Source organism: Canis lupus, chromosome 7 (genome assembly GCF_003254725.2).
Source record: "Canis lupus dingo isolate Sandy chromosome 7, ASM325472v2, whole genome shotgun sequence".
Lineage (NCBI taxonomy): Eukaryota > Metazoa > Chordata > Mammalia > Carnivora > Canidae > Canis > Canis lupus.
The window spans coordinates 71,785,711-72,775,769 of record NC_064249.1 but is presented as its reverse complement, the minus strand read 5'-3'; the positions used below and the strand labels follow the sequence as shown (position 1 = coordinate 72,775,769).

General features: G+C 40.2%; 2 protein-coding genes, 6 long non-coding RNA genes and 1 pseudogene across 28 annotated transcripts; 4 read left to right on the top strand and 5 right to left on the bottom strand.

The window, feature by feature from the left end:
- Positions 1-73,903: 73,903 nt before the first annotated feature.
- On the bottom strand, positions 73,904-78,866 carry LOC112648354 (uncharacterized). The gene is made up of 3 exons (XR_003128944.3): positions 78,650-78,866; positions 76,948-77,101; positions 73,904-74,729 (listed from the first exon to the last, which is right to left on the bottom strand). It is a non-coding gene; the product is annotated as an uncharacterized LOC112648354 (long non-coding RNA).
- Positions 78,867-138,067: 59,201 nt separating this feature from the next.
- On the top strand, positions 138,068-149,184 carry LOC112648565 (uncharacterized). Its single transcript, XR_003129139.2, has 3 exons — positions 138,068-138,239; positions 147,304-147,425; positions 149,014-149,184. It is a non-coding gene; the product is annotated as an uncharacterized LOC112648565 (long non-coding RNA).
- Positions 149,185-186,567: 37,383 nt separating this feature from the next.
- On the bottom strand, positions 186,568-189,712 carry LOC112648040 (importin subunit alpha-1-like; annotated as a pseudogene).
- L3MBTL4 (L3MBTL histone methyl-lysine binding protein 4) lies at positions 187,340-680,123 on the top strand. 15 transcript variants are annotated; one of them, XM_049112903.1, is made up of 23 exons: positions 187,340-187,478; positions 199,234-199,507; positions 199,912-199,987; positions 206,549-206,706; positions 210,339-210,513; positions 300,854-300,934; positions 301,617-301,719; positions 314,044-314,098; positions 359,859-359,950; positions 386,036-386,140; positions 387,169-387,304; positions 389,255-389,346; positions 390,783-390,937; positions 392,047-392,123; positions 430,056-430,141; positions 432,647-432,793; positions 483,466-483,580; positions 512,589-512,691; positions 555,725-555,898; positions 569,230-569,300; positions 665,469-665,638; positions 675,519-675,581; positions 678,577-680,123. In XM_049112903.1, the coding sequence occupies exons 7-23, from the start codon at positions 301,648-301,650 to the stop codon at positions 678,742-678,744; spliced, it is 1,881 nt and encodes a 626-aa protein (XP_048968860.1). In that variant the 5' UTR covers positions 187,340-187,478; positions 199,234-199,507; positions 199,912-199,987; positions 206,549-206,706; positions 210,339-210,513; positions 300,854-300,934; positions 301,617-301,647; the 3' UTR covers positions 678,745-680,123. The 15 variants fall into 15 exon arrangements, with proteins under 15 accessions (XP_048968860.1, XP_048968859.1, XP_035574601.1 ...); XM_049112902.1 differs by having other exon boundaries at positions 432,647-432,862; positions 678,580-680,123; XM_035718708.2 differs by having other exon boundaries at positions 432,647-432,862.
- Positions 680,124-739,867: 59,744 nt separating this feature from the next.
- On the top strand, positions 739,868-746,264 carry TMEM200C (transmembrane protein 200C). Of its 5 annotated transcripts, none has more exons than XM_049112898.1 (4): positions 739,868-740,408; positions 741,212-741,256; positions 742,825-742,986; positions 743,340-746,264. In XM_049112898.1, the coding sequence occupies exon 4, from the start codon at positions 743,434-743,436 to the stop codon at positions 745,462-745,464; it is 2,031 nt and encodes a 676-aa protein (XP_048968855.1). In that variant the 5' UTR covers positions 739,868-740,408; positions 741,212-741,256; positions 742,825-742,986; positions 743,340-743,433; the 3' UTR covers positions 745,465-746,264. The 5 variants fall into 5 exon arrangements, with proteins under 5 accessions (XP_048968855.1, XP_048968856.1, XP_048968854.1 ...); XM_049112900.1 differs by lacking the exon at positions 739,868-740,408 and adding an exon at positions 740,575-741,029; XM_049112899.1 differs by lacking the exon at positions 742,825-742,986.
- Positions 746,265-750,396: 4,132 nt separating this feature from the next.
- Positions 750,397-758,795, bottom strand: LOC112648036 (uncharacterized). Of its 2 annotated transcripts, none has more exons than XR_007412138.1 (4): positions 758,635-758,795; positions 755,114-755,155; positions 753,365-753,480; positions 750,397-751,056 (listed from the first exon to the last, which is right to left on the bottom strand). It is a non-coding gene; the product is annotated as an uncharacterized LOC112648036 (long non-coding RNA). The 2 variants fall into 2 exon arrangements; XR_004817177.2 differs by having other exon boundaries at positions 753,365-753,477.
- Positions 758,796-835,676: 76,881 nt separating this feature from the next.
- Positions 835,677-847,364, top strand: LOC112648035 (uncharacterized). The gene is made up of 3 exons (XR_003128673.3): positions 835,677-835,809; positions 837,287-837,341; positions 845,789-847,364. It is a non-coding gene; the product is annotated as an uncharacterized LOC112648035 (long non-coding RNA).
- A 52,678-nt stretch (positions 847,365-900,042) lies between these two features.
- Positions 900,043-912,423, bottom strand: LOC112648034 (uncharacterized). 2 transcript variants are annotated; one of them, XR_003128671.3, is made up of 4 exons: positions 912,345-912,420; positions 911,288-911,360; positions 905,502-905,682; positions 900,043-901,235 (listed from the first exon to the last, which is right to left on the bottom strand). It is a non-coding gene; the product is annotated as an uncharacterized LOC112648034 (long non-coding RNA). The 2 variants fall into 2 exon arrangements; XR_003128672.3 differs by lacking the exon at positions 911,288-911,360 and having other exon boundaries at positions 912,345-912,423.
- Positions 912,424-919,421: 6,998 nt separating this feature from the next.
- On the bottom strand, positions 919,422-924,793 carry LOC112648437 (uncharacterized). Its single transcript, XR_003129044.3, has 4 exons — positions 924,596-924,793; positions 920,557-920,640; positions 920,324-920,427; positions 919,422-920,070 (listed from the first exon to the last, which is right to left on the bottom strand). It is a non-coding gene; the product is annotated as an uncharacterized LOC112648437 (long non-coding RNA).
- Between the last annotated feature and the right edge of the window lie 65,266 nt (positions 924,794-990,059).

Here is a 990,059-nt window from a genome sequence, read left to right as displayed (position 1 = left end):
AGTTTTCCCTTCTCTGTAGTGTGGAGGCAACGATAGTGAGGGTTTCTAAGGATTTAACAATTTGTTGAGATAATTAGGAATCAAGGAAGAGTTGGCATAATAACTAACTCATTACTTTGGACTTTTTTTTTTTCCTCTACTTGTTGCGGGTTGTTTGTAATAGAACAATTTAATATAGAACATTTTAATGTTAATGATCTTATTTCCTGGGAATTTTCCAAAGTGCGAAGTTGGTCTCTTAGTGGTTCCAGCTCACAAAATGAGACTTGACATGGTAGGGAATTATGCCCTGGAAGCAGGAGGAGTTTTGATCCTAAGGAAGGCTGAATGCATTTCAGGGTGACAGCCCCAGTGTCCAATTCCATCCCAGGGCACAATACCATGTAGTAGAGTAGACCCCAGTCTGTTCCAAAGAAGTCCCTTGGTTAAGTTATTTTAATGTGTATGCTTAGCCTTTTTGAATACATTGAGGAAGATCAAAACAAAGGCATATATATGAAAATTAATAAAAGAGGCATAGATAATCAAGGAGAAAGAAAGAGATTTTCCAGAAAGTTAGTATAATGGTTTTGTAATGGTTGCCCTAATTGAATCAAATCTGGCTCTGGGCTTTCCGCAGTATAAACAAGAGGACATGGCAATTATAAAATCATGTTCCTAGTCAACAGAAGCTGAGTCTTCACTGGCCTCAAATTCTAAAAGAGGACTTTGGATCTGGAACTTTCTGCGGGCATCATTGGGGAACATGACTATCTCCTTAAATACAAAAAACAAACAAACAAACAAACAAAAAACATTGTCAAGCAATATAACATAATTGCAACTCGGTGAAGGTAATTTGGAGAAGAGAAATGTTGGTAATTCCACCATCTAAGACTGTTCCTAAAAGAAATTCTCTAAAGGGCACCTGAATAGCTCAGTGGTTGAGCATCTGCCTTTGGCTCAGGTCATGATCCCTGGGTTCTGGGATGGAGTCCTGCACCAGGCTCCCCACAGGGTTCTCCCTCTGCCTATGTCTGTGTGTCTCTCATGAATAAATAAATAAAATCTTAAAAAAAAAAGAAATTCACTAAAATACATGTTGTAATTATATTCACTGTTTTCTTTTATGGTATCCAAAACAGAGTTAGGTATTTAAAGGACTGGTTATTAGGATATAATATGACAAATACAATTTTAAATGACCCAACGATGCTCATTAATGTGACCCCAAGTGTTTGTGAAGTTTACACGAGGTTTGGCTGTTCAGACTCTGTCTATAGAGAAATTAACACAGACTCACTGACATTCTATACTTCAAGGCATTTACCATTTACTTTGGCAAAATCCCACTGGATTTGGACAACTCTGTGGCAGGTGTCATTATAGTCCATGACTTATGTGTGTGTAAAGACACATGTCCCCTGGAGCACACAGTCCCCTGGACATAGTGAAGGAAGATGCATTATAACTTTGAGTTCAAAGGGTCAAAGACCTGTTTTCAAGCTTACTTAGATTTCCTAGAAGCTGAGCAGCTGTTTCCCATATTCCTAGGCATGAAAAAATAATAAAAATGGCTACGATTCATTGACATCTTACAATGAGCCAGGTACCAAGCACTTTGCACACAGCATTTCATAGAATGCACTTAACAACACTGAGGTTTCAATATTACTAGCACCTTTATATCAATGACAATTCTGAGAGTTAGTGTCTTGCCCAAGGTTACAATAGCTAAGGAGCAGATGAAGAAACTGAGGTATTTAGATGTTAAATAACCAGCCTAAATTCAGTCAGATGAAGAGGAGTAACCTTGCAATTTCAACCCAGTAACCTCTGAGCCCATACTCTTAAGACCTATTTTATATTGTTTCCCTGCCAAAATAGTCCTAAGCTATAAGAAAATAAATGTAGTTTAATATAGATGCCTACAAGCACAGTGGCTCGGAGTAGCATTCATATTTCTGAATATGAAAAGCCTAAGGGGGAGGAAAGCAGTACCAGGATGGATCAGAAGCAAAGCAAGGTACGAAAACACCAAAGAATTGTTTCCCTCCTTTATTTTCTAGCTTCCTACCAACAGGTGGGTTGGCTTGGGGTTGGGGGGCTGGTTTGAGGTCAAGACTCTGCTATCCTAAGAATCACACTTCTCTTTGGCCTTACCAAGAGACTGAGATGAGCTGAATATGGCGAGTTACCAATAAGCCTTCAAGCACATGTGGACTCTATATGTAGAACGATTTAGAAGCCTTCCCAGTTAGTCTGTAGATAAGTGACTGAGTGTTTGAGAGCCTACAGCCTTCCCGTGTCCTCCACAAACATAGTTTCAAATTTTGTTTTTATTGTCTATAAAAAGAGGCTTTCTGGTTATTTCAAGTGAAAGCAATTGCCTGAAAGTTAGCAAGGATGAATTCAAGGATGGGTTGTTATCTAAAATTGAAATTTTCTTCCTTGGCTTATCTTTCATTAGCATATTTGGTCATTCATTTGTTTATTCATCAAGCACTTACTGAGAACACCCAGTGTGCCCCAGTGAACTTGGAGTGATGTTCTGAGAAAGAAAGAAGGAAAGGGAAAAGTGACAATTTGGGAAACAGATCTCTAGGGCCAGATACCTTGGCATGACCCCAAATATGGATGGGGGGAAAGTGTGCTCATGAGAACATGAGATGAGGCTGATGCTACAGAGCCAACCAGAGTGAGTCTGATTATCGGTGTGCCGACCATGGAGATTTTCTGTGGGGAAGGACCCAGTCCAAATATAAGGAAATAAGCAAATGGAGAGCCAAAGACAGGGCCTATTGGGGCATTTGCTTGAAGATGGCTGGAGGTAGCAAAATGAGAGATGAGATTAGGTACCAATAAACTGAAAGACAGGCCAAGACCAGATTCAGAGAATACAACCCATTCCCTGTAATATCTTCCTTACAAAATGGTTCTGGTGTTTTTGAGGCTGGAAATGTACTTGCAAAGAAATAAACTGCTCCACATAAATAGAGCTTGGTGACCAAATGCAATGCATGGAGTGGAGGAGAAAGAGTCAAGAGAGCAAATGTGGGGTCGTGGTGGGTTCTGCCTGCATAGCTTGAGAAGCCTGCAGTGCATTCAGGTGTGGTTTTCAGTGGGCAGTTAAATACGTGTATCTGATGTTAGGAGAGGTAGATGCAGAAATCACTGACCTACAGGCAGGTCACCTCCTAGCACAGAGTCCATCTTGATGGCGGGTGATTTGTGCATATACCAGTGACTCTCTAGTTTAGACAGGTCACTAAGTTTAAATTCCATTCCAGGATTATGATTCTGTGATGCTGGGTTTCAGTTTCCCTTTTGGATCTTCAAGTTATAGAAGAAGAATTGGTTAAACCATTTCCTTCATAATCTTGAATTTCTCATCTGCTTTCAAAGAATTACATACATTGTTACAGAAGAAATGTCCCCTTCTAAAAATAAGCCTATAAAAATTAGATAAAGTGGGTCATCGAGTGGCTCAGTCAGTAAAGCATTGCCTTTGGCTCAGGTCATGGGGTCGGCATCCTGGGATCGAGCCCCACTTCAGGCTCCCTGCTCAGTGAGGAGCCTGCTTCTCCCTCTCCCTCTGCCCTTCCCTCCCCACCTGCCCGCTGCTCATCCTAGCGCTTTGTCTTTTTTTCTCTCTCTCTCTCTCAAACAAATAATATCTTTAAAAAATGAAATCGGACTCTTCACTCTTCTGTTTTTATTCCTTCCTATCATAGACATTCCTGGTTTGGGGAAAGCCAAGATACTTATTAATTTGAATGGTCAGATCTATGGAACCTCATTTTGGGGAGGGAAATGTGGGAAAAGCCATGTAAATTCTTGTCAAGCTCAGCTTAGGAGGGCAGACAGAAATGCTGCCCCGAGTTCACCTATTAGGAAGGCAGTTCAGGCATTTGTGCCCTACCAGACCCCTGCAATCTTCAGATGGAAACAAACATTGCGAAAGAGAAGCACTGCATTTTACATTATGGGAGAGCAGTGTGGGAATCTCATTAACAACTGCTAAGAAGCAATGCATGGGAAATGTTCATGATTCATTTATATATCAAGATGTTCTTGACTTTTGGTTTAAAAATGACTAACCTCTAAGCCAGTGACATGGGGGATAAAGCATTTCTGTTTGCGATTTTACACTGCCTCCTGCTTGCTTGTTTTCTCTCTCTCTCTCTCTCTCTCTCTCTCTCTCTTTTTCTCTACTTGTGTTTTTCTTCTGTGAGATTTGCTACTACTTCTGTAAACGAGCAATTTGTAGAGATGGCCTACTGATGGCTTTGGGACTTATCTTGCCAGATAGAGTGTGGCCAGGGTGCTGTTATATATAGTGTAACCTCTGGCCTCAGACTCGGCGACCGTCCCTGTTCTCACGTATGCTTGCCCAGACTTGGTCTCCTACTAGAAGGGCATCAGAGGAGCTTGTTACACTCACTTGCGCCCCAGCACAGCCTGAGTTCCAGGGTGGTGACCAGCCTCTGCTTCCTTCCCCAACTAGATTCCCCAACTAGATTCCTGTCCCTGAATCCTTATTCCTGAATTTTAGCTCCTTCCCCTTTGCCACCATGCATGAAACCCTGTCAGCTGGCTCCCATAGGCAATGTGCTTAGGAGCTGTGGTTGAATAAGTGCCCTCTACCCCCTGCTCTGGAGGTGAGCTTGGACTCTCTCCAGCGAGGCCCTATTCTGGAAAGCTACCTTCCCCATCATCAGCACTACCTAAGTGAAAGAATAGAGCTTTGCTTTACCATCCCAAAGGATTTAAGGTTTGAAAGACACATCAATTCCGAAAGCCAGACTTGTGGTTTTGCAACAGATAAATCAGGCAACTGATTGGGTACATGTAATTAGGGGCACTTTAAACAGCCAGACTAGAACCCCATTCTATAAGGATGTTGCTTACTGAAAACTGGGTGTCAGATTCCACATCTGCTCTTTAAAGAATGAAAGAAGATGGGATGTGTGGGTGGCTCAGTTGGTAAGTATCCAATTCTTGGTTTCAGGTCATGATCTCATGAGTCATGGGATTAAGCCCTGTGTCAGTCTCCATGCTCAGCAGGGAATCTGAAGATTCTCTCCCTCTGGGACTCCCACCATGCACATGTGCATGAGATTTTTTTTTTTAAGATTTAAAAAAATCTTAAGAAAAAATAATGAAGAAAGATCAACAAAGATGCAAAAATGTAGGCTGTTGTGAAATCACCTTGCCAGATAATGTACAATAGGACACCTTTACTCTTCTCGATGCCACCATCCTGACCAAACAAATCTCAGCTTTCTGCTCCATGGCTTCTTTTGACTAGATGTTCACAAAGAAGGTACTCAATGGCTTAATCCTGGCTGGCTCCTTGTGATGAGTTTCTCATTTGGGTAATCCGCTTACCATGTCTGTATACCTTTGGTCATCTGCCCAGCTGTGTGTGCTGAACACTTCTTCCATCTTCCTCATCAGCTACTGCAGTCTTTCTACAAATGATCTTGTTCTGACTGGTTTCCTGTTTGATGTTACTGGATAGCACCCCTATTCCAGTACTCTTGCCTCTCTTGCCCAAAGCCCGTGTAGGCCATGGGCTCTATACTGGGTCTCCACTCAGGTCTGCCCTGGACCTCAGCTCAGCCCAGAACGAGCGTAATTGCCAGCTGTGTCCTCCTGTTTTAAATGACCACCATTTGGAGCCTACAAAAGAGATCTTTTTCTAGGAACAGTATAAAAGAGATCGAAAGGGTTAATTGAGAAGTAAAAATGATTAAGATAACCCTAAACAATTAAGCATATACTGTTCAAATATACAATATTCTACTTAAATGTACACTTAGCTTTCCATCCAAACACTCTAAGTGTTGTATGATACAGGTCTGGTATTGTCTGTCTCCTGCTGAAATAGTCCATCAAGTGTAGCAAAGGAAACTGGGCTTCTGAGTTTTAGCCAAACTTTCCTCTGTGTTCATGACTGTGCCTCACCTGGTCCCACTCCCTGCTGATAAGCACGTGCCATGAGCCTGCATACCAACTCTGGGGGCCCTTTGTCTCTCCCACGTTGTGATTTCTCAGTGTTCAGACTGGAAGTACAGGCACTTCATCTACCATTCACGTAGTTCTAGCTATCTGAGACTCTGCATGCAATTAGGCAAACCCTACAAATCTCAACCTTAATTGCATTTGTTTCCACCAAATTACCCTCAGCAGAATGTTCATAGGAGCTGTGCATTATGAATAAATTCTCTACTTTAGGGCAGGACTCTGCTTTAAAACCCCATGGTCCTGACACTTTTGGAGTAATGTAAATGGGTGAAAGTGGTCAAAAGTAAAAACTTCCAGTTAAGAGATAAATAACTCCTGGGGATATAATGTATAGTACGGTGAGTATGGCTAACAATACTATCTTGTGTATTTGAAAATTGCTAAGAGAGTAGATCTTAAAAGTTTTCAGCCAAGGAAAAAAAATTGTAGCTATGTGTGGTGATGAATGTTAACTAAAAGTACTGTGGTGATCATTTTGCACATCAATATATATTGATGTTAAAAAACAAAACAAAACAAAATCAAGGACACCTGGGTGGCTCAGAGGTTGAACATCTGCCTTTGGCTCAGGGTAATCCTGGAGTCCTAGGATCAACTCCCACATTGGGCTTCCTGCATGGAGCCTGCTTCTCTCTCTGCCTATGTCTTTGCCTCTGTGTGTTTGTGTGTGTGTGTGTGTGTGTGTGTGTGTGTGTCTCATGAATAAATAAATAAAAACCAAAACCAAAACAAATAGCAATGTTCTATGTCAATTATATTCAATTTAAAAAATTAATTTTAAAAAGAGAGAGGCTTTGTAAGAACAAATGATTAATGAAGAACAATAAAATATTTTAAGTGTAATAAATACTTATTGTAAAAAAGTGAATAAAAATACACTCATTAATCCTAAAGAAAATAAAGAAACAACCCCAAACCTCCCCCCTCCCCATAACTTCTTGGTCCTAATACTTTCTGAGTTCCACCACCAGAAATAGTCCCTGGGCCTGGCAACCTGAGACTTTGCCACTGAATCATTTCCCACCCAGGCTTTTCATGCTTCCCTGGAATTCTATTCACTGTGTGAACCAGGAAATCTGTTCCTTGGTGCATGCTGAGATTTGCCCATGGCCCCCACAGAAGTGCACGTGGTTCCCACACTCCTGAAACCCTGGGTGCTACTGACATTGCCTCATCTTCTCTTCTCTCTTTCTTATTTTCAAAAGCATAGTGACTTCTTCAAATATGGTAAGAAATAAAATGTGAATAACTAGAAGGTTGCATGGTCTAAAATGAAGAATACTGGGAGCAGGAAACTTAAAAAAAAAGAAAAAGATTTATTTATTTATTTAAGAGAGGGAAACCTGAGTAGCAGACTTTAGACTGAGCACGGAGCCTGGCATGGGGCTCAATCGTACAACACTGAGGTTATCCCCTGAGCCGAAACCAAAAGTTGCCACCTAACTGACTGAGCCACCCAGGTGCCCCAAGCAGGAACCTTTTAGACACCACTTAACACATTGCTTCTGTGTCCTTTACTTAATTAAACTGTGTCTTCAAATTGCATGCCAAAAACATGCCTCTTTGACAGTTTGAGTGCTATCATTTTAATGCAAAACATCATAGCTTTCATTTTTAATGATTATTGGTTAAATTCTTAAGTGACTTCATATTTTATTACCAAGTATTTTTTCTAAGGCAAATACATGTATGATAATGAGAAAATGTACTTTGGTAATAAAGTTGGGTAGTTTTTTTACAGTAAAATGCTCAGAAACATTGGCATAGCAATGCTACTGCCAGAAATACAACCTAGTGTGGTGAGAGTTTCCATGCTAGGAATGTGTTTTAGCCCAGAGCTCTAAAAATCAGAACCGAAGGCAAAGCTCTCGTGCTAATGTTCTATTTGGCGGTGCCATCTCAGAGAAGCAAGAAAGCAAGAAAGGCAAGGAGTGGATGCAAATATAAAGTAGTATATGAACTGGCCAGAGCTTCTCAAAGAAACACAGCTGCTCATTTTTTGCATGGGACACAGACAAATGCCATTTGAAGCCTCTGTGTCCACTGGGAATAAGAAAGGCAAACATTTTATGCATAGGCTGGCTTTCCCTGAACTCACGACTGCCCCAATGCGGGCTCATTCCCTTGCACTTCTGAGTTATGGGGCCCAGCCTCGCCAGCGCCTGCTGGACACCAACTCTTCCATGGATCCAGGCAAGGCCCATGTGCTGGAGCTATGGTGGCTCCTACAATGGCAGGTGCAGTGGGGACCAAACCTCCACCTGGCCCTGGTGTCCTAGGAGCACCTGGAAGGATTGCTGGTGTCAGAGGTAGTGATGGGCAATGATGAGGCAGCCCCAGTACTGTAGGACCATGGGAACAACATGAACTGCTGTGGAAGCCATGCAAGCCCCCCAGTGGGGGCGCCCTGGAACCAAGTAGTTCTGGGCAGGGGTGTAAACAGGGTCTGACACAGGACACATAGGTACTACCAACCCCTCGCTTTTGGCTCTGTGACATCCAATAGATCAGCTCATCTCTTTGTGTCCAGTCATTGCATCTGTAACTCCTCAGAAGAGGAGTAACCTGAACACTGTCTGTGGGTGAAGAAACAGGCTTGATGGATCTCAGGCCCAAAGAGATAGACTCTTGTAGCACTAGAAGGATCTACAATACGCTGGTCTGACATCCTCATTTCCCACATGAGAAATAGTCACAGAGAAGCGTCTAGGTCTTTTAGTTATATGACACTTACAGTTGGCAGAGAGCTTTCATATCTACCATCTCATGTGACCCTTCCCACAGCCCTCAAGGGCTACACATCAGCTATCATCTGCATCCTGCAGGGCTAGAAATGCAATCTTTGCATCTGGACTCCAAAGCTAAGGATCTTTCTATTACACTTTAAGTCCTATTTTTCATGCCTTCACTTTCAGCTCAAGAAGGCATGCCTTTCTAAGACATTCTAATCAACCCATACTTTGTTGTCTAAGAAGCCCAGTGATTTCCTTTCTATTAACCCTCCCAGTACTCAGTGGATGACATATACTGACCACTTTAAGTACTTTGGACAATGTATTTATGTTCCCTGGCAGGAATTGGGTGGGCTGGTTATTGGTGGGAGTGTTGGTGGAGTGTTAATTTTACAGGCCAGATTGCGACAGAGGGAATACCTATAATTATTGATACAAGTTGCAACACATTGGTAATGACTGGTACCAAGACAGAATGCCAAGAATCAGAGTTGAAGAATCACAGTTGGAGATCAAATGTGCCATCAGGTCTAGCAAGGCCAGAGATAGAATTCAAGGGCTGAGGGATTGTGAAAGAAGAGCCCAAGGAATAAGGGATTGAAATAAGGGAGGGAGAGAAATCTGGGTAAAAAACAAGATGGGATGGTGATGAGTTTTTGAGGTGTTCAGGAACGTACAGTACAGCTGAGCTGAGCCCTTAAAGAGCCAGCTACAGAACAAAAATAATGCATTTTCTGCTGCTTGGTGGAAAAATTCCAAGTTTGATCATTATTTGCAAAGTGGTTACTTTGGCTACATAACTAAGGGCTCAACTCTTAAAGCTTGTGTTTCATTAAGAAATACAAATTGTGTACATATTGCTAAATCACAAGATGGTATAAGTATCACATGAGTACTATAAACGACATATTCTACTTATCTAGAGGAATCAGAGATCTGAACTTTGAATTTTAAACCATATGTTTTTGAAAAAAAGAGCATCACACTTTGTGAAGATTTACCTGTAGGCAAAATACGTAACAGACCAAAGATGAAATGACTGAGAGAAATCATTTAGAGGGTTATGGCAACAAGCCATATATGAGAACAGAAGGGTTTAATAATATAAGTCGGGGCTCCTGGGTGGCTCAGGTGGTTAAGCATCTCTGCCTTTGGCTCAGGTCATGATCCCCGAGTCCTGGGATCAAGACCCACATTGGGCTTCCTGCTCAGTGGTGAGTCTGCATCTCCCTCTCCCTCTGCCTGCAGCTTACCCTGCTTGTGCTCTCTCTCTGTGTCTGTCTCTCTCTCTATGTCAAATAAATAAACAAAATATTTTAAGAAAATAATATAAGTCATGGCAAAAAAATATTTTGGATATACCCATTTAAAGTCATCCCTTCAGATTTAAAAAAAAATAATATCGAAGACAAAGTACATTAAATTCATTAAGTTCACGCCCAACTGAATATCCTTTGAGCCATCTCCCTTCATACACTGGTTGAACTCTGTTCAAGGGCTCTGGAAATTGGAAAGTAGGTGCTAAATAAGAGAGAAGAATTATAGGAGGAGATAATATGGTAACATACCTGTTCCTGCATGAGTTTTGGAACCGGACACATCTGAGTTTAAATTTGTTTACCAGTTTGTAAACTTGGGCAAATTACTGATAACTTCTCTAAACCTCTGTTTCCTCACCTATAATATGAAAATAACATTTCATAGTGGTATTCACGTAGGACTTAAATGCATCCACAAGGTACCTGTCTTTCTAGACAGCCAACATTCTAGAAATGTAACCTATTGTTACCATGGGACTATTTAAAAGTTCACTTCTCTGTCATTTTACATGATAATGATGTCACTGGAAGGTTACCTGGAAGGTTAGCTGGAAGTATAGACCTCTGTGGACCGACACGCAGCACGATGGTGTTCTGGTCCTATTATGCACAGTTGAAGTTATTGTAAAAGCAAATATTGCATCCATCTGCTTCATATTGTGAACATTAGTATTAAATTATAGTATGTTCTTCATTTTTATACTGGGGTTAAGACTTGTTAACTCAATTTAACATACATATAAATGCAAAGTAAACATTGAAACCCACATTATATTTCTTAGTAAGCTCTAACACTTAAAAAAATAATAATTTCTGAATACCAGGCACAAAACCATATGCTTATATTTTAGTATCTTATTTTTAATTTTTGTATTAAATATCTTCCTTTTTATACTTCAGTATCTTACTGAAGCAATTTCTTCTACATGTGTCTGTCTGGGCATGTGTGATAGTACATAGTTTTGGTGATTAGATCTGAGACATGTCTGAAAATAATTAGGCCTCAGAGAACATGAAAGAGGATTACCTGTTTCTCATCTGGTTTCATGTGACTAAGCCCAATCAAGAAGATTGTATCCCTCCTGAAAACACTTTGATGCAGAATTTTGGCTTTGAGTGAGGAGGGGGATACATAAAGTCAAGAGAAACAGAGCTTGGGAACAGTTTTAGGACCTGATGGGTATTCTGGTCTCTGACCCGTGATGACTGAGTATAATAGGCAGCTAATGGAGTTCAATGGTCACATTTGGTATTCCTTCATTAGGGAGTATTTATTCACTGTTCCTCTTCATTCCCTAGCCCCCAAACTGGCTTTAAATACCAGTGCCTGTATCCACACAAAGACAAAAACTCTCAGGTTAATATCGATCTGAGACTACTGAACTATTTATTTTTATAAGGTAGCATTAGGATCCATCCATAAAACAAAAAAGAACTACCAGCAGGCACCTACAGTTTCTTAAATGTCAAAATCCTGTCTTCTATTAAAAAAATGAGAAAAACCTCCAACGCCAAAAAAAGAGTTGGACCAACTAACTACCACTCCCTATATAATTTTATGGTAGTGATCAGTGTTAAGTGATACCTGTCACATGCATAAGGTGATATGAAAATGCCTACGATTTATTTAGGTAACATCATTGTTAATATCGCAGTGGTATGCAAATAGGAATAAAATGCAAATGGGAATAAAATCATAAAAATCCAGTTGGAGGGGGCACCTGGATGGCTCAGTGGTTGAGCGTCTGCCTTTGGCTCGGGTCGTGGTCCCTGGGTCCTGGGATCAGGTCCCGCATTGGGCTCATGGCAGGAAGCCTGCTTCTCCCTCTGCTTGTGTCTCTGCCTCTCTCTCTCTGTGTCTCTCACAAATAAATAAATAAAATCTTTTTTAAAAATCCAGTTGGAAGTTAGGAAAAATAAAGTTATATTTTTTTCCATAAATAGGTCAATAAATAAATTGAACTAAGTTAAGGAAAACTTCAAAAAGGACGTTAAATGTATTGGTCTCCAGCACATAGCAAGCCTGTGCGCTTATTTCAAATTCATTGGCTCAAGTGTGTGGGGATAGTGCAGAGAAGACAAGAAGGATAACCAAAGGAGCTTCCCAAAAAGGCCTGGCTAATTCAAGAGCTCTCTAATAGCGAGGACGAAGTTTAATTGCCTGTGACTCCACTAGGCACAGACCACCTAGTTAGCACCATTGAATGCCTTTGATTAGCTTGCCCAGGAGAAATAACCTACTGAACCCCGAGTAGATGTGGCAGACAGAAATCTAAACATCACCCAACGCAGAAAAGTCATAGGCATTAACCTTCCACAAATATTTATTGAATATCTGGCAGCTTAGACGCTCTCGCTCCAGGAGGATCTGACAAACTAAAGGAGGGAGAAAGAGAGACACACATGTGAGCAACCACAATTTATTTTCACAAGCAGTGTGCTAAAGAACAAAGAACTATGAGAACACTTAAAAAAAAAAAAAAGCCATATCTTCTGACGGGGGAGTTAGAGTAGTCTGGAAGAACTCATGGAGATGGTGACATTCAAGGAAGGCCCTAGAAAGTAAAGAAACTCAGCAAGCACAGGAAGGTGGGAAGGACGTTTTATACAAGAGTGGGAACAGCACGCACAAAGGAGGTCAGCTAATGCACATGGAGCCTTGTGGCTGGAGGATGGGGATGTGGGCACAGCAAGGCAGCAGAGGGAATTACAAAAGGACGCTGCAATCATATTCTGAAGCAGCCTGGATGCCATGTTAAAAAATTTGGGCATTATTCCTAGAACTATTGTGAAATCATTGGATCACTCATTCATTCAAACAATATTTTAGAGGAGCTACTATGTGGTAAGTAGAGGTTTTCCTCCCATCAGAAAGTACAGCGTTCCTGTGGCATCCGGATGGCATCAAGCACAGAAGCAACAGCCACTTCCTTTTTTTTTTTAAAGATGTTATTATTTATGTGACAGAGAGAGAGCACAAGTCGGGGGGCGGGCGGCAGGCTCCTCACTGAGCAGGGAGCCCGATGCAGGGCTCGATCCCAGGACCCCAGGATGACCACCATCACTGCGGGAGCTGAAGGCGGGCACTTAACCCACAGAGCCACCCAGGCACCCTGCAATTGCCACTTCCTAAAAGCGAAAATCCTCTTCGGATGTCTTTCATCAGCAAAAGCAGGTGCTAACGCAGGTGTCTTGTAAAAACAAAATGGCACGAGGCAACTTTGAGCTAGCAGGGGAAATCTGTGCTATGCCAGCTTCTGAAGAGCGAAAGAAAGAGAAGGGACAGACTTCTCTCAAGGGCGCATCATCGAACAAGGAGAAAGGCAGGCAAACAATCCCAACACAGCAAGTTAAATGCTAACACAGAAGTGGAAGCGCTGGCGACTTGGGGAGACAAGACCAAGTCCAGAAAACATCAGGAAATCCTAACGAGCGTTGCCACTACTTAGGCAGCTTCTCCAAGGTGCCGGGAACTATATGTTCTATAGTCACATATTCATGGACTCTTGCAACAACCACACAAGGTAGGGGCTCTTGTATTATTATCCCTGCTTTATGGATGCTGAATCCGAAACAGTCTGCGCAGCCAGGTCATAGGGCCAGTAGGCAGCCGAGGTGGGGTTTGAGGCTGGCATCTGGCATCAAGCCTGTACATTTAACAACTTCACTGTTTTGTGTCTGAAAGAAAAACTTCGTTTGATACGAGATTTGTAGGGCGAGAAAGCAGGGACGTGCGAGTTGGGGGGCTGGAGGAGGTCGCAGGCGCAGGCTGCATGGGGCCTGGGGAGGGCGGCGAGGGCTGCTCAGCCTCTAGGGCCAGGGCAGAGTGGAAGGGGGTGGGGAGGAGGTGGGGGGGCAGGGTGGCCCCAGAGAGTGGATTCAGGCTGGTCTAGACTCCAGGCTCCAATCAGCATCTGTCAACATAGTCAAACCCAAAAAGCATTTCTAACTTTATAAGTTTTCAAAGTCCTAATTGTTCTCTTATACCATGCCAACCAGAGCTTGCATGGACCTTCCCCATTGGGAGAGGTATCAGGGATGTTGTGTGTGACCTGTGCTCACCAGGGTAGCAGAAGCTCTCCAGCCTCCTTTCGCACTTGGGATCCCTCTGCTTGCCCGGCCTCACCTGCTCTGCGACACGTGGATGTTTCCACCTCAGCCACTCCCTGCAAAGCTCACAGCCTCACAGCTGCTCTGCCTGAGGATCTTTGGCCTCTAGACTTTCTCCCAAGGTCTGGGTCTCGCTCAGACTGAGGTGCAGCCCAGCAGTGTGTGTTGGGGGAACCTAGGGGTAGGTAGGTGTATCAATACCCCGCTTCGGACTCTTCAGGTGGGGAAATTCTGATGTGCTTTCCACGTGCTCCTGGGGACCTGGCAGGGTGGAGCCTCCCCACTCCTCTCTGTCATGGCAGGAGCCCTTTATTCATTGACTCTTCTTCCTCTGACCCATTCTCAAGCTCCCTTAATCCTCTTTGCCGGGAACCACCTCCAGGATAGACTACCTGCACCAAATCCTCATCTCAGGCTCTATTTTCAGGAGGCCCAAACTAAGATGACTCCTTTACATCCTGTTGAGTTCCCTCCTTCTGGTATTTCCATCATTCCATCACAGGGGTTCTTAGGCTGTCATAGCAGCCAACGAAGGGAGTCTCAGGTGTTAATGACTTGAAAGAAAATGACATCCCCTTTAAACAGGAAATAAAAACTGCTGGTGGCTTATAAAGATCAGTGTGGAGAATCACTTCCATAATTTTCCAACCTGACCCTTGAAATTCCTATTCCTAAAATAAAGGAAAGGAAATGGAGAATATTGCTCCATTTGTTATAACCCCAGGAGTTTGTAACAAGTACAGATCCTACCCTCTCCTGACCTCTTGGTGGGCTGTTGCCCAGAGCAGGGGCTTCCACCAGATTTGAGGATCTGAAGATTTGGCAAACATCTTTACTCCTAAAATCCTTTTCCCTGTTGAATTGTATGTTTTCCCTTCCTTTCCTCCTTCTTCTCTCCTGCCCTCCCTCTTTCCTTCCTTCCTTCCTTCCTTCTTTCCTTCAATTCCTTCTTTCTTTCCCTCCCTCTCCCTTCTTTTCTTTTTCTTTCCCTATAAATCCCTATAAATCCCAACCCAATCCCAGGAGGATATAGACTCCTCCAAATCCCAGTATTCTTAAGGCATGTGTGTGTGTGTGTGTGTGCAAATATGCCTGTAAAAAGAGCAAATGCAGGGATGCCTGTATGGCTCGGTGGTTGAACGTCTGCCTTTGGTTCAGGTTGTGATCCCAGGGTCCTGGGATCAAGGCCCACATCAGGGTTCCCACAGGGAGCCTGATTCTCCCTCTGCCTGTGTCTCTGCCTCTCTCTCTTTGTCTCTCATGAATAAATAAATAAATAAAATCTTAAAAAAAAAAAAGAGGAAAAAGGAGAAGAAGGAGGAGGAGGAGAATCAAGGCAGCTGGTGGGGAGTCTCAGAGCCCAGGAAAATCACTCTTGCTCTTTGGTCCCCTCTCCCTGGTTTATAAATTCAGGATGAAGGGAGGATCAGACAAGATGACCTCTAAGAATTCTCAGGAAGTTCTATGATTCTTACATAAACTCAACAGTGAAGTAAAGCTGCTTCTAAAGTAATAACGAGGGAATGCTGACATCTCAAAGAACAAAATTCAACTGTCATCTGCTAAATGTGAAAGAGGCTTGGAGGCAGTAGCTAGTGATTAGCAGAGCCTTCTATAGAAAAGTTTGAAGGTTTAAAATGGGAGTACCCCAGATACAAGGTGGACTATTGCAATAGCACTAACCATGTCTGTCAGGACCTGTCCTGCAGCTTATGTCCAAAGGGTCTTTCTCCTAACTGGCCCTCAGCTGATTCTCGCTGATGTGCTAAGTGATGCTAGCAGGGAGATTTAACTTAATGAGGAGCTCTTAAACATCAAAAAACCTTTAAGATCAGAAGAAATAATGAGTTAATGGAGTGAATCCAGGCATGGTGACCGGCATGGGACAGATAACTTGGGAGCATCATTAAGTTTCCATCTTGTACAGGACTCCTAATCTGACTACTTGTACTACTAAATCACCACAGCCACTGTCAGTTCTCTACTTGATGAGGTGGGACACTAAAAAGCCGATTATTTAATTGGCCTATACCTGCACTCACCCACAAAAATCTCAAGAACTTCATGGAAAGACAAACATATTTCAAAAAGAAACTTTGAAGCTTAAACATAAAGGCAGTAAGCTATTTTCCTGCATGGGGAGTGAGCCCACATTAGAAGCCACTTGCTGTGGAAGGGGATGGCGGAGGATAATCTGTATTCCCAGGGTGGTGATGGTTGTGGTGGGTAAATGACTTACTCTGAAACCTCGCAGCCCAAGTGCCCAAAGCACCAAGGTTCACTTTGGATTAGCGTGCTCATGGCAAAGCCTACCAGTGCATTAAAAAATAATAAAACCTCCCTTATAAAGAAAAGAGAAATACAGTGATGTTCAGGCATTTGCTTCAGCACAATAAAATAAAAATGCAGTCAGCCTGATGGCCTTAAGGTGAGCACAGAAGAGGCCTTCATCCTTGCTTTTGTTTTGTTGGCCCAGATATGATAGTTTACTGGGAGGAAATATACTGAAAACCTCTTCTTATTTTTTTCATATTTGAGGAAGGGAAAAGAGACACATAAGGAAATTTGGTTTCAAACATTCTCAGGAATAAGTATCAGTTGGCTTTTGAGAAATAACAACAACCCCAGAGATTAGTGGCTTTAAACAACCATCATTTATTTAGCTCATGATTCTGAGTGTCAGCAATTTGGACTCATTTGAGTGGCTTTTCTGGTCTTGACTGGGCTCACTTGTGTGTCTGTGGCCAGCTGTAAGATAGCTTCTAGGGCTAGCAGCTGGGCTGACAGGGGCAAGAGCAGGATAGCCTGAGCATACACTCAAGGAAGAGTGAAGAATTGTGCCCATTTTCATGATCTAACACAGACACTATGATATACCTGTATAAGACACAAAAACACTGAAGGTGAAAAAGAAGACAGATGTCTTGGCATTATGGCTACTTCCTTATCACTGTTCCACTGGAAAAGAATCAATTCTAAAATAGCTTGTGTCTTTTTACTCCAGCCTAAAGTCACCTTAGCATGTAATATGACATAATATTATATCTAATAAGCATAAGATATTATATAAAATAATACTTTTAACTTATTTTGCCTTCTTCCTACGACTTTATCACCATCCTTCCCGTCACCTTCACCTTGAGTCACAGTTGGTAATATGAAGTGGTATAGCCATTTTGGAAAATTGGTGGTTTTTAAAAATTGGAGATGTTTAACCATATAACCCTGCAACTTTAACCATCTACCCCTGCAATTCTACTTTTTAAAAAGATTTTATTTATTTAATATAAGCAGGGACGAAGGGCAGAGGGAGAGGGAGAAGTAGACTCCCCACTGAGCAGGGAGCCCGATGCAGGGCTCATCCCAGGACCTTGGAATCATGACCCAAGTGAAAGCAGCTGCTTAACTGGCTGAGTCACCCAGGTGCCCCTAAAAGGTTTTATTTATTTATTTGAGAGAGAAAGAGAGAGAGAGAGAAGAGCAAGTGCACCAGTAGGGGGAGGGGGGAAGGAGAGGCAGACTCCCTGCTGAGCAGGAAGCCTGACAGGGGCTCCATCCTAGGGTCCTAGAATCATGACTTGAGCTGAAAGCAGACACTTACCTGACTGAGCCACCTAAGTGCCCCAGTAAAGTCGATTTTTTAAAAGACATCAGGATATGCCAAGAGGCCATTTCCCATTTACCTCCAGTGAGCCTTATGTGAGCAAGTCCCTCTGTGTCCAGCCTTGGGACTACCCTAGCCCTATCCACTCAGGGGTCTTGGATCGCTGAGAGCAAGGAGAACCTCATCTTCAGCAAGAGCTGGAAGCAGTGCAGGTAATATCTGAGTTTGGTATATATTTGAGAGTGGTTAATGGGACAGAAAAATCCTTTGGCTAATAAAATAGGAAATTAACCAGTGTCTGCCTGAGAATTAATTTCAGTAGGTCCTATCTAAAGCACTATGTGCACAATTATAGATGCTTCTTAAAACTGTACCTAGTGAGATTTATTAACAGCAAGATCATATTAGGCAGAGAAGTGGATACTTGAAGCAAGGTATATAAACAGGCTCACCTCTCTCCAGGATGGTTCCCCAGACATTATGAGACCTACCTCACATAATCTGCTCACTCCTAGATTCTGTGCAGTGTGTCCAAATGGGGGTAGTACCAGCTTCCAGAAAAATCCCTGGAGAAATTGTTTGCTTTAAACTACTGCAACTACGGTCTTTGCACATATACTTAGGAGATAAGTAAAATCTGTATTACTACTGGAATGCAGGCAAGCTTTTGGTGTAAGGTAAAAGCAATTACTATGATAACACAGATATGGGAATGGGAATTATCCTTAAAAATATGTGGTTTTGATTAATTATACCAGCACTTCTGTAGGTCTTACAAGATCACAAACATTTGCATGCTGCATATTCTGATGCCCTCTTGGGAGATCCACAAAGAACATTTGCTCATTAAAGGAGTTTAAAAGCACTATGTTTTAGAACTCTCAGCATTTCCCAAACTTACATGACTGATCTTCCTTTTCTCTCTTACCTTTTGTTTCCCACATAGAACATTTTAGAGTTCCATGGCCCACACCTCAGGAAATGCTACATAGAATGAAAAGTTGATTTAACTGCTGCAGAGGCACTCCTTAAAGGTCACTGGCATAATGGTGTCACATGTATGTAACGATGACATTCAGACAGCTTTTATGCCCCCATTTTGTCTTACTTAAATAACTTTATGTCTGTGGCAATGAGATATGAATGCACATCCAGACAAAAATTTTAGTTTCTACATTTAGGGTTAACTTTACATAACATAAATTTCTAATTTATATTCACTTACAGAATATAAATTATTTTATATTCTGATTTGTCCTATTACAGATGTAAAATTTGGTGCCCAAATGATCATGCAGAAAAGCAGCCCAATGCTGGCAAAATAAACTACTCTGGGTGTAATTAGCCACCTGGCATTGAATAGATGTGGTTCACTAACTGGCTTGCTTACAAGTGGAGGCTAGAATTACTTTACTATGTTTCTTCATTTGTGAAGGAAATTTTAGGCATAATTTTAAGAGCAAAAATAGGAATATTAGAAGAATATCTTAACTCTCTCAAAAGATTACTATTCCAGAATAATTTTTTAATGACTAATAGTTTGACTTAACTTGTTTTTAAAGCTTTCACAAGTGCAATGACATATGCACTGTTTGCTTATACCATCATTTTGGTTTTCTCTATCAGAAAAATATACTTTTATTTGCCTGAGGTGGTTAGATATTTAATCTTGTCAAGAGGTACTTGCATGTGATTTTATGATTTCTTATAGGTGTGTCTTTTAATTTAAGGTCAGTTCCTTATCATCAGTTGACTTCTGCCAGTGGCTTTGGAAAATACATGTATATCAAGTCAATAGAATGACTATGCTGTGGTCACCTGAATATGCATATTTCCTAGAAGCGCAAGTTGTAATAAACTTCATAGTGAATTTTTTTCTTGCTTAAACCTAGATACTATATCTATAACCACAATAAAAATGACTAATATTTGCTTTCCAGAGTCATAGACAATTGAACTTGTTCTTTGATGACACTCAGAACTCCACCTATCCTGGAACTGAGCCAGGTATATCATTGTATTTGATAGTTTATTGACTAGCGATAAGAAACATTAATATTGAAAAATGTGACTGCGATTATGACTAATACCAGGCAGTATTAGAGATTATGGACCATTCTAATCTGAAAGAGTCTGTTTAATGAGAAAAGAGTGAAAAGACAAGGTTTGGAAGCCCTTAATATTCTAAACTAATTTCATTAGTTTGATACTAAGAAGTATACACCTTATCCTTTGTATATAGAAATAACATTGCACCTATTTTGTGCATGAGGAATTTGCTTCAATTTTGCATGAAGACATATCAGATATAAATGCAATATTAAAAATGATAGACATTACTTCCTAATCATTTAGGATAGCTAGGAAGACTGTATCATTTGAATACTACCAAAGGATCATGGAAGGAGGGGAGGGAGGAAGGAAGGAAGGAATTGGCAATTTGGATTTCATGCTAGTTATAATTAAGGGTTTTCTAAGGGACTCATTAATTTTAAAAATGCTTACAACATTGCCCCTGCTGAAATCTGTTTATAATAGCTCGATTACTGCTATCTGGTTTCAGTGGTTTTTTAAATGATATGAGGTATGCTTCACACCAGGGCTCTATTGTTGACTCTACCTAGTGCTCAGTAGAATGACCCAGGAGGCTTTGAAAGAACACAGAGGCCTAGATCCTGCTCTAGAATAACTAAACCCTAATATCAGACATGAGCCCAGACTCCGTGTTTTCTAAAGATTCCCCCACGTGATTCTGGGCTCAGAACCATAGGTTATAATTCTCACTGTTGAAGAATTATTCCATGTAGTCTCATGAATGCTAAATGAAATGTTTATATCTATTTGAGATACTTTTCATTAGAACAAACTAATACACATTTAAAAAATAAATGATGTGCTCAGGTCGATCACGGGGGAAAATCCTAAAATACCCCTGTAATTACCCTCATCAGTTTGCACTAGATCATTTTCGAAAAGAATTGAAATGTACATCTAAATCTATGTAAATTATATAGCCTTAAAATTAGCACCTTGAGGTTTTTCGGTAAATTTCTTCTAAGCTGAAGTTACTAAGCTCTATATTCTGAAATTGGTGGCAGAAGGAGGATGCTTTTCAATTAGGCTGTTTTCTCTTAACTAAATAATTAAGTAGCTCAGTTGATTTTAACAGCCTTCAGGTAAGAACAGACAAAAATGGTAATGTATGTCCTCATTAGGGAATAATATGCTCATGCAGGAAAAGGATTCACAAAGTTGAAAGAAAGAAGTGGAAGTCATTCCTTAAGTATGATAGCTCTTTACTGGAATTTTGTACTATACCATCACTTAAAGCTATGAAGAAGTTTTGGCGTCTCCATGTATTTGATGGTAATCCAAAGTGGTTCATTCTAATTCAGAATGTACCGTCTCATTTAGTTCTGTACTGATCCAAAAAAACGTATCGGAAACCAAATGTAGTCTTTATTTGTGCTAAATAACCATCCAAATATATTTGTAGACTAAGTTCACTTGACTTTGTATTTGAGTCACTTAAAAAGACTACAGGGTGATTCTAAATACTGTTTATCAAGCTTGAGGCCTTTCTCCAGGTTCTGTCTTCCTTTTCAGATCCTATTTGCCTGCACTGCTTTGGAAGACTGTAAAACCTCAATAACCAAGAGCAGGTTTAACTATTTTGGAATGTTGTTTGTCAACTGAAAATAATTTTGAGCCCAAAACTCTTAATATGAAAAGTCTCTTTTAATTTGCCAGTTTAATTTCTGGGATGATTTATTCATTCAAAATGGTCTATGAAGGATCACGGGTTAATTAAATAGATCATCTGGTAGAAATCCCAGCATTCAGAGGACATAGATAATCCAAACTTCAAAGACTATAAAAATAAGATAAACACAAGCAAACAGAAAATATATGAACACAAAATAAAGCCATACTTTCCTCCTACAAACTAGTCATAGTTCTTTTCAAATGCCACTTAGAGTGAAAATATAAGACAAAAGCAGAAAATACGCCAAATAGTAAAATTTAAAGGTGTTGGTGGTGTTTAAAGGTGGAAGATTGTATTCAGACAATGCTGATGTGGCAAAGTTCACAAACACGTGTCTCAAGACCGAAAGACAGATGTGCAATGAACAAAAGTTTTACTTTGTTGTTGGTTTTTTGTTCTGTTTAATCCTGAAAGCTCAGGAAAAGAGACAAAGAATATTTATGAAGGGAAACAGGTTCTACCCAACAGCATTACTGAGATTCTACTCAACAACTTTTATTGAATTAAGATATCCTTGTGTAGGGACGCCTGGGTGGCTCAGCGGTTGGGTGTCCGCCTTCGGCTCAGGGCGTGATCCTGGAGTACCAGGATCGAGTCCCGCATCGAGCTCCCTGCATGGAGCCTGCTTCTCCCTCTGCCTGTGTCTCTGCCTCTTTCTCTATGTCTCTCATGAATGAATGAATAAATAAATAAATAAATAAATAAATAAATAAATAAATAAAGTCTTAAAAAAAACATCCTTGAGTAAAGAGTCAAGTAGACAGATGGAGTCATTTAGAATGAACTGATCAGATTTGAGAATGGCAAGCAGAGCCTTCTCATTAAAGATGGCAAACAGAGCACTTATATCTATATTCCTGCCTGCCCAAGATCCCTCCGAAATTACTTTAAAATGTTTTTGAAACTGTACAACCATAAGTGTACTATCAGTGGCCCAGAATTGGCTTAATAACAGAATAGAACTTTAAAAATTGCCTCAGAGTAGTTCTAACCTGGAGGATATTAGGGTTAGGAAGAGGTGTTTGCTTATTTATTCATTTACCAATTTGGCAAATATGTATTAGTGCCCTACGACATGCCAGGCATTATTTTAGGTTCTGGGGATTCGCAGACCCCACCATAGACAAAAAAACCCTGCCCTCTTGGAACAAACTTACACAGGGCATGTAGGAAATCAGTCAATCAGATATCATATGTCATAGGTAAATGAAATAACATGGAAAAAATAAAGCAGATAATAGAGTAAGGGAGTGAGCAATAGGGCTGGGGCCTTAAATGGAAGTTGTCATAGCCCATTTGGGCTGCTTTAACCAAGTGACATGAATTCAGTGACTTAGGCACAACAAATACTAATTTCTTATAGTTCTGGAGGCTGAGAAGTCCAAGATCAAATGCCAAAAGATTAGGTGTCTGGTGAGATGTGCTTCCTGGTTCAGATGGCTGTCTTCTTTCTATAAACTCACATGGTGGAAGTGGGGAGGAGTTCTCCAGAGCCTCTTTTATAAGGACAGTAATACCATTCATGAGAGCTCCATTCCATGATCTAACGACGTCCCCCCAAAGGCCTCTCTCCTGATACCATCATGTTGGGGTTAGGTCTCAACACATGAATGGGGAGGGAGCAGCACATACACACATGTAGCAGAGCACTCAGGAAAGACTTTGCTGAGATCTGAATGAATTGAGGAAGCAAGTCCCACAGATATCTGCAGGAAGCATGTGCCAGGCATAAGGAAGACACGTGACATCACCCTGGGGAGACAGTGTAGTTGGAATTGAGTGAGGGATGGGTAACACACAGAGGTGACAAAGAAGTAGTAGAAATACTTCTGCTAGTAGTAGAAGCCCTGATCAAATGGGACTTTGTAGACCATGGTAAAGACTTTGAATTTTATTCTGAATGATATGAAAAGCTATTAGAGTATTTTAAGCAGTGGAATAAAATGATGTTGAAGCACCTGACTGGCTCAGTTGGTTAAGCCTTTGGCTTGGGTCATGATCCCAGGGTCCTGGGATCCAGCCCAGTAGTGGGAGCCTGCCTCTCCCTTCTCCCTTCCCACTACTGGTGCTCTCTCTCAATGGCTCTCTCGCTCTCAAAAAATAAATAAAATCTTAGAAAGACGAAGAAGAAGGAGAAGAAGAAGAAGAAGAAGAAGAAGAAGAAGAAGAAGAAGAAGAAGAAGGAGGAGGAGGAGGAGGAGGAGGAGGAGGAGGAGGAGGAGGAGGAGGAGGAGGAGGAGGGAAGATGTGATTACATTATAAAGAAATCACTCAGGTTCCAGTATGGAGAACAGACTCTGGAGACAGGAAGGGCAGGGAATGCAAGTTAGAAGGTTGTTTTAACTCCAGTTGAGGGATGATGGTGGCTTTAATCTGTACATTAAAGGTAAACTTGAGAAGTAATTGGATTCTGATTAGAAGAGATTTGAATAAAGTGTGCTTGAAAATAAAAACCATATGATTGCTTAAAACACATACATACATCCACAGTGAATTTAAAAATTGAACAAAAGCTGGAGAGTAGATTATTGATCTAGAAGGCAAAGTAACAGAAATATCATATAATATTGACAAGAAAACAAGCAGATTAAAAATTAAAGTAAAAAATCATGAAAGACAGATGCAGGAGATCCAAAATATATCCAATAAGAGTTCCAGCTAGGGAGAATAGAAAAAATGGAAGAGGAGAAGAAATAAAGAAATACAGAAAGAAAATTCTTGGGAGATTTAAAAACAAACGAAACAATGAGAATCTTCAGACTGGAATCACCAAATAGCAACTGATGCTGGTGAAAACAACTAAAAGCTTCATGGAGAGAAGACTCTAGAGAGAATGACACATCTCTAAAAAAGGAAAGCAGCCTTAACATCAGACTTAAAGTCAATCCTCTAATTAGAAACACTGTATGTTAGACATAAATGAAACAATTCATTCAAAGTTATGAGGAAAAAATATTTTGATCCTAGAATTCTTCACTCAACCAAAATAACAATCAAATGTGAAGACAAAGCAAAATATGTTCAGACATGAATCTTACTATTTTTGTAACTTCCATGAAAAGAAAATTGTTCAGTTACTTGTCAAGAGCTGGGAAAGGTCTGGAATTTTACTCTGCTTACAAGCTAGTCTTCCAGTTTCATAGATGCTGACAGAAGACACAAGACTCCCAGGTGAGAGAAAAGTGACTTTATTATTCATGGTATAGCAGGCAGCCTGAGCCTCATGTTTGCATCAGTACTTTCTGCCCCGTAGCCCAGGTGGGTGCTGTGTCTCCAGTGGGTTTGCCTCAGTGTCAGGGGACCCTGCTCTTAGGAAATCTCTGGTTGTACAAGGGGCTGCTAGTCAACCTGACCAACTTTCCCTTAGAGGAGTGCATCGTTATTATTATCCTTGTCAGGCAACAAATCTGCCCTCTATCCCAGAGGCAGACACTAATCTTGCTGTACAAACGTCCTTGAAAAGGTAGTGTTGGATGAAGGCTGTCACAATCCATATAGGAATGTCATGGAGTTGTCCCCCAACATCATTCAAGCAAGATACAGAAAAAGAAATCCAAGTAAAAATAATATGGGATATACTCATGTAAGAATTTTTACAGCTGACTCTGACCAGAGGAAATATATAATGCTTGAAAGAAATTCAAATCCAATTACAATGAGGTGTTTGGAAAATTCTCCTTTGACCCTGCAAAGTTTAAGTGGCATAGCATTACATTTACATTTCATTCTATATGGCTTGTGGATATAACCACATTCCAATTCTATAGTGAGTAAAGTTTATATAACTTTTTAATATGATAAGTAACACTTATTTTTGGTTTATTTATTTTTTAGATCCAATCTTCAGACAACTTGTGGGAAATCTAATTATAATTACAAATGAAACCTTAATATTATAAAAATATCTTAAGCTTCCACAGCCAGGCAAGACAAAATAAGAAAGACCAAACTTAACTTCCCTCCATGAGTAGCTAAGAAACTGCATGAAGTATGTGCAACAACTGTTTTCAGACATTGGACAACAGCCAGCTCAGGACTCTGATCCCTGAGAGTAGATAAACAAAGTAAGCCCTACATTTGTCCATATTTCTGCTTGGAAGCAGTTTCCCAAACACAGGTGTGAGTAGAGGAACTCCAGATAGGACCCAGTGCCCCACTGAGATGAGAAAATGGAAATCAGAGTTCGAAGTGGCTAAAGCAGCTGGAGGTTGAAGGGTTGAACCCTGAGAAACCAGACTTCTTCCATCTTGCAACATAGCCATCTTCAACATGAAACCTCAGTGACCCACACACGAGTCATTCCTTTGAAGGACTACAAGGTTCAGAGTCTCTACCAGTGGCCCCTGCCCTCAGAGTAAATAATATTGATTATAATAATTGTAAGCAATAAACTCTCATGTTTTAAGCCAATGAAATATTCAGATTCTTTTTTTTATAATAAATTCATTTTTTATTGGTGTTCAATTTGCCAACATACAGAATAACACCCAGTGCTCATCCCATCAAGTGGCCCCCTCAGTGCCCGTCGCCCATTCACCCCCACCTCCCGCCCTCCTCCCCTTCCACCACCCCTAGTTCATTTCCCAGAGTTAGGAGTCTTCATGTTCTGTCTCCCTTTCTGATATTTCCTACCCACTTCTTCTCCCTTCCCTTCTATTCCCTTTCACTATTATTTATATTCCCCAAATGAATGAGACCATATAATGTTTGTCCTTCTCCGATTGACTTATTTCACTCAGCATAATACCCTCCAGTTCCATCCACGTCGAAGCAAATGGTGGGTATTTGTCGTTTCTAATGGCTGAGTAATATTCCATTGTATACATAGACCACATCTTCTTTATCCATTCATCTTTCGATGGACACCGAGGCTTCTTCCACAGTTTGGCTATTGTGGACATTGCTGCTAGAAACATTGGGGTGCAGGTGTCCCGGCGTTTCATTGCATCTGTATCTCTGGGGTAAATCCCCAGCAGTGCAATTGCTGGGTCGTAGGGCAGGTCTATTTTTAACTCTTTGAGGAACCTCCACACAGTTTCCAGAGTGGCTGCACCAGTTCACATTCCCACCAACAGTGCAGGAGGGTTCCCTTTTCTCCGCATCCTCTCCAACATTTGTTGTTTCCTGCCTTGTTAATTTTCCCCATTCTCACTGGTGTGAGGTGGGATCTCATTGTGGTTTTGATTTGTATTTCCCTGATGGCAAGTGATGCAGAGCATTTTCTCATGTGCGTGTTGGCCATGTCTAGGTCTTCCTCTGTGAGATTTCTGTTCATGTCTTTTGCCCATTTCATGATTGGATTGTTTGTTTCTATGGTGTTGAGTTTAATAAGTTCTTTATAGATCTTGGAAACTAGCCCTTTATCTGATACGTCATTTGCAAATATCTTCTCTCATCTGTAGGTTGTCTTTTAGTTTTATTGACTGTATCCTTTGGAAATAATCAGATTCTATGTTACAGCAACTAGTGTTACTTACCCTGACATATACCACATGGTATTTTTCAATTTTCATTCTTCTTGGCTAAAGAATTTCATAAAGAGGAGATAAAAATGGGAAAAATAGGAGACCATAGTTGCAATATACATCTCAAAGAACTGAAAAATCACTAAGAAGAAAACTGACAGCTCAATAGAAAAACAGGCAGAAATTATAAACAAAGAGTTTTCATGAAAAAAAATGCAAATAGTATTTAAACACATCAAAAAATTCTCAAACTCGCTCATCATTAGAGAGATGCATGTTAAAATTTAAACTAGGGACGCCTGGGTGGCTTAGCAGTTGAGCATCTGCCTTTGGCTCAGGGCGTGATCCTGCAGTCCTGGGATCGAGTCCCACATCAGGCTCCCTGCAGGGAGCCTGCTTCTCTCTCTGCCTACCTCTCTGCCTCTCCCTATGTGTCTCTCATGAATAAATAAATAAAATCTTTTAAATAAATAAATTAATTAATTAATTAAATTAAAACTATACAGTGGTTTATATTTTTTAAGGCAGTCAAGTTCATTTTTTAAAAGCAAATCTATAACTTTAATATATTTAAAACAGTTAATAAACCTCAAAAATAACAAATAAAAATGTCCTTATAAAACTGCATATAATATTCCAATATAAAATATTAACAGATAAAATTAATAAAATTATTATTCAAAAAAATAAAAAATAAAGTATTATTCAGAAAAAATCTAGACAGGGACGCCTGGGTGGCTCAGTGGTTGAGCAACTGCCTTCAGCTCAGGGCATGATCCTGGGGTCTAGGATTGAGTCCCATATCGGGCTCCTTGCAGGGAGCCTGCTTCTCCCTCTGCCTATGTCTCTGCCTCTTTCTCTGTGTCTCTCATGAATAAATAAATAAGAAAAAATCTAGACAAAACAAAATCAAAAGCGCGTAATTAATCCTGAAAAATATAAACCCAATAACATTATTGAATCTTTTGAAGTCTGATCTTGACAAAATGAATCATGGCACCATTGTTGCATTGCTCAATTATTGAACAAATATTTTCAGCTGCTGAGAAAGCCCTTTCTGATTTTGTTCCAGTCATGAGAATGGTAAGCAGATAGTATTCTAAATAACTTCTGGAAGACCATCATCTTCAAACAATTCTTTCTTTTTTAACTTAAAGGAGAGATTTTCAGCTTCTTTTTCTTTCTTTCTTTCTTTCTTTCTTTCTTTCTTTCTTTCTTTCTTTCTTTCTTCTTCCTTTCTTGTAGCAGAAACTGCAATATTTTTATCAGTCACAAACTGTAGGGGCACCTAGGTGGCTCAGTGGTTGAGCATCTGCCTTCGGCTTAGGTCCTGATCCCCCGGGGCCTGGAATCGAGTCCTGAGTCCCACTTCAGGCTCCCTGCGGTGAGCCTGCTTCTCCCTCTGCCTATATCTCTGCTTCTCTCTCTGTGTGTCTCTCATGAATAAATAAATAAAATTTAAAAAAATCACAAACTGTAGTCCATCTCTAATTCACTTTGAACTTAATTTCATCAAATATAGAATTTCCTATCAACAAATTTGACAACCTGGAAGAAATGGATAAATTCCTAGACATATAACCCAGCAGTACTAAATCATTAAAAAACAGAAATTAGAAAATCTGAATAAACTGATTACTAGCAAGGAGGTTGTATTAGTTATCAAAAACCCCATCAAATAAAAGTTTAGGGCCAGATGGCCACACTGAAATTCTATCAAACATTCAAAGAAGAATTAATACCAGTTCTTCTCAAACTCTTTCAAAAAAATAGAAAAAGAACGAAATGCTTCCAAACTCATTGTATGAGGCCAACAATACCGTGATACCAAACTCAGATGAAGATACCACAAGAAAAGAAAATTATAGGTCAATATTCCTGATGAACAAGGATGCAAAAGTCCTAAACAAAATATTAGAAAACTGAGTTCAAAAATATGCTAAAAGGATCATACATCATAATCAAGTGGGTTTTATTCTGGGGATGCAAGGATGTTTCAACATTTGCAAATCAATCAATGTGATACAGTACATTCACAAAATGAAGGATAAAGATCATAGATCATGTCAAGAAAGCCACAAAAAGCATTTGACAAAATTCAACATCTATTCATGATAAAGATTCTCAACAAAGTGGGTATAGAGGGAATGTACCTCAGCATAATAAAAGTTATATACGACAAACCCATAGCTAACATCATACTCAATGGTGAAAAGCTGACAGCTTTTTTTCTAAGAGTAGGAATAAGATAAGGAATTCTACTATTGCCATGTTTACTCAACATAATATTGGAAGTCCTGGCCTGAGCAATTGGGCAAGGAAAAGAAATAGAAGTCATCCAAATTGGAAATGAAGAAGTAAAACTGTTACTATTTGCAGATGACATGATATAGTAGTTATAATGCCCTAAAGCACCACCAAAAAGCCATTAGAATTAATAAATGAATTCAGTAAAATTGTAAGGTACAAGATCAGCATATAAAAAATCAGTTGTTTCTATACACTAAAGAAATATCAGAAAGAGAAATTAAGAGAGCAATTACATGTACAAGTGCATCAAAAAAAAAATAAAAACCCACACCAAAAACCACCTAGAATAAATTTAACTAAGGAAGTGTAAAAGAAATTGAAGAAGACACAAGTGGAAAAATTAATTATATGCTCATGGATTGGAGGAGTTAATACTGTTAAAATGTCCATACAATTTACCAATCTAAAGATTCAATGCAATCCCTATGAAAACTCCAACTGTATGTTTTCAAAATAGAACAAACAGTACTAAAACTTGTTTGAAACCAGACAAGACCACAAACAGCTAAAGAAGAACAAAAGCTGGCGGCTTTTAAATGTCCTGATTTCAAACTATATTACAAATCCATAGTAATCAAACTAGTCTGGTATTGGCAGTACAACAGACACATGAATCAATGGAACAGACTAGAGAACCCAGAAATAAATCCATCATATATGGTCTATTAATTTACAACAAAGCAGGTAGGAATATACAATGAGACAAGGACAATCTCTTCAATAAATGGTGTTGGGAAAACCTGACAGCCAATGCAGAAGAATGAGACTATTCCATTATCTCCAGCCATACATAAAAACTAACCCAAAATGGATTAGAGACTTGAACATAAGACCTGAAAACCATAAAACTCCTAGAGGAAAACAGGTGGGGAGCTCCTTGACATAGGTCTTAATGATGATTTTTTTTAATATGACACCAAAAGCAAAAGCAACAAGAACAAATATAAACAAATTAAACTACATCAAACTAAAGAAAGAAAAAAAAACCTTCTGTGCAGCAAGGGAAACTGTCAATAAAATGAAAAGGCGATCTACTGACTGGGAGAAAATAATTGCAACCATTACTTGATAAGGGGTTAATATCCAAAATACATAAAGAACTCACAACTCAACACCCCAAAAAGCCCTAAACAAAAGCAACCTGATTTAAAAAATGAGAAGATTGGATTAAACATGTTTCCAAAGAAGTCATACAGATGGCCAACAGGTACATGAAAAGATGGTCAAAATCATTAATCATCAGGGCAATGCTAATTAAAACCACCTCACACCTGTTACAACAGTTCGAATGACTGTTATCAAAAAGATAAGAAATAACAAGTGTGGGTAAAGATGTAGAGAAAAAGAGAATCCTTGTGCATGGATGGTAGGGATATAAATTGGTGCAGCCACTATGGAAAACAGTTTGGTAGTTCCTCAAAAAATTAAAAATAGAAATACCATATGATCCAGCAACTTCACTTCTGGGTATTTATTCAAATTAAAGCACAAACTCAAAAAGAGAAACCCCCCTCATATTTATTGCCACATATTTATAATAGCCAAACTGTGGAAACAGCCTAAGTGTCTGTCAGTGGATAAATGGATAAAAAAAATTGTGATACACACACACACACACACACACACATCATGGAATATTACTTGGGCATAAGAAAGAATGAAATCTTGCCATTTGCAACAGCATGGGTGAACCTAGAGGACATTATTCTAAGTGCAGTAGGTCAGACAGAGAAAAGACAGGGATGGTCTTACTTATATGTGGAATCTAAACAAAACAAAACAACCAACCAAAAAACCACCAAACAACAACAAAAAAATAAGCTCATAGATACTAAAACCAGATTAGTGATTGCCAAAGGCAAAGGTTAGGGGTGGGAGAAATGGATGAAGGAGGTCAAAAAGTATAAACTTGTATTTATACCAGAACTTGTAGTTCTTTATTTTTAAATAAGTCATGGAGATACAATGTACAACATGGTGACTTACAGTTAACAATATTACACATTTGAAAGTTCCTAAGAGATAAAATCTTATAAGTTCTCATCACAAGAAAAAATTTTATAACTACATAAGGCAATGGATGTTAAATAGACTTACTGTGGTATCATTTCACAGTGTATACAAATATTGAACCATCATGTTGTACACCTGAAAGTAATAAAATGTTATATGTCAGTTATACCTCAATTAAAAAATAATTTCCCATGGATTATCTGTAGCATTTTCTTTTTTCCTTTTTTTAAAGATCTTATTTATTTATTCGTGAGAGACACAGAGATAGAGGCAGAGACATAGGCAGAGGGAGAAGCAGGCTCCCCGTGGGGATCCCGATGTGGGACTTGATCCCAGGACCCCAGGATCATGCCCTGGGCCAAAGACAGAGGATCAACCACTGAGCCACCCAGGTGCCCATATCTGTAGCATTTTCAACATTGTCACATTAGTGACCCCATCCTTTGGAAATCTTTGAACTAGAGTGAAGTTTATGCTTGTGATAGAAGATTTGCCACACAATGCCAGACTCAATGGGACTCATGCAGATTCCATCCTATCTGAACTTGCAGACCACATACCCTTTTTAAAAATGAAGTAATCAATTTCGATCTTAAAATAGAAATGATTCTAAATTCAGATTGAATTGTAAAAAATAATGATCTCCCCCAAAACCATATTTTACTACTTAAAAAGGACAATATGTCAGAAACCAGGATTACAAAACACTGGCATCATAACTTTTTCTCATGTTCAGAATACGTAGATTAACAGTAATGTTAACTCATAGTCTTTGTGGGAAGATCACAGAGATGACAACAATAAAACATTTGGGATGTAGAAGGCCAAATGTTTTCCTAACTTTTTGATGAAGGTGACAGCATCTCTATTGGGGAAAAGCAGAGGTCGTACAAAACAAAGTCGGGATTTTCATCACACGACATGAACATCCTGACCGACATTACTCAAAGTTGCTTCTGGAAAGGAAACTCTTCACAGCACGTTGTTGGCTCTATTATGAGACTTCATTCAACCATAAGCACTATCAAAACTGCTCAATAACAGAGAAAATGGAAGTAGGTTAAGTAGGCATTTGGTGGCACAAAAAACAAAAGGAGTCAAATTTTCATCATAGTTTCATGTAATGAGAGTGATTTTGGTTACAGGAGTCATCTGGGTAAAGCAATATTAATAATACCACTTGTCAAATCTTTCTTTTTTCCCCCCTCTGGAGCAAAGATTAGTTAGGTAAATCCAGTGAAGGATTTTGATATATGAGCACTGTTCTTGGTATCATATTCATCAGGAATTATTTCCAAAGACTAAAGACAACTTACTGCTCAGCTCACAGTCAGCTTCAGGACCAATTTTTCAGGCATTGTATTGGAAAGAACAACAATACGGCAAACTGAATTTGACCTTAAGACCAAAGAAGTAGTTTTTTGAAAGTTGGCTTACTTGAATTACCATAGTTAAAAGCTCGCTCTCACACTGAGACCCCCTACAATCCCCATTTTACATTCCACAACAGGTCAAATAAATAGCACTTCCCATGGCTCACCACAGTCCCCCACAACATGCTGGCTAGCACAGAACAGCCAAAGCCCATCAGAATGACAACAAATACTTTGTGCATTCTTCCCAACACAGCAGGGGTGAACCACTGCTGTCAAGGTCAGAGCTCACTGCTAATTAAATATATATAAAAGATTGTTTTAAAGAAAGGATTTTCTTTACATAATCTTTAATAAAATGGCACTGAAATGATAAAACCAGGGTATCCTGAGAAAGCCAGAGGATGCAGCCTAGAACCTCCAAAAGGACCCACTCCATGACAGTTTGATAGAATGTTGGAAGCTGGGGGATGTTTCCTTTCAAACCGTGGAACTGTGGCAGGTGAAATTCAGAACACATGCATGAAAAACCTCTAGTCACCGAGCAGCTCTAAGGAGATTTCAAATGACATACTCTGCCACCTTTCCATCTCTTTTGGGGCAGCTATGTTCATGGTAACGAAGCCACGAGAAGCAACCGATCCTTAGCAATCTTTGCGTTGCATAGCTCTTGGTAGTTGGAAGCTTCTGGAAGGGATATGCATAGGTCAATTGGAATATCTGCCAATACTGACTCTGTCTCTTGTTACTAGATTCTCAAACCTCCAATCAATGAACCAGGGCAGTAAGTTTTAGGACAGCATGCTTCTAAATTCTCATGTCAATATTTCACCTGCCCAAATACTACATCAGGAGGTCTACAGAAATTGGAAGGATTAAAAGCTGGCATGTTCCTAAGGAAATGAATACTTGAATAGTTTTGGCAAGAGGGGAATCTCTAAGTCCGTACAGTTTCAGGGCACGGTCATAATCAGTTGGCTTTTTATTTTTTCAAATATAAAATTATGCTTTGAATTCACCTTACATTGAATGTATTTTTTTCTTTTTTTAAGTTTTCTTTTTTTAAGATTTTGTTTATTTATTCATGAGAGACACACACACAGAGAGAGAGAGAGAGAGAGAGACAGAGAAAAAAGCTGGGAGGCTCCTCACAGGGAGCCCGATGTGAGACTCGATCCTGGGACTCTAGGATCACGCCCTGAGCCAAAGGCAGACCCTTAACCGCTGAGCCACCCAGGCTTCAATTTTTTTCTTTTTAACACTGGATACAAATTCGATGTTATAGTTTTATATTATTTTCATATAAAGTTCAGAAAATCCAGCTCAAGAAATTTGATACGTGAGAGATTGTTGAAGATAGTGAATAGCATTCCTTCTTTTACTATGTTTACTACTGTCTTTAAAATATTTAGTGAAAACAGTGATAACTTTACATTTGTCCATAAAAAGCTGTTAAAAAATGAGAAACCTTGATGTAGTCCATAACCTTATTTTACTGGAGGCTCCGAGGTCCCAGCACTGGCCTGGGAATCAAACGGAAGTCTGCAGCCCAGGATGATGACATCTAGTTCAGAGCCCTGTTTGAGGGTGGTGACTGAGGAGCATTAGTGAGGAGGCCCAGAGCCGGACCAGCCATCTGGCCTGGTGTCTATCTGCATATGGAGGTGAGCAAGGATTAAAACCCATACCTGATAAATAGATGCCTTGGGGGCACCTGGGTGGCTCAGTAGTTAAGCATCTGCCTTTGGCTCAGGTCGTGATCCTGGGTCCTGGGATCCAGTCCCACATCAGGCTCCCAGTGGGGAGCCTGCCTCTCCCTCTGCCTGTGTGCCTCTCTCTCAGTGTCTCTCATGAATAAATAAATAAAATCTAAATAAATAAATAAATAAATAAATAAATAAATAAATGCACGCCTTGGAAATGGCCTGAATGTTTGCCAACCCTGAAACATTAACCAGGACTCATCTTTTGACTAAAATCTTAAATTCTTGTGTTTTATTGCCCTTGACTTTTCACTCTATACACAGAAAAAGATGTTCAGTTATTTGCAGTTTCTTGTTACTTAGACTCTGGATAATTAAAGTTTTATATATCCGTCTGGAAAGACAGACATTAGGTTCACTGCTGCATGATGTTTTATTTGATAGCTATGTGTTTAGGAACATCAAAAGCGAGTTTGGGGAGCATGCTAGACTTGATGGGTTGTGGTCAGACAGAGCTGTTCCTAGCTCTTCACCAGGGTGTGGTCGTTCCAAGCGGAGCTCAGAAAATCACTGGAATTTGGAGACTCCCCAAATTAAAGTAATAAGCATGCTGGAATTCAAGTTCAAACTCAAGGGAGAGATTTACCTGAGAAAATTTAACACCTAGGATATCTATAATTCTGCTATTTGGCATTATTTTGTTTTTCAACTTCATAAGGAATAGATGAACATTCAGTCTCCAGTCAAATAAAAAGATTTTAAGAACAAGACCATATTATGTCCTGAAACTCTCTGTGAGCTTTACCAGGACTCCTAGTTCCAAACGCTGGGGTTGAGGTTCTGTTTCTGTTATTAACTTCTATTGTTAGGTTTACAGTTTTATTCTGGAGACCTGCTGTGGCCCAAACCTGACAAACAGGTTCCTGCTTCTGTGTAAATGAAAAACCTGAAGGGAAAACAGCCAGCTGTAGTTTTGTACACATTTTGCAGTTTCTTCCTTTCTATCTGGGACTCCTGGGATATTTTGTATTTGGACATGGGCAGACAGACACGTAACTGATAGAGGATTCCCCACCTCCCACCTCCATCCAGAGAAACTTTGGGGAAGATTATTTTGTAAACCAGAGATGCAGGAATTTAGACTAATGTGCCTCCCGGAACCCTTGCACTGATTTAGACATTGGTACGGTCCCTCACAAGTGAAACAGCTTCTATTCTCCAGCTCAGGATTTCGGCAGATTAGGATTTTGCTACCATTACAGCACTAGGTAATTCTAGGTATTGCTAATGATGGTTAGTCTGTGATATTAAGCCCTCCCACAATCCCTTTGATTAGAATTCATGGGGCCTTTCCTTTAAAATAAATAATTTCTGATCAAATTCTTTCCCTTCATTTTTCTTTGCTTGCTTCCTCTCACTTTGTTGGGCTAAAAAGGAAGGAGTTTGAATGGCTTATTATTTTTATTTCAGTCTCTGCCCCATGCGGGCAGACTGGCCTTCCTCGTGGCCTTTTCTTTCTTCCTAATTTTTCCTCAGAAAAAATGGGGCCCCTCGTGCCAAGAAAAATATTTTCTTCACTGAGCATCTTCTAAGGATGAGTTTTTGCTCCAAGTTTCAAGGTTATACTTCAAAATCTCAAGAAGCCTCCACATGTTATCACAACCTTCCATTTAGAAACCTTAGTATCTTTATCTTTGCCTGAGCAGCAGTTTCCAAATGTCAAGTACAGTTTACTTCATTTTAAGTGAAGGATTTCAACTTAATACATTTTTTCAAATCCTTATATCTTTTGGCCAGAACTATAACTCTCTCTTGAATGATTCTTAGATCCTTTCTGCCTGCTTATCATGTCATTATTGACACTGAAGAACTCCTCCTACCCCTACCTTCCCCCACCTTGTAAACTTGTCAGAGGGGAAATATCACAGTCCCTAGGATCCCATTTGCTTGCAACCATTTACTAACCAGTGTGTTTGCCACATGGTGATCAAATACGACTATCGCCTACAGCAAACTTCACAACCTTGGAAAGGTTTGCAAATCCAGCTGCAGTTTTTTGAAAAATGCAACAGGAGGCTAAACGCATGGATCCTTCTAGAAGGGCATAACCTTCTCTACCTCCAACTAATTTTCTGTGTTTGGCTAGCCATGGCATGAACTCCACGCAAAGGGGCAGATTACTGAGGGAAGGTGGAAAAATAAAAGGAAAGGGTTGGAGGCCAAGTGGGCACGTATCCAAGGAATGAGATAACTACTGGAAAAAGGCAGAGCTCCTTTAGAATTAATCATCCTTTGTCCTCATTTCTATATTGCTCATTCTCTGTTTTCAGCCTGGGAGAGGTTAAAACAGAGAGATCAAATGAAATACTTCCATAAGCAGTTCTGGGCTTCAGATGATATTTTGTGGCGTTTCCTCAAGGAACATGGGCTCTGCTTGTTCCTTTTGCTGTCACTCACACAGCAGGAATGCCATGGGCCCTGCACGTTTACATTGATTGTGAGTGCCATAGCCAAAAGATGTCCCTTTAAGTCTATTCTCTTCAAGTAAATATGTCCATTTGAATGGATTGCTAGGTAGGAGCACGACAGACTTCTCAGGGCTGAGTTCACTGCCTGTTGTCCTGTTTTGGCTTCTTGCGGTGAGTGCTTCTCAAATTTAGTTACGAGTTTCTCTGGCATGTGAAACAATCTGCAGGATAAATGCCATCAATTTTCCTCAAAAATGTAGGAGGATAGGGAAGAGATTAAAGCCCTGCAACTCATAACTTAGAATGTTTTTTTTTTAAAAAGATTTTATTTATTTATTCATGAGAGACACAGAGAGAGAGAAAGAGAGAGAGAGGCAAAGACACAGGCAGAGGGAGAAGCAGGCTCCCGCAAGGAGCCTGATGTGGGATTCGATCCCCGGCCCTGGGGATCACACCCTGAGCTGAAGGCAGATGTTCAACCGCTGAGCCACCCAGGCGTCCCTAGAATGCTTTTATAATAAAAAACACAGTGGTTATATTTTCAAGTGGAATGCAAAATTCCTACTTCACATAACGGAACACCAGGCTACCACGATTTTATTATTTAGGGGGTTTCAATGTTTCAGGGCCAACCTCAGAAACATCAACTCCCTTCTGTTTGATAGGTGGCCTCAGTAACAATACTTCAGGGACACTGATTGAACTCAGCATTGCTAAGTGCACGTGCCGAATTATACTAACGTATTACTGGATTGCAGGTTAAATAGACTTTTTAAAGAAAAAGTTGGTTGTAATCACAAAAAGAAGATAATTCTTAGTGAAGATTCAAACTCCCTTAAGTTAAAGAGAAAGAGACAAGAAAGGAATTACTAAATTCGTATAATTAAAAAGTCAAGGTCAGGTCCAGTTTCAGGCATACTTGAATCCAGATAATCAGCCAATACCTGATGACATCCTTTACTAGACTTTGCTTTCTGGTGTGTTAACTTCACTCTGAGGAGGAATTTCCTGTTGGTGGCCCCCGGCAACTAGGCACTTCCTTTTTATCCTTATAGCAAGGAATTTCTGTTCCCAGCAGACCCACAAAAGCATCCCTGGACCCATTTCTTGCCCAGTGGCATAGAAAGAGCTGTTTGGCCATGAAGGGATCATAAGGCCCTCTTCAGAAAGAAGAGGGACCAGTTCTATGCAAACCACAATAGGCTGGTACATGTGAGGACATATAGGGAGTGTTATGAGGGGCTCAGAAAAAAAGTGGGAATAGATATTGTCAGGTCATAACCTTGTAAATCCACTAAGATTATTTTTCAAAACCATGTTTCTCCCAAGATCTGAGTACCTCCCACGTGGTAAAAGTAATTCCTCAGCTTGACAGTGCTGGATTTATTGGACAATAAAGCTGACATTTATCTACCTCCTACCACTTCAGTCTTCACAACAATCTTTGGTAGATATTATTAAACTCCACTTACAGATGAAGAAGCTGAGGCGAGGCAGATGCTAGAAGGTGCTACAAAATCATGACCTCGATAGCAGTCCTGCCCACTGCCACTTAGCGGTCCCAGTTGGGAGACCACCTACAGAGTGTCAAGACACTGCAGACAGCCCAGGCGGAAGGAAGGAAGAGGACAGAAGGGGTCTGAGGTCTTGGCGGTCAGAGCGGGCCTGCCAGCCAGTGTGTCCTGGGCACCCATTTCCTCTCGCTCCATACCAGTCACTTTTCATGGGTCAGTAATCAACGTGTCCAAAAATGCATACAGGCCTTGAAGATTTAAGTGGCAGTTAATCATTTGTATATTAGGGTGGATTGAGTGAATCAGCTGTTTTTCTCCTGACACCTGGAACAGATTAATGGATTCTGAGCTGTGAATCATTCAACTGTGAGAGGGTAGCATGGCTCACCCTGGAGAAAAGCAGGTCTGGGAGAAGGATGTTCTGTGGGACTCAGGATACCATAAGGGCTCCGAGACCATGGGCAAGAGTAAAGGCAGGTGGAAATCATCTCAGAGAGGGAGGCAAACGATCCCAATGATGAACTTCAGGTATTTTCACATTTTGAACAGAGTTAGCCCTGATTCAGAAAATTATGCATGAGCGGAGGGGTTTGGATATTCTGTGATATGCCTGCCATATGCTGAAAGCCCTCCCTTCTATCCTGTATTCACAGACCCAAAAACCTGAGAGACAAGACCTTGTTGCTAGAAAATCAGAGTTAAATAGGTTAGCCAGGCTCTAGCTACCATTTATGGCATAATGCATGGAAATCACACTGATAGTTGGAATGCAATCTCCTCAGTCTGTGCCTCTTTCTGGTTTCCTTAACTCTCTCCCCATTCCTCAGAAAGCAGTACCCTTTCCAGAACAATCAGTTCAAAGGTTATGAACACCGGCTGTTATGGGAAGTAAACTTCCAGGTGAGAGGGCAGGTTTTGGGGGAACAGAAGACCACAAGCTCATTTGTGGCTGGCCTCCAGTTGACGTCACAATGTCTAGTACCCAGAGTCTGTGCTAGGCCATTAAGTTCCTTCCTATCCACCTATTTTACTAAGATAACTAACTTCCAAGGGGCAAAACTCGACCTGAAACTTCCATAAAAATGTAGCAATAGCAGGTAATTTTCATTGTACACTAACCCTGCTAACACTTTTTCCTTTTGCTCATGTTCACTAGGGTTGAGTCATACAGAGACCTCAGGAGGCTGGAACAGGAGTTCCAGCGGGAGGAGAATGCTGTGTCTGAGGAGGCCAGTAAGTGAAAGGGAACACTGAGAACTCACCCTGTGTGCAAGGGGAGAAGAGCTGTTGGGAGGCAAGACCCTTCAATTTTTGTATGAAAGAAAGTATGTGCCCTTGTGAATCCCAAGAGCCATTCCAAAGAAATGAATCTGTTTTCTCTTCAGAGTTTCTGGTGGCCTCTGCTCTATTTTTACCACATTATTTGACTTAATTGGATGTGTTAAAACATTTCATAATACTTGTCTAAATGCATGATTGTCAATGGTTTACTGTATTCTTCTGTGGTCGTGGGACCAGTTTTCTTTTCTCTTTGTGGAACATGTTGTTGAAATTAAATGTCAATTGAAAATATGACCCAATTTACAAAGACATATACTCAATTTCTTAAGAAATTTCCTTTGTGTAAAGCAAAAGATGGCTGGGTTTTCCTACTTTGCTGATACCAATTCACTCTTTGGTACTTTAGTCAATCCTTTTGAAAAGGAAAGGAAAAAATAGTTAAATATGTATACTTGGGATACATGCGGACTTTGGTGTTATCAGACAAACATGGTGAGTGTTTCAGATCCACTACTTCATAGCAGAAACTTTGGGTAGGTTGCCCAGTCTCTGTGGGCCTCACAGGAGGAAAGCAAAGACTAGGGTTTAGAAGGGACCCGGTGGTGGCTCTTGCTAGGCTCTGGGTAAGTGGCTAGGCCCTACTCTAGCTATGAAAGTACAGAATATACAGGCTCACTTTTCCTTCTGCCATCGTAGTATAGCATAGTGTGTGGTGGAGGTGGAGGGAAAGAGGTAGGTGAGAGGAAAGGTAGAGCTGCAACTGGCGGAAAAAGGATTCAGAAAAGGGATGCCTGGGTGGCACAATGGGTTGGACATCTGATTCTTGGTTTCAGCTCAGGTTGTGATCTCAGGGTTGTGAGATGGAGCACTGCATAGGGCTCCAGACCAGGGCAGACTCTGCTTGAGATTCTCTCCCTCTCTCTCCCTGCCCCTCCCACTTGTGCTCTCTCTCTTTCTCTCTGAAATAAATAAATAAATCTTAAGAAAGGAAGGGGATTCGGAAAAGAGTTGAAGAAGCAGATGTCTCAGGACAAACCTGGGGCTGAAATTTCCACAGAAAGGTGATGATAGTAGCTGACGTTCATTGATCACGGACCATGCCAACACATTCTATAGTAGATATTGTCATTATTACCTCAGCTCTAGAGTTGGGGAAACTGAGGTTTATCTCATTGAATTGACATGCCTCAAATCAGGCTACTGCTAAGTGGTGAAGTAGTGAATTCAAATCAGACATTCATATGTCAGAGCTCCTACATAACCACCATGCTGGACAATGACAGGCCACCATGAACTGCCTTACTTCCCTCTGGGACGACTGTGCCTAGCAATGGCAGATAGACATTTTTGTGTTTCCAGTGATGTCCATGAACTGACATGTGGTGTCAAGGAAGGGGGGAAAAAGGGGAGGAGGGAAAATGGAGAGGAGAGAAGAGGGATAAGGCACAAATTGCAGAAGGGAGAGCCTGCAGAGATCCTGGGACCACCTGGGTCCCTGTAAAGTACAAGGGGCAAATCATGCCAAAGAGACCCCTGCGGGGAAAGGGAGTAGGGGAGGGGTCACATCGGTAGCACGTTGGCCCCCAGTTTGGGCAGAGTTCTTGCAGGCTTGAGAGAGGAGAAGCAGCTTCCATCCATCAGAAATACTTCTACAATGGAAATGTAAACAGCCTCAGATTTCCTTCTGGCCCCTCTAGCACTTTCTTAGCAGAGACAGCCAATTTCAGCTATTAAGGAAAATTTATTTTTTTATGGAAGGACTTTGGTTCTTATTCTTTCTAAAAGTTTTTTTATTCACTTGATATGATAATTCTAAATGCTTTTAGTTTACCCTCTCACATGCATGTGAAATTAAAATTATTATAGCAGGATATAGATTTATCTTTATATGTGTTATGGAGTGCATTGTGATGGTGCATTATTTTATTATAATGTATAAAAATAATCTAATCATATAACAAAAATGTTATAAAGTAAAGGAAAAACTCACCCACAATTTCAGGTTGCTCACATAAAAACTGTGATAATTTGGGCCTTTCTGTTCCAGTCTATTTTTTCATGTCCAGGCATTCAAAGTATTTGCATAATTTTACACCCCTCCTTTTTCACCCATCATTCTGAAGGCATGTTTCCATTTGGGCACTAGCTCTTTGTCATCATTCAAAATTGCTTAATATACCAGTAAGTACCTACAACATATTTTTCTCAGCTTTTTTACTAGAAATTAAGTGGTGAAGCAAATCCCGATTAATATGAATTTTGGCACAAAAAAAGACATGATGACTTTAAGGCACGAGGCAAAAAAAAAAAAAATCTCTCTATTAGCTCTAGTAGATAGCTGCTTAGAAATGCTTTTGAAAATAAAACCATGGAATATTTCTATTGTAATCACTGTTTTTCATTAACGTGCTGCTAGAAGTTCTAAGAGCTAGTATTCACTGACTACCTCCTATATGGCAGGCAGCAGTCTAAGGGCTTTCCATTATTAGTTCATTCACTTCCCCACCCCCACCCCGGATGTGAGGAGGGCACTGTTTGGAGCCCTATTTTATAAGTGATGCCACTGGGACACAGAAGGACAAAGTGACTTGCACAAGTTCATACAGCTAGTAAGTGGCAAGGTGGGGACTCAAACCCATGTTTTCTGGACCCCAGTTTATATACTTAGTACCATGTTTTAAAATTAACAGAGGGGCACCTAGGTGGCTAGTCAGTTAAGCGTCCAACTCTTGACCTCAGTTCAGGTGTCGATCTCAGGGCCATGAGTTCAAAGCCCCACGTTTTTATGATAATAAAAACTAAAAAATAAAATCAGCAGAAAACTCTTTCACATTGGAAAGGAGTTTGACTTGATGGGTTAGATGGAGCTGGGTCCAGTTTTGACTCTGTCCCTTATCAGCTGCCCATGCTTAGGCAAGTTACTCAAGCTCTCTGAAACTTGTTTCTTTACCTGTAAAATAAAATTTGTAGAGTTGTTAGAAGGCATAAATGAAATCATGGAAGTAAAGTGCTTGGCACAGTAGTAGATGCTCAATGAAGGTTAGTTCCTGCCTCTCTTCTGATCATTAGTCTGATAAGCAGCAAGAGAAGGAACAAGGAGTCACTTCTCCTTCAGTTAGACTGGAAGAAAAAGCTGATAATAGATGGTGGATGAAATCAAACTTTTAATATCATGTTAGTTTTTCACTTCAATCCTCAAAAAAAAAAAGTGAGATATCAGGATAGGATCATATAACACAGAAGCTAGTTGAACAAATGGAAAATCAAAAAAGTAAAGGATAAGACAAAATAGTAAAAGGATAAGACCTGAAAAATGGTCTAAATTAACCAGACATAAAGCAAAGTGTGGGGCCTCAAGATATGGTGATATCCCCAGCACTGGACTGTGCCTTGCACACAGTGGGGGCTCATAAATCCACAATGAGTGATGGATGAGCAATGCATTGATGCAAAAGGGCTGCATCTCAGACATCACAAGAGGTCTACACTTCTTGCAGGCTGGTCTTAGGAAGAAATGTGAGATGGATGAGTTTGTTTTAGCTCTCTGAAAAGTGCTAGAATTCTGTCTCCCTTCTTGGCCACTGGCCTTCGGTTTTCAAATGCCCTGCTCAAATGTCTTCACAGGCTTGTCCCCTGCTCTGCTGGAGACCTTGAACCTTTGCGTTGCCCTGTCTTCCTTTACCCCTCTTCCCCATCTTCCTTTATCAAAACTTACCTGTCTTTTAACTCATCACCTCCATCTTCTAGGGCCCTGCTGGGGAATCTGATTGCCTGAATCAAACCTAAGTCCTCTTCAGTGGCATTTCAGAGTCTGGAGTTTATAGTGACAAGATTTTGGCGGCATGACCCTTTTGTGCCATTTAATGGGAAATTAAATTACTCATCTTCCAATGACAGGTCTCTGTTGATGGGAATTTCCAGCAACTTGTTATGCTCTCTGCAGCTGAAGCTGAAGAAGTTATGGAGAACATAAAGGCAATTAGACAGTTCCACAGAGTGTCATAAGAAAGCAAAAAAAAAAAAAAAAAAGAAAAAAAGAGAGAGAGAGAGAGAGAGAGAGAGACAGAACATGAACAACATTTATCCAGAGAAAGTGAGAGTTGCTTTAATAGGCATTTGCTCTGCACTCCCCTAGGTGCCAGCAGAGGAGGCTTACACTGTAGTCTTGTTTGTCTGGCCATTTCCGAATTCCTTTAAAGTACCTACTCTGCCTTCAGAGCATACAACAGTGCTGCTAGACTCAAATGGGAGGGTGTGATCTGACATTAAGGGAGGTTCTCTGGAAAAGGTTTACACTACTAGTAGCCATTCATCAAGGAAAATGTGAGATCCTTTTCTCTAGAGGTTAAGGCAATGCATTTCTCTGCAATGATTTCACCGTGATTGTTCCCTATGGTAAGTGACTGCCCTAAAAGTTTGCCTACAGCCTTTTCTGGTCCTGAGATCAGACCATTCCAGACTGGTAAAGAACAAATATCTGGAAGAGTGCTTTCCCAGGCAACTTCAGGGCACTATTCCCCTGGTGCTTGAATCCAGTGCAGGTGGGGGTGGGGGATTCTCGGAGGGAGGGCGAACCACGCCCCAACACAGTACACATGATTGATGCCCATCTTGTTTATGCTCAGACCCTTCATGCTTTTAGGGATAGCTTTGGCCTTGGGATGGGCCGGGCTCTCCGCTACCCTTTGGAATTTCCCATGGCCTTGTGCCATTGTTCTGCTCCTCCTAATCAGGCCTTACGCTTCCATCAAGTCATGACTGTTTGCTATTTTCAGCAGAGGAATGAACAATGCGTGAAATATGATCATTCTCTCTAACATGTAAACAAGCCTAGGAAAAAACACCAGGGCTTCCCTCTCACTTCACGCCAGCCACATTGGCCTTCTTCTGGTTCTTCCCCTAAGGCCCTTTGCTCAGACTGGAATGCTTGCCCCTGGCTGATTCTTCGAATTACTGGGTTCTTCTCTTTCAGGTTTGGGTTTAGCTATTCCAGCTTCAGAGAAGTCATCCCTGACCTCATGACCTAACGGAGCACCATGATATCCAATGGCACCCTACTGCTTCCCTTTCTAGGACCTCCCTCAATCCCAAACTAAAAAACTAACATTGTGTATATGCATACATGTGTATACATGTGCATGTATATACCTTGGTGTGTATATCTACCAACATGTTGTTGGTCTCCTGCACCAGATTCTCAGGACCCTGAAAGCAAGAACTATGTGAAATAAACACAAAATGGGAGCCCTCTGTATATTCAATGAATGAATATGAATGAATGAATCAATGAATCAATGAATGAATATCCATAAATCCTTCTCAGGGGAATAGCTAATGCTCTATGGTCCATACCTGTGCTGTCCAAAGGGACAGCCACCAGCCACGGGTAGCTGGCAGACACTTGAGATGTGGCTCATCCAAACTGAAATGTCCCATAAGTGTAAAATATGCCCTGGACTTCAAAGACCAGGTACCAAAAAAGTGTGTAAAATATCTGATTAATAATTTCTAGTTTGGCTGCATATTTAAATCACATCTTAGATAAATTGCGTTAAGTAAAATATAGGATAGAGTATTAAAATTAATTTCACCTGTTCTTTTCACTTCCTTCAGTGTGGCTACTCGAAAACATAAAATCATAAGACTTTCTGTGATATTATTATTGGCCATTGCTGGTCTGTACCTTTGTAAGAATAATCACAAAGTCAGTATGTTATCGCTAAATGTTGTTTAATCAATTCAAAGAGAAACGTCTTCCCCATATTTACGAACCTGGACTCTAGTCCTGGGTCTGCCAATAACTTGCTGGGAGAACGGGGCTGAGACATCTTCCTGCAGGGCGCCCAGGTCCTTCCTGTGACCAGGCGAGAATGGAATTAGACAGTGTCAAAGGGTCCTTTCAGCTTGAACAGAATAGCATATAATTCCATTATTAATTGCCCAGTTTGGATTAGTACAGCAGAGAAATATTCCTGTGGGACTGATATATTTTATAAACCCCTGCCCCCCTTTACCTCCCCTTGTCCTTCAGATGCACTTTGCAAGCTGTACTATATAAACAAAGTCAAAGATAAATTCTAACAAAAGCTTGTTTTCCTGCACTGGATGTAACCAAAGTTGGTGCAAATAATAATTTGCTAATCAGAATCAAAGAAGTTGGTTTAGCTGGATTTCCAGAGCTGCTTTAGCAGAAGCCACTGATTTTTCTGCACATGTTTGCAGACAAAGCGCCTGAGGTCCTTGCACATGGCGTTTTGCCCCATCTGGCTCTGTGAGAGATCCATGCTGCAACTGGCCTTGCCTAAAAGCTGGGGCCAGAGCAGCACCCAGCAGGCCTGATATGTAACAGAATTGAAGCCATCATTGCTGCTTTAGGGATTCCAACTGGGCTAAATTGCTTAGTAAATTCAAGTTGGTATTTTAGACTCAGCACCTATTTGGTAAACCCAGACAGAAAAGGGTGAGGGAACCTTATAGCAATTTATATATACTCGTTGATGCTTTGCCAGAGTCATATTAGTAAATTGTGGCTTTGACCATGTTCATTGCCTGGCAGGAAAAGGAAGTGTGACAATCACTCCTCCCCAGGTGGCTGCTGCTTCCCCTCCCTCCTCCATCCAGTCCCTTTGCATGTCGCTTTCTTTTTGCCTGGATGATCCCTCCTCCCACTCCACTGGGGAAGTCCTACTCAGCTTCCACAGCACAGTTCAAGTCTCAGCTCCTCTCTCGAGTCTCCCGGATTCTCCAGATCGGAAATGAAGTGCTCCTAATCTGTGTTCTCGGAGGAAAAGCAAAGAGCAAACATGTACTGAATGTTGATTATTTCAATTTTTCAGGTATTATCAGATATAATTTCCCAACAATCCCAAGAAGTAGGTAAGCAGTGAAGATAAGACACAAAGAGGTTACACAAATGTCTCCACCTCACCCTGCTAGTAAGTGTCAGGCTCAGGATCAGCAACCAGAGCCTAGGTATCCTGATAAAGTGTATATGGTTCTCCCCCACTCCCAGATGATGGGATTTCTTGATGGCCTGCACTATTCCTTACTCATCCTTTTATTTCCCCAAAGCATACAACAATGGCTGGCCTATAATAGGTACTCACAGAGTGCCTCTTAATGAATGCATTCATTAATTTTCAATATAGGAAAAAACCTGTGTTTAAGCTTTTAAAAAGTCACACTAAATGTTCAGTCTTCATCTAAAATTTGCCACTACTTAGGTTAATTCATTTGCTGTCTTCCCCCCAGTACATTTTCACACTTCTGCTCAGACAAGGTGTCTAAAGCCCAATACAGTAACGCAGACACTAACAAAGCTCTGGGGTGCGGTGGCCCCGACCTTTCTGAAGGACAGCAGGGTCTTCGGTATGATGGGGGTTCTTTCAACAGGGTCCTGATCACACATCTCCTTCCCCCTTTGCATTTTTGCTTTCCTGAGGGCGCTCAGGGGACTCAGTTCTGCCTATTACTTCCAGGAATAATTCCAGGGTTCGAGATAGCCATCATCAGGCAAGATATTCTCAGGGTTCTTCCAACTTTTTCCTGCCAAAGATCTGTGGACAACCACAGGTTCTCCCTCTCAGCGTCCCTTGGCATAACCCTAGAATCTTTCTCAACAAAACCACTAATGATTGATTGGAGTGGCCATGCTAAACAAATCATATTTGCCATCATGAGCTGGGCATAAACAAAGCATTTGGAGGAACCCACTCACACAAGCGAGCACTGCAATGGCTGTAGCAGCCCCTGCCCCGCCTTGCCCATGTGTCCCTGTCATTACAGTTCCACTGTGCACCTGCTGGACTTCCAGCTGCAAGCACCTGCTATAGGAACTCGCTTTGCCGCCTGCACACAAAAGGCTGGAAATGCAGGGGATTAACAATAAATGGCCATGTGGCTGGTGGAAATTAGTGTATAAATACCCCAGCTTCCTCACCCCTCGGATGTAATTCCTTCTTTTGAGAAACTCGGTAGCCTCATTAAACAGTTGTCATGTCTGACTGTGGGCTTATTGGTAATGTTCTTGATAATGAACCTTTATTTGCTTCTTCTGCTTTTCTGTCTTACTTCTCTGATGATTCCTGAAACCACCTCCCAGATGCACTGCTTGCACTGTCAGGGTGGTCTTAGGGTCAGCTCTTGGGGAGACCAAAACTAGACAATGTTTATATCAAAAGTCTGGGGAATGGAACACCAGAGCTCCCTGAGATGCATGCAGTGTTTATAGAGAGATTAATTGCTGGTGATGGGAACTCAAGAATGAGGAGGTGAAAAGAGAGGGGGCGCTGAGGTATGGGACAAGGAAAGAAGAAGTTCATTCAAGAAGTTCCTTCTGGGATGCCTGGGTGGCTCAGTAGTTGAGCATTTGCCTTCGGCTCAGAGTGTGATCCCAGGATCCAGGATCAAGTCCCACATTAGGCTCCCTGCAGGGAGCCTGCTTCTCCCTCTGCCCGTGTCTCTCTGTGTCTCTCATGAATAAATAAATAAATCTTAAAAAAAAAAAAGAAGTTAGCTCTGCTGGATGCTCAGGAACATGGAGCAGCAGTGTCAGGTGTGCAGAGGAGAAATGTGTAGAAGGATGGGAAGCCTGCCACTAAATCACTGTCTCCTGAGAAATCATGAAATCTGATTGAAACAGACATCCAGACGGCTCTTTTTGTGCTATGCTCCTTTCTTTTGGGGAATTTGCATATTCCCCGATTAAAAAGATAGATATAAAGTGCCTTGAAAAATAGTGTAAGAAGTAAGCCATTGTATAAAGCCGTTAGTTTTGAATAGTAAGAACACTATTTTCTCATTTCCTTTGGAAATCTAATTGAATATTCCTTATGAAAAATGGCTTGAGGATAAGTACTTAAAGGATACTCCGCTACCAGCTATGCTCCTGTTTTCTTGTGATTACTTCCCTACATGGAAATCACATAGATCATGATGATGGCCTTATGACTTAGCATGTGGAACATCATTAAGGTTATTTTCATTCACTATATTGAATGTGCTATCATCTTTCCTGTAAAAGAAATCACCTAGACCCACATAATTGCCCAAAAGTCACTAGATCTTTTGGCATAAAAGTGATAAAAATCATTTAAGAATAGGTGATATAGGGATGCCTGGGTGGCTTAGTCGATTAAGTGTCTGACTCTTGATTTTGGCTCAGGTCATCTCAGGTTCCTGATATCAAGCCCCACATAGGGTTCCCCACTGAGTGGGGAGACTGCTTCAGATTCTCTATCTTGCACACACTCTCTCTCAAATAAATAAAAAGTCTTTAAAAAAGAGAGAATAGGTGATTTTAGTAAGATAAAGGGGAGAGTAAGTTCAACAAGAATCTATTGCTATGAGATTTAAGTTGTCTAGCTTGATTTTCCTTGTCTTTTCTGCTGGAAAGAGGAGCAGAACCCATGTTAGAATAGACTCTGTCTTGAAGAGAAGCAAAGAGGAGGCAATAAAAGGCAAGAATTTGGTGCTCAGAGTTACTGAGTCTGCCCCTACTCCTCCACCCTGCCTTGAGCAAGCCCTCTGCTCAGGATCATACTCACACAGTCTGGGAACAGTCAGAGTGCCCAGCGACAATGTGCCCAGTGACAATGTGCCCCAGCTGACATGTGGTGCAGGAGAAACTTGTATCCAGGGCTATCTGAGCCAAATTTTTCCCTTTCTATGCCCAATAGAAAAGACAGAGAGAAAGCTGTAAAAATCCCACTCAGGATAGACTCAGTGACAATGTGCTTAATCCCACAGCACTGATGAGGTGTGCTCCATGTTCCCAGAGCTGACCATGGGTTGGGCAGCAATCACAGCATGGGGACAATATGGGGGAGAGGGAAAGGGGAAGGTGCACCCCAAGGGGGCAGTCTATGGAAAACAGAGGGAGACAGTGGGGTGTCATGAGGAGAAGCGGTGCTTGGCTACTTGCCTTGGTTCTAACGCTCTCTGGACATTCTTTTCCACACAAAGGATGATCCAGAAGTAACGTGAGCACAACAGATCTGGCCAACCCCTCAGGACCCCTGCATTCACTGTCTACTCTTTCCTAACTTCACATCTTTCTTGGTTCATACTGTCCCATTGCCCAGACTATTCTTCCCATGCTCTCTACCTGGCTGGCTCCTCCTCCACAACCTAGCTCAGGCATGTCCTTCTTCTAGAAGCCTCCACCAACCCCAGGCCTGGGCTCTGTGCTCCCATGTCTTCCGTATCAGCCTGGAGTACCAATAAACATTAATTGGGCATCATGTCTTTCAATGTCTGTCACCTCTTATAAGTTGTGAGCCCCATTAGCCTGACTCAGTGTCCTTCCAGTGTTTCTTCCCAGCACTTTACTGCATAGAAAGCACTCAACAACTCAACTCTTAGAACTACATCTAACTGTATTACATCTTCCTTTATGCAGTTTCCACTTATTCTCTGCTCAGTAGGAGAAAGTTGTTCTCCCAAATGCTGCTCCTGTCCTGTCATTTTTTAAAAAGATTTTTATTTATTCATTCATGAGACACACACACACACAGAGAGAGAGAGAGAGAGAGAGAGAGAAAGAGAGAGATTGAGAGAGAGAGAGAGAGAGAGAGAGAGAGGCAGAGACACAGGCAGAGGGAGAAGCAGGCTCCATGCAGGGAGCCCAATGTGGGACTTGATCCCGGGTCCCCAGGATCACGCTCTGGGCAGAAGGCAGTGCTAAACCTCTGAGCTACCCAGGGATCCCCTTGTCCTGTCATTTTCTTAAACAACACAGTTAACAGTGATCGTGATATCAATAGGCATTGATAGAAGGATCTGGGCAGAACACTTCACTTGGGGACTGCTTCTTTCACCTATCTTTCAGATTGGCAGATTGCCATGAAATTTTGCCCTGAAATGTTTGACAGTCACCATGACTTCCCAACTGCTCAGTTGCATTGACTTCAATCTGACACTTCACAGTTACACAAGGCAGGTAACTGAGGCCCTAGGGGTGACATTCAGGGATTCAAATTTTAAAAATCTTCTCAGATCATTCTGATGGGCTGGCCAAGGCTAGACGCCTCTACGTCCATCTAGTCCCATTGGTCTGCCTAGTACTGTCTATTGGACGTGAAGTGAGACTGTTTTTCTTTATTGAAGGACCGGGGTCATTTCAGATGGGAATTGCAATGTTCTGAATATTCCACATGTCCTGACGGTGATTATTTTGCCCCAGTCCCCATCAGATATGACATCTGCTTTCTCTTCCCAAGGCAAGGGCAATGAGCCCTAAGGCAGTGCTGGTGGACAGACAGCCCCAGGACTTCATTGAGAAGGATGGTGCAGGATGTCTTCCTGTGCCCCTGCTTTGTCGGGCGGTTGAGGACACCGAGTGTCACAGAGCTCCAGGCGGGACCTGCCATTTCAATTCTAACAAAATGAAACACTGAGTCAGATTTTCCTCCTTGCTTTTTATTCCCTACTTTTTGGTGAGCATTACTGCACAGAGTGCCATTAAATTGGCTGAATTTAGTTCTTTGTCTCTGATTTTTTAAAAAAATCTTAAGCTGGTATGAGGTTTTAGGCTCCTTGGGGCTCCCTGTCAGCTCATAGGACTGTCCTTCTCTCCTAAGCATTCCTGATTGTAAGTCTTACTGCACATTCATGGCAAGTAACTGCGTGATCATCCCTGTGACTTCTAAAATGAGCACAGTCTACAGAATGGAAAACGTTGTCAGACATCTGAAAATAAATTCTGAAAGCTTCTGGGTTCCCTGCCATATCCTCTCATGTGGCTGCTGCAAAATGGTCACAGATAAGGCTAAAACCGACCAATCTCTGCTTCCCTTGGGTTTTGAAAGGGCGCATGGGCTTTCAAATCACACAGACCTGGAGGTCAGGCTGGGTCTTGCCATTTACCACATGCCAAAGGAAAGCTTCCTTCAGCCCTTTTAAAGTCTGTAGAAAGTGTGGTCTTACTAATTCCCTTGGGTTTGCCCTTTCTGGAATGCTTATCTTAGCACCAGGGATCCCATTCATCTGCCATAGCCAGGGGTAGACCATTTTCCTCTGGTCACTGACCACGTGTTAGACTCTGCTGAGTCATGGCACACTGTATGGACAGACACCTGTCTCTGTGGGAGCCGCAGGAAAGAGGGAGTAGAGCAACCCTGTGGTTCTCAAACTTGACTGCATATTGGAACCATGCGGGGACTTGCAATAAATCCTGATTCCAGGCCTCATCCTGATGGGCTGCAGAGCTTAAGTGCAAAGATCTGGTTTCTTTGCTCTTCTCAAAATTCTTTTTTTTTTTTTTCTTCTCAAAATTCTTGATCAGATTGTGCAGATAAGACTTTTTCTTTATCAAAGTAATGAGGTCATTTCAGAAGAGAATCACAATATGATAAAGGAAAGATGAAACTTCTTGTCAATTTGTACTTCACCTGAATCTCTCAGGAAGGCACTCAAAGACCTGTCAGAAGGAAGAGGTCTCCAACTCCTGACCTTACCATCTAGCAGACATGGTCAAAGGGACAGCCTTCCTAGAGCTCTCCATCCAGGAGGGTATGTGCTACCCCAGGAGAAAACCCACTCCCATTCACTCCCATTCATTCATGGGAGGGTGGCTCCCATGCCCTGTACCTATCCTGACAGCCTCCACACTTCTTCCTCCCCCCCCCCCACTTATTCTAGAGTAGTGCCTCTGATGCTCCATCTGGAGACAGTGATGTGTCTAAAGGACACACATCTTATAGCAAAAGAAATGATCCAGGTCCCATTGTCTTTCCATTTATGTGAACTATATAGGTGGGTTAATCTCTGTGACCAAAGAATCTATTATAATCAGCCAATTATATATCCCAAATAGGAGACATAGTATTTGGAGGAGGTGTAGACTAATCTAATAGTAAGATAGCAATCCCAATAGTTGAGAGATGTCTTTTTATGCTTTATCTGGGAACACCTAACAGAACTTGGTTGAATGCATACATTTCTCTAGGGTGGGCATGGGCAGTTCTTCTCAAATCACCAGATTAAAAAAAATTGTAATAGAATTTAGTTTTTAGGGTGCCTGGGTGACTCTTTATCAGAGCAGTTTTTAAGTTTAATGAAGTCCAGCTTAACTGCTCCTTTTTTTCACAAATTGTGCTTATGGCATCCTATCTTAAAAAATTATCACACCCCAAGATCACCTAAATTTTCTCTTATGTTATCCTCTACAATTTTTATAGTTGTGTGTTTCACATGTAGGCCCATGATCCAGTTTGAATTAATTTTTGTAAAAGGTATAAACTCTGTGTCCAAGATTCATGTTTTTGCATGTGGATGTCCAGTTGTTCTAGCACCATTTGTTGAAAAGAGTATTTTTTTTCTCCATTAAATTGCCTTTGCTTTTTATCAAACATCAGTTGACCACCATGGTGTGGTTCGATGCTGAGCCCCCTTTCCCTGCCATGTAGAGGAATGACAATTTGGCAAGATTCTATATCTTTTCACCCATTTTTGTTTTATAAAATAGTCTCATCTCAGTAGATATTTAATTCCATTCTTGTTTCATTGCTTGCTTTAAAGTCCCTCTCCTTTCCACTTCACTGGGTTTAAGGCCTTGAGGAAGAACTGAGTTTATTTGATATTTGTTTCTTCATCTATGGAATGAGAATGATTATTCAGGCCTCATAGGGTTATCTTGGGGGGATAAATGACATAATACATCTAAAGTTTCTGCAAAAGAGATGCTGGATAAACATTGTGGTAGAGAATGAGTCATGCTACATTCTAGTCATAGCAACACCTCATTTTACATTGAACTTGGGGATAAGATGACATGTATGGAATCACATATACATTTGATTCTCAACAGACACTTATTAGATTTAAATCGAATTGCAGGAAAACATTTTATCCAGGTGGTTCAAGTCCCTTCAGAATGCCCAGTGACGTGCATTCATCAAACTAGATTAGCCTTGTTGGTAACAATGAATGCTTTTGTTAGGCTACTAAACAACATCAGCAAGAACTGGGCGAAGATTTTACACTACTGAATCTCACATCCCCTCACCACCAAGTGGGCTGTTCCAAATTGAGAGCTGACACCACGAAGCCACGTTCCAACTCTAGGGATATTTCTCTGAAGCACACTCGCAGGAACCATATCCTGTGCCCTTCAGCACGCTTCTCTCTGATTCTACCTTAGTTTCTTATTTCAACTCCAATGGAGTGTTTTTAGGCACCCTCTTCTCTAAGCCCTTCCTGCTTTCTCCTGTGCTCTCCTTCAGGGTGAAGCTTCTTCTAGTGGAGGGAGCCCATATCACTCCTGGCTGTTTAGGGGGAACTCGGAAGCTATAGGAAGTGATGGTCAAAAACAGAAGCTCTAGGGTCTGACTGTATCCATCTGCATCGCAGCTCTGCCACACAGGCTGTGTGACCTTGGTCAAGTGATCTAACCTCTCGGGGTCCCTGTGTCTTCAGCTGCAAATCGAAGATTCTAGTCATTGCACCTTTGCCATAGATCAGCGGCACATTGAAGGTGTTCCATGTGAGTGAAATGCTTGGTGTAGTTCCTCTCTTACCCCAAGATCTTAGCAACCATTACTGTCATTAAGCAAAACATAAGGAAAGGGCCTCTGTGTGACACTGTGACACTTTCAGACCATATCCACACAAATGGCAACATTATTCATACATACTGGACAGATGAAATATTTTATGAAAACATAACATTTTTAGCTGGAAGGGATTAGAAGATCAGGGTGTCCAATGCTTCCATTTTGGAAGAGAGCACAGGTGAGATGTTGGGGCCATGCAAGGTCACACAGGGCTAGGATGCAAACTCGGGCTCTCCCAGCATTCATGTTAAGGCACAGCCAACCTACCTCTCACCTCTGGACAGCTGGGGTTCCACACCCATCACTGTTCAAACCCCTGTGAAGTTCAAGACACAAGTATTTCCGTTCTCCCTTCTGATTCCAACCACTTCAGATGCACCCCAATTGCAATGGTGTTGTATTATTTACTCACTCACAGTGTTGACTTCATCCCTTAGAACATTCTTTGGGACGAGGACTATTTCTCATTCCTCTGTGTCACTAGCCCAGGACAGGCATGAGGAAAAGTGTTAAATGAATGGCACCATACCCACAAGTTGCTTAAAATCTGACAGGTGGGATGAGGGTAAGACAAGAATCCCTGAACCCAACAGGTGACTCATATAACATAACCCAGTGCCACTTAGGAGGTGTCGACAGAGTTCCAGAGTTCCAGGGAGGCCTTAGCTTCCTACAAATTGCAACTCTCATTCTCTCTTTGGTGTTTCTACACCGGCACCCAGCCCTCGGGAATTGCTGTCCTTGTCACCTCTGGATGTAGCGGAAACAAGTGGCAGCTGGCTAAGCCCTCAGCTGTCAGGGGGCCAAGCAGCTGCCGCACACGAGGCCTGCCAGGAAGCGCCTGTGCCCGGCGGGGAAGAGGGGATGTGGGTCCCACAGGAATGCTGTGTACTTAGATGGCTTTCTTGTTGGCATCTTCTCATTGTCTACAGAAAAGTAGGACACTGCTTGTTGCTGACTCTCTTGGTGGCCACTTGTGGGGGGGTCAGTGCCATCTCAGTGACCCAACCCAGGCTAGAGAGTGAGGTCTTCTGGGGACAACATTCCTCAGCTAAGGGAGGTATATGCGGCCACCTGTGCAGTGGCCCCTTGTCAGCAAAGCTGCCCCTCCTCACAGGCACACCCGTTCTGGTTCACGCTTCCATCTCTTATTCACTTCATTTTCCCAACCACCACCTCTCCAGTCTTCTGATCAGAGGAAACCATTGCAACATCCTCAAAATATTTTTAAAGACCTCGTAAAAGAACAATTTCATTTGCCTGTGGTGATTCTGAGGTAACAGAATCTTCTTGAGAGGAACCAGTATCACCTCTCAGCAGACTGGCAAAGAGTCCTAGAGGGGAAACATTGATTAGAAACTAAGAAGTTGTCCTAATTTCTAGAAGACAATGGGGGAATTGTTAGCATAATGAGCAGTTAAAATGTAAATGTCAAGTTGCCTACTAATCCCTTTGCCCAGCCTGGTTGAATAAACAAAGCTTAAAAGGTAAAATTATTTTTCCTTTTGAATTCTGATCCTGAAAGTGAGCCAGCAGAAAACTTCAGAAATCAGAGAAATGTGCTGAGTGTTTGGTTTATCAACCAAATCTGCTGTCCAAAACGGAGATTGGACCGTATCTACAGTAACTTCAGAGGCTGTTTACTTTTCTCTGTAGTTTTTACATAGAAAGCTTTTTATGGTGGCACTTTTAGGGCTCTGGCTTTCCCAAGCTTGCACTCTGGGCAAGAAGTTAGGTCCTGGCGGTGTAGACCAATTTGAGAACGTTCATATGCTGCCGATTCAGCCATGGGGCAAGGTTACCAAACTATTTTTGCCATACTGTAGCAAATTCCAACTGGTCCTGTGGTTTAATCCTTCCATATATCTGTTCTTTCAAAGTCTTGTATCTTTTGGATTCTCTAAAGAACTAACAATAGGCACAAACGAAGTCCTCATTGTACAGCAGCTGTCTTTATGATTCGGGATGCCTTTGGACATGGTTATAGTTATAGGAAGAAGACTGAGGCTCACTCAGAGATTTCTAGCTGTGGAGAAGGGTCGTTCCAATCTCCTGGCCTTTCCAGAGACAGAGTCCTATCTGTTGTTTAAATTCGGATGACTAATACAATGCCTGGCATTGAGCAGGTCTTCACTAACCCCAAATATACAGAGATTTCTCTTCCCTGTAGACGAGGGATGTCCAAATGGGCTACCCTAGTGAGTAGTTAATAAGGGGTAAATCGTAGATGCTCACCTAGCTATGTGAGCCACTTTGGGCAACTCATTCAACTTTTTCTACTTGAAGTGCCCCAATCTGTACATTGAGAATAACAAAAGCCAGCCTATAGGGTCTTCTGAGAGATAAATAAGACAAAGTATATAAAACTCCCGGCACACAGTAGATGGTCAATAAATGTTTGTTCTCTTCCTTTTTATTCTATTGATTTCTTTCCATTTCCCCCTCTCACTTGCCTCTTCATGGGAGATTGGGTTTGGGTGACTATTCCTCTTCCTGTTAGAGCTTTAAAATGCCACCTGTCCCGAAGGACTCTGGTGTCTCCATAACACACAGATTGATGAGGCATGGGATGGCTCAGAGGGAAGTTTCTGGGCTTTGCAGGCAACCAAGAGATCCAGTTTACCCAGATTTTATTTAATACACCACGTTTACAAAGCATTGCACATTTTCATGCTGGCTTGTTTTTCAGAAATGATTTGTTAATAGGGAGACGAGGTCCTGGCCAAATCAAACTACTATGTTACGACTTATACATCCAAAGCCATTTTTTCTAACTACAGTTCTGATATTTCCAGAATAAATCTTGCTCTCAGGAAATTTATAGCCACCTTGGAGATTTCAGAGAACAGGATGATGCAAGTGATATGTGGGCAAGGATTGCAGACCCAGCTGATTTACCTGGCCTCTCCACAATGCTAGAGGGAAGTCCTGTGCTGTGACCACCAGGCGACTGTCATGCTGCCCTTCTCAAGGGCGTTAGCCCAATCCAAGGAAGTTTCTTAAATGTCCAACTTTAGCTGGAGGATATTACCAGCAGCTTCTAGTAATTTCTCATTCCATTTAACAAAGTATGCTGTTCTTCATATTATTCAGTTATTCAAAATTCTTTAGAAACTTCAACAAATATCTACTTTTTTTATAAGCTAGAATAGAAAATGTGGTGGGCTGAAAAAGAACTAATGAGGGGCACCTGGGTGGCTCAGTCAGTTAAGTGTCTGCTTTTGGGTCAGGTCACGATCCCAGAATCGCAAGATCAAGCCCCGTCAGGCTCCCTGCCCAGTGGGGATCTTGTTTCTCCTTCCCCCTCTGATACTCCTCCTGTTTGTGCCCTCTCTCTCTCTCTCTGTCAAATAAATAACAAAATTAAAAAAAAACACACACGAATGAATGTTTTTGTTGTTGTCATTGTTGTTTTTGTCTTAAGAGAAGGTTGGGTTGGGGCTGCAGACAGGTGAGGGCATTGTAAAGGGCCAAAGATGTATACGATCTGAGGAGAAACCAGAGTATAGGTGAGGGCATTTGTACAGCCTTCCAGGCTTGCTTTCTAGGGCCTTCTCCAAGAAAATGTCACGCATGGCAACCATCTCTAACAGCAGAGACAGGACAACAGCTTGTCTTCTCAATGTCTTCTGAGGGTACATGGCATTTGTACATAGCTTTCCATAGGTATTTATTTACATAATTATACTACTTTATATGCTCAACATTGAAAAGTATGCAGTGCTTTCCATTTGACTGCTTTTGCTTTAAAGAACTGTCATTACTTAATATCTGATAACTATCATGTCTCTAAATCAATGTAAATCCTCAAAAACTCTTCTTAAATGACATTGACAAACTGGCATTTGAAGTTTTCAGGACTCAAATGAAGGGAATTTCACAGCTGGAGCTGTAAAACTTATTTACTTCCAACTGGTACACAGCATATATTTATTATAGTTACATTTTTCTAGCATATCAGATGCTGATAAAATGATGGAGTTCTCATGGTGCTCATTGAGTTTAACGTGTGGAGCAAAAGGCCACTACATTATCATTTTAACTGGGAATGCCAAAGCATTCGAAATGAAAGTCCGATAGGATTTGTTTTATGGGGTACTCACATATGTCTCAGCCTCATCTGTCTTGGGAGTTTAGAAGCACACATCGTAAAATATCCCCTAGGGAGCACTAATGCCAATCTAATGGTGCCCAATGGTGCACAAGGTGTAATGTTCGTCGTGCAATCTTAGAATAATGTTTAGGGAACAGCTAGATCCATAAAGTTTAATTAGTCAGAGAACAAACTTCCCAAGCTCTAAACAGCTTAATTATTTGCTGGCCATCAGTGTCATAACGGCTTTCCAAGCAGTACCACCCCGAGGGAGGCTGTGCAGGTAATGACAACGACAATGAGCACAACCCGTCAGAATTTCTGTAGCCTTGAACTTCCTGCCCTAAGTAATAATTCCCTGTCCTCTTGCCCCCCACCCCTCACACTCCTTCCCTCTCCTGTGTCCTGCACAGGTTCACGCCAACTATTTAGGAACCGTTCACTATCTGCTCCAGCCACCTTGTACTCTCCAGACATTCATGAGCACCTACTGTGTGCCCACTCCCTGGTTCCTGACTGCATGGGGTTTATGGTGCAGGGCTGGTTCTCGAGTCACTCGCCTTGATTGCTGCTTGCCTCCCCCTTCCTGCATCCATAACCAGGTCTGGAGGATGCTTCAAGGTCTTCCTGGGCACATGGAGAGCAGATGGTCTGGCACTGCTACTCTGAGCCTGAAGCACCTCACCCTGCAGGCTCATGTCCGCTCCCTGCTCACAACTTCCCAGCCTATGGACCAGACAGGACCCCAGGAGAGGGGTTAGCTTGGGGCCCAGCTGCCCTCTTCAAAACTTTCAGCCTCCATGGAGGCAGAGCACCAGCCCAGGAGTGGGGAGGCTCACCCAAGGCATTTGCTACCTCAGCTCAAGTAGCTTAGTGGGTTGTTTCTTTGGTGCACTTCTCAGTACAACTGCTTGCAATGCTGAAGTACACTGAAAACCTGATGATGTTAACTGGGGTCTCCCAGCCTGCGGGGCAACTTTATACCAGTTAGCAAAAGCAAATGAGTGGACAAATTAGAAGCATGTGCTCCACTGGGGGCAAATGCAGCCTCACAAGCAGAGCCAGGCTGGCATCCCATGTGCTGGGCTTCAGCCCCCGCTTTGCCTTGTGCTGGTACCTTTTGTAGCTCAGGAACTGCACCTCTGTGTGTGTGTGGGGGCAGCCCTGGTTTCTCTCAGTTTTGCAGGAACATGACTTTGATGGACAGCAGGGGTTCCAGAGGAGCTGAGCTTTCTCAGCCTCAGCAGGGTGCCCTCCCAGGAATGTCATGCCCACAGTCAACCCCTGCCCGGCCAGTTCTCATTTGGTCTCAACTCCCAGGTCACCTTGCGGGGTGGGGGTTCCCCAACATGCCGTCTGGTATTAGTGGTCTCCCACACAATCCCGTGGCATCCTGGCCTTACCTCTGCCGCAGCCCCCAGCACATCCTATCACAACAGTTAGTCTGCTCGCTTCATGTTTATAATGTGAAAGTGTAAAAACAAGGAACTTATTTTACTTAACTTTGGCCCCACTTCCTGGCCTGGCTCATCACACTCAGCTGATGAGCTTGCATCTATCTGAAAAAAATTGGGAAAATTAGAACAGAACTTCTCCATGCCTCCATGACCAAATCCACCACCCACCCGCATCTGTACGAGGCACTCTGCCTCCTACCCTGATACCATGACACAATGGCCCATGTGCGTATGGGTGGCCAAGCCCTGTCGACTACTCCAGAATAATCATCTCCAAGTCACCCCTGCCTTATGAATCACTGGTTTTTCTCTCTAAACTGCATTATCCCCATCTCAACGATGCTATGCCGTAACATTACTTCTCACTAAAAAAAATCTCTCTCCAACCACTGCTCAATTTCTCTGTTCCATTTTATAGCAAAATTACTTTAAGGAATAGTCCAGATGCTGCCTATATTTCTACCTTTTCCATTCTCTCTTGTGCCAACTCTAACCAGGCTTTCCCCCAACCTGCCACTTCACCAACTCTGCTCTCATCCAGGTATTCCAGGTCCCCATGTTGCCAAATCCAACAGTCCATTCTCTGTCCTCATTACTGATCTACAGCATCATTGGTTGGAGGTGATGACCTCCTTCTGGAAACACTTTGTTCATTTGATTTCCAGATCCTTATCTCTTATCTTCCCTCACTGCTTGTAACAAGCTACTTTTCAGACACTTGCTAGAGCAACCCCATCTTCCCAGCTTCCAAATACTGGAGCACCCCAAGGCTGAGTCCTCGATGTTTTCCTGTATCCAGACTCACACCCTCTCTGACTTGATCCAGCCCCAGGGCTTTAAATAAAAACTATAGTCAACCCTTGAACACCTTGAACAACCTTTGAACAACTTGAACAACTTGGTTTTGAACTACATGGGTCCATTTATAGAGTTTTTTGCTGTTGTTGATAAATACAATACTCTAACTGTATCTTCTCTTCTTTACAATTTTTATCAGCGTACTTTATTATAATACAGCACATAATACATACAACATATAAAATGTGGGTTCACCAACTATCTATGTCATTGGTAGGGCTTCCAGTCAATAGTAGGCTCTTAGCGGTTAAGTCTACTAATTGGTTAGGTTGGGGAGACAAAAGTTACACACAGACTTCCAACTGTGTGGTTAGCACCTATAACCCTAGTGTTATTTAAGGGTCAATTGTACAAGGGGGTGATTCTCAAAGTTTTATCTAAAGGCCACACGTGGTCTCTGAATTTTGGGATTATATTCCCAAATGCTTACTCAGTAACTTCGCTGGCATTTCTAACAGGCATCTCTAACTTAATATGACCAAAATTAAACTCTTGATTTTTTTGACCCCAAACCAATTCTTCTCGCATTCTCCCCATCTTCATAACTGGTACCTCTGTGTTTCCAGTGTTTGGTCCAAAACCTCATTGACTCTTTTATCACCTAATTGATGGACCTCTAGTCCACCAACAATCCTGTTAATTCTTCCTTCAAAGTGCATCCAGAATCTGAAGACTTCTCAATAATTTCACCACTTCCTATCACAAGTCACTAATCCATATCACTTAGACCCTTTCTTCTCAGGACATGGTACATGGAGCTGCAGCACATGGAGCTGCTTGGGTGTTTGTTAGAAATGTAAGATCTTGGGGGATCCCTGGGTGGCTCAGCAGTTTAGTGCCACCTTCAGCCCAGGGCATGATCCTGGAGTCCTGGGATCGAGTCCCACGTCAGGCTCCCTGCATGGAGCCTGCTTTTCCCTCTGCCTGTGTCTCTGCCTCTCTCTGTCTCTCTCTTTCTCTCTCTCTCTCTGTTTCTCATGAATAAATAAATAAAATCTTTTTTAAAAAAAGAAAAGAAAGAAATGTAAGATCTCTGTCCCACCTCAGGCAAAAAAAAGTCAGAACTGCGTCTTATCTGGTTCCTAGGTAGTCCATTTGTACATTAAAGTTAGAGATGTTCTGATTTAGACTAGTGCAGCAGCCCACTAATTATCTCTCTTCTATCCCTGTGACTCTTAATTCTATTTTTCACTCAGCACTCAAAATGAATTTTTTTAAATATAAGTCAAGATGTCACTCAATTGCCCCAAACTCAGTGATGGCTTTCCCATACCTAATATCCTCACTATGGGTCAGAAGCTTCCCTTTGATCTGCCCTTCCAACCCCTTCTGGCCTCATCTTCTACTCTCCCTTTGATCACTCACTCCAGCCCCAGGGACCTCCATACTGTTCTACCCACTTGCAAGCACATATGAGCCACAGGACCTTTGCACTTGCTGCCTGGAAGCTCTTCCCTCAAATATGGAGAACTTGTTCCTTCATTCAGATCTCTGCTTAAATGTCACCTTATTATTGGTGTGGACTTTCATGACATCCTAAATAAAATAACATCCCTCCATCACCTTTTAACCTTTCTCCCTGCTTTATTTTTCGAGTATTTCCTCATATTAAACACTCATTTGCTTATTGTCTGTCTCTTCCCAGTAGAATGTAAGTTGCAGGAGGCTGGGGACTTCCACTATTATATTACCTGCTACAGGAATGGTGCATGGCATAGACTGATTGCTCTTGAGATAATGACTGAATGAAGAAACGGATCTCCAGGTTTCTATTGGATGTGGTGTTCACCGTATAAGAATAATATTTGGCAAATGCCTGGTGGTTCTTAGGTAAAGTGCCCCGAGTACGCCAGTTTAGGAAAAGGCTTTAGAAAGTAGGAATTTCTTTGGAGCTTCAGCAACTGATGCATTTACTTCCTCAGGGGCCTGAGCACCAGAGCCAGGGGATGGAGACCAGTGCCGACTGGGAGGTGGGCCGGCTGAAACATATGTGCAGTGTGTGTGACTTTGGCCCAGTCTGGCTGGAGGATTTCCTCCTGGAAATGTGGTAAAAACCCGGCCCAGATCCAGTGTCAGCTTTCTCAAGCGCTTACCTCATCTCCTGGCTGGCTTTCCCCTCATTTGATGCGTTCAGCAACCTCCAGCTGAGTTTTTGTGATCAACAGTGAAGGTGAAAAGTCTGAGCAAACCTGCGGTGACAGCAGAAGGCAGGCTAATGGCACTGGGGCTGCTGGAAGGTCGGCAGTCACAGGAGGAGACAGCTGGGCAGTAAATAGCTCCCGGGTTTGCAACTTCCTTGCCTCCCAGGCACACAAAGGACCAATGTCAAAGATGCCCTTAAAGAGTTTAACAGGGAACTGTATCCTAAAAGCATCATGGTCTTTGATGTTTATTAACCTGGAGGGAAGTAAATGCCTCGGAGGATTGTATCTAACCAGGCCGAGATATTTGGCAGGCTTACCTACATAGGAGTGGAGTTGCTCTTTGGATGGAACTTGCTTCTTTGAAAAACATTTTCCCTGGTGCTTGTAACAAGCTGGTTTCAGTTGCACAGTCCTGTTTTCAATTACCTTCTGAGTTTCTTAAAAGCCACACAGCACTATTGCTAGAAAAGATCTGAGATGTGTTCCTGGCCAAACCCGCTGTAGTTCCATGGATAAGGTAACAGAAGTTCAGTGGAATGAAGCAACTTGCCCTGCAGCTGTAAGCAGCAATATTGGGAATGCTCTCGGGCCTTCCGGTGGATTCACTGGCCCATCTGCCACCCCAGTGGTGAAGCCACACTTCGACAATCCACCCAGTGGCCTTGCATCAAAGCCAAGGCCAGAGTAAAACCTTCAGCACCTGCACCTTCCCTCATTACCCCTCACCTCCAGCCCAACACCCTGCCCACCACCTTGGCCCCACACCAGACACGTGCCCTCCTTTCCTGGCTCCCCGTCCAGGTACAAGGCCTGGAGTTCAATCCCTGTCCCTCTAAGTTTCGCTCTGGGAAAATAACTTCCTATCTCAGCTCCTCCCCTGAAAGATGAGGGCCAATGCGACTTACCTGGTAGGACTGCTGGGAAACTGTCCATAAGAAATGGAGTGAATTTCCGATAGCCTTGTGTATAAACACTAAGTAGTTACTCTCCTTCCCCATGGGCACCCACCTCATTGTCTTGCCTTCAGCTTTTATTAAGTAGGAAATGACTCTAATGAAAGGCCACACAGGCCCTGTTTGACCTTGAGCAAGTGCAAATAAATGATAACGCTTAATGCATTCAAGTAGCCAGAGGCTCTTTGGACCCTTTCACAGAAAGAACCAGCAGCCTCATCCTACAGGCCTAAAGCTGGAGGTCCTGAGCTGCCTCTGGCTGCTAGTAACAGCCCACTGTCTGAAAGAGAAGTCCAGACCTTTCCAGCCAACTCCCCCTGTGCATCTTCCTCTCTTCTCGATGCCCATGGTGACAAACAGGCTGTAGGTGCTTCCCCTCCACACCTCTTTGGCCATTCATTACTGCACAGGGGTCAGGAAAAAATTGTCACGCTCTCAAATGGGGACAGTAGAAAAGATTATTGGGCGTATTAGGGTTCCACAGAGAAAGAGAACCAATAGTAATGCTGTATGTATTATATATAATCATACTAATTACACAGCGATCATACAAATAGAATAAGGAATTGGCTCATGCAATTATGGATGCTGAGAAGTCCCAGGATCTGCAGCTGGAGCGCATCCTGGAGAGCCAGGACAGGCAATGGGCAGTTCCATTCACAAGCTAGCAAGCTGGAGACCCAGGAAGAGATGTCTCCGTTGAAGTCTGACGGCAGGGAGGAGTCAGGACGAGGAGCTCCCTCTCACCCTGCCTTTTTGTTCTCTTCAGGTCTTCAGCTGATTGAATGAGGCCCACCACATCCCAGAGGGCAGTCTACTCTACTCAGTCTGCTGATTTGGATGCTGGTCTCATCAGGAATCAGCTCACAGTCACATCCAGAATAGTTTGACCAAGTGCCAGGGCACCTGGCCAGTCTTGCTGACATATTAAATTAACCATCACGCTGAGTAACCTTTCAGTGGGATACTAGGCTCACCCCTCAGGATTATCTGATTCTACAGGGTCTGTACCTTGCATTGTCCTTGAGTTCATTGATAACTCTGCAGATTGTAGAAAACTGACCATAACCCCAGTGATTTTCGTCCATAGAAAGATGCGGGTAAATTTTGTCTTGGTGATATAATCAATTTCCCACCTGGGGAAGAGGTCAGTTTGCATCTTTTTTTTTTTAATTATTTCTGCATTCCTAATTGCACATATATGTTCTTTAGATTCTTTCTTGACTTTATTTTTTTTTTACACATCTGAATGATTCTCTCACTAATTAGTAAGTGAAAAAAATCTTAGACATGTGTTCATGAAACATTTTTAAGTCATGATTTTACCTTTTTAAAATTTATTTGATGTCGGAGACCTCCCATCCTATAAAGTATGGCTCCCATGGACCTTCCAATGAGATCCCCCTTGGCTTCTTCCATCTGAGCTCCTGTGGCACAGGTTGTCCATACAATATATTGACCCTGTCTTCTTCCTTGTATTCTTTGCTTCCATGTCACCTCTCCAAGTAGCCTACACCCTTCGGAGCAAGGACCATATCATATTGCCTTGACTGTCCTACAGCACCTGTCACCCTGTCTTGCACAGGATAGATGTCTTGTCACCATTTCTTGCCTTACAAGCCTCAAACATCTTGGAATACTTCAATTAGCTCCTGATTGCTAAATATTGACTAGGCGTCCAAGTGTTAGTTTTGACAATAAAAATAAATAATAAACTTAAAAAACGCCTAAGGCTTGCATATCATTTTCTGTGTCGCAGAAACATTGTAAGCATTCTTACACATGTTTAATTGTTTAATCCTCACAGTAACTGGACAAGTTGTCCTGTTCCAATCTGCAATGTTATAGATGATGAACTGAGACAGCGAGAATTGAAGTAACACAGCTGTGTGTAAATACACACATGAACTGCCTGGGATCTCTTCTCTCCCTCCTTCATTCAGACCTGCAGCTCAGGTGAACACACCTCACTTGTCTACCTTCTGGCCCAATCTCCTCCATTATGCTTCCACGCTGTGGGACTGTTCCCCTTGCTTATAGATTCTGGGTACTTTCCCACCTGCCACCGGAACCATCAAGACATCCAAGTGCCTGGTGGTCATTAAAGACCTTATGAATCTGGAGAACCCCAGACTAAAGGGAGCATCTGAGTCGCAGTATGGGCTAGTGTGTTCCACACACAAGGTTCCTGGTTCTCTTACTGTTCCTGGGGCTTAGGAAGTGACTCACGATACACTTTATCCACGCATTTGCTTCTTGAATCATCCATTTGCTGTGGACTGTGTGTAATGGGCTCATGGCAGATGGACTGCCCCATCTTGGAAGGCCACTGCTCTGGTTCAGAGGTTGGTGGAAAGGGAACCCAGCAGCCAGAGCTTGGGACATAGAAGCCTCAAAAGGCAGAGCTACCCAGAGCTTGGGAGCTTGCATTCCCTCTGGGACTATCCTTCCACCCATGAAAGAGCACATTAAAAAACAAATAAAAACCACCCCACAAACCCTATACTTAGCACTGACTGCAGGGCTCAGCTTATTACTAGAGGGGGGTCTTTTCTGGTCAGACCCTCAGATCTCAGACAGTTCAACTCCTGTGACCCTGCAAGCACACATGAGGGTTTCAGGCATCTCTGAATCTGAACTAGGAACCAGTCAATGCTAGGGATTCCTGAAACTCCGGCTATGCTAGGATCCCAAGTTTGAATACGAATACGTAAGTGAAAGAGAGTGGCCACTGGCTACTTACTAGATTGTGTAAAAGCAGAGCTAGCTCTCTGAATTTGTGACCTAGACTCTGCCCTTTACCATCTGGGTGGCCTTGGGCAACTTCCTCAGAGTCTGTCTGTATATGAGAATGGAAGGTAAAGTAGTACTTAGCCCAAAGGGCTGTGCCTGCCACATAGTCAGCCTTCAACAAATGTTAGCTGGTCCTCTGCACTTACTGAGCGTTTATAAGTGTTGGGGCCACAGAATTAAGATACGTGCATGAATCTGCAAAGATTAAGCCAGGAGTGGAAGAACCCTTGTAAGAATAGAGAAAACTTGACCAACTTAATAGCATTTGTACTCAATAGCTTAAAAGAAAACATTGAGGTGCCAAGAAACAAAGTTTACAGAATGTTGAGGGCTGTATTTTACCCACAGGCCATATAAGTGAACATGATTATGCTTCTGAAAGATTGGTTTCCTGTTACTGTTTCTTTGCCTATTATAACAAAATAATAACCTGCTAAGGTACAGCCCCTGAATTTATCATCCTGGGCAACAGAAGAGGCAGGACATGCCATAGCAGGCTGAGAAATTTTTCCACGGTTTGAGAGGAAGATGGATCTACAATATTTAAAATCTTCAGTAATACATAATACAGATATTTGAATTTTGAGCATGGATTATCTCTCTCTCTCTTAATGGAGTTGCTGATTTGGAAACTAGTTACCTCTAGTGAATGATATTATTTAGCTAAGGGTGATACTAGCAACATAAGACAGAGGAAAATAATCCATTCCCAGAATCTCTGGACTGTCTGAATCCCTGTGTACCCCACCAGAACCTCATCCTAACCTGGGTGCATTTCTGCAAATGACACAGTTTCTGCCCTGATTCACTCCAGATTCCCACTCCTCCTTACTTACACCCTACCCCAGTTTCTTCTCCTGACTCCCCAGCTATCATGGGGATCCATCCCTTGATATTGGGTCTATCCCTTTTCTGTCCATTGTTAACCCACTCTCGGTTCACCAGCATGCATTTGTAACCACCTTACCAGCACTCCCCAAACCCATACTTCTAACACATACCAAAGGTCTGTTTTGTCAATGCAAATGAGCATAGCTCAGATGGACACATGACTGAAGGAGTTCCAATCATCGTCCTAAAACAGACTAGATCAGACACACTGGCTGCTAGGTTCTTCAACCAGCCATGTAGTAATCACATCCTTAAAACTTTCTCAGAAGTCCAAGTAGATGTTATGAAACATTGAAGTTTTTCTGGCTATAAATATTTTAAGTGAAAGGGTCTGTCAACTGATGCCTAACTGTTGATTTCCAAACAATATCATTCTAAATAAAGATCCCTTCCTTGATATCAGTATATGCATAAAGAATGTATGGTAGATAAGATAGAGGGTGAAAGATGCAGTAGATTACCTTTGAAGGATGTTTCAATTCCCACAGGATATAATGGAAATTCCTGAAACTCCTAGGGAAAGAGATAAAACAATGTGTTCTCTACTTTGATGGATAGGATGCTAATGTTTTCTCTTCCGGAACACACATCCCTTAGGAAACAGAAGCATGCAGTAATTGGTTGAATTTTTAACTAAGTTGCTGCCTCCCACTCCGGGCATACGGAGCTCTGGAAATTCAGATTTGTTTTGGTTACCTATTTGTAGAGGAAATCAACTTCCCTGAAGATAGGAGTTTAGATGGCCTTGAGAATTCTCCTTCGTTCCTCCAAAGCTGCATTAGCACAGCCCAGTTTTATATATCCACCACACTCACACCTCTGCACACACTCTCACGCACACACAGATGCCTGGAGAAACACAGACTAGCTTGGCCTCACAGTGGGAGATTGTAAAAGATACGCAGTACTGGGTTCCTAGCTCCTGTTGGTTAAATGAATGAATGTGTGATCCCATTATGTAAACCGTTTGCCACGGGAGCACAAGAAAGGAAGCAAATAAAACACAAGTGTGGGCAACTGGAATTACAAGAAGGTGGTGACCTTGTAGATGGCAGGGACTGGATTTACTTAGTCTCTGTTGTAGACACTTACCAGACAGAGAAGTAAGGTAGGTCACCCACCCATGTATATTTCCTGCATGCGGTGACTTGTCCTCCATCCCTTGCCTCCACCCTTGACTCCCATGGCCTCCACTCTCACTGGCCTCAAGCATCTAGACTTCCTGGAGGGTTCCAGAGGCCGACTTGTTATTCCCTCATACCACGTGCTTCTAAAGCACAGTTGTGAGCAACACACGGAAGCAGGAATTGAGCACACTGTTACCGTTTAGGAAATGTGAGTAAAGAGAGCTGGAGCACTCCTCCAGCAACTCATCGGTAGGTCTCAACCCCTCTCACGGTATCTCCTTTAACCTGAGGGCAGAAAGAGAGATCCTTGGGAGTGTAAGATTAAACAAAAAAGCAGTGCAGTAAGCATCCGGTTATGCTTTGATAGCACTGTCCATCTATGAAGATGTGTATCTACAGTGCAAATAATCCTTTGCAGGAAGGGCACTAGTCTGTAGTATCCTATTTCAGATGGACCCATGTCCATCTGAACTGTTCAGCTTTAAAAATCAGAGGTCTACTAAATATTGAAGAATAAGACCAAGTATAGCTTCTCACAACCCAGCCGTGAAGTTACAGCAGTGGCCAAGATAACATGTAGAATACACAGTAGAATCTCTTTCTACTTTGAATCTCTTTCATAATCTCTTTCATGTTGTATAATAAGAGCCATTTTTCTTTCTCTTCTAGTTCACGAATATTCCTTTGTATGAAACAATATCTACTCCACAGTAAGGAATTTTGATAGCTCCAAGAACATTTCTGCGTTACTGCACCATTACCCCTCCTCTGTGTGTTCAGGGCCAACTGCTTTTATGGATTCACTTACACACTTCACATCCGTGGAGAAGTAGATTCCAAAATGATGGCATTTGCAGGAGTAACTATTTACTCTGAGAGTGACTAAAGGACCATTAAGATTTTCTCTGTTTAGGATTTATTCTCCCTGATTTCTTACTAAATGCTCCTAGGTAGTGAGCAGTTGGGGCTGAGGCACTGCAAGTCCTACACAGACACAAACCCTCCAATCATCAAAGACTGATTAAACTGCAATGAAGAAGAAGACGGAAAGAAAGAGAAAGAAAGAAAGAAAGAAGAAAGAAAGAAAGAAAGAAAGAAAGAAAGAAAGTTCAATAACAGAGATAATAAAAGGAAATAAAATTTATGATGCCACTCTAAACTGTTATTTTTTTTAAGATTGTATTTATTCATTCATAGACACACAGAGAGAGAGGCCGAGACACAGGCAGAGGGAGAAGCAGGCTCCATGCAGGGAGCCGGACCTGGGACTTGATCCCGGGTCTCCAGGATCACACCCCAGGCTGCAGGCGGCGCCAAACCGCTGCGCCACCGGGGCTGCCCGAAACTGTTACTGTTTTTAATTAAGAAATTGAATGTGGGCTCTCTGCAGGGTATAAAAAAAGACAAATGCATCCTTTGGCATGTAGTTAGGAATGAAAACTGGCAGGGGGTAAGCATCTCTGCAAAGGGAAGTCCACAGGTGGTCAGTTCCAGAGATCTAAGTCTGGGGTCTACCAGGTGCTAGGTCTCTAGCCTTAAGGGAGCTCCTTAAACTCTTGACACCTCAGCTCCACCATAGAAGAGGAGTATGATACCTATCTCACGGAGTCATTGAGAAGATTCCAGGAGAAAACACAGTGGGGCACCTGGGTGGCTGGCTCAGTGGTTGAGCATCTGTCTTTGGCTCAGGTCATAACCCCGGGGTCCTGGGATCAAGTCCTACATCAGGCTCCCCCCCTGCCTCTCTCTGTGTCTTTCATGAATACATACATAAAATCTTAAAAAAGAAAGAAAGAAGAAAGAAAGAAAGAAAGAAAGAAAGAAAGAAAGAAAGAAAGAAAGAAAGAAGAAAGAAAGAAAGAAAGAAAACCCAGCAAAATGCAGAATGCAGTGCCTTCTGGAGCAAGGCAAGGGGAACAAAAGGAATTGGCTTCAGAGGCCAAGGGAAGACAGGGCAGGTGGGGTTGAGTCTAAGTAGAATCCTAGGACAGACCCATCATCAGACAGATGAAAATGCCAGTACTCTGGCTGACTTTAGTTTAATTTGCATAAAGGAAAAAACTTGGTTATTTAGAAAATGACTCTGCTCTCTACTGATCTTTAGCCATGGTTATTCTTGATCTATTTTCATAAGAACACAGAGCTGCTACCCTTTTGGACAATCAGGTGGGCCTCTGGTTGCCTCCTGCCTTATCTTTTCCCTGCATCTGCTACAAAGGTGCAAGAATATTGCTAATGCCTGTGCTTTGTTCCTCTCCAATGGTACGAATGGCTTTTTCACGTCTTATTTCTTATGTTTTTCAGTAGGCAATTTCTGAGTATTTTTTTTAAGATTTTATTTATTTATTCATGAGAGACACACAGAGAGGCGGAGACACAGGCAGAAGAGAAACAGGCTCCCCCTGGGGAGCCCGATTCAGGACTCGATCCCAGGACCCCAGGATCACACCCTGAGCCAAAGGAAGATACTCAACCAGTAGCCACCCAGGTCTTCCAATTTCTGTGTATTGATGGTCTCTTTCAGATCCAAATTAATTAAACGTATATGCAGGAACGACATTCCTACTATGGCTCATGCTCTTATTCTATCTTCAACCTAAGACACGAATAAGGTATAGACCTTTGGTATCTACTAATAAAAGCATGGTTTAAATACCTTTATAGTTTTTACTCACTGTTTGTTTGCCACTTAGGCACTCCTATCATCAATAAGCTACCTGATGATTCTAACTGTCATAAAATGCTAGGAAATGAACTAAAACTAAGTGGACAATATCACAATAGAAGATTTTAGTGTTATGTCGGATTGTAATTAACTGAATCAACATAATGGTGAGCATATTTCAGAAAAAAATATTTAAACACAGTTCTAGAAGTTAAGCAGAACAGAGAAATAAATTCAAGCTACAAGGGCAGATTCTTCTGGGTTCTGATCTAATTTTAAACTTTTAAACATCCCGCAAGCTGTGTGACCTAGAGCAAATTACTTTATTTCGTCTGTAAATTGGGAGTTATTTTACCTAACTTTAAAAATTAAATACACTAACATATATAAACTGCTGTTCACTAAGAAAAGAGTGGTTTATTCTTAACATTGTTATTATTATAAGTTCAAAAAAATCATAATTGGATCTGTACTTTATTACATTTGAGATATTTGGTCTCAAATCCAGCCCTGGGGACAATCTTGTACTTTATTTCTTTATTACAGCACAGATTAGATGTTGTTAAAAATGGGAAATGATAATAACCACCGAGGAATTTTTTTAAATCACCCACATATTTTTGATGAAGTGCTTAGAGTACTCTCGGAAACCAAGGGAGTCGGACATCGATGCAGCAGACCAAGTAGAAATGAAAGCTAAGAAAACCACAAAAGGTTAAATCATACAAAGTCCATGCAAACTGGCACCCAGAGACCCACACAAGGCGAAGATAAAGCATAAGGCAAAGAAATCAAGGCCTCAGTCTCAGAAACAGGAACTAGGGACTACAGAAGCCAGAAGGCGCAAACCAGGAAGCTAACACCAAAACTAAGCACCTGTATCCCAAGGACACATCCCTCCTCGGGCTATTGTTACTAGCGTCATCATCAGCATCAGCTGATAACATGTGATGGGTGCTCCCTAAGTGCCAGGTGCTACTGCAGGATGCATGCAGGATGCTTTCTCCAACAACCCCGTAAGGTCATTACTGGTATGACTAGTCCCATCTGCAGATGAGAAGACGGAGGTCTAGCGAGTTTAAGCAACTTGGCGAGCACCAAACCTCTAGGGCAGAACCAGTACTTTCGCTAGGGTGGTCTGACACTAAACTCCATCTTCTCAAAACAAACAACAATGGCACAACCCACAGAGAACAGGATTCTGGGGCATTTTTATTTGTTTCCTCTAAAACCTCCCATCCACACAGTGCTGGCCTGGTGCTGGAGTTGGCTCATAGCAGATCCCAACTGTGCTCGGGGACTTCACATCGGCGACCTGAAACTGATCATGGCGGGAGTGTCTACATGATGGAAATTGGCATATACTGGAAATTTAGGCTTTTTTTTTTTTTTTAATCTACAAACAGCTTGAGCGTCTGGCCAGTGAATTCACTTCTCTTCCTTTTTTTAAAATTAATTAATTATTTATTTATTTATGATAGTCACACAGAGAGAGAGAGAGAGAGAGAGAGGCAGAGACATAGGCAGAGGGAGAAGCAGGCTCCATGCACCGGGAGCCCGACGTGGGATTCGATCCCGGGTCTCCAGGATCCCGCCCTGAGCCAAAGGCAGGAGCTAAACCGCTGCGCCACTCAGGGATCCCAATTCACTTCTCTTCCATTCATCATTTCAGTTCTACCCTGGGGAAAGCAAGCATCTCAAGCAATTGTATTCCCATACTGTCATTTGTCTTTTTTACTTATGGATTTTTATTATTTTAAAAATAAACTTAATATTTGAAACAAAATCCAAGTGCTATTGATAGTGTAGGTGCTAGGATGGATAACTGCCTTTTCAGGATTGATTGATTTTCTATACTATACATCACACTTCCAATCAGTTATCTGCAAAAGAATAGGCCTATTAAAAGGAACAGTCTCTTTTAAAGCATTCACTGTTACAAAAACAGCAAAGTGTTTTGACTGAGTTTTAACTCCTTCAGCACATTGGGTGATTTCTTCATTAAGGCAACATATATACGCTGAATACTGCTCTATCCCAGGGACTCTGTCATAGGCTGGTAATAGAAAGTTCTTCTCCTTAAGGACCTCACCATGTAGTAGCAAGGAGAGAGAAACAAGAACAACATTTAGACGTCTATAACGGAGGACTCAGGGACACCAGAGACCACATACTACCTCAGGATAGGCAAGTCACCAGAAGGCTTTTTACACAAGGTGAGGGGTTGGAATTTCCGGACTAGAGAACAGAATGAAGACAGGTGTGGAAAAGTGAAGAAGTAGAATGTATTCAAGGTTGGCCAGGCAGCATGGGGAACCTCAAACAGTAGTCATAGCTACTGCTGGAATGATAAATTGGGCCATATAGTAAGGAGGAACTGGAGAACCAGAAAAGGAATGCCTTCTCAATCTGCGTGACGGGAGATTGCTTTAGTTGGAGTGTGTGCAGAGCAAACGGAAGGAGAGAGGAGACCAGACTGCAGATATTGAAATATTCCACAGAACCAGTGCTAGACTAGAGCCTGGCAGCGGGGCAGGCCTTGTGCAATGTGAACAAACCCTTTTCAAGAGTCCACACTGTATGAATGGAAGTCTCAGGTTCATCGAATTCCTCAAAAGAAGATTTAGTGGGGATCCATGCTCGAATAAAGATAGCCAGGAGGAAGTAGCAAGCACAAAGCAGTTTATTAAAGTGAAGGTGGGAGAACATGCAGGTTCCAAGAGGTGGCTGGCCACTAGGTTATTTTGAGATTGGATATTATTGGGTCTCTTTGGGCTGAGAGGAGCTGTGACATACAGTGGTCATCTCTAACAAAGGCTGCTTCCAATCATTTGGGGGACTCCTTCCACTAGGTTTGAACCAGAACCATCATAGTAGCCTTACTCTGTGGTGGAGGGAGGTGGTGTATGTGCCAAGGGGGGCTGTGCCTAAAAATGCACTATAATGAGTCTAGAGATTACCCCAGGGCAGAGGTGGAAGAGAGGAGCATGTGCTCTGCATCTATGGCTCTTGATCTGTCAGCCTCAAGGTCTTGGAAGCCAGGTTGTTGAGCTCCCAGGCTTTTATTTCTCATCATCCTTGCCTCCCGCTCCTATCTCTAGCATTCCCCTTCAGGGACTTAGGACTCTGCCTTGGGATGTTCCTTCCATGCCTCAAGTCTAACTTCTATCTAACACTTCCATGGTTGACCTGATTGGAGGTGAGGAGAACACAGGAACTGTGGGTAGGAAGGGTAACCACTCAGTGACTCCAGGCATATAGCTGTGACTATGCCCTATGGAAGAAGGCCATGCTGACTTCACCTGGTGGTCTGGAGCATCAGAGGGCAATACGTGTGAGCTGTTCTTTGCTCCCACTCACCTGGTGTGAGCTCATGTGATTCTGTAGCTGGCGTGTTGCTTACTGCATAATACGCTCTTGGTGAGTACTTGTTCCGCCAGGAAGAAAGAGTTGTCAAGGATGGCTCAGAGGTTTTGAACAGAGAGGTCAAGTCAAAGTTCCTCAGCTTCTCGGCAGGCAAATTGCGTTTCTGTAAAAGTTGGATGTGGAGGGACTATTGACATGGATCCTGGGATGTGGGTCTGACTGAGGCTTTCTTCCATTTAGCTACTATAGTCTACACCATATTAATTCACAGGTGGCCATCTCATTGCAGTGTTTGCACCGGTAAACGCTGGCTGTTTATAGTTGTGAGGGACAACAAAACATCTATTTCTAGAAGTGGCCAAAAATCAGGTTTTGAACCATTAACGTAGAAAGGAGCTTAGAAGTTTTAAACATAGTTTGTGGCTTTAGCCTTGCCATACATTGTGAAACAGGGAGAGTAAAAACATCTACTGCCTCTAGATGCATCCTTTGATGGGCAGTCCCCTTCTTGTTCAGGTATCACATGCGAAGCTCAGAAAGCAGAGCCATTTCTGCTAGGAGCTGCTATCATCCCTCTGCCTTCAGCTAGTCTTTTTAAAGTTGTGCATCCAAAGGAGACGGCTGGTTCCCCAAAACATATAAATGATTTTCAGGAGGTATAGAGGACATTTTGAGCCTTAGGAAAGGGAGGAGGAACATGAAATAAAATCTGCAATACAGGTGAAGGCTGTGTGTGCTGTCTCCTGACATTTCTAACCGTTTCTAGCCAATTCTCCAAGTAGCCTCCACATTGCATCACCATAAAATACTCCCTACACTCTTTAAAGGCAGACTGGCCTGAAAGTTTAAACAGACTGTGTCTCCTTCTCATCCTGCATACAAATCCACATGCACTGAGATTTTGTTTTTGACTAATATTGTATTAGAAAATAAACGAAAGAGCGGTTTTTCCCAGTGCATTTCAAAGGCGTTTATCAGAACCTCAGCAGTAAATCTTATATTACATGAAGTGATATCAACTGACCAACATCCTTCCAAAACAAAAAATGTCTTCATGGGCCGAAAGCTAAGTGAACCCATTCAGTAAACCTGTAGCCCTGGACTTTTCTGTATTAACATTTTCCTCTTCAACCATTCATAAAACGTAAATTTAATGGTCTGTAAATGCTTGTAGGCTTTCTAAGTTTTTCTTTGCATGATATGATCCAAGGCTCATTTATTCATATCCTAAACTATAACACAAGCTTTCTAGCAGTGAATCACCCTAATTATGATCAGATGCCTACACATTTCATGTTAAAGACATTGATAGTTCAACAGATGGCAAGGAAATCGCTCTTCAGTACATTCTCTCCCCTCTCTTTTCTTTCCTTGGGAATTTTTCCTGACAATTGAGGTAAGTGTTTCTATGGCTTATCATTTGTATTATTTTAGCCCTGATCCCAATTCAAAAATTCTAAGACAGAAGAGCCTCATTCTCATTCAGGGTTAAACTGCAGATTTCCTTCCTCCTTGATACCGGAAACAAGGTTCAAAATATCTGGCCTTGGGACACTGGACTATCCTTTAAAAAATAAAAACTGTTCTAAATAAAATGCCAGTTTTGTATACCTTGGGCACTTCCACTTTGGGCTGAAATCTCTTACTAAAAAAAAAAAAATGGCTTTAGGTTTTCTTATTTAAATTGAAAAATAAAGATCAAGGAAGAATTTTTATTCAATAATTTTTGCCTTTGGTAACAAAATTTCAAGCAAATTAAGCAACTACATCAAGGGAATGCATAAGTATCTCAAAGTCTATGTCTTAGGGGAAAATAAATGATATACCAATGAACTAGGTTTCCAACCAACTCTTTCTAAAGTTGATGGGAAACCAATATGCTCAGCTACAAGCTATTCTAGTTGGCTCCATCCTGTTCTGTACTGCCACAGGAAGTGGTCCCCTCCTCCCTGCCCACATGCAAGGTGGGATGAGAGAAAGAAGTCTTCAAGGATGTCTGCAGGGAAAAAAAAAGGGATGTCTGCAGAAATGAATCTGAAAACAACATGACTTTTCATCTCTCTCAGGCTTTCTCGGAAGGGATCACCACCCCTCTCCTCATATCGCATAGAGATAAAGAGCTTCAAAATTCTTATTATAAAAGGATTTGGTTTTTCAAGTTCATTTATCTCCCATCACAGGCATGTTCTGCTGTGTAATGACGATACAGGAGATTTCTTGGAAAGATAAAGCTTTGTACTGGAATTTGTACTGTTTCAGAATTCTCATAAAGAGAATAATACTCAAAATAGAGGTTTGCCCTTTCCACAAATCATCTGCTGAAATTTCCTAAGGACACCTTCCTTCTCCTTTCCAAGGAAATCAAAATGTAGCAGAACTACCTTTTGTAAGGATAACCGCTGGGTGGGTTGTCATTTCCCTTCCCAAGTTTCTTCAGTTCCCAAAGTCCCCAGGACCCTGCTTCTTCCAGTCATGTGGCGCCCTCATGGTATTTGACATTGATTCCATCGTCAAGGGTCTGTGCTCTGCCCAAGCCTGGGGGGAACAAAGCATACATATCACATCTAGCCAATCAAAAACATCCGGGTTTCTCTGGCTGGTTACTCTCTTCTCATACATCCTTATTGCTTGAAACCTGTTCTTTTATTATGATTATTGAGATGAATCCCACTGGTAAGAATGTTTTGAACATCTTCAATACATGTATACTCACTTATAAGCTACAAATATATATTACTCTCTGAATATATTATGCATATATTTTTCAAAGATTTTATTTATTTATATTTATTTAGAGAGAGCAGGAGTGGAGAGAGGGCAGAGGGAGAGGGAGAATCCTGAGCAGATGCCAAGCTGAGCACAGAACCTGATGTGGGGCTCAATCTCATGACCCCCAGAGCTGAAATCAAGAGTCAGATACTCAACTGACTGAACCACCCACACGCTCTATTATGTATATTTTTAAGTACACATGAAAATTGAAGTTAAAAAGTATGAAAATAACCATAAATAGAAATGCTAAGATTTTCTTTCTTGCACTCCCACCACTGGGGTTGGGACAGCTGACTTTGTAGACCACTGGATGGCGGGTGGTGGAAGGTGATCCCAGAGCCTGGGGATAATGGAGATGGTAGAGATGGAAGAGGGGATCTGGCTCATGCCTGTGGACTGAAAGGAAGCAAAAGTGCTCTAATTGAGCCCAGGTTTTATGACTTGCTGTATCCAGATTCATTCTGAGTCATTTTTGATAATCCCAACTCCCACCAAACTCGACAGAGTCATGCATCAGAATGACTCACAGCTGAGCTAATAATAAATCTATCAAGTTATGCATACCTCAGAATTGTTTCCACAAAACTGAAAGAAGTTGAGAGAATTTGACAGTACTCAACTCTGTCTGCTAGAAATACACACTTAGCCCAGCTCTTTCAGATACGATGCAAAAATTAGACTATTTGAACATGGAAGAGTCATTACTGAAAATCACAAATCGTATAAAATAAATGATCCTGATCTCATTGAAAAGGTCATCTGACCCTACATAGATAAAGAAGGTGATGCAGGAATTTATCTTTATTGTAGATAAAACATTTGAAGAGGTCTATTTTGTTTTCCTTAACATTATGAAAAAATTCATTAAAAATTCAGTTTATTTTTAAACAAACAAAAATATACAGAGCTTTATTAGTTAAATGTTGAGTTTTCATTGATTAGAAAATAAATATTAACTGGGGAACCTGGGTGGCTCAGTCAATTGGGCATCTGACTTTGGCTGGGTGGTGATGTCAGGGTCCTGGAATGGAGCCATCTCGTGGGCTCTCTGCTCAGTGGAGAACCCACTTCTCTCTCTCCCTCTGCCCCTCCCCCACTTGTGTGCTTTCTCTCTCTCGAATAAATTCTTTAAAAAAAGAAAATAAATATTATCACAGATCTCAATTGTCTTTACTGCCTCTAATATCACCTCTAATTTCTCCAAGACAATGGCAGAGAAATGCTCAGACAGAGGCTTATGTCAAAAAGAAACATGGAGGAAGCTACTTACTGCTTCCAGAAAGATCAAAGGGAGAGAGCTGTTTCATTTACCCAGACATTCATATGTTCCCTCCTGTATCAGCTTCCTATTATGTTAGGCTGTCAGAGTGCAGAGCGGAGAGGTGTCCTGCTATTCCACAGGCAGGTAAACCAGCAGTCAGTTCCCTGAGGGAAGACTTCTTGAGGAGATGCCTCAGCACCCTAATGGCTCGGAGAGTGGCCTGGGAGAGCCCAAAGTTTGGGTGGTCCTCCACTCTTACTGCCTGGACTGCATGCATTCTAAAAAATACAATAAAGTTATAAAGAAAGATGAGAATAAATAATAAACATTTACCGAGCAAGTGTTGTGTATCACATAGTCTGCTACACATTTAATGAATATAGTTTCATGACAAGAAGATAGTAAGGGAATATATGAGGGAAGGCCTGAGAGTCCTACTTCTTGAACTGCTATCCCAGCTGCAACACTGACTGGCTGGCAACATTGGGGCGAGTTTAGCTCACTTCACTAAATGTCAATTTTCCCATGTGTCAAATGAGGTAATAATAGCCTTTATCTCAGAGGTCAGTGCTATAGTTAGGAGGAATTAACTAGGTAATCTAGGTAGCACTCAGGACTATGCCTAATACGGTAGATGTTCAATAAATATTGGCTACTATGTGAATCCTAATGACCCGAGCATTGGCTAGTATGGTTATTGCTATTGTTTTCTCCATTGTACAGATCACAAAAATAAGGCTTGGAGAGCTCTAGTCACTGGCAGTGTCACTCCATAGTGTGGGGCCCAGCTGCCTGGTGACAGCCCACAAAGCCACTGACCTAGGACAGAGAGCAGAAAATGTAAAAACATGGTGATCCAGGGAAGAAGGGAGGAGAGGACCCTTCCAAAGGAATGACTATCAAGATAATTTCAGAAAGACACTACTATTTCAGAAAAAAAAAATATATACTAACATTGTGGAGTATCAAAAATAAGTAGATTAGAGATATTTTTCATTATGTGGTTATTAATAGATTATAGGCATAGATGACCTACATGAGTAGATAAGAAGCCTTATCCTGAAATTTCAGAATTTTAAATGGATTTTGGCTTTTTTCCATAAACCAACTAGAAAGGAAGAGACTGAAGAGGTGTGTATATATATCAGCTGCACAGCTGGAGAGACCAAAGTAAAGATGAAGATGTCAGGATAAAAAAGTTAATATGCAGCATAGATTAACATTTCATTTTGTTTTTCCCATTGGTTCCATATTTGGTTGCTATTTGGCATGTTATTATAAAGAGTATATTACATACTACTTTACTTTGTCATGTCAAAACATTTTCAGGGCGCCTGGGTGGCTCAGTCAGTTAAGTGGCTGACTTTGGCTCAGATCCTGATCCCAGTGTCCTGGGATGAAGCCCCGAGTTGGCTCCTTGTTCAGCAGGGAGCCTGCTTCTCCCTTCCACTCTGTTCCTTCCCCTCCCCCACTCATTCTCTCTCTCTCTCTCTCTCTCTCTCTCTCTTTGAATAAATAAATAAAATCTTAAACTTTTTTTTCTTTTCAATTTATGGAACACTGACCCTTAGAATTTCTTCCCTCCCAGTCTTAAGGCTTAATGTTCTATACTTATATGCTATGTCCTAAATTATAGTTCCAATTCCAACGCTGATGATGGAGACCAAGAAAAGGACATAATCCACGGGGACCAAGCAACTAGTAACCCTTTTACTACAGGCCATTCTCAGGAACAAAACTATCCACCCACATCTTTACGATTGCTTCTGAAATAAGTACCATCTTCTCTGTTACAATCCCATCTCTGTCACTATCAGAAGATCCTGTGGTTTGGAGACACTCCTGCTAACTGTTTCATTCCTATTAGTTAATTCTCAAACAGGGCTGGGGGAGGGAGTATCTTAATGAAATAAATACGAAGTGTTAGTAATTTTCTGTTTTGAATGATAGAAACAGGAACAGTGAATTATTACTTCCCTTCAAGTATTTACTAACTCACATGTCCTACTAAGACTCAGGTTTGAGAAATGGAGGTTTGACTAACAATGTTGAAATTTGATGTTATTGTGTGGCTTATGGCTGTTTTTGTCTAATAAAGCAGACTTTAGGCACTGTTTTGATTCCTTTAATGACCACTCAAGATAACAAGCTTTTCCATATGCCTGGGATGCTTTCTTTCCTTACTCTGAAGAAGAGAGGCTTTTAAAACATATGAGTAGCTTCTAAGGTCCCAAGGCATAGCCACAAATCAATTATAAACAAAGGAAATTCCACTTATAATTTTTGCCATACTGATGATATAGAATGGGTCTTTCTTGAACCTATAATTCCAACAGTTCAAATTTTGCTAATACTTTCTGCCAGATTTCAAAGTCATCCAGGAAAAAGTTTGTAACATCACAAGAAACATATGTAGTTTATTTCTACAAATATTGTGAATAAAATCACTAAACCTAACAATCACTTGAACATAGAGTGCATGCAACCTAAGATAAGCTAATGAATAACTTTTCGGTTTTTATTAAGAGTATGTTCATATGGATTATTTGGATTTTTGCTGTTGAGCTTTATGGGTTCCTTTACATATTTCAGATATTAACCCCTTACCAGATATATGGTTTGCAAATATACTCTTCCATTCCATAGGTTGCCTTTTCATTTTGTTGACTGTTGCCATTGTTGTGCAGAAGCTTTTAATTTGAGATAATCCCATTTGTTTATTTTTTTTTATTTTATTGCCTGTGCTTCAGGTATCATATAAAAAAAAATTCACTGCCAAGACCATTGTCAAGGAATCTTTTCCTTATATTTTCTTCTAGGAGCAGTATAGTTTCAGCTCTCACATTTAAGTTTGTAATCCATTCCAATTTAATTTTTGTAAATGGTGTAAGGGTCCAATTTCATTCTTTTGCATATGGATATCCATTTTTCCCAACATCGTTATTAAAATTTTTTTTAAAGTAAAATGTATTTAAATTTTAAAATGGGCAAAGAAACTGAATAGACAGTTTTCCAGAGAAAATATACAGAATGGCCAATGGATACATGAAAAAGTACTCAACATTACTACTCATCAAAGAAATTGCAAATCAAAACCACATTGAAATACTATCTCACCCTTTAGTATAGCTATTATCACTACACTAGAGAGAGAGAGAGAGAGAGAAAGAAAAAGAGAGAGTGGGGTGGGATGGGGATGGTGAGGACACAACAAATGGTAGAGAGGATGTGGAGAAAAGGGAACACTTGTGCACTAATGATGGAAATGTAAATTGGTGCAACCACTATCGAAAACAGTATGGAGGTTCCTCAAAAAATGAAAACTAGGGGCACCTGGGTGGCTCAGTTGAGCAACCAGCTCTTGACTTAGGCTTAGGTCATGATCTCGGGGTCCTGGGATGAGCCCTGTGTTGGTCTCTGTACTCAGCAGGGAGTCTGCTTGAGATTCTCACTCTCCTTTTGCCCCTCTCCTCACTTTTCTCTCTCTCTTAAATAAATACATAAGTCTTTAAAAATAAATAAACTAAAATCACCCAAGAAAAATGGAAACTAGAATTACCATATGATCCAGCAATCCTACTTCTGGGTATATAACTAAGGGAAATGAAATTAGTGTCTCAAGGAGATCTGCAATCCCATATTCATTGCAGCATTATTCACAGTAACCAAGATATGGCAACAATCTAAGTGGCCGTCAATGGATGAATGGATAAAGAAGATCTGTATGCAATGGAATATTATTCAGGCATAAAAAAGAAGGAAATCCTGACATTTGCAACTACGCAGATGAACCTGGAGATCACCACTAAGGGCTAAGTGAAATAAACCAGACAGAGAAAGACAAATATTGTATCACTTATATGTAGACTTACAAAGAAACAGAAATCAAACTTATAGAAATATTGAGTAGAATGGTGGTTTCCAGGACTGGGGCATGGAGGAAATATCGGTCAAACAGTACAAACTTCTAGTTATAAGATGAATAAGTTCTGAGGATCTAATGTACAGAGTGCAGTTAATACAGTTAATAATATTGCATCATATACTTAAAATTTGCTAAGAGAGTACATCTCAAGCATTCTCACCACACACACAGAGAACATGGAAATTATATGAGGGATGGATATATCAATTAACTTGCTTGTGGTAATCATGTCACATGTATATGCATATTGAATCATCACATTGTACACCTTAAATAAATATAATTTTGTCAATTATACCTTAGTAAAGCTGGGGGTCAGCAGGCAGAGAATACATTTATATGGTCTTAAGATGTAAAAAAATACATGGGGCACCTGGGTCGCTCAATCAGTTAAATGTCTGACTCTCAACTTGGGCCATGATCTCAGGGTGGTGAGATCAAGCCCCACATCAGGCTTGACATTCAGCAAGGAAGGTCTGCTTGGGATTCTCTCTCCCTCTGCTTTTACCCCTCTCTCCCGCTCTGTCTCAAATAAATAACTAAATCATAAAAAATGTGAAAAATACAAGTAATATCCTCTAAAGTCCTTTTGGCCTGCCTCCAGCTCAAATAACCCTGAATAGAAATAAAGATGTTTGCTGAAAACAACATACCCAAGGTGCTCATGTGAGTCTTTTTTCTATACTGGCCTCTTGGGGAGAAAATATCGGTTAGCATGTAGCATTCTTATACTCCACTGTGTATTCGGTATCCCTTAAGGAATGAATTGAAACCTTTGGGAAAATCACAGGAAGTTTTAGAGACTGACAATGATGTTGAACGTTGTCACCCATAACACTGCATGTAAGCAACTGTCCTGGGTGCAGGTAGTGTTGCTCTGCTCTTTGTTCTGCTTTTCTTTGTGTCTTTCCCTTCTGCCATTGAGGCAGTGCTGTGTGCTCAGAACAACTAAGCATTTGCTCAGTGGCTTGGACTTTCCACCAAATTTTCTTGGATGAAGGAAGTGAGAAAAATTAGTTTGCTGCTCCTACAACTCCAACTGATGTTCTGGTCATTGTAGACATTTGTCCAGCTTCACATGAAATAACATCAACTGGTAGCAAAGGTTGTTGAGAGATTATAGAGGAGAAGATGCTTTAAACTCTTTGGCAGACAAGAAGGACCTAAGGAAAAACCATAGCCAAACAACCACAGGAAGTGCCCAGTCTATAAGTACTTTAATGGATTATTTGATGAAGTGTTCATGGCCTCCCTTCAGCTGGTATTACCACCTTTCTTGCGTGAGCAAGGCAAGAAGCAAAGTTAGGTCTTTATCAGGAGTGAGTCTAGAATGTGGAATTATTGCAAACCTTTCCACTGGTATCTTTTCTCATGTGGCTCATTCCTGACATGAGCTTGTCTTTCTGGTTCCTCCACTTTTGCTTCCCCTTCAATGGAGCTTCATCTCTACACCCACTTCAGCCTTCTCATGAGCTACTTTAACTTTCCAGGAATTCACAAAAACAGGGCAACACATGGGCAAGAAATGACAAGTGACAAGATGGTGGGATGTGGGAAGAAAGATGGCAGGATGTGGAGAGAAAGATGGTGGGACATGGGGAGAGAGGGGTATTACATAGGACGCTGCAATGAATAGGAAGTCTGGTGTTTCCATGGAAGCCAAGACCTGAATTTGTTATAGTCTGCCGAAGTTTGGGGGCTCAGGTATGCGTTTACAAGGTAAATTAGGTTTGCCTTACTCATATTCTACAGAAATGTCACCTATGACCTGATGTCATTTCACCAGGACACCCCTGAAAGTACAACCTGACTCCAACCCTGATGCAGCATTTATTCAGGAAGTGATCCCAGGGAGCAGAAGCGAGGGGCAGGGGGGGCGAAGGTGGGGAGGATGGGAAGCCAAGACGCTTGTAGAGCTTAACCCATCGACTTTCTGAGGATGTGCTTATGGAACAGTCTTCCCAAAGGACATACTGGGGAGCTAGTTCCCCGTCCCACATTGGTCAAACATGGCCCTGTGGATGTTAACTCCCACACCCTGCCCAGCAGGCTCCCGTAGGCATCTGTAGAGAAACCCAAGGAGGAAGCAAGGGGCGTAGACAAGGAGTTGGCAGTTCTATCTCTTCCAGGCCGTCGGCATCCAAGCAGATCACTTCAGCAGTGACTGCAGCGGGAGACGGGGCGGGAGGGGTGCAGGGCACTCAGGGGGTGGCCCAAGGGGCAGGAGAGTCTGCAGTTACAGTAGGAGAATAAAAGTGTGTAGCACGAGAGGCAGAGTGCACACTTCTTGGTATGGTGTAAAACTTACAATTACGGATAATGCCACCTTCCCTTTTATTGTAGTGAGTGTCTCCAAAAACCCCTCACACCCAAAAAATATACATAATATGCTTAGGTACCTGTTGGGATACATGAGATACTAAGATTTCATGAATACCAATGGCCATAGAGATGACATCTTCAGCATCCCTTCCATCCCTCAGCCTCTGTGTGGGAAATGGGTTGATGATTTTAGCTCATTCAAGGTCATCTCAGGCTCTTTTCCACAGAGACTGGTTCAAGGAACTCAGGCTGAAGTCAGTCAGAACATGATATTCTCACTGTAATTTGTCCTCGAGGCTCCAGCAGCCTCTTCCCAGGGCCAGGGGGTAGTATACATGGCTATGAGGCCTAGGACTGGTCCATTCATTCCTGCCCCTGAGTGAAGCCAGCCTAGTGCAAGGCCAGAGGAGAGAGCAGCTGAAAACGCACAGCCACTGGACCAAGCCAATGTTGGAGCCACCCCATATCGGACTTCCAGCTGAGTAATACCTTCCCTTATCATTTAAGCCTTTTTAGGTCAGATTTGCAGTCAAAAGAATCTTAGCTGACACTCTGGCCTCCTGAGTCTCGCCTTCTTTCAATCAATGATGTAATCCCACAGGAAAAATTTAATTCCGGAGGAGGAAAAGTTGCCCCTCTCTTAGGAAGAGGGTCCACTTCTCTCTCAGGGTACCTGTACCGACTTGTTTGCAGTTACACTGGTTTGACGAGCAAGAAAGAACTGCTTAGTGTCATCCTATCCAGAGTTCCCATTTGACCAACGAAGCTGCAGTGTGCCTTACAAATGTATTTCACCCATGACCTGGATAATCAGAATGAGTCGATGGGAAAGAATTCAGGGCATTTTTGAAGGGAGCAGGGGAAAGCCTCACTTATGTAATACAAGGACTATCGAATTGTTTCTTATTAAAGAAATTCCTGTCACATTAATATTTCATACCCCTGAGGATTCAGTTTGTTGGGCTTATTTTTGTGCGGTTTCTGAAAGACTCTGTCCTTCACTTCCGAGCTCTTCTGTGGAAGAGTGATAATGGTTAGCAGGAGGAAGACAAAGTAAAACTTTATAGGCACGTCCCTGGGGATGGGCACAGCTTCCCCTGCTTCAGAGGACTGTGCTGCTAACACCTTGTGGTGGCATCGTGTCCTCGAGCATGACTCATTCCTGCAGCCTTCGCAGCATATCCAGTAGAACTGGAGAAAGGGCCTTCCTGCGTGACAGGTACTAGGACAAACCTATTACATGTCTAGGTGTCCACGGCAAGAAAAATTCCAAACCTGTCAGATGTTTAGACAAGGTTGTGGTCTGGCCTTCCCACTGCCACCCATTTAGCTTAGTGGAATATGACGTTTGACTTCACATCTTTGAACAATGGTTTGCTAGGTAATTTGAGGCATCTCTGCCTTCTGACTCAGAAAAGTTAATGAAATAGGAGGCATTGCTGCCAATTTTCTGAATCTCACAAAAGAAGAGTTATGAATATTCACTTTCCATCAATTCATATTTAATATCTTATCCAAATTAAAGCCTATTTATTATAAGGGCCTGAAAACTCTCCAATTATGCTTTCTAAATCTAAATCCTCTTATGGTCTGCTGCATGAATACACTTGGACTATCACAAATACATATTTTGCTATTTAAAAAAGATCCTAAACTTTTTAGCTATACCACCAAAGGCATGATCCATGAAAGAAATCATTGATAAGCCAAATATCCTTAAAATTGAAAACTTCTGCTCTGTGAAGGACACTGTCAGAAAAATGAGAAAATAAGCCACAAACATTTGCATAAGATAAGACTTTGCAAAAGACAAATCTGGTAAAGGGTTGTTATCCAAAACAGAGAACTCATAAAACTCAGCAATAAGACAATGAACAATCCAATTAGAAAATGGACAGAAGATCTGAACAGATACCTCACCAAAGAAGATATAGCAAGTAAGGATATGAAAGGACGCTCCCCATCATAGGTCATGAGGGATGTGCAAATTTAAGCAACAGCAAGATATCACTATATGCCTATCAGAATGGCCAAAATCTGGAACGCTGACAACATCAATTCCTGGTGAGGACGAGGGGCATCACGAACTCTCATTCACTGCAGGTGGGAATGCTATCATTCTAAAATGACATAGCCACTTTGGAAGACAATTTGGTGATTTCCTATAAAACTAAGCATACTGCTAACCTATGACCTAATAATCTTGCTCCTTGGTATTTGCCTACATGAGGCAAAAACTATGTCTACACAAAAGCTTGCAGATAGATATTTACAGCAATTTCACTCATCATTGCCAAAATCAGGAAGCAGCCAAGATGTCCTTTGGGAGTTGAACGGATAAGTAACCTGTGCTCCATCCAGACAATGGAATATTATTCAGCACTGAAAATAAATGAGTTATCAAGCCATGAAAAGCTATGGAGAAACTCTCAATGCATATTACAAGTGAAAGAAATCAATCTGATGAAGCTGCAAACTAAATGATTCTCGCTATGTGACATTCTGGAAAAGGCAGAACTCTGGGGACGGTAAAAAGATCAGTGGTTGCCAGAGGTCAAGGAGGGTAGAGATGAATAGATAGATGGACCACAGAGGATTTCTAGGGCAGTGAAAATACTCTGATGACACTATAATGGTGGATACGTGCCATTCATTACACATTTGTTCAAACCCACAGAATGTATATCACCAAAGTGAACCTCAGGGTAAACTATGGATTGTCATTGTTGGGTTTTTTTTTAAAGATTTTTAAAAATTTAATTATGAGAGACACACAGAGAGAGGCGCAGAGACAGAGGGAGAAGCAGGCTCCCCACAGGAGCCTGATACAGGACTTGATCCCAGGACCCCAGAATCATAACCCATGCCCCTGGATGGTCATTGTTAATGATTGTCAATATAGGTTCATTGATTGTAACACATGTACACCACTTTGGTGCAGGATGTTGATACTGAGTCAGACTACATACATGTGGAGGGTGGGAATGTATGAGAAAACCCCCATTCCTTCTGCTCAGTTTTTCTGTGAACCTAAGGCTGCTCTAAACACTAAAGTCTAGGGATGCCTGGGTGGTTCAGTGGTTGAGGGTCTGCCTTCAGCTCAGGGCTTGATCCCTGGGTCCTGGGATGGAGTCTAGCATCAGGCTCCCTGCAGGGCTTCTCCCTCTGCCTGTGTCTCTGCCTCTCTCTGTGTGTCTCTCATGAATAAATATATAAAATTTTTTAAAAATTAAAAACAAAAGTCTATTTAAAAGGAAAAATAAAAGACCTTAAGCTTAAAGCAAGTGTATAAGGCATCAACACTCTCCCACATAGCCAAGACTTAGAGTTTTACTTTTTTCAGGGAAAATAAGGAGAAAAGGAGCTAGTGATCCATACATATATATTTTTGTTTTCAGTGGAATCACTGGAATTATTCTGCCAAAATAATTTTAGTAATAATTCACAAGGATATTTTAAGGTTTCTGATACATATGAGTTTTAAAGAACATTTTCTTTTCTTGCATCTCTGGAGTATAGGAGAGTCAGCGCTGGGTATGAGTCAGCACCAAGTACCAGCCTGTGCCCCCAAATTATGAGTGATGAGGGTTCGTGAGTCATCATCTCTGAGCCGCCTTTGTTTAGGGAACCGAAATAACACCCCTAAGAGTGTTGAAGGAAATAAATGAGATAATAGTAAACGTTCATTTCCTCTCCCACTTCTCATCTCTTAGAGACATGGCAAGAGAAAGAAAATTGAAGTTTCTTGATTTTCAAGGTTTCTCGCTCTTTGTATCGTGCCTTCCCTCAGGTTCTTCTGGCAAGTTGAGATCCACAAAGGGAGGATTATTGCAGAATTATAAACAAGCAGCTGGGATAGCTTAATTTTGAGATGTTTTCTGAGACAATCAACTGGCTGCCCCAATTAGGAATGCGCAAACTGAGCCTTGTGTTTTGCAAACACACATGCTGGAGACTAAACAGGATATGAGAGGATTGTCTTTCTTAGTCTCCACTACATTTCTTTTAAAGCTTTACCATTGCAAAGACTTAAAAAAATTTTCATCACAACCCAACTATATAGCTTGTAAATATCAAAGTGCTCTGAAAGGATTATTTTTTAAACCAGAAGGTGAGAGCAGGTGAAATGATGAATTCTGCTCAGGCACTGGCTCACCTCTTGCTTTTGCTCAGCTTGAGTTTCACCTCGGCTGTTTTTGTGACTTTTCAGGAAGCAAGCATGTCATCAGAAGACTCAAAGCCTTCTTTTAAGGTGAAAGAGTTAAAAATACTCTTAACCAGTCACCTGTCCACAGACCGTGACCTGCAGTACAAATGACAGTGTGCGGAGTACTTAAGGCCTCTGCAATCAAATGCAAAGGCTCCAGTGCTCAGTGTGCCCCAAACATTGATTGAATGACTGACTGATTGATTGATCGGTTACAAGTCAGCAGTTGGGCAGATTTTTTTTTTAAGACTAGTGTTGTTGTTTTTTTAAAGATTTTATTTATTAAGACTAGTGGTTTGAATACTATTGCTCAAATAGTTATGCTCGATATTATGAAAAAGAAAACAATGAGCCCCAAATGGCATCACTTAGGCCAAGTCACCAAACCAGAGCTAATACATAAGCTAACTGCACTTCCAACCTCCCCTAGAAATCTAGTCCTAATGGACTAGTCAGGAATTTGCGGATCTGAGCCAGGAGGTTATCTGTCACATGGGTTCCCTCCATCCCCAAAGGAAGATTAGGTGCTCCACCTATTAAGACCCCCTGCCCTTCCCCTAAAGGAATGGTGACCTTGCCTGGAACAATCCTTTCTTTTCTTCTGCTAATGACTTCCTTGCCCCACACCCTCCTTCCTATGAAAACTTCCATTTTGTACAACTCCACAGAACTCTTCTCTAATTACTAGATGAAATGCTGTCTGATTCATCAATTGCCTAATAAAGTCATTAAGATCTTCATATTTGACCAGTTGAATTCGGATTTTTCACAATATTAAAGGTTGTAACATCCTAGAGATTTATACACATAAACAAAGGAGAGAGACATGAGCTCACACAGGTGTATGTGATCCACAGTCAAGAGACAAGCTAAAAGCACATGCTGCAGGAATCACCTAATGGGTTTGTTTGTACCAGGCTCCCACCCTAGAAAATGTAGATAATTGTCTCATTCACCATGTTATCCTGGGGACTAAGCCAGGAAATGTACATGAAATGAATGCCTAGTCCAACGGCCAGAATATGAAGAGGCGTCAATACATGTCAGTCTGTGACTATGTGTAGATGGAGGTATTGCCTGTCTGTCCAGGTATCTGGGATGGATTTATGACTGTCAGGTTGGGATTGCAGCTACAGAAAATTCCAAGCAGAGTTCTTTGATAGCTGATTGCTCTTGGAATCGATACCCCTTACAGACAGATACTTCAGAAGCTTGCTGGAGAATGTGCTTTCTGGCTCTTCTGAGCTGTGCTCAGGGACCCCTGGGGAATCTTGGAAGCTGGACAGAATGTCCCCATAGCAAAAGATGAAAAACAATAGAGGGCAACATGGAGCAGAATGAGTGTGTGCTTCTCCTGTGTGGGTAACATAAGATAGTTATGAATAATGTTGGATCTACTCATCCTTGGCTGGAAGTACAGTATTTATTCAAAGTTGGGTATAGAGTGAGAGAGGGTATAGGAGGATGCAAAATGTAGAAGGTGAGTCTCCTCGAGATTGATTTCTCATCTCAAATTCATGACTAGATGTATACTTACACAAGAGTACACAGAACTTTCTGCCCCAATCATGTGCAAATATAAAAAAGGAAATGAAAACAGATTACTTCTCCCCTGGTTAAGTCCTTTTCCTTATTACTTTCCTTGCTTGGATTATGAATTTCAATAAATGCAAAAGGCATTTTAAATCTAAAAGTCAATCAGAAAGGTTGTTTAGAGTCCAAAAATTCATTCAATTCTAGGTTGATTTACTCTTAATTTTGCAAATGAGTTATCTGTAAACCACAGAGATGGAGCTGGTATGAGTAGGAGAAACATCTAAAATTATTAAATGACATTGATGAAATTAAATCCTGGCTCACACGATCTCCATTCAATTCTTTTTCCTTTATCACCATCCTACCATTCAGGAAAACTCACTACATTTCTTCATTTTGTCAAGGCAATTATGTTATGTGAAATAGCTGTCACTTAGACTAGTACAGTTTGTTGAATTTCGGTGTCAACAATTGATGTTTTTTAGACACAGGAAAGCCATCAAAAAGTAAAAGTACTCTTCCTTGATCAGTTAAATCTAAGTGCTCCCATTAACACCATCTATCAGGTTCCCATGATGATGCCAAAGGCAATGCCAGCCTTTACAGACTCTGATTTACCCACACGTGGTATCTCAGGTAGAAAGAAAGCAATTGAGGTTTTGCAACAGACAATAAGGAAATGAAAGTCACTTAGCCCTTAATCCACAAGAAGTGCACAGTCTTGATAGCGTAGGGTATCAATGTGGTCCTGTCTCAACAGTTTCTACTACCTACACAATTAGAACAATAGAACTTGCACAAACCTGCTTCAGGAAGAGGCACCTTCTCAGATCTGCTCCTATGATTTAGTCTATCTTACCTTCTTTGGAATCTCCTTTGCTTCTGAATGATAAACACTGAAAGAAAGGCCCAGATGAAGTGGAAGAATCAGATTCATTTCTGTAAATCCAGGATATTATTTTCTGAAGTTACTAGAATGTATCATAAACACGTCCAAATCTGGTGGATCTGAACATTTGTTCAAATCTGATTCATGACTGTAATAGCTATCATTTTTTCACCCACAGAGAAGAAACCCACATCTTTTCTGCTCCATGTTGCCCTGAATTGTTTTTCATCTTTTGCTATCGGAAAATTCTACCCAGCTTCCAAGATTCCCAAATGATCCCTGAGCATGGCCCAGAAGAGCCAGAAAGCACATTTCTCCAGCAAGCTCCTGAAGGATCTGTAAGGGGTGCTGACTCCAATCAAGTGCCAAAGAACTCGAACTGGAAATATCTATAGCTGTAATCCCAGCCTGACCGAAATAAATTCATCCTAAGCAATGGACAGACAGCCAGACAACACCTCCAGTTATATAGTCATAGACTGACATGTATTGACCTTCTCATGTTCTGGCCGCTGTATTAGGCATTTCAAGTACTTTTCCTTCCTTAGGAGAACTGTGGGATCTTAGGTCTCATTAAAGAGTCCTTGATTCTTACCACACACATACTAGACTGCCTCTGAGTGAGATGCTAACCTGGAGATAACCCCCTCTCTCATTTTTACTACCTGATTTTCAGTTAGCTAAACTTGCCTCTGTTCCCCCTGCTAGCAAATTGTTGAGCAACAATGATGATTTTAGGTAACAATAAAGAGCAAAGTGCCTTGTATATTGCTAATTTCTTACATACTGAAGCTTTTTTATTACATTAGGGAAAATAATGCCCTGACAATATACTTCTAAAATTTCTGTTTAATGTCAACTTAAGTATCTCTGTGGACAGAATTTCTGTGGCTCCTCCTTAGAAACTTGCTCAATCTGTTATCTCATTTTTGGTCTAATGACTGGAAGGTACGATACCAGGAATATGAAGCAATATATTAGTTGTTTAGAGCACAATGCAACTCTGTTGATTGTATGCAACTTTTCCTAAGTTATGCAAGGATTTAAACCAAACATCCCTTTATGTTTGTATTAACAGTATTTATTAACTGTGGGATTTCTTTCTCAATTGTAAGGTTGTTGCCTTACATAGAAGATTTGTTCTAACTAAGCTTAATTTCAGCACACTCCGAAGCATTTTCTTGCCCTGTTTGTTTACACTGAGTTGAGTATTGGGCTTTGCATAACAGTCTCTTGATAAAAACTAACTGGTTCAACTGGTTGCATTATGTGGATGAAACACAATGCATTTATTCATGAAATGTCTATTTTTCATGTAAAACTTTTTAAAAATAAAGCTTTAGAATATCTTATTTTGGTGTTGATTTTCCTTTTATGCAATCAAGAAATAGTTTTCCTTCAGCACAGTTTGAAACCTCTCTCTGGGGTGCCTGGGTGGCTCAGTTGGTTAAGCATCTGCTTTCAGCTGGAGTCATGATCCCAGGGTCATGACACCATCCCCCTCCGCTCCTGCTCTTCCTCTCTCAAATAAATAAATAATTAATTAAAAAACAAATAAACAAATAAAACCTCTCTCAACAGGATAAAAGCCTGATTAGCTTATCAGACGGGACAAAACTTATTGAGGGTGGGGGTGGGGCCAGGAATGGTTCTTAGTTCATCACTTGGTTTTGGAATCAGAAACATTCAATGATCATGCTAGTGCTTTAACCCTCAGGAAGGTTATGATGTAGATGTGTTTGTACAACCTCGTGTAGATGGAATAAGGCTGATGGTATCATTTGAGAAAGGGTCGGACTCCATAATATTAACCCATAACATGGGCCTGGTACTGCTGCCTGGCCTTCATTCTCACTGGCCTTGCTCTCATGGGTTTACTCTCAAGTCAAAAGCCAGAAAGAGGCTGTTTGAGTGCATTCATCAACACCTTCCCCTTCTAAATCTATTCTTGAGAGTTTGCACAAAATCCCAACTTTTCCATCCCAACAAAGCATACTATCTTCTTGCCTCTCTCTATAGGAAAGGAGGGTAATATAATTTTCCTAGGCCCATTAAATGGTATGACTTGCGAATGATTCCCACTGTTTCATTTACATAATCTGTGAAACATTCACAGTATTCATATCTCAAGGGAAAACAGAAATTCAATTATACAAAATTTCCATCAGGGTATTCTATGATAAGCTAATGATTTTCCTATGGCTTTTTACTTATTTGTAGACTAAAGTGTCAGAAAAAGCAATTCAGTGACCATACTACAAAATTGTCACAACTGTAATGCTTTAATAAATATAATTTCTTATCCTTTAGTAATATTATTAAAGTTTGGATTAACTATATGATTTTGATGAGCTTATAAGTGGTATTCTAAATGACTTAACCTAAAGGTACAGTAGATAATGAAAATTGTAATTTAAAGCACATAAAATCTTTGGGTGCACATTTTCTGTATGATTTCATTTTCTATCTTGATTTACAGGAGTTCTACTTTAGGTCTGTTCCCTAAGGAAGTATTTACTAAGGTTTGTGTGCTGAGATTGTGTGCTGGCAATTACTCGAGAAGTTCTCAAGATCAGTGCTGTAGGAGTAAAGGAAGGTTTGGGGAGAGGGAGGGCTTGAACTGTGATGTTAGTGTAAAAAAAAAGGCAGAAAACCTGAGTCTCTCCTGCAGGCAGCCCTGGAGCTGAGACAAGAGTCACCCCACCTTGCCACAGAAGCGCTGGAACATTACCTGCTCCCTCCTTGCCCACATGTCCAAGGGGCTCTGCCTCATAGGGCATGTCTTTGGGTAGGGCAGCAATCTTCAGCCTGACAGTTTAGGAAGACTCAGAAGGGGCCTGTAGCTGCTAATCTTCTCGCAGCAGGGAAATGAGTAGATCCGTTCTGAAGGTAAGATCTGGGTGAGGCACCCCAGCATCCATTTACAAAATCCCAAAGAAAACAGCTAGATAAGCGATTTAGGCAGAAGCTTGGAGGGTTCACTGACCTGCATTAAACCTTTCTGTGCTTCCTCCTGGGAGCCATAAGATTGTCTGTCAGCTATGTTCCTTCCTCTTTTCTAATCTGGCCCCTTTCTGCTATCATGAAACAGTGGGTAAGAGTCCATGCTTTGGATGGAGGCAGACATGACTTTACTGAGCCTTTTGCCAGCTGCATGTGGCTCTCTGAACTGGTTTACCGACCATCTATGGAAGTAGTAGTGCCTGTCAAGAGCTGCGAAGACGCCAATAATTTGTCCTCCAATGCTAAGTTAACTTGCTACAATGTCATGGATTCTGGCTGAAGACACAGTTTCAAGGACTTTGTCCTTCTGGGTCTGAAGGAAAGTGATGTGGTAAACAAAGGCAAAGACCAACAAATGAGTTTACTAATTATGGCCCATGGACAAGTTCTTGAAACTTGGAGTTCTTAGAGCCAGCTGAGTTCCTAGAGGAAGGTCACTTGGTCACTTGCTCTACTAAGGGTAACAGGCAATCTTAGCCTGACCCCCAGGATCCTGTAAGTCTACTTTAATATATAAAAATTCCTTTGGAGGGGCACCTGGGTGGCTCAGTTGGTTAAGCGTCTGCCTTCTGCTCAGGTCATGATCCCGGGGTCCTGGGATGGAGCACCGCATCAGGCTCCCTGCTAAGCCTGCTTCTCCCTGCTGCTCTGCCTACTTGTGCTCTCTCTCTCTCTCTCTTCTCTGACTCTCTCTGCCAAATAAGTAAATTTTAAAAAATCTAAAGTTCGGGTCACCTGAATGGCTCAGTAGTTGAGCCTCTGCCTTTAGCTCAGGTTGTGATCCCAGGGTCCCAGAATCGAGTCCCACATTGGACTCCCCTCAGGGAGCCTACTCCTCCCTCTGCCTGTGTCTCTGCCTCTCTCTGTGTGTCTCTCAGAAATAAATAAAATATTTTTAAAAATCTAAAGTTCATTTAAAAAAATTCCTTTGGAAACTCCCTTTATCTCTAAACCACTCAAGATGCATGTTGGCAATCATCCCCCAAGCGTATCACCCATATACATCTGAAGGGTCTTATGACCAAGGGTTTATTAGACAGTAATAAATGACCTTTTCCCAGCAATAGCTAGCTCCGTCAGGATCCTGGAAACCTTGCTTCCAAAATTCTTTAGGGACTGACAATATCCCTAACCGCACCCTCCCAACTTGAGAGTATATAATGGGCCTCTCCTCATGACCCCAGGGCAGCTCTTTCTGCCCACAGGTCCTGTCCCAGTGCTTTAATGAAACCACCTTTTTGCACGGAAGATGTCTCAAGAATTCTTTCTTGGCTGTCATCTCTGAATCCCACCAATACTCCAAAAAGACATCAGAAGGGACAGTTTATGTTTCACAGTAATACATTTGCTGGCGTGTCAGTGCTGTGGTTCTCCAAGCCTTGGTTCCCCCAGGGCACTGCAGAGAGGGCCAGGGGCCCAAGGCTGCCACACAGGGAGGGTACCTACAGCACAGGGGACACAGAGCTTTTCTACCAAGCACTGAACACGCCTATCCTTAGCTCCTTGGGAGATACTATCTCTCTCTTACAAGACTGTGGGTTATACAAACTTTCTTAAAAATGAAGTTGAGAACAAAGACAGTACCTCTGCTAGAAAGACATGCATAAACATTAGAAATCTAAGAATTGCCACGTGGCTATACCCATCTTATTAGTTGACATACAGAAAGAGCAGTATACCAGAGTCGTTAAGGGTATGACTTCTCCTGTCTAGTCTTACCCAAGGCCAATCCCCCAGAGGGTCTGGCTTTCCATCAGATCAGGCCTCCTCCTGCTGCATCATTCACTTCTTTCTCTTCTGGATCATCCCCATTCAGATGTACAGTAGGGCCACAAGTCAACAGCAGTGGCACCACTGAGGAAACTTACTAGAGATTTTGAACTTTGGGCCCCACCTCAGACCTCTGAATCGGAATCTGCAAGTTCCTGGGTAATATAAAAGCACATTTGGGATGCTGGTTCTCAAACTTGCCTGCACACTGGACTTATCTGTGTAGTTCTAAAAAAATACAGTTGCCTGGGCTTCCCCTTGCAAAGGTTCTGACTTAATTATGATTGAAGAAGTCCTGGGCATCAGAATTTTAAAATTCTTGCCGGGAGTTTCTCATGTTTAAGAACCATTTCTCTAGTCTTTCTTATGTTTAAAAAAGGGCTCTGCTTGAAACTACTTGTCCTCCTGTTATTTATTTTTCTATTTGCTCTTTTTCTGCTTCTTTTGCTTCATAGGCAATAGATAACTTCCTTTGGGATTCTATCTCTATGACCAACTCCAGTCTGACTTCTTTTTTACAGGCCACCCAAATGGCCCATGCTAACCCGCCAGCAAGCTCTGGTTTGGCTAAAGGTGAACTTTGAGTTCAAATCCTTATCAGTATTCTTGTTCTGCCACCTACACAGTAGACTTGTTCTCTCTTGTTTCTTCTCTTATCTTCTCTTCCAATGGTCTACTTGACATCTCCACTAGGACATCTGTGGCCTTCTCAAACTCAGCATGTTCACAGCAGGACTCTTATTTTTCCCACCAGAATTAGTCCCTCTTTTTGGCTTCTTCTCAATAAATGCTACCTCCTTTTTCTATCTCATTAAATGGCTCTTCAACCTAATTGGTCGTTAGCAACCAGAAATCCACAGACCCTTCTCATCTATCAATCCTTATCATGAAACCTAATAGATTTAACCACTAAAATTTACCCCAAATCTGTCCCTCCCTCCCCCATATGTATTACTATCAGTTCAATCCAGCCACTATCTATAGCCTGAACTACTGCAATGGTTTTCAAAATGACCTCCTTGCTTACTCTCTTGTCCCCTTCAATCCATCGTATTCACAATCCGGATCATTTCATCACCCACTGCTTAAAACCCTTCAAAGTTTACCTTTGCATTCAGATAAAATGAGCCCTTTCTTACCCCTCCAGTTCTGTCATGTTCCCTGCTGAAAGTATTCTTTCCACTCAACATTGTCAAGTGCCAGGTTCCTTCTTACTAAGGAACCATTCCATGTGTAGACAGTTTCCCTGGCCTGAAATGGCTCCTTTGAGTCCAATCTGAATTGGATGGAAATGAGACCCAATCTCCTTCTCCAAGCTATTTTCTTAAAGAAAATATTTTAAAGAGAATGGCCTTTTCTTTTAACATTGTTGCTTTCTCCAAACCTTACAAAACAACATCAAAACTAAATCTCAAGTTCAGGTTGTCTGTTTAGCTTTTTGTGTTGTAGCTTTGACAGGAGGGTAAGTAGTAAAATATCTTTCACAGGGGATTTAATTATTTCTTTCCTATGAAATCTGGTCTCCAAAAATGATGCTATGGATAATCTGTCTCTCAACTTCATAACAATATCAATGTATGCCAGAAAATATCTAAAGCAATTTGTTTCTTACTACCATAATGGCCTGTAATCATAAAAAAAAAAAAAAAAAAAAAAAAAAAAAAAAAAAAAAAAAAACGAAAAGAAAAGAAAAAAAAAGAGGAGAATAAGAAAAGGGTAGAAAGAGAAGGAATAAAAGGAATAAAGGAAGAGAAGTCCTCTGAATCTATAAAATCAGAAGCAAACTTTACAAATAGTTAATGTAGGGATCCCTGGGTGGTGCAGCGGTTTGGCGCCTGCCTTTGGCCCAGGGCGCGATCCTGGAGACCCGGGATCGAATCCCACGTCGGGCTCCCGGTGCATGGAGCCTGCTTCTCCCTCTGCCTATGTCTCTGCCTCTCTCTCTCTCTCTGTGTGACTATCATAAATAAATAAAAATTAAAAAAACTAGTTAATGTAGGGTGTAGGGTATGATTTTTGGAATGTATGCTATGTGTTTATCAACTCTTGGATCAATAACATTACAACTGCAGTTTTATTAGCTTGAAAAAGTAAAAGAAAACATAGGTAGTAATCTCTTTGACGTTGGCCTTAGCCACATTTTTCTAGATATGTCTCCCGAGGCAAGAGAAACAAAAGCAAAATTAAACTATTGGGACAACATCAAAATTATAAGCTTTTGCACAGTAAAGGAAACCACCAACAAAATGAAAAGGTTAACCTAATGAATGAGAGAAGATATTTGCAAATGATATATCCGATAAAGGGTTAACATCCAAAATACAAAGAGTTTATACAATCCAGCACCAAAAATCCAAATAATATGATTAAAATGGGCAGAGGACTTGAAAAGACCTTTTTCTAAAGAAGGCATCCAGATGGCCAACAGAAACACGAGAAGGTACTCAACCTTACTAAACATCAGGGAAATGCAAATCAAAATCACAATAAGATGTCACCGTACATCTGTCAGAATGGCTAGAATCAAAATGAGAAGAAATAACAAGTACAGGTGAGGATGTGGAGAAAAAGGAACCCTCGTGCGTTGCTGGTGGGAATGCGAACTGGTGCAGCCACCGTGGAAACAGTATGGAGGTTCCTCAAAAAAATTAAAAATAGGGATCCCTGGGTGGCGCAGCGGTTTGGCGCCTGCCTTTGGCCCAGGGCGCGATCCTGGAGACCCGGGATCGAATCCCACATCAGGCTCCCGGTGCATGGAGCCTGCTTCTCCCTCTGCCTGTGTCTCTGCCTCTCTCTCTCTCTGTATGACTATCATAAATTAAAAAAAAAAAAGTTTAAAAAAAATTAAAAATAGAAATATCATATAGTCCAGTAATCCCACTATTGGGTATTTACTTAAAGAAAATGAAAATGCTAATTCAAAAAGATATATGCAACCCTATGTTTATAGTGGCACTATTTACAGTAGCCAAGATACGGAAGCAGTCTAAGTGTCCGTGAATAGATGAACGGATAAAGAAGATGTGGTATATATAAATGGAATATTACCCAGCCATTAAAAAAAAATAAAATCTTGTTACTTGCAGCAGCATGGATGAACCTAGAGGGTATTATGCTAAGTGAAATAAGTCAGACAGAAAAACAAATACCATATGATTTTGTTTATATGAGGAATCTAAAAAACAGAACAAATGGACAAACAAAAAACAAACCAAAAAACAGATTCTTAAATACAGAGAACAACTGGTGGTTGCCAGAGGGAAGGTGGAGAGGGGGTTGAGGGAGATAAAGAAGTTAAGAGGTACAAACTTCCAGTTATAAAAGAGATAAGTCACAAAGATGAAAAGTATAGCATATGGAATACAGTCGATAATATTGTAGTAACATTGTATGGTGACAGATGGTGACCACACTTAATGGTGAAAAAGGCCGCTATCATTTGCCAGTTAGATGAGTAGATTATATCAATGTCAATTTCCTGGTTGTGATACTATATTATAGTTATGCAAGATGTTACCATTGGGGAAACTGAGGAAAGAGTACATGGGATCTGTATTTCTTTCAACGGTGTCTTATGCAGGCAATAAGTATGTACATACATATATATAAGTATATGCATATATATAAGTAGAGGTGTGTGTATATATATGTATGTACACACATTTATAATTCATTCATCTCACATTAAGCTTAAAACGTATCATCTGAATAGTGCTATACAGGGTTTGATACACGGGTAGATGAATTGATATAGAAACTTTGCTTTATTCCAACCTCTCTAGCTGCAGCAACAGCCAACTTAGTTAAATGTGTAACTACTGTCTTTTCATCTCAGAGCCAGTTTCATTCTGAAGCACTAACAGCTTTTCTTAGAACTCTCTCTCGCCCCTGAAAAGTAGACATACTCTGTTCTTTGTACTGGCAAAGATCTTTTTTTTTTTCTAGCCATTAAGGCTAATGGATTTATGTAATTCTACCATTTTTTCCATCCAAAGGTACAAACTCTTTATTTCTACCTAAGATGCTGCTCTTTGGGGTAAAATGCGTCTTCAACATAAATTACACAAAAATAGGTTAAAACTTACCCTCGTACTCCTCACTATAATTAGGGTTGTTGGTTTAATCCACTGAAACTATTTTAAGCTCTGAATTTACGTATCGAAATTTTACTCTGTTTTCTTCCATTTTTTTAGGTGCTATGATAACAAACACATACTTTATAAAAGAATTAACTTTAAAAAAGCCACTTTGTCTTTCAAATGCTTTTAAAGAAGTTATTTTCAAAATACAAATGTGACTTTTTATTTTTAAAGAAATACATAGTTTTTTTGTCTTATTACTTTAAAAAATACAAACTTTTTACTTTGAGATAATTATAGATTCACACACAATTATGGGAAATAATACAGCAAGATCCTATGTACTTATTTCCTAGCTTCTCCAATGGCAACTTCTTATAAAACTATGGTACAATTTCACAACCAGGAAATTGACATTGATACAATTCACATCTTATTCACATTTCCTGTTTTATTTGCATCCTTTTGTTTGCCTGTATGTGTTTATTTCTGTGCGCAAACATTTTTTCCTTCCAGTAAGTTTTCAACCAGAAGGACATCAGACCTCATTTGCGTTTCTGTTTCAAGAGATAGAGATTTTAGCCACAGAAATCAGAATCTACCCTGGAGTGTCCTGTTTCCCCGTGATAGCACGAAAATGTTCCATACCGCTCTACACAGAGCAATCAGCAACCACAGAAAACAAATGACAGGCTTGGTGGTTTTCTGTCTTGGCCTTTTATATAAAAATTCTATAAGTTAAAACAAAACAAAACAAAACAAAACAAACAAAAAAATTCTATAAGTTAAAAGGGTGGGTTTTTCTCTCATCTCTCCCCACCCACCCCTGCCACCCCATCAATCCCCCTCCCTACTTTCTTCCTACTTGTTTTTAACATATGAACTAAAAACAAAACAACTCTTGGAAAATCACAACTTAAGTAAGTAAACCCACTTTTCAAAGAGTTAGAAGCAAATGATTAACCTAAGAAAAAAATGTTTAAGGGCAAGTATTAAATAGATCTAATCCTTCTAATGAATAAGTCTGAAATTTTTTTTAAGTAGTAGATGTTGTATCAACATTTAGGTAAGTTCAGTGTTGATACTTAAATACAAAATGAAAAACATGCAACTATGGAAGGTCTAGAGAATAAAAATGAAGAATTCATTCTCCATATATGAACAGTTGTGATGAGTTCTTACATTCCTGACTGTGTTTGCCTTAAATTAACACACACATGTATATAGCATGTCCACACACAAACATGTCCACACACGCATACATTTCACACGCTCAAAACGTTCAAGTGCCAAATGGCAAAATCAAACAAATAGCCCAGCTAGGGTAGCGGCTTTCCTAAATTGCAGATACTGTAGCTCCTATAATAAATGGGGAGGGGGGGGGGAAGGATTGTTGTTGGCAAAGCATGGAGGATGGTGATTATTTTCTCAGGAAAAAAGGGTTAGATGTCATATTTTCCCGTTTTAACACAAATGAAAGAGCATTTAGAAAAACAAGATGCCTAAATCTTGTTAGGATAGGTAATCTAATGTTAGCTTAACAGTAAAACCCAAAATCTGTTTGCCTCAGAATTTGTTCCATAAGGACGATGTCATTATCACTTGATACAATTTTCCCACCAGGCTCTTTTCTCTCCATGCTTCCTGGAGTAGATACACTTGGGGGGTGAGGGGGGCGGAATACGGAGATAAGGAAGTGATCTAGAACGAACCACTCACAGAAACCCTAAGCCAGCCCATTTGAACTTTTTTCATTCATCTTTGAACAACCTGTGAATTTGTGCAGCGTCGCCTATTGCGTGTTATCCACAGAAAACAGACCACATGGGCCATAAAAGACTTGCAATAGGCTGGAATTCCATGAGGGATTCAGGACACATTTCTTCTCAGAGTGTCAGGTCAGGATCTTTCTCTCCATGAGCCCTTGTTGTTCTGTACTTGAACTTTCTTAGCTGAAAGTAGAATGAGAGAAGCCCTAGGACTATACGAATTCTGGGTGTCTGTGAAGTGGGACTGGGGACTTCCCTCTCCCCACCGTGCCAGAATGTTCTAGCCAGAGGAGGTATTGTACACTTTCTCTACTCAGACCCAGGCACTGAGAAATCTACAGAGAGGTTCACAGGATAGAAGCAAGTGAGGTCGGGGGATTCTCCCTCCACACTCAGAGGTGAGCCCCTGCTAACCACGGGAGCAGGACGTAGCCCTGTGCAAAACGAAGTGCATTTGAGCTATTTGAGCACGGACTGCAGAGGGGCAAAAGCAATCTCATAAAAATCTGAATTCGTCAGCAGAAAGACATTTTGCATTAATAATGAAAGGGGTGAACCTTTAAAAAAAAAAAAAATCCGTTCCTTTTAATTCCCAAACACATTTCAGGGACGGCAGTTTGTAGGCCAAACAAAATCTTTGTTTCGGTGCTGCAGGCACGGAGGCCCTTCCCGGCGATGGCCAAACAGCATCCTCTGACGCCAGGCGGCGTGTGGGAGCCCTGCTGGCCTCGGTAGAGCTGGCGAGGGAAGGAGGGGAGCCTGTTTCTGATTAGTCCAGTGCACACAGTTCCAAAAAGGAGCCTGGCTCTCGCTCAATCTGGCAACACGATTCATTAGAAACATAGATGTTGGACAACATCCCAGAGGCGCGCTCAGGAGGAAGGTGTCTGATAGTGGAGTCTTCCTCTGGGAAGGGCAGACAGGAGAAAGCACCCCTTTCTGCACACACAGCACCTCCTGCTGAGGACTTAGTCCCTGGCCTGACCCACAAGGATTAGTGGCTCAGCTCTCAGAAAGCCCCATCAGCCATTGACATTCCCTTCCTGGACCCTTGAACCAACTGATCTGCCCAATAAATCAAAGCCAGAGGCCCCCAGTTCCCTGGTCACTGCAGTTGAAAATTATCTATCAGTCTCCTCAGCTCATGGAAGCCTTGGCTAGTGTCGGCATCAAAGGCTAGATTTAGGCTTATCTCCAGCCTGCAGGCCGGACAGGCGCTCATGATGCTGGGCCGGGAGCGGTATTCCCAGGATGGGGCATGTTTTATGTCAGCGTGTGGTCAACAGGGCAGCCCTCGGAGGCCAGGGCACCCTGACAGCTAAGCTACCGGTCTGGGCTCTCCTTGGGTTTCCTTTATGTTCCTGAACAAGCTTTACCCCTGGTAGGAAGCAGCCATCTCTCTTTGAAGTGTACACACCCCCCCCCCACACACACACACCCCTACATATACACATGCACATTCAGAAAACCTACCATAAGTCTATAAGCTTTAAAGCTGACATTTGATCCTTCCTTGCAGTGACTTACTGATTACATTCTTGTTTCCACAAAAGTGTGCAAAAAAAAATGTACATGGTTTTCTTCACTGATTATTCTCAAAGAAGCATTTATTTATTTTTAAAAAGATTTTATTTACTTATTCATGAGAGGCACACAGAGAGAGAGAGGCCGAGACACAGGCAGAGGGAGAAGCAGGCTCCATGCAGGTAGCCTGACATGGGACTCAATCCTGGGTCTCCGGGATCACGCCCTGAGCCAAAGGCAGACACTTAACCGCTAAGCCACCCAGGCGTCCCTTAAAGAAGCATTTAATTTGCAGAGATACTTAATGCAATAGCAAACTCTACAAATGCTCAGACACACTAGTACAAAATTCTGATTTCTGTCTTCATTGAAGAGAGAGGATAATATGGTGGTTAAACATTTAGGCACAAGAACCTGACTTGCTAGTGTCAAACCTAATTCTGCTGCTTACTAGAGATAGAATTTGGTAAGGTTACTTGTTACCAAGTTACCTTGTGCCTTGATTTTCTCATTTATAAAAAAAGGGCTAATGTTAACAGTCCTTACCTCACAGGGCTATTATGAAAACAAAATGAATTAATGCAGGCAAAGGGCTTAGCACCCTGCCTGGCATATAGCAAGCAGCCAGGAAAGGTGGTTGTCCTGGCTGTGGCTGTTTATTGACTATTATCGACCAATGCCCTCCAAGCAAGTGCCTGTGGAAACACTTAAGCAACAATTCACTGTTTATAGCATTTCACTGTTTTCAAACTAAAACCACATCTGTTATGCTATTACCCAATCTTCATCAACAAGCCTCCAGGTGGGTGTGCTGTCCATTGTTACCTTCAGTTACTGGCTGCAAAAATGAATCCCAGAGAAATTATTTGTTCAAGGATGCAGAGAAAGTTTCAGAGTTAGAATGAAATCCCCTAGCTTTCTAGCCTCTGGGCCAGCACTCATCAATAACAATGAGTTATTCAACATATTTTGCTGGTGATGTAAATTATAATTATGATTTTTATTTGCTATGTAGTAAGATGTCTTTTAGTATTTACAAAAGGAAATCATTCCTATTTTTGTGTAAATACAAAAAAGCTCCTAGAAAAATTTGAGCGTCCAAATAGAGCAGTGATTTTCAAACAGTGGGCCACAGACCTTTAGTAGATAATGAAATCAATTTAGTGAGTTTTCACAGTATTTTTTTTGAAGACAAATGAAACAGAATAGATTGCACTAGGATAGAATAGAAAATATCAGAGTATAATATTTATTATTTTGTGAAGCTCTTATTTTGCTTATGTTTTGTTTGTATGTATATACTAGGTTGTAATGTAAAAGGTAAATAATTTTTAAAATGTATTTTTTCACACCTACTGGGATGGTTATATTTGAAAACAATGGAAAATTACAAGTATTGGCAAGGATAGGAAGAAATTGGAATCCTTTTACATAGCTGGTGGGAATGTAAAACGGTGCAGCTGCTGCTCCCGGAGCAGTTTGGCAGTTCCCTCAAAAAGTTAAACATAGAATTACCATATGACCCAGCAATTTCACTCCCAGACATATAGTCAAAAAAATTGAAACTAGGTTTTCAAACAAATATTTGTACACAAATGTTCAGAGCATCACTACTCAACAATAGCCAGAAGGTAGAAACAAATAAAAAATCAATGGCTGAATGGATAAACCAGATGTGGTATATCCATACAATCAATTGTTATTCAGCCAGAAAAAAGAATGGCATATTGATACATGCTACAACATAGATGAACCTCATAAACCTGGTGCTAAGGTAAAAGAAGTCAGACATTAAAAAGCCCACAGGTCTAATAAGATTCCATCTATATGAAATACCCAAATGTAAATCCACTGAGATAGGAAGCAGATTAGTGGTTGTCAAGGGCTTGGGAAATGGGGAGTGAATGACTCCTTAGGGGTGATGGCGGTATTCTGGAACTAGAGAGAGGAGGTAGTTGTACAACACTGTGAGTGTACTAAATACCACCAGATTATACACTTTAAAATGGCTAATTTTGGGGATGCCTGGGTGGCTCAGCCATTGAGCATCTGCCTTCAGCCCAGGGCATGATCCTGGAGTCCCGGGATCGAGTCCTGGGATCGAGTCCCACATCAGACTCCCTGCATGGAGCCTGCTTCTCTCTCTGCCTGTGTCTCTGCCTCTCTCTCTCTCTCTCTCTCTCTCTTTCTGTGTCTCTCATGAATAAATAAAATCTCTAAAAAATAAAAAATAAAAATAAAAAAATAAAATGGCTAATTTTATGTTACATGAATTTTGCCTCAATTTTTAAAAGATTTTATTTATTTATTTGAGAGAGAGAGTGCATGTGTACACTCATGCACACACACTTGCATGAGAAGGGAAGGGGCAGAGGGAGAGGGAGAAGCAGACTCCCCATTGAATAGGAGCCTGATGCAAGGCTCCATCAAAGAACCCTGGGATCATAACCTGACTGAAGGCAGATGCTTAACCAACTGAGCCACGCAGGTGTCCCTCAAATTTTTTAATGAAAAATAAAATTTCTACTTTTGGGTCCTACTCAAAGAATTTGTAAGCCACTGAAATGGAGAAATGATATATTTCATCACAATGACCTCTCCTTCTGTTTTAACCCTACGGGAAAAGGGGGGCACCTTCCTTCCTCAGCTTCCATACCTATTCTGCTTATTTCTGCTCAAGGAAGGGGAATTGAACTTCAAGAAAGAAGCTGCTACCTACTGCAGATTTTCTCAAGAAGTGAGAATCATGGACTCCTTCCACCTTGAGGGCAACATAGAAGGAGAGACAGCGACTCAACCTTGAGAAATGAGTATGGGATTTAAAGTTAGATCTAGATTCAAACCCCGATTCTCCTACATGCTTAATTCATGATTTTGGGCAAATATTGTATCTTTCTGTTTCTTTATGTGCTAACTTAGCATTTATTTATTGTGAAGATTAAATAGGTTGATACATGTAATGCTTGTAGAATCTAGTTGCTTAAGAGTAGCTGCTCTTACAGTAATTGATAATATTCTAATGTTTCATCATTTTCAAGCCCTACTTTCAAGCCTCATTTTTTACCTTTCTTAGTGGAACATCTTAGAATTGACAGTATCTTTGATTTGATGAAATATAGTATTTGGAGACAAGTAGTTTAGAACATTGAGTCACAACCCTATGCAATCTAATGCTCCTTTTAATAAGTATTTTGTAATTTTCCTATGAGTCTGAAATAAGATTTACAGTTAACATAACCAACCTACACACATAAGGTCAAAAAAGTCAATATACTGCTCCAGAGGATGTAGTGAAGTGGATGGACATTTTACCTATACATAAAATCACTCCCAAATGCAGAACTGCAAAAATATATCATGATATATAGCATGATAGAGAAAATAATTGGAGCTCTTCATTAAATCCAGTAGCTTTTTCTGTAAGTTTAGTGACTTACTTACTCCTTGATAATATGGAAATATAAGTACTAGATGTTTCTACTGGTTTCACTTTTGCTATGAACAAACACTTCTCCCACCAAAAAGAAAAGGCACACTACTTGCAGGTGGCTAAAGGGGCAGTCTTAACAGGTTGGATACATTACTTCAGAAAAGCAAACATGCATCAATCCTATAATAATTTGTAACTGCAATACATCTGGCAAGAGAATCAAAGGAAATTCTTTTAAGAATTTACTTACAGAAAAAAAAAAAAAGAATTTACTTACAGCAAAAATAATGACTAAGAGAGAACTATTAAAAAAATGCTCACCTTTCTAAATATCAAAAGATACACCAAAGAGAGAAGTGAATAAAACATGAAGGACATATATTTACATTCAACATGAAAATATAAATATATAAATAGTGTTTACTTGCATTTAAAAAACAATGAGAGAATAAACAAATAAATAGTTGGAATGGTTAACTACAGGAGGAGGAGGGAGAGGATAGGGTGGAGGGAACAAATTAACACTAAATTTCTTTAAATATGCCTTAGGATCGTGTATATATTTTATGTGCAATTAAATAAAATTTAGCTCAAAGCAAAAAATGTAAATCCTAAAATCATATATAATATTAAACAATGAACTTAAGTATCTAGTTGCTGGCATACTCTCACAAAGAACTATTCCTAGTACTTTTTTTTTTTTTTTAAAGACTTTATTTATTTATTCATGATAGTCACAGAGAGAGAGAGAGGCAGAGACATAGGCAGAGGGAGAAGCAGGCTCCATGCAGGGAGCCCGATGTGGGATTCGATCCGGGGTCTCCAGGATCGCGCCCTGGGCCAAAGGCAGGCGCCAAACCGCTGCGCCACCCAGGGATCCCTATTCCTAGTACTTTGAGCAACTCTAGTAGGTTGCATCTTAAGGAAAAGAAGAATAGCTAATAATAATAGTAATAATAATAATAATATACTTTTAAAAGTTTTTCTAGTAATCATAATGTTTGTGGGAGTGTTAGTATCACTATTCTGAGACAACTGTATGTAATGTGAGAAGATAATTATATTTTTGTCATCAAATATTGAGATTTTTGGTATGAGAGAAAGGAGATAGAGGATTGATTAATTACCGAATTTAAAGTAGAAATATCACTAAAAACCTGTGATATATTTTATCTTTTAAAAACAATACATATTTCTCACTGAAAGGGCTTAGAAACAATGATCAATATAGGAGCAATGAGTACCCAGACTGTGGTCTCTACATACTGTATCTCACTAAACGCAGGCAGGCTTAGAACATCTTTTCAAAGCAGATATCAAAAAATTTATCAAATATAGCTACGATCATATCAAAAGGACTCAGGATCCTAATGAAATAGGCTCCCATTGACTAAACATAGGACAATTATATCATCAGTAAGAATAATAATGTAGAAGATTACAGTACATTACCTATGTTTAGTGTGTGCTTATGTTTGAAGGCACTAGTGAACCAACTTATTTACCAGTAATTAAAAGGCATTTGATTTGAATCAAGCATTTATCCTCTCTTTCCAAGGATCCAAGCAATGGTTATCAATGTAATTAACATCATACAGAGTACACAGACAGTATCTATCTCCTCATGGAAGTGAATAGTACTATCCATGAAGTCTTGAGGAGGGGAGAAGGAGGGATAAAAGAACTAGAATCTAACCAAGCATCCTGATGATAACTACCATTTGACAAGAGGTACAGGTGACAGGGGAACAGGACACCACAGGGCTGTACCCAGCAAATCAATACTGTGAGAAGCTGTAGAACAAACAACCCTGTTGATGAGGAAAAGGTTAGGGTTGGGAAAAGTAGTAGAGCTGATAAGGAAAGAGATACTTCAATGACTGAGAAATCAACTGTTAAGTGTAAACCTTGTCTGGATCCTGATTCAGAGAAACAAAATCTAGGAGTACCTGGGCAGCTTAGTTGGTTAAGCTTCTGAATCTTGATTTTGTTTCAGGTCGTGATCTCAGGATCCTGGGATCAAGCCCTGTGCTGAGTTCCACACTCAGTGAGGAGTCTGCTTAAGGATTTCTCTCCCTCTCTCCCTCTGCCCCTCCTCGTGCTCTCTCTCTCTCAAATGAATAAATAAATCTTTAAAAAAATCTAAAAACCATATTTAATACAATCAGGGAAATATGAATACTGATTAGACAGTCAATAAGATTGTAGAGGGGTGCCTGGGTGGCTCAGTGGGTTAAGCGTCTGACTCTTAGTTTCAGCTCAGGTCATGAACTCACGCTCCTAAGACTGAGCCCCAAGTCAGGCTCCATGCTCAGCACTCCCCAGCTTGGATGCTTACTCTTTCTTTCTCTCAAATAAATAAAATCTTAAAAAAAAAAAAAAGATTGTGGAATTACTCTTCGTAATTCTAGGGGGTTAGCTGAGGTGGTGGCTATTGATATTTTGAGTGTGTTTAAAAAGGGAAATTCTTGTTTTTTTAAAAGATACATAGAAAATATTCACAGATGATATGATTTGACATCTGAAATTTGCTTCAAAATAAGTCAGAGGGGGCAGGTGGCCAGTGGGAGCACAGGGGAAAAAGAATGGCCAGGAATTGATAATTATTGAAGCTAGGTGATGAGTACATGATGGCTTATTATCTTTACTTTTGAACATATTTGGGATTTTCCATAATAAATAAAGTTAAGTGTATGAAAACAAAAATATTGTAAAGGATTCAAAAAAGAAACTATCTATAGTAGTTAACTAAAAGATAAAAGACTTTCGAATAGCCATAGGAAAATAATAGGGATTTTCAGGATAACAGTTTTGAGAATGACAAACCCTGTGGTGAACAAAACTTATCTACCTATGAAAGACAATGAATACTCTGTTTATCTTAACTGTGTGCTTGTTGGCTGACTTTTTGGGAAAGTCGTTTAGAAAACTCCTGACAAAGTAACTAGAGAATTGAATATGGCAAAAATTGTGGCAAACTACAGAGTTTGACTTTTACGAAGTTAGATATAAGATAAATAATTTTCCCTGTTGCCAAGATTATGCTGGAAAGTTAACCTCGTCATTCAAATGAATGACAAATGTGACATTTTGTGTTATATTTGCACAATCCAAAAATTTTTTAACAGATATATTTATTTGTGCTGTTTCCTTTGAAATTAATGGGAAAAACACAGAACTTAAATATGAACTCCTGACAGAGATGTATTCTCAGAGTCAAGGGACACTTACATTTCTGCAGATACAAGGAAGTCATTGATTCACCCGTCCTCCACCAGCCAATAGCTTGAAAAATGGCCACTAGGATTGCATGAGTCTTAGAAAGCAAAATCTCTGAAATGGTCCATCCCTACTGAGATTTAACAAACTAATCTCCCCTTAATAATTCTTCCATATGTCTAAATAATTCCCTCTGGGATATTAACTTACCCAGTTAAGAGAAAGAAGAGAGAACATACTATATTTTACACTTACCCATGGAGTCGCTTGGAAAACCATTAAGTGGTACCACATGGGGATGCTGACATGCGAGAGTGCAGTGCTCTGTGGGCCTTTTTGTTTGTTGGAGGCAGACCCGTTGGAAAGCACACTGGCTTGGCAATTGGATACTTGACATAAGGCCAAGATTCTATTACTTATGAGCCACATGACCTTGAGCTGGTCCCAGTTTCCCCATCTGTAAATTAGGATCCCAAAGGTAGAACAACAAGGTAACAAAGGGAAAGTCTTGTACTGCCCTTTAAACATTCATCACAGGTTCTATGCTGGTGAGTCAGACCGTGCTTGGCTCAGCTTTCCATCAATAATAGCAAATACTTATTAAATGTCCATGAGTCCTCAAGTACCATGTTCAGTACTAGGGTGGAAGGATAAGTAAAAAGTACTCCTCCCATCAAACCCGTTTAGGGCTCACAAATTAGCAGATAACATAACACAGGACAATTAAAATGCTTTTAAACGGAATGTGCTATGGCCCAGAAAGTCTCCTCAGGATAGTATTTATGTGCATTGAGTCTCAAAGAATGAGGGGACCGTTTATCACTAGCAAAGGAGTGGAGAGAGGCATGAGGTGGGGAAAAGCACATTCAGAGCAAAGGAAAGGCTCAGAGACAGAGTTTAGGACAACCCAGGGACATGGAACAGATGTCCCAAAGTGGCTTACAAATAGGTGACACCAAGAATGGGTAGGTTGAGAGCACATTGTGGGGGGCCATGACTGCCCTGCTAAGGAGTTTGGGCTGTATCCTCTGGGCTTTTGAGGACCATCAGAGATTTTTCACCCCAGGAAGCCCACAATCACTTTCTTGTTCCATTCACTGTTGTCAACCTCCACCGACGGAGTTCTGAGCTTCTCAGAACAGTGCCAACATGACCTGATTGTTTCTTTTTTTTTTTTTTTTTTTTTTTTTTTTCAGAAACATCACAGCAGCTTTATGCATAGCACTGTGGGCATGCTTCCCCCATGCCACTAATTTTGATAAAACGTAGTTGAAATTGCTCTTCCTTTATGCTGTTGCTATTGAGGATCAGTTTTCATTTTAGATCCCATGTACACAAAATGCAGGAGAAATCTGACTCCAGATTAGAGTTAGGCAGATGTGTTCACTGTATAAGCTCTGCCTCCAGGGATGCCTGGGTGGCTCAGTAGTTGAGCGTCTGCTTTTGGCTCAGGTCATGATCCTGGGGTCCCGGGATCAAGTCCCACCTGGGGCTTCCCGTAGGGAGCCTGCTTCTCTCTCTGCCTGTGTCTCTGCCTCTCCCTGTGTCTCTCATGAATAAATAAAATCTTAAAAAAAAAAAAAAAAAAAGCTCTGCCTCCAGCTCTCTCAAGTCATTAAGATGAATGTCTAGCCCTGGGCTATATATGATGTATTTGCTTTCTGAAAGAGTTAATGCAACTCCCAAATGTGTCTAACTTATTTCCTGAGAATATCTGAACTGCGATGAATCTGTCACGTTTAGAGCTACGAAAGCCAGTATTGATCTAACATCTTCAAACACAGTATTGTACAATTTATAAGCTTCCTAGGGGTTATGAAGAAAGAAAAAAAAGGAGAAAGGCTGGTTTCTGTCCTTGAGTGTTGACAGTCTGAGAGAAAAGGCTGTATGAGCACAAACGCAATGATAGAAAACACTTTGTTAAAAGCAATTAAGGAAAAATTTGAATGTGACATACTACGACCAGACAAGCTCCCCAACATAAGATGTCAATAGCTTCTACGTAATCTCTTTCCTAGAATGTGCCACTATATGTCTCTATCAACCCTTTTATTTGTTTATTTTTAAAGATTTTATCTATTTATTCACGAGAGACACACAGAGAGAGAGGCAGAGACACAGGCAGAGGGAAGAGCAGGCTCCATGCAGGGAGCCTGACATGGGACTCGATCCCGGGTCTCCAGGCTTAGACCCTGGGCTGAAGGTGGTGCTCAACTGCTGAGCCACCCGGGCTGCCCCTCTATCAATGCTTTTAAAGTAAGACTTGCCAGGAAGAAAAATTTTAAATATAGCTTTACTTGGTAAATGTCATTATTCTGATTTTGAGCTCTTAATGCCTAATCTATTAGCAAGCCTTTCTCTTCTGGAGTTCACATGCTCAAGTAAAGAAAATTAGGTCTTTTCTCTTGCTTTTTAGGCAGTCGTTTTGTTGGGTGCAAATTTTGAAAATGGAACTTTGTAGAGAGAGTAGTCAGCCTATTAGTTTACCCAGAAGGATGGGGATTATATAAAAGGGACCAGATCAATAATAAAGGGGGCCAGATCAACCTTCTCCCCACCTCTCCCTCAGGGCGTGTGGCTAATAGGCTCTGTAGCATGCATTTAGGACCAAGCAGACAAGGTTTCTAAATGGCTAGTTCAGACCCACAATCCCTCACGACAATTCCAAACCCCCCAAAGCTCTGAAAACCAAGCATTTTTCTCAGTCCTGGCTTGCACTGATAATTGGGTATAGTACTTATTCCACTTGGTATTAACATATCTTCCTACAGAAATAGAAACATGTTTGATCATAGAATGCTGTCCCTCCCCCACTGAACACAAATATAAGTTAGGCTTTATCATTTAAAGATTTGAAAATTCTGAATTATAGAACAAATCTGTCTGGTACCAAGGGTTTCAGATAACAAACCATAGCTGTGTAATTGCAGCCACTTATTAAGCACCTCACATGCAGGTGCTATATCAATATCATCTCATTTGATCCTCACTGTACCCTATGAATGAGGCATTGATATTACCATTTAAATGATGGAGAAACTGAGGCCCAGCAAAGTTAAGCAATTCATCCCAACAGCCCACCTCAAGGGGGTGATTGAGTAAAGACTCAAACTCAGGTCTGTCTGATTCCAGAACTCATGCTCATTTCACTCTGCCTGGGGTTTCTCTGAGGCCAGCTTTTCCTCATCATCCCCATTTACCAGCCCCATCAAGCCACCCCCTCGATGGTGAGCCCTGGCTTCGGGGACCCCAGATGCTGAGGGAGATGAAGGTGTTAAGCATCTATGAGGAGCTAGTTCCTCTTCTTGACCCTTTGAACTACTAATGGTGTCTTTTTGCAAGATCTGCATTTTTATGCCGATTCATTGCCATCTAGTGGTTATTTTTAAGATCAGTTTTGCATAATATGTTCCGGTGACGTAGGATCGTCTCTAAAAGGCCAGGGGTTTGGTCTTTGGATGCTGTTGAAAAAAATAACAAGAACTGTAGTAAAAAAGAAACTAACCCAAGTAACTATTTATAAGGTGAAATAAATGTTCATTTTCATATCCTTCAGGTAAAGGACTGGCAAGATGGATGGGGTTTGCTCAGGCTTTCTAAAATCTCATCTCTGACCTAAATAATCAGATTAAATCTCTACACAAGCTGCTTATGAAAATAAAAGCTTTCTCTCAAACCGTTTCATCAGCTTTCCTCAGACATTGCCAGGGACGGTCTCTGTTCTAATTATAATATTTACAATGCAAATTGGTGGTTGCAATGTACATCCTTTCCATGAAATTAAAAATAGTCATTCACATCCTCATTTACATATGTTCCTTTCCAAAACAGACAAACTCTTAGTCCTCTTTGGTAATAATGATATGATGTATAAACCTGAAGTACATAGTTTAGGGAAAATACAGAACGGAATGGGGGAGAGTCTGTCCATTATATTTGTAAATAGGACGAGTACAAAAATCCTGAAGACACTCACTCGCTTGCCAGTTTCAGAGGCCACAACCTGGGAACGTCCTCCACTCAAGTGTCCTCAGGTGAATCGAGATCAACCTCAAGTATCGAATTAATGGACCAATATTAAAGTGGCTTTGGGGTTAAAAAAATATACTTTTGGTAACACAACACACAGTCTTCCACTTATTCTTCCAGCCTAATCCTGCCGGAAGGAAAGTCATGTGGATGTCGGAATCACATGAGTCTTCCCTTACATGTTGCCTGGGGGTTAAACGGTGACTCTTGTGAGGAAGGAACATGATATAATGAAGCAGATCCCTCAAAATTCACTTTATTGTACATTATGTAGCCTGCAAAGGGGGGAAAGGGGTAAGGACATAATGAGGGAGCCTAGGTATTTTCTTTTTTGAAAGCTAACAATCCTTATCAGACCTTAGTAATAGCCCCCTGCCATTTGTCTCTGCTTTTTGCCCTTTGGCATGTTTCTCTCGTGTTCCTTGGTCTCTTAATTCTGAATTGTGACAGCATCTTGCTTTGGTACACATGTTTATTCATGGGGTCCTCTTTGCAAATTTCATTCCGTCCAAGAATGCAGCAGTTAATGAGCTTGCTTTATTTTTGCCTCTGGGTGTGTGATGCTCAATAAGAGCAAAGGCAATAAAGGGCAAGACTCAGTACCAAGAAAAAGATCCCAGTGATTTGCAACAGGGAAGATGGAAGGTCCATGTCACTCTGGAGGGCTTCTGAACTACAGCCCAGAGACAGCACAGAGGGGAAGGGACAAGGGGCCCTGCATAGCACTTAGCTGTCCAGAGGGTAGTGAAGACTCACTACATCCTTGTTTATTCTGAAATTGATCCAAATCCTCATTAGGGAAACAAGAGGTTCTCCTTTAGGGAAGGCCAGCATGGAATGCATCCCTTCGCCCATCTGGGAAACCAAAGTAATGAAACTACTGAAACAATTTCCAGAGTTCCCAATCTATATATAAGCCTTTGGAGGAGGTGTAAAACTGCACAATGTGTTTATTGGCAACACACTCAGCTGGAAGGCAGTTATAGCATCATGTGTAAGGGCACCAACCAGCTCTGAATTGAGGCCGCTTAGGTTCAAACTCTGCTAGCTCTCCTGATCCTAGACAAGTTCCTTGGCTCTTCTGTATCTAGATCTCTTTATCTGTAAAGCAGGAAAGTGATAGGATTTGTCTCATGGAGTTGTTTCAAAGATTGAAGAGTGTATGTATGCATGTAAGGCATTCAGCGCAGTGCCTGTCACACAGAAATCCCTCAATAAACATTAGCTGTTATTATTACACAGAAGCGTTGACTTGGCTTTAAATAATTCAATATGAAAGCATTTATCAAGCGGCTATTACATGCATTAAATAGTAAGATGAATGTTCACATAAAAAGAAAAGATCAATATTATCTATATGGAAAGAGATATTAACAATCATTAAGTCAAGTACCATGGCAATATTCTCAAATGCAGGATATGAAAAGGCAAAAAGATGTTTTTCTGAGCAACTGATTTTTTGAGGTCAATTTCCCTTGTTGAATTCCACCTTTCCGAAGATGCTTCTGGAGGCAGCGTATATAAGCCACATAGACCTCGCATAGCTTTCACGTGCTCTAGCCGATCTCAAGAAGTTTGAGGAAACTTAAAGGAACAAAACACTAAGCAGGTCCTTTGGACAATTTTCCCTCATATATAAATTTCTGGAAAATATCTCCTCATTTGTCAATTTCTCGACTGGGGTTTTTCTCTTCAGGAGCTAGTCAGTAAACAATTTGGCGTTGAGCTCTCAGAAGACGGCCAAAGTACTGAAGAACTAGGAGATAACACTATTCAGGATTCAGGGTAACTTTTCACATTTTTTTTTTATTAAAAATATTTTTGGGGGGGATCCCTGGGTGGCTCAGCAGTTTAGCGCCTGCCTTTGGCCCAGGGCAAGATCCTGGAGTCCCGGGATCGAGTCCTGCGTCCAGCTCCCTGCATGGAGCCTGCTCCTCCCTCCTCCTGTGTCTCTGCCTCTCTCTCTCTCTCTCTCATAAATAAATAAATAAATAAATAAATAAATCTTTTAAAAAAATAAAAATATTTTTTTAAATGCCAGCACTCACCAACTGTGCAAAGAAGAAAGTCATAAAAACAAAGCTTCCCCCCACCCCGCAGTGTGTACAGGAAATGGAGAGACAAAAATTCAATAAAAAAAAACAATTTCAGGTTTTGGCTTCTGTGGAGTTTCATACACTACACGGATTTGGAAATCTTTTAAAATGATGAAACCAGCAATGTGTGAGCGATCCCTGGTTCACTGGTTTATTGGAATCTCGGGACAGGACGCAAACAGTGGTGTAATGGTCACACGGAGAATGTGAGGATAGCATTCATGTTTATAAGATGTTTAGAACTTGGGTGAACGCTAGAAAAATGATGGAAATGAAGCCCTAGTGTTCTGACCATTTGTTGTGGTTGTTGTTATTTTAGCCCACCTCCATCCTTGTAGAAAAGTGCTCACACACACATAGAAGGCCCCACCTCACACATCCAGCCCGCTTCACTCTCCTGTACTCCTGTACTCCACCACCTGCTTGACATCACTTCCAATTGAACATAAAAAAGCCAAGCCACCTACTTTTGTCACAGCCTCCCCATTGCAGTAAAGAGCAACATCATGCTTCCACTTCCAATTCCTGCTGACAAAAGTTTTGAGGTCATCCGTGGTTCCATTTTTCCTGTCAAAGCCACCTCTATTATGTTAGCAAACCCCCTCAGCTCTGCCCTCACACTCTGTGCCGCATGCAGTGACTTCTTACTGGCTGCTCACCACCCTGGTCCCTGTCCCATCATCTCTCCCCTGCTCGTGGCCATCACTTCCAGCTGGCTCTCTGCTTCCTCACTGGTAGCCTTTGGTCTATTTTCAAAACAGCAGTTGGAGTGATTCTGTTATAATGTTAAGACAGATTATGTCAATCTGTTGCCCAAAACCTTCCAATAATCTCCCTTCCCACTCACGAAAAGCCAACATCGCCGTGATGGCCAAAGGCACTGCCTTTCTGTGGGTCCCTGCTCCTTTGGGCTCTCTGACCTCATCTCTCCTATTTCATTCCTGTCTCTCTCTTTCCTTCTCTTTCTCTCCCTCCCTTCCCCACTCAGGTACTCTGAACTGGAACACATCTTCTTCTGACTGATGCCCACTTTGCCCAAAAGCCCCTTAGCTCACCCCTGCTTTCTTGGTGGTATGAACCTCTTTTCTAGTCTTCCCTTGTGAAACTTCAAATTGCAAAGCCCTCTCCATATCCTTTCTTTCATTCCTTTTCCCTACTTTTCTCCTGAGTATTTATCATCAACCGACCTACTGTGTGTTTCATTTTACCTAGTTACCTAACAGCTGATGCTGTCAGGATACAGTTCCAGAAGGGAAGGGAATTTTTGTATTCACAGTTTCTGTCACTGGTACGTAGTGAGGGATGAACAGGGTTCCATTCAGGTTTATGGGCCTGAAACTTCATACATGATCTGAAGGACCGTCTTAAAGAAAAAAATACAAAATTACCAATACAAAATTAGCATAAAAGTGAATATTTACTTAGGATTAGTAATTCTAACAATAATTATTTGTTAAACAATTTTTGTTATAGTCAAGAACTAGCATGACAATCCCCAAGTCCAAAAAAATGACACATTTATTTACTGCTTATTCATATCTACTATACCTTTTCTCTACATTTTTGGCTATATCCTCTTTAATACCTCTTTTCATAACAATATTTTTATAATAGCTTCTGTAAAGAAAATTAAAAGATAATTAGTTTTTGTTTTGTTTCATTTTGCTTTTTAAAAATTGATTGCTTGATTGATTTATTGTTTTTTTTTAAATATTTATTCTTTTTTTTATTTTAGAGAGAGATAGAGTACGAGTGGGAGGGGAAGACAGAGAGGGAAGGAAAGAATCTCAAACAGATTCTGTGCTGAGCAGGGAGGCCAATGCAGGGCTTGATCTCGTGACCCTGAGATTGTGACCTGAGCCATCAGGGGTCTAACGCTCAACTGACTGAACCAACCACCCAGGCGCCCTATTGTTTGATTTGTATTGATAGTTAAGCTTTACAGCTTGCTGTTGGTAACGTCACATAAGTTATTAGGATTGGTGTCTAATTTGGAAAAACACCTATCAGGTTTCTTTCACGTAGAGTTACGGGATTTCAGGTCCTTGCGCACTGACCGATCTTAAATCCTCTTTGAAACGATGACACTCAACAGTTTGTCAGTGATGTCCTCACTATAATGGCCTATCCTACCAAGGAGTTGCATATTATCTTTGTCAGTGTCAGTGGGGGATATTTGCAACTTCACACACAGATTCGTTGTTTTTGTCTTTTGTTTTGTTTTGTTTTACAAATTCACTGTTTTTAGGATACAGGTTTGTACCCTACGAAAATAGGAAATTCAGTAATACTTGTACATGCAATTCTCATCAGAAAGAAAACATTGCCTGGTGCCTCTATAATTGTGTCTGCCACATTTTTAGTATATTCCTGACCAGAGATAACTTTTGCTTTAACCAAGAGGATGGAATGGAATGGACTCTTGAGTTTTGCATACCTCGTGATTAGAAGAATTTTCTGAAGACTGGCTCCTGCTAGTTTCTCCTACAGCCTGCATGCTTTGCTGTAGGACACAGTCACAGCCCAATAGGACCACTGGCCCTGCACTCGTGTGCAAATCTTTAGAGGACTGATGCAGAGACTGATGCATATTTCTGGAAACCTCTCCTACCCCAGGATGGTTAGCAGCAACCTGCACCCTCTGTAGGCTCTCCCTTGGCCAGCCACCTCAAAGATGCCTGCAGCCCTCAATTCCCAGAAAATGTACAGGGAAATCTGAGTGGAAAGTGACAGGGGTCCTGATTATGGTGAAAATATCTTATTATTGCAAATTTCACAAAAATGTAGAACCAAGTGAATGCATTAATGGAGCCTCTCCTGGGACTTTGAAAAGGGCCTGGGTAAGCTAGGAGCCTTTAAAGTTCAGTTTTCAGGAGGCTCAAAATTAATTAGCTTTGGGCGCTCAATAAATATTTGTTGAATAAAGTAAGGAAGGGATGAGCAGGATCTGAGGCTCAAACTCAGATCCCCAAAATCCAAACGCCAATAATATTTCTAGAACACTGCGGAATGTGGTACAATCTTACATGATGGGAAACTCAAGCTCCACACCCACTGAGCCCTGTGCCTCTCCTTAAGGAGAATGCTGTGCGGATTATATGGGGGTGCAGAGGACAGCAAGACAAACACTGAAGAAATGGTGGGGAAAGTATTGTAAAACTGGAGAACATTCTATTCATGCTCTTGGCATTGGTCTGGAGCCAGAGGCCAGGCGGTAAGTGCTGCTATGACATTGAACAAGTTACCTCACGAAGCCTCAGTCTCACCTTCCAGAAACATCTGGCCCACAAAGAGTAGTCAGTAAATGGTAGCAACCATTATTGTTTTGTTGGTGGTAGTGGTGTTATAATGACAAGACTGCTCTGATACATGGATTATTCACTTCAACTTCTTCTGGTTACCTTTCCAGATTCTGAATGAGTTTTTAGTATAACTGTGTCCCAAATATTGCATAGAATAATTCATTGTTAACCTGGAATTCAAATTTAACCAAGCATCTTGTATTTTTACATGGCAACACATGGAATGTCATTCGCTTTCTTTAAACCCACACTCCAAAGCTAACAGCCCATTTCTGGCTGTTCCTTATGCTTGACACTCCTGAGCCCTGACAGGAGGTCGGGCCCCTCGCAAAGCAAAAAAATCAGTGATGAAAGTCACAGCCCTCACTGTGTCTGCCTTCATATTCTGTTTCTGCCATAGAGCTAAGAGCTTTTTCTGAAGCCAACCTCCCAGCTGGCTGCCTCAGCTTAGTCCATTTTTGCCCTTTCCAAGAAGTTAGACTGGTATGAGGAGGAAGAAAATATTATCTAGACCAAAATTTTTTTTTTCTGCCCACTATGTAAGAGAGTTAAAACCACAGGATTAATGAGTTTTCACTAGATGTGACATGCTCAGTGGTCCTCTAGCTGACCAGTTCCTCCTAGTTTATTGAAAGGAAATGATATTGAAGACTCACATGACTATAATCACAGACAAAATATTACAGCAATGAACACAAAAACTATGCCCCCTCTTAAAGTCAATAATATCCTTTGTGAATTACATTTGAAAGCTACAAGTCTATTTTAAACTAATTATATTTGAAGTTCTTTATTCATTTTCTTTTTGTGTGTGGTGGAAAAATTTCAAGTTTATGGCCACTGCAATGAGAAAAAAAGCAAATGGCCCCTTAGTGGGCAAATGTGGGGAAGAGTGGCCAACAGCAATGACAGATGGCTTGTTTCACTCTGCCATTATCAAATTCAAGCTTTTCCAAGCACATATAAAGCTCTTATTATTGTCACAGGGAGTTAATGTACACAAATCCATAAAGAAAGGGATTTGGGAGTCCAAATGGGTAAGACCGATATGAAAATTTAATAGGAATACAAAGAAATTATTTGAAAAGTAGAAGTGTGCACTCTTGGAATCGTCTCTGGAATTTATATGGATTATAAAGCAGATATAGAAATCTATTCCAATCAGTGCCAGTTTTGCAGCCCAAGAATTTTAAATCAAAGTGATTTTTTTCCTTTAGAACATCTGACATCCACATATTAAGTTTCTAATTTCCTTATCCACTTTTGTACCCACTTGCTGACCTGTAACTGTGCAGTGACTTGACATTTACAATTGCCTATGTTCATTCTCAAGGCAAGTGTTTTTTTCCAGGTGTGCTATTTTTTTTTTTTTTTTGGTTTCTAGCCAATTTCATGATAAACTTTGGCCTCAATTATATACTTCCTAAAATCAATGAGAAGGAATTATTGCTCCTTTATCCTAATGTAGCACACAAATTAGTGAGACAATACTCTTGTCTAATGTAATATATATTTTTTTCTTTGCAGTAATATTGATTGCCCCATTTTTCTCACTTCTCTCTGTGAAAGCCCATGAGGGTGGAGGGTGAGGATAAGCTCATTTGTTAAATGACCCCACAGCAGATGAAATTAGTTCCCACTTCTTTCCAGAGGCTTTCTCTGCCAGGGCTAAAGTCATTCGTTAATAGCAAAGCCCCACAAATGCCAATAATGTATTTTAGATAAAATATATCCCCAAATGAAGAATGACAATAATTATGATGGGCTTGCCTGGGATTCTGTACAATTATTTATCCTGAAAGTTGGACATTAATTCCCAATAGAAGATGTTTTAAATGTTGCAAAATTAGAACAGATTAATTATAACATTGTATTCTTAGAGCCTTTGGCATCCATACCCTATCCTCATGGTCTAGAAACCTATAAACCTTGATCATAGCCTGAGAATACTTAAATAGTCCTGGGTGAACAGATAATCTTCCTTATGGAATAAACTCACTTAGCTAGGTTGTGGATTGTCCCTCAAAGGACAAGGCTAATGTTTAAAAGCGTTATCTCTGAATTCTAAATATTTACCAGTTCCCTCTTCCTCTCAAATCATGGTTCCCATATATGGTGTCATCAATCTTAACTTTAAAACCTTTCTTTTACAATGATAGGAATAGGCAATAATCTTACTCCTGAGAAGTTAGCCCAAGGGTGAATGCTCTGGCTTATAGTCGAGGTTCCCACATAGTGTTGCCATGTAAAAACACAAGATGCTCGGATAAATTTGAATTCCAGGTTAACAATGAATTATTTTATGCAATATTTGGGACATAGTTATACTAAAAGCTCATTCAGTGTTTATACAAATTCATATCTAATTGGGTGTTTTATATTTTTACCTGGAAATCTGGCAACTCTATTGATACCCCTTAATCTAAAGACTCAAAATATGTGTCACCAACATTCAGAAAATATTACCTAAACTGTCCAGCATCCATACAGGGGACTCAAGCCCAAATACTGTTGACATATGGGGGGAACTCCATATGTTCTACTCCAACTCTATCATGTCACTGGGTAGTTCTGAAGCATCCAGATCTTCAGCCAATATTATGTTCTTCCTTTTAATAGTTATAGAAGACACTAGGGATTGACTACCCACAAGCAATTCTCAGTTCTTCTATCCTTGCCTTCCTCTATTACAGGAGCTGGGAACATAAAATGTTTACTTTCCCAGACCACCTATACCAAGGGGTGGCCATGGGATCCAGTCTGAGTGGATGAAATGCAAGTTGGAGTCAGGTGATACTTCCAGGAAAGGTTTCCTGAAGGGAACAGGCCCTGTTTGCTTGCTTCCTTAGGACTTCTTACTCCTTCCTCAGTCTTTCTGTCCGGAACATAGTTGTGTTGCCTAGAGATGCATGAAACATCATGCAGTGATGAGGCTTCAAAGCCTAAAGATGAAAATCTTTGCACTCTGGTGAGGAGGAAAGAAGGAAAGAGGTAGCCTACCCAGGACTTCTTATCTAAGACATATATGCCTTTTATTTATAGTGAGTTCAGTGGTGTCAACATCCTGATACCTGAAACCTATGATGTGACCTTATTTGGAGAAAGGGTCTTTGCAATGTAATAAAGTTAAGAATCTCAAGGTAAGGTCATCCTGGGCTACCTAGGTGGACTCTAAACTTGATGACAAATATCCTCATAAGAGACAGAAGACACAAGGATAAAAGGAGAAGGCCACAAAGGCAGATCCCAGATCAGTGCAGCCATGGGAACCGCCGGAGCCACCAGAAGTTGGAAGAGGCAAAGAAGGATTATCTCCAAGAGCCTTCAGAGAATCATGGCCCTGCCAAACTATTGATTTGGACTTCTAGCTTCCAGAACTGTGAGACGACATTCTTCTGTTGTTTTAAGCCCTCCAGGTTATGGTAATTTGTTATGGGAGTCCTGACAAATTAATCTACTTGCTTAAATCACTTTTTGTCATACCTTCTACTATTTGCTTCCAACCACAATCCTGATACAGCTGTCCTTACCATTTTTCCTTTTGTCTCCTTCTTTAAAAGCTTAAAAAAAAATTACATGTTTTCCAACAAATTCTCCCTCTCTCTACACCCATGACTCTCTGTACATATAATCTTTTATGGCATATACAAAAATAAAGACGTTTATGGAAAAATGAAACATCCCCTTTTAAAATCATATATATGTATATATATATATATTTTTTTAAGACTTTATTTATTCATAGAGACAGAGAGAGGGGCAGAGACACAGGCAGAGGGAGAAGCAGGCTCCATGCAGGGAGTCCAATGTGGAACTCGATCCCGGGTCTCCAGGATCACACCCCAGGCTGCAGGTGGTGCTAAACTGCTGCACCACCGGGGCTGCCCTGCATTATATTTTAAAATCTCCTACTGCCTCTGCTCTTCTCTTTGAATCCCTAAAAGTTCAGTTAAAACAGCAACAACAACAACTATGTATCTCTATGTATTTCTGCTTCTGAAGAACTGCTTATAGAGGTTCATTTAGCAAACCACAAATTGCTCTAAGACAACTTGTCAGCCAGAAAGATCCTCCTACTTCTGCTCTGTTTGAGATCAGTGGTCTTCAAAGCATGCCCTGACCCCCAACCCCACCCTACCAGTAGCACACATATCAACAGAGAATGTGTTATTGGCACCGATTTCTCCAGCCCCATTCTAAGCCTACCAAAGAGAAACTGCGGATCTGGGGTCTGCGTTCTGTGTTCTTATAAGCTCTCCATGTGATTCCTATGCAGGCTGACATTTGAGGACCAGTTTAGACAACACTGTAAGTATAGATACTTGTAAAAGTTTCTTAGATCATCTGACGTGAGATAAAACAAAGCTCAAGAATTCCTAAGTTTATAAAATTCATGTCTCATCGATTCACTTTAGAGCCTACTGCATCTCTGCCTTGGAAAAGAGCTCTTCCAAATGGAGCAATCAAGCTTTGCCTACTGGATAGTGACAAGCACAGACTGGCAATCTCCCATTCCATTAGTGCTGGCATCAACATCACAGTGGCTTTATGACTTCATGTGTCATTGCTCACTATCTAACTCTTTGCTGACTGGAAAGTTGTTACTTGGGTCATTAAAGTCAGATAATGGTTGTCTCCAACCAGAATCCCTCTTATTCCCTGCTGCCCCACCTTGCATTTCAATTTGCAAGGTTTGGCCTACACCCCAGCTACTGTATTTTTATGTTTAGAAGTAATTAGATTAGTTCAGCTGATGACAGGTTGGCATTCACAGAGTGTATTTAGTGCATCTGATGCTACTTTTGGTTCTTTTGTTTTACTTCACCTCACATCCATAGGCTGGACTCCTTTCTCCAGCCACCTATATCAGAAATGCATGGTTTTTGTCCCAAGGGAAACTAGGCAAATCAGGCCATCACAAATGCATCGCCACTCCTTGGAAAATTAACTCAAGGTGTTCAACCAATGATGGGCCAGTGGCATCAACCCAAACCCTCCTTAAACACTGGAAGGAAGTCCACTGTGCACGTCCTATCAGCCCTCAGTTAGCATTTTTGCATTCTCACAGGAAGTGAAACCTGTTTTTTTGTACTTGTGTACTTTTCTGTTCTGAAGCAGTATCATCTTGATGTCTCAACATAAGGAGGGATGAGAACAAAGATTAATGTGTTGATGCAAATTTGAATAACCTAGTTACTCAAGTTTAACATCTTTGCATTTCCACATTCAACTTCATTGGAATCAGAATGCTTATTTCTTCTCTAAGATAAGAATTCTTGTACAATGCTCTTATCACAACCAGACCTTATTGGTTGGTTTGGGGTCAAGTGGGAAGGTAGCAAAGTAGCATTATCATTCTAAAAACACCTTATCCTTTTTCAAAGTTCATGGTAAGTTTTATAATATATATTCATATCACTCCCTCTTTTGAGATTGGCAAAAATAATTTTTTCCAAATTGATTTGGTGTGGTGGGGGAGGAAGAAAACCTAAGCTAAAAAAGTAGGTCAAACCTCAGAATTTGGTAAGTTAGGTAGGCTTCATTCACTTACCCATCCATTTGATTCTTCATCCATTCATTTCTTCATTCATTCATTTAGTGAATATTCATTGAGGCTACAGTTATAAAATAATTTGGTAGGGGAGTGTGTGTATGTGTGTGTACACATACTCTAAAAATGATTTTATTTTATTTTTTAAAAAATTTTATTTTTATTTATTCATGAGAGACACAGAGAGAGAGAAAGAGAGAGGCAGAAATATAGGTAGAGGGAGGCTCCATGCAGGGAGCCAGATGCGGGACTTGATCCCGGAACTCCAGGATCATGCCCTGGGCCAAAAGCAGGCGCTAAACCACTGAGTCACCCAGGGATCTCCTAAAAATTATTTTAATTGTTAATGTATCTGTTATACTCTCGTGTGTATTATTCATTATTATTATACTTTTAGGAATAATTAATTTAATATTCCCACACATACAAAATTAAGATAATCTCATGTCCTTAGAAAAGAAGCTTCACTCAATTTGAATGTTAATTCAGTGTGTTAAAATGCCAAATATTCATATTAGGAGAATGAAAGCAAATATCAAAGCTGCACAAAACAAACGCTATTATAAGACAGATGAATATTTCATCAATTCTTGTTTTCTTCTTCTTTTAGATTGGCCAGGAGCAGTGTATGTGGCTGACATAAGACCAATGGACTTAATGGAGGTGATGTTAACATTTTAATTAAATGAAAAGTCTTACTTGAGTAATAATTAGAATATTGACTTTCTTTATATTCTACCCAAATATTCTGGACTTTCTCAAGTATCTGTAAATTGTCTTATCCTGAGTTTTCTGAGCAAAGCCTTTCCCATAAGTATTGTCATGGAAAGACAATTCTTAGCCAGAAGAAGAAATTTAAATTAGGTAGCATGATGGGATGCAGTACTTTTTGAAACGTCGAGTTGTGAAATCAATTTCAAATGGCATGACCAGCATGGAATGGACTACAACAGAACAGATTGGAAAGGAAAGGAAAACATCAGAATGGATCTCAAGGCAATGCCATAAACGTGGGGATTGCTTGGGGAGAACCTGTTCCTTAATATATAATTTCTTGTGTCATCAGTTTCTTTCTCTCTACCAAATCATCCCATTAGTACAAACATGGAATTATTTCACTTTAGAACAAAGCCACTTCTGAACCCACTAATCATCATGGCTACTGCCCCCAACCCTTTCCTTTCCTTTAAAGCAAATCTCCTTAAAGTTGTGTTCAGCCTTTCTCATTTTCTGCTTCTAGTCTATCTTGATTACTCTTCTCTCAGCTTTTTGAGCCCACCACTGCAGCAAAACAATTATAGTCAAGGTCACCAGTGATGACCATATTTCCAAAATCAATGGCAATATCTAAACCCTCATTGGTTTGGCCAACCAGTAGCACTGGATGTGCTATTTCACTGTTAGAAACATTTCCTCTTGAGGAGCCTGGATGGCTCAGTTGGTTGCATGTCCGACTCTTGATTTTATTTTATTTACTTATTTTTAAAGATTTTATTTATTTATTCATGAGAGACACAGAGAGAGACAGAGACATAGGCTCCCTGCGGGGAGCCTGATGTGGGACTTGATCCCAGGACCCCAGGATCACAATCTAAGCCAAAGACAGACATGCTCAACCACTGAGCTACCCAGGAATCCTTGACTCTTAATTTTAGGTCAGATCATGATTTCAGGGTCATGAGATCGAGGTCTGTATTGGGCTCCATGTTTAGTGGGGAGTTTGCTTGGGATTCTCTCCCTCTTCCCCTCCCCCCACTCTCTTACTCTCTCTCTGTGTCATAGATAAATCTAGAAAGAAAGAAAGAAAGAAAGAAAGAAAGAAAGAAAGAAAGAAAAGAAAGAAGAAAGAAAGAAAGAAAGAAAGAAAGAAAGAAAGAAAGAAAGAAAGAAAGAAAGAAAGAAAGATCTTCTCTTACCCCTCCACTGCTATCATTCTGGTCCAAGTCTTCTTCCCTCTTCCCTATATCTTTGTATTGTACTAGTCTCCTGATTGGTCTCCTTGCTTGCGTCCTTACCCACTATCCCCATTCTCCCTCTGCTACAAGCTGTTCTCAATGAAACAGCCAAATCATCTCATTCCTCTGCTTAAAATCCTCCATCAACTTCTCATGTTATTAAAGGTTAAAGTCAATATCCTTATAAGACCCTATGAGGCCCTACACAATCAGCCCCCTATCCCAACTTCACTGCTCACTACTCTCATTCTGCTCTATCATTTCTGACCACACTGGCCTTCTCCCTATTTTGCAAAACAGATCAGGTATGCACATAATGGGAGTCCCCAAAAGAAGAAGAAAGAATGGAAGTGAGAGCTTACTTCAAGATAGAATGGCAAAATTACTCAACTCTGAGAGAAAAAAATGGACACATAGGGCCACTTGGATGGCTCAGCGGTTGAACATCTGCTTTTGGCTCAGGTCCTGATCTCCGGATGCAGAATCCCGCATCTGGCTCCTTGCAAGGAGCACGATTCTCTCTCTGCCTATATCTCTGCCTCTCTGTGTCTCTCATGAATAAATAAATAAATATTTTTTAAATGGACATATAAATTCAAGAAGCTAAAAAATATCTAATCAAAATAAAAAAAAATCTAATAAAATCAAAGAGAACCACCCAGGGACACATTACAATCAAATTGTCTAAAGTCAAAGACAGAGAATCCTGAAAGAAGAAAGAGAAAAGAAATCTGTTACACACAAGAGGAACTCCATAAGACTATCAGAGGATTTCTCAGTAGAAAGCTTGCAGGTCAAACAAAACAAAACAAAACAAAACATCTTGGGGTGATATATTCAAAGCTCTGAAAGAAAAAACTTGTTAACCAATAATACTGTATCCAACAATACTGTCCTTTGAAAATGAAAAAGAAATGAAGACTTCCCTAGATAAACAAAAGCTGAGGGAATTCATTACTAATAGACCTAATCTACAAGAAACTCTAAAAGGAGTCCCTGAAGTTTAAATAAGAGGTGTAGAGAATTTAAAAGACAATAAAAACCTATAATATGTGTTAATGGCTATACAATATATAAAGCTGTAATTTGTGATATAAATAATATACATTGTAGGAAGATGGAAGCGCAGAATGGTGTTTTTTAAATGTGATTGAAATTAAGTTGTTATCAGTTTAAGATAGAATGCTGTAATTTTAACATATTTTATGTAATTGCAATGGTAGCCACAAAGAAAATATATGCAAGAGAAATGAAAAAAAGAATCAGAGTATGTTATACAAAAAAAAAAATCTATGAAGCACAATAGAAGGCATTAAAAGAGGGAATTAAAAAGCTGCTGATCACACAGAAAATAACAAAATGGAAATAGTGAGTCCTTCTCTATCAGCAATTACCTTAAATTTAAATGGATTAAACTCCTTAATCAAAAGACATGGATTGGAGCAGCCCTGGTGGCCCAGTGGTTTAGAGCGGCTTTTGGCCTGGGGTGTGATCCTAGAGACCCGGGATCAAGTCCCACGTCGGGCTCCTGCATGGAGCCTGATTCTCCCTCTGCCTGTGTCTCTGCCTCTCTCTCTCTGTATCTGCCATGAATAAATAAATAAAATCTTAAAAAAAAAAAAGACATGGATTGGAGGAATAGATTAAAAAATAACTGAATCCAACTATCTATAGTCTATAAGTCATTCACTTTATAGATTTAAAGACACACACACAGATTGACAATGAAAGGATGGAAAAAGATATTCCATAGAAATGGTAACCAAAAGAGAGAAGTGGATGTACAGCTATCAGACAAAATAGAACTTAAGTCAAAATTGCTATATAGTGATAAAGAGTCAATTCTCCAAGAAAACATAATAATTTAAATATTTATGCACCAAATCTTAAAGCCCCTAAATATATGAAGCAAGCTTTGGTGGAATTGAAAGGAGAAAGACAGAAACATAGTAATAGTAAAAGACTACGATACCTCCCCTTTCAATAATGGATAGAAGAGTAATATAGCACTTGAACAACTCTTGATCAATTTGACAAACCAGACATATACAAAACACCAATCAACAGCATTAGAATATACATTCTCCTCAAATGTACAGGGAACATTCTTCAGGATAGGTCACATGTGAGGCTACAAAACACGTTTAGCAAATTCAAGAAGATTAAAATCATATAAACTATCTTTTCTGATCACAATGGAATGAAACTGAAATCTGTAATATACAGGGAACTGGAAAATCCACAAATATGTGGAAATTAAGCAACACCACACTTCAACAACCAGTGGATCAGAGAAAGAGTTACAAGGGAAATTAGAAGACACTTTGCGGCAAGTGAAAATAAAAACACAAAATACCAAAACTTGTGGAATGCAGTGAAAGAGAAAAGAGGGAAGTTTGTAGTTGTAAATATATACATCAAAAAAGAAAAAAAAAAAGATCCCAAATCAACAACCTGACTTTATTCCTCAAGGAACTAGTAAGAGAACAAACTAAACTCAAAGCTAGCAGAAGAAAGGAAATAATAAAGATTAGAGCAGAGATAAATAGAGAAACAAACGAAATCAACAATACTAAGAATGGTTTTTTGAAAAGATCAACAAAATTGACAAATCCTTAGCTAGATTAACTATATAAGAGAAGAAAGAAGACCCAAATAACTAAAGTCAGAAATGAAAGGACATTGTCCCAGAAATAAAAAAGATTACATATACTATGAACAATTATATATCAATAAATTTGATAACCTGGAGGAAATGAATAAATTCCTAGAAATAAACACTCAACCAACAGTGAACATGAAGAAATAGAAAGTCTGAGCAGACCAATAAGTAGTAAGAAGATTAATCAGTCATCAAAAACCTTCCAACAAAGAAAAATCCCAGGATTAGTTGGCTTCCCTGGAGAATTCTGCCAAACATTTAAAGGATTAACACCAACTCTCCTGTAACTCTCTTCAAAAATTGAAGAGAAGGGAACATTTCCAAGTTCATGGTTTGGGGCAGGCATTATCTTGATACCAAGGCCAAAAGAAGCTACCAGAAAAGAAAAGTATGGAGAACTATAATATCCCTGATGACACTGTTGCAAAGATCCTCAACAAAATATGAGAAAGCCCAATTCAATAGCACATTAAAAGGATTATACACCACAACTGAGTGGGATTTATTCCTGGAAGGCAAGGAAACGTGAAACTCAATATATGAAAATCAAATAACATAATTTACCACATTAACAGGATGAACAACAACAAAAAATTCCTACATGATTATCTCAACTGATGAAGAAAAAGCATTTGACAAGATTCAACATCCTTGCATGTGTTTCAAAAACGGTGACAAACTAGAGTTAGAAGAGAATTACCTCAACATAATAAAGGCCACAGCCGAATCATACTCAATGGTGAAAGGCTGAAAGTTGTTTCTCTAGTGTCAGGAACAAGGCATGAATGCCAAGCTCACCACTTTTGTTCCACATAGTAGTAGAAGTCCTAGTCAGAGCAATTAGGCAGGAAAAGTAAATAAAAGGCATCCAAATTGGAAAAGAATTACAACGATCTGTTTGCAGATGACATGAAATTACATGTAGAAAACCTAAAGATTGCACAAAAAACTGAGAAATAACAAATGAATTCAGCAAAGCTGTGGCATACAAAATCAACACACAAAAATCAGTTGAGTTTCTATGCACCAACAATGAACAATCCAAAAAGTAAATTAAGGAAACAATTCCGTGTATAATAACATTAGAGAGAATAAAGTATTTAGGAATAGAGTTAACTAAGGTGGTGAAAGACTTGTACACTGAAAACTATAAAACATCTCTGAAAGAAGTCAAAGAAGACACACATAAATGAAAAGAAATTCCATGATCATGGATTGGAAGATTTAGTATTATTGAGATGCCTATAATACCTAAAGTGATATTGATTCAGTACAACCCCATTCAAAGTTCCAACAACATTTAAAAAAAAATAGAAAATTTCAGACTAACTTCCATATGAAATCTCAAGGGACTCTGAATAGCCAAAATAATTTTGCAAATGAAGGAAAAGTCGAAGAACTCACACTTCCTTATTTCAAAACTTACTCAAATCTGCAGTCATCCACACAATGTTGTACTAACATAAAGACAGGCATAGAGGGATGTCTGGGTGGCTCAGTAGTTAAGCACCTGCCTTCAGCTCAGGGCGTGATCCCAGAGTCCCAGCATCGAGTTCCACATCAGGCTCCCTGCATGCCTGCTTCTTCCTCTGCCTGTGTCTCTGCCTCTCTCTCTCTCTGTCTCTCATGAATAAATAAAATCTTAAAAAAGAAGACAGACATAGAGACCATCAGAAAGCCCAGCAATGAGTGAGCCTTCCCATACATGATCAAGTGAGCTTTGATAAGGATGCCCAGACTACTCTGAGGAAAGGATGGTCTCTTCAACAGCTGGTGTTGGGAAACTAGACATCCACATGCAAAAGTATGAATTTGGACCTTTATCTTATACCGTATATAGAAATTGACTCAAAATAAATGAAAGACCTAAATGTAAGTCTCCGAACTGTAAGCTTTTAAAATAAAACATAAGGGGAAAGCTCCATGACATTGGATTTAGCAATGATTTCTTGGATATGACACTAAAATCACAGGAAACAAAACCAAAAATAGACAAATTGAACTACATATAACTTTTATTCATCAAAGGACATAATCAGCAGAGTGAAAAGGCAACCTACAGAACAGGAGAAAATATTTGCAAACCATATACCTAATAAGGGGTTAATATCCAGACTAAAGAACTCCTACAACTCCACAACAAAAAATTCACCCAGTTAATATATGGGCAAAGGACTTGAGTAGATATTTCTCCAAAGATGATACACAAATGGTTATAAGCACATGAAAAGATAAGCAACATCACTAGTCATCAGAGAACAGCAAATCAAAACCAGTGAAATAGTACCTCATACCCATTAGGATGGCTACCATCAAAACACACATACACACACACACACAATAATAAGCGTTGGTGAGGAGGTGGAGAAATTGGAACCCTTGCGCAAACACTGTTGGTAAGATTATAAAATGGTGCAACTGCTATGGAAACCATTTGGATTAAAATTAGAAGCACCAAATGATCCAGCAATTCCACATCTGGGTATATATCCAATACTTGAAAGTGAAGTCTCAAAGAGATATTGGTACACCCATATTTTTAGCAGCGCTATTCACAATAGCTAAGAAGAGTCCTAAAAGTCCATCAACAGACAAATGGCTAAGCAAAATGTAGCATATATATACGATAGAGTATTATTCAGCCTTGAAAGGAAGGTCTGATCTATGCTACTACATGGTGAACCTTGAAGACATCATGCTAAGTGAAATAACCTTGACTCAATCAGACTAATACTTCACGATTCTACTTACATGAGGTTCCTAGAGCACCGAACCCTGGAGATAGAAGGTAGTAGGGTGGGTGCCAGAGGGTAGCGGGTAGGTGGGAGTTCTTGTTTAATGGGTACAGAGTTTTAGTTCTGCAAGATGAAAAAGTTCTGGAAATCTGTTCCATGGCGTTGTGAATACGCTAGTGCTTAGTGAATAAGCAGTGCTTAGCACTGCCGAACTGTGCACTTAAAAAGGGCTAAGATGGCAAATTTTGCTATGTGTTTTTTCACTAGCGTCAAAAAAAAAAAAAAAATCCAAAAGCAACTATGTGTCTTCAAGGAGCCAATACCAGTTTATAGTCTTTCTTTTGAAAGCCAATAGGAGAGGCAGATGTTCTCTGAAACAAGTATGTGCTTAACTCTATCAGGTTTTCAACTACTCTTACTGAGTTTCTATACCTGTTGGGGGTCACTGAGGTATCTGTCCTCAACTCCTACGATCCAGCTCACAGCCTTCAGCCACTTCATGATTTTGTGCCAATTTTCGGAGAGAATATGAAAAAGCATAATGTTAATCCTGACATCTTCTGTGCATAGAGAAAACAAAAACAGATGTTGCCTTGCAGGGGCTGCAAGTCTCACTGGGGTCCACCTCGCTTCAGGTGACGTGTGTACACAGAATCGTGGGGGGCCCAGAGCTCTGGAGGCCTATACGGCGTATAATGAGCACCTCGGGAAGAGTCCCCCAGCTCAGCAAAGGTGGGTGGCTGCCTGCAGCCGGTTGTCATTTTTCTCTGCAGTAACCATCACTGTATAAATCCGTCGGCTACAAAGGCCGCTTAGGGGGAGCCAAGGAAACCCTGAGCTCTTCGCCACATAAGTAAAAATGAATCCCCTTATTTCTGATGATCAGCCCGCAGACTTTTTCCTGGAGTGGGTAGGCTGGCGTACCTGGGGGACACTGCTGTTTAATTCACTTTTTCTCCTCTGGGGAAGGGCAGCTTTGCCAAGAATGCTAAACTCTGAGGAGATTAAATTAGTTTGCACTAAAGGCAGTCAATTTCTGGGTAATTTGTTCAGGCACCGGTGTGTGCCACTTGGATTACTTCCCCACTTATGCCGGGTAGTTTTACTGGTCCTTAGGGGGTTGGGTTTCCATACCCTGGCCTCTTCTAATGACACCATCCCGGGGTTGAAGTGTCCCTCCAAAGGAATGCTGCTTTAGCAGATTTTTGGATGAGCTCATGCTGGTTAGAAAGTTCCAAGTGTTGAGTAAACAGTTCCTTATTATGAAGACATAGATAACACCTCCTATTTGGAACCTAATCACCACAGACTTGTGTGGCTTTGTGCTACTTTCAGATGATGCTTACAAAACACTTTCATCGAATAACTCTTTATCCCCTAAATTAATCATTTACCCTTCTTCACATCCTTCTCCATTAAAACCCAAAATGTACAGTTGATCTCCTCACTGCCACTACCCCATCGGCTATAACTTCTCAGTGTCACCCAGTTATATGTCAGCTGGGAGGGTGGATTCCTAACGTGAAGGCATGAGCTGTAAGTCTTGCTCCTGTGCTCTGATCCCCGCCCCTGAGGCCCAGGCGAGCAGCCCCTTGGGCATCCCCATCTCAGAGAGAGGGCAGGAACTGACTTAAGGAAAGAAAGGCCCTGCTCCTGCACTCCCCTGGGATAGCAAACACACTGCTCTGGTGAGGAGGGGGGGGGGGGCAGGTGCTAATGGGAAGCAGACCAGATTTTAAATTTCAGCCAGAGAAAATGGGAGAGTTTCAGGAGAGGTTGAGAGGCACATCCAAGGGTGAGGTCAGAGAGGGTGGTGGGAGAAGGAAGTTATGATAAGTAGGAAAATGTGAAAGCTGGGACCACAATGTGCACGGGGGGTGGGGGGGGTGGGGGGTGTCCTCAAGCTGGTTTGATGAGATTGAGGGTCCTTCACCCAACCACCTTGCCCTTTTACCACCCATCCTTCCAGGTTTCCCCCAACTTCACTCTCAGCAGAGAAAGAGGATGTTCACGGTGACAGAGAAAGCTGGTCAAAACAATACCCACCTCCCACCCCCCAAGGACTGCATGAAGCTATAGTTCAAAGGGTACTATTGTTGTCCCAAAGCCAGGCCAGAGACTCTGTCCCAAAGCCAGGCCAGAGACTCTGTCAGTGAAGTTCTGGGCTCCACCCATTGTGGGGTGGAGAACTGTGGCCCACTGGACCAACCCTGCCCTGCCCAATGTCATCAATTAAAATAAAAAGTTGGTGCTAAACAAAGTAATGTCCAATCGGCCCTCCTCAGACCCTACTGACTGGGTCCGGGGCTTCCATGCCTCCCTCCAAACAGCCAGCCAGCACTGGGGGGCCCTGGCAACGGTGCCTCATGCCTTTTCCAGAAGTCTCAGTGCCCTCCCACCGGTCAAATGCTGTAATCAGTGTGCAGGCCCCCAGAATACGGCTCAGCATATCGGAGGTCCCCACTGTAGGTTTGCATGCGATCTGCATGTCATCGCCAAAGAGCAGCTCTGCGTGGGGCAGGACGAGCGCGGCCGCCGTGCGTAACAGGCCCTGGACTCTGGTGTGAAAAACACGAACCTGTCTTGGCCCAAGCATACCGTCGTTAGAGCCCAGGTTTCCTGAGATCCTGGAGAAGGAAGGCCCTGCCACCTGCCTGGGCGTCACTGGGTGACGTCACAGCTGTCAGGGGATGCGCAGGTGCCGCTCATCCAGAGGCCCCGGAGAGCTTCGAAATACTCGTCGTGGTAGAGTTGGGCAAGTCCGAAAAGTCACAGCACAATCCCTGAGCTGTGGGTGGAAAAAAAGGAAGAACAGAGGAAAGAGGCAGGTATTCCCACCTTGTACAGAAGCCGGTTCTGCCTGCGTTCATTTACTCAGCAACGTGGTGTGCATCCCGGGGTGCCAGGCATGGTGAAGCTGCTGCTTCTGTGTTACATATAAAATGCTTCCAGGTGAATGAGGGGAAAGGAAATCGCCCTCGCCCCCCCTCCCCCCCCGCCCAGTGCTTCCCGCCTCACCCGGCGAATTAACCCTGTGTATTCGAATCCTTGTCTCAGGCTCGGCCTCCGAGAGAACCGCAACCAAATCACCACATTACTGATACTTCTCCAGGTAGTTTCGGTTTAAAAAATTCCACCCCACCAATATATGTCACATCTTCTGATTTGGAAAACGTTGCCATATGCATGAACCCCATAAGAATAGCTTCCCAAGGGCGATCTTTGTTTAGAGCCAATAAATCTCCCCTACCCCTACCATTCCGCCTCTATCTATGGATGCTTGAAATGGACATAGACTAAAGAGAGAAGATGGTTTCTATTTTCTTTTTATCAAGAAATGTCTTTTATTTTGTTTTCTAAAAATGGAGTCTGCTTTATTTTTCTCGACACCTGGGACCATAGGAAGTTTTCTGGTGTAAAGTTCAAATCTCACTTCCAGCCATGTTGAAGAGAATTAGGTTAACGAGTCCCATGATTCTGGCCCTGAGTTGTCCTTGCTCCTGTCAGTGTGCCCCTTGCTCTCTGGGGTGGCCATTGTCAGCAAGCACCAGGCTTACAGAATATCCTTGAAGGCAAAAAAAAAAAAAAAAAAAAGAAAAGAAAAGAAAAGAAAAGAAAAGAAAAGAAAAGAAAAGAAAAGAAATCAACTTGATTCTAGACGGTCTAGAAAGGACTACACATATGGGATCCAAAATGGAAAAAAAAAAAAAAAAGATAAACAGTGAGCTTCAGATTTTGTTTAGTGTCATGTCAGTTGTCTCCTCAAAGTCTTGATTTTAGCCAGACTTCCCTCAGGGCAGTTTGCAATAGGAATATTTTGAATGGTTGAATAATAACCAAACTACATAAAAGGCTGATGATTTCTTTTTTTCTATATTTTAACACACCATGGAATATACTTAGAATGTAAAAAGGCAAAAGTGAAATTTTGTTATTAATTACAAGCCAAAACCATTAGAAAGATAATTAAACATTAGAAATAGTCAAATATGTAGTACAAGTGTTCTATTTTGTATTATTTTGGAACTATCATGCGCCAGCCATCAGATAAATATTGTGGAAAATAATTTCTGAGACAAGTAAAAAAAATAAATAGAAATATATTTTCATGTTTATCAAAATTAGATTCAAACTGATATCATCAGCCTATTTCAAACAGGTAAAATTCAATTCAATTGAGCAAATATTTACCAAAAACTTACCAGGAACTGGATACTATATTTAACCTCTCCATTGCTTTAGTCTCCTTATCTATAAAATGGAGATAATCATAGTACTCACCTCAAAAGGTTGTCATGAGGATTAAATGGGTTGATAAATGTAAGAGTCTTAGAATGCTTTGTAAATAGTGAGCATGAATGTGTTAGATTTCATCACCACCATCATCATCACACATCATCATCATCCCCATCATCACTATCATCATCAACTCATCATTACCACCATCACCATCATCACCATTATCACTATCATCATCATCACCATCATCACTATCATCACCATCATCACGATCGCTATCATCACTATCACCATTATTCAGTTCTGAGCACTTCGGGAGATAGAAAGTTGAGGTAGTCCTGCCCAATGGGGTTTGGCATATTTGTGGGGAGGTATACTAACTACATGAGTAATTATATATAACCCAAATGACATGTGGAAAGTTTCCTTGAAGCCTACCCCAGTACACTCAGATATAGAACCCTGAATCATTCAGAAAAAATTATGCAAGAGAGCTTGCATCTGATACTGCTCCTTCTGGGTATCAGAACTTTGACTCTTTCAGTCAGAGGGTCCACCCAGTTCAGGTGTCTAGTACCCAGAAATATTCTTTAAACTTGAGACTTTGTGTGAATGGAAAAAGGAGTTGCTTAGAATGAATAAACCTATATCCTGGAATAAGAAGCACACATCCTCACACACAATGGGTCATAAAGGATATGCTGGTGTCCATCTCTAGGCCACTATCCCTACCACCGGCGGGAGCTGTTCTCCAGAGTGTAAATTGTCCGCTTGTGCTCTCTTCTGTGATGCCCAGACACCAGGACGTCTGCATCTTGCTTCAGGGCACTCGGGGTTAACCACAGATAGTTTTAGCTCTTGCTTTTTAACCCAGAAATGGCTGCACAATGAATGCAGCAGCTGTTTCAATGCCCTGAGCACATGTTGAGATCCGCTGGCTGCATGTCTGTTCCAATTGCAGGATGAGCAGGGGACCGACCTAATCACTGTGTTCTCTGCCTACTGTGGCCATGGGGGATGTTGTTGAGCCCCTAGGAAAAGACCATCCATCCTTCTTTTCCCTCTCTTACTGTTCCCTTTTTCCTCCTCTATTTCCTTTTCATTCTTAAAATGCCTACTCTATATTACTTCATTTATAAAGTACATATAATTTGTGACTTATGAAAAATTAAAAACACAACCTATGCAGTAATGTATTTGTTGTCATGATTTCATAACAGATGTGACCGACTGTTCCAAACAATGAGACAAAGATGACTCTGCTGGCCTTCCAATCACTGTCTTAAAGTCAGCCAAATGGAACACAGCTCCTAGGATAGATGATCTTCAAGGTTAGAAACACGCTAACAAATCTGCGTGTCATAAATAATATTGCATTTACAGAGAGACTTGAAAAAGGTCAGTGCATTTTCTCTGCTCTTTTAAAGCTGTTCTCTTTATTTATTAAAGTGTTTGGGTTACAGATTAGCTTTCTGCCTTTATTAATGTCTCTCCTGCCTTTAAACCAAAACTGTGCTTGGAGAAACAGTGAATGATTGGCTTACTTTATTGCACTTGCAAGTACCTTTAAAAATCATTTCATTTGTGAATTTGATTACTATCTTGAGGGAAAACATTTACCAGCCAAGGAGAGGGCTCAAGAAGAGACAGAACGTAATGTTCACCGAGAAGTGACATTTTGTCATAGGAAAATGTTAGATAAAATTTGAACCTCACCTCTTAAAAAAAATATAACTCGTTTTTTTTTTTAAAGGACTCAGTGCTCTGGAAAAAAAATTACATTATGAATAATGAAAAATAGAATTTGAAGTCCCCTGCCCACACACTTTTTTAAACACCATACCCATTAGCATACTTTTTGCAGAAACACCTTGAAAGCAAAAAGGGTGCGTATTGAGAACCCAGATGCGGGTTTCTTCCTTTCCTGGGACCAAGTGACTCATCCAGCATCTGCATCACTCAAATTCTGTCCCCTCACCCCTGGCCCCTCCTGGCCCCAAAAGCAGTGAAGGTCAACCACTCAAAGGGGAAGAGACACCCCCCCCCCAACCAGGAGCTTGCTCCACAGTGGGGAAGCAGCCTCATGCTGTTTCTTCCTGCTTCACTAAATGTCTCCTCCTCATCCTTCCTTCCTACCACTTTCCTTCTTCCTTCCTTCCTTTCTTTCTTTCTTTCTTCTTTCTTTCTTTCTTTCTTTCTTTCTTTCTTCTTTCTTTCTTTCTTTCTTTCAAATTCTCTTCAAATTTATAAAATCTATTTTAACTCTACAATTAATATAAAGGTATATTCTCCTGGTGGAAAATGCAAAAGCAAAACTATATCCAAATTTGCCTTGATCCCTAACTGCAGGAGCAGTCCCTCTTTTTAAAGGTGGACACTGTTTTCAGAGTGGACCTTCTGCTAGTCAGCTGCATATTCACAGGTGTATGTAGTTCTGTCTGTGTGAATGAGTTAACTAAAAGGGTGCTAGACCATATTCTGCAATTTAGCTGTAAAAAATATTTTAATATATTATTAAATCTCAGATATAAACTAATCTGTAGTGTGCCTAAGGTATACAGAATAACGACAAGCACCTATGCACCTATGCACCTAACACTCAGTTTAAGAAAAAAAATCTTAGCTTTGATTTGGAAGCTCCTTTAATCCTGTCCCTTACCTTTCTTCGTGAGGGATAACTACTCCCATGAATTTTGTGTTTATGATTCCTCTACCTTTCTTTATAGTTTTCCTATGTATGTCTCCACCCTGAACAATCTGCTCTATAGTTTCTCACATTTCTTTGTCTTTATGTAAATGGGATCAAATCCATGTGTGTAGCTGTAGCTCATTCATTTTCCATGTTCTACAATAGCCTTGTTGTATGATTAGACCACCCTCAATGTATACATTCTATTATTGTCTATAATTTAGATTACTGCCAAAGTTTTGCTCTATATTTCCTTGACTAGATCCCTTGTGCAAAAGTATCTAGGGCATGTACCCGGGACTGCCTGGTCAATGGGTATGCACATTTTCAATGTAACAGATGATGTTAAATTGTTTTCTGGATTAGTCATAACAATTTACACTCCTGCAAGTAGTATAGAAGTTCTGGTTATTCCACATCCTGCCCCACACTTGGGCATTATTGGGTTTTTAAATTTTGAGGAATCAGGTGGCTATGAAATAGCACTTTGCTGCTTTCATTTTCACTTCCCTGATGGCTTATGTGGTTGATCATCTTTTCCTCTTCTATGAACCGTCTATTCATGTTTTGGGCTCATTTTTCTAAATGATTATTTGAATTTTGGAGGGGGAGTTTGTAGGAATTCTTCATATTGTCAGTTATGTATATTACAAATATTTTCTGTTTTGGCTTGTCTTTTCACTTAATTGATGTCCTATGATAAACAGATTTCTTAATTTTAATGTAGTGAAATGTGTTAATATTTCCCTTTTAAATTTATGATATTTTGTCTATTTTTAAGAATTCTGCTTTCCCTGAGATTATAAAAGGAGTTTCCTTTCTGTCTTCTGTCAATTTATGGTTTTGCCTCTCACATTTAAGTTTTTAACTACCCAGAGTTGTTTCCATCTGATGAAAAATAAGATTCAATTTTCATTGTTTCCATTTGGATAATCACTTGACACTGCTCCATTTATTGAAAAGTCCACTTTCTCTATTGATTTGCAAAGCCTGTTCTGCAGTAACTCAGGTTTGAACATACATATGGATGGGTATGTTCTTGGGTGGATATTTTCTTCCATTTGATGTTTCCTGTGCAAATACCACTCAGTTTTCATCATTACAGATTTACATTAAGTGCTGATGTTTACTAGGACAAGTCTCCCATCTTCTTCTCTCTTAGGAGTGTTTGGTAATTGTGTTTTTTTCTTTATTTTAGATTCACCTCATTAAGTTCCATTAAAAGGAACTTCTCTTCTCCAAAAAACTTGTTAGGATTTTGACTGGAATGCATGAAATCTGTAGATGATATTGGGGGAGAATTGATATGCCAATGTTATTAAGTATTCCAATTTTGGGTGTGTAATACAATTCCCTTTAGTGAGTCTGCTTTAATCTCACTCAATAATGTTTCATACTGTCTTTATAAAGTTCTTTTACATCTTTTGTTAGATTTTTTGGTATATAGTTTATATTTTAATGGTTTTAAAATGGTATTTTGTTATATATTTGTCACTATGGTATAGGCATACCATTGATTTTGTTTTGTTTTGAAGATTTATTTATTCATTTTAGAAAGAGAAAGTTAATGGGGGATGGGAGAAAGGGGCAGAGAGAGAGGAAGATAAGCAGATTCCTTGCTGAGTGGAGAGCCAGACCTGGGCTTGATCCCAGGACTCTAAGATCATGACCAGAACCGAAATCAAGAGTTGGACGTTTAACCAACAGAACCACCCAGGCACCCCATGCCATTGGTTTTTATATTGATTTTTGCAAATAATCTTGTTAACTTTTATTAATTATAAAAATTTGTCTATGAATTCTTTTGAATTCTCTATAGACAATAATACCATTTGAAAACAGTGAGTTTTTTTTCCTTTTTGTTTTCATTATACTTGTAATTTTACTTCTTTTTCTAGATTTATTGTATCATTTAAGACCTCTGGTACAATGTTGAATAAAAAGGTGGTAATAATAGGCTATCTTGTTTTGTGGTTTTTAACAAAATATATTACTTCCAAGATAAAGAAAGGATTAAAACCCACCAGGCTGTGGGAGGAAATCAAATGGAGTACAAACAATTGAGCCTCACAGCAATACAAATGAATGACATAACTATACTGGATGATGCGGAGAAAACAATAAATAATCTAATCATTTTGGAAAAATAGTATCTTTGCTGTATTGTGTGAGTTTAGCTTTACCAAAGACTGTACCCAAATATTGGATTCGAGATAGTAAATTTGTTTTCCTCAAAGGTGTGGGTGAGGATTCTTGGGCTATTTTAGGTGTATTCTAGGATTGAGGAAATAACATAATGCAAATTATGAGAGCCAGGTTTGTCATTGTCAGAGAAAGGAGTTACTAGTAAGGAATGGGGTAGAATGAAACTGGAGTGTTGGATTGGAATCCAAAGTATCAGCATGGACTCATGTGTTTTTAAATTATGTACAGATAGATATAGAAAGATTGATTACGCCTTACACATTTTAGACCCCTTTAAGAAAATTATTTATTCATGAGAGACACAGAGAGAGAGAGAGGCAAAGACATAGGCAGAGGGAGAAGCAAACTCCCCATGGGGAGCCTGATGTGGGACTCAATCCCAGAACCCTGGGATCATGACCTGAGCCAAAGGCAGACACTCAACCACTGAGCACCAGGTGCCCCTAGACCCTTTTATATTTTGTCATATTAAACACATATTTAGTACTCTGTATCTATTCATGGTAATATCCAAAATCTTTTAGATCTGATTGTGTTGATTTGTGTGACTCCTCCTCGATGTTTTTATTTTCAGATAGGCAGATAAACAGGTGATTAGATAGATAGAAAATAGATAGATAGGGAGAAAGACAGAAAAAGAAAAGAGAGAGAGAGAAATGTGAGCTCATATTTTTCAGATGCTTATATATGGGAATTCTTAAAGTCTTTAAAGACTTGGTTGAACATGGACTCCTCTAGAGCGTTTATATTTGTATCTGTGGGTTGTTTGGGTTTCTTCTCAATTCTGGTCACTTGATTTTAAGTTCTGGGTTTGAGGTTTGTTGAGCCAACCCAATAGTATGAATTCAGAATGAAAACGTGTGAAGTCCAGTTAGTGGTTATAAAATATGAGGTGGGGAGGGAGGTTTCTTCTTCCCATTAAGTACCAAGACTTGCGATAGGCAACTTCCTTTACTTGAGTGCTGAGGGAGGAGGTAGAAGATGTATTTCCAGTTCACCTTTACATTGAAGATTTAGCCATTTAGGTTGCCAGATTTAGACAAGAAATTCTTCCTTCCTTCCCTCCCTCATTCCTTCCTTCCTTTCAATATAGATTCCCTGAAAAGCATGCAAGAAAAACCAAAATTACCATGGTTAAAAATATGAGCAGTCCACCTAGGTTTGAATTCCCAGTTGGCTATTGCCCAGCTGTGTAACCGTGGACAGATTATTAAAACTTTAGTCTTCAATGTCCTTATCTACAAAATGGGGACAATACAAGTGTATACTTTATAGAGTTCTAATTAAATGAATTATAATGAGCTAGCCCAGTTTCTTGGCATATGGGAAGAGCTCAGTAGTTACTAGTTCAATGGATATAAACTCTATAGTAATAAGGCTGTGTAAACAAAGGATACAGTTTTTTTCATTTCAAATTGAAGTTATTCCAAGCCCTGGCTCTGAACTCTCTGGGTTGGGTGGTAGTAGGAAGTAGGGGAGTCTGCTCTCTCCTTTGAAGCTGGTCTTATGTAACCATTTGCAGTAGATTTATTTGCTTTATCTGTAGATGGTGCCAATTATTCCCATCATCCCCACTTGCCTCCTGCACAGGCTGATCTTCGACTCCCTGAGCCCCTACTGATCCTTGCTGCTTCATTTGAGAGGTATCCTGTAAGGACGATAGTCTTCTCTTCAGCTGACCTTCAGGGAGCTTTTCCCTGTCTCTGTCACACCACGTGGGAGCTGTGGTTAGGGAGTTTATTATATTTCTCGATTTATCTCCCAGGATAGATCCTGTGCTTTGACTTCCATACCTATAAGCTTACTCACACACAGCAAATGAAGAGGAAAGAAAGTACACGAAAACCTACTTCCCCACTCTGCTTACACTCCAGATTCCCACTACTTCCCTACTCTGCTTAAACTCCAGATTCCCACTCATTTGCTCTTTACTCAGGATTCCTTCACTCTTGTTAGCACGTGAGTACAAATTTAAAACATATATCCCTGTATTTTTTGCAGAATGTGCCACTGTTCTCTGCAGAAGGATTGGTGTCTTGCTGCCCCTGGCAATACTAACAAAATACAGTATATGTTGAGGATTTATCTTATTCCAGGATTCTGCTCTGCAAATTATGTCATGTAATCCTCACACTAACCCCAGGAGTTAGGGACGATTGTTTTTGCTATTTTATAACAGGTTTATAAGTGCTCATATTTTAGGGACCCATCCTAATGTGGTTCAACTATAAAATAAGTTTATATAATGTAATTCTTGGACATAATTCTCTGCTCAGAATTGTCTTCCCAATCAGCACAGGAAAAGCAGTTAAAGGTGAGTTGCAATCCTAGTTGAGTATTACCTCTGAGTGAATTCATTTATATTGTGTATTAGCTTGTAAGAATTATTTGACTAGTTGGAAAAAGAAATTGTCCCCTGAATATGGAACAAGATAAACACATCTAGTTTCAGAGGGAGGCAGCCAAGGCCTTCATTATGCAAGAGCTTTAGAGGATTATTGTTTACATGGGGAAAATGGCTAAGAAGGTATGTGCCCAGCAAAGTGAAAGATTTTGCTCTGTAATTGTGTCTGTTATTTTTCCCAGTTAAGGTTTGACAGAAAGCCTGCCGTAGATATTTTTGCTTTACCATACTTAGGGCATTAGATTAAAATAAAAATTATTGGGGCACCTAGGTGGCTCAGTGGTTGAGCATCTGCCTTTGGCTCAGGTCGTGATCCTGGGTCCTGGGATCGAGTCTCACATTGGGCTCCCTACAGGGATCCTGCTTCTCCCTCTGCCTGTGTCTCGGCCTCTCTCTCTCTCTCTCTCTCTCTGTCTCTCATGAATGAATGAATGAATGAATGAATGAATAATAAATAAATAAATAAATATTTTAAAAAATTAAAAATTATTAAAAATTCATTTAAAATTATTTTGTCACTCAAAAATAGCCCTGAAAAACAATGCAACAAACAAATATATCCCTGACAGTTCCATAAAACATCAGGAATAAATAATCCTTTCAGCAGACACAACAAATTGAACAGTGTAACAGGCATTGTTATATTTGTTTAGGGTTGTTTTCTGTAGAACCTTACTCTAAGAACAAAATTTTCAAGCAAAATATGACATATTCACTCTGTTTACTATTCCTTATGGCACTTTGAGTCCAGCTATGATTTGACAAATTTTTAGACTTCACAATGTGATTTATTTTTTTGTAAAACTTTGAGGGTTTAAACATTCTCAAAATCTTCATTGGGCTAAAGCTGTCTTAAATTACCAGCATTATGTTGCAAGGGTGCAACATTGCCTTGCTTTTTTGGCAGTAATTGTTTATATTTAGTAGAAGCTTTATTTTGTACACATAGTTTGGCAGGGTGGTTTACAATTTTTATGTGCTTAAGCTTTATAATATGTATCCATCTCATAGTAGGATGAATATGTTTTAGCTCCAGGAGAAAACAACATTTTAACTTTTATTTCTCCTCTATCTCATGTGTCAGTTGTAGTCAAGGTGACAGACTTTCCTATGAGAAAAAATAAGTCATCCATGGAATTTGTCAGGGGAGATGAGAAGTACACATATGACCATACCCACTCACGTATGAAATGGGAAAGTAACCAACAACACTAGATGTCTACATCTATAGTTATGTGCTTTCCCACACCGCTTTCATCTGAATGAAGATTGGTTGACCCAAAGATCTGATGACTAGCTGAAGAGTTAGTTCTCTTTAGAAAGATGTGGAACACCAGCGCTTTGAAGGTAGTAAGCCATTAAAAGTTTTGTCTAAATGTCTATGGCATTAGCAAGTCAAATGAAGCTTTATCTGATATCTTTTGGAACTGTCACTCATCTTCTGCATGTGGCACAATTTAGGTTATCTGTCACGTGGTATGATGGAACCACTTGAAACTCTTTCGGGATTTGATTACACATCAAATCATTGTGTGTGTCCACATGCACACACAGTCACTAATACCTAGATGACAAGCTTGCATCTGAATTCAGAGAGGTAGAAGGTTTGATGATGTACAGCCAAAGTAACTTTTTTCAGTTAGAATTTTTGTATTTTGCTAAGAGATTTGTAAAAAAAAAATTTAATAATTGTAGTAAAATAACACATAGCATAAAATTTACCAGCCTCAGCCATTTTTTAAAAGATTTTATTTATTCATTTGTAGAGAGAATGAGAGAAAGAGAGAGAGAGAGAGAGAAAGCATGAGTGGGATGAGGAGAAGGGCAGAGGGAGAGAAAAAAGCAGACTCTGCTGAGCAGGGAGCCTGATGTGGGGCTCATTTTCAGGACTCTGGAATCATGATCTGAGCTGAAGGCAGATGCTTAACCGACTGAGCCCCCCAGGTTCCCCATCTTAGCCATCTTTAAGTTCAGTTCAGTGGCATTAAGGATATTCACACTGTTGTGCAACCATCTTTGTTTGATAAGAAATGTTTTGGTTTTGTTAGTTTCTTGTCTGTTTTTTGATCTAATTCTTCTTTAAACTTGTATGGACTTTGGTCTTTTTAAAGGAAGGAAACAAAATAATAGTATCTTCAAGAAAATGAAGCGATAGTGTGCAAGGTCTGGGTTGCAACATGTGCTGTTTTGGATCCATAAAGCCAATGAACCTGAAATGTCTATAGGGCAAATGTAAGTTGTTTGCCAGCCAACAGTGAGGATTTTGCTCTGGGTAACCTTGTTCCCCTAGTGTCTGTTGGGATCAACAGTACAAGTTCTTTAAATGATCAGCTGGAATTTGGGGCTTTCCATTACCCCCATATGGTTTGATTCTTTTTTAAGAGATAAAATTCTGATAAAGTTCTAGTAATGATTTTGATGCTGAGATTCTTTGTTTCCAACCATGAAAAGATTTTTAAAATACAGGTTATACCCTAAATTATAATCCTAAAACTGACCATCAAATTTATAACCATATGATATCAAAATATAAAAGGGAAGAAGAAGGAAGAAGAGGAGGAGCTGGAGAGGGAAGATGAGGGAGATATGGGAGAGGAGAAAGAAAAGAGCTGAATACAATGGAAAATCATTATATATAAATATATAAAGATTAATTTTTCCCTAAACTTTCAAAAATAATTTTATTTATTTATTTGTTTATTTTTATTTATTTTTAATTTCAAGTTTTTGTTTAAATTTTAGTTAACATATAGTGTAATTCAGCTTCAGTAATATTCTTTAGTGATTCATCATTATACCTGTGAAAGATATGGACACCATGCGGCTGCTGTGGCAGAGAATGCCAGTTGCCTACAGTCCATCCATCATCTCTTCCTCTCTTATTAGCAGATCTTGAGTTTTTTTTTTTAAGATTTTATTTATTTATGAAAGACACAGTGAGAGAGGCAGAGACACAGGCAAGGGAGAAGCAGGCTCCATGCAGGGAGTCCGACATGGGACTCGATCCTGGCACTCCGGGATCAGTCTCTGAGTCAAAGACAGATGTTCAACCACTGAGCCACCCAGGCGTCCCCCCCTTTTTTTTTTAAAGATTTTATTTAGGTCTTGAGTTTTAACTGGGCACACTGCCATCTTACTACAAGACTATGTGTCCTTTACAACAGGAAGATGTGAGTGATGTATTGTGTGGAGCTTCCATACATCTTGGCCCAGGAGGATCTCTGATGCTACAATCTCTCCGGGATCCTGGTTCCACAGACCTGCTACACCAACTCTGGGACTTCTTGTACGTAGGAAAGAAATCCACTTCCTTCTTACCGAAAGTGCTGTTGTGGGGGTTTCTTCTATTTGTAGCAAAACCAGATTCTAACACATACAGCTCCTTAGCACTATAAACAATATAATGTGGTTTCACATTTTTTACTTCTTTATAGATTGAAGGTAAACCTATGGTATAAGTAGTGGAGATATTATAATCTCCAGTTTATAGATGAGGAAATGGAGGCTCAGGAGAGATGGGTATCTTGTCCAAAGTCAGAAGGCTCTTTAGGGCAGAAGCAAGTCTGGAGTTCATGTCTTTTTTTTTTTTTTTTTTTTTTTTGAATTCTTGTCTTAATCTTGCTTTCCACTCGATCACAAATTCTCTTGAGCCTATAGAAATTAGCTTAGTAGAATTTTCATTGTGCAAATCATATTATTTTTTTTATCATTTGCTATGTGCTAGCCATTATTCTAAGTAATTTAGAGCTAGTTTCACTCAGTGGAGCTTCACAGTTTCATGGAATAGATACTATTAGTTGTGCTCCTTTTAGAGATGAGGGAACTGAAACTATGAGGTAAAATATCCTAAGGTGACCTGGTGATTAATGGCAAAGGTTGTGAGCCAACTGAGGCAGATTGGCTTCAGAATATGAAGGCTTTGTGCAAGTCCTCTAAGCAGGTGAAGGAAAGTACATGGTTGTTGATAAACTTCGGTGTTTCTTCTGAAGGAGGATGAACCAATTGTCTTAGACAACTTGGGCTACTATGACAAAATACCACAGACTGGGGTGACTTATAAACAACACATACAGTTTCTCACCATTCTAGAGGATGGAAGTGTAAGATCCTGGTGTTAGCAGATTCTGTGTTTGGTGAGGGCCCACTTCCTACACATTTACCTTTTTGCTGTAGCGAAGGATCTCTCTGGGATCTCTTTTATAAGGGCACTAATCCCATTCATGAGGGCTGCCTCCTCATGACCCAATTGCCTCCCCAAGCTCCTACTTCTTAATTCTATCAGCTTGGGCATTAGGTTTTCAGCATGAGTTTTGAAATTCAGACATTTCACAAATATTCAGACCGTTGCATATATACAGTACTATAATTCCCAGTATTGAGAGAATTCATTTGGAAGAACTTTCTTACTAAGAGTGTAACTCTCTCAGGAGTTTTTAAAGATCTGGTTAGTCATTAGATTGCTTGAGATAGGCAGGATTCTAAATTGAAGGATCTGTTTTTCCTTCTCCTAATCATAGAATTTTTTTTTCATAGAATGTTTTGATCTTTTTGGAGTTAATGAAGTTTTTAGATCAAATAGGTAGCAATCTAGAATATTTGGAGAATAGTAAGATATTTATGTCACTGAATTACATATCCAGAGAGGACCAAATAGAAAAAGCATAAAGTAAAATTAAATGTATACACGTTTGTTTTGTACCTAGATAATGCCTGCCATGTAGTAGGCCCTCAGTAAACATAGGAGCATTTATTCAAATGGTCTTTGGATGTTGTACTGTGTGCCATATATCTTTCTCATTTGACTAATTTTGTGTCTGCTCAGCCTTTCATTTCTTCTTCTCATAACAGTATTTCATTTCTTCTTCTCATAACAGTATTTCCAAAAAGAACCACAGTGTGTGCCGAAGGATATGAGACCACTGATACTCAGGTCTATGTTAATATACACAGCGACAGAAGCAGCCAGGAGCTCAAAGGATGAGATTCATACCTTTGAAAAGTAAAGTGAGAGTATTTCAATGTGACCGAGCATCACGCAGAAACATTTTTTGCCATCAGAAATGTGACTTTTTGCATTGTATTGGCTTCTCAATCTCTTAAGATTTGCTAGGACATGAATGGCAGTAAAATTCATGTATAAGATTGATTCATTTCCCCTTTATTTATATTGGAGGAGTTTCCCTCACAGGAGAAGGGGAAAAAGAAAACCTTTTTCGTTTCATCACCAGGATACAACTCAGGAGAAGAGCCTGTGCTTTCAGACAGAATAACAACTATGTCATCATTTGCTGCTATTGGCTTCAAGCTTAGTTACTAGAATAGGCTAAAATTGCTCAGTGCAGCCTGGACCCTAATTCTATTATTAGAACAACATGAAACCAAATCTACACTGAGAAAGCCTCGCTGAAAAATTATTTGCTTGTTGTCATGGGATTACATCCAGGCCTTCACAGAAAACTCTTTGGGGGAACTTTATGCCATGATAATCTGAGAAGTCACAGGTGCATCATAGTCATTGCTATGAAGAGGCCAAGGGAAGTCCTGACAGTCTAGTCTTCCATAGATGGCTGCCAGTGAATTCTCCCAAAACATGAGGGCTCTTGTATGGCAGAAATGCAAATTCTTTGGGGGTGGGGGTTAGGAATGAAATTGTATTTAGCAAAGAGAATGCTTGAGTGGTTGTAACCTGCTTCTCCAGGAGAATAGGAATCTCAAAGAGTAGAGAGCTAAAAAGTTAGCAATGCAAATCAGATCTGTCTTTCCAGATTAGCTCAGGGGTAGTCATTTAAAAGAGAAATGAGGAGAGGGTTGGAGGGGGGGTGCAGAAGGAGAGAAAGAGAGAAAAGAGCCCTGGTGTTTCAGTAAGGAAGGCAACCCCCTTCCCTGGCAGTAGACAGACAAGGGTTTGATACAATGTGAAATTACAGAGCCTAGAGCTATACAGATGTATAGGGGTTGTTGCTAAGGCCTGAGAGATGTTGCTAAGGATTTGTTGTTTTGAAGCCATAAAGGAGGAAAAAAGGAATCCTAATACTTAAGGATTAGTGAGATAGGTACCAACTTCTGGCTTAGCCAGAGATTCTCGAGTGGTAATGTGCATACTTTCCCTGGAGGGAGAATCAAAAGTTTCAGATCATGTAGCTCATGAAGTGACTTAAAAATCCTTCAATGATATCCTATTGCTTTAGAAATACAATCCACTCTCTATCATGGCCTCTAGGGCTGAGCTCCAGCTGGTTCTAACCTTCCCCCAGCCTCAGCTCCTTCCCTCTCCTCTCAGTGACGCCTGGAATGAGCCTTGTTGTTCAGCTGTTCATCTTCCTCCTGGACTCTCTCTTGCTGCTTCTGCCTGGACAGTGCTGTGTCACCCTCATCCTTGGGCCTGTGCTTGTCCCCACCTCCTTCCTGATTACTCACTTTCTCATCACTCAGTGTGTGTCACAACCTGCAATATTTGGTTTATTCATTCATTTGTTTGTGAGTCTCTCCCCATTAGAATGGTTATCAGGTTCAAATGCTTATGCATTCAAGCAATATTTCCTGAGCCTATTGAGTGCCTAGAATAACATGTGCTTTTAGGATTTATCAGTGAACAAAACAAGACAAAGATTCCTACCCTTGGGAGCCTTACAGGGGGGCGGAGGGCACAATAAATAAGTGAAGCACCTAGTAAGGCACATGGTGATATTTGCAAACTGTAAAGCAGGGAAGGCCTAGCAGAGGGGACGTATTGTGTGGCCACAATCTGAGCAGACTTTGTCAGGCTTCAGGTCCAGTGCACAGTGCAGCATAGTTGTTCCAGTGTGGGATGGAGGGAGGAAGGGAAAGAGGGAGCTAGGAGAAATAGCAAACACTGGACCCAGGAGTCTTTCCAGATTTCCACCACAACTATAATCATGGTCACATCCTACAGATTTGCTGGAGGGGGACAAGTTGAGAAGCGCTGCCTTAAACTTCATTGTTTTTAAACTCCTTCTCTGCACCTTCCTGAAATACTGCTCCTGTGCTATATAGTTCAGTATTCTCTTAGCTCTATGATGGAATTGATGGCAAAACTCACCCGACAGCGTGGTATAAAATATTGACGTCAAATCGAAAATGCATCTTGATTTACACCACATTAAAATGAGAAAATATTGATCTTTTAATCAAGGAGCTATTCTAATTATATATTTACAGGAGATGAGTGGAAAAACCATGATTTTAATTTGGATTTTAGCCAAAGCACTTGCCTTGTGATTCAATGCACCAGGAACTTGTTTCCTGCAGGCAGTGAACAGTCACTACAGAAAGAAGTGCTGGAGGAGGAAGGGACAGCCTGGTGCTCTTCCTGACAACTCACAGAGTGCTAAGAGCAGATGTTGAGATCCTAAGGTGCTACCATCCAGCCTAACAACACTATACAGGAGCCCAGCTACCACCACCTAACACCAAGTTTTCCTGTGGACAGGAGTTTTAGATACTAAGTCATAAAGAGGAACTTGAACAGGAAGCAATGCTTATTACAGAAAAAGCCCAGTGTGTTTGCATTTAATCTGTCCTTCTTGCATTTAAAACCAGGGCAGCCCCGGTGGCGCAGCGGCTTAGTGCCATCTTCAGCCCAGGGCGTGATCCTGGAGACCCTGGATCGGGTCCCACATCGGGCTCTCTGCAGGGAGCCTGCTTCTCTCTCTGCCTGTGTCTCTGCCTCTCTCTCTCTGCATCTCTATGAATAAATAAATAAAAATAAAATCTTAAAAAAAATAAAAAGATAAAACCAGTGTGATCATTCCCAGAAATGCGAGTGATAAGTAAGCCTATAACTGACTCTCCCTTCCTACCCAATGCCACCCTAACAATGAAGTAATCCATATGCTCCAGGAGTAACATGCCTTTTCTGCCTGGACAAGAAGCAAACAAACAAACAAAAAAAAAAAAAAAAAAAAAAAAGAAGCAAACAGACTACAGAATGTATCCTTAAAGTGGCAGTATTGAAAAAAATCCAGTGTTTATTGTTCAGAGTAAAAATTGTTATAATAAGCTCTAGGAGATTGCTCATATAGCTTGCGTGTCCTACAATTTGGTTGTATTGAATATTGCTTTTAATGCGCCATTAGTAGTGGTCTTGAAGTCTTTCGTTGTAATGGAACTCAGCTTGTACTTCCTTTGGACTTTTTAATTATTCAGGCTAAATGGAGAAGGCTATTAATTATTCAATTAATCCCTCTCTGTGGTAAAATGTTTTTTTGATTCTTATTATGCGTTTCGCTACCTAGTTAGACATAATTAGCCAAATAAATAATAACACTCTGTTTTTTAGGAACCATTCATGCATAACCTTGGTTTCAAGAATGGATTTCTAAAAGTAATATTATTATTCACAGCCAGACTGCCAATGTCACAGTCTGAGAGTACACTCATCAAGTGTGACCAGAGATACTCTTTTATAGACTATACAGGCTAAAAGGTAGCCCACACTATTCCCAACCCAGCAAAGCTTCCAGATTTTCCCACCTACCCAGTCAATTAATAATGTTTTCATAACATAGGTGGTTGTTATAAATAATCTATGACATGTCCAAAATATTTTATTGTAGAGCCAAAGTAGGATCATGCTTGAACCGGGCACCTCTTGTACATATTTCATGATCCTCTAAGACCATCACTCTCGGGGCTCTAACTGTGTCTCGCTGGTACAACCACACATGTGCACATCCATGCACAGTGTTTCCTCCCTGCCCTGGGGCCTGCTGGAGGCTGGAGTGCACAATCTAGAGACTGTGTGGGAGATGTAGGCGAGGATCCAGTCTCCATTCCCTGTGGAAGACAGTTCTGAGATACATTTCCTAAGATTCTTCAGAAGACTCAAGCTTGAAGAACACCTGGTGGCTCAACTGGTTAAGTGTCCGACTCTTGATTTTGGCTGAGGTTATGATCTCAAGGTCCGGAGGTCAAGTCCCACTTTGGGCTCCTTACTGGGTGTGGAGCCTGCTTAAGATTCTCTGTGTCCCTCTCCCTCTGCCCCTCCTGCCCACTCTGTCTCTCTCTCTAAGAAAAAAAAAAAAAAAAAAGGAGATTCAGGCTGGACAGAGCTTCAGTAGTGGAAGCCCTTAGAGAAGATGTTCTCGTATTAGCCTTCTCTCCTTTCTTGCTTCCTGCCCCTTATACCACAGCCCGGTCCCATGAAATAAACTATCTATGTGCAAGCCTTTGTCTCAGGCTCGGTTTGAGGAGGAGTCCAGGCAGCTCAACACTATATGGCTATGTCTTTCTGTAGCAACAAATATTTCATTTTCTCTTCAAAACAGGTACCATCCTGAGAGAAAATCCCCAACTTAATACATAGCCTGGTAAAATGCTAAAACAGCTCTAAGTATCAGAAAAGAGAGGTCTGAGCCCTCATTTGTCTGTGAATCTACACGCTGGGCCTCTGCCAACAGTGGGCTCTCTGCCACGGTGGGCGCACAGGGGATTGTGACCCTTGGAGGAAACACTTAGAGGACAGGGAGACAGAAGCCTAGGTTCAACTTTCAGCACTAAGTTATGCGATCTTATTATTGTTACCTATCTTAGATATTATGCACAAACAAAATAATGACTCCCATCTTGTAATACTTAAAGCGATCATACTGCTTTGCCTGCGCAAGGTCTGGCCTGGCTGGGAAGTTGTGTTAACTTTTCAAGCCTGGGGTTCCTGCCAGCTTTCCACACTGCAATGGCCCGGCCTTCCAGCAGCATTTCCTCCAGGCTTCTGAAGAGAGGGGAAGCAGGTGGCTGGGTTGGCCAGGCCATTCTCCCCAGAGCCAGTAGGTGGTGCTGGGGCAGCATGGGACCCTGGGCTCAACAGGAGCTTAGCACTTCCTAGGTAGGAGAAATGAAATATGATTCTTCCTGAGACTTTAAGCAGGGAGTGTTGCATTTTGCAACTAAAGTCTCCAGTGCGTTTGTCTTGAACTCATTTCTGACTTTAGTCATCCCCAAAATTCAAAACCGTTACAAGGTTCTTTGAAAACCTGTTAAGCCAGAGGCCTTGTCTTACTCACCTTTGTGTGATCAAGACTAGCTACTTAGTAGAAGCTCTAGAAATCCTTTTGAAATAAACAAAGCATCTACATGATCTACATGGGTGAATCATTTATAGATGAATAAGCCGAGATTCTGGAAGGCAAAGTGGCTTGTTCAAGATCACACTAACAGCTCTTGACTAGCTGCAGACTTGACCCAGGGCTCCAGAATTTCTGTTGCTCCACACCACTCGGTTGCTTATTCTAAGAAGCACTGGATTATTCTCTTTATTTTATTAGTGTTTATGAAACATTTTTGAAAGTTTTTAAGCATTTACATTTAATATATAAATCAATCAATGAGAAATTCTGGGTCCATGTACAGAGAAATTCACCTCACAGGCAAATGTTTATTAATACATATATAGGATATTTAATTTTAAAAAATCTTCATGTTGAGGTTCGAAAACTTCAATTTGCATCTATTTCAAATTATTCAGTGTGGCATCATTATACACAGCAGGAAAATTATATGACAGTAAAACTTCATTTATCCAGCATTAGTGGGGTTACAGTAAGCTAATTAAAAATATGAAGTCACCAAATTCTACTTTTATAGTCCTCAAAACATTTTTGGAAAATGCTATTTTAGATGGGTAGCTTTCTTAAATATGGCATATATTTCTTGCCAGGAAAAATACGGCATATAATCTAAATGATTTGTTATGGCTGAGAGTCCCCACTGAACTTGTTTTGCCCTGTGCCGTGATACCATCCGGGGTGACAGAGGTCATATTTGACAACCAGCCCTGTTTACTCTGACAATAAAGGACTCTGCACAATCTTACCCATTTTAGTTCTTGCATCTGCATGTTTGGGTTTCTTGTTTTCTCTTCATTATCATGCTGTCCGTTCTGCTTCTCCCTGCTGTATCTGTCTTCTTCCTGCCTCTGTCTCTAATGGCTTTCTCCACACTGCCCACGGTCACCCAAAGCCACACACACACAACTTCTTCCAATTTATTGTGGGTTGGGAAATAATTGTCTGTAAAACTAAAATGAAAGAAAAACCCTGAAACTGTTGCCTTGTGTTAGAATACAGTACAAGAAATTTTGATAGGATCATTGACATACATGGCCTTTGTGTCTGAGTTCTGCCCCAGTTCCAATGGTGGTGAGTCCCATACTGCCAAGTGATGCTCGGATACCAGATGGATGTCCCACAATTCAGTTCAATAGTGACATCATCTATCTGGACACAACATCAAACCCCCCAGGTTAAGAGCTCAGTCCTACAAGACTGGCACCCTCCATACACACACACACACACACACACACACACACACACACACACACACTTCAGACATTAGCTGACTCACTGGTAATAGATGAAAGGCTCAAGTGACCACTTCCTTAGGTTTGGTTAATTTGCTACAACGGTTCACAGAATTCGGAGAAACATTGTATTTATTAGATTTCCAATTGATCATCAAAGGATAGAACTCAGGAACATCTAGATGGAAGAGCTAAGTAGGCCAAGGTAAGGGCAGAGCACTCCCATGCCCCTTCTCAAGCAGTCACTCTCCCTACTCTCTACCAACCCAGAAGCCCTTCAAGCCTCTGAAGGGTTTTATGAAGGCTTCAGTACAGAGGCATGATTGGTGAAATCATTGGCCTTTGGTGATGGAACTCAATCTCCAAGGCCCTTTCTTCTCAGTCCTCATTTCCAAAAGTCACCTCATTAACATAAACTCAAGTGTGGTTAAAAGGAGTTTGTTATAAATATTAAGAAATCCTTACGACTCTTAAAACTTAGGAGATTCCAGGAGTTTTAAGAGCCCTGTCAGTAATGGGGAAGAAGACCAGACATATATTTCTTATTATAGTCACCATATCACAGAGTACTTGCTTTGGAGTGTGGAGGCTTTGGGGCTGACCATGCTCTACGTCGTGAGATTCCTTGCCGAACAGCTTCGTTTTGTGAGGTTTTCACTTTTCTTGTTTATGATGTTTCATGTGCTTGGCATATCCGCTTAGCTCATTTTTAACTTTGGTGAGCTCTTGCCTAAACATTTGTAAAATGCAACACACCAATGTAGAGGGAGCTTAAATGCCAGCAACAGCCACATGAGTTTTAAGACCTTAAAAGAAATAAAATCTGACAATTTTCAAAGAAAAGAAACCCAGCAATATTTACTTGCCACAGTCTGGGAGAAAAGCCAGTATTTTCAGGGTAGCTATCCCCAGAGCCTCAATTTTAGAGAAGGAGCTGGAAGTCAAGGTTGCTGGCTGAGGACAGGATGTTCTAAAAGTATCCATACTTTCAGGAATGATGAGTAAATGTGTGGCCTGGCTCCAAACACCTTCTTTCTGAGCAGGACATTTCTTTGTCTGAAGACCTATTTGGTTGTTCTATAATTACTGGCCTTTTTATCTTAATTGTGGAACCGTGTCTAGTCTTCTTTATTGTGGGACATGTCACATCCTTGGCTTAATTGCAAAAATTTCAGTTTAAAAACAGCCCTATTATTAATGATATTATTCAACCAAACATGCTAAATTGAATATTGTCTATATTGCCCTTAATTTTAAATACTCCAGGGAATATAAAGATCTTTGGAATAACTTGATTTCAATACCATACATACACTTAGCTTCTTTGGTCCTTCACTGACTGGTCTTCATCCAAACTCTTCTTCGACTCTTTGTCATGCGTTGGCATCTTGGCTCCTCCTCCCTCTACTCTCTGAATGAGGAGTCTTCCCAAAGCATAACCTCTGGCCCTCTGCCTTCCCTGTCCATGGCCTCTCTGGAAGTACTCCTCCCTATTCACGACTCCACTAACAACCCATGCACAAAGCTCCCAAATGTACATCCCATACCAGCCATGCTCTCACCATCCTTTCAAGGTCAACTCAATTTTTCCAGTCACCCAATCTCAGAATCTAGAATAGTCTTTGACTATGTTAATCTTTCAATAGTCTTGAGATGTTAGGCAAACAACTTTATATCTATTTCTCCTTTAAAATGTTTCCAAATCCTGTATTTTTTGCTACACCTGCCCCTTCATCTGCCCCACATAAGCCTCTGGATAATTGTGCTTCCCTTCTAAATGATCTATCTGACTTCAATTTTCCTCTTCTTTAATCCCAGCTGCATATCATCATCAAACTCATTATTTTAAATACACTTTTCTAATTATATTACTTCCCCACTTAATAATCCCTATTGGTTCCTTTTTTAAGCTTACAACGTTCAGTATAAATTCCCCTGCCTGTCTGGCCAGGCTGGGTATGGGATCCAGGGTCAGCAGGTACAGTTTCATATCCATTTCTGTAACTTGTGATCTGCAAAATAGAGATAATCATACCTGCCTTTGAGGATTTTGTGAAAATTAAATAAGATTTGCAACATCAAGAACAGAACTTGAAAGATAGTGAATGTTTCTTTGGAAATATGTGCCATTTCCCACCCAGTCTGTATCTTGATGAGATTGAAAACAGTAACATTATTGACACGAGCAAATCAGGCAGGGTACTTATGAAATATATTTGACTAATGGCTACATGAGGCTGGGAATGTTTGTTTCCCAGCGAGTGTTTTGGAGATGGCACAGTTTCAGAGGTAAGTTCTACATTATGGCAGTAGTGGTGGGTGGCTGAGATGGCAGAGTTGGGAGGTCACTGGTGAGGAAGATTGTGATCCAGGATAACTACAATCATGAGACTGTTATGGTCCCAACCCAGGGGTCAGTGTAAGCATCACTAATTGTAGGCATACCAGATGTCGTGAGCCTTCTAAATTGATGTGGTGTGAGGTCCACAACATTGCCAATGGTCCATTCTAGCCAAACATTCTTAAATTCTATCCATTAAGTCTTTAGACATAGTTTTCGTTTAGATACAATTTGCAGGAAACACAGATGTGGCCACTATGTCATGCAAGGCTCAGATCTCCTGCTGTTAGGAGAGTGGTTGACTGAGGATCCACACCTTTGCTAATCTCACACCTGCCAATAGCTGAGAGCTTCCGGGGTCCTAGTAGGCCATTCCTGTGGGGTGCAGGAGTTGTCTGGCCTGCAACTTTTAGCTAAGGGCTCTCCACAAGCCCAGTTGGAACTTTCTCAGAAATGCACAGAGTCTGTGACTCTACTTCCCAATTCCTTCCTTCCCTTACTTCACAAGACTCAGACTTGCATCATGGTCAGATAGCTCACCAAATCCCCTCCTCTCTCCCATTTATAATTTGAAGGCATATCCCTCCATAAATGTTTTACACATCTAATCTCATTTTAACATCTGTTTCTCAGATGACCAGAATTAACACTAATGATTCTAGGAGTTTTCAAAAAAATGGACAGTAGGATTGGGCTTGGAGATTGGCTCATTTATCTCACAGTGGACAAAGAGGATGTCATTCTGAGTGTTATATGAGATGAAGGTAGTGCCCAGCCAGAAGAAGGGCCTACTAAAGATTTTATTGGTGATAACCTGAGGAAAAGTGCCAGGGAAGGAGAATATCGTCGTGTGTTGAATTATTCAGGTATTTAAAAATATGTGGGGAACAATGCCTATAAGGATGGCAGAGTTAGCTGATTACCGCTGAATTGTACTGCTGCCTTGCAGAGGGATAATGGGAGACTGAGGACCATTAACAGGCTAAGTGTAAGAGGCAGATGGCCTCTTCAGTACCTTACAAAGCGGCCCTTGTCTCCTGCAGCAGAAAAGTGGACACAGCTGTGTAACAGACACAGGCCTCATAGAGTCACAGAGCTCCGGAGATGTTTAAATGCTCAGCCAAAGTCTGGTATGCTAAGGGCAGGACCAGTGGTATGCTGGACCCAGCTCTTCCTAGATCACGAGGGCCAATTATTAGTGTCTCTTCAGAGCTTCACATTTCATGACATCATATTCATATCTGAGTATCTAAATCTGAAATCAGCTGCTGTACAATATTTATACCAAGGAAATCAGCAAATACTAAGATTCAGGGGGATTTCCCCCTCCTTTTCTGAGATCTGGTTGTTAAACACTTACCAGAACTCCCCTAGTCAGAGCCTAGGCTGGCAAAGCCTGAGATTCTGAAACGTGGGATGGGAATACCTGGATTAAAATTCTAGAAAGCACTGGCTCTGCAGACCACCTGAACCATTAGAACCTACAGAGAAGGCCCACCCTTCACCAGGAAGAGCCAGCACTTCCTCATGATCAAAGATGCTATAGAGGTCTTGCCTCTACAAAGCAATAGGTATTGCTTCCACTTCCTCTTCCAGACTCCAGGCCTGTAATTCAGATTCAATCCCAGCAAAATCTGTCTGGGAATATATTGGACCAGATAAAGGTAGAAGAAGAATATACATGGAAATCGTTGCAAGAATTACCTAGAATGCCCTGACAGGAGCCAGGGGATACTCCTGACACTGGATATTGACAATGCTTGGTAATGGGGAACAGAATATAAGACTGGATAAGCAAGAATCTATTTGATTTGGGGACACAGAATTTCAAACCCTGGCAAGAACTCCAGGGAGGGCCGCCAGATAAAATAAAAGCAGGTCTCATGCAATATTTGAGACATATTTATGCTATAAAGTATTTGTTGTTTATCTGAAAGTCAAATTTAACTAGCAACCCTAACCCCAAGAGACAGGAAAACTTGCTGCTACGGAGTTCTTTGGAGCCTGGAGAAAGTGATGGCCAACCCTAAGTGAAGTAGTAATGTCTGACTTGTCCTGGCTGGAGGTGGAAAAAATAAAGAGGCTGAGGGAAGTGGGCATGCTGGAAAGCATGTTATGAGGTCAAAAGATACTCTAGGGTATTATGTTCCATGGGTGGCCCCCAAAGACACTCCATCCATTGAGGTCCTTGGCAATGCCCTCACGACAGGACAATGCCCTCACGACAGGCAATGCCCTCACGACTAGGAAATTTAGAGGTGCTTCTCTGCTGGCTGAAGTGACAGCAGGAGAGGTGAGCCTGGAGCTGAGCTCATGAGCCTCCATGGGGACAATGGGACCCCAAAATGACAAAAGCCAAGCTGCAGTCTGACAGATGCTGGGCAATTCCTCTGACAACCAAGGAGAGATGGCCAAGGGGACTTGTGGAGATATTGGCGTAAGATGGTGAGGAAACCCAGAATTTGCCCTCTTAGATACACTCATCAAGGTAACAGACACACACAAGAATAATCCTTACTTATAGCATTCTTCTAACAGTAGAACAATGCAAAAACCCTAAATACCTAGGGCCAGTTACATAAATTATACATTCAGTCCTAGAATGGACTCATTAAATAGAATTAGCTTGAGGTCTATGTGTTGAAGGAAAGATCTCTACAATGCAGTGTTAAGTGAAAACAGAAAGTAGTGAGTGTCAATGTGTATATTCACTTTGAGGCAATTCATCTAACCAATGGGTGCAGTTTTCTGTATGTATTTTATACTTTGGAAAAATATACTAATAAGCTGAAAGTGTAAATAGCATGATCTCATTTTATAAAAACTAACATCTCTGAGCATGTGTATGCATGTGTGTATATTATTATTATTATTACATGTGCACATGAGATGTATATTCTTGTTTGTCTATATGTATACATGTCTGTGTAAAGATGCAGATATGAGTCCGTTTGTGCATGTGTATACATGTGCCTATGCATGTACATGTGCATATATATATGTGCAAGAGGATGGCTGGGGGGCTGGGTTCTGGGATATACACACTTTGAATTTTTGGCCTACAACTTCTATTCTTTTTCTACTTAAAAGTTAAATTTTATACTTCTAAAAAAAAAAAAAGAAAGAAAAAGAAGGATGGAGAGCTGCAGTCAGGAATTGGTACTGGAGGAGTATGGAAGGGCCCCTATTTTGATTCTCAACCTTTAACCTGAGTCTTCTCAGCCTCTTCTTGGAACAACTGAGGGAGGTTACTGTCTCCAGAGGACAGACAGGCTTCAATTAAGGCAAAGTGGTAGAGGGAATGTTTAGAGAAGGACTGGAGGAATTTGCTGATCCTTGAGTGGGAGTTCCAGAAAGCACAAGGGCCATACTGGGAGGAGATGGGGCGCAGTGAAGCAGTCACTCAGCAGAAAGAATATGCAGGATAGAATAGGAATGAGAATCCTAAGGAAACTAGATGATATATAAGGACTGTGTTTTGGGAAATAACTGAAATCGTTTGAGGAGGGGGTGTTTAATTCTGATAGGTACTTGTAGGAAAGCCTAAAAGTGAAACCCAAGAGTAGGAAAGAAGGTTCTGTTGCCGAGAGCAAGTATGTGGCTGCTCTTGATAGCAAAGAGCAAACAAGCATGAAACCAATTCTTTCAATTGGTGCATGGGGGAATATGGTGGACGTGGGTGTGGGATGTGACCTATGCAAATCCATTAGTCTCCACTATGTAACCAGTCCACCTATTTATGGGATCAGCCTTCCTCTTACCTCATGCTTGCTTTGCCCTAGGAGTGGGAGGGTGGGTGGATAACAGTAAGGTAGGAGGTAGTTAGCATGCTCTAGCAGGCACAGCACAGTGGGCAAGGACCTGGGAAACAGGCAGAGCTTGGTGACGTACAGATGACCACAAAAGGTCAGCGAAGTACAGATAATACTAAAATACCATTTTAGGCCTTTGCAAAGGCGTTGGCTCTTACTCCGTGAGTTAGGTTAAATGATATATTTTTAAAAGGTCATTCTATTTCCGTTGGTTGGTAATTCCCCATTTCTCCCTCACTTCGGCTCCTGCCAGCCACCATTCTGCTCTCTGATTCTATGAGATTCACTACTTAAGATTCCTCATATACATGGAATTATGCAGTATTTGTCCTATGACTGGCTTATTTCCCTTAGCATGTCCTTATGTTGTTACATTCTGTAGAACTTCCTTCTTTTTAAGGCTGAATAATATTCTATTGTGTGTATATGCCAAATTTTCTTTTTCCATTCATCTGCTGAATATTTGGGTTGTTCCCACATCTTGGCTATTATGGATAGTGCTTTGATGAATATGGGAGTGCTAATATCTCTTTGAGATCCTGACTTTAGTTCTTTTGAGTAAACACCCAGAAGTGGAATTGTTGGCTCATATGGTAGTTCCATTTTTAATATTTTGAGGAAGCTCCATATGGTTTTCCACAGCAGCTGCACCATTTTGCATTCTCACCAACCATGGGAATTCCAGGGTCTCCACATATTCATAGAGATCTGCTATACCACATTCTCCCCATAGTTAACAATACTCAAAGGTAAACTTAAACATTTTGAAGAGGTTAGATCTCATGTTAGTGCTCTTACTACAATGAAATTTTTAAGAGATTTTTAAAAGGATTTTATTTATTTACTTGAAAGAGAGAGAGCATGAGCAAGGGAGGGGCAGAAGGAGACACAGATGCCCCACTGAGCAGGGAACCTGAGGCAGGGCTCAATCCCAGGACCCTGGGATCATGACCTGAGCTGAAGACAGATACTTAACTGACTGAGCCACCCAGTTACTCCTATAAGTTTTTTTTTTTTAAAGGATCCTTCTAGCTGCTGTGTTGAGAATAGACAAAAGAGGCAAAGAAGCAGTCATTAGGACTTTATTACCGGGGGGAAAAAGTGATAGGCTACCAGGGTAGTAGCAGTGCAGTTGGTGATAACTCTTAGGATTCTGGAGATATTTTGTACATACAGGCAATTAGATTTCATAACAGATTGTGACCTTGAGATATTTTTCCTGAGCAACGAAAGGCACAATTGCATTCAAAGATGGAATCATCAACAGAGATGGGGATGTTTCCTGAAGGAGTAGATTTGGAGAAAGATCAAGAGTTCAGTGTAGGACAAGATAAGTTTGAGAAGTCAAGTAGACCTTTCAAGTTTCAGGAATGATTCAAGGGAGTTCTAAGCTCAAGAGATTTGGTACATATTTGGGAATTAAGAGCATATGGTTGGCACTTACCATATAAGTAAATGAGATTCCCAAAGGATGAGTGTAGATGGAAAAGAGAAGGGCATCAAGAAACGGGCTTTGGATAGGGTGGCCAACCTTCCCAGTTTGCTTGGGATGGACAGATTTCCTGAACATGAGATTTCCAGTTTTTTTTTTAATTTTTATTTATTTATGATAGTCACACAGAGAGAGAGGCAGAGACATAGGCAGAGGGAGAAGCAGGCTCCATGCACCAGGAGCCCGACATGGGATTCGATCCTGGGTCTCCAGGATCACGCCCTGGGCCAAAGGCAGGCGCTAAACCACTGCGCCACCCAGGGATCCCGATATTTCCAGTTTTAAAACCGGATAAGTCCTGGAGTGCCTGGGTGGTTTAGTCAGTTAAGCATATGACTCTTGATTTCAGCTCATATCATGACCTCAGTGCTCAGCCCAGAATCTGCTCATGATTCTCTCTGTTCTCCTGTTCTGTCTCCTCTACTCTCCTTCTCAAATAAATAATAATAATAATAAACTCTTTTTTTTTAATTTTTTTTTTATGATAGTCACAGAGAGAGAGAGAGAGAGAGAGAGAGAGGCAGAGTGAGAAGCAGGCTCCATGCAGGGAGCCCGACGCGGGACTCGATCCCGGGTCTCCAGGATCGCGCCCTGGGCCAAAGGCAGGCGCTAACCCGCTGCGCCACCCAGGGATCCCCTCAAATAAATAATAATAATAATAAAACAGGAGGGGGCAAGATGGCGGAAGAGTAGGGTCCCCAAGTCACCTGTCCCCATCAAATTACCTAGATAACTTTCAAATATTCCTGAAAACCTATGAATTCGGCCTGAGATTTAAAGAGAGAACAGCTGGAATGCTACAGTGAGAAGAGTTCACGCTTCTATCAAGGTAGGAAGACGAAAAAAAAAAAAAAGAAAGAAATAAAAGGCATCCAAGGGGGAGGGGCCCCGTGAGGAGCCGGGCTGAGGCCGGGGCGAGTGCCCCCAGGACAGGAAAGCCCCGTCCTGAGAAGCAGGAGCTTCACCAACCTTCCCTGGCGGAAAGGCGCTTGCAGGGAATTGGAGCAGGACCCCAGGAGGGCAGGGATGCCCTCAGGCTCCCAGGGGCACTAACAGACACCTGCACCGCGGGAGAGCGTGCCACAGCCTGCGGCCGAGCTCCCTAAAGGGCTGCAGCGCACGCCCTGTGGGGCCCGGGAGCAGCTCGGAGGGGCCTGCGCGGTCCGGAGCCTGATTCCAGCGGCACAGGCCCCGGAGCCCAGGGCGCTGGGGGACACAGCCCAGGATCCGGCGCTACCCCTGGGACAGGCAGAAGCAAGGAGGGCACAGGACAGTGGGGACGCTCCTGCCGCTGGGCAGCCCCAAGCTGTGTAGATCGGCGCCCCCTGCCCCGGGAGCATCCAGGGCCCTGCAGACTGGGAGCTGCGGTAGTTACTGCAGGAGCTGACTCCAGGGCTGGAGGGCTGGCCGCTGCCATCCCTGTTGTTGTTCCTCCTGGGACCTCACAGGATAAACAACCCCCACTGAGCCTCACAGTGGCCTCACCGGATAAACAGGATAAACAACTCTCACTGAGCCGTGCACTAGGCAGGGAGCTGAGCAGCTCCCCCAGGTGCTCACACCTGAGAATCAGCACAGCAGGCCCCTCCCCCCAGAAGACCAGCTAGACGGACAGGGGAAAAGCAAGTTATTGACGAAGCAGCACTGGAAGCTCCAGGGGAAGTCCAGGGATTTACAGTATATAGAATCAGATGATACTACCCCTTGTTTTTTGTTTTCTGTTTGCTTCCACCCCGCCCTTTTTTCCTGAGGAAGGAAAACCCCACCTCAAAAGAAAAAATCAGAAACAGTCCTCTCTCCCACAGAATTACAAAATTTGGATTACTATTCAATGTCAGAAAGCCAATTCAGAAGCACTATTATACAGCTAACGGTGGCTCTAGAAAAAATCATAAAGGATTCAAGAAACTTCATGACTGCAGAGTTTAGATCTAACCAGGCAGAAGTTTTTTTGGGGTATAGAACCTTTACCTCTTTGGTTAGGTTTATTCCTAGGTATCTTATGCTTTTGGGTGCAATTGTAAATGGGATTGACCCCTTAATTTCTCTTTCTTCAGTCTCATTGTTAGTGTATAGAAATGCCACTGACTTCTGGGCATTGATTTTGTATCCTGCCACGCTACCAAATTGCTGTATGAGTTCTAGCAATCTTGGGGTGGAGGCTTTTGGGTTTTCTATGTAGAGTATCATGTCATCTGCAAAGAGGGAGAGTTTGACTTCTTCTTTGCCAATTTGAATGCCTTTGATTTCTTTTTGTTGCCTGATTGCTGAGGCTAGGACTTCCAGTACTATGTTGAATAGCAGTGGTGAGAGTGGACATCCCTGTCTTGTTCCTGATCTTAGGGGAAAGGCTCCCAGTGCTTCCCCATTGAGAATGATATTTGCTGTGGGCTTTTCGTAGATGGCTTTTAAGATGTCGAGGAAAGTTCCCTCTATCCCTACACTCTGAAGAGTTTTGATCAGGAATGGATGCTGTATTTTGTCAAATGCTTTCTCTGCATCTAATGAGAGGATCATATGGTTCTTGTTTTTTCTCTTGCTGATATGGCCAATCACATTGATTGCTTTACAAGTGTTGAACCAGCCTTGCATCCCCGGGATAAATCCCACTTGGTCATGGTGAATAATCTTCTTAATGTATTGTTGGATCCTATTGGCTAATATCTTGTTGATAATTTTTGCATCTGTGTTCATCAGGGATATTGGTCTGTAATTCTCCTTTTTGGTGGGGTTTTTGTCTGCTTTTGGAATTAAGGTGATGCTGGGGCCAGCCCGGGTGGCTCAGCGGTTTAGCGCCACCTTCGGCCCAGGGCGTGATCCTGGAGACCCGGGATCGAGTCCCCACATCAGGCTCCCTGCATGGAGCCTGCTTCTCTCCCTCTGCCTGTGTCCCTGCCTCTCTCACGAATAAATAAATAAAATCTTTGGGAAAAGAAAACGTTACAGGGCAGGCATTAAAAAAAAAAAAAAAAAAGGTGATGCTGGCCTCATAGAACGAGTTTGGAAGTACTCCATCTCTTGCTATCTTTCCAAACAGCTTTAGTAGAAGAGGTTTCTTCTTTAAATGTTTGATAGAATTCCCCTGGGAAGCCATTTGGCCCTGGAATTTTGTGTCTTGGGAGGTTTTTGATGACTGCTTCAATTTCCTCCCTGGTTATTGGCCTGTTCAGGTTTTCTATTTCTTCCTGTTCCAGTTTTGGTAGTTTGTGGTTTTCCAGAAATGCATCCATTTCTTCTAGATTTCCTAATTTATTGGCGTATAGCTGCTCATAACATGTTTTAAAATCATTTGTGTTTCTTTGGTGTTGGTAGTGATCTCTCCTCTCTCATTCATGATTTTATTAATTTGAGTCTTCTCTCTCTTCTTTTTAATAAGGCTGGCTAATGGTTTATCTATCTTATTAATTCTTTCAAAGAACCAACTCCTGGTTTTGTTGATCTGTTCCACAGTTCTTCTGGTCTCTATTTCATTGAGTTCTGCTCAAATCTTTATAAACTCTCTTCTTCTGCTGGGTGTAGGATCTATTTGCTGTTTTTTTTTTTTCTCCAGCTCCATTAGGTGCAAGGTTAGCTTTTGTATTTGAGTTCTTTCCAGTTTTTGGATGGATGCTTGTATTGTGATGTATTTCCCCCTCAGGACTGCTTTTGCTGTATCCCAAAGATTTTCAATGATTGTATCTTCATTCTCATTAGTTTCCATGAATCTTTTTAATTTTTCTCTAATTTCCTGGCTGACCCTGTCATCTTTTAGCAGGATGGTCCTTAACCTCCACGTGTTTGAAATCCTTCCAAACTTCTTGTTGTGATTTAGTTCTAGTTTCAAAGCATTATGGTCTGAAAATATGCAGGGGACGATCCTAATCTTTTGGTATTGGTTAAGACCAATGAGACTGAAGAAAGAGAAATTAAGGAGTCAATCCCATTGGCAATTGCACCCAAAAGCATAAGATACCTAGGAATAAACCTAACCGAAGAGGTAAAGGATCTATACCAAAAAAAAACTACAGAACACTTCTGAAAGAAATTGAGGAAAACACAAAGAGATGGAAAAATATTCCATGCTCATGGATTGGAAGAATTAATATTGTGAAATGTCAATGTTACCCAGCTCAATTTACACATTTAATGCAATCCCTATCAAAATACCATGGACTTTCTTCAGAGAGTTGGAACAAATTATCTTAAGATTTGTGTGGAATCAGAAAAGACCCCAAATAGCCAGGGGAATATTAAAAAAGAAAACCATATCTGGGGGCATCACGATGCCAGATTTCAGGTTGTACTACAAAGCTGTGGTCATCAAGACAGTGTGGTACTGGCACAAAAACAGACACATAGATCAATGGAACAGAATAGAGAATCCAGAAGTTGGCCCTCAACTTTATGTCAACTAATATTCAACAAAGGAGGAAAGACTATCCATTGGAAGAAAGATAGTCTCTTCAATAAATGGTGCTGGGAAAATTGGACATCCACATGCAGAAGAATGAAACTAGACCACTCTCTTTCACCATACACAAAGATAAACTCAAATGGATGAAAGATCTAAATGTGAGACAAGATTCCATCAAAATCCTAGAGGAGAACACAGGCAACACCCCTTTTGAACGTGGCCACAGTAACTTCTTGCAAGATACATCCATAAAGGCAAGAGAAACAAAAGCAAAAATGAACTATTGGGACTTCATCAAGATAAGAAGCTTTTGCACAGCAAAGGATACAGTCAACAAAACTAAAAGACAACCTACAGAATGGGAGAAGATATTTGCAAATGATGTATCAGATAAAGGGCTAGTTTCCAAGATCTATAAATAACTTATTAAACTCAACAGCAAAGAAACAAACAATCCAATCATGAAATGGGCAAAAGACATGAACAGAAATCTCACAGAGGAAGACATAGACATGGCCAACAAGCACATGAGAAAATGCTCCGCATCTGTTGTAATATTTGATCTCTTGTTCTTAGTTCCTGAAATTTCTTCAGAGCCACAAAGTGAGAATGGGAGCTAGTTGCCAGGGGATCCAATGATGAATAGAGGGGTGGGACTTTGAGTCCCAACTCTGATTATCAGGGAAGGGAGAGGTTCTGGAGGTTGAATCAGTCACCAGTGGCCAACGATTTAATAAAGAATGCCTATGTAATGAAGCCTTTATCAAAACCAAAAAAGAAAAAAAAAAAAGAGGGGATTTGGAAAGTCTCCAGTTTAGAAAACCAGAACACTTCCATTCACCACCATGTCAGGCCCAAACTCCAGGAGCATAGAAACTCTGTTATTTGGGACCTTACCCTATGTATCTCTTCATCTATCTGGCTGTTGATTTGTATCCTTTAATATCCTTTGTAATAAAGCAGTAAAATAGTGAGTAAACAGGTTTCCTAAGTTCAGTGGCCATTTTAGCAAATTAATTGAGCCCAAGGAAGTGGTCATGGGAACTTTGATTTACAGCCATCTGTGAGAAGTACAGGTATCGATCTGGACTCATGATTGGCATCTGAAGCCCGTTCTAGCAAATCAATTGAACCTAAGGAAGTAATTGTGGGAACCTATAACCTATAACCAGTGGGTCAGAAACACAGGTAACAATCTGAGTTTGCAACTGGCATCTGAAGTAAAGGGCAATCTTAGAAGATCAGGCCCTTAACCTGTGGATATGATGCTATCTCTGGCTAGATAGTGTCAGAATGTAGCATACCCAGAGGATGTTGGAGAATAGTTGGGTGTGTAGGGGAAAACATATTCAAAGGTGAAAAGGTGGGGCAATTAGGCAACATAAAGAAATAAAATTCATCTAAATTAGAAAGGTAAAATTAAAACTGTCCCTATTAGCAGATGACATGATTTTATGTATAGAAAATTCTAAAGAATCCAAAGACATACATGAACCCTACTATAACTATTAAGTTTATTCAGCAAAGTTGGAGGGAACAACAGCAACACACAAAAAAATCAATGTTTCCAGCATCAACCATCAACAAAGTAAAAAGAAAACATACAGAATGGGAAAAATACTTGTAAATCATATATTTGAAAAAGGGGTTAATAACCAAAATATATAAAGAACTATAACTCAATAGTAAAAAACCAAATAACCCAATTAAAAAGGTGGGCAAAGGCCCTGACTAGACATTTCTCCAAAGAAGACACATGAAAAACAAACAGGTACTTGAAAAGATGCTCAACATCACTGGTCATTAGGGAAATGGAAAACCAAACTACGGTGAGATATCACCTTGCACCCGTTAGGACAGTCATCATCAGGAAGATAAGAGATAACTGATATTGTAGTAGACATGGAGGAAAGGGAGCCCTTTTGCATTGGTGTGATTGTTAGATGGTGCAGCCACTATGGAATACAGTATGGAGGATCCTCACAAAATTAGAAGTAGAACTACCAAAAAAAAAAAGAAGAAGAAGAAGAAGAAGAAGAAGAAGAAGAAGAAGAAGAAGAAAAGAGAAGAAGAAGAAGAAGAAGAAGAAGAAGAAGAAGAAGAAGAAGAAGAAGAAGAAGAAGAAGAAGAAGAAGAAGAAGAAGAAGAAGAAATAGAACTACCATATGATTCAGCAATTCCACTTCTGGGAATATATCCAAATGAAACATAAAGACTAACTTAAAAAGATATCTCCACCTCTACATTTATAGCATCATTATTTACAATAGCCAAGATATGTAAACAACCTAATTGTTTATTGATGGATGGCAGGATAAGGAAGTTGCGGTATGTATAAGACAATAGAATACTATTCAGCCATAAAGAAGAAAAGAATACTATCACAACATAGGTGAAACCTGAGGGCATTATGCTAAATAAAATGGGTCAGACAAAGACAAATACTGTGTAATCTCACATGTGGAATCTAAACAAAATGAAATAAAAATGTGTAGAAAAAGAGATTACTTGTAGTTATCAAAGATAGAGGTGGGAGGCAGGGGAATTAGAGGAAGGTGGTCAAAAGGTACAATTTTTCAGTTATAAAATAAACAAGTACTAGGGCTATACGGACAATATGAGGACTATAGGTAAAACTGCTATATGATTTATAGGGAAGTTAAAAGAATAATTCCTAGGAGTTCTTACCACAAGAAAAAAATATTTTTCCTTTTTTCTTTTTTTTATTGTATCTATATGAGAAGATGCATATTAGCTGAACCTATTGTGGTAATCATTTCACAATATATGTAAATCAAACCATCATGCTGTATACCTTAAACTTTTTTTTTTTTATTTACCTTAAACTTTTACGGTGATGTATGTCAATTATTTCTCAATAAAACTGGAAAACAGTTAATTGTGTTTCTATTCAGCAGCAATGAACAATTAAAAAGCAAATTAAAGAAACAATTCAATTTACAATAACATCTAAAAGAATAAAATGCTTAGGAATAGATTTAATCAAAGAGGCAAAATACCTGTATACTGGAAACTATAAAAATTACTGAAAGAAATTAAATATCTAAATATTTAAATGGAAAGACATCTCTGATAATGAGTACTAAGACAATAGTGGTAAGATGTTAACACTACCCAAAGAAATCTATAGATTCAATGCAATCCCTATCAAAATTCTGATTATCTTTTTTTTCTTTTCAGAAAAGCAAAAGCCAATTTTCAAATTTTTATGGACTTGAATAACCAAAACAATCTTGAAGAATAAAAAACAAATTTGAAGGATTCACAGTTCCTAATTTCAAAACTTAGTCCAAATCTACAGTAACCAAAACGATGTGTTACTGGCTTAATTACAGACATATAGACCAGTGAAATAAAATTGAGAGACCAGAAATAAACCCTCGCATATATGGTCAACTGATTTTCAACAAGGGTGCCCAGACCATTCAATGGAGAAAGAACAGTTTCTTCAGCAGATGGTGTCCGGATGATTGGGACATTCACATGCAAAAGAATGAAAATGGACTCCTATATCACATACTATACAAATACTAACTAAAAAATGGGCCAAAGACCTAAACGTAAGGGCTAAAATAATAGAACTCAGAAGAAAATATAGGGGAAAATTCTTATTACATTAGGTATGGGAATGATCTCTGAATAGGAAAAACAAAATCATGAACACCAGAAGAAAAAATAAAGTTGCATTCATCATGATTGAAAAACCTTCATACATCTAAGAATGTTATCAAGAAAGAGAAAAAGGCAACCTACAGAATGGGGGAAAATATTTGTAATCCATACAACTTGGCCTTAATATCTAGAATATAGAAAGAACTCTTTTTTAAGGAAGTATTTAAACTTTAATTCCAGTAGAGCTAACGTAGTGTTATATTGGTTTTAGGTGTATGATTAGAATATATAAAGAACTCTTACGGGATCCCTGGGTGGCGCAGCGGTTTGGGGCCTGCCTTTGGCCCAGGGTGCGATCCTGGAGACCCGGGATCAAATCCCACGTCGGACTCCCGGTGCATGGAGCCTGCTTCTCCCTCTGCCTGTGTCTCTGCCTCTCTCTCTCTCTCTCTCTCTCTGTGACTATCATAAATAAATAAAAATTAAAAAAAAAGAACTCTTACAACTCAACAACAACAGAAACATACCAATTAAAAAATGGGTAAAGGACTTTGCTAGAGGTCTCTCTGACGAAGATATGTAAATGAAAAGATATATACATGAAAAGATTCTCCACATGATTAGTCATTAGGGAAATGCAAAACCAAACCGCAATGAGATACCACTTCACACCCACCGGGATGGGTATAACAACAACAAAAAAGTTGAAAAAAACAAGTGTTGGCCAGGATGCAGAGAAATTGCAACCTCATACATTGTTAGTGGAAATGTAGAATGGCTCAGCTGCTCTGGTTCAGTTCCTCAAAAGTTAAATCTGGAATCACCATACACTCAATACTTACACTCCTAGATATATACCCAAACTGAAGACAGGCATTTAAACAATAAATTGTTCACAGACCTTCATAGCAGCACTATTCATAATAGCCAAAAGATAGAAACAACTTAAGTATCTGTCCATGTGTGAATGCACAAACAAGTGGTATATCCATGCAATGGAATATTATTTGGCCACAAAAAAGAATAAAATATGAATACATGCTATTATGTGGCTGAATCTCTTTTTTAAGTTTAAAAAAATTGTATTTAAATTCAATTAATTAATAATTGTTTTCAGAGATAGAGGTCAGTGATTCAACAGTCTTACATGATACCCAGTGCTCATTACATCATGTGCCCTCTTTAAGGTCCATCACCCAGTTACCCCATCCACCCACACCCTTCCCCTCCAGCAACCCTTAGTTTGTTTCCTATGATGAGTCTTTTATGGTTCTCTGATTATGTCTTGTTTTATTTTTTCCTCTCTTCCCTTATGATCCTCTGTTTTGTTTCTTAAATTCCACAAAAGAGTAAGATCATAAGATAATTATCTTTCTCTGATTGACTTATTTCACTTAACACAATATCCTCTAGTTCCATCCATGTCTTTGCAAATGGCAAGATTTCATTTTTTTGATGGCTGTGTTCCATTGTATATATATATATATACCACATCTTCTCTATTTATTCATCTGTTGATGGCATCTGGGCTCTTTTCATAGTTTGGCTATTGTGGTCATTGCTGCTCAAAGCATCAGGGTGCAGGTGCCCCTTCGGATCACTACATTTTTATCTTTGGGTAAATACCTACTAGTGCAATTGGTGGGTCATAGGGTAGCTCTATTTTCGATTTTTTGGAGAGTTTCCATACTGTTTTCCAGAGTGGGTGCGCCAGCTTACATTCCCACCAACAGTGTCTGAGGGTACCCCTTTCTCTGCATTATGTGGCTGAACCTTAAAAACAGGCTAAATGAGGGGCACCTGGGTGGCTCAGTCAGTTACGCATCTGCCTTCAGCTCAGGTCATGATCCTACAGTCCCAGAATTGGGCCTCATATCCTGTTCCTCTGCTCAATGAGGAATCTGCTTTTTCCTTTCCTTCTGTCCCTCCCCACAACTCATGTTCTTTCACTCGCTCGCTCACTGTCTCACTCTCTCTCTCTCTTAAATAAATAAATAAATAGTCTTAAAAAAGAACATGCTAAATGAAAGAAGCCAGACGCAATGGGTCATGTATTGTATGATTCCATTTATATGAATGCCAAGAATAGGTAAATCCATGAAGAGAAGAAGCCAATTAGTGTTTGCCAGGGCTGGGGGATAAGAGAACAGGGAGAGAGTCCTTGAAGGGTGCAGGGATTTCTGTTTTGGGGATAAACATGTCTAGATAAACACTAGATAGAGTGTTGGTTGCACAGCACTGTGAATGTACTAAATGCCACTGAATCTGTAACAGGTAACCACCCCAAAGTGGTTAATTTTATGCTATGTGAATTTCACTTCCATAGAAGTAAAGATGAGAGAAGAGAAGGACGGAAATTGCAGGCAGTGAATCTCGATAACGTTTAAGTTTTGCTATAGATGGGACTACAGAAATGGAAGGAACTGTGGCTGACAGAAGTGGAGTCAATAGGATTGGTTTTGTTTTAAGATGGGAGAAAACAGTGTTTTATTTATTTATTTTTAAAAAATCTTAAAAGTGTATTTCTTTGCTGATGAGAATGACCTGTCAGAGAGCTGGTGACTTAGGAATGGGAGATAAGAATGACAAAAAGATATCCTTGGGCAAATGAAAGGGTTCGGTTTTACCTCCTACAGAGATTTACCCTTGATCATATCTGCAAGGGCATCCCCTAAAGCGAGGCAGCCATAGACAAACAAAAAGACTAATTGGACTTAACCTACATTGTGTAATAAACACGAGGAGATAAATACCATGAAGTATATAAAATACACAAGCATGGCAATGCTGTTCTGGAGTTACCCATTCCTCCTGATTCAGGCACTGGTAAACCCACAGGCTACCATGGGTCACATGGGCAGGGAAATACTTGTCTTTGACCTCTTTTCCTTTTTTCCTGAGACCACAGAATTTATTGGTCTCGTTTCCTATCTCATACTGTTTGACATCCATCTCAACCTAATCTGTATGGATTGGCTACCACCTCTTAGTACAAACTGTGTTTAGTATCTAACTTGAATTATTTCAATTCAAAGTCTTCAAGGTTCAGATACTTTCAATCCCAGCTATACAGGTTTTATCACAGAATTTCTATTACTAAAGTTTTTGAGTTCCTGTGGCATTTTACACATGATGCAATACATACAGCTTAAGAGATAGAACTTGATCTAAATATGAATGCCCTCTGCAGATGCATTTTGCAAAATGCCTGCTACCTCTGAATTATTTCTACAAATGTCTTCCTCAGCCAGACTGGGGAGTGTGGGGTTATAGCTTTCTCTGGAGTTAAGAGGGTATCACCCTCCAATTGCAATGCCATCTTAAAGATCTTCCCTGACTTCAGTTTATCAGAGGTACTTGCACTATGTCCATCTCCTATATCTGTCTAACACACATCTTGATTCTAGAAATTAATTTTTTAAATTCTCTGTTTACAATTTTATGAGGATTTTCTGGGTTTATGCCTTTACCTGGTAAGTTTTACCCAGAGGCTCCTGAAGAGCTTGCCCTGGGCAGAAACAACACATTGTCATTTTCTAAGGATGGTTCTGGCCACGCTATCTCCTCAGGACCCAAAAGGGTGCCTAGTGGCTGCCTATCTATACATTAGAGATATTGACATTCAGTCAGAGATGTGATTTCAAACTACATATTGTCATGATGCATTTGAAACCAAAAGTGCTGCTAGTTTTCTTCTCTATCGTATAGGGGACTACATAGCAATAGAACTGGCATACCAAGTATTTTTTAATTGGGGAAAGAGAAACATGTTCATACAGAAAAAAAAGCTAAACCAGAGTACATACTTTAATAACATAGTATATGCTCAGAATTCAGTCTTTTTTTTTTAAAGATTTTATTTACTTATTAGAGAGAGAGAGAGAGAGAGAGAGAGAGAGAGGTAGAGACACAGGCAGACGGAGAAGCAGGCTCCAGGCAGGGAGCCTGACGTGGGACTCGATCCTGGAACCCCAGGATCACACCCTGGGTCGAAGGCGGCGCTAAACTGCTGAGCCACCTGGGCTGCCCCAGTCTTTTTTATTGTACAAAATCTATTTAAAGAAAATGCCTTATGTTTCTAATTTTAATGAAGGTGACTATAGTGGCTCAGTTCTAATAAGAATCTGGATATCAGGCAGCCTCGGTGGCTCAGCGGTTTAGTGCCGACTTTGGCCCAGGGCACGATCCTGGAGACCCAGAATCGAGTCCCACATCGGACTCCCTGCATGGAGCCTCCTTCTCCCTCTGCCTGTGTCTCTGCCTCTCTCTCTCTCTCTCTCATGAATAAATAAAATCTTTACAAAAAAATAATCTGGATATCATTTAATTCTAACTAATTTTGTCATTAACATTTTACTTGGGCTATAAAAACCATTATTTCTTCCTAGTATCAACATGGCTCACAAGAAAACTCTATAGGATTGATTCAGCCAGAGTACAGAGGTAAGTTCTGATTATGCCCCGATTATACAAGATTTGTCATAAAACTAGTTGGAATGACACTAAAAAAATCATTATTAGACTCTCACAAAAGACAACTAAAAATACTCTCACATTGTATTGTGATGAAAGCCTCTTTGGAGTTCTCTATCCATTGATTGTTTTTTTTCCAATCTGATTGTGTAAACCTAAAATAAATGCAATATTGAGTGTTAGAAAAATATTCTAAGAAGCTATTGTTTATAGGACATATATAACTATAAGTCAACAGTCTAGTGATCTAGGATCATCTGCATTCGGTATTAAATAGAAAGATTAAAGGATTGTATGTTTTATTTAGCCATAGGCTGAATAACTACTTCATTCATCTTTGTTCTCCTATGGTGCATGAAAGAATCCAAGGTTATTTCAAAATAACAAATCCAAAGTCCTACTCCATGAGCCAAGAGCTAAGCTATACCAGCCATGACATTGAGATTATTTCAATCTCATTAAGTAGTTGTCCCTGGATGGGCATATAAGGAACACTCTGAAGGATCTTCAGTGTAAGGAACACTCTGAAGGATCTTCAGTGTTCACAAAAGTGGCCCTGCAATATTTCCTTTTAACTTGATCATCTGATATGGACTGAATGTTCATATGTTGACCTCTAACCCCAGTGTGACAGTGTTAGAAGATCGGGCTGTTGGGAAGTGATTAGGTCATGAGGGTGAATCTCATGAATAGGATTAGTGCCCTCATGGTAAGAGGCCAGAGAGCTAAGCTGAGCCATATGAGGACACAGCAAGAAGGCAAACATCTGTAAACCAGGAAGAGGGCTCTCACCCAGGCACTGAATCAGCCCCCACTTTGATCTTGGACTTCCCAGCTTCCAGATCTATGGTTTTTTGTTATAGCAGCCTGATCTGAGATCTTCCTTCACTTTTCCTTTTATTCTCATTTTTTCACCTTAACTTGTCTTCTGTTCTCATGTGTACATAACTAAAATAGTTTGAAAGACTAATTTTCTACCTTTCCAGGTCTTGACCTTTGCTTTGTTTTAGTTGGAGTAAGAACTTTATTGCTATAACAAAGGCCAAAATAACAATAGCTTTAACAAGATAGGAAGACTGTACATCCACCCCATGTAATGGTATGAGTGCAAATGGCACAGAGCTGATATGCAGCTCTGTGATGTTGGGGAGCTAGATTCCTTGCTTGCTGTTCCACTGTCCTTATTGCACAGCTTCCAGCTTATGGTCTCTAATGGTGCCCCTTGTTTCATCTTCTGTTTACTTTCTAGCCAGGGGGAAAGGAAAAAGACAAAGTGGAAAACATTGCTTTTTCCTTTTAGGCAAACAACTCAGAAGTTGCATGTATCACTTGGACTCATAGTTCATTGGCCAGAATTTAGCTTCATGGCCACATGTAGCTGCAAGGGAGCTAGGAAATGTAGTCTTTATGGGGGGTAGCCATGGGTCCAGAAGCTTAAGGTGAGGCTAAAGGCAGAAATAGAGAATGGACAACGGAAGATACCAGCATTCTCAATCACAGATTCCATTGCCTGTTTTCACTAACAACTCTTAGAAGTGGCTTTATCATGAGTATTTCTAATTTAAGACCCCTTTTGGGACCAGCTCTGGGAATTTCTTCTACTTGTGTACTGCTTAAAACTCTAGCCTCTAACAGGTATCACCAGGCCTAGGAGGAGTCTGGACAAAGAATTTAGTGGTGGATCACTGATGTGAGGGCATGGTCTAATCATGCAGAGTATTCTAACATATGCTCTGACATTTCTATCTTGGACACTTCAATATTGCTTCAGGATAAATGTGTGACAATTTTGCTGATGGGAATGCAGCCAAGCAAACATCTTTTGGAAAGCTTGCTGTGCCAGAGAATTACATCATGAGCTCTTTGGGGCTAAGAGAAAAGAGAAAGGAGTCAGGACCTCACCAAGTGGATTCAGGGGGGCTTGTTAGGGTCACTAAAAGTAAATGTATAAACACCTGTTTGGAACCTGGCTGCTTCAGAGGCTTTCTGCCACTTGGACTGTGCACAGCAAGAGGACAGCTGCCAATTTCATTTGTGGTTGACTGGGAATTTTTGGTGTTTCTGAAAGGTTAAGAAGCCCTTTCTTGAAGGCTATGAGACCACCTAATTCCAAAAGTGCTTGGGCTTTGCCTGATAGCAAATCTTGAACAGTTCCAGAAAATGTAGAAATGAAAAGCCCACAAATCCAGTTATCCTATAAAATTTTTTCCCAGGCCATAATCACTAGGTTGTAATCAAAACTCAATTAGACTCTCTAGGGTCTTTCTTGGCAACGACAGGGTGGCCAATATTCCTCTTCTTAGGGATGACTTGACATATATCAAGGATGAAGGATGGCTGGAAATAGGCCCTGAAGATTTTTCCATGGAACTATCTATAAGGCCAGAAGCCCTCACATACAAAAGAGCTCCAGAATATCCCATACATACTAAGAATTCCTCCAAGCAACTAGATGAATAGGTTCCAAACCAACACTTATACACAAAAAGACAGATTCTGGGCAGCCCTGGTGGCTCAGTGGTTTAGCGCCACCTTCCGCCCAGGCTGTGATCCTGGAGACCTGGGATCGAGTTCCACGTTGGGTTCCCTGCATGGAGCCTGCTTCTCTCTCTGCCTTTCTGCCTCTCTCTCTTTCTCTCTGTGTCTCATGAACAAATAAATAAAATCTTTAAAAATTAAAAAAATAAATAAAAAATTAAAAAAAAACAAAAGATAGGTTCTTTTTCTTCAGCAGTTATTAGCAATCATTATCAACTGCCTCAATATAAACCCTAAAGTCTTCTTAAAGCAAACACCTAAAAAATATTTTTAATTTGTAATGAGTCAGCTTAAAACATAGTAGTCCAAACATGTATGTAAGTGCTGTGAGTCTACTCTGAAAACAATAGATCCAGCAGCTGGGATGAAACTGAGACAGAAAATTCACCGAGTATTAATATTAGAAGGAAGATGTAACTTGAAAGAAGAGAGTACACATTTCAGAACATTTCAATGAAATGCAATTAATCTTACTAATTTCAGTTTGAGATTAGCTAGAGGTATTCAATTTGGGATAAGAAAAGTTGATCCACTTGAAAAAAATAGTAATTAAAAGGTTCAGATAAAAATGTGGTCTCAAGACACAGATAACAGCTACAGTTAAGAACATCTAAAGATTTAAAACAATGAAATCAGGAGGAGGGGCAAGATGGCAGAAGAGTAGGGTCCCCAAGTCACCTGTCCCCACCAAATTACCTAGAAAACCTTCAAATCATCCTGAAACTCTATGAATTCGGCCTGAGATTTAAAGAGAGAGCAGCTGGAATGCTACAGTGAGAAGAGTTCACGCTTCTATCATGGTCGGAAGACGGGGAAAAAGAAATAAAGAAACAAAAGGCCTCCAAGGGGGAGGGGCCCCGCGAGGAGCCGGGCTGAGGCCAGGGCGAGTGTCCCCAGGACAGGAGAGCCCCGTCCCGGAGAAGCAGGAGCTGCACCGACCTTCCCGGGCGGAAAGGGGCTCGCGGGGAGGTGGAGCAGGACCCAGGAGGGCGGGGATGCCCTGGGCTCCCGGGGACACTAACAGACACCTGCGCCCCGGGAGAGTGCGCCGAGCTCCCTAAGGGCTGCAGCGCACGGCGGGGCCCAGAGCAGCTCGGAGGGGCTCCGGCGGCGGCCGCGGAGGGGGCTGCGGGGCGGGAGCGAGAATCCAACAGCGCAGGCCCCGGAGCACAGGGCGCCGGGACACAGCCCAGGATCCGGCCTCCCCCTGGGACAGGCAGAGGCCGGGAGGGCTCAGGACAGCGAGGACGCTCCTGCCCCAGCTGAGCAGATCAGTGGCCCCGCCCCGGAGCATCTAGGCCCTGCAGACGGAGAGCTCTGGAGGTACTGCAGGAGCTGACTCCAGGGCTCCAGAGCTGGCCCCGCCACTGCAGTTGTTCCTCCTGGGGCCTCACCGGGTAAACAACCCCCACTGAGCCCTGCACCAGGCAAGGGGCAGAGCAGCTCCCCCAAGTGCTAACACCTGAAAATCAGCACAACAGGCCCCTCCCCCAGAAGACCAACTAGACGGACAAGTTCCAGGGGAGTCAAGGGACTTAAAGTACACAGAATCAGAAGATACTCCCCCGTGGTTTTTCTTTTTTCTTTTTTTTTTTTCTTTTTGTGTTTTGATTTGTTTGCTTCCCCCACCCCCTTTTATCCTTTCTTTTTCTTTCTCTTTTTCTTCTCCTTTTTTTCTCCTTTTTTCTTTTTTTCTTCCTTTTTTTCTTTTTCTCTTTTCTTTCCTTCTCTCTCTCCTCTCTTTTTCTCCTTTTCCCAATACAACTTGGTTTTGGCCACTCTGCACTGAGCAAAATGACTAGAAGGAAAACCTCACCTCAAAAGAAAGAATCAGAAACAGTCCTCTCTCCCGCAGAGTTACAAAATCTAGATTAAAATTCAATGTCAGAAGCACTATTATACAGCTACTGGTGGCTCTAGAAAAAAGCATAAAGGACTCAAGGGACTTCATGACTGCAGAATTTAGATCCAATCAGGCAGAAATTAAAAATCGATTGAATGAGATGCAATCCAAACCAGAAGTCCTAACGACGAGAGTTAACGAGGTGGAAGAACGAGTGAGTGACATAGAAGACAAGTTGATGGCAAAGAGGGAAACTGAGGAAAAAAGAGACAGACAATTAAAAGACCATGAAGATAGATTAAGGGAAATAAACGACAGCCTGAGGGAGAAAAACCTACGTTTTATTGGGGTTCCCGAGGGCGCCGAAAGGGCCAGAGGGCCAGAATATGTATTTGAACAAATCCTAGCTGAAAACTTTCCTAATCTGGGAAGGGAAACAGGCATTCAGATCCAGAAAATAGAGAGATCCCCCCCTAAAATCAATAAAAACCGTTCAACACCTCGACATTTATTAGTTAAGCTTGCAAATTCCAAAGATAAAGAGAAGATCCTTAAAGCAGCAAGAGACAAGAAATCCCTGACTTTTGTGGGGAGGAGTATTAGGGTAACAGCAGACCTCTCCACAGAGACCTGGCAGGCCAGCAAGGGCTGGCAGGATATATTCAGGGTCCTAAATGAGAACAACATGCAACCAAGAATACTTTATCCAGCAAGGCTCTCATTCAAAATGGAAGGAGAGATAAAGACCTTCCAAGACAGGCAGGAACTGAAAGAATATGTGACCTCCAAACCAGCTCTGCAAGAAATTTTAAGGGGGACTCTTAAAATTCCCCTTTAAGAAGAAGTTTAGTGGAACAAGCCACAAAAGCAAGGACTGAGTAGATATCATGATGACACTAAACTCATACCTTTCAATAGTAACTCTGAACGTGAATGGGCTTAATGACCTCATCAAAAGGCGCAGGGTTTCAGACTGGTTAAAAAGCAGGACCCATCTATTTGCTGTCTACAAGAGACTCATTTTAGACAGAAGGACACCTACAGCCTGAAAATAAAAGCTTGGAGAACCATTTACCATTCAAATGGTCCTCAAAAGAAAGCAGGGGTAGCCATCCTTATATCAGATAAACTAAAATTTACCTCGAAGACTGTAGTGAGAGATGAAGAGGGACACTATCTCATACTTAAAGGATCTATGCAACAAGAGGACTTAACAGTCCTCAATATATATGCCCCGAATGTGGGAGCTGCCAAATATATCATTCAATTAATAAAAGATGAAAGGGTCAACCAGGAAATTAAGGAAGAATTAAAAAGATTCATGGAAACTAATGAGAATGAGGATACAACCGTTCAAAATCTTTGGCATGCAGCAAAAGCAGTCCTAAGGGGGAAATACATCGCAATACAAGCATCCATTCAAAAACTGGAAAGAACTCAAATACAAAAGCTAACCTTGCACCTAAAGGAGCTAGAGAAGAAACAGCAGATGGACCCTACACCCACCAGAAGAAGAGAGTTAATAAAGATTCGGGCAGAACTCAACAAAATCGAGGCCAGAAGAACTGTGGAACAGATCAACAAAACCAGGAGTTGGTTCTTTGAAAGAATTAATAAGATAGATAAACCATTAGCCAGCCTTATTAAAAAGAAGAGAAAGAAGACTCAAAAATCATGAATGAGAAAGGAGAGATCACTACCAACACCAAGGAAATACAAACGATTTAAAAAACATATTTTGAGCAGCTATACGCCAATAAATTAGGCAATCCAGAAGAAATGGATGTATTCCTGGAAAGCCACAAACTACCAAAACTGGAAAAGGAAGAAATAGAAAACCTGAACAGGCCAATAACCAGGGAGGAAATTGAAGCAGTCATCAAAAACCTCCCAAGACACAAGAGTCCAGGGCCAGATGGCTTCCCAGGGGAATTCTATCAAACGTTTAAAGAAGAAACCGTACCTATTCTACTAAAGCTGTTTGGAAAGATAGCAAGAGATGGAGTACTTCCAAACTCGTTCTATGAGGCCAGCATCACCTTAATTCCAAAACCAGACAAAGACCTCACCAAAAAGGAGAATTACAGACCAATATCCCTGATGAACATGGATGCAAAAATTCTCAACAAGATACTAGCCAATAGGATCCAACAATACATTAAGAAGATTATTCACCATGACCAAATGGGATTTATCCCCGGGATGCAAGGCTAATTCAACACTCATAAAGCAATCAATGTGATTGATCATATCAGCAAGAGAAAAAACAAGAACCATATGATCCTCTCAATAGATGCAGAGAAAGCAATGGATACAGCATCCATTCCTGATCAAAACTCTTCAGAGTGTAGGGATAGAGGGAACATTCCTCAGCATCTTAAAAGCCATCTAAAAGCCCACAGCAAATATGATTCTCAATGGGGAAGCACTGGGAGCCTTTCCCCTAAGATCAGGAACAAGACAGGGATGTCCACTCTCACCACTGCTATTCAACATAGTACTAGAAGTCCTAGCCTCAGCTATCAGACAACAAAAAGACATTAAATGCATTCAAATTGGCAAAGAAGAAGTCAAACTCTCCCTCTTCGCCGATGACATGATACTCTACATAGAAAACCCAAAAGCCTCCACCCCAAGATTGCTAGAACTCATACAGCAATTTGGTAGTGTGGCAGGATACAAAATCAATGCCCAGAAATCAGTGGCATTTCTATACACTAACAATGAGACTAAAGAAAGAGAAATTAAGGAGTCAATCGCATTTAATATGCACCCAAAAGCATAAGATACCTAGGAATAAACCAAAGAGGTAAAGGACCTATACCCTAAAAACTATAGAACACTTCTGAAAGAAATTGAGGAAGACACAAAGGGATGGAAAAATATTCCATGCTCATGGATTGGCAGAATTAATATTGTGAAAATGTCGATGTTACCCAGGACAATTTAAATGTTTAATGCAATCCCTATCAAAACACCATGGACTTTCTTCAGAGAGTTGGAACAAATTATTTTAAGATTTGTGTGGAATCAGAAAAGAACCCAAATAGCCAGGGGAGTTTTAAAAATGAAAACCATAGCTGGGACATCACAATGCCAGATCTCAGGTTGTACTACAAAGCTGTGGTCATCAAGACAGTGTGGTACTGGCACAAAAACAGACACATAGATCAATGGAACAGAATAGAGAACCCAGAAGTGGACCCTGAACTTTATGGTCAAGTAATATTCGATAAAGGAGGAAAGACTATCCATTGGAAGAAAGACAGTCTCTTCAATAAATGGTGCTGGGAAAATTGGACATCCACATGCAGAAGAATGAAACTAGACCACTCTCTTTCACCATACACAAAGATAAACTCAAAATGGATGAAAGATCTAAATGTGAGACAAGATTCCATTAAAATCCTAGAGGAGAACACAGGCAACACCCTTTTTGAACTCAGCCACAGTAAGTTCTTGCAAGATACATCCATGAAGGTAAAAGAAACAAAAGCAAAAATAAACTATTGGGACTTCATCAAGATAAGAAGCTTTTGCACAGCAAAGGATACAGTCAACAAAACTAAAAGACAACCTACAGAATGGGAGAAGATATTTGCAAATGACGTATCAGATAAAGGGCTAGTTTCCAAGATCTATAAATAACTTATTAAACTCAACAGCAAAGAAAAAACAATCCAATCATGAAATGGGCAAAAGATATGAACAGAAATCTCACAGAGGAAGACATAGACATGGCCAACAAGCACATGAGAACATGCTCCGCATCACTTGCCATCAGGGAAATACAAATCAAAACCACAATGAGATACCACCTCATACCAGTGAGAATGGGGAAAATTAACAAGGTAGGAAACCACAAATGTTGGAGAGGATGTGGGGAACCCTCTTACACTGTTGGTGGGAATGTGAACTGGTGCAGCCACTCTGGAAAACAGTGTGGAGGTTCCTCAAAGAGTTAATAATAGATCTGCTCTACAACCCAGCAATTGCCCTGCTGGGGATTTACCCCAAAGATACAGATGCAGTGAAACGCCGGGACACCTGCACCCCGATGTTTCTAGCAGCAATGTCCACAATAGCCAAACTGTGGAAGGAGCCTCGGTGTCCATCGAAAGATGAATGGATAAAGAAGATGTGGTTTATGTATACAATGGAATATTACTCAGCCATTAGAAATGACAAATACCCACCATTTGCTTCGACGTGGATGGAACTAGAGGTTATTATGCTAAGTGAAGTAAGTCAATCAGAGAAGGACAAACATTATACATTCTCATTCATTTGGGGAATATAAATAATAGTGAAAGGGAATATAAGGGAAGGGAGAAGAAATGTGTGGGAAATATCAGAAAGGGAGACAGAACGTAATGACTGCTAACTCTGGGAAATGAACTAGGGGTGGTGGAAGGGGAGGAGGGCGGGGGGTGGGGGTGAATGGGCGATGAGCACTGAGAGGGGCACTTGATGGGTTGAGCACTGGGAGTTATGTTGTATGTTGGTAAATTGAACACCAATAAAAAATAAATTTATTTAAAAAATAAAACAATGAAATAAAAAACAGGCTTAATGAAAATAGATTGTATGCTTGTTTTTGTGGTTAAGGTATATAATGCGACTGTCTGTTCCCTGTACACCTTTTTCCTGGCAAACAACTTGGGAAAGGAGCTAGCTAAGCAGAGCAATAATCCTATTAAAATATAAATTCGTTTTAATAAATAAAAGTCATAAGCTAAGTTACAAAATGTTTGGGAAATAAAAGAAAAAAATCACTCAGAATACCATTACCATAGCATATTTAATGTTTTATTTCTTGTGCTTTTCTTCCTATCTTTAAACTTTACGTACATTTTCATTCATTCATTCATTCATTCAGTCATGCAACAGTTGAACTAAAAAGACCTTGGCCTCCTGGAGATTACATTATTAGTAGGGAGAAGCAGCAAACAAAAGTACAATGGAAAAAATAAAGCAGAGTAAGGTGGATGGGCCCAAAGGATATCTTGTAATTTTTAATAGAATGGTCAGAGTGAGTTTCAGCCAGGTAACTTTTGAGCCAAAGCAGGGAGCAGGTGGGGAGGGGAGACACGAAGATATCTGGGGGTGAAGGATCTAGGCAGAGGAACGGGGGAGCTACCAAAGCCCCATTGGTACCAAAGCTACCAAGAGCTTGCCTGGAAAATCTGAGGAGCTCCAGCACCATCTGGGCTAGCTCAGGTCTTCTTGAGCATCTGCTGCCAGGCTGCCACGGAGACCCAGAGACCCTGTTTTCATGTGTATCACTTCATTTACTTTAATCTCTCTAATGCTTCATGTTTTTCCTTTTTTTCCCCCCATTTAGACCACAACAGGGTTTTTTTTTATGACAGTGTATCCAGGCATACTGTCTAGTTAGTTACTATTAAGAATGAAACATTTTAAATTGTAATTTTTAAAAAAGTGGCCATTGCTGATATATATATATATATATATATTATAAATTTTAATATTTTTTTAAAAAGATTTTATTTATTTATTCATGAGACACACACACACACACACACACAGAGGCAGAGACACAGGCAAAGGGAGAAGCAGGCTCCATGCAGGGAGCCTGATGCAGGACCTGGGATCAGACCCTGGGCCAAAGCTGGCACTAAACCGCTGAGCCACCTGGGCTGCCCAAATTTTAAGAAATCTATTTTGTAATCACATCATTGTATTTAAATTTTTTCATGATTTTTCAACTGATTCTTTTACCATTTCAGGTTTACAAGTATGTCATTCACAAGGTGTAATAATTTTATATTTTTCTTTTCTATACCTATGCATCTAATTTTTGTTTTTGCTCTTTTGTAATTGTCAAAAACTACCTATTAAATATTAATCATTATCTTGGGCTCCTTTATTTTATTCTGGATTTTTCATGAGAATATTTCTAGTAGTTGCATTTAAGTACAATGCTCACTTCTGATTTAAACCACATATTCTTCATCACTGTGAGAAAGCGTCCCCACATTTCCATGTATATTCATGATTTTATTAGAGAGAGGTCAAATTCCTTTTAAAATATCTATTTAGATGATTATTTTGAACAGAGAACAAAGTAAGGGTTGCTGGACGGGAGGCAGGTGGGAGGTTGGGGTAACTGGGTGACAGGCATTAGGAGGTCACTTATTGTGATGAACACTGGGTGTTATACACAAGTGATGAATCACTAAATTCTACCCCTGAAACTAATAATACAATATATGTTGACTAACTAGAATTTAAACATCATCTTGAAAGTGAAAAAAAAAAACAAAACAGTTCAATCCACTCATGGGATGTACCAATATCTAAGCATCTTATAAAACTGAATTTCCCTTATATTCTTTTTTAAAGGGTGAAATTTAATCTTTACTTAAAGGATACTGTGATATATGAGATTCTACACAGAAATAAGAAACCCACTGAGAGGAAGACCTTCATACAGCATGTAGAGTTTGGAACTATTCAAGGATAGTTCCTTGTAAAAATTGTGACAATAACAAAACACATTTATTTTTTTATTTTTTTAAAAATATTTTATTTATTCATTTCTGAGAGACACAGAGAGAGGAGGCAGAGACACAGGCAAAGGGAGAAGCAGGCTCCCTAAGGGGACTCGACTCCAGGACCCCTGGCTCATGACCTGAGCCAAAGGCAGATGCTCAACCACTGAGCCACCCATGTATCCCAATAAAACACATTAAAAAAAAGACATCTTAATAGAGAAATGGTAAGACAAATTTATGCTAATGTAGTACACAACAAACAATTTTTTGCTTCAGCTGTACAATATAAAAGTTATAGTTCCCGGAAGTGCCATCTTGAACTTGGGAGCTCTCAGAGGTAGTTTCTAACACAACATTTTGATCTTCCTCTTCCTCTACAGAGAAATGGTTATAATCAAGTTTATTTTTTATTTTTTAAAGATTTTATTTACTTATTTGACAGAGAAAGAGCATGAGCAGGGAGAGTGGCAGGCAGGAAGAAGGAGAAGCAGGCTCCCCACCAAGCAAGGAGCCCGACTTGGGGCTCAATCTCATGACCCTGAGATATGACCTGAAGTCAAGAGTTGGATGCTTAACTGACTGAGCCACCCAGGTACCCCTCAGTCAAGTTTAATGAAGCTTTGTACACAGATTCGTTTTCATGGTTTTATAGAGTTTCAATTTTGTTCAAACCTCCACACTCTTCAATCATTATACTAAGTTTCTCATTTTCACCTACTTTCTCAGGAGCCTGAAAGATACTTAAAATGGCATCCAGAATAACCAGAATATGTTTGGGATCTTTCACAGTCGAGACGTTCATCAATGGTTCTATTATGTCACAATGAACAAGGTAAACAATCTGTTCAAATGTTCTCCCAGTTGTGTGGTTGGTCACAGCCCATACAGCTTTCTTTTGTATCTTAAAGTCTGCCTTAGAGAGACCACCAGCGAGGAATGGGACTAATTCGTGATTTATAACTTGCTGTACCTGGTCCTGGTGAGCAGCTGTGATGTTTGGCATTGTCCATATAGCTTCCTTTTGAATATTAATTTGAGGTTCATTAGCAGGCTGGGGAAGACAGCAAGTGCTCCTGCATCTATGACAACACAGATCTGATCATCTGTCCCAGTGACAGTATTTTCTATGGCTTTTAGTGTAGGAGTCACAATGGGCAATTCAGCAGCTCCTAGAAACTTCATAAGTTAGAGCACAACTCCTGTTTTCACAACCATTTCAATACATTCATTTGGGCCGTTAGTAAGGTAGCAAATGACCCAGCAGGTATCTGCTAATACTTCTGGATCGCCATGATGCAGAAGACAAACTAAGGTAGGAAGAATCTGCTCAACAGCATTCATCAGATGTAGGTATAAGATTCTTGTTGCAACAAAGGTTTGAAAGTATCCAGGTATGATGACGTAAATAACCACATGCTAAAGATGACATATTGGGAATTGCAAGGAGAGCCAACAGGGGTCAACTGCCCATACCTGATAACCAAGTCTCAGGAAACTGAACCATCACCTGCAAGGTTTCCTAGAACCCATACAGTTTGTTCACTGAGGCGGGCATGGGGAGATGCCTACAGAGAAAGGAAGGTGGGGGTAACACCTCCATCTATCACAGCATTGGTCTATTCTGATGTTCCAGAAGCAATTTTAGTGAGGGACCAAGCGGATTCAAACTGAATGGGACTATGATCAGTTCTGCCCAAGAAGAACACAAATTTTGGAAGCAAACCAGCCCTGATTATATACTGTGTATGGGGGCTTATTTTTCCCTAGAAAGTGGTTTCCTAGCAGCTTGAGATGCCTGGAGCTGGTTTTCAAATTGTTGCTATTTATGCCTTTGACAATGTCATCAACAGACCAATTCACAGTGCCCTGGTTGTTTTCCTGCAGTGAAGTAGTGTCATCAAGATGTGAGCTTAACATTTCTCCTTATCAGCATCTGGTCATCCTTCTTAGCTTTCCTCAGCTCCACATTAACTTCTGTTCAGCACTGCCTCATTTCTGTACTGTCTTTCCCCTTCTTCTTGAATCTGTTATGAGGAGCAGCTGGTAAATTAGCATTCTCGTTGGTGGACATGGCTATGAGACAAAGGGAGAAAGACTCAGGCTTCCACAAGGGGCCATGCAGGGGGCGCACAGGCTGCAGGGCAGCTGCTCTCAAAATGCCCGCCAGGGATCAGCCCAAAGACAGCATCAAATTTTCTTTATACTCTTGAGATGACTTTGGTCAGGAGGGGGCTTGAGATATGGTGTTGGATTATAATCACTGGTGTTACATAGAAGGTGTTCACATCTGTGTGGCTGTTGTTTTCTTTGGGGAGCAGGAATCTGAGCAGCATATTAAACAATTAGGATTTTTATAGGACCCCTAGCTAGTCAAAGTAAGACAGGAACAGCATGAATGAAAGACTATCATGTTGCAGCAGAAGACATATGATTGAGCGCAGCCCCAGGAGCCCTTGGTGAAAAGGGCAATGTGCACTCTCCTGGAGGCTGGGTGGGCACCGCAGGGCAGATCCCAGGCATACCGCTCAGCCACACTCTGCAAAGCACAGCTTGTGAGCATCGTCAGGCCAACAACAAGATCTTGCTCTTCTGCTGTGGAGCCACTCAAAGATTGGGTTTGGGTCTTTATGCTGTCTCAGGTTGTTACCAGCCTGGCATGATGCACCTTTTGAAAGCTGACTTCTGAGCATACCTGGAGATGTACCATGTCTGTACAGAGCCTCCTCACCTGCAGCCCTTCAGTGGACTGTGAGTCACAATTCTTGTAGAAACAATTCTAGAGTTTTCTTAAAAGTGCTATAAAATGCTGCCTGGAGACAGGATGGGAAATTTTCTCTGAGGAAGTCCCTCTAGGGAGACATTTAGTTTGTTCGTGGTCATTTTACAGGTTTAAAAAATTGCTTGCAAAAACAAAGGGACAACATTTCCCCAAGATTGGAATTCCACAACAGCTCTGGCAATTATCTGTTAAATACTAAGGTCAGGGGGAGCTAAGGAATATATAAAATATTTCTTACTAAAATCTTTGGAAAGCTACCATCTCAGCCTAAATTCACTTCCTGGGGACATCATGATGTCTCTGCCATGTTTTGTACAATAACAATAATATCAGAGAACATTACTAAACACATATGAAATACCAAGAATATTATCTGGTTTAATTTTCATTTCAACACAGGATTCTAGAATCATAACTAATGGATAAATGATGATTCAGACTCAGATGTGTCAATTACATTTCCCTTAGTCATATGGCCAGTAAGTGGGAAAACTTGCATAAAAAATGTTGCTTGCTTAAAAAAAAAAATGTTGCTTGCTGAGGTGCCTGGCTGGTGCAGTTGGTTAAACATTTGTCTCCGGTCATGATCTCAAGGTCATGAGATTGAGCCCCACTTCCAGCACCATGCTCAGCAAGCAGTCTGCTTGGGATTCTCTCTCCCTCTGTCTCTCCAATTCCCCTCTCTCAAATAAATAAATAAATCTTAAAAAACAGTGTCACTTCTGAGAAAGAGGTTATATATGTGAGAGGGTAAATTTTATTAAGCCAATCCAATAAATATTTATTGACATCTAACATGAACCAGGCATCATGCTGGACTTGGTGATAAAAGTTGAGACTTAGTTAATAACGTAGGCAAGAATCTATGGTCTCCACTCACCTTTGTGCCCTTTTCTTACCACCACTTTCCTTTCTCCTCTACCACAGGCTTCCTATGACTCACTATATTTTAAAATTCTTTTGAGTGCACTGTGACTGAAAGGTAATAGTAGCAATAATGACAACAGCAATAATGACAACAACAAATAATCACTAATATTGAACCCGTACTTTGTACCAGCCACGATTCTAACTGCATTAGCTCATTTACCCCCAACGGCACACTGAGGTCAGCTCAGTGAATACTGTGAATACTGTGAATACTGTACAACATTAACCACTTGCTTAGGGGCACCTGGGTGGCTCTAGTGGTTGAGCGTCTGGCTTTGGCTCAGGTCATAATCCTTGGGTCCTGGGATCGAGTTCCACATCAGGTTTCCTGTGGAAGCCTATGTCTCTGCTTATCTCCCTCTGCCTATGTCTCTGACTATGTCTCTCATGAATAAATAAACAAAATCTTTAAAAATAAATCACTTGCTTAAGTTCACATGGATAGAAGTATCAGAGTGAGGCTTTGAACTTGATCTCAGTTTTTCTAGTGAATAGTCCATGACCCAGGCTTCAGCAATCCATGTGCCTTGAGCACCTGCTAGTATGTTTACAGAAGGAATGCAGAGCAAACATTAACTCAGCTGGACAATAAATGCTATTTTCACTCTGGCCACCATTTTTAGAAAGTGACATGAAAAAATTTGGCAGAAATCAGAGAAAAAGGATAACATCCAAAAGTAATGAAAAATTAGATATGTGAAAAAATATTAGGAGCTTTGAATCATATGGTGCATAAGAATGTCAGCAGAGGGATGACCTGAGTCTTTTCAAGTATATAAAGAGCTGAACGAAAGGGTTAGGACTAGTGATTAGCCACCTCTACAGAAGATACATCAGAAGAAATAAAGACCTTTAAATAGAAGAGCTAAGTAAGATATGAGGTAATGCTTGCCGACAGCTTAGCAAGAACCATTGGAAAATCTGCAAAGGGGGATTCATGAGATTTAGAGAAGACGGCATGAATTCCAGATGGTTAAAGTGTCATTCTGTCAAAGCTTTGGACAAATGAGTGCTTCTTCGAGAGTCCGCTGTGCAGTTCTAGCAGTTAATTTATTCCCCCAGTCTTTATTGAGTATCTACCCTTTGCCAGTTACTATGCGAGCTGCCTGGTTACAGTGGGAAGGGAAACTGATGTGGATTCAGCCTTTGTGGAATTTACAGTCTAATGGAGCAGACAGACAAACAATCAAATCACCTCTAATAAATAGAAGCCTGCCTGACTAGATATCCTGAGGACACCCTCCCCCCTCCCCACCTCTATGTCCTGCTTCCATCCATTCAGCTAAGCTGGGAGCCCAGCCCCCCTCAAAGGCTCTGGGGATGCAGGGCAGGGCAGGGTAGGAAAGCACTAGAAGTTTCCATAGCTAACAGCCTCTGTCAAATAAAAAAAACAAACCTTCAAGTAATGAAGATTCCCTAGGGTAGCAGAAGTAGTTAGTTAGAGCAGATAGTCCTAAAACTAGAAAGGGTTTTTTTCTAGCTTGAGGAAGAAAGAGAAGGGACAACAACAACAACAACGATGATGATGATGACGAAGAAGTGGTTCCTGGGGAGAATACCATGACAGGTAGCAAGACCCCCCAAAGTGTGTGGGACCCCAGGAGCAGAGGGGCTCTATGATCCCCACCCAACTTCACAGTTGGGGTGGTGACATCACAGGAGAGAAATCTCTTCAGGCAGAGCAGCACTGCTTTTTATCTGGTTTATAGTCTGGATTTCCCGTGGGAAAAGGATTCCGTGGCTAAAATTGGAAAACTGCTGCACAGAAGCATTTCTTGATGGCTTTATTCTGAGCATTTTCTACTTTGAATCCAGGCTAAGTTAACTGTAGGAATTTTATTTTCCCCACACAGGCACCAGCAACTCCATCAGCCCTACCTGCACTTATGCTCTCTGCTCTCCCTTCCCTGAGGCTGTTGCTCACGGATGCTCCCCTGGTAATGGGGACCCCATGCTCACTCTGCCATTCCCAGATTCTTCTACTTACAGTCCTTCATCTTTTCCCCTGTCTTTCCACACGTTCCCCTCTCTGTTTCGGTTACACCTCTTTGCCTCCATTGCACTGATGGATCATTCCAGTGAGAAAGATACCAACAAAATAGTAGCTTACATAGTGTCACAGAATAACTTATATCTTAAGAATGGTGATTTTTCCAGGACAATCACTATAGTCATGGTAGCCAATGTCTACATAGATATACATGCCACTGGATGCTTGTTAATCACCAGGTGTCAGGTTAAACATGCCGAAAGGAAACCTCACTTAATCCCCACAATAAACAATATGGGGCAGGCATTGTTATTAGCCCCTCTCTATAGAGAGCAAAATTAAGGCATGGAGAGGTTAGGTAATTTGCTCAAGTTCACACAATAAAAGTGGTGGAGGTGGAATTTTAATCCAAGCCATTTGACTCCAGAATCCAAGTTCTTCACCACTTTCCTCTCTTATCTCCAAGCAAATAGAGCCTATTCTAATTGATTGTATTTGTTGACTTCCTTACACTAGTAAAGCACTGTTCTGGATATGCTCATAGCACCATGTAATTGTTATCTTTCAGAAAGATAAGATTTCTTCAGTAAATTCTTGCAGTTTCTAAAATATACAAATAAGATAATAGATGCTCATGACACATCTTTCCTGAGATTGAGAAATGGCCTTGGAGAATTGAATTTGTCCAGATTTGTAACTTTTTATCATATATAAAACAAAGGTAGCCCCGGTGGCGCAGCCATTTAGCGCCGCCTGCAGCCTAGGGCGTGATCCTGGAGACCCAGGATCGAGTCCCACGTGGGGCTCCCCGCATGGAGCCTGCTTCTCCCTCTGCCTGTGTCTCTGCCTCTCTCTCTCTCTGTGACTATCATAAATAAATAAAAATTAAAAAAAATTTAAAAAATAAAAAAATAAAAAAATAAAAAAAAACAATAACTACAAAATAGCCTAAAATTCCACAAAACACATATTTTCTGTTTTTTCTTTAGCCTCATATTCTATATGCTTATGATTTAGTTTAATAATTTAAAACCACTAATAAACAGATTAAAGAAATCTGATTATATTCGTCAAGCTATTGGCTTTATCTGCGAATTCTTTCTTCCTTTTGGCCTTCCTTTAGGAATCATTGAGATTGGGGCCAATTTTTGTCATTTTGTGAATCTCAGTCTTAGTAATTATAAACATGTATGAGTTGATGTATATGTGTATGAGTGTTTACAGAGGAAAATAAAACTCTAGGTGCATCAGAGGAAGAATTAGGTACATCAGAGTCACCCATAAGTTTCAATACATTTCTAACATGGGGATTGCCTCTGAAAGAACAGATAGAAAGTAAAATGGATAACTGGTTCAACTGCCTACTTAATTCGAATCCAAGTGTTTCATATAAAATATGTGCCTAATTAGGAACACATATTTGATATACACAATACATAGATTGAATTTTTCATGTCCCCACAGAGAGTCAGCTCATTCAGTTGCCTCCCAGAAGCAGTACATGTTTTTGTCTCTTCTTGGTAATGAAGCTAGAACACAGTTAAAAAAGGCACCAGGGAGAGCCCTGGGTGGCGCAGCGGTTTGGCGCCTGCCTTTGGCCCAGGGCGCGATCCTGGAGACCTGGGATCGAATCCCACATCGGTCTCCCAGTGCATGGAGCCTGCTTCTCCCTCTGCCTGCGTCTCTGCCTCTCTGTGTGACTATCATAAATAAAAAAAATTTTTTTTAAAAAGGCACCAGGATTGTATTGTTTTACAATTCACAGGCCCTTTTAATGTACACAAGTTCATTTTTTAAAAAAGATTTTATTTATTCATGGGAGACACACAGAGAGAGAGAGAGGCAGAAACACAGGCACAGAGAGAAGCAGGCTCAGTGGAGGGACCCTCATGTGGAAGTCGGTGCTGGGACTCCAGGATCGTGCCCTAGGTGGAAGGCAGGCACTCAACTGCTGAGCCACCCAGGTGTCCCTTCATTTATGCATTAAAAGCAAGGCTAAGTGGTCAGCATAAGGGCTCTAGGGCTGACTCTCATTTTAAACCTTTTTCATTCTTCCAAATCCAGTGCTTTTTCTAATATAATGCGGCTATCCCCTGTGTTGGGCCATGGCTTTCTTTTCTTTTTTCTTTTTTTCTTTTATTTAAATTCAATTTGCCAACATATAGTGTAACACCCAGTGCTCATCTCGTGAGCTCTCCTTAATTGGGCCATAGTTTTCAAAAAAAATATTTTGTGGAGTCATATTTTGTTAAAAATATCCCTTTACCTGCATAATTGTAGGACCAAAGGTTCTTACCATGAGATTCATGAGACCGCAGAGGGTTCATGCAAGGGAGAGCATTAGGGCTCTATGGTCCTCTTAATGTCAGATGCAAATTGTTCTGTGCATATGGAGGGTAGCATTTGAGGAGGTATCTACTGGTTTTCAAAACATTCTTAAATCTATGGACCTCCTGCTTAGAAAAACAGAAGATCACTGAATTATATATTCCCAAGTAAATCTCCACTCTTATTTTGTGATGTGCTTCATAATTAAGGATTAAGTACAACAGGTTTGAAAATACGTGTATGAATATACGTATACATATAGGTACAACAAGGATGAAAATAATGTCTTCTGAATGAGTTTATTAAGCCATGTGGCCTAAGTCTCATTGCTTTGTTTCCTACTTGGTTAGGTAGCTGGGAAATGACATTTTTGGTTCTTACCAATATTTGGAGGAGGATAATTGTACCATCAATTCTGAAATTTCACTTTGTATTGTTCAAAGTGGAATTTTAAAAATAAAAATTTCCCTCATTATCTACCTCAAAACTACAACCCAGAAATTAAGAGCACAGATACTAAAGCCAGAAAACTTGGCTTCTAATTTTGGCTCTAGAATTTATTAACTGTGGAGAGATTTGTGATCCTCTCTATGCCCAGATATCCTTTTTTATTGTGATAAATATGCATAATATAAAATTTATGTGACTATTTTTAAGTGTACAGTTCAGTGGCATTAGTTTATTCACAATGTTGTGTGACCATCTCCACCATCCATGTCCAGAACTTTCTCATCATCCCAAAATGAAAACTCTATACCCGTGAAACAACTCCCCATTCCCTATTCCCAGCCCCTGGCAACCACCATTCTACTTTATGTCTGTATGAATTTGACTATTCTAGGTACCTTATTTAAGTGGAATCGTATAGTATTTGTACATTTGTGACTGGCTTATTTTACTCAGCATAATGTCTTTATGATTCATCCATGTTGTAGCATGTGTCAGGATTGTTTTCCTTTTGAAAGCTAGATAGTATTCCATTGTATACACACACCACATTTTGCTCATCCATTCACCCATCAATGCACACTTGGGCTACTTTCATTTTTTGGCTTTGTGAACATGCTGCTATGAATATGTTCAAGATTCTGCTTTCAATTATTCTGTGTACATACACAGAAGCGAAACTGTTGGATTATATAATAATTCTGCTTTTACTTTTTTGTGGAAGTGCCATCATGTTTTCCACAGTGGCCATACCATCTTACATTCCAACCAGCAATGCACGGGGTTCCGATGTCTCCACATCCTCATCAACATGTAGTATTTCTTTTTTTATGGTAGCCATCCTAATGAGTATGAAGTGATAGCTCATTGTGGTGTTGGCCTGCATTCCCATAATGATTAGTGATATTGAGCATCTTTTCACGTGCATTTTGGCCATCTATATATCTCCTCTATAGAAAGGTCTGAGTCTTTTGCCCATTTATTAATTAGGTTTTTGTAGTTGTTGTTGAGTTGTAGTTGTTTATATATTGCGAATATAATCTTTTATTACATATATGACATGGAAACATTTTCTCCCATTATGTGGACCAGTTACACGTTTCAAAATGGACATTCTGTCAGTTTTCACTTCATAGGTGAATTAGTCTCCATGGCTGTTGTAGCACATTACCACAAACTTGGTGGCTTAAATAACATAAATTTATTTTCTCACAGTTCTGGAGACCAGAGTCTGAAATTGATCTTGTGTTCAAAATCAAGGTATTGGCAGAGCCATGCCTCCAGAGGCTTTAGGGGAGAATCCGTTTCTTGTCTTTTCCAGTATGGGTGTCTGCTGGCATCTTTTCTCTCTGCTTCCATGGTCACTTGACCTCCCCCTCTTCTGCCTGTCTCACATCTTCCTCTGCCTTCCTCTCAGGACACTCATGATGACATTTGGAGCTCACCTTGTCCATCTAGTATAATCTCCTTTTCTCAGGCTCCTTAATTGAATTACACAGACAAGACTTTTTTTTTTTCCAAATAAGGTAACATTCACAGGATCTAGGTGTCAGGGCCTGATTTGTTTGGGTGACCCTTATTGTTCTGAGTAGAGCAGGACTGTTCCTATGTTAACACCTACCACTCTGCTGAGGCTAGGATAAGCACATCATGAATGTGTGAGTTGTTATTAGTAGTATATATTCAGTAACAGCGGTGTCAATCTCTTGAAGACACTAATGACCTGAAATTACTAATGGAGTTCTTCCTTTAAATTTTTCTCAAGAGTAGCAATGATGCCAACTGGAGGATCCCAAGAGAGAGTAAGATGGGCAAACCACATAACTTGTCATCGCCTTCCATCCATTTCTGCAGAGATGGAGGCTGGTTCAGGCCAGTTCAAACCTTGAAAAAGCAGCTGGCTCTCAAAAGCACAGTCTGAGGGCCAACTGCAGGCCTGTGACCCGGGTGATTAGATGGGGGAGGGCTGTGTCTTGATATGCTTGTGAACATCTAGTCTCTTGTCTTCCCTCAGGACAGTGGTGCATCTCAATAACAAAGGAGTGGGGAAAGAAAGAAAAATTTGTATCAAGATTAATCACTGACATTTATTCCCCTCTCTAGATGGTGCTAATATCAAGTAAGCTTAGAAATATGATCATTTTGATGATTTTGCTCAATGTCCCAGACAAGTGACCAGTAATTATATCTACATGGACGAACCATGTAAAAATATTGATTCATGTATATAATACAGAATATAGAATGTACATAGTAAAATGATGTGCTCATAATAAATTTACATACATACAGGCAATACATACATTCTCTTTGAGATATATAATTTATGGAATTTATTTAAAAATTCAGAAAATAAGCACTGAGTGCCTACTACGTGTCAGGCCCTTTCAGGGTCGGTGAGAGTGGGCGAACAAAATTGACCAAAGCTTTTCTTCTATAGAACCTGCATTCTAGTGGGAGAAAGAAAGACAGAGGGAACAAATAAGTAAACAAACATGTCATATGTCACATGATGCAGTGGTGGCAGGGGGGTGTTTTCTACAGGAGGGTGATTTGTGCAAGACTAGGTCTGAAAGACTGTGGAATGACTTCCAGGAAGGTAAAGCTACTTAGCATGTCACAGTTCTTTCCTATTAGTACACAGATAATGGTGTAACTAAAATCAATAGTGTCTTAGAGCTGCTGAAATACACACAAAGACCTTTATACTGATAATCGTTTATATTTTCAAGGCAAATTACATTAGTGATAGTGCTGCTCACTTACAGTGAATTAAGCCAGAAGCCAATACCATTCCCTATTGTCCTCTGTGGTATTATTTTTGAGGAATCTTTGCAGAAAATATAGAGTAACAGAAATCATGGAAACCCAATAAACTTTTTTTCTGATAGCTTAATCATCACAGACTAAATCATCATTATGTGTCCTCTTGAAGATCAGTATGTTGAAGTCCTAGCCTTCAGTATCTTAGAATGTGACCTTCGTTGGCAAAAGAGTCATTGCAGATGTAGTTAAGTAAGGATGAGATCATTAGATGGGTCCTAATCCGTAGGACTGGCACTTTTATTAAAAAAAAAGGGAGAAATTTGGACACAGAGACAGATACACACAGAAGAAAGACAATGTAAAGAGACACAGCGAAGAGGTGGCCATGTCAGAGCTGAGGAGTGAGGTCTGGACCAGATCCTTCCCATGAAGCACTCAGAAGGAACTGGCTCTGCGGACTGAGGCCTTGATCTCTGATTTCTGGCCTCCAAAACCATGGGATGAAGTGTTTCTATGTTTAAGCTACCTGGTTTGTGATACTTTGTTGCAACAGCTTTAGCAAACCAATACAATCATAGTTTTAAAACTCTACAAGTTCATAATTACAGAGAAATGAGTATCTAGTGACTAAAAACTCCCCCCTCCAAAAAAAATATCCAAAATGTTCCTTATGTCATGGATGCTGTCATCATTAGATAAAAAGCTGTTCTTAAGAGAAACAGCCACCCAGATTCTAAAATTACGTCCTCAACGCTGTGTAGAGAGCAGACATGACCTTTGTACATTGTGTGCAATAGTTACATTCCATTTTTGCAGGTGCCTACAAATGTATAACTTCCATTATTTGTCTAATAATGGGACTTAATCTACAGTTTCAGGCATTATTCTGCCTAATAACAGAAACTGTGGTCATGTGTCTGGTGTTTCAAATTGAAACTTCAGTTAATTCATGATCTTGCCTTCTTCCTGAGGGGCATTCCTTTGTGAGGTCACCCAAGGAGTCATGGCCCTGGGTGGGTGTTTTTGGGGTGTGGGTAGGGGGACGATGAGGAGCAGATCATCACAAGGCTTCTGCTGTGCTCACCTGTTCTTTAACCTCCTGGCATCTGCTAAGCCACGACCATTCTTCCTGGGGCTCAGTGGACCTTTTTGCCCCATTGGTACATGAGACTATTGACACCTTATCAATGTGTGGTCCCACTCTGGAAGCCAGTGTTTCTCCCTGCTGACCTCCAGCATCCTTCAAGTGTTTCAGCCTTCCCTCAGGTCATTCATGTCCCTTCTTGGGGGTGGCAGGAAGCTTTAGGATCTCTCCCATGCCATTTAGAGGTTGAGCACAGCTGCCAAGATTGTGCTAGGCCTGTCTGAGCTTAGACCTGTCATCACTGCTCTACGGCTCCTGCACGATAGAGGAGAATCTCACATCTGGTTTGCTTTATGGGCTTTTCTAATCATTACCAGTCACCTCTATCTTGTGATCTCTAAATTTTATAGGGGCCTTCTCATTGGAACCATCCACTCCACACACCTTCTGGAGCTCAGCAGGCCTCCGTGGAGGGCAGTGAGGCACAGGGCTCCCTCTTCAGAATATCACCAGGACCAGCCCTGGGAGCTCTTCCCTCTGCTTGCACAGAAACTTGCTCTTCAAGTGAGTTGTCAGCTTACACCTGGACCAAGCATTTTGCTTGTCTTCCACCTCCTGAAAATGAAGAATTATGAGATCTCCAGTCTCTGGAGCGGAAAAGACCTACATCTGGCAGTCTTAAAGGTGAATTCCTGGGAACACAAGAACAGAAATGCAGTGATGCCCCAAAGGGAGTTAGTATGTCAAATATTACTCTGCCACATGTTTTCCATTTTGATATGGTGTATTTCCAGTGGGTTTCTTTTTCTAGCAGAAGGGGGTTTGCTTCTCTTGCAATATTTTTGTTGTTGATGAGAGCTGTTGTTTTCCCTAGTGTCTACATCATACTCTATTAGTTAGTTGGGTGCTTGAGAAAGCACGTTATTTTGCATATTAGGAAAATTAGTCATTATGATGATGTTCCTGCTTTTATATTATTGAAGGATACATTCAGGAAATAAAGCATACAGTTAATGATTGGTTATTAAATGTGCATATTAAGTTGAATATTTCCACAAACAAAATGTACTATTTCAACTCTCTTATAGTGTGTGATTTAAAATGTGGTAGAAGACTGCCTGGCTGACTTAGGCAGTGGAGCAGGCAACTCTTTACTTCCAGGTGGTGAGTTCAAGCCCCATGTTGAGTGTAGAGATTACTTAGATTAATAAATTTTAAATTACAGTAAAGCAAACAGTAAGAAGGACTGTTAAGTAATCTTTACTTTTTTCCTGTACTGATATTTAATTCACTCTTCAAAAATGCGTATAATTTGGGGATCCCTGGGTGGCGCAGTGGTTTTGCGCCTGCCTTTGGCCCGGGCGTGATCCTGGAGACCCGGGATCGAGTCCCGCGTCGGGCTCCCTGCATGGAGCCTGCTTCTCCCTCTGCCTGTGTCTCTTTCTCTTTCTCTCTCTCTCTCTCTCTCTCTCTCTCTGTGTCTCTCATGAATAAATAAATAAAATATGAAAACATAACAAAAAAACACTGAGTCAGGTGCCCTGCTCAGCGGGGTGTCTGCTTCTCCCTCTCCCTCTGCCTCTCCCCTCACTCATGCTCTTTCTCTTTCTCTCCCCCTCTTTCTATCTCTCTCTCAAAAAATAAATAAAATCTTTATAAAATGCATATAACTTATTAGTGTTTCTTTTAAAAATTTAGTTTTATTCATACTTAATCAACTTTAGAATTGAGTCTTTTGAAATTTTTTATTTATAATTTTTTAGTTTTATAGGATAAATTGAGGGCCAGAGAATTCATATGATTTGCCCAAGGTCACTCAGAAATCAAGATCTTCTGCCTCCCCAGGCTAAGCCTCTTTTTACTATCCTATGTACTTCTTACACCAGATTTAGAATGTTATTTATGAGGAAATGGTATTTAAGGTATGCCTGAATAATCCTGCAAAAATAGTAATGTAGTGGGGGGCTTAAAATAGGGACAGAGAATCCAATTTATTAATATGCTTTGCCAGCCACATATTGTTCCACTAACATAAAATTCCTCGGAAATGTAGCTCATAGCCATTCTGAAACATATTCCAGGTCTCTATAAGTTATAAAAGATATGATCAGCATTTAATGGTATTTTTTAAAACACAGAATATAGTAAAACAAAATTGAGTCATTTTTCCCATACATAAAAGTAAACTAGATTGAGCTATTTGATGTTTTCATCCACTTCCAAAAATAATCTGCGATGCAGCTCTGGAGAAAGAGGAGTGGACCATGTATTACAGTATCATTATTTCTGGAAGACTTGTTAGCACATCAGATAATGTGATCCAGGGAACATAAATCGACTTGCAGAAAGAGGGGGGTGGGAACTCTACTTAAATGTATGAAAAGTGGGGATGTTGTAAGAACCAGGGATGAGGATGGACAGTGTCCAAAAGGTTGTTAGTTTTGAGTAACAGTAACATATGTGATAGGAGAGAAAGGATTTCAAATGCTGTTAAGGATGTGTCCTGCCAGGGAAACAAGTTTGAATGCAAGATGCATCTTTTCTAAGCTGGCAAAACACTTTTCCCTCTGCCCAGCAGGTGAAGGAAAATCTTTGTGAAAGATTTTCACAAAGGGAAATTGTATAGGGAATTCTTAACATAGGAGTCTTTTCTGAATCATAAAGAGTTTACTGTATTATCTTAGCACAGTGTTTGTACACAGTTTCATAAATTGTAACCATCATTGTCATGATAGGAATATAGATTTATAAACTCCAAAAAATCAGTAAAAAAAAATCTTTAGAATAAACATGTTAAACAAGGTCACAGGGATATAAATACACAAAAAATCGATTGCATTTCTCTATACAAGTAGCACAAAGCTGAAAAATAAAAAAAGATTCCATTTATAGCAAAGGCAAAAAATTTGATTCTTGGAAATTTTTGCAACTTGAGAATAATACTTTATCAAAACATTTAAATCCTGTGAGGGAAGAAAAAAACATGAGAACAAAAGAGACAAATACAATACTCCTGACTAAAAAGACAACTGAGAGAACTAGTAGGGTTAATAAGCACATAGGGGATTTACAAGGTGTCTAGCACTGTTCTCACTACTTGATACAAGTAGCTCATTACATACATTAACTCAATAACACTGCAAAGTAGACTTTTTTTTGAGATAGAGAGAGAGAGAGAGAGAGAGAGAGAGAGAGCGCAATGCACATACAAGCAATGGGAAGGGCAGAGGAAGAGGGAGAAGCAGAAACCCCGATGAGCAGAGATCCCAACAAGGGTCTCAATCCCAGGTCCGGGATCATGATCTGAGCCGAAGGCAGATGCTGAACACACAGAGCCACCTACCCTGGTAGACATTTTTATAATACATATACCAAAAAGGAAACTGAAGTACAGAGAAGTTACTTGAAGTACAGAGAACTGAAGTTCTCTGAAGTACAGAGAACTTACCCAAGGTCACACCCAAACAAGAACATTCTCCTTATTAAAATGGATGCTGAATATTTGGGGAATATAAATAATAGTGAAAGGGAATATAAGGGAAGGGAGAAGAAATGTGTGGGAAATATCAGAAAGGGAGACAGAACGTAAAGACTGCTAACTCTGGGAAACGAACTAGGGGTGGTGGAAGGGGAGGAGGGCGGGGGGTGGGAGTGAATGGGTGACGGGCACTGGGGGTTATTCTGTATGTTGGTAAATTGAACACCAATAAAAAATAAATTAAAAAAGAAAGAAAGAAAAGCCACAGATTGTGGGAAAAAAAAATCTTCACAAAAAATAAATAAATAAATAAATAAATAAATAAATAAATAAATAAATAAAATGGATGCTCACATACATACTCAAAAATACAAAGATATCTCCAGTGAAACAGACAAATATTCAGTTATTTGTTCGTTCTGGTTCTGAGATTGATTATTAGAAAATAGAACTCAACATCAGAGATGAATAGACTTGTTCCAGAAGTTCAATTATAAAGTAAAATGTAACAAAATAAGTACATTGATGCCTTTACATCACAATTAAAACAAGAATTTTATCCTTAACCATCATGGTACATTAACTTCACTCTTTGAAATACTCCCTTAGCTTCAAATGCTTAGCAACAAAATGAATAAAAAAGAAAAATATAAAACTGAAAGAAAATTCAGGTTCTTAAACAAGTAAAACAAAATTTTAGGAGCAACTCAGAGCAGTGAATAAGGATGGAGATAACCACTATATTTGTTCCAGATCTGGAATGAGGTGGTTGCCAAGGAGTCCAGTTTCTCAGAGGGGGAGAGGGACCAAGAGCTTTCATAGACGAGATGCCTATGGGGCTAACAGACTTGAGAGGGGCTCCCATACTCTGAAAGGAGCTAAAGAAAAGGGTTGGAGCCCACCACCTTAATCTGTGAATTTAGACGAGCTGTAGTTCTAAGCAGGTTCAAGGACGGACACAGCCTGGCAGCCAGGAACCGAACCATACCAATCACCGGCTTCAGGAATGGATATGAGCTATCCCCAATATTCCTAAGTTGTGTAACAACTCCGTTTTGGAGGTGGCCATTTTTCTCAAACTGATGCATAAAAAAATACTATTTTTTCCTGGAAATTATAGACTAATTCAAAGACTATCTTTTATATATGGAATAAATAAACATATATTTGCAAGAGCAAAGGGCTGAGAATTGACATTAAATTTTGAAGAACAAAGAAGTGGGGGATATTTCTATCAAACATCAGACTTTAATAAAACTAAAGTTTGGAGAGAGAGTACTACACCAATGAATGAGAAGAAAGAGTCTCAAAGCAATTATATATATGGAAGTCAGATAAATGACAGAAAGAACAAATTAGTGAGGAAAGGAAGTATTCAATGAGTAATTCAAGGACAACTGATTAGGTGTTATATACACCATGAACAAAAATCAATCCTCAAGTGGATTCAAAGTCTAAGTCTGAAAACTAAAAAATGGGACAGTATTTTTATGACTTCAAGGTTTTTAGGGAATACCAAAACCACAAAACATATTTAAGAAAAGATGAAAAAAAGTATTCTAAAATTAAAAACTTTCAAGCATCAAAACACACTATACACTGAAAGTGTAAGCCATAGATTAGTGTAGAATATGTGAAATGCACATAAAGCACAAAGATTCGTACTCAAAACATAAAGATCTTCAAGATAAGAAAAATGACAAAACAATTCAACAGAAAAATAATCAAAGTATGTGAACAGGCAAATGACAGAGGAAGGAAACAGAAAGATGTTCAACTTCACCTGTAATCAGGGAAATGTAAAATTTATAGATAGGTGAAAAAATGTAACTATTTTGCAGAGCAACTGGGTAGTAAGAATCCAACCACGTCACTTCTGAGTGTGTGTGTGAGTGTATGTGTATACTTCACCTCTGCGTATATACATAGAATGTATTTGTGTATAAATGTACATATATATTTAGTGAGCAGAAAAAGAGATACAAAAGAATCTTCATTGAGTTATAGATCAGCTTGTAATCTCAAAAAGTTAGAAACTGATATTATCTTCAATCAGAAAAAGATAATTTGGAATAATACATAACCACTAAAATAAATACACTAGGTATATATGTTTCAAAGTGAATGAAGTTTAAACAACATTTTTAACATTAAAAAAGGCAAAATTAAAGTATGACATACACAGAAAATACCACTTAAATAAAATTGTAAAACATGCAAAACATATATATGTTTTATGTCTAGAAATATATGTAGGAACATTATAAAAAGGTACACGATTTTAATAAATACTACCTTTGCAGTGATGGTTAGTTCTAGCGAAGGTAGGAAGGGTTCCGAGTTGAGGAGGGTTACACAGGGCCTTTAGCTGCATCAATTGTATTTCATTTCTCTGCCTTGTGGTGTTTTCAGGGAATATTTTATCTATTTCTTCTATGTGTTTCTGTGTGCTTGATATATGTGAAGCTTTTTTTTCGGAAAAAGCTTGCTTTCTAAGAGATGGAAATAACTGAGACAAATTTATAATGACTAATGCTGAAATCTCATTTAATATTTGGTTAAAGGAAATGAGCATTCAGTAATAGACAACTACAAATGAATCATCACACTGATTAATCCATATCCCTATCATTTGTTAGTAAATATAAGTTTTGGCAACATTAAGAAAACTTTGTATACATATTATCAAATAAATAAAAACTGTGAAATGCCAATTTTTGGATCTGTTGAATCTGAGAATGACATAGATTTTAAACATTACTGGTCACATTTTCAATGGCTTTAGATTTTTCTGGAAAAAAAAAACTATGAAGCTATTGGATGTGATTTGACATAATAATCTTACTCTTTGGAACATTCTCTAGGAAAATAAACAGATTAAAATCTATTTCATTAGGAATATTTCTAGTAATGCTATTTATGATTGCAAAAACAAAAATATAACAGGAAAAACCCAAATGTCTAAGAATAGGAGATGGCTAAGCAAAATAGGTCATATTATAACAGAAGATCACTACAGAGCTATAAAAATGTCAACTGTATGGCTCATGCTGATGCATGAAAACATGAAATAAAATTAATTTTATAAAGCAGAGCTATAAACATGTCAACTGTGAAAACCATGCTGACACATGGAAATATGAATTAAAGTTAATTTGAAAGAGCAGAATACACCATTTCCTGATTTCATGATTCCCACTATGAAGAAAAAGCAACAATAACTGGCAAAAATAAGAAGACAGTTTTAGGGCAGCCCTGGTGGCGCAGCGGTTTAGCACCGCCTGCAGCCCGGGGTGTGATCCTAGGGACCTGGGATCGAGTCCCACATTGGGTTCCCTGCATGGGGCCTGCTTCTCCCTCTGCCTGTGTCTCTGCCTCTCTCTCTCTCTGTCTCTATGAATAAATAAATAAAATCTTAAAAAAAAAAAGGAAGAGAGTTTTAAAGGGAATAAGTACATTAAGTTGTGTTTATTGGATTATTATTCTTTCCTTTAAAGTTGCCTAGGTGACTTGTATTCATTAATGAAACAAGACCTCAGGTAGTCTATCATAAGCATTAATGATTTTATATATAAACATATGATTTCACTCATACCTGTGATGCTGTGTTATAATTAGAAAGTACTCTTCCTTCTCTCTTTTGATAGTGTTCATCCTCTAGGCAGGGAACCACATGATATACTAGGGAAGAACATTCTTCTCAATAGATATGCTTCAGTTTGAATCATGCTAAATTTTTACCTTGGTAATGGTTGTTGATTAGTTTCTTATTTTGTAAAGGACATAGCTGTTGCACAAGATGTTAAATCTATTCATGTAATATTGACTAGTTTATAAAAATCATGTCACCATGAGCTACAACCCTTTATTTCATGCACAATTCTATACTTCATTCTGTGCCATACCTAAGGTTAATCTTCTACCTGGATCTGTATGGGTCAAAGGAACAAATAACCTCCAAACACTGTAGCTTAGTCCCCCTGTCAAAAATCTTTTTATTACGAATGAATGCATGAATGACCTTATGGAGGAGGGAAAATTCTAACAGAAAGATAAATTCGAAAAATAAAATTGGCTCTCTGGGTTAGAGAAGATATGAATTTTTTTCTAGAAGAATAAAACTATTTTTTAAGTCTTTTATCTTAAAAATCCAGGCACTTTAACCTCTACTCCATCATATATTCATGTTATTTTAATGTTTTAATTCATCAGCTAAATAATAGGATTCTACCTCTTGCCAAACTTAGAGAAAGATCGATGTTCCAGGAAGATGCCCATGGGTTTGTGTATCTTCAGCACATCGTTGCCCACTCTTGGGGAGGAAGCAAAGCCCCATTGGTGAAGTGGGACTCAAGAGTACACCCTGAGCAGGAGAATTTGAGTAATAGCATTAAAGTTATCAAAGGTGGGAAAAGAGCTCATATTTGCTTTGCTTATAGATTGTTTTTGCATTTAAACTTTATTTATGTATTTATGTATGTATTTATTTTTAAACTTTTTGTTAATTGAAATGTAGTTGACACACACATTTAAACATTTTTTATTTCAAAAAGAAAATGAGATCAGTAAATCTTTTCCAAGGTAAATGATGTCCATACCTATTATTAGAAAAGGGTTTGTATACAGTTTAATAAATCATTTTCTAAGCATTAGACTTATAGTTGGAGAAAAATAATAGATGGTATTAACTTTTGCTTCATCAAATCTTTCTTTGTTGATCTACAAATAAACGCAACTGAATATTTTGCTATCAGGTATCTGGTTATTTAAGACAGGATGTTCTCAAGGTCGAGTTGATTAGTGAGGGTAGGCAGAAAAAGATAAATCTGAAGATAATATTGAAAACACATACGAAATATTGCATAGGTCTCTTGGGATGAAATTGTAGATGCAGCACCTCTCATATCATCCTTGTCATCCTCAGGTATGTAATGAGCAGTTGGTAATCATCTCTTCTGGCAATTGCTTGAATGTGCCCACCTTGAAAGCCACTCTATTCATGTAAAACAGGCATGAAATCCTGGAATCTCCAACACAGATAGGCTTAATAAAGTTCATCCAGGTCAAGCCCGTATTGATGAATGAATTTCCTCCACAGTACATTCCTGATGAGCATTCACTAGGCTTGCCCTGGAATGGGATACAGTGGCTTCAGTTCCAGAAACTACTTTTTGAGCGTATAACATGTGCAAAGAACTGTGCAAAGTCCTGAAAGGGTTATGAAGTCAAATTAGAAATGGAGACTTGAAAAAAAAAAAAAAGGAAACTAGAAGAAGTTACTGGGTTCCTCTTTGAGATACTTTCTCATCCTGACCCAAACAAGGCCACTAAAACAAATTAAAATGACAAGGCATTGGGTGCCTGGGTGGCTCAGTGGTTGCGTGTCTGCTTTTGGCTCAGGTCATGTTCCCGGGGTCAGGGATCAAGTCCCACATTGGGCTCCCTGCAGTCCCTCCCTCTGCCAATGTCTCTGCCTCTCTCTCTGTCTCTCATGAATAAATAAATAAAATCTTAAAAAAAAAAAGACAAGGCAGTAATTGCCATCGTCTAGAAATATACAAACACAGAAACACAGTGGACTGCAGAGGCTAGCCCATCAGAGATGAATGCAGGTCCATTCCTGCCACAAAAGCATTTCATGCATGATGGAGGACTGGAGCCAGACTCAGTAGCTAAAATTTGGGGTGGCATGCTCTCGCTTGGCCCCAAAGGAGCCAGAAAGTAGATACTTCTGCAGCCTTCTTGCAGTGCAGCCAGAAAGGGGAAGGTTTAGGACCTAGGCCAAGTTTCTTACTGTCTAGACCTTTGATATCACTGTAGAATGGAAGTCCAGCACTGCCGGACAAGACCCGAATTTGGACAAGAAGGTGAGGACCAGGTGGAGGCAAAAAACAGAGGGCAGTGGAGAGAGGAAGAGGAGAGAACAGATCAGAAGACATTTCAAAGACTCCGAGGATAATTGACACTGAGGAAAACAGTCAACAAACTAACATTGGAAGATGAATTTACCAGCAATAAAGTACAGATGGGAAAACAACATCAAAATAATTTTTAAAAATGATTTATTTATTTAGTCATGATAGACATAGAGAGAGAGAGAGAGAGAGAGAAAGAGAGAGGAAGAAGCAGGCTCCATGCCGGGAACCTGACTCGGGACTTGATCCTGGGTCTCCAGGATCGCGCCCTGGGCCAAAGGCAGGCGCTAAACCGCTGAGCCACCCAGGGATCCCCACATCAAAATAATTTTAAAGTAAGTATGGCTAAGATCCCCTCCAGAAATAAAGGAATAAAATATATGAAAGAAGTCATTATGAAAAGGAAAAACAGTGACCATCCATGATGTTCTTTGGCAGATGAATGGGTAAAGAAGATGTAATATATATATATATATATATATATATATATATATACACACAATGGAATACTACTCAGCCATCAGAAGAGCTGAATACCCATAATTTGCTTCGATGTTGATGGAACTGGAGGGTATTATGCTGAGTAAAATTAGTAAATTGGAGAAGGACAATCATCATATGATTTCACTCATACGTGGAATATAAGAAATAGTGAAAGGGATTATAAGGGAAAGGAGGGGAACTAAGTGGGAAAAATTAGAGAGGGAGACAAACCATGAGAGACTCCTAACTTTGGGAAACAAACAAAGGGTTGCGGAAGGGGAGGTGGGTGGGTGGATGGGATAACTGGGTGACAGGCACTAAGGAAGGCACTTGATGGGATGAGCACTGGGTGTTATACTATATGTTGGCAAATTGAATTTAAATTAAAAAATGTAAAAAAAAAAGGAAAAAAGAAATTGAATGGACATCTGATAATATCCAAACTTGTTCATGTAAACAAACACAAACAAACAAACAAAAAACACTTAGTAACAAGAGATAGTGGAACTTCTTTAAACTGAAAAAGGATCTCTACAAGAGCCTCCAGTAAGCACAGTAACTTTAGAAGCATCCCCATTAGAGTCAGGAGCAAAATAAGGCTGCCCTGTCCCCTACAGGTTCAATAAGTACTTGAGGCCCTAACTAATACAGTATGATTTAAAAATATTTAAGAAAAAAATCATCTTTTATAACTCAGAGTAAGGAAGGATTTCTTTAAAAGACACAAAACTCAAAAATCATAAGGATAATAGCTTATCGTAAAGGGATATGCACCAAATTCATCATAATAGTTGTTGCTTCTGCAAAAGCCGGCAGCAAGAGGTGAAGGAAGGGATGATAGAGGAATTCAACTTTATATACTATATCTCACTTCTTTAAACACATCAGGTATAAAGTGTGAACTGATATTCCTTCTGACTGGTGGATGCCTGGGTGTTAATTGCATTACCTCCTGCAATTTCTGAAAAAAACATTTATCAAAAAGAAAATTAAAAGTAAAATCCCACAGATAATTAAATGTAAACACTAATTTAAAAGAGATGGCTCCTCTTCTTCAGGAAACCATAGTTATTAGGGTTATGTATAAACTAATAAGTAATTATGATTAAAACTAAAGTGATATAAATGCAATAAGATGTGTAAACAAAATGCTATGGGTATGTAGGAGTAAGAAAAAAGTGAAGCAATACAATTGATAAATGCTTCATGGGCGAGATTTCATGAAGTGTTGAATCCTCAAAGGTACATTGTATTTTAATATTCAGAAAAGCCTTGATAGAAGAGTACTCCCGCATAAGGCTTTGTGGGCAAATTGACAAAACTTGCAGCCATTCTGAGAACAGAGGGTATCTTGTTGTCAGCAATGGAGTGGGAGATGGAGATGGGCGTGCTGTGTGGATTAAACATGGTGGACTTGAAGCAGTTAGGGTAACGTCTGGACTTGGAACTGTAGGCCAAGGATAGCCATGAAGGCTTTTTGAAGTTTCTGAGAGGGACAGCATTTGGGGCATCTGCCCAACCTGTACAACGCTTATGTCAGGTATGTGCATCTATAACATTTTGAATATGTAATCTGCCCACTTAGAGGTAAAAAGTAGACATATGAGTCAAGCTGGGGCAATTTGTCTTTCTCTCTCAGGAATGAGGAACTAGAATCCAGCAACATGGATCAGTCTGTGAGGTGCTGAACTGGAAGTGATGTGAAGTTGGACTTGGGGTGGCTGGGTTTGGCCATGGGTACCTGCTGAGACAGAGAAAAGGCACTTCACACTCAAAGAGCAGAAAAGACTTGAGAGACGAGAAGACCTAGAGTGGTAAGTCCCAGTGCCTGGAGAGATCAGGCTGTGCTTCCAAACTTTGATTCTGGAAATACCTCTGATTCTACCTGGTAAAGTTGCCTTTTTCCTTTTCCTTTTCCTTTCCTTTCCTTTCCTTTCCTTTCCTTTCCTTTCCTTTCCTTTCCTTTCCTTTCCTTTCCTTTCCTTTCTTTTCTTTTCTTTTTTTTCTAGATTTTATGTATTCATGAGAGACACATGCACACACAGAGAGAGAGAGAGAGAGAGAAAGAGAGAGAGAGAGAGGCAGAGACACAGGCAGAGGGAGAAGCAGGCTCCATGCAGGGTGCCTGACGCGGGACTCGATCCCCGGTCTCCAGGATCACGCCCTGGGCTGAAGGCGGCGCCAAACCGCTGATCCACCCGGGCTGCCCTAGTTGCCTTTTTTCTAAGTGACTTCCAAGAGGTTTTGTCCCTGACCAAGGCCAAAGGAGGTGAGTAGACTCAGTGTCCTCAGAAGTACAGAGGAGTCCAGCAGGTAAATAACCAGATGATGAAATGAATTGGAACAATTATAGGGCCATTTATGACCTATAAGAGAACTGTTTCACTAGATTTCTGGAGCAGACATCAGGCTTTAAGGAGTAAAGTATAAGCTATACATAGATTTTTATAGGACTTTGGTAACTAAGGGGAGAGGGAGATAGCACTGCCTATGAGGGAAACAAAGTCAAAGGAAGGCTTCTTTTGCTATCCCTCAAGAGGAAACACTTGAGCCTCTGTGTAAACTGAGGGGGGAGAATTAATAAGGAGGGCAGAATGGCTGAATAAGGAAGAACTTTGTTGGAGAGTGATGATTCTATACACTGACCCACATTTGTGCAAAACATAAATAGCTGCATTTGTGACTATGACTTTGTCCCTGAAATCAGCAATGTTGAACTTAACACAACACTCAAGCTTTTAGGGGAGCAGAACACTTAGGTAGTTGCTGAATTTGCCCCACAAGAAAAAAATTACATTAGTACTATAGTAAATAAATCCTTTGTATCACATAGCTATTGTTGCATAAAGAAGCAGCCCAACATTTGGAGATTTATTTATCATTTCTCATGAATGTGTAGGTTGGCTGGATGGTTCTGCTGATCTTGGTTCAGCTGGTCTTGTTGGGATCACTCATTTATGCTGTTGTGGTCAGCTGGTGGGTTGGCTGAGCTTTATGTGCCCTTTCACACATCTATGGCCTCAAATGGAACAATGGGGCTCTGTGTCATTCCCCAGCAGAAGCACTTAATTCTCAGGGTGATCACAGACACAGCAAGACAGAAATAAGAGCACCCAGAGCTCTTGAGGTCTGAGCTTGGAACTGGGACACTGTCACTTCATCATCTCCTATTGGCCAAAGTAAGTCACAAGGCTTTCCTGATTGAAGCAATGGGAAATTGCTTCCACCTCACAATGGAAACAAATACAAAGTTACTTTGTAAGGGGTATGGATAAAGGCAGGCCACTACAGATCTTCCTGGACTTGTGATGGAGTTACATTCTGATAAACCCATTGTAAGTTGAAAATATTATAAGTAGAAAGTGCACTGAATATACCTAACCTACCAAACATCATAGCTCAGCCTAGACTACCTTACTCGTGTTTAGAACATTTACATGAGTCTACAGTTGAGTAGAATCATCAAACACAATGCCTACTTTATAATCAAATATCGACTATCTCATATTTATTGAATACTGTACTAAAAATGAAAAACAATGGTTGTATGGATACAGAGTGGTTGTCAGCATATTGGTTGTTTACCATTATGATGGCATGGCCACCTGGGGGCTGCAGCTGCTGCCCAGAATCACAAGAGAGGATCTTTCAGTAAATCACCAGCCTGGGGAAAGATCAAAATTCCAAATTTTAAGTATGGTTTCTACCAGATGAGTATCGCATTTGCACCATTGTAAAGTTGAAAAATCCTGCGTCAAACCAAAGTCATGGGCTATCTGTGATTGAAGGCATTAATTTAATTAATCCACCACACTCACAAAAAGATGTTTTTTTCTTGTTTAGATGGAGTAGGGAAGTATCTGAAGGTCAATGAGGGTTTTTTTTCAAGGCTGTCATAAATAGCTGAGAGGTTTAGCATTAAAATAAAACACTTAAAATTACTTAGGAACAACTTTCTTATTCTTTTTTTTTAATTTTTTTTTAATTTTTATTTATTTATGATAGTCACAGAGAGAGAGAGAGAGAGGCAGAGACACAGGCAGAGGGAGAAGCAGGCTCCATGCACCGGGAGCCTGATGTGGGATTCGATCCCGGGTCTCCAGGATCGCGCCCTGGGCCAAAGGCAGGCGCCAAACCGCTGCGCCACCCAGGGATCCCCAACTTTCTTATTCTTATATTTTATGTTGTTGTCTCAACTAGATGAAGTTGGTGAACTTTGTTCCATTCAGGGATATAGATAGATAATCCTATTTTCTGGGTAATATTAATAGCTCAGTAATATACAGTAATCAACTGTCTTCAATCCAGAAACAAATAAATGATATTTAGGTTCAAGGTATTTACTTGGTAACTAAAAGCCTAAAGAAACATGCAACTTCTTTTCCTTTGAGGATGAATAAAGCCTTTTTACTTTTTCAAGCAAATGTCACTTTAGTAGTTTTAGGTTGATTCATGTTTGCAGGATTGGAAATGAATTTTGTAAGAATTTGTATTGGAGATATTATAATGAAAAAGAACACATGCATAATCAGTCCAGAAAAAGTAGGCTGTATATTTTTAATGGAATATTAGATATTAAGATAATGTATTAAACAAAAAGCCTGACTTTTAAATTTTGGTTAAATGTTTCATAAAATAGGGAAATTAAATCTAAAATGGAAATAATTCAAAAACATTTTTATTTAGACTGTTAGTATGGAAGGGATCATATAGGTACTTTTGAGATTGGGTCAAGAGAAAGTTAAGAAAAAGTCATCCTTTGAGAAGGCTGAAAAGAAAAGAATAAATGAACATATTATTCTGTAGCAGCAGCCCTCACAGAAGATGGTTTGTAAATATATTGCTGATGGGGTTTTTTAAAGCATCCAAATCCAGTCAAAGTGACCAGGGAATGTCCCAAGGATATCCCAAGAAATGCAAAAGGAAACTAGACCTCAGTGAGTAGCACTGTATCCAGGACATAGCCTTTGGGCATCTTGGCCGAAGACCTCCTTTTATGAGAATGGTTTTATCAGACAGTTGTCATGTGTTGACACTACGCACCAAGAGGAGATAGCTATACTTGTTCTGATTTCATGGCCACTAGGAAATATTTTAAAATAATTTGCCTACTTTTGTAGACTATAGTGATAGGAATGTGCTAACCCCAAAACATAAATCTCTTTGGCGTTTATACCTCACTTTAGTTGGTATTCTTGCTTTTAGCTGGTTGCCTTAGCCTGACTACTTCTGAGAGCATTAACGGACTCAGGTTTCCAGACCTACAAAACTAAGAACTAGACCTAGACCCTAAACTTGGTGATTTTGAAAGTAAGCGCTACATGCCATGAGACATAGCCTCTGTAGCTAGCTGGTTTCTTCCGTGATGGATCAATGTCAGAGGTAGGAATAACAACCGTCTTTCCTGACACCTGGCATACGTTCTATATATTATACCACCGGTTATTTCTTAGAGAATGCATGTCTAGCTACAGTTATTTGGGGCATATATCTTTTCAAGAAAGTACGAATTGCCTACTCTGAATTTTCCATTTTTCTTTTTCTAGAGCTCTCACCTTGGAGATGGTATGGTTGTGTCATCAATATCTTTGAAAATGAGATTAAAGGGATTGCTTGCTTACCTTCTGCAGTTTTCATGCCTTTCTCTGAATCCCATTAGTCCATTCAGTTTGGTTGTAGTGGAAATTGAAGTTTGCCTATTGATGTAAGGGTCCTTATCTCGTTCAGTTTCTACAGACTTTAAATACCAGAAATATTGTGTATAAGTTGGATTTTTAAAAGTTCAAGGGAGTATATCCAGAAATGGTGTTTTTATGCTATTTTATGATAGCTTGGTTCTCCTCCCCAAAAATACAAGTGTGAAAATAGATTTCTATATAAATTTTAAGTCATTAATTCAAAATTGTATAATGTGCGTATTATCTTATTTATGAAGCTTTTTGGTAGCATTTAAAGTTAGCTTTAATTTTTCAATATTATTTACACTTTTGTCTGAACTAGTATTTATACTCAAACAGAACTCTATGCAATTATTTATGTCTCAACTCCTTAAGAAAGTTTAAAATTGGACAATCGATTTAGGATAATATCACTGTCACAGAGAAAATATAGTGTGGCATGAGTAAAATTATTAACAATAGCATTAATATGAAAATAAACTTGAGGATAATAATTATTGATGACAAATGGTGACCAACAAAATGATTTTAGCTGCAATAGACAATTTGTGGTGTAAGCATAGAATGCTGTTAAGATAACATCTCTTCAATTACACTGAAGTGTATAAAGGCATTTACTCTGTTTAACTCCCAAATGGTCCTAAGTATATGCTAGGAAACAATCATGAATTTTAAAAACACTTCTGTGTCAATGGGCAATCCTGCTATTGACCAAATAATACAGCAATGTAATTTAAGTCTACTTAAAAAGTAACCTATATACATATAAAAATAACATATATACAACATAGAAAAATAAAATAAATGCCCCCATTAGAAAAAAGTGGATAAATTTACCAAATTTTAAAATGGAGTGTTCCTTAAATAAAGTCAATCATTATCTCAGCAAATGAGGAGGTTTCATTTCCACCCATGAGTTAGACATTATAGAACTGCCATGACTCTGTTATGTTTTGATGACATGTTTAAAGAGGCTCTTTTCTGTGTTTAACAGGCCACTAGTGACTCCTTTCTTTCTTTCTTTTTTTATTTAGTTTTTTTAAATTTTATTTATGATAGTCACACAGAGAGAGAGAGGGGAGAGGGGCAGAGACACAGGCAGAGAGAGAAGCAGGCTCCATGCACCGGGAGCCCGATGTGGGATTCGATCCCAGGTCTCCATGATTGTACCCTGGGCCAAAGGCAGGCGCTAAACCGCTGCACCACCCAGGGATCCCTAGTGACTCCTTTCTAACAATAAGCCATCCTTACCTCTCTGGTCAACATTAACTTTGCCATTTAGTTTGCTAGATTCAACTGAATGATAAGTAAAAAGATGCCTAGTAATCATCAGTGTTCCAAAATCCATTGTTCACAATGGACCCTTGGTAACACTGCAATACTCAACAATGTGGCTATTTCATTTTAATCTGCAGCTGTTCAAATAAAAGAGATTTACTACAACAGCTTTTCAAAAATTCTGTAATAAGTGTACCAATGCTTACACTGCTTATATTTCCATATAATTTGAATAACAGTATCGTTTAAAACAGATGTCAGCTTCTTTGAATGTAATCATATGTTGTTGTCAGCAGTACGCACCCTTAGATTTACATTTAAGTAACCCAGGATGGGGTTTTCTGCCTGTGTCACCTGTTTCATTGGTGCATTTTTTTTTTACCTTATTTAAACCTTGCCCATGAAAACAGTGTTTCTCTTTTCATCCAAGCAAGCCAAATATATTCAATAAACACATTATAATAATGTTTCCCCAAAAACCTGAAGACAAGGTGATGTAAATTCACTCTATTTGGATTTCAATCCAGCTTTTTAAAATTTTGTATAATATTAACATTGATTTTTCTAAGGGGTGGGTAGAACCAGAAGTGCTTTTAACTCTTCCTGTTCTGGGAACATTTTGATGTTTATATCACTAATACTTAGCATTTTTAATGATAAACACTACCAGGCAGGCAAGACTAGGGTTATACTGCAGTAATCCAAGCACTGTCCTTTCCCCAAAATGTTATCTGTGCTCGCATAAGTAGCAGGGAGGGGGAATTCTCATCCAACCACTGGGTTCCACTCTAATTTCACGCAGTCAGGTGAGCAAGTATGTCAAGATAGTAGTATCCTGATGTGTGCCTGTTGTCACAAAAATATATCACAACTCCAGGAAGTCTTCAGCATAAACCTGTTAAATGGGATGAAAAAAGCACACCACTTCAATAGATCTGTTTTAAATGTTCTCTTTGCTGATGCCTTCTGCCTCCTTTTGTCTCTTTGCCCCAAATCTTTTTTTTAAAAAGATTTTACTTATTTATTCATGAGAGATACAGAGACAGAGGCAGAGATAGAAGCAGGCTCCCTGCAGAGAGCCCCATGCAGGACTCAATCCTAGGACCCAGGAATCAGGACCTGAGCCAAAGGCAGATGCTCAACTGCCAAGCCACCCAGGCAACCGGCCCCAAATCTTTTTCTTAATTGATTAGAGCATAGAACCCAGTTTGTGTGTGTGTGTGTGTGTGTGTGTGTGTGTATTTATACATTTCTAGGATCATGGTTCCTAATTCAAAAACTGCATTAGCAGAGGGTTTTACATTTCTTTCTTCAGTTAACATTAAATTATGTTTGTGACCAAAGGACCAGTCTTCACCTGAAAAACAAAAGTTTTAGCTGTGCCTTTATGATAGTCAACAACAAAAGATCATTCGGGAAATTATTGTGGTTAATCATGTTAAAGTACTGCATTTCTTGCTGTAATCAACACACTAATATTTATTTTGCACCTGACGGCTCTTATTTGCATACTAGGCACCTCCACGAAGGAAAGTTACATTAAAAGTCACAAAAAAAAAAAAAAATGGTCTTCGATTGCCAGCTTTTAAATATAAGCCAAAAATGGATGGATGGATGGATGGACGGACGGACGGATGGATGGATGCGTGCCTGCCAAAAGGAACCAATTCGTAAGTTTCTCTGCGCCCCGGCGGCGGCAAGGCTCCGGGAAAGCCTGGAGCCCCGCGGTGGGACTGTAAGTTCCGTGAGGGCAGGAACTCCTCGGCTCCGGCTTCCCACCCAATCCCCAGCAGCTAGAACACGGTCAGGGAACAGTTTGTTCTGGACACTCGCAAAGAATATTCTTTTATTTTGAAGTGGTGCCGGCGGCCGGGCGTGTAGCAAAGTGGAGAGCGGGCAAGGGGCCGCGGAGGGGAGGTCGCCAAACCGCAAGGAGCCGCGGGACGGCGAGGGCTCCGCGGGCGAGGGAGCCCCGGCAAGGTGAGCCGTCCGCGCGGGGAGCCCTCCCCAGGGAGCGAAGGAGAGCAAGCCGCAGCCACCTCCCTCCCACGTGGGAGCCCGGCGGCCGCCCCGCGCCCCCCGCCCCCCGCCCCCCCGGGGAGCCGAGCCCGGAGCCCGGAGCGAGGCAGGTGCGGCGGGAGCATGCGCGCGGGCCGGCAGGGGAGGCTCCCGCGCCCCCACCCCGCGCGCGCAGCCTCGCGCCCCTCCCGCCCCTCCCGCCGGGCTCCGGGGGCAGCGGCGCCGCAGCCTGGGCCGGCCGAGCTCGCCGCTCCGGTCGCGCCCCGCCGGCCTGTCGCCGAGTCGGCGTTGCGGGCGGCCCGGCTCCGCTCGGGGTAAGGAGGACGCCGCCGCCCGAGCCGTGTGGCCGGGGGCCGCGGGGGGCGCCCGCCGCCGCCGCCGCCGCCGCCGCCGCCGCCAGGGCCGGCCCGGGGCCCCGCGCCCCACCGAGGGGCGTGCGCGTCGCCCGCGGGGAGGCCGGGCCGGGCCGGGCCGGGCCGGCGGGGGGCGGCGGCGGTTGGGAGTCGCCCCCGCCCGGCGCCCGCTCTCGCTCTTTCTCTTTCTCTTTCGCCGCCGGGCGCGCGCTGGGCTCCCCGCGCGAGGCGCTGCCCCACTTGTCGCCCACTTCGGACGGGCGAGGCGGGCCCCGCGCGGTGCCGCTCCGGGCTCCGGGCTCCCGGCTCCGGGGCCGCTGGGCCGGGGCGGTCGGCGCGGTCGCCCGGGCGGGGAGGCGCCGCGGGCCGAGCGGCCGGGCCGGGACTCGGAGCTCCGAGGCGGCCTCCGGCCCCCGGGCGCCCGGCGGCGGGCGTTTGGCTTTTGTTTCCTCGCGGGGCGGGCGTCCCCGGCCTCCCCGCTCCCGCTCCCCGCTGACAAGTGTCGCGCGCGCTGGGACCCGACCCGGCCGACACCCCCGCGGGCGCCCCCTCCGCCCTCCCGCCGGGCGTCGCGGGTGCTGCCCTCCAAGTTCTGCGGGGCCCCGGCCCCCGCCCCGGCCCCCGCCCCGGCCCGGCCCGAGCGGAGGAAGTGCGCGCCGGGGACGCCTCGCGGGTCGCGGGTCGCGGGCGGCTTAACTAGCTCGGCCCCCGAGCCCGGAACTGCGCGGGGCCGCGGGGAGGCCGCCGCCCTGGGGGCACCTGCGGGCTGGGCGCAAGCCTGCGCTCCCAGGTGGGAGGATGGGGGGGGGGTGCCCCCTGCCTTTTATATCCCGCCGTCCTAGATTAAAGCCCACGGGATGTACTTTATTTTGTGTATGCCTTTACCCCCTTAGAGGGCTCTTCTGAAACTGTCCACGCCTGGAGGTGGAAACTACGTAAAAGGGACGTCTGGTCATTGGTACTGCTGAGGCCCCAGCGTGTGATAACCCCCGTGAAGTCCGTCAGTCTGGCCACTTTCCTCTGCCGGGGCGTTTGCACGCCCAGGACTCACACCTCGGGGCTCTTGGGTCTCCCGGAGCCCGCTGTTGGAGCTGCCCTGGAAGTTGCACGGGGCAGCCTCCAGTTTGAGTCCTTTGCCTAAATAAGTGTCTCCGGGTGCTCTCGTCCCCTTGAAACAGGTGGAGTCTGTTCTTGATAATAGACCACGCCAGCTTCAATTTCTGCCCATGGTACCCTAGAATCGAGAGAAAGTTTTTTTTTTTTTTTTAATTTTATTTATTTATTCATTCATGAGCAGAGAGAGAAAGAGGCAGAGGGAGAAGCAGGCTCCATGCAGGGACTCGATCCTGAGTCTCCGGGATCACGCCCTGGGCCAAAGGCAGGCGCTAAACCGCAGAGCCACCCAGGGATCCCATGGGAGAAAAAGGTTTTGAAGAAAGAGATTTCAGGAGCATCCAGGTGGATTGCATTCTGCTATACCCCACAGGGAGTGTAATTGTTAGGTAGGAAAGATGAGCTTAAAACTGCTATTGGTTTATGCAGTCAGGTTGGGAGGTGCATCGATGAGTTTGTATCTCAGGCCGCCCCTGACTTTGGAATTCTTCATTCAACACTTTGTGGGACAGTGTTGGTCTACCTCTATGATGACCTCTCCATCTGCTTTCTGAGAAAGGATATTGGTGGGAGGGTGATCTGGTGAAGATAGAATTAAGGAAAACTAAGGACTGTCTTAACTTTTACCTTAAGGAGAAGTGTGTTTTTAAGTTCATTATAAGAATTCTAGGTGAGCTCCACCATCTGCCTACGTGTTTCATCGCAATGCTAGGTGATTTGTATCTTTTTTAAAAATTTTATTTATTTATTTTTTAGGTGATTTGTATCTTAAATTACACGTAATTCATCTTTACTTTCCTTAAATTTCAATTGTCATTTGCACAATAAACCATTTACCATATATGTTCATGCATTTGTATGACACACCACTAAAAGGATCTTTTTTTTTTTTAGTGCATTGAGAGAGAAAACATGCAAACTCAATGTTTGCGAAGGAAATGATATGACAGAAACTAATAAATAGGATTCGAGACTAATAAAACAGTCTAAAATAAAATACCGTTAGTCTGAAACAGAGTGGTCAGAGGGGTTCTGGCAAGGAAATGCTCTTTGGGGTCTGGAGTAATCAGAAAAGAACACAAAGAGAGTTGAGTCTCGGACTGAGTCTTGAGGAGTGGATCTTCCACAGATTGACAGGGTGATGGCAGTAATTGGGGGCCTAAGAGGGAGAAGGGAGTTTCATGCCTCAAAAGAAATAATTTGTTTAGGACTAAGAAAAGTTATTGTAGTGTCCACACTGGGAAATGTTGTAAATGTTTTTCCCACCCGCGCTTACCTTCCCAAACTAGAAACCTTTTATTTTTCACCATCCGGTGTAATTCTTCCTCTACGAAGGCATCCCTGATTTTTGCGCCAGACTTGCTTTCTTGGACTTTTACTTTTCCTGGTTCACCTATAAGTGCATATGTAAAAACAGCTATTTTTTTTTTCTTTCTGATGGCCCAGGCTTTAGATTTTGCCACTTCCTATTTTATTATTTTTTTTTAAAATTGAGATATAGGAATGCCTGAGTGGCTCAGTTGGTTGAGCATCTGCCTTTGGCTCAGGTTGTGATCTTTGGATCCTGAGATCAAGCCCCACGTCAGGTTCCCTCCTTAGCGGGGAGTCTGCTTCTCCCTTTTTGCCTTTCCCCACCACTCACACTCTCTTAAATAGGTAAAATCTTTTTAAAAAAATTGAGATATAATTGACATATTAGTTTCAGGTGTACAGCATGATGATTTGATCTATGATTATTACAATAATTCTAGTTAACATCCATCACCACACAGTTATAACCTTTTTTTCTTGTCAAGAGAACTTTTACAATCTATTGTCTTAGCAACTTTCAAATATACAATATTGTTAACTAGTCCCTACTAATGATAAGTCATCAAAAAAGTTTTATATATTTTTCACAATTAGCTTCTGTTTTTAAGTAATATGTTGTGTAAGGATATGAACAAGTCCTTAGTTCTCTTTTTATTCGGAATATTTTTGCACTGTAGTTATAGCTTTTTAACTTAAATGATAATAACCTTTCAGGCCCGGTATGATACCTAACAAGTGGTTAAGTGCATAGTCAACAGATATTTGTAGGACTAAATCCCTGTGTGAGCGGACAGCTGCTGAGCAGAGGCATGGGGTGATAAAAGCAGCAGTCAGGAACATCATTCTGATTATGAAGGAAGATTTGCAAATGGAAAGCTCTGGAGTTCTTACTTGTGAAGAAGAGGGAGACCTGAAGCCCCTGAGGGAGAGGGCTGTATGGGAAGTACTAGGCCACCCAGTCTGACCAAGGAAGCAGAAGGAGCCCCAGCTTCTCTACTGCCACTCCATTCCTTTATCTGTGTCTTTAGTGCCCCTTCTATAGAGCTGAAGGAGAGTTTGAAAATCACAATTAGATAAGCATTCCTTGTTTCAATCAAGTATTTTAATTTGGAAAGAGTGCTGCTGTGGAAATGGAGAAATTAGCAGGAGAGCCAGGTAGGGGGTTTGAGAGTAGGGTGGGACGGATAAGTTCAGTTTTTAAAATACTGATGAAAGAGACACTAAAGTGGTGGGTCTGGAGACAGGAACTCTGATGTTAGGCCAAGAGAAAGCCAGCCGGGAAATATTCAGCTGGAATGGGGGTGGCAGTAAAAATCATGAGACAGTGGAGGGGAGAGCAGGTCCGTGACTAGGGGCTACATCTAGAGATGGTGTCATTGAGAGAAACCAAGAAATGGTCAGAAGGAGGAGGAAAACCAGGCATTGTAGTAATAGGGAAGCCAATGGAAAAGGTTCCACAGGAAACTCCGTGTTAAGTCTCGTCTATTGCTGATGAAAAACCAAACGGAAGGTGTGGTTGAAGTTGGCTGGCAAGAGGTGATCTCAGTGGTAAGGCTTAAGTATGAGCTGTCAGTAATGTTTGCTCTGGGTTTTAGGTATGTAGATGTCTCCTTAATTTGAACAGTGTTTTGTAGTTTCCAAAGCATTTCTGCCTTGTAGTATTGGTAAACATTTTGAGCATAGTTTATTAATTAAAGCGACATACCTCCAAGTGAAAAACCGTTTAGATTTATTAAAAAACCAAGGGGGGGGATCCCTGGGTGGCGCAGTGGTTTGGCGCCTGCCTTTGGCCCAGGGCGCGATCCTGGAGACCCGGGATCGAATCCCACGTCAGGCTCCCGGTGCATGGAGCCTGCTTCTCCCTCTGCCTATGTCTCTGCCTCTCTCTCTCTCTTTCTCTGTAACTATCATAAATAAATAAATTAATTAATTAATTAAATGATAAAAAAAAAACCAAGGGGGCTGTTCACATACTCTGACACAAGTAGTATAAATATAGATAAGATCTTGTATTTTAGCAAAATAAAGCAAAAACAATGAATTAGAACATACTCGGGCAAAATGAAACTCTTCGGTTCATTCACGCATGTGACATTATCTTTTGTTTAAACATTTGCACTACTTTTTTTTTTCTTTTATAAAGTAGTGCCTTAGAAGAATTTATCTCTGTTTTTATTTTGCAAATACGAAAAAAGTTCTCCACAGTAGCAATGGAAAAATGAGACGTTTACTCTGATCCTGTCAGCGGTCCAGGCTCTGCTCCCCTAGTCTGTGTGTGTCTTTTGGGGAAGATGTCACTGCATTAGGGCCCCAGCTCAGTGTCACCTGCTGAACCTTTCTTCATTTTGTATTGATTTCAGCTCACGTGTGAAGTGTTCTCTTAACGAAGCTAGACATTGTAGAGAATGCTTATGCATCTCTCATGAAGATGGCCTTAAATGATGAAAGTGTGGTCACTGCCACAATTAATAATTGATTAATAAATTGTTTGGAAAGTATCAGGTGTGGGATGTGGGCAGTGAAGCAGAAGTGCATGCATCTTTCTTTGTCATCGTGACTGGCTAGAGAGAACTTATTTAACTAGAAGGACGGATGGATAATACAGTACTTTCATACACTGTGTTTTGGTGTGTAAACTATTATGATAGCTTTTAGGATTATGATAGCTTTTTAGATTAAATCATTGTTGCCCTACTCCCTGTCCTTTTGAGGGAGGGATGAATTAAGGAACTCAGATGGGGGCAAGGCATTTTTGCTGGGTATCCACTTTGTGTCAGTTGCCTGCTATGTGTATGGGATGGCTGATTCAGACATAACTCCTGCTTTTTTGGAACGTATAGTCAAGTGGGGAGATAGATATTAAGCAACCTTTGGCAAACTTCCAAGAGTACTATGAGAAGGACCAACAGGAGTGCCTAATAGGGTTTGTGAGTCACAAAAGTCCTCTGTAAGGATAAGTAGCCACTACTGGGTAGGGAGTGGGGCAAAAAGAAGTTCAGGCAGAGGTAAGGACATGTGTGAAGCTCCCCACGGCGGGAAGAGCTCATGCACTGAAGGAAGAACAAGGGAGAGCTGCTGACTGGGTGGGAGAGCAGGTGATGGGTTGTTAAGGCCAGAGCATGTCCAGGCCTCCTCCTGCCCATGGAGGCCATGCTGAGGATCATGCATTCTATTTTTCTTGCCATGGGAAGAGTTTGCAGAGTCTGAGCAGGATGTGACATGATCTGCATTCTACCTGGTGACACCCAGCCAGGCGGCCATCTACAGGATATTGTGCAGGTGGCAAAACCAATTAGGACACCACTGCAGTGTCCAGGTGGGAGTCTTGGGGCTTGGACCAGGCAGGTACAGATGGAGATGGGTAGAAATGGGAGGACTTCAGGAGTATTTTGATGGTAGAATTTATAAAATTTTTGGTAGATTAAAGAGTTAAGGGAAAGTAATCCAAGATTATTCTTCTGATCTTTAACATGAGAAACTGGGTGAATTTTAATAGATGTGGAAGACTGGTGAGAAGCAGACTTGGTAACTTTGCTTTGACCATTTTTTCCAGTGAAAGACCTACTGGATATGAAGTATTTTTAGGGAGATAACTCAATGTCCTTGTGAGATATGTCATTTATCCAGCACTGTGCTGGCTGGGCACATGGTTTTGGAGTTTAGCAAATGTGGGCTTTCTTTTCCCTCTTCTGTGGCTGTGGGCTTTTTGTATTCTGCTTAGCTCACACCAGACCTAATGGACCTCCTGAATTTGAATAGCCAATCTGTCTGCAAATGGGCACATGCATCCAAATACGTGTAGTCTTAGGAGGCTGCCATCAAGCAGCTTTGGTCATAGCATTTTCAGTCCTGACCAAGGAAGTCTAAAATTACTTGATGCACCACACGGACCATTTATTACTCAATTTCCTTATACCTTGGTGTGCCAAGACTGATTCTGTAACTGGGAGACTCGCCAAGGCCCTGAAAGCTCTCTGGTCTTGCAACTACAAGCCGTTGCTAACCTTCATGGTTCCTTCTTTTGTGAGTACATCTGACTTAAAGATGATACTTTCTTGAGTGATAGCATTTAAACAATTGCTTCTGGTTATTATTCTTATTATTTTGTAATTTCTTTCTAAATAAAAACCATGGAGCAGAGGATAGATATGATTCCAGGCCCCTATAAAGGGATTCGAGTTAACACTGAGGCCCAGTGCATAGATGAGTGTATATTCTGCCCTTGGCTTTGGTTGTCCAGATCTGGCCATGCATGAGAAACTGGGTGAACTTCAGGAGGTGGGGAAGACTGGTAGGAAGCAGACCTGGTAGCTTTGCTTTGATAATTTTTCCAGTGAAGGGCCCACTAGCCTATAGACTGTTTTTAGGGAGACAACTTGATGTGGGTTGTGTTATGTATCATGCGTATACTGACTTGGTGCTCTCTGGTGAATGGAATTAAGACCTAAATCCAGGGGCACCAGTTTGGACCTGGAAAGGGGCTAGTAGATAAGGGAACTGAGTGAAGCAGACAGATAGAAGAAAACTCGTAACGTGCTCTTGATTTCACTTCTATTTTCTCACCTTTGAAAACTGGGCATAGGTACTTGTCTACTGTAGGAAGTTCTTTAAGTCCAAGGGCAGTGGGAAGAGAGAAAAATCCCCTCTGTGTTGTGGAAACAGTAGGGAGTAGCCTTCTGTGGTCTAAAGGGGTAGTAACCATTATTAAAAACAAAACAACAACCACCAAAAGTCCTCAGATTGGAAATCTTCACTTTTAAAAATGTGAAACCTCCCTATTTAAAAATACTGGCTCACACCTTTTAGGACACTGCTGAGGTAGACCGTATATTTGCAGAGCAGATGCAGTCATGGGCTGCCATTTTGCAGTCTCTGACTTGTGGGGTCACCTCTGTGTCTCCACTTAATCATTTTGCTTTTCTTATTTATCATGATGGAGAATATCAGTTCCACTGATTCCTCCCATCGAAGCCTGCCTTGATTAAATCTGGGAGTGAGGAGTGGGCAGCTGGGCCCAGCCCTGTTACTCTGTATGGCACATACTTTTGTAGGGGGGCTAGAGTTATCAAAATTTGGGTCGAACCTAGACTTTTTAAAGCTTTCAGTCATGTTTCTGTGGAGTTTTTTTCATATGTCTCCATCGTTAAAACCTGTCTTCCCCACCAATTGTCTAAGAGTTTGTGTAACCTAAGGACACTACTTTCTATGATTGGAGGGGGACAATGTCTGCTCTCGCTCGTGGACTTTTGCCCATTTGTACCTGTCTTTCTTGTGGCTGTGAATTTTCCTGCTCCAAGAAGCCTCCAATTCTCCCTAAAACTGGATCGCCCCCATTCCCCTGTGCTTTCCTATATACAACATGCTATTTTATGTACTCTGAAGGATGGAGCTTTACTTTTCTGTGTTTTCCAGGGAACTTTTTGGATTCAGTTCACCATGTTTTTCTAAAGCCTAGCAATTTCCTGACACACATCAGAGACCAATAAATGAAAGTTGAATGATTTTAAGTCAATTAATGACAGGATCTTATAGGAAAGAAGTTCCATAAAATCCTTAGCATTTTGAGATTCTGTTGAGTGACTAGCTAAGACTTTGAGTTTGATTGAAAATGTAAGCACTGACCTTTCAGCCACTCATATTATTATTATTATTATTATTATTATTATTATTATTATCACATATCAAAGGGAATGTAGAGGTTCTTCTTCTTTTGCTTTATGGCAAAGAATATTCTTTTTAATTTTTTTTTTTATTTATGATAGTCACAGAGAGAAAGAGAGAGGCAGAGACACAGGCAGAGGGAGAAGCAGGCTCCATGCACCGGGAGCCTGATGTGGGATTCGATCCCAGGTCTCCAGGATCGCACCCTGGGCCAAAGGCAGGCGCCAAACCGCTGCGCCACCCAGGGATCCCAAGAATATTCTTTTTTTAAAAAGATTTATTTATTTATTTATGATAGACATAGAGAGACAGAGAGAGAGAGAGAGAGAGGCAGAGACACAGGAGAAGGGAGGAGCAGGCTCCATGCCGGGAGCCCAACGTGGGACTCCATCCCGGGACTCCAGGATCGCGCCCTGGGCCAAAGGCAAGCGCTAAACTGCTGAGCCACCCAGGGATCCCCAAGAATATTCTTTAATTCCCTATCATTATACCCTTTAGTCCTGGTCCTGGACATCATCAAGGTAAATTATTACAGATGCCAGAATAGTACTTCCAAATCTATGTTTCATGCACTCAATTTCTGAGGATGGTTAGAACAAAGATTTTTTTCTTCTTTTTCTTCTAAAACTGTGAGCCTGCTGTGATTTTATTTCAAGAAGATAATGTGGATGTTTCTCCAGCAGCTAAACATATACAGTTGAGCTTAGAACAGGAATTGTTAGGGCACACAGGCCAAGAATTTGAGAAGTCTTGACCAGCACAGGAGAACACCTTTTTGCTAAGTTCACTTGGAAGAATCCAAGGCTTATGAGTGATTTTCAAGTTGATAGACTTCTGTATAGGACCACAAGTATATTTCATTTGTTTTGTTAATTGTTGCAGATATTTGGGACTTTTAAGAAAGATAGTAGGGTAAGTTACTACCTTGCTGGGTTCTGCACCCCATGTAAATTAGCAGGTGCTGGTTGGCTGTCTTGGGTGTAGACCCTGTATGTAGCACAGCTGTGTCTTCACTTGCGGCTGTTGCCATCTCTGTGTTTTGTGTGAATGAGGATCCTCAGCCATTTTCCTGCAGTCAGTCATTAGTAATTGTTAGGGCCACTTTATTCTTCTACTGTGAGGACAAGGAGAATATCATTGTCAGTCTTTTCAGAACCGGCTGGCCTCTGTGTTCAAAACAAACAATGCCATTGCTGCAGAGGAGATGGTGAGGAAGAAGAAAGGAAGCTGTGGAGGATACAGTTAGGCAGTAATTACCAATGCAATGCACAAAGTGTAAGGCGAGTATCATGGTTTTAAATTGTGCTTATGTCCAAATAAGTTGTCTTTCAAGTTTTAAGAAGTTTCAGTTCAGAGTAGCTGTAACTTCTGTCATAGACTGACTATATAGCATATATATATATATGCATATATATGCCTATATATGTGTGTGTGTATATATATATATATATATATATAGCTTATGTATAAATCTTTTGCTCTTCCTTATTTAATAATGTAGACTCAGCATTTTTTTGAATTTTAGAGAGTCTGGAAGTCGTTTAATTCAGATTTTTCCCAGTCCCTATTATAAACAGGTGGCTAGCCTGTGCTCTGTAGGATGTTTATCAGCAGCATCCCTGGCCTCTACCCACTAGATGTCTGTAGCACTGCCTCCCACTTAGTTGTGATTTGTGACATTTCCAAATGTCCCCTGAGGAGAGGACAAAGAGGGCAGGAATCACCCCTGGCTGAGAACTGCTTACCCAGTTCAGCCTGTTTTGTAGATGACACTTCAGAGGTCCAGTTGTACTAAGCAGTATGCCCCAGGTCAGAAGTCACTATGTAGGAATATGAATTTAAAAACAAATTATCTAACTTGAAGAAACTTCTTATCAATTCAAAACTCATTTTTCTCTTGTAAAAAACTGGTTATTATGACAGTCCCTATTGATTCGGTCTTGCCACGACTAGCCAAATACAGCTGCCACTGCTGCTAATCAAACTGTGGCAAAGAAATAAATTATAAATAGCACTTCAGAAGCTAAAACCAGTTGTAAAGTAATTGAAATATTACCACATTGATAAGTAAATGTATAAAATTACTTGGTTTTGAGCTCTGTCTTCTTATGGCTCTATGTTATTTACCCATTTCATGAATTTTCACTAGTAACAAAGATAAAAAATTTTGTCATGTATATTTCTATTCCGAACCCCTTATTGCAGGGAGGCCAAAATGAAAGCCCAGTGAAAGACCTGATTTACTCAGGTTCATCCACCTGAGTAACGGCAGAGTCAGAATCTTGGCCTTCCTGAGCTCCAGCTCAGGCTGTTTTCTATTCTAGCATGTCAACTTCTGTTTTTGTAGCCAGGTTTTGCAGTAACATTGTGTTCAATAGCTTGGCAAATCTTATTCTACAGTAATAATTAATCCTTTGTGTGCTTGCACAGTTGGGAATTATGAGCCAGTAATATAAATATCTGCTAAGTAAGAGTACCCTCATTCATTCCATAAACGTTTATTTAGTGTCTGCTTTGGCCAAGGATGTGCTAGGCTGTGGAATGTGAGGGATATGAAGAGTCAGATGTTAAGATGCTGGTCCTGTGCCCAGGAAACTCACAACCAGAGACACATTCAAATTTGAGGCTTTTGTGTATCACATTAGAGAAGATGCACTGATTTATTCATGTATTTATTCATTTAGCTGCACTTTTGAGTACCTGCTGCATGCCATGCCCATGCCTGGCACTGGGTACCATGTCCTTTGAGTCCAGGAAATATCCAGAATAAAGCTAAGAGGGGATGGTGTCTGCTGATGAGTGGGCCCTCAGATTCTACTACAAGAGAGGCGTGAAAAATATCAGTGCCTTTGCTGACAAGGGAGTGACTGTGCTTCTAAAAGTTAGCGAGAGGGAGAATATCTTTGTCCAGTCCATAGCTGACAGGCATTATTGTTCTGCTCCACAGATGGTGCATAGAAGCGAATTGTGGAAGGTCACACAGTGGCAGGGCTGAGTTACCTTCATTGCCAGTTCTAGTCATTGTCAGCTAGATCATATAGCACTCCCTCCAGAGACCAGGTGTTAGAGAAGGAAGAAGAAGTCCAAGGTTTTAATCAACCCCTTGTAGGGATGACTAATGTCTTTAGGGTTGTGTTATTTCTAAATTGTTTATGTGGCTACTGTTGGCATATGGCACAAAAGAAGAAAGAGTTCATTTTTTTGGAAATTGGAAACTCTCTGTCCTCCTCTTTGAATGTTCTCACTGAATGTTATATCACAAGTGAAGATGATAAATTCACCAATATATATACACTTCTGCATGAGCATTAAAAACTTCTCCAGGTGAAGTCACTAAAAATATCAGTCAAAGCCAAACATAAAAAAGAAGTAGTTTATAAATTATTTTGAGAGATTATTTAATTCACTCCCTTCTTTAAATGTTATCCAATCTACTTCAGAGTTTCTGTAATGGATATTCTTATGGCTGAACAAAGGCACAGGTCCCTTTTGTATCCCTCCATAGGATCGCATTTTCCTATAGGCAATGAAGGCCTTTCTTTTAAGACTAAAAGTGAAGAGATATTTATTTATTTATTTATTTATTTATTTATTTATTTATTTATTTATTTATTTATTTAAAGATTTATTTGTTAGAGAGAGGGCAGGCAGTGGAGAGTGGTAGAGGGAGAGAAATCCCCAAGCGGACTTCCTCCCTGGGCATGGAGTAGGGGGAGGAGGGGGGACTCTGCCTCAGGACCCTGAGATCATGACCTGAGCTGAAGTCAGGAGTTAAGACACTCAGCCAACTGAGCCACCCAGGCACCTTTAAAGATGGAAAGGCAAATTGAGTTTTTAAAGTTTCTGCTTTGTTCACAGAGTTTGCACTTAACTCCCACCCCTGGCCAGGCATAAAGTAAATGTTTAAGTAAATGGCTTAGGGTGTACCTGTCACCAGTATTCCTTTTTCCCTTGTTTGTTGAACTTGATAGGAAGAACCATGGTCAAAGAATACTTACAAATGTTTTGGGGTCAAGGGTTCCAACTTACCAACCCTTTGATAATGTATATTTGTAACATCCCTCGTGTAGTATCTTGAAATGAAATTATTAGGTAAATAATTTACGTTCACATACTTTCAAAAAAAAAGTTGATGTGATGTTCATATGTAATAAAATGGGAGAAATAACTGGAAGATAATTTATAATTAAATGATGTGCCAAATGTTTGGACAGGATTAGTCTAGGAAATAAAATGAAGTAGTTGGATGGCTTGTATTATATGTAACCTCACCAATAAACGTGCTGATGGTGAGGTGAGGGAGCACCTGGCCACAGTCAAGCCTCAGACTCTTGGTTTCCGCTCAGGTCCTGATCTCAGGGTCCTAAAGGTGAGTCCTGTGCTGGGCTCTACACTCAGAGAGTAGTTTGCTTGAGATTCTCTCTCCCCCTCCCCTGACCCTCTCTGCTGTACTGTCTCTCTATCAAATAAATAAATCTTAAAAAAAAAATGCTGACGGGGGATTGTATCAGGGAATGGGAGTCTTTGAAGAGTTTTGTGCTTAAATAACATTATCTTCTGAAATGGTGAAAATATTTGCCAAAGTTCTGCTTGAAACAAAGTAAAACCTTTCTTCAGTTTGCAGAGTTGAATTCCTGGGAAAGGCAAGGACATTATTAAAGCCATTGCAAAAAAGTACTTTTGGATTATATGTAAAATGAAATTAAGCTCCATGTTTAGAGAAACCTAAGTAGATTTTGCATATACATGAATGTCAAGAGAGAGAGTCTCACCTTTTAAAAGTGAGAGCCTTTGTAGTACACTATTTCTTTCTTTTTTTTTTTTTTTAAGGAATTGAGAAAGAAAATTAGTTTTGGTATATGGGGTTTACCCCTGTATGGTTTGGCTTTAAGAGTCCTGGATGCAAACGGTTTGTTCTACTCATTTGTACCTTACCTACCTCTTATAAGCTGCCTTCTTGCCCATGCAGCTGTTGCTTGGAGTATGTTTTGAGGTTTGGGGGAAGTGGGGGTGGGATTAGATTCCAGCGCACATTCTCACAGCTTGAATGTGGTGTAAGAAACCACAAGAGGGACTTAAATTTCTACAAAGTAATATTTTAATAGTGTTTGACACCTAGTCAAAATTCTGAGAATGAAATATATATGTAAAATGATTATGCAATGATATATATAAGTAGTACTTGTAAGGATGAAAAATTAGTATATGCCATGTACTCATATACACTCAAACACTTCCACACACATGCATGCATTGGACAATTTTGGGTTTATTGCTTTTTTTTCCTTTTTTGGGGGGTTTATTGTTGATTTGGTAATCCTTACTGTACAAAGGCATATTCCACCTACATTCAGTTTGCTTGCGACTGTATAGAATCAGATATAGTGTAAGATTGCATTGAAAGGTGGTGTGTGTGATCTTATGAAATCTTTTTCTAATGATACAAACTAGAGGTGAGAGTAGGTTAACACATCTGGTAACCTACAAATTAAAATTATGTCCTGGTCTGACAATGCCAACAGGGGCACATTATAGAGTATTAGCTTCTGACATTCAACAGTGAGGATGGGGACTGTAGAAATCTGAGGGGGGTGGCATTGTGGGGTTAGCCTCTTTGACTGTCTGCATTGATACTGTTAAAAGCTTGGTGCCTCTCTGAATCTATCTGCACTTAGGATTTTTTTTGTTGTTGAGAGAGAGAGAGAGAGAGAGAGAGAGAGAGAGAGAGAGAGAGAGAGAGGCAGAGACACAGGCAGAGGGAGAAGCAGGCTCCATGCAGGGAGCCCGACCTGGGACTGGATCCCGGGTCCGCAGGACCACACCCTGGGCTGTAGGCGGCGCTAAACCGCTGCGCCACCGTGGCTGCCCCTATCAGCACTTAGGAGATGTGTATTGATTTTGGAGGTGAGCATTATGTCATTTAAAAAAAAAAAATTGCATTATGTCATTTTCTTGATTATTACCTGTATATGCAGAGCTTTTTGGTAAGCTTCCCAAGTAGTTTACAAAACTCAGACCCACAGTTTTTTATTTTTTTATTTTTAATTTTTAATTTAAAGATTTCACCTACTTAGTTGACAGCAAAGGAGAGAGAGAGCACCAGCAGGGGCAGAGGGAGAAGCAGACCCCTTGCTGAGCAGGGAGTGCGACATAGGGATCAGTCCCAGGACCCTGGGATCATGACCTGAGCTGAAGGCAGATGCTTAACTGACTGAGCCACCCAAGTGCCTCCAGATCTAGAGGTATTATAGTAACTCTTCTTTGATATCATCTGTGGCTTTTCTTTCACCTTTTTTTTTTTTTTTTTTGGTCTCTTGTTTTATTCTAGAGGCCAAGTGTAGAGACACCTGGGCAGCATGTATCCTGTGGTTTGTCAGTTAATATGGATTTACAGCTAGACCAGAGATAAAAGAGGGAGAGAAAGTTGGCATATTAAATTGTTTAAGATTCACTTTTGAGTTTTGGAAGTTTTATGATAGTTTAACTTTTGATAGACTTAATGTGAAAGAATGAGAAAGGCCATGATGCAGAACATCTTAACTTGGGTTAGTTTCTCCCTACATTTATTTTTAGCACTAAACTAAATGGTGTCTTTTAAAAGTTTATTTGGCATTTCTTTAGTATTTTATACTTTTATTTTTTAATTTTTATTTACCTATGAGAGAGAGAGAGAGAGAGAGAGAGAGAGAGGCAGAGACACAGGCAGAGGGAGAAGCAGGCTCCATGCACCGGGAGCCCGACGTGGGATTTGATCCCGGGTCCCCAGGATCGCGCCCTGGGCCAAAGGCAGGTGCTAAACTGCTGCGCCACCCAGGATCCCATATTTTTTTTTATACTTTTAGAACGTATCTATATTGATTTCAGTTATTACTGTTTTTTTTTTTTTTTATGATAGTCACATAGAGGAGAGAGAGAGAGAGAGAGAGGCAAAGACATAGGCAGAGGGAGAAGCAGGCTCCATGCACCGGGAGCCTGACATGGGATTCGATCCCGGGTCTCCAGGATCGCGCCCTGGGTCAAAGGCAGGCGCCAAACCGCTGCGCCACCCAGGGATCCCCAGTTATTACTGTTTTTAAACATGTGCTGATACTGCTACATGGTAATTTCTCAAGGTCAAGTTACTAGTGGCAGTAAACTCCTAGTCAGAGTATGTAAGATATCTGTCTTTGTCTTTATTTAAATTTTTTTAGTTGAATAAAAACATTGTTTTACAGGACATCAGCTACTCAGAGGTTCCGTAATAGAAGTGATGGTTTTGTGAGGAAACTAAAATGCTTAGTATTCTGAGTATCTTAAAGTGTCATATGAAGAAAATTAATATGAAAAGTCTTCCTAAGATTAGATGAATAAAATTTATTGTTAATTTCCCATTAGCTCTTTTACCTAAGAGTTACTAGAATTTGTTACTTTCTAAGGTGTAAGTATTGCAAAACCTGACATTTTGCTAGCTTTTGTGACGATGGCAACTGCTGAGCTTTCTTTGCTGAATTATATCCAGTCAGTTGAGATAAAAATGAATTGGAAATAAATGGTTATGGCTGAAGATTAACATGCCGTGAAAAACCCCTTCAGAACAAAGCTGCTTATACAGTTAGGTGGCACTGTTTCCTTTTTCTTTTCAAAGGCTTAATTAAGTGTAATTAAAATATAAAGAGGTTTCATGTGGCCTTATTTGGATCTAGCTAGATTAAAAACAAATAGGAAAAGTATATTAGAAAGCAGTTTGAGGTGAAGATCCAGCCCCCATCTGTTACTGAAATGTATCTTCCAGCCCAGAGTCAGAAAGCAACTGGTAGCTGCTGAGCAAATGTTGGGGTGCTGTCTAGGACTGCATAGGGCAGGCTTCAAGGGCTGGGCACCTCTGTGTCTTCTGAGGCCAGGAGAGTCACTCAAAGTAGGTGAAGTGGCTCACAGGGCACTGGTGCCCTTTGGGAGTTTGAGTTCTTTGCTTGTTTCAAAGTCAGAAATCCAATGACGTGAGATGTGAACGGAATTTCCATTCTATTGTAGAACTCTCCCTTTTCTGGCCTCCAAACTCTGACACTTGGGGTCTAAAGCAGAGGTTCCCAGCGTTGGGGCTGTTTATATACCAGTGAAACTATATGTTAAGAGACTTGCTGATTTTTTATTTTCACGAACAGACAAAAACCAAATCATTACCATGTATGGTCACTGTAACAACAGAAATGTAGGAGAAGAGTCCCCTCAGAACAATGGATTTGTCATTCCAAGCAAGGACAGGTGGCAGTTTTTACAAAACTGACATAGCAGAAGAAAGGGAGTTATGAAACTTCTCAGATGTGAAAAGTTACAGTATTTTATAAATGATTTCTATGATGATACTGTTTCATGTCAGTTTTTTTATATGAATTTTTTAGTTTGGGCTCTTTGGATAATATTTGAAATGAAGACAGGATGTCCACGTATTCTGGCAGTGTGATTTTTAAAAATAACAACTGAAAAACAATTACACAAAGTTATGGACAAAAAGGAGCAAGAGTCAACACTGGTTTGCTCAGCTTGTTGTAATTGGCATAAGGTAGGATGTTGTAGGTTTTAGGAGTTTTTGAAATAAAATACCGTATTTACCCGCTGTTTTTCATGCTCATCCCTGAGCATCTTGCAGTGCTGTGCTCAGTGATGTGGAATGCATTGTTCTGGACTTCCTGTTGATGAGGCCAGGGATGACGGGTCTCTGCCTGGCTCTCAGCACTCCTGCCTCCTGATGCACTCCTTTCTCCCCTTCTTTGTTGTCTCCACTCATCTGAGTTTCATCTCTGTCTGGTTGGTTCAGCTGCTCATTCAGCACTTTTGGTTTAGTTTAACAGAATTCCAAAACATCCATTTTTATGCTTAAAATGTTTCTGCCTTTGATCAAGTAAACAAATGTTCAAAAATGCCCCCCAGCTCTGACTCCTTGCATAGCCTGTCTTTCTTTCTTTCTTCTTTCTTTCTTTCTTTCTTTCTTTCTTTCTTTCTTTCTTTCTTTCTTTCTTTCTTTCTTTCTTTCTTCTTCCTTCCTTCCTTCCTTCCTTCCTTCCTTCCTTCCTTCCTTCCTTCCTTCCTTCCTTCCTTCCTTTCTTTTCTTTTCTTTTTCTTTCAAGATTTGATTTATTTATTCATGAGAGACTCAGGCAGAGAGAGAAGCAGGCTCCGAGGGAGCCTGATGCGGGACTCAATCCCGGGACTCAATCCCGGGACCCCAGGACCATGCCCTGGGCTGAAGGCAGGCGCTAAAACGCTGAGCCACCCAGGGATCCCCTTGCGCAGCCTTTCATAGCCATGTGAACTTATTTACTGTACCTCAGCTTTCTCAGCTGTAAAATGGGAATGATGATAGTGTTGTAGGAAGATGAAATGACTCACTAAGCATAAACCATTGAGAAGGTACTGGCAGATAGCTATTATTCAGCAACCATCAGAGACTGATTATCAGTTGTTATAAACTGTTATAAACTTTAATATTGCCTCAAATGAGTGAAATATTTAGTTACACACTGCAGAATTATATGCTATTTCCCAAAATAAGTAAATGCATGCTGAGAAATGCATTTTCTTAGGAAAGGTCACTGTTGGCCTTTGTCAGTCACAGGAGTAGTTTTTTGGCTGGAAAACCAGATGCTTCCTTGTTAGTTGGCTTCAGAATGGGTATGGAATCTATACCTTTCTGCATCTTGTCTGTAGAGAGCAGCATGGACTCTTCTGGGCGGGATGAGACGTGCCAGTAAGGTGAGTAGGTGGTAGCAGATGAGATGCCCAGTGTCCAGGCTGCATAGCCAGCTGGTCCATCCCCCAACTGGGTGACCTTGCACCCTAGACCTTGCTGTGGGACTCCAGGTACTGACATCCAGGTCCAACCTCATGCAGTTAAGGGTTCCTCTGGAGGCTTGTGGCAGGCCACACTGGTTTGTGGTATGGACTCCCTGAGGCTTTGTAATACTGTGTGGCTGCATAGCAGTTGTTTACAAAGTGTGTGAATGATGTGAAAAGACTTGTGTAATTTTAAAAAGGGGGGCTCTGTTTGAATCTTCATTTGGGAGTTACTTTCTCATTTGGAAGTTACTTTCTCATTACTAAACACTTTAAATACCAAAAATTCTGTTTCTGAAGGCGAGCTGTCTTCATTTACTATAATATCAAAATTGCATTCTTGTTTTTTAATTCATACAGATTGGGTTGTTTTATAACCTAGAGGGGGGAAAACGTTGATTAATATATATTGTGAATATGCCAGTTTTAGTTCTAGAAGAACTTGGATTCAAGTCTTGGTCTTGCTCGATACTTACTATAAGACTTTGGGAAAAAAATAATTTTGTAATGCTATTTGCTTTCCTGCTTTTTTATTGAAGATAATATCCCTGGGGGTTAAATTACAAAAGTAATCAAAAGGAAAACTGAATATAGAATACTCATGTGGTTTGGTAATTTATTTAGCTATTGTGGAGCAAAAATGACAGTCACGTCTCGATTTTTATTGTGTTTAATTATGATTTACTTCTCCCTAAGTGAAAGTTACCTCAGCTGTTCAAGTGTTGCTACTACTCATCATATTTTTTGAGATCCATGATTGAAATTAATGCACCAAACATTTTGCAGTGCATATTTTTAGCATTGAGAACAGTAAATTGAGTATGTAGGCAAGCATGTCACATGCTTTGTGTCAGACATACCACTTTATTAATACTATACTTTTTAAAATAAAGAGAAATTTCCCTGACTCTGGGATGAGCTGACCTTTTTGTGTTATGTATGTCTTCATGTACACACATATCCTTTTTCCTTCTTTTGTGTCAGTAAAGGTGGGACACCCATATTGGTCATCTTTGCAGAAAGAAACCAGAAAAATACTTGGTGAAATATGTGGAAAGCAGAATATGATGAATAGGGAATAAGACAGATGGTCAGCTAACCCACTGTCATATGATGGAAGAAGCAAGGCTGTTGGTACAAAAATGATCATTTTTTATTGTCAAAGGTAGTCTTGGAAGTGGCAGTTCATATATATTTTATTTAAAGTAATGGAACAGATAGGAAGGAAAAGAATCTACATGTATGTCAAAGTCTTGAGAACAATCCGTTTTGTAAAGAATGAGCTACATCCTTCTGTATATTGAAGAGAGTATAAAATTTATTTTCATTAGATTACATTGCTATTATCTTTCCCTACATCTCATGTAGTCCCATCAATGTGCATTAAATGGTCCTGAGAATGGCATAAATTATAGGAGAATTGAAGCTAGTTTATTCTTAGTGGTAAGGTGGGATCTCTCAGATTCTGTGTTTTTGTTTTCCTTTCACTAGATTTACAAAGTTGATGGATTAGGTAAATCCAGTGGCATTATTTCAAATAGACTCATTCAACATGTGAGGTATAATACCTAGTTTCTTTATTCCACAAGTAATTATTGGGGACTTGGCATGTATGATGCACTGTTACAAGCATTTGGGTGCATCAGTAAACAAAAGAGGCCAAGATCCTTGGTAGAGCTTACATCCATGTAGGGGGTAGACAGTCAGTAACTGATGAGCACACTAAGTAGGTAAATTATTTAGAGCTTTAGAAGATGGCAAATATTATGGAAAAGAACAAGTAATGTATGGTAAACGTACTGGGAGTGTTGGCAAGTCAGATGCAGGCATCTATGAGGAGAGATTCCAGCAAAGAAGACAATATATGGGCAAGAGTTCCAGAGACAGGGAGCAGCTACAGGAATGGCCTAAAGGCCCAAAGTACAAACTGGAGACCTTTGTGAATGAGAGAGTAGTAGGTGATGAGGTCAAAGAAGAAAGGTTGGGAGTGAGGGAGAAGAGGTGAGCCCATGTGAGGACTTTGTGTTTATGCTGACATGGGGAGCTGTGGCAGGGCTTGGGCGGAGGGTTGGCGTGGATGGACTTGTGTTTTAGGAGAGCAGCGCTGAGGGATACCTGCCAGGGCGGCTTTTCTAAACTCAGTGAGAGACAATGTAGCTCTGACCAGGGTGGTTGCAATATAAATGGTAAGAAGTGGATCCTGAGGGTAGAGCCAAGGGGATTTCCTGGCTGAGTAGGTGTGGTTGTGAGAGGAATCCATCATGGCTCCAGGTTTTTTGGCTTAAGCAACTGTCATGAGAAGGTTACTATCTGAGATGGAGAAGTCTTGAGTGGGCAGGTGAGTATTGTGAGAATAACAGTCTAGCGTGCATGAAGTTTTAGACCAAGGTCTGCTCAGGGTATGTCCTCAATGTTAGCATCTGTCATTAACAAAATAGTAAGTTGTAATTGAGTGCTTTTACTTTGCTCTTTCAAGTTTTTTTTTTTTTTTTAATCTCTTCCCAGCATATCTTAATGCTCCCTATGAGAAGTAGGTGGTTTAGAATACAGTCAGTGGGTCTGGACTCAACAGACCGCAGTCAGATGAGCTGGCCTCATCTTTGTCTTTGCTCATTTCCAGTTAGGGTAAGTCATTTACTCCTGTAGCCCACCAGAATCCTGGAAAGATCACATGAGAGAGTAGACAGAAAAATAGGTTGCATATCTAAAAAGTTAACGTATATGATGTATATGATGCATGATTATATTTGGCCTTTCCATTCAGGAAAAATAAATATGATATATGGTAGGCTCTATAGGGGTTTTATTTTATTTTTAACATTTTTATTTTTAAGTGAAGGTGATACACTGACACATGGAAATTTTTTAAAAAGGTTATAATAAACAATAGCTTCATGCCCTACTTTCCCTGTCCCTAACTCTTCTGTTCCCTAAAGGAAACTTCTTTTGTTTTAAATGCTTTTTCTGGTTGCCTCCCTCCTTGTTCCCTTGTCCCCTCCTCACTTCTCCCCTGTTAGGGACAGCTGACACCTGAGTCTCACTGCTCTGTTACATCTCTGGGCTCAGTGGCCTATTTAGGAAGACCCAGGCTATCTTTGAACACAGGGGCTTGTCCAGCCTGTTCTGGGCCCAAACCCTCAATTCCACTTCGATTTCTTTATCTAGTTCCAAAAACAAAACAAAACAAAACAGAAACAGCAAAACAAAACAAAACAACAAAAATCCCCAAACTTCTTGTTAGTTATACAGATAAACCCATATACACAGTTATGCTTGGCCAGTATAATCATATGTGTGCCTTTCCTTGCATTTTTATTTTCTTCATTCTAGCTCCTCTCTTCCCTCTTCCGCTTCCCTTTGACCCACCCCAGTGTCCCCTGTCTCCACTGGATCTTGCTTTCCATGTCCTGCTTTTCTCACACAGCAGCTCTCCCAAGTCAGGTGGGACAAGTCTAGTTCATTCTTTGTAAAGGCTGCTTAATATTCCATAGTCTTGATGCACCCTACTTTATTCTGAATTTTCTGTATTGTTAGGTATCAACTTTTTTCTCCCCAAATCTGTCTTCAAATAATGCAGCAGCTAACATCCACGAACATATTTTATTCAACCATTTTCATATTGTCAAGCATTAATGTTTTTCATTTTTTTCTTTTTTTTTAAAGATTTTATTTATTTATTCATGAGAAACACACACACACACACACACACACACAGAGAGAGAGAGAGAGAGAGAGAGGCGGAGACACAGGCAGAGGGAGAAGCAGGCTCCATTCAGGGAGCCTGATGTGGGACTCGATCCCGGGTCTCCAGGTTCACGCCCTAGGCTAAAGGCAGGCGCTAAACTGCTGAGCCACCCAGGCATCCCTCATTTTTTTCTTAGTGCTGGAATAACTATCTTAAATATCTTTGTTCTACATACTGGTGCTTTCATTTTTATGACATAGATTTTGAGGAGTGGATTCTTGCTATGATGGATATTTATATATTAATAGGTATTTTCAGATTGCTTTTGTTTATTTTTGTAAGATAAAAATTATATATATTTAAGGTGTACAGTGTGATGCCTCTATATAGACATATATATAATGAAATAAGTGATACAGTCAAATTAATTAACATACCCATTATGTCCCATAGTTACCTTTCTTTTGTGTATGTGGTAAGAATCCTTGAAATTTACTCTCTTAGCAGATTTTGAGTTCATAGTATGTTATTATTAACTACATGACATTAGTGACATTATTATTAATTATACTATACATTGGGTTTCCAGAAATTACTTATCTTATAAATGAAAGTTTGTGCCCTTTGATCAATAGCTCTTTCCCCCTATATCCCAGCTTCTGGTAACCGCCATTCTATTTTCTGTTACTATAAATTTGATTTTCCCCTTATCTTTTAGATTTCACAGTAAGTGAGAGCATGTGATGTTTGCCTTTCCATATCCAGCTTATTTCACTTAGCATAATGTCCTTCAGGTTCATCCATGTTCTCTCAAATGGCAAAACTTCCTTCTTTTTAAAGGCTGAATAATATTCCATTGTGTGTCAGTCTATAAGTATAGATACGTGTGTGTCTGTGTGAGTGTGTGTATCACATTTTCTTTATCCATCAGTGGGTACTTAGGTTGTTTTCATATGTTAGTTACTGCAGACAGTGCTGCAATGAACGTGAGAGTGCAGATCTCTCTTCAAGGTAGTGATTTTATTTCCTTAGGATATATACCCAGAAGTGGGATTACTGAATCATATGATGTTTCAGTTTTCAAGTTTTTGAGGAACCTCTGTACTGTTTTCCATAACGGTTGTATCAATTTACATTCTCACCATAATGCACAGATTCCCTTTATGCCACGTCATTGCCAACACTTACTGTCTTTTGGTCTTTTGAAATCAACCACCCGAACAGGTGAGAACTCATTGTGGTTGTTACTGCATTTCTCTAATAGTGATATTGAGCATATTTTCAGGTATGTGTTGGCCATTCATGTATCTTCATTGGAAACATGTCCATTCAGGTCCTTTTCCCATTTTTATTTGTATTTACTTATTTTTGCGGTTGGGTTTTAAGAGTTACTTATATATTTTAGGTATTAATCCCTCATCAGCTATGTGGTTTGCGGATATTTTTTTCTCGTTCCACAGGTTGTCTTTCCATTTTGTTGATCATTTTTTTTTGTCTGTGCAGAAAATTATTTGTAAGATGTAGTCCCATTATCATTTATTTTGTTGCTTGTGCTTTAGGTGTTATATCCGAAATATCATTGCCAAGTCCCAAATCAAAGAATGTTTTCCTTGTCTTTTCTTCTAGGAGTTTTACAGTTTTAGATCTTACATTTGAATCTTACTTAATCCATTTTGAGTTAATTTCTGTGAGTAGAGTAAGGGGTCTAGTTTCATTTGTTTGCATGTGGATATCTAATTTTCCCAGTATCATTTATTGAAGAGAATTTCTTTTCTTCATTAAGTATTCTTGGCTTCCTTACCAAAATTAGTTGACCATATATGCATGGTTTTATTTCTGAGCTCTCAGTTCTGTTCCATTGGTCTATGTGTTTTTATGCCTGCACCATACCGTTTTGATTACTATAGCTTTATATATAGCTTGAAATTCGGAAGTGGGAGGTCTCCACTTTCTTTTCTGAAGATATACATATATTTATATATCTAGGTATTTATATCTATATATGTGTCTGTGTGTATGTATATCTATATATCTATGTATATATAGATATTTTTATTAAGTTTTTTATTTTAATTTCAGTATTAACATATAATGTTCTATTAGTTTGAAGTGTGCAATACAGTGATTTAAAAATTCTTTTTTTAAAAGATTTTATTTATTTATTTAAGGGAGAGAGAAAGAGAGAGGAGAGGGAGAGAGAAGCTGAATCAGACTCTCCACTGAGTGCAGAGCCCAACATGGGGCTTGATCCCAAGACCTCAAGATCATGACCTGAACTGAAACCAAGAGCTGGGTGTTTAACCAACTGTGCCACCGAGGCACCCCTGATTCAACAGTTCTAAACATTACTTAGTGCTCCTCATGATAGGTGTATTCTTAATCCCCATCACCTATTTCACCCATCCACTCCCCCTCCCACCTCCTGGCTAACCATTAGTTTGTTCACTAGAGTTAAGAGTCTGTTTCTTGGTTTTGTCTTTCTTTCTCTCTCTCCTTTTTTTTTTCTTTGCTCATTTGTTTCTTAAATTCCACATATGAATAAAATCATATGGTATTTGTCTTTCTCTGACTTATTTTGCTTATCATTATACTCTAGCTCCATCCATGTTGCAAAAGGCAAGTTCTTATTTTTTATGACTGAATAATAATTCTATTGTAAATATATACCACATCTTCTTTATCTAGGTATATTTTGATCTGCCTTTTGATTTCTTCCTTGATCTATTGGTTGTTCAGGAGTGTGTTGTTCAGTTTCTACCTGCCTTATGAATTTTCCAGGTTTCCTCTTTTTACTGATTTCTAGATTCATATCATTGTGTTTGTAAAAGATACTTGATATGATTTCAGTCTTCTTAAATTGTTGAAACTTGTTTTATGGCCTAACATGTAATTTATTCTGGAGCATGATCTGTTGAGCCTTTAAGGAGAATCTATAAAGGCTGCTGTTGGATGGAATGTTCTGCTTATGTCTCTTAGGTCCCTTTGCGTAAAATGTAGTTCAGGACATTCTTTCTGGATGATCTATCTATTGATGAAAGTGTGGTAAGAAATCTCTACTATTATTGTATTGCTGTCTATTTCTTCCTTCAGATCTGTTAAAAGTTACTTTACATGCTTAGGTGCTCTGATGTTGGATATATATTTAGATAGATATGTAAATATATGTATATGTATATACACAATTATTATTTCCTCATGATGAATTGACCCATTCATCATTATATAATGACATTTTGTCTCTTATTTAGTTTTTTTTTTTTTTACTTTTCCCCCCCTTATTTTAGTTTTTGATTTAAAGTCTACTTTGTCTTATATGAATCTATCTTTCCCATTGTCTTTCAGCTTTCATTTGCATGGAATGAAAATTTCATTTCACTTTCAACCTGTGTGTTCTTAAAGCTGTAATGAATCTCATATAGGCAGCATATAGTTAGTTATTGCTTTTCAATATATTCAGCCACTCTGTTTTTGATTGGAGAATTTTATCCATTTACATTTAGAATAATTATAGACAGGTAAGTACTTACTACTGCCGTTTTAAAAATTATTTTCTGGTAGAGTTTTTTTCCTGGCGATTTTATAAATCCTTTGTTTTTTCCTTTCTTGGTGTCTTCCTTTGTGACTCAGTGGTTTCCTGTAGTCATATGCTTTGATTCCTTTCTCTTCATCTTTTGTGTATCTACTATAGGTTTTGCAGTGGAATTACCATGCAGCTTGCAGAAAACATCCTATAGTTTCAAACAGTCTGTTTTAAGCTGGTAACAACTTACCATTGTTCATATACAAAAACTCAATGCTTTTATTCCCCTCCCCCCATATTTTGTTTCTGGCATATAATTTACATCTTTTTATATTGTGTATTAAAAATTATTGTAGGTATAGTCATTTTAAATTATTTTGTCTTGTAATCTTATCCCAGAGTTTTAAATAATTTACATACTGCTTTTACAATATTATTATAATTTGAATTTGTGTATTTACCTTTACCAGTGAGTTTATATTTTCATATGATTTCAGTGTACTATTTAGTGTCTTTTTTTTATTTGAAGAACTTCCTTTAGCATTTTTTGTAAGGTTGATCTAATGGTGATGAATTCCTTTCAGCTTTTGTTTGTCTGGAAAATTCTCTCTCTCCTTCAGTTCTGAATGGTAACTTTGTTGGATAAAGTATTCTTGATTGGCAGGTTTTTATTTTCTTTCAGCACTTCGAGTTTATCATGCCTCTCTATCCTGGCTTGTTAGATTTCTACTAAGAAATCTGCTGATATCCTTGCACATGATGAGCTTCTTTTCCCTTGCTGCTTTCAAGAACCTCTTTGTCTTTTTTTTTTTTAAAGATTTTATTTATTCATTCATGAGACACACACACGGGAAGAGAGAGAGAGAGAAGAGAGAGAGAGAGAGGCAGAGACATAGGCAGAGGGAGAAGCAGGATCCATGCAGGGAGCTGGATGTGGAACTCGATCCTGGAACCCCAGGATCACGCCCTGGGCCGAAGGCAGGCACCAAACCACTGAGCCACCCAGGGATCTATCTCTTTGTCTATTTTTTTAAATTTTATTTATTTATGATAGTCATCACAGAGAGAGAGAGAGAGAGAGAGAGGCAGAGACATAGGCAGAGGGAGAAGCAGGCTCCATGCAGGGAACCTGACGTGGGATTCGATCCTGGGAGCCTGACGTAGGATTCGATCCGGGGCCAAAGGCAGGTGCTAAACCGCTGCGCCACCCAGGGATCCCTATCTCTTTGTCTTTGACTTTGTTAGTTATGTTGTATTTCAGCGAAGTCTTCTTTGGGTTGAACCTAATTGGTAATCTTTATACTTCATGTATCCAGATGTCCATATATTTTCTCAGACTGGGGAAGTATTCAGCCATAATTTCTTTAAATAAACTTTCAGCGTCTTTCTTTCTTTTCTTCACTGCAGGCATGTGCATGGCAGTGGAGGCCAGTGAAGGGATTTGAGGCTGGTGGCATGCTGCATGGGCTAGCTGTGGGAACATATGACAGTGCAGGCCAGTGACAGGAGTCACATCTGGCCATGGGCACCTGAGCAGCAGCAGAAACTTGGGGTGGTGGCATGCACTCGTAGCTAGGGGCTAGTCAGAGGCATGTATAGGTAGTGGGTGCTGGTGACAGAAGTTGGGGCCAGAAAGTACAGGTGCACTGATAACAAGGGCTGGTCCTGAGCACACACAGCTGGCCAGGCCAGTGATAAGAGTGTGGCCCATATCTGGTCACGGTAGTTGGGCTGGATCTAGGTGTAAGAGCAGCTGTAGAGGCCTGGGTTGTCCTGGTGGCGTGGATGGGAGAGGGAGGAGCAAGGAGGGACTCAGCAGCTGCTGTCAGAATATGAAACCTGGAAGACTCTCAGGAGCAGCTGCAGTGGGTTCATGACAGTGATGCTCACTATTCTGCAGAGTAGTGTGCTAGGGTCCAAGATGACGTCCTCAGGAATGAAAACTGTGGGTGTCCACGTCATCTGAAAGATCTGGTGAGGTCCTCATCAGTGAAGGTTGATGGTCTCTGTAGAATGAGACACTGGGGACTGCAGTTGCGCCTACTGCATGGCTGATAATGGTAGCCCCTGCGCTTCTTCCTTGTTTCTAGCCATTTCTAGATGTCTAAACTATGCCAGTCTCTGGACAGGGTGAGATGGAAATAGATCCTTCATGCAGTGCCCTGAAATGTGTGGCAAGTGGGTCACTCACTCTGCTCTGCTTTTCCTGGTGAGGAGAACTCTGTCAGGCTGAAGAATTCTTTCTTGGTGAGCAGTGCCAGCCTGAGAGGTGGGATGGTGTGGACAACATGAACCTTTTTATTAATCTTTTGGTGCAGTCATTCTAAGGTTTTTTGCTGTATTGCATTCCTGAAGCTTACATGGATTCCAGAACATTTGTAGTGATGTTTTCATTCGTAGATAGCTGTCCAGTTGCTATTATGGGAGGCTGGAGGCTGGGCTGCTACTCTGCTGATGATGTCAAAAATCTCCGATTGCTTTCAAAAGTCACATCTTAGGACACCTGGATGGCTCAATTCATCAAGTGTCTGACTCTTGATTTCATGGTCATGGTCTCAGGGTCGTGAGATTGAGCCCCACATTAGGCTCTATGCTCAGTGTGGAGTCTGAGATCCTCTCCCTCTCCCTTTGTCCTTCTCCCTACTTGTGCACTTCTCTCTCTCTAAAATAAATAAATAAAATCTTTAAAAACAAAATACTACATTTTATGTCCAGCAACAAGTAAGAAGGTATCTTTTCCTCACATCTCCAGTCAGAGCTCTTTTTAATTTCTGATTGGTATAAAGGGATGTCTAATTATTATTTTTATTGAATTATATATAGTGAATTTGAGTGTCTTTTCATCTATTTGTTGGCTATTGGGCTTGCTGTTTTTTCCATAAGTCTAGATGAAATGTGTATACCTCTACATCTTGTCTTACCAATTTTCATATACTATCTGTTGACATTCAGATGGGAAGGATGATAATTAACCTTGTTTATACTACTACTACTTCTTTATTTCAGTTTGTTTCTTATTCCATAACTTTTGGCAGTATATCTTGGCTCCTAGGATATTTGCACTCTGACTTTTCCTTCCAACTTCCCCCATTTCTCTGATTTAACTTCTGAACATTGTGAAAGATATTAAGAGTTATATTTTATTCTGTAATCACAATCCCATCCTCTGTGTTTTGCCCATTAGAAGACTCTATAGGTTGAAAGCCAGTAAAATGTGTTTAAAACACAGAATATTAAAGCAGAAGGCCAGAGATACCATTTAAACCAGAACTTTTCAAACTCTCTATCAAAGTATGCCACATGCCAATTGAGGAGAAATATAGTTCCCATAAACTTAAATTGTTATGTACATGTTCGAGCAGTGTTTTCTCTTCTGCTCCATAGTATCACCAGTTTTCTGTTTTAAGAAGTACAATTAGTAAGTACAATCCATTCCCTATATCTTTTTATACAGTTAGCTTTCTGGGGAGATTTATAAGATTTTATTGTGGCTTGGGTACTCATATGGGTATTCTAGTTTGATAAGCACAGACCTAACCCTTTGCTTGATTGTATGGATGAAGGATTGGTAGCAAGGGAGATGGCATGATTCATCCAAGTTCTTTTAGGTGAGGATCTCATGTTTCATTGTCTCCTTGTGGCTCCCAAATCTTTAATCTGGTGAATGATCAATGGTTAGGGCCAACCTGTGTTTCCAGCCTTACTTTCTCTTGAGTATGCTTAGGCATCAAACACTGAAGTCATTTCTTTCTCCTTAATCCAGTCTGACATCAGATCTTGGCATCTCCATTTTTTAGGTATATCCAGAATCTGGGCCCTTCTTGTGACCTCTTCTGCCACCATCTCTACCTAAGCCATCATTGTCTCACCTGGACCCTGCTACCAGTTCTTGATTGGCCTTCTGGTTTATACTCCTGCTTTCTGTAGGGTCTTCCTTATGGTCTTTTCTCTGCTTAGAATTCTTGAATATCAGTCACATTTTATTAACAGTAAAATTAAAGTCCTTTCTATGCACTGCATGATCTGACTCTTCTCTGCTTTTCTGTTCCATCTCCTGCTTTCTCCCCTTATTTACTCTGCTTTATCATATTGGCTATGTTGTCATTTTTTGAACATGTCAGTAAGGAAGTACTGCAGAACTTTTGACTTTCCCTTTGTTGGGAACTCTCCTCACACAGATACGTCAGTTTTTTTGTGCCCTTATTCCTTCAGATTTATGTTCAAAATCTACCTGAGGAGAGAGACATCTCTGACCATAACACTTATCTACCTGACATATATATTATATGCCTATTTATGGTCTACTTCCTGATGAGAGTGTAGGCTCCATGAAGACAAGGACTGTCTTATTGTTGTTGTTCACTGGCATATGTGCAGTGCCCTGAACAATGCCTAGCACATAGTAAGTGCTCAGTAAAATATTTGTTGAACAAGTGAATGAATCTTGTTATTATTGCTCCTGGCCCTTAATATCTGACTTTGGTCAAACAAAGGTGCATCCAGTCATTTATTAAGTCCAAAATATTTATTATATGCCATCTGTGTCAAGCCTTATGCTCTCTTCTTTGACCTGCCTTTGCTGATACTGCTCACATTTTCTCAAATGTTTTTTTCTTTTTTTCTACTAGTTCAAATCTTCCCCGTTCTTTAAGCTCAATTCAGATACAATTTCTTCAATGAAACCTTTAATCCCCAAGTTGCAGTGAAGCGCTTTCTCTTCTGTATGCCCAGTGTGCTATTTGTAGTTCTATTTATTACCGTCTGTCTTGTATTACAGTTATTTATATACATGACTTATCTCTCCTCTTGGGTGGAAGGAGCCGTTAGGAGATCCTTGTATTCCCTGAGTGCTTGTTCTGGTGTTTTGGCATGCGAGGTACTTGTGAAATGATCATTGAAATGAATTATACATGGTGCCTAACCCGTGGCATTGGCTCAAATTTAGAGACAGTTTCAAATTGTAATTGATGTAAGGAAGACTGGAGATTCTGGTGATTTCGGAAAGATGATATTAGAAATTAAAGGGCCAGAGACTCCTGGGTGGCTCAGAGGTTGAGCTTCTGCCTTCGGCTCAGGGCATGATCCCGGGATTCGGGATCGAGTCTCTCTCTCTCTCTCTCTCTCTCTCTCTCTCTCTTTCTCTCTATCTCATGAATAAATAAATAAGATCTTTAAAAAAAAGAAATTAAAGGGCTGGCAGATGGACCATAAGGGAATTAAGTCCATCTGGCCTTTGGGAGGGAGATTTAGAAGTAGGGAGGGTTTTCTTGAAAGGACTGTCTTGGGCAATCATTCTTGCTTTCAAAAGGATAAAGAGTCAATTTACATAATAGCTCATAATTAAGACTTAACATGTGGAACAATGTTGAACTAAGAGTTATAAAACTGTGACCTATTTTCTTGGAGATCTTGGGGAGTGGGTAACCCACAGTTGCTTTGAGTGAAGGTGGTAATAGGCTGAAAGGGGTGAACTTTCTACCTTATTGAGCATACCTGGATGATGCTTCTCAATGATAACCTTGTCATTTCTCTTTCCTGTATTTTAGTGACGCTTGGAAATCTCTACTTGGAACTTGTAGCTTTTTATCTCACTCTAGCTGCACGGAAATACTGAGCTCTTTTGCTTTGAACTTATCACCAACCTGTCCTTCTGCATCCAGGTCTGTGTCTGTGTCTCTTCTGTTTTCCTCCTTCATTTGACCTCAGAAGAAGCCTGTCTCTCCTCCTTCCCAAGGCTGGGGCCCTGCTGGAACTCATAACCTCTCCTGCTCCCGGTAGATGTCTTTACTGGTTCTTCCTTGTCTTTCAGACATCGTACTCCTTTTCCTCTCATCCCATTGGTCTCTTTATGTTCTGCACAGACCGCTTGAGGGTCCTCACCACGTGGTGGCTGGCTTCCCCCAGGGGTGCCATCACAGAGAGGGAACAAGCCAGGCAGGAACTGTCCTTTCTGTTCCAGGTTTGGAAGACATGTGGCAGCCCTTCACATTTTCTTCAGGAGAAGTGAGTCACTAAGTGGTCTGCATTGGAGGGGTGCAAGATTAGATACTACCTCTTGATGTGAGTAGTTATGGAAATGTTTGTGGCATATTTTAAAATCACCACAGCATTGTTGGGAATGGTGTCCCATGATTAGTGTAAGAGAGGATTTTATAACTTCATTGATTTTTTAATAGATTTGTGTAAGCAGCACACAATTCCAAGGGGGAAAATAAAGCTCCCTCCACGCCATACTCTGTCTACCCACTTGCACTCCCTGAAGACAGCTATTGTAACCACTTTTATATGTCTTCCCAGAGAAATTCCAATTCTGTGTGACTATAGGAAGGTATATATGCATGTGTATGTATATGTAAACATATGCCCATGTATAAAAAAGCACCTTAGATATGATTATGTATTCAGGAAGAGAAATCATGATAAGGAGGTCATGGCAGAAGGGTTCTGGCTACCTTAGGAAACAGCCCTGCACGTACGGCAGTAGTGGCTTCCTCCCTCTGATTGGTGAAGGCCGTAGTTCCCAAAGACAGCTGGTCACCACAATTACAAGGGAGGCTGTCCTGAAAATGTTTTTTTGGCCTCCACCCTTAGAGAGTCTGATTTGGTAAGTATGAAGTGGGGTCTGGGAATTTTCATTTTAACATTTTTTAAACATTTTATTTATTTATTCATGAGAGACAGAGAGAGAGAGAGAGAGAGGCAGAGACACAGGCAGAGGGAGAAGCAGGCCCCATGCAGGGAGCCTGACATGGGACTGATCCCAGGTCTCCAGGATCAGGCCCCGGGCTGAAGGCGGCGCTAAACCGCTGAGCCAGCCAGGCTGCCTGGAATTTTCATTTTAAATAGTTCCACAGATACAATGGCAAATCCTCTGGAGGCAGTTTGGTAATATCTTTAAACATTATACCTGATCCTAAAGTCTTCCTTGCAGGTTTTTACCCTACAGTCACAGCAGCTAGTGTATGAAATGATACACATAAAGGTTTCACAAGAGATTCATTAAGGCAAAAGCCTCAGAAAACTTCGTAGTAAGAGATATGCGTGGGGTAGAGAATGGGTGAACAGGGCAGGAGTGGAAGGGAGATTCCCCCACACGGACCTGCATATGTTGTTCTGCTCTTCGAACCAGACGAGTATATCGCTAATTTATATAATCTATAAAAGAATACCTACAACAAAAGACAGTGCAGTGCCCCAGTGGTTGGCCAGGGTTGTGACAGGAGTTGTGACTAGGTAGAAGAAATCCTTCACCTCTCTTTCCCCTTTCCCTGTTCTAGCTCCTTCAAGGGCTTTATTTGACTTTTGTTAGCACTTCTTCCTGGAATTCCTGACATGACTAGTCAGCACTTTTAGGTTCCTTGTGGAGTTGACACTTTGTATGCCTTTTGTATTTTTACAATCATTTCAAGGATGAGGCAGGAGGGCAAAGCCTGTCCTGATACTTTATTCATCCAGTCACCTATTCATGCAATGAACCTGTTAAAATATTAGCAAGGGCCAAACTGTGTTCTAAGTCCTGAGAGCTGTGCTTGTCAAGGACAGGATGAGGGGCTGGACATTTTGGAGCTTACAGTGTAGGTGGGATAGGCAGACAGTAAATATGCAAAACAGTGAGCAGTCCAAAGCAGCACTGAGTCAGGGAGGGGCTGTTCTGATGATGTTTTGATTGGCAGTGAGGGCCTTCGGGAGGAGGTGATACTTGGAATGGGACCTGAGTGATGAGACACAGGAAGCCACATGAAGGTCTGGGCTTAGTATTCTAGGCAGAGGGCACAGTGGGTGAAGGGATGCTGAGGAGTGCCTTGCTTGGCACCACTGAGAGACCGTGAGCACCCACTGTGGCCAGAATGAGGTGGGTGTGGGGAAAACAGATAGTGGAACTGATATTGGAGGGTTAGAGAGGGCTAGACCATGCAGGGCCTAATAGGTAATGAACTTGGAGTTGACTTAAGTGCACTGGGAAGCTGTGTGTGTCTTAATTATGTGTTCTTCGCCAAGACCTCTTGGTCAAACTCAGCGTGTCTAAAACTAAACTCATTGCCTTGTCCCCTGAATTTGCACCTCTGCCTACTTTGTCGTGAAAGGCCCTGTTTGTGTTATTGCTCGAGGTGGAAATTTGACTTTCCAGACACTTCTTTCTTTATTACTGACCATGTCTGTTCTGTCACCAAGTCCTACTTGTTCCACCACGTTCTACTTGCTTTTGTCTCACTTCTCTGTCTTCACTGTTGGGGTTAAGCTGTCATCATCTCATGCATTACAACCATGCTCCAGGCATTATTCCTGGTGTTGGAGATTCTGTAATAGGGAAGTTCCCTTGGAGTTTATAGTCTATTAAGAAGTAAACAAGTAGTAGTGAAATGTGAAAAGTTCCATGGTAGGAGAGTGCTGATGGAAGCCTGTAGTAAATGGCCCTCACCTAGGAGGCATTCTAGGAAATGCCATTTAAGCTGAGACTGAGGGCAAATAGGAGGTGAGAAGGGCTTTCTGGGGAGTAAGAGGTGAGAAGGGAGCAGGATAAGTTTGCTCCACAGGCTAGCTAGGATTAGAGGTCAGTGAGCTTGGTGGGGAGTTAGGTCAGGAAATGCCTTAGGAGCCAGGTGAGGGGCTGGACTTTGCCCTAGGACAGTGATCAGCGGGGCAGAGCCGAGGTCATAAGGGCATTTTCAGGCCACGTGTGGACAGTGAATTTTGAGGAAGAAAGGCCAGAGTGATAGTGATGATCAGGGCTGAGGCAGTAATCTATCTGGCTGCCGGTGAAAAGCACCAGTGAGTCAGTATTTGAATTTCCTGTGTGGACCTATAAATTAATTCATCAGATCAAATTTGAGTTATGATACAGTAGCAGCCAAGATTTCCCAATTATACTAACACAGAATCTTTTTGGAAATCAACATTTTTTCATATTATTGGGAATGTCTTCAGAATATAAAAGCCTTATTGAATTGGGTCTGAAATGAATTTCATTTAAATATTGAATTAATTGAAAGCCTCGCTTCTGAATATTTTTCCATAGATTTCATGCTCCTTTAGAAACTTCATTTTGGCTCATGTTTTAATATTGGTGATAAATACTAGTAATAGAGGAGGCGGTGTTGAGAGCAATGACAGTGGGAAGTGTGACTGATGGTCTACGTGGAAACTGTCCACTTTATTATAGGAAGAGAGCAGCATGATGGAGGCCAGCAGATGAGCGGTTTTATGATTTCTATTGGGGGCAGGACTGTCTGTGCAGGGGGAGGAAGTACCACTCACTGGCGAAGACAGCACTCTGTCCCCAATTTACCATCCTGGTCATTTGAATTTCATCAAGTATTTGGAATTTTAAACATAATCATCAAAGAGGGTTTTTTTCATTCGTACAACTTTTTGTGTCCATCTCTCCCACACTTATTTGTTGATATTAAGTGTATGTTAGGCACTAGCCAACAAAAAATGAATTTTTCAAATGAGGTGGGTGTCAAACCTGCCTTTTGTCTAAAAGGGGAGCCATTTTGAAGGATTTTATTTTGTGGTTCTCTTCATAATACTTTTAAACAAATAACTGTGTGCCAGGCTTTTTTCTAAGCACTTTACTGATATTAACCCCTTCATCCTCATGGCAGCTCCATGTGGTAGGTGCTGTTGTTAGGAACATTTACATGCAAGGGATCTTGGGCACAGAGGGCCTGCCTGTCACACAGCTCTTGGGGGGCACAGCTGGACTTGCACCCAGTGACAGTGGCTCCAGAGTCAGTCACTGTGGGGAGAGGAAGCAGAAGAGTGTGTTTCTTCTGCCAAGGGTCAGAAGTGTGTTTATGGGTTAAATGTGGGTGACCACGTAGGACTTTTATTCTGCTTCCACTCTTGAGGAGACCACTTCCAGGTGTGGAAGACAAAAGATTGGAACAATTTTTAAAAATCCTCTTTTAAACACATATTTTGTTTCTATGCTATGATTTTCTCAGACCCATCCATAAAGAACAGAGTAGTTTAGCTTTGTTTATTAATTACCTAGGAAAAAAGCAAATACCATTTTTATTTTGATTAGTCTATCACTTTCAAGTTTATTTTTGAAATATTCTAGTCTCTAGAAATGATGGAGTGAGGTGTATTTCTTTTTGTTAATTCACTTGACTTTTGGGCATATCTGAAGCAGTTTGTAAACCAGGGCCTACACTAATTTCCTTTTACTTTCTTTAGGATTATCCTACAGTTTAGTTGAAGGCATATTTTGTACAGTCTCTAATCTGCTTAACCACATGCTTACTTTGCTGACACTGGGTCAGCTTCCTTGTTTATGGTAAGGGATCGCCATAATTTGAGGTAGAGTGACTTCCTTTTTTCCTTTCATCACATCTTCAAGATCTTGTTGTATGTGTAGGAGATGTGCAGGGCAGGAAGGAGTGAGGAAGGAGTGAGGTTTGCCAGAGGAAGGAGTGAGGTTTGCCCGACAGCGGTGCTTGACTGCTGACTCCAAAGCATACGGATGAAGAGGAATCAATATTAGGGACATTGAGTTAAGTGGCTGCCTGTGTTTCTATGTGAGTAGAAACACTCTATTTAGAGGGGACCTTGCTGCATTAAACCTGGTGGAGGGCATATAGAAAGTTATTCAGAGGCATGAAATACTTTGGCTGCCCTTCGGGAAGGTTTGAGAGCCATTGTTTCTTTGCTGTGCATGAGACAAGCTGTCCAACTCCCCACGTGGATGGGACTGCAGAGACAAGGATGTGGAAACTGGATGGCTTCCCAGAACCTGCAAAGTCACATCTTCATGCTGTGGCCTCATTATTTTTCTTGGAGGATATTTCCACCCCCGACTCCAATTTTTGTGGGTGGTGGGACCAATGTTTAAACATTAATATAAAATTTAATTGAATGTATACGAGTTTTGTATCGTTCTCAATTTTAGATGATGATTTCCTAAAAGGAAAAAATAAAGCCTGTCTAAATGTGCTTTGCAAACAGCAAAGCTCTTAACGAGTATTCATTGTCTTCTTATATCAGGAGGATACTGAATGTAAAACCTTCTTTCCACTATTTGCAAAATGTAATTATAGTGGATCAAATTCTTGGGCAGGGGGAGGAGATGTTTACAGTGAAAGCATTGAAGTGAGACCATGTTTTTCCATTTTGTTTTTTTAAAAAAATCACAAAAAATTTAAGCAATTTATGTATTTGCAAAAAGTATAAATTCATCTATTGAGATATAACTAGGGTGATCATGTATTTTAATATACAAGTCTAGACATTTTGGGGAGAGAAGGGGGGAGAGACTTACTGGACAGAAATTAGTAGGTCAGCAGGTGTGAACTGGATCATCTTGTGCAAACCAGGAACTTCACTTTGATTACCCTTCATATATGAATGCTTGCTAAAAAATGAACATTAAAAAAGGAAAATAAAGTCAAGTCTTGCAAATTTTAGTTTAATATTGAAGAGCATTATTATTGGTCCTGAGATTTGATGTTACCCTGCTTACAAATTAATAAGTTAGCTTATTACTATTTCATTGATGCAGGCAGAAGACAGGAAACTCCTGGGTCAGAGACAAAAGGGTTTATACTTTATGGCACAGCAAGCAGCATGATCATCCTTATAGTTATGTTGGTTCCCCCTTGCTCTTAAAGACCCACAGTGGTGACTTGATATGGCCCGGATGGAGGCTGTGCACATAAGGTGTTTGCATCATAGCTGGGTTATGCACTGAGGACTCCACCACTTTTATTTATTTTTTAATTTTATTTTATTTTATTTAAAAAAAATTTTTTTTTAATTTATTTATGATAGTCATACAGAGAGAGAGGGAGAGAGAGGCAGAGACATAGGCAGAGGGAGAAGCAGGCTCCATGCACCGGGAGCCTGACGTGGGATTCGATCCTGGGTCTCCAGGATCGCACCCTGGGCCAAAGGCAGGCGCCAAACCGCTGTGCCACCCAGGGATCCCTCCACCACTTTTAAAGCAAGCAGTAAGTAAGCCTAGTCTCTGCTGAGGATGGAAGAGAGGAGATGAAGAAAGGAGGAGAGAAGTTGAGTTATCTGTCAAGGTTACCTGCTGCATCAACAGTCTTAAGTGGCATGGGTGAAAGGTGAAAGGGCAGGGCCTTCAGCTGTGGCACTTCTGGCAAGATCTGTAGAAGGCCCAGGAACACTGTCTTACCCAACAATCTGTTATAAAATGTATTGCCTTTATGGTTTTAGGCCTATGCTCATTGTATTGAAGTAGAAAGTAAAATAGAAGGGGAGGGGGTCATGGGACTTAAAGGGCTTCTTATTAGTAATAATGATAAGCTTCCTGAGAAACTGAGCCAGGTGTTTTTAAGCCTGTGGAGCTTCCATTTCTTTATAAATGGGAATGTGATACTGACATCTACTCCATAGAGTTGTACTGGGGACTAAATGAGTTGCATCCTTATTTTGTGAATTAAGTTTGTGGCATCTCTTAAAAGACAAACCATAGTCCTTTGTGACCATTGATATTATTTATGATGGGCCTTTCCACTGACGGTGGAAAATCTGGAAATGGGGTGGCATTCTGGCAACAGCCTGGCTCTCAAAGTGCTCCATCTAAAAACATTCTGCACTTAGGCCACGTAGCTCCTAGAGATTTCTGATAGACATGCACAAGCTGCTATGGCTACTTGGTGAAGGGGTGTGGCAATGAAGAGACGGCCAGCTGCCTGTCTTGACTCTAGTTTTCAGGAGGATGCTCAGCATTCCTATTGTATTCAGATGGGAGAGGCCAAGAGAAGATCCATCCTCTGTGGATCCAGGACCAAGACAACCCGAAGGAGGCCATACCATGACAGTTAGTACTTAAAACCTCCTAGACTTCGTGGGAAGCCTGTTCTCAATAAGAGGCCACTCATTTTCCAGGAAGGACGTATTACCAAGGAGTTCAAGCCTTCCATAAGAGGGTTTAATCTGAACTGAGCTAGGGATCCCTGGGTGGCGCAGCGGTTTGGCGCCTGCCTTTGGCCCAGGGCGCGATCCTGGAGACCCGGGATCGAATCCCACATCGGGCTCCCGGTGCATGGAGCCTGCTTCTCCCTCTGCCTCCCTCTCTCTCTCTCTCTCTCTGTGACTATCATAAATAAATAAAAATTAAAAAAAAAAAAGAAAGAAAATGAACTGAGCTAAACTGGCAATGGCAGTGTGGTATCTGTGTGCTTGTTTTCTTGGCCTTCCCAGTAATTATTTCTAGGTAAGTTTGAAATAAGGACATTCTGTTCTATATTTTACTGGAGATTGAGGAGTGTTCTGTGCACATATATGGAGAATGAGTTTTCTTACTCTTCAGAAAAGATGGTATTTCAGGTGATCAGTAGGACTATTATGGATTAATTTAGCGGCTTAACTCCCGGGTGAAGCCCTCAGGTCCTGGATCTTAGTTCTTTACTCGGTGAGCCTTCCTCCTGGCTTTGCCTTCCAGTGCATGCAGCCCAGGGCTGTTAGGAAATTGTGTCTCTGCCCTGTTTGGGGTTTTGGTTAGGCACATCACAGCCAATTACTGCTGTGTCTTCTCTTTGTAATGCAGAGATCTGTTCCACAGATAGTGGTTTTCTTTGACTAGAGTAAAATAAAATGTTCTTGTGGTTGTAGGGGTACAATTAATTCATGAATTTCCTTTAAAGGCAATGATTTACATTCTTGAATCTGTTGGAAAAAGGCAGACAAACTATGATAGAAAATTTTGCATTTTGATGGCTTGGGGCATAGAACAAACATCTGTATTCAGCAGAATATTAATGCTACAACATAATCTATTCAACTGGATTTTCTTTCAGTGAATATTCTTTTTGGGGACATATGAAATTAGATACCCATTTAAAGTTGTATTCACTGCTTTGCAGAATAATAGAGATATTTAAAACTTTTGAATATTAATTCTTTTGCATCGTGAACTTAATAGCTATGTGTTTCACATGGAAAGACTCATAAATCTTACCCAGTCTCTGTTTTGTATACTTTTAAAAACATTTTTTAAAATTCTGCTATTTCTAGGCAGCCCCGGTGGCGCAGCAGTTTAGCGCCGCCTGCAGCCCGGGGTGTGATCCTGGAGACCTGGGATCGGGTCCCACATCAGGCTCCCTGCATGGAGCCTGCTTCTCTCTCTGCCTGTGTTTCTGCCTTTCTCTCTCTCTCTCTCTCTGAATAAATAAATAAATAAATAATCTTTTTTTTTTTTTTAAAAGATTTAAATTCTGCTATTTCTAATGTCATTCTTTAAAAACATTAAGCTTTTCTGTCTTAAGAATTCAGTGATACGGGCAGCCCAGGTGGCTCAGCAGTTTAGTGCCACCTTCAGCCCAGGGCCTGATCCTGGAGACCTGGGATCTAGTCCCACGTCAGGCTCCCTGCATAGAGCCTGCTTCGCCCTCTGCCTGTGTTTCTGCCTCTCTCTCTCTCCCCTCATGAATAAATAAATAAATATTTTAAAAAAAGAATTCAGTGATACTGTGAACACTTTCAAGTGTTGGAAGATGACTTTAACTTAGGTTTACCATGCTATGATTCTTTTGTTTAGGCGAAGTAGCTACAAATCACTCTCTGATATGAGAGTGCTTCTCTGTATCCTAGGTATGGCTACATTTTTGGGGGCTTTTGCATATTTCAGAGTTTAATGAAGAATGTGCTGATCATCTGTGGACAAGAAGTATTATGTTAATACTGTATGGAGTTTCTATGGCATATAATTATAGAGTTTATGTAGTTAAAGAAGGAAAAGACTAGAATTCAGTGGTTGAAAGTCACTTTCCTCAGTCTAGCCCATGAACATATATGATTGAATTCACAAAAACATGCTACCCCTCTGCCCTTTACACCTGCCCTTCTAACAGAATGGTCCCCATTGACTCTGCCTTCTGTGAGATGCATTTGGCCAAGGCTGTGTGACTTTTTCCAAGCTTATGCATTGACAGTCTCCTCTTCTCTTTATTTAGTGCAGGAGAGTAATCTTGATGAAGTCAATTTAGTCTACTAATTATAAAAAATAAGCAACTGAGGGAAAAATCTGTCCCTTGAAGAGCTAGTGATATGGTAATTTGAAGATCATTTTATTTGCAAACAATGCAACATTTCAAGTAACATTTTTAAAGCTGGTATTTTTGTAGAAGGTTGGAAGGGTCTGAGGAGCCAATTTATATGAGGAGATCGCAGTCAGGATTTTGTTCTTTCCTTGACTTTACAAGCTTGTCTTGCTCTGTGGGCCTGGTTTTCTTTATCTGAAGTGTGGGATCTGATGATTCAAACCATTGTTGCTGCCTTATCTTTTTAAGAGAAGTCTGAACAATTTTTTTCATTTAGATCACTAAAATGTCTATTTTCAAATAGGAAGGTGGACAGCATGAGAAATCCTCCATTTCTTTCTTTCTCTTAGGAAAAAGCAGATAGAATAATTTAGAGCCAGTCTAAATTAGCCTAAATAGTTTTTATTATGTGCATTTATGATTAACCTACTTATATTTCTTTTTGAGTTTATACTGTGTATCTTTATTTCACAAAGTTAACAGGAAATCTCTCCTTTGACATCTTGTTGGAGAGTGTATTTCTTTGATTTCTTTGGCTCTTTCTCTCTCTCTCTCTCTTTTTTTTTTTTGCCTGTATAAAACATCATGTTTATTATACATTTAGGCTTATACATTTTGTAATTTCTACAAACTTTTTGTCTGGAAGGAAGCATGTCTGTTGCATAAAACATATTCCTACATACTTTACATCTTGATATGATCATCTCTGCCTTTAATAGATGTTTTTGGCAATGATGATTGTAATTGCATTGATTGTAAGTATAAATATTCAAGCTTAAATTTTAAAGATATATAAACATATCTTAGTAACAGCAGCATGAATTAACATTTTATTTAATTTGGGAACTTACATTATACTTATGATTTTTCTTGCCATAATATATATTAAAAACCAAATGACTGTCCTCCCACTTGGTTACTAGTCTTTTTTATTGATATGGCAGTTAACAGTATCTTTTGTGTAGCTGCTTTTGCTTAAATTTTGTTTATGAATATAACACATCAATTTGAATTGCTTAGATGTTAGAGACATTGCTACTGAAGTCAGATTATAATTATGAAATTATTACAGAAAGTATATATGGTGTAGTACAGAAAGTATATATGTTAGGTAAAATTTTTTGGTGTTATAATTAATACTAATTCATTTTAAATATGTTTAGACAACTACAGAAATATATTCTTTTGATTACATTTGAGAAATACATTCTTTTGGTTATATTTATGTGTAAATTTATGTTAAGTGTAAATTTGTGGGGTAATCTAATTTTATCAGTTTTGAAGTTTACCAACTCATATAATCATGAAGAATTTTGGAAAAATATAAGTTCCCAGTGAGTCTTATTTTCCACTTAGGAAGTATCACTGAAGCTTTCAGGTTTGAGTTATGGACTCTCTGTCCTCTATAAAAGTAAATATTTAATTAATATAGTATAAGATCGTAGTTCTTAAACTTTTTGGTCTCAGAACTGACCCTATGATATTCTAAAAAATTACTAAAGATCCCCAGAGTGCTTTTATTATTATTATGTGTTTTATGTATCAGTATTTATGGCATTAGAAATTAAAATAGAAAAATTTTAGGGATGCCTGGGTGGCTCAGCAGTTGAGCCTCTGCCTTCTGCTTAGGGCATGATCCCGGAATCCGGGATAGAGTCCTCCATAGGACTCCTTGCAGGGAGCCTGCTTCTCCCTCTGCCTGTGTCTCTGACTCTCTCTCTGTGTCTCTCATGAATAAATAAATACATCTTAAAAAAATAAAATAGAAAAGTTTAAAATATTTGTTTATTTAAAAATAACAAAGTCATTAAATTATATTTTAATAAAAAGTAACTATTTTCTCAAAAAATATTTAGTGGCATTGTTTTGTGTTTTTGCACATGTCTTTAACTGTCTGGCTTCATAGATGACAGCTGGATTCTCATATCTGCTTCTGTGTTCAGTTTGTTGTGATGTGTTGTACTGGCTGAAGCATATGAGAAAAATCCAGCATCACATGGATGACAAGTGGGGGGAGAAGGGAGGACCCCCTGGAAGTGTCACAGAGACCCCCCCAGGGACACTCAGACCACTTTGAGAACCACTGTGTGAAGATGTTACTGTAAATTTGAAAGACTCCTTCCTCCCTCCCAACTGCCTGTCTTCCTTTCCTCTCTTCCTTCTTCTTCCAATATAAGTGGTTGAGAGAGTATGGTGATAATGAGAAGTCATGGAAACTTCCTGGAGTAAGGTTTACTGGTGTTGGGGATTAAACATATACTGATTTTGAAATATGGGGATTAAACGTATACTGCTTTTATTTTATATTTTTTAAAGATTTTATTTATTTATGAGAGACACACAGAGAGAAACAGAGACACAGGCAGAGGGAGAAGCAGGCTCTATGCAGGGAGCCTGATGTGGGACTCGATCCTGGGACTCCAGGATCACACTCTGGGCATGAAGGCAGGTGCTAAACCACTGAGCCACCCAGGGATCCCCGTATTCTGCTTTTTAAACCTAGTATTTGTATTCTGCAATATGATTCAGTATAGCCTTGCAATTCAGCAGAGTGGGAACTCTAGACTGAGATACCTGCATCCAAAGCTATGCTTCTCCACTTGCTGGCTTTATAAGCTTGGGTAGTTTCTTAGTCTCTGTAACTCTCAATGTGTTCATTTATAGTCTGGGAATAGTGAGTGTGTCCGCTTCCTAGAATTATGGAAGCCTTGGTGTGATAACTTGTACAAAGTATTTGAAAGTCTGGCATATAGTAAGCACTCAGCAAGTTAGCTATTATTTCTATTGTTGTATTTGGGTTTTTGAAAGTAGCTTAATGGTTATGCTAGGAAGTAAACACCATTTTCTTTGTAACTTTTCACATCATGCTTCAGTTTGCTTTGGAATAATGTACTTGAATATACTTTTCCTGATTGTTAACTTTCATAATACTGCAGTTTGGAATATTCAGGGCTTCCTGGAAGCACACAGGCTACTGTAAGGCCTAGGTATAGATGGGGAGGTATAGGTACTGAGTGGTCAGGGTCTACTTTTAATGCCTGGTTTTCCATAGAGAGTTTGTTTGAAAAAAGGCTTGCAAGGTTAAGCAAAGTATAAAATCCATTATTGTTAACTGACAGTTTACCAGCTGAAAAAAAGGAGACTTGAACGTATTTGGTGATTTTTCTCTTATTTATTTTTTCCACTAGAGATAAAATATCTGTGTGTAGCATTTAACTGTGTCCATAATATTTGTTCTAGACCACTGTCTCTGCATGATTTCATAGAAAACAACCTCTTCATTTTCACAAGAATCAAAAGTGCTTTAGGACAGAGGTGATTTACTAGAATAAAGTTGATGAGTGCTTTCATTGGACTTCAGTGTGTAAAACATACATACCTACCATCCACTGGCCCCTACCCCCAAAAGCCAGAATAGCTTGGGAATTGTGATTTAACATTGGTTTGTTTATTTATTTATTTATTTATTTATTTATTTATTTATTTATTTATTTTTTGTTTAACATTTGTAAACAATTGCATTTGTTTCCCTATATTTTTTTAATTTTTTTAAAATTTTTATTTATTTATGATAGTCACAGAGAGAGAGAGAGAGAGAGGCAGAGACACAGGCAGAGGGAGAAGCAGGCTCCATGCACCGGGAGCCCGATGTAGGATTCGATCCCAGGTCTCCAGGATCGCGCCCTGAGCCAAAGGCAGGCGCCAAACTGCTACTGCCACCCAGGGATCCCTGTTTCCCTATATTTTATATTGCTTTCTTTCCCATTGCTTTCCAATACTATGTATAAAAAAGTGGCCCAGTAAATATTGTTCATGAGTTGATACTAAGGTGTTATAAGACACAAGGGAGGGAAAGTTGTATATGGAAAAAGTTCCCATTTTGAAGTCAGAGATACCTTGGTTTGAAGCTGGCAATATTATTATTGATGTTTCAATTTGGGGCAAGATGATGAGTTTCTTTTAGCCTCATTTAAAAACAGTTACAATGATACTTCATAGGGATGTTGTTGAGTCTGTAGACTATATTAACGAAATATAGCCAAGGTTAGGGTAGCATCCTCTACTAGAGCCATATGGCTGGCAAACAGTGTCCCCTTCCAATAGAGGGGGGATACTGTTCCAGAAGAAGAGAAGGGTACTGAGTAGACAAGATATAGAAATGGTGTATGTGAGGTCTCCCAGTGTGGGGCTTGGCATCTGTTCATACGATTTATTTTCTATTACTTAGGCCCTTTGGTTGCTTGTAACAGAGACCTAACAAGAGGAAGCCTAAGGTAGGAGAGGACATCCACTGAAGGGTTCCTGAGGTGTTCATGGAATCAGGATCACAGCTGGACTGAGGAACAGACCCTGGAATTGGTACTCTGTTGAGGCCTCCTTTTCTAAGTTTCCTTACATATGTCCTTCATTCTTTGTCGACATGGTCTGTTTTAGTCCAATTCCACATGATGAAAATTGGGTCTGGCAACAATTCCCAGTCTACATGTTACATTCCAGCTACCCAGATAAGGATTAATCTGATCTGCCTTGGTTCCCGTTACAAATTTTCTTGGGAAGGAATCTGATTTGTCTGGCTTGGGTCCAGAAGCCACTCTGGACTGATCAGCTGTTGTCAGGGGCTAAGATCATGTGGTGACCACAGGGCAACTCTTGGGGTAAAAATATAGATGATAGGTGATAGAGATGGGGCAGCTCCCTAAAAACGAATGTTCACAGGAGAGGCTGGCAGACTGTGCCATTACAATTTATACCAGAAGGAGAACTGAATTTAGTGTGAGAAGATTTGGGTTTGAGTCTTGACTGCTGTTTTGAGCCACAATGGCCTTGAGCATTTTTTCTTAATGGGGGTGTGACTCCCAGTGTCCTCATTGATGTCATATGCATAACATATTGCAGGATTTTGTTGAGAAATGAATAAGGACTTTTACTATGATCATTGCTGCTATGTTTATTGCTACTGATATTGTTTTAATTATCATCATTATCCAGTCTGCCGACCCAGTGTCACTCTTGAGATGCAATCAAATCAGCTAATGTATGTGAAAGCAGATTAGCCACATGCACGTGCATGCACACATGAAGGTATTACTATTTAATCACTATCTCTCATGCTTTTGACACCACCTCGGATGTCTCAGTTTACCTTATAATGTTAAAATGATAAATCCCCTTTCAGAATTTCTTAGCTTCTGTAAAGTTTTTGAATGGTTGGTATATAAGACCCTAGAAAAGTGGGGATCCCTGGGTGGCTCAGTGGTTTAGTGCCTACCTTTGGCCCAGGGCATGATCCTGGAGTCCTGGATCAAGTCCCACATTGGGCTCCCTGCTTCCTCTCTGCCTGTGTCTTTGCCTCTCACTCTCTGTGTGTACTCATGAATAAATAAATAAGATCTTAAAAAAAAAAGACCCTAGAAAAGCTAAAACCTTTAGAGGAGTGACTGATTTAGTCTCCTGTCTCATCTGGCTTTCTTAATATTCCCCTTAGCGAGTTCTATTTCTACATTAAGTATTGTATCTGTGAGACAGAGAAGTACCTTTTACTTGCCAACTTGTTATTAGCATGTCATATGGTAGTTCAGAATTATCAACTCATACTTAAGTAATTATGGAACACAAAGAGAGGAAAAAAGGGAAGACCATGGTTTCCCAATGCATACTCCCCTAAGCCATTGTGTTTGCCACCTTCTGCTTGCTGCACACGTGGACGGAGCTGGCAAGTGGGATGCAGAGAAGGTCCAGTCTCTGGTTGAGAAATAAATCTGTAAGATATTCTCAAGCTCTCTCTCTCTTTTTTTTTAAACTAAGGATCTGTTTTCTGGTCATGTAGCACTTCAACACAGCATTGCAGTCTCATTCTCTCCTATACTCTGGGCATATTTTCTGAGATTAAGATTGATTCATTGTAAAATTCCTCTCAAAATTCCTTAGAACAAGCAATTTTCTTAGGATGCTTTGTAAAACAATTTCTCTTAAAAGTATGTACTGACCTAGCCCTCTCCTTTTGAAGGGTGATATATGTATAAATGAATAAAAAAGTTTAATGAAAATTCAGCCATTTGCTCAGGAGCATAGTAAGGGATTATTTGAGGTCATGCTGTATTGTTACATGTTGACCTGAGAATTAAAAAAAATTACACAGGTTTATATGTTAGAGCAATTTCAGAACGTTTTACATGACTGATGAAAGAAGCTTCTTCTGTTGCGGGACCAGGTTGCAAAGCTAACTGGCACAAGATAGAAATGTTGGATTTTCATCAGTAAATACAAAAAGACCAAAATTTTTTACTTTTGCAAGGCATTTTTGTGACTTGAAATCCAACCAGGATTGTCATGTTGGATATTTAACAACACAGAGATGAAAATTGTAATTTAACCCATTCAGTTTAATTTCATTCCACCTCTTGTATTTTTGCACAAAGACCCTCCCAGTGGAAATCCACAGGATGCAGTGTTGGGTATCTCTCTCCCACTGCCCATCTGACTTCCCTGGGGACTGTCCTCTCATTTGTTCTCTGTGAGAAAAGTCAGTCTGAGTATTTGAAAAGTCAAGTTTGATGAGTATAGAAATGGTGAATTTATACTATACGCAGGTGCTTTGAAGCTGGAGCCAGGTAGGAGGCTGGCTCCTCCAAAAGTTCTTGGATTTGTGCTGGAGGGAATAAACAGGCAAATGGAGTGGGGAAACAAGGGTGGCTGGCTGATGGAGTTCATGGTTACTTTCTTTTGCAAAGAGCCTTGACTTTTGCCACAGCTTTCTTTACCCTTTTGGGGAAACTTTTTGATACTATGTTCTAAAACGTTGTTGGTTTTGGAGGAATCTTCTTTGGAAACGTGGTAACATTAATGTCTTACCTTTCCATAGGGTATCCTAACTAGGCAGTGGAGCCTGGAGGCAGCCCTGGAATGGCCTTGGTCCAGTGTTCTAGACCTGAGTCTGTGGTCAGCTGGCCTTTTGACCTGGTCTCTAATTTGTGGGCTTTAGTTTCTCTTTCTGTAAAACAAGAAGGTTGGATTAATTTGGATGGGTATTGTATGAACATTGTTTCCATCAAACACAAATTCATTTAATAGGTGTTCTGGTGGGGGGAAAAGGATCTGTTTTTAAGTTTAGAAATAAGGTTTGGATTAAAGTTAAAATTTTTCTTTCAGTTGCAGCTCCCACTACTTTTACTTTGTTAAAGCTCATTAAGAGGAATGAGTTAGTGTTCAGGGTTTCTCAGCCTCATTTGGCCATAGACTATAAATAAGGGTTAGGAGTGTGGGGTTTGGGAGATAGCTCGTTTCGAATCTAGGCTGTGCCCTTTGCTAGCCATAAAACCTTGGGCAAATTACACTCAGTTTCTCCATCTTTAGAATAGAACCCTGAGGATTATATAATGTCTGGAAAACAGTTAATAAGTGTTCAGTAAATGTTGGCAAGTCTTAGAAGTAACAGATTATGATTCTATGACTGACATATCTCACTTAATTTGTATATTTTTATATGATGGTGGTAGATAAAGAATCATTTCCGTCTTAGAGTGAACAAGATTAAAATCTAGAGCATTTGAGTGCTTCACTGCAAGTGATAATATTCATAAGTGGTAGAGCCAACACTTGAATGGGGCTTCTGATTATCATCCATCCAGAACGCTCCTCACAGGACTGCTTCCTGTAACACATATGGAAGTAAGTCAAACATTTCTTAGTTTAGGATTCTCTGTTTGCAGTATTGTCAGTGTGGAGACATACTTTTACCCAGTTGGCTGGAGTCCAAGTTAAAGACATTGTCCAAAATAGAGTTACAAAAGTGTAAATTAGAAGGAGTCTTAGAGATCATCTTCTTGGGGGGGGGGGAGGGTCTAACCCAGTTATTCTACAGATGAGGTCATAAACTCCCAGAGCAGCAGCGTCCTGGCCTAAAGCTACATAATCTCTGGTAAAATCAGTTTCTCCCCCTGATGGAGGGGAACGCTTTCATAGATGAGACTGTGGAAGAGGACAGAATCTTTTGTGATGTTTTCCCTGCTTTATCTGTATCTGTCCATGGCTTACATGAAATTTTTAGTGGTTACAGTTTTGTGACTTCACATGAACTGCAGGAGAACAGTGAGATAGTGAGATTATGTTCTGAACTTTGAAAGAGTAAATGAAATCAGCCTGAAAATAAAGTTTTTAATGGGGGGAGGCATGAATAATTACATTTTGATGCTTGTATCACAGTTTATGCATCTTACATAATCCGTAATATTTAGGCAGCTGATTTATCCATCAGATGACCAGAAAATCCTGCCAAGCTCTTTTCTTTATGCATGTGATTTGACTTTTCTTTAATGATTTCTTCAAAAGACCTAGATTGTGATAATTGGGGCCCACTAGTTGAAAGGAAGCTTCACAATTGCTTTATAGCGTTTTGATAAGGACAATTTAAAATCAGGCAATCAGTATTGGGAGTACTCCTGCATTCATATTGAGAAGAAGAGCAATCTCTCTTTTTTCTTCTCTCAAATCTTCACTCTCTGGAATTAGAATAGTTCATTGGCTGAAGGGGAAGGGTGGATGGTTTAATAGAAAAGATAGCAAAGTTAAATGAGCTGCAGAATGGAAAAAAGGTTCTAGTTATCTCCCTGTTTAGGATTTCTTGTTTAGTGCTTTTACATATTACTAAACTTTCTCTCATGCAGTTCCAATTGTTACAAACTTAGGCCTTTCATGTAATGTTCAAAGGTTCAATGAGAAAATAACAAAATATAAAGTAGTGTCAAAGCCTGTCCTCATTATTTCTGATTAAGAAGAATGAGGTTTCTTAAGTGTTTGAGGGATAGACTTAATTAAGCAAGCCAAAATGAAGTTTCAGGTGGGATCTAATTTGATAAGATAGTGCTTTGAATGCAGCACAGCAAAAGTGAAATACATTTAGATTGATCTAGAAAACCAGAAAAAATATCCATATTCGAGGATGTGCACACAGATTTTTAAGTTGTAGTATGTATAGGGTCTGGCAGTATGCTGGTATATGTTATGTTGATTCCCATCCTTTCTCTGAAGTTGGCCTTTGGCTTCCTTATTTTTTTTAATTTATTATTATTATTATTTTTTTTTCTTTGGCTTCCTTATGAGTAGGAGTAGTATCCTTTGCTTCCCCACGGCCTTCTTTGGAGTGTAAATGCCATCTTGCACCAGGTCCTATGCAAACACAGAGCTATTTTGGATTTAAAATGTATAGACACAGAATGTCCAAATGACTCGTGTGGCTTTTATTAGTAACTAGAAGGAGAGCCTCAAGCAGATGTCATGAGGGTGAGGTGAAAAAGAATGGAAGTTCAGGGCTTTGGGAGGGCTGTGACCCAGCGACAAAACAGTGGAGGAGCCCTAGAGATCCCAAGCCTGATACTAACTAATGTGGACTTAGATTGTGGTCCTATAGAAATGGGGGTGTCTGACCCCATTGGGAATGAATCAGGCAAATACTGATGAATCACTGTGCATGCACATAGTCCTAGCATAAGATCTTACTGCTTTGGTTGTCATAAATTTGGATTAAGAAAAGTAATTCAAATTAAGACAAGATGGGGATAATGAAGTTCACCTTTACCTAGCTCTGTGTTTAGTCATGCATGATGTAAGTTAATGGAGCTTTAATGTTGCAGGTTGCCTTGAATACCACTGAAAGATGTTTAAGTCATTGAGATTAATTTATTAAAGCTAGCCCTATGTTATTAAATTTAATCAGATGATAATTCCTTAGACCTGTTCCATTTCCAGATATTTTATGTTCAGATAGTTTCTAGTTGGTTGATTGTGCCTGTTGGGAAGCTTCTTTATAGTAGACCTCTGTTTTACTCAGTCTGAGGCTCTGTAGACAAAATGGAAGGAGGTTACTCTTGCCTAGCACTTTGGCTTTTGGGCTTAAAAGACTCCCCCTGCCCACACACAAATATCCTTGTGTTATCCTAGGGCTATTGACATTTGAGTGGATAAAGAGTTAATTTATTAAAAATATGTTGAGAAACATGCTTAGTGTGTTCTTGACAGAATTCATTTTAAAAAGCCTATGCTACTCATTTTTGTACCCTTTATTTCATCACATCTGCTTAACTGAAGTCCATAGAATTCTTGCCTCATCTTGCATAATATAAAAATTCTGTAGTAAGAATGCTTATTGAAAATAATGAGTGGAATACATATGTGATTAGCAGCAAACAAATATGCATAGCTTTTTTTTTTTTGCTTTTAATCATAGTCTTTTGAAAGCTGAGCTTTTAGAGCTACCTCATAAACAGTTTTGTTGATTTGTATCTTACTATGAGTTATGGGAATGGCAGCGAGCCAGTGTATTTTCCAAACTAATTTTTCAAGTATGTGTTTATCAGAGGTGAAATATGTGGAAAGCCTATGAAACAGAATGTGTCCATTTAAAAAGAGACTGCATAAAGTTGTATTTTGTAGTAGCTTATAATTTACATCTGTTTCAGTTCAGTGTATTGATAAACTATGGTTTTATTCATTTAATTTATGCCAGAAGTTTGCAGGAGGCACAATTGATTCTTAAACAGCATGCCTTTGAACTGCGCAGGCCTACCTGGATTATTTTGATAAATACAGTACAGTACTGTAAATGTATTTTCTCTTCCTTATGGTTTTCTTAACATTCTCTTTTCTCTAGTTTCCTTTATTGTAATAATACACTATAGAATACAAATAACATATGAATTATATTAAACAACTATTTATTTTATCAATAAGACTTCCAGGCAACAGTAGGGTGTTAGCGGTTAAGTTTTTGAGAAGTCAGAAACCTTTGTGGATTTTCAACTGCAAGGGCCGTTGAACCTCTCACCTCTGCCTTGTTCAAGAGTCAACTTATTTGGATCTTAAAATAATATATATAAACCCTATATGATATTTAACTATTCTTTAGGAAGGTACAAAGAATAAGTTAGGAGAAAATGAGACCTAAGAAGGAAAATATCTTTGACAGTTTGAAGTACCTGAAAGAAGTCTGCTTTCAGTTTCTTCCAGCTTTGAGGCTAGCAACTGTATCTTCTTTTCTTTAAGTCTTCAGCACATAGTAAAGGTAGGGAACAGATGGAGAAATTTTATCATCCATAATATAGCTTCCCTGTGCATTTCACTGCAAGAAGTGAGATCACTGCCGGTATCTTACTTTCAAGGCAGCCTGTGACTTGAGGTTTTCCAGCCTCTGGTTTGGGGAAGGCAAGACTCATAATGTTGGAAATTATCTAGATATTATGGGGTGACAAATGACAACTAGTTGCAGTAGAGTTCATATTAATCTTACCAACCACTTTTATTTTTCCAGACTAGAAGATAGGACACGTGATATGGAATTTTTCTTAGTGTGAGAATAATTTACCTTCTTCTTTATCATGAAGATATCTTAACACATTTTGAATGAATAGTAATATTTAAAATTTATTGAGTGCCTGCTTATGGAATGGACTGGGCTATGTGAATGCATTAAGTAATAGATATAAACTGAGCCAGAGATTTGACCCATAAGGTTGAACATATCTGATTTGGATAAAACGATAGAATTACTTAGAAGGGGAATGATCATGGTATGTTGGGATCTGTAAGTAGGTAGGTGCTCCAGATTTTAAGAGATTTGGAAGAGAATGCTTAGAATGACCCTTTTTGAGTAATTACAAGGAATGGAATGAAAGAATAAAAAGTCGCTTGTAATTTCATCAGTTAGTACAATGACTGAAAAACAATACAGGCTCAATAAACTTAAAAGATCAACTTAAAAATTTTTGGTAAGATAGGCATAACATGAAATTAATCATTTGAACCATTTTAAGTATATAACTCAGTGGCATTAAGTAAATTCACACTGTTGTGCAACCATTACCACCATCCATCTTTGGAACTTTTTCATTATCCCAAATTGAAACATTATACTCATTAAGCAGTAACTTCTCATTGCATCCTTCTTCAGGTCCCAGCAACCATAATTGTATTTTCTATCTCTATAAACTTAACAATTACAAATATATCATAGAAGTGGGATCATAGAATATTTTTATATCTGGTTTATTTCATTTGGCATAGTTTTCTTTCTTTCTTTTTTTTTTTCATTTGGCATAGTTTTCAAGGTTCAGTAGTGTTGTAGCATGTGCCACAATTTCACTTCTTTCCAAGACTGAATAAAATTCCAGTGTATGTATCTACCACATTTTGTTTATTCATGCATCTGTCCAGTGGACATTTGGGTTGTTTCTATCTTATAGCTACTGTGAATAATGTTGCTGTGAACATTGGTGCACAAATTTCTGTTTGGGTCTCTGCTTTCATTTCTTTTGAGTATATACCTAGAAGTGGATTGCTGGATCATAAGGTAACCTTCTATGTTCAATTTTTTGAGGAACCTCCATACTGTTTTCCATAGTGGCTGCATCATTTTATATTCATACCAGTAATGTACAAGGGTTCCAATTTCCTTGTGTCCTTGCCAACATTTATTATGTTCTGTATTTTTTATAATAGCAATCCTAGTGGGTATGGAATAACATCCTATTGTGGTTTTAATATGTATTTACCTAATGATAAGTCATATTGGACATGTTTTCATATGCCTGTTGGCCATTATTTATAGTATTTGGAGATGTGTCTATTCATATCCTTTGCCCATTAAAATTTTTTTGTCATTGTTGAGTTTTATGAGTTCTTTATGTATTCTGGATATTATCCCTTATTAGATATGTGATTTGTAGATATTTTCCCCTTTCCACAAGTTGTCTTTTCACTTTCTTGGCAGTGTCCTCAGATGCACAAACGTTTTTAATTTGACAAAGGCCAGTTTATTTTTTCTATTAGTTGTTGTCAGATCCAACTTCATGAAGCTTTTCTCTTGTGGAGTTATATAGTTTAAGTTGTTAAATTTAGGTCTTCCATTTTGAGCTAATTTTTATATATGGTGTAAGGTAAGGCAACAACTTTATTCTTTTGCATGTGGATATCTAGTTTTCCCAAGACCACTTGTTGAATCAGTACACTCTCAAGTAAATTCTTTATTGAACTACAAAATACAAAAAAGTATACATAAGAATACAGCTCAATAGATTTTTATAAAGTGAATTAGGAACACTAGTATCCAGATCAAGAAACAGAACATTACTGAAAGAGGATTTGGGAGGGGAGCAAGAAAAAGGACTTCAGTGCCCCCATTTTTTTTTAAGATTTTATTTATTTATTCATGAGACAGAGAGTGAGGCAGAGACACAGGCAGAGGGAGAAGCAGGCTCCCTGTGGGGAGCCCGATGTGAGACTTGATCCCAGGACCCCGGGATCATGCCCTGGGCCGAAGGCTGGTGCTCAGCCACTGAGCTCCCGGGTACTCTCAGTGCCTCCATTTTGACCTCAGACTTTCTAGTTGGGTTCTTCTTTATAGCTTGACACTTGGCTCAGACAGAAGACCCTGAGAGCAAAGCATTCCCTGATGGGAACCAAAACTACCCCTGCAAGCAACAAGGACTGCTTTGAGCCAGCAGATCCTGCCCAAGACTGTGATTGATGGGACCTTCACTGCCTACATGCCTAACCACCTTTGTCCCACATTTTCCTTATAAAAACTTGGAAATACTTCAGCACTTTGGAGTCAGCCTTTGAGACACTAGTCTGCTGTCTTCTTGGCATTGGGCTCATGGAAATAAATTCCGTTCTTGTTCTAGCACCACTCATTTCTCTGCTTTTGGATTTCCTCAGCAGTGAGTGGCAGAAGTTGGTCTGTTTGGAGCCCTGGAGCCAAGTGCTCTTGCACATCTGCGGGGCTGCTACATCACCAGAACTGCAGAAGCGTCCCCCTCTTGCCCTGCCACTCACTCCCTACGGTGCTCCATCTCACCCGGGATCATGCCCTAGAGCCAAAGACAGGCACTAAACCGCTGAGCCACCCAGGTGTCCCATCAGTAGTTTTCAAAATGAATTTATATATTACTCTGTTGTATGAATATACCACAATTTATTTATTCCTCCTATCCGTGGACATTTTGATTATTTCTGGTTTGGGATATTAGGAATAGTGCTGCTTTAGATGACATTTTTGTACATACCCCTGGATGAATATATTCATTTCTGTTGGATATATACCTAGGGGTAGAATTGCTAGGTCGCAGGAGATGTATATATTCAGTCTTAGTTACTTCCAGATGGTTTTCTAATTAGTTACGCTTACATGCCTACCTACTAGTAGTAAATGAGAGTTCTGATTGCTTCACATCTTATCTACCACTTGGTGTTCTTTTATTCTAAGCATTTTGGTGGCTGGATAGTGGTAGTACTTTGTGATTTTGATTTCAATTTCCCTGATAACTACTGAAGTTAAGCATCTTTTCACACGTTTACTGGTCATTTGTATATTTTCTTTTGTGAAGGGCCCATTCAAAGCTTTTGGCCATTTTTCTACTGATTATCTGCTGTTATACTGATTTGTAGGAATTCTTGATATTTTCTGGATGAGCCTTCATTTATATTGCAGATAATTTCTCCTGCTCTTTGGATTGCCTTTTCACTTTCTTAACAGGGCCTTTCAAAGAACAGGTATTTTAAATTTTAATATAGTCTAGTGTATGTACCCTTTTCCTTTATGGTTGGTTCCTTTCTGTGTACTGTTTAAAGAATTTTTACCGAAAGTCAAAAAGATATTTCCCTTTACTTTTTTCTAAAACCTTAATTATTTTACTTTAATTACTTACCCAGATCTATAGTACATCTGGAATTTCTTCTCATGTATGAATGAGGTAGATATCAATAGTCTTATTTAAAAAAATATTTTATTTAAATTCAGTTTGCCAACATATAGTATAACACCCAGTGCTCATCCCGTCAAGTGCCCTCCTTAGTGCTGGTCACCCAGTTATTGCATCCCCCAACCCACCGCCCCTTCTGCAACCCTTTGTTTCCCAGAGTTTGTCTCCCTCGCTAATTTTTCCCACTCAGTTTCCCTTTTTCCCTTTCACTATTTCTTATATTTTACATATGAGTTAAACCATATAATGATTGTCCTTCTCCAGTTATTTCACTCAGCATGATACCCTCCAGTTCCATCCACGTTAAAGTAAATGGTAGGTATTTGTCCTTTCTGATGGATGAGTAATATTCCATTGTATATGTAGACCACATCTTCTTTATCCATTCATCTGTCGAAGAACATCATGGCTCCTTCCACAGTTTGGCTGCTGTGGACATTGCGGTGCAGATGTCTCCTCCTTTCACTGCATATGTATCTTTGGGGTAAATACCCAGTAGTGCAGTTGCTGGGTCATAGGGTAGCTCTATTTTTAACTTATTGGGGAAACTCCACACTGTTTTCCAGAGTGGCTGTACTAGTTTGCATTCCCACCAGTAGTGCAAGAGGGCTCCCCTTTCTCCACCTCCTCTCCCACATTTGTTGTTTCCTGTCTTGTTAATTTTAGCCAGTCTCACTGGTATGAGGTGGTATCTCATTATCATTTTGATTTGTATTTCCCTGATGGCAAGTGATGTGGAGCATTTTTTTTTCATGTGCTTGTTGGCCACGTGTAGGTCTTCTTTGGTGAAATATCTATTCATATCTTCTGCCCATTTCTTGACGGGATTGTTTGTTTTGTGGGTGTTGAGTTTGATAAGTTCTTTATATATCTTGGATACTAGCCCTTTATCTGATATGTCATTTGCAAGTATCTTCTCCCATACTATAGGTTGTCTTTTAGTTTTGTTGACTCTTTCTTTTGCTGTGCAGAAGTTTTTATCTTGATTAAGTCCCAATAGTTCCTTTTTGCCTTTGTTTCCCTTGCCTTCACGGATGTGTCTCGCAGGAAGTTGCTGTGGCCAAGTTCAAAAAGGTTGTTGCCTGTGTTCTCTTAGTGTTTTGATGGATTCTTGTCTCACATTTAGATCTTTCATCCAATTTGAGCTTATCTTTGTATATGGTATAAGAGAATGGTCCAGTTTCATTCTTCTGCATATGGCTGTCCAATTTTCCCAACACCCATTTATTGAGTTGTAGCAATTTTGGAGTGGAGTTTTGAGTTTTCCACATAGTGTATCAAGTCATCTGCGAAGGTTTGACTACTTTGATGATTTGGATGCTTTTTATTTCTTTTTGTTGTCTGATTGCTGAGGCTAGGACTTCTAGTAGTATGTCGAACAACAGTAGTGATAGTGGACATCCCTGTCATGTTCCTGACTTTAGGGGTAAAGTTCTCAATTTTTCCCTATTGGGAATGATATTTGCTGTGGGCTTTTTATAGATGGCTTTTATGATATTGAGGTATGTTCCCTTTATCACTACATTGTGAGGAGTTTTAATCAAGAAAGGATGCTGTACTTTGTCAAATGCTTTTTCTGCATCTATTGAGAGAATCATATGGTTCTTTTCTTTTATTAAGGTAGTTTATCGCATTGATTGATTTGTGGATATTGAACCACCCTTGCATCCCAGGAATAAATCTCATTTGGTTGTGATGAATAATCCTTTTAGTGTACTGTTGGATCCTATTAGCTAGTATCTTGGTGAGAAGTTTTGCATCCATGTTCATCAGGGATATTAGTCTGTAATTCTCCTTTTTGGTAGGGTCTTTGGTTTTGTTATGCTGGCTAAAAATTTATTTTCAATAATGTTTTATTGTTATCAATATAGAGGTCTTATTCATTGTTAGATTTAGTATTATATTTTTAATATTAATTAATATTACTCTAAGTGTCCATTAAAATTTTATTTTAAAACTTTTTTGCAATTTATAGAAACAAATTTGATTTTTTATGTTGACTTGTATCCAGAAGTCTTGGTAAATTCACTTATTTATAGTAGTTAATTGATTCTCTTGAAATTTTTAATCTTTGGAATTATGTTGTCTTCAAATAATGAAAGTTTTATTTTCTGCCTTTCTAGTCCTCTTACACTTTTTGTTTCTTTTTCTTGCGTCATCACTCTTGTTAGGCTATCTAGTGTAATATTGATAGTAATGCTAGTGGGAATTTGTCTTCTTCTCTTAGGAGAAAAGCTTTCAGTAATTCACTATTAAGTATGATTTCTTAAAAATTTTGTGTCTTTTTTTAACTTGAAATATAGTTGACACTATATGTATGATGTTTAAGATTTATTGTAGATAATATTTGTTAGAATTAAATCCCTTAAATTCCTAGTTTGCTAAATTTTTTTCACATGAATTGGTGTTGAATATATCAATTGTTTCTTTTTGTATCTGTTGAGATAATCATATGATTTTTCCCCCTTTAAAAAGGATTTTTGCATCCTTTTTAAAAGGGGAAATACAAGATTGTTTTGTGATTTTATTTTATTTTAGTGTCTTTGTCAGATTTTGATACTATTGGGGTTTTAATTTGTTTGCTTGTTTTTCTGTTTTGTTTTATTTTGTTGTTGTTTTTGCCTCAGGAAATAGATTGAGAGGGTTAATTCTTTTCTGTTCTCTGGAAGAGTTCATGTGAGCTTTGTATTATTTCTTCCTTGAATAATTGGAAGAATTCACCAGCGAAGGGATCCAGACTTAGAGCTTCCTTTATAGGCAGGTTTTAATAGGGATTCATTTTATTTTATAGGGAAAGTAGTATTCAGATATTAAATTTTTCCTTGGTTTAACTGTTTTGTTTTTAAGCAGTTTGTTCTTTTCATTTAAATTGTCAAATTTACTAGTGAAAAGTTGTGAAGTGTTTTATTATTAACATCTGTAAACTTTGTAGCCATTTTTTTTCTTATCCCCACATGATATTATTAGTTTGTATTTTCTGGTTTTATTTTATTTTTCTTTATCAGTCTTGCTATGAAGTTACTGCTTTTATTAATCTTTTCAAAGAATAAACGTTTGGGTTTGTTGAGCTTTTCTGTTGTACATTTGTTTTCTATTTTGCTGATATTTTCTCTTTTTAAAAATATTTCTTTTGCTTTCTTTGGATTTGATTTTCTTTTCTTTTTCTAGCTTCTTGATAATTCATTTAATGCTATAATCTCATTCTAAGCATCCATTTTAGGTGTATCTCACAAATTATGATATGTCACATCTTAATTCTCCTTCATTTAAAAATATTTTCAAATTTCTGCTGTGATATATTCTTTATTCAATGGATTATTGAAGTATACTGTTCAATTTCCAGGCAGTTGAGGATTTTCTCGTTAAGCATTTATTACTTAATTCCACTGTGTTCAGAGAATATATTCTGAGTATCATGATTACTTGAAATTTGCTTTATGTGTGAGCATATAGTTAGTTTTGGTAAATGTTCTATGTGCATTTGAAATTAATTTCTATTTTATTTTTGTTGGTGCAGTTTCTCTGCATGGTAATATTTGTTAATTGTATTATTCAGATTTTCTTTAGATTTAATGATTTGATTTCTTTGAAGGGAGTATGGTAGAATCTGTACCTTGATGTCTTTCATCAGTTTTGGAATATTTTTGGCAATTTTCTCTTCAAATATTGCTTTCTGCTTAGTTTTCTCTTTTCCTTTGGGACCCAGTTATATTTTACATCTTTAAACTATGTCCAACACATCTTTTATGCTCTTTTTTCTGCGTTTCACATTCTTCCTTTTCTTTTGCTTCAGCTTGGATGTTTTCTACTGATTTGTCATCCAGATTGCTGCAGTGTCAGTGTGCTGTTAATTCATATACTGTATTGTTCAGTTCTAGAATTTTCATTTGGTTCTTTGTATATATTCAAAATATGTGGTGACATTCTCTGTCTTACATCTATTTTCACATCTTTTCCTTAATATTTTTGAAAATAATTAATCTTGGTTACTTTGAAATTCTTGGTTATTATCTTCAATATCTGTATTATCAATGTGTAGATTGTGGTTTTTGATCCTGTTCTCTTTTATCATGCATAGTAATTTTTGATTGAATGCCAGGCATTGTGTGTAAAAGGTTGTAGAGGCTCTACATGTTACAAATTGCTATTATCTTATCCTAGAGAACATTTACTCATTTCTCTGCAAGACAGAAAAATCAGAGATTGATTACCTTAATCCAGCTGAGTTGAAATTGGGTCATAGTTTCATAAGCCTCAGTCTACCTCTAAATGGTCTGTTTCTTGGGGATACTTCTCAAGGACTTTAACTGAGACTCTGTTGTGTTTACCTCTTCTCCTTGTTGAGTCTTCAGTTCTGATCTTTGTTGGCACAGTACTGTGAGACTTTAGAAAATTACATTGCTTATAGATACTTATGGCTTAGCTTTTTCACTTTTCACTTTGCTATATGTCAGAGTAAAATGGATCACATGTTTGAGGACCTTCAATTAATTTTAACTCTGTAGCCCTCACAACATCACATAAGCTCCATCCTGGTCCTTCACATGTGCAGGCATAACCAGAAAAGTATTGATGAAGATCAACAATTCACCTTTCTGAATCAATATTTCTCCTTCTCTCTTTCTTTCCTTCCCTTCCTTCCTTCCTTCCTTCCTTCCTTCCTTCCTTCCTTCCTTCCTTCCTTCCTTCCCTTCCCTTCCCTTCCCTTCCCTTCCCTTCCCTTTCCCTTTCCCTTTCCCTTTCCCTTTCCCTTTCCCTTTCCCTTTCCCTTTCCCTTTCCCTTTCTAGTTCTTATTACTTTCATACCTCTCTGATGCACTTATCAGATTAGTACTTTATTGAGCTTTTCTTTATGTTATTCAAGGAAGTATTGGTTTGCTATTAAGCATTGAATTCTACTTGGATGTACTCAACAATTTTGTTTATCTGCAAAAAGCACATGACATCACAGGTCTGACCTACAATTATAATTTAAGTCTTTAACTACTAAATTTGAGTTGATAAGTGAATGCTAGTACTAGGAATTAAAGAATGATTATATGTGGCCTTTGGAAGAATAATTCAAACTTGATAGGAGATCTATAAGGCTTTTCATTACAGTAAAGAAAATGAATTATTTTTAATTTGTAAATTCCTATTGATTTTAGAACAGTCATTACATTCTAATTCCCATATAATTAGTGTGATATGAGAGCACATTATTTTTATCTCTCAGAGGGAAATTGATTTCTGAGAGCCTTGATACCTTAGAAAAATTTTGGAAAGAAAAAAGTAAAACCTTAATGGTTTGGGAAAGGTATCATTGCATGCTTTTTTAGTGTTTTTGGGTTGTATTTTCCTTTCCGTGATTTTGACCATATACAAAAGGGACATTTCAGAAGTAAATGAAATGATCTTATTTAACTCCAAGCACAGATTTAGCAGAGCAAGGATGCAAAGACATATGTCAATAGAGAGTTAAATTACGTGAGTAGTATTATAAGGAAATCAGCCTGTATCTTCTTGGTAATACACATCTCCTTATCCCAGAACAAACCAGAACTTCCACAAACTATAAGGTAGATTTGCTATGTATGACTGTTGTATAGAAACCACTTAATTTCATTTGGTGTAAGACACTATTGATTATAAGTCATCCCATTATTTTAACGGCCAGTAATATGAAAAAACAATTCTAATTATACAGTTATGTGGTATTTTCATTATCACTAACAATTTATATTTTATTGAAGGAACTCTTTTGTACTTACTTAAACATACTTTTATTATTTATCACTCTTGTACATATTGAAAAAGGAAAATATTAGTTTAGTATTTTCAATTGGGCTTTTCTAAACTTAATCACCTTCAGAGTAGAACTCTACTGAATCACTGCAACTCAGTCATCATCATCTGTGTTTTCTCACACAGTATCAGCCTCTGTACCCTCAGGAGTGCTCATGTTGAATCATTTCTTAAAAGAGTGCTTCAATATTGTCTCTGGGATTTCTTCCAGGCTGTTGGCATACATTCTGTGCATTTTGATGGTATCATCAGATGGTTTATCTGACAATAACAAAGACTCATATTCTTTCTTGAAATGATCTGCAAGTGGTTTGTTGACCAGAGCATCAAAGGGTTGTCATTCTCTCTGGCTCCCAGGAGGCATAGCTAGGTCTGTGCCTGGGCAGGCAGTAATAATTACATAAGAACTGCTACCTGGCTGGCAGCACTGTAGGACCATCCTGATTTCAGATTTGTTAAATTGGGCAAGCTGTGTTTTGTCATTTTGTCAAACATGGCCTACCTTGGTATATGAATATGGCCACTTAATATCTGGTTACTCTGTACATGACCTGTTCTGTATCTGGCCACAAATAAACCTCTCTATGAGCAGACAGTATGGAGAGAAAGGATGAGCTTAGCACATTGCTTGACATTAATATTTGATATTTGGGGGTTATGGGAAGATCATTTTAACATTACTGAGTGACTAGGAACATAAAGAGGCACAAGAGACTCAGAAAGTGGATGGCAGAAAAAAGACGTGTTCTTTTCATTAATTTGTCTAGGAGAGTTTTGTAGTCTCCTCTCATATAGCTTGGAGTTATTCTCCAAGTTATATAAACACATATGTGAGGGTCACTTCCCACCGCACCCTTGTCCTTCCTCTACATGCTCATCTCTTATTCATAGACAATTAGGTGCTCTGTTGTTTTGGTGCATCAGAATCTTAGTATTACTTCTACATTTTTACACAACCCAATTATTACTACTATTCCTACTCTTTTAAAGCTTTAAGTGGTACTTTTATTTTGTACCATCTCTTAATTTCCCTAAAATTCTGAATATCATATTTTAAAAAATTTCAAATAATTAACAATCACTTTGCTTTGAAATTGGATTCATATAGTTAGATTTGGTCACTGAGTTAGAGTAATGTTGGGATTACAATCCAGATCTTCTCAGTGTTCTAAAGTGGGGAACTATTAAGAGAGCAGCTGTCCTGATGATGTTGCTGCTGTCACTGCTGCTTCTTTGCTACTAAAAATTTTATTAGCTTAAACTCTTTTAGTTACAAATGACAGAAATCCATTCAAATTGGCTTAAGCAGAAAAGGGAAATTATTAGTTCATAAATCTAAGAAGTCCTGATGTGGCATTGGATCAGGTATGGCTGGATCCAGGGACTTATCACTCTCATCATTTTCTTGTATGTAAGTCTTTCTAGTCTTTTTCTATTATGAAAACTTAGGAGGTGTTAATTCTTTGTTGATTTTGCTGACTCTTGTGAGTTTCCCTGCGTACACTGTGGTTTTAGTCTATGAGTTCATCTTCAGGAGGTGTTTCATATGAGTTCTGAGAATGTCCTGGGTGGTTGAGATGTAGCTAGGGGCTATTTTACTGTCACTGATCTGAGCTTTCTGGATAGGGGATAGTGGAGCCCCATACCTATGTGTAGTACAGATTTGTGTTTCTGATTTCTTAGTGATTTTTTTTTTCCACCAGCATTTTAGTGAAGGTGACCCTCTTCTTAAAACCATGCTTGCAGCCTGTGGTTTCAGTTCTTATACGCAGATGGGAATAAAAAATCAAAGTTCCTAATTTGTATATCTGGTTTCATTTCTTCAGTTTTACCTTTGTTTCTGGCATCTGAAGATTTCCCTCTTTTAATGATCTAGAGCTCAGCTGTGTAATACAAACATTTTTCTTATATTTTTCCAGTATATTCTTTTCCTGGCATTTGTTCTATTTCCCATCTTGACCAGAAGTTACTTATTTTGCATTTATGTAGCCCCTAGTATATTATCATTCACATAGTGGAAATCACACACACATACCTGCACACAAACACAGGCATAAATATAATTTTAAAAATATACTTACATGCTTAGTAACTGAACAAGGTTTTTCTAGTTAGAAGAATTACAAGGCTGGCAGAAGAAACTGGATTTGCTGCATAGAAAGAAACTTAAGTTTCCCATAATGTTAAAATAAAATGTTCGTAATACTTACAAGTTTTAGAAACATATTCAAAATATATGCATACCGTGGGAGGCAGAATAATGACTTGCAAAGATGTCCATATACTAATCCCTAGAGTCTACTACTGTGTATGGCACAAGGCAAGGGGGTGTTAAGGTTGTAGATGAAATTGAGATTGCTAATCATTCGACCTTAAAATAGGGAAATTATCCTGAACTATTAAAATGGACCCACGTAATCACATGGATCCTTTAAATGTGGAAGAGGGAAGCAGAAGAATTAGTGTCAGGGTGGTGTGTTGTAAGAAAGACTTGACCGACCATTTGGCTTTGAAGATGGGGGAAGGGCTTTTTTTTTATGATTTTATTTATCCATTCATAGAGACACACAGAGAGAGGCAGAGACACAGGCAGAGGGAGAAGCAGGCTCCATGCAGGGAGCCTGACATGGGACTCCATCTCGGGTCTCCAGGATCACACCCCGGGCTGCAGGGGGTGCTAAACCCCTGCACCACCAAGGCTGCCCAAGGGGAAGGGCTTTTAAGCCAAAGAATGCAGGTGCCTCTAGAAGCTGGAAAAGGCAAGAAAATGGATTCTCACCTGAAGCCTTCCCTAGAGCCTTATTGGCACCTTGACTTTAGCCTCATAAGACCCATTTAAGACTTTTGATCTCCATATATAATGTATATGTGTACAATAAGTTTGTATTGTTTTAAGCAGTAAAGTTAGTGGTAATTTGCTACATTGTTAATAGGAAAGTAATGCACATACTGTATGACTCAGCAATTTTACTCCTAGAAGAAACATGCGGAATGTACATTTCAACAGGAAAAATGTAGTAGAATATCCAAGTAGCACTATTAGTAATATCTCATACCTGGAAATTACCCAAATGCTCATGAGAAATAAAGCAAATAAATATGTTATAAGACACTCTGCCAGACTGTATAACAGTAAGAATGATCTATCTACATGTACATGGAATTTTATGGAAGATTATCACAAACATGATGTTAGCAAAGGAGACAGACCCAAGAACAGTGCATACTATGTAAGTCCATTAATATAGTGTATAAAATATACAGAACTTACCTATTGTATTAGAAGTTGGGATAACCATCAAGATTATCTTTGATGGATACAGTGACTGAAAAGGAACAGGATTATAAATTCTGTTTCATGATTTGGGTACTAGTTATGTTTACTATGTAAAAATTTACTGAGATAGATATATATATATATATATATATATATATATATATATACTTATCTTTTATGTGTTGTCCTTTTATTTTATTGTTTTTAAAGATTTAATTTTTAAATAATATCTACACCCAATGTAAGGCTCAGAATCCCAACCCTGAGATTAGGCATCTCATGCTCCACTGACTGAGCCAGCTTGGTTCCTCTTTTACACATTTTTTCTCTGTGTACATATACTTCAATTAAGAAAAAAACCCAACATGTCCCAGTTATTGCGTCATTTTCCATAAGAGCAGCAACCTAGTCAGTGTAGGTGAGGCTTGTCCCATTGCCAGTGAGCTAAGTCAGATCGAGAACTTATGATTGGATGAATTTTCTGCTGCCCTGGTCTGATTTCTTCCTGGTCATCATATCAGAGAAATAGTTAGAAATAGAGAATGTTTCCATAGTGTTAGTTTTTTATTTGACTGATGAAAATTTTGATTAATAGAATTCACATGTATCTAATGCAATCTTTTAAAAATTATTTATTCATGAGAGACAGAGAAGGCAAAGACATAGGCAAAGAGAGAAGCAGGCTCTATGCAGGGAGCCCTATGTGGGACTCAGTCCTAGGACCCCGGGATCACAGCCTGAGCCGAAGGCAGATGCTCAACCGCTGAGCCACCTAGGCATCCTTATCTAATGCAATCTTGAAAAGCTTGTGATAGACACATGGTCTAGTAACAAAACAGTTTGATTTTTATTTCTGCAAATTATGTATTTCCATGTCATTTAATGGGCATGCCATTTTAGGCAGAAGTACCAGTTATCATGATTCAAGTGCCATTGTATTAAAGATACTCGTGGAAGGAGATTTATTTGAATGTACTTAATGATGTGATACTAAGAAAATTTGATTTGGGCAAGGCTTCACAGTGGCATTTGTTGGAAAATCTATTTTAATGAATATAGTCTGTTCTCAATAAGATATGAAGTGGTCTGTTGTCTAAACCTTAGATTCTTGCTCTAGCTCTGTCAACAGCTAGCCACATGAACTGAGGCAAGTAATTTATTTACACATTTTCCCATTATCTCACCATCAAAAATGTATGTCAGTCCTACTGCTATGCACTGAACACATGCTTTGTCTCCATGTTGTAGCTAAAGGCAGCATCAGTATGTTTTTAGAAATGGAGTCATTAGTTAAGGTATAAAATTTTGCAGTTAGACCAGTTCAATTTTGCCCTGACTGGCCATGTCACCTGGAACTTGTTAGCCCTGGAAGGGCTGTGGAGAAGCTGCCACCATATGCCTGGCACATAGAGGCAGCTAACTTAATAAATAGTAGTTGCAGGGATGATGATATCTGTGCTTTGTTACATGTCCCAGTTGTGGTTTTAAGGTTCTAAGTGAGTGGTTGCCATTGAGTGAGTATATAACTTCATAACTTGATGGTAATATTCATGGAGAAATGAAACATTTTTAGAAGTAAATATGAAGACATAACACTCCTCTTATAAGACTACCCCTGAATGCTATATTTTCATCAGAAGTATTCCAAATACATGATGAAGTGTTGAAAGTAAGGAAGGGATGAACAAACTCTCTGCTGGCCATCTGGATTGAATAATCTCAATAGTATTTTAGCATATTGATTTCTGTGTGTTTTTTAAAATTTTTATTTATTTATGATAGTCATATGAGAGAGAGAGAGAGAGAGAGAGAGAGGCATAGACACAGGCAGAGGGAGAAGCAGGCTCCATGCACCGGGAGCCCGATGTGGGATTCGATCCCGGGTCTCCAGGATCGCGCCCTGGGCCGAAGGTAGGCACCAAACCGCTGCACCACCCAGGGATCCCGATTTCTGTGTTTTAAAAGCAATGAGAACACTGTAATTACAGTTGCAGCCTCCTTTCCCTAGACCTATTTCTTTCCACTCCTACTGAGATGTGACTACTAAGCTGCAGTTTTGTATCATCCTCAGTCATGTTCTTGTATTTTGAATAAGCATCTATGTTTCTGTAAGTAGACATGATACAGACAGGTCTGTGGTATGTATATAATCCTGCAACCTGACCTTTCTGTTCAAGTGTATTTTAGAGATTTATCTGTGACGGGATATAAAACAAATAGGGTGGGATATATCAATGCTGTATAGTATTCCCTTTAAAATATATTACTAGTTATTCATTTTATTTCCTATCCATGGATATTTGGAAGTACTATTAAATTTTTCATATAAACATGTTCTTTTTGCACCTGTGCTAGTTTTTCTTTGTATCTAGAAACATTTGGATCCAGATGGAAGTTTACAGTTTACAGTTCAGCAGTATGTGAGAATTCCTGCTGCTTCACATTCTCTTTAACACTTGATAAGTCCTTGCCAGTCATATTCGTGGGTGTAGGAAGCTATTTATTTTTAATATGCATTTCTTTGTTTCTATCTGATCCTGCCATAGAACATTAAATGTCTGAGCACTATTCTTCCAATAAATGACTTTTTTGCTTAGGAGAACCAGATTGTGTTTCTGACTGGTGAATTCATTCCCATCTTTTGTCCCTGCTGAGATTTCACTCAGTAGAACTAGAAATGCTGAGGATTCAGCTTAGTTTCTGACAGGCAGCATGGATGTGGCTATCCCCCAGTTTAGTTAATGCCCCTGGTTCTTATGCTTCTTTGACAATAGTGTGGTCTCACAAAGGCAGGTAGGAGCAACATGTGCTCCTCACACATCTCCTCCTTGCAAACTGCACTTAGTACATGCTCAGAAAGGGCCTAATGAGATATTTTTTCCCAAACATAAGAGAAAAAGGCAGCAAGTCTTGGTGAAAAAAGGGATTTAGCAACAGGAAAAATGGACTGTTCAGTTAGAAGAAAGTGCTATGTGCACTCTTTTACCTCTGTTAACTTTTCTTATCTTGAATGCCTAGGATACACCATTTAAATTACTAAAAAAATTGTTTGCCATTTTATATACAAAAACAACATTAAAAAAAAAAGCTTTATTTATTTGATGGAGCAAGAGAGCACAAGCAGTGGGGAGCAGCAGCAGGAGAGGAAGAAGAAGCCTACCTACTGAACATGGAACCCAAAGCGGGGCTCTATTCCAGGACCCTGAGTTCATGACCTGAGCTGAAGGTAGATGCTTAACTGACTGAGCCACCCAGGCACCCCCAAAAACAACATATTTTAACATTTATTTATTTGAGAGAGAGTGTGTGTGTGTTGGGGGGGGGGGGAGTGTGGGTGTGGGTGAGGGGCAGAGAGAGAGAGAATCTTTTGAGAAGACTGTGCTCTGAGCACAGAGATCATGACCTGCGCCGAAACCAAGAGTCACGCAATTAGCCAACTACACCTTCTAGTGTCCCATAAAAACAACATATATTATAGGTCAGTATGAAGCACAATAGAAAAAATATATATACCTGTGAAGCCAATATCCAGCTTAATTAAGAATGAAAACATTACAGTCTTGTTAATTTTCCTCTTCAACTACTTTGCTGCATTTTATATTTATCATTTCCTTCTTCGAATAATTTACCACATAAGAATGTATCTCTAAGGCACATATTGAGTGCTTTTGCTTGCTTTTGTGTTTTAAAAATGTAGAATGCAGTCTTCTGATTTTCTTTGTGAATCCAGTGTTATTGCTAATTATGTTCTTGCATATGTATTTGCAGCTGATTCATTTTCACTGTGCAATGTTATATTGTATGACTATAGCATAAGTTGTTTTTTCAGATTCCTGTTGATAGATATTTGGATTAATTCCAGTCTTCCCCCCCCCCCCATTAATATAAACTTGCCTCCTAATGGAGTACTACAATTACTAGAGTCCTGGAGTCATGGGATTTGCTGGAACATCTTAAACTTCAACAAAACTTTGGTTGTTTTCCAGTGGTTAATCTTCTGCCAGCAGAGTAGGAGAATTCCCATTGCTCCTCACCCTTGCTAACATCTGGTACTGTCAGAGTTTTATATTTTTGACACTCTGATGATCATGAATTGGTGTCTTGTGGTTTGATTCTTAATTTCTCTGATTACTAACAAGGCTGAACAACTTTTCCTAAATTTCTGTGTGAAATGCTTACTCATAGTTTTGCCCCCAGCCCCCACTATGGATCGTGCTGTCCATCTGCTCTTGCTACCAAAACTACTGCATCACAAGATGTTAATTGATCTTTGATTTATCACTGGGCTTGCCTTGGTGATTTATGAAAGGCTGTAGGCCATTCATATTCTGGGCTTGGCTGCAGGCTGAGTGAGGTTCAGGGGTTTCCTACCTGCTCTCTGGGGTCTACTCAGAAGGGTCAAAGGCCAACTGATGCATGTTCTCCTAACACAGGTAGTTTTAGTGTAGTAAAGCCAACATAAATAAATTGCACAAGCACATTTTGAGCCTCAGCTCACAGTGTATCTCCCATTGGCCAAAGTGAGTCCTAGGCAAGCCCAAGTTGAGTGTATTTGGTTCAGATGGACCCATGGCAAGAGTGAGGATGTCTCCTCTTACAGGACGGTCAAGAATTTAAACTGAGAGAAGTGAAGGGATAGAGAAATATATTTTGTTAGGTGGAAATCAGAAGAGATCCGCTTAGCTTCTGTAGCTAAGAGAGGTGGCTATACTTATATCAGACAAAATAGACTTTAAGTCAAACACTGTCACAAGAGAATATTATATAGTGATCAAAGGTCAATCCACTAGGAAGATATAACCATTGTAAACATATATGTACTTAACATCAGAACACCTAAGTATGTAAAGCAAACATTGATGGAACTGAAGGGAGAAATAGACAACAGTAATTGTGGGGGTAGGAGACTTCTGTACCCCATTTTTAGTAATGGATAGAAAATCCACAGAGAGGGCACCTTGGTGGCTCAGTCGGTTAAAGCCTGTGCCTGTAGCTTAGGTGATGATGATCCTGGGGTCCTGGGATTGAGCCCCATTTCGGGCTCCCTGCTCAGCGGGGAGCCTGCTTCTCCCTCTACCTTTGCTGCTTCCCCTGCTTGTGCTCTCTCTGGCTTGCTCTCTCTCAAATAAATAAATACAATCTTTTTTTTTTTTTTTTTTAAAGAAGATCCACACAGAGGACTTGAACAGTGCTACAGAGCAACGGACCTGAACAGGCAAATACAGAGCATTCCACTCAAAAGCAGCAGAATACAGGTTCTTCTCAAGCACACACAGAACTTTCTCCAGGATAGGTCAAATGTTAGGCCACAAAATAAGTCTTAATAAATTTAGAAAGACTGAAATCACACTAAGTTTTTTTTTTTGTTTTTTTTTTTTACTGGTCACAGTGGAGTGAAGGTAAAAATCAGTAGCAGAAGGAGAACTGGAGAATTCATAAATATGTGAAATTAAATAAACACTCTTGAACAACCAGTGGGTCAAAGAAGAAATCAAAAGAGAGATTAGAAAATATTTGGAGAAAAATGAAAATGAAGATACAACAGAACAGAATTATGGCATACAGCAAAAAGAATATTAAGATGTAAATTTATTGTGGTAACAGAATACATTAAAAAGAAAGATCTCAAATAAATAAGCTAACTTTATATCTCAGGAACCGAGAAAGAATAAACTAAACCTGCATTTAGCAGGACAAAAAGATAGCAAAGTTTAGGGCAGAAATAAATGCAATGGAAAGTAGAAAAACAATGGAAAAAATCATTGAAGCTAAGAATTGATTTTTTGAATACATAAAATTGAAAAATCTTCAGCTAAACTAGTTAGGAAAAAGACTCAAATATGAGAGGGAACATTACAACTGATGCTACATTAATAAAAAGGATCATAAGAGACTACCATCAACAATTCTTTACCAACACACTGGATAAACCAGAAGAAATGGGAGAATTCCCAGATACATACAACCTACCAAGACTGGGTCATGAATAAATAGAAAACCTGAACAGATCTGTAACTACTATGGAGCTTGAATCAGTAATAAAAAAAAACTTCCAACAAAGAAAAGCTGAGGACCAGATGACTTCATTGGTGAACTCTCAGCAAACATTTAAATATGAATTAAAGCCATTCCTTCTCTTAACTTTTCCAAAAAAATTGAAAAAAGAATACTTTCAAATTCATTTTATGAAGCTGGCATTACCCTAATACCAAAGCTAGACAAAGACACCATAAAAAAGGAAAACTGTAGGCCAATATCCTGGGTGAATGTGGATGGAAAAAAAATACAAACTACAAGCAATGTGGAGCAAACAGCACATTAAAAGGAGCATGCACTATGACCAAATGGAATTTATGCTTGGTATAAAAGAATGGCCTCAATATACAAAATCAAGTAATGTGATTACTATATTAACAGAATAAAAGATAAATAACATGATCATTTTATTAGATGCAGAAAAAGCATTTGATAGAATTAAAACACTCATGATTAAAACTCAACAAACTAGGAATAGAAAGAAAGTACCTCAGCATAGTAAAGGGCATATGTGAAAAGCCACAGCTGATATTATACTTCCTTTGATAATCAAGTTTTCACATATACCTTTCTTTTGAGGGGCTCTCTCATCTTTCTCAGTATGTTTACCTATTTCAGAACAAGTATCACACTGCCTTATCAATTGACGATCAACTCTGGGTTGTATCCACTTTTTGGCTGTTATGAATCATGCTACTGTGAGCATTCATGGACAAGTTTTTGTGTGGATGTGTGTTTTCATTTCTCTTGGGTATATGCATGGGAGTGGAGTTGCTGGTTCATTTTGTTTAACATTTCAAGGAACTGCCAAACTTTTCCAAAGTGACTGTATCATTTTACATTCTATCAGCAATAGGAGAGGTCTTTAATTCCCCCACATCCTTGTTACTGACTTTTTCCCCCTTTTTATTACAGCTATCTTAGTGGATGTGAAGTGAAAGCTTGTGTTTTTTTTTTTTTAATTTCTGTTTCCCCAGTGATTAATGATGTTGACTATCCTCTTTCCATGTCCTTATTAGCTATTTGTGCATCTTCTTTTAGAGAAATGTTGGTTTAAATCCTTTGCCTATTTTGGCGGTTTTCTTTTTATTATTAAGTTGTTAAAGTTCTTTTTATATTCTCAATACAGATCTTGTAGATATAGTATTTGCACATATTTCTTCCCACTCATTCTGTATGCTGCCTTTTCACTTTCTTGATGGTATCATTTGCAGCACAAAAGGTTTTACTTTTGACGTAGTCCACTTTTTCTTTTGTAGCTTATACTTTTGGTGTCACATCTAAGAAGCCATTACCTAACCAAGGGCTTGAATATTCAGTCCTATATTTTCTTTCAACGATTTTATAGTTTTAGGTCTTACATTTAAGTCTATGATCCACTTTGAATTAATATTTGTATATGGTATGAGGGAAGGCTCCAACCTCACTCTTTTGCATGTGAATATCCAGTTGTCCCAGTACCATTTGTTGAAAAGAATATTTTTTTCCTTGGCAAATTATGTTGGCACCTTTGTTGAAGATTAATTAGACATAGATGTATGGTTTATTTCTAGAACATCAATCTATTCAGTTGGTCTGTATGTCTGTCTTTATGCCAGTGCCATACTGTCTTGATTACTGTGGCTTTTTAAAAGTATGTATTATTTATTTATTTATTTATTTATTTATTTATGTATTTATTTATGATTATATTTATACATTTGAGACAGAGAGAGAGAATGAGCAGGGGGGGAGGGAGGGTGGTGCAAGTGGAGGAAGAGGAAGAAGCAGACTCCCTGCTGAGGCAGGGAGCCAGACATGGGGCTTGATCCCAGGACCCTGGGATCATGACCTGAGCTGAAGGCAGACACTTAACTGACTGAATGACCTGGGTGCCCGTAGTTTTATTTAAATTATAGTTAGTTTATATACACTATAATATTAGTTTCAGGTATACAATATAGTAATTCAGCACTTATATACAACACTCAGTGCTCATCTCAGCAAGTGTAATCCTTAATCCCCATCACCTAATTACCCCATCCCCCTACCCACCTCCCCTTCAGCAACCCTCAGTTTGTTTCCTATAGCTAAGAGTCTCTTATGGTTTGCCTCCCTCTCTGTATTATTTTATTTTATTTTATTTTATTTTATTTTATTTTATTTATTTATTTATTATTTTTTCTTCCCTTTCCCTATGTTCATCTGTTTTGTTTCTTAAATTCTACATGAGTGAAATCATTTGATATTTGTCTTTCTTTGACTGACCTATTTCACTTTAGCATAATACCCTCTAGTTCCATCCACGTCATTCCAAGTGACAAGATTTCATTCTTTTTGATGCTTGAGTAATATTCCATTGCATATATATATATACCACCTCTTTTTTATCCATTCATCTGTTGATGATAACTGGGCTCTTTGGATATTTTGGATATTGTGGACGTTGCTGCTGTAAACATTGGGGTGCATGTGCTCCTTCTAATCGCCTTGTTTGTATCCTTTGCATAAATACCTAGTAGTGCAGTTGCTGGGTTGTAGGTTAGTTCTATTTTTAACTTTTTGGGGAACCTCCATATTGTTTTCCAGAGTGGCTGCACCAGTTTGCATTCCCACCAACAGTTAAGAGTGTACCCCTTTCTTCACATACTCACCAACATCTGCTGTTTCCTAGTTGTTAATTTTAGCCATTCTGACCAGTGTGAGGTGGTATCTCATAGTGGTTTTGATTTGTATTTCCCTGATGCCAAGTGATGTTGAACATTTTTTCACACTTCTGTTAGCCATTTGTATGTTTTCTTTGGAGCATTTCCTGTTCATGTTTCTGCCCATTTCTTTACTGGACTTTTTGTTTTTTTGGGTGTTGAGTTTAATAAGTTCTTTATAGATTTTTATACTAGCCCTGTACCTGATAGGTCATTTGTAAATATTATCTCCCATTCCATAGGTTGCCTTTTAGTTTAGTTGATTGTTTCCCTTGTTTGCAAAAGCTTTTTATCCTGATGAAGTCCTAATTGTTCATTTTTGCTTTTGTTTCCCTTGCCTCTGCGAGGGAAGTTGCTGCGACTGAGGTCACAGAGATTTCTCCTCTGGGATTTCAATGGATTCCAGTCTCACAGTTGGGTCTTTAATCCATTTTGAACCTATTTTTGTATGTATTAAGTTTTGAAACCAGTAAGTGTAAGTCCTGTCCTTCTTTTTCATGATTGTTTTGGCTATTCTGTGGTGTTTCTGCATTTCCATATGAAGTTTAGGATCAGTTTATCAATTTCTGCAAAAAAAAAACAAAACAAAACAAAAAAAAAAACACTTGGGATTTTGATTAGATATTTTATTTTTTTATTAGAGATTTTATTAAATCTCTATCAATTTGAGAACATTGCTATATTAAACTTAGTAAATATTCAATCCATGATTAAGGAATATCTTTGCAGTTATTTCTTTTTACAGTGTTTTATTATAGTTGTCAGTTTTTAAGTCTTGCACTTCTTTATTAAGCTTATTTTTTGATCCTATTATGAATGCAACATTTTAATTTATTCTTGATGTGTTAATTGCATTTGTATAAGAATGTAACTGATTTGTATATATCGATCTTGTTTAACTTATCTATTAGTTCTAAAGCTTAGGATTTTTTTACATACTAGATCATGTCATTGTAAACAGAGACATTTTTAATTCTTCCTTTCCCATCTCTGTGCCTTTTATTTCTTTTTCTTGTCTAGATGCCCTGACTGGAACCTCTAAAATATTGCTAAATAGAGATGGTGAAGAGTAGACATCCTTGTCTTGTTTGTGATCTTGGGAGGAAAGCTTTCAGTCTTTTACCACTGGGTATTGATGTCAGGTGTAGGTGTTTAATAAACACTCTTTTTCAGCTTTAGGAAATCCTTCTATTCCTCTTTTGGTAAGTGTATTTTTTTTTTTTTAATCATTGAAGGAGCTAAGGTTTGTCAAAAGCTTTTTCTGTGTTTACTGATAGGATTGTTTTTTTTTTTTTCCCTTCATTCTCTTATTGTAGTATTATACATTAATTGATTTTATAATGTTTAACTATACATTAATTGATTTTATAATGTTTAACCTACCACTCCTGGTCATGCTGTGCAATTCTTTTATATGTTGTTGGATTCGGTTTGTTAGTATTTTGAAGATTTTTGAATCTGTATAAGAATATTGGTCTATAGTTTTACTTTCTTGTGTTATCTTTGTCATTTTTTTTTACAATCAGGGCAGTAGTGTTTTGTCTCATAGGATGAGTTGGAAGTATTGTTTCATATTCTCCTTTTTGGAGAGAGTTTGTAAAGGGTAGGTATTAATTTCTTTGAATATTGAGTATAAATCATCTAGGTCTAGGCTTTTCTTATGGGGAAGTCTTAAAATTGCTACATTCATCTCTTGTTATAGATATATTCAGATTTTCTATTTCTTCTTGAATCATTTTCAGTAACTTATGTCTTTTTAGAAATTTCATGTAAGTTATCTAATTTGTCTGATTTCGGTTTTCATAATACATTTGACCTTTGAACAACATAGGTTTGAACTACATGTCTACTTATCTATAGATTTTTCTCGATAGAGTACAGTACTATAAATATATTTTCTCTTCCTAATGATTTTCTTAGTAGCATTTTCTTTTCTCTAGCTTACTTTATTGTAAGAACACAGTATATAACACCATAACATACAAAATATGTGTTAATCGACCGTCTACATTTTTAGTAAGGCTTTGGTCAACAGTGGGCTATTAGTAGTTAAGTTTTTGAGGAGTCCAAAGTTGTACGTGGATTTTTGATTGCATGGGGGGTCGGTGCTCCTAGGCCCTGTGTTGTCCAAGGGTCAACTGTATGCCCTTATAATCCTTTTGATTTTTGTAAGATTAGTATTGATGTAACTTCTCTCCTTCTGGTTTTAGTAATTTGAATACTCTTTTTTTCTTGGTCTAGCTAAAAAAGTATGTCAGGCTTGGTTATCTTGTTGACTGTGCTTAAAATTGCAACGGTTTTAAGCTTTTTTCATATCTAACTCATTTTGCTTTACATACTTGTATTACTGTTCACAAATTTTTGATCATTTTTTTAGGGCTGTCTTTTCTTCATTTATCTTTTTGAGCATCCTAAACTTAATTATTTAAAAATACTTGTCAATATTTTCTATAATTTAAATGTTACCAGGATGAATTCCTCTCCCCAGTTGCTGATTTTCTTGTCTTTCTTAGCACATGATTTCTTTTTTTTTTTTAAGATTTTATTTATTTAGTCATGATAGACATAGAGAGAGAGAGAGAGAGAGAGAGAGAGAGTCAGAGACACAGGCAGAGTGAGAAGCGGGCTCTATGCTGGGAGCCCGACTCAGGATTCGATCCCGTGCTCCAGGATCGCACTCTGGGCCAAAGGCAGGCGCTAAACTGCTGAGCCACCCAGGGATCCCAGCACATGATTTCTTTATGTATTTTTGAATTTTGATATTCAGATGTACTTTGAGGGGGACAATTTTGTTTCCTCATTCTATACATGCCTTCTTTCTCCTGTTTTTTTAGTGTTTGTGGTTGCCTATGCCTGGCTCCCTGAAGCCGACTTCCTTGTCAGGAGTTAGTATTTGTTCTTCTTAGACTCATAGTTCTAATGTATCATTTGTGGTGGAAGTTCCATTTGACTTCTATTCACCTTTGGTGGAGCCTCTTGCCACCTCTTGGCTTCATGGGGTAAACCTGGCTCCAGCACTCATCTTGTGTTAACCCCTGACTCCTAACTTCCTCTGCCTTTCTCTTTGTCTGGAGCTTAACAGACTGAAGGCTTGCCATCTTTGTTTCTGATTTGCTGCATGTGTACAGAGAGGATTATTTGGTGTATATTTAAATGGATTTGTTTTTTGTTTAGAACAAAGGAATGTTTCCTCATCTGTGCAAAAAGAGTGATAATGGTACATATGTCCTTGGATTGTAATAAATATTAATTGAAAGTGTATATGTTAGAGGGATTATGGCTTTGCCAGGTAATGTTAGCTACTAATGCAATTAAAAGAGAGCAGGAATTCATGCAGAAATTGTCAAAATACACTCAGTTGTAATTATTTATTTATTTACAGACCAACTGTTGTGCATTATTATTGACATTAAGTATCAATGGATACATTTTAGCCTGGTAACATCTTTGAAGTGGCAAGTCAATGCAATAATCAGGTATTTGTATTCGATATTGTGGTGCTAAATTCACTTTAAAATCTATGCAGCATCCTAGAAGCAGCTGAAATGTTCCTCCACAGTGCGTTTTCTTATCAATGTTAGACATACTTTCTCTCCTGTGAACATCATGTTAATTACTTACTTACACTTCTTTAATGGCATGCATTATATTTCTTGTTAATTTATGTATGTTTCTTGTCCATACAGTGACCATAGGATTTACTGTCTAAACTGGAACATTTGGAGGAGTGGAAGGTGGTGCTGGTTATAACTGCTGGGATGGGTGGCATGAGGCAGAACTATCCTGGGTTATCCAGAGCATTAATGGCTACTTGCATTTTCTTCCTTTCTGGAGTATCTTATGAATCATACTTATATTCTGCAAAGTACCCATGACAGTCTTGATGATAACAGGTGATCAGTAAATATTTTGTGAAAGAATTGCCAAACAGCAAGTGGACATAGGCAGGCAGTGCATTATTTTTGTTATTTATAGACTTTTAAAATCTGAAGTATTGAAGTTGTTTATATGTTTTTTAAATAATTAATCTGTCTGCTTAATCAGAAGTTCACAAGTATATAAGCAGTGTGCAATTGTGAAAATTCCACTAACCATGAAGGGAAATCAAACTGATTCAGAGGATTCGTTTGAAAAAGCAGTGCGCTATTTCCAAATTTTCTATAGAAATACAAATCATTTACCTGTATTATCTGTCTTGTTTTAATATAAAATGCTTTTAGGAGTCTTTAATTAAAATCACTTAAAATAGAGGCATCTGCATGGCTCAGTTGGTTAATTATCTGCCTTTAGTTCAGGTCATAATCCCTGGGTCCTGGAATCAAGTCCTGCTTTGGGTTCCCTGCTCAGCGGGGAGTCTGCTTTCCCCACTCCCTCTGCCTACTGCTCCCTCTGCTTGTACTCTCTCTCTCTCTCTAATAAATAAATAAAATCTGAAAAAAATAAAATCACTTAAATAATGTTTTCTGTTATAGTTAGTACTTGAGTATAACTACAAAGCCAAAGTACACTGGGTAGTAGTACCACCTACTCACTATTCTCCTTCATTTTTCCTTGATGATTTTTCTCTAATGTGTTTTAGAATCTGAGGTTATTCTTCCTTGGCTCTATTTTTTTTTTAATTTCTTCCAAACTTAGAAAGGAGGCATATGTGACTGATGTGACATTTGGGGCTTTTTGGGACCAGGCCATGTATTAGGACAATCAGAGTAATCCATATATTTTGATACTGTGCCAAGGATATCAGATTAAATTTATATCAAAAGAAGTGTTCTATTTTGTTGGTCAGACTATATCTTGTAGATTGACATTGAAAGGGGTATATAAAACCTCCCTGTCTGTCTTTCTGTGTGTAATCCTGTCTATTTACATATCATCTTGTCTATCTAACTATATATCATCCATCTCCTTTATTTTGCATTTGATGGAGTATTGTATTTGATTCCTTTTATGTCTGGCAATAGAATCTAATATGGGCTTAGGTGTCATTTATATTTTTGTTTTATTACCTAACGGGAATCCAGTTATTTTGGAACTTCTCGGTGGAAACATTTTCATCTTTTTTCTCCAATACATAATAATACAAATTTAGGCTTTCTTGCTTTTTTAAACAAACCAGAGTTATTGAGATAATTACTAGGGATTAGCAAGACAGATCACTTTGATGGCAAAACAAAAGCCTTAGTAGCCAACTGATATTGGTTTGACAAGCCATGGGGTGTTATTAGTTGTAAAATGCAGACTAGCCTTGGCAGTGCTTATGTCTTGTGCAATAATACTTTGCTAAAGGCATCAAGTCTAAGCTGTTCATTTGCATAGCTGTTCAGAGTATGACTGGGAGCTAGGCATGATAAATTGTATTTACATCCTACAAAATAAATGCAATGTTATTGAATTTACTAGGTAAGTGCTTATCTTAAGGACATAAATATCGAATGGAAGGAAGTGTATATGAGGAAATGTGTTTTGTTTGTCTATTTTTTTTAATATATGTAAGAGAAAGAGAAAGTAGTTGCCAAGTTAGAGAATTCCACTCACTCTACTCAAACAGTACTGTAAAAGGAGTAATGTGTGGACTAAGGACTCTGGCACCAACTTAAGGTGGTGGATGCTTCTCTGTAATTCAGAGCTGTACTTGGGCAGTTCAGGGCCACAGATATGCTGAGCCAGAGGCTCTCTAGACAATGGGAAAATAAGGATCAATAATTCATGATCTTTGTTATCAGCCACATGAAGGGAGACATATCTGTAAATAAAAAAGATGTAGTATAAGGTGTTGAATAATGTGACAAAGATACGCAGAAGTACAGTGTTTTATATAAGACATACCTGGTCCATTGGGAGCAGGAGGTAAGCAAGGAAGGCTTGTCTCAAGGCTATGAAGTCTCCCTTGAGTTGAGTCCTAAAGGATGAATAAAAAATAGAGGGATTGAAAAAGGAGGGATGAATAGTAGGGCAGGTCAGTGTTCTGGAGCCTAAAATTGGAGGTGGTCAGATTTAATAGGAGTAGGAGGAGAAAATGAATTCAAGAAATGTTGAGGGACACCTGAGTGGCTCAATTAAGCATTTGACTCTTGATTTTTGGCTCAGGTCATGCATGATCTCGGGGTTGTGAGATTGAGCCCTGCATTGGGCTCTGCACTGACTGTGAAGCCTGCTGAAGATTTTCTCTCTTCCTCTCTCTCTCTCTCTGTCCTCCCCCCTGCTTCTCTCTCTCTCTCTCTCAAAAAAAAAAAAAAAAAAAAAAAATAAATAAATAAATAAATAAATAAATAAATAAATAAAATCTTAAAAAAAGAAATGTTGAGTAGATTAAAAATGAGCAAAACCTGGTGATAGAGTGTATGGAGTGATGTAAAGGATGAAATGATGCTAACTCCCAGGTCTCTGGCTACATACAGCAAAGTCAGGGCACCATTAGCCCAAAAGGTGTCTTTTTTTGAATCAGAAAAAGATGCATTTTTCTGACTGGCACCTCTTAAATGGAGGCAGGGAGAGTGGCATGTGTGCAGAGCCCAGAATGGATTTTGGCTTCCACTTGCCCATTGGCTTGGTGCTCTTGTGCAGTGTCTAGTGTGAAGAATTGTCAAGGGGCAGATGGAGACAGACAAGTGACTGGTCCTATCATTAATGCAAATAGGGAGAGAGTGTGTAACTGGGAGGCACTGAGAGGGGCAATGATGAGCTCAGTTGTGAATGTGTTCAGTTTGTCATATCTAGGGTCATTGTGTAGGTGGATGTATCAGGGAAGAAGTTTGGGTATATGATTCTAAAACACTGGGAACTATGATGATTGAGGTCTGCTAAACTTTTTTTTTTTTAAGTTACATATCAGTCTTAGTTAAAATTATTCCAAGTGAATTATAGCTCCAGTGGTACTCATGTAATGCTAGGGGCAAGTTCTCTAAAATGGTTAACTTGCCTATCAAAAGTTTATTCCAAATAACTTTTCAAAGAATATCTACTATTAATGTATTCATTTATTTTTTTAAATTTTAATTGAAGTATATTTGACATATATTAGTTTCAGGAATATAACAGAGATTTGACAATGATATGCATTATGAAATGATCACCACAGTAAGTGAAGTTACCATCTGTCACCATACATTATTATAATATTATTGATCTTATTTCCTATGCTGCAGTTTCATCCCTAGGACATATTTGTTTCAGAACTGGAAGTTTAAGCCTCTTAATCCCCTTCACTTGTTTTACTTTTCCTCCTACCTCCGTCCCTTCTGGCAACCACCAGCTTTTTCTCTGTATCTGTGAATTTATTTGTTTCTTCATTTGTTTTGTTTTTTAGATTCCAGATATAAGTGAATCCTATACTATTTGTCTTCTATCCAACTTATTTAGTTTATATAATATCCTCTAGGTTCATCCATGTTGTCTTGAATGCCAGGAATTCATTCGTTTTTTGGTTGAGTATTATTACATTGTGTATATTTACACACACACACACATACATATATATCACATCTTCTTTATTCGTCTGTTGATGGACACTTAGGTTGCTTCCATATTTTGGCTTTTGTGACTAATGCTGCAATAAACACAGGGGTGCATGTATCCTTTTGAATTAATGTTTTTTTGGAGGGTAGTATATATGCCCAAAAGTGGAGTTACTGATTTGTAAGGTATCTCTATTTTTAATTTTTTGAGGAGTTGCCAGACTGTTTTTCATAGTGGCTGCACCAGTTTGCATTCCCACCAACAGTGCAAGAGTGTTGGTTCTCTTTTCTCTGTATCCTTGACAACACTTGTTATTTATTGACTTTTTAAAAAAATAGGCTCTACACCCAGCGTGGAGCCCAACTGGGGCTTGAACTCATGACCTCAAGATCAAGACCTGAGCTGAGATCTAGACTTGATGTTTCACTGACTGAACCACCCAGCCGCTCCTTTTATTGACTTTTTGATATTACTTTGACAGATGTGAGGTGATAATCTCATTGTGGCTTTATTTTGCATTTCTCTGATGACTAGTAATGTTGAGAATCTTTTCCTGTGTCTGTTAGCCATCTGTATATCTCCTTTGGGAAAATGTCTGTTCAAGACTTCTCCCCATTTTTAATTGGATTCTTTGTTTTCATGTTGTTGAGTTTGTATGAATTATTTTTTTGAAGATTTATTTATTATAGAGGGGGTTAGGGTCAGAGGGAAAAGGAAAGAGAGAGAATCTCCAGCAGACTCCCTGCTGAGCACGGGCCTGATGTGAGATTTAATCTCATGACCCCCAAAGGTCATGACCTGAATTGAAACAGTTGGATGCTCAACTGACTGAGTCCCTCTTGTGACCCAGATTCTTTTTATATTTTAGATATTAACCTGTCATCAGATAAATCATTTGAAAAATATCTTCTCCCATTCAGTGGGTTACCTTTTTGTTTTGTTGATGGTTTCCTTTGCTGTGCAAAATCTTTTTAGCTTTGTGTAGTCCTATTTGTTTATTTTTGCTTTTGTTTCTCTTGCATGAGGAGACAGATTCACAAAAACAATACTAAGGTTGATGTCCAAGAGATTACTGCCTCCATTTCCTTTTAGGAGTTCTATTGTTTTATGTTTTACATTTAGGTCTTTGATTTATTTTGAGTTGATTTTGTGTGTGTGTGTGTGTGTGTGTGTGTGTGTGTGTGTGGTGTGTGTGTATAGCACATGAAAGTGGTCCATTTTCATTCTTTATTCTTTTGAATGTAGCTGCTCCACTTTTCTCAATACAATATATTGAAGAGACTATCTTTTCGCCATTGTACTATATTTTTGCCTTCTTTGTCATATATTAATTCACTAGGTAAGTTTGGACTTATTTCTGGGCTCTCTATTCTCTTCTGTTGCTCTGTGCATCTGTTTTTGTGTCAGTATTGTATTGTTTACATAGCTTTGTAATATAGCTTCAAAACTGAGATTGTGATATTTCCAGCTTTGTTCTTCTTTTTCAAGATTGCTTTAGTTATTCAGAGTCTTTTGTGGTTTTAAATAAATTTTAGGATTATTTGTCCTAATTTCAGTGAAAAATTTGGCATTTTGATGGGAATTGCATTGAATATATAGATTACTTTTGATAGTATGGACATATTAACAGTATTAATGTTTCTAATCCATGAGCATAGAATATCTTTATATTTATTTGTTTCATCTTCAGTGTTTTCATCAGTTGTCTTATATTTTTTAGAGTACAGGTATTTCAACTCCTTGGATTAGATATTTTCCTAGGTATTTTATTATTTTGATGCAGTTTTAAATGAGATTATTTTTATAATTTTTTTCTGCTACTTTTTTTTCATAGTGCATAGAAATACAGCATATTTCTAGGTGTGAAGTTTGTATCCTGTGACTTTACTGAATTCATTTATTAATTCTGACAGTTTTCTAGTGGAATCTTTAGGATTTTTATAAAGTTGTTCCTTAAAGAATGTGGGGATTAGGGGCACCAATCCCAGTGTAGTTGAAAATTTGCATATAGCCTTCAACCCACCAAAAAACTTAACTACTAAGAGTATGTTATTGAACAGAAGACTTACTGATAATATAAACAGCCAATTAACCTATGTTGCATATGTTATTTGTGTTATATACTGTATTTTTACATATTTTATAGTAAAGTAAGCTAGAGAAAAGGAAATGTTATTAAGAAAATCATAAAGAGGAGAAAATACATTTACAGTACTGTACTGTATTTATATAAGTGAACCTATGTAGTTCAAACCTGTGTTTTTATTCTTCATATTGTTAATGTGGTGTGTCATGGTGATTGATCTGCAGATGTTGAACCATTCTTTTATCCCTCGAATAAAACCCACTTAATCATGATTTGTGATCCTTTTTATATGTTGAATTCAGTTTGCTAATATTTTTTGAAGATTTTTTGCATCTATTTTATCAGGGATAATGGCCTGTAATTTTCTTTTTTTGTGTTATCTTTGTCTGCTTTTGGTATGAGGGTAATACTGGCCTCACAGCATGAATGTGAAAGAGTTTCTTCCTCTTCTATTATTTTGGGATAGTTTAACTCTTCTTTACATGTTTAGTAGAACTTATATGTGAATCCAACTGGTCCATCTGGTTGGGAGTTTTTGATTATTGATTTAATTTTGTTACTAGTCCATTACTATGTATTAGCATACTGAAGAATGGTCCATGATAAATTGGATTGGTAAAATTTTTTATTTTCTCTCTTTCAGATTGCTGTGCTATGCTGTGTATGATAAAAGTCCTTTCACCAAGCATACCTTTGCCTTGACACTTGTGGACAGTCAGACCATGTGAGTATCTGAATAGGTAGATTGCAGTGAATCTGAATTAGTTAAGCTAAGCAAAAAAAAACCCAACTCCCCAGACACAAAATGCCAAAAGTATTGTGATAGACCAAAAAAATAGTATCTCTTTTCTTTGTGATAATAAATTCTAGATGAGGCGGAAAACTCCTCTCTTTCCCCATTAATGTATTATTATAGTGGGGAACTATAAAAGCAACAGTGAAATTTTTACCTGAGTTCATTTTTCAGGGTATTTATAGCAACCAGTTAGAAGAAGTTTAATGAAAACATTTTTAGGGTTTGTTTTTGTTATTCTAGTGGTGCAAAACTCCTGAACTTTTTTATGTGGCACTATTTTTTTAAATAAATTACTTTTTTATTGGTGTTCAATTTACCAACATACAGAATAACACCCAGTGCTCATCCCTTCAAGTGTCCCCCTCAGTGCCCATCACCCACTCACCCCCACCCCCCACCCTCCTCCCCTTCCATCACTCCTAGTTCGTTTCCCAGAGTTAGGAGTCTTTATGTTCTGTCTCCCTTTCTGATATTTCCCACACATTTCTTCTCCCTTCCCTTATATTCCCTTTCACTATTATTTATATTCCCCAAATGAATGAGAACATACACTGTTTGTCCTTCTCCGATTGACTTACTTCACTCAGCATAATGTGGCACTATTTTACAGAAAAACACTGCTAAGGAGTGCTAAAGTGGCAATGAAACAGCCTAACAGAAAGAGGAAGCTTAATATGGATTCCAAAGAGCATTTGAATCAGGATGGATGCTTGGTAAGGTGTCAATTCCTGGGTTCTTCCTTCTAGTTTGTGCTCACTGTGGGAATTCATAATGTAATTATATAGGTTTTGTAACCACAACAGAGGTGTTTCCTCAGTGACTAGGAGCTGAAACTCTGGTTGAGTTTTGTATACAAAGGTATAGAATATAAATGTTATTAAAACCTGATAACATTTTTAAAGGGTAATCTCCATTTTAAAATAAAAGGAGAAAAACTTTAAAAAATAAAGTGAAAGGAGACTTTTTCTTTTTAATTTAAAAATTTTAATGTGTATCTTTGAACACGTTTACATGTGGATGTATTTTAAGTATAGCATATTGCATACATGTAAATCAATTTATTGTTTACAATGACAATTATGTTTACATGACAATTATATCTTACGATATTCTGTGACTGGCCAGTGTTTTCCAAGATTTTATGCTTGTATTTACAAACACAGTGCATAGCTATGATAATATAATAACTTTTGTGAAAAATACTCAAGAGATTTATCTTTCATGATAAATAACTTAGTACTTAAGGTTTTATCAAATAAAATTTCTTAAATAATCTCCTTTTCTTTTAATTCCCCCCAAATATACCACACACAATTTATGTCCTATTAAAAAGAGGTATTTCTCGAACTGAAGGTAATTATTTAGTGAATAATCTGAGAAAAAAACCCTAAAAGAGAAAAAAAATTTAACCTGCCCTCCCAAAATCAGTTATCTAACAGTTGTTTAGAGACTTAATCTGATGTGGAGACAGACTAAAAGGTTAAGAGTAGTTATTACTAAATGATTGTTTATAGGTGCTTTTTTTATTTAGACAATATATTTTTAGAAGATTTTATTTATTTATTCATGAGAGACACAGAGAGAGGTGGAGACATAGAGGAGAAGACATAGAGGAGAAGCAGGCTCCCTGCAGAGAGCCCGGTGCGGGACTTGATCCCAGGACTCTGGGATCAGGCCCTGAGCTGAGGGCAGATGTGCAACCACTGAGCCACTCAGGTGTCCCCAGGTGCTTTTTTTATATTGTCTTTTCTATTCAAATATTTTACCATTAACATGTGTTACTTTTTGAACTAGAGATAAAGCTATGTATATGTATATAGGAAAATGCCAGAAAGTAAATCCATCAAGTATTAGTCCTGGTACATCTTAGTGGTAGTTTTAGAGACTAACCTACCTCCTACCTTCCTTTCTTTTTAAAGATTTACTTATTTGAGAGAGAAGGTGCACATGCACATGTGAGCAGGGGTAAGATGAAGGGGCATGGAGAGAGAGAATCCTCAGGCAGACTCTGCTCATTGTGGAGCCTGACAGGGGGCTCAATCTCAGGCCCCTGAGATCATGACTTGAGCTGAAATCAGGAGTTGGCCACTTAACTGACTGAACCACCCAGGTGCCCCCAAAAGACTTTTCTACTGTAATGATAGAGATAATTGATCATTATCAAGTGAGGGACAGAGACTGTAAACTGGAGGACATTGTGTCTATCAGGGTTCTCCAGAGAAACAGAACCAATGGGAGTAGTTGACAGTACTATCATAATCCCTGTTCACAGTCTTGGTCCCTACTTGATGATGATGAATTAAATGTTTATGTATATGGATAAGTTTATTTTAAGGAATTGATTCAAACAATTCTGGGGGCTGACAGGTCTGAAATCTGTAGGGCAGGTTGGCAGGCTGGAGACTCAGAAGAGAGTTGATGTTGCAGCCTCGAGTTCAGAGGCATTCTGGAGGCAAAATTTGCTCTTCCTCAGAGAGGTCATATTTTTCCTCTGAAGGCCTTCAGCTGGCTGGATGAGCCTGCCCCACTCTGGAGGGTAACGTGCTTTACTCAGTCTACTATTTGACTGTTAATCACATCTAAGAAATACTCAGTGACACCTTGACACCTAGAGTGTATAATATGCATCTTGCTTCTAGTTTACATGTGCTCTTTCCTGTGGCAATTTTTTGTATTCCTACAAATTTTAAGGTCGCAGAAGTGACCAGGAGACCTTCACAGTGACTGTTTTGGTGATAGTGGGCCATTAGAGCATTCTCATTAGTGACCTTCTCATAGGCCATCAACATGTATTAGGGTATGGGTTTTGGGGTCTTTGTGTGGGTTGTGGTTATATATTTACATATTGCAGTTGGTGAAGTGACACAATGTCATACAGTCCTTGATTTGATGTCAGATTTGGTATGGTTTGATTTACTCCTAGCATTAAATAAGACATGTGAAATGATGATCTACACAGTTAGTTTTAAGATGTTAAGTGTAGGTCTCTGTCCAATTACAGAACTGTATCCTTAGGATCAGCCTCCTTGGGAGGTGAGGTGGTTAATGTGGGCCCAAGGTCCAGTTCCCCCTGAGCCAGATTGGCTTCATCTCAGTTCTATGAGACTTGATTGCTCTAATTGTTCCTCTAAGGAGTTCCTTACACCAGACTTAAGAAGACCTGCACCTGTCTCAACTTAATGTGAGGATGCTATTTTTCTCAGCATTTTTGGTTTGTTGTGTCATGCCCTCTGAGGAGACAAGGTATTTGATGTGTTCACAATTGTTTTGAGATAGGTGTTCTTTAGCCATGGTCTCTAGAACAGCAGCATCAGCATCACCTGGGGGTTTGCTAGAATTTCTTGGGCTTTCTTTACTCCAGACCTACTGGATCAGATATACTGGGGTGAGGCTCAGCAGTCTGTATTTTATCATGCCTTGAGGTGATTATGGTACACGGTCATGTTTTTTTTTTTTTTTTTTATTTTTATTTTATTTTTATTTTTTTTTTTTTTTTTTTTTTTTTTTTTTTTTTTTGGTACACGGTCATGTTTGAGAACCATTGTCCGAGGAAACAGCGAGACACATCTTATCTACTAATTGTCCTATACTTAATCAGTATTGGCTGCTGCATATTTCTGACATTTTTAGTTTAATATTTGAGACCACCTCTCCTGTCCAAACATATTTGCAACCTTTTCTCAGTATCATTCCTGTCAAGCTGCTGAAGTTATTACTGTCCCTTTTCAGCACTTCCATTATCTTGCCCTACAACATGAATATTCAGTCTTTGGTCTTTTCTATATTGGCACAAATCAAGTTTTATCTTGAAGCCTACTTTGGTTTCCAACTTGATTTCAGTGATTTTTATAATTATCTCCTTTCCATATTAGGATTTTCCCATTTTTGGATCCCAGAAGTGCTCAGCACTTATATAGGTGCTGTTTAAGTATGGCATCTTGCATGGCTGGGTTTCCACAAACATCTGTTGAATGATGTTCCTAGTGTTTAATGGCATCTCCAGGCCAAGTGGACTTCTTTGATCATAGTAAGATAATGACATTTCAAAGGGCTGTATTAGCGACATGAGTTTTGAGGTGTTTGGGACACGTAATTGTTTTAAAGAATATTCATATAGGATAATAGGAAAGATGTGCCTTAGGGGCTCATTATCAGTTACAGTGTTCACTTTAATTAGATATATTTAATAGTTTAATACAGTAAGCTGATTTATATCTGTGTCTACATTCACTGTGGAGAGAAAGGGGTTCAGTCATGCTTGAGTTTGATTACTAAAATCATGTTTGAAATTTGCTTGAAATATCACTAACAATATTTATTTTCTGTGTTACCCAAATGATATTACAAGTGACATTTCCAGTCAACTAAGCAAAATAGCATCGCTAGATTAAGTACATTAAACATATAACTGATGAACTGTTGGATACTTTCTAAACCTCTGCTTTTGAGGTAGTAATTTCGTATCTTCAATATCTGGTAATTTCCAGATGCTGATAATAATATCTGTCAGTGAATGTCTTCTTATATTGAAATTTTCTATGTATTTCTTCATAGAACTTCAAAAGCATTTCGTGATATTTTTCAATATACAGGCACATAGTTTTAAAAAATACTACAAATAGTACAAAAATAAGAAGTAAATTCTCTACTGTACCCACTCAAACACATGCTAAACCCCCAAATCTTTTTTTTTTTAAGAAGGAGAGAAAGAGAGAGCAGGGGAGGGGCAGAAGGAGAAGGGGAGAGAGGATCTTAAGTGGGTCCATACCCAGTGCAGAGCCTGACATGGGACTCAGTTTCAGGACCTTGAGTCATGATTTGAGCTGAAATCAAGAATTGAATGCTTAACTGACTAAGCCACCCAGGTGCCCCACCCCAGTTTTTTTTAAAGATGTGACCACTGTTTATTTTTTCTTGCGTATCTATCTAGATTGGAATCAGAAGCAAAAAAAAAAAAAAAAAGGAAGCTAAAAAACGCAAACCCTTTCTGCACACATACATACATAATACATACTACATGCATACATGTATCCCAAATGGGCTCATACTCTTTCCAATATGGTATCTTGCTTTTTTTTTTTTTTTTTTTTTTGGCACCTAAGCCTGTCTTGGAGATGCATGCAGATATTGTCACTGTGTTCAGTGGTGCTTAGTATTCTACTCTGTGAAGGTACCATAATTCCTTTACACAGTACCTTTCTCTAAACATTTAGATAATTTTTAGTTTTTGTTGTTATCTGCTGTGTTAAAACCAAACGTTCTTTTTTTTTTCTGTATTTATTTATTTATTTATTTATTTTAATTTATTTTTTATTGGTGTTCAATTTACTAACATACAGAATAACCCCCAGTGCCGTCACCCATTCACTCCCACCCCCCGCCCTCCTCCCCTTCTACCACCCCTAGTTCGTTTCCCAGAGTTAGCAGTCTTTACGTTCTGTCTCCCTTTCTGATATTTCCCACACATTTCTTCTCCCTTCCCTTATATTCCCTTTCACTATTATTTATATTCCCCAAATGAATGAGAACAAACGTTCTTATTCATATATTTTGGTATGCTTTTGTCGTTGATTCACAGATAAAATCTTATCAAGAGACTTTTCATACTAAAGACTTACATACATTTAAAATCTTGGTAAGGTTTTTGTATCATCTTCCAGAGGGGTCACCCCAGTATATAGTCTCTCTCACACCATCTGTAAGAGGACTTCCTATACTTAGGTTTTGTTACACATCTTATGCCTTTGGTTATGGAGAATTGTTATGTGGACGAGCTTCATTTACCATGTCAGTTCATGGGCTGCTGCAGGTTGAAGAGAGGAGTTTACCTGTCTCTGTTAGATTCTTTAACATGGGAAGTTTTTCATGCAGCCAATACAAAGACAAGTTTCCTTTTTATTGTCATTTGTTATTTTCCACTCACTACTGTTAGAATTGACTGGCAAAGTGCAGGTACTTTATAATTGAGCTTTTTTTTTTTTTTCCAATGCAATTTCATAGGTGTTTGGTGTGCATGTGGGTGTTATGGGCATGAAACCCCAAATCACATGTAGGCTGTAAAATTTCAGATCTCCTACATAAAAATGCAAGATTGACAAATAAAAAAAGGAAATTTTATTTAACTATATAAGAATAAAGTAATTTATGTATGTGAAATACCTGATACTGATAAATATTGGTTCCCATTCTTCCTTTTCCTCTGAAGCTCTTAAAATCTGTGAAATCTGTATCTGATTAGTGAAGTCCAAACTTTGAGAAATAGAAATAGGAGACATTATTTATTCTCTAAAGGATCTGAATATATCTGAAAAAAATATTCTTGTCAAATAGAAAAGAACTAACTTATATAGAGTAATGTGAGACAATTAAATGCTTATGCACATTCATGCTCATTGATACATTCAGCCTTCAGAGAAAAGTACAATCACTAGGGGCTCAAGTCTTGGCTTTGAAGGAAGAGGAATATCTAAGATGGCTGTATTTAATGCTTTATTTAGTGTATTTAACAAATACAGTTTATCTAATGCATATTTAATGCTGTTGTAACAAATGGTTCTTAAGTCCAACCTGGTAAAATAAATCCAACCTAGTAAAATGCAATATGAGAGAATACAACTTCTTTGTGTACTTGGTCTTGTGTCTACTGAACTTGATATACTGGTAGGAGGGAGCCATGGTTGGCTTTGACTTAGGCATAGTATAATGAAATATTTTGTAATATCCTTAAATAGATACTGAGAAAATATTTAGGGTAGGATTATATGTTTCTTAATCTTCAGTAGTACTTATTTTATTTTTATCAGTTTTTTGCCCTGTACATGACTGGTATACCAGTTTGCATCAGCCCATTGAATTCATTTATATATGGGAGAACCATAAAATGGAGATGTTTGTAAAGCTATTTTAGATTTTTTCCCTTTTATTTTTGTGAAAGTCTTAGCCAATATTGTTTTAAAATATACCTGGGATTTTGTTTTTATTCAGGTAAAGTGAGGCTAACAGATCTATAGATGACTTCCATTGGAAAAAAAAAAAGGTTTATCACTCACATTTCCCAAGGGGGGAGCACACCACACTATGCAGCATCATATCAGGAAGCACCAGTCTCTTCAGGGACAGAAAGGGTGAGGGGAAAAACGTGAGCAAGAGCCTTAGTTGTATTTTTTACAGAAAGGAATGGATGCGAAGGAGAATCAGGAAACTATGGGGGTTTAGGATTGGCTGGTCTGAATAATTTCTGTAGTTTCTGGCTCAGGGGCTGTCTCTATTGTCTGGTACCTGGCCCTGGGATGATTTAGGGCTGTAGGAAATGTAGGAACCTGATAAATAGGGGTGAGGGAGATAAGGACTCAGTGATTGGCATGATCACGGGCAAATTGTTTGCTCTCTCTAGGAATTAGTTCCCCTATTCACAAGCCTCCAGAATGTCAAAGTATTATAAAATATGGAAAATAAAAAACATGATTAGTATAAATACTAGAGAGAGATTTTCATTCAGAGATTAGCTATATTATTGGATATTTGAATTGAATGAGATCATTTCCTTCTCTGTCTGAATCTGAATTCCAGTAGAGCAATGGAAAGTAATCCTTTCCTGTTTTTTCAGTTTTTTTTCATCTGAAAGGCTAATTTCATTTGTCTTCAATTTGTCACCCACAGTGAATCAGAGAAAAAGAGAATTTGAAAAGTAAACTTGAGACAGCAAGTGAAATTCAAATGCTGGTTTAACACTGGAGTTACCAAATGTTTCAGTGTTCCATAGTCTGTGACACCAGTAGGTATCACCCGCTATTCTCATGGATGAGGAACAATAAGTGCTGGGTCATCTTCCTGTGCTCCAGAGACTGGTCTGAGGGTGAGAGAGGAAGGGGCAGTCTCTGGCAGTTTCAGGGTGAGGGCTTGAAATTGTTAATCACAGATCAGTGGGTGAAAATCCTTTGTTTTACTTCTTTGATTGGAATTCATAGATAAGGAAATACAGACATTGATTAATTAGAAAAATCATTATAACTTGTAGTAAAAGTATATGATGCATCCAGGTCCTTCAGGAGGTAACAGAACATGCAGCCTTATTGGTTATTTTCCCATCTTATAATCCTTTCTTCCAAAATAATGCATTTGAAATTGGCAAATGGAAATGTACCATAGCAAAGCCTTTTTTAATGTTCCTTGAACCACACTATCTCCCCTTTTTCAGAATGCTGGGTTTTTTTTTCCCTAAAGCTTTATTTTCAATTTTCAAAACTAAAGTTTGAAACCTGAGAAATCACAGTAATGGTTTTATTTTTCTCAGTTCATACTTATTTCCTTAAGTGTTCTGTCTGGGAAGATAACGAAAAGTGCTAGTTTTTCTTTTCCTTTTTTTTTTTTAATTAGCTGTCTATTCATTAATAGCAATGTGGATTTATTACCTTCATGAAATAATTAATTAGCTCAGACAGAAGCAAAGAGTTTTAAAGCTAGCAGGAGTCTTGGAACATTTAGTCCAATTGCTTTATTTTATAGACAAGAGAAATTAGGTACAGATAATATATGTCATGTGTTTACAGTTACATACTTTTGTGGATGAGGTTGGGATTTGACCTTAGGTCACCTGATCCCGAATTCAGCATTTTTCCTTGTTCTATTGTATGCTATTAAATGCTCTTTATTTGCGAAATTGTCCAAAAAATGAGATCAGTGTGTCTTAAGAGAAACATAAATTTATTCTTAAATACAAAATTGTGATCTTCCAGGTGTATGTCTACATATAACCTTGATTCGTCTAAAAACATGGACATAAGGAGTGTGGGTAATTTAACTCTGAAGTGAGAGGTAATGTTATTTTTGGGAGGAATATGTTTCTTCTATCTAGGCAGAATTTCAGTAGCAAATAAAGAAGTGTGAACCAAACATCCTAATCTAACAGAGTGATAGCATTATTATGTATTTCTTTTTATGTTTGAATGATACAGTGATTATAAAAATGCATCAGTAACTGTTGTGCTCACATAATCAACTCTTGAATACTATTTCTTGTTACCGTTTCAGTTTTTGCAGTAGAACCTTTATGAGAAGATACTAGTGTTGTTTTGAATTATGTAAATTTCCTGTGTATTGAGTGGGTAAAAAGGGATGAAATTGGGGTAAAGAGCTGCCATAGAAAATTAGACTGATTCAGTTCATCATTTCACATGCAGTAGAACACAGGTAGATGGAGATTGGGTTATGGCTTCTCTACTTCCATCTCCTGCCTAGTAAATGGCCCTGTGAGGCTCATGATGTAGTCCACAGACCTTCAGCTGGGGCTTGTTGGAAAATGGTAACCTCAGGCCCAATCCCAGACCTACAGGATCAAGATCTGCATTTTAACACAATAACCAAGTGATCCAGTTGCATGTTAAATTTTGAGAAGAGCTGGATTATAGTTTTTATCAGGATGCCATTTTATTAATTGCATAAGGATATCTGTGATTTCCTTGGATGTGAAGCCTGCCAAGTAGAAATACTTGCATTTATGCCTTCATTCAGCAAATATTTTCTGAGCTAGATTAGGTGTTATGTAATGTTTTGGGGATGAAAAATGGTTAAGATACTGTCTGCCTTCAGTAAGCTCATCAAAGCAGGTGAAACTGATAAAAAGATGATGGTAGTGCAATGTGATAGCCTAATGATATAGATTTGTATATGATATTTCCAGGCTTCAGTAAACTACCCAGTTTAGCATGGGAAGAGAAGGGATGTCTACTTCACAATATAGCCTGGCTCAAATTCAGTGTTTATCAAAGATTCAAATGTAGGAAATAAGCCACAAATGTAATACATAAAATAGGAGGTTTTTATAATTGGGAGTAGAAAAGGATTTTCTATTACTCAAATCGAGAAACAATGAATGAAAAGTTTGATAATATCCTCTCTTAAACAACAAAAATTTCTCTGCCATTTAAAAAATATCCTAAGATAAGTGAAAAAGACAAATGACAAACTGGGAAAAAAAGAAATTCATCTCAATAGGACTAATCTTCCTAATTTATCAAGACCCAAAGATGAGTAATCATTCCAACAGAAAATGGACCAAGGATGTAAAAAAGATATTTCACAGGGGATGGCTGGGTGGCTTAGTGGTTAAGCGTCTGCTTTCAGCTCAGGGTGTGATCTTGGGGTCCTGTGATTGAGTCCCACATCAGGCTCCCCGCAAGGAGCCTCCTTCTGCCTCTGCCTGTGTCTTTATCTCTCTCTGTGTCTCTCATGAATAAATTTTTAAAAATCTTAAAAAAAGTATTTCACAGGATAAAGGAAATACAAGTGGCTTTTAAATATACAAAGTAATCTTCAATTTCTTCATAATGGAACATGCAAATTAAAACTATAGTGAGATATTTTTCACTATTCATCTTGGCAAACACCCCAAAATTTGATAACATAGCTTGTTGACAAGACTGTAGGAAAACAGGCCCTGATCCAAGGCTTATGGGGCTGTTGAATGGGGCACCTCATGTGAGGATTAGCAGCAGGAAAACATGAGTCTCTGTTAACCAGCAGTTTCACTTCTCCCCCCCTCGCCACAAGATTTACTTATTTGTTTGAAAGAGAGAATAGGCAAGCATGAGCAGGGAGAGGGGCAGAGGGAGAATCTCAAACAGACTCCATGCTGAGTGTGGAGCCCAACTTGGGGCTTGATTTCATGACCCTGATCAGGTTCATGACCTGAGTTGAAACCAAGAATCTGATGCTGAACTAATTGAGCCACCCAGGTATTCCCTGTCAGTTTCGCTTCTGAGAAGAGAAGTCATTCCATAGATACCCTTGCACATATGCAAAATGACATATGTGATAATTTTTCACTCTAGCATTATATGACAGGGAAAAAAGATTAGAAACAACCTAAACATCCATAAATATGGAACCAGTTAGGTAAATCCTGAAATATCCATTAAGTATAATACTGTGCAGCTGTGAAGAAAGATGGAGAATGGTCTTCATAACCTGACAAAGATCTCTGAGGTATTTTGTTAAATGAAAAAAGCGGTAGAAAACAGTATTATAATGTGCTACCTTTGTGTGTAAGAGCAGGAAAATAAGAATATATATTCATGTTTCTTTGTATTTTCATAAAGAAAACTTGGCAAGGATGTATTAGAGTCTAATACAGTGATTACTGGGTGGAGGTACTGTGAATTGGCTAGATGGAGGAAGATGGGTGGGAAAGTTTTCACTGTACTACTTCATTCTATGTTTATTTTTTTGCCTTGAACGATATGAATTCAAAAAAACAAATTATGTATATAGAAAGATATCAAGGTTAGGCATTCCAGCACAATCAGTTGTATATGGCCATATTGTCAAGTGGTAGCTTGATTTGCTTCCCCATCATTAAAGAAACATTGGTCACGTACGTATCTCAATATATGTGGATTATTTGTTTATTTGAAAATTGTATGATTTACTATTATATAAATTGTATTTTGTACCTCAAAACTATAGACCAAAAAAGAAACTAAAAATGTGTAATATAAAAACAAAATTAACAGTATTTATTTTAACAGTTACAAACAAGTTTGCTATAATTAAAATATTAATATGCATGATTCTTTTTTGAAAGCTTGATTCAAAGCTTTGTGTTGCCATTATCTGCAGTCTGCTTTTTAGGTTTGATTGTAATGGTTGTCACAGCCAGGATGACTGACTATCCTGGTTTGTCTAGAGCCTAGGAGTTCCCCAAATATGAGACTTCAGTGCTGTGATTGTGTTAGTCCTGAGAAAACAGGGGCAGTCCCCCTTGGCATAGCTTAAAAAGATATATCCCAAAGAGATATAGAGCTAACTTGAAGAAGTGATTATTTGCCAAACCTACTAAGTCATAACACTCATTTCTCAGCATCCCCCATCAATTATGTGAAGGTTTTTGTGTATTTCAGCTACTGAATTTTCATCTTCCCTGTTTTTCTTGGGAACCAATCAAAAGTGTTGCATATTTATATTTCCAAAAGTGACTTCAAAGCCTGCTGAAACCCTTCATTTGGAGGATGTTAGAATTGGGAAACTCTGTTCCCCAATTTTTAAGTGTATAATTGTGAATTTGTGTAGGGGGCATACATTGTCTATGGCCACAAAATTATGTAAATGAAACACATTTCTGGATACCCATTAACAAATGCTTTTTTCTTCTTTATCTTTTACAAAAAGCAGTTGTCACCTTAGTCTTTGTTAGGTGGTCAACCTTCCCTCCAGAGTTGCCACGAGAGTGTGTCTGCTGAATTACCTGCTCTGTGGAGGGAACCTCTGCCCTGTTCCTATTGGGCACTTGTGTTGTTGGTTGTATTCAGTCTTTGGTTTTTTCGAAGGAATCTTTGAAGTCATTTGTCTCTTCTCTGCAGGTCAGTTTGGGTAAAATTAGGGAATGTAGTTTTTTTTATGATTTTATTTACTTAGGGAGAGAGAGCAGAGTAGAAAGAGAGAGAGAGTACAAAAGTGGAGAGTACAAGCAGGGTTGAGGGGCAGAGGAAGAGGGAGAAGCAGACTCCCTGCTGAGCAAGGAGCCCAATGTGGGGCTCCATCCCAGGACCCCAGGATCATGACCTGAGCCAATGGCAGACACTTAACTGTCTGAGCCACTCAGGCACCTCTAAAATTAGACAACATAATCTTAACTGAGCCCTAATAAACTATTCTAGATGCCAGTAGGCTGAAGGAAAAGGTATGGTGGATACCTTGGCTTTGGTGTGGACTTGCCTCTTCCGTGCCTGCCTCTGGTGTGACTGTCACACCCAGGCAGTAGGGAGACACCCTTATCAACTTCAGCATTAACTGTTATTGCTGTTATTCTTTTTGGATTTTAGCCAACAAAGAATTAAGACAGTAATAAAGGATTACTCCTATGGATCATGGCATGCCTCCTGGGGTTTGCACACCCACTTGATGGTGCTGGCTACTGATGTATTGTCCCTGTCTTTATGGTGCTTTTCATGGCTTGGCTTCCTGCACACAGAAAAGTTAGTTTCCAGTGTGTCAAACAGTTATCCAAAAATACAGTCTAAACCACATTTTATGTGTTCTAGGAGCAAGCTGAAGAAGAAAAGAAGCCCATGGATGATGCAACCCCATTGAGTCACGGTAATCATCACCATCCTTTATAGTTTTGGTCCTCAATGAATAACTTTTAAATGAAGTTTCTATTAGATAGCTTTTGTTGTTTTAGGTTTATTGTTTTGTTGTTTTAGGTTTATTAATTTTTTAAAAAGATTTTTATTTATTCATGAGAGAGAGAGGGAGTAAGAGAGAGCATGAGCAGGGGGAGGGGGAGAGGGAGAGAGACAAGCAGACTCCCCGCTGAGCAGGGAGCCTGACACAGGGCTGGATCCCAAAATCCCAGGATCATGACTTGAGCCTATGGCAGATGCTTAACCGTCTGAGCCAACCAGGCGCCACTAGGTTTATTAATTTAAGTCTATAATCATAGTATCATTTATTGACACTGCCAATAAATTTATTTATTGACTCTTCTGTAGACTTTATTAGTCATTTAAGATTTTCAAATATATACATCAAGAAAAAATCTGAAGCTCTGATCTTGTTTGCCTTTTAAAAATGCTTTAAGTAAAACAGCTTCTGATTTATAAACCTTTCCTGAGAATAAACAATAAGAGAGGCTACTTAGTTTATTATAATTCTCTGCTTGAGCTGTTCCCAGAGTAGTTTAATCTTTTAATGATTGCATTTGTCCTCTTCCATTGAAGTTATGTTTTAGTGGAGATTGTACATTTGCTCTAAATGAATATCCCTCATTTTGGCTATTAATAAATCAGCAGGTTTTAGATAACAGCTTTTTAATATTCAGTGAATACTCCGACATTTTAAATTTATTTGTTTACTTATTTGTAATTATTTATTTTTTTTAAGAGAGAGAGCAAGTGGGGGAAGGGCAGAGGGAGAGAGAGAATCTTAGGCAGGCTCCATGCCCAGTGCAAGAGCCCAGTGAGGGGCTCGATCTCATGACCCTGAGATCATGAGTTGAACTGAAATCTAGTCAGATGCTTAACTGAGCCACCCAGGCGCCCCTCTGATGTTTTAAATTTAAATCAACAAATAGAGATGGTACTTCCCTAGAATATATATTACATTATTTTGTGATTGTTGCTATACAAGCAGATGACTGTTATTAAATTTTCTGTAAAATGTAGTTGAATGGCCCACATTTGTGCTCCTCTCCATGGAAGGAAGCATATAAATTTGATAAATCTTTTCTAATGATATTGAAAACTATGTTAAATATTTGTTGAGTGAGCTTTTTTAAAAAATAAACAATGGAAACAACTAAAAATACCTTGACAAAATGGCAAGCAAAAATTGAGGTTTTTAATGATCATTTTATATTGCTTAATTTGGGAACAGAATATTGAAAATTTGTGATCTTCCATCTAAATTCTTTTAAAATAAAAGTTGTTTTCTGCTATAAGCAAAATATGCTGCTTTAAATTCTTTTCTTCTCTTGCTGTCAGCCAGTCCCATCATGTTCTTTGCTGAAAAAGCAAAATAGAATGCAGTAATTTGGTAATTATGTAACTTGATGTTCAGCTCCATTGAAATATGCTTTAGTTATGCAACACTGGAATTCTAGAAATAAATTTGGACTGTACCTGGCCTTAATAGCAGAGTTTTTCTAAACATTATTTTTTTCTTATGAGAGAGAGATTGTGATTTATTAAGTTGTTGTTCTCCTCTGTAGCAACATTTTCATACTAATGCAAATTGTTTTAGGTTCTCTTATTCTATGTTTGAAATATTCATTGTAGAAAAGAAGATGCAGTTAGGCCAACAATTTAAAGAATGTTCAGCCTCAAAACTAAGATGTTTTAGTAATTTTGTATTCATAATTCCATTATAGCCAAATATATGTTTATTGTAAATAGTTTTTTTCAGTTTTAATAGAAAGTGACTTTTTGCCATTGTTCTTCCACTGTCAGACTCATTTTTATGGCAGCAGTCCATTCTCGAAAGTTTCACCTGTGGTTTATTCTTCCCAAATCTGAGGTGGTTGGTTCTGTTGAACATAGCTACGGGCTTAGAAGAAGGTTGGGATTTGGTTTGTGTCTACAGATGCAACAAACTTATAGTTGAAATGGAAATTGAATGAGAGAGAATTTTGAGAGAATTTTCAGGTACTGCTTTTAGTGGGATGAAGGAAACTATTCCCTAAATTGTCTATTGGTGTAATATTACAGTGGGGATTTTCTTCTTATAATTTCTGGAAATTGTTTAATATTTTTCTGGAGACTGCTTGTGAAACAAAAAAGAATTAGTCACTTACCGATGTCTTAAAAATAATAACAAAGATTACTTTGCTTTAAAGGTACACATTCATTTGGGGAATATAAATAATAGTGAAAGGGAATATAAGGGAAGGGAGAAGAAATGTGTGAGAAATATCAGAAAGGGAGACAGAACGTAAAGACTGCTAACTCTGGGAAACGAACTAGGGTGGTAGAAGGGGAGGAGGGCGGGGGGTGGGAGTGAATGGGTGACGGGCACTGGGGGTTATTCTGTATGTTGGTAAATTGAACACCAATAAAAATAAATTAAAAAATTAAAAATAAATAAATAAATAATGTTACACATGTCTTTATATGTGAACAGAAAATTGTATTGAAAAGTAAACACTTGATTCTTAGTCCTGATTTTACAACAAGGAAGGCATTTCTTTGAAAATCATTACAAAATAATTTATTGAATGTGCAATCTGTGCCACTAGTAGTGCCTCCTGTGTTACAGATGATGAAGCTTTGAGAGGCCCTTTGACTGTTTTAGGGAAAACAATTCGTGAATGGTGGATCCGGGATTTGAACCTACATCTAGCAAGTTCTAAAGCCTGTGCCCTTTCTACTTTACCTGTTATTTAACATTCTCCCTTCTTCATAGCTATTAAGACAAAAGTAGAGAAAATGAATCTTGCTTAGAAATGTGATGTGAAGAGTAAGAGCTACTAAGTAAGGTGCTATTATAGCTGTGTAATATAGCTGTGTAATATAGCTGAACTAGATTTTTCCTGACATAATCATGACCCAAAGTTAATTTTGTTTGGTTCTTTTGGACACTCTCTGAGCTATATTATTCCTGGTGATTCAAAAAATTTAGCAATTGTCTTGGATACTCCTAAGAAAAGGTTTGTTTTAGTAAGTATTATTTGTTAATAATGATTTATGACTGAAGGTATCCAATTAGTATTATCAATCACTGCGTAATCCCAGACCTCTACATTTGAAGTCTCCAAGATAAAAACAGCTCATTTCTTCAGTTAGACAAGTGATCTGGCTTTTCTCCTTCTAAATTTTAAATGTTTTTAACTAATGCTAATATTTGGTTCAGTGTTGGGGCAGTGAGGTCTTTATAAACACAAAAAGAGTAGAAGAAATTATAAAGGAAAATAAGATGTATACACCTCCAAATTAAGCTTTATACATCAAAGAACATCATAATAAAATTAAAATGGAAATAATAAACTAGCAAATATTTACCACAACTACTGACAGAAGGTCCGTAAACACAATGGATTTAGAAAATACTAAGTAAGATACACTAAAATCTCAGTGCAGAAGCAGACAAAGTGTGAACAGGCAATTCATGGAAGAGTGAATGAAGGTAGCTAAAACATAAATGTGTTGAATACATTTAGTCTTACTAGGAAGCAAAGAAATACACATTTAAATGTAATGATGAACATTTTTTAAGCCTCCCAATTAACAGTAATTAAAAACAGACTGATACCACTGGGGTTGGGGGAGCTGGCTGTCTGTACACAGCTGTTGGGAGTACCAGTTGTTCCATTGTTTTGGGGGACATATTAATGGCATTTATCAGAAATTTAAATGAACATTTCCTTCAACTCAGGAAGTTCTGGAATTTCTCCCAATGAAATAAGTCATCTGCATGGAATTTATGCATAGGATATTCATTGTGGTACTAATTATAAATGGGGAAAAGTTGGAAATAATGTAAATGTCCATTGAATTTGGAATAGATTTTTCAAGTCTACTGTATGTGGGCAATTGTGTGTCATTTGAGTGCTTTTTTTTAAAAAAAGATTATTTATTATTGATTTATGAGAGACAGAGAGAGGTAGAGACACAGGCAGAGGAAGAAGCAGGCTCCACGCAAGGAGCCTGATGTGGGACTCAATCCCAGGATCCCGGGATCATGACCTGAGCCAAAGGCAGACATTCAACTGCTGAGCCACCCAGGCATCTTAAGTGCTTTTTTAAAAAAAGAATTACATGGCAGGGAAAGCTTATGATAACATATTAAGGGAGAAGACAGAAAGCTCAGGATAGTAATCTCAGTGATGGTTGAAAAAAAAATCACATCTATAGGATAGAAAGAAAGATGTTAACAATTATTATCTCCAAGTTGTGAAGTAGAAGAATTCTTTCTATATTTTCTAAGTTTTTTTGTTTGTTTGTTTGTTTTACAATTCAGTAGGTAGGTAATCAGGTAATCATGGTACAGTCAGGTTATCAGGTCAAGATTGAAAAATAAATTTGGAAACTTCTGAACATTAAAAGCTTCAGTTTGTGCAGTGGAGAGTGCTGTTAGAATGTCTGTTTTGGGATTTCTTCCCTTTTTTTAAGTAAACTTTTCATTTTGGAATAATTTTAGATTTGAGAAAAGTTGTGAAGGTAGTACAGACAGTCCTGTATGCCCCTCACCGAATTTCTGCTAACCTCAATATCTTATATATTTGTCAGAACTAAGAAATTAACATTGTACATCACGATCAATAAACTGTATACTTTATTCAAATCCACCAATTCTTCTACTAATGCGTTTTCTGTTTCCAAATCCAGTCCTGAATATCACTTTGCGTTATCACTGGGTGCAGATTTCCTTTACTCCAGAGTCTCTTGTCTTGTTATTTGTGGCTGGAAGTTGCTATCAGCCTGGGAGTTTCTCGAGAGCCATATTGTTTCCTTACTTGCCAACAACTTATCCTGTCCTCACCATCTGGCATCTATACTCAGTCATCCCCCTACAACTCTTCTTACCTCTCACACCAGCGCCACATGGATGGTCACCAACATTTTGTCCATTGAATGGAATGAGGGACCTCCCAAATCAGTGGAAGCTTCCCTCTTCTTATTTTTCTTACTTTTTAGATTTCGCATAGCCTTTACAGCTGAACTCTTTGTTCCCAGATCTTGAATCTGCTTCTCCTGTAGCACCATTTTCCACTTGGAGTCAGTCTAGAGTTCTGGAGACATTCTCGACCCCTCCTTCTTATGTACCCTTACGTCTCGCCAAACAATTCCCAACTTTTCTCCACTCATCTCTATTGGATCTCTCAAATAATATCTTCCAACTTAATCATTTTCAATTGTTTAGTGTTTTTTTTTTTTTTAAACCCTCTCTTCCCTAGCTAAGATCTGAAATTCTGTTAGTAAAAGGCTGGCCGACCTGCTTGCCTGTCTGCCTTCCTTCCTCCCTCCTTTCCTTCCTTTCTAAAGATTTTATTTATTTATTTGAGAGAGAGACAGAAAATATGCAGAAGAGGGAAGCAGAGGAAGAGGGAGAAGCTCCACTGAGCAGAGAGCCCGATGTGGGTTCAATCCTAGGATCCTGAGATCATGACCTGAGCTGAAGGCAGATGTTTAACCAACTGAACCCAGGTGCCCCTCTAGATTATCATTAGAGGCCGCTAAGCATCTGGCATCTGACTGATACCTGCCACCAAACCTTGCCTTCCCCTGTTTTGCTTCAGTCCAACAGAATATGCAGTCTAGATCTTGCTATCTGAAGAATGGTGTCTTCAGCCTAGAGTCCTCTTCTTCTGGCCTCATCCAAGTAGCTGTTTCCTTCATAACCTCATTATCTTCACTACTTTGCTTATTTTGTGTTTTTCTCCCTATTATGTTTTCTCTCAGCATATCCTAGGGCATTTGGCTTTTAAAAATTAAGTTATGGGCTGGGAGGAGCAAGATGGCGGAAGAGCAGGGTCCCCAAATCACCTGTCTCCACCAAATTACCTAGAACACCTTCCAATCATCCTGAAAATCTATGAATTCGGCCTGAGAATTAAAGAGAGAACACCTGGAATGCAACAGTGAGAAGAGTTCGCGCTTCTATCAAGGTAGGAAGACGGGGAAAAAGAAATAAAGAAACAAAGGCCTCCAAGGGGGAGGGGCCCCGCGAGGAGCGGGGCTGAGGCCGGGGCGAGTGTCCCCAGGACAGGAGAGCCCCGTCCCGGAGGAGCAGGAGCTGCACCGACCTTCCCGGGTGGAAAGGGGCTCGCGGGGAGGTGGAGCAGGACCCAGGAGGGAGGGGATGCCCTCGGGCTCCCCGGGACAGTAACAGCAACTGCGCGCCCAGGAGAGTGCGCCGAGCTCCCTAAGGGCTGCAGCGCGCACAGCGGGACCCGGAGCAGCTCGGAGGGACTCGGGCGGCGGCTCCGCGGAGGGGGCTGCGCGGCCCGGGAGCACGAATCCAACAGCGCAGGCGCCGGGACTCAGCCCAGGATCCCGCCTCCCCCGGGACAGGCAGAGGCCGGGAGGGCCCAGGACAGCGAGGACGCTCCTGCCCCACCTGAGCAGATCAGCGGCCCCGCCCCGGAGCCTCCAGGCCCTGCACACAGAGTTCCTGCCGGAGCTGAATCCAGGTTTCCAGAGCTGCCCCGCCACTGGGGCTGTTGCTCCTGCGGCCTCACGGGGTAAACAACCCCACTGAGCCCTGCACCAGGCAGGGGCACAGCAGCTCCCCCAAGTGCTAACACCTGAAAATCAGCACAACAGGCCCCTCCCCCAGAAGACCAGCTAGACGGACAACTTCCAGGGGAAGCAAGGGACTTAAAGTACACAGAATCAGAAGATACTCCCCGTGGTTCTTTTTTTTTTTTGTTTTGTTTTGTTTTGTTTTTTTTGTTTTGTTTTGTTTTTGTTTTGTTTTCTTTTGCTTTTTGATTTGTTTCCTTCCCCACCCCCTTTTTTCTCCTTTCTTTTTCTTTCTCTTTTTCTTCTTTTTTTTTTTCGTTTTTTTTTTCTTTTTCTTCCCTTTTTTTTCTCTTTCTCTTTTCTTTCCTTCTTTCTCTCCTCTCTTTTTCTCTTTTTCCCAATACAACTTGCTTTTGGCCACTCTGCACTGAGCAAAATGACTAGAAGGAAAACCTCACCTCAAAAGAAAGAATCAGAAACAGTCCTCTCTCCCACAGAGTTACAAAATCTGGATTACAATTCAATGTCAGAAAGCCAATTCAGAAGCACTATTATACAGCTACTGGTGGCTCTAGAAAAAAGCATAAAGGACTCAAGAGACTTCATGACCGCAGAATTTAGAGCTAATCAGGCAGAAATTAAAAATCAATTGAATGAGATGCAATCCAAACTAGAAGTCCTAACGACGAGGGTTAACGAGGTGGAAGAACGAGTGAGTGACATAGAAGACAAGTTGATAGCAAAGAGGGAAACTGAGGAAAAAAGAGACAATTAAAAGACCATGAAGATAGATTAAGGGAAATAAACGACAGCCTGAGAAAGAAAAACCTACGTTTAATTGGGGTTCCCGAGGGCGCCGAAAGGGACAGAGGGCCAGAATATGTATTTGAACAAATTCTAGCTGAAAACTTTCCGAATCTGGGAAGGGAAACAGGCATTCAGATCCAGGAAATAGAGAGATCCCCCCCTAAAATCAATAAAAACCGTTCAACACCTCGACATTTAATAGTTAAGCTTGCAAATTCCAAAGATAAAGAGAAGATCCTTAAAGCAGCAAGAGACAAGAAATCCCTGACTTTTAGGGGGAGGAGTATTAGGGTAACAGCAGACCTGTCCACAGAGACCTGTCAGGCCAGAAAGGGCTGGCAGGATATATTCAGGGTCCTAAAGGAGAAGAACATGCAACCAAGAATACTTTATCCAGCAAGGCTCTCATTCAAAATGGAAGGAGAGATAAAGAGCTTCCAAGACAGGCAGCAACTAAAAGAATATGTGACCTCCAAACCAGCTCTGCAAGAAATTTTAAGGGGGACTCTTAAAATTCCCCTTTAAGAAGAAGTCCAGTGGAACAGTCCACAAAAACAAGGACTGAATAGATATCATGATGACACTAAACTCATATCTCTCAATAGTAACTCTGAATGTGAACGGGCTTAATGACCCCATCAAAAGGCGCAGGGTTTCAGACTGGATAAAAAAGCAGGACCCATCTATTTGCTGTCTACAAGAGACTCATTTTAGACAGAAGGACACCTACAGCCTGAAAATAAAAGGTTGGAGAACCATTTACCATTCAAATGGTCCTCAAAAGAAAGCAAGGGTAGCCATCCTTATATCAGATAAACTAAAATTTACCCCAAAGACTGTAGTGAGAGATGAAGAGGGACACTATATCATAATTAAAGGATCTATTCAACAAGAGGACTTAACAATCCTCAATATATATGCCCCGAATGTGGGAGCTGCCAAATATATCAATCAATTATTAACCAAAGTGAAGAAATACTTAGATAATAATACACTTATACTTGGTGACTTCAATCTAGCTCTTTCTATACTCGATAGGTCTTCTAAGCACAACATCTCCAAAGAAACGAGAGCTTTAAATGATACACTGGACCAGATGGATTTCACAGATATCTACAGAACTTTACATCCAAACTCAACTGAATACACGTTCTTCTCAAGCGCACATGGAACTTTCTCCAGAATAGACCACATATTGGGTCACAAATCGGGTCTGAACCGATACCAAAAGATTGGGATTGTCCCCTGCATATTCTCAGACCATAATGCCTTGAAATTAGAACTAAATCACAACAAGAAGTTTGGAAGGACCTCAAACACGTGGAGGTTAAGGACCATCCTGCTAAAAGATGAAAGACTCAACCAGGAAATTAAGGAAGAATTAAAAAGATTCATGGAAACTAATGAGAATGAAGATACAACCGTTCAAAATCTTTGGGATGCTGCAAAAGCAGTCCTAAGGGGGAAATACATTGCAATACAAGCATCCATTCAAACACTGGAAAGAACTCAAATACAGAAGCTAACCTTACACATAAAGGAGCTAGAGAAAAAACAGCAAATAGATCCTACACCCAAGAGAAGAAGGGAGTTAATAATGATTTGAGCAGAACTCAACGAAATCGAGACCAGAAGAACTGTGGAACAGATCAACAAAACCAGGAGTTGGTTCTTTGAAAGAATTAATAAGATAGATAAACCATTAGCCAGCCTTATTAAAAAGAAGAGAGAGAAGACTCAAATTATGCTTTTGCTTAAGTTTAATAGAAAACAGTAATGTAGGGGAGCCTAGGTGTCTCAGTTAAGTGTCCAGCTCTTGATTTTGGCTCAGGTAATGATCTCAGAGCCATGGGATCAAGCCCCACGTCAGGCTCTGTGCTTAGTCTGTGGCCTGCTTGTCCTTCTCCCTCTGCTCCTCCCCACTCTATCTTTCTTAAATAAAATCTTAAAAAAAAAAAGAAAGAAAACAGCAATGTAACTATGCACCTAGCAAACGTGAAAAAATGTGTCCATAACTTTATATTAATTTTTAAATTTCCCTAACAATCATACACTAAAAATTAAAACTTTAAAAACAACAGTTGTCAGCATGGGAATAAGACTCAGGATGGTGAATACAAGGGTAACATAAAAAAAAAATAAAAAATAAAAATTAAGTTATGTAATATGCTATGTCTCCCACTTAAATTGGGTATCTTTTAAAGGCATGTAATCAGGTCCAATCCGGCCAGTAGAATTTATCTCTTAGCATCCTAAAGTAATAATTTAGTAGAGCTCTGAAGGATTAATTAGCTAAGTGGCCTGAGGAAGAAGAATAATTAACACAGCTTCCAAAAGTGCTTAACGTACTTTCAAGGAGTAGTTTTGGTGTTGGGGGATATGGTTCATTAAGTGATTCTAAAAGATTCAAAGATAGTCCTTTGAGCGTTATCCCTGAAGTCTTTTGTTAGAGTAACTAGTTTACTTCCTTGGTGTAATGACAGAAATACTTCCTTGCAAAATAATTATATGTCAGTGGAAATAATACCTACATTTTCAAAACGTGGTGAGAGGTCTGTTCATTCCCACCAAGGGAGTCCTTACCCAAAAATGGACAGCAACATCAGAAAAGGGAAAACCAAATCGATTTTGCTTTAGTCAGTTCTTATTTTTACAAATGGCATTTACTGTCATTAAATGGATAGTTAAATGTTTATGTGTTTGGCTGCTTTGAACTCAAGGAATTATATTTTCATTGAGTTCTGAAACTGTCACTACGTAATAAGCAGGGAACTTCTTTGTAACTAATGTACTTTTCTTGGCAGAAACTTTTGTAAAATGCATCCGGATGCCACTGTAACAAAAATACTACTGTGTAAAAAATAGTTTTTAGTGTAGACTTTCAAATAATTTATTTACTCTTGATAGTGAGCTAATTTTTGAAATTAAATAATCAAGTTGCCAAACCTCCCGAATAATATTCTGTCTCTCCTGGTGAATTAGTTGTAGTGTGGATATACATTCTCACAAAGGAAAGGAGCATGTTTATTTTCTGCTGGGACTCAGTCAATAGATGAAATCAATGAATAAAACTGTAAAGCACAGAGAGAGAAAGGCCATGTTGAATTCCTTAATATATGAAAGCAGACATCATATGAAAATTTTACACCATTAAAGAAATCCTTTTTTTTTTTTTTTTCATTAAAGAAATTCTTGAGAAAGCTTCCAGATTATGTATGTTCTCACGCAGTCCTGCAGAGGAGCCTCTACTACTTTATTAGAGGTCCCTGGTGGATGATAAGAGTATTGAACTCTGAAAAGGGGACTGAGTGCCCTGACTTTTAGATTGATTTAGCCAACGAAAATGTCACAGAGCACTACTTGGTTCCAGTGGAGTTGTTTGGGAAGGTTTCAAGGTGTGCAGGCCTCATAGTTGTAAGGAGGGCCTGGCTGCGGCCGGCTACCATCTCTTGCCTAAGCAAAACACCCCATCTTCTCCTCCTGAAGGTCTTCCTTTTTCTGTTCCTAAGATTGGAGACTTTTGTTTAACCAAAGGATTCTTTCCACTAATGTGCTTTGCTTTTTTAAAGCATATTTGATTTTTGTTCAGCATAATTACCTTTTGCTACTGAGATTAAAGCTGCTGCTTTGGGGGCATTTCAATATTCGTTTGAACCTAAACGGTTTTCTGTGAAATATTTAATTTGGACTATGGGCGTATTTGCTGACATGCCTATGTTTAATGACTACTTCATCTCCCTGTGCTTTTTTAGCACTATATTCTTTCCTTAAATACATTTCTTAACACTTTGGAACTATTTCAAACTTAAGAAAAAGTTGCAAGTACAGCTCAGAGACATTTTTTTTTTCTGAATTCCAGAGTATATTGACTACCTAATACCTCATCACCCCCAAACACTTGAGCATGTATGTCCTCTATACAAGATCATGCCCTGCACTGCTGCAGTCCACTGTTCAAGACAAGAAGTTAAAGTCCATATCTTACTGCCATGCGGGCTGCAGAACCCAGTTGGGTTTCACCAGTGATCCTGACGATGCCCTCGATGGGGAAGGGAGCCAGTTCAGAACATGGCTTGCAGTTCCTTACCTGCCTCTTCAGGCTCCTCCATCTAGACTAGCTCCACAGCTTCCCCTGGACTTGACCTTGATACGCTTGAAGCGCACAGGCCAGTTATTTTGTATGTTCCTCATTTTAGGTTTGTCTGATATTTCCTCAGGATTAGACTCAAGTTGGACATCTTTGGGGCAGTATCACAGAAGTGATGCTTTTTTCCCCTCGCTCTTGGCCTCCTGTTAGATGGCACACAATTATTATTTGTCCCATTTCTGAGGATAACTTACTTTGGTCTCTTGATTAAGCTGGTGTCTACCAGGTTTCTCCACTGTAAAGCTACGGTTTTTTCTTTGGAATTAGTGAGTTTTATAGAGAGGAAATTAGAAGCTCTAAATACTTTATTTTTCCACTTTACTTAATTATTTTCTTTCTCTTTCTCTCTCCTTCCTTCCTTCTTCCTTCCTTTCTTCTTCCTTCCTTCTATTTATTTATCTAATTTATTTATTTCAATATGGACTTGTGGCTCCTTCATTGGATTTTAATCAATTTCTGTCAGTTTTTTGGTACTCAAATTGACCGATGTTTGGCCAGTAGGAGCCCCTTCAAGTTGGGGTTGGTGTCTTTTTTGATATATCTGTATTATTCTTTGAGTGCTTCCATATTCTGTGACTCAAGATGTTTTAGGTTTATCTTATATTCTCCCTTCCTTGAATCAGTATTCTCTCCAGAGAGGCCTGGTTCTTTTTCACACATGAAAAAGAACACACTTTTTAAGTGTGTTCACTGCTATTAGGTTATTGTTGCTCTCAGGCCCTCTCAGTGGACCTCAGAGCTAAGGAGTATCTCTTTGTATGTTTATATGCACATATCTGCATACATACAGATTTATACACACTACACACACACACACACACACGCTTCATGTCAGTATTTTTATTTATATCATTCTCTCTCTGTATATGAATTCACAGTAATATCTCCATTTCCAGGCTGATCCTTCAAGATTAATTTTAGTTTTGCCATTCATAGATTTGAATTTCAATTTTTGACAGAATTGTAGCTCCCGTTATCTTTAGTATATTTGCTTATTTGCTAAAGCCTCCTCTGTGTAACTGTTTTTGCCACTGACCCATCCCTGGCATATGTGACCACCTTGTCTCACTCGGGCTCCACCATGGTGGGCTGCTCCCCCTAAGATGCCATCTTCAAGCTCCTTTGCTCAGGCTGCTGCTCTGTAGCACACCATCCTCACCCTGCACCAGGCTGCCCGTCCAGGGGAAGCCCTTCTTGCTCCATTTGGACTCTGACTCTACACTCTAGGCCAGCTTCCCAAGTAGATGCCCTCAACACCTTAGTTAAGATTCCTCAAGGGATGGCTCACTGGTTGAGCATCTGTCTTCCACTTAGGTCATGATCCTGGAGTTCTGGGATCAAGTCCCACTTTGGGCTCCCCACGGGGAGCCCGCTCTCCCTCTGCCTGTGTCTTGGCCTCTCTCATGAATAAATAAATAAAAATATTCTTTTAAAAAAGATTCTTCTACTCCCTGCTCCATGCCAAGGCATCCTTCTGTGGGGACACCCCCCCACCCTGCCAGGTTGTCATACTCTGTGCTGGACTCCCCCACATGTGGATATTTTCCTTGCAGCCCCTCAACCCTGCCATCCTCCCATGTGGATGCTCCCTGTTCTCCTCACATACGGCTTTAGAATAGGGGAAGGGATGGACAGTCAGGAAGGAAAGAGAAGGAGAAGTCCAGGAGGGTGAGAAGAATGGTATCAAGTCTTGAAGAGGAGATCAGAAGAAAATGAGGAGCTCCTGAAGTGGTGAAGCAAACAGGGCAGCGAGTTTTGGGGTAGGGGTAGGGGTCCTGCTCATATCTCCTGGCTGTCTGCCTCTCTCTTCCCGGTGTGTGCATGTGCAAGCGAGTAGTACTTGAGGGTCCTGTGTATCAGGGTAATCCAGTTGTTAACAGTCATCTGAAGGGTTCCACCTTTCTGTGTGCATGGTACTTTCTGATTTCACTATAGGCTTCAGGTAGGCATTCAGCTATGCACCCTCATTCTCCCAGCCCTCGTGGGACATAATTCCCAATGTAGCCCAGGGAGAGTCAAGTATGGCAGTCGGGTCTCAGTGCCTGGGTCCCTTGTGGATGTGGCACTGGGGCTTTCACAGAATCTGTGCATGGATTTCCCTCAAAAGTCAGAAGGAAATAGGAATTGGTGGTGTGTTCTTGTTTCAGTGTTTAAGTGCAAAGATACATTTGTACAGTAGCTCACTTCACAGAATAGATGAATCCCTTAGTAATTCACTGGGAAAATTCATGACTTGAATCTTATTTTTCTACTGATTTCCATATGTATAATTGAACCCTACATTTAAAAAAAAAGCTTTACTTTAAGATGGCATCTAATTCCCAATGAAGATACTACAGTGTAATACACAGAAACTTCCCTAAAGTCCAGGCCAGGGCATGCAGGCAGGTGGGCACAGATAGGTGGCTGGGCCCTGGGTGTCTAGCCCTGTTTTTTGTCTTAAGCCCAGGGTAAATGTTGTCTTTTAGAAGTCCAAACTTTAATTTCTCATGTGATATATGAAAGGAAATAAAGAGCGTGTTGCTAGAATCAAAGAAACCTCTTTGAATCTTGGTTTTGCCACTTAACTGGCTGTGTGACTTCAACAATTATTTTACTTCTCTAAGCCCCAGTTTTCTTGCTTGTGAAATGAGAGTAATAGGTTATCTTAGCCTGTAATGCTACCAGCTTTGCATGAGAAAGTATTTAGAACGTATTTGGCTCTTGGTATATATTCAACAAATGGTATTTTTCTTGAACAGCTTAAATGGGGAATTTATGTATTCATTCTCAATAGTTTTTAGGTTCTTTTGGTATCAGTTCTTATATTTTGCTTAGAAGATTTCTTAAGGACAGTTTAGAAATTATTTACTCTAGAGAATTAACACTGAGTGAAACATTTTTTTAAAGAAATGTTTGTTATACTACTTAAGAAAGGAATTATTTTTCTTTGAGGAATAGACCAATACTAAGTTTAAACCTTTAATGTTTATTCATTTATTTTTAATAATCTCTACACCCAACGTGGGGCTCAAACTCACCAACCTGAGATCAAGATTCACATACTCCACTGACCGAGCCAGCCAGGCACCACTAAATCTTTAATTAAAAAAAAAATTCATTTGGTTTTCTTCTCTGATGTAACTGGAAGCAGCATGGTGTTTTGTCAGGAGTCTTTCCTGAAAAGCCTCTGGCGGGTAGCTATGTGTAGAAAATAAATTTTCTGGAAAAGCACTTTAAGTGAAAATTAAAGACTTGCCAATATTTTGTGACTGTTGTAATGAAAATGAGGACCAGAGGAAAATGATAGCAGCATGGGTCTGGTCTTCAGTAAATTGAACAGATATAAAATGTATATAAAAATACACAAACTTTTGGAATACTCAATTGAATGGGTCCATTATTTGGGGATAAAAGAGATCTTATATTTGATTAAATACATTCTTAGCAGAGCCCATGCCCAGCAGCCCTGGAGAAAGGAAGACGCTCCCCAGTTTGGCAACTGGCCTGAGACCTGGACGGCAAACTTGACTTTTTTTTCACTTTCATGGGCAGTCTGTCATAAGCGCTGTTGGTTTTGCTTCTGGAATATTTCTCTAGTCTGTCTGCTCTTTTCATCTTTCCTTAACTGTGAATCCTTGTTCTTCTCTCATCCTAGTGCTGACTTTCCTCCATTGCATTTCTGCATAAAGCCCTGAGTTGTGAAGCATAGGGCAAATCTACTTGAATCCAAGCTGTTACCCCCTTCTGCATGTCCCAGCTCATCTCCCAGACCTGTGCTTGAGATGACCTACTCCAGTCTTCACTTTGCAGCCACACTGTTCTTTTTAAAACACAAGCCTGCTTCTTAGCTGTTCTTAAAACTTTTCAAATGCCTTCTATTGCCCGTAGGATAGGATACAGGCAAATCTTGCCAAGGATTTAGTAGAACTTAATCCTGGAGAATCTGGCCCTTTCTTGCCTCCTCAGCCTTCTCTCTAGTCGGGCTTGTGCCTATCTGCCCTGCTCTGATGGCTGTCCTTATTTCAGGTTGTCACAGGACCCTTGTACCTCTTCTACTTCCTGCCTTCTCTCCAGGTCTGTCTTTTGCCTCATTATAGTACACACATGTTGCTAATACTAATGCCTACAGAGCCTCATGTTTTCACCTTGGGAAAGCTTTCCCTGATCCCCTAGATGAGGCTGACCTGTCTGTTCTGTGCTCCCCAAGCCCTATGCTCTGTGAAAGCACTTAGTATAGTTTACAATTATATTTTTAAATATTTGATTCTTACCTACTAGATATTTTTTAGAGATAGTGTGCACACATGTGCACAAATGCACGAGTGGGGAGGACAGGCAGAGGGACAGAGAGAGAATCCCAAGCAGGCTCCATGCTCAGTGCAGAGTCCCATGGGAGGCAGGAGGGCTCAATCTCACAGCCCTAAGGTCATGACCTGAGCTGAAAACAGCAGTCGATTGCTTAACTGACTGAGACACCCAATGTCCCCCTTACCTACTAGATTTAAAGCTTGTGAGTGAGGCCTCATGTCCAGTGTTGTGTCCACAGAGCCTAGAACATAGTAGGTCCTCCATAAATATTTGTTGAATAAATGACCAGAGAAAGCAGTTGATGAGGCTGAAATTTGGTGTGAGCCATTGGAGGTGCTCCTGTTTGCTGTGGGAAACTGCTTGGAACTTTGTCTTCTAGTTAATAAAGAGACTTTAAAGCTTTGGGCAGGAGAGTGACAGTGTCTTTTGTGGAGAGGGACCTGCAAGGGACTCTGGAGAGGACTAGGGAGAGGTTGTGGGCAAGAGAGGAATGGAGAGATCAGTGTACTGGCAAGAGCTGGTGAGAGGGGGCTTCTCATCTACTGCAGAACCAGGGGTGGCTGAGAGGAGGAGATGACTCCAGAGGTATTAGGAGGTGGAACCGTGGGAATGGTAAACGGTTGGCTGCAAGGACTGCCGGAGGCATCACTGGAACTAGTGTGTAGAGACCATTTACTGACTTAGGGAACATGGCAATCTCTAGTGGGGACAAGGCTGGATTTTCTTGTGGAGATTGGGGCTGGTGGAACACTCAAATGGTATACATCAGAAGCTGGTGAGAGGGGTTAAGGGACAGCTACATCAAGTGTGTAGGTAATAGGGGAACCTGTGAGTACAGGGAGGGGCATGCTGAGCAGAGGATCACTCTCAGGTGTGGAGAGGAGGAGAAGCCAGTGTGGAACCAAGATGGAGCCCTCAGAACCAGGGAAGGAGCCCTAGATGGGCTGGCACCTTGTGCTGGGATGGGATGGGCACAGTGTGCTGTTCTCTGTGTGCCCCAGGACCGACCATAGAGCACTCCGTATGAGAAGCTGGTACCTAGAACGAATCTGTCTCTGTGATAAAGATTTTGAAATAGAAACATTTTTTCCCCAATTAAGCATGAATTTCTATAATGCCAGATTTTAGAAGTTTATGACACTGCTATTTTAGTTTTGCTGTATGTCGAAAAGTATTCTACCAAGATAAGCCTATTGATTGCCATTTTCTTTGTACTTTTAATTACCTGTAGTTGTCTTCACAGTGCTTAGGATCTTATGAGAAATAATTTTCTATGGTGGTTGTTATGAGTAATCTTTTATAATAGCAAATCTAAATTCAGTAGTTCAGAATTTAATTTGACAAGGAGCCATATTTTATTGATGATATAAAAAATATAAGCAGGATGCTTTGGAATTGAAACCAGTTATTTAAATCAATGCACATTGAAGGCTTATCTGGATAATAGGTCTATGGAATAAGACATTTATGCCAAAACTAAACCTTGGAGAAATAACTTTTTTCATCTTTAAAATGGCTAGCTGATTTGTTAGATACCTCCCATCCCTAAAACTTTATGACTATATTTAAAATAATTTTAAAGAATTAACATCATAAGCTTTCTGTACAAAAAATTTCTTGGATAGTGAAGGATTTTTGGTGCTGTTTACATGTCCTATTATAAATTAGTTTCCTGAACATCAGCTTAAAGAGACAGGAAAATATTAGCTTTGAGTGCATTCTCTTAGTTTTTTCATAGTTTCTGTATTTTATATAGTGAACCTCAATTCAAATCAGAGAATGTAGTATCTACTATGTGAAAACTATTGTCCTAAGTTAACTTACCATTTGTGGAATCCTTCTTATTTTCAGTCAAATTAAATATGATTATTTGGTCCACTTTCACAGTTAGTGAGCATTAAAAAACTTTTGATGGTGAATTTGAACAGTTTACTGAATACCAGTACTTATTATTTCTGACATAACAGTTCTACATGAGTTTCCTATAACCATGACTTGGTTCCAGCAGCAGAAATTTATATTATAGTTCTGCAGGGTAGAAGTCTGCCATGGGTCCCACTGGGCTAAAGTCAAGGTATGGTCAGGGCAGCATTCCTTTGAAGGTCCAGGGAAGGATCTGATTCCTTGCCTTTTCCAACTTCGAGAAGCCACCTGTACTCCCTTGGCTTGTGGTCCCTTCCTCCATATTTAAAACTAGCAAGGTAGCATCTTTCTTATCCTTCTGTCCTAGTGACATCTTCCTCTGATCACAGCTGGGAAAACCTCCACTTTTTTAAAAAAACTATTTATGAGAGAGAGAGTGTATGGGGAGAGGGGCAGAGGAAGAAGGAGAAGTAGACTTCCTGCTGAGCAGGGAGCCCAACGAGGGGCTTGAAGCCAGGACCTTGGAATCGTGACCTGAGCTGAGGGCAGATGCTTAAGCGATGGAGCTACCCAGGCGCCCCAAAGCTTCTCCACTTTGAAGGACTTCTATGATTACATTGGATCCACCTGGATAACCCAAGATACTTTCCCCACCTCAAGGAACTTTAACTTAATCATACATGCAAAATCCCTTTAGAATTTCTAGGGATTAGGACATGGATATCTTTGGGAAGCCATTATTCTGCCAATATAACATCTCATTTGCAGAATCACTTTGAGCTTCCTTGTGGAAAATGGGAATTATTTCGTACCTGTTCCTAAGGGAACAGTGCTGTTATTGAGCTTTTTTAGCACATAGTTTAGGGTCTTTTACTCATTAGATCTACAATACTGCACTTTCTTGTTTCATTTATATGACATAATTCAAGTCAGGACTAAGGGGCTCTAATTCCAAAAGTGTTCTAAAGAGCTGTGTGCAGAATGAGGCCAGTGGGGACTAACGGAACCTTCGTTGCTGCTTTGCAAGCACTTTCTAGGAATTTAATTTTATGAAACTGGTTTAGATGTTTTTACGTGAACATTCTTTAAACAGTGCTAATTATCCTTCAACTAATAATGGTACTCTTCTTTGGCCCACATGGTCTGCTGGTGAACCAAAATTCAGTGTTCGTTCATGAATTTTAAACTTAAATTCACCGAGAACGATTAGTGCTTTAAAAGGTTAGGAAGCTGTGAGGTTAAGATATGATTTGGGAAAGAATTTATTTTAAACACTTAGGGTATCAAGAGAAAAAACATTTTGAATCATATTTAAGGTATGTTCATTAATTGAAGCTCAGCAGGGGATATGTTGAATAGAGGAAGGTCTACATTCTGATCAACAGAATTAAATTAATGAAAATAGCAATAACAACTGGAACTATATTATATTTAACAGATTACATTAGATGTTTCTAGGGTATATAGAAGGAAAAGGTCAAGGGCAATATGCAGTTAATCACTTTATGAAGAGAATATTGTCATCTCATGTAGACAGATATTAATTTGAAGTTTTACAGTAGGGTATTCATAGGGGAGAATTTTAATGTCAATTAATTATATGGGTCTTCTTTAAGGATTCTTGGTGATGAAAATTATTTTCTAGACCTACCTGCCCCACATTTACTACATGTCAAGGGGGAAAATCAGTTATCACTAGGAAATCTGCACACAAGATTTTTACACTTTATTGTACACTTTGCTATTACCTGAATATTCCAGTAAGAACTTTTGAGATTCCTTAGTTCTTTATTCTCCTCTAGTGACAGAACTGGGCCCACTTAGGATTTCTGACCCTCATTCAAACCTGTTGTTAAAGTGGCCCTTGATTTCTTTGACAGTTTCTTCTTGTTTTCATCTTGTGTTCCACACAAACCCACCTGTCTGACTGATCTCTCAAAGTGTTGACTATTCCTTCCTCTTCTACACATTCCTCTCCTTCTTCTCCATCTGGTCTTCCTTCCCTTTCTTCTACTTTTTCTTTACTTGCTCTTTCCTTGCATTCTGGTATACCAGTCTTCTGGTTTTTATGTCTTGATGCTTTCTCTTTATTAGTTCTTTACTCTCTACCCTTCACTAAGTGTTGAGATTTTTCTGTGTTTCAATCATGATCCTCTTCTCATATTACACTTTTTATTTTGGTGACTTCAGTTACCTGGATGCTACTCTAGCTATTTCTGCCTATCTGCAGATTCGTATCTCAGTTCCACACTGGAAGTGAACTCCACTATTTATCCTTCACAATATCAATACACACCCTCCTCAGTCTTCTTTTCTCTTTGTTCTTGATCTCTCTCTTGAGAGAGCATGTGCATGTGTGCAGGGTGGGAAGGGGCAGAAGAAGAAAGAGAGAGAAGACTCCACCCTCAGTGCAGAGCCCAGTGCAGGTGGGGCTCAATCTCATGCACCTGAGATTGTGACCTGAGCTGAAATCAAGAGTTGCTCACTTAAACCACTGAGCCACCCAGGCACCCCTGTTTTTGTTCTCTTTTAATGCTGTCACCATTTACCTGTTCTCCTGAGTGAAACCAGCATATGCCGTATGTATCTTAACCTTAATTACTAAATGAGTAAGGAAAACTAGAGATGCGGGAGGGGCACCTGGATGATTCAGTTGACTGAGCATCTGACTCCTGATTTGCTCGGGTCGTGATCTGAGGAGTGTGGAGTCTGCTTGTCCCTCTCTGCTTCTCCCCCTCTCTTGTGCATGCCCTCTTTCAAATAAAGAAATAAAAAAATATTTTTGAGAAGTTTTTAAAAAGTAGGAATGAAAGAGAATAATACATTTGTAGCAACATATTGGAAACCCTGGAAGAACTAGATGATTTCCTAGCAAACTAATGATTTTCAGAATGCATCCAAGACATTGAACATTTGAATAGGTCATACAGTAGAAGAAACTGGAAGATGAGGTCCAGCCAGAATCACAGCTGAACTGTTATTCACCTGTAAAGAAACAGATGATACCAATGATGTTCAGACCCCTCCAGGACATATGAAAAGATGAAAAATTTTTAAGCTAGCATATGAAACCTGAGAGATGTGGTATGAAACCCAAAACTTTGAAATATAAATGTATAACATATAAATAGAAATATGAAATTCCAAATAACTATTGGCAAATATAATCTAGCAATATATTAGAAAATTGACATCTTATTAACAAAGATGATATAATTATTCAATAATACAAAATTCGGTAATGAATGAAAGTTTGATATTGTAAAATCTGTCTACCTAATTCATACATCAACAAACTAGAAGGGAAAAACCATATAATGATCTTTAACAGTGAAAAAAAGGCTTTTGATAGAATTTAATTGTCATTTCTAGCAAAAATTCATTTATAAAATAGGGTTAAACATAATAAAAATTACTTACCAAAGTGTAATAGTAAATAAATATACTAAATAGCAAAACATCCAAACCATTTCAATTAAAATCAGGAAAGAGAGATGCCCTCTATCATCATTGATATTCAGTATTGTCTTGGAGATTTTAGTGAATGAAATAAAAAGCAAAATGTAATGAGTGGTAAAAACTTTGGAAAGAAGAAATAAAACTACATAAATAGATATATAGTTGCACATTTATGGTCTTTATGCCTAGAAAACCCAGAAGAATCTAATTGTAAGCTATTAGAATTAATACAAGAATGTTGAGATAGTTGGATAGAGAATAAATATAAGAGCTTATTAACTTTTCTGTATGTTAGCCACTAGCTTCTAGTAATTGAAAAGGGAAAATATTGTACCCATAAGTACAATAAAGTAAAAATATTTAGAATAAACTGAACATGAAATTCTTATATAAAGAAAACTAGAAAATTTTATTCATGCATATAAATTAAATTAATATCTGAACAAATGGAAAGATGCATCAAAAATGTAAATCCCCCCAAATTAATATTTACGTATGTTTGTTTCCTTTTTTACATTATTCCTTTTTAATTTAATTGCCTGTGTGGTTCAGTTGGTTGAGCATCTGACCCTTGATTTCAGGTCATGGTCTCAGGGTCCTGGGATTGAGTCCATATAGGGCTCTGTGCTCAGCAGAGAGTCTGCTGGAGATTCTCTCCCTCTGCCCCTCCCTACCCCTACTCTCTCTCTCTCTCTTTTAAATAATGAATACATATAGCTTAAAAACATTAATTCCAGTATAGTTAACATACAGTGTTATTTTAGGTTAAGGCATATAATACATGTAGGTGACTAAGCAATACATTTTTCAGTGCTCATCAAGATAAGTGTACTACTCTTGATCCTCTTCACTTATATCACTCAATCCCCACCACCCCTTTCCCTCTGGTAACCATCTGTTTGTTCTCTATAGTTAAGAGACTACTTTTTGGTTTGTCTCTTTTTTTACCCTTTGTTCATTTGTTTTGTTTCTTAAATTCCACATATGAGTGAAATCATATGGTATTTGCCTTTCTCTGACTTACTTTGCTTAACATTATATTCTTTAGATCTTTAGATCATCCATGTTACAAGTGGCAATATTTTATTCTTTTTTGTGGTTGAGTAATATTCTATTGCAAATATTATATATACATATATACATGTATATCCCAAATCCATTCATATAGATACGTAGGTATATATCTTCTGTGGTTCCATAAAATTTTAAGATTATTTATTCTAGTTCTGTGAAAAATGCTGTTGGTATTTTGATAGGGATTGCATTAAATGTGTAGATTGCTTTGGGTAGCATGGACAGTTGAACAATATTTGTTCCTCCAATCCACGGCCCTGAAATATCTTTCCATTTGTTTGTGTCATCTTCAGTTTTTTTTCATCAGTGTTTCACAATTTTCACAGTATAGGTCTTTCACCTCCTTGGTTAAGTTTACTTCTAGGTATTCTATTACTTTTGGTGCAATTGCAAATGGTTTTTTTTTTTTCTGATTTCTCTTTCTGCTGCTTCATTATTAGAGTATAGAAATACAACTGATTTCTCTATATTAATGTTGTATCCTGTGACTTTACTGAGTTCATTTATTAGTTCTAGTAGTTTTTTTTTTTTTGGTGCAATCTGCAGGGTTTTATTTAGTATCATGTCATCTGCAGTCACTAAAAGTTTTTCTTTTTCCTTTTCTTTTTCTTTTTTTTTAATATAATTGCTGTAGTTAGGACTTCCAGTACAATGTTGAATAAAAATGGTAAGAGTGACATCCTTGTCTTGTTTCTGATCTTAGAAGGAAAGCTCTCAGTTTTCACCACTATGACAGCTGTGAGTTTTTCACATATGGCCTTATTATGTTGAAGTATGTTCCCTCTGAACCTAATTTTTTTGAAAGTTTTTTCTTTTTTATCATGGATGAATGCTAACTTTGTCAAATGCTTTTTCTTCATCTACTGAAATAATCATATTATTTTTATCCTTTGTCCTATTGATATCATGTGTCACATTTATTGATTTACAAATGTTGAGCTATCATTGAATCCCCAGAATAAATTCCACTTGATTTTGGTGAGTGTTATTTTTAATGTATTGTTGGATTTGGTTTGCCAGTATTTTCTGAGGATTTTTTCATCTATGTTCATCAGAGAAAATGGCCTTTTCTTACAGTGTTTTTATCTAGTTTTGGCTTCAGGGTAATTCTGGTCTTAAAGAGTGAATCTGGAAGTTTTCCTTCCTCTTCCATTATTTGGAATAGTTTGAGAAGAACAGTATTAAATCCTCTTAAAGTGTTTGGTAGAATTTATCTGTGAAGCCATCTGGTCTTGGACTTTTATTTTTGGGGGAATTATTTTTTAATACTGATGCAATTTAATTGCTGGTAATCAGTCTGTTCAAAATTTATGTTTCTTCCTGATTTGGTTTTGGGAGGTTTTATGTTTCTAGAAATTTATCCATGTCTTCTAGGTCATTAAATTTGTTGGTGTATATTTTTTCTGAATTTTCTCTGACACTTGTTTGTATTTCTGTGGTGTCAGTTGTTATTTCTCCTCTTTCATTTGTGATTTTGTCTTAAGTTCTCCCTTCTTTTTTTTTAGAGTCTGGCTAAACATTTGTCAATTTTGTTGATCTTTTCAAAGAACCAGCTCCTGTTTTTGTTGATCATTGATCTGTTCTGTTGGTTTTGTTTGTTTGTTTTTAGTTTCCATTTCATTTATTTATCTTTACTATTTCTTTCCTTCTACTAGTTTTGGGTTTCACTTGTTCTTAGTCTTCCAGCTCTTTTAGATGTAAGGTTATATTTATTTGAGATTTTTCTTGCTTCTTGAGGTAGGCCTATATTGCTATAAACTTTCCTCTTAGAACAGCTTTTGTTGGATTCCCAAAGATTTTGGATGATTGTGTTTTCATGTTCATTTGTCTCCATATGTTTTTTGATTTCCTCTTTGATATCTTGGTTAACCCATTCATTGTTTAGTAGCATGTTATTTAATCTATGTGTACAATTTGTGCTCTTTCCAGATTTTGTCTTGTGGTTGATTTCTAGTTTCATGTCATTTAGTCAGAGCAGATGTATGGTATGACTTTGATCTTTTTGAATATTTGAGTTTTGTTTTGTGGCCTAATATATGATCTGTTCTGGAGAATGTTCCATGTGCACTTGAAAAGAATGTATGTATGTTTTAGGATGGAAGGTCCTGAATATATATCTTAAATCTGTCTGGTTCAATGTAACATTCAATGCTACTGTTTTCTTGTTGATTTTCTGTATGGATGATATCTATCCACTGATATAAGTGGGGTATTAGAGTGCTCTACTCTTATTGTATTATAATTGCTTACTTTCTTTGTGTTTGTTATTAACTGTTTTAAGTATTTGTGTGCTCCCGTGCTGTGTGCAAAAATACAATTGTTACGTCTTCTTGTTGAGTTGTCCCTTTAATGATTATCTAGTGTCCTTCTTTGTCTCTTTTTACAGTCTTTGTTTTTAAAGTCTATTTTGTTCAATATAAGTATTGCTACCCTGGCTTTCTTTTCACATCTATTTGCATGATAAATTCTTCTCCATCTCTTCACTTTAAATTTGCACGTATCTAATTTAGGTCTGAAATGAGTCTCTTATAGGAAGAATATAGATGTGTCTTTTTTTTAATCCCTTCTATCACCCTGTGTATTATGATTAGGGCATTTAGTTCATTGACAGTCAAGGTAATAATGTTATATATATATTTATTGCCATTTTGTTACTTATTTTATGATTGTTCTTATAGTTTTTCCCTGTTCCTTTCTTCTCTTGTTCTCTTCTCTCGTGGCTAGTTGGCTTTCTTTAGTGATATAATTGGATTATTTTGTTTGTTTTCTGCATCGCTATTACTTGTTTTTGAATTGTGGTTACCATTTGATTTATATGTAACATCTTCTGCATATAGCAGTGTACATTAAATTGATGGTCACTTAAGTTTGAGCCCGTTATTACCCCTTTTCTCTCCACATTTTAGGTATATGGTGTCAGACTTTAACATCTTTTTATTTTGAATTTCTTGACTGATTTTTAGATACATACTTATTTTGCTGCTGTTTCCTACTCTTGCTTTGATCTTTCCTTCTCACTCAGAGCGGCCCCTTTAACATTTCTTGTAGGTCTGTAGTGGTCATGAAAGACTCTATCTCCTATTCTGAAAGAGAGCCTTCCTAGATAAAGTATTCTTGGATGCATATTTTTCCCTTTCAGGGCTTTGAATATACTATGGCCCTTTCTTCTGGGCTACAAAGTTTCTTCTGAAAAATCTACTGATAGCTTTATATGGTTTCCCACATATGTAACTATTTTCTCTTGCTGCTCTCAGAATTCTGTCTTTATCACTACTTTTTGCCACTTTAATTGCTATGTGCCTTTCTGTGCATGTCTGTGGGTTGATTTAGTTGGGGAATCTCTGCACCTCCTGTACTTGCATTTCTCTTGCCTTCCCCAGAGTCAGGAGGTTTCCTGCTATTCCTTAAATAAATTTTCTGCCCCCCTTTATCTATCTCTCTTGTTCATCTGAGATTCCTGTAATGTGAACGTTATTATGCCTGTTATTATAACGTTCACATAAATAAATAAAAATTTTAAAAAAATAAATTCTCTATCAAGTGTATTATTTGTGCATGTTTCTCTTTCATTTGTGACATATATTTTTCTGTCCCCTCAGTTTGACTGACTCTCTGTGTCTCTATGTTAGGAAAATCAGCTACATCACCTGTTCTTGAAAGTAGTGACTATTTTATTTTATTTTATTTTATTTTATTTACTTATGATAGTCACAGAGAGAGAGAGAGAGAGGCAGAGACACAGGCAGAGGGAGAAGCAGGCTCCATGCACCGGGAGCCCGATATGGGATTTGATCCCGGGTCTCCAGGATCGCGCCCTGGGCCAAAGGCAGGCGCCAAACCGCTGCGCCACCCAGGGATCCCGAAAGTAGTGACTTTATGTGGAAGAGATCCTGCTATGCCCTGATGCCCTGCAGTGTCTCCTGATCAAGAAAACCTGGTGCTTCCAGAGTGTAAACTATGTATGTTGTGTGTGCTTTACTGTTGTGGCTGAGCTACCTTTTCCTTTGGTCCAGGTGTCTGCAGTGGCTCTCTTTGCCTATTGTGGGTAGTGTTGGTCCCTCTGTTGTTACTGGGCCAGTCTGGAAGTGCCTTGGGCTTAAATTGAATTAGACCAGGCAGTTGCCAGTGATGCAGTAGCACCAGGCTGCAGGGTACTTTCCCTGTGTTGTCCACTGACAAGCTTTTGTTGATGGGCAGAGCCTGCAGTCAGAGCAGCTGTCTGCTGTGGCATCTGCAATCTGACTGGTGTGTATGGTTATCTCTCCCCTCTCCCTAGGGCAAGAGTCACTCTGGAGTGATGCTGGCTCCCGTTGGGGCTGCTTGCACCCTGCCAGGTTGCTGCCTAGTTTGGATGGGCTCTGGCTGAGTATATTGAAAGGTACAGGACTACAGAAGTGTGTGGAGCTGGAGGTGTGGTTTTAGCGAGATTTGTGCTCGTCTGCAGGACTGAGGCAGGCTGAGTTGAAGACGGTGGTTTTGCAAAAGTGTGAGGGAGGGTACGTGTGATGTTAGCAAGTAGATAGCAAGTGTCAGCACTGCATTGGTTCCTGTGGGTGGCTGTGTGTTTATATTGGCAGACGGAGAATGGAAATGGCATCCACCAGCTACTTTGTTCCAGAGGTCTCTCAACAATCTCTGCTCTTCCAGCATAGGCTCTGAGATTAGTAAACAGATTACTCTTCTGTATATCCCAGTTGTTTTTCAAACTGCTGCTTATATGCTGTATCTTCTCAAGGATGTTTGTTGTGCTGTCTCTTTAAAGATGGGAACTCAGTTTCCTCTTGCCCTCTCAGCATCTCCAGAGCTGAACCTGCTGATTTTTAATGTTCATTTTAAGTCCTGCTGGCTATAGGAACTCAATGAAATTCGGCCTCTCTAGTTTTCAAAGCCGAATGTTATGGGGACTCATCTTCCAAGGAGCTCCCCTGGGGTGAGAGTCTGTTCTTTCCCATCTCTGTACCCACAGTATTCTCCCTCCTGTGGACAGTCATGCATTTGTTTAGCTCCCTACCATGTCTCTGCCCTTTATACCCTCTTCATGTGACCTCTTCTCTACATGTAGCTGTGGAGAGTCTGTTCTGCCAGTCTTTGGGTCATTTTCTGGGTTATTTACACTGATCTGAGAGTTACCTAGCTGTATCCATGGGATGTATGAATAGCTGTATCCATGGGATGAGATGAGCTTAGGATCCACCTCCTCCACCTTCTTCCACAGAAGCTCCCAAATTAACATTTAATTCAGTTCCAAAGTAGAATCCCAATTGGTTTTATATTAACTTAGTTAAAGTTACACTAAACTCCCCAACATTCCAGTTGTTTAGTAACAGACAAGGATCTATGGTACAGAATAGACAAACCAGAAAGAGATGCGAGTATGTGATATATTATATATAGGTTAATATATGTAGTACATACTGGTAAATCTGCTCAGGAGAACAAGCGTAGACTCTTTAATAGATTATTCTTGTCATTGAAAATTCCAAAGATAAAGAGAAGATCCTTAAAGTAGCAAGAGACAAGAAATGCCTGACTTTTATGGGGAGGAGTATTAGGGTAACGGCAGACCTGTCCACAGAGACCTGGCAGGCCAGAAAGGGCTGGCAGGATATATTCAGTGTTCTAAATGAGAAGACCATGCAACCAAGAATACTTTATCCAGCAAGGCTCTCATTCAAAATGGAAGAAGAGATAAAGAGCTTCCAAGACAGGCAGGAACTGAAAGAATATGTGACCTCCAAACGAGCTCTGCAAGAAATATTAAGTGGGACTCTTAAAAATTCCCCTTTAAGAAGAAGTTCAGTGAAAAATCCACAAAAACAAGGACTGAATAGATATCATGGTGACACTAAGCTCTTATCTCTCAATAGTAACTCTGAACGAGAATGGGCTAAATGACCCCATCAAAAGGCGCAGGGTTTCAGACTGGATAAAAAAGCAGGACCCATCTATTTGCTGTCTACAAGAGACTCATTTTAGACAGAAGGACACCTACAGCCTGAAAATAAAAGGTTGGAGAACCATTTACCATTCACATGGTCCTCAAAAGAAAGCAGGGGTAGCCATCCTCATATCAGATAAACTAAAATTTACCCCGAAGACTGTAGTGAGAGATGAAGAGGGACACTATATCATACTTAAAGGATCCATCCAACAAGAGGACTTAACAATCCTCAATATATATGCCCCGAATGTGGGAGCTGCCAAATATATAAATCAATTAATAACCAAAGTGAAGAAATACTTAGATAATTATACACTTATACTTGGTGACTTCAATCTAGCTCTTTCTATACTCGATAGGTCTTCTAAGCACAACATCTCCAAAGAAACAAGAGCTTTAAATGATACACTGGACCAGATGGATTTCACAGATATCTACAGAACTTTACATCCAAACTCAACTGAACACATTCTTCTCAAGTGCACATGGAACTTTCTCCAGAAGAGACCACGTACTGGGTCACAAATCGGGTCTGAACTGATACCTAAAGATTGGGATCATCCCCTGCATATTCTCAGACAATAATGCCTTGAAATTAGAATTAAATCACAACAAGAAGTTTGGAAGGACCTCAAACATGTGGAGGTTAAGGACCATCCTGCTAAAAGATGAAAGACTCAACCAGGAAATTAAGGAAGAATTAAAAAGATTCATGGAAACTAATGAGAATGAAGATACAACCGTTCAAAATCTTTGGGATGCAACAAAAGCAGTCCTGAGGGGGAAATACATCGCAATGCAAGCATCCATTCAAATACTGGAAAGAACTCAAATACAAAAGCTAACCTTACACCTAAAGGAGCTAGAGAAAAAACAGCAGATAGATCCTACACCCAGCAGAAGAAGAGAGTTAATTAAAATTCGAGCAGAAATCAACGAAATCGAGACCAGAAGAACTTTGGAACAGATCAACAGAACCAGGAGTTGGTTCTTTGAAAGAATTAATAAGATAGATAAACCATTAGCCAGCCTTATTAAAAAGAAGAGAGAGAAGACTCAAATTAATAAAATCATGAATTAGAAAGGAGAGATCACTACCAACACCAAGGAAATACAAACGATTTTAAAAACATATTATGAGCAGCTATACGCCAATAAATTAGGCAATCTAGAAGAAATGGATGCATTCCTGGAAAGCCACAAACTACCAAAACTGGAACAGGAAGAAATTGAAAACCTGAACAGGGGCAAAAGACATGATGAGAAATCTCACAGAGGAAGACATAGACATGGCCAACATGCATATGAGAAAATGCTCTGCATCACTTGCCATCAGGGAAATACAAATCAAAACCACAATGAGATACCACCTTACACCGGTGAGAATGGGGGAAATTAACAAGGCAGGAAACAACAAATGTTGGAGAGGATGCGGAGAAAAGGGAACCCTCTTACACTGTTGGTGGGAATGTGAACTGGTGCAGCCTCTCTGGAAAACTGTGTGGAGGTTCCTCAAAGAGCTAAAAATAGACCTGCCCTACGACCCAGCAATTGCACTGTTGGGGATTTACCCCAAAGATACAGATGCAGTGAAACGCCGGGACACCTGCACCCCGATGTTTCTAGCAGCAATGGCCACGATAGCCAAACTGTGGAAGGAGCCTCGGTGTCCAACGAAAGATGAATGGATAAAGAAGATGTGGTTTATGTATACAATGGAATATTACTCAGCTATTAGAAATGACAAATACCCACCATTTGCTTCAACGTGGATGAAACTGGAGGATATTATGCTGAGTGAAGTAAGTCAGTCGGAGAAGGACAAACATTATGTGTTCTCATTCATTTGGGGAATATAAATAATAGTGAGAGGGAATATAAGGGAAGGGAGAAGAAATGTGTGGGAAATATCAGAAAGGGAGACAGAACGTAAAGACTGCTAACTCTGGGAAACGAACTAGGAGTGGCAGAAGAGGAGGAGAGCGGGGGGTGGGAGTGAATGGGTGACGGGCACTGGGGGTTATTCTGTATGTTAGTAAATTGAACACCAATAAAAAATAAATAAAAAAAAAACAGGAGATAATGATGGTTAAAAAAAAAAAAAAAAGAAAAGAAAGAAAACCTGAACAGGCCAATAACCAGGGAGGAAATTGAAGAATTGAAGCAGTCATCAATAACCTCCCAAGACACAAAAGTCCAGGGCCAGATGGCTTCCCAGGGGAATTCTATCAAACGTTTAAAGAAGAAATCATACCTGTTCTACTAAAGCTGTTTGGAAAGATAGAAAGAGATGGAGTACTTCCAAATTCGTTCTATGAGGCCAGCATCACCTTAATTCCAAAAGCAGACAAAGACCCCACCAAAAAGGAGAATTACAGAGCAATATCCCTGATGAACATGGATGCAAAAATTCTCAACAAGATACTAGCCAATAGGATCCAACAATACATTAAGAAGATTATTCACCATGACCAAATGGGATTTATCCCCGGGATGCAAGGCTGGTTCAACACTCGTAAAATAATCAATGTGATTCATCATATCAGCAAGAGAAAAACCAAGAATCATATGATCCTCTCATTAGGTGCAGAGAAAGCATTTGACAAAATATAGCATCCATTCCTGATCAAAACTCTTCAGAGTGTAGGGATAGAGGGAACATTCCTCGACATCTTAAAAGCCATCTATGAAAAGCCCACAGGAAATATCATTCTCAATGGGGAAGCACTGGGAGCCTTTCCCTTAAGATCAGGACAAGACAGAGATGTCCACTCTCACCACTGCTATTCAACATAGTACTGGAAGTCCCAGCCTCAGCAATGAGACAACAAAAAGACATTAAAGGCATTCAAATTGCCAAAGAAGAAGTCAAAGTCTTCCTCTTTGCGGATGACGTGATACTCTACGTAGAAAACCCAAAAGCCTCCACCCCAAGATTGCTAGAACTCATACAGAAATTTGGCAGCGTGGCAGGATACAAAATCAATGCCCAGAAGTCAGTGGCATTTCTATACACTAACAATGAGACTGAAGAAAGAGAAATTAAGGAGTCAATCCCATTTACAATTGCACCCAAAAGCATAAGATACCTAGGAATAAACCTAACCAAAGAGGTAAAGGACCTATACCCTAAAAAGTATAGAACACTTCTGAAAGAAATTGAGGAAGACACAAAGGGATGGAAAAATATTCCATGCTCATGGATTGGCAGAATTAATATTGTGAAAATGTCGATGTTACCCAGGGCAATTTACACGTTTAATGCAATCCCTATCAAAATACCATGGACTTTCTTCAGAGAGTTAGAACAAATTATTTTAAGATTTGTGTGGAATCAGAAAAGACCCGAATAGCCAGGAGAATTTTAAAAAAGAAAACCATAGCTGGGGGCATCACAATGCCAGATTCCAGGTTGTACTACAAAGCTGTGGTCATCAAGACAGTGTGGTACTGGCACAAAAACAGACACATAGATCAATGGAACAGAATAGAGAATCCAGAAGTGGACCCTCAACTTTATGGTCAAGTAATATTGGATAAAGGAGGAAAGACTACCCATTGGAAGAAAGACAGTCTCTTCAATAAATGGTGCTGTGAAAACTGGACATCCACATGCAGAAGAATGAAACTAGACCATTCTCTTACACCATACACAAAGATAAACTCGAAATGGATGAAAGATCTAAATGTGAGACAAGATTCCATCAAAATCCTAGAGGAGAATGCAGGCAACACCCTTTTTGAACTCGGCCACAGTAACTTCTTGCAAGATACATCCACGAAGGCAAAAGAAACAAAAGCAAAAATGAACTATTGGGACTTCATCAAGATAAGAAGCTTTTGCACAGCAAAGGATACAGTCAACAAAACTCAAAGACAACCTACAGAATGGGAGAAGATATTTGCAAATGACGTATCAGATAAAGGGCTAGTTTCCAAGATCTATAAAGAACTTATTAAACTCAACAGCAAAGAAACAAACAATCCAATCATGAAATGGGCAAAAGACATGAACAGAAATCTCACAGAGGAAGACATAGACATGGCCAACAAGCACATGAGAAAATGCTCTGCATCACTTGCCATCAGGGAAATACAAATCAAAACCACAATGAGATACCACCTCACACCAGTGAGAATGGGGAACATTAACAAGGCAGGAAACCACAAATGTTGGAGAGGATGCAGAGAAAAGGGAACCCTCTTACACTGTTGGTGGGAATGTGAACTGGTGCAGCCACTCTGGAAAACTGTGTGGAGGTTCCTCAAAGAGCTAAAAATAGACCTGCCCTACGACCCAGCAATTGCACTGCTGGGGATTTACCCCAAAGATACAGATGCAGTGAAACGCCAGGACAGCTGCATCCCGATGTTTCTAGCAGCAATGTCCACAATAGCCAAACTGTGGAAGGAGCCTCGGTGTCCATCGAAAGATGAATGGATAAAGAAGATGTGGTTTATGTATACAATGGAATATTACTCAGCCATTAGAAATGACAAATACCCACCATTTGCTTCAACGTGGATGGAACTGGAGGGTATTATGCTGAGTTAGTAAGTCAATCGGAGAAGGACAAACATTGTATGTTGTCATTCATTTGGGGAATATAGATAATAGTGAAAGGGAATATAAGGAAAGGAGAAGAAATGTGTGGGAAATATCAGAAAGAGAGACAGAACATAAAGACTCCTAACTCTGGGAAACGAACTAGGGGTGTGGAAGGGGAGGAGGGCGGGGGGTGGGAGTGAATGGGTGACGGGCACTGAGGTGGGCACTTGACAGGATGAGCACTGGGTGTTATTCTGTATGTTGGCAAATTGAACACCAATAAAAAATAAATTTAGTATTAAAAAAAGATTCTTTTCAAACTGGCCATCTATCTACATAAAAATGAATTAAAAATAGATAAAGATTTATATTTTTTCAAGAAAAAGGGTTTTAAAAGAATATTTCTAGGAGAGTAAAGTGAATTCTCTAGGAGTGATCTAAAACTTGGTTGGAGTGGATACTATATTCTGTGAAAGAAATGATAGCCATGTCAAAATGAGTTTTTATTTAATCTGAAAATGCTATTTCACTCTTTTTGGAGGATATTTTTATTGGATACATAATATTACTTTATAGTATGGATTTTGTTACATTAAAGATGCCATTCCATCATCTTTTTACCTGCATTGTTTCTCATGAGAAATCATCATATTAAAATTATAGAGCCCTACCTGCTGCTAATACTGCCTACCTGATTTCTGTTTTATTTTCTCTTTAGCCCTTAGTGCCACCTGATACACCATGTATTTTACTTATTTATCTTATCATCTGTTTCACATACTTTGATGAATTCCTGTATGAGTTCTAGCAATTTGAGGGTAGAGTCTTTTGGGTTTTCCATACAGAATATCAAGTCATCTGCAAAGAGGGAGAGTTTGACCTCTTCTTTGCCAATTTGGATACCTTTTATTTCTTTTTTTATGTCTAATTGCTGAAGCTAAGGCATCTAATACTATTTTGAACAGCAGGGTGGTAGTGGACATCCCTGCCATGTTCCTGACCCTAAGGGAAAAGCTCTCAGTTTTTCCCCATTGAAGATGATATTCGCTGTGGGCTTTTCATAGATGGCTTTTTATGATGTTGAGGTATATGCCCTCTATCCCTACATCATGAAGAGTTTTAATCAAGAAAGGATGCTGTTCTTTTTCAAATGCTTTTTCTGTGTCTACTGAGAGGATCATAATTGTTCTTTTCTTTTATTAATGTAATGCATCATATTGATTGATTTGCAGATGTTAACCACCCTTGCAGCCCAGGAATAAATCCCAGGTGGTGAATCAGTTTTTTAATATACTGTTGGATCCTATTGGCTAGTATTTTGGTGAGAATTTTGACATCCATGTTCATCAGGGACATTGGTCTGTAATTCTCCTTTTTGGTAGGGTCATTGTCTGGTTTTGGGATTAAGGTAATGTTGGTCTCATAGAACAAGTTTGGAAGTTTTCTTTCCATTTCTACCTTTTGAAACAGCTTTAGTAAAATAGGTATTATTTCTTCCTTAAATGTTTGGTAGAATTCCCCTAGGAAGCCATCTGGCCCTGGACTCTTGTTTTTTGGGAAGTTTTTGGTTGCTATCTCAGTTTCCTTGCTGGTTATGGGTCTGTTCAGGATTTCTGTTTCTTCCTGTTGCAGTTTTGGAGTTTATATGTTTCTAGGAATGCATACATTTATTCATATTGCCTAATATTTTTGTATATAGTTGCTCATAATACATTCTTAAAATTGTTTGTATTTCCTTGGTGTTAGTTGTAATCTCTCCTCTTCATGATTTTATTAATTTGAGTCCTTCCTCTTTTCTTTTTAATAAGTCTGGCTAGGGGGTTTATCTATCTGATTAATTCTTTCAAAGAACCATTCCTGGTTTCCTGTTCTGTAGTTATGGTCTCTATTTCATTGAGTTTTTCTCTAATCTTTATTATTTCTCTTCTGCTTGGTTTAGGCTTTATTTGCTGTTCTTTCTCCAGCTTCTTTAGGTGTAAAGTTTGTGTATTTGAGATTTTTCTGATTGTTTGTAAGAGGCTTGTATTGAAATGTACTTCCCTCTTAGGACTATCTTTGCTGTATCCCAAAGGTTTAGAACAGTTGTGCTTTCATTTTCATTAGTTTGCATAAATCTTTTTAATTCTTCTCTAATTTCCTGGTTGACCCATTCATTTTTTGGTATGATGCTATTTGATCTCCATGTATTTGAGTTCTTTCCAAATTTCCTCTTGTGATTGAGTTCTAGTTTCTTTTCTTTCTTTCTTTTTTTTTCTGAAAATATGCAGGGAAGAATCTCAGTCTTTTGGTATTGCTTGAGACCTGATTTGTGACCCAATATGTGGTCTATTCTGCAAAAAGTTCCATGTGCAGTCAAGAAGAATGTGTATTCTGTTGCATTAGGATGCAACATTCTGTATACTCTATGAAGTCCACCTGGCCCATTGTGTCATTCAAAACCCTTGTTTTTTTGTTGGTCTTCTTAAATTATCTGTCCCTGAAATTGCAGTGTTGAAGTCTCCTACTATTAATGTATTATTATCTATGCGTTTCTTTACTTTGGTTATTAATTGGTTGATATAATTGGCTGCTCTCAAAATAGAGTTATAAATATTTATAATTGTTAGATCTTGTTGCATAGACTCTTTAAGCACAATATAGTGTCCCTATTCATCTCTTACTACAGTCTTAGGTTTAAAATCTAATTTATCTTATATGAATGTTGCTACCCCATCTTTCTTTTGATGTCCATTTGAATGGCAAATGGTTCTCCACCCCTTTTCGATCTGAAGATGGCTTTAGGTCTAAACTGAGTCTCTTGTAGACCAGCATATGGATGAGTCTTGCTTTTCTTTATACCCTGTGTCTTTTGACTGGACCATTTAGCTCATTCACATTTAGAGTAACTATTGAAAGATATGAATTTAGTGCCATTGTATTACCTGTACAGTTACTGTTTCTGCAGATTATCTCTGTTTCTTTGGGCTCCCTCTTTGCTTACAGGATCCCCCTTAATATTTCTTGCAAGGCTGTCTTGGTAGTCACATATTCTTTCAGTTTCTGTCTATCCTGGAAGCTCTTATATTATCTCTCCTTCCATTCTGAATGAAAGTCGTATTGGATAAAATATTCTTGGCTGCATGTTTTTCTCATTTAGTACGTTGAATATGTCATACCAGCCCTTTCTGGCCTGCCAGGTCTCTGTGGATAGATCTGTTGTTAATCTAATATTTCTCTCACTTTATGTTAGGAATTTCTTGTCTTGACCTGCTTTCAGGATTTTCTCTTTATCTCTGAAATTTGCAAGCTTCACTGTTATATGTTGGGCTGTTGATCTACTTTTGTTGATTTGGGGGAGGGGTCCTCTCTGTCTCTTGGATATCAATGCCTGTTTCCTTCCCCAGATTAGGGAAGTTCTCAGCTATGATTTGCTCAAATATACCATCTGGTCCTATCTGTCTCTCTCTCTGGCCCTCTGGAATTCCAGTAATTTGGATGTTATTTTTTTCAAGCTGTCATTTATTTCTTGGATCCTCTCCTTGTGGGCTCTTAGTTGTTTTTCTCTCTTTTTCTTGCATTCCTTCCTTTGCATCAGCTTTTCTTCTATGTCACTTATCCTTTCCTCTGGCTCATTTACTGTAGCTATTGGAGCATCCAATTTGGACTGCATCTCAGAGTATTTTTAATTTTGGCCTGATTAGATCTCAGTTTTGTACTTAATTTCTCTAGAGTCTATGCTTTTTTTCAAAGCCCAGCTAATAACTTTATAATTGTAATCCTGAACTCCATCTCCGACATTTTACTTAAACCCATATTCATTAGATCTGTGACAGAGGGTATTACCACTTGTTCTTTCTTTTGTGGTGAATTCCTCCTTCTCATCATTTTGTCAAGTGCAGAAAGGCTGTACGTGTGAGCAGAGTCAGGAATATCAACTATGACCCAAGCAAGATACACACTTGCTAAAAGTTGTCGCTTTTCTATTTGTAGAGTTTCAGTTGTTCTTTCTTTACATCTCAGGTTGAATTCATAGATGTTCAGAATGGTTTGATAGTTATCCAGCTACATTTAGGAGACCAGATGAAACGAGGAGGGTCTTCTGCCATTTTGCCTGTCTCCTTTGAAAATTACTTAATAAAGATTTCCTATTCAGAAAAAAATGTCTCAGTGGTGTTTAATGATTTCTCTTAGCTTCTAAAGTGCAGAAAGATTCAAGGATTTCTGTGACACACTGGTCCCCAGAGCCAGGCAAGCTTTGTACTCAGGACCTGAGCTCACCAAGAAGCAAATATTATATTTTATTCATCTTTGAATCATTAGCCCCTAATAACACACAGGGACTCTGTCATAGAAGATTCTGTTTCTTGAATCAGTGAGCATACATGGCTCACCTTAGTTTTCTCTGTGTTGCCCTACAAGGCTCCTCATGATTGGAATCTCATGGTTCTTTGAGCTTTCCAGAATGCATTTCCATATGCATACCTATGAACCTTGTCTTTATCACAGACCATGCTTACAGTCTTAACTCCTGTGTCACCTGCAGACTTCTTACACCAGTGCTCATTCCTTGTTTCCTACCTTTTCACTTAACAGACCTCTCCAGGTGTAGCCCATACTTGCAGCTTTCACCAGGCCTCTTTCTCACTCTTTGACCACTTGAGTCTCACCTATGATCTCATCCTTCCACTGACATCTTTCCCCCTGTGAGATCACAGCAACACCCTGGCTGCCAAACCCAGTGTCTTCTTCTCCCTACTTAGTCTCACTTGACCTTCCTTAACACTTGATGGTTTAGATCCTCCAGCCTTTGGGGAGCCCTTTGCCCCTCTAGCTCCCAAGTTTTGTATATCTCCTTGCACTCTTTCTAACCCTGAGTTCTCTTTGTGCTTCTCCAGCTTCTCACTTACCTCTGATGTGAACATTAAATTTCTATCTTTGTTTCTTTCTTGAGATTTCTCCCATTGTTTCTGAAAAATTTGCAACTGCCTTTTGTTGGATATATACACCCAGATTATTCCAGAGACCTAAAATTCAACATCTATGAAAATAATGTTTTCTACACATCTGTGATGCTCCCTGAACTTGCCAGTCTCTTCCTGAGTATCCAGGACTGAACCTCAAGATCATCTCAACCTTCTCCCTATACCACCCCACCTCAAGCAGTTGTTTGCAGTAGTCTGTTAGTTTAATTCCTACATTGTCCCTTGGTTTTGTCCCCACTTTTTCTTTAGGGAACATCTACACTCTCTCTTGCCAAATCTGTTTTGTTGTCATTGTCAGCCTGTGGTCTTCGTCCCTTACATCTGCTTCATCCTTATCTTGCACTGCTTAGTGCGTTCTGATGGTACTGCTTACCACTCAGAAGGCTCTGATGCTTCTCTAAATCACAAGAATAAATATCAGGCTCCTTAGGCAGACTTTCAGGAACTTTCCTGATTGTATTTTTGCCTCCTTGCAATCTAGCAGCCCAGCCTTCTGTTCTTTGTACCCCTACAAGCTTTATGTTAGTGCTCATCAGACTCTGGCATTTGCAGAAGCAGCTCTCTGCTTGCCAGCTTCTCTTCCTTTGCTCCTGCTGCTCCTCCTTGAATTGCCTGTTAAATTTGTCTCAGAAAGCAATGGTCTCCAGGAAGCTTTCCCTGTTCATAATTAATCCTCCTTCATTTTGTTCCCAGACACATTGTTTGGGTTTCCTAACTAGTGCTGATTAGCACTCATGTCTTCTTGTTTATTCACCAAAAACACTGAGTCCTGCCATATGTCAGGTTGGGTGTGACATTTGTCTGCATGTATGCCATGTGGGGACAGGTGTCAAGCTCCTTGTATGTCTCCAGCACATGGTACCTGCTTTGTCTAGGGAGATGAGCTGAGTTCAGTTGTACTGAAATGAGAAGCAGGTTGAATGTGCAAGTGAAAAATGTGTTAGCAGACCATGTACAAGTGGCATGGCAGAGTTATTAAAGTGTGGGTGTTTGGAAAGAGTGGGTTAGGGAGCTCCTGCTTCAAAGATGGTTACCCTGCAGTGATAAGCTGCTAACATTAGGCAACCTGCATCATTCTGGTTGGTGCCCCAAAAGAAGGCATTATTTACATCAGTGTGTAATAAGATGCGCTGGTTGCAACTGACAGTTGTTTTTCTCACACATCCCAAGTTGTCACCTAATAGAGCTATATGCGGCACACCTTCTGAAATGAAGTTGGAATACTGGTGTGAAGAGCTGTGTTTACGGCTAAGGAAATTAGAAAGGTATTGCTCTGCAACATGAGCCTTAGGATTTACATGGTCCTGTCCTTAAAAATGATAATTTCTTCACTTTTTACCCCCTGCCATTTTTAATTTTAGTTCAGGGAATTACTAATAAATATTGTGCAATTTTCTAGAAATGACTCTTCCTATTGCTGAAGTGAAGGGTTTGTCTTTGAGCAGTTTTTCAATCTGTGATTCCCTTAGAGGGGTAGATGGGAGACTGAGTGGGCAGAGCATGAAGCAGCCAGAGCAGTTGCCCTGGGGGGCTTTCTAATATCAGGGCTCCTCGTAGGATATTTTTATGAGGAAAAATGGGGCCATGCTTGAGAGAAATGAAAAGTTTGAAAAAAATCACAATGTTAGATGACAACTAAGGCTTCTTTCTATATTTATTTATTTATTTTTATTTTTATTTTTTTAATCTTTCCATATTTAAATAGCGTGCTAGGCTTTATGTGTTACGGATTTTAATAAGAGTTGAGAACAAAACCTCTAACACAGGTGGAAGAGTACTCATCTGAAAAATTTAGATACGAAGTAAAGGTTTTTTAAAGTTAAGTAAACTCAATTATTCAGAACTCCAAATCTGAAATGATAAAATAGGAGGTATCTGTGGTTTACAGAATTGAAAAATACTCTCAGTATTAAGAGTATCTGATCTGGGATATACTACATTCATTGTATGAGCCCCTTTTATAGGGTAATATTGCTGCCTAACCCTATTTGATGTTGTGAGCATTTTGTAAAAGGAATACTTTCAAGAGCTAGAACTCCAGTGTTTCAGTGTTCTGCTCCCTGTAAGGACATGGCCTGGTTCAGTGAAGTGTACCCATGCATTCATTAATACCATATGGGCACACCATTAAGAAAATGAGTCACAGCACCAGCCTTCAACTTGTCCATGCACTGACCCTGCCTTTCTTTGACTTGTGACTTGTGTTCTACTTTGCTCCTTTGTTTCGTCACCCTGTTGGATTTGTTTTTCTCAGCAATTGACCCTCCAAGTCCACTGTCCAAAGTTGAATCCTCTCTTCCAGCACTGTCTTCCCTGGACTATTATTTCTGGATCTGACTTCACTGTGAATGGTCTGGTGGCAGCTTTGGCTGCACTCAGTATGGTTCTCATCCACACATTCTTTTTGATCATTTCGATAGGCTTATACCTACAGTTGCAGGCAAGAAAAGTGATTGTGGTCACTGGAGGAGGACACTGGTTCATGACCATGGTTTAAAAAAAGTGCAGAGGTGGCGAGCATGCTGTGGATGTGTGACATGTACAGTGACTTCAACTCCTGAGAAGTTTCTTCAAGTATTTTTTTCTGTGTTCTTTGCTTTTAGTTCCCAGCCTTTGCTCTTGCTAATCTGATGAATAAGCCAACAAACCTCAAGGTGTGTGTAGAACAACAAAGCAAAATTCACTGAGGTGGTAAAGTGTAAGTATGTCATCTTGGCAGGCACAAATTGCTGCTTTTTGTGAAGGAAGTGTGGCAGTTTTTGCTGATAATGCATATTTGGCTGAGGCCATGTAAACCAAATGGCATGGGTTTGCAGATACATTGAGGGATCTTCTTTGCTTTATAAGAAAGGAAACACACATCCACCACCACCACCTAGTGCTGCTCAGAGAGAGATGGCCCTACTTGTTTCCACACAGGGAAAGGTGTCATGTTTCTGGGTTGTTGTTTTTTTTTTTGTTTGTTTGTTTTTTAAGTCCAACCTATCCCCTTTTGTAGGGGAGTGGCTCTGCTATGGTGTCTTGGCAACAGTGCACATATGCAGTTGGCCAGGTAGATGAGCTTACCCGCAGATGATCTCAATCTGACAGAGTGCCCTGTGATCTTCCTGGCACATGAGAACATGGGAGGCTCTCGAGGAGCTGCTCTGGGAAGGCCACCCCCAGGAGGCTGTCTATGACAGTTTCTTATGCCTCCCGGGTTCTGATGAGGCTTGAGTCTTTTTGTGTCACCTCCCCTAAGGGTACACCTGCAGGCTGTACAGTACATAATGGCAGCATGAAATGGGCTCCTCAGGAACAGGGTGTCTGAGCCCTCATGTTGCAGTATCTGGACCCCTTGTCTCAGTGACACCCTATGCAAGGGACGTGGGAGCTGCTTCTTTAGCTCCTTTTCCATGTAAGTCTTAAAGTGTCTGAATATTGAAGAGTACCTGTTTCTTTACTGGCCACATTTGTCAGCCTTTATCTTGATTTGCTTGACACATCTCACCATTGTAACCCAGGCATTTTCATTTGTTTTCTTATGGTTTTTATTCATATATAAAAAAATCGTTCTAGTGCTGAAGTGCATATAAACTGTGCTCTATCTGTGCTTAATTTAATATTTGCAAAAGCTATATGATGTGGCCTCATAACCATAATTAACTTGACTTCTGTCATTGGATATTTAGCTTTTTTTAAAAAAAAAAAAACTTTGTACTGTTGTAGAGGCTGTATTTATTCATTTTCTGTTTTTTTTTTTCAGAATATAATGTTAAAGTTGGGAGGACTTGTTCAGCAAGTATTGACACCTTGTCTTTTGGCTATAAATATAGGCATACCTTACTTTATTGTGCTTTGCAGATATTACAGTGGAGGTTTGTGGCAACCCCACGTCAAGCGAGTCTGTCAGTGCTATTTTTCTCACAGCATTTGCTGACTCTGTGTCTCTGGGTCACAGTTTGGTAATTCTCACAATATTTTAAATTTTTCCATTATTATTATATTTGTTATGGTGATCTCTGATCAGTTATCTTGAAAGTACTATTGTAGTTGTTTTGGGGTGCCATGAGCCTTACCCATATAAGATGGTGAATAATGAATAGGCATTTCTGCTACATCTTCACTGCATATGCTAAAGTGAGGCAGTATCAAACAGTGGGAATGCATGTGCTAGAAATTTTGTTTAAATACAGATTTTTCCAGATGTGTGACCTCTGTAAGCCTGTTTCCTGTAATTATGAGGTTACAAATCTGATATTCAGTGTTGTAAAGGATAAATGGAAACATACACATTCACACATATATGCTTACATCATGTACATGCATGCATGCCCCCCCCACACACACACTCATAATTTGGTACCTGGGATATAATAGATGTATATTAAGTGACAGGTAATGTACAATCAAACACGTTTTATATTAGTAATGTGTGACAGAACAGTAATAATTGGGATGTTTTGCTTAGCCACTGTGTATAGTGAAAAGAAATGGAATTTAGGATTTACAAACCTGTGTGCATATCTAATACTCTATAAAATGACTGTTGTATCTGTAGTATGTTCAAGAAAACTGCATCAAAAATAAAGAAAATTCAGTGCCTGAAGCAGTACTATTCATAATTGGTTCCTTCTCTCCAGGAAATTGAGAAACCAGTTGGTCAAAATAGATATATTTGAATTCACTTTAAAGCCAAAAGTATTATCTCAGCTGCCTTCCTTCCCTTTAATTCATTAAACAAATATTTATGGGCAGGCATGGTTATTGCTCCAGGGATAAGGTGATGGACAATATCAACAAGATCCTTTATTTTTAGAAATTGACATCCTAATTCTAAATAAGCAAACTGATTCCTTTCAGCTGGTATGAGTCCCCCGAGAGTCAGTAATGACACAAGTCTTGTGTGTGGCCCCAGGAGCAGAGGAACGGTATTTCCTCATCTCATTGGCTGGCGACATGTTGCTGCCTAGTTCTCTTGCTCTACATAGATATTGAACCTATGGAAAGTTGTTATTTTTGATATCATGTTTTCTTTTCCTGGTAAAACCTTAAAGGATTATTACAGTCTTATGTGATCATAAGAGAGGATCGTGGATATGATTTAATTCTGGTAAAATAATAATATATAACAATGGTAAATATGATTAAATTGAGAAATTACACAGTCTTTTTAAGAACACAGCTGTTGTAGAAAATGAGGTATCTATATTTGCTTTAGAGACAACACTGCCATAACGTTTTTTTTGTAAAGCATATAATTGTAGTGTAGTAAAATGCTTATGTGAAAATAGGGATGTTGACTAATCTTACTAGGGAATCTTCAGGGTTTGTCAAATTGCTTTCTCTATTTAGAAAAATAAAATATCTCATATAGTGGTATAAGTGGCAGGAAATCTGTAAGGGCTATAATGGTTGAACAGATTGTAAGCTCCTTGATGGAAATCACACTATGATGTCTCATTATTTTCAAACAAAGCAAGGAAATCCACTGATGAAAGTTCTGTCAGCCTTATTTGATGATTAAAATACTTTTCAAAATTTTCATACTTTAGTAAGTGTATTTCTTAGCCAGAACATATATGTTGTGATTGATACATAGTAAAGATTAATGTATATACTGCGTCTGTTTTTAAACTCTAAATTGATATGATTTTTTCATTATACTCTGAGCTTAAATTACTCTCTTTTGGTCAATTATATGTATGTGTATATCAAAGGATAAACAGTATGCAGGGGATCCCTGGGTGGCTCAGTGGTTTAACGCCTGCCTTTGGCCCAGGGAGCAATCCTGGAGTCCCGGGATCAAGTCCTGCGTCGGGCTCCCGGCATGGAGCCTGCTTCTCCCTCCTCCTGTGTCTCTGCCCCCCCCCCTTCTCTCTCTCTCTTTGTGTCTATCATGAATAAATAAATAAATCTTTTTTAAAAAAACAGTATGCATTATTTGTTTATTTTTCATCTACTGGATCAGGGACTGGGTTATATTTCTATTTCAGTGGACAGCACACTTCTTGTCACATTAAGCTCATCAATATTTTTTAAATGGTTAAAAGTCTACATGAATTCTTCCTGTACAACTTGATGGATTTTTGCGTTTGTTATCCCATCAGGTTGCTTTATTGTCTTGAGAGGTTTCAAATGTTTGACTTAGAGGTGCATCTTACCACCTGTCACTACCAATGCTCATGCAGTTCTGACCTTTTACCATCTGTACATTCTTCAGGAACATTTTATAGCAAGATAACTGTTAAAACTCACATAGCGCTTTTTGGCCAACCTTCTCCAGGATGTGTGTATATGGGTGTGTGTTTGTGAGTGTTTGTGTGTATGTGTGTATGATAATCATACTTGTAGAGAATTTTAAAACAGTAGAAAGTAACAAAAAGGAAAGAATATTTACATTAGTCCCATTATCCACATACAGATACTATTAGTATTTTGCTATTCCTTTTCAGTTGCTTTTCTGTGCCTGTGTGTTTGTATGTGTGGACAAATATCTATGCGTAAGGCCTTGCACAAAGAAAGTGCTTTATAAATATGTTGAATAAATGAGTATCTCAATGTGTATAATAATTTATATTTTAAAATTTAGGATAAGATAATGTGTTTTATGTTTTTTTGTCCTTACTTTGATTTTTACTTAACCTAGAAAATTCTCTAAAAAATATAGTTTTCAGGGCACCTGGATAGCTCAGTCAGTTAAGCATCTGCCTTAAGCTCAGGTCATGATCCAGGATCCTAGGATTGAGCCCCACACCTGGCTCTGCTCTGTGAGGAGTCAGCTTTTCCCTCTCCCTCTGCCTGCTGCTACCTCTGCTTCTGCTCTATCTCTGTGTCAAATACATAAATAAAATCTGAATCTAAAAAAAAAATCTATATCTATCTGTACTTTTTAATAACTTTATAATCATATGTACATATGTGCCTATGTGTAAATGTACATGTATTATAGTCTATTTGACCTTTCTCCCATATTAATACTCTACTGTGTTTTTGCTGTGATAATGTTGTGATGTATATTTTTACTATCAACTTTTATCGTGACTGCTTAGCATGTTAATCCTAGAGGGGCAATTACTGGGACATAGAAATATAAATTTAAAACAATTATCAATCCTTTCCAGCAGATTTTTATTATTTAAAAATGATATTTTACAAAAAAAATAAAAATAAAAATAAAAATAAAATGATATTTTTATTGAATTACGAAGGGGGTTATTGATGTAGAAAATTTGGAAAGCAGAAAAATAAAGTGCAGAGAATATTGAGATGAACCATAATCCTGGCAACTAAAGATAACTTCATTTAAGATTTTGATTTACGTAATTTTAGTCTTTAGTCATAATTTTAATACATATTTCTATTATGCATTTTACCAAAAAGTATCATTTTGTCCTAAACTGCTGGGTTTTTTCCACTAGTAGTGTATCATTAACATAGTCTTTCTTTCTCTGCCATTAATCTTTTATAATGTAATTTTACAGCCTATTATTAAAATGACATGTCTGCAATGCATATAATTAACCCTCACCTGGTGGACCTGTAGTTTATTTCCAATGTTTCATTATTATGAGGAGTAATAGGATACAAACCCTCATGTTTGCCCCTTGGGTACATTTGCTGTAAGCACATTAAGACAAATTGCTGGAAGCAGAATTGCTGGTTCAAAATATATGAAAACATTTTAAAGCTTTTGACGTATATTTCCACATTGCCTTCCAACAGGTTGTACTAACTGATATTCTTTCCCAAAAGAGGTATGAAAGCGAAAGGAAATTATACAGATATTTTCAAGTCATTCACCTAGAAACGTCTTCATTGTTCTTTGAGAGGAGTAAGAAACTACCCATGTTTAACATTTATCAACGGTCTTCTTAGAGAGGGGACTATATTCATAGGCCTATTGTAATACAGGAGAAGCTGACTGTGGACTGGTTAGATGATTTTACTAAATGCTCACAGAAAGTGAGAAATAAAATTTTTATTAGTTACTGGGTTTCCTGAATACCTATTTGATTAATCAGCCTGCTTGTTGAGTTTATCTTCAATTAAGTATTATTTTTCTGTCACTAATTGTTTCAAGAACAGTCACTGTGTTTTCTTTTCCAGACCCGTCAGTGGCTGCACAGGAAGCATGGTCTTGGGAGCAGTACTTGACAGAACAGAAGGCTATAGCAGCACCTGTTGAACTGTTTTCCAAGGTGAACTACTAACAGTCTTATATTTTGGCAAGGAATGAACACTTAAGAGCATTAATTAGAAGGAAGTCATTTGCCTACACAGAACACCCAACCTTTTTGATTTGTAGATTTCACTGGAAAATAACATAACAAAGCTAATGGAAGCCTTTGTGATGAGAATATGTGCTCAGGAGCTGGAGCTGGAGCTGGACTTCTGGGTTTGAAACCTAGCGCTCCCACCTTCTAGCTCTGTGACCTTGAACAAGTCATCCAGTCTCTCTGTGCTCCAGTTCCCTCACCTGTAATGTAAGGAAGCTACCATGCCTACCTCTTTGGGGTGCTGGAGGATTAAATCAGTTGTACACATAAGGGACACTGGATGCAACATGCACATAGTGAACATTAAGTGCTAGGCTTTCTTTGTATTAGCAGGTATTACCTGCACATGACCACCCAAGGATCAGGTTCGAGGGATCTGTTTCGATGTGTTGCATGAAAGTGGTGGGTCAGGCAACATGTGGGGGAGACAGCGAAACCCCTAAATGATGTTCTACCTGACTCTAATGATGCCCAGAGCAGCCTGTGTGGGCTTGCTTGACCAAATGACTATTGACATGGCGGGGAGGAGGGGCGGGGGGGGGGCTTGTGCCTTCAGGGGGATCATCTTTACCTGAGGTATTAAATCTTCTGAAATCTTCTGCTACTCTTTCTATTCTTCTTGGTCTGTATTTTTCAGTATTTCAGGGGAATTTATATTAAAAAATTGTATAAGATTTACATCATTGTATTGCATTTTAACCAGCACTGAGAAGCTAACACTTTTTATTTGCTTTCCTTTTTATGGTATTTGTTGAGTTACATCTAGTACTTTTTATCATGCAAAAGGGCTAGCGATTTTATTTATTCATGAGAGACAGAGAGAGAGAGAGAGAGAGAGAGAGAGAGAGGCAGAGACATAGCAGAGGGAGAGAGAGAGAGAGAGGCAGAGACATAGTAGAGGGAGAAGAGGCTCCACGCAGGGAGCCTGATGCGGGACTCGAACCAAATGCAGACACTCAACGCTGAATCACCCAGGTGTCCCTTAAAGATTTATTTATTTATTTTAGAGAGAATGTAGCAGAGAGGGACAGAAGGAGAGGGAGAGAGAATCAGAAACAGACTCCCATCTGAGCGCATAGCCTGACACAGGACTCAGTCTCACAACCTTGAGATCATGACCCCGAGATCAGGAAGGACCTGAACCGAAACCAAGAGTTGAACGCTCAACTGACTGAGCCATCAGGGTGCCCCAAAAGGGCTAACAGTTTTAAGCTTGGCCATGGCAGTAGAATGGGAGAGAAGTGAAACAAATAAGGAAAGAAAGGGAAACCAGTGCTGGCAGCTCACATTTAAGAAATACTAAATATTTCATATTTAACCCAGTCTTTTTTTTTTTTTTGAGTGACAATGGAGATGTATATATTAGGTGGAGATGATAATGAAGCAAGATTGATAAATTGGTAACTTGAATCAGCTAGTGGATACATGGGATTCCATTACATTATTAACTCTCCTATACATGTTAAAATTTTTCATGATAAAAAAATTATAACCCATACATTTATAAATGTTCACATTTCTTTGTAAAAGCTGGGAACCATTTCAGTACTTCATACTTGAATTGAAACACATTTTTTTTTCTGTGCTAGTTCTTTCTTGCTCCTAGAAAAGGGAGAAGAAATACCATATGGTTAATCAATTCATAGTTTGTTCTTGTCTGGACAGCCTCATAGAAACAAGCTTGCAATTAATTGGATTAGTTATTGCCCAATAGCAACAGCATGCAAGAAAAATAATGAAACTTTAAATTCAGATCTCAGAGAACCTCAGTTATCCGGCTTTATTGGATTTCTACTTAACCCAGTCTTCACATTGGATGCCTTTGTGGAGCTTTGGAAAACCTAGATGTATGAGTGTTCTGGAGACCTAGTAAATTAGAACCTCATGGGGTGGGGCCAGGCATCCTGGAGCTTGAGAACCTCCATAGGCTTCCCGTGCAGGATAGAGTCCAGTGTGGTTGTAGCTTATAAGAACCATGCAGGCCCTGCTGACTCCTGGTGAGACTGTCATGTGATGAGACTTAGGGTATTTGCTCCCCCCAAAGCAGGTTAAGTTCCCTGGGTAAGTGGTCTCTTCTTCCTTCTTTTTCATGTTTCCTCACAGTGTCTGTTCATAGTGTATTCATGACCAGTCAGTGTTGAATGACTTCTGGGTAACCTCCTTCCACTTCTGAGCATGGAGGATCCTTAAAGAGAGTTGGCTCTGACTAGGGCAAGCCAGTGCAACCTGTAGTTTCCCTTTCTCTCTGTCCCTGGGCCCATCTGTGTCCTTGCTTTGTGGTCACTGCAGGTCAGGAGATTGGAGTGAGCCAGCCTCAGGGCCAGCTCAGGCCTGTCAGGTGCTGTGAGCCACAAGGGCAGATGTCATCTAGCTAGGTCCAGGGTGCCAGGTTCAACCACAGGACATAGGCCTGGCTTGTGACCCTGCTTGGGCATGAATGGGACCTCTGTAACGTCTCAAGGTAGCCAGAGACCACGAAAATGTAAGAACAGTCAGTGATTGAAGTCTGTACTTATATGTAGCAAAATAGGCCGTGAGCGATGCAGGGTCTTAGAAATCAGACCCCTGTGTATTCCCAGACAAGGATCCCTCTCTTACCTCCACTGAGGATTGGATCACATGTTAGCATGTTAGGCTGAAATGTGCCTTCATTCCTAGATCAAGGTGGATTTTGGCTGATGGCAGAGCCCTTAGGTTCTGACCAGTGTCTGCATTCTTCCCTCAGCTCAGCCAGTGAGTTTATTAGCACGGTTTCTCCGTTTCTCCTTTAGAACGCTTCAGGGTCCTTCAGCCAGTACAAGAACACCTGCAGATCAGAGAATTTCTCCCCCAGGTTTTCCCTTGTGACGTAGTATTCACTAAAAAATCTCCAAGGGGCCAATGTGAGATTTCTGTTCCTGAATTAAATCCCTCTGGCAATATAGGGAACTGTGTAATCGTAGGTTATGGGTCGTCTAATTTTCTCCCTCTCTAATTTTCTCCCTCGACTTTGCAGAGATCTGACAAAAGAGGTGCCAATAAGCGCTTAAGTGAGGGGACATGTGGCATGCAAAGGCAGCGATAGGTTCCCTTTAGAGAGTGTAAGTAGACTCCACAACTCTTTCCACAGAGTAGAGATGAGCGGTGAGCAGAGGACACAGCCTTTGAGGGCTCCTTGGCTAATAATGTGACTTTAAAATATGACTTTCTCAAGCTTGTGGACTCTAATTTTGTCGACTCTGAAAGTGACCATAAAATATTAGCATGAGAGAAAGTGGTCATGTCTGACCTGTTGGCATGCCTTTCTCTTCACTCATAATTTAAGTCAGGCTACTCACATTTTCACTAAGGATTTTATGACATGGTTGCTTGAAAATCTTGCCATCTACCTAGGATATAAGATGTGTCCCAAAATATGGCAACAGTGGGAGGTAGAATGTTCACTGTCAGTGGAATGTACAAGAAATGAGTTTCCTAGGTGTTCCATGCAGAGGTAGCATCTCATCCAACCCTGAACGAGGATAAAGAAGCTTACCAGTTACTATGTCTGATTTGTCCTGATGATTGAAGATGCTTGTGTTCAAGATACAGTGTTACTCTGCTTGGACATTTGTACTCTAAGATGAAGTAACGTGGTTTAAAATTGAAAATGGGTTTCAGGGATCCCTGGTGGCGCAGCGGTTTGGCGCCTGCCTTTGGCCCAGGGCGTGATCCTGGAGACCCGGGATCGAATCCCACATCGGGCTCCCGGTGCATGGAGCCTGCTTCTCCCTCTGCCTGTGTCTCTGCCTCTCTCTCTCTCTCTCTCTCTGTAACTATCATAAATAAATAAAAATTTAAAAAAAAAAAAAAAGAAAATGGGTTTCAGTAAAATAAAAGAGGCAGGTAGTTCAGGCCAGTCTTCTGAGAAAGATGGTCAGATTGAGCTCAGCTTTGGAGTGATATTGTGCTCTTGACTGTTACTGTCCATTTTAATTGTGTAAATATTGTGATAATAGTGTTCAGGTCAGGCAGCTGAGATAGAACTTTTCAGCTTTGGACACTGACATGTTGAAAATGGGGTGAAATAGTTTGCATATCCTGATTGGAAAACTATTAAAAAGATATTTAATATATAATTTTCATCCTAATGCTTAGGTTTTAGAAAGTGTACCAGTGACACACAGACACACAGGTGATCAGTTTCGTTATACAAATCAAATGTGTATTCTACTAAGAAAACATATATGTATGTGTATATATATTTTTATGTTTATAGTTTTAAAAGTATGCTTATTTTATTTGCATGAGATTTTTGCATATCTTTAGGTCTATTTTGAATTTCTTTTTGTATAAGACAAACTAAAGTGTAATTTATGGCTTATTTTACCATCTGGGTAGTGAGTACACAAGGATATAAACACCTTCTGTTGACAGAAAGTATAAAAACATTTTCTCTTCATTACTGGTGAAATGCACCTATCTTGATTTGATTTGATTCAAACTTTAAAATATTTTTTGTTTTGTTTTGAAGTTGGTTCTAATACTTTTCTCTTTTATCTCTCCCTGCCAGTCGTCTAACCATCCTGTGTATCTCCCTAAAGCATCCTTCCCACCCTCTTGCCCATCACAAGTTCAAATATGCCATCCTGGAATCAAAGTCCCTAGAGTCTAGCCCCATCTGCAGACGCATATCAACACAGAGCTTCTTCCGTGCCAGTCAGGCTCCGTGCCACACACTGGCTCCTGCTTGTTGCTGCTCTGCTTAACTATTCAGAGTCTTTATCCAAGTGTGAGGCCTCTACCTCTCTTCCTGTTCTCTGAACTTCAAGACCCTCCCCTTTCCTGAAGCTGTCTCCACCTGTGCACTCTGACCTGTGGACTTGCCAGCTTCTGTTCTGCTGGGCTCATGCTGGTGGGAGTGAGGGTTGGGCGATGGCGAAGGACTAGCATGAAGGCAGGTACTGCCCCTCCTGTTAGCTGGCCAGGAGCTGAGGGGACCTCCACCTGCACTCTGGGGGCAAGTCTGACAGGGAGCCTAGCTCTCCCTCGCCCTAAACTGTTCTTGTCCCACAAACCACACATCCCGGTTGTTGTCAGTCACTGGCCCAGAAAACTCTGCTTTTATGCCCAGCAGATGTTCCTGTCTCCCCAACCAGTGTTGGATGGCTGAGCAGATAGGCTAAATGAGTGCTTGAGCCCCTGCAGGTCAAGGACACTTGCATATTTTAAAAATAGGTATTTCAGAACAAGGTGAAAGTCATCATGGAAAAGCTGAAACTCTTGGACTTCATGTGTCTTTTATAGTGTAGTATATAGTTTTAGTTTGAGTTTATATAGCAAGGGAGTTGTTTTTTCTTTTTTCTTTTTCTTTTTCTTTTTCTTTTTTTGCTCTTGTAACAAATCATTATAAACTTAGTGGCTTAGAATAACGCAAATTTATTTATTTTTTTAAAAAGATTTTATTTATTTTTTTATTAATGAGAGACACACAGAGAGAGGCAGAGACATAGGTAGAGGGAGAATAGGTAGAGGAACAAGCAGGCTTCATACAGGAAACCCAATGTGGGACTCGATCCTGGACTCCAGGATCACGCCAAGCCAAAGGCAGACACTCAACTGCTGAGCCACCCAGGTGTCCCTGAATAACACAAATTTGTTATCTTAAAGTTCCAGAAGTCTAAAATGAGCCAGCAGGGCTATGTTCCTTCTGCAGGCTCTAGGGGAGAATCTGTTTCCTTGCCTTCTGTAGCTTCTAGAGGCTGCCTACATTTCTTAGCTCGTGGGCTCACATCACTCCAACCTCTGTTTCCATGGTCACATCTGCTTTGGTCCTTTGGCCTCCCTCCTGCAAGGACACTTGTGATGACATTGGGACAACCTGGATAATCCAGGATAGCCTCTCAATCTCAAGATTCTCCAGACTTAATCACATCTGCAAGATACCTTTTGTCATGTCACGTACCATATTCACAGGTTCAGGGATCAGGACATGGCTGTCTTTGGAAGCCACTGACCACAGGTGCCATCGCCTTTCCATTACTGTGCTGATTTGTCCCTGTCTCTGGCCTGAGTAGCTTCTCATAGCCGGCTCCCTCCCGTCATTCTGTGACTGCTGCAGCAACCCCAGTGGTAAAACAAGTGATGTATCAGGGTGCCTGGGTGACTCAGTAGGTTAAATGATCAACTCTTGATTTCAGTTCAGGTCACAATCTCAGGGTTGTGAGATCCAGCCCCATGTCAGACTCCAGGCTCAGCACAGAATCTGCTTGAAGGAGAGTTTCTCTCTCCCTCTCTGCCCCTACTGCTGCTCATTCTCTCTCTCTCTCAAAGAAATAAATAAAATCTTTAAATAATAAACAAATCTTAAAAAAAATAAACAAGTGATGCATTATCCTTAATAGTTCAACATGTCAGTCCCTCCTTTCTCCAGCTAGCCTGCACAGCTGCTTCACTATAACCTCTGCTTTCCGAGAGTGCACTTTCCCCTCTCCCCGAGGTCAGTGGGCCTAGCCTCCTACTTCCTGCTCCTTAGTATTTTGTCACTTTGCAGCCCTCCCTACCTTGAGGTTTATGCCATCTCCTCCCTACTGTTTCCACTCTTGTTACTTCATTGGATTGTGTGAGTGTGCACCTGTGTGCATATGCATGCTCACGTGCTACCCACCCTGAGCTCCCCTCTGCTCCTGCCCCAGTGTCCCTCTCATCCTTGGACATCCTTTGCCTACATGAGCCGCCTAGTACCACGAGTGCCTCCACCTGAGCCTGACCCTCATTTCCCATGCAGTCCACCTGCTTCGTGCCACACTTGCATAAATCAGAATTGAACCTCTTCTGCACTGTGGAACTTTAAATCTCACTGTCTGGTCCCATCCACTGCCCTTGCAGCCCTTTCTTTCCCTTATTCCCACAGTACCAGTTTTTCCTTTAATTAAGACTCATAGCTGTTGAATTTGTCCCTTTTCTTCCTTCTGGCTTTACATCTTCCGCCTGGCCAGGCTAGGTCCCCTGGTTCCATCAAATCAACCATTCTCTTGTCAGGATCTTTGACTACCTCATCCTCCGTCATCCTCTCCCCATATATGTCTGCCAGAATCCGGGCTCTGGATGAATCATATGTGCCTTCTAACTTCTGTACCTAACTAAGCTGACAAGCCCTGTTGGAGAAGGACCACAAAGCCTTGCAGATTGGTGGCACTGTAGATCTACAGTCTCTGCTAAGAGGGCAGTGCCTGGCCACCCTTTGTCAGTCTGAGCACTCCCTGATTCCTAGGAAGGCAGTCCTCTCAGGCATCTGCCTCATTTCCAGCAAGAAGCTGTCACTCCCTTGGTGGATGTGGTGCGACCTCCCTCCATGTTCTGTCACAAACCTTCACTCACACCTACTCATACCTCTTTCTCATGTTGAACTGGGAGAAGTACCCTCCTCCTACCCCTCATCCCCTTTACCTATACTCTGGAGCTTTCCTGTTTTTTGCTTTTCTAGAGGCCATTGGTCCACTACCCATCAGTCATCTCATGTCCTGCTTATAAGTTACCTTTGCTTCCTTCTAAGTGTTTGTATCTGGAATATAAATTTACCTAACTGTCTCAAATTTAAGAAAGCATACTGTCCCTTGGTCATGTATTCCCCTTAATATCTCATCTCCTTAGTCTGCTCTAGCTTCTTGTAATGTTGGCCTGCATTTTCTCTTTTTTTCATTTTCTAACCTTTTCCTCCTCCAACTCTGCATTCTGGCCTTTATTCCCACTGCTACCTGAAACTGCCTGCAGAAGAGACCAAGACTCCCTTTCCTGAATTCAAAGCCAGGTGCGTGTCAGGCCTTGGCTTCTACTCCCTCTGCCCTGGAATGCTGTCCACTATCAGCTGCTGCTTTTGCTTGGTCCTAGCCACTCCCGAAAGTCCTCTTCTTCTGGGCTTCAGTCTTAGGGCTCCATTCTGCATGGCCCCTGGGGCATCTTGAGTTTTGCCTTGACCCCATGGAGTGTGTAACCTCCTTGACCTTTCTCTTGGTCCTCCCACTCCTCCCCTGGGTGGCCCCCAGCAGTCTTAACACTCAGCATGTGCAAACGGGACTCCTTTTCCCAGTCTGCCTTCCTGCGTCTGCTTTGTGGGTTACTGGTCCAGGGAAGGGCCTCTGCATTCATTTCCCTTCCTCTTCTCTCTTCTGGCCTATGTTTGTCAATCTGGTCTGCTCAGGTTTGCCCTTCAGTTCCTTCTCCTGGCCCTACCATTGCTGCCTTATTGTAGGAGTGGACCTGCATTTTATTTTCATAGCAATTGTAATGAAACTTCCTAAAATGATCTCTCTCTGTCCAGCCCCACCATTAAGCTTCCTGCACACCATTGCTGGAATGGTGTTTGTAAACCATGGCTCTGTTTGTCATTTGTGTACATAGCATGTCTGCTTTTTATGTCATTCTGTGTGATTACACGTAAATGTGTTATGTCTCTAGGTAGAACTGTAATCTCTGTGAAGACTGACTGGGTTTCTTTCTGTTTTTTAAAAAAAATTCTTTCTGCTTTGTGATTCCTTGAGAGAGGTGCATTTTTGAGCATCTTTTTATTGTGCCTTGGTGCTTGTACATGTGCTGCCTTATTGAGTCCTTTCAGTTTCTTTCCTCTTGTTTATAGAAGAAGGACTCTGTGATGGATTTCGCTGACTCGTAGTTTTTCACTGAAAGTGGCAGATAATACCACTCGCTCTGCTCCTTCGAGACTGTTGAGGAATTACATAAAATGTATATACAGTGTTTAGCCCAATACAGTGTCTGACATGTGGCTCACTTTATTAAATGCCAGAATTCTTAAAGTTACACTTCTCAGATTCTAGACCTTTGCCCTTCCCAGAGCCCACCCTGCCCGACAGCATTCATTCAGAGCACTAGCTGGGACCAGGTCTCCCGAGGCTTCGTCCTTGTTGGGCTTGCCCTGCTGGGCCACAGTGATGCTCTTGGCTGCTCCTCATCAAGCATGGCACCAGCTGTGGTGTTTGATCTCCATGTCCTGATCTTCTGTGCTTCAGGCTGAGTGTCCAGCCTGAAAATCACTCATGATTGGAGCTCCATCTGAAATCTCAGTGTTGCCGGATGCCGCCATTCCACATCCTTCACTCTCGTCATGGTGCTCGTCCTCTGGCCTTCATGAGGAAAACAGAAACATTCCCTCTCCTTGGTCATCAAAAGCAAAGCAAAATCATTATGTAGACTTTGGCTTTGCCACCTTTCCTCCCTTGCTTTCTTCTGCCATGTCTTTATCTTGGACGCTTCTTAACACGTTCTTGTATTGCACTCTGTCCCTCCACTTCCCTTGAAATCTGTGATAACCTGTTATGATTTGGGAAGGAAATACTTTTGAGTCCTCATAAGAAAATTTCAGCCATCTGTAGGATGATGTGGTGGTGGGGAGGCTTCTTTTGGAAACGGCTGGGAGTAGTTGGGAAACAACGGCACCTTCCTAATTTAACCTCCTAATTGCCCTGGAAATGATAGCTGTATTTGAACAGACTCCCATTTTCTCTCAGCCTTCCTTGGTCAAGTTCAAGTGAAAGGAATAGCTTACACTCTCTCTAAATTTAACTTCTGTACCTAGACCTGAAATATATTTTTAAAATATGCCAGTACATTAAATAGAATCTGAAAAACCCATGTCTGTGTTTTCTTTTTGATAAAAGAGTCTGGATATGTGTTTAACTTTGCAGGTGCAGAAAGATACTACCATGAAAATTCATATTTGTTATAACCCCCTGTAGAACTACTTCAGATGAGTGGGACCTTTCTAACCAAAACAATTCACTCAGATGTCAAGGGTTTTTTTGTGCTTTGATCATGCTTCCAAAATACTTGATAATCACTGATAACACTATCATGGTTTAATATGGATCCTTCTTAGATGAGACTTCAACTACGAATCATTAGGCACATGATGACCATGAAGTTTTAGTGAAAATAAAATACCTCATTATACTGTGAATTCTGATAGACTTAGAATCAGATTATAGCCTTGGTCTATATCCTTTTTTATTAACTTAAAGTGTGTGCTTGTTTGTTTTCCTATTTGTTTTTGTCTCCTATATGTATTTTTCTGACCCTTGTTTTAAGATAACTTCATTGATATATAAGAGTTGTCTAAGGAAAAAAAACATATTCTTTAAAAAAAAATACTGTGTGTATTATATTCACATGTTTGATTGGGGCTTAAATCCCAAGGCATATTGGGCAGAGAAAGAAGTGTGTCTTATAACTAGACTGTAGCCTTGCAATGTGAAGTCATTTAAGCTGATTAATGTCTGAGACTCTGAAGAACAGAGAATTCTCATTCATGTTCATTTCTCATCTTCTCTAGAACTGTAAGTTCTGGGGCAAAACTGGAGATACATCCTGATCTTGTAGCTCAGATATTTTTCCTATTCTTAGAACCCACTTCTCCGTAATGGTGGAATTCAAAGTACCAGAGGCCTGAGAAATAGTCTAGCAGATTTGAAGTAGTGAGGTTGGACAGTTCGATCATGATTGTTTTTTCCTTCTTGGAAGGGCCTGGAGCCCCATAAAGGCTGCTTATCTGCAGTTCCAGCTGGAAGCCCAATGTCATGTTCAGAGATGTTCAGAGGAAGAGAAATTTTAAAAGAAAATGGCATTCTGAATAAAAAATAGACAGTTTTGACAGCTCTTCTCCTTCAGTTGAAGCAAATTTATATTAGAAGTACCTCTGTCTTTTTACCCTAGGAGAGTTTAGTCATTTGGGGAAAAACTATGTGGGCTTATTGCTTTAGACACTATACTCAGTGATTTGTGGAGTCTACTCAGTGTTGGCCAGTGAATTATCAGACAACTTCAGAAGTTATTTTTAAAAGTTCTCTCTATGTAGTCCTTTATATCATACTGTGTGGGTTCTTTCTTTGTCCGTAAAGATCTTTATTGGTATAAAGCTGCCTAAATCTAACAGTATTCTACTCACTCTGCTATGTGCTTTCTTTTTGTTTCTGAGACTGTAATTCAGTCAGTGGGTAGGTAAGGGTATGTGGATACACACACACACACACGCACACACACATCTCAGCCAAATTTCCTACCGTCAGTAAGGTCAGTAGTTCTGGAGAAATGAGAATTTTTGCATCTGAGATTATAGTAGAGTAGATTCACAACAAAGCAGGAGGAATGAGAGCCACTAGGTTATTAAAGAATACTTTTGTTGTGCCATGAGTTCTGTGTTCTCTTTTTGTAGAGTGCTTCTTGGTATAATCTTGGCAACAGTTTGGGATACAGAATTAACCTATGAAAAATGTTCAAAATAACAGAGAAGTAGTCTCTAAAATGAGACTACTATGTAAAAATACACAATCAGCCATCCTTCATTGCCATCTTAACTGAAGCCTTGCAGCAAGTTATGTTTCATTATGTAGGTGATGTTTTTTCCCATTAGCCTAACAAATAGATGGCAAAAATAGGCCTCAGTTTGAAAAAGCAGGGTTTGAAACATGCCTTGTTGCCTGGCCTGTATACCTATGATGAACAGCTGCAGTGAACTGCTTGTGTCTGCTTATTGAAGACTCCTAAATATGTTGTTTAGTCATGGGATTAATTAATGACAGATTCCCTTAAAGGACAGCCATGTGGCTCTTTTTTTTTAGGTATTAGACCCTTTTGGACATCTAATGAAAGCTATTGATAATCTCCTTAGAGGAGTGCTTTTTTCCATTTGCACACAAAATTTTAAAATTCAGGAGGTTTCTAGAATCCTCAAAACCATGGACCCTATCCCTACCCCATCATTAAAAACAGCCACATTTAGGTGTAGTTTAAACAAGAATAAAAAAAATGTTTTTACATACGGGATTGTATGCTGTGTGTGTGTGTGTGTGTGTGTATCTATATCTTTATATACCTATAGATACAGGTATATCCAAGGTCTCCATTTTATCTGTGATTGAAACAAGAGAAATCCAAGAGGGATTCTAATATTCCAGATAGTTTCCATTGTTAGCTCAGGTGAAAATCATAAAGTTCCCTGAGGAGAAAGCAAGGAAGGAGTTTCATAACCTCTCATAGCCTGCCAGTGTTTGCAGTGAATAGAGTTTTAAGATGAAAGATTCATTGCAAGATACTGTACCTGGGGGGATGTTGAAACTATAGTAATGCACTAGAAAGCTGGAATTGAAAAGTAGCTATAAAAATGTTGTTCATGAGCTGTCTATAGAATCTTTGAAGGTATCAGTCAATATTGATAGCATAAAAGTAAAAATTAACACACTATGGAAAATCTGTGTATTTCTTCCAAGCCTGAAAGCTGGGTATCAGCATAAAATTCCCTACCTTCTTCATCCTCAGCATCCAGTCAGTCCTCAGGTATTGTCTGTCTTGCCTCCTCCATGGGCACTGCATCTGCCTCTCCTGCTTGTTCCCGGCTCTGGCTCTGCATTGGCTGTGTTCCTTTCATCACTTATCCAGGTTCCTGCCGTGTTCTGGGATGGAATGTAACTTTTCAATGAAGCTCAGAGCAGGGCTTGAATTCACATTCCAGGTTTTACTGACTAGCTGTGCAAGTGGGGTATTTGTGAATGTCTCCGAGCCTACGTGGGGATTGTATAGTTCTAATACAGGGGATTGTAAGGCTTTAGTGAGCTGAGTTAGATAGTATACGTGGCACACGGCAAATTCTCAGTTATCAGTAGATATTAAAAAAAACTCCATAACCATCTTCCCTATATCTAATCTTGCTGTTTTTAAGTTAATTCTCTACACTGCCACTAGTGAGATCTTTTTAGAATGCAAAAACGTTTTTTTTTTTTCCTCCCCTCTGCTTAAAAGCTTTTGCTAGTGCTTCATCCACTAAGAATAAACTGAAAGGTCCTTAACAAGACCTATAAGGCTTCTTGTGACCTGTGTCCTGTCTTCTTGCCTAGCATCGTCATCACTTAATTGTGTGTGTGTACGTGTGCTGATTTTTTAACTAATTACAATGGCATTTAAAAATTCTAATAAGACAGAAGAGCATAAAAATAAAAGACTTTCTGTTGGTTCACCTCTCTAGGTGAACCACTCAAAATAATTTGACACATATACTTCCAAGTCTGTATATATTTAGTTACATAGGTATGTATTTAGTGCTTATATAAATAGTTGTATTTTACTCATTTAATGCTTGATTTACATTTATCAGTGTGTCATGGCTCTTATGACACCTCAGCAGATTGAGGTCAGTGTCTTACTTTTTTTTTAAAGTCATCTCTACACTCAACATGGGGCTCGAACATAGAACCCTAAGATCAAGAGTTGCATGCTGCACTAACTGAGCCAGCCAGGTATCCCTGTCTTGCTTTTTTAATAGCTGCATTATATTGTGTCCCTTTTCTCTCCATCTAAAGTTATTTTTACATATGCTGTTGTGGTATGCATATAGTTCAATTACTTTCCCCAAATGGATAGTCATGTGTCCTAATGACATTTATCTTTGCTCTCCTGACTTAAAATGCTACCTTTACCCTGTATTAAATTCTCATATGACATTTGGGGATAATTTATGGTCAAATAGCACATATTCAGACCACTAATTTTAGTTTTTTTAAAACTCATTCTAAGTTTTAATTATAAAATAAAAAGTTTAAAAATTTTGAAGTCTCTAGTCAGTAAGTGGGATGGTGTTGATTTATCATACTACTTGCTCATATACTAAAGCGAGATACACACTTTGGTCTTAGGCATATTACATAACCTCTTGTGCCCTAGTTTCATTATCTGCAAAATGTACATAATGCCTATTTCATAGGACTTTTATGATGATTTAATGAATTGGCATTGGTAAAGTGCTTAGAAGAGGATTTGGCCCAGAGATAAGTGCTCTGTAAGTGCTTGTTGTATAAAAGCCATCTGTATATGGCCTGATAAAAGATAGCTCAGGCTCTATATTCATTCCTTCTTATTCCTCATTCTTCATTTTCGTTTAGTAAGATAATTGTACCTAGCTATTATAGATTGTTGGATATGATAGTGAGTGTTTGGTGGTTCTTCAGATAAATCTGTATTGTCCTGGATATATTAATTAAACATAAACTCAGACTCCTTTTTGTTGTTGTTGCTGTTATTGTTTTTCCTTTTGTCTTATAAAATGGTGAGCCAACAAGAATATCACACTTATAATCTGGCAGATTGATTCTTTCCACTTCTGGTAACTTCTCTTTGATTGTATTTGTCTTAGGAAAATGTTTCTTTATGTTCCCTTCTGCAGTATTTGAATGATTTTTTTATGCTACCAATAACATGATTGATTTTTTTCCCCAGTGACTAAAGAAAATCATCCAGTGTTAACTAAGAGTTAAATTCTATGTGGTCAAGCTGTTATATCCCAGTTTGCCTACATAAGACTTCTTGTGGTCTCACCTGTCAATTTAAAATTGTGACATTTCAGCCTAGGAGATACAAACAGTTTGAGATTTTGAAGATGTTACTGAGGTAAACCATGAAAGAAGACAACAACTGGGTTCATGGCAGTGGTCTTTGGTGTTATAAGAAATCTTGCATATAAAATGTGTACAAACATCTTTCCCTTTGACAACCATCATGTAAGGTTTGGAATCCAGAGGCCTCTGGTCCTGGACCAGTCCTTTGCATGGCACATTAAAAGTGCATGCTTTAGTGGCTGTGATTCCTTTGCATACCTAATTTCTCCAATTTCTTTTGATACTGAATTAAGATCAGGAAAATATTGTTGCCTGCCAACTTTTGCCTGTGAATAAAATAGAATGCCTGTGGGCATGCAGATAGAATCTTCCACTTAGATAATTGACACTGCTCTATTACACATATGTAGCTGCTGCTCTGCTGGGGCTAATGGCCACCAGCCCTCTACAGTCTGCAGAATGGCTCAAAAATAACAAGTACAGGAATAATGTCTCTGATTTTGTGTGAAGTTCTCAGTGATAACAGAGTAAAATGTCCATAATTTCTCACATATATCTACTAAGTGTCCAGGAGCTGTTTACATTGTATATTTGTAGTTTTAGGGCACACACATGTGATGAGTGCCATATGCATTGTACTCATAAAGGAATTTTGCCACAAGCCTGTATAGTTTTCTCTAAGCATGGCCTTTTGTATTGTTTTGACTGGTTTGGTTTTTGTTTTTTCCTAATGCTCTGATTCCTTTTATTTTTAAATAATGGTATGTTATTTTTACTTGCTTTTTCAAGGTATAGAACTTGTAATATTTTTTCTTTTCGATAGAAAAGTTTAGTAATAAAACTCATTAGTTTAGTGATAAAACTCATTATTTTGCAACTGTCTAAATACAGCTTAACTTATGTACCCAAGAGCACATGGTACATCTTTGGAAATGCCCTTAAGGCCCTCTGTGGCCTTGAGTCAGGTTTTGTTTTGCTTGTTATGTTTCCACATCTGTCCCCTAATGTGGAACAAACAGTTGGCAAGCTTTCAGAAGATTTGGGTCCTCATTTACAGTCTTCCACTAAACAAGTTATGTGACCCTTGAGAAGTCTCTTAACCTCTCTGGTTTGAGTTTATCTGTAGAAGTTTTGTTGTTGTTGTTGTTGTTGTTGTTTTGTGTGGGTTTTTTTTGTTTTTTGGTTTGTTTGTTTGTTTTTGGATCTGCAGACCTTATGCTTATTTATGACTGAATTTAATAGACTGTTGTTTGCTTTAGTGTGTGATTCCAGTTCCCGTTTGTCACCATGAAATATAATTTTATAGTATGGCTATCAATTATGTTCATAAAATAGATGATTTTTAGAAAGGAAAAAATTAAATAGGCTATTAATAAACCACTTAACAGAAAAGAGATTGATGAAAGACAATGCTACTTCTCAGGAAAAGTTACCTTTTAGGTTGTTAAAATGAATGTCTTGTTTTTTTTATTTGAAACCCTCTGGAGAATGCTGTGGCTGTTTAGGTCATGTAGTGTTCCTTGCAGTGTTATCCAAAGCACCCAAATTTCACTCAAGAAACCCTCTGAAAATGCTGACAAGAATAACGTTCATCATCCTAACTCCTGGCTGTGAATTATTGTCAGTTCTTAAATTTATCATTCATATGTGAGAAGAGGGTATAGTCTGTTCCATACAATGCTGGTTTTTTCCCCATTCCCAATTTTGTATCTTTCACTTTTGTTAAAACATGAAAAATGTTCTCTACGTTATTATGGCTTCTTCAGTTTCCTTTCAGGATTATTAATATACTCCCTATGGTCTCTCCTCCCCCTTCACTTTCTAATCAGTGTTGTGTATACACACATGTATCTGTGTGCAGTACTCTTGAAGTTAACCAAGAAATTTCAAAGCAGTGAACAGGAGGCAGTCACATAAAACCTGTTATATACGATCTGCTAGGAAACATAGTAGATGTGAGAAAAAGGCTGGAGGAATTAAAAACACACATGACATTTATTTTTGCAGAAATAAAATATTCCTGAGAAATCATTCATTCTTGCCATTTCATTTTTGGGTTTTGTCATCCCTTAAATTTTTCCTTGGAAGCTTCTAAAATGATCTGTGAATGTGCTTACGACATTTTACAAGCCAATTCATAAAGATTTAAAAACAATCTCATGTTCATATAAAGAAAGGCATACACTGAACAGTAGAAGGTTGAGTAAACTATGGTACTTATGCACTGTAGGAGTACAATACAGCTGTGAAAAAGATTGTGGACAACTGCTGTAACCTGACATGGAGTGGTTTCCAGGGGATGTTAGAAAATGAAAAATGACATGCAAAATAGCATATACAGTATGCTAACTTTTGTGTGAGAAGGAAGGGAAAAGTAAGACAAAACATAAATGTAACTTTATTTTTACAAAAAGAAACCCAGGAAGGATAGACCAAAAAACAGCGAGGTTGGTTACCTGTAAGAGGTGGAATGGGATGGATAGGAAGTGGGAGGGAGAGATACTTCTTCGAGAACCTTTTTATATAGCTTGCACTTTTGAAAGCATGTTAACATTCTACATATTAAGAAATAGAAATAAATCATTAAGAACTGAAAGCACATGTATTTTTATTTTTTAATAAATTTAGTTTTTATTGGTGTTCAATTTGCCAACATACAGAATAACACCCAGTGCTCATCCTGTCAAGTGCCCCCCCCCAGTGCCTGTCACCCATTCACCCCCAACCCCCGCCCTCCTCCCCTTCCACCACCCCTAGTTCGTTTCCCAGAGTTAGGAGTCTTTATGTTGTGTCTCCCTTTCTGATATTTCCCACTCATTTCTTCTCCCTTCCCTTCTATTCCCTTTCACTATTATTTATATTCCCCAAATGAATGAGAACATATAGTGTTTGTCCTTCTCCGACTGACTTACTTCACTCAGCATAATACCCTCCAGTTCCATCCACGTTGAAGCAAATGGTGGGTATTTGTCGTTTCTAATGGCTGAGGAATATTCCATTGTATACACAGACCACATCTTCTTTGTCCATTCATCTTTCGATGGACACCGAGGCTCCTTCCACAGTTTGGCTATTGTGGACATTGCTGCTAGAAACATCGGGGTGCAGGTGTCCTGGCGTTTCATTGCATCTGTATCTTTGGGGTAAATCACCAACAGTGCAATTGCTGGGTGGTAGGGCAGGTCTATTTTTAACTCTTTGAGGAACCTCCACACAGTTTTCCAGCGTGGCTGCACCAGTTCACATTCCCACCAACAGTGTAAGAGGGTTCCCTTTTCTCCTCATCCTCTCCAACATTTGTGGTTTCCTGCCTTGTTAATGTGCCCCATTCTCACTGGTGTGAGGTGGTATCTCATTGTGGTTTTGATTTGTATTTCCCTGATGGCAAGTGATGCAGAGCATTTTCTCATGTGCTTGTTGGCCATGTCTATGTCTTCCTCTGTGAGATTTCTGTTCATGTCTTTTGCCCATTTCATGATTGGATTCTTTGTTTCTTTGGTGCTGAGTTTAATAAGTTCTTTATAGATCTTGGAAACTAGCCATTTCATTTTTGGGTTTTGTCATCCCTTAAATTTTTTTAATGTCTTTTAATTTTTTTAATCCCTTTAATGTCTTTATCTGATACGTCATTTGCAAATATCTTCTCCCATTCTGTAGGTTGTCTTTGAGTTTTGTTGACTGTATCCTTTGCTGTGCAAAAGCTTCTTATCTTGATTAAGTCCCAATAGTTCATTTTTGCTTTTGTTTCTTTTGCCTTCCTGGATGTATCTTGCAAGAAGTTACTGTGGCTGAGTTCAAAAAGGGTGTTGCCTGCATTCTCCTCTAGGATTTTGATGGATTCTTGCCTCACGTTTAGATCTTTCATCCATTTCGAGTTTATCTTTGTGTATGGTGAATAAAGTGGTCTAGTTCCATTCTTCTGCATGTGGATGTCCAATTTTCCCAGCACCATTTATTGAAGAGACCAGTCTTCTTCTAATGGGTAGTCTTTCCTCCTTTATCGAATATTACTTGACCATAAAGTTGAGGGTCCACATCTGGATTCTCTATTCTGTTCCATTGATCTATGTGTCTGTTTTTGTGCTAGTACCACACTGTCTTGATGATCACAAATTTGTAGTACAACCTGGAATCTGGCATTGTGATGCCCCCAGCTATGGTTTTCTTTTTTAAAATTCCCCTGGCTATTCGGGGTCTTTTCTGATTCCACACAAATATCAAATCTTAAAATAATTTGTTCTAACTCTCTGAAGAAAGTCCATGATATTTTCATAGGGATTGCATTAAACGTGTAAATTGCCCTGGGTAACATCGACATTTTCACAATATTAATTCTGCCAATCCATGAGCATGGAATATTTTTCCATCTCTTTGTGTGTTCCTCAATTTCTTTCAGAAGTGTTCTATAGTTTTTAAGGTATAGGTCCTTTACCTCTTTGGTTAGGTTTATTCCTAGGTATCTTATGCTTTGGGGTGCAATTGTAAATGGGATTGACTCCTTAATTTCTCTTTCTTCAGTCTCATTGTTAGTGTATAGAAATGCAACTGATTTCTGGGCATTGATTTTGTATCCTGCCACGCTGCCAAATTTCTGTATGAGTTCTAGCAATCTTGGGGTGGAGGCTTTTGGGTTTTCTACGTAGAGTATCACGTCATCGGCAAAGAGGGAGAGTTTGACTTCTTCTTTGCCAATTTGAATGCCTTTAATGTCTTTTTGTTGTCTGATTGCTGAGGCTAGGACTTCCAGTACTATGTTGAATAGCAGTGGTGAGAGTGGGAGAGTGGACATCCCTGTCTTGTTCCTGATCTTAGGGGAAAGGCTCCCAGTGCTTCCCCATTGAGAATCATATTTGCTGTGGGATTTTCGTAGATGGCTTTTAAGATGTCGAGGAATGTTCCCTCTATCCCTACACTCTGAAGAGTTTTGATCAGGAATGTATGCTATATTTTGTCAAATGCTTTCTCTGCATCTAATGAGAGGATCCTATGATTCTTGGTTTTTCTCTTGCTGATATGATGAATCACATTGATTGTTTTACGAGTGTTGAACCAGCCTTGTGTCCTGGGGATAAATCCTACTTGGTCATAGTGAGTAATTTTCTTAATGTATTGTTGGATCTGATTGGCTAGTATCTTGTTGAGAATTTTTGCATCCATGTTCATCAGGGATATTGGTGTGTAATTCTCCTTTTTGGTGGGGTCTTTGTCTGGTTTTGGAATTAAGGTGATGCTGGCCTCATAGAATGAATTTGGAAGTACTCCATCTCTTTCTATCTTTCCAAACAGCTTTAGTAGAATAGGTATGATTTCTTCTTTAAACGTTTGATAGAATTCCCCTGGGAAGCCATCTGGCCCTGGACTCTTGTATCTTGGGAGGTTTTTGATGACTGCTTCAATTTCCTCACTGGTTATTGGCCTGTTCAGGTTTTCTATTTCTTCCTGTTCCAGTTTTGGTAGTTTGTGGCTTTCCAGGAATGTGTCCGTTTCTTCTAGATTGCCTCATTTATTGGCGTATAGCTGTTCATAATATGTTTTTTAAATCGTTTGTATTTCCTTGGTGTTGGTAGTGATCTCTCCTTTCTCATTCATGATTTTATTAATTTGAGTCTTCTCTCTCTTCTTTTTAATAAGGCTGGCTAATGGTTTATCTATCTTATTAATTCTTTCAAAGAACCAACTCCTGGTTCTGTTGATCTGTTCCACAGTTCTTCTGGTCTCGATTTCATTGAGTTCTGCTCGAATTTTAATTAACTCTCTTCTTCTGCTGGGTGTAGGATCTATTTGCTGTTTTTTCTCTAGCTCCTTTAGGTGTAATGTTAGCGTTTGTATTTGAGTTCTTTCCAGTATTTGAATGGATGCTTGCATTGCGATGTGTTTCCCCCTCAGGACTGCTTTTGCTGCATCCCAAGGATTTTGAATGGTTGTATCTTCATTCTCATTAGTTTCCATGAATCTTTTTAATTCTTCCTTAATTTCCTGGTTGAGTCTTTCATCTTTTAGCAGGATGGTCCTTAACCTCCACGTGTCTGAGGTCCTTCCAAACTTCTTGTTGTGATTTAGTTCTAATTTCAAGGCATTATTGACTGAGAATATGCAGGGGATGATCCCAATCTTTAGGTATCGGTTCAGACCCGATTTGTGACCCAGTACGTGGTCTCTTCTGGAGAAAGTTCCATGTGCACTTGAGAAGAATGTGTTCAGTTGAGTTTGGATGTAAAGTTTTGTAGATATCTGTGAAATCCATCTGGTCCAGTGTATCATTTAAAGCTCTTGTTTCTTTGGAGATGTTGTGCTTAGAAGACCTATCGAGTATAGAAAGAGCTAGATTGAAGTCACCAAGTATAAGTGTATAATTATCTAAGTATTTCTTCACTTTGGTTATTAATTGATTTATATATTTGGCAGCTCCCACATTCGGGGCATATATATTGAGGATTGTTAAGTCCTCTTGTTGGATGGATCCTTTAAGTATGATATAGTGTCCCTCTTCATCTCTCACTACAGTCTTCGGGGTAAATTTTAGTTTATCTGATATGAGGATGGCTACCCCTGCTTTCTTTTGAGGACCATGTGAATGGTAAATGGTTCTCCAACCTTTTATTTTCAGGCTGTAGGTGTCCTTCTGTCTAAAATGAGTCTCTTGTAGATAGCATATAGATGGGTCCTGCTTTTTTATCCAGTCTGAAACCCTGCGCCTTTTGATGGGGTCATTAAGCCCGTTCACGTTCAGAGTTACTATTGAGAGATAAGAGCTTAGTGTCACCATGATATCTATTCAGTCCTTGTTTTTGTGGATTGTTCTACTGGACTTCTTCTTAAAGGGGAATTTTTAAGAGTCCCCCTTAAAATTTCTTGCAGGGCTGGTTTGGAGGTCACATATTGTTTCAGTTCCTGCCTGTCTTGGAAGCTCTTTATCTCTCCTTCCATTCTGAATGAGAGCCTTGCTGGGTAAAGTATTCTTGGTTGCATGTTCTTCTCATTTAGGACCCTGAATATATCCTGCCAGCCCTTTCTGGCCTGCCAGGTCTCTGTGGAGAGGTCTGCTGTTACCCTAATACTCCTCCCCATAAAAGTCAGGGATTTCTTGTCTCTTGCTGCTTTAAGGATCTTCTCTTTATCTTGGAATTTGCAAGCTTAACTATTAAATGTCGAGGTGTTGAACGGTTTTTATTGATTTTAGGGGGGGATCTCTCTATTTCCTCTATCTGAATGCCTGTTTCCCTTCCCAGATTAGGAAAGTTTTCAGCTATGATTTGTTCAAATACATATTCTTGCCCTCCGTCCCTTTCGGTGCCCTGGGAACCCCAATTAAACGTACGTTTATCTTCCTCAGGCTGTCATTTATTTCCCTTAATCTATCTTCATGGTCTTTTAATTGTCTGTCTCTTTTTTCCGCAGTTTCCCTCTTTGCCATCAACTTGTCTTCTATGTCACTCACTCGTTCTTTCACCTCGTTAAACCTTGTCATTAGGACTTCTAGTTTGGATTGCATCTCATTCAATTGATTTTTAATTTCTGCCTGATTGGATCTAAATTCTGCGGTCATGAAGTCTCTTGAGTCCTTTATGCTTTTTTCTAGAGCCACCAGTAGCTGTATAATAGTGCTTCTGAATTGGCTTTCTGACATTGAATTGTAATCCAGATTTTGTAACTCTGTGGGAGAGAGGACTGTTTCTGATTCTTTCTTTTGAGGTGAGGTTTTCCTTCTAGTCATTTTGCTCAGTGCAGAGTGGCCAAAAACAAGTTGTATTGGGAAAAGGAGAAAATGAGAGGAGAGAAAGAAGGGAAGAAAGGAGAAAAAGAAAAAAAGAGAAGAAAAAGAGAAAGAAAAAGAAAGTCAAAAAGGGGTGGGCGAAGCAAGCAAATCAAAAAGAAAAAAACAAAAACACGGGGGAGTATCTTCTGATTCTGTATACTTTAAGTCCGTTGACTTCCCCTGGAACTTGTCCATCTAGTTGGTCTTCTGGGGGAGGGGCCTGTTGTGCTGATTTTCAGGTGTTAGCACTTGGGGGAGCTGCTGTGCCCCTGCCTGGTGCAGGGCTCAGTGGGGTTGTTTACCCCGTGAGGCCCCAGGAGGAACAACCGCAGTGGCGGGGCCAGCTCGGGAGCCCTGGAGTCAGCTCCCGCAGTACCTCCGGAGCTCTCTGTCCGCAGGGCCTGGAGGCTCCGGGGCGGGGCCGCTGATCTGCTCAGGTGGGGCAGGGGCGTCCTCGCTGTCCTGGGCCCTCCCGGCCCTTGCCTGTCCCGGGGGAGGCCAGATCCTGGGCTGTGACCCGGCGCCCTGTGCTCTGGGGTCTGCGCTGTTGGATTCGGGCTCCCACCCCGCAGCCCCCTCTGCGGAGCCGCCCCCGAGCCCCCCCGAGCTCCTCCCGCCCCGCAGCCCCCTCCGCGGAGCCGCCCCCGAGCCCCCTGAGCTGCTCCGGGTCCTGCCGTGCGCTGCAGCCCTTAGGGAGCTCGGCCGCGGGGTGTGGGGCTCTCCTGGGGCGCAGGTGTCTGTTAGTGTCCCCGGGAGCCCGAGGGCATCCCCGCCCTCCTGGGTCCTGCTCACCTCCCTGCGAGCCCCTTTCCGCCCGGGAAGGTTGGTGCAGCTCCTGCGTCTCCGGGACGGGGCTCTCCTGTCCTGGGGACACTCCCCAGGCCTCAGCCCGGCTCCTCGCGGGGCCCCTCCCCCTTGGATGCCTTTGTGTCTTTATTTCTTTTTCCCCGTCTTCCTACCTGGATAGAAGCGCGAACTCTTCTCACTGTAGCGTTCTAGCTGGTCTCTCTTTAAATCTCAGGCCGAATTGGTAGATTTTCAGGATGATTTGAAGGTTATCTAGGTAATTTGGTGGGGACAGGTGATGGGGGACCCTACTCTTCAGCCATCTTGCCCCTCCCGAAAGCACATTTAAATCAATGAACTAAAGCATAATGAATACCGTAACTACTAAAGAGAGAGAAAAACATGAATCCAACTAGGAAATGAACACAAGTTTTAACTGCATACTCCATTCGTGAATGGCAGAGTGGGGAGGGAAAATTGCAAACAAATCCTGAAATCTTTCTGTAGATTTTTCTGTTGCAGTAGTGTGGATAAAATAGTCCTGAAACTATAATAGATATGCTATAGCATTTAGTATATGGTTAAATGGGTTGACCTGTTTAGAGGAAAAAGACATAAATGGATGGAAAAAGAACAAGACCTTTGGGGTGGGTTGGAATTAGACATATCTATATAAACTTATGATTTCTAACATATATGTAAGTATGCACAAATGTACATATATATGTATAAATGTGTGTGTATGTATATGTATGTTTAGTATGTAACTATATAGTGAAGGAATTGGACAACAGTATAATTCTGCAATCAAAATTGACATCACTAGTGAGGGAATGCATGGACATTGTGTCACTCTAGATGTGATATCCTGAGAAGGACACATCATCACCCATGTAGTATACTGGCAGAAAATACATAACTTGAATTTAATCGTGGGGAAACATCAGACACATCCTGAATGATGAACTTTCTGTTTAAAAAAATGGAGGAAGGGAATGACTATGTTTTTTAAAAATGTCAGTGTTCTAAAGGATAACAAAATAGTATGGAAAAGTTTCCAGATTAAGGTAGACTAAGGAGACATATCAACTAAATTTAATATCTGACCCGAATCCCATTCTGGAGGAAGAGAATGTTATAAAGTATTTTGTTGGATAAATTGGAAACATTGGAACATGAATGGAAGATTAGTTCAAGTATATAAATGTTAAATTTACAGAACCTGATAACTGAACTATTGTTACATAAGAGAATGTTCCAGTTCTCAGGGAAAGTACAATCCCTGCTCTTAAGGGAAAGTCATTTAAGGGTAAAGGGCCCTCAAATGATTCAGAAATAATCGTATGTACATTTGTACATATATGTGTATCTCTAAGTCTATATCTGTATACATGCACAGGTAAGTAGGAGAGAGGGAACAAATAGAAATAAAACAAATGATGTTTCTACTATTGTTAACAATAAATGAGTCTAGGCAAAGTCTATGCATGTTCTTTGTATTTTTTGTTCTTGCAACTTCTCTTTTAAGTTTGACATATCCAAATGAAAAGATTGTTTTCAAAAGAATAAAAATAAACATTATTAATATATTAGACAGTAGAAAAGAGTAATAAAGTTAGTGATTAAAAAGGGGATCTTCATCTAATAGAACTAGATTTTAATCATCACTTTCTATTATCATACTTACAATTTACTTACAATTAAGAATAAGTTGACTCATAATACTGAATTTGCTCAAAACTGCTGAAAAGTAATAATAATTTAGCAAGGATGTGGAAAATAAGGCTAGTTCTTAAAGATAATAATATGAATGGGCTGTGCAGCCCCAGTGACCCAGCGGTTTAGCGCCGCCTTCGGACCGGGGTGTGATCCTGGAGACCCAGGATCGAGTCCCACGTCAGGCTCCCTGCATGCAGCCTGCTTCTCCCTCTGCCTGTGTCTCTGCCTCTCTCTCTCTCTCTGTGAGTCTGTCATGAACAAATGAATAAAAAATCTTTTAAAAAAATAATAATATGAACGGGAACACTTAGTCTATTACAAAGTAGATTACTGGCGGTTATTCTGTATGTTAGTAAATTGAACACCAATAAAAAAAAATAAAAATAAATAAAAATAAAAAAATGGGAAACAAAGTAGATTCTGTTTACAGTAGCAATGAACATTCAAAGGTATACAGAAATAAATATACGAAAGCATTTTTGAATCCTGTATGAAAATTTTAGTAACATATGATGTCTATTTGAAACTTTAGAAAATATCTTGGAAAACCAAAAATGATTTGATTAAATGGAAAGGAAACAAGTTCCTGAATTAGAAAACTCAGTATGATAAAGATTGCTCTCCAGATAGTCATAAGCAACTATGACAATGTAATATAGGCAAATACACCAATGAACAGAATAGGAAGTCCAGAAATAGACCCACAAATATGTAGAAATGTGATATAATAGAGGTAACTTTGCTGATTATGAAAGTATGGATGATAGAAAAAATTTTGTTGCATACTCTGTTTTCCAAATGAAAAAATAGATCCTACCTCATACCATAGAACAAAATTAATTGCAGTTGCATTGTAGATTTAAAATGAAGAACAGAAGTTTTAAAAGAACACTAAGATAATGTCCATGTAACTTCAGGGTTGTGAGTGAGTTCATAGGTTAGATGTGCACACTGTACAGGAAATAACTGATATATTTTACTACAGTAAAATTTTAAAAATTCTCTGCAACAAAGTCATCATGAACAAAGCAAAGAGCCTACTCACATCCTGGGAATAGGTAATCATCATAATCAACAAAGGATTGGTTCCAGAATACAGGAAAAGCTTGTTAAAATAACTAAGGAAAAATGGGCAAGAGGAATAAATGAGAACTTCGTAGGATATGTAGTTTCTCATATGAACTGTTTCATAAATAATGATAAAATGATAAAAATGATCAAATCGTCTTTGAGGGCCAAATATAGAAAAGCAGCCATCTATCTTCAGTTATATCACTGAGCTTCCAAGCTTGTACAGTAAATTCTTGATTGTATGCGTAGCCACACCAAGTGTTTTAATATTACATTGTGAAGGTATTTCAGTAACTAATGTTATATCATGAAATTTCATAGGACCAATCCTTTCCGGAGCACGAAAATGGTTTCCAGGTCGGAATGAGATTAGAAGGCATTGACCCCCGACATCCATCTGTATTCTGTGTGCTTTCTGTAGCTGAGGTAAGAGATAGTGTTATTGTCTTGGGCTAAGTGCACAATGACAGAAGAAAATTTTCTAGCGAATAATGAATTTGAGTGCTTTCTGTTATAAACAAGTTCCAGTACATTATGGATTTATTTTAGTCAGTGATGGGTGAAATATGTTTCTTAATGAATTTTTTCCTTCTCTGAAGATTAATCTTTTAATAAGTCCCTCATCATTAGCAGTTACCCTTGATTCAACTGGTAAATAGTTTTCATCTGAAGTTGATAATAATCAGTGAATCCACAGTGTTGCTTTTGTCTGTTAAGAGACATGATTCAAGTTTTAGCTGAACTAATGAGAAATGTATATGAAAAATATTCATGCACATGTGTTATTTATTTATATAAATATAAGAACTTTATGAAAATTATATAGAATGAGGAGCCATTGATGAAAATAAATGGCTTATAAAATGTAATATTTACTAAACATCTTATATTATTAAAATGATGAAACACCTCTATATTTTAATCAGATCTCATAATAAATACTATTCACTTAACTTACTGATTGATTATAGCTATTAAACTTGTATAGCATGTCTTAAGGGATGTATTCCACACTGTTTTATTGTTTCCTTTATTGAGTATGCTGGATCCATATATTAGAATTGAAGTGAAGCCATGCCCATTTTGGTTTTGCTCTGTACTACAACTTATACTGTCATGGGACAGCAGGAGTTTCCAACAGCAGTATTTGACAGGAATGATTGAACAAATAAACCCTTCAACAGATGGAGACATATATTGACCTCAGATTTCTAGACTGAGTAAAAGAATAGTTTTCTTTACAGAAAACATTCTCAATACTTAAAACATAGTGTCTGTCAGCATTTTGTTTTATTCTCTAAATCTGTTTTTTTTTTGATACAAGCACATTTGGATGGAAGGGTTGGTTCATATATGTTTATGGCACTGACAGACTATATGAATATTCTCTTAATTTTGTGTATGCTTCAAATGCATGACATTTAATGAAGGATTGCAAACATTCCATTTTACAGGTGTGTGGTTACCGCCTCAGACTTCACTTTGATGGTTATTTAAGCTGCTATGATTTTTGGACCAATGCTGGTTCCCCTGACATTCATCCAATAGGGTGGTGTGAGAAGACCAAACATGAATTGCATATCCCTAAGGGTAAGCCAGGATGGAAAGAGAGTTGGTTTTATTTTAAAAACACTTGATGAAATACTAACAAGAGATCTTGGAATGAATTAATTTTCAAAATAAAAGTGTAATCCACAAAAAGCAGTAAGACTATAGGGATACTATTTTTAAAGATAAGTGATTGTCTTTAAAAGAAAAGCATCTATGACTGCTTAGGTCAAATATACCGATAAGGTATGTATGGCAGAAATAAAATCTTATTTTTTTTTTTTATTTATTTATGATAGTCACAGAGAGAGAGAGGCAGAGACACAGGCAGAGGGAGAAGCAGGCTCCATGCACCGGGAGCCTGATGTGGGATTCGATCCCGGGTCTCCAGGATCGCGCCCTGGGCCAAAGGCAGGCGCCAAACCGCTGCGCCACCCAGGGATCCCAGAAATAAAATCTTAAGACAACATAAAGTTTATTAAGTCTTATAAGGAATGAAGAAAGCTATTTTATTTACATCATGGTTGAAATGAGCTATTTCACTTAGTCACTGATGCTGTACAGTGAGGAAACTTGATTCGTTTGTTTCAAACAAATCATGGAAAATAGGAAACTGAAACAGAGGAGGATTTCACTCTCTGCTTACTTTTGATGGGAATCAAAAATCCCATCTTTGTCTCTTGTTGTGTGCTAGTGGAACCTGGGACTGGTAGATGTCCCTGAAGCCTTTTTTATTTGCTATGTGCTGGTGAGGTGAGAATTTGATCAGTTGAGATGCCCGTGGGTCCATTCGCTTGTACAGCAGACTTCTGTACTGCCTCCTGCATGGATGTTTGAGTATCTCATGACTGTGGTGCTTCTGGAGTCAGTCCATAATCATTTTATTCACCAAGTCAGAGTGTCGTTCAGGGGTCTGTTTCTGAGATCAGTGGCAGATTCCTTAAGATTGCCGGATTTCATGAAAGCTGCTCACAGCTCATTCATGTAGTAGGTATTTATGGCACCCTTGCTGTGTACAGGCACCAGGGATAGAGCTGTGAATAGATATACCATCTCTGTCTTCATGGGGTTTTCATTCCAGAGGGGAGAGGAATAATAGACAAAGGTAAGCCATGGTGTCAAGCAGTGACAGGGCTAGGGGACAGAGAGCATGCTGAGGAAGGGCACGAGAACGTGATGTCCTGCAGATAGGTAGATGGAGTGAGGGAAGTCAGCAAGAGCCCTGGCTCACAGGACTGTCAGAGAGAAAAGCAAGAGTAAATGTCCTGGGGCTGGAGCCTCTGGCCATGCTGAGGAATCTCAAGGAGATGAACGAGGCTAGGGCAGAGGAGCAAGGGGAAAAGATCAGAGATGAAGTTAGAGATGTAGCCTTGGCCTTGGAGGCTGTGCAAGGACTCTGACTTTTATTCTGTGGAATACCCAACCAGAAAATATTTATTGAGCCCCTCTTGTTTGGGCCAGCACCATGTGAGCCACTTCAGGGCACATGGAGCGGAGGACCAGTAAAATATGGGAAACTCACAAAGATAAGCAGTAGATAGCTGGAGGTCTTAGGATTGTGAAGGTATTTCTGTAATTTTCCCAAGTGCCTTGGCACCCTGGATTGTTGCATCATCAGGACCTCTGATGTTCTGTGACATGGCTTCTTCAGGAGTGATGATGAACTCATGAACTTTTGTCTCTTCCCTTTGACCATTTTAGAAAGCCTTACTAAGAGATGAGATGCCCGTCAGGCCACCAGGGAGCCAATTCCATATCTCAGTGAATTTGAAATATTTGTAGATGATGATATACATGATGGGAAATCATGTCAACAGTTTTGAATTTCATAGGTTAAAAAACATTGAAACTATTTAGGGATTTTTATTTAAATCATTTGTGGTCTGCTAAAGGACATTGAATTTATGATAGAAGACTGAAGAAGGCTAATACATTTAATATGCACATGGTTACATCATGTGGGTATTTTGAGTAATCTATACATTTTTTTAGGTTACAGAAAAGATAAATTTGTTTGGATGGATTACTTGAAGGCCTGCAAGTTACAGAATGCTCCCAAGAAATTATTCAGAAACAGAAGTTCTGTAAGTATTTTCTTCCTCAGTATAAATCAGATTTCTGCTTAAGCTTAAATTTCTTAAAATTCACTATATATTCTGTTGTATTTTTTCAGAATTGTTAGTTTCTTATGACCTTTTCTCACTCATTTTACCACTATCCTATAGCTGTATCTCCCCCCCCCCTTTAAATGTACAATTAAATACTTTAATTAGATGCAGAGAGTTGAAGTCTTTATATTTAAATCCTGCTAAAATTTAAAATGTCTTTTGGAAATGTTTTTTTCTTTTTGTTTCCAGTGAGTTACTTGTTTGAACTTAGCTGTGGTGTTTTGATACCAGTAGATACCACACGTAGACTTTGAATAAACCCAGCCTGGTTGGAATTTCGTGTAATCTGAATGGGGATGACATTTCATACAGATTCAAAGGGCTTATGAGCATGTGGGTAGACCACCCTCGTTATGCCGTCTCTGTCCCCAGCAATCTGCCAGCAATTCAGGAATGAATGAGAATAAAGTGCAGCCCTGCCTCCTCTGGCTCCCTCTGGCTCTGGGCCCCAGGGAAGGGGGCAGGGAAGCCTACTGTCTCCCTGCCACCTGCTGGCTGTGTGTCCCTTTGTAGGACTGACTCTGATCTTGAAATCAATGTTATACAACTGCTCTGTGTGTTTCATAGAATTGTATCAAGGGAGGAGAGTAATAGAAATGGGAAGTTGCTTTTAAAAAATGAAATGTGCTAAAAGAAAACAAAAAGCAGTGTTCAGTATAGATAGTAAAGAGGTAGAAAAAAATTGTCTTCTAATCCCCAGATACTGTATGTATACTTTCTAACTCCCAGGACTGGCTAACTACACCATACCAAAATGGAGCTTTGTTATTTTAATGTTCCTTTAAATCATAGTCCATACTGTTGTTTACTGTGAAAAAATATGTAGTGATACTAAAAAAGGCATTTGAATTTTTTTCAAGTGTAAGTTTATTTACGGATTAGTGCATGTGTTGAGAAGGCCACTGTTTCCAGATCTCATCAAAGTAAATGATAATTTCAGCGTTAAAGAGCATATCTTTACTACTTTTCCAAATACTGATATTTGGAAACTGTTCACGTCTATGGGGAGTAGAGAATATTATTTAATAGTCTCATATTCAGTAAAACGTCATATTTTAAAATTAATACAATTTCTTCTAAAAACTGAAAAGGGAAAATGATGATGAGGAAGAGGGAAACAAAACTGATGCAACAAAAGAGAAAAGTACAATGTAAAAGCTGTTTCCTGGGTTTTTGTTATGAATGTTAACTTCTTAACAGTCTGTTGGAATATTTTTACTAGTATTTGCATTCTGGAGGGTATATGTTGATACCCTGTACATTGTTCTGATGCTAAACATAGAAGTTTTGACAGTGGCTCAGTCCTATTTGGTGTCTTCTTTTTGTGCCTCTTCCCTCTGGTGCTGTGTTAGAATGGGCCAATGCCTAAAGAATTTCAGGTTGGAATGAAGCTGGAGGCCATCGACAGGAAGAACCCTTCCTTGGTGTGTGTGGCAACCATAGCAGATATTGTTGAAGATCGCTTACTAGTGCATTTTGACAATTGGGATGATAGTTACGATTACTGGTGAGACACTGATGTGCGTTTTATTTTCGTGTATTCATGTTTGGTGTTAAGAATTTATTTTCCTTCCAGTATTGTCACTGTCCTTGCTGTTCTTAGAGTAATGAACATCAGGAATTTAGTGGCCAACTTTTCATTACCTTCTCTTCCACATGAATTGCTGAATTAGAGTGCCCGAGAAACTTCTCCACTCTATGAGAGGTTACCTAATGAGGCCTCATAATATCACCAGTTCAGGGCATTTCACTATGTTGTGTCTAGTTTGTAAGGGAAGCATTTCTATGAAAAGGAAGTTAAGAACTTGCAGTGTTTTTTTTTTCCTGAAAAATATTGAACTCAGCCTGTCATATTTTTGAAAGGGAAGATTCACAGGGAGAATGGAGTGAATTATTTGAAAGCCAGTGGGGAGCAGAGAAAATGTATGCCACGATGTCATTAAACTAACATTGCATGAGTTCCAAATGTTTTCTGGGTAAAAAAACTGAAATACGGAAGAGGGAATGGCAAAAATAATTTTTGTAGCATTTCTTCACCGTATATCCTGAATAACCACCAAGTCTTGCCTAAGGCTGTGGTTCTTCACATGCATGAGGGGGGCCCTGTTTTCTTCTTTGAACTAAGAAGCAGAGCATTGCTTAATTGTTCTGTGTGTCTTTGGTAGAATGGTCTGGGTTCCTTGAAAAGGAGAAGGAAGAAATTGGAGGCATTTGGAATCTGGTCTCTCATATTACACTTTGGACTGGCCTATTAATTTCTCCCTTGCTGCTAGCAACAAGTGTGTGTTGGGGGGGAGATGCTTATTAAAATGTGCACTCTTTGGGGCTGTCACTGGCAGTTCAGGTCCTAGTCAACACTTTTTATTCATTTATTTTTTATTTTTTTTTTAAGTCAACATTTTTAAAAATTCTTTTAAATTTTAAGAAAGTTATGTAAAAGAGAAGTTTGGTCACTTAGCTTACAAAATACAGTACTAAAAACTACTTCTAATTCTATATAGCCATAAAATATTTTAGCTATATAGTTATGTCTTAGTATCAAGAATGGTCATTAGTCTTGGATTCTTTCTCTGGCATTAGGTTGTGTAGGATCTGAAACAGAATTGTGTTTTGCAGGTGTGATGTAAATAGCCCTTATGTCCAGCCAGTTGGTTGGTGTCAGGAGAATGGAAGAACTCTGATTGCACCCCAAGGTGAGTGGGTTATCTTTGAAGGCATCTCAAAGATATGTGTGAATGGCATTGGCTATTCTTACTTTCGTTTATGCAAACCACATTTTAATACAAAGTGTATGATAAAAATACTGTGGATGATTCTTTTGATCACCCAGTAACCCACAAACCTGAAATCTGCTCATCTTTCCCACAATGAAAATGGACTAGGTTTATAAAGACGTATTAGGCAACCATTTAAAAACAAAAAGGTTGATGAAAATTTTTATCCAGTGAATTGCGTACCATTGCTGCAGATTGGTATTTAAAACTAGCTATTTCCTTGTACATAAATATCACTTAAGTTAATTTATTAATTGAATCATAAGATTAATAAATATTCTTAACTTTGAAGTTAAATGAAGAAATGTAGAAATCTAAGGAGTAAGAATTAACCGTAAGTCTTCAGACTTGCCAGACCTCTTCACCAAACCAACTTGATAAACACCAGAGTAAGGACTCTTTCTAGTTATATATATTTTTTCTCATTAAAGAAATATTAAGTATTTAGAGATTTTCTGTGTCAAATTTATGTTTTCTAATTTCCAAATTAATTAGATATACGAGCTGTGTAAGCTTAGCATTTTTAAAATAAATATTCTAGGAGAAACCAATTTCTTTCAATAAAAAAATGTACAGGAAAAAATGTAGAATATGGGGGCACCTGCGTGGCACAGTTGGTTAGGGGTCTGACCCCTGGTTTGGGTGTGGGTCACGTTCTCAGGGTGCTGGGATCAAGCCCTGCATGGGGCTTCTCACCCAGTGCGGAGTCTACTTGAGATTCTCTCTCCGTCTCTATCTGCCCCTCCCCGTCATACTCTCTATATAAAATAAATAAATAAATATTTTTAAAAAATAGAGTATGTGACATGCTATTCTAGAATGGAGTATATGCTTCATGTTTTGATTTGAATGATTCTGGAATTTTGCTGTATTATATGTTTTTTCCTAATACAGAAAAGTGATTAGGACTTGTCATCAAATTTGTGAGTTCAGTGAAAAGAATTAAAAAATTCAGAACAATCAACAAACCAAACTTAAAAAAAACCCACAACCTATTTAAACTATCCAATTAGTCTAGGAAAGTTTTATAAAATATATAGCATCTTCTCAAATTTGATTTTGACATGTAGACAGATTCAGAGTTATTTGTCCTGTTTTTCTATAAAACTAGCTAAAGCTAACTTTTAGAATTATGTTCTGCAAGATGAAGTTAAATGTTCGTCACATCTCATAATATGTGGTTTGAGTTGGTGTGCCTGAAAGTACAGCACACTCTGTTTCCCATTTTTCTGTAGTAGGGCAACTTCTCTGCAGCTCATTCTCACTAGACTTCATGATAGAATCAGTGGTTACGTTCATCACCTTGTCTCTTGGGGTTGTGTCCACCTGGAAACAGATTCTGCAGTGCTTTAAGAAATGTGTGTCCAGAATCTTTCCATCATTACCATGAACTGAGGAGGGAGGAAGCAAAGCTCCCATGCCCCAGATAAGGCCAAGGCTTTAATACCCTGCTTGATGGGAGTAGGGGACTGTTGTAGCTCATCAAGTCAATAAAGGACCAAGGGAACTCAATCCAGGTTTATCATTTTCCCCATTGCATACATGGGGAAATGCTGACAATTTGTCACCATGCTGAGATTTGATTAAGAGTTGTAGTCAAAGACTAATTTAGTGATACAAAGTCTTCACTTCAGGGTCACGTTTTCTTCCCTAAGATGTAGGTTTAAAATTCTGAGGAGATTTTGTCCTGATTATAATGTCTGAATTAGAATCTTCCAGTTCAGCTACCTCTTAAAGCTCATCTACTTGTTAGTATTCCTTTTATACATTACAGAGTGTTTTTGTACATTAAAATCCTGCCCTCCTGGAAGCCCAAATTCATACAACACTTGTTTCTCTGCAGGAAATTCTTTACTGACTTTTTTTTCTATCAAGATATAATTCACTTATTATAAATTTCACCCTTTTTACGTATATTTCAGTGGTTTTTAGTATATTTACAAGGTGGTACAACCATCACCTCTATCTATTGCCAGAGATTTTGATCACCCTCAAAAGACTAGCCTCCTCTACTCAGTCACTTTTCATTCTCTAGGCAACCACTCTATTTTATATCTCTATGGATTTGACTGTTTTGGACATACATAGAATCATACCATATGTGGCTGTTGTGTCTTGGCTTCTTTCATTATTAGTATAATGTTTTCAGGGTTCATGTTGTGGCATGTCTCAGTACATCACTCCTTTTGTTTACAAATATTATTCAGTGTATGTATATGCCACATTTTGCTTATGCATTCATTAGCTGATGGGCCTTTTTTTCACTTTTGACTATTATGAATAAAGCTGCTTTCTTGTACAAGCTTTTGAGTGATATGTTTTCATTTCTTTTGGATATAATTATAGAAGTGGAATTGTTAGGTTAGACTGTATTTGAGGAATTCAAAAACTTTTCCAAAGGAGCCGAACAAGGTACATTCCCGCTGGCAATGAATGAGAATTCCAGTTTCTCCATGGTCTCACCAGCATGTGATTATTGTCTTGATTACAACCATCCTGGTGGGTGTGAAGTTAGACCACATTGTGTTTTTGATTTGCATTTCTCTAATGACTAATGATGTTGAACATCTTTTTCTGTGGTTATTGATCATTTTCTTCTTTCAAGAAATATATGTTCATATCTTTTGCCCATTTTTGAGTTGGGTTATTTGTCCTTCTATTGAGTTGTCTTTGGATATTAGATACTGTTGTCTTTTTCACTTTCTTGTTGGCTTCTTTTAAAGCAAATTTAAAATTCTTTTTAAATTTTTAAATTTTGATGAAGTCTGAATTATGTGTTTCTCTTTTGTTGTTGTGCTTTGATATGTAAGGAAAGCACTGCCTAGTCTATGGCCACAAAGACTTGTAATAAAAGATTCTTCTTTACCCGTTGATTGATATCAGCAGAATTATATAAAAAAAACAGTTGATTATACATAGATGAATTTATTTCTGGATTCTCCATTCTATTCCATTCCTTTATATGTCTGCCCTTATGCCAGTACCACACTATCTTGATTACTGTAGCTTCATAGTAAATATTGTGAAATTGTGAGTTCTTTAACTCTATTTTATGTTCTTTTTCAAGATTGTTTTGGTTATTCTGAGGCACTTGCAAATATGTCCCTATGAATTCTAGATTCAGCTTGCCAATTTCAGTCCAAAAAAAGTCAGTGGGGATTTTGATAGGGATTGATCTGTAGATCAATTTGAGGAGTAGCCACCTCAAAAATATTAAAATTTTTAGCTCGTGAACATGGGACATCTTTCTACTTACATAAGTCTTTAATTTTCTTTCAATTTTTTTTCATCTACAAGTCTTGCACTTTATTAAATTTGTTCAGAAGTATTCTGTTCTTTTTTAATTGAAGTGAAACTTACATGACCTACAATTAACCATTTTAAAGTGTATGAATTAGTGGTAGTGTATTCAGAATGTTATGCAATCACCAGCTCTCTATAATTGCCAAACTTTTACATCACTCAGTAAAAATATTTTGTACTTATTAAGTAGACACTCTCCACTCCCTGCCTCCCATCCCCTGGTAACTTCTACTCTGCTTTCTGTGTATTTTCCTAATCTTGATATATTATACATGTTATATATAAAAATCCTGTAATATTTGACCTTTAGTATCTGACTTCTTTCATTTAGTGTAATGTTTTCAAGGTTCATTCAAGTTGTAGCATGTATCAGTAGTTCATCCCTTTTTATGATTGAATACTTTTCCATTGTATTTACATATGCTATGATTTTTTTGGTCATTCATCTGTTGATGGACATTTGTATGGACCTTTGTACTTCTGGCTATTATAACTAATACTTTTGTGAACATTCGTATTCAGTTTTCTGTATGGACCTGTGTCTTCACTTCTCTTACACCCAGGAGTAGAATTGCTGGGTCATATTATAATTCTATGTTTAGCATTTTGAGGAATTGACAACTGTTTTCTGTAGTACCTGTGTCATTTTGTATTCCCATAGCAATATATGACAATCATTATTTCTCAACAACCTTGCCACCTCATTATTTTCTGTTTTCTTGATTAAAACCACCCTACTGGGTGTGAAGTAATAACTTATTGTAGTTTTGATTTATATTTCTCTAATGACCAATGATGTTGATCATTTGTTCACGTGGCTTTGGCCATTTTCATATCTTTTAAGAAGATATGAAATTATTTGTCTATTTAAAGAAATTGTGTTGTCTTTATTTATAAACTATTTAAATATTGTGTCCATTTACTATATTATTATTATTATTATTATTGTGAGTTTTTTTGAGATTTATTCATTTATTTGGAGGGGGTGAGAGCACATGCACAAGATGGAGGGGCAGAGGGAGAGGAGAGAGAGTTTCAAGCAGATTCCTTATTGAGTATGGAGCTGGACACGGGGCTCCATCCCAAGACCCTGAGATCATGACCAGAGCTGAAACCCAGAGTCAGATATCTAACTAGCTGTGCCACCTAGGCATCCATGTGAGGGTTTTTTAATGTATTCTTCTGACTATGAAAACCTAACATATAAGCGATTTGCAAATGTTTTCTCCTATAGATTGTATTTTCACATTCTTGTTAATGTTTCTTGCTGTGAAATAGTTTTTAATTTTGATAGTCCAACTTATCTATTTTTTCATTTGTTGCTAGTGGTTTGGTATTAAATTTAAGAGTCCATTGCCAAATTTGAGGTCATGAGGGTTTACCCTTATGTTTTTCCTATGGATTTTACAGTTTTAGCTATATCATTTTATATTTGAGTTGTTGATCCATATTGATTGAATTTTTGTATATGAAGTGAGATGGTGGTTCAACTTTTACTCTTTTGCATTTGGTTATCTAGTTTAACCAGTACCATTTGTTAAAGAAGCTATTTTCCCATCATATGGTCTTGGCACCATTGTTGAAAAGCAGTTGGCCATAGATGTTTGGATTTATTTCTGGACTCTTCATTCTATTCCATTGGTTTGTATATCTATCCTATGTCAGCATCATCCTGGATTTTTTTTACTTTATTTAAAAAAAAATAAGTTCACAGAAAAGTTGAGAAGAAGGTACAGAGATATCCTTTGTACCCTCTGCCTTCACACATGCACAGCCAACCTCCAGTATCAACATTGCTCATCACAGTGGTACATTTGTTAGGTTTGATGAACTTATATTGACACATCATTATCTCCCTAAAGTAGATAGTTTACTCAGGGTTCACTTTTGGTGTTGTGCATTCTCTGGGTTTGGACCAATGCATAATGGTGTGTAGCTATCATTTTGGTATCACACAGAATATTTTCACTGCCCTAAAAATCTTCTATATTCTGCTTAGTCATCTCTCTCACTGCCCAAACCTTTGGTAACCACTGATCTTTTTACTGCCTTCATAGTTTGGCCTTTTCCAGACCATCATATAGTTGGAACCATATGATAGGTAGCCTTTTCAGGCTGTTTTTTTTTTTAATTTAGGAATATGCATTTGAGGTTCCTCCATGTCTTATCGTGGCTTGATAGCTCACTTCTTTTTTGTCCTGAATAATATTCCATTGTCTGGTTAGTATCTTAGATTACTTATCTGTTCATCTACTGAAGCCCATCTTGGTTGTTCCAAAGTCTGGACAGCTGGGGCACCTGGGTGGCTCAGTGGTTGAGTGTCTGCCTTTGGCTCATGATCCCAGGTTCTCAGGATTGAGTCCTGCATCGGACTCCTCACAGGGAGCCTGCTTCTTCCTCTGCCTCTCTCTCTGTGTCTCTCATGAATAAATAAATACAATCTTTTTAAATAAAATTTGTGCAATTATGAATAAAGCTGCTGTAAACATCCAGGCACAGATTTTTGTATGGACATGTTTTCAACTCCTTGGATAAATAGCAAACAATGGTACTGCTGAATTGTATAAGAAAATGTTTAGTTTTGTAAGAAACTGCTAAACTATCTTCCAAAGTGAGTGTGATACTTTACATTTCCACCAGCATTCTATGAGAATTCCTGTTGCTCTAGATACTCACCAGCATTTGGTGTTTCAGTGTTTTGGGTTTCAGCCATTTGAATAGGTGTGTATTAGTATCTTGTTTTTAATTTGCATTGCTCCCTATGATGTGGAGCATCTTTTCATGTGCATATTTGCCATTTATAAATCTCCTTTGGTAAGGTGTCTGTTAAAGCCTTTAGTCTGTATTTTAGTCAAGTTGTTTCTTTTCTTATTGTTGAGTTTAAAGAGTTCTTTGTATATTTTGAACAAGTTTTTATCATATTTTTTTTGAAATATTTTCTCCCAGTCTGTGACTTGCCTTTTCATCCCCTTGACAGTGTCTTTAGCAGAGCAGAGATTTTAACTTTAATGAAGTCCAGTTTATCAATTATTTATTTCATGGATTATGCCTTTGGTGTCATGTTAAAGAGTCGTCACTAAACCCAAGGTCATCTAGCTTTTCTCTTGTGTTATCTTCTAGGAGTTTCATTATTTTGCATTTCACATTTACATCTGTGATCAATTTTGAGTTAACTTTCATGAAGGGTGTAAGATCTGTGTCTAGATTAATTTTTTTGCATGCGGATGTCTGGTTGTTTCAGCACCATTTGTTGAAAAGACAGTCTTTGCTCCATTCCATTGACTGTCTTTGCATTGCCTTTGCTCCTTGCCAAAAATCGGTTGGCTGTACTTATGTGGGTCTATTCTGGGCTCTCTGTTCTGTTACGTTGAGTTATTTGTCTATTCTTTTGTCAATACTATACTGTCTTGATTATATACAAGCTTGATTACATAAAGCATACTAGTTATATAGCAAGTCTTAAAGTTGTATAATCTCAATTCTTCAGCTTTGTTCTTCAGTATTGTGTCCTATTCTGGTTCTCTTGCCTCTCCATATAAACCTTGGACTACCTGTCAATATTCACAAAGTAACTTGCTGGGATTTTCACTATGCTTGCATTGAATCTATAGAAAAGTTGAGAACTGCCATCTTAATAAAAATTGAGTCTTCCTATCCACGAACATGGAATATCTCCCCATTTATTTAGTTCTTTGATTTATTCCACAGATTTTAATAGCATTCCTAATTAGGCCTTATACTTATTTTGTTAGATTTTCTACCTATTTCATTATTTTGGATGCTAATGTAAATGGTATATTTTTTATTTCAAATTTCACTTGATCATTGCTGTTACACAGAAAAGCAGTTGACTTTTTACATATTTACCTTGTATCCTGCAACCTTGCTACAATCACTTATTGGTTCCAGGATGTTTTTTGTCAGTGTTTTTGTATTCTATGCAGATATTCATGTCATCTGTGAACAAAGTTTTATATTTTTCCTTCCAATTATTATACCTTTAATTTCCTTTTCTTGTAATATTGCATTATCTAGGATGTATCACACTGTTTTGATCACTATGGCTTTGTAGTCAGTTTTGAAATCTGGAATATGAATCCTCCAACTTTGTTTTTATTTTTCAAGATTGTTTTGGCTATCTATGGCACCTTACAATTCTATATGAATTTGAGGACTGGGTTTCCCATTTCTAGAGAAATGACTGTTGGGATTTTAATAAGGGTTGCATTGAATATAGATTGCTTTAGAGAGTATTGTGATCTCAATGGTAGTAAGTTTTTCAATCCATGAATATATCGGTTGTCTTTTTTTAAGGTCTTTAATTTCTACCAATAGTATGTTTTCATTTTCAGTGTATAAATCTTTTATGTTATTGGTTAAATTTATTCCTAGGTATTTTATTATTTTGGAATGTATTGTAAATGGAATTGTTTTATTTATTTCCCTTTGGAATTATTTCTGGCATAGAGAAACAGAACTAATTTTATGTCCTGTAGCTTTAACTTAATTAGATTATTAGCTCTACTAGGTTTTTTTTGTTTTGTTTTAACGTTTTTATTTATTCATGAGAGACAGGGAGAGAGAGAGAGAGAGAGAGGGAGACACAGGCAGAGGGAGAAGCAGGCTTCATGCAGGGAGCCCAATGTGGGACTTGATCCCGGGACTCCAGGATCACACCCTGGGCCAAAGAAAGCAGGCACTAAACCGCTGAACCACCCGGGGACCCAACTCTACTAGTTTTTGTGTGTGTGTGTATTCTGTGGGATTTTCTTACGTTTAATTGTTTAGTCTGTCAAAAGAGGAAAGTCCCAAAAGATTAAAATTTCCAATTTGAATGCCTTGAATTTTGTTCCTTGCCTAGTCATTCTGGCTAGGATTTCCAGTACATCATTGAATATAGTAGTGAAAGTGGGCATTCTTGTCTTTTTCTTAATCTTAGGTCAGAAAAATCTCAGTCTCTCACCATTATGCATGATGTTATCCGTTGATTTTTTTACCTGTAGATTTTTAATAAATGCCCTGTATCATGTTAAGAAACTTCCTTTACTCTTAGTTTTGAATTTTTATCATGAAAGAATATTGAATTTTGTCTAATGCTTTTTTTGTATCTATTGAAATGCTTAGGTGGGAGGGTTTTTCCCTCATACTTTCTTGGTGAATAATCCTTTCAATGTGCTGTTGAGTTCAGTTTGTTACTGTTTTGCTGAGGATTTTTGTATTGATATTCAGAAGGGGTATTGGTATTTTTTTTCTTGCCATGTCTTTTCCTGGTCTTTTCATTTTTATGCTATTGTAAATGGGATTTTTTTTCTTAATTTCATCTTTAGATTATTCATTGCTGTTGTATGGAAATAGGATTGATTTTTGTACAATGACTTTATATTCTGAACCTTGCTGGATTTATTAGCTCTAATATTGTGTGTGTGTGTGTGTGTGTGTGTGTGTGTGTGTGTGTGTGTATTCCTTAGGTTTTTCTATATGCAAAATTACATCATCTCCAAGTAGAGAAAATTTTACTTCTTCCTTTCCATTTTGATTGTCTTTTATTGCTTTCTTAAATCCTCTGGCTAGACCTTCTAGGGCTTTGTTGAATAGTAGTGGCAAGCTCAGACATCTTTTTCTTGTTCCTAATGTTAGGAGAATGCTCAGTCTTTTCACATGAACTGTGGTGTTTGCTGCTGGTTTTTGTAGATGCCCTTTATCAGACTGAGGAAGTTCCTTTACGTTTCTGGTTTGTTTTATCATGGAAGAGGAGTTCTTTATGATCTTAATATGGTGTTAGTATATTTATATAACCAGTTCCTTATTCTATTAATACAGTGTTGTTATATTTATATAACCAGTTTTGTATTTCTAGGATAAATCTCATGTACTCTTTTAAAATATTTTTATTCCTAGTAGTCTATCTAAGGCTTCTAACAGTGCAAAGGCAAAACAGGATAAATGATAAGTCAGGTGTTTAGTTATTTAAAGTGTTCATCCACAGTATGATTGCTTGTCTTTAGGAGAGACATAAAGGGTTTCTTCTTATGGTGTTGGAGGGGGTTGACCCTTCATGATCACAGGGCCACATTGGACCACAGGAAGCTTCCCATTTGATGTGATGATATGTAGAATAAAAATTCAAGTAGACCAGCCATTTGATCAAAGTATTAATAAGAGAGTGGCGTATAATGAAAATATATGCAGAGGAAAAGTGAGCAAAAATTGGATGAAAGTAGTTTAAAGCTTAGAAGTAAAGAAATGGCTTAAAGCTTGTGATGAGTTATAGGATTATGCTGGCTTGTAGGTTTCTGTGAAAGCATGTGACCAAAGATGTTAGGTCTCTATTAACTGCATAAAAGAGGAAAAGTTTGAAACTATGGTTAATAAAAGCATCCCTGAGGCAGGATAATAGAATGCTGTGTACTCAGGTGGTCCACAAATGGGAATTTGGACATGAGATTTTAAAAGAAAAACCAACCAACACATAATCTTCAGATATTCCTTCTGCTGTGACAAGACGGGGGCTAGGATGCTAGAAATACAGGTAATATATGTCATATGTATTTTATATTCACACAAGTACTTTTAGGGTTTTAACATAGTAAAAGACAAAAAGAAATTAACATTGTTTGTATGAATGATTTGTTTCTGTTAGTAATTTAGCTAACGAGCTGTGTTGTTAGCTGTAGTCATTGTCCTTTAAGTGAATTTACATTTTAAGCATCATTTAATCCTATAGAATTTTATTTTATGGCTGTAATTACATTGTTGTCAGAAGAAAATGTATTTTCTATATTTGTTATAGCTTTCATGTGTGTGTGTAATTGTACATCTGAGAATGATTAGTGTGCTTGAAAGCAGAACAGTGTGTGCTGATCTGTATGGTTGCCCCTGGTGTATACTCAGATTCTCATAGATTCCAGATAAAAGAGCCTTTTCAGAGAGAAAAAGAGGGGGGGAAAGGCCAGTTTTTGAAATGTGTGAAGTATAAAATGTGAAGGTACTTTTCAGTGATGTAAATTTAATATAAGGTGTTACATATTCTATTTGGTGTCTTTTGGTCCTAGAGAAGACCAAAAAATATGTGCTTCTATTCCTTCAAAAGTTGCAATCTGCTGGAGTTTTAGTTGAAGTTAGAAAGTGACAAAAAGTTTTTAGGCAGACCCTTTAGCAATTGAAGGAGAGAAGCTTCTTTCCAGGAAGATTGTTGGGTCTTACAGTGAGCTCTTAAGCTTCACTTGGTGATGAGCAGGCAATGTCCTGTTAAGAATCACCTCCTGATAAATAGGGGCAAGTCTCATCCTTTTTTTGAAGTAAAATCCCTTAGTAGCATAGCTTTGGGTAGTTCATGGTATGGCTGGGTCTGTACAGTTAAAAATAAGATCTGTCCATTAAAGAATATTAAATAGAATAGCAGTGGAATGTTATATTTTTTTTTGCTTTTCCAGTTCTTTTGAATGGTATTGCTGTTTTAAAAGTAACTCTGATTGCTTTGTAATGTATATGAAATTCCTAATACTTACATTGCTTGGTGTGGTTTGGTCACCAGTCAAAACGGTATCGTGAAGACTGTTTTCTCAACAGTATGATGACCTGTGTGAAAATCTGTTTTGCAAACCAGGACAGGAGCCTCCACACCAGCTGGCCTCCTGCTTAATTTGGGCCGGTAGACAGGAAACCCTGCAGAAAGATGGTGGCTGTCAGAGCTCCTCTGATTCCTAGCCGGACCATTTCCTCCAGGAAGGATGACAGTCCTGGATATAGTGCCTCTCCAAATGCACACTGCTGTTCACATTTGAAGCCCACTCTGAAACCAAACTCAGATTTAATTCAATGAACATTTTCCATGGTGACTTCTGTCCTTATTGAATGGGAAGATTTAAATAAGTATAAAACATGATGAAGGAAGGGATCTGTTTCTCTAAAACACTATTAAGGTATAATTCACACACTATACAACTCATCCATTTATAGTGTACAATTGATGGTTTTAAAAAATATTTACAAGAATTGTGTGACCATCACTGCATTCAATTTTAGAATGTTTCTATCACTTAAAAAAGAAATCCTGAACCATTTAGCAGTTATGCCCCAACCCTCCATTCCATTCAGCCCTTGATAACCATTAATCTACCTTCTGTCTTAGAGATTTGCCTATTCTGAATAGTTCATGTAAGTTAAATTATATAACATGGCCTTTCAGGTCTAGCTTCTTCACTTAGCATAATGTTAGAGTTCATCTGTGTTGTAGCATGGATCAGCACATCACTTCTTTTTAATTACAAATATTATTTCATTATATAGGTGAAATATTATATATATATTATATATATTATAAACCACAATTTGTGTATCCATTTATCAGTTAATGGGGATTTGGGTTGTTACCACATTTTGGCTATTTTGGATAATATTGCTGTGAACATTTGTGTGAGAGTTTTCACATGAAGGTTTCCAGTTCTCGTGGGCATATACGTAGGAGTGGAGTTGCTGGGTCATATAGCAATTCTACATTTAATTTACAGGATCTTTACCAGGATTTTACATTCCCATGGGTGTGTGAGGGCTTCAATTTCTCTGTATCCATGCTAACAATATGCATCTCTTTAAAAAAGGAAGTTCCTGGCAACTTCAAATTATGGGCATATGAGTCACATGCTGGGCTGCAGGGTAGGGAAGGGGGAGAGGGATGTGGAGGTGAGACATGATTAAGAACATTAGGCTCAGAATGATGTGTGATCGGTCTTGTAAATGTTCCTATTTTATTTAAAATCGGAAATAATTTTAAGATTCAGAAGTCACAACAGCAAAAATAGACTCCTTGCCAGACCATTTGAGATTAAGTTGTCAGAATGAAGATTTTGTCAGTCACCCAGTAATATTCTCTGTGAAGCACACATGCACAGATTTAATCCAGGATCACATGTGTTTACTTGTCCTGCCTCTCTAGTGTTCTTTAATCTGCAGCAGTTCTTCATCTTGCTTTGACTTTAATCAGCTTGACACTTTTGAAGAGTACAGGCCAGTTATTTCTTTTGTCATGTGCTACTCACTTTGGGTTTGTCTGATGTTTCCTCAGGAGTAGATGAATTATGCACCAGGGGAGGAATATTTCAGAAGCAGTGCATCCCCTCTGGTGGTGCTGTCCCTTTCCTGTTAGTGTTAACTTTGATCACTTGATTGAAATGGTGTGTGCCATTTCTCTACTGCAAAATTACTTTTTCCTTTTGTAATTAATATATACTTATGAGGAGTAACTTTGAGATTATGTGATTATTCTATTTCTCATCTTTCACTCACTGATTTTTAGCATCTTTTGATGTTCATTAGATGAATTAGTAATATGATATTTGCCAAATGATGATTTTCTGATTTCATTATTTCCTCTACATTTATTAGTTGACTTATGCTGCCCTGTGACTGACTGACTGACTTATTTATTTATTTATTTATTTATTTATTTATTTATTGTAATTGGAATTGCGGATTCCTCTTTTATTCACTGTGCTTTCATCTGCTACTACATTATACAGGCCCTTGGCTGGGGAGGGTGAGGTAGAAGGGTCAGTAAGCAGCCTTCCTTGATCCTAGGGGGCTGACAGCCTACTGTCATTTTATAAATAATATGAATTTATAAATAACTGTTATAAATGATAACAAGGAGATTAGTCAAAAAAATAACATGAGGCCAGAAAGAGAAAGAAGTGCCTCATGGTGAAAATGATATGATGGTGTACTGTTCCATAACAAATGACCACAACTTAGTGGCTTAAAACAACACAAAATATTATCTTACAGTTCTGGAGGACAAGCCTCTGAAATAGATTTCTCTTCGGTTTTGAAATATTAATGAAGAATTAGTAGGATGGGTATATTGAGGCCATTTTATGAAGGATCTTTAAAAAAGCAGAATGAGGAATTTCTAGTCATATCTGTGGTATAACTATATTTAAGCATTTATTTGGCAATAGTAGGCCAGATTAAAGGAAGACCATTAAGGAGATTCATTGTATGTGCAAATAAAGAGTAGGGGCTGGGAAGATGTAAGAGACTCTGGGATTTCTGCATACCTGATTCAGCAAGTGACTGAATGAGAAGATACAAATGAGCTCTTTATTCAGAGTTTTTTATGGTCTGGAAGTCTCTGAATTGATGGGCTGGTTCCTGACTTTGCAAAGCTCTTTTTTTCTTGTAAATATCATGTTCTATGGTAAATACATTTTAATGTGGCACCAAAAAGCCACTGAGAGCAGAAAAAACTACACTTGCATATTTTACCAACTATGGGACAATTTTTGTGGCCATCTGATAAAATGTGTCATTTTAAGTTATTGTGTCTATGCGTCTATTGTGTCTATGTCTATTGTGTCTATGTCTGGTAGACAATTCTCCTACCAGACGTCCCATTAGACATCGCCATGGTTCCATCAATGGGTAATCCTGCCACTGTAGCATATGATATCATGATCCTCTCTCTCATTCTCTAACTTGATTACAAATCATATCATCATTTCCCCCAAGTCTTTCATGGAAAACAAATTCCCTATACACTATTCTACAGGTACACTATAAAGGGATAGTATTGTATCGTCTGTAAAGAGTGCTCAATACTCTTTATAAATCCAAGTTTATTTTACCAATAATCACCAGTGAAGTGAAGCTGTGGACTTACAAGTCAAACTTATTTAAAACAAATGTTACAAAAATAAATAAATAAAACAAATGTTACTTACATTTTTCGTTTTATAAAAGTGAAGGAAATGTGTAAAATTTGAAATGTAATAATGAATAAATCAAAAAAATTAATCTCACCTCTCACTAGAGCTTACCATTATAATTCTATTATTTTTTCAATCATTTTGTCTTTTTATTTGACTATATATGTAACTTAAAAAGTAGAATTGTAATCTTATTTTTCATGCTGCTTTCATAGCCATTTTCTCTCTTGCAAATATAATTTGAACAAATTTACTCTTTTTTAAATAGTCTTTGAACCTGGCTATTAATGTGTATAATTATCTATTATAATAGATACCATGGTTTATTTTGGTTTTTCTCTTGTATCGGACATTAACTTTTTCTAGTTCTTTTTTTTTTAACTTTTTTCTAGTTCTTTTTTTTTTTTTAAGATTTTATTTATTTATTCATGAGAGACACAGAGAGAAGCAGAGACCCAGGCAGAGGGAGAAGCAGGCTCCGTGCAGGGAGCCCAGTGTGGGACTGGATCCCGGGACTCCAGGATCACACCCTGGGCTGAAGGTGGGACGCTAAACCGCTGAGCCACCCAGGCTGCCCAACTTTTTCTAGTTCTTAAATAACAATGGAAAACATTCTTTTAAAGAAATAGTTATATATGTTTGTTACTACTTTCTTGTTGTAAGTGGAATTAGTGGATTATAGAGGATGGAAACAATTTTTAAGCATTTGATAAATATTTCCAGATTACCCTCCACAAAGTGTTTTCCTTCCAACAACAATATTAGAAAATTCAGACATGAAAAAAAAATGGAACAAGACTCTAGATCTCTCAAAATACAGGTACAAATTTTCTCTAAATGTTGTATTACGAAGGACTTTTTTTTTTTTTTTGCTCACAATTTATCCACAGGTTCAGGTACATAAAAATAGGCAGTAAATCACTTTAAAAAACATTTTAAATAAAATAACTCATAGAAGGTTAAATTAGCATTCAGAAATATCCCAACAAAGAAAAGCCTTGGACTTGATGGCTTCACCAGTGAATTCTACCAGACATTTAGAGAATAACTAATGCCAGTCCTTCTCAAACTTTCCCAATAAAATTGACAAGGAGGGAACCCTTCCTAACTCATTTTATTTGCCTAGTATTACCCTGTTACAACAACCAGAAAAAGACAGTACCAGAAAAGAAAACTGTACACCAGGATCTCTTATGAACACGGATACAAAAATCCTCAACAAAATACTAGGAAACTGAATTCAGCATCATATTAAAAGGATTATATGCCACGACCAAGTGGGATTGACTTCTGGAATGCAAGGATGATTGAACATATTAAAACTGATCAATGCAATACACTGAATTAACAGAATGAAGGACAAAAACTGACATAATCATATCAGTTGATGAAAAAGCATGTGATAAGATTAAATATCCTTTCATGAAAAAATTTCAATAGCTTAGGAACAAAAGGAAACAAACTCAATATAATAAAAGCCATATATGAAATAACCACAGGAATCATTACACTTAGTAGTGAAAGACTGAAAGCTTCTCTTCTAAGATCAAGAGAACAGCAAAGATGCCTGATTTTGCCACTTTTTTCCAACATAGAACTGAAAGTCCTACCCACAATAATTAGGCAAGAAAAAGTAATAAAAGATATCTGAATTGGAAGCAAATGAGTAGAATTATCTCTGTTCACAGATGATATGATGATCTTATTTGTAGAAAACCCGAAAAATTACACACATACACACACACACCCCTTAAAATTAGTACATGAATTAATTAAGCAAAGTAACAGGATACAAAATCAAGACTCAAAAATCAATTGCATTTCGGTACACTAACAATGAACTATCTGAAAAGGATATTAAAAACAATTCCATTTACAATAGCATTGAAAAGAATAAAATGTTAGGAATTGAACTAAGGTGGTGAAAGAATTGTTCAATGAAAAGTACAAAACACTGCTGAAGAAAATTTAAGAAGACATAAATAAATGGAAAGACATCCCATGTTTATGGATTGGAATACTTAATATTATTAAGATGTCTGTATTACCCAAGGTGACCTACAGTTTAATGCAGTCCCTCTCAAAGTCCCAAAGATGCTTTTTTGCAGAAATAGAAAAATCAGCCCTATGATTTATGTGAAATATTAAAGGACGCTGAATAGCTAAAAGAGTTGTGTAAAGGAACAGAGTTAGAAGACTCACAGTTTCTTATTTCAAACATATTACATATACATAAACATATTTACAAAGCTATAGTAATTAAAACAGTGTGATAATGGCTTAAATGTACACATACAGACCAATGAACTGGAGAGCCCAGAAATAAACACTAACATAGAGGGTCAAATGATTTTTCAACAAAAGTGCCAAGACCATTCAAAGGAGAAAGAATATTGTCTTCAGCAAATTCTGCTGGGAAAGTTGTTTAACCCATGCAAAGGAATGAAGTTGAACTCTGACCTATATACAAAAATTAAATAAAAATGAATTGATGAGCTAAACATAAGGGCTAAAACCATAGTAATCTTAAAAATAGGGCAAAAGTTTCACAACATTGAATTCAGCAGTCATTTCTTGGATACGACACCAAAGAGACAGAAAACAAAAGAAAATATAGATAAATTGGATCTCATGAAGATTAAAAACTCCTGTGTATCAAAGAACACTATCAAAAGATTGAAAAAGCAACCTCAGGATGGGAGAAATACTTGCAAATCATACATCTGTTAAGGAATTATCCAGAATATATAGAGAACTCCTAAAATTCAACAATAATAAAAGCAACCCAAATAAATATGAGTAAAGGACTTTTGGTTAAACATTTCTCTAAAAAAGATAATGAGGGATGCCTCGGTGGTTCAGCGGATTAGCACCTGCGTTAGGCCCAGGGCGTGATCCTGGAGCTCCGAGATTGAGTCCCACATTGGGCTCCCTGCATGGAGCCTGCTTCTCCCTCTGCCTGTGTCTCTGTCTCTCTGTCTCTCTGTCTCTCTGTTTCTCTCTCTCTCTCTCTCTCTCTCTGTGTCTCTCATGAATAAATAAAATCTTTTAAAAAAAAACAAGATTAAAAAAAAAGATAGCGAATGGTCATTATGCACATGAAAAGATGCACACCATCATTAATTATTGGGGAAATGCAAATTAAAACCACATTGAGATACCACTTCATATCCACTGGGGTGGCTACTATTAAAAAAATTAGAAAATCAGAAGAGCTGGCAAGAATGTGTAGAACTTGGAACCCTTGATCACTGTTGGTGGGAATGTAAAATAGTATACCTGCTGTGGAAAATAGTATGACAGTTCCTCAAAAAATTAAAAACATAATTACCATATGATCTAGTGTTTGCACTTCTTGGTATATACCCCAGAGATTTGAAAGCAGGGTACACCAATATAGCAGCATTATTGACAATAGTCAAAATGTGGAAGCAACCCAAGTGTCCATGAACAGATGAATGGGTAAGGAAAATGTGGCATATGCATACAATAGAATATTAGTAAGCCTTAAAGGAAGGAAATTCTGACATCTGGTACAACATGCATGAACCTTGAGGACATTATGCTTAGTGAAATAAAGTAATCACAAAAGACAAATACTGGATGATTCCACTTATTTAGGATATTTAAAATAGAATCAGAGAGAAAAAGAGTGATGGTTGCCCAGAGTTTTGGGGAGAAGGGATGAGGAGTTGTTTAGTGGAGATAGAGTTTCAGTTTCATCAGATGAAAGGAGTTGTGGACATGGATGATGGTGATCATTATGTAACATTATGTATATATTTAGTATCACTGAACTGTACTTAAAAAAAATCATTAAGTTGGTATATTTTGTTATGTGTATTTTACCACAGTAAAAAAATAAGAAAACAATTCACGTATGTAGTTGTATTATAAGTTCTGTAAATGAAAAACAGCATTCTTCTCTGTACCCCAGATTTTTTTAATCCAGGTGCAAACCTGTTACTTTTGACGTTTACCTCACTGTTCCTCAAGAACATGTTTTTTTGTATTTGTTTTTAGATTCCACATGTGAGATAATCTTACTGACTTATTTCACTTAGCATATAATTTCTTCAAGGTTCACCCATGTTGTTGCAAATGGCAGCATTTCCCTTTTTGTGACTGAATAATATCCCATTTTCTCCGTCCATTTATATATTTATGGACGATAAGATATCTTCTGTATCTTGACTTCTATAGATAACCCTGCAATGAATGTGGGGTCACATACATCCTTTCAATTTAGTGTTTTTGTTTCTTTCAGATAGATACCTAGAAGTGGAATTGCTGGATCATATGGTAATTCTAGTTTTCATTTTTTGAGGAAACTCCATACTGTTTTCCATAGCAGCTTCACCAGTTTACATCCCTACAACAGGGCACAAGTGTTTCCTTTTCTCAACATCCTCTTTAACAGTTATGTCTTGTTCTTTCTATAATAGCCATTCTGAAAGGTGTGAGGTGCATCTTCTTGTGGCTGTGATTTGCATTTTCCTGATGATGAGTGATGTTAAACACTTTTTCATGTGTTTGTAGGCCATCTATATGTCTTCTTTGGAAAAATGTCTATTCACATCCTCTATTCATTTTTAAATCAGATTTTTTTTTCTTATTGAGTTGTATGAGTTCTCTAAGTAATTTTAGTTATTAACCCCTTATCAGATATATGATTTACAAATATTTCTCTCATTCAGTAGGTTGCCTTCTCATCTTGTTGATGGCTGCCTTTGCTATGCAGAAGCTTTTTATTTTTTTAGCTTGATGCAATTCCACGTACTTTTGCTTTTGGTGTCAAATCCAAAAATTCATTGTGAGGACCAAGGTCAAGGAGATTACTGCCTACATCTTCCTCTAGGAATTTTATGTTTCAAGTCTTCTGTTCAAGTCTTTAATTCATTTTGAGTTAGTTTTTGTGTATGCTGTAAAATAGTGGTCTAGTTTCATTCTTTCACTTGTGGCTGCCCAGCTTTCCCAACACCATTTATTGCAGAGACTGTCCTTTCCCTGTTGTATATTCTTGCTTCCTTTGTTGTAAATTAATTGACCATATATGCATGGGTTTATTTCTGGGCTCTATTCTCCATTGATCCCTGTGTTTTAATGCCAATACCGTACTGTTTTGATTCCAGTAGTTTTATAATGTAGTTTGAAATCAGGAATTGTGATGACCTACTCTGTTGTTCTCTCCCAAGATTGCTTTATTTAGGATCTTTTATGGTTCCCAACAAGTTTTAGGACTGTTTTATTTCTGTGAAAAATGCCTTTGGAATTTTTAGGGATTGCATTAAATTTGTAGATTGTTTTTTCATAGTGTGGACATTTTAACAATATTAATTCATCCTGTCCATAAGCACAGAATATCTTTCCATTTATTTGTATCTTCTTTAATTTCTTTTATGAATGTCTTGTAGTTTTCAGAGTACAGGTCTTTCACCTTTTAGACTTATTCTTAGGTATTTTATTCTTTTTGATACAATTGTAAATGGAATTGCTTTCTGAATTTCTTTTTCTAGTAGTTCATTATTAGTGTGTGGAGTTACAATAGATTTCCATGTATTAATTTTGTATCCTGCAACTTTACCAAATTTGTTGATTTGTTCTAACAGGTTTTTTTGTAGTCTTAAGATTTTCTATATATAAAATATCATGTTTTCTGCAAATAGTGACAGTTTTACTTCTTTCTTTTTTTTTTTTTACTTCTTTCTTCCTGATTTGCATGCCTTTTATTTCTTTATCTTGCCTAATTGCTTTGACTAGGACTTCTAATATTATGTTGAATAAAAGTGACAAGAGTGGACATCCTTGTCTTACTCCCGGTCTTAGAGGAAAGGATTTTAGTTTTTCACCTTTTGAGTGTGATGTTTGCTGGGTCATGGTGTATATGGACTTTATTGTGTTGAAGTATGTTCCTCTATACCCACCCTGTTGAGAGTTTTTATCATAAATGAATGTTGAATTTTATCAAATGCTTTTTCTGCATCTATGGAGATGATCACATGATTTTTATCCTTTGTTTTGTTAATGTGGTATATCATAATGGTTAATTGTGGACATTGAACTATCTTTGCATCCCTGGAATAAATCCTACTTGGTCACCATGTATGATTCTATTACTATATTGTGGAATTCAGTTTGCTGATATTTTATTGAGGATTTTTTTATTGAGGATTTTTGCATCTGTGTTTGTCACAGATATTGATGTGTCGTGTTTTTCTTGAGGCATCCTGGTTTGGTTTTGGTATCAGGGTAATGTTGGCCTCATAAGAGCATTTGGGAAGTGTTCCTCTTTCTACTTTTTGGGAAAAGTTTGAGATGGATTGGTATTAATTCTTTAAATGTTTGATAGATTTCACCTGTGAAACCATCACAGGGTTTTGATTCCTGATTCACTTTCCTTATTAGTAACTGGGCTGTTCAGATTTTCTATTTTTTCACGGTTCAGTCTTGATAAGTTGTATTTTTTAGGAATTTACTCATGTCTTCTAATTTGTCCAACTTGTTGGTACATAACTGTTTGTAGTAATTTCTTATGATCCTATGTGTTTTGGTGGTATCAGGTTGTAGCATCTCCTCTTTCATGTTCCTTCTCCCTAAGGAACTTCCTTTAGAATTTCTTCTAGACAGGTTTGTTGGAAATGCATTATCTAAGCAATTGTTTGCCTGAAAAAAGTCTTTATTTTGCTTTAATGTTTTAAAGATATTTTTGCTGATATAGAATTATGAGTCGACAGATCTTTTCCTCCTTCATTTCACCAAAGCTGTATTATTGTCTTTTGGCAGGTATAATTTTTGTTTGGAAGTCTACAAACAGTTTGGCTAGTTTGGCTACATCTTAAACTCTTTGTCTTCAGAGCTCTGAAAGGGAGCACTTGCTAGACTTCTGTTTCACTCTTAATCTTTTCTGTAAGCATTTGGTAAGGCCCGTTGGAAGGAGCTTGTGAGTGAGTATGACAACCCTCCTTTTTTTTTTTAATTTATTTTTTATTGGAGTTCAATTTACTAACATACAGAATAACCCCCAGTGCCCGTCACCCATTCACTCCCACCCCCTGCCCTCCTCCCCTTCTACCACCCCTAGTTCGTCTCCCAGAGTTAGCAGTCTTTACGTTCTGTCTCCCTTTCTGATATTTCCCACACATTTCTTCTCCCTTCTCTTATATTCCCTTTCACTATTATTTATATTCCCCAAATGAATGAGAACATATAATGTTTGTCCTTCTCCGACTGACTTACTTCACTCAGCATAATACCCTCCAGTTCCATCCACACAACCCTCCTTTTATGTCTGGGGCCAGCCATTCCAGACTGATATACTAGCTCCCACTTGACCTTTAAGAATTTATTTAAATGTTAGCTGATTTCTTCTTACTTACTTTGGTGGGGTCACCTTTTCCTATAGTGCTCTGCCACAGGTTAAATATTTGAGTTTCTCAGCTGTCCCTAGAGGAACTTGTGCCTCCTTAGATTTCCATTACTTTGTTTCCTTGGAAATTCAGGTCTTTGATGGGCTCCAGAAGATTTTTAATTTTTCAGAGTATCTGACTTTTTCTCAATGTCAGAAAGTAACAGTCTTCTGTGGCTTTCTACATCCTACACAGAAATGGAGTTCTCCCTTAGTTTCCAGTAGCATTCTTATTTTATGAATCTTCTCTTATCTCTTTAAGGATATGAATTAGAGGTTCATCTACTTTTTAAACTTTTTGGTTTTAAGTCTTCGGTTCCCTGTATTATTATTAAATTTTCTCAAATTTCCTTTTTTTGTTCTTTTTGTTTGTTTTAATATATATTTATTGGGTTCTTCAAATCTCTGGTGAATCTTAGTTGTCCTTTCATTTTTAAGAATAAGGTCCTGAAAAGCAGAGTAAAATCTCTGGGTGCCCTAATGGAGCATCCCTATGGGATTTTGAGATGTTTACCAGAGTGTTTTAGTTGGATACTCCAAAATGTCATAACTAGGACTTTTGTGCCAGGCCCCAAAGGAAAGGCTCCTCTTCCTGCTTCTGACTGGGGTGTATGTGTGGGGGGATGGGGGGTTGTGGGAGTTGTTGAGGGCTGAGGAAAGGGGCTACCCAAAATTTGAGAATCAGGTACTGCAAGTGGCTGTTGTTCTATGAATAGGCTTTATCACTGTATAAGATCCCAAAGTCTAGAATACCTTGTCTGTTTCGACCTGTCTAGAGACTAAATCCTAAAAAAAAGCCTCTAGCCTGAATATGAGAGGGATAGTGGCCTAGTTGTATGGGCAAGGTAGGTGACCTAGTGTGTCTAACAGTTTCTATTCAGACTTTAAAACAATCATCTGCTGTTAGCCCCACACGACTGCTTTCAGAAGTATCTGATGCCGCCAGTTCCTGAAGCTTTCCAGAATTCTATAACATAAATTAACTTGCTCCTTTAACAGATTTGTTGTAGCTTTCTCAGTGCTGTGAAATCAATTTTCATTCATTTATTTCCTTTTCACACTTCCAAGGATTTCTGTTGACATTTCTCATCTGCTTTTGGCTTTTCACCTATTTTCAATGTGGCTTTATATCCTTGTACTAGTATAGTTTTATGTATTTTTTCACATTAGCTATATTTTTTTATCCTGTTTTTAAAAATGTTGTGTTTCTCTTTCCACACAAGGTAGTTACTCCTCTCAAGGAAATAGCAATTGGTGCTAATCCCTGTGTATTAATTACCATGAGCTTAACTAGCATATCAAATGACTCCAAAATTTCAGTACCTTAACACATTAAGAATTGGTTTCTTGTTCCTCTCATAGTACAATTATAGTTAGTTCTGCTCCATGTAATTATTCTGGGACTGGAGCTCCTCCAGATACTTGGGAAACTTTTGGCAAAACCTGAAAATGGGAAAAGAACTAATGCTTGCACATGAGATGGCTTTAGGGGCCCAATTTGGAAGTGGCTTATTATATCAACTCTACCCACATCCTTGGGCTAGAACTCACTTGCATAGCTACATTTAACAGCATAGGAGCCCAGGAAATGTATTTTCCCAAGAGGAAGAGGAAAATGGTTGAACTATTAGCAGTCCTTTGCTATAAATACTTTCTTTATTGCCATATGATTGCATATAATGTACACATACATACTCATACAGCCATATATTTGTGAACCCATATCCTTTTAAAAAATTGCTTGTGCAAAAATGGGATTATATTATATACATATTTTTCCATTGTCTTTTTATCTTGCTCAGCTGTGTTTCATGGCAAATCTTTGCAACTCATTTGGCATAGTTCTGACTCTTTATAAAGGGTACATAATATTCCATTATGTGTTGCATAAAAATTAATTCAGCATTTTCTCTGTTGATAAGTATTCATTTAAAAATGCCTTTATTGATATTTTGGTGGCATTTAAGGGGAAATGGGTTAAGTCTATATGCTCATTTCTACATTTTCAAACTGGAAGTCTAGCACTCAGACTGGTTGTGAATGTATGCTAAATGCAAGATTATTTCCAGAAATAAAACTGTAATATTTTATATTTTGAGAGGTAATGAAATGTAGTTAATAGGGGTAACAGCAGTTGATTTCTATAGATTCTCTAGAATCATCAATTTGCTGGACATATTATCAAATATTCTAGATGTCTGAGGAACACATAGAAATATTTTAACAAACTATGTTTTGATATTGAATAACTACTTACCTTTACTTCATAATTTCTTTGCAAAGCTAAAATTACATTAGCAAAATTCATAATATAAATAAGTCTTGTAATTAATTGCAACATTAACTATTAACTTTTTAAGGCACACACATGATTACTCTATTTTAAATGGGATTTTTGCTTTTTCCTATGGATAGATTCTATTAGCATAAGGAATGTAGGAGCTCAGAGGAAAATGTACACTATTTATTAATTGAACAGGTATTAAGTACCTACTAAGCATGAGATCCAGCTAAGAGCTAAGGATCTAACAAAGAACAATATGGATATAACATGTGAGGATTGTTAGTCATGGGATATCACTTAGTGGAATATTGTGTAGTTTGTGAAACTGAGAGAAAAATAGAAGCAAAATAACCAGTATATTTTCTGTAATGTTAGCTATTGAGAGCAGAGACAGAAAGAGAAAGAGACAAAGGGACAGAGAGAAATAGAGGCAATTACTCTATCTTGAGTGCCTGTCATTTACCAAACACTAGGTTGAATTTGGCACCATGGGAGCCATGGTCCTTTGGAGGCAGTTCTGCTGGGAGCTCATCCACTGTAGTACAGATTGATTTTTTTTCCTGAAAGTGATTTTACTAGATGGAGAAGAGACTCCATTTCTTTAGTCTATTCCTAATATACTTCAGCTCAGCCATACTTTGAGCAAAACAATCAATTACAAAATAAGCTCCTTGATACGTACCTGAAGTACTGATCATTTATTCTATAGACTGAAAGTTCTCTGTGCTTTAGGATCTGATGATCAAGAAACAAACCTGACATACTGTTATAAATATTAGGGGGTCTAACAGAGGCTATTTTTTTTATTTTTATTTTTTCTAACAGAGGCTATTAACAGAGGCTGTTCTTTTAACAGAGGCTATTTTAACTTTGATTGTAATGAGCTGAATATGGGTGCAAGACTTTTGGCATCTAAGGTACCAGTTATAACTGTGAAGTCAGTTTTAATATATATTTTGAAAACAAAATTGAGTTCACCTGAATTAGGCTTAGCAGTGATTGAGATACTGTCCTCATGTCTTATATTACTTTTGTCTTGGATTAAATAGTGACCACTGTCTAACATTGGATACTACTGATTCCGTGATGTTAAGATCATTTTCACACAGAGCCGCTCCATGTGTGCAGCACCTACTAAGTGGGGTAGCAGCACACAGGGAACTGTCTGTAGTCTCTACCATTGGGAGGCTTGGACTTTTGGCTGTGTTATCTCACTGCCTTGTCAGGGCTATCTGAAACAGAGAAATAAATAGGTAGCGTCTGAGGGGCATTCTTAGACAATCCATTCTCTTAAAATGATGGCCAAAGCCTGTGAGGGCTTCCCCAGTGCTAGATGTATGGCTCTCATTCCTCTATTAATGCTTCCTCTTGACTCTAAATGCAGCCCACAGAGCACTCACCAAACCTAAGAGTGACTCTTTGCAAGTCTTGGTTTCTGTAGATTGCAGGTCAGGAGACCAGGGCTCTAGCTTTGGCTTCGTTATTAGCTGTCTTGCCTTAGACATGTCACTTAAGATGCTGGGTCTCACTTTTCTCATCAGTACAGTGAAGAGTTAAATGAAGTGCTCTCTTAAATCTGTCTAGCATGTGTGTTTCTCTTTTCTGACTGAACCTTCTCAGTAGGACTCCTTTTTTATTGCTGGTTATTAAACAGGACTGTTGTCTATTACCTAAAAACTGCTTGCCCTGGGATGTCTATAATTTTTGGTTTCTGGATTGGCCACTGATATAATTATGGTTGTCATGCTTCTCTAGGTTCCATGGGACAGGTTACATAGACCAGAATGCCAGGAACTTAAGGGCTTGTGCTATTTATTTTATTTTATTTTTTAAATTTAAATTCAATTTGCCAAAATACAGTATAACACCCAGTGCTCATCCCATCAAGTGGACTTGTGCTATTTATTCATGACCCTAATTCTTTAGACTGTTCCAGTGGCAAAATTATGTTTCTAATAAGGCTATTGTTCCTGGAGGTAAAATAATGGAGGATATTGTTATAAGAAGAGTCTGTAGTCAACGGGACATTTAAATGGGTCCTTCTTATATGAAACAAACAATTGAGGAGTATTGCATTTGCCTTGTGCAGGTGCCAGAAATCAGGTGGCCTTCCCTTGGTCCTGTCTAATCTATAGTCCTATTTAGAATCTTAGCCAGTATTGGTATAGGAGCACCAGCTTGTTCTAATGGCACCTCTGAATACCACCAACATCAGCAGGCAGATTTTATGTCAGTGTTTCATGCATTATTTTGAGGCTACACCAATATAATTATGGCTCACATATCTGTCATTCTTCGCCACCATGATATCAAATGAAAATCTCTTAAGAATTAAGATTCTTAATCTCTTAAGAATTACATTTTAGTTATTCGGCAAATATTTACCAAGTATTTTTTGAGTGATGACTACATACTAGGCACTGTTCTAGACTCAGAGAGAATAGCAGTGAAATGAACAAATCTCTGTCACAAGGCAGTTACGTTTTTAAAGAGCAAGAGAACGAATATGTAAAATATTCAGAGAAGGACTTCCTGAAAATATGACATTTGAGTAACAACTTAAAGGAGGTGAGGTGGGCAGTTGGGAGGGTACTTGGGGAAAAAACTTCCCTGGAAAGGAACAGCAAGTGCAAGGTCTGAGGAGGGAGACGTTGGCTATGTCCTAGTTGGAGCAGGAGCAGAACGAAAGGGAGATGAGGTCAGAGCATGTCCTCAAGCGATGTAAGTAGCCCTTGGGATGACATGATTGAGGTATGTTTCCACTTATGTCTAAACTTGGCTTGACCTTAAGTTTCTCTGTTTTTGTGCCCTACCCCATATGTGTATCCTCTTTCTGGACTTCTTCTTGACCCTCAATTGTTTTAAACTCAAAGCACTGGGATTGACCTCTGCTTAGCAGCTTTTCCACACAGGGCTTCCTCTGTTGCCTTCTGGTTTTTTATTTTTTCTTTATTTTTTATTTTTAATTTTTTTTTAAATTTTTTATTGGAGTTCAATTTGCCAACATATAGCATAACACCCAGTGCTCACCCTGCCTAGTACCCCCCTCATTGCCCATCACTCAGTCACCCCAACCCCCTGCCCACTTCCCCTTCCACTACCCCTTGTTCATTTCCCAGAGTTAGGTGTTTCTCATGTTTTGTCACCCTCATTGATATTCTGTTGATAGCAAATTTTATCTTACCTGAATAGTCTCACTGCTTCTCCTAGAGCAGTTCTCAGCAGTTTAGAGAGGCCCCTCCTCACTGAGGGCACAAGCTCTTCTGCTCCAACCACACCTCTTCCCTCCTCTGGCTGTCATCTGGTTGTCTTCTAGTTATTTGCTAATGTTAACTGAAGATATTTGTCATCTGGGTCGTCGTCTTCTCTAGAGAACACCTTGGGGGAACTCCAGGGGCTGCCTGGCAGGTGCCCTGCTTTGTAAGTTCCTTGATCCCAATATCCGACACATTTCCCTTGTTTGGTCACCCAAATGGGCCCACAGCCACAGTGTGGACCTCATCTTTCCTCAGCATTTTCCCACCTCTGAAGTGTTAATCTTTCAATAATGTGCGATGAGGTGGGTTGTGAATAAATGCATATACATTTCAGGCCTGCCTTCAGCCATGCTCCTGCTCTCACACTTGCCATACCACACCATGGCCTCCAGGAGGAGCTCACACTCCCAGGCCTGAGGCCTTGGAGGATGGATGGTCCCTTGGATTCTGGAGCTCTGGCTTATAGTACCAGGGGGAAGCAGTGGTTATGTGGGTAATGAAGTCAGACATAATTGTTCAAATCCCATTTCTTCCACTTACTAACTGCATAAGACTGAGCAAGCTGCTCATGTTCTCTGAGCCTACCTTACAAAGTGAAGATGAAAGGCACACCCCATAGCATATGTGAGGAATAAATGACTTACTGCAAATGGAGTACTCGGTAGAAAGGCTACTGATAAAGGGAAACTAGTTAGATGCTGCTTTCTTTGAGACAAGGGAAGAGGTTAAAGGCTATTGTTCCATGGGGTGGTCTCATATATTTCTTGAAACAAGAAGGAATTTAAACTTTTGAAAAGCTTCTGTCTCTTGTGTGGAATCAGAAAAGACCCCAAAGAGCCAGGGGAATATTGAAAAAGAAAACCAGAGCTGGGGGCATTACAATGCCAGATTTCAGGTTGTACTACAAAGCTGTGATCATCAAGACAGTGTGGTACTGGCACAAAACCAGACAAATAGGGAGGAGGGCAGGATGGAGGAAGAGTAGGGTCCCCAAATCACCTGTCTCCACCAAATTACCTAGAAAACCTTCAAATTATCCTGAAAATCTATGAATTCGGTCTGAGAATTAAAGAGAGAACACCTGGAATGCTACAGTGAGAAAAGTTCGAGCTTCTATCAAGGTAGGAAGACGGGGAAAAAAGAAATAAAGAAACAAAGGCCTCCAAGGGGGAGGGGCCCCGCGAGGAGCCGGGCTGAGGCCGAGGGAGTGTCCCCAGGACAGGAGAGCCCCGTCCCGGAGCAGCAGGAGCTGCACCAACCTTCCCGGGGGGAAAGGGGCTCGCAGGGGGTTGGAGCAGGACCCCAGGAGGGCGGGGATGCCCTTGGGCTCCCTGGGACACTAACAGACACCTGCGCCCCGGGAGAGTGCGCCGAGCTCCCTAAGGGCTGCAGCGCGCACGGCGGGACCCGGAGCAGCTCGGTGGGGGAGGCTCGGGGGCGGCTCCGCGGAGGGGGCTGCGGGGCGGGAGCGCGAATCCAACAGCGCAGGCCCCGGAGCACAGGGCGCCGGGACACAGCCCAGGATCCGGCCTCCCCCCAGGGACAGGCAGAGGCCGGGAGGGCCCAGGACAGCAAGGACGCTCCTGCCCCGAGCTGAGCAGATCAGCGGCACCGCTCCGGAGCCTCCAGGCCCTGCAGAGGAGAGCTCCGGAGGTACTGCGGGAGCTGACACCAGGGCTGCAGAGCTGGCCCCGCCACTGCGGCTGTTCCTCCTGGGGCCTCACGGGGTAAAAACCCCCACTGATCCCTGCACCAGGCAGGGGGCACAGCAGCTGCCCCAAGTGCTAACACCTGAAAATCAGCACAACAGGCCCCTCCCACAAAAGACCAGCTAGACGGACAAGTTCCAAGGGAAGTCAAGGGACTTAAAGTATACAGAATCAGAAGATCCTCCCCTGTGTTTTTTTTTTTCTCTTTGCTTCCCCCACCCCTTTTCCCCCTTTCTTTTTGTTTCACTATTTCTTTTTTCTTCCTTTTTTCTTTTTCTCTTTTCTTTCCTTCTTTCTCTCCTCTCTTTTTCTCCTTTTCCCAATCCAACTTGTTTTTGGCCACTCTGCACTGAGCAAAATGACTAGAAGGAAAACCTCACCTCAAAAGAAAGAATCAGAAACAGTCCTCTCTCCCACAGAGCTACAAAATCTGGATTACAATTCAATGTCAGAAAGCCAATTCAGAAGCACAATTATAAAGCTACTGGTGGCTCTAGAAAAAAGCATAAAGGACTCAAGAGACTTCATGACTGCAGAATTTAGATCTAATCAGGCAGAAATTTAAAATCAATTGAGGGGATCCCTGGGTGGTACAGCGGTTTGGCACCTGCCTTTGGCCCAGGGCGCGAACCTGGAGACCCGGGATCGAATCCCACATCGGGCTCCCGGTGCATGGAGCCTGCTTCTCCCTCTGCCTATGTCTCTGCCTCTCTCTCTCTCTCTCTCTCTCTCTATCTCTCTCTCTCTGACTATCATAAATGAATTAAAAAAAATTAAAACAAAAATCAATTGAATGAGTTGCAATCCAAGCTAGAAGTCCTGACAACGAGGGTTAACGAGGTGGAAGAACGAGTGAGTGACATAGAAGACAAGTTGATGGCAAAGAGGGAAATGGAAAATGAGGAAAAAAGAGACAGACAATTAAAAGACCATGAGGATAGATTAAGGGAAATAAATGACAGACTGAGGAAGAAAAACCTACGTTTAATTGGGGTTCCCGAGGGCGCCGAAAGGGACAGAGGGCCAGAATATGTATTTGAACAAATCATAGCTGAAAACTTTCCTAATCTGGGAAGGGAAACAGGCATTCAGATCCAGGAGATAGAGAGATGCCCCCTTAAAATCAGTAAAGACCGTTCAGCACCTCGACATTTAATAGTTAAGCTTGCAAATTCCAAAGATAAAGAGAAGATCCTTAAAGCAGCAAGAGACAAGAAATCCCTGACTTTTATGGGGAGGAGTATTAGGGTAACAGCAGACCTCTCCACAGAGACCTGGCAGGCCAGAAAGGGCTGGCAGGATATATTCAGGGTCCTAAATGAGAAGAACATGCAACCAAGAATACTTTATCCAGCAAGGCTCTCATTCAGAATGGAAGGAGAGATAAAGAGCTTCCAAGACAGGCAGGAACAGAAAGAATATGTGACCTCCAAACCAGCTCTGCAAGAAATTTTAAGGAGGACTCTTAAAACTCCCTTTTAAGAAGAAGTCCAGTGGAACATTCCACAAAAACAAGGACTGAATAGATATCATGATGACACTAAACTCCTCTCAATAGTAACTCTGAACGTGAACGGGCTTAATGACCCCATCAAAAGGCGCAGGGTTTCAGATTGGATAAAAAAGCAGGACCCATCTATTTGCTGTCTACAAGAGACTCATTTTAGACAGAAGGACACCTACAGCCTGAAAATAAAAGGTTGGAGAACCATTTACCATTCAAATGGTCCTCAAAAGAAAGCATGGGTAGCCATCCTTATATCAGATAAACTAAAATTTACTCCGAAGACTGTAGTGAGAGTTGAAGAGGGACACTATATCATACTTAAAGGATCTATCCAACAAGAGGACTTAACAATCCTCAATATATATGTCCCGAATGTGGGAGCTGCCATATATATCAATCAATTAATAACCAAAGTTAAGACATAATTAGATAATAATACACTTATACTTGGTGACTTCAATGTAGCTCTTTACACTCGATAGGTCTTCTGAACACAACATCTCCAAAGAAATGAGAGCTTTAAATGATACACTGGACCAGATGGACTTCACAGATATCTACAGAACTTTACACCCAAACTCAACTGAATACACATTCTTCTCAAGTGCACATGGAACTTTCTCCAGAAGAGACCACATACTGGGTCACAAATCGGGTCTGAACCAATACCAAAAGATTAGGATCGTCCCCTTCATATACTCAGTGAATAATGCCTTGAAATTAGAACTAAATCACAACAAAAAGTTTGGAAGGACTTCAAACACGTGGAGGTTAAGGACCATCCTGCTAAAAGATGAAAGTCTCAACCAGGAAATTAAGGAAGAATTAAAAAGTTTCATGGAAACAAATGAGAATGAAGATACAACTGTTCAAAATCTTTGGGATGCAGCAAAAGCAGTCCTGAGGGGGAAATACATCGCAATACAAGCATCCATTCAAAAACTGGAAAGAACTCAAATACAAACGCTAACATTACACCTAAAGGAGCTAGAGAAAAAACAGCAAATAGATCCTACACCCAGCAGAAGAAGAGAGTTAATAAAGATTCGAGGAGAACTCAACGAAATCGAGACCAGAAGAACTGTGGAACAGATCAACAAAACCAGGAGTTGGTTCTTTGAAAGAATTAATAAGAGAGATAAACCATTAGCCAGCCTTATTAAAAAGAAGAGAGAGAAGACTCAAATTAATAAAATCATGAATGAGAAAGGAGAGCTCACTACCAACACCAAGGAAATACAAACGATTTTAAAAACATATTATGAACAGCTATACGCCAATATATTAGGCAATCTAGAAGAAATGGACACATTTCTGGAAAACCACAAACTACCAAAACTGGAACAGGAAGAAATAGAAAACCTGAACAGGCCAATAACCAGGGAGGAAATTGAAGCAGTCATCAAAAACCTCCCAAGACACAAGAGTCCAGGGCCAGATGGCTTCCCAGGGGAATTCTATCAAACGTTTAAAGAAGAAACCATACCTATTCTCCTAAAGCTGTTTGGAAAGATAGAAAGAGATGGAGTACTTCCAAATTCGTTCTATGAGGCCAGCATCACCTTAATTCCAAAACCAGACAAAGACCCTACCAAAAAGGAGAATTATAGACCAATATCCCTGATGAACATGGATGCAAAAATTCTCAACAAGATACTAGCCAATTGGATCCAGCAGTACATTAAGACAATTATTCACCATGACCAACTAGGATTTATTCCCGGGACACAAGGCTGGTTCAACAGTCGTAAAACAATCAATGTGATTCATCATATCAGCAAGAGAAAAACCAAGAACCATAGGATCCTCTCTTAGATGCAGAGAAAGCATTTGACAAAATACAGCATCCATTCCTGATCAAAACTCTTCAGAGTGTAGGGATAGAGGGAACATTCCTCAACATCTTAAAAGCCATCTACGAAAAGCCCACAGCAAATATCATTCTCAATGGGGAAGCACTGGGAGCCTTTCCCCTAAGATCAGGAACCAGACAGGGATGTCCACTCTCACCACTGCTATTCAACATAGTACTAGAAGTCCTAGCCTCAGCAATCAGACAACAAAAAGACATTAAAGGCATTCAAATTGGCAAAGAAGAAGTCAAACTCTCCCTCTTCGCCGATGACGTGATACTCTACATAGAAAACCCAAAAGCCTCCACCCCAAGATTGCTAGAACTCATACAGCAATTTGGCAGCGTGGCAGGATACAAAATCAATGCCCAGAAGTCAGTGGCATTTCTATACACTAACAATGAGACTGAAGAAAGAGAAATTAGGGAGTCAATCCCATTAACAATTGTACCCAAAAGCATAAGATACCTAGGAATAAACCTAACCAAAGAGGTAAAGGATCTATACCCTAAAAACTATAGAACACTTCTGAAGAAAATTGAGGAAGACACAAAGGGATGGAAAAATATTCCATGCTCATGGATTGGCAGAATTAATATTGTGAAAATGTCAATGTTACCCAGAGCAATATACACGTTTAATGCAATCCCTATCAAAATACCATGGACTTTCTTCGGAGAGTTAGAACATAGTATTTTAAGATTTGTGTGGAATCAGAAAAGACCCCGAATAGCCAGGGGAATTTTAAAAAAGAAAACCATAGCTGGGGACATTACAATGCCAGATTCCAGGTTGTACTACAAAGCTGTGGTCATCCAGACAGTATGGTACTGGCACAAAAACAGACACATAGATCAATGGAATAGAGAATCCAGAAGTGGACCCTCAACTTTATGGTCACGTAATATTCGATAAAGGAGGAAAGACGTACCCATTGGAAGAAAGACAGTCTCTTCAATAAATGGTGCTGGCAAAATTGGACATCCACATACAGAAGAATGAAACTAGACCACTCTCTTTCACCATACACAAAGATAAACTCAAAATGGATGAAAGATCTAAATGGGAGACAAGATTCCATCAAAATCCTAGAGGAGAACACAGGCAACACCCTTTTTGAACTCGGCCACAGTAACTTCTTGCAAGATACATCCACGAAGGCAAAAGAAACAAAAGCAAAAATGAACTATTGGGACTTCATCAAGATAAGAAGCTTTTGCACAGCAAAGGATACAGTCAACAAAACTCAAAGACAACCTACAGAATGGGAGAAGATATTTGCAAATGACGTATCAGATAAAGGGCTAGTTTCCAAGATCTATAAAGAACTTATTAAACTCAGCACCAAAGAAACAAAGAATCCAATCATGAAATGGGCAAAAGACATGAACAGAAATCTCACAGAGGAAGACATAGACATGGCCAACAAGCACATGAGAAAATGCTCTGCATCACTTGCCATCAGGGAAATACAAATCAAAACCACTATGAGATACCACCTCACACCAGTGAGAATGGGGCAAATTAACAAGGCAGGAAACCACAAATGTTGGAGAGGATGCGGAGAAAGGGGAACCCTCTTGCACTGTTGGTGGGAATGTGAACTGGTGCAGCCACTCTGGAAAACTGTGTGGAGGTTCCTCAAAGAGTTTAAAATAGACCTGCCCTACGACCCAGCAATTGCACTGCTGGGGATTTACCCCAAAGATGCAGATTCAATGAAACGCCGGGACACCTGCACCCCGATGTTTCTAGCAGCAATGGCCACGATAGCCAAACTGTGGAAGGAGCCTCGGTGTCCATCGAAAGATGAATGGATAAAGAAGATGTGGTTTATGTACACAATGGAATATTCTTCAGCCATTAGAAACGACAAATACCCACCATTTGCTTCAACGTGGATGGAACTGGAGGGTATTATGCTGAGTGAAATGAGTCAGTCAGAGAAGGACAAACATTATATGTTCTCATTCAGTTGGGGAATATAAAAAATAGTGAAAGGGAATAAAGGGCAAAGGAGAGAAAATGAGTGGGAAATATCAGTGAGGGTAACAAAACATGAGAGATACCTAACTCTGGGAAACGAACAAGGGGTAGAGGAAAGGGAGGCGGGTGGGAGGTTGGGGTGACTGGGTGACGGGCACTGAGGGGGGCACTTGACGGGATGAACACTGTGTGTTATGCTATATGTTGGCATATTTAACTCCAATAAAAAAATACAAAAAAAAAAAAGAAAGAAAAGAAAAGCTTCTGTCTCATTGTCAGACAGTTGTGTGATCACATCTGGCTCTTGCCCCTTCTGCTGTTGCCTCACCTCTACCTTCCCCAAACTCCAAGGAGAGCAAGACTTCAGGAGGAGGACAGGGGGTCCAAGTGGCTTTTGCAAGCCTCCCTAGGCAATGAGACATTCTTCTCTTCTTGGGCTCATTGAACAGGGAACATGTACATAATACATGTTTTCCTTTTTTTGTACATACATAATGCATTTCTAGAGAGTGCTGTAGATGCAGTTATTGCTTCAGAAACATCTAAAAAATAGTCACAGGCTTTTTTTTTCACTTATTGATCCCTAGAAAAGCAAAAAAAGATTATTTCTTTTGTAGCAGCTTGCCAAATTTCTTTAGGGCCTGGAGCAGCACTAATTGCTTCCTGTCTTGGTCACGGCATGTTCATTCCTCAACCCACCACACGCTGCTTTCCTTAGTTATCATTCCAGGGAATCTGCTGCTTGGGTCCCTAGTAAGGAACCTAGAGCAGACAAGAGGGGATCCTGGTGCTGAAGGGGCAAGATGAGAGCATATTCAGAACCTATGCAGAAATGTGGAAATCCAAAATACAAGGAACGAACTTGGACAGTTATTAAAAACATGACCTACAAAAATAAATGAAATGCAGAAATAATTATTGAAACAGAAGGTATGTAACATAACTCATGTAGACAAGGACAAAAGCAAAGGAAACTCTGAGAGAGCTTTTAAAAAAAAAAATCCAGCTAAAAACATGCTTACAGAAGTTAGATAAAGCAAACCGGTTAGGAAAGTAAACGTGAATGGTTTTCAAAATCCATTTAGAAGATGTTTGAAATAGATACACCTGAAAAAAAATAGATACACCTGAAACAAAATAATTTAAAAATAAAAAAGATGGGAAAATTTTATCAAGAAAACATAAACAGAAAATAACAGGATGACACATAATTTAATTTTTAGTAAAAAGAATTTTTAAAAAAGATTTTATTTATTTATTCATGAGAGACACACAGAGAGAGGCAGAGACACAGGCAGAGGGAGAAGCAGGCTCCATGCAGGGAACCTGATGTGGGACTCGATCCTAGGTCTCCAGGGTCACACCTTGGGCTGAAGGCCGTGCTAAACCACTGAGCCACCGGGGCTGCCCAAAAAGAAGAATTTGATGCAAAGTGCAGTCAAGGTGTCCAAAGGGACATTTTTTTCTATGTTAAATAAAAAGTGCAGTTACTAGTGAACATTACATGTGCTGCTCTGTGCTGAGTAACATCAAAATATGAAGCAAAATGCCCCTTGATTCAGCAGTTTTACGCCTGGATGCATTCCAAAAGAAGTGTTTATTTCTGGTCACTAAAGAGAATGTACTAGAATGTTTGTAGCAGCACTTTCCATAGTAGCTCCCAAATCAAAACTACCCAAATGACCATCACCAATAGAATGGGTAGAGAATGGAGAAACCCTCACCCAATGGACATCTATACAGTAGTGAAAATGAATGTTATGCATACAGCAATCTACATGAACCTCATAGTCGAAGTCCTGAGCAAAATCTGTCCGCCGCAAATGAGCACATGCTGTATGATTCCATTTATACAAAGGAAAAAATGGAACAAACAGATAAAGACTCCTAACTCTGGGAAACGAACTAGGGGTGGTGGAAGGGGAGGCGGGAGGGGGGTGGGGGTGAATAGGTGACGGGCACTGAGGGGGGCACTTGACGGGATGAGCACTGGGTGTTATTTTGTATGTTGGCAAATTGAACACCAATAAAAAATTAATTTATTATTAAAAAATAAAGAGAAAATAATAATAATAATTAAAAAAACAGAGCTAATCTGAGAGGATGATAGTTTCTCTTTGCAGAGAGGGGCCAGTTGCTAGAAGGGAGCACAATGGGGAGGGGGTGTTCTGTGTTCTGGTTACATGGCTATGCTAATTTTGTGAATAATATTCAGGCTGCTTACTTGACTTGTATATTTTTCTTTAAATATATTTCGTTTTAGTAAAAAAAAAGGTAAAAAATATACTTAGTAAATCTATTTTAGTAAAACTGTATTTTTTTAATTTAGTAAAAAATTTTAGTATTTTCTTCATATTTATCTTAAAAATCAAGAAAAAATTATCAGAGAGACTAGAAAACTGTACAGAAAAACTGTTTTAGGGATGCCTGGGTGGCTCAGCAGTTAAGCATCTGCCTTTGGCTAAGGGCGTGATCCTGGGGTCCCGGGATTGAGTTCTGCATCGGGCTTCCTCATGGAGCCTGCTTCTTCCTCTGCCTATGTCTCTGCCTCTCTCTCTGTGTCTCTCATGAATAAATAAATAAAATCTTTTAAAAAAAACATTTTAGAGATTTTAGCATATTGCTTCAATAAAATTTTACTTAAATAAATAAACAGATTTTTAAATAATACAGCTCTTTACATTGAATTAATGCATAACTGATTATACCTTAAAACATATATGTATGTGTTATGTATATACTTAAAAAATATTTAACTGTTGTTCGTATATTAGGCCAATAAGAATTCCTAAAGTCCCCAAACAGGAATTGTATAAACCATGTGACATTCTGAAACTGTCATGTGATAAACTAGATACTATTATTCATATTATAAACAACTACAAAAATTAACTATTTGAGATATCTCTGAAATAAATATTTGGCCAGTGATTAAATGAAGGTGACAGTTACAGATTGTAATAATAATGAATAATTATTTTTGAGAAAATAAAAATGAGAAAAATAAGTATGTCATGAAAGTTTTTCCAGGTGTTTAAAGCTGTATTCAGTTCATAGTCTTGAATGCTTCTATTATTTAAAAAATGAAAATAAATCAGTTTTCTTTATAATTCAATTTGAAAAGTAAAAACAAACCTAGTGGAAATAGGAGTAAAGAAGTAATAAGAATAAAAGTGGCAAATGAAATAATTAGAAGAGATAAAAGAAAACAGTAGAGCTGATGGATAAATCTAGGTACTTATTCCTTTGAAGGAAAAAGAAAACAGCACAATAATAGGTAATGTAATATAATTAGGAATAAAATTTAAAAATAAAGAGAAATAAGGAACTCTATTAGAAATTTTTTAAACATAGAGTGCTTTATGACATATTATACCCATATGTATATTTTAATTGCAATTGTAAATGGCAAACCTGGGAAATTGCAATTACAGAGATGTAATTAAGAGAATAAAACCCTAATAGATGCAGATGTATGGGAGGAGTTATAAAGATTAACCAGTTCATGGTCTGAGGTCAGACAGTGATTGTTTTTTTTTGTTTTTTTTCAAACTTCTGGGTATAACCTGTCTCTGCCCAGTGTGCAGAGCACTATTTTACCTTGGCCAGCATACTTAACCTTGTTTTTTGAATGAATGAACCAGTGAATGAGTGCTCTTTTGCTTTAGTGGGGATCACATAGCCCTCTCAGAGGTTAGTAAAAAGTTCGGTAATGTATGTGAGATTCTTACCATAGGGGCTATTAAATAGTGAGCATTCAGTTCACAATGGGTCGGGTGTCTTACAGTACATGGGAATCAAAAGGTCAATGAGTAATCTTTTGATATGTATGTATATTTTTCAGGTTATCCTGATCCAGAAAATTTTTCCTGGACAGAATATCTGGAAGCTACTCAAACTAATGCTGTTCCTGCCAAAGTTTTTAAAATGGTACGTTTGTGTCTGAATACCCTCTCAACTTTAAACAATGCACATGTTGACTTCATTGGCAGTTTTAAATTATTCGGATTTTTTCTTTTCAAAGTCAAGTGTTATTCCCTAACCAATTTGCCTTGTTTTCATTTAAAACTACAAAGGAGGTGACTCTCCCCACACAAAGGTAATGATGGTCTCCCTACTTGGAAAGCACAGTAGGGACACCTGGGTGGCTCAGTGGTTGAGCGTCTGCCTTTGGCCTAGGGGTGATCCTGGAGTCCTGGGATCAAGTCCCACATCGGGCTTCTTGCATGGAGCCTGCTTCTCCCTCTGCCTTTGTCTCTCCCTCTCTCTCAATCTGTGTCACTCATGAATAAATAAATAAAATCTAAAGAAAGAAAGAAAGCAAGAAAAGCACAGTAGCCCATGCTAGCACAGCTGAAGGCACTGCATCAACTTCAGATAATAGTAGAATCCTTCACTTCTGCTTGTATTTGTCCATCACGTGGGAACTCTTGAGCTTTCGCAGTCTTGGGGTCTGTTTGAATGTCTTTGACGCCCTAATAGAATAGGTGAATCTCATGTAGCCTGTGTGTGTTCCAGTTTTATCCATCTTGAGGCAAACACTGCCTTTAGCATTTGTTAGAACACCAATTTTTATGTTCAAATTTGTACTTACACATTTATTCCAGGTTGAACTGAGCATAAATGATTTAGTAAAAGATGGTGCATTGATAGTATAGTTAGAGATATTTATGTTCTAAAATGGTTTTCAGGGATCCCTGGGTGGCGCAGCGGTTTGGCGCCTGCCTTTGGCCCAGGGCGTGATCCTGGAGACCCGGGATCGAATCCCACGTCGGGCTCCCGGTGCATGGAGCCTGCTTCTCCCTCTGCCTGTGTCTCTGCCTCTCTCTCTCTCTCTGTGAGACTATCATAAATAAATAAAAATTTATAAAAATAAATAAATAAATAAAATGGTTTTCAAATTGTTTCCTTTCAACTTGTGTGTTCCGGGCTTCCTGACTCATGTTTAATCAGAATTTTATATAGTGAGCTTCCACATATGATTCCATTTATAGAAAGTTTTCTAGGGATCAAAAGAGATTTGAAACAAAATGCTATTTCATTTTTTTTAAATTGATTATATAAGGATTTGGTAAATAAGTGTAATCGAATTAAGAAGGCTAGAAGTCCTGGAGTGCTTGAAAGGGCTTTAAGAATTGCAAAAACTCAGTAAGCAAAATACCAGCTGCTTGTATTATCTTTTTCTTTTTGTTTCTGTCAAAACTCATTGTAATTTTCCAAGAAGAAAATTACAGGAAAATAAAATTATGATTTAGTTAAAAAGGCAACTTCCAGGCTCTTAGATGGATTATTATGGATTCACCTCAAGCTATATATCTTTGGCATCTGCAATATGAAACTGTACCTTTGTTATTGAACAGTGACCTTGGGGAGAGCAGAAAGATTTTCAAGCATCAGAGACCTAATTATAGTCAGTGTACTCCATTTATTAAATGTAATAATGCATTTTGGAAGAAAATATGCTTCCACAAAAGCTGGAGAGAAACAAGCCCGGTATTGGAGAAAGATTTAACTGTGTATTACTCACATATCATGAGGATTTTATTTTCCAATTACCATTTCTAGACTTGAGAATTCAGTACACTTTTGTTTTCAATAAAGTCAGTTGAATACTTTTATGTGTAATAGCTTTCAAAGTTAAACTTTTTGCTAATCTACGAACACTGTTGGACTTGTCTTTTGACTTTGATTTTTGGTATTTAAATTTCCTTGGTGTCAATTATTTTGTAAGTTCTGGTATATTTTTTCCCATTTGGTGTGTGTGTGTGTGTGTGTGTGTGTGTGTGTGTGTGTTTCTGGGTGTCCATTATTATAGACTCTTGGCTCCTAGCATTTAAAAACTTGGAAGAAAGCTTAAATTAATACAATTTTTAACATGCTTACATTACAGATAAGTAACAAAAGCACAGGTTATGGCTTTAAATTACATTATGGTATGATTTTAAAACAGTTTAGCTGTGATAGTCATACAGCTTTTATCTATTTTAAAATTTAGATTTATAAAGGATTATGCTTATCCTTTCTAATTTTTTAGTAAATAATTTTGTGTTCTAGGTCCTATACTCCAAAACTGGGCAGCAAGAATAGTCAACAGTTTCTTAATCTATAAAGTTAATTTCAGAAAAAAATCCAAACAAATATATAAACTGTTAATAAATTAGAACTTTTCCTGAGTCTGGTGATTATTAATGAATTCATGATTTAATCTTTTTTTAGCTATCTTGAAAATGACCAGAACATTCTTTCTCCTCTCACAGGTTTTATGAAACTGGATAAAATAATATGTTTAATAAACCTTATGTGCCCTTAAACCTAAATTCCACGTATATTAATACAAGGTCTGAATGCAAAGTCAGAACAATTGCACTTTAGAAAACATGCGTGTCATTTCTGAGCCACTGGGTTTTGCAGACTTTTGTTCTTGTGATGTTTCAGCGGCCACCCCATGGTTTTCTGCCGAGCATGAGACTCGAAGCGGTGGACAGACGGAACCCCAGGCTAATTCGCGTGGCTACGGTCATAGATGTGGATGACCAGCGAGTAAAGGTACCTCCGTACTTCGAGGAGGGTGCTGCTGTCCAGGTGCAGGCCTGCCCCTCCAGCGAGGCTCTGGTTTCTTGGCACAGGGGGAGGAGAAAACTTGCACTAACGGTGTGTAGAGATTGCCAGCTGACACCTACTTGGCATAGGCAATCCTCGATTAGATACAACTAATTCTGAGAGGGATTCTAACATGCTCTTTTATGGATTTGCTGTTTAGACATTATACGTTTTTTCCTTTTTCTTTTTTTTCCCAAAGCTTCCTTTTATTGCTATTATCAGCTTTTTTGGAAATAGTCATTAAACACCTTAACAAGAACAAGTAAGTCTTTGTTTTCTACTGTTCTTTGTTCGATCAAAGAAAAAGGAATAAAAGGACTTCAGTCATGTAGCTGAAACAAAAATGCAGATTTTGAAGTTAATATTTTATGAACAGATTTCTATACTGTCCTTATTGTGAAACCTATTTTTTAAATGCACACATCTTCAAACTGAAATTTTCTTAAAATGGGAGCTTTTCATTTTTTTAGAGGAAGCTAAAAGTTGTGGTATTCAGTAAATCTACACCATATGACAGTTTAAAATTATTTTCCAAAAAAAAAAGAAAAAGAAAAAGAAAATTATTTTCCACTCACAGTTTATTTCATACTCATAAAAAATTCAAGTCAACTACTTTTAATAGGCACTATCAAGATGCGTTTAAGTTTGATATAGTTTGCTCTGATTTAAAACAAATCTTTTTTGCTATGTGTTTTACTTGAAAACCATTTCTATTTCATCTCTTAAAGAATAATCAGTACATATATTTAAGTAAAATTTAGAGATGTGTATTTCACTGTAGATTATCAAGAATTAGCTGTTTCTTTTATTCTGACAAATGAAAATAATTATGCCAAACGCTATTCAGTACTAATACATTGTAGGTATTTTCTCCCATTATCTTGTTCTTAATGTTTTATTTTAAATTGAATTTTAAGCATATTGCTCAAATTCTTACTTATCTGTGGCTCTTGACTGCTTACTCTTATAGCACTTACTCTGGGAATAACTTTTGGATATCATAATTATTTTATAAATTCAGGAGTATTTTTAAAAAGATTTTACTTACTTATTTGAGAGAGTGCAAGAGAAGGAAGGGACAAGCTGCTCCACGTGAGGCTCAATCCCACAACCCTGAGATCATGACCTGAGCTGAGACCAACAGTTGAAAGCTTAACCAGCTGAGCCACCCAGGACCCCCAAACTTCAGAAATATTTTGTCACTGAAAATCAGTTTCAGGTCTTTTTCTCTGAATTCTCATTTAACTTTCATTATAAAATTACTGCATTTGTAGGAATAATTCAATCTTAATAGTACATCAAATCTTACTTAGAATTTTAATTGACAGATTTTCTTGTGATTCATAATATACATACTGTGTTACCCATTGAATGTATTCACCGGCTTATTTATGTGATCATATTGGGTTAACACATTACCTTAAAATATTTGAAAAACTAGTTCCTAAAGTGAATTTGGTGTATTTCTTACTTACTATCTCAACATTGATCCATTTAAATCTCTGAGAATTTAGTTGATCCTTCCAATGATATATTTCATGTATCTTCTCCTTCTCCTTTCTCTTTCATGGTAATTGCCTTATCCTTTACTATAAGGAAAGAGTTGGAAAGTGGTTGGTCTCTCTGACAGGATTAGAACCTTGAGTGTTATTTCTGTGTGCAAATTGGAAGTACCTTTAGGATTTTAGGAAGAAATTAAGATGTGTTTACACAGCTGATGCTCTCTACCCTGTGATATGGTGCTTTATAAGATGTGAAATGAATTGCTTCCACATACCATTCAGTATGTTGAAATGTATCAATCCTGAAATGGACATAAATGTCTTGGGGCTTGTGGCACACTTTGGGTCTCACAAACAGTCTCTACCCCCTTGCAGCCCATTCCTGGGATGAACCCTTCTGCCACGTTCTGCACCCTCCGTTCTGCACCCTCTCCTAGTCATTGCTGCAGTTGGGTACATGCTTGTCCTGTCCCATGAAGTACAAGGGGAAAGAATGTGGGCCAGAAGTTTACAAATAGAAACAAATCACAAAGAAGATTCAGAAGTATGCCTTAAAATTCCATTCAACAGTGTTCCCGAGGAGAAAAGGGCATTGAAAATGAGCGTCAGGTGTTTCCCTCTGAATTCCTGTTTAAGGAAGTTGAAGGGAGTGGGTGAACTGTCTCTGTGATTGAAAATGCAATTGATGCTTCCCTGACCTCCTTGTTGTCCAGCACATTTCTCTATTCACTTATTAATGTGCCGACCATATTCTTCTATAGTTCGTTCATTCTTTCTTTTTTCTTTACTTGTTCTTTTCCTTCCTTCTTTTCCTTCCTTCTTTTCTTTCTTTCTTTCTTTCTTTCTTTCTTTCTTTCTTTCTTTCTTTCTTTTCTTTCTTTCTTTCTTTTTTTCTCTTCTTTCTTTCTTTCTTTTTTTCTTTTTCTTATCTTTTCTTTCTTTTCTTTCCTTGTAATTTCCTCTTTTAAAGTCTATATCCTTCCAAGACAGTTTCTATCATTGACATTGGCACATAATAGGTGCTTAATATATGTGGGAATCAATGAGTGAGTGAACGAGCGAATGGCATTGCATATACTCTGGCATCCTGGTATTTGAGTGTGTGAAATAATTGTGTTAGTCAAAAAATAGTCTTCCCTCATTCTTAATCCCTCTCCTAATTACTCTTCCATTGGAAATCCAGTTCAGCATAATGTATTAGAAAGTGACATAGGATACACTGATCTAGGTTTGAATTTCAGCTCTGACTTATTTAACTGTGTTATTAACTTGGTGGTTACTCAGTATACTTGAACTTCTCCTTATCTGTAAAGTGATGTAGTCAATAATGCCTACTTTGTTGGGTTATTGTGATCACTGAACATTCAGTGAAGTAGCATATATATAATACCCAAAAATGTGCCTGACTTTCTTTAGCACTTAAGTCGTAGCTGCTGTTATCAGCCAGTACAAATGCCCTGTCCTACTCTCCCTGGGTGCCTTTATTATCTGTGTTGATGAAGAGGCCTCATGAAAATACTTGTCATTGGTAGGTGGGAAAGGAACAAGCTCATGCTCCCTGGTGAGTTTGACTGGAATTCCTCTGGGAGTGCTTGCATCACTCTTGCATCCCTCCTTGCATCACATGCCATTGGCTGACTGTTGAGAGGAGAGTCAGCCTGTGGGACCAAAAGACCAATATCAAAGATGACGATAATGATGATGATAGCACTTAGTTTTTATCAGATGACCCTCTTATAAGGGCTTTCTATGCATTAGTGTATTCTAACAGTCACCATAGGACACAAGGTGTGATTATTAGACTCATTTTTTTAAATTGAAGTTCGATTTGCCAACATATAGTATAATACCCAGTGCTCACCCCATCAAGTGCCCTCAGTGCCCATCACCCAGTCACTGCATCCCACTGCCCACCTCCCCTTCTGCTACCCCTTGTTTGTTACTCAGAGCTGGACAGAAGAATGAAACTACACTCCCAATTTTAAACAGAGGTTTTCAACCTAGAGCTTATAATCTTCCCACTCCTTCTCCTCTTATTGTCATAAATATCCCACTTCCTAATGGGACAGCAGAAGTCTAGGGTGGGGACTGAATCCACTCCCAACCCACCCTACTTTGTCCTTTGTGCTGAGCCCCAATTGCCTGTCCTCCCTAGAGGTTTGTGTGGTAGTGCCAGCACTTCCTGGCAGAGTGCAGTAGATAGGGAAGACTAACTTTTTTTTCCTTTATGCCAGTCCCCAGATATGAAGTTGCCCTTATGTGCTTCATTAATTCTATTTTTGAGGCAGCTTTTTTGAGATATAATTCACACACCATAAAATTCACTGGTTTTGAGTATATTCCCAGAGCTGTGCAACCATTTCCACTATCTAAATTTAGAACACTGTCATCCTCTGCAAAAGAAAGTTCATACTCCCAGCAATGATTCCTCAGTCTACACCCGCTCTCAGCCCCTGGCAATCACTAATCTACTTGCTGTCTCTATGGGGTTGCCTATTCTGAACATGTCATACAAATGGAATCATGTCATATGCGATCTTTTGTACTTGGCTTATTTCATTTAGCATAATGTCTTAAAGATTTATCCGTCTTGTAGCATGTATCAATACTTATTAATTTTTATTTCTGAATAGTATCCCATTGTATGGATCTCCCACATCTTGTCTATCCATTCATCATTGATAGACATGTGGGTCGTTTCCATTTTTTGGTTATTTTGAATAATGCTACTATGAACATTTGTGTGTTTTTGTGTGGACATATGTTTTCATTTCTCTTGGGTATATCTCTAGGAGTAGAATTTCTGGATCATATGGTAACTCTTTGTTTTACATAGTGACTGCCCCATTTTACATTCTTACTAGCAGTATATGAAGGTTTTAGTTTCCCTACATCCTTACCAAAATTTGTTATCATCTGTTTTTATTTATTTTTTAATTTTAGCTAGCCAGATAGGCCTTATATGTGTAGATACAAAGAATCTAAATTATTACAGTTGACATGTGACTGCTAATAATACATTGGCCTGAAGGAGCAGGATCCAGTTACTTCCTGGTGGTTGTAGTAGAGGAAATGATAACAGTAGATGGTATCAGGCTCAGAAGTCACAGAAGTATAATCAGTGGAGTAAGAAGACCAACTTATTGAATATGGACTTTCTTCCAGATATTTAGCTAAATATGTTGTATATTTTACCTTTATCTCCACAACAACTCTTTTTTAAACTTGTATTTTTATTGAGGTATAACTGATGTGTGACACTGTTATTAGTTTCAGGTGTACAGCATAACGGTTTTTATTGATTTTAGGGGGGATCTCTCTATCTCCTGGATCTGAATGCCGGTTTCCCTTCCCAAGTTAGGGAAGTTCTCAGCTGTGATTTGTGCAAATACAGTTTCTGGACCTCTGTCCCTTTCGGCCCCTCGGGAACCCCAATTAAATGTAGATTTTTCCTTCTGAGGCTGTCATTTATTTCCCTTAACCTATCCTCATGATCTTTTGTTTTTCTCTTTTTTCCTCAGTGTCCCTCCTTGCCATCAACTTGTCTTCTATGTCACTCACTCGTTCTTCCACCTCGTTAACCCTCATCATTAGGACTTCCAGTTTGGATTGCATCTCATTCAATTGATTTTTAATTTCGGCCTGATTAGATCTAAATTCTGCAGTCATGAAGTCCCTTGAATCCTTTATGCTTTTTTCTAGAGCCACCAGTAGCTTTATAATTGTGCTTCTGAATTGGCTTTCTGACATTGAATTGTAATCCAAAGTTTGTAACTCTGTGGGAGAGAGGACTGTTTTTGATTCTTTCTTTTGAGGTGAGGTTTTCCTTCTAGTCATTTTGCTCAGTGCAGAGTGGCCAAAAACAAGTTGTACTTGATAGAAGCGCTCATTCTTCTCACTGTAGCATTCCATCTGTTCTCTCTTTAAATCTTAGACCGAATTCATAGGTTTTCAGGATGATTTGAAAGTTATCTAGGTAAGTTGGTGGGGACAGGTGACTTGGGGACCCTACCCTTCCGCCATCATGCCCCAATTCTTCAGGTGTACAGCATAGTGATGAACTATTTGTTTACACTGAGAAAGAGTCACCACAGTAGGTCTAGTTACACAAAACTCTTACACATACATTCTTTCTTCTTTATAGTTGGCATGGAGACTAAGTAATTTGACCCATATTTCCTAGTCAGGTGGCAGAACTGGCTATAAACTTAGATGTTTCTTTTTTTTTTTTTTTTAAATTTGAGTAGACTTTTTTTTTTATTTATTTATGATAGTCACAGAGAGAGAGAGAGAAAGAGGCAGAGACACAGGCAGAGGGAGAAGCAGGCTCCATGCACCGGGAGCCCGACGTGGGATTCGATACCGGGTCTCCAGGATCGCGCCCTGGGCCAAAGGCAGGCGCTAAACCGCTGCGCCACCCAGGGATCCCAACTTAGATGTTTCTAACTCCAAAGCCAATGCTCTCATTTCAGATATTACCCTGTAGCTGTGATAAGCCATGAGAACTTGAGACTATAAATTGTCAGTGTTGGTGGGGTAGAGGGCAGTAGCAGCCTGATTCAGGATTCTCTACTCTTGGTCTCTTAAGTCCACTGGCATTGGTCAAGTCAAATAGTCTGATTTTTGTACTGAAACTATTAAGTTGGTAGTGTACTGTTGAGTTACAAAGTTTTTCTTGCCATGGCAGGGTTTTAAGATGCTTGTTTTTACTTGTGTTGATTACTGTGTTTATTAATTACCATGGTTACTCTAATAAATATGTATGATGTACTCAGTGTGTATCATGTTCAATTTATAGCCAGCTATTATGTTTAATAATTATTATTTTGTTTGGTTGCACAGTGTACTCTGTTATATCTGAAAGCCCATTACTGTCACCTTATCAGGAAATGTGCATTAAATTACAGTAGATGGATGGATGCTTTTAGGAAGTTTAGCCATTATTTGGGGGAAAAATGTATTCTACAAATAAATGTAAAGGGAGAACTTAAAACAGAAATATTTGATAAATATTTGCCCTGTGGGAACTGCAGCTAAGTTGTGAAATGAATTATAAATGAATTCCAAATAGATGCTTTAGGAAGTTCTCCTGAATCATTAATAAATTGAGTGTCTTCAGCAAGTCTTTTCATATTTAATGCATTAACTGGATGTATTTGTGACATTTCCAAATGAAAAAAGAACATCATGACCAAGAGAAATTGTCATGGTAAGTTGTCTACTCGCGTGACCAGAAACTATTTTGAATTTTCGGTCAGGCCAGTAAGTTCAAAGCTTTTGTTTGAAAAAACCTGCAGGTGGATTAGTGCAAAGCAAAAGTCCAAATACAAGTCAGTGGATGTTCATTTTAATTAAGGGTTTCCTGTGCTTTTAGAAAGTTGCTTGACCCCTATGAGTCCTGGTTTAATTATCTGTCAAAAAAGGAGCAAAATTGGAATATATCATCTCTCTTGCCACTGTCTCTAGCTGGGATGCATTTTTGAAAATGGTTTTGAATTATGAGGACAGAACAAGATACTAACATTAAAAATGACTGTCCTTTGAGCTAAACTTCTAATTAATGCCCATTACAGTGTCACAGTGATTGATGACTGTCTTCATTTGGGAAGGAGACTGGGACAAATTTTAAAAATATTATGACCAATTAATGAAAAGATATTTTTTAAGAGTAGGGGAGACTGTAAATTAGTGTCAACCCTGATTTCCAGAAAGGTTTAGGCAGGTAGAATGCCCTCCCTGGTAAAGGTGTATTAGTGTAATTACACTAACAACAAACAGGGTAATAATGACACGAGTGCTGGCTAACTCGGATGTGGTGCCCACGTGCTGCTGTTGATGTGCCTCACATTGTCTTGCTCTCTTAATCCACACAGCAGCCCTTAAAGGTAGATGCAAAGAGACCAGTGTACAAAACTTAAGCCACTTACCAAGACCATCCAGCTACAGCCAGAGCTCCGAACCCACAGGGCAGCATCTCTTCCTGTAAAGGGGAGCAAGTAACTATATCAGCATTCATGGGCCTTGTGGTCTCTGCCACAACTGCTTGGTTCTGTGGTTTAGCACAAAAGCGGAGGAGTGAGCTGTGTTCCTGTAAAATCTGGTGGGCTCTGACATTTGAATTCTATATAATTTTCACATGTCATGAAATATTCTTTTGATTTCATTCAGTCATTAAAAAAATATGAAAACCATTTTTTAGCTTGTGGGATGCACAAAAAAGCTGATGGGCCCTGTTTGGCCTGGGGACTCTAATTTGCCAACTCCCATCTTAATAGATAGACCACACTGATTCAGCTATGAGGCTTACTAAGTTGGGACTTTCAGTATAGGCAGGTATATATTCTTATCTTATTTAAAAAAATATTTTTGAACCAAACCACATGTATGTTTATTTTCCAGTATAGTTTTCGATATTCAATAGAAAGAGGTAGAAGAGATGAGGCCTACCATATAATCAACTAGCTTCTAGACTTTAAATATATTTAAATATATTTCTCCTGGTATCAGTTGGTTACCATCCATTCATTTGATGATTTTCAGCATGAATGTAGTCAAGCTGATGTAAAATCTTTCACAGAGCAGGCTTCCCTGCCACTAAAATTGCATTCTCCAAGAATTGAAAGTAGAGACTTTCTTTAACGTTTTTATTAAAGTCAGTATGTGCAGAACAGAGTTGTATGCCCGATAGCATAGCAGGGAAGAACCGCCATGGTGGTGAATCGGATGTCCCACTCTGAAGCCATTGCTGGCCCTCCTTAGAAAATCCTCACCCAACCCCCATCTTACCAGCCTGACCTGCAAGATCTAATGAGATCCTGACATGTGATTATTTGGCTGGAGGCATCAGCTTAGTCATGAGCTGCATAGAATAGAAATAGAACATTTCACAGTTTTCTGCGCAGAATGCTGTCTGTGTAGAAACTTCTTAAATAAAAGATGATGATGTTGTAGCACTGGTTGTTCTTAACCCTTATTTTAGGATTATGCATTTCTTTTGAGTGTCTGAGGGATGCTACAGATTGCTCAGCTGCAAAATGCACATACCTGTGGATACAAATATGTATGTATTTTGTTTCAAGGGTTACTAGACTTTTTAGTAAGGATCTTATTTAAGACTAACAATTCTTAAAAAAAAAAAAAAGGCTAACAATTCTTAAGTTAAAAAAGGTACCCTGTTCTCTGCACTCAGTCACTTTATTCAGTGTTTTATATTTACTCAAAAAGTCTTAGACCCCTTGCCTGCTGTGGTAAGGAAGCCTCTTGTTTCGCAGATATTCAGTCAGAACGTGCAGTGTGATCTCACTGTCTTCCTTCAGAGCAAATAAGACCCTGTTGGATTTGTCTTGGCTTTGGAGGAGACATGCACACTTTCTGCTATTTTTCTGAACAGAAGTGTACTATTTCTGACCAGCGGCAGCTTTGACATTCCACATGCCCTTACTAATACTGATACTTAGCTAATTATGCTGAATATCATCTCTTCTTCTCACATTTTCCTTTATAGGCACTCTATTTTTACCACTGGAAGAATATCTATCAAAAATAAATAAGTGAGCAAAAACACCCCAGAATAAAGTGGCTAGGCAAGATGGTGAATGCATCTCCCCTCCTTGTTCCAAAACCTGTGTCATTTCTTGTGATACAAGAAAAGACAATAGACTCAGGGAAAGGAGCTGCTTCTGTGAGAACAAGTAATTCTTAAATTAGATTAATTTTTTTCCAAAACGGAGTTGTATTATTTTCCCGCTGCCTGCTGTAACAAATTGCCACAAACTTACTGGCCTAAAAGGACACAAATGCATCATATGTCTTTAGGTCAGAAGTGTTCTTAGGTTCAAACCAAGATTTCAGCAGGGATTCCTTGCCTTTTCCATTTTTCTAGGGCCACCTCTGCTCCTTGGCTCGCGTTTCCTTGCTCCATATTTGAAGCTAGCAGCATAACATCTTTAAACCTCTTCCTGATACTCCTGCCCCCCACTAATTGGGGCAGTTGTGATAACCTTGGGCCCACCAGACAACTCAGGATAATTTCCCCCATCTCAAGATCACAACTACAAATTTCAACATGTAAGGTAATGCTTTCACAGGTTTGCAGGTGTAGGACTAGGAACTGTTGTTCTGCCTACTGCAGTAGCACTGGACAAAATTAAGATGTTCATTAAAAAGAGGGAGAAGATGTGAGGCCCACTATGAAATTAAGAGCTTTTACTTACTGGAGAAACCATTCCAGGAGCTACAGGGCCTGAGATGGTATTGAGACTTGGAACTTGCCCTCACCAGCTAGTTGGGAGGTGTGGCATAAGCCATCAAGTGCTGGAAAAGTCCATTGTCAATGCAGCAAGCATTGTGAACGAAGATGCTGAGGGGCAGATGGCTTCTCCAGGAGAACAGTTTTTCTTCTCTTAAAAAAAGTATATTAACATGCCTTGTTTTATTTGCATTTCCAAACACCAAATGCCTTTATTTACTATCATGTTGAGACAAAGGAGATTTCAAATTTAATCTGTCTTAATGTGTATGAATGTGTGTGTGTGTTTGCATGCATGCATGTATATACACATTTCTTCATTTTTAAAATTGAAAGCCCCTTGGGTAGGTGGTCTATATGTGATCTGTGTTTGGGCCTGTGAGCGGAGGAATCATGGAAGGTTGCATAGCTGTAGGAGCCGTCAGAACTGTTTGGGAAACAGGTGACAGGGGTCTCCAGTTCAAGCAGTTGCTGTGAATCTTTTTTTTCTACTAAGATTTCTTAGGGGCTTGTTCCCAGCACAAGTCCTTCTATCGAGGACTTCACCCAGATGTATATGTCCTTGTGTCCTTGGCAAAAAACAGTGATGAGCCATGGCATGGTTGAGCCATGGCAACAACAGGACTGGGCCACATCCACAGGAACTATCTTTCCCAACTCCAAAGAGTCCTGGTTTTTTTTTTTTTTTTAAGATTTGTATTTATTTATTCATAAGAGACACACAGAGAGAGAGAGAGGCACAGACACAGGCAGAGGGAGAAACAGGCTCTACACAGGGAGCCTGACGCGGGACTTGATCCTATGTCTCCAGGATCACACCCTGGGCTGAAGGTGGCACTAAACCACTGAGCCCCCCCACCAGGCTGCCCCAAGAAGTTCTGTTGATCGAAAAAGAAGGGATGTGTAGATCCTGTAAACTCAGAGAATGAATTTGTATTCCAGGGTTGTTGAACCAACAGGAGATGAGTCAAAGCTGAACCAGAGATGGGATTCAGAGGTACAGGCTAGGCAGGATGACTGCCCCAGTGAGCAAGTTGATGATCTGGTAGCCAGGCTGTGTACAAACTGGAAACAGGCACAAGTTGAAAGTATTTGGGCTTCAGGGCAGAACTGGGTGTCGCATTTCAAGGGTGTAGTGCCGGGAGGGTTTTCCACAGCAGCAGAGTCTGGATCCACCATCCCCTGGAAGAGTGTTAGAAGTAGAGAATCTGGGCGTTTCCAGACCTGCTTGAGTCAGAATCCACATTTTAACAGAAGCTCCACCTGCTCTGTTCTCAAACATGAACAGAAATACTTACTTATTCACAGTCAGAGAAAGGCAGTCTGCGTGTCTTCTGCCCTAGTTTTTAATTCTCTTCTCCACATGGGTTGAGTTGGATGGTATATGTCTACTGCCCTCACAGTAAGCCAAGCATGAGTAGCTGCTTTTGGACTCTGAATTCAGCAGACATGGAGATCTGGGTGGTTCTCTGGGAAACCCTCTCACCTGTGATGCTGTTGTAGGAAAATTAAGGCTTCTAATAAACTCCTGCCAATGTCTGTTCCCTAATTTGGAGGCTTTATGTCAGAGGGCCATGAGGCTGGCACTCAGTGTTTGGCTTCCTAATATATTGATCAATATTTCCCTATCCTTTCCTTTGGGGAGAGCAGTAATTATTATTGTAGGGCTGTATAATTACATTTACCTGGTTCTTCTCTACCTCTTTGCTCCTTTTAGTCTTCTCATTGGCTTCTCTCTTTAACTTCTTGCCCAAGGTTTTGGTCCCTTTGTCTTTTCTTCTCTTTATTGGTGGTTCTGAAACCAGAGTGCATATTTAAAATGTTTAGCAGGGGGATCGGATCCCTGGGTGGCTCAGCGGTTTAGCCCCTGCCTTCGGCCCCGGGCATGATCCTAGAGTCTGGAGATCAAGTCCCCGTCGGGCTCCCTGCATGGAGCCTGCTTCTCCCTCTGCCTGTGTCTCTGGCTCTCTCTCTCTCTCTCTGTCTCTCATGAATAAATAAATAAAATCTTTTTAAAAAAATGCCCGGCAGTTTGTAAGCTTCTCAGGTGATTCTAATGCACTACCTGGCTAAGCACCTCTCCTGGGTTCCCTCTCCCTGAGTGAACTCATCCATTCCACTGATTGTCAGTACTTCTTACTAGCAACTTTCAAATTTGTATATATTGCCATGACCTCTTCCCCCAGAGCTCCAGGGTCCTATATTAACTGTTACTTGACATCTTTTATATGTTTCATGGACTCCTCAATATATAGGCCCAAACTTGTTTCTTTCTTAGGCATCCTTGAATTAATAATTGCAGCTTCCCACCATATTACTCAAGCCAGACACTAGAGAGTCATCCCTAAAATTTGCCTGTCTTGGAACAACCACATGCAGCCAACGATCATATTCTATTGATTCTAGCTCCAGATACTGTATCCCTAGTCTCCTTACTGCTTTCTGTCTTGTGACTACCACCCTACTGATGGGTTGATGTCATCTCTCATTTGGACCACTACAGTTATCTCTCAGCTGGTGTGTGCATCCACTCAAGACACTGTCAATCTGTACTAGACAAAGATGCCAGCGTGAACTTAAAAATGTAGGTTGGATCACGTCACTTCCTGCGTACACCTTTCAGTGTTTTCCTCCTATTAGATTCACGTAAAAAAGATTCAACTCTTTTAATGTGCCCCACTAATCCTGAGTACTCTTGACATCTCCAGTCTTATCCTATACCTTATTACCTTTAGATACAATTATAAAATTTAGGGGGAAACATAGAAAAATGCCAGGATTTCGCTGGTGAATTTTGACTTAAGTTTGAACAATTCTCTTTTAAGTTGAAAGTGACTCTTAACTTTACATGAACGGGTGACATATAACCTTCTCTTTTGCTTTTGAAAAATACCACAATCATTACTTGAAGAATTGGCTATATTCAAAACCCACATGGGCAATAACAGCTATTTGTGACCAACTTCTATCACTGGCAACTGGCAAAATTCATCACAGTTGATTTTAAGGTGCATCTTGATTTCAAAATCACTGAACTGTAGTACAGGGGTGGAGTAAGGGATGTGCATGGTAGAATCAGGGAAATAGGAGAAATATTTTTCCATATTTTTTTTCCAATAATGATTTTCTTTGCAAGGTTTGCACATGTGTTTTTTCTAATATATGAAAATGGACTCAATTTTGTGTGAATGTACCAAAGTTATAGATGCACAGTGAAACCCAAAGAAAATATGTTTAAAATTTGTACATATGAGTTTATATGTAGATGTTTTTAGGGCTGTTCAAAATCAGTAGGTTCTGGGATGACTTTAGAGGCTTTACATAAAGAACCTTTAGTGAAGCAGGTGTTACCACATGCCTTGTCTCTGGCATTTGTGTTTCTTTTCTAAGTGGACTATCTTCTGCTCTGGGTATTTGTAGTTGCTCACTTCACCAAGAATATGATACTCACCCAAATGGTTGCCTGTTCCCAGATTTCTGAGTGAGGCCAAATTGAACCCTGTTGCTTGAGAATAACAAAGAGCCATTCCAAGAGGTCTAACTTTAAATTTATCTCCACACATGTCCATGGGAATCCTACGTCCATTCTTTTAATTCTTCTCCATTTCCTGAATCAATTCGTGTCCCCATCTCCAGGAAGACTGTTTCCTCTGTTCTCACACCCTTCTCCCAATCTCCCTTTTGTAACCTTGCTTCTCATTCTCTGGGAAAATAGAAGAAATGCAGAATAAAATTGCTCCTATCCCCATGCCAAATCTATCGTTCTATCCATGTCTAAACACACATACTCAGAATTCCTACTTGTTGCAGTGGGAGAATTATCTGTGCTCCTGTCTAATTATCCCTGCTTCTGTAAAGCAGTTTACTGTCCTCTTACATGAATTTAATTTTCATCATAGGACTTGTGGTTATCTGACATTAGATTATGTATTTGCTTTTTTCTTTTATCATCTGTTTTGCCCCTAGATTGTAAGCTAATAGAAGAAGCCCTTTTCTCTCTTGATTACTCAGCTACTCTTGATACCCTCAGTGTCCATAGAACAATATCCAGCATTTCAGGGGTGGCAAGTAAATAACTTGATGAATGAAGGAATAAATGAATGTGAGTTGCAAATAAAAATGTACTGATAGATTGTTTACTATAGTGAGTTCCTGCTTCTTCCTTATCAAAACAAATGTGCATTAACTCTTGGCATTAACTAGATGCCCTCTACATACTCCCTCACAAAAGAGTAGCTATTTATAACATCACATGGAAAATTGGACTAATTGGTGGTTTGGTATTACTAATACCCCTTTAATAAGCAACATGGTAACTGTAAGCATGGATATAAATGATATAATATTTGAATAATTGAAGTCATGCATTATTTTCATTGTATATGATGCTTTCTTCCTTGTAATATTGACATTGTGAATCATGGCAGTTTTAACAGTATCAAAGAATCATATCCCATTATGGGGCGATTATACTAATAATACATGACAAATCATGGGACTGTGGAGTAGTAATGGATGCATAATGGATAATAAATGGTTGGGATTCTGAATAGTAATGGTTGCCAGTGATTTTCTAGTAATAATAACCTCCTTCTCTTAAAATAAATGTGACTTTAATGTCAAAACTTCCAGCCTCATGAGGGGTGCACATTGCTTTTTGAGGGCGACTCATTTCACTTGGCTTAAGCCTCTCTCTGCTTGCCAGATGACGAGGCATATTCCTGAGATAGCCAGTGCCCACATTGTCCACAGTATATCTCTGTCAGTGAGGTAGCATGGCATGTCTAATAAATAGGAAACCCCAGCCTACTAATTAATATGTCCTGGAATAAACAAAATATACATCTTCTCATTTGCTGACTATTTCACATTTGCATCCAGGATTCCTGCAGAAATAATTTTACACCACAGTGCTTTGTGCTGCCTTCAGGGAACTTGCAGCCTTGACCACTGTGATGTGCTCCCTGAAGCCCTGTTCCCCACTCCTTGCTGTCTTTGGGTTTCCATCATGACTTTTGTCACAGTTGGTTGTTTTTTACTCTGCTGGCATTACTGCCTGCCTCCTGCCTCCTAGGTGCTTGCTCTGGAGATCTTCAGCTGTCTTGAGCCCCAGGCATTGCAGTGAGACCCTAGCGTTTTGCTCTGATTGTTAATTATAATTTGTCACTCTCCATGAGCCAATTCAGTGCTAGAACAATGATTCCCTTCTGTTGAAGTTCGTTTTGTTTCCATTTCAGTGGGCCCCCAAAACTGTCTATTCAAGAATAATATCATAGAGGTTCCCTTCTGACCCCAAGTGTCCACTCCTTGTCCTTCAGATTCTCCCTTCTACTTAGGGCTGTGGGTAACATGGCCAAAACCTCCCCCTACTTCTCCCATTCCTACCATCTCATGGCAACAAGGCTTCAAGTTACTTTGTCAAGACCGTATTACCACTTGTCCAGGTGGTATAGATAGTGTTGTGGTGACTGCCAGTAGCCTCTGTATGGTGATCATGGGAACATTCGCCCTCTGCTCTCTGCAGTTGGCAGCCACTCACCACATGGGGCTGGCAACTGTAGCTGAGGAACTGAATGTTCGGTTTCAGTTAAGTTTAATTAATGTAAATGGAAATGGCCATATTAAGCAATGCTTCTCATATGGGGTGGTGCAGGCATAGGGCATTCGGTGGCAAGGAGCAGTGGTGGCCAGTGCATATCCACCTGAAGAAGCCGTTGGTAGGGCATGAGGGGCCAATTAGCAGTCCCCAGGAAGCAGATCCTGTATTGGATTTGGGATCTTGCCTATACTATCTGCATCTTTTCACCTTATGTCTGAAGGTCGGGTTTCTGCTGTCTCTTTAACACCACTAGGGAATATCACAGGCTTAGAAGATTGAACAGATTTTTTTACTCTGTTTGGAAACCAAAAATATAATTCCAACGAGAGGAAACCTACTGGTTACACAGTGGGCAAAATTAATAATTACTCAGTGATTAATTCTGAAGACTGAAAATTGTCTAAATATTTAAATTGACCTTTCTACTGGACCCTAAAATGTGTTTTCAGGGTTGTGAATATCACAACAAATAGATGCTTCCTTCCTAGACTAACAGAATATGTCTGCAGTTTAGCAATTTAATAATTAGGCTCCAGGACTAGATGTGACCTGCCTATCACTGTCAACCTTTAAATTCTTTGTCAGACAGTGGGTACCCTGTCGCCTTTGAAAAGGCAGAGAGACCTTCACTTAATCCTCCTTCCAACACATGGTCATTTCTTTTCAACTTTTACTGATTTGTAGAATTTGAGAATCCAGGCTTTTTTGGGAATGGCACTGAAGCCACTGAAGTTCCAAGCAGTTGGCTGCAAGAGAGAAACAGACCAAGGAACACAGAAGAAGAAAATAACACAATGATTTTTAGACCCAAGGTTATTAATTTATTTAAAAACATTTATTGTACAACTGGGGATCAGAGCATGACACAAGAAGCATAAATAAAGCAAAGGACTGTTTGAGACTTGCAATCTCAATAAGATTAGAATAAGTGAAGCATATTGAGAATAGTGCAAAATTCCTGGGTTTTGAAATAGTGTTTTATCTTTCCCTGATAAATACCAGAAATCTTATTATAAACAGGAAATAAATCAGATTAGCAGGTGGAGAAATGAAATACAAATGGAGCTAAAATAACTGTTTTATTAAATGTCCAGTGTGAGTGGCCACAGCCCTGCTTTGGTGCCAGGAACTCAGGTTATGTTCATGTTGTGTTCCTCACATTTCCAGTTTGAGGCTGTGTCTCTAGGAACAACATAACCTTCCATCAGTAATATAATGCCCGCAAAGAGGCTGGAGAAAAATGGAAGCACTATTTAGATTAGCTTGAGAGGCCACAGTGGCATGGGGAGAGGCAGGAGAGCAAAGAAGCAGGAGGACGGGAGAGGCACTGGAAGGAGGTGGTAGAGAAGTGCGGAGGGTGAGGTTGGCCCAGACCCGCGCTCCACTAGGCCAAACTGTGCTCTGAAGCAGCTCCCCCATCATGCACGTCCCCCAGCATCAGAGCTTTGCACTGCTGCCCTCAACTGCTTCAGAGGGTGGAGTGACCTGGAATGAATTGACACCTGTATAAATTTGGGTCTGGCAGTAACCTTAAGTCCATCCAGCTCACCAGAATAGGAGAACGACGCCAGCCTTTGCAGTATGAAGTTATGCAGGGAAAGGCCACCTGCAGAAGCCGGTGTCAGCTGCTGCAGACCCAGAAAGAGGCCTGCCTAATGCCATCAGGACTTGTTCGAGTACCTGGGCTTTCTGCACCAGCAGCAACTGTCCACAGCTATTTCAGGCCCAGTTCTCTAGGGTTATCTGTAAGTTACTCAGGGCCCTGCTTGGCCTTGGCCTTTGGTGGAACTTGTGATTTTGAAAGGATTCCTTAAGGAGTATTTGTGAAGGCTCTTCTGAGGCAAATGAGAGAAATCCAAGGCTAACCTAGCATAGGTTAAGAAAATGGGGGAGTGGAGCACCTGGGTGGCTCAACTGGTTAAGCGGCTGACGCTTGATTTCAGCTCACAAAGATCAAGCCCTGAGTCGGGCTCCATGCTCAGTGCAGAGTCTACTTAAGTTTCTCTCTCCCTCCCCACTCCTCACCCATCCTGCTTGTGCTCTCTCTAACTTAAATAAATAAATCTTTTAAAAAATGGAGTGGGGCGCCTGGGTGGCTCAGTCAGTTAAGCATCCGGATCACCCTTGATTTCAGCTCAGATCTTGGGGTCATGAGGGTACACTCCAAGTGGGGCTCATGTTCAGTGCAGAGTCTTCTAAAGATTCTCTCTCCCCCTCCTAACCTCTCCCACTAGTTCTCTCCCTCTCTCTGATCAATCAATCAATCTTAAAAAAACATGGTGGAGTGGGCTTAGGATTTACCATCTCACTGAAATGGAAAGACGTGTGTAGAACTGGTACCAAACATCTCTGAATCTGGGGTTTCAAACAACACTGTCAGTCTCTCCCTCTAGATCTCTTTCTCTAGAACTTCTTGTCTCTATCTTACAGCTCTCCTTCCTGCTGTGTGTGCTAATCCTTCCTCCAGAAAATGTGCTGTCTCCATTTAGATGTGAGGTCGCCAGCAGTGCCCCTATCACGCCATCCCAGCAGAATGACTCCCATGGCAATGGTCTTCCCTACTGTTCTAGGAGAAACGTCCCCGGAGGATTCTGATGAGGTCAGGGGCCCGCCCCCAGACATGGCACTGTGGCCAGGACATAGGGTCCTCTAATTGGCCTGTTGTTGCCCCTGTTGGGGGCTGGAAAGGAGCTGAGGCTGATGCCTGCAGTTGCCGAGGCAGAACCCTAAGGGAGTAGCTCCCTGGTCAGATTGGCTGCTGCCCATCTCTACGGCACCACTCACCCCATCAGCATCAGCAGTCCTGTCAGTCTCCACATCTTCAAGACACAGGTCTGAAGTCACAGCCATTTCTCCATCTCTGTTGGGGCACGTTTGGGCTTAATACTGAGACTCTCAGATGCTTGCAAAAGTCAGGCTTTGTGTTTAAGTCTTTGGCCCCTCCTTGAGCATTTTTCACCCAGAGAAGGGGATCAGAGTTTTATACTTAAAGACATTGGATATTTTCTTCTGCATTGATAGGCTCGTAGGACCAAATAGTTTTCTTAAAGAATACAACTTTTCTGGTGATTATTCAGAACTTGAACCTAAGACCTCAATTTTAAGAGTAAGAATTATATGCCTTCAAAGTTAGATTCCAAAGTTCTATTTAAGAGGAATTCTAGGTTAGGAACTAATTAGGATATTTCTTGCACTTGTGGGAAAAGTCGACCCATGCCAAGTTCTTAGTGAGTTTGAGTCCTTGTGCATGCCTTGGGCACTGTAGGTAGTAGTTACAGCATGATTGTGGGATATAGAAATGTGAGCGGAGAGAGGGAGCCAGGGACAGAGTGGGTCACTGCCCCGAAGTGCTCCTTGGGTGGAAGCATGCCTCCCCCTTCTCTGCTGTCAGTAGCCACCAAATGATATTATTACCTTGTCTGCTCTGGGTTGGTTGGCAAAGAGTTCTTTATAATTCCATTTTGTTTTTCTGGCTCAGGAAAACCAGGCTTTATGGATAGCTAATAAGGCCAATCAGATAAGCAAAAGGCATCTGCAGAAATTAAACTGAGCAGAAGCAGGGATTGCGTGGAATTTTAAAAATGTTTTCTTCTGAGCAACCAAATATTATATCCCTAAAATAATGTTTTCCAAATAAAAATAAATTTCTGCCATTTTTCCATGACAGAAATTTTTGTGAGTCTTTTCTGAGTTTGCTGTTCGCATACATTTGTACGTACATTCCTCATAGTCTGAGGCTTGTAGAAGGTTGCTTCATCCCAGTGTATCTGCCCCAAGTGGAATTGTGTCACAAGGTATACTGCTGCTGCTTGCAGCCACATGTAACTTAACACCACACAGAAAATCCTGACAAATAGCTCTAGCTTTACCTGGTAATCATACAACCAATCTAGTAACCAGTAGGAGGTAAGATAGTAGATGTCGCATCTCCGGGTGCACGGGGACCAGAGGGCTGCCAAAGATCCGGGGCGCAGGCAATTGTGAAGCCAGATGAGAACCTGGCTCCCTTCCTTGGACCTACCAGTAAGGGCATGGTTCTCCTAAGTGCAACTCAGGTAGGTTTGTGCTCAGTGCTAGAACAGACATTGGTTGTTAACCTACTAGAAACTCAGATCCTGGTCTCTTGATGAATTGCATTGTTCCCAACAATTTGTTTAAGTGGATTGGAAACCTTGCACTTAGACAAATTAGGCATCATTACCTCTATCTTGCAGGTGAGGACATCGAAGTTCAGGCTGTTTAAGTGTCTTGCTTAAGGTCATTGAGCTAGCGAGAGGTGGAACCTGGATTCTGTGTGGTCTGTATGTTTTGTAAGGTTCAATGTGTTTCTACCGTGAGGGCAGCTTCTCTGCATTGGCAGTGAGTGCTGTTCTTGGATCCGCAGACCTGAAGGGGCTCTAGTGAGGTTCAGAGACTGGGGGTGACTCTGGAGCTCTCCTAGTCTCTGTGCCCAATGCATCTATATTGAAGATTTCTTATCTGTACCCCAGGAAGGAGGAGGTGCAGGTGGGGCCTCTGTGTCCCTTACTGACTATGACTGGGCAGTTCCGTTAGGAACCACCACCCAGAGCATGAGGAAGTAGAGACCTCACTGTTAGATATTTGGGTTTTGCTGGAATAATTGCAAAGTATGCTACTGTTTAGGCTATGCAGCATATGGGCTATAATTAATTAAATGGGCCACTTCCCACTGTGCTTGCTTTTAAACTGGTAATAGCTATGATGCCATACTTGTCACTTCATGGAAAAAATATATTTAAAAGAAATGGTGAGGATGACTATGACAGTGGCATTTAGCAGCCTACATGTGGCATTTCTTCCAAATATGGTATTTGGGCCAGTTTTCAGAGGTGGGTGGGCTGCTGTGACCAGCGCCCCTGACCCCCATTCAGGAGAGCAGGCTTATGCATATTCCCTTGCTGAGTCACTTTTCTTACCTGGATCAGAGCATGTTTACTTATTTTCAGGGGCAGTGTGGACAGGGATTCTACTGAATTGCAGTAAGGAATGAAACGGATCACTATATATTGGCATCACTGATGCCTAAAATTCTTAAAAGTTAGAACTGCAGGATATCTTTTAATTTTTTTTCTAGTGGGAAGGATTTAAATAGGCTCAAATCTTTTTTTTCTCTCCTTAATTTTGGAGAGCTTGACTGGAGGACATTTCACGGGCCACACTTCTCTCCTCAATCCTACAGCGTACTGCAGTGAGCACTGCAGGCTCCAGCCAAGGTTTATGATATATTCACCGACATTGGAGGACTCATTTGTCTTTGTTATTCCTTGATGTGCTTTTGGCCAAACAGCAGGAGTTAGGGGATGTACACTGAATTTGTTTCGGTAAAAGATTATTTAAGCACATTCAAGAGTGGCCTGTACGTTGGGCATCTGAGCCAATCTCCCTGCTCCACCTCAACTTCCTCCACAGATGCCAGAAAGAAGACCCAGTAGCATTGCTCATCAGCCCCCAGACTCACAGCCATGCCATTGCCCACCCTTTGATTCTACCAAGAATGGTGTCCGTTGCCCTGTTATGACACTTTGATTAAGAAGCTCAGACCCCCAGACACCTTGAACTCTCCTCCTATGCTAGTCCTGTCTTTGCCCTGTGCCCTCTGGAGTCTTTTTTGCAACATTCTCTTCACTCCTCTGGACTCCAGACAAAACCTGGGTCCCTGGAGGACACTTCGTCTTCTGCATCCCTGTCCAGCGGGGGCTCCGGGGTCTGGAGGTGAGAGAATTGTGCTCCTCACTCCTCATTATTATTTCCAGATGTTCTCCTTTTTCCTCCCTAGAGCCCTCCAGCTCGGAAACTCATCTCCTCAGACTTGACTTGCCACCATTCCTCATAGTTACAGCCGCCTACCAGTGCCCCCTCATTCCTTGGTTATTTTAGCTGCTGGCTTATGACTACTGTTGCCAACATAACCCGGGGATTCTTCTTTTGGTTTTAATATACTCGTATGTGGTGCTTCCAACACTCTGTCTTCTCAGTTCCTTGAGCCTCTGTCTTTGAATTATCTTGTCCTCCAACCCTGGCCCCTATTGTCCTATTTTAGATTATACTTTTATTGTTAGTGGCAATAATGCAACTCTTTTCTAATTGCAGTTTCTTGCATCCTACTCTCTAACCACCACATTTTTTCTTGGTTAGTCCCTCAAATATCCTAATTCCATCAGTCCTTCAACCCCTTAAGGGCTTCTGATCCGTTGATTCTTTCACTTTTTCACTATTTCTCTCCTTCTCACGTTCTTTTTATCCTCTTTCCACAGCACAAATTGAGTGGATGATGGGCGTAATCAGATCATTACATATACTTTGAGCTTCCTTGTTCTTACTTACTTGTCAGAACCACAGCCTTGGCAAAATCTAACTGTGCCAACTCTGTACCTTCCTCATGAAGCTATAGAAACTTACTCTGCTCACTGGGCTTCCTGCACAGACACAAAATGCACATGTTTGGACCTTAATGCTGACTGGGAATCGTTGTGTTTCCCTAATCCGTGGACTCTTTCCCATTGTCCTAGATAACTGTTTAATATCTGTTTACTCTCCTAAATTTGCCACTCCTCTTGCCTTATCCTTGTTCTCAGGTGATGCTTATTAGTTTCCATCACACCCAGAAAATTCACATAATCAGAACAGAAATTCCACACATTCCCAACATCATATGTACCCACCTGCCTGCTTCTTTCCCCATATATCCCATCTACCTTGTTGTTATAGATGACCCTTCCATATTCTGTTGAAGGCAACACCCCCCCATGTACAATCCCACACCACCTGCCTCCTCAACCTCATGTCAGCAACTTACTCCTCCTTGCTTTTTCATTTGTTTTTCTTTCCATGAGATAATTTCTTGTGGAAATATAATATTAAAAATATCATTTCCTGGCTCCACTTTTCCATTCATGTTTCTGCTTCCATTGAAAGGTAACCTCTTGGGATCCCTGGGTGGCGCAGCGGTTTGGCGCCTGCCTTTGGCCCAGGGCGCGATCCTGGAGACCCCGGATCGAATCCCACGTCAGGCTCCCGGTGCATGGAGCCTGCTTCTCCCTCTGCCTATGTCTCTGCCTCTCTCTCTCTCTATGTGACTATCATAAATAAATAAAATTTAAAAAAATTAAAAAAAAAAAAAAAAAAAAAAAAGAAAGGTAACCTCTTTGAAAGGTTGCCTGTACTTCTGTTACCACTTTCTTCACCTGGTTTCCAGGCACCACATTCTCTGATTTTTTCTCCTTACTCATTGGCGGTTACTTTTCTGACTCCTTTGATTTAACTCATCCTCATGTCCCCAAACTCCTAATATCAGTGTACACCATGGCTTATTATTGGACCACTTCTCTTCTTTGACTATATTTAAGTCTTTTGTAATTTCATCAAATGTTGTGGTTTTAAATATCCTCTATATATTAGTGAACTCCAAACTCCTGCATCAGACTACCTACTCACCGTGTCCATTTTGTATCTAATAGATTATCCAGCTTGACATGTCCCAAATTTGAATACCCAGTCTTCTTTCCTAAACTTTTCTACCCACTGTCTTCTCCATCTCTGGTAATGGCCATTCCATCCTTCCCATTGCTCAATTCAAAAGCATGATGTTATCTTTGACTCCTCTCTTTCCATCACAGCTAATATTCAAACCTGACAATGAACTGTTGGGCTCTAGCTTTGAAGCTCATAGCATCAGCCTTCTTTTCACCCCTTCTGCTGTTAGCACTCTAGTCCAGGCCACCATCATCTCTCACCAACCTGTCCTTCTCGCTTCCAGCTTAGCAGCCTCTCTGCTGCTCTCCGTGGTCCCAGCACAGCAGCCAGGCTGATTCTTATAAAACACAGGGCAGATAGGTTACTCTTCTGCAAAGCCCTCTAGTGCCTTTCTGCTTCTCCCAAGAGTAAAAGCCTAAGTCTGTAAAGCCCTATTTAACTAACATGGCACAGATATTACCTCTCTGGCTTAAACCCTGAAACTACTTTTGCACTTGCTCACCCTGCTTCAGCTAAACTGGACTTCTTTCTGTTCTGAGCAGGCCTCAGGGTCTTTGTACTGGCTGTTCCTTTTGAGTATAATATTTTTCCTTATATATCAAAATCTCTAACTCCCTCAACTCTTTTAAGCCTCCCTTTGCCACTTTTTAAAAAAATTGTAATAACTCTCAACTGGTGCACTCCTAATCCCCCTAACTCTGCTCTATTTTTTCTATATTTTTCTACTTTTTAACTTGCAAAAAAAATAATTTATGTGATAGTATATGATTATCCCTACTAGCATGTAAGCTTTAAAAGTCAAAGAGGTTCCCCTCCCCTTTTGCTCATTGATATATTCCTAGTGTCTAAAATAGTCTCAGGTGTGTGGTAAGCATTCAGTTGGTGTATTGAATGAATAAATGAATGATTGTTTAGAGCTCTATCGATTCTGAATCTGTCTCATTTTCAGTCTAGTAAGCATGTCACAATGGAGGAATTATTTATGGACCTCTTCCTGTTTTATCTTGTTAACTAAAGGATAATTTATAGAGAGTTAAAGGTATACATCTTAAGTGTACACAGTTCAATAAATTATAACGTATGTATTTATCCCTATAACTACCATCCAGGTCCAAATAGAGAGCATTTCCATCACTCAGAAATTTCCTCTTGAGCCCTCTTCAATCAATACCATAATCCTCTTCCATACCTCTCCAGAGGTACTATTATCCTGACTTGCATTTTACCATAGATTAATTTTACCTATTCTTACATTTCTTAGAAATGGAATCATATCTTTTGTGTCCACATCTTTAACATTTTTATTTTCAACCTGTCTATCTTTGTGATTTAGTCAGACTTAAAATAAATATAAAAACAGATATGGTTGAGTCTTGCTTTTCATTTCATTTGATAATCTCTAGATCTTTTGTTTTTAGCAGTTTTACTTGATGTGCCTAGGTCAGGGTTTTGTTTGTTTTTTTTTTATTTCTCCTGTTTGAAATTCACTCAGTTTCTTGTGTATGTGGATTTATATTCATTGTACATCTTGGAAAATACTCAAACATTGATTGTGTCTATTTTCTGTCTCCTGCCCTTCTGGTATGATAGTTACACATGTGTTACATTGCTTGGCAATATCCTGCATTGCTCATGATCTGTTTTATTTTTATCCATCCTTTTATCTTCTTGTGCTTGAATTCAGGCAATTTCTATTGATCTTTCATATCTCTTGTCCTTTCTTCTGCTGCTTTGAGTGTGCTATTAAGCTTTATCAATGAATTCTTAATTTCAGATATGGACTTTTAAACTCTAGGATATCTGTTTGGTTCTTTTTAAAAATAGTATGTTGTTTTTTGTTGAATTTCTCTTTTTGTCCTTTTGGCTTACCCTTTTTTCTCCTTCCTTTAACATATTTAAACCGACTGTTTTAATATCCTTGGCTGCTAATTTGAACATACAGATCATCGTTGGTTTGCATGTATTGTTTGTATTTTCTGTTGATTACAAGTCTCCTTATCCTGTTTCTTTACATGGCTCATGATTTTTCACATGTGCTGGATGTTGTATATCAACCATAGATACTAAAGTAGATGTCAATGTGCCCCCAGAGAGGTTGTGCCCTTTCTGCTCTTAGGGCAGCTAGTAGGTTGAATGGTGGCCCTGCAAAAGAGTCAGCCACCTCTGTCTCCAGAACCTGTGGTGTTGACCTTATTTGGGAAAAGGCTGTTTGCTGATATAATTAACTGAAAGATATTAAGATGAGATTATCCTGGTTTTCCAGGTGGGCCCTAAATCCTGTGATGAGTGTCCTTTTTTAAAAAAAAAAAAAATATTGAATTTATTTATTCATGAGACACACACACACACACACACACACACACACACAGAGGCACAGACACAGGCAGAGGGAGAAGCAGGCTCCATTTCATGCAGGGAGCCTGACGCAGGACTTGATCCCAGGTCTCCAGGACCCACCCTGGGCTGAAGGCAGCGCTGAACCGCTGAGCCACCCGGGCTGCCCGATGAGTGTCCTTATAAGAGATAGAGGAAAGAACACAGAAGAGAAGGGAGTTTTTCAGCCCCGAGCCAAGAAACACTTATAGCCACAGGACACTGTACGAGACAAGGGATGATTTTCTCTTAGAGCTTTCAGAGGGAGTGCAGCCTCACCAGGGCTTTGAATTTCAGACTTCTGGCTTCTAGAACTGTGAGGGAATACATTCCCTTTTTATTTTTAAGCTACCAAGTTTGACATAAGTTCTTATAGCAGCTCTAGGGAACAAATTCAGGGGCTGGTTACTTTCGTGAGGAATTGAACTGGGCCTGCAACAGGCTGGCAGTTTAATTTCAGTTCATTTCTGGTTTCAAATGTATTGAGAACAAGGACTTTCCTGTGATCACTACAGACCCTCCCCCTAGTGATGGAGGCCCCAGGAGACTGTAGGAGATCCGTGTGCTCTCCAGCTCCTTCTCACAGCCTCCTCTGCCCTGGACTCCCAGCCACACTCAGGGGGCACAGAACCACCTCCAAGTCTGGGGCTCCTCCCAGCTCCGGTGCATCTAGCCAGCCTCGGCCAGCCTGGGGGCTTCTGAGAGCTCCAGCGTCTGCTTCTTCCCCTGGCAGAATCCTGCCATCTCTGTCCTGTGTGGTCTCTGCTTCCCCAGGAAGCAGCCAAAGATCTTAGCGCACTTAGGGAGGGTCTCCGCCCTACCTGCTATTCAGAGCACTTAGATTTCTTTGCATCCACAGTTGATTACAAAAATGTGGTTTTAAATTGTATAGTTAGTTTCTACATATTTTGTAGTTGTGGTACTTCTAATTGTCCTGTCCTGATGTCTAATGTTCAGCATCCTAACTGGAAGCAGAATTCCCAGATATGTCTATTGCAATTTAAAATTATGAATTAATAAATAATTGGGCATTCAGTATTAATGATATTATATATTATATAAAGACATATGTAATTATTTTAAGATGCATTTGTATGTAATTATACTTGTCATTTATAATCTAATTAGCTAATTATTAGTACCTTTGTGTATGATCTGTGTGAAGGTTAGCAGGACTGGTGTATGATCTGCACCAACAGTTTCCTGGATTCTAGGCCCTAGGCTATCAAGGTAGAAAAGTGGGAGAAAGACAGTGAATAATTGGATAAGCATAAATGTTCAGGTACATATGTACTGAAATACTGCAAGTAGTTTCTGGCTGGACAATAATGGTTGTTTTGGGGTTTTATTTATTTGTTTATTTATATATTTTTAAATCTTTTTTTGAGATTTATTTATCTTAGAGATAGAGTGAGAGTGTGCAGGTGGAGGGAGGGGCAGACGGAGGGAATGAGAATCCTCAAGCTGACTCCCCACTGAGTAGTGACCTGGATGCAGGGTTCTATCCCATGAGCCTGAGATCACTACCAGAGCCAAAATCAAGAGTTGGTCCCATAAGCGACTGAGCCACCCAGGTGCCCCTTGGCTTTTATTTAAAATAAAGTCGAAAATTAGCAGCCCTAGATAATTATATATATTTTAAACTCTTATTTAAATTCAATTAATTAACATGTAGTGTATCATTAGCTTCAGATGTAGATAGAGTTCAACGATTCATCAGTTGCATGTAACACCCAGTGCTCATTCCATCATGTGCCCTCCTTAAAGCCCATCACCTGGTTACCCCATCCCCACCCACCTCTCCTCCAGCAACCTTCAGTTTGTTTCCTATAGTTAAGAGTCTCTTATGGTTTGTCTCTCTCTGATTTCATCATATTTTATATTTCCCTCCCTTCCCCTATGATTATATATCTTTGTATGATACTTGTAATTTACATTATGTTTAGCTGCGGTGGCATGCAAAGTTTTAGAAGGCAGAAGCCAGATTGTAAATAGTCTTTTTGTTTGTTTGTTTGTTTGTTTGTTTTCTGTACCAAGAGTCCTCTGGGCAAATATATTTTCAACAGAAATAATTTAGACTTCTGATACTGATTTATGAACAAAAATATAAGAAAACATGAGCAAACATGCTAATTACAAACATTCCTTTTCCTCCATTTTCAAGTTGCTTGAAAGTTATTCACTGGCTTGAACATTATTTTTTCTACAGAAATCTAATCCATTTTGAGAATGCATTGTTCTGGTTGAGATAATTACTCAGTTATACATGAAAAGCGAAGGCTCCTGCAGTTAACCCGATGAATTACCTGTTTCAGAGAGTACAGCACATGTAAATATGAGCGATTTATAGAGAATTTTACATTCATAACAGTTTTGAGCTCCATCTCCTTATTCTCTAGAAGCAATATACATTATTTATAATATATAAATATATATGTTACATATATTTATTTTAGTGATCTGGCATAGTGCATAAGACATGAATATAAACAGTATGTAAATGAAACCTACTGAACATAGATATTGTTGTTGAAATAGAGCCAATATCTTCATTTATTTGGATTTGACTTTTTAGATTAAATCCTTTGAATTGAGTAATGTTGGAGTAAATTACAAGATTTTTTTTGTAACAAGAGACTAAACAAATCATTGAAAATGACACCTCAAGTATTTTTGCCAAAAATAAGCATCTAGGTCTTACAAGCATTTACTCTAAGTGTGAATAGGCAGTTAGGCTGTTTTCACCCACACCATTGATAACCCATGTTGGAGCAGAGGAAACAGTTACTGATGCCAAGATCTCTAGCATCGTTTCTTTTCTGCCTCTTGCCCCCATTCCCACATGTTTGGGCTATGGCAGCACACAGAACAGCTTCCTCTTTAAGATTTTAAACTCCGGGGCAGCCCTGGTGGCCCAGAAGTTTAGCGCTGCCTTCAGCCCAAGGTGTCATCCTGGAGACCCAGTTGGGCTCCCTGCATGGAGCCTGCTTCTCCCTCTTCTCCCTCTGCCTCTGCCTCTGTCTCTGCCTTTCTCTCTCTCTCCCTTTCTCTTTCTCTTTCTCTCTCTCTCTCTGTCTGTCTGTCATGAATAAATAAATAAAATCTTTAAAAAAAAGATTTTAAACTCCGGAATCATAGTTTCTGAGTGAAGTTTTTTCACTGTTTAACTGTCCCCATTGTTTCTTGCTCTGCAGCCTCAGCCAGCCCCCAGCTCCCCCACACTCCCCTCACCCACTGTCCAGGTCTGCCAGCCTCCCCTGGGCTCCCCTATCTGGGGCAGACTGCAGGTGCATCATGTGGGGACACGTCTGTGAGGACTTCTGACTTCCTCTCTGTGTGTACCCTGCTCTTCTTCGCACCTTTATTGACCATAGGAAACAAACATCAACTGAAATGAATAGTGCCTTTGTCAATTATAATTTGCTCTCCCAACTCATCTTTCCAGTCTCATTCCACTCCCACCTCAACTCTTGACCTTGCCTCAGGTTTGTCTGAGCAACTAAAAGCCACCTGGTGTTTGTTCCTCAACTTCTTGTTCCTCTCGCTTTTCGGTACTTAATATCTCTCACATGCCTCACAGTCTCTTTTCTAACGCTGTTCCAGCTGTTTGTCCCTCTTCACCCTCTCTCTCCATTCCCATCCTTAGTCACTCTCAGCAGGGTCTTCTGTTAACAGATCACATTTCTGAGGTCCTGACCACATCCTCCTGAGGAAGCTGGGCTGCTGTCCTTACCATTGCTATTAGAAATATTCAGAGTTTGTGTTACATTTGTTTCCCTTCTTCCCACCTCTTCACTCTTCAGATGGAGCCAGGCAAGACTCTGTCATCTTGTAGTGCTTACTATTTTGCTAACCATAAGGGTTTTAAATTCTCCTTGTGCTTTTCTGTGACCTTGACACCAGCTGACTGTACCTGCCTTTTTGAAACAGCCTTCCCTCAGCTTCTTCTTCACCATTCTGCCTTGATTCTCTACCTCCTTGTTCTAAGGGTTCTTTCTTGCTTCTTAGAGCTCTCCCAACATTTATATAGAATTCCTCAAGATTTCTTCGTAGACAGGTAACAGTCAAGGTCCTGCCAGAAATAGTAGGCACATCGTATACTTTATTTGCTTTTTGTACCCTTTAATAGAGGACCATTTATAACTTTTTGGACAGAGCTGAGAGAAAGCAGTGAGGAATTGGACTGGGCACCTGGAACTGCAGGAGAGGACCCCAGAGAAGGGGCAAGGCTGTGGGGAGTGAGCAGCTGCTGCCAAGCTGCCTTCTAGCAGGGATGGAGGCCTGGGAATAAGCACCCCACCTCTCTGCCTGTCTTCCTAAACTCTGTTTGACACTTCTCATTGGCCAAAACCCAACCAGAAACCTGAGGGCAAAGCATATTGATGCCATCCATAAAGGTTAGTTTCCTCTATACGGTGTGAATCTAGAGGGAAGAAGAGAGAATATTCCATCCAACACTACTTCTTTCTGTATCCATTTCTCACTTTGTTTTCTTCTTTTAGCACATATAATGCCCATAGCTCCACCGGTCACCTCAATGTTTATGGCTCCTGAGTCTGTCTTATGTTTCTCAACCAGGATCCACGTACTAATTTCATTTGTCTGACAGATGTTTGCACTTGAATATGCTAGGCACTCAAATCTAATATAATCGAAATGGAATTCATTACATTCCCCCATCAACAAAACTAAATCAAACAATATAAAAATCAAAGCCCTTTTTCTCTATGCTCCTTATTCAGGCACAGCCTCTAATTGCCAATATTAAAAACTGTTTTTATCAAAGTTATACTTCTACTACAACGTGCCAAAAGCAGTTTTAACAAGTTTTATTATAAAATAGCTGTCCCAAAACCACCTTCTTCCACATTTTCCCCAATGCAGAGACAACTGCTTTTGTTAATTTTAGCTAGTTGTTAGGGTATTTATCCCTGTGACTTTAAATATAGGCTTAGTTTGCAACTTCTTGACTTTTCTATGGGGTTCTCACTCTGTGGATGGAGCTCTCTTTCTTTCCCTGCTTTCTTACCTGCACACTTTCCACTCCATTTATCCTCTCCATAAAGGCAGACCATAATTTTAGCTAGACCACAGTTTGTTTACCTACAGCACATCGGTCTTTATAACCCTGAGAAACATTTGTCCACTTTTGTTTCTAAAGAATAAACAGCTTAAAAACATGTCAGTCACTTTCACGTTTCAATGTCATTTTACTTGAAAAGGAAAAAATGTTGATAGTTCAGAAGATAGATCTGTAAAATAAATAGATAAGTAGGTTCTGAATAAACTGAAATGGATTCTTTAGATGTATTTGTTCAGTAATGTTTACACAATTTGAATGAGCCTATTTGATTCTGCACATTCACCTCTTACTCATTTGTCCAACAAACAGAATGTTAAAATGCTTCAACAAATATGCTCTAGATGTTATCTGGTCCTGGTGACAAAAAATTAGAGGATACCCCCAGTTTCCAGTTCTGCAGATAAGGAGCTCAGAAGTTGCCACTCTGTCCTAACAACAAGTAAAAAGCTGAAAAGACTAGAAAATCAACAACTCTTCTTGGATCCAAAAGTGAGAGCAACTCTTCTTGGATCCAAAAGTGAGATTGTGCAGGGCAAACTGTTGCCCAGAGATTGGAGAGAGGACAAGCGAGTTCAGGGAGTCATGACCTCCTGGAACAGGAGGAAAATCTGAACTGGAATCAACAAATTGCTGGAGGCTCTATGTGGACAACTCAGAGTTAAAAACTCCAGGGGGGCAGCCCCGGTGGCGCAGCGGTTTAGCGCCGCCTGCAGCCTGGGGTGTGATCCTGGAGACCCGAGATCGAGTCCCACATCGGGCTCCCTGCATGGAGCCTGCTTCTCCCTCTGCCTGGGTCTCTGCCTCTCTGCCTGCCTCTCTCTCTCTCTCTCTCTCTCTCTCTCTCTCTACCTCTGAATAAATTAAAAAAAAAAAACTCCAGGGGACCCAGTTATGAGGGCTCCCACAATATTGTGAAAGTTACCTCAAAGAGCTTGACCAGGTTCTGATAGGAGCTCAATTACAGGAAATATTGGATAAAAATCCTCTCATACATTTAACAGCGAGAGGGGAAAGGAACCATTTTGAAATATGCCAGAGCACTCTGTTTTTAGTAAGGCCTGTCCTCAGGAGAAACTAGTTAACCATTGCCTAACCTACTGGGGTATTATTAGAGCCTGTTGACTTGAGGGAAGGGAGGTACCTAACTCTAGCCATTTCTAACCATCCTGTCCCACAGGAGGGAGAACAAAGCTGAGAAACACCTATGAAGTTCACAGTCAGAGGCTCACTAAAAAACAGACCTAATCACAATTCTCTAGGACGCATACCCTCCTCCACACATCTCACCACCACATTAGTAAGGGCCTGTTTACAGTTGTTCCTTTTACCTGATACATAATGTCTGGCTCTCAAGAAAAAACTATAGAGCATACAAAAAGGTATAAATTTTTTTTTGAAGAGGCAGAGTAAGCATCAAAACCAGACACAGTGGGGATGTTAGAATTATCAGACTGGAAATTGAAAACAACTATGATTAATATGCCACGGGTTCCAATGGATAAAGTAGACAACATGCAAGAACAGCAGGGCAATATAAGGAGAGATGGAAATCCTAAGAAAGAACTAAAAAGAAATGCTAAAGATAAAAAAAACTAGCAAAAATGTAAATGCCTTTGATGGGTTTCTTAGACTGGTCATTGTTGAGGAAAGTATCTCTGAACTAGAAGATTTCTCAATAGAAATTTCTAAAATTAGAAAATGAAGAGAACAAAGGAAAAAACAATATCCAAGGACTGTGGGACAACTACAAAAGGAGTAACATGTATGTAATGAGAATGCCAGAAGAAGAAAAAAATGAAGAACGGTAGAAATATTTGAAAATAAGGATAGAGGATTTCCCCCAAATTAATGTTGAACACCAAACTACATATTCAGGAAATAGAGCACCAAGCTGGATAAATTCCAGAAAACTACACTTAGGTGTATCATCTTGAAAATAATAGAATATTGAAGATAAAGTCCTAAAAGAAGCCAGGGGAGGAGAATGCCTTACCAATAGAAGAACCAAAGTGAGAATTACATTTGACTTCTTAGAAGCCATGCAAGCAAGAACAGACAAGTGAAATATTTAAAACGTTGAGAGAGAAAAAAACCCTACCAACATAAATAGAATTCTATAGTCTACATAGTTATCCTTAAAAAAGTAAAGGAAAGGGACACCTAGGTGGCTCAGCGGTTTAGCGCCTGCGTTCGGCTCAGGGCATGATCCTGGAGTCCCGGGATCAAGTCCCACATTAGGCTCCCTACATGGAGCCTGCTTCTCCCTCTGCCTGTGTCTCTGCCTTTCTCCCTCTCTCTCTCTGTGTCTCTCATGAATAAATAAATGAAATCTTTTAAAGAAAAAGTAAAGGAAAAATAAAGACCTTCCAAGACAAAAAAAAATTGATGGAGTTTGTTGCCAGTAAATCTACTTTGCAAGAATTTTAGAAGAAATTCTTTAGAGACAAGGAAAATAAAATAGGAAGAAACTTGGCTCCACATACAGAAAGAACGAACATTGAAGGAGTATGTGAAGAGAAAGTAAAAACTTTTATTTTTATTCTTAATTGATCTAGCAAATTAGAGTTTGTTCAAAATAATAAGAGCAACAATGTTTTCCATTATATTTATTTATATATATATTATATATATGTTTTATATATATGTGTGTGTGTATGTATGCTTATATATGTTCACTGAATGACAGCAATGATATCAGAGGCAGGAGAAAAGAATTAATATTATTTTGTTATTATAAGGTACTCACATTACCAGTGAAATGGTATGGTATTATTTGAAAGTGGACTTTGGTTAGTTGTAAGTGTATCTTGTAAACTATAGGTCAACCACTAAAAATTTTTTTAAATCATGTAATTGATGTGCTAATAAAGGAGAAAATAGAATTATAAAATATTCAGAACCATGAAAGCAGGAAAAAAGTGGAATACAAAAATGGAAACAAAGAAAAATGACAGTACTAGACAATAAATAAAACAGTACTTAATACGGGAAATACTAATCCAACTATATTGGTAATTATTTGGAATGTCAGTGGTCTGAATGCATCAGTTAAGGCAAAGATTGTTATAGTGTATAAAAATACATGACCCAACTATATATTATCTCTAAGAAACCCACTTTAAATATAAAGATACATATAGATTAAAAATAAAACAGAGGAAAATATACCATGCTAATACTGGTGAAAAAATAAGCAGGAGTATCTATATTAATTACAAGCAGAGCTGACTTCAAAGTAAGGGAAGTTATTAGAGATAGAGAAGGACATTAGATAATGATAAAGTGATCAGTTCTCCAAGAAAACATACTAATTCTTTCATCCATTTTGAGTGTATCTTTGTGTATGGTGAAAGAGAGTGGTCTAGTTTCATTCTTCTGCATGTGGATGTCCAATTTTCCCAGCACCATTTATTGAAGAGACTGTCTTTCTTCCAATGGATAGTCTTTCCTCCTTTATCGAATATTAGTTGCCCATAAAGTTCAGGGTCCACTTCTGGATTCTCTATTCTGTTCCACTGATCTATGTGTCTGTTTTTGTGCCAGTACCACACTGTCTTGATGACCTAATTCTTAATGTGTATGCACCTAAGAACAGATCATCAAACTACACGAGGCAAAAACTGGTAGACCTACAAAGATAAATAGATGAATCACTGTCACAGTTGGAAACCTCACCACCCCTCTCTAAAAAGTGGACAGATCCAGCAGGCAGAAAACCATAAGGATCGAGTTGAACTCAACAAAACCATCAATCAATTGTATAGACTCTTTCATCCAACAACAGCAGAATATACATTCTTCTCAAACTCACATGATACATTCACCAAGACTGATCACATTCTGAACCATAAAACACACCTTAATAGAATTTTAAAAATAAATAAAACATACAGTGTCTGCCCTAAGACCACAATGGAATTAAAGTAAAAATCACAAACAGAATAATAACTGGAAGACCCCAAAATACATGGAGATTAAATAACAAACTTCTGAGTAACACATGGTTCAAAGAAGAAATCTCAAGAGAAATTTAAAAATTTTGAACTAAATAAAAATGAAAACATAGTTATCAAAATTTGTGGGATACAGCAAAAGCAGTGTTTAGGGGGAAATTTGTAGTATTAAATGCATATATCAGAAAATAAGGAAGATCTAAATTAACCAAAATCTAAATTTCTACCTTAGGAAACTCGAGAGAGAAGAGTAAATTAAATCCGAAGTAAGCAAAAGACAATAAATAAGAAGAATTAGAGCAAAAGTCAATGAAATTGAAAATGAAATCAGTAAAGATCCAGGAAGCCAAAGCCTAGTTTGTTGAGATCAGTAAAATTTATAACCCTCTGACAAGATTGATTAAGAGAAAAGTAGAAAGGATATCAATTTCTAACATCAGAAACAAAAGAGAGGACATCACTACAGATTCCATGGATGTTGAAATGGTAATAAATGAAGACTGTAATCAACTCTGCCCACAAATTTGATAACCTAGATGAAGTGGACTGATTCTTTAAAAGACACAATCTGGCAAAATAGACAATCTGAATAGGCCTCTATCTATTAAGCAAATTGAGTCAAAAATTAATAATCTCCCAAAAGAGAAAGCACCAGACCCAGATGGTTTAACTAGTGAACTCTATCAAACATTTAGGGAATAAATTATACTAATTGCCTATCATCTTTTTTAGAGGATAGGAGAGGAAATGCTTTCTAACTCTGTGAGGTCAGCATTAACCCTAAATTCAAAGCTGCACGAAAACATTACTAGAAAAGGAAACTACAGACCACTGTCTGCCATGAACATGGATGCAGATAATCCTTGACGAAATATTAGCACATTGAATCCAGAAACATATAAAATGAATTACACACCATGACCAAGTAAGATTTATGCATGATATGCAAAGCTGGTTCAATATTCAAAAATTAATTAATGTAATTCATCATATCAACAGGCTAAAAAAATCACACAAGGATGTCAATAGATGCAGAGAAAGCATTTGACAAAATCCAACATCCATTCATAATAAAAACTCTCATTTATGCAAGTAACTTAGAAGTTGCCACTAGTAAAATTGATCTTGTCCTAATAAATTATAAGAATGGACAGAAAAATCTGTATCCCACCCATGGCTTAAAAAACTTAGAAATAGTGTTCATGATACATTCAGATCAAAAGTATAACTACAAGTATGTGTTTTGCTGATCCTACTCTTGTTGGTATTATGTAGTTACATAAATCATCATTTATACTTTATATTGTCCATTTTGTTATATATAAAATGTTACCTATATAAATATCTGTACAGTAAATTCCTATCAGTGAACATTTTGGGACTTTAGACTAACTGGTATGATTTTTCATATTATAGTCAGAATTTTGTAATATTTCCCCTTTGCCATTTTTTGGGGGGTGTTATTTATTTATAGCTGTCATCCTTAGACTACCAGGGGTAATTATGTGTTTCGGCTTACCTGGGATAGTCGTGGATTATGCCTGCTGTAATTATGTATTCATTAGTGCTCCTTCTTATACTCTAAAATATTCCATTTGGACAATAAATTATGTGATCCCTCAAGATATAACCAGCTTTTCTTCTCTTTACATGCCCTGTGTCCTGCTTTTCATGTTTAGAAATCCTACCTACTTTTAATGTAAGCAGCTAAAGTCCTATTTGTGTTAGGGGTTTATAAATAATGAGTATGAGTAATTTGTGGTTTAGTAGAAAAACCTTGGTGATTTGATTCTGGATCCAAAGGTGAAATTCAGTATGTCAGGACAAATGGAGAGTGCATATTGAAATAGTGTCCACTGTCAGGACTGGTGTCCTTAACAGAGCAGGAAGGGAGCACAGCCTGGTGAATAGCCAGAAAGGAAATCGCCTTTATATTCACAATGGATGTGTAGCATTTGTCACTTAAGCGCCCAACACATTTTAAATCTTATGACAGAGCTTACAAAGGCATTTACGTTCATTATAACCATAAACTGATTATGAAATTTTGTGTCCTCACACTGCTTATGAAGGAGGTTTTTCTTCCTAAGATATTACTCAAAGACCTGGCTGTGGAGCCCTGGACATGGCTATTATTATGCCTATTGATTTTAAAAAAATATTGAAATATTTAGATTTCTTAACAAGCATTAAAGCCCCTAGGGATTCTATTAGAAATTTGGCATTTATATTTCTTGTGGGGATCTTATGGGGAAATATATTTTATAGGAGAAACTAATTGTATCTGTCTTAACAGTATCCATAGAAATAGATAATGGAAACTTAGGTAGACATATTTATCACAGATGGAAACATTTGAAATTGAATGTCCTCCACATTAGGCCCTCAACCAGATCTCTCTTGGACTAGTCGCTTTACAGAATTAAAAAAGATTTGTGACTGTTTTAAAAAATAAGTTATTCTCCATTGATTTAGATGTAACTGTGAGTTTAATGGCAAGTTCAGTTGATTAACAATGTTGTTGCCATGGGGATACCCTAAGGAAGCATTTTAAAAGTTTTATCTAAAAACTATCTTTAGCAGATAATCTAGGATGTGTGTTTAAAAAATTCTAATTTCTAGGCATCGTTCCTGACATCCCCCACCCCCTAAATTAGAGTTCTGATAGGGTAGGAGACAATTGGTATTTTGCTTACTATATTTTGAAAGCCACTGTCCAAGATATATGCTGAATTTGGGTAGTGGCCTTAAAAAATGAAATGTATTTTAGAATAGCTATAGTGAAGCTATTAATTTTTCAATTTAATGATTACACGTCTTTCTAATAGTTCTAGGAATGAACTAAAAGGAAGATGAAAGCAATTGTATTTGTGAAAGGGCAAATGGGTTTAGAGCGAGGTTAGCAGGGAAAGGAAAGTGAGGTAATTTACCAGGAGTGGGTGTGAAGTCCTGGAAAGGAATGTGGGTTGCGGCTGCTAGTTCAACCCGGCTGAAGAGCAATTCGAGCTCAAGGCTGCAGGAAGTCCATGACTTGGAAATGCTGCGCACATTTCCTAATCCCTACATATCTCATTAGCTTCATATGTAAAATGGAGATAGTAGTGTGTGAGATTAATTTTAAAAATCTATACACTTGTCTAAAACTACTTTTCTTCATGTTCCCTCCTGCTCTGTTCTTGCCTGGATAGACCCATGAGCAGATTGGCTCATTGTGGAATTAATGTTTAATGTGGTCCTGGCCTGCAGCCCTGGATTATTCCAGATTATTTCATTTTCATTATGAAAATTCCTTTTTATCTTTTAAAAATGTACTTTAACTCTGCTATGATAGATTCTTAGGCATCGTAGTCCCAGGTAGCCTCACAATTTATATATTCTTGTATGGTTCTCTCAATAAACTGTTCTCAGCTATAGTCTGGTATTGCCATTTGCCATTGGTACAATCTCAACAAACCTCTTCAAAGGTTCCTTTCCAGGATCTATGAAAACATCATATTGTAGACATTAAGTGATAATGTATATATTTTATAGCTGTGTCTGTAGTATGGAAATATACAATCAAAGTGAGTTCCCTGCCATACCCAGCACTCTTGCCTTAGAAGATGATGGTATTTTGTGAAGGTGTGATGTGAGCATGCGTGTCACTGAAATATATGTCTGCCCTCAGTACTATTTCTGCAATCTCCATACCGTCCAACAACAGAGGTCTGCATCACAAGAAGTGAGATTTACTGTAGTCTTATTAGCACTAATGGTTATGAGTAATAGATATCAGGTATAATATATGAAAAATAAGTTTTTCTTTCAGAGTGAAATGTAAGTTTAAATCTAGTTAATTGCAAATGTATTCAGCTAAAGCTAGAAGAGTTCAGGTACAGTGGAGCCTCTTTCTGAATAAATTAACATCATCTACATGCTTATAATTTGTTCACTATAAGCCTTTAAAATAGATTTCAGGCCTCTGACAATAAAATACACATATCCAATAAGCCCATTAAAGTGGAAATTACAAATTTAAAAACCATATAGCAGAAGCAAACAAGCATAATAATATCACTTAGGCTAATAAAGTTGTTGTGATTGAGCATTAAATTTAGCTTCAGTGTTCCTAGATTAAAAAAAAAAAAACTGTTTATTTTCCAGCTACCCTGAGGAACAGTGAGGAGTGATGATTACTGCCATGCATCTCATTCCACTGATGGCTTTTTGAGGTCTGACAGTGTGTAAGCCATGGTGCTAATAGTCATAGCAGCATCAAAGACAACTGAGGCATAGTGGCAAGGCTCAAGGGCCAAGGGAGAGTAGTGATAAGGCAAAAGCAAGAAAGACTGTGCCAGTCCAGATGATTGACAGCTTTGGATTTACATTAAGGCATGCATCCTTGTTTTTTAATATGCTGGTCTAATTTTTAAATGTCCAAGTTATCTTACCAATCTTTGAGACTGATTCAATTATTTGACCTTTACCAACTTGAGATAGTTTGATTTAATTATCTGACCTTTGGGATCCCTGGGTGGCTCAGCAGTTTAGCCCCTGCCTTCTGCCCAGGGCTTGATCCTGGAGTCCCGGGATGTAGTCCCACATCGGACTCCCTGCATGGAGCCTGCTTCTCCCTCTGCCTGTGTCTCTGCCTCTCTCTCTGTCTTTCATGAATAAATAAATTATTTGACCTTTGTTTTCTAGTTTATCAAAACCTAAGCAAGAAGTGTTCACATATTACTCAGCTTTATACAAACACAAATATATAAAAATCATAAATGCATGAAATGGAGATGATTTGATTTTCAAAATAATTCTTTCCTTTATGAAAGGACTCTGTGAATATTCTTAAAATGCCAATCTCCTTTATTAACTTGACCATCTGGTTAGAATTTTCAAAATTGGATTTTTCAACTCTAGAGATATGAAGATCCACAGATATGAAAATATCTTTCATAAAGATGTATATGGGTCAGATTTTTGGTTATATATTCCAAGTTTAGATGGCCCTTGTGGGGGAGTATTGCATCACTGGATTAGGAAGGGCTCTTTTTAACTCCCATGGCTTCATTGTAAGTAATTACATACAGCATTGGGAAGGATAATTTAATATTTCTTAACGAACATAAGGGAAAAAATTGAGCAAAGTACATAAAAACATTGTATCTGCTTTCAAAAAATTCTTAAAGGTATTTCATTTTAGCTTTTCAGTTTTAGGCCTGAATTCCACAGTAGTATTCTCAAGTCAAGGTACAATAGCAGAAATAGACCTGACTCCTTGGAGCAAGATTTGGCCTGCCTTGTTTGTGCTTAGAGGTGGTTTCCTTGCTTTTGAAACATAAACAATTGCACCGCAAACTGAGAAGAAAAGGATATTGAAATAAGGATGAGATATTAAAGTTTGAAAAAATTTTCTATTTCTCCTTCACTCCATTATACACATTAGTGTAAACTTCTTTCTGTAGGTAAATCCAGATCACCAGGCTTCATTCTTGAAAGGAGTGCCAATTTTGCCTTTCACAGCTGAATATTTAGTTATCTGGTACTGACAGTATTATGCAGTTTGGCTATGTCCAGAATGCTGAAACATCATAATGTATATAGTAAAGGATCAAAATAGCTTCCTTTGATAGCAGCTGCATGTAGAAATATTTTAAATAAATTAACTTTATTGAGCTATAATTTACAAATGACAAAAAGTACAGATTTTATATGGATTTTGATGAGTTTTGAGCAGTGTATATTATATGATGTCTATTTAATTGATGCATGTTTGTGCATGTATAAACAGTCTGTTCCTTTTTGTTGGTGACTACTATTCATCTTATGCCCATAGTACGCTTGCTTGTGAATAGATACTGATCTGTTGTTGGGCATTTGGGTTGTATCCAGATTTTTGCTTTTTTTTTTTAATACTTCAAAATGTTTTATTTTATTTTTTAATACTAAATTTATTTTTCATTGCTGTTCTATTTGCCAACATACAGAATAACACCCAGTGCCCACCCTGTCAAGTGCCCCCCTCAGTGCCCATCACCCATTCACCCCCACCCCCCGCCCTCCTCCCCTTGTACCACCCCTAGTTCGTTTCCAGATACAGGAGTCGTTATGTTCTGTCTCCCTTTCTGATATTTCCTACCCACTTCTTCTCCCTTCCCTTCTATTCCCTTTCACTATTATTTATATTCCCCAAATGAATGAGAAAATATAAAGTTTGTCCTTCTCCGATTGACTCATTTCACTCAGCATAATACCCTCCAGTTCCATCCACGTCGAAGCACATGGTGGGTATTTGTCGTTTCTAATGGCTGAGTAGTATTCCATTGTTTACATAAACCACATGTTCTTTATCCATTCATCTTTCGATGGACACCGAGGCTCCTTCCACAGTTTGGCTATTGTGGACATTGCTGCTAGAAACATCGGGGTGCAGGTGTCCCGGCGTTTCATTGCATCTGCATCTTTGGGGTAAACCCCCAACGGTGCAATTGCTGGGTTGTAGGGCAGGTCTATTTTTTACTCTTTGAGGAACCTCCACACAGTTTTCCAGAGTGGCTGCACCAGTTCACATTCCCACCAACAGTGTAAGAGGGTTCCCTTTCCTCCGCATCCTCTCCAACATTTGTGGTTTCCTGCCTTGTTAATGTTCCCCATTCTCACTGGTGTGAGGTGGTATCTCATTGTGGTTTTGATTTGTATTTCCCTGATGGCAAATGATGCAGAGCATTTTCTCATGTGCATGTTGGCCATGTCTATGTCTTCCTCTGTGAGATTTCTCTTCATGTCTTTTGCCCATTTCATGATTGGATTGTTTGTTTCTTTGGTGTTGAGTTTAATAAGTTCTTTATTGATCTTGGATACTAGTCCCTTAATGATACGTCATTTGCAAATATCTTCTGCCATTCCATAGGTTGTCTTTTAGTTTTGTTGACTGTTTCTTTTCCTGTGCAGAAGCTTCTTATCTTGGTGAAGTCCCTTAGTTCATTTTTGCTTTTTGTTTCTCTTGTCTTCGTGGGTCTATCTTGCAAGAAGTTGCTGGGCCAAATTCAAAAAGGGTGTTGCCTGTGTTCTCCTCTAGGATTTTGATGGAATCTTGTCTCACATTTAGGTCTTTCATCCATTTCGAGTTTATCTTTGTGTATGGTGAAAGAGAGTGGTCTAGTTTCATTCTTCTGCATGTGGATGTCCAATTTTGCCAGCACCATTTATTGAAGAGACTGTCTTTCTTCCAATGGGTACGTCTTTCCTCCTTTATCGAATATTACGTGACCATAAAGTTGAGGGTCCACTTCTGGATTCTCTATTCTGTTCCATTGATCTATGTGTCTGTTTTTGTGCCAGTACCACACTGTCTTGATGACCACAGCTTGTAGTACAACCTGGAATCTGGCATTGTGATGCCCCCAGCTATGGTTTTCTTTTTTAAAATTACCCTGGCTATTAGGGGTCTTTTCTGATTCCACACAGATCTTAAAATACTTTGTTCTAACTCTCTGAAGAAAGTCCATGGTATTTTGATAGGGATTGCATTAAACGTGTAAATTGCCCTGGGTAACATTGACATTTTCACAATATTAATTCTGCCAATCCATGAGCATGGAATATTTTTCCATCTCTTTGTGTGTTCCTCAATTTCTTTCAGAAGTGTTCTATAGTTTTGAGGGTATAGATCCTTTACCTCTTTGGTTAGGTTTATTCCTAAGTATCTTATGCTTTTGGGTGCAATTGTAAATGGGATTGACTCCTTAATTTCTCTTTCTTCAGTCTCAATGTAGGTGTATAGAAATGCCACTAACTTCTGGGCATTGATTTTGTATCCTGCCACGCTGACAAATTGCTATATGAGTTCTAGCAATCTTGGGGTGGAGGCTTTTGGGTTTTCTATGTAGAGTATCATGTCATCAGTGAAGAGGGAGAGTTTGACTTCTTCTTTGCCAATTTGAATGCCTTTAATGTCTTTTTGTTGTCTGATAGCTGAGGCTAGGACTTCTAGTACTATGTTGAATAGCAGTGGTGAGAGTGGACATCCCTGTCTTGTCCTGATCTTAGGGGAAAGGCTCCCAGTGCTTCCCCATTGAGAATCATATTTGCTGTGGGCTTTTCATAGATGGCTTTTAAGATGTTGAGGAATGTTCCCTCTATCCCTACACTCTGAAGAGTTTTGATCAGAAATGGATGCTGTATTTTGTCAAATGCTTTCTCTGCATCTAATGAGAGGATCATATGGTTCTTGGTTTTTCTCTTGCTGACCTGATGAATCACATTGATTGTGTTATGAGTGTTGAACCAGCCTTGTGTCCCAGGAATAAATCCTACTTGGTCATGGTGAATAATTTTCTTAATGTACTCTTGGATCCTATTGGCTAGTATCTTGTTGAGAATTTTTACATCCATGTTCATCAGGGATATTGGTCTGTAATTCTCCTTTTTGGTGGGGTCTTTGTCTGCTTTTGGAATTAAGGTGATGCTGGCCTCATAGAACGAATTTGGAAGTACTCCATCTCTTTCTATCTTTCCAAACAGCTTTAGTAGAATTGGTATGATTTCTTCTTAAACGTTTGATAGAATTCCCCTGGGAAGCCATCGGCCCTGGACTTTTGTGTCTTGGGAGGTTTTTGATGACTGCTTCAATTTCCTCCCTGGTTATTGGCCTGTTCAGGTTTTCTATTTCTTCCTGTTCCAGTTTTGGTAGTTTGTGGTTTTCCAGAAATGCGTCCATTTCTTCTAGATTGCCTAATATATTGGCATATAGCTGTTCATAATATGTTTTTAAAATAGTTTGTATTTCCTCGGTGTTGGTAGTGATCTCTCCTTTCCCATTCATGATTTTATTAATTTGAGTCTTCTCTCTCTTCTTTTTAATAAGGCTGGCTAATGGTTTATCTATCTTATTAATTCTTTCAAAGAACCAACTCCTGGTTTTGTTGATCTGTTCCACAGTTCTTCTGGTCTCGATTTCGTTGAGTTCTCCTCGAATCTTTATTAACTCTCTTCTTCTGCTGGGTGTAGGATCTATTTGCTGTTTTTTCTCTAGCTCCATTAGGTGTAAGGTTAGCGTTTGTATTTGAGTTCTTTCCGGTTTTTGAATGGATGCTTGTATTGCGATGTATTTCCCCATCAGGACTGCTTTTGCTGCATCCCAAAGATTTTGAACAGTTGTATCTTCATTCTCATTTGTTTCCATGAAACTTTTTAATTCTTCCTTAATTTCCTGGTTGAGACTTTCATCTTTTAGCAGGATGGTCCTTAACCTCCACGTGTTTGAGGTCCTTCCAAACTTCTTGTTGTGATTTAGTTCTAATTTCAAGGCATTATTGTCTGAGAATATGCAGGGGACGATCCCAATCTTTTGCTATCAGATCAGACCCAATTTGTGACCCAGTATGTGGTCTATTCTGGAGAAAGTTCCATGTGCACTTGAGAAGAATGTGTATTCAGTTGAGTTTGGATGCAAAGTTCTGTAGATATCTGTGAAGTCCATCTGGTCCAGTGTATCATTTAAAGCTCTCGTTTTTTTGGAGATGTTTTTAGAAGACCTATCGAGTGTAGAAAGTGCTAGATTGAAGTCACCAAGTATAAGTGTATTATTATCTAATTATGTCTTAACTTTGGTTATTAATTGATTGATATATTTGGCAGCTCCCACATTCGGGGCATATACATTGAGGATTGTTAAGTCCTCTTGTTGGATAGATCCTTTAAGCATGATATAGTGTCCCTCTCCATCTCTCACTAGAGTCTTCAGGGTAAATTTTAGTTTATCTGATATGAGGATGGCTACCCCTGCTTTCTTTTGAGGACCATTTGAATGGTAAATGGGTCTCCAACCTTTTATTTTCAGGCTGTAGGTGTCCTTCTGTCTAAAATGAGTCTCTTGTAGACAGCAAATAGATGGGTCCTGCTTTTTTATCCAGTCTGAAACCCTGCGCCTTTTGATGGGGTCATTAAGCCCGTTCACGTTCAGAGTTACTATTGACAGATATGAGTTTAGTGTCATCATGATATCTATTCAGTCCTTGTTTTTGTGGAATGTTCCACTGGACTTCTTCTTAAAGGGGAGTTTTAAGAGTCCTCCTTAAAATTTCTTGCAGAGCTGGTTTGGAGGTCACATATTCTTTCAGTTCCTGCCTGTCTTGGAAGCTCTTTATCTCTCCTTCCATTTTGAATGAGAGCCTTGCTGGATAAAGTATTCTTGGTTGCATGTTGTTCTCATTTAGGACCCTGAATATATCCTGCCAGCCCTTTCTGGCCTGCCAGGTCTCTGTGGAGAGGTCTGCTGTCACCCTAATACTCCTCCCCATAAAAGTCAGGGATTTCTTGTCTCTTGCTGCTTTAAGGATCTTCTCTTTATCTTTGGAATTTGCAAGCTTAACTATTAAATGTTGAGGTGCTGAACGGTTTTTATTTATTTTAGGGGGGGATCTCTCTATTTCCTGGATCTGAATGCTTGTTTCCCTTCCCAGATTAGGAAAGTTTTCAGCTGTGATTTGTTCAAATACATATTCTGGCCTTTCGGTGCCCTCAGGAACCCCAATTAAACGTAGGTTTTTCTTCCTCAGGCTGTCGTTTATTTCCCTTAATCTATCCTCATGGTCTTTTAATTGTTTGTCTTTTTTTTCCTCAGTTTCCCTCTTTGCCATCAACTTGTCTTCTATGTCACTCACTCATTCTTCCACCTCGTTAACCCTCGTCGTTAGGACTTCTAGTTTGGATTGCATCTCATTCAATTGATTTTTAATTTCTGCCTGATTAGATCTAAATTCTGCAGTCATGAAATCTCTTGAGTCCTTTATGCTTTTTTCTAGAGCCACCAGTAGCTTTATAATAGTGCTTCTGAATTGGCTTTCTGACATGGAATTGTAATCCAAATTTTGTAGCTCTGTGGGAGAGAGGACTGTTTCTGATTCCTTCTTTTGAGGAGAGGTTTTCCTTCTAGTCATTTTGCTCAGTGCAGAGTGGCCCAAAACAAGTTGTATTGGGAAAAGGAGAAAAAGAGAGGAGAGAAAGAAGGAAAGAAAAGAGAAAAAGAAAAAAGAAAAAAAGGAAGAAAAGAGAAGAGAAAGAGAAAGAAAAAGAATCAAAGGGAAAAAAGGGTGGGGGAAGCGAACAGAAAAAAAAAAAAACAACCACGGGGGAGTATCTTCTGATTCTGTATACTTTCAGTCCCTTGGGTTCCCCTGGAACTTGTCCGTCTAGTTGGTCTTCTGGGGGAGGGGCCTGTTGTGCTGATTTTCAGGTGTTAGCACTTGGGGGAGCTGCTCTGCCCCCTGCCTGGTGCAGGGCTCAATGGGGGCTGTTTACCCCTTGAGGCCCCAGGAGGAACAACCACAGTGGTTGCTGCAGCTCTGGAGCCCTGGATTCAGCCCCTGCAGTCACCACGGAGCTCTCCGTCTGCAGGGCCTGGAGGCTCCGGGGCGGGGCCGCTGATCTGCTCAGCTGGGGCAGGAGCGTCCTTGCTGTCCTGGGCCCTCCCGGCCTCTGCCTGTCCCGGGGGAGGCCGGATCCTGGGCTGTGTCCCGGCGCCCTGTGCCCCGGGTCCTGTGCTGCTGGATTCGCGCTCCCGGCCATGCAGCCCCCTGGCCGCGGGGCGTGGGCTCTCCCCGGACGCAGGTGCTGTTAGTGTCCCCGGGAGCCCGAGGGCATCCCCTCCCTCCTGGGTCCTGCTCCAACCCCCTGGGAGCCCCTTTCCGCCCGGGAAGGTCGGTGCAGCTCCTGCTCCTCCGGGTCGGGGCTCTCCTGTCCTGGGGACACTCGCCCCGGCCTCAGCCCGGCTCCTCGCGGGGCCCCTCCCCCTTGGAGGCCTTTTGTTTCTTTATTTCTTTTTCCCCCGTCTTCCTACCTTGATAGAAGCGCGAACTCTTCTCACTGTAGCATTCCAGCTGCTCTCTCTTTAAATCTCAGGCCGAATTCGTAAATTTTCAGGGTGATTTGAAGGTTATCTAGGTAATTTCGTGGGAACAGGTGCCTTGGGGACCCTACTCTTCTGCCATCTTCCCCAGATTTTGGCATTTTGAATGAAATTACCAGGAATGTTCATTTACGCTTCTTTGTATATTCATCTTTTGGGTGGAATTGCCAGAAGTCATGGAGTAGGAACATCTTAAATCTATAATAAAATAGGAAAACATTTTCTAAAGTAATTGTACAATTTTCCATCCCCGTTGACATTGTATGATTGTTCTGGGAGCTCCACAGCCTCACCAGTAATTGATGCTTAAGAAATTTAAGTCATACAAGTGGGTGTGTAGTATGTTTCATTCTGATCTCTTTGATGAATAGTGAAGTTGAGAATTTCTTTTATTTACCTATTGACCATTCATGAAACTTTTTTTCCACAGAGCATTATCAAGTCTTTTGTCCATTATTTATTGGGTTGTCAAGTCTTTTGTCAAATAAATGTATTACAAATGTCCTTGGCTTGGTTATATTTTTTATTAATGATGATTTTGAAGAACAGATTTTTTTTATTATAAAAATTGAATTTATCAACTTATTCTTTTATGGAAAAGAAATCCTTCAATATCCCAGTATCTTTAAGGTTTCATTGAGTTTGATTCTTTTAGCTTTCGTTTAGGTCTGTGGTTCATTTCAAATAAATTTTTGTGTGGGAGGGAGGTGAGGTAGAAATCAGTTGGTTTGGATTTTTTTTACATGTGGATATGCAGCTGACCTAGTATAATTTGCTGAAAATACTGCTCTTCCCCTCCCATTGAATGGCTTTATCATATTTGCTGAAAAGCTGTTGACTATATATATATGTTGGTCAATTGATATAATCTTTTCTGTTACAATAATGTATTTGCCTCTTCTTAAGCCAAAACAACACTGGCTTCATAACTGTAGCTTTATAGTAATTGTAGAAATCAGATAGAGTGAGACTTTCAATTTTGCTCATTTTTTTCAAAATTGCTATCATTCCATCTGATAATACTTACCTTTCACTTGAAATACTTTCTATAATATTTCTTGCAAGTGCAAATCTATAGGTGAATACTTTCTCAGTTTTTGTTTATCTGAAAATTATATTCCTTTTTGAAGAATGTCTTTAATAAGACATAAAATATCAGGTTGACATATGTTTTCCCTCACTACTTTAAAGATGTCATTTCATTGTCTTCTTGCCTTTTCTGTTTCTTTTTTTTTCTTTTAAAGATTTTATTTATGAGAGAGAGAGAGAGAGAGAAGAGAGAGGGGCAAAGAAAGAAGGAGAAGCAGGCTCCCCATTGAGTGGGGAGCCCAAGGCCTTTTCTGTTTCTGATGAGAAGTTGGCTAACATCCCTGTCATGGTTCCCTGTATGTAATATGTTGTACTTCTTAGGCTGCTTTCAAGATTTTTTCTTTTGTCTTTCATTTTCAGTGGCTTGTGTTTGTTTCTTTGTTTATGAGAGAGAGAGAGAGAGAGAAGGAGAGAGAGAATCCACAAGCAGACTCCCCACTGAGTGCAGAGCCCAATGCAGAGCTTGATTCCAGGATCCTAAGATCATGACCTGAGTGCAAACCATAAGTCGGCCACTTAATCAACTAAATCACTCAGACACCTTGATTTCCTTTGTATTTATTTTGCTTGGTTTTGCTGTTTTTCATAAGCTTGTAAATTGGCTTTTTGGGACCAAAATAAGGAGATTTTGTTGATGTTATTTCTTCAGCTTTTTTCTGCTTTGACCATTATTCCCACTCCATTGTGTTTCTTCTCCTTCTGGATTCCAAATACATGTACATTAGACCAATTGATCTATTTTACAAGTACCTGAGGCTCTGTTAATTTTTGAAATTTTTGGGCAGCCCCGGTGGCGCAGCGGTTTAGCGCTGCCTGCAGCCCAGGGCGTGATCCTGGAGACCCTGGATCGAGTCCCACGTCAGGCTCTCTGCATGGAGCCTGCTTCTCCCTCTGCCTGTGTCTCTGCCTCTCTCTCTCTCTCTCTCTCTCTCTCTCTCTGCATCTCTATGAATAAATAAATAAAATCTTTAAAAAATATATTTTTGAAATTTTTTTATTGTGTGGGCTTTAGATTAGTAATTTCTATGAACCTGCTTTCATGTTCACTTACCTATCTTTCTGCCATGTCTAATCTGCTTTTAAGCCTATTCAGAAACTTTTTACCTCAGATATTTTGCTTTTCAGTTCTAGAATATCCATGTTTATCTCTTACAGTTTCCTTTTCCCTGCTAAGATTCCCTATCTGTTCCCTCATCAAGACTATTTTTTCCTTTATGTCCTTAAATATATTTTAATAGCCACTTTAAGTTCTTACCTACTAATTACAACATCTGGAGCTTCTCAGGGTCTCTTTTTAAAGAAAGTGAGTAAGGCACACCATCACCTGCTTATTTGCTTGTCAAATACATTTTTATTTTATGTTGGACATTATGAATGGTGCAGTGTTCAGATTTGGGTGTACTTGTCTTCCTTTCAAAAGGGAAGAGTTTGTTCTGTCAGACAGTTAATACTGATGGCTGTTCTTAAATTTTGGAGGTTTGATTTTAGTCCTTTTTTTAGGGTTGGTCTGAAATACTCTAGGACATACTAGAGTATACTTATTCCAGAAGTATGGCCTTTTTGGTGTCTCAATCAAATTCTCATGGTCTGCACTCTGGTCTCTCCCTTCTCCCAGTATGTGTGACTTCTTCTGCTGTTTTCATTTTACTTCCAGCTCAGTATCAGGTGCTCTCTGCTTCACTTCCCTCTGTCTCATCTTGCATGTTTATAGTCCATCCCTTGACCAACGCCTTGCCAAAAAAAAAAAGAAAAGAAAAAAAAAAAAACTAGATTTGTGGAGTCCTCTTCCCTGTAGCCCTGTTTTCTCTAGTGTTTGTCCTTCAATTTCCATTGGCTTCATCAGTGCTAAGCTGCAATGTGTGTCTCCTCAGTACAGTGAGACTGCTGCATTCAGGTTTTCCTCCCTGTGGTGCTATCAGGAAATTGTCCACAAGCTGACATTGAGGACTCATCTGGGTGTTCTTAGCGATTACATATCTGTGGTATGTACCTGTTGTCCAATGTCTAAAAACAGTCACTTCATAAGTTTTATCCAGCTTTATGGTTACTACTCTGTCTTAGCCTGAAGCCTACATCTGGTAGAAACATGCTTTTGAAAGTTATCTTTAGATTATTCGTTCTCAAACTTTGGCATATATTAGATGCATCTAGAGGACTTGTTTACACAGATTGTTAGGCCCTGTCTTTTAGAGTGTCTGGTTCAGTGGGTTGAGTTAGGACCCAACAATCTGCATCTCTAACATGTGTCCAGGTGATGCTTATACTGAGGGTCTGGGAGAACCACTTGTTTAGAAAGATGGATCTTGAGAAGAAGTGTAGGACTTTTTTTTTTTTTGAAGTGTAGGACTTTATATGGGACTTACTACACACAATTTTACCTTTTTCTATTTTTTTGGTCCTATGTCCTACGTGACAGGCTTTTGCTTCAGTTGGTTTATTATGATGCTTGCAATCTTGCTCTTTTTATTCAAATTATGATTTTCAAAAAATTGTAGGTCTTTTTGCATTCAAAGAGGGAATTCCCCATTTAATTAATAGAAAATATATGATATGAAAGAGGGTTATAAAATATTATTATCCTTATTTTTTTGCCTGCATAAATAATTTGACTCTTTCATCCTCATATGAAACTTCTAGAACATAGAGTTTGATAAGCTTCAGAAATAAGTATGAGACTTTTGTTCCAGAAGTAGGGTTTTATTTTAATTATTCTTAGACCTGTATGTATATATGTGAGTTATGTGCCTGTGTGTTTTGTAGGTAGCAGGCAAAACAGTGATAACCATTCACTGGATTGTTGGACCTGAGCCATATCTCTAACTCAGATTTCCTGAAAGCTTACACTGTCCTTCACAGCTATGAAGATAGCTTTTATTCTGTCTACCTCAGTAGCATATTTTGTCTGCTCCTTTGCCTCCATTGTTCTAGTGGCTTCATCTCTCCTTGTTGTTAGGATTTTGAAATGTATTGCTTCCTTTCACACTCTCTAAAATCCATGCATTTCCCAATAGCATAAGGCTTGTATTGATGTCAAACTGGTGACTCTTGTTGATAATACTGACATAATTTTTGTAGTGGCAACCAAGAGAGGAGGTGTCCTTCCACTGATGTCCTTAATCAGGAGAGGAAGTGTCCTTCCCACCAACTATTACTTAGTTGGGAAAATGAATTGGTGTTACCCCTTCAAATTCTAATCAGTCTCTGACAGATTTTTTTTATTTACCAACTTCTTTTATTTCTCGGAAAAATTGGTACAACAGCCTTTGTTCCTTAGATTAGAAGGCTCTTTGTTGGCACGTTTTAAATATTGTTTCAGCTGTAATGTATGATTATTACAATTTCAATCTCAATTTCAAAGGTTTGTTTTCTAATACTTTGGTATAGGCATAGTGAAATACTAATTATTAAATACTAATTACTCAACAGGTTCATTTTGATGGCTGGGACCACAAATATGACTATTGGATGGATGCGGATAGCCCTGACATTCACCCAATTGGATGGTGTGATGTAACAGGGCATCCACTGGAAGTACCATATCGTGAGTATTTTACTCTTCGTTGTTGATATTTAAATACTTAACCTGAATTTATACCTTAATGCTGTTTTTTCATGTCATTTTAAGTATTTTAGAACTAAGTATTAGGTGAATTGATTAACCAGTGCTACGGCTATGGTGAAATCTAATTATTCACAGTTAAGCCTCAAAGGGCATACTTTTATAAAAGAAAAGTTATAATAATCACTAAGGAATTGTTTTGATAGTGTTATCTAGAAGAATCATTATTTTCTACATTTTAGTTTGGCAAACTTAACCTGGTCTAAATCCATCTAATTTGGGCCGTTGATTTTCGCTGAAGTGCATTTTGTTTTCTTTTAAACATTCCATCTAAATTAATTTTGTTTTGGATTCCTGGGTGGCGCAGCAGTTTAGTGCCTGCCTTTGGCCCAGGCGTGATCCTGGAGTCCCGGGATCGAGTCCCACATCAGACTCCCTGCATGGAGCATGCTTCTCCCTCTGCCTGTGTCTCTGCCTCTCTCTCTGCCTCTCATGAATAAATAAATAAAATATTTTTTAAATTAATTAATTTTGTTTTATAGATTAAATTTCAGAAAGTTTTAGAAGAAATGTTTTAATTTTCAGCAACTAAAAAAAATCTTAGTTGAAAAAAAAGAGTCCTCTGTTATGTTGGTATCTTCATTTTCTCTTCCTTTCTAGCTACTTAAAGTTAAGGAGGAAATTAACCACTCTAAATTTTAATGAGCCTTGAACCAAAATATCTTATTCTTTTGTCTGAAGGATTTCTTCGATCAGATTAGGTTGACATGACTAATAGCTGGTTTCAGACACATGTGCAGGCACTGCATTCTTTTGTTTGTTTTCTTCCCTCACTGCCTCTGTTGCTCTCCCACTGGATTCTTGGGATGAAGCTAGCACATTATTCTGTTAAGGCTGTCTTACATTGAGTCAGCCCAATGATGCTTGAACCTAAGCTCTAGAAGGACTAACTGCATTTTTTAAGTAATTAGCTTCTTATAGAAGTGAGAAGGGTTCCTGACTTAATAACTCTACAGACATTTTTACATTGTGCTAGGAGTTTCAGGAAGTACAAAATCAATAAGAATCAGGTCTTTCTGTAAAGGAGAATCCATTAGCAAGCATGACGCCTTTATATACAGAATGGAAAACTAGAGACCATGGTCAGTCCTATGTTGGGGGAATAGTGTTAGTATTTGTGCTGTGTGGGTTTTTTTTTCCTGATTCCACTTCTTACTCTGCCTAATTTCACAGCCCAATATGCCAGGTAGATGTTTCTTATTTTATGTTTACTACACCCCTCCCTATATTGACATGAACACATTCATCCCTCATCACAGTAACATTCTCAGGTAAGAACAGTCTCAGTGGAGGTGAGGATGGGTCAACATTTCAGGGACAGGGATAGCTCTCTTTCCTCGACTCTGTCTCACCCACTGCCTGCTCCTCTGTGAAACTGCCTAACCAGCTTCTCAGACTGCCTGTCTCACAAATATCCCAAAGTCTGTGGACCAAGCTGAACTTCATCCCAAGCCAAAGAAAACAAAAACAAAAACAAAAACAAAAACAAAAAAACTTACCTTTCTACTGTAGTTCCTACTTGTGTTCAATGTTCCAACTTCTTGGAGCGCCTGGGTGGCTTAGTTGGTTAAGCATCTGTCTTCGGCTCAGGTCCTGATCCCAGAGTCCTGGATCAAACTCCACACTGGAGTCATTGCTCAGAGAGGTATCTGCTTCTCCCTCTCCTTCTGCTCTTCCCCATCCAAATTGTGCTCTGTGCCTCTCTCTCAAATAAATAAGTAAAATCTTAAAAAACAAACAAAAAACCCACCAAAGTTCCTACCTCTTAAGCAGAATCATTCTGGGCTTTGCTCCCTCTTTATCCCTTCCCCTCCCCACATGTACAGTGATGGAGTTTTGCTGATTCTCTTACTTAATTTCTCCCAAGTCTATCTCTGACCCCTGCTTGCTCCCTCCCAGTGCCATTGCATTTGATCTCTCATCATAGCTATGCAGCCTGCTAGTTAGTGGATTGCACAAATTCTCCTGATAAGCCTAAGATAGATCTCAAAATTCAGGTTCTACAGGCAGTGTAACCTACTTATTAAAAGTGTGGAATCTGGAGTCTAAATCTTGGATTTGAATCTCAGTTTTACTGTTTACTTAGCAGTGTGACTGTGCCCATTTCCTCATCTAGAAAATGGAGATAATATTAGTATGCCTGTCTCAAAGACTTGTAATGATTTAATGAGATAAATGTACACATAATACTTCAAAAACTGTGCAGCCCATTGTATGCACTGAATTAGTGTTGGCTATTAGGAAATGATATAATATTCTCTAAATTTTCATTTTTACATGGAATGAAGTAAATTACTAAGGATTACAAAACTTGAAATTGTGCTAAAATTAATGTGACTAGTTTTCCAAATATTTTAAGTTCTTCCCCTCTTCCTTCTTTCCTTCCTTTCTATGCATTTATGTTTATTTATTATTGAATTATAGTTGACATACAGTATTATATTAGTTTCAAGTATACAACATAGTGATTTGATGTTTATATACACTAAAGAATGATCATAAGTCTAGTTACCATCTGTCACTGTACACAGTTATTATAATATTATTGACCATATCCCATATTCTGTACTTTTCATCCCTGTGACCTATTTTATAACTGGAATTTGTGCCTCTTAATCTCCTTATTTCACCCATTCCCCCAATTCCCTCTCCTCAGCAACTATTAGTTTGTTCTCTATATTTGAGTCTATTTGTTTTGTTTATTGATTTAGATTCCACATGTAAGTTGTAAGTGATGTTATATGGTATTTGTCTTTCTCTGTCTTATTTATCTCAGCATAATATGTTCCAGGTCCATCCATGTTGTTACAAATGGAAAGTTTTCATTCTTTTTATGGCTGAGCAATATTCCATTTTATATATTTTTATGCCACATCTTCTATATCTACTCATCTATTCACGGACACTTGGGTTGCTTCTGTATCTTGGCTACTGTAAATAATACTGCAACAAACGTAGGGGTGCATATCATTTTTTGAATTGGTGTTTTTGTTTCCTACAGATAAATACTCAGAAGTGGATATGCTGGTTGGTATGATAGTTCTATTTTAATTTTTTTGAGGAACCTCCATAGAACCTCTGTAGTGGCTGCACTAATTTACAATCCTACCAACAGTACAAGAGGATTCTCTTTTCTCCACACCCTCATCAACACTTGCTATTTCTTGTATTTTTGATAATAGCCAGTCTGACTAGTGACTATAATTCTCACTGACTAGCTAGTGAGGTGACATCTCACTGCGGTTTTGACTTGCATTTCCCTGATGACTAGTGATGCTAAACATCTTTTCATGTATCTCTTGGACAGCTGTATGTTTTCTTTGGGAAAATGTCTATTGACAATTTCCATTTTCTAATTGAGTTGTTTGGTTTTTTTGGTGTTGGTTGTATGAGTTCTTTATAATTTTTTGGATAGTAACTACTTATTGAGTATACTATTGCATACATCTTCACCCACTCAGTAGGTTGTCTTTTCATTTGATGATGATTTTCTTCCCCATGCAAAAGCTTTATAGTTAGGTGTAATCCCTTTGTTTAACTTTGAGGATACAAATCCCTCCCCTTGCTAAGACCCATGTTTAAGAGTTTACAGCCTATGCTTTCTTGGATTTTTATGACTTCAGGTCTTACATTTAGGTATAAAACTATAGGTTTCCCTCCCCCCCCTTATAATTGATTTCTAGTGTTTGGAAGAAATGTTTCATATTATTTCAGGCTTCTTACATTTATTGAGACTTGTTTTGTGCCTTAACATGTGATCTGTTCTAGAAAACGTTCTATCTGCACTTGAAAATATTGTATACTCTGCTGCTTTTGGATGGAATGTTCTGAATATATCTATTAGGTCTATCTGGTCTGATGTGTTGTTCAAAGCCACTGTTTCTATATTGATTTTCTGTCTGGATGATCTTATCCATTGCTGTAAGTAGGGTGTTAAAGTTTCCTACTATTATTGTATTACTGTCAATTTCTTCCTTTATGTCTGTTAATATTTGCTTTATACCTATTTAGGTGATTCTTTTAGGTGCATATATATTTAAAATTGTTACATCCTTTTGTTTGACTGATCCTTTATTATTGTGTAACATGATTTGTCTTTTGTCATAATCTTTATTTTAAAGTTCATTTTCTCTGATATATGACAGGGATATTGCTACTCCTGCTTTCTTTTCATTTCCACTTATATGTAATGTATTTTTCCATCCCTTCACTTTCAGTCTGTGTTTGAAGTAAGTCTCTTATAGGCAGAATATAGATGGATCTTGTTTTTTTGTTTTGTTTTGTTTTGTTTTTTGGTTGTTGGGGTTTTTTTTGATCCGTTCAGCTACCCTTTGCCTTTTAATTGGCCATTTAGTCCATTTACATTTAAAGCAGTTATTATTTTTTAAAGATTTTATTTATTTATTTGAGAGAGAGAAATAGAGCAACTGTGTGCACAGAGGGAGAGGAAGAAGCAGACTCCTGCTGAGCAGGGAGCCTGACACGAGGCTGGATCCCAGGACCCTGAGATCATGGCCTAAGCTGAAGGCAGACACTTAACTGACTAAGCCACCCAGGTGCCTCTACGGTAATTATTGATAGGTATGTACTTATTGCTATTTCATTTATTGTTTTCCTTTTTTTCCATAGTTATTCTCTGTTCCTTTCATATTTTGCTTTTTTCCTTTGTGATTTGATGACTTTCATTAGTGTTACATTTAGATTCTTTCCTTTTTTTAGGGATCCCTGGGTGGCGCAGAGGTTTAGCGCCTGCCTTTGGCCCAGGGCGCGATCCTGGAGACACAGGATCGAATCCCACGTCGGGCTCCTGGTGCATGGAGCCTGCTTCTCCCTCTGCCTATGTCTCTGCCTCTCTCTCTCTCTCTCTCTCTCTCTCTCTCTGTGACTATCACAAATAAATAAAATTTAAAAAAAAGATTCTTTCCTTTTTTAAAATATTTTTTTATTTATTCATGAGAGACATAGAGAGAGAGGCAGAGACATAGGCAGATGGAGAAGCAGGCTCCATTCAGGAAGCCCGATGTGGGACTTGATCCCGGAACTCCAGGATCACGATTTGACCCAAAGGGAGACGCCCAATCACTGAGCCACCTGGGCATCCCTAGATTATTTCCTCTTTATTTTTTTGTATATGTATTACAAGCTTTTGTTTTGTGGTTACCATGAGGTTTATATATAACATTCTATTTATACAGCAGTCTATTTTAGGCTGATAGTCACTTAAATTTGAACACATTTTACATTTTTCTCCCTCCCCCCTCACGTTTTGTGTTTTTGACATATTTTATGCCTTTTTATTTTGTTTATCCCTTAACTAATTATTGTAGATATAGTTTATTTTACTACTTTTGTCTTTTAACCTCCATAATAGCTTTATTAGTGTTTGGTCCATTACCTTTACTATGTTTGCTTTTACCAATACAAATTTTTCTTTCAAAATTTTCATCTACTTACAGTATTTTCTGCTTGAAGAAATCCTTTAAAACATTTTTTGTAAGGAGGTTTAGTGATGATGAACTCCTTTAACTTTTGTTTGTTTGGGAAACTCTTTCTCTCTCTTTCAATTCTGAATGATAACCTTGCTAGGTAGAGTATTCTTGGTTGTAGGTTTTTCTCTTTCAGTTTAACTATATCCTGCCACTCTCTTCTGGTCTTCTAAGTTCTGCTGGAAAATCAGCTGATAGTCTAATGGGTGTTCATTGTATGTTATTAGTTGATTTCTCTTGCTGCCATTAAGATCATCTCTTTAATCTTAATTTTTTTTTCACTTTAATTATTATGTGTCTTTGTGTGGACCTCCTTGGGTTCGTCTTGTTTGGGGCTCTTTGTGCTTCTTGTACCTTAGTTTCTGTTTCCTTACCCATGTAAGGGAAGATTTCAGCTATTATTTCTTCAAGTAAGTTTTCTCCTGCCCTTTCTCTCTCTTCTTCTGGGACCCCTATAATGTGAGCTTTAGTTTACCTCTGTAGAGGTCCCTTATATTGTTCTTAACTACCTACCTTCTCTTCTCCATTGCTGATCCATTCTTCATCATCTAATCTGATGTTGATTCTGTCTAGTGTAATTCTCATTTCAGTTAATGTATTCTTCAGTTCTAATTAGTTCTTTTTATATTTTCTGTTTCTTTTTTGAAATTCTAATTGTATTCATATACTTTTTTCAAGTGTGATATTTTTATGACCATGACTTTGAACTCTTTATCAGGCAGATTGCTTATCTCTATTTCATTTAGTTCTTTTTTTTTTTTTTTTTTGAGGTTTTGTCTTGTTCTCTCACTTGGAATGTATTTTTCCGTGTCCTCATTTTGCCTGCCTAGCTGTGCTTATTTATATGTATTACGTAGGTCAGCTAGATTAGATCTTTCATTCCTAAAGGAGTGGCCATATGTAGAAAGTATCCTGTGGGGCCCAGAAACACATTCCTCCCTGCTCCCCAGAATCAGGTAGTCCATGGGTGTCCCCCGCAGACTGCATGTGCCTCCTCTTGAATTTGGACTGCAATTCATGCAGGCACACTGGTGGGCAGGCCTGGCACCCCCCAAGTGTTTTTGGGGTGCATCAGTCCAGGCTAAGACTGCTCATGACATGTGACATGGCTGGAGCTGCTTTAGGAGGATATCTCTGGATTTCCTGGTTTGGGTTCTGATTCTGGAGTACCTGCTTCTGGGACTTGCTTTCAGTGGGTGCCAATCTCAGTTAAGGCCACTTGCTGGGTGCAGTGGGGGCAAGAGCCACATTGGGGGAGTGCCGATCCCAGTTGAGGCTGCCTGCCAGTGTTGTGATGGTTTGGAGTGGCACCTACTCGGGTGGGTATGTGTTGGACAGGGCAGACCTGCGGGGGAACAGCAGAGCAGGATGAGTAGTGCTAGCAAGGTCGATAGACAATGTCAGAATTGGCACCTGCCAGCTGTCAGTCACCATGATAGAAGGAGAGAAGAAAGAAGATGCCCCTCTCTGGTTCTGTTCCTTGAGAAGGGTCCTACAAATCCCTGCCCCTCTTACATATGTCCTAAAATTAGTCAATCTCCATGTACGGTTCAGAGGCTTCTTAAACGGTTGCCTCTGTGGTGTGTCTCAGAGTGAGTGTTTGTTTACAGACACTTTAAGAGTAGAGTCTTGGTTTCCTATGGTTCTCTTGCTCTCCTAGAGTTAAGCCTTGCTGATTTGCAAGGCCAGACTTTATAGGGGCTCTTCTTCCTGGTGTAAGACCCTCAGGGCAGGGATGCCTGATACAGGGCTTTGAAGCTCTTGCTCCTCAGAGAGGACCTCCTATGTTTGTGATATCCTTGCTTGTGGGTTGTCCTGGATCCTGTTGTTGGTGGGTTGTTGGTGTGGATCCTAACTGGACCACTTCTTTGCCCTCCCACCTGTCATGATGTGGCTCTTTTAAAAAGTATCTTTAGTTGTCTGGGGCATCTGTGTGGTTCAGTAAGTTAAATGTCTGCCTTTGGCTTAGGTTATGATCCCAGGGTCCTGGGAATGAGCCCCACATTGGGTTCCCCACTCAGTGGGGAGTTTGCTTCTTCCTTTCCCTCTACCTCCCACTCCCCATGCTTATTCTCTCTCTCTCTCTCTCTCTCTCTCTCTCTCTCTCTCAAATAAATAAATAAAATCATTAAAAATATATATCTTTAGTTGTTAATTTTTCTTAAGTTTGTCTTCCATATATGTTCTTGGCAATATTACAAAATTCCTGTTTTGTGTATTCACACTTAGGTAATTGGAAAAGTCAATTTTCCCTATAATTTGGTCTTGATACTCTTTTTACTGCTGTGCTTACTTTTCTGTTATAAATTTTTGAATAAATCATTATTAATATGGTTTACTATATGTTTCTTAGTTGACACAATGATTTGTAATTATTTGTATCTTCATTGTTAGTGTTATTAATTTTTAAATACCTGGATTTTAAGACATGGTTATAATATGGTTCAATGTATATCATCCATGCTTCTGCTATTAAAGAAAAATACTCTCTCTCACACACACACACATACACCTCCTCACACACACAAAGCCTTACTCCAAAATTTATTTTGTTATTTTTCTACTTATTATTGATTATTTTCTCCCCACTGGAAACTAGAAACAAATAGTTGGTCTAGCTATCCAACAGAACACAGTGTGAGGCTCTAGCATTGTCTATTGCAACAGATTCATGACTGTCTTTTCTGATTTCTTTCCTGTAATTGTGTAAACCCCAAATCTAACCTTATTATCTCAATTCTTTTTTTGTTGTTGTTGTTGTTGTTGAAGTAAAGTTGACATTATGGATCTCCATTCTTTTCTTTTAAACTCGATTTAATTGACATATAGTGGATTATTAGTTTCAGAGGTAGAATTTAGTGATTTATCAGTTGTATATAACACCAGTGCTCATTTTTTTAAAGCTCTTCATTGGCATCCAGTGTCTTACAGACTCCCTTGCATGTACACAAGGCACTTCACAATCTGCGCTCTGCTTACTGCTATACTGTACTCTTCCAAAAGCAGAATTACTTCATTTATACTGAACAGAATTACCCATAGTGTCTTAACATTGGCCTCATAAGATCTTGAAGTCAAAGTCACATCACCTTTCTATACATCCCTCCGTATCTTAGCTTTCTTTACAGAAAAATCATCTCCTCAGTTGGTGTCAAATGCTCATTTGGTGAGAAGCTGGCAGGAGCGCTTGCTCTATGGTATGAATTACTTGTAGTATCTTGGCTCTTATCCTGTCTTTTATGGATTGTATTTGTACAATCAACCATCAAATCAACTTTTATTGCTGAGTGCTGCATTAAGTCAAAAGGTTGATCTTATTTTTCATGTAATTCAAACTAAATTTAAAATGTCCAGGAACTTTGAAAGTCAGATCAAAGTAATTATATCTTGTAAGTAGATCTATAAAATCACACACAACATTTTCTCAGACCAGATAGTCTCTTACCAACATTAATCTGCAAGTATTAAGGAATTTTCAGATATTTTAACTTTCCTATATTTTTTTACACTCTTCTGTCTTACTTTTATTGTATTTATGTGACTCAATAATTGCCTTCAGTACCTTATTATATATGATACAATCGATTTATAGATAAAACGTTGCAAATAATACTAAAAGTTTAGGGTTTGGGAAAAAATCTTAGAGATCATCTAATCTACTCTGCCATTTTATGGAGGCAGAACCTGACTTGAACTTTATTTTATCGATTTACTCGTGAAATTTTATAAGAAGTACCACAGCAGGTTGTGTACTAGTGGCATTCTGTGAAAATAAGAGCAATTAAAAGAAAATATGAGGTAGGTGCCTGGGTGGTTCAGTTAGTTTAGCATCTGCCTTCAGCTCAGGTCATGATCCCAGAGTCCTGGGATCCAGCCCTACATGGGGAATCCTTGCTCAACTAGGAGCCTGCTTCTCCCTCTTCCTCTACCCGCTGTTCCACCTGCTTGTGCTCTCTATCTCTGTCAAATAAATTTTCAGTAAAATAAAATAAAATATGAGGAAGACAGTTTTTAAATCTGTTATTCTCATTTGTTTTTCATTATGAAGATTTTTTCTTTTGACTCTTTTCCAACATATTTGTAGCTCAGTATTGTAATAAATGCTTTGGAAACAAAGGAAGAAAAAATGCATATAATATAAATTTTTCTTCCATGAGCTTCCAGTTTATGTTTGAGGAAGCTGTAGTTTACAAATGTATGAAACAGAATAAAATCATATAGCTGCCTATGAATAAGTAAAAATTAAAGGTACATTGCTATGTTTCTAAATGTGGTTTTATTTTTATTTTTTTTTTCTAAATGTGGTTTTAAAGACAGAATAGAATGACATAGAGCTAGTCCAGCTGGGCCTTTTAGAATGGTGTTGACCTAGGCTCAGAAGAGAACAGAGAGGACCTGAGCCAGTTCAGGGAGATTGGTTGCCTCTTTAGAGATAGAAATGACACAAGCATAAGTAACATTAGAATTTGTTGGCTCTCCTACAAATTTTATTGGATTGGAATATATTACAATTTTATGTTTTTCTAAGTGAGTCAGTCACTTTAATTTGTTTCTGTTTTTTTTTCCTTTTTCCTTTTTTTTTTTTTTCCGTCAGAGAGGGTGTAGGGGAGGAGAAGAGGGAGAGAAGAGAGAGAATCCCAAGCAGACTCCCTGCTGAACACAGACCCTGACTCGGGTCTTGATCTTACAACCCTAAGATCATGACCTGAACCAAAACAAAAAATCAGATGCTTAACTGACTGAGCCACCCAGGCACCCCTGTTTCTGTTTTTCTAATACCACTCAATCAGTATATTTATATTCATTGCAGAAATTGAACCAAGGTATAATACTTGTTATATAGCTCAAGCTTCTGCAAAAATGTTTGTACAGTATATTTTTGCCATGACCATAATATTCAATAATTCATAACATTCAGTCTCTAAGGCCAAATAGAAGTTATTGAAACTTTAAACTCACTGAACTTTGGAAAACCACTTAAGAATGAAAACCTGAGTGTTGCCTTTCACATGGCAGGAGCGACAGTTTATATGGGAAGGGGAGAATTTCCTCCTAGTTGCCACTCCGAGGCACAGAAGCTCACCTGCAGTTTACCCTGTATTCCACTGTCGGATTAAACTCTCCTTTTCTCATGCCATGAGGGCATAAATTGTGTTTTATCTGATGTATAGTCCTTCATGGTGGACTTTTTCTACACTTAGAATCAAAATGAAATACCTGAGATATAGCACTAAGTTGTCAAGATCTTCTATTGGGCTTTGCATTGCCTGAATATCCTTAAAAAGATACAAAAAAAAAAAAAATATATATATATATATATATATATATATATATATATATATAATCAGAACCAAAAACCACGTCTACCTCGGTCATCTACACAATTGCTCTTTGGTAATCTTTTTAGTTGTATCATTTGGAAACTGTGATCCCAGTCCCATTTGATGCAAAATTTCTTTAGACAGACCTCATTTCTTTTATCATATTGTGAATCACCCATCTACAGACTACCTACTCCATTGGCAATGGGGTGTCCAATAGTTCTTGCTTTGGAAACACACCAAATTTGAGAAGCAAGATGATAGACTTCAGAGTTAGAAAAAATTTGATTTAAATTTTCATTCTGCTCTGACTCTGTGTCTTTGGGCAGGGTACTTTACCTCTTGGACTTGCAGACTCATGTCATTAAATACTTTGGTGGCTGCTTTCAGTTGTCTGGCACACATTGGCCCTTCAATAAATAGCAGGGCTGGGGTAAAAGGTGCAGAAACTTTTGCTTCCCATGTCAGCAGTTCTCTTCATTGATCCAGAAAATAGAGAGTTGACTTTATTTCCTAAAACTCATACAACTGGTGTGGGTTTTTTTTTTTTTCTAGGTACTTGTTATAATTATACTATCCATAAGGGGGTTGCTGATCTCTGAGCAAATATTGATTAACATTTAGGACAGTTCAAAACATTTAGAATTATTGATTTAGGTTTAAGATCAGCAGACCCTATAAGCCCCATTAAACTAAACTAAAAAACTTCGCAGTGCTTTAAAATATAGATCTGAATACATTGCAATTCTGTATCTAATTCTGATGTCTGGGTTTTTTCCCCATGCCAAACAATTTTCCAACTCTGGCTGGGTGTCCCACAATTCAACTCTTCTAAGTGTTTACTTAGAGATAGCATAAGGTTCCATAGGCTAAGGACTCAGTTCTACAAGACTGCACCCCCCAACTTCAGATGCCAATCATAAGCCTAGGTTGTTACCTGTGCTTCTATGTATTGGTCAGAGGTTCCAGTGACCCACTCCTTGGGCTCAGTTAATTTACTAGATCCTCTCACAGAACTCAGAAGAACATTTTATTTAAAAAAAAAAAAAGATTTATTTATTTATTTATTTATGATAGACATAGAGAGAGAGAGAGAAAGAGGCAGAGGCACAGGAGGAGGGAGAAACAGGCTCCATGCACCGGGAGCCTGACGTGGGACTCGATCCCGGGACTCCAGGATCGCGCCCTGGGCCAAAGGCAGGCGCTAAACCGCTGCGCCACCCAGGGATCCCAGAAGAACATTTTATTTACTAGATTGTGTGTTTAGTGTAAAAGGACGTAACTCAGTAAGCCAGATGGAAGAGATGCAAAGGGCAAAGGGCACAGAGCTTCCATGTTCTCTCCTTGCTAGATGCCCTTCCCATATCTCCATGTGTTTACCAGCCTGATGGCTCTCTGAACCTCATTCTTTTGGGCTTTTATGGAGGCTTCATTACATGGGCATGACTGATTAAATCACCAGCCATTGGTGATTGAACTCAATCCTCGACTGCTCTCCCCTCTTCAGAAGTGGGTCTAGGAGTAGGACCCTAAAATTCCAACCCCCTAATCACTGGTTGGCTCCACACTGGTAACCACACTCTAGCCTTAGGTGCTTTCCAAAACTCATTAGCATAATAAAAGGCACCCTTCTTGCTCTTATCATAAGCAATTCCAAGGGTTTTAAGAGCTCTGGGCCAACCAAGACAGAGAGGAAGACTAAGTATATGTTTCTTATTATAAACCACAGTATCACAATCGTAAATATACCACCAGTGAATTAAAAGTATTCTTACTGAGTTGTTCACTAGCTTTATGGTTGTCAAACCAAATGGTTATAAACTGGTTCTCACCTGAGCCTTCTCTATTATTCTGTTTTCCATTCCTGTATCCGTGATGTAGCACTGGTACTTTCTTTACCTCTCTTTCTCCCTCTCTTCTTAGTCTGTACTTACTGCTTCCTGCTTCTGTGAGTACACACACTCTGACTTCCAGTCCTCCTTTCATCTCTCATCCATGCCACTCACTCCTTTCTTTCAACTTCTTGAACACAAGCTCTTTCCACCACAGGGCCCTTGCATATACTATTGTTTCGGTCTACAATGGTCTAACTGCTCTTCTAATAGATGACATTTCGTACCCTTTCAAATTCATCTCAAATGATCCCTTCAGAGAAAGTCCTTCCCTCACCACATTATCTAAAGAACGACTACCACTATTTTCCATTTCATTACTTCCTCTTCTCTATAGCGCATTATCATAATATGTAGTTATTTTTTTATAATAAATTTATTTTTTATTAGTGTTCAATTTGCCAACATACAGGATAACACCCAGCACTCACCCTGTCAAGTGCCCCCCTCAGTACCCATCACCCATTCACCCCCACCCCCCACCCTCCTCCCCTTCTACCACCCCTAGTTCATTTCCCAGAGTTAGGAGTCTTTATGTTCTGTCTCCCTTTCTGATATTTCCCACACATTTCTTCTCCCTTCCCTTCTATTCCCTTTCACTACTATTTATATTTCCCAAATAAATAAGACCATATAATGTTTGTCCTTCTCCGATTGACTCATTTCACTCAGCATAATACCCTCCAGTTCCATTCACATCGAAGCAAATGGTGGGTATTTGTCATTTCTAATGGCTGAGTAATATTCCATTGTATACATAAACTACATCTTCTTTATCCATTCATCTTTCGATGGACACCGAGGCTCCTTCCACAGTTTGGCTATTGTGGACATTGCTGCTAGAAACATCGGGGTGCAGGTGTCCCGGCGTTTCATTGCATCTGCATCTTTGGGGTAAATCCCCAGCAGTGCAATTGCTGGGTCGTAGGGCAGGTCTATTTTTTACTCTTTGAGGAACCTCCACACAGTTTTCCAGAGTGGCTGCACCAGTTCACATTCCCACCAACAGTGTAAGAGGGTTCCCTTTCCTCCGCATCCTCTCCAACATTTGTGGTTTCCTGCCTTGTTAATGTTCCCCATTCTCACTGGTGTGAGGTGGTATCTCATTGTGGTTTTGATTTGTATTTCCCTGATGGCAAGTGATGCAGAGCATTTTCTCATGTGCATGTTGGCCATGTCTATGTCTTCCTCTGTGAGATTTCTGTTCATGTCTTTTGCCCATTTCATGATTGGATTCTTTGTTTCTTTGGTGCTGAGTTTAATAAGTTCTTTATAGATCTTGGAAACTAGCCCTTTATCTGATACGTCATTTGCAAATATCTTCTCCCATTCTGTAGGTTGTCTTTGAGTTTTGTTGACTGTATCCTTTGCTGTGCAAAAGCTTCTTATCTTGATGAAGTCCCAATAGTTCGTTTTTGCTTTTGTTTCTTTTGCCTTCGTGGATGAATCTTGCAAGAAGTTACTGTGGCCAAGTTCAAAAAGGGTGTTGCCTGTGTTCTTCTCTAGGATTTTGATGGAATCTTGTCTCACATTTAGATCTTTCATCCATTTTGAGTTTATCTTTGTGTCTGGTGAAAGAGAGTGGTCTAGTTTCATTCTTCTGCATGTGGTTGTCCAATTTTCCCAGCACCATTTATTGAAGAGACTGTCTTTCTTCCAATGGATATTCTTTCCTCCTTTATTGAATATTAGTTGACCATAAAGATGAGGGTCCACTTCTGGGCTCTCTATTCTATTCCATTGATCTATGTGTCTGTTTTTGTGCCAGTACCACACTGTCTTGATGATCACAGCTTTGTAGTACAACCTGGAATCTGGCATTGTGATGCCCCCAGCTATGGTTTTCTTTTTTAAAATTCCCCTGGCTATTAGGGGTCTTTTCTGATTCCACACAGATCTTAAAATACTTTGTTCTAACTCTCTGAAGAAAGTCCATGGTATTTTGATAGGGATTGCATTAAACATGTAAATTGCCCTGGGTAACATTGACATTTTCACAATATTAATTCTGCCAATCCATGAGCATGGAATATTTTTCCATCTCTTTGTGTGTTCCTCAATTTCTTTCAGAAGTGTTCTATAGTTTTTAGGGTATAGATCCTTTACCTCTTTGGTTAGGTTTATTCTAGGTATTTTATGCTTTTGGGTGCAATTGTAAATGGGATTGACTCCTTAATTTCTCTTTCTTCAATCTTATTGTTAGTATGTAGTTATTTTAATGGTCTGTTTCCTTGCTTTTCAAAATGTGGTTTGTTTTTTTTCATTTCAGTTTCAAAATACTTTCAGTACTATCAGCTTCATGAATGGGGAGATGAAGAGTGTTGTGTCTGTCAGCATTTCTCCAGTGTCTGGATTCCAATAAATACTTATCTGTTTATTTCTTTAAGAGTTGGTTAATTACTTATGCCAAAACATGGATCTCTGGAGGACACCTTGGGCTCTCACCTGCAACCTTCATGGAATAAATTCATGAGTAGTAGCTGTGGAATTAGTTTAGTCAGGCCTGGAGCAGAGTCATAAGCCAAAAAAATACCCACTACTAATAAAGTGAACTTTCACGAACAGAAAGTTGACAGGCAGAAAAAGAAGATTTCCTAGCTTGCTTCCAGCCAGATAAATAGTTTTGTTGTTGTTCTTTCTTTAGCTTCTGTTTGATTTATATTTGGAAGTAATTATGATGCTTGATTACAAAGCAAATTAAACATAGCATTATTATGAAGTTAAATTGTATATTAATAGAATAGTATTACAAACTATAATAATAATAGCTTTAGCCTTTATTATAATTTATATTAAAGACCTTGTAAACATTGTTAATTTATTTAACTGTTAAGTATAAACAAGCATTATAGAACATAACTTGATAAAGGTTATAGCTCATTTTCCTATTTGGTTCATTACACAGCAGATGTATGAATATAACAGAATGACTTGTAAATATACCAAATGGCCTAGTATGTTGTTTATCCTATTAGTGAGATAAAATACTGAAATCTGCAATAAGAACTGAATGATTAATAAAGCCCCCTTTGATGAACATTTGGGACCCATGGAACTGAAAAGTTTTATTCTGTTGGAGATGAAAATGTACTTAGATTATAAAATGAGATGTAAAGCCATTATAATCCAGATCTGTAATGGTAACTGTGATGATAGATAGATGTCATTCTGAGAGAAAAAGGAAGATTAACTTAGCCAGGTAACAGCATATTTTCAATTTCAGTCTATTTTAAAGAGAATTTTGTAAGGAGTCTTTAGTACTTGTTCTTCCAAAATCCAGCAAGCAAGTAATCAGCAGTTTTAAGAGTCCCTAAGTACTCATTGACTTAATAGACAATTACAGCATATTGTGTTTAAAAAAAGTTAGCTATTTTAGAAGTCCCTAATTACAGATTTACATGATAGACTTATCAAGGAAAAATAATACATTTCAAAATGTACTTACAGTCTTAATGATATTATCTGTTTTAAATGTTCCTTCTCGAAGTGCTTATCCTGTGTGCTCTACCTTCTGGAGGTGTGAGGGCAGAATTAATTTACTTCGCTCTAAAACTTGATATTTGGGTGCCTACTGGTAGCCCAGAACAATTCTGCAGATTATTTTCTCATCATAGCCAGATGACTGTTCACGGGTATTGAAATGAAATGGGACAGAGTGATCTGAGTGGTCCCATTACAGACACTGGTAGATTGTGTCTTGTCGAAGCACCACTCTGTTTAAAGTTATTGACACTTACTACAGATATACACTAACTTCTCAAAAGTCATGGAATAGCTCAGTGGTTTGACAATAAAGCAAGACAGATCTCACCCTGTGCCAGTGTATGGTTCCTATCTGGCCATACAGGTGGATGTCAGCACTCAGATGTCCACTGGAGGCCCTGTGTTGGACAGCAGACCTTTCAGGATTTCTCAGAAAGAGTTTTAATCCTATCCAGAAGACTGTAATGTCTTCCAAGGAAAGGGAAAGGGGTAAGATGCCTCTATGTTGCCCTACATGTCTGGATAATAGAAACCTTGAGTTATCAGCCAACTGCCTGAGAATATTGCTTGAGAACAGGTTTACCATCTTAGAGGGTAATGTCAGAGTTGTCACTGAATAAAGTTTTGTTTTGTTTTATTGCATCTCAACTGTACCGAGCACTGTGCCAAGGTTGGAAAGTCCTATGGGACATGGTTTTGCACTGGTGGTCGGGGTGGGTGGCAAGCTGGGAAGGAGAGATGGCCTGTGAACATGCACCTGGCTGCGGGTGGGGATGAGGCAGGTCACACAGGAGGCATTGCAGGATCACTGCACTGCCCCAGGCACCAGATTCAGTATAAAAAGACTAGAATTTCACCTCTCAAGATGCTAGGTCATCTTTCAAATTTGGGGGTCAGAGTGGGGATGGGAGCATGTGATGGCAACTCTGGGTTGGTTTACAGATAAACGTAGTGGTAGTAGCATCTTGGAGATGTCTTCTTCTATTTCTTTCATGGTCTTAAAAAGATGGGCAAATGCCTGTCCATTTTACTTTATAAGTAGATCTATCCTTAAATGACCCATTGGAATGAAAATAGAATCATATATGTTTAATATAAAATAAGTATTATATATTTGCATTATGAAAGAAGCTGTATAAAAATTGTGGTTTGTTTTTTTTTTTTCATTTCACTCTGCATGCTAAGCAACTGAGAATCATGAAGTTAAAAAGGTACACAAACCTAAAATTCAGTGAGTAATGTGAGAGCCTTTGGCTTATATTTTACTTTTCTTATATGTTTGAAATTCATTTCAAACGAGAAAGTAAAAATTAGAAAATTTTTACTTAACAAAGCAATCAATTTTACTTCAACGCATAGGAATATTTTAAGAGATGTCAGAGTAGGGCCGCCCAGGGGGCTCAGAGGTTTAGCACCGCCTTCAGCCCAGGGCGTGATCCTGGAGACCTGGGATGGAGTCCCATGTCAGGCTCCCTGCATGGGGCCTGCTTCTTCCTCTGCCTGTGTCTCTGCCCCTCTCTCTCTCTCTCTCTCTCTCTCTCTCTCTGTGTGTGTGTGTGTGTGTGTCTCATGAATAAATGAATAAAATCTTAAAAAAAAAAAAAGGATTCACCTATGTTTAAAAAAAAAAGAAAAAGAGTTGTCCAAATACCCTCCACAAGTATTGGGCTCACAGCTCTGCACTGGCACATCCAGCAGTGGTGACCAGATCTCTCTTTGCACAACCTGGTCTTGGAAGGATTGACATACTTAGGAGCTCCTCATCCTAGGCACTGCAGACAGAGTCTGAGTTCCTCCGATCAGCCAGGAGCCTCTCCCTATTATGTTTACCGTGACTGCTAGCCAGAGCTTCTTTAGAATGCTCTTACTTTCACTAGCATTATTCCTTCACAGAAACTTTCTATATGTAATATTGTTTCTTTAATCACCAAATAGTTGAAGGCCAATAAGCGTGAGGACACGGCTGCTGATAGCATACCACTGGGCTTCTGTGTTACTGATCTCCATCAAGATGTTCCCCTTGAATGATCCTACACTTTTATTGCTGCTTTGCCTATTTTTCTGAACATTAAAAGCCTTTACATCCTAAGGTATTGCAGAGCAGAGTGAAAGAAGAGGCTGTGGGAGTTTATATTCTTTAATGTATAGTCTGTGTTTTTTACATTGACAACATCCTCCATCATTTTCTTTGAAGTCATCATTCTCTTCTTATCAGTGGACCTATTTTGAAATGAAAGTCATTGGGAGCTGAATCTTTTTATGTAATACCCACACACAAATTTCATATAGTGCCAGGCAGTCAGAGAAAACTCAACAACACAGTGGAGTCTCCCATCTGATTCTAGAGTTAGCTTCCAGTCCATAAGTAAAGGCAAAAAGCGTATTTCGTCACAATTACTGAAAAGTGTGTCTCACTCAGCCCAGCACAGTCAATTAATCCTCCATCTCTGAACTAGACAAGTGGTGTGAACTGAGCTGAAGGCAACGTGATTGGCCTGAGTTCAGGGTCATGCTGTATGAAGACCATATGGCATTTTAAATACCTCACCCATTGCCAGCTCAGGAAACTGCCCCCATTGTGAGGAGCACGTGAGGACCAGGAGAAGTGGTGGTCTCTGACTCTCTGGGCATGCTCCTGCCATGTCTGTTGCTGAACAGCACAGTGGGATCACCCAGACTTCATTCAGTTCATTTCAGATATTTGACTAACATGTGCATGGTTACCCTTGCTATCTCTTAAAGCTAGGAGGAGTTGATTAAGAAAGTCTGTGTATATAAACCTATAAAAGTTTTGAGTACAGCAGTTGTATATTGGGCAGCATAGCAGAGTGATAAGAGCACGGATCTGCACATTAAGAAGTTGGAAATCTTGTCCTAAGTTCCATAATATGGTTTATGATCTGACACAAATAATTTGACCTCCCAAACCATTATTTCCTTATTTGCAAAAATAAGAACGGTCTAGGTCAGTGATTCCCAACCTGATATAGAACACTTAAATAAGAGTTACAAACTTATCCCTGGAGTTCACACTTTTTAGAACCTGAAACTTTATGTGTCCAAACATCTCTGAGTCCTTTCCAGCTCCTGATCCTGCTGTGTCCATGGTCTCTGGCCTTACAGAGCCTGGTGTGTTATTGTCCTGCTGCTTTAGACTGGACTCAAAGGGCAGATGCCCTGGTTACTTACAGCCATAATCAAGTTATCATTTCATGGGCAGACTGCATGATGGGAGCTTTCTCTGCTGCTCTGAACGGAGCATCTTTGTATCTGTGATAAGAGTGGACACTGTTATTTGCTGTTTTGATCAAGCAGCACATAGGGGTGTAATCTGTTGCACCTCTTGCACAGAGCTCCCTTTGGGTGGCACTAACACCTGTAGGCAGTAAGCACTCACCTTCTCCCTCAAGCCTATGATCCAAACTAATTCAAAGCCACCAGTGAGTAAACTAGTACACAAGCCTTGGAGGGAAGGCGAGCAGCTCCTTCCATTTCATCCAGGTATATATTATAGACATCAGGGTGGAGGGTTTCCTTCACATTAGAAACATGGCAATTCACAAGTGACTCAAAATAGGAAAGTCATTAATTGTAGAGTTAAGTTTAGGATAGAAACCACAGGGAGAGATGTAACTGTTAATATTATACACATGTAAACAAACTTCACAAACAACTCTCAACATTTTTTATTAAGAGGAGCCAAGAGGCTGATTTGAGGAGGGCTTATAAACACCATGGTTCTGCTTTAGACGTAATTTGAAGGTTATTTGAAAGATGTTGTCATCACTCTACTTTGGAATCTTGTGTTACAGAGTGCTTAATCTAAATAATTTCTTCTTTTGACAAAAGGGAAAGAAACAGTTAAAGGATTGGAGAAGCTCAAAAACAAACCATGATACTCAGTTTTAGGCCAGTTTTGTATCGTCAGTCACATGAATAAGGAAAGTCCTGTGAGTAAGGAAGGCAGAGTTACCACCCTCTTGGATTCTATTTAGTGTCATGTTCCATGAGGCAAAGTAGGGGGAGGGAGGAGGTAGGAGAGGAGACAGAAACAGCCAGGTAGGGGAGGGGAGAGAAGTAGAAATAGAAGTATAGAGAGTGAGGAGAGAAGGGGAAGTTGGCAGCATTTTCACTTCGATTAGGTAAGAGTAATTAATTTACATAAATCAAGTACCAAATTAGTCATTTTTTTAAAAGCTGATTTCATATAAAAGACAAACTAGAGATTCAGGACAAAACAAAGTAGTTTTAGTTTTTATAATGGCTGTGGGAGAATTTGCCTAAAAGTTAAGATTTAGAAGACAAATACATCTATTACTTCTTTCTTAAAAGTACTGAAAACAATGAAACAATACAGTCTAGTAAAGTAGTTTTGTACTGTTAGGCACCATGTTGCCCTCTACCCTCCTTCTTGGCTCCCCAGTAAGCTTATCAGAGGCAAATTTAATTCAATTTAGTTCAGTTACATATAAACCAGGATTTTTGTGTGTGCCAATAATGCATTCAGTTTTTTTCTACTTATAAAATTTTGTGCTGCTGTGTTATCTATGCGGACCTCTCCCAGTTTTTCCCTTCCATAAATCAAGAGTATTGTTTTCCTGATTTTTTGAAAGGTTAAAATAAAAACTAGGTTAGAAAACACTGGCATTTTATGAAGGCCTATGCTATATTCCATAATATGAGAAGAGCCTAGTTTTGTGTAAACAATTGGACACAAATTGGTGCCCTGATCCTGTGCCCATAGTTAAGCATGAGATCCAAATTTTCTGGGATCGATCCTCTTGTTATTAGCCCACCATATTATTGTGTCTCTTATTTAAAGCTCCATATATGATAAATCCACTTTATATTTGCTAAGAAAATCTTTGCCCACTGGTCTGCTGTCTCCTTTTATTTATTTTATTTATTTTTTATTTTATTTTATTTTTTTTTATTTATTTTTTTTTATTGGTGTTCAATTTACTAACATACAGAATAACACCCAGTGCCCGTCACCCATTCACTCCCACCCCCCGCCCTCCTCCCCTTCTACCACCCCTAGTTCGTTTCCCAGAGTTAGCAGTCTTTACGTTCTGTCTCCCTTTCTGATATTTCCCACACATTTCTTCTACCTTCCCTTATTTTCCCTTTCACTATTATTTATATTCCCCAAATGAATGAGAACATATAATGTTTGTCCTTCTCCAACTGACTTACTTCACTCAGCATAATACCCTCCAGTTCCATCCACGTTGAAGCAAATGGTGGGTATTTGTCATTTCTAATAGCTGAGTAATATTCCATTGTATACATAAACCACTATCATAAATAAATAAATAAAATCTTTTATTTATTTATTTATGATAGTCACACAGAGAGAGAGAGAGAGAGAGAGAGAGAGAGGCAGAGACACAGGCAGAGGGAGAAGCAGGCTCCATGCAGGGAGCTCAATGTGGGATTCGATCCCGGGTCTCCAGGATCGCGCCCCAGGCCAAAGGCAGGCGCCAAACCGCTGCGCCACCCAGGGATCCCTGCTGTCTCCTTTTAAATACTGACCAGAGCCCAATAGAATACGATTCACTTTTTACCATAACTACTCATTGGGAATCTCTGTCAGATCTTGGAAAGGGTTTTCAGAAGGCTGCTGTCCATTGCTGCTGTGCTCTTTTCTCACCATGTGGTGGGTGGTGGTGGGGTGGTCGCAGTGGCTATTTCCCTGGTGGAATAAGTATCATTATTGTAGCCGCTGGTCCCCAGGACTCTGGTACATTTCTAGACATTGTCCTGCATCAGGTGGTTGATTAGTTTGCCTTCCTGTACAGATATTGCTGTTGCTATATTTTAAAGGTTTTTCTAAATCATCAGGTTAGACAAAACAGTCACATTTGTAGGAACCTTTTCTTATTCTTTTGTTCTATTTTCCTTTCACAAAATTGTTATTCTGTTTTACTTATATATCATGAAATCTAACAGCCTGAAGCCTGGGACAAGCAACCGTGGTGTTTAGTTACATTATTTTCTTCTGTTTGAGAAACTCATTATTACAGCACAACGGGTATTTATTATCCCTAATTTCATTAGGAGATAAAGAATAAGTATGATTAATCTATAATTTCAGTTTGAAAGGTATGCTTATTATTTGCATTCTCTAGCATTCAAAGGTAATTATTTCATTAAAGCTTCTTAACAACTATAATGTAAATTTCCTGAGGCGGGGTGGGAGAAAAAAAGCAACAAAACAAAACCAGGATACTAACCTGAAAGTTTTCCATTATCCAAAATAAAGGTAGTGAAATCTTAATTGTTTGAAATGAGAATGTATGCATATTTGAACAGTTTCCTTTATTTATTTCTCTTTAGTTCCGGATTTAATTCTGCTGCTTCCTTTGCTCCATCCTTAATCTCAGCTGATGATCTTGGGGTTCGTTTTTCTGAGAAAACTAGTGCTGTGGGTGGAGAACTTGGCCATCTTAGCACCCAGGTCTGCCTCTTTTTTCTTCTTCCACTCTCCCTTACCTTGGGTCAGGCTTGTTGGCATCTGGTCACCAAAAATGGTCTCATTCCAGTCCCAGGAGCTCAGGGCTGCACACCCTCAACCTTCCTCAGCACTGTGCTCATAGCCACTGTCTTGCTTCCTGGCTCACTGTCTGCATGTCCTTCTCCATCGAGGACGCCTGCCTCTGCCTGGCTGTACCTTCTCGGCCCCTTTTTGACACTCTTTTAGTTTCTACAAATCATGTTTCCCAGAGCTCAGTCCTCAGGCCTGACACTAACTCACGGTGGGATCTCACCTAGTCCAGGGCTTTGAGCACCAGGTGTAGAAGCCATGGCTGCAGGACACCTCTAGTCCCAGCCACAAGGCACAGCCCGCCCCAGGCCCTTTCCATGGGACACTCCATAAGGCTCAGTGAGTGTGCTCGTACTCATTTGTCAGCCCTCTCTATTCTCTGGTGCCTCCACCTAACTCAGAATATTGCTTGGGCCCATGGGACTTCATCTCTTCCCCCTTTCCTTTGTCTCCTTAGCTCTAACCACACTGGCCTTCCTGCTGTTGTCATAGGAAGTGTGCTTTCACTCCCCGTAGGATCCTGCTCACGTCAGGATTTCTTCCCTGACTATTGGCCTTAAGAACATTCCCATGAAACGCCGGGACACCTGCACCCCGATGTTTCTAGCAGCAATGTCCACAATAGCCAAACTGTGGAAGGAGCCTCAGTGTCCATTGAAAGATGAATGGATAAAGAAGATGTGGTCTATGTATACAATGGAATATTACTCAGCCATTAGAAACGACAAATACCCACCATTTGCTTCAACATGGATGGAACTGGAGGGTATTATGCTGAGTGAAATAAGTCAATCGGAGAAGGACAAACATTATATGGTCTCATTCATTTGGGGAATATAAATAATAGTGAAAGGGAATAGAAGGGAAGGGAGAAGAAATGGGTAGGAAATATCAGAAAGGGAGACAGAACAAAAAGACTCCTAACTCTGGGAAACGAACTAGGGGTGGTGGAAGGGGAGGAGGGTGGAGGGTGGGGGTGAATAGGTGACGGGCACTGAGGGGGGCACTTGATGGGATGAGCACTGGGTGTTATTCTGTATGTTGGCAAATTGAACACGAATAAAAAATAAATTTATTATTTTAAAAAAAAGAGCTTCCCCCTTCTGCTCCATGACTTCATATGTCTTCCTAGCACCATTACTATCTGACATTCCATTGTGATTTTCATTCGAGTGTTTATTGTGTCTTTGGTGCCAGGATAAGCTCTGGGGGGACAGGGCTTTCTGTTTGATCTGCTGCCATATCCATGGTACCTGAAATCCTGTCTGGCACACAGCAGATACTCAGTATCTCTTTAAATGAGTAAACAACTCTCAGTGGCTATTCAAAAGAAATATTATTTAAAACATAGTATTAAGGAAATAAGAGTTAAAATATCTTCACTTGTCTGTTATCAATGACATTTAAATCTGTTCCACTTTTCTGTATATCCTCTGGTGGATATTACCACCTGATGCTAGAGTCATTTCTCTTTTAAACACTTGTTAAATGAATCAGGTTGAACTGAAGACATTTTCAGCAGCCCGAGATTAGTGTTGAAATGGGGCTAGGAAGACTGCTGCTTGATCCTCATGCTGCGACATGGGCCCACATCAATATGGAGCTCACATACGTACGTCACAGAACAGAGCATTTTCATTTGCTTCAACCAGTGTCAGTACTGTCATTCTGCTTTCAGTCACCTCTAGACCCAATAAAATAAGTTTGGAAAGTGAGCTGCTTCCTACACAGTAGGGCAGTGCTCTCGAACTCAGCATCTCACCCACATCAAGTAGGGCAATAATAAGCCTTTTCACTCCCATCACTTTGGTGGTTGCCAGTTTGGGCTATTTTGAAATTAAGGCCAGTTCCCTTTCTCATTTTCTAGAGATGGATATAAGCTCTTTACTATATTGATTTTTCCTTTGATATCTTACATCTTCTTTACATGGCAAATAGTTTTTGTTTTAGAATAATTACTTGATTTCACAAAAGGAAAAACAAAATAAAATTGCTATTTTCTTGGATGGACTTTTCAGCTGCAAATAACACAAAAATCTTCTATAATGGCTTAATCGAAGAGGGGGTAGTATTTTTCCTGTATGATAAACACTGATGTGGTAGGTCTGCCGTGGTATGTCCTGAGTCCGAGCTTATCTTCCTTCATTCTCTGCCTTCTTGAACACTTTTGCTTTTGTCTTCGTGCTTTTCACCTCATAAGCCCTTACACCCTGCGTTCCATGAAGGTCAAAGTAAGAGGACATGGGCAAAGGAGCACCAGCATCGCCTTTACCCTTCTACTAGGAAAGAAAAGCATTTGTAGACATCCTTATTTTGCATTTGCCTTAGGTCTAACTGTCCCATATGGTGTCAGATGACCACATCTGGATATGAGAGGCTGGCAAAGCCAACTAGGCCCATTGCTGCCCTGAACCAAAGCAGGGTTCAGTCAGCAACAAGGGAGGAATGGATGTTGGGTGGGCAATTGCAATGTCTTCCCTGGCTACTTATGGCAACCAGGTAATTCCATGTGAATGGGGACCCACGAGGACATTTTACTTATTGTATCATTTGAGTGTGAAGCTTTGTTCCTTACTCAGATAATTTCCAGTCTACAAGGATATTTTCCATTTCATTTTGTCTTTGCAGGAAGAACTCTTGCCATTAGATTTACTCCTACCTAAGTAAAATTTTCATAAAAGACTTGAAATAAATTAGGAGCTATTCATGCTGCTTAATGGTAGCTCATAGTATTAAGAAATAGAAAACCAGAGATTGATTTTAGACACGCTCAGCTCTGAAATAAGAAAAAGATGAGGGGGATGCCTGGGTGGCTCAGTGGTTGAGCACCTGCCTTTTGCTCAGGTCATGATCCCTGGATCCTGAGATATGGTCCCACATCAGGCTCCTGCAGGAAGCCTGCTTCTCTCTCTGCCTATGTCTCTGCCTCTTTCTGTGTGTATCTCTCATGAATAAATAAATAAAATCTTTTTTAAAAAACTTAAAAAAATGAAATGGGGATTAGTTCACAGCATTGTGGTCAGAATATACCAAATAATGCTTTTAAGTGTTAATTGTTGTTTTTATGATTCTTGATTTGTTTACAGAACATACTAATTCAGTATTTATTATATGCCAGTTGCTGCTGTAGTGGGTTCTGGGGCTCCAATGGTAGACACATTAGATAAGGTCAGTGTCCTCACTCTAGGAAAGAGAGACAGGAGATTAGCAGATCAACTAGGAAATTAATTTCAATTAAAGGGGCAAAAAGAAGGCAGAAAAGGTAAAATGTTCAGGATGGTCTCTCTAAAAAGAAGGATTTCAAATTGAGAACATGTTTTTTCTTGAGACCTCATTCTCTAAACATCCAAGTTAAAGGGCAGATATTCTTGGTGAAAATGCAGTTGTTTTCTGGGGGAAAAAAACTAATTTTATCATAGTTTCCCTTATCCTAGAGGCAATAATATGGAGTGTAGAATTTACAGGTTTCTTTTCCCCAACAGACTAATTCACCATTGGGTCAGCCCATTAAACTTCATCATACAAAATGTACCAGGAAAATTGTTAGATTCTATGCTTTTTTTATTGTATGTTCTTCTCTACTTCTTTGTTATGACCCTTGCTGTGGTTCTTAATATAATAATTCTCACAATAGTGAGATCATACCCCTCCTCATGTATCTGACAAGGAGAGAAATATGACCCCTGTCAGGGCTCTGGAAATAAATATGCATTGATAAATATTTAAAAGATCACTTTAATCCTTAATTTAATCAAGTGCATTGAAATAGTCCTAAAAAAATATATTAAGGTGCCTTCACTGACAATTTCCTGGAATGTTGTTCACACAGAATGACACCAGGGTTGACCGATGGAGAGCATTTACTTGTTGGTTTGTTTATAGATTTAATATTTCAAGCCTTTGTGAGGTGGCCTTGGTAGTTTATTATGAGGTACAGCTTGGAGAAAAGTCTATTTATATTTATGTTTGTGTGCTTTTTCTTATAGATCTTTTTATTTGCCGACCAACACAAACATACTTCTTAATTAGAGATTTGTTTACAGTTTTTTTTTAACCTAGATTCCTTGGATTTATTTAAAAGTTGTTTCTTTTTAAAGGCTGCTTCCAAAAGCTACCTTTGGATGGGGCAGCTCATTTCTCTGTTTATCCCTCAAGGTGTCTTGCAAAATTATGAGAGCATAAGTATCTAAGACAGACTTTCTTGTTGCTCAGTAAACTTGATGAAAATGTATTTGAGGTATAAATATTTGTTGTAATGTCTCGTAGAATTTGTCATATGTAACCTGTGAGCTTGTATATAGCCCGTGAGCATCTATAGCATACTGGTGGTAAATGAAGCTGTAGGAATGGATGGCCCAGGAACATATCTTGAGGTTCTCTGGCATTTTCAGATTAACTAGAGGAGGGAAATATGGCAAAGGATATTACAAGAGAATGCCCATTTATAGCAAGGAAACTGTCAGGGAGTGACGTCACCAAAGCTCGTGGACAATAACAACTCAAGAAGGGATGGTGATTAGTGGCACCAAGACAGCGAGTGTGATGCATACCTAGCAGTACAAGTTGGGCTTAGTGCATAGAAGTCATTAGTGACCTTAGAAGATTGACATGATTTGCAAAGTGAGATGTGAAGAAACAGCAATAACTTCTTTGAGAAGTTTGCCTGGGAAGGGGAAAAGAATAAATGGCTGCTAAAGGGGAATGTGGATCTCAAGGAGAGTTCTAAGCTTTTGTTTTCTGTTTCATTTTGTCTTTGTTTATTTCTTTTTATAATGGGGAAACTGGAGTTTGTTTAAATACTGGTATGAAAGATTCAGTAATCCAAGAGTGGTTAGAATATATGAGAGCCTAAAGACTCTGTAGATAAGACCCAAATAGAAAGGGTGAGAGACCTGCTCTGGAGGGAAGAGAGCACTCCCCACACTGATGGAAAGGAAGGAGAGGATGCTGTACCCCCAGGACAAGCTCCTGTTTTCCCAGTGAAGTGCAAGCAGTAGAAGCTGTGAGAGCCAGAGGGCAGAGGCTGGAGGGGGGGTGGGAAATTCAGGTGACCCTGAAGTCAGTAGTTTTGGTAACAATGAATCTACACCATTTGTGTAGTTTCCTGGAGAACTTAGTCTTGAGAAACACAGACCAGCAGAGTAGTGCCACTGACCCACAGCTGGCTCTTTATTTTCTTTTCACAGCCACCCATCGTAGAAGTTCAGCAAGGCAAGGGAGCTTCAGATATTTGCAACGGAGGGTAACTGCTGGTTGGCAGACTTGAAGACAAGGGAAGGCAGTTACGATGAGAGGGGACTGAGGATGGGAAAGAAGGGAACTCATGGCCTGGGAACTCCCACGATGTTGAAACGTCATCAGCTGCTGGGCTACCTGAGTGAGCAATCTGGAAGGATGCAATTTTGTAGTCAGAGGGCCTGTATGCTTAGTGCTTTTGGAAGCAGTGTCATTTCGGGTGATGACAAGACCCAGAGAGTTTACTCTGGAGGGAGAGCAGACTGAGGAGAATCACAGAACAGAGAAAGAGGGTTTAACTCCTGATAATCTTTAGAGATAGATTGCCTCTTGGGCTTGACAGAATTCATCTCTGGCTTGGAATGGTTATATGTAGTATAGCATTAGCATTAGTATTAAATATATACAGCATTAATAGTACTATTAATAGAGGATAAGTGTACTTTACGTAGTTTGAGTATAGTGTATTGTAGTATGGATTGGGCCATTCTTTTTTTCAGATAGCTTTGACAGCTACTTGAGTAAGCATGGGTAGGCTTTGGCAGGCCTCATTTACTAGCTGAATTTCTGTCCAGCATTTGGGGGAGCTTGCTGTGGTTGAGTGGGAGTTTCAAGGAGAACCACAAACCACACCTCACCCTTTCACATTCTTTGCTCATGGTTATATTTGCCTTTGCCAGTATTATTCTCTGAAAGGAATGAGTGGATGTTCCTATATTTTTTAAAAATTTCAATGCCTATATGTTTTGCTCTGCCTCAGATATTAGTTGCGTTAGTGTTATCTATGACAGCACTGATATTTTCTAGTAAGTCGTGTTATAAAACATCACAAGTATCCACTAAGTGTTTCAGTGATGGTTGGTTTTTAATTTGCAAAGTCTCAATGAATATCATTTACATATTTTAGTATTTCTAGTTCTTCTTTACTGAGGGTGTTTTCAAGGTATGTTCTTTTACTTCCTGAAGGAGCAAATGATGTGAAAATCCTTCCAGGTCAAGCTGTTTGTCCTACTCCAGGGTGCCGAGGAATAGGCCATATCCGTGGTCCACGGTATTCAGGACATCACAGGTAAAAATTTTTCTTGTTTAAATTATTTCAGGGACGAATTGGAAAAGTCTGCAGAGTAGCAGCTATAGACAGCATCATAAATGACTCTTGGAGCCAAATGCCTTTGCATCATACCCCCTTCTCAGTGTTCCTAAAGCCCCTCCTTGACATTTCCTGCTGCCTGCCCACCTCTGCCCTTCCTGGGGCCTTCTTGGACCCCTGAGGCCTCGCCCAGACCCACATCAATCCCCAGAGCCTCTGCTGTCTGACGCTTTTCTTAACAAGTGCCCATTCCATTGGACATGCTCACCACTCTGTGTCACACCCCAGGCCTGAATTTTCTCCACGTGAATGTTGAGTCCTGCTTTCTTCTAGAGAAATTCTAGTACCTCTTGCCTTTCCCCACCTCTTGTTTTCCCTTGTCCTTATTTCTTTTTCTCTGTGTCTTATTCATTTGGAGATGAGATAATTCTGTGATAGAACAGAAAGTAATAAGTGTGAAGTTATACTGCAGCATATACCCATGTTTTCAATATTTTGTAATAGTATAGAGAAGATAGTGCTTGTAAGAAAAAGTATGTATAAATAAGTCTGTTAAGTCCCTACTGCTTTTTCTGTTCCCATCAATTGGTAAAATAATGTATAGATGAATTATTCATATTGGTGATCTAGTTATAGAATATGTAAACTAAAAAAATTGTTTAAATACATAAAACAATAAGTATAAAGAGAAAAGAATAAGTTATGTGATATGTGAAGGAAGAAAGTATTTGTTTGAATAAAAGAGATCCAAATGGAAGTCCTTGCTTTATCAGGTGGTTGCAATCCTGGAGACCAGTGCTGAAAACATTTCTAAATTAAAGCAAATGTTACTATAAGAAATAATGGTAAACACTCCCAAATAGCATAAATGAATATGTTATATGTGTAAATATAACATTAAAACTTAAGAGAAAAAGATATAGATATAGATAGATATAGATATAGAATCCATTAAAGAGAATTAAGATGTGCCAACATCTTGGGTACTTGGGGAAATGTGTAGGAGTCACGGACCAGGAGAGTGGGGCTGAACTCGCTGGAGATGTTGTGGTGTTGTGTGGGGGAAAGGAGGAAAAGAGAGTAAAGGACATAAAGAAGGAGGCTAAGGGGGTAATCACACCATTTGGGAGGGAGCTCTGTATTAGGTGAGGACCCTGTTGGAGCAGATAGAACCACTTTTCAGACATCCCCAGGGGTATATATGGCTATGAAGAATCTTCCTCAGGCTCTTCTTGTGTGTTCTTTACATGATGTTTTTTTTTTTTAATCTAGAGCTGCGAACCCCAATATAATTAGTCACTAGTAATATGTGTCTGTTTACATTAAAATTAATTAAAATTTAAACAAAATTAAGGCCTCAGTTGCTCAGTGACACTTAGTCAGGTGTACCCAGTGGCTACCATACTGGATGGCACAGAAAATTCTATAAAATAGCCCTGAGAGTGTTTACCACGTTCTTCCTTCTCACAGTAGATTTTTGAGTAGCAAGTATTTCCAGATGAAAAGTTAGTGCTTCTTTCAAAACTCGGGTCATTATCCTGCAAGTTAGCAAGACCATAATATTGTGGCTGGTCTATCCCTTAGTGTTTTGTTGAGTTTACCCTCCTCAGGCACTGGGGCTGAGATAACAAGTATCACCCTAGACAGCTCTGTAAGATTGCCAGGTAGCTCAGTCAAGGTATCTTCTTCCATTTCATCACAGCTGACTTGCCTCCCACACTGTTTCTGTGTGGCTCACTTGCCTCTCCCTGCCTGGATTCTGAAAACATTGTGAACAGAGTCACAATGGATGTGCTCCACTTTGTCCCAGCAGCTTCCCAGAAGCTTTTCTCATTCAGGATGGCACAGAGAGACCCAATCGTTGTCTTATTTGTAGGATCTAATTGTGAATTAAATTGAGAGTATCTGACATGATTTTCTCCATCCACCAAGTATCCTTTAAAGGTTGGCCTCAGAACTTGTGAAGAAACTAGAAGAATATGGAAGTAGAGTTTAAGGAAAGACATTCTGTGAAGCTTAAGAAAAAATGTATCATATGTGATAGACATTTTTAGGGAGCTAGATAGAAAGCACAAGGCATTCATTCTCCAGACCTCATGATTCATAGGGGTGCTCGGGACATCATCTTCGTGATTAGGTCTTGGCTATTCTCCTACACTAGACATTGTTATGCTAGAGCAGGGCTTCTGTAAGTAAAAGTCTTCAAAAGCTTAATGATTCCATTATCTCAGAAAAGAAAAATAATAAGCAATGACTACCTGTGATGAGCTTCTCTCTAGAATGGAAAAGATAAAAATGAGACAACTGGATAGGTTTTGAACTTGCATTTAGAACTTAAAAGGCATTAAAACTGTCAGACAAATTCTGACTTACCTATGGAAAGAGCTTTTATTATATTTAATACTATTTTGTATTCAAAGAATGAGGACAAGCTTATGGCCAGATTACAGTTGATTGTAAAGCAGTCATGGAGGGTGGAGGTCATGGACAATATCAGGTTAGCTCCAGTACCCACAGATATTCCTCTCTTGCTTTAACCATTTCCAATCACAGGTCTTGTCTTTATCAAGGTTAGCCTCCAGATGTTAGTTACTCATTGACTGACTATCCATTTTTAGTTCATACATTGATTTCTTTTTAAACCACCAACTCTTGTTTTCAATTCTCTTCAGGTAATCACATTCTGAATATCATTTGCTAAGTTAATCCATGTACTAATGTAACTATGAGTATAACTTAATAAGAATTTGCTTAAATTCTCTTGGAACTAATTGGGCAAGAACTGGTTTGATAAATCATTCATATTCTCTGGTCTTTGTGTTCATGCATTTCAGTTATTGTCTTAATTTTTCATAGTTCTAGGATGAAAAATATCGTTCTTCAGTATGTGTCTTTGGTGATATCTGTTGAGAATATTACAGACACACACACACACACACACACACACACACCCTAACTACACCTGCTGGGAATTTGCTCTAACATACCCAAAGTTGTCTTTGTACATTTTCCTTCTTGTTTGTCAGTGAGATGTTAAGCAGGAGATGAAAATTTTAAAATGCTGCATTCTCCCAGAGCCCTGGATATATTGTTATAATCATTGTTATAATCATCCCTAGCTTGAGTTTCCTGAAGCATGTTAGGTTAGACTTGCATATTCTAAAATTATTTTTTCTCTTATCATAAATAGGTACCTTTACCAAGTAGTCATCCTTCTACAAAATGCTTTTTACAGTCTCTAGAAGAGTTTTAGACAAGTATTTTTACATCTAAAAAAAGGAAGAAAATAATAAAACCAGAAACCCCTCCAGCTTCACTGAGGTCTGCATAAAACAGCTCAGTTGACCTCTGCTTCCCAAGCCTTAGGGAACACTTGGAAGTAGAGTGCCGCACGTTAAGGAGGACAGTGATTTTAGCTGTTCTTCTACAAAATCCTCCTAGGCAACAAAGTGCTTGCGAGGAGGGAGCCTTGTTTTTACCATTTGATGTCAGAATTTCTGATTTTGATATTGAAGGTTTGATGTTTTGAAAGGAAGTAAACAATTCTCTTTAAATAAGTTGTCGGTGTCTTATAGAGCTGACAAGGAGTGCTGTGGCATCAGGATACAGCTGATGACAGTTGAAAATAATACATCACTTTAAGCAATCAGGTGGACTCTTGGTGTCCTTTTTAGATGGATTTCAGACAGGTTTACTTTAGTTTTCATTGAAATAGTCAAGGAGTTAACAGTAATATTCAAAGCTGCTTAGAGTTCATGTGAAATCTGTATAAGCCATTATTTGAGAAAAATTGCATCAGTTCTTATCTGTATGAAAATAGGACTTTTGGCACACAATTATCACACAATTTGCATGTTATTTGAATGAATTTACATAGTGAATAAAATGGAGTAGGTGTGTTTGTTAACACAGAAATATAGAAATACTTAAAGATGACAATATTGGGACTCTAAGTTGTAAACTTACTTTAAGCCAGGGTCTGGGATTAGACAAGAATTTGTTCTTTCTAAATGAGTAGAACATGGGGCAGCCCAGGTGGCTCAGCGGTTTAGCGCCACTTTCCGCCCAGGTTGTGATCCTGGACACCTGGGATCAAATCCCACGTCAGGCTCCCTGCATGGAGCCTGCTTCTCCCTCTGCCTGTATCTTGGCCTCTCTCTCTCACTCTATGTCTCTTGTGAATAAATAAAATCTTTAAAAATAATAAATGAGTAGAACATAGACTCAGAAAGACTTGATCCACTTCTGCGTCATAAAACATACAAAGATGGGGCACCTGGATGGCTGAGTTGGTTAAACGTCTGCCTTTGGCTCAGGTCATGATCCTGGGGTCCTGGGATACAGCCCTGCACTGCATCAGGCTCCCTGCTCAGAGGGGAGCCTGCTTCTCCCTCTCCCTCTACCCTTCACCCCACTTGTGCTCGCTCGCTTGCTCTCTTGCTCTCACTCTCTCTTGCTCTCTGTCTCAATAAATATAAATCTTAAAGAAAACATACAAAGGTAATTTATTTAGGAGCTAATAATTACATTCTTTACACAGAGAGCCAGGTATTGTCACAAGGCAAAGACCTCTTGCCCCAGTGTTCCTGTGTGGCATACAGGACACACATTGCTGGCGTTGCACCATAAAGAATACAAATTAAAACAAACAAAAAAAACCCCACACAAATGAAAAAAAGGACATCTACTGCTCACAAGTGAGGACATCACTATACATTTTGAGTGCTGTTCATGGAAATTTACGGCACAACTCAGCCTCTGTTCATGATTTATGAACTATTTTGCCAGTGCGGTATGTGGGTTTCATAGAATGTATGTATGTGTGGGGTGTGTGTGAATGTGGTGTGTACACATGTGTGATGTGTGTGTGTGTGTGTGAGTGCAGATAGGGTGTGGGTGTCGGTGTAGCGTAGTATGTGTTGGGGGAATTTTGTGGGGGTGTGGGGGTGTGTGTGTGTATATGTGGTGTAGGTGTATGTGTGTGATGTATGTATATGTGGTATGCGATTGGGGCCTATTGAACTTCTCTGGCTCTTGATCTCGTGGCATTCTTAGAAGTAGATTTTCCTCTTCAAGAATTTGCTGTGCTGCTCTCCTGCCCATTGGGTGCATTTTGAGCAAACACTCCGCAGGTGGGTGGCAGTACGGCCTCTGCGCACAAACTCCTGCATCCAGCCTCTGATCCCTCCCAGCCCTGCCACCCAGGCTCCAACTCTCCTCCTAAGTCTCTCTCAGCCACAGTTGGGCCCCTTAGTGGCCTGCCTAGTCATCATTTCCCCACTCCTGGTGACCTTCCCCAGCTCCCTGTCCTTGCCTTCCCTCCACTGTGAACCGGTTTCTCCGTAGGGAGCCTCCTTCCTGGGATTCCCTTGCCTTCCTTTCTGTCACATGCTTTATTTCCTGGGTTTCAAGTCTTTCCCTGGTTTATTTTCTCCTAGCTAGTTTTTGGGGTAGGATTTGTGGGAGGTAGTAGTTGGGTTGTTTGTTTTTAATATCAAAAATATCTTTTCTTTCTCTTTAACCATAGTCATTGACTTATGGATAGAATTCCAGCTTCAGAATATTGAAGATATCACTCCATTTTCCCTCTGTGTACCAAAAGTCAGCTGCCTTTCAAATTTCACTTCAGGAAAAGCTTGGTCTTCCTCTTCCTCCACCCCATCCTCTGCAAGAATTTCAGGCCCTGGATTTCAGGACCTTCTCTTTATCAGTGGTGTTCTGAAATGAGTTTGCATTCATAGATTCAGTCTGCAAACTCAGGCCTTTTGTTTCTGGGAAATGTTCCTGTGGTATTTCTTGAGTGATACCTCCTTTCTGTGTGCTCTGCTTGCGTGCCCGCACCAGCCCTTCCATGTCCTCCTCCAGCTTGAATTTCCCTGTCTTTTGTTCCTTTCTATGGACTACTTCCTCAACCTTGACTTACACTCCTTTGATTGAAGTTTTTAATTATACTCTGATTTATCTTTTCGGTTTCTCAAAACACATCCTTATTCTCTGATTTTTTTTTATTTTTACTTTTATTGCATCCTGTTCTTATTTGATGGATCGTGTGTCTTTTTTTTTTTTTAAACTCTCTGACAGTATTTGAGGCTGTTGTTTTCCTGCTCCCTGCACCGTTTTTTTTTTTGTTTGTTTTTTGTTTTGTTTTTGTTTTTTTTTTTCCCTCCACCCAGATACTTGTGTTTTGACTTGGCTTTGGTGAGGTTGGTTGGCTTCTTTCTGTTATATGAAGGACATTTCTGTAATCTCAGCAGTCCCTTCTCCATGTTCACTCTTGAGAACGAGGCATCAGAAATCTGGTACACACCTCTGCATGCATGTTTGGGGCCTGCCTGCTTGGTGAGTTTCATGAACTGGTCAGGCAGGGACCCAGCCATGGCCAAGGAGCCCGCCACCAGCAGTGAACTTCCTCTTCTGAGTAAGTTCCTTCCAGCAGACATAATGCTCCCAAACATTTCCTGGGTGCTTTTATGCCATCCTCTCTCTGCAGACTCTTGGCTGTCGCCTTATCCATTTTCCAGCTTAAAAAATATATCGACTTATCTGTTGTCATTTTTTTCTCTTTTGTTTTGTGTTTATGCATTTATACCCTCTCATTCATTTATTTGATTTTTTTTTTAAGAAATGAGAGAAGAGGGCAGCCCTGGTGGCTCAGCGGTTTAGCGCCGCCTTCGGCCCAGGGCATGATCCTGGAGTCCCAGGATCGAGTCCCATGTCAGGCTCCCTGCATGGAACCCTCTGCCTGTGTCTCTGCCTCTCTCTCTCTCTTTCTCTCTCTGTCTGTCTCTCGTGAATAAATAAATAAAAATCTTAAAAAAAAAAAGAAATGAAAGGAGGGATTTATTATGAAAGAGAAAGGATAAATTTAATTTTCCAATCTGTCATATTTTCTTAGTTTTAAAACTTGATTTACCCCCCTCCAAATAATAGTTAAGCTAATATTATATAATTTTATTTCTCTGTTGTTGTTTTACCTTATCATAATAGCACTTTCTCCTCCATATCCATAGAAAATAAAAGATTGTGTAGAATGTCTTTTTATTGGCTCTGTAAATTTATGAATTTGTAGTGGCTGATTGGAATACTGTGTTCAAAAGGATTTTCAAAGGCATGATTTTAATTTTATATGCACAGTACTTCTTAATTTATTGTCACCTTCAGTTAAAACTTTATCATGCCAAGAGAGTACCTTTTTTTTTTTTAATTTATGATAGTCACACACAGAGAGAGAGAGAGAGAGACAGAGAGACAGAGACACAGGGAGAAGGGAGAAGCAGGCTCCATGCACCGGGAGCCCTACGTGGGACTCGATCCCGGGTCTCCAGGATCTTGCCCTGGGCCAAAGGCAGGCGCCAAACCGCTGCACCACCCAGGGATCCCAAGAGAGTACCTTTATGACATGTGTTCATGTTTATCTAATTCCTTTGTCGCTTGGGCTGTCATTTTCTTTGACTTTATGTAACCACATAGTGAAATTGAACTGGGTAGAAATTTAACAATAAACTTGAAGATGTATTTTTACTTTAATAAGTAAAAAGAAAAAGAGGATCTGACTTTGGGTAACACTTTTAATTCTCAAAATAACATGATTAATTACTCAATTTAGTAAAAGAATTGATAAAGTAGTGAAAGATCAGCCTCAGGTCTTTAAATCACTTCTCTCCATTACTTAGAATTCTTGAAGGTTAATGTACACGTCTGATTTTACTCATTGGGAAATAATTGTGTAAGAATTCTGTTTTTTTTTTCCCTTTCTTTAAAGAAGGTTGCATAAATTGAATGCTTAATTTTATAGCAGTTGAGGCACTGATTTCCAAAGAGACTATATCCTTTGGCATACTCTAAGGATTTTATTAAGTACAAAATTTCAAATTACATGGATTGCCAAGGCTGTAGAAATTGTATCCTTATGATGAAAGTAGATGTGACTTTTACTTTATTTCTGTGTGAGACCAGTTTATGGAAATTAATGGTATGCTAAAATGATGATATCTAGTTAGTTTAAATCACCTTAAAAACCAAAATAAAATAAAATTTAAAAAATCAAAGTAAAATATAGACAAAGTCCATTCTCTTAAAAATTAGAAATTTTACCATGTTACTTTGAATTGATACCATTTTATTGAAGAATTAATCCATGGTCAATAGTAAAACTTTGGGTAATGTACAGAAGTATTCAAGAATAAATAAAAACCACTCATATTCCAACCACAAACTTATATGCCTTAAATCTGTTTCATTTTTCAGACTTTGTCATATATGTGTGTTTTCCATGAGTAAAATCAAGACAGCATATACAACTTCTCCTTTTGTTAAAAATTTCTCAGGTATATTAATTAGATATTATTTGGTACAAAAGTTTTATGATCATTGTGTGTATTATGGATTCTGTATTAATTAGAAATGACTCTTCATCCTTATTTTTTCCCTGTTCTCTGCATTATGTCATATTAATAGTGCCAAGCAGGATTTTTTTTTAATTTTCAGAAAATATTTGTCTATTCTATTATTTTTAGCCTTTCACGTCATTTTATTTGGGTGTGCTTTTTGTGAAAAGCATATAACTGTCTTAAAAGTAAAATCCCATATAAGAGTCCCTCTGTTGATAACAGAATTTGACCTATTTGCAGTTATTGTTATAATTGTTATATAAATTGTGCATATTCTTTTATGACATAGTTTTTCCCTTTTTTTTTTTTTTCTTAAATGATGGTTGTCGGGCAAGGGAAGGCACCTTCCTTCATTTTTCCCTTCCTTTTCCTAGAGCATTTTGTTGTTGGTTAGTAAGTTCTAAAAGGAAGGTCTTAAAAATTTTTTAAATTAATAAATAAAAGGAAGGTCTTTAGTTTTTCTAATGGTTAGTCTGACATTTTCCAATGCATTCCTAAACTATGTTTATGCAACTGTCAAAGTAATAGAACGTTAGTCTGGCTTTCCTTTGTAAAACTTGAAAAAAACGTTAGTCTGGCTTTCCTTTGTAAAACTTGAAACACTAAATGCTATTCTTTTTTCCCTAATCCACCATACCTACTTGTATTAATTGAACTTGAGATTATAATACCATACTCTTTTCTTTCTTTTCAATTTTTAAGCTATAGAATCAATTCTTGGAAAGAACAAAAATGAGCAAACAATTTTACAGTCATACTTAAAACAACCCTGTACCCTTATTTCTATATATTTTACTGGTCCCAGTGGTATCTTCAGCCCTTTACGATGCAGTTTTTGCATTTTTTAGATTCTATTTTGATTCTAGTTAGTTAACATACAGTGCTATGTTAGTTGCAGGTGTACAATATAGTAATTCAACACTTCGATACATCACCTGGTGCTCATCACGGCAAGTGTACTCCTTAATCCCCTTCACTTACTTACTTGATTTAATGTCTTTTATTCCTTGTTCTGGCACAGTTCTTTTCAAGGTTTGTTTTAATTTGTCTGTGGCACCTGCATGTTATATTTAAAATCTTTGTGCACCTTTATCATGAAATCTGTCTGAGAGGAGATAGATGTCTTAAGCCCAGACCTTTTCCTTCAAAGTCTCATCAGCGTTGCTTCCTATCACCTTCTGGTTCCTGTCATGTTGGCAAAGTCTAATGCCAGTCCCACTGATGGTGGCAGAGGTAGTCTGCGCTCCTTTTGTCAAGGTTTCCTATAGAATATCTTTATGTGTTTACATATATATGAAATTTAAAATTTCCCTGCATATGTCTAGATATGATTTTTTTGTTTTTTGGGTTTTTTTTTTTTTAGTTTACCTGTACTACTATATGTTCTTTCACAGTTTTTATGTCAAAATCCTCTTTCATATCCAATCATCTTTCTCCAAATATTTTGTAAGGTTTTGTTTATATGCTCTCTATATTCTTCTAAAATTTCTTTTAAATGACATTGGATCCTCTGCATCTGTCTTTCATCTCTCTCTTTTTTTTTCTCATTGCTTGCAGTTTGTCATTCTTTCCCACTGCATCCTGAGATAAAGCTAGTTTGATATTAGGTGCATATGGGTGTTCTATTACACCTCCTTGCAAACTTTCCTGGCCCTTCTCATTCATCTCCATCACCATGTACTACTTCCAGTGGCTCCTTTTAAGCAAGTATTAGGACATACATTTCAGATGCAAAATTCTTAGCTGATCTTGACACGTAATCATCTCTATGATATGGGAGAGCTAGGTTTTTGTCTCCCGTAGTCGAAGAATGAATCTCTCAGACAACGGAGAGTGAGCAAAGCGATGGAAGTTTATTAAGCAGAAATACAGAGAAATCTCTCAGAAGTGAGAGATGTCCTGACAGGGTTGCCACTGAAGGCTTTTGGTGGCAGTCTTTTATTGAGAACCTAGCCAGGGAGCCCACGGCCTTGAGATTCTTGTGCAGTCATAGTTTGAGCAGGGACTATTGATAACACCGTAATGATTTATTTATTTGGTCTGGTGAGTTTCTGTGATTACTTAGTAACCATCAACCCTCACATTTTGGAGCTAGGGAGCCAGGTTTGTTTTTGTCTGTTTTGACTGTCTTATCTCTGTTTCTTGGGGGGGTAGAAGCCTGACTCTTGGCCTTTTGGTGTCCTTGAGGTTTATGGGAGCCCACAGATTCCTGGGAGCCTGACTTTCCCTTATCTTTCCCTGCCTAGCCCCATCTGCCCCTAACTCATTCCTTTATCACCTACCTGGAATGTTTCATTTCTCCATCTGTTTTTTTCAAAATAAAAAGTTTCAAGTGCATGTAGCCCTTAATTAAAAGTAATTTAAGAATACTTTTTTAATTTCAAGTGGTTAGACAAAGGGTAAGCTCACATCATCCCTGGGCCTCAGTTTTCCAATCAGAAAAAAAAAGGTGATTGGACATGATTTGTCATTTCCTTCTTAGTTAGATCACCTACCATACTGTTTACTCTAAGTGATATTTATCAACATAATCTTCTTAAGAACTAAAGCATACTGCCTGAACAGAACTTACTACGATTGCAAGGAACTTACTCATATGTAAATTTCACTATGTGTTAAAATGTGAATATCTTGCATTCAGGATCTGTATTCCAAATGTAAACCCATAACTACAAAACTGTTGCTAGTAGAAATAACTGGATTGAAATAGTCCCTTTCCTAAAGACACTTCAAGAATCAAGATTAATGATCCTTCCATTATCTACTAGGCACAGCAGAAAAGAATATGATGCCACACACTTAGTTTGCTGTGACTTCCTTGATTTGCTCAAATTGTCAGCTTGTTCTTGCTAATCTAAATGCATAGGAAACTCTATAATTTAATTTAAAATGGATTTTTTTCTTCCCCTAAGAAATAACATCCTAAGACTAGTTTGTCATTCTGTGTGATTTCTTTCTTATAGATAAAGCCAAAATATGTCATTCTTTTGGAGACTCTTTTCTTAATTTTTAGATAAGTACCACTATTAAAAGGTTATATAGCCAAGGCCTGTCTGCCTTTTGTCTATGAGGATAATGCTGATAGTATATCTGATTTTTGGAAGTTACTTGCAGTGCAAACAATAGGGTGGACTAAGTTTGATACAAAATTTGAATGTTGATGTTTCTCCTTTGGAAAGAGCCTCTTATACAAGATAAAAATACCAATTAATAACATGTTGTATTTGCATATCATGTAACCACTTGCAGAATGTTTTCACATGCATCATCTTAATACACAGAGCAGCCCTATGATATAAATTTTATTGTCTCTATTTTATGAATGAAGAAAGTGAGTCCTGGAAAAATTGTGTCTTCTTGTGGCACACACAGCTGGCAAGTGGGTGATGTTCACTTATAACTACTTCTGGATGCATGTGTAGAACTGAAGTGCTAGTTGAAATTATGTCTTTGACTTATAGATAAGGAAGATTTAGGTCAGAAAGGGAATTGACAAGACAAAACTACCCACAAACTTATTCCATCTGGATAATCAGCTGTTAGAAGACTGTTAAGAAAAGTTTCCTCATGAGGGAAAAGCAATACAAAATGATCTTCAGGATCCCTTCCAAACTGTACATTTTTGATTCCCAGCTCCAGAATATACACACACAAACACACATATATGCACACACACAGAAGGAAGGGAACTCTTTTTTTTTTTTAAGATTTTATTTATTTATTCATGAGAGACACAGAGAGAGAGACAGAGACACAGGCAGAGAGAGAAGCCGGCTCCATGCAGAGAGCCCGATGTGGGACTCGATCCCGGGACCCCAGGATCACGCCCTGGGCCGAAGGCGGTGCTAAACTGCTGAACCACCCAGGGATCCCCGGAAGGGGACTCTTAAAGACAATTTTGGTTGTTGCTCATAATTTGCTCTAGACAATAAAGAAGAATGTGAGCTTCCTGAATGTCTGCCTCCTCTTTGATATGTGGAGCAATTCAAATATTTCTTGTAAAACCTGAACTATCAATAAAAACCTTATGAATCAGAAATCTGAAATAAAGGCTCTGGTTGTGAAAATACTAAGCTAGGTATGATTTTCATTACCCCTTTGTCTCAATTATTCTCATCTTGATGATATACATACTCTAATTTCTGTTATTATAATTCAGTGCCTACATATGTCAGATTTAATATTCATTTGCTCATCTTTATGTGGAGCCAGATGGCAGAGGTACATTGCCTATTTATAAGAACTAGCTGCGATTAGTGAATTTTCTCATTCCTTCAGTGATAACAGTGGGTGCAATTGAGGATGGTTTAGGACTGCATTAGAAATGTCAGAGCAATAATACAAAGTAAATAATGTGGTGCTATGTATACCAAAAGATCATGCTGATTACTAAAATAGACACAGTGCCATTGACCTCAATTATAATAATGCGCTGCAGAAGGTTTAAGTATGAATGGAGGACAGATAATTCAGATATAATAAACTACGCTTTGATCTTGGAGGCCATTTATACAATGTGGTAAACATCAATTATGTAGTGAATACTAAAATTTGTTTTAAAAAATATGTCTATTCTCTGCTTGGTTATATGCCCACTAGAAATGTGTGCATAAGTTCACTAAAAGACCTGTACAGGAATGTCTGTAACAGCACCATTTATAATAGCCCAAGCCTGAATTCACCAGATGCCTACCAACAGCAGAGGGATAAATCATGGCACATTCACATAATGGCTGCTAGTACAGCAGTGAGCACACACCGACTCTAACTATACACAGTAGTGTGGATGCAGCTCACAAATGTAACGTTGACTGAAATCTCTGAGCCAAACACAAACAGTAAATACCAAATGATTCCATTTATATAAGATACAAAAACAGACTATATAAAAATTCAGGGCTCTGGTTACCCTTGGGGGTGTGACTGGAAAAAGGAGGAAGGAGTTTCTGGGGCCAGATTCTGTTTCTTGATCTGGTGCACATGACAAGTGTGTTCAGTTGGTAAAAACAGTTTACAATCTATGCATTCTGATGTAAGGTCTATGTCAATAAAAAAAAGCTTGCAAGGAAAGGTTACCTCAGCAGTGTTGCAGTGGCCCTCCCTGCAGACATCCCCACATGTTTCTGTATGTGGACCCTCGACAGTCTGACGTGTCAGTCAGTGACATTGAGCTGGAAGGAAGCCGCGCGGCCTTTCCTACCTCTCCAGAGACCTCTAATGGCAGGGCAGAGAGAGCAGACACATCCAGGGTGCAGGCTGTTCATGGCCTCATTCAGGCCCCGGGGCGGTCAACCAGCTCAGGAGGCAGGTAGCCAGTACTAAGGCCTGGTGTTGCTCTGTCTGTCTAGTGACTTGTAAACGCACCTGTGTCCACCTATGCCTTCACTGGAACCTCACAGTCCATAGTGCTCATCTTAGGTTGTAATCTGCTTTGCATGTCTCTATCATGGGTTAATAATAAACAAATAGAACAGAATAAAATGTTGAAATTTTACCAAACAAGCAATTAAGAGCCCTATGTTCTGGAGTATATTACCCACTGCTGTTCTCTTTTTGCTTCCTTTATGCCAAACATTGAGTGAGGTAGAGAAATGACTTTTCCTTCTATGAGACAAGAGATCTTGCAGGGAAGGATATCAGGATAATGAAAGCAGACTTAAATGCTTCTAATAAGATTTCTATTTCATGGAAAACCATGGTTTTATCCTGGAATTAAGTCTTTCATGCACACAGTGGGCATGAGTCTTCCATCAAATGGTATTTGGCCAGGTTTCTGTGCTATTTAAACTAGCTTGTAAAATAGATGACAAAATCTCAGAACAGAATAGGATATACCACTACTCTGAGTATTTCCTGAACAGGAATCCACATGCACACAAGCCTGACACCCTGCCTCTTTCTCGCATCCCACACGTTTATCTAAGAATTCCTTGCTGGTAATTCAGAAACACTAACACCGTCTTTTAAAAAGGAACTGAGAGCCATGTTCCAGTAAACAGCAAACTGGTGTTAGAGCCCATGCACAAGGAAAACCTCTGAGCCGGCGCCTGGCATTTCCGGGCCAGCTGCGTGTGGGCAGCCACTCTGGCGCCCCTGCGCTTGTAGCAGATCATGGATGGCTCCTTTTGACAGTCGCTTCCAACAGGTTCTAATCTTTGTTCACGGGGATAAGTGCTAAGGATTTCAGCACAGTGTTCTCTGGCTACCGTCCTTCTAAAACATCAAGCCTAGACACTGGTGGCAAGAGAAACCAGTGCTCTCCCTCGTTATCTGTGACTGTATAATTAGGGTTGTCAGTAAGTGGTGGGAACTCGGCAATGGGCTGGCTGCGGGCCACTCTGGTAGAGGTGTGGGTCGGGCTTGGAAAGGAGGCTCTCTGCGGGGAAGGATGCTGTTCTGGTAACAAAACAGTCTGCACTAGGATCCTTAGGAAGTACTAGATAAATTTAAATATATAGCTGGACCTTGACGTGAACATTTGTGTGCGATTGAAGTCCTGCTCTTCTATAACACATGAAAACAGATGGCAGGGTTCAAGAAGAACAAAGTGTTCTTGGTGTTCATGTAATCAGTGACTTCTGGTGTTACTTAACATTATTTAAAAATAAGGCCATGTAAGTGGCTGATGAAATTTTTATGTGTTTTAAGGGTTTCTCTTGAAAAGAATAGCTAGGTACTAAAGAGAAAAAACACTGTAGAAATGTATGCCTTAAAAAACAGTTAAAATTTTGTGTTTAGATGTTCAATAAAAAGAATTATTTATGCCTTTAATAAAAATATATCATGTGGGATGGCTTATGTATATCTCTTGATCATACAGTTTTCATCCTTTCTGAACAAGAATTTATTGAATGCTCTTTATATGCCCAACGTTTTGCAGTGTATAGATCTGTTCCTGTTCTAGAAGCTCACAGTCTAGGAGAGGAGATGAATAATATCTATAATGCTAGTTAAATGATATGAGAATAGTATGTTTGGGTAGCTCTGTGTGGGTGGTCCTGTGAGGGTACCTGGAGCTAATCGAAGAGTTTCAAGAGAAGTGTCCCAGAAAAAATGGTATCTTCCTTAAGTACTGAAGGATGAGTAAGATTTAATGAAGCAAAGGGACAAAGAAGGTGTGTTCCAGGAAGAAAGAGTAGCAAAGATGCAGAACAAATGTGTGTGTGGTTGCATGAAATTTCAAATATCTGGAGCTGGGACTTGGGCAGTGATAGTGGAGGATGAAGGCTGACAGATTAGACTAATATTGTGACTGGAGCCACCGCCATGCTCCTAAAGGATTCCAACCTTTCCTGGCTCTGCCTTCATAGCCTCTCAGAAAAGAGATTGAGAGTAGACATTTCATGTTGCCTTCGGGTCTGTGTTCATCCTGGTGGTTGTTTTTCTTGGGTGCCTATGCTGGTGACTGTCTACCACTAAGATAACTTCTATAGTAAAAGTAAAGGCTAGATTTTCCTTCTCATGTTACTAATACAGAGTCTTAGGCATTCTTTCTGTGAGGTTATCAGTGCTCTCCAGCTAGTTCAGGATATGGATATCGAGAGTACTTAATTTCTAACAATGACATTGTGGTCTCATTGTTAATAATCCACTGAGAATTTTTTTTTTTATTCTTGACACTTAAAGATTAGGTTTCTGTTGTGTGCCAAGAATTTGATATATGATGCTATATTTAACTGTCACAAAAAGAATCTCATGATACATATTATCTCCATTTTATAGATGAGGAAGCCATGGTTGGTTTCAGAGGATTGGCCATTGGTTTTTCAAGAAATGGCAGAGCCAGATTTGAATATAGGGATTTGTGCTGATCATTACACTCAGTACCACCTCCCTCCCCTGCTGTTAAATCCAGGAAGCGGTCAATGACTGCTGTGGAAATGCTACAGCTAGGGCCACTGGTCAGGCCAGCTGAGGCCCTGCCACCCTTGCTTGGGCTCACACGTTCTGGGGGGCGGGGGGGGGGGTCTGCGCACTTCCCTTACTGTAGCTATTGCATAGAATTTCTGTGTCCTTCCTGTCCCTTGCCTCACCAGCTCTTCTGCTCCCTGCCTCAGACCTCAGCTCCTACAGAAAAAAAATCGCTGTCCAGTCATGCCTCCTTCCTTTGGGCAGAACAGAGGAGTCCTCCTGCTCGGCACCGGTGTGTGAACCTGCCCCCAGCCCTCATCACCCGTCTGCCTATAAATCAATCACTTCCCTTCTAAGGACATCTTCCCCACAAAATCTAAACATACTTTTAGTATATCTGCAGAAAGGAACACTACACAGCAGAGAACGTGAATAACTACAACCAGACACAGGGACGTGTGGGACTCTCCAAATATCATGTTAAGTGAAGAAAGCAACATCAAAACAATGTGTGTTCTACATGATGCAAGTTGTATAAAGTTTTGCAACAGACGAAACCAAATTCTATTGTATAGGGATCTACACAAAGCTGGTAAAACTATAAGTAAAAGCAAAGAAATGATAGAGGGAAGAAGGGATTGACACAGGACCCACTGGGGACTCTGCAGTGCTGGCAGTGTTCTGTTTCTTGGCCATGATGCCAGGTATGCAGGTATTTGTTTATAGTTATGTTTTAGACAAAATACATATGTATTTTGGTCTTTTTGTATATAGGAAACATCCAACAGAAAAATAAAAATTTAAACATACCTAAATCTCTTACATTAAAATAAAAAAAACTTTCTTCAAGTCCCTCTTTAACTTTTTCCATGTCCCCCCTCTAGCCTTCACCTTCAGATATGCCAAGGGGTGCTGTGTCCCTCCCTTTTTGCCCCTCCAGCACCCCTTCAGGTGTGTCATGGAGCTTCTGTCCACCTGGCCCTCTGAGGCTACTTCCCTCGGTCACCTGCTACCCCCTTGTTGCTGGACCCTGTCGTCATTTCTGTCCCTCTCCAGGTCCTGCTTTTCTGCAGAGATTGTTCCTGACCTCTCTTTGCCTGGTTTCCGAAACATTACCTTCTATGTCCTTCTCTTTCTTCTTAGTCTTCCTTGTTGGCTTCCTACATGACCTACTCCTATCATGCTCTTTCCCAGAGTCCCTCCCTCTCATCACTCCACTTCAGGGACTCTTCACACTGTCTGTGGATGGAATCACCTGGGAAGCTTTGTACAAGCCCTGATGCTGAGCACTGACTTTACTGACGTGGAGTGAGACCCAGGTTGTGGGGTTGCCTTAAAGGTCTCAAAGTGGTTCCAGTGTGCACAGGGGCTGAAAACCACTTCTCTCCTGCTTATTCTATAAACTCATGGCCTGATCACTACCATGTTTTCAGTGACATCTAAATGCTCATGACTTCCCATATACCTCTAGTCTAAGACACTCCTGAGCAGAAACCTATATAGCCAGCTGCCCAATGAGCACCAGCTTTTGGATGCTTGCCTGGTGCCTCAGTCTTGTTTTGTTCAAAGCTGTATTCATTGCCCCCACCAGAATTTCAGTGCATGATATGGTCATTTATCCAGTTACCTGACTTGCGTTGTAAGAAAGCATCCTTACCCTGTCCTGCCTCCTTAGACCTGGCATGTAGTCAGTCACCTGGTCTTGTCAGTAGATTCTGCTTCCTAAATGGTCTCAATTGTGTCACTTTACTTCATGCCATTCTTTCTCAGTGACTTGGTCAGCTCTCTCCTGTCTGATTCCCTTGCTGCAATCAGACTGGTCTCCCAAACGTTAAGCAGACGGTCTTACCACTCTGCTTCTAACACCACCTGTAGGCTTTCTGTTCCTCGAAAAAGTATTAACATGGCTTATAAGGCACATCTAACTCCAGCTGTGTACAGATTTCCAGGCTCACCGTGTCTGAATGTGCTTTTCCTACTTCCGGAAATCCTCTTGCAGTCTCTCTTCATGCATACACTTCTCTTGGGTGAGCCCCTACTCGTTGTAACAAAACTTAGACATCATTCATAGATTTCCATGGCTCCCCCTGTCTGTGTTGTGTGCCTTCATGTGTGCCCCCAAAGCATGCCCTGCTCCCTCCCCAGCATACCTGTAGCACTCTTGCAGGTCCATTAACTTGTCTTCAGCATTGGAAGCGTTCCCGAAGGTGGCACTGGGGTCTGATCATCACTGGGCCCAGCGTCTTCACCCAGTGCCTGGCACACATGTGATGGAAAGTAATAAGATAGCCTTCCTAAGTTAAAAAAAAAATTCAGTAATTGCAGGATAAAGAATTAAGTAATGGAAGACATTTTTCTCTGAGGAAATCAAATGGCACGTAGTTATTGAGCAGTGAGAGATGCAATTTTCAAATGTGATTTTGTTTCAGTGATATTTTTGACTGTCTTCATCTGTTCAGGCTGCTATAACAAAATACCACAGCCTGGATGGCTTATATATAACAGAAATTTATTTCTCACAGTTCTGAAGGCTGGAAGTCGAGATCCAGGTGTCAGCATGGTCATGTTCTGGTGTGAGCCTCCTTCTGGTTCATAGCCAGTATTTTCTCGTTATGCCCACACATGGTGGAAGGGGGGTGAGGGAGCTCTGTAGAGCTCTAATTGCATTCATGAGGGCTCCATTCTTATGACCTAAACACCTCCCAAAGCCCTCCCCAATACCTAAACATTGGACATTAGAGTTCCAACATGTGAATTGGGTTGAGGGGCACAAACAGGCCATTACACCGACTAATTATTCCAGAAACATTGGCTGAAATATTGCTGTGTCCCTGGCACTATGATAGAAGCTACAAGAAGTCATAAAGGATATACACAAACTCAAAAGAAGCTTGTTGTCTGCCAAGGATGAAAATATATGAAAAACATGAATACAGGTGATTTAATACAAAATAGAAAATGACAAGTATTGCATAATAAGAACAGATAAGTATTTAGGGTTTCAGTGGAGGGTAGATTAATTTGCAGCAGATCAGTCACAAAGCTTCCCAGAAGAAGTGATGCTCACACCGTGATATGAGTGGTCAGCCAGTGTAGTGTGTGGAGAAGGTGGGGAGGGAAAGGAAGTTTCTTAACAGGGTGGGGGTGGTGCTGGCTCATTTCTTCAGCTCCTTCCAGTTACCTCTGTCCTTTATTTGCCTTCATTGGAAATCTATATTTGTTTGTGTGTGTGTGTGTGTGTGTGTGTGTGTGTGTGTGTGGTATGTCCACCTAGGACACTTTATGGCACATGGTAGGTGCTCAGTATTTTTAGATAGAAGGAAAAGAGAACAAAGGGAGGAAGGAACTCACATTTGAGTTTGGTTTTAATCTCTGAGTAGATACTCTATGGATATTGCAGAGATGATGACAATGAGTTCCATGTGGCCGGTTCCTCCATACTTGGTATAAGTACACTGGAGCAACTTAAAGCACTTTGTTTCAGGTTTATTATTATCTGGGATTTAAATATACAGCTTTTGAAAAAATAATTATGACTGTGAAATCAAATTGTCTTTGAGCTGTCCATTATTCATAGGGCATGTCCCAGGAGTGAAGCAGAGGAAGGTAGTGGTCTAGTTCTCTTGAAACAGGTCAGTCAGTGAATATCTTTGAAAAATCCTTATCTGGTCCTATTATGTATATTTACCAAATAAAGAAAAGAAAAAATAGCAATTACAGGACTCCAAGGAGCCTATGAGAGTCACTATCAAATACTTATTTGTAATTCTTTCAGCATATTGGAAGTGAAGTGTTATATAAATACAAGTTGCTATTTCTTGTTTTTCTTTTTTTTTCACACATTCCTCCAATTATATATGTGTCATAGTTTTGCTTTAAATGCAACAAAGCTTGATCAGTTTTGTGGTTATACGGTATAGCTTTTTGAACTATTTTTAATATGCTTTCTTTTTTGAGGCTTTGTTCTTCTCTCTCACAGTTTCTGAAAGCAGAGGAAGGAATTCCCACTTTACTGTATGAATATGTTAGCCACCAATACTAATCAGATAACACTCAGACATGCGCAAAACACAAGAGAGCAATTTTTAGTTCTCCAAAGACTCTTTTCCATTTTCTTTGTTTTGATATCAATATATACAACTCTATAAGGTATTTTCTTATCATCTTATCTTTCCTGAAATTGCTTTTTGGGAAACATTGAATGAAAGATGCAAATATACAAACAAATTGAATTAAATATGAAAGATAGATGATTTGGGCTCTGTTCTTCTGATGTGCTGGGGAGTTAACCAGGCACAGTTCATTAACACTAATGGAAAAACTCATCATTTACTATGTGCATTCCCAGACATTGTAGAGGCCATTTCTCCCACTAATTTGCTACATAACTTGATTATTCACAAATGTACTAAGATCCAGAAAGAATCTATTTTTATCAATCATGCATCTTAAAGATTACTTCTCATTAATTTAAATTTGACTTCCATTGAGAAGAGATTTCCTCTCCAGAAATCAACTTTTTTCTGTAAATACATCTCTGACTTCCCAGACACTCTATTCTTAAGTTTCTAAATAATGAGAATATATACTGGCCGTATTTTTTTTTATACTGGCCGTATTTTAAATGTAACTTACATTCTTACTATATTTTAAGTACGGCTCAAGATTCAGAACAAAATTGTTTTATCAATTTGATTCAGAAATCTCTAAGGAGTAGAGATTCCAAAATATGGCCACCCCTTGTGTGCGGGAAGGTGAGTTATTACTCAGCACCTCTGTCTCTGTGGCCTAAGACTGAGACAGGATTTAAGCAGACCAATAATGTGTATACTGTCTACATACTTTACTAACAGGCTATAGAGTGTGCTACATTCAGTGTAAATACTTCAAAAGACATGGTTGTGCATTTTTCTGGTCTAGTAAATGAGAAGTGCCAAAGCAAAAAAAGGAGAAGGATTTTATTGGAAGTACACTAACTACAGAGAAAAGAGAGGATCCTTGTTTATCGAAGAATTTAGGATTAGGATCAGTCCCTTTTTTAAAAAGGATTTAGAAGTTTATATTATTATTTTAGAGATAAGACAGGTTTGTTTTTACAGTGACATGAGGTTAAGAATTTGGGTTCTAACATTGATAAACAAGTGGGCATCTCCACTAGCTAACTGTCGGTTTTCCCTAATTAAAAATGTGTTCAGGAACTCAAAAAAAAAAAAAAAAAAAAAAGGACTGATGCTCATCACTTCAAACTCCAGAGAAACAGTCAGGTGGCCCTGCAGCAGGCTGCTTCTTGTCTTCTGCATCTCTTTCTCCTGCATTTCAACTTCATCTGACAGATTTCTAGTGGCAAGGAAAGGCCACCTGCCAGGGAGTCTCGATATGTCAGTGACCTTATGGCCTGAAGTAGGGCTCTTAGCAGAGCAGCTCTGCTGTGGGTGAAGTTGGCTGAGGGGCTGGTGTGCTCTGAAACATTAATATGTAATTTTTCAAATCCTACATCACTTTTTGCAACTATAACAGCTTTGTTAAGACATAATTCACATACCATGCAATTCACCCATTAAGGGTAAAATTCATTGTTTTTTGTTTTTGTTTTTGTTTTGTTTTTAGATTTTAATTTATTTATTTGACAGAGCACGAACAGGGGGATTGTCAGGCAGAAGCAAAGGGAGAAGCAATCTCCCCCCTGAGCAGTGAGCCCAACATGAGGCTCCATCCCAGGACCCTAGGATCCTGACCTGAGCCAAAAGCAAACATTTCACTGACTGAGCTATCAAGGGCTTCCTAATTCATTGGTTTTTAGTGAATTCACAGTCACGCAACCATCTCCACTATCAATCTTGGAACAATTTTTGGCCCCTTAAGAAACCTTTATCCATTTGCACTGTCCTAGTGTTCACTCCTCTGTGCAGTGCTATTTAGCTCTTCTTTCTCTTATACTTCCCATCTCCATCTTGTCGCACTTCTCCTGGTTCTCTTCTCCCTGATTACTTCTCTTCTTAGGTTCTCTTTCTTTTCCTTGCAAATAGGAAACACTCCTCTGAGTCTGGTTACTGCTCATTGCCAAGGAAGGAGGGAGGGAGAGTGAGGGGAGAGGTGAGGGTGAAGGGCAAAGGGCTGGAGTAAAAGAGAGAGCCATGAGCCTAAAGGTCTAAGAGCTACTGGAGAGCAACATGAGCAAACGCAGAAAATAAGAACTCAGCTTCCAGCACTTTCTTCTTCTCCTTCTCTTGGCATGTCATTCCTGTGAAGTTCCTCCCTTACAAGCTCACGTGCTGTGACAACACTGCACTGCACTCACCTCCATCCCGTCCTTCTGTCATTCTCCAAAATAATAGCCACAGACAAGCTGCTGATGCAGTTGGGCTGCTGTCATTTACTGTGCACTCACTTGCTCTCTCTCTCTTTCTCTCTCTATCTCTCTCTCACACACACACACCCTGAAGACACAGGGGAGAGAAAGAGACACAAAAGCAGAACACAATGTGTGTGCAAAAACTGACTCATCTAAATGTACTGAGATGACATTTCGAATGTTATGTTTAACTGTAACATTTATTTGTTCTATTACTTGAAGATTAAATTTTGAAACTTGACAGAGGTCTTTCCCACAGGAAACGGAGCCACTGCAGTCTGCAAATCCCTTGGTTGAATATTGAGCAATTGTACTTAACCGTATTAATTTCAAATGATCTCTTCCGACATAGTAAATACTCACTATAAGATATGTCCCTAGCTCTGCAGCTTGATGCCTATCAGGGTCACGCCTCCCTTCACTCTGAGTGTGCAAATCTCCTGAGGCCCGCCCTTGTTCCAGATACAGAGTCTGTTGGCAGTGGTGCCTGTGGGGTGACAGGAGACTCAGTGCCAGGAAAGCGCCCTGGCCTTCTGCTTTTCTTCTCTTTTTCTTTTTCTTTAAAGGGAAAAGAAAAGTATTAGAAAGTATTAGAAAGAGACCACAGGAAAGTATGAAAGAGTAATGAAAATCTCTCTCAGGTTTAAAGAAAATGAAAAGGTCAGGAGAACTGTAGTTGTTGGACACCTTCTGTGTGTTCAGACCCTCACTGGCCTGGGCATTTTCTGGGGTGCACAGAGGGCTTCCAGGATGGCTGTGAAGTCAGTAAAAGTATATGCCACATTTGTGTGTATTTGCACATGTGCACTTGTCAGCCAGGAAATCCATGATGTTCAGCAGATTTTCAAAAGGATTTTGACCCCAAATAAGCTCTGGGATAATATTGATGAAACATTCAGAAAGGCCCTACAGAGTGAAGAGCTCACCTGAGGGAGTGAAGCCTGGAGGAGGGGCACTCGAGCCAGCAAGAAGGCAGGGCCATCCACAGACAGAGCCTATCACCCACAGAGGTGCCTCTGGAAAATTTGGAGTTTATTAACCTAGAAGCGGGAAATGCAACCCTCGGGACAGTGATTCTGACAATGAATAAACCCATCTCTATATGTGGGCACACTTAGATAATGCCTGCACACATGGTACAGAATGGAAAAACAGAAGGAAATAGAGTAAAATGTTGATGGTTTGCAGTAGGATAGAGGAACACTTTTTCTTCTACTAACATCCTATGCTAGGATAGGATGTTATACTATACTTCTAAATTATATATTATAATTTTTTATGATTTTTTAAAAATGCAAACTTCACTATAGAGTGAAAGCTAAAATGAGAACAAATAAAACTCTGCTCAGGTCCTAAGGTAATAAAATTCCCAAGTAATTTTCATGGTCTTAAGAAGATAAGGAAACCTTATCTGAAGCATAGATAGGAAGCATGGGACTGAAATTAAAGTCTATAAAGAATCAGAACACTTATCAGTAATTCTCCGTCAAACTTATAAAATTTAATGAGTCAATAGAGACTTAAGCAATTTTGTAAATCTAACAAAGTGAACATGTAGAGTACTTGAAGTCCCAAAGAAACTTACAAACAAGGAACAGCCACTGCCAGGATGGAGTCATGGGTTAATTTCACATTTGTGTCAAGCATTGCTTTAAAAAAGTGGCCCACCACTGATCTACAAAGAAATCGACCATTTATCAGAGAGAAGCCAAAGTAGACTACTATTGAGAAGAGTTCGCGTTCTAGGTGAAAAAGAAATGTTGTTCTACCTCTGCTACCTTCCCTCCCCCAGAACACGACCATGTTGAAGTCTCCACAAACACCATCTCCCATCTGTACAGACTCCCAGCACCCTGAAAGCCTGCAGGTACCCAAATGGGCAGGGGTTGTTCCTCAGAAGGCTGGGAAGAAGGAGATGAGACCACTACTGCTGTGCTCCCACATTCTGGACAAGCCCATTTACCCTGAGAAGGACTCTGCTTCTGTTAATTCTCAGTGGATTCCCAGTGACTAGGTGTGAAATCCAGTTCTGTAAAATCACACCGAGAGCAGTCTATGGACCTGAATAGTCTGCGCTCCTGCAAATTGGAGCTCATTTCAGATTTCTCAGATTGCGAAACTAACATATCTAGAGAGCTTGAAATGCCTGCTTATCTAGACAGATGTGCTAACAAAAGTGTACAACTGGAACACTTCTAGTAAGGCTGTTCTTGTGCAGGCAAGTTTTGAAGAGACGGCAATAGACAAGATTAAAAACAAAAGAAAACTTTTTCTTTTCAAATATCATTTACCCTCTGTGCCACACCCTAGTCCCACCTCCTTGCTGGGATCTTCCACCAGCCATAGCAGTGATGGCTTTCCCATCTGAAGAATGCTCTTTAGCACTAAAGCACATCTCCTTGTTCCATTTTAATCTGTTCTGAATTATGTTCCCAGAGACCACACGTGGTGCCTGGTTGTGTCTCGGCATAGCAAGAGGCAGTGAAAAAGGCAGAGAGTCTACTTGCTCAAAGCAGAAGAGAATCAAGGGCCAGGATTGCAGGGGGTGGGAGAAACCTGTTCACACCATGTCCTGCCCATCGTCGTTTCACAAGATGATGTAGGTGACTCAGCGGTTAATTCAGTGATTCGAAAGAATTTGACAGCCAGGCAAGTATACAAGGTGACGTGTGCAGAATAGACAAAACCTTTGGAGATTTTCAGCAACATTAAGTAGTACAAATTATGAAATGAGAGAAACAGCCAGCCCGTGCTCAGGCTGGAACTTGGAGAACGCGTCGTCCTCTCTGCAGCCACAGGTGTCTGCTGGCAGTGCCCCAAACGTTGTCTTCCTGTCCAATTTCTCATTTTGCATGGTTGTCTGTCCTAACCACTTACAAGAGAAGTCCAGAATTCTCTTGTCAGTCCTCTGGTTTAAAATGTTAGAAACAAAGAACATTGTCTCACCCCCTAAATCAGCGACACTGCCTCACCCATCTCTGTTATCACACTCACAAGGTTATATATGTCAGCGTTTTCTTTAGCAACTCCCAGATTTGCTAAGCCTCACCGATTGTTTTTCTGCAATATGTGTCAGAACCACCTTCCCCTTCTGGTCCTGCAGCTCTTTGCAGACCCTCACAGCTGCTGTTCAGATTCTGTCCCCGCTTGCCTCAGGCTGGTCCTATGGGCCAGAGCCCCTAGAATGACTGTCCTGAGCTTTGAGCACCAGCTTTCCCAATTCATAATCTACTGCATCTCTGATCACTAGAAACTCTCTGCCAGGCATTCAAGGTCCCCATATGGTGAACCAGTGTCATCCACAGCCCTCTTCCCTGGCCCACTGGGACTCTTCACCCAATTTTGCATCTCTGTCTCCAGCCTTGGGACTAACTAAATGAGTCCTTTTTCAAGAACCTGCCCCTGTGCCTTCCCTGGTCCTAATTTAACCCAACAGCAGTGACAGGGAAAAACAATTTCATGAAAACAATCCCGTCCTAGACTTTATTTATTAATGAAATACTGCATATGATGTGGTATGCACTTATCATAATGTCTTGTTGTAAATGAAATATTAAGTACATATTCCTATTGTTATCATTATATCATTCATTATTAAACATATCCTATCCATAGAAACAATAAACCACAACAAATGCTTCTTTTGCCCTTTAGGTTTTTGTTTGTTTTCTGACCCTTGAGGTGTAGGATCTTTGCCATACTTGGGTTACCAAAATGCCTAGTATAGTGCTGCACATACAGTGGTATTCAGTAAATATTTGTGGATGAAATGAAATAACAGCTGCTTTGTCTTCTCCTCCTACCTCCACTGAAACAGGATACTGTTGGGGTGCTCGTGTAGCTGTATTAGGTAGGATGTTGTAATTGGCCATGCAACCTGAGTGAAGATGTATGTGGATGTGAAGTATTGAAATTCTCATTTAAAAACATGCTAGGGACAGAGCTTTAAAGTCTTTTTCTGGCAGAAAATCAAGGCTATCTCTTCTCTATTTTCTTCTCCTTTCTCACAGTTTTATAAATTACAGCTTGTCCCAATAAAAAATTATCCAGATGGCCGGCTCTTCACATTACATTTAATTCCATGCAGGGAATGTGCCTTTGTTTCTAAAGAATCCCTTCTTTAGCACATGTTCTATTCTTGTGGCAACTCAGTAAATTTCAGAATGAAATTTAAAAAAACACTAAACAGCCTAAATTCTTAAAGTAGTCTAATTTCCCCACTTGCTCTTCCTACATAATCAACAATGCCAAAGATGTTACATAAATATATTAATATATCAATATCTTTTTGGCAAAGCACCTAGTATGTGCAAGGCATTTTTCCAGATGTTCCAAAATTTCTATTTTCTCTAATACATTCAGAGGAAGATCTAATGCCAGAGGCAGTTTGGCATAGTTAAAAGTCTAAATCTTGGCATCAGGTTTCCTAGGTTTCAGTCCCTTATCTGCAACTTCTAAGCTATGTGGCCTTGAATGACTGAGGCTCTCTGTGCCTCAGTTTGTCTATAAAAAGCATATGTAAGAGGGATACTATGAGGATTGAATGAATTAACATATAAAAAGAGCTTAAATCGAAGTATAGTGCAGAGTGAAAACTATAGATAGAAGTATAACCTATTATGAATATTAGACTAATCAAGTTGTGTTTTGGTGGTTTCTTTCCTTAAATTTTTGAAGACTCTTTACTACCTAAATTTAGTAGAAATAAAAACATCCATTTATATATTTTAGATTAACCTGATCATCTTTTAGAAAAAATTTTATGTGTTGGTTCTCAATAACAAATAATAAAATTACTTGAACAATATTTTAGAACAGTTTATGGTAGCAAAAGTAGTATTAATCATATTTTCTTGGAAGTAGACATTTATTTTTAACAAGGATTACAATGACACCCCAATTTTTAATATCTCAGGATTATTTTATATTTAAAAAAAACTTTTGTAAGCAGTTGCCTTCAAGATTTAATGAAATATTTCTAATTCTAATGTTAGGTCTTATTTCTAATTAGGACGATATTGCTTTACACACACTAAATTATAGTACACATTTGCCTTTGGTGTATTAACTAATTTAGAGGGAAGAAAATTGTCCATCAAATTCTTTAATGTGGAGCCTGCCTGTGCATATTTGAACTTACAGATGAGTTTTTATTTGTAGACTGTAGAATGATAAAAGGTCACTTCTTAAATAGAGATCCAAAATGTATGCCTTTGTAGTACTCCAAAAGACTCTTTAATGCATTGCTTACAGGGGAGAGAGAAGCAGCAGGACTTCTGTAAATTCTCTTTTATCTGTTAGTGTTTGGAACTCCTTCACTCAGGTGGCTAAAGGATGCCTTGTTCTCTGACGTGGGCTGGTTTGGTTTTGCTTTTTCCATCACACAGACTGCACTCCTAATCTTAGCTTATAGGTTTGTCAAGTTGATGGTGAATTTATCATCTTGAGAAAGAATATCTCAAAACATTTCAATGCCCTGTTTGACATTGGGTCAATATTAGTATTTAACACAAGGGTTAGATGCTTGTGTGTATGTATATATTGTGAGTGTGTGTGTGTGTGTGTGTATATATATATATATATATACACACACACACACACACACATAGACACCTGGGTGGCTCATCGGTTGAGTGTCTGCCTTCGGCTCAGGGCATGATCCTGAAGACCTGGGATTGAGTCCCACATCGGGTTCCCTGCATGGAGGCTGCTTTTCCCTCTGCCTGTGTCTCTACCTCTCTCTGTGTGTCTCTCATGAATAAATAAATAAAATCTTTAATAAATAAATGAATAAATATATATATATACACACACACAGAGAGATACAAACACATCTCCATGTATATCCAAATTACTTTTTATAATTTTCCTTAAATTAAATATATTAAATTTAAAGCCATCCAAAAGATGGGATTATTTCATTATGATTCATAGCCAAAATGTATACCTTTAATTTATGGAGAATTTTAAAAATTGTCCTTGAGATATTCTACCGATGCCCTTTGGACAACTGTCCTGAAAAATGTTCTCCCTTCTCAGTGAAATTTTGTCTTAAAACAATGCATAGTTATAGAAAGTATAAGTCTTTAAAGTATTTTAAAGACCTTTACAGAAATTAAATTATTTCGAATTAGAAAATGCTAATTGAAAATGCACTTTGACAACTTAAGAAGCTATAAAAAGTAACCTTGAGATGTTCATACCACTTGGCCAAAATATTAAACTTAAAAAGATGAAAACAACTAAAATATAGTAATAAAAATGTTCTTTGTAATAATAGAAACACAGACCTATTACTGTAATTGTTTTGATTGAATTAATGTAGCGTCTTAATGACTTATACTTAATTTATTGCTTAATGTTAACCATGTAAATAGCATTCTGTTTGAAATTTTTTTTCTGTTTGATATTTTTAAGCTGTAGATTCTATTCACATCTTCTCCATGCATAGATTATACAAATTACTTTCTTAGTATATTAAGCTGGTTTTCGCATAAAATTGTAAATGCCATTAGTGTGCTGTTTAGTATACATACTGTCACATTCCTTGAGAATAATTTATACCTTGAAAGTTTCTAGTAACCCTCCACTAAAATATTTAGAGAAAAGGGAGTACACACACACATACACACACACCACTTTAACCTTCCTTCTTGATGCATCTTTCCTTCCCTGTATAGTTTAGTGAAAATATTACCTATACCAGAATAGTTCAAACAACACTTTTGTATACTCAACTAAAGGGTATCTCCTAATGAATGCCAAGTAAATGTCATATGTTAGATTTGACTTTTTAGTATTAGAACAGACGTTAATGAAGTGACCAAGTTCATATCTCTAATAAAACAAAAATAAGTGGACATTGCATCTAATTTTTATCTATTTCTGTGCCCACCAGTGGGGTTCCTATTCTTGGCATGTACTCTTGCCTTTACCAGTTTCAAATTTGTGAATTTTTTGAAAACCACACTAGGAAACCAGGAGGCTAGTTGTGATAAGGGCTAAATTCTTCTCCAAGCAGGGGCTGGTTCTCCACTTCTACAGTTGGGCCTTTGTTGTTTCATCTGGGCAGTGGGAAGAGATGCCAGAAAAGCTAGCTTAATGTTTCCCTAAGAACAGAGGCAGCTTGTAGGAGGGAAGATTCAGTATGGGTTAGCCAAATAGGGATCCTGGAAAAAGAAGAGCCAAGATGGGCTGAGTTAGATGACACTGAATAAAGGACTGAAATTCTGTGCTGATTGAGATGGTTGAGTCTCTTCTCTGGGTTTTATGTTTGAAATCCTGCATGGCATCAATTGGAGTGACATCCATATATACATTCAGATAAGTTATATGTATGTAAATTTTATATCTGCGTATCTATTATTTCTTTAGTACCTGATATGCTGCTAAGGTGGTGTGGCACAAGGTAGCCCAGTCTTACTCAGTTTACACTTATATGAGCAATTATGGCCTCTTATTTTAAGAAGCTTACAGTAGAGAAAGATAGATAGATGATTGATAGATAGATAGATAGATAGATAGATAGATAGATACATGCACAATTAACCGTATAATAAAATACATATTCATAAAAGTTGGAAAATTTGTGTTTAATCTAGAAAGCATTAATTATTATTATATGACCAGAATTTAGGTTTTATGGATAAAGTACAGATGGTTTTGAAAGGTAGCCAGATCAAGGGGGTCCTTGAATGTATGCAAAAGAATTTCAATTTGGGTCTAAGAGCATACATTTATAATAGGTAGAAGGAAGGAAAAAAATGATACCTCTCTTTTTCTGAACTTCATCTACAATGTGAAAATTGGATTCCTATATAACTAACAGTAATATGAATTACAGAGGGATTAATTAAGGTTGGAGTAGCCTTCATTGAATTCACATGAGCCAGTTATTATAAAGCACTCTGCATCCAGTGTAACCTTTACGTTGACACAGTGAGTGGAATGTGATTCTTCATGTTACATGTGATGAGACCATGATCAATAGAGGGTGAGAATCTGTGGTAGAAGGAGGATTGAAACTCAGTCTGGTTTTGTCTCTAAAGCCATTTTTGCCCCTGTAGGATTCCTCAAGTGCTTTAGATGAGTGGGATAAATTATTCCCTTAAAAAGAGAAGTAAAGAAAGGAGGAGCCTGTAATAAAGTGTCCTCACATTAAAAGGATCCTTAGGATCCAGAAAGATGAAGCAGACATACTTTTCTCTATTACTCCTACTAAAACCTGAACATTATATATAAAAGAAACATGAAGGCTATGAAGTACAGAGGAGGAGGCAGACCATCTAGACATCTCTAGACCTGAGTAACAGCACAGTGATAAATTCCCTGTTTTCTTTCTCCTCATAAATCCTGAATTAGTGGTTGTTTCCATTTTTTCATTTCTTTCAAGTATGTTCATTATTACTTGTTGAAGTTTTTTTTTTATTATGGCTGGTTTACAATTCTTGTGAGCTAATTCTGTCATCTGTGTCATTTTGATGTTGGCATTAGTGTGAAAACATGAAATTATGAACTTATTAGTAAAAGTAGGTGTAAATGGAAATTCAGAATACTTTTACACTATAAAATGTTGGTATATCAGTCACTTTAACTCTAGTAAAAAAGGTAAAAAGGAAACAGTTAAAAAATAACTATAGCTAGAGTAATCCATTATGGATACACAATATAAAAAGATGTAAATTGTGACATCAACATAAAAAGTAGAAGGGAGAAGTAAAAGAATAGAGTTTTTATATACAATGGAATTTAAGTTATTAATTGCTTCAAATATATAACTATGTTTTATGTAAGCCTTATGGTAATCCCAAAGAAAAAAAAATCTGCAGTAGACATAAACTATAAAGAGAAAGGAATCAAAAAAAAAAAAAAAAAAAAAAAAAAGAGAAAGGAATCAAAGTATACCGCTACAAAAGAATCATCAAATCACAAAGGAAGACAGAAAAAAAGGAAGAAAAGAACAAAGAAACAAAACATTCAGAAAGCACTTAATCAAGATGGCATCAATAAGCTTTTGCCTATCAATAATCATTTAAAAAATAAATGGAATAAATTCTCCAGTCAAAAGAAAAAGACTGATTGAATAGATTAAAAAAAAGATCCAACAATGTTGTACTACCTACAAAAGACTCGCTTTAGCTTTAAGAACACACATAGGCTGAAAATGAAAGAATTAGAAGATGTTCCATGAAAATGGTTACCAAAAGATAGCAGGGATGCCTAGATTTATGTCAGATAAAATTATTGTGGGTCAAAAATTGTCATAAGAGGGGTGCTTGGCTGGCTCAGCCAGTAGAGTATGGAACTCTTGATCTCAGGGTTGTGAGCTTGAGCCCCATGTTGGGTGTAGCAATAACTTAAAAAAATAAAATATTTTAAAAAATTATCATAAGAGAAAGGCATTCATTATATAATGAAAAAGGAGTCAATTTATCAAGAGAATATAACAATTATAAATATGTGGCCAACATTGGAGAACCAAAATATATACAGTAAACATTAACAGAAGTGAAGGGAGAATAGGTAGCAATAAAATAGTAGACTTCAGTATCCCACTTTCAGCAATGGATAGAACATCCAGACAAAATTCAATAAGGGCACAGTGAATTTGAACAGTACTGTAGACCAAATAGACCTAACACACATACAGAACATTCTGTCCAAAGAGGATAGAATACACATTCTTTTCAAGCACAGTTTGAACATTCTTCACGATAGATCAAAGGTTAGATAACAAAACAAATCTTAACAAATTTGTTAAGGTTGAAGTCCTGTAAAGTGTCCAACCACAATGGTTGAAACTAGAAATCAGTAACAGGAGGAAAATTTGAAAATTCAGAATTATGTGAATGTTTACACATCCCTCAATAGCTAGCAATTTAAAGAAATCAACAGGGAATATTTTTGAAATAAAAAAAAAACCTTGAAACAAATGAAAATAAAATACATCAAACTTATGAGATGTAGCAAATCCAATTCTAAGAGGAAGGTTGGTATTGATAAATGCCTAATGAAAGAAAAAGAACAATCTCAAACATCCTAACATTACAACTCAAGAAACTAGGGAGGGGGGGGAGAACACAATAAGACCAAAATTAGCATGAGGAAGGAAGTAATAAAGCTTAGAGTAGAAATAAATGAAATAGACATTAGAAACACAATAAAAAAACCAATGGAACAAAGTTATCTTGAAAAGATTTAAAAAATTAACATACCTTTAGCTAGTCTAAGAAAAAAAAGAAGACTAAGTAAATAAAATTAGAAAAGAGAGAGAAGACATTACAACTGCAACCATGGAAATATAAAGAATCAAGAGAGACCAATATGAACAAGTACATACCAACAAACTGGATAACCTAGAAGATAAATTACTAGAAACAAACAACCTTCTGAGTACAAATCACGAGGAAGTAGAACATCTGAATAGACCATTAATGAGTAAGGAGATTGAATGAGTAATCAAAAACCTCCCAACCAAGGAAAGCCCTGGATCAGATGATTTTACTGGTGAATACTACTAAACATTTAGAGAAAAATTAATTCCAGTCCTTTTCAAACTCTTCCAAAAAAGTGAAGAGAGGGAACAATTCCAAACTCATTTTATGAGGCCAGCAATTCCCTAATACCAAGGGACACTCTAAGAAAATAAATTTATAGGGCAATATCCCTAATGAACATAGATGCAAAAATCCTCAACAAAATACTAGCAGAACAGGATGCCTGGGTGGCTCAGTCAATTAAGCATCTGCCTTTAGTTTGGGTCATGATCCCAGAGTCCTGGGATCAAGTCCCATATTGGATACCCTGCTTAGTGGGAAGCATACTTCTCCCTCTCCCACTCCTCCTGCTTGTGCTCTCTCTTTTTCTATCTCTCTCTGTGTCAAATAAATAAAATCTTTTTTAAAAATACTAGCAGACCAAATTCAACAGCACATCAAAATGATCATACACTCTGATTGAGTGGGATCTATCCCTGGGATGCAAGGATGGTTCAACAAATGCAAATCAATAAATGTGATGCACCACATTAACAGAATGAAGAATAAAAATGTATGATTGTAATATATGCAGAAAAAGCATTTGAGATAATTCAGCATCCTTTCATGATAAAAACTCTTATAAATTAAGTATAGAAAGAATATGGCTCAACATAATAAAGGACATGACAAGTCCGCAGCTAATGTTATACTCAATGACAAAGCTGAAAGCTTTTCCTCTAAGATGAGAACAGGACAAGGAAACACACTCTTGCCACTTGTGCTCAACAGAGTCCTGTAAGGCCTGCCTAGGTAATTAGACAAAAAAACAATTAAAAGGTCATCTAAATCAGAAATGAAGAAGTAAACTTATCTCTATTTGCAGTTGACATGATCTTATATATTGAAAATCCTAAAGATTACATTGAAAACTGTTTCTGTATACTAACAATGAATTATCTGAAAAAGAAATTAAGAAAATCTCATTTATAACAGCAGCAAAAGGAATAAGGTATTTAAGGATAAATTTAATCACAGAGGTGAAAGATATGTACAATGAAAATGATGAAACACTGATTAGAGAAGTTATAAATAAATGGTAAAATATCCCATGTTCATGGATTGGAAGAATTAATATTAGAATATCCATACTGCCCAAAAATATCTACAAATTTGGTGCAATCCCTATAAAAATTCTAATGTCATTTTTCAAAGAATTAGAAAAAACAGTCCTAAAACTCATATGGAACCAAAAAAGACCCTGAGTAGCCAAAGCAGTCTTGAGCAAGAATAACAGAGCTGTAGGCAGTTCACTCTTCCTAACTTCAAATTATACTATAATATAATCAAAACATAATAATCAAAACAGTATACCACTAGCATAAAAGCAGGCACACAGATTAATGGAACAGAATAGATCCCAGAAGTAAATCTACATGGTCAACTGATCTTTGACAGGGGTGCCAAGAGCACATAATGGAGAAATGATAGTCTCTTTAATAAATGGCATTGGGAAAATCGGATATCCACATGCAGAATGAAACTGGACTCTTATACACAAAAACCAACTCAAAATGAATTAAAAACTTAAATGTAAGACCTGAAACTTTAAAACTTCTAGAAGAATACATAGGTAAAGAGTTTCTTGGCATTTGTCTCGGCAATGATCTTTTGGATGTGATACTAATGACACAAGCAACAAAAGCAAAAATAAGCAAATTGGATTACATCAATCCAAATAGCTTCTGTACAGCAAAGGAAACCACACACAAAAAATAAAAAGACAACTTACAGAATAGGAGAAAGTATTTGCAAACCGTACATATACGATAAATCTGAAATATATCCGAAATATATAAAGAATTCATTCAACTTAATCACAGAAACCACAAATAACGTAATTTAAAAATGAACAAAGGACCTGAATAAACATTTCTCCAAAGAAGACACACAGAAGGCTAATGGGCACATGAAGACATGCTCAACCACACTCATCATCAGAGAAATGCAAATTAAAATCAAAAGGAGATATGACCTCACACCAGGAAGGAGGACTATAATAAAAATAAAAAGATAAGTTTTGGTGAGGGTGAGAAGTGGGAATCCTTGTACATGGTTGTGGAAGTGTAAAATGGTGCAGCCACTGTGGAAAACAGTATGGAGTTTCCTCAAACAATTAAAAACAGAACTACTATATTACCCAGCAGTCTCACTTTGGGTTTATATCTAAAGGAATTTAAATCAGAATCTTGAGGAGATACCTGCACTCCCATGTTCATTATAGTATTATTCACAAGAGCCAGGTTATAAAAACAACCTGAGTGTCCATCAGTGGATGAATAGATTGAAAAAATGTGACATATACATACAACAGAAAATTAGTCTTGAAAAAGAAGGAAAACCTGCCATTGACACCATGAATGGACCTGGAGTTCATTATACAAAGTAAAATAAGCATCAGAAATACTGTATTATTAATCACTTTAATGTGGAATCTAAAATAGACTCCTAGAAGCAGAGAGTAGAGTGGCAGATGCTAGAGGTTGGGGGGGGGCGGGAAATGGAGAGGTTGGAGGGTTAAAAGGCACAACCTTTCAGTTATGCAAGATCAATACATTTCTACCATAAAGCACAGTGCCTATAGCTAATAACTGTTACATACACTTAAAATTTTTAAGAGAGTAGACCTTATATTAAATGTTCCTACCACTAAATGTGGTAGGAGGAGAGTTTTGGGGGTATTTATGGCCTTGTTGATGGTGATGATTTCATGGGTGTATACTTATCCCAAACTCCTCATATTGTATATATTAGATATGTACAACTTTTTATGTGTCAAAAGAATAATAAATCAGAATAAAATTTTTTAAATAAAAAATTCATGAACATTTAATTTGTGCTAGTCATTATATCATGATCTTGCTTGATTTGTCCATTTGATTTCCACAAAAATCCTTATAAGAACTAAGTCCTTTATAGGTGAAGAAGTGAAAAACAGAGGTTGAATAGCTTGCCCAAGGTTCTGGAGCTAAGAGCTTTAATCCAGTTTCCTCCGATTCTTAAACCCGTGCATTTTGGCACTTTATTCAACCAATTACAATGTTCCATTGATGTAGTAATTCTCTTTCAACTTCCTAACTGCCCATTGTAGCAAGTTCATAATATCTAGCATGACTTCACAGGCTGCATTACCCCCACAGAAATGTGTCTTTAGAACCAAATTCATTTTATCCAGCCTTTTGAATTCTGAGTTCAATAGCTGTAGATTTCTTTAAACTCTACTTATGACACTTCTGTTTTTAATATTTATTCTTTTTTGCTTACTATGTGCATTCAATTATCTAATACATTTAATGACAGTTAAGTGATGGTGTCAGCTATTTTATGAGCAAAAACTAGTCAGACTCGGAGAAGATTTATCCATAATTTGTTTTGGGCAAATTTAATGTTATTTTATTTTATTTTATTTTTATTTTATTTTATTTTATTTATTATTTTATTTTATGGAGAGGAATGACTTTATTTGAAAACGAGCTGAATTTGAAGAAAACTAGCCCTAAGACCTAAGCATCTTATATCTATACCAGTTGGTTTTTGCCCATTTATGTGTTTGAGAACAATATGATAGAAATTGTGTTACATCTTCAGATATTAAACTATGATGTTTCTTTCTTCCTGCTCTGTATTCCAACATGTATTATTATTTGTACTTGCTCCTTTTTTTTTTTGGCAATGAGAACATTACTTAGTTTTATTTGGTCAACAGGAGTGATGAATATGAGTATTTGTGCTTGCTCTCCTCATAGAAACAAAATCATCAATAATTTAAGTCACGTTAGCTTTTAAAAGTTTCTGTAAAAACTATTATAGGTATTCCATAATTTCAAAAAACTGAACTTTAGTATTTATCATGTCTTTCAGTGTCTTTTGGCCAAAATAAGTATTTTCTTAAGAATAAAAGATGTTAATTTCACATTCTTCTACTCTGCGAGGTTAGACTACCCACGTACAGACTGAAAGGGAGTAGCTTATTTTCATATAGTTAAATGACAGTGAGAACAAACAGTTTTGAGTCTACTGGAAAAGTGTGGGGTGGGGTGTGGTGGAGTGGGGGTGCTGCTCCTCTTATGTGACCATGACCGGTATGATGCCAGGCACCTGCCACAGGATGAGTTCTTATCGCTTCAGAGCCCAAGGCCAAATTGGCAGCATTTATTTTTCTAATTCCTTCCCATTTCCTCTCTGACCCCCTTTCTTTGCCCAGTCTCAGTGGCCTCTCACATGATCTGATGGAGGCAACTATTTAGTGCTTCCCTCTTGCCTGTTGTTTTGGGGAGGCAAACCTCTCAGACCTTCTCATGAATGCTTCCAAATAGGATGCTTCTACCCACTCCAACAAGTAATTCTTCATATTTTGAAGATAGATGAAGAGACTTAGAATTTAATCTCCTAGCTGAGATGATTCTTCTGTGTTGTCTTTTGTAGGTTATAGCAGGACAAGAGTATATATTGTTGGCTAGTAAAATAAATGAGACTAAAATCTAAAACACGGTAGGCCTCATCGGGGCTGAGTTAGTTACATTAGAGAAGAACTCCTTAAAGTCTCACTCTGTCTCTAATTTGTGGGCTACATGAGGCCATATTCCTAGAGCAGGGCTTCTCCTGGGAGCTACTGTCTGTTTCTGGCAATTTCACTTTTCAGGATCAGGAGAAAGGTTGTCAACGACTTGACACTCTTCCTGAAATACTGCTGACCTCTGTGTTGTTTTCATTTGTTTTGGAATATAGCACTGGGGCCGGGGGGGAGGGGGGGTGCTATTTCATCTTTGCTGTTTTGCTGAAATTTGTCACACTTCCCAACATTTTCATGTCATGTCACAGAGAGAAAATGATAATCAGTACTTGGGAACAAGAGGAGATTTAGAGCCTGGAGGAGACTGCTCGTGGCTGGGAGGACTGAGCTGGGACTCTGGCTCCACAGGCCCCTCCCAGCTGCCCTGAGAGTGTAGCTGTATACCGGTTGGGAAGCTACCCTTATGTTACTTGTGACAACTCAGTTATAATCTATGGGCCAAACTGCCCACTGGCCAGGACTTGAGAGAGCATGGCCCATTATTTTCACCAAACAGGGTAGTCAAAGAGAAGCAGGAACCAAATTTGCAACTTGGGTATGAGAAAATGAACACAGTGTTGATACAGATGATAATATAGTAGAATGAGAAGAACCAGAGTCCAGGGGGTCTGGTAATCAGTAGTCCTCATCTAGACTTAGAAGTGGGGCCAGATAGGAGAATCCATGATGTAGGTAGGGATCCCAATTAGAGAGCAAAGCACAGTAATAGAAAGTAATTCAGGGTGAGAAGCACATGAAGGACTGGCCAGGTGGTATCTGCAAAGTGGCCCCTCACTCCTAGGCAGAAATCCTGGGAGGGGGCCAGGAAGAAAATGGGAACATAGGGCTTCTGTCCCCCAAATTCTCACTGTGGCGGTAGAGGAGGCACTTGGGAACAAGGACTAAGGCATATGCTTTTTTTTTTTTTTTTTTTTTTTAATTTTTTATTTATTCATGATAGAGAGAGAGAGAGAGGCAGAGACACAGGCAGAGGGTGAATGAAGCAGGCTCCATGCAGGGAGCCTGATGTGGGACTCGATCCCGGGACTCTAGGATCGCGCCCTGGGCCAAAGGCAAGCGCTAAACCGCTGAGCCACCCAGGGATCTCCAAGGCATATGCTTTTATAGGAAACCCGGAGCCCACTAGCCGGCCTAGACTCCTGAACAAGGCATGAGCACAGGTATCAGCAGTGGGCACTGCTTCAGGTCTGGACCTTTGAACCCTAGAATGAATGACTGGGTTTAGCAAATACCTTTGGCCTCAGATCAGGATTAATCCTGGGAATGTAGGGGAAGCTCACCAACCTGTGCACAGAAGGAAGGAGGAGAATCCAAAGGCCGAGGGCACGAGGCCAGACACAAAAAGCAGGGATTCAGTGTCAGCTGCCGGGCAGTGCTATGTCCATCCCTACCCTGCCACAGCTCGAAGGCAGAGCAACAGTCAGGAATACTGCTCTTAGAAGAAGTGCAGGACGTTTTTCTAAAGAAAAAATACATACACTGATAAAATTTACTTTTACTTTGCCGCTTATCCTCAGATGTTAACATTATGCTTACATATCCTAAAAAGCAAAGCTAGTATGTTTAATTGCCATCATCTTTATGTTTCTTTTTGTTTATGAAGAGGATTGCTGGGACCTCAGTTTTAGATCTGTCGGAAAACTTGTCTGCAACTGCCTGGTACCTTTTTGCTTTGTTTAGTGTTTACACTCTGTTCATGTGCCTTGCTATTGGTGAACTTAGGGCTGACATTTGTTACCAATTATTCGATCAAACCATATGAAATTCAGATATTTGACTATCATTGTCTTTTAGGAACTGCACTTTCATATGAGTCAGCTGATTAGTTCCTGCTGTCTCTACCTTCTTTTCCTGCCAACAGCAAACACACTCTTAATTAAGGAGGGCTGGGGAAATCATCTGCTCAGTCACAGGAACTGTGTCTTCCACTCAACACTGGTGCTTAGTGCTTCTCCCTCAGCCCACAGTGTCTACACTCCTATCTTGGCCATAATGAGCTAAAATTTGAATGTACTACTTTCCTATCAGTCAGAAACTGAAATTTTACCTTGACCTACAGAGCTTTAAGCCATAGAAATTTCAGCTTATGTCAACAGTTTTCTAAAGAGACTGTATCTTCAGGACCTCCTTTCTCCAATATTTAGCTAAACCAAAAGTAAGTTTTAGAAGTTTTAGCACACCTAGGGCAACCAATTCAGTGGGGTTTTTTTCCTATGTATTTAGATTTATATGTACTTATGAATATGCATGCTGTTACACACACACACACACACACACACATATGCACATGAGTGAGGGTCTGCATTTGCAGAAAGGCAGGCCAAAGTTTGGAATGCCATCTCTTTAACATGACTATGTTCTATGTGCCAAGAACACAAGTAAGCACAGGTTTGTAATACAGAAATTTGTTCACAGCACAACAGCAGATTGGAAAGGGTACAGACTCTTATATCTGAGATGCTAATATCCCCACTTCTTTTGTACTCGTGTCTCCCATCATTATCTTCTTTTGAGTTATTCACCAAAATACGCAACATATGTTTCTGTCATTTAATATATTCTTCTGCGGGTGATCCCTGCTCCACCCCCCAGCCGCCCCAGTGGCTCAGTGGTTTAGCGCCTGCCTTTGGCCGAGGGCGCGATCCTGGAGTCCCGGGATCGGGTCCCATATAGGGCTCCTGGCATGGAGCCTGCTTCCTCCCTCTGCCTGTGTCTCTGCCTCTCTCTCTCTCTCTCTCTCTCTCTCTCTCTCTTTCTCTGTGTGTGTGTCTATCATGAATAGATAATAAATAAATAAATCTTTAAAAAATAATAATATGTTCTTCTGCACTTCACACTTCATTCTAATCTGTATAACCTGGAGATGTGTCCTCACAGAGCTTGCCTGGTGGAATCTGGAGGTGCCCTATTCTAGTGAGCTCGGGGTGTTCCATTCCTCACTACTGGAGACAGAGGGGCTAGAAATGGAATTAGGAAGGAACAAGCAGGCCATTAAATGACTAGAGGGACTGATGGTTGAATGGTTGAGGGAAACCAAATTTCTCTCAACTGAAGCAAGTACAGAATGAGAGGGTCTGTGGTGGCTGTCTGTGGTGCTGGACAAATAAGCCTTAGGAAGAGAGCATAAGTGCCACACAACACAAATCATGTTGGAATTAAGAAAATTCGTGACTATAACGCGTCATTTCAAAGTCTCAAATTGAGAGTATGTGTTAGATGGAGAGCAAAACTTCTGTGTAATAATATCTTAATGAAAACTCAGTTGTGCTTGAAATAAACATTTCCCAGTTTCCCTTAGGATAGCCTCATGCCTTTCAACTTTTATCTGCAGAAAGTTCTTCCTAAAATTTCCTTTAGATCTAGTATGCAGCAGCTTAAACAGATCACTCCTGCTGTGTTGTTACTGGAAACAGTACTTTATCACATCTTTGCTTCTCACACAGAACTCTAGCATATGCTGACGTATTTCCCCTAGCCATTAGTCACAGTAAACAAAGTATTGCTCTACCCTGTAAACACCTGCCTAGGCTTCTCTTTGCACCAGGAATTATGCCACACTTCTCTCATGTTTCTTCTTTTGATGATGCTAAAATCCTTGTCCCCTTTCTGCCCACCTGATTGATTGGTGCTATTAATTAAGCGATCTATTTTGAGGCTTTTCAAAAATGTGGCAAGCAACTTTTCCAAAGTTGTGTGACTGTTTGTGACTGTTTTCTTACTGCACAAAAATATATAAATACCATCTTTGGGTATTTAGTAATAAATACCAGAAATAATATACATAGAAAACTTTGAGTTTTAATGGACCTATAGTACACACTCAGTAGAGACAGCTTTTTTGTTCTTATTATAAATTATATTTATTTATAAATAAGTTAGCTTCTTCACTAGGTTTATATTCTCTAAAATTCCTATGATGTAGCAGATACTCAGTTAATGGATTATTGAATCAACAACTGAATAAGTTAATAAATCAATGCCAAATATTACGAATTATAGAACATGCATGTAAAGAGGACCCTCTTTTCTGTAGCAAATGCTGCTGATCATCCCTCTTGCAGTTCATATTCACTCTGGCTTGTTGGGTCAGGCTGGTGTCATCCAGAAGATCAACCCTAGATGTAGGTTGGTACTAAAGGCCTTCTGAAGTTTGACTCTTATAGGCTCTCCTTGGAAAACTCCAACAACTTTAAAATAGAGGAAAAACCACATTGGTCCCTGATTTTATCATGACATTAAAAGAACAACAAAAAAAAAAACATTCATGCATCCAAAAAGAATTTATTTTGCATCATATGTCAGCAAGTGTACAATAAATTGGAAGTAAATTTCTTAAAAAGACCCAATTACCAAGATATTGATGTATTTGACTGTGTGCTTCCCTTGATGGAGAGGATGATAGCACTACTATATTGGAGTGTGTGTGTGAGAGAGAGGGGGGGGAGATTTATCATGGTTCCAACAAACCTTAGGGTTGGATCTGATTTTCCCATTTTACATGGAGAGAAACCAAAGCTTGAGCGTGAAACACCTTCCATGAGGTTGCGTGCAGGTGACCTGTCACACCTGTGCCTTCCCTCATAGAGGCTCCCTCACTCCTAAGCAGCAGCAGAAGCTTGGAGCTTTTTTGGAGACAGGAATGTTGGCACAGAAGCCTAGCAGAGACTACCAAGCAGTCCGTAGAAAGGATCAGATCACATGTCCTGGCAAATCCTTGCCAATTAGGCTCTAGACAACATCCAGGATTAGGGATTCAGGCTTTACTGTGGTCTCTCCTTTTTCATCTTAGGTGTTCCTTCACATTCAAACACAATACTTCCTAGCAAGTTTCAGGAGGATTAAGCAGAAATACAGACACAGTTTTTCTGTATACATGAATGTTAAATAAAAGCATAATATTCTCTGATACTGGTGAATATTTTTAGTGACCTGTAGTATTTTGTGATGTTGGTAGTCAAGTCAGGGCATAAATATCAGAAGATACAAACTTTGAATCAAGTGTTTATATAACATTTCCATTGGTCTACCAGAAGCACATTATGTTATTCTTAGATTTTTAAGTTTCCAAAATTGTATAAACTGTATGTGCTGATAACTCTACCTGTCATACTCTGCTGATCAGTGCTATAGACTGGAACATGAGATTTCTTCAAGGGGCAATAGGAAAAGAAACTTATTAGGGTGTGTTCAGTGAAAGAATAAGGTCTCCATCCAGTTCTTAAAATTTGGATGTAAGTCTGTTCCAGTGACAGTGGATTCCTGATTTATCACTCTAAACTGACAACTGTGCACCCATTTTTATACAAACCAGTGCTTTTGGCTGCCCGTATTCAGACATGAACTTGAAAAAGGAGGCAACTCTTCATGACCGTCTGAGAGAACAAACACAGGCACATTTGGAATCTGACTCTTCACATTCAAAATCAAAGAACCTCTGCAGTTTGAGCTTCAATGGAAAACATGAAAAGGTGAATAGTCAGCCCAGGTAAGGAATTTTTTGAAAATGTAAACCAGAAAGTAAACCATGTAGAATGGTAAAAGAACAAAATTTTTAATAATAAAAAAAATAGTTCCTTATATTTATTTGAAATAATTATGTTTGGCTTTGGATATTATTATGTTCACTGGCTCATAGAATTCATCGAAAGCTTAATGTTCATGTAAAAAGACATTTTCTATGTCTTCGTTCTCAAAAATTGGAATTCACCTCTTTCTAAATCTACATATTACATGGAAGCAGTAAGAAAGCACATCTCATCTATATAATTCCGTAAGTTCTCTTTTGCCTTGAAAACCTCTTTATTCTTTGGGATAGTTTCAGAGATGGGCTGTCTTTAGGACGTGGCCGAGTATTTGCATCCATGCAGTCCTACCAGGATTTCCTTTCCTGCCTGTTGTCTGTCTTGTCCTTGTTAATCCAGATACGTCCACTTCAGATAGGATTTCTTCTTTCTTGAAACAGTTTCCATGTTGATTCATTGGTAACACATTATCCTTTTGTTCTTAAATGGGAATTTAAGCTTAAAGCATCGATTTCCAATTTTTCATTTACATGTTACCGTTTTCTAGGGAGCTGCAAATGCAACCTTATAAATTCAGATGTTTTAACCTATGCCAGGAATTACAAACACAGAAAAATCTGACACTCAGTAATTGGAGACCAGACAGAGAAGGAGCCAAGAAGGGCTGGGCAGAGAAGTGGGGAGCGAGTGTTTTTCAGATCCAGCTGCAAGCAGAAGGCACTCCTGCTCAAGCCCTTGAAAACCAGTAGACCCTCCTTGTGTGAGCTTTGAGGGAGCGGAGCGGCTACTTGATGGGCTGCTGCTTCTCCCCCATCTCCAGAGCCTTGCTTTTTCCATTCAGCCCATGTGAAAGGAAGAGGTGAGCTCCTCTCATCATGCAGGAGCCCGAATTCCAGGGGAATGATTCCATGCTCATTTATGCCTTCAATCTCAGCAGGGCTGCTACTTCCCTCCCAGGGGAAGACCTGTCCATTGGGAGAGTTTGGTGCAAAGTGTATGTTTTGTCCTTTTTCAAGCAAATGTTGGTATAGTGTATTTAGATACCATTTCATTCTTGTTGAACAGCTAATTTTGGTATTAATCTCTCTGCATACCACTGTGCAGATTATCTCTCCTTTCCTGCACAATTTATTTCCTATGGATCCACATGCCTATTTTCGTAGCTGTATCTCGTATTTTTATTATTCGTTAGACACCCACTTCTCTTGTTGAAACTTCACAGGGTCTGGTTGTTCTTTACTGCTTTTTCCCCCCCGCCCACACTGTTTACAACTGTAAGTAGTTGAGAGCTCCCGCATCCTTTCCATGTGCCAGTGGAGGGAGAATATTTTCCTTTGCTTTTTTTAAAACTGTTTTCCGAGGAAGGGTGTTTATTTATCCCAGAATTATGGAGACTAGTACATCCTGTTGGCCATATTTTTTTGTTCTGTTATCTGTTTATTCTCCAAATAAAAACTTAGTCAGTTTCTCTTGTAAACATTTTAGGCATTCAACCTCAATGTCAAAAATTGGAGAGACAAAACAGACATTTGAACTGCTTTAAAAAAAAAAAAAAACAGTTAAACTGCCATATTCTCTGAGGCTAGCTAAGCCTTTCCTTTTAGCAAACATGGATTCATGGCCTCCCCTCTCTTGAACTCCTCTTAGGAACTTACTATTTTCAGTATATTATTATGTGCTTCACCATTTTGAAGGGGATTTGCACTGAACTAGATCAGATAAGCATAATTGCTATAGGTAGAAAGAAGTAGAGAGTGTTAGTTGACAACCAAGCAGAAAAATCATACATGATCCTATCCTGTAGGATTCTATTCACGTATGCCCAGTGCTGTGTAAGTAGCTGAGTGAGGGGAGGGGAGTCATACTGTGCATAATTGAATTCTTAAACTTTCTTTTGTTTTCCAGTCTCAAGACCAAAGCCTTCCTTTTACTCCAGTCCCAGTCTACTATTTTTTCATTTAACCAACCATCATGACAATGTTTGTATAGTATTGGCTGCAGTGCCCACTTTGATTCTGTCCCCATCTCTGTGACATCCTGTTCATGGTCTAGAATTTCAGAGTAGGGAAAAAACCAGAATAAAGAAGTCATAAAGGAATCATATGTGGGATAATTACAAGCAGAAAAATTATATTTAACTCTCCTCACAGTTTATTTGTAGTGGTTTCCTGAGACTAACTTTTCTCTAACCCAAATCTTGGCTTTTAAAATCACAAGGTATCAGATACAGGTGAAGGAAAATATTTAAATTCCATCTCTTTCTTCTAGGTGTTGAGGAGAATGATTTTTACCTGGCTCATATCCAAGGATAGGCATGGGGGATAAATTAGTGAAACTTAGAGTTATAGTTTCCATCTCTCCTCCCATTCGTCCATACATCTATCCATTCATCTGCTAGTCCATCGCTGAGCTCTGGACAGGCCTTCTGTAATTGCTTACACCAGCAACACTTGTCACCTTAGAATCTCCAGCCTTCTGAGAATTCAAGTACAAAATGTAAAATGAACTCTTGACATTCTTCCAAAATCAATTAGATGCTGCCCCAAAATTTAGGGAATTTTGTCTTTTTCCTAACTGCATCCCAATTTTGTGATTACTTTTTTTTCCAAGATTTTATTTATTTATTTATTCATGATAGAGAAAGGCAGAGACATAGGCAGAGGGATAAGCAGGCTCCCCCAATCCTGGCACTCCAGGATCACACCCTGAGCCAAAGGCAAATGCTCAACCACTGAGCCACCCAGGCGTCCCTGTGATTACAAGTATGTTTGTTTTCATATTAATCTTGGTAGAGGGAATTATTAGTAGTAAATCATGTACTTAGGTTCGCATTTTCTGAATAGAAGGTCAAGGTCAAGTTGAGTAGATTATGTACCACTAAAAGTTTACAAGATTCACATTCATAGATAGCAGTAGTATTATATGTTAATACAACTTTAAAGAGCCAATCTCACAATAGGTCATCATTACTGAAAAACTAATCTTTTCTCCCTTGCACTAATAGAGTGAGTAGTATTACATTCATGTGTATTAAGTACAGGCAAAAAAAAAAAAAAAGTACAGGCAAATGACCTTATACTTGAGTATCTTTCATTTAGGTATATAGTCAAAGTGAGAAGGGGATATTTTTAATTTGACAGTTTATAGTTTGCCTTTGGAGCTACCCATAATCTTTTGATTTAGGAAAAGCAGTTATTATTGTCAGCATAATATTGCCATTTATAGGTGGGGAAGTTGAGATCCTTGGTAGTAACTGATCGGGACCTAAATAGAGGTGTTCTGATTCAATCCAGCATATTCCTGTTTCAGTAAACTAATAGTAATACCAGAAGTATCAGGAATAATAACTATCTAATATTAATATCACACGCTTACTTTGGTCCACAAAGCACTGTGCTAAACAGTTTGTATATATCATTGTGTTAATTTCATTTTATCCTCACACATCCTATGTATGGTAAGTATTCTTATTTAGATTTTATAGTGTAGACACGTGCAGGGTCAGAGAGGTTGGTCACAATTTTCAGGATCACACAATTAGTAGGAAAGGTCTAGAGCTGCCTAACTCTATAAATTTTATACACTCAACTACATTAGACTAGCAAAGGAATGTCAGTTTAACACTTATAAGGTCCTGGCTGATTATGTCTAGATGCCTTTTTTTTTTTTTTAAGATTTTATTTATTTATTCTTTAAAATATTTTTTAAATATTTATTTATTTATTTATTTATTTATTTATTTATTTATTTATTTATTTATTCATGAGAGGCACTGAGAGAGAGAGAGAGGCAGAGACACAGGCAGAGGGAGAAGCAGGCTCCACGCAGGGAGCCCAACGTGGGACTCGATCCTGGTTCTCCAGGATCACGCCCTGGGCTGAAGGCGGCGCCAAACCGCCGGGCCACGGGGCTGCCCTCTAGATGACTTTCTACTCTATCTAGCATTCTCAGGGTCATCTTATGATGCATTTGTTTCTTATTTTGTGAAAATAGAACTATGGGAGGGGAAGAATCTTACCATGATTTCCCAAAACCTTTATTCTTATTTATACTACATGTAATATAAAATCTTTCATCTTGAACCACATTTCATTTTTTTTCTTTTTTTTTTTAACAAACCCTTGTGTCGAGGGCTGACTTTCAATAGATCGCAGCGAGGGAGCTGCTCTGCTACATACGAAACCTGACCCAGAAGCAAGCCGTCTAGGAATGGTTTAGCACCAGGTTCCCCACGAACACGGGTTGCGTGACGGGCAAGGGAGGCGGCCCCCATTACGGCTGCGCCCCGGCCCGGGAGGAGGGGCTCTCCGCAGGGGCCTGGGCCTATGCGCGGTGCGCCAGGTGGCCTGCAGGTGGGGCGGCGGGGTTCGGCCATCCGAGGCCATCCGAGGCCACCTAGGGCCCGTGGCGCTGCTCTATCCTTCCGCCTGGGCGGGATTCTGACTTAGAGGCGTTCAGTTAGACACATTTCAGTAATAATAAACTAAAAGCCTCTCTCTGCAACAAGGGAATAAAGTTATACTCATTAGAGCAGTTTTATCATAAATTACTTTGAAATGCAACTGCCCCCTCCCCCCGTATTGTTAGCTGGCCTCGTCAGGCCTACGTGGAACATTTTTTCAGGCATTTCCCACTCACTTAAGTATTCTTTTTTTAAATTATTTTTTTTATTTTTTTATGATAGACATAGAGAGAAAGAGAGGCAGAGGGAGAGGGAGAAGCAGGCTCCATGCCGGGAGCCCGACGCGGGGCTCGATCCCGGGACTCCCAGATCGCGCCCTGGGCCAAAGGCAGGCGCCAAACCGCTGAGCCACCCAGGGATCCCCTTGCTTAAGTAGTCTTAAATAACTTCTTTCTCCTCCCCAAAGCAGTGATTAATATATTCTAATTCACACAATTGGTAGAACCACCATTGTTAATATTCAGTCATATTCACACTCATTACTATTAAAATCTAAAGGGGCGCCTGGGTGACTCAGTCAGTTAAGCATCTGACACTTGATTTTGATTGAGGTCATGGTCTCAGGGTCATGAGAACAAGTCCCACCTTGGGCTCCGTTCAGTGCTGCTGAGCATGAAGCCTGCTTATGATTCTCTCTTCCTATGCCCCTCCCCTACTCTCTCTCTCTCTCTCTCTCTAAAAGGAAAGAAATCTAAGAAAATGCCTAATAAATATCATTTTGCTTTTCCTCATGCCTTCCATATTATAAATTTTATGCGCTTCCCTAAGGCCTATACTGATAATAAAAGTGGCTGAAGAAGCTGTGGTAATCAGAGAGAATGGCATGTAGTAAAATAGTTCCTTTAATGACCCTCATAATAAATTGCGCTGCCATGAGCCAGCTAGTTTATTTCCACCACTCAAATTAGCTGCACCATAAATACCTTCTATGGGGTCCATTCTCAGAATTAAAACAGTATTAGTTGGTTGTTTCCCATATTAGCCTTTCAAATCATTACATAGGTTTTCCTTAATCTATCAGTGTTTCTTCTCACAACTTCCCACATAAATGCTCTGCTTTGGGAGATAAAATCTACTCAGTGTCCTACTCACTCCCTGTAATCACCCATAATATTGTTTTTATTATGGGCCAGTGCCTTTGTTCTCATTCTTCCTAACTTATCTCCTCCCACCTGCATCTTCTCCTTTCTCAAAGGCTCAGCTGTATCTTAAAGTTTTCTGCAGCAGTTCCAGCCCACATGAGCATCTTGAGGTTAGAGATCACACCATATACATTTCTCTCTTGCTGACACCTGCTAAAATGCCTGATACTCAGTAGGCATTTAACAAATTAAATAGATTTTGAGCAGCCACTCTGTGCCAGGGACTTGGTAGGCCTGAGGATTTGGATCTAATAAGAGATAGTCCCATTCCTTGTTCTTAGCACTCCTATGGGCTTTGGTCTATACTACACACCAATAACTTGTTTGTGTGTGTGTCTGCATGCGCCTCTTTAGTGCTTACTTTGTATGTGTGCCTTATTTTCTCAAAAGAACAGGAGGCAAAAGGGTATGAACCAGTTTTCATTTATGCTTTTGTTCTTTCCTCATTTCTGGTCACATTCTAGGTTCTTAGTAAATCTAAGTTGACTGGTTTGGGTGTGTTCATTAGTATGCAATAATTAGTGTGTTCAATTTTTTCACCTGTGAAATGAATATAATATACAAGGCTTAGATCTTGAATATAGGTATATAGAAAATATAACTGGGCCTGGCATGTAATAGAGAGTATCAATATCTTTTTCCATTTTTATAAAAATTGTTGATAGTAAAGTCTTGCAACTGGGCCAATTCTGCTTGTGTATATACAATACATCTTTGCACCAAAATTAAAATTTAGACCTTTATTTATTATGAGCTATTCCTCTGCATCTGGAACTTAATTATACCCCTTAATCAAGTGAGCAGTGGTCAAACATCAGGATTTTTCCTGTGCACTCAGGAAGCCTTTTGTAGAAGTTATGGCTGGACAGAAAACCTATCACCATCCAGACAAACTCCCTCACTCTCTACACTTTCCAGGCACACTCTGAGGGACCTCTGACAGAGTATGACAGTCCTGGGACTTTGCAATGGGAAGGGACTCAATGATTGTCTAGTCCTACTTCTTCAACAGAGAAATAAGGTTATCAGAGCCAAAGAATTAAGTTTCCTTGACACTGTCATGAATGGCCACTTTAAGCACTCTGACTCCTGGGTCATTGCTCGGCTCCTATTCCATACCTCCTCCTCCTCTAGAATTAAGATTAGGTTAGAATAGAACTGGAACTGGCTTATGGCATATAAATACCTGAATGGCATTTAATCTTGCAGAATCAGGATCCTGACTGTAGCCATAGCCTGAAATTGGACATATTTAATCCTTCATTATTTCAACATTTATTCTTTGAACTAATACTTAGAAAAGTAATATTTCAAACTCTAGTGATAGCTAGAAGAAAACAAAACAGACTAAAATCCTTGACCTCAGTAAGCTTTTACTGGGTGGTAAGAAAATGGCCCTAGCTAGTGAAGTGGCAGGATGAAGACTTGAACTCAGGAAGGATGACTTGGCAGGAGGCATGTTGATTCACTCACTACATCAGCAAATACATGTGGAACTTCTGCTGTGGCTGAGTAGTGTGGTAGGCACTAGGATATGGCAGTGAACAAAACTGCCCCATCGCTGCCGGGAGCATATTGTCAGGTAGAGGCAATAGAGGAGAGCAAACAAAAGTAAACCATAAATGAGGAGAAAATCATAGACTGTGGTTAAGTGCCATGAAAGAAGTAACAAGGCAGTGAATGGGCAACACTTAAAATGTTTCCAGCAATTACCTATCTTAACCTCCTAGAGACCATACACAGATCCATGCTATTAGGGAAAAAAGAGGGAGGTGGTTCTGTTGAATATTTTGCAAATTGAAAATGAAGTGAGTCGTGCCAGGATCAGCTCAGGAGTGTAGACAGTAACAGTGCTGGGGTAAAAGGACTTGGCCCTCATTGGATCCCTCTTGCCTTGGTTCCTTTGGCACCTTCATTATAGTCTGATGGTTTGTAAACAAATTTGCACTTCTCTCGAAATGTTATAAAATACTCAATGTATGCCTTTAAAAGATATTTAAACATTTTTCTCTAAGCTGGTTCTCACAGGCATTTTATAATTTATTGTGGATCTCTGGATTTCTCGAATCCTGCCTTGGCCCAGGCTCTTATTAATTAAATGCTACAGAACAGCCTGTACTAAAATCTCCATGGTTCCTTGCGTAAAGGAATATTGGTGTTTCCTGCACACCAGAAAAACATAATTTTGTTGCCCAAGCACCAGTGGGCATTTTTTCTCATCTACACAATTGATCCGACTTTAAAACAGTCATTTCCCATTCATTGCAAATAGTAAAATTGGGACAGTTAACATGATTTTTTTTCTCATAACTAAAGCATTTGTATGTGTGCCTTCTTGTGTATTATAGGAAAATTAGAAAATATAGATCAGTAAAAAGAAAAAAAACCTAAAAATAAAAAAATAGTGATACTCAGACTTTCTCTGGTCAAATAACATAACTTACAGACTTGTAAAAATATGATAAAATTCCCACTGCAGTTATTCAGGTAATAAAGAAATTTTTAAAATGTAATTTATCACTGCCTACTCTTCAGCTCTGAGGTGTGTCTTGAGGTTACTTGTGTGATCATGTTCTCTTTTATACTTTTTCTGTATTTATGTACACATATGGATATTCAGATATACATTCAGTCTTTTAAAAAATATTACAGTAATTTTGTGTTAATGTTTCTTTCAAGGTTAGCTTGTATTACTCTGGATAGGTTAGGATATAATCATGTTGAATGTAGGGGAAAGAGGCCACAATCCTGACAGATTAACATGTGAGTGAAGTTTTCAAGGACCCTAACATTAAACACTGAAGTTTTAATAAAATGTACTCTGAGCAAGACACCTGTAAATAAGTCAGCATTTATGGCCCAAAGAAAAATAATCTGGTCTTGGACTTTTATTTTTACATGGAAAAGTTGTAAAGACTTAAGTAACTAAGTCTACCCACAAAGAAAAAACAAATTTGCCTAATCTCTTATGGACTGTCATATAAAACCATTGTTTGTTGGCTTAAAGAAAGTCTGACAATAAAAGATACTAGCTTAAAAATATCTTTTATTTATTTAGCATTATATCATGGGTAATTTTTCATATTAATACAAATGGATCCAGTGCATTGTTTTTTTATTTAATCTTTTAAAAGATTTTATTCATTTATTTGACAGAGAGGGAGAGAGAGCAAGAGAGAGAAGAGAAAGAGCACAGCAGGAGGAGTAGCAGAGGGAGAGGAGGAAGCAGGCTTCCCACTGAGCAGGGATCCTGACACAGATCTCAAACCCAGGACCCTGAGATCATGATCTGAGCTGGAGGCAGATGCTTAACTGACTGAGCCACCCAGGTGCCCCCAATGCATTGTTTTAAATAACTCTAAATAACTGTATCATATTTCATATTGTGGACATACCTTAATTTATTCAGTTAACTCCCCTATTGACATCGTCTACAGTATTTTTCCTCTTTAAATAATGGTACAATTAACATTTTCATATGTGTGTCATTTGTTGATGGTTTATAATGCAGTATTTTTAAAAGCTGAATTATATTTTATTTATAAACTAAACATACTATATGAATTTGCCCTTAGATTTCTAGAGTCTTACAGGTTTTTTATTTATTTTGCTTTACTATAAATTCACATATACAAACACACATATAAACAAGTGTACACACACATACACACACAGAAGAAAGATTGTATACATAGGGGATGCCTGGGTGGCTCAGTGGTTGAGTGTCTCTGCCTTTGACTCAGGCCTGATCCCAGGGTCTTGGGATTGAGTCCCACATCAGGCTTCCTGCAGGAAGCCTGCTTCTCCCTCTGCCTTCTCCCTCTGCTTTGAGGCCTACACAGACTCCTTTCTCCCTGAAAGCTTTCTTTCTGATCTTTTAAGCAGAAAATCCCCTCCCACAAAGCAGTTTCTCATCATTTGTGTAGCCGTTTTCTCAATCTACTTTGTGTGAAAGTTGGCACTGCACACATCTGTATCCTCTGGTAGATTATGAGCCTCTTGGTGGCAGATACCATTTTGGCTGAATGTAATACCCGTATGTGGGAAAAGCTCAAAGAAATATTGATTGGACCTGGGCAATTTGTCTAAAAAATAAAAAGTAGAGTTCGATATTTGCCTGTGAAGCCCTATTCTAAGTAATAACTAACTACAGTTATTAAGGCAGTTTTGAGAAAAGGTAGTAATATAAAACTATCACATATCATATGTATATTTTTGGGTTTAGGAACCTTTTCCTTTACTGCTAGAACAAGAGTCAGCAAACTGTTTCTCGAAAGGGCCACATAGTAAATACTTTTAAGCTCTGCCAGCCTTAAGATCTCTGCTATAGCTACTCAGCTTGACCACTCCTGTGTGAAAGCAACTGTGGACAGTAAGTAATGAATGAGCATGGCTGTATTCTACTAAAATTTCATTCACAGGAATAGGCAAGGGGCAGGATTTGACTCTTGGGCTGCTGTTTGCAACTCCTGTTCTAGAGGGTGTCTAGCTACATTTAGACTAACCTGACTTAACTCCAAATTCTGATTTTTCCATGTTGGCTCTTCTACTTACTGCGTGACTGAGATATTAGATTAATGTTACCTCCTTCATGTTAGGCATCTAGCTCAGGGCCCAGCATTTCCTGAGCCCAGAAAAACAGTAGCCACTAACTTGCCTTATTAAATGTAGCAGAAGCATAGAAAGGGGGGTCAGAGAGCATGCAGCCCCCTTTTCCAACAGGAAGTAGCAAAATCCTAAGGATAAGGTAAGTGGAAAACCAATGGGATAGCAGAGACTATGAAATGACAGGGGCAGGTCTCACCAACAGAAGCAGTAATCCCCTAATTCATATGCTTTCCTGTGTGGTGAATTGAGGGTACACAGACACACATTTAGCCTGACACTTGCTGCTACAACAGCAATAGCATTAATAAAAGATTTTGAAGATTGTTTGGAGTGGCTGGAACTATGATGAAAGGTATAGGCCAAGGTTCAGGCAGAGTTACTGGTGAAAAATAATACCCGGAGATTTCAATGGTATTGCCTTTTTAACTAAAATACAAACAAATAATTAATTTTTGGCACATTGCTGACCTAATCATCACCAAACATTTCTGTTGCCTGTATGCAGTAGATTCTTTTAAGATGCAACACTTCAATCGCTTTTTTTCTCTGCCAGCAAGATGATGTCCAGACACTTGAGAACAGTGAGTAAGGCTCTCCACAGCTTGGCTCTAGCAGATTCTTTTATCCTCACCTTCGATCCCTCCTTTCCTTGCACAGAGCAGGCCTAATAGGTTGATTAGCTTCTTCATGTCCGCAAACACTGTCCCTCTCATTTTGCTGATGCCCAGTCTACGGCAGTTTCTGCTTTTATCCCACCCTGATTTTCTAGAGCTTTATAAGCCCATCAGTCCTGCACATCTCCCTTCTTTCCGAACCAGACCCGACTGCATTCTCCACAGAGTTCCTCACTAGCCCAGATCCAGACCATCTCTCCCTCCAGCGGCCAGGAGCATCCCTTTCTTTTGCTGTGCCTATGACATCTCATTCTTGATGCCTTCTGGAAATGCTCAGCAAGCATGGACAGTGACGCGCAGAGTAAGGGGAAACCTGGATTTGGAATCTGCAGACTTGAGTTTGTGTTCTGGCTTCCCCATTGACTCACTGTGTGCCCAAGATGGGCGAGTGGTTTAGTATCTCTGAGTCTCAGTTTCTTTACTTATATCAAGGGCACTATACCTCTCTGCCTTAGAGTGGTTTTGTGAAAATGAAAAGAGGGTAAACAAAGTGAAGAGTCTAGGAATCCTTAGAAGGTACCTGTCTCACTCAGGAAATGTTAACGAACCTGAACTGATTAGTGTTTGACTTGGTGTATCTCCCTAGTGATGTAATAATTTTGAAAGCAAACTGCACTGAAATGTATCTGTGGTTAGTGGCAGTGCCTGGAATATTTTTAAAGCTACTCAGTAAATTTATTTATTTTTAAATTGCTTTTTAAAATCCCCATCGAAGTTATATAAAGCACACCAGCTTCTATTTTTCAAATTTTTAAGATAGAATCAAGATCTTCATCAGAATCTGTTGTAGAGGGATGCTTTAAGATGATTTAAAAATCAACTCAGTTTCATCAAATCTGTAAATTTTGGGGGAATATACCCAAACAAATATTTTCCAAAGTACATAAGCAGACTAAATTGTTCTTTTTTTCATCTTCTACTTTGAGAAATGACTGCATCATGCTATTTAGTGCACATGTTGTGCCTCTAGCATTCCATGTTGACCAGCTCTCTCCACCAGATGCTCACTGCTTCAATTTAAACCCTCTATTGTTAATATTCTTTCCTACAAGGATGTAAATAAATCATGATGATCTGTATATATCCAGAGTATAATGAAAATTAAGCATATCAAATTAATGAAATTATTCCTCACATTTTTATGCATGTCCATGCTGAATAAAAGCTTGTAGATTATTTTATAATATAATGTTTCTCTGATGGTTCAGAATGAACCCTGTAAGGCAAATCCAGTCTCCATTTTGCAGGTTGGGAAGCTGAGATCTATAGAATTTAAAAATGAACTCTGGGGTAGCAGCCTAGAGCCTCGATGCAGTTTTCTCCACTGAGCGTGCTGGTATCCACACTAGATCATAGCTTCACTGCCCAGAGCTAGACTATGCCACAGTAGCCATGTAGGGCTTCCTTTTAAGGTCCAACATGGGATTTCAAAAGAAATTCTTTCTCCGTTTCTTGCATTTTTGGTTAAAAAAATGTCTAATGTAAGGGGAAAAAAGCTGATAAATAGAATTTGTTTTTATCATGATATATATGTTTATAGAATATACAGATAAAATTACCTCCAATTATGTACAAGTCACTTAGGTTTCTGTGTAAGGCTTTGGTGATTGAATCGGTATCCTCATCTAAAACAGAAATTGAAACAGTACTCAGAAACTTGTCAGAGAGGATAAAATGAGAGTGCTGCTGTACAAGTGCAATAGGAAAATGCATTTGCAAAACAAGCTATTATAATTTTCATTAAAATCGTAAATACATATATGGATAAATTAATCAAGTATCTTAAGGTCTCTACTTAAAATTAATTACTAGGTAATTAGCAACACCGAAAAGTTTCATTTTAGAAACTTCCATATTCATTACAAACTTACATATTCCATGAGCCTCAAGTTTTAATCAAGTTGTATGATGGAAGAGTTACAAAATTAGTCCTTACCGCATATGGGAGCATTTTAAAAGTTAATTAATTCTCTGACATTCAACTGTGTAACTAAATTACTTTATACAGTTGTTTAAGCACAATGTATATAATTTTCTGATTAAAATAAGAGCTAAAATCATCAGTAGCAATTACTATTTACCCACTTACTACCATACTACCCCTATCATCCCTGATAGCTCCTCCTCAGAATCTGAAGAGATTATTCTCCAGAGAATTTTAGAAACTTTTTGCTGTAACAGAATGAGGGAGAACTTTCAAGTTGCAGGTTTCAAAGTTAGCGTTTCTGAAGAAAATATGTTTTTAAAATCTTCAACTGAAGAAAAATTGTAACAAGTCTCTGCAGCAAAATACCTGCTAATTCACTATTGTTTACTCCGTGGTTTCTATTTAAATTTGTGCTGCTGTCATGATTTATTCCTACCTCACAGGATAATGAATCTAGATTTTATTTCTGTTCTTTGCCCAGGCTTGTACAGCAGGCAAAGTGTTTGAAAATCAAAGGAAAAGAAGATATTGACTTGGATAATCTCTTCAGAGGTAAAAACAAAGGAAAAACACAGACTATGCTTTTTGTTGTCAAGAATGTCTTATTTGTTTGCTGGGTTGACTTTATCATTCCTGTAGGTGAGAGTGGAATAGAGCTTGATGAGAGGAAAAGATTTGTGTTCTAATCTCAACCCTACAGACAGATAGGTTCCACTACTTCTCCATCCAACCTTGATTTTCTCATTTTTAAAGTGACAGGACTAGACTGTAATTTCTGTGGTCCTCACTCATGATAGGATAAACCAAAACCTATTGAGGTAGAGGTCTCTGTGGTGGAATCTCTGCCATCTGCTGAGCATGAAGGAGGGAAACTGGAAGTGTCTCATGGTCTTTTTATAGGCTGGGGGTGCGGGGGACTGGGAAATGTACCTCATTATTAAGATGGGCAAGAAGGTTGTTGGAGGAAAAGTTTTGTTTAAACTTAAAACTGAAAGCTGAAGGATTATTGGAGTGTAGGAAAAAGAATTGCATGGTTTCATTTAATTCTGTTTCTTTCCAGTTAAGGTTCGATATAGACAGAATCTCATCTATAATTTTGAGGTTATATTGCAGCAAGCTAAGGAATAAGCTTCCCCTTAGTTGTGTTTACTAAGTGCAATAATTTTTATTTTATCAGATGAAAACATTGGTAACTATATTAGTGTCCTGTGTCTTCTGCCATCATAGTTTTGCGTGTTAACATCTCCCAGAACAGACAGCAGGAGCCCTGTTCCTCTTCCAGAGGAAAAGAAAATCCAGTGGGTTTTCTGCTGACTTGACCAAAAAGTGCAACAAATAAGCACAACTTTGTAGCACTGCACTCATCTCCGATAGGATTATTACCCATTACACTTTTCTTAAGGAAAAAAGAATATGGTTGGCAGCCACCGAACAAAAAGAACCATGACATCTCTGAGCAAAGCTAACCTGTTCACTTCAGGCAGGGACCAAACTCAGCTTGTGATTGGAACAACTCTTGATTTCATCTCAGTCACGAAGGGAGGAGGAATCTTTTCCACAGAAAATGGAAGGCAGTTAAGTTTCTTTGGTTTCATGGTGCATCCACACATTTCTCCCTAACCAGAAGAATTCTGTGTAACATCATCAGATCTGAACATTGCTTTAAATAAAATAAATTACTGATATTTTAGAAACTGCTCCATACAAATGTTCTAATCCATTTTACCAAGCCTCCTTACTGTAAACAACATGTGTTTTGGAACCATATAAGGAGCCCTTAAAAAGTGTCAGTGTTTTAATTCATATTTTGACACTTTTGAAACTATCTTCGCAGAGTAATTATGTATATGTTCCTGTTAAAACAGATACAGTCAATTTTGTAATTCACATAGTAAAAGTAGTAATGAGGATCATCCTTATAAAAATAGAAGATATCACTAGCAAAATGTATTTGCATAATGTGAAAGATGAAATCTAGCTTGTTCAGTGTATACTTATTCTTTTCTGCATCGCTTTTGAAAGGTCTGTTATGTCAACCTTAAAAATAAAACAGCCAGTTATTTTACCAGCAAAATGAGTTTATTTGGGAAGAGCAAAGAATTTCAGTTAGGGACAAGCAATCTAAGATAAAACCACCAGCAAATGGCAAATCCCAAAAACAAAGGAGAGGAATGTTACTTTATAGAGAAAAAAGAGGAAGTTGCTTTGAATGAAAGCTTTTGCAGGAGAGGAAGAGTTGAGGGTGTGATCATGACATTGAATGATTATTTAATATTTTCTTTTATTTTTTTGCCTGTAAATCAGAGCATAAATTCCAAATTCTTACTCTTGCCGTTGAGTATAGATTGAATAAATACCTTCTTAATTCATCAGGAGCATTTTTTTTTTAAAGGAAAATGGGCTAAAATTTGTTCTAGGCTTCTATGAGGGCAGATGTTACATTTTTGATATTTAAGGATTGTGTGTACATATGTACACACGCACATGGCAGCTTGTGTTTTTCATATCCTGGGCGTATTTTTAATTTTTACTCGTAAACATCTTTGTTTTCTAAATTTTACTCACAATAGATATTCTTGGCAGATATATAATAAAAAAACTACCTATAATTTTCAAGGATACTTCTTAGGGATACAACGTTCTTCCTTTTACCATAATAATGTATAAAAGTAATATTGGATGGTAGAAATATTTAAGTACCTCTATAAATTTGTTGAGGGAAACATGATTAACTAAAAAAATGTCCGGTAGTAAAATTGACAGAAGTTAATTTGTCTTACTAATCTATAGGTTTACAGGTAAAGCATACTGAGTTTTGCACATGAGACACGGCAAATGGTAGTTCTCTTTTCTGCCTTTTGTTATGTAAAACAATGCATGAAGATATCATTGCCATAGTGTGCTGCACCACATCCCTTCTCTGGAATTGAGTTGAGCATCTGTGTGGTGGCCCTTCAGGTTTTTACTGTTGCTCAGTGAGTGTCCCACAGAGAACTGCACAAAATCTCCTTTGAATACAGATTGAGTGAAGCTAATTAAAGTACATTTTCCATTAAGTGTCAGAGACCTGCTCATTTTAGTGATCTGCCCTTTTGCCCACTTAGAGAGCCCAGACCCAGAGCAGCTAAAACTCAACTATTTGGTACCATAGATGCATGTCACTATCAAGGTCACCGCATAGCTCTACCCCAGGAGACATCTTTGGTATTGTGGAATGTTCAGCTAGAAAGCTTTTATTTTAACTCTTTACTATTTTTGTTTTCAAATGTGTAACTAAGGCTCACCTTTTTAAAAATGCAAAAATTTGGGCAGCCCCAGTGGTACAGCAGTTTAGCGCTGCCTGCAGCCCAGGGCGTGATCCTGGAGACCTGGGATCAAGTCCCACGTCATGGAGCCTGCTTCTCCCTCCTCCTGTGTCTCTGGCTCTCTCTCTCTGTCTATCATCAATAAATAAATAAATCTTAAAAAAAATCTTTAAAAAATGCAAAAATTTCATAAAGCAAAAAATACAAGAGATAAGCATGACAAAGATAAACATTGTTAATAATCCCTTACAGACTAATTTTTGATATAATAATTCATCTTTTGGTTTTGTTACCATTATAAAATCATATTTGATGAACTACCATTGACTTTTTTTCTCTAGTTGCTGGTAGATCATGGCTCTCTTTCTAATAAGTCAGTGCATATTCACTGGCTAGTTTCTTTTTCTTATTTTTTAAGTAATAATTTTAGACAAGGTCAAGAGATTACACAAATTTAACCACTGGGTGGGTCAAGAAATAGAATCTGAGTGGAAGCCCCCCTCATGCTGTTCAATTATCACCTCCTGGCAGGACAATCCCTCTTCTGATTTCTGTCACTGTTAGCTGCATGTGGCCCTGTTTTGATCATTTTATAACTGAAATCACACAATATATATTATTTTATGTTTGACTCTTTGCTAACATTGCATTCGTGAATTTCACTCGAATCGTGGTTTGCTTGTTTGCTTATTCTCAGAATTGCATCTTATTCAATTTTATGAAGGTGCCACAATTTGTCCATTTTAATATTGGTTGCTTTCAGTTTTGCCCTCTCAGCAGTGGTGCTACTAGGGACATTCTTGTATGTGATTTCGTGGATATGTGTATGCATTTCTGTAGGGTACATACTGAAGAGGGAAATTTCTGGGTAATTGAATGGGTTTACATTTAGGAGCTGGTATCAAATATTTTTACAAAGTCTTTGCACCAGTACATTCTTGCCAGCACAGCTTGGAAACTGCAGGTACTCCACATCCTTGCTAGCAGGTTAATGCTTGTCAGTCCCTAATTTTAGCCATTTATTTGGGTCTGCAGTACTGTTTAATTATGCTTTTAATTTTGCATTTCCCTGAGGCCTAATGGGCTTGAACACATTTTCGTGTTTACTGGCCATTTGAATATCCTCTTTTGTGAAATATCTTTCCCATTTGTCTTTTAGATTGTCATTTTCTTATTGATATATAAGAGTTCTTGATGTCTGTAAACAAATCCATTGTTGGTTAGATATATTGCAGGTATCTTCTCCAGTCTATGATTTGCCATTTCACTCTCTTAATGGTGCCTTGTGATAAATAGAAAGTCCAAGATTTAATAGAGTACATTAATCCTTTCCATTTTGGTTAGCACTTCTAGTGTCCTATTTAAAAACTTTTGCCTATTACATGTTCATGAAGATATTCTGTTTTTTATTCTAGAACCTTTATTGTTTGATCTTTCAGATTAAAATCTATATTTAGATCTACAATACACCTGCAGCTGATTTTTTATAAATGGCATAACATAGGAGCCAAGATTAACTTTTTATATGAATATTCAGTTGACCCAGTACCATTTAGTAAAAAAAGACCTTTTCCCCTATTGCTTATCATAAATCAAGTGACTGTGTTTGTATGCGTCTATTTCTGGATTGTGTTCTATTCCTTTGGCTTGTCTATTCTCATGCCAGTACCTTACTGATTTAATTACTATAATTTTTTAACTTTATATAATAAATCCTGATAGCCAAAATGCCACTCTTCCCATTTTCTTTTCTTTTTCTCTGAGATTGCCTGGCTATTCTTGTTCCTTTGCATATCTAAAGAGCTTATCTATTCACACACACACACACACACACACACACACACACCAAACAGCATACCCTGATTTTGACTGGAATTGCAGTGAATGTATAGATCAATTTCAGGTGAATTGGCATTCTCTAATTCATGAGCATGGTACATCCTTCCATTTAATTAGGCATTCTTTAGTAGTTTTCAATAATATTAGGCAGTTTCTCTCAGCTAGGACCTACAGTATAATGTTGAATAGATAAATGATAGGAAGGCATCTTTCAGATCTTTCAGGAGGAAAGCTTTCAGAAGTTTACTATTAAGTATGAGGTTTGCTACAGTTTTTTGTAATGTTTTTAATAGATTGAGAAAACTGCCTCCTCTTTTAGTTTGTGTTTTTATTTTTATGAATAGGTGTTAAATTTTATCTAATGCTTTTTCAGCATCTATTTGGATGATCACATGTTTTTTCTCTTTATTCTGTTAATGTGATGAGTTATAAAGATTCTTAAGGAAATTTCTTCTTAAAGGTTATCATATTTTTGGAAAAATTTGTGTAAATTATATATGTAATACTCAATAAATTTCAATAAATGAATATTCATGTATCAGCACCCAGATCAAAACATAGAACCAATATTTCTTTACCAATGCAGGTAGAGTCCACCTTACTGAATATGCAGTGAATTTCAGTTACCATGGTTTCATTAAATAATTCCAGTCCCCTAACAACACAATTCAGATTTTAGTTACACAGTGTATTAACTGTGGGCCATTACACCAAGTACCAGCCCTTGTCCACAAATCACTACCTAACAGATCTGCGTAATGATCAGTGACCAGTGATGTCTCTTCTTTCACAGTCTGTCAGTAATTGGTCCCAGCACATCTGTTATTCAGTTCACATACTGACAGCAGTGAATGTGGTTATGTTGCCTACTTGCTCCCAGTGAGAAACACATGTGTTGTTTTACAAAAGTGGGTACTCCAAAGAGTATTGGCCAACATATATGAAAGTACAGTAAAAAAAACAAAGTGATAATATTAGAAGTGAAATTCTAATCAAATGTCAACAGATTTATATAAAAAGCCAATCATGGAGATGCTGGCACTGCCCCCCATTTGAGAGATTCTAACTGTGCTGCCAGAGGAACTCAGTGAAAACACTCTCTGATATAAATGAGAAGATGGTTGGGACAAACTAGGTGAGTATGTCCTGTAGGAAGTGATATTGGAAGGAAAAAAAATCCCTTCACATTAAGGGAACTCAGAGAGATTTTACAGCATTGTAGATGGAAAAGATAAAATGTTGGAAGGAGATCCAAACTTGGAAAGGAGTTTGATAATTTACCAAAGCATAGAAAAGATGCTTGCTCTACATCATAACTATAGGACAAGAGGAAAGTCAACACTACTCAACTCTTGATAAGTTTTTTAGAAAGAAAAAACACTCTCAGTGTCTTTAATGTTTTCAATCACAGTGTACTAAAAATATTGCTACTATTTTTTTTAAATTTCTCTATATAATTATAATTGACAGTAAAAGATTTTTACTATTTTGAATATTTGTAAAGGTCATAGAGAAATCAAATTTATAAAGGTCATGGGGAAATCAGTTTTCCTCACTGCTTATTAAGCCCATCTTGTATTTAGCTCACTTTCAGCTTGCACGATCATTTTTACAGTCTAACTGCCATGCTGAGAGAACTTCTTATATTTTATAAAGGACTTTTTCAAATATGTTCATAAAAGAAGTTGGTCTATGAATTTTCTTTCTTGTAAAGACCTCATTATGGTTAGGTACGAAGAGTATGACGACCTCATAAAATGAACTGGGAAGTTATGTACTCTTTTTCCATTCTCACAAAGAGTTTATGTAAGTAAGAATAGTGCCATTTCTTTCGTAACTATTTAGACAAAATTCACCAGGAAGACTTTCTGAGCCTGGACTTTTTTAATGGGAAGAATTTTTTTGTGTGTATTTTCTTTATTGGAGTTCAATTTGTCAACATATAGTATAACACCCAGTGCTCATCCCATCAAGGCCCCCCCTCAGTGCCTGTCACCCAGTCACTCCATCCCCCTCGCCCAACTCCCTTTCCACTACCTCCTGTTTGTTTCCCAGAGTTAGGAGTCTCTCATGCTTAGTCACCCTCTCTGATTTTTCCCACTCATTTTCTCTCCTTTAATGGGAAGAATTTTAATTAGAGATTCAATTTCCTTAAGTATTTAGATACTTAGTATTTAGATTTTTTAAATGTTTTACTTGGACTATGTTGATTTTTTTCTACTGTGCATTTGTTTTCTCCTTTATTCTATGATTATATTTCAATTTTCTTGCTTTAATTTTTTGTGATTTATTATTACTATTGTTTTTTAACTTCTTTAAATGACTACCTAGATCATTTTATTTTTTAATATATGCACTTAAAGCTATTAGTATTAATCTAAGCATCACTTTTCTACATTAAATTTTTTTTGATTTGTCAAATTTCATAATCATTTAACTCAAAATATTTTCTCATTTACACTGTGAATCATTTTATCTATAGGTTGATATGTAATACTTCACTTACAAATAGTTGTGGATTTTATTATCTTTTATTTATTGACTTCTAGCTTTATTCTACTGTGGTCAAAAAACATATTTTGAACAATGAGTTTGTTAATCATGTTATTAGATCTTCTTTATTTTTACTGATACTATTTTTCTTTTTGTCTGCTTGGTTTTTCTGCTTTTTTTTCCTTCTGTTTGTTCCTGAAAGAAATGTGTTAAATCACTCTTCTATGATTGTGAAATTTATGATTTTTCCTTTTACTATATATATTTTTTCATACTATATTATTAGGCTTATATAAACTAAGAATTATTATATATTCCTGATCAATTCCCCTTTTATCATTTTCTTAAATAAATTTATTTTTTATTGGTGTTCAATTTGCCAACATATAGAATAGCACCCAGTGTTCACCCCGTCAAGTGCCCACCTCAGTGCCCGTCACCCAGTCACCCCCACCCCCTGCCCTCCTCCCCTTCCACCACCCCTAGTTCGTTTCCCAGAATTGGGAGTCTTTCATGTTCTGTCTCCCTTTCTGATATTTCCCACTTATTTTTTTCTCCTTTCCCCTTTATTCCCTTTCACTATTTTTTATATTCCCCAAATGAATGAATGGAATATTACTCAGCCATTAGAAACGACAAATAACCACCACTTGCTTCGACGTGGATGGAACTGGAGGGTATTATGCTGAGTGAAATAAGTCAGTCGGAGAAGGACAAACATTATATGGTCTCATTCCTTTTATCATTTTGAAATGTATCTTTATTTCTTCTAGTACTTCTTTCCCTAAAGTCTACTCTGTCTGGTATTAATGTAGCACGTCAGTTTTTTCTAGTTAGCATTTGGATGGTTAGTGATGGTTAGTGTTAGTCTTGCCATCCTTTTATATCCTCATCTGTGTGTTTATATTTCAGTATGTCTCTTGCAAGTGATATGTGATATTTACTTTGATATCAAACTGGCTGTAGTAGTCTTTTAATTGGAGTATTTAATACATTTATATGTAATATTTTTACTATTACGTTGGGTTTATATCAATCACTTTAATAATTCTCTATTTTTCTTAATAGTGTCATGTTTATTTTTATATTTCTTGCTTTATTAACCAAGAATTTATTTCATCATACCATTTTCCCCATATGTTACCTTGTTGTTGTGCATTTTTAATGTTGTTTTAGTAGAAAACAACATTAATTTTAATGTTGATTTAGTATCCATCTTTTTATAGGATCATTTTTCCTCTGTGAAAGGCTCCTTCTTGTATTTCTGATGGCTATGAGTGGCTATGATTTTTTTTGTCCATCAATGTCCTTCTTTTGCCTTAAGTTTTGAAGAATATTTATACTGGTTATACAATTCTAGATTGGCAGTTAATTTTTATTCAGGTTATTTTTTAATTTTTTTATTTATATATTCATGACAGACACACACGGGGGGAGGGGGGGGTCAGAGATACCGGCAGAGGAGAAGCAGGCTCCATGCCAGGAGCGGGGGACTCCAGGATCATGCCCTGGCCCAAAGGCAGGCGCTAAACCACTGAGCCACCCAGGGATCCCCTTATTCAGGTTTTAAAGATGATGTCTCATTGTCTTCTAACTGACATGGTTTTCCTCGAGAAGTCATTTGAGGCTTTATTGTGTCTCCTTCGAAAGGAATGTGTGTTGGGAGTGTATCTTATTGTCTCTGGCTACTTAGATATTTTTGTTGTCTTTGGGTTTCAGAAGTTTTATTATGTAGTGCCCAGATGTAGGCCTCTGTCTTTGGGGGATTCAGAGTGCTTCTTTTTTTCTTTTTCTTTTTTCTTTTTTTTTTTTTCTTTTTTTTTTCATAGTGCTTCTTAAGCCTGTGGGTATACCTATGACTTTTATTATTTTGAAAATTTTCTTGACTGCTATCTCTTTAATATTGCTTATGCTCCATTCTCTTCCTTCTCTTCTTTTAAGAGTCTACCTATAAATATATTACACTATTTCTTGATTACATGTCCTACGTGCTATTTTCTGTGTTTTCTTTCCTCTTTGAACTATATGCTTTAGTTTGGATTTTTTTCCCACTAACCTTTCCTTAAGATCAATACTCTCTTCAACAGCTTCCAAACTGCTCTCCCCAAAGAATTTTTAGTTAACTGCATATTTCAGTTCTGGAATTTTCATATTATGATTATTTTTTTTCATATTATGATTATTTATTTACTTATTTGAGCAAGAGAAAGAGAGAGCACAGGGGGGGAAGGGGAGAGGAAGAGAGAGAATCTCAAGCAAATTCCCTGCTGAGCATAGACCTGATGTAGAGCTCAATCCCAAGATCCTGACTGAGACCATTAACCAAAATCAAGAGTCACTTAGCTAACTGAACCACCAGGCATCCCAACACATTATGATTTTTAAAATAGATTATAATTTTTGAGTAAAGTTCTTTATTTTGCCATCTAATTTCTTAAGCACATTAGTCATAGTTATTAATTCTGTGTCTTATAATTCTAATCTGAATCATCTGTGGGCCCGCTTTTCTTGTCATCCTTTGTAAGAAGGTTGGTCTCCTAAAGCTACTCCATCATAACTGGGGGTAGAATTCCTGCCATATTCTTGCTTAACAGCCACAAAATTTCACTGGGTGATTCTACAATAATTTATTTAATTTAATTCTCATTTATTAACATTTTTTTTCAGCCTTTACATTTAAAACCCACACACAGTAAATACTCATACAATTATATGTGGGCATTTGTGGGAATATTTTTAAGGATTAATATCTGAAAGTGAAATTGTTTAATCAAAAGTTGCACATTATAAATTATGAGTGTTACTGTCAACCTACCTTTAAAGTGTACATACCTATATACTCTCCTAACAACAAAAGAAAGTAATTATAATTACTTTACCCTTGCACATAATGACTATTGCTTATTCCTGCCCTTTGTCCATTTTATTCTTCCTTATGTCATTATTGCAGATTTGAAGCTGACTTAATGTATTATGGATACCAATTATTCATTGTTATAGATCTTAATAATTTTTGTATATACTCCCATCTTGTGCTCCTACCTTGAATGCTTTTTTCATTTTTTTAACTAAATTAAATATGAATTTTCAGGTTTATCACTTTTTTCTTTCATGGTTTCTAGTTTTAATTTCATCCTTATTCCAACATTAAGGTCATAAGGAGTACATATTGTGTTAGAAAATCTGTGGTCTCATCTTTTTAACATTTAAGTCTGTACTCTATATGGAATTGATTCTTATGTAAGGCTTTTTTAAATTATTTTTTTATTTAAATTCAATTTTCCAACATATAGTATAACACCGAGTACTCATCCCATGAGGTGCCCTCCTTAGTGCCTGTCACCCAGTTACCCCAGATTTTTATGTAAGGTTTAATGTAATAGTCTAGCTTATTGTATTCCTGAATTGTTTCAATAACATTTAAAAAATAACCTATCTTATTTTCATACTAATTTGAATAGTCTTCATATAGGAAGTTCTGTCATATGCTTGAAACTTACAAGCTCTACCATCGATGATATTATGTGTGTGTCCAAGACTCCCTTCATACCTAGATTTGCGGGTGCTGCCTTGTACCAAAGAGATCTGAATACAGTGGAGGAAAGCCACTGCTGAGGTATCATTAGAAAGTCAAAGTCTGGAGAGACTGAAGAAAATCAGAGTAAGGAGATACATAGCATCAGAGTAACAGGAAGTTGGGAAACCACAACGAGGGAGCCAAAACTGAAAATGAAGGATTAAGCAGTATACCAGAAAGCCATAACTTGTGGGCCTACTCATAGGTTTAAAAGACATAAATCTTCTCAGACATCTTTTATTTCACTTAGTTCTCTCTAGAAGGAGGCTCAGAGTTACGAAACTCACTGGTTTTACACACACATTAAAAAGCCTTCAGCACAGCCTCTGTGTGTTTATTTACCAGGAATTTTTAATTCATGGAATTATAGTGCAAGTTGCTGTGAAGGCCTAGAGTTAGTGCTTTTGGTTTTGTAGCACATCACAAAAGTAGTTGTTCCTCTGTGTGCCTAGAGATCTTTAACCACCACTGAAGGAATAAGTTGTTACTACTTACGCTGGAGCATGCAGCAGAGTGTCTGAGAGAGGGAGCTTAATAGCAAATTGATATTTGGAGCAGCACTGGGTTTTTGGTTCTGAAGAGGTGGTTTTTTGAGGCTCATGTTTCAAATTAGTGTTCTGTCTGTCCAAGCATCTGTCTCACTTCAGACCAGCAGTGTTGCAGCTCCATAGACACGGATTGCTCAGAGTTTGGAAATGCTCAGTGATCCCTCAGAGTGAATTTCATGTTTACTGCATAATTTCTTCATTAGGTTAGAGACTACCACTAACATGGCCTTTAAAATTGGTGAAAATACATTCCTCCATTTTTAGTTTAGGTAAAGGATAGAAACATAGAAAGTTATCAGTGGTTACACTTTGAGTAATATATTATTTAGAAAACTGACTTATGCTATGAGCTGTATATACACTGAATTTTAAGGGCCTTCTTGGGCTTCATGCCCTGTGGCTTTGCTCTCACAGGGAACTGAGGGAAGAGGTGACTCTGCCACAGACTTCTGACATTGTCCATGGGAGTCATCTCAGATAAAAAGCAAACTGTTGGTTTAATTCTGATGTGTAAGTCATCCCTCTCATCCTCACAAGAAAGAAGCTGAACAAACTGAAAATCAACAAGTCTTTCAGATACATCAGAGAGTGGAGGTCCTCCTGCACTCAAGGGAAACTCTTTTACCAGTTTTACTTGTTATGCCCTGGAGGAAAGGCAGTTAAACAGCTCCAATCCCCTCCAGCTATGTGTCTCACAGAATGAAAGGGAAAATGAAAAGGCTAGGAAACTTCCTAAAGCCACAGAGACTTAAGCCCATTAACAAAACAAAACAAAAGTCAAAAAAAAAAAAAAAAACAACCCTAGTTTTAACCATAAGACTCTAGACCACTTCTCCCATCTGTACTTTGACCACCACATCAGTAGGACTCCAATATAGTAACAGTAGGTTTATAACAGAGAACCTGAGACACAGACTGTTTAAGGAGTTTCTAGGGAAACCCAAAGACAATAGAGAAGGAAACAGGACACTGGAAGAAGTTGAAGCCTGACATTCTACAGATAAACCAAACACTGAGCAGCCCAACTGCTAGCCATTTTAACATAAAATCTCACACAAAAGACCTTTTACCCAAGTTCCTATTATCTGATACATCATGTCAGGCTTTCAACAGCAATTACAAAGCATGCTAAAAGGCAAAACAAACCCACCACAGACTAAAGAGATGAAACAAGCATCAGAACCAGGTCAGATATGGTGGACATTTTGGATTATCGAGATGGGGATTTAATCATGATATAGCTATGTAATTATAGAACTATGATAACTCTATTGGAAAAAAAGACAACATGCAAGAATAGAGAGGTAATATAGGCAGAGAGGTGAAAACTCTAAAAGAGAATCAACAGGAGATGCTAGAAATAAAAAACACGGTAAGAGAAATGAAAAATGCTTGGGACAGGCTCATCATGGTTTGTGGCCAATGAAAGGATCAGTGGGCTTGAAGTGATGTCAGTAGAACTTCCCAAATTGAAAAGCAAATAAGAAAATGAAAAAGATGCTACAAAATATCCAAACTGAGGAACCATTACAAAGAGTAAAATACATGTAATGGGAAGACTTGACGAAAGATCAACAGGAGCAAAAGAAATATTTGAATTAGTAATTGCTCAAAATTTTCCAAAATTAATGACAGACACCAAACCCTGGATCCAGGAAGCACAAAAACACTAAAGAGGATGAATATGAAAAGTTCTACACGTAGGTATATCATATTCAAAGTACAAAAAAAATTAAAGACAAAATCTTCAAGGAAGGCATAGAGAAAAACACCTTACCTGTAGACAAGTGATAGGAATTACATTGGATGGGCACCTGGGTGGTTCAGTCGGTTAAATATTGTTGTGCCCAAGATTGCGAATCCGAGAAACCACCAAGGAGCAGACACCGATGCAAACACACGAGGGTTTATTTACAAGCTCCAGCCTGGGTCCAAGTATACCCGACAGCGGAGCAGGGACTTGGACCCCGAGACTAAGAGGCATAGCAGCTTTATAGGGGCCAGTGGCCAATGGGATACACAGAAAGTTGCACAGTCATGTCGGTCCACACGCAGGTGGCCGATTGAATTACAATTTACCCTATAGTATCCATTTGAGCTGGCCTATTACTTTGGTCAGAATCGGCGCAGTTTTGGGGGGCACAAAGCAGGGTTACATTGCTATGAGCCGATTTCCGATTAGGGTGTGCCCAGCGGCTCGACTAGGGTAGGGCAGCGCCTTAAGCAATAAGCAGGTCATGTGGGGGTTATACAGGAGGTGGCGGGTGCAGCACAAGACGGAGTTAGTCCTGCTCTGCTTGTCCAGGGGTAGGGGATTTTTTAAATTTCCTGGGTCCCACAATATCTGCCTTGGGCTCAGGTCATGAACCCAGAGTCCCAGGAGCAAGCCCTACATCTGGCTCCCGGCTCAGCAGGGAGTCTGTTTCTCCCTCTGCCCCTCATCCTACTCTACTCATGCTCACTCACACTCTCTCTCTCTTTCTCTCTCTCTCTCAAATAAATAAATAAATAAATCTTAAAAAAAAATTACCTTGGATTTGCTTCAGAAACCATCTAACCTAAAGGAGAGTAGAGTGAAATATTTAAAGTGTTAAAAGGGGAAAAAAAAAAAAACACAACCAACAGTTCTGAACACAGGGAGTTTATCATTCAAAAGTGAAAGAGGAATAAAGGCTTTCTCAGACAAACACAAACTGAGGGGATTTATCACCAGTAGACCTGCCTTGAAAGAAATGTCAAAAGAAGTTCTTCAGAGAAAAAGAAAATGATATGGGTCAGAAAGTCAGACCTATATAAAGAAAGGGCATTAAAAAAAGGAGCAAATAGAGGTAGGTAGGATTAAAATATCCTATTTTTCATATTCTTAACTGATCACAGTTTGTTCAAGTGCTTTTCAAAATGATCATAACACCAATTTATGGGGTGATTCTAACTTATGGATAAGTGAAATGAATGAAATTTTAAAGAAAGTATAATTAATATGCTAAGAAAGGAGAGAAATCAAATTATGTAAAATATTCAATTAAAATCAGAGAATGGAGGGACGACTGGGTGGCTCAGTTGTTGAGTGTCTGCCTTTGGCTCAGGGCATGATCCCAGGGTCCTGGAATGGAGTCCCACATTGGGCTCCCTGCAGGAAGCCTGCCTCTCCCTCTCTGCCTCTCTCTGTGTCTCTCATGAATAAATAAATAAAATCTTTAAAAATAAATAAAATCAGAGAAGGGAGAGAGAGAGAGAGAGAGAGAAAACAAAAAAAGACACAAGTGCAAAAAATGCTAAATGGATCAAGATATAAATGTAAGACATAACACAGTAAAACTTGTAGAAGACAATGTAGGAGAAAATCTAGATGACCTTGTGTTTGGCAGTGAGTTCTCAAATACAACACCAAAGGCACAATCCATAAAAGAGAAACATGAGAAGTTGGATTCCATTAAAACTAAAAACTTCTGTTCTGTGAAAGACACTGTCAAGCAAATGAAAAGACAAGCCACAGACTGGAAGAAAATTTTGGAAAACATATATCTGATAAAAGACTTGTATCCAAAATATAAAAGAACTGTTAAAAATTAACCATAAGAAGACAGTCCACTTCTTAAGAGGGCAAAGATATGAACAGACACTTCGGCAGACACAGATGGCAAATGAGCACATGAAAAGATGTTCAACATGTATGTCATCAGGGAACCGCAGATGACAACAGTTCAATACCCTGTACACCTGTTCGAATGTCTAAAATTCCCCAAACCAGTGAGGGTGTGGAGCAACAGGGCCTGTCATTCAGTGCTGGTGAGAACACAAAACAGTATGGCCACTTTGGAAGAGTCTGGCAGTTTCTTTCTGAAAACTAAACACAGAATTACCATACTGTCCAGCATTCCTGCTCCTAGGTATTTATCCGAATGAGTTTGAAACTCATGTTCACACAGAAACCTACACACAAATGCTTATAGAAGCTTTATTCCTAATAACTAGAAGCTGAAAACGACCAAGGTATCCTTCAGTAAGTGAATGGATAAACAAACTTTATACATCCATACAGTGAATATTATTCAACATTAAAAAGAATGAGTTTTAAAAAAAGGTGTATTGCTCAGTGAAAGAAGCCAGTCTGAAAAAAAAACTGTATACTCCATGATTTCAGCTCTAGAATATTCTATAAAAGGCAGAACTATAGAAACAAAAATAATCAGTAGTTTTTAGGAGTTTAGGGTGGAGGAGAGCAAGGAGAGATGAATACATAGAACACACAGGCTTTCAGGAAGGTGTATCTATTCTGCATGAAACTATCCACCATAATGATCAATGCAGGGCATTATACATTTGTTAGAACCCATGGCACCATGTAACACAGACTGGATCCTACTGTAAACTATAGACTTTAGTCCCTAATGATAATGTATCAATATCGGTTTATCACTGGTAGGATGCATACCATACTACTGCAAGATGCTAATAGTTCCCATATTAATAGGGAACTCTGAGGGGTTGGGGGGAGAGGGGGACCGGTGGAACCCTCTGTACTTTCTGTTTAACTTTACTGTAAACCCCAAACTGCTCTAAAACATAAAACATTAATATTTTTAAAAATGTGATTGTAGTACTTAGTATTTCTGTAATGACTCTGCAATACTTAGTGTGATGTGGGCCAGATAAAGGAATGGACCAAGCTGGAGTCAGTGGGGAGAGGCGGGAAACTGTCTGCAGGTGGCTGCAAGGTGATTCTAAGGACAGGAGCTTGGTACCCACAATGAAGTCAAGGGGAACATTCTGACAAGTGAAAGGAAACTGATGGCATAATAGGCATACGTGATGAATATTCACAATTTCAGTCTAGAAAGTTGTTGACAGCCATCACAAACATCTGTAGTGCTATAAGACAAAATACAGGATGCACTGGTTCTTTTGGAGCATTGATACAGCCTCTGTTCTTGATAATACTCTCCTGCAGGCAGTCTGCTACTTTCTTTAGATGTCACGAAATAATAATAAGGGCTTTCAAGGTAGAATTGAATGTAACAAAAGTTTCTCATTAAACAGGAGAGCTGTTAGCCTTAACTTTGCTTAAAAAAAAAAAAATAGCAGAGCACTGAGTCCCAATTTGGAGACCAGCTGAGATTAGAGATGTTGAGATAGAGATTTTGGAGGTGCTGAGATTTGAATGATGAGTTTGTTTCTCTGCAAGATGCTCTGAAACACCTACACTCTTGAGCCTGCTGGTAGCTTCAGCATAGCCGCCAATGAGACTCGAAGCAGGAAGAAAATTCTTGGAAGTAAATGGAAGGGTCTGGATGCCTCTTAGCCTTCTTTCTAGGATATTTCAAGCTTTTTTTTTTTTTTTAAGCTTGTTTTTTAATATGTTCTGTATTGTCTTTCCAAAAATTCCCTTCACCCTTCTTTTTGAGAAAACTCTCCCTGTCAAGTTCCAGAGGCACATGAAAATGAGAAAACCAGTATAGTTTTGATGGAATCTGGATATGGTTTATAGCTTATGGATTTTGAACACATGAGCATTATTGACAAAATATTTTGAAAATTCAAATGTGGAGAAAAGTTATAGTGCAAGAATAAAAAAGTTTGAATAAAAATAAATCTGCTTTAATAAGTAGATACTTATTTTTAGTTATAAGGCTTGAAGGGCTGACAACTCTGAAAACTCAGTTCCGTAGCACCAAGTGTGGTGCAGTGTGGGCAGCCATGCCATACGCTTCCTTGAATTCCAGAAATAGCCCTCTCAAACTGGAATCTGCCTCTGACACATCCTCTCCACACTGACACCGTCTCTGGTGATAGGAGAATACAGCTTACGTACCTATCCCAGTCTCTCCAGCCTGCATGCTTAGCTGATCCCTTGAACATTGTTGGGGGAGAGTGAGCAGACACCAATTATCAAGCTGAGGAGCCTCCACCTGTTTACAGTCCAGAGTTTGAAAAGTGGACAAACCAGAGACGGTTATCTCTGAGTCCAGAAAAAATAGGACTTTTTTTCTGGAATAAAATCACAGCTTGTTTTCCAACACCACCATATTCTTTTCTCCAGGGCCTAAATGGGATTCCTAGGTTCTTAGATTCTAGGCTCGTCATTCCAGGCAAGGTGATGGGGGAATTCTAATAACTTTGCCTTCTTCCTAGTGTCAGATTTGAAGGATGTGGATACTCCCTTCTTAGATTCTGTGAATGTGTAAGAATCGCATGACTTGTGGTAGAATGGATGCCCCCAAAGCAAAGCTTTTCTATGCTAGTCTCTCAGGGCATTTACGGTCTTGTCTCTTTCATCTCTAATTTTAGTGCCAAAGGGAAATATTCTCAGGCTTTAGCAAAGAAGCTTTGCCTTTCAAATATATTGGGGATCAAAGAAAGAAAGACCCTAAATCTCTCCAACAAGCTGATGTTGTGAGGCACTTTTTTGCTTTGGTGACAGGTACTAAGGATTTGAAACAAACCTGCACTGAGATACACAGTCTCTTTGAAGAGAACAAGTTTGTTTTATAAGAAAAAGTTTTCTAAACTTGGGATTTAAACCCCATAAGGATATACTCAATAAGAGTTGAGGGCCTGTTCTAAAGGATACAGGAGAAAGGTTAGAGAGGAGAGAATGTTAAAGATGCTGGAGGAGTTGGGGGAATGAGGCAGTGGAATTCCTTTTCTTAAAAGCCCTTTACCCAAATGTTGTCCAGGGTTTTTCTACCTGGACAATGCTGATGTTTTGACATTCCATGATTGTGGAGAGAGAAGATGTAAACAGTGAAGCCAAACACCTTGTGTCTAAATAGAGAATCGGGATTTGGGATCTTGAATATATGTGAATGATTCTTAATTATATCATTGGACAGTCATCATGGTATATTTCTAAACTAAAATTTTTTGGGCCTAAAAATTACTTCTGAGAAGTAGAAAATGAGAGTTTTGTTCCTGATCCCTGTACACTTGGGTGGTTTTCTCAAAAGTCATGCTGACCTATTATATAAGTTGAGAGACATGAGGAATTTTTGTTTATAAATTAAAGGAATAGCTGTTAAAATGAATAATTTTACATAAATAAGGGGCATATATTACTTCAGTACCATGTGAAAATATACCTGAAAAAAAAAAAAGAAAGAAAATGTACCTGAAATATACCTGTATATCAGTTAGGTATTTGGTTGAGTCACTCCAAGTACATTGCATCTCTTCTTGTTGCTATAGTTACTGTTGCTTTGTGGGGGTACATCCTGTACCATTTATGTCGTAGACTTTATTTATTAGCAGAGACAACAGTTCCTTCTGTTATTTACATGGTTCTCCCTCATTCACTGTTTTCTTGTGTTTTTCTTTATTGATGTGTTTTCTTTTCCTTGAATAATTTTAGCTGATGCTATTTCCTTCAGACTGAGTGCTAAGACTTCAGTGGATCTGATGTGCAGAAAATCAGATTATAAAATAATCATAAGAAAATAAATAATAAAATAGCAAGTATTTAAAGAAACTGGAAACTAAACTAAAAAAATAGAAGGCAAGATTCCTGAGTTATTTTAAAGGTAGCTAACCTGATAGCCTTTTATTTTCTTATATTTGTCTTTATGAAGATGAGGCTTTAAAAATTTTTTTTCACCCAGTTTTCATTCATATACTTTGCCTCATTTTTATTCTACATCCTTGAAAAAGACACTCTCTAAAAAAAAAAAAATTCTTAGCAGTGGTATCTACTAATAGCTGTTTCCTTAATATGCACCCCATGGTAGTGGAAAGGATAGTAACAGATTCATCGGGCACTCACTTTCCATATTAGAGCACATCCATGTTTATTGACCCTCTTTTCCATCTAAAGAATTGTGGTTAACTATTTTACTTACTGTTCAGACGGCTGAGACACAGGACAAGTCACTTGTCCAAGGTCACACAGCTGGTAAATGAGAGTTACAGCCCAGGTTTTCTTCGAGACTCCACACCACCCACGGAGCTGACTGGCTGTATGGCTCTGTGGAGGGTGTTGCTAGAAGGAGAGCTGCGAGAACTGGCTTTAAGCCCAGCCACAAACCTGCTGCCTGATGTGGCTGAAGCATCCAGACTGTGAGCCTTGGTTTCCTCACCTGTCAGGTGGCAGGCATTTTTTACCTCTCAAAGTAGTAGCTAACTGGGTCAAGGAGAATTAATATGAAAGGGCATCAGAAACAAAGTGCTGTATCTATGAGGGTATGACCAATAGTCAGACATTTCTCTGTATGTTCCCCAGCAGTGGATTAATAAGATTTTTAAAGGTTTTATTGATTGATTGAGGCCATGAGAGAGAAAGAGAGAGCCACGAGCAAGGGGGAGGAGTAGAGGGAGAAGCAGACTCCCCGCCGAGCAGGGAGCCCAACACAGGGCTCAATCCCAGGACCCCGGGATCATGACCTGAGCCCAAAGCAGATGCTTAACACTGAGCCTCCCAGGCCCCCTTAATAAGACCTTCTGTTGAACCTCCTGAAGGGCGCCTTGGGCTCCCAGGGTTGGGTGTACTGTAGATACCGTGTAATTTTGCTTCCTCTCTGACCCTTGCTAAGTCCTCACTTAAACATAAAAGCAAATTCTTCTGCAGAGACATGGGGAATTTTGTGTTGTGTTGAATAGATTGGCACTGAAGTCTGTGTCAAAAGCCATTTCAGTGTCTCTGACGTTCTTACTGTTTGTTGACAGTCCTTTTCTTAAGAAGAATGCCTTTCTGCTTGGTCAGAAATTTCTCCTCCGAAGATGACAGAATTGCTCTCTTACCATTAATGAATTTTGTAGCCCAAATTCTTTTTTACTTTAAAGAAATATGGACATATCTACCCAAAGCCATACTTTAACACAAAATAGAGGAAAAAACCCAGGTGTGTTCAGCCTTGCTGGTAAAAACTCACGTTTACATAATCCTCCTCTGGCCACTTGCAGAAGCAATTGCTTTCATAGTTCATATTGGTACGTTTTAAAAAGAAACACAAATTTTTATATACAGGGAAGAGGCTAAGAATAAAAGTTTAGTCATCTGTGTTTCACACCTATATCCTGAAGTGTAGTGGAGCGATCCTTCCCTGGGGGTCTACAACTCTGGGTTCAGGCACTAACTTTCGCCATGGCATTGGACAGCCCTCCTGGCACATCCGTCAGATGAGGGTTGCACTTGACTAAATTGCAGGGGTGGGGGTTGTTTGTTCTTCATTTTATTTACATCAAAAGATTAAATTTTTTTGCTTCTTTGAACTTAGGGGTCAGAGGATAAGTTTTCAAATAATCTTTGTTGGAGTTGTTTTACTGTCTAACCTTAAAATTCAGACCATTCCCAGAAAAATCTTTCCAAATCATTGTCCTGAATGGAATTCTATATCTTGACCCTACTATCAGAGAAACCTTACTTTCAAATATACTTGCTCAAGTCTTGGTGGTCATGGTAGCCAGGATTGAGTTGTTGAGAAGCCAATACCTTTATCCAGTGCTGAATAACTTTTATGCCTTGTGATTTGAGAGGGGCTTGGGTATGAGCAAAATGACCATGCTAAACCTGGATGTCATTAATCAATACAAATTAATCTTGGAATAAATGCCAGAATATTAGAAGTTGTCCTTGGGGCTCCATTCTACTTAAGGTTAAAACTTCTTCAAATACTTGAAGAAAATTCCTTAGGGAAGTTTCAGTAGGTAAAATGGTTTCTCTTTTCTATGTGTTTTGGGGTGATAGAACTGTTCATCAAAAATAAGAGAGGTGTGCAATTTGAGTTGCTTCTTCAACAACAGACAGCATGGAAGTATCTAGTCATAACATCTTACAGATTCCTCAGATAGTTTTTGGAGTTAGGAAAACAAGTAGTTTTCAAACTGTATTTTGTGTCTTCTGGCGGAGTTGGGCAATCTAGAAGTAAACAGGTAAAAGCTGAGCCCACCCACTTGGTACTGTTCTATCGCAGTGTAAGGGCCTTGAGGCATTCCCAGAGAACCATTTTTGTGATGCCAGAATCCTTCATCTGTTCATATGGCCATTCAACACCTACTTTCTACACACCCAGCATCATTCTAGGCATGGAGGATACCCCAGTGAACAGGAGCAGAGCTGGTCTCAGCATACTGGAGCACACAGTCTAGTGAGGGTAGCTAACACTAAGCCGCGGCAGGTTGCAGCTGAGGTTAGTGCCAGAAAAGAGCAGCATTTGGGCGGGGGGGTGTGCAGAAGGTCAGTGAGGCTGCTCTGATGAAGTGACTTGAGGTCCACTTCTGAAGGGTGAAGAGACGTGATTTGGACATCAAGAGAGATGCAGGGGGAGAGGGCAAGGAGAGGAGAGAAGGCTGTCTGTGGAGTGTTTCCATGAGCTGACAGTGTGAGTACCATGTGTGTTATTGATGAGATGATCTGATAGGATAGTCTATGTCCTCTGTTAAAGATACTGTTTCTCACCCCATTTTACTGAGAGGAAACCAAGGTATGGGAATTGCAGCATGTGCCCAGGGTTCTGCTGCTAAGGATGATGGAGCCAGGGCTGGAACCGGCCCCTACTCCAGAGCCCACACCCTGGGCCACCACCCTGCGTCCCCCACCCCCCAATGTGAGCAGACACTTCCAGGGGGTAGAGTGAGGGCAGGGTGGCACGCCAGTGGTCTGTTTGCCAAAAAGATGGGTCTGGTGTCTCGGCCCATTACTTCTCACACTTAGATGTGTGACTCTCTAAAGATGGTGTGTGAGAGGCTTTGGTGGGAGAGACATGTCACTACACAGGCAGGTTCACGAGAGCCCTGACAGCCTGTCTGCAGGGAGGGGAGGAAGCAGGGACTTTAAGCAGCCTTGCCCGCAGCCCAGTCTCACAGGCAGGGCAGTGTGAGAAGTACAGAGCTTTCCTGGGCCCGGGCAGTCAGTCGCACTCTGCAGTGGCACTTGTGTGCCCTGATTCGGCCTTCAGTCACCCGTCAGACAACAGTGAGTTCATCTGCCCTGACTGTCGAGAGCACAGGTGTAGACATTGCTGAGATACACCCACTGGACTGGGAACTTCTCATCAGCCAGGAATCTACTTATTTCCATGTCCTCTGAGCCTGGCCTCCTGCCAGCCCTGCAGTGGACACTCAGCACTGAATGCATTTTGTAGCGTTTCTGGAACTGAGTCCCTTTTGCCCCATTCTCTGTAGAGTATTTACTGCTCTATCAAATTTATATTTCAGCTATGCAAGCAGTTGTCTTACACACGAATAGATAACAGACATCTTAACTATGTCAGCATCGTGTATGTTAAAGAGCCAACAACCTGGAAATACGGAAGACACTTCCTTATACCTTTAACAATAGGAAGACATAAGGATCAAGGGCAGGATGATAATCACGTGTTCAAACAGTGGACTTGCTCTTGCAGATCTTAAATCCGTTGTGGAGAGTATGAGCTGATGGAACATTCTATCGGAATTCTGTGAGTTATAAGTGGTTCCTGCCTGGCCATCTCGTGTGCACTGTGGTTTAGAGACGTGTGGCATTCAATTTGCATAGCCCAATTTTGGGCCATTGCGGCACATTTTCCAGTTTGTTGACTTGTTCTTTCTCTAAAAGCTAACAATGTCAGAATTCTTTATGCCCGTTAGCCTACTTACTCACTGAATCTTCAAACAGAAAATTCTTCACTATTGGCAAAGTAAGAGCTAGCTATTTGCAAAACTTATATTGAAATTCTTTTTCCTCAGAAGGTTAGATGGAGAAAAAATGCGTATGAATTTTGTAACTCACTGCCCTTTCAGCTGCAAAGGTCAAACAAGGATATTTGACCTTTTTTTGCCATTTGCTTAAATGTCTGGAAACTGGTGTTTATCATTCCACAAGAGACAGATAAAGTACAGTAAGCCCTGTTGTTCATTGCGACTAGTATCTGGCAGGGAGCAGACACTGATTCATATTTATTGTAATACATCAACTGCCCTATTCTGAAAATTATAATTAATTTGAAATGGAAAATACACTGAGCATATTTTGTTACTGATCATTCAAAATGCACTCCACAGACTTCCTAAACTTCTGAGCCTTTGTTTTAACATCACTTTAAATTGTACTGATTGATGCAACAGTGCCAGTTAATAAAAATTTCCAATTGGTAACAGGCTTTCAGTACCTGTCCATAATTGTAATTTTTTAACCAACACGTTAAAGAAAAAATGCTTAGGAAATTGAGTTAAAGGCAGTATTTTAGTCATTACTAAGGTTTCTCTAAGTTCTTAGTAAGTCTTGGAACTACCTCCAATTGCTTTGCAAATAACTCCAAAAGAGACATTTTATAATTGGACAATGTAATATTAGAGAAACCATGAGGGAAGCCCATCAGTAATCAAGCCCAGAGCTCAGTGGCCAAGTAAGTACCATCAGCATTTAATGAGACAGAGTAGCTAACTGATTAGAGATATTGCAAGACCCTGCTGGGACCTGGGATATCCACTCCCACAGCCACAACTGCCACTATCAATCGGCCCTACTATTAACACTCATACTGCAAAGCCAGGAATTTATAATGCAATATACTGAAAGCCATTGCTGGTAAACACGGCACCTGTCATGCCAGGGTCCATAAATATAGCATGGCACCCCTCCAGACCCTTTCATCAGCACGGCTACTGCGTCCTTTAAACTCCCACTGAAGGCAGGAGAGTGGGTGGTGTCTCAGGGCAAGGGCCAGTGTCTCCACCAGGGTTAGAGTAAATTCCATCTACTGCTGAAATTTTCAAGAAACAACTGAATTCACCCACTGAATCTGCCCTACCAAGGGAATGCACCAGGATTTCTACCCAATTCTTGAATGAATGAAAATACAGATCAGGCAGCAGTGGCTTCAGTGACATCTCATGGCTCCAGGGCCTGCAGGGGTTTTTTGTTTGTTTGTTTGTTTGTTTGTTTTTGTTTATTTTTTATTGGAGTTCAATTTGCCACATATAGCATAACACCCAGTGCTCATCCCATCAAGTGCTCCCCTCCGTGCCCGTCACCCAGTCACCCCACCTCCCTTTCTACCACCCCTTGTTCGTTTCCCAGAGTTAGGAGTCTCTCATGTTCTGTCTCCCTTTCTGATATTTCCCACTCATTTTTTCTCCTTTCCCCTTCATTCCCTTTCATTATTTTTTATATTCCCCGAATGAATGAGACCATATAATGTTTGTCCTTCTCTGATTGACTTATTTCACTCAGCATAATGCCCTCCAGTTCCATCCACGTCGAAGCAAATGGTGGGTATTTGTCGTTTCTAATGGCTGAGGAATATTCCATTGTATACATAGACCACATCTTTATCCATTCATCTTTCGATGGACACCGAGGCTCCTTCCACAGTTTGGCTATTATGGACATTCCTGCTAGAAACATCGGGGTGCAGGTGTCCCGGCGTTTCATTGCATCTGTATCTTTGGGGTAAATCCCCAACAGTGCAATTGCTGGGTCATAGGGCAGGTCTATTTTTAACTCTTTGAGGAACCTCAACAGTTTTCCAGAGTGGCTGCACCAGTTCACATTCCCACCAACAGTGCAAGAGGGTTCCCCTTTCTCCACATCCTCTCCAACATTTGTTTCCTGCCTTGTTAATTTTCCCCATTCTCACTGGTGTGAGGTGGTATCTCATTGTGGTTTTGATTTGTATTTCCCTGATGGCAAGTGATGCAGAGCATTTTCTCATGTGCGTGTTGGCCATGTCTATGTCTTCCTCTGTGAGATTTCTGTCCATGCCTTTTGCCCATTTCATGATTGGATTGTTTGTTTCTTTGCTGTTGAGTTTAATAAGTTCTTTATTGATCTTGGATACTAGTCCTTTACTGATACGTCATTTGCAAATATCTTCTGCCATTCCGTAGGCTGTCTTTGAGTTTTGTTGACTGTATCCTTTGCTGTGCAGAAGCTTCTTATCTTGGTGAAATCCCAATAGTTCATTTTTGCTTTTGTTTCTCTTGTCTTTGTGGGTGTATCTTGCAAGAAGTTGCTGTGACCAAGTTCAAAAAGGGTGTTGCCTGTGTTCTCCTCTAGGATTTTGATGGAATCTTGTCTCACATTTAGATCTTTCGTCCATTTTGAGTTTATCTTTGTGTGTGGTGTAAGAGAATGGTCTAGTTTCATTCTTCTGCATGTGGATGTCCAATTTTCCCAGCACCATTTATTGAAGAGACTGTCTTTTTTCCAGTGGATAGTCTTTCCTCCTTTGTCGAATATTACGTGACCATAAAGTTCAGGGTCCACTTCTGGATTCTCTATTCTATTCCATTGAACTATGTGTCTGTTTTTGTGCCAGTACCACACTGTCTTGATGACCACAGCTTTGGTTTTCTTTTTGAATATTCCCCTATTTTTGTGCCAGTACCACACTGTCTTGATGACCACAGCTGTGGTTTTCTTTTTGAATATTCCCCTGGCTATTCGGGGTCTTTTCTGAGTCCACACAAATCTTAAGATAATTTGTTCCAACTCTCTGAAGAAAGTCCATGGTATTTTGATAGGGATTGCATTAAATGTGTAAATTGCCCTGGGTAACATTGACATTTTCACAATATTAATTCTTTCAGTCCATGAGCATGGAATATTTTTTCCATCTCTTTGTGTCTTCCTCAATTTCTTTCAGAAGTGTTCTGTAGTTTTTAGGGTATAAATCCTTTACCTCTTTGATTAGGTTTATTCCTAGGTATCTTATGCTTTTGGGTGCAATTGGAAATGGGATTGACTCCTTAATTTCTCTTTCTTCAGTCTCATTCTTAGTGCATAGAAATGCCACTGATTTCTGGGCATTGATTTTGTATCCTGCCACGCTGCCAAATTGCTGTATGAGTTCTAGCAATCTTGGGGTGGAGGCTTTTGGGTTTTCTATGTAGAGTATCATGTCATCGGCGAAGAGGGAGAGTTTGACTTCTTCTTTGCCAATTTGAATGCCTTTGATTTCTTTTTGTTGCCTGATTGCTGAGGCTAGGACTTCTAGTATTATGTTGAATAGCAGTGGTGAGAGTGGACATCCCTGTCTTGTTCCTGATCTTAGGGGAAAGGCTCCCAGTGTTTCCCCATTGAGAATGATATTTGCTGTGGGCTTTTCATAGATGGGTTTTAAGATGCTGAGGAATGTTCCCTCTATCCCTACACTCTGAAGAGTTTTGATCAGGAATGGATGCTGTATCCATTGCTTTCTCTGCATCTATTGAGAGGATCATATGGTTCTTGTTTTTTCTCTTGCTGATATGATCAATCACATTGATTGCTTTATGAGTGTTGAATCAGCCTTGCATCCCGGGGATAAATCCCATTTGGTCATGGTGAATAATCTTCTTAATGTATTGTTGGATCCTATTGGTATCCAACAATATCTTGCTGAGAATTTTTGCATCCATGTTCATCAGGGATATTGGTCTATAATTCTCCTTTTTTGGTAGGGTCTTTGTCTGGTTTTGGAATTAAGGTGATGCTGGCCTCATAGAATGAGTTTGGAAGTACTCCATCTCTTTCTATCTTTCCGAACTGCTTTAGTAGAATAGGTACAGTTTCTTCTTTAAACGTTTGATAGAATTCCCCAGGGAAGCCATCTGGCCCTGGACTTTTGTGTCTTGGGAGGTTTTTGATGACTGCTTCAATTTCCTCCAGGTTATTGGCCTGTTCAGGTTTTCTATTTCTTCCTGTTCCAGTTTTGGTAGTTTGTGGCTTTCCAGAAATGCGTCCATTTCTTCTAGATTGCCTAATTTATTGGCGTATAGCTGCTCATAATATGTTTTTTAAATCGTTTGTATTTCCTCGGTGTTGGTTGTGATCTCTCCTTTCTCATTCATGATTTTATTAATTTGAGTCTTCTCTCTCTTCTTTTTAATAAGGCGGGCTAATGGTTTATCTTATTAATTCTTTCAAAGAACCAACTCCTGGTTTTGTTGATCTCTTCCACGGTTCTTCTGGTCTCTATTTCATTGATTTCTGCTTGAATCTTTATTAACTCTCTTCTGCTGGGTGTAGGATCTATTTGCTGTTTTTTCTCTAGCTCCTTTAGGTGTAAGGTTAGCTTTTGTATTTGAGTTATTTCCAGTTTTTGGATGGATGCTTGTATTGCGATGTATTTCCCCCTCAGGACTGCTTTTGCTGTATCCCAAAGATTTTGAACAGTTGTATCTTCATTCTCATTAGTTTCCATGAATCCATGAATCTTTTTAATTCTTCTCAATTTCCTGGTTGAGCCTTTCATCTTTTAGCAGGATGGTACTTAATCTCCACGTGTTTGAAATCCTTCCAAACTTCTTCTTGTGATTTAGTTCTATGTTCAAAGCATTATGGTCTGAAAATATGCAGGAGATGATCCCAATCTATTGGTATCGGTTAAGACCCGATTTGTGACCCAGTTTGCGGTCTATTCTGGAGAAAGTTCCATGTGCACTTGAGAAGAATGTGTATTCAGTTTCATTTGGATGTAAAGTTCTGTAAATATCTGTGAAATCCATCTGGTCCAGAGTATCATTTAAAGCTCTTGTTTCTTTGGAGATGTTGTGCTTAGAGGACCTGTCAATTGTAGAAAGCGCTACATTCAAGACACCAAGTATAAGTGTATTATTATCTATATCTTAACTTTGGTTATGAATTGATTGATATACTTGGCAGCTCCCACATTCGGGGCATAAATATTGATGATTGTTAAGTCCTTTTGTTGGATAGATCCTTTAAGTATGATATAGTGTCCCTCTTCATCTCTCACTACAGTCTTCGGTATAAACTTTAGTTTATCTGATATAAGGATGGCTACCCCTGCTTTCTTTTGAGGACCATTTGAATGGTACATGGTTCTCCAACCTTTTATTTTCAGGCTGTATGTGTCCTTAGGTCTAAAATGAGTCTCTCGTAGACAGCAAACAGATGGGTCTTGCTGTTTTGTCCAGTCTGATACCCTGCGCCTTTTGATGGGGTCATTAACCCCGTTCACGTTCAGAGTTACTATTGAAAGGTATGAATTTAGTGTCGTCATGATACCTATTCAGTCCCTGTTTTTATGTATTGTTTCCTTGGACTTCCTCTATTACAGAATCCCCCTTAGTATTTCTTGCAGAGCTGGCTTCGTGGTCACATATTCTTTAATTTTCTGCCTATCTTGGAAGCTCTTTATCTGTCCTCTATTCTGAATGAGAGCCTTGCTGGATAAAGTATTCTTTGTTGCATGTTCTTCTCATTTAGGACCCTGAATATATCCTACCAGCCCTTTCTGACCCTGCAGGGTTTTTATAATAAGAATGCTTTTCCACGTGGGCAGCCAAATTAGATTGGTGCTGCATGTTCTTGACTGGTGTGTGCCCATGATGCAGCGGGAATAAGAGCATGAGGAGGTCACAGAGGACCCCTCTGCTGTTTGGGAGGCTGAGAAAGTCTTCAGGTTAACATGGAGGGTTCTCACAGCCTAATGTGACCCTCAAAGCGGCTGCCACCATAACCTTTCATATGTGCCTCCCCCAGGGACGTGGGGCAAGAGGAAAACAAATTTCACAGCGTAGGAGACTCAGTAGGCTACAAACTTGTTGTCACTTCTCCAACCTTCTTTAATATGTACCATCTTGAGAAAACTCCCAAGAATTTAGGAGCAAATCAATATATGTTTTGCAACAAAATTTACTTAACCTAAATTTTTTTCCCATTATGAGTAGGTCACCTACTAGGAAAAAAAATTCTTCATTTTAGTTTCCTTCTGTCTCTCCAGAACTCATTTCCAATCCATGTTACTGCCCTAAGGGCTGAGTGGGAACCTCTCCATTATAAAAGCAGAAGTTGTACACATCACAGCAATAGCCTATGGAGCTACTGGGGGACAAAGCAGATCTTCAAATAGCAAATCTGAGAGCTGCTCTGCTTGCTGGAGTCAGACTACATTTACATTTTGGAAAATATTAAGCATTGATTATGTTGAGTTACTTAAAATTAAATACTTTAGAAATTAATGTGCAGAGGGATTAATAATAGCATTAACATTTATAAAGAGTAAGAAACTGCTCTTAAATTAGAAAAACTGCAGGGACATTATTAATATTTTCACCATTTTAAGACTACGAGGTTAATTACTTTTCAAAGTGGTGAGACTAACTAGTTTTTACAGAGTTTCTACCTAAAGGAAAAGGCTAAGACTAGATTAGCCAGGATTTTATATGGTCGTAAAGAATTTCCTTGACACACTATAGGGAAGTATGTGGGCATTTAAAATAGGATTCAGTGAGAAGTTAGATTATACAAAGTTCTTTATCTAGAGGAAAAGAATACAGAGAATTAACATTGAACCCTTCTTTTGACCTCCAAATATTGTGTCACTTTTTATAGCATTTATAGAATAAAGTCCTGGTCAGGTACTTTGTAATGATTTTTTTAAAGTTTGGCCTCTTGGTAATTATAGCAAATTGAGTAGTATTAGTGCTGTGGTTAATTGCGTTTAGTACTTGAAATACTGCATTTACTGTCTTACTGAATTCACATCTATGTTTTGTGGCATTTTGCTAGCTCACATCTTGACTGGTTAAAGATTTTAACAAGTGCAGCATGTAGAATTGCCTTGCTGCTCTGTGCAATTATAAATTGGGCTTATTGTGCAAAATTACTTTTCTGAAACCACTTTAATAACACAAATTGAAAAGTTCCCATTGTTATTTTTACTCCCTCCTTTTCCAAGAAATAATCAGAATCATGGAGAAAGGAAGGATGCAGATCTTGCTGAGCTGCAGTTGTGGCTCCATCTCCACCTATTATTATGAGCCAGGCGGTACTCTGCAGGCTTCTTAAGACCCTCAGTAAATCTCCTAGGGAGGTATAAGTTTAACTCACAGGCAAATCTTTTGTCAAGACTTAAACTTAAAAAAAAATTAATCAGAAGCAAAGCTATTTCTGTGATCATTAGGAGCAAAATTATCTTCTGATGAACTACTTAAGAATTAGAAGAAGACTGGATGGAGGTGAAGGGTGTTCACTGTGTGCCAGGCATCAGCAAGTGCTTCTCTTGTTACCTTCTTCTCTTTCATATGGAGAAACAGCGAGATATAACCTCTCCAGGGCCACACAACTAATAAATGGCTGACTGGCACCAGCACCCAGATTTTGGTCATTCACCATGAAGGCAGCATGGTGAGATAATAATGTCCTGATGAGTAACCTGGCAGCAGAGGCTGAGGTCTACAACCTGTGTGAAATCTGCATGAGGAACACTTTAACTGAGACAAAATGAGAGATGGATTGGCCAGCAGCCCTGCCCACCACATTCACTTGCGGTCATAACATGAACATAAACTCAAATGAAAAATAAATGTATTTTCACCAAGATACAGAGAACTAGTGCCATAGCCAATACTAGTCTCCTTTTACTGCATTCTTATGGAGACTTTTCTTAAAGCAGTCATCTGGGTACTTGCATTCCAAACACAGTTCAAAACCTTGCCTAGTCCAAGCTTCCCTGAAAAGCAAAAGTACTTATCAGTTACTGGTGTTCTTGAGAAAACAGCCATATTTACTTTGATTCAATGAAAGTAAATTACAAAATAATAAAGCTACTAGAGGATCCTTTTACTGTAAGATCAGCTGTTCAACAAACATTTTATGGGCCAATTACTGTGTGTCCAGCGCTGTGAGTTTTTAGTCAACCTGACAGTAGCTGATCCAAGTAAAGAAATACAGAAACAAATTGTTTTTTTAGTTAGCAAGCCCTGGAGAATCTTGGTCATTGGAAGTGAAATTTAAAAATTCATCGTTCTGTACTTTAACTCAAAAACTACAGGAATTAGAATTCCTTCATTCATCCATCCAGTACACATTCATCCAGTATAAGAATTGGAATTCATTCATTCATTCATGTATAGGTAGTCTACTGCTTGACAAGCACAGTGTTAGACTTCGGATATACTGCTTGCCAAGACTAGAAATAGCCCCCTACTTTCACGAAATATTACATTCTAGCTGGGAAGACTATTCAATAAAATGATCATATTTTTAAAATATAAACCTATACCTGTGGCAAGTGTTATAAAGAAAAGAGACTTTTCAGTGCCTATTTATTATAACAGGAGTTGATGTAATTGGGGAAATAATATGAGGTTTCTGAGAAGGGGGCCATTTGCGCTATGTACAACTTAAAAGATGGGCAGAAGGGGAGGCTGAGGCAGGGGGAGGGAAGAAGGAATATAGCAGCAGAGGGTAGTTGTACAAAAGCCCTGTGGAGGGCGGGACAGTAGCATCAGGGACTAAAAGAAAGTCAGTATAGCTTGAGTGAAGAAAAGGAATGGTTGTGAAGATAGCATGGTTCAAGATGAGCCTGGAGATGTAGAGTCTGGTCTTTGTACTGAACACAGTGGCAAGGCATTGCTGGGTTTAAAGCAGGGAGAGTGGATTATAGGGAACTGGGCATATTGATCGGAAAACTAGTGGGGCCCCTGGGTGGGCAGCATTGAGGGCTACCTCCTCCTTACTCCTGATACTTGTGAATGTTTAGTGGGACCAGTCTGCCCTGTATGATGCCTCCGCAGGCACAGAAAAAGCAGTTAGGGAGACTCTTCTTAGACTGTGTAATCTTGGCCAGATGGTTGCAATGAAAAGACAGAGAAATAGGGAAATGTGAAATATTTGCAGGACATGAAAAAATTTCCACTGAATCTGAGCAGATCGTGGAGGGTAAGGAAGAAAGAAGGCCAAGAGGTTGGGAGCAACTAAGAGAATGAGTCATTTGAAGATCCCCATGAGGTCCAGCAGCTAATCAAATAGTTGGAAGCTGATGGGTTGACAAGAGGCAGGACAGGCATAGTGGGTATAGTCTTGGAAGTCCCTGAGGCTTGTGGCTGGAGGACTCTGCTTCTCCCCTCGGGTGTGACCCTGGACCCAGAGATGCAGGCTCCACAGGCCACACCAGCAGGATGGATGGGCTTGATGGCCAAGGCCTCAAGAACACATGTAGAGAGCAGGCTCCTTACCCCCCACACCTTGGCTTGCTCACCTGGAAACCAGCGTTAGCTTTCTGTGGTTGTGAGGATTGAATAAGGTTATGGCTGCACGCAACAGCACAATACCTGACTTTTGATTGGGAATTCATAAAAAATATGAGAAGCTGATGTTTTTTTCTTGTGACGTGGGCATCTTCTAGGCAGACCACATGTTTCATTGTCATTATTGTTTTATTTTAACTCTCAAGAGTCAAAAAGCAAAAGACATTTTGGATTTTATAGAAACAGTGTGATTTGTAACATGGCAATATCATGATGTTGACTTAATGTTTTCTCCTCTGACTCTATAGCTGGGAGTTGAGAGTCGCAGGTCAGCTATGGGGGTGCCAGAGTGAGGGGCGAGCTGAACCTAAAACAGGGTGTCTCAGGTGCTTGCTATCCTTGAGTGCCTCCCTTTTTCAGACTAGGACTAATTTAGGTTGCTTTCATAAACCATAAATTGCAATGTCAGGTACAGAGGAGTTAGGCCACTCAAAGGGCTCCTTGCCTCAAAAGAGATGTGAGAAAAAAGTTCACTCCTTTAAGTTTACTTGCTTATTTGTCACCCACACTCAAGAAAGATGAGCCTGGGTCCTAATTTATCTTTGAATATACACACTTATGGCAGGTGCTCATTAATTGCTTGTTATATGGAGTAGACTCTTATTAGTAAGGTTTTTAGCTCTGTAATGGATTGGGGTGGGGTTTCTGCTCATCTCAGCCCTATTGACATTTGGGCCAGATAATTTTTTGTCATTGGAGCTGCCCGTGCATAGTGGGATGTTTAACAGAATCCCTGGCTTCTACTCACCATTAGTGCACACACACTCCCAATTGTCACAACCAAAAAATAACTCTGGGCATTTCCACATTATCTTTCAGTGGAGAGGACAAAATTGTTTCAGATTGAAAATCACTGGTTTAGAGGAAATCTTTAATGTGATCTCTTGAATTTTTTTAAGTTTATTGGATTATTTGCTGAGAAAAAGTCTGAACTGTAACCCAAAATATCTTGCATGGTTTATTCCTGAGCAGTGAGATTCTAAGTGTTGTAGTTTCTTTCTGTATTCTTCGGCTTTTCTGAAATGTCTCGTGATTCTCCACTCTACATACATTGCTCTTACAATTTAAAAGGGAGAAAAGAAAAAAAGTTTAATATATGAAAATGATTCTTTTAAAGGTATATGTTTCTTCCTGATATCCAAACATTATCCTAACAATCGTTTTGGTGTGAGCCAATGAACATCTATTATAATTGTGAATTTTATTTATTTAATTTGTTCAGTAATTATCATGACTTTTAGTATTTCGATCAGCAGTGTCATAATCTACTATCAATTCAAGTTCTAGGCTTTGGGATAACCACACTTGGAAGTGTCACTGTTGTTAAGAGTCTGAGGACCCAGAACAGAGAGAAGAGCCGGGGCCGGGGGGCGGGGGTATGTGTATGTATGTCTGTGTAAGTAATAATAAACTCCCAGTCAAACTTAATTTTGAAAAATCAATCAACTAATAGATTCTGCAGAACAAATCAAAGAAAGATTTTTAAAAAAAGGATATAGGGCACCTTTACCTCACCCCTTAAATTGCATAGGTTTGAAAGAGAGAAAATCTAAAAAATGGCTTTCTTTTAGCATAAACATTCAAAAAGGAGAAAAAAAGTCATTAGATTAAGAGCCAACTCTGGCATATAGCAGAGTATTTTTAAAAGCAAGGGAAGGGGACACCTCTGTCAATTAAGCATCTGTCATTGGCTCAGGTCATGATACCAGGGTCCTGGGATTGAGCCCCACATCTTTGGGGCTCTCTGCTCAGGGAGGAATCTGCTTCTCCCTCTCCTTCTGTCTCTCCTCCACCCTGGGTTCATACTTTCTCCCTCTGTCTCTCTTTCTCACTCACTTTCTCTCAAATAAAAATCTTTTAAAAATTAAAAAAGTAAAAGCAAGAGTAAGTTTTTCTTTTTCATTCGATATTTTCATCACAAGTGATCTTAGAAGCCTACTATCTGAATTGGCTTGGCTGATAAACCAAAATAGTACACACTGGAGGCTCAAAGTCCCGGTTCAAGGAGCCAACAAGATGGGTTTCATTCTGAGACCTTTTCTTGGCTTGTAGGCAACTGCCATCTGGCTGTGAGCTGACATGACCTCTTGTGTGTGTGTGTGTGTGTGTGTGTGTGTGTACACAGAAGAGTGAGGGGTGGGAGGGAGGCAGCAAGAGCATAAGCTCTCTGGCAGGTCTTAATATATGGGTACTAATCCCATCATGAGGGCCCCACCTTCATAACCTAATCCAACCCTAATTACCTACCAAAGTTCCTGTCTCAGATATCATCACACTGGGAGTTAGAGCCTCAACATTACAAATTTAAGGGGGGGGGGGGAGGGTCACATTCAGTCCATAGCACCTATTCGATGATAACATGCAGAAATGGGTGATAGAAAAAAAAAAAAAAAGAAAGAAATGGGTGATAGAATTGTTCATTACTGATGAGGCAGTGATTGTTTGACCAAAAGCTCTCTCTTGAATAATATTTGCCTACTCAGTGGAATGTAGGCATTTGTGTTGTTAATTTCTTTCTGTCAGCTGCTCCTTCAGTATTGACACAATGGTAGCACCCATCTTTTATTTACCAATGCACCCACTCCTCCCTTCAGTGTTACTGTCTCTTAGCAGATCATCAAGTCAGGAGAAAAGTCAAAAATGATTCCAGTATCCTCTAGAATTGTTTTCTAGTGTTTTAATTAAGACACTGTTTAAGTAACTTGTTTTGATCTGCATTGGTATTGGCTAAATCTCATTGTGACATAAATACTTAATACAGCAAAATTTCATTACAATGAAAGTTATTTGCTAGCCCTTTGGTACCATTATAATGAGATTAGAAAAATGGTATGTTAATGCTTTAGAATTTACATTGATAAGAGCATGTAGGTGAAATAAATCTATATTAAATATTGAGAAATGGGGAAAAAGGGAAAATGATAAAACAAAAATGAGATATTTAGAATCATTTTAAAAACACATGTTCTACTCTAGAATATCCTATCTTTCCTTAGTATGCAGATGAGTCTCTTTCCCTGGAGAAGCCACTTGTGGATATGACCCACTTGTTGTATTTTCTTTATACAGAATTTTGTTTTTCACAGATAGCTGAGAAGTAGAGTTTTCTGCTCCATCGTGGAATCCATCTTTCCCCTAATCCCAAGGGGATATTTGGAGTCTGTTTGAAACAGAGGTCAGAGTTGGCTTTCCCAGTTGCACAGGCAGTTCCTGTCCTTTCTCCTGAACTGGGTGCAGTTATAAACACTTTCTCTTAGCACAGTAATATCCTTCCAGTAATAGCTAAGATTGAATCAGCTGTAGTAGCACTTTTTTTTCAGATGATGCCCATTCTGCTGAAACTGACATAGGAGTATGATGGTATGTACATACATATTTGCTCATCTGTCTAGTAAGCGTTCATGTACACATCTTCTTCAGTGGTAGTATGTTTTCTCTGGCAGCGCTTCCCTCCACGCCATGTAGAGAGAGTTGTGTTATTTGTAGGATCACCCATGCTATAGATGCCTGTCAAGAGGGCAGTACCCCAGGAACTAGATCACATGTTATCTTTGAGGGGTGTTATATTTGTTTTGGTATAGTTTACATCAGTCTCCAACCTAGGAAGAGTGAAGCCTACTAGCCTGGCCCAAAAGACAGATGCAGTCAATAGATTCAGTGTCCTTGTCCTTCTCTCTCGTCACTGAACCAGAATAGTACACAGATGCTCTACTTATCCTAACTTGTTCCAAGTATTATTTCTCCTGCCTGTGGATGTGAGTTATTTTACTCCTTATGTTTTTTCAAGGTCTTCTATCAACTCCTTTCCTCTCAGTCCCAACTACTACTCTAGAGCCAACTATTATTTCCCTGTTCTGTATAAAACCAGAACTTTTTCTTTTAAAGATTTTATTTATTTGAAAGAGAGCACAAGCGGGAAGGAGGAGCAGGCTCCCCTGCTGAGCAGGGAGCCCACGGCAGGGCTTGATTCCTGAGATCATGACCTGAGTCAAAGACAGACACTTAACCAACTGAGCCACCCAGGCACCCAAAACCAACACTTTTTTACATTAGCTGAAGTTTTGTGCTGTCCTCATCCAAAAGATTGAGAGAGAGATGAGAGAGACGGGGCCTGGAGCAGGAGTGAATTGTGTACTTGGATTTTTGGAGAGCCAGATATTCCTTAACATTTATCATTAAACCTCCTGTATCTGATCACAAATGTCATTACCTGGAAGTACGGAATAGAGATTTCCAAACCATAATCCTTCAAGCCTATGTTACAGAGGCTACAGTTGGCTATGCAGTTGCAAGTGGTTGTAGTTTCAGATGTGTGTTCCACCAGTTATCATTTGCATTTTGCAAGAAAAATAACTTAACCTGTTACTATATATCAAGCCAAAATAGACTGGAATTTATAGAAAAGTCTTAGCTTTTACCCCCAAGGGAAGCCTCCTGCACATCATAGTAACTATATCCCAGTTAATTGCTCCACCTCAACAATAAGATGCTCTGGTCTGTGAATTTCTCAAGAGGCAAAGGATGGTGCCTCCCAGCAACTTGCATATGGCTCAGAAGTTGAGCACTGAGAAGTAACATTTCTTGTATATTCTCTGTCAATCTGAAATGAGGTGTAAGAACGGATTTATCTTCTCAAGAACAGAAAGACACTGTGTTCATGGTTATGTTATGCTTCTTGGAAACAGGTGGATCAGCTGCAAAAGTCCCTTTAAGTTGACAATAAAGTAATGCTTCATGACCACCCTGGTCCTGGGGATGGAGGCACATAAATCACAAAAAAAGCTGGGCTTGAAACTTGGGTCCACTGAGGCTTTTCTCAATATTCACAAACTTCAGTTTCCTAGCAAGTAACCATTGGATTAAGTATTTTAGTTGGGTCAGTCTAGTGAAAGAGCTGTAAAATTGAAACAATGGAACCAGTTAGGTAAAGAGAAACACATGATGGTAGAAATAATGGATTTGGTAGTACAGTAAGTAATTCACAACAGTATGCTATTCGCTATTAAACCATTGAGTTTGATTTAGCTGCCTGGCTGTTGATGATTGATATAGGTCAGTTGCAGTGTGTTCTGTGTTCATATACCTGTTTTTAAATGTTTTACATTGTTATTATAAGGGGTTTTTAAATGCAGTGAAATTTCAAGCAAGAAAACTCCTAGAAAACTAATGAAATAAAGAAAAATTGAGATAGCAGTAAATAAGACAATTTTGGAACAGTTTATTTGGCGAAATTTGAAGTGGAGGGCAAAAACAAATGTATTAGGCCTGCCTGGATAAGACTGTTGACTAAGTTTTATCACCCTTGAGACTCTGGAATAAAAAAGATACATTTTTTTCTTTTTTCTTTTTTTTCCTTTTCTCTCTTCTCTGCAATAAACTTGCAATGCTCCAACTGATGTCATAAGCACAAGCAAATCTGAGAAGGGTTGGCTTTTCCCCCATAAAAGCCTCTTCTTTCTGAAAACAGACCTAATACTTCATTTGTTCGTTGTTGTTATTGTAAAACAATGAAAATTAATACTTGATGAAGTCAGAAAATGTACATACACATATGTCCCGCCTACTTTCACTAAAGAATGTAATTTTCCCAGACTTGGCTTTTTGTTAGCTCCTAGGTCTCTCACCCAGATTTTTAGAAAGCTAAAAAGGGTATTATTGATTTTTAATAGGCATGACATGTGCAAGTATAAAATTCGAAAGGTATCAAGGGATATACATTGGAAAACGGGCCCCCTTCCTGCTCCCCTGTCCTGCAAAGCCAGTCTCTCTCCCCAGGGCAGTCCACTCACCGTCTTCCTGTCACCTCTCCAGAGATAACTCTACTTCCTTATATGTATGTTTTGTATTTATACATGTGATATAGACTGTATAGACTCCTAAACACTTCCCTCTTTTCATTTAACAATAAAATGTGACAGCTGGTTCATATTAGTACCTATGGAGCTGCCTCACCTTTTTTTTTTTTTTTTTTTTTTTTTTACCATGTGGCTATATTATAATTTATTTGACCAGTTCCCTGTCGACAGTCGTTAAGGTCGTTTTCAATGTTTGCTATGGAAAGAATGCTTAACAGAATTTCAGTTTAATCATTTTACACTTCTGAGAGTCTAGAAGATAGATTCTGGAGATGGCATTGCCAGTCAATGGGATGTGCCTTTTAGATAATGCCTCACTTTTCTCCATAAAAATGGTATCTTTATACTCCACCTGATGAGAGGGCCTCCCTTGGCACATACTGTACTAGGAAATTTGTTTGTCTCCACTAATCAAGTAGGCTTAAAAAGAATATTAGGAGGGAGTATGATGAGCATCTTTTCATATTTCAAGAGTTGTTTGTATTCATTTTTCTGTCAATACTCTTTTAAATCCTATTTCCATTTTTCTACTTAGTTGTGTGTCTGTATGTATGTATATAGGGAAAGTAGCCATTCTTCTGTATTGCAAATTATAACTACTGCTTTTCAGTTTATTATTTGTCTTTGGACTTGCTAATAGCATTTTTATGGCTTTTAAATCTATTTTTTCAAATATATCAGTTGTTTCTTTTGTGGCTTCTAGATTTGTATCCCATTGAGGGGCTTTTATTTCCCTAAAAAGAAATCTACCATGGTTTGTTGTCTTTTTATTGCTTTTTTTTTTTTCAGTTATAAGTATTGCTCCATTTGGAATTTACATCTGTGTCAGGTGTGAGGTAGAGATTTACCTTTCCTTTTTTCCTAGCTGCCTGTCCAGATGTCCCTACCCTATTGGTTGAATGGGTTGTCTCTTGCCTACTGGGTCCAAATCCACCTTTTTCATATATATTACATTCTTTTACGTATGTTGGTTTATTTGCATTGATCTGCCTGTCTGTTCATGGGTTAGTACCAAGTTGTTTTTTTTTTTTTAATTACTGTAGCTTTATACAAGATCTTGAAATCTGTATAGCAACTGTGTCTCTCTCAACGCTCTTCCTTTTTAGAATTTCCCCAGCTACTCTCCTTTACTCTTTTTTTCCAAATGAACTTTAGTATCAGTTTTTCTGGTACAAAAAATCCTGTTGGTAATCTTACTGAGATCGGATTAAATTCATGGCTTAACTTTGGATTTTCCCCTTTATGAAGCATAACATATTATGAAACATAATAAGCCTTTCTGTGCTCAAATATTTCCTATTTCTTGATAGTATTTTTAGTTTCCTTGTGTGGAAATCACAGCCTTCTTAATGAAGTTTATTCCTAAGTATTTTATTATTTTTGTTGCTGCAACAGATGGAATAATTTTTTCCTTAGTGTCCTCTAGCTAGCATTGTTTATATGTCAAGCTGGTCAGTTTCTATACATTAATTTCGACCCTACCACTAGGTCAAATTCTCTTCTTACGTGCAATTTTTCCATGGAATCGTTGTGTGTTTTCCAAGTAAATGAACCTGCCATCTACAGATAATAATTACTTTACTTATTGAAAGCTGTTTTATTTTTATTTTCCCTTTGCTGAAGTAGCCTCATGACTTTTAGACAGTAAGCTTTCTCTCTGGCGAGTGGGAGGGGGTTTTCTGAGATGTCAGAACCTTATCTCCCAGATGACCAACCAGAACCCCGCTACCGTGTGCACTTGGTTAACTCTACCTGTCCTTTTATTGTGATCATGTTTGGCTAGTCCCTTACTTACTGAAAGAAATTACAGTGATTCACTTCTCATATTTGTTTAGTAGTAAAGAACATGGAATAGGACGTGGTCACAGCTTCAGTAATTTAAACCTTGATTTTATGGGTGTCCTTACAAATTCTGTTTAACATTCAAAGAGAAAAAAAAAATGCTTAAGTTGCCAAAGTTTAAAATTACCCAGTTAAAAATATATGGAGTGTTATTTTAATACTGAGTGTGTTCTACTGTGGCCTCATCTGAAAATTGGCGATCTTGTGAGGAACTAAGATCTTTTCTTTCTAACTTCAGTCAGAGCAGTCTGCAGTGTCAGAATGCTCCTGGGTCTCATCTGCATGGACATTAGCTGTTCACTAGTGAGCATCTAAGGCACTTAAGATTCCTGCCTGAGAGAGGATTGATCATCTTAGTTTTATTGTAGTTAAATTTAACAAAGGGGGAGGAAAAGTAATGTAAGAAGTTGTGGATAGAATCTTAGCTCAGTTTCTGTGCAGCCCTTGGCAAATCATTTAACCTTTCTACTTTGAAATTTTCAATTTTTGAATGTAATATTATTAAATAGTCAATTAGCATTTTATATTAACATAACTAATTTTTAAAGACTCTATTGATTTATTCAAGAGCGAGAAACAGAGATCACAAGCAGGGAGGAGGGCAGAGAGAGTGGGAGCAGCAGACTGCCCGCTGAGCAAGGGGCTCTATGTGGGGCTGATCCCAGGACCCCAGGATCATGAGCTAAACCAAAGGTTGACGCTTAACCAACTGAACCACCTGGGCACCCCTAATATTAACATAACTATTAATATTGGATAGTCAACTCCTTATATCTGTAATCATACTCTATAGTCATTATTATGAGTCCTCACTAAACAACCCTTTGTATTGATATTATTCACTGTGGTTATTCTGATCCCACATGACATTTTAGCTGTGGAAACTGGGTAAGTTTCATGATTTCTCCCATGCTCCTTCAGCAGGTTGAAGGAGCAGCTGGGATAGAGCCTGCAACCTTAGGTTTTTCATAAGGTGCTGCCTTTAGCATACCATAACTACATCATACTACCTCCCTGCAGTTTGTCTACCACCACCTCAGAAAGCGAAGGATTAACACTTAACCTCTTGCAAAAGTCATTGTAAACCCATTGTATAAGTCAAGTAGACCTAGGGATAAGATGCTGCCTTCAAAAAGTTATCTGAAGGCTTATAAATATTTTGATTTAGCAAAGTGACTCTATTTGAAATAAGAGTCAATGGGGGCAATGACCACAATTTCCTTTAAATTCTACACGTCGCATCTTTATCTTTCATCTAATCTAGCATTTGGCTAGATTAAAGAATAGAAAGAAAGTTTATAAGACTAGGGGGAAAAAGTCCATTGCCAGAAAGGACCAATAAAAGGAGAAGCCACTGAAAGAAGTCATTAATAGCATGATGAAAAAAAAAATAGCATGATGAATCTATGTACTTTCTAAAGTCTTGTTTATCTGCAGTTGATGTAATTTAAGTGATGCTGCATAACCAACAGTTGTTTTCCTACCAGACATCAGATAGATGACAGGCAAAATATCCACCAACACTTTAAAACACAGAGTAGGAGTCCAGGAACTAAAGAGCTGTATGAAATGACACATAGTAAAGATTTGGGAGAGTTAAAAGGAGTGAATTTTAGAAACAGCAAACCTGGAGCTCACCCACAAATGGGCTAACCCGCACTGACAGCCTGGAAAGATCCAGGTTTGTCTTGAAGTTATGATTCATTCTGAAAAAAAGCAGATGAAGCTTGGGTTTCATTGGGTGGGCGAGGACTGTGGGGTGAGGGATGGGAAAGTAGATGCCCTATCTGAATTTAGAGGCCCCTGCAAAGGGAAGCAAAGGTCAACTCTTCTCAACCAAGAAGCAGTGGCTTTAAAGTATATGCTTGTCACATTTACCCGGAATGCTACAGATATTAGGGGACGCTTAGCTAAGTATTCTGGAATGCCCTGGAATGTCATTTATTTTCAGGATTTTGTCTCTTGTTGTGTTCACCAGAGCCAAACCAAAATCCTCGTTTTCTAATGCCCTCCATGTTGCTGAGGCATTTGGAGGGATCTCATGTAAGAATAATCACCCTGAGGAAGAGATGTGGTATTGATGGGCATTCCTGAGTAAGCAGGGAAAAGAAAAGAAGCTACTTGGAAGAGAGGGATAGAAATTATTTTTAAACACCCTCTGTGATTATTTAGCTAAATGTGGGAGGCGTACTGAACTTTATTTTCAAGTATGTGACCTTTTCACAATCATAAACTGCATACTGGAATGTGCCAGAATGTGCAGTAGTTTTAATTAGCCACCCTATTGTGTAAAGCCAACAACCAAAATGAATATGAGAGGTTTTTTTTAATACCCATTGATTTGAGTAATTAGAAAAAAGGAATCATTGTAAGCAACATTCTTCAGCTGAGTTTATCCTGGCCTTTTAAATTTTAACTAGAATAGGGAGAAAAAAACTAAATTATATTATTCAGTTACATTTGTTAGCTTAGAAAAATGAATATGGCCAACGGTAATTAATTAGCAGAGGCACTGTTTATGTGATGGCATCTTTCAGCTAGCAGCACCTTAAAGGGGAAAAGGCAGGTGATTTGTGTTGTTTTGTCTCTGGGGCTTTAGCAAAGCAGTATTCTAGAATATATTAGCAAATAGCAATGACAGATTCATTTTGTATTTGGTGCCCTGAAAAGCCATTTATGTAAATGTAAATGCTGTATTTGTAATACAAAAATATCTAGAAATTGCCATCTCTTGAATGTTTGAGAGAGATGGCCTGGGAGGGGAAATTAGGAACCCCCCAACTGCATTGAGATTGTTAACTATTTTTTTAAAATGCATGGTAATACCCTCATCCCATGGAATTCCAATAGATGACCATCTAGTCTTTAAGATGAATAATTACAGCAGTGAACATTGCAAATGGGTACAGTTAAGAAATAAGGAGGAATTGCAAGAGAATTGTAACAGTGATCAATTTTGTATAAATGAGAAATCACGAGTTTGTCACTGTACATCTGTGATATGCAAAAATACCAAGACAACAAGAAATACAACACTATTAAGAAAATGTTGATTTATGGATAACTTTTCAGGGATATATCCATTGCATAAAGTGGAGTACATTTATTTTTAATCTCAGTATAACCTCTTCCAGTATAAGAAATGTGCTGTAACTAAGCCACACTGGTAGATTTTTAAAACAAAGCTAGCAGACTTGTAATAAGTGTGGTCACTATGAATTTGCATTGGCATTGTGCAGGAATTTACATGGCATTGTGCAGAAAGCACATTGGGGCCACATCAAAAGTCTGCCCCTTTTAGGGGCACCTGGGTAGCTCAGTGGTTGATCCTGGGGTCCTAGGATCGAGTCCCCCGCATCAGGCTCCCTGCAGGGAGCCTGCTTCTCCCTCTGCCTATGTCTGTCTCTCTCTCTTTGTGTCTCTCATGAATAAATAAATAAAATCTTATAAAAAAAAAAAGTCTGCCCCTTCAAACCATGTAACTTGGGGAAGTTTCTTAACTTCTCTAGGCCTCAGTTTTTACCTGGGATGTAACAGATAATCATACTTCCCCGTGTGACTCAAGACCAGATGAGATGCTATGGGAGAGGTGCAGCTTGGCTCAAGGCAAATAATTTATTATTATTATCCCTTTATATGAAAATAGTTTTTAGTTAAAATTACTTAAAAGACTTCTTCCAAGCACTTTCAATAGATTGCAGCCTCCTCCCCCCACCCCACCTCGCCTCATTTTTAAGTATTTCCCACAATATCTTGGATGACGCTTGGTAAAAACTAGTACTTAATAAATGTTTGTAGGGAGCTGAGTTGTTTAATCCTAATTAATTTACTTTCTCCTCTTTTAAAGTATATGTGAAGTATAAGTTAAATTCTTCTGTAGGAAATCAGCCATTTCCCATGACATCAGCCTACATTTTCCACTAGAATCTTCTACACTCTATCAAAAGGAAAATGAAGCTGACACTTTCTGTAGATTTTTACTTTATTTTCCATTTGAGGTTTAAAGACTATAAAAAAAGTTTTCTTTTATCTTTCTGCAAATCTTAAATCAGTGCACTCAAATGCAAAGACCACTTTCCACTTTCCTCATTTTTTCCAGTTTTTACTGTCATTCCCGAAGCTAATCAAAGCAACTGGTCCGGTGTATCCTCTCCCATAGAAGTCAGTATGCCTAGCCACAAAAGCGATTTCTTTTAAGCTCTCAGTAGATCCACACCTTTCCCAGGAACCTGAGAAGGAATAGGACAGTGCCCTGGGTGTGATCTTACCTGCCTGGAGCCCTGGCCACCCCCCAGGTTCACCATGGAAGGGTTTAGCATCTGCAATTTTGCTGAATCCTCACAGCATCCCAGGTGCCCTGGTTTTGTTGGGGAGTAACTAGAGACCAGAGGGGTTTAAGAAATTGAGGCACCACCACCAGGTTGGAAACAAGGGTGGCAAGAGTCACACAGAACAGCATGACTCAGGAGTGCAGGGCTGTCTGCGGGGAGTGAGAGCTGTGCTCTCCCGACAGAACACGCGTGTGTTTAGTGATACATGTGGACTTAGGTGAAGTGAAGAACAGTAAAACATTATGAAATACACTAACTCTGGGTGTGACTCCTAGCTTAGTGTAGCACGGTGGCCTTCAGCCAAATCGCTTTATCTCATAGTCCTTCCTTTCTGCAAAGCAACAAAAGATGATAGTACCTACCTTCCAGAGATGTTGTGGGGATTCCATGTAATACTGCATATAATGAAAGTTGCACGGTGCATGGCACAGGGGTGGATGATAAGGTTGTAAAGATAGATTTTTAAAGAGCTTTGGAGCAATGCTAAAGAGTTGCAGCTGTCATCTGTTGATAGTAGGCATCATTGAAAGTGTATAAACTTGTCCAGGAGGCAAATGATCAGACCTGTGTTTTGGAGCAAAGAGTTTGAAAGGATTGTGGAGGATTAATGGGTAAGAGCAGGGCCAACAACAAGGACACATAGTCAGAGGCTTCCCTGTGGTCCATGCACGAGAGGGTGAAAGTTTGATGTAGGACAGGGCAGTAGAAATGGGAGAGCAGACCCCTAGATAATGTACAGGTTGACTTGAAGAGATTGAGTTACCCGGTTAATATAGGGGTAAGGAAATAGAGTACTTACACATGACCCTGAGGGCTCTAGCAACCAGATAGTATGTGGCTGTGATAGTATTCATCAAAAATAGGGAATATGAAATGCAGAATAGATTTTATGGTGAAAATAGTAAGGCTAGTTTGGGACATGCTGAATTTTAGGTTTCCTACCAAAAAAAAAAACAAATCCTGAGAAAAAATGTCCATCAGAAGTTGGCTTAGGCATTCAGAAGCTACGTCTGATATGGATCAACATTTGTGATTTATAAAGGGGATGGCAGATGTAAGCCTGGGAGTGAGTGACTATCAGTTGGTATTGATTCGTCATTAGCAAAATCCCCATCACGATGGGGCTCTTAGGAAGTGCTCAATATATCTTTGTGACAGAAAGGTAGGGGGTAGGAAGGGAATGGCTTCAGAGAGAAGGTGTGGCTCAGAGAAAGAGCCAAGAAGAGTAGAGGCAAGTGGGGGAGGGAGGGAGGGAGAGCCTGCAGAGGAGGCTGAGAAACAGAATCTACAGGAGGACCAGGCACACGATCTTCATCGTAACCATTTTGTCCGTATTGAATAAGATTTTACAGGTACCCTGACGATCAGTGTTTTGCCCTTTGTTCATGCCTCAGAAGTAGTCTGAATACTGCTATTTAGTCACTTCGGTGCAGGGAGTACCATGAAAGGCAGGATCTCCTCCACTGGAGAGCGGCTCCTGCTACTGGCAACAAAAGGAAATGGGCCTTGTAAGGACAGATTGTGTCTTTGAAAATAGTGACTCATGGTCCTAGCTCTTTGTCTCCCTCAGTCCATTCTTCCATTGTCCCTTTCTGATTTGTTCAAGTGTCATTCTAACCTGTGGGTAGACTTGTTGGCAGCATCTCCCACAGCTACATGGAAATACACTGAATAGGAGAAACTAACTAAAGTTCCATCCTGCTCAGGATTTCAGTGAGACTTGGGTTCAAGATGCACCTTTGTCACTAAGCAGCTCTCCAGCCCACAGCAGGCTGGCCTCTGCTGTCCTCAGGGCCCTGGCACTGCCCCTCCTCAGGGTGAACCCTGGCTTCTCCTCATTGCAAAGTTTATCCAAAACGCAGCGCTTCACTGACTTGACTTTGGAAAAGTGTTTGGTCCTATGAGACCACTCCCACCTTCTTGAAAAATTCTACTCTGGCTTCCTAGCCATCACACTGTCCTAGACTTTCTTCTCTCTGGCCCCTCTTCTTTCTCCAGGTCCTTTACTGCCTCCTTTTTCCCTGTCTGACTTTAAATATGATTCCTGGAGCTATCTTCTTTACCGGTCTCTGGGTAATCTCATTCAGTTTTTGGTTGGTAACTTCCCAAGTTCCATCTCCAGCTCCTGTCCCACTCTTGACCTCCATCTGCTTATGAGCTCATCTGCTCCAGACAAAGGAAGCTAGTCTACAACTAAACTCAGTATCTTCTCTACACCTAACCCAGAAGATGGCTCCACTTTCTATCCAATGGCCCAGTCCGTAAACCTAGGTTCTTCCTTGACTTCCCTCCTTCACTAATCACCTATTTCCAGTTAGAAACCAGACCTATTGATTCTGCACCCAGAGTCTCCTCTCCATGCATGCTGGCATTAGCCTGGGCCAGCCATTGGCTTCTCAGCTCCAAGACTGGATCTTCTTACCTGGCCTTCCTACCTCTCCACTTGCTCCTCCACATTCCATTCTCTCCTTTGTTGTTAAAGTGACTCTCAAGCCCAGTCATGTCACTCAGTGCTTCAGTCTCATTAGCAGCCTTTCTAGTGACCTCAGAATAATAAGCATTCAAGGACCTTAATGATCTGGTCCTTGCTCACGTCTCTGGCCTCCCTCTCATTTTTCCTCTTACCTCTTGCCTTTGCATGTTTTGCTTCCTCGTCCCAGGATCTTCTCCTCCTTCTCACCTCCACCCAGTTCCTGGCTAAATCAGAATCAACCCTCTCACCTCATCCTACATATCTTCCCTCTCTAGTCCTTGCCACCACCAGCTTCCCCCCCACCTCCTTCCAGTAGGGTCGGGAGCCCTGCTCTTTAATCTCGTAAACTCTACTATCCTCATACCTCTCCCAGCATAGCATTTATTGTGCTTTATTTTATTTAATTTTATTTTATTTTATTTTATTTTATTTATTTTCAGAGAGTGAGGGCATGAGCAGAGGGGTGGAGGGGCACAAGGAGAGAGAGAATCCCAAGCAGGCTCCACACTCAGTGCAAACCCTAACTCCACACAACCTTGAGATTGTGAGCTGAGACGAAATCAAGAGTTGGATACTTAACCGGCTGAACCACCCAGGTACCCCTATTCTCTATTTTAATTGCTTGTTTAATTGTCCATTCCCCCTAGAATGTGAGCTCCCTGGGGCAAGGACCATATCCATCTTGTCCATCCCCTACCTGCCACCCTGACTTAGTGTATAGCACACAGTAGGCGTTCAGGAAACTCTTGGTGAACAAATGCTACTGCCTGGGAATGCAGAGATAGATGAGAGGATCTGCATCCTGCCTTCAAGGAATTCATAATCTTGTAAATAAGCAAAGCCTATAAATAAGTATCACATAATAGGCACAGAAATAGAAACACATACACCATCCAAATTAGCACAGAAAAGAAAATGGCTCACTTCAATCTGGAAGACTTGAGTTGATCTTTAAAAAGTGGAAGGAGCTGACATAAGGTGCTCCAGCCTTGGACTTAGCTCTGCCACTAATTAGCCTTTTTATCTTGGGGAAATTACCTGTCGTCTGGGAACCCTAATTTCTTTCTCTAGAAAAGTGAAGATAAGAATGCTTTGCTTCACAGAGAACTGTCTGGAGGATTACATGGAGGGAGTTAAATGACATATACAAAAGCTTGGCATCTAGTAGGTGCTCAAGAGACAGTAGCTGTTGTTGTTTTTTTTTTTTAAGATTTTATTTATTTATTCATGAGACACAGAGAGAAAGAGAGAGGCAGAGGGATCCCCAGGATCAGGCCCTGGGCTGAAGGCAGGTGCTAAATCGCTAAGCCACCTGAGCTACCCAAGACAGTAGTTGTTTTATAATTTGAATGGACTTAAGTGTATTTATTCAATGCTGCTTGAATGAATGCACCTGAAGACAAATGAGGAAAAAAGAATCTATTTCTTGAATGTGGCCAAATTTACAACTTCAGCCTAGGTCTTCATAAAAGAAGGTTCTGAACCATGGCCTAGTATATAATTTATCATTTGCCTCCCTTACACCTGCAGTGTGCTATTAAGAACCAAAGGGGCAGCCATTGTACTAGAAAACTCCTTTTAATACAACCTGAAGGAATGATTTGCACTGTTACCTTCGTGCACAGAGTGATTTACTAGTGCTAGATCATCTTTATTCATCCACAGTTTTGATTCTGCATAATATTATGTAATAGGTTCCTCTTCTCTGGACTTCAGCTTTATCAGTCTGGTATACTTAGGGAGGTGTAATTTAAAATATAAAATATATGGCTGGCTGTGCAACAGCAGAAATGCATTTGGAGACACATGCTATGAAATGTGATTCTAATCAAAAGGTGTAGGTAATATCCCTTTATTATATTTTATTTCCTTGGGAAGAGAGCCGTGTCCTATAAGCATATTCTTTATGTTGCTGGTGATCTGAACTGAGTACTTCCAATGCTAAAGAGATAATATCCTGAAATTTCTATCACCTAATTCTACACCTACTTCTACATTTGACATTTCAGAATGTCAACAAGTTGGTTTCAGTTAGTTTGGAGTCCCAAGGTTAAATTATTAATTAAATGCAGAGCTGTGGGTGGCTTTGTTGGGATCCTGGTAGTTCTCTCTAACCTTGCTAATGAGAATCTTTGCTTTCAGATATTCTCCAAACCTGTACTCTGTGAGCACAGGCAGGGTGCTGGTTTGAAGTTCCCTAAAGAATTATCCAGTTACCTGAATTAATGTTCCTGGTTAGACTTGTAGAAGTGGTTTGTTTACAGGAAGAACAAATTCTAATTTGCCTGAGGAATTCAGAGTGCAGAGCTTTTTCCTGCCTTTTTTTAAGAATCACATTGCATGTTCACAACACATGAGATATCTCTCACTTGTTGTGATCATTAGATGCTGCCAAAGTCTTTAGTGAATAGTCAGTGGTAATTGCCATTTGAGAATCTACCATTATTCTGCATCAAGATGTCCATGAATAAAAGAAGGAACTGGGTATGAATCTGAACTTCAGAACCTCCCATGATTCTATATAGTCCACACAGTGTACTAACCCCTGCTGTAATTTGGAATCACTGGTGTAACTTTTTTTATTGCACGTGCTCAAGCCCCATTAAAGAGATTATAATTTGGAAAATCTGGATATTATTTTCACAGGCTATTTGGAAATGCAACTAAGTTTGGGAGTCACTACCCTATGCATGGAAGTCAGGGTGTTCACAGCCACCCTACAGTACAACTTCCCAGTTGCTCTGCCTCTGTGCATCCAGTACTCCAGCCATATCTGTCCCTTCCACATCTTCTTCGGGGTGTCACTTCCACTTCAGGTCCCTTTGCTCATCTACTAATGACCTTCTCATCTTCTAAAACAGTGGCTTGTAAACTTTAATATGCATAAGGAAGGCCCTGGAACATCTGAAAAACTCCAATGCCCCACACACCCATCCCAGAGATTCAGATGCAGTAGGGCTGGGATAGGGTCTAGGTGGGGTGTCGTTGATAAGCTCTCCAGTCAACTCCCAGACAAACATGGTGGCACTTTGAAGGCCAGTGCTTTAAGTTTTTCTCTGCACACTCTTCCTGGTTCCAACACTCAGCATCCGTTCCTCTGTTCCACAGGCTATGCTCACTCCACTCTTGTCCCCACTCCGTGCAATATTAGGCACTGTTGTCCAGGGATCTGGGTCAGGAGGGGCAGGGCTATCTTCACTTTTGTGTCCCAACCCTTAATTCAGTGCCTGGCACAATTCAGAAAATGTGTGTTGAATAGACCATAGTGTTTTGTGACACAACATATATTTATCATTTTAAATTACAGTGTAAAATCTAGAAAAGTAAATAAAATTCCACAGCTGCTGCTTCGTGACTCAGTGTCAGAATCAAGAGTAGATTGTTTTCCTCTCACTGGGGCTGCCGTGGTGCCAGTGTCTCCCACTCTGTCACTTCCTGAGAAGGGTCTCATCACCAGCAGGCCCAGAGCTGTCCGTGAGAATTAAGAGTGTTTCAGTCCACTTTATAAGCTTCTTTCAACATCAGCTTTTGAAATGTCTTTCTGAGGGGGGAAAATGCAGTCTTCTGTTGAGGACATCTGGTGCTTGTAGTTGTTCTCTTTTTTATTTTTGCCAAATTTCTAGAATGGGCCGGACCAGGATCCTGCTGAGGGTGAGCGTGTTCACCCTGGGTGTCTGTGGGCTTCACCTCCCAGATAGCAGCTGAGATGGGCAATTGTGGCTTCCTCCATACTGTGCCTTGACTCTGCCTTAGTGAGAAAGTAGAGACCGTGGACGTGGGACAAGCTGGCAGCCTGCCTCTCGGTCCCTGCACCCCTCACCCTCTGGGCCGCAGTGTGCACCCACCGCAGCTCTTCACGTGGGGCTCCCCGCAGCCACCACCCTGCCCTGCCCCTTCAGCTCTGTGCAGGAAGAAAACTGCCCTGATGTGCCTCACCCTGACTTAGGGGCCCCCAGGCCTTTTATTACCCTCCTCACTGGTATTATCGACTTAACACATCACAAGAAGATTGCCTCTTTACTTGCTGCAGGAACTGTGTCAAAGCCACCATTTTTTCTGTTACTTCACACTGCTCCTGGCTATAGGAAATATTCCATTAATATTCGTTAAGTGCTGGTTGAGTACAAGAAGCCCAGTTCAGAAGTGATGACATGAACAGGGTAGCTGCTCTGAAGATAGGCAGAGCTCTCACAACTACACCCCACTGCTGCAGTTAAAACCAAAGGCTGTGGCTGTTGGTGGTTCTAGCCGAGCTATACACCTCCATTCCTGGCCTTCAGAGACCACAAAATCATCTTTGCAGTTTCATCCAGGTGAATAATACTTGAGTTAGAGGCATTGAACTCGTCCCTCTGAATAAAGATTAAAAAGACATGTTCCCCTACCTGCAAATTGCTTTCAAAGAAATTAGAGCCATGACCCCTCAAATGAGATTATGCAGATAAGAGCTGAATGATGTCTAGGGAGTAACTTATAGGCAGCCTCCCATTATCTGCCCAATGAAATTCACAATCCCAGCTGTCTTTCAAGACCCACCCCCATCTGGCCCCTTCCAAATGCTCCTGCCATGTCCCCTTCTGTTCCCCTAAAAGAGTCCTCTTCTCTGACAGTGTGGTGGTCTGTTCCTTGTTCTTCCACTTAATCCCACATCCAGTGATAACCCCACCTAGAATATTCATTTAACTCAGTTTTTCTAAGCCACACCCTTCAAGACCCAGTGTCAAACCTTCTGCCAACCAGGGTCTTCCCCCCACCCCAACCTTAGAGGAACACTTACCCTCTGTAACATTCAAAGGACACTCAGTGTAGATTACATTCAGTATAGTTGTGATTTATTTTTATATAAATACTCTCCCTTCTCAAGGACCATACTTTATGTGTTTTTAAATGCCCAGTGGAGAAAGTAGTGTCTCAATAAAAATTGGGAGAGGATGATCACCTCTGGCTGGAGAGGTCAAGAAGAACTCCAGGGGGCACAGAGTAAGGAAAGGCATTGAGGACAGGCCTGCCTCCATCACCCCCAGGATACAGAAATCTGAGTTCCATGTTTTGGGGCACAGTGTTGAGAAAAGCATCTTGCTTCAGAACTTAATGTTCAACAGCACTAAACATGATGGACTGCCCTTCCTCCGTGGGAACTTCACCAGCACTATATCTCCCTGATTCCCCTCCCGCATCACAGTCTCTCCTAATTGGGTTTCCTTACAGATTCTTCTTCCTCTGCCCACCATTGAATTCAAGTTTTGCAGGGCCCTCTCCATTCTGAGGATTCACCTCTTTTTTCCTTACACATTCCGGGGTGGGGGGGTATCACTTACTCCATGGCTTTAGTTAGCAATCTGTCGGCTGAGCTGAACACTTTGAAATCTACCTGTATCTCCAACAGTATCTCTGTCCTGACCGCAAGACCCAGAAATTCAGCTGTTTGCCAGACACTCCATTTATATGTTCCCAAGCTCCTCCACATCTGTGTGTCAGTGATGGCATCCCTTTCCACCAAGTGAAGCCAGAAACCAGAGTAATAGCAGTGACTTCTCTCTCTTTTTTCTCAACACCATCCCTGTTTTTGAGTCCTGTTGATTCTGCCTGTCGATTCTTATACCACCCACATCCCTCCATTCCTCCTGTGACTACCTGAATCCAAACCACCAAGATTTCTGACCTGATTGTGACAAGGGCCACCTGTTGTTTGTCCTGTGTCCACTCTTGCCCTCTCTAATCCGTTCTTCACACAACAAGCCAAAGTCATATTTCTGAACATCAAATGTAATCAAATGCTCAAATGTGAGCAAATAAAGGTTTCTTCTCAAAGCTCTTGAAAGCTTCCCCATTGCTCTTAGGCTACCCTTTTTCATCCATTCCCTTCTAGCCTCTCCTTCCTCTCCCTCTTCTCTCTGGCCATCTCCTACTGTCCTTCCCCATGTCGCACAGCAGCCACAGTGGCCGCTCTGTTGTTAGATTCCTCTCTGGTCCTCTGGCCCTAGGCCTCTGCCTTTGCTGGTGCCCACCAGCACCCATCTCTGCATCACATGCATGCTCACCATTCCCTGGCCAACTTCTACTGGTCTAGATAATAGATAACTTCACTTGCCTGGCAGCCTTCTCTGACTTCAAGATCCGGCCAGGGCACCTTTTCCTGCCCCTAAAACAGCTTTGCTTCTCCTCTCATAAGTCTAATCATGCTGTCTTGTCACTGCTGGACCATTTATTGCTTAGTAACATTCTCCTTGGAGGACAGGTGGATGGGTGGATGATCTGTTTACTATAAAGGTAGCTTCTATGGAAATAAATCTTGAAGAAGGCCCACACTCAAGGGATTCATTTATGGTATGTGAAATTATCAGAGATGATAGGAGAAGTGCCACCAAGTATTTTATTTAAAAAATGCATTATATTTGTGTAATCATACCTCTCTATACAGCACCATTAAAAATCAGTTTTGTCACACCAGAAGCCCAGGTGAGTTGATAGTTCCACATGATGAAGAAGGAGCAGAAAATATTAAGCTTTGTTCATCAAAGACAGAATTGAGGCCCAGAATAATGAAGTCTATGGCATAAGGTCACACTGGATTTGCATACAGAACTAGAAGGAGGTCTCCTTGTTGTAGGCCCAATCAGCCTCCATAGGCCCAAACATCTCCTGTCTGCCGGTCACTAGAAAACAGAGTAACTGTCTTCTCTAACAGGAAGGTCTTGGAAAAGAGAAAATGGTAGAGAAAGCATATGGTGAAAAAAGAACAAATATCAAGTAAATCCCTTTTATTCAGTCATTCAGCATATATTTTTGGGTATGTATCTGTGCCACACACTGGGGATGTAGTGGTGCGCTAAAATGGACATTGTGTCTGCCTCATGCATTTACAGTGAAGAAGCAGACAAATCAAAAACATGGAAAATAGTGTGAAATTACAGTCGTGGAAAGAGTTAGGAAAGCAGGTGTATGTGGTACCTCAAGAACAGAGACGGCAGGCACATCTGACCAGACCAGGGAGGTTTTAAGGCTGTTTACTAGGGAGGAGTGAGGCTGGGCTGGGAGAGGCAGGAGCAGGGTAGAAGGTTTCCAGACGCTTTAGCAGAAATCCACTAGTTTCTTGAAAGGGTAAGTCAGGGAAGAGCAGGTCACAGAACAGTAAAGGAGACAAAGTATTTAACTTAAAGGTTTCCCGGAATTCCATTCTAAGTTAGCACATGGGTGCTCCAGCCAATTACAGCTGAGAAGTTGGGGGAAGAAAAGACAGTGCAAGAAGCTGGAAGGAGAGAAAACTGGCACAGACAAGGAGCAAATGAGTTTTCCTTTCACTGCTATGGTCACCTTTAAAAAGCTCTCTCCTGTTACCAGTGGGCAGATGTTTGCTTGCCAATGCCAGCCTCTAACTACTCATTGAAAGTTCTTCTGAGCCAGGGCCCTTCCCTGGCAGCAGAATTGAACCTTGTCAGGGGCCCTACAGGTAGGGACTGCAGATTTGTGCTGGTTTGGTGCCCCTTACAAAAGTGAGTGTGTATATGAGTGATGCACTCGGCCCCTCTGATCCCTCAGGCCTGGGGGACAGCATTAAGGATCTCTGGCCACCCCATGGGTCAGGAAGACGGGAAAAAGAGAGGAGGAAAGGAATCAGGTGCAAGGAGAGCAGATTAGAGATGGGACAGGAGAGACAAGCTCACACGGAAAGTGAACTGCCAAAGTGCGTAGATCCACAAGAAACTACATGTCTTTTCATGGGTTTTTACACAGTTTAAGGTGAAAAATGCCAGGGATGTTAATGTTTGCCTGTCTGCACTAATCAAGAGAGAAAAATGGCTAATCCAATTGATTTCTGGCAAAACTGACATCACAATCAGACACCTGTGTATGTTTTGAGAACTTATTTTCTATGCCAGGGGCTTGAAACCTGCAATTCTTTATTACCTTTGTGACAATTTGCCTTGTTCCATGAGGTTTTTCCTCCTCCCTGATCTTTATTTCATTGACAGGCAACTAAATATAAGTTTAAATTTCCCAGCACACTTGCTGTGTCCCTTCCTGACAGCTCTTCAGCATAGCTATTCCTCAGCCCATCTGCCTTCCGTCTAATCTGTTTATCTACGAGTTAGTTATGCGGCACTGCAGCACAAGTTCCTGACCGAGCATTTGAAATGCCCAGCCTGCACTTTGGGGCAGTGACCAAAAATTCTGCTTTAAAGAGAAACTTGGCTAGTAAAGCAGCCCAGGCCATTGTTTAAAGAGTGATGGTTCTTTCTTGATTTAAAAAAAATCCCGTAAGAGTTCTTCAGCCAAAAGTTCTGTTATTTTGTTCTGTGTAGTTGTGTTATCATAAGATATTATGAAGATAGGGAAGTAGTTTGGCCTCTGTGCTCTCTAAAAGGTCAGTAGCCGTCCTCAACCCCGTTGTGTTTATGTTGAGGCAGTCTATCGATAGCTGATGAGCACCTGCTCGTTGAAGATGAAGATGTGGCAGGGTGCCCTAAGGGTACTGCTATGTTGCTGCCTTCATGAGGGCAAATAAATCTTGGCCAGAAGAGCAAGAAGGAGCGGAGTGGTTCATTCTGAATAGATTAAGTAGGGAATTAGAGTCTCGGGGATCAGTAAATATGGAAATAGATTAGCAATTCAGATGGGGATCCGTCAAAATACAACTGGATCAACATCTTCACACACTGACTTGTCACTTGCCCCTCTCCTCATTTTCATTTGAAGTTTGTAGGACTGTCTTTGCCAGGTTATCAATTTGCAGAAACTTTGACCTCACCAGCAAATACTGCAATTATTTTGAGATGACAAGAGAATCTATTTCTACCTCTTGATATTTTTTATTTTTTATGTCATTCTAAATATGCTATTATGGCTGACAGACTAAATGAGGACTTGTCACATGCCACTTCAGCTTGTCTTTCTGTGTATTTTCAGCCAACATTAAAAACACATATAGTAGTAATTAAGTCTTCTTTAGAAATCATTTCTTACTGGTAATGTGCTTTTCAGTTCCCTCAATGAGACACCATAACTTGATAAATTATTCTGTTGGCAGCGGTAACAACAGAGCCTGCATAATTGTAAACCCTTCCCATGCTGGTACTTAGCAGAGTAATTATGCAGCCTAGTTTCCTCCCTTTAGAATATGAAGGCCAACATTAGTAAGTTTTCAGAAATATTCCTTCATTCCGTGTTTTGGGAGGAGTCACTAGTCACTTGACAAGTGAGATTCTAAAGTGATGGCACCTTAGAGAAAGGTCTCATTGCTTTAGAGCCTTACCTCATACTAATTTTTATTAAATTCAGACTGGTCGTGAGATCCAGTTGGGTAAAAAGCCAAAAAGAAGATCCCAATTTTCCCTTTGTGATGAAGATTTTTCTATTTATTTTACTTCCATTTTGTCTTTTTAAAAAACTTAGAATTATTCAGGGAAAATATATTATGTAAATAAAAGGAGACAGATGGGTTAAAGGGGGAAAAGAATATTTCCATTTTAGCTCAGCTTTGGAAATCTAGGCCAACACTGATAAAAATTGAAGAAACGCAGATTGAAACCAGATCTGTCTTACAAGAGAAATGGTGCAGTGTTAAGACTCCAAATACTTTGACTAGAGAAACCATTTGTACCAGTTTCAGAGAGGTTGCTTTCCAACGGACTTGTTCAGATTTGATTTTTTTTTAATGATGTGAGTCATCACTGATCAAAATGAATCACAGATTATTTTTTATGTGAAATTTGGAGGACATTTCAAAGGCATAAAACAGATCATATCAGAGCTGTTTCACCCCTCACATTCATCTTGTATTTCTTATTAGATTTAGCAACATTTTAAAATCTAAACTCTCACTTGGTGACATTTTCATTAGCACTTCTTATTCCATGTTCTAGCTTTTAAATATTTTAAAGTCTGTCTTAAAAAGAGAGAGAGAGTAGTCTTCTTAGTCAGAAATGTATTACTCTCAATATACCGTCTTCAAAACAAAACAAAAAACAAGCAAACAAACCTCGTTGAATAGCTAGTCCTAACCAGAATTTAAAAGACACAAAGAAAACCTGACCAGGGTAGAGAAGACAAGCTAATTCCTAAGAGCCAAAAATATGGACTGTAATGGAGGACTGCAGTGTGTTTTTAAAATTCTGTTTGAGAAGTGACTAAGGAACTAACTGAAATATGATTCTTGGGCCCATGGTTGACCTGCCTGAGGGATGGTGGGCAACTTTGTTCTTCGTTTCAATTAAGAATAGCAGTAAATTAAATAAATTTAACCATCAACAATGAAGGCTACACTAAGCATCCTTGAGTGCTTGTACTTCATTTGGCTTCTAGAACCTGGCTTGTCCATGTGCTTTGGAAATGTGAAGGTTATACTGAATCAGGTCAGAGAGGCCTGGTGGGCACTGGGAATTCAGCGTCTCCTAGGGACCCTCCTTAGCTTTGTCCTCACCCAGGCCGTGGCGTTCTACTTGGGGATTGGGGCTTGGCCTCATTCTGGGCTGGTTGTTGCTCCTCCAAGGCACACCCTGCTGCAGACTGCCTGGCACCCCACTCCTGAACATTCTACCACCCTTACTTTTAAGTCACCACAGACGTCCAGGGCCTGCCCGCCCAACAGCCTTTGTGCATCCAGGGGTTCTCCATCCAGCCATCCTGGGCCTGTCCTAGCCAAAAATCCCTGCCTCCAAGCATGCCGCCCTGCCCTGGACTTGTGCTGAAGGACAGTCGCTGATGTCTGTGGGCTTACAAGAGGGAATTCTCTGCCCACCAGGAGCTGTTAAACCTCGAAGGAGGTTCCTAAGGGAGGTCTGTGGACAGAGGAGAGGCTCTCCTTTGTCTGATATGGTTTCTGTCAGTCAGAGATCTGATAGACTGACTCATGCCTCATCAGTAGAGTCAGTAGACCTAAGGTCTTGGAAATGCACTGGCAAAAGAGAAAGACCAAGTTGTAACAAACAGTGGCTAGTTTGGGAATTTATACAGAATCCAAGTGCTTGGATGGAAATCTGCACCATCTTCCATCCTTTCATTGTCAAGGAGTCCACGTACATCTCTGAGTTAGATACAGATGGCCCCATGCCCCTATAATAGCAGAAATCAAGATTAGGGCAGGGTCACAGGCTTGCTGTGGAGAAGGGGGCACATGATCAAGGAGAGGGGGTAGGAGCAGTGCCCCCAGGACTGCAAGGATAGATCCTCATGACCACTGGTCCTCAGAGATGAAAAAGGATCATGTTTCCTTACGTATTTTTCTAAATCTCGAAATAAGGTATGGACCTTATTTTACAAATCTTACGGTAAAGCAAGACACAATACATAACTATCTTAGCATTTTTTTGCCTTCTTAATGTAATTTTTGAATAGGGAGCATATTCACATGGTATGAAAATTTTAAAATATATAAAAAGGTACACAGTGAGAAGTCTCCCACCCACTCCCATCTACACAGTACTCCCCCTCTTGACAGATACCCACTGTTAGTTAGTCTTTTGTGCATCCTTCTAGAGTTTCTTTATACACACAGAAGTGAATATAAATATATTTTCTTATCCCACCTCCTTATTTTTAACGCAACAAGCGGTATGCCGTATGTACTGTTCTCACTTCAGTTTTTTTCACCCAACAGTATACGCTGGGATTTTCCCCATTTGTACACAGAACATCTTCTCAGTGCCTGGAGAGTAGTTTTACAACTGCATGGTGGCACTCCACCAAACAAGGCACCGCTGTGTCACTAATCCGCTACTGTACACACTCAGACTCTTTCCAGTCTTGTATGTAACTTTGTGCAGGTGCTACTAGGTCTATGACATAAATTCCCAAAAGTGAGGGAATGGATAAATGAGAGGGATTACACATCTGTCACTTGTCCCATGAACAAGTATACTAATTTACGCTCTTTGCAGCAACTTTTTGAAAATGCCCATTTCTTAATACCAACAAAGTCTGTTATCAAACATTTAGATTTTTTTGCCAATGTGGTAATTGAAAAATGCTACCTATATAGTTTTAATTTGCATTTTTATTGTGAGTTAGATTGAGCTTCTTTACCTGTGTTTAAGCATCAGTTGTGTTTCCCTTTCTGTGAACTTTGCCAGTTTTTCTGTTGGCATTTTAGCCTTTTTCATTGCAATTTCAAAGAGCTCTTTATCTTCATGGATTTTAAGAAATTAGCCCTGTCTCTATGGTATGGGTTGCATACATTTGCTCCCACTTTGTTTTTTCAGTTTTTGATTTTGCTTATGGGTATTATGTTTATTTGGCTGGCTGATGGGTTAGGTTCACCTTGCCCTTACTCATCAATTGTTTTACTTTCTTTTGGATGTAATAACACAGTTAAAGAGTCTTTCCCAAACCACAACAAGGTCCTGTTAATATTTTTATGCTAGTACTTTTATGGGTTTTTATTTTTTTACATCATATCCTGCATTTATTTGGAATTTATCCCAGTCATGTCAGCTATAAACACACCTTTATTTGGTTTTGATTCACAAGGCTACCCACTTGATTTAGCCAGCTCTGCACCATCTCCTCACTAATCTGGGCTCTACTGTAGTGTGCACTGAATTTCCATAAGTACTTGTTCTATTTATGAATTTCTTACTCTGTTGTATTTGTCAGCCTGCTTATGTCCCCTGCAGCATCATTTTAATTATTGAGGTCTCATAAAATGTTCTAATATCTGGTCAGTCACACTTCATCGAGGTTCCTGTTTGTTTATTTAGTTTTGTTTTGTTGTTTTGTGTTCCGTGTGAACCTCACAATTAGCTTGTCAATATTTTTATTGATAATCATGGTAAATGTATGAGAGTAACTTAGATGTGAGATCTTTATGATGTTGATTCTTCTTCTATGGGAATGTGCTGTCTTTTCGTTTACTGGAATCTTTTTTGTGTCCCTCAGAAGTGTTTTTAATTTTTCTTTAACAAATATTACACATTTCTTATTAAATGTGCTCCTAGGTATTTGACTATTGTAAACTGGCCCTTCCAGCATATCTTCTCACTAGTATTATCTGTGGAGAATGAGGGCTTTTGCTGTCAGTATTTTAATTTGGTACACTGCTAATTTCTCAACGTTTCTTATTTTTCATTGGAGTTTGTCAATTGATCCTTATGATTTTCTGGACTTAAAATGATACCATCTGCAATAATAATAGTTTTAATTTCTGCTTTGTAAATGTGACATCTCTCATATCTTTCTCTGATCTAATTTGAATTGGCCTTGACCCCCGTAGGAGAAGGATGCCCATAATAAGTAGTAATGGTGATAGCAGGCATCCTTCCTGTCCACAGTATTGTTTAAAATTATTCTAGTGCTTCCCCAATAAAAGTATGAAGCTAACTTTTAGACTAAAATATAGATATTTAAAAATAATAATAAATAAAATAAAATATAGATATTTTATTGTGTTAAGGAACTATGCCAGTTAGTTCCTCTATTGAGTGTTTTTATCAATAATGATTATTGAGTTTCAATAAATGCCTTTTAAAAATCTATGGAGATACAGCAGCCCAGGTTGCTCAGTGGTTTAGCGCCGCCTTCAGCCCAGGGCTCCGTCCTGGAGACCTGGGATAGAGTCCCACAGGAGCTCCCTATATGGGGCCTGCTTCTCCCTCTGCCTGTGTCTCTGTCTCTCTCTCTTTCTCTCTCTTTCTTTCTCTCTCTCTCTCTCTCCCTCTCTCTCTGTCTCGTCTCTCATGAATAAATAAATAAATAATCTTAAAAAAATCCATGGAGATAGATGATCACAACTTTTTCCTCTTAGACTTTTTGATATGAATAAATTTCCTGTTACTAAATTTTTGGAATAAACCTTGTAATGTCATGATACATAATTTTGCATGCATTTTTGGAATAAACCTTGTATTGTCATGACACATAATTTTGCATGCTATTTAGATTTTGGCTTTGATACTAATAAACAAGGATGGTCTATAGTTTTTCTTGATATGTATATGCATGCATGCCATCAAATTTGGATATCAATATTATACTTGCTTCATAAAATGAATTTGGAGGTTTCCCTTTTTCCTGAACTCTGAAAGAATAGCACTAGAATCTTTTGTTCTCAAGCAATTTGGTAGGAATCCCCTACAAAGCCACCCAGACCTTTTTAAGTACAGTTTAATGAACTAGACCTTTGCCAAGAGTAAAGGAGGGTAGATTTTTTTGGACTATTGTCTGTTTCTTCTATGGAAAAAAAAAATCTGTTTAGATTTTCTATTTCCTCTAGGAGCAGTGTTAGTAAATTACATTTTCCCGGAAAATCATCCATTTCTTCTGCTTTTCAAATGTATTACCTACAGCTAAGCTTAAAATGTTGTTTCTATATTTTCCCCCTAGAATACCTTATTTTCTACTATTTTTATGTCTTTTATATATGATTTGATTGCTTTAACATTTTTGTGTGATTCTTCTGAAATTAACAAGCTTTATTTCTGTTCAGATGGTCAGCATTATAAATTTATAGAAAACTTCTAGCTTTCTTTCTCTTCAAAGGACATTAGCTACTTATTTCCTACTGTAAGCAACAAAAAAATTAGTATGTTTTTCTTCTCCTCCCTTTCATATCAGACTTTAATAAAAAATATTATCCTAACTGATATTTCTCTTTGTCCTGTTAATATTTGTGTACTTCTCTTACTTGATTTGTTATCTTTCAGAAATTTATAGAAAATTTCTTTTTCTATTTGTTATCTTTCAGAAATTTCAGAAAATTTCTTTTTCTATTTATCTTTCAGAAATTTATAGATTTATAAATATAGAAATTTATAGAAAATTTCTTTTTCTATTTGTTATCTTTCAGAAATTTATAGAAAACTTCTAGCTTTCTTTCTCTTCAAAGGACATTAGCTACTTATTTCCTACTGTAAGCAACAAAAAAATTAGTATGTTTTTCTTCTCCTCCCTTTCACATCAGACTTTAATAAAAAATATTATCCTAACTGATATTTATCTTTGTCCTGTTAATATTTGTGTACTTCTCTTACTTGATTTGTTATCTTTCAGAAAAGGAACTTTCTCTGCTTTTCACCTTACTCCCCTTTCCTTTTCTTGTGTTCTCCATTGTCAGCTGGTATTGTTAAACCATTCCCATCCCCCTTATCTTCTTTTTGTTTTAGATCAAGAGTTAAACATAGTCACACTCAGCACCAGTCCTTCTTTTCTTCTTCTGGGACATCTGTAAGAAGAACTAACGGGAGACATAGCCCTTGAGTTCTTGTATGTTACAAACATGCCGATAACATTTGAAGGACAATTCATCCAGACACAAAATCCTTTTTTACACTTTCTTTCTCTAGGTATGTTATACATGTAGCTCTATTGTTTTCTAGTTTTCTCTTTAAAAAATTACTACACTTCAGGGCACCTGGGTGGCTCAGTGGTTGAGCATCTGCCGTTGGCTCAGGTCTTGGTCCCAGTCCTGAGATCAAGTCCTTCATCAGGCTCCCCACAGGGAGCCTGCTTCTCCCTCTGCCTCTCTCTATCTCTGTGTCTCTCATGAATAAATAAATTAAATCTTTTTTAAAAATCACAGCTAAATATACATAATACAAAACTTACTATTTTAGCCCTTTTTAATAAGTATGTGGTTCAGTGGCATTAAGCATATTCACAGTGATCATCACCACTGTGCATCTCCAGAATTTTTTCATCATTCCAAACTGAAACTCTGTACTCATGAAATAGTAACCCCCATTTCCACTTTCCAAAGCCCCATAACCACTGTCCTACTTTCTGTCTACACGTATTTGACTATTCTAGATATCTCCTGTAAATGGAGTCATGCAGTATGTATACTTTTGTGTCTGGCTTATTTCACTTAGCATAATGCCTTCAGCGTTCATCCATTTTGTAGTATGCATCATAATTTTCCATCTTTTTAGAGTTGAATAATATTCCAATGTACATATATACCATATTTTGTTTATCCATTCAGCCATTGATGTTACACTTAGGATTTTTTTAAGGTTTCCTATGTATACGATCATGTCTTCTGCACAAAGACAAGTTTGCTTCTTCCTTTTTAATTTGGATGCCTTTCTATGAGTTAGGAAGTGTTCCCTCCTCTTTAATTATGTTGGTAAAGTTTGAGAAGAACTGATATAAGTTCTCTGAGTGTTTGGTAGAATTCATGACTTTTTGATTACTGATTCAGCCTCCTTTACTAGTTATGGGTCTATTCAGATATTTTATTTATTCATGATTTAGCGTTGGTAGGTTTTGTGTTGCTAAGGATTTTTCCACTTCATCCATGTTATCTAATCTGTGGACATACAATTATTCATAGTACTCTCTCATAATCCCTTATATTTCTCTAGAGCTGGTAGTAATGTCCCCACTTTCGTTTCTAATTTAAGAATTTGAATCTTAAAAGTTTGTCAGTTTTGTAAATCTTTTTGAAAATCAACTCTTGGTTTCATTGATTTTCTCTTCTGTTTTATTTATCTCTACTCAAATCTTTATTATTTCCTTCCTTCTGTTAGTTCTGAGTTTAGTTTGCTATTCTTTTTCTAGTTCCTTAAACTGTAGTCAGATTGCGGAGTTGACATCTTTTTTAATATATGTAATTATTTGCTGCTATAAATTTTCCTCTTAGCACTGTATTTGCTGCATCCCATAACTTTTGGGATGTGGTATTTTCATTTAAATTTGTCTCTAAATTTTTATGATTTCCTCTCTGACTCATTGAGAGTGTGTTAATTTCCACACATTTATGAATTTTTCAGTTTTCATACTATTAATGGTTTCCAATTTCATCCTATTGTGGTCAATAAAGATACTTTGTATAATATGTCTTTTAAAATTTGTTCAGATTTGATTTGTTGTCTGTGATCTGTCTTGGAGAATGTTCCAGGTACACTCAAGAAGAATGTGTTTTCTGTTATTGGATAGAATGTTGTGTATATGTATTTTAGATATAGTTTGTTTATTTTATTGTTCAAGTCTTCTGTTTCCTTACTTCTGTTTGTTGTTCTATCCATTATATGAGGGGAGTATTGAAGTCTTCAGTTATTACTATATAACTATTTCTTTCAATTCTGTCAGTTTCTGCCTCATATATTTTGATAATCTGTCATTAGTTGCATAACAGTTTATAATTATTATATCTCCGTACACTATTGAAACTTTTATTAATATATAGCCATTCTTTGTCTCTTGTAAACTTTTTTTGATGTAAAGTCTATTTTGTCTAATGTTAGTATTGCCACCCTGGCTCAAAGGGTACTGTTTGCATGGAATATCTTTACCCTTTTTTTCATTTTCAACATATTTGTGTCTTTGGATCTCAAATGAGTCTCTTGGGGATCCCTGGGTGGCTCAGTGGCTTAGCACCTGCCTTTGGCCTAGGGTGTGATCCTGGAGTCCCGGAATCGAGTCCCACGTCGGGTTCCCTGCATGAAGCCTGCTTCTCCCTCTGCCTGTGTCTCTGCCTCTATCTCTCTCTTTGTGTCTCTCATGAATAAATAAATAAAATCTCTAAATAAATAAATAAATAAATAAATAAATAAATAAATAAATAAATAAAATGAGTCTCTTGTAGACACCATATAGTTGTATCATATTTTTAATCCATTCTGCAAATCTGTCTTTTGATTGGAGAGTTTAATCCACTTATACTTAATTATTGATAATGAGGGGCTTACTTCTGCCATTTGCTGTTTGTTTTCTGTATACCTTACAGTATGCTTGTCCCTCATTTCCTACATTACTGTCTTCTTTTGTGTTTAGTTGATTTTTTGTTGTGAGACATTTTAATTCACTTTTCATTTCCTCTTACAGTTAATTTCTTTTCATTTACAATGAAGATTACATTTAACATCTCAATGTTATAACACTCTAATTTTAATTTATAAGAACAAACATTTTGCTCCTTTATAACTCCATCCTCCCCACCTTTCAGTTATTGGTATCACAAATTACATCTTTCTATATTGTGTTTTCCAAAATATGGACTATAATTGTTTTTATACATCAGTTGTTTAAATCATATATAAGAAGTAGAGTTACAAATGAAAATTACAATAATACTTGTTACTACATATTTATCTATATGTGTGTCTTTACAAGATAACTTTATTTTTTTGTATGCTTTTTAGTTACTAACATCCTTCCATTTCAACCTGAAGGACTCCTGTTAGCATTTTTTGTAGGGCAAGACTAGCGGTAATTAATCCCCATAGCTTTGGTTTGTCTGGAAATGTTTTAATTTTTCCTAATTTTTGAAAGATAGTCTTGTCAAATGTAGAATTATTAGCTGGAGGGGTTTTTTTTCCTTACAGCAATTTTTATATATTATCCCATTGTCTTCTGGTCTGTAAGGCTTCAGCTGAGAAACCCTCTGATAATCTTCTTGAAGATCCCTTGTACATGATGAGCTTCTGGTGTTTCCTAGGTTCTTTCTTTGTCTTTGTCTTTCAACAGTTTGATTATGTGTCTCCATTTTGAGAGTCTTAGAATTCATCCTATTTGGGATTCATTCAGCTTGTTAGATTTGTAAATTTACATCTTGCCTCAAATTTGGGAGGCTTACATCTATTACTTCTCATCTCTCTCTCTTCTCTCTTTCTTTGGGACTTGCATAATATGTATGTTGGTCCAATTGATGCTGTACCACAGGTCCCTTAGATTCTGTTCACTTAGGACACCTGGGTGACTCAGTTGGTTAAGCATATGCCTTCAGCTTGGGTCAAGATCCTGGGGTCCTGGGATTGAGCCCTGCATCAGGCTCCTTGCGTAGTGGGGAGCCTCCTTCTCCCTCTTCCTCTGCCCCTTCCCCCCACTTTTGTGTGTGTGCACTCTCTCTCAAATAAATAAAATCTTTTTTTAAAAAAGATTCTATATGCTTTTCTTCAATCATTTTTCTTTCTATTTCTCACACTTGATAGTTTCCATTGGTCTGTCTTCAAGTGTATTTTTTTCTGGCTGCTCAAATCTGATTTTGAATCCTTCTAGTAAATTTCTCATTTTAGTTATTGTATTTTTCAAGTTCAGAAATTCTTTTTAGTTCCTTTTTTATTTCTGCCTCTTCATTGCTATTTTTAATCTGTTTACACACTTTTTTCTTTGTCCCTGTTTCACACTGTTTTCCTTGTTCCTGTCTCCTTTTAGTTCTTTGAGCATCTTTAAGAACATTATTTTAATATCTTTGTCTAGTAAGTCTGTAATCTGGTCTTAGGGACGTTTTCTGTTTTTTTTCCTCTGAATGGACCATAGTTTCTTATTTCTTTGCATATCTTCCTTCTAACTATTTTGTTGTTGAAAACTAGACATTAGAATCTCTTGATACGGTATCTCTATTAATTAGAGTTTTCCCCCTTACCTAGGTTTTGCTGTTCTGTTTTTGCTTTTAATTCATGTAGGTTGTTTTCGTATTGGGGATCAGCCTGAGGTATCAATTTAAGTTCTTCTCTGATCTTTCTGAACCTGCATTTTATCCTGGGTATGTGCAGTGACTTTAAATTCTCTTTTATATGCAATTGCTTCTGGATGTCCTAATCTTTAACTGTCTAGCTTCCAAAGAGGGAAAGGGAAGAAAATCTTAAAGCACTGTTTCTTTAAATATTCTGGAAGCTACTTCAGCCTGTGTGATTTCAACAACAGAGGCTGCTTCTGTTGCCTGCACTTCTACAATATGAAGCGGCAATCAATGGTCACAATACAGCTGCTTGATACCTAGAGGACCAGATCCTTACTGCCTAGCCTGGCTCCTTCAAGTCACATGCAAGTATCTCCAAGGATGTGGACTCAGCTGCCTACCATGGGGCCAGCAGGTGGGGAATGGGTAAGCACCACCACACTAATAGCTGAAATTGACCAAAACGCACAGTGATTTTCTGTATAAACCTTCCCCTGGAGATGGAAGTCTTCAAATATATTCCAGAGTTCCAAAATTCTTACAGACTCAGAGTCTGCCAGTGCAAGTCCTGTCTGGATGAGGCAGTGGACTGGACTCCTGGCACTACCTACCTACCGTCCTCCTTGTGCTCTGTTTCTGGAGGTTTTGAGGAGATACCTCAAATGAGATGCCCAAATGAGTGTTTATTTTTAAACTCCAATGATTTTACTAAGATCTATCTTGTTATTGAATTCTAATTCACCTAATATCGTGCATAGTGTACTCTTTCAGTATTTCAGATACGTTTAAGCCGAGCTATTCTAGGTGCTCAGAAAAGAGTCGTTCTTATTACTGTTTAAATATTCATTTTGTTTCATTGTTTTAGTTTTTCTTCAGACATGCTAGTTGTGCATTTGCTACATCCCCTCTAATCTTTATTTAAAAAATATTTTCTTACTTCAATTTCATTTTTCTTGCATTTCTTTTGTTTACCTTTTATGTCCCCTGCTCTGTATTATAAGAGATGTACTCTCCCTTTCTGCTCCTTCCTGTTTCATCTTCATTTCAATGATGGTTTTATTTTTCCCTTTACTTCTTTCTTGAGTTCTGCCTTTCCTCCTATCCATTGCCATCTCTTCCTTGAATTAATGCATTCTTACTTTGTGTTCTTCATTCACAGAAGTGATTGTTTCACTAACTTTGGTTTTGTATTTCTAAATACATGTCAACATGTCTGATTATTTTTGCGTCTCCTCAATGGCAACATTTTTCCTGCTTGCATTTCTAACCTATAATAGCTTCTGTCAGGGTCCTGCACAAAGGAGTTCCATGGCATCTTTGCACAACAGTGTACTAATTCCTTTTCTTTTCCTTCTGTTTAGATCACTCATTATTGAATGGGTTGGATTTTTCTAGACTAGCTCTTTGCACATCCCTCCAGAGTGATGGGTATTGGGATTCAGGCTTCACAACTAAAGGTTTTCTTTTTCTTGACTGATAGTGAGACACATTGCTTACTGCAGATATGGGTCATCTGAATTATTCTTTGTGTAGTTCTGATTTCTCTAACTCTGAACCAAACCGAGTCCAGAAGGGCTTCTTCCACCAGCCCTGCTGACCCCAAATCCTTGCATCTATTTTTTTGGAGACAAGGAACATTCTGTGGTTGGAAGCCTACAGAGATCTACCATCTCAGAGCCCTTCTTTTCTTCCCTGTCTTTGCACAACTTCTGGCAATCACAGTTCCTTCTGGCCCCTCTTACAGATATGTTGGAATCCAGGGGATATGTTTACCTCCTAGTTTCACTGAAAACGAAATCTGTGTTTTATTTTCTTTGTTTTTCTGAATGGTTCCAGGTGGATAAGAGAAAATGCTCACAGCCATATTTCTTACTGATTATCATGTTTGAGATGACTATAATAAAACCACATTCTCTTTTCTTTTATTTCAACACATCTTTAGTAAGCGTAGCACCTTTCTATTAGGACCATAGGGTGGACACAGGAGAAGTTGTTCTTCTTTAGTGAGGGTTTAGAAATGAAGACAACCATTATATATATAAGTAGCGTGGGACAAGTGCTACTTTCTGGGTTCAACCCAAAAAGTCTGGAAGAGAGCAAAAGATTCATTTCCTGTAAAAATCAGAGAAATTTTCCAAAGCAGGTAGCAGTTGAACTGGGCCCTGAATAGTGGGTAATATTTCAATAAATATAAATAGGAGAAAAGAGATTCCTGATGGGCAAAATCAGTAACCAAAAACACAATACTAGAACAGTGTAGGATTTTCCAGACCCAGCAGGAAACTGGCTACAGGACACATCAGATGTGCAGGACACATCAGAGAGAGAGTCAGGGAGAGGGGGTGGATGGACTGTGAGAGCCCACAGTGTGGAGCATCATGCTAGGGAGTGTCATCCTGGACTTGATGTTCTGGGATTTTTTTTTTTTAAGATTTATTTATTTATTCATTCATTCAGAGAGAGCAAAGAGAGAGGCAGAGACACAGGCAGAGGGAGAAGCAGGCTCCATGCAGGGAGCCCGATGCGGGACTCAATCCTGGGTCTCCAGGATCACACCCCGGGCTGCAGGCGGCGCTAAACCGCTGCGCCACCGGGGCTGCCCCTGGGATGGTTTTAATTCAGTCATTCTTTGTTTGTTATTTGTTGTTTTGATTTGATTTTGGAGAGAATGAAAAAAATCTGACAGCAAGTTGGAGAAGATTTAGAAATAGATGAGCCTGAAGATAGAGGGTGGTATCTGGGTAGGAGGCTGGCAGTGAGGACAGAATGGGAGGACAGGGACCAGCAATGTAGACCCTTGCTTACCTGTAACAAAGCCAGACACAGATCCTCCAAATTCCCATTCTTTGCCTTATAAATGATTAGATGAACTGGGAACTAGATGCCTCTAAACCAGTGCTTAAGTTTCTCCTCTTCTCCCAGATCCCTAAACTTTGGCCCACCCTCTGCCTAAGCCAGCAGACAGCACCACCCCCTTCCTTAAGAGCCATCCAGGAAAAGACTGGCCTCTATGAGCTGCAGGCAGATCTTGTTGCCCTTACATCCCCGTGCCCCATACCCTGTTCTTTTTATCCTTGTTTTCATTGTTGCCTAGCTGTTGGGAGCTTGCTGATTATTTTGGTCAGAGCTGCCACCTGTTGCAACAACCCCTTTCCCTCTTACAAATAACCCTTTTGAGTGAAGTCTCTCTTCACTTGTTTTTTATTTGACGGCACCAAATCATTTAGGATGCAGGGTCAACCAAACCTGGCCACTCATTGAGCAAGAGTTTAGAACTGGAAGGGGGTAGAAAAATCAAGGGGAGGGGGGTAGAGATTTGGGGCCACAGTGGCCACCCAAGGGAGAAGCACACCGTGGGTTTTGGCTGCTGTTTGGTATCTGTGGTTTTAGTTTGGTTTTTCTCATATAGGGAGGGGCAAATTCCTCTATTTTACCTTGCAAAAGTAAAACACAACCTGGGGGAAAAAATCTTCTTCATGGTCCACATATTTCTAAAATGCATCTCACCTAAGTTTTCTCCCCATCTTTTCAATCCCCCAGTACCAAGCATCCAAATGAGTTGAAATCAGGAGGGAAAAATATTAAACGCTGTTTTTTATTATTGATGATTTGGCTTTACTTCCTTTTATCCATGTATAAGATCCATGAATTTAGTATCCAATGATGCCTAAGTCCTCCTCCTTATAAGATGATATGGGCCACCCAGCGTCCCCATCTCCTCGACAACTTGAGTGCCCCCAGTGTGCTTTCTGCTGCTTTCCAGATTCCTGGCCTTAAAATGCATAGCTCCGGCATCTTCAGTGTGCTTCATAATCTCCACTTATGTTAATCCACAGCTAGGAACAGTCAGGTGCCCAGCTCTTGCCCATGGAAAAGCCTCCCCTGGCCTCCGTTTCCGAAATGGTGAAATAGAGCAGTGCCTGGGGCCCAGACCCCAGCGCCTGGGAAAGCTGCCAGGGCGCATGCGCCCCACAGATGCCTTTCCTGGGCTTTCTCAGTGTTCCACGTGCTGTTTTAGCTGGGACCTGTATGATAGATGAAAATCTCCAGCTCTCCTCAAATGGAGGGTGAAGATGCAAAATAACTGAATCAGCATGGCTTGGAGTAAAAGGAAGTACTGCAGGGCCCCCTGCCTGGCCATGCTCCCTGCCACTCATGGCCCTTAGGTTTATGTTTTCCTGTTTCTCAGCCTCTCTTTCACCTCTCACTGCGCTTGTTCTCACAATGTGGGAAGTATCTTTTAAGTCCCCTCAGCTCTCTGCTTAGGTCTGTGTCTGTAGAAGTGTGAGGCCTTACTTAGTGACATGGGTGAGACCATTATTCAGACCTCAGCAAAAGCGCAAAGCCAGGCACTCGCTGGATTGCCCAAGAGATGTATTTGTTTTGCCTTCACCTGAGCTGAATTCTGAGTTCCTGTTCTTATTTTCACAACTAAGAAAGACCATCTTCTAAATAACTTTTCAAATATAACCTATCTGTAATGTGTTGGATTTTTTTAAAAACCGAGTCTCAGGTTTGGCCTCCAGCATTCCCTCCCCAGGACAATAAAGCTGGAACCTGGTGGATACTGAGAAGTTGGGATTTAATCAAATCCAGTGAACCTACTGCTGTTTTATTTTATATGTCCTTGATTGCATCTCTACCTTGCAGTACCCCTGCATGGCATGGTCACCCCTGTAGAAAGCACAGAAGGTGGCTGTCAGGCCATGCATCAAACCCACAGCCTTCCTGAATGCATTCGGTTTCTCTAGCTGGTGTTGGGAATGTAGCTATTTTCCAACCATTTTGAAAACCAGCCTTGAATCTCCTTTCAAAAACCACATTTCTGGATGCATCCTCTTCTAATAATGACAAAGTCTCACTAAATCAGAATGATGAAAGGGGGGCTTATCTTAGTAGAGGTGAAAACAGCTAAACTGTGGACTGTTTGTAAAGGCCTTTAAAGGCATGACATCTAAGTGTACAAAGATCATGGTTTTATATGTGGAAAAGAAAATTGACTATTTCAGGGTTATTCAAGATAGCAGAACTGGGGCTAATGGATAGAAGTTCAAGGAGGCACTGTAACTTCAACCTAAGGAAAGCCCAGTGTGCATTCATGTGCCTGCTGAGGCAGAACAATTTACCACGTGGGAGATGGGCTCTTGCATCAAGGGAAACCCAGATCCCTTGCACTCCAAGGGGCCAGCTCAGCAACTTGGGTGCCAGCACAGGCTCCAAGTCCTGCTCTCCTGCTCATTAACTTTGTAACCTCTGGCAACTTACTTAACCCCTCTCTGCCTCAGTTTCCTCCCCATCATGGGGTTGGTCGTTTGGAGGAGTTGATATTTGGGGGGAAAAAAAACTGTTAACTTAAGACAATGAGTAACAAGTACATAGTAGGTGCCATGTGACTATTTGTTAAATGTAACTAAGGAAAATATTTTCTAAGCTGTCTGAGAAACACCAAAGAAGATCTTTTTTGAACGCCTCCTTTGTGCTAAGCAGTAAACAAGATAGACACAGGCAGGCCCAGAATCCACACAGCTCACATCTCATGCTGGAGAAAGTCAGACAGACCCCCAGTGCCCAATCTGCAGAGGGCTCCCCTGACATGACGCTGAAGCAGGGGCTCGCAGAGGTTCCTGGAACCCGGGGGAAGGGCTGTGGGACCAGGACCAGGGAGGTGGGGGAGATGGTAGGCTTCTGTTCCTAGCTGGGGGCTGATTCTCCTCCCAGTATTCTTAACTGCTGCTGGCATTTTGAGGCTCTGCTGATTTCGTTTAGAGCCATGATTCTTTCCAGCCACTGACTCATTCGTTCATTCATTTACTTAGCTTTACTGACAGGTGAGTGTCTAGAACTTCCTAGTGCATAAACATAATTTTTAGTTACCCAATAAGAACTTTAATCAGTTAAGGGTGCCTGGGTGGTTCAGTTGGTTAAGCAAATGCCTTCACCTCAGGGCAGCGGGGGTCCTGGGATCAAGCCCCGTGTAGGGCTACTGCTCAGTGGGAAGTCGGCTTCTCCCTCTGCCCCTCCCCCTGCTCATGCTCAGTCTTGTGCTCGCTCTCTCTCTCTCTCTCTTTCTCTCAAATAAGAACTTTAATCTGTTAGAAGCTTATATAAACTTTTTCAATTTTTTCCAATTCCATTCTCATGCCATCCAAAAAAAAAAACTATTTATTCATGTTGTGTCTATGTAGAAAATAATGGCTATAATCACATTTTCACTTCTATTATTTTTACTACATAAGTTGAAATAGCCAAAGGATTTGTACAATTGTTATGATAATGCATAATTTTATAAAATTTTTGTTTGAAAGATCTATCTGTGGAATTTTTTGTTTTGTTAGCCATGAACAGTGAAGCTCATCTGGTATAAATGAACAGTTCTGATTATGCCTAATCCTAAGAAAATAGAAAAACAGCAAACACACAAAATCATCAGCATGCTCTCAAAGAGGTGTCAGGGTCAGCCCGCCCATCAGGTTTGGGTTTGGAACTAAAGGGTAAAATAGCAAAGCTGCTTCACTGCCCATAATGGAGCATATTCTCTTTCAGATTCAGTGAAATGACTAAAACGTTGTTGGTTCAGTTTGTGGAGATCTGCCCCTGGCTTGATAACATATGAATGTAGAGTGTTGTCCCCAGACCTACCTAGAACATGCATTCCACTAGGAAAAAACAAGGGTGGTTCCCTGTCACCTCAACAGAGCAACATTCCCCTGCCTGGAAAACCCCACATTCCTCCCACCTGGCAGCGGGAGACCCAGCCCTAGCATCTCCTTCCATGAACTACCATCATCTTTTCTGTGCCCACTTTTGAACTGTGTACGTGACTCTGCCATGGTGTTACTGCATTGCCACAACTAGTCCTCCACCTTTCCTCCCAGATCATGAATTCTGTGAGGACAAAAAAATACATCTTGTTGGTTTTTGTCTTCTAAGCACCTGGTATCGCTTTGGATGAACGCTCATATTGTTTGCAGAGTCTAGAGCCCAGGGCTGTGCCATAGAGGACTCTGGATAAGAAGGGGGAAGAGAAGTGGCGATATGAGAGAGGGCACCACCAATGCATGTAGGAACCAAGCCAGGGATGCCTGCCTCCCAGTCTCCAGGGGTGGCCCATTTCACCCTAGACTGGGACAGACATTCGAATTTTTCAAATGACCTGTTTTCCAGCTAAACAGAAACAGTTCCCCAAAATTCCAATGGGACTAAAGTTTATATATTAAAATTTTATTACAGAAATTTTAAAGGTAGACTAGCTAAGTAAAGGGCATTTTTTTTTTTTTGATAACTCTTTGCTATTTTAAACTCATTCGAAAATGTGCTGACACTCCTGGCTGTGGTTTTTTTCTTGTTTTATCTCTGTCGTCTTCCTCTTTCCCCACCCCAGTTATAGAATAGTGTTAAGTGTGAAAATAAGCTGGTAAATAGAAAAGGCAGCTCTGGGATAGACAGAAGGTATTTTTAAGTATCAAGCTTGCAGTGGAGGGATGCCTGGGTGGCTCAGCAGTTGAGCATCTGCCTTTGGCTCAGGGCGTGATCCCGGAATCTGGGATCGAGTCCCACATCAGGCTCCTTGCAGGAAGCCTGCTTCTCCCTCTGCCTATGTCTCCGCCTCTCTGTCTCCCCCCCCCCCGCCCCCGTCCATCCATGTCTCTCATGAATAAATAAATAAAATCTTTAAAAAATAAAAGCTTGCAGTGTGACTTGTAGAGAGAGTCATTTAAAATCAATCAGCAGAACTTTGAAATATCTATTAAATAACTGTCAAGCCCACCACAAGGACCAATGAGAGATAAACTCTACCCTAAAAAAAAAAAAAAAAAAAAAAAAAAAAAGCTTAATATTCATCCAGTCTTTTGGTTAACATGCACTTAGTTAGGCCCTACGTGTGCAAGGCACTGTATGAAGCCCCGCTTGTACAGTAACAGAAAATATAGACACACACACACACACTGAACAATAAGGGAAATGAAAAGGGATAATATGGCACCAGAGAGAATGAAAGGAATGGACAGAGGTGAGAGGAACCTCAGTTGTATTTCGGATCTAGCAAAGGCCTGTGTGGAAGTGCCGTTGTTGCTGACGTCCTGAGGCAGCCAAGCCAAGCAAAGACAAGACAGAGGGCGTCCTGGAAGGGAAGAACAGGGAGACACATTCAGGGGACCTGCTGTGGCTGGCCCATGGGAACGGGGAGGACGAAGGCGGGAGAGGAGGTCAGAGAAGGAGGGAGGGAGGTGAGTACATTAGGGAGGATGGAGATGCTGTTTATTCAGTCCCGGGTACCAAGATTTGTACACGCATATCCCGTTTCATCTTCATAACCACCCCTGACTGCTGCTGTCACATGAAAGGTACCCTTGGTGAGCACTAGAACACAAGTGAAGCCCATCTTCATTCATTCCAAGACAAATAAAAAATGTGAAACATACTACAGACTGAAAGGAATTGTCAAGGTATCTGGACTTTTGGGACTCAGAATGTGTAATAATGCTCTAGGTTGAGCTGATGGCTTCCTTTGCTACCTCAGATGAGATGGCATTTTATGGAAAACGAATTGTGAGATCCAGAGAGGTTAAGTAACCTTCCCCACACAGCTCACACAGCTTCATTGTGCAGTAGTTGGAATTGGAACCCACATCTCTCTGACCTGAAAACCCATGCCTCCTCCTTCTACAGCAGCGTGCTTCAGGCGTAATAAAGTAATTCCAGTGGTAGAAGTATGCATGGTTGTGGGGAATTGGGAAGGGTACTCCAGCAAAGAAAGAACAAGGATAGCATTTCAGGGTCTGCATTACAGTGAAATGAGTGGGGCAGAATCAACGATGTGTCACCTACTTCTTTCTACCTCCAAACTTCTGTGCTGGGGTAAAACCTGTCTGTCCTGTTAAAGGAAAGGGCTCTGGCTTCTACTGTTCCTCGCTCTCTACCTTAGCTCACATGTACTTAGTAAATGTGTTAAATTACCACCCATGCGCATAAACAAGACTGAGAAGACAGGATATAGAGAATCAAGTATGTTCATTTTTTAATAGTAGCCCTTTTTTTTCCACAGGGAAACAGGTAATTCTGGGTTTGTGACTAAATTCCATTTATTTGGAGGTGAGGTGGTTCAGTTTCACTAGAGCAGAGATGCATTCTTTTCCACAAGATCATTTCAGTGTATCCTGTTTCCATGAATCCCTGTGTGAATTAATAGCAACCAAACATTGACTTCTCTTTGTTCTCGTGTTTTCTTCAGGTTTAATCCTTCTAAGGAGACATAGGTTTCTTTGGGTAAAAGATTCTCAGGTATCTATAACCAGGCACTTAAGCAAGAGCAGAGTTGTAAAGCAGTTGCCATTTTAGATGATTTACTTTGTGTAGCATAAATGGGAAATTGATGGCACAGCAGCCAGCAGGACAAGTAACCTTCCTACCTTATGAACCTTAGTTTCTGAACCAGAGCCCTCCAAGGACCTCGTCCTAGCAGCCCTCCCATCACATCACTATCAAAATAATCTTGAAAATGTACTTTGATCATCTTACTTCCCTACTTAAATGCCTTTTTTTGCACCTATGGCCAAAGGAACAGAACCCATATCCCTCCAACTGCGTCTCCATTTATTGTTTGTGTACATTCTGTGTTGGCTCCCCAGTTAGAAACCACAGGCTGACCTCACTGCCACCTGTGCAGATGACTGTATCTTTTCCCTCCACCTGAAATGTAAGACCCCCTACTTGCCTTGGTTCCTGGTCCAGCCACTCACACTTCCACTAGCATCTACCCAAGCACTTGGTTTGGCCTAGAGGGGGAACTCTCCAAACTGATTCTTCACACAGTCCCTCAACAAGTACTTATTGTGCTCCTAGTATGTGCCAGGCATAGGGAAAAGCAGTGTGTCCCCTTAGGGAGCAACCCGTCTTATAGTTTGAAAGGCTGTGCTATCATGCCCAGCCTCTGTGACTTAAGGCTTTGCTTTACAAAGATGGTCCTTAGGCCAACTATATTAGCCTCACCTAAGAGCTTGTAATACCTATCCAATCAGAGGTCCTCCACCTTCCATCCTGCATTAACAACATTCCCACGTGAAACGACTGCCCAGCAGTGTGAGAGGCCCTGCATTAAGACTCAGAGTTGGGGCGGCCAGGTGGCTCAGTCATTTAAGCATCTGATGTGTGATTTTGGCTCAGGTCATGATCTCAAGGTCATGAGATCAAGCCCTGTGTCAGACTCTGTACTGGGCATGCATGGAACCTGCTTAAGACTCTGTCTTCCTCTGCCCCTCTTCACCTCTCTCTCTCCCTCTCTTAAAAAAAAAAAAAAGGCTCATAGAGTCAAGTTGGGTGGGTGCTTTAGTTTGTGTGTTTGCTTTAATAATGATTATATACCTAAGGTTTAAATCATTCTTCATTTAGCAAACTTTTTGAGGACCTATTAATATAAGGTACCCTATTTGGTTCTGCAGAGCACAACCAAATTACAAGCAAGCAATTAGAGACTTATCTATATTGTTGAAAAGATGAACATTTCCCAGATATTATTCATGTTGCATTTTGCAAATATCTGAGCTATGCTTACATTCAGGGAATGGTGCTAATGCAAAGATTATAAATTGGCATCTGTAGGCCATTTTTGGTCATACACATGTTCGTGTGGCCAACAGTTTTCATAAATTTTTTATTCATTAGAAATGAACAGTTTTTCACATAAAAAGCCAGACCTGGCTTCTCTTGAAAATTGGGCAGCTCAAGGCCCACTTTCCTGATGCCATAGTAAGCTGGCACTGGGGTTCTTCCCCTATAAGTGGGAGACGTGCTCTCCAGTTCACCATGGCCCCCACCATGTCTCTGGCCCCTGGAGACAGTGGAATCTGAGAACCTATGCCAAGACCTAGAAGTACTCAGAGTGAGCCAGCCTCATGGAGTTTGCCACATTATAATGATTCTCAACCCTGGTGACAGGAACTTATAAAAATACCAGTGCCCATTTCCCATCAGCACTGCCCAGAAATCCTGACTTAATTGGTCTGGGCATTACCAGATTTTAAAATTCCCACAGCTGATCCTAATCTGACTTGAGCCCCACTGATGTAGTCCATTTATATTACTTTCGAAATAAAACCAAAACACATGCCAAAGTCAGAAAAAATATATATATATATACACACACATATGCTTACGTGCATAAATTGAAAGGATTTGATAAAGCCTCATTACTCTGGACATTGGTGAGTCAACATGTTATGAGAGTTTTGTCTAGTGGCCTATCATTTACCTTATCTATGGAAAAGAGCTTGCTAAACAAGTGAGTACTATAAGCGAGATTGCTTTAAAATGCCTTATAGAAACTACATTTTTTCTTTTAAGGATTTGAATTCAAACACTGACTTGAGCTAAATATAATTTGTGTTCCCTATTACAAAACAGAAATTTGGAAGATACCAGCAAGCACTATGAATATATTATACGGAGCCCCTTCAGCAATCATACAATCACTTTATTGCATTGTCTATTAAGTCTAAAATACTATTTGTGCCTTAATTACTTTATTATTTTAAAGATTTTATTTATTTATTCATGAGAGAGAGAGAGAGGCAGAGACACAGACAGAGGGAGAAGCAGGCTCCATGCAGGGAACCTGATGTGGGACTCATTCCTGGGACTCCCAAGATCACGCCGTGAGCTGAAGGCAGGTGCTAAACCGCTGAGCCACCCAGAGATTCCCGTTAATTACTTTAAAATCATGTTTATTACTATCAGAATTTGACCATTCATGGCACGGAAGTGTTCATCCAATGATGTCATTAGAGGGAAAGTTCTGCTCATGCTGCTGTTTTAATGAAACCATTCCCCCTTCTCAGTCCCCAGATTTGCTGATAAGCTGTGATGCCTGGTGAGTGGAATCTCTGCCATTTGGGACAGAATCACTTGATTAGGGGTCTGACAATCACCAGAGTAGTTCATGAGATGACTTTATGCAAGAAATTTCATTATTTCTAATAGCTTATAGTGATTTGATATTTTAATGTAATTAGGGTTAATTATAGATTGTAATATGCATTGGCCAGGCTTTGGAATTGGGTCTTGGTAAAATACAGCTAATGGAAAAATTTTCTCCTATTTTTTTAAACAAGGAATTAAATCCTAACGTGAAACTGAATGCAAATTCAACAAGCAGTCTCTTGCCAGAGAAAATATTGGTATAATACATTTGAATGGACTAGTTTGTCAGTTCACTTGGCTAAATCCCCAAATCATACACCCTTTTTAGAATTATTTAGAAGTTCTATCGCTCACCTTTCCACTAACCTACTTTTAGTAATTTTTGTTTGGTTTTATGAATTTTTACCAACAGGCAGTCTGAGTGAGGGAGATGTAAGGAGGCACATATGGACTAATGTTATTTATTATGATCACAGGCAAAGGTGGAGAGGGAGATAGAGGTGACAGTCATGCCTGGAGCAGGTTGGGGGTCTCATTTATCCATGCTGCCCATGATGGGTGGATGTAAAGACAGAATAAAGAGCAGGAACTAAAATATAGCTTGCTCATGTTTCTCCTGTCCCTGGGAAGCTAAGCAGTGACATGGTGTTTTCAGTTACATTTACATTCTCCTTGGGTTTGTGGACAGTTGGGGCTTGAGCAAGGGAGGGCAGTGGACCAGTATTAGGATGCATGTGAATTTGTTAAGGCTTAAATCTCATTCTACTTTTGAGAAATAAACCCATTTTAGAGTGCCCCCCCCCCGCCCATTCTGTTGTCCCTCTTCTCACTTCCTGGCACCTTCTCATTCCCCCGTGGGAGTCAGAACCCACTGAACAAAAGGAGCATACCTTTTGGTATGACCCTTCCCAACCATGAGCCTTTTTAGGAGTTCAGTGGCATTTACTGTGCAAGGGCCCCTTGAAGTCGGGTTACCTAAGGCCAGAGCTAGACCATAGGCTCCAGCCAAGCAGCAGGATCTCAAAGGCATCGAAAACAGATGGTTCCAGCCTTCTCACTGACAGGAGGAGATACCTACTTACTTTCTTTCTCTTTTCTTTTCTTTTCTTTTCTTTTCTTTCTTTCTTTCTTTCTTTCTTTCTTTCTTTCTTTCTTTCCTGTTTTTCTTTTTAAAGACTTTATTTATTTGAGAGAGAAAGAACAGAGTGAAAGAGAGAGGGCACAAACAAGGGTGAGGGCCAGGGTGAGAGGAAGAAGCAGACTTCTTAGTGAGCAAGGAGCCTGACGCAGGACTCGATCCCAGGACCTTGAGATCACTACCTGAGCTGAAGGCAGACGCTTAACTGACTGAGCCCCCCAGATGCCCCCTACTTACTTTTTCATTTGGGAGTTGCTCACTCCCTGGCCTGGGAGGAAAAGTAGGAGACAAGGAAGGGGTAATTCCTGACATTTACATAGTGCTGTCCCATACAAGTGATCTAATTCCCTAAACAATCCTGTGTTATTAACTCCATTTTCCAGTTAGAAAGACTGAGGCTCTGGGAAGTCGGACGTCTAGATGAAGTGTAAAAGGGAATGCAGAGTGGAGTCCGATTTGGGACCCTGTCACCCACATCTGTGATCCCCTACACTGAGCCATGCCAGTTACCGCAGCCAGAGGCACACACTCAGGCAGTTCCCCATATAGGACACTCTGGAACAGAACTCTCGTTTTGTTTTTAGCAGATTTTAATAGTACCTATTTTAAATCTTTGCTTAAGGGCACATTCTAATGTTTAGGAAAGAAAGAAAAAGAGAGAGAGAGAGAAACCTAGCCACCAGAGGCAAGGAAGGGAGATGAAACCTTCCTCTAGAGGCTTCCAGGGAAAGTTTATTAAAGGCTACCTTGTCTTATGACATTGCATGCAAACACTGAGACTTAAAGCTGGTAGAGATGAGAAGACAGCATTAAGTTCATGGAAGAAGCAGCAAGATGGGAAGCAGATGCTGGTTTGAGCCCTGCCTCTGCCATTTACTAGCTCTGTGACTGTTGACAAGTTCCTGGGCACCCTGCATATCGGGGACCACAGTGTCCCACAAAGCTGAGGTACAGCTCAAATACCAGAGCATGTGAACTGCACTGCTGAGCCTCCATAAGACTTCACCGGGGAGGGGTGTTCTCATTCATGTGTATTCCTGGCCTGTGGTCTGACGGGACAGATCAAAGGTATGTACCTCCTTCAGTGTCTCCAGCCCCTTCTTCTTCTCAGATCAATCCGCTGCCCCCAGCAGTGCACGGAGTGCTCACTCTCTTTGACCAGGCACTCTTAATCGCATACCTAAATCAAGACCACGTCATTGCTCCCTTCGGTTGCTGGCTGGTCCCAGATAGGCATGCCCAGAGTCACTCCTAACTTGTGTCCCTCTCTTACCCCCAGTAGCATGCGCTACCTGGGCCCCAGCCACACAGTCTGCCCACCATGTTAGCCAGTCCCCCAGTGTCAGTGTCCATCTGCAGTGTGCACCCATCTCCGTCAACCCTACTCAGTACCTGGCCCTGGGTTCTCTAAATTCTGCTCAGTGGACCTCACACCTCTGGGTCTAACCACCGCCTCCCAGGCAGGTGAAGAGCTCCGTCAGCACACTGTCTTCCAGCACTCCATCTCCAGACCAAGTGTTGCCTATGTGCTGGCAATATCCCTAGTAACGTCAGCATGCAGAAATTGCTCAATAAAGTCAGTGTCCTAGAGTGATTGAGAGCACAGACCAGGAAACCGGACAGCTTAATTATGGATCCCAACTCTGCCACTTTTAGGAATTTTCTTAGGCAAATTCTGTTCCCTCTCTGTGCCTCATTTTCCTCACTTTAAAAGCTTAAAACAGTACCTGACACACACAGACTACTGCATGGGGCCTTGTGAGGTGGGACCAGCTTGGGGAGACAGAAGGAAAGAGTGTTGGCTTTTAGTCCTAGGAACAGAACAAGCAGAACAGTTTGCTCCGTGTTTAATAATATATTCTCCACCCCCAACAGTAGCTTCCCTCAAGGGCTGTTTCAGGTCAGCCTTAGCTAAGGCCCATCTTCCAGTTGCCCATTGATTCTCCCAGGATCACCAGACACACAATGGCCTTTGGCTCAACCCCTTATGTCTTTGGCATCCCAGTCTGCGATTTGCCTTTGTGTCTTCACCTGTTTGCCTTGTGCTCTCATTTGAACTTTGAGTAGGTAAGAGCTTTCTACTTCAATTTCAGAGGCGTTTATAAATAGGTTGCTTAGGTCCAGCCAGCAGGTAAAAGCTTTCATTACATTGTTCCTCCTTTTCCCATAGTGCTATTATCTGGAGCTCTTGGAAAGGAAAGGTTAAGAATGATCTTTTCCTAGTCATCAAGGAAGCCCAGTTTGAGGCCCACGGAACTAGTTCCCTTTTCCCTATGTAGAACTGACCAATACGACTTCAGCCAGTTTTCTCCACCTATCTGTGTTTACCACCTCTGAGGTTCTCCTAAAGTCACCTAGATCATTCTCCTAAAGTTCTCCCAAAGTCACCTAGATTGTTATCCATGAGGCCAAAAATAATTCAGAAACAAGGTTCAGATTCACTCTGCATGCAAATTATTTTAGCATATCCATTAATTTTCTTACCAAGAAATGGGAATGCAAGCAGCAGGAGCTGCCTTTGGTAAAATAATAAGTGAAAATGAGGGGTGAGGGGCTACCCAGAAGTCTCCCTTTTTCTTTTCAAAATCTGAAATGGAGTAACCACTGAAATATTTGGAAAGGCATTTTCCCCCAAATACTCAGTTGTAGCCAGGATTTCTTGCATTGTTACAGTTACATAATTAAGTATGTGTAACATTTTCCTTGGAGTTGTAGTCATTCCTCAACATCTTCAGTTTTGAATAACATATTGGAAATCACTTAAAAGAGGAAGCCATAAAAATGACTGAAGAGAAACCATTTTTAGGGGACACAGATAAGTTGTCACGAGATTTGAACGGGGAGTATTCTAGAATCAGGTAGCTCAGTGACAGGCCTCAGTAGCCCTGTCATACTTCAGAAATACAGCCATGATGATTTATCCTGCCATTACCCCCCCCCCCCCCACAGATGACACTCAAATTTCGCGGCCTCAGAAGAGAGTTCAAGATGACTTTGCTATTCCCAAGTGAGAGTGAAATTGGACACAATGCAGCCTCGCTGTGTAATTGAGGAATATTTAGTATGAGGATATCAGCCCTAAAAGAAGACTGGAGAATGGAGGGTCAATCTCATTCCCTGAAAAATTCAAGGTTACTGGGGAGGCAGGAAGGATTGTCTGGCCTCAGAAACTTGCTGTTTCTCATTTATTGCAGGCACATTTTCCGTCACTACCGCTGTATTCAGCTGCCATTCAATCTTGTTCTCAAATGTTTTCTCTTTTGAATGGTTTATGAGAAGCTCTGCAAAATGTTCCTAAATATCACCCCTTACAACAGAGTTGTGAGAGCGTGGTGACAGCTTTCCTGAGTCAGGGTGTATTACAGGCTGTATTAAAAGGCTCTTCTTCCCCTGTGCTGTTTTTAAACCCCACCCACACAAACACACAGGTATTAGCAGCTTGCCTTGTGTGGTTGATAATTAAGAACAAGATTTTGTGATTGTGTCGGGTGTTGGTGTTACCACCTTTTTCTCTTAACTCATTAACAGATTTGCAGGTCTCTTGTGACAGAGTAATCCTGAAGCCTTCGGCCCTTCAGATGTCACCTTGTTTGAGTGACTGCACTTTCACAAGATCTTCAAGGGGAAAGTAGCCTTTTAGAGAAAATTACTGATTCCAAATGCATTTGCATTCTCAGTGGAGGTGCAAAGCATGGTATTGTGGGCAAGTATCATTTACTTGAGAAACAGGTTTCCCCGTACGAGGAAGTATAAGGAAGGCATTGCCTCCATGTTGGACTTGAAGGCCTTAATTAAGGACAGCCTGTTTCCTTGTAAGATGGGCAATGTTTGTTATGAGGCTCCCATACCAAAGTCCCGTCAGCTTCTCATATTACTGTCTCCCTACAGAGTGAAAGACCTGAGAAAATCATCACCTTGCAGCTGAGGTATTGGGGACCTCAGCCAGTTCTTCAATTGCCCCTTGGTTGTTAACTGAATTTCTAATATGATAGGTTTGAAGTAGTTACATAGAAGTTAGCCTGAAATAGTTGCTTATTAGTTGCATTTCCTAATGCTGGTAAAAAAAAATATATATATAATTCTTAAATTCTGCATCATTTTATATGTTCACATAAATGGGAACTAATAGTCAATCAATTCCAGGATAAATCATACTGTCTCTTTTCTGTCTGCCTGTCTGTCTGTCGCCGAAACACGTGTCAGCGATCGTACTGTCTCTTATCCCACCACCTTCCTGGCCCTCTGAGCATGCATGTGATAAACATGTTAGCTTTGATCCAATCTCGTTTGTTTTTTGAAAATGGAAATGAGAGTGTCATTTTGTGAGGTAGTATGAATGTGTAATGGTAGCATCTGCCGCAAATGTATACCGTCAATACAATAGGATCATAACTTGATTCTTCTAAGCTTTAATTTATCCTGGTTACTTTTTAAATTGGCAAAGAATATATTTTTCAATCTGTATTTTCTAGAGGCATGCCCATTAGAGCATGCTGGGCTGTGCTGGGCATTTTCCATAGCATAGGGGAGACCCAGTGCATCCCAGGCTCCTGAATGGTTCTGTTGGTGGTTCCTCTAGTTCTGTGCTTCTGCATGGAATTCTAATGGGAAAATGTGACGTTCAGGGGACAGAGACTCTGCTTCAGATTATCCTGCCTGTTCTCAGCTCCTGTGCTAACATATTATCAAGAAATTACCCCCGACTGTGTCCACAGCTCCATGGACCTGGGAAACCACTTCCACACAGTGCGAAGGAGCCCACCAAACGAGACAGAGCAGCTTCCTCAAGGCAGGCACTAAAGGAGCATGCCATTGGGAGAATGTGAAACGGGCAGGCAACAGGACCAAGGTGCAGGCGGGGTGGGCAACTTCATAGGAAAAGGAAGGCACAGGTGTCACTCAGGTGGAAGTTGACGTCTCCATGGGCTAGATTCCCGGTGTTCAAAGGAAGGTTGAAATGCAGACTGTAGTGGCTGATCTGGTTCCTTCATAATCTCTTTGCTTCCTAATTTGTTTTTAAATTGTGCCAGGTGCTTGTTCCTGCCAGCTAAATATTTGGAGTTTTTTTTCCTTTCACTTCTTTCCAAAACACACACACATATATACAACCCGAGAACAGTAAAAGCTTTCTGTTTTCTTGAAGCTAGCAAATTAGAAAAAGTTAGATATGTGATCTGTTCATATTGGCACCAAGTGATGTTGGTTGGGGACAAAAAATAGATGACTGAACAGAGCAGCTTTTATGTGGCTTAATACCCAGTTTATAACAAAATTTGAATCACTTAATGAAGAATACAGGGGTTATTTCATGTTTTATCTTCTCCGGAACAAGTTGATTTTCTTCAATGTTGGTATAATTTAGTGTTTCTTCTTATACTTCTAATAATTGTTAAGGAAATGACTGAAGTCTATAAAATACCAAGATAACTAATTTCTTCTTATACCTAGGAGAGCCAGCCTTAAAATCATTTTCTGTTTTGCCTGTATGTCTTCCATTCTTCATGGTCCACTCTGCCCCCTGGGATGGGCAGTTGAGACCCAGGCCAAGGAGGGCGAGGACCCGAAAGGGGTGAGGGCAGCTCATGCCACAGAGTGTAAGGACATACACATGTTTTGTGGGAATGGGAAAAACCAGGAACATGGGTGGGGAGCCCCACCAGAAAGCCATGTAGTGGGGAAATCCGATATGGGTGCCAACAGGAGACAGACATCACAGACAGTGGCTGCCAGCGATTCCTGCCTCTCTGGCCCTCACTTTAGTATTTCCGAGGGAACCAGAATGAGGACCGCATGACCAGCAGCCTCTCCTGGGCACACTGCTGTGTCTGGCTTCTCTGAAAGCAGGGAATATATTGGAAATATGTACAACTCCTAAAAAAAGAAAACATCCCCTAAGCTGCTTCCTCATTGGATTTGCCCAAAAGGGAAATGTGAAAAGAAATCCACAAACTAATGTGTCAGTGTGTTTTCAACAAAAGAAAGGTTCACACATAAAAGATACGATAAACAGCTAAGAGGGGGGGCGCGCTCAGTTTTGATTCACTAGGGCAGGCTAGCTCCTGCCAAGTTCCTCTGTCTCCCAGAGTGGGAGAGGGGTGGTGGAAGCTGCCTCAGGATGGAAACTGCCTGGCCTTCAGGGCTGTCCTGCCTGGAAGAGCTCCCCCAGGACCACTTCCAAAAGAAAACAGCTCGTCCACGGGGTGGGCAGGCGCAGAGAAGCCTGTGAAAACAGGCTGGCTCCCCAGACACATAGACCAGTCACTTGGACCTCTGAGTGCACAGGCTGATTTGTCAGGCTGTCTCTGAACACGTCAGCACCTCCATGAGGGGAGCCCTTGGCACTGCTCTGGAGGGAGCGTCTGTGCTGAGCTCCTTGCCAAGGAAGGAGGCAGCTTTCCTCGCCAGAGCTGGGAAGGGATGAGCAGCAGCGCTGGATTCCCAGGCCGAGGTGGGTGGGCACCTGGGCTCACTCACTGGGGTGCTGCCTCTTCCCTCCTGCCAGGCTGAGCTTCCCATCCCTGTCCTTCTCAAGGCTCAGAGTGCTGCTTTGATCATGTCTACACAGTTTCCAGGTAGATTCCCCGGAAGCATGTTTATTTTGAGATAAATCCGACAGTACTTCCAAAGATCTGTCTGGAGATCTGTTGTCTTAGTGTTGGAGCACAGAGGCTTCCCTTATTGCAGAAGAGGCAACTCTGTCTTCCAGAGAATGAGCAGGCCTTCTCAGCGTCACATCTGCCCTAATCCTGTATACAGAAATGCAGAGGCAGCGACAGAAAGAACCCACTCTCGAAGGATCAGAGGAAAGGAATGCCCCTGTGTGGTGGGCTCAGCGTCCCCACTCTGCCATTGCCTGCTGAGTATCCTTTGCCAAGTTCCTTAGGGTGCCTGAGACCCTGGTATTGTCTGCAGAAGAGAGCTAATAGCACTGTCCCCATGAAGTCATGTGGGGAAAATAAAACCAACAGCCAAGGCAACAGGCAAATGTTTGTTCCCTTGGTTCCCAGCTAGCCCCAAGTCTGGGCTGGTGCCAGCAGAGGGCTCTGAAGCCCCCAGTGGCACCAGTCACCCTTGGGCTCATTCCCTCGGGTGCCATTTTGTCTTTGTCATTGGTGCTCCCAACCGGCAAGCACAGTGCTGTGCCCTGGGCTGGCTGTGCTCCACCCTGGGCCTGAGCATCTGTGGAGTCCTCAGGAACTTTTTGACCTGTGACTTTTCTGAGGTTAGGTGGCCATGGACTCTTTGCTCAGACTGTGTGTCCAGCAGTTAGGAAAAGGGCAGTGCAGAGAAAAAGGCAGCAAAACCCAATGAGGTGTTTCCTCATGGCATGCACATGGTGACTTTACATCAGTCAACAGGATAGTTCTCCCTCCTCAGGATTTCTACCTGCCCTGCCAGTTGTCAGCACACCGCTCTTGAGCCCCTACCCCATGCCAGGTGTTAAGCTAGTGTGCTATGTGGGGGGGTGGGGACGCAAAGAGAAATGACATGGGTGTCTGCCCCCTGCCCCAGAGGCAAGTTGTATAAGATTTTAAGGTAAATAGCTTTTTAGTTGACGTCTCTCCCCACCCCTTCATTGCTGGAGCTGAGAAATAGCCAAGGGAGTTAAGAACCTGGCACACACACATGCCTGGGCTCTGACACTGGTCGCATATGCTACCACCCTAGGGGCTGGTGCCCATGCCCTGCCCTCAACTTGCAGGGTCTGCCTCCAAATCCATTTGCCTCCTTTCAATCCAACACCACCATCCACTGCTGGAATTAAGATAAAATTAAACTGTTACTTCATGCTCGGTACTGTTTCCTTTTGTGCCAGGGGTGTAAACAGGGCAGGGCATTTCACCTTTGTGAATGCCAACTCAAATAGGGTTCGCTCTTTTATAACTGCATGTGGAGAGCAGGGGTAGGAAGTGAACAGGTAGGGGGTGCCCACTTTAAGAAGAGCGACTCCAGTTCTTGTTCACTTTGGTGCCAGTGTTCGTTCAATTATGGTCTCCCTTTTGCAAGTGAAGGAAAATGGTCTTACAGAGGATAAAAAAAAATACATGCTGAGTGATTGGGTTATAGTAATCAATCAAAAGGAGTTAATTAATAATGTCTCAAGCTGTGTGAAGCAGACATTAAATGAAAAGGTCACGCTTTAGCCACCAAAAAGTATGCTGCACTGAACTCTTTTATTGGGTGACTAACATATCAAAAGTTAATATGGATTTTTTCTGTATTTTCTGTTAAAATGAAAGCAGGGGATCTCTGCTTCTCAAGAATCAAATTGAGATGTTAGTTAGATCCTATATCACAAACAACACTCAGCCTTTTCAGTAATGAGCATATTTGGCAAAAGAGAGCCCAGCAGGATGGAAACTCATTGTTTTCACTGGCGCAGACCAAGTTAGCGTTTGCCACTGCATTCTTTGTCTCTGCAGTAAAATTCCTCAGATGGCTCAACAGTCACATCAGGTATTAAGCTCCTGTACTCTGCTGTACCATGTGTCAGACCTGCGCTACCCACGGAGATGCAAGGATGAATCGGAAAGGACTGCCCTTGAGCGTGTGCTTCACTAATCAAGACTGCAAAGAAAACAGTTTCCATACAGGGTAGCCAGTAGCCAGTAGGGAGGGTCTTGTGGGAGCTGCCCTGAGAAGGCATGACACCCCCTGCTGAGGGCTGAGGACCGTGAGCATCTAGGAACCCTAGCATCTGGGAACTGATGGATAGACCCCTGGCACTGGAGACCCCGTAAGAGAGAGTTTGCTGCTACTGGGTCAAAAGGAGGAGCTAAAATCCTGCCCTCGGGAATAAAATCCCTTCCCAGAGGAAAGGACTGAGTCTCATTGTAGGAAGCTCATAGTATTTGCCACTTGTGAAGTGACCGCTCCCATCAGGATCCAGTTGTGTTTGACTGCAGACTCGTCAGAAGGTACCTGTGTGACGGCAGCAAGGCCGGAGGAACCAGGAAGACCGCATCCCCGGGCCGGGCCGCAGGCGAGGGGCAGGAGGAGCGCCCAGAGGACGCCGCTGAAGGGGAAGGAGCGGGCTTCCAGTTCCTGCGGAGGGCCCGGGGAGGAGAGAGACATGCGGGGGAGAAATGGGAGCCGGCAGCGTCTGGCAGGGGGTGGATGTAGTTCGGGTGCCCACTGAGTAGGAGCTGTGAGGAGACGCTCAGTCAGCAGGGAAGGAGGCCAGCAGTGGGCCGTGGGGCCGGATGCCCGCCGCGAAGTGCTGCTTCTCCATCATCAGAGACGCGACGGGGAGGGCCCGTGGGGTGCGCAGGGACCTGGAGCCGGGCCACTGGCTTTTCGCTGGCAGAGGCCCCAAGGCTGAGGAGGAGCCCACTGGCTCCGAGCAGAGGTGATGAATTATAAAGCCCCAAAGTGGGGCCTCGGAGGAGGCTGGACTTTCCATGAGAATTGAGGACCCTCAGAAAATGGCAGTAGGGAGTGTGTGTCCATCCTCCCCCAGCACCCAGTTGCTGGTGAGGAAAAAGAGCAGCTGAGTAACCACAGGCTCCTCGAGAATTTGGTGGTTTGGGAGGTGTGCGGCAACACGTGCAGAGAAAGTGGCTCTAAATCTGAGTGGTTCCTAATCTAGTTTTGAGAGCCATTTTTTGCATTGGTGGTATATGAAGACAATTCCTACTTTCCTGATACCTGCATTTCTTCATTCAGTCATTTATTCACCCAACTCCGCAGACGCTGAGCATGTGCCAGACCAGTGGGCAAGTCCAGCGTCCCGGCCAGTTACCCGTGGAGCCATGATGGGAGCTCAGGCAGCCAGCCCCAGCTGCACTCGCCAACCCAAGTGGGTTGTCCTTAATCTCAAACCTCTTGCCTCCCTCCGCAATCAGGGTGGCAGTGGCTGGGTGGGGTGCAGGCTGCCTGGAGCTTCATCATCATCACATCAACATGAGTCACGTTAACTCGTCAGCCCCCCAACCCTTCCTGCACCTAGCACAGATCTTGAGAGAAGCCACAACTCAGCATTCTTCCAGATTGCACTGTCCAACAGAAATACAACTCCGGCTGCATGCGAGCTGGAACTTTTCTAGCAACCACGTTTAAAATAACAAAAGAAACAAGAAAAGTTCATTTGAATGGCATGTTCTTTAACCCGGTATATCTGAAATACTATTTCAACTTGTAAATCAAGATTTAAAAAAATTAAGGGCATATCTTACCCTCTAATTTTTTTGTACTAAGTCATCAAAATTCAGGACACATTGTACACTTGTGGCACATCTCAGTTTGCACACTCCGCATTGCACATGTGGCCATGGCTGCTTTGTGGACGGTACACAGATCTGGAACAGGCAGCGTTCTTCATTCCACTTCTGATTCCATCGATAGGCTCCCTGGGAAGTCTCTGGTAGTCTCCAACACTTCTGTGCTTTGTCTCCCACATTCGTATAAAATCAGTAGAGAAGAAACATGTTTGTGATGAAGAAGAACAAATAACCCGGACCTTAAAGCACTCTGCCGATCCAAGTGTATGGGTTCTAAATAATAGGGTTATGAAGAGACCAAACATGTACAGCAAAAAAACCACCCCACGTGTTTTATTTACTAGCTGAGAAGTTACAGGTAGGAACCGGCCGTGGGCCGAGTGCCCGCAGGAAACTGAAAGCCTGCTCGTGTGTCCCCACGCAGGCATCGCGTGGCTGTCTCGCTGATGGTGTCCGGTCTCCTCTTGTGTGTTTCGCTTTTGTGTTTGAGGAACCTGGAGGTAAACAAACAGAAATGAGGGGGGACTGAATCCAACCTGGTCGAATCAAGAGAAGACAAGACAGCATGACCACCCTAAGCCTGTTAAGAACAAAACCTGAAACTAGGGGATCATGGGAAGAAACAGTGTTGCCAAATGTGAAGCCCATTCTGAACATTCCCATGTGCTGCGCCCAACCCCCCCACCCCCCCACCCCCCCCACCCCCGCCCCAGAGGCCAGGACTGGAGCACAGTGCTGCAAGCAGAGTAACTTCCCAGTAAGCGCTGGGTAAATTGAGGAAAGTCAGTCGGTGACTGTCATGGTACAGTAAGTGAGAAAAACATAATTGGATATTGGGACCCATTGCAATTTTATTTTTTACTTCCTCCTTTTTAGAGCAAAGAACACAGTAGAGTTGCTACTCCTTTCATTGAGGAGAAGGTTGCTTGTGGAATGGGTCTCTGTAGTTAGTGGGATTAAAAATAACTGGAGGCCCAGCCATGCGGCCTCTGGTTACCATTTATGACTTGGTGCAGTTTTGTGGCATGCGCTTTTGTGAAGAAACAGCCATATTTTTAAAGAACATTTCCATAAAGGATTTTTTCCCTTTGTGGGAGTTGAGCAGAAATTGGAAGAACAGGAGGGGCAGAGAAGAAATCAGGGACCTACGTTCATGTTATTTTCAGATGAATTAAAATCCTTTTGTCTGGAAATCCTTTAGACTCTTTGAAGTCAGTGGAATGGGGAAGCAGAAGATGCTTGTACCATGTTATTCATCTGTTTAGTCATTACACCTGAGAGGCAGCCTTGAGTCACACTGCATCCACAACCAGACCAGTCTGGCTGTCCCCAAGGACTTGGAGAAGAGGGCCCAGCTAGGGTTTTCCTCTTCAAGAGCAGATGGCACTTGCCGTTGAGACTCATGTCTCATCAGAGAGTCTGCTGGGTTCTAGCAACTTATTGCCTCTGCAAGAAAGTTAATGATGTAATGTTTTTGGAGATGGAACCGTTTCTTTCCGCCTCTCTGAGTGCTGCTAAATGGATTCAGATCCATGGCCAAGTCCCCTGGTACTCTAGTTAGGGCCTCTCTTACCTGAGAGCTGGACATGCAGCTGAACATGCAGGCCACGGGAACTTGCAAGTGCTCCAAATCTCAGACTGCCTCGGTTGAAATCATTAAACACATCGAATATATTTTTTAAATTCATAAAACTCAAACACCCAGAGAGAGAAAAATAGTAGCAAAGATCTTCTTACAACCAAACTGTTCTACAAATGGCAAACTACTGAGGTGACAAGTATTACAAGCTCTGTTTTCTGGAAAGGGAAAGACGTCTTAAGTGTAGGGATAGCTTTCTTTTTTTTTTAATTTTTATTTATTTATGATAGTCACAGAGAGAGAGAGAGAGGCAGAGACACAGGCAGAGGGAGAAGCAGGCTCCATGCACCGGGAGCCCGATGTGGGATTCGATCCCGGGTCTCCAGGATCGCGCCCTGGGCCAAAGGCAGGCGCTAAACCGCTGCGCCACCCAGGGATCCCGGGATAGCTTTCTTTATTGTCACTCACACATTGGTGTTAGAGGCAAAGCCAGGATTACACATGTGTTTCATCTTCCAACGTAAAAGGCAATTTGATTAATTAAAATATTAAAACCTCTAGTAGGAGGGCCCCTTTTGCAGGCTAAATTTTCTTGGCTGACTTTTAGGGGGGTTGGGTAGGAATCTTTGCTGCAGCGAGGCAGTCTAACTGGGAAGCATCCCATATCCCTCAGCAGTGTCAGATGGACACTGGGCCTAGTGGCTGAAGTACACAGGTTACCCAGTTTGGAAGACCCTTTCTATCTTGTGTTCATGGTGGACATCCTTTTCTAATCTAGAAGCCTCTGTTTACTCAAAAAGCTGCAAGACCAAATGATCTGATCCTTTTTATTTGATAATAGTTTCTGAAGACAATAAATACCTTCATCATAGGCTTATGCTTTTTGATTTATTAGCAAACATTCAGGGAATATCGAATGTGACATGAGCTGTGCTGGGCTTGGTAAAAAGTTAAAATCTGTGTGTTCACATTTCATAAAAATGTATGCAGACTTTTAAGTGGATATTTTCAAAAGTCTAATTTTATGCACAGAATTTAAAATAATGCAAATCACCCCCACATTTTAAAAGTCTGTCAAGAGCCACATAATTTCAAAGCTGGCAGGCTGAATGCATTTTAACAGTGTTACTCGGTTGCTGCACATTGGCACCAGTTGTGCCTGCCAACGGATGCCCTAGCCGACGTCAGCAGTGGCCAGGGATCCCACGTTCATTTCCTTCTACTAGGATTCAGCACATGATTTTGGTGACCACTACACTGTCTTTCCAGGACCACTTGGGTGTGAAATCTGAACAAGGCCTAAAGATCCTGAGTTTCAGTCTGAATTTTAGTTTTCATAGGCTTGAGGCATATCCAGCCACACTAGCTTTGGAAATTTTTTATGTCCAATTTTTCGTTATTACTAGAACTTAAAATATCTGTATATCTTACATTAAAAAACAAAATTCAACTTTAAATTTTAAAGATCTCACTGGCTTTATTTAACCATTTGTGAATTGAACAGCATCCCGTCTAGCAGACAGAAAAAAGCTCTGAGGAGCTATATACAAAGCAGGAGATTTTTATAGGCAGAAAGGAGCAGGGATAAGAAAAGAGCAGATTGTTTTGGGTAAGGTCGCCCTTCGGGTGATGGCAGGGATCTGTCAGGCAGATTACCTCACAAACGCTCACTAGGAAATTCTAGACTGACTGGCTAAGATTACATTCCTGGGAGAGGTTGAAACTGGGATTAGGTTATGTATTAAGTCTTGGTTTGTTGATGTAGGGCTGAACACAAATGACTCCATTTTGAGCTTGTCTATTTTTTAACAAGTTTGTAAAAAGTAATGTAATACCAAACGTATATTGAGCACTCATTATGTACCAGGAACTGTTCTAATCTCAACAACTCAGTAAGATATAAATCTTATTACCCCATTAAAAAAAAAAAACTTGATACAGAGAAGTTAAGTCACTCAGCAACAATGTGGGCACTAGGATTCACAAATAGGCAAGCTGATGTGGACCCTATCCTCCTCCCCATGCCATAGGCCTCTGAGGCAAGCCCTTCCTAGCATTCTCTCAGCTAGACATGAAAATCTCACCCCCAAATCATCAGCTTTGGAAGAAATTGGACCTGGTAAATGGTACAAAGAAGGCAAGACAACCACTCTCTAGAATGCATTCCCTATCTTTTGTTACTGCTAGAAAATTCGCCTTGCAAGATGTTAATTTCAAATATGCATCATCCCTTTATAGAGCATCAATCCTGACCTCAAGGAACTTAGAATCAAATTTAGAGTAGAACTTACCATTCAATGAATGGTTATGATACACTGGGGACCACACCACGCCCTTATGTGCGTTCTCCTTCCCCACCACCCAACAGCTCTGGGCGATATATGTTCTCAACTCCAGTCGTACCTTTGAGTTGGCAGACTGGTTATTCCAAACTCCCTGCTCACAGACTCCCTCCTTAACCTCCCTCATATCTATTTGAGCCTGAAAACTCAACTTTCAGGCTTTCCATCTCATTTTATAAAGTTGATAATAGGGCAGCCCAGGTGGCTCAGCGGTTTAGCGCCATCTTTGGCCCAGGGCCTGATCCTGGAGACCCAGGATTGAGTCCCACGTTGGGCTCCCTGTGTAGATCCTGCTTCTCCCTCTGCCTGTGTCTCTGCCTCTCTCTCTCTCTCTCTCTCTCTCTCATAAATGAATAAAATCTTTTAAAAAATAAAGTAAAGCTGATAATAGTGAAAATATTATCCAAGCTCAGCATGTAACTCGTTCTGGCAAGCATTCCCCAAAACATGAGGTTGTAAGTAAACAGACAAGAGCCCGTATACCCATGAGAACTCAAAGCCAGGTAAGGAACTGGCAACCCAGCAAGTTGGTTGCAGACCTTTCCCCTGCCATGAGAGGACTCACTCTGTCATATAGAACATATTCCCCATTAAGTCCTGTTCATCCTTTGAAAAATCTGGCTTTTACCTCCCTTCAAACAAATAATTCAATTTAACAGAAGCACAGTTAACTGAACTCAAAAAACCATAGGCAGCTTTTGCCTGAGTTCCCTACTGGGGAACTCATACAGCTCGAGCTCCCTACTGGTAGTTGTAACCTGAAGGCCATCTTCTTACTTGAACTGAGCGAAGGGTCCATCTTCCAGGACTGGGAACCATGAGAAACGGTGTTCAGAGGAACCTCCGTGCTGTTCCAGGCTGGCCACCAAACCTTCGATATATTTCCAGATGGACCCCTCAGCACCCAAGGCAATTTGCTTCCAGAATACAGTGTGGAAAATGTTCTTGCTGGAGAGCACAATGGTTCTTTTACGTTTGTAATGCCTTCGGCCTTTATTTGTGAATCACAAAAATCTAATCACCGTCACTCCACATCTTTGTACCTCCAAAACAACATGTATTAATGTGTCCTTTTAGAGTCCTATACATTTTGGAAAGTATATGTGATTGATTTACCCAGGGTTTGAGACACGGATCTGATTTTTTTTTTTTCCTAAGTCCATGCTATTTCAGCAAACACAACCAATTGATTGATGCAGTGATTCTTTTTCAAAATAAAGCCGGGCTTTGGCTCAGGTCTTAATCCCTATGAGCACATCGCGTTAACTCCCTGTTGCCCAGGAAAGCCCTTGGCGACACTGTGGCTTTGACCACAGACTTGCTTGGGGACACTTCTGCAGTGAGTTTTCAGGGTTTGTTTGGTACATGCTCCTTGTCCAACCTGACACCTTCCTTAAAGAACATCTACATTTGTAAACATACCGGCTTTTCAAGGAAGGTGTGAAGTTTTGCTTCAGAACCGGCAGCTGAACATACTGTTGGCTGAACTACACGGAGGGAGATAACCTATTTACATACTAAAAAGGTCAGTGTTGGACAATCAGCATTTAGAGATGAATTTGCTGCTGCTTGCAACTGGAGCATAAGAATTTGGGAGAAGGCCGCAATTTTGCTGTCTCTTTATCTGTGCAGACAGCAAGCATTGGTAAATACGTAAGCTGTCTGTGCCAAGCAGCTAGGGTGGTGATGGATGGGTCTCTTCCTAGTTTGGAACCTCTGATTACTAGTGGGTATGTGACTATGTGTCCATGCAAAATGCAGGTCAGCCTCACCTACTAAAAACTGTAATTAATTTGAGGTAGAAATATTTGCATAATAGCTTTTCAGACTGTTAGTAAAATACCATCATAACAGACTTTAAATTATGTGGCTACTGCTTACTTAACTATCATTTGCATCAGGAAAGTAGACTTTTAGATGGCTTAAAACAATTTTTTGTGGTCTTTCTTTTCAACGTATTTTAAAATATCAACAGCTTTATTTTGCTAATGTGATGAAAGTATCTTTAAAAATGGCATTAAAAAGGCATGAATTTTCTCTGAAATCTCTATGTTCTTTTTCCTTATCCATTTATACATTCAAAGCAAAATAATTAGGGAATTGAGGTCTATGGTGCCCATATAAATGTTGGGAATATAACATAAGAATCAAGTCACTGTTGAAGGTGGCCAATGAGTTCTGGAAGCCTGGGGAGAAGTAAGAGGCAGGAGAGAGGTCTTACCTCCCTTGGTGATAACAACCAATCTTGAGCAGGGAAGCAGCCATTGCCCTTCGTGTCTTAGAACCAGAGCTCATTCAGAGCTTTTGCTCTGAAAAGAGAGCGCCCATTTAAGAGTACCTGTGTCAGGGCCATCACATCTCCACTGCGGCTGCTCCCTAAGTCCCAAGGTGTCGTCGTGGCTTTCTGGGAACTAGCACAGCAGCTGCCACCAACATCCTCATGGGGACCCAGTACTGCATTCCACATTCATTGTCCCCTGGGGGACTTGTCAAGCCAGATGTGGCCCTGGGTTCATGGTGCCTTTGGAGACAAATGAAGCAGCTTCCAGGAAGAAGTCGTTCTCAGTGCGCACACACAACCCAGATGCGTCGGTGTGCTGATCCACTTAATAGTTCTGCACTTCCTCTGACTCCTGATTTAAGGAGAGAGGAGCCAGCGACAGTGACAAGCTAGCTCTTGGTTGGCATCAAACTGTCTCATAGAGATTATTTGACCTTGCTCAGCAGATAGCCAGAGTCATCCAGGCCATATATAACATCTGTTTCTCATCATGACCGTTACTTTGAAACAGAGCAGTGGCATGGCCTGTGCCAGGGGACTCCTCCTGGTGATGATGCCAAGCCACGGGAGCACCAGGGTTCCCGCTGAGTCTGCACTTTTCCTATCCTGGCCCTGGCCGCCTGGGAGGAGGGGCTGACCTAGGTGATGTCCGCTAATTGGCCCCACATGTGTACTTCACTCAACCTGCCTCTCTTTCAGAATACTCGGCTGAGCAGACCCAGCAGGCTCTCCACCAGTCGGTCTTCATGTCCTCTGTGTCAGCCCACCCTTTCCGGGACCTTCCCCTCGGCAGGGAGCAGCACTGCAAGCTGCTTCCAGGTGTGGCCAACATCCAGGCAGGCGAGGTGGCCCGATGGACAGTGGAGGAGGTGAGCGGGGCTGCTCTGGGGCCCTGGGTGGACCAGACCCTGTTGCTGAGAATTTCTCTCGGGGCATGAAATCCACTGCATCAAATTTAAATTTAAGAGCCGTACTTAAGGGAGAACGCAGGCCTGATTTTGAGGAAGTCAGGAAAGACCAGTTGGTTTTGGGCCCCAGTGGTATCCCAGACCCGCCTCTGTTCTCCATCACCGTGGGCCTAGGGTCAGTTTTGGTAAAGGGGCCCAAGTCTCCAGACCTGCATCATAGACTGATTTGGGGGAAGCACATACGTATAAGCATCTTCCACTTGCACCCTGGCAGCCCCTTCCTAAGCAGCATCTTGTCTGGGGAGCCACCGCAGGGTGGTCTGTCCTGTGCTGAGGGGCTCCCTTTGGCTCCTGCGGGGCCACAGAGGATCCCCTGGTCCTCGATACTGAGCAGCTCTGTGTAGCCATTTGTCCACTCAAAGTCACAGGTGGTCTGTTAACCTTAGGTTTGTGTTTAATGTGAGTTAGATCACAGCACTGCAGAAGATGCTGTACGCATGAGAAAACTGATCCAACTTTAGTATCACTGTGCATTACCATGTTGGTTTTCATAAGGACCAGGTAAGTCCCGGTGCTTGCTGTAATGCCGTAGAAATGCTTCATATGTAAAGCAGTGTTCTTTTAAGGAATACACTCTTTGACATTTCTTTTAATAAAGGCATCACTTCCACTAGTCAGGCCTTAATTAATTTTTTTAAATGAAGGAGAACCCCAGGGTCACTCCGAGGATGAGATAATGGTGGAGCTGAAGTTAAATTCATTGCAAAATGTTCATTGAGCACTTCTGCAATCAGCTTGACTTAACTTCAATTTAAGCCTTCCTTTCCAGCCCTGGACAAGGAGCAGGTGACAAAGGCCATGCAGAGGCTGGAGGTCTCGGGCAGGCCTGCTATATCTACCTCCTCGCAGGCACCTCCCAGAATCTCCCTGGTGGACTGCCCTGCCCAGCAGCAGAGGCTTACAGCTCTTCTTCGGCACACCCTGCTGCCCCACCTCCCCTTCCACTATTTCCAAGTGCCCCCAGAGTCCTGATGATGGAGTGTTGGCGGAGTTTTCCAGCCAGTGGTGACTAAATGTGTTCCTGCTCCTGAAAGAGTATATGGAGCCTGCCCCCTACCCCTCCTCGAAGAATTTTTACCAGTTTACAAAGCATGCAGCAGCTTCATGATGAAGCCAACTGAATTAAGACCTATTGTGCTCTGTAATCCAATCATGTACAGCTCTGGCCTTGTAACAGCACGGTGCAGAATGGGGAGCTTAGTGGCAAGTCATTCATTCCTGACTTGCAAGCCATTCACTCAAGGTTCTACCAACTTTTAAATTAGGCTGACAATGGCTTCTCCTCCCCTGCATCGTCAACATCGTGCTTATTAGAAAGATGTCTTGGGGAGGGCAGCCACCTGTGTCCAGCCCAGCCTTACATGCGCAGAGCAGCTGAGTCCTGAGAGTGGGTGAACATGGTAGAGACACAGAGCTCTGGGGGTGTCTCTGCCTACCTTAACATGATCCCTGGCTCCCCAAAGTCCTTGGCATGCCTTAGGACCTGTGTAGGCAGTCCTCCCTGCCTTTCCAGCCCTACCTCCCACCATGCCCCCCATGGTCCTCCCACTCTGGGCCACCATGCCCTCATGGCGTTCTCACACTGGCACAGCTGCTAACCCTGCCTCAGGTCACCTTTCCTTCTGCCTGAGGCCACTCCAGCCATCAGCACAGTGCTCACCTCCATGCTCCCATCTCCTCAGTCTTCTGCCACTGACCTACACTCACTTTTCTGCCCCCTCACCAGATGAGTAGAGACCTTCTTTCACTCACTTGGCATGTCTCTTGAGAATTTCTCACTACACCTGGCACTTATTAGATAAGCCAGTAATGTTTGTTGAATGAGTGTCAAATGTCAGGGGCATCATGAGCTGGACTTTGAAACAAAAGGGGAACATACCCAAGCAGAAAAGAGAAGGAGGCCATTGCAGTCAAAAGGTAAAATAGAAGGTCACATGGGAGTGAGTATGACATATACAGGGATGGCCAAGGTACAGCACATCCTTTACTAGCATCCATAATGACAGTGAACATTATTAATATACTGAGAGTAAGGCAAGTACTCTTTTCTGTTGCCCATTTTGAGGCACCTAGAAACTTAAGTCACTTCTCGGAGCCTCACAGGCAGAGCCAGGCCCGGAGCTGACATCTTCCCCACCAAGCGCCCTGTGCACCTGGGGGCACAGAGTGGCCTGTGTGAGGCCAGGCACTGGCAGGCCTGTCACTTCTCAGTATGAACCACCTGAGCGGTTCTCACGCAGAAAGTCACCTGTGGAGACGGTGCTTCGTGGGCATGTGAATGGCACTCATCTGCAGAAGTGTGAGAAGAGGCCTCGGAGGGGAGGGAGCTATCAGGGAGCATTACCACACTCCTGGCGTAGATCATCTCTGCCTGCACTGAGCGCCACGTGGGAAGAACCACTGGAAGTCAAAGTCGGCTGACGTTTTTAAGTTGACGCCACTAACACAACACAGTGAACCAGATTAGATACTGAAGATGAAGAAGTGAAATGAGCCAAATGTGACTCCATTTGTTTACGACCTAGGATGACAATATGTGAGTTGGAGAGTTCATCTGAAAGAACAGGAAAGTCATGGTGCCATCAAATGAAATGAAACTTCTGGGGGAAGGACCCAGTTTGGGGGCAAGGGGATAAGATGGTGAATTAAATATGGGACATCTTGAGTGAGAGGTCCCTGTAAATTACATTAGAGCAATGGATGTGCAACACCTATTCTGGGGGGTAGAAATACCAAATGGGGTGTCATTATTGGATGGGGGGCCCTGAGTGAGCCCTCATTGAAGACATGGTCATCCAAGGATTGCTGCTGAGGATGGAGGTCAGTGGGGACCACAGTCGGGGAGAGAGTGTCCACAAAAGAGAAAAGTCAAGGGAAGACAGGTGGCGAGGGTTCCATTGGGTAGGGCCCATGTCAGATGTAGCTCAGGACTCCTAGTTGGAACTGCAGGACTAGGCTTTGGGGTGGGGGTGAGAGTGGAAAAATGTGTACAATATGTGTATTCCTTGAACGTCTCAAGAGGACCATCATCCAAAAAGAATAGAACCTCTGTTTTAGGAACATTAAGTAATGACTGGGAAGTTTAGGGGGCCTCTGGTCTGGCGAGTCCCAAGAATGGCACTGCAGGAAAGCAAGGGCTTGGTGGATGAAGAAAGGCAGTGTTTGTCACACTGCAGGTCTCACTGGGACAAGGAGGGACTCACCACAGGGGAGACTGAGGATGACTGAGGATGCCATCGAAGACTAAGAGGAGGCTAAGGTCATAGTCCCTGAGTTCTCTGTAGTGGATACACATGGAACACCAGCTCTTTCATGCTGAAAGAGGCCTTAGAATTTTCTAGACCTAAAGTAAAACGACCATCTGTGATGCTGTCTTCATAAAGCGTTCCTGTCGTGATGCTTCCATAACCATGACTTCCCTCAAGGATGCATTTCAGAGAAAGTTTGGCTTATCTCCTAATGCTTACTATATCATAATCTTGAAATCCCCCTAACTAGATGCCCTTGAGGACAAGGAGCACATCCTAAATTCCCTTCTATATTCTCACACTCCTGTAGCACGTTTTCTGGAACCAAAATAGGCCCTCAAGAAGAATCCTGGTTGGGGTGAGAGTGTGGGCTCTGTGACGGTTCTATTTGTATCTTTGAAAATAAGGCATCCCTCAGATGGGTTTGGCTGAGGGGGCATTCCAGTGAGTACCAACAATAGAGTTGTGACTATTTCAGACACTGCATTAAAAATGGGAATGGGGCAGTAAGGATTTGAAAGGGCAGCGCAGGGCAAGAGGAGACAAAGGAGGGTGCTGTTCCTTTGTGTTTGGTTCTCATTAGGCAAAGTATTGGAAGGAATCATAGGAGCCCAAGACAGGATACCCTGAAAATGGACGTGTGTGTGTCCTTGTGTCAAGTGCCACTCGGGGAGACTGAAGGCAGGAGTCTGTCCGTGGCGCAAGAGGAAGAGCAAGAATGCTTCCTTTTGTCTGCTGTCCTGGCCTGGGAGGAAGTCCTCCATTCTGCATTATGTTACCTGTGAAGAAAAGCCAGCACCGGGCCTTTGTAAGATTGCCCAGAGCCTGGGAGCTGGCTCTTAACTCCTTTGTCGCTGTGGCTGTTTCTGGGAGAGCAGAGTTTTTCAAAGCACGGCTAGGCTTGTGAAGTCAATTTCATGGTTCTAGAGATGAGAGGAAAGACCAATACTGTAGTAAGGGTTATTATCTTGTGAAACCTTTGTTAGAAACGTGTGGGTATGTGCACACACTCAAGTTACGGTCAGTGCGAAGTGTATTTCTTACTCTGGGCCATGGAAATGTTCCATAAAGGAATATTAGTGCTTAAGAGTAGAAACTAAAATATTTTTATATCTCCTTACATCATTCTAGTAAAGTATCTTGCCCAGAGTAGGTGCCTGACAAATGTGTGAGTGAATAAGTGGGGAGGTGGGTTTTATGCAGTACCCTCCTGCCAGGTGTGCGTGGACACGTGAGGGCAGGAGGTGACATGTTGTGGGCACATTAGAGCCACAGGTATGGCTCATGTATGCTCGGTGCACCTATGGGTACTTTGCTTCCTTACAACCAAAAATGCTTTTTAAAGCAGCACGTGTACATCGCCATAGCCTCCACCAAGAGTGCCCTAAGTGTCCATTAATTTTGAAAGATGGTGGTCACTTTAAAAGCAACCTTTCCACAGAAGGGAGTGTTTTGAAAAACTCAGGATACTGGTAATTAAGCATAGCAGCCTTGTACAAGCGGGCCCTTAAAAAAAAAAAAAAAAAAGACAAATAACAAATTCCACTGTTAAAAAATTAGACCCAGGCTGGAAACATGGTCCCCAGTGGACTCGGAGCCGGTAATCAGGCCCACTGCTCCAGGCTCAGCAGAATGGAGAGCAGCGCCCCACTGAGGATTGAAGGGAGCCGTAGCCCCACTGAAGGAGACGGGCCTTCTGAGTTCCAGGAGAATGCCGGGAAAAGTAGGTCGCTGGGGGAAGTAAGTTAGGGAAGCAATGGGCTCATCCGAGAGCTGGCCACAGGGTCATCTTTCTTGGTCTCTCCAAACTGCTGTGTCATTCCCAGAATTAACCTACTCAGTGTCCTTCCAAAATAAAGCTGACCTTTCACCATGGGCTACCCTACTCCTGAGAACTTGGGGAATCCAGCACATGTCGGCCTCCACAGCAGGTGTACTTCTTGGAACCAAGGTGGGGATTGGTGGTCCCCGGGCTCCCACAGCAGCGCCATCGCCTTACCGAGCAGACACGTCCACACGGCCACCTTGGCTCAGGCAAACAGATGCCAGTTTTCTGTTTCATAGAGTTCACACCAGTCTGACTAGTTCATATGTACCACAGACTTGAATAGATAATCAGAGGATTCTTAAGGGGAGAATGGGAAGGAGGCTTTCTGATAGTACTCCACAGTGTGTTAGAGCTCCCCACTTTATGTTTAAAATTTGCAGCAAAATGGGCTTTCTGTTAAGCCTCAAAATATATTGTATTCTTGGAGGGAATAAATACTAACAGCACTGAATTATGGCACTGAATAATGATCAAGCAAGGCCTTTGGATATTTTTTAATTCTGGCCAGAAAAGTCGGCCTCAGTGGATTTCATGGAACTTGGTTTTGACTTTGGAAAAGGACAGATTGAATAGAATCAGACTCTCTTTCCAAAGACGCAGAGGATTTCAGACACGATGGTGAGGCAACGGAGACAAGGCGGCCCCGCCGTCAGGGAGGTGAGGCAGGGAGGGCTGTGCAGGGCCCAGCCAAGGGCTGCCCAGCTGCCTGGGCTGCTCCACTTCCTCTCTGGCCTGGCACGAAAATTATTCCTGTTAAAGACTCCTATCTACCTCTGACATGGACAGTGACTTCTTGGCTAACAATACTGAGGAGGAAGAATGTGATTCTTTCTGTTTGTTCAGAAAAGGACATTATAACTTCTGCAGACCATCAAAGCAACACACGACGCCTATGCTGTGAATGGAAGTACCTGGAATGTGTATTTTAAAAAGACCATCTCTCAAAACACTTCTCTTTGTCTGTGGTCGCCCAGGCTCCTTATTGTTGGCATGGCTTTCCCACAGGAGCTAGTGATTGAGATGTGACAAAATGTATGTCTTCTGCTAATTCTTAGTCCTACTTTTTTAGTGTTCCCTGTGAAAGAGCCATCTCAGGAAAACCTTCCTTTAGAGCAGTGGCTTTGAACCAAGGAAGATATAGGCAACATCTGGACACATTTTTGGCTGTGTTTTTTTTTTCCCCCCCAAAGCAGCATTTATTTACCCACTGAATTCCAAAACGTTTAATTTAGAAGTCTGGCATTTCATAATCACCCATCTTGATTGACGTGGGCTGACACACATGGCGGTCAGGATACACAAGGACAATAGCCAAAGAGTTACAAAAACTAAATCCATGATTCTTAAACAATCACAACCAAAAAAAAAAAAAAAAGTTACAGGTATCAAAACTTTAGATGCATTGCACTGAAAAAGAAGGTTTGTGCATGTTATAATTTAAAGAAGCAAAACAAGACGCTACTGAAACCTCATGTTTAAAAGTCTCTTATAAAGTTGATGGAAAGGAGCAAGTGGTCTCTTTATAATCAGCTTTCCTTAACAGTTTTCCGTTAGCTGAAGAGGTGGGAAGGGTGAATTCATTTTTTGCATGCACAAGATGTACTGCATCTGTGCATGCATTAGATGTACAATGTTGGAGGGGATGCAAGTAGCACCTGGTAGGTAGAGGCCAGGGTCCCCGCTAAACACCCTGCAATACCCAGGGTGGCCCCACAGCGAAGAATGATCATTCCCCACCAGTCAATAGTGCTGGCATGAACAAAGCTGCCCTCCAACATCTTTTCTGGACTCTGCTTTTGATTCCTTTGTTCCCACACCCAGTGTGGGCAGCTCTCAGGATTTTACCTCACAGGGCCTCCTGCTTCTGCTCTGGGCTCTGTCCCATGCGGACTGTCCAGGGCCTTTTCTCCGCTGGAGAGCTGCAGGTGTCTCCCAGTGACGTCCTGCCCGGGCCTGCTCACACTGCTAGATCGTCTCTCAAGATTTCTCTTGCACCAGGGTCCTAGGCCCTACCTTCACATGAGAATCACCTGGGGAATCTAGAAATGTATGCCTAACACTTGGCCTGATCCAGCCTGATTACTTCGGAGTCTCTATGGCCTGAGCCACGCCATCATTCCTGTTTAAAGCTGTCCAGGTAATTTCAAGGTGGGGCCAAGAGAGAGAACCGCCCCTCCAGGGCTCCTTGCTGCCCACACCCGGAAACCACACCGCCACCACCTCACCCCTCGCCTTTACCCACGTCTCCCCTTCTGCTCCGAAGTTCTAGCCAAACTGGACTTCTCACTGCTGATGACTTGAGCACTATGCAGCCGGCGTGTGGCCTGGCCCCTGACGCTCTGTGCTGAGGTCTTCTCCACTTGTCCAGCCCAAATCGCCCCCCAGTGGAAACACTGCCACCCAGCGGTGTCTGTCTCAGCTCCCACCTCCCTGGTGCTGCCTTAACTCGGTTCCCATCTGAGATGCCATTTGTCCCTGCTAGAAGCCTTTCCACCTCTCTTCTAGAACTTCGCGCATGGGAGCAGTGATCAGTAAGCCATCCTCACCATTTTCTGTTAATCCTCCCCCTCTGATCAAACCGTAAACTCGTTGGAAGTTCACGCGTGCCCTGCTCACCGGTCCTGCCCTCCCAGCACCCAGCAGGGGTCTCACATGTCACCCGGGTCAGACGTACCTGGCCAGAGAGCAGCCTGGAACAGGGGACCACACCCACTTCACAGTGTCCCAGGCCCTAGAAACTCCGTGAGTCCCTGCTGTCACTTGCCTCACTTACCGTGTCTCTGCAACTTGAGCAGCGGCATTCCAAGGCTCTCCTCAGCTCCCTGCTTTTTAGCCCCTAGAAGAGCAAATCGTGTTAAGTCAACGAACAGCCTTGGCTCCCGGCAGAGTGGAGCACCAGGGTGCTCCTAGGGCTTGAGGACACCATTGAGTGGCAGCGTGCTGACTGGTTCGGGAAAAAAAATTTTTTTTAATTCTCATCTTCCTGCATTTTGGAAGGATGACTGTAAATGACTCATGGTAAAATACACTTTGTGGCATCAGAGGTGAGTAAAGCAGACACCAACGTGCTGATTGCCCCTAAAAAGAGGTGCTGAAATGTTTGTATTAATTAGAGCTGAAGGAGACTGGGTGGGTCGGTTAAGGGTCTGCCTTCGGCTCAAGTCATGATCCTGGAATGCCAGGATCAAGCCCTGCATGGGCTCAGCGGGGAGTCTGCTTCTCCCTCTACCTACCCTCTCCCGCCCTGCCATTGTGCTCTCTCTTGTGCACTCTCTCTCAAATAAATTAAATCTTTAAAAATAGATGGATGGACAGATAGAGCTGTGAGTCAAGATTGTGCATACAGGCATCAGGACCCATGTTCGCTCTGTGGGTGTTGGGCCCTGACCGCTCTGTAAGCTGGAAATCAACACCCGATGTTCTCTTCTGCAGAGTGTGGGGAGGGTCAGTGTCCACTGCCATCTCCCTTCAGAGAGTCAGAAACTCTCAGGGCCTGGGTTGTAGAACATGTTGATACAAGACCCTGAACTCACCACCTTCTTGTGGGCCTTTTCCATTAGAGGAGAAAGAAGGTTCAAGTGCACACAGTTCAGTTGGCACAAGACACAGAGACAAAAATGAAAAGCCCAAGACAATTACTCTGACAAACATCATCTCCCGGGTTTGTCACTGTAGCCAACATCTGGCATGCAAGAGGGCCAGATATTGCCAGAAGTGACCAGCATCCACTTGTCATTTTGGTCGTTGACAGTCTACGATTTATTATGTTTGTTCATTCAGCTTTCTAAAAGCATCAGTTGGAAACTCTCAGCAGCTTCCTGCACATATAGCCAGGTCATTGTTTGGTCTAATTAAAAGGAACTTAGGGTATGTGTGGCTGGATAGGGAGTAGGGGAAAGAGTAGAAAATGAAGTTGAAGAGCACGATTCTCCAGAACTCCGGTTTTGGAGTCTGAAAACCTGGGTTCCAAAGCCATCCCTGGCATTTCTGAGCCATGCATGACCTTCGGCAAGTCATTAAACCTCCTTGGGGATCCCTGGGTGGCGCAGCGGTTTGGCGCCTGCCTTTGGCCCAGGGCGCGATCCTGGAGACCCAGGATCGAATCCCACGTCGGGCTCCCGGTGCATGGAGCCTGCTTCTCCTTCTGCCTATGTCTCTGCCTCTCTCTCTCTCTCTGACTATCATAAATAAATAAAAATTAAAAAAAAAATAAACCTCCTTGGGCTTCAGCTTCATTGTCACTGATGGGGGAATTTGGTTGGCTTAGGTCCCTAGAGTCCCTGTCACTAGCCGGGCCTTGGGGCCACTGAGGTGCCAGGTGGACAGGTCCTGCTCTCAGACAGTCACTGTGAAGACTGCTGCACACGGCCACTTCCTCCTGCCTTCCCTGACCCTCCCAGGGTGAGTGGACAGGAGGATCAGATGAGAGAAGATTCCAGAATGCCAGCACCACACACAAGGAGGCTGTCAATGTCCTCATAACAGTAACCCTATGTAGGTCAGCCTGGAAATGAGAGGCCAACAGAGAGACTGGGGTTGATCTAATTTCTGAGCTGGCAAATGCTTATGTGACTTGATAGTTGATATTTAAATTCCAAGTGTTTGAGGGATTTGAAGTATATTTTACTCAAATGTTGAATTACTACAACCCAAGAAATTATTTCAGGTGCATGTTTTAAATCAGGCTTTTCATCTCACTCTGTAGGTGGCCGAATTTGTACAGTCTCTTCTGGGCTGCGAAGAGCATGCCAAGTGCTTCAAGAAAGAGGTAAGAAATGCAAAAATTATATGTATTTCCCTACTTCTGGGCTCAGAAGTGCTTTGTTTTCATTTACTTCCATGTAAATAAGAGCAGGAGAAAAGGCTCAGGGTAGGAAAGAGCCCAGCAGAGCAGCGGGGCACAGCAGCGTCAGACTCTGGGCTTTGTCACTGAATGCTGTGGTGCTCGGCCCGTGTGGCCTGCCCAAGAAATAGCCTGTCAGGTGAGTGAATAAAGGAACATGTCAATTAATTCTTATGGGTGCTGTGGAGGCTCTGCCATGATGACTTGAGGCTTCACTGGGGGCAGAATGGAGTCCTGCTAGGAGCCTGCTCCCAGGGAGGAGAGGGAGTTATTTACTTCAAGGGGACAGTGGGACCATCCTGTATGTCCCTGCTTGGCACCTGCTTCAAGAGGAATGCAGAGAAGCCACAAAATCCTTCTATGGGGTTTCTGCTTCCTACCCTCAGTTGGTTGGAAATGTTCCAAACTACTTAATATTTGTCCTGGAATTAGTAGCTATAGCTCTAGGGACCCCAGAAGAGACTGGACCAGCTATGGAATCATCGTGAAGATACAGTGGTTATTGTTTTGTTTGTTGTTTTTTTTATATTTTATTTATTTATTCATGAGAGATGAGAGAGAGAGAGAGAGAGGCACAGACACAGGCAGAGGGAGAAGCAGGCTCCATGCAGGGAGCCCCATGTGGGACTGGATCCGGGTTTCCAGGATCACACCCTGGGCTGAAGGTGGCACTAAACCGCTGAGCCACCCGGGCTGCCCATGGTGGTTATTGTTTATCGTGGCCTTGTCAAGTGCTGGGCCCTGTGCTGAGCACTTTACAATTATTATCCTTGGGTTCTCAAACAACCAATGAAGAAGCCTAGCAGGAAAGGGGCAGTCAGATTGTAGCCCCCGTCCAGGTTGTTTCCAGAGCCATCGTTATTGCTCCAGAAGTCTCCAAGAAAACTACCCTCTAGAGCCTCTGGTGTGTAGCACACACTCTCCCTCTCAGGGCATGCATGGTTCAGGGAAAGGACTCTTGCATTTGGGGTCCTGGGCTCCTCAAAGCCCAGCAAGTCTTGCATCTCCAGGGAACTCAGCATTAGGGTCAGTATGGTGGCAGTCTGGATAGCTGCCACTGGAAATATGATGTTCATCTGCTCTTCCCCAGCCCAGCACGGCTCCGGTGTGGTTGGCCCCGCCTCACACATACGGGCCGCTCTCTGCATCCTGTGATGCCCGAGACCCACCTGGTCCACAGGTCTCTGCACATCACGATGCTCCAGCTTGGCTCTTAGACCTGCGGCCCCCCAGTGGGCAGATCATTTAGCCTGCCTTATCCTCCCCTCCTCTGTAAAACACAGACTTCTCCAGGGGGGCTTTGAAGATCAGGGGTAGTGTTTTTCAGTGCCTGGGAAAGTCTGCAAGTATCCCGTTCTCTGAATGGACGATTCAGCAACAAACACTATCATAAATGCACAGGAAGCCTTTTTTTTTTTTAGAGATTTTATTTATTCATTCATAGAGACACAGAGAGAGAGAGAGAGAGAGAGAGGCAGAGACACAGGCAGAGGGAGAAGCAGGCTCCATGCAAGGAGCCCGATGTGGGACTCGATCCCAGGCCTCCAGAATCACACCGCGGGCTGCAGGCGGCACTAAACTGCTGAGCCACCTGGGCTGCCCAAATGAAGCATTTTATAGCTTTCTTAGATCTTTAATTTCCCACTTTAATTTAAAACTTTAATTGCAAAACTTGGGTCTGTGGGGGATCCTTACTCCTCATCGAGTCATTGACACCAAGGGTTTGCATCACTGTTTCACAAAGGTTAGAACTAACACAGTGCTAGGTGCAGGGAAAGGTGTTGCCATAGAAGACCCGTTCATTCTGTCATCTTGGTTCTAGAACCAGCAAGCTTTCTGAGCCTGTGTGTGTTGAAATGGGTGATGTGAGTGTAGGACCTGCCTACAGTCCCTGAGACTCAAACTCTGAGAGCAGACTGGGCTGTATGGTGGTCACTCACCATCCTGAGAATCTTAGGAAAGCTATTACATGTCAGGTCACTATGCTTTAAAGGTTAATAAATAAGGGGTGCCTGGGTGGCTTGGTGGGTTAAGCAACCGATTCTTGATTTCTGCTCAGGTCATAATCTCAGAGTCACAAGATTGAGCTCCATGTCAGGCTCTGTGCCCAGTGTGGAGTGTCTTTGTCCCTCCCCCTCTTCCTTTGACCCTCCCTCCCTGCTCGCAGCCCTCTCTAAAATAAATCATCTTTAAAAATTATTAAATAAAACATCTATTTTATATGTATTTTTGCTTATAATGGCATTTCTTATTAAAAAAAAACTTTTAAATGCAGGTCAGTTAAAAGGAGAATATAAAAATAAACCACTACTCCACCAGCCAAATCTGACTTCACTTAACATATAAAGACTTCAAATATTTTCATTATATGCATGTGTACATGTGGTCATGCACATTTAATTTTATGGGTTAGAACCAAGATCTTTCTATGTCATCATGTTGTATTTTGTTGCTTAACAATTCACGAAAAATTTGCCAAATCATTAAGTGTTTCTTTGAGAGGTGAATTTCGGTGACTGCCTGGCACCCCAACCTAGACAATACCATAATTTATTTAATTCTGCTATTTTAGAAATGCTGAACTGTTTTCAGTAGTTCACTTTGTTCTGTCAGGAGAAATTCCTGGAGATTTCCTTGGTGGATGAAAGTAGGTTTTTTCCCTTAAGGTTCATGATACAAATTCAGGCCAAGATTTTTTAAACATAACAATTTTAGAAATTACGCGTGTGTATTGAGTTCATATTTAACAGAGTCTCGGGTAACAGTCCGGAGCCGGGCAGCAGTCGGGCCCGGGTGGGGAGGGGACCGTCCTCCCGTGTTGCTGGGGAGCTGCAGGGAGGCTGCCACTGTCGCAGTCACACAGCTCAGCACCCGAGGGAACGTCCCCGGGGGTAAACCGTGTTTGTTTATTTCCTCACAGCAGATTGACGGCAAAGCCTTCCTACTTCTGACACAGACGGACATCGTCAAGGTGATGAAGATCAAACTGGGTCCGGCACTGAAGATTTATAATTCTATCCTCATGTTCAGGAATTCCCAGGACCTCAGTGGAGAAGATTCTCTGTCAGGCCAGGAAGCCAGAGGATAAACACACACCCCGACCTACTGCAGCTCCAGGACCTTCCTCTTTCAGCAATAAAACTGGCCCACACTAATTTAAGTTTAATGTCCCCATGGTTATATCCGTGTTTAATTTGGACCTTTGAAAATGGCTGTGGTGTAGATGTTTCGAGGGTACCATGGACTGTCCTAGTGCCCACGATGCAGAGGCCGGGGTGTGACTCGGGAACATCATTGTCTTCGGTGGGGCCCTTCCAGCTCTGATGCGTTGCAACAAACAGACCAAAGAAGCCCTCACACACACCTTCAGTGGTTCTCCTTCACCATTAACCATTTTTCAAGCATAAAACTCTCGAGTGGTAAAACATTAAAAAAAAAAACAATACTCACAAATGCGTTGTTAGTGTTTCACCAGAACGTCTGAGCCAGGCTCAGACTTGCCATCTGGGTGCAGTGAGTCTAAGAGAGGCCTGGTGTTTTAAAAAGACTTTATGTGGGATTTTTGGGTACTTTACTCAGGAAAGTGTGAATCTTTAAAATAATAATAAGCACATGTTTTCATGATTCATTAATTCTCCTTTTTGTTCCATTAATCATTTCTTGTTGGTGTCCCAGAGCCTCCTGGAATGTGCCCAGGAGCACCAGGGGGACAGCCAGCAGAAGCTGGCCAGACCCTTCTGAGGCCCCTTCACCAGGGCCCTGAGGCTGCCTGCGGGAGCGTGGGGCCGGGGGCCCCCCTCCTGCCACCCCACAGGGGCTGGAGAGCCAGCCACCCACCTGCACTGAACCCCTCCCACCTCCACTCAGAGGAGGCCTCGGAGAACTGGCCCTGCGCCTCCCCCCCCCCCCGCCAGCACATGTAATAAGGGACTGTGTTACATCTTGATAGAGGCGCACTAACAGGGAAGATCTCTGAAGTAGGGAGCTTGGTAGCTGTGATTTGAACAATTCTGATCTCTTGTCAGACCTTACTTGTTTTGTGTAAGTGACTGTACCTGACACTTCAGTGGAGTCAGCCCCATGATTCTGAAAGACAGTCACCTGTTCATACCTACTGTCGGAGCTGCACCGGCCCCCTGGAAGTAGAGACCATTGTTCTCTGATTCATTAAGAATCTTACGATTGAAGGAAGTTGATTCGGCCTGGAGAGATTCTCAAACTGTAGGTCACTGAAAAAAAAATATTCTTCTCTAAGAGGTGTGCACATATTGCATCTTTTAAAGATTCCCACCTAAATGGAATTTTAATATATTATTGGTTCATGTAAATTTTTATTTTCTGTGGAGTTTTCTTTGCTGTTTATTTTCTGTTTTTTTTTAGACTGCCATGTACAATTAAATTCCTGCTTCTGCTGTGTTAAAATTATAATATATTTTAAATGATAATAAACATAAAATAAAACCCCCACCTCCATGCCTTAATGAGTATGTTGTAATAACCTATTCCCACAACACAACCTGAGGGCTTTTATCTCAGCCACAGAGGAACAAAGCGCTGCTTGGCATAGCCCACAAAGAAGTCAGCCTTCGAGTATTGGGGATATGTTTCCCTAGGGAAGCAAATTCAGCCGTTAATAACTTGAGAAATTAGGGGCATCTGGGTGGCTCAGTGAGTTAAAGTGTCTGGTGCTTGATCTCAGCCCAGGTCTTGATCTCAGGGTGGTGAGTTCAAGCCCTGTGTTGGGCTCCACGCTGGGTAGGGAGCCTAGTTAATAACTTGAGAAGTTAAAGTGGAGATTTTCAAATTAAAAAGAACCTCACAATTGTTCATCATAGAGGCTCCGTGGAAGATCTGAGATGCATGTTTCATATATTTAATACTTGTTGTTTCAACAAAGGATCTAGATTAGAACACACAACACTAAGCCAAATTAGAGTTGAACTGTCGTGTTCCTAGAAGACAGTGCAATCAGGTACAGCTCGATCCAGGTGTCTAGCCACCTGCCAGACATCCTGACTTGCCACCCAGTGCCTTCACCTTGCCACTCTGGAGAGGCAACTCCGGTGGTCCCGTCCTAGTAGCCTCTCCTGGCTGAACAGAGTAGCGGCCCAACTGAGGAAACCAAAACATCTGACTCTGGCCATTTCTGTGTTAGAGCTTCTCCCACCAGCATGAGTTCGCTGGAGGTGGAGACCCACGAGGCGCAGGTCAGCTTCTGAGCTGGTCCCTGCTGGCCCGGCAGGCTGCCAGCTTCACACCTCACCCCACCTTCCTCCCCTGTCACAGCGTTTCCCTCGTGCCCCCATCCCGTGCTGGACCTACCCTGAGCTCCTTCCTCCCTCCAAGCGTACCTTCCTGGGTGTAAGTGGATGCCCCCGCCTGAGCTGTTCCCTCCCCTTCACCCCTGTTGGGGAAGACCCACTGCAGCCCTATTCCCATCATGTGGTTCCTCACTTGCTGTCGTTACCACGTTACGAGTGGTAAAACATTAAAAAAAAAGGGGGGGCTTGTCTCCCCCCCCACTAGTCTAGATGGTGTGTGAGAACGGAGACCGTGGCAGGCTTGCTCATCACTTACTCCCAGCACTTGACGTGGTATGTGGCACTTCATCAGCACAAAGTAAGTTACTTATTGCATCAGTGAATGAGGTAAGCGCATCAAATTCGACGTCAAGTCCCAGCTCCGTAACCTCCTAGATGGGAATAACTTACCTGTAAAAAGAAAGTGATATCTACCCCGAGGGGTTTTTTAATTTGATTTTGTGGATGTGTGTAAACGAATGTAGCTGACATAATACACATAAGGTGGCTTTTTGTTAGGGGGCCCAGAAGCATGTGGGGCAGGCCTCAGGATGGTCTGGAGGGGCCTTGATTGCCCTGGACCCAGCCCTACCACATCCAGCTTTGACTCCAACAAATTCCCTCCCCTTACCTCATCCTCTCCAGACAGGCTGGAAAGCTTGGAAGTTGAAATCTTTCTCCCAGGGGACCCCCCCCCAAGGAGTGAGGCAGCATCTGGAAATGCCCCAGATGGTTTGAAGGCCTCGGCTGCCCCCAGGTACCACCCCTAGCCTCTTACTCTCCTCTTTCCTGATTCCCATCTGGAATATGCGTGACAAAGCAAAAATTGCGTAACAAGTATCTTAAAGACCATGCAAAGACTCGGTCTCAGAAGTGAAAAGTATGCAGGACAAAGCAAAATATTGCCAGTAGGACTTCAAGAAATAACAAACTTCTAGATTGTTAGAAAGAGTTCCCCTAAAGGACCATTATTTACACAACACGTTGAAATACACATATGGGACTGGAAATCAGATCATTAAGCAAGGACGCTCTGGGAGCTTAGGACTTCTGAGACCATAGTCTTTGAATGTCTTTAATTTCTGATACTTTTTCACAAAGATAAATTTCTCTCTTCCAACAACCCACAGTCCTCCCAAGAAAAATCTCTCCTTCATCAACTCCGAACACCTTGTTTCTCCTGGCCTGTGATGAGATCCTGACCATGGCTAACTCAAGTCCTCAATAGATTCCAAGTGTTAGCACAGAAGATTGACTCCTGTTAACCCCTGGCTCTGAATCGTGACCTCTTACCCTTGCTGCGGGCTGACTTGGAACATCCCTGACATTTCTTGATCAAATTTTCTTTGTGGAATCTCCTTCTGTTGAGTGAGGGCTTTGCCACAGTCACTCATTCCATTTGAAATACTGAGTTTTCACTGCATTCCATTTTGTTTCCTATCATTTTAAGAAATATTCCATTTGTCTCTGCAACTCTCAGAGCTGAAAAACGTTCTTGAATATGAAGCGTTCCTATGAATATATTCTTAATATTCAAGAATCATTCTTCATGAATATTTTTCCTTACAAGTTGTTCTTAAAAGCTTATTCTCCTTATAAATATATTCATGAAAAATATATTTGTTAATAGACTCTTGAATATTCAGAATCCTTATAAATATATTCTTCTTATGAATAAATATATTAATGAATAATGTATTCATAAAAACTCTTCCTTCAAAAATACCTTATTCTGGTTCTACTCGCCTGGTCTCCATCTCTCCCCACCGTCAGTTTGTCACTGCGTTAGAAGCCTGGGACAGCCGAAGTCCTACAATGCAGCTGTGAAGACAGCACGAATACTTGTGCTTGTCTCCAACACTAAGAGTTACACAAGTGAATTTTCTGACTGAGCACTCTGGTGAATTGCTGATCACAATTTGATTTCTCAGGGAGATTACCTGCTTGCAAGTCTCTGCACCAGAGATCCCTTTCAGGCAAAGGATGGATTTTGAATCCAGTGACCAAATAAAACATCCCAGCTGCCACTGCTGAGTGCCTAGTGTCCAAGTGCCTAGCACCCCAGGGCCCCGGTTGGGATGCACACACAGGCAAGTCCAGAGGGCCTGCAGGGCCACTGTTAAGACTCAGTGCTTGAATGATGTCAGCAGAAGACTAGGGGCCCATTGGATAAGGGTGTGTCCCTTGGAGACTTCAGAGCGTTGAGAGGCAAAGCTGCAGCCTCCTAAGCACTGTTTTGTCAAGGTGGCCATGGCAATGATTCGGAGATGGAAAAAAGTCAGGGAAAAGGGTTAAAGGGTTGCAAGATTTGGAAAAAAAAAAAAAAAGGTAAGAACCACGATTAAAAAGGAAATGAAAAATAAAAGGTGAGAAATAAGACTTCAGTTTAAAATATCGAGTTTTTCTCCAGAAGATGGTTCTATTTCATGGGATCAGACTAGTTGTATCGGGTTTTACCTACAAGGCAACACCTATCAATTGCCCATTTGCTTCAATCTGAAATTAAATTGTGTTCCCTTTGATTGAGGAATCAAGGCAAATTGATGCAGGAAGAATGCAAAATGCTAAGGAGTCCCAGGTTAAATCCAGCTGTCCCCACAACGGATCTTTCACAATTGTTGAACTGCAACTCATAGCAATTGTATTAAGTACTCATGGGGACTGTTTGGAATACGGGGGCCTCTGTTTTGCTCTGACATACTGGGGCATCAGAGGTCTTTTAGAAGGAAAAAAAAATATCAAGAATGACTGGTCAATATTAACTAATTTGCATTTTTAAAAAATAAAGGGTGTATTTACAGGATTTATTCCCAAAGAGCACGAGTTGCTTCATCAGCTAGTTGTGAATGGGTAGAGTATGGGTGGCATATGCTTCCATGGAGGCGGTTGTTTCTCTGTAAACTGTTCCGTGCTTTGGGGTTAGGATCTGCTCTGACAGTTTGCTTCAGAAGGCAGTGGAGTATTTGTTTTGTATTGTTTCTTGTTTTTTTTTTTTTTTTCAAGAAGAAGCAATTCGAATTTCATTTGGCCTAGCCTCTCCCACAAAAAGAGTCAAACCAGCCAAAAATTAGTTTATTAAAGGAAAACTCACTCCGACAGGTTGCTTGCTGTTGGTGATTGAAATTTTTTTCTTTTATTTTTCAATCAATTTGCAAAGTTATCCTCCAGAACAGCCAGCTTACTATTCTCCCCCGCCCCCTTTCTGTTTTTTTTTTTTTTTTTCAGAATAGATTTGCTTTTCACATGCCTTTTGGGCTGAAAAGTTAAGCCTAAGAGTAGAAGAAACAATTTCACAGATCCACCTACATATTGATTCAAAACTTTTCTTCAAATGAATCAGATTCACCTGAACAGGTGTCCTCATCTTTGTCCATTGTGGGAAGTATTACATTCATCCATTCAACAAATATTGAGAGCCCACTCTGTCCCATTTGGAATGCATCCTTGGACAAATGAATAAAAATCTCTGCTTCTGTGGGGCTTAAATCCAAGGGGGTGTGGAGATACACAATAAACCATAAGCATAACAATATGCAGATGAATAGGAGGCGATAAAGGGGAAAAAGTCCAGGGCCTGGTGTAGTGGAAATATGATCTTGCTGGTGCACAGATCTTACAGAAAATATGGTCAGGTGGTGAGTGAAATCCCCTGGCATCTATGTATGTGATTCACATGACACCTACCTGCACAGACCCAGGTGTTGTTCAGTTCTTTCTAAACCTTTGTTCTTGCTCTGTCACCGTACACTGCAGAGATATTCTTGTATTTCCCCACGGGACCTAGAACAATCCTCCATACAGAGGTGTCTTTCAGTATATATTGCTAACTGGCTGGCTCCAGAGTATGAACATTATTTTGAGTACCAGTTTGATGTTAGCAATTAAGTACTCTGTTACCTGGACACTTCTGGGGCCCCTTTTCCCCCCAGATTCTATGAAGCAATTAACAAGAAGTAATCAGAGATACTTGTAATGTGATTAAGTGAAAATTGTCATCAGGCAGGTAATTTTAAATACTGCCGTGCTTTAAATACAGACTCATTAATTTTAGCTCAGTGGTGTTCTAATATTTATTATGCACACATAAGAATTTTAAATATGAATATGTTTTCACATGGCTATGCTTGGTAATCCTGTCACCTGAAAAAATTACCCAACTAAGAATTCTCAAGCCCTCCAGTAGGGTAGCTGAGGTTAATAGTGTGGTTCACAAGTACAATATTGAACGAAAAGGGACAACAAATTGATGAAAGGTGTCTGATAAAAAGGTGGAAAGACTTGACACTTTCTGTGAGTCAACACTAAGTACCTAGACTAGGTCCTGCTTTACAACTGTCTTAGATGCCCCCACAGGGCAAATTCTTCAAATCAATCTGTTTTGTGCATGTTAATTTGAAAAATGATTAGCCCTAGAGGAGGTTCAATTTTAGGAAAAGTGATTAGCTTCTAGCTAACATCGGCTGTCTGTCTATCAACCATCTCAAGGCGAGTTCTCTGAAAAGTCCATGGCAGTTTGTCAAGCTACGAATTTGAGGCAGGCTACTATTTGTGAACTGCTGGGGAAAGGATGAATTGTGTGTGTCTGGGTGGCTGCTTGCCACTTGAGGAGTCATTTGTAGCTCATGACCACTTTGGCAGACCTGGGCCGCCAGAAACTGATTTCACAATTCAATCCATACTCTGTGCAGACAATTGGAATATTCTTCCTGCCTTCAGAAGTAAACAATAAAGAAATAATTCGCTGATTTAAAAACCTTAAACTGGAGGTGGTGTACTTCATTTTTTGTACGGGCACTAAGCTGGTGAAAAGGATTTGTTCCCAGGAATCCATTATGCCCTCCTATCCCTTCTGTCTGTGGACAGTGGATAATTACACACAGCCATCCTTAGAAGCAGCGTCAAAGCTTTCTCAACCTTGATGAGGTTCTGAAAATAACAGAAATAGAATGTGACTCGAATGGTTGGGCCATGTGATTATAATCACCTTCATTATCCAGTTTCCAAAAACCCCTAGTGAAAACACTTGTACGATCTCCTACAGGGACTGGTTCCTAGTAGCCCCTTGAAGAGAAAGATTATGCCTTGTGGCACTTTCTACCGCACTCAGTGTGAGCACAGAGCCTTACACGTTCTGGGCAAATGGAATTTAATATTTAACAACTGGGTGGCGTATAAAAAATGCTCAATAGGTATTTGTTGAAGAAATAGAGGAGAAAAAAAAAAGATGTACTTTTTCAGATCTAGCTTCAGATATTCAAACTTCACCTAAGATGTAAACATGCTGGTGTCTCCTATTTCTACAAAATCATCTTTCGTATATATTTGAAGACCCTAAAGAAGTCACTCCGTAGCCCTCTGTCTTCAGACTAAATCCCTTTGTTTTCACCTATTTCCATAGTAGTTAACTCTGAAATTTTCAAGTTTTGCCTCTATTAATTTTGCCTCCTCCACCCCCGCCAGTCTCCATCTTCATGTATATTCATGGCTGTTTGCTTCATTAAACATCTCCCCATCATCCCCGAAATGGTCCTTTAGAAGTCCATTGTTGTCACTCTGACCTATGGCTTGTTTCTGCAAAAGTCAAAAGTCAGAGATACACTCGCCGTCCCTGTCATGTCTCGAAAAAGTGTGATTTGTGAGACGTGAGGTGGATACAGCCCAGAAAACCACTGAGTCATGCGGCCACACGATGCCCCACTGGAAGGAACACGGCAGGCCCACCGTCCCAAAGAGATTTCCTAGGGACTGTTACTTCGTTAATGGTTTGTAAAATGTCACACAAAACAAGCTTCTCATGAAGAGGTGTTAAGCAAGTTAGAATCCAGGTTTCAGGCTTTAGGGTGTTACCTGGGCACTTCTATTGCCTTTCCTATGTTTGATGCCCCGCGTGTCTAGTTATTTGAAGACTTTTCTGTTTGGCCCATTTCATTTTCTTTCTTCCCAATCTGAATTTCTCCCTCACTTACAATTAACATCACATCATTTAAGCAACTCCAAGACCTCCGTATATTTCCTGTAGCACCTTGCCCCAGGGCTAAGCTTCTGGTAACTCAAAACATTACTCAGCTACATAAAGTAGATTATATAGTGAATTGAAATTTTTACTGAAGACTTTACTTTTAATCTGGGAAATGTCAGTGACATAACTTGCTTCAGATGAAATCAGCCTGGGCAGCCTGGGTGGCTCAGCGGTTTGGCACCGCCTTCAGCCCAGGGCGTGATCCTGGAGACCTGGGATCAAGTCCCGCATCGGGCTCCCTGCATGGAGCCTGCTTCTCCCTCTGCCTGTGTTTCTGCCTCTCTCTTTCTCTCTGTGTCTCTCATGAATAAATAATAAATAAAACCTTTTAAAAAAATGAAATCAGCCCATATCAGCCACATCCTTTCTGGTTCTATCTTTCATGAATGTCTTAGGTCATGGGAAGAGACCCAGGTCAGTGTGATTTGTGATAACATGAATGTGACCAGAATCAGCATGGCCTAATCCAAACTAAGCATAGTCCTCAATTGGATGAGTATGCTAGCAAAGAAGGAAATCCTGCCTTGATTGTTATATTGACTGTGGGATATCCATCCAAGAATAAATAATTCTTGCTTTATTCCACCTAGAGTAATTACTTCATGAGGCTGGTGGTGGGAAGGAAGAAGAAAAACTAGTTTACAAAAATAATTCTAGGGAAAATGAGGGAAAGAATTACCTGATAATTTAATCATCCATTCATTCTTTCATTTGTCATATATTTACTGAGGACTTAGTAAGGTCAGACACTGTGCACAGCATATAAGCACAAGCAGTTACATATGTCATTTCAATCTTTGAATTGTAATGAATGGAATGATCGAATGGCCACATAAACAAACAGAAGTCAGAATTACAGTATAATTTTTAAACTATGAAAAGCCTTTCATAGTTGACACAAATTCTGATAAGGTGTTTCAGAGGGTCTGAGAGGTTGGAGTCCCATAAAGTAGGGGCTTTCTGATTTTTTTTGATGGCATCCCACAGAGCTATGCCTTAGATCACAATCTAGTCCATACACACACACACACACACACACACACACTTTTGTTCAATTGCATTTTTTAAAATCCTGGTCCTAACCCATTAAAATTGATTTCATGCCCAATGGGTTGTAACCACAAGTTTGAAAAGCACTGCCATAGGATACTCTCCATCAGTGGCTTTCAGCCCTGGCTGAACATCATAATCACTGGAAGCTTTTTTAAAAATACCAATGCCCGGGCCCTACCCTAGACCAACCGAATTCAAAACTGGACATGAGATCTGAGCACTGATGTTTTATTAAAGTTCCCCCTTGTGATTCCAATGAGCACTGAGGGTGAGCAATTGCTATTCTACTTGTTAGGAAATGTTCTTTTAAAATAAACAACGACTGTTTTCACCATATAAGTAATATGTGCATCTACTGAAAATATTGAAATTTATATTTATAAAAACCAACTCTTTGCCTTAATCCTTACCCCTTACTTCTTCTAAAGGTAAACATTATGAATAGCTTCTTGCGTATCCTCCCACAATTGTTTGCATATACAGGAATCACATTTGAACATTCACAAGTTTGATGTTTCCAGAGAACTTTAATAATATGTCACCAGGCTATAAAAATTACTGTTGGTATTTTGATGAGCATTGCATTGGATTTATGGATTGATTTACAGTAAACTTGTGTGTCTACCTTCTTGAATCTTCTTATTCCAGAATACAGTAATCTTTTCATTTGTTCAGTGTTTTTAATATCTTAAGAAAGTGTTACAGTTTTTTAATGTTGATGTCTTATATATTTATTATTAAGTTTATACCTATTTTATGCTATTATAAATAAGGTAACTTGCCTCATTCTGTTGTATAGCTAAATACTGTTTATTGAAATGTTACTGAATGTGAATATTAATTTTGAAATCAGTCCATCTCACTAAATTATCATCTATCGCTAATAGAATTTCCCTCGATTGATTATTTTGCAATTTTCCATACAATTATATCGTCTGAAAATAGTAATAATTTGCCTCCTCAGTATTGACGCCGCATATTTTTCTCTTATCTAATTGCATATTGACTAGTACTTCCAAAACAATGAATTTTAATTTGGGATGATTCCAGAAAGTTACATCTATTATATCAATGACTTACAGCTAAAAATTATGTAGGTAATATATAGGCATGTTAAGACTGAGGGAAAAATACAGAGAACTTAGTAAAATCCTTTTCAAAAATCTTCTTCAGTTCCTTTTCTCTTCAAAAGTCTGTCAGGGGTCCCTGGGTGATTCAGTCAGTTAAGTGTCCTACTCTTGATTTCGGCTCAGGTCGTGATCTCAGGGTTGTGAGATCAACCCCATGCAGTCTCCACACTGGGCATGGAGCCTGCTTGGGATTCTCTGCCTCCCTCTGTCCCTCCCTCCCCCACTCTAAAAATAATAATAATAGTCTGTTAATTTGGGGCAGGAGACATGAATAGACACTTTTTCAAAGAAGACATCCAGATGGCTAACAGACACATAAAAAGATGCTCAACATCATTCAATATCAGGGAAATAAAAATCAAAACTATGACGAGATACCACCTCACACCTGTCAGAATGGCTAAAATTAACAACACAGGAAACAACAGATATTGATGAGGATGCAGAGAAAGGAGAACCCTCTTGCACTGTTGGTGAGAATACAAACTGGTGCAGCCACTCTGGAAAACTGTGTGGAGGGTCCTCAAAAAGTTAAAATAGAGCTGCCCTATGACCCAGGAATTGCTCTACTAGATATTTACCCAAAGGACATAAATATACAAATTTGAAGGGGTACATGTCCCCTGATGTTCATAGCAGCATTATCAACGATAGCCAAACTATGGAAAGAGCCCAAGAGTCCATCAACTGACGAATGGATAAGGAAGATGTGGTGTATATATATGTATAATGAAATATTACTCAGCCACCAAAGAGAATGAAATCCTGCCATTTTCAATGACATGGATGGAACTAAGTGAAATAAGTTAGAGAAAGATGAATACCATATGATTTCATTCATATGTGGAACTTAAGAAACAACAGATGAACATATGGAACGAGGGGGAAGGAAAAAGAGAGAGAAGAAAACAAACCATAAAGGACTCTTAAATATAGAGAACAAACTGAGGAGTGAGGGAGAGAGGTGAGTAGGGGATGGGCTAGTTGGGTAATGGATATTAAGGAGGATACTTTAGACAAACTATGTAAGTAATGAATCACTGAATTCTACTCCTGAAACTAATATTGCATTATATGTAAACTAACTAGAAATTAAATAAAAATTTGAAAAGAAAAAAATAATTGAAAAATAAAAATATTTTAAAGAAAAATATTATTCTTTCATATTTGTTAATATCAAAGTTAAAATTTCATCATGGATATTCAAAACAGAATTGCCCTTGTCTTTTTTTGTTATCATTGTCAGGTTAGGTTTCATTGTGTTGCAACTTTTTAAAAATAATTTAGAAGCTGTTACTCTTTTGTATGTTTTGGAATAATTTTATTTTTTTTATTTTTATTTATTTATGATAGTCACAGAGAGAGAGAGAGAGGCAGAGACACAGGCAGAGGGATAAGCAGGCTCCATGCACCTGGAGCCTGACGTGGGATTCGATCCCAGGTCTCCAGGATCACGCCCTGGGCCAAAGGCAGGTGCTAAATCGCTGTGCCACCCAGGGTTCCCTGGAATAATTTTAAGAGTTTAAAGCATCCTTTGAAAAAAATAAAGTATCCCTTGAATTTGATCTATATAATTCACCTGAAAACATCTTGTCTTAAAATTCTTTTAGCTTTTGACAAGTTCCTCATATTTTTCCATGGTGATTTATCTGCTTTAGCAAAGCTTCCAGATAAAATGTAGGACATCTAATTAAATCTGAATTTCAGAAAAACAACCAATAATTTTTTAGTATAATATTGCATGAGAGGGGATCCCTGGGTGGCTCAGCAGTTTAGCATCTGCCTTTGGCCCAGGGCATGATTCTGGAGTCCAGGGATCAGGTCCCACGTCAGGCTCCTGTAGGGACCCTGCTTCTCCCTCTGCCTGTGTCTCTTCCTCTCTCTCTCTCTCTCTCTCTGTGTCTCTCATGAATAAATAAAATCTTTAAAAAATATATTGCATGAGACATATTGAAAAAAATCTTCCTTATCTGAAATGCAAATTTAACAAGGGTGGGGGGTTCCTATGTTTCTTTTGAATCTGATGCCCCTAGTTATAAATCCTCTTGCGTGAACTTTGGTAATATTTTCCTAGAAAATTTTATTTTTCACTTACGTTTTCGGAAGGATCAATATAACTTTGAGCCAAGCGATCTCTTGAAATATTTCATTTCTAACTTTATACTTTCCCCTATTTTTTTATTGGAGCAATTAGTAGTTTATTTTGTTGGTTAAATTAAAAGCAGCTCTTGGAATTATTACTTGTTCTGCTTTTCTAATTAACAAATTAGAAATATTTATATGGTAATATCTACAGATTCCTTCCTCTTCCATTCTTTGGTTAATTTTGTCATTCCTAGACTAGGAGACAGTCAGGCAGGAGAGGAAATTCTGGAATTCCCAGACAATAGCTAATACTATTCTTAGCAGGTGGGGGATGAGAAGAGATGGGACCCTGGGATGCCAACATTTACACACCTAGTAGAGAAGAATGAATTCAAAAAGAAGCCCGGGAAGGAGCAGCCAGTTGGATCAGACAAGAGCCCAGAGAATGCTAGATCTCAACCACTCTAAGCTTTAGCTTACTCACTCATAAAATGGTAATAATAGTATCTGCCTTATCGTCACCATATGTGCAACATGTCCAACACAAAGTAGGTGTTCAGGGATGGTTATGGACAAGTCCCTCCACAGTGGGGCTGCATCTTCTGGTGCCCACGTCCAGCTTGGAGTCTCCATGATTTGTCCTCACCCTCTTTGGGCCAGACTCTGTTCCTGTTTGTGGTTTTCAGGAGCCCTTTGTGCTTAGCACCTGATGTTCAGTCATCAGGTCCTAAGGACCCTCTTCCCATGAATCTGAGGAGTCAGGGCTGCAGTCAGCACCCCTGCTCTTGGCCATCTGCACATTTGTCTCCAGAACGTGCTCTCTCTATAGCTCATTTTCATCTACTGTTCTCCTTTCTTGACTCAAGGCTTCCCTTTTAGTTTTTTTTTTTTTTAAGATTTTATTTATTTATTCATGAGAGACACAGGCAGAGGGAGAAGCAGGTTCCCTGTGGTGAACCCTATGCAGACTCGATCCTAGGATCATGCCCTGACTCAACCACTGAGCACCCAGGCGTCTGTCCTTTGGTCTTTGGGCTCATGACAACCACTGAGCCTCCAAAGGTCTCTACCAGGAGCCTGGGCGCACAGCAGAAGGTAAGTGAGTCCCAGGGATGCTCAGCACGCTGACCGCGGCTACCAGCGCCGGGTGACACATAGCAAAGTTGTTAACAGAATAAATCCTAGGAGTTCTCATCACAGAGAGAACATTGTTCTCCTTTTCTCTTTTCTTCATATTGTGTCTCTTTGAGAGGATGGATGTCAGCTGAACCTCTTGGGGAAATCGTTTCACACCCTCCGTAGGCCCCCCACCATGCTGCGTGCCATGAATTGACACGGTGATGCCTGTCGATTACTTCTCGAGAAAACTGGGGGGAAACCCAAACATCCAAACCGTATATTTGCCACGTAAACTTGCTCCCTGGGACTTTTAGACTTTTCGCCTCCTCCGTTTCCGTTAAGTGGATGATGCCTTCGGCCGACGCTTGCGGGGGCTGCTTGCCTCTGTGTCCGCGGTACCGCCCAGTAGAGCGGGCATTTAAATGGAACTGCTAAAACTTAAAAATCAGTCTAAATTTAAGTTACGCTAATTTTTTTTTTTTAGATTTTGTTTACTTATTCATGAGAAATAGAGGCAGAGACACAGGCAGAGGGAGAAGCAGGCTCCACGCAGGGAGCCCGACGCGGGACTCGATCCCCGGCCTCCAGGATCCCACCCTGGGCTGCAGGCGGCGCTAAACCGCTGCGCCACCCGGTCTCCCAGGCTCGGTGGGCCCCGCCCCAGGGCTCAGGGCTGGCGCCCCGCAGGGCGGCCCTAGGGCACCGCGGGGACGCGCCCCGGCCCGGGCTGCTTCTGGCTTCCAGGAGCCCCTGCGGCTCCCGCCACCGCCACCGGAGGCGACAGACCCGAAGCTGTCAACCCAGAAAACAGGCGTTTTATCCAAAAGCCGTCGCGTGGAGGGGAAGAAGCCACGGGCCGCCGCCCGCACTGCGCCTTCGGAGGCGCCTCGGCGTTTTCCAGCGGACGACGAGGGTCTGGGGTCTCGGAGGCGCAGCCGCGGTGAAGGGCGCCGCCCGGCTGCCAGGAGGCGCGGGGAGCGGTGAAAGAGGGCGCCCGGCTCCCCTCGGGCAGCCGGAGCCGCGCAGCCCTGCCTTCCGGGGCCGGGGCGAGGGGACCCGAAGCCGACAGCCCGGCCGCCCCTCCCCCGCTCGGTGCACGCTGCGCAGCTTGTCTCGGGACAGACCCCGCGGGACCTGCCGGCCTGGCGCTCAGAGACTTCTGGAAGCCTGCCGGCCGCGCCCAGCCTCCGTCCCGCTCCCCGGAGCTGGGACGCACCGTCCCGACGCTCGTGCCTTGAGGGACCCCCGCCCCCCCCAAGCGCGCGCCCCTCAGCTGCCAGCGCGTGCAGGACAGCGCGGTGCCCCCTCCCCCCCACCCCCACCCCCGCCGCTTGAGGGCCCAGGAGGCGCTGGGGGGCGCTGGGCTCTACGGTAGCGACACCCAGTTTCGGGGGACCAGCCCCGGCGCCCCGCGGGGACTTAGCCGGGGGCCCCTCCGGTGCTGCTCCGGACACAGTCCTCCCCTTCCCGGCTGGAGCCACGTGAGGCTCGGCCCAGCGTGCGCGCTGCAGGCCTGGTGCTCAGTTAAGCGTCTCCCGACGGCTGAATGGCTACGGCCACAGCCATATCCCGTCGCTTCCATCGCAAGCCAGGAGGCCCCAGTTTGGGGGCAGCGACCCCCGTCCCCCCCGCCGGTAGCCGTGGCCGAGCCCCTGGATCGTGGCTTTGAGGCCCGCCCGGCGCCGCGCTAGAGAACCACGCCGAGGGCTCCCAGGTGCACCTGGGGCGGCGGACGCCCCGCCCCCTTAGAGACCGCGTGCCCGAGCCTGGCTCCAGCCGGTGGGCCCCGCTGCCTCTTCGGCAGCGCACGTGGGTCCCCGCTGCTGGCCTGGGCGTCTGGCCCTGGGCAGCCCAGAGTCAGGGCCAGGATGCCCCTCGGCCAGGATCCCGGGCCGCTTCTCCGAGCCCGCCAGGAGCCTGCCGCTGGCCGCCTTGTGACCCTGCCCCCGCGGGCGTTGATCCCGGCCCCGTGATCCCACCTCGCCACGTGGCTCAAACGGCTGCCCGTGACTTTTCTGTTACAACTCAACAATCCCCTGGGACATTTTGTAACATGAAACTAGGAAACAATTTTAATATGTGAAAAGCAATAATAAAATTAACCGCGGGAAAACACATTTGCTTTCAGATACAACCGCATAGGGGTTATGACATGTAAATACGTGAATAAGAGGATGACTCATGTGACACAGAGTATTGGGCAAAGCACGGAAATAACAGAAGTAAGGTTACACGTTATCACAAGAGAAAACATTCAGGATTACCAGTAATCAGATTAACGTCAGAGGTTCAAATCGGGCCACACTGTATTTTGACACAGAAACATTTGTAAAATGACACAGAAGCCGTGGGATCAGTAGACAGTAAAAGAGTCAGGTCGGTTCACATTTTGTTCTCTCTCCCATAGAAGGTTGAACCTCTTTTTTTTTTTTTTTTATTTATTTTTTATTGGTGTTCAATTTACTAACATACAGAATAACCCCCAGTGTGGGAAGGCTGAACCTCTTGAATGATCCGGTAAACCGCTTGTCTTTCCTTCCTGGCCCGCAGCACGTGCTGACACCCAGCGATTCGGCACCCTCTCCACACCTCTTAGAAGCTGTGCTACTAGAGGCGGTCAGTGAGCTCCCTGTGGTTGAACCCAATGCGAACTCTGGTCATCACTCGGCCTCACTTACCAGCTGCACTGGGCGCTGATAACCAACCCCTCAGTCTTAGGCCATGATGCCTTCTGGCTCTTCCAGCCATTCCCTGGCGCCCGCCTCCCCTGTGGGCTTCTTGTGCACGCCTGTGCCTGCTGGCCTCCTTACCACTCTGACCCTACAGACTCTCCCTGGACTCTCCTGTTGGCCTGAGTGGCAGGCTCATGCGCAGGATGGCTGATCATTGGTCACCCCTTCAAACAAAATATTCTCTAAACAATTGCTCAACGCTTATTTGGAGGCAAAGTTCACACGGCCCACACAGAAAAGCCAACAGCCCAGCAGCTGGCCAGACACCCTTATCAGAAAGCAGACGGTTACCTGTTAGTCGGTTCGGATTTACTATGTCACCCCAACTGACTTATCAGAATATTCCTCCTTCATAAGGGATTCTTGCAAATATAATTGTTTCTATATTGTTTTATATTTAGCCCTCTTTTAGGGCTGGAGTCCTGGCCTCCTCACTCCATCTCTGTGCATCAATGACTCTTGAATCCATTGTCTTCAACCTAGAGTTCTTCCAGAACTTAGACAGGAGCGCTCACTTTGCTTCCACTTGTAGTTCCTCTTCAAGTAGGAGATATTCACACCTAAACTCAGGGCACCCAGGCCCTGCCCTCTGTATCCCTCCAGCCAGACCCTCTGCCATGTGCCCTTTCTGCCCAGCTGGTACCACCACCCACTCAACTGTAGACATCCAACAAACTCAAGAGCTTCCATCTACTCTGCACTCTTTTGCTTTCCCGGTATCTAATCAGTGACTAAATTTTTTGACCTTACTGCCTAAATAACCTGGGAATGGTCTCCTCTACTCTCACTGCCATTCCCCTATTTAAGGACAAATTTTCTTACCTAGATTACTTCTGTAGCTTCCAGCTGACCTCCCTGCCTCCGGGCTCTTCCCACCTTCCATAAGCTCTCCACTTGGCAGCCCAAGTGACCTTTATACAATGCAGATTTGATCACTTCCTTCTCCTACTGAAGACATTTCAATGGCTCTTTATTATCCCCAAGATAATGACCAAACCCCTCAAATGCCTCAGAAGATTCTTAAAATTGTTGTTGGTCTCTATAGACTTCTGTCTCTGACACCTTATAATTCAGCATCATTGTGCTTCTTTCAGTAACTTTCAGTAACTTGCAGGAGCCTATACTGTCTCCAAAAAAATATTTGTTTGTACTATTTCTGCTGCCAAAATAGGCTTAATCCTTGCTGCTCCCAGACCTCAGCTTAAGACGCCACTCCTTCAGCATGCCTCCTGGCCCCCGAGGGCACGGTTAGAGCTCTGGCTGCATTGTCCAGCAGCACAGAGACTCTCCACATCTTGACACACGGGCACCATATTATAAGCACTTCCTACCCTCCCTGTCTGCTGTGAGCATATGAGCTCTCTGAGCATTCTGGTCAGTCCTTCCTCCTCCGCTGATAGTCCCAGAGGCTGGGACAGAGCCGGGCACTGCCATCCACCAGTATTCACTGAAAGAATAAAAGGAATATGTTACCAACTTCTGAAATGTGCAAATCCTTCTGAGAACCTATCCTGAAAATCCCAAATATGGTTTCTGATTTCTGCACAAATATGTTTGTTTAAAAATTATTTGTAATAGAAAAAAACACTAGTAATAAAAAATGTACAGCAGAGGAAGAATGGTCAAGTTAATGATGCTGAATATATGTGAAAAAATGCTAAGTGGCCATATTATATTTCCTGTCATATAATATTAAGGGAAGAAAATGTAGAATGCAGCACTGTATATTGCAATTTGGTAAAAAGTATATTAAGTGCAAGAAAAGACAGGAAAGGAATTAGGCAACATGTTAATAAGTTATACCTCTGAATAATGGGATTGTGGGTCATTTACTTTTTTTGACATATTTTTCTATATTTTCCAAATTTTCTTAATTGAATGTTAATTAGCAATAGTCTTCTAATGGGAAATGTAAGTGGGTGTGTGCTCATGGACACAATCAAGCGTGCACCTAAATATCTAGGTGAGTTGGCAGGCAGGACCCTGGGTCCCACTTGGGAACGACTCTACTGGGGACAAGCTATGATGCTCCTACAGGATGTGCCTGTCACCCCAAAATTCCACCAAGTACCTCCTCTGGCTTCCTTATTAATTCCCAAGGCCTCTACCAAGATCTTCTGCCCTCTGTACCTGAACACCTAAGGCCCCTGCTCCTCATCGCAGAAACTTTCTCCCTCTTTCTAGCAGCCTCTCCAGTGTGCAAGCTGAAGTTCCCCCAAATTCTTGGATTGGTCCTCAACCAAACGTGCCTTCCTATCAGATCTTTACCTTTGAATTACTCTGTATGCAGACAGCCTTCTGCCCTGCACCTGATGAGCAGCCCGCTCGATGGTGACTTGGGACAGGTAGACTCCTGAGAGCCGAAAGGCACCTTCTGATCACCTCTATCAACAACCTGTTTTGCAAATGTGGACACGAAGGCCACACACAATAAGAAAGAGCGGAGCTTAAACCAGATCATGTGCCTGGGTTACATCTACTGACCTACTATATAATGGTTTTTCTAAAATATATATATTTTATCTATTTATTAGGTAAATTAGAGAGAAAGACGCAGAGACACAGGCAGAGGGAGAAGCAGGCTCCATGCACGGGAGCCCGACATGGGACTCTATCCTGGGTCTCCAGGATCAGGCCCTGGGCTGAAGGCAGCGCTAAACCGCTGAGCCAGCAGGGCTGCCCTATATAATGGTTTTATGTGGTCTCTAAGTTATATATTTTTTGAAACATTATCTAATTCTTTTGAGAACTGAAACTTTAATATACTGATGAACTGTGTGTCATTAACCCAAGATGGGCTTGAGAGACAAGTGGAGTATGGCCACAGGCAGTGATGTTCCACTCCACAGAGAGACTCACGAAACAGAAATGCATGGGAAGGCTGAGAACCAGACACGCTGAGTTCCTTGGGGATCTTAAACCCCTGGAGAGGTGCCTTGGATGTTCCCAGTGGTTCCCGTCTGGGGCACCAGCCTTTTTCTTCTTCTCCAACTCTGCCTCCACCATCGCTGACCCTAAAACCAACAGTCATGCTTCCAGCACCTGCCAAAGTGTAGGCTGCCGCCCACAGCTGGCACCCTGCCAGGCCCGCCCAGAGCGTGCTGATGTCTGACGTGGAAAGGTAACTCCCAGGCTGAAGGCGAGTCTCTATCTTGGCAGAAGCTGCTGGCCCCACCTCCAATCCTTCGTTGCTCTTTCAAGGCTCCAGCTCTTTCATTGGCATCTGCTCTTTGATTGCAGTCTCTAGTCTGCCCTCCTCATGAGAGCAACGTGAGTCCGTTGGACCTGCCCTGTTCAGAATCATCAGCCCCTCCAAAGTCTGCCTGGTGACCTCCATCCATGTGTCCCGTTCAACTATTCCTTCTCTCTGCCTGCCTTCTTTTTTAGGGTTCTCCTAGATTCCTCATCAGAGACTCTCTGTAGTTGAAGCCTGCTCCAGGATTCCAGTTCCAGACGTGTCTAAATCCTAAAGCGATTCAAGCAAAACTCCTTGCTGTCATTATACCCATGATGAGTCAAAAGTTGTGAGTGTATGAGTGTCCTCGGCATCCCTCTTCTCCAGGCTCACCTCCTCCACCTGCCCTCTAGGCAGTTCTGTTTTTACCAGCTCCATAACCTTGTGTGATGCAGAATAAGGACAAAGGGGGTGGAGGGAGAAGACGTGCCCAGGTTAGAACTGGGAAGAACTTACTGATGGCTGAGAAAAAGAATCTTAAGAAGAGTTTTTGAAGGCAATTAGAGTTATATAAAAATGTGCTAGTCTCATGATGCATTTCTTTTTTCGGGTAATTTCTCTCGTACTAGATCATGTGTAAATCATGTGGATCAATAAAGCTGCATACTGTTTTTGTGAAAAATACCAGTGAATCTGGCAAATGGTTTATCCCTTGTCCCTCCTCCCCCCCAAAAATTTATCTGTGTCAAAGAATGCATAGTAATATGCCATGTCTACAATAATACTTGGATTTGGGGGCAGCCTATTAGAAACAAGGATAAAATAAATAACCTTCTTACAAAACCCTTAACCCTTTTGCATGTTAACCATCCTAAAGATGCTACTGAATATAGCTAAGAACTAAAGTCCAAGGCCAGCTTTCTGGGCCAGCACGTGGCCCACTGTGTCTTGAATTCCCACCAACCAGGAAGATGTAAACCATTAAAGTATTGTATAGGGCTTTCCAGTTTCCAAGTGCTTTCTTATGTATTACCAAATCTGGATGTTCTGAACCACCTGGAAGGACACAGAATGTAACTTTAGCTCAATGAGAAGATGATAAAATTGAAGTCCATGAAAGTGTTAAGGAGCTCACTCAAGGTCATGTGGCCAAAAGGAGCGACTGCTGCTGATGGAAAAAATTGTCCAGACTCCAGATGAGCCAAATAGCCCTGAAACCCTGATGAGATTCAGTTGAATGATTCAAGTGTCTTTGAAACTGTCAGAGAGTGGAAGTACTTATTAGTTGATTGTTAGCAGGAAAGAAGCTATTTAGATTATGATAGCCTGAAAATGAAAGAAATCAGGTTGCTGTTAATTTCACGACTTCATATGGCGATTCCGTGCACTCAGGATGCACTAGGTCCCATTCTGACAGCTCCGCCCTCACAAAGACATGGGAAAGCCACAGAATCACTCGGGTAATGTGGGGTCTTGATAATGAGTCATAATGGTGTGGTGAGATTTCTGAACTTATCAACCAGGCTAGAGGAGGAGGCTGAAAATTCTCAAGCCAGGATCTTTGCAAAGTTGCTGACAATAGACTTTACCTCTACACTAAAGTCATTTGAATACGCATTGACAAGGACAGGAAAAACTGTTCTAAAAATTTCTCTAGTTTAATTGGTACCAGAATACACCAAAAACATGCTGGTGAGTGTGGTGGCCCATGCCTGGTGCCTGGAGCGGCATGGTGATGCCACTCTTCCATTGGTCACTGCGATTCATGTGCCAACACTGCAGCAAGAGAAGCTCATGCCTATCTCTCTCTTTTTAAAAAAGATTTTATTTATTTATTCATGAGAGACACACACACACACAGAGGCAGAGAACAGGCAGAGGGAGAAGCCGGGAGCCGGTCCTGGGACTCGATCCCGGGACTCCAGGATCATGCCCTGGGCCAAAGGCAGACGCTCAACCGCTGAGTCACCCAGGCGTCCCTCATGCTTATCTCTCGCTCAAATACGCTGTCATCTTAAAAATGTCTGCAAAAACTCTCCCACCAAACACATCAGCAGTTTAGAGCCCTGGTTAGGACCCAAGTACCAGAGGTGCGACCCTCCTCCTACACTCACTAGGAGATGTCCTTAAAAGCAATCTGTCTTTGACTCCATCCACATGAAACACAGACAACGCATCCTCTTTGGGGAGAAAAGGGTCATGGATTCAGGGTCATTTTGAGAAGGCAGATGTACACGATGAGATGAAAAGCAAGAGACAGGTACCTGCATGCAGCTGGCCTCTGCCCTCCCACTGGGTGACTGTGAACCTACCTCAGTGACTTGCCTGTTGACCACACAGAGGAAAGGAGCACTCCACGGATCACTCCCCTTCCCTGCTCTGTTTTGGGACCTTCCACTCACTGACTCCTCTCTCCTTAAAGCTTTCTCCTTTCCAAAATGATCCTTTCATATCTCTATCTCCTCCCAAAATTAAAAGTACCAATGCTTCACCTCTGATTTCAAATGCTCCTTATGAGACTTGTTGAACTATTCTCTTTTACTTGTGGCAGATGCACACAAAATCCTATGCATGTACAACCTCTTCTTCATTTCTCTTCTAAGGAGGGTGGGTCCCCCCCTAAGATCCTGGTTGTGTCAAGCTCTCACGAATATCTAGAGATCTGGGGGCAGACCAGCAGCACGTGGCCAGAGAGGGGAGGGCAAAGAAAGTCAGAGAAGAAAAGAGAAAGGAGAGACAGGGATGGATGTTATGGGGGTAATGTGGGGAAGGAGAGACAATATTCAAAGAGGAATTCTGGAAAGCTTCACTTTATGATACAGGACACAATTCCCACCTTTGTCTTCTGGAGCCCACCTTCAGAAATTTTAGTAAGAATCTTGAACAGCAACCCCAGCATATGCTTATTTGGATGCAGCAGTGCATCAAGATTGACCCGAAGGTGGAAACTTACTGGATACATTCAAATTATAGAGTGCTCCAGAAATTCTCTTATGTAACATTTCATGTGTGCATGCCTTGCCTCTCTCTCTAAATTATATCCTTCCTGAAAATAATAATTTGAGGCTATACAATTATGCTCTGGATCTCTAGCCTATTGCCTACCAACTGTGTCTTACATGTAAAAAATACTCATTAGATATTTTATTTCTTGATTGACAGGGAAAGCATGTTGGCAAGAATTATTATAATTTGGTACGGTGAGGAGCCAATATTTTACAATGTTTGAGAATCAAGAGCTTCAGCAAAAGGATACATTTTTGTTGGGATTTTTTTTAAAGATACTAGGCAGAGGCCAGTACAGGCTAAGCATAACTGTGTTCACATTAACCTTGGAAGAAAAAGGTTAGTGCTCCATCCTAGGCTCAGAGAAATACAAATGCCTATAAACCACTATGTGCTATTGGTGTCGTTACTTCTCAGTCAAACTATTTCCAGTAATTGTCAATATGTGCCAGTCAAATTTCCAAGAGAGCAGTCTCTGAGAGGACCCTGCCTCAGGCTTAGAAAGGTTGTCTTAGGGGAAATGAACAGTGGACTAAGAGGATTCTGAGCAGTGGAATGCTGGTAAGCCTTTAATAACTTAAATAACTGGCTTACCGTCCATGCCAATTCTCATGGTGTAAGTACTCTCATCATGGCAGATTTCAAGCTCCCAACATGACATCATGGAATACATAATTAGAAAGAGATGTGCAAAACCAACTCCTCTGAGCACAAGTCAGACCCTAAGGCTTTCCCCTCCTGGACCCCAAAGAACAAGTCTGCAAACTTCAGGGGACCATGGGGGTTTTGTGAGGGTCTTTTCTTTCAGAAACATGAAGCCGAGACTCAGTAAAGTTATACAAGTCACCAAGAATTATTTTTAGAACATTACAGAAAGAAGCAAATACAAAGAGAATATAAATATAAGTTCGGCCAACCAGCTAATAAAGTATCCCCCCTTAACAGCGAGCACTATATTTGCAAAGACCTCTCAAATTTCATTGCTGCCCTGGGCTAATATGAGAATACCAGGAGAGCCAGAACGTCAGCATTATACACTGCTAAAACCTTGAGGTCATCCATCTAGCTCCTTTGAGGCATGTGATTTTATTCTGATATGCACAGAACAAGCAATACGCCAGCATCTGAACTTAGGTCAATCACCTGAAGATTTCGCCTCTGTTTGGCCCAAATCCTTTTGCATCCAACACTCCATTAGAACGTTCTTCTGTGTCTTGTTTCCCCCAGAGCCTAAGATGTGCTAGCATGCACAGGTCTGGTGACCCACAAAACTGGGAACAAGCTTAAAACAACTGAGAGCTTGTTGCAAGGCAATTTTGTCTGTTTAAAGTAATCTCATCCTGGTATGTGTGTTGCAAGTGGTATTAAGTGTGTGAGCCGGCATGCCCCTGCACACCACGCTCCATCATCAGTGCCCAGCTACCCACCGCCCAACCCCCAGCCTAATTCCTGTACCTACCACAGGGAGAAGAGCGATGGATAAGGGCTAGCTAGCGAAAGGTTCTTATCTATTCTGATCAACTGGCCCTTTTCTAAATAATTAATGAAAAGATCTACTCTAAAAGGTTATGAACGCCACACTGTTGGGACTCCTGCATAGTAATTCTTATAAAAGCTACCAAAAAAGCTTCCAGGATTGAGTGTATAGACCCCAAGAGGTGTATAACAATAAACTCTCCCTTTTAGGCAAAAGAGGTCATGGACTGAGCCTGATGAGGGGAGGGTATTGTACTTCACATGTTCATTCTGGTTCATATTTCCAATGATCTCTGTTACCCTTACCCCAGAATGTCTGTCTTTGACTCAAGCTTGTTGGATTTTCAGAATTCAGTCTCTCAGAAAAGGGAGCCAGGATCAGGGAGCTCTGTTTGAATTATTAATAAGCATTAATAACAATACAAAGGGGTCACACTGACTGAGCTTCTACAGTTCACATATTTCCATTGTCCATCCCATTGACATGAGAAATGTCAATCTTGTGCCAGGAAAAATGATCCAGAACAACTTCCTGCCTCTGACACTGGGACAAACAGATATTTTGTGGAAGACTTTGCTTGCCCTCTTTAATACTAACATCATGAGTTAGGGAGGTACCAAAATTTTTTCCTAAATAACAAAATTGTCTTTGCATTTCACTTATCTAACTAAACTTTTTGACCATATTTATTTTGTTCAGTCACGATGGACCATATCAGCCAAATTTTAACACTCCCTGTAAAAAACAAACAAACCAGAATTTCCTTACCAGTCCAGCCCTGAAAACATTGAGTGCTCAACTAAAATGTAACAAAATGTGTTGAGTTGAATAAAAATAAAGACCATGAATATAGTTTTATAAATGCTAATGATGTCTTTCTTTCAGGTCTAATCACTATTTCAAAAAGTTCACAATTGTTATAGTATCTGGTCTGATGATAAAATTTCCTGCTGTTTTATTCCTGCTAATGCTTTTTCCCTTAAATTCGATTTTGTACTAATGACCTTTTGGGGATCCCTGGGTGGCTCAGCAGTTTAGCGCCTGCCTTTGGCCCAGGGCGTGATCCTGGAGCCCTGGGATCGAGCCCTGGGATCGAGTCCTGCATAGGGCTCCCAGCATGGAGCCTGCTTCTCCCTCTGCCTGTGTCTCTATCTCTCTCTCTCTATGCCTATCATGAATAAATAAATAAAATCTTTTTTTAAAATGACCTTTTAACATTTGGTTAATGAAGATTACCTGAGAAACCTTTTTTCTTATCCTTATTCTCTACAGATCTGCATTTTCTTTTACATATTTTTTTAAGGTAGAATATAGTTGACTTTTTTTGTTTTTTTTTTTTTTAAGATTTTAAGTAATCTCTATACCCATCATTGGGTTTGAACTCACAACCCCGAGGTCAAGAATCCTCTTGGCACCAGGCGCCTGAGTTGAATTTTACTTTTTATTCATTCTAATAGCTTCTGTCTTAAGCCAACGGGTAAATGTAATCATAATCATGCTTACACTTGAAGTAATACATCTCACATTGTCTTTTCTTCATCATGCTTTTTATCCACTTCTTCATTTCCCTCTTCCTGCCTTCTAAATCCTAACCTGTTGATAGGATTTTCTATATCCCAACTTTTATCTCTTCCAGGGAAAGTTTGGAAAATGGAGATCATATTTATATTATTTTTGTAATTATCGTTACACACAAAACGTATACATCAAACTATAACTTTAACATATTTAACTATTCAGGAGGCTTTTTTTTTTTTTTGCTTTACTAAAATCATAGCCCCTAGTCAGTTATTTGTGTTTTGTAACCTATTGTTACTTATATTTACTGACATATTTTATAAATCCTGTATTTATTGCTGTGTGGCTCTTTTTTTTTTTTTTTTCTATCTCTGGTCAGGTCTCTTTTCTTCCTGATGAAATACAACCTGTGAAGGTCTCTGGTTGGTGAAGGTCTGTGTCTTTATATGTCTGAAAATGTCTCTATTTTACATCCAATCTTGAATGATAGTCTGGATGGGTATAAAATTTAAGGGTGAAAATTGTTTCCAACAGCATTTGAAGTCCACTGTTTTCTTGCATCTGCTGCTGATGGAAAGTCTCTCTCATTGTCATGCTTTTGCCAATAATCTGTCTTTTCTCCCTGGTAGTCTCCATGATTTTCTTTTTGTTTCTGATATTCTAGATTTTCACTCTGGTGTCAAGTCGGAGATTTATTTTATTTAACTGTTTTAACATTTGTTAGTTGCTTTCAATCTGAGGACACATGTCTTTCTTTAATCCTAGAAAGCTTTGAGCCATCAGATCTATCAGTTTATCCACCACCTACTGAACTTTTCTTTCATATTTTTATTATGTCTCTTGATATTGCATTCTAGGTAATTCTTCAGTCCTTCAGTCCATTGATTCTCTCTTCATATCCAGTTTAGTCTTTAAATCATTTATTAAGTTTTTAATGCCAATGAGAACGTATTTTATTTCCAACGTTTTAAATAGATCCTTAGTCATGTCTACATGGCCTTGTTTTACTACTGCTTGGTTTTGTTTCACAATTTTTGGTTCTTGTTATGAATATTATTCCTATATTTATCTCTTTGAGCATCTAAACTTACCTATGTTAGGATGCCTGGGTTGTTCAGCACTTGAGCGTCTGCCTTCACTCAGGGTGTGATCTGAGTCCCAGGTTCGAGTCTCGCATTGGGCTCCCTGCAGGGAGCCTAATTCTCCATCTGCCTGTGTCTCTGCCTCTCCCTCTCTGTGTCTCTCATGAATAAATAAAATCTTTAAAAATAAATAAATAAATAAACATACCTATGTTAATGTTTTTCTCAGATAGCCTGTTTTGACTCCTAGACTTTCTTCACATTCATTGCCAATTTTGTTATCTTAGCATCCAATGTCTTTGTGTATTCTAAAACCAAAAAGACTTTTTGAAGCCTATAGATTTGTAGGATCATTTTGAGATATTTACTTGGTTGTTTGTCCTGTTTTTATGTCTCCCTTCTTCTGTGTTCCTGACTCCCTGCCCATAAGTATGGGGGATGTCCTCATCCACCTGCCCAGGGTTAGGTCGTGTGTTATTATTCAGACCCCCTCTCAGGAGGTGATCTCTGCCACACTCTAGATCAATAGGAGGTTACACAAGGCTCATCACCCCACTATCTGTGCTCTCCCTTGGTCTACCACTTTGTTTGGTAGCAGCAGTCTTTCACAGCTTCCGCTTCTGAGCCTGGTGCCAGCCCCCACGTAGGTGGAAGGCTGTAGTCTCCCTTCTTCTGCAGGAACCAAACTGATCTGCCCTTGCTCCCAGAGATCAGCAGGCCCATAGCTCTGCTGGGTCACTGTTTTGCATTATTATGCCATTTCTAGTTTAGGAGGAGCTTTATACTAAATGTTAAGCTAGCTATGGTTATTCATCTATTTTTCTATTTTTATTTATTTTTTATTTTTCTATTTTTAAATCAATTTTTGCTATATGCTTAAAGAATGGCAATATTTCAACTGAATTTACTGCACCTTCCTACCCATTTATAACAATAAAATGAACATTCATTAAATACTTATGTGCTAGCTTAACTTCTATGCCAGGCATTGTGCTAAGAATTTTCATATCTTACCTCATTTAATTCTTAAAATATTTCTATGAAGAGGGTGCTCTTCTGCATCTCTATGCCAGAAGAAATCAACATTCTCTAGAATTTAAATAATGTGTTCTGTGACACATATTCTGGTAAGGACAAAATACTTAGTCTGCTTCAGCGACTCCCCAGGTCTCTCTGGTACTTAGTAAAAGAACTCTAACTAGAAACCAGCACCACAGATTCACAGCTCACATTCTCCCTCTTCTTGTGGCTTCTTTTCCAGGGTCACAAAGCCAGTAATGTCAGATTATTATCAGGAGACATTTTCTTATCCTTACCATATTAAAGTCAGTACCTCTGGTTTTCAAGTCAGGCATACTTGGATTTTTTTTTTTCATACTTGGATTTTAATCCCATTTTGTCTTTACCAGAATATGTGTCACAGAACACATTACTTACTAAGTATTTCTCTAGAAAAATGAGTTAATCACAATTGATTTTTCCCTGTTTCCTTATAAAGGCAAAAAAATAGGTAGATGATAGATGATAGATAGATAGATAGATAGATAGATAGATAGATAGATAGATAGATAGATTATATCTGGAACATTTTTAAAACACAAAACATCACTGATTTTATATTTTACATTGGTTTCACACTTTCTTTTCTGTATTGAAACCAAGAGGTGTCATAAGCAAAGTTTATATTATTTACCTTGAATATATTGCCTTATGCTTGCCCACACTAGAGCTCATTTGCTACTTTGCTACCCACTCATGAAACCTCATGAGATCTTACAATGGTTTATCCCTGTTTGACATTTCACTTCCATCTTTAAATTTGGAGAACTGACTGTGTACTCTCTGATCCAAATCACTTATAAAACAATCAAATAAACTCATAAGATTTTTTCTATCTGGAAAAGCAACTATTTTCTTCTATCTTTTATTTCCTATTAAGCTGATTCTTTATCTACAGCACAACAGAACCTACCCTCCCCCCCACCCCCCCCCACACACACACACTCCTGATTGGTGACCAATGTCTTGACTATTCCACAGCTTTTTATCAGCATTTGTTTTCTTATTAAGTGGGAAACATTATATAATAGAAACCCAGAGTATGAAGCAAACCCACTTTGGGCATCTACTAGTAGCCTGAATAGGGCCGGTTACTTAGCATCCTTGACTGGCAGTCTTCTCATCTGTAAAGTGAAGGATATGATGGCTTTGTAAGGCCAAGTATACCAAAGGCCAAGTAGGGTATCTGATGCACAATAGATTTTCAATAAATACAAATTATCCTTATCATATCTGAAGCCTTAAAGTGTTTATTTGCAGCAAACTCCTAGAAAAACATATGTTGACTACATTAACGATACTCCAGTGATGCAAATAACTTGCTTATTTTTTCATTTTTATTGCACTGTCAAGTTCAATAAAGCAGTAACACACCTTGATGTTCAATGTTGATAGATAATGATGACTCATTTCAAACTCCAGCAAGCATGTAGGCTTCATTTTCCACCTAAGTGGTAATCTCTTGTAAAAGGACTCTGAAGTCTTTGAGAGAAAAAAAGTACAGAATTCTGAGTAAGGATGGTGATTGTGATGAAGCCTGCAGAAAAGTGTCAGTCCCAAGCCTGGGACCATCAGTGACATCTTTCATAAACTATGGACAAGCTGTTGTGCGACCCATTGGTGGCTGCCATGTGAGGTCCAGCCAAATGCAAATCTATCCCTGAGAAATCATTGAACTTGACAACCATGTTTCATAACCTATGGTTCCATAGGTGGTAGACAGAAGGAGGTGCAACCTGAATAGAACTTTTAGGACCCTTCTGGTCTGGGGCTTCTTAGGCTGAGTATGCTAAAATGTGTGTGTGTGTGTGTGTGTGTGTGTGTGTGTGTGTATGCACGTGTAAATGTGTAGGGACTCAGGAAAACTGGAACTAACTGGGGAGAAGAGAAGAAGAGAAAGACAGGAGAGATGAAGGGGAGGGGTGAAGGGAACAGCAGGGAGTCTCATCATTGTCTCCATTTACCTTCCTCTTAAACAAGTATCCTCGTTACCAAAATATGCTACCTTGCTAACTGCATATTTCCAGAAAGTTGTACTGTCAGGTTCAATAAAGCAGCAAAATTCTCTGATTTTCAATGTTGATAGCTAATGATGACTCATTGCAAACTTCAACAAATATGTAAACCTCCTTCTCCACATAAGCAGTGGGACCTTTTACAGCTAACTTTCTAAGTGAATATTTCTGCATATTTCCAGAAAATTGCACAGATTCATATTATTGTCATTGTATACTTTAGGAAATAGCATAATTTCTTCCTAGAGGAAAGGAAATAATATATTTGCAGCCTGTTCTTTCATAACTATATTTATTTGCACAGCAGATTTCTTTCCAAGTCACTGAGTCATATCTTCCCAGACACAAAACTGAAATCTTCTTTTCTTTTTATCAGGAGACTGACATTCTCATATAACATTTTATAATAAAGTGTTCAAAAGGTCACATTTAAAATATATGAAATGTATATGAAATAAAGTCATTGAACAAGCCTCAAGTGAACAGGCTGTCTTAATAAAGAACCACAATAGCAGAATTGAAATTCAGACTAAAGTCCAGAATGAAACCCCTCTCTCACTTTTTATATGCTTGACTTCCAGTATTCTTGGGTGCAGCACAGGGAAGCATCTTTAACCAGATTACTTCAAAACTAATATTTTCCCACTTAAGTAAAAATGTGCTATGTGGAATAAATAGCATCACATTAAAACATGATGACTTTATATCTATGGTAGCCGGCTACACCTTTTATACTAGTATGAGCTTGGCACGGTGCTGAAAATTCCAATAACTTCCCGAAAGACTAACATCCTTCTGCTTGGCACTTACTGTTATTTCTCAAATGTTTGTGAAACCACCATCTGATCTCATCTCAGGGAATTTTCTTCAGTGAAACTAAATTTATGTTTCTATTATCCCTGAACATGTGCAAAATTTTGTAAAACGATAATGCAAAGTGTTCCAGGATGGAGGAGCAGCACTGAAATTCTGTCCTCCAAATGAAGACGTGTGTGACAATAAGAGAAAAGCTATGGCTTCCCAGTTAAATATTACCCTCAGCTAAGCACCAACAACTTTCATTATTAGAATGCACAAAAATAAGTCCTTCCCTACTTCTTCCCACCCACAACCCCCTGGAAGCTTCTAAGGAGTCATAACCCAGATGTCACTGTGGCTTTCCCAGACTCTCAGGAACTATATTAGAATAGGTTAAACTCTCTGTGGAAGCATAAAGCCCAGAAACCTGTGAATCTCTGAAACTCTTAAATCCTCAGGGCCACTTTTTCACTTGTTATCTTGCTAGACGGATGTGAAATTCAACTCTTCCTCAACACACACACACACACACACACACACACACACACACACCTCATTATACAAAAACCAGTTTTCTTGAAGGTTAAAGGATCATGAGAAAAGGACACATTCAACATATTTCAAATGACATAACATCCCACAGTGCATGTTGCTGTCCTTAGGCACCTTTCAGCCTTCCTTTGTCCACAATCCCCATCAAGGAAGTTTCTCACTGACCCTTTGTCTAAGCCTCCTCTCCTCACTCCCCGTACTTCCCGGTCAGCTCTCTGAATTCTTCCCACAGCTCCTCCTGTGGGGATACAGAGGAGTTCTGCTCCCTCCAGGTCCCTCCCAAAGGCTCTTCATGCTGGGCAGACAATTGCACCTGCCACAGAGTTACAGGGACCCACTCCCTTAGAAAGACAAAGTGGTTGCACACATCATTTTCCTAACATGCAGTGTACATTTTCCCTGAGTTTTGTGTCTTTTTAAAAACTTTAAAAATATGTTTTACATCCTTTTCACTTTTTGTCAGAGATCAAATGACATTTATAGCTCATAAGGCTTCAGTCCCATGGTTTATTGACATAACAAATAAACTTATTTGCTCCCCAAATGGAAATTTTATAGAGGGTACATTGACTCTTTCCCAAGTTGACTGACAGTTAAATTGCCTGCAGTAAGATTGACAATAATTTTCTATTTTTTTAATGTCCTGATCGCGTTGCCATGAATCTTTCCTAGGTCTTGATGAATAAATGCAGAGTCTCACGTGGCTTTGGAAGCTTAGAAAAACAGACTCTCCCACAGTTGTGGGGCAAGAAGCTACCATTAATTGATGTCAGACTCTGTACTAGGTGTTTACATCATTACGTTATTAAATTCAGCATGTTACTGGTTTTGAGAAATGTTCTAAATATATATGTTTAATAACTATCTCAGGGTACACCAGCAGTATCATTTTTAGTATCATTTTTTAAAATTAAGTGACCCCATTTAATAGCTATTTTTTGTTTCATACTAGAATTCATCATTTTTTGGTAACTTTTTAAGTACCAAGACTAAATTTTAACATCACCCGCCTTCATGGCCTATTGCTAATTGGGGAAAAATATCCAAGTGACCAAAATTATGCCTTCAGGAACATTTTCAAATTAATGTGCATTCTGTTAATCACAATGGTACTTATATTAGCTACCCAGTCTCTGTGGATTGGATCATCAGGAGAAGCCTCTCTGTGGAGGTGACATCTGAGCTGAGACATGAAGAGACTATCATGGGAAGATCAGAGAAATAGCAAGTGTAAAGGTCTTGAGGTGAGAACACACCTGGGATGTTGAAAGGAGAGAAGTGGCCCAATTGGCTGATGTATTGAGCAAAGGTCAGTATTCAAGAGGCTGCCAGGGACCAGACACCACAGGGCTTTGAAGTCTGGGTAGGAAGCCTGGCCTTGATTCTAAGTGCAATGGGAAGTCATGGGGAGATGGAAGCAGGGGAATGGTACTGATGTCATTTCAGTTTTTACTAGACTGCTCTGGCTGCTGTGAGGAGAAAGACTGGAGGGGGCCAGGGAGAAAGCAGGAGATCTATAGGTAGGCTCCTGCTCTAGTCTAGATGTGAAAAGATGGGGCTTGGCCCATAATACCAGATGAAGAGGGAGGAGGGCAGAGTGGGGCCATACGCCACACAGATATGTACCACACAACACCTGTACCGGATCAAATGTGCGCCATACTGATGCTACACTCATAGCAGCAACAAGTATCCATGTGGTGTTGGTTATTTGTATGGAAACATAGGCTCCTTTCAGTAGCACCAGTTCTCCTCTTGAGAACCACCGCTTTAAAATATTGCGGTAGGCATGGTGGGAGACACATGGGCTCCTTTCTATCAGCAGGTGAACCTTCAGAAGTATCACATGAACTATTTTAATCTACAGATATTGGAGGTAATTCTTTCACATCAGTGCCTGATGAGGCTTAATTAGTTAATGCTTACAGGGTGGTTAAAAATGAAAAATGAAAAATGTTTAAATGTCAACTATGACTCTGCTTAATTGTATTGTAAGCACTTAGCTCGGAAGCTTGCTGAGAATTCCTCTTTGAACCGACAGCTATTCTCAAGGGATAGCAAGAAGGCAGGAGCAGCCTTTTCTAACTGCAATCAAAAGTGCATCTATCACTTCACATTCTCTTCCAGGAAGGATGTAGGAATCAAGTCCCGTGGAGAGGTTCTTCATTATCTTCTAGAAAACCATGTCAGAGGGTCATTTTTATGAGAAGACAAAGCTCATAGAAATACCACACAATTCAGTGTTATTAGAGAATAAATATTTCCAGAAACTGTCTACCTTGAAGCACCAAATCCTTTTTATTTTAACTAATTCTATCTATTTTAACTATCTCTATTAAATGTCGGGCACACTTTCCTGACATGTAATGTAGGGAGGTATATTCCATATGACTAAATCTTTTTTCCACATTTCAGGTCCATGATTTCAACAATGAGTACCATGTTGTGCTGTGAGCAAGTGATACCTACAGGAGCTGTCACATTCATGAGTTGCTGCTACCACTGAATGATCTGCCCCTTGTGGCTTTTTTGGGTGGATTTTCCATCTTTTACAGTCAAGTCATCCATCCACTGTCACTATTACTGTCAGGTTCACTCCAATGATTCCTCATTTGTTGTTTTTAATCTGCTGCAAGCTGAATTGGGTGTAAAATAATGAGGGAAGGGGTGTAAAGTGAGGAGATGAGGCTGCTCTGTTTTGAGTGAAAGTGTTTTTGAGTTTTATCATCTCTGTTGGGACCATGTGAAAGACTGTAGGACACTGGCATTACTTTATAAATGGAAAAGCAAACCAAGAAGGGATTTGTCATTATCACTCACTCTCATTGTTCAGGTTCCTGTTGCTACTGGAAAAAAATTACTATAGACTTACTGGCTGAGAACAACACAAATGTATTATCCTATAGTTCTGGAGATGACAAGTCCAAGTGGGGCTTCCCGGGTTTGGGTCAAGGTGTTAGCAGGGCTCTTTCCTCTGGAGGCTCTAGAGGATAGTGTGCTGCCTTGCCTTTTCCAGCTTCTAGAAGATGCTGCTTTCCTTGGCTTACAGTTTCCTTCCATCTTTAAAGTTAGCAGCAAAGAGGGGGGCTTAGTTGGTTAAGCGTCTGACTCTTGGTTTTGGCTCAGGTTGTGATCTCAGGGTCATAAGATTGGGCTCTGCTTTCATTGGGCTCTGCTTTCAACCAGCAGTTTGCTTAAGACTCTCTAACCCTCTCCCTCTGCCCCTCCTCCCCAAACTGCATGCTCTCTCACTCTCTCAAATAAATAAATCTTTGGGGCTCCTGGGTGGCTCAGCTGCTTGAGTGTTGGACTCTTGATTTTGGCTCTGGTCATGATCTCAAGGTCATGAGATGGAGCCCTGCATCAGGCTCTGCATTCAATGGGGAGTCTGCTTGAGATTCTCTCCCTCTCTCTCTGCCTCTCCTCGCCCCCACTCTCATAAATAAATAAATAAATAAATAAATAAGTAAGTAAATGCAGCAAAATATCTTCTTTTTTTCTCATTAAACTTTTGTTTTAATGGGTCTCAAAATTCTGTGAAAGATTTTTGGTCAAGTTGTTTCCAATAAAAAGTACTGATTTTAAAAACTAATAACTTAAAACTGCCACACACGCACAAAAAAAACCCAAATGGTCGACAAAACATTCTCCTTTCCTTCTGAAGGTTTTACGATGCATTGTTATCATTAACCAGTCTTTTACTATTAAACTTAAATGGCAATTGACACAAACAGTTCTGAGACCGTTCTTCCACCACTGATTAAGACTGGGGTGGCAGGTATTGGGGATAATATTCATTTAGCCTTCATGAGCTTTCTGGGCAGACTCGGTGACTTTGCCAGCTCCAGCTGCCTTCTTGTCCACTGCTTTGATGACACCCACAGCAACCGTCTGTCTCATGTCACAAATAGCAAAACGGCCCAGAGGAGGATAGTCAGAGAAGCTCTCAACACACATAGGTTTGCCAGGAACCATATCAACAATGGCAGCATCCCCAGATTTCAAGAACTTGGGACCATCTTCCAGCTTTTTTCCAGAACGACGATCTATCTTTTCCTTCAGCTCGGCAAACTTGCAAGCAATGTGAGCTGTGTGACAATCCAGCACAGGGGCATATCCAGCACTGATTTGGCCTGGATGGTTCAGGATAATCACCTGAGCTGTGAAGCCAGCTGCTTCCACTGGTGCGTCATTTTTGCTGTTGCCAGCCACGTTGCCACGACGAACATCTTTGACAGATACGTTCTTGACATTGAAGCCCACATTGTCCCCAGGAAGAGCCTCACTCAAAGCTTCACAGTGCATTTCAACAGACTTTACTTCAGTTGTAACATTGACTGGAGCAAAGGTGACCACCATGCCAGGCTTAAGAACACCAGCCTCCACTCGGCCCACTGGGACAGTACCAATATCACCAATTTTGTAGACATCCTGGAAAGGCAGATGCAAGGGCTTATCAGTTGGACGAGTTGGTGGCAGAATGAAATATAGAGCTTCAAGCAGTGTGGTTCCACTGGCATTCCCATCTTTACGGGTGACTTTCCCTCCCTTGAACCAAGGCAAGTTAGCACTTGGCTCCAGCATGTTGTCACCATTCCAACCAGAAATTGGCACAAATGCTACTGTGTCAGGGTGGTAGCCAGTTTTCATAATGTAGGTGCTGACTTCCTTAACGATTTCCTTATATCTCTTCTGGCTGTAGGGTGGTTCAGTGGAATCCATTTTGTTAACACCAACAATTAGTTGTTTTACACCCAGTGTGTAAGCCAGAAGGGCATGCTCACGGGTCTCCTGTTCTTGGAGATACCTGCTTCAAATTCACCAACACCAGCAGCAACAATCAGGACAGCACAGTCCGCCTGAGATGTGCCTGTAATCATGTTTTTGATAAAGCCTCTGTGTCCTGGGGCATCAATGATGGTCACATAGTACTCGCTGGTCTCGAATTTCCACAGGGAGATATCAGTGGTGACACCAGGTTCACATTCAGCTTTCAGTTTATCCAAGACGCAGGCATACTTGAAGGAGCCTTTTCCCACCTCAACAGCCTCCTTCTCAAATTTTTCGATAGTTCTTTTGTCGATCCCACTACATTTGTAGATCAGATGGCCAGTGGTGGTAGACTTGCCCGAATCTATGTGTCCAATGACGACAATATTGATGTGAGTCTTTTCCTTTCCCATTTTAGTTTAGGTTTAGCAGTGGTTTTCACGACACCTGTGTTCAGGCGGGAAACCCTTTGCAAAAAAGTGCAAAATATCTTCAAATCTCTAACTTCCACGCTCTGCTTTCGTCATTACTTTTCCTCTGATGCTTTTTAAGCACTCTTATGATGGCACTGGGTGCTTTCAGATAATCCAAGAGATTATCCATCTCAACGTCCCCATCTCAACGTCCCTCACTACACCTGTCTTGTAAGGTAACATAATCACAAGTTCTGGAGGGATGAAGATGTGGACCTTTTTGGTAAGCCATTGTTCTGTCCACCACACATGACAAATGTGAGCCTCTTTAGTATTGTGTGGAATACTGGTAGCTGTTTGTCATTTTTTAAATTACCAATTTTCTTAAAATTTCAAAGAACCTAACAATCCACTTAAGGAAACTAGAGGGCTTATTTCCTTTCTGTTTAAGTCAAGATGTAAGGATTCAACTATACCTGCATTGGGGATAGAGATTCACCTCCCCCTCCCGACAGGGATAGGAATTTACCTACACTTCTAGTCTGCTGTGGGGACTCCGAGGACACTCTTTCCTTAGATGTCCAATCAGGGAGGCTTATCTATACACAGGTGACTGCTGTTTAGAGTGGTTCCCAGAAGCAAACCCTTGACTGCTTTATAGAATTAGGTGCTCAGCACGTGCTCCTTTCTTCAGATATCAGGTGACTAGAGGCACCTATCTCCTGTATTCAAAATCTATGTGGCTCCTTGTTATGCCTACATATTGTACAGAGATAGAATGTGTATACCTGTGTTAATTCATCTGTAATAAGTGAATAATGGGATTCCTATCAAAGTTGGGTAATTAAATAAAGAAATGTTTCTATTTACTCTGAAAGAGGACAAAAGTTCAGCCACACAAATCTGGAAATATACTTTTCATTCATTCGCAAATTTGTGAATTGAGAAATCAAGATAAACAAGAGAGATGAAGTCTCTGCCCTTAGTGGATTTATATTCTCATTTGAAGAGGCGGATTCAAATAATCAAAACAAAAAAATGTTTAATGTTATTGGAGATTGTCATTAGGACCATCAAAGGAACAGGGCTGCGGTTGTCAACTTGTTGAACTTCAGGATAAGCCTCTCTAGGGCAGGACAGTTACTCTGAGCTTTGAAAGATCAAGAGGCAACCATGGGAGACTGCTATAGGCAGAGGGAACAATGCAAAGGCCTCCAAGGTAGAAAAGAGCCAAGCAAGTGGAAAGAAGATTAAAAAGTCAGTTTGGCTGGAGCATAGTGTGTGATGAGGTAAGGGTGAGGGGCAGCAAGGACCCAGATCAAACAGAACCTGTTGGTTTCAGCCTTACTTGAAGATGAACAGGAAGCCATTAATGTTTCAGGCAGATGAAAGATATGAAGAATGACATTTTCTAAGACTGTTTATGGAGATTAGATCGATAAGAACAAGAATGGAAGCAGGAAGACCAGTTGAGTAACTAGCATAGCCCCCAAGGCAAGGTGGTGGGCGGTGCCCAGGGAGATGAACCAAAGGGGATAATATAATGGCAAGGTCAATTTCTGAAGGTGGGATTGACAGGAAGTACTCATGGATTAGATGTGGTGGATAGGAAAAACAAGGAGTTCAAAACAATTTCTCCTCCTTTTTGGCTTATTAACTGGATGGATGGTAGTGACATTTATCAAGAAGAGGAAAGTCAGAGGGAAAACAGTCTTGTGAGGGAAAATTAAGAATTCCCTTTTGGATATTTATTATTCACAAGCCTGCTAGACACACAAGTTGAAATGTCAAGTAGGCTGCGGGATGGAGAATCTTTAGCACAGGAGGAAACCAAGCACAAAACTGTATTTGCTATTATTGCACTGTCTCCTATGACAGGATTCCTCCTTCCCCAGGCACCACTCTTGACCCTTAGAAATTATCCTCCTTTTTGGGGTGACCTGGGTTTGCTACTTGATGATGAAATATCCCCGAGTGGTTAAGAATCTGTTTGGCTCTTAGAGTCTGCAGTAGTCATCAGTTAATGAACAGCCAAAGCTGTACCTGGGTACTTACACACAAGGTGCAACAAAACCAACCACCAAGTGTCTATCTAGCACACAGAAAATACATAAAGTCTTGGTGAATGAATGATTTTCTGTAATGTTTTTATTTTTTATTGGGATTAGCAGATGTGAGTCTCTAATTTTCCCTAAAACAAAAGCAAAAACAAAAAGTTATTTATGGGTCTGTAAGCTAGACCTCTGCTTCTCAGACCTTAATGAATTGGAATGACTCTATGAATCACTGGGAGTCTTGTCAATAATGGCAAATTCTGATTCAATCAGAATTTGGGGGAATGCTTGAGATTCTGCATTTCTTATAAGCTCCCAGGTGTTGTGGAGCTGCGGGCTTTCCAATCACACTCTGACAAGCAAGGGAATACTCCCAGCCTCCGTCCTTCTATTCCTGAGATGGACACAATTAGGTGGGCAAGGGTTCCACAGCCAAGTGTGACCATGGGCGCCATTGTCTCCTATGGACTCTCTAGCAATTCTTTTTGATTTTATCATCTGACACCCAACATTTGTTGCCATACTTTGTTAGTTATCATTCCATGCTGTCTTACTGTCCAAACAAACTAAAAGTGCATTAGAGAGCAAGGATAAAGTTCTGTAATTTTTTTTTTTTTATTACTAGCCCCAAAACTCCATTTCCACACCTATACAAGGTAATGGCCCAGGTAATATTTGTTGGCTGATAAATGGATTTACCCAGTAGGGATGGACTCATTAGCATTAGCTAGATTCATATAGAAATAGCAATATGGCTTTTTCTATGAAGCTTAAAATTAATATCAGATAGATTTATACTTAGGCTTACATGTAATAAAGAGACAGAATGTGTATGTGTGTGGTAACAATCTGGGTTAATTGCATAACAAGATTCTTCCAAAAGTTGGATAATTGAATAAAGAAGTATTTCAGAGCACCTGGACCCTCTAACTGCATCTCAATTACAAAAGGATTACATAAAACTGTACTTCCATATTAAAAACAAATTAAACAATAATCACGAATATTATCCAAAATAATAAAGTAACAGTGAGTAGCTGCTTGAAGTGAATTATCAGGAACATTTTCATGATTATTCTTTAATTAATTGCTTCCTAATCTGAAGGCTTCTCTGCCTCTCAGTATGCATAGCAGCAGCATCTTGTACTTCTTTCCCCAGAACTCACTAGCAGCTGAACAGTTTGTTCGATATACCATGGCAATGAAAAGAACATTTAGCTATGTGGGGAAACAATCTCTGTGTGGCTGCCACTTGGAATCTAGTATGAATTACATACAGCAATTAATCCGAAGACCATTGTCTGAATGACAGCCATCTCTCTGGGGGCCGTCACTTACCCTTTGTCCTCCCTGGCAACAGGGTGCCTGGCACAGCAGCCAGAGCAAGACCACTCTGGAACGATGAGGATGGCCAGCTCTGATCTCTGCCCAGCGGTGTCACTCAGAGATGCTGCTCTAAGGGGTGGCCCGCTCCCAGGCACAGCTGAGCAGGAGTCTAACCACAGCTGACTTTTCTTTTCATTTTTCAGAAGTGTCAATTTCCCAGTCAGTCATTCTTTAATAAACACTTTCAAAGCATCTATTCTAGGTTAAGCGCAGTGCTCGGCTCTGGATGAGATGCAAGGACAGATTCTCGCTCTTTAGGAGCTTGTAATTGACTAAAATGTGGGTCTGAGAGGGCTGGAGATTTATCTGCCTTGCTCACGCTGTATTCCCCAAATCCAAGGGTGTGATTGGTTTATAATAGGTCTTCGAAAAATATTTCCAAGTGAGTGGACAGATGAATGGATGGGTTCAGTGGGGAGCCAAGATACATAAACGATTACCTTCTGGTTAATAGAGTACTTTATATAAAATTATACCAAAGCTACAATTTATGGAGCCTCCACTAAGCCACGTGCCACGTACCATCCTATCAATTCTGCACAGGACCTATTTTAATCCTTACAGTCACCTCTGGTAGCTGTGTCATCACTCACTGCACACGCATGGAGCTGGTGTGAAGAGTAGCCATGTGTTGTGCCCCAACTCACATTGTTAGTGATAAAGAGAGAACTCAGGTTCAGGTCTGCTGACTCCAGAACTCTTGACTGTTACACTCTCACAACTGCTCTCTCTCCCGACTCTAAACACCCAAAGAGCTTCCAAATTGTGAGTCCAAATTTAAGAAGGAAAAAAGGAAAAGTGTGAGTAATTTTCTGCCAGGGGAATGCTAGCAAAAGCAATCTCTAGCCTGTTGTGAGATTGCTCTGCTTTCCTTGGGGTTTTCTTACAGTTTGAGCTCAAGGAAGAAGCAGAGAGGAGACCCAGGCTGACTCATCCATTGGCTGGACGAGTCAAGATGACAGAGCTTGCCTCGAAGAGAATTCCAATTTTCATTAGCAGACTGAAGTCAGGTGGTACTCCTTCTTTAAGACAAGCTACAACAAAAACTCTCACCTTCAGCAGTTTTGAATAGAGACTCTGCTATTGACAGCACCATTGGAGGGTAAGGGCAATAAAAGGTCAGGATTTTTTAAAAAGTGACTTTTTTTCAGTGTTCTAATTTCCAGATAATATCGCAACGTACAATCCTATGTTAAATGAGAAAGGAAGCAAGGATATGTACCATGAATATCTGAAATCAGTCACAGACTTGTAAATTCTGAAGGTTTCCTCTTCAGATTACTCACCTGCCACTGAAACTGGGAGCTGATTGTAGAGCTGCGGGTGTGCTATGGAAGGAAGTTCTGCCTGGACAGTAGAAGTTGGGGACAGTCAGAGAACCCCCAAAGCCCAGAGCTCTCAGGATGGCAGAGAGACAAAAACTCTGAGAGGTGGAGTGACATCCAAAATAAATGTCATCCTCCTTGAAATGTGCTGAAAGCTAACTATCATACACTTTCAAATCACTTCTCTCTCTACTCCCCCCAAACTTCCCAGGCATCTGCCACATTCTGTTCGACTCCACATCTTCCTGGCCTTTAGCGAAACATGAACACTGCGGAGAGCGGGTATAGGAGGGATATTTAATAAAAGCAGTTCAGAGCAGTGGTTCTCTCAGAGTCATTCCAGATCAGCGGCATCTGCTAGACCAGGGGTCTGCAATTTCTTTTTTTCTGTAAAGGGCCAGAGAGTAAATATTTTAAGCTTTGTGGCCAAGAGGGAAAATTGAGGATATGATGCAGCTACTACATAACAAGAGAGGAAATCAAAATTCCACAGTTTTATTGATGAAATTCAAAGTACGATGAGTATAATTTTTTTGTAATACAGATATGCTAATAAGAAGAATGTAATTCTCTTTGTGGGGCACATTTCACTTCACTGGGGTTCAAAGCTAGTGTTTCCTATCATAGAATCAAAGGCTTACCTGCAAGAACCATTATCAGCTTGCTGATCTTACAAACACAGGTTGCAGCACAAATTTGGCTCTTGGACTAGTCCTGAGAACTTGTTAAAAATGCAAATCATAAGGCTCTACTCCATACCTACTGAGTTAGAAAATCTGGGGGTGGGGCCTATTACCTGTGTCTTAACAAGCCCTCCAAGTAATTCTGATGCTCTCAAACATGTGAGAACTACCGGTTTAAACTCGCCATGGAAGGGTCAGTTAACTCCACCGTTACCGTGGTAACAGCCATTTCCCAGTCCTAGACTTCGGCCCTACCTTCCTACAGATATTATTTTAATGAGTTTAGGTGTATATTTTTATTTCAAAAAAAATCTTCTGGGTCTCAGGCAACTCATTTAAGAAACATGGCATGCCCATGCCTGCTCCGAGATTTCTGAGCAGAGAAGCAGGCTTCCTCCGGGAAGAGGCGCAAAGCCAGTGAGTAGAAACCACTTTTAACCAAAGTGGCAGAAGGATAAACCCTCAGACACTTTGTTTTCCATAAAGATCTGTAATAGAAGTTTTTCCATGACTTCCAATGACTTAATCTTTTCAATTGCTACTGCAGAGCTACCTTTGGCCAACTGAAAACTAAATGGAGTTACAGTGTAGGTGCTCTTTCTTGATTGAACTGGTAGTTTCGGTGTTATAATCATTTCGCACAATCCTAAATAATATCTTTGTATCAAACTGGGAGGGAAGAATTATAGACTGTTCCCTGGGTTAATTCTCACTCTGACTCGTTTTCTCTATTAAGCTGCCTCAGTATCTCCATATGTACAATGGACTTAAACTGCACTGACAGGATTGTCTTGAAAATAAATGGGTTTATGAAGGTCTTTGAAGTTGACAAATGCTGAGAATTATCATTAGATATTATTGTCCTGACAAACTGACGAGATGAGGTTTATGCCGACAAAGAGTACAGAGAGCCACTATTCATGCAGTATCTCTCCTGAGGCAAAACAGACTGCTTCATTGTCCATCTGGCACCTCTGAAGCATTGGGAACTTTCTGCTAGAAATTCAAATAGTTCTTTAGACCCATTGGACAGGATACCTCTGCAGAGACATTTTAAGTAGGTTCCCCACTGGCCTGATCTCACCTCCATCCACTATCTGAAATTCAGATCAGTGGAGTCAGTTGGAGGTTAGACATCAAAAGGAGAAGGCGAAGGGAAATTTTCTCCACAAGAGCTTTGGTAAGTCTTCCAGAAGCAGCTTCCAGATATTTCCCATTAATACCAGTTAATTGATCAAATTAGGTAGATGGCTAGGAAGTCAAAAAGAGCCAGACCCAAGTGGACAAGAGGTGGGGTTTTAGAATGATGGGGGTAAAGCCAGGAAGGCTATACATGTTTCAGGGGAACTCTGTATTCTCCTACTTTTAAATGTTTGCCTGAGACAAGCAAGGAACTCAACTCTGAGGGGGCTCAGTATCCCGTTCCTCGTCAGGCTGAGCTTCAGTTCAGAAGGTATAAAGGAAAGACACACACACCCAACGATGCACCAGCTATGGTGGTGGATGAAGACACGCTTAAAAGAAGATAGAAATGAAAGAGGTGAGGGGGAGTTTAGAAAATGTATCCCTAGGCAAATATGCAGCTCTGCATCTACTTTAAAAATCTAAGACCTAAGGGGACAATTTGTTTTAACTAGCACTCCAACAAAGAAGGAAATAACAGGAAAAAACATTACTGATTAAAAGAAAGCAAATCTTGAAAAGAACTCTGTATAATCAAAAGATGTTATATTTTTTAAAATAAAGATAGAATGTATACAGAGGTAAATCCACAACTGTTTCAAAAGCTTTCACCTTGATAAACGATATTGTCGATTGTTATTTCTAATTCCCACTTTATGCCGTATTTGGTACTTAGGTTATTTGTACTGTGATGTATATTTTTTCCCTTCTATTCTTTCATTCTTTCTTTATGAAGCCAAGGATTTTAAAACGCAAAGTACCTCAGTCTATTTCCATAAATAATCCAAGTGGCTTTTAGATGTTAATCTGCTGAGGCCAGTTCTAGGTGCTAAGTGATCGTGAGAATGTCCTAGACCTGAACCTCAGGTAAACAAAGCAGTGACTGGTGACCCAGGAGTGAGGATCTTGTCTTATTTTGCTTCCTAATATGCTTTAAGTAAGAATAGAGGCACTTGTTAGAACTTACTTCTAGAAAAATGCTTTTGCAGAACTTAACTTCTTTTCTAGCAGTTCTAGGCACAGCTTCTTTTTCAGCTCCAGAATCCTAATATGACTTTGGCTGAACTACAAAAGTCCCTGTGCCTCCATTTCTTCTTCTTTTATTTTACTTTCTTTTTTGGGTGGGGAAGGGCAACAGGGTGGTTAAAACCCTTTTTATTTTATAATAGTGAAAAGGAATAGAAGGGAAGGGAGAAGAAATGGGTAGGAAATATCAGAAAGGGAGACAGAACATGAAGACTCCTAACTCTGGGAGACTGGGGGTGGTGGAAGGGGAGGAGGTCGGGGGGTGGGAGTGAATGGTGACTGGCACTGACGGGAGCACTTAACGGGATGAGCACTGGGTGTTATTCTGTATGTTGGCAAATTGAACACCAATAAAAAATAAATTTATTATTAGACAAAAATAAGTAAAACCCTTTTTATTTTGAATTAATTGCAAATTCACAGGAAGTTGCAAAGCAATGTATAGACAGCAGACAGCAGATCCCATAAACACTTCCCCCAGCTCCCCCAGTGTTAATAAGTGCATCATTATCTCATGATATCAAAACCAGGAAACTAACTTCGGTACAACGCACAAAGCTTACCTGAAGTTTCCCAGTTCTATACGCACTTATTTGTGTGTGACTGTGTGTATCTGTATGCAATGTTATCACATGTGTAATTTCATGGAACTACCACCACAATCAACATGCTTCACTCCATCATTACCAGGAAGTTCTTTTGTGCAACTGCTTGTGGCCACACCCACTCCCTCTCCACATCATCTCCCACCCCTAGACACTGCTAATTTCTTCTCCACTTCTATAATTATGTCCATCTCTTCACTCATAAATGGTCTTGGCATCTCATATCTTAGCATTCATTCAAGAATGAATGCTAAGTCTTCACCCAGTCTGTTCTTACTAATATCTTCCTTTTTAGTGTAATTACAGAAAGTATCCACGGTCATTTTGGGGGTACTGATAAAAAAAATAAAAATACACGCAAAGAAAAGAAATGGAAAAAAACATATCACCTCTGGAATCCCTATCACCCAAGAGGTAAGTGCTGTGCAATTTTGACATGTTTTTCTACACTCTCCTTGATTCTGGGATCCATAAAATAGAAAACTAAAGTTCTCCGAAGTCAGGGTTTATCTGAGGCGACATTGTGAATGTCCTTTCCATTTTGTATGAGTTAAGGAATGCATTTGGATGCATGTTACAAAAACCCAACCTATAATGGCTTAATCATATGAGGGGAATGGGAATGTGGGTGGCTCAGAGACACACCAGGGACTCAGGCTTTCTTTGTGCTGTACTCTACTGAGCAAGTTGGATATCATCCCTAGGCTTGTAGGTACCCTTTCATCAATAACATTACAAGTTTTCTCACGAACAATCCTTTGTAGACTTCTGCTTAAATCATGTAGGCCAGAACTGAGTCACACAGCCGCTCCACGCTGCATGGCAGGATAGGATGCATATCTGTTTTCCCAGCCTCTAGAGAAAACAGCAAGGAGAGGGAAGTCAGCAACAACTTTTAGGTAGCCAAAGAGCAGTATCTGTCACATATTATCGAATTCCAAAATCATCTATATTTGAACTTTAAAAACATGGCTTATGTACTTAAGAAAATTCTGGTCTGCTGTTTTCACTTACTATATCATGAATATTTCATATCAAAATCTCACGCAGTTACTGTACAGCAGTACAGTACAGACTATGCCATTGCAGGGTAAAGCCATCTCCCTCACTGCCTGGTTTTGCAAATCAAGTCTCCCGGAAGTACAGCCACCCTCCTTTGTTTCTGTACTGTTGATGGCTGCTTTTGGATGAGAAGGGCAAGCCTCAGTACTCTTACAGAGACCACATGGCTGGCAAGGTCTAAAGTAGTTACTATCTGGCCCTGGACAGAAAAAGTTTGCTAACCCTAACTCTACAGCATCTTTAGTGGGGGCTGATTGTCAATACAGTGGATGAAGAGCCCCTGAATTATCGAACCAATTCTCTACTTTTCTTTTAAAGATTTTATTTATTTATTCATGAGAGACACAGGCAGAGGGAGAAGCAGGTTCCCTGCGGCGGGGGGCCCAATGCAGGACTCCATCCTCCGAGCCAAAGGCAGACGCTCAACCACTGAGCCACCCGGGTGCCCCAATTTTCTACTTTTCAATACTGACATTGTTCTAGTTTCTACCATTATAAAGAAAACAGCGATGAATATCCATGCACAAAAGTTTGCAAATATCTCTATTTTCATAGGAAAAGAGAAAGTACAGTGTAGTGGTTAACAGAGTGGTCTCTGGGGGGTGACTGCTGTGTCCAAATCCTGGCTTTAGCAATCATTAGCTGTGTGACTTTGAATAAATGACTTAACCTTTATGAACCTCAGTTTTCTTACCCACAAAAGCTACCTCATACCTTGGAACTGTTGTGAGGATTATATGAGTTACTACTGGCATGGTGCTTAGAAAAATGCCTGCCATATATTAAGTGCTAATAGTTTATTAGCTATTGTTGATATTAATTTTTTATCATTATTATCATTAGTAGTCGGCTAAATCCCTAATGGTGGAATTGCTCAGCGTAGGCAGATTTTAAAACTTGTATTACATTGCAAATATGTTTTCCTATTTCTGAGCAACACTGAATATAATGTTTTAGGAAAGAAGGTTTTTTGGTTTTGTGTGTGGGTGTATATATATATATTTTTTGCCATATCGAGAGGTAAATAATTGTATCAAAATGCAACTGTGGTTCTTAATTTTGTTATTTTTTCATCACCGGTGAAATTAATCAATTTTTGTCGATTTGGCATTTGGATTTCTTACTTTATGAATTGCCTTGTTTTTTTTTCCCTCTTTTATTTATTATTTCTTTTTTTTTAATTTTTATTTATTTATTTATTTATTTATTTATTTTTTATTCATTATTTCTAATTAAAACCTTTTCTTAGGTATTAGAAACCTTTATATATTAAGGATATTAACTCTTCAGTGCCTATTTTGAAAAATTATTCCTTGTTTTGTGTTTTTAATTTTCCTTTTGATATTCATTAACTAAAATATTAAATTTTATGGAGTGCAAACTATCAATTTTTTTCTTCATGATTTTGGTCTTTGATTCCAGATTGGAAAGATTCTTAATATCTTAGGATCCAATATATATTCACTGACGTTTTCTTTAATTTTTTAATAGTCTAATTTTTTTACTTTTAAATGTTTAATCTACCTAGAATTCATTCTGGAATGTAGTGAAAAGCAGGAACCTAACTGTTTTCCTTTTTTAACTGAATAACAAACTTCAGGATTTGTTAAAAATCTTGACCTGCTGACAATATCACCTTCGATATGTTAAATCTCTTTCATTGATTTACCCATCTTTGTGTATATAGATATATATTTAATTTATCTATTGTCTTTTAATTATTAGAACTTTAATAATTTAATTGTTATAACTTTATAATACATTTGCATCTGCGTAGCTATTTTTTCTTTACCAATTTTTTAACTTTTTATTTTTAAATAGTTCTAGATTCACAAGGTGCAAAGGTAGTACAGAGAAGTTCCATGTACCTTTCACCCAGTGTTTCCCAGCAGTTACATCTTATGTGACTATAGTACAAAATCAAAACCAGGAAATTGACATTGGTACGATATGTGTATGTAATTCTGTGCCCTTTTATTACATGCATAGATATCTATAACCACCTCGGATGTGCAGATTCCTGTAATCAATCGTTGCAATCAAAGTGAAAAACTGTTCTATCACCACAAAGAAAGATTTCCCTCTTTCTACTACTTTATAGTTACGTATCCATCTCCTTCCCTCTCCACCAGCCTGACCCCTGACCAACATCTCTAGCTTCCGAAAACTAGTAATCTATTCTCTATCTCTATAATTTTGACATTTAGAGAATGTTATGAAAATGGAATTATACTGTATGCACTTTTTGAGACTGGCTTTTTTCACTCAGCCCAATGCAGAGTGAGATTCATTCAAGTTGTTGCATCTATCAATAGTTTGTTCTTTTTTATCGTTGAGTCGGATTCCATGGTAAGGAAGTAGCACAGCTTGACTATTCACTTATTGAGGGACATTTTGGTTATTTCCAAATTTTGGCCATTACAAGTAAACCTACTATAAATAATTGTGCACAGGATTTGTGTCAATATACGTTTTCATTTCTCTAGGATAAATGCCCAGATATTTGAATGCTAGGTCATATAACAAGGGTATGTTAATTTTTTGTAAAAGGAGCGATTGAGTGATTATACCATTTACATACCCAGAAGCAATGCTTGAGAGACCCTTGTTTCTCCTCAACATCATAGGTATTTAGTATTGTGACTATTTTTTAAAAATTTCAGCTGTTTTAGGAGAAATGTAGTGAAAACTCATCACAATCTTAATTTGCATTTTCCTAATGGCTAGTGACGTTGAACATCTTATCATGGGCATATTTGTCATCCATACATATAGTCTTTAGTGAAATGTCTGTTCATGTCTATTGTCAATTTTTTGATTGGGTTGTTTGGATTTTTTAAACTGTTGAGAATGAAGAGTTCTTTATGTATCATAGATATGAATCTTCTGGTAAGACATGTGACTTACCGATATCTTCTTCCAGCCTGTAGCTTATCTTTTTATCCTCTTAATGAGTCAATTTTCCACAGAGCAAAAAAAAAAAAAAATTAATTTTGACAAGGTCAAGTTTATTGACTTTTCAGTATGGATTGTGCATGTTCAAAAACTCTTAACCATGCCCAAATCTGTCCCACAGTTTTCCCCTAAACATTTTATAATTTTACATTTTACCTTAAAATCTAATGTATTTTAAGTTACATCTTAAGGTGTAAAGTTCTGATCCAGATTTCTTTTTTTTTTTAAGATTTTATTTATTTATTCATGAAAGACACACACACACACACACACACACAGAGAGAGAGAGAGAGAGAGAGGCAGAGACACAGGCAGAGGGAGAAGCAGGCTCAATGCCAGGAGCCTGATGTGGGACTCGATCCCCGGACTCCAGGACCACACCCTGGGCTGGAGGCGGGGCTAAACTGCTGATCCACCCAGGGATCCCTGATCCAGATTTCTTTGTGTATTCTCATGCATTCTTAGTTTATTCATTATTGTTATTATTCATGTTGTGTATACCCTTTAATCCAGAAATTCTCCTTCTAAGCCTTTTCCCAAGAGAAATGATTTTTTATCTTGTCACCACTTTTTGGTAAGAAGTGATTTGGCTCCTCATACTTTTTCTTTATGTTCTGTTTTGCTTTATGGAAATATAATTTGCATAATATATAATTAATCTCTTTTTTATATACTATTTATTCAGTGTTTTTTATAGTATATTTAGAGAGTTGTACAACCATCACCACAGTCTCATTTTAGAACATTTTTAATCCCCTAAAAGAGAAACCTTGAACCCTTTTACAATCACTCCTCAATCCCACCCCAGCTCCGAACAACCATAACTCTACTTTCTGGTCCTGCAGATTTATCTTCTCTACATTTTTCAATCAAATGGAGTGAGGGATTCAAGTATGTGATTTCTTGCACTGGTTTCTTTCACTGTGTATAAGGTTTTTAAGATTGTCCACATTGTAGCATGTCAGCTCCTCATTCCTTTTTTTTTTTTTTAAGATTTATTTATTTATTTGAGGGAGAGAGAGGAGAGGGGTAAAGGCAGAGGCAGAGAGAATCTCAAGCAGACTCCTGCTGAGTACGGGGCCTGAGGCAGGGCTCTATCTCATGACCCTGAGATCATGACCTGAGCTGAAACCAAGAGTTGGGTGCTTAACCGGCTGAGCCACCCAGGAATTCCTCTTCATTCCTTTTTATCCACTCAATAGTATTTCCTTGTATGAATGCACATTTTGGTTATCCATTCACAAGCTGATGGGCATTGAGTTGTTTCCACTTTTTAGCCATGATGAGTAATGCTGCTATAAATATTCATGTACACATTTTATGTGGAAATATATTTTCATGTCTCTTGGGTAAATCTCTAGAATAATGTTGATATGGTAAAAAGAAAATGCCAGTCATATTTTTATTGGAATTGTAGTAAGATAAGGAAATAATTGGCATCTTTGCAATACTGAGTCTTTACATCCAGAAAAATGGTGTGTTACTGCATTTATTCAAATGTTAGAACCTTCTTCCAATTCTTCCACTTATATAGACTCCTTGATTAATGGGATGCTGTCTAATATTTCTAATTAATTTTTGTATACCTCCCTTTTGCCCACCAATCCATTCACCGTCTTATACAGAGAAGGGGCATGATAGGTACTTGCCAGTCACTTTCTTCGGTGTTCAGGATGCAACAGTGAACAAGATCAAGTAGCTATTCTCCATGAGCTTACTTTCTAGTCAAATGAAGGGAAAACTTGCCTGAAATCTTGAAATAGCTGTTAGAATGGCAGTGCGAGTTACTATAGTTGGTGAGCAAGACAGGGAAGGGAGAGAGTTAGTGTTCCAGGCAGAGGCCAGACCATCTTTCCCATCCAGAATGCCTCTGAGAAGCAAATGACCCACAGATTTTAGACTGGCCGAAGCTTGCGGTTTTGTGCTAAACTGTCAGGACTATGGTTCTGGGAAGAGGGCCATGACGAAGAATGGATCAGTGTGGTCTTGCTGGTTGTAGGGCAGGAGGGGAGGAAGGGTGGACCATATTCTTGGAAATGAAATAGCCTGACAGAGCTAATGGGATTTCCATTTACAATCTCATCACGTTGTAGGGTCCTGTAATCCCTATAAATTCCTCAGGTGTATTGTTTATATTACACTGGCTATTGGGCCATGTGACAGCAAAACGCTAACAAATGCTGGTGTGTCTGTTTGGAGGGACTGAGAACATCCCCCTCTGAGCATGAGTTTGGGGAGGAGAGAAGAGGGATGGTGGTGACTACTTATAGAAAAAGGCAGATGGCATCTGCCGAGCTGAACGCAAGGAAAGCCCAGAAAGGCTGTGCAGACGAGGAAGGGCTTCCGGCAAAGGAAGAAGAGCTTCCCTTCAGGGGCACAGGGCTCATGATCCTTCTGCCTGAAGATCCTAGGAGAATGGGGGTGGAAGAAGGACCCACCTGGACCCTGACAGGATTTTGCAACACCACCAACAGGATTTTGCAAACAGCTAGTCCATCAACATGAACCTTGTACAAAGATGCTGTGATGAGAACGTGTTGGATAATCTGCAGAGTGAACACTTCTGATAAAATGCCCGAGATGGAAATGCAGAGGACTGTTTGAATGTGACGTGAGTTTCTTACCTGATTTACATAGAGAAGTATTTCATGAAATGTTTCTTCAAAAACGGACTCAAAGTGGATTGAACTCTTGCTCTGTCTTAAAACAATATAGGTCTCTAGGTACTGGTCCCTCTGAGAATAGTGAGGTTCTGAATACAAATAACCAGAAGAGAAATTCCCCTGGTGATCCGGAACCTTCTGTGAGTTCACTAATGATCAGTAGAAGAGAGTAAACAGTACCCTAACTAGTGGTGAGACAAACGGAGGAAGTATTCTAGACATCCATAAGGACAGAAAACGATAGCAAAAGATTTGCGTGGATAAAGAAAATGTGCTAGGGTGAAAAATATGAGGTTCAACTGGGGAAAAGCGCTAACTAATACCTCTGGGGTACTGTCCAGAGTAACAAGGTAGTTAATGAGCTAGAGAAACCTGAAAAGCAGCTTTGCTAAAAGAGGCCAGAACAGAGAATGAGAAAGCAGGTAGGATTTGCTGTGTGATCCTGAAGGTCAATATGTTAAGTGGCAAAAGCAAAAACAAAACAAAACAAGACGTCCCCCCCCCCACACACACACACAAACGGCCAAACACAAAGATCCTTGGTTATCTCACCATCATCATAGCTAACACCATCTCTTCAAAATTATATTCTTGAAGAATACTGGTGTTCCATAACTAGGTCAAGTTGTCCTCTGGCTCAACTAAACGACTGTACTCTTTTCCAATTTTTAGGATGCTATCACACAAGCGTTCCTGGTTTTAAGCTTTTCTTCCCTAAGTATTCCTTAAAATATTTGCTACTTACTATATTTCTACGTGAGAATCTATGTTAGATGATTTGTGATTCAATCCAAAATCATACATTTACCTAAATTCAGTATCTCATAATGTTCCCTTCAAGAAGTGCTCTGAGATTTTCAAATATCCCACCTCCTGAGGAAGTTTGAGAATCACTAATCCAAGTGAGGGCCAACCAAAGCAGTATAAGGCAAACTCAATAGCTTCTCTATGTTTTGGGACATTGTAATTTTTACTGTTTTGTACAAACCAATGTTTCTAGTTACAGAGAGAAGTAAAAAGTGCAGGAGTCTCCTGACATTACATAAAGGACCTGTCTCCAGTTGCCACAGCTTTACACAAGAATGTGAAGGATTGGAGGACAGGAGGGATCTCTAAAAGCCATCTAGTCCTTTCCTCAAATCACATCATTCAATTCCAACTATTAAACATTATGCATCATTTAAATAGTGCATTAATATGTATTGTGTCCAAGAGGTTATGCAATATGCCCTTGAGATTTTTATGGCTGCGAAAGCAAAGAGGGAATCAAATTATCTAGTTGACTTTCTACATCCTTTGTATAAATAGGACATTTTTAGTCTTCACTTCACCTTGTGAGGCAAAGCATCACCCAGGAAAAAGGTATGAAAATTGCCATTTTGGGGCACCTGGGTGGCTCAGTTGGTTGTGTCTGTCTTTGGCTCAGGTCGTGGTCACGGGATCCTGGGATCGAGGCCCACATAGGGCTCCCTGCTCAGTGGGGAGCCTGCTTCTCTTTCTCCTTCTCCCTCTGCCTCACACTCCAGCTTGTGCACTCTCTCTGTCAATTAAATTAATGCAATCTTTTTTCAAAAAATTGACATTTTGAGGCAGTTTAGAAATCATCTTGCTCAGAGTTGGAAGACTACAGTGACTTTTGATATCTCTACATGGCAGTGGAGACAGGCCCGGATGATCAAAAAGCTGGTTCCGTGGACGAAGTCCTTGGAGCCTTTCATCCTCCTCCCAGCTGAGGAGCAGGATTCCTGACCCCATCCTGACCACTGCCCCTCCCAGGTGCCCTCAGCTTTAGCGGACACTCCCGCAGGAGTTCCTTCACTGCTTACAGGGGGGACTGGCAGAGAGTCTCTGAGTTCTAAGACTTCAAAAATTAGCCATTAAATATATGTTCTAATGTGCCAGTTCTTACAGTGACGGATGCAAATCACCATCTCTTCTAATTCCCCTCCCTTGGGTCACAGATTCTCGGTCTTGATCATAATATATTTATCTCTGTAAATGAAGAAAACATCATTTCCTGGGGGGCAGTGGGGGTGGGGGGAGAAATTGGAGCTGTAACACTGATTGGTATCAAAATTATCTATCATTTCATTAATATTAATGTCATCAAAGCCAGAAGTTATAAGTGATTGGGAGGAATCTGAAGGCAATGTGCACACAGCTTCTTCACTTTTGTGAGAGGAATACATTAAGCTCTTACAATTTGCTGTAAATACTCAGAACTCCACAGACCTTTCTGTAGCCAAACCCTGATCTTTGGAGGATGTGGCTTTGGAGAATAATAAAAACCAAGTATATTCTGAAATATTATCTCTGCTTTTTCTACATATCATTTTCCAACATACCATACCAATATCTCACCTCTAGAAAAAGCTGTGTAATCACTTTACTTCACCTGTCAAGAAGTGATGTTGGCATCTTTCTTAATAGAAAAATATTTGTGATGTTTTTCTGAGGCAATGATACTTCAATCTTCTTCAGGATAAAGAAGCCATCTTAGATTGTTATCAGTAAGATTTTACAGAAATATGAAACTAAATTTAGTGTAAAAACTGCTATAACTTTCATCCTTCAGAAAAGAAAAACCCTTATATTAATATTACTTTGAGCCCATTTTAATCACTTAACATATCTTTTGTGGTTCTCAGCTGATTAAAAGAGTTTCATTGTGTACAAATATGCTATCAGTCCTGATTTAACTGTATTTTATATATATATATATACACATATATATATGCTTTGTGATAGTAATTTGGGCAATTCAATTTTCTATTTTTGCTATGACTCTTTAGACTCTCAAAAAACAAAAATTGTAGATGTTACTAGGGGGTCATGTGAAAGGTGTGTGTAGTAAAAAAAGAAAAGAAAAGAAAAAGGTGGCGCCCTCTTCAAATGTGAAATTTAATTCTCCATGTGGCACTTTGGGTCCTCATGATCTTGAGCCCAAACATAAAGATTCCATGTTCACTAACTCAGCCATGGGGATGCCAAAGCATTGTGGAGCTCAGAGAGGCCAACACCTGAATTCTAATAGTGGAGCAAATTGTAGGACTCACATGATGGTCACAGAAGCCTTGTTTGGAGACTGAGGAAACCCAATTTTACTTCCTGCTGGGCACTCATAGCAGCTGACCCAAGGGATGCTAAAGCTCTGAAGGTAAGGCAGTGACAGAGCAGAGGCCAGAGAGCCACTGCCACCTGTCTGGGACTCACTTGGAACTACAAAGCTATTTGAGGAACATCTCCCTGTCTTTTGGATCTGACCCAAACTTCAGAGGTAGCTTATACCCTCCATTGTATCTCCAGTATCCAAAACGTGATGGATATACCACACCATCATCACCACAACCACTAACATCTGAATCCTGCTGTACAGGCCTAGCTGCCTGCACCCCAAGAAACACCTATGTTGGCAGCTCCAAATTTTCTGTACAGAACATGCTTAGGGACAGTGATATGGTGTGATAGGGAACACCAACATAGCAAGTACTCAGTTTTTGCCCCTATATTTTCATTCAGGGGTACTTTTGGGGGTGGCAGAGGTAATGGGGGACCAGAGCACTTCTTACCCACAACTACTCCTCCAAGATGCCACTGATGACCTCATTTCTTCCTCACAACCTTATAAGAGAGAAGTCATAAATCATCCTTTACTGATAATACAACTACACCCAGACACTTAAGTAACCTGCTCAATATCACATGGGTAGAAGAGGGCAAGTTACTTGGATATAAGTGATCTTAATCCAAAGGGTAATCCAAGAACAGAGTAATTTAATCTTTTACTTTTTTTAAGATTTTATTTTATTTATTCATGAGAGATACAGAGAGAGAGAGAGAGAGAGAGGCAGAGACACAGGCAGAGGGAGAAGCAGGCTCCATGCAGGGAGCCTGACGTAGGACTCAATCCCGGGTCTCCAGGATCAAGCCCTGGGCTGAAGGCGGTGCTAAACCGCTGAGCCACCCGGGCTGCCCTAATTTAATCTTTTAGAAAGCTGAAATCAGTACTCAAATCCACCAAACTAGTTTTTTCAATAGATGCATAAATCTGCAAAGTCACCAAGTTTTAACTTCCTTCTATTTGAGCTAAAAACCATGCTGGCTGCCCTCTGCAAGAATTGCATATTTGGCTACAGATGTTACACACCTCCAGGTTCGTTATTGAAACTAACAGTTAAAAGCAAATTCTGCGTCACACATGGATGTACACATGCACGCAAAGATGGAAACTGGGTAAATTCTAGTCTCTCATTCCTAAAGTGGGAGGTCTGGACTACATCAGGGCTTCACAAAGTTTGACATGCACACCTATCTGGGCATCTTGTTAAGATGCAGATTCAGCAAGTTTGGAATGGAGCCTCACATTTTGCACATTTCTAGCAAGCTTCCAGGTGATGCTGATGCTGCTGGTCCACGGACCACACATTGAGGAGCAACGGTCCAGAGTACCCGAAGGCCCCTTCCTGTTCTAAGCATCTTGCAGGTCCACCGATGGCATTCTTGGCCCCTGCTCCCCAGGCGCGCTACACCTGTCAGAGAGGTCAGGTCCATTACTGTTCACCTGCCCAACCCCGTACCTTCACTCCACTTAGCCACTTATCTAAAACTTTTCCAGGTCCAAGGTGGGATCTACATCCATGAGATATTCTTTAACTCGCTTTTTTCCCCCTCTCTCTCCAGTGATCTCCAGTCTCCATTGATCTCCGGTCTCCAGTGATCATTTTTCTCTAAAGTCTTCTCTAGCATTGAGATTTACTCTCTTGCCTGGCATCGGTCACTGATGACTTTTGGATGAAATCTAAATGAATTACAGGCTAGTAAGAAGGCCCAGTCCGTTCATTTTTTTCTTTCCACAAGAATACTTCCAAATAGTCAGCTTTTTCTTCAGCCTTCAGCCCTCAATGTAATAATAAGCATAGTAGGTGCTCAAGAAATACTCGCTAAGTGAATAAACCAAGAATCTAAGAGCTGGACACGTAAGAGGTGTTTCAGAAAATGCTTTGTGGATGACTCAGAGACCTGTTACCCGAGCACCAATCTTGGACTCTGACGTTTCTTTATTTTTTAAAACCACTTCCTTGTCTGTGTTTCTTCTTTCCTGCTGGGGACTCGCAGCAGCTCACATCAAAATTAATTCTGAAAGGAGATCAGACATGTGAGCTCCTATTAGTTCTCAGTAGGACAAGTCTGTCTCTCCATAGTGCCTGTAGATGATAAGAAATAACAGGAACGATCTGAGTGTGGACATTTAGAATATGTTCGGGGAGTGTGGGGCAAATTTAGCTGTCGACGGTCCTCGGCTCTTCCACTGATGGAGCCCCCTCTGCAAAGCCCTTTCCACACTCAGCTTTGATCTGCTCTCAGGCCTGCCAACACACCCCGGTTTCTCATCTCAGACCTCAATTATTTTATAAGACACACAATCTAGCTTTGATAGTATACATGGAAAATGGCAGAAGATGCTGGTTGCAGGGGAAAACTGAATGTACAAAAATGAACCCATTTATAAGAGAAAACAACCCCAGTTTTCTCTAATCGAGAGCCTGGTGATTTGTAATGTTCAGAAGAAATGAGGCTGAAGGCAGAGTGCAGGCTGCTTGATATTACCACATGCCATTTATCTAGGATGGAGGGAAGGCCCCACCTGATGTGTTCTACAGAATGCTCTGCAGACTTTTCATCATCTCCTTTCCTCTGTAGTGAAAGCTTTTGGGCTTGAACTCTTTGACACCTTTGAGAAACACAAGAAATGGGCCTGATCGTGACCTTGACACTAGCATGAGTTTACCCTGTTTCCAAACTGAAGTTCTGGAAAGGGATGCTGAGTTCTGCATCTCAGAGGTTCGTCTGTGGGACTTGGGGGGAGTGGAGGCAGAGGCCAGCGCCCGTCCCTTGGGCAGGGCAGGGCTCCATGGGCAAGGACTAGAAACACAAACCGTGGAACCTCTCACCGTGAGGAAACCCAAGGCCAAGTGCTGCCTGTCTGTGGACATGCTGTCCTTGTGCTTCCAAATGTTCCTGCTCTATCCAGGCTCTGCTCAGTGTTTTTCTGCCTATCTTGTTTCCCAAAGAAATCAAATGAGGCTTTAATGTACTGTTACAGTTCACATTTTCTCACAGGCTCTTTCATCCTTTACATGTGCCACGAAAACATCTGTGAGGCTACCAAGGATATGCTGTGGTGGAGTTGTGGATAAAAGACAGGAGGACAGCCCGGGTGGCTCAGTGGTTTAGCGCCACCTTCAGCCCAGGGCCTGATCCTGGAGACCCCGGATCAAGTCCCACGTTGGGCTCCCTGCATGGAGCCTGCTTCTCCCTCTGCCTCTCTCTCTCTCTCATGAATAAATAAATCAAAATCAAAAAAAAAAAAAAAAAGACAGGAGGCCCAGTTACATCAAAATTTCAGATAAACAACAAAGCGTTTTTAGGTTTATGTCCCATGCAATATTTTTATTTGCTAAACCTATTGCTTAGTTTCTTGCTTTCTTTTGTCCTGCTTTTGCTCATCATGTTGCTTCTTCCTGGCAGGGGACAAAGCCATGAGGAAACAGAAGTTTTACATCTTGTGCTCGACTCTGCGGTAACAGGTTCCTTCCACCGTGTTCAAGATGCCAGAAAGAAGGCCTGAGGGTCCCTTCTGTGATATCCTCAAAGCTTCAGGCTAAAGAATGTTTTCTTGGTTGTGTCTTCACAGACGAGGAATTTGGCTGTAGAGTGACATGAGTTGGAAAATGGGGTTCCCCAGCAGAGTGAAGTAAAAGGGTCCCGGCTAAGGGCACAGAGAGAGAAGCAGCAATGGAAAGAGTGTTTTGCCTTTGGTGAGTGGCCCTGGGCCTCCGCCATGTGGACAGGCAGCAGAGTTCAATCACAGCAGCTGATTCCATAACCCATTCCAGAGAGATTAAGTGCAGATGCGGTCCCATGTGGCTCCTGATGAATAGGAATAGAATGGGAGAGTGAGGAAAACAAGCTGGGAGGGGGGACTGGCAAGGTTGAAAGCTAAATTTCATGTTTACCACGTGGAGGGCATTAATTTATAAAAACTTCATTGGTTTAATCCTCACCATAATGCTAGGAATTAGTGTCGCTGTCCCCATTGCAGATGAGGAAACTGAGGCCGGCAAGATTAAGTCATTTACTTACTTAAATAAAGCAGCTCGTTCATGGAGGATACAGACTGGTTCCAGATCCCACTGAACGAAACTGCCTCTGTGTCTGTGGCCTGAGCAATCGGTGATGGCAGGGTGTGTGGAGAGGTTGGCATCACTGAGCTGTTGAAATAAGCCAAGCTCTTCCTCCTGCCTGCTCCTGGAGACCAAAAGGGGCCTGGGTGGACCCATGGCCTGCCACCGGCTCCTCTGGAGCAGTGCTGGGAGCCCAGGCTGGGGAGCCAGGCCAGGTTGATGAAAAGATCAGAGGAAGCAAATGGGTTGTGAATAAATTATGAAACTGAAAAAAATTACATAAGGATTGTTTTTAAGAAAGAGCAAATGAAAGGTTTCAGGTCAGTTTAGTCCAACTAAAGGAAGCTCATCTTTTCCCCCCAAGGCCTTCATTGCTCTCCTGCTACAGTATGTTGTCCTGCGCTCCGAGTTCTTGAGACACTAATGAATCATCACGATTAGCTGGTCTTAGCCCTTTAGTCCTTAGCAGGGTGACAGGAAGTATCCCACAATCCCAGAAATCATCTCAACTGAAATGGCTGGTAAACTCAGAAGGAAAATAATTCCAGGGGGGCCAAATAAGATAACTCCACACAACTCAGAAATCCCTAGGAATGTATGTTGATACTATACTATTACAGAGACAATAAAGGACTCCGCTGGAAACAGATGGGATCTGTCTGATTTCCTCTGATACCCTGACCTAAAAACAAAATTACTGAGGGTAGTAACACTCAGGTTAAGTAGAACAGTTCGGAGTTCCAAAGAGCTCAGTTTGGAAGGAAGCCTCTAAGTAATAAACCATAAATCTTATTGCGGTCATCACCATAAGAAAAACTGGCTATGTCCAAGGCCTATTTGTCTAGAAAAGGATTCCTTTCTTCTTCAGATCCCTTAAGTGAGTTTTAAATGTGCAAATGATGACTATAATTTATACGGAAATTAGAAACTGCTAATGACTTAATCCCTCTAAAATCCTAATGAAGTTCTGCGATATTATTCTCCTAATACAGCTTGGCAAACAGAGGCCCACAGAGGAGAGGAGCTGCCATCCACGGCCCCTGGCAGCCAGCTGTGTAATGAAATGAGATCTCAGATCCTGTCTTTGCACAAAATACCAGATTATTTTTGAGATTCAAGGAATCTGGAAGCTTGGGGGCAAAAAACAAACAACAAACAAACAAACAAACAAACAAACAAAAAGCCTTTTACAGATGACAGCCAGACCTAGTTATTTCTCCTTTGCAATGATTTCTCTAAAAGAAAACACTCCAATGTGTAATTTGAAACTTTCCCTTTACATGGCTTGTTTTCTAGTGAAATCTGAGCAGGAACAGAGAGGTGGAAAGAGGTGGGTTCTGAACACCCTGATCATCACCCAGATTCATTATTTGCTTGGAAAGGGTGACAGAGGTCATCCTTTCCAACAGGCAGGTGCAGCGTTTCCTTTCAGGAAACGTCTCTCCTCCATCCCCTTCCACCTCCCCAAACATCTCCACCCCACCCTTCCTATTAGAAGGTCCACATATCACTGAACCTGTAAATGTTTGTGTCCTTATTGTTCTTTTTGAAAAGCAGGTGCCTGTGCTTTAAACACAAGCGAAGGCTGTGTACATTAAGGAGGAACAAATTTGTAAGTGGAACTGTGGCCGGCAAAGCCCTCCTGTGTGGGTTCTGTGGATCCCTGAACAGCAAAACTCAGCATGTATAACATGCACACCCACGGCACACCCACACCCACACCCACACCCACACCCACCACCACCACCACCAACCCCACCCCCAGCTTTCTGTCTGGACCCCAAAGTTCGGACAGCACTCTTTGTTGCCTGCTCTTCTCTTGCTTTCTCTCCGAATCCTGGTTGCCCCACTTGGACAGATAATCACAATCTTCCTTACTTTTTCAATACTCCTGTCGTTTTCACTTTGCAGTCGAGAGGACAGAGCCGAGCTAGGAAACAGGATCTCTCCCTCTCTCCCTCTCTCATTTTTAAGATGACGTAGGGAGTTTGGGTATCCTCCCTACCCCCCACCTCCGTCCTAACCCCATTCCCCGAGAAGTGGAGTTTTTCCTTTTTAATGCTCGCTGGTCACCGCACGGGGTGGGGGCAGGAGGGGCGGCCCGGGAAGCACCCCGAGCCGAGCCGAGCCGAGCCGAGCCGCGCCGATCTAAGCCCCGCGGTCCCTCCCGAGGGGGCCGGTCCCAGCGCCGGGCTCGGCTGGGGCGCGGGGGCATCTGCCCGGGCCCGCGGGGCACCCAGCCCGGGGGGGGGGGGGGGGGGCGGCTCCGCTCCGCCCGCCCGAGTTCGCTGGGGGACAACTTACTGCGCTGGCTGTGCGTCCCCGCCGCCAACTCCCGAGCGGGAGGGGGAAGCAGCCCCGGCCGGGTCGTGCCCGAGAGCGGAGGGCAGGGCGAGCAGAGGAGGGCGCGAGGCCCGGGGCCCCGAGCGCCCCTCGGACGCCGGCGGGAGACCCTCCGGGAGGCACGGCCCCGCCCGGGGCGCAGACAGGTAGTTGGAGGGAGAGGAACACAGCTCCCGGCCGAGGCGGGCGGGGCGGCGGGCGGCGGGCGGCGGTCCCGGGGCGCCCGGGGGCGGGGGAGGCCGAGGGGCCGCGCGCCCCGCGCCCCCCGCCCCGCGCCCCTCCCGCCTCTCCCGCGCCTCCGGGTGCTCGCGCGGCGGCTCCCCCGAAGGCCGGGCGGCGGGGGCGGCGGGGGCGGGGGCGGGGGACGGCGGCGGGGGCGGGGCGGGGCGGGGCGGGGGCGGGGGCGGGGGCGCCCCGAGCCGCCCAGTCGGGCCGGGTACCGACTGCCATCCTGCCGCAATTTCCCTGTGTCATGGCTCCGGTCTCTTAGCAACCGCCGCGAGTCCGGCCGCCCCGAGCCGCCGCCGCCGCCGCCGTCCCCGCCGTCCCCGCCGCCGTCCCCGCCGCCGTCCCCGCCGTCCCCGCCGCCGCCGCGGGCTCAACTCCACCCGGCGGAGCCCGGCGCGCCGCAGCCGCACAGAAGAGGCGCTGGGGCGGCCCGGGAGCGCCGCGGCTGGGCTCGCGGGGAGGCGCAGGGGGAGCGGCGGCGGCGGGGACGGCTCCCGGGCAGGATGCGGGCTGCGGAGGACCTGACACTTCTTGGAAACTCTTGGAAATGGCTCCCGCCTCGGCAGCGGAGGGGCCCGCGCACCCGGGGCGGCCGCCTGCCCCCGCCGGGCTGCTGAGCCGCGTTCGGCCGGAGGCCCCGAGGCGCGCTCCCTGCGCCCCGCCGTCGGCCCGGGCTGAGAAAAGTTTCTCCATGGTTCCTTTGTGTCGCCCGAGCGCCCGAGCGCCGGCCGCGAGCTGCCCCAGCCTTCCCGGGTAAGTGAGCGATACCGCTGGCTCGCGGTGCTGCCATTTTGAGCGATTCGGTGAGCCCTCGGCCCCCGAGCCCGCCCTGCCCACCCTGCGCCCGGGGCTCGGGTCTGCGCGGCCGCGCTGCGCGGGGCGTCCCGTCCCCGTCCCCGTCCCCGTCCCCGTCCCCAGTCCCGGGCGGGCTGCACCGGCCGCGCTGCCCGCAGGAAGCGAGCTCGGGATCGCCCGCACTCCGCTCCTGCCTGTGCTCTCTCTCCAGAGGCGGACTCCGGCTGCTGCACTCATGTGACTCCAACATAAATAAGCAGACCAGATAGCAGGGCCGGGGGCTCGCGGGGGGCCAGGACCTGGACCGAGTCCCGGGCTGGCCGGGGCGCTCCCAGCCCACAGGCGGGGGGAGCCTCAGACGCAGAGTGGGGCTGAATCCATCATGAGCCGAGAACTTGAATGTCTCTCTTGGAAGCGGTTGTATTTTTAGACATCCCTCCTTTGCTCCCCCCCCCCCCCGCCCCATCCTCCATCCCTTAACCACGGAAAGACCAGCACCAGGCAGTAAATTGCGAGGGCAGCCAACCTCGACTGCTAAGTTTGCCTCCCTTCATTATGTACGAAGAAAAGCCTCCAAAGGTGGGTCTTCCCGGCCATCTGACAGCTGTCAGTATTTCAGGTCAGATGGCAATACATTATGAAGGAGTTCAGCCTCCAGCGGAGCTGAAGGAATGATAAAGTAGGGAGTTAATTACTAGCTATTAAACTAATTTTAAAGATCTATAAACGATTGTTGAAACCCATTCCAATTCTCCTTACAGTCTTGCTACCCGGAGCCAAAGCTGCCTTATCGAAGAGAAATACAAGTGGGTATCCTCCTCCTCAAATATGCTCAGCCTCCTGCTGCACCTGATCAATGCCCAGCCAAATGCTAGCCCTTCCCTAACCTCTGGGAGAGCCACCCTGCCAACTGAGCCTAGCTTTGTTTCTAAAATGTCTGGCTCTTAAATCCTCAAAATAACCGCAGATCTCCAGATTATTGCATTAAAGATGCTGTAGTCTAGGGATCACTTAAAACAGCAGTCTCTATGTTACAACTACACAATAAATGTGCTTATTTTGGGGGGTGACAGATGAACAGTAGCAACTCTTTTTTTTTTTTTTTTACAATCTGTACTTACTGGTGCAGCCTCTACTTAAAACAAAATTTTAAAGGCGTATAGATGTATTCTCTCTACCAACCCCTCCCAAAACTACCTAGTATTTCTCTTCTCTGCAACCAAGTTCCAAGGAGACATTGGTTTGCAAACATTGTAAAGAGCTGATTACCGTTTGCTTTTCCACCAGTGGAGAAAAGATTCTGCCTAGATTGACATAATGGAGGGATCAAGGGCCAAAGCTCTTTACCCAGGCACCAATTAAAAGCAAAATTCTTCCTAAGTAATCCCACATTTTCAAAGGGTAATTTATTCTAAAACATGAATTATTTCATAAAGGATAAAATACCAAAAGGCTTGTGAGTGATATCAGAGCCTTTCAAATTCATACAATGCCTCAATTTTAGCATCTCTGTTATAGGAGGGAACACAACCAATGGAACAGAAAATGTTTTACTCTGGGGATCCAGCAGGATTGAGATTTTTAGAAGCTCACAGATATCCACAAAGATACATCTGTGCATTTACCTACCCGGGCTGTATTATAAACGACTAAACTTCCTATAGGATAGTCCATTGATTGTTGCCACCCTACCTTCCTAAAAATGACCTCATGAGAGAAAGATGAAGAAAAAACAAGCTCTCACTTGTGGGGATGTCATTCAACAAATCATCATTATTATGTAGACTGCTATACCTAGTTAATTACCTACTTATTTGAATATTAGGATTCTGAAGAGTGCTGTTGGCACATTAAAAAGGGGTCAGAAAGCTATTATGGGAGAGTGGCTGTTGGTTTTTTTTTTTTTTCTTTTTAAGATTGTAATTTTCCCACAGGAGAAAAAAAAAAAGATCTTAGAGATTCTAAGGGACTTCTCAAAGTCTCTGATGAGATTTAGCACATGATACCTTTAAGGGAGTTCCTCTGGGGGAGGAGAGGAGGCCAGAAGGAAGAGCTCAGTTACATAACCAGTTACCTAAAACTAAATATTCCACCCCAAGAAGCTGTCCAGATGTTTCAAAAAAAAAAAAAAAAAAAAGAGATGAGGAAAAGGCTGCTTGCCTGTAGCTGTAGAAACAGCAAGCGGTGGGAAACAACTTTGTGGAGGGATTTATTGTCAGAAGAGTGACGTCGTTCTAGTGTTGTCCCCAAAATGAACTCTTTATTATCTGCAGTAAATAAGTCGTCTGCCTGCCAGTATGTGACCTTTAATTTTCATCCAGTGATGAAAATTGCCTTTGTCTTTATAAAATAATAACTTTTGTGACTGTTTCAGTGACTTTGGGCTAAACATTAACAAATTCCTCTGCTGAGAGCCTTGAGCCTCCTGTACAGCTCCCGTGGCAAGCTTCTGATTCCCACAGGACAAAGGGAGAGGCTTTTGCCAGGGAAGTCCTCAACCACCGCTCTGAGTCCCCACATTTGGTTTCTACTAATGGTCAGCACTTCTTCAGCACTTCCTCAGCTGCCAGCGTTGGGGGGGAGGGGGGGGTTTGAGACGAGAGACGCTGGAATATCACCTACAGGGTGTGTGGGATGAGGGGGGTGGGGAAGAAAAGAAGGCGTTCTCTGAGATTGTTTTATCACCTCCTATCAATGACTGCAACAGCGTTTCTCGGCCCTAATCCAGCCACCCCACCCCCTGGTCTCTACATCCGGCACCCCACTGAGTGGGTGGCCCTGGAGTGGGGGGTACCCCTGTGGTGGGACCTGGGAGCGGGACGGTTGCAGAGCGTGGGATGTTGCTGCAGCCGAGCCTCTACCCTCTGACTGTCTTCCTCTGCTTTGCAGCAGGAGGAGGTGGCGGAGCAGCTAGTGGGCAGCTGGCGCCCCCACTACGCAAGCCTCCGCCCCGGAGACTAGCCCCGCGCGGCCCCGGCTCACCATGATCGCCACCGGCGGCCTCCTGAGGATTTCCGCCAGAAAGCAGGATCCCCTCCGCCCCCCAGGCCAGGTCCCCAAGCGCAAGCGGAAAGCCAAGAGAAGGCGCAAGAACGACGTGGTGGTGGTGAAAGGCAAGCTAAAGCTGTGCTCCATCTCGGGGCTCATCGCCCTCTGCGGGATCCTCGTGCTGCTGGTGGGCATAGCCATGGCCGTGGTGGGCTACTGGCCCAAGGCCAACGGGACCGGCAGGGACGGGGCTAAGCAGCTGCCGCCCGCCGCCAGCGGCCACCGCGTCCCCACCGTGGCCAACAGCAGCAGCAGCAGCGGTGGCAGCCGAAACCGGTCCAGGAGCCCCCTGGGGGCTCGGGGGGGCGCCAACTCCAGTGTGGCGGGCGCGCCCCGAAGCACGCCGCCCGCGCGGTCCGCCGCCCCTGCGGCCTCGTCCCCGTCTGCGGGTCTCTTCTTCCGCCTCTTCTCGGGGTACCTGCACTCCGACAAGCTCAAGGTCTTCGGGCCCCTCATCATGGGCATCGGCATCTTCCTCTTCATCTGCGCCAACGCGGTGCTCCACGAGAACCGGGACAGGAAGACCAAGATCATCAACCTGCGGGACCTCTACTCCACCGTCATCGACGTGCACAGCCTCCGCGCCAAGGACCTGGCCGCCGCCGCCGCCGCCGCCGCCGCCTCGGCCCCCGCCCCCGCCCCCGCCCCCGCCGCGGCGCCCCCCGGAGCCCCGCCGCTCAACGGCTTCCTCAGCTACGTGCAGTCGCGGGGCCTGGAGCTGAAGCCCGGGGGCGGCGGCGGCGGCGGCGGCGGCGGCGGCGGCGGCTGCGCGGGGGACGCCTTCGGGGCGGCGGCGGTGCTGGCCCGGGGCTCGTGGCCCCCCCCGGGCCCGGTGGGCGGCGGCGGCGGCGGCGGCGGCGGGGCCAAGGGCGCCGCGTCCCCGCCCGACCTGGCCTCGTCCCCGCGCTGCCCGCGGGAGCCCCCGAGCCTGGCGGAGGCGGTGTACAGCATCTACCGCGAGCGCTCGGGCGCGGCCGGCCGTCGCCGGGCCGCCGCCGCCGCCGCCGCCGCCGCCGCCGCCGCCGCCGCCGCCGCCGCCACCGCCGCCGCGCCCGCCAGCAGGGGCGGCAGCCCGGCGCCCTGCAGCCCACCCGAGAGCTGGGGGCGCCAGAGCACCGCCAGCTCCCTCGTGGACTCCTCGCTGAGCGCCTTCGCGCTCCTGCCCTTGCACGGGGACCGCGACGGGGACGCGGACGGGGACGCGGACGGGGACGCCGACGCGGGCGGGGAGGGCGCGAGCTGCAGCTGGCACAGGCCGCCCGGGGAACGTGGCTCTCGGGAGATCCCGCGGGGCGAGCCCGACCTGAGCCTCACCGACCTCCGCGGCGGCCCGGGCGGCACGCGCTGGGCGCCGGGAGAGCTGGGGGAGCCCGAGGGCGCGGCGGCGGCGGCGGCGGCGGCGGCGGCGGTGGCGGTGGCGGCGGCAGCGCGCGCCGCCAGGGGGCAGGGCGGCCGCCTGCCCAGGACCGGCAGGTACGCGGCCGTGCGGCGCCGCAGCACCAGCGGGCTCCCGGACTACCGGGCGCCGCCGTCCCCCGAGCCGCCCCCCGCCCCGCACGGCGCGGAGCTGGACCCGAGCCCTCTGGCGCGAGCTGCCTCCCGCTCCCCGCCCCCCGCCGGGCCGGCCTCGCCGAGCTCGGGGTCCGGGTCGGGGTCGGGGTCGGGGTCGGCCGGCGCGCCCCGCTGCCAGAAGGGCCCCGCCGGCCCGCGGGAGGCCGGCCCCTCTGCAGAGTCGGCCCCGCGAGCGGCGGCCCGTCCGAGCGCAGACTGCGAGGCCGCCGCGGCCCCGGGTGCGCCGCAGAGCCCCGGGGGGAGCCCCGGGGGGGGCCCCGGCCGGGGGCGCCCCGCGGCCCAGCCCCCTCCGCCCGCGCAGAGGCACTTTACAAACAAGGAGAAACTTTTCATGATCTCCCGCTCCCGCGCCGTAGCGGTAGAGGACGGAGACCCGGAAAGCACTGGCATTTAGGGAGAGGAGCAGCGAGAGCGCGGGAAGGAGCCAGAATTGGGGAACCGCCCACTTGAATCGGCGAGTTTAACCTTTCCCTGGTTCCTCGTGGACGTACCCGAGGAAATCATCCAACACCCAAAGAGCTGCGGAATGTTATCCTTGAATTGCGTTCACGAGATTCCTGTAGATAACTCCAAGCAATTATGATTATTTTTTAAAAAAGCAAACTAGTCTTTTATGTCCGATGGTGATTGTACGTTCCATGAAAACCAAATGTATTAAAAGGTCAGCAATCTAGTTCATTAGATAAAACTCTCTTAATTTTCTTAGGATCAAAATAATATATATTTTTTTGAGAGTGACTGCACTTTACTCCAACTGCCCCCCGCCCCCACCCCCTTTAACCCAACCCTGTCCTCTGCCACTGGTTTTGTCCGTCGCTGCTTGTGAATGACAAGCTTTCCTTCTCCTGTGCTTTTGCGGAGCATAGAAGGGTTTGTCTGAGTTCGTTGAGAACTGACCTTCCTGAAGGAAGTCAAAGCCAGAAGCAAGAGTGTGTGTGTCAGGGAAGAGCACTTTCCTTGCCCCGCCCCTACTCTGCTCCCAACAGCCCAAAGGCCTCTTTATTTTTTAAAAGGGTATTTACATTTTGCTACTAGGGTATCTAATGGAGAAGGGGAGGGGCAGCATCCAGATGGATTGTTACATCCCTAAGTACACTCTACCAAGTACACAATACTTTATTGAGTATTATCACTCCTGTATTGCAAATAGCGTTATTAAAAATCTTTTTTTAATAAAAGAAGTTTCCAAACAAAGAGTTAAACATAATATCGCTTCATTTTGCCTTGGAACTAATACTTCTAACACACATGCAGCATCGAACAGGTCAGCTGGTAAATCTAAAATATTTTGCTATGTCACTATATATGATTGTAGCTATCCTCCCTCCAGTGCTCCACGTTATCATGACTCCACCCGTTTCCAGTATATTTTTAACTTTTAAATATAGGGTAGTATTGAACATTTGGGAGTTTCTCTTTCAAATAGAATGAAACATTAAATAGTGATTTTCCGTAATACTTCCAAGTTTACCTCAAAGTATTAATCTACAGAGCACCAGGCTTATTAATGGCCCCTTTTCATCCTCTTGGATTTTTTTACTTACTTGGTTTTGGTTTTAAGTTCATGATCTTGACTCCATGGCCTACGTAGGCTAAAAAGGTAATGTTTTAATAATTTGGTAGGTAGTTTACACTTGGTTTTACTAAAAGTCAATTAGTTACTTTTCAAGAACAGTAAACAATGTACCTTTCTGATGCCCTCTCCCTTTGGATGTGAAGGCTGAGAATCTCAAGAGTGGTATTACTTTTCTTTTGGCCATTCGGGCATGAGGCTATCACTGTAGGAGGCTCAAATACTGATTTTAAAGGAAAACCAGTCAACGATGTGGTCGTGTTAGTCCCCATGGATGAAGCAGTGGAAAGAGAGCAGATTCAGGAGTGAGACTAGGCCCCTAGCTCTCAGCATTTTGCTAGCTGTGTAGCTTTGAACAGTCACAAATGCTGAGTCTCAGTCATTCATTCTATCAAATGGGGATAACTAGACATACCTCATGGAGGTATGAGGGGGTGGGCAAGGAGTTATGCGTACAGAGGGGAGCAGAGTACCTGGCTCAGACTGCGTATTCAGTAAATGGTTATTGTAATTATTATTATTATCGTTATAATAAGTTGTCTGCATGCACGCTGTAGAAGAATAACCCTTCCTTCAAGTTGAGCTCAAGAAAGCCTGGCTAAAATCTGGAATATCCACTTACTATCTGCATAACCTTAGGCAAAAATCTTAATCCCTCTGGGTCTCTGGTGGATGATATAGTCCCTCCGATTGCCTTCAGCTCTAGAAGCTTTACTTCATTTCAGGGTATTTGTTTTGTCCTGGGTATAATCATATTTGTACATACAACCTTGCAAAGTGAATATACTTTGCAAACTACCATTTTAGTGTGACATTCTGTAATCCATTTAAAAGGACCTAATTTATTTCCAGATTGGATCTGTAATTAATCTTATCAACTCACTCTAAAGCTGTGGATTCACTTATTTGGCTCTTCTATAGGACAAGTGAGTTTCCACTAGTAAGAGCAACAAGCAAGTGTAATGATACCTCCAGATAGTGTTAAATTTCATTGGCCTCTATTGTTTTATCATACTTCCCCCCCCCTCAATTTGTAATTTCCCTAGTTTCTCTTCTCCATTATCTTGTATAATGGGTAATACACTGAGAGAGTTTGGTGGGTTGTTTTAAAGGGAAAACAGGCGCCAGTGCTCTAAAATCCTGTTTCCAGTCCTCAGAAAATGCACTGTAAGGCATTTAGCAAATTATAAAGCCACTACCTCTTAATTTAACTAGAGAGGTGGAGAGAATAATATTTATCCCTTATAAATAATATTTATCCCTTGTCTTAGAAAGTTCAGTCCAACCAAATGACTAGAGTTAACAATACTGATCGCCTACTTATATAAAACAGATTAAACACTTGTAGTTTGTATTGATCTTGTGGACTCAGATCCTCAGAAATTAAATAACTTTGGTAAACTAGCTTAGTATCAAATCAAATCTATCTTATCCATTTAGCAATTTGACTAGATCTTTTTTTGTGTTTTCCCCTGAAGATAAAGAAGTCTAAGCTCAGTTTTTCAAGCCTTGGGAGGAGCTCAGGCTTTCATCAGACCTCAGAAAGAATCCTCTGCGATTATGAAGGTGGTAATTTATAATCTTCCCTTTCAGAGGATCAGAGATCTGCAATAATGCTAGATTTCTACTCACTACTTACTGTGGGCCAAGTTCTGTCCTACATGCTTTATGTATATATCACCTCAATTACCCCTCATGGCAGCTCTAGTGAAGTAACCTTATAGTCCCCATTTTACAGAGAAAGATACTGAGGTCAGGATGGTGGAGGGCTCGCCCAGGTTACACACCTGCTAAATGGAGGAGCCAGGATTTATTTTTAATTTTTTATTTTTTTAAATTTTTATTTATTTATGATAGTCACAGAGAGAGAGAGAGAGGCAGAGAGGCAGAGACACAGGCAGAGGGAGAAGCAGGCTCCATGCACCGGGAGCCCGATGTGGGACTCGATCCCGGGTCTCCAGGATCGCGCCCTGGACCAAAGGCAGGCGCCAAACTGCTGCGCCACCCAGGGATCCCAGGAGCCAGGATTTATACAGAGTTCTGAGGATTATCTGGATCTGTTGGCAGATGCAGAACTGAAATTGGCATTTCTGGAGACCATCAGAATATTTTCTACCTTCTTAGCTTCCTGCTAAATCCTTTCCCAGAAACTGTACTTAAGAGACTTGCAGAGAAGTGTTAGGAGGCACAGCCAGTTTAAAAGCTGGAATCTGTGTTTAAGTGTTCAGGGTGGCATGAACAAGGTTTTTCTCCATGTGACTTGGCAGGAATTGTTGGGCTCAAATCAATCAGGATTATTAGGAGGGACTTTAGAGATCGTGGAATTTATCCCCCCTTTATAAATGAGGTTGCTAAGAATTAGAAAGATGGGACAATTTGTTCAAAGGTAAACAGTGGCAGGACTAGAAAGCTAAAATAATTCCAGCCGTTGACACATGCATCCATCCTCCCCCACCGCCCCATATTTCTACCCTGTACTAACTAGTTGGGTGACAGTGGGCAAGCTACTTAGCCTCTCTGTGTCTCAATTTCCTTTTCCATCCAATGGGAATAATAATATTCCCTACCTCTCAGGACCTGACCAAAGATTCAAAGAATTACTATCTGTGTAGAGCATTTGGGACTTGGCCCATGGAGAGTGTCATAAAAAGTTTTACTTAAAATAGAATTAATCTGTTAAAATCATTTTGTATTACCTTCCTTTTTATTAATGGAATAATTTCAGGTTTAAAAATCTAAAGTATGAGGCAACAAAGCATGACTTGGATGAGGGGGGGGGGTGTCACATAACCTTTACCTGAGTTTCCACATCTATTAGGTGGAGAGAATAAAGAGCATCTGACTCATGAAATGAATTATTTAAATGAGGCCTAAATAAACTAATATCCTCAAAGAACTTAGAATCACTCCTGGCACAAATAAACCTTCAGTCAATGTTAGCTGCTATTTTTAAGGCAAAATACAGAAAATTAATTAGTAGGCTAAATATACTACTCACTTGTTAGGGACAAACTTACCCTGCATTGAGAAGTCTTTATATAGTTTAAATATATTAGGAAGAAAAATTGGACCTCAAGAAATGAGAAGCTCGGCCCCTGCAATGTCCCCAGTAGAACACAGAACTACTGAGAGCTAGGTATGGGCCCTCACGGTCCCATTGTCATAACATTATATAGTTATGAAAGTGGCCACAAACTGCTTACATGGCTCTATTTCATGAGTATTCCTTTCCGACCAGGAGGCTGGCTGAATCAGGAAGGCCGGGCTAGCCCTGCAGTCCAGGCCCCTTTCTGTTAGAGGAGCGACCTGGGAGGATTGCTCCAGTGAAGACCTACATGGGGCAGGGGCCTGTTGGTCTATTTACATTTCTAGACAAAAGGTTTTTTTCCATACTGGTTTTCTCTTTAGTCATTTTGATTTCTTTTTGAAGATGGGGTTTTGAATTTTTCTTTTTGAGTTACAGAGCTTAAAAAAAAAAAAAGCCCTCCAACAACATAAAATTAGAACAAACAAAGTTGATGAATGTGCATTTGGTCAGAATAGCATTTTTGTCAAGATACAAAAACACATTTTACGTTCAAATAAAGAGTAGGATTGATATTTGTGGAGTTTGTTTTCTATAAATCCAGACTATTTATTTTTTATTTTTCGGGTAAAAATCACTGGGTGAATATTTAGACTAAGTTTTTGAATGACTAGCTCTGAAAAGCATTTGGAGACTTGTTTCTCTTCTTAGGGAAATCATCTTTGAGGTTTCTTTTTTTTTTCTTCCTTCAAAAAAGAAAGTCTCTTTAAATGGATGTGCAAATTGTTTGTTTTTTATATATTAAGTCATCACAAATTGAGGGGTCCATTTGCATTCACAACTTTAGTCAAACACTGCCTGCCACTCGCCAAACCAAGTGAGTTTCTTATTATGTGTGTCATCTATTTCTTTATGATGTCAGAAAAGCACTGGGCTGTGGATCTATATATGGTCATGAGACACAGTCGGAGTTATAAATGACTGCCCTCCTGGGAATTTAGCCTTCACCCCTGAGCTGGGGGGCACGTTAGGATTTCTACCACCTGAAAATATATTTATTCAACTTTAAACTGACTCTCAACCCACCCCATCAATAATGCCAGCCTATGTTATGGCCCTGTATGACAAACAGGATGGGCGGCTGATTCATTGCTAAGAGAACAGAGTGTTTCCTGCTCGTGATGTTGCCAGTCAAAAGACTAAAAAAGCTTATGCAAATTCACCTGCAATATCATGAAGCAGCATGCACCTGTCTCAATAACCTTCATGGCTTTACCTTTGCTTCAGACTCCACGCTGTGACTGAGCCCCATTAAGGGCAAGAAGGTTGACTGTCAATCACAAGGGAGGAAAATAGGAAGCAGACCCAGAGGTGGAAGAAAAGGAGTCCTGTGAAAAAAGAACAAAAAAACATGAAATAAGATTGAAGTCACAATGAAAGCTTTTTGTTTCACATATGAGTATGTGGTCATTTGGTTTGGAGATCATGGGTTTGTAGACAAGTGTCTTAAAATGAAACATTACAGTCACTTTTATTCCTTAGAAAATATTTTTTCAGCAAATGCATGGTTGGACATTAATTTGTATAGTTTTCAATATTTCAGAAATTCAGTGCCACATTGTGTCACTGACACAAATCCACTTATTCTAAGAATTGCTAAACATCTAATTTTGTTTGCTAATGGAAAAGAAATGGGAAGATATAAAAAAATTGGTCTTACATTGAGAAATTTGAGTATCTTTATGTCTATACTTTCAAAGGATGAAAATATCAGTTATAATTGGTGTATTAGGTCAACTGAAGCAAGGCAGGCAAAAAAAAAAAATTCTTTGCGTTAGTGTAGGTCTTTGGCAATTGCTTTGTTTTATGTGGTAACTGCCTTATTACTCTGTTTTTCAGACATAACTGAAAAGAAATAATTTCTTTTCACTTGTAGGAGTAAACAGCTTTGTCTGAGGCAGTGAGTTGCCCTTTCAGTAAAATACATACTTCATTTTGGGTTAAATTGTTCTATCTCTCTTTCAAGATACATTTTTAACTGCCTATCATAAGTCAGGCAGCACTTTGTTGGGTGGAAAGGATTAAACTTTAAGACACAATTCCAGATCACCGGATCTTGCAGATCTTCTTGACACAGGCGCATAACCGATGATTTGAATATAATGTAAGTGTCACGAGTATCATGATGTGGACCCTGGCAGATGAATCTTGAGAAATGAAGAAAATGTCAGCGAGGTGCAAGAAGGTAGGAATGATGTGTCAAACAGTGGAATCAGCATGAGCAACTACATGGACACAACACAATTCAGCAAGCTAGATATGTTTCAGTAAGACAACTATACTTGACTTTCCCTAGAATCCCCACAACTTCAGAGGGACATGTTTATTTTGAAAAAACAAAAAACAACAAAAGCCCAATCTATTTGTCTATCTATCTCCTTTTATCAGTAGTAGAAACATTCGGAATTAAGGTGGAAGTGATTTGGGCATTAAAATACTCCAAATGTCTATTCTTTACCATTAGACATTTAATTATTCCCCATTTGTAACTGACTTCAACTAGCAAGAATTCTTTCCTGAGAGGTATCAGTACATGGATGTTTATTCCATATTCTCATTGGAACTAAACTATATTTATGAGCAAGAATGATTTGTGCTGAGTTATATACTGCTTTAAAATAACAATTTAATTTTAATGTTCAAGTCCTGGAAATCATTTCTCTAGATGTGTTATAAAGGGCTAAAGCTGAGTGGGGAACCTGCCATTTGGCAATGTTTGTGTGTTTCCGGCATGCTGGATAATGTTGCCTTGATCCCTGTGCTGTGAGCGTTGGAAACAGCATAAACTTGAGGATATCTTAGTGCAGGGCATTTTTACAGAACTTAGACATGGTAACTGAATGTATTTCTATGTCAATTTGCAAAATCATTTATATCAGATCAAAAATAATTTATCCTTGTTAATTAAGCATCCCATTTGGATTTTTTCTCACATCCATGTTCTTAGCAAAAATAAAAATTATTTCAGGCCTAGTTATCCTTTTGCAAATGTGTATGAGATATACACCAAAAAGACCATGCTTTCTAATTTCTAAACAGGCAATAATTTGGGGATGGTTACTGAAACCAGATTCAGCCAGAATAATGGTTCGACACTGTATGAGTGCAGCCTAATAATTCATTTACTCACCAAACTGCTGACTAAAAGATAGCTCCCCCCCAAAAAAATCTACTTTTCAATATAAATATTCTATTAAAGTAAACAAAAATATAGTATCCTTCTGTTTTTTGGAATTCCCCACATTTGTTTCCTCCAGGCTCTTTTTTAGTGCTTAAAACAGTGAAGGCAAAAATATATAATGTGTTTATTCTTTTTTCTAATCCACAAAAGTGAGAATTTTGCAAAAGCGCTTTCCCTTGCACATAAAGTTCAACAGATATTATCAATTGCGGTTTTATTGTCAGAGCCACTAAATAAATCTTTCATAGAGATATATTTATGGGTAAGAGGCTTATAATTTGGAAATACTGATAGATAAAGTACTATGGCTAATACAGCATAGTAAATGATGCCAGGAAGCAAATTGAATTCTTGATAGAGCAAGAAAATTCAAAAGACTAATTTGGTGACCTAACTGCTAATCCTTCTGCTTATATAACCACACATCTCAATGTGTTTGGAGCACAAAATATTACCTCAGTGCTTGCACATTTGATTGTACAATTTCTTCCATTTGTATCCTTAATTTCCTTTCAGTTTCATGCCTGAGAACATTTCTTGAATTATCAGTCTTGCTTGCTTGGGATTACTACTTTAGAAAAAAAAAAAAAAAGAATGCATTTATAATACTATTAGCAGAAGTAATAATAATAACAATGGGCTTAAAGGAGACCAAAAAGTAATTTGAGTACCTTACTAATAATATAGTAATTGCACTCAATTTTTTATATCTTCTCAAATAGAGAGAAACGTGCTGCCAAAAAGCCAAACCACGATGAAAGTGCATGTTTGCAATCTCCTCATTTCTTAGATCCCACAAATGTTGGACTCTCAAAAACTTTTTTATTTTTACGGTGTATTCTAAGCTGGGATATGGGAGTGAATGTGTTCCAAGATTTCTTTTATTACAAAGTGGATGAGAAGGAAATTTAATAATGCTATAACTGCTTTAAAAAATGCCAGCTTTGATAAAGTCAATGGCAATTAAACATTACACTTACAAATAAATTGAACAGAGCATCTGGCTAGCCTGTAAGTATGAATCATCTCCAATGGAAGTACCAAATACTAGCAAAATAAATATAAATAAAATGATACAAAAAGAAAAAAAAAACGTATTTCAGGCATGATTAGAACCATGAGTAAAAATAATCCAAGTTGATGTGTAGCAATTTCTAATGCAACATAATTTTAGAAAATTATTTAGTGATTGTATAACTGTGACATGCCTGGAAAATGTTAATTAAACTGGTTTACACAATGGTTGAGATGTATAATTATTTAGCCATGCTCCCACAGTCATTTGCAAGGAAATTGTAAGCTCCAATTCTAAAAGGCTGTTGTGGATTGTAACCCCTGGAGCTGGTGGTTGAATGTATAGCCTTTTCTAGCCCCTGAAAGTGAAGAGGTCCTCAAAGTGTCACAGGCCTTGCCTCATTCTTCTCTGATTTCCTTTACGCATGTTAGGAAAAACAACTTCACTGGAAATCCCAGTGTTGTTTAGCTTACTTCGTTCATGGAAGGACAGCAATAAGATACCACCTGGGTGTCAGAATGAATAATCCAGCCACTGGATTTTTTGACTCATAGGTACTCCATAAAAATCTTAAAGACAGGAAGGAGAGACTGTTGAGAAGATGAGCCAGAGAACACATCTTAAATCTAGAACATTTTTACTGTAATGTCCTAAAACTCATACGAGTGCCTGAGATTGATTTCTGGATCTTGGCCTGGAATTTGGGAATCAGGCTGTTGAAATGAAAACTGGGATTGATGATGGAAGCATTAAGTGGAAGGATACCATTAAGTGGAAGGAAGCATTAAATGGGATCTTGAGTTGCAAAAGTTACAGACCAAAAAGGTCTCAGATGTGTGTACATATGATATGCATCAGTAAACTTACAGCAACATAAAGCAAAGTCATCTTTGCAACTCACTGCCTTACGGTGAGGTCTGTGAAAAATCACACGGTAAGAAAATCCTTGCTTCAGTTCTCTGACACAGATGGCAACTTTAAATTATCAACAAATACTCTAACTTTATTTCTTTGCAACGGCATTCTGTTATAGACCAGGCTCATATTTATACTAGCAAAGTAGATACATAAGCCTCAGTGAACAATCCTGTGGTCACCTGTTATATTCTATTTTGATTTTCATATAGAATAGTTTACATTCTCATCATGCCCACTATTGTCAATAGGAGGAGCGTAAGCGAAGACTCACATGCTTGAGAGCTCCAGGCCTTGCCAAGCGGGCTTCGTAAGACTAGAAAAAAAAACCATAAACGTGAAGTGAACCAAACAAATGTCAATTGTACATGCACTGGAATTGATTTCAGACTCAATTTGCATACCTAAATTAAAATAGGAATAATTCATTGTGCAACCACGTTGCTCAGTTTGAATATACAGGATTTTTTTTCTAGACTCTATAATTAGAAAATTCAGATATGGTCAAAATAATTTTGATAGTTTACACTTGTTCTGATGCCAGCTGGGGGTGTTTGTAAGGGAAGATTGGCTGTGGAGAGTGTTCAAAGAACTCTTCTCAAAGGGTAACACCATAAACATTCATTTGTGGTGATGTCATGCACTTGAAGTGAACTGGATTCTCTCTAGTTTAGACTTCATAGAAATAGACTATGAATTTCTTCTTGAATTTCAAGGTAGAATATAATCCTTGTTCACAAAACAAGCAAAATACAGCAATAACGATGCAAATTTTATCTCATGTCATATTATGCCTGCGGAAGCTCATTTAAATAGTATTTTTCACTCCAATTTTGGTTTTTCATAGACCACAATAAAGGGTTCAAGATTGGGCCTAATTAGCAAAAACATATTGGGGACTTTACCACTGCTAAAGAACGAATCAGTTAATTTAGGTTAAGAACAATCTATTCTGTTTTATCCTCATTTGAACACCTACATTGATCATGGCCAAATCTCCCTTGAACTGTGCACTGCCACGCTAGAGCTCTGGTGGGCAATTTCAAACCATTTTAAACCAAGTCAGCATTTAAACTATATCAAGACCCCATTTTCAGTGTTTTGTGTAAAAATCACTTTATCATGCTTTTATCCATACATGACTCCGTATCTTCTTCACACTTTTTATGGTTAATGTTCTAAAATTTTAGATTTCCCTGCATCTTGCTCCCCCTACTGTTGAGTAGATGTAGGTATTCCTTAAAGTAAAAATAAATACCCTCTTCAAGATACATGCTTTTTTCTATAAAAATAATGCCCTTCCTTGTTACCCTCTCCCCCTAAGATGTATTCTTATTACCTGTAGTCCAGGTAGTAAGTATTTTTATCCCCATTATTCCCACAGATAACATAATCTCACTCTGTGTTCTTTCTGAATTCTTTTATGTACCTGGGTTCATATCCTAGAAATGTGAACAAATGTCCACTGCAAGGCTCCCTTTTTCTTGACCAGAGTACTAATTGCTGGCCTCATATTCCACCCTTGTTCCTTTTATTTGTCCATTTATTTAGCAAACATTTATCATAAACCTTCTAATTTTCAGACTTTTTGTTTAACAATGAAGATAGCAAAAGGATGTGTACTTTTTGACCTTGAAATATCATATTCTAGTGGAGGCTACTGGTGTGCAAAGGAATAATATTTACGTGTGATAAGTGGAGAGAAATTGCATAGGTGTGTGTGTGTGTTAAAAAAAATCAGAATCCATCTGTCATCAACTTGGCATCCATATACACCCCTTTAGCCATATTTAACTTCCAAATAAAGACATAAGACGATCATGTGTCTACCTAACATGATAAAATGATCCCTCACACAACTGAATACACACTTATTCTCTCTCTTAAAAAAACAACATAAGTTCAGTGGTTCTTTGAGTGATGTTCATTTTTCTTATTGCTGAGTCACATCCAATCCTCTGCCATCCTGTACCCTAAATATTGAGATCTGAAAAAGTTAACCACTGTTAACCTATCATGAGTTAGACAAATGAAAAGCTGGAGTGAGGAAAAAAGAAAAAAGAGTGTTTATATTTCATATTCCCTTCACTTTTAGCAAGCACATTGGCTGGTTGTGGTTCCCTTCCTGGTGGATGATCCAAACCTTCATTCTTGAAAGTTCTGTGCCAGGAGCATTCCTGTCTACAGTCAGTTTGTTGTAATTTTTCTTTATAAGATATGAGAATTAAAACAGGCACCATCAGAATCTCCTGCATTCCAGATAACCTCATTGCTAGCATTGTGTAATAGCAAATGTCTCCTTGATGGTCAGAATCAACAGCATTACCTAATACAGTAACTTCCTCCTTTGCCTGTAGGTTTGCTGGCATGGAGCCCCCAAGAAGTCACATGGCAGTCTTAAATTCCAATTTACTGGAACCCAAACTGTGTCCTTTGTTGAAAGTATTCCTTCCTTGGGAACTAAAATCTTTAGATCCAGCAGAACTCCAACCTGCAGCCTGTCAGAAGCAAAGATTTCACTAGTAAGTTGTTAAGGGTAATAGTGAGAGCAATCACTCCCATTTCCATCCCTTGATTATTGGACACATGAATCATGGCTATGGGAGAAAGATCAACACATCCTGGCTGCTGACTCAGAGAACACCACACACATTCTAGAGAATATTCTCCAGCCCTACAAAGTATTGCCACGTAGCTAGTGCTGTGACTTGGTCTTCAAAAAGCCATTCTACTATTCAGGCTGGCTGTTGAGATGACTGAAACTGGTGAATTTTGTTAGCATTAGCCTATTGCAGGATATTGTCAGAATCAAAACTATGGAATATCATGATCGTGCAAAAGGCCTTCTCAAAGCCTACAGATAGAGTTTTAGCGGGAACATTCTAGCAGGGAAGACACATTCTTAGCTAGACATGTGTATGTTCTAGGGAGAATAAAGCACTGTCCCTCCCTTGAAGAAGTAACCCAATATAATCAAACCTGCCTCCATTTGGAGGGCTCACTATGGTCTCTGCCGTCATGATCATCCATGAACCCATCAGACAATAATAGAAGGAAGGAAAATGATTGACATTTACAAAATGGGTCATCTTGTCTACCTGATTATTAAAATCCTCTTCTCCTGAGACTATTCTTTGGTGAGCATTTATATGGGACACAAGTACCTTCATACTCCGTGTTCATTCAAATAGGACTATCCACGTATCTCTTTACCGAGACCTTCTTGTTAACAATTTTCCAGTTGTGGCCCTTCTTAAATGCCTTACACTTATATCCTGAATAAATGCAGAGCCATACTTCTGGGCTGTCTTCCTCCCAGCCAAAATGAACACCCAGGCACACTGCTTGAAACTCTGCCCACAAGAGGACTTACCTTTATTGATATGCTTCTAGACCACCCTGGAACAGAGCTGTATTGCTGCTCTTGTTCAATTTTTTGTGTGTGTGTCGTAAATTACACATAACATAAAATTTACCATCTTAACTATTTTAAGTGTACAGTTCAGTGGTATTAAGTACATTCACCTTGTTGTACAACCATCACCATCATTCATCTCCAGAACTGTTCATTTCATACAACTGAAACTGTATACCCATTAGGCAACAACTCCCTATTTCCTCTTCCCACAAACTCTGGCAATCACCATTCTACTTTTTATCTGTAAGATTTTGACTACTCTTTAGTATTTGTAACTGGATTATTTCATTTAATCTAATGTTCTCAAGGATCATCCATGTTTAGCATGGGTCAGAATTTCTTTCCTTTTTAAGGCTAAATAATATTCCATTGCTTACCTATTCCATATATTGCTTATCCATTCATCTATCAATGGACACTAGATTTGCTTCCATGTTTTAGCTATTGTGAATAATGCTGTATACTATAGATGTATAAATATCTCTTTGAGACTGCTTTCAATTATTTTGGGTATATAGCCAGAAGTGAAATTGTTGAGTCATACATTAATTCTATTTTTTATTTTTTTCTGAGGAATCACCATTCTGTTTCCATAGCAACTGAATGATTTTTACATTCCCCACCAACAGTGTACGTGGGTTCTACTTTCTTCATGTATTTACTAATGCTTGTTGTTTTCTGTTTTTTTGTTTATTTTTTGTTTGTTTTTTTGTTTGTTTGTTTTGTTTTGTTTTTTTTTTTAATAGTAGCCATCCCAGGGCAGCCCCAATGGCCCAGCGGTTTGATGCCGTCTTTAGCCTGGGGTATGATCCTGGAGACCGGCGATCGAGTCCCACGTCAGGTTCCCTGCATGGAGCCTGCTTCTCCCTCTGCCTGCGTCTCTGCCTCTCTCTCTCTCTCTCTCTCTCTCTGTGTGTGTCTGTCATGAATAAATAAATAAAATCTTTAAAAAAAAATAGAGGTCATCCCAAAAAATTAAAAACAAAATAAAATATAGTATCCATCCCAATGGGTGTAACGAGAATCTGATTGTAGTTTTGATTTGCATTTCCCTAATTATTAGTGATATTGAGTATCCTTTCCTATGTGCTTATTGGCCATTCCTATAACTTCCTTTAAGAAATTCTATTCAAATTCTTTTTTTTTTTTTTTTTTTTTTTTTTTTTTTTTTTTATTTATTTATTTTTTATTTTATTTTATTTTATTTTTTTTTTTATTGGTGTTCAATTTACTAACATACAGAATAATACCCAGTGCCCGTCACCCATTCACTCCCACCCCCCGCCCTCCTCCCCTTCTACCACCCCTAGTTCGTTTCCCAGAGTTAGCAGTCTTTACGTTCTGTCTCCCTTTCTGATATTTCCCACACATTTCTTCTCCCTTCCCTTATTTTCCCTTTCACTATTATTTATATTCCCCAAATGAATGAGAACATATAATGTTTGTCCTTCTCCGACTGACTTACTTCACTCAGCATAATACCCTCCAGTTCCATCCACGTTGAAGCAAATGGTGGGTATTTGTCATTTCTAATAGCTGAGTAATATTCCATTGTATACATAAACCACATCTTCTTTATCCATTCATCTTTCGTTGGACACCGAGGCTCCTTCCACAGTTTGGCTATAGTGGCCATTGCTGCTAGAAACATCGGGGTGCAGGTGTCCCGGCGTTTCATTGCATTTGTATCTTTGGGGTAAATCCCCAACAGTGCAATTGCTGGGTCGTAGGGCAGGTATATTTTTAACTGTTTGAGGAACCTCCACACAGTTTTCCAGAGTGGCTGCACCAGTTCACATTCCCACCAACAGTGTAAGAGGGTTCCCTTTTCTCCGCATCCTCTCCAACATTTGTTGTTTCCTGCCTTGTTAATTTTCCCCATTCTCACTGGTGTGAGGTGGTATCTCATTGTAGTTTTGATTTGTATTTCCCTGATGGCAAGTGATGCAGAGCATTTTCTCATATGCATGTTGGCCATGTCTATGTCTTCCTCTGTGAGATTTCTCTTCATGTCTTTTGCCCATTTCATGATTGGATTGTTTGTTTCTTTGGTGTTGAGTTTAATAAGTTCTTTATAGATCTTGGAAACTAGCCCTTTATCTGATATGTCATTTGCAAATATCTTCTCCCATTCTGTAGGTTGTCTTTGAGTTTTGTTGACTGTATCCTTTGCTGTACAAAAGCTTCTTATCTTGATGAAGTCCCAATAGTTCATTTTTGCTTTTGTTTCTTTTGCCTTTGTGGATGTATCTTGCAAGAAGTTACTATGGCCGAGTTCAAAAAGGGTGTTGCCTGTGTTCTTCTCTAGGATTTTGATGGAATCTTGTCTCACATTTAGATCTTTCATCCATTTTGAGTTTATCTTTGTGTATGGTGAAAGAGAGTGGTCTAGTTTCATTCTTCTGCATGTGGATGTCCAATTTTCCCAGCACCATTTATTGAAGAGACTGTCTTTCTTCCAATGGATAGTCTTTCCTCCTTTATCGAATATTAGTTGCCCATAAAGTTCAGGGTCCACTTCTGGATTCTCTATTCTGTTCCACTGATCTATGTGTCTGTTTTTGTGCCAGTACCACACTGTCTTGATGACCACAGCTTTGTAGTACAACCTGAAATCTGGCATTGTGATGCCCCCAGATATGGTTTTCTTTTTTAAAATTCCCCTGGCTATTCGGGGTCTTTTCTGATTCCACACAAATCTTAAAATAATTTGTTCTAACTCTCTGAAGAAAGTCCATGGTATTTTGATAGGGATTGCATTAAACGTGTATATTGCCCTGGGTAACATTGACATTTTCACAATATTAATTCTGCCAATCCATGAGCATGGAATATTTTTCCATCTCTTTGTGTCTTCCTCAATTTCTTTCAGAAGTGTTCTATAGTTTTGAGGGTATAGATCCTTTACATCTTTGGTGAGGTTTATTCCTAGGTATCTTATGCTTTTGGGTGCAATTGTAAATGGGATTGACTCCTTAATTTCTCTTTCTTCAGTCTCATTGTTAGTGTATAGAAATGCCACTGACTTCTGGGCATTGATTTTGTATCCTGCCACGCTACCGAATTGCTGTATGAGTTCTAGCAATCTTGGGGTGGAGACTTTTGGGTTTTCTATGTAGAGTATCATGTCATCGGCGAAGAGAGAGAGTTTGACTTCTTCTTTGCCAATTTGAATGCCTTTAATGTCTTTTTGTTGTCTGATTGCTGAGGCTAGGACTTCCAGTACTATGTTGAATAGCAGTGGTGAGAGTGGACATCCCTGTCTTGTTCCTGATCTTAGGGGAAAGGCTCCCAGTGCTTCCCCATTGAGAATGATATTTGCTGTGGGCTTTTCATAGATGGCTTTTAAGATGTCGAGGAATGTTCCCTCTATCCCTACACTCTGAAGAGTTTTAATCAGGAATGGATGCTGTATTTTGTCAAATGCTTTCTCTGCATCCAATGAGAGGATCATATGGTTCTTGGTTTTTCTCTTGCTGATATGATGAATCACATTGATTGTTTTACGGGTGTTGAACCAGCCTTGTGTCCCAGGGATAAATCCTACTTGGTCATGGTGAATAATTTTCTTAATGTACTGTTGGATCCTATTGGCCAGTATCTTGTTGAGAATTTTTGCATCCATGTTCATCAGGGATATTGGTCTGTAATTCTCCTTTTTGGCGGGGTCTTTGTCTGGCTTTGGAATTAAGGTGATGCTGGCTTCATAGAACGAATTTGGAAGTACTCCATCTCTTTCTATCTTTCCAAACAGCTTTAGGAGAATAGGTATGATTTCTTCTTTAAACGTTTGATAAAATTCTCCTGGGAAGCCATCTGGCCCTGGACTCTTGTGTCTTGGGAGGTTTTTGATGACTGCTTCAATTTCCTCCCTGGTTATTGGCCTGTTCAGGTTTTCTATTTCTTCCTGTTCCAGTTTTGGTAGTTTGTGGCTTTCCAGGAATGCGTCCATTTCTTCTAGATTGCCTAATTTATTGGCGTATAGCTGTTCATAATATGTTTTTAAAATCGTTTGTATTTCCTTGGTGTTGGTAGTGATCTCTCCTTTCTCATTCATGATTTTATTAATTTGAGTCTTCTCTCTCTTCTTTTTAATAAGGCTGGCTAATGGTTTATCTATCTTATTAATTCTTTCAAAGAACCAACTCCTGGTTCTGTTGATCTGTTCCACAGTTCTTCTGGTCTCGATTTCGTTGAGTTCTGCTCGAATCTTTATTAACTCCCTTCTTCTCTTGGGTGTAGGATCTATTTGCTGTTTTTTCTCTAGCTCCTTTATGTGTAAGGTTAGCTTTTGTATTTGAGTTCTTTCCAGTTTTTGAATGGATGCTTGTATTGCGATGTATTTCCCCCTTAGGACTGCTTTTGCTGCATCCCAAAGATTTTGAATGGTTGTATCTTCATTCTCATTAGTTTCCATGAATCTTTTTAATTCTTCCTTAATTTCCTGGTTGACCCTTTTATCTTTTAGCAGGATGGTCCTTAACCTCCATGTGTTTGAGGTCCTTCCAAACTTCTTGTTGTGATTTAGTTCTAATTTCAAGGCATTATGGTCCGAGAATATGCAGGGGACAATCCCAATCTTTTGGTATCGGTTCAGACCCGATTTGTGACCCAATATGTGGTCTATTCTGGAGAAAGTTCCGTGTGCGCTTGAGAAGAATGTGTATTCAGTTGAGTTTGGATGTAAAGTTCTGTAGATATCTGTGAAATCCATCTGGTCCAGTGTATCATTTAAAGCTCTCGTTTCTTTGGAGATGTTTTGCTTAGAAGACCTATCGAGTATAGAAAGAGCTAGATTGAAGTCACCAAGTATAAGTGTATTATTATCTAAGTATTTCTTCACTTTGGTTAATAATTGATTGATATATTCAAATTCTTTATCCATTTTTGAATCAGGTTGTCTTTTGATGTTGAACTTTGGGAGTTCTCTATATTCTAGATATTAATCCTTTATCAGATATGTGATTTGCAAATATTTTCTCCTATTCTATGGGTTGCCTTTTTTACTCTGTTGATAGTGTCTTTTGATGCACAAAATTTGAAAATTTTTATAAAGTCCAATACCTCTATTTTTTCTTTTGTTACCCACATCTTTGCTCTCATATCCAAAAATCCACTGTTAAATCCAGTGTTATGAAGATTTTTTTCCTATGTTTTCCCCTAAGAGTTTTGTTGTTTTGGGTCTTACTTTTAAGTCTTTGATCCATTTTGAATGAATACATATTTTGTATGGTATTAGGTAAGGGTCCAACTTAATTCTTTTGCATTTGGGTATCCAGTTTTTCCAATACCATTTGTTGAAAAGATTGTCCTTTCTCCACTGAATGGTCTTATCACCTTGTCAAATATCATTTGACTATATATGTCAGGGCTTATTTCTGGGCTCTCTTTCTATTTCATCGGTCTACATATGCCAATATTATAGTGTTTTGATTATTATATCCTTGTACTGAGTTTTAAAATCAGGAGGATGAGTCTTCCAATTTTGTCTTTCAATATTGTTTTGGCTATTTAGGGTCCATTAAGATTCCACATTAATTTAAGGATGTGTTTTCCTATTTCTGTAAAAAAATATGATTGGGATTTTGATAAGGATTGAATTGAAGCTGTAGATCACTTCAGATAGTATTGACATTTTAACAATATTAAATCTTCCAATCCATGAACATGGGAAGTGTTTCCATTTATTTCTGTCTTTAATTTGTCTCAATAATGTCTTGTAATTTTAATTGTACACGTTTTCATCTCCTTGGTAAATTCCTAAGTATTTTATTGTTTGTGATACTATTGTAAATGAAATTGTTTTTATAATTCCTTCTCAGATTGTTCATTGTGTACAGAAATGCAACCAATATTTGTGTGTTCAATTTGTATCTTGCTGATTTGCTGCATTCATTTATTCTAATATTTTTTGAAAATATTATTCTAATATTTATTCATTTATTCTAATGTATTTTTATTTTAAGATTATTCTAATATTTCTACAGACAAGATAAAGTCATCTACAAACAGATCATTTTACTTCTTCCTTTCCAGTTTGAACAACTTTTATTTTTCTTTCCTAATTGCTCTGGTTAGAACTTCCAGTACTGTGTTAAATAGAACTGGTGAAAACAGGCATCTTTGCCTTGCTTCTGATCATAGAGGAAAAGCTTTTAGTCTTTCACCACTGAGCGTGGTATTCACCGTAGGTTTTTCACATATGGCTTTTATTATGCTGAAGTAGTTTCCTTCTATTCAGAATTTGTTGATTTTTTTTAATCATAAAAAGGTGTTGAATTTTGTCAAATGCTTTTTCTGCATCATTTGAGATGGCCCATTTTTTCCCCTGCATTCTTTTTTTGTGGTGTATTACTTTGATTTTCATATGATGGATCGTTGTTATATTCCAGAAAAATAAAATCCCTGTTGGTGAAGCTATACAATTGTTTTCATATGCCACTGAATTTGGTTTGCTAGTATTTTGTTGAAAATTTTTGCATCAATGTTCATGAAGAATATTGGTTTGTACTTTTCTTGTACTGTCCTTGTCTGGTTTTGGTATCACAGTAATAATGGCCTCATAGAATGAGTTAGGAAGGTTAGGAAGTTTTCTACTCTTGAGTCATCTTAGTAAAGCTTGAAAAAGATTGGTATTTGTTCTTTAAATGCTTGGTAGAATTCACTTGTATAGCCATCAGGTTCAGGGCTTTTTTTTTTTTCCCCCCTGGGGGATTTTTCATTACTGATTTAGGTGTATTTAAATTTTCTATTTCTTCATGATTTAGTCTTGGTAGGCTTTGTGTTACTAGAAATTGTTCATTTTGTCTAGGTTATCCAACTTATTGATATACTATTGTTCATAGCACTCCTTTTTAGTATTCCTTATAATCCTTTTTATTTCTGTAGAATCAGTACTAATGTTCCCGCTTTCATTTTTTATTTTAGTAATTTGAGTCTTCCCTCTTATTATCTTAGTCCATCTAGCTAAATATTTGTCTATTTTGCTGATCTTTTCAAGGAACAAACTTTTGTTTTCATTAATTTTCTTTTTTAATTTTCTACTTCCTTTTTCTCTGCTCTAATCCTTATAATTTCCTTCCTTCTGTAGCTTTGGGTTTAGTTTTTTTTTTTTTTTTCTTTTCTTTTTCTAGTTCCTTAAGTTGTAAAGTTAGGTTATTGATTTAAGATCTTTTTTTCTTTTTTAATGTCAGTTGTAGCTATGAATTTCCCCTTTAGCATCACTTACCTTTTGAACTGTTGTATTTTTGTTTTCATTTGTCTCTAAGTATTTTCTTTTTTTTTTGTATTTTCTAATTTCTCTTGTAATTTCTTCTTTGATCCATTGTTTGTTTGAAGTGTGTTGTTTAATTTCTACAATTTTGTTGAATTTTCTAGTTTTCTTCTTGTTATTGATTTCTGACTTATCCCATAGTGATCTTTTTTTTTCTTTCTCAATGTAACTTTATTTTTTTTTATTGGTGTTCAATTTACTAACATACAGAATAACCCCCAGTGCCCGTCACCCATTCACTCCCACCCCCCGCCCTCCTCCCCTTCTACCACCCCTAGTTCGTTTCCCAGAGTTAGCAGTCTTTACGTTCTGTCTCCCTTTCTGATATTTCCCACACATTTCTTCTCCCTTCCCTTATATTCCCTTTCACTATTATTTATATTTCCCAAATGAATGAGAACATATAATGTTTGTCCTCCGACTGACTTACTTCACTCAGCATAATACCCTCCAGTTCCATCCACGTTGAAGCAAATGGTGGGTATTTGCGTGATCTGGAAAGATTCCTTGTATGATATCTACATGTCATATTTGTATGTATGTATGTATATCTTTTAAAATATGCTTAAAAAATAAAATATACTGAGACTTAACTTGTGGCCTAACCTATGCTCTATCCTTGAAAATGTTCAATATCTTCTGAGAAGAATACATATTCTGTTTCTATTGGGTGGAGTGTTCCATATGTGTCCATCAGATCTAATTGGTCTATTATGCTATTCAAGTCCTCTCTTACCTTAGTTATCTTCTATCTGGTTGTTCTATCCATTATTTTAAGTGGGGTAAGTTCATGCTTGGCTTCTCAAATTTACTGGTTTACTTCTCTGATCTGCTAACTTACCTCACAAGACTTCACTCCCCCCAGTTCCTCCTACAATAGTGTATAATCTACTTTCTACATAAATATCTTGTTTTATAACTCATAGAAGTTTTGCTTCCATTGTATCCTGATTGATGATTATTGGCACTGGAAGTGGTTTCAGGGGAACAGAATCTAAAGGATGAGAATCTAGAATAAGTTATCTGACTCGATTACATGTAAAGGCATAAATGACATGTTTCCAGAAGTATAAGGGGTATTGGTAGTCTACAGCATTCAATGCCAAAACAATTACTTAAATTATTACTTGTAATTACCTGTAATCAATTGCCTCTACCCACTTCCCACCCCCATGCATCAGTGCACATATTCCTGGAGAAGCTTGCATAGAGTTTGCAGGAGCCATGGTGAACTCCTCTGATTATCAGAGATCTATGTTCTGGTTGCTAATGGCTGCTTCTGAACAGAGAGAGGCAGACAAAGAGGCAGGAAGTCATGTTACATCTCCTCTGACTTGCAAACCCCAGATACTCTGAGACGCCAAGCCAAAATGGTACTGAGAAGGGGTGGCTTTTGGGACAGTCTATGGAAAACTGTGACCCCTTTATAGTTACTGCTTGTGTAGGCCTGCCACCAACCACCTGGGGCCACTGTTGGAAAACAGAGTCAGCAACTGGGAAGAAGAGCTGAACAGGAAGTGGAGGAAATAAAAGAGAAACCCCAGAAGCTGATGGCACCCCCCCATCGGTCTGTTTCCATATTTTCAATGACCTTCCAAGAGTAATGATGGATGCTTTCTTTCTACCTTCTGCACATTGGTCTTTAGGCTACTGTAACCTGGAGTCATACATGGGAAAGGATTCTAAAATATAATTCAAGTTTTACAGAAGTGACGTAGTATTGATTTGTGACCATAAAGATAGTCCTTACTTTAAACCACTAAAAACTGAATTTTAGAGTTTCTACCAACTTGGCATTTACCTCTTCCTGTCTTAGGACACATGTAGTTTTGTTGCCTTATCCAGTCGAAGAAATAATCCACATTTTTAAGAGTAATTTTGAAGGCACTGGCAAGATATCTTTTTTTTGTTGTTATCAATCATAACACATAAAATGAGTCAGTGAACAGTTTGAAAATATTTCTTTAAAAGAAAATCCCTTGTAATATGTTTCAAATTTGCAAAGCATTTGGTTAACATGCAAGGAAGGAGGAGTTGGATGAATAAGATTCAAGTAGTAAGGAAAGTGTGATGTATTTTCAGATGGCAATTACAATAGTAGATGAAATTATTACTAGGAATTGTGATCTATTGAAATGTTTTCCCCTTTGTGCTGTTGTTGTAGTGATACAAAACAAACTCAACTATAATAAAAGCCCTGTTACCTTGTATTTTGTCAAGTGAAAAGTATAGAAACAAGTGATATGTGGAATCCCCCTTCCAAAGAGATGGAGTAGATACTAGTTGTATTATTTGGCAGCAAAGGAATGTTTAATTATTTCATTTGTCCTGAAATTTCATAAGTAGAGATTCTCTTTGACTTATTAATATGACACACCTAAAAATATATTAAACTTTTACCTATGTTCATAGCAGCACTATTCACAATAGCCAAAAGGTGGGAGCAACCCAAGTTTCCATCAACAGTTAAACAGATAAACAATGTGGTACAGACATAGGATAGAATATTATTCGGCCTTAAAAAGGAAGGAAATCCTAATCCTTGCTAACCATGGATGAACTTCAAGGACATTGTGCTAAGTAAATAAGCCAGTCACAAAAAGATAAATACAGTATAATTCCACTTAAATGAAGTACCTAGAGCAATCAAAATTATAGATGCAGAAAGCAGATTAGACATTACCAGGGGCTAGGGAGAGGGGACAACGGGAAGTTATTGTTCAATAGATGACAGAGTTTTAATTGAGGAAGATGAAAAACTCTGATGATGGTTGGTGGTGATGGGAGCACGACAATGTGAATGTATTTAATGTCACAGAATTGTACACTTGAAGGGATTAATACAGTAAAATTTACATTATGTTTGTTTAACCGCAATTTTAAAAAAATAATTAAAAAAGAATGAGGCAATGTTATTCACTCTTCAGTATAAATTAATCCAGATACAATAATGTAAGCAGTGAGCATTAAGAATGGCGGTTATGAGTGAAGAGGAGAAAGGAGTTGTAAACCTGGAGCGTAGGACATTGACCCTAGGACAGCACCTAAAGAAAGGTGATGAAGCAGAAAGGATGTGTAATTCATCAAAGATGACCTGGGAAGTCATGGGATGGAACATGAAAATGGTGTGTAGTAAGTACAATGGGAGATAGTTGCCTGATTTACAATTCCTTCCTCCATAGGGACACCACTAATACCAGAAGTCCCCAGTATCCACAGTCATGTGACATGACTTGAATTTCCTCGCCAGAGCTAACTGATCCAGGGGTAATCCCCTGCCCTGAGCTTGCCAGTCAGATTTTCTTGGCCATGAATTTAAAATTTGGAAGAGGGAGGGACACCTGGGTGGCTCAATGGTTGAGCGTCTGCCTTTGTCTCAGGTCATGATCCTGGGGTCCAGGGATCGAGTCCCACATTGGGCTCCCTGCAGGGAGCCTGCTTCTCCCTCTGTCTTTGTCTCTGCATCTCTCTCTCTCTGTGTCTCTCATTAATAAATAAATAAAATCTTAAAATAATGTGGAAGAGGGAGAATGAGAGACTAGCTGCTCTGGAGGTTGGGTCACATTACGTGATCAGCAACGCAACAAACAGAATGTCTCCAAGATGGTCCAGTCACTGAAGTTCCTGGGGCTTCCCCAGCTTCTGCAGTGGGAAGCCCATTTGGTTTGGGCTTAAGTGAGCTATAACGGGGTCATTCCAGTTCCCCTTCCCTTCATTTCCCATTGTTGTTTTGTTCTGTTTTTACTTGTTAGCTGGAGTCAGCTACTGTGCTCTCAACCAGAAGACCTTACACTAACACAAGAGGGCACAGAGTTTCTGATCACAGGAGTCAGTGGGCCTTCTCTCTCTGCCCTATGATGCCCTCACCCTTCAATGTCAGGAGGGCAAGTAAGTAGTGTAGTCAATGAGTAGACTCAACTCCCAATTAACAAGAATTTCTGACAAATTGATATCACTGATTCTTACAACATAGGTTTTTACTAATATATTAAGTATTTTCACACGCACGTACACACAAAACTTCCAAATCGCAATCAATGGGCATCTGGTTAACAAGTGTACAATCTCTTTCAACCTTCCTGTCATAATGACTACACTTTCCTCGTCTCAGTGGTTTCATACAAGTTAAATGCTTCTAATTTTGAATAGGTACCCTAAATAAATTTAATTATTGTCATTAGCTTATCCATCACTGTAGTAGGTACACCCTTCCCTTCCCTTAACGCTTACTTACACTTACCCATAAAGAGACGTAAATAAATAAATAAGACTTAAGTTGTCCATTTGTTGCTCACTGACCTCAAAGAAAAGTTCAGGCTAAGTGGAACTGTAGAATGTCTTCATCTTGGTTATGGCTTCTTCTCAGCAACTTCATTTGAGGAAAATGTAGTCATAGCACATACCCTTTCCTGTACCCTCAATGACAGCATCTACCTCAATGGAGGCCTGAATTAAAATATAGGTACAATATTTTTTTTTAAAAAAAGGGAGAACGTGGTATCTATCCTATCTACTGTGCTGAGCTAAAATGGCCAGGGCTGGAGCCAGAGAAGTAAGGACTCATGATCTGTTTCTGTTCCAGTACCCAGATAGGGGCCCTGGTGCAGCAGCACAGATGACCTGGGAATTTGCTAGAGATGTGAATTCTCAGTCCCCATCCTAGAAGTATTGACTCAGCAGAAACTCAGGGGGGCTGCCCAGCAATCTGTGCGTTAACAAGTTTACCAAGTCCTCTCCCCTGCAACCCCCGCCCCCCACCGAGCTGATTCAGGATGCTCAAGGTTTAGGACCACTGCCCCGGACTCTACCAACAAGCCTGCTCAAGTACCTTTCAAATACGTTACCCTTTGGTTCTAAGGAGGCTCAGGCAAGAGAATGTGTATGGACAGGAAAACAGTTCACCAAGGAGGCCACAAGACGAAAGACCAAACTGAACATGTCTACCTTCCCAGAGGGCAGGAGGGCAGTTATGAAGAATGAGGGAAGGAAAAGTTTGTGTGTGTGGTGGGGGGAAGACTGTGATTATCAGAATCACCTGAGTTCCAAGGTTCCTTGTTACTCTCATCAAAAGGACTCAAGGAAAACCCAGACTCAGCAGGATGCTAAAGGGATTTCAGGATCGTGTAATTCATGCTTGCCTTCTCACTTCAAGGTTAGGAACCACAGCCTCCTCACAGCCCCTGTGGTGACTGTCTTCCATTACTCTGAGTGTAAAAATATAAAGTAGACCGTTCCCAGTGTGTCCGTTTGCTAGGGATGCCATCAAGAAAACCAAAGACTGGAGGACAGATGACTTCAACAGCAGAAACTTGCTTTTCCCCAGTTCTGGAGGCTGGAAGTCCATGGACTTGGTTTCTTCTGAGGCCTCTCTGTCTTTAGACGTCACTTTCTTCCTGACCCTCTATATGGTCTTCCCTCTGTGTCTGCATCCAAATTTCCTCTTTTTCTAAGGACACAAGTCAGATTGCATCAGGGCCCACCCCAATGGTCTGGTTTTAACCTAACCACCTCTTTCGAAGCCCATTTTCCAAATACAGTCACATTTTGAGGTACAAGGGGTTAGGGCTTCAACTCTGAATCCAGGAGAACACCATTCAGCCCATAACATTCAGGAGTAAGTGCCTTCAGTGATGTCTGCTCTTAACTCTGTCACTCCAGACACTGAAATCTTCTCTATCCCATCACGTGTTTATAACAACACCTGAAGCAGCTCTTGAACTCGGGGCTTTATAAAGACAATTAAAAGATTGAAAATGACTGATCTCTGGTGATTCAGTGAGAAATAGACTTTCCAGTTTACATAAGCAGAGTTATACTTATGCATATACATTTGAAAGTGTTGTGCAGTATAAAGCTCCAGTACAAAACACAACCTAATAAAACCAGGTGACTCTTTAAACTATTGGACTAAGTACATTTTTTTCTCTCTGGATTCTTTTCATCTTTCAGATAGAGCATCCAGCTCTTCTCTGTTTTCTGTGCCTTTCATTTGAGCCACCATTGCACCTTGCAAAAGCACCTTGCCTTAGGCCTCTCATTGCTCCAAGTATGGAATGTGGGTCCCCACACTTGCTTACTGCGAGGAAGTTTTGCTTCACCAGGAAACTGCTTCTTCCAGTGGGTGGAATGCAAGAGCCCTATTGCCAGTCATTTATCTTCCAGGAAGCCATCTGGGTGTCAGTCTAAATGTTCACTCTATTTTATGCTCTACTGGAGGCTTTTTGTTGGCAGGGTGACTCTCCTGGCCTTCATAACCCCTTGAAAATGGAGCCTGAGACAAGGATTTGCATACAGATTCTTCACAGCCTTCTGAGACAATTGCCTTCTGGTGAAATGGCCCCAAGTGGCTAGAGGTTAGACTCCTTCTCCTTTCGAAAAGCAAGAAGTTCAAAACTGAAGCCCATGCTTTGCTTAAAGATTAGGGCTCCAGGTCTCCCAGGACATTTTCAAATGTTAAATTATTTTCCACCAACATATCCTCCTTGACCCTAAATCCTCAGATTTTCCAAGTACTCTAAAAGGCACATGACTTTTGAAAAGCCAGCCTTCACCCCTTTCCCATCACACATATATATCAGAGAGTGTGACCCTGATTTCCAGAGCTTACTGTTGGGGTTAACGACCTGTAGGGACAGTACACCACCTGTGAGAAGGTAAAGAACACCTGTTTGGGGATTTTAGTACTTGAGGATGCTCCTGTCCCACGGAGCTTAAGGATCTAAAGCAACACATTATTGAAAAGGAAACTGAGGGGGGAAAACCAGCAAGGAAGACAAACCACGAGAGACTCCTAACTCTGGGAAACAAACAAAGGGTTGCAGAAGGGGAGGTGGGGGGGGGGATGGGGTGACTGGGTGATGGGCACTGAGGAGGGCACATGATGGGATGAGCACTGTATGCAGGGCGTTATACTGTATGTTGGCAAATTGAATTTAAGTAAAATGAATGAATGAATAAATGAATAAATAAATAAATAGAAATAAATAAATAAAATAAGAGTAAATTATACATGCTGGAACCTTTGCAAGCCAAGGGCAATTAATTGTAGCCCGGTACCGAAGAAAAACAGAAGTTATCAAATATTGCACGGACAGAGTCGCAAATCTAGATTAGGAGATGACTTAGATGGAGATGACTCTAGGTCTAAGGAAGCAGGGACATGAGCCAACAGAAGGATCTGAGGAGGGGTGAAGAGAAAAGAGAAAAGACTTTGCAGCTTTCAAAAGGAAGCTCTTATTTGCTGTAACTATTTCTATAGCTGCTACATTTCCTCTGTTGTGATTATTTATAGACCGTCAAAAGAGTCTCTCTTTTTCATGTGTAGGTTCCAATTAAAAGCTGGCAGCAGTTCATCAGACCTGTGAAGGTAGTGCTGTGTCTGTGCTTGTGTCTCAGATAACTCACGCAGCCTGGCTCCTGCTCCCCCAGATCGGTTTCTCAGTGCAAAATAAATGTTGGAGCCCTTTATTTGAAAGATAAGCAGGGAACGGCTTGGCTATGGGACAAGGCGATTTTCACTACTGGCCTCTCCATGTGTTCAATTCCATAAGCACCAAGTTCTACCTCCATTTTTTTTTTTTTTGTTTCTCCTTGATGGAGCAAACATTTTTTTTCCCCCTGTGGAATATGAATTTCCTCTCAGCCTTTCACAGTTCAATGATTCCTGGCGACATCAAAGAACTGAGACAACAAAACAGGATGCTTTCTGAACATAAAGATGCTGGGTCCTTCAGTCTCTCTCACGAAATAATGGTGTCAGCAACACCTCTCAGCCAAGATTATCATCATAATAAACAGTCCCGAGGAGCTGGAAAAACACTGGATTGTTATAGCATGGGCATATATGCCATTTTCAAGCCAGAAAAGCAACTAGCCTTTGGGGATATTAAGATTTCCTATTATTTTGTAAGGATTACTGCATCTCAGGTATTTAGGGGGAAGGGAACAATGAAGAATAAGAAAAACCTGGAAATTAAAATTGGTTTTGGGGATGCCTGAGTGGCTCCATTGGTTAATCGTCTGACTCTTGATTATAGCTCGGGTCATGGTCCAGGGGTCGTGGGATTGAGCCCTGTGTTGGGCTCTGGGTTCAGCAAGGAGTCTGCTGGAAATTCTCTCTCTCTCCCTCTGCCCTTTCTTACCACTCATCCTCTCTCTCAAATAAGCAAATAAATCTTTTTAGAAAATGGTTTGAGAAGAAGTGGCTGTTGAAATAATGAAGGGCAGCCATAAAGAATGCTACTCTCCGCAAGTATGACTCCAAACTGAGCAATTTAGGAACGTCCCAGGTGGTAGGTCTCTGTTTTATGTGAGAACAGAATTGAAGTAACTCAAATCCCAACAAACTGTAACGTGCCTCTTCCATTGCCATCCATATGCCGAACCCTTTCTCTTGTGACGTGGCCACTGCTAGCGTGTCCTGGCTTCATAAAGCCCGATGCAGGTGAGGGAACATAACTGTGGGAAATAAGAGAAAGAAAAGCGAATTGCTTCCCAATGCTCTGAGCATCTGCATGGATGATGCACCTGATATTGCTTAGGAGAGGGGTCATCGCATCTATCCACAAACTGGCACATGGAACTGTTACACTGGCCAAAAGAGTTAGTCCAGAGGCTGATATTCAGTTCTACAAGCGGATGTGAGTCAGCGTTGCTCTGAAATCATAGATGCTGATACCAAGTACCAGAGACACATTTTTTTTTTTTTCTAATCAACACTTGCAGTAGATCAGTGGTTCTCCATGAGGGGTGATGTTGGCCCCTCAGGGGACATCTGGCCATGTCTGGGGATATTTTTGGTTGTGACAACTGCGGTGTGTGTGTTCTATGAGCCTCTAGTAGGTAGAGGCCAGGGATGTTGCCAAACATCCTATAATGTACAGGCCGTCTCTCCACAACCCCACTCCACTCAACAAAGGGTCAATTGGCTCAAAATATCAATTAATGTCCATGATAAGAAATGCTGTACTATGTTCAATACAGCCACAGATGTTTTGCTACTTCTTCCATCAAGAGACGGAGGGCATTTCCCCACTTGTGGCTTGTCTGCACTAATGAATGCAGGGGGATGATGTTCCGAGACTGGAGTCGTAGTGTCGAGAGGCCTTTTAGCCTGTGCCCCCTGAGCCCATCAAGCTTGAAAGAAGCCCAAGACAAAAAAGCAAGTGGACAGAAAGAGCCAGCTGTTCAGCTACACGCACAAGGCCAGCATGCAAACGCCCCAGCTACTCCACAGCCTGGCGAGAAGTCAGGAGCAGCTATGTAAAGTCACTAAGGTTTGGGCTGTTAGGCTAGCAGCAACAGGTCCCTACAGTGACCGGAATGAGAGAGAATTCTGGTGTGGAGAGAGCTGACTTTCCCCAGCCTTCTCCAAAGCCATGGCCCATCAGATCCTTCTAACAGGTCGGTTGGAAGTGGTTCCAGAGAGCGCATATCCACAGCGATTGCTCCTTTGCTTCCAGAGACATCACCGAACCAATGAAACTCTGTGGGGATTTCTGGGGACGTCACCCTTCACTGGTGAAAACATTCTGGCTACCACTGGCCCCTGCTCTCCCTTCTTACTCTCCATCTGGAGTCAGCAGCAGCTGAAGTATGTTGAGGAGAAGGAAAGAGGATGGGCAAACAAACAAACAATGCAGAAATGAGAATCCCAGTTAAACCATCTGGCAGTCGCATGCTTCTTGCATTCCACATGGGGTCCTGTGGAAAACCCCAGAAGGGATTGTAGTTCTACTCCCAAGCACTGGGAGAACGAGGGGCTGGCTTTCCTTGGGACGGTTATCCTCTGCAGTCACTCACATCCGGGTAACCGGGAAACTTTGTTAGGCAGAGGATTACAGCCCACCGCGCTGATGAAGCTCTCCTCTGTTCTCCACCTTCCCTCTCCCCCTTTTCCTGCTGCCTGAGCAGCCAAGTCCTCTAAGCCAGGCCCCTTGCACCAAAGGGGGCTGCACAAGAAGCCAGATCGTAGCCACCCCCCAGCCAAACTCTGGGCCCTGTTCTTGGAGACACAGAAGCAGGGCTGGTTGACTGCCCTGGAGGTGAGGTTCTCCGACTGGAACACAGCACCTTCTGGGGCTTGGGACAGGTGAGGAAGAAGGAAGCCCCTGCCTTGGGAAGATCTCATTGTGTGGAGCATCTGAGGGAAGCAGCATTGACTGGTGGGGAAGGGGGATGGGGGTCCACCGGCGTGGAGGAGGGGGCAGACGAGGGCTCATGGTGGCAGGTGGATCCCGTCTTTGAGGGATTGAGAACGACAAGCTTATCTCCTCCCGATCCTGCAGGGCACCTGGCATCAGGTCGCCTTTGGTTTCCTTATGGATCAGGGATTTTGCAGCACAGAAGAATCATCTGGGAATATATATATATATATATATATATATATATATATATATATATATATATATATATAAATTCTGCATGCATATAAATATATATTTATATTTATATTATTTATATATTTAAATAGCTGATATCTATTCTCACCCCCAGAGAGTCTGATTAAAAATGGTCTGGGATGCGAACCTGGATCAGTAGCTCCGAATGTGCAAGTATCTGTTTGCATTTTGGAAGGAAACCACTATTTCAGGGTCTTCTGGGGTCCAGGCTCTTGCCTCCGTCCAGCCCATGTGGGTCCAGCCTCCGCGTTAAGAGTCCAAAGAAACGCGCAAGCGCCAGCGCCCTCTGGTGGCGGCCAGGACACCGTACAGCTCCAAGGAAAACCTCCTGTCGCCTGGTCAGACAACTTTGGAAAAATTAGAAGACACATACCCAGAGGAAAGAGAAAATGCACAAATAACCCGCACTAACCCATGTTAACAACTTGTGTGTATAGTCACAGAATTTCTCTGAAAATTTTGTTCTTCACAAAAATAGAACTAGGCAGCGTGTGCTGTCTTGTTAACCTTTTACTTAATATACTGAATACATTTTGATGCAAATAAATTTGATTCTATATTAGTATAAAATTAAATTTATTTGATTCTAAGTGTGCATGCAGGAGTAGGGAAGATATTTAACATTTATGGAGCACTTACTATACGCCAGGAACTAAGTACCTGAAATGGATAATCTCCTTCCATATTCACAACAACCCTATGAAGTGGGTAGTCTAACTAATTCCCATTTTATAGATGATGCTATTGATGTTACAGGGGTTCGACAATTTCTGTGAGTGGTGGAACCCAGAATCAGACATAAACCTTCTACTTTATATTGCGAGGTATTACGTATTAAATCTATCCCTTCCTGTTGTCATATTTGCGGTTTCCCTTGGGAGGGTCACAAATTATATTGTGTGACACACACACACACACACACTCCTGGTGATAGATTATTTCCTTGCCCCTTATGCTAAACCCCTGGATGAATCTATGGATCAAAAGGTAAGTATTTTAGAGTTTTACAACTCTTATCAAACTTTTCTCCAAAAATGGAGTACTATACTCTCAGTAGGAGGCTCTGGGAGACGTGCACTTGTGTATTCTTGTGTTTAAAAACTTTCTCAGCTTTAATTTGTAATACAGTGTGATTACACACACACTTACACAAAAGCTTTTTAGGGCTTCAGTAATTTTAGGAAAAGATTCCTGAGACCAAAAAGTTAGAGGTCCTCTGGGTTTTGAAAAGCAACCTGGGGAAATTTATTTGGGGGGCCCTGCCCTTACCCCCATCTCCTCTACCCTGCTCCTCTTGGTCCAGGACTCTCCCTTAGTTGCAGGACCCATCCTTTCCCTTTCAATATTTTTATGTCTGTCCCTCCCTCCTTCTCATTACTGACTGTCAGCAGTTGGTCTGAATTCCATGTGTGCCACCATAGGCATGGCAGGCTTGCAGCCCAACAATCCAGAAAAAATAAAACCCCCAAACCCTGTTCCAAGTATTCCCTTTTATTACTCCCTCTCACCGCTCTGCTGACAATGCTGTGATGGGCCAGCCTGCGTCTCAGGAGAGGCGACATAGTTTTGTGGGAAGAGAATTGGGTTTGAAAACCACCTTCCTTTGGTAACACGGTAGTTTGGTAACTATGCATAGCTTCTTCAATCTCTCTGAGCTTAGCTTCCCCATCCATAAAACATGAGAACATTTTTAGGGTTCTGAAAATTAAATGAAATAAATTAAGTGTCTAAGTACCAAGAGTGGCAGAGAATGGGAATTCAACAGTGGCTAGAATTTCCCTGGCACGTCTACGGATCCTCTTAATTTTCCATGTCTCCTATCTTTGTTTTATAAATAGATCTTACAAATAGCACATACCTGGATTTTTTTTTTTTTAAATCCAAAATGACAGCCTCGGTCTAACTGGAGAATTGAATTCCATTTAAATGTGTGATTCTAACATAGTTGGACTTGTTTCCTTAAATTTGCAGTGTGAACTATGTCACTCACAAAAAGAAGTAGAACAAATCCTACGGTTTAAGGACTAACTGGAGTACCTGTGCACTGACTCCTCGGGTTAAGAAATCGAATTTATCATTACTCTAGATATTTCAATCCCCAATTACAACTATTCTTCCCACCTCCCTGAGGTAATCAAAATTCCACTTTTTGTTTTAAACATTAACTTGCAAAAAATAAAAAAATAAAAAAATAGACATTAACTTGCTATTCTTTTTCATCTAATCACCAGTGCGTGTATGTTCGTATATTATTTAGTATTATTTTTTGAACTTATTAAAATGCAATCATGCGGAATTGAGTCCTCTGCAAATTTGCTTTTTATAAGCACTTGATATTTTTAAGGTGAGCCATGCTGTTGTGGGAGGCCACAGTTAATTCCATTTCTGCTATGCATAGTCCATCTTTTAAAATTTTTTTTAATTCAAATTCAATTTAATTAACTTATAGTGTATTATTAGTTTCAGAGGTAGAGTTGAGTGATTCATCAGTTACATATAACACCCAGTGCTCGTGACTTCTTGTGCCCTCCTTAATATCCATCCCCCAGTTACCCCATTCCCCTACCCCTGCCCCTCCAACAACCCTCAGTTTGTTTCCTATAATTAAGAGTCTCTTATGATTTGCCTCCCTCTCTATTTTGTCTTATTTTATTTTTCCTTCCCCTTCCCCTGTGTTCAACTGTTTTTTTCCCTTAAATTCCATATATAAGTGAAATCATATGGTATTTGTCTTTTTCCGACTTATTTCGCTTAGCATAATACCCTCTAGTTCCACCCATGTCATTGCAAGAGGTAAGATTCCATTCCTTTGAATAGGTGAGTCATATTCATATACATATATATATATACCTTCTTTATCCATCCATCTGTTGATGAACATCTGGATTCTTTCCATATTTTTGGCTATTGTGGTTATTGCTGCTATAAACATTGGGATGCAGGTGCCTCTTTGAATCACTATGTTTGTATCCTTTGCATCAATACCTAGTAGTGCAATTGCTGAGTCATAGGGTAGCTCTATTTTTAACTTCTTGAGGAACCTCCATACTGTTTTCCAGCGTGGCTGCACCAGTGTGCATTTCCACCAACAGCATAAGAGGGTTCCCCTTTCTCCACATCCTTGCCAATACCTGTTGTTTCCTGAGTCTTAAATTATGGCCATACTGACTAGTGTGAGGTGGTATCGCATTGTGGTTTTGATTTGTATTTTCCTGATGCCGAGTCATGTTAAGCATTTTTTCATGTGTCTGTTGGCCATTTGTATATGCATGGTCCATCTTGTGACTACAGCACACCAAAATTTATCCTGTTGTGTTGGTGGACACTTGTATTATCTCTAGTATTTATCTGTGCATAATTTATATATCCATTCATTAATTTATGCTGGTATGATCAGTGCTCCTACAAGTGCACAGGTGCAGGATTTTTTTAGAATTGCTGCCCCATAAGTATGCATATATTATTTTTCCAGGCAATGCCAAACTGTTTCCTCAAAGTACCTGGTATTTGGATTCTAATTTTTTTGGTAGTCTAAGGATGAGAGATACAATATTGAGGTATTAATTCCAGTTTGCATGATTGATAATAAAGTTGAGTTCCTTGTCACTTGTCAATGATCTTTTGTGTTCTTCTTTTCTGTGAAATGCTTGCTCATTGTCTTTAGCCCACCTTTTTAGGCAAGAGTTAAGCATTCTGTACAATCATTCTTTGTCTACTATGTGTGTGGCAAATTTATTTCTACAGTGTACAAAAACATAAATTCCTAATTTTAATAGAGTCAAATTTGTCAATCTTTTCTTTAGAGTGTGCATCTTATATAAGAAATCATTTCCTATCCAAAGCCACAAGAAGATGTTTTCCCACAACATCTTCTCAATAGTACATAGTTTTAACTTGTACATTTCCTCTTTAATGTGCATGTAGAAATAGGGATCCCAGTTCATCTCTTGTCAGTGGGCATAGCAAGTTGTCCTGACACCACTTATTTCTCTACTCATCTTAAAAAGCTTTATATTTATATAGGTGGGCTTTAACATTTTTCAACAAAGTTTTATAATTTTTCCCATATACTGCTTACACATCTTACAGATGTAATGCAAAATATTTTAGTGTTAGTCTTATAAACAACATATTTTAAAATTTTAGTTTTCTAAATTAAATTTCATTTCAAATGTTGCCTGTATGTAAAATGTGATTAAGTTCATGTATTGATTTTGTATCCAGCTACCTTCCTAAACTTACTAATTTCAACCTCTTCTGTAGGTTCTTTTGGATTTTCTCCAACAATGTTATCATCTGTCAATAATGTCATATTTTTCTTCTCTAAAATACACATTTTCTTTTTGTACATGTCTCATTGTATTCACTGCACTGTTCTGTATAAAGTGTAATAAATGATTGAAGGCATCTTTGTTTTTTATTAATTATAAAGAGAATGTTTTCATTATGTCATTATTGAGAATGATACTTCCTGTAGGTTTTTTAAAATGTCCTTTATCAGGTGATGGAACATTTGCAGAACTTTTCCTCATAGAAGGGGGCTTTTATTGACTGCTTTTTCTCTACTGATTGAAGTGGTGATAGGATTCTCTCCCCTTAAACTGTTAATACCATGTTTTCAATAAATTGTTTTCCTAATGTTAAAGTAACCTTGTATTCCTGAGATAAAACCATGTAGGCCATGAGACATTATAATTATTTATTTTATGCCCTGCTTGATTCAGTTTGCTAAGCTTTTGTTTAAGATTTATAAGCCTTTCTTCCCCCTCCTTTCTTGTTATTAAGTTTCAGTAACAAAATTAGACTAGCCTTTATTTTCTGGAAGAGTTGTGTAAGTTTGCAGTGAATTGTTCCATGGACTTACCTGTAATGTCAGATGGGCCCAAAGGTTTCTTTGTTGGAAGATTTCTATCTACTGATTCAATTTCATTAGTGATTATAAGAATATTCAGATTTTCTATTTCTTCTAGAGTCAGTGTGGTTAAATTGTATTTAAAAAATTAATCCATTGTGATATTACTTGACCATAAAAAAAGAATGATATCTTACCATTTGCAATGACGTGGATGGAGCTACAGAGTATTATGCTAAGTGAAATAAGTTAGCCAGAGAAAGACAAATACCAATATGATTTCACTCATAAGATGTGGAGCTTAAGAAACCAAACAAATGATCATGGGGAAAAAAAGAGAGAGAGAGGCAAACCAAGAACTGGACTCTTAACTATAGAGAGCAAACTGATGGTTACTAGAAGGAAGTGGGTGGGGGATGGGTTAAACAGGTGATGGGGATTAAGAAGGGCACTTGTGATGAGCACCTGGTGATGTACTGAAGTGCTGAATCACTATATCGTACACCTGAAACTAATATCACATTGTTTGTTAACTACACTGGAATTTAAATAAAAACTTAAAAAGAAAAGAAAAAAATCCATTGCGTCTAAAATTTCAAATGAATGGGCTTCAAGCTGGAAGTACCTTCTTACCTGTTAAATCCTGAAGCACCTACAGTCAAGTTTTTTTCCTACTGGTATCTCATGTCTTTGCTCTCTGTCCTTGATTAACCTTTTCCAAGGTGTGTCTGTTTAATTTACCTTTTTCAAAGAACCTACTCGTGACATTAATTTTCTCTCTTTTGTCTGTCTTCCAGGTCACTAGTGGTGCTTTTTATCTCTAGATTACCTTCCTTTATTCAACTTCCTTTGGGATTTATTTGCTGGCCGTTGTTTGTTTATTATTTCTTACATTGGATGCTTAGTGCCTTCCTTTTGACTCTTTTTCTTTTACATGAAAACATTAAAGGTTGCAAGTTTCCCTGCATTTCACGATTTTTGACACAATATTTTTGCTTGTCCTTTGATCCATGAGTTTTTTAGAAGTGTGAAAGACTTGTAAACATATGGCATTCTTTTGGTTTTGTTTTTATTCTTAGTTGCATTTTGGTCCGAGGCCGTGGTTTCTGTGACAGCATTACTGTCTCAGTGGAGACTACCTTCACAGCCTCAAAGCTGATCGGTTTTTTTTTTCCTTAAGATTTTATTTATTTATTAATGAAAGACACACAGAGAGAGGCAGAGGGAGAAGCAGGCTCCTCCCAGGGAGCCCTATGTGGGACTCGATCCAAGACCCTGAGAACACGCTCTGAGCCTAAGGCAGAAGCTCAACCGCTGAGCCACGCAGGCGTCCCAAAGCTGATCAATTTCTAAGACCAAAGCTGATCAATTTCTAAGAACGTTCTAGTGCTTTTGGAAGAGCGTGGATTCCTTAATCCTGGTATGCAATGCTGCGCATATGGAAACTCGTTTGCAGCACTGTTTAAACCTTCTATATTGTTACTCGGTTTTGTCTTCTTGAACTATTCATTTCTGAGAGGGATGCATTAAAATCTCCTAAAGATATGTTTTCTCCGTGGTTCTATTTTTTAAAAAAATTTAACTACACTATTGCAATTGTGGAGTTTCCTATCTTCCTGCTGAAACACACTTTTTGTCATTTTGAAGGGAAGCTCTAACCAGTGGTACTTTTTGCTTGAACTGTTTTATCAGATATTAACTAGCTCTGTCCTCCCAGGTGCTAAGTCTTTCTCACACAGCCAGAAATAGCAATTCTCCACTCCCACCAGGTTCTGGCTCTAGTGCCTTCTATTTGTCCTGCTTTTTCTATTACCTTTTTTTTTTTTTTCACTTATTTTGCCTTTTTCTTCCTTTGAATTGTCTTATTTTTACTTTTTTTCTTTTTTTCTATCCTGATTTGTGATTCATGATTTCCATTCTAAGTTTACCCTCAAAATTTGACCATGTACCACCATCTTAACCTCCCCACTGCGTAGCAACAGGGCTTCAGAGACCAAATCCAATGATTCTCCTCCAACTTATGCGGCACTTTAAAAATCAGTATTTCAGCTCATTATTTAACCCCACGACTTAGGTATTTTACTTTCCCATAGAAAATATTCATTTAGATTGACCTGCATGCTTACCCATTTTTTATGAACCATGTCTTACTTAATCTCAGACCTTCTTTCTAAAATCATTTTCCTTCCTGAAATATATCTTTTTAGGAAGCATTTTGACAAAGTTCTGCTGTTTGTAAACTCTCATTTCATATGTATGAAAATCTTTATCTCACCCTAGTTTTTAAAAGAAAAAGATTTGCAGAGCGCACAGTTCTGCATCAGCAGTCATCTGTTCTCCACATTTTGATTATTCTTCTATTATTTCTGTTAAGATTCCTGCAAATTGTTTTTTCCCTCTGTCTCCTCTGTTCTATTCATTTTCTTCTCAAACTCTCACTAAGTTCATGTTAGGTCTTTTTATTCTGTCTTCTATGTATATTAATATCCTTTCCTCTCCCAAATCCTTTTCTTATGGCTATACGCTGGGTAACTTTGATATCTTGATGTTTATTATTTTTCCTTTTTAAATAGATATTATTTATTTAAGAGAAAGAGAGAGAGCAAGAGTGGGGAGGAGAGGGAGAAACAGGCTCCCTCTGTTCAGAGGGAAGCTCGATGCAGGACTCGATCCCAGGACTTGATCCCAGGACTCGATCCCCATGACCTGAGCAGAGGGCAGATGCTTAACTGACTGAGCCACCCACTTGCCCCTATTTTTCCTTTTTTAGAAAAATTCAAATATACTAGTTCTTTGTATAAAATATGCTGTTTAGATTATTTCAAGAATTATGCTTTTTATTTTATCTGCATGCTCTCCTTGATAATCCCTTGTCCCTGATTTTTGTTTTTGTTTTTGTTTTCAATGTCTATATTTCATTATAATGGTGCTTTCATTTTTTTCGTATATTTTTATTAGAGTTCAATTTGCCAACATACAGTAGAACACCCAGTGCGCATCTCATCAAGTGCCCCCCTCAGTGCTCGTCTCCCAGTCACCCCATCCTCCAGCCCACCTCCCCTTCCACTACCCCTTGTTCGTTTCTAATGGTGCTTCCTATTCCAACACTGGTCATTCCAATAATCTGAAATGTTTGTGCCGGAGGTGGAGTGTTCTACACTGATTGATTGTATTTGCTAATTTTCTTGGGGTGATTTGTTTCCTTGAGTGTATGAAGTTTACATTTAACTTGCATTTAATTTAATTATCTTCAACCCATAATCCACAAGAGTTCTGAGTTCTTGAGTTGCCTTCCTCCACAAAGGAAGTTTCTATAGGGAGTTCTTAACATCTCCAAGTGTACCAATTCCATCCATCATGGGTCCTATGCTTAAACTCCCAATCTGCTGCTGGTGTGGGCATTTGCCTCCAGGAAAAACCCAGCATTTTGAGTTTTTCCATTTTCACTCAAATCCATTTTCAGCCCACTGTTAGGTTGTTCTTGTCTGGGGAATTGGCTTTTGTTTGCTTGTTTGGCTGTTGGGAACTCCCGTTTTTTTGTTTATGAGCTCAGCAGCATTTGGAAAAGTGTGGTTGTTCGGATCTATTCCGATTCTAGTAGTATCAGCTCACTGACCCTTCCTAATGTCTAGTCTGCCATATTGTTGGATGTTGGAAGTCTAGTAAATGGTAGTTATTATTAGTATTGATTTGGAAACCACAGCTTCTATACCACAGGGCAACGTGGAATCCAGTCCTGGAGTATGGAGAAATTCATAAACAAAGAAACCGACAAATATAATTGATTGCTGTTGTTACAGAGGGTTTTGAATCAGCATCTTTTAAAACTGGAATTAGGTCTACATAATGCAAACAAGTTTTGACACAGCTGCCAATGCAGATTCAAATGACAGAATTTGGTACCCGGGAAGCAGGTACACTTGCAAGGTGTTCAGCAGTGCCCTCCCCGTGCCGCTGATACCACTGCTTCCTGGGGCAGCAGAATATTCTGCTAGTTCTTATCAAAATACAGCTAGCATCAAGGGGAAAGGACCCTTTGGTTCTCCAAATTTATTTCCTTCCTCCCATCTCCCCTCCCTTTTTTCCTCTTGCTAGCTAATGAAATTATATCTCCAACTTGAGCTCAAACTCCAAAGGAGGAAGAGCCATCAGGAATTGGACGGGCTCTTGTCCAGGAACCTTAGATCCTCCAATATCAGAAATTTCCAAGACAGAAAAGAATGTGCCTTTTTACAGAGAATGAGGATGGTTTGTGGTGTTTTTGAGGTGCTAGCATAAGTAATCCATTTGATGTCCTCATAATATGTGCCCTTCTATTTTCACTCCTCTCTGATATGAATTGTTAAAGACTCTTATTGTTCCTCTGTAAGTCTTGTATATAATGTAGAACTCATCTTTGCAAAAAGGAAAGACGAAAACCGAAAGTAGAAAAAAAATGCATCTGGAGCTTGTGATTTCTGCCAACAGCAAAATCATTTATTGTACTTTTATACCAAAACGTTTTTTCCCCATTTTATTTCCATCTAGTGCTCAAGGTAATTACCCTTCAGAGACACCTACAGGGAGAGGCTATGAGAACGTCTGATTATTTTTAATGCGTTTGCCTCTCTACATTTTCTCTCCGACATTCTACTAAGTGGAGCAGATCTGCCATGAAATATCAGGAGAGGATGACTTCATTAAATGTTGAATCCTGTTTTCTGCCTCCGCGAGTGTTTGTCCTATACCAAATCCTCACGTGGTGAAAGTGTGCAGGAGGGCACCCCAAATCCTCATGAACCGCAAACTGCTCCTTGCAAAAAAGCAGCCGGTTGAGACGCTGTTGGTTTCCTACCAGCGGTTAGCCACCTGCTGGTGTTTCCGATTTGAACAATTGTCACGATAGCATTTCTAAATAATTGTTTTAATGGAAATGTCAGATAATATGTTTGTGGGTTAGAAACAGTCTTCAAGATTTGCAGTCCCTATTTGTATAATAGTCAACAATAATTCAGAATGAGAGAAAAAATAGCTGTTATAATCCTTCTATAGCTTTTTTCCCAAAATCTATTCCCTTTTTTTTTTTTGCCTGTCTAATGGAAATGTAGATTTTTTTAAAAGCCTATTTTACATTTACTTTGGAGTTTTCTCTATCTATAATTTAAAGCCCTTGAAAATTTTCCTGGTTTTCAGGAGCAGTTGATTTTCCCATTAGTGCCATCTGCTGGTCTGGATATTCTGGCCAGGTTCCGGTTTGTTAAGTTTGAATGCACAAAAGAAAATTTAAGATAGATTTTTAAAGTAATGAAGTCTTTGCTTAAATTTTGTGAAAAGATTTTTTTCAACCGTACTTGATAAGTCATATTTGCATTCAGAGATCCTTTTTACCTCACCCCAAAGTTACAATTACCATGACTTCAAATCATTCATATGAATATTTAGATGTATGTTATATTATTTTATATTGTATATTATTATAATATATTAAGGCTGATAGGTTGGCTTTTCTGTTTCCCTTGGTAGTTATGAAATTTTGGAAAGCTAATATTAATGTTTAATTATATAATCTCTAAGAAGCACATTTTAAGGCTCCAGGATAAAAAACTGATTAGTTGAATATTTTATATGTGGTTTAAATGAACTCTTCCCAACCTCAGAAAAGAATATTTATGCTTATATCAAACACTATTAAACAGGTGGGTTTTGAACTGGTGAGTCTAGGGTATTTTCTTCTGAGTATCTAATTATACAGATTATATAGAAACTTACATCTATATTAATCAAATCCAGTTATCAGCAATATTTTTCTTCTGGCTTTCTATAGTCTGTGATTAAGGCATTCCAATATCCCAAATGTTCATTAATTTCATTGATTGTAATATTTCAAAGAGATTTCTACCCACGGTTTGTAATCCAGATGGTTTTCCAACAAAAGGGCATTTCTCCACCTTTGTATTTGCATCCAGCTCCAAAAGATGCCCAGTGGTTTGCTTGCTGTGCTTTGGCATGCTCACCATCTCAGTGGTTAGCTGAATATTGGAACATATCCTCCCTTTCCTCCGCTCACTGATGAGATATAATTTATGTTGATTCAACTCTTCGCAAATTGCCATCTGTCAGCTTTGCTTTCTCTAATCCCTCATCTCCCTCCTTCGTTGCATTTGGTTGAACTGGCACAAGCTCGGGTGTTGGCTTGGAGCAAAGTCTCTCCATCAGTAGTAAAGATCTCATTTGAAACTAACATCTCACTCATGAATTGCTTTCTTTTCAACCTCAACTGTGGCAATATTTTCATTTAGCTTTTCATCATCCTCTGCTCTACAAAAAACAGAGCAACAACACCTACTGACATCTCTGGCTTCTGGAGCCAAATTGAGAGGCACTTTGGCATCTCTGTCTCCCAAATAATCTGTCTTTGTTGGTATTCTCTGGTCTAGTTTTATGCTTTCAGGAACTGGATATATGGAATGTTCACAGCGATTGGATCCAGATTCCTGTTTTCCTCCCTCTTGTGCCTGAAACACAGATCAATTTTACTAAAAATTTCTATCCCAAAGAGACTGTCTTTATATTCTCTTTATAGATCTGAACGAATCTTTCTGTAACCATGGAATATAGGAAAAGTTGCTTAATGTAATTAGAAAGTAGACAAGCATAATTTAATTAATAAGAATATTAAAGTGTGATGAAAATCTCTGTATAAGCAGACTAAAATTAGGCATAATTAACTAACTTAATGGTTTTAGATGTGCTTTCCCTAAGCCAAGATTTCTCAGTCTTGGTACAATTGACATTTGGGGCCAAATAATTCTTTTTGTGAGGGGGCATCCTGTGCATTTTGGGATGTTTAGCAGCATCCCTGCCTTCTATCCACTGGATGCTAATAGTACTCCTATCCTCTTTGTTGTGACAAAGTTGTGAGTATCTCCAGAGATTGCCATACATCCCTTAGGGGGCAAGACTACCCCCCTCAACTTTTATATATGAATATTAATAAAAGAAAAACACTAAAATATGAGGCACTATCCAGCAGTTCAGGTGGTTTTAGTTAGCTTGCTAATGACCTCACATATGAGAAATGTCAGAGGAATTCAAACATGACACAAAAACATAGAACCTAAAACTAGAGAGAAATATGAAAATATTTCTTCCAGAAATGGAGAACTAGAATATAGCTCATGATCATGGACCCTAGACATTCTCACAGCAAAATCTGAGGCCTCAACACAGGACTCATATGTCAAATGTTCTAACAGAGATGTTGCCAGGTTCATATTTCTTATTTTCTAGGCACCCAGGAACCTGTGGATGCCTGGCATAAGTCTGCTGGTAACTAACCACTTTCAGAACCACCAGTATGATAGGTAGATTCTGAGTGGTAAGAGGAGGAACAGAGTCCCCAGTGGGCTATGTTGTCATCATTCTTGGCTGTGAGCCTTCTGAAAATATCCTCATTAAGGGCCTATCTATCCTTGAACATTAGACATTTCCTGGGAGCAGAGACCCTTTATTCAAAGACTCCATCGATCTACAGCACATAGTAGCTCTGTTAGTCTTCAGCCTCATTCTGATTCAGCAGAGAGGGTTATAAATCCTTTTTAGTTCCAAGGAAGCTTCTCCAATGGGCATATGATATACACAAAGGTACAGTATTATAACAAGGTTTCCTTACTTCAAGAAATTGGAAACGCCACAGCCCAAATCATGCCCCTGCAATATGAAAACCCATACCAAAAGAAAAGAAAAAAAAAGTATAATATAGTTAGTTCTGAAACTAAACTGTAAACCCAATCCAAACCCTTCTGTTACAAAGGAATTACATTTTATACAACTATTTGGACTGTATCATATCTGCCACCTAAAATAATGTCTGGCTCTGAAATTTTGGGCTAATGGAATCATTCATGCTCGTCATAGTAAGTAGAGAAAATATCTTAGAACAGTTAAAAATCTGGGTGACAAAGACTTTGCTAAATCTCAGTTACTACATCTATATATTGGGGAATAATAGTTCTTATGCCTCCTAGGCATCTTTTGAGGGTTAAATGAGATACTAGGCATGAAACATATGGTTCTGTGTCTGGCACATGGCAAGAATTCACTAACTCTTAACTGCCAATACTTTATAATTATATAATACATATTGTTGTTACAGGGGCAACCAAGTGAGAGTGATAGCCTCTTGCACACCAAATATTTTCCAAAATTTAGGGTTTCTCTAAAAGGAAAACTAGGGAAATCTATACTAAGCATACAAGCTAGTCTTGTTAGCAGTAACCTAAGAAACTTTAAATGCTCGATAAAAAAATTGGGGAACTCTATTTAGAATAAAAGTCACTGAAATTTGGTAAAGAAATATTATTTCAAAGAAAAAGAATCAAAAGGGATGCCTGGCTGGCTTAGTCAGTTAAATGTTTGACTTTTGATTTCAGCTTGGGTCATGATTTCAGGGGCATGAGATCAAGCCCTGTGTCTTGGGCTTCAAGCTCAGCAGGGAATCTGATTATAAATCTGATTTTATATATATATATATATTATATATATATATGGAAAGGGACACCATGTAGCAAGGATTTCAGTTCCTTTTTGACAGTGATGAGGGGTCAAAGTGCTCTAACAAGCAGAAGGGCCATTTCACATCCCTCTGGCAAGTAGACTAGGAGTAGTTGCATAGGACAATCACAGCTCAATTACGGAGTTGGGAAGATCTACTGCTGCTCTGACTCCTGCTTGCCAAACTACCTTCTGAGAATAATCTGACTTCCCATGCCAACTTCCCAGTGGGGGAATGCACACTGGCACAATGGATATAGATATGGTCCCTGAAAAATGCCTCCTTTGCATACTCCCGGGGTTTGGTAAGCATGTGACAGTTTGAGAAACGCCTTACCAGTGAGAAGCCACAGGGCATGCAAAGCTAGGGAATGTGCCTTTGAAGACTGGTTCAGCCTCAAAGGACACAGCTTCGTATAGGACAACGGAATTTAAACAATCTCATGTCAATGACCTTGATACCTCTTCAGTGCTTAAGTACTTTGGTCTTTGCCACTTGGTTTGGGAAGCGCCTGTGTTGGTCTAACTTAGTGATAACTATAACCATTCACTAACTCTGTGAGGATATTAGGCTTCTGGTCATGGCTGGCCCTATCTCTTAAACAGTAAGACATCCAGTAACTAATTATTAAAAACGTATACATCTACATACAAATTCAATGCATTCCAAGAGAATTGTGAGAAAATTCCTTTCTTTCTTTTTTTTTTTTTTTTTAATCTTCAGAGGGTGAAAGGCCCCAGAAGTATCTAAAAGGTTATCTGAAAGATGTCTTTAAAGCAGAAGTTTACTGCGGTGGATACCTATGAAATGAAATGCAAATGTTAAATCTTGATTAATTTAAAAAGGCTTACCACAAAAAGGTAGTAGAGAACATCAAAAATATTTTGAATATCTTGATAATTAGAAATGTAATACAAAATGGAAATGTAACAATTCCTACCTGCTAATACAGAAGGAAGATTCAAGTAGTCCACCAGAATATATTATTAGAAACTTCCATAGAGATTTGAGATTTGGGTTGGCATCCTTTCTTGTCCCATAACTGCAATTACTTTCCAGAGTTTATGGCTTATTGCAGTCTGGCATTCTAGTAAAAGTCTGTTGGGTCTTAATTGGGAAAAAACAAAAACGGAAACAAACCTTGTGTGTTCTCTGGTGGCCTAAAATGTAACCAAAATGACCTACTCTGTGGGTCAAAGAACATTTGTCTCGACTTCTGCTAAGGTTAAAGTCACTTCTGGGCTGCGACCTTATGTCTTTCTTAAGGTTGCTTAGTGCCTTCAGTTTTGGAAAAGTGCAGAACCTGAAGAATAAGGTCTAGCCAAGGATTTCCATCCTGGCTGCGCATTTGCACTTTTCAAAAACACCAATGTTTGTAGACTACCACATCTAATGCAGAAAGTCATTCCAGCAACCAAAGAAGTTGGATAAATTACAAAATTCAAGTTCAGCATTAAAACAAACAAACAACAGAGAGCTGAAGGAATAACACCAAATTTCAGAAGTGATGAGCCCTAGTTGGGGGTGCAATTCATCACTGCTCTTCTACCTGTGGAGTGGCAGGAGAGAAGCCCCCTGTGAGCAAGAATAAGGACAGACCAGGAGCATTAGTCTACTGGTGCTGCCATAGCAAGGCTCCATAGCATGGGGAGCTTGACCCACAGACATTTCCTCATGCCTGGAGGCAAGGCGTCTGAGAACAAATGTTGGCAGGGTTAATTTGTTGCTGAGGCTTCTCTCCTTGACTAACAGATGGCTGTCTCCTCCCTTTTTCTTCACATGGTCTCTCCTCTGTGCATAGACACACATCCAAATTTTGTCCTTTTATCAGGACACCAGTCATTGGATTATGGTCCACCTTAAAGAACTAATTTTACCTTAATTATCTCTCTAAAGACTTATCTCCAAAGTTTTTGAGGTACTGGGGGTTAGGACTTCAACATGTGAATTTCCTGAGGACACAATTCAGCTCATGACACCAGCCCAACTCCTAATGAACTTATAATGGCCACAAGTGGGCCAGTTGACACGATCCAATTCAGGCCCTGGCCACAGAGCAAGACTGTACCCTTGGGTAATGTGTTCCCATAGGTCTTCACTGAATGCTTGGGTGGTAGTACAGCATTATCCTGTTGCTGCAGCAACACATTATCACAGAGTTATTGGCTTAGAACAACACAAATTCATTATCCTACACTTCTGTATGTCTGACAGAGTCTCACTGAGCTAAAACCAAGGTGTTGGCAGGGGTTTGTTCCCTTAGAGGTTCTAGAAAGTCCATTCCCTTGCCTTTTCCAGCTTTGAGAGGCTGCCTGCATCCTTTGGCTGGTTGCTTCTTCCTCCATCTTCAAAGCCAGCAGCATTGTATCTCTCTGACTCTGTTTCTGTCATCGCATTTGCTCAGATGCTGCTCTTCCTCCTTCTTTTTCCATTTTTAACAACCCTTGTGATTATAAGGCATTTACTGAGATAATTCAGAATAATCTTACTTTCTTAAGGTCATCTGCCTGGCAAATTTAATTCCATCTTTAACTTTTCCTCCCCCCATCCATGTACTCTAACATAGTTGTAGCTTCTGAGCATTAGGATGTGGACTTCTTGGAGCATCATTACTCTGCCTACCATCATCAGTAGTGTGTTAAAGGCTGGGGCAGCACCAGAGATCTGAGAGCCATCTCCATGAAGGCATAAAGTGCCTCTCCTGGATGCAAGTAAAAGCTGCCCAGCAAAGGAGATGGGAGGGCAGTGATGCAGAGAGAAATTCCTCCAAGGCATATGAGGCCCCCACAGACTATAATGCAGTGCTAAGCAGCAGGGCAGGAGTATTCTCCAGCTCCTCAGAAAGCGTGAATAGGAAGGGCTGGGGAACAAAACCTTCCAATGGATTCAGAGCAGCTAGCAGCTGGGGTGGAAAACAGAGGAAAGTTTCCCACAGTTTAGAAAGCTGGGCTCAGCAGTCAAGCAAAAGAACTATCCAGGATCTTTTCAGTGCTTATATCCCAGGCCCTCCAGAAGAACAAGTCCTGATACTGCTTTAAAGCATTTCAAACTGGTGGTAAACTGAGTCCAAATAAAGCCACTGCAAAGTTCAGACCCAGCCTAAGTACAGATCAGATCAGATCAGCCCTGTCCCCTCTCCCTAGTAGCCTGACCCAAGTAGGAACATGCCTTTTTATTAAGTAAATGTTATCACTTCTATCTCTACTGTTATTTATTTAAAAAGTATTCAAATAAAAGCCAACATTGTAAGATGCACAGAGGGAAAAGAAAATATGACCTATGGTTAAAAATAGCCAAGGGCCAATAGAAGCAGACCCAGATGGTCCATACATTGGAATGACAAGATAGGACCTTAAAAATAACTCTGATGGAGATGCCAGAGGATAAAGACACAAAGAACTGCACACAAGCACTGAATTCCATTTAGTAAATTAATCTCTCACAGGGTTAACAATTCTGAAACTGCTTCATATGTATACTAGGGCTGAACCTAAGCAAATATCTTATAGATAATAAGAGATTTCTCATTGTCACAGAAAAAAATTCCAAATTAGGAAAGGAGGGAGGTGAAAATAAACCCTGAAGTATTGGACTGGAATTGGAGACATGAATATGAATATATGTGTGAGTGTGTGTGAGTGTATGTGTAAGAAGGAGAAGGAGGGGAAGAGAGACAGAGAGACAGAGGTTTTTGGTGTTTGGGTTTTTTTTTCTAGATTTTATTTATTTATTTATTTGACAGAGAGTTAGATCCAGAGAGCACAAGCCAGGAAATGGCAGAGCCAGAGGGAGAAGCAGACTCCCCACTGAGCAGGGAGTCTGACATGGGACTTAATCCCAGGACCCTGGGATCATGATCTGAGCCAAAGGCAGACCTTTAATCCACTGAATCACCCAAGGTGCCCTGAGAGACAGAGTTTGAATGTGTATTTGACAGATATGGAAATTAATAGAGAAGTGTGCATGCATGGATTGGTACACATGCACATATTTCCAAACTTTCTCTACTGACTGGAAGCAATGGCAATACAGAAGCAATGAGCACACTCAGAGCCCAAATCTTGGTTTTTAAATTCCATTCTCCAATAAAAGGAATCAGGGTTCCTTGAAAAACATTGATTCTAGGGGTGCGGGTGGGGAAAATACAAGAACAAATTGGAGCATCTTATGGAAAGAAGTACTCAAAAGAAGACGGAGATACAGCAAAAAGGCATAGGCACCAGCATGACAAAGCTTCTGATGGACAAAACCAGAACAATTTATGCAATAAGATAACAATAGAATTAGATTATAATCCACAGAATAAAATAAATTCTCATGAGTCTACATTGGGATAATAAAAAGTAAATGAATAAATGGGGGAAAAGAGGGATGCCTGGGTGGCTCAGTGGTTGAGCAGCTGTCTTTGACTCAGGGCGTGATCCTGGAGTCCTGAGATCGAGTCCCGCATCAGGCTCCCAGTGGGGAGCCAGCATCTCCCTCTGCCTGTGTCTCTGCCTCTCTCTCTGTGTTTCTCATGAATAAATAAATAAAATCTTTAAAAATGGGGGAGAAAATGCTTTATTATAGAATTTGAATTAATAAATGCAGAAGAGATAAAATAAATAGAAAATTATCTTTGAACATTATAGTTAGAATTGTTGCAGGCAAGATCCACCAATCTTTGCTAAAATTAGTGAACAAAAGTTTGAGGAAAATGAGGATATTTATATAGTCTAAATGTCTTCTCCAGGAAATTTACTAATTACAAAGAGGAAAAAAAAAACAGGATTTCACCATGGAGAAATCCAGAAGAGACTACTACCATCATGAGGCTATCAAGGTTGATGTCACCAGTAATAGAAGACACATCAACATTATGTACCCCTGTGAATACACTGAGAAAGGTATTGTACTTCTGTAATGTTTGCTAAAAATGCATAACCTCAATCTGATCATGAGGAAGTATCTGACGAATCCAAATTGAGGGACAATCTGCAAAACACACTACTCTTCAAAAGTGCCAACCTCATGAAAGATAAGGAAAGATAGGAATTGTTGCAGATTGAGAAATCGACAGCAGGATGACAATTAATATGAGGTAGGATCCTGGATTGGATCCTACAACAGAAAAACAACATTCTCAGAAAAATCTGGTGATATCTAAACAAAATCTGTAGTTTAGGTAACTGCAATATGCCAATGTTAATGTCTTAGTTTTGATAGTTACCGTTGGTTATGGAAGATGTGAGCATCAGGGAAAGCAAGGTGGAGGGTGTACAGGCTCTCCCTGTACTGGTTGTGCAACCTCTCTGTAAATCTAAAATGATTTCAAAGTAAAGAAAAAAGATGCCAAAGGACCTAGTGGAAGAGGTTGACAATGTGCCTAAAGAGAAGGAGAATTTCCACAGAAACATAGACAGTATTAAACAATGACAAATGGAAATGTCAGAACTAAAGATACTGATACCTGGGTCAACACAGCAGAAATCCTGATTTAATTGCTCTGTGGCAGGGAGTGGACAGTGGGAAGTGTGTGTAATTTCCTCGGCAATTCTAATCATAGCTACGGTTGGGAACTACTGGCCTAGTCTAATCGAATTAACATTAAAACATAAAGAAGCTATATACAGATTTTCCTTGACTTACTTATGTCCTAATATTGTAAGTAGAAAATGCATTTAATATACCTAACCTATAGAACATCATAGCTTAGCCTAGCTTACCTTAAATGTGCTCAAAATACTGATATTAACCTACAGTTCAGCAAAATCATGTAGCTCAAAGCCTGCTTTATAATAAAGTGTTGTGCATCTCATGTAATTGGTTAACTACTGCCCTCAAAGTGGAAAACAGAATGGCTTGTATGGTACAAAATGGTCATCAGTGTATCGGTTGTCCACCTTTGTGATGGCGTGGCTGACTGGGCGCTGTGGTTCACTCCAACTGCCCAGCATCCAGAGAGAGGATCTTACTGCACATCTTGAGTCTGGAAAAAGATGAAAATTCTAAATTCTAAGTACAGTTTCTATTGAATGTATATCAATTTCGCACCATCATAGAGTCAAAGATATGGTAAGTGGAGCCATTATAAGTCAAGGACTGTCTACCCTATGTGTTGGGAGGTCTGTAAGACCACTCCCATGTTTGAGACTTACTAGACGGGCTCAAGAGAATCTGTATATAGTTTTACCATGGCTAAGATGACTTAACAGCCAGATGGTAGGAGAAAAAACAGTGGTTGGGAGTAATCTGCATGTGGGCTTCCATGTTTTCCCTCCCTCCCATGAGGGGCACACTTGATCATGCTTCTTTCTCCAGCAACAAGTGTGTGATGTTTCTTGCCAAGGGAAATTGGAGAATGCATGGTTCTCATTAGAACCAAGGCTTTTAGTGGGAGCTTATCACACAGGCACCCCCAAGCCAAATATCCTCCAAATTTCCAGACTCTCAGAAGGAATGGAGGTGTTCTGCACAAAACCACATTGTTTGTACCAACAGCAGAGGCCCAGAAAGCCACCGTATTAGTTAGAAAAAGGGTTTTTTGTTTTTGTTTTTTGTAATCACTGTAGGATCTGTTTACCAAGCAAGATCCCAGGTGCCGGCCATGGCCAACTTTATGAGTATGTTTATCTATGGACAACAGTCTTAAACCTGTTATGGTAACTTCTGTACATACCATAACTCACACCATCACTCACATTTTAGTGAGTGCAAATGAGAGGACAATTACTGTGCTGTTTCTACGTACATTAGCTCATATAGTCCTTATGAGAGCTCCACGAGCTGGGTATTATGTTCATTTTATAGCTAATTTGAGTCATAGAGATCTTTAACTCCAAGAAATAATTTACTCTGGCCACACACAGCTGGTAAATAGTGATCACCTAAACTCACAGTTCAGTTCTTTTTTCTTTTAAGATTTTATTTATTTATTCATGAGAGACACAGGCAGAAGGATAAGCAGGCTCCATGCAGGGAACCCAACGTGGGACTCGGTCCCAGGACCCTGGAATCACACTCTGAGCTGAAGGCAGATGCTCAACCACCGAGACACACAGGCGTCCCCAACAGTTCAGTTCTGACACCTCCTGTTCTAATCTTTTTTCCCCTCTTGAAACTGGAGATAAATAATAGCTCCCTCTTTCTTTATCAAAGATCATATTTGTGGATAAATGATGAGGTCTCCAAAAGTACCTGGAAATAAATAATATAAATTCTACTTTTTCCATTGTTATTACCATTGTAGGTAGTTTTAACTAAAGCAAGAGTCTCAAGTAGATCAATACATGTGGCATTTGAAAAGTCACCTTCAGGGGTTTCCCAAATTTCTTTTCTACATTATGATGTATTTGAAAATATCACTTTCCCAAATTATTGCCAATTGGTTTATTTGTCTTTTTTTTTTTAAGATAAGTAGGCTTTTGCTTTTCAAATATTTCTCACTTCTTTTTTTGGCTCCTCCTATCCTTGGAAAATGTGAATTTGTTTTTTTGAGATTTTATTTACTTATTTTAGAGAGAGGGAGAGCTGGAGCACAAAAGTTGGGGTGAGAGGCAGAGGCAGAGCGAGAAGCAGACTCCCTGCTGAGCAGGGAGCCAGACTTGGGGCTCCATTCATGACTCTGTGATCCTGACCTTAACCATCAGAGCTACCCAGGTGCCCCAGACCATGTGAAGTTTTAAGTGGTTACACTGCGCACAACTCAAAGCTGCTGATAAGTCACCAACCTGTTACAGAAGATGCCTCCATAGCGTCCCAGGTAGTCTTAGTTCAATAAATGTTAAGTTCGGTTTTAAGTTCAATTTTATGACCAACACCTGTAGGTATATTTCAGCAGCTGGAAACCAAAAGGTGACAGAAGAGTCCCCTTTGCTCTGTTCAGGAATAAACCCTCCCTGGCACTGTGCCCTGGAGAGAACCCATGGTCTTTCGCAGAGAGCCCCCCAAGGCCAGCCAGGTCAGTGATCCAGCTGGAAGGCTGCCCTGTGCAAACGTCAAAGAGGAGTGGCTCTTGTCGCCCTCTCTTGGTGGAGTCCTCTCATGGGCAGGACGAGGGTGTTGCAAAGTTTATGGCAATTGAAGCAAAGACACTGATTTTAAATTTCAAATAGAAGATAGCCTTAATGAAATGGAAAGTCTAAATTTCTGGACAGAGGTTGGTAACTTTTTAATTTTTTAAATTTTGGGGGTTTTGACAACTGTTTTTCATGTGTCCTGATAATAAATATTTTAGGCTTTAGGATCTGAAATATTTTCAGGTCTTTTCTTCAGTGACTCAGCTCTGCCTGCCCAAGGAGTCTCCAACAGTGTGTAAACCGATGGGCAAGGCCATGTTCCAATAAAACTTTATTTCCAAAGACAGGGGGCAGATTGGACCTGGTTTGCAGGCTGCAGTTTAGCAACGCCTGTTCTAGAGCATTAGCAGAATTTCCTACATGTGCTTTTCCCTCTTGGGTACCCAGGAAACATTAACCCCTTTATTCACAATGTAATTAATTATTCCTACCTATAGCTGGAGCAGTTTCCATACTCAAATGCTGGAATTTCCAGATGTGACATGCACGAGATTCGTTTATATATTTAACTTTGTTGATGACAAATGCTAGTACTAATCATTCTTAAATATAGCAATGCAGATAGAGCCTGTGTGTGTTAATCAATAGCCCATGAGCCATTTTAGTTGGCACACTGCCATATTCTGCATGGAGAACAGCTGGGATCTGGCTGCTTTTGAGAAATGCATTGAGGTACAATGACAAAAGAACTATATCCAGATGCCTGGACACGATAATGCATCTGGAAAAAGGCAAGGCTGTAGAATCAAGAGCAGTCAGATGGTCCCACCGCACAGATATCCCTGGGAGACCAAAATTTACAAATACAAGGAAAATCTACATAAGCCTTTAGGTTCACAGTAGCTTTTTTCTAACTGTAATCTGAATTTCAAAATGTAGCTATGCTTATTCGGTGATTGATTTGCACAAAATAACTCTATGAAAGCCATATAATGCTGTTTGAATTTTAATGATACGTGCCTTGGTGATTCTCCCTCTGCATTAAAAGGATGGCCAGTTGTATCAAACAGTAGTTACAACCAGTAGATGGCATCTAATGGCTAGAGCAATACTTTAGACCTATTTTTAACATCAGACTTGCTGATTTATGAGGGCTCACCCTCTGACGTTATTTATAATAGATCATTTTAATTTTGAGCCCTACTCGTCATAATTGATTTTTAAAAATTCCCATCCAATAAATTCATATTAAGGATTAAAAAAGACCAAAAAAATTTCCCTCAATTTGAACCTGATAGTTCTACTGCACTTCCACATAATAAGCAGACTAAATGTTCTGAATTTTTAAAATGGATATAATTTAAAGACATTAAACACTGAACACAGGCATTTGAAATACAGTTAGTTCTTTATGATTGGATAAAGCCGACTTGCTAATTGCTGGACCAGGACCAAAAAGATATAATACCAAACATCCTCCAACTTGGATAAATTCCATGGGAGTCAAGTGAGTTTAAAAGTCTCACAAATAATTAAATTACTGACTAGGATAGATCAGAAGGAGAAAACTAATAGATTGAATTCTGTTCCTTAGAGCTCAATTTGCTTTTCAGCTGACTGTATTTAGCTATCTGCAATTGCAACAAACTGAAGTCATTAAAAACCCATCCATTTTCTTATGCAACCTCAACAGAACCTCAGTGAATTTTATCACAGATAGTGCTCTGTAAAAGGAGGTAGAATTTGCAAGTTTCAACTCTTTTTCCCTGCAGTGTTTATCAGTGCCAATACCTTCGATTGTAAATAATTTGGGGTGTAGAAGAAATAGAATGTGTCTTCCTATACATTCTCTAGGTTGTGGTGCACATGTTTTGATGTGTGAGTTAGATGGATTTCATAAATAAAAGAGCATTCTTGGAAAAGTGAAGGACAGAGGTCTGTGGGGGGTGGTAGGGGAATAATCTAATCAGAGACTTGTTTTCTACTTTAATCACGAGCCTTAAAAACAGCCAAATCCCATGTCATGCTGCAGTAAAGGTTACATCAGCACTTCATACAATATTTATAGTGTAAAAGAAGCCCTGCAGTCTGACTCCAATATGACATTAATCTTCTGCTCTGTCCCTCATTCCACCCCCACTGCACACCTGCCCCCTTCCCTCAGCTAAATGTGTTCCCCGGTGCCATGCTGATAATGGAAATGACTAACTGGGGAATATTAATGTAACAAGAAATCTAAACCATAAAACAAATATAGAATCATCCTGGGTCCCAGGGAAGTGCATTTTAAGTGCCTTTTAAGGGGACTAACCATCCCAATTTGCCCTAGGCAGAGGGGTTTCCTAGATGTTCAACTTCCAAACCTAGACAAGTTGGTGATCCCATTTTTAAGAGGCTATGGCTTGAGGATATGAAGGGTCCATTCAAAAAATATTGATCACACCCTCATCACATGAGAAGTCAATCACAGGCAAGACCCGGCATAAGGCTGTCCTACTTAGACGAGGCCTGGGGTTTCCTTCCCACAGAGCAGGGAGCTTTTCTATCATCCTGTTTTCTTCCTTAATCTCAACCATCCAGGCTCACAGGTTTGGAGAGAGTGTGGCAGGGCTTTCAGAGGCTAATAATTCAGGGAAGGCCATAGCTGTTTGGAGCGGCATCTCCGATCACGGCCCCTCCTGGCACGCTTTCCTCATATTACCCATTCTGTAATGCTCATCGAAGACTCATTTATACTCAGAAGAATAAATCAAAGCAGCCGAAAAGGAGCTCAGTCATGAGGATTCAATCAGCGTAATTATCACTCCACTCCATGAAGCTGCTCTGGGTAGCTTGAGGACCGTCAGGTGGGATTTGAAGGCTTTGTTGCCTCTGACGTCTCTGCTCATTTCACGAAGAGCTTTCTCGAGGACTTCTGGTAAACAAGTGATTTACAGTTCCCGAAATGGGGTGAGGGGCAACCACCTGGGCAATAGCAACATGGTCCAGTACTAGAATAGCCAGAGGTATTAAAGGCCCCTCTGTTATTGTATACTGGCAACTTAAAACCGCACAAGGAGTGCCCCCGAGAGTGACTACACACCAGGTGGAGAAAGCAGTGATTCCTCCCGTGGCCTGGGGCGCAGGCTAGGTACCCCACGTCTGCATTCTTGCCTTCTATACCCTCTCAGCTTTCACCCACCACTCCCTCCCCAAGCTCAGCACCAATCCGGCCCTGGGCTGCTGCTTCTGGAGGCAGCTTTGAGCATCTCCGTGTCTTTCTCGGGAGACGGGACCTGTGGGAAGGGCGGGTGCGGTGTGCAGCTTCTGCACAGGGGCCCCACCAGGGGAGGCGACGGGTGGGCTGTGCGGGCAGTGGTTTCACTGCACCCAGAAATAAATTCTGCGGTAGGTGAATACAGTGATGGGGCCGCAGAATGGCCTCTGGGTTCAAAGACAGTTCCACCTAGAAGGTCAGCATTTAAAAAAAAACAGACAGGACAAAGTCCCCAAAAAGTTATTCTCATGAAAAATACCTCATTGTGAAGTTTCAATGTGCAGCAGGTAAAGAACCATCCATAACTTAAGAAAACAAATTGTCTTGGAAAGGTGATGAGTAGTAACTTACTACATGTAGTTATTCCAGTGTTCAAGAGGAAGGTAGAACAGATGGATACATTTTGACTTCAGGTCCATATGAAGAGGTATTTTATTTTACTTATTTTTTAAAAGATTTTATTTATTCATTCATGAGAGACACAGATGGAGAGGCAGAGAGAGAAGCAGGCTCCCTAGAAGGAACCCGATGCGGGACTCGATCCCAGGATCCCGGGATCACGACCTGAGCCAAAGGCAGACACTCAACCACTGAGCCACCAGGTGTCTCATGAGGTGGTATTTTAAAGTATCTCAGGTAACTGACTTGCAGAAGATTGGTGACAAAGATATACATAATCTCACTGACAATCTTATCAAAGGCCATTAGCACCCCTTCTTTTGCCTTCCTTCCCTATATGAGTTAGAAGGGGCTTACATCTGGTAGGGGCTTCTTTGCCATGGTGCCCTAGGGTCTTCGAATGAATTGTCCCCATCATATATCTGAATCTATCTGAGTGCTAGCCCTTGAAGAACAAGCGAAGTGTTTGAAAATGCACTAGATATTACAACAAATCATTTTTTTAATTTATTTTTTATTGGTGTTCAATTTACCAACATACAGAATAACACCCAGTGCCCGTCACCCATTCACTCCCACCCCCCGCCCTCCTCCCCTTCTACCACCCCTAGTTCGTTTCCCAGAGTTAGCAGTCTTTACGTTCTCCCTTTCTGATATTTCCCACACATTTCTTCTCCCTTCCCTTATATTCCCTTTCACTATTATTTATATTCCCCAAATGAATGAGAACATATAATGTTTGTCCTTCTCCGACTGACTTACAACAAATCATTTTTTAATGAGTAGAGGACTTATATAGACTTAGCAACTGGCAAAGCAAATATTTGCAGCCTAGTAATTTTAAAACCAACCTTACCTGCCTTTTATTTATTTTTTTAATGAGGGAGGAGGCATTGCCAGTCACCTTTTCTAGAGGTAAAATAATCTCATGAAAGAACTATAGTGAAATGATTAGGAATTTAGTCTTTGAAGCCAGACAATCAAGGTTCAAATCCTAATTTTACCACTTGGCAGAGTGTGACTCACAGTTATTTATAATTTAGCTTTTAAGTTGAAGATATCGGTGATTCCTACCACCTAAGGAAGTTCGAATATGAGTCAGTACATTCCTAAAATTACACCTGGCGCATAGCAAATTCTTGTTGGTATAATTTTCGTCATTGAAATCACCCTTTCTGAATTTGGGTGGAGGATCTCACTAAGACATCAGGGGAAAGAATTTTCCTTCTTCTTGCAGGAAGGAGAGAGAGAATGAAGCTGCACTAACTGTATTATCTGTCCTGAGTAAGAAACAGTCTTCAGCGAATGGATGTGGTACAAGACTCTGGCTGTATTTTTTGCTTCAGCAACAAATCTTAGATTTTCTGGTCTCATTCTAGTTAATAATGTTTCCCAATGTTGCTACAAGCTTCTGGAATATCTCAGAAATTCCAAAATTATGGGCATCTAAACAACATGTCCCAGATGGCCTTTTCACGCAAAGGAGACAAAAAATTCTTGTAAGTCCTTCCATTCTGATATTATGTTAAAAATATGGCCACTTTAGTGCACTTTTCATATGTGCCTGCCTGGTCTCTGGGCCAGCTCCCTCTGGGTCACGTGGCTCCAGTTCCTACTAATGAGACAATTGTGTTCATGTATTACTTACTTGATTCTTTGGAGGTTGAAGTCTATTTCTTGTACTGAAAAAGCAGAGAATGTTGGACCTTTGTCAAGAAGCTTATAGAACTAAAAGTAGCCTCAGGAGAACATTCACAACGGCAAAGGAATTATATCAAAGGACATATTGTAATGTGTCCATGAGGACTGCATACATTCCTTATTCAAGACCCAGTGTGAATGTCACCATTCTGTTAACCTTTCTCAATCTCCTCAGTCATGTTTGTTTCTGTATCTGAAGTCAGTGCTTCAGCACTGCTTTCCCTCTGGTACTTATCATGTTGGAACTCAGCTGCCCACGCATCTCACTCTTCCCCCCCCTACCATGCTCTCTGATTCCCCCAGTTTCTGCATCCTCCAGCATAGAACTTCTGTGGATGGTCTCGGCAACTAGTCTGTACACAGCATGAACCTGGTGCCCCCCAAATGCTTGTTAACATGGCCAACCTTATTAGCACGCACCCACATTAGGCTCTCCTCTCCTCCCCAGTACCAGACAACCAAGATTTCTAGACCACTTGTCACAGGGCCCATGTGCAGCTCTTTTTAATGGGATGAGAGCAGAAGTGGTGAGTGTTGCTTCAGGTTGACACCTAGAAGGTGTGAGATTCCGGCGCCATGACAAGTGCTCTGCATTAAGATGGGGGCACATCCAGCAGCCTTGGCTCTTGTAACTGTGGTGACTGAGCTCTCTGTCACTCACTCAGGAGATGATTGAAAAATATACCTTTGTGGTTTAAGCCACTGAAGAATGAGGGGTTTGCTACCCTGTAGACTAGCCTACTCTATCCTGACTCCTACACAATAAATGACAAATATTTTCACTTTGTTCGATTTAGACATCAGATTGGAAGCATCGTGGTGTCCCAGGAAAAAACATTCCATTACAGGGGTAAGAAAACAGGATGTGTGCAGGCACACATGTGCGTTTGCATTTTAATCACTGACAAACTCTTGGACTTTTTACTCCCTTGGAGGTAAAATTAGAGTGAACCAGAGTGATGGTAAGGCCCGCATGTATGATTCCATACATTTGAAGACAGGAATTACTTGCTCATTCTTTTTCTAACCTATAGTCCATACAGTAGTAATCTCTTAAATTTGAGCATTTGACCCAGAAGGGCCCAGGGTTCTGTAATTCTTTTATCATGGCAGGATTGAGCAGTCTGGTTGAGAACCAGGGATTTGCAATAAGGTAAGTTAGAGGAACTCCTCTTGTTTCCCTGCTCTCACTAGGGCAGGCTACATCTGAATAAGCCAGAGGCTGTCTACACTAAGCTCTGTTCTGTTTGGGAAAAAAAAAAAAAAAAAAGCACCTTTGGGAGTTTCATTCTCTGAGCCCCAGAGCATGGGCATATGTAGAGACAGCTGCAGCTATGAGCACAGGAGCACCTTAGTGGCCCAACATGACAACAGCTCCTGGAGAGGCCCAGAAGTTCAGTTCCCAAGGGCCCGGGCATCCTCCTGAGCACTGAGAAACACAGCCATAGGGCCTACTGCTCAGCCTGGTTTCTCCGTCTGGCGTCTTACCATCTTTGACAAGGTCTAGGGAATTTGTAAGATAATTGGGTCATTGTTTAGTTGCATAAGAATATTTTTTAAAAACAAGGAACTTTCTTTTACTCCCTAGCAATTTCAAAAAAGCTTTTCACATTATTCTACTACTTTGAGGAAACCTTTTGATAATGGGATTTGCATCTTGGCCTTTTCATAATTGGAACACCTTAGGGCTAAGGGGGAAAATAGAGCTCTCTGCTTAAGGTCTGGAACCACCAGCACCCCTAGCACCCATCCTTCGGCCACCTCTACCCTGAAGCCTGGGCACATTCCCATCACCAGCACTTTCCTGAGGAGGGATGTGTGGCCCTCCTCTACTAGCTGAACAGTGTGAAGGCCCTTCAAGTTAATTATCCTCCTCAATATCATGAGCCAGGGGCTGTTGAGCCTTTTAGAAATATCCAGATGTAATCTTCACAACAACCATCATGGGATATATCATGGCAGAGGAAGAGAATAGGGCTCAGAGAGTTTAAGTGATTTGCTCAAGGATGCTAGGGAGTGGTGGAGCAAATTCACACTCATATCCTACTGAACACAGCCATATCCTACTGAATACCAGCCTTGGCAATTCAAAAACTTGAGCAATTGTGCAGTGCATACTGTAAAAGCAATCCCACGGTACATGGGACTATTATCCATTCCATTTTGGAGTGGAAAAGGGCACCAGTCAGGCACTGAGGGCAGAGGACTGACTCATTGGCTGACTCTTCCCAGTTCTTCTTACTTTAGGGCATTCACAGGATTGCTTCTTTCTACTTGTGACAGTGTAGGATTCCTTCATGGGGTTGGGGAAGGTATAAGTGGAGAATGACATGGTGATGTTTCTCATAAATGAGTAGACTTTGGAGACACCAACACAAACACTTGAAAAGAAAGTTCAAGTTAAAAAGTATCCAAGCCTTGGATACTCCTGATCACATATGGTAAAGACATTGGAAGTTTGACTCAACAGACTCTCCTAAAGCATTTGGGATAAGCCACCAAAATGGTAAACTGTCCCACCCCAGGGAGAAACCAGTACCTCTGGGGAAAGCAGACTTGCCTCATGAGCTTCCAGGGACCTCTGCATGACCACCTCCCAGAATGGGAGGCCCATTTGAGGTCCATTGTGGAAAGCTGGAAATACTACAGCTTTCTTCAAGAGTCACCCCATGATGCAATTTTAATATCATGAGTTAGAAAACCAAAAATTAGAAGAAAAAGAAGATTTTTTTTTTTTTTGCCTAAGCAGAAACTTAGTACAGACCTAATAGAAGAGGCAACTGTGAGCATTAACTAATGAGAGATGACGTGAAGAGGGGCTAAGAGAAATGATCTTTAATTATTTTGAAGACAAAACATGAAGGCAAAACCTTGTGGCATCTCTTGCCTTGAGTGTGTCCTTCAAATAAGACAAAGGCAGGGAGGGCCTCTGGGGAAATCAAGGCCCAGCTCTGGAGCTTAGGCTCATCTTCCAGGAGGGGCAGGGAGAAGCTGGCAGAGCTGAACTAGAGCCAGGATCTCCTCTGTCCTCTTCTCCCAAACCCAGTTGTTAGCCCTGCTGGTTAACACAAGACAGTTTCATCTTCAATTTTGGGGGGGCAAGAAGAAATAGCCTCAAGAATCCTATGAAGGTGGCAGATCACCTTCTCTCTTCCTTGAGTTCTGCGAGGATCCATCTTCGAACCCAGAGCCCAGCCTAGGAAGGCGCTGTTGTCAGTGTAAATCGGGGACCCCCAGAAGCAAAGTTCTCTGCTCATCCACTTTTATTGGGAATAAGCCTTCTGGAAACATGAGAGGTGGGGTGTACAGCTAATGGAAACATACTAAGTGGACGGACAGCTGATGATAAGCCATCTTGTCCATGACTACCCGGAGAGCCATTGACTGGGGTCTTCTAAAGGCTGTGGTAGATTTCCACTGTCCAGATGAGGAGTTCCAAGCACCAAGCAGAAGTCTAACTTATTTCTGAGGACTCTTTTAATCCCATCCAATGAAGCTATTTCCTGAGACCTCAGCACAAACCTACCATGAAATTCACCTATAGGAAAAAGAAAATCACTTCCTATTCTTTGGGGCAGGTGATTATTTAGGGAGAACAAATGAACCATTCCAGGTTCATCTGGCGAGCCATAAACCCGAGCAGTGTGTAATTGCTTGCTCTCAAAATAGTAAGCAGCACCTGGAGGGTCAGAGGCATTGCAAACAAGCAAAAGGCCTTCGACTTCAAGCTGAGCTGTGCAGAGGCTTGGGTGCAGCAGCCTTCTGGGGCAGTGGCAAAAAGCTAGAGAATTCTTTTGGCTTTTGCTTTTTCGGTGGATGGAGGCTCAGAGGGATAGCCCCGACCTAGAGTGGTTTCCACGAGAGGAGAGGGGAGCCACTGATACGTAATTAGCAGCACCTTGTGTAATACTTCCAGAACACTCAGGAAATTCACAACTTCCTTCTGTACCCTATGAAGTTACCTTTCTTTTTTTCTTCAGGGTGAGTATTACCTAAAGGCATGAACACCAAAAAATATTTAAGTGGAGTTGTTTAACCTCATGTATGAACCAAGACTGATGGTATATAGATGACTCAGTGTCAGGCACTTATCCTGCAATCCTGCCCAGCAGGTCCTGTTCTGTAGACACCTTCACACATACTATGCAGTTGGGAAAACAGCCCGCCTCATATTGTCATATTAGGAAGTGTACCTTGCAAAAGTCTTTCTACTTTGTTTTGCTCTGTTTCAACACCAAAATGGCTCTGGGGAAATTTACATACAAAGGAGAATCATTGGACACTGGAAGACAATCAGATTGTCTTTCTCCATGGGGGACAATGAAAACAAAAGCTCACAAACATACTGGGATTCAGAAAGGAGTGCTCATCCCTAGGAATGCATGAAAATATCCAGTCATGGCATTGTGGACAACGTCCCCGAGATCAACAGGTCTTCCTTCCTCCTCCCAAGACCCTTTGACACAATGGGAACCAAACTGTCCTCGATGAGTGGATGGATATACATTGTGCCACTACAAAACATTGGTGCCTTCCCAAAGCCATGCCGGCTGCCATTTGCCTATTAATGACAGGTTGCACAAGTCGTTAAAGGCCTTAAGATAGACCAGAGACTAGAATTTTCTAATCAGAACTAATCCCTTCAGGCATATAGCATTTGATACATCAAAGGCTTAATATTTGATACATCAAAGGCCTTCTCAGTAATTCTTTTGAGGAATCAAAAAACTATGCTAATGAATGTATGAGCTCTGTAGTTTTAAATCAGAACTTTTTTTTTTCCTCGCTTGGGATAAACTTTTTATAACTTCATTTGATTGAGGAAGCATCTGTATATGTGCCATGATTTAAGATGATCCAAGAGAGCTAGGTGCTCCCAAACACATTCCCTGCCAGCTTGCCAGTGCCCCATTAGTGAACCTCTTAGGTTAAGGATTTGAGGGCCTTATTAAAATACATGTTGCCCAAGAGACCTAATGGATAAACACAATTACCCATTAATATCTTAGGATGGACTCATTAGTCCAATTAGCTTATTTCTATCTTACCTGGCATTGAAAGGTTGGGACTCACAATGGATATCCCTCAATGGGGCTTCATGGGGCTATAGGGGATCATTACTTGGGGCATTGGTCCCTGGGGTAAGGGGAAAAGATCCAGAGAGAAGGAAATAAAAGCCTGTAAGAGGGGATAAGATCACCAGAAGTAGGCGGATCTTGAACTATCATTTATAGAATTCTTGATTTGAAGACTCAGAACAGGCCTTTGAAGGAGATCTAAGGGAGATCTACCCTTTCTCCACCCATTCCTAACTATGCTGCTGAGTCTCTAACCCCTCGGGGCTCCAATAGTATTTTCCAGGGAACCCTCTTACGCTGTTGGTGGGAAGGTGAAATGGTGCAGCCACTCTGGAAAACTGTGTGGAGGTTCCTCAAAGAGTTAAAAATAGACCTGCCCTATGACCCAGCAATTGCACTGCTGGGATTTACCCCAAAGATACTGATGCAATGAAACGCCGGGACACCTGCACCCCGATGTTTATAGCAGCAATGTCCACAATAGCCAAACTGTGGAAGGAGCCTCAGTGTCCATCGAAAGATGAATGGATAAAGAAGATGTGGTTTATGTATACAATGGAATATTACTCAGCCATTAGAAACGACAAATACCCACCATTTGCTTCATGGATGGAACTGGAGGGTATTATGCTGCATGAAATAAGTCAATCAGAGAAGGACAAACATTATATGGTCTCATTCATTTGGGGAATATAAATAATAGTGAAAGGGAATAGAAGGGAAGGGAGAAGAAATGTGTGGGAAATATCAGAAAGGGAGACAGAACATAAAGACTCCTAACTCTGGGAAATGAACTAGGGGTGGTGGAAGGGGAGGAGGGCGGGGGGTGGGGGTGAATGAGTGACGGGCACTGAGTGGGGCACTTGACGGCATGAGCACTGGGTGTTATTCTGTATGTTGGCAAATTGAACACCAATAAAAAATAAATTTATTATAAAAATAGTATTTTCCATAAACTTTGTTGCAACACTAATTATATGGCATCACCTCCTTTGTTTCTGTGACTGCTCCTCCTACCCTCTGCTGTCTGCAATAGTAAGGACTATGTGCTTTCTGACGCACCTAGTTCAACAGCTAGCCCTCAGTAGGACCTCGAAGGCTTTATGCATTATCAACGAATGCATAATTATCCAGTTAATTTCATAAATCTGTAGAGGATTGAGGTAGGTTTGCAATTCCTTCCATTTTATTTTGAATGAGGGTGCCTTCTTTTTCTTTGACAAGAGGGGCTTCTCAGCCAGGCTTCTACTTGCATGTCCCATGCATTTACCGAATTGTGCCTCTTGGTGGTGGGCAAATAGCAAACAGAAGCCCCTTCCTCCAGGGGAGGCCATCCTGGCATAGGACACTACCAGTTGAGAGCTAGATGGCTTGTCAGCCCACACACTTCCCCAGCTGGGCACTTTTTGGCCACACACGCTGCGTATGGCACACACAGTCTGCTTCTCAGCTCACCTACTGCCTTGGCTCGTGAAGAAACCACTAACATGAATCTGCCCTGATTCCACTTCATATGAACCTCTGAAGAGTTTTACCTATATCCTTTAAGATGTGTATTTAAAGACTGAAATAAGTAAGATAGTGTACACGTGAATCCACGGAAGTAAAAGTATCTGAGTAAAAGAACATGGTGACCCTTCCAACTTGAAGAACTCACTCCTATGGACAAGTACTCATCAGCGCAAGCTTGCACCAAAGGCTTGGAGGATCATCAAGAATGTTAATCTATGTGAGTTTTAATGAAAATACTTGGATCATGAGCATAAGTAGTCCCAGCAAAGTTCAGTCTCTGGTCTAAACACCAGGAGGTTGATGAGGAAATCTTTAGTCCAGAAACGTCTGCCTACTTCATTGCCACCAAAGGAGAGACTGAGAGATCAGAAAGCATTCCATCCTAGGTCCCCCAGGGCATGAAAAAGTTTGGTACTAAAAGCTTAATCATCCCATTCCATTTGACCCTGGAGCACCCCCAAGAGTCTCTGGGAACCTCAATGCATACTGAATGGAAACTTCAGTTCCCAAGACCTTAACTTATAATGTCCACAGAGGCCTATTGGTCTCTCGGAGAGAAGCCTTGGCCTTTGACTCCAATAAAGAGGCCCTGTTTTATTTTCTAAGCTTGATGATCTTTATTTCTTGTCCTGGTAGGGTAAACCCTGCAGGTAGCAATGCATTTGATCTATTATTGTTTAAATGTATTGGGTTCACTTTGGTCCTCTTCCCTGATGCTTTGTACTGACAAAGAGCTGTCCACCAGCTTCACTTACAAAGCTAGAGAAACTGTTCCTTATCAAATATATACTCCTTCTTTTTCTTGTCAGCTAATGCTGTCTATTCTCAATCTTTGAATCATTTGAAAAAAAAATGCATCTGCCACGTATCTGTTTTCAACCCTTCACAAGCTTTAATCATAGCTCTTCTTCCACCTGAAAGCCCTTCTCACTAGTCTCTCAAGTGACATAAAGCTAAAAGTTTGATTTAAAGGCCACTCTGTGGAAAGCAAGGACAGACAGCCGGAAAACACTTCCCATTTATCTTTCATAATAGCCTGGAGAGGTTTGGGGTACTGGTGCTGAGTCAACAAGGGGCCTTAGACTTGCCTTTGCTGAAGAGTTGGACTCTTTGGACAACCAATTACTCCACAGCCTATATAGAAAGTCCAAAGACCTGAAGGGGGCTTAATAAAATATTCCAAGAGTGTTGAACTTATAAAGGAATAGTTCTGCAGAGCCGGTTATCCCTGAAACAATGGATGGTCTGTTTCAAATAGAAGCTTCAAGAATTTCATGATCACTATTTTTTCATGGCACTTTGTCTCAAAGTGAGGATTGCTAAGATCTTTAAGCTTGTATACACAACACAGACTGCATTCCCATAAGCTCTCCAAGATGATTAAAGAAAAACTGCAAAATTGATTACTCATTGGTCATTGACATTTTTTTTTATTCATCAGAGTCACTGGCCACCATCCTTCCTCTTCTCAATGCCACTAAAATGGAGGCTTCATTCACATTAGGCAAGAAAAAAAAACTACTTTGTTTTTTGTTTGTTTGTTTTTTCTACTTTGATATATATTTCTTTATGGTAACCGGGTACTCCCAACCTAATAAGCTAATGACAACTGACATTGACAACTGATCCCAAATGACAGGAATAGTATAAAAAATATGAAGAAATCCTCACTGGGACAGCTGAGAACAGATATGTGGTAATCGCATTTTTTTTCAAATGGTGTTAAAGATTGAGAATAGACAGCATCTGCCAACAAGGAAAAGAAAGGGTATATGTTTAATAAGAAACAGTTTGTAAACTAGACTAATGACCAAAGGAACACAATGTTTTGCTGAGCATTGTCTCCTAAGTCTCTCCTTCATTTATCTGATTAACCATATCTCCACGCTGGAGGTTCTACCCATACAGTCCATTGACAACTTGCTGATGTAATTTGGACCCAAAGATTTAATAATACAAAGTATCTAATTTTTCTTACTTTTCCTGCTGTACTTCTTTCATGTCTATGACCATACACATACAGCTCACTGATAGATACTCTGAGTGTAAGAATTCCTAAGTATGAATCCCAAATTCCATACAAAAAAGAAGAAGAGGAAGAGGAAGAGGAAGAGAAAGAAGAAGAAGAAGAAGAAGAAGAAGAAGAAGAAGAAGAAGAAGAAGAAGAAGAAGAAGAAGAAGAAGAAGGAGAAGAAGGAGGAGGAGGAGGAGGAGGAGGAGGAGAAGAAGAAGAAGAAGAAGAAGAAGAAGAAGAAGAAGAAGAAGAAGAAGAAGGAGAAAGAGCAGAGAGTTATGTCTGAATGTATCTCCTCAAACAGCTTGTTGAAACAATTGAAACTGGAAAAACACAGTATGACAAAATCTGTAGACAGCCATGGGTCCTCACTTTTGAACATCAACACCATTGGTCTTGAGCTAAGGGCTGATAGTGGTGCCGAGTACCATCTGCTTTGGAATTCTGATTGTATAGGAGTCCCTGAAGTTTTGATTTTTACCTAGAATCTATGAAGTCACACAAAGAGAAAAAAAATCTGCTTTGCTTCAGTCACAGAGTATCTCCGTTGATCAAGAACAATTATGGCTATTTTCCAGAAGAGATGAAAACAAAAGTGAATGAAATTCAGCTGTCAGTTTGGGAAAAACAAATGGTACAAATGAATGGCTAGCCAATAGCAAAGAAGGTTTTGAAATCCGTGAGAGGAAGGTAGAAGTCCCAATAGTCTAATACTCGGAGAGGTTCTTAAAGCTACAACTACTTTTCATAAGAAAGAAGAGGAACAAAGGTATAAGCCAGCACTCCATCCACACTCAAGGCTTGGAAAGGTGGAGAAACAAAGAGTGGCAGCCCTCCAGAATGCTTACCCCGGATGTTTTGATGATACTCATGGGTGGCTCTGAATTTAAATTTTAAATGGGTTGTTGATCAACTGCCTCCTCTGATACACTCTACTTTTAGTAGAAACCACAGGGGGTTTTCACGGAGAGGAACACAAGGGGAGAGGCCACTGCTTGTTGCATCTCCCACAGTATGGATCTCCCCATCTCTTTTCTGCTAAGCAACAACTGTCATTTCAACCATGGGAAGGTGGCTTCCTTGACATAGCACAGATTCCAGGCATGATTTTAATGCCTGCATGAGTCCATTTAAAGCATCTTGTTCCAAATTTGCCTGCAACCTGTGCACACAATCTTTTCCTGAGAAAAATCACCTACATTTAACATAGGCAGCTGCACACACAGCCAGATGGATGGCTGTCTGAAATTTGGAGAAATGGAGCTGCTTGGCCCCAAATATTATACCATTCCCCAACCTCCTGACTTTTTCAGCTCCTAACCCTCCTTTTGGGCTAAAACAATATCTTCTAAAGGCTTAGATTAAAATGTAAATATGTTACCTGGAAAGGGAAATGCTTTAAATTATTCAAGTTTACTAATGCATTAGTAAGGATTAGTTTTTCTGATTAGAAAAGTATCTCCTTCAAATGCTGTGTCCTAAAAGACCAGAATGTGCCTTTTTGATTGGTTGCTTGGAGTGGAGGAGAGGAAGAGAAAAGACCCAGCACCCAAGATTTTAACCAGAGAGGATGAATGGGACATCAGCTGAGCATGATCAGAATGTCAAGTGCTTTACGTATTTTAGTTAATCTTTGTAACAACTTTCTGATTTCTGAGGTTGGTTTTAGCATCCTCAGCCTACAGATAAGGGAGCTAAATCTCAGACATTAAATAACTCTACCTAGGGGCAGAGTCAAGAGTTAGGACCTGGTTTCTTAGACTCTAAAGCCATTACCCCCAGCAAATGTCTGCAGGATCAGAGGCTACAGTGCATACATAAATCAATAATTACCTCTGCCTTTTCTGTTCTTCCAAACACCAAAGAGGAGACAAAGTGGTCTGCCTAGAAAGAGAGAGAGACCTCTTATCAAGATACTATTGTAAAATGTCATAGGATTTTCTAGGGTAATGCAACTGTAGATGTTGATTTGAATGTTGGTTATACTTTTGTCAAAACTCATCTAACTGTACACTTAGGATCTGTGACTTTGACAACATATAATTATAATATGAAAATAAATGATAAGCTTTACTGAAATTACACACTTCCAGTACCAACTTCAAGAGCCTGTGCTAGCCCTTACTTTCCTGTTTGGTCAGACCAAAGACAAACAATTTTCTCATTTAAAGGAATAGGATAGGGGCGCTTGAATGGCTCAGTTGGTTGAGTGTTTGACTCTTGATTTCAGTTCAGGTCATGATCTCTCGGTCCTGGGATCTAGCCCTGTGACAGGCTCTGTGCTCAGTGCAGAGTCTGCTTCAGATTCTCTTCCCTTCTCATTCACTCTCTCTATCTTTCTCTCAAATAAATAAGAAACCTTTTTTAAAAATAAAGGGATGGGATAGATCTTTAAGATTTGCACAAAACTCCCATGGATAACAGGAAAGAATTTTTTAATAGGGCTTATGGCAGTTGATATTTTCCTTTCTTACACCTGAACCTGATAACCATGGCAGGAATTCATGCAGAAAAACATCTATGATGATGATCCTAGATTATAAAGAAAAAATCAATATTAAACTGATAAGCATTACTTTATAATTCAACATCCACAGTAATTTCATGCATTCCTTGAATGTCAAATTCACTTAAAAAATAATGCTAATCATATTCTTTTTTTGAAAGTCTAAATATAACAAAATAGGACTTTTAGTGCAATGCTTGAAGAACAATGTAATTATTGTGGTCTTCATCCAGTTGCCTTAATTGACTATTGAAGTTGAAAAGCATTTCCATAATTAATCTCATGCCATTTTCCAATTATAAATTTGATAGCATGAAACGGATCCATTTTCAAAAGCAAGTAATGGAATAGCTTGTTTTGGGCAAATGGATATTTTCTGAGACAATCCAGGGTACTTGCCTGATCGATATTTAGCTTTTTGAAATCCTATCCACAGAGGGAGTAAAGTGAAAGCAGCATGAAAGCATTGTTTCAAGCTCATCTTTGAATAGTCTTAAAAAGATAAAATTTGGGAGGGAAAAAATACCTCAGTGTGATTAGAAATACTATAGAGTTTGTCCAGACAGCTCAAGACAAGTCCTGAAGCTGAACAGCATGCCAATTACAATAGAAATTCTTTACTCCTCAATGTGTTAAGTTCACCAGAGACCTCCCAAGATGCCAAAGTTTTAAGAACTTTAAGTTTTAAGTTTTAAGATTTAAAAATGTGGTGACCAACTCTTCACAATTTGATGCAATCATGACAAATATCTGTTTTTTACCTAATGACTTTGAGCCCTTTAATTCGGCCAAAATGAACCACAGAAATGTTAACCCAGAAAACCCAAAAGACTCCTAGGAAAGGGAAGGAGTAGGGAAGAACTGGTTTATTACCATTAAAATATTACCTATCACCTACTAAGAAACAGTTAAGTTAGGTTAACACATTTTTAGTCACCCTCTTGGTGCTGGGCTGGGCTGTGAGACAGTGGGACAGGGAATGTGTGAAAGAGAGATGGAGAAGCAGTAGGACAGTGCATGAAGCACAGGACACTCACTGTCCAGGAGACCTCAGTCTGCATCCTCAGAGTTGTACAGTCAACACAGTGAACAACAGAAGGTGACAACCTGAAAGATACCCAGTTTCACTTTCAGAGAGGATCGGCCCTTGCTTTCAACACACAGAGAGTCATAGCCAATATTTGGTTTCAAGGGCAAAGCTGTTCACAGTATCCCAGCCCCTGGTAAGCTGAAGAGACAGTCTAGGAGCTAAGGAGATTCGGATTCAAATTTAGCATTTGGTGCTATCCTGCTTGATTCTGAGCACATTCCTTTACCTCTGGAGACTTCAGTTTTCCCCTCTACACTGTAAGGTAGGAAATGTAAACAATCTGTCAAGACCTTTCTATTCTAATATTAAATACTTCTTTTCCCAAAGAGATAGGGAAATGGGCCTTGGGATAGCACTGGAGAAATGAAAAGAAATTTCCAATCAGTGTACTATTCACATCCTTTCTTCTGAGGCTAGCTGACAGATTCTCAGGTATCTTGTGATGGGTTGAATTGTGTACCCCCACCCAAATCCATATGTTGAAGTCCCAACCCCTGGGACCTCAGAATGTGACTTTAGTTGGAGAAAAGGCCATGGCAGGTGTCATTACTTAAGATGAGGTCATGCTGAAAGAGGGTGGGCCCCTGAGACCATATGACTGGCATCCTCATACAAAGGAAAAACTTGGATATAAAGAAAGAGGTACACAGGAGAATGTCATGTAAAGATCTGAATTATGCTGCTGCTAGCCAGAGCACTACATGGCCCTGCCAATACCTTGATCTTGGACTTTCAACCTCCAGAACTATGAGACAAATCCTGCTGTTTAAGTCACCAGGTTTATGGCATACTTAAGGTCAGCTCCAGCAAATGAATTCCTCCCTCTACACCTTGCTCCTATTCATGTCACTTTCCTGCTGAGTTTTAACCAATGGTTCTCTTTCAACTTCTCTTAAAACTCAGGCCTTCCACTTTCTCCTTCAGGTCAAACTCAATGTTCTTGCCAACTCAAGAGATCTTTTCCCTAAATTTGGATGGCCTCTTGCCATTCAATTTTAGTAAGCAGTACAGAGGATTAAACCATTAACTTTTCTATTCAATCATGAAAATTAAAGTTCCCCCACATCCAGACTCTCTTCCATTACCTAAGATGCAAAATTTGTTTAAAACATTACAACTATGATGGCAGATGAGTGCGTGGTAATAAATAAGACATCCTGGAATAATCACAGGGCCTTACAACATTTCCAGTACAAACCTTTTTCTTCTCAAAGATTGCTCTTTCTCTTAGGCTCCAGGCCAGCTTCTCTGAAAGAATATTGAACTGGATCTGTTGAGATTTAATGTGCCTGTCCATTAGATTAGATTTTGCACCAGCCACCTTGCCCTCCAAAGAAGTGTCAAGTCCAACATTACTTGTAGAAATTAAAGTTGAAATCAGAGACAGAACATATCAGCCACTTACATCAAAAAACTCATAAATAAAAATATAAGGCAGAAGAGTTCTCTGTGTGTTGCACTGAAATTTAAAGATAACTATGTGAAGTGATGGATGTGTTAATTAGCTTGTTTGTGATAATCATTTTACAGTTTATGCCTATATCAAACATCCCATTGTATTACCATAAATATATACAATTTTTGTTTGTCAGTTATACCTCAAAGCTGGGGGAAAGAGAAAAATAATGTGATGCAATGGGGAATCAGCAGGTTCAAGTCTTGGCTACTCATTATGAATCCAGCAATGCTTTCGTGTTATCAGAGGCTCAACTCAGTATAACATAGCCAAGTGGCTCTGATGAGAACTTTTGCATCACAGGTAGTGAGAAATGCCTGGTTGTAGAAGTCTCTCAAAAGTACATTGCTGTTATGGAGTTTCCATCCTGCAAGACCCCATGCCAGCGTCTTGCCTCTGGCTCCTGAAGGCCTTGGAATAAAGCCCACGATCAGGTCAGAAAATTGGGGCCAATCTTCAGAAGAGTGCCTCATTGAACCATCCCTCCCAAGGAGGCATGTGAATACATGGAAGGCAGCACAGTTGGCTTTCATAGGGAGATTATAAAAAATAGCTAAAATGATTTTGGAGCTGAGGGTATCTATTGTACTTCCACGGGGCAGGCCAGGTTGCAGCTGGAATGGGCAGGGAGTATGTGTGAGCTGGTGAAGGAAAACAAGAGTTTAAGAAGAATATAATTTAGCTTATAATTAGTCTTATATAGAGTAAGTTTTAATCCACCCTCCCTTGGATACTCACAGTCACTTAGAGAGGGGGGATCTCTTCTTATTACACAAAACTGGCACATGCAAATACAGAGCTTGAAATATCACATTAAATTACAGTGAGAAATCTGAAAATAAACTATCTTAAATCAGCACTTCTCAAACTTTCATATGCAAAAGAATCTCTTCAAGTAGCAGTGAAAATGCAGAATCCTAGATATTCTGGCATCTTCTGATTCAGAACCTAAGAATCCGCATTTTAACGGGCAGCCTGGTGAATCTTGAAGCAGGAAATTCAAAGGTAATCCTTTCAGAATTAATAATCCCTATCTCATGCAAGCTTTTTTGTCCCAGTAAAAAGGGATTCCTTAGCCATCACTTTTTATAATAAATATTTCCTTTTAAATAAATATTCAACTCAAAGTCCCTCAGACATTATGTTCTGATTTTTGGCTTAGAATCTGTGATCACTATCAACGGAGGCACCATCTCAGTGTAAGGAGATTACAAAAGTTTCTAGTAGGACCGAACTCACCTTTGCTCTCACTCTGGTCTGTGGAACCACTTGAAGCCTCCGCATCGTCCTGCTCATGATGCCCTCTGTGAGAATCCAACCGCTCTGTGAGGGGCACCAGCTCCTGATAGACCTCGGCTCTGACATGCTCGGCTTCCCAGTGTAATGGGGAGAAAGTTTCTTTTAACTCTGTTTCAGCTCTATCTGCACAGAGAGTTTTCTCAGGTGTCTTATAACAACGATCCTGTCTGCCCACAATACCTGTTATGAAATATCATAGGTGTGATGGATCAAGAAGTTGGGAAGGAGTGCCTGGGTGACTCAGTCGGTTAAACATCTACCTTCAACTCAGGCCACGATATTGGGATCCTGGAATTGAGCCTCCCATCAGGCTCCCTGCTCAGCAGGAAGTCTGCTTCTCTCTCTCCCTTTGACCCTCTCCCTGCTCATGCTCCTTTCTCTCTGTCTCTCTCAAATAAATAAAATCTTAAAAGAGAGAGAGAGAGAGATTGGGAAATGGGATCAGTGTGAAATAATATAGTTTGTCCCCTTGACAAGGGCTCTTTAGGGAAACTCTGGTCCTTCTAAAGGACCTATGGGTCTTGCTATAAAATCCTGATTGAGTAAATGTACAATAAAGGAGAAAATAAAGGAAGGAGAAGAAATCTAGCAATGTTCAGCACTTTTTGTTAGTGGAAAGGATTGCCTCTATAGGGACTATACCAGGGAAGTATAAATAAATTATGATGATGATTATAAAGTAAGGCTGGAGAAGGGGATGGTATCTAAGTTCGTGCTTCTTGGTAGGAAGATAGAATGATGCAGGACTTAAGAATATAGGTTATAGAGTCTGACAAACTTGAATTCAAACTCTAGACATACGTTGGAGTTATATGGAACCAGCAACTAACTTCTCCCAGGCTCAGTCATTTCATCTATATATTGGAGACAATGATACTTCCTTCGTGGGCCTCAGGTTAGAATTAAATTTATACAAATACACACATTTTTGTAGCATGAGTATGTATGCAGGAATACTTAAATATGTTCATACTATGGATAACTCAGTATACTGCTTGGTATGTAGCAAGCGTCCCATTAGTGGCAATGGTAGTAGCAATTTACAATTACTGGGATAAGAAATGAGACCTGATGACCAATTTAAATCTATAGCATTTAGGAAATTGTTTTCCTTACTGATACCTTATTTTGTTTGCTGTGGTGAAAACACCCTATGCATACAGTAAGTCACTTATTTAGTATTTACTACGTGTTGGCCATCATGAATACAAAACCAGTAGTTGGGACTCCCTCTCTAACTCCACCATCACCACCTCCCAATCCCAGTTGTTTTTGTTTTGTTTTGTTTACTTCTAGGTATTTTCCCATGGAAACCTTCCTACAGTTAATGGCTGGGTTCAATGGGACTATGCTTCAATATTGCTGGGACTATTATTCTAACCCCTAGGGGCTTTTCTAGCCACTATCATTTCTGTGAGAAGAGGCAATATAAATTTAAAACATTTTTACATTTTGTTTTTGGAAACAAATGGTTAGGAACTAATTCTCCATGGGTCTCTTGGGATTCCGCATGTCTTACAAGGAAGGCATGGACTGCCCTCTGTTCCAGACTATCTTTTCAAGGATGTCTGCATAGTGAACCGACCTGGAACAAAGGGATAGCATCTCCTTCTGGAGCATAGGGAAAGTTTGCTTAATACCTTGGAAGATAAAGATGGTGTTCCCTTTGGAGCAAGGGAAAAAACATGCTAACTACTCATTATCAAAGATTTAGCTTCCTCAAGCTCAAGAATCTCATACTGTGTCACAATCCACTGCATGTGGTGGTGCCATGTGACCCACTTCTCAGCATCCTATAGAAATTGGGGCTTGAGAACCAATGCAAAGATGCTGATCCTTGGGTACTGTTACTGTTTCCAGTAGTAACAATCCTTTATGACATGACCTGGTCTCCTGTCTTCCACCAACATCTATAAAACCATGGCAAGCTAACTTTTAGCTTGCAAATAGGGTAAATTCTCTGATATTTCACAGTTCTGGACACAAACTATAGGGTGGGGACACCAATATTTCAGGCAGAGGCAACTTTTCTTTCAATTCTAGTTTCTCATGAGCTATGTGGATTTATTACATATTCAGGCTGGTCAACAAGATGAAGGAACAAAATCTTGTAAATTAAACAAATAAGATTATCAAATTTAAAATTAAAGTGGCTTTTCCTTCCTCTTCCCTGTTTGGTTGGGGCTAAAAGGCAATTCTTTTTAAATCACAAACTGCAGATCATGTCTAGAGAAAGGGGAGAAAAGAAGGAGGGAGAAGAGGGCAGAGGGAGAAGAGAGAAATAAATAGGTAATGATAACAAATTTAAAAGCTATTTAATATAAAACTGGAAACCTGGGTTAAGAAGTTTTTTTATTTTTAAGATTTTATTTATTTATTCATGAGATACACAGATGGAGAGACAGGCAGAGACACAGGCAGAGGGAGAAGCAGGCTCCATGCAGGGAGCCCGATGTGGGACTCGATCCTGAATCCTGGGATCAGGACCTGAGCCAAAGGCAGACGCTAAACCGCTGAGTCATCCAGGCGTCCCAGAAGCTTTTTTAAATGAGCATATTTGACTCAGCAAAATTGAAAAATTCACACCTATTCACATCTTTTCCCAAAGAAAAGGCACTAAAACTTCAAAATGCATGCTCTTATCTGACCTTTGGTTATTGGAATAGCTCCAAGTTAAACTGAGGCCTCTCCTTTCTGTTTCTTTTTGTCATTTCGGTTTTCTTTTGCCATGTTACTGTCTGCACTTACAGTACTTCCTAGTACTGCATGCCTCTGGATGTGCAAGAGCTTTAGTCTGCTGAGCTATCTCCACTGGGCTTTCCTTATCACCTGTTCCTTCCTTGTCAGCTTCCATCTTGTTACCCCACCTTTGGTTTTGCTACACTTCCCTTAGATCACATTCCTATGAACCAAATACTGGAGACTCACCTGCCCTTGATCTCTTGGGATCTTCATAATTGTGTTTGAGGGATTTTGTCTCTGCCTAATCAACTCTTGAACCAGATTCTTATTTTTCTTGATTCTATAAAAGCTTTACTATTCCAGAAGAGTCTTTCCTGAAGCTACCACTGTGGCCTCAAGACCCTTAAAATGGCCTGGCCCCTCTTTACACAGGACTCTCAGGAGTGGTCCTTCCAGGCTCTAGGAACTCAAAACTCCCTTGTGATGCTTTTGTAGCATGCCTGCTGCCCTCTCAGAACTCTTGGCCTTTGTGTTGCTGCTCTAACCCTTGGAGGACTTCTCCATCCCATGCTGCACCTCACTTGTTTTGAGGTTCTTGGAACATTCATAGTCTTGGATTCCCTAGACCCTCTTGCTGGGGCCTTTATAAAGTTTCCTTTTCTTGGCTTGACTGTTGAGCTTTGCTGCTGCTGCTTCATAGCATCATTGTACTTGGTTAGCAATCCCTAGGCAATTCCTTTAAAGATCTGTGGTCTGGCCTTCTCCTCATGTAAGTTAGGATGTAGCTGCTTCTACTGAAACACCAAGGTGTGTTCCTGCTCTATCAAAATTCTCTTCCACTTGTGCTTGCTGTGTCCCCTGTTTTACCTTTTCTAACTGAGACTTATGGCCTTTTGGCAATACCCTGGGTTCTTCCAAATTTCCCTACTGTCATGTCATCATTTCATTTCCCAAGAGCATTAATTCCATGCTTAAATTCCCCTGGACCTATTCTTGCCTTGGAACTCTAAGCCCTCTTTTATAACAGATTTGCTGTGTTCCACTTAGGTCTTCCATTTCTTTCTTATTTATCTTCTCTTAGGCCAGCTCCTTGGTATGGTTTTACTAACACTGGATATTCTTCTTCAGGGCCAAAGAGTTTTTCATCTTCTAATTCTTTCTCTTCTGTATTAAACTCCTGGTGAGCAGCACTGGGGCTCTCCTGGTTTGGCCATAGAATTTGCTTTAGTTTATATTGATGCTTCATAGGTAGCCCTACCATCCTGTGCCCATAGCATTTGTTCAAGCAAGCCTGGGGCTGGGGCTTATCATGTCTTTGCAACTCAGTAATTTCTGCAGTGGATCATCTTTCCTTGAGTTATTTCTTTATCCCATCACTGTCTTTTAAATTATTTCTTCCTCTTGAATATTGAAGAAAACTTCTATCTCTGTCCCATCTGTCTCATGGTGATCTTGCTGTTGCTTTAGATCCACAATATACAGAACCTCCTGGTCTTGGCCCCAAGGTTGAGGACTCATCCTATTTTTGCCTCTAACACAGTTCTGTTGCTTTGATCTCCTGAAGACGCCCTTCTTTCTGGAAATGACATTGTTACTCCAATGCCGTCAAACCAGTCTTCTCAGTATTGGAGGTCTTGGCTCTTCAAAATACCCTCATCTGGTATAGATTCTCTCCCACTTAAACAAGGCTCTTAATGCATCAGCTTCACCTGCTTTTGACACCCCTGCTTTGATTTATGGTGATACTGTTTTCTCCAAACTGATGGTTTTCTCTTCTAGGCATTTTAAGTAGCAAGGTAATGATAAGGCATTGTTGCTAACAAAAACCTGGACCTCTATTGCTAACAAAAACCTGGACCTCTAAGACCCCACCAAAAATTATAGTTGCCCAACATTATTATAAGCTGAAATTATGATTGATATCATAAAAGTTAGAGTATGTCAGGTGAGTGAGAGCATTCGTTCTCTCATTTGTTTATTTTGAGACAGTATAATCAGTATTGCAAATAAATAGGCTTCTTTTTAGCAAAAAAAAAAAAAAAAAAAAAAGAAAAAAAAAAAAAAACCCAGAGATTGAGTGTCCAACTGTCCCTATTCCTTCTCCTATTCCTTATTCTCCATCTCCTCTAAACATGGTACTCATCTGACAGGAATGCTTAGATTTTAGTTAATGCTATGCTTACTGCTTCTCTCTACATGTGCCTAATGGTAAACACATGCCCTCCACAGCCTCCCTCCCAGCCTGCTTCCCTCCTGACACACACACCAGCCCTTGCGTCAGCCTATGGAAGTGAAAATAAGGAGTTTGCTTTTCATAGCACATTTCTCACCCAAATATCTCCATCCAACAAATGAGTCTCCTGTAATTTCCAAATCTTCAGTATGTGGTAAGGTAAAAAAAAAAAAAAGGAGGGGGAGCATTCAAACAGGGAGTTCTCTTTCCCTTTCCCTCATACTTATATATTTCCCCAAGATCCAATAGAAGACATCATGGACTCATGGGATTAAGATTCAAATGACTATGTTCAAATTCTACTCTTACGTCTGAGATAACTTAGATCTTTCATATCTCCTAGCAGATGTAAATTCTTCAAAGGGAAGAACTGTGTTATACCTATCTTTTATTTCCAGTGTTTGACATACAGTTCCTACTCTGTGACTACACACTGAAATGTGAAATAAACTATACTTAAGTGACATGGTTATTCAAGTCTATGTAAGTAGTTAACAATAACATGCAGAATATATGTGAAACTAATTTATAAACTATAACCTACCAGAGACAGAACCTCTGCCATGATAGTGTGAGTTGTTCTGCCGACTGGCTCCTCATACAAACTGGTGAAAATTATAAAACAAACACTTAAATTCTCTGGAAATGGTCCTAAGGGCAAACAGCAAATGAAGAAAATCCTATTTGAGAAAATCATGAGGGATGCCTGAGTGGCTTGAGCGTCTGCTTTTGACTCAGGGCATGATCCCTGGGGCCCAGGATCGAGTTTTGCATCAGGCTCCTTGCAGGGAGTCTGGTTCTCCCTCTGCCTATGTCTCTGCCTCTCTCTCTGTGTGTCTCTCATGAATAAGTAAATTAAATCTTAAAAAAGAGAGAGAGAGAGAAAATCATGAAAATTCAATAATAAACTCAAAACTATGGTATTTGAACCAAGACCCTTTCCTCTCTTGACCCCCCAGTTCAGCAAGGTGGAGATCCCATTCCAGATGACTGCAACTCAGAAATACGGCCCGCCCCCTGCCCCCGACCACCCAGCGGGCTCCTCATGGTTCCCAATAAGAGGACTTTTTTCCTGGTAGGAGCAAGACCTTAGCACTTCTCATCTGTCCACAGTTACTTGTTGTTGAAGCTATATTCCAGATGAATCGGTGAGAGGTTAGAGCTTCCTTTTTCCACCTAGCACCTGATTGTGGACTGGAGGCTCTATGCTGAGTGTGGCATGCTGAGAAGACTGTGGTCCTTGTGGTCATTGCCTTGTCTCATGAGATGGTGGATCACAAGTGAGATATTAACTGAGAGGGCCTCAGGCTGTTGCTTACCTCCTAGAGAAGGGTATCACTCAGAGAGAAGCTTGCTATTTTCTCCACATCCAGCACCAGAGCCCTGGCTCAGAGATTTTGCCTGTGGGGAGAAACATGCTATGAAATAGACAGTTCCTAATCTTTTCCCAAAGAAGTTAATTTCATGTTCAACAGAATGTGGAGAAGCTCAAGTCTAAAGATGCTCTAGAGAATAGTGCATGTCATGATAGGAGGCAACTGGGGAGAGATTCATGGATTTAATAAAGATATGGCCTAGACTGTAGGACACAAATGTGCAAGAGAAGATGAGGGATGAGAACAGCTGGGAGAAGCCTTTATCATATTAGGATAAATGTCAAATACCGCCCTCAGACACTATTGTTTCAAAGGAGTTGAGTTAGTTTGTCAAGCCAGCTTTTAAAGTTTATTTTATAAGACTAAAGGAAATCATGGTTGAGAAGTAAAGTAACTAAAGGAAGAGAAATTTAGTGACAACGTCACATCAAATAATGGATATCAATGGAGAGAAAGTATTTAAAAAATAAATATTCTGGAGTTGAAAATTACAATAACTGAAATGAAATTCACTCTTAAAGAGACCCAACAGTAGACTTGAACTGGCAGACAAATTAAGCACTTGAAAACAGGTTGATGGAGATGATGCAAGCCAAAGAAAAGAGAAAAAAGAATAGACAATAAAAAGAGAACAGAACCTCAAAGAAATGTGGGAAATCATTAAGCACACGTTACATATGTGTAATGGTAGTAGTAGGAGAGAAGAATGTGAGAGAGGCTCAGCTCAAAAAATATATTAAAAGAAATAATGACTGAAATTTTCCCAAATTTATTGAAAAATGGTAAAGTACACATGTAGGAAGTTCATCAAACTAAATGGGTTAGACATAAAAAGATCTATAGACAGACATCACAGTGAAAATGTTAAAAGTCAAAACAAGGAGAAAATCTTGAAAGGAATAAAAGGAAAAGAAATTATCAGTTACAAGGAAACTCCAATAAGATTAAAATCTGACTCCCCAGCAGAAATAAAGAGACACCACAAAGCAGTGTAACATATTCAAAGTGCTAAAGAAAACAAAAATGTCAACCAAGAATCCTATATCCAGCAAAGCCATCTTTCAAATCTGAAGGCAAAAATAAATATTTTCCCAAACAGAAATTGAGAGGATTTGTAGCTAGCAGACCTACCTAACAAGAAATACTGAAGGAACTTTTTCAGACTGAAACTAAGTGACCCAATAATAATAATGATTATAGAATTAGATAATAATCACATAAATAATCATATAATTAATAAATATAACAATTATATCTTATAATATATTATTAATAATTATATAATTAATTATATAGTATATAATTATAAGGTATATATTATGTATAGTTATATAATAAAAATATATAAAAGATACCTTATGAGTGCATATTTTTCTCCTGTCTTCTCTTAACTGATTTAAAAAGCAACTGTATGAGATAATATGATATCATGAATTTTTGGGACTATAATATATAGAATGTAAGATATATGTAACAGAGTTACCAGTAACACAAAGAAGGTAAATGGGAGCAAAGCTGTACTGGATTAAGGAAATCACTATAGACAACAAAGCATAATAATTTTTTATTGAGTTTGTAACATAACAGATGAAATACATTTAATAATAATACTACAAAAGGAAAAAAAAGGAACAGAGGAGTAACATTTCTATATAGCATTGGAATTAAGCTAGTATAACTGAAGCTGATTCTGGTAAGTAGTATATGATAAATCCAACAGCAACCACTTAAAAAAATCTCAGAATAGTAAAAAAGTCATTAAAGAAATAAAAATGTTACAATAGAAAATAATCATTTACTGCAAAAGAAATTAGTAAAGGAGGAATAAAGAAACAAACATGAGACAATTGGAGTACAAACAGTAGAATAAGTTCAATTATATTCTATCTTAAGTGTGAATGAATTAAATAAGCCAATCAAAAGCCAGAGATAGACTGGATTTTAAAAAATATTTAACTTAAATATTTAATTTTATGTTGTCCACAGTAGACACATTTTAGGTTCAAAGATGAATAGACTGGAGTAAAAAGATAGCAAACAATATCATGCAAAGAAGAACCATCAAAGGAGCTGGAATGGCTATACTAATATAAGACAAAACAGACTTTAAGACAACAAATGTTATTAGAGATATTAATATATAAAATATGATAAAAGTTTCAATCCATTGGAAGATATAACAATTATAAACATATGCATCTACTGACAGAGCTCGAAAAAAATACATGAAGCAAAAACTGGCAGAAATTCAGGGAAAAATAAACAGCTGAACAGTAGTTGGAGATTTCAATTCCCTATTTTCAGTAATGAATATAATAAATTAGTCAAAGAGCAACAAGAAATCTTGAAAAATACTGGAGGTCAATTCAACCTAATAGACACCCATAGGATACTCTCCCCCCAAACAATAGAATGTATATGTTCTTCTAAAGTATGCATGGAATGTTCTCCAGGATAAATCATGTGGTAAAATTTTTTTTAAAAATCAATAAATGTAAAAGAACGGAAATGATAGAAAGCATAGTCTCTGCAACAATGGAATGACATTAGGAAATAATGACAAAAAAAGCGACATTGACAAAATGTGGATATTAAAGAATACACTCTTAAACAACATTCGCAGAAGAAAATAAAGGAAAACCAGAAAATAATTGAGATGAATGAAAATGAAACACAACATACCAAAAACTTTGAGACACAGCTAAAGTAATGCTTAAAGGGAAATTTATAGCTATAAAAGATATCAAGTCAACAATCTTAACTTCCACCATAAGCTGGTTCTTTGAAAATATCAACAAAATTTCAAAGCTTTAGCTAGGTTGACAAAGATAAAAGAGAGATAGAGAGAGAAGACTCAAATTGCTAGAATAAAAAATGAAAGGACACTTCTCCCAACCTTACAAAAATACAAAGGATGACAAAAGAATGTTATGAATAATTGTATGCCAACAAATTCAATAAATGAAATAAATTCCTAGAAAGACACAAGCTATTGAAATTGATTCAAGTAGAAATAGAAAATCTGTATAGACCTTTAATAAGTGAAGAGATTGAACTAATAATAATGATAATAATAAAAGAACTATCTATATAGATAGTTTTACAAATGAATTCCACCAATGAACTAGGGGTGGTGGAAGGGGAGGAGGCCGGTGTGTGGGGGTGAATGGGTGACGGGCACTGAGGGGGGCAGTTGACGGGATGAGCACTGGGTGTTATTCTGTATGTTGGCAAATTGAACACCAATAAAAATAAATTTATTATAAAAAAAAAAACAAACAAAAAAAAACAAATGAATTCCACCATTTATTCATAATAAACATTTAATGAACAATTAAAACCAGCTTCTCATGAACTCTTGCAAAAAACTGAGGATGAAACTTCCCAACTCATTTTATGAGGCTAGTATTGCCCTGATACCAAAGCCAGACAAAGACTTCACAAAAATTTTTTTTTCCTTTTTTTTTCACTAAAAAATTATAGATTGATATCTCCTGTGAATATGGTTACAAAAAATTCACCAGTGCTAGCAAACTAAATCCAGTTATATATTTATATTTATGCATACAATTTATACACTGTGTGTATGTGTGTGCACACATATGTATGTGGGTATATTTATACATACATGTGTACGTGGTAAAGGATTCTTAGACATGACACCAAAAACATTAGCAAAAATTAAAATATTGGATTTCATTAAAATTAAAAACTTTTGTGCTTCAAAGGACACTACCAAAAAATAAAACATTTGCAGAATAGGAGAAAACACTTACCATATACCTAATAAGGTACTTGTACTTAGACTATTTAAAGAAATCTTATAACTCAATAATAAAAAGACAAATAACCCAACTTAAAAATGAGCAAAAGATTATAATATACATTTCTCTAAGAACGATATATAAATGGCCCAAAAATACATGAAGAGATGCTTGACATCATTAGTAACCAAGGAAAATAAATGCAAATCAAAACCACAATGAGTACTACTTCATACCCAATTGGATGACTAGAATCAAAGAGTCTGATAGTAGCAAATGTAGTAAGAATGTGAACAAATCAGAAACTCATACACTTCTCATTGGAATGTAAAATGGTACAGCCATTTTGTAAAACAGTCTAGCTGTTTCTCAAATAATTAAACATACCACATACCATATGACCCACCAGTTCCATTCTGGGTATATAGCAAGAGAAATTTTAAAAATATGTCTACACAAAAACCTGTACGTGGATGCTTATAACAGCATTAGTTATAATGTCTTAAAACTGGTAACAACCCAGATGTTGTTGATAAATGGATAAGCAAAATTCCATACAATGGAATATTTGACCACAAAAGGGAATCATTCTGATACATACTACCTCATAAATGAATCTTGAAAACATTATATTAAGTGGAAGAAGCCAAGTAGAGAAGACCACGTATTATTTAATTCCGTTCACATGAAAGTCTAGAATAGGGAAATTTATACAAACAGAATGTAGATTAGTGGGTGGTTAGGACTAAGAGGGTTGGGGTAATAGTTAATGGGTGCAAAGTTCTTTACTGAGGTAATCAGAACATTCTAAAATCGACTGTGGTGATGATTGCACGTCTGTGAATATACTACAAATGTTTTGAATTGGACACTTTAACTGAATTATATGGTTTGTGTATTATATCTCAATAAAGCTGTTTATAAAATTATGTAGTGTTATTCAAATGCAAGTTAAGATTATTTCCTTATTCCTGGTTATATGACTTTCAAAGGCTATTTATGCATTATCATAACACTCAGAAATCAACTTTTTTAATGCTTAAAGATCTCATCAAAATTATCTATTGAGTCCTTTATGTGACAAGAATGGTCTTGTATTATTGTTTTAAGCAATCATCATACAAAGCATATGTTATTTAAAATTGAGAGATAAAATAAAATAAAATAAAGAGATAATTGGTTCTACTTTATTGAAAATCTATATTCTTCATATTAGCCTTAATGATTTCTTTTCTTAGGACAGAGGTAATTTAAGGGAAAAGTATGTTCAGCTTGTGGTTTGGTAGTTCTTATAAATGTGTTTCAGTTTGTTATACTTGACTCATGTCATCTTCTAAATGTACTACATTATGCCATATTTAGAGTATTCTTTTCCAAATGTGAGATGAAATCTTTTTGCAGAAACAAGGAAACTTTTACATAGGGTAGAATTGAAGTCACAACTATAGGGAAAAAAACCCAGCTTCCTTATTGTAGGCAAACTTAATGGCTTTTCCTCTTTAATCAAAAGATTTGGGCTTTGTAGTAGATCTGAAGCCAAAATAAAATAAGGGCTTTTCTGTCCCAGAAAATGTTGCCCAAAGAAGAAATGAGCAAGAGTTAGCACTGAAATGGCTGGGTACTAACTTTCAAATATTTCTCTATTAGCATCCATAAAAGGAAGCTGGTTACCATTCTCCTCTTTGTTGACGGTTAGCTGAAAGTGAAAAAGATAAAAAGATACCCAAACTGGTTTTCTAGAAGGATACTCAGATGGCTTCACATAGGGAAACTTGTATCTATGTTCCCCAGGTGAGACCATTCATTAGACAGGATTACAGTATGATACAAGGAGAGAATACTCAGTGAAGATATGTTAACAGGTAATGTTATATACTGCCTATGAATAAAGAGCCCAAGAATTACTTCAAAATTATACTGCTTTTATGTTCCTGCATCATGAACCAATGCTTAAAAATCCCTGAATAAAACATTCAGAAGACACTTTTTGCATCCCAATGTTCATAGCAGCAATACTCACAATAGCCAAGTGGCAGAAACAAGCCCCATGTCCACTGATGGATGAATGGATAAACAAAATGTGGTCTATACATACTGTAGGATATTATTCATCCTTAAAAATTCTGACCCATGCTACAACATAGATGAACCTTAAGGACATCATGCTAAGCGAAATGTGCCAGGCACGAAAGACGAATATTGTATGGTTCTACTAACATAAGGTCCTTAGAGTAGTCAAGTTCATAAAGATAGAAAGTAAAATGGTGGTGGCCTGGGGTTGTGAGGAGGAGGGAATGTGGAACTCTTGTTTAATGGCTAGAGTTTCAGTCTGGGAAGATAAAAAATTTCTGGAGGTGGATGGCGGTGACTGCTGCACACCCTCCATGGTTATGCTTTACACTACTGAACCCTATGCTTAAAATGGTTAAGATGGTAAATTTTATTTCACAATATAATTTGTTATTTATATTAAAATGTACATGCTGGCAAATTTGTGTAAAATTTTGATTTCTTTAAACTTCACACAGACATATATATAAAAATATAGAACAACAGCATTAAAAAAGCTCAAATATCTCAAGTGTGGCACTGACCCACCCCCCCACACTGGTCCTAAAGGGACAAGAGGACTTCCATTTCAGAAGTGGAGTATTTCAGATAGAGAACAGTTAAGTAATATAACACAGTCAACAATGGTTTCTAGACTCTATCCCATTACCTGCTGCTTTTCTGTTCCTGCCTGAAACACAGGATCCAGGTGTGGCTGCTTTCCTTTCCTGTGGCAAATGAGATTTCCCAGAACTTACTGCTTACTGACTTTTAACATATGTGGCATAATCTAAAAGAAAATAATCAGTGAGCTTTCCCAGTCCCTTAAGGTCCCTAGGCCAAATAGTCTTGAATCAAAGCAGCTCAGGCTAAATCAGTTGAAAAGGTCAGAGACAAACTGTGTAGGCATCTGAGGATCTGAGAGGGTTTACCCGATGGAGCACGGCCCAGGGTTCTGTTCTGACTGGACCATCACATGCAGTCTATTGATCTTGAGGTTGAATATTTGTTGATTATGAAATAATTGGCTAATGATGACAACTTAGATTTCTTTTTTCTCCAAGCAGTCTGCGGGAAAACATTCACTGTCAGGCTGAAGTTTAAAGAAAAATCGGAAGTACTATTAACCAGCACTGTTAGAATTATCTACTGACCGGTAATTTCACACAAGAATTCAAAATATGGAGTTGTAAGATGCCATCAAGTCAACCTCATGAAAACCAAGTGGCTCGACCCGGGTCATGCTGATAGTTAGTTAGAAGGGATTCCAGGTTCCCCAAAGTCTGTTGGAGGCATTCCCCACCTCATTACCAGTCTTTTTTCTGTGTAAATGTGCTTCTCAAAGGCTGGTCTTGGAACCAGCAGCTTCAGCATCACCTGACAAAGTGTCAGAAATGCACAGGTTAGGGTGTCCTCCCAGGCCTGCTCCATCAGAAGCTCATAGGAGTTAGGCAGGCACCCTTCTGGGTGATCCTAACACACTGATGTTTGCCAACTATTACTCTATTCCATGGTTACCAGCATTCCTAATAAAGGCTCCAGTGTATGTCAAGATACAAAATACATTCTGAAACAAAGATTCTAATTACAAACCATACAGGTTTAGTATGCAAGTAAGTTGTCTTGCATTCTAATTGCTTAAAAAAATGCCTGTACTCAAGGAGATTTGATTAAGGCTTCAGCAGGTGGAGAACTTAACTGCATTTGTGACTATCTCATAACCTTGGGTTTCTCAAGGTAAACTGTTAATCAGATAGTTGTCACACAGTTTACTTCCAGCTAATGAACTGTTGGCTGTCATCACCCCAGGAACTGGAATACTTACTTAACAGGAACATTTAATTAAGTCAGAACTCCTTCTACTCCTTTTCTCCAAACCTGTGATAACCTTTCCACCAGTACATGACTGTGGACTTTTCAATAAAAATCACTGTGGAGAGAAAAATAAAAGCCTGCCTTCATCATCTAAGATGCTGATTTTGTTATTTAACCTGTAAGTTCTGTTCTGACGACTTTGCAGACACCAGCCCACCAGATTTCTGCCTTTAATTCCTCCACCTTAGCTCATTTGAAAAGCACATTTTCAGCAAGTTTTCACTCAATTGCCACATTGTCTGATTTAGCCAAATCAGCCACTAGAAGCTTACACAGGATTAAAACATTAGCATTCTCTTACGTCTTGGTCCAAAGATAAATTCTCCGTAGTGAAGCCCACACTCCTGAAATGCTAGTACCACTCAGAGACTGACTTCCTGTATGTAAACTTGCCCCCCCCCCCACCAACATCATGGGATAGGGAACACAGAAAACATCCTATCAAGCTATACTGGTTGGAAACGACAGCATCTTTTTATCTCTTCTAACTTTAGCTGTACGGATTTGTGTGTTGGCTTCATTCATACAGGGAGGGAGATGCATGGCAAGGCTTTGTGATGATGCATGGGACAAGACCCCGAATCTCGGGCACTCTCAGGGAATCTCTCCTGCGAGCCCTTAATTCAATTTCTGCCAACATTTCATACCCCCTCCTTCCTCTTCAGCACTTCTCAGGAATACCTGCAGCTGATCTGTTTTTATGGGGAATGAACTGGTGTCCCCAGTGAACAGACTATGGCCTGGTTGGCAAAACTAGATTTATTTTTTTAAGATTTTATTTATTTATTCATGAAGGACACAAGAGAGAGAGAGAGAGAGAGAGAGAGGCAGAGAGAGGCAGAGACATAGGCAGAGGTAGAAGCAGGCTCCATGCAGGGTGTCTGATGTGGGCCTCGATCCCAGGACTCGAGGATCACGCCCTAGGCCAAAGGCAGGTGCTAAACCTCTGAGCCACCCAGGTGTCCCAAGCAAAACTAGATTTAAATAGAGAGCCCCAGAGAGAAGCAGTTGAAATGATGGCCTGTGGTCAAATACAGTCAAGAGGGCAGCCTTGTTTAAGGAAAGACAGAGAGCTTTATTTTATATTTTTTAAAATATTTTTTATTTTATCCAAGTATAGTTGGCACACAATGTTACATTAGTTTCAGGCACAACAGTGATGCTATGACAACTCTATACATTATGCTATGTTTACCACAGGTGTAGCTACCATCTGTTACCACACAATGCGACCATAATACCTTGGACTGTATTCCCTATGCTATGCCTTTTGTCCCTGTGACTTATTCATTGGATAACTGGAAGCCAGCCATTCTCTCTACCTCTCTACATTTGCCAGTTACTCTAGATCTTCTACTCTTTGGGTCATGATCATAGATTTGATAAGAGTTTCTCCACATAGTTCTAATAAAGCTATATTGTGATACTATTTTAGTATTGTAGATTATTACTTTATTAATTTAATTTTTATTAATTGTCTAATGAAGCTATAGTCTTCTCTCATGCCATATTTGTGTTCCTGAAAAACCTTATATTCTGCAAAACTACATGTAAAACCAATGGGACTTGGAAAAAGTTGGGTTAAAATAGGCCACTGAAGGGGCACTTGGGTGGTTCAGTCAGTTGAGTGTCTGACTGTTGATCTTGACTCAGGTCTTGATCTCAGGATCATGAGTTCAAGTCCCACATTGGGCTCCATGCTGAGTGTGAGGCCTACCTAAAAAAATAAAAAGTATACCACTGAAAACCTATGTAACTGTGTAATCAGAGAAGTAAAAAAATAAACAACAATTGCAACCCTTATTAAAATACCAGCACAAAAAAATAAAATAAATAAAATAAAATACCAGCACAGTTAAATCTTCACTGACATTTGTATCTATGTTTACAGACCAAATGTTGTAGCAGCCTTATACACAGGGGTTCATGTTTCCTCCATCAAGATTTAGATCCTTGAAAACATTTGCCTATGATAGACTAGTTTCATTAACATAAAACATAATCTGGGGCTAGACTGCTTCATCAGTCAGTTTTTGTTGACATAGGAAAAACTATCTTTGTAAATTCTTCATCTACATTTACAGCTTCCCCAGATAGCGTAACATAGTGCACTGGTTCTCAGAGTGTGGTCCTCAGACTGGTGGCTTCAGTGTTGTGCAGAGATTTGTTGACCACAAATTTTTAGGCTGTCCTCCAGACCCACTGAACCAAAAACCCCTGAGGAAGGAGATTGGGAAAGAGGAGGAGGCCAGAAATCTATGTTTTAACAAATATTCAAGGTCATTCTGATGCAGGTAAAGTCTCAGGACAACAAACATACTTGAAAACGTGACTGTTCCTGAAGCCTCTACAGCAACCACTTCTTGGAGAAGGCATTTTGCATGACTACAGTTTTTTCCTTAAAGTCTTCAATGTTGCTAAGACTCTAATTTAATTGTGAGAAAGGTGGCTCCTAATGTTGTCAGAACAGGATCACACTGGAAAAATCACCTTTGTACCAACAAGACATCTGTGTTAAACTGACATCAAGTCCCTATTGATCAGTTGCATATGAACCGAGTCACGTTAACGAATCTTATGTTTTGCTAGACAGACTTGATAGAAGTGTTGGGTACAGTGAGAAGAACATAGGCTTTAGGGTCCAACTGAAGTGAATCTGAAAAGTCACTATCTCCTGGGACCTCTCTTCTTCCATCATCAAAGGAGTATCAGGGAGAAGCCTTGTATGTAAATGAGGCAGCATGTGTAATATGTCTAGCATATGGTAGATGCTGAAGTAAATTCTAATTCCTCACCCTTCATTGTTTCCCTTATAAAGCAATTTTTATAAAAAGAAAATCTGGGGAGTCTAGGTGGCTCAGTCAATTAACTGTCTGCCCCTGGCTCAGGTCATGGTCCCAGGGTCCCCCGCATTGGGGTCCCTTCTTGATGGGGAGCCTGCTTCTCCCTTTCCCTCTGCAGCTCCCCCTGCTTGTGTGATCTCTCTCTCTCTCTCTCTTACTCTCTCTGTCAAATAAAATCATTTAAAAAAAGAAAATTAAAAATAGAAGCTGAATACATTTGTGCAGATCTGATATCTGATTTCCTCCAAGATTATTCTATTTTTTTCTTGTGCCTGGCTCTTGTTGGTCCTAACTTTTATAAGATATCAGGCTAAGATATGCCTTGTGAATCCAATTAAAAGTAAAAACTCTAAATAATGGTCTTGAGGGTGATTTTCTTCAATGAATTTAGTCATTATTAATTTTAATAAAAGTAAGATATTAATATAAAATTCTTTATAATTATAATTAATAATCATTTCATACTGATGAAGATATCCCAAATGTTATCCCAACATAAGAGATGTTTACCTTTGGTTACACAAATAATAGTAATTTCTTTTAAATACCTACCAATATTGTAGTAATAGTGGTAATAGATATTAAAGTCATAGTTCTAATAATATTCGTAGCAATCCCTCATGTTACATCTACAAGAGCAGAGCAAAGTCTGTTATGGCCACAGCAATATTCCCAGTACCTGATACAGTATCAGGAATGAAGTATGTGCTCAATAAATATTCGTTGAGTGAATGAATGTTATGTTTTAAGGAATTCAGAGTGATTGCATCTATATCTCATCTGTATCCCCATAATACCAACATTTGGCAGGCTGAGAAGATAATTAAGTCCATTTTACAGATAAATCAGAAGATCCAGGAAGGTAAAATGACAAGAACGGAAGCTTGGCAAAGGTCTCAAAACTAGTTATTGACAGGGCTTCTGAGTTTTACAACTTAGAATATATAGAGACACAGTCTGCTTTGAAATATTTAGTCTATAGATGAGTTATCTTCCAAATGTGGCTTTCTTCCTCTTCAAGTTTATATTTAGTGTTGGCAGTTGGCCGCCAACATATGCTTTGACTACAACACGAGGTTCAGAGGTCCCTTGCAGAAGCATTCAAGGGAAGAGAGGAGATAATGAATTTTTTCCTGTGGCCTAAGAGCTAAAACCTTCTGCCTAATATCATATTATTTTTATCTAAAATAAAGAATTCTAGAACTTTGAGTAAAATAGATTGTTCTAAGTATATTGTCATTCCTTTGCTCTCATGGCTACCCCATTGAATCTGTGATCTTCAGAGAAGCCTGTTTCCACTTGCTAAAGAAGTATCCTTGATGTTGTTCTTTTGTTGTTAGACAAACGGACAGTCCTAAAGAAATGTCAGTCTATGAGCAGACATTCTATCATTTATTAAAGTATGGGTAACTTTCCTACTGAGAATAAGCCAATAGTTTTGGACTTATAGGTGAGAAGAAACAGGAATCAGGGAACTGAGGGAAATCTATAAGATGAGAAATCCAAGAAGTATAGAATCCAATGTTACCGAGTTAAAACAGGAGCTGCAATTTTTAATAGCTCAGCAGCATCTGAATAAGGCACAAGACATAAACCACATCTTCATAGATAATATAAAAAACAATGAAATACCCACATAGATGTTCAAGTAGAAAGTGTGAAAATTATTTATGCAGCTTAATTTAGAATGTTCTATTCTTCCCTCAAGCCTTTGATTTCTCAGTCTTAGTAAAAATAGATCATAGTAACAAGTCAAACGCTATTCCAGTCCACTGTAAAATGACATCTATGTGTAAAGATGGTTTATATGAAAATTGTGTTCAAGAATTCCCTTTTCTCCCCTCTCTCAGATGATGTTTTATTAAAGTAATTTTATCTGATTGATATTTTTATTTTTAAATTTTTTAGTTGGACAGAGAGATGTAGTTCTAACATGGAGACCAGGAGACTCAGAGACTCTTTAGAAAGGCCCAGGCAATGTTCTGCTTTATGCTGATGCTCATGGGCTTGATTTCAGCTAGATTGGAAGATCTGAAAATCTCACTACGCCTTTCTGAGCAGTTTAACAGAATTCTGAAGTAGTTAAAATTTAGAAACTGCATTAAATATAATGTATTTAAATTTGAAACACTAGGGAGACTTTTAAAAATTTTTTTGGAGCTAAGAGCTGATCTTGTTGGATAGGAAAAAAATAGAAAGCATTATTATCTCCCACTCCAATTCATTTGAAGCCGAGGAAAATCTCATTCGATTTCATTCAAATTACGTTCTGGCTCTGTGTGAATGATATATGTTATTTGAGAAAATGAGGGAGATGATAGCCTCTCGGCTAATAGCCCATGAGGAGGGGTGTGTGTGTGTGTGTGCACAGGCACGCACACGCCTTATGAGGGATGGCTTATTTTTTGCAAAAGACCATAGTTAGGATTGTGTTGTAGGGGCTATGAAGGATGGCTTATTTTTTTGCAAAAGACCATAGTTAGGATTGTGTTGTAGGGGCTATGAAGAGTTTTACGGTAAAGTTGAGTAGGAATAACCTTAAATAGTAATTGATTTGTGGCACAATTATCATTTTGATTAACTTAGCCTTTCCCTGTGTCAAGAGGTGGTCCGAGGGCCATGCTAATAGCCTTTTGAATTACTATTTCCTCTTTTTGGTAGTGGAGTTGAAAAGTCCTTTTAAATCACTACTGTATGTCAAAGTCAAGTGTTTTATTCAGTTTGGTTTCTAATTAAAGTTAAAAGAGGGCATGTCAGTCACTGGGAAGTAAGATACACATTGAACAAAAATACTTCTGTCCTCAACTTTTGTCCCTGAAAATGATGTGAATTTGTCCTTAGGGGGAAAAAGAGACTCTGCAAAGATTCTGCAGTTCAAGGAAAAAAGTTTGGACAGGTAAGGTATGATTTTGGTGACTATGATCTTCTGTGTCCTGCTCCTTGGGTTACAGCATTGGGCAGCCCTCTATCTAACCAAGACCTGCCCCCACCAGCCTTGGAGAAACTCTGTTTGCCAGGTCCCTCATGTCCTCCACCCCACTGAGTCCTGTCCTCCTATATGTTCTCTCCCGTCTTGCCCTCCCTAGAGCGGCAGTCAATTGGTGTGGGACGATTAGTCAACTACTTTCCAGGATCCCCGCTAAAACCTTTGCATTTTAATCAGATCTCCAGAAAAATATTGAAAAATATTAAAGAACATCTTGACTGTGGTAATATTTTCCATGTGATTAAAAGTAGGAAGCAAGAAAATAGTATAAAGCAGGGGTCCGTTTCAGAACTCTTTCTTTGAATTCATTTATTCACTCATCTACGTATAGTCATTCATTTATTTTTCATTCAATAAACTTTTCTCCAGATACTGTATTAGTTTCCTATTGTTTCTGTGGCAAATAACCCTAAACTCAGTGGCTTAGAACAATACAAATTTATTATTACAGTTTTGGAGGACAGAATTTCAAAGCTAGTTTCACCAGGCAATGGTCAAGGTGTTGGCAGGGCTGGTTCTTTCTGGATGCTCTGAGGGAGAATCTGTTTCCTTGCCATTCTCAGCATTCAATGGCTACCTGCATACCTTGGTTCTCAGCCCCTTCCTCTATCCCTGTCCTCTTCATCACATCACTTTCTCCTTTGGCTTTGACTCTTGGCTTCCTCTGATAAGGACTGCTATGATTACACTCAGGTTCACCCAAATAATTCAGGATAATCTCATCTCAAGACTCCTAATCATAAAGTTCCTCCATACTAGCTAGCATTCACAGGTTCTGGAGATTGGGACATGGACCTATGTGGGAGCCATTACTCAGTGACCACAAGCACTGTGTGTAAGGCACGGTGCTTGGTGCTTGCCTTGAGCAATGTAGAACCAATTTAGGGTTTTAGGTTCAAAACTATAGCCAACAGTGGTGCCCGGGTGGCTCAGTCAGTTAAGTGTCTGCCTTTGGCTCAGGTCATGATCTCAGGGTCCTGAGATGGAGCCCCCAGTCTGGCTCCCTGTTCAGCAGGGAGTCTGTTTCTTCTCTCTCTCTCACTCTGCCTCTGTGCCCCACTTGTGCTCTTTCTCTCTCTAAATAAATAAATAAATAAAATATTTAAAATAAAATAAAATAAAATAAAATAAAATAAAATAAACCAATCCCCCAAATCATATGGTTTAGTAAGGAAGGTGAGATACATGTATGATTAACAGATAGAAGGTGAGGATGCAAGGGGACAATGTAGGAAGAAATCCTTGGATGTTCAGAAGGGCGGGGGGAATTTGAATGAAAGTAAATGGGAAGCTTCCACTCAGAGTATTGTTTGAGCCTTAAAGGGAAAAAATGCAGAAGTAAAGACCAGAAAAGCCAGGAAAAGGGCAAACAAATCATTGTTAGAGGGCAAGTGGACAAACCATGCCTAAGATTTTACGTTGAAAGAAGTGGTGGGAAATGTTTCAAAAGAGAGTTCTTGGATCCTAGGTGAGGGGCTTTTTATTATATTGGTAGACAGCAGGAAAGCCAGGGAAGCATTATATGTAGAGGCATGGAGAGATTATACTGGTGACAGCAATGTGTGCCTACTTATTTTTGCTCCATGGTCTGCACATGCAGACATGAGTCTGACATGCTGTCCTTGCTGCAAAACACACCAAGGTAGGGTGTGTGCCAATGGATCAGAGGTTCAGGGACAATGCTAACACACTGCTTTCCTAGATACTTTGCTTCTCACATGTATGTTGTGCACCCTGCGATGAAAACAACAGAATAGTGTAAAACCCAAGAGGACTTTACCAGCTTCTCAGACTCTCTGTTCATCAATTATTTAGCTTCAGATTATTACCTACAAAATCAGATTCTCTTAAGATTTATGATTAGTGCTAGTAGTATTCAAGCTTTTTCATGATGTAGATAAAAAGGAAAAAAACCCACAAAACTGTGGCAACTCAAATGTGAAGACCGTCATATTTAAATTTGTAATAGTATCACTTATTAGTGTTGTGACTTCAAATGGGCCTCTTCAAATTCTCTCTGAATTTTAACAATAATAGTAGCAGCAGTTTTACTAACTCATAGGCCTCTTTTAATGAGATAATATGCAAAGATGCTTTGTACATTCAAAAGGTTATTACAAAAATTAATTCACATTCCAAAAAAATGATACAAAGGCTATCATTGTTGAGAAAATATTTCTCATGGTGTGTTGTATTGACTATAATGCAGATCAAGTTAGAAGAATAAAATGTGCGACCTTTGAAGTGTTGATCCCCTAAACTGGAGCATCTAAGGTTGCCTGATGTTGTCCATCTGACTGGTTTCCATCTTGGGAAGTCATGAAAACCACAGGCAATCTGACTTGAGGCAGATATTGAGAGAGACAGAAAGGGAGCTGATAAATCAGGAATTTAATTAACAGAGTGACTCAGGTGGAAAGGTTGAAGCCTAACTGGGTTTCTGTTTACATTAAACAGATGTGATTTGTAATCTGACTCAATTAGCCAGAAATTAAGTGCATCTTGAGGCAGAAATATCATGGATGTAAATATTCTCTTTTGAAGGAATAAGAAACACTCAGTAAAATGACAACTTTTCAAATCTCTCTGCAGTGTTATGTTAGGGATGCTCTGCCTTTTTCCAGGCCACAAATAGTTATCTTCTTGCCTACCCCATCCCCACCTCCAAATTTGTCTTAATCGAAATTGAAGGTACTATTCCCTTCGTGCCCCAAAGTATTCATGGTAGATACTTACAGATAACATGATAAATGATTCTCTGCTAATATCTTGGCAGTTACTCCAAAGTGTTCGTAACTGCTGTTTCAAGATAGGTAGAGTAAGAATCAAAGCAGGAATATTTCCTTAAAAACAGTCCTACTGTCAATCAATGAGTTCATTGGAGCAGATGCTATTAGAGCAGTCTTCTCTCTATATGGTGTAAGAACAAACTCAGCCTCAATTGAAATACTGAAATGTGTTCTCTCTTCTCATAAGAGACTGCTGGTTTCTGTCAATGTAACAGGAGCAAACCATTGAGGGAGAGGCTGAACCCAAACAAATGTATGATGGAGAAGATTTCAGGGTCTCTACCATCAGGACCCCTCTACTGTGATCCAGGGCCTCAGACCTCTTTCTCAGAATCATCCATGTGTCCTCTTGCATAGCACTTCCGCATCCTCACCACCACATAGCAGGACCCAAGACATTGACATATAAGCCGTGACCACCAACAAAGCAGCATATAGACAGAGGAGGGTGTTTCTGGAGGTGAGCTTCATCCAGTAGGTCATAGCTCAGTTTGACCCAGATCCCTAGAATTGGAGTCTACAGTTCCTTTGGGGGGCCTTCTTTTGCCACTTCTTCTTGAATCCCATAGTCCTTCCTCTGGGCTAAGAAAAAGGGAAGCAAATATTCAGACCTATTTTTTTTTCCCAGGGTGTGTATTGACATGTCAGGAAAGCTTTGCTAATTCTGAGTAGTGGGCACAGAAGTTAGGGACACTGTGATTGTGGTTCTCTAGAGTAGAAGGTTGTTAAACCAGCAGGACACCTGATGTTGGGGAGTGCACCTAGAGGAGGAATGCTCAGCCCCCATGCTGGGGCAGATACTGAGCATCCAGGGATGAATGCTTACAGTCCTAATTCTGATTCTGGACCAGCTTCTGGCTGGTCCACTGCACTCCTACCAAAGCCAAATTATTTTCTTAAGTCTCCTTTTGGTTCTTGGAGAGTAAGATCATTTTCCAAAGCACCTTGGGTCCATTTAGTTTTGCCCCTGCCCTCAGTGCCTCTCACTCCCTTCCCTCACCCCACTCTGTTTTCTGTCCTCAATCTCACTTCTCCTAGGTCTGGCTTCTAGGTTCCCCTCTTGCTTGGTCTCCCCATTCTGCTGCCATACATTCTCTCAGAGAAAAAGAGCTTCATTAGCTGCCTCAGTTCTCATCATGGCATAACCTGCATAACTCCTTTCTCCAGAGCCCTTAACCTAGAGAGCCGCATTGACTTCCTATCCACCGCAGGGCTCAGCCCCGATCTGAGACTCCAGGGCACATTCTGACTCCAGTCAGAGGATATATAAGTAGCCATTTCAATGCAGATCTCTCTAGACATAGGCTTTCCTCATCATCCTCTCTCTAAATCTTTCATGTCATGGCCTATATCTATTGTCATATTCTATAAGACTCTGATTGAAGATTTTTTTTTAAGATTTTATTTATTTATTCATGAGAAACACACAGAGAGAGGCAGAGACACAGGCAGAGGAAAAAGCAGGTTCCCTGCAAGGAGCCCGACGCGGGACTCGATCACCTATCCTGGGATCACGCCAAGAGCCAAAGGCAGATGCTCAACCGCTGAGCCACCCAGGCGTCCCCAAGATCTTTAACAGGAAAAAAAAGTCCATTTTAGACTTCAAGTAGAACTCCCGGCCTGTCCCTTTCAGAATATGGCAGAAGATTCTTGTGGCACTACTTTGAGACATTTGTTCTCCAACGGCTGACTCCAAGAGGTTTCCTTGTAAGGAGGTGATTGTGATGGTCAACACAGTAGACATGAATTACCACCAGGAGTCTCTATGCCTGAACAACTACCAGACTGGATGTAGGGCAGGTGTGCAGCTCTTAGACATCCTGCTGACAGCCCTTCCTCCTGCTTAGCGAAAGCTCAGAATTTGAATGAGCCTATAAAATATAGATCTCAAATCAGTAACCTAACTTTACGCTTTAAGAAAAAGAAGAGCAAATTAAGCCTAAGAGAAGCAGAAGGAAGGACAGGATAGAATAAAACAGAAGTAAGTGAAATAAACAATAGAAAACAGTAGAGAAAAACCAAATGTTGAGTCTTAGGAAAAATCAAGAATACCGACAAAGCTTAGCTAGACTGGTCAAGGAGATAAAAAGAAAGATAAAAAGGAAAGACTGCCTTAGTAAAAGCCAGAATGAAAGAGGAAACATCACTACTAGAGTCTAAGGAAATATATGAACAGTTGTATGCCAACAAATTAATAACCTAAATGAAATAGACAACTTCATAGGCACAAACTACTGAAATTGACTCAAGAATAAATAGAAATAGATTTATAAAGTAAAAAGATTGAATTAACAATCAAAAAACATGGTGCTGGGGCAACTGTATATTCACATGCTAAAGAAGAAAGTTGGGCCCCTATCTCACACCATATACAAAAATTAACTCAAAATGGATCAGAGATCTAAATGTAGGAACTGAAAGTATAAAACTCTTAGAAAAAGAACATAGGAGTAAATCTTTGTGACCTTGGATTAGGCAATGTCTTCTCATATATGACACCAGAAGCATGAGTGACAAGAAATAAATTGGACTTCATAAAAATTTTAGATATTTGTGCTTCACAGGACACCACCAAAAATGTCAAAAGACAATCTACAGAATGGAAGAACATAATAGTTGCAAATCATATACCTGATAAAGAACTTGTATCTAGAATACATTAAGAATGTGTATGACTTAATCATAGTGTACTGTAGACTTTTAAAAAAACTTCATGTTTTCCTGATGCCCCAACATCCCCACAAACAAGCTTTGAGCACTCTGCCAGGTGGGCAGGTACACCTGTGTGATAAGGCTGGTCCTTGTCCATTTCTTGCCCTCCCCTGACTCTGACCTATTGAGATTCAAACACACCAATGAAATCCCCTCATACCTTTTGCATATGTGCCACCCTGACCCCCAATAAAGACACTTGTTCCTTTGTCCTCACCATCCATGGCTCCCCAGCAGCTTAGTTGCACCAATGCGTGGCATGCCATGCCTCCCTCTTCTGGGGTTTTTGAGTATAACACATCTCTTTTACCTACACATGCCTCTCTTATTTTATGTCCATGTCAGAATGATCATGAAAAAAACAAAAACAAAAACACCTGATTTAAAATAACATAATTATTCTTTACAATACAAATAAGGGATCCCTGAGTGGCGCAGCGGTTTGGCGCCTGCCTTTGGCCCAGGGCGCGATCCTGGAGACCCGGGATCAAATCCCACGTCAGGCTCCCCGTGCATGGAGCCTGTTTCTCCCTCTGCCTATGTCTCTGCCTCTCTCTCTCTCTGTGTGACTATCATAAAAAAATAAAAATAAAAATAAAATGACAACCCAGTTTAAAAATGGGCAACGGGGTCAAAGAATCATTTCTCCAAAGAAGGTATATAAATGGTGAATAAACTCATGAAAATATACTCAGTCTCATTAGTCATTAGGAAAATGTAAATCAAAATCACAATGGGATACTGCTTCCCATGAGGATGTTTAATAAAAAAGGTAAACAGGTATCACTGAAGATGAGGTGAGATTAGAATCCTTACATGTTGCTGGTAGGACAGCAAATGGTTCTGTTGCCATGGAAAGTTTGGCAATTCCTTAAATTGCTAAAGATGTAGTATATGCTGTATATTATATACTACACACTATAGGTATATACCCAAGAGATTTAAAATCAGATGTCCATACAAAAACTTGCCCATGACTATTCACAGCCACATTATCTTTCATCACTTTTAAATTAAAGTTATAGTCACCGTGTTGTACATTACATCCCAGGACTTATTCATCTTATAACTGGACGTTTGTACCCTTTGACCACCTTCAGAGTAGCATTATCCATAATAACCCCAAAGTGAAAATAACCCAAATGTCCCTCAAATGAAAAATGGATAGACAAAATGTGTGTATCCATATTATAAAATGTTTGGCCATAAAAAGAATATGATTTTGAGACGTGCTCCAACATTATTGAACATTAGAACATGTTCAGTGAAAGAAACCAGACACAAAAGGCCATATATTCTATGCTTCCACATATATGAAATGTCCAGAAAAGGCAAATTCATAGAGGCAGAAAGCAAATTAGTGGTTACCATGGACTGGGAGAATGGGAGATGAGGGCAGAGATTGCTCATGCGTACAGGATTTCAAATTGAGGCAATAAAATGTTCTGGAATTAGTAGTGTTGGGATGTACAACTCTATAGACCTTGGAGCACTGAATATTTTAAACATTTTAAAAGACTGAACTTTGTGGTATATGAATTGTATCTCAATAAAGTTATTTAAGGGACACCTGAGTGGCTCAGTTGGTAAAGTGAGCCTCAATTTCAGCTCAGGTCATGACCTCAGAGCCATGAGGTCAGGCTCTCTGCTGGGCATGGAGCCTACTTAAGATTCTCTCTCTCCCACTCTCTCTGCCTCTCCTCCCCCCCCTTTCTTTCTCCCTCTCTAATAAAAACGAAAATAAAAATCAAGTTATTATTTAAAAATAAAGCCCCCCAGGGAGCCCCCTTGGCTCCAGTAAACAGTCTAAGCTCCATAGTAGGCGTGGTCCGTCCCATCCCCTTTTCCATTCATACAGTCTGCAGCACCCACGTGGAGTTGACTTTCCAACCAAGTTGAACTCCCTGTAGGTCCCAGAACCCATTTTACTGATTCTCACCTCCTTGCCTTAGAGCATTAGATTGTATTTTTTTTTTCCCTTTCTTGTCAAATAGCTATTTTACTTTCTTAAAAAAAAAAAAAAAAAAAAAAAAGGATAAAAATCTCAAACAGACAAAAACAAAAAAATAGGAAGACTGGTACAATGAACACCCACCATCTATATCCAATGATTGCTCTTTCCTATCAAATTCTTTCCTATCAAATGACATCAAATTCCTTGATGTCATATAATGCACAGTTCAGGCCTCGCTTTGACTAATCAGCCCCACTACCTTTCATGGCTTTTCTTTCTTTCTAAACAGATCCCTACATGAAGGAACACACACTACATTTGGTTGTTACATCTTTTAAATCTTCCCCAAATCTAGAACACCCCCCACCCCACACCCTCCATTTGAGCTCTTAGATCAAGTCTCGTATTTAATAGACGGGGCCAGTTGTCCAGAAGAATGTCCCACAGTCTGGATCTGTATAATTCTTTCTTTTTTGTCTTACTGAAATAGTTTCTCTGAATTTCCTCTGAGGTACAAGTTAGATCTAAAGGCTCATGATATTCCAGCTGTTTAGAAAGAATACTCCATAGGAGAGATTATGTACTTCATAGTACTGCAAATATGCTATTAGCTCACATAGTCTGCATTCAGCCCATAAAACTTTCCATTTTAGAATAGCCCTTCCATTGTCAATTGATTCTGTTTGTGCATAGAGTTTAGTTTAATTTACTTTGTCATAAAGTTAATTCAGGGCTGTAGGCTAGGCTTCTTTCTAAACTGGTATTAGCTGGGTGATGTCATTGTGAATAAGTGTTGTGTTAGCCAACGGGCTACCAAAAAGTGAATAAAGAGGTAGCCCCTGTCTTCAGGAGTAACACTGGGGGCCTCTTGCATTTCATGCATGTCAAGTGTTGGATCATAGGTGGACACAAACACAGTGTGCCAGTGGTACACGCATGGACATACACCACCGTGTCAAGAAGGAGCGTGCCTTCAACAGTGCTGAGCACCTGACCAGGGCCTCAACCATGCTCCAAACTCCAAGATCCCAGGAAGCTGCTGGCTAGGGAACTCCCCAGCACCTCTGCTCTCCTGCCATTCAGAAAGGCTGAAGGCCCAAGAAGTAAACAAAAATACAAAATCAGTAACCTACTCTGTGACTGTTCCTTGAGCACCAAACATGGGATTTGGCTCCAGCCTTCTCAATGTTTACAGTCAAAAAGACAAACAAACAAACTGGTTCATACCGCACACCAGCTGGGCATGCATGCTGGCATTAAGTCAAACCAGAAACCCAAGTTGCTTCAGCTCTCTAGGCTGTAGGGAATCGGATTAGGAGCCAAGATGTTCCTTCCTCTGTGGTCAGCTGGAAAGCCAGGAGCACCCCAACTCTATTCAGCACAGACCTGAGACCTGCTTCTGAGTCCACACCCGATACCCCACTTCTCTTCTGCACCTGCAGATAAACCCAGTTTCCTAGTGTTCTTTCAACATGCAAGTCTCACGCAGGTTTTATATACTGATGGCTCAGTTAGGGCAGTATGATAGGTTTGATCCCTGGTGGCCCAATCAGGATTGATTGTAGAAAAATGCAGCCCTGTCTGGAATTGCTAAAAGGAAATGTTTGAGAGAAGGGAAGCCAGCACCATTTGTACAATGACGGCGGCGAATAAACCAGAGCATTCCAGCAGTTTCTTAATCCCGCTGCAGGCCGTCTTGAAGCGATCCCCAGTTTGCGGGTGCACATTTCTGTGATGTGCTGCATGTCTCTAGACAATTCCCCGCACGGCCTGGGACGTCCCCTTGAAGAAGTGAGGAAATCACTGCGGCGGGCTCCGGTCCCCGGAACTGACCTAAATAGTGGCTTTGCCCCTGATGAAGTAGTGCTGATTGCTTTGTACATGTAGCGTTCATCATCATCAGCCAGGCCCAGCTTCCCTGCTCAGAGACGGAGAGAAAACACAACAGACTGAGCAGAGAGAGCTGAAGAGCACGATTCAGCCAATGATCACGAGGATGCGAAGAGACCGCAAGGTACAATGAGCCAAAAACCATGCACCTGAGACCCAGCCTCCCAGGCAGCAAACACCCCTGCCCATCCCTCCCTGCCCGTCCAGGTCACCGCCACCTCCTGCCCCATCAGCAGCAAGTCTTTCCTTTCACATGCATCTGGGGGAGGTAGCCTCCCAACGTCCTATTTTATTACCAGGTGGGGAGATGAATGGTCCTATGGTAAATCCAGAAACACAGAGTGACCCTATCAAATCTTTTTTAAAAATTGTAATATTCGTCTTCATACTCCTGCTGCAAGACCAAAATAAAGTCCAAGTTGTTTGACAAAATGCCATGCAGCTCTGAAAATGGGAGTCTGCGTCTACTATATTACATGTTAGATATATAGAGATACACACACACAGTCACACACACACATATTTATTACTCAGGAGTTTGCATTTAAAAAGTTATAGGCTGCCCATTCATTCCTATCCCTCCTGACAAATAGCTCATGACTATCAGGACAGAAAAGCCTCACGTATTATGACTTTCATTCTGTCTTCGGTCATCAAAAATGAATTTCCCCTGGCAAACTGTTTATTTTGCAAATGAGTTTAAATGATTCATAGGCTGCTGAAAAATAGCATCTTGAAATTTATTCTTAAACATAGTGCTTTATAAACTTAGTTCACACATATGGTGTTTCCCAGGCAAACATTCAAAGGCACAGGGATCTGTGAGCCTGTGGTGGGGAAGAGACAGGAAGGCCATATGGGGGCAGCGGGGAGGCACCTGCTGGGAGGCCCCCACCGCCTCACCCGGAGGGCTCCAGGCAGGTGCCCATGGGATCGAAATCGGTGTGGACAGAATCAGTGCCAAAGCAGAGAGAAGGAGGGAAGGGGTCCTCTCTCTCCTCCCTCCTTCATCCTGCTTCACTCCCAGTCCCCAAAGGGCCATTTCACTGCTCTGTCTTGTAAGAAAACCCCCCAATCATTTGGAATGAGTCACAGAGAAAGAGTCACATATCATCTGGGGCACAAACCCCTGGAGTGCGGTGGGCAGACTTCAGAAATAGAACGAAGTTGCCTCGCTCCAAGCACAGGGCCAGACACCTGGCATTGGGAATGCAGCGGTCACTCACCTAACCAGGGGCCAGACACTGCAACCTGGCAGGAAAGCTTCCCTGGGGACGCTGAACAGGAGTCAACCACGATCTGCCGGGGTAGGAGCGCGGCTTATCGCAGCCAGCAGACTTCACCGGCCTTTTGAGAGACGGTGGGGTCCTGTGAAAAACAAAAACAATTTCTCTGGACCCGGAGGACAGTGTTCTGGTCCTAAGCAAGCCGCTTAGCTTCAGTCTGGATCTCAACTCCCTCCCCTGTGAAACCTGCTCCCCCCCCACCAACAAATGAATCATCCTTCATTGCACCCAATTCAGAGATTCAAGAAAACTGAAGTGTGTTCAGAGCAATCTCTGAGTTCTAGAGGCTTTAAGAAACTTACCAAGGGGTAATTAAATGAATAAATAAAAATAAAAATAAAAAATAAAAAATAAACTTACCAAGGGGTAAGAGATAGAGTTGGGGCTAACATGGGCCTGTCCTCATCCCCGGAACAGGGCTCTTTCTAAAGCCACAAGGAATGGGAGCACATTAACAGGAGCAGAGGTGGAAGGAGCCCACCTCCCTTCCACATAGATTCCCCCTTCCTTGCTCCCTAGTGGCCGAAGGAGCCAGGAAGGATGAGTCTTGGCTGGGAAGTCTTCTTCCCTGCCACCAACCCCCACCCCCGCAGTGTTGAGGGGATGCTGAGAGAAGCAGTGAATGGTGATATATTATTTACAACCAAAAAACAAAATAACAACAGCCAACTTTTATTGGGCACTTACTGTATGCCAGGCACTGAGCTAAGTGCTCCATGTGCATCATTTATTTAAAATTTCTCGTAACACCCTCATGAGGTAGATCAGTGCAAATGATAATAACATTATTATTATTATTCTTTTGATAGTCCAGGAGACAGTGTTAGGTAAGCAGCTTGCTCAAAGTCAGACAGCTTGTTCACGAAGGAGCCAAGACCAGGACTGCAGCCTGCCTGCTTCCAGAGCCTGGGGTTGTGCTGTTCCCCGCCCCCAGTGCATTCTGAGGGGCGGGGTGATGGAGGGTGAGGGTGGGGGGAGGGAGGGAGGATGGGTGACTAGAGAAGCCCTATCTTTTTGAGGTGTCAGCCAGCAGGATGTGTTCAGGGGAGGCCTGGGAGTCAACTGCTCATATTTCTCCCCATTCCTCTGCCCCAAATCTGAAGAAAAGTGAGAGGGAATGGTGCTATCCAATCAGAAGAGGAGGGGTCTCTGTTTCCAGATTCTGGGAGGGGCTGGAGGAGTTTCATTGTCAGTTTTAAGCTCCAGGAGGGACCTTACCCAGATCTCTAGGAGGCCCTCTGCTCTGGTCCCAATAAGGAGAGAAAATAGCAAGACACACATTTAAGCTCCAGCCTTAGGGAACTGCCGGGGAATAAAGCATTTCAGGACTGAGTTGTTGACCATGGGAAGAAGCTGCCAGAAAGGGAGCAGCGTGTCCTCTGAGCTCCCTGACAGGAGGGGACATCTCTGCATGGCAGCGTGTTGCTGTTCATTGCAACACTGGAAAATTTTAAATCAAAAATGAGATTTCCAGAAATGTGTTTTCCTAAATTCTTCACACGGGTGTGCTATTAATATGGAAATGAGGAGAGAGTTTAATCATGTTTGACTGTTTGCTGGAAAGAAAGCAAACATGCTGGTATGCTAAGTATCATCAGGTTTGTTAAATGGGGTCAGGCTGATGTGGGATTGATGGATTCCTTGCTGCTTATTATCCTGTTGAATGGTTGGAATAAATTCAATGCCGGGAGAGGCCACCGTGCCCCTGCACCTGGCACGGAGATCCTGAGAAGCAGGTGGCCTTGGCAGTGACCTGGAGGGCTGGAAGGTGGACCTCTCCAGGCCAGCACCTTTCCCTGCCCCTGGGCCTGGCCCCAGCCACACTGCCCTGCAGGGGGACTGTGGTGTAGGGCAGGCACAGGGTGGGCACAGGGTGGGCACAGGGCGGGCACAGGGCTGGAGTAGAAGATCAAAGGGCAGATCAAACAAGAATTCCTTGTCTGCGTATAATTGATTCCTGTTTACAAAGTGTCTCTGTGTATATTGTTTCAATTAATCCTCCTAAGACATCAGTGAGAAACACAAAGCAGATATTTTTATCTGCCTGGTTTATAGAGGAATAAACGAGGCCCAAAGAAAGGGTAAGGTATTTGTTCAGTGTCACTCAGCTCACAAGGCGCAGAGCCCAGGCCCCAGGCCCCATTATGCCACAGCGCTGCTGCCCATGAGGGGTGGGGGGCCCCGGTGGGCTGGGCTCAGCGTCTTCAGCCTCCACATCCCATGTGGGCTTCGGCCTCAGCTTAGACTCTGTTAGCTCTATGCTCAGGGGCTGATTTTGCTCCCAGACACTGCATGGTGATTTCAGAACCAGCTCCCTCAGTTAATTAATCTCTTCAGGAGATACATGTCATCTCGTAGCCACTGTGAAGACCACAGTGAACAGGAAAGAAGCACCTGCTCTGGGGAGCTTGTCGAGGGCTCTGCTCCTGACTTTCATGCATTTGTGGTCACCCTGGGCCCCTGACCAAAGGCAAATTCTAATTCAATAGATTTGGGCTGTGGTCTGAGCTTCTGCTTTTCTAATGGGTGGTGTCAATGCTGGGGATCCATGGACCAGACCCTAGCATCTGGTGGCGGAAGACACTGCTAGCAGATGATAGACTGTGATAGGTCTATAGTTGCTGAAACCAGGCCTTTGCTTTTTCCTTCCCTCTTCATCACGGCCAAGCTCTTGCTTATCCAGTAATGATCTTCATCATATTCTCTGAAATAGGAGGAAAGTTCTTTTTTCTCTAAGTCTTGCTCCTACTTGTCCTGGTGGGAACTGAAGTCCAGTCTCGGCTACCTGTCTGCCCAGGGCCCCCAACAGGATGCTGGTCAGCTTACATGGCTGCCCAGAGCTCTTCACCAGACACTCTTTGGGCTCTCCACTCAACCATCTCAACGTGCTTTCATTCTGAACTTCGAGGTCCTAGCCCTTCCAGTCCAGCACATCCTGCCATTGACCAGTTGGATCAGGACATGGAAATATGTCCAATCAGTGCCTTGATAAACTAGGATACAAGGCATTCAATTTCCAAGCAAGGAGGTGTATTTTAAGCTATATCAACCTCTTAATTAGACATTAGTTTTATTTACTGTCAATTATGCAGAAGAGAACCTTCGTCCCGCCGAGGATAAATGCCTCTCTGCACTCCCCTGTGAGGCCCACTTGTTTCTGCTGATGACTTTATTAAAAGGTAAGAAGATGGGGCCTGCTTATTAGCATCACAGCAGGAATCAGAGCATTGCTATAAATGAACCTCCTGAGATCCCTTCTGAAATCGTAGATGGAGAAGAACCAACTGAGAAACTAGGAATTCAATTTTCTGAGGGCGGGAATGTAGGGGCAGGATCTGAATATTGGTATAAAAACACACGAGTAGAAATTTCAAGAGCATAAGAAAAGCACACTGAGGTACCATCTATGGTTACCAAACGTGTGTTAGTACTGGAAGACAGTCCATGACCTCGAGATCATGGACATGAGATTTCAGAATTCCACCAAAGTCTACTGTAGATTTGCATTCCACCTTTGTGACTCCTAATTCTAGAAACGGCTTTTGCCAATGCCACATTCTTAGCAGAGAAGTCTGTTTTCTTCCTACTCTAAAAGGGTCGTTGACTCTTGAGTGCCGATGAAATGAAATCTGCTTTCCTCTCTCACGCAAACTCAGACTACCCCCACCTTCCCAGCCTTTGTGTGATGAACTGCTCACGACACCACATATTTTAAAAAAATAGGTTCTCCCCATTTTCAGACCAGAGGATAAAAGTCTTTTGATTAAAAAACACTCTCTCTGATTTCTTGTTTGCAAGTACCATTTCTTTTTGGAAACCTACCACTTCGACCTCATCAGCTGGAAGAGAAATGACTATGTTAGGTGAAGGGGAGCCACACAGCTCGACTTCCCATAGCAAGGAAAACAGATTTTCTTTCCCTGGATGTTCACAGGTGCCAAAGTTGTGAGAAAGGAGGTTCGGAGCAGATAGAGTGCTCAGTTACAGCAGAGTGACTTCCTCTGTCCTCCTCCCCTGTGCACCCTCTCAGGGAGCCCTGGGGCCCAGCTGGGGCAACACTCTAACATGAGTTGCTAGAAAGCACTGCATACACTGAATGCTTTGTATCCAATGACCACCTCATTTCTCAGACTCACCAAATGCCTAGTTGGAAACATGACAGACTCACACAGAGCCCTTGGGGACCCAGAAGCCAGAGCATCCCTGAAGAAGGTCCCTGTCATGGGTGAGAGGGGCGACAGAGGTGGATGGCGGACCAGGAGCAGGGAAGAGCTGAGGTAGGCAGATGGGCAGCCGGAATCAGGGAGACCGGAGGGGCTGCAGGTGGCATGTTGGCAGGTGTGAGGGCATTCAACAGTGTGCATTTGGCAGCTGCCTCCCGGAGTTGTGCGGCAGTGGGCCTGACCCAGCCAGAGGGAAAGTCAAGTAGACACAGAGGACCAAGGGAAGGCTGACAAAAATGAGGCAGAGCCTCAGTGTCAGAACAAATTTAGATTCTGCTTAGAAGGCCCAGAAAATAAGAAAGAACCTGCTGACCTGAACTGAGGAAAAACAGTGAGGTGTTGTCATTAGAAAGAAGAAGTCTGAAGGCAGTCAAGAGGGAACTGAAGCAAATCCTCATGTCTGAGCCCACCAGCACCCCCTGTGAGTCCAGATCTGAGTTCCAGGTGGAGGCAGAGAGGAAGCAGCTGGCACTGTGGATGCGCACCTGGGCAGCAGGTTGTCACCGGAAGTCACCTATACATCTGAGAGAGCATAAGGCAAGAAGCAGGGATGGGGGAAGCTCCTGCTTCTTTTCGGTATTTCTTACAAAATGCAGGAATAGGCTGGTCAAGCAACTGTGTATTGAGCAGAGAATCAGATATGTCAAGTGCTCAACAATCAGGTTTGGGAATGAATGAGCTCATTGGACTCTAGCAATCCACATGAGCAGTGGTGCAACCCTCTCTAGTGGGGCTCTGGACCCCCTAGCATGGTCTAGTCCCTGGGTATCTGAGAGTCCTCCGCACTTCATTTTTGAAATATTTTTTTATTATTCATTTGAGAAAGAGAGAGAGCACAAACAAGGGGAGGACAGAGGGAGAGGCAGAAGCAGGCTCCCCACTGAGCAGGGAGCCTGATGCAGGGCTCGATCCCAGAACCCTGAGATCATGACCTGAGCTGAAGGCAGATGCTTAACCAACAGAGCCACCCAGGAACCCCAAGTCATCCTCACTTTAAACTGAGATTCAAAACTCACCTCTTCCAGGTGTTTTTTTTTCCCCTTGGCAAACTCCTGTACCATCCACGTGGATCTAAGTTCTCACTTGTGTTCCTCTTCCCACCCTAGTGCTCCTAAGGTCAGATGAGTGTTCATAGTACATGTGGAAGATTATTCTCACCTGGGGATTCCCTGAGAACTTGTACTTCCATAATGACTATTAGTATAAAAAAACAATAATAAGCACAGGCCTCTCCTAGGAATAAATGACTATGTAAATATTAATCATGACAATTATTATTTTTAAGTATTTTTTTAAATTTATTTATTCAGAGAGAGAGAGAGAGACTGAGAGGCAGAGACACAGGCAGAGGGAGAAGCGGGCTCCATGCAGGGAGCCCGACGCGGGACTCGATCCTGGGTCTCCAGGATCAGACCCCGGGCTGCAGGCGGCGCTAAACCGCTGCACCACTGGGGGTGCCCCAAAAATTATTATTTTAAATGCAATTTACACATACCTATGAAGTTCAAGCTCTTTATCATTCACTGACAAGTAGTAATGATGATATAAAACTAAAGTAACCTCAGTTCAGATGAGCAAATAAAGTTGATAGTAGAATGACTCTAATTAATGAATTTGCTAAAGGCCATTCTGTTAATGGTCTTTAGTCAAAGATGAGTTTGAATTTAGGATATAAATTTTAGGTCTACTGATGATATATGTGGAGAGGTGAAGGATTCAGCCCAACAAATATGTATTGCTTACCATGTATTCAGTACTGAGGGCAAACACTGATGAAGCAGTCAAGACCCCTGCTTCTGAGGCTCTTACCAACTGAGGAAGAATGAAAATACTCATGAGGCAAAAGCTAACAGGAGAGGGAGAAGTTGAAAATACAAGGGAAATGAGGCAATCTTTGTGGGGTGAGGGAGAGCTGGAGAGCAAAATTTGGGAAGAGGGAATGAATGACTTTTATCTCAAAATGACGGAAGGTTGAAGTGTGGGTTTCAATAGGAATAGAAAGTGTTTACGTCCTGTTGTCTTCATTCACTTAGAAAGTAGGAGGCTTACAGTTTGTTGAGGGCCAAAGAGTTGAAAAGGGGAGTGATGAGTGGAGAGCTTGAGGAAAGTGGAAGAAGATGAACATGGTAGTTGACAAACAAAGAAATAATTTCTTGGTGTTCAAGACCCAGCCAAGGCAGGGGACCAAGGACTTGTGGTGATGCTAGCCAACAGGTTGAGGAATCTTTTCCAGGAGGACTGGCAATAGCGAATATTTGGGGGCATTAGTAGACATTTTATGGAATGGATCCATTGTTGGGAGATTCTTGGGAAGAGCAAGAGAGGAAGAGGGATATGAAGTCATGAAGCAGGCTCCTGGACCGTGCTTGGTTTATGCTGTGTTGGAGAGAAAGAGAGGCTTCAGGGGAACTATTAGGAGGATATGGGCACTGGCAGCCTGTCTCCAGCAGAAGAGCAGGTGCGGTGCTGGGAAATAGGAGGTGAAGAGTTCTAAAGAGGAGCAGCGCTTAGCAGTGACAAGCTCCTAGGTTTGACTCTGGGTGTAAGTGACAAGAGTGACATGGATGAGGAAGTCTCTGGATTTAAGGTACCATGAAGGTAGGCTGTTTGATGGACCACCTCCATGGATCCCTCACCCTCTGCCCCTCTCCCCTGCTCAAGCTTGTGCGCTTTTTCTCAAATAAATATATACATTTTAAAAGAGTGGTGTGCAGGTAGAGGTCTCTGGATTTAAGGTATTGTGAAGTTAGGCTGTTTGATGGAACACGTACATGGATACCAAAGTCACAGCTGATGATAGCAGGACAGAGTGCAGAAAAAGTCTATATTTATTAGATGGGCCAGTAAGAGGACAGTGAGAGATGTGGAGACGGGGAGACAGAAGTAGCAATGAGAGGAAGCGAACGGTGAGGATAGTAGCACCTGACTGTGGCAGGTGAGGCTCTGTTTAGGGAATCCTGTACCTTAAGAGAGGCATGAAGATGGCCTTTCATTATGAAATCTGGATCACTTTTTCAGACTCCCTGGCAGATGGCATAAAGGCAAGCGACCGGGCCCTACCAATCTGACACGCCTGCCCCAAACTTGTGGCAGGAAGCTCAAGCTTGTACCTGTTACACAGGAGCCATTCTAGAAGGGGATGGCCACCAAATCCCCCAGCCCAGCTGCTAGCTGCACAGCTGCCAGTGTGGACGGCAGCCTCCACGTGTGTCTGGGGCTGAGTGGGCCAACAGTGGCTTTTCAACAGACCAGTGCTGCAGAATGGTTTAAGGCTTTGCTCCTGTTTGCAGAGCCTATAAAGCTGGTTCTCCAACCAGGACCCTCACCCTAGCACACTTCAGCATCCCCACTGCAGCTCTGTGGCTGCCCAGCATCCCATGAATACGCTCGTTTTCAGCCCACATGAACAGGCCAGTTCCTGCGGCTTGTGACCCAGGAAATCCTGACTGATGCTGAGATATAGCCGAATGGAAAGGGAGGAAGGGTTTTCCCACAAGAGTGGGACGGGAGGGGTTAGGAAATGGGTTTGGGAGGCGGCAAATGCTGCCTCTGCCTCCCGTGTCCTCTTACATCATTTCCGGACTCTCATCCTGATACTGCTCTGTATTTCCCGGACAATATTACTTTCCCTGTGGTCCTCAGAGGGGACAGGTTCATGCTCCCACCTTCCAGAGGCCTGTGAGTAGGGTAGGGCTCATGTTCAGGTGCTGAGCAGGTCTGAATGGTGGGTGGTGGGTACCTGGGGTTTCTAGGTTGGCTGATCCCATGTCAGATCTGACCTTACATCCAGAGAGGATTATCTATGACCATGGTGGTGATGCTTCTTAAGGTGCTACGCACATCTGAGCACCAGGAGCTGGATGCCAAATTCTTGTTGGGTCAACCTAATTTGGGAATTCTCATTTTCCCCCAAAGATTTATTTATTTATTTTAGAGAGAGTGTGTGCACATGTGCACACAAGTGGGGGACAGGCGGAGGGAGAGCCAGAGGGAGAGAATCTCAAGCAAACTCCACACTGAGCTCGGAGACCAACACGGGGCCCTATCTCATAACCCCGAGATCATGACCTGAGCTGAAACCAAGAGTCAGATGCTCACCTGACTGAGCCGCCCACGTGCCCCCGATTCAGGAATTCTTATACAACAGTATCTGAGGGATCCCTGGGTGGCGCAGCGGTTTGGCGCCTGCCTTTGGCCCAGGGCGCGATCCTGGAGACCCAGGATCGAATCCCACATCGGGGATTCGATCCCCGATGCATGGGGCTCCCGGTGCATGGAGCCTGCTTCTCCCTCTGCCTGTGTCTCTGCCTCTCTCTCTCTCTCTCTGTGACTATCATAAAAAAAAAAAAAAAAAACAAACAAAAAAAAAAAACAACAGTATCTGAAGGGATCCCTGAACTTGGGACTTAGAGTAGATAATAAAGGACCGGGGTTAAGAAGACTTCACTTTCACTGTGGAAGAGGGAAAACGGAATTGACAGATTCATTCATTACTTAAGCAGAGATGTAAATAAAAATAGAAATAATATGCAAGCATAGTGTTTTATGCACCAGTGTGGTTCCTGGAGGAACAAGAAACTGAGCCATGCATAACTAAGGAGTATCTCGGTACCAGCTCCATTCAAACCTTTTTTCTATTAAGTCACCTATGGAGAATTCCTCCTTGCATTTCATTCTGGTCCACGCCAATTAACACAGACAATAATTATTATATGCCCATCATCTGACAGGCTCTGCTAAGTGTTGGGATATAGCACTGGCTACAATGTAGTTGCCCTTGAAAGGAACGTACAGTCTGTCTGGGGACACAGGCAATTACATCAGGGAGAGCCGAGCAAGCATCTGCCCTTGTAAAGTGTATAGGATGTGGGGGATGTGGGGGTGGACGCCAAGCTGGCTGTTTCTCTGTATCCCAGTAATACACTATGAAGGGAGTTATCAGTTCACTTCTCTGAAAGTCCACGTTTTAATACTATTCCTATTGTTCTCTTGATTTCCTTCCTTTTGCTATTTCACAAATCCATGCCAGAACAGAATCCAGAGCTGCTGAAAGTGTTTAGCCATGCAATTCTCTACCAATTGCAAAATACTCCATTGATGTTTGCCATGAATGCCTCCTTCAAAATGTATTCTGGAAATGCTTTTGTAACCAGGTAGGAGGGATTTTAGAGTCTTTGCTGCGTGCAAGTTGGAGAAGTACATCTTCTCTAATGATGGCCGCCCTGAAGCTATTTCCCCAGTCTGGGTGAGGATTTCTCATTTCTCATCGTGGACTACCTGCCCAGATTCTATAGCTGGGGTTAAGAGCCATCCCTTTATATATACACAAAATGCTACCTTGCCAGCTGTTTGCCATTTTACTGATTTATCTTTATAGTGTATGGGTTTCAAAGGCATTTGAAAAATAAACCTTGAAAAATGTCTTATCTTTTCCCCCTTGACTGTCATCCCCTCTGTCCATTTCTTAAACAAAAAAGTTGTGCCCAATTTGGTGTTTGCTCCTCTGCTCTCTCCCTCCCTAGCTCTTCGGAGTCTCCTCCACAGAGGCTCATAGCATGCTGGATTTTGATGGGACCTCAAGGATCAACCACTGCATGGTTCTCTACTTCTATCGCTATTCTCAACAAAACCCCTTCTTCAAAGCAAGTCTTGCAGAGTCCAATATATGAACCAGACATTAGGAGGCTTCCAGTTCTTTTAGGGGGTCGGTGGCCCAGATCCTGCCAACTGGCTATTTGCACAACCAAGCAGTAGTCCCTAATGCACTCAGTGTGTCCTAGGCAATATATCTCAAAATAGGATCCCACAGTACTCGCAGGAGACTCAGACTTCTGTCTTCCAAAGTACTACCACCCTGACCCACCTAATCAGAGTCTTAAGAGGGGCCTGGGAATCCTCATTATACAAAACTCCTCAGCTGAGTCTACTAGTCATAAAACTTGAGAACCACTGCCTAGCACTCCAAAGCATAGTTTAAAGCTGCTATTTTTTTTTAAGATTTTAGATTTTTATTTGAGAGAGAGAGACAAAGCAGAGAGAGAGTGAGCACAGGTGCACATGCACGTGCACAGGTTGGGGAGGAGCAAAAAGAGAGGGATAAGGAGACTCCTCACTGAGCAGGGAGCCCAATACAGGGCTTGATCAATGACCCAAGCTGAAGGCAGACACTTAACTGACTAAGCCACCCAGGCGCACCTAAAACTGCTATTCTGAGATAACTCCTTTTTTTTTAAACAAGATTTTATTTATTTGTTTATTTATTTATTTATTTATTTATTTATTTATTTATTTATTTATGAGAGAGAAGGCAGAGAGAGAGGGTGTGTGTGTGTGAGAGAGAGAGAGAGAGAATAGGGGTAGTAGAGGGAGAGGGAGAGAGAATTTCAAGCAGACTCCCTGCTGAGCATGGAGCCAGATGTGGGTCTCAATTTCATAACCCATGAGACCATGACCAGAGCTAAAATAAAGAGTCCCACACTTAGCCACCAGGCACCCCACACAGAGGAGGCTGTTGAGTCCCAGAGGGACAGAGCCAGACCTTTAAACAGAGGGTATAGAAAGGTGCTGAGTTCATGCTAGGCTCCCGGGGACCAGTTCCAGATGCCTACAGAGAGTTACAATCCATCAGCATTTCAAACTCCAGTTTCATGTGGAATTTGCTCTCTGTTTCTGCCACACCTGCCATCCTGGGATGAATGATGGCCTCCTGGAGGTCTCAAGCCTGGCCTTCGGACCTGAGATAGTGCTTCTGACTCATGACTCTAGGTGACTCCCTACTCCCCCTGGGCTTCCTGGTCAATGTTCTCCTCTTGGCATTGTCACTGGGATTAATCACAGACCCTCTCCAATACCACATCCCTGTAGAAAGACCCCTAACATTCACTGCTGGGCTGATACCTCCATTCTTTGTCCTCATAACAGATGCAATGATGTACTCATTGGTGGTCTCCAGTGTTGGTTAAACATTAGCACCACCCAAGGAGTCTTTTAAAAATACCCATCAGATCCCATCCAAAGATTTTTTTTTAAGGCATCCCACAGAAACGGGAGCCTTTTTTTTTTTAATTTTTATTTATTTATGATAGGCAGACAGTGAGAGAGAGAGGCAGAGACACAGGCAGAGGGAGAAGCAGGCTCCATGCACGGGGAGCCCGACGTGGGATTCGATGCCGGGTCTCCAGGATCGCACCCTGGGCCAAAGGCAGGCGTGAAACTGCTGCACCACCCAGGGATCCCCCATCCAAAGATTCTTTCATTGACCTGAGATGAATACTGGGCATTGGTGTGTGTGTGTGTGTGTGTGTGTGTGTGTGTGTTTAATAAGTTTTACCCATTGCCTACCTCCTCCCTCTGCGCCCCCTCCCATAAACCTGATAGGGAGCAAAAGTGGAGAAGCACTGCTCTAACTTGAATAGAATTAGTTAGGGGCACATTTGTCTCTCCAGCAAGACTGTGAGACTTGACAGGGTACACACTGTGTCCTAATCACCTTTGGGTTGCATTTCTTCCTTCCTTATTCTATTTACTGAATGTTTATGGAGTGCCTACAGTATGCCAGATATTAAAGACACTATGCTGATGGACTCAGAGGTATTACGCTACATTAAATAAGCCAGACAAAGAAAACTATCATATGGTTTCACCTGTATGTGGAATCTAAAAAACAAAGCAAATGAACAAACAACAAACACAAAAACAGACTCATAAATACAGAGAACAAACTAGTGGTTGCTAGAGGGGAGGGGTGAAGTAGGTGAAAGGGATTAAGAGTCATAAATAAGTTATAAAATAAACTTCCAGTTATAAAATAAATAAGTCACAGGGATGAAAAGTACAGCAGAGGGAAAATAGTTAATAATATTGTAATAAGTTTGTATGGTGACAGATGGTAACTACATTTAAACTGGTAAGCATGGTGTAGAATTGTAGAATCACTACTGTATACTTGAAACAAGTACAACATTGCATATCAACTATAATGAATAAATAAAAAAGAATCCGACTAGCATTTTAACTCATTGGAAACCCTAAAAGATAGAGGAAGCTAATATTCATGGATCACTGAGAGAAAAGGACTGTAATCAAGAATTCATACCCAAATTAGACACCTGTCACATAAGGAAATAAAAGAAATATATATCTGGATACATAGCCCATGTATTCCAATCAGGGGAATTATGTGAAAAGGTACCAAAAAAAAGGATACTATACTGTTCTCATTCTCTTGCACAGAAGTGATGATAGATAGATGATAGATAGATAGATAGATAGATAGATAGATAGATGACAGACAGACATGCTTCTTACTATTACCATTTATCCCATTTAGATTGTGATCTCCAGAAAGATCCATGCCTAGTTTTAACATACAACCCTACGCTTTCAGTGCAATATCCTGCCCCTCAAAAGAGCAGGGCAGAGTGCAAAGCACACTTGCTATGGTAACTGGAGACCTGTGTTCAAATTTGAGATCTGACATTTCCTGGCTATATGGTTGAGCAAGTTACTTAATTATCTCTCTGAACCTCATTTTCTCCACCCATTAAAAATATTATCTATCTGTGGGATTGCTGTAAGAATTGCAGGTAGGTGAGAAGCTGGCCAGATGCTCCCAGTGACTGCGGAATCAGTGTGAAGCTTTGTCTCCCCACTTGCAGAGAGCACTCCAGCCTTTCTGGGTATGTTGTCTAGATTGTGCTAGAAAAAGTCAGAGAGAAGGTGGGAGCTGCTTCTCTGCACATAGGATTGGGCAAAACAGAAAGAGAACAGAGTTTACTAGTGATTTTGTTTAAGTCAAGTAAGAAAATGTTTGAGTGCTTAAACATGCTGCAGTTTTAAGATTCCCAGAAAAGGTTAGGTGCTGATGCTGTTCAAAATATATTGGAAAAATGGCAGACAATCACCAAAGAAAAAATACTCAAAAAAAGAAAAGTTAGCTTAGTTTGGGGTGCAAGCAAAAACAACAGTAGGTTGGGAAGTAGAAGACTAATCCTGGCTGAGCTACTAACTAGCTGTATAGCTTTGGAGCAGTGTACCCCACATTTTACCCATTGATTAAATTTTTCAAAATATAAAGCACAGTAAAAATGTTAACTATTTTAAATCCATTTTCTGAGAGTGAACAGAAACTTAAAAAAACATATCCAAATACTAATATTGGATCACATGACACCAAATTTTCTCTCCTGATATTAATTCCATGGTTTTCCCTCTAGGTGTGAGTATAAGCAAAATCTGTTTTCTGCATTGGATTTCATGAATCTCTGGATCTAGGTTAGATAATGTAGCAGCAATCTAATCTTTTCTTATACCCAAGCTCAACGAGAGAGGAGCTTGCAGATTTCCAAGACGAAGACTTCTCTGTTTTAAATGGCTTCCAGCAAAACTGATATCATTTGACATTTGTAGGAAACACCATTTTAGCATCTGTCATTCCTATTTCATTTAGGTGCTCCTGGCAGTGGTTCATTGTTTAAGAGCTATGGGGAGAATGACTTAGGTACTATTGCACATCTTTTTTTTTTCTCTCCCTTTTTTTTTTTCTTTCTTTCTTTCTTTCCTCCCTCCGGTAAATTAAGCTGCAGAGTAATACAGTCCTTCCTTTTCTATGAGAAGTAAGATTTTGCACCTCTGCACCATTTTATGACAGAACAAACCTGAAACCCATTTTTTAAACAAAGTACCAGTATTACACTTTATCCCAAAGCCATTACATTGTTCATTCTTAACCTGCCCTAAGCTAAAATGCAAAGCCATCGTCCCCATTCTCAACCTCCTATAAGTCTGGCTTTTTAAAAGCAACAGTGGAGGCAGTTATAAAGACAAGGCGACCTCAGCAAATGACTCAAATCAGCACATCTAAGACCAAAGGTCCAGGAGACCGGTGGTTTTTCCACAAGACGGCCCTGCCACTTACTGCTTTCTGACTTGGCTGAAATCAAGAAAGGGACATGATTATCCTTATTTTCCAGTCAAAAAGTTAAAACCAGACAGTGACAAATCAATTCTCAAGGCATGCATTTTCACTCCTGGCAGTGAAAACCAAATATCCTGAGAAACACCAGTTGCTAGTCTTAAAAGTTAACATGTCAATAAACCTCTAAATGTCAGAGATTCTTAAAATCTATAACGCATTATTTTTCAAATGGAAACTGATCACCATTGGAGGGCAAATCCACACCACTGGGTGTGGTGAGGCCTTCAAACAGAGGGGGGTGATGTTGAGGAGTTCAGCAAGAGTCCTGAACAGCACTATTAGCCCAGGGATTGGATCAGTGTGAAATTTAATACTTTAACGACTGAGCTTCTCTTGGGCTCTCTCTCTCTCTCTGTTTTGAAATTCTCTGATCCCAAGAGAATCATCTTCTACTCTCAATTGAGCCTTCTTAAGTGGGGGAGAAAGTATGGGTATAACTGAGTCAGGAAGAGCTAGAAGAGCTTCCAAACAGACAGGACAATCTCCCACACAGAGGGGTGGCAGCAGAGGGTGGTTGTAAGCACTCAACCTCTAGAATCAGACCTCCCTGTCCATGTAACCCGGTTGAGGTACTTATCTTATTTAAGTCTCATTTTCTTCTCTCTTTTCCTGCCCCTGGTTGGTTAGTATGAAATGAGATCCTCTCATAAAACATTGAGTACAATACTTGGCACATAGTAAATACTAATTATGGGGAATTCTAATGATTTCTTTTTCTTGACGTTTAACAATTTGCATAGTGGTTATCAGGGATCAGCACCTTTTGGGTGAATGCATGATTTGGGGTGAATGATGATGCTCTGAATGGCTCACTGTTGGAACTAGCTAATGAACTTACCATTATCATCAGAAGTTGCTGATATATAGAAGCCATCTGAGTTTATAGGCACCTTATCTACCCATATCCCCGGCACCTTGACAGACACATGTATATTTCACCCATCCAGATGGGTACCAAGTGCTACTGCAGCCCTGCTATTAAAAGATCTGGGACTCAGAGAGAGATAAAATTTATAAATAAAATTAATCAGTATCCAAGGAACCGTCTTAAGAAAATGACCACTATTTCTGTTCTGAAAATGATGCCGTTTATACTTCCACATAATCTCCAAGAGTGTGAGACTGTTTTCCAGTTGAATTAGAGCAGTTCTTGTGTGTCTGCATAGCCAGGGAGAAGTTGGCAGAAAGCGACAGAGAGTTGACATGCTTGTGAACAGACAGGTACAATAAAATGTATTATGTACATAGTGGGGGGGGGGAGCAGGAAATGAAGGAGTCAGTTTTGTCCTGAAAGGATTAGAATAGGCTTTTATGGAGTCTATAAGGCTTGAAGAGACTCTGAAAAGTTGCATGTTACCTGGCAGTTGGGGCTGAGAAGGGAATATAGGGGGATTAGTCCAGACACAGAGAGAGGCATAAGCAAAGATACAGAGGAAAGAAATAGCTTAACTTCTAGGGGCATCTGCAACCAGTTAGGCTAAAATTTGCCTAAAGTGTAGGGTGTACACATACAGGATGGAGCTGTGGCTTTAGCTTTTGTCCCAAACCCTCCATTTGTCTCCACTTGTCCTTCTTCACAAGCTGGTATTCTCAGTTACATACACCAGAAACCAGCTGTAGCTGTCCCAACCACAAAGGGGGTTTAAGGAGTTTCTGGTCAAACAAGGTAAATTGAATGCATGTATTTACCTGTACTCCCTACTGAAATTTCACTGGAAGCACAGTGAGACCATAAGGAATTTCCTTTTTTTAATAGAGTAAATACAAAAAGGCAATGAAAATGGGGAAAGAGATAAAATCAAACATTTTTTGGAAGCTGAAAAGAAAATGGTTTACTAGTAACTGATTCAGAAGACAATATACGCTGTTATACAATTTGGTTTGTACCCCAGAAGAACGAAAGGCTCAGAAACGTGTGGCACAAGGTAACTCTGGAAATGGGGTAGTGGCATGGCTGCAAACAGAAAGACTGGCTTGAAATCTGCTCAGTAGTAGTTGATCTCCAAATCCTGGCTCTGTTCCAAAGGGTCAGATGGTTGGTCCTCACTGCCACCCCTCAGAAGACTAGGTATTTATTTGTTCTCTGGAGAAGGCAAAACAGGAATCTCTGGACTGGAGGCACAACAGGTCTCCAACAGATGAGGGTGAAAAAGTATGCTGAAAACGAAGAATTGAATAAGGATCTATATATTAAATGCTGGTCCCTATAGCCCTCTTCCTATAATTAGATGCCTGAATGCTGGTGTCCAGGAGCATCCTCTCCAGGCAGAGGATGGAAAGTTGTAGTAGCCATTGTTGTTGATCAGTTGACAAGAAAAGACCTGCACATGCTACCATAGTAACATAATGGCCCAGTTGGAACCTTACAGTGAAACCCACCACCACTCAGCCCCACCCCATGCAGTTTCCAACTTCCAACTCAGCTCTTCAGTGCCCTACCTTAATGTATAGGAGGACCACCTCTTACACCATAGACCAAACATTTGAAGAAAGCTCCAACATGAAGCTCAGAGACAGTTGTGAGTTGAATCACATGCCCCCCCCAAATTCATATGTTGAGATCTTATCCTAACCCCAGTATCTCAGAGTATGAGCTTATTTGGAAATAGAGTGATTGCAGATATAATTAATTAAGATAGACCCTAATCCGATATGCCTGATGACCTTATTAAAAGAACTCCATGTGAAGAGTAAGAGACATGCACAGAGGGAAGAGAACATGAACATAGGGAGAAAATGGCTATTTACAAGCCAAGGAGAGAGACCTGGAATAGAATGTTCCCTCACAGCCTTCAGAGCCAACTCTGTGTTTGACTTCCAGCCACCAGAACTGTGAGACCAGAGATTTCTGTTGTTTGAAGCCAGTTAGTTTGGGGTGCTTTGTTACAACAGCCCTAGTGAACTAATACAGAGATTGAGACAGATAATTAGGATAAAGAAAGTTTTTTTTGGGGGGGGGACCCAAAACAATTATAAACTAAGAGAAAAGATTAGAAAAAACCAATTATAACTAATATCCTAAGAAAGATAATAAAAGATATTCCATCCATAAAACCAAAACAATGAGCTCTTAAAAATAACACTTGGAGAACTAAAATTAGCTATTGGGAGTTAACAACAAAATTTAAATATTTTTAAAAGCTTGATAAAAATATGAAAAGGAAAAAGTCTGGTTGATTTACCCAAGACAGATTTAAAAAAAAAAAGTGATTTAAAAAAGAGAGAGACAGACAACTTAAAAAAATAATTAGGGGAGAAATCCAGAGTCTGACATACAAATAATAAGAGTTCTAGAAAGAGAGAACAGAGAAAATGGAGAAAAATATACAATGATACTACAATTCAGAGATGTTTCCCCAAACTGACACTCTTGTGTTTCTAAACTGAAAGAGCCCAGCAATTGCCCAACTTGATGGATGATACAAGACCCACACAAAATGATATCATCATGAAAACAGAACATAAATGACAGTGACTATTTCTAAAGACGCTAAAGTTAAAGAATAAATTGTATACAACATTTCAAGAATTAGAATTGTACCAGGTTTCTTGGAGCAATCTGGAAGACAGAAGATAATGAATGAATCAATGTTTTCAAAATTCCGTGCAAGGGTTTCCTAATCTCACATCCTATTCCCAAACCATTTATCAAGTGTGAAACAAAATATTTCAGAAATTTTACCTCAAAAGTGCTTTCTCAAGAGGCTAGTAGCAAATTTGTTCCATCGAAAGTGAAAGTAAACCAAGGAAGAGGGGAGGAAATGGTATCCAGGAAATAGGGGATCTAATATCAGAGGAGAGGAGGGAAGAGAGAGATTGAGAGTGGGAGAAACCCTGTACCTTAGGCCTAGAAAGCAGCTAATGTAAAGATATAGTAAAAACAAAAAGGAATAAATGATAGATAGATAGATAGATAGATAGATAGATAGATAGATAGGATATGTTCCCTAAGGTGTTCTAATGTATTGAGAAGAAATATCCAATTTTACATAGGTTCGGCAAAAGTGATAGATACATGGACCATCATAGAATAAATGAAGCAATTATTAATTCTGGATTGGGGAAGTTGTTAAAGCAAGGAATTGTAATTACAGTATAGCACAGTTGTAAACAACTCTTCACTCCTAATAATATAAACTGAAAATCTAACCAAAAATTAAATGAATCACGCTGTGAGGATGGGGAAAGAGATGTCTATGTATGGGCAGAAAGGAGGGCTGTTTTTTTTTTTTTTTTTGAGGGTTGATATTTTTATAAGTATTTTAGAATTATCTAATCTTTAAATGGTGCACATTTACCCAGATGAAAATGGGGGCGTTGACTGGAAAGATTCAGAGGGCTCAAAGCCCCTGGGAGAGGACAGACTTGGGAAAAGGGTGAGAATTAAGGGGCCTCAGAAGCCAGGAAGTGGGAGCCTGTGGCTAGAATGCTGCCCTACCCCCACACCACAGAACCCCAACTTAGAGCTGCTGAGTGCATATTCCCACTGGATCTGGTTAAGTCTGGGTCACTTACCCAAGCCCTGCCTACCAGAGAATGAGAGGGGAAGAGTGTACCCCCCTCAAACTTTGAGTTAGCAGTAGGCTCTGGGTTCTAGCAATGAGGAACTTATCCTCAAAGTAGCTAGTGGGACAGGCCACCCATTCTTCCATTTTTGTCAAGTTGGGGATAGCCAAGTTTACTGGCTCTTTGCACTTACCAGTTCACCTGTGCCAGGTTTCTTCCACAGCTAATACTAACAGGAGACCTCAGTGCTCCAATGTCATCTAAGACATTCTTCTTGAAGGAGGAAGAGATTGGAGGGAACAAAGAAAAAGGGTCTCTATTCTTTCATCCTTGGACAGTGAAGGATGAAAGTGTAGTGGTCAGGGAGTATTCAGCACACGTTACTTACCATGACACAGAATGAGCAATCACTAATCACCCTGGAACTGGAACTTAGGTCTTTGGACCCCCATGCAATCCATTTGAGAACAGATTAGGAAGCAGCCCGTGGAGTAGAAAGGTGTCTCAGCACCAACGACAGATGGACTTAGCTTTCTTTCATCTCAGAACTCTGCAGAAAGGAAAGAGTTAAAGAAGGCCACCATATCCCTCTGGAAAAGAAAGGAAATGTTTTGTTTGTACATACTTCAGGGGTGCAACAGAAAATATCAAACTGTGAGTAGATCCCTCTTCTAATTATAGCACGTCCAGTTACAGCACGTTGTGCAGACGGCTTCTTGGAATCCCTAGTGGCTATGAGATAAGTGTCATTGGGCTGCCCAAAATGTTGGGTATGTTCCCTAACCTGCTCACAGACTTTGCTCATCCTTACTTTTGAGCTGTTAACTGGGGTGTGGGATTCAATTGAAAATTCTTATTTTGGGGGCAGCTGGGTGGCTCAGTGGTTGAGCATCTGCCTTTGGCCTGGGTCATGATCCCAGGGTCCTGGGACTGAGTCCTGCATCAGGTTCCCGGCAGGGAGCCTGCTTCTCTCTCTGCCTGTGTCTCTGCCTCTCTCTCTCTCCCTCTCTCTGTCTCTCATGAATAAATAAATAAAATTGTAAAAAAAAAAAAAGAAAGTTCTCATTTTAATTGCACTTGTTTTATCGGGCTATTGGTGGCATGGACGCTTCATTCAGGCTTCCAGGTGAAAGATGAGGAGGAAAGTGTTTGCTGGGAGGACAGGAAGGTGACTTGAGGACACAGGCAGCCCTTCAGGTAGAATGAGGTAGTTTTCTGTTGATCACAAGTACGTAGGCATTGAAAAACTGTCCTGTACCCAAGCGTCAGAGAAGTAACTGGCTTGAACTGGGAGTAGCTTGCTGAGGCAATAATACACCACAGTCCTGACCTTTGGGGTTGGTCATGAGAGCAGTAAAGCAGATGTGTTTGATTAAAGCACTTCATAGTCCTATGGTTCCAGGAACTGTTTAATGTAATTACTCTGTAAAATAATGTTACAGCCAATGACAGCCATGAAAAACCAGAATTTACAACTTGTGCTTTCACATATACACATATAATCAAAGTCTCACATTAACTGTCTACCGTAAATTTCCTACAGATTCCCCTCTAATAATCGGAAAGTGTAGTTAGGCTAACATCCACAATGCATGGAAAGCACATTCTTTCTGAATCAAGATGGCTGTCAGGAAAATAATTGGATTATCATCAGTAGAGGAGCCTTGAACCTGTTGTGATTGGTCCAGTTGTGATTTCTTTTTGCAATAAGGAGGCTGGGATCCTTGCTGAATCTGAGAGTGGAATTCTGGGTACAGCAAAGCTCTTAGATGAGTGGTCCTTTATAGTCTAGTTACACAGAGACAGCAGAGGTAAGATAGTTCCAGAAGACACAGGACTCCACTCAACATCAGTTCAGTGTTACAAGCGCTGGGACTCTTCTGAATCTAGAATTAACCAGGAAACCAGTGCAGCAATCAATGAATTTGAGCCAGACAGCTTTGAAGTTTACTCAGAATGGCACCACAGTATTCATCTACTACAATCTTCATGGTGTCAAGAGTGGGTAGAGAGTTTTAGCAGTCTAGATGTGAGGACTCCATGGATTATTACTGTAACTGATTCTTGTGGAAGGACAAAAAGTCTTCAATTAGATATGGACCAAATTAATGTAAGGCTGAGACACAATTGGGTATTTTCTTCCTGCAAAGATGAAGCTAAGTGGAGATTTGAAATTATTAATCACTTACACAGAATCCCAAACCCATAAAAAAGACTCCATAGAAAGCTTGGTTGAAAACTTTTTCTGTGAGCATTCATTATAAGTGAAATTACTTTCTTAGCTGCTCTGCTCTCTGGCTTCTGCCTGTCAGCAAGGGGATGTTCCAATATTAAAACTTCCACAAAGCCTTGAGTAGCTTTGTAAGTAATTCTCTTATCATAACTTTTTTCCCCCTTCCTTGGAAGTGTATCCTCCAATATCCCAAAAGGGAGAGGATAAAAGCTCACTCTTCACCTTCTTGAACTCGCCAGTCCTGTCCAGTAGGGTTTTATCATCCTGGATTTGAAAATGCCAAGATGCCTCATAAAATTAGCCAATTGTCTGGGAGATGGGCTCAGCTGCTTTTATGTCCATTGATATGTAATGAGGTCAGGCTTTCAAGCATCCCCATCACTCTCCTGTTACATCATCAGCTCTTCTGATGGCCCACTCCCCACATGCAGGTAGGTAAACATATATATTCTAATGAAACCCCCTATGTCCTGAATCTATACCAGTGTCTCTGTTCCATTTAAACATGATCCTGTTATCCCTTGGGTTATGAAAGTGAGGGATACCTGTGGAAGATATGGGAAATCTGACTTTGATAGATCTGTCTCTGGACTAGAAGGTGTGTTCACACTACCCTAGCATAGGAGAAAGTGATTTGGCCCATTCAACTCTGATTACACATGTCCATTCTTGATTATAGGGAAGAGAAAATATGACTCGTTACTTATTTACTTAGGATCTATTTCTGTCTCTGCTTAAGCACTGAATAGTAGGAAGTTAGCTCCTGAGGAAGTGAGTATATATTAAAGCTATTAGGTTGAGGATACTAATTTCAGGGATTATTATGCCAGATGTCTCCTGCTCAAACCAAACACTGATCACAGTTATGTAGGAGGCTGTGTTTAGATAGAGTAAGAGTGATGATATGGATTTCCATCAAGTCCAGCTACCATAGGTACACTTTCAGAACCAAGACTAACCTCTTGCTTCTGTGTCATGGGGCCAACCAATCACAGAGCAGTAATATTTCAGTCTTTAGTTTTTCTTAGTTGTGTCGTTTTATTTCACAAAGGTTGGAATTTGTTCATTCTCTTACACTGTCTCCTAGATTTAGAATTCTTCTTGAGGACTGAATTTTCAAGAAGGCTGGATGATACAAGTGTTATAGTGGACTATTAATTATAATAGTGTTGGCAGTGAACCAAGTTGACTAACACAAAGCTATTAAAATCAATTCTTAAATACTTTCGATGATTGACAAACCAAATCATTGATAAGAAACTATTATTACAATTATGTTCAATAATTGGTGTTATAATCCAACAGTTTAATACTATGTTATCTATTCCTGTATAACAATATTACTACAAATTTAGCAGCTTAAAACGACATACATGTATTACCTCTCAGTTTCAGTGGGTCAGGAATCTGGACGTGCTTAGCTAAGTCCTTTGTCCAGGGTTTCTCACAAGGCTATAACCAATGTGTCAGCCAAGGTTAGGGTCTCATTGGAAGCTGGACTACGGAAGAATCTACTTGCGAACTCCTGTGACTATAGGCAGGATCTAGTTTATTATGGGCTATTGGACCAAGGCCTTGAGTTCCTTTTTGGCTATTGACTGGAGATCACGTTCAGTTCCTTGCCTTGTGGATCTATTCACATGGAAGCCTATTTCATCAGCCATCAAAAGTGGAGATAATGGAAGGAGCTTACTTTAAGATGGAAGTTACAAACTTATGTGACATCATCATGAAAGTGACACCCCACCATCGTTACTGTAATTTATCATTGAGAAGTAAGTCATGGGTCCTACTTATGCTTATGGAGAGGGAATTACACGTGAACAAGAATGACAGCAGGGCAGGATAATTGTGAAGCTGTCTTAGAGTCTGTCCACCAGGAAAATATTGAGAAAGAACAAAACACTTGATCTCTTTAGGAAAACCTCTTTAAAAGTTTAGGTTTAAACCATAAAAGGAGGGGGCAGGGGAAAGACATACTGGTGGCAGCAGCTCAAAATGAAATTTTGCTGCAGGAGTAAGAAATCAGTAAAAATATAGATGATTTATTAATCAGAAGGAAATAATAAGAGAGATTAATAAATTAATCTTTGTGTGGGCACCTGGGTGGCTCAGTCAATGGTTAAGCATCTACCTTCAGCTCAGGTCATGATCCTGGGGTCCTGGGATCACGCCTTGAGTTGGGCTTCCTGCTCAGTGGGAAGCCTGCTTCTCCCTCTCCTTCTGCTCTTCCCTCTGCTTGTGCTCTCTCTATCTCAAACCAATCAATAAATAAAATCTTAAAAAAATAAGTTAGTCTTTGTAAACAAGTAAGAACAAAGCAATTCAGAGTAACTAAATTCAACACACATTTATTGAGCGTCTATATACCTTGTACTCTGTATATGTGCTATAGAGAGTAAGGAAATTGTAGAAGTACAAAACAGATGAAAATGAATAATAAAGGTCTTTTTTCTCAAGTTGCTTATAGCAATAGCAAATATTTATATTGATTTTATCCTAGGCCAGGCTCAAATCTAATAACTTTACATGGAATATCTAATTTAAGCCTTAAAACAACACTATAAAGATCACAAAACCCATAAAAGTGTTACTGTTCCCATGAAGAAGGGAAAACTAAGACACAAAGGGGTTAGCGACTTGCCTAAGGGCACAGCACCAGTAAATGAGGTAGTATCACTCCAAAGTCCATCATCTGCACTTGGAGTCACCATAGGCCAAATTTGAAAAGCTACGTGGTTTCGTTTTGTAAATACAGTTTTATTAGAACACAGAGATATGCTCATTTGATTACTTGTCCATGACTGCTCTCACATTATAATGGCAGAGTTGAGAAGTTGCCCCTATCACCTTCAATGCCTAAAATATTTACTATCTGGCCCTTTGCAGAAAAAAAAAGAAAAAAAAATTGCCAATCCTTGCTATAAACCAATATAGCATAATACCTCTTTGGTAAAGAGACAGACATATCATGTACTCAGAATTCTAGGATACAAGATGGAAGATGAACTACATAGAGATACAGGGAACGTGGAATAATATTACTATGACTTTCCTGAATACAATGGTGGTAAGGGGAGGTGGGAGGTAGGAGAATGGGGATGTGGTTCAAGGTTCTGAGGCCATAAAACTGGTGTAATTTCCTAAAAACTGGAAATAAGAACAGCATAGGGAAAGACTAAAGATATGGTATAGCTCGATTCAGTGGTTTTAGGAAAAAAAGAGAAATTGGAAGAAAGGTTTATGTCCTACAGTGTTTATAAGTAGCTATGTTACTGCATTTATGCAAATAAAGTAATAAAATCGAATTAAAGGTCTTTTCTTTAAAAAGCCACTTTCACCTCTAAACTTCAGCACTTATATGTAAAGCCAATAGAATCGAGCAATAGGGAGAGGTCACATGAAGTCTGAGACTTCAGTTTGCTTTACAAATGTGAAAGTATCACTTGAGTCCAAAAAGTGTCTAAAGACTTTAGAATACAGCTAACAATTTGAAGCCAGCATATTCGTCATCAGGGCATTCATCTGTACCTGCTTTGTTTGATTTCTTTAACTCTTGCTCCTGACTGGATCTTGTCTTATTTTTCATCATTTAGCTCATTCTTACCCAGAGATGCAGCAAGGGAATAGTCTTATTCAAGACATTCAAAACTGGGTAAATGAGCAGCCCCGGTGGCTCAGCGGTTTGGTGCCCCCTGCAGCCCAGGGTGTGATCCTGGAGACTGGGGATCGAGTCCCACATCGGGCTCCCTGCATGGAGCCTGCTTCTCCCTCTGCCTGTGTCTCTGCCTCTCTCTCTGTGTCTCTCATGAATAAATAAATAAATAAATACTCTTTGAAAAAAAAAAAAGCTGGGTAAATATTTGCTTTGATCTCTCGTTCATCTTAGTGACTTGCTAAAGGTAATAATTGGGTGGTAAAGTTGACATTCTGTTATGCCTGACATCACGGTCCACTGGTGGGTGTTACTGGCCTCGAACAGAAATAACCACCCTCCGGTGGGTTTTCCTTGAAAATGTAACTTATTTCTCCGACAGTAAACATCACACAGAGATAAAGCTGAAAACAAAAAATTTAATAAAATCAGGACATGTTTGACCATCTTTCTCTAGAGCTTCAGAAATAGTTCAGTGTTTCATAAGCAGGATGTGGCATGGCATGGGCACATCCAAGAGATTGATGGGCATTCCACTACTCCGAGATTTCCCTTGGTGGTCGTAGTGGTAGAGTTTCACTGCTCACCAAATTGTTATTACACGATTCCTGCCTTTTCAGCCTATTTTGCGATCACTTATGTTCTTCTAGTTTTAATTCTGATTTTGTGTTTTGGTCAAAACAGAAGTAAGTTAAATGGGGTTGAAGGTACTCAGAGTCAATTGAAGTCAACTGCTGTTAAATATGTATGAAGGTTACAGAATCAGAGCCTCACTTGCCAGAATAAGAAAAAAAAAAATCTTATTTTGCACATTTTCTGCCCATAGGCATTTTTAAAGAAGCTCCTCAGCGTGCCCCATGCTTCATCTTAGCTGCATTTCATTCCATTTCTAGTCACACACTTTTTGTTCCTTAAATATCATCCCATTTCCAGAGACAAGTTCAAATTATGCCTAAAAACTTTAGGTACCCTTTCTGACAAGGCAGATGTTAATTGAATTATATAAGTTCTTCAGTCTCAACCCCTTCTAAATCTTTCAGGTCTCCTGTCTATTTTGCTCTAAAATGAGGAAAGCCTGGGGTTTATCCAAGCGACCTGCATTTAATTCCTTATTAGAGTCTTGTTACCCCAGAACTGGATGAATGCAGGAGTCAGAAGAGTGACTCACTGACCCACTCAGTTGAATACTTCAATTTTCTTCTAAGAAATGAGATATTAATTGTCTGTAGAAGGTGTTAAATACATACCTTTTCGCTGGAAACAGAAGGCTGGGTTTTCTCTTCATTGGCATCTATTTCTCTCTTCCATGGAAAGGCCTAACTTTAATATTAAGAAAACTCCTATAAGTGAAAAAACTATCAGGAATACCACAAAGCGTCAGCACATGAATCAAAGGATCAGACATAGGTGAAAAGGAAATAAAGCCTTGCAGAGGGGCAACATCATGGCAGTCTAGTCAGGGTTCTCAGCCTCCCAGTGTGCATGCTGCCTCATACTATAGGGTCCTGGCTTCCCCAAGAATAAAGTTAGAGTCATCACAACTTCTCTTAATCTGCCCAACCTTATCAAAATATGTAAGCAAGAAAACTTCCTTCTTTGTTCTTATTCATCTACCAAAGTTTTAGACAGCTATAGTCTATGTGTAGAAAATATTATATTTTAAAATAGTGATTTTTCTCTGCGTATGCTCCTTTCTATGGAGGTAGACATCTCCCTGTGAGAGGATTAAACATCTCTGCCACATTGATAATCATGTTATTTGCTTTGAAGCAGAAATGATTTGTGCTTCTCAGCAGAGGCTTCAAGGGCTCTACCTCACGCTCATTTCCCTCTGCCAAGAGACAAGCAATGCTGTAAAAGGGACTGTTACAAGTATCTGGGACCCAGATGAAGAAGATATACAGCTGACTTACAACAAGAATGTAATATGAGCAAGAGATAAACCTTTATTGCTGTCAGCTGCTGAAAGTCGGGAGATATTTGTTACTGCAGTATAACTGATCCTGAGCTGACTGATATGTATTATTTGGAAAAGTAAAGTCTTTTACTAAGTCCAGCAGCAGTCTAATTTAAGGTATTTGCAATGGCCTCATCCTACATACTTAGTTAAGTATTATCTCCTCTTAACCACTCATCCATATATTTATTTAATCAGTCATTCAACAAATGTATCTTATATCTGGAGTGCTTGCCATATATCTCATACACTGCTAAAAAATTTGAACTCAAGGATACAGTGTGTAACTTGAGAGAGGGTAGATGGGCATTAAACAACCATACATGGGTGCCTAGGTGGCTCCGTCGGTTAAGTGTCCGACTCTTGGTTTAGGCTCAGGTCATAATCTCAGGATCCTGAGATCAAGCCCTGTGTTGGGCTCCCTGATCAGTGGGGAGTCTGCTTGAGATCCTTTCCCTCTTCCTCTGCCCCTTCCACACTCATGCTCGCTTTCTCTCTCTCTCTCTCAAATAAATGAATCTCAAAATTAAACAGCCACACACATAAATACAAAATCACTAATTGTGCAACACATATGAAGGAAAAATAAAATAAAGCAAGAGAGTGTAAGAGGCACTGGGTTAGATGGAGCAGTCAAGGAAGTTTGTTCTGTGGATCAAAGGCTGAGACCTGAAGGTTGAGGGGAAGTCAGTATAGGCACTAATGCACTAGACAGAAAGAATGGAATATGCTGATGCTGTGCAGTTGGAAGTGATTTGACATTTAAAGAATGGAAAGAGAGAGGGAAAAAAAAGAATGGAAAGAAGGATAATATTGTTGGAACATGGCAAGTGATGGGGGAGAAGAAAAGGCAAAAGTGGAAGGATAGGCAAGATGACAAAACGACCTAGTGGTTGGGGAGCCACCCACTCCAGCTTGCTCCAGACAGTCCTAGAGAATGCTGGTGCCATCATCAGTAAGACCCTCCTCCTCCTTTCTGTGTCATGGTGCCTCCACTTGGATGATAAATTATATATCCACTTTATATATTGGACATAATAAATATTTGGATTTTATGCCAAGGGCAAGAGAAAGCCTTTGAAGGAGAGTGAGTAAATTGGATGTGCTTTCTAAAAAGATAACTGGTGGCTGTATAGAAGATGACAAGAGTGAAGCAATGGAGACCAGTGTGGAGGCTGCAGACATGGATCAGGAGAGGTAGTGGTGGAGATGGAGAATAGTGAAAATACATGAGCTGTATTTCAATGGCCAACCACCACTAGATCCTATCATTTTCTTTGTTGCTGACCACAAGAGCATGAGGTGGTCCTCCTCAGATGAAGAGATAAAACCGACTTTTGTTTTAGGTTGTCCATATGCCAAATCCTACTGCCTTCACTTTTGATTTATCTGCATCCTTATGAAAAAGAAACACAAGGTTTTATGTATTACATCAATATTTTATTTTCTATAGACCATTTTGACTGCTTGCATCTCCATGTTCTCCTTTTTCTCTCACTCCACTTCTTTCCTTGGCCTCAGCTTCTTCCTCCACATCAAATTCCTTTCCAAATTCCTTTCTTCCTCTCTTCTATACTTCCCTTTTCTCCTCTTAGAAAATAAGGACAAAACAGGAAACATTTTGCCTACAGAAGGTCAAGAGATATGTACCTATTATGTCAATAGTGCATTTTTAAAAAATATTTATTTATTTATTTATTTATTTATTTATTTATTTATGAGAGACAAAGAGAGAGGAAGAGTCATAGGCAGAGGGAGAGCAGGGTCCCTGCAGGCAGTCTGATGTGGGACTTGATCCCAGGACCCTGGGATTATGATCTGAGCCAAAGGTAGATGCTCAACCACTGAGCCACCCAGGGGCCCTGTCAATAGTGCATTTTTAATTTAACTTAGTTTATACTTCATTAAATAATATACAGAGCTACTTTATATGAATAAATTATTTTTTAATATTTTATTTATTTATTCATGAGACACACAGAAAGAGAGGCAGAGACACAGGCAGAAGGAGAAGCAGGCTCTCTGCAGGGAGCCTGATGTGGGACTCAATCCGGGGACTCCAGGATCATGCCCTGGGCTGAAGGCAGGTGCTAAACTGATGAGCCACCCAAGAATCTCCCTGAATAAATTATTGACATAATTTCCCCCTATTTATTGCCAGCTTCTCATCACGTGATGCCAGAAAAGTTTGAAGCCTACCCAATATATATTGTCTAGAGATGAATGGGGAATCAGGGAAAGATATATCCTCTAGAATGTGAAGACAGCTTTCAGGGCTTCAGTTTTTTTCACCTGAAAGAAAATAGGCTTCAAAGGTTCAAGAAATATCTATCTTATGACTCTCTGAGGTTATTCCAAGACATTACTCTGAAGGTTATCACAAAATACTCCAGAGATAGATGAAGGTCAAGTACCAGAACATAATGACTCTGGTCATTCAGTTTGGGTCTCAAATTTGCTCATTTTTAGGTGAACTGCATATTATTAGTGAAAAAAAAAAAGCCTATTTCTCAAAGACAAGGCAATCAAATGAGAATAAAATGTGTCTGTCCTCCAAACTGAAGAAAGGAAAAGACTGTTCTTCAGGTGGTAGTTGGAAAGCATGAATGCTCACCAGAACCCATTTTATCCGTGACAACTCCATTAAACATTCTTAGGAATGTCAGCCTATCAGGGACAACCGCAGTAACAGAAAGTCAACCAATCAGCAAGAGTCTCACTCTGGTAGCCTTGCTTCCACATAGAAGCAACCAATCCCTAGGCACTCCCACTTTCCCCAAAAGATCAGAAATTCACTTTGACCACAGACTGTTCCTTCTAAGTACAGCTCTCTCTTAGGTAGCAATCAATATATTCGGATGCTGATTCATAACTTTTTCCTTCAAGATACAGATTTCCTTCAATACCTGTGTTTGGAATTTCTTTAAAATTTTATGTAACTTTATTCTCCTCAAACAGAGGCACTTGGTTAAGTATGGAACTGAGTGTGATTTCAAAGTTTAACTAATGTTTGTAACTATAAAGACCCACATTTAAAAATCTTCAATCAAAGCAAGTGTTTAAAGTTTTGACCCAGAAAATACAGAAACACCATAATTGAGAGGGCAGGCTTCTAGGAGTTTTTGGAAATGTGGGACAGCAATGTGGATTAGCTTTGAGCAATTTGTTATTTTTGCAAAGAATGTTCTGGTGGTCTGTTTCTATAGGGCAGGAAACACATGGTGCCTGGGAACTGGGAAGGAAAGAATCCACGCAAGATGGGGTGTGGATTTTTGGAAGACTCATAAGTATTCCAAAGTTCCCAGCTGAGTCTTCAGACATATGAGTATTTTTACGCTGTTTTAATTTTCAATAATTATTTCCTCTTGTTTCTCCTTCATTCTGCAGTAGCATCCTTTCTGGAAATGTCAGCCAGAGGGAAAGGCTGACATTCAGTGAGTCTCCCGGAGGACCAATCCCACCCCCCTCAGGAGGTGGGAATAGGAAGTGAAAATTCATGGGGAATGTTAAAGTAATAGGAATTTAAACAACTATGAAATGACTTCTACCTTTCAAGTTAAATATAATATTCCCTGTAAGCAAATGTGTTAGGAAATGGTCACTCTCATGTTCTTCTGATGCAAATATAAAATAATTAGTTTTCTAGAGGACAGTTTTGTAATATTTATCAAAAAGATTTAAAACGTGCATAGCATCTGAGCCCATGAGATCCCCTATGGGGCTGTATCCTAAGGAAATGATAACAGATATGCATAAAGTATACATAGAAGGATGTTTTTAAAAAGAGTAAGAGCTTAAGAAGAACAGCTTCATGGGACTAACAATACTCATATCTGTATTGCAGAATTAATAGGATTTTCATATCTTTTAAAAATTTCGTGCTTGTGGGAGGGAAGAAATACACTTCAGGAAAAAATAAAAAAACAAGAAATTCAAGGAGAGTTTATGTCCCTCTCGGGTAACATTTTCCTTTTGGTGACAATAGCCTTCTCTATGCCACCGATGCCAGGGGAGTAACCTCAACATTGGGAATTTGATGTCAAATAGGAGGTGAAGGGATTGCCGTGGGAGCAGATGGCAAGGGAGCCAGAAGTTTTGTGGCCTCACTATGCCATTCGTATCTGTGCTCAGGACTAGTAGAGGATGCCTCTGTAGAAAATACCCTCTGTAGGAGGAAGTCCACGGGAACCCAAAATAAAAGAGCTAGCTAGGGGTGCACATTACATTCATCCAAGGTCCGGGGCCCACTTTCCATTTGGCTCGCTGCCTGCTTTCCTTCAGGCTTCTTCTGAGGTCTTCCAGCCCAGGGTACCTTGCAGGGTCCCACTTTCACGGTTGGGTTAACTCTCTTTCCAGTTGGGTATTTTTCTTTGCTTCCATTTCCTTGGTTCTATCTTGCTTCTGAAGAGTCATTAAGCAACATGTGCAAACCATATTTAGGGGCTGTGCAGCTGCAGAGGCCCATGGATATTTAGTGGCGAACAAATCTCCACATTTTTAAAGCTCAGCTGTTTGAAACAGGCTGAATGCAAAAATCATTGGTGAGTTACAATGTGTTAAATGACTCTAATTAAATGCCTCTATATTATGACACAGTTCATATTTCATTGCAAAAAATTAAAGCTGGAATACCTAGAGTGGTGAGCCCTATATTCTTTACCCCCTTATGGCACTGAGGAGGAATGGCAACAAAGTGACATTGAAAGATAATTGTGTTACAGGAAGAGGTTTATTATTCGGATTCTTTTAGCCTCTTTATAACCTTTTGCAAATGATTTTTGTACAATGTTGTACTTTGTCTCCATGCTTTTCATCTGTTTGATAGAAGAATGGAGAACAAATTACATTTAAACAAAATTTCCAGCAGATGACAGTGTCTAGATAACTGGTCTGTTGTTGTTTTTCTAATTTGGGTGTTTTACATAAAGCAGTTGTGAAAACAAGACATGAAATTCTAAACTCTCATTGAGTTCAGCATAAAATTGGTGGCTTGGGTGAAGAGCTTCCTGGTCAGTTACTAAAGACACTTTAACTTTCTTACTTAAATAAAAATTTCTGGAATTTCCTAGGATCTCTTATTAGTATTTCCCTATTTTATACCTAGAAACTTGTATTTGGTACAATTTTCTTTCTCTCATGTGTAACTCTGAGTTTGGCTCTGTCCCTATTAAAAATGTCAGTCCATTAAGAATGTCCATTCTTAATAGTTTCCACAAATGGTTGAAATTTGCAACTTATTCTTAAATACAAATCACTAATTTGCTTTTCAGTGTAACCAAGTGATAATATTCCATGAAACCGTATATCATGAGACTGACTTGACAAAGTTGTTTTTTTTTTTTTTGACAAAATTTTTAGTGCAGTAAATTATTTAGATTGTCCGTAGTCATTCTGCTTAAGTAAGAACCGTAGTGTTCAACTACGGTGGATGATAATGTTCTGGATTCCAGTCCTGCTGTTGCCTTTGGGATTCCAAGCTAATCTTCCTGTATTTGTGTCCTCAAAGAGAAAGTATAGCTCATAAAGCCAAACTTGTCATCAAGGATATAGAAAGAATAAACATAATTATTGTAAAATGTTTTACAAATGGAGAGTGATGTTGCTTGCTACATCCTGAACTTGATACTCTACTTTAATTTCAGATTGGAAACCAAAAGTTTTGCCTCAGCTGAGAGAGCCGGCCCAAATCTCACTTACAGCAGTGGCTCTCCACTTAGATTTCCCTGGGACACTTTGAAAATATACAGGTGCCCAGGCCTCACACTCAATCAGGGTGTCCAGGGGGCAGGGGGCTCACGTCATCTCTGTGTGATTCTTTATTTCCTTTCAAGGGGACTGAAGAGTCATTGCCCAATCACTATCTTCCCAGAAGAGTGTTATTGTTTTATATGTGTTCTTTCATTTAGTCTTTAGAACACTGTTATTATTCTTATTTTTACAGATAAGAAATAAAGATTTAGGATTCAGATGCTTCAATTTGCCAAGGTCACAGTTTCCAAACACCCAGCCAGAATGTAACCCAGCCCTCTGTGGCCCCAGATTCCAGATCTGTTCATCTGCTCATCTGCTCTATAAGCAAGAGTTGATAAGCCTGGCAGAGGGAACGACCCTGGCAAAGAATTGGGGAAAAGCAGCAATGGCTTCCTACCACACCAGTTCCATCTGTTTTCACTTGGGTTTCAAGCTCCTGGTGGAGAGTTTTCCAGGAAAGGCAACCTCTTGATTGACTGTTGGTGAGTCAGATTCCCACCATTGCTTATCTTTGTTACCTTCTGCAGTTCTGTATGGACAAACCAAAGATTCAGAACAGATGCCATTTGAACACAAGGTTCTGTTTAAGCAAGATATTTCCATGCATGGCCAATAGTAACAATGATTTGCAGATCTGGTTTCAAAAGATTCTACTAAAATGAAAATCCCATAGAACAGATGGAATCCTAAGTCTCTGTCCATAATGTAGTAAATATTTATGACAAAAACTTTGTTCTGTGGCTCACATTTGGGCTGTGATGGCACTCGTAGGCAATGAGGGATTTTTTTCTAAAGGCATTTATTTACGATTGAAAAAGACATGCCTATGACTTTTGGTTTAATCACAAGTCTTCCTTTAAAAAATTTTTTTTTCATTTATTTATCCATGAAAGACACAGCAAGAGAGAGGCAGAGATACAGGCAGAGGGAGAAGCAGGCTCCATGCAGGGAGCCCGACGTGGGACTCTATCCTGGGTCTCCAGGATCATGCCCTGGGCTGAAGGCAGCGCTAAACTGCTGAGCCACCCGGGCTGCCCACAAGTCTTCCCAAAGAAAAGATGAATTTTCAGTAGGGACTCAACATTTATAGGGCAATAGATAAGAGTGGGTGAAAGATAAATCTTTGCTAATAAGAAGGAACACTGAGGAGGGAAAGCCTCAACTAGAGTAAAAAGTCACACAATGGAAAGACATGACCTTTGTAATTAGAAACATCCGTGTTCAAATCCTGACTTTGCCTTATATAAAGATTTATTAAATGACTTCGAATCCTGTGCCAGATACTGAGTTAGGCATTAGGCATACAGAGATAAGTAAGCAATCATTCCTGGGAGCACACAATCTAGAATATATACAAATTTTAAAACATTTAAATTGATGAAGGCTAAGCACAAAGACAATGTCCTTCACTGGGTACTACAGAGGAGCAGAGACGGGACATCTAAAATCAGAGGAAGGAGACAGACTGAGATGCCTAGCTTCCTGATGACTTTGGGTGAGTTACTTAATCTCTGTAAGCATCAGTTTGCTCAAGCTGATAATCCTTACCTTGCTGGATTTTTGTGAGACTTGAATAAGCTAAATAGGATCTATCATGGTACCCGGCAAATAGTAGAGTTTTCTGTGAATAGTTAGATGTTAATAATATGACTGTGGGGACAAAGATGACATTGGGTCAAAGGACAAGGAACTCTGGTGATGTTTGGAAAAGCCGACTGCTTTGCCACTCAGACGTAAGCTAGGCATCCACGTCTCTCCTCTGTGCTCTGAAAGTGCTACGCAGTAAGTGTTGAGTCCATGAAATTGTGAGTTTCCTGAGGAAAGGAACACCTCTTCTCATGAACCCCTGTGTCTCCAGGACTTAGCCTTGATCCTAGCATGTGCTAGTTTCTCCAACTAGTATGTGGTGATTTCTCCAACATGTTCATGGAGGGAAGGGCATGGAAGATAAAGAAAAGCTGGAAAGAAGCAGATTAAAGGAAAAAGGGAGATGTCAGGCAAAATCATTTTTCAAGGATGACACTGCTGTCCCCCCATTTGTGTTTCACAGCAACACCTTCCATGACCAACTCATCATCCCATTACATGTCATTCTCTAACCTGAGATCATGCACAATCTCAATCCTGATTTCCTTTACCTTCCCTTTTCCCTCCTTCCTAGAAGGTTGACATTCTAGCTGTGTCACTTACTGAGCTGTATGCCCTTATGTAAGTTTTTAGTCTCTTTGAATCAAGTGAAGATAAATCCAGTTAAACATGGCAGATTGAAATATGCATTAAGTCCACTTCTTCCTATATTCTGTTATAATTACAGTGAATATTTTTTAAATGAAGAGGTGATAAACTGAAAAGAAGAAAGGTGACAGCACAGAATAATGGTTAAAAGTTTTTGAAAGTTGGAAATCTCATGGAACAAAGATAATTGGCTGAAAACTCGACCTGCAGAGGGGAAATCAATAATGAGCAGCTGACTCATTATACTGACTTGCAGAAATACTCAGAAATCATAGGTATCTCTGAAGGCAAAGGTGTGGGTAAGCCTTAAAAGGAGAGAGAGAAACAGAGAAACAGAGACATAGAAACATGGAGACAGAGTCAAATTTCCAGATTTCCTCCTTGGTCTGTCCAGCCAGGTTACTATCCCTTCCACGTCCTTGACTGAAAAATGAATGTTTCCTCTCTGAAGAGCTTGAACCAGAGGTGTTCTGAAATTGGAATACCAGGCAGAGTTAAGTGGGATATAGCATCATGTCAAAACTAGGAAAAATAAGTGAAAGTCTACATATTGGGCGGTGACATTCTCCTACACCTTTTTCTCCCCCTAACTACTACCAGAGTCCTGGGGGCCAAACCTGTGCCCATAAGGAAAGGGATTGCAGGACTCCACTCAGGGAGCAAAAAACACCCATGGACACAGATTCAGGAGTCCTCTAACAAAATGACAAGAGTCCCTACAGCAAATTCTTCTGGATGATAATTCCCATTTGCACAAAAGAGCCTCCAACCAGCATTTCGGTGCCTCACTTCTAAATAAATACAGGCATTCAAGAATCCCAAGACACTCAAAGACATCTACTGTGAAGGAGAAAAACAAAAATGGGGAAAAAAAGAAACTTAGAAGAAATAGATAATATAGCAATCAAAAGAACAAATTCAATGAAATTATTATTCCTATGCCCAGGGCTGGTAGAAGGAAGGATCAATGCCTTCAAAATTCTAAGCTAGGGTTATATCCCATCGAGAATGTTAGATCAATCAAATATAGGAGTAGGATGAAAATATTTTCAGACATTTAAAGCCTCCAAATTTACCTCCCAAAATTTTTTCCTAGTTGGCCCCTGGCTGTCTTTCCACAATAGCGACATGAGGCAGAGGGTAGGGAAGCAAAGGGAAATGAAGATGAAAATCATGACTTTTAACAGAGGAGAAAAGGTCAAGGAGGGTGGTAAGAGAAGTCCTAGGATGGCAGGTGTGCATCCTGTCTGGTAGGGATGTCCAATCCCAATTATAGCAGAATAGATGGCTGTACCAGGAATATCTTCAAATTAAACAAAAAGTAAACCTATATTGTCCAGTGCATTGTAATATATTGAGAAGACATTTACTATTGTGTTGGAGAAGAATTAATATGAGGTCCATAGAAAAATTTAAAAATCATGATATTACTGACCCTAGAAGTGAAAAAAAATTGTAAAAGAAGTAAAATTATGCTATGTAGCTCAGCTATGTATAATAACATATGCATACAAGTGATATAAACATTGCACATTTACTTAACTAAAAACTGTAACACAACCACCAGGAGAAAAGGGGTGAAGTAAAGTGTGCATGGGATGGCAGAGGGAGGCAGAGAGAGCTAAACTCATACCATTCATAGTTTAAAATATACATATATATTAGAAATATAATTAGAGATAAAACTGAAAAGTCAATAAACTGTAATATTAGCAAAATATTTAGCAAGATGGAGAAAAATGCCAGAAGAAACAGCTAAAATGCTTGATAAAGATTGATTCACTTGAACAGAAGTTGCAGAAAAGAAGGAACAAGTCTTTATATGTATTAAGTAAATATAAAATATGTAATGTGCAAAGTTCCTAGCAATTGTACCATACACAACAGGGACTCAAAAGTGATTTTACAAAGAATCCGATTAAATGAGCGGAGGACCTGAATAGATATTTCTCCAAAGAAGACATACAGATACATGAAAAGATGCTCGCTTCACAACCACCAGAGAAATGCAAATCAAAACCACAAGGAGATATCACCTTATACTTGTCAGAATAGCTAAAATCTGAAAGACAAGAAATAGCAAGTATTGGCAAGGATGTGGAGAAAAAAGGAATCCTTGGCTACTAATTATGGGAATGTAGATTGGTGCAGCCACTGTGGAAGGCAGTATGGAAGTTCCTCAAAAAACTGCAAATAGAAATACCATATGGTCCAGTAATTCCACTATTGAGTATTTATCCAAAGAAAATAAAAGCACCATTTTGAAAAGATATTTACACCCCTATGTTTCTTTGCAGCATTATTTTCAATAATCAAGATATGGAAGGAACCCAAGTGTTCAAAAATAGATGAACTGATAAAGAATATGTGGCATATTTTCTCTATAACAGAATATTACTAAGCCATAAAAAAGATGAGATCTTATTATTTGTGACAGTATGGATGGGTCTAGAGGGTACAATGCTAAGTGAAATAAGACAGAGAAAGACAAATCCGTATGATTTTATTTACATGAGGACTCTAAAAAGCAAACTAAACCAACTAACAAAGAACAGAACGAAACCTATAAATACAGAGAAAAAACTGATGGTTACCAGAGGGGTAGGGGGTGAGGGGCTGGGCAAAATGGATGATGGGAAGTGGGAGATAGAGAATTCCAGTCATGGAATGACTAAATCATGGAAATGAAAGGCACAGCTTAGAGAATGTATAGTCAAGTGTACTATGATAGTGATGCATGTTAACAGATGGTACCACACTTGTGGGGAGCATAGCATAAAGTACGGAGAAGCTGAATCACTATGTTGTACACCTGAAACTAATGTAACATTATGTGTCAACCATATTCAAATAAATATCCAAAAAAAAAAAAAAGAAAAGAAAATAGAAAAAGACAAGTGGTTCTGACTGCTGATGTTATTGCTCCAAGCAGCCCCAACTGTTCTGTGTGAGCCTTGCTCACAGAAACCCCAGGGTGAAGTCCGTGTGGACTGTGCCAGCAGCTGTCCACATCCTCTCTGGAAGTACTCGGAGAGGCTGGGAGGGAAGGAAGGCGGACATCTGGTTGGAAAAAGAAGCACCATCATTTATAGATTTTTCTTTGGTGCTTAAAATATTACAGTGTAGCTACATATGTATTTATAATATAAGACGTAAAGAATAAATACATCCCCTTCTATCTGGTGCCCAGTGAGTTTATCAGCTCTAAGTGTAGGGTAGGGGGCGGGATGCCTGGGTGGCTCACTGGCTGAGCAGCTGCCGTGGGCTCAGGTCATGGTCCCAGAGCCCTGGGATCAAATCCCACATCAGCCTTCCCTCAGGGAGCCCACTTTTCCCTCTGCCTGTGTCTCTTCCTCTCTCTTTGTGTCCCTCATGAATAAAGTCTATAAAAAATAAATTTTAAAAAAATGTCTGTGGGGGGGGTGGGGGGGTGCTGGCAGGACAAAGGGGGCACATTTCTGGAGTGCTGCTGGCTTCCCTCAGCTTAGAGGCCTTTGTTGTAGTTGGCGGGGAAGGCCCAACCGGAAACCACTGTGATGAGGGAGTCTTGGCCAACTGGATGCAGATTCGTACATATTTGCTTCTGTCCTAAAGATACAAGAGCCTGAAGCTGAACATTTGGGAAGAACGAGGTTGTCTCCATCATCTGTCATGCTTCTCAGAGGAGCTGATCAGAGACTGTGAGCCCCCTTGTCATTCTCTATCCTCCATAAGCTAAAAGACAGTCATCTCAGTGGTACTGCTCTCATCACCATTGTTTTTTCCACGGATGACATCTGTTCCATACTCTGTTAAGTCCCATACAAGCCTAGAGTTTTCTCTGGAAAGAAAACAATGTCTACAGGGCCGAGACAAGAAACCAAAATTGTGTTAAATGGACTACAAGACGGTCCAGAGTGTTCTCAGGCCAACGCACCCAGGCAAGCCCCCACCCCCACCCCACAGGCCTCCGCTGTCATCCTATCTCTGCTCTTGGAAAGAAAAGTCGGTGTCTCTGGGTCTTCATCAGGGGGGCGAGGGTGGATCCTGTCCCCCTTTCCTCACCCGCTGCCTCCATGTCCTCTACTTCTCTCTTTCCAGAGGGACAATGTCCAGGAGAAGCTGTGAAGGCCCAGATGACAGTCTGGTCGCCTACCCCAGGCCAGCTCTGGGGCTCTCTGAGCCTTAGATTTCTTTATTTACAGGCACATGACACTGATGGGCCTTGGCCACCGTTGATGCTGCGAGGCCCGGAGGCCGTGAGGGGGTCCGCGGTTGGCGGCAGCGCCCGGCCCAGAGGAGCAGCTCTTCTCCAGAAGAGAAGCCCGCAGGCCCGCCACCAAGTCTGCTGAATCCTCTGAGGAGCTGGGGACGTGGGGGAGGACCAGCACCCTCGCGGAGAGACCGGATTAAAGAACAACAGTGATGATAGGAAGTTCCACAAGGTAAAAGAGATTTTTTAAAAACCTGGTGACTTGTTCTATGAAAACCCGGAGGAGACAAGATGAATTTTTCACGGCTATATACAGATAGCTCTGTCCCTGGCACTGCTGTCAAGGGCTCCCTGCACACCTGCACTCACTCACACGCTCACACATGTTCTCTCTCTTACATACATGCACACTCACACTGTCACATGCACACTTGCTTGCTAGTAATCTTTGTGTCACACACACACGCACACACACTCTGTCTTAGTTGGAGCTCTATCTAAGCTGGACTCATTAAGTTGCTGGCTCTGGCAAGGTCACAGTCATTGTTCATTATTCATAAAGTGTCATAAATGTCTACACTGCCTTACAATGGATGAAGCTCTGCTGAATGACAACAATAACAAGATAAAAAGACTATATTCTTGCCCTGAGGAGCATACAGTTCGAAACCTGACACACAAAAGGTGAGGACTGAGACCTCTGCTAGCTTCTAGAAATAGACCGTGGAGAAACTGAAGACTTGGAGCAGCGGAGGCACGTTTATGCTAGAGGTTTCCAGGAGGTTTTTGAGGTTTTGTAAGTCTGGCTTAAGCTGCGTACAGCTGTGGATGCCTGTTAAGAAACAAAAAACCTTAGAGGAAATAAGGGTCATCTGGGGCTAAATGCACCCTGGAATCTAGACATTTTTATTCAATCCCAGAATTCGTGGCATCTGACACCCAGGCTTCTGTCTCCTTTGGGGGCTGGAAGTGAGTGAGGACAGAGCACCTAGCAGGGGCTGGGTGCATTCGCAACACTGCACCGTCTCCTCTACGCTGAGATCCAGACTCGGATGCTAAACTGATTGAGCCACCCAGGTGCCCCTGCACTGTCTCTTCTATGGTTCATAAGATCTCTGAGAGCTTAGTCAGGTCCATAAACAGATTAGTTACTGTGTCCAAGACCAAAGAAGGCAGCAATTGGCAATTTGATCAGGTCCTCCAAGGCCTTTCCGGGTCACCGTGCTACTACTGCTTCCTCATCATTGGACTATGAATGTAACCAAATTTCAAACACTCCTCATCTCCTTATCCTTGCAGTTCATCCTACTTGCTCAACACCAACCCAAGAGGTACAATGATTGTACAACCTGTAGGTGCAACAACTGGGGAGGGGGAGACATCCAATACAGCAGAGGTATACTCTTAACCAGCTTTGCTCACAGACTTTCAGACAGGCTAGGGAGGCAGAGAGGCATCTCAGGCCAGACTGGACCAATTTGTTTGGCCAAGAATGCACAGTGTAGATGAAGTGGTGATCTCTGGGGGCCAGGAGAGAGGGAGAGTTGGCTTGAGTCTCTACAATATTATTTAGTGGAATATACAGCAGGTAATAAAAATATATGGTTATTGATTGACTAATGGACTAACCTAGCCTATGCCCTCCAAATATATGTGACATTTATCACCAAAAAGAACTGTCCCATCAAGGTGGGTGTACCAAAAGTAAAGACAAAGTGCACAGCTGCTTGGGAAGAGTTTTGGAAGTTTTAGAAGAATCAGCACCTCAGCCCCCAAAATAATTGTGTTTTTCCATTGGTTGATGCCTGAAACTCCACCCTTGGAGCTTTGTCACATTAGCTCCCTTCATTTGCATTGTCGATTTTGATCTTCCCCTGGGCTGGGCCTGGGCTGGGCTGGAGATACAGTGAGATGAGAAGCTGCCCATTATCCCAGGAAGAGACAGTACAAAGTACAAAGGTATTTAAAATATAGGAGTGAGCCAGAGGAAGCAGCAAGGCAGGTGGATGTGGCCCAGGGAAGGAGATGTCTGCATCAGGCCCAGGGACAAGTATGAATGTGGCCCGAGGTGACAAAGAGTCCAGAGCAAGCAGCACAGTGGAGAGAGCCTAGTCAAAGATCCTGCTCCTCCAGGTGAAGGGTTCTAGAAGGGAAAGATGCTGCATGAGGGAGTGATATCATCATATTTGTATCCAGAAAAGGAGGATGCATAATCCATTATGTCACTCCAATTCTAATACGATGAGCATCCTTAGAAGAGATCATGATTTTTAAACAAGTGATGCATTTTTTGGAATGAGTAAAGGATTCAAAGACTACTTTTTTAAAAGGTTTTATTTATTTATTTATTTGAGAGTGAGAGAGAGAGAGAGAGAAGAAAGAAAACACAAGCAGGGGGAGGGACAGAGGGAGAAGCAGACTCCCCGCTGAGCAGAGAGCCTGATGTGGGGCTCCACCCCAGGGCTCTGGGATCATGATATGAACTAAAGGCAGATGCTTAACCCACTGAGCCACCCAAGTGCCCCACCCTGCTGCCCTTTTCAAAATAATTTAATAATTTTTTGAGGTGACTGAATATGAACCTAAACCAAAGGTACCAGAATCTTCTTCAAATTTTATCTTTCACACAAGGCCAGTTCTGCCCTAACGACTCTATTTGTTCTACTGTTGATTAAATTTGGGTTTTAAATTCATGAAATAATAATTTCTGATAAAGTAAAATTAGTGAATTTATATAACTTGTGTCCTTCATGTTAATTGGCTGGCCAGACAACAATTAGACAATCATTTATCTTTTGTGCACCACATCTCTACCTCTCCTTCCTCAGAGCTCCCCTTGCCTCTTCCCCTAGGTGCCCAGAACCATTTGGTGTTCCTCCTCCGCTAATATAAAAATTAGTCTTTGGGGGTACCTGGGTGGCTCAGTTGGTTGGGTGTCTGCCTTTGGCTCAGGTCACAATCCCCGGGTCCTGAGATCGAGCCCCGCATCGGGCTCCCTGCTCAGCAGAAAGTCTGCTTCGCCTTCTCCTTCTCCTCTCTCCCCTGCTCCTGTGCTCTCTCTCTATCTCTCTCACCTGTTCTCTATCTCAAATAAATAAATAAAATCTTTAAAAAAAAATAGAAAGAAAGAAAGAAAAGGGCAGCAGACGTCTGTCAAGTAATCCTTGGCCAGCCTGCAACTGGTGCCGGTACAGTGTTCTGATGGTATTGGCTTGTACGGGAAGGCCAGCCTCATGCAGGGATGGAGGAAACGTACGTGTGGGCAAATCTCTGCCAAGTGTCTGCCTCGGAGCGGGCACCGCGCCAGGTCCTGGGATAGGACAGGGAACAAAGAGGGATAGCCTGAGACTTCATGGCCCTTACATTCCAATTACAACAGAAGACTGCTTCAATTCCATAAAGAGGCAAGTACAACCCGAGGGAGAGGTGGACCAGATTACAGGATGTGTTGCCATGGATTTCCCCGAGGTGGGTCAAGACGGGCTTCCAAAAGAAGGTGGTATTTAAGTTGAGAACTGGACTTGGAAACGACCAGCTGGGGGAAGTGTGACAGGGAATGTTTGGGGCAGAGAAGAGAGCATGCACAAGAACACAGTCTGTGCTGGAATAGAGGTGCGGAGGCAGTGCGGAATGTCAGGGGAAGAATGTCATCAAAACCATGGAGGGTGAAAAGCAATAGTTAAGTCTGATCATTGTCCTCATCTTGGGGCCCTCTGCCATGGAGATCTCTGACTCTCTACAAGGGTGTAGAGTCAGTTGCTCACATGATGCACATCCTTGAAAACCTACCAACCAACACAAAAGACCATTCCCTCTGGTGGAATGTAGCATTACACTGTCTTTAGTAATTTGGGAAAAACAAACAAATGGGGAATGCGGAGAATTCATTCCCAGTGAGCCAATATTCCATTAGGATTCCATTTTATTCTTTTTAGAGAATAAAAGCCAATGGGAAAAAACGAGCCTGCATGGGAAGTTTGGATGACATGATAGTTTTGCCATTTTGTTGTTGCTGAACTGATGGCATTGTGATTAAATTTACTTTTATCTTCAGAGATAGAGGAATTTTGTAGTCATTTTATCTCCCCCCCCCCAAAAAAAAAGAAAAAAGGAAAAAAGAAAGAAAAAAACACTTTCTGGTTCCAGATTGCTTACCCCTAGGGAAATGTTGCTGTGCTGCCAGGAGGTAGGAGGTTCCAAGGAAATAAATAGAGCATGAATTGCTCCTGAGGTATAGATGTCTTTCTACATCTGACATTCAGAACAGGAGTTCGCAAACTGTACGTGGGAACGAAAATCCATTGCAGTTATCAGTTTGAAGTTAATCACAGAAGGGAAAGAACTCTGAGACTCTATAATGTTACTCTATGATTCCCTCCCTTCTCAAAAATCAAAACAGCCATCATACTTCCTGCTGGGCTTCTTAACTGGCTGGAGGGTTATTATTTTAGGAAGTATGTTGTTCCCCATTTAGTATCTGCAACACTGCTTCCCAGAGCTCAAAGCCTTTGCCACCAGGTCCCAGTGAACACTGGTGCCATAGGCCTCTGTGAGATCCCAGAATCCAGAAAAGAGCTTCATGTTGACTCTATATAGCCATAAAATTAGAAAATGAACAGCATGCAATATGAATTATTAGAAGGTCACATAAAAATATCTTTCCTCCAAAAAAGTTTCCTCTTATCATTCAATATTCTTTTAATTTTTCCTTTATTATGTAAGATCATAAAAGATAACTACTCATCATCTCCTAAAAGCTGTGATTTCAGCGAGTCACCCTGAGTGACAGTGTGGTTGCCATTTCCAGTGGCCTCTCCAGGAAAGCAAAGAGCTTCTGGTTGAGAAAGAATGGCTCTTTCTTACAAAATCTTCTTAGTGCCTACTCCGTTTCAAAACAAAAATCTGACATTACGTCAAGAAGAAGCTTGAAACTATTTACATTTGCTCCCTCGTAACTTCTCATGTCAGGTGTAAAAGCTCTGTGCTTCTTTGACGGAAGGTTGACATTCAGTCCTTCATGGGCTTCTACTTGCCATAGAGGGAAATGAAGAAATAATTTTCAGAGTCCCTATTGATCTGGCATTGCATTAACTGTCTGCTGAGCCAAGCAATTTATTGACAAAACGCTAGCTGGCCACTTCTAATTAGCTCAGCTTTCCTGAGCAGATTTTAGGATGGGAGAAAAGATGCCAGAATGGGATTCTCTGAGGCTGTCACAGAGCTATCTCCATGACCCCTAAAAGTCTTTCTGAGTTTCCAATCACGTGTTAAAGGAGCTGAAAGACAATGTTTGGTTCTTACTCACAATACAACCTCTTGCTTGGAAGAACACGAAATTGTCTCTTGAAAGAAATTGTGGAACCGCAGGAAGGGAAAGTTCTTTCAGAAAGGCAAATTATGCAGCTTGTATGTAAGGCCAAGTCTTTCTTTGCACAGGGATCTGCTTCCTTCCGGTCATTGACCTTGGTTAGGTAACACCCTCTGGGAAGCCACTCTTGTCTACTTAGATTCACTCTTTGAAATGCTTTAGAATTCCAAAGAGAATCAGGAAAAGTTCATTTTAAAAAAATAAACTCGGTACTGAAATAGAAGTTACATACAGAAAAGTGCCCAAACCATAAGCACAGTTTGATATATTTTTTATACAGTGAACATACCTGTTCATTTCAAGAAACAGAACATTTCCAGCAGCCAGGGAAGCCTCCTCTGTCACTTCCTGTTACTGACCCCCAGAAGGGTCACCACTATGTGGGCTTCTAACACCATGGGTTTATTTTGCCTGTTTTTGAACTTTATATAAATGAATAATATGGTCCATAAACTTTTCTTTTTTTTTTTAAGATTTTATTTATTCATGAGAAACACACAGAGAGAGGCAGAGACATAGAGGGAGAAGCAGGCTCCTCGCAGGGAGCCTGATGTGGGACTGGATCCCTGGACCCAGGATCGCGCCCTGAGCGGAAGGGAGACACTCAACCACTGAGCCACCCAGGCTTCCCCATAAACTTTCGTTTCTAACTTCCTTTACTCAATATACTCTTTGTAAGATTCAACCAAGGGCAACAGAAGTTTGGGGTTAAGTTACATATGAGATGATATCAGGTCTATAATTTTTTGCCTGAGTTTGACAAGTGTTTATGAAAAGCCAAAACCAAAATGTTGAACATTTATTAATAGAATTTTAGCAGACATACCAAACTTATTAGTGCAGATAATACGGAATAGAATACTTTGTGTAAGTGGAAACTGCTATGTCAAGTTACTTCAGAAATGCTCAAAAGGCTGTGTGGGCCCAGGCCCAACACAATAATAATAGGAAGCACTCACAAATTTCAAGTTTGACGTGAATGTATTCGTATTTATGAGTTTAGAGTGACTCCCTGCTTTAAAAACTTTGCAAAAATTCTTCTAAGCTGCTTAAATTCCCTGCAGCTTAAAGCCTCTATATAAATATTCACACGATTTTCCAAAGCAAAAATTCCAAGCAAAGCTTGTCAGGAGCTGCTTTACTTGGCTCCCAAAAAGCAAACCAACAAGATACTTTACTGGAACAAGATGCAAAGCAACAATCATATTGAATTTGAGCATCAATTTTAAAAGCAACTCGTTATGATTTTTTGGAGCTAGTAATCAGAGAGGCAAAGTACTAATGAGACTGTACGTCAGACAGCTTATAGTTGGGACTTGCTCCTGCTTTTAAAAATAAAAATTACTTTTAATAATATATATAAATAAATTTTCCTTAATATTGCACCATAAAAATTAAAATTACTTTTTATCATAATTAAATCATACTTCCTCATTTTAGTGGAGGACATGTTTGATTTTTCTCTTGTCTGAAGAACAGTTCTGTAGAAAAGAACAAATCTGTAGAAAAGTTCCCACATCATGGACTGGCATTTGAGGGACTAAGATGAATATGAGGTAAAAATCAAAAAGAGAGAATCCAAAATTACTAAGTTTCAGTGACCAGCTGAGTCTCAAAAACTAGCATGGAACACTGAATCTATCTGGAAGAGACCCATCCATCATCCATCCATTCATTCATTTGTTCCTTTACAAACATCTATTATGTATTTATCATGTATCAAGCACAAGTGGGTAATAGTTTACCAAATGAATAAAATGTCTTGCTAGAGTAGAAAAACGCATACTTAGCACCAATTGTATGCTGGTAAACAGGCTCTCTGGAGAAAAAAATAATCCTCAATTTTAGTGTTTGCCTCATTCTACGATGTAAATATTCTCTCCGTGTCCAATATTGAGATACCAGTGAGAAGTCACTGAAGAGGAGTTGGGGGAGGATGCGGACTTGGCTCTGCTAAGCGGGCAGGGGTTAGCTCCAACACATCACTGTCTTGAACATATGGTTTTGGTGATGGGGAAAAAAATCCATACTTGGAACAAGATAAAGGCAACATAAACAGTATTGGACCTTCTTATCAATTAATAAAAAAAAAAAGGAATATATAGTCTAGGACTTGGAAAGCCCACATAAAAGGTGTCTCATTCAAGGCTAATAGAGCTAAAAATCAAGAAAGGATTTCCCAAGGAAAAGCAAGGCAAATGGAGTAATCACGGCAGGGCAGTGACTTGGAAGAGTGCCAAAAGGTCTGAGGCCCAAATATCTCCCTGCGAAATTTCACCTTGATATGAAATTCCCACGGTTGCATCAGTTTTGTTTTTTTTTTTTAAATCGCATCAGTCTTTAGAGTTAAATTTTTGTGTGTCAGAAGGGACTTGTCAAGATGCGAGTGTACCTTGAGAGAGGTGGCAAGCTGTGCCCCTGGTAAGCAGGCAGTTGGGAGAAGGGGAAAGAATGCTGACCAAGAGGGCATGGGTCGGCTCCATTCCCGGCCTGTGAATGACAAACTGTGTGACATGTGGTGAGCCCCTCCACAGTTTCCAGCCTCCATCTCTTTGTGGACACCATGACATTCTCTCTCCTCTCCCTTGGACATGCTGCAAATCACCTCTGCATCAGGTAGTCCTCTGAGCCTGGACTCGGACAGCAGATGGTCAGTGGCTCTGTGCTAGAAGATCCCACACTTTGACAGTATTGTCTCTCTGGAACGAGGACACTGGCGGCCGAGAGAGATGTCCATCTACTTCGACAAAGCTCATTTTTGGTAAACAATTTACACTAAATCTACCAGGAAACAGACCTTCGTAGGGGCTCCTGTGAAGATCACCAGCTCTTATTAATGCTTTATGGAGGTTCACGAGATTTCCAAAGAAAGATATTGTGAGGGATCCCTGGGTGGCACAGCGGTTTAGCGCCTGCCTTTGGCCCAGGGCGCGATCCTGGAGACCCGGGATCGAATCCCATGTCGGGCTCCCGGTGCATGGAGCCTGCTTCTCCCTCTGCCTGTGTCTCTGCCTCTCTCTCTCTGTGACTATCATAAATAAATAAATTAAAAAAAAAAAAAGAAAGAAAGATATTGTGAGCATCAAACTTTTTGGAGCCTAGGAAGAACATGGACATCGGAAGATACAGTGCTCCTTGGTGAGTCAAACTAAATGAAACATAAGAGAAATACCCAGAATTTTAAATACTGTGAATCCAGGTTAACAGCTGGATTCAAATATTTTAATATAGCAAACTGGGCTTGGATTTTGGGAGGGAGTTTCCTGCCACTCCTTCCAGCACATCCACAGCCCAAGGTGTATATGAGTGTGTTTTTATCATCCTCCTAAGTATCCTAAAAGTTACAGCCTAGTTACCACACATCAGAATTCACTTTGGTCAGCAGTAATTGGCAAGCAAAGGTGCCCTAATTTTATACTGTACCCCAACTCCCAACAGAGCCACACTATGCATCAAGCTGAGTTTGGGCAGGCCCAGGCCCTCCAAGTGCCCTTCCCAACCAGGGCCCCAGGTGTCCTAACCCATGCCTGTCACTGCCATGCCCCTTACCTCCTTTTTGAAGAAACACAAATTTTGACAGATCCTAATTTTTAAACATTTGGAGGTTTTTTTTTTTTTTTTAAAGCCCCTTGATAGTTTGCTCTTCAGCCATTTGTAGGCACAGAAATGTGTTTTTCAAAATATTTGCTCATTCCTAGTGAGGAGACACTTTTCTGTCAGAGAAAATTTCGTTGGGCTTTAAAACATGAACCAACTAAAGCTGAGCATGACCATCTTGCATGAGCTGATGTCAGCAGGTCTCTGATAGCCAGTTGGTGTGAGGACCATTCACAGTAAATCGTCAGGGGCAGAGGCCACATGAGGTCTTGCAGCCCTAGCAGCGTCAGAGTTTTTCCAGAGACGGTACAGCATGTGGCTAAGAGGATCCATTCACTGATGGAGAAAATGGGCTTCCACAGGTGGAGAACCTTCTTCATTTATATGCTTCCCTTTGCGTCACATTCCTTTTCCGACTTTGAAAGAAACGCAAGTTTATAAAAATGCAAATGGTAAGAATATGAGAAATAAAAGCAAATGTTCCCTGTAATCACATATCCCAGAAATAACCAGTTGCTATTTTATGTAGACTTTCCGACTTTCCTGGGTTTTTATGCACACATCAATATCTACATGATTATTACCATTATTTTAAAAAAATGAATGATAGTGTGTGTGTGTGTGTGTACTGTTTTACAACTTGTTTTTCCTCTCAGGTATCCTGGACATCTTTTTATGTGAGTCCATGCAGTTCTATGACCTTCTTTTTAAGCTCTGGACACAAAGAACCCTCCTTTAGGATATATGCATCATTGGGCTTTCTCTGGGAGGGAAACATGAGCCAGCCAGTGGGTGTTCCATTTCACAGATGGATAAATGGAGTTACAGAGAGAATGCCTGCCCTTCTCGGAGTCCAAAACGAGATGACATCCAAGCATGGCTGAAACCTTTACTCCTTGGGCTCTGAGACCAGCTCCCCTTCCCTAGTGCCAGTCCATTGCTTCCCGCCTCCTGCAATATAAGTTAAAACGATCACTTTTGAACAGGCTAAGCTGCGCTAACCATAGATTGATTTTGCAGGTTGCTGCCAAAAGGGATACTCAAATAATCATTAAACTACAGGGGATGGTCATTCATCCCTGTAAGAACTAAAAATAAACCCACTGGGTTTTCTCTGCTCCATTTTCTAGCAGAAACTCAGCGAACCAATGATACATTGGCTTAGAAATGCTTGTGTATATTCCCTTAAGAGAAACAAGCTTTTGGAAATTATAGCTATTTATTGTTTCCTCTTAAGATGTGGAGACCAGGATAAGCCTTCCATTCTTTCTTGACTGGGAAGACAGCTTTCCTTTTGGGTTGGGGGACACTTTGGGCTGCTTCTGTGTGGAAGGGCTGGTGAGCTCTCTTTCTCACCCGGTTGGGGCTCTGACTATATGACCTCCAGGACATGTGGTCCCCATCCTGCCCCTCCACCTGGAAGGCCTGTCCCTCCCTGTGCACCTGCTGATACACGGTGCATTCTATCAGACTGTTCAAGTCCCTTCTGCTCTTTCCAGCTTTGACCCTCTCCTTCTCCTGCCCAGATTCCCCAGGCTCCTATGGCTCCCATTTGCTCTCCTTCCGTCTTGCTCACCACTGCCATCGGGCTGACTACCTGGGCCTCGTATGTGGGCCAATGTCATCATGCTCAGGCTTGGAGTCCTGTTGATTCTCCCTCTGTGTCGAGCCCGCACTCTGTGCATCATCCCCAGCCCCGCTGCCTAGCCCTATGCCCATGCCATCTTGGCCTCGGTCTCTCTACGACTAGTGCCATGGACACCCACCTTCATGGTTCTCCTCCTTGACACACCACCTGTCCCCTCCTTCAGTACACCTCCGAGAAGCATGCTCCAGTTACACCCTTCCCTCATTCAAAAATGCCAGTAGAATGCCCTCACTTTCTCCATTAGTTCACTCAACTGCTGTTGGTTGGTGCTAAGACTGCAGGGGCGCCGTATCGGGCCCGTCTCCACCCAGGCACAGTTTCTGGGGCAGTGGGAAGAACTGGCAGGTAAGCCATGGCAGGCCCGGGGGGGTAGGGGTGTAGGATGAGTGTAGGCAGCAAGCAGGCCAGGGCTGCGGGGAGCAAAGCCCAGCCTAGGGCTCAGAGGAGCACTGAGGAGGGATGACAGATCACAGCAAGTCCTAAGGAGGGATGTAATTGATCATGGTGACACAGAGGGTCACAGCCTTTCACAATCTGTCCTTGGCCAGGCTTCCAACCGCCTCTACCCCATCCAACCTTGGCCCTCCCCTGCAGCATGTAGCTCCTATTAAGGCCTCACCTCTCCTCTTGGATTTTCTCTGCTTAGAAATCCTCCTTCAGGGGCACATACGTGGCTCAGTGGTTAAGTGTCTGCCTTTGGGCTCAGGTTATGACCCTGGGGTCCTAGGATCGAGTCCCACATCGGGCTCCCCACAGGGAGCCTGCTTCTCCCTCTTCCTGTGTCTCTGCCTCTCTCTGTGTCTCTCATGAATAAATAAATAAAATCTTAAACAACAAAAAAAAAGGAAAAAAATAAATCCTCTTTCAGGTGTGCCCGCCCCATCTCTCCCCTTCTAGTCTAACCCCTTGCGCACCACTGGTCATCAACCGTCTATCCACATGCACCCATGCGTTCATTCTCCAGTTGCAGATGTTCACAGCATTGCTTTGTGTCAGGTATTGAATCACAGGCTGAACATAGACATAAGGGGAGGAAAAAAAAGACTTAGTCTCGACCCTAGGAAAGCCCGTCTACTGTTTTAAGCAGCTAATTCCCGCACCTGGATGCCATCACCGTATTGCAGGTAAGGAATGTTTTTATGTCACGCTGGTTAATGTCTGCTTGCTCCTTCCCTTCCTCCCTCTCCCTGTTCTTCTGAATTCTGGTTGTAATTCAGGTCTTTATCACTCAGGCATTTGCCACATCAGATCTTGTGTTACTGATCCTCTCATGTTGTGTTCTTTGCCTGACTCAGTTGTAAGCTCCTATAGGTCAGAAATTCTTCTTTTACCTCTTATAATGTCAAACAACATAAGTCCTCAGTACGTATTTGTTCTAGAACACTGTAATGTGTAATGTGCTTTCCCAGTTAAGGTTCTTGGTCTCTAGGGTCTCCCGCCAGCAGACACCGTGCCGCACAAGGCCCTGGCATGGAGAGCCTTGCATGTTATGAGTCACTGAGCCAGGGAACATCAGCACAGCAGTGCACAACCTTGGTCTGACCCCTTCTCACTTCCTGCCCTGGGCCTTCTCTGGATCTTCATCACTGATTGCTCATGGAGATAAGTGCTTCCTTCCTCTGGCACATTCTCCCCCCCCCCCCCCCTCCGTAAATGTGCTCTGGCATTTCTGTTGTTCAAAGGCGGACTCACTAGCACTAGTTATCCACCTAATTCAATAAATGCCTTTTATTACTAAGCCAGAGCTGCAATGATTTATCTCAGAACCTCAAATCATTTCAACTCTAACATATACTTAAATTATAAACCATGTCAGGAAAATATCTTATTTTCCATAAGTGGTAACAGTCAGGTTTTAAAGTTACAGGATACTATTTTATAAAGAAAAAGTTGACCTCTGCTGTTTCCTGCCTAAGCCTGTAATAAGTAACATGAATATAATAGGTTTATTTTTTTTATTTTCCAGTGACTTTGGAAAACATAAGTGGGAACCACTTCCTATTCTCTTCACAGATGTAAATTAGGAACTATTTTTCAAAGTCTTCAGTTTGGTTTTGGTTGAGGATTGCTGATAACCTGCTAGAATCATATTTAATTGAAACAGAAATACCAAATTGAATTTCTTCTGGATGCTGTCCTATCTTGCCAAAATTTTAATGAGTTTTATATGTAAAACCTTGAAAGTGGATATAATAATAATTTCAGCCATGGTCATATTTTTCTTGGGGAAGAGTTACCAATTCAGTGAATAATGAGAAATGTCCCTGTTACATACATAGTAAGACAAAAAATGAGTTGATAGATAAATCAAGTTGAAATAAAACAAAAACCTAATACTCACTGGGATATTTTGGCAATCCACCCACCCCCCGCCCCCATGTCTTATTTTGATAATAAAATACTTACAAAATCAACTTTGGCAATTGTTCGAACACAGCAAACGCAAGATTAATGATAGATTCAACTTGCCCTTTACACTTCTTACCTTTACAGCAAAGGTAATTTGAAGAAAGCGGAGTTGCTGTAAGAGAAACATCTGTTTCTCTATTTATAAAGCAATTGAAAAAATAATAAAATCCAGCGGACATTATGCAAAAAATAACCTTTCCTTAAGAAAACATTTCAGTGTACCAATTTTATTTCATTACTAATGGGTCATTTCAACTGCAGAATATTAGAAATCATTTCCCATTATCACTGCTAATCAGAATCCAAAGTCCTACATGCTGATGATTTTGACAAATTTATGTTGCCGGTAAAATGAAAGTCCTGTTTGTTTGCAACCAAATCATAGACTATCACTACCTTCATAACTCGAGAGGTGAATTTCACTCATTTTCAAAACTCTGAAACTCAAAAGCTGGACTTTCTCTGTTCCTGAGGATCCCCATCAGCAGTGGGATATTTTATATTGATTTGTAACACATCAGGATCACTGAATGCAGTTGGGCGCATGGCGCAAGGTTAATTGGATTGATACATGGCAATAGACAAATGGCCAAATATTTTAGCATTACATTTACTGGAAATCCAAAAGCATTCTTCATTTCCTACCTCTTTCCTAATTGGAAGATATCCTCTAAGTTTTATAGTTTAACCTTGTGAGTCTGACCTCTTCCCTCAAGGGTTTCCTAGTCCATTGCTACTGACCAGGACTCATTCAAATGGAGTAACAGTCTCACTTGGTTTTACGAGAAGAGAGGAGAGAGAGGATACTCCGTAGTGTGGCACTGTTTAATTTGTTTTTCCATGGCTTTTCAAAGCTCTGTTCTTTTACTGCCCAGGAAAAGGAAAGGTTTATTTCTGTGCCTGACAGAAAAACTCGTGTGCGATGGGCAATGCATGCTTCAGGTGCCCACTGGGCACGTCTACCCCCCTGAAAACAAGCAGCCCGCTACCACCAGGCATCTGCTCATCCAGTTTATGGTTTTGAAGCACGCATAAAGCACCCACCAGGGACAGCTTGCAATGAAAGTCTGGTTCTGAAGCCCACAGCTAAATCCAGGGTTCTCACCCTACCACAGCACTCTGGCCAGCAGACCCTCTTCATCCACATCCATGGAAACTTGCCAGCCCCACGTCCATATCCTGTCTGAAGTGCGGGGGCCAGACAAGTTATTATTATTTTTTTTTTGCACTTACTGGCCATGCATCGAGTCAACATGTAGGGACGGGATTTAGGTTCCAATTCTGAAGATGCAAAACTGAACAAGCCCCAACCCCTCCCTTCCAGGAGCTTGCAGTTGGAATCGCTCAGACCAGTAGTACAGACGACGTAGCTCTGCTTGTCACTGCGGCCACTGCAGGGTGCTGTTCTGATGGGCATGGTGTTCTGGGGAAAGAGAGAGAGAGTGGGAACAGATAAGGAAAAAAAATGAAAAGGAGCATAAGTAGCCTGCGGTGGAGTAAGGCAACAGCTGAGCTCCCACATCTTCCCCGGTGCTGGGGCTGAAGGATGACACAAGCCAATACAGTGGCCTCTGAAGTGGGAGCTTCAAAGGTTTGATAAGTGGACTGTTATCGCTGTGATCATGTCTCATCTTATATGCCCTGAGTCGCAGAGTAACTGACATTTATTAAATGCTGACTATGCACGCAAGTTGCATTACCTAATTTAATCATCAGAACAATTTTTCCAGTTGGTACTATAATCTCATTTACAGATTAGAAATAGATAGGTTACTTGCCTTTTGTCTCACACCTGGTAAATGTGGGAATCAGAATTTGACCCTAATTGTAAGCATTCATTATTGCCTCTGAGCCGAACTGCCTTCCTGTGAGAACACAGTAGGTTCCCAGCAAGCACTGAGCATTTCTGCTTCAGTTTCTGAGCACTGGGACAGCCCTATTTAGCCCTCCTTACCCCTAAGCCAGTGGATCAGCCCATCTGGGGTTTTCCCAAGCCACTCATGGCTGGACCAGTTTTGGTGTTTTGTAGTTGGCTCTTTTCTCTGCCACATGGGTGGGTGTGCTTGGGTTGCTGGGCCATCTGCTCTTCCAGCTTCTGCCAATCTAGAATTTCCCTCCATCTCTCTCTAGCCACCCTGGCAGTTCCTAGTCCTCTGTTGCCTTTGACTTTCACTCCAGTGGCCTTTTTCATTTCACATCTTCCCAGAAGGTTGCTGGTTTCTTCAAATAGTAGAAGGCAAGTAGACTTCAAATAGTCTACTTACTTGCCTTCTAAAGGTGAACTTTGCCAATATTTTAAGTTCACTGAGAAGTGATGTTTTGGAATCAATAGGTCTACAAATTATATCCCTGCTACTTACTAGCTGAATGTCCTTGGGCAAGGGGCTTTACCTCTCTGAGCCTCGATTTTCTCATCTACAGAATGAACATAATAATGCCAATCCAATAGGGTGGTTGCAAAGGCTAAGTAAGCTTGCTTGTGTAAAAACCATAGAGTAACATTTTTCATCAAGGCCACCATACTTCACAACACCAAGCTAGGATAGGAATAGTGTCTCCTGGTGTAATGCAGTTGTATAGTGCACAACCTGTACAACGGTATCTAACACTCCTGCCTGGCATACAGTTAATAATTAGTAAACATTGTTGTTCTTTCCTTTGGAAAACAAATTGTAATAGGCCCTTAAACTCTTTCTTGTGGGATTAGGAGAGCAGCTAGAGTCTATAGCATATAAAGTAAAATAGCTACCTCATCCTCCTCATCCATTTAGATGTTTAAGAAAAACTTTCATGTAGAAAAGCAGGTGCTGATAGCTAACTTCTGGTCTGTCTTCCTCCTCCCATAAAGTGAAATGGTTGAGGGAAGAGTCATTCAACCATTCCTCTGGCCCAAGGGGAGCATGAAGAGCCTCTTCACAAAGGCATGGACATGGCGGCTCCTGGGTGATCGGCTCTCAGCCCATCTGGCAGACTAGCCGTTTAAACTCAGTGCTTTACTTCTACATACTGCACTTTCAGCAGTCAGTTCTTATATAGTGAATAGATATTGGCACATAAATGTATATTTCCCAGTATGTCTCTCTGAGTTCACTGTAGTGCCACTCTGGGAGTGGCAAAGTCTCCACAAATGGATATCATTTGAGCCTTTCTCCACCCAAAGCCTCTACATTTCCAACTTAACATTATTATTTCCCTAGCCCATTGCCTGCTAATAAATATTTTTCCGATCTCTTGACCTAGAAATGATTGTTGAGAATTACTGTCCCTTTCTTACCCTTGTCTTCGTAGCCGAACCCCTTAGATATATGATCCATTCCTACTCTCGCCATTGTATCTGCTCCCTGTACTTAGCCTCTATAATCTGGCTTCTATCTGTTTTAAGATCCTCTCCTGTCTTGTAAAGGCCCTTCCTTCCTCTTTTATTGGCATCTCTCCAGACTCCCCATTTTTTTTCCTTTGGGATCACCAATGACTTTTTCCTCATCAAATGCTGGCCTTACAGGCTCCAAAGAAGTGATGCAATGGAAGAAGTCTTCCCACAGTGGTGTCAGAACAATTGGAAATCAATTTGGGAAAAAAAAGAAACCTTAACTCCTACTTCATGATTGTAGCTTTTTAAAAGATTGATTGATTGATTGATTGATTGATTGATTGATTGATTGATTTGAGAGAGAACATGTGTATGAGTTGCAGGGGGAAGAAGGAGAGAGTGAGAATCCTCAAGCAGACTCCCCACTGATTGCAGAGTCCTCATAGGACTCCATCCCAGGACCCCAAGATCATTACTTGAGCTGAAATCAGAGTCAGCTGCTTACCCAACTGAGCCAGGTAGGCACCACATGATTATACCTTTTATACCCTAAGTTAATTAAGACCTAGACATAAAAGCCAAATCTACAAGACTGTAGAAGAAAACATAGGAGTCTTTTGGGCTTGAAGCAAGCAAAGATTTCTTAGACTGGACCTAAAAAGTATAAATTATAGAAGAAAAAAACGATAAATTGGACTTAAATTTAAAACTTCTACTCAACAAGAAATAATCATGAAGAAAATGAATTGGCAGGCCCTAAACCATCAAGAAAATATTCCTCTTAGAAATAGTTGACAAAGGAGTTATATGCATAATACATAAAGAACTCATAACACCTTAATAGTAAGATGGAAAAACATCAATAAAATGCCAAAAAAAAAAAAAAAAAAAAAGCCCTTGGGAGGAGATTGACAATATCAGAGTTGGTAGACACAAAGCAGCCAGAACCCTCACACATTGCTGGTTGAGGTGTAAAATGATACGGCCAGTTTCTTATAACACTAAGAATATAACTATTTTATACCCAGCAATGTTGCTTCTAGGTATTGCCCAAGAGAAATAAATAAAATCACATACCAAAAAAAATAAAAATTTAAGGAGACTTATATAAGAATGCTCACAGTGGCTTTCTTAATAGTAGCCAAAACTGGGCCGTGAAGTGGCCATGGAAAGAAGAATAAATTTTAAAAGTGCAGTAGAGGGGATCCCTGGGTGGCTCAGCGGTTTAGCGCCTGTCTTCAGCCCAGGGCGTGATCTTGGAGTCCTGGGATCGAGTCCCACATCGGGCTCCCTGCATGGAGCCTGCTTCTCCCTCTGCCTGTGTCTCTGCCTCTCTCTCTCTCTCTCTCTCTCTCTCTGTGTCTCTCATGAATAAATAAATAAAATATTTTTTAAAAAGTGCAGTAGAGCTGTACAATGAAATGCCATCCAGACAAAAAAAGAAACAATCCAAATAGCAACATATTTGAGCTCAAAGACCTTCTGTGCTGGGACGCCTGGGTGACTCAGTGGTTGAGCATATGCCTTTGGCTCAGGGCGTGATCCCAGAGACCCTGGATCGAGTCCCACATTGAACTTCTTGCATAGAGCCTGCTTCTCCTGTCTCTGTCTCTCTCTCTCTGCCTCTCTCTGTGTCTCTCATGAATAACTAAATAAAATCTTTAAAAAAATAGACCTGTGGGAAAGAAGGCAAACATAAAAGATGTCAAATATTCTATGTGATTGCATTTATGTAAAGTTCAGGAACAGGAAAAAATGAGTTACAGAGATAGAACCCAGGACAGCAGTGTCCTCTGAGGTGGGGAACGAGATGGAGAGTAGGGATTGACCAGTCAGGGACATGGGGGAGATTTCCTGGGCAGGGGGAATATTCTATATCTTGATAGGAATGTGATTTCCATGCATGTATACCTTTGTCAAAACTCATTGAACTTGTGCACTTAATATCTGCGATTTCTCTGAAAATCCTAATTCCCTAAAAGCAAACTTTATAAAAAACAAAATTTTCCTCCTTCTTGGCCTTTTTGTTATTATCTTGTATCTCTTCAAACTATAACCTCCACTCTGAGGCCCCTGCATCTTGTTCCTACCCCTGGTTCTGTGTGCTGCCAAAGAGCCTGTGTTTATTCCTCCATCCTTCTCCTTTGCATTCTCTCATTCATTCATTCATTCGCTCCCAGCATCCTCACTGTCAAGACACAATTCAACTAAATTCATAGATTCATTCATCAAGGCTTATTTCTCAGCAAGGTTGGAGAACATTCCCTCTGCAGCCTAAGAGAATGTGCCCTCCGTGATTCACATGCCATCCACCCTCCCCTCCTTTCTGCCCACCACTTCATACCTCCCTCTGAAACCAAACAAAACCAAATTGCTTACCTGGAAATATCATAAGATCCACAAATATCAAAGCCAGCTTGGCACACAGTGCCCCACAAGCCTGTGTCACGATGTCACCCTTGTTTTCCAGAAATAAACTCCTCCTTCGCTTTGAGTCCTGTCATGCTCAGAGGAATACACTGGAGAGTGACTGTAGCTAATTCTGGTGTCCCAGTGGCATCTAAGTGCAGGGCAGATGTTCGGTGAATATTAATAAGCAATAACAACTATATGCTTGGGTACGGGAGCTGGACCCCAGGCACAATGTGACCAGAGAAACAGAACAACAAATTCCAAAGCTTTCTATGGTCATTAATTAAGATTAGAAAGGTAGCAAAATACATGAGAAAAAAATGAAGTGATTTTTAGAGGCAGGCCTGACAATGCCCAGGATGATTTCATTTTACTGGGTTCTCTTTGTTTTGTTTTCCTTGTGTTTGGAAAAGGACCCTGTCTCACTCACACAGCCACAAAGGAAAGACATCAGAGCAACTGAAAACCATATAGCTGCTATTGTCTTAGCCGGACTTTATTACCCAGCTTAATACTCAGAAATACAGGACAGGGTAAAGGCTTACGGAGAATATGACAAGGGGTCTGGCTGAAATATTCTGTAAAAGAATTATCCAGATCAAAGTAATTTTCTTGTTCCATCTCTTTGTACCAAAGACATTGGATGACTTGTTCCATTTTCTAGGCGTATTTTTGTCTGCTTTTCTGAAGCTCGTCCTATATGACTCTGGAGTAAAGTTATAAGGAGATATCAATACTACTAATGCTGGGTATCTGTTAATACTACCCATTTCATTTTGTGGAACTGAAATCCCCGAGCCACAGGGCAGGTGTTCCTCCAGGTGAAAGGATGCAAATCCTTGGGGTGGGTAAGTTATCTTGTAAGTTTAAAGGTGGAAAAAAACTACTTTTAATGGGAGATGGGGAAGAGGAGAGATAAAGATCAGGCAAGGTCTTGTGAAGTGTTTTTCAATTGGACCCAGACAGTGATTAAATCTGATTATGTGTATATTGAAGACACATGCCTTGCATAGAAGGGCAAAAGCAGTAAACCTTCAAAAGGCTTTTCATTTTCCTACATTCTTGTAAATGACCTGTCCCTGAGTTCTTCCCCCCTGCTCTACTCTCCCACTTTCTCCTTGTCCACTGAGCTGAACTCACTCCAGCCTTCTCCTCCGTTACTTGACATGAGATTTGTCACTGTGTCTCTGGAATGCTCTTCTCCCGGATATTTATGAGGTTTCTCCTCTTCACTTGATCATTCAGCCTTCCCTGACTAGCCTAGCTGACCCACTCAGACACTCTATCCTCTCACCGTATGAAGTGGTCTCGATGGCACACATCACTAATTTGAGCCATCTTAGGTATCTTAGCACATCTCCTATAGGCTCCATGAGGACTATATGTTCTCTGTCTTCATTTCTATATCTTCAACCCCTGGAATGATGTCTGCTGTAGACCAAGCATTCATTAAATGAATGAATGGATGGGTGAAGAAAGATGTTCCCATTCCTTGAAATTCCTTGGAAAATGCATGCAATGAATGAGGATTGAGTAACTCACCTTGCTTACAGATTAGGATGCAGGGCAGTGAGCTTGCAAGCTCAGATGGAGGGTGGCACCCAAAACAGGAATGCTAGCTACCACAGGCAGCAGTCGAGGCAACTACTACACCAACAGGGAGCAAAAGTATGCTTTTGGCCTCAGTCGGGATATGAGCAAAGCCATGTTTAAGGATCAAGGCAGGGCTAGTGTGGAGGACGGATCTGAAGGAGGGCTAGGAAGAGGAAGTGAGAGTAGGGGTGTTCAGAACGACAACAATGACTACACTGTGCTGAGGGCTTCCTGGCTGCCGGACCCTTTGCTATACACATTCACTGCCCCCCCCTTACGTGTGCTGACAGAAAGTTCATGGGATAGGTCTCAGAACTCCCAACTACAGAAAAGAAACGGAGGCGTGAAAAAGCTAAGTAACTTGTCCAAGGTCACACAGCTCAAGAGAGCCAACTGGGAGAAATCTGAGGGGAGTGTTATCTGAAGACGAGGAGGGTAAATGTTAGTGCTCCCAGCAAATATTCTTGGCTGTCATTGTTCCAGTCATTCTCCGGGTGGACTTGGCCACGGGACTTGCTAATGCCAATGGAATATAAGTGAAAGTGCTAAGTGTCACTTTTGGTTGGAGGTCTTGAGAACCAGTGTGCAATTTACCTGAGGTCTCCTTTCTTCTGCCACAGAGACCAGTGCTGTGACTGTTGGAGGCTGGGTCCTGGAGTATCCCAGGTGGAGCACAGCCCCAGCCAAGCTGTGACCAACCCATGGCACAGGTTGTTTTGGGCCACAGAGGTCTGTATAATCCAGTCTACTCTGAATTCTTTATACAAGGAGGATCACCATAGAGTTCAGCAGGACAGGAACAGAATATCAGCAATTGCCCTGGAAGGACACCTCTACAGAAATAGTTTGCATACTAATTGAATCATGCTGAAGATGGGGCTACATCTTCAAATTTTGTCTCCTTTCCACAGCACCCTTTGGTAAAGAAAGTTGAGTTAATCTTCCACCTTCGGTGTTATAACAATCTTCAGTATTATCAACATTGGTTCATACAGGTACTTATTTTATTTTTTCCCCTTCATCCTGATTCCCAAATATAGTTATCTTTAAATGTGCACGTTTTTGTGAGTGCGTGTTTTGAATTTACACAATTGGTATGGTGCTATAATTCTCATTCTGCCCTTAAATTGTCTTAGGGTTATTTTTTTTTTCTGTGTCATTCTCTGCATATAGCTCTAGGCACATTTTGTTTGTTCCTCCTCCAAATTTCAAAGTATTCCATAGTAGGTGCCCATCACCTGTCACCTGTCCACAGCCCTAACGGCGGACACAAGGTAATCATCCACTCACTTTTCCCACCCAATGCCAACACGAAATCCAACACAGAATCCCTTATAAAATCAGCAAGAATTGCTCTGCGATCTGTGGGCAGGAGTCAGATGACTTGGTCCTAAGTCTGGGCACACTTAATTCCATTAAATACTACCAAAATGTCACACATTTGGAAAGGCCAGTATAAATTTATACTGCTACCAGTGGTGCCAAGGGTCCTGATTTCCCATGTGGTTTCAGTGTTGTTTCTTATCCACATCTGTAAAATGGTCTGGCCCCATCCTTTGCCTGGCACCTCCTCGGAGCCTGTGAGCTAGCTCTGTGAGGTGCCCTGAAGTCACCACATGGGGATAAGGCATTTGCAAGGTCAGTTCTCTGGGACTGGTGAGCCCTGCCCAACAAGTGTCGCTGCACTCCTATACTGGTCACCTGGGGCTAGGGACTGAACCTGTGCCTTCCGTCTTGTCGTCCCAGAGCCCAGCCTGGCACACAGCAGGTACTCAAAGAATATTTGCAGCTTTGCTGAATTTGCTGCAAAAGCATCAGTAACTTACTGTTTTAGGACTCCACTAAATTATTCAGTTGGCCTGAAAGCCAGGATAAAACTTCCCAAGATGCCTGAGTCCCTGGGTGAATCTTCTTCACCGAGAAATATAATAAGCCATAGATTTTAATTATTCCAAGGGCACTGCCTGGTCAGTAGCTCTCTGCATCGTGCACATGCCCTGAGCCTGGATTCACACGATTATGTTTGTTTTTAGTGTATGAGATTCACCTGTTTCCCATTTCCTCCTTTCTGCCTTCGTTCCTCAGGGGATCTGAACCAAAATACCTCCTTTGCTTTACAAATTAGAAATGAACAAATTTAGTGTTTCAAATGATAAAACAAACAGCAGTAGCAAACAACACAAAGCCAGTCTCCTAGGAACAGAATATCTGACTTTGGGCTCCCTGAGGATGAGCCATCACCAGCATGGGCGGGCAGCCCGGCTCTGTCCCCTTCGGTGGCAAAGGGGAGATTTGGAGGCAGCTCACCACAAACTTGTGGTGTGAGGATGCATGCTTCCCCATCTTGAAAATAACTAGTGCAAATGCCAGGTAAATAATCCTGGAAAGCTAATAGGTGCTGCATTTGGCTTCTTCCCAACCTCTCTTCCACGAGGACCTGCAGAGGCACTGGTTTATGTGCCCAGATCTGCTCAGCTCACAATTCGCCCCAGACTTCTCCTCCATATTTGTCAGTGTTACCAGAATGATGCATTTGATTAAAAACAACAACAACAACAACAACCAGCAAGTCTAGGAGCACAGCAAAAGCTTGATTAAGAGAGATGTTTGGGCAATGGGGTAGTTTGATGAATTTTAGGTTCTGAGTAACTGAGAGTTAAGTAAGAAATCCTTTTTGATCCCTGTGACTGAAAACATTTCTGAAATGAACTAGTCCATTCTCCTGTCCTTGTAAGAACAGAGGAATGAACACAGTGGAATCTTTCTTAGAGGACAGGGGGTTCAGCAGGAATTCCCGGCCATCATTCTTAAATGCCAATTATAAGATTATTCAGGTAGATTTAGAAGGTATAGAAGCTGGACATGGACAAATCCTGATACCTTCTAGGAGCTGAGATTTATAAACAAGTCTTTTCGTTTCCTTTTTGTAATTTGCCATTGAGGGCATAAAACAGGTCTGGTTAATGGAGGACCCTGATTAGTTGGAACACAGGCAATTGAAGTTTTGGAGTTTTGTTTAGAATTGTAGTGAACAGTAATTTGATTCATTTTCTAATTAAACTAATACTGTTTTTCAAGTTCTTGAGTCCATAGGCTCATGTTCTTCTGTGGAAGAGAGTATCTCATAAAAATCATAAATGTTATCCAGAGAGAATTAAGTATAATTTTTGTCCAACATTGATTCATATCATACATGAAGGATAATTGTGGCTTTTGAAACAATCGTATTTTTAAAGTAAATAACCTTAATTTATCTAAATGTGTTATAGAAACTTCTGTTTTGGAAAGATAGTGTAGTATAGTGAGCTGAGTTCTAGCTTTGAAATCAGACATGACCTGAGTGAAATTTTAGCCCCTGCCGTGTGACTATGAAAAAAATTATTTAACCTCTCTGAGCCTGGACTTCCTCCTCCAAGAAATAAAGATAAAAATCGTTCTCTTACAGAGAGGGTCAGGCTGGAGATTATATGAGAGGATATGTGAAAGTGCCTGATTCCTAGTGGTTGTTGAAGAAAGTCAGATTTCCCCCGATGATTTAAGAAAACAAATTGGGGCCCCTGGATGGCTCAGTTGGTTAAGCATTTGACTCTTGACTTTGGCTCAGGCCATGATCTCAGGATCATGAGATGGAGCCTCATGTTGGAGTCCGAGTTGCACATGGAACCTGCTTAGGATTTTCCCTCTCCCTCTGCCCCTCCCCCTCCCCCTACCAGAATGCTCGCTCTGTCACACACACTCTCTCCCTAAACAAACAGATGACAAAAACAAAACAAAAGAAAACAAATTGTATCATATATTGCCTTGACCAAAACCAAATAATCTAGAAAACCAAATATATCTTAGAAGGGTAACATTGCCTCATCGAGTCATACCAGCTGCAGAATTTATTAATGATGGTTAATTTCATGTGTCACATTGACTGGGCCAAGGGATACCAAGGTATCTGGTTAAACATTATTTCTGGGTGTGTCTGTGAGGATGTTTCTGGATGAGATTAGCATTTGAGTCTGTGGACTCAGTAGAGCAGATTGCCCTCCCCAGTGTGGGTGGGAACTGTCCAATCCCTGAGTACAACGAAAGGTGGAAGAAGAGAGAATTTATCCCATCTCTGTCTGTCTGGTGGACCTCTGGCATTGGTTGCCCTCAGGATGGATACTTACACCAATAGCTCTCCTGTTTCCCAGGCCTTCAGACTCCGACTGAACTACACCACTGGCTTTCCTGGGCTCCACCCTGTGGACAGCAGATTGTTAGCTTCCATCATCTCATGAACCAGTTCCTTATGATAAATCTTTTTATATATTTCCTGTTTCTTCTGTTTCTCTGGAGAAGCCTGACAAATGCACCGTTTTCAGGAAGCAGACTCTACCTACTGACCTGAATTACAACTGCTGATTTGGGAAAATTTGAGCCTTCCCAGCCCACTTGTTCACGACTCTCCTCCTGGTTCTTTAAACCAATGTGGAAGCCACCCTCTCCAGAAGTGCCCATGTGGGAATTTTCAAGGTATTTTTACACAAAGTCATCTCATTTTTTCCTTTCTCTTTTTCTCTCTTTATCTTTTTGTTTAGTTACCTCCCACAGTGGCAAAACAAAATTTCAATGTGATAGTGGAAACTGGAGTCTATGTTTACACAGGTTGGAAAGAAATAAGCCATGTAAATTATGCCTTTTTTTCTGCAGGTTTTAGAGACAGGTTACCTCATTCGATGTCTGACTACAGAGAGAAATGAGGCTGAACTGCTTTATAAATAGGTTTTAAATCTGTGGCCTCACACAAGTCCTCATGTCTCACTCCCTACTCTGGATCAGCAAATTGAAGAGGAAGGGAAAAGTGCTCTTTGAGGTCCTTGGCCACTCCACCGCAGAGGTAAGAATGCTGGCCGAGTCCTGGTGAGAAGCATTACTAGCTGTGAGGATGTACGAATTTCAACTTTCTTCCTCTGTAAATGGAAAATTAAACTACTCCCTTGGTAGGGTTGTTGTAACATTTAAAGTAAAAATATTTACTAGGCATACAGGAGGCTTCCCATGAATGACAAGTGTGTTCTTCAGGCACGTGAAGTAAACATAGGAAACAGACTCTCCATTGATCTTTCAAATGGCAGGACTTGGCTTGTCAAGGGTGTGGCACAACTGGAACTGATGACATGTCAAATGGTGTGACCATTTGGGGAAACTCTTTGGAAGTTTCTATAAAGCGAATCACGTACTTACCGTATGACCCAGCACTACCACTCCTAGAAATGAATGTGTATGTCCCCAGAACACATTCTGTACAAGAACAACATTCTTGTACAAGAATGTTTACATCAGCTTTATTCACAATAGACAAAAATTCTAAAAGAGACCAAAAGTTCACCAGCTGGTGATTGGATAAACAAACTAGGGGGTGTCCACACCCTGGAATAGTACGGAGCCAGAAAAAGGAAGACACTAGTGATCCATGCGACAAGATGGGTTGATCTGAAAATCATTGAATCAAACAAAGGAAATCAAACACAAGGGAATATATACTATATAATCCCAAAGTTCAAGAATGCTAGTGATAGACGGCAAAGTAGTAGCTACCTGGGAGGGTGGAGTGGTGGTATTGACAGCAAAGGAACCTGACAACTTTCTGAGGTGACAGGCATCACCTAAGTATTCAGTGATGGCTGCACAGATAGGCACAGAATCATCAAGCTGCACCATTAAGATATGTGTATTTCATATTTGTAAATTAAATCTTAAAAATAGACTGAAATTCCCCTTGGCAATTAATTCCGTGAACAAACCCACAAGCCCTCAACGCAGCAATCTACAGGGGTCAGAGAAGCCTAAACACGCCCCGTGGCCCCCCATCACCCCCCATGGACTCATGCATGGGCATTTCATGCCTCTCTGATAGCAGGTATCTTCAGCCGCTCAGCAGATATTGATGATATTTCTGCCACATAATGAGATAATGGGAAGAATACAATAGCATGTCTTCCTTCTGAATCTTATAATGTCCTTACCGGAAGTCTCTCATTTGGTATTGAGACAAGGATCGGAACATATATATTTGTAGGTTCATATTTTGGTCCAGCTGGCATTTTCTCTAAAAGCATGAAGAATTCATCTTGTATGACTCAGAGGACAGGAGCCTGGCACCCCCAGAGGAGGCTCTGCTTTACAAAGCAGTCCAAGTACAGCCCCAATCTGCTGGGGAGAGCACGAAAGTCCTCACACCCTGAAACCCCAAACTGTGACTCAGGCAGATTTTTCCTAACACATCATTTCACTCTTTCATCTGCCTTCAGAGTTTGAAAATGTGTTTATGAATTACTTACTTTTGTGGAACCTATTAAATTAGAAGCCTCATTTCTTAATAACAAGTAGATTAAAATGTGAGTAATTTCATGGTCTGCAAAGACAGTGAAATGTTTGTTTAATTCAGTGAGGCATGCTATTTGTGTTCACAAGGCAAAAGCATATCTGTTATGAATGAGGAATTACTATCCCCAGGAGGGATGGTGGCTGCAAAGAGGGTGCTGGGGCCCCTGGCCACCCATCATGAGGTGACCTAACACTGCCCACATGCTCTGGACCCCAGGCAGAAGCTGGTCCTGGCTGAGGGGAGCCAGGTAAGCTCTAAGAGGACGTGTGTCCTGAAGGATCGGAATCATCCAGCATTGAATTTTGCCCAACCTCAGGCGAAGAATACTTTACAACTGCTCCTGGAGAGTAATGAGCATGAGTTACATCTGCACCCTCCTGTGAGCTGGGAATTGCTGGTCACTTCATAAGCCTGATCTTCTTGAATCCTCACAACACCTCTGTGAAACTAAGCCCACTCCTTTAGGAGCTACTATTTAATGAACACATCAAAAGTCCAAGGCACTGGGGCAGCTGGGTGGCTCAGTGGTTGAGCATCTGCCTTTGGGCCAGGGTGTGATCCCTAGTCCCACCTCGGGCTCCCCACAGGGAGCCTGCTTCTTCCTCTGCCTGTGTTTCTGCCTCTCTCTCTGTATCTCTCATGAATAAATAAAATCCAAAAAAAGAAAAAAAGTCCAAGGCATTAATTTAATCCTCACGACAATTCCACGAAGAGAGAACAATCATTCTCTCCACTTTATTGAGGGCAAATTTGAAGTTTAAGAGGCTACACAACACACCTGAAGGTCATGCAGCCCATAAACTGTAGAAGCTGGATGAAAACTTAGTTTTGTCCAACACCAGGGTCTGAGCTCCAACAGCCCCCCTCCCAACCTCAGACCAGGTTTGCACCAGAGTGGGCAACAGGGAAAAGGAAAAAACTGTAGTGTGCAAAGGCCAGTTCACTGGGTGTGGAGAAGGCAAGGGCTGGATGAATCTGATGACCCACAGAGACTGGCCCTGGAGGGGAAAAAGAAAAGGAAGTAGCTCAACCCCTAGTAGCCATGTGTGTGCACGTGTGTGTCTGAGTGTGTCCATGTGTGCGTGCATTTGTGATGGTGGCAGTGACTGTGAAGCTGGTGATGTGCCTGGAGGTGAAGAGGCATGTGGGGAGGGCTCCACAGTTTCTGTCCTAATTTTGGAAACAGGTATCCTGTTTCCATGGTGGCCAGTCAGTCTCTAATGGAAGTCTAGAGCCAAAGGCAGGTGCCTTTCTTTCCCAGAAAATTGAAGTGTTTGAGCACAAAAACAAAACCTGACCCAATGTCTCAAGATCACGCGGGAAAGTTTTTAACATGGCAATGTAATTTAAATGTTTAATGTTCTCTGTCTGCAGTTATTAAAACTTTCTGTGTGTATAACTTATATCCGCAAATGGAACAGAAGTTATTAGGTGTGTGTGCTGATGCCTGTTAGTGCCCTGCCCCCTTGGCCTCCCTTTCCAAACATCCCTGACCAACACGTAAGGTCCCAATTCTTGGCCTACTTGTGGCTGTCCTCTGACCCCGAGCCTGCCCTGCCTCGGCCACAAATGTGGGCAGGAAAAACCCTCACCCACTGGTTGACTAGAGTAAGGCCCAGGTGCCCCCTCCCCAGCCCCCAACCGGGACAGCTTGGAGGCATGTGATGCGCTGTCTGCACGACCCCCCGGTGGAGTTCTGGGGCAAGCAGCCCCAGGTGGTCAGTGGTACAACGTCCATCTTCTTCCTTCCTTCAGTTTCTTGCCCCTCATTCCTCTCCCAGGGCTTCCTGAGATCATATCCCACATAAACTCCCTGCTCCAGAAACTTCGCCTCTATTTTCAGCTCTTGGGATGGATTTAAATCTTCTGGCCTCAGCATCCAGATCAGTGATTCCCCAAGTGTGGATGCCAGGCTAGCAGCTTCGCCTTCCCCTAGGAATTTGTTGCAAATGCAAATTCTCAGGCCCTACTCTAGTCCTGCTGAATCAGAAACCTTTGAGTGATGGCCTAGAATTTTGTGATTTTTTTTTTAAAGAAGCTTGAATTTATTTTTTTATTTTTTTATTTTTTTATTTATGATAGTCACACACACAGAGAGAGAGAGAGAGAGAGAGAGGCAGAGACACAGGCAGAGGGAGAAGCAGGCTCCATGCACCGGGAGCCCGACGTGGGACTCGATCCCGGGTCTCCAGGATCGCTCCCTGGGCCAAAGGCAGGCGCTAAACCACTGCGCCACCCAGGGATCCCTAGAATTTTGTGATTTAACACATCTTTCAGATGGTACTTTTGTTTCTTTGTCTGTTTCCAGCTTTCTTGAAATATAATTAACATAGAACATTGTAGAAGCTTAAGGTGTATAGCACCACGATTTAAGATACGTGTATATTGCAAAATGATCACCACAATAAGGCTAGTTAACATATCCATCGCTTCACACAGCAAAATTGTGTATGTGTGTGTGTGAGAGAGAGAGAGAGAGAGAGAGATAAGAACTTTTAAGATCTACTCTCTCAGCAACTTTCAAATATACAGAACTTATTAATTTTATCACCGGGCTGCACATTACGTCCCCATGGCTTATTCATCTTATAACTGGAAGTTTGTGCCTTCTGACCACCTTTCCCCCACCTCCCCACCTCTGGGCCACCACCAATATGTTCTCTTTTTCTAGGAGTTTAGCTTTTTTTTTAGATTCTCCGCATAAGCAATATCACACAGTGTTTGTCTTTCTCTCTCTGACATTTCACTTAGTATAATGCCTTCCAGGTTCATCCATGTTGTCACAAATGACAGACTTTCCTTCTTTTCTTATGGCTGAATAATATTCCATTATGTTTATAAGCCACAACTTCTTTATGCATTTATCTCTCGATGGGAACTAATAATGTCTCTATGTCTTAGCTACTGTGAATAATGCTGCAGTGGCATGAGGGTGCAGATATCTCTTCAGGATTGTGGTTTTGTTTCCTTTGAATATATTCCCAGGAGTGGAATTATCCATCCAGATGATTCTGTTGCACAGTGAAGTTTGAGAACCATTGACCTCCATGTAAAATAAACATTGGTTTATTGAATGAATGCGAGAGTGAAGGAGGGAAGAGACAGCATTTCAGTCATGACCAGTCAGTGTGAGAATAACACACCTCCAAACCTCACTGCGGTAGCCTGGAGAGCCTTTCAAGCTGGACAAGATAAAGAAGGACTCTGCCTCAAGTCAGACCTTTCTCTTGACTTGCCTGACGCTAGGCCAGTAGTGCAACCAGAGTTATCCATGGCCACACTGGAGTGGTTAGCCCCTCCAAACACTCCACTTGATTGAACAAGTTCCCATCTTCACTCAGGAGTAAGTAGCCAACAGTCAAAGCCTGCATTCATTATTGATTATCTTTTGAAGTTTTACAGTATATTTATAGTTTTCTAGGCATTGAGATCTTCCTTCAGATCTAGAAAATGATGACCCTGTCAGACATCAGGTGTGACTGTTGATTGATGTTAGAGGTGATCACAGATACAGCTCCCCATGACAGGCGGCAGGGGCACCCTGTGGCCATGGGAGCCTAGATGTTGAGTCTAAGATGCATGGTGGGTGGTCCTGTGGTTCCCTCTGGCCAGTTTACATTCCCCTATCTTCCCTATCTATCATCCATCACACTAGAAAGAGGAGGTCAGAGCAGATGGTCAGGGCGGGATTTGAAGAGGATGGGGAGAGCTAAACGAAGAGCCCAGAAATAACCGAGAAATTTGGGGAAGAGATGGAGCAGATGAGGCCCATGCCAGTAGGTAACAAAGCCATGAGCAGCAGGATTCAATCACATGCTTCACTCTCATACCAGCAGCGGGCTCCTCTTTCAGAATGTTATCCTAAAAGGGGGGAAAAATTAATGTGATCCACACAGAGAGTTTTCTCAGTTGTGCTCATCATCCCATGGTGCCACGAAGTTTGACTGTCTTGCTTAATGGAACTAGCCCCCCGCATTTGTGTGATGTTGGGCAAGTCACCTTCCTCTTTGGACCTCAGAGTTGAGCCAGCAGTCCTCACCATATTCTTGCAGATCAATGATTCTTTACTTCCAGATTCTCTATCGCATACCCTTCATTATAAGGTAACACAAGGCAGCAGAACTCCCTGTGTGGTCCAGGGCAAGTTTGAGAATCTGTCTTGAGCTGTGCCTCCATCCCTCTCTATCACACTGCTCTGCTCTTTGGTCTCTGCTGGCTTTGGACCAAGGCCTGAGTGCTGTCATACTGGGATGACCTCCTGATCCTGGGTCTCATGTGTCCTGTAGCCATCAGGGATTATTAGCAACACATCTGCCTGGGAGAGAACCACTCACCCAAACCTCACTCCTTCTGGGACCAGGAGATCAATGATGAGCAGAACCTTGCCCTGAGCTAATGGGCTGATGGGAGAGAGCATTTTGCCTTTGGCTTTCTGACCACAGAGTCTCACATTCATGAGCTGGCCCATCAGTATGCTAACGGAAAGCTATACATTGCGTAAGGCCTACAAAATACATGCAGTGGATAGCCTCATACCTTACTCTTTCTGAACAAAGCCAGCGCTGCCAGGTACTATATATATGTGGCTTCTAGGAGAGGCTGGTGCAGTTGCAGGAAGGCAGTCCCAGGCTGTTATAAATGGAAGCACATTGTTCACTTGGTTTTTGTAAAGATGCCGGGGAGGGCCACCAAAATCCTCAGAGGTTACCTCTATGTGTTTTCCCCTGACCTTTCTTACCAGAAAGCATGTCATCCAAACCCTGTGATCTTTGGGAGGAAGCAGCTTTGGACTGTTCTGTGTTAACCTGAGTGCTTGTCTACTTTGGAGTGTCAAGGGCTGCCTGAGACACTTGAGCCATTTGTAATCCCTTCCCTTCAGAGCTGATCCACAGGAGCACTATGGAAGTCTGCATTTCTATTTCAAATTACAACCTTTGTCACTCCAACTGTCACCAACTCTTATTACCTTTTTCTTTGAAACTGTTCTAAATTCTGACGTACTTTTCTCAAATGCTTTGTTTTGCACAGTGTCTGTAGCTGTGAATGTGTCTTTCAGACAAGACACTTAGAGAACAAATGACATACAGCTGTTGGGGTCACGAGAAATGGAAGTAGCAGCACACACAAAGGAGGAACATGTAATCCAATCTGTCTTAAAAGACCAGCAAGGCAGGGGGTTCCATTTGTTGAACAGAACATTATGTACTGTTGAGTCATTGTATTAGTTCATTTATCCTGTTCCAGAAATTTCTCACGACACACTGTACATTTGTTCATTCTAACACCATTCTCTAATTTCAATAAAGAGTACAGGCCATTGAGTCTATCTGGCCAAGTTCAAATGCCCTCATCACTTGGACATACTTGCTCTTCCCGTGATAGCATCATTTCATTAGAAATGATAAGTTTCAATTTGTTGTATTAAAACACAACAGAATTGGAATTCCAAAGTAGTGAGGGGAAATTATGCCAAAGAAAAGTGGTGCCAGAATAACTAACTATTTAAATAAGGTATTTTAATGCGTTAAATATTAAGAAAGACAGAATAAGGAAGAAGATTAACTCAAGAAAATATATTAGCAACATAGCTAGAAAGGAAGCATTTGATAGATTTGATGATGTAAAAACTTAACTTTATCAAAAAACAAAATTTAAAGATCATTAGGAAAAAAATGACCTTTTCAAATTGGAAGTATAACAAATGCTTGCTATTCTTACAGAAAGAGCACTTCAAATCAGTAAGAAAGCAATGAAAACTCTACTAGGAAATGGACAAAAGATATGAACAAGAAATTCACAATACAAGTGGCTCAAATGAAAATGAAATCTATGATAAATATTTTATTGCAACAAGAATCAGGAAAATGCAAATTAAAAATAAAAATGAGATGTCTCTTCATATCTATTTAATTTGCAATCTTTACAAAGAACAGTGATAACTTGTATTGACAGAGGTTTAGGAAAACAGGCATTCTCATGCATGACTGAAAGGAGCATACATTTAATAAAGAAGAACTTCAGTTTTAGTACAACTTCAACAAATATTTATTAAGGACACATGATTATGTGCCAGGCACGGGACATAAGTCAGTAAGGTCACGAAGCATCCTGCACTTCTCAGAGGCTTCAATCTAGTTGCAGAAGGTTGAAGGGAAGGAGAAAAAGTATATACAGAGAGTAATTAGAAGATACCTAATATATGCTAGGATAATGATATAAGAATATTCAAACTTCACAAATTGAATAGTTCTGCATAGCTGCAGAACTCCAGGGGAGATGTCCTACCTATAGTCACCTCCCCCACACATCAGTTTTTTGGAAGGGAATTCCCAGGAGATTTCTCACATATTCCGGGAAAAAAAGTTGTCAATATCTTTCCATTCCTATCTTCTCGTTGTCCTCCTCTTCTCCTAAACTAGTTGAGCAGCTACTTCACCATTGCCATGGCTACAGTGGCCTCTAAGACAAGCATTCTGCACTGCCCGTGGCATTCTTTCTGACACCTTCAAAGCCATAAAACCAGTTCCAAGGAAGGTTCTGCTCCGTTCAGGCCTTCCTTTCTCAGAGGAGTTGTGCTCTGTTCTATAAAGAAATACAGACCATCAGATTTCTGTGCTCATAAAGTGTCTGATGCTAGCTTTCTTCCCAGGATCGCCCTGAGAAAAGTTATAGAAGCTAGAGGGGGAAGTATAAACTCCAAGAATTTTTAAAACCAAGAAAAGCTCTGTGGCAACTGAAGGTAGTTTTGAACTGATGTAAATGGGGGTGGTGGTGGGGTGGGGCAGGTCACTGGAGGTGTCACCATGGAAAAGGAAGAATTAGGTTCTGCTCTCACTTTCTCCTTGAGATATCCTGAGACAATCCTCGCCTGCTCCTTCTCCAAGTCAGCAGCAACAGTCCAGGACACTGGTATCAACAGGATTCTATCAGGAGTAACAGCTGATAAAAAAGAGAAAATGGGAGAAAGACAATACCCATTACAACCCACAGCTAGAATTTCAGACAATAGTAACTTGATGGGAGGAATGAGGGAACCAGAGAGATATGAGAATGTGCCCAAATACGTACCAGTTAGTGGGAAAATAGAATATTGTTGAGTTTTTTAAACCAATAGGAGCAAGTAATCACGAACAATTTTAGGTTTCAGGACACCTAGGGACAAAAATAGAATGTTTAGCTTTTAAAACATCAGAAGGAAACCCAATCCAAGGGAAAACAGGAAAGGAGAAAACAAGAACAAATAGAGAAAACAAAAATTTGAGTACATGAAGTACAACGGCAGGAACAATTTCTAATATAGTCATCAACAAATATACATGGGGCAAGCACACATAGTAAAGGGCAGAAGTTTTAGGTTGGATTCAACAGACTCAAAAGTTTACCATAAATTATCTGCAAGAGAATGCTTTAAAAAGACACAGAAAAATGATGGGAAAAGTTGAAACAGGTAAATCTGAAGTAGAAGAAATCTTGCTCTCTTGACAATAAAGAATATAAATCAAAAACACCAAAAGGGACAAATGGATGTCTGATAAGTGGAACAATGGAATAGGAAGATGACAGTCATATACACACACATGACTAACTGTACCCTCCTACTGTATTAAGTAATATTGACAGAACATCAGCAAGAAACAGAGAAATCCACAATTTTCATTTTCAGGGGGGACAGAAAGGTTTTTTTCAAAAGACATTGGCCAAAATTTTCTAAACTGTAAAACATCAAGCCACAAATTCAAGAATTTCTAAGAACCCTCAAAATAAACACAAAGACCTAATTCAGCTGAACCCTGAAAAGCAAAGAGCAAGAGCACAATCTCTAAACCATCTAGAGAAAAATGACAAAACAGCAGCAGTATGATCAACTCCATATTCAGTTGGGAATGCAGGAAGCCAGATGAAAATGCAATGTTTTCATGAAGTGCTGAAAGGTCATAGCCTTCATCTAGAATACCCCACTTGGTGAACATGTCCTATCCAGAGTAAAAGAAAAATAGGCAAAAGATCTAAATAGACCTTTTACCAAAGAAGAGACATAATGGTCGATAAGCACATGAAAAAAAATGTTCAGTTGTAAATGGGATTATTTATCTCTTTCTGTTACTTCATTACTCATATATAGAAATGGAACAGATTTCTATAAATTGAATTCTGTATCCTTAAACTATACTGACTTCATTTGTTGGACCCAAACTGACATTTTTCCAAGGACATATAAATGGCCAACACACACAATAAAAAGTGTTCAACATCACTTATTAGGGAAATGCAAATCAAAACCACAATGATATATCACTTCACACCTGTCAAAATGGTTAAAATCAAAAACACAAGAAATAGCAACTGTTGGGGAGGATGTGATGCAAAAGGAACCCTCGTGCTAACTGGTACAGCCACTATGGAAAACAGTATGGAGGTTCCTCAAAAAGTTAAAAATAGAATTAAGTCTTGATCCAGTAATTCCACTCTTGGGTATTTACCCTAAGAAAACCAAAACACTAATTTGAAAAGATATATTCAATCATATGTTTATCGTAGCATTATTTGCAATAGCTAAGACGTGAAAGCAACCCAAGTGTCCATCGATAGATGAATGGATAAAGAAGATGTGATGTATCTAAATACAATGGAGTATTATGCTGCCATAAAAAGGAATGAAATCGTGCCATTCGCAGCAGCATGGATGAACCTAAAGGGTATAATGCTAAGTGAAACAAGTCAGACAGGGAAAGACAAATACTATATGATTTCATTCATATGTGGAATTTAAGAAACAAAACAAATGAGCAAACAAAGAAAAAAAGATACAAACAGAAAAATAGAATCTTAAATACAGAAGACAATCTGGCGGTTGCCAGAGGACAGGTGGGTGAGGGGACGGGGGAAATAGACTAAAGGGATTAAGAGTACACTTAATGAGATGAGCACTGACAAACGTATGGAATTGTTGAATCATTATCTTGCATACCTGAAACTAATGCAACACGTTATGTTCAATTAAAAAAAGAAAATGTTCTATGTCATTGGTCATCAGGAAAATGAGAATTAAAACCATAGTTAGATACAACTACACACTGACAGAATGGCTAATTATATTTTTTTTAAATGTCAAATGTGTTGAGGTTGTAGAACAGTTGAAACTCATTAATTTTTGGTGGGAAAATAAAATGATACAACTGCTTTGGGAAAAGTTCTGGCAGTTTTTAAAAAACATAAAACTAAACATATAATCACATCTCAGCCATTCCATATCTACAGAAATGAAAACATGTGTTCATAGCAGCTTCAACTTAGACAAGAATGTTCATAGCATCTTTATTCATAAAAGTCCCAAACTGAAAACAGCCCAAAGTGTCCATTAACAAGAGAATGGAAAAACAAACACACAAAAACCTCGTAAATTCATACAATGGAATAAAACTCTATAATAAAAAGTAATTAATTTTTAGTAGTACTTGCAACACATGGTTGAGTCTCAGAAGACATTATGCTGTGTGAAAGAAGCTTTACACAATATGGTATAACTGTTGATTCTATTATTCTATTATTATTTTTTTTCACCATGACAAGTCTTGCCCATTTGGAAGTTCTTGTATAAATGGTGTCCTTAAAAGAAAAACTGTAAATAAGCTGATTTCTTTTGGAGGATATTCACACTGAAATATTTATAGAGAAGTGTACTGATGTCTATGATTTACCTTAAAATGCACCCAAAGTGAGATCGATTAAAGTATGGATAAGAGGGATAGATGGATAGATAGATGAGGGGATACATGAGAAAAAGGCAAAATAAGATGTTAGTGGTAAGATCTAAGTGGTGTTTATACAGGTGTTCACTATAAAATTGCAAAAACTTTTCTGTATGCTTGAAAACTTTTCTGTACGCTTGAAAAAACTGGACAAAAAATACATGAGACCCTTAGGAAGCAGATTTTCAAACTTTACTAAAAGCCATAGAGGATTTTATTACTAAACAGAGAGATGTCCCATGCTTTGTCATGGGATGCTACAATATTGCAAAGATGGAAATTCTCCCCAAATCCATGTACAAATTAAATGTAATCTTTAGAAATTCCCAGTTGTATGTTTTTACCTAACCAACTTAGATTAAACTTTATATGAAAGAATACATATCCAAGAACAGCGAACTCAACTTTGTAAAAGAAAAGAGTAAGAACTTGTCTAGCAGATTTCTCAAGATATTATCAAGCCATAATAATAGTAACATGCAGTAGTGGTACAACATACAACAGCAGACAAGTTGGCCAAAGAGGGAGCTCAGAGCAAGAGCCACATGTGTGCACAGGAGCATCATAGATGGCAGGAATAGCCTCACAGGCCAGCTGGGCAAGGATGAGCTATTCAGTGGGTAGTGCTTGGAGACTGGCTCCCTAAATGGGAAATAGAAGATGGAATCCCTTCTGTAACCACATATTAAATGAACACCAGATGAGTGAAACCGTAAAATGATTGTCCTTCTCCGATTGACTTTCTTCACTCAGCATAATACCCTCCAGTTCCATCCACGTTGAAGCAAATGGTGGGTATTCGTCCTTTCTGATGGCTGAGGAATATTCCATTGAGTACATAGACAACATCATCTTTATCCATTCATCTGCTGGTGAACACTGAGGCTCCTTCCACAGTTTGGCTGTTGTGAACATTGCTGCTATAAACATTGGGGTGCAGGTGTCTGGTGTTTCACTGCATCTGTATCTTTGGGGTAAATCCCCAGTAGTGTTTCACTCATATGGGGAATATAAGAAATAGTGAAAATGATTATATAGGAAAGGAGGGGAAAAATGAGTGGGAAAAGTCAGTGAGGGTGACAAACCATAAGAGACTCCTAACTCTGGGAAACGAACAAAGGGTAGTGGAAGAGGAGGTGGGCGGGGGGTGGGGTGACTGGGTGACGGACACTGAGGGGGGCACTTGACGGGATGAGCACTGGGTGTTACGTTATATGTTGGCAAATTGAACTTCAATAAAAAAATATATATAAAAAAATGAACACCAGATGGATCACTTGCAAAACATAAAAACTATTGTGCTACCAAATGACTATCCAATAAACTATTTTGTAACCTAAGGACAGAGGACTTCTTACCCAACTTCAGAGCTTCAAACAGGCACATCCAAGACTCTCAATTTCTCCCAATTTCCTGGTTGGCCCCAGTGCAGTGACTGACTCCTCCCCAGTCACATCAGTTCCTGAAAACAGACGCCTGAGGGCCAGATGCCCATCGTTTCAATCATCACTCGGACAGCATCCCAATTCATCATCAGCTAAAACGTGCCATGCCTTCTGCAAAAAACACAGAATAATAATATTGTATGAAAATTGTAACATTATATTTAAAAACCACCAAAGAGCAAACATCCCAATGTAAACAACAGAAATAACAGGTTCATTTTAGTGGCAAGATCTTAAGTCGTTAGTCTTACCTCTGCGCCTTTATAGATTTGACAACATGACTGCATTGAGCAGACCTTTGTGATTAGGGGGTAAAACTCATTTTCCCCACAGAGGTCAGGAGATTGGGAGCATTGCTTTGAGTAGGTGTGTGAGCACCTTGCTCTAGGGGAAAAAAGGTGTTGCCCGAGGGTGCTCACACAAAGAGAAACACCGAGTTTCAACTTTTTTTTTTGCATGCTCCACATTCAAAATCATGCTAAACACTCAAGTACTGAAATGTTTCATCTCATTGACCCTGAAATCACATCCACTGGGGTTACAAAAGATAAACCTATCCGAAAGTGAATGCTTTTACTTTTAAAGTCAAGCAAATACACAGGTAGGAGCATGTACACACACACACACACACTCTCTCTTTCTCTCTCTCTCTCTCTCTCTCTCTCTCCCTCTGGGTTTGGGAAAGTCTGTGAGCCTGTAAATCTGTCCAGTTGATCTCAAGGTTGAAGGGGGCTTCCGTTTCTATTGTCACTGGCATCTCATTCCGCCAGTTTGCTCCTAGCTGGGGGCAAAGAGAGCATGGTTCTCACTGGGTTGAGAACGTTCCTCTACTTGGACTAGTTTTACACGGTCTCCCTCCTTAATAAATATATTCACATATTTCTGATGAAAACATTGTCAACCTTTGATTTTCAACTCTAAGATCGTGTTTCAAAAGTCCTTGTTATCAGTTGTGAGCTCTGACAAGCAACTTCTAAATTGGTGATGATGTGATTAACACGGGCATTTAATGTGCACTGTGCTAAAGCAGAGGCTCGTTAGCTCTGGAGGCTGTAGGAATGAAGATAATCAGCCCATGCACTGATGAGAAATTTTTTATTAGAGGCTTTGTTTTTTAGTTTGCATTGGCATTCCTTAGAAATCTGCATTTTGGAACTGAGGCCTGAACAGGTACTTTGTATGTGTGATAAGATGAAGAGAACCAGAAGCAGTAGAAGTTGCATTTGCAACTTTAGAACAGTTTTTGCAAGATTGAGTATTTCTGTATATTAATCAAGCATGTATTTTGCATCTATTTGAAGACAAGCACTGTACTAGGCTCTGGATTTCAGGAACATGGCCTCCCTTTCTTTATATTTTCCTTCCCTCCTCCTCTCCCTTCCTTACCCCATTTCCATCTTCTTTTATTTCTTAACTTCCGCAATTATTTAACTAAGAAACCTCTGTGTGAAGAGCAATTTGCTACCTGTTTTGAGATATAAAGAATGATCCTCCCCCTCGCTTCCAGGAACATGGAATTAGCCAAAGTGCAAAGCATGTGCACTCACAAAGTCAAAACCCAATATAAAAACTTGATGCCTTAAATTACAAAATAGAAAAGATGTTACAAGATAACAGCATAAAACAGATGCAAATGAAATAGATGGTCTGTAGCCAGCCCAGAGGAAAAGGAGATGACTTTGCTGGGAAGGCTTTTTTCTCTCAGTTAGGCAAATGAGCATTACGGAACACCTAGAAAGGGACAAATTGTGTTTCTTCGAAATGGATCACGTTGAATGCCTAGGCAAGGTTAGATCCAAAGTGGAGTACAAAGGAAGGTTTCCTTCAAGGTGGAGGTGAGCAGGGAAGGTGCAGGCTCCGGAAAGCATGCTGAGTGGCTGGGGAAAGGACCATGGCATTCTGACCAGGACAGAAGTTCCTGCAGGGAAATGCAGGAGAAAGGCAGGCTTTCCATCTGCCTCCTCTGTCCCAGTGAATGTGAATTCAGACAGAATTTGGACAGGAGCCCAGAGAAGTGCACTGAAAGAACTCATTTAAAATATGGCCTCAGAGCATACCTGCCAGGCAGTGTTTCCAGGATGTTGGTTGAGGAGCACCTTTCCTGGACCCAACTCAATCGGCCAACAAAATTAAGGGGAAAATAAATTTTAAAGGGATCTGTGTCTGGAGCATGTTGTATGAGGCCAGTTTATTTCACTGGATGTGTATTGAACTCAAGGTTTAAATAGATCCAAACGTTGAGTCCATGTTTTAATCTAATCATATGATTTGCGTCGTTTTTCCATAGTTGATGCAAGTTGAACACAATAGTCAGCTAACAGGCAGTATGAGACAATATGCTTTCTCCATGTCTGAACCTTAAATCTTTTTCTAGGGAGCCTAATGGAAGCTATTAAGTAGCCATGACTCCCTCAAGGAGTTCACTAATCTTTAAAAATCTCTCTGGTGTCCTATCTGGCCCCTGCCCCATCTGAATAATGTAAATCAGTGTTGTATAAAATGTTTAATTTTTAAATGAATCTTAGGGGGGGTCACATAAAAATTATCTGCAGACTTGGAATAATTGATGGTCTTTAGATAAACAGAAAAAATCAACATGTGCAGAAGTTCTAGTGAAAGTTTTCCATAGAAGCCACTGGAGGAGACCAGTACCCGTAAGTGGCCTCCAAAGTATACACAAGATGATATGGCTGCTTCACAGAAACAAGCAGCACCATGAGCTCATAACTGGGCAAAGGAGGCTGAGACCCTTTCCCAACCTATCTGACAAAACCAACAACATACAACAAAATTCATCAGAGGAGGAATGGCAAGTGCCTCACCCACGGAAGATCCTGCAAATGAATTAGCAAATGATTCATTAGCAAATGAATCATGGGACTCTTTCTGCTTAGCCTGAATGCAACCTCAGAGTCCTTCTTAACCCAGTGTGTTAACAGGCAGTACCCATTTATACAAGCTGTTTGTTATATGAGAGGGAATCTATTTGTATTCCTGACCTAGACTCATGCCTGCATGACGTGCAGATAATATATTGGCACAGTAAAACCTGGAATAAGAGAACTCCACCCTGTGGAAGACAGCATACCAAGCTTGTGTTACTCATTTTTTGTTGTTGTTGTTCATAGACTTGATATATTTCTGCAGAGGACTCACCAAGTGCTGGAGACACAGAAATGAAGAAATGCTCACTACCTGCCCCCCTTAAAGCTTACCTTCTAATAGAATTCCTTGTTACTCTCTACCTACATATCTAATTGCAAATGAAATTACATTACATCTAGTATTTAAAAGTAAAAATCATATCAACAGTGTGGTGATGGGATGAGAGAGTGGTGGGGAGAGTTATTAGGTTAATAACATGAAGCTGCCATTTTTGTAGGTCAAGAAGAGCCAAATATCAACAACTTCATACTGAAGTTGAATCTATAGTTTAACAAGATGGTCAGGCAATCGCCTTCAAGGGGATGGCACGTGAGCTGATTATCCAACAAGAGGAAGATATGAGCATGCAAATACCTGGAATAGAGCTCTCCTGGCAAGAGAAGAGCAGGCGGGAAGGCACCGAAGCAGGAAATACAGAACTGCTTTATCGAATATTAGTTGCCCATAAAGTTCAGGGTCCACTTCTGGATTCTCTATTCTGTTCCACTGATCTGTGTGTCTGTTTTTGTGCCAGTACCACACTGTCTTGATGACCACAGCTTTGTAGTACAACCTGAAATCTGGCATTGTGATGCCCCCAGATATGGTTTTCTTTTTTAAAATTCCCCTGGCTATTCGGGGTCTTTTCTGATTCCACACAAATCTTAAAATAATTTGTTCTAACTCTCTGAAGAAAGTCCATGGTATTTTGATAGGGATTGCATTAAACATGTATATTGCCCTGGGTAACATTGACATTTTCACAATATTAATTCTGCCAATCCATGAGCATGGAATATTTTTCCATCTCTTTGTGTCTTCCTCAATTTCTTTCAGAAGTGTTCTATAGTTTTGAGGGTATAGATCCTTTACCTCTTTGGTTAGGTTTATTCCTAGGTATCTTATGCTTTTGGGTGCAATTGTAAATGGGATTGACTCCTTAATTTCTCTTTCTTCAGTCTCATTGTTAGTGTATAGAAATGCCACTGACTTCTGGGCATTGATTTTGTATCCTGCCACGCTACCGAATTGCTGTATGAGTTCTAGCAATCTTGGGGTGGAGACTTTTGGGTTTTCTATGTAGAGTATCATGTCATCGGCGAAGAGGGAGAGTTTGACTTCTTCTTTGCCAATTTGAATGCCTTTAATGTCTTTTTGTTGTCTGATTGCTGAGGCTAGGACTTCCAGTACTATGTTGAACAGCAGTGGTGAGAGTGGACATCCCTGTCTTGTTCCTGATCTTAGGGGAAAGGCTCCTAGTGCTTCCCCATTGAGAATGATATTTGCTGTGGGCTTTTCATAGATGGCTTTTAAGATGTCGAGGAATGTTCCCTCTATCCCTACACTCTGAAGAGTTTTGATCAGGAATGGATGCTGTATTTTGTCAAATGCTTTCTCTGCATCCAATGAGAGGATCATATGGTTCTTGGTTTTTCTCTTGCTGATATGATGAATCACATTGATTGTTTTACGGGTGTTGAACCAGCCTTGTGTCCCAGGGATAAATCCTACTTGGTCATGGTGAATAATTTTCTTAATGTACTGTTGGATCCTATTGGCCAGTATCTTGTTGAGAATTTTTGCATCCATGTTCATCAGGGATATTGGTCTGTAATTCTCCTTTTTGGTGGGGTCTTTGTCTGGCTTTGGAATTAAGGTGATGCTGGCTTCATAGAACGAATTTGGAAGTACTCCATCTCTTTCTATCTTTCCAAACAGCTTTAGGAGAATAGGTATGATTTCTTCTTTAAATGTTTGATAAAATTCCCCTGGGAAGCCATCTGGCCCTGGACTCTTGTGTCTTGGGAGGTTTTTGATGACTGCTTCAATTTCCTCCCTGGTTATTGGCCTGTTCAGGTTTTCTATTTCTTCCTGTTCCAGTTTTGGTAGTTTGTGGCTTTCCAGGAATGCGTCCATTTCTTCTAGATTGCCTAATTTATTGGCGTATAGCTGTTCATAATATGTTTTTAAAATCGTTTGTATTTCCTTGGTGTTGGTAGTGATCTCTCCTTTCTCATTCATGATTTTATTAATTTGAGTCTTCTCTCTCTTCTTTTTAATAAGGCTGGCTAATGGTTTATCTATCTTATTAATTCTTTCAAAGAACCAACTCCTGGTTCTGTTGATCTGTTCCACAGTTCTTCTGGTCTCGATTTCGTTGAGTTCTGCTCGAATCTTTATTAACTCCCTTCTTCTCTTGGGTGTAGGATCTATTTGCTGTTTTTTCTCTAGCTCCTTTATGTGTAAGGTTAGCTTTTGTATTTGAGTTCTTTCCAGTTTTTGAATGGATGCTTGTATTGCGATGTATTTCCCCCTTAGGACTGCTTTTGCTGCATCCCAAAGATTTTGAACGGTTGTATCTTCATTCTCATTAGTTTCCATGAATCTTTTTAATTCTTCCTTAATTTCCTGGTTGACCCTTTTATCTTTTAGCAGGATGGTCCTTAACCTCCACGTGTTTGAGGTCCTTCCAAACTTCTTGTTGTGATTTAGCCATTGGAAGAAAGACAGTCTCTTCAATAAATGGTGCTGGGAAAATTGGACATCCACATGCAGAAGAATGAAACTAGACCACTCTCTTTCACCATACACAAAGATAAACTCAAAATGGATGAAAGATCTAAATGTGAGACAAGATTTCATCAAAATCCTAGAGAAGAACACAGGCAACACCCTTTTTGAACTCGGCCATAGTAACTTCTTGCAAGATACATCCACGAAGGTAAAAGAAACAAAAGCAAAAATGAACTATTGGGACTTCATCAAGATAAGAAGCTTTTGCACAGCAAAGGATACAGTCAACAAAACTCAAAGACAACCTACAGAATGGGAGAAGATATTTGCAAATGACATATCAGATAAAGGGCTAGTTTCCAAGATCTATAAAGAACTTATTAAACTCAACACCAAAGAAACAAACAATCCAATCATGAAATGGGCAAAAGACATGAACAGAAATCTCACAGAGGAAGACATAGACATGGCCAACATGCATATGAGAAAATGTTCTGCATCACTTGCCATCAGGGAAATACAAATCAAAACTACAATGAGATACCACCTCACACCAGTGAGAATGGGGAAAATTAACAAGGCAGGAAACCACAAATGTTGGAGAGGATGTGAAGAAAGGGGAACCCTCTTGCACTGTTGGTGGGAATGTGAACTGGTGCAGACACTCTGGAAAACTGTGTGGAAGTTCCTCAAACAGTTAAAAATAGACCTGCCCTACGACCCAGCAATTGCACTGTTGGGGATTTACCCCAAAGATACAAATGCAATGAAACGCCGGGACACCTGCACCCCGATGTTTCTAGCAGCAATGGCCACGATAGCCAAACTGTGGAAGGAGCCTCGGTGTCCAACGAAAGATGAATGGATAAAGAAGATGTGGTTTATGTATACAATGGAATATTACTCAGCTATTAGAAATGACAAATACCCACCATTTGCTTCAACGTGGATGGAACTGGAGGGTATTATGCTGAGTGAAGTAAGTCAGTCGGAGAAGGACAAACATTATATGTTCTCATTCATTTGGGGAATATAAATAATAGTGAAAGGGAATATAAGGGAAGGGAGAAGAAATGTGTGGGAAATATCAGAAAGGGAGACAGAACGTAAAGACTGCTAACTCTGGGAAACGAACTAGGGGTGGTAGAAGGGGAGGAGGGCGGGGGGTGGGAGTGAATGGGTGACGGGCACTGGGTGTTATTCTGTATGTTAGTAAATTGAACACCAATAATAAATAAATTAAAAAAAAAAAGGAAATTAAAAAAAAAAAAAAGGAAATACAGAACTGAGGGAGAGGCTGACCAAGTGGCTGAGTCAAGGAGAGCCAAACGGAGCTGGGTGGGAGGCGTGGCTGAGAGGCAGACAGGAGGCCACGGAGGTTAGAAGGCCAAGGTCTCTGGTAAGGAGTATGGACTTTCTTCTAGTTGTGATGGGGGTTTGCAGCAGGGGAGTCATATGATGTAATCAAAGGAAACGTTAAAAGATTGCTCTGGCTGTTGCATGGGAAAAGGGTAACAAAGGGTGGAAGCAGGGCAGCCCCGGTGGCACAGCGGTTTAGCGCCGCCTGCAGCCCGGGGCGTGATCCTGGAGACCCTGAATCAAGTCCACGTCGGGCTCCCTGCATGGAGCCTGCTTCTCCCTCTGCCTGTGTCTCTGCCTCTCTGTCTCTGTCTCTATGAATAAATAAATAAAAATCTTAAAAAAAAAAAAAAGAAAGAAAGAAAGGGTGGAAGCAGAAAACCAGTTCAGAAGGATGTTGATGTGTTCAAGAGGGGGTTGATCATGGCTTGGACTAGACTGGCAGCAGAGAGGCAAGGAGGCATGGCTAGATTCACATACATTTTGAAAGCAGAGCTGCCCAGCCTCGTGGTAGTAATAATGACAATCACATTAATCATAAGCAAAACCCACTAACAGTTATTGTCTGTAGAATACTTGCTATGTGCCAGGCCTATTGCTAAGCATTTTTGCTAAGCATTTTGCACACATTCTTTATTTTAATTCACACAAAAAGTCTATAAAGTAGAAATTATTATTACCCCCACTCTGCAAATGAGAGAACAACTCAAGAAAGTTAAAGAGCTTGTCCAAGAAACTAAGTGGTGAAACTGGAATATAAAATAAAGGGTCTGATTCCCAAGGTGAAGTTCTAGACTCCTGTAAGTTCTACGCATCAGATCAGAAGTCCACAGGGTGGGAAGCTTATGCAGTTGATGCGTAAGTGGGAGATGAGGTCAGAGAGATTTGCATAGAAGGCATTCCAGCAGAGAAGCAGGAATGGAAGATGGGATAGAGGTGTGGGAAATAACATAAAAGCTTTAGTCAATGACAGCTACCTAAGCTCCAAGATGTGTCTTTTCTTAGCCAACCCTTTGCCACCCTATAAAATGCACTGGCTTGCTAATCAAATGAGTGTATCCTTCACTCAGAGACCGTCTCTCACCCTATCAGCAGCTGGCCCATTTTCTACAATTTTCTACAAGGCTCTAAGACTCAGTCATGTCCAAACATGATAGTTTTTTGCCTAGTCCTAACAGAATCTTCAGAAAGCCATGCTAAATTTTCCTAGAAGACAATAATCATCAACAGTGACACCCAGAGACACATCCCAATGACTTGCCTTAAATCTCTCTGTGCGTCTACACAGTTCCAGTGGGTTGCACCTAGGATCATTCTGGATGAGTATGTTCCTTCACTCATTAGGGGAAATATTTTGAATTTAAGTGAATTTGCAATAAAAAGCTTAAATGCGAAAAAAAGACCACTCGAAATGGGTGGACTAGGTGCAAAGCTAATTGAACCAAGTTATTAAACAGAATAGTTTTCCTGCAAAAAAAAAAAAAAAAAAAAAAGAAAAGAAAAGAAAAAAAGCAAAACTCCTTTGCATCAGAGACTTTAGGCCTTCTGAGGGGGGAGCAGAGCAACAAATGTCAAAGGATGCTGAAAACACAGCAGTGGCCAAAGAACATGCTGGAAGTCAATACCTACACAGGGTATGGACAAGATAAGTGCCTCTCCCTCTTGCTTCCTAGTTTCATCTTTGAATTCAAATGACACATTAAGTTTGCTCTCAATAGTCCATCATTGGAATATATCCTAGGTAAGTCACTCATTGGCACATGCTCTACCCTTTTCAGGAGCTGACCCTAGGGCGTGGCTTGCAGGGACACTAAGCGAAGCTTCTGCTAGTACCTGAACACAGATACCTGGCACCTGACTGTACTCCACAAAGTAACACAGCAGGTATTTCTCTCCTTTGAGTCATCAGTGTCTTTCTCCTTGAATAAGAATGACCCTCAAGAGTTATATCCATATATAACTAAATACAGTACAACTTTCAGCATTTATCTGCTAGCCCAGTGCCTCTCTACTGGAACTAGAGAGAACTGCTTTGTTAAGTTGCTTCACTGTTGGTATTCTTAATAAAGCTTACTTAGTATGAAAAATAATGTGATTGCCAAACACTATGTTCCAATCAAGACTCCAGGCTCCATGTTTTGTATGTTCACATCAGACAGCAAAATTAATTAACTCACAACATTCAGAGGTCTAGAAACTTCATGAGTCAAGGGTCATGGAGAACCCGGGAAAACCCTGATTATAATGAAATGTTAACAGCTAATTATACATCTGAACAGGAAAGATCAATATGACACTGCCAAGCCTCATTCTCTAATTGCCTGGCGGAGCAGCATAACGCTTTGTAAATGAAAAGGTGGTTCACAAACTGATACTGGGAATGTTGGCTCTAAAGGCAATCAGGATGCAGAAGGCAACGTGGGCTGTTGAGCCATGTGGGTTTTTACCTCTGTTCTCCAGCTCAGGCAAGTCATTCAGTGCTGACTTCTTCCCATCAATTTGATGGTTCGCAACCATCAATTATGGTCGTATTGCAGCAAGACGTTCCTTTCCAGGCTAATAACGAGGCTTCTCTTTCTGTTGTCTATAATGTTTATAAAATCAAAATGAACATTTTGAGTCTGAATCCATGGAAGAATTTGCCTTTTCTCACTTAAGAAAGTATTGAAATAGAGGTGGCACCATGACGTTAATCCCGAATAAAGCCTTTCCTCACAGGCAGTTGAGACCAATTTGCCTCATGCTTTTCTAAGGATGGGCGTGCAGACTACAGGGAGACCCACTGTAGTAACTGTGATTCCTTAATGGCCGTAGGTACCTGCTTTCTGCCCCAGAGTCGGCTCTGATGCACAGCAACAGAAATGCACGAGGCTATGACAAATGTTTACTGCCTCTAATTGAAGACACTATTCTCATAACAATGCTGAAGCTTATTTCAAAGTCTCTGAATAAAATGGATCGTTCCAATAAAGCTTGCATAGGTGGGTCTACACAGCAGACCACCAAATCACTGAGAGACCTCAGTTCTGAGTAGAACTCTGTATTGCCAGGCAGGATAAGCTACCCGTTGAAACAAACAGCTCTCAAGTCTCAGTGTCTTTCTTCACACAGACACACACACACACACACACACATACACACACACACAGTATTTGTTGCTCTTTTCACAGTTTCATATATATCAGCAGTTGGGTTTGGGAGTGCTCTGTGGGAAGATCCAGGCTCCTTCCATCTAGTGGCTCCACCATCCGTTATGATAGAGTTTCTCAAACTTAGCACTAGTGACATTTTGGACTGGATCTCTGTTTGTCCCAGGGGGCTATCCCAGGCATTACAGCATATTTAGCAGAATCCTTGGCTTTGACCCACTAGATGCCAATAGCTTCTCTTAGTTATGACAACCCGAAATGTCTCCAGATATTGTCAAAGTTCACCTGAAAGCCAAAACTGCCTCCTCCCCTCCTCCCCTTCTTCCCTCCTCCCACCTCACCCTTAGTTAAGACCCATTGCTCTAGAACTTGGCGGCCTTCCACTTCATCCTCTACATTCAGCCAGCTAATAAAAGAAAACAGAGAAGGTGCATCCCCCACTTGGGTTCACATTTCACTGGTGACAACTAATCACGTGTTCCCCTCTAGAATCAAAGAGGCTGGGAACTGTCTTCTAGCTGAGTGTCGAAGAAGAAAGGAAGAACTGAAAACTGATGAGTACTAGCTGTCTCCACTCCTAACTGTCTAATAAAGAGAAATACAGACACAAAGGGGCATGTGGGACACAGAGAAGGTTATGAACAGACAGGTGTTCCCAGACTTTCTCTGCACACCGCCTTGGTTCCTTCACTTCTTTCTCCTCCCTTTGGAGATTTCCATCATGGACAACTAGTTTCTTTGTCTTTCTAGATGCAAAACTGAGGAAAGGGAGGGGGTGTGGGGCTAGAAAAGGAAGAAATAGACAGTCTAGGACGGTGGGAGAAGAAGCAGTTTCCAGGAAGTGGGAGGGAGAGGTCTATGGTATATAAAGAAAGTAGATGTAAGAGATAAAGGGGATTTTAAAAAAGCGTATGTGTCATGACATTTGAGAAATACAATTACAAATTTAATTTATGTTGAAATTACTAGTCGCTAAAACTGTGTTCCCTTGATCTCATGATATGCCTTCAGTAGGATTAGAAATAATTAGGATTTAGGTATATGTAGCTAGGGAAAGAGTTCTATGCGCTTTCCTAGTAGTGGAATGAAACCAGGGAAGGCTTGGTCTATGATTGGAAATTAATTTGCATTTCTGTGAGGTTACCAAAGAATACCAAGACAGACAATTGTACACCATCTTAGGAGGGCAAGAAGACTAGTGCTTCTCAAACTTTCAGATGCATGTGATAGGGATCTCATTTAAAAGAAGATTCTGGTCCATTGTGACTGAGAGAAGGCCCAAGGTTCTGCATTTCTAATGAGCGTGATGCTAATGCTGCTGGTCTACAGACTACATTTGAGTATCAAGGAGGCAGGAAAGCACTATGTACTCAGAAGATATGCATGAAGTTGACCTTGGTGAAAAAAAGTCATTTACCCAAATAGACTCTGAAACTCCTATGCCCTTAAGAACTAGCAGGAAGGTTAATTCTGTTTTACAATTTGTGTGTGTATTAGAGGTCATACCAAGGCTTATAAACATCCAAACCTCAAGGTGTCTAAAGGGAAAGGGGGAAGGAGTGGGCACAGAGTCTCCAAGGAGACTCTAGAACAGTGTAAAGCAGCTTAGAGCATTTTTTATGGTTAAGTGCTGATATGAAGTGTTCTCACATTTCCTCTGCCCCACAAAAGCGAGATGTTATTGTCCCCTATAGCAAGATGGCATTGCTCCTGAACAAGTCCTTCTGCTTCCAGCCCCTATGTCTGAGGACTCACGCAGCCAGATAAGACCCTGGCAATCTAACGAACATTCGATATGGCCACATCTCCACCCTGAATTCTTGCATCGCTGGGACCTGAACCTTTAAAAATTTGCCATTAACGGAAAAATGTGCCCTCTATTTCTAATGTCTTTAACGATTAAAAAGGATTTTGAAAAGTTAGAGTTTTTCACAGCTATAGACATTTGCTCAGGTTAATCCTTCTTTAATTAATAAAACTCTATTTAGTTGCAAAACAATTATAAAAGAAACACTGATATCCTTGAGATGTTTTCCCAAATGTACTCTGAAATTGTTCATGTTCAGGACTATTAAGAGAATTTCTATTGTAAATATTATACTTTTTAACACGCCAGCTCTTTATTTGCCTCTCGATATCAAGGGTGATGATGCCCAATTCTTCCTCCTATGCTAATAACGGATTGATTTGTGGCCAGGATAAATTGCAATTACTTTTGTTGATACGTTGTTACTGCTGTGCAAACTTCCCTCTTATTTATTTTCGGGTAGTGACAATTGCCTGGACAACATGGATGGGATAATATTGTTGCCACTTACCAGTATCACGTAAGGTTAAAAATATGTCTTATAAAGTCAGCAGAGTAACCTCCACACAGTTTTCCAGAGTGGCTGCACCATTTCACATTCCCACCAACAGTGCAAGAGGGTTCCCTTTTCTCCGCTTCCTCTCCAACATTTGTGGTTTCCTGCCTTGTTAATTTTCCCCATTCTCACTGGTGTGAGGTGGTATACAATGGAATATTACTCAGCCATTAGAAATGACAAATACCCGCCATTTGCTTCAACGTGGATGGAACTGGAGGGTATTATGCTGAGTGAAATGAGTCAATCGGAGAAGGACAAACATTATATGATCTCATTCATTTGGGGAATATAAATAATACTGAAAGGGACTATAAGGGAAGGGAGAAGAAGTGTGTGGGAAATATCAGAAAGGGAGACAGAACATGAAGACTCCTAACTCTGGGAAACGAACTAGGGGTGGTGGAAGGGGAGGAGGGCGGGGGGTGGGGGTGAATGGGTGACGGGCACTGAGGGGGGCACTTGACGGGATGAGCACTGGGTGTTATTCTGTATGTTGGCAAATTGAACACCAATAAAAAATAAATTTATTATTAAAAAAAGAAAACATAAAAAAATAAAGTCAGCAGAACACTGAAAATAAAAATTGAGAAGGCCTTACTGAAAAACAGAAATTCAACATTAAGTTCTTGGTGAAAAATGAAAGCTAGTCCCCAATGAAAGTGATTAGACACGTTGGAGGCAGATCAGCAACAGCTTGTGCCCTGAGAATGTGCCCCCGTGTTCTGTGACAGCCACGCAGATAGGCAGGGATTGAGTTGTGTGCACTCTGAAGGGTCAGAGAGCTACAGAAGGAGCATAAACATACTGATATTTATGTTGAATCATTTGGCTTCTCCTCCTCTCTCCTTTGATTGCCTTGAAAGATACACATTGTGGTGGTTCCAGGCCTCCCACCTTGGAGTTACAGAAATCCCACCTTGGGATCCAGAGATGCTTCTCAAATTTGTGCATAGGGGAAATCACAGAGAATTGAGTTCATGTTGGGTTAGCCAACACTTAGAGAACCTTGGCTTTGTGACTGCTTTGCAATATCATCGATAATTTGGAGTCCTAGCTGTCAATGGATACTGATATTCTTGCTATTTACAATTATTTTATTTTTATTTTATTGACATGTAATGAACACTTTGGGATAGAAGCACCTAGATCTATAATGATTACAAAATAAGCTCTTAGATTTTAAATCAATTTTCATATTATCTTAGAGAAATCTAATTTGTTTTTTAAATTTTAAAAAAATTCCTTAGCTATTTAGGCCCCTACTAAGAAAAATCAATCCCAGGATTTTGTAGTACCTTTAACTTTTGTATATGTAAGTACAATTTAGTCTAAGAAATAAAGTATCATTGTTTAATTTGTTTGCCAAATACATAAAAAGAGAAAGTACAATTAGTACATTATCAGGACAAAGTAAGAACCAAGGCGATCTTTTTGATGAATATAAATAAAAGCATAGGTACCGCGCTTTTGGACAGATTCCGTTTTTATAAGCAGATAAAACCCATAGGAATTTGCATGCTATCAGATGCTCCTTAAGACATCATAGTGCAATTCCAGAATGCTTTAGGAAATTGGGGATTTTGATTATCAAAGCTTTTTCCTATCCAATGTTAGATAGACAGATGATAGATAGAATAGATAGAAAAGGGGGGAGTGAGATGGCAGACTGGCAAAAGGAAAAGAGAGAGAAGAAAGAAGAAAGAAAGAAAGAAGGAAGGAAGGAAGGAAGGAAGGAAGGAAGGAAGGAAGGAAGGAAGGAAGGAAGGAAGAAAGAAAGAAAGAAAGAAAGAAAGAAAGAAAGAAAGAAAGAAAGAAAGAAAGAAAGAAAGAAAGAAAACGGGATGCCTGGGGTGGGTCAGTTGGTTAAGCATCTGCCTTTGGCTCAGGTCATGATCCTGGGGTCTTGGGAGAGAGCCCCTTGCATGGGACTCCTTGCTCAGTGGGGAGCCTGCTTCTCCCTCTCCCTCTGCCTGCCACTCTCCCTGCTTGCATGCTCTCTCTCTCTCTGTCAAATAAATAAAAAAAAATCTTTAAAAATTTTTTTTTGAAAAAGACAAAAGGGAGAGAAAGAAAGAGAGGAAGGAAGAAAGGAAGGAAGATAGATGTGCATATGTATTTGTGTGTGACATATATATGTGTATATATAATATATATTTTCTATCTCAGCAAGTTGAGAAGGGCTGCATGGAGGGGGAAAGACATATAGTTGCAAAACAATTGGCTCAATGAATATTTCGTGATTACATTTGAATGATGGCTCCTTCGAGTGATTTCCATGTATTCCAATCCACAATCCTTCCGTCCTCTTTCAGAAAGCAATCCAGTAATAAAGTAAAGAATAAAGAGTAAAGAAAGCCTCTCTATATTTATTGTTAATACCCTTTACTCTCCTGATTCTGGGCTTCACTATCTTCAGTAAGAAGTCAGGATCTCATGATCTCATGAATTCCAAGACGGTACATAGGTGTGAAGCCATACATGGGGAGAAGTGAAAACTTGGCTCCCATGTTTAAGCTCGCCTGTGCTTCACGTGACCCAGAATACCTTGGCCTCTCAGTGTTCAGGGCTCTGGTGGGAAGGTGAGAAGACGTGCCCTTGACACTCTCCGATGAGCTCCCAGCCTGAGATAGGTAAGGGTGGAGAGCAGTTTTCAGGCACTGGCATCTTGATATAAAACATGAAATATTTATTGCATTTTGATGTTGTTCTGGGTCTTCAGGGAGCAACCTCCAGGAGTACACAATGCAAGGAGGGACACACATAAAATATTTAACTTTTTTTTTTTTTTAACAACTGAGATCTTAACTATAAAAAATTTTTTTTCAGGAACCTTTTCTCATGCCAGTCACAGGTCCTTTATTTCTTTTGGTTGATTCCAGATTACATGTACATACAGCTAGTGCTTCTTAAATGCCTATACCTGCAATAACCCCTCGAGGCTCCAGGGGTCTGTGAGCCAACAGGAGGCACAGATTTCTTCCTTGGAGCCCAAGGGATCTCTCCAAAGCTCCATCCTCATCAAATCATCTCCTGCTTAAGTCTTCATGGCTCCCTTCTGGCGGTAGGATAAAAATCTGAACTCTGTTATCAGCGTGGCCTAGAAGAATCTAGGTGACGGATACAAGTCACCTCTTAAAACACCATTCCCAAAAAAAAAAAAAAAAAAAAAAAAAAAAACCACCATTCCCACCCTGGATTCTCTACCTTGAGCCATGAGAAGCTTTGTGGAGGTCTCCCAAACCCCAAGGTCTCTGCACTGTGTCCTGAGCCCTCCTGTCTACTAGGAGGCTTGCTTCCCCACTAATCGCCAATCTTCATGGTCTTAGGCCACACCACCCCTCACAACACTCAGGAGTAGCACCTGTCACCTGACCTAACAGCCCTTTTGGTGGCCTGTCCCCTTGCACCTGGGGACTCCTAGGGGCAAGGCTTGCGGTCTCTCTGATGTACAGCTCCTCACGCCCCACGCCCCAGCATGGAATCAGCACTGGGTCTTCATTTGGCAAGTGCTTACTGAGTTGAAGCAAGGAGGTCTCACGTACTTTCCCACTTGATGGCAGATGAGCTCCTGTAGTGGTAAACGGTGCTGGGTCTGGAGTCAGGAGACCCAGGCTTGATCTTGTCCTGCATATATGCCTGTGATTCACTCGTGTGTGTCAACCTCCCTGAGTCCCATTTGCCCCCAGACTTTAACACACGGATGGCAACAGTGAAGCGAAGAAAGGGGAAAGCACTTTAGATCTGTAACAGACAACAAGTGAGTTCCACAGAGACAGCCCCATCAGACCTAAGGCTGTGCTCTGCTTTCTCTTCGGGCCTGATGTACACCCAGAGGGCTGTGTTCAGAGTTGCTGGCCCCTGCTGCCTAAAACTATTAAGAAGCATGGCACACTTGCCCCTCTCTGATCCCCTGTGGGATACATAAAAATAGAAGGAGAAACAGTTGTGGCTTATTTAGAAGGGACAAGATAGCATTTGCTGTCTGGAAGACGAACACCCAGAACATCAAGTCCTAGTCATCCCAACCACCACATACCTTTTAGGCCAGCAAGCTCAGAGCTCTGGAGTCAGGAGGTATTGTGAGTCTGCTCCAGCCTAGGCATTAATTATTTGGTGGATTATTTCCTTTTTCAGCCAGAAGTCATATAGGCCTAGTATAAAGATTTACAATGAAGGTTTGAGATCCCCTTATGCATTTGAATGGGACTGGAAAAGCAATGAGAACAGGATCGAGAGATATCTTACCTTGAGTTCATTTTGAGGTCTAGGTTTGGGGGAGTACAGGCCAAGATGGTGGTCATGCTATAAATCCTCAGGGAGTAAAAATAAAACAACGAATCCTCACATCCACGGAGGAGTAACAAGGAAAAGTAAGAAACAATCGAGCTTCAGGTGAAAATCGGGAGAACAATGTAATATATTAGTTTCAGGTGTACAACATAGTGACTCAACATTTGTATACATTGCAAAATGATTACCGCAAGACTAGTTATCATCTGTCACCATATAAATATGTTAATAAAATATTATTGACTATAAAAAAAAAAAGAAAATCGGGAGAACAGCCAGCGTCTTTCTGCTTTGAATGAGTCCATATCATAATTAGCACAATCAATGCACATTACTTTACAAGACTGGAACTGACATTTTTGGCTGCAAAGTATATCAGGCAGTTTGCGGACTAAATCTGCTCTCCCCTAAGCCAATCTGGGTCTTAGAGGAGCTTGTCTGCTTGGGTGAGTCCCAGTGGGAAAGGAGTCTTGTTAAATAGAAAGTGGTCAGGGCATCATATAACTGCATCCTCAATTCCTGAGTACCCTGGCCGCTCATACCAAGGAAGCTGCACTGGACAGCGAGAATGCCCACGGTTGGATGGCCGTGACTGTCCTGTAAATCTCCCTTGGAACAGAGCTGACTCCAGAAGCACCCATCAGCCCAGGCTTGCTGGAGGAAAACCCTACATTTCGTTTTGATCACACTTCCACTTACGCAAATCTTGGCAATCACTGTCACTCTCTCCCCTGATCTCACATCTCCCAGAGCCTCAACATTTGTGTTTTGTATGATCAAGTCTTCACAAACTCCATGTTGCCAAATATGTTGATCTGCTTTTTTTGCAAATGGGCTATATTTGTGAGCCCCCAGATTGTCCAATGATACCCCCTTTTTAGCCTCTTCAGGAGTGAGGTGGCCCTGGGTCCTGCAGAGGCTCAAGGCCCTGAGGCAGGTGCAGGGAGGGCCCCGTGATGGACTGCATGGTGCTCCATGACCCCATCACTGCTCCTCTGAGACAGCCCAGAGCCTCCACAGGTCCGGGGGGAAAGCCCAGAAGCTCCACTGGGAAGAGATTCCTCCCCCAGTGAAGAACTCGGTACTGTGCAGCTGGCGACAAAGCCTCCATAATCCCCAGCTCTAGTCTGGGCCTGAACCCACTCAAGGCCTCCAGGATGAGGACTCTTCATCACCCCCAACCCAAAGAGGTATCATCCGCGCCCGACCCCGAGGCGGAAATGATCAATTGATCATTTGCCCCGAGGCAATTGATCTGAAAGGAGAGAGTGAGAGAAAACTTTCTTTTCCTTTTAAAATTGGTCTCCCTTCCCTTTTCCTTTTTTTCTCTTCTCTTTTCCATTTCTCCTCCCTGCCTCCCCTCATGCCTTCTCACCCTCCCTTCCTCCTTTCCTTCCTTCATTTCTCTTCCTTCTCATTTTGTTCTTCCTTTAAGCAACAGAGCTGTTGATTCAAATAAAATTGCAGTTTTCAAGTAGATATGGAAAATAATCCAACGTAACAGCTCCGATAAACACGGTGAGTGGCACCTGCTCACGTTCCTTCCCTTCTGGTGCCCCCCACTGCAGGGTGCTCACCACACCTGTACGCACATGTGGGCATGCACTCATTGCACATACCTGTACATGTGCACACCTCCACGCTGACACTCACATATGCACATACTTGTATACACGTGCACAAACCCACCTGGACACATAGCTGTACATGCACATAGACACACACACACATATTCACACATACAAACGTGAACACACACCTGCACACACATGCATGAACATACACACACACACACATTCACACTGCATTGTGGGCCTTGCAGCTTCTGAAGGCCTGTGGGTTCCTTGACGTCTACTCTGGAAGCCACTGTTTTAGTACATTTCGGAAGCACCATGCAGGGTCATACCCACTGGAATTTTGTAATAAAAATTGTGAATGAACTTGCTGCAAGCCAGAGAGCCTACCCTCCATTCATGAAATCCACTCCCCCCTTAAACTTGAAAAGCAAAACCCCCAGGCTTGGGGAATAGCTGGAGCTATAGGCCCCGCTTCCAGACTCCACAGGACGGTTGGCCCTGCACAAAAGCACACAGCCCTGTGACCACCGGCAAGGACTCACCCTTGTGTTGGTTTTCAGGAGTTACCAGTTTGACCAGGGGTGGGGGGGTGGGGGAGGACACCTGGTGGGTTCCAGCAGCGTGCCCTTTCTCCCTCAACCCCGTCCTCTCAGACCTGCCCTTGGTGGCCCTGAGCTGGGCAAGGTGGCCGTTGCGGCAGCTCAACTCCGTACCAGGCCCGGAAGCGCTGCTGGCCACCTGCTGCACAGGCAAACTGAGTCTCCTTGTTGGTGTTCCAAAGCTCCATCTCTAGCCTGAGACAATCTGTGTAGCATCAAAAATGCCGCATGCAACACACAGTGAAGCTCGGTTCCCTGGAAAAGCTTATAATGTTGCGTTGGGCTCCTTTCCTTCCTCCACCTCAGAGAGAGCTCTGCAGGGACCATCTCTTACACTCTGGCTCAACTGCAGGGAACAGGTAGCCCGATGCCAAAAGGCGAGTTGTATCCTTGTCCAGTTGGCTGTGCTTGAAGACAATTTGCAGAATTTGCAGAAAGGTGACTTAAGGTCTTATTTTCATTTCACAAGAGTAGAGGGCTCTGGACCTGACCTAGCTGAAGGTGCAACCATCATAAAGCAAAGATAAAATTTATGAGGATGACTGAGACGGAGGCAGCATAGTGGGTCACCCCAAAGGTATCCAGCCCAACTGACATCACTAATAGCTCCCGCACGACTGTTACCTGAATCTCCACACTTCCAAAACACAGTAGCAACCACCCATCTCTTTGGCTTCCCTCACTCTCGGCTATAAACTACCTATTTCCCTAGTTCACCAACAGACACATCCCTCTGCCCAACTCTGATTCCAGACCTCAGATGGCACAAGCTGGTGATAGGGAAACTGGGTTGGAGCACAGCTGGGGGCAGACAGGAGCCAAAATGCAAGGACACTCCTGGAAGAATCTGCAGGACGTACTTGCTGATGTTTATTCTGGAGGTGAGAGAGGGCCCCGGGGGAGAGATGGGCTTGGGAAGAAGGGGAGAAGGCAGAGAATTAAATAGGCATATACATAAAAAGACTCTTCTTTAGGTTTCTCTCTGCAAAGCCAACATTTAAGAGATAAAATGTAAGAAATAATCAGGGATTATTTCTTGATCGTGGCAAGCATTTTCTGAAGGCTTGTGATGTATAGTGTGGTATACATATATTTTTTTAACTATCCAAGAACCACGAGAGAGGTACAGGCTAGCACTTAGAGTTGTGACTGCGCCCTGTAGGGACTTAGGCCTTTGGCCTTGGTTTTGAAGAATGGATTCATCAGGGAAGCCAGAGAGTGGGGAGGTATGTGCATGAAAGAACACCAGAAATCTGGAGAATGAGTTTAGGATACCCAGAGCACAGCATTCAGGGAGGAGGGTAGTGGCAGAAAGTATAACTACAATGGTAAGAAAGCTTCTATAATCCTGCTGAGGAATTTGAATTCATCATGAATGAAGTAGGTCTAATGACCCAGTGTACAGTTTAGAAATATAATCCTTAATAACTACAGAGTAAACATATGAGTAGGAGCAGCCAGTGGGAAGAAGACCATGGAAGAGGCAGCTGGGGAAGGTCATGTGAGGAATGACAAGGGCACAAGTCTAAGGCAAAGGCAAGGTGAAGAGGCAGGGTTGTGTCTAAAAGTATCTTGGGAGGGAGAACTGAAAGCCTGTAGGACTTGGTGAGTGGGGGGCTTATGGTGGAGGGGAAGTCAGGGGTGATGAGAAGGCATGTGACTCCTAGGCCCAAGGAAAGGGAACCTGAGGGAGCCCGGTCCCCACTCCAAGATTTTTGAAAGCAATCACGGCAGGTCGCTCCTCTTGCTCACCCTTCCAGAGAGGAAGACATAAACTCTTTCCAGAACTCTCGAGAGATTCATTATCTTATTCATTCATGATCTTATTTCTAAGTGAGAGGCCAATTTAGGCTGAGGAATTAGCTTTAGTTATATCAGATGAGGATGGCTACCTAGCAAAATATATGTTACGGGCTCAGCCTCCTTCAGCCTATCATTTCATTTATGAGATGAGGAAAATGAACCAGAATCTTTTTCTGCTTGAAATAGGTGCGAGCTCTTCTCTTGGAAAGAGCTGATCAATAAACATTTAAAGATCAAGACTTTGTTCCCATCAATGTTACACCACCGATAAAGTTGGCACTCAGAAGGGACAGGGCCCTTCCTTCTCTGGGAGGGACGGAGACCACATTTTCCAGTAATGTAGCCCTGTGCAGTGGAATGTGTCCCTTTTTTTGTTTAATTGTATTCTTTGGCCAAGAAATCCCACATTGCCTGGTATAGTCCTGGCTCATCACCAATTACTAATGGACAGTCCTGTGGCTGGGAGCCCATCACTGGCTGGTATGACTCAAATTTTTTAGAGTTGACTTGCAAATAGGTAGAGGGGGATGTTGGGACTTGGGGTATGGACCAAATCAAGCATTATGAGCTATTTCTGTAACAGCACAAATATCTTTTTGGGTGGTTTTGAAAGTCTTTAAATCATTGGTTTGTAAAAATTCTATTAGTCCCTCAACTGTTCCATTTACCACAAACTTCTACATCTAATAAAACCATCTTTCCCATTTAAAAATCACTCTATCGTCTTTCTAGTTCATTATGCAACTCTGGGCTAATAGAACAGAAACATCTATCTTCAGGAGTTGTGCTCAGAGTTACTCCACAAGTGTAGATTTTCCATAAAAGTAAGAGGAAATAGAATCTAGACCAATTTTTTCAAGTCTGTTACCTGATTTTTGTTGCACTTAGTCTGGATGTTTTTTTTTAGTGCTGGGGCATATTTATTTTTATCCATTGCACTGTAATTCTCAGTTATTTGGGAGGAAAAAAGAGCTTTTATATTTAAATTGATCCAGAAGTCATGGCCTGCTACGGTTTTGTGTTTCAATCAGTAAAGCATAGTTTAGATGGCCGTACATGTTTGCAAAAGTCTCTTAGATAATAAATCCTCTTCTCTTAAGAGTTCTGATGTTTTAAAAATGGAACAATCCTACCATGTACTTTTATACAGCCTACTTAGGATTGCCAGATTTAGCAAGTAAAAACAGGATGTCTTGGGCAGCCCAGGGTGGGGTTCAGTGGTTTAGCACTGCCTTCAGCCCAGGGTGTGGTCCTGGAGCCCCAGGATCGAGTCCCTGCATGGAATGGAGCCTGCTTCTCCCTCTGCCTGTGTCTGTGCCTCTGTGTGTGTGTGTGTGTGTGTGTGTGTGATGAATAAATAAATCAAATCTTTAAAATAAATTAAAAATAAATAAGTAAATAAAAACAGGATGTCCAATTAAATTTGAATTTCAGGTAAATAACATTTTTTAGTGTAACTATGTTCTATGGACTCTTTGGGACACTCTTACACTAAAAAATAACTCATTATTTATCTGATATTCTCACTGGGTGTCCCTCATCTAATCTGGGAAGCCAAAACCTTTTATAAACTGAGAGTTAACATACAAACCGAATAACCCTGGCTTCCTTGATATTTCGTGTCTCTGCAGAAGACTATAACCACTGGAATATTTTATTTTGAACAATAGCCCCTCTCTATGTGTATTTACAGAGTGCTTTTGACAGGAAACTGTCATGCTAGATTCTTAGTAAATGAGCATATAGTCTGTCTTTAAGGGATAAAGTCTTTTTTAAAAAGGCAAAAAATGGTGAGGGAAAATAGGAATTTCTGGGGACATGTGGAAAGATGGTTCTCTCTGCATTTCACTCACAACATGTGAAACGGGATGGAGAGCCAATATTCTGGGTCAGGAGGGAGGTTAGATTTAGGTTTATACAATCATTCAAATGTTCAGGCATTATTTCACACAATTCTGAAGTGAGGAAGATGCTAGCTGGGTCTGCACCTAGGACTGTTATATGCTCGAAATGCGGTCTTTTTGTAGCCATTTCCCTAAATTGCATTTGACAGAGACAAAGGATTCCACTTATATTCCAATGAAAATTGCTTTACTATTAGACAGACCCTCTTAAGCATGTGTCACTTCACAAGGGGAAGCTAAGGAGAGCACTTAGCATTCTTTTCATAGGTTTCCACATAGAAAAAAGCCTCCTATTTTTTCACTTCTAAATTCCTTTGGAAAGCTCCCAACCTTAATTTCCCCTTCTCTTCCAGGATGAGAAGACTAAGGAAAAACCCCACATGTGCACAAGGCCATTTAAAGATCGAGGTCAGCCCAATTAATAAAGATATTATATGGCAACCATGTAAATCCAACCCTTAATTTGCTTCAAGCCCACAATACCTTCCCAGTGGCGGTGAGGATCACTTGCAGGCCTTGGAGATTGAGGACAATCTGTGCCTTCATAGGTGAGGAAACAGAGACCCAAAGATGGACACATCTTGCCCAAAGCTACACAAATACAAGATACTATTGTATCTCACACTCATGTTTCCTGAATCTTTTCAATCTGCAGTTATTTCTATCTTATCAATTGATATGTACAGGTGAAAAATCATTCCAGTATATTATTGTTTAAAAACAAAGGCCAGTCTACCTACCTTCAGAGCAGCTTTATTCACAATAGCTAAGAGGTGGAAGCAACCCACAAGCCCATAGACAGATGAACGGATAAACAAAATAGGGTCTGTACACCAACAATGGAATACTATTCAGCCTTCAAAAGGAGTGAATTTCTGGAATGCCTGGGTGCTCAGCAGTTGAGCATCTGCCTTTGGCTCAGAACATGATCCCAGGGTCCTGAGATCGAGTCCCACATCGAGCTCCATGCATGGAGCCTACTTCCCTCTCTGCCTCTCTCTCTCTGTGTCTCTCATGAATAAATAAATAAAGTCTTTTTTAAAAAATTAAAAGGAGTGAATTTCCAATACATGCTGCAACATGTAGCTAAGTACTCGAACTAAGTGAAATGGTCAGTCAGGAAAGGACAAATACTTTATGATTCCACTTCCACAAGGAACCTCCAGGATTGAAATCCATAGAGACAGAAAGTAGAATGAAGGTTGCCAGGGGTGGGAGGAGGGGAACCGGAAGTTCTTGTTTTATGGGTACAGATTTCAGTTTTCCACCAGATGGAAAGCATTCTGGAGACTGGTTGTCAACAATGTGCATGTACTAAACAAAGAAACAAAAAAACCAATGTGCATGTCCGTACACTACTGAGCTAGCTGTGCACTTAAAATGGTTAATATGGTCAATTCTATATTATGTATTATTTTACCACAATAAAAAAGAAGCCTCGTTAAAAAAAGAAATCTGATTCTGTGAGATTCTACAGGGCTGGCTACAACTGCTTTGCCAGTAACAACTGAAAATAGACCTTAAGTATTCAACTATGTAAAGGATACACAAGTGGTAAAAAAAAAAACAAAACAAAACAAAACAAAAAAACACCTAGGTCCAGAGCAGACTTTGGTGACCTTTAGAAGGGAGGAGGCAATGCTTCTCAGGTGGCTGGAGGCGGGTAGGGTAGAGAGCTGTGGGCAAGCTCACAGAGAAGACTGCCTTTCCTAGAGTACCTCCCAGCACTCTGTCATTCCACTCAAGAGACTCACCTTAAATATGCAAATAGCTCGAGAAGAGTTATATTCCAAAACCCTTAACACAACACATTGGCCTTCTCTTCTGGGCTTCCCAACTGGTGTTCACTCTCCAGTGCATTCTCTACACTGGACACCGCCCTGCTTTTGACTTTCTTAGCACCCCAAACTCTCCCCCCAAAGCACTTAGCTAAGGATATGATTTAAGTGCTCTAGTTATTTGCTTAATATCTGTTTACCCCAGCTCCCTGAAGGCAGGTGTGATTTCTCTGTTTCTCTTATGTTCATCTAGCAGAGCGTTTAGTACAGAGCAGGCTCACAATAGATAATTTTAAGTGTCTGGTCAATCAATAACCAGCCTAGAAGACCAAGTGGCCTGTGAGGTTCACCTAAGCAGTGGCTAGGTGAGGTTGCATAAGCCATCACTGAAGCCCTCCCTCCCATCTGCTCAGCAGTTATAAAAAGGTCAGTTCCACCCAGACTCCCAGTATGAAGTATAATGTGAAGGAAGCACCAAAGACGTAAAATAAACCTAAGGATTAAATTTCCAATTTTTAAGATGGAAAACGGCAAAAAAAATATATATATATATATCTTTTAATCATTCGTTCTTCAATTCTAACTATTTGATAATGGCAAGTAAAACACTGTAAATGTTTTCTCTTTGAAGCTTAGTGAGAATTAGCATTAATTACACAACAGAAACCAGTACACCTTTCTTCTGGTAATTTAGCTGAATTTAACCGGTATATGTACAAATATGCATATTACAAAACACTCTTTGCCAATACCCTTAGTACTTGGCCTATTAGATATTCTGTTTGCATCTCTGAGCATTAAAATGTCAAATAAAAATCCTTTGTGAAATCTCTCTCTGTGACCACTAATGTCCTGTAGATCTTCTCTGCAGAAAAGACACTGCCAGGAGGAGAGATGGTGGGACTGTGTAAGATCTCAGGGCTGAGTTTTGAGATTCTGCATCAATGTTGTAAGTAATGGTATTATAGATCTGGTGAGCCACTAAAAACTGAATGTAGGCCCACATTGCAACCAAAATTTATTCACTAATGTCTTCCCCTATCCAAAAACAAAACAAGCTAATGGTTTATTGTATCACAAGTGATTTTAACAGAAACATTTTCCATTTGGTCATTTTTCTCCTATGAGAAATCAATTCTAAAGGTCTTCGTCTAAGGGCAAAGTGTTACAAAGTCATTCGAAAAGTCATTAGGTTGTTTTGGAAGTTAGAAGTTGAGATTTTTAAAATAAATATTCACCAGAAACTGAAAAATGTTTCATCCTCTACTTTCTTCTTTTCTGCAGAATAAAATATACAAGGAGTTAACAAATATTAATACGAACCTAAAATTCCCCTGTAGTTATAGGAAACCGCTAATGAGGATGGAACCAACCAATCTTTCTTTCATAGGCCATACCTTACTTCAACACTATGATGAAATTTCAGATCAATTTCTGCTTGGAAAAAATAAAATGGTGGGTTTTCATTAGCAATTGGCTTCATCCCTGATGGACATTTGGTATTTTCCCCAAGAATTCATAAATACTTCCTCTCTATGGACTTTCTGTTTCTGCTCCTTCTCATTACTACATACTTCCCATTTAGGCTATGTGTCACCATGAGACCCCAGGTGGTAGAGCTTCCACTTGGAATTACTCTTGAGAACAAAGTTGGCAGTGCCTTGTCTGGAATATCAAAATTTGATAGCACAATACAAAACTTTCCAGTCTGGTATTTAAGAAATGAAAGCTAACATCTGCTCTCCTTGGGGTCTAAGCTAATTACTCTTTACTCAGCAAAACTACCTTTTCATTCCTTCTCCCAGATAGCTAGTTTTTATAACTAACAAGGAATACTCATAGCAATATTTGTAAGGCAACAATTTCTTGATTGATGCTAATGATTTCCAGATGTCCTAGTGGCTCCTCTCTTCTTGATGCAGCATTTTAATATTTCCTTCAGCATATTTAGGTTTTTACAACCAAAAGTCTTCCATCATGAAGTGACACAAAAATTAAAATTAAAATTAAGGTGGAGCTCAAGTATTGGCATCTAAGCTGGAATCTGGATGGTAGAAACGCAATATGCAATTATATAACTCATTATCAAAGTGAAAAATGGAATAAAATAACACAAAAATAACTTTTATGAAAAAAGTTTTCCCTCAAATACAGTATGGCAGTTTTCCAAAAAATTAAAAGCAGAATTACCATAAGATTCAGCAAGCCTACTTCTGGATATATACCCAAAAGAATTAAAAGCAGGGTCTTGAAGAAATATATGTACACCCATGCCCATAAAAGCATTATTCACAATAGTCAAGAGGTGAAGGCAACCCAAGTGTCCATCAACAGAAGAATGGATAAACAAAATGCAGCACATACATACAATGGAATATTATTCAGCCTTAAAAAAGGAGAGTTAGGAGAAATCCTAACACATGCTATAGCAGGGATGAGCCTTGGAGACATTATGCTAAGAGAAATGAGCCAGTCACATAAGGAAAAATGCTGTATGACTCCATTTATATGGAGATCTAGGGTAATCAAATTCATAGACAGAAAGTAGAACAGTCATTACCAGGGGCTGGGGGAAGGGGAGGAGCAAGGAGTTTCAGTTTTGCGAAATGAAAAGAGTCTGGCGTTGGGCGGTGATGTTGCTTATGCAACAATGTGAATGCATATAATGCCACTGAACTGTATGTTGAAAAATGGTCAAGATGGTATATTGCCTTATTTTGATGGATATAATTGTACTGTTCCAAGGGAACATGACTGCAGGATATACTGGGATGGAAGCAGAAGGATGGTAGAGGAAGATGCAGGGCTGGTTTAGGTTGGATCAGGAGAGGATATATCTGTGTGTCCTTGGCCAGGGAGGTCAGCACCATCCAAATTGCAAAGTTCAAACTGGTATAGTACACTTAACATTGACACAGCTGTCAACATATAAGGGGATTGGGAGGAGAGAGTAGGACACAGTAGCAGAATTTTGAGATAACAGACAGCCTCAAAGACTGTGTAAGTACTGTGGCTCTGAGGTCTCCAGGTAGTGGCTGAGGCAGAGTTGAGCCCCTAGGAAGGACTAGGATATGGGAGTATGATTATCAGAACCACTCCTAGCTTGCTGGCGTTGAGAGCTATAGTCCCCCAACAGGAGCTGCATGGAAATCAGGACCCACAACAGAAGTTCATGCAGTTAACATTTCAAATGTTCACTGTCTGCTTTATATTCCTTGATGTTGTACTTAGCATGTGCCATACATAGTTAATGGTTTTCCACAGACTGGCTCATTTAATACTCATATGACCTGAGAGATAAATCCTATTAATACAATTTTACAAATAAGGAACCTAAAGCATAGGATGGCCATAATTCTGTAGATAGGGAATAGGAGCTATGCTTATCTGCATCACAGTTAGAGAAACTTAGTGCTGAAGAGGTTGAGTACATTGAGTACATTGCTCAGGTCACACAGTAACAAGAAGAGTTGAGCTTTAAAGCTAGAATTCTGATTCCAGGAGCTGAATCATAATCACTGGGCTATCCTGACTCTTGGGCAAACTCCAAGGAGACTCAGAAAATAGCCTCAGCTCAATGCCCACAGAGTCACCCCAGGGATGCCCCAGCATCGGGCTGATAGCTCCAGAACAAATTCAAGACTTGCCATTGCCATCCTCCCCTCTTTACCCACCAGTCCCCCAGTGGCTTAGAAAGAGTCCGTCTGATTGTGCCAGGACTGGCTCAGCATCTGGACAGACTGAGTGCACCAATTGGAGCTGGAGAGATGGAAACTCACCATCACTGCTAGTACACACAGAAAGAAAGCTGTGCACCTGTTCTCAGTAGATAACAGCATTACTAGCTGTAGCAACAACATGAACTATCAATCTAACTTTATTCTGATTCCCTTTTCCATCTAGCATTGTATTCTTTCTGGTCTAGAATGGGTTCTTATTCCAGAAAACAGATGCCTTGAAGCTGGCAGTGTTATCCACTTTACTCCATTCATAAATTTTCCAACTTTAAGCACATACCCATCCAGTTGACCTCAGAGCATGAATCAGATGATAGAATATGCTAAATCTTGCTATGAAATCATTTTTAATACTACGTCACATCCTTCTGAGCCTTAATGAAATAAGTCTCTGGATCTGGATTTTTGGCTAATCCCATATGATGATGCCTGACTCAGATTATTGCCATAGAATGTAAGTCAAGGGAAAGCATTAATGATAAGCAGATAATGCATGGTCAATGTAGAAATGAACAAGGTGTTCCTCATTTCCCTTATCTAACAACATTCTAAGGGCTATGAGATCAAATCCCTTAGAACTTGTGACCTGAACCCCTCTAACACTGTGATTGAAATTCAGTTTAAACAGAATAAGCTCAATACAGAGAATGTTAGCCGTGTTTAACATTTAGGAGGAATATCTTCTTTTAGTGGACAACAGATAGCAGTTAAAAATATTTTGTTCTGCCTCCCTATATGTCATGAGTACTGATTTAAAATTAGAAATGCCTCACAAATATCATATTAACATTGTTAATGTCATTTTGATTATGAAGGACAATAATATCTTGTATTTTGTCATAGATGTTGTCTACAGAGGACTATTAATTATTGTGCAATTAGAATAAAACTCATGGCCTTAAAGACATTAATTCAGCTTCACAAGGTTGTACGCAGATTTTGATAGAAGTTTATATAATATCTTCCAGTATTAGTACTCTACTTCCCCTGATAACAAATTTACCAGACACTCTTAACACTGAAAAATGTAAGGTAGCTGGGGAAAAGATACAGGCTGAGAAAAAAACATAAGGTAAGATTTTTTCCATATTATAAAATATTTGAAAGCTGTATCATTCTACACTTATGAAGTTTATGGGAATTATTTGTGTTTCTGATCTTTTCAGTAATCTTAGCTTTAGAGAATTTTCCAAATACACTACACTGAAAAGTTAATTCATCCATTTCTCAAGCACTGAATGAATATAAGAGATATTAGTCTTTGATGTCATTGGGCAAGAGCTTTGTCAGGCACTATCATTTGCATTGATGACTTTGCTATGGCACTCTATTATAATGAGAGCGACAGAAATTAAAATTTTGGAATATGAGGACATCATTACTGCCCCCAAGAACATTACCCTTCTTTGTTCCTTGCTTTGCACTTGACTATCTACAACGGAGCCAGCAACTAAATGCACCAACTCATGTAGCTGGCTCTTATATTCAAAAAACTTCACAAAGAGTGCTATCCTACAAATGTTTAAACTAAAAATGAGATGCAGGCTCCAGACGAAGAAGATATATGGGAAATAGGTCAAGAGTTGGTGTTCATCTTCATTTTTCACAAGGATTTTTTTCTACCTCTATGACTTTTGTCTGACTGTGATTCAGTTCTTAAGAAGTCTATTTTAGAATCTACCATCATGGCAAGAGCTCTTTCAATAAGCAGAACAAGAACAGCTACAATGGTGACATGATTTCAACCAGAAACTAGATTTGCCTCCAGGGAGTGAAGGCAGCTCTGTGCATATTAAATTCTGTATGTGGTTGAAATCTGCTTCCCATTTACTGGATCTGAAAGGGAATAAAATGCATGTTTGGATTTTTAAGTCCTTTATCTGTCATTAGAAGAATATTTTAATGCATCTTATGTAATTCTTTAAAGATGACACCAAGAATAACCCATAAAACTTATACTCTTAGATTTGCTCTATTTCATTAAATCCAGCATATAGCCTCACTGCATCTATTTTATGCCCTGAAACATTCCAAATTTGACTTCAGTAAAACAGTGAACATTCTTCTTTCTTTGGTTTTCTTACTTGTGAGTAACTATTTATTATTGGGTTCGTATTGGCAGACTTTTCTTTGCAGTTCCTAAAGGATGTTCATAGAATCCCTGAGATACCTCTTTAAAAATACAGTTGGTGCTCACATATAAATATATAGTGATATGGTCACTATCTATCTATCTATCTATCTATCTATCTATCTATCTATCTAGTTAAATGATTTTTGACAAAGAAGCAAAGGCAAAACAATGGAGCAAAGGCAATCTTTTCAATAAATGATGCTGAAGCAATTGGACATCTACATGCAAAAAGAAAGAAAGAAAGAAAGAAAGAAAGAAAGAAAGAAAGAAAGAAAGAAAGAAAGAAAGAAAAAACAGACAAGACCAGTCTAGACAAGACCCTCCACCCTTCACAAAAATTAGCTCAAAATGGATCACAGCTCTGAATGTAAAATGCAAAACTATAAAATTCTTGCAGGACAACATAGAAGAATGCCTAGATGACCTTTGCTGTGGCAATGACTTTTGACATAGAATATTAAAAGCACAGCCCATGAAAGAGAGAATTGACAAACTGAACTTAACAGAAATTTAAAAATTCTGCTCCCTCAAAGACAAAGTTAAGAGAATGAGAAAACAAATCACCAACTGGGAGGAAATATTTGTAAAATACACATCTGATAAAGAACCGTTCCTCAAAATATACATAGAACTTTAAAATCTCAACAGTGGGCCAAACAACCCAGTTTTTTAAAAGATGGACCAAAGACCTTAATTGACACCTCACCAAAGAATATACAGAGAAGGCAAACAAGCATATGAAAAGATGTGCCACATCATATGTCATGAGGGAATTGCAAATTAAAACAATAATGAGACCCCACTACACACCTATTAGAATGGCCAAGATCCAGAACATCAACACATTAATGCTGGCAAAGATGTGGAACAAGAGAAATTCTCATCTGTTGCTGGTTGGAATGTAAAATGGTATAATCCACTTTGGGTGACAGTTTGGCAGCTTCTTAAAAAAACAGACATATTCTTAGCATGTGATCTACCAACCTCTCTCCTTGGTATTTGTCCAAAAAAATTGAAAACCATGTCCACACGTGGATGTTTCTAGCTGCTTTATTCATAATTGCCAACACTTGGGATCAACCAACATGTGCTTCAGAAGGTGAGTGGATAAATAAACCAATATATCTAGACAATGGAATAATTTTCAGTGTTCAGAATAAATAAGATATTAAGCCATGAAGAAGACAAAGAAGAGCCTTAAATGCATATTATTAGGTGAAAGAAACCAAACTAAAAGGCTACATAATGTGTGATTCCAACTATAGACATTCTGGACAAGCAAAACTATGGAGACAGTCAAAAAATCAGTGGTTGCCAGATGGAGGGTGGGGTGTTGATGATAGGAATGAATAGATGGAACATAGATGATTTTTACGGCAGTGAAAATACTCTTTATGACAACAAAATGATGGATACATGCTATTATACACTTGTTCAAATCCATAGAATGTACAACACCAAGAGTGAACCCAAATATAACTATGGACTTTGGGTGATTACAATATGTCAGTGTAGGTTCATTAATTATAACAAATGTATCATTCTGGTGGAATATGTTAACAAGGGAACAGGCTGTGCATGTGGGGGTAGGGAGTAAATGGGAAATCTCTGCACCATCCCCTCAATTTTTCTGTGAACCTAAAACCACTCTAAAAAAGTAAAGTCAATTTAAAAATATTTGAAAATGCATTAGAATGCAACAGATGCCCAAATCCCTCCTTGAGTTCTACGGAATCAGCATCCCTTAAAGTGGAGTTCAGGCCTGTATATTTGAAAAAGGACCCAACATAATTCTGATGAACATCTTGGTTGAAATCATTGGCATCTATAAATACCTGCTAATCAGAGTGCATTTAATAATGAGATATTTTTAAACCTTAATATGGGTATTAAATGATGGAGATGATGGAAAAATTATAAGATTTTATTTCACCTCTTTCACATAAACCATGCCTCTTCTGCTGGCATGTGAAAATAAACAACAATGTGGGAATTCTATTGCAATCATATATCTGCTTCCTTAAGGTTCTAGTTTGAGATGTGATGCCATTTTTAAAAGCCCAAAACTGCTTTTCAGTATGACTAAATGAACTCTTTTTCACTTGTATCTCCAATGTCTATTTTCCAATTTCTGATTCTGTTTGCAGTTTGAACATACACAATATTCTTAAAATCTCCTTAAAAACTGTTTCCAGACTCTGAACCAGACCCTGGAGAAATGCTACAAAATGTGAATCACAAGTTCTATACAATATAGATTTTCTTTTTAATTCCATATTACATCACTGGTTTCTGAAGCAGCTGTGTTAAAAGAAATACTTTTTCCTTCTCTCATTTCAAATAAACAATGCTTGGAAACTGTCAAAGATGCTCAGAGATCTGGGAAAATAGGAATCATAGGAGCCTTAAGACCCCCAATAGTGTAGACTTTCTTAAAAGTAGAGTAGATAATTCAATTTTTAGAGATATTTAGGCATTGCAGATCACCCCAGTCGCCTGTGCACCCCACCACACACGCATAAAATAGAATATTTAGCTTAGAGTACCACAATGAGGGTAAAAAGTATAAAGTGACCTTAACATATGTACATAATAATTGGAAATTATAAAGTATTTATTGTCTATGTCATACTAAAGGATTAGTAAACTAAGAAAATATTTGCCAGAATTCCTAGTCCTTACAGCATTAAAATGAATTGAAATGAACAATCTTTATGTAAGATAAGGAAATTCTTTATTAAATCTAGTATTTACAGACTCTGAGTTCTAGCTTCCTTTAATGGTGAAGTAGCTTGATCAGACTTAGCCTCTCCAAGATAACAATTATAAATCAGCACAAATAGAAAAGAAAATAACTATTTGAACTATTTGAAACGATCAAAGGCAGGCAGAAACCAGAAGGGAATCTATCCTTGAGAGAGCAACTACAGTGGTGGTATTTATAAGTTTGTGATTCTTTTGCTTGAATACACTTCTCAATTTCTGTGTACTTAGGCAGCAGAAATCTGCAACGTTACTAACTTACGGTGCTAGAGAGCAGACTTAGAGGCTCACGGAGAAGCCAGCAAGCTTCCAATTCTTGGAAGAAAGGGAATTTCAGAAGGTAAGCACAAAAATTTGTGTTAAAAAATCTGATGAAATTCTTGGCAAAATTATAAATGAAACATATACGGAGGAGATCACAGGAAGGCCCAAGCAAAAAGAAGTAGAAATTGAAAGGACTGAGCAGTGGTTTCATCTTCTACCCACCATAGGGAGGTCATTTGGGAATTCAGATCCAGCCACGTCAATTGCCAACTAAAACATTGACACTCTTAGAAGTAATGCTACAGATTCCAGAGTTTCTACAATGTCATTCATAATGTCCACAGAAGAATGGACAGAATGCCACAGAAGCTACTCTTTAGAAGAATGCCACAGAATCCAGAGTTTCTACAATGTCATTCACAATGTCCATTATCTAATCAAAACTCGTCAGTCCTCAGATATACAGGAAAATGTGACACACATTTTTAAAAAGTAATCAATAGAAGCAGACACTCACTAAAGTGACCTAGAGATTTCAATTAATAGAGAAGGATGTTAGAGTAGCAAGTACAAATATGTTCAGTCTTCAAGTGGGATTTATCCCTGGGATGCAAGGCTGGTTCAACACTTGTAAAGCAATCAATGTGATTGATCATATCAGCAAGAGAAAAAACAAGAACCATATGATCCTCTCAATAGATGCAGAGAAAGCATTTGACAAAATACAGCCTCCATTCCTGATCAAAACTCTTCAGAGTGTAGGGATAGAGGGAACATTCCTCAGCATCTTAAAAGCCACCTACACAAAAAGCCCACAGCAAATATTCTCAATGGGGAAACACTGGGAGCCTTTCCCCTAAAATCAGGAACAAGACAGCAATATCCACTCTCACCACTGCTATTCAACATAGTATTAGAAGTCCTAGCCTCAGCAATCAGGCACAAAAAGAAATAAAAGGCATTCAAATTGGCAAAGAAGTCAAACTCTCCCTCTTCGCAGATGACATGATGCTGTACATAGAAAACCCAAAGACTCCACCCCAAGATTGCTAGAACTCATATAGCAATTCGGCAGTGTGGCAGGATACAAAATCAATGCCCAGAAATCAGTGGCATTTCTATACACTAACAATGAGACTGAAGAAAGAGAAATTAAGGAGTCAATCCCATTTACAATTGCACCCAAAAGTATGAGATACCTAGGAATAAACCTAACCAAAGAGGTAAAGGATCTATACCCTAAAAACTACATAACACTTCTGAAAGAAATTGAGGAAGACACAAAGAGATGGAAAAATATTCCATGCTCATGGATTGGCAGAATTAATATTGTGAAAATGTCAATGTTACCCAGGGCAATATACACATTTAATGCAATCCTGATCAAAATACCATGGACTTTCTTCAGACAGTTGGAACAAATCATCTTAAGATTTGTGTGGAACCAGAAAAGACCTCGAATAGCCAGGGGAGTATTAAAAAAGAAAACCATATCTGGGGGCATCACAATGCCAGATTTCAGGTTGTACTACAAAGCTGTGGTCATCAAGACAGTGTGGTACTGGCACAAAAACAGACACATAGATCAATGGAACAGAATAGAGAACCCAGAAGTGGACCCTCAACTTTATGGTAAACTAATATTCGACAAAGCAGGAAAGACTATCCACTGGAAGAAAGACAGTCTCTTCAATAAATGGTGCTGGAAAAATTGGACATCCACATGCAGAGGAATGAAACTAGACCATTCTCTTACATCATACACAAAGATAAACTCAAAATGGATGAAAGATCTAAATGTGAGACAAGAATCCATCAAAATCCTAGAGGAGAACACAGGCAACACCCTTTTTGAACTTGGCCATAGCAACTTCTTGCAAGAAACATCCATGAAGGCAAGAGAAACAAAAGCAAAAATGAATTATTGGGACTTCATCAAAATAAAAAGCTTCTGCACAGCAAAAGAACAGTCAACAAAACTAAAAGACAACCTACAGAATGGGAGAAGATATTTGCAAATGACCCATCAGATAAAGGGCTAGTATCTAAGATCTATAGAGAACTTATTAAACTCAACAGCAAAGAAACAAACAATCCAATCATGAAATGGGCAAAGACATGAGCAGAAATCTCACAGAGGAAGACACAGACATGGCCAACAAGCACATGAGAAAATGCTCCGCATCACTGGCCATCAGGGAAATACAAATCAAAACCACAATGAGATACCACCTCACACCAGTGAGAATAGGGAAAACTAACAAGACAGGAAACAACAAATGTTGGAGAGGATGTGAAGAAAGGGGAACCCTCTTGCACTGTTGGTGGGAATGTGAACTGGTGCAGACACTCTGGAAAACTGTGTGGAGAATCCTCAAAGAGTTAGAAATAGATCTGCCCTACAACCCAGCAATTGCACTTCTGGGGATTTACTCCAAAGATACAGATGCAGTGAAACGCCGGGACACCTGCACCCTGATATTTTTAGCAGCAATGTCCACAATAGCCAAACTGTGGAAGGAGCCTCAGTGTCCATCAAAAGATGAATGGATAAAGAAGATGTGGTCTATGTATACAATGGAATATTACTCAGCCATTAGAAACGACAAATACCCACCATTTGCTTCAACATGGATGGAACTGGAGGGTATTATGCTGAGTGAAATAAGTCAATCGGAGAAGGACAAATATTATATGGTCTCATTCATTTGGGGAATATAAAAATTAATGAAAGGGAATAAAGGGAAAGGAGAGAAAATGAGTGAAAATATCAGTGAGGGTGACAAAACATGAGAGACACCTAACTCTGGGAAACGAACAAGGGGTAGTGGAAAGGGGGGTGGGCGGGGGGTTGGGGTGATGGGGTGATGGGCACTGAGGGGGGCCCTTGGCGGGATGAGCACTGGGTGTTATGCTATATGTTGACAAATTGAACTCCAATAAAAAAACAAAACAAAAAAAACAAATATGTTCAGTCTAAAGGAAGATATTTGAGGGGCACCTGGGTAGCTCAGTTGATTAAATGACTCTTGATTTCAGCTCAGGTAATGATCTCAGGGTTGTGAGATTGAGCCCCATGTCAGGCTCTGTGCTAGGGATGGAGCCTGCGTAAGATTCTCTTTCTCCCTTTCCTTCTGCACCCCTCACTTGTGCACATTCTCACTCTCCTTAAAAAAAAAAAAAAGAAAGAAAGAAAAGTAGAGAAAAGAAAAGAAAAGGAAGATATGTGAATAATGAATAAACAGATGTGGAATCTTAGTAAAGAAATAGAAAGAATATAAAGGAATGAAATGGAAATTCTAGAGATGCAATTAATAACTTAGAAAATTCATTGGATGGACATAATGGCAATAAAAGAGCTAATGATTTTGAAAAAGAAATATTCATCATAAGCAACAGAAAGAAAAAGGTTAAAGAATAATGAACAGAATTGCAGAGACCAGTAGGATAATCAAGCACTAGAGAAGGAGAAGACAGAGAGTGATAGTGAAAAAAAAAAAAAAAAAAAGAATATAATGGCCAAAAAAATTCTAAATTTTATAACTGTGTTAAATGACAAATCTAAGAATTTCCACAAACCCTAAACAGGATAAGTACAAAGAAAACTATATTCAGCACATGATCAAACTGCTAACATTCAAACATGAGGCAAAAAAACCTTGAGAGTGGGAGGAGAAAAATGACAATGAAGGAACAATGATAGAGATCATAGTGATTTACTGTCAGTTACAGTGGAGGTCAGAAATGATGGAAGGAGATCTTTGAGGTATTGAAAGCAAAAAAAAAAAGAAGTAAACTTGTAATTCTATATACAGCAAAACTATCCATCAAAAATGACTATGCGGTAGATATCTTTATATAAAAACTGAGAATTCATTACAGCAGACACCATTACAAAACATAGTGAAGAAATTTCTTCAGGCTAGAGAAAAATGATACCAGATGGTGATGGAGATTTAAGGAAGGAATAAGGATCATTGTAAATAATCTATATGTGGGTCATAGTAAAATACCATATCTCTGTATATCTGTAGCTAAACACACTTAAACACACTCCTATTTTTTGTTTCTTTAAAATACATATAAATATGTGCAGCAAGATTTGTGACATGATTTGTTATTTTCTCAATTGACTAGATCCAAAGGCTCTTTTCAGAAAGTTTTACAGCATATTAAATGGATGCCATGAAGTTTCTACCTCTAGGTGAGCATTTTGTACTTTGAAATTTGCCATTCATTTGTTGTCCGTATATATAGTAGAGTCTCTGAGAGCTAATTCAATTTTTAGTATAAAGAAATGAAAATAAATATTGTGGGTTCTACTTGGGAATTGTTAAAATTGTCAGGAAAATTCCTTATGTTTCCAGTCTTAATAGAGAATTGGATGTTCCACATAAATAAGTTTTAAGTAACTGAAACTTTAATTGCACAACAGCAGTGTTTCTAAAATATTTTTCTCACCATCCAGATAAGAACATAATGAATACATCTTCATCTTTCCATTACTTACGTTCATCTTTAAGGACATCATGCCAACAGGTATGTATGGTTTTTGATCCCTTCAAGTAATGCCATCAGGCTCCTGTGCTTTTTAAGTTCACATATTTCATTCATTTATTCATCCCTCTAATCTACTAATTCATTCACTGAACAAAAATCATTCACTCTGCTAGTTGTTAAAGATAAAATAATGGATAAGATTTTCCTTGCCTTCGAAAAGCTCACAGTGGAATGAGGAAGATGAACAAGTGAAAACACAGTTTTACTAGACTTTACATGATCTTCACATTTAAAAGAGTTGTGCTATTTTAAAATATAGTTTGTCTCTTCTTAGCTGTGTGGTCTTGTGTAAGTTACGTATCCTTTCTGAATCCAAGTTTCTTCATCTTTGGAAATGGGAACAGATAGCTCCTTGTAGAATTCTTAGGGCAAAGGTTGGAGCCTGTAACATATTAGACATTTAAAAATGTAGATATTATTATCAAGTATGATAATAACACAGCATACTATAAGAGTACTCAGGATAAACAGAAAATTTCTTAGAGATTGTGAAATTACGTGTTTCTTTGTAACATGTCTGTCCCTCTCTTGATCAATGGGCAATTCTTATTGCTGTCAATACACTCACCTCTAAAAGCTCATTCTGGCCCTGTCCTTAGGACACCAGTGATATGAGGTACATGAGATTATCAGCATTAACACAGGAGAAAGGAAGCTAAAATCTGTTCTTTCCACTAACACAGGATGTCTGGTAGTGGCAGGTATTTTCTTGGCCTGCTATAGTTCCAAGAGGCAGAAGAAGCAGAGCTCATAAGAAATCACACCGATGGGTCATGTTTGCAGGTATCATTATCTTCATAAGACTGGAGGAGAATATATTTTCTTTTTTTTTTTAAGATTTTATTTATTTATTTATGAGAGACACACACAGAGAGAGACAGAGGCAGAGGGAGAAGCAGGCTCTGTGCAGGGAGCCCAATGTGGGACTCGATCCTGGGTCCCCAGGATCACGTCCTGGGCCAAAGGCAGGGGCTAAACTGCTGAGCCACCCAGGGATCCCCGAGAAGATATTTTCTGCATTATCTCTGGGGCTTCCTACCTCTATGAGCTTGAGAGAAATACAGGCTGAATGAATATCTCATACAAACAGACACACAACCATGGCCTGGATTCCTCCCCTACACGAACCCAGGGCATATATATGGGTACATACAGTGGTTGAGGATCCTAAGAATCAACCAACCATGGAGAAGCCTCTCCATCTTTAAGTGGAAAAATTGGATTTCATGCTACAGGCAAGTTATAGACACTAGAAGTTTGTGAACAGAGGAATCATACGATCAAAATAATGTTTGAGGAATATTTCTCCCATGGTGGATGATGGAACAACTTAGGAAACTATAAATAGCTGCTGTAATCTTTTAAAAAGGAGTAGTAAAATGCTCAAGGAAGCAGTATGGCGTCACCACATTTCAAGTCAGCTCAGGTGCCAATAAGAGATTTCAACCTTTGGATGATAATACTGGTGTTAACAATAGTTAAAAGTTACTGAGTACTAAATATATCCTCACATATATTGTCAAATTATTTTCAACAAGGATGCCAAGACCATTCAAATGGGAAAGGACAATCTTTTCAAAAAATGGTGTTGAGAAAAGTAGATATCCACATGCAAAAGGCTGAAGTTAAAACTTTATCTTAAAACATATACTCTAATTAACTTAAAATGGAACAAAGACCTAAATGTAAGATATATATATATATATATATATATATATATATATATATATATAAAACTACTAAAACAAAACACAAGAGGAAAGCTTTATGAAATCATTTGGTAATGACTTCTTGGATATGACACTGAAAGTACAGGCGCCAAAAGGAAAAATAGATAAATGGGACTACATAAAAACTTAAAACTTCTGTGCATCAAAGATACAGTTAATAGAGTTTAAAGTCAGCCCTTTTCATCCTGGAAATGGGAGAAAATATTTGCAAATCACATATCTCACAATGTGTTAATATCCAGAATATATAAAGAACTCTTACAATTCAACCACAAAACCTCCCAAATCATGCTATTTTTAAAATGGTAAAAAAACTTGAATAGAAAATTATCCAAATAAAACATACAAATGGCCAAGAAGCATGTGAAAAGATGCTCAACATCACAAATGATTAGAGAAATGCCAATCAAAACCACAAAGAGATACCACCTCACAGCCGTTAGGATGGTTACTATAAAAAAAAAGAAAGAAAGAGAGAAAAAAAAAACAGAAAATAGGAAGTGTTGGTAAGGATGTGGAGAAATTAGGATCTTTGCGCATCGTTGATGGGAATATAAATGGCTCAGATGCTAAAGAAAACAGTATAGCAATTTCCAAAAAATTAAAAAATAGAATTACCATATAATTCAGCAATTCTGTGTCTGAGGTGTCTGAGTATATACCCAAAAGAACTGAAAGCGGGATCTCAAAGAGATGTGTATACACCCATGGTGGAAGCAAGCCAAATGTCCACTGCCATCTAGATGATTGGATAAACAAAATGTGGTTTATACATGTAATGGAATATTATTCATCCTTAAAAAGGAAGGGCATCCTAATACTACATGCCACAACATGACCTTTGGAGACATTTTGCTTAGTGAAATAAACAAGTCACACATACACACACACACACACACACACACACACACACACACACACACAAGTACTGTAAGTTCCACCTATAGGAGATATTTGGAATAGTGAAACTCCTAGAGGCAGAAAGGAGGGTAGTAGCTGCCAGGGACTGAGGAAGGAAGAAATAAGGAATTATAGTTTAATTGGTATAGAGTTTCAGTTGGGGAAAATGCATAAGTTCTGGAAATTGGTTGCACAAAATGAATATATTTAACATTACTGAGCTGTACACTTAAAATGGTTATGATGGTAAATTTCATATTCTGTGCATTATACCACAATTTAAAAAAATTAAATAAAGATTAAAGATTGCATGTTTTAGCATAAGCTTGGACTTGCAAACAAAGTCTCCATCAGAACACATTTTTTGTTTGACCCAAGTACATGAGTTACAGCCAGTGCCAAGGGAACCCTGTCATTAAATCTCATTACAGAGGGGTGCCTGGGTGGCTCAGATGGTTAAGCGTCTGCCTTTGGCTTAGGTCATGATCTCAGGGTCCTGGAATTGAGCCTCCCATTGGGCTCCCAGCTCAGTGGGGAGTCTGCTTCTTCTTCTCCCTCTGCTTGTGCTCGTCTCTCTCTCAAATGAATAAATTAAAAAAATTAAAAAATAAGTCCATCGAAAGATGAATGGATAAAGAAGATGTGGTCTATGTATTCAATGGAATATTACTCAGCCATTAGAAATGACAAATACCCACCATTTGCTTCGACGTGGATGGAACTGGAGGGTATTATGCTGAGTGAAATAAGTCAGTCAGAGAAGGACAAACATTATATGGTCTCATTCATTTGGGGAATATAAATAATAGTGAAAGGGAATAGAAGCGAAGGGAGAAGAAATGGGTAGGAAATATCAGAAAGGGAGACAGAACATGAAGACTCCTAACTCTGGGAAACGAACTAGGGGTGGTGGAAGGGGAGGAGGGCAGGGGGTGGGGGTGAATGGGTGACGGGCACTGAGGGGGGCACTTGACGGGATGAGCACTGGGTGTTATTCTGTATGTTGGCAAATTGAACACCAATAAAAAATAAATTTATTATTAAAAAATAAAAAATAAATCTCATTACAGAAACATCCAATCACCCACACTAAAGGATTTAGGAAGAGAGGGGCTGGGGGCATTTTGACTCTCTATATGGCACAGAGAAAAACTCTAAGATGAATTTCTAATGGAAGAACAAAGCTTTATTGTATCTCTCTGAAGATGCAAAATCTATACGCATTTCTGTCTTTTTTTCTTTCTTTCTTTCTTTCTTTCTTTCTTTCTTTCTTTCTTCTTTCTTTCTTTCTTTCTTTCTTTCTTTCTTTCTTTCTTTCTTTCTTTCTTTCTTTCTTTCTTTCTTTCTTTCTTTCTTTCTTTCTTTCTTTCTTTCTTTCTTTCTTTCTTTCTTGTAAGAAACAGCAGCCAAACTAAGACAAGGAAATAAAAACAATACAGCACAGTCCCATCCCCATGCCACACCACTACCACCAACTGGTCTTCAGCTGATAGAATGAGGAAGTTACTGCAGGGCCAGGGATCCAAACCTAGTGTGGACCTGGAAAGTAAACTTTGAGATTCTATTTTCTTTAAAAAGCTGTGGTTTTCAAGGAGGTGATCCAGACCAACAACATTGGCATCACCTAGGATCTGATCAGAAAATCTGAGTGGGACTCTGCAATCTATGTTTTAATAAGCTCTGCTCAAGTTCGAGACCCTGGTAAGTATGAATGCCATTACGACTCATGGAATATGAGTTAATGGAGGAAGTGGGGAGAGGGGTGGAATTTTCAAACAAGAAAGCAGAGTGAAAATTAAATGTTTACTTTTAGTGGCATGAAATGCTAAGTACAAATAAATCCAGGAAACAAAAAACCAGAGCAATAGAAAATTGTTATCTATATATTTTTCTTCAAAGTTCATTTTCAAAGGGCATCTAATCCAATTAATATTTATATTTTGTTAGTTTCAATTAAATTGCATTTTTATTAATTTTTTTAAAAAACTTGCTGCGTTCTAACTATCTTTAGTCCTTTGCAAAAAACATTAAGTACATTATCCTATTCAGGCCTCACAATAACCCACCACTATGGGGATTATAAAACCCCATTTTACAGATGAGAATACAGATTAAAGAAACGAAGGTATCTTGCCTTTGGCCACAACTAGAGTAAATAGCAAAGCTTTAATTTAAATTTAGTCTATCTAACCCAGACTCAGAACTTACTCAGCATTTATTCTTCTCTGTTGGGTAGAAGGTCCTGACTAATGAATTTGAGGACAATCTCAGTCCCTCTCCCTGTGACTCTCCTTGTCCCATTTAAATACAATCTGCTTTCACTTTCTGTGGTATTTTGACTGAAAATCCCTACCCCGTGCCTCCCTCTGTTCAGCCCAGGCTTCACTCAGGCTGGCAAGTGAGCTTTCTTCAAACAGGACTTTCAACCTGTCAGAGGGCAGGTCAGAAACTCCTAAGCATCAAATCTCTTGTCTTTACGTCCTCTGCCCCTCCCGTCTCCCCCTGCAATAATGGATTTGGATGCCTACCCATGCTCACTCTGGCGACAAACTTTGGTCTGTTATTCACTCTATTCTTACGTACATTCCCTTCTCCCTAGACTGATCAGGGTCCTTCCAGCCTCAGAAAGGGTCTGTGGTCGCCCCAGCTCCATTCTTCAGCTCCTGTTGTCTTCTGGACTGGAATATTCTCTCTTCTCTCTTATACCGAATCAAATTCCACCCCTCATCACCTCTTGGCCTGAGCCTACATTGACCCTCTCGCTCCTCCCTGTCCTCCTTCAGCTTTCACTGCCTGCTGGAGTGGTCTCTCAACTTCATAGAACAAGGTCCCTCTCAGTCAAATATCTATGCACATAGATTTATACACTACGTAAATGTACTTCTTTATAGATATTGTAAATGTGCAGTTTCAATCTTCACAAAGGGGTGCCTGGGTGGTCCAGTCAGTTAAGCCGCTGCCTATGGCTCAGGTCATGATCCCAAAGTCCTGGGATGGAGCTCCACATCCAGCTCCCTGCTCAGTGGGGAGTCTTCTTCTCACTCTCCCTCTGCCACTCCCCTGACTCATACTCTCTGACTCTATCTCTCTGTCAAATCAATCAATCAATCTTAAAAAAAGGAGAAAGCTTCACAAAAATAGAAATTAATACATTCTGGTATTTCCTCCTCTCACTTCAAAGATCACCCTGAGGCCATAAGACACAAACCCTCCTCCACTATGAAGTCTCTGTGCCCTCACTCATGTGGCCACTTCATCTAATGCTGCCAGCTTTCTATGTCAGTTTGTTGTGTCCCTCTAATAGGTCTTCTTAAAAATATATATTGTATGTTCTTTTTTTTAAAGGATTTTATTTATTTATTCATGAGAGACACAGAGGGAGAGGGAGATATGTAGGGTGAGGGAGAAGCAGGCTCCCTATGAGAAGCCCAATGTGGGACTCGATCCTAGGACCCCAGGGTAATGACCTGAGCCAAAGGCAGATAATCAACCACTGAGCCACCCAGGTGCTCATATTGTATATTCTTAAGGGGAACAAACTCTGCTCTCACTGACTAAAATGGAATACCACATGGTGGGTGCCCAATTCATTATTGATACAAGTTCATTGATGTTCACTGCACTCAGCTGACATGCTAAGCTTTCAAGACTGCTGGTTATTGTTGGATCATAGCTCCTGGTCATTGTGTAAAACAAGATGCTAGTGGCTTAGGTTTCTCTGACTTCAAAGGAAAGCCAAGCAGTTAATGGGTCTGGTGTCACTTGGCCAGTTCCTGTGAAACAGGAGATTTCCAAAAGAATAGTCCAACTTGCAGCCCAAGAGAGAATAAAATATTTCACCAAGTCTTGGCAGGTAGAGAATGGTGTGACTTTTTTTGCTTACTTCCTATCATCCGTGCTTTTCTTCTTTTTCGAGTCTTTTTCTCCCAGCTCTTACTGAGATATAATTGACATATAACATCATGTAAGTTTAAGATGTATGTGATACAGTATTAAAAGCTATAATCACCATGCTGTACATCAGATCCTCACGTCTTGTTAATCTTATAACTAATATTTTGTACCTTTTGGCCAACATCTCCCCATTGCCTCCATCCCGCAGCTCCTGGTAACTACCACTCTACTCTGTTTCTCTGAGCTCAGCTTTTTTAGATTCCATATATATGTAATATTGTATATTTATCTTCTTCTGTCTGTCTTAGTTCACTTAGTATAATGCCCTCAAGATCCATCCAAGTTGTTGTAAAGGGCAAGATTTTACCCTCTCGTGGCTGAATAATATTCCATTATGTATATATCACATCTTTATCCATGCATCATCCATCCATGGATACTTATGTTGTTTCCACGTATTGACTATTGTGACTAATGCTGCAATGAGCATGGGAATGCAATTATCTCTAGAAAACTCTGATTTCTAGTCCTTTGGATACATACTCACGAGTAAGGTTGTTGAATGATCATTTGGTAGTTTATTTTCAGGTTTTTGAGGAACCTCCATCCGGTCTTCCATGGTGGCCACACTAACTTACATTCCCACCAGTAGTGCATAAGCGCACTTTTTCTTCCACTTCCTCACCAACACTTATCTTTTTAAAGATCTAATTTATTTATTCACGAGAGACTTATTTATTCATGAGAGACACACACACAGAGATAGAGAGAGAGAGAGAGAGAGAGGCAGAGACACAGGCAGAGGGAGAAGCAGGCTCCATTCAGGAAGCCTGACGTGGGACTCAATCCCAGGACTCCAAGATCATGCTGTGGGCCGAAGGTGGCGCTAAACCGCTGAGCCATCCAGGCATCCCCCTCACCAACTCTTATTATTTCTTCCCTGCCTCCTTTCGAATCCTGCATATATGACCCCGGGGTCCCAGGCAGCATTCCCTGAAGTACCTAGCGAAGTGAAAGGTGACATCATGCACCCTGACCAACATTTAAAGAACAACACAATGTTTTAAAATCATTCTTTCTCTCTAATAAAACTTTCGGTCTATCACTATTCAGAATAATAACCTTGGTTGGGAAGGGTGGAGCATCCCATTACTAAAGTGTGTGTGTGTGTTTTTTTTAAATCTTAAACTATCTTTTTTACAACTTTAAATGTAGTCTTATGTTATTAAAAACTTCTGAAACATGTCTCATTTCTTTCTGTTTTCCCCTCATCTTTTACACCTTTGTTAATTATATGAGAGATGGAGAAAATAGCACATAAGTGAAATTTGCCAGTGCTGACAGATTAGATAGTTGCAAAGGGTTCAAAGAGAGGGAGGGCAGTTGGGTAGGACATAAAGAGTCACACCATTCTTAATAAGTAATGAGAAAATGTCTAGCCATTGCCATGAGTGATTCATCTGGAGCATTAACACTCTAACTTACACATGCAATAATACTGGCAGGGAAGACAAAACTCACCAGCCAGACCTATTTCCCATATTCCTTAGGATAGAATGCCAGTAGAATTGCCATATTTCACTTTCAGTAGAAGGCATTGGATGCTTTTATTGACCTTTGATGAAAGAAATTTCCCAACGAACACTGCGATCTTGCATATGATGTTGGAAGGCAGAGTCTGGCCAGGAAAGAACCACTTGACTGGCCCCCGCAGAGGTGGTCTTGGAGCGATTCCACAGTGTGAGCCCTCCCTGATGATACTCCAGGCCGATGTCATTCTAAGCACGGAGCTCAGCTGCACCTGCAGGACAACGGCAGGATCTCAGGCGGTCAAGGCCAAATTGGAGACCTGGGTGGCAGTGAAGTTGGTGATGCTTCCCTTTCCTTAGACCTTTGGGGGTCTGTGCAGCATAGAGTGTACAATCATCCTCATTGTAGTTACGGCGATGTGGCTTTTCATTTCCTAACAATCTTCTCTGCAATCACTTATTAATCAATGACATGTGCAGAAACTACGGCACCTCCTCATGATCACCTGGTGAAGCAGGTACTAGAAAACTATTCCCCAGATGGGGAAATACATTCAGAGAGACGAAGTCATTTGCCCAGATTCCCACAATTAGTAGTAAGTAGACATCAAGACAGCCTGGCTTCGAAACCCAGCCGTTTCCATTTCACTGGGCTACGTCTTGCCTGCATTGCAGGGTGACTACTAATTATATGCTCACTGTGTATAAACATAGGTCTATGCACACATCTCCCTACATGCTAGCCCGACCCTTCTCATTCCTAAATCACGACCTTTCCTTTCAGTTTTGTTTTTATTGCTGTGACATTTCAGTCTTTTCTGGCTCCCTGTAGGCTTCCCCTTCAATCTCCAGCAGCAAGTAGCTTTGATAGCATTTTCCCGAAACACCATCAATGTTCCCCACCCCCACCCTCAATCCTCATTCCTTGCAGAATGAGCGTCCAAGGGAAATATTTTTTTTTTCCCTTATTTTGACTGGATCTCAAACACAGGGCTCAAATTGCTACAAAGTCTGTTAACTGGACTTCAACACAGAGGTAGAAAGAAGCTTAGTTTTATGCATTTTTATGTATTTCTATACTAGAATTCTTTAACTATAACTGAAGATTCTAGTCTTGACAGAGGACTAACTTTGCGAGATGTAGGAGGTGGGAAAAAATAGACTTAATCTAACTATGAAGAAAGTATCTTCGAGTCAAAAAAAAAAATCTTTTTTTCCAAGCACCTTTCCCACCTACATTCCAAGTCAAGAAGAATGCTACCAAATATCTTTTCCTAAAATACGCCCTTTAGATTCTGTGTAATAGTAATGTTTTAAAAAGTATGAAGATCTTCTTTAAAAAAGATTTATTCTAGGAGAAGAGTTCTCAAAGTGTGATCCTGGGAGCTCTGAGTAGTATGTGAGATCATTGCAGGGATGCTGCAAAGTTAAAACTCTTTTCACAACAAAATTAAGACATTATGCCTTTTTTACTCTTACTCTGTCATGAGAATACAGTGGGGTTTTCCAGAGGCTATGTGGCAATGGTAATGATACCATTGCTTTGACAACTTTTATTCTGATATTTTAAAAGTCTCCCATTTTTACTTTCTAATACAATAAAGATTAATATAATCTATTTGAGCAAAAGCTCTATGAGGTCCCCAATAACTTTTAAGACCGTAAAAAAGGATCATGAAACCAAAAAGTCTGAAGGCTATTCCAAGAAATACTTGGTCATCTGAAATTAGTATCACATGAAATATGCAGAAAGAAGGCACCACATTACCAGGATAGTGATGGAAATGGAGGAGGTAACAGGAGGAAAAGAAATGAGTTCCAGTATTCCCAAAGACTGCTCTGAGGACATCAGGCTGGGACCCACACCTGCAAGCTCTGCATGTACAGCAGCAAAACGACGGTGTAAGAGCAATGACCTCGCTAGCCATGATCTGAGCACTCGTTCAGAATTAACACAGCAGGGGATCCCTGGGTGGCTCAGCGGTTTAGCGCTGCCTTCCGCCCAGGGCGTGATCCTGGAGTCCCGGGATCAAGTCCCACGTCGGGTTCCCTGCATGGAACCTGCTTCTCCCTCTGCCTGTATCTCTGCCTCTCTCTCTCTCTCTCTCTCTCTGTGTGTGTGTGTCTCATGAATAAATAAAATATTAAAAAAAAGATTTAACACAGCAAAAATGAGTGGATCTAGATGAGGAATTCAACAGAAAAATTCAAGTCAAGATTGGTGTTCCCCTGTTGGGTCAACTGCCCGGGTTCATCTGACCAAGCACAAATACATGGACAGCAATTTTAGCCGTGCTGGTCTAATCTACAGTGTCTGCCTGCACCCTTTGAGGAGTACAGAGAGGAAAGTTGAGGTAAGTGCCAGTCTGCTTAGCATGGACTCTCCTTGGATCCAAATGACAGATGCCATTTGGAGGAATGCTGGCTTTACAGAGAGCCCACCTGTTCGGTCTTGTCAAGGATGGCAGTCCCAAACAAGTGATCGGGTGCAGTCTCAAAGCTGCCTCATTGTGGGCCTTGCAAAAGCAGTCTGATTAGTTATTCTTTGTGTAATCAAACCCCACAAATGCTATGTTTTGTGGGTTTTCTCTGCACCCAAGTTTGCAATTATCTGATCACATAAGAAGAAGTAGCACTGATAGCCTTCAGAACTTTGGGAAGTTGAGAGGAATGAAGTGTCCACTTTTCGAAGGCCAAGTTCTGAGAAAGTTGTGTCCTGGTTTTGATTGATGTACTTAATACTGGCAGATTTCTACAAAGCCCTATGCTCGTAAGCAATAGCTTTAAAACTCAGAATTATTCTAAACAGTCATTCAAGACAATATCAGGAAGTACTTTACATAGAATAAAATTTCAAGTATCCACATCCCAGGTACTTCTGATTACTATATGTTCTCATCAGTCACTGCTGAACAGAGAAATGCATCCAAAGAAAAGTACAGTCCATCATGCTGCTTAACTCAAAAGAGCTCAAGCAATGGATGTACAACAATGTGAATGTACTTAATGCCACTGAACTATATATTTAAATACAGGTAAGATGGTCACTTTTATGTTATGTACAGGCATACTTTGGAGATATTGTGGGTTTTGTTCCAGGCTACAGTAAAAAAGTAAATATCCCAATAAAGTGAGTCAAATGAATGTTTTGGTTTCCCACTGCATATAAAAGTTATGTTTACACTATACTGTATTCTACTAAGTATGCAATAGTATTATGTCTAAAAAATGTACATCTTAATCTAAAAAAATTATGTTGTTGCTAAAAAATGCTAGCCATCATCTGAACTTTGGATGAGTCGTAATCTTTCTGCTGGGGGAGGGTCTTGCTTCATGATGGCTGCTGAAGGTTGGGGTGGCTGTGACAATTTCCTAAAAGATGACAACAATGAAGTTTGCCACATCCATTGACTCTTCCTTTCAAGAATGACTTCCCGGTAGCATGAATGCCATCTGATAGTATTTTGTCCACAGTAGAACTTCTTTCAGTATTGGAGTCTATCCTCTCAAACCCTGCCGCTGCTTTCTCAACCACGTTTAGCTAATAATATTCTAAATACTTTGCTGTCATTTCAACAATCTCCATAGCATTTTCAGCAGGAGTGGTTTCCATCTCAAGAAACCACTTTCTTTGCTCATCCATAAGAAGTGACTCCTTGTCTGTGAAAGTTTTATCATGAAATTGCTGTAATGAGTCACAACTTCAGCCTCTACTTGGAATTCTAGTTTTTTTGCTATTTCCACCACATCTGTAGAGACTTCTTCCACTGAAGTCCTGAACCCCTCAAAGTCAACTGTGAGGGTGGGAATTAACTTCTTCCAAACTTCTGTTAATGTTGATATTTTGACCTCTTCCCATGAATCATGAATGTTCCTCATGGCACTTAGAACGGCAAATTCTTTCTGGAAGATTTTCTTTTCTTTTTTCTTTTCTTTTCTTTTCTTTTCTTAAGATATATTTATTCGGGGGTGGCTGGGTGGCAAGGTTGTTTAAGCCTCTGACTCCTGGTTTCCGCTCAGGTCATGATCTCAGGATCCTGAGATGGAGCCCCGCATTGGGCTCAGGGCTCAGTGCAACATCTACTGGAGATTTTCTCCTCTCTCTCTCTCTCTCTCTCTCTGCCCCTCCTGCTCCTGCTCTCTCTCACTCTCTCTCTCAAATAAAATAAATGACAGAGAGAGAGAGAGAGAGAGAATAGAATCATCCTGAATTATCCTAGTTATATCTGTTTAACTTGTTGCATTCATTTGCTGCTTGACCTTGCACTTTAATGTCATGGAGAGGCCTTCTTTCCTTAAACCTCATGAGCCTTCACAGAGTCGAAGAGAGTTAGGGTCTTGCTCTGTATTAGGCTTTGGCTCAAGGGCATGTTGTGGCTGGTTTGATCTCATATTCAGACCACTAAACTTTCTCCATACAGCAATGGGGCTGTTTTGCTTTCTTATCATTCATGTATTCACTGGAGTAGCCCTTTTCATTTCTTTTAAGAACTTTCCCTTTGCATTCACAACCTGGCTGTTTGGTGCAAGAGGCCTAGCTTTCAGCCTCTCTTGGCTTTTGACATGCCTTCCTTGCTAAGCTTAATCATTTCTAGCTTTTGATTTAAAGTGAGAGACATGTGACTTCTCCTTTCACTTGAACACTTAGAGGCCATTGTAAGGTTATTAACTGGCCTGATTTCAATAGTGTCTCAAGAGGTAAGGAGGCCTGTGGAGAAGAGAGACATGAGAACGGGTGACTGCTTGGTAGATAGAACACAAAGGTGTACCCATTGAGTTTGCTGTCTCATATGAGCACAGTTTGCAGTGTCACAAAATAATTACAATAATAACATCCAAGATCACCGATCACAGATGACTTTAGCAGATGTAATAATGGAAACATTTCAAATGTTCTAAGAACTGCCTGGTGTGACCCAGAGACATGAAGTGAGCAAATGTTGTTGGAAATATGGCACCTATAAACTTGCTCAATGCAGAGTTGCCACAAACCTTCAATTTGTTAACACACACACACACACACACACACACACACACCACAATCTGTGAAGCACAATAAAAGGAGAATGTCTGTATATAATATCACAATAAAAAAGTGGGTTTGAGAGGGTGTTCGAGCTGCAGTAAGGAAAACCACTCCAACCTTGCTCTGAGCTGTCTAAATCGAGACAATTTCCAGGGTTAGGCGGATAGAATGTGCCAAACTACATTTGATATAGCCTGATCTCAGCAAGTGGGAATCTATACTTGGGCAGTAAAATGGATATACATCTGCACTTTGGACATGAAGATTATTTTAATCACTGCATATGTAAGTGTTATAAAACTGATCAAATTATGAACAACAGACTTTTGCACCCTGGACTGTCCTTGGCTACTGGGAAGCTATTTGCAAAACCTAAGGCTTCGCAGAACTAATACTTAGTCTCCATGTTTGACTGCAACATTTGTGCAGTTGTTTGAACTGTTTGGACTCATACCTAGATATTGATTTGCAGAGTCAGTATTTTAGCACTTGAGTCTTTGAGAAATATGACCTCAGAAACAGGGCTATGGTTTTAAAAAATAAGTAAAAATTGTACTTACTGAGTGGCAAGATTTTCACAATACTTATTAAGTGAAAAGAATCAGGCTAACAAGCAATATCTGCAATAGGATTCTATTTTTATATTTTATATATATATAAAAAGTACAGGCTTGTTAGAAATTTAAAACAGTGGGGGTGCCTGGGTGGCTCAATCCATTAAGCTTTCCCTTCGGCTTAGGTCATGATTCCAGGGTTCCAGGATCTAGCCCCATATCCGGATCTCTGCACAGCAGGGAGCCTGCTTCTCCACCTGCCTTCCCCTGCTTGTGCTCTCAATCTCTCTCTCTCTCTCTGTCAAAGAAATAAATAAAATCTCTTTTAAAAATTTTTAAACAGTGAATTAAATAGTAAAATAATCTGGGAATGGGGAGTGGGAAGCTGTAGAAAGATATACAGGCTTATTTTATTTTATTTTATTTTTAAGATTTTATTTATTTGAGAGAGAGAGTGAGAACACAGGTGGGGGGAGGGGCAGAGGGAGAGGGAGAAGCAGACTCCCCGATGAGTAGGGAGCCTAATGTGGGGCTTGATCCCAGGACCCTGAGATCATGACCTGAAATGAGGGCAGACATTTAACCAACTGAGCCACCCAGGTGCACCCAAGATATGCTGGCTTATTTGTAATAAGAAATAGAACTTATTGAATAGCAAAGAAAATGGCCTTTAATATAAAATGATTCTATGCATCTAAATTTAGTCTGCCAAGGATAAACCAGCCAACAACTCAAGACATTAATTATGTTCCAATCTTCTAACCAAAATAGGTGTGGGTTTGATTCACTAAATTAAGGTGTAATTTTATGTACAAAAGCCTTTTTAAAACTCAGTAAAGCAGGCAACTAACTCATGCCCTGAGAGAATCTGTAAACTATTTGCATTCTAAACAAGAGGATATTTTTCTTCAATATTCAGTGCAAAGTCTACACATATTTATATATGCTTTTTATAAAACAATAAGAAGAATCTATCGAAGATATGGTATGCGATACTGGCACTTACAGAATTCTCTGTTATTTTGCCCAATTCCAAGGTAATAATTACATATCCAAATTATGGCTCAGTATATTATTAGAAAAGCCATTCTAACAAAATAGGCTACATTAGCATCAGGGTCACACTTATTTTTTTCTAAACTTTATGGAGCGCAAGATGATAAATCTGTTGTGTTGAATGATGGACTAGTATGGAATATAATCATAAAGATGCAGTGAGCTTAGAAAGAGGCATTACAACCACAGAGAGCTAAGGTTTGAGCAGAAACAAACATTATTTTGCCACTGTTTTTTTTAAACTTTTATTTATTCACTCATAAGAGACACAGAGAGAGAGAGAGAGAGAGAGACAGAGAGAGACAGAGACACAGGCAGAGGGAGAAACAGGCTCCACGCAGGAAGCTCGACTTGGGACTCGATCCTGGGTCTCCAGGATCACACCCTGGGCTGAAGGTGGCACTAAATCACTGAGCCACCCGGACTGCCCTGTCACTGTTCTTTCAATTCATGTAATGAGTATATTCATTTAAAGAAGAAAGGAAGACCAAACATATAGGTAGCTAATATTACTTGAGGCCAATTTTCCTGATATAGGTCAAGAAGTTGGCAACTCTTACATTTTCTCTACGGTAATATCCCTAATAAATACATCACGATTTTAGTAAAAATTACTGAAAAATGGAACAAAATATCTCATTTTTATTTATTTGTTCATGAGAGACACACACAGAGAGAGGCAGAGACATGGACAGAGGAAGAAGCAGGCTCCCTGCAATGAGCCCCATGTGGAACTCAATCCCAGGGCCTGGGAGCATGCCCTGAGCCAAAGACATGTTCAACCGCTGAGCCACCCAGGGGTCCCAAACATCTCATTTTTATTAACACAGATGTTCTGGACCTTTCTTCTGTTGTTCCATCAAAAGAAGTGCCAAATTTGGTTTACTGATTTCAAACTTCATTATAAATCTATAATAAGCAAAACAGCATGGTTACTATCATAAAAACAGACAGACCAATGGGACAAAATTGAGAACTCAGAAATAAACCCATGCATACATGGCCAACTAATATTTGACAAGAAATACAAGAATACTCAACGGAAAAAGTAGTCTCATCAATGAATGGTGGGAAAACTGGATGTCCACATGCAAGAGTGATATTATACCCCTATCTTAGATCACTTACAAAAATTAATTCGAAATAGATTAAGGACATGAATGTAAGACCTGACACCAGAAAACCTCTAGAATAAAATAAAAGAAAAAATCTTCTTGACATCAGTCTTGGCAATTATTTTTTTAGATTATTACATTAAAAGCAAAGACAACAAGCAACAATTAATAAATGAGACCACCTCAAACTAAAAAGCTGCTGCAAAGGAAAAAAATCAAAAATTAGAAAGCAAACTATGGAATGAGAGAAAGTATTTGTAAAGCATACATCTGATAAGGGGTTGATATTCAAAATATATAAAGAGCTCATACAACTCAAAAGCAAAATTAAACAACTCGGATTAAAATATGGGCAGAGGGCTTGAATTGACATTTCTCCAAAGAAGACATATAAATGGCCAATGAGTATATGAAGAGGTGCTAAACATGACTCATCATCAGGGAAATACAAATCAAAACCACAACATTACCTCACACCTGTTAGAATGATCAAAAAGATGAAAGATGACAAATGTTGGCCAAGAATATGGAGAAAGAGGAGCCCTTGTGCACTGCTGGGGAGGATGTAAATTGGTGCAGCCACTGTGGAAAACAGTATGGAGGCTTCCTAAAAACTTTCAAATAAAACTACCATACTATCCAGCAATCTTACTTTGAGGTATATATTCAAAGAAAATGAAATTATTATCTTGAAGAGATATCTGCCCTCCTGTGTTCATGGCAGCATTATTCACAATAGCCAAAACATAGAAACAACCTAAGTGACCATTGGCAGATGAATGGATAAATAAATATATAGAATATTTTATATATATATATATCAAAATATAAATATATATATTTCATTGTATTCTTATTTGTGACAACGTGGACAGACTATGAAGGTATTATGCCAAGTAAGATAAATGAGACAGAAAGATAAATACGATATGATCTCACTTATATGTGGAATCTAAAAGATTGAACTAATAGAAACAGAGACTAGAATGAGGGTTGCCAGGAGCTGAGGGGTGGGGAAATGGGGTGATGTTGATCAGAGGGTACAAACTTTCAGTTACAAGATGAATAAGTTTTGGGGATCTAAGGCACTGCATGGTGACTATAGTTAGCAATACTGTGTTGTATACTTGAAAGTTGCTATGAGAGTAGAGCTTTAATGTTCTCACCATGACAACAACAAATGGTAATTTTGTGAGGTGGAGGATATGTTAACTAATCTTATTGCGGTAAATATTTCACAGCATGTACGGTATCACACCATCATATTATACACTCTAAATTTACACAATGTTATATGTCAATTATATTTTGATAAAGCTTGGGAGAGAAAAAAAAAGTGCCAAATTTGGGATCCTGTATGAGTCATCATTATGGGCCTGGACTGTGAAGGAAAGGCAAAGAAAGTATCAAAAAAATATCCATTTCAACTTATGAGTATGCTTATGTTGCAGATTTGGCACTTTCAATATTGTTTGTGATAGCCTTCTTGATGAAGGGACAGTTGTCATTCTTAATTACGTCAAGCGAGATAATTTTATTTTCTCTGTATTGTTTTATATCATTTAAATCAAGGAGGAATTATTCAAAGTGAGGAGGAAATCTGTGACCAAAGCTTTATGAATGAATTAATTCTATCAAAAATATTGAGTGCTTGCTAAAGTAACTAACACTGTTTATCATAGAATTTTTCTAGCACTTTACACATATAAACTAAGTAAAGCCTCACAATTTCCCACAATGGTGGGGCATCTGGGTGGCTCAGTGGTGGAGCATCTGCCCTTGGCTCAGGCCATGATCCTGGGGTCCTGGGATCTAGTCCCCCAACCGGTTCCCTGCAGGGAGCCTGCTTCTTTCTCTGCCTATGTCTCTGCCTCTCACTGTGTGTCTCTCATGAATAAATAAATCTTTAAAAAAAAAATTCCCACAATGGAAAAAAACTATCAGAATTCCCATTTACAGGGAACGAAATCAATGAAGTATTTCAGTGGCTCCTTTTTGCTGACGAGGAAGTTGACAAAAAAAGGCTGTTGGGTCACTTATCCCAAGTCAGAAGGACAGAGCTAGAATTTACCCCAGGCAATGTGATTCCAGATCTGGGTAATAGAACCACACAGAACAGCTTCTTTCTAGGTTGTACATAGAGACAAGAAAACCCTCCCTGTCCTTTTCTTCAGGGAACTTACAACCTTAGCAGGAAAGCACATCAGATCAATCAAACCTGAATGATAAGTGCCCAGGTGGAGGGAAGAGGCAGTGTCCAGAAGGTTGTGTGGAATCTGATTTAAAAGGAAAGACACAAAGGAAGGCAAGTCTTCTCAGACAAAGTACATCTTACATTGGAGCTTGCAGGATGAATAAGCCTTAACAAGATGACGGACTGGGAACAGAGGGGTCTCTGAAGTAAAACAGCTTGTGAGGGAGGCCCAGAGGTGGGAGAGCTTAGGCAATCCTGAATCCCAAAGCGAGCCCACCATGGGGGCAAAGCAAAGTGGGAGGCGGTGCAGTTGCTGGGTAGGCAGTGGCAATCCCAGATAAGGTTCCCTGAGGCTTTTTAAAATTTTATCTGAGGTGAATGGAAGGTCATTGAAAAATTTTAAGCAAAGGAGAGATTCTTCTGGTTGGTATGAGAGGAATGTGCTAGAAGGCAGGAGGGCTGGAAACAAAGCAGAACAGCATTTAGGAGGGCTCTGATAGCCCAGGCAAGGGCAGATGTAGGTTTGGAAACGAGAAGTGATGGAAGAGGTGGATGCATTCAAGGTGCATCTGGAGGTAGATCTGGTCACGCTTGGCAGGTGTCCAGGTGACTCAAGACCCCAGAGGACTCTTTGCCATGTGTGCATAAACACGAGTTTAAAAGTTGAAACACTGGAAACAATGCCATTTTTGTACACATTTTAAATCCTGGGTTATGCTTTAAAATATGTATTGTTCTTTTTATGGGTCAGTGGTATGTGAAACAAGAGAACACTACCAGGTTTGCTTAAAAACTGATGATGGAGCAATTCTCTGGAGGAAATCCTTCCCTTTGAAGTGTCACTTGTACAGTATCTCCTTAGGAACTACTCATAGCCTACGTCCAAAGAAACCCTTCACAGGTCAGAGATGTCTGAGCCACACCTCTACCAAATCCCTTCTTGAGACATCTTGGGTCTAGCAAAGTTCTGTGTGAGCTCATACCCCAAGGCATGACCTCACGACCTAAACAACTTGAGTACTAGATCACCAAAGCGAGGGCTAGGCCAGAGACAGAGACTAGCAAGGTCCTGGAGCCACATGATCAAGCTTATAGAAATTTGTACTATCAACACTGGTCAGCCATTTGCCTTGACCTGAACTGACCCCAATGGATTTCATGAGAGTATCCTAGAGATGCACTGAATGGGTACTAATTCCACTCATAGAATATCTGCTTTTGATTTACACAAAATCTATCCAACCACAAAGCCCTTGCCTCAGCCATTCTGTTTTGCCGAGCATTTCCTCTTCTCTTCCCCAGACACAACTGGAGGCAGAGGAAGCTCCAGCTGCTGCTTTGAGATAAACTTGGGGGTCCATTAGCCAGGATGGAGTTCCTGAAGACAATCAAAGCAGAGACATGTTCATCATAACTGGCAACTCACTTCTTTCGATTTCAGTAGGACGAGAACATACAGACACTAACCTTTCAAGCTCTGAGCAGCACAAGGTGGCCAGCAACAGCTGGGATTCCGCCAACTTCTTTCTTTGGTGCAAGATAGCTGTGTGCTTGCAGGGGTGGGTTCTCCTGGAAGGGATGTCTTTTCCTAGACTTTAGGAAAGGTGGTCTTTGGGTTAGCAGTGGTCTTGCACTCGAACCTCAAACACAATAGATGATAAGATCATTAGCCATCACCTTAACAAAAATGGAGCCCATAGACTCCAAGTTAATTGAAGAAAGTGGTCGCTTTCTTTTGGAACTGGGATTCTGTTCTTAGGGTTCAGCTAACTGAAAGACATTTAGTGATCTCTTATAGTAAAAATAAAAATTCACTAAATCTCAGTTAATGAAAATAAATATCCCTACTCATCTCCAATATGTGCATCTTGATGGCCAAGAGGATGGCTCTGATTTTAAGAGGAAAAATAGAAATCAGATTAATATTTGTTACCAGCATTGGCTTAAGGTGATAAAGAGGTTAACAGCCAACTTTACATCAGTGTTATACTGTTTTGTGAAAGCTTCGTGCTTTGCAAGATTTGGCAAAGAATTCACTTTTCAGATAATTAACTTCTGCTTATTGCTGAATTTGCATGCTTTGCCCCAGATCAGAAAATAACCTAAACAGTTTCTTCATCTAGAATGTTCTTTTTCATGGGCTGGCACGCATCAAGCAAAGAACAAGGAAACGTCAAGCCCTAAATCTTTACGATGAGTTTATGATCTGCAGTTATGTGGAAGGTTTATTGATCAGTCATTCTTGTTTGATATTTTGCTGCAAAGGGCAGAGCTTACTCTGGAACTCTCTGCTCTCAGCAACTTCGTTAAACTTTTATTATAATTTAGAGATGTTTTTAAAAAAGAAAAAGAAAGAAAAATCGTTCTGGGGTTGGTTCATGCCATGGCAAACCCTAATGAGTTCTGGAGTACAGAGGAATCACTGAAGACTCAATAATTTTAAGAATTAGAACAGGGCTTCTCTTAAGAGAAAGCTGGTTAAAATTAGAGCAGTATCTGAATGTTAAAAAAAAAAAGAAGAAGAAAGAAAGAAAAATAAAAGAAAAGAAAGAAAGAAAAGAAAAGGACAGCCTTCACGTCAACACCATTTTTAAATTTCTGCCATCATGCTATGTAAATAGCTTGATGAAGAGAAGGATGGTGGCATTGTCATTCTGATGGATTTTTGTGGCTCTTAAAGCCCTTCTGTCAAATTATTTCATTTAATCCTACCTATTCAATGCCATTCCCAATTTATATAAGGAAATGGAGATTCAGAGAGGTTAATGCTGAGATCACATAGCCAGTAAAGGAACAGCACTGAAGAGGAACTTGGAAGGCATTTCAAGAAATCATAACTTTATTTGACTTTTTGCTTAACATTTTGAAATTTCAGCAGCAGAACAGCAGCAGGAGGAAGAAAAGATTTATGATTGAGAAGAGAAGTCTCCAGGTCGTGCATCAGTAGGCATGGGATGCCAGCAATGGGTTTTGCCAGCCATTCTGTTAGCAATGATGACTCCTTTGAGAAAACATAGAAAGGTCTTCCTTTCAAAAGAAACTTAATGCATAAACCGGATAGCTATTTTTGCAGAGTCCAAAAATTCATTTTGAAGGCTACACACTAATGAGATAAATTTAAGAGAAATAACTCTCTTTCCAACTATCTCATTTTTCTTCCATTCTGGATGAGCTGAAAACTTTTAAAAGTTAGGAAACCTAACATTTCTATTAGAGTTATATATTTCATTCAACTCACTGAGTTTTATGGAAATATCTACCTAGAAATTTGTTTTCTTTTTAACTACCTAGAAATTTGGGGGAAATTTATGGAAAGTGGAAACAATTATTTCTGCAACTCCAACTATAAATCACTATATCTTATGTGCTGTCTCCAAGCTCAGTCATTAAATAATTGTAGGATGGGCCTCAGTGAAACTTGCTTTCTGAACAGTTCACAAATGTGCAGAACTGTTTCTAAAGCATGCAGAATAAGATGCATTAAAAATATGATAACCAATAGATGCTGAAAGTGTGTCCCATGTGTATGGCTTTCCATTTCATTTTACATAAACATTTTCTAAAGCTTATAAAGGACCAAGCTGGACACAGGGTTTCAATAATACAAGAAGGGGATTTATTTCCCTTGTGAGCCAAATTGCCACTGTAAAAAAAAAAAAAAAAAAAAAAAAAGAAATGCTAAATTTGAACTATCGTGGGCTCCTTTAATTAGTTCTTTTTGTTCTGAGAGGCTTCTCTTTCACAAAAAGTGTCCCAAATCCTTTTTTTAATTTTTAATTTTTTAATTGTTTTTTAAAGATTTTATTTATGCATTCATGAGTGACACACAGAGAGAGGCAAAGACACAGGCAGAGGGAGAAGCAGGCTCCATACAGGAAACCCGATGTGGGACTGGATCCCAGGTCTCCAGGATCACACCCTGGGCTGAAGGCGGCACTAAACCGCTGAGCCACCCTGGCTGCCCCCAAAATCCTTTTAATAGACTATATGATTTTAAAGAATATGTTTGGAAATATTTGCAGAACTTTTCATTTTAAGGCCTAGTGATATGTAATCTAGTCATTTGCTCAACAAATGGTCAATTGAAACCTAACAACACATTTTTTCCAATTTGCCTACTCTACTTCATAATCATCAAACACAGAGCCTTTTCTCTGTCTTAGTTTTGATAACCCCTTGCTACACTCTGCCTTTATGCCTGTGAAACCTTTTAAGTTAAGCTATTTGGTTTCAATCTTTTCAGTCGTATTGGCAACCACTTAGCATGTGAAGATATCTGTCGTAAATGTATTTATATGTCTTCATCATTTCACCCATTCATTTAAAGAATATTTGTTGAGGGTCTATTGTATACCAGGCTCTGATAGAGGTACTGGAGATGTAGCAGTAAACAAAAGAGGCACAAATGCGCCTCTCCATGGAGCTTATAGTCAAAGGGGAGACTACATATAAATAAAGACAACACATTTATGTTGGATTGTAGTACATGCCATAGAGAAAAAACAAGTAGGTAGAGACAGAAGGTGGGTGGGAAGAAGGAAGTGTGATTTTAAATATGGTATCCTAGGAAGTCTTCATGGAGGAAGACACATTTGTGCAAAGACCTAGATGTGGTGAGACTTACAGGGATACCTGAGGAAGAGTGTTTCAGGTAGAGGGAAGAGGATGCCTGGCATGCTCCAGGAGCAGCATGGAAGCCAGTGTGCCTGGGGCGGAGGCTGAAGGTGGTGAACGGCAGGAGATGTGAAAAGGGAGATATTGAGGTTAAGGGGGCAGATCTGTTAGGATTTGGGCTTTTTATTTCAACAAGATAGAAGCCACTAAGCAAGGAAGCAAAATACTACTTATATTTTTGAAAGTAATTATTTTGGCTGCTGGGCTGACAGTAGTCTTTAGGAAAGCCAGGACCAACACAGGGGAACCAGTTAGGGATTATTACAATAATTAAGACAGAGACAATGTTGACCTGAGCAGAGTAGTAGTGCAGAGGTAGTGACAAAGAGTTAAATTTTGGACCTCATGAAGGTAGAACAAATAGAATTTACTACAGATTAGATATAGGATGTGAGAGAAAGGGTATTATTAAGGCTGACTTCAGGGTTTGACCTGAACAAGTGCAAGGAGAGAAATGTCATTGTACTGGTGAGTTATGGTCAGGAGCTGACAGCAGCACTAGACACCCAGGAGGCTGAGAGAGAAGAGGCTGCAGTGGATCCAAGGGCCCAGGAGGCCGCAAGTGCAGTGGGTAGCAGCTAGGGCAGGAGGGTGGAGGTGGCTGATGTGGTCAGAAGAATGTTACATAAGGCAAGCCAGAGCAAATAAGTCAATATGCTGAGGGTAATGGGAGTCAAGTTTCGCTCTATCAGAGAAGAGATTTATAAATATAGAAAGGACAAAGGCTATAAAGAATCCTGATGTGTTGGGTTAGAATTGGAGGTATTGGTGTGAACTCATGATATATATATATATATATATATATATATATATATATACAGATATAAATACAGATATAGAGATAGAGGTATGTCTCTATATATTTACATGGATATATATTCATAGATGGATCCATGGAGAAAAAGATGTATAGATGTACACATAGAAATAGACATAAGTGTGTGTGTGTTTGTGTGTGAACATGTATTATTTATTTCCTTGTTCTACCCACTGAGAGAGCCTAGAGGCTATGACAGGCTGGTAACAGTGAGCATGTTGGGTGCCCAGGTCTTGTTTCTAAATGTCATCATGACTCCACTAAAAGGAGCTAGGGCTCCTTGAGGAGCTGGATGATTCCAGGGCTGGGGCAGAAAAAGTACAAACTGAGCCTGGAACATTTTGATGTGCCAGAAAGTAAGAAGGTACCCAAGAATAATGGAGACAGAGGGACCTAAGAGCCAGGCTGAATTTACCCTCTGGCTAAATCTGAGACCCTTTGAGCATCAAAATAAATAATGAAAGTAGCAGAATACAACTCACTGAATAAGATAGGAATCGATGAGTCTACACCGACACAACTAAATAAATGCAGGGAATGGAAAGATTTCTGCAGAAGAATGCCAATTCACAATTGCAAACGGAATGATGCAAATGGAAGATTATCATTGACAATCATCATAGTGGAAGTTGATTCAAGTGGGAGTCATCAATGTCTCCTCAGACAGTTCAGTGAAGATTCAACAAGGAACAGAATACGGGTGTAGCCTCAGAATATATTCCTACAAAATGCCAACGGGATTGATTACCAAGGCGAAAATGGTGACTCAAAAAAGGAGCATTCCAGAGCCCACCAATCCAGGTGATCAAGGTTAACATCTCAATGGTGGGATGGTTTAACACCATTTGCCTTTTATCGGAAATGTAATATGAGCACGGCATCATCGTTGCGTTGATATTCCTGACAAGAATGCATGGCCTGATTTGGACTTGAAGGAACATTAGGTGGATCCAGCTTGAGATCCACGAAATCTATAGAATGAAGGTCATATGGTTTTCAAAGCTGTCAGGGGCAAGAAAGACAGGGAAAGACTGCAGAACTGTAGCAGGTTAAAGGAGAGTAAGGACACATGCCAGCTAAATGTATTGTGCCATCTTGGATTGGATTCTGAACCAGAAATGAAAAAGAAACATCTTGGGAAAAGTTGGTGAACTTTGAATGGATCCTGCAGTAGCTTCCGGTTTAACACACACATTGTGCTTATGTTGGGAGAGAATCTTGGTTTGGAAGGAATATATACACTGAAGTATTCGAGGATGATGGGAGTCATGTCTACACTTGCTCCTAAATGGCTTAATAAAAGAATATAGATCATGAGTATCTCTCTGTCTTTCAAATGAAGTTGAGAGAGAGGGATCAAATTCAAAATGATAACAGTCGGGGAAAATAGGAGAGAAAGACATGGGAGTCCTTTGTACCATTTTCCCATATTTTTGTAGGTTTGGAATTATTTCAAGATAAATCATTAAGAAGTCACTTCATTGGTCGTTGAGTTGAATCCTATCCTAATGGAAAAAGTGAATGACAACATTATGACCCCCAAAGTTCTGAGCAAATAGTAACATCTGAAAAAAGAGTTATGAGTTTTAGTTAATAGGCAACTCAGTAGGTTTCAAAAGTTAATCGCCCATTCGAAACATGTACAAAAGTGCAGGCTATGCTACCATTGAAAAAAGGGTGCTGATTTTGTGGTTGTTGTTGTTGTTTTCCCCCTGGAAAGACTGGGCTGGAGAGCTGTTCTTATTTTAAAGAGGTCAGAGGCAATTTGGAGAATAAGAGGGTGAAAAATTGTGAAACCCCAGTACTGAGTGGAGAGGCAGAAGGGGAGGGACATGTTTAGCTCAGACAAAAGAAGTCACACAGGGGATCTATTCTTTGTCTTAAGCAATCTGGAGGGCTCTTGTGAAATAGATTTTAGACATTTGTATGACAACCATGGATAAAAACAGAACCAATCAGTGAAAAGAAATGTAATGTCACTCATCTCATTTTCAAACAAGGAAAATGAAATGAACTTGGTGTGAGTGAGGTTTTTATCACAGGGAATGCACAAGCAGGAGGAGTGCTTGATAGAAATATTCTATCAAGGGACACCTGGGTGCCTCAGCAAGTGAGCATCTGCCTTTGGTTTAGGGCGTAATCCTGGGGTCCTGGGATTGAGTCCCACATGGGGCTTCTCACAGGGACCCTGCTTCTCCCTCTGCCTATGTCTCTGCCTCTGTGTGTGTGTGTATATATATCTCTCATGAATAAATAAAATCTTTAAAAAAAAAGAAATATTTATCAGAACCAAATATCAAAAGTGTTAGGGGATCCTTGAGGTCTTTTTAAACACCGCTTACATAATATCTACTATTTATTGAAAGCTTAGGGAGTTGCAAAACATTGTGCCAAGCATTACAGATGCATGATCTCAGTTCATCCTCTCCAGGTCTCTATCAGGTAGGCACCCTTACCCCTGTTCATGGCCACACAGGAAGAAAATGAAGCTCAAAGCATGTGTCCCACATGCAAGTCCTGGGAGCAGGGTTCAGCCCTCTGCCTCCTGTAACCGGAAGCTACTGCAGGATCCTCAGCTTCCCCACTTACTGCCTGGCAGTCTCAGCAATTCTCTGTTGTCTCCTCCTTCAGAATCTTGAGCCATTGTTATGTCCAATGGACCGGTGCCCATTGATTTCTCTCACTGTCCATAGACTCTCCAATTTTCTCTTTCAATTCTTTCTCCTTCCTCTCCTCTTTCCATAATGCTTTCTCATTCACTTGAGTCATAGCTCCTTCCCTACTATTAGGAAAATGCATCTTGTCCAGTAGTTTGTGCTTTACCTGGATATCTGGGTTAAGGACCACTACCTTCCACCCCCCTCAAATCACCACCCCACCCCAATCTTGATCAGATACGCCTCCAGTTATTGAGTCAACCTGCACTCAAATCTGAGCAAGCCACGCCTCCATTCTACTCCTTGTTTCACCCAGTCCAGGTCAAAGGGCAACTCATTAAGAAAGCACTTAATCTGGAGTATTGAAATATCTCTCTGAATGCTTTGCCTCTGAACTGTGCTACTTGGCCATGGTGGTGGGGGATGGGGGGGGTGGGGGGTGGTTTGCTATTAGTTCCCAAAGTGGACGCCAGATGTTTGGATCTGGACAGGTGCTATAAAGCCGCATCCCAACTTCCTTAGCAACAGTTGACAGGGAATGGCTTCTTTACTGGTCACAACTGTGCTGGATATGCCCTGTGAAGGAGCCACCTTCCGACTTCCTGTAGTAAAGCCCCTTTCCTCCTGCCTCACCCTGCTGAGGATTCTGCAGAGCACTGTTAGACATGAGATTACATCTGCGTGCTTTGTCCCATTTAACGGTGCCACCCTTGCACTCACAATACAGAGATGTTTCCCTAATGGGCTATAAAATGTGCTATTTGGGAAGCTAATTTTGAAATGTTGTCAAGCTAATAGGCACTTGGCAATGTACCCCTTTCACATGGATTCACCAGGAGTGAGACGTCACTGGTTGATTAGATGGCTTTCCAGACTGGTACTTTTCATATTGTTATAGTTCTTCTCCTCTGGAAGGCTTTGCCAAATCATCTTTCCGGAAGGAGACTCTGTCTCTCATGAGTAAATAAATAAAATCTTTAAAAAAAAAAAAAAAAAGGCCCAAGAGTTGTTTAAAACAGTGGCTTCATATATGCTTCGGCGTGACTTTTCATCGCGGGTCCTCGCAGCCCCAGGATCAAGCAAGCGCGTGCCCCTCGGGGACTACAGGCCACAGCAGGAGCAGGTGGCTCTTCAGCTGCTGGACCCCGACGGGATCCCAGGACCTCCCTTCGCCCTGTAAGGCTTTGAGCGGACTTTGTGTGCCGCTTAAGCGACACAATCCCCACATCACTTTCTAACCCACGTCCCCGCGCACTGATTGCCGCTGTGAGGGTAACTCTTCTCAGAGAT

Coding starts and splice junctions, on each gene's coding strand:
- L3MBTL4 (XM_049112901.1), top strand. CDS start 301,648: ATGAAACAGCCTAACAGAAAGAGGAAGCTTAATATGGATTCCAAAGAG. Junction 430,142..432,646: donor CTGCCAAAGTTTTTAAAATG/GTACGTTTGTGT, acceptor GTGATGTTTCAG/CGGCCACCCCATGGTTTTCT. Junction 432,863..483,465: donor GGAGAAAACTTGCACTAACG/GTGTGTAGAGAT, acceptor ATTACTCAACAG/GTTCATTTTGATGGCTGGGA.
- TMEM200C (XM_049112897.1), top strand. CDS start 743,434: ATGATCGCCACCGGCGGCCTCCTGAGGATTTCCGCCAGAAAGCAGGAT.